This window comes from Papio anubis, chromosome 14 (genome assembly GCF_008728515.1).
Source record: "Papio anubis isolate 15944 chromosome 14, Panubis1.0, whole genome shotgun sequence".
Classification (NCBI taxonomy): Eukaryota; Metazoa; Chordata; class Mammalia; order Primates; family Cercopithecidae; genus Papio; species Papio anubis.
Genome location: NC_044989.1, coordinates 13,535,107 through 14,688,539, shown reverse-complemented (window position 1 = coordinate 14,688,539; position 1,153,433 = coordinate 13,535,107). Strand labels below are relative to the sequence as shown.

General features: G+C 37.4%; 1 protein-coding gene and 2 long non-coding RNA genes across 12 annotated transcripts; 2 read left to right on the top strand and 1 right to left on the bottom strand.

Moving 5' to 3' along the window:
- Positions 1 to 196,277: 196,277 nt before the first annotated feature.
- Positions 196,278 to 220,713, top strand: LOC103876740. The gene is made up of 3 exons (XR_636103.4): positions 196,278 to 197,667; positions 217,845 to 217,958; positions 219,520 to 220,713. It is a non-coding gene; the product is annotated as an uncharacterized LOC103876740 (long non-coding RNA).
- Positions 220,714 to 247,253: 26,540 nt separating this feature from the next.
- Positions 247,254 to 290,837, bottom strand: LRATD1 (LRAT domain containing 1). 6 transcript variants are annotated; one of them, XR_002516530.2, is made up of 5 exons: positions 290,588 to 290,837; positions 287,875 to 289,567; positions 274,063 to 274,204; positions 257,635 to 257,718; positions 247,254 to 248,827 (listed from the first exon to the last, which is right to left on the bottom strand). XR_002516530.2 is itself a non-coding variant. In XM_003908293.5 (2 exons), the coding sequence occupies exon 2, from the start codon at positions 289,529 to 289,531 to the stop codon at positions 288,653 to 288,655; it is 879 nt and encodes a 292-aa protein (XP_003908342.1). In that variant the 5' UTR covers positions 289,532 to 289,567; positions 290,588 to 290,837; the 3' UTR covers positions 286,314 to 288,652. The 6 variants fall into 6 exon arrangements, 1 of the variants encoding a protein (XP_003908342.1); XR_004178379.1 differs by lacking the exon at positions 247,254 to 248,827 and adding an exon at positions 251,962 to 256,872 and having other exon boundaries at positions 274,063 to 274,207; XR_002516529.2 differs by lacking the exon at positions 247,254 to 248,827 and adding an exon at positions 251,962 to 256,872.
- A 156,177-nt stretch (positions 290,838 to 447,014) lies between these two features.
- Positions 447,015 to 1,080,646, top strand: LOC103876737. 5 transcript variants are annotated; one of them, XR_004178378.1, is made up of 6 exons: positions 447,015 to 447,780; positions 457,999 to 458,028; positions 459,362 to 459,508; positions 512,225 to 512,303; positions 796,027 to 796,191; positions 1,077,296 to 1,080,646. It is a non-coding gene; the product is annotated as an uncharacterized LOC103876737 (long non-coding RNA). The 5 variants fall into 5 exon arrangements; XR_002516525.2 differs by lacking the exon at positions 1,077,296 to 1,080,646 and adding an exon at positions 954,377 to 956,894; XR_002516523.2 differs by lacking the exon at positions 1,077,296 to 1,080,646 and adding an exon at positions 820,317 to 820,456.
- Positions 1,080,647 to 1,153,433: the final 72,787 nt, after the last annotated feature.

Sequence of the window (1,153,433 nt, the reverse complement as noted above, 5' to 3'; positions counted from 1 at the left end):
TTTTTGTTCCTTACCATTTCAATAAAGGCATCTATTGATTAGGAGCAGAAAGGTGAATGAAAAGAACATTGGTCTGGGACTCAGTCCCAGCCATGGGCATGGACTCAGTTCTGACTTGTTTGTTAGCACTGTGTGTTATCAAGCAAGTGACTTAACCTTTTTGGGCCTCCGTTTCCTCCTCTGTAAATGAGGGGATTATACTAGAAAGCCTCCCCAAACTTCTGCAGCTTTCACACTTTATAATTGTAGATGATAAACCAGGAATAAAGCTCATTCTTAGAAACGTCCTTCTTTCGACAAAAAATAGCTTGCAGTAGCTGCCTGCCTTAACAATAGTTAGTAGAATATTAGTACCGTGTCTACGGTGTCTCCAATCTCAACTAAACATGCCTTTTTTCATTATCAGAAGTAACTATAGAAACCACATTGACAGCAGCTATTGTAAGGAGGCTTTAACATTTTTAGGGCTTCAAAAGACAGCCACAAAAATGGAGGTGGAGAAATAAACAATGGTTTTTGCTGTAACTGCCTTCACTTTTTCAGCAGTCTGGCCACAGCCTCAGCATAATTTAAAAGTACCAGGTGTTCCTGCGGTTTCTTTCAGGAAGATTAGGGATTCCATTCAGGAAAGAGTATTCACAGGAACTAGTTGATGCCCCAGTCATATTGATGCCTTTAATATTAGGCAAACTTGGGCAAGTCATATCGACTCTCTTTTTCAGTTTGGTCTTTGAAAGAAAAAGGCAAAGAGAGCAGATGACGCAATGGAAAAAACAAGGGATTTGAATCCTGGGCTTTGAATAACTGCCTTAGTCATCAGCTGGCTGTGTGCCTCAGTGTCCTCATCTGTAAAATAAGAAGACAACAGAGCAATAGTTAAAAAAAATACGAGAACACTTTGTCTTTGCAGCCTCCAAACAGTAGGTGCTATCAATGGGTCATTAGTAGGGGGACTCTGGACTTCTATCTGTCATTCTTGCTCCCTTTTTGTCCTTAGCAATAATTCTTTAAGCCTTTTTAGGAGCACAGTAGCATAATAAGAAGTCTCAATTGCAAAGGTTCTTTCATGCCACCTCCTGACAATGAATTCATGGGTAGGGGATAAAAATAGGATGAGGCTTCATGCTCCTGTGAAGTTTTACCCAAAAGGCCCAGAGGTCTACCTGGGGTGGTGTCAGGGACCCCAACTCTTCAGACCTCACTCTGCCGGCTTCTGCAATGAGAAGTAAAGACATTTCTGCTGTAAGGTGATACGTATAATCCTAAAACACTTCATGTTCTGCAAAACTGTGAACTAAAAATAATGGGCTGTCAACTGTGTTACTATTACTATTGTACCAGAAAAATAAACAGTTAATAACCTTAATAAAATACTATCCAGTAAAACAACAACACAGATCTAAATTCTAACACGTAAGAAAACAATGATAGTAAATACAGATTGTATCCTCACAAAGTGACAATACCTTGATGGAAGGGAGTATAAGGAAGGGTCAGGGCTGCTGCTTTTTGGAGAAAGAACAAAATGCACATGGATCAGGTGGAATCCTGTTGGGAGCCTCACACAACAGAATGTGTGGCCAAACTGAAACCACTGGAAGAAAGTGGATAAGCTCATGGTGTTAAGTACTCAGATTTTCTACCTCATGCTGCACATAGCTATGCAGTGTCCTTTGTGCTCAGTTGCTGTTATTAGTAACATAGGACATGGATACACTGGGAAAAATTGCTCTGAACTGTGACTTCTGAACTATCTTGATATCCTTTCCCATTTGCCAGTTGCATACAAAGAAACTTGCATTACATGAGCATGTGGTACAGTAGGATACCCAGGACTATCAGGTATATCTGTCCTTTTTAGGCCTATGGGTTTGTCATCTTAGAATCAATGATACACCCAAAACAAGGGGGCCGTTTATCTCACCTGGGCCTTCAAGCCCAGCAAACCCCTCACATACCATGTCCTTGCAATTTCCCAAACAAAGAAACAAACAAAAACCCTGCAAAACTGCTCAAGTTTCTTGGACAATAAATTACTGAAGGCCACAGCTAGCGTGTGTTCATTCCCATGGCTCCCTCAGCCTGCTGGCTTATTCTAGGATTCTGCCTCTGTATCCTGCTTCACTTCTCTCCCTTGTGCCTTGGGGTTTATCAATGCTCAAAATTGGTGTTGGGAAATCCTAGTTCCTTCACATTCCTGTTAGGTATTCATTCATTCATTCATTCATTCATTCAATCATTCAGGGCTTTGGGCCTCAGAACCTCAAGCACCATTGCTCTGGATTAAGAACTCCCTGTATCAGCCACTGGTCTTATTTGACCTTCCTCTCACTCTCGTTGGAGAGGGGTAGATATTCAGTTAGCAGTGGAGCTTGTAAGATTCAGAAAATTACGTACTTTTATCTCCCTACCCTTTGTGCTGGCTTCTCTGTTTTAGGACAACAATTTTAAAAACTGATTTGTATTAATATTACCAAGGGTTGGGATTAGAAAAGCAATCTTTCTGCAGATTGGTCAATGATATAATGCATTGTCCTTTGGCATCTGTTTGTTAAATAGTGTCCAATGTCAAAGCCCGGCCAGATGTCCTATGCTGATAACATAAAAAATACTCAGGTTTATTGTCTACTCTGAAGCCACGGGCATGAATCACATATGGGCGTCTTGTAGCAACAAGGCTTTAACTGGCTTATTGAACAGGTGAGACTCAGGAGGGTGTAAGCCAAAAACTATTTATTTGATCTTATATTGCCCCTCAATTCTGTTCTATCAGATATCATTTCCTTGCCCTTGGATGGCTTTACTGGCAGAGCCTATAGCTTTTGCAGTCATTCTCAGGTACACGCACAGTCTGATTTTCTGGTATTAAAAGTTCAGCTCAGTCTAAGTCAAAACAGACATTGCTCGTCCTATTCCATGCTTCCACACTCCCCTAGCACAGGCTAACTCTAAAATGCCACAACACCATGCGGCTGAGTATAGCATGGTCCATTTTTCATTATTTTTTCTCTTTTACTCTTCTGATCCTCATTTCTCACTTCTTGTGCTGCTTCTGTACTTTCCAGTATTAGAGTAGAGGACAGGGATAGGAGGAAAAGGGAGAAGTCCAATATATTAGTCCATTCTCACACTGCTGTGAAGAACTACGTGAGACTAGGTAATTTATGAAGAAAAGAGGTTTAATTGACTCACAGTTCCACAGGCTGCACAGGAAGCATGGCTGGGAGGCCTCAGGAAACTTACAATCACGGCAGAACGTGAAGGGAAAGCACGTCTTTCCATGGTGGAGCAGGAGAGAGAGCAAAGGGGAAAGTGCCACACACTTTTAAACAACCAGATCTTATGATAACTCACTCACTATCACAAGAACAGCAAGGGGGAAATCTGCCCCTGTGATCCAGTTGCCTCCTACCAGGTTCTCCTGCAACTACAATTCAACATGAGATTTGAGTGGCAACACAGAGCCAAACCATACCATCCTATATGACTGGTGGTGCTAAGCTCTGAAATCAGTGTCTTCTCTGTACTAATAACCCATGTGCTGACTTTCTCCTATGGGAATATTCAGAGACTTAACCCCATCTTCTCCCCTGCTATTCCCTGGCCATAAAAAAAAATTTATTATAAGCCTGGGAGTGGTGGCTCATGCCTGTAATCCCAGCACTTTGGGAGGCCAAGGCAGGTGGATCACCTGAGTTCAGGAGTTTGAGATCAGCCTGACTAACATGGTGAAACCCTGTGTCTACTAAAAATACAAAAATTAGCTGGGTGTGGTGGTGCATGCCTGTAGTCCAGCTACTCAAGAGGCTAAGGCAGGAGAGTCGCTTGAACCCAGGAGGCGGAGGTTGCAGTGAGCCAAGATTGCACCACTGCACTCCAGCCTGATGACAGAGTGAGACTCTGCCTCAAAAAAAAAAATTTACTGTAAAAAATTAACATTTCATATTCACATAAAATCCTTGTTCTCATGGAGAAAACCGCTGTCAGGGAACACTTTAGTGTGTGATTCTTATGTTTATTAATAGATGTGGGTCAGTGGGTTCTCAAGTTTTAGAGCATGTAAGACTTACCTAGAGAGCCCCTGAAAGTGGACCCGCTTCAGAAACATCCTCAGTTCTGCTGATTCAGTAGGTCTGGGATGGGGCCCACGAATCTGGATGTTAAAGAGATTTCTCCTCTTCTCCTTTGAAGTAGCCACTCCCTGGCTACTGGGAAAACAACACTATAGTCGATTTTGGTGCTTTCCAGTCCATACTAAGGTAGGGATCCAGGTTAGTCCAATTTCTTACTGAGAATGAAAGGGTAATAAGGTGAAAAGATGGTCCAGTTCAAGCCTGATCCTTGGAAAGCTCTCCTCACAAGAGCATACTTCAATCCAGGTCTCTATTGTGCTCCAAGTCCTCTGGAGTCACCTAGAGCTTGGTTACAAATGTGTGCCAAAGTTCTGTTCAGAGTGTGGCAACTGTGGTCTAACTTATGACCTACAAGGACTGAGATTTGCTATCCAATTTGACAGAGGGTATTGTTTCCCCTCGATCCTTTCCAACTCCAATAGGATTCCTAAAATTTTGTGATTTGGACTGTAGCAACTAACGTCGTAGTGAAATACATGGTCTTTAAAAAAAAAAAACAAAACAAAACAAAACAAAACAAAAAAAACCCAACTGGCTAACTCTTAAACTAAACTGAATTTCTCTTCAGGCCAAAATCAATCAAGAAATATTCGAGTGCCAAAAATATCACTCATAAAAATGATTCTTATCACTTGTATTAAAATGATCGGTGTGATAATACTTCACATACCCTATATATTATATGACTAGATCTTACATAAAAAAATTATTTTTTCTTGTGTTTTCCACCTAAAGCTCTTCCCGAGTGTGATATAAACTTGTAATAAATAAAAATATATTTAACTCCTTTATTTTCTCTTCTTCTGTTGTAAAAAGTTTTGTTTGTTTCCTATGTGCTGCGAGAGGCAATCTGCTTAGAAATAGAAGTAATCACTTTGGGATTCCAGTCATGTTGTGTTCACTAGGCTTGCATTTGGAATCAAAGGCAGAGGGCTGTGCCATTAACTCTTCATGACAGGTCACTAGGGAGATTTTCAAATCAGAAGAAAATAGAAGAGATTACTCAGAGAAAACCTACTCATTTGTATGTTTCTGAAATAGCATCATTTTATTAGGAAGATGCTAATCACTTACAAAACTAACAAGTAGCAAAGCTAACAAATCTTGAAAAACTAACAAGACAAAGGGAAAATAAATAAAGTGGAAAGCGGCAGTTATGAAAAGATAAAGAAAGGAATAAATCTCAGACAAAATACCCTATGGAATAAACTCATGATCTTGTAAATAATAAAGCTCCTCCTGTAACTCTTACAACCCAGAGTAACAAAAAACATATGGTCCAGTTAAAAAAGTGGGCAAAGAACTTGAATAGACATTTCTCCAAAGAAGATATAGAAGTGGACAATAAGCACACAAAAGGTGCTTAACACCAGTTATCAGGGAAATGCAAATCATCACCACAAGGAATAACACTTCTGCACCTATTAGGTTTGCTACTATAAAAACAAACAGAAAATAAGTGTTGGCAAAGATGTGGTGAAATTGAAATCTCTGTGCATTGCTAGTGGGAATGTAAAGTGGTGCAGACACTGGAAAATGTGTGATTCCTCAAAAAATTAAACATGGAGTTACTACTTCATCCAATTATTTTACTTCTAGGTAGATACCCAAAAGAACTGAAAGCACACACTCAAACAGATACCCATACACCCATGTTCATAGCAGCGTTATTCATAATAGCCAACAGTTGGAGATAGTCTAAATGTCCATCAGGGGATGGATAAACAAAATGTGTTGTATACATACCATGAAATGTTGTCTTAAAAAGAAAGGAAATGTTGACATATGCTCAGCATAGATGAACCTTGAAGATAATATGCTGAGTCAAACAAGCCAGTCATAAAGAACAAATATTGTATGAGTGTGCTTTGTATTAGTCACGATTCTCCAGAGAAATGGAGCCAATGGGATGTGTATTTATATAGAAAGAAATTTATTTTAAGGAACTGACTCATGTGATTGTGGAGGCTTGGCATGTCCAAAATCTGATGAGAGAGGCTGACAGGCTGGAGACTCAGGAAAGGGTTGCTGTCCAAAGGCCATCTGCTGGGAAACCAGGTAGAGGCAGTGCTGCAGATGAAGCCTGAAGGCAGTCTCCTGGGAAATTCCCTCTCACTCAGGGAGGTCAGTCTTTTGATCTATCCAGGCCTTCAACTGTTTGGATGAGGCCCATCTGTATTATGAAGGAGGATCTGCTTTCCTCAAAGTCCATTGATAAAAAATTTAAATCTTATCCAAAAAGAGCCTCAAAGGAACATCCAGAATAATGTTCAACAAAACATCTGGGCATCGTGGCCCAGCCGAGTTGACACGTAAAATTAATCATCACACACTTATATGAGGTTCTTGGAGTAGTCAAATCAATAGAGACAGAAAGTAGAATGGGGAGCTGGTGTTTCATGGGTACAGGGTTTCAATTGGGGAAGATGAAAAAGTCCTGGAGATGGATAGTGGTGATGGTTGCATAACAGTGTGAATGTACTTAATGCCACTGTACATTTAAAAGTGAACTTTTAAGTGAATTGTACACTTAAAAATGGCTAATGTGGTAAATTTTATGTTATGCATAATTTATCACTATAAAATATGAAAAAAACCTCTCTTTTATTGAACATCTAGTTCATACCAGGAACTTTCACTTATCCACACAACTATCAGCTGCAATGATATTGCCCCCAGTTTTTGTACTCCAAGACGTAGCCAAGGTTAAGAGCTAATTATTAGTGGAGGCTGTGTTGGAACCATGGTCATTCTCCCTTTAATCAAGGCTCCTTTTTGCTGACTTTGTTGCTCCTTGAAAAGCCTTGCAAAGTACGGCTCTAGGGAAGCCTAGAGGACAGCAAGTGTGTGGTGGAAGAGGAGGTGTGGTAGGCACAGGCCTCTAGCTGCAGTGGAGGTAGGTGTGATCTCTGTTCCCCTAACTCACAGTATGGGTCCCTAAGTGTGGTTCCATGACCTCCTGTATCAATAAGGAACTTATTCAAAATGCAAAGAAATCTGAATTTAACAGTCCTGGAGGATTCTTAAGCAAAGGGAAGTTTTGGACTCACTGTGCTGGAAGGAGGGCAGTGTATCCTTTCCAGCAGTAGTGTGACCAGGAGAAGCAGCAGTTAAACAGGCTGAAGGATTTGTGAGTTCTTACCAGTGGATCCTACATCCTCATGGACTTTGCTTTAAACACTAGCAATATATTCCTGAGGAAAAAAAAAATGATCCGAAGGGTGAGTTGAATATTTTGGTAAATAAATTTAATTCCACACTTAGTCCATCTTAACTGTTTAATTATTTTATAGTATGACAGTGTAATAAGCCACAGTTCTTGCATTTTGGGGGTTCACAGTATAGTTACAAAGACAAGAACATAATACATCTAGCCATGTGATAATCGTAGCAAGAATGAATCACCGAGGAGGCAGTGATAAACCATTCCGTGTGGGTGGGTCTCAGAATATGTCGCACTGACGCAGTGACTTTGAAAGATGAATGCAATTTTGCCATGTGGAAAGGGAAAAATGCCATTCTGCAAAGAGTGGGATGCATGAGCCAAAATGCAGATGGTTTTGCAATCCACAGAGTGCTTTGGACCATCTCTAAACTTTTAAAGAATCATCACTTACATTTTTATGAGCATATTTTATGGGTTAACAAATAAAGCTAAATCAGATAATTTAATAATTGGCAAAGTAGGAGTGCATAGCCTAGTCTGGTCAGGACAAATGTCAAGATGAAATGAGCTCGAGAGTTTGTGAATATTTATTGTTGAGAAGTTTCTAGAATGACTCCTCTCTGAGGTGGGAAAAAGAGCTAAGGCAACGTCCACAGATCTCAGTGGGAAATTGCTCATGAGATGATACTGGTGAGAACTCTGTTTATGGAAAAGGAGAGGAAATAATGGGAAAAATTATTATCAATACATAATTATAATAAACTTAGCAAGTGCCATCCATAGTAGTGTTTTCTGATCTGCATGGCCCAGCACACCAGGCTCTGGGTTTGCAAACTGATCTTTGTGAAAATTCCTTGGGGAACACACCTGTAATTTCATCAAGCCTTGGGAAAGTAGAAATTAACTTTGTCAGAATTCACTTACCTTATTTGAGTCATGTACGTGTCTTTCCAACCTCAGCTGTCACTCTGAGTAGGTAGATTTCTGTCAGGTGCCAGAGAATAATAGATTAAAAATAATTCAGACTAAGGTGGGAACCGCTAAGAGACCTAACTTTCTTGTAGGGTATATTTGCATTTTAAAAATATCATGCATGAATTTAAGGGACCTTTCCCTGCAGAAATAATTGTGTAGGGGGAGGGATTATTTTGAGGAAAGAAATCCCTCAACTCAGAACTAACAGAAAAATGAAGTGAGGTCTTCAGCAACTTTTCCTATAAGGCTCCACCATGACTGGAGTTAATATGTCTTTGAGAAAATGAAAACTGAAGCTCACAGGAGGTTGTTTTTCTTGGCAAAAAGAAGTCTATAAGTATCGGTCTTTTCAGATTATCAGGGGACATTATTATATATGAAATCACAAGGAAACTGAGAGGACACTGATGGAGTGTCTCAGCTCCACTGGGGGGACCATTTTGGATTTGCCCTAAATTTGCTCAGGTTTCAAGTTGATGTTTGATAAATTAATGCATGCTGGGAAGCCTTTTGCATATATCTGGAGAGCAGACTTAGCAGGCAGGCCTGTGGTGGCTCTGTGGATTCAGCTGCGAGGCATTCGTAGCAGAAGGAATATAAAACAACTTCTTCCTAGCGATTTATTCTGAAGCAGGCTTTCAAATGAGCACCAACTAGTCCATTACATATTCCTGAATATATTTGGAGGGATGTTTAAATCTCTTACATCATCTCCAGGACAGGAATCTGCATTGAGCATTTTCTCGAAGTTTCAAAGAAGACCCCTGAAAAAACTTGATTTGATTGTGTTCTCAGATTGATTTTAGTTTGTATCATTCAAAATCTCTTTACTCTTCGATTTCCAAATTGCTGTATCCTCCATATTTCTGTGTAGAATCTTGGGAGTATCAGAAGGAAGATGTGGTGGCAGATGTATTCTGTGTGAGATTCTTTAGAGGGAGCTTCCAAGTGATTGCATATGCGAGGAAAAGGTCCAGCCAGGTGAGGGAAGTGTAGACTTGAAGAGGGTAGGTAGCAACTTTCTCCCTCCGTCTGCTATAAATTACTGTGCATCTCTCCTGCTTCCCTCAAACTAGTCTCCATAAAGTCTCCCTTTTCCTTCAAACTAGTCTCCATAAAGCTGCAGGGAAGATTTTTCCAAAAATGCCCATCTAATTAGGCCACCCCATCCCCAGCTTAGAGAGCCTTCCATTCACCCTGCCCTCTTCATGGGTGGCCCACAGCAGGTGGGGTATCTCAGCCTAAAAATCACTTCTCACTCCTCAGATTGCATGCGTTTTGGGGACAGGCCACTTGAAAGTTTCTAGGAATCCCCATCTCTTTCATACTGTGAGTCTTGGCCTTCTCCATATCCTATGTTGTGGAATGTCTTCTTTGGCCTTGTCTAATGGATAAACCCCTACCTTTCCTTTAAGGCTCTGATAAGAGCTTTCCCATTGCAGAGTAAGCTCCATGTGAGCAGGGGCCTTGTCTGGTTCACCGTGGGACTGCTGGGGCTGGCCTGACACTTGTCACAGAGCAAACACTAGGGAAGTATGTGGTGGATGAAGGATGTTCTACCTCTTCTGGGGGCCCACCCAGCACAGTTAGCTCCTCTTTGCTTCCGCTGCATTCCCACAAACTCTTAGCATTTACCACCCACAACTGCAGTGATCTGCTCACTGCTCTGTTCTCCAGAGACTACGAGCCCCTAAAAGAAATTGACTAGTTATATGTACCGATTTTCAACAGCCAGAGAAGGGCTTGGCACAGCACTGACTTATAGTAATGAGTAACTGAAAGAATGAATGAATGAATGGAGAGCCAGTGAATAAATGAATGAACACTTTTTTTTAATCAAGGATGAATAGCAAGTAAAATGGCCAACTTGGCTATAATTGATATTTTTTCCACTTCCTTTCAGTTACTAGCTTTTTTTGCAAACTGTCTTTCTAAAAAACCTACTGTCTCTCTGTTATGGACTAAACTGTATCTCCCTAAAATTCACAGGTTGAAGCCCTCACCCCCAGTGTAACTGTATTTGGTGGTAGGGTCATTAAGGAGGTAGTTAAGGTTAAGGAAGTTCACAAGGGTAGGGCCCTTAATGTGATATGATGGGTGTCCTTATAAGAAGAGAGAGACACCAGGGATGTGCATGCACAGAGAAAAGGCCGTGTGAGGATGCAAAGGAAAGGTGGCTTCTGCTAACCAAGGAGAGAGGTCTCAGGAGGAGCCAAACCCACCACCTCCCTACCTTGAACTTCCAGCCTTTAGAATGGGGAAAGAGATGTCTGGTTTTTGAGCCACTAGTCTGTGATATTTTGTTCTGGTAGCCTGAACAGACCTGTACTCGACCCAACAGGACTTCCTCTCCACTCTGGACTTTCCTAATCTCTCCATTTTACCATTATTAAAACTTAAATGCTCTTGAATCCATCCCTACCTGCTTATCTTACACATGGGAAAGCCAGTGTCCAGTAAAGGAAAGTGATTCACTCACTGTGATTCCTCCAGCCCTGCCTGGACTCTCTCCACCTTCCTTTTCTGACATCTCTGTTTTCTAGACACTCAGGTCCTGCAAGACGCTTTTCAGATTGGTAAGATACTCAGAGGTGTTATTAGTTTAATATTCTCCACCTCCAAGATAGCAGCTGCATTATTATAGGAATCTTCAATTTCTCAACACACAGATGCCTCCTTGGGTTCCTGGCATGTGGTAGATAGTCAGTAAATGATATTTGAATATGAATAGTGGTAGGCTAGAAGGTATGGGTTTGAAAAGGGTGTGGGGATGGATTTTGCTGAGAAGATGCTTTTAGCAGCCACATTTATCATTAAAGCAAAGATGAGTCTGTAAAAAATGTATAATAGCAATTACATTTTGGAATTTTGTATATGAAAATTTCTTAGGTCTCAGCCAACTATGATGCTTGGGGCTTGGAAAGGATGACTTCTGTAGCTTATACACCAACCACACACACAATCACACACACACTTGCTCATTCACAATGCATGCCTGTGAAGATGGTCCCCTAAACCCAGTCATTCCTGACTCTAACTCTGAACTTGATTGGCACCTCATGCTTCAGGAGCATCTTGATTCTCCTAATGGATTAGAAAGGACATCACACACCGGGGCCTGTTGTGGGGTAGGGGGAAGGGGGGAGGGATAGCATTAGGAGATACACCTAATGTAAATGATGAGTTAATGGGTGCAGCACACCAACATGGCTCATGTATACATATGTAATAAACCTGCACGTTGTGCACATGTACCCTAGAACATAAAGTATAATATAAAAGAAAAAAAATAGTATACTTTAAAATAATAAAAATTATAAATTAAAAAAATAAGAAAGGACATCACAACAGTTAAGCTCCAGGTGTTTGCGTTTGCTGCCGGAGCCAAAATTCAGACGTTTATTTTTAAGTTTAACTTCTAGGACTCCATAAACTTTCAGATGGACAGGACTAAAACCATCCTTTCTGGGAGAAAAGGTTATGATTTTAAGAAAGTTGCAAAGATCTCTACCTCGAGCTCCGGATCTGTATGTACACTTATCTACTACAGGTATACCTCATTTTATTGTGCTTGCTTTATTAAGCTTTGCAGATTTTTTTTTTTTTTTTAACAAATGGAATGCTTGTGGCAACCCTGTGCTGAGAAAGTTGATTGGCACTTTTTTGCATGAGCATGTGCTCACTTAATGTCTCTGTGTCACATTTTGGTAATTCTGACAATATTTCAAATGTTTTCATGATGATTATGTCTGTTATTGTGATCTGTGATCAGTCATCTTTGATGTTACTATTATAATTGTTTTGGGGTGCCATGAACCCCTACGATGGAGAACTTAATCGATAAATGTTCTGTGTGTTCTGACTGCTCCATGTATCGGCCATTCTCCCATCTCTCTCCCTCTCCTTGGGCCTCCCTATTCCCTGACATACAACAATATTGAAATTAGGCCAATAAATAACCCTACAATGGTCTCTAAACATTCAAGTGAAAGGAAGAGTCTCAGGTCTCTCACTTTAAATCAAAAGGTAGACATGATTAAGCTTAGCGAGAAAGGCATGTCAAAAGCTGAGCTAGGCCTCTTGTACCTATTTTAGGGCAAGCTGTGATTGCAAAGGAAAGGTTCCTGAAGGAAATTAAAGGTACTACTCCAGTGAACACATGAATGATTTAAAAAAAAGTGTGAAACAGCCTTATTGCTGATATGGAGAAAGTTTTAGTGGTCTGGATAGAAGATCAAAGCAGTCACATCATTCCCTTAAACCAAAGCCTAATCTGGAGCAAGGTCCTAATTTAATTCTATAAAGGCTCAGAGAGGTGAGAAAGCTGCAGAAGAGATGTTGGAAGATAGCAGAGATGTTGGAGGAGAGCATAACATAAAAGTGCCAGATGAAGCAGCAAGTATTGATGTAGAAGCTGTAGTAAGTTATCCAGAAGATCTAGCTAAGGTAATTGATGAAGGTGGCTACACCAAACACTAGATTTTTTATCTAGACAAAACAACCCTATATTAGAAAACGATACTATCTAAGACTTTCCCAGCCAGAGAGAAGTCAATGCCTGGTTTCAAAGCTTCAAAGGACAGACAGACTCTCCTGTTAAAGGCTAATATAGCTGGTGACTTTAGGTGGATACCAATGCTCATTTAGCATTCTGATAATCCTAAAGCCCTTAAGAATTATGCTAAATCTACTCTGCCTATGCTCTTTAAATGGGGCAACAAACCCTGGATGACAGCACATCTGTTTACTGCATGGTTTGCTGAATCTTATTATTATTATTATTATTTTTTTTTTTTGAGACGGAGTCTTGCTCTGTCGCCCAGGCTGGAGTGCAGTGGCCGGATCTCAGCTCACTGCAAGCTCTGCCTCCCGGGTTTATGCCATTCTCCTGCCTCAGCCTCCCAAGTAGCTGGGACTACAGGCACCTGCCACCTCGCCTGGCTAGTTTTTTGTATTTTTTAGTAGAGCTGGGGTTTCACCGTGTTAGCCAGGATGGTCTCGATCTCCTGACCTCGTGATCTGCCCGTCTTGGCCTCCCAAAGTGGGATTACAGGCTTGAGCCACCGCACCCGGCCATGGTTTGCTGAATCTTTTAAGCCCACTGTTGAGACCTACTGCCTGGAGAAAAGATTCCCTTTAAAGTATTACTGCTCATTGACAATGTGCCTAGATGCCCAAAAGCTCTGATGGAGATGTACAGGAGATGAATGTTGTTTTCATGCCTACTACCACAATATCCATTCTGTAGCCTATGGATCGAGGAATAATTTTGACTTTCAAGTCTTATTATTTGGGAAATGTATTTAATAAGGCTATAGCTGCCATAGATAGTGACTTCCCTGATGGGCCTTGGCAAAGTACATTGAAAACCTTCTGGAAGGAATTCAGCATTCCAGATGCCATTAAGATCATTTGTGATTCATGGGAGGAGGTCAAAATATCAAGATTAACAGGAATTTAGAAGAAGTTGATTCCAACCCTCATGAATGACTTTGGGGAGTTCAAGACTTTAATGGAGGAAGCAAATGCAGATATGGTAGAAATAACAAGAAAACTAGAATTAGAAGTGGAGCCTGAAGATGTGACTGAATTGCTGCAATCTCATGATCAAACTTGAGTACATGAGGGGTTGCTGCAAATAGATGAAGAAAGAAATTTGTTTCTTGAAATGGAATCTACTCCTCATCAGGCTATGAAGATTGTTGAAATGACTAGAAACAATTTAATTATTACATATACTTAGTTGATAAAGCAGTGGTAGGCTTTGAGAGGACTGACTTCAATTTTGAAAGAAATTCTACTGTGGCTAAAATGCTATCAAACAGCATGGCATGCTGCGGAAACATCTTTTGTGAAAGGAAGAGTCAATGGATGCAGAAACTTCATCATCGTCTTATTTTCAGAAATTGTCCCAGTCATGGCAGCCTTTAGCAACCACCACCCTAATCGATCAGCAGCCATCAGCTTTGAGGCAGGATGCTCCACCAGCAAAAAGATTATGACATACTGCAGGTTCATATAATCACTAGTATTTTTTAGCACTAAATTATTTTTAAATTAAGGTATGGACATTTTTTAGACATAATGTTTTTGCACACTTGAAAGTCTATACTGTAAAAAAAAAAACCCCACAATATTTGGAAAGCTCAATATCTTTTATATGTACTGGTTAACAAAAAATATTATATGACTTTGTTGAGATATTCACTTTATTGTGGTGGTCTGGAACTGAGCCCTCAATATTTCCAAGGTAAGACACATGTATTCATCTCACCTAGAATAAGTCACAGGAACAATATATTCCATAGATGCAAAATTAACCTCAGCATCTTTCTGTTCAAACCTGCCCCAGGCCATGTACAAATTATCCTGGAAATTAGTGCTGCCATCTCCCCAGTTGTCTTCTGTACCTTCCCTCCTCCATCTAAATGGTTCAGAGACTCTGACAGTAATTCTTTTTCCTGACACCTCTGTGCCATCCCTATTCCTTCTGTCCTGGTTCAGGACAACTTCCCATCAATCACCACTCTGTCAACTCTGCCTCTCAACATTTCTCCTCCCCACACCTCCCCTGAATTTCCCACTGGGTCACTGAGAAAACTTCACTCCTAGTCCGCAACTTTAAACTTAGCCCTCTCTATTCTTGTTTCCCACTGTAGCCATGGTGAGCTTTTTAAAACACCAATCTTGTCATGCTGTGGCCTTTGTAGGAAACACTTCAGGGGCTTCCTACTACCCTCAGGGTCAAGTGCAGACTTGTCAGTCTGGGCCCTAAGGCCATCAGGGACAAGACTAAGGACCACAACCTTCTCTATGGCATCAGGCTCTTTGCATCTGGGTTAATGGTCTAAACATGAAAATGATCCTGTTATAATTCTCCTTGCCTCTGTACAATCCCTTCTCTGCCTGCAGTACTTCTCTTTATTCACTTAACATATTTTTATCCTTGAAAGGCTTAGCTCAAACCAAACATCTCCTTTCCTAACCCTTTTATGATATTGTTCCTTCTTTGTGCTCTACTAACTCTACTCAGGTCAGATGGAGATCATGCACCAAGATCGAAACACCATTACATTGATTTTGTTTTTGCATGGATTTCTTTCTTTTCCAGGGCAAGAATCTTGTTTACATCCTCATATCAATGCTTAGTGTGGTGCCTGGCACAGAGTAGGTAGTTGGTAATCTCTTACTGAATAAATAAAGCACAAGAAATTAGCATGCAAGTGGAGGTTGTAATGTTGATAAAATGACTTCAGGATAGATAATAGGGTTGAAAATCTAAGACCTGCCTTCCAGAGAGGGTACCTCCTACTCTTTTATTCACAAGTTCATAAAGACTGGAGCACCTGCCCTTCTCAGAAGGAAGGGGCTGGAACTTGAATGCTTCAAGTTAAAAACAAGGGGTCCCCTTGGGAGGCCTGAGCTGCATTTGTCCCAAACAACTGGTTTATTTAGAAGATGTTATATCTGACAGGGTCACAAAGTTGTGGACAGGTGGGGAGAAAGAAATCGAGTGCCTTTACCTGGAATGTGAACTTTCCAGCTTCAAACCCTGCCTACTTATGAAGCTGCTGTTCTCCCTAAGTATGTGCATTTTGGACTCAGGGCTATTTTTACTACATTGGTGTTTTCCTGTAAAATGAAAGAGATACATTGCAAGAGGCCATTCCTTATCCAGGCAGCCACAGAAATGCCTCAGGGCATGTGACTGGGGGAGCTGAGCAATGTTTAATCTCCTGGTGTCCCCACTATATAACCATGCATGAAAGCCCAGTTTTGACCCTCCATGTGGCAGGCAGACTCTAAGGTGACCCTCAATAATCTCTGCTTCCTGGTATTCACACCTTCTAATTCATACCTTCTAATTTGCTCCTTTTGACTTGCTTCTAACCAATAGAGTATGGCAAAGGTAATGGGATGGCACTTCTGTGATTAGGTTGTTACAAAAGTTTGTGACTTCCATCTTGCTTGCAGACCCTCTCTCTAGCTGGCTTTGATGAGGTGAACTTCCATGTTGATGAAGCCCACCTGGCAGTGAAATGAAGATGGACTCTGGCCAAAAGTCAGAAATAAACCAAGACTTTCAGTCCAAAACCCTGTGAAGAACTGAATTGTACCAACAACCTTGTGAGTGAGCTTGGCAGCAGATTCTTCCCCAACCAGGCCTTCAGATGAGACCCTAGCCATGGCCAACACTGTGATTGTAGCCTCATGAGAAATTGTAAAGCCGAATTCCTGACTTGAAACAACCATGAGACAACAAATGTGTGTGTTTTAAGCTGCTACATTTTGAGGAATTTTAAAATGTAGCAATGGATAGCTAATACATTCATTTAAAATTTTCTGACCGTTTCCATGTAGGTAAAATCCATGGGCCTTCTCACCCTTGGTCCAGCTAGCACATGACTTCTTTCCAGCAGGCATCTAAAAAAGCACATGTGTTGTTTATGCTTTGAAATGTTATTCATGGATGACAGGGAAGGAAGATGTTACAATCTGGCCCACCTTATGGACAGGGAGTTGAGAATAGGCTTGGGAACAGAACAAACATTGTGCGTGTGATGCAGTGTCTGCTTTGCTGGGACAACTGGAAAGAAGATAACCTCAGACTCTGAGATGATAGACTTAGCCATATCTGAATACATGAGGCATCTTCTGAGACAACAGGGAAGAGTCAATAAATTATCAAACAGGGCTTAGCAGCGAGCCATTACACAGTGGTCCATCTGCTATGCAAGATTGCTGTGCAACATTACAGTAGTTACAGTGAGAAAAATCACTTTTCACCTTTCATATATACTATCATTCATATATATATATTACTGAAAGCAATCTAAGCATGATATTTAGCTATGCTACAAAACAGACTGTCAGCAGGATATAACTTAGATGCGATATGCGTTATCTTGGTACTGACAAGTAGCTCTCTGATTTTTTAAAGGAAAATAAAAAAGAAAAGAAAACAATGAAAATTTCCTGCACAGCTGCAGTACACTTATTTAAAAGCCTTCAAAAATTCACAGAATGTTCTTGCCTTATATTGTACTGCATCCTGAGGAGTGTTAGTCCTTTATGTTGCTTTACTAGAATGTTGGTGATAGATGGGGCTTAGGGATCTTCTAATTGAAGCTTATTTTACAGATGGGGAACCAAGGTCAGAGAGAGGCCTGGATTTGCTCTGTATTATAAATCAGGTTAGCAGCAGAGAGGAAACACATTAAAGTCCAGGCTTACTCTGAAGCATCTTGGTTTAATCCGTATGACAACCTGATAGTATTACCATTATCCCATTTTAAAGATGAAAAAAATATCTCAGAGAGGTTAATGTATTAGTTCGTTTTCATGCTGCTGATAAAGACATACCTGAGACTGGGCAATTTACAAAAGAAAGAGTTTTATTGGACTTACAGCTCCATGTGGCTGGGGAGGCCTCACAATCATGGTGGAAGGCGAGGAAGAGCAAGTCACATATTATGTGGATGGCTGCAGGCAAAGAGAGCTTGTGCAGGGTAACTTCCCTTTTTAAAACCATCAAATCTCATGAAACTCATTCATTATAATGAGAACAGCACAGGAAAAACCCAACCCCATGATTCAATCATCTCCCACTGGGTCCCTCCCACAACACATGGGAATTATGGGAGCTACAAGATGAGATTTGGTTGGGGACACAGAGCCAAAACATATCATTCTATCCCTGTCCCCTCTCAAATCTCAGGTCTTCACATTTCAAAGTCAATCATGCCTTCCTAACAGTCCCCCAAAGTATCAACTCATTTCAGCATTAACTCAAAAGTCCACAGTTCAAAGTCTCATCTGAGACAAGGCAAATCCCTTCCCTCTATGAGCCTGTGAAATCAAAAGCAAGTTAGTTACTTCCTAGATACAGTGGGGGTACAGGCACTGGGTAAATGCAGCCATTCCCCAAGACAAAGGGGATACAGGCCCCATGCAAGTCCAAAATCCAGCAGCATAGTCAAATCTTAAAGCTCCAAAATGATCTCCTTTGACTCTCTGTCTGACATCCAGGTCACGCTGATGCAAGAGGGAGGTTCCCATAGTCATGGGCAGCTCCACCGTGTGGTTTGACAGGGTACATCCTCCTTCTCAGCTGCCTTCACTTGCTGGCTTTGAATGTCTGTAGCTTTTCCAGGTGCATGGTGCAAGCTGTTAGTGGATGTACCATTCTGGGGTCTGGAGGATAGTGGCCCTCTTCTCACAGCTCCTCTAGATAGTATCCCAGTAGGGACTCTGTGAGTGGGCTCCCACCCAACATTTTCCTTCTGCATTGCCCTAGCAGAGGTTCTCCATGAGGACCCTGCCCCTATGGTAAACTTCTGCCTGGGCATCCTGGTGTTTCCATACAATTTCTGAAATCTAAGTGGAAGTTCCCAAACCTTAGTTCTTGACTTCTGTGCACTTGCAAGCTCAACACCACGTGGAAGCTGCCAAAGCTTGAGGCTTCCACCATCTGAAGTCACAGCCTGAGGTCTGTGTTGTCCCCTTTCAGCCATAGCTGGAACAGCTGGGATGCAGAGCACCAAGTCCCTAGGCTGCACACAGCATGGGGACCCTAGGCTCAAGAAACCACTTTTTCCTCCTAGGTTTCTGGGCCCATAATGGGAGGGCCTACTGTGAAGATATCTGACATGCCCTGGAGACATTTTCCCCATTGTCTTGGGGTTTAACATTCGGATCCTTGTTACTTATGCAAATTTCTGCAGCAAGCTTGGATTTCTCCCCAGAAAATGGGATTTTCTTTTCTATCACATTGTTAGGCTGCAAATTTTCCAGACTTTTATGCTCTACTTCCCTTATGAAACTGAATGCCTTTAACAGCACCCAGGTCACATCTTGAATGCTTTGCTGCTCAGAAATTTCTTGTGCCAGGTACCCTAAATCATCTCTCTCAAGTTCAAAGTTACACAGATCTCTAGGGCAGGGGCAAAATGCCACCAGCCTCTTTGCTAAAATATAACAAGAGTCACCTTTGCTGCAGTTCCCCACAAGTTCCTCATCTCCTTCTGAGACTACCTCAGCTTGGACCTTATTGTCCATGTTACTATCAGCGTTTTTGTCAAAGCCATTCAACAAGTCTTCAAAAAGTTCAAAACTTTCCTGCATTTTCCTGTCTTCCTCTGAACCCTCCAATCTGTTCCAACTTCTGCCTGTTATTCAGTTCCAAAGTCACTTTCACATTTTTGGGTATCTTTTCAGCAGGGGCCCAATCTGCTGGTACCAATTTACTATATTAGTTCATTTTCATGCTGCTGATAAAGACATATACGAGAGGGCAATTTGCAAAAGAAAGAGGTTTGTTGGACTTACAGTTCCACATGGCTGGGGAGGCCTCACAATCATGGCGGTAGGCAAGGAGAAGCAAGTCACATCTTATGTGAATGGCAGTAGGCAAAAAGAGGACTTGTGCAGAAAAACTCCCATTTTTAAAACCATCAGAGGCCAGGCATGGTGGCTCATGTGTGTAATCCCAACACTTTCGGAGGCTGAGGTGGGCAGATCATGAGGTCAGGAGTTTGAGATCAACCTGGCCAATATGGTGAAACCCCATCTCTACTAAAAATACAAAATAAGGTGGGTGTGGTGGCAGGTGCCTGTAGTCCCAGCTACTTGGGAGACTGAGGCAGGAGAATTGCTTGAACCCGGGAGACAGAGGTTGCAATGAGCCAAGATTATACCATTGTACTCCAGCTTGGGCTACAGAAGAAGACTCTGTCTCAAAAAACAAAAAATAAAAAACCCATCAGATCTTGTGTGACCCATTCACTATCATGAGAATAGCACGGGAAAGACCCAACCCTGTCCTTCAATCATCTCCCACTGGGTCCCTCCCACAAGAAGCGAGAATTATGGGAGCTACAAGATGAGGTTTGGGTGGAGACATGCAGCTAAACCAAATCAGTTAAATAACTTGTGCCAGGTCACACAGCTCATAAGGGAGAAACAGAGCCTGGATTCAAATGCAGCTCTTCCTGACCTCAGGTCCTCAGCCTTTAACCATTAGCCATACTGTTTTTCAACACTGAGCTCCTAATTTTGGTTTGACTCTTTCTGAAGGACCCAGTCATTATAAAGGTAATAATATCTTTCACCAGCAAGCTTTGATAGTAAGCTAAGCATCTAAAAAAGCAGAAAAGAAAGCAATTTAACCGATCACCTGTATCTGCTGTCTCCATTATTGTCCCTCCAGGGCCAGTTCCATCCCTCACTGGAAGCCTTGATGCTCTTCCTCATTTCCAACCTGCAACCACGTGGATGACTCTGTATCAGTAAGCTTTTGCTGCATAACAAATACCATTAAAAAACTCAGTGGCTTAAAACACAGACCATTGAATAGGGAGTGTGTAAAGAGAAAGAATCCCATTAGGTGGAGGATAAAACTTCCCTGACTTCCAGATGTCTAATCCCAATTACTTATTAGGTATCTCCAATTCAACCTACAGACTTTTTGTACTCAGTCTTTTCTACTCTGTGTGCCCAATATAAACACATGATCATCTCCTTAAAATATGCACCTTCTGAATCCCTTATCTCAGGGAAGTTACCATCACACAGGCTTTCCCCCAAACCAGAAACCCCAGAGACGTCTGGATTTCTCTTTCACATTCACTGTGTCTTTCAGCAACAGGCTACAATTAAGACTCAGTATTTTGAGTTCTTGACATCTCATAAAATCAGGTGGTCCTGGAATGACCTAGTCACAAGTTCCCCTCCCCAGTCTGTTCCTGGAAATAAGGTCCCCTAACTGAACACTGCTCCTTGACAAGGGGCCAGGCACAGTTTCTGCTTATCCCTGAGTGATGGGTTTCAGTTCTCTGCCAGTCCATGGAATTAAACAAGCCAATCACATCCTTCTGCAGAAGCCAGAGGACACCCATTCTCTTGATATTATAAAATCCTGTCTCTCACAGCCCCTGCTGGTGCAGTGTCTTCCCAAGGGCAACCCCCATGTGGCCCTGTGGGGTGTGCCTGGACTGCAAATATATGTGATTAATAAACTGCTGTCAGTCTTATCTATCCAGTGTTGAGTGTGGTGTGTGATATGGTTTGGCTGTGTCCTCACCCAAATCTCATCTTGAATTGTAGCTCCCATAATTCTCATGTGTAGTGGGAGGGATCCGGTAGGAGATAATTGAATAACGGGGGCGGTTTTCCTCATACTGTTCTCATGGTAGTGAATAGGTCTCATGAGATCTGATCATTTGATAAGGGGTTTCCCCTTTTGCTTGGCTTTTATTCTGTCTTGCCTGCTGCCATGTAAGATGTGCCTTTTGCTTTCCACCATGATTGTGAGGCCTCTCCAGCCATGTGGAACTGTGAGTCCATTAAACTTATTTGTTTATAAATCACCCAGTCTCAGGTATGTCTTTAATCAACAGGATGAAAACAGACTAATACAGTGTGTCTGGCTATTTCCATAAGGCTAGGACTGAAATCCCTTCCTCACCAATGGGGTGAATAGGAGGTAATTAAAATATAGATCTTTGGTGTCTTTCTTCTAAACACTGCTTATATCTCTGTCCTCTTTCCCATTCACATGGCCACGACCTTTTTTCTGGCCCTCATCACTTTTCATGAGATCATTACTGTAACTTCCCAGTTGGTTCTGTTTCCCCCTGCCTGATGCCCTTTGCCCCACCATCCACATTGCTGCCAGGCTATCTTTCCAAAACACACATCTAAACACATTCCTTCTTTGCTTAAAATTCATTAATGGCTTCCTATAACTTTCAGAGTAGAGATGGAAAATCTCAGTTAGTTTAGCTTCCAGAGCTTTGCCTGGTCTGGGTTTAGCTTTCCATTCTAGCCTTGTCTGCCACTCCACCACCTACACATTTTACTCATGCTTTCTCACCTCACCTTTAGGCCTTTCTGATTTCAGGCATGTGTTCCTTGTGGTCAAGGCCCTTTCCTTCTCTACCTAACTCTTCCTAATCCTTAATGACTTCTGTCTTGAGATACTCCTAGAGGAAGCCCTCCTGATTATCTCTCAGTGGTTAGTCGCATCAAACTCTGAACTCCAACTGCTCTCCATGCTTAAGTCTGCTGTAGCATAGGCCTGTGGTCAGCCTTTATCTGTCCTTCTCTTTTATTTGTCCTTTTTTTCCAACAACTTCTAAATACTAATGCGGATCGCAGCCCCTGGCACACAGAAGGCATTCAATAAATATTTGTGAATAATGAGTGGATGAAAGTTAAATAAAGTTCCAATGTGGATGTGTGGCTTATTTTCATTCTCATGAATGAGATACAGCCTCTTATAAATGGGTTTTGTAAAAGGTTTAATGTTCTTTCAACTTTCTTCTCCATCATTTCATGTTCATATTAACCTGATTTCCAAAGGAACTTTCTATTTTAAGAACATAAATTCATATGGGCAGGAAATGAGAAACTGCTCTTTGAAATGCTCTTGGGAAATTTCAGTCCATGGCTTGTGTTGTTTAAAATAAAGTAGCTACAAACCAGGATATAGAATAGAAGGCAAAATAAAACCTTGGCCTATAACATTATTTGAGATAAAATTTCCCTTGTAACAAATGAAAACTATAGGGCCTCTAAATTGACTTGCTAAAGGGATTTCTTTCTTTCTTCTTCTTCTTTTTTCTTTTTTTTAAATGAATGCATGGTGAGAAATTTCAAAACATACCTAGAGAAACTAGAACTGATAGAGGAAGGATTCCCAGTGTCTGAAGTGACTAAGCACATGGGAAAAGAGATCTAAAGTAGACAAGTCAGGAGAAGGCATCAAGCACATTTGTGCTCAACCTTCCTTTTCCCTTCTCAGCCCCTCGGTCATTTTGCACGGCAGTGGCTTGATGGGAAACTACGTTTCTGTGTTTTTGTTTTGTTTTATTTTGTTTTGTTGTTTTTTTCTGTCTTGTGTATGTTGGAGGCAAATTTTCCCAACTGGAATAGTTAGTACTTTGAGGTGAGGTAATGAAGGGTGAAATTTGGGGTTAGGATTTTCTATAATTAATGACATTTATTAGTGCTGCTTGGGTAAAGCCCAGGTTTTAGTGAATTCTTGTTAATTTGATAAATAATGAAAAAAATACTATGGACAGACACCTTTCTAAGCACTTTTCAAATACGGTCATGTGCCACCTAGCAATGTTTTGGTCAACGACAGACTGCAGATACAACAGTGATCTTGTAATATTTTAATACCACATTTTTACTGTACCTTTTCTATGTTTAGATATGTTTCAATACAGAAATACTGTCTATTGTGTTATAATTGCCTACAGTATTAGCACAGTAACATGCTGTACAGGTTTGAAGACTAGAAGCAGTAGGCTCTACCATAGAGCCCAGGCATGTAGTAGGCCGCACCACCTAGGCTTGTGAAGTGCACTGTATAATATTCACACAACAATGAACTTGTCTAACGATACATTTCTCAGAACATATCCCTGTTGTTAAGTGACACATCCCTGTAATATATTAATTTAACCCTTATATTTAACCCAATCCTATATATTAGGTAGTATAATTGTCCCTATTTTTTACAGGTAGGGAAGCTGAGGTTAAGAGAAGTTAAGCAACTTGTTCAGGGACACACAGCTAGGATGCTACACAGCTGGGATTTGAGCCAGATAGCCTGGCTTTAGAATTTTTGTGCTTAACCATTACACTAGGGAAGGAAATTTCATTGCATGTTTACTCAGTGTTAACTATTGGGATTTTAGTCACTTTCTTTAATCTTGACAACAAATGGGTGACATCTCACTTCTATTTTATGGTAGAAGAAACTATGGCTCAGAGATCATAGAGGACAGTTGTCAGTGGCAGATCTGGGCTGTGATCCTAGGTGTGCCTCACTTTAAAACCTACACATTATCCTGTACTGCCACTGGGTAGTAGCCTCACGCCCCTCTCTCAGGGAGAGTCACTTCTTTCCAGCAAGGTGTAAGGAATAATAGCATCCAGGATGTATTCATGCCACCTCAATTGATCCTCATGGATTCCTGAGTCAGAAATGGAAGTATCACTCTCCAGTCTCATATGGGAGAAAATGAGTTAAATGGGGGAGTAATTTGTTCAAGGTCAAATAGCCTGGGGAGAAAAACAAATGCACATTTTCTGACTTTAAGACTAGTGCAATTTCCACTTTTTCGCAGTTTCTTCAGAGTTGTTGAGTGACAGCTAAGTTGAGTGATCTTGAAAAGCTGGTAGATGGTTCGAAAATTTGCTTTCGATAACATCTTGAAAGCTAAATTTGAGGGGAAGGTTCAGAAAGGTAACTTTGAGTTTCTTTGTTCAAAGGAAGGAACAGAGAGACAAGTTTTGAAATCCTCAAGTGATTGACTTGGGAAAGAGAAGTTGATTTTGTTAAACTTTTCTGAAGTTGTAATGCAGCCAAGTCATTCTGGGTAATGCACTAACTTGAGACTCCTCTCACCCTGCTTCCTGCTGTGCGGGTAAATTAGCAAAGAGTATTGGAATTTTGATATTCTGATTCTTCACTATCCCCAGTACAATTTTGAAGGCTCTTATTTTGAAAGCCTGCCTTCTCAAATGATAATAAACAGTTTAGCCCCACTGAAAACAAATCCAATTAAATTGGCTGTAGAGCCATAAATTTTAAAATGTGGGGAAAATCAGAAGTTAAATCCTTGGGCGCAAATCCTAGTCACTATAAATCAAGTTGGTGGCTCCAAATGTCAGCCTCAAATCTGCCCAACCATGAAACTCAAAATCAAGTGAAAGCCTTGGTGCAGGCGTTCTGTGGCATGGACTGCACCGGGCACCTCTCAGTATTGTCTCCCAACTACCTCTTCTCTCCTTAGCTCAGAGTCAGAAAACCTGGGCGTGGCCTGGCTGAGGGACCTTGGTTCTAAGATGGCCAGACAGGTTGACGCTGAAAAAGGAACTCCCTTTTGCCACAGTAGGATAGACTTGTGTCATAGACTCACAGGGCAAGATGGAAGCTTAGGGTAGTGCAGACTCCTTATTCTATGCAAGAGCTTGAGGCTCAGAGCAGAAAAAGGAGAGCTGGATTTGAATTATGTTTCATCCTTACCCAGTGGAGTGACTTTGGGCCACTGGTCCTCTTTGCACCTCAGTTTTCACAGTCCCTTTCAAGCAGTCATGTTCTTTGATTTCCCATCCTCTCTACCTTTGCAGAAACCTTTTAAATCAAGCCATTTTCTCTCTTGGAGAACAGCTAAGCACGTGTAATTATTCTGTTCTTTTTATGAACCTCAGGTGAAACCCAAAATCTCATACGCAAATGAACCTAGAACTCTCCCCACTAACCTGATTGCCTGTGGAGATGAAAGTCTCCAGGGCAACCGGGTCTGAGAAAGCTCCCAGAGCAAGTCTCAGGCAAATGCACCTGTTTTTAATTAGCAGGAACAACAACAATCCTGCCAGCAACAGACAGAGCCCAAGAGCATCAATTTTGGAATAAGTTAACCCTTTAGTGCTTCCTACTTCAAAAGGCTTGGGGGAAGCAAGTTCAACTGGGCTGTCCCCACAGCTGCTGCTGGACATGTGGGTGCCACTGGCCCTCATCTTCCCTTCTGGCACCTCGCCCTGCCCATTGTTGTTCTTACCCAGTGGGCAATCTGGTCACAAGCCTCTTGCTGAGAAAGTCCCTCTAACTTAATTCCCACCCTGGCACATTGTTTTATCACCATGCACTGCCCTGGTTCATCATTTACAAGCATGGCTTGCATCATTTTCGCAATTTTTCCTACGACAGCATGTGAGACGATAGAAGTACCCTATTTTTTACAGGCAACGAATCATGAGATTCTGGTAGGTCAAGGATTTGAGCTCACAAATGAGTTGTAATATCAAACCCAGTCGTCATTCACAGACCTGCTTCTGGAGCGTCTGGCAACTCCTCCATCATTTTATAGCAGGTGCCTCTGGTTGACAGACATGCAAATGTTCTGGTTTTGTTCCAGTGCAGGTATGTGGGAAATCATTTTTTTTTTTTTTTTTTGAGAAACACCCCCGGGCTTAGTGATTCTCTTTTCTAGCCACAATTTAGACTCATTTGGGGGAACATATAAAAAGAGATGGGTCAGACTCCATCTGAGATGAATTTAGGAATCTCTGGGAGTGGGCTGCAGTTCTGGATCTTTCTACAATTCCCTAGGGGGTCCTAACACATAGCCATGGCTCAGAGGGACTCTGAAGACCCTTCCAGCTCTGAGCAGCTATGATTTTTGAGGTGGGGGAGGAACACTGGCATCAGCGTGTTGAGTGGCACAGTGGTCTGGGGCTGATTTCGTCTTCAGAGCAGTTGGCAGACTCACAAAAATGCTCTTTCCTTTTGGACTCCTTGTTGGCCTATTGCCCTGTTCCCTTAGCTTGTATTCATCTAATCCATCAGCATGGAAATTAAGCCGTGATTATGGAAATTGTCACAGGTTCCTTTTCTTTCTAGTAATACTCCTGGCATTTTACATCAAGAAGGAACTGCAGGGCAAGACCTATGCAGGGATGCCTGTCTCTTTTTAAGGCCAGGGAACCTAAGAATACAATGAAAGTTAAGCAAGCCCTCTCCAGGTAAAAAAAAACATACTAGTATCTGTATGGACACATGGATTTTGCATATAGCTTTTATGGCTCTCAGAAGCTTGGATGCTTTTCCGTACTTTCAAGGACAGCCATTCCTATACTTTAATAATGGGACTCACCCACAGAGTTTCTGATTCAAGTCCAAGGTGGGCCTAATGCTTTGCGTTTCTAATGAGTTTCCAGGTGATGCTGGTGATGCCGATTAGGAGAGGATACTTGGAGAACCGCTGCTCTGGGACAAAAGCAATCAAAAGACAAAAGCCTCTTGTTTTGTCTCCCGCTCCGGTTTCATAGATAAGTGGGTTCAGGTACAGAGAGTCCTCACGCAGCAAGTTCATGGCAGAGCTGATAAAGTTAAGTCCTTTCCAGTCCAATTCTATCCAACTCCATTCACCAGCTACAAGCAAGGTGAATGAGACAAGGTCCCTGCCACTGACTTAAAGATACACAAATGATAAGGCTGAAAGCCGGAATGTGATTATTGTCAAAAGAAATAGTCAAGGAAATATCTTCATAATTTTGGCCATGGTAGAGGGAGGCACTCGGGAGGAAGTTGCCAGAAGTCATTGCATTCAAGCCTTGTCTAGAAGGAAGCTTGGAAGGTGGGAAAAGAACTACTTGCCATTGAACATCGGCTGTGTGTCTCTGGATGGTGCTCGCTGCTTCGTATATATTTTGCTATTTAGCCTCATTGACTTCTCACAACAGTGGAATGATGCACCAAAAAGGAAATCAGATGCTGTGTTCTCTCTGGTGTTGTGTCATGTGTGTAGAAAAAAGCCTTGTGCTGTTTTGCCCTGGGTTTGTGTTTATGTGAAGATGTGCTTCCTTCAGACGCGGTGAAGTGCAAGAGTAAGTGTGTTGCCAGAGCTCCCATTTTCCAAACAGAAGACACCATTTCATTAGATAAGCCTCTGTGGTGGAGCAGGATGAACTAATTACCAGGGTGACAGCTGGGGACTGCAATTGCAGGAGGTTGGTCCAAGTGGAGACTCGATTCTCTCACTAGAAGCCAGTAGAGGGAGTAAATCCTTTCTACCCCACAGCAGCCAGGGCACTAGTGGGCCAAAGATAGTGGTGAAGAAACACAGGAAGCAAATGCATTGGGTACAAGGCTGACATTTTCATTTCATTCACGGGAAGTTGGTGACAGGCATGGACACCTGCCTCTCAGGAGGTGTAAGAAGCATAGCCTCTGCTTGAGGGATTCAACTCGAAGTCATTTGACAGTAGGTTTGAGGGAGAGAGGACAGGAAGCAGACTGGAATAGAGGAAACGGATCAAACTTAGGCTGTGTCTCTTGTCATCAATATTAAATAATGGGTACCCTCGACTTTGTCTTCTCAGATTTTGCAGGAAAAAATTAGTCTGTGCTTCTGTTAGGGGTTTTCTCCATGTTGAGGACTGAGCTTGGCATCGCAACATCGGAAAAATCGGGGAATAATGGAGAAAGCACTGAGCCCCGAGAGCCAGGCCACTGGGTCTAGTTCTGCCCCAGATTCTGGTGGGACATTGGGCAGCCCAAGCCACCCCCAGGGCTTCTGCCCCTGTCAAGTTATCCCTGAGAGCTTTAGGACTCTAGAATTCCACAATCCTCTAAGGCGGAGCAAGGCGACCTGGGTAGGAGCAATAGAGAGTAAAGGTGGGTTCCCAGGAACAGCGTGTGTCTTTGAATTCAGGTTCACATCACAGGCAGAGGCAGCCTTTGTGTGCCTTCAGTAGCTGAGCCAGTGCATTCATTCAATTAGAAAGAGAACAGACTGCGGGGTCAATGAGATGTGAGTGTGAATCCTGGCTCTGCCACTTATGAGCAGGCTATTTGATCTTGCTTATCTTTCTTTTGCTCACCTGTAAGAGGAGAAACCTGCAAAATAGAGATAATAAGCACCTACTGTTTAGAGTTACTTTTAGGATTAGATGAAACACGTAGACACAAATTGCGCACAGTGCCTGCGAGAATACCAGGTGTTCAATTAAGGGTAGGTACTGCTGTGGCGCTGGCGGCTGCTGCTGCTACTGTTAGTAGTACTACTACTACTAGTGCTACTACTACTACTACTACTACTACTACTACTGCTATTACTATTTCTGCTGCTGCTGCTGCTGCTGCTGCAGCTACTACTGCTACTGCTTACCACTGCTGGAGTGCCTACTGTGTTCCAGAAATTGAATTAGGGAGTGGGAATAAAATGATGTGTTAGAAATATTCCTTGCTCTTGGGAAGCTCCCGATTTGATAATACTGTACAGACAAGCATACTCATCAGTGTATACAGCTGACTGTGACACGGCCCATCATATTGAGACAAAGAAAGTGCACTGAGAGTTTACAGCTAGAAGGCGTTTTTGAATAGGGCATCGGACAAGCCTCCTTGGGGAAGTTGCCTTTAAGCCTCGATGGGATTTGCATAATAAAGGCTTTGTAAAGAAGAGGCAACCCACCTGTTCAGCAACCACCCTCTATTCTTACCTCCCTGAACATACATGAGTCACATGTAGCCTGCAATGCTTTCATTAGGATGTATCTTATTTTGATCTTCCCAGATTACAAACACTTCAACCAGGTCAATTTTCTCACATGGCATTCAGTTCAAAACACATGAAGGAGGCAGATAAATAGGTCACCGGCATTTGACAGATCTTGTTTATTTCTCTGTTGGCCAGGCTATTTGGCCAGGTTACTTATTCCCTGAGGAGTCCACAGAGAGCAAGACAAGGGCACCAGATAGAGTTGGGTTGTTGGCCCAAGTCTCCCGCAGCCGCCGAGCAGGACAGCTGGGCACAGGAGGCACTGAGAAGCACGTGGTTCTCTGCTCTGGTTTTATGGTTCCATGTCTGGGGTCTTCAACAATCTACTTTTGGAGTCTTCACTTAGTTCGTTCGTCCATCCATTTGTTTATTCAACAAACATTTACTGAGCGCTCACTAGAGTTACTCCATTAATAGGTTGTGCACTGTGACGGTTACTATTAGATGTCAACTTGATTGGATTGAAAGATGCCTAGATGGCTGGGAAAGTATTGTTTCTGGGTGTGTCTGTGAAGATGCTGCCAGAGGAGATAGACATTTGAGCCTGTGAACGGGGAGAGGAATACCCACCTTCAGTGTGGGTGGGTACTATCCAATCTGCTGTCAGTATGCCTGGAACAGAGCATAAGCACCTACTGTGTAGAGTTACTTGTAGGATTAGATGAAATACGTTGACACAAATTGTGCACAGTGCCTGCCAGAATAGCAGGTGTTCAATTCAGTGTACACAGCTGATTGTGACACAGCCTGTCATACTGAGTTACAGCTGACTGTCACACAGCCTATCAGCCTGCCGTAGTGGAGGAAGGTGGGATACGCCGCTTGCTGAGTCTTCCAGCCTCCATCTTTCTCCGGTGCTGGTTGCTTCCTGCCCTCGGACGTCCCACTCTAGGTTCTTCCGCCTTTGGACTCTTGGACTTATATCAGTGGTTTGCCAGGGGCTCTTGGGCCTTGGGCCACAGACTGAAGGCTGCACTGTCGACTTTCCTGCTTTTGAGGTTTTTGGACTCAGACTGAGCCATTACTGGCTTCCTTCTTCCTCAGCTTGCAGACGGCGTATGGTAGGACTTCGACCTTGTGATCGTGTGAGCCAGTTCTCTCTAATAAACTCCCTCTCATATGTACATTTATCCTGTTAGTTCTGTTTCTCTGCAGAACCCTAATACACACCCCTTGCCCTCTTGGGGCTGGTGGTCTAGATGGAAAAGAAAAATACAGTAATTATAAAACGTGAAAACACAAAATGAGAAATGCCCCCGTTTCTCTGAGTGTCCAGAAGGGGGCGCCTTGCCCAACCCAATTTGGTAGTGGATGGAGGGCGCTCGAGGCCGCCCCCTGCAGGTGGTAACCGGCACTTCTCCTGGGTCTCCTCTTTCCATTGCCCTCTGCCTTGCTGGGCACGCCTCCCCCTCCTTCAGACCCTGTTGTGTCTAACATCCCATCCGGTGTGACGGGGGGCTGTGGGGACAGGCGTGCTTCTCCCCTGAACTTCGATTTTCTCAGCTTTAAAAAGGCAGTGCTGAGCTCTGGTGTTGACTTTTGCTCCCCGATTCCTTTGAAACCATGATTTTGATCATTATTCTGCTCCTGTGAAAACAGCTGTGTGGTTTTTGTACTAATGTGAAAGTTTTCCTCAAAATGTCTCATTTCAGTCCTTGTGAGAAGTTGATTCTGGGGATGGTGATACTGCCAATGTGGCTTTAAGATTCTCCTCCACCCCCTATTGTTTTCTTTTCATGCATTTCAGTGAAAGACCAATGACAGGTACTCCTTCAAAGTGATGGGAGTAACATGGGAGCAGCTTTTCCTAAAGTGCTGGGCCAGGTCCATTTTGTCACCTGGGGGTGTCTTCTGAACACACAAGGCTGTTATCAACACTCTTGGAAAATACTTTATATGTATTTTTCCTTTGACTTTACCAATTTCTGGCTTTTATTTTCAATATGTTTCTTTCTTTTTTTTTTTGCAAAGCTTATTTCACAAATTTTAAAAAGTCTGGATGTAGCATGTGGAGATCCTGTGACATTCAGAAGATGCTGATACTGAATGAATTTAACCATCTTCTGCAGATGGAATTGCTTGTACCGTCATTAAAAGGCTTGGCCACCACTAGAAAATGGGTTGCAAAATATTGTGGTTGACCCTTACATGCTAGGACACCCTGGAGAGGCCAAGACACTGTATGTAGAAGGTCTTGGTTTGTTCTCTTATTCATTTAATCATTTTTTTTTTTTTTACATCAAAGCTTCTTGCCACAAACTACTTTTCACTGGGATCGGTCTTTGTCATTGGTTCAAACTGTGCCTTTGCTGTCTCTCTTCTTTTTGCCTAGCTTTTATCATGGGCTTACCCATGTGACTGCCTATTCCCTGGTCCCCTGACAGAATATTCTCACCTTGTTTATTTTCCTTAGAATGGCCAATGTGCTCTAATAATAACTATTTGTGTGGGTTTTGTTGGAACCCCTTCCTCTCAGACTTTCCGGCTTTGAGATTCTGTGTATTTGATTAATTACCTACCAATTCCAGTCTGGATTACCTCCTTATAAACTTGTTACCGTTCTTCTATACTCCTCCCTTTTTCCCAACCTCCCAGAAGCTCAAGTTTCAGTCTTGTGTTGATGATTATAATTTTGATTAGTGAGTAGGTCTCATTGCCAATGAGCAAAATTCCCAGGCTGACATTTAAGACAGGAAGCAATGCTTCAGACCATCTCCCTGGCCATTTTCCAATGTTTGCACAGATATTCTACACATGGGTCTACATATACGTAGCTTCTCTGTGTGTGTGTCTCTCTGTTTTACTCTCTCCTCTCTCCTTCCTCTTACAGGAAATATTAGACATAAAAATGTGAGGGTTAGGCCAGATGCAGTGGTGCACATCTGTAATCCAAGCACTTTGGGAGGCTGAGGAGGGTGGATCACTTGAGGCCAGGAGTTGGAGAACAGCCTGGCCAACAAGGTGAAACCCCATCTCTACTAAAAATACAAAAATTAGCTGAGTATGGTGGCACATGCCTGCAATCCCAGCTACTTGGGAGGCTGAGGCAGGAGAACCACTTGAACCCAGGAGGCAGAGGTTGCTGAGATCGTGCCACTGCACTCCACTCCAGCCTGGGTGACAGAGTGAGACCCTGTCTCAAAAAAGATAAAAGAGAAAATGTGAGAGTTAGAAGGGAAAAAGGAATGATTGCTACACTAACTAAGCACTCCCATTTTACAGAAGAAAGAAGAAAATTCAGGAAGCTTGGGAGGTAGTCACAAGACAGTTTGAGTGACTCATAAAAGCTCAGTGGTGCATTTTCTGGTGGGAGGCTGTTATCACGAGAGGACAGCCAGATCCCACGGGTGTTTCCAAGCATGTCGCTGCTGTTCCCAGCATGTGCTTTCTTGAGCATTGCCCGGGGTCCATTCCTACATGTGGAACTGTCCTTTCACAGCACATTTAGTCTTTCATCAAAGTCAGTGTTTTCAGGAACCACCACTGAAGGAGAGAGCTAACTCTAGTCTGATTTCTGGTAGAGATGAACCTTGTGAGGGCTGTGGACTGTCTATTTAAAAATGATGAATTAAATTTAATGAATATTTCCTTACTAGATTTCTACCCCTATTAAGTATTTTGCAAGATTTTTATTACTTCCTAAGAATCTAAGTTATTTCCCCTCATTTTTCTTGCAAAGGACGAGTTCAATATTTCAGCTGTTCTCATTTATTGTTAATTCTCTTTTCCTCTTCATTTATTAGAAGACCCATTTTTCTCTGTGGTTTATCTTTTTATCCCTTAAAGTGTTTATAAAATCCTCTTTAGCTCTTTTACCACTTAAAAAATTACCCTTCCAATTTTTTTTTTTTTATTACCTGAGTCTTTCTGGTTTGGCCTTTAGCTGAAGAATAATCAAATTTTCTCCTTTATTCTAATTCTTTTTTTATTACTAAACTCATTTAAACTTGTAATTTTTAAAACTCTTCTCTGCTAAAGCTATAATGACAGTTTCTATTTTTACCCAGTCTGGTTGGAATGGAGCTGCAATTCCATTTAATTATGGAACAGACTTTTATTGAGCACCTACTAACTAATCCATGTGAAGTGACTGCCACAGTGCCAGGCATACAGTAAACGCTCAATATATGCTGATATTATTATTTCAGGCACCATGCTGTTGACCCTAGGGTTACAAATATGGACAAGAAATGAGCTGTGCCTATGCTTAAACCTGGCAGTGACTTTCCCTTACCTCCATGGGAATTTCAAGTCCCTAAGATAGACCCCAAGGCTGTCAGTGCAAGTCCCTGTCTTGTGGACCTCAAGCATCAGTCACTACCCCCGGAGCCATATGGAATTACAAACCTGGCATGGAGATTCAGGTTCAAGCCTTTGCAGATGGTTAGTATGGAATGATTTCCTTTTATTTCCTTAATCCAGTGTCACCTCCTTTCACAGATATTTCTTGATGCTTGTGTCTCCCCTGAAGTTCTTCTGCTTCGTTTGTGCTACTTTCTATGCCCTGTGCATACTTTGTTCTTGTAATTATCATGCTTTGTGTGACTGCGGAAAAATTTCTCTCTCTCCTTCTCTTAAGAATAGGACTTTACCTTATTCAGATCTGTATACTCCAGTGCCCATCTTGCCATTCAGAAAAGTTTGTCAAATTAATACTGGGCATAATGAGAGTTGTTATTTTAGAAGTGATGATGAACTTATTGGGTGACATAGAAGAGAAGGAATTCTTTATATGTGCAGAGATTTGGGAAGGTTTCCTGGCATTTATAACCAAATCATAAAGGATGAATAGAATTTCAGTGGTGAAATTTCACAAAGTAGGACATAGCAGATGAGAGGAATACCTGTACAAAGAAGGCAAAAGTGGTAAAAATCTCAGGTTCCTTTTTTTCTTCTTCTTGGACCACAGTAAGCCTTTTAATACAGCTGAAACAGGCACATTTAGTGGGAATGTCATTTAATGGGTATGTCACATTTAATGGGTATGTCATTCATACCTTTTTTCCTTCTTCAAATATTTGTTGAGCATGCTTATGTATCTTGCACTGAATACTTAGAAAGGTGGAATGGATCATGGAAGACGTGTTTAATATTAGGCTAGGGAGTCTCATGGTGAGAGAGAAAAGCAGCTGAGCAAATGGGTAGGTCTTTTTTTCCTGAAGAACTGTCTAGAACCAGTCCAAAAAAAAAAAAAAAAAAAAAAAAAAGGATGTGACTTAAAATCTGCTTCGGAACTCTCATTTCCATTCTTTCTACCAACGTTTTGGATGTCCTTTTGTTCTAATGTTATCTCCCCCTCCCCTTTTATAACTGCTTTCCTGGAGCATCTAGCAATAGTCAGTGATGACTGATGTCTTAGCAAAGATCCATGAACTGTGTCCTTCTTGTAAGCTAACTTTTACTTTGTGGAATGAATTACTTTGCTCCCTAAAAGCAGTCAGCAGGTGAGAGAGCCACAGATTTGTAGATGTGTTTCCTTTCTTAGCCTCCTGAAATCATGGGCTCCAGGCGGCCCCTTTCCCAGGGTAGAAAATAATTTCAAGAGCCTGATACCTGAGGCTGAAAAAACAAAAAAAAAAAAAAGAAAAAGTTGTGATCTTGCTTATTAAAGGAGCCTGAAAGAATGGGCAGAAGTATTTTGAAAACAACAACCACACAACCAGTTCCAAGTTAAATTGGTTATGATCACATCAAGTCATATGGTCTTTTAAAATATTAGATTGTAAAATCAGCAATGTTTCTGAGGCAAGCTCATGAATGGCCTATCAACACAGTTGCTAGTTAAATAGGTGTGGAAAATAATCTATCTGAAGAGCCTGTGCTGAGCCTGACAACATTCTAAATGGCAGCTGCTGCAGATGAGCCAGCCACAAATTTAACCCTTCTTCATTTTATTTAGACAGAAACTACAAAGCAGTCTGGACTAAGGAAAATCATTTATGTGTTCATTTAGTCATTTGACATTTATTTAGTGAAAAAGTTCTGTGTGCAAAACACAGGCTAGTATTACTCATGGACTTCAGCCATCTGGACTGCCGTGGGCAGAGGTCTCCGAGTCCTCTCTGGGCAGCTTTTCTGTCCCCACCCCTTCTGTCTGGGCTGAGCCTGGGACTGCTTTACTGCGGAATGTGGAGGAAGTCATGTTCTTGGGCTTTGAGCCCAGGCATTAAGAGAGTCTGGAAGCTTCTGCTTCCTTCCTCTTGGATCTCCTGCGTTTTGGGAGCACAGAGCGGCCACCTAAGAAGTCCAGCCACCCTGCTGGAGAGATCACTTGGGGAGGAAATGCCTGGCCACCCTGGTTTCCAGGTGGAGCTTCCAGATGAGACCCAGTTAGCCACCATATGACTGAAACCACATGAGAGACCCCAAGTGAGGCCCATAGAAGTTCCCAAACTACAGAAATGTAGACACAGTAACTGCAACTAGAACTCAAGCTACAGAACCATAGAGACAATGGAAAGGTCCAGATTCATTTTTACGCTGCTGATAAAGACATACCTGAGACTGGGCAGTTAAGAAAAGAAAGAGGTTTAATTTAACTTGTAATTCCACGTGGCTGGGGAAGCCTCACAATCATGGTGGAAGGCAAGTCCCGTCTTACATGGATGGCAGCAGGCAGAGAGAGAATGAGGAAGACGTAAAAGCAGAAACCCCTTTTAGTGAAACTTACTCACTACCAAGAGAACAGTATGGGGGAGACTGCCCCCATGATTCAATTATCTCCCACCGGGTCCCTTCCACAACATGCGGGCCTTATGAGAGTGTAATTCAAGATGAGATTTGGGTGGGACACAGAGCCAAACCATGTCAAGTGACTTATTATGCAGCTTAGAAACACAAAATAACTCTTCTAGTCTGAAACCCTGTCTTTCTGTCTCCTTTCTGCCATTTGTTGTTTTTAATGGGTGTAACTTCACATATGGGTCCATTTCATAATGACTAGCCATGGGAGATTGATTTCCCTAGCACCTCTCGAGTCTTACTAGGAAAAGCTGCCCTGTGTCTCCTTAGAAACACCAACATTATTTTTCACCTTTTCAAGGAAGAGAGAGGCTTTATATTTCCTAAGGATCTGTAAGCACATGTTGGCATTTAATGTGAATTAGCTGATTAAATCCTCACAAAATCAATAAAAAGGCAGTCCTTATTTATCTCTAGTTTACAAGAAATATAAGCAAAGGCTAATTAAATTATCCAAGTTAGCCGAGTCTGTAGGCCATGGAAAGGCCTTTAAGCCTACGTTCTTCTGATTCTAAATCTGGAACATATTTCAGCAGACCAAAACTCCTATTTTGAACAAACACTGGGACCCTCCTCAGCATTGCTCCCCACCTCACTCTGGCCCAGCCAGGAAAGCGTTCAACATCAAGCCTTGGGATGTGCTATGAAGGCAAATAACCCCCCGTCTTCCCGGGAGCCAAACTTGTCCCTCTTATAATGGAGGCCTAGACAGTTCCTCCTCACTTCTGAGACCACACTCTCATTCTTAACCACTGCCTTCCTAATAAACTTGTCATCTCTTGAGAATGGAAAGATGCCTTCTGAGGCCAGAAATTCGACATCCTTGCTGCTGATGAGATACGATGTCTCAACAGGAGATGTTGCAAGGAGGAGCTGATGTGCTGACACGCTGGTGCACACTCCCTGGCCAAGGTTGTGTGCTGTCTTTGAAAAAAAAACAAAGAAAAAAAGCCAAATGTGGAAGCACACTTCTGAGTTAGGACTTCCTCAACAAAAATTATTCTGAAGCTATAGGGGCATTAGACGAGGGTGGAGACAAGAGAGAGGACAATCAATATTTCATTATAACGTCCCTGGGGTTTCCAAAGCAATGGATATGGGAGAGGGGAAGCTTTTAAGGAGAAAAATTGTGCATATAAATGGCTCGGAAAAATAAGTGTTTTCACATTTTACCTAGAGAAAAACAGTATACATTTTAGCAGAGAAAAGTGGATATTTAAATAATTTATCAAACTTCTCTCCTTAGGGGAAATGCATAGCAGTAACATCTCCACAACGCTCTAAAAAGGGATACATTTTTAGTTTTGATAAAGAGAAAAGCACCCAAAATAAGAAAGGCAGGAAAAGACAGCTGTGAAAATACTGAAGCAGGAACCAGGAGACCTGTGTTGGGTTCCAGCTCTCCCACCTGCTCGCTGTGTGATACTGGGCAAATTTCTTCCTTCTTCCTGGAGGCCTTCGTTTCTCCCACGTGTAAAATGATGGAAAAAAAAAAAAAAAAAAAAAAAAGAGGAAAGGCTTAGGCTTTTAGGGGCTCGCGATTACTGCTCCCCTCCCCTGACAGCCACAGAGGCTCCTGAGATATTTCCGTGCAGCTCTAGTAGAGGCTTCCAGCTAGGACTTGGGAATCTCTGAACTAGAGGCTCTTCTTTTGCATTCAGGTTGTGTGATCCAATGTTATGCAGGTTTTTTAACAAAAAGTAGAATATTTACATTAAAATGCTTGTACATTATCAACAGAGCCATTATGGTAAATGAACAATAGCTGTTCACGGTGATTTGTTCCCCCGCTGTTAAATGCCAGCTGCTTCTTTGCAATGGCCTGCAGACTTTCTTCACTCACAGGCCGGGGCTCCCTGTCTTCTGTACCCTCAATAAGGCCCTCAAAGTCCAGAAAGAAGTGGTGGCAGCTGCAGTACTGATGTACAGTCAGTGCTCCTGGTTTTGCAGGGCTGTGATTACAACATAAAATCTCAGGGAAAAAAAAGAAATGGCAAAAAAAAATGGCAAGAGAACTCTGCAGTGTGTTTCTTAGCAGCTAATTGGTTTGTTGTGCTTAGGATCGGCTTCCAGATTTATGCTATGGAGCCATTCCCCCCATAACACGGAGGAAGGAAGATTTGTTCAGTGTGGGAGCGTAGGAGGGAAAATGACTAAGGGAAAAATTAAATTGCTGTGAGAAACAGAATAAAACCGCTCTTAAATTTCAGGCAGTAAATTATCAAATTTGAAAAAAGGTTTAATACACGTACTAGTTTGGCATTTGGAATAAAATGAACATTGGTATTATTAAGATACTACATAGTGTATTGGCTGAGCTGAAGCAAGGCCTCTAATATGTTGAGGGCAAAGTGAGGCTCTAGTGCCTTTCCTGCTTGTGTTAAAGAGCCTCCCCGGAAACTGGGCCGGTGGACTACTGAGATTGAGAAATAGGGGTCGATTCAGGTAATTCATACTACGTGGTTATGGGCTGTCTTCTCCCAGATTAATTTTGTTGTGTTGTTCATGGTTGCCTGACAAGGGAAAGCTGAGATTCTTAGTTTTCTTATTCTTGTATTTTAAACATTTATCTTCTTTTTATTCCCCCCCGCCTTATCTTATAGTCTCAGGAGGTAACACATGCAGGTTTGTTTCATAGATATGTTGTGTAATGATGAGGTTTGGACTTCTAGTGCCCATCACCTGAATAGTTAATATTGTACCAAGTAGGTAATTCTTATCCCTTACCCTTCTTCTTCCCTCTCCCCTTTTGAAGTCCTCAGTTCCTGTCATTACTCTCATGTATCCAAGAGTACCCATTCTGTAGGTTGTCTGTTGATTATTTCTTTTTCTGTGCAGAAGCTTTTTAAAGTCTCATTTGTCTATTTTTGTTTTTGTTGCATTTGGTTTTGAGGTCTTAATCATAAATTCTTTGCCTCGTCCAATGTCTAGAAGAGTTTTTTCTAGGTTTTCTTCTAGGATTTTTATAAGTAAATATTTACCTTCTTGTCAAAGTAATATATTCACATAGTTTAAAAAGTCAAATAGAATAATAAGGCTTATTATACAGCCACAACAACAACAAACAACAACACAACAGTTATCTGTCCCTCTCTTCTGCACACCTGGATCCTTCCCTCTCTTCTACACACATTACACACATGGATCCTGCTTCCTAGAATAAACTTCTTTCAGTTTTGTGAGCTTCTGGTATTTACCTCCTAATTCCCAAATAATATGATTATTCTGCCTTTTTTTTTTTTTTTTTTTTTTGAGACGGAGTCACACTCTGTCACCAGGCTGGAGTGCAGTGATGTGATCTCAGCTCATTACAACCTTCACCTTCCAGGTTCAAGTGATTCTCCTGCCTCAGCCTCTCGAGTACCTGGGACCATAGGTACTTCACCACGCCCAGCTAATTTTTGAATTTTCAGTAGAGATGGGGTTTCACCATGTTGGCCAGGATAGTCTCGATCTGTTGACCTCATGATCTGCCCACCTCAGCCTCCCAAAGTGCTGGGATTACAGGCATGAGATACCATGCCCGGCCTATTATGCCAGTTTTTGATTTATCAATTTGTATATTGTGCATTGACATTCCGCTGTGGAATTAAGGACTTAGAGTCCTTGTGACCCCTCTCCACGCATATTCATTCTCTCCTCCTTCCTCTCAATATGACAGCATTCCAGTTTTTGGTTAAATCAATATTCAGTGTTTATATTACTATGATTGTATAAACACTGCTCACAGATGAGTCACATGGTATTTTATATTTATATATATATATTTTACATTTCTTTTAGTTAATGATTACTTTTTTCTTTCATTTTCATAGCTATTATGGTATCTAGCACTCATATTTTTTCAAACTCTTCAAAATACCTACAAATCTTCTGTCAATGCAGTCAGACATATCAGATAAGATATCAGTTCCAGGTTTCTATATTTTTTTATTAAAAACATCCTCTTGGTGCCCCCCTGTACTCCTGCTCCATTCTGGAGTGCATCACTGGCATCTGAGGACTTCCTTTCCGATCATCAGGAAGTGTCTGCCTCCTGCCTGTTGGATCCCCTGCTTTCTGGATCTCACATATTCTTTCTTGGTTTACTCTCTCATCTTGATGGAGCACATTCTTCAGTAGCTTTCTGAGAAGGTGTGTATGAAAGCTATATATTTTTGACTTTGTAAGTCTAAAGGTAATTTAAAAAACACCGATAGAGTCTTAACCTTTGGAAATTAAGAAATACTCTCCTAAGTAATATTTGACACTGGACAAAAGGAGAAATCAATTTTGAAATAATAAACCATTTACACAACAGTAAATATTTTGTATCAATCCCAGCTGGAAGCAGAACTCCATTCAGATAGTTCAACAGAATAGATTTTACTAAAGTGATTATTTTCAAAGGTTTGGGCAGAATTAAGGAACATTGCAAAGACTAGCAACAATGGGAAGCTGTTGTCACCCCTAAGCTTGAAGGGACAAGTTGAGTAAATCATGTTAGAGGAATACAGTGTGCACTGGATGAGATGGTACCTGGAGGAAATGTAGCAATTAACACTGCAAAAACTGCTAGAATGGAACTGGGGTAGGCGGGAGTAGGGGAGAACACTTTTCTCCTGTTCTCTGATTTCCCATGGCTGCCTTCCTTTGGCCAAAATCCAATGAAAGTTATTCAGCAAGAGAACCTGGGTGATACAGTCCATGAAGGAAGGGTTCCAGGAGCATAGAGTAGAACAGAAAAAGGTAAGAATGAGTCTACTGAGTACAGATGGAGAAAAACAGCATGCACTTCCTGCCAAAATTGAGATACAGCTAAGAGTGAATTCAAAGGAAAATTTATAGCTGCAAACATATTTGTTTTAAAGAAGAAAGAAAAAAAGAAAGACATCCATCTTAAAAATTTTTTAAAAATTAGAAAATGTAACAAATCTAGGAAGAAGAAAATATTAAAGATAAAAGTTGAAACAAATAATACAAAAAGCAAAACAGTAAGCAGAAAGGATAGATCAATCCAAAAGCAGTTTTCTTGAAAAGACTAAAAAAATAGATAATGGTCTTCAGAAATCTGATGAAGGAAAAGAGGGAATAAAAATGCTTGTAATTAGAAATGAAAAGGTGATAGTCACATGTACATGCAACTTCATTGCCTGAAAACATGCAACTTTATTTTCTTACAAAATTTAAATGACCAAAACTGACTCAAGAACAAGTAAAAAGCTGAAGAATCCAAGTACTGTAAAATATAGAAGATTAATAATCAGTAAATTTTTAAAAAAACATGAAGCAATGGTTTCACAGATGAGTTTTAGCTAACTGTTAGAGAACAGGTGAGTCTCACATTAAGTAAATTATTCTAGGCTTTAGAGAAAGATTTCTTTGATTCACTTAAGCAAATGTGGTCTAATCCTGTAAGGAAGGACAAAGAATAAAATAAAATAAAAGGAAATAGGAGATTAATGTTAGGAATAAAGTTGCTATGAGTCTAAATAAGATGATAAAAATAGAATCCAAACAGAGTATTAAAAAAGTAATACATTATGACAAACAGGTTTATCCCAGAAATATAAAGATGGTTTGATACCAGAGAAATCCATAAACATAACGTATTATATCTACAAAATGAAAGAGAAGAAAAAAAGAGCATATTGATTTAATCAATTGATGCTGAAAAGACATTTGTTAAAGCTAGGCAGAAATTCCTAAATACAACTAAGTTAACCAGGACTAGAAGAATAGTTAAATTAAATAACAGTCATAGAGTCAGTATAGTATAAACACATCATTGCATAGAAGAGGAAATGGATTTCCTTGGAAGAGAAGGGATTTAAAAAATATGCAGAAAATTAGTTGCGGGACAGGGAAGAGAACTCAGGTGTTCTACACGGTCTTGATCTGTGTCCCTCGGTGAGCCCATTGCACCACAGGTGTGGGACCCAATTTGGTGTATGCTTTCGTCTCAAGTTGCAACATTTCCTTGATGTGACCTTGAGGTTTGCTTGCTTGTTTATTGATCATTGCTGCCCCCTGTCCACCTTTCTCTTTTTCCTGTTTATTCTGTATCTCTATGTGGCCATTGTGTTGTTGAAGGCTTTACTGTGGGAAAGGAGGATTACTTAGAGCAGAGCATTGACTTGTGCATGAAGAATGACTACCAATGCTGCACTCATTTTCTTTAAAAATATTTAGATTGGGTGTCTCCAGGGTTCTGTGTGCCACGCTAGGGAATTAGAGCACACATTCTCTAATTAGCTTGCCTCATAATAACAGTGGAGGGAAGAGTCAGTCGCATGTTATAAAAGAGGAAACTGAGGTTTAATGAGATGATGGGTAAGTGATTTTGGCCAGGAAATAATTGTCAGTGCTGGGATTTGATCTATGTTACTTGGCAATAAGCCCCAGTGCTTTTCCTATAACGCCACAGCTACCTCTTGTCACCCTGAGAATTTCAAAAAATTGTAGGATGTGGTGAAGGTAAAGTAAGTAAAGCTCCAGATTCTCTTCGTTAAAGGCATGCGCTGTAGTGTCCCAGGCCTTCCATGAGAACTGGATTCTGGACGAGAGTCATAGCTGCTCACTGATTGAGGAGAAAGGCATGGGCCTGGGAATTCCTTGTTTACATTAATAGTTCTGCTATTTACCAGCTGTGAATGTTTGGACTGCTCCCTTTGCTCTCTCTCATGCTCAGTTTCCTTATTTTTTAAATGGGAATGACAGTATAGATTTCCCAGGTGGTTCTGAGGATTGAGTAAAATTATGTAGGTAAGGTGTCTGGCAAAATGCATGCACTCAGTGATTATAATAAATAAGTAAGTGATCCCTTCTACAAACTGACATGATCCACTTGCCTCACACACACTTACTGACAGGCTCTCTGTGTCAGAACGAGGTACCTGTATGTGGAGGGAAATAATTAGAAATTAAAATCTGCTTAATGTTAATTTCTTTTAGTTTTAGCAAAAAAATCAAACATTTTAAAGCACTTTAATCTCAACAGTCTAATTTTTATCTCTACCTTTTATTTATGTCACATCAACTTAGTGGGAAATATTTTGCTGGTTGGGTTTGTCTGTGTTGAGAACAGGGACTCCTGTCCGGTAGCCCAGCCCTGTGGTCTGCCCACCAGGTGGTACTGTTTTTTCTGCTTTTTCTTCCAGTGACCATGAAAAATTGACAAAACATTTAGATGTGGCATAACATATTTATGCTAATATAGCTATTTCAGAATCATTTTTTCTCTTTAGCTTCCGATCTCTCTGGGACTAACTTGGCAAGAAAGAAGTGGTGATTTTTATAGATATTAGTAACTATAATCCTTTTATTTTAAAAATGATTTGCTACTAATAATCTTTTTCATTTACCAATGGGTATGTTTGAAGCTGAATTCTAGGGCAATTTACACTTTAATTTTAGTGTCTGCTATTCTAAGAGAACATGGTTTTTGTTTGTTTGTTTGTTTGTTTTTTGAGACAGAGTTTCACTCTTGTTCCCCAGGCTGGAGTGCAATGGTGCGATCCGATCTCAGCTCACTGCAACCTCAGCCTCCTGGATTCAAGCGATTCTCCTGCCTCAGTATCCCGAGTAGCTGGGATTACAGGCATGCGCCACCATGCCCAGCTAGTTTTTGTATTTTCAGTAGATACAAAGTTTTGCGATGTTGGCCAGGCTGGTCTCGAACTCCTGACCTCAAGTGACCCCCCCCAACCTCGGCCTCTCAAAGTGCTGGGATTACCAACATGAGCCACTCACTGTGTGTGGCCTCCATTAACAAGTTTTAACTTCACAGCTTTCAGCAAAATAATTTTTAAATTCTTATAGATAATACATAGATAATGCCGTTATCAGTATAAAGTGCTTAGTATTGCTAAATAAAGTTAAAAATTATGAAATATGCAATATGCTAGCATTATATTTTTTTGTAAGGCCATTTACTGGGATTGAGATAGAGATTTTTGCTGTGTTGAAGATATGGAAATTTCTATCTTACATCATAATACATTCCACTTCCTTAGCTAAAACTCTTTCATTATCTCTTTTGTTAAATGAATCTTTAAGCTGTAGAGAACAAAATTCTTAGGAACTATGAATAAAGGATAAATTTTTCTTTTCATAGTCCCCCCAATTGAAGGGAAATGATTCAGGAAAGATAGGTATTAGCATTTACAAACAGTAGGATTTCTAAGGGAAAAAAGTCTAATTTTTTAGAATAATATATTAGGAATTTGCACACTAGTATGTTTCAGACAAATTGCTAAAGTAGTTAATTACTTCAAAGCACATATTTTAGAATGATTTTAATGTATTTTGAATATAAAATCCCACACATACATCCACATGCATATATTAGGGTGCCATTTTACAATTTAAAAATATTAGTCCTGTGAATATGTAGATGTGATTATATGTGTTTCCCAGTGAAAGGACTTGTAAATTCATTGATCATTTACTTTGTCCAGGTGACTCCAGGCATGTTTTCCTGAAAACCTGTCCTGTTGGTTAATTTTCATCATCTCCATTTTATAGAGTAGGAACCTCAGAAGGGCAATATACCATAGTGGAATTCCTACATCTAGCCATTGGAAGACCTGCACTTCTAATCTCGTGTATTTCCCTGCCCCTTTTCTAACAAGACGGAAATAGAATCTTGGAAGGCTTTTTATGCCAGGCCAATGCATCTGTTCCTCAAAACTCCCTATATGGTAGGAATGTGGAGAGTCAGGATCTCTCTTTTGGATTTTAGAAAATCGTAGGAATCTGTTCTGGGGGTCAGCTATGCGGACTCGTTTTGGTGGCAGGGAAGTCTTTTGATTCTTATATGATATCCGCCTTGGATTAGGAGACATTCAGTTTGGGTTTTTGTGCTCACAGAAGTGTGGAGTCGGTTTAGAAAAATATTTTCATTTAGAACATTTATGGAAACCATGAGCAAATCCTGTAGTTTTCTTGATGGCATTACGTCAGTCTAAGTGATGAATGAAGCACACGTTTGCTGAGCAGCAACAGCGTGCAAAGTAACAGGCAGAGACTGCACAGATACAAAACAGGATGCTGCCGTTCTTAACCAGATACTCAAGCTTAAAAAATCACCATCAAAACAGATTATCAAGTGGAGCCGAGAGAAGGACACAAAAATGTCCTAGGGATTGAAAGGGTGGTAAATGTGTCTCTATTTAGAAGGATAAGAAAATAACCTGCTTTGGTAGAGAGATGTGATGGACTTTAATGAAGTAGGTAAGATTGGAACAAGTAGTAATAAAGGTCAAAAGGGGAGTTCCAGACAGAGGACACAGCCCAGGCACAGGCCCGCGGGGAGTAAAGTGTGGGAACATTCAGCAAAGAGCAAGGTCCTGCTGGCTCGGGTGATTCCTGCTCAACAGAGCTGCTCCGTTCAACTGACCTCTACTCTGCTTCCAAATCTTCCTCACTTTTTCTGACATCTGACCTTAAAACTGGCTTTCTCACTCACATCTTCATCTTCCTTTTTGGAGCTGACAGCCAGCTGCATCTATCTGACTTAGACCTTAAGAATAAAACATTCTAGTGAACAGAAGCAGGATTATATTATGACTTTCATGAGCTCTAGACACTTTGAACTTCATGGATCCCCTCCTGCATAAAGAAATATTAAATTATACATTAAATTATAATTAATATTTATGACAGTGTTGGCCATAAATATTATGAATAAATATATAGTAAAAATGTACTACAATACTATCTATTTTCTTCAACTTAAACCCAAAAAATAAGGAGAGAATGGTCAACAGTTTTGATGGATGTAGAGAAATCACAGAGAATGAGATCTGATGGGTCCGATTTTCTATGGTCAATAAAAAAAAAGGGGGAACTGGGTGTGGTGGCTCAGGGCCAGGCCTGGTGGCTCACGGCTGTAATCCCAGCACTTTGGAAGGCTGAAGCAGGCCGATCACATGAGGTCAGGAGTTTGAGAGCAGCCTGGCCAACAGGGTGAAACCTTGTCTCTACTAAAAATACGAAAATTAGCCCGGTTTGGTGGAACACACCTGTAATCCAAGCTACTACTCAGGAAGCTGAGGCTGGGAGAATCATTTGAACCCAGGAGGCAGAGGTTCCAGTGAGCTGAGATTGCACCTCTGCACTCCAGCCTGGGCAACAGAGTGAGACTCTGTTAAAAAAAAAAGGCGGGGATAAAATGTTCTTCTCAGTCACTCCTATTTCAGACTCTTTCTCTACTTATACATTAACCATCCTGAAAAGATCACTTGTCTCGGGGAGCTCAGCCCCCACCCCCAGAATCGTCCACCTTACGTACAAATATTCCTGATGTTGCTTTCATGGGTTGTTGCTCTCACTCCAGTTCTGCCAGAGAAAACTAGGTGACGTGTAAAGAGAGAGTGTTCTGAGATAGAAATGGTTAATTTAATACGTTTCAGTCATACATTATTCAATTAAAAAATAGCCATCAGTAAAGCTGGCCAGACTGTGGGAGGCTTTAATAGCAGATAAGTTTGGTTTTTGATATTTATTGGCAAAGGAAAGCAATGAAGATCTGTGAGCGGAGGATACACATGATCCATGTGGAGATGGCGTGATGAACCGGGGGCTGTGCAGTAGCCTAGACAGGAACTAGCAGAGGTTTAGACTTGTGGAGTGGGGCGTGGAGAGGAAGTGATATATTCTAGAGATGTGAACCTGAAACAGATGAGATGTAGTGATCAAGTAGGTGTTGGGAATGAGGCAGAGGGAAGATACAAGGTTCTCAGTCCCCCAGTGGGTGGATGTCACAGCTGTGATGCGGCGAAGGACATGCTACTCCCGGTCCTCTGCATCGGAACCCTCCCTGCCTCGTGCTTCTCCTCACACACCGTCTACAGAAGCAGAGGACATTCTATCTTTTTTTTTTTTTTTTTTTTTGAGAAGGAGTCTCACTTTGTCAGTCAGGCTGGAGTGCGGTGGCACGATCTCGGATCACTGCAACCTCCACCTCCTGAGTTCAAGCAATTCTCCTGCCTCAGCCTCTTGAGTAACTGAGATGACAGGCGTGTGTCACCACGCCTGAATCGTTTTTGTATTTTTAGTAGAGATGGGATTTCACCATGTTGGCCAGGCTGGCCTTGAACTCCTGACTTTAAGTGATCCACCCACCTTGGCCTCCCAAAGTGCTGGGATTACAGGTGTGAGTCACCATGCCCGGCCACCTCTATCATGTAAAAAAGCAGGTCAGTTCAATATGAATTATGAAAGTTTATGGGGTTCTAAGTAAGCCTGCTATGACAAATTCTTTTTTCTGTCAATCAATCTGAGAAGGTTAAATTTCCAATGGAGTCATGCTTATCGGCCTGGATTTTACTTCATAAAACAAAAGTCATATCCTCAAGTCTTTTATATTTTATAGAACTCTATGCAATTTTGCAGGAAATATTGATCTGATGATGATCCTAGCTTGTGTGAAACAGGAGAATGGCCCTCAGGCTTGAGAAATTAAAAATTGTTGATATGCCTTTACCCAATATTGGGATTCTACTGAGCCCTCATCACCACTTCATTTTTTGTTTAACAGACCTATTCACCTTGGGTGTTTCCCTCTGAGGAAGGTGGGAAGGAAAAAGAATGGTAATAGAGTTTGGATACATCAATGTAGACACTGGCTCAAGGTATGATAGCGGTGACCTGAAACTATCGCCTCAAGCTATTTTGATAGCATCTGCAGGTACTTTTCTTCATCTCCCATATACCTATGGGCTATAAGGCCTATGTTAGGTACAAGTTATAGAGAAAGGGAAGTGGCCATCCCTGCCTTCAGGGAATGCATAGCCAATGAACAGAAACACACACAGATCATTATCAAGGCTCTGATAGAGAGATATACAAGGCAGATGAGGGAAGGAACTGCAGGTTTGTTGGAAGACTTCATGCAGGAGGTGATTTGAACTGAACCTCAATGAAGAATTAGGAAGCGAAAGACATTTCTGGCAAAAGGAAGAGCATGTAGGACAGCATAGAGATTTGAAAGAAAATGAAACGATAGGAGAATGAGGACTATTATGGTATGGGTGTGGAGTAAATGGTGGCCTTGGGAATGGCAAGGACAGAAAGAGAGACAGGAATTATGTGGAATTGTGGAGGTCAGGGCTGTGCAGTCCTTACCTGCCTGCCTATGGAGTCTGAGCTTATCTCGAGGGCAATGAGAGCCAAGCCTGTGTTATTAACAAAACTGGGAGGACTTGCTTTGTATTGTAGGAATCTGATCTGGGCTGGGTTACTTGATCTGCCAGCCCCTCCAGCTACGGCCCCATTCCTTGCTTTTCTGCATAGCAAACTTCTCAAAGGAAGTTGCTCATTCTCTTTATTTCTTTGCCTCCCATTTACCCTTTATTCTGTGCCAGTCTGGCTTTTGTTCCCACCACTTCAGTGAAACTGTTTTTGTTAGGATTACCACATGTCAAATCTAACAGGCACACCTTTGCTCTCATTCTCTTTAACTTTGTAGTGATATTCCAAAACATTGTTATCTCCTTACCTGATATACATTCTTGCTGGCTCCTCTATGTATCCTTGCCCTACTACCTCACAGGCCTCTGCTTCTCTGATTCTTTGCACGCTTCTCTTCTCCCTGACTTCGAATGGAAGAACACTCCAGCACTAAGTCTTAGGCATTGTTTCTTCCCTACTGAAAATCTCTCTCTAGGGGACTTCATCCCTCCATGGACTTTAAATTCCATCTGCATGTAGATGAATCTCAAATGTGTGTCTCTACCCTTCACATATATACTCAACTCCAGACTCATCAATCCGACTGCTATTTAGACATCTGTAGACATACTACTGTGGACATCTCTAGGCATCAAAATGAAGTTGTTGATGCTGCCTCCCCTTCATTCATACTTCTACCTCTTCTAGTATTCTGTATCTCAGGAAAAGACAATATTATCCACCTTATTACTCAATCCAAAAACCCAGGTGTTGGTATAATCCTTGGTTCTCTCCCTTCTCTCATTCTGCATATTCTATCAGCCTTTTAAAATATATATCTCAAACTCTCCCATTTCTCTCCATCTCTAATTTCAATACTCTAGTCCAAGCTACCATTGTCTCTTGCCTAAACAACTAATTTTCTGGAGCTCCCAGGCTTGTCATCACCCCAAATCCATTCTCTACATAGTAGTGAGAGTAACATCTACCTACATAAATTGGAACGTGTTATTTCCATCTTTAAAAGTCTTTCATGACTTCTCATTCAACTTGGAATAAAAATCTCAAATCCTGGGCCTGGTCTTCAAGGCCCTATACGGTGTGAACTCTGCCTTTTCTCTGGCCTTGTGCGTTCCCTCTCCCTTTGTCTCACACTCTCTGTCTACCAACGGCTTCTTTCCTCCTCTTACCTCAGCGCCTTTGTACTTATTGCTTCATCTGTCTGAATTCTCTTTACCTCGGTTTTCATATCAGCTCAAAGGACATCTGTTCTGAGAGAGCTTCCTTGATTACATTCCTGAAAATGATCTTCCAGTCACCTTCCAATATGTCACCTGTTTATTTCCTCCACAGCACTTGTTAGCATTTGGTCTTATTTGTTTTTGTACTGTATGCCTCCTCCCACTGGAATGTAAGCTCCCTGATGGAGAGCACTGGGCTGTGTTGCTTACAAGAGTATTCTCAGTGCTAGATTAGGGCATGCACTTAGTAGGTCCTTAATACAATTTTCGTTGCATAAAACTAAATACAAAATCATGCCAGGCCTCTCATCTCTGCGTGCACATCTTTGGGATGCACAGTGGCACAGAACAGAGTTTCCACCCTTTTTGATCATTGTTTTTAAGGTGGTGAGCACAGTTTTGATTCAGCCAGGTTCCAGGAAGTGTTTTCTCATGAGTGTGCTGTGAAAGGTTGTGCACATGAGTTAGCTCCTCTCTCTAGTGCAGACTGAGCCTCTCCAACTCCCTTCCCATCTGAAATGTTACTCCAACCTCAGTAGTCAGATGCTGGTGCTGGTCTCTGGAGTCCTTGAGGGTCCTTTGCATTCTGGCTTCATGTTGCCATGTAGCTTCGAGATGCTTACAAGCCCAACTCTTTGTAAAAATTGGCACATTAACTACACTCAAAATGAAACTTGCCAGCATGAGAGGGATCCCTGGTTGGACCCTGGTGGTTGCAGGCATGCATCCTAAGGGAATCTGTGTTCTCTTTGCTGCCAAGAGTCCCCCTGGTAACCACTGGGTAGATATCAATGCTCTGCTCACTTTCCATGTTATATTTAAGTTCCTTTCCCTTCCCTTCCCCTTCCCCTTCTCCTTCCCCTTCCTCTTCCCCTTCCTTCCCTTCCCCTTCCTTTCCTTCCCCTCCCCCTCCCCTCCCCTCCCCCTCCCCTTCCCTCCCTTCCCTTCCCTTCCTTCTCCTCCTCCTCCTCTTTTCTTTCTTTCTTTCTTTCTTTCTTTCTTTCTTTCTTTCTTTCTTTCTTTCTTTCTTTCTTTCTTTTCTTTCTTTCTTTCTTTCTTTCTCTTTCTTTCTTTTCTTTCTTTCTTCTTTCTTTCTTTCTCTTTCTTTCTCTCTCTTTCTTTCTTTCTTTCTTTTTCTTTCCTTTCTTTTCCCCCACTTCCTTCCTTCCTTCCTTCCTTCCTTTTTTTTCTTTTCTTTCTTTCTTTTCTTTCTTTCTCTTTCTTTTTTCTTTCTTCTTCCTCCCCCCTCCTCCTCCTCCGTCTCGACCTCCTAAGCTCAGGCTATTCTCCTACATCAGCCTCCCAAGTAGCTAGGACTACAGGAACATGCCACCATGCCTAGGTATTTTTTGTAGAGATGGGGTTTTGCCATGTTGCCCAGGCTGGTCTTGAACTCCTAGGCTAAAAGATCCCCTGGCTTGCTCTCCCAGAGTGTTGGGGTTACAGGTGTATTCATTACCCTTTCAGCAGTCGTTTCGTGGGGAGGAGGGTAGACACCTCTGGAGAGGTTGATCAATTCAGCATGGATGTGCTACCTGTAGTGATGGGGCTGGTGTTAGAATTCTTATTTCTTGACTCCAAATCATAGTGATTTTGGCCACAACTTTCTGCCTGTGGACATTGCCCATAACTCAGGAATCACTTCCCCTTTTTAAAATTTTTTAAGGGATTTTCAAGTTCAGAGCTCCTTCGACCTAAGTATCTATCTTGAGAAATTTCCTTGTATATCTTCCATGTTAATAGGATGCAAGAGAGATTGCAAGCATAAAGCATTTAAAAATTTGGGTTATATTATTCAGGTTAAGTAAATAAAATGTAAACTACAACATTAGTACTAAAGGGCATACACTTAATATCATGCTATCTTACAGTATGAGTTAGAAATATATGAAGATGCTTTTTGGAGAAAATATGAACAAATTTTCAAAGGATGAAGAAAATGCTTTCAAGAGGAGACACATGCACACCTTGAAGCTTCTTTTCATTTTGTTTATCCCAGCTAAGCACAAAATTACCATGTCTTTCAATAGAATCTTTAATATGTAAATGTGAAATTAAGCAAATGCTTAAGTTGACATATTTCACGCACATTTTAGCAGTTATACACTTTGTCACTGCTGTGCTTGTGTCTTCAATCACCTCTTAAGGAATCTAATTTTAGGTTTTATGTGGGCAAATATCACCAGGGGATGCAGAGTGGTTCATGTAAACAATAAAATGACAGAACCGTGAATAGGCAGTTGAAGAGAAACAGACAACACTGATACGAGTCTCTATGGACAGAGTGCTAGAGGATGTTGTTGCATTTTTGACATGATCATTAACAAGAACCTATCAGACTCCTACTATAAACACAGCATTTGATAATGGCTTTATTATTTCTCTAGCAAAGGCACAACTCTTTCCCATCAACTTTTGGGAAGAGTTAAAGACAAAATGTAGTCCTCAGAAATATGTATTTAGGCCATCACACTAGATGATAAATCATTTGGTGGGAAGGGTGATTAAAATTCTTACACGGAACCCATGTGGATTCTTGTGTTTTCTTGATAATTTCATTTTGAGGATCACCTCACTCTCTCTTCTTTTCCAGGTAGCTGGCAGCATGAAAATGCCTTGCATGAGAGGACCTTTCCAATGAGCTCATTTCGGAATGTCAAGGGTGGAACCCTAGAAAAGGAGGCAAGCATAGCTTAGGCAAGTTTCTTTGTGTCTTGGGGAAAAATCCTATCTTTTCCAGGGTTTGTCTTTCTATTTCATAATGATTTTCATCCCTCTTATAAAGGTAAAACTTTGAAGGTGAAGATCTGGGTGTGGGTCTGGGGAAGTGGTTTCAGGAGGTTGCTCATTCCTCATTTTAGTCTAGAAGGACAAAATGAATCATGTAACTCAAGTGTGGATCAGTTCTTCTAACAGATAGGATTAATTAGTAGGATTGGAATCAAACTTTGGATTTAAAATCAGAGCAATTATTTTCTTTAATCATGACTAATACACTGTGTTGAGCATTGCAGACAGCTGAGTGTGGGGATGGGGAGAATAGGGTCTGGGGGCAGTGCTAGGGTAATAGAGAAAGTAACAATCCATGAAATTATTCTTTCTCTTTTCTTTCTTCTCCTCTCTTACTTTGGATGTTACATGGAACATTTACACATTATCCTTCCACCTTTGTCCCCATCTTTGTTCTTCTCTCAGATTTACTATTATATTTATTCTGTATTCACCACTAGACATTCTGGCAGTTTCCCCAGTAATTCTCTTATTTGGTTAAAGCCCATTCTCTGATGTAGGAATTGGCAAACTTTTTCTGTTAAAAGGCCAGCTGGTAAATATTTTAGGCTTTATGGACCATACAGGCTCTGTTGTAACTACTCAGCTCTGCCATTGCAGTATAAACACACATATAAACAATACATAAATGAATAGGGTGGCTGTGTTCCACGAAAACAAAAACAGGTGGCAGCTGGATTTAGCCCACAGGCCCTGGCTGGCTAGCCCCAATCTAGCAGATTCCTCAGAAAAGATTCAATAGTATAGTATTCTTTGAGTTTTTAAATGTTCTGCTTTAGATGGTTCTTGAAAGATACCTGGGCTGGATGCAGATTCCTGGATTCACACTTTTTCTTTTTGAAAATTGTTTTTAGATTTGGAGGTACATGTGCAGATTTGTTACATGGGTAATTGCATACTTGTGAGGTTTAGACTTCTAGTGAACCCATCACCCAAATAATGAACATAGCACCCAACACATAATTTTTGAACCCCTCCCCTTCTTCCTAATGTCTGTTGTTTCCAATTTTATGTCATGTGTACCCATAGTTTAGTTCCTACTTATGAATTAGAACACATGGTATTTGATTTTATGTTTCTGCATTAATTCACGTAGGAAAATGGCTGCCAACTGTATCTATGTTGCTGCAAAGGATATGATTTCCTTACTTTTATGGCTGCATAGTATGCCATGGTGTACATATATTACATTTTCTTGATCCAATTCACTGTTGATGGACACTTAGGTGGATTCCATGACTTTGCTGTTGTTGGCTCACACTTCTTCTTTCTTGAGTCTTCAAGAACTTCTGTTCACTCATGCTTTCTGTGCTGCTATTGAGAAGTCTGATGCCAATCTGATTTTTTCTTCTTATAAATAAAACTTTTTTTTGCTATCCTGGAGGCCCAGAAAATTCCTTTTATTTTCTTTTGACTTTAAAGCCTAATAATTTCTGTGGCATATCCTTCAAAGTTAACCATTCAGAGTAAATTTTTCCCAAGGTACATTGTGGGTCTTTTTAATCTGAATATTTAGGTCTTATTTTATTTTAGAATGTTTTCTTGGATTATAGTATTAAATATTAGTTCTGTTATATTGTTTTAGTTTTCCAGAAAATATGTATGTTGAATCCTCTTTTATTATCTTTCATATCTCTTATTTTCAGATTTCTTTTGGTCTTTTTCATTTTATTTTTGTTCTCCTGACTGATTCCATTCCTCTTTTCAATGTCTCTTTTTATAGTTTCAGCACAATCTGTCCTCCTTTTTACTTTATAATGTAGCTTTATTTTCTAATATGATTTTGTCTTTTCCATCAATTTCTTTCTTGAGTTCGTTCATGTTTCATATATCCGTTTTTATTCCATTTTGAATTTCTAATTAATGATATTGTTTTCTATTTGCCATTGCTTGTTTAACTTACTTCATGCTGGTATGGTGTATCATAGTTTACCTTTATTTTATGTGGAATTGATAGAACATTTAAAGCTGAAAATTTTTGGTGCTCATTTTTAATTTCTTCTTATAGTGATTTCATATGGATTTTGTGTTCTTTTCCTGTTCATCCTAAAAGGTCTTAGATTTTCTGAAATAGCAATAATTAATGTATCTATGAAAGGATTTGGGGGATTTGGGTATCCCTACTGGGTTTCTTTGTTCAAGGGTTCCTTCATCTGCATATAGTTTTTAAATTAATAAAAAACTTTCTTTTGAGGGGTAGGTGTTGTTCAACAGTGTCTTCTAATTCTATAATATACTTCTTTCTTTATCCTCACTGCTAAATCTCCAAGGAATGGCTCTTCTTTCAGGTTGGCTGCCTCTGCTCTGGATCTAGTGTTTTTTTCAAGACTGCCTTCTTTATGCCTGTGTACTTTCAAACTGCTTCCCGTAGCTTCTCCAATTGCTAGTCTACCCTGTCTTAGACATTTTACTGGCATTTCCCATTTAAAGTGGGATCCTCTCCTAAGCATGATGTTATCTGTGTTTCTCCATCGCTAGGATTATGACGCACTCTCTCTTCTGTGAAGTCTGTCTCCCCATTCTCTGCTCTGGGAAGAGCCCCAAAGTGGTCTCTGTTAGTTGGATCTTTATTTTACTGCTTACATAAATATTAAAGTTTTTAGCGTAGTGTTCTAATTATCCTGCAGGCATGCTGTAATCTGTGCTGTTTATAGTTTCACTTGAGTTTCTCTTTAATCCATGGGTTATGTTATTATCCTATGAGAACTGAGAAATGAAGTCTTCCCTATAAATCCTTAATCACAAATCTTAGTAAACAGATTTGTAATCTGTTTCTATTTTAGTCATGTTTGCATATTGATATACAGATAAAAATTATATCAAAATAAAATATACTTTAATGTTCCCATGGGTAAAGGTGGGTTAGAGAACATAGCTTTGGCCTACAATTTTCTTCTGAATTGAATTTGTTTATCTACCTGTATGCAGAGTGGCTGGAAAATTATTCTGGTAAACTTTCCACATGGCAGCAAAATCAGTGAGAAGAATGTACTCTAGTTGAGGTCTAGGAGGTCCCCCAAAATGCTGAGTCTGCAAACAAAAATCTGCACATGGATGCTTATGGCAGCTCTGTGTGTAACTTTCAAAACTTGGAATCAGCCAAAATGTTCTTCAGTAGGTGAACAGATAAACTATGGTATATCCAGCCAATGGAATATTATTCAGTGCTGAGAAGAAATGAACCATAAAGCCATGAAGAAACACAGAAGAAGCTTAAATGGATATTACTAAGTGTAAGAAACCAATCTAAAAAGCTACATAGTATGTAATTTTAAATATGTGACATTCTGGAAAAGTAAAAACTTTGGATACAGTAAAAGGATCAGTGGTTGCTCGGGGTTCGTGGGGATGCCGAGGTAAACAGACAGATCACAGGGGACTTTTAGTGCAGTGCCACTACTCTGTATGATGCTATAATGGTCGACATATGACATTATACATTTGTCTAAACCCACAGTATGTACAACACAAACAGTAAACCCTAATGTAAGCTATGGATTTGGGGTGATAATGACGTGTCACTGTAGATTCATCAACTGTAACAAACACCACTCTGACGGGGGATGTTGACAGTTGGGGAGGCTGTTTGTGTGAAGGCAGGGAGTATATGGGAACTGCGATTACTTTTAAGCATTCCATTTTTCTGTGAACCTGAAACTGATCTAAAAATAGAGTCTACTTAAAAATAAAATAAAAACAGTGAGTGCATAGGGGATATTCTGGGATCCTGCTCAGATCCCAGCTTCTGAGTGGAGGTAATCATTTTTCCAGCTTCCAAGAGTGTTGGATGCTGATGACTCACAGCTAAAGACCTCTCTGAGAATTTCCCTTGGCCAAAGGAAGCTGGTCCACCCAATGACATGGCTCCTTTTGGTAAGCAGCTCACATGCAAGACTGGCTATTGTGAGGATACAAAGTCAACGACCCCCTTCCTTTAATTTGGCACAACTGTGAAGGACATCCCAGGCCCATACCTCCCGGTGGGACTGCCTGTAACCTTTGCTGCAATGGTGTTGCAGTTCGACTCCTTCTGTTCAACTCTTCTTTTCTTCTCTTCGGGTTTGCTCTTGAGAACATTTCCCATTAAGTTTCATGTAGGAAAACTCATCTTAAAGTCTGTTTGCCAGTGGGTGCCAGGAGTATTCTGAAGAAGTAGGCAATAAGGTAGGATTTTGGTGTTGCATCACTTGCCAGCATGCTAGCACTGAACAGGAGCACTAGTAGGCCCTGGCATGCTGTAGTTGAACAATAGTTAGTGCTTTTACCCATGGTGAACTGGGATGAAATGAGTTGGGGAAATGCGCTGGCAGGTACAGTATCTCAGGCTTTTGAGAGGTTTGGAGGAAGTAGTAATTACAAGGGTGATGGAATCTGATGGCTGTTGCTGACTTTTATTAATATATTGGAGGAAGACAATAAAAGGTTAAAAGTGACTGGCAGTTAAATGTGAAATACAAAGCCGGAAAGCTCCTTTACAGCATTTAAAAAGAGTCTTATATCTTGCAGCTGGAGGCCAAGAAAAGTTGAGGATGAAGTCCAGGACTTAATTAATAGTAGTGTCTGCAAATTTGAACCCTCAACCCTGAAAAGTCTCTAACACTCAAGTCAGGCTCTAGTTAGTAAAAAGTGAGACTCTGAAACTTGGGATGATGATATTTGAGCTAATGCATTAAAAAATATTGAAAATCCATGTTTTCCTAACTCCCCAGGCCTAAAGAAGTATACCACTCCTTCCTGATTAAGGCTGGTGCTCCCATGTTGCTTGAAGGTGATGCAGAAGAGTTTGTCTTATTAGACAATGCATTTCTGTCTTAAAATCTACCTCCACCTTGCTTACCATCAATAACTAGAGTCAAATAGTGACATTCTCCAATGTAGAAATGCTAGGTCTGATAAGAGAACAAGGAACAAAAGATCTGCAGATAGCCAGTATATACTAGTAGGAGCCAGGAGAAAACGTATTGAACTAGATCCTGAATTTGGTGAATCAAGGTGGGTGGAATGTAAAGTTGGATAAGGGAGAATTAATTGACAGAGAAGCAGCCACATTAATATGGAAATTAATGTCCTTTTAAAGTGTGTGGAAAGCAGTGCTAAAACACAGCTAGGATGGCTCTTGGAAGCTTGGAAAAAGTATGGTCCTCACTAAGTGAAGTAGATACACAGTGGAAGGAGGGAGTAAATCAAAAGGCAGGGAAACTGTCATGCTAAAGTGCCTACACTATGTACAAGCCTGAAAAATCATCCATTAACCACATTCCACGGGATAGCTCAGAGTTAAGAATGTGGTGAGGATTGTGCTGGTAAGAGGGGGACGAGTGTCACTGAGAGGCTTAGTGGTAGTTGCTTTTCATAGGCCAGGGATGATGTAGGAGATACTTTTATAAAACTGGGATTCCCTGATTCCAATGGGGTGCTGCATTCCTGCAATACGTGTGACCACGTGGTAGCACATAATCATCAGAAGCAAGCTGGACACATCAGGAATAGCAAGGCTGGAGTCAGCGGCCAGGAGGCCCTGCCCTACAGAGAGCTAAGGGTGTGTTAGTCTATAAAAGAATGATCAGCCAACACGGGGATAGCTTTACCTGTACAATAAAAAGGAAATATGGAAGAATGATCAGAAGGTTGACATCAACTGCCCCAACCAAAAATAATAATTCCTTGCCCAGTCTTTTGGCTGAGCTAGTTTCTAAATTCACTGACTGAAAATTAGATCCATTTTCCAATAACATTGCAATACCACATAAAGTATATACAGGAATGATTCTTAAGTCCTTCCCTAAAGGGACCTTTGCAATTTAGTTGAATATCCACATACCCAACAGATACTCTTGGGAAAAGAAAATCCCCAGGCACTTTGAGGACTGCTGAATACAAGGCTGGACTGGAAGTTGATAGTAGGGGTCCTGGACCTAGTATCGTTTGCCCTCTATTAGAGTGGGGACATAAGGAAACTGGGGAATAAATGGAGTTCTGGACTATGTCTGGCTCGCAGTAGATACACTGGGTCTGTTAATCTACTTGGTTGTCTTTTCCATAATCCCTATATTTTGGAATGGACATACTTGATACTTAAAAGAAAATTTAGATTAGTTTCTTAACCTGAAAAGTAAAGGCTATTTTTACGGCAAAGGCCAAGTAGAAGCCTCTGAAACTGCGTTCTCCCCAACAGTGATAGTAAATAAAATAAACAATAAATACAGTTTTTAAAAAACAGTCGGATCCATCGGGAATGGCAAAGGTCAATGCCATCTTTGAAGGCCTACAGGATGCAAAAGTGGTTGTCTCCATCACATCCCCATTAAATTTACCTGTGTGACCGTACAGAAACCAGATGGATCCTGGAGGGCTCAATCAAACTGTAGTCCCAACTGCAGCTGCTATGCCTGATGTAGTATTTTTGCTAGGGAAATTAACACAATCTCATGATATGCAGTCATTGATCTATAGAATGCTTTTTTTTTCCTTCCTTTCCAGAGAGAGGAGGATAAAAGTAGTTTGCCTTTACATGGGCCAGACATCAGTATAATTTTATGATTGTTCTACAGAGCTGTGATAACTCTCTCATTCTCTTTATAATGTAGTGTTAAGTTTCAGGAATACCAAATATCAAGCATTTCATATTTTAAGCTATTTTAGTTGTATTTTTAATTTTAATATTTTATTGTGGCTAGTTTATTAAACTAAAATTTACTATTTTTTTTATTTTTTTGAGACAGAGTCTTACTCTGTCACCCGGGCAGGAGTATAGTGGCACAATCCCAGCTTAATGCAACTTCTGCCTCCCGGGTTCAAGTGATTCTCCTGCCTCAGCCTCCTGAGTAGTTGGGATTACAGGTGCCCGCCACTACAGCAAGCTAATTTTTTTGTATTTTTAGTAGAGACGGGGTTTCACCATGTGGGCTGGGTTGGTCTTGAACTCCTGACTTCGTGATTTGCCACCTTGCCCTCCCAAATTGCTGGGATTACAGGCTTGAGCCACCATGCCTGGCCCTGAAATTTATTTTTACTTGTGATTTCATATCCTGCAACCTTGCTAGTCTCATTTGTTGTGTGAGAGTACTAGTTCTAGCGGTTTTTGTTTTTGGTAGATTTCTTGGGATGTTCTACATAGACAATCAGCTCATACAGTCTACAGATATAAACAGTTTATTTTCTCTTTTCTAATCTGTTTATGTTTTATATCTTTTTTTGCCAAATATCCCTAGGTTCTTGAGTGAAGTGGCAAGATTGTATATTCATGCTCTCTGACTGTATTATCTATCACCATTAAGTATGCTTGGTGTTAATTACAGGTGTTTTTTTTTTTTTTTTTGTAGATTACACTTTTTTTTCATAGAATAAGAACTTCCCTTCTATTTCTAGTTCTCTCAGTTTTTATCATGAATGAATTGTTGAGTTTTGTCAAAGGATTGTTTGCATTTATTGAGATGGCCAAATGAGTTTGGTTTTTTTAGTTTATTAGTAGAGTAAATGATATTATTTATTTGTGACTGCAAAAGTAAACTTGCATTCCTGAGAAAATCCCACTTGGTCATAAACCTATTGTTCTTTGAAAATATTTAAAAATTGTATTTTCCATGTGTGTAGTTTTACATCTATGCTTGGAGAGATAATGGTTTGTAGTTTTTACTTCTTGTAATCTCTTTATTTATTTTTATTTTTGTTTTTTAGATGGAGTCTGGCTCTGTCACCCAGGCTGGAGTGCAGTGGTGCAATCTCGGCTCACTGCAAGCTCCACCTCCTGGATTCACACCATTCTCCTGCCTCAGCCTCCCAAGTAGCTGGGACTACAGGCACCTGCCACCACGCCTGGCTTACTTTTTTCTTTTCCTTTTTTAGTAAAGACAGAGTTTCACTGTGTTAGCCAGGATGGTCTCAATCTCCTGACTCGGATCCACCTGCCTCGGGTTTCCTTAAAGTGCTGGGACATGGAGCTACTGTGCCCGCCTCGGTAATTTTATGTTTTGTTGGTTGTGGGCAGTGCAGGCCTCATAGAAAGAGTTGGGCAGTGTTTCCTCGTTAACTGTTTTGGAAAAACATATATAGAATTACTATTATTTATGTGTTTTTTGATGTACCTATTTCTTTTGAGTGAGTCTGTATCTTTAAGGCATTGGTCCCTTGAAGCACAAATTACATATTCCCTTTTTATCCCTGTATTGTCTCTAAGATCTGTAGAGATGTCTCATGGCTCATTCTCTATGTTAGTAGTTTGTGCCTTTGCTTTTTCTCCTGCCCTGGCTAAAGGCTTATCAATTTTATAAACCTTTTCAAATAACCAACTTTGATTATACTGACTTTGTCTATTTTTTTTTCTGTTTTCTGTTATGCTGATTTATCCTGTTATCTTTGACTATTATGTGTTTAATTTGCGCTTATTTTGCCATTTCTCTTAAGTTGAAATTTTAGATCATTGATTTATACTTTTTTGGTAAAAAAAGTGTAATGCAATATATTTTTTTCTAAGTACTGCCTTAGCCACATGTTTTGATATGTCATGTTTTCATTTCTTTAGTTCAAAATATATTTTAATTTTCTTTAGTATTTTGGACCTACACGTTATTTTAAATATGTGTGGTATGTGTGGGCTTTTTTATTTTTTTTTGGAAAACATCAAGGAATCTTCCAGATATATTTCTGTTACTAATTTTTAATTTTCTACTGCTGTGGTTGGTGAACGTACTTTATATTATTTCAATCCTTTTAAATGTATTAAAATCTGTTTTATAACATAGAGTATAGTCTATCCTGGTATATATTTTATGTGCACTTAGAAAAGAATGCATATTCTGACTGGGCATGGTGGCTTACCCCTGTAATCCCAGCACTTTGGGAGGCCAAGGCGTGTGGATCCCGAGGTCAGGAGTTCAAGACCAGTCTGGCTAACATGACAACACCCCATTTCTACTAAAAATACAAAAAAATTAGGTGTGGTGGCACATGCCTGTAATCCCAGCTACTAGGGAGGCTGAGGCAGGAGAATCGCTGGAACCCGGGAGGCAGAGGTTGCAGAAAAGATTTTTTTTTTAAAAAAGCATATTCTGCTTTTTTATGTAGATGTTGTAATAAATATCAGGTCCAGTTGGCTGGCAGTTTTGTTCAAGACTTCTATATACCTGCCAAGTTTTTGGTCTACTTGTTCTTTCTCCATACTTCTATCAATTGTTGAAGGAAGGCTATTGGATTTCCCTGTTTTTCCTTTCAGTTTTATCAATTTTAGAGTCATGTCTTTTAAAGTTCTATTGTTATACATAAATATTCAGAATTACTATGTTCTCTCAATAATTCTCAAATGAACTTCTCTTTCCCTAGTTTTACTTTTTTACTCTGAAATTATTCTCTGATGTTAATATAGTCACTCCAGTTTTCCTTTCATTTGTGTAAGCATGTTTATTTTTTCCATCCTATTACATGTAATCTATGTCTGTTTTCATATGTAAATGTGTGTATATATATATGCATGTATGTGTATGTGTGTGTTTGCAGTCAGCATATATTTGGGTCTTGATTTTCTATTAAATTTGACAATCTCTGTCTACAAATTGTTGTGTTTAGATAATTTATATTTAATGTGATAATTGACATGATTGGATTTAAATCTACCATTCTTCTATTTAGTTTTCTGTTGGTGTTATCTATTTGTGGTCAATTTTGGCCTCTTATTTGCTGTCTTTTGCATTAAGCATTTAAAAAATTTCATTTATTATATTATCACAATATTTTAGTGATTATTTTAGTATTTAAAGTGTACACAGTCTACTTTTGTGTATCACAACATATTATGTACAGTCTAAGTATTTTACAATAATATACTTCTCTTTCTCCTCTCCTGTCTTTTGTGCTACTATTACACATTTTACTTCCACATATGTTATAAACCTGCAATATCTTGTCATCATGTTTGCTTTTATCTTTTACAGGAATTTTTAAGAAAAAATAATTTTATATTTATCCATGTTTTGCATTTCTGATAGTTTTCATATTTTTGTGTAAATTCAAATTTCCAATTAGTCTCATTTTTTTCTGTCTGAAATTCTTATTTTCACATTTTTTATTGTATGGCTTGCTGGCAATGGGTGTTCTCAGATATCATATGTCTAAAAAAGTTTTTATTTTACTTTCGTGTCTGAAAACGCCTTTGTGTCTTTATGTGAGACTTGGTTCTATGAGTCCGTTAAGTTTCTTGGTTCCATAAGTTTTGTTTGTTTCAAATGTATCTTTTTTTGCCATATTTTCTTTAGATTTGTTTTCTCTTCTCTCATGTTTCTCCTCTATTTCTGTTCAGAATCTTCAATTATATGTATGTTAGGCCTCTTAGGATTGCCCCATAGCTGATCATTTGTTTTTTATTTTTTAATCTTTTTTTCCTTCTGTGTGTTTCACTTTGGGTAGTTACTATTACTGTGCCTTAAAGGCACTAATGTTTATTTTTCTTTAGTATGTAATCTGCTGCTAACCCTATTGAGTGTATTTTTATTTTAGTTTTTTTTTTAGTTTATTTTTAATCTCAGACTTTTTTTTATGTCTTCAAGTTTGATTTGGGGTTTCCTAATTTCTTTTATGTTTCTCATTATTAAGCAATTGCATCATTCTACTGGAATATAAGGAACATATTTATAATATACTTTAATATCTTTGTTTACTAATGCCTGTTATCTGTGTGATTTTGGGTTGCTTCCATGGGTTGATTGTTTTTCCCCTGCTATGGGTTGATTTTCCAGATTCATTGCACAGCTGTAATTTTTGTTGGATGCCCAAAATTGTGAATTTTCTGTTATTGCACGCTGGATTTTTTTGTGTGTTTAAAATTTTTTGTTTGTTTTACATTTTTTTTCCACCCCTAGGACATAGTTAAGCTACATGGAAGTAGCTCAATTCACTTGAGGCTTGCTTTTAAACTTTGTTAGCTAGGACCTAAGCTGCCTTTACTCTGGGCTAATTTGGCTCACTGCTGAGGCAATACCTTCTCAAAATTCTGCTCAGTTCCCTATATGTTAGGTGGCTTCTCCACTAGAGCTAGAGGAAGACAAACTTCCCTAATCCCTGTGAGTCCTGGGGATCATTCAGCATGTTCCTTTCTGATGACTTTTCCCTGCACTTGGTAGTTTCTTCAGACCCATAATTGGATCAGCACTCAGCCAAAGACTCGAGGGTTCCCTTTACAGCTCTCTGGAAAGTGTTTCTCTGTGCAGACCTCTGCTGTCCAGTACTCTGCCCTGTGGCTTCTAGCCACTTTGGCCTCCCTGAAATCTAAACTGGCTCTGCCCGTAAGGGAACCCCTTAGTCTGGGTTTGGGCTCCCCTCCTTGCACGGTAGCATCTCTTGAGGCAGTAAACTGAAGGGATTTATAGGGATCATTGATTTACTTCCCTTCTCTCAGGGACCACTCTTAAGCCCTGCCTGTTGACCAATGTTTGAAACCCATCATTTTACATATTTTGTCCAGTTTTAAATTATTTAAAGAAAAATGTAAACCCAGTTTTTGTTACTTGATTATGGACATTCCACTTTAAGTTATGTCCACCACTCATCAGTGTTGACTCTGTGATGAAAGTCCCATAGGCAAGGAAAGGCATCCTGCCTAGTTTTGGTGGTAAATGGATAAGAGCAGCAGTCACGGCCCAAGACGGACATGGAAACCAAGAGTTCAGAAATCTCGGGGTTGAGGACTTTGGTCACCCACCCATTAAACCACCTAGACCAGGAGCAGTGCTGATTGAGGGTAAGAGGAATGTAAAATGATTAGTGGAGGAGGAGGATGTTATGGACTGCTTGTGATCTGGTAAAACCACATGCAGAATTAGGGAATATGGTTGGTTTCATTAAAAATCCTGGATAAATTAAAACATAAAGAGTACAGAAGGTGACACAGAGAAGGGAGTGAAGCCAGTGAATTCCTGAATAACCAGCTCGAATGTGTTCCAGAATTACCCAAAAGAGGGATCAAGAAACAGATATTTTCCACAGATTCCTGGGATCCTTTTGTGGTTGATGGTTGCTCTAGGCACATTGAAACTCTCATACGTCTGAGCAGCTCTGCAGAATGAATGAACACCATTCTAAGCATAAGGGGAAGTCCTCGGCAAAGAGGCAGAAAGATGCAGGTACTGAGATAGGAAATTGTCTTGGGAGTCAATAACAATAACACTTAATATACTGTAAAACTTGCTTATTTATTTCATCTTCTGTCTCTTTCCATTAGCTGCAAGGACCACAAAAGTAGAGGCTTTTCTATTTCTTCAGCTGTGAATTGACTTCATTCTCTCAGGGTCAAACATATAACTGGTGACATGTCCCCTGGAACCTTGAAAGTAACACACAATTTATAATCCAAGTGCAGAGAGACAACTCCCTTTAGAAAACTCTGGGGAAGGATTCTGTTGGGCTCAGTCTGGCTCATGAGCATGACCCCTCAGCCATCTCTCCATTCCCTACACTTTTTATAATTTGCAGCCTTATCAGAAACAAATGAAGGTGGGAAGGGATACTTTTCTAAAGGAAGAAAGGGGTGTTGGAAAGACAGTCATATAGATTGATTACACAAGACAATCTAGCAGCAAAGTCCCTGCTTTGCTGGTTAGACTAAACTCAGTAAGGAGAAGATATACCTGGTGCAATCACTGAAGAAACCACAGAAAGGTTCTGAGTCTTGGACTGTAACACACCAAGAAAAAATTCCGTCCATGCCTACAGCCTCAGCTGCACAATAATAAAGAAAGTATCAGGAAAGCAACTTTACTGAGAAGGTTTTTTTCAGTAATACCATGTACCAGTTACATGAACATATTTTTTATACTTTCCTGTAGACCCTTATTTTCAAATCAATATTGGTAAACCACATGTAGATGTTGCCATGGTGAAATTTTAGTCATTTTCAAGACTACATATTCTACTGTAGTCTTGTTAAGATCCAAAAGTAAAATAATTACTTCAAATATTAGAAAGATAATAAGAAATACCTGATCAAGGTGCCCTGAAGCAGCAAATGCCATTATCAATGGATTCCTGACTATATAGACTAGATGGGATGCATGGTATGGTAGAACAATCAAAAGCTTGAGAACTAAACCCATCTGGATTTAGCTTCCAGTTTTGTTATTTATAAGGTATAATGTTAGGCAAATTGCTTAACTTCTGTGACCTTCAGTCTCGTTGATTGTAAAATAAAGATAATAATTGAGATACCCTATGTAAAATACACAGCAATGTCTGGCCCAGTAATAAAGAATTACTTTATTACTTTGAAGTGAGAAGTTGTGGGTTTGAATCCTACTTCATTTGGATGACCAGGGGCATGCTTTTTCCTTTTTCTGTGCCTCTGCATGGCTGTCATGATAATTAGGAAAGAAAACATTTGATAATTCTAAACCATAGTAAGCAATGAAAAATAAGGTTTGCTTTTTACTCTTTTATTTAAAAAAATGTGTAAGCACATTTAAAACAAAATATAAACAGAAAATGTATAAACATGGTTCTTTCTTTATAATAGCAAATAAAACACAACAAAAGACAAGCGAAAAATTGCACCTTTCAGAAGACAGGGGAAGAATAATGTCTTTCTCATTTTTACAACAATCATGTGCATGGTCGATTACGTATTCTAATTAATGATAACCATTCCTTATATTCATCCACTTTTCAGTTTACAAAGCACTTTTGGCATGCGTATTAGTGTTCAGTCGATGCTTGCAGAATTGTAAGATGGAAGAGCCAGGGCAAGCATCTAGAAACATCAGATTTAAAATATAGACCCTGCCAAATAAAGATGTTTTCCCTTAGCTGGGTCTTGAGGTAGAGCATTTATATATTTGATTCTTCTAGGCCAGTTGCTCAGGTCTTACCCCAAGAGAAGGTTGACTCTGTGCTTCCTTGGGCTTTTCAGATTGTTAGCAAACATGATATAATTAATCTACCAATCTGCCACCCCTCAACCCTCCTGAGCCATAATGTAGAGACAAAGCTGTTGAGAAATGTTTTGTGTTGCTTTCTATTTAGAAAACTGCTATGGCTCACTGAAGATTTTATTGACTGCTGGACCTTAGCCAGAAAGGTTGGCTTTGTGACCTATCCACAGAGCAGTCTGTAAATTTCACTTAATGATATATCAACTTGTTTCATTTACCCAATAGGAGGTTTTGTTTGCCACTCTTAAGCTCTTACAGTTTATTCTGTTTGCTTTTCATTTCTCTGCATAGCTTATAAGCCATGCAAGATCTTTTTGGCACAAAATTCTATGGGTTTTCTATGACTAAAAGAGTCAGGCATATATCATTATTATGACTCAGTGTCACAGTTAGATCTGTGAGTTGTTAGTAGTCTCTTAGCATTAGATTTTACCAAAGCCATTTCCGAATTGCACAAATATCACTTAAATGCTGAGCCAAGGCCCATTTCAGATAATCTATTTTTTTGTGGCTCAAATGGACATTGACTCTGGTTGTTCATTGACATTAAATCTGCTTAGCAGCATTTTTCAGAATGATCCTGATGTCTCAAGAGTAAGATCCTGATGTCTCTTATGCCTTCAGTGGTCAATTTTAGCCACATAGCCTCATTTGACCATTATATTTTAATCAGTACATGATTAAGTGGAGTGAGTGAGAAGAATATTTGACTAGGCATCCAGAAACATGGATTTTACTTACACTCATTCCATGTCAGAGCTGAGAGCTTTTTGGCAAGTCACTTAGCATTCTTGAGATTTGACTCCTGCATCTAAAAAAGTAAGGGACATTCTAGATAAATAAAAATACGGATAATAATTATTGTTTGTGCTCTTGTAGCATATTCTAGACTTATTTGTATTAGCAGTTTATAACAAACCAGTAACCAAACATTTTTGGTACCACTGCAATTGAGAAACAGATAAGACTGACAGCTGGAGAGAAAAATATTACTAGTATTGCTATGTTGGAGAACATGGGTTGGTCTTTATCTAGAGTCAGGCTTCTTATCATCTGCTTGATTAAAGCACCCAGAATTGCTAGTCACTAATTGCAAGGGCAGAGCCTGCACTGTTAAGCTGACTATGTAAAAGAGAAAATGGCCTCTCTAAAATAATGGAGTGGGAAGGACCACATGGCCAATATGGACTTTGAACATCAGATCCTTGTTCCATGGAATGATGTGAACTAATAGATGTCAGTCTCATGATTTTTGCCAATCAGATGAATCATCCCACCTCTCATGTAGTGGCCCGAGAGACTGTAGTTGATAAAAAAAAATCCCTCTGAAAATAGAGACCAGGGAAACAATTTCTTCTAAGGGCATGTTTAGTAAAATTAAGAGCATGAGATTTGGAGTGAGTGAGATCTTCGGTTTGGATCCTGATCTTATTGGTTAAGAGTTTTCTGCCAATTTGGTCAAACTTAAACTCTCTGAGCTTCAATTTTTCTAGTAGCATGGGAATAATAATACCAGCTTCATGGGATTGTTGTGAGGATAAAATGCGATCTCATAGAGAAGGCATCTAAGCACATTATGGATACTGTATGTGTATTACTATTTTCTGTAAGTCTAGTACATATTTAATTATAAGGTGTTTCACAGATTTACTCTCAGTGATTGTGAAGAACAAAACAAAACAATATTAGATTAATGTACATGTTGGGGATAAGACGATTTCACATTTCAGAGAGGTTAAAATGTGAAAAATAATACATGCTTTACAATTATAAAGGATTTTCTTTTTAAGCCTAGTTGAAAATCAAGCTTCCCCTGTCTTTCATGGCAGGACAGCTATGCTTACTGACTTGTCTAAGACAGTGAAGTTGGGTTTTCATATTCTTGTTCCTCTCTGGGTCCACTTCTTTTGCTTGCTTACACTTCTGTCTCCAAGACATTTCTCACATTTTCCTACTTCTTTCCCTCTAGACTCCCTACCCCCACCTGCTTCCTCAGCCTGAATTCCACTGAGATGTAAATGACTAAGAACAGGCTAACAGAATATTGATACAAAGGTTTATAATTTTAATGTTATAGGAGGTGACAGGGAAAGAAGTTAGAGTTGTTATTCTCCCCCACTCAACCCACCACCTCCTACCATTTTACAGATGGAGAAATGGAAGCTCAGTGAGGTGGGAGTGACTTATCTAAGCTCTAGTATAGTTAAGAATTCTAGATCAGAAGGCGGTGGTTTCTATTTACTTTTAACACAGTATCCCTTGTTGGAGGAGATTCATGTATGTAGAGACAGCTAATAATAAAAACAAAAGCTGCATTGCTCCGATTGAAGTCCAGTAGGAGACTAAGGGGTCTCTGAACAGAGGGGCTCTTAAAGCAACAGAACTGACGGCATGACTACAACAATTGTACACCGTCTTTAATAATACAAGCTAACTGTTTTTGAGCACTTACTACATGGCAGGTTCTGTTTTAGGTACTTTGTATGTATTACCTTATTTAATTCTTTCAACAACCCTGCAATATAGATGCTATTATTATCCTTTTTGTACAGATGATTTAACTGAGTCAACGAGGTGTTAAATCAACTGCTCATGGTCACATAGCTAGTAAAGAACAGCTTGGGCAGCCAGAATAGCACACCTTTGATGTCCTTGTTCTTAACCCCAAAGCCGTGAGCCCATATGGTATTGGGCACTGTGTTTTCTCCTTTACAATAGATTATTTTCTTTTAATTCTCACCACAAACTCACAATGCAGGTCTGTTTTTCACATTTAGTAAAAAAGGAGTCTGAGTTTAGAAAACTTAAAGAACTGACCAAGACTTGAACAACTATTAGAAATGGGAGAATGGGACTTGGATATTCGCTGTTTCTGTACATGTGCCACTACCTGGTCACCTTGTGGCTGCCTGTCGGGTAGTATGATTTGTATGAATAGTCTTGAAATAAGGATTCAATTCTTGGGTTTTTTTTTTTTTTTTTTTTTTTTGAGATGGAGCCTCGCTCTCTCACCCAGGCTGGAATGCAGTGGCACAATCTCAGCTCACTACAACCTCCACCTCCTGGGTTCAGGTGATTCTCCTGCCTCAGCCTCCTGAGTAGCTGAGACTACAGGTGTGTGCTACCACGGCCAGCTAAGTTTTATATTTTTAATTGAGATGGGGTTTCACCATGATGGGCAGGCTGGTCTCGAACTCCTGACCTTGTGATCTGCCTGCCTCACCCTCCCAAAGTGCTGGGATTACAGGCGTGGGCCACTGCGCCTGGTCAGCTCTGTTACTTAGTAACTACGTGATCTCAGTTAAGTCATCCTGTTGGAGCGTTAGTCTTGTCATTTGTAGAAAATTAGCTTTTGCCCTCAAATGCCACTCCTCACTGGAAGAACTGATGTGAGACCAAGGAGATCAAGATTCTACTTCTGGTTTTGCTACTCACTACTTGCCATCAGGTGACTTGCAGGAAGATAGTAAGCTTTTAAAACCTCAGTTTCCTTGTCTACAAAACTAGGTATTAGAAGTGTTAGAATATAATGTTTAAATCTCTCATGTTGACATATCCATGTATTAAAAGCCAATTCGTTTCCGACTATCTTTTCAAGAATATTTACACAAGCCAATGTCAGGCCTCTGAGCTGGAGCTAAGCCAGTGTGGCCCTTGGGACCTGCACGTATACATCCAGATGGCCTGCAGGAACCAAGAAGTTTCTTTTGGGAAACCACAAAAGAAGTGAAACAGCCAGTTTCTGCCTTAACTGATTAACCAACCTTACGACATTCCACCATTATGACTTCTTCCTGCCCTACCCTAACTGATCAGTCGACCTTATGACATTCTTCTCCTGGACAATGGATCTCATGATCTCCCCACCATGCACCTTGTGATCCCCTCCCCTGCTGACAACAGATAACCACCTCCAACGGTAACTTTCCATGGCCTACCCAAGTCCTATAAAGCTACCCCTCTCCTATCTCCCTTTGCTGACTCTCTTTTTGGACTCAGCCCACTTGCACCCTAGTGAATAAACAGTCTTGTTGCTTACACAAAGCCTGTTTAGGTGGTCTTCTATACGGACACGCGTGACAACCAATGGCCTTAGAAAGATGATGACTTCTTTCCTAGCAAATTGAATCCCATTTGAGATTATAAAGGTGGAGCTATCTCATGCTCTTCTGCAGAGCAGATGTGCCATATTCCAGAGTAAAGAAGACAATGTGTCTGCAGAGAGGACAAGTGAAGCTTTGCCAGTCGTCTATGTAAGGACAGAGTTTCCAAATCTCAGGGTTCCTGAAACGTGCCACTGATGTGTCGCTTCTGGGTCAAAACGTGTAAAAGTGGTGTGCCTTCTCCATAGCTTCCTTTTGCTCTCGTTAGCTGAATCGAGGGAATGCCAGCAACCTCAGAGACAGTGGCCTGACCAGATGGGAGAAGCCTGAGTCCCTGAATTACCCCGCGGGAGGCTGCCTGACCACCAAGGCTGCCACTGTGCTGCACTGTGAGTGAGCAAAGAATTTTCACTGGCTTAAGCCACTTAGAATTCAGGAATCATCTGATATAGCATCTCACGTTACCTTAAATAATACAAGCTGTGTTGGGAAAATAGTATTTATTAATTGCCTTTTATATTCCCAACATTGTACTAGGCAATTTTACATGTGTTATCTCATTTAACTGTAAAGCAACCTTGAAATTTAGTTGTTATTTTAATTTTACAGATGAAGGACCTGAAACTTAGAAGGGTTACATGTTTGTTTGTTTGTTTTTTTCTCCTCGCAAGATTACACAGCTAACGAAATAAGGTAGGAATGAAACCTGGTCTCCCTGGCTCCAGAAATTATGCTGCCCTGCCTTCTAGAAGCTAATTATTTCATTAAAAATTGTTTAAATAGGCCAGGTGCGGTGGCTCACGCTTGTAATTCCAGCACTTTGGGAGGTCAAGGCAGGTGGATCATGAGGTCAGGAGTTTGAGACCAGCCTGACCAATATGGTGAAACCCCATCTCTACTAAAAATACAAAAATTCGCCGGGTGTGGTGGCACATGCCTGTAGTCCTAGCTACTCAGGAGGCTGAGGCAGAAAAATCACTTGAAACCGGCAGGCGGGAATTGCAGTGAACTGAGATTGCGCCACTGCACTCCAGCCTGGGCGACAGAGTAAGACTCCATCTCAAACAAAAAAAAAAAAAGAAAAAAGAAAAAAAGAAGAAAAAAATGTTTAAATAAATCTGGCTCACTTCCAGAATGCCAGGAATGGTTGAAAACAATGCCAATGATCTCCAGCATTCACACTGATTCCCTTCTTGAGATGTGTCCTGATCTGTTACTCCTTGCTTCTTAGGCATTTATCACTGACCCTTGGCTCCAGATACCAGCCTTAATTCCTATCTGGGACTTTGATACTTTCCTGATGGGTTAGAAATTGTCTTCTAGGTCTGTTCTGTGGTCCTAGCCTTCTGGCTATGGACATAAAGAGCAATAAATGTAGGAAAGCCCCACATTTCACTCGGGCATTCTAAGCCCTGTATTCACCAAGACAACTCTATTTCACCTTCTTTCCCACTTGGGAGAGAGAGTGAGGCTGATATTATGAAAGCATTTCCAAGCTATTTTACATTGCCTGTTGTGCAGTGCAGTGCCAGACTCTTAAAAAAATGCAATATAAAATTTTAAGCCCAGTAGTAAAGTGTAAGTTGCCACATAATAGAACACTTAAATTATTGAGGGGATAGCATCATCCTGAGATTTCTCAAAGGAGTACTTGTTGAAGAGCTATGTCTGCTCAGTGCAACCCTTGAAAGCAATAATGTGGTCTAAAGTCTGTATTTTTCAAGAACTAAAAGAGAAAATGTTTTGTTTTGCTAAACTGGCATGTGCATTTTCGTCTCCTCTACCAGACTGAGTGCTCCTCCACCAGACTGAGTGCTCCTCCAGGTGTGTCAAGACTTCCTGTACTTTTGTCTCTCAATGCACATGCAGACTGCTGGTGCACATGCCCTAAAATGCTCATAAATTCCTGTGGCTCCTTTGAGAATGCACTACCCTTCCCTAAAGACACCAATGAGATAAATGAAGATCATAAAACAAAACACATATTCTGTTGGAATTAAGTATTCAGAATAACTCCCAAATGAATAATGTCATTATCCAAATTAGATTCATTGTGCATCTGTAATGTGCAAAGTTCCAAGATATGTGTTAAGAGTTGTAAGTGCATAGAACTCAAAGTAGGGGACTTCAAGAAGATTATATTACTGACAATGAGATAGATTACAAATAGAGAATGTAAAACTTCACATAAGCATAATTTAGATGTAATAAAGAGGTATTATACAAAACAGCTTGCATATGGACTTTTAAATTTTTGGAAATTTTATGACACATAATTGATGTACAAAGCTTTGGGGTATATGTGATAAATTAATACATTAATATAATTTGTACAGGTCAAATCAGTGTAACTGGGAACTCCACCACCTTAAATTTTTGTCTCTTCTTTATGCTATTAATAGAAACACTTGAATTACTCTCTTTGAGCTATTTTTTTAAAAATTATACTTTAAGTTCTAGGGTACATGTGCACAACATGCAGGTTTGTCAAATATGTATACATGTGCCATGTTGCTGTGCTGCACCCATTAACTCATCATTTACATTAGGTATATCTCCTAATGCTAGCCCTCCCCCCTCCCCCTACCCCACAATAGGCACCAGTGTGTGATGTTCCCCTTCCTGTGTCCAAGTGATCTCATTTTTCAATTCCCACTTATGAGTGAGAACATGCAGTGTTTGGTTTTCTGTTCTTGCAATAGTTTGCTGAGAATGATGGTTTCCAGCTGCATCCATGTCCCTACAAAGGACATGAACTCATCCTTTTTTATGGCTGCATAGTATTCCATGGTGTATATGTGCCACATTTTCTTAATCAAGTCAGTCATTGATGGACATTTGCATTGATTCCAAGTTTCAAGTCTTTGCTATTATGAATAGTGTCACAATAAACATATGTGTACATCTGTGTTTATAGCAGCATGATTTATAATCCTTTGGGTGTATACCCAATAATGGGATGGCTGGGTCAAATGGTATTTCTAGTTCTAGATCCTTGAGGGATCTCCACACTGTTTTCCACAATGGTTGAACTAGCTTACAGTTCCACCAACACTGTAAAAGTATTCCTATTTCTCCACATCCTCTCCAGCACCTGATGTTTCCTGACTTTTTAATGATCGCCATTCTAACTGGTGTGAGATGGTATCTCATTGTGGTTTTGATTTGCATTTCTCTGATGGTGAGTGATGATGAGCATTTTTTCATGTGTCTGTTGGCTTCATAAATGTCTTCTTTTGAGAAGTGTCTGTTCATATCCTTTGCCCACTTTTTGATGGGGTTGTTTTTTTTTTTTTTCTTGTAAATTTGTTTGAGTTCTTTGTAGGTTCCAGATATTAGCCCTTTGTCAGATGAGTAGGTTACAAAAATTTCCTCCCATTCTGTAGGTTGCCTGTTCACTCTGATGGTAGTTTCTTTTGCTGTGCAGAAGCTCTTTAGTTTAATTAGATCCCATTTGTCAATTTTGGCTTTTGTTGCCATTGCTTTTGGTGTTTTAGACATGAAGTCCTTGCCCATGCCTATGTCCTGAATAGTATTGCCTAGGTTTTCTTCTAGGGTTTTGATAGTTTTAGGTCTAACATTTAAGTCTCTAATCCATCGTGAATTAATTTTTGTATAAGGAGTAAGGAAAGGATCCAGTTTTAGCTTTCTACTTATGACTAGTCAGTTTTCCCAGCACCATTTATTAAATAGGGAATCCTTTCCCCATTTCTTGTTTTTGTCAGGTTTGTCAAAGACCAAATGGATGTAGATGTGTGGTATGATTTCTGAGGGCTCTGTTCTGTTCCGTTGGTCTATATGTCTGTTTTGGTACCAGTACCATGCTGTTTTGGTTACTGTAGCCTTGTAGTATAGTTTGAAGTCAGGTAGTGTGATGCCTCCAGCTTTGTTCTTTTGACTTAGGATTGTCTTGGCAATGAGGGCTCTTTTTTGGTTCCATATGAACTTTAAAGTAGTTTTTTCCAATTCTGTGAAGAAAGTCATTGGTAGCTTAATGGGGATGGCATTGAATCTATAAATTACCTTGGACAGTATGGCCATTTTCACGATATTGAGTCTTCCTATCCATGAGCATGGAATGTTCTTCCATTTGTTTGTGTCCTCTTTTATGTCATTGAGAAGTGGTTTGTAGTTCTCCTTGAAGAGGTCCTTCACATCCCTCATAAGTTGGATTCCTAGGTATTTTATTCTCTTTGAAGCAATTGTGAATGGGAGTTCATTCATGATTTGGCTCTCTGTTTGTCTGTTATTGGTGTATAAGAATGCTTGTGATTTTTGCACATTAATTTTGTATCCTGAGACTTTGTTGAAGTTGCTTATCAGCTTGAGGAGATTTTGGGCTGAGATGTTGGGGCTTTCTAAATGTACAATCATGTCATCTGCAAACAGGGACAATTTGACTTCTTCTTTTCCTAATGGAATACCCTTTATTTCTTTCTCTTGCCTGAATGCCCTGGCCAGAACTTCCAACACTATGTAGAATAGGAGTGGTGAAAGAGGGCATCCCTGTCTTGTGCCAGTTTTCAAAGGCAATGCTTCTAGTTTTTGCCCATTCAGTATGATACTGGCTGTGGGTTTGTCATAAATACCTCTTATTATTTGAGATACATTCCATCAGTAACTAGTTTATTGAGTTTTTAGCATGAAGGGGTGTTGAATTTTGTCAAAGGCCTTTTCTGCATCTATTGAGATAATCATGTGGTTTTTGTCTTTGGTTCTGTTTATATGCTGGATTACATTTATTGATTTGCATATGTTGAACCAGCCTTGCATCCCAGGGATGAAGCCCACTTTTTTGATGTGCTGCTGGATTCGGTTTACCAGTATTTTATTGAGGATTTTTGCATCAATGTTCATCAGGGGTATTGGTCTAAAATTCTCTTTGTTTGTTGTGTCTCTGCCAGGCTTTGGTATCAGGATGATGTTGGCCTCATAAAATGAGTTAGGGAGGATTCCCTCTTTTTCTATTGATTGGAATAGTTTCAGAAAGAATGGTACCAGCTCGTTTTTGTAGAATTTGGTAGAATTTGGCTGCGAATCCGTCTGGTCCTGGCCTTTTTTGGTTGGTAGGCTATTAATTATTGCCTCAATTTCAGAGCCTGCTATTGGTCTAGTCAGGGATTCAACTTCTTCCTGGTTTAGTCTTGGGAGAGTGTATGTGTCCAGGAATTTATCCATTTCTTCCAGGTTTTCTAGTTTATTTGCGTAGAGGTGTTTATAGTATTCTCTGATGGTAGTTTGTATTTCTGTGGGGTCGGTGGTGATATCCCCTTTATCATTTTTTATTCCGTCTATTTGATTCTTCTCTCTCTTCTTCTTTTTTCTTCTAGTCTTGCTAGCGGTCTATCAATTTTGTTGATCTTTTCAAAAAACCAGCTCCTGGATTCATTGATTTTTTAGAGGGTTTTTTTTTTGTATCTCTATCTCCTTCAGTTCTGCTCTGACCTTAGTTATTTCTTGCCTTCTGCTAGCTTTTGAATGTGTTTGCTCTTGCTTCTCTAGTTCTTTTAATTGTGATGTTAGGGTGTCAATTTTACATCTTTCCTTCTTTCTCTTGCAGGCATTTATTGCTATAAATTTCCCTCTACACACTCCTTTAAATGTGTCCCAGAGATTCTGGTATGTTGTGTCTTTGTTCTCGTTGGTTTCAAAGAATATCTTTATTGCTGCCTTCATTTCATTACGTACCCAGGAGTCATTCAGGAACAGGTTGTTTGGTTTCCATGTAGTTGAGCGGTTTTGATTGAGTTTCTTAGTCCTGAGTTCTAGTTTGATTGCACTGTGGTCTGAGAGACAGATTGTTGTAATTCTGTTCTTTTACATTTGCTGAGGAGTGCTTTACTTCCAACTATGTGGTCAATTTTGGAGTTAAGTGCAATGTGGTGCTGAGAAGAATGTATAGTCTGTTGATTTGGGGTAGAGAGTTCTGCAGATGTCTGTTAGGTCTGCTTGGTGCAGAACTGAGTTCAAGTCCTAGATATCCTTGTTAACTTTCTGTCTTGTGGATCTGTCTAATGTTGACAGTGGGGTGTTAAACTCTCCCATTATTATTGTGTGGGAATCTAAGTCTCTTTGTAGGTCTCTAAGGACTTGCTTTATGAATCTGAATGCTTGTGTATTGGGTGCATATATATTTAGGATAGTTAGCTCTTCTTATTGAATTGATCCCTTTACCATTATTTCAAGGCCTTCTTTGTCTCTTTTCATCTTTGATGGTTTAAAGTCTGTTTTATCAGAGACTAGGATTGCAGTCCCTGCCTTTTTTTGTTTTCCATTTGCTTGGTAGATCTTCCTCCATCCCTTTATTTTGAGCCTATGTGTGTCTCTGCATGTGAGATGGGTCTCCTGAATACAGTAAACTGATGGGTCTTGACTCTTTGTCCAATTTGCCAGTCTGTGTCTTTTAATTGGACCTTTTAGCCTATTTACTTTTAAGGTTAATATTGTTATGTGTAAACTTGATCCTGTTGTTATATGTTAGCTGGTTATTTTGCTTGTTAGTTCATGCAGTTTCTTCCTAGCATCAATGGTCTTTACATTTTGGCATGTTTTTGCAATGACTGGTACTGGTTGTTCCTTTCTATGTTTAGTGTTTCCTTCAGGATGTCTTGTAGGGCAGGCCTGGTGTTGACAAAATCTCTCAGCATTTGTTTGTTTGTAAAGGATTTTATTTCTCCTTCACTTATGAAACTCAGTTTGGCTGGATATGGAATTCTGGGTTTAAAATCTTTTCTTTAAGAATGTTGAATATTGACCCCATTCTCTTCTGGCTTGGAGAGTTTCTGCTGAGAGATCTGCTGTTAGTCTGATCAGCTTGCCTTTGTGGGTAACCCGACGTTTCTCTCTGGCTGTCCTTAACTTTTTTTCCTTCATTTCAATTTTGATGAATCTGACAATTATGTGTCTTGGAGTTGCTCTTCTTGAGGAGTATCTTTGTGGCATTCTCTGTATTTCCTGAATTTGAATGTTGGCCTGCCTTGCTAGGTTGGGGAAGTTCTCCTGGATAATATCCTGCAGAGTGTTTTCCAACTTGTTTCCATTCTCCCCATCAGTTTCAGGTATACCTATTGGATGTAGATTTGGTCTTTTCACATAATCCCATATTCCTTGGAGGCTTTGTTCATTTCTTTTTACTCTTTTTTCTCTATATTTCTCTTCTCGCTTCCTTTCATTCATTTGATCTTCAGTCACTGATACTGTTTCTTCCAGTTGATCGAGTCAGTTACTGAAGCTTTTGCATTTGTCATGTAGTTCTCCTCTCATGCTTTTCATCTCTATCAGGTCGTTTATGGACTTCTCTGCATTGGTTATTCTTCTAGTTATCCATTCGTCTAATCTTTTTTCAAGGTTTTTAATTTCTTTGCACTGGGTTCATAGTTCCTCCTTTAGCTCTGAGAAGTTTGATCGACTGAAGCCTTCTTCTCTCACCTCATCAAAGTCATTCTCCATCCAGCTTTGTTCCGTTGCTGGCGAGGAGCTGCATTCCTTTGGAGCGGGACAGGCACTCTGATTTTTTGAATGCTGAGCTTTTCTGCACTGCTTTTTCCCCATCTTTGTGGTTTTATCTACCTTTGGTCTTTGATGATGGTGACGTACAGACGGGATTTTGGTGTGGGTGTCCTTTCTGTTTGTTAGTTTTCCTTCTAACGGTCAGGACCCTCTGCTGCAGGTCTGCTGGAGTTTGTTGGAGGTCCACTCCAGACCCTGTTTGCCTGGGTATCAGCAGCGGAGGCTACGAAAGAGAGAATATTGCTGAACAGCAAGTGTTGCTGTCTGATTGTTGCTCTGGAAGCTTCATCTCAGAGGTGTACCCGGCCGTGTGAGGTGTGAGGTGTCAGTCTGCACCTAGTGGGGAGTTTCTCCCAGTTAGGCTACTCAGGGGTCAGGGACCCACTTGAGCAGGTAATCTGTCCATTCTCAGATCTCAACCTCCGTGCTGGGAGAATCACTACTCTCTTCAAAGCTGTCAGACAGGAACATTTACATCTGCAGAGGTTTCTGGTGCTTTTTGTTTAGCTACGCCATGTCCCCAGAGGTGGAGTCTACAGAGGCAGGCAGGCCTCCTTGAGCTGTGATGGTCTCTGCCCAGTTCGAGCTTCCCGGTGGCTTTGTTTACCTACTTAAGCCTCAGCAATGGCGGGCACCTCTCCCCCAGTCTCATGCCGACTTGCAGTTAGATCTCAGACTGCTGTGCTAGCAATGAGGGAGGCTCCGTGGGCATGGGACCCTCCGAGCCAGGAGCAGGATATAATCTCCTGGTGTGCCGTTTTCTAAGACCCTTGGTAAAATGCAATATTAGGGTGGGAGTGACCCGATTTTCTAGGTGTTGTGTGTCATGGTTTCCCTTGGCTAGGAAAAGGAATTCCCTTCCCCCTTGTGATTCCTATGCCTCACCTTGCTTCGACTCTCGCTCGTTGGGCTGCACCCACTGTCCTGCACTGACTGTCCGACACACCCTAGTGAGATGAACCCATTATCTCAGTTGGAAATGCAGAAGTCACCCATCTTCTGTGTTGCTCACACTGGGAGCTGGAGGCTGGAGCTGTTCCTATTTGGCCATCTTGGATGCCCCTCTTTGAGCTATTTTGAAATCTATCTCAGATTATTATAAATAATACTCACCCTACTGATCTGTCAAATGTATTGAATTAGGAAAAGAGGAAGTCAAATTGTCCCTGTTTGCAAATGACATGATTGTATATTTAGAAAACCCCATTGTCTCTGCCCCAAATCTCCTTAGGCTGATAAGCAACTTCAGCAAAGTCTCAGGATAGAAAATCAGTGTGCAAAAATCACAAGCATTCCTCTACACCAATAACAAACAAAGAACCAAATCAAGAGTGAACTCCCATTTACAACTGCTTCAAAGAGAATAAAATATCTAGGAATCCAACTTACAAGGGATGTGAAGGACCTCTTCAAGGAGAACTACAAACCACTTCTCAATGAAATAAAAGAGGACACAAACAAATGGAAGAACATTCCATGCTCATGGATAGGAAGAATCAATATCGTGAAAATGGCCATACTGTCCAAGGTAATTTATAGATTCAATGCCATCCCCATCAAGCTACCGATGACTTTCTTCACAGAGTTGGAAAAAACTGCTTTAAAATTTATATGGAACCAAAAAAGACCCCGCATTGCCAAGACAATCCTAAGCCAAAAGAACAAAGCTGAAGGCATCACGCCACCTGAGTTCAAACTAAACTAAAAGGCTACAGGAACCAAAACAGCATGGTACTGGTACCAAAACAGAGATATAGATCAATGGAATAGAATAGAGCCCTTGGAAATAATACCACACATCTACAACCATCTGATTTTTGACAAACCTGACAAAAACAAGAAAGGGGGAAAGGATTCCCTATTTAATAAATGGTGCTGGGAAAACTGGCTAGCCATAAGTAGAAAGCTGAAACTGGATCCTTTCCTTATACCTTATACAAAAATTAATTCACGATGGAGTAAAGACCTAAATTTAGACCTAAAACCATAAAAACCCTAGAAGAAAACCTAGGCAATACCATTCAGGACATAGTCATGGGCAAGAACTTCACGACTAAAACACCAAAAGCAATGGCAATAAAAGCCAAAATTGACAAATGGGATCTAATTAAACTAAAGAGCTTCTGCACAGCAAAAGAAACTACCATCAGAGTGAACAGGCAACCTACAGAATGGGAGAAAATTTTTACAATCTACTCATCTGACAAAGGGCTAATATCCAGAATCTACAAAGAACTTAAACAAATTTACAAGAAAAAAGTCAAACAACCCCATCAAAAAGTGGGCAAAGGATATGAACAGACACTTCTCAAAAGAAGACATTTATGCAGCCAACGGAAGAAGACATTTATGCAGCCAACAGACACACGAAAAAATGCTCATAATCACTGGCCATCAGAGAAATGCAAATCAAAACCACAATGAGATACCATCTCACACCAGTTAGAATGGTGATCATTAAAAAGTCAGGAAACATCAGGTGCTGGAGAGGATGTGGAGAAATAGGAATGCTTTTCCACTGTTGGTGGGACTGTAAACTAGTTCAACCATTGTGGAAGAAAGTGTGGTGATTCCTCAAGGATCTAGAACTAGAAATACCTTTTGACCCAGCCATCCCATTACTGGGCATATACCCAAAGGATTATAAATCATGCTGCTATAAAGACACATGCACACATATGTTTATTGTGGCACTGTTCACAATAGCAAAGACTTGGAACCAACCCAAATGTCCATCAATGACTGACTGGATTAAGAAAGTGTGGTACATATACACCATGGAATACTATGCAGCCGTAAAAAAGATGAGCTCATGTCCTTTGTAGGGACATGGATGAAGCTGGAAACCATCATTCTGAGCAAGCTACCTCAAGGACAGAAAGCCAAACACCGCATGTTCTCACTCATATGTGGTAATTGAACAAAGAGAACACTTGGACACAGGAAGGGGAACATCACACACTGGGGCCTGTCTTGGGGTTGGGGGAGGGGTGAAAGATAGCATTAGGAGATATACCTAATGTAAATTACAAGTTAACAGGTGCAGCACACCAACATGGTACATGTATACATATGTAACAAACCTGCACCTTGTACACGTGTGCCCTAGAACTTAAAGTATACAAAAAAATTTTATCCCTTCAGCGTCTTTTTCAGCAATTTGAAGTTATAAGCAGTTGCTATGAGTGCTTACCTGATATTTGGTTCTTATGAAGGTGTTTTTTTCTGTGTAGATGATTGTTAAGTTGGTGTCGTTGCTGGGGGATGTGGGGAGAGGGTTGATGGTACTTTCTATTCTGCCATCTTGCTCCACCCTCTCTAAATTCGTTTATTTCTGGTCTGATCTTTATTATTTATTTTCTTTTACTAATTTTGGGTTTTATTTGCTTTTGCTTTTCTAATTAAGATGCATCATTAGGTTGTTTATTTGTTTTCCTTATTTTTTGATGTAAGTATTTATAGCTGTAACTTCCCTCTTAGTACTGCATTTGCTGTATTCTATAGGTTTTGGTTTTTGTATGTTGTTTCCATTATCATTGGTTTTAATAAATTTTTCAACTTTCTTCTTCATTTCTTCATTGACATATTGGTCATTCAGGAGCATATTGTTTAATTTCCGTGTGTTTGTATTGTTTCCAAAATTCCTATTGTTTTTGATTTCTAGTTTTATTCCATTGTGGTCAGAGAAGATGCTTGATATCATTTCAATTTTTGAATGTTTTAAGGCTTGTTTTGTGACCTAACATATGGTCTGTCCTTGAGAATGATTCATTTGCTGAGAAAAAGCATGTATATTCTGCAGTGGTTGGATGAAATGTTGTGTACATATGTAATAGGTCCATTGGTCTATAGTGCAGATTAAGTCAGATGTTTTTGTTGATTTTCTGTCTGGAAGATCTGTCCAATGTTGAAAGTGGGGTGTTGAAGTCTTCAGCTAATATTATATTGGAGTCTATCTGTCTCCTTAGCCCTAATAATATTTACTTTATGTATCTGAGTGCTCTGGTGTTGGGTGCATATATATTTACAATTGTTATATATTCTTGCTGAATTGACCCCTTTATCATTATGTAGTGATCTTGTTTGTCTCTTGTAGTTTTTTTTTTTTTTTTTTTTTTTTTTTAATCTATGTTGTTTGACATAAGTATAGGCACTTCTGTTCTTTGGTTTTCATTGGTATGGAATATCATTTTCTAGTCCTTTATTTTCAGTCTATGTGTGTCTTTATAGGTGAAGTGTTTTTCTTGTAGGCAACAGGTTATTGGATCTTGTATTTTCATCCAATCATCCAGTCTATGTCTTTTGATTGGAGAGGTTGGTCCATTTACATTCAATGTTGTTATTGATAAGTGAGAACTTATTCTTGCCTTTCTGTTATTTGTTTTCTGGTTGTATTTTTTCTCTTTCTCTTTCCTTCCTTCTTGTCTTCTTTTAGTGGCAATTGTTTTTTCTGGTGATATGATTTAACTTCTAACTTTTTATTTTTTTGTGTATACATTTTATGTTTTTTTGATTTGCAGCTACATGAGGCTTGCAAATACTATCATAATCTATTCTTTTAAGCTGATAACAACTTAGGATATTTTCACTGGATGTGTTATTCTATAAAAGTATATAAAAGGTTTTCTATAAGTTTCTGCTTCCTTCAGCACTTTGAATATGTCATACTACTCTCTCTTGGCCTGTGAAGTTTCCACTGAAATAAATGGCTGGCAGACATATTCAAGCTGTAGTGTATGTTATTAGTTTCTTTTCTCTTGTTGCTTTTAAGGTCCTTTCTTTATCTTTGACCTTTGAGTTTGATTATTAAATGCCTTGAGGTAGTGTTCTTTTGATTAAATCTGCTTGTTCTATAACTTTCTTGTATTTGGATATTGATATCTTTCTCTAGGTTTGGGAAGTTCTATGTTATTATCCCTTTGAATAAACTTTCTATCCCTATCTCTACCTTCATTTTAAGGCCAATAATTCTTAGATTTGCCATTCGAGGCTATTTTTTAAAAATCGTGTAGGCTTGCTTCTTTGTTTTTTATTCTTTTTTTCTTTTCTCTCTTCTGACTGTGTTTTTGAATAGTCTGCCTTTAAGTTCAATAATTCTTTCTTCTGCCTAATCAATTCTGCTATTAAAAGACTCTGATGCATTCTTCGGCATGTCAATTGTATGTCTTAACTCCAGAATTTCTGCTTGATTCTTTTTAATTATTTTAATCTCCTTTGTCAATTTATCTGATAGAATTCTGAATTTCTTTTTTGTGTTATCTTGAATTTCTTTGCATTTTCTCAATACAGCTATTTAAAATTTTCTGTCTGAAAGGTCACATATTTCTGTTTCTCCAGGATTGGTCCCTGGTGTCTTATTTAGTTTATTTGGTGATGTCCTATTTTCCTGAATGGTCTTAATGCTTGTGGATGTTCATCTGAGTCTTGAAATAGAAGAGTTAGGATTTATTGTAGTCTTTACAATCTGGCCTTTTTTTGTACCTGTTCTTCTTAGGAAGGCTTTTCAGGTATTAGAAAGAACTTGGGTGTTGTGATATAAGCCATATCTTTATTAGGAGGCACCCCAATCCCAGTAGCACTGTAGTTCTTGCAGACTCATAGAGGTACCACCTTGATGGTCTTGGATAAGATGTGGAAGAATTCTTTCGATTACCAGAACACTTACTCTTTTCCTTTACCTTTTCTAGAGCAAAAGGAATTTATCTTTGTGTTCTGAGCCACCTGAAACTGGGGGTGAAGTGACACAAGCACCCCTGAGGCCACTACCTTTGGGATTGCACCTGAGTCAGACCTAAAGCCAGCAGAGCACTGGGTCTCACCCAAGCCTGCTGTAACCACTACCTGGTTACTGCCTGTATTTGCTCATGGCCCTAGGGCTTTACAATCAGCAGACAGCAAAGCCAGCAAGGCTTGTGTCTCTCACCTTGAGGGTGGCATGTTCCTCTGGACTCCAGGTGGGTTCAGAGGTGCCATCTGGGAGCTGGGACAGAAATAAAAAACCTTAGAAGTCTACTTAGCATTTTCTTTTACTATGGCTGAGCTGGCACTCAAACTATGAGATGCAGTCTTTCCCACTCTTCCCTCCCATTTCCAGTGGCAGGGAAGCCTCACCCTGTGGCCTCCATTACCAAAGCTTACAGGGAGTACTGCCAGCCTACTGCCAGCCTTCTGCTGATATTCCCTTAAGGTCCAAAACTTTTCAGTCAGCTTGTGGTGAATGCTGCCTGGTCTGGGCCTCACTCTTCAGGGCAGTGGGCTCCCGTCTGACCCAGAGCATGTACCAAAATGCCTTCCAGGAGCCAACGCTTGGAACTGGGGATCCCATGAGCCCACTTGGTGCTCTACCTGTCTGTGGCAGAGCTGGTACCTGAGGTGCAAGACTAAGTCCCCTTTACTTTTCTCTTTGCTTTTCTCACATAGAAGGATATCTCCTCATAGCCACCATAGCTGGGAATGTGCTGAGTCTCACCTGAAGTTGGCAAGTTTCAGAGTCTCACCTAAGGCCCTTGATGTACTACTTGGGTATTGCTGCTGATTATTCAGGTCCCAAGGACTCTTTAGTCATTATGAGTTCTGCTGGGACTGGGTCCTTCCCTTCAAGGCAGTGAGTTCCCTTCTGGCCCAGGGTGTGTCTAGAAATTTTATCTGGGAGCTATGGCCTGGAACGGGGCCCTCATGAGTTCTCTGATTGGTGTCCTTTCCTGCTGTGGCTGAGCTGGTATCCAAGATGCATGACAAAGTCTTCTTTACTCTTCCCTCTTTTTTCCTCAAGTGGAAAAAGGTATCTCTTTTGTAGCCAGAAGTTGTGCTCCCTGGGGTTGTGGGAGAGGTGTTGCAGGCACTCCCTTAGTTGCCCTAACTGTTGTCTTAGTAGGTCACATGCCCCCTAAGTACACTGGCTCTGCGCCCAATTCAGCACTAGGACTCACGTAGGAATTGCAATCCTTGTGGCCTAGACTGTATTTCAAGTTAATTTAGGGCCCAAGGCTTGCTGGAACTGAAGTTCTGACCACTGAGATGGACAATTCTCCTCTGGCTAGGGCTGATTTAAATACTCCTTTTGTTGGAGGGCATCAGCTGAGTTCAACCTGGTTTTGCTATCCGCTGTGACAGGACAGCACCAAGTTCAATCCAATATCTCACAATTCCTGTGCTCTCCCTCTCTTAAGTGCAGATTCTTTCTGCACCAAGCGACTGCTTGGGGATGAGGGAGGTGTGACATCAACGTTTCAAGACTGTCTTTCCTACTCTTTTCCAGTGCCTCTTTCAGTTATATGAAGTTAAAATGAGGTACTGTGAGTAATCACCTGATTTTTGGTCCTTAGGAAGGTATTGTGTGTGTGTGTGTGTGTGTGTGTGTGTATGTGTCTGTAGACGGTCATTAAATTGATGCCTTGTGGGGAGGATGATCAGTGGAGCCTCATATTTGTCCACCTTGCTCAACCTCTCAACTTTATTGAATTTGTTTACGAGTTCTAACCATTTTATGGTGGGGTCTTCAGATTTTTCTAAGTATTAGATCATGTAGTCTGCAAACAAGATTAATTTATTTTTCTTTCCAATTTGTGTGCCCTTTGTTTATTTCTCTTGCCTAATTGCTATGGCCAGGACTTCCAGTATTATATTTAATAAAAGTTGTGAAAATGGGCATCCTTGTGTTGGTCCTGATTTTAGAGAAAAGGCTTTCAAATTTTCCAAGTTCAGTGTTATGTCAGCTGTGGATTTGCTATAGATGGCCTTAATTATTTTTAGGTGTGTTCCTTCTATACCCGTTTGTCGAGGGTTTTTATGATAAAAGGGTGTTGGAGTTTATTAAATGCTTTTTTTCATTATCTGTAGAAATACTAATTTAGTTTTTATTCTTGGTTCTGTCAGTATGATGTATCACATTTATTGATTTGCATATGTTGAACCATCCTTGCATCCAGAGGATGAATTCTACCTGATTATTGTGAATGATCTTTTTCAATGGGTTGTTGAGTTTGAGTTTGGTTTGAGAGTATTTTGTTGAGAATTTTTGCATGTATATTCATCTGCGATATTGCCCTATATGTGTGGTTATTTTTTTTTTTTTGTCATTTTCTGGTTTTGGTATCAGGGAAATTCTGACCTCATAAAATGTGTTTGGAAGTATTTCCTCCTCTTCAATATTTTTGAGTCTGAGTAGAATTATTCTTAGTTCTTTAAATGTTTGGTAGAATTCAGCAGTGAACTCAACAGATCTTAGACTTTTCTTGATGGTTGACTTTTCATTATGGCTTTGATCTTCTTGTTTTTTGTTTGATGAAGTTTTGTATTTCTTTATGGTTCAATCTTCATAGGTTGTGTATGTCCAGTAATTTTTTTCCATTTATTATAGGTTTCCCAATTTTTTGGCATATAGCTTTTCCTAATAGTCTCTGGTGATTCTTTTTATTTTCGTGGTCTCTGTTGTTATGTCATCATTTTAGTTTCTGATTTTAATTATTAGGGTCTTCTCTCTCATTTCTTTTAGTCTAATGAAAGTTTATTAATTTTATCTTTTCAAAAACCAACTTTTCATTTTGTTAAACTTCTGCATTTTTTAGTCCCAATTTTGTTTATTTTTGCTGTGATCCTTATTATTACTTTCCTCTAAAAATTTTGGATTTTCATTGTTTTTGCTTTTCTTGTTCCTTGAGGTGCATCATGAGTTTGTTTATTTGAAGTCTTCTAATTTTTTGATATAGGCACTTATTGCTCTTAACTTCCATTTTAGTACACTTTTGTTGTTTTCCAATACTTTGTATGTTGTATTTCCATTTTAATTTGTTTTAAGAGGTTTGAAAATTTCCCTCTTAATTTATTCATTGACCCATTAGTTGTTCAGGAACATGTTTAATTTCCTTGTGTTACTAAAGTTTCTGAGGTTGCTCTCATTATTGATTTCTAGTTTTATTCCACTGCGGTCAGAAAAGATACTTGATATGATTTTATTTTATTTTTTGAATCTTTTGAGACTTGTTTTGTGTCCTAAGATGTGGTCTATTCTGGAGAATGTTCTATATACTGATTAAAATAATGTGTATTCTGCAACAGTTGGGTGAAATGTTCTGTAAATGTCAGTTAGGCTTATTAAGCCTAGTGTGTAGTTTAACTTTCAAGTTTCTGTGTTGATTTTCTGTCTGAATAATCTGGCCATTACTGAAAATGGGGTGTTAAAGTCTGCTACTCTTATGGTATTGCAGTCTATCCATCCCTGTAGATCTATTAATGTTTGCTTTATATACCTGGGAGCTTTGCTGTTGACTGTATTGAGTGTATAGATATTTATAATTGTTATATCCTCTTGCTGAATTGACCCCTTTATCATCATATAGTGACCTTTTTGACATTTATGATATATAGACTCTTACAGTCTTTTATTTGTAGTCTATTTTATGTGATATAAATATAGCTTCTCCTGTTCTTTTTTTGTTTCCAGTTGCATGGAATGTTTTCTGTACCCTTTCACTTTCAGTCTATGTGTATCTTTGTAGGTGAAGTGGGATTCCTGTAGGCAATATATAGTTGGCTCTTACTTCTTAGTCTCTTTAGCCACTCTGTCTCTAAATTAGAGAATTGACTCCATTTAAATTTTGTGTTATTATTGATAAGTAAATACTACTGCCATTTTGATTCTTGTTTTCTGGTTGTTTTGTAACTCCCCTGTTTCTTTCTTACTGTCTTCCTTTGTGATTAAGTGATTTTCTCTGGGAGTATATTTTAATCTATCACTTTTTATTTTTAGTAAATCCATGATAGGTTTTTCTATTGTGGTTATCATGAAGCTTTCAAAAAATATCATATAACTAGTTATATTAAAGAGGTGACAACTTAGATCACAAAGAAAAGAATAGAAACAATGAGAAAATAAAAAATTGATATAAATTGATATTTTAGCTCTATCCCCCTATATTTTTACTTTTTGTTGTCTTGATTTACATATTTTTATATTACCTATCTCTTAACATGTTGCTGGAGGTATATTGTTTTTGGTAGATTTGTCTGTTTGGCTTCATACCAGAGTTATGAATGGATTGCACATTACAATACAAATATTGGAGTATTCTGAGTTTGTCCATCTATTTAATTGTACCAGTGGGTTTTATACCTCGTATATTTTTCTTTTTGCATGTTAGTTTTTTTTTCTTTCAGATTGAAGAACTCTCTTTAGCAGTTCTTGTAAGATGGGTCTTGTGGTGGCGAATTATCTCAGCTTTTGTTTGTCTGGAAAATATTTTTTTCTCTCATTTATGTTTGAAGGATAGCTATGCTAGATACAGTATTTCTGATTTTTTTTTCTTTCGGCACTTTGAAAACATTATCTAACACCCTCCTGGGCTATATGGTTTCCTTGGAGAAATCTGTTGCCAGAGGAATTGGAGCTCCTTTCTGTGTTATTTGCTTCTCTTCTCTTGCTGCTTTTAGAATCCTCTCTTTGTTCTTGATCTCAGAAAGTTTTATTTTCATATGCCTTTTTATTTGGGTCAAGTCTTTTTGGTATTCTGTAACCTACCTGTACCTTAATATTTCTCTGTTTATCAAGGTTTGGAATATTTTTTGTTAGTATTTATTTGAAGAAGATTTCCACCCATTGTTTTTGCTCAGTTCCGTCTTGGACAGTAATAATTCTTAGATTTGTTCTTTTGAGGTAATTTTCTTTATCTTGTAGGTGATTTTCCTTTATTTTCATTCTTTTTTATCCTCTGTGTATTTGTAAATAGTGTATCTTTGAGTTTATCGATTCTTCTGCTTGAAATATTATGCTTTTGAGAGCCTCATTAATTTTTCAATTTGGCAAATGCATTTCTTAGTTCCAAGATTTCTGTTTGATTTTTAAAAATTTATTTCAATCTCTTGTTAAATTTATATAATAAATTTCTGAATTGCTTTCTTGTGTTATCTTGGCTATCACTGAGTTTTCATAAAACTGCTATTTTAAATTCTTGGCCAGAAAGCTTACTTACATATCACTGTCTCATTAGGGTCAATCGCTTTTTACTTGCTTTGTCTATTTGGTGGAAGTCATGGTTCTCCGTTTACTATCTTTTCTTGTGGATGTACCTTTGTGTCTTTTCATTGAGGGATTAGGTATTGATTCTAGTCTTCTTTATCTGGCTTTTTTTTGGGCTTCTACTAGGTGTGTTTGCTTAGAGACCCTTTGTAATTTACCTGTTGATTTCCTTTCTTTGTTTTCTGCTAGGTTGCTGCTGCTTTTTCAGCAGTAGATGGTGCCTTAGGTTCAGGTTTGCCTTGGCTGTAGTAATGAATTGACGTGCCACCTGTCTCAAATGGAGTAGATTCAAGAGGGGGATATCCTGATAGTGTGAAAAGGTGAGCTAGAAGTTCTTGCCCAGGGGACCAGTGAAACAAATCTACAACGTGGTTATAGGGTAAAGTTATAGGGTAAAGTTTCCAAGGCTGGATATGGTAGTTTTACCTCCCCTCTTTGTCTCTGGCTGTCCTCAGGGATATTTCTCCTTTCAGTCACTCTGGATTCTTCCAGTAAGTTGAGGTAAGGACAGATCTCCTGACAAGAAACTCAAGATGGTGGGAAAGCTGGTTGTCCACTTGATCTCACATTTTCCAATATAAAAACCCTGAGTTGGGTGAAATTTTGCATGTGCTTCGTGCCGAATAGATAGGGGCATCATGGATATGGACGTCTGATTTTCTTACCATCTGCTCAGAGATTTTTTTTTTTCTTCTAATTTCCCTGTGGCTCCAGGAACTGTCTCATCCTCATATTTGATTTCTGGGTTATTGCTGATTACAGTCTTGGTGCTGTATATGTGGTTTTGGTTTTCTGTGGTGGGGAGTGATGCCAGCTTGCTACTACACTGCCATTTTGGAACCAGAAGTCCTCACATACTGCCTTTAGCCTACCTCTTTCTTTCCTATTAATGTCAAGTTTCTTGAAAACATTTTTATATTTAGTTTCTTTCAACATTCTTGCTTCTCTGCTGAAACTGGACACGTTCTACTATCCCACAGATACTACCTTCATCATGGTTATTTAAGATACCTTCCTAGTTGCCGCATTCAATGAATTTTTTTTTTTTTTTTTTCAAAATTGTATTTGACCTTTCCTTCTATTTTGTAACATAACTTAAAGTTATGTGTATGGTAGAGAAAAATCCAAGTTCTAGAAACTGGGCTAAGGCAGGATTGCTGATGCCACCAAGTATCTGGTAGAAATCAACAAAGATCTATAGGGGTTGATAACATTATCTGAGTCCTTGAAAAATTTCTGTAAACATCTACTCAACTCTGGTAAACAATCAAAAATCACAACACACATCAACAGATGAGACAATGTAAATAAAAAATTAGTCAACGCAATAGACAATAGAAACAGACCCACAAGACCTTCCAGCACTGAAATTGTCAGAAAAAGACTTTGAAATAGTGATGCTTAGCATATATAACCAGATAAAAGTTACGAGAAAATTTTCTCAGAAAACTGGAAATTATAAAAAGTGATACAACAAAATTGAAAGAAAACCAAATACGAGCTCTAGAACTTTAAAAAGCCTGAAATTGAAAAATGTAATTAATGAGATGAATAGCAAGTGAAACACATAGTGATATGAAAAGTATAGCAGAAGAAATATTTATAACAGAGCATAATGGAAATAATGAATGGAAAACACAGAAAAAAAAGAGCATTTTAGACGGAGACATAAAGTGAAAGGTGTACTTGGAGTCTTAGAAGAGACTCAAGAAGTTTGACAGGAGCAAAAAAATTCATAGTAATAATATATGAGAATTTTCCAGAATAAATGAGAGTTGTCAGGTGACAGATTCAAAAACTCAATGAAACTCAAGCAGACAAAATAAGTAAACAAATAAAACAAACCAGCTCCAGTTAGAAATTTATAATAAAACTAGGTGATATCTTAAATGTGAGAATATCAACATTCTATAACCACAAATATATATTCATTAAGAATGAAGGTGAAATAGACATCTCAGTCCAATTAAAAACAGAAAGAATTTTCCGGTAGGAGACTAGTGTAAATACTGAAGGCAATATTAAAAGGTGTTCTTCATATTCGGGAGGCTGAGGCAGGAGAATGGCGTGAACCTGGGAGGCAGAGCTTGCAGTGAGCCGAGATGGCACCACTGCATTCTAGCCTGGGCGATAGAGCAAGACTCCATCTCAAAAAAAAAAAAAAAAAAAAAAAAAAAAAAAAAGGTTTTCGCCAGCAAAAAGAACATTATACCAGATAGAAGTTTTCAATGTGGAAAGAAATTAAATACAAGCAATATGGTAAATAGGGGAATAATTCCAAACAAATATTATATTTAGAATATATAACTTTTTAGGGTTCATAATATATACAATTTAAAGATTTAAATTGATAGCAAAAAGTGAGAAAGAAGGTAGATTTAAATGGAGTTAAGTATTCTAATGAAATTTCCAAGCTGTCACAAGAATAAACATAAAATCTAAATAGTTTTATTACTATTAGTGATATGAATCCATAAATAAAAGCTTTCCCACCCAGAAAACTTCAGGCTCATGTGACTCCTCCACCAAATTCTACCAGAAAAGTAGTGAAGAAATCTTCCACAAAATTCTCTAGAAAAAAGGAGAAACAACTTTCTCTACACAGTTTCATAAATCCAGCAAAGCCTGGATAGCAAAATCAGACAAGGGTATTACTAAAAAGAAATAGTGAAGGCCAACTTCCTCAAGGACTTCCATTTCTAAAATATGCAATTTGGACATGATATATTTCCCTTTTTGATATATTACAGAGTTCACGGTATTCATATTTAGTTTAGAATTTTGCATAGGTATCTATGACAAAGGTTTTCCATTTGAGATTGGGAACAAGAGAATACCTACTCTCATTGCTTTTTCTTAATCCTGAGAGGTCTAGCCAGTGCAGAAAGGTGAGAGGAACAAATAAAAGTTATAGGAATGGACATAAGGAAATAAGACTTTCACTCTTTGCTAATGATATGATTTGGTATGTAACAAATCTAAGAGGTTTGACAGATAAAATTATTAATACTTTAAAAATGAGTTTAGCAAGGTTGCTAGTAGAAAATCCATAGAATAAAAGGCAATTCTTTGTATATACAATATTAAAAATACACACGAAAAATAAAATTTTAGAAGTTGCTACTTGCAAATAGATAACAAATTTCTAGGAATTAATCTAAGATGTGAAAGACCTCTATATAGAAAATTTGGGAGAAATTAATGAATACTAAAGTAAATGGAGAAGTATTCCATGTCCATGAATTGGAAGACTTAATCTAAGAAAGTCATCAATTCTTCCTAAATGTATCTACAGATTTGATGTGATCACCATCAAAATCCAATGGTTTGTGTGACTGTATGCAGAATTATTCTATTTATATGGAATAACAGAGGGCTTCACATAGCTAATATATTTTTGAAAAAGTAAGAGAACTTACTCTGCTAGATATAAAAAAACTTGTTTTAAAGCTACATTACTTAAGATAGCTGGTGAAAATATAGATAAATAGTCAAACATAATAGAATATGGAATGCAGGAAAAGTCACGCACACAGAAGAGCACTTGATTTATGGTGCTGCAACGATTGGATATCCACATGGGAGAAAATAAACTTGCTCTTAACTTCAAGATATATGCAAAGTCAATTCCAGATAAATCATAGACCTTAACATCAGAGTCAAAATACTCAAATTTATCATGGCAAATTTGGAAGAATATCTTCTATCTTTGGGGTAGATTATTTTAAAAAACCTAGACACAAAAAGCATTAACCATAAGATAAAATTTATGGCTGTAACACAATAAAATGAAAAACTTCTATCCATCAATAATCACCATTAAGACAGTAAAAACAAAACAAAAACATATTTATAGAGTGAGAGTACATGTAAATAACAAAAACCTCATACAGAAAATGCAAAGATCTCCTGTAAATCAGTAAGATAAAGATAGACAACCCAGTGGGAAGAAAATGGACAACATATTGCAATAGACATTCCACAAAAGAGGTTATCTAAATGATTATCACACAGATGGAAAGGCACTCAACTTTATGCCTTTATGCCACATGTGATATCCCTACACGCCCATCGGAATAGCTGAAATTAGAAAGGCACCCAATATCAAGTGTTGGTGAGGCTGTGAAACAACTGGAACTCTTAATGCTGGTAGATGTGTAAAGTGGTACAGTGACTTTAGAACATACTTAGACATTTTCTACATAAGTTGAGGATTCTATGCAATCTTTTAACCAAGCAATTTCATTCCAAGTTATTTACCCAACAGAAATGTCTGTCAGGTTATAAGTGTGATTTTGTAACAGCTTTATTCATAATGGCCCCAAACTTAAAGCAACTCAAATATCCACAACAAATAAATAAATGTAAATACTATATTCTAGTGAAAACAAGTAAACTATCACAATATAAAAACCTCGGTATGTCTTGGAAATACGTTGAACACAAGACACCGGGCATAAAAGAATGTGCCCCATATCATTCCATTCATATAAGGGTCAAAATAGAATTAAGGTAGAGTGATTAAGAATGTATAATTAGGTCGTAAAACAGATAGGAAAACAAGGATGTTATTACCATAAAATCAAGATAGTGGTTTTGTTTTATTAGGAAGGGATGTGGTTGTCATTAGGCAGGTGGCTATCTGGGAATGCTCTGTCTTCTCATCTAGCCGGTAGTTACATACATGTTTAACTTATAATAATTCACTATGCCAGACATTTTTTTTATGCACACTTTCTGAAAGTGTGTTTATATTTCACAAATATATTTAAAATATCTATATTTTCAGCTCACTTTCCTGAGCTTTTGACTTATATATCTATGTGTTTAATGGACACATCTACTGATAGTTCCATTGGCACTTCAAACTCTACACGTCTCAATTGATGTGTACAATTGATCTTACCTCAAAAATCTGTTCTGCCTGCTGAATTTCCCAAATAGGTGAGTGCTATCATCAGTGACTTGGTCTTCCAGGCCAGGGATCAATATGTCATCATTGACTCATCCTTCTTTCTTGCTCACCACATTTAATAAACTTCTGTTGATTTCATCCCTTAATGTCTTTTGAACTTATTCCTCCTGTTCATTTCTAAGCACTTCCTTGGTATGAAATCTATTGTCATTTCCACAGCCTCTCTTCTCTCCTTTCTACTATTTGGTGTTGCCTTTCTGTAGGGTATCCTCCATACTGTCACCAGAGAGTTCTCGTCTACAGTGCTAATCTGACCATTTCCACCCCTTCATTAAGCTTCTACTGACTTATGCCAGCTTACACAAATCATTCTTAACCTTTCTGTATAGGCTTATTAATTATGCTCTCTCACAGTCCTTGCTTCTGAAAGTGTCTTATTTATTAAAGATGCAAGGATGAAAGAACAAAGCAGTGGCATCCACTTCCCCCATCTCTTACCTCCTACTTTTGTCTGATACTATTTTTTCACATTTACTCTTGTAACCTTACTGTCGTCTTCCAGTGTGTAGGTTGTTCTGATAGCACCTTGCATATACCTCCAGACAGTTTTGTAACAATCTCTTCTGCTATGAGCCTCAGGGAATGTGATAGAGTAGGTATTCAATAATTGCATAATGAATATTTTTTATTAAATGAATTCAGAGGCAGAAAATGCCACCTCTTTTGAGGAGATTCCAGAAGCTTCATTGTCCATCTGCAGTAGGCCTTGAAAGCTGAGAGAGCATTCAAAATGGAGACAATGCCACAAACATAGGTGCAGAGGCAGATGTGTTACACAGCATTACGTAAATGTAGTTCCACAGCAGAGGTGGGGTTGTTCAGTATTTATGAATTTCGGCTTTATGTTGGAAGATTGATTTTTTAAATAAGTCTGCTGTGTCTGCAGTTAGGCTATTCAACATTCATTTTGACTGCAACTTGATGGGAGGTATTATTTTCTGTTGATTATTTTTATTTAATACATGACAGAAAGACCAGATTCCTAAACTGGCTGCAAAATCATAAATATTTAAATCCAAGTTATTTGCCATGCAGAGATACAGTCAAGTCATGATCGCTAACTTATATGTTTGGTGACTTGATTATTGATTTTTACAGCTCTAATCTGAATTCTGTAGTAATTCACTGAAATGGCTTTGAGGAGACTGTTCTTGTAATATTGCAGAAAATAGTCCTTCATATATGTGGATTCAAAGAACAAAGGTCTAGAAAACAGCAGATTATCATTTTACATTCACATTTCAAAGAACAAGTGATTTAGAAAAAAATTGAGATATCTTGTAGTTTAATCTTGTAAATATTGTTTCAGATGATGAAACAGTCTCAGAGGGTCAGGTGACATATTCAAAGTCATATAACTAATTAGGGTCGGGACTAGAATTCAGGTCTCCTACCTCCCAGTCCAAGGCTTTTTCTTACTCTTTTAAAGAATTGTAATACGCACATAAATGATTCAGAATCTTAGCTTATACAAGGAATAAAGAGACAGTATCCTACTGTTCTTTGATTTATCTGGTACAGATATACAGACTGCTTATGAAATGAATAGTGATAATAATGACAGTAAGAGTTTTTACTTATTGATCACATATGTGCCAGGCTCTGTCATAGATACCTTACCTAACATATTTCTAGTCCTCACTATAACCGCATGAGGTAGGAATACTTTATAGATGAGAAATATTTCTAGATGAGTCTCAGAGAAATTTATGCACATTGTCCAAGATCTGTCACATGTGATCTCTGATCCGTTACCTAGAGTTTCAGAATAACCTCATGTAACTTGGACCCCCCTCAACCCCACCCTGGCAAGTGGAAGTCCATCATGTATCGGTGTGGACTTGGCTGCGTATGACTGCTTTCAATCTCAGTGGGTCCTGTTACTAAGCCTTAACTTTCTGCTTATTAACTTTGATGGAGAGCTAGAGTCTAGAGAATTAATGTGGAGAGTTACTATGTTCACTAATTTATTGATTAATTTAACAAATGTTTGTGAAGTTCCTACAGTCTTAAAGATTATGAGGTAGAATTTGAAGTCTCAAAACAAGAGGCAGAATGGTAAAGAAGTACATGCTTCAAACAATGTCTGCTATTCACTAGTTCTGAGACCTTGGGCAACCTTCTGAATACCTGCATTTCAGTCTCTCCTTCTGTGCCATGGGAGTCATAACTGTCCAATGAGGTTACGGTATAGAACAGTGGTTCTCACCTGGAACAATTTTGCCTCCCATGGGACATTTGGCAATGTCTGGAAACAGTTTTGCTTGTCACAAATGGGGAGCAGAAACTACCACAAAACACAAAACAGCTCCAAACAACAAAGTCAAAATGTGAACAATGGCAAGGTTGAGAAACCCTAGTGTAGAATCCATGTAATAATATGCATGTAACAGGGGAGATGTATTCGCCACAGCCATGACTCGCAGAAAACTTCCCAACTGGTTCTAGGCAGTCCTACTTCAGTAGTGGCTATCCCCTCAGAGGCTGCCCATCCACTTTCCCTCTGGTAGATTATCCCAGACAGCTGGGATCATTGAAAGGGTGTTGTCCGTAAGTGGTGGAGTGATGGCACAGAGAGTAGGAGGAGTGGTCCGTAGTGGGTGAAGCATAGCCCTGAGTCAGCCTGCTCACAGCTCCCTGGCTTTTATAATGGAAGATTCTTCTTTTTCCCACTATTAGATCAAGGACTGTCATCCTTCCCTGCCTAAGTTCACCTTCTACTTCTTCTCACTGCTTATTCAGGCTGCTCTACCTGGTCTTTGTGAGAAAAGAACAAACATAAAAACAAACAAACAAAAAACACTTATACCAATGAAGTAAAACAAATAAAAAGCAAACATACATAGGAGTCTGTCTTTTTGCTATTTAGCCAGGGGCTCCTTCTCTCTTAAGTTCTGAGTGGGTGACTGAATACACCATGAGTGGCTGGGGTGCAGGTGACACAAACCCTCTGGGAATTAGAGAAGGGTGGAGGGTGGGGGAAAGAGGAGGAAGAAATACATACGTGAAAACACACAGTCATGACCTTGAAATAAAACAATAGCAGATACCTCTTTCTAGGCCTGACCCAAACTACTTGATCACTAGCACTTCCTGATTTCCTTCACTCTGGGTGATGCCTAAAGTGTAGCTGTCATGAGTCGTTGACTGATTGGTTAGAAAGGAGTTTACAGGCTTTTGATTCCAGGTCTGTCCCCATGTGACTATTTCATGTCTAATGTCTATGGAGTATCTACAATGTACTGGGCATGATGTGGAGCACAGATATGAATTATTATTTCACTTACACTTCTTTTAAGCCCTACGATATAGGCATTGGTATTATCTTCATGTTACCCATAAGGGTACTAGAGTTAAGAGAAGCGAAGTGACTGGGAACGGGATTATACCATTGGCGGGTAGTAGAGCTAGGGCTTCATCTAAAGCAGCTTGACATAAGAAATGATGCTTCTAACCACTAGGCTGCACTAGCTTCCTTGATTTTGGTCCCCATGCAAATAATAATTTAGAGAAGGAGCATGCCAACATTTATATGAGACAAGACAAAGTATGCATTTGAGGCAAAGAAAAATTGCATGACTATGTAATAGATTGCTTAAGTTTCCCCTGCATTATTAAGTAGTATCGGGGATAGAAATGTTCTGAAATAAATGTTGTGCTTCAACAAAATTTAGAAGTATAGTAGTTTCCTTTGACATTATTTTCATTCCTTACTTAGCCTTTTCTGTATTCTACTTTTTTAATATATTATTTTTTCCTTCACGAATGAGTAATAAATTATAGTAATGATCATTGAGTTACTTAAGAAAGGAAGTTTCTGTCCATTATTAGCTTTCAAATGGAGTATAATTTCGAGTAAGATGAGAATTCTGAAATGACGATTTAAAGGCGTGATGTTTAAAATGCAATCATTAGAGTTTGTGTTTAGAAAGACTCATTTTGAAAAAACAAAAACGACTCACCAATTTTATAATAGGTTTTTATTTTGGTGGTTTCCCCCATGTAGCACAAAGCGTGGTTTTGGGTAGGGCTGCTGTATTTGGCTTTGCGGGCTGTGTTCTTCACATGGTGGCTTCCAGGCCGTGGGCAGTGGCGTCCTGGGGCTGTCTCGTACCTCTTGTGAGAGCTGATTATGAGACTCACTTCCCAGCTCCACGTTCAGTGATATGAACTCAGTAGCTTAAAATTGGCCATGGTGGCAATATTTATATCACAGAAATGGGCAAACTCTATAAATCAGGGAGCTGGTTGTTAGACGTTTATAAGCACACCACTGCACACAGTGGGGAGGGGAGTTGAAAAACTAAACCTTAGCCCTTGCTCTGCTTACCAAGCAGGTACAAGCTCTGATCCCTGATTTGGGGATGGATTGGAAGGGGCTTTGTTTTCCATTCATGCAAAGCTGCCCTCTGCTCACAGCTGCACACTCACTAGGCTCTGGTTCCAGGAGGGGCTGCTTCTACTCATTTACACAAAGGCAACAAATGGACCAGCAGCCACCCCTGAGTTTAGGACAGTGCTTCCCAAACCTGGTGGGTTATCCTACAATTTTTAAAGATGTAGATATTAGGACTTTTGATGGATTTTTATTTGGTTTGTGCAACATCCAGTAATGCTACTCTTCTTCCTAACTTGCAAAACCAATTTTGTCTGAGTGTTTACTGACCTGGGGGAGGGCAAATGTATCTCCAACTCTAGGGGTTAATCATGAGTGCTAGAAACCAATCAGGATAATCATCCCTGATCTGTTTAAGTGTAGGTACGTGACTCAGTTGTGGTTAATTACACAAGGCTAATTATGTTAATTACATGAGGCTAATTATGTGAGACCCGCCTGCTGCCAGGCTTCTGAGGAAGAGCCTAAATTCCAGAAAGAGACCTAAGAAAATATGGCCCCTCTGCCTCTGCTCATTGCTGGACATTGTATAACAGAAGCTATTTAATGCCTGGAATTGTTGCAACCATGTGTGAATGACAAGGGGACACAGCCTGAACGCAAAACTGACGCACTCAGAATGGGATTGTCAAGAAATAAAATCCGGGTCCCAGGTGACGCAGCTGAGTCACAAATTACCGAAGTGAAACTGGACCAACCTCTACATTTCCTATTCTTTGCTTAAGGGAATTTGAATAGGCCTTTTCTGTTACTTGCAACTGAAAGCAATTTAACCAATATGTCTTGGATAAGGCCTAGGACTCTCATTTTTAAAAGTTTTCCCAATGATCCTGATGATCAGCCAGGTTTGGGAACCACAAGACTTAAGTTTCCTAAAAATGAATGTGGAGTTTTCTAATAGGTATGTCAAGACGTTTACTGACTCGGTTTTTGTGCGGCCAAGTAAGCCTTGTGGCAAATGGAGCCCCTGAGGAAGTTGTGCCAGCCCAGGAGTAGCCTTGCCTATTTGCTCCAGTATCCTGTAAAATACCAGTTTCTATGAGTGGCATGGTGTGAAAAAGGTTGAGAAGCACCAGAATGCTGTGTTTAAGCACGGTGTGGTGGGAAGGTAATAGGACAACATCACCAAACAGCTGTGCAAACTTAGAAATGCACTTTGTCCATGTGTTTCTCAGTTTTGTCATCCATGAAATCATATAAAGTGGGCTATTTTAATGATGAAGAATGATAATAGTGAGGATAAATTGTGACAATTTGGGTGTGACCTCCTAGTTGTCTTATTCTATGTATTCTTCTTGATACTTTCAGTAGTGTATACAGGAGTAGATTGGTACTAGCTGTGCATTTAAATAGAGAAACACCCTCATTCATTCTACAGTCTCTGGGAATGATAATACCGACAAGCATTATTATTGCTCAGCAGGAACAGGTAGGTGTTGCTAACTCTTTCAAAGCAGTCGTGCAGCACATATAGACCTGAGCAGCTGAGCTCAGTGTAGTCTCTCTTTCTGAATCCTGAGCGCTTATGTCCCTTAATGTTATTCGTTAACCTGGGTTCTGATCCTTGGCTTCTTCTATTCTGGGCCTCATCCTGTCAGACTTCTAATAAAGATCCCTGCCTTCCTTAGGTGCCTTTGTGTCTTCACTCTGTGAAAAAAAAAAAAAAAAGAAAAATCACCACCAGGCAATTAAACAGAAAGCATTAATTGTACAGTCTCATTTAAAAATAATTCATATTCACACAAAAGCAATCTGTTTCTACCATCCAAAGATTCACTCTTAATGTTTTGTTATATTTTAATTCAGAATTATTTTGATATCCATGCTATTTTATTTAAATAATAAATTCAACCCCAAAACCTATGAAATATCTGTGATTTCTTCTCTTTCTCTCCCTCATCTTTTCACTTCTAATCCATCAGCAAGTCCTATGGATTGCACCTCTGACTGCATATAGTTAGTTAAATCCATTCACTTCTTTCTGCTCCACTGCCATCCCCTCACCCAGGCACCATCATGTCCTACTTGGTCCATTCCAACAGCCTCCCAACTCATCACCTTGTTTTCACTCTTGTTTTATAGAATTTGTTTTTTTGCACAGTCATTAAAGTGATCTTTGTATGTATCAATTAAATCTTATTCCCCTCTAAAGAACTTTTCTAAGGCTTCCCATTGAGCCTAGAATAAAATCTAGATTCCTCTCATGTGGTTTGAAAGACCCAGTGTAGTCTGACTCTGCCTAACCTCTCCTCCTTCTCCCAGCCATGTCACCCACGGGACTTTGCACTTCCCGTTTCCTCTGCCTGGAGCATTAATCCTCTGGCTTTTGCGTGGGCTACTCGCTCTCATCACCCAGGTGTCAGCTCGAGTGCCCCTTCCATGGAAAGACCTTTCCTGCTCACCAAACCCAAGCAGCCTCCAGCAGCCACTTCATATCAAACCAACCGGTATATTTTCTTCCATACACACATCACATTCTAAAATTTCTTTAAAAAATGTTTATTTATTATCTATCTTTTTTCTAGAAGGTGAGATACAGGGGAGCCATGTCCACCTATTTTATTTACTGCTCTACCCCGTGTTTCACATAACTCCTGACCATATACAATCAGTATCCAATAAACATATGTTGAATGAGTAAATGAATGAATAACTGAGATTATAGTATGTTTTTGTGTATTTCGTTTTTCACTTTCTAAAATGTTAAGCCAAAGTTTCTTTTTTTAAAAAAATTCAAAGTGTCATTTTAAAATTATCATTGTAAAAACACTTAACATAAGGTCTATCCTCTGCACTTAAGTGCAGTATTAAGCACAGGCACAGTGTTGCACAGCAGGTCTTTGGAACTTACTCATCTAATAGAACTGAAACTTTATTCCTGTTGAACAGGAGCTCCCCACTTCCCCCCTCTCTAGCCCCTGGCGGACACCATTCCATTCCCTGCTCCTATAAATTTGATTATTTCATATACCTCATATAAGTGGAAGCATTCAGTATTTGTCGTTTTGTAACTGGCTTGTCTCACTTAGGATAATATTCTCTAGATTTATCTGTGTTGTCTCATATGACAGGATTTCCTTCTTTTTAAGGCTAATATTTTATTGATTGCATATACTGCCTTTTCTTTATCCATTCACCCACTGATGAACATGGACGCTGTTTTTGTGTTCAGTATAATTGAAATCAAGATCTTGAAAAGATGTCTGCACTCTCATGTTCATGACAGCATTATTCACAAAAGCCAGAGTTTCTTCAAGCTGAAAAAATGCCCACGGACTCCCAAGTGTTGACTTATGCCTACACAAATGTGAAATGCATTTACATTCCTCATGCTTGTAATTCTTACATGTATCTAAAATCAAAACATGTTTACAAACTACATGCAGAGCTGCAAAACAAATAAAATTTGAATTAACAATATTAACATGATAGATGATATTTTGATGAAACCAAATCACCACTCACAATGTGAGTAAGATGCAGTTTCTTTTGAATTCACAGGACTATCTGGTCCTTGCTTTGTGGTGGTTCAAATTTTTCATGACTTTTCTGTCTTTGATCTACTATAAGACCTTAATTTGTACACCATGCTGTGTTATATTTATTTGGAACGAGTGTGATATATTGGAAATAGACTTACCTCTGGTCTTTTCTCATTAACCTCAAGTAAGTCCTGCTTCTGGATGCAATGTGACCTTTAACCTATAGTCAATGAGGGGAGTGGGATTGTGTTGCAGGCTTGTTTTTAAGGGGATTCTCTGGATGTTCCAGCATAGCTTTACAAAGAGTTGGAACATGTTCTTTAGCATTCCAGGAGGCGTCTCTAGGAGAAAAGTAGTCAGAGGCAGGGGCTGAGCCAAATTTCTTCCTAGGGCCTGTGAGTGACAGCAAAGGCCTCACGTTGGGACTGGAGGTTTAGGGTAGGGTTGAAGGTAAGGAGCAGGGCTCTGTGAGAAGGCCAGCCAGACTGCAAGGGAGTGCCCTACGGGGGCATGCCGTGATCTCTTCCTCATGACTCAGCCAGCCTCTCTTGTGCACTAAAACATCACAGTGTTTGGTGAGCTTGGATGCCCTGAAGAAAATGGTGAGGGGCAGAGTTCTGCACGGAGCTGCCACAAGAAAGGGACAGGAAGACAGATGCAAGAGGAGAGATTGGCATGACTTGGAATTTATCCACATCCACAAACTGAGTTTTTTCAAATCCCTACATGGTATCTTGTTTATGTATAACATCTCACATCCCTTCTACGAAATAGCATCACACACATACCACATCCCATGAAGTGTGTCTTATGTGTGTGTATTTACATATTTACTTATATATTTATTTTGTTATAAAAGTCAGTGTTTAATCAGAATAAGTAGAAAAGCACAACTAATTACAAATTTTAAGATGCTAACAAATACCTCAAATATCATAAAATCCAATATTTTAATTTTATATAGTTACAAAGACTTGTGACCATGTGAACACATTGCTAGCTCCTCCTCACCCCTTTGATCTTTAACAAAAGTTAGTGCCGGCCGGGCGCGGTGGCTCAAGCCTGTAATCCCAGCACTTTGGGAGGCCGAGACAGGTGGATCACGAGGTCAGGAGATCGAGACCATCCTGGCTAACCCGGTGAAACCCTGTCTCTACTAAAAAAATACAAAAAACTAGCCGGGCGAGGTGGCGGGCGCCTGTAGTCCCAGCTACTCGGGAGGCTGAGGCAGGAGAATGGCGTAAACCCGGGAGGTGGAGCTTGCAGGGAGCCAAGATCTGGCCACTGCACTCCAAAAAAAAAATAAAAATAAGAAAATAAAAACAAACCAAACATCAGATTTTGTGTTAGTGAAGTATGATTATAGTCACTTAAAGAGTAAAAGTAACACTTCTCAATTTTTAATTTCAAGAATTAAGACAGGCCCGGCGCGGTGGATCAAGCCTGTAATCCCAGCACTTTGGGAGGCCGAGATGGGCGGATCACAAGGTCACGAGATCGAGACTATCCTGGCTAACATGGTGAAACCCCGTCTCTACTAAAAAATACAAAAAACTAGCCGGGCGAGGTGGCGGGCGCCTGTAGTCCCAGCTACTCGGGAGGCTGAGGCAGGAGAATGGCGTAAACCCGGGAGGCAGAGCTTGCAGTGAGCTGAGATCCGGCCACTGCACTCCAGCCTGGGCGACAGAGCGGGACTCCGTCTCAAAAAAAAAAAAAAAAAAAAGTTAGTGCCAGTGAGAAGCCCTGAAACTTGTTTCTCATTAGTTCACAGTGTATTAGTTATCTATTGCTCTGTAACAAATTACACCCTCCTCATTTAGCCTCTTGAAACAACAAACATTTATTATTTCACACAGTTACTTATGGTCTATGGGTACTAATTGAATCCTGGACCATTGGATTAAAAAATCTCTATTATTATCCATAACCTCTGTAGCCCCCAACAGATCCTGCTCATTCTTATCTCCTTGATTTCGTGCAAACTGCTTTTCCCACCGGGAACACCCATGTCCTTTCATGTAGTGTTTCTACCTGGCAAACGCCTACTGACGCCCAGCCTAGTTCCTGCCTTATTTATGAAGTCTCATTAAGTTCTCTGGGATGACGAGGGGTTTCCTTCATCTAAACTCCTCTAAACCCTGCCTTTCCCCCAATTTAACAAATTTCTCGGAGAGTTTTAATTGCTTAGGTATCTGCAAGGTATATTATAAGTTGTTGGAATACAGGGAACATTTTTTTTCTTCCCCAAATCCACAATAGCTGCAAAAGCCCTGACATGAGGTTGACACTCAGTAAAGAGCTGTTGCATGAATGAATGGATTGCCCTAGATTCTGCAAGACAAGGCTCATTTCTAAGGCCATATGCCATTTGTATTCTGGATGATTAGCATTTTGTTAATGATTATAGCAAATTACTGGGGCCACAGGGAGTCAGTTCCCTTCTGGTGAAATTTTCTGTCTAGAGAAAGGCACTGGGGCGAGTTAACCATCAGTGAACCAGTGACCATATGCTGCATACTTTATATAGATAACAACCATGTTCACCAGATTGATATTGCACTCAGAACCTTTTCATGCCAGTGCAACCTGTAACATTCTATTCTATTCCAAGAGGAATAGAGCTTTACCAAGTGAGTTGCACCTGCAGGCGGCCAGAGCCCCATCGTGGGATCTGCCCAGCCCACTGCATCATGAAGCACATTGATATTGTTTGTTCAGTCGCTGGATCTCAGATGGCAGAATCAGCACAGATGAGTTAGGAGATTCCAGCTGCCTGCCACACCCCGACAAGCACCCATCTTTTCCAGATGCCAATGTACCGACTGATTTTAACACTTGTCTTTCTTTCTGTGAATTAAAATACTTTATGTGGAAATATATGAACCTAGGGCACCGAAAGAACACAAAGGAAAATCTCAAGCATTCTTCTCCAGGTACCCCTCGCCTTGGGCAGAAAGGTTTTGCTTGCAGCTCCTGAACCACTTCACTTCCTGCATGTCTGCTCCTTCTCGTACATTTCCTTTTCCCTCACTGCCCGGGGGAGTTCTAAACAACACCTTCTAGGAGTTCTACCCATAATCTCATAGAAGATGAACTCGGGTTCTACTGCCTCCAAGTCACAATCTCCGATGACTCCGGCTCCCACTGCTTTCCCACCGTTTGGAATTCTAGTGCTGTTTGCTGTTTGGTGCTTTCTACAGACCAGCACACTCTGCCAACTTTCATGTGCGTGCTCTTCACCTGGAGGATTCCTTAGAATGCAGATTCGGACTCAGGTCTGGAGTGGGCCTGAGAATCTGCACTTCTAACAAGCTGCTCCTGACGCCCTTGTTTGTCTAAGTGCCACACCTGAATAACAAAAAGTAGAGATTTCTTGATTTTGAGTGTTTTCCTCCCTTTCTTTCTGTCTCCTACAAACGTTTATTGGACTTCTATATTTTACACTAGTGTTATGTGCTGGTATTGAAGAGCACATAACCATTGAACCTACCTCTTAATAGCATTGTAATTTTATTTGCTTTTTAGTTCATCTACTTATATATTTGTACTTTTTCTGATATTTAGATTCCAGTTCTTTTTCCTTCCTCCTCAATCAGTTTTAACCTCATTAAAGGGAGAAACTTACCTGTGAAACCTAGGTAGTATTTTGTTGCATACAGTCTGAAATCAACAAAACTGGGCTTGAATTCCAGTTCCTCCTCTTATTTATCAGATGTGAAATGTGGGCACATTTTCTAGCCTCTGAGACTAAGTGTGATCACCTGAGGTGTGGGGACGACAGTTGCTGAGAGTGGAATGAGATGCTGCTTGCAACGCGTCTGGCGCGGGGTTGCCCCTCTGGCCCTGGCTAGTGGCCTTTTCTCCTGCCCTTCTAGATACTGATTAGCCCCAGAGATCACAGTGAATCGAGTTCAGGGCAGGCTGCGGAAAGTATCAGGAGACAGTGCTTCAGAGTGATTTGGTTTTCTGTTCCGGTTCTCATTTTGAAACTTCCATGGAAAGATTTCATGATATGCTGGCAAGTGTTTACATTTTTGTTGTTTTAAAATTTTATTTAAGATATGCTTTCAAATTCCCTTTTTAAACTACAAGGAAAGGTGGTTGATATGGTAACCAAGCTTTAAGAAGAAACATGCATTTATTAGGAAAAAAAAAAGCAACCTTTTTATGCCAGTAAGTGTACCATCAAGTCTGCTGCAATTTCAACCCTTTATAAAAGTTCTCATGTCACTTGAGTTTGCTTTTCATTTAGAAAGAATGAAGAAATCATTTGGAAAAAATGTAAAACCTCAGAGAGTTGTAATGGGACGTAGGGTAGGACCCTGGCCTGCTATAGCAAAGCAGACCTGTGGTTTACTTCTGGCTTTTCCAACAATTAGCTATGTGATCTTCATACAAAATTACTTACAATGTATCTAGGTTCTGTTTCCTCATTATAAAATGAGTAGGTCAGGCTAAATAATCCCTAAGAGTTTGTTCTGCTTTATAAAAGTCAACTATGATTCTTCAAGTATTGGAGAAATGAAAACTTCAGTCAAGTAAAACAATTTCCCTATAAGTTTTACAAGTGAATCGTGTAAATGAGATCATGAAGAGGAATGTTTAAAATGCTTCAGAGAACATTTTCAAGCAATTTAAACACTTACAGAGCATGGATTTAGGTACAAAAAATGGATTGGCCAATTGCAAACCATTCTTAACTGCTCATTAATGCACATTGGAAAACATACTTTGCTTAAATCGAGTCCCTGTAGGGTCTTGACAGGAATAAGAGTATATTTTGTTAAAACAATTCTACCTAAAATTTATGTTTGTTTTGCTAATGCAGCTTGTGACGGAACACTATGTGTGATGATTGAACGCTCAGATGCTGCTACCAGAATCTGGGTTCAAACCCTGGGTCTGTCACTATTTGGAAAGTTATCTGATCTCTCTAGAAGCTTCATGCCTTTACCCACCTTAGGGAAGTGATGAGGAGTAAGTGAAGTATTACATTTAGCATATTGTCTGGTGCACAGTAGATTTTCAGTAGTTGTTATGTTATTGTGATAGTCTCGTTTTAGTGATTTAAGTGTGATCTATAATTATATAAAACTACAACAAACTGCAATCTTATATTCAAAAAAGGTTTTATCCTTAAAATGTCCATTACCTATTCAAGTTGCTTGCCTTGTGGGAGTTTTCACTGGGAGGTTACACCATGTGATAGGAAAAAAGTAGACAGGGAGACAAGCAAGTGTCATTTTGGCCAAGTCAGTTCTGTCATGGGTCTTGCTATCTTCATTTATAAATAAGATAGTGGGTTGCGTTAGACTAGATCTACCTGCTTCGGGTTCATGACCTTTGAAAGTCTGAAATGTATACAAAAACCATTGGCCAAGTGTTGTCAGATGAAGTTTTCTAGGGTGAAATTCTATACCATGTATCAGACTCTCAGAAGAGTCCATGAAGATAACTGAGAGTCTTTCATATTAATGATCTTCTGCTTCCTTTTGGCTCTGCAGTACACAGCTATAGAACATTGGAATTTTGGTGACACCACTTGGGAACATTTTTTTTCTGGGAAAAATTGATAGCTGAAAACATCTCCTGGTGAAATATCAAAACCTGGTATGTTGACAGTTTCTTCTGGCAACAGTAAAAATAAGAAAAAAATGGAGGACAAATTTTCAACTGACAGATGACCCAGCTTGTCCTTGTATTTCAATGAGATAAGCACTACCTACACAGTTCTTTGGTGAGAGTTCTTATTCAAGATTTCCACATGCTTACTCTATAGGATGATTGCATTAGTAATGTTTTTGGGTGTCATTTTGGATGTTTCATTTTTTTTTTTTCATTGTTGAAACAGAGTCTCACTCTGTTGCCCAGGCTGGAGTGCAGTGGCGTGATCTCAGCTCACTGCAACCTCCTTCCCCCCAGTTCAAGTGATTTTCTTGCCCCAGTCTCCCAAGTAGCTGGGATTACAGGCACCTGTCACGGTGCCTAATTTTTTTTTTTTTTTTTTTTTTGTATTTTTAGTAGAGACGGGGTTTCACCATCTTGGCCAGGCTTGTCTTGAACTCCTGACCTCGTGATCCACCTCCCTCAGTCTCCAAAAGTGCTGGGATTACAGGCGTGAGCCACCGCGCCCGGCCCATTTTGGATGTTTCTAATGAGACAGGAGAGTGCAGACTTTTTGCTACAGTCCTACCACTGAGCGTTCTCTATTAATTAAGTAATGTTCTCTTCTTGGCTGTGTTATGACTGAATCCTCTCCTTGTGGACGGATCTGGAAAGAGGGATCTGGCCAGAGTCAGGGCTGAGTTCTAGGCCAGGGAAAACAGCAGGGGATTTGAGATTCAATAAATTCAGGGCTGGAAGGAGGCGAGGTAGGCAAGGTGAAGCACTGCTGAGCTGAGAAGAGTGATAACACCAAATCCAGAGCGGGCAGGTGGACATCAGCATCAGGTAGTCAAGACATTGAAGTCAGGCAAGAGTATCATCAGCGTCACATGACAGACTCTGGAAAATGCAAACGAGAGCTGCCTTTCATGCTGTAAAAATAACTGGGCCCCTTTAATACTGATTGATTTCCCTCTGACCACCAAGCCACCTACCATATAGGGCAGCTCTACGTGGTTTTTAAGAGTGTCTCTGTTGGCCGGGTGCAGTGCCTCACACCTATAATCCCAGCACTTTGGGAGGCTGAGGCGGGCGGATCACGAAGTCAGGAGATTGAGACCATCCTGGCTAACACGGTGAAACCCCGTCTCTACTAAAAACACAAAAAATTAGCCAGGTGTGGTGGCAGGCACGTGTTGTCCCAGCTACATGGGAGGCTACGCAGGAGGGTGAAGCAGGAGAATGGTGTGAACCCAGGAGGCGGAGCTTGCAGTGAGCCGAAATCGCACCACTGCACTCCAGTCTGGGCTAGAGAGTGAGACTCCATCTCAAAAAAAGAAAAAAAAAAAAAAAAAAAGACTGTCTGTTGCAGATCTTACAGAAGCTGCTCATGCGACTGACCTGGCCTGGCTACTTGTGCCCACAGAGCAGTGCTGTAAGTGGTGAGGTGACCCTCCTGCTGGGGGCTGAGTCTGTTCAGGCTCCATCTTAAAATAACTGCTGATTCATTCTCAAGAGAGTGACTAACAGTGCTGTATCTATTCCTTCCATGCCTTTTTTCTTGAAAGTTCCTGAATAGTTTCTCATATTGAGGAATTTATACTCTTTAAGTTATTTTATTTTAAAGTCTACAGTTAAATTATTACTGACTGTAGTCACCCTATTGTGCTATCAAATAGTAGTCTTATTCATTCTTTCCATTTTCTTTTTGTACCTATTAATCATCCCCCACTTCCCAACTAACCCCTCTGCTACACTTTCTAGCCTCTCGTTACCATCCTTCTACTCTCTATGACCATGAGTTCAATTGTTTTAATTTTTAGAACCTACAAATAAATGAGAGCATGTGATGTTTGTCTTTCTGTGTCTGGCTGATTTCACTTAATATAATGACCTCCAGTTCTATCCATGCTGTTGCAAATGATTGGGTCTTATTCTTTTTTATGGCTGAATAGTTCTCCATTGGGTATATGTACCATATTTTCTTTATCCATTCATTTGTTGATGAACACTTAAAACGTTGCTTCCAAATCTTAGCTATTATAAACAGTGCTGCAACAAACATGGGAGTGCAGATATCTCCTTGATACACTGATTTCCTTTCTTTTGGGAAATCAATGGGACTCAGCAGTGGGACTGCTAGATCATATATAGCTCAGTTTTTAGTTTCTTGAGGAACCGCCAAAGTTTCCTCCATAGTGGTTGTACTAATTCACATTCCCACCAAGAGTATGAGGGCTCCCTTTTCCCCCACATCCTCACCAGCTTTTGGTATTACCTGTCTTTTGGCTATAAGCCATTTTAGCTGGGGCGAAAGGATATCTCATTGTAGTTTTGATTTGCATTTATCTGATGGTCAGTGATGTTGAGGACCTTTTCATATACCTGCTTTCCATTTGTACTCTTCTTTTGAGAAATGTCTATTCCAATCTTTTGCCCATTTTTGATTGGATTATTAGATTTTTTCCTATAGAGTTGTTTGAGCTCATTATATATTTTGATTATTAATTTCTTGTCAGATAGGTGGTTCGCAAGTATTTTCTCCCATTCTGTGGGTTGTCTTTCCACTTTGTTGATAGTAACCTTCGCTGTGTAGAAGCTTTTTAACTTGATGCACTGTTAACTATTAAACACTCTTTATTCAGATACTAGCTGGAAAGATATTTGTCTATGACTTGGTCCTTTTGGGATCTTCTACTTTATCTGGCTTAAGTCCTTGAAATCCTCTTGTTTACTTCTGGATTTTATGCTTTTCCATGATCTATACCAAAGCATTTTGTACTAGACAGTGATTTCACACTTCTCCCAATACATACTTCATAGTTGGCCTTAAAAATATTTTGCTATCGATATTACTGTTTTCTGTTACATAAAAGAGTCAACTGTATATCCTAGAATTGTTGGAGGAGATGCTGGTCTCTGATTATGCAGCTATGCCAGCTCTAACACTCCTTCTGGTCTTCTGGGATTGGAAGGGTTCTATAGTCAGAGTAGGATTTGCAGAAAGAAAGCAATTCTTATGTGGGATCTACCTATAAAAGTCTTTCCTTCACTCACAAACACGTCCTGAGCAGCTAAGATGTCCCAGGAACTTAGGTAGCATCTGGGAAAACAGAAATAAACACTAAATCACTCCTGCTGTCAAGGAGTACAGGGTCTAGTGGGAAGGAAGACCTTAACCATAAACAATCAGCTCAGGACAAAAGGGTTATGATGGAGGGAGACACAAGAAGCCACAGAACCCAGAGGAATGGCACAGGGCCCAGCCTAGACTATTGAGGGAAGACTCTGTAGAGAAGTTGAACTTGATCTTGGTCTTGAAGAATGAGTAGTAATTTTCTAGATAAAAAAGGATAGTGTAGGAAAGCGTTTTCCAGGTAAAAATGTACATGTTCAAAGACCTAAAAATACAAAAATATTTCAGGTTCACAGAAATGTAAGACTGTGCTTCAGTACCATGAGAGTGGAGAGTTCTTTATGGCTCCTTCCTAGTATCACCTCCAAGTATCCTCAGCAGCCTGCCTTGCTAGTTGAGGATTCATTTTTCTCCATTGGCTGCTTTGCAGAGGTTGAGCAGTCAGACCTTCATGTGTCCTTCACATAGGACTTACCTTGACACAGTAAGGACTGTCACAAATTAATCAAAATGATTAAACACCATTTACTACTCACTATATGTAAAGATTTTATGCTCAGTTTGCTGTTAATTTCTGTTGAGAGAGACATGCTGAGAAGAATGGGGAAAAAGAAAAACCAGAAGCCAGAAAACCTGAAAATGAATCCTGACCCTCCCACAACCTAACTGTGATTCTAAGCAAGTCAATTAATTGCCTTGAATCTGTGTTCTGCAAATTCGTGATTAATAATGTTAACTATTATAGGATTATTGACAAAAGTAAATGAGATGGTAGATGCAGATAAAATTTTGAAGAATTAGAATGTACTGTTTATGACTATCATAACAAATCACACACACACCCCTTCGCATGTACAAGTGTGGTTCAGAATAAATCTGAGTTTCTGGAAGGAAAATAGCTTGAGGAACGTTTTGAAGGAAAGCGAGATGATGACTTATTGGACATGAAGTGGGAGGTGATTTCAAAAGAAACTATGGTTCCATGGTGCTGGTGGACAGAGGTGAGTGAGATTTGAGATACACCCAAACAGATGGAGCAGAGACAGGTGGGGAGGATGAGTGGAGGTGTGTTCGGGAACATGGTGACAAGTGCTGAGGCTGGGACATGTGAACTTCGTGGGTGGGAAAAGCAGTGGGTGGAAAGAACAGTAGGATCAGGAGCTTAGAGATGTGTAGAGCAGGAAAGAATCCTGGAGGATAGCGAACCTCACATATTAATCCTACTAGTGAGGAAATTAGTCTCCTGAGAGGTTCAGTAATTTGTTCCTAGTCATAACCATAATCAGTTGCAGAATGGAGATTCTAAGTTGGGAATTCTTTCTTTTAGTTTTATTGTTTTTCCTGATTTTTAACACTCTCCTGAAGGAAGCAATGAGTCCAGATTTAATCCTAATCATAATACATATTTTACAGAGAACAATAGTTCTCTGAGGAGGGGAATAAATTTAACACAAGAATATATTTATAGGTACATTATTGCTTCTGATAGTTCCTGTTTGGCTCAACCTTCCAACATTTACATGTATCAAGAATCCTCCTCTCTACCTCCTTCTTAAAATTATTTATGCACAAATTTATTTACTGTTTAATTCAAACATACCTTTACTGGGTTTGCCAATAGTCTAGGCATCACATAAAGCAATGGGGATCCAAAGATAAACAGGATCCTGTTCTTAGCCTTAAGGAACTCATTGTCTTATACAGAAGACAGGCAGACAAACAGACACATGCAATATTGTCCAGTGAATATGTGCAATGAAGGGACAGCGTAGTTATGAAATATGTAATGGGCATCTCAGAGTTAATGGTCCATCCTGGAAGTGGATCTCAAAGGGAACCTAGGAGTTTTCCAGGTATAGGCATGGGTAGGGGTAAGTACTGAATAGTGAATACTCCAGGTAGGTGATGTGCAAAAATCTCCATGGTTACAAGGCAGAGAAATTCTTTTCCTGACAACATGCAATAATACATGATAACATTATAAGACAGCAACACTGATGTGGGTTTGGGGGGAAGCACGATGTATCAACCAAGTAAAAGGTGACTTAATGAAAAGGGTAAATGACAAACATTTTCAAACACAGAGCAAATCCTCTCTTCTCTCCTCAGGGAAGAGGCTAATTATTTTATGGAGTCACCTCTACTTTATGAAATCCTGCCAGATGGGATTCTGCTTGTGACTTTTCCTGCTTCATTCAGGTGTGGGAAGAAGACTTTCATAGGATGAGTTCTTTTCCCACTTGTTTAACTTTGGCAGTTATGGCTTGCTCCACATCTGCAGTGTGCTGTGTCATACCAATGACATTGTTTATGAAAAGCTAGTGATCTTTTTTATCTCTGTGAATAAATATAACATGATCTTTGCTCCCAAACAATGTACAGTAAGGAGGACAGACACGAGGTAAAACACACATGAGACAGTAAAGTGTACAACAGAGTGCTGAGGTTCTGATGTGGCTTGTGCTCCTAAGACTGAATCTTTAAGAATGAATAGTAATCAGATAGCCAGATAAAGGGAGGAACCTCTTCCCTGTAGGTGAATTAAAACATACATGAACTCTGGACCAGTGTCAAGTTTTTAAAGGGGATTGATAAGAGTGAAGTACAAGATTCAGCTGAAGCAGGAAGAGACCAATGCCAAGAAAACTTCTAAGCCAGCAGTTTCCAACCTTTTTGGCACCAGGGACTGGTTTTGTAGAAGACAATTTTTTTTCCACAGACAGGGGGAGGGATAGATTTGGGATGAAACTGTTCCACCTGAGATCATCAGGCATTAGATTCTCATAAGGAGCATGCAACCTAGATCCCTCACATGCACAGTTCACAGTAGGGTTCATGCTCCTATGAGACTCTAATGCTGCTGCTAATCTGACAGGAGGTGGAGCTCAGGTGAGAATGCTCACTCACACTGCTCACCTCCTGCTGTGTGGTCTGGTTCCTGACAGGTCAGGACCCGTACAGGTCAGTAGCCTGGAAGTTCGAAATCTCTGTGTAAGCTAAAGGAGTTTGGGCTTCAATGTCTAGAAAGCCATTGAAAATTTTAAAGCAAAGAGTGATCAGAATAGATTTTAGTTTTAGAAGAATCATTTTGGATGCAGTAGTGAGGAAGAAATGGAGAGGGGAAAGAATAAAGGCAGGGAGACCAGTTGTCAAGCTGTTGCAACAACCTTGGCAAGAGAAAATTGGGGACTAAATTAGGATGTAAAAATTTTAGTGTTTACCAATGTGTGAGGAGTATGATGGTGTGGGACAAATTTTGCAGGCCTCAGTGATTTCTAGTTTAGTTGTCTGGGTGGATAGTTATGCTTCTGTACAGGTATTGCAGATGGAAAAGCTAGTCTGGGATGATGTGTGTGATGAATTGTTTGATTTGTTTGATTTGAGGTGCTTGTGGGTCCTCCAGATTAATATGTCCTGTAGAACACTGGATTGAATAGAATAGGAAGGATCTAGAGCACAGAAGAGATATCTGGGCTTCAGATGAAAATTTGGGCACTAGCAATATATAAAAAGTAGTTGGAATTTCAGAGGAGAAAGGTGATCGAATTTTCCAATAGGACAAATAAGCAGAGAGAGAAGAGGCTGAGCATTGTATTGAGTGACTTCTCTATTTGAAATTATAAGTCAAAAACTTCAGATCTTATTCATTGTTGACACAGCTTTCGGATGTTTTCCCAATGGGCAGACTTTGGCTGACAACAAAGTGTGAGTGCCAGGAGCTAGATTTATTCTGTGAAGAAATTTTTCCCAAAGCAGGACATTTTTGGCTCTCACTCTGAGACTGTGTGTGCTCAGGCTCTAGCAGTTCTTGGTAGTTGGTAGTTTGAATCACATTTGGGCCAATGTTTTCACACTAGTATTTTGAGTGAAGTAGCTTGCAATCATGGGAGTGGATGTGCAAGCCCTAAGCCTCACAGCTGGTTAACCTGTTTTGATCTGAAAAAGTTTGGCATTTATATTATTCTGTTCTCAAACTGCTATAAAGAACTACCTAAAACTTGTTAATTTATGAAGAAAAGAGGTTTAACTGACCCACAGTCCTGCAGGTTATACAAGAAGCATGATTTGGAGGCCTCAGAAAACTTACAATCATGATGGATGGCAAAGGGAAAGCAAGCATGTCTTCACATGGTGGCAGGAAAGAGAGAGCAAAGTGGAAAGTGCTACACATTTTTAAACAACCAGACGAGAGAACTCTATCACAAGACAGCACTAGGGGGATAGTGCTAAACCATTAGAAACCACCCCCATGATTTGATCACCTCCTACTAGGTCCCACCTCCAACACTCAAGATCACAATTCAACGTGCAGTTTGGGTGGGGACACAGAGCCAAACCATGTCATTCCCCTGGCTCCTCTGACATTTCATGTACTGCTCACATTGCAAAATACAATCATGCCTTTCCAACAATCCCCCAAAGTCTTAACTCATTCCAACATTAACTCAAAAGTCCAAGCCTGAAGTCTCATCTGAGACAAGGCAAGTCCCTTCTGCCAATTAGCCTGTATAATAAAAAAACAAGTTAGTTACCTCCAAGATACAATGGGGTTACATGCATTGGGTAAATGCTCCTGTTCTAAAATGAAGAAATTGGCCAAAACAGAGGGACCACAGACCTCATACAAGTCCAAAGCTCAGCAGGTCAGTCATTCAATTTCAAAGCTCCAAAATAATCTCCTTTGACTCAGTGTCTCACATCCAGGGCATGCTGATGCAAAGGGTGGGCTCCCAAGGCCTTGGGCAGCTTTGCCCCTGTGGATCTACAGAATACAGCTCCCATGGCTGCTTTCACAGGCTGGCATTGAGTGCCTGTGGCTTTTCTGGGCACACTGTGCAAGCTGTCGGTGGATCTACCATTCGGGGATCTGGAGGACAGTAGCCCTCTTCCCACAGCTCCACTAGGCGGTGCCCCAGTGGGGACTCTATGTGGGGGCTCCAACCCCACATTTTCCCTCCAAATTGACCTTGTAGAGGTTCTCCATGTGGGCTCTGCCCTTGCAGCAGACTTCTGCCTGGACATCCAGGCATTTTCATAAATCCTCTGAAATCTAGGAGGAGGATTCTCAACCTCAGGTCTTGCATTCTGCACACCTGAAAGCCCAACAGCATGTGGAAGCTACTAAAGCCTGAGTTCCACCTTGACCCATTTTATCTATGGCTAGAAGAACTGGAGCAGTTGGGATGCAGGGCACCACGTCTCAAGGCTGCTTAGAACAGTGGGGCCATGGGCCTGGCCCCCCCAAAATTTTTTCCTTCTAGGCCTCCAGGCCTAGATGCGAGGGGCTGCCAAGAAGGTCTCTGAAATACTTTGGAGGCATTTTCCCCATTGTCTTGGCTGTTGATATTTGGTTCCTGTTTGCTTATGCAAAATTCGGTAGCTGGCTTGAATTTCTTCCTGGAAGATGGGTTTTTCTTTTCTCCCACATGGTCAGGCTGCAAATTTTCCAAACTTTTACATATAAGTAAAGTTATATGTAACTTTACTGCTTGCCTTTTAAATATAAGTTCCAGTTTCAGATAATCTTTTTGTTCATGCATATGAGAGTACACTGTTAGAAGCAGCCAGGTAACATCTTGAATCCTTTGCTGCTTAGAAATTTCTTCCACCAGATACCCTAAATCCTCTCTCTCAGTTTTAAAGTTCCACAGATCTATAGAGCAGTGGCACAACACTGCCAGTCAGTTGCTAAAACATAACGAGGGTGATCTTTATTCCAGTTCCCAATAATTTTCTCGTCTCCATCTGAGACCCTCTCAGCCTGGACTTCATTGTCCATATCACTACCAGTATTTTGGTCAAAACCATTAAACAAAGTCTTTAGGAAATTCTAAACCTTCCCTCATCTTCCTCTCCTCTGAGCCCTCCAAATTGGTCCAATCTCTGCCCATTACCCAGTTTTAAGATTGCTTCCACATTTTCAGGTATCTTTATAGCAATGCCCCATTTTTCTGGTACAAATTTTCTGTATTAGTCATTCTCACACTACTATAAAGAACTACCTGAGATAGGTAATTTATGAAGAGAATTAATTGACTCACTGTCGTGCAGGCTGTACAGGAAGCATGACTGGGAGGCCTCAGAAAACTTACAATCATGGCAGAAGGGCAAAGAGGAAGCGAGCACATCTTCATGTAGTGGCAAGTAAGAGAGAGTGAAGGGGGAAGTGCTACACACTTTTAAACAACCAGATGTTGTGAGAACTCTATCATGAGACAGCACTAGGGGATGGTGCTAAACCATAAGAAAACACCTCCATGATCCAATCACCTTCCACTGGACCCCACCTCCGACACTCGGGATCACAAATCAACGTGCGATTTGGGTGTGGACACAGAGCCAAACCATATAGTATTTGATCTTCAGGTTTTTTATGCTACAAACTGGGGCTTTATCTTTTGAAAATGATGGAATTAGAAACCAAATGATTTGTCATTTATTTCTACTGCGGAAATAAATTGCATGTGAATATTTGAAATTCCTAGCCTGTCTTCTTCCTTCTTTCCATTTCTTCTTTTCTTCAATCCTTTTCTATGATTCACTGAATATTAATAGAACACTACTATGTTCCTAGTACTGTGGTTGGAGTCTTGATAAAAACAACACTGTTCTGGCTCTTGAGAAGTGTGATCTACTATGGAACATGTTAATGTAAGCAAATACTTACTGGGAAGTGTACAGGGTGTTTTAGCAGAGATGAAAACAATTGATGTTAGAGATCATGGGGGACCTGTAGAAGACTAGTATCTCCTGGTAAGCCATCCCTTCTGGCACTCCTTATATAATTCCCTCTCACATTGGCTCTGGGGTTAGCATGGGATTAGCTTTGACTAGTAGGAATTGACAAGTTTGATTCAAGCAGAGGCTTGACAAACACTTCAATTTTGGTCTTGTCTCCCCGTGATGCTCCTTCTTGTAACCTGGCCACTATTTTTTTGAGAAAGCCCAACTAGTCATGTGGATATTCCTGCCTCCCGGAAAGGTGAGGCCCCTAGCCTACAGACACAGCTGAGCTATGCACTAGTGGCTAGTACCAACTGCCAGCTATGTGAATAAGACCATTTGTATCATCTAGTTATCCCAGTGCCCTAGCCAATGTCATGCAAAACTGAAGAACCACTTGGTCAGCAAACAGGATCATGAGAAATAATACATTGATCTCGTTTTTATCCCGTAAGTTTTGTACTGATTTCCTGTTGAGTAACTAAAATGGGGCTCATGATTTCTTGATAATCATTTCTTCAGTCACCAAAGCCTCATAGATTGTTTTTTTCTTTTTCCTAACCCACTATACCTAACCACTCATGAAGTTATGCCAGTTATATTGTGTTAACCTCTTTCTTACCTACCTCCTTCTTATATTTCATCTTTTACATTCCTAGATGCCTGGTTCCTGTTTCCTGGTTTCTAGGTTCCTGGGTTACTGCAACAGCCACCATACTTTCTTCCCCTCCTCTAGTCTTTGACCCTCTGTGTCATTTTTCCCATATATTTTAAACAAGGGTTTCTTGGTCTTGACATTATTGAAATTTGGACTAGATATTCTGTGCATTGCATGATGTTTGGCAGCATCCCTGACCTCTACCTCCTAAATGCCAGTATCATGATGCCCTTTCAGTCATGATAACGAAACCTGTCTTCAGATATCACCAAATATCCTTTGGAATAGGGAGGCAGAATTATCTCCAGTTAAGAACCACTGCCTAAAAATGGATTCTGAGAACCTTACTCTTTTTTTTTTCTTTTAGAGTCAGGGCCTCACTTTGTAGCCTGGGATGGAGTGCAGTGGCATGATCATAGCTTACTGCAGCCTTGAACTCCTGGGCTTAATGGATCTTCCTATTTCAACCTCTCCAGTAGCTGGGACTATAGACATGTACCACCATGCTTGGCTAATTAATTTGTTAGTAGATACAGAGTCTCATTATGTTGCCAAGGCTGGTCTGGAACTCCTGGCCTCAAGTGATCCTCTCACCTTGGCCTCCCAAAATGTTGGGATTATAGGCATGAGCCACCACACCTGGCCTAAAACCTTATTCTTTTATTTTCCTGTTTAAAACCCTATATGGTTAGCCATTATCTTTGGTACATTTCCCAGATAAGTCCCACTCCATGTTAGGGAAATAAATGGTAGGGGAGGAGGGATGATGTTTTGGATGTTCTCACCTCACTTCTGATCTGAAATCAGGCCTGAAATCAGGCACTCCATTTGGTAGCTTAATCTTTCTGCTATGGCAGAGGAGTTTAGAAATCTCAAGAAAAGTGTTTCATGTAAAAATACAGGATTTTTAAAAGTCAGAATCACATTTACTCTAATCTGCAGACGATATTGACCTACATTTCCACTTTGTTAAAATGCTAATAGATGTTACTTATCATGCTCTTACTATGTGCCAGACACCACCATGCTTAGGGCTTTAGAGGAATTAATGTTTTTAATCCTCACAAAGCCCTGGGAGCCTAGCACTATTTTTATTCCTTTTCTTCAGTGAGAAAATTTAAATTATGTTACTTTCCCTAATAGTACAACTAACCTAGGCCAGAGTCCAGATTTGAAACCAGACCAGCTGTATTAGTCAGTTTTCATGCTGCTGATAAAGACATGCCCAAGACCGAGCAATTTACAAAGACAAAGATTTAATTGGACTTATAGTTCCACATGGCTGGGGAAGCCTCACAATCATGGTGGAAGGCAAGGAGGAGCAAATCGTGTCTTACATTGATGGCAGCAGGCAAAGAGAGAGCTTGTGCAGGGAAACTCCCTTTTGTAAAACTACCAGATCTTGTGAGACTTATTCACTATCATAAGAACAGCATGGGAGAGACCTGCCCCCATGATTCGATTACGTCCCACCAGGTTCCTTCCACAACACATGGGAATTCCAGATGAGATTTGGGTGGGGACACAGCCAAACCATATCATTCTGCCCCTGGCCCCTCCAAGATCTCATGTCCTCACATTTCACAACCAATCATGACTTCCCAACAGTCTCCCAAAGTCTTAACTAATTATAGCATTAACTCAAAAGTCCACAGTCCAAAGTCTCATATAACACAAGGCAAATCTCTTCTGCCTATGACCCTGTAAAATCAAAAGCAAGCTGGTTACTCCCTAGTTAAAGTGGAGGTACAGGCATTGGGTAAATACAGCCATTCCAAATGGGAGAAATTGGCCAAAACAAAAGGGCTGCAAGCCCCATGCAAGTCTGAAATCCAGCAGGGCAGTCAAATCTTAAAGCTCCAAAATCATCTCGTTTGGTTCCCTGTCTCACATCCAGGTCACACTGATGCAAGAGGTAGATTCCCATGGTCTTGGGCACCTCCACCCCTGTGACTTTGCAGGATATAGCCTCCCTCCTGGCTGCTTTCACAGGCTGGCATTGAGTGTCTGTGGCTTTCCCAGGTCCATGGTGTAAGCTGTTGGTGAATCTCCCATTTGGGGGTCTGGAGGACAGTGGCCCTCTTCTCACAGGTCTACCAGGTGGTTCCCCAGTAGAAATTCTGTGTGGGGGCTCTAACCCCACATTTCCCTTCTGCACTGCCCTAGCACAGGTTATCCATTAGGGCCCCACCCCTGCAGCAAACTTATGCCTGGGCATCCAGGCATTTCCATACATCCTGTGAAATCTAAGTAAGATCACCAAACCTCAATTCTTGACTTCTGTGCACCCACAGGCTCAACACCATGTGGAAGATATCAAGTTTTGGGGCTTTCACACTCTGAAGCAACAGCCCAAGCTGTACCTTGACCCCTTTTAGCCTAGGCTACAGTGGCTAGAACACAGGGAACTAAGTCCCCAGGCTGCACACAGCCTGGGACCTAGGACCCAACCCACAAACCCATTTTTTTCTTTCTATGTCTCCAGTCCTGTGGTGGGAGTGGCTGCCATGAAGACCTCTGATATGCCCTGGAAACATTTTCCCCATTGTCTTGGGGGTTAACATTCAGTTTCTTGTTACTTATTCAAATTTCTGCAACCGACTTGAATTTCTCCTCAGAAAATTGAATTTTGTTTTCTATTCCATTGTCAGGCTGCAAATTTTCCATACTTTTATGCCCTGCTCCCCTTATAAAACTGAATGATTTTAACAGCACCCAACTCACATCTTGAATGCTTTGCTGCTTAGAAATTTCTTCCACTAGATACCCTACATCATCTCTCTCAAATTTAAAGTTCCACAAATCTCTAGGGCAGGGGCAAAATGCCACCAGTCTCTTTTCTAAAACATAAGAAAAGTTGTCTTTGCTCCAGGTTCTAACAAGTTGCTCATCTCCATCTGAGACCGCCTCAGCCTGGATTTCATTGTCCATATCATTGTCAGCATTTTGCTCAAAGCCATTCAACACAACTGTAGGGAGTTTCAAACTTTCCCACATTTTCTGTCATCTGAGACATCCAAACTGTCCCAATCTCTACCTGCTACCTAGTTCCAAAGTTGCTTATGCATTTTCAGATATCTTTTCAGCAGTGCCCCACTCTACTGGTACCAGTTTACTGTGTTAGTCTGTTTTCATGCTGCTGATAAAGACATACCCAAGACTTGTCAATTTACTTTCAGTTCCACGTGGCTGGGGAAGCCTCACAATCATGGCAGAAGGCAAGAAGGAGCAAGTCACAGATTGTGCAGGTCAACTCCCCTTTTTAAAACCATCAGATCTTGCGAGACTTATTCACTATCACGAGAATAGGATGGGAAAGACCTGCCCCCAGGATTCAGTGATCTCCCACTAGGTCCTGCCCACAACACGTGGAAATTATGGCAGCTACAAGATGAGATGTGGGTGGGGACACAGAGCCAAACCGTATCACCAGCTGTCTCTGAGAATGATATTCACCATGCCACATGATGTGGTGGATATAGCAACGAAGTGAGAGAATGTGTTCTTGGGCTAGCTCCCCCACTTACTAGCTCTGTGTTCTTGGCTGAGTTAATTTACTTCCCTGAATTTAGTTTATTTTTCAATAAAAATGGGGAAAATAATTCCTATTCCATATGTGGCTGTCATAGCATTAAATAAAGTCTGATGTCTTGCACAAAATAGATGTATAAAAAAGTAATTCATTCTTTTTGATATGTATATAATAGCTGTAACATATGACATAACTATGTCATGCTTGAGTTAGAGTAAAAGATGAGTATGGTAAAAAGGTGTTAAAACTGTAAAACAATACATAAATATTTAAAGTTTGAAAAATGTAGTCTGTGTATATGTGCATGTGTGTGTGTATGTGTGTGTGTGTGTGTATGTGTGTCTGTGTGTGTGTGTGTGTGAGAGAGAGAGAGAGAGAGACAGAGAGGGATAGCAAGATAGCACCTAGCCCTTTGCAACATCTATGTGCCCAATGCTTGTTTGAATTATCTCATTTAATTATCTTCAGAGTATTTATTACTATCTTAATTTCTAGAAAAACCAAGTCTTAGAAAAGTTGTGGCTGGTGTAGCTATTAAATGGCAGAACTATGATTCAAATCAGTCTATTTTGATTCTGAAATAGACTCAGATGCATCACTTTGTCTTTATGTGACATTTTTAAGTTTTAAGTTTTACAGCTGTACTATATGTTTTAAAAGAGATAAATGTGTCAAACCCTGATCAGGTAAAAAAATCTGTAGATGTTCATTTTCTTCCTGAAATGAAGTTTCACAGTGGTGATGAAAAAAACCGCCTATGTGGCAAAGTAGCCTCTGAGCCCAACAGGGGACCTGCAATATTCACCCTGTTACGCACACACAAACACACACACACACACACACACACACACACACACACGGGATTTGAAAACTCTTTAAGAGGATGTAAAGAGCTATGGATAATTATTTTGTTGGAAGTGTCTGGAAAAAACAAGAAGTTTGGATATTTATGAAAATAGCTTTACAAGAGAAGCCCCAGGGAAATTTGGCTCCATAATAAATAGAAATTGCTCTGAGATAATTGCTAACTTTGTAATCATTCTAAAGTTCAATGGAAAGTTTAGAAATAAAGAGAACCTGTCATGATTGAGAAATTTAAAAAATTATATTTGAACTCATGAAAGTAGTAGGCATGTCAACCCCCCAGATATTTACCTTGGTGGGCCTCAGGGACTCACTCACTCCTTGGGTCCAAGTAAAGCAAAGAACCATGTAAATTACCTCTGTTTGTTAGTGTAGGTTTTTTGTTATTTTTTTTTCCTGTGGAGAAGTTGTGAAGATATCAAGAGATTACAAAGAAAACAAAAGAAAATGTGATACAGCATTTCACAAAAATAAATGAACTGAGTAGAACATGTACCCCCAGGGAGGTCTGACAACTAACTGAAAATGAAACAGAATAGATTTTATAGAGAAAAACTGCTTTGGTGATGCAATGGAATAATCAGGATTGGCTCATATGGACAAAAATAAAACTGAGATGATCCTTGGTTATTTACGAGCGTTGCTCAAAGCCCATTCCTTTCTTCCAACCTATTTTCCTCCCTTTAGTGTATTGGCCTTTGCAACTCTTAGTAATCAGGACAATGATTTAGATTTTTTAAGTAAGTGATATGTTTGATTATTTTGGCTGAAATTGGGTTTTGGGCAGTGTTTGATTAGTTTTATATAGAAAATGGAGAATTATAATTCTAGGATACTCGCTTATGGGTGGGAATCTCTAGGGGACTGTGAGTGGTCTTTGTGGCCAGAGCATAAATAGGTATGTGGCAGAAAGTTCATGGAATGGTTCTTTTAAAGTGTAATGAACTAAGGTTATCACAATAATAATTTATGTCCAAGAATCTTCGTTCCAAAGGATAGAAACATTGAAAATTTTGTAGAAAATAAAGGAAAAGCATATGTACCCAGGCTGAACCTCTACACACATATGCACATATTCATGCACATGCACAGACACATACACATGGTGGAAGATCACAACATATGAGATGGTGGAGATAATAAACTTCATCACCTAAGGAGTTAACAGTCTGGAAATCTAGGGTGGTGGTTCTCAAAGTGTGGTCTCTGGACCAGCAGTGCCAGCATCAGCATTATTTGGGAACTTGTTAGAAATGAAGTTCTCAGGTTAGCATCTCAGACCTACTGAGTTAGAAACTCCAGGGAAACACGTCTGTCTTTTAACAAGCTCCCCAGGAGATTCTAATGCACTCTAAAACTTGAGAGCCACTGATTTACAGCATGTAATAAAATCTGTGTTCATTGAAGTAGAGGGTGTATAAGACATAATCCTTGTCCCCAAGGGGATCTCAATCTAGTTGAAATCTTAAATAAATGATCAGTTACTTATTAATTTTGAAGGGCATTATAGTGGAGATAAGCTATGAAAACAGAGATTAAGGGGAGACAGACTGTTTTTGCAAATATGAAGGCTTGAAAGTAGAGGTGCACTGAAGGATGAATGGGCATTTTCCAAACTGGCAAAGGCAGTCAATAAAAGTACAGAGAAACTTTTAGAGAAAAATGGCAGACGAAGACACAAAGGCAGGAAAGAAATTATCTGTATGGGTTGCAGTGGGTGGTTTGATGTGGCTAAAGTACTGGTGAAGGGATAGAATTTGGAAGCAGCCCTCTTTGTCCAGGCCACTATTATCTCACTTGTTTATTGCAGCAACCTCTTCACTCATCTTTTTGTCTCCAGGATTGCTCCTCATCAAATTCATATTCCACACAGAAACAAAGGTCCATTCATGGGATAAATCTGGACATATCACTTTCCTACTTAAAACTATAAGCCATATCACTAGCCTATTTCTTTCCTACTTAAAACTTTTTCATGGCTCTTATTTGCCTGCAAAATGAAGTTCAAACTCCTTATCCTGGTGTATAAGGTCTCACATGATCTTGCCAGCTTTCCTGCTTACCCTCATCTCTTTTGTCTCTTCCTGGTTCTCTGCAGAGTCTTCAATATGCTGCTTTCCCAATTGTCATTCCTTTGTGACACTATTTAAATTATTTAATTTTCTCTTCCATGAAAATGTCCCAAGGACTACCCTTTCCTCTGGGAAGCTGACTGGGAGATCTCTGTGTTTCTATTATACAACATCCTGGGATGCATCTCTGCTGGCACCTATCACATTGTACTGATATTGCTCACCTGTTCTTCCCCAGCTGCTTCTGATCCTGTGGAGGATAAAGACTCAGTCTTTGTAGTTTCTAACCTCAAATCTGAGCACAAGGCCTGGAATATTGTAGGTGTGGAGTGAATGTTTCTTTAATGAATGAACTATGAAGGGATTTGTTTCAGGCAAAATAACCCAAGAGGAAAGCCTAAGAAAATTGCTTTTATCCTCTAGTTGACTGGGTCCTTCTGGTTGGGGAAACAAGGATGCTGATAATAAGTTAATAATTTTAAATATCTTTTGGGCTTGTTCTTATTTCTAACAACCTAACCTTTCCAAGTCCTTTCTAGTAACACAATTACATCTACGTATCTTATTTTTATCTTATTACATACACCTACCTGGATTATTTTTTCCCTTCACCAGACTGAACACTGCATGGAAAATCTCTGTTAGAGCCTGGATATTTATCTACTTTACATCAGAACTAAAATAAAGTTGATTCTCACTCATTATTCCTTATAGTTGTATTCTATAAAGTCAGCATGAAAACTGAATTAACAAACACTGAATGGTTGCTTCTAGTATAAATATAGGGTTAGGCTTCCATAAGTTTCTGGTCACAATATTTTTCTCAACTAATTGAAATATAATCATGTTTTGATGTGTGTTTTTAATGTGAAGACATTTTATATGATATGTATTGTTGATTCATTAACATGGAACTCACAGACAACAGCAAAACTCATGCCTGAAGGAAACTTTATCTAGCACATGTTTTCTCTGTAAAGCATATCACAGCCTCTTGTGCTTAGAACACCAGACAGCACTTCAGCACTATGCTTGGGGGCCCTTGTAAAAAGTGAAGTCATCAATAAAAAGCACAAATATGTGAAAATGTGGCACTAAATTGACTCTGAGAAGAACACTTGTTTATAGGATGAAAACTGAAACAGGAAGGCAGAGGTAGCCTCATCTAATCACCATGAGGCAAATGTGCATTGGTGACTCAAATTTTTCACCATTCTTTGGATGTCTACAAAGGTGTCACAAGTATTGATTTTAGGGTTACAAATACATTTTAGCAAGTAGGCAAATTCAGACATGCAAAATCCATGAATAATGAGGATTAACTTTATATATATTTAACATTTGTGTACTTTGATCAGGATGGAGAATTACAGACCAGAATTACTATCTTATCTGTAACAACTAAGAAAACCGACAAGGCTGGGCATGGTGGCTCACACCTGTAATCCCAGAACTTTGGGAGGCCAAGGCAGGAGGATCACCTGAGGTCAAGAGTTTGAGACCAGCCTGGCAACATGGTGAAACCTCGTCTCCACTAAAAATACAAATATTAGCCAGGCATGGTGGCACCTGCCTGTAATCTCAGCTACTTGGGAGGGTGAGGCAGGAGAATTGCGTGAACCCAGGAGGCAGGGGTTGCAGTGAGCCGAGATCGTGCCATTGCACTCCAGCCTGGGCGACAGAGAAAGACTCCATCTCAAAAACAAAGAAACAACAACAACAACAACAAACAAGAAAACATACAAAAACATGAACAATGATTTTCAAGATATTAAACACCAGAAAGAAACAATGGTGATCTCTAAGTGATGGGAAACAAATGAGTAACCTCTATCTCAGCTTACTACCTGGGGAAAGGTGTCCAAAATGCAGTACAGAGAGAGGAAGCCCAGGAGTCTCCAGGTAGTTTCTCACATACATGTGCTGATTACTACTTAGCTGAATATTTTAGAGGAAGCCTCTGCAGGTCTCTGAGTTCTCTCTTTTTGTGCAGCTCTAATTTCTGTAGTAATTTGCCTTTTGTACTCTCACTACCTTGGTCTTCCTAGACTCGAAGCTCCTTCTCAATTCCTGGAGACTTCTGGGCTTCCGTTCCAACCGTTGCTCTGGCAACCCTTCAACTTGGATTCAAGGCCCCATGTTGGGCGCCACTTGCCAAGACCAGCTCGGTCGGGGAGACCCTAACCTAGCGGCACTAGAGGAATTAAAGACACACACAGAGAAATACAGAGGTGTGAAGTGGGGAATCAGGTCCCTGAGAGCCCTGAACAGAGATTTACCCACATATTTATTAACAGCAAACCAGTCATTAGCATTGTTTCTATAGATATTAAATTAACTAAAAGTATCCCTTATGGGAAATGAAGGGATGGACTGAATTAAATGAATAGGTTGACTAGTTAACTGCAGCAGGAACACACCCTTAAGACACAGTTCGCTCATGCTAATTGTGGTTTAAGAATGCGTATAAGTGGTTTTCTGCCCTGGGCGGGCCAGGTATTCCTTGCCCTCATTCCCATAAACCCACAACCTTCCAGCTTGGGCGTTAGGGCCATTAAGAACATGTTATAGTGCTGCAGAGATTTTGTTTATGGCCAGTTTTGGGGCCAGTTTGTGGCCAGATTTTGGGGACCTTGCTCCCAACAAATATCTGAGATTTAAAATACACTGAATGGGATTAATAGTAAATTAATCATTGCAGAATAAAAAATTGTTGAAATTAAAGTCATAGCATTATAAACAAAATGAAGTGCCAAAAATTTAAAAAGTGAACATAGCTATGGAGCAATTTCAAGCAATCTAATAATATATGTGTAACTGGAATTCTGGAATAACAGGAAGGGAGTGAGAGAAAAAAAAAATCAGAAAAATATCAGAGCCTAACCAAAGCAAAGCAAAGCAAACCAAACCAAACCAATCATCCTCCCCAAAACATACACCAATGAAGGGAAATTATAATTGAATTGCTTAAAACCAGTGCTAAAAAGTAAATTTTAAAGAGTGATGGTGGGGGGCATTGATTACAGGTAAATGAAGATAAGGATGACAGTAAATTTATCATCAGATGCAACGCATGCTGAAAGAAGTACTGAAAGGAAAAAAAAGTGTCAGCATAGAATTCTATACCCAGTGAAAATATCTTTCAAAAAATAGAGGAAAATCAATACTTTTCCTGACCATACAAAAGCAGAAATAATTTATCACCTACAGAACTACACTATGAGAAATATTGAAGTAAACACTTTTCACACAAAGAAAATGATACCAGATAAAAATCATCTACACAAAAGAAAGAAGAGCACTGGAAATAGTAAGTGGGCAAATATAAGTGTCTTAAAAAAATTAAATCTCTTAAAATCAACTATTTAAAGTGAAAATAATTACAATGCACTATGGACTTTATAAAATATGTAGAACCAAAGCATATGACAACAGGAGGGAAGAAAGGAAAATATAAGTCTTTAAGGTTTATAAATGTAATAAAGTGTCACAAATTGAAGATATACTGTGATGTTTGAAGATGTGTACTATGTACCATAAATCAAGCACTAAATAGCATAACAAAGAGTTTTAGAAAATAGATCAGGAAAAAGTATAACATGTGTATTAATCCATTTTCACACTGCTGACAAAGACATACCTGAGACTGGGTAATTTATACAGGAAAAAGGATGTATTGGACTTACAGTTCTAGGTGGCTGGGGAAGCATCACAATCATGGTGGAAGGCAAGGAGGGCCAAGTCACATCTTACATGGATGGCAGCAGGCAAAGAGAGAGCTTGTTCAGGGAAGCTTCACCTTATAAAGGCATCAGATCTTATGAGACTTATTCACTATCATGAGAACAGCACAGAAAGGCCTGCCCCCATGATTCAATTACCTCCCACTAGGTCCCTTGTACAACATGTGGAAATTCAAATGAGATTTGGGTGGGGAACACAGCCAAAACTTATCGGCATGGAATCAAAAAATATTTAATCAATCCAAAAGGAGTAGAATAAAAGTTAAAAGGAAACAAAGAATAAATGAAACTAAATCAAATACCATGGTGGAAGATTTATATTCAACCATAGTGATAAGCACATACATGCTAGTGATATATGCATTCCATTTAAAAGATATTGTCAGATTGGATTAAAAAAACTGAAGTATATGTTGACTACAAGACATATATGTTAAATATAAAGACAAAAATAGGTTAAACATAAAACAATGGTAAAAGATAATCCATACTATCACTAAACAAATGATGACTGGAGTGATTATATTATTATCAGACAAATTACAATTCAGAATAAAGACCAGAGCTAGAGTATAATTTTTAATAAAAGAATTGTCATTTCTTCAGGTAGATAAAACACTACTAAATATTTATGCACTGAATAATGAAGCTTTAAAATATATAAAGTAAACACTTATATCTACAAAGGAAACAGACAAATACTCAACTGTGTTGAGAGGTTTCAACAATCTTCTCTCAGTAATAGATGGAACCAGTAGGCAGAAGCTTGGTAAGGATATACAGACTACTGAATTAAGCAATATTATCAGCCAGCATGAACTACTGGTATTTTATAACAGAGGAGCAATAACAGCAGCAATACATGTTTCTTCAAGTGAAAATAAGACTTTTAGTAAAATAGACCATGTCATAGGCCATAAAAATCACAATAAATTAAAAAAGATTCAAAGAAGACAAATTTTGTCCTCTGGCTGTTAAATGTAATAAAGTTAGAAGTCAATAATAGAATGATAACTAGAACATCTTTGAATATTGGGATACTAAATAACAAAGCTCTAAATAACCTTTGGCTCAAAACAGAAATCAAAAGGGAAAACAAAGTTTTGGACTGAATTAATATATAACCTGTCAAAATTTGTGATTGATACTGATCAGAGTTAACTAGTAAGTGAATTTAGAGGTAAATTTATGACAGTAAATGCCCATTTCATGAAGTAAGAAGAGTCTCAAATAAATACACTTAGTTTCTACCTTGAGAAAACAGAAAAAAAGAATAAATAGTATTCAGAATAAACAAGAAAAGAACAAATAAGAATATAAATTAATAAAATAGCAAATGAGAGAAAAATAAGAAAACAAACTAGTAAAATTATCTCTGAGCATATTACAGCATTTATAAACTTCTAGCCAGATTGGTCAGAAAGAAGGATACAAATTACCAATATCAGGAATGAAATACATGATATTACTATAGATTCTACAGATCTTAAAATGATAATAAATGCTATGAATAACTTTATGCCAATAAATTTAACCGCCTACATGAGTAGACAGTAATTTGAAATACACAAGTTATCATCTCACTCAGGAAGAAGTAGATAACCTAAGTAGCCATGTATATCTAAAGATACACTTGTATCTAAAAAGTTTTTCACAAAGAAAACTGTAGGCTCCAGATGAATTTACTGGGGTAATGTATCAAATGTTAAAGGAAAAAATAATATCAATTCTAGGCAACTGTTCCAGAAAATTAAAGAGGAAGCAATACCTCATAACTCTTTCTGTAAGGCCAGCATTAGTCTGATAACAAAATAGAAAGTTATTACTAAAAAAATTTTGACAGACAAACACCACTTATGAATGCAGATACAAAAATTCTAGACAAATCTTTGACAAATTGAGTCTGACAATACATATTTTAAAAATTACATCATGAACAAGTGGAATTTTTTCTAGGAATGCAAGTTTAACCATCAAACATCCATCTATGTAATTCGCTGTATTAGCATACTTAAAAATAAACTTATATTAACATCTGAATTTAGAAAAAACATTTGACAAAATCCAACATCTATTCCCCAAAAAAGTATCTGAAAATGTAGAATTAAAGGGAACTTCCTCAATCTGATAAATGGCACCTACGAAAAGCCTTTAAGTAACATCACATCTACTAGTCAAGGACTAAATGATTTCCTCTTACTATAAGAAACAAGGCCATGTCCATTCTCTTCACTTCTATTTGCATTGTGCTGGAGGTTTGGGTAGTAGAATAAGGCAAGACAGAGAAACATAGGATATTTGAGCATAAAAGAAGAAAACCTTATTTATTCACAGATGACATAATCACCTCTGTTGAAAATCTGTTGGATTTGACACGTAAGTTAGTAGAAGTAACTTGAGTTTAGGAAGGTTGCAGGATATGAGGTCAATATACAAAAATTAATGTATTTCTATATATTGGCAACAAAAAATGGAAATTAGAAAAACAATAGTGATGCAAGATTTTTTCTGGTGCTACTTCACCAGCCAGAGACCTCCATGACCAGTGGTGCCCCTGCCTGGGTCTTGCTCGGCTCCAGGGTGGCTGCTGGGATTTCTCTGCCCACTCATCCAAACAGTTTGTGCTTGGCATCCTCCTTGGCCCAGACTCTGCGACCACTATGGCTGCATGCTCAGCCTGAGGCAGGAAGGGGTGTGTGAGCAAGCGAGCATGGTCCGGCCACGGCACACAGCCAGGGCCTGGCTGTACTGGGTGTGTCATGAGTGACTTCCATGACAGGCTCCAGTGTCCAGATGAGGAGAATGCAGTGGCACCTAAACACTCAGAGATGCCAGGAATCGCAGAGCCCCAAGGGATGTTGTTCCTGCCATCTGCAGTGTGGTGAATGGGGCGTGTTAATGGCTTATTCAGCCCCACCGCCTTGCTCCAACCCACGGCTCCTGGGCTGGCGCAGCCCAACTGCCACTTGCCATCATGTGGGATGAATGCCCAGTGCTGACACATGGCAAGAAGGCTACAGTGGTGTCAGTCCTTTAGCACCTGTCATTCGGCAGGTCACCAGATCTTTTCCTGCGTCCAAGAAGAATGAGGTTACATGGATAGCTGGAGGGTGAACAGGGCAGAGAAGAGTTTTATTGAGTTTATATGAGACGGAACATCTCTCAGTGGAGAGAGGTTCTGAAGTGGACAACCCCTACCTGAAGGCGGGTCACCCCCCAACCCAAAGGCAGGTGGCTGTAGTCCCCAAGTGGCTGAATCTGGGTGTTTGGGTGTTTTGTTGTTGTTGTTTGTTTTCTTGTTTTGTTTTGTTTTTGTTTTGAAACAGAGTCTCGCTCTGTTGCCCAGGCTGCAGTGCAGTAGTGCAGTGGTGCAATCTCGGCTCACTGCAAGCCTGCAAACTCTGCTCCCGGGTTCCGGATTGCTGCCATTCTGCCTCAGCCTCCCAAGTAGCTGGGACTACAGGTGCCCGCCACCACACCTGGCTAATTTTTTTTGTATTTTTAGTAGAGACGAGGTTTCAACATGTTAGCCAGGATGATCTCGATATCAAGTCTGGGTTTTTTATAAGCCGAGAATGGGGGAGGTGTGGGCTGTAGGTAGCCATGGAAAAGGCAACATTTGATTGGTTAAAAAGTATTACTCAGAAAGAATCTATCGGGAAAGAGCAGGCAAACAGGAATAGAAGTTCTCACTCAGGTTGTGGACTTCATCTGGAACCAGCAGCTTGTTTTTCAGGCTTTGGGCTGTTTTTTGCCTTGGAGGTCAGGTTTTTCCAGGGACCCGCCTCTCTCTGCCTAGAAATTTGCCTCCTGTCACTATCAATAGCATTGACAATAATATAAAAAATATAAGATATTGCAGGATAAATCTGACAAAACACATGTAGGAAAATTACAAAACATTGCTAAGAGAAATTAAAGAAGACATAAATATGATACACAATGTTTATAAATTGGTAAACTCAATATTGTTGAGATGTAAATGTTTTTCAAATCTATAGAGTCAAGGTAAACTCAATCAAAATCCCAGCAGGCACTTTATGTAGAAACTGACAACTTGGTCCCAAAATTCGTATGGAAGTGTGAATAACAAAAATAGTCAAAATAACTTTGGAAGGGAAAAAATAAAGTTGTAGAACCTACCCTATCTGACTTCAACAATCACTATAATGCTTCAGTAACCAAGGCAGAATATAGCAGTGTCAAGACAGATAAATGGAACAGAAAAGAGACTCCAGAAGTAGACCCACCAGGTGTATGGTCAGTTCTTCATCAATAAATTTTCCATATCAATTCAGTGGAAAAAGAATATTCTTTTCAACAAATGGTTCTGGAATGATTTGGGCATCCATGTGCAAAAAACACAAACTTTAACACTAGCTTATATCATGTTACAAAAATTAAACTGTATCATAGACCTCAATGCAAAACTTGAAATCATAAAACTTCTAACAGACACACAGAAAAATATTTATGACTTTGAGTTAGGCCAGTTGTTCTCCACCAGGGGCAATTTTGTCCTCCGTGCCAGGAGATATTTGCAATATCTGCAGATATTTTTGATTGTTACAGTTGGGGTAGGAGTTGCTACTCATAGCTACTAGGTGGAGGGCAGGCATGCTAGTAAATACCCTACAGTGCACAGATGGCCAAACCACCTCCTCTGCCCACCACGCTTACCCACAGCAACAATTTATCCAGTCCAAAATATTAATAGTGCCAAGCTGATAAATCTTTGGGTTAGGCAAATGTCTTTTTGATATAACACCAAGATTTTACTTTACTGAAGTTAAGAAATTCTCTCATTTGAAGGAAACTGTTAGGAAAATGAAAGTCAAAGCATAGGCTAAAAAATTATTTGCACATTATATCTGATAAAGGACTTGTATCCAGAATATACACACACACACACACACACACGCACATATACATATCTTGGCATTTCAAAACTCCATAATAATAAGTCAATAAATATATGGACCAATATTTAAATAGACATTTCACCAAGGAAGGCATATAGGTAGCAAAGAAGCACCCACAAAGATTTTCGTCATTAGATATTATGTAAATGCAAATTAGTCACTGTGAGATATTACTATACACCTGTTAGAATGTCTAAAAGACTGACGATACTAGGTGTTTGCACAGATAAGAAACAACCGTAACTCTCTCACACTGCTAGTGAGAATGTAAAATTCATACAACACTTTGGAAAACACTTTGAAAATTTTTTTTCAAAAGTTACACACACACCAGCATATGAACTAGGCATTCTGTTTCTAAAGGATTACCTCAGACAAATAAAAGCATGTGTCCAAATAAAGACTTGTACACAAATATTCATAGCAACTTTAAATGAAAGAACCCAAAACGGAAACAACATAAATGCTCATTAACAGGTGAATGGGTAAACAAATTGATATCCCCATATGATGGGATACTACTCAGCAATAAAAATGAATGAATTCCAGTACATACAACATAAGTGTATCTCAGTTATGCAGAGTGAAAGAAACCAGACATAAAAAGGTACATACTATAGAATTACATTTATTTAAAATTTTAGAAAATGCTAACTAATCTGGAGTGACAGAAAGCAGATCAATTTTTGACTGGGAATGGGGAATTCAGGAGAATCGGAATGAAAAGGTTACATTGGGGCATGAGGAAACTTTTGGAGACTATGGATATGTTCATCATCTTGACTGCAGGAATTGGTTCAAGAGTATACATGTGTTAAAAGTTATCAAAGTAAACACTTTAAATATGTGCAATTTATTGTATGTAAACTTTACACAATAAAGAGTTTTAAAAAACTGATATATATATAAATAAAACATAAACATTTATTATAAGTGAATATATAAACATTTATTGAATGCCATTTACAATGAATGGCTTCAAGGCTTACAATAAATGAATGAAATGATCGCTTGTTATAAAATACTCAAAGTTTTTTAGGAAAAGAAAATAATATACGATTGCCCTGGTCATTAAGTAAAAAAAAGTAATAAAAGCAAAAGAACAACTAAATTTACATGTATGCTTTTAATTTAGTTAAGTATAAAATATACTGTCAATTGAAAAACATGATGAGCTAAGTCTCAATCATTTTAGAAGGTTTATGTGCCAACGTTAAGGATGCGCACCCAGCAGACAGGTCCATAACTTTCTCCAAAAGAGGGCTCCAAATGAAAAGGGGAAATGGCAGGATATTGAGAAGTAGACAATTTTCAGGTAAGTGGGGAGGAGGAGGAAAAGAGTCATTCATGCCTTTGGCTTCCTTCCTGATGTACTAAGGTTCTTTTCTTAAATCATTTCTTTCTGTTTGAAGAGCTTTTTTTAGCCAGTCTTTAAGAGTGACACTACTAATGACAAGTTCTTTTAGTGTATTCCTTTATCTGAGAATGTTTATATTTCTACTTCATTCCTGAGGCATAGTTTCTGCAGATACAGATCACAGTTAGCATTTTTTTTTCACAGTACTTGTAAAATATTGTGCCTTTTCCTTCTAACCTTCATAATTTCAGATGAGAAATCCAATGCCATTTGAATTAGTGTGCCCCTGTTTGTATATGGTATTTATCTGTTTTTAAGACTCTTTGACTTTAGTTTTCAAAAGTTTAATTATATTTTGGTGTAGATATCTTTGAGTTTATTTTGAGTTTGGTGTATACTCAGCTTCTTGAATGTGTAGAAGTATGACTTTACCAAATTTGGAACATTTTTTTTCATCGATTATTTCTTCTAAGACTATTTCCACCCCATTCTCTTTCTCTGATCCTCTAAGATTCTGATGATACAAATCTTCAGTCTTTTAAAATTGCCCCTCATATACCTGAGACTATTCTTCTTATTAATTTTTTTCAGTCTACTTTCTGTCTGTTGTTCAGATAGTGTGGATTCTATGGTTCTGTCCTCAAGTTTAATGAATCTATCATACCCTGTCATCAATATTCTGCTGTTAAACCCATCCAATATTTTATATTTAGGTTTATTATTCATTTGATTATTTTTATAACCTTTTCATCTTTGCTGAGATTTCTTATTTTTCTTCAGTTCAAAAAGAATTTGTAATAGATTATTGAATTATTTTTATGATGACTGTTTTAATCAACTCATGCTGCCATAACAAAATACCATATACTGGGTGGTTTAAACTACAGAAATTTATTTTCTCACAGTTCTGGAGGCTGAGAATTTCAAGAGCAAGGTACCAACTGATTCATTTTCTGGTGAAACCTTTCTTCCTGGCTTGCAGATGGCCTCCTTCTTACTTTGTTCACACATAGCAGAGAGACAGAGAGAGAGAGAGAGAGAGAGAGAGAGAGAGAGAGAGAGAGAGAGAATGAGAATGAGCATCCTAGTGTCTCTTCTTATAAGAACACAAGTATTAGCAGATCAAGGCCCTATCCTTATGACCTTATTTAACCTTAATTACTTCTGTAAAACTCTATCTATAAATACAGTCACATTGGGGGTTAGGACTCACCCTATAATTTTAGGCTAACACAGTTTGGTCCTTAACACTGCTTTAAAACTCTAGTCAGATAATTCCACCATCTGATGATGTATCTTCATGTTGGTGTCAGTTGATTACCTTTACTCATTCAAGTTATGATTTTCTTGGTTTTTAGTATAATGGATGATTTTTTTATTGTATTCTGAACATTTTGTCTATTATGTTTGGGGACTCTAGGTCCTATTTACTATTTTTTTTTTTTTATTTCCATATGTAGTTACCCTAGGAACTAGGGTAGGACTAAGTTTAACATGTGGGTTTTGGTCCCCAAATTACCATGCTTCACTTTATAATTATTCCCTCTCACCATGATACAGAAATCATATATATTCAGTAGAAGTCATACTTCAAATATTGAATTTTGATGTTTTCCTGGGTTAGCAATACGTAATATGATACTCGCTCCCAATACTGTCAGCAATGGAAAGCTGCATCCCCCAGTCAGCCACACAATCACAAGGATACACAACGAATACTCAATAGTGTATTGTGTTGCCAGTTAAATTTGCCCAACTGTAGACCACTACGAGTGTCCTGAGCACTAGCTAGGCTAGGCTGTGATGTTTGGTAGCTTAGGTGTATTAAGGCATTTTCAACTTATGATATTTTCAACTTAACATAGAATTATCAGGATATAACCCCATTGTAAGTCGAGGAGTGTCTGTGCTTCTGGGCTGTTATTCCAATGACAGGTTCTGATATTTACTTTCAGAACTTGTGCAGTGTTATTTTGGTCTTCTTGGGTTAATAGGTGATGCCGAAGCTCCCTTGGTTCCTGCTGATGCTGCCTGAGGTGGGTGGTTTTCCAAGGCCAGGTCAACAGGTATCTCTCCAGTGGGGAGAGATGTGGTAGGTTCCCCCTGTTGATGTCCTGACCTGATCACCCTCTAAACTCCCGTTCTCCAAACTTCTCTAGTGTTTCTGGTCAGAAGAGGAGAGTCTTGAGCCCATGGAAACCAAGATGTTTTCAGGACCAGGCTGCTGAGACTAGGCCTGTTTTTCAGTTCTTTCCACCTGTCCCACTCATGCTGATTTTATTTATTTATTTATTTATTTTTGAGCTGGAGTCTCCCCTCTATTGCCCAGGATGGAGTACTGTGGTGCAATCTCGGCTCACTGCAACCTCTGCCTCCTGGGTTCAAGCGGTTCTCCTCCCTCAGCCTCCTAAGTAGCTGGGACCACAGACACACGCCACCATCCCTGGCTAGTTTTTTTGTATTTTTAGTAGAGATGGGGTTTCACCATATTTGCCAGGTTGGTCTTGAACTCCTGACCTCATGATCCACCTGCCTCGGCCTCCCAGAGTGCTGGGATTACAGGCATGAACCACCATGCCCGACCTCATGCCCATTTTATATTCTCTTCCCCTTGCCCACATCTTATGGTTGGTGCAAAATTTTACACCCAGTGAATTCTCAATTATTCCTCGTCTTAATTTCTCAACACTTTATTTACTTACTCTTCAAGGATATTGGCCGAGATGGTTCTGTTTTTATTCTGCTTAGCAGGTTTGCCTAGATAACTGTATACCAGGTATAAATTTCTCAAAGATTGTTAGAAAAAAAGGCATGAAGGCCGGATGTGGTGGCTCATGCCTATAATTCCAGCACTTTGGGAGGCCGAGATGGGCAGATCACCTGAGGTCAGGAGTTTGAGACCAGCCTGACCAACATGGAGAAACCCATTTCTACTAAAAATACAAAATTAGCTGGGGGTAGTGGCACATGCCTGTAATCCCAGCTACTCAAGAGGCTAAGGCAAGAGAACTGCTCGAACCCAAGAGGTGGAGGTTGCGGTGAGCCGAGATCATGCCATTGCACTCCAGTCTGGGCAACAAGAGTGAAACTCCATCTACAGAACAAAGCAAAACAAAGCACACACACACACACACACACACACAAATATTACCTGGGAGTGGTGGCACACTCCTGTAATCCCAGCTACTCAGGAGGTTGTGGCAGGAGAATCACTTGAACCTGGGAGGCGGAGGTTGCGGTGAGCCTGAGATCGCACCTTTGCACTCCAGCCTGGGCAACAGGTGAAACTCCATCTCAAAAAAAAAAAAAAAAAAGATAAAAGGCATGAATTCTTTCTGTGAGAAGTATCTACCTTCATGGGATTGAAAGAGTGGCTTGGATACAGCATCCTATTCTGTTGAGATGTTTTTGTTTCTCTCACACAATTTCTTTTTTAGAGGAAAGGAAGAAAATTGATTGCCTTTCCTACTTGGACTTTTTCAAAAGAAATCTGAAGTATTTCAGGGTACAGTTTTGGCTTTTACATTGCAAAACAGACTATTTCACCGGTATGAGAGGAATCCATAAATGGGTAACTATTTTATCTTCTGTCACAGAGGCTGGCTCAAAAGCAAATGTTCTTTAATTTTGGTTGATAGGATTATAGAATCTCAGAACTGGATGAGACACTAGAGAACAGCTGGTCCAAAACCTCTTATGTTACCAGTGTGGGAAATGAGACTTATTTAAAGCAATGATTTGTCTAAGATCACAAAGAAGTTAGCAGTAAGTGGGCAGTGTGAAATAGTTGTTAAGTATTTGTACTCCTGACTCAGAGAACCTTGAGTTGGAACCCTGGATCTGTGACTTCCTGGCTGTATAATCTTGGACTCAAGTCCTTTACTTTGTGTAATTTGGTTTATTCAGTGGTGTTGTGGGGGATTCAGTAAAACAATCCATATTCAGTGCCTGGCAAATAGTAATAGCTCAATAAATGTAATTCTTGCCATTCCAAGGATGGCTCAGCTTTAACTTAGACTGTTTTCTGTTCCCTTATTACAAATAAGTTAGAATTCCTGTATTAGGTCCAGTTTCTGGTTTCGTTTATTTATTTGTTAAACATTTGCTGAACATCTGCTGTGCACAGCAGCACTGGAGATACAAAGATAAATACACAGTTCTGCTTTCCTTAATTGCGCTCAGTCTGTCATGGGGAGATGGCCCCATAAACAAATGGATCGGTATGGAGGCATGTACAGGGCACAGAGGCCAAAGGAGAGGTGGTATCCCTCCAATCTTGGGAAATTACTTTTAGGATCATTTTATTTTCATCTGCTCACTGTAAGATGTCTGAGCCTATATGTGTTTGCTCTAAGTATGAATGACTGCAAGGTAATTAACTGGCCCAATAATTTTCAGAAATTAAGAGTTCTAATGTATTAAAACATTTCTATCAATATATGCCCTGAATACCCCTAAAATATCAGAGTTTTAGAATTTGGAGGAACTTTTTGTTCAGAGGCTGCAGCAATCTGACTAGGCTGAATAGTTAGGTCAAGCCACATTTTCCAGTATGTTTAGTCACAACAAGGTGACTAGGAGTTCATTCATAGTCAATTTGCAGTTTCTTTATCAGATTGAATGTGGAAACCCCAGTTTTATTTTTATTTTTTCTCTGTTTTTATTTTTTGACTTTTATTTTCAGTTCAGGGGTACATGTGCAGGTTTGTTATATAGGTAAACTTTCTCACAAGGGTTCGTTGTACAGATTTTTTTCATCATCCATGTACTAAGCCTAATACCCAGTGATTATTTTTTTCTGATATTCTCCCTCCTCCCACCTTCCACCGTCAAGGAGGCCTCAGTGTCTATTGTTCACCTCTATGTGTCTGTGTATTCTCATTATTTAGCTCCCACTCATAAGTGAAAACATGCGGCATTTGGTTTTCTGTTCTTCTGTTACCTTGCTAAGGATAATGGCCTCCAGCTCCATCCATGTCCCTGCAAAGGCCGTGATCTCATTCTTTTTTATAGCTGTATAGTATTCCATGGTGTATATGTACCACATATTCTTTATCTAGTTTATCATTGATGGGCATTTAGGTTGATTCCTTGTCTGTGCTATTGTGAATAATGCTACAGTGAACATATGTGTGCATCTGTCTTTATCATAGAATGATTTATATTCTTTTGGATATAAACCCAGTAATGGAATTGCTGGGTCAAATGGTAGTTCTGTTTTTCGCTCTTTGGGGAACCACCACACTGCTTTCCACCATGGTTGAACTAATTTGCACTCCCACCAACAGTGTGTAAGTGTTTGCTTTTCTCTACAATCTTGCCAGCATGTTATTTTTTGACTTTTTAATAATAGCCACTCTGACTGGTGTGAGATGGTATTTCATTGTGATTTTGATTTGCGTTTCTCTAATGATCAGTGATATTGAGCTTTTTCTCATATGCTTGTTGGCCGGATGTATGTCTTCTTTTGAAAAGTGTCAGTTCATGCCTTTTGCCCATTTTTTAATGGGGGGAACCTTGTTGTCAGAACAAGTTCTAATTAATGAATGCTTAGCTTAGGAAGCAGAAGCGTGTTTTATAAAAGAAATCTGGAGTGCTAGAGGAGAACAGAGGATGTAAAGGTTCATTTTGTTTGTTAGCCGAGGATCATGGAAGAATTTTAACCTGGGTTTGAAAGGTAAAAATGGGGGGTGGCCATTATGATGGATACCCCAATCAGTAGAGTTTTATTAGTGGGAGGCAGGCTTCAGTAACAGTACACAGCCTGGCATGGCAGGTCCATGAATTCGTGGAGGGGGAGGAGGAAGAGACAGACTGGGTTGGGATAAAATCATTAGGGATATGACTATCATGTTAAGGAGGATGGACTTCGGACTTCATGCTTCAGGAGTTAGAGAATGGGTGTTGTTAAGGGGGAGAATTTCAACAGCAAGCTTTCAGTTACTATCAGTGTCAATTAATTCTCTGCCTTTTGCACCTCTGCATCTTAAAGGATGGGGATATTAAACACACTTAATGCCAGTTTTTTTGTTTTTGTTTTTGTCACAATAGCCCATAGACATAGATCCTTAACATGAGTGTGCTTCCTAAAAGTACTCCCAGGGAGGTCTTATGGACATATAATGAAGGGCTCCAGTCTGATGTTGGCTCTCAGAAATGTCATCTAAAGCACCTTGCTATTCCCATGCTGATTGAGAACCACTTTGACTTGGCTGCTGCAGCCTTGCCTTTGGATCGAATAATGATGTCCTCTGCCATTTTCGGGAAAAGAAATGACCAGAGCCTGCCATGCTGTGTTGGAATTTTTTTTTTCCTATAGATGTTTTTTAAGCAGCCCAGATAGGAAACGAGTAGTCTGTGTCAAAGAGAGCCTTTATTTAGTTTAGACTGAAGTCCAGGCATAAAACCATCGTTAAAAGATGAAAACAGAGTAGTCGCTTTTCAGGATTAACTCGTTCTGGGCTTTATTTGCGTAAGCAAATTAATAAGCTGGAAAGTCTCATTTTTACAAGTACTAAATTGTAAAGGCACTACAGGGACAGACTCTTCAGTGTTATTGATGTCTGTTCAAATGAGAGATGGAAATCTCGTGGAATACCAAGGAAACCTCCTAATTTAAAATATGTCTTCTAACTGTTAGCAACATCATTTCAATGCCAGCAAAGAGGGAGAAGTCAGAGAACATTTTTCATTTTGTTTATTGCATATTTTCCAGCATACATGGATAATGCCAAATTACCAACTAGAAAGAGAATTTTATGACATTTTTCTGTCCAAGATGGCTAAAATTTTTTAATAGAATCATCTCTCTAGTTCCCTTACTGCCTTCTCATCCTCCCTCTCTTTCTCTTATTCTCTCTTCCTCCTTTCCTTTTTATTAAGCACCTAAAATATGCAAATAAAAATTTGTGACCAAATTTACAAAGAGAAAATACAAGTTTTATTCTTAAGAAACTCCAAGTCTATTGGAGGAAACAGATGCATAAAACACATAAGCAGATTATCCCAGGGCAGCATGATAAAGATTTAGTACCAATTACATAGAGCCCAAAAAAAGATTCCCTGAGTTATCTGGGGTGAAAGTGGGGTTCTAACTTGTCCTTTGAAGATGTCTGGGAGAGAAAAGCAGAGTGGTTCATCCCCTGGTGAATGTTTGATGAAAGCGAGCTTTGTGAAGAAGGTACAACTAGCTGTTCTTCCAAAACACATGGCTAATTGGATAATTGAGGAGAGTGAATGATTACCAAATCTTTGTATCTGACTTTTAAAAGAACTTTTATGCTTATGTTTGCATCTGGCAGTGCCATCCTAGAAAGTCTTAGCTCTTTAAATCAAATGAAGGTCTAATTTAGAAGGGACTGAGCAAGATCTCCTCTCACAGAATTTCATTTTCTGCAGGAATGCAGAGTATCAACTTCCAGACGGAATCCAAAATCCAGGCTAAGTTCTGCTGCATAAATAGCAATTACATGATTAAGAGTTTTGGCTTAAAAGGCATTCCATGTGTTTAATTTGTACAGGCCCATAGGTTACACTAATTTCAAAAATCATTTTTCATATCACATCTAACCATCAACCCTAATCAGTTCTCAAGCCCAGGAGGAAGCTACTGTTATCCCCATTTTACTGCAAAGTATCTGATGTTTGGGGAGGTTAAATGCTTGTGTTAACACAACTAGTCTGAGTATGAAAAAACTGGAAGTTGCCTTTCTTTCAGTTCTGCTCCCCATGTGTGGAGCAGACAAAAGAGGAGACTGAGAGACTGAAATTGGTTAAGGTCGGGCTGACATATTGACAAAGAAATGGGCCCTTTGGGCCATGTGAGAATTATATATGTTACGACAAACAAGAAAACTTCACAATACTATAGAATTCACCCATTTAGTCATCTGAAAAATATTTTAAAATATCCTACTGTATACAAGAACCTCTTGTAGACACTGGGGTATAGCAGTGAACAAAAAAGACAAAAATCTACTTTCATCAGGTCACAGCCCAGAATTGGGAGTGAGACAACAAACAAATATATAGTATGTGAGGTGGAGGCAAGTTTGGTGGAGAACACTAAAGCTGAGACGGGTGGCAGGGGTGTTATTTTAAATAGAGGAGCCAGGAAGGGCTGATAAGGTGAGAACTAAAGGAGTGACCATCTGGTCTGGGAAAGCTGTTATAGGCAGAGGGGATAGCAGGCACAAAGGCATTGGGGTGGGAGCCAGCCTGATGGGTTTGAGTCACAGCCAGGAGCCAGTTTGCAGGGTAGAGGGAGCACAGTGAGGAGCTAAGGAAATGAGGTCAGCAAGGTGACAGGGCCGGTCCCTGGGGCCTGCTGACCTTGGGCTTTGCACTCCACTCAAGCGGTGCAGAGGACTGATGTGAGCTATTGTATTTCAGCAGGTTCATTCTGACAACTACATTGAGACTACGCCGAAAGGGCCAAGGGCTGCAACAAAGATACCTGTTAGGAGGTCACTGTGTTAGTCAGGGGAGGGAGACAAAGTTCAATGAACCAAAATGATGATTCCCAATATGAGACATGTGATCTTGTCATGGACATCAATGTCTCTGTCTGGAAGACGCCTACCCACTCTCTTCTGTTTCATCTTCAGCTCCTGGATATTGGCGTTCTGCTGATCCTTCATACTTTACATTTCACTGTACTGATTACCTGAACACTGTAAGAGATTTTGGACTCCAAATCAAAAGATCAAAGCATCTCAGGTTAGCCATTTGATCTTGGCTTCTGAGGGCTCATTTGTAGAGTGGTGAGAATAATATCTAACTTGCTAATCTTTCAGAGACATTCTGAGAGACATGCAAAAGAAACTTGTAAATAAAAAGCACTGTACAAATTAGGGGTGCTCATCTACTTCATAGCATTTCTGTTATTTTCCTAATGATGCTACAGCAGTCTCTATTCCATGAGCATCAATGTGAACCATCTATAACCAATGCCTTTTCTTTGTCCCCCAATCCCTATTGTTTCCTGAACCTATTCATGTTTTTTTCTTTTTCTTTCTTTCTTTTTTTTTTTTTTTTTTTTGTCACAATGCCTCTCTCATTTGTCCTTGTTTTTTAAACATCAGAGTCCAGGTCCTTGTAGGGTGATATCGAGGCCATTAAAATAATTGCTTGGGGAACTTTCCTGCATCCTGTGTTCCACACTGTCCCCCTCTGATCTAAGTTCTCTTGGCCCAGCAGTTGGCTTCCTTCCCAATGCAATCTCCTCTTCTTCTTCCAGTCTCATTTCTTCTGGTCTGGTACATGAACCTCATGGTTCCAGGATTTACTTTAATACCCCACCATATCTTATGTTTACCTGTTTCTATGGTTTGGATTAACTATTTCAGTTTGAAATAATCTCCCTTTGTTTCCTCCTATCAAAAATTAATCTTTCCTAAAGCCTTTTCTGTTGCTCCTACTAATTCCTCTGTTGCTCCTAGTACCCTAATTCCTCACTCACTGAGTCACTAAATATTTGTACCATATTGCTTTTACTCATCTCCTTGTATATTCATGTCTTGTTTCACAGTAAGACCATCTTTAGGTAATCCTCAGTCCTGAGCACAGAACGTTAATTATTCAGAAGGTGAAGTTTCTGGGTTCCTATAACTTCCTGTAAGTATCTAGGTTCCTAGAAGTATCTGCAAAGTCAGCATGGTTCTTGAAACACCAAAGATGATCCAGAGCTAAACAGACTAGGTATCAATCCCAGATCCCCTGACCCCCGTGATCCCCATGATCTTGGATACATTTCCTAACATTTCTGAGTCCAGTTTCTCCAGCTTTAAAAGGGTTATAATAGTAGCCCTACCATAGGGGATTGCTCTGAGAATTGAAAACACTTACGTAAAGTGCCTATCCAAACTGGTCACAGGAGTAAATATTCAATAAAATAAATCCATTATTGTAATTATTACTGGTACGATCATAAAATAATTGTCATTTGTGGTGAGTGGACTTCCAGACTCACTTCTTGCTGGGCTCAACTTCCCACTGCTAGATTAAAGGAGCCGAACAGGATCAGTGGTTTTCAAATGGTTTAAAATTATGCCACGTTTACTTCTTAAAGAAAAATCCACGTTTTTCTTTAGTGTCATTTAAAATTAAAAACTAATTAGAATATTGCATTTTAAAAGGATGTAATAATTAGGGCAAACATAACCATTTTCAAATCAGAACCCAAAGATGGAACTCAAAGAATTAGATATTCTCTCATGTCTTTTCTGGATCTAATATCTGGCCTAATCCTAAAATTTTGGAGGAGGAGAAAAGCTCACCCATGTCTATTTTTTTTTTTTTCTGTTATGAAATGAAACTAGGCTTTGGATGGCTGATATCTTTTGTCTCTCCAAAATCTCTTTTTACATAAAAACCTTATTTCCATCATTTAAACATAGATGGGGACTGGGCACGGTGGCTTATGCCTGTAATCTCAGTGCTTTGAGAGGCTGAGGTGGGTGGATCACTTGAAGTCAGGAGTTTGAGACCAGTCTGGTCAACGTGGCAAAACCCCATCTCTACTAAAAATACAAAAATTAGCCGGGCATGGTGGCGGGCACTTGTAATCCCAGCTACTTGGGAGTCTGAGGCAGGAGAATCGCTTGAATCCAGGAGGTGAAGGTTTGAGTGAGCTGAGATTGCACCACTGCATTCCAGCCTGGGCGACAGAGTGAGACTCCATCTCAAATAATAATAATAATGAAAATAATAATAAATAAACATACATGGGGACCCTGGAGTTTCTTTCTTCTTCTCTGTCTCTATTATTTGCTAGCACTGGCCCAGCCTTGCTCTGAGGAGCGTCAGTGCACATTTTGACTATCAAAAATCCCTCCTTATAGCATGCTCTGTAACTGGCACCTCTCTTCGAGTTTGAAGCAGTGGGAACGGTGGACTCTGGAGAGTAGAAAAATTTACACATGGTAAATACTATTGATTTTTCTGGCCTGGAGATTAATTTAGAAGAAAGAGAATCTGTTATTAGTATGAAGGTGATGTGCGATGATGGAGAAAGGAAGGGGGCAGAAATCAATACCCGAGGGCCGCCAATAATGTACTACCATCACTATCATTTTGACAGGTTTACAATCAAATGGTATTGATTTCTCATCAGCCTTTTCAGTTAGCTTCAGTAGGTGAGGTTTCTGAGTTTCAAAAAATAAAGGGTTTCTAACAGACTTTTTTTGCTTTAGTTTTTGCACCCAGGAAAGAGCGTAGTGAGTTGCTGAGTCAGCCTTCACCTGTTGTGTTTTTGTGCATCGCAGCTTTGGCTTGATGGCCGGGGGAAGGAATTAGTATGGAGGGAAGCATCTGTGTGGGATCCAGGTAAGCATCTTTGATGAAAGGGACAGTGTCACTTAGAAATGAGACTCTCCCAAAGCAACAGGATACAAGCAAGGTGAACCTGAGGGCTTTGGGGTAGAGGCAATTAGTAGGTGACTAATCTCTGAACACCTGCCACGTACTGCTGCCTTACCTGTGCCATCTCATTTATATCTCATAATCTCCAAATTACAGAGAAATAACTGAAATTTAGAGTTCAGATAACTCCCTAGGTTACACATCTGAAAAATGCAGCTGGGATTTGATCTCAAGACCTAGAAATTGTTTCCATTTTTTCCCTAGAACTTTTAGTTCATTCATATGTCACTCTCAGTGGCAGGTGGTGAGTTGTCTGATTCATCAATTCGAGGGATTTGGATGAATTGGAAGAGAGTTAAAAATTGTTTTTTTTTCTTAGAGTGGCACATAGCTCTACTTCTTTGTCCCCGATCCCAACTGCTTCTATGTGTAGTTCCTGCTGCAGGGGGTAGGTGTCTTGCTGGAGTAAGTGCTCCACCCGTACTTGTTGATGATGATGGCTCTTGAACTTGGCCCACAGATACACATCATAACAGTAATGACCACAAAATGTGTGAATTTGTTTGATGTACATTCCTGCTAGGCGCTAATGGGAATTCCCTGCCACTTGGGCATTTATTTTTCTTTTTTTTTATTTCTCCTTGTAAACGCTAAGTGTATATTTAGAGAGAAATTGTTCTGTTGAGGCACCTCCCCCTCCTGATGGCCTTTTCAGAAGTCAAATTTGCATAAATTGTTACTGCACACTAACAATAGTCACTAACTAAGAGAACCTGGATTCCAGGCCCTAAGGACGGGTGCGCTATTTCGGTGTTGTGGGAGTGAAGAGCACTAAACGTGGATTTAAGGGAATGAGTTGAATGAGTTCTAGTCTTGCCTCTGTCACTAAATTATTTTGTAGCATAGGGTAAGTCCCCTCTTTTCTCTAAGTATTGCTTTCCTCATCTATAAATAAAGAGTGGAGCAAGGTTTCCAACTTTGTTTATATAGTGCAGCAACAGGAAACGTGGGCGCTTTGTCCCAAATGCAATGAAATTATTTATTCCTGGATACCAACAGAAAACATTCTCTAGAAAAAAAGTCTTTTTTTGTCTACTTATTTCTATAGTTATTCACCTTTCTGAATCTCAAATGAGAAGGCCACATATTTTAAAGAAATCACATATAAGTCTGATAAAAATCACCTACGTTTATCTAGTATATACAGCATAAAGGGTGAGCCTGCCCAGCTGAGTAGAGACACTTGATAGCAGGTATGATATAAAGCAACCCAATTTTTATTTAATTTATTACTTGCCAGAAAACTAGCTGTAGTATGAGCTAAAAGTTTAAGAGAAGTTGTGTGAGGAAATGTTATAATGGAGAAAATTCAATTTTGGAGCTTTTATTTTTCCCCGGCAAGTGCTGGGAACATACCTCATGGGTTTGTTTATAGAAGAGAATGTGATAATGTGTGTAGAATAGGTAATTTATTGGTTGACATGCAGTAGGATTTCCCTTAGGGTGATCTCATTTGATTCTAGTGACAGATCATCTTCGTTGAACTCTAAATTCCTTAGAAACATAAGGATTAGGGACATTTTGAGATCCCTGCCAGAGCTGACATTCTCTGATTCATACATTGGTTTTCTCCAGGGCAGTAAACCAAGACTCCTGGGAGTTGGGAGTAGGGCTGGGAGTGGGGGTGGATTTAAAGATGGGATGGGACACTCTGCGTAAGCAACTGTCAGGATTATATCCATCAAGACCTTGTCTCAGTCCGTTGATTGCGTAAGGACAATTCTCTCCGACATTCCGAATTCCATGATGTCTGCTGATTATACACAATGCCATCTGTCAGCTCTGTAGCTGGGCCCCAATCTGTGTGAAATTACTTAACAAGAAAAAAAGAAAGAGACCCAGCAATTTTGCATTAAAATAAACCGAGATGTATGCAATTGGACACACATCTTGGTAGGCACTGGAATGAGAAAAAGTTAATTAGCAGACTTCTTACCCTCAAGAAAGCATAACCTACTGATGGAAATGCATGTGAATACACATCTATACACTTAAGGCCTCCAGGGCTAATAACTCTAAAGCAGGCACAAAATGCAAAGGGTAGGACATTCTTATTTTGATGTGGGAGAGCAGTGGTGTCTTTCCCAGGCTGAAGGTTTAAATTGCTGTGTTTTGGCCCCATCTTGTTTGTCCCTACCGTGGAGATTGTGAATGAGTATGCTGAGATGGAGACTCTGTGGGCTCAGCTACCTGTGTTTGATTACGAGACTTTCCATCCGACCCGTGGTGGACATGTAGCATAGGTGAGAAACAAATCTATAGGAAGACACTGATGCTTAGGGGTTATTTGTTGTCATAGTGTCACCTAGGCTTTGCTAACTGGTACAGCCAGAAGGAGATTTTCCCTTTATTTACTCTCGGCTTCTACCTACCCAGCTCTTAGTCTTTAACCTTAAGTAACTTAGATCTTGCTCTCTTCATTCCTTCGACATGTCTTGCAGAAAGGAATGCCAAGGATCTCCTATTTCCCAGATCATGGAGAGTTTTTCAGAAGTTATCTGACTTGCATTCTATAGTGTTTGGTTTTGTAAACCAATACATCCTTCCCTTGGCTTCTATAGGACTACACTCTATGAAGTATTTTGAAGTAAAGAGCAGGGAATAAATCCTGGTTGGTTTACTATTAATATAAAAATATTTATAAATCATTACATTATCTTCAGCTTTTTTTGCAATTAGTCCATAGTCTTAAATAGCTTTATTGACTGAGTCAAATTGTACTCAACTATCTCTGGTAATGGGTAGTAAGTATTAAAAGGTTCTAAACGGGTTAAATTTTAAAAAAGAACTTAAACTAAGCATATTGATAGCTAATTTCAAAATGCTCCTATTTATTCCTTATTCATGTTAAATGCAGATAGGTATTTTATTCGCTAATTATGTAATAATGAGTACAGACTATTTTGAAGGTAACAAAACAATTTCTTTTTTTACTATCATATTTATAACCTCATTGATTATACATGTCCGCAGATCACCAACATTTTCATTATATAAGAAAAGAAAGAGCCTGAAAAATAGAGAATGGTTTTGTCATTGTGAAAATCCTCCAAATATAGGGAAGTTGAGCTGGAAACAATTAGCCTGTACTTACAAAAATGTCTAAGATAAAATGTTTCTGTTCCCTAAAACAGGAAAAAAATACCAAAAAAGGACATGGAAATGTAATATATTAATTTTTGTGTGTTGCAAGAGAAAGCCTCAATTTTTGTAATTTGTTCATTCCTTTTAGAAACCCCATCCATTTTATTTCTCGTTGATTGTTCTGGTTTACCATTTACCAGGTTTTCCCAGTGCACAAGTACATACCCAGGCTGGACCTATGTGGCCCCGAAACTCAAGGAAAAACAAAATATTTCAGCCAGATATCCAATCTGGTCTTCTAGATGTCCAATACATACACATATGAGAACATGAAACCTGTTGGCTACCTATGTATATTTTGATTTCTTTTTAATGCTTACCTTTAAATTTGTGTTTTAAATGTACAATTTAAAATGCCTTTTATTCTATTTAGTTGGGTGTGCTCATTGGAGTTTTCAATAAGCTGCTTGGCAAGAAACACCAGGTTGTGAATGCAAGGAACAAACTCTCCCACTGCTTTCTCAACATTTACCAGCTGAGATTCCTAATCTTTGGATTTGACTTGCTCAGTGTTCTAATCCTTTGTCTCCGCTCCATCATGTCCCTTGACAACTGATTTTATTCTTCATCTACTATTCAGTGCTTCCTTTCTCTCTTCCTTTCTCTCTTCCAGTCTTTATCTGCTTTTATATTTAGCATTCTTCATCCATGCAATTTTATTTCTTTTTGGCTTTTGTTGTGCCTTAACAACCCTCAGAAGAATGCTCTCTCTGTGTGCCCCAACAGCCAGTCAAGTAACAGACAATGTGGGATACAGGGAAAGCATAAGGCAGAAGATGTAGCTGAAATTTCACAGGGACTGAAACTGACTTAGCAATCTTTAGCCCAAGACCTAGGTATCTGAAAAATGGCTCCTGTCCCTTTGAAGTAAAAGATTCTGGCTCAGAACTCCCCTTGGGAGGTCCCTGGTGCTATCAGGAAAGGAAAGCAAGTAGGGCTGTTACTTTGCAGGTGTGCTCGGAGCCAGAGCACATAACTGGGAGGAGTCAGCATCCACGAAGCCAAGAGAGTCTGCCTTTGCCAGGGCTACCTGGGCAAACTTCTGGGATCTGAAGTCATCAACACTGTAGCTTATGTCTGATCTTCTAAGTCTGTGCAGTGTGTATCCTCCTGTCTGGATGTGTGTGTGTACATTGGGTGACTCTGCATACATGTGTACATGTATCAGTGTGTACAAACATACTTCTATATGGGCAGGTATGGGAATATATGTGCATGGGTGTGCAGATGGGAATATATATGTGTACATGTTTGGGGGCAAGTATTGTATATCCTGAGACTCAGCACTCAGTAAATATTGGTAGAGTAAATAAATTATTCCATTCAATTGCGTAAATATTTATGGAATAATTTAATGACAATCAGAATCATAATAACTAATAATAATGGAAAAAAGGTAAAGCTTCCTCTAGAGTATTTGTGAGATGGGAACTATGCCTCTGTGTCTGCTCAGGAGTTGTCCCTGAGGTAGCTGCCTCTTTGTAGAAATATCAATGCACCCTTGCTCTTGTTGCTTTGAGCCTTTGTTTACTTTCTCATGCCCAATACCTAGAACTTTGGACCACTCTTTTCTTTCCAGTGGATACTGGTGCTACCATACTGACTTCAGATACATTTTATGTAGAAGACCCCCTTTCCCTTACTGCCTGGCTCTTAACTCTATATAACTCTACTAATACACATGTGCTACACTATCAAAGACTTTTACTTTGGGGATAATTAGGGGTATTTCAACATTGAGAATAAGACCCTTAATGTTAGATACTAAATAGATTGTTTTCAGCAACAAAGGAAGGAAAATATCATGTACAGGGGTCTTGTTTTAGAATAACATTCCAGAGAAATATTCATTCTCTTTATTCTTCACAGTGTGGATTTCATACCTCACCAGGGAAACTTCCTGCCCATCTACAGGGATTTGGTCTCTGTCTAGATCCATCCTCCTCCATCCACCTCAGCAGACAGCCATCCCATCTGTACACAACAAAACGTATTTTCCAAAGCTCAAGATGCTTTATCAAGATCAATACCATATGGAACTCTTGTAGGACAGCTCCAGGTAGGTGTTTGTACCCCACGACTGGTCATTTTCATGTGTCTCTACCAGTATGAAATGAATATACACACCCTCATTCTTCTTGGGGCCTTCTGGTCTCATGTGGGTAAACTTTGGACTCAACCCACAACATGTGCACACATTACTCTGAGGACAGATAATAATTATCAGAGACAATGCAGTCCAAATACATGTAAGAGAAATATTTTCCTAAAGTTTGTTAATCTACAAGGATTAGTCTTGCTCCCAAGGGTGGTACTATTTAAATTATGAAGCACTTTTCATTTCTTTTTTCTCCTTCTCCCTTTTCCTGACATGCATTGGTCTATGACAAGGGATCCACTTCAACATATGACACGGGGTTCTTAATAATGTCATTCAAAGCAGCTCTCACTGATCTCCAATAACTCTTCATTAGCTATGCAAAGACCAGGAGCATCCTTTTGATTTCTAGTTTTACCTTGTACTTGCACCAGCTCAAATTCTCAGTGTGCGCTTCTTTACTTCACTAGTCTCAATGAGGGGGAAGGGAAAACTGTGAAGATATATTTTCCCATCTGCAGGGAACAGTGGGAAACTGGGGAGCAGAAACACTCTTCTTATTATAGTAATACTTATTCTTAATTCATTTAATAGTTTATAATTTACAAAGAACTTTTACAACCCTCTGCACCTGAAAACATAAAGACTTTATTTAAAATAATGGTTTCACATACATCAGTCTTCTCACTGAATAAATTATCTAGGACCAATATAGCAACAGCAATTCTCTCCCCAAAAGAGTATAAGAAGAAGATTCATCTAGGGCCCTTGGAGTGTGTCTTCAGGAGGAGTAGTTGAGGGGTAACCGCCTTTCCCATCCACTTCTGAGGACAGTCACAAAAGTGGCCTGTTCCTTTATTGGCAGTTGTGTCTTGACCTTATAGCCATGCTTCTCATTGATCTGTAATCCATATTCTGTCAAGATGCTAATAGGGAGGAAAAAAGTCATCACCTGAAGAAACAACTGCCAACAATCTTTTTCATTCTGTTCTATGGTCCCTTTGCTTCCCTTCTGAGCTATATGTAAGAGTGAAGGGAGCTGGCTGCCTTTATTTTACTTCTTAGAAGGTCACCAGTTAGATACACGGAAAGATTCATTTCCCTCTTTTAAATGAGGCTTTACAAATATTTAAACTATCTGGGTTGCCTTTTACATGGCTCCACTATGCAAAACAGCATCGATGTGGCATGTATGGAGAGGGCAAGTCAGACACACAGGGAGCAGGGAAGGCTTTTATGAGCTTTATAAATTTTGCACCTTTATACATTTAATAAAGAGCTGTGTCTAAATTATGAGAATGTTCTTGAGAATGAGGCATGGGTTTTCAGAACCTTTAGTATCTGCGGATATTTTTACTGCAAAATAATAACTTGACTGGAACTTCTTTGAGTGGGTAAGTAGTAAAAATGACAAGGGGCATTCAGAGATGTTTTCATTGTATCCATTCATCATCTGAAACTTTAATACTGTCAGGATTTACTGAAAGAATAACATACTCCTATATATTAAATGCTGGGAGTGTTAAAACTTTGAATGTTCTTGGAAACTATCTATCCAATTACATATGTTCCTTCAGAAATTCAGCTGAGATTACTGACAATGGACTTGATAGAAGTAATTTCAGACTATTTCTTTTTGCAGACAGTGGCTTCTATGTTTCCGTTTGCTTGCTTTCTAGTACAGTTTATGGATTAGTTATAATTGGATTGTGGCTGTGTAGGATTTTCTGAGGGTAGGAAATTCCAGTCGAGTTACCTGTGAGAGAGGAAAAGCAGAAGGCTCTCTTTGGGCAGTACCTACCCATGAGCAACATTGCAATGTCAAAATTAGCACATTAAACAAGTGATGGAGTCGTGAAAAGACCATCCAGTTTAAATCCAAAACAACAACAGAGAAATGCAAATCAAAACCACAATGAGATACCATCTCACACCAGTTAGAATGGCAATCATTAACAAATCAGAAAACGACAGGTGCTGGAGAGGATGTGGAGAAATAGGAACACTTTTACACTGTTGGTGGGACTGTAAACTAGTTCAGCCATTGTGGAAAACGGTGTGACGATTCCTCAAGGATCTAGAACTAGAGATACCATTTGACCCAGTCATTCCATTACTGGGGATATACCCAAAGGATTATAAGTCATGCTACTATAAAGACACATGCACACATATGTTTATTGTGGCACTGTTCACAATAGCAAAGACTTGGAATCAACCCAAATGTCCATCAGTGACAGACTGGATTAAGAAAATGTGGCACATATACACCATGGAATAGTATGCAGCCATAAAACAGGATGAGTTCGTGTCCTTCGTAGGGACATGGATGCAGCTGGAAACCATCATTCTCAGCAAACTATTGCAAGAACAGAAAACCAAATACCGTATGTTCTCACTCGTAGGTGGGAATTGAACAATGAGATCACTTGGACACAGGAAGGGGAGCATCACACACTGGGTCCTATTGTGGGGAGGGGATCGGGGGAGAGATAGCATTAGGAGATATACCTCGTAATACAAATGACGACTTAATGGGTGCAGCACACCAATATGGCACATGTATACATAGTAACAAACCTGCACGTTGTGCACATGTACCCTAGAACTTAAAGCATAATAAAAAAAGAAAAAAAGAAAAAGAAAAAAACAAAGCACGGCCGGGCGCAGTGGCTCAAGCCTGTAATCCCAGCACTTTGGGAGGCTGAGGCGGGCGGATCACGAGGTCAGGAGATCGAGACCATCCTGGCTAACATGGTGAAACCCCGTCTCTACTAAAAATACAAAAAAACTAGCCGGGCGTGGTGGCGGGCGCCTGTAGTCCCAGCTACTCGGAGGCTGAGGCAGGAGAATGGCCTGAACCTGGGAGGCGGAGCTTGCAGTGAGCCGAGATCGCGCCGCTGCACTCCAGCCTGGGTGACACAGCGCGAGACTCCGTCTCAAAAAAAAAAAAAAAAAAAAAAAAAAAAAAAGCAAAACAACACATGGGTTTGAGTTATGGTTCTGCCATTAATCCCATAGCCTTGGCAAGCCATATTCCTTCCTGACATCTCAGGTCTCCAGTAGAATATAAGATGAATTCTGTTATAGCATAATTGTGAAAATAACTAAGAGGATGAATGTACAAGTTCTTTATGTATTACAAGTTATTATACAATTGCTAATTTCACTCAAGTAATGTTAATTGAGGTCTTTCTGGGTACCAAATATTGTGTAAAACACTGTATTGAAATAAAAAAAGGTGAAAAAAACATAGTTTCTACTTCCAAGGAGCTTATAATCTATAACAATATTAATGTTAGTTAGCATTTACAGGGCACTCTGTACTCAATGCTGAGTGAAGCATAATTTAAAACTTAAACAAGAATAAAAAGGAGCCACATACAACAGAGGCTTTGGGTAGGCTAATTATAAAAGCTGGGTTTGCATCTGACCTAATAGAGTTTTGGCCAAGTTCTGTGGAAGTTTTAGAAAAAGCAAAAGACACAGTGTGTGTGAGGACCATACTCCTTTCACTAAGGATACTCTAGCAAGGATCTGTGGTGTGTGCACCACCTGCCTGGGGGCAGGGAGCTTAAAACCTTTACCACTAGCTGTCACGTGTACATTCCAGACCCCCACAGTGGCTATGTCTAAGTCTACCTGGGCATGGTCAAACTATAGCATGTAAGCATTGCAGACTTCCTTGTGACCTCTGAGGGAGCATCTGTATGGTTGGCCATGAATTGTGTAGCCTGCAAAACCCAGGGGTAACAATGGCCATGATAGCAACTATGTAAGTCTTGTGCCCAGCAGAACAGAGCTTACAATGGTGTCTTAAAAACAATTTATTTGGGGACTACTAGAGTGGGGAGGGAGGGAGGTGAACAAGGGTTTAAAAAACTAACTGTTGGGTACTATGCTCAGTACCTGGGTGATGGGAACATTCACAATCCTCAGCATCACCCAATATACCCAGGTAACAAATCCTCAGCATCACTCAATATACCCAGGTAACAAACCCTCAGCATCACCCAATATACCCAGGTAACAAATCCTCAGCATCACCCAGTATACCCAGGTAACAAATCCTCAGCATCACACAATATACCCAGGTTACAGTTCTGCACATATACTCCCTGAATCCAAAATAAAAACTAAAAAAAATTGTCAAAAAATAGTTTCTCATCTAAGATTCTTTATAAACTAGATATCTTAACCTGGAAGCCACAGATGCTAGGATCTGGGTTAGATATGGTTGCTATGGTGATTGATTCAGTCTAATATCTGGGGAAAAAACATGTATTTGACAGTATTATCATTTACTTTTTATAACTATGCGTTAGTTACTATTATTATTCTCATTTTAAAGAGCACACCTAGACACCTAGATAAAGTTAAGTGAAACACATAAGGTCTTATGCTTTGTGGCTGGGGTTTTAATAGAGGTCCTCTTTTAACCATCACATAAGTACATACTATGAGAATGCCAAATTCTGCTCTGGGAAGTTCTGCTGGGGAGGTGAATTACTTAACCTCCAAAGAATACGAGGCACCCTGCAGAAATGGGAATGGCCACCTCAGGGATAGGGACCCAGTTGGGCAAAGGCACTAAGACAGCAGGCAGCAGGTGCAGATATAAGAAGGTTGGTGTGATGTCAGGGGGTATGAAGGCCAGGGTTAGGCATGCCCTAGTTTGCCATTTTAAGGAGTTTGCCCTCTATCCTATAGGAGAAGGGGATTCATTAGAGGTTTTTATGTAGGGCAGTGACAAATTTGGATTTTAAATTTAGAAAGATGAGGCCTGAGGACGATAAAGGATTAACACTTAAAGTAGGGAGAACCGTGCAGCAGTTGAAGTACTGGAGGATAAAGGGAGAGATGACTGATGATTTGTAATCTCCTCCTTCTTGACATTTACATAATGGCGTAGCCAGAAGGTAGTGGGTATAAAATGTTTAAACAGAAACGCCTGAGCTGCTACATGTAGGGAGGGTGCTAACGGCATAATACAGGAAGTGTGATGGATTTTGTTTTCGAACATTGGGAGATTCATTTTCAGTTTGGAATCAACCATCATGCTACTTTACCATTGCACTCTCCCATGCACACATACACACACACAGTGCAGGCAGAACACAGTGTTGGTATGCATAGAAAGAGACCACAGTCTCCATGACCTCTCCAAAATAAATACGTGTGTCTCACCTTTCAAAGATCATATTCAAATAAGTGTACTTGATGACAATGCTACATTAAATGTGAACTTAAAACAATTATAGCTAGAAACAGAAATCTTTATATCATTATTAAATGCCTCCCCTTAAAGTGAAGTCACAGCTCTAATGTAGATTCTGTGGGACAAGAATGGTGTGTAACACAGGGAAGATCAAATATAGGATCTGAGCAATAAAGGAGATAACTTATTTTTTAGTTAAGGATTTTTAAAATGTAACTTAGGAGAATTGTTAAGCTGATATTAAGTCCATGAGGTAATCTTAATTAGCTAAAAGCCTCAGCACCAGATATATCAAATAATGGCTTTGTTTTCATGAATGAACAATAATTTTAAAAATAGTGCCATACTTAATAATTTAAGATGTCTATAATACTTAAAAATAACCTGTTAATAATGCTAGCTGCAAGATACTGGACGCCCTAGGTTACTTCGCTGAGGATAAGTCATAGACCAGCTTGCTGAATAGTTAACTTGTCTACCTTGGAATGATTAATTGTCCCAACCCCAATTCTATTATAACAAATGGCCAATATAGCAATTTACTGAAGGGCCTGTTCACATAATACTTAGTCTACAAAAAAATCTCTTTTATTAACCACTTAGAAAGTTTATGGCAACTATTCATGTTTTACTGAGACTAGCCCAATGTTCTGTGCATTTTTTGGCATAACATTTTATAAATGCTGAATTTCATTTTAATGTGTAGCATGAATGTCAAGGATTTTGTAAATGAATGGGTGGACTCTGTCTCCAAGCACATTTGAAATCCAATCTTCTGCCTTTCCCACTTTTCTCAGAACATAGATTTGCTTTTTTGAGTCGAGGAGGAAGCAGGCAGTTGTACACACCAGGATTTTGTGCTTAGAAATGATTTTTCACAGGTGACTTCACACACTCATTGTACTGAACGTGCAGTACTTAGACACATATATGCCCATGTCCTTGCAGAGACAGAGGTTCTTCTTTATTCTTGGATAGTCTTTGCAAATCATTCATGATACAGAGTAAAATGGCACTGTGCTTCTCATTGCAAATGACCTCCACTTATCAAGACAGAATACTATTTACTAATGTGTTGTGTCTCTATCACTATTTCCATTGGTATCGTATGATTTAATGTATAATTTTAAAAATTGAGTTACTTTTGCATGGTTTATTATATGCCAGCCTCATTAAGCAAGTCAGGTCTGTGGACACGTTGGCTTGAGTGTGTATGTGTTTGTGTAAGATACGTGTGTATGTACTGATTTGGTGGGTGTGTATTATGTGCAGATAAATGAGTGAAATATTCCCAATCTTGGTGCACTCTCAGGTTCCACCCGTTTCCCTCAATCATAAAATCAAGTCAGTAAATCAATGAAGTAGAAACTGGATTGAAAATATACTCAGTGAAAAAAAGGTACCCTAAATAAAACATTTAACATGTGTGATCTCCATGACAGCTGAATTCAAAATATATAAGAAATTGTAATCCAAAATTATACTTCACATTAACCATCTTTGTTTTTTGTTTGTGAGATGGAGTCTCACTGTGTCAGTCAGGCTGAAGTGCAGTGACATGATCTCAGCTCACTGAAGCCTCTGCCTCCCAGGTTCAAGTGATTCTTCCACTTCATCCTCCCTAGTAGCTGGGATTACAGGCACCCGCCACCAAGCCTGGCCAATTTTTGTATTTTAGTAGAGACAGGGTTTCGCCATGTTGGTCAGGCTGGTCTTGAACTGCTGGCCTCAGGTGATCTGCCTGCCTTGGCATCACAAAGTGCTGGCGTGAGCCACCGCACCCAACCTACATTAACCATCTTTGAACTGAAACTGTTATCAATTTTGGTTGGTTAATAGAAACTTCTTAAAAATAAATCAGTAATTTAACACATTTGTCATTCGATGAATCATTGAGCTAGTGATTAGTGGTGACTTAGTTGGCTTGGAGAGTTTGATGGATCATCCCTATAGGAAAATCACAGTGGTCTTGCCAGTAACAATTTTGTTGTACATGTTTTAGGTTTATAGGCATTAGTAGATAATAGCTACTTGGAAGCATTTGAAGATGCCATGGATTGGAAATCCGTGCTCCATGCTGGAAGAAGAATTAAGAAACCAAAAGGGGGAGGAGGACGTAGCATCTAAATTAAGAAAACAAAACTTCCCCACAACATTTCAGCAGATTTCTGCTTATGTCTCATTGGTCAGAATTGTGTTACATGTTCCATCTTAGTTGCAAGGGAGTTTGAGAAATGTAGTTTTTAGCTTGGTCCGTGACTCTCTGAAGCATAACTGAGTTTTGATCATAAGGAAAAAAGAGAAATTGGATATTAGATAAGTAACAAGCAGTGTTTCAACCAGAAATGAAGTTCACTTTCTCACTATGTTTTTTTACTCACTTTTAATTACTCTGTTGGCTTTTTTTCCCCTAATTTAAGTTATTGCTTCCTTTTCCCCCAAATTGCATTGTATTTTACTTAGATTTGTAGCAGTTCTGAGTAGAAAGAATAGGGATTATCTCATTCCGCCCCCTTATTTCACTGATGATAAAACAGAGACTCAAAATTGCAGTTTCTTGCCAAGACCAAGGCCAAGGTGAGTTGTAGAGTCCAGGAGTACAACTCCAGTCCACTGTTCTTTCCCCAGGGCAATGCTGCCTCTGGGGAATGAGGGGAAACAAAAATCAAAAGGCCAAATTTTCACTTTTATGTTTCCTAAATGAAAACTTCAGTTACCAGCTGCTTTCCATTTTCATTGATTTGCGTTGCTATTGTGGAGTTCAGTGCCTAGCCGGCCAAGCATAATTGTAACACAGCAGTTTTCCTTATTAAACTTCATATACACTTTGTTATAGAAGCATAGGGCTCCCAGAATGAAAAGGGGAGTTCATAGGGATTTTTCCTTTACTTGTTAATCTAAAATCCTAAAGGCCAATACATTAGAATAGCCTCAAAGAATGTCACCAAAAACCATTGCCAGAAAAATTCTTCCAATAAGATTTGTAGCTTCCTGCCATTTTTTTGAATAAGTTTCTAAGATTGGTGTGCTAAAGTTTGTGGGATGTAATGGGAAGCTTCTGAGCACGGACCAGGGAATGTGATCCTTTTTCAGTCTCCTCCCTGAAATTAGTGATCTTGTGCAGGTCATTTTCTTATTCTGGCTCTTTTTTTCTACAACACTCAGAAGTTGAACTGGAAATTAGAATCTTATGTCTTTTACACACTGGAATCACTGATGAGTATTAAAATGATACTTGTCCAAGTTACCTCAACTATTTTGATTTAGGTGGTTTTTCAGTGCAGGGCGTCGGTATTGGCCGTTTTTGTGAAGCTCTCCAGGTGATGCCTATAGGTGGCCAGAATGAGAATCCACTGGGCTAGACTGAACACTAATCTTGCCCCTCAAAGTGTGGTTTACTGACCAGCAGCATGGCAAAACCTGAGACATTCTCAGAAATGCAGAATCCCAGGTCCGACTTCTGACTGCAGAATCAGGACGTGCGGTAACCCCAGGTGATACAATACAAGGCAAAATTTGAGAAGCACTGCTGAGATTCCCTTCAGCTCTCTCATTTCATGATTCTATAATATTCTGTTGCTTCCTTGCTCAAAAATCTTCAATAGCTTCCCATGCAATCTAAGTTCTACAACCAGATAAGTGACCTCCTACGATGTTTCAGGCTCATTGTAATCTAACCCAGCCTTCTTTCCAGCCGTTTCTTCCTCCGTGTCCTGGTCTCTGGAGACTCCTGTTGTCTCACTGATTTTTGAGCAGCCCTCAGTTGTTTATGCTTGGCCGGCATGACTCCCCGGTTCTTCCGGGTCATAGACTTCAAAGTCCAGCCCAGACCTTGACTTGCCTTGCCTCAGCCCATCATGCAACACTAGCTCATATCCTTTTTGCTCTGATTCATTGCCTTTGGATTTCTTTTTCTTACCTCCCTACTTAGATTATAAGGTCCTTTAAGACAAGGACTATATCCTACTTAACCTCAAATCCCAAGTGCATACTGAAAAAACATGGTGGACATCCAATACATATTTATTATCAGGGCTTGCTGGAATGAGAAGCCAGTGACATGGGAGTCAAATGACATGGATTTTGTAACTCTGATGCTGTGACTTTCTCTGGGTCTTGCTTTTCTCATATTTAAGGGACTTTGGGGGCCTTCCAGCTATGATAGTCTCAGTGTAGGGCTTCACTGGGGACCCAGTATTATCCATGTCATGATTTCTGAAGATTGAGTCCTCAGCCCTCATGTATTTTACCAGCAAATGTTTGCACATGTAAAGAGTTTTTGATGTTTGCAATTCTTCATGGGGGCTATAGATATGCTATTTTAGCCTGTCTTTGAAAATAAGCATTGTCCCATGGGTCTGAAATATAAAGAAGTTAGGGCGAATTCAATAAGAATCAGACAACTGAATGAATGAGAAATTGCATACATTTGGCCTGGTCTTTCCGTTACCCTATTTGGTTTTCAAGAAAATTTGTTTTTCTTTTTTTTTTTTTTTTTTTTTGATCTCTTAAAATATAGCTTGGGACCACCTGGAAACATGATTTTTGTCCTGTGATTCTTTCTGCTCTGAGTTACATAGCTATCTGGTTAACCATAAAAAAACATCTTTTACAGCCCTTTGCAATTTACAAATTAGTATTCTCATTTGGCCCCCACATAGCCCTGTGACAGAGACATACAGGGAGTAGCATTGTTCCAATTTGCAGTTGATGATGCAGGCTCAGAGAGATGATTTGATAGTAATTTGTAGTGTTTTTTGGGGACTGGTTTCTGTTGCATCTTCCTCTGAGGCACGTAGGGATACTTAGCAGTCCTGCAGAGTCCTTGGCCTCACCTTAACTAAAATGTCTGGGGAATGAGGCTCAGGAGCCTTGAAACTTCATAACACCCTGGGGAAATTCTTAAGCATAACAAAGTATGAGAAATGTCCCCTGTCTCTACAGAAGACTAATTTCAGTGTCCGGAGGGCCAAGCTTTCTGGTTTCCACAGGCAAATGCTCTGAAACTGGGTGTGTTCTTATAGCCACCAAGGAGCTTTTCAGAAGAGTCACACCACTTTTAAAAAAGAACACACCATCAAGTGCCACCAGGCCAACTGATAGTTTCTCCTCAGAGCACCCCTGGAATCTTTATTTGGAAATGGTGTGTAGATGGCCCTGGTATTCAGTAAGGCTCCCACGGCTCTATTGAAACCAGACTGGAATGTATTTTTAAAAGGCTGCAGTCAGCAAAGAGAATAAATTGTAATTGTATCATCTGACACATTCAGAATGGGGTCTTAGGGCTGCCTCTGCCTGACATGCAGTTTATCTCCTTGTGGAAAGACCTCATTTTCCTATCAATAGGAGTGCCCTGAAGCACATCTGAAGTCCTTCAGGTCCTTAGAGGGGAGAGGAAAGCTCAGGGAGAGTCCTCAACATTCTGGTTTTCTGTCTGAGGCCCTGTTACTCATTGATGCTTCCACCTTCGCACACGACAGGCTATACCTGGCTGTGGCCTTCACCAGTAGCTTTTGAGATAGGACCACCAGAATCCGCTAGGAACAGCATCAGTGTTAGATAAAGCAGAAATAACAAGCCTCACATTTTACAGCACTTTTCCATTTGCAAGGCACATGCACATCTTTTTATCTCATTAATCCTCACAACAAACCTGTGCGGTGGATGTCATTACCCACATGTTACAGATGATGAGATTGACGCTGAGAGAGATAAAGTGCTCCGCTCAATCACGGCTAATGAATCACAGGGCTGAGCAGACACCCACGGGCTCTGATTTCAGACCCGCTGCTCTTTCCATGGTGCACATTAGCCCGCCACATCCTCACAATAGCCCTGCTGAAGCAGGTGTTTCACTCTCACTCTCAGATGGCAGACTGAAGGTGGAGGTGGCAAGCCCGAAGTCATACAGTGAGCAGGTGGGGAGGTCGGGACTCAGACCCACTTATCTCCAATTCTAAGGTCAGCTGCTCTTTTATTTCATGATTCTATCATTTTCTTTGAAGGTTTGAATCGTAAGTTGTGTTTCTCAAACATTTTTGACATCAACCTATGGTAAGAAACTATCATGGTTTCACACACACACACACACACACACACACACACCTGAAACAAAAGCATTTCAAACTGATGACTCTGCTGTCATCCATGCTATTCTAATCCTTTCATTTGCAAAATGCTGGTCATGGCCCATTAAATTTGTTTCATAACCCTGAAGGCCTCAACTGATGCAGTTTGACAACCGCTCTTCAGAATGCTCAAATATTCGTTTTTGGTATATATATACACACACACACACACATGTGTATTATATATAATATGTGTATATATGTGTGTATATATGTGTATTATATATAATATGTGTATATATATGTGTGTATGTGTATATATATAATATATATATATATAATACTAGGTCAAAACCACAAATGCAGAGACTAAAACAAATTTGTTAGTGGTAGCTGTGAACTTGACCAGCTTGGGCACTGCTGTCTAGTTCCACCTGCTTTTCTCTGGCCCTTGGGGTCACCTCAGGCTCCTGGCCACCTCCCAGGCCGCAGTGGGGCTGGCAGGCTGGCAGTGAGGCCAGCAGTCCCGGGGATCCCTGGTAATGAGCGCATTCTTCACCGCTTACCCTTTCCTGACGACTGTGAGCGGTAATAAAAATGTGAGCAAACAGGGAGAGTTTACTGTGTTTATTGCTGCTATTGAGAAAATAATGTGATAATAAACAGGGCCAGTAATGGAAATTGCTTCTAAGAATAAAATTATGTTATTATGAGTTACACACAGCCATTGGAAAGCATTTTGTCTCTCCAAGTGGGAGCTGCCTGGCTGCTTGGAGCTGTTCCGGGGCCTCCCTCCTGGGACCATGATCCTTGCTCCACTTGCCAATTTGAACTTTTAGCCTCATTGACTTCTTGGCTTTGCTGATCTTTGGAAACCAGGTGGCTTGGGGAGCATTGCATTTTAATTAGCGCATTGAATCCCCTGGCTGGTGTGTTGAAGTCTGTTACCTTTCTTCTCAGAGTGTCATTAGGTCTGGATGAGGAAACTCTTCTTTAGTATATGATGAAGGTATTAACCGAGAGCATAGTTTAAATGGTCTATGTGGAGGAGAATCAGTTTTTACATCAACTAATAGCCAATCTTGTCATTAACACAGGCATAGGAGTAAAATTAAGCCTTGAGAGCTTAACTCCTGTACTAATTAGAAAGAAAATGACAGAAAAAATATCAGGCTTGAAGAGCTGACTTGACTTTGATGACGCCCAGGCATTTGCAGGCTAAGCACAGAATGCCCTTGAAACCTTTTCTTTACACTCCATGCATTATTTTACCTTATATTCCTTTGTAAAAATCATGTTTGCTCACATTCACCTTTCTACTGGGAATCTTTCCACTTCCAGCTTCACCTGTCAAAATCTTGCTCATTCTTCAGTGTCCTTCCCAAATGTGATATTCTAGAGGAGGCCATGCTAACCCCCATGGAGCAATTTCTTCCTGTATCATTCCCACATATCAAGGACCCTCTGTAAGGGAAGTTGTCATGGCCTCCTGATTATCAAGCTAATTACATCACATCCCTTGTCAGATCATAAGCTTGTCAGTTCAAACGCTGGTCCTGATTCGTCTCTGTTCCCTTTACAGAGGCCGGCCTAGGCTACGTCAGAAGCCAGCTGGGTGCAAGGTAGGGCAGCTGATCTAAATCAAGTGTAATTAACTATAGCATTTCTATTATGCATGGTGGGGCTGGGGCTGGGGCTAGGGTAAGGCAAGAGAGGCACCTAGCATGCGAAATCTACAGAAGCACTTGCAGCTCTGAGAGCATCTCCTTAAATTTTACACCCTGGGCTTCTCTCTTGCCTTACCCCGATCCTGGCTTTCGTGAGTGAAGTGGGAAAAGCATGGCAGTCTCCCTTGAAGAGGCATTTGCTGGACTTCTTTTGTAATGACGGTGTAGTCTTCTATTATCAGGATTCTTATAATCAATTGAGAAGAGCCCCCTTGCCTCTGTTGTTGTTCTCTTATAGGCTATACTTCTGAAGCTTCCCTTCTTATCCTAATCCCATGGAGTGGAAGGCAGTCAAGTAGTCAGGTCCAGGTTTGGCAAGGGCTTTGGACTTCATTCTTAGTGGAAATGAAACACTTCACAGGTGCTGACTAGGAAGGCAACATGATTTGCATTTTCAAAAATCACTCTGGCTTATGTGTAGCCTGGATCGTTTATGACCCAGAACTGTGCGTAGCACTCTCCACCCCCCACATATGTAACTGCCCTTTTAGACAAAACACAAATGTTTGTCAGATACAGAGTGTATAGAGAACCCCTCAGTTTGTAGATATTCTTCATATGTTTTTTTATTGGCTAGAAATTTACCTTTAACTTGTGAAAAAGGTCTTGATTTTTGTTTGGCGCAAACGTTTATGATGTTCTTAATAATAATTGTAAATTTTCTCCTTTTCCTCTTCATTAGTCATCAAGTTCATGACACTTCCATGCTGTTTTACGTGCACACATTATGTATTTTGGTTTTGGCTATGCCCTTTCCCAAGAAAATTAAATGTACAATTGGCTGTAGGAGCAGGTGCCATTTCTTTGGATTTGTCACACAGGAAAACATGTTATATATGGGTGTGCAATTTTATTTGGTATTTGAAATAGCAAACATCTTTAGGGATAAGAACAAACTTTCCCAGACCTTGAACATTATTCAATATAAAATCCTCTCTTGGGGACTGTGGTCTGTAGCTCTTACTGTGGCCACAGTGGGGAGCCAGCAGAGATGGGTCCAGATGCCCTCCTGAGTATGTTCCCCCTTCATAACTGCCTTCTGTAGACACCTCCCCCCAATCTTCTTTACTTTCTCCTTTGGTCTAAGAAAGTAGGTTGAGCAAAGCAAAGCTGAGCTACTTGGGGGTAAGAGAGGACTGAGGGGGGAAAAAGGCATAGGTTTCATGGGTGCATATGTTTTAGTTTCTTTCTGTGATGGGGATGAGTTTACCAAAGGGTCATGCTTCTACTCTAAGATAGTGGTTATCTGACCAGGCTGACATTCTCACCTGGGCAATTGATTGAAAGGACAGTTCTAGATGGTTATGGGATTGAATTGTGTACCCTCCAAATTCTTATATTGAAGTTCTACCCCTCAGAACCTCAGATGTGACCTTGTTTGGAAATAGGGTCTTTACAGATATATAAAGATATATAAAGTCAGTTTATGGTCACACTAGATTTAATTCAGTGTGACTGGTGTCCCCAGAAATAGGAAATTTGGAGACAGCCACGCACTCAGGGACAATGCTTTGTAAAGACCAAGGCAGTCGTCATGGTGTTGGAGCAGAAGCCAGTGACGCCGAAGACTGCCGTGACCGCGGTGAGGGAAGAGGCCTGCGGGATGAGGGGAGAGGCCTGTGGCAGAGGCTTCCGCACAGCCTCAGAAGGAGATGAGTGTGGACATCTTGATCTCAGGCTTCCCGCCTCTGGAACTGCGAGACAGGTTTCTGCTTCGGAAGCCTCCCAGGGTGTGGTGTTTGTTTCAGCAGCCCCAGCAAATTCATACACCCTGAGCACACCCTGAGCACAATCTCTGAGGCCAACCATCTGAACTCTTCAGGAGCCCGTTAGTGGCATATGAGGTTGGAGTGGGGGTCTGTTCCCTCTGCCCTGGCTGCTGTTCCCAGGCAGCTGCAGACGCCCTCACACTGGAGCTTCTGCATCCTCCCTGACTCACTCAGTGTTTTCAGAGGTCTTGTGGGATGTGTGGATGTGTTGCAACCACCAGATGAGTCAGTCAGTGAAGATGAGATTGTTCACTTATTAAAATAGACTTTGTTGACTTTCCTCTGATTACCAAGAAAAAAAATGCTTGTATACCACCTTACTACATAATGTCATGTACGAAAAAGCAAACGTACCACTTTGTCCTCAGCACCTAGTTTTGCACTGACTTGCAAGTCCAAAGTTTGTTAAAGACAGTAGTATTTCTAATTTCAAAGAATTTGAATGTACTTTGAAAACTTACAGCTTCCTGGGTTGCTGGTTAACCACAAATGCCCATCAATCAACGAGTGGATAAAGAAACTGTGATATGTATATATGATGGAATACTACTCAGCCATAAAAAGGAATGAATTAACAGCATTTGCAATGGCCTGAATGAGATTGGAGACTATTATTCTAAGTGAAGTAACTCAGGAATGGAAAACCAAACATTGTATGTTCCCACTGATATGTGGGAGCTAAGCTATGAGGACGCAGAGGCAAAAAGAAACTGCTCTTCATTCTAAAACGTCTACTAAGGCACTCAGTATTCTTTCTGACAAACAAGTCCCACCAGGCCCACTTTTGTTTCCTGTAGAACTCAGTCAGCAAAGGAGACAAACTCCTTCCCAGACAAGGCCAGTTAACAGTGTCTACATAGAAACCGAAGGCTGGAGGGAGCTTTTAATTTTTCTTCCGGCCAATCTGACCTCTGAGACCAGGCTGCTTGTCCGACAGCACCGGCTTTGCCATAGTTATCATTGCAGAGCCTTTTTATCGTAAGTTTGTCTCAGCACATTTCAGCATTCTTTGACTCACCCTTTAGGCTGGAATTTATCAGACTTGTTCTGAGCCCAAAGGTGATTTTTTTTTTTTCCTCCTGAAAGTTCAGTACGTTTCTGCCTAGCCTTTTTATCCTGTTGAAGCGTGAAGCAGAGTTATCATGTTCTGAAAATTGTTTAGATGCTTTCCACCCACCTCCAGCCACATAACAGGAGCTGTTCCCCCTGCCACCCGCCCCCCGCTTTTTTTTTAAGCAAAAATTTTCCATGGCCTCTTCTGAGTGCAAGAACTGCCTCACTGTCACGGTGGGAGATTTTTTTCCCTTGCCTGAAGCAGCCCAGGAGAAGGCGCATGGGCTTGGTAAAAGGTAGGCTCGAGTTTGAGTCTCACTTTTCCAATCACTAGTTGTGTGATCTTGGGCAAGGTATTTAACTTTTTAAAGCTTTGCTTTCCTCACTTATAAAATTGGATAATAAACACTTTTCAGACTGATCATGAGTATTCCAGTTTATATATGTAAAACAACTGAGGATGTGATTCTCAAACCTGGATGCCTGGAGAGCTGTTTTAGGTTTCTGTTTTTGTTTTAATGGACTTTATTTTTCAGAGCAGTTTTAGGCTCACAGCAAAATTACGTGGAAGGTGCAGAGATTTCCCACACACTCTCTGCCTCTACACATGCAGAGCCTCCTCAGCTATCAACAACCCCCACCACTGTGTACTTTTGTTGCAATGGATGGACCTACACTGTCACACCATTATTACCTAGAGTTCATAGTTTACATCAGGGTTCACGTTAATGTTAATGTTCTGTGGGTTTAGACAAATATATAATGACATGTATCTACAGTACAGTATCATACAGAGTGTTTTCACTGCTCTACAAATTTCCTATGCTTCACCTGTTTATCCCTCCCCACAAATCTGGCAACCACGGATCTTTTTACTGTCTCGGTAGTTTTGCCTTTTCCAGAATGTTGCAGTTGGAATAGTACACAGCCTTTTCAGATTGACTTCTTTCACGTAGTAATGTGCATTTTTGTTTCCTCCATGTCTTCTTATGGCTGGAAAATTCATTTCTTTGTATCCCTGACTAGCATTCCATTGTCTTGATATACCATAGCTTATTGATTCATTCACCTACTGTAGGACATCTTGGTTGCCTTTGGAGTTTGGCCATTATTCATAACGCTGTTATATATATATATATATATATATACACACACATATGCAGGTTTTTGTGTGGATGTAAACTTTCAGTTCCTTTGGGAAAATACTAAGGAGCATTAATGCTGGATTATATAATAAGAGTATGCTTAGTTTTATGAGAAACTACCAAATTGTCTTCCAAAGTGACTGTACCATTTTGCATTCTCACCTGCAATGAATGTGAGTTCCTGTTGTTCTGTATCCTCACCAGCATTTGCCGTTATGCTCTGGATTCGGGGCATTCTAATAGGCATGTAATGGTATGTCATTGTTGTTTTAATTTGCATTTCCCCAATGACATACGATGTGGGACATCTTTTCATATGCTTATTTGCCATCTGTCTGTCTTCTTTGGTGAAGTGTCTGTTAAGGTCTTGGTTGGTTGTTTTCTTATTGTTAAGTTTTAAAAGTTCTTTGTATTTTTGGTTGACAGTCTTTTGTCAGATATGTCTTTTGCAAATATTTTCTCTCAGTCTGTGGCTTGTCTTTTCATTCTTTTGACAGTGTCTTTTGTGAAACAGAAATGTTGAATTTTAATAAAGTCTAGCTTATCAATTCTTTCTCTCATGGTTTGGGACTTTGGTGTTGTATCTAAAAAGTCATCACCACACCCAAGGTCGCCTAGATTTTCTGTTAGGTTATCTCACTAGGGGAGTTTTTAAAACAAAACTGCCCTAGACAAGATGAATTTCATTTTCTGGTAGTAGTGAGGCTACACATCTGAATAATTTTTAAGTGCCCCGAGACTCTGAAGCTCTGTGAAGGTTAAGAACTAGTGGGTGTAATAAAGAGGAACTTCAGAAGTGTTATGCTAAACAAGAGAAGCCATATTAAAAAGACCATATTCAGTACGATTCCATACATGTAATATTCTAGAAATGAAAAAACTGTAGTGACAGAAATCACATCAGTGGTTGTTGGGGCCAGAGTTGGGGAAAGGGATTAATGCAAATGTACATGGGGAAATGTTTTGGGGTAAAAATGTTTATGAATTGATTTGTTAATACTCATCTACCTTTATATCTCAAAAGGTAAATTTTATTGTACGCAAATTGTGTCTCAATTAAAAAATGAACTAGTAACATAGGTGCTCCATAGCCATTGTTTTGATAACGATGATGATGATGTAGCAGGAGGAAGGTAGCAGGTGTTTGAAAACAATTTCCAAAGGTGGTAGTTTTGATGAGGACCAGCTTGAAATTCCTGAGGCATTACAAGATAGATAGCTATAAATCCATAATTTGAAATGTGCGCATTAAAATGAATGCTATTTGACATGCTTTTAGTTCCAGATGTTCAGGTAAGCATGTCAAATGGGGCTTGCTGACTCTTTCACTGCTAATGAAGAATAAATATCAGATGACTGGAAAGAGTGTTAACATGAAGATGAACACCGGGGATGTGTTTGAGCCGAGTTATCCGAACTCTCTGAGGCTTCCAAGAAAACAGTCACAGAGAAGCAGAGACTCTTGCGCAAGGCTTCCTCGGTCCCTTTTCTGCTGGGCCTGGAAGAATGGAGCTTTTAAAAACTCAGATTTGCAAAAAAAAAAAAAAAGGCTTGAGAATGTGACTTGTCTGGGTGCAGAAATGTAGGAAGTGGAGATCAGCAAACGCCCCTGGTGGAAGTTTGAAATGTGTCAGAGCTTTTGCTCAAGTGCTCAATTATCCAAACACAGGGTCCTGTTCTGCTGGTAACTCAAACTTGTGTTGCATATTGGCTTGGTTCTTTGGAATTGTGGTTTTCTAGCACAAAACAGGCCAAATGTTTCTCACCTCTTTTTTCCAGTCATAGCCTTTGACAAGTGATTTAAACTTTCAGAGGGTTAACTTCCTCATCTAAAAATGAGGAGAATCTTACCTACTCTGCAGATTTATTGCAAGAAGTAGAGCTAATGATGTATAAAGTGCATGGCACTGTGCCTGGCACATGGTAACAACATTTTATATTTAATGAGTCAAACCATGTCCCAGGCACTGTTTCTCTTGGTTTACCTGAATTATTAATTTAGGTTTTTTTTTTTTTTTTTAACCACAGTCTTATGAGGTAAGTATCTTGTTTTTATCCCATTTTATTAACAAAGAAACTAATGCATAGGGAGGTCGGTAATTTGGCCAAGGGTGGATGGAAAAAGCATAGCTCCAAATCCTGTGCTCTTAACCACTCAACTCTATCCTTCTGGTGCATGTAGTATGCTTGCAATAAATAGTGGGAATATGCAGGAAGCTCAGTATCCTTAATCTATCCTTGAGTAGGACTGATGCATCAAGATTTGTCAGATACCATGCTAATCTGTGTACATACGTGCACATGCATTTGGTGCAGGCAGGAGGTTTGCGCAAATGAAATGCATTGAGTGTCACAGCAAGGCAAAAAAACCTAGGTTGAATCTCCATCAGCCCTTCGGAAGGTGTGACATTAGGCAGGTCACTTGATCTGTTTGAGCCTTTATTTCATGTCTACGAGACAGGAATATTTCTACCTATCTCACCAGAGGATTGTGAGAATTAAATAAAATAATGTATGCAAATGTATCAAGCCGATTGTCCAATATACATAGGAGATTGGCAAATATATATTTTTAAGATTAAAACTTGAAGAAACTCTCAAGAGAAGCTTGCAGCCTAGCAAGATGAAGAGAGGTCGTATTTCTAGCATGGACTTGCAGTTTCTATTTGACTGCTGATGCTTCACACTCATAGCTCTCATCCCTGTTCTGCCTTCTGTCCTCCAGAATAAGGGAGGAGGAGAGCCGTCACTTCTAAAGTGGGAACCCTGGGCTTGCAAACAGAGTGGCCTTGCATTTGGTCACTGAGGCTCTGAGTCCCCTGGCTCTGTGCCCAGGATGATGCCTTGCATTGAGGATATGCCAGGGAAGGAGGAGGCATGATCCCTGTTCTCAAGGAACTTGTCAACCAGCTGTGGGTGGCAAGGCTCAGATTGCATTTGAGGATGGTTAGGCAGGACCAGTACTTGTTCATCCTTGTATCTCTAGCACCTGGTCAAGTGCCCAGTATATAGTGGATGTTTCATAAGTGTTGAACAGATAAAGTCCTGCAAGATAGGGTGTCAGGTGCTCAAGAGGGCTGCAAATGGGAGGTGCAAGATGCAAGGTGGGCTAGACAACTAAGCGTTTGGGTTTCTGGGCTTTGGGACTTCTCTTCATGGGAACAACCAAGTCTCTCCTCTCCTTGCCGGATGCTCTGAGGTGCTGCTTACTGCATTGGGAAGTGTTGGCAATTTCCTCTAGCGGATGCTTCAGGAACAATGGAGAGGAAGTTTCCTTTGCATGCTGGAAGAATCCCTGTCAGTGAACAGAGAAAACCCACCCAGGCTGGTGACATCTGATTTCATGAAAGCCTGCCAGGCTGTGCCTGTGGTGCTTGGAAAGGCCAGTGGACAGAAAGCCAACACACACTCAGAAAACCTGCGTGTGTCGTCACCTAGCTCTGTGACCTGAGGCAAGACACATTTTTCAGGACTTCAAATGCCTTACCTCATAAATCCTGATCTTCTGGTGCTATGACCAGCTGCCACATATTGTGGGCCCGCTAAGTCCCAGGCCCTGTCCTAGAAAATTTGCCTGTGTTATGTCTAAATTATCCTTGGACCCACCTCTCAAAGTTGGGGCCCCTGTGTAGAAGATGAGGCCTCTGGACTCAGGACAGAGCTCTTGGAGGAGAACCTGCCCCCTACTTCCCCGCTCAGCTTCCCACACCTGCAGTGTGCTTCGAGATGCCGGCCCTGCTGACTACGAGGGAATGCTTCCTACACAATGACCTGCTCCTTCTCTCTGATTCACATACTCAGCTATTTATGACAAGATATCCATTTTGTGCATCAAAGAAAAGCAAGCTTTCATAAAACTGTCATTCAGGACATCCCTGGGGATCAGCTGAAGAAGCCACTGTGGGGGACTGGGATGAGGTGTTGGCCAGCCCCTGGCTCTATGTTCCATCTTCTGTGTGACCCTGGGTGAACGCCTCTCTCTCTCTCTCTCTCTCTCTCTCTCTCTCTTTCTCTCTCTCTCTGTCTCTGTCTCTCTCTCTCTCTGGGCCTCAGTTTTCCCATTTATAAAGTGGTGATGATAATCTTTGCTTAGTTTTTAAGACTTCCAGGTTAGCAAAACTGAGACAGTGCTTCTGTCTCAGTTCACAAATAGTTCTTGTGATATGAGCAGACTGTGGTGGCCTGGAGAGTCTTTGTTCCCTAAAATGCACCCCTTGCTCGTTATAGTCTGAAATCTCCTTCCCAGAGGCCCTCATCCTTTTCTTTCCTCTCTGGGGAGAAATCCGACCGCACCTCCCCCATGCTAGAGATGGGAGTTGGGAGGAGGTGATTCTTGAACTGGGATTCCAAGGCAGCTGGTCGTGGCCTGGAACAGAGGAGGATGCTGTTTCCCACACACTGAAGCTGAAAATTCTTAAAAAGCCATCCATCCACGACCACAGCAATATGTCTGTCTCTTTCAATTAGGATGTGAATTCCTGGAGGCCAGAGATGATGTATCATCCATTCCTGTATCTTCAGCACCTAGCATAGAACCCAGCACAGAGTAAGAGCTTTATGAAAATGCAGGGAAAGGAATTAAGTTGAATGAAATCATTGAAACACCGAGACAGCTGCTGGACCAGGCAGTAACAAAAGCCCTGCCAAGCCTGGGTGGAGGTCATTCTTGAAAGCTGGTGCATGTGGGGGGCGGGAAGTCAGGGGAGGCTTATTCTCTCTGACAAATAGATGGAGACTGTTTTCCTATACCCTTGGGGTTTAATCTTTTCTTTTGAATCTTGCAAGCCCATGGCATTGAGTGCTGAAACCTATTACAGAGCAATTGTCCTTGGAGCTCAAGTTCCCTTACAATTCTTTTCATGGGAAGCTCCTATGATGGGTGTCAACATTATTCCATGAATCATAGACACTCCTGCTTGAGGCTCTTAGAAATGTTTTTCACCTGCCTGGGTCTACCAAGCAATAGAACTTTATTCCCCTTTCTGCACTCTGAATGCCCTCATCTTCAAGAAACAGGCTTTCCTCAAAGCCTCCTCCTCAGAGGAGGAGTTTTTAATCAAATACAGAAAAGGCCATAGACCTGAGATAGAGACACTGTGGGGACTGATATAATTGAAGTAGTGCAAGAATCTGATTCTATGAATCACAGATTCAAGGTGTGTGAGGTCAGGAGGCACCTGTGGACAGGACCTGAGGAGCTGGAAAGCACAGCCATGCAGCAGCAGGTTTTAGCCAGTGCCCGAGATGCACCCACTGCAATCCTGGAATCATGGGATTGTAGGGGGGCCCTTGCTTCTCTGCCAATCCCATTCCTCACCATTCCCCCTATCTATGAGCCTCTGTTCCAGTGTTTCTAAGTGCACAGAGCTTCCCGAGCGTGGGTGCTCCTGCCATGAGTCCTTTCCTCCTGCTACAGTCTGGTTTGAACACCCTTTCTGGTGGTCCTTTGCCTGGAAAGCTCTTAGAAATTCTTTATTATTTAGATAAGATATCAGCCTGACTGGAAAAATCTCTTGGACTTCCAGCCTGTCAGCGTGTTCCATCTTTGCGCCTCTGTCTATCAGAACACATTAAATTTATTAATTGACTGTTTGCTTCCCATAGTGAGTCCTGAAAGAGCTGGGAGTGATGTGAACAAAACTGATTTTTCAGAAAGTCATTTTGCTGGCTTTTGTAGGAAATATGGCTGCTTGGTGAAGACCCAGGGCAGGGAGAAGAGATGGGAAGCTATTGGAGTGGTTCAAGGGGAAGAGCGAAAGTTTGCCATGAGAATATAAAATGGACAGCGGTGTTTGTTTGGAGAATGGTTCAGGATGAAGGAAGAACCTAAATACCTCCTACATGACGGAATGCTTTTAGGAAGTCTGCTGGATGTGCCACAGAGAGCATAATGGAAGGGAACTAGGGACCTAGGGGTTTTCTACTGATGGGTAATGTGGTTGCAAAAGTTCTCAACAAACAAAACGAAAACCTGTTATCTGATTTTTGCTGAGGTGTTTCTCGAGCTGAGCATAAAGCCCTGGCATAGTGAATGCCTTTGCTCTATAGAGCTGCCAATCTCCTTTATGCTCCCAGTGCTCTCCTACTTGTCCAAGCCAGATACACTACCATTCCCTTTCCAAGAGGTGTGGGTGGACACCACGTTCCATCCGAGAGCCTCTGCTCCCACACTTCCCATGGCCTCTAGGGATCTATGATCAAGTTCTTGCTTGTTCTTAAAGGCTCAGCCCAAATGTCTCCTCTTCTACAAAGTTAGAAGTACTCCCTCTCATAGTGAAAAGTTGCATATATAGAATATTGACATTTTCACCTGCCCTGTGATCTCAGCAAGTTCCTTCAGCCTCAGTTTCTTCATTTGTAAAATAGGAATAATCAAGAACTGCTACTTCATGGGTTGTCAGGATTAAATGGGAAAATATGGAGCATTTAGCACTCTGCCTGCTTATAATCAGCATTGAATAAGTTATCTACTTTATAAATATTGGATATTTTAAAAGTAGTGCTTTATCTCTTTCTTGGGTATCCTCAAAGCTAATTTTAAGGAGGTGTTAGTTCTTCCATACATTGGAGTTGTATAGGCATGTGCGTTAGCTATTTCTTCCTCTTTGATAATTGTTTTTGTACTCCACTCTCTAGAGTTCCAATCTGACAGAGCACATTTTTTTTCTAGGAGATATCTGGAATTAGTCTTGAAATGAGTGACATAAAAACATCAAGCCCAGCCTGTCTGTAGGAATGAGGGAAGATCATTGTTTTAACTCCTTTTTGCTAAGAAGAGCTAGGGGGATTTGAAAATGTGACACATAAACCCAGATATACTCAGGGACAAGGGAACTAACATAACAAATTAATGAGTGGGAGTGAGGTGAATATGTGTGAGAGCTGTGAGTGTAGCTGTGTATAAGTGTGAGTGTGCACATGGGCACATGTGAGATGGTGTGTGTGTATGAGAGTTTGGCTGTGCACACGTGTGTGAGTGCAAGTGGGCGTGTGTGCATGAGAGATGTGAGTGTGTGGCTGTGTGGCTGAGAGTGCACATGCATGTGTGAGTGTGAGTGTGCAAGTGTGAGTGAGAGTATGTGGGTATAGCTGTGTATGTGTGCACACATCCGTGTGTGTATGAGAGCATGTGTGTGGGGGTGGTTGTGTATGAGTGTGCACACATGCACGTCTGAAAGTGCGAGTGTATGAATGTAGCTGTGTATGAGTGTGTGCACATGCATGTGAGAGTGTAAGTGTGCATGAGTGTATGAGAGTGTGAGTGTAGCTGTGTATGCGTGTGTGCACATGCATGTATGTGTGAGTATATGAGAGTATGTGGGTGGCTGTGTATATGAGTGTGTGCACATGTGCACGTGCATATGAGTGTGTGTAGCTGTGTGTGCACATGTATATGAGAGTGTAAGTGTGCATGAGTGTATGAGAGTGTGGGTGTAGCTGGGTATGAGTGTGTACACATGCATGTATATGCAAGTGTATGAATATGTGTGTGGGTGGCTGTGTATGAGTGTATGCACACGTGCATGTGTGTATATGAATGTGAGTAGCTGTGTATGAGTGTGTGCACAAGCATATGTGAGTGCAAGTGTGCGAGTATGTGTGAGTGCCTGTGTGAGAGTGAGTGCATGAACATATGAGAATGTGTGAGTGTAGCTGTGCATGAGTGTGAGTGTATACATATGCATGTGTATGCAAGTGTGTGTGTTTGAGTGTGGATGTGGCTATTTATAAGCGAGTGTGCACAATGTTTATGTGTGAGTGTATGAGAGTGTGGGTGTAACCATGAGAGTATGCACATGTGTCTGTGTATGAATGTGCATGAGTGTATGAAAGTTGTGTGAGTGTAGCTGTACCTGAGTGTGAGTGTGTGTACATGTATGTGTGAGTGTGTGCAAGTGTAAGAGTGTGGGTGTAGCTGTTTATGAGGGTGCACATGTGCATTTGTGAGGGTGCGAGTGTACAAGAGTGTGGGTATAGCTGTGTATGAGTGTGCGCACATGGATACGTGAGTGTGTGCAAGTGTGTGAGTGTATGAATGGGTGTAACTGTGAGCGTGCACATGTGTGAGTGCGAGTGTGTGAGTGTGTGCATGTGTGGGTGTAGCTGTGTATGAGTGTGCACATGTGCATGTGTGACAGTGCTAGTGTGTGTATTAGGGTGTGGGCATAGCTGTGTATGAGTCCTGAGGCCCTTCACACATGCGTGAGTGTATGCAAGTGTGTAAGTGTACGAATGTGTGAGTGTAACTGTTTATAAGTGAGTGTGCACATGTGTGAGTGCGAGTATGTGTCAGTATGAGTATGTGGGTGTAGCTGTGTATGAATGAGCATGCACATGTGCTTGTTTGAGTGCTAGTGTATGTGTGGCTACAGCTGTGTATGAGTGTGTGCATGTGCATGGGTGAGAGTGAGCGAGTGTATGAGCATGTGGGTGTAGATGTGTATGAGTGTGCACATGTACATGTGTGCTAGTGTGTGTGTGCATATGAGTGGGCGTGGCTGTGTATGTGTGCATATGCACATGTGAGAGTGTGTGAATGTGAGTGAGCATGTGGGTGTAGATGTGTATGAGTGAGCACATGTGCATGTGTGCAAGTGTGAGTGTGCGTGAGTATATGAGTGGGTGTAGCTTTTTATGAGTGAGTGTTCACAGGTGTATGTGTGAGTGCAAGTGTGTGTGAGTGTATGCATGTGTGGAGTGTGTGGAGGAGGGACAAGAGGGTACCACGGGGAGTACGTGATCAGCTGCCCAGAGCTGAGCACAAAAGTGGCCCTCAAAATACTTGTACAATATTCTTCCTCCCTCACTGGGTGGAATCTTTAGGACTGCGAATACAAAATGCCCTGAAAATACCTCAGCATGAGAGCTGCTGATACAAGAGAAATTCAGCTGATAAAACTTGGCTTGGCAGCAGAGAAGCCACTTGGCCGAAGTCCTCAGATTCTTGCTACCCACATTGGTTCCAGAACTAGCCTCATGTCTGAAGCTAAGATTTCTGACTCGCCCTGGAATGACCTCCAGTGACCTGTTCTCTGAATGTCATTATCCATTTTTGGTGCCAACCCCTGTTTTCAGAGGTCTGTTATAGGCCTGGCCCAGGGCTGTTCTGGTTCAGCCAAATCACACTGTGTGACAATTCCTATTTTCTTTTCATCTTTGACTCCTCCAAACTGTTACTCCCTTAGACAAGTGATCTTGGAGGAGCTGCTTAACCTCTCTTGACTTTCGTTTTTGGAAGATGGTGGGATGACCTCCAAAGGCTCCTCCTCTTCTGATAATTTGTGGCTACATCATGATCTCCACCACTGGAAGACTTTTCCCCGCACAGAGCTCCTTTTCAGAGTGGAGCAGATGACTTCCCTCTGCAGAATGACCCAGGACACCACATCAACTCCTAGGAAGCCTCTTGGCTTCGTGCTGGAGAGTTTCTTCCAGTCTCGTAATCCTCTGGCAAGGCTGTGATGCACACCCACGGTCTTCCTCACTACCTGATTGCTCACAGGTTCTCTTCAGGAAATCTCATAATCCTGGCTCCCACACTCCTAATGAGAAAATGCTTTCCAAGACAGAGTCTTTCCTTTGACCTTTGCATGAAAATAAGCCAACAGATGTGGGATGATTCTGAAATTGTCTATTTGCCCTATGAGAGAAAGTGTGTGACACAGAATGAAAACAAAGCTCTCTAACTGAGGCAACATGGAAAGTATTTCATTCTGGCTTCAGAGGCCGCTCCACCAGCAGAAAAATAAAACATCTTAGCAATAATACAGTTATGTTTTTGAACTGCTGCTTAGCATGGCCTGGAACAAATATCCTGGATATCACTGAGAACAGGAACGTGCAGTGGTAGGGACTATCTTGAAAGGAGATCTAGTGTCCTAAGGCCCTTCTGTCCAGCGACTGCAGCCTGGATCCTGTGGAGATTTTGCTTTCAGAAGTGATAGGTATTTCCCACTCAAGTCAGGTTTAGAGCAGTAGAGAGTGTTCCTGTTCCCACAAACCTATGATCAATTGGAATCCATTCTGCATCCCTTCCTCTATAGTATGGCCATGAGATCCTGACAACTGCCTTTATCCTCAGCTTGAGGAATGGGCCCTAATTTGCCTAATTCCAATACAGGCAATATTACTGCCTTAGAATAGTAATTGATGCATGCTCCCCAGGCTTAAATCAATCAATTCATCCATCCATCTATCCATCCATCCATCCATCCATCCATCCATGGCTAATCTATCCATGGCCATGGGAATTAATTTTCTAATGATCTCATGATCCATATCAGGTAATTGAGAAGTGAGGGAGAAATGTGTTGGAAAACTTGGGGAGTCGCTTCATTCTTTCTTTTAGCCTCTGGGAAATACCACCATGATTTTACCTCTGTGAGCCTGAAAGTGAACTCAGTGCATAGAGGAAAAGAGAGCTGAGGGACTTGCAGAAAAATAACCCATGACACTAGGCTCAGGCAACCAGGAAGCCTGCTCTGCTTCTAGGCTTCCTATTATGTGAACTAAAACATTTTTTTCATTATTTAAATTAGATATATTGTTTTTCTATGATATGCAACATAAAACAAATTAATTGATATGGGGGATTATAAACTTTGTGGGGAGAAGGAAGAGTGAAATAAAGAAGACTTCCAAGGAGAGATGTAGGTATAGTGTGTTTTGGGAAATTGTTGGTGGGTCTGCAGGTCGGAGCAACTCCAGTCATTCCAGAAGGACCGATTTGTACACTGAACATCGCGCTCCTTGGAGGCTCTGTGTCTTCATCCATGAATCTCTAGTGCACAGCACAGGGCCTGACATTCTTCATGAATTAATAAATCAGTGAATCAATCAATCAGTGCATGCATGCCTCTTCTGTTGCTCCAGGCCTTGCAGATCGGCAGTTACATGAAAAGTTGAGAAAAGGCAGCAGTGAGTATATTGGAGCAATCAGTTGCCAATTTCAAGACAGTAGAGGCCAGAATGAGATAATTCATGGTCCTCTCTGATGACGGAGACTGATCTGGAGAGACCCTGAAGAAACTGTAACATGGTGGGACCTGCAGTCAAAAGAGCAGAAGAGCAGCGTGGAATAAATATTCATAGAAGTAATGCCTGTGAAACCTGTTTTAGACATGTTTCATTATGAAACTTTCAGGCTTGAAAGAACTGTAGATCTGCCTAGTGGGTGTGTTTTCCTGGAGGTGGTGGGCTGGCTCAAGCCCTGTGAGGAATGACAGTCCCGTGAGATTGCCCAGAAGGTGGCTCCGGGAGAGCTCTGGCCCAAGGACTCCCAGAGTAATTATAGTATCAACTGCACTATCAGTGCCAGCCAAGCCTCCTGAGAAGGATGAAATCAATCTCTATCATTTTGCTTTTCTATCTTTACCAACTGCAAGTGCAGAAACCAACTGGGGATAGCCTAGAATTTAACATGTGCTTACCTCTTTTGGGGCATCATTGAAATCGGAGAGCTCAATTAAGACATCCAGTTGCCAATATAAAATTCACTGATTCCTGGAGAGAGGATCTGAGATCTTACACTTCCCTTCCACCACCTCTGGCATCTAACTCCATCAATCATCCATTTTCTCTTCTGTTTCTGAGCCCTGTGCTCTGTACTAGTGCTTTGCTTTCAGTGCATAGAAACACTTACATCTCTATCTTAGCACACCACAAACTCCAGTATTCCTTCAACCACATTCCCCTCTTGTTTGTGCCTCATTTTCCTCCTGTATGTCATCATCTAAATTCATGGATCTAGCCTGGACCTAGACTCCAGGTTCATTTTCTCTTCAAAGACTATCTGCCCTTGGGCTTCTATTCCAACCACTCCCAAAAACAGCTCTTACCTAGGACAACCATAACCTCCGGGTTGCCGGGCTTACTGTGTATTAAAATTGCTAAAATATGTGAATTACGATACAATCATTATCAAACTGGGACACCTTCAAAACCTTTCTCAGAGCAAATGAGGGCGGGTGCTGGAACATGTATAATGTGACTCTCTGAGGACAACTGGGATAAGGGGTGCTCTAACAATGAAGTAAGTTTACAAATATTTGTTCATTTAAGGGTTATAAAAATGTGGCTTGGAGAGGCAAAACAACTTGTTCAAGGTCATAAGGCAAGAATTAGGACTTGAAACCAGACCTCTGGACTGTAATCATTAATGTAGAGCTCACTGTATACCAGGCACTATTCTAAGCACTGTTCTAAGTTGCTGTAACCCTCATAGCAACTCTAGAAATAGGTGCCATGCCTCACATCCACATTTTGCAAATAATACAGCTGAGTTAGAGATCAGTAAGTGTATTGCCCATGGCCACAGAACTAACAATAGAAGAAGTTAGACTTGACTTCAGAACCCACTGGGTAACTACTATGCCATAAAACTTTTCCATGATCTTACTTTTTACTGTTTATCCTGGATCTTTCCAACTAGGGTATGTGATGTGCCCCAGATGGTTAAAGATGTTCCAAGATATTAATCACCTTTGTCCCAGGGACAGCTAGGTGGGACTTGAGGTAGTTATAGCTTCTAGAGTGGTCTTCTTTCCCTGGGAGCTGCCTTTACCCTTTACTCCAGCAGGCTACACGGATATTTTACATGTACTACCTGATGTGCAGTAGTTCGGTAAGTATTGTCCATGGAATGGCAAAATTAAGATAAGTGATCTGCAGATGCTTGTTGATTTATCCAAACAGTATGCACTATTATGTTGTATAGGAACCTCTCAAAAATATTGTCATAGTCACTATAAAGTTTGCAATAGCAGTGGGATGAGGTGTGGGTAGGTATAAGGGAAAGAGGGGATGGGAATGAAGGAAGAGGTTCTGAAAGATTGTTCATTACAAAGGAATTTGTGTTCGGTTCGCTTTTATGTATACACCTCCTGCTGAATTTCCCATAAGAATAACCTTACTTTTAAAATGTTCCATTGAGGTCAAACTCACAATTAATTGTATAGAATCCCAGTATAAAATAAGATAAACATGCTTCTAAAACAGAACTACTAAATGCAGAAAAAGGGTCATACCATGTAGTTATTTTATAACCTGGTGTTAACTGATTTCCCCCAAGACAGAGATTTTAATAATTAAGAGTATTTCTGAAACATAAATTGTTGCTAATTAATATAATACATAATCCCCTTAATTCTCCCACATTCTATGCTAATATTATAATAATAATACCACTTAATAATACTTAAGCCTTCAACAATGCCAACAACACCTACATTTGCATGATAATTTGTAAAATATTCTCCTATCTAATATCTGAAATGAGGTTTAGGCATTAATGGGGATATCCTCCAACGTCCCCTGAAATCAGTAAGATGAACCTTTCTCTAAACCTTTCCATGCAATGAGAGTCCACAGATGCAGGGCTCAGACTCAGCTCCAGGGACATTCCTGGTGCTCACATTCCCAGAATTTTTAGGATTTTTCACTCAAACAAATTGAAGTAGCCTCCAAAGGAGGGGAACAGGAGAGCTCTTGGGGTATTGGCAGGAAGAAAGGGGATCTAGAGAGTTCAAGGGGAGAGAAAGGGTCACATACTCATTCTTCTGTCTTCAAGCTTTGTTCCTCATCTGCCCACCCCATCAAGAACTTGGCTCCGTTTAGAAGCCCTGCTATTTCCTTACTGACGAGGATAATTTTTTGATGAGCTACTCTTGAGCTTACTGAGAGATCACAGCCCTGGGCTTGGGGTTGGCTGGGATGTAGTTCAGTCTGATTATTGATGGATAGATCAGTTTCCTATGGCTGCTATAACAAATTACCACAAATGTAGTGGCTTACAACAACACAAATGTATTGTCTTACATGTCTGGAAGTTGGAAGTACAAAATGAGTTTCCCAGGGCTCAAACAAATGTGTCAGTAGAACTGAGTTCCTTTAAGGAGATAATAGGGGTTAACTATTTCCTCACCTTTTCCATCTCCTAGAGGCTGTCCACATTCCTTGGCTCATGGGCCCCTCCCATCTTCAAAGCCAACAGTCATCAATCAAGTCTTTTTCACATTGCATCACTCTGGGTTGACTTTTGTGCCTCTTTCTTCCACATTTAAGGATCCTTGTGATTACACATGGCCCATCTGCATAGTGTACAATACTTTCCCTATTTTAAGATTGGATGATTGCCAACCTTAATTCCATCTTCTACCATAATTCCTGTTTGCCATATAACATGACATATTTACAGATTCCTGGAATTAGGACATGGACATCTTTAGGAGGCCATTATTCTGCCTATTAAAGTGAATGACAGGTATGGCAGTTGCAACATGACTTCTGGCCACACATAGTCCTGATACCATTCAGTTTTTTACTTGGGATAACTGGTACAGTTGAAAGTGACTGGTAAGCTTGTTGTCAGTTGACTGACATTCTAGATACATCCCAAAAATTCAACAAAAAGACTTTAATCTGTGTCCAATTTGTTACCTGTACTGCATTCTCTGCTGCTAGCCATGTCTCACCAAGGTAACCTACAAAAAGCATTACTGCTACCTCCACTGATAATAATACCCTCCTCCTGCTTCTCTTCTTTCTCCTCCTCCTTCTTCCTTTTCCTCCTCCATCACTTCCTCTTTCTTCTAATACCTAACATTTATCAAACACCTACTGTGTAAAAGGAATCAGGTTAACTTCTTTAACAGAATTAGATCACTTAATTCACACAGTAATCATGAGCTAGGTATTACTTGCCCACTTCATATACAAGGAAATTGAGGCAACAATGCATGTGCCAAGGATAGGGTCGATATTGTCATCTAGATCCACACCCTTGCACAAAGAGATTAGAGACTGGGGGAAACTGACACATGAGCTTAAAAGAAAGACACAACCTTGCTGATGCTGTTCAATGGACTCTGAAAGTGCTACAAGAAGGGGACTTGCAGTGTCCAGGGGGCTTTCCTGCTCTTCAGCCACATATCCATGGACATGCTTAGCTAATCAAAAATGACTGACTTGGAGCAACCATGCCTCCTTAAACAGGACTTTGCTTTTCATATGTAAAGAAGGAATCCCAAATATTCAGGTAGATGGTGATATAATTCTCAGTTAGTAAGTCTGTAAGATCTACCTGGCATAAACTACTGTGGGCAACATAGACAAATGTAGGCAAACCACCCCACAAAACAGTTTGAAGGGGCCTCTCTAAACAGAGATGATTCAGAGCTGAGACTGAACAGTCAATGCAAGACCACATGCCAAAATGTATTTTCTGTAATTGCAATATTACAGGTGCCCTGGGCTCCTAACTCCAACACATTTGGCCGTGGGGTTATATAAGTTTAGGTTTCTAAATTTATATGGAACAGACGGTTCAGGTGGTAATGAAATGCTTTAGGTAAGTATAATTTTCTTTTCAAAAGAAAAGTGACAAAGAATTGCCAAGGTTTGGCGAGGATAATAACAGACTTTATATTTAGCTAGTGACAACTCTCCAGAAAGCTCCAATTTCTTGGACACATATTACAGAGATATGAATCTTCAGGATGTCCTTGAAAGGTAAGTGTTAGGTAACACTCTCCTGATTCCTTCCTGGTGCAGTGAAGCATAAGGAGGCCGCCCTTTCTAAGGCAAATCTGCTCTGTCCTCATGGCAGGACATGGAACAGTGAAAATCTTCCAATGGCAGAGCATGGGCTCCTTGTGCATTTGATGAGGTTATATCATTACTGTTACTAATAGCATTACATTTATGAGTTCATGCTGATCTCCAAACAGTCATGGGCTTGCAAAAAGTAAATTCTGTCCAATCTCTGATGCTTTCAGCTTCCCCACTTAGACATCTCTTATACTTAAAGTGCTATAAGGGGATTGTAGGAGCTTGCTAGCACTGCTGTAACAAAGTACCCCAAACTCGGTGGCTTCACATAACTGAAATTTATACTCTCTTGGTGCAGGAAGCTAGAAGTCTGAAATAAGTCTGCCAACCCATGTTCCCTCTGAAGGCTCTAGGGGAGGATCCTTTTTGGCCTCCTCCAGTTTCTGGTGGTCACCAGCAATCCTTGGCCTTCCTTGACTTGTAGCTGTATCACTCCAGTCTTTGCCTCTGTCTTCACACAGCATCCTCCCTGTGTGTCTGTGTCCAAATTCCTCTCTTGTAAGGACACCTTAATTGGGTCCACCTTAATCCACTACGACCTTATCTTGACTTTGTTACATTTCCATATAAAGTCACCTTCACAAGTACTAGGGGTTATAACTTCAGTGTATCTTTTTAGGGACACAATTTGCCAGTTTAAGGACTATCTGACTTACTGAGACTCACTCATTTCCAGTTTCTCTTTTGCGATAGTTGGAGAGAAACAGTGATTGTAATAAACATGGTAAACTTGAATTATTTTGCCCAGTAACAATGGGCTCCATACTCCACACACAGAGCCAGTTCAGACCTCAGAAGGTGCCGGCTTTGCAGCAAGATTCCAGCACATGTAGCAGTGACTTTTCACGGCATTGCCTTTGGAGCGATGATGTGCCTAGGCAAAGGAGAAGGTTAAAAGAAAAGATGCTGGAGAGTTAAAAGGCTAAGAGAAGAAAAGAGAGAGAAAAGAAGTCCACGGAGTGAGGACTGCCCAAGAGAGGGCTCAGTTTGCGTAGTCCAGATCCCTCCCTGACCCCTCTGTCTGGAATTCGTGAACCAACTCTTGTCCCCAGCCCTGCCGAGGAAACAAACAATATTTGAGACAGCAGTGCGGCCTCATGTCTTCTACATCAATATCAGCAACCTAGTCCTGTATCAAGTCAGATCACCAAAAGCTTCAGGTCTAAATGCCATTACTCTCACACCTGTAAAACTGCCACCAGGGAATGGCTATTTAAGAGGATGTCATTTTCTTTTATCGAGGGGCCATATAAGAAATGACCAAATAAAGCATGTTTCTATACTTTCTATAAAAATGCTATGAAGACAGTATTCCTTCCATTGTTCCACATCCCTTACATAAAGATATCTGTGATCATTGCCTCTTAAAAGTTGCTGCCAGGAAAAGGTTTGCCTTTCCTGTGCCCCTAGTTTTCTTGTTAACAGGGAATGATAGCACTGATAATTCTGGTGTTTTATGGTTGTTGTTTGATTTTTGCCTTTGTGATCAGAAAAGCACAAGGATCTGAGTTTCTTGCTTTCTACCAGATGTTATGCTAGTTGCTTTTGTCTTGCAACCCACCTGTTAGAATAAAAACATCATCTTATAAGGGGATTGGATGGAGAAAGGCCAATGGCATCAGCCTTTCAAGCCACCAGAGCTTGATTCTGACAGACAGGAGCTACCAGGTCCAGAAACCTCCATGGAACAATACCCAGAGTGGTTCTCTGGTATTCTAATATGACTGGAGCATTTGCTGAAAATGGCCTAACCCAAATTGTGGAACAGTGTACCCTTTTGGTACACAAGTATATGAATTATAAACGACTTTTAAAAAAGATATATAAATAATGAATATAAGACTGACTAGGACAGCAGGATTTTGGCCACATGTCCTTGTGACACCAATTACCAAATGACTGATCTCTTGTTTATTCTTCCCAGATGTAATGACTCCATGCTGTCCAAAAATCCCCTGCCATTTAATGCCTCTAGCTGTTCTTGTAGGCAACATTATCTCTACAAAATCTCAGGGCATCCCCACTTCAGGACCGTCCCTTATGAGTACACACTCTTGAGGAGCCTCAAAGAAATGCCCATAGGTTGGCTGCAGAAAGACAGCCCCATGCCTGAGGCAGGACCCAAATCAGGCATCTACACTCACCCTCCTGTTTATAATTTGGAAAGGAAGTTTGTATTTGTGTATGCTTGTGTGTGCACATTTCTGTGTGTCCACTCACAGGCCATTTTCTCCCTGGTAATGAAACATCCTCAGAGTTTACCATATACAAGTTCATTACCTCCACGGTAGCTCACACATTGCATAGTATATAACAAAATTTACTTTGTCTAGAAAATGAACGAAATATGTTCTAGGTCCTCTGGGTTTGAAAGCATGCATTTTGAAAAGAGCTATTTGGAAAATATCAATGAGAAGCTGAAAAAGGGAATGTTGAAGAAGAGAAAAACATTAAATGTCTTTAAAATTAAAGCAGTATAGATAACATAGAATGTATTTATTCATTCATTCATTCATTAAACTATAATTTTTTTTTTTTTTTTTAGACAGAGTCTCATTCTGTCACCCAGGCTGGAGTACAGTGGCATAATCTTGGCTCACTGCAACCTCTGCCTCCTGGGTTCAAGTGATTCTCCTGCCTCAGCCTCCTGAGTACCTGGGATTACAGGTGTGCACCACCACACCCAGCTAATTTTTGTATTTTTGGTAGAGACAGGGTTTCACCATGTTGGCCAGGCTCGTCTCGAACTCCTGACCTCGGGTGATCCACCTGCCTTGGCCTCCCAAAGTGCTGGGATTACAGGCATGAGCCACCGTGCCCAGCCTAAACCATACTTTTATTGAGCATGTAGTAAGCACCAAGTGCTGCATTAAACATTGGGATTTAATAGGGAGCGTAAATAGACAATGAGGATGACAGATCTTGACTAACTAATAAAATATAATTAAATAATTGCATACGTATACAACTACAACTGTAAATAGTCCTAGAAAGAAGAAAATGATGTCAACAAGAACCACTAAGAAGAGAAGCCATTAAAAAGTGAGTTTGAATTAAAGCCTAAAATGAATGCGATTCTTTCATGAGAGTTCATTCAAATGCTTTAGAAAGCATTTAAGAATGAGCCAGTCCATAAGCAGATGAAGTGTGTTATAGTCACAAAGAATTCCAGAGATGAAGGAAACCTGGTGGAAGCCCTTCATTTCACAGATGAGCAGGCTGAAGCCAATGAGAACACAGCAGGGGAAGCGTTACCCAACACCTCATCTCCCTTCCTTATAGTGTTTTTGCCACAGTACTGCCAACCTCTAAACATTATCAATATCTAATATATACATGTGTTTATGTGTGTGTGCATATATGTATTTGAATATCAAACTTGTTTGGATGTTTATGGTTTACCTCTTCTGACCTGCATATAAGCTAGGATAAGGATTTTTGTTGGTGTTATGTCTTGCCTGTGACCTCCATGGCTGCAGTAATGCTTGGTACATACTTGGCAGTCACTAATATTTGTCGAATGCATGAAAATACTGAACAAAGCTTGTAGTAGGTGTTTACTAAATGTGATCTCCCTGCCCTTTGTCATACCTTTGCTGAGATGATTGGGTAATGCCTTGTGTTTAGTTCTTGGTTATCTGGCTATTCCCATGAGTCCCTGGGCAGTGCTGACTTCTCCACCTTTCAGTCTGAAACCAGTTCACTGAGCCCTGTGCTGATGCTGGGAAGGTGGAGCCTTACCATCGCTGAGTCAGTCAACACAAAACACAGCATCCAACAGCATCCACATTAGTAGAACATCCTTTCTTTCTTTTCTTTCTTTCTTTCTTTCTTTTTTTTTTTTTAACGGAGTCTTGCTCTGTTGCCAGGCTGGAGTGCCGTGGTTCAATCTCAGCTCACTACAACCTCCACCTCCTCAGTTCAAGGGATTCTTCTGTCTCAGCGTCTGAAGTAGCTGGGACTACAGGCGCGTGCCACCATGCCCAGCTAATTTTTGTATTTTTAGTAAAGACGGGGTTTCACGTTGTTGGCCAGGATGGTCTCAATCTCTTGACCTCATGATAGGCCCTCCTCAGCCTCCCAAAGTGCTGGTATTACAGGTGTGAGCCACTGCGCCTGGCCAGAATGTTCTTATATAAAGAAAGCATCAACGGAGCCTGAATGGCCAGAACCCAGAGCCAGCTCTTTCGCTCAGCCCAGGCTTTGTAGATGGAGATGTGAGCACTGAGAATCACCCTTCAGAGTCTAGGTTTCCTTTTAGATAGTACTAGAAAACAATAGAAGCAGCCAAGCAAAAAACCAAACCACAGTGGCAGAAAAACATTCATGCTCCTCGCATTGCATGAACCCCAAAGGTGAGTAGTCTGGGAGGGACGTTGCCCAGTGAAGTCCTCAGAGATGCAACTCCTTCGCCTTTCTTCTCTGCCATCCTGAGATGGGTGGCTTTTCTCCTCACTTGTGCCACCTTGTGATTATACACTGGCTACTGTTCCTGGTGGCATCATGTCTACATTCCAGGCAGGAGGAAGAGGGAAGGTCAAATAAGCAGAAGGCCCATATCAGACAAATCTGCGCCATTAGCAGGAAAGCAAAGCTTTTCCAGAAGATCTATCCAGTAAACATCTGGGGCCATCCCACTGCCAGAATTTGTCACGTGGCCACCTCCAACTCTGTCATAAACAAGTAATCACGATTCATCCCCAACTGGGGATGGAGTACAGGCCACTCACCTGAAGGTCAATAGATCTTTCCAACAATCTGAACAAATCATGGCACCATTAGAAGGAAGAGAGGACAGAGAACAGATTCTGCACAGACACTGACGGGGTCTGCCACAAGGCTCTGGCATCAGCCCCCACATCACCCTGCTGGTTCCTAACTCCGCCCCTCAACAGGGTCCTTACAAAACTTCTGGGGGCTCTGGATAAATTTATGATGCTTGTTGCATAGAGGACACCAAATGGTCATTCTCATCTGTCTCCATAACCTCTTCTGAGGTTAACTCTGGCATCTGTTGGATGTTTTCATTCTGAATGTATGCATTGGGCATGATGCCATCTGTTGTCTTAGTCAAGTTCTAATTTATAGAAATAATTCTACAGAGACAATGTGGAGGTATGGGGTGCCCACTAGACTGTGGTGAGAAGCAAACCAACAAACCTGGGCAAGAATTCCACATGGGCCTCTTGCTAGCTTTGTGATACTGCACAACTAACATTCTTTCCAATTCTTGGTTTTCTCCTCATCCAATGGGGATGTTTTGAAGGATCAGATGGAGTAATGAGTTGGAAAGTGCTTTGCAAACTGAAAGCACCATCATACAGTTGAAATCATATTTTACCTAAGTGTTGTGGTCTGAGTTGTAGCCTCCCTCATTTCACCTGTTGAAGACTTACCTAACAGTACCTCAACATGTGACTGTGTTAGGAGACAGGCTCTTTAAAGAGGTGATTAAAATAAAATGGGATTATTAGGGTAAGCCCTAATCTAATTTGAATGGTGTCCTATAAGAAGAGGAGATTTGGACAAAGATATGCACAGAGGGATGGAGATACTGAGAGAAAATGTCCATCCAAGGCCAGGGAGAGAGGCTTCAGGAGAAGCCTACCCTCCTGGCACCTTGACTGTGGACTTCCAGCACCAGAACTGTGAGGAAATAGATATCTGTTTCTTAAGCCACCCAGTCTGTGGTACTTTGTTATGGCAGCCCTAGCAAGTAATACACCAAACAAATAATTCTAGTTTCATGCTGTGTTTCTGAATTGAAGTGAGTTGTTGGGGTGTGGTAAAGGCACTTGAGACTATTGCTGGAAGAGTGTGGGAACAGAACAAAGTGCTGAAGGGAAAGAGTGCTGGATTTGAAGTCAAGAAACCAGGGTTCGAGTCCTAGGTTTGCCATTTGAGGCAGTGTGACCCTGAATGCATCTCTTATTCTCTCCAGGTCTCAGTTGCCTCCTTTGTAAGATAACCATGTCTGGGAGTAATGATGATGATGAAGTAAATCAGATCACATGAAAGCACTTTCATAGGGCCTAGCACACAGTAGGTGCCCAATAAATATTTGTGAAGCTGCTGCTGTTGACACAATGGGCTAGTCTATAGCTGGTTATGCCTCAGAAAGTTGGAAAATATCACTGCACGTTCAGTGAGTTAGAGGAGTCCAGGGAAGATCATCTCATAGAGACCAGTCTTAATCATTGGGAGGAGAGGCTACCTTGAAAATAACCCAGTTGTAACCCAGTGCTACAGTGGTTGCTGCTACTGCTTCCTGCTCCAAAAGACTTTAGTTTCCCTAGGTAGGTCCTACCTTGTCCCCACATTTGTCTCAGCTGAAAAGACACACTTAGCAGATCCTGGACTCACATGGTTGCTGATGACAATAAAACGTATGACCTCAGGGTCTAGTGAGGCCCTGTATTCCCTACTCCTTTGCACTTTGTCTTTCTTCAGCTTTCAAATTGTCCACATGTTGAGTATCACCTGTTCCTTCAATAGCAGCAGAAACAGTCTTCCCCATCATAACTTGCACTGCTAGGTTTCATTTTTCTTTTTCTCCTTCATTTTTCTTTTTCTCCTGTTCCTTTCAAGTAGGTCTTGCCGATCTCCAGAAATGCGAGCCTGTTTCATAAATTGACCGTGTTCTTTTCTGCCATATATAGAATTAGCCTTCCTTTACGGGCCCAATATCTTGTTTCCTATCATATTCCTCTAGATTCTACATGAGGATGCTTCTACCCTGAGATATGTGAAGTTAATGAGTGCTGGGTCTAGGAAAGCTTCTACCCTTCACACAAATCTGTTACTCTCACCTTCCTTAGTCAGAAGTCACCACCCAACTCCTATCCTTGCTTCAGTCAAAAATATAATATAGGACAAAACTCAATAGATATTTAAGAAAATCTAGTATTTTCTAATGAAATCATTGAAACAGTAGAAATACTCTGGAAATATTAGTTGAAAGCCTGTAAGTGAATGTAATTTTACCTCAAAAGGAAGAGTCTTGTCATCTTGAAATAAGTTAAGTCTTGTCATCTTGAAATACACGTGGTCATGTTTGACATTTTCTACACTGAGCTTCCCAGTCTCCTTGGCTGAATTTGGCTCTATCTATCTACATCTACCTGACATGCCTATCTTGATATTCAAGAGCTGATTTCCCAATGCTCTTTACCATGTGCCCTCTTTTACAGCTTTAAGAAGCATCTCTTAATAGTACACTGGATGTGGGCTCCCTCTGGAATTGAGTCATGCCAGTTGGTGCACCTTGAATTCTTGTCTCCTGTTAGGGGAACAGGATCATCCTGTCCTCTATTGTCCATGAGGAAATATTGACCTCAGAGGCATTGTTAGAATAGCACTTATAGGCTCCCTGGCCATTCCTCTAGACCTTCCTACATAGGGGGAAGAATGATTGAGCTCATTAATGGGATGTTGGGAGTCTGACATCCTTTGGTTCCCCCTTCTCATGTAGGCAAGGTTAAGGTGATTAATAGTAACACTCTTTCCAATACCTAAGTCTCATTATCTCTTGAGGAGCTGTCTTGAGAGTAATGAGTGTAGTTTTTGTTCTGTTCTTCCTTGTAACAAACCTTGCAAGAGGCAAGTTCCGTCCCTGCAAGAGAGGGAATGGGACGGTAGAACACGTTAATTTACCCAGATGCACGTCCTGTGCTTGAGTATGTAAGTTTAATTACTTAGGGTGTGGAGCAGGAATATAATAAAAAGAATGTGTGGCCAAGCTTAAAGCTGTATTCTGCAATCTGGAGAATTTAGCAATAACACTAATATTTTTGTACTTATAATTAATTTCTGTTTCATTTTCTCAGTTGGCTTAGAACTCAGAAGAGGATAGAGGTATGATGTATTTATCCTTTCAACCATAAGAAGTCTTTTCTTTGCTAGGTCTCTTTGGATCTGAGTCTCCCATGCTGCTAGAGTAATGGCTGCAATGCCTCCTTTTCTATTTTTAAAAGAAGCACTGTCCGAAGACTATCTCCTCTCCCTTTTCATGTCTGTTGAGCCTGGCCTGAAAGCTTACAACTTTTCTCAAAAGGAAACTGCTCTCTCCCTCCAGCTCAATCAAAATGTCACTCTTCATTTTTCATTTACTCTCCCACAAAAATTGTTCTGAAGGAGAGATAGAAAACCTTTATCCCTCCTTTATGAGTCAATATCATTCTTTGAATCTGATTAAATCTTCTTTTTAGAGACTGAAAAATTCCAATGTTTACTTCCATTGAGTTTCTCCCTGTCTTAGTTCAAGAAAGTGTTTTATTCTTTTATAAGGTGAGGTTCTCTGTAATATTTGGAAAGCTCTTGAGTGAAAGCAACACAAAACTCAACTCAATTTGCATTAAACACACTTATTGGTTTACATATCTGGAAGCATAGAGGAAAGATAGGTTTCAAAATTTGCATAAGGTGTGACTCCAGCTCCATTCTTACTCTCTTGACACTACCTTTCTCTTCGGATTGGTTTCTATCTCAGTCTGTTTCCAGGTTGGGCTCTCATATCCATATTTGGCAATGTCTAGAGAAAGAATAGAGTCACTTCCAGACAGTTTTCCAGAAGAACAAAGAAGAACTTTTTTAGAGAGTTCTAGAACTTTAAACTTTTCTTTAGATAAAATTGCCCTGTATTGAGTCTTACGTCCATTTCTGAACATCATGGCAAAATCACTCCTGGACTTGAGAATGGGCTTTCCTTCTCCTGGAGCACATGAGGCTAGTGGGAAGAGTGAAGAGCTGGAGAGGGATTCTGCTTGGAAGGCAGGGAATAGGAACTGAATATAGGAAGGCAACTAAAAATCTCTGTCTCAGCCTCATTCCTTTAGAAGCATTCATTGAGGAAATTCCCTTTACCTCAGTGGCTCAACACACACTCAAGGCCTCTGAAGTCTGTATCAATGACAAGCAGTTATGTCCAGGGCCAACCTTAACACCAAAGAGTGGCCAACAGCTTCTAAGAGGTCATGGACAAACCATATATATCCAAGTCATTTAAAATACAATACAAAAGAATCTCTTCGATGTTGCTCACCTGTAGTCTCTTCTTTGTAGCACTAATATTTTAAAAGTAAAATCCTTATGCTAGTGATAAACTAGTGATTAATCTAGATATTCGTGGTATATAGTCCTAGCTGAGAAATGCAGTCCATTCATCAGCAAACAAAACACCAAAACTCTGCTTTAAAAAGTCTTAAATTTCCAAGAAGACATTACCATTTGAAACTTGTATGTACTGTACATATGTACATACATACATATATGTGTGTTTTGTATGTCTCTGCACTACCCACCCCCCACCCCCAACACACACACATTTATCTCAGAGCTTGGACCCTGACTCAGAAATGTCTCCCTCTATATGGATAAGTAAAGACAGAGAATATTGGCCCCTTCAGACAGGCAGGTTGCCAGGCCCCGCTTGGGTAGTAAATGTTATTTCAATCCTACCCTTAAGGTAAGAAGTAATTCTTCTATTTTTGTGTTAGTCTGGGTTCTTTAAGAAGGAGACACAAAGAGAGGATTAAATGTGCAAGCATTTTATTAGGAGAAATGCCTGTGCAGATATGGGTAGAATCATGGAAGGCCAAGATAATAGACCCCTATGCAAGTCTGACTTGGAATGAAATAGACAAGAGAAGGTGGGGTGGAAATGTACAAGACTACTATGCTATCTAAGGGAGTTTCAGCAAAGCTGAAAGTCCTTGCGCCAAAGTCAGGCGACACAGTGTCCTGTGTCTCCCAGGAACATAGCATCCCTGCTGCACTCTGCATCCTTGCAGAGCCAAGTGTCAACTTAAACAAAAGGAAAATTAGTAATACCAACCTTTATTTTAAATTTTAATATTTTTTCATTATAGAATGTTTGCATTAATTTTGATTAAATACTATCTATAATAATTATTGAGTTTTTTGGCACCTCTTTAATTTTATAGCCCTGGTCCAGTCCAAAGTTGGCACAGAGCAGCCCTGAGGAGTTTTGGTCTCAATGAAAACACTGTGTTGCATTTCAAGGCTCAGCGACTGAGTCTCTAGGTCAATAACTCTCCCTATAGCTGGAGGCCTGTAAGATGCATTCTTGTGGCCACCGTGTCTTCTCTTTTGGAGGAAAAATTAAGAAGACTGGAAAATCACCCACCTGGAAGAACATTAGTGGCAGTAACCATCACTTCCTTAAAAATCAAGAAGGGTTAGTGACACTTGCCTTTGGATGAGCCAGGGCAGAAATGCAGGAAAAGACAGTGAAGAGGGGCAGGGAGAGGGTATTTTGAAATACCTTTAAGAGGATTCCAAAGGGGAATAAAATAAATTAGATACACATAGTACTTAGTATATATTTCACTTTTGGATTTTTAGGAAGTTACCTATAATTAAAATAAGGTGCCTAGGTAAATAGAATCCATATTCAAGGGTTAACCCTTCTTTGTAGGGTGATATGCTCTGTTGAGAATGGACCAGTTGACTTTTCTTTATAGGCAGTAGGATGATGCTGAAGATTTTTTACTCTGAAACTCTAGGATGGGCTAAATAGCTCTAATTTGAGGTTTGGAGTAAAAAGAATTTTGGTAGTGCAGCAAAATCAATGTGTGTGGGTCTTCTTCAGAAAAGCGAGCAATGACTTCCTCCTGGGAATCAGGGAAGGAGAAAACACTTCCTTTGGGGAAACATCATCTACTTTCGACAGCTACTCATGAGTGTGGATTTTTTTTTTCTTGTTTTCTTGTTTCTGATTGATATCTGTGTCACCAGTGCCCAGAACAGTAGAGTGGCAATCACTAGACAATAAATACTCATTAATGAATATATGACTATGTGGACATTTGAAATGAATTTTAAACGGGTAAAGATTCTGGGATGAAACGTCACACAGAGGCAGCATTATGAGCAAAGACATTGAAGTGCAGGAACATCTACCCATGTGGAAAATAGTGACTAGTTAAAGGCAGAAGCAAAAATAAAAGTAAGTAGAGGAAACTGGTGCTAAAAAGGAAGCGTAGGCCAGATTGTGAAGGATCTAGAATGCCCAGGTTGAGAATTTTGAACTTTGTCTTGCAGAGAATGGGAATGAGGGGAGCTTGGTAGATTTCTGCCAGATTTGTTCTTAGTGGTATCCCTTCAGTGTTGGCAGTCTGTCTTGTCACAGGCAAGACAGGAGTCCTGGGGTGCTGTCTTAGTTCATTCGTGTTGCTGTAAGGGAATACTTGAGGCTGGGTTAAAAAAAATTTTTTTAAAGAGGTTTATTTGGCTCATGATTCTGATGTCTGGAAAAGTTCAAGATTGGGCATCTGCATCTGGCAAGAGTCATAGGCTACTTCCACTCATGGCAGAAGGCGAAGGGGAGCTGGCATGTACAGGGATCACATGGCAAGAGAGAAAGGGGAGGTGTCTGGCTCTTTTTAACAACTAGTTATCTTGGGAACTAATAGAGTGAGAACTCACCTACCCCTAGTCTCAAGGAGGAGATGAATCTATTAATGAGGAACCTGGTCCCATGACCCAAATTCTCCCAATAGGCTCTGCCTCCCACAATGGAGATCCAATTTCAACACAAGATTTGGAGGGGTCAGATCAATCAACTCTAGCAGTAACTGTAGTGAAGTCAAGTCAACTCTTCCCTCCATATACCTAAAGAATGAGATACAAACTTGCTGCCATGTTCCATCCCATCTTGAAGTTTAGAACCCTGCTTCTTAGTCAACCTGATGTGCTCAGACTATGGAGGTCCCTATATTGATTGAGAAATTTGCTGGAGTTAAGCAATCTTTGGATTAAAGCTATAAAATAGACTTGAACCAAGTGAAGATGCCCTGTTTCCAAGTGATATGCCATGTTGCCGAATGATTTGTTCATAGCTGAGCATGCATCAAGATAAGGAAGAAAAGATGTACATATTTCTAACAGGTATTAATACATATTACTCCATTTGGAACCATTAAAAATACTTTAATTCCATTTGAGAAACTAAACATTGAAAGAATCCTACGGCAAATTATTTGGCCTATTTTATGTCAGGATTGGCATGCTGCTCCCTGGCCACTCAATTTGTAGGGATCTGAAATAAAGTCCTGAAGCTTCTCTTCTCAACTTCTGCCTCCTAGTTCAAACACTTATATATCCAGTCTGGTCTCTCCACTTTTCATAAGCTTGATATCTAACACACTCAGATTGACCAGCTATGTGGATAGTCTGCTTAGTTACTTAAACGTGACTTCTTTACATGGCATTTCTTTTCAGATCACTCCCTTGGTTTTGTATATAATAATCTGTGGGCAGATGATGACTGACCTTTCATATTTTCAGATATCTTGGACATGACAAGTTATTTGGTCCTCAGCACTACCAGAAAGTTTTCATCTGGGAAGAGGAATTAAAAAAAATTAAATAAAGGTTCTTAAAAATAAAGAATCAAAGAAATAATTTAGAGTTTCTCTTATAAACACCATTCTAATTTCTAGATTAAAAAAATAAACCTTGGCCGGGCGCGGTGGCTCAAGCCTGTAATCCCAGCACTTTGGGAGGCCGAGACGGGCAGATCATGAGGTCAGGATATCGAGACCATCCTGGCTAACATGGTGAAACCCTGTCTCTACTAAAAAATACAAAAAACTAGCTGGGCGAGGTGGCGGGTGCCTGTAGTCCCAGCTACTCGGGAGGCTGAGGCAGGAGAATGGCGTGAACCCGGGAGGCGGAGCTTGCAGTGAGTGGAGATCCAGCCACTGCTCTCCAGCCTGGGCAACAGAGCGAGACTCCATCTCAAAAAAAAAAAAATAAATAAAAATAAATAAACAAACAAACAAACCTTTTTGGGGGAGTATGATATCAAAAGACATGAGGTGTTATAAACAGCCTTCCTGAAAACTCCATTTGCTCACAGGGTAGTTGTTTTTCTCCTCAGAATTGAGCTAAGATGTGTCAGTGGATACTATATGTCAAACAATGAGGAAAAGGGAATATATTGGTTCTAGTCTTTCCAAAAGCGATACAATACAGTCCTATTGCCTCTCATTCATGAATATAAAAACTGAGGTTCAGGAAAGATTTGTAATTTGTCTCAGATCACTCAGCTGGTAAATGGTGGTTTGAGAATTTCAAGCCAAGTGTTTGACTTCTGTGTCTGGCTTTTTGCTCTCCTCTGTATTTCCCTCAACTGATTGACAATGAGGGGCTTATTTTTCAGGGAAAATTTTTCTGTATATAAATTTATGTATAACCATTGCTGTGATTTGAATGTGTCACTCAAATTTTCATGTACTAGAAACTTAATCCCCAATGTGGCAGTATTGGGAGGTAGGGCTTAATAAGAGGTGATTGGATCATGAAGGTGAAGACTTTTTGAATGTATTAATATTGTTATTATGTGAGTTGGTTAGTTTTCATGATAGTGAGTCATTATAAAAGGGACTCTCATAGTGTTCTCTCTGTCTCTTGTGCTCAGTTGCCCTTCTACCATGGGATAACACAGCAAGAAGGCCCTCACTAGATACCAGCACCAAGCTCTTGAACTTTCTGGCCTCCAGAACTGTGAGAAATAAATTTCTTTTCTTTATAAATGATTCACTCTGTGGTATTCTGTTATAGCAGCACAAAGCAAACTAAGACAACTATTTTCTCATCACTAGATTCAAAGCAGTGAACATCCTTGGCTGAAGAGCCTACATAAATAGTATTTGGGGTGGTTTCTTCCAGGACAGAGTAGTATTTGCTCCAAATTTATTGACCAAACACCACTCAATCAAGTTTTATAATTAACCTAATTAGCACTCCTGTAGCTGTTAATTCTTCTTTTTTGTTTCTTTTTTAAACGTGCAGCTGAATGGTATCTAAAACTGTTAAAAGGCTTCCTTACCTTGAAAGGAATAAAGGACAGAAATTTCCAATTTGATTATTGCTAGTAAAACTCTACTAAAAAGGAAAGGCAGGAAACTAACTATGGAGGTCACATGGAAAAATTAACTTTGTGTAACATAAATGGACTATATTCAGGTTTTTGTTACAAGGAATGATAGATTCACTTTGAATTAAGACTAATTCTTGAGTCTTTCAGAATGGACTTTATTTTTTAATTTTAGAATGTTGCTCTCATGATCATTTCAGACAGAGAAAATATGTCTTCCCTTGGGCTTCATGTAACTGGTGAGTAGTGTCATTTATATGAGCTGATAACAGTATAATATCTTGTGCTATTAAAAACTATATGTTCTTAAATATGTATAATGAGAAAAATAATATTCAGCATCTTACATGCATTATTAACAACTTCTAAATACATCTTCTAAATCAATTACAGTGTGTATTGTACCCTTGCCATTGAAATTTACCTTCCCATTTAAGTTATTATGTTTGAGACCAAGAAATGATGGGTCCCCAAGGAATATTGTGACCCAGATTTAGTTTCCATATGTTCAGTGCTTCCTGGGGTTTTCATATCCGTTCAGTTGCTAACTACTAATATGTGTATTTATAGTCATATAAAATTAAAGTTTTTCCATTATTGAGATTTCAGGAACATATGAAAAGAAAGAGAATGCTTGATTGGGATTTAGACAACCCGAGTTCTAGTCTGGGCTTTGCTGTTGACTTGCTGGGTGCCTTAGACAAGCCCTTTCTGAGCTTCGTTTTCCTTATGTGAAATAAGGACTTTGGAATAGACAGCCTATTTTCCCCCAGAGCATGGTGAAAGTCAGGCCACACATCTCTCAGACTGAAGGAAAGGCAGCTACAAAGAACTGGACTGAGTATGACTGATGCAACATGGTGCTGTGAATGGACAATCCAAACTTTTGAAACTTTAACATATGCAAGTGCCATTTTCCTATTTAAGTTAGGGGCAGTGGTCAGATTACATCTCTCTGGCTAGGACATACTTAGTAGGAATGGATCATCTCACTTTTGATCATCCTGGAGCAGGAAATGAAATGGTTCTTAGAAGTAGGGAGCGGAGATTTCCTTTTCTACTTGTGCAGAAAGAGAGTTAGGTCTAAACTCACAGATGTGGAGATGCTGAGAAAGCGTATTGAGTAGAGGGATAGTTGGCTCCTGACAAGAAGTTAGGTAAGAGCAGAGCCTGATTCTGCGGCTCTGTTTCTGTTTTGGAACCTAAGAGTGACCACTTCTAAAAGCTGCTAAATTATCTTCTTTGTTTATTAAGATCCTTCATCTTCAGTGATATCTTCTTAAGAAAACATGGATGTAAGTTTGCTGGAGGAAATTAAGGAGAATGATCCCTCCCTCTGTTCCAGGTGAGGGTACCAGAGAGGCCAGTGCTGCTAGTAGACATTATTGGCTGCCGAGGAAGAAGAAGTGAGACTCACCCAGGGGCCAGAATGGAAGGTCAAGAGGAACTTGTCCCAGCATCTACGAGAGTTAACCTTCTGGGAAACTCTTAGACATAAAGATGAGGGGCGGGTGTATATCTAGGGAAGGCTAGAGATAGAAGACCAGCTTATACCCACGCTGAAAATGTTAGCTTTGATCTAGGAAATGGGAGGCCATTGATGTCTTTTGAACCTTTGGCAATATGTCTGTCCTATTTATGTTTCATGGAAGAAACCTTGGAGGAAATGTGGGGATGTGCTTAGGGATAAGAGATGGCAAGTAGCCCCATGCCACTCTTTGCATGCTATATCAGGCTTATTCAATGCCAGAAACCCAACTTGGGGCTTCAGATGTCTGGAGTAATTAGTCTGCATATCTCAATCTCTTATCTTGGACTCTAAGTGGTTCAAAGCCCCTATTTCCTCTTAGTCACTCTGTAGAGCAGATATCAGTTATATCATAACTTTAGGTTTTCAGTTACTAGATTGGCAACCATCACTGAAGTCTTCTAAAAATACAAAAAGGAAAAATGCAGTTAAATGTCTGTGTGTGTGTGTGCATGTGGGTATGCCCATGAGTCTGTACACCCCAGTGTGTGTATATTGATTGGATTTTGCAACATAAAATCCAGAGTGCATGATGAAGAAAACACCAGCCCAAGAGACAGCATACTTGTGCTCTTGGTCTGGCCCTGTGTTAATTACCTGTTTGTTTCTGGGTAGATCACAATTTATTTGGTCTCCATATCCTTGTCTGTCAAATGAAGCTGGGGAGGGAACTAGAGCCCAAAGTACCTTATATCTTGTAAGATATAACTTTTGTAAAATAAGTAATCATTTCCAGCATTCCTTAGAACTGGTACACTCTTTATAGATATTGTGAATCATTTAAATTCTGAGGCATGCTATAGGTTTTTATGCAAGAAAAAATGAATAAGAGAAAAACAGGGAAGAATATATTAAATTTGACCTTGCCAGTTTCATTTTTAAAAGTGTTTTCAAAATGGCATGAACAAGCAAAAAATAATCTAAGCAAACAGCAGATAGACCTTTTACCATGGAAACCATGAGACAATAGACATTGTGCTGTGGAAATGAGTGAAACTGACAGTATGAACATGTAGCACACTGTGGGAAAATCTCTGTCTTGCAGAGGATTAGAAAAATACAATCTTCTGGTGCCTGCTCATCAATAAAGAATGAACATCTAAATTCAGAAGTATGAGGATATTACATTCACTTATATTAAAACAAGACCAATTTTGATAAATGCCAGAGGAGGGATTTTCAATAGCAGCACTATTGACATTTTGGACTAAATAATTTTTTTGTCATGGGGGGCTGCTGTGTGCCTTGTAGCATGTTTAGCAGCATCCCTGGCCAAGCACTAGGTGCCAGTAACATCACATGCCCCTCTCCTCACAGTTGTAGAAATAAAACATATCTCCAGACTGTTGAATATCTCCTGGGGTATGAAATTGCCACTATTTGAGAACTGCTGTGCTGGAATGAAGATTTTTTTTAAAAGAATAAGTAAGCATAGGCTTTAGAGACAGACAGGCCTGGGTTGATTCTTGGCTCTGCTGTTTACTAGCTGTTTGACTTCAGACAAGCTACCCGTCCTTAGTAAGCCTCAGTTTCTTCATCTGTAAAATGGAGATAATGTTGACAACCTCACAATGTAGTGTAAGCAAGATAATAAATGTAAAGTACCTGGAATATAGGTACACATAACATGAAAATTTGTTTGCATTTATATGTTTGAGAGAAACAAGAGTATGACACAAAAATGTTCATTGCATCTTCAATTAGAGAATAAAGAAAGAGCAGAAATAGTATTTACTGAGTAGCCACTGGGTATCAGATGCTGCCGGCCCTTTTATATACATCACCTCCTTTAATCTCTCAATGCCCATTCAATGTATGACCAGATTTAAGACATGCTAACTGAGGTTAGAGAAATAAAATATTCCATCCAGTGCAATATAGTAAGGTCAGGTTTGCTCAGTTTCAAAACCCATAATTTCATTTTCCCCAAAGATGAGATTGACAGACAGGGATACCAGAATTGAAATTATTATGTTTGAAGCAGGGAAGAATTAACATGAATTTGAAAGGCAATGACTTTGCCAGCAACTAGTCTTGCTTGGATATAAATAATTGTAGCAAAGTGAGTATATTTCAAGACACTGAATTACAGGGACCATTATAACTGGCCAGAGAGGTATGTGACTCAGTTTTCCGAATGGAGAGTATGTTTTGTAGCACGTGAGCATAGCTAATGCCATACCTTTAATTTAATCTAATATTTAATTAAAATTCAGTTAACGAGATTCTTCTTTGTCAGCTTTCTTCTGCAAAATCTGTGCCTAAGAGAAATCTTCCTCCCAGTTCTCCCTGGCCCCAATCTTTCATGCTGGTAGAAGGGAAAACTCTGATTCATGGGTCAGAGAATTGGGTTGTATTGCTTTTGAAATATTGGTGCACGGTAGGAACAGTTTCCAATTATGGTGGACTGAGTGCACAATCCCCACACTGTTCTATTTAAATAACTGCTGAATCGCTAGGGCTGCTTTCCTGTTTCTAGCTCCCTGAACAAGTAAATAATGGAAAGAGAGAAAAAAAAATCAGCATTGTAATAAATAGCCATATAACCTGGTGGTGGGACCTCATTCTCTGGTCATATTTCCTCACCTACCCTAATTTTTTTCTTAATAGCAACTCTGAAAATAAAAGTGGCCTTTATATCTAAAACTTGGAATCCAAACTTCTGGCTACACATTTAGGAATGTTTGCAGCAGCATATTGCATTGGGAATAAGACCATCTTTAGAGTCAGACAGACTTAAGGTTGAATTCCAGCTCTATTGTTATCAGGGAACATAATCTCTGTTAGCATCTGGCAAATGCACGGGGCACCCTATAACTTGCAGGATGAGAACTGGTATAATGTATGTAAAATTCCTGGCATAGGGCCTGATGTGCAGCAGGCATTTAGTAAAGGGACAAATAGTGTTCCACTGTTAATATAAATTTCTTTGTTTGACATAGACATGCAATAGATTATCATTTAATGTATGTGATAAAAGGTCCAGAATTGATAAAACACAGGTTGCATTGATGTTATCAAGCAAAGGGGGCTTGCTGCCAAAGGACTAGCAGCCAATACTATGACACGGAGATTCCGAGAGAAGAAAAGCTTTATATTAAAAATTGACTTACAAGGAGACAGGAGTGTCAGCCTCAAATCTGTCTGCCGGTGCTAGCTTTAAGGCCGTAATTTTATTAGAAAAGGTTTAGGGGGTGGTTACTGGGATTAGCAGGTGATTGGTGGAAGGAAAGGAGAGGTATGGAATGTCTTTTGGCATATACAGTCATCTCTTCATGTTAACTCATGGGTCACATGTGTAAATTCATCACATGTGGAATTTACATTTTTTTTCTTCTTTCTATTTTGTAGATTTTTTTCTTTCTCTTGCTGTGACATCAGCAAACTGTTTCTGCACAAACTTCAGTCAGCCATCTTGGTTCTATCGGATTGCCCCCAGCTCTTTTATCTCATAAGCAGACGGAGTTTCAGTGTTTCAGCAAGTTGGCTTTTCTTATCTGCCATCCTGCAAACTCAGTAATTTCCATTAGTCATTAGTTTCTTTAACTCTTTGGAGCCAAGGTGAATCAACAGCAGATATACATATAAGTTTTAATTTGTTTATTTCTGAAGTAGAGTCTCGCTCTGTCACCCACGCTAGAGTGTAGTGGTGCAATCTCGGCTCACTGATGTCTCCGCCTCCCGGGTTCAAGCGATTCTCCTGCCTCAGCTTCCAGAGTAGCTGGGATTACAGGTACCGCAACCATTCCAAGTTCATTTTTGAATTGTTTTCAGTAGAGACAGGGTTGCACCATGTTGGCCAGGTCTTGAACTCCTGACCTCAAGTGATTCACCCAAACTTGGCCTCCGAAAGTGCTGGGATTACAGGCATGAGTCACTGCACCTGGCCATATGTGAGTTTTAAAAAGCAGGAGAATTATTTGTGAACCAGAGGCTGATGTTCTTTTAGGAATGACACTGAGTTTTTGAGCTGTTTTATAGCACATGGGTGATGAGGCTTGTTGGTACCTATATAATCCAACACTTGATTACCTGGGGGAGATACAAGAGGGGTGTGTGTGTGTGTTTGTGTGTGGTGGGGGAGGGAGGGAGGGAGGAAGGGAGGGAGAGAGATATATATTTAGAGAGAGAGGCAGAGAGAGAGAGAACATGAACATAGGAGGATGGCCTTGCTGTCCACCTACCTCTGGAGTCACCAAGATATCAAGATAAGGAAAACGCTTTTTTGATGACACCTCCTCTGACTGATAAGCCCAGGAAGGCAGAGGCAGTTACATTCCACAGGCAATAGGTTGTAACAAAGGACCGCAGAAGCCCAGTAGACAAATGAATTTAAAAAGAGTTCATAGTCCAGGCCCAGCTGATGCTTGAATCCCAGGTACAGGATGCTTGGGCATCTCAGAAGTTTGAGCTGGCTACTTCTCAAAGTTATTGGCTGTAAACATAGGAGAAGAGAATTCTCTAGGTGGAGCTTGGCCTTGTCTGCCTGTTACTGGTTCCTAGGTTCTAGTTTTAGCCTCTGAGGGCACAGTAAGTCAGTCTGTTTTCCCCTTCATGTGAGGCCTTCTGTATCTTAAAGTCATCTCTCATTTCCCTGGGATATCCGCACCTCCAGTTCTCCTTGATGGCTTGTAGGGACAGTGCTGGAAGTGAACTCGTACTTGGAGATATAGTGAAAAACTAGGAAGCTGTAGCTTTGGGTGACATTGGATGTTGCAAGAAATTGAGGGTCTCTGTATTCTGATATTCACTTTTGCACAAGGAGTATGTCCAGGTTGCAGAAAGTGCCTGAACTCTGCAGCTGTGTGGCCTTGCTCCCATCACTTGACCTATGTGTCACTTCCTATAAAATGGGATGACATTTTTAAAATTTGTGAGGTTCAAATAAAAAGAGGCATGTGGAAATTGTAAATTGTGAACCATTGTACACATTATAGTGTATATAATGACAGTGGCTGAAAATGTTTCATAGTTTGCTTGTCATTGTTTTTAATCAGTCTCAGAGAAATTTCAGGGAAGTATTGCTAGTTTGAGGAGTGAGTCTCCTGAAACTTTGACTCTGGCTAAGATATTTGTATAAGATGTCATTCTGGGTACTTGTCAGAAACCTGTGGGCACCCAACCAGACCTGCACAGATAGATGGCTTTATCAATGCCCTTGCCAAGTGTGGCGTGAAATCAACTAAGCTGGAATTTAGGTTGATTTCCTTTCTTAATGATGAAAAAAACAGATTTGCCATTTGAAACAGAAAAGGGTGTTTCTGTCATTGGCATTGGTCCATTTTACTAAATATTGTTGCTAAGTTAAATGTGACAGCTTTTTGTTGCGGGAAGTCAGGGACCCCGAACGGAGGGACCAGCTGAAGCCGTGGCAGAAGAACATAAATTGTGAAGATTTCATGGACATTTATTAGTTCCTCAAATTAATACTTTTATAATTTCTTATGCCTGTCTTTACTGCAATCTCTGAAGATAAATTGTGAAGATTTCATGGACACTTATCACTTCCCCAATCAATACCCTTGTGATTTCCTATGCCTGTTTTTACTTTAGTCTCTTAATCCTGTCATCTTCGTAAGCTGTGGAGGATGTATGTCGCCTCAGGACCCTGTGATGATTGCGTTAACTGCACAGATTGTTTGTAGAGCATGTGTGCTTGAACAATATGAAATCTGGGCACCTTGAAAAAATAACAGGATAACAGCAATGTTCAGGGAACGAGGGAGGTAACCTGAAACTCTGACTGCCAGTGAGCCGGACGAAACAGAGCTGTATTTCTCTTCTTTCAAAAGCAAATAGGATAAATATCGCTGAACTCTTTTTCTCAGCAAGGAACATCCCTGAGAAAGAGAATGCACCCCTGAGAGTAGATCTATAAACGGCCACCTTGGACGTGGCCATCTTTTACGGTCGAAGCTGAAGGGATGAAATAAGCCCTGGTCTCCTGTAGCGCTCCCAGGCTTATTAGGATGAGGACATTCCCACCTAATAAATTTTGGTCAGACAGGTTGTCTGCTCTCAAACCCTGTCTCCTGATAAGATGTTATCAATGACAATGTGTGCCCAAAACTTCATTAGCAATTTTAATTTCGCCCCATCCTGTGGTCCTGTGATCTCGCCCTGCCTCCACTTGCTTTGTGATACTTTATTACCTTGTGAAGCATGTGATCTCTGTGACCCACATCCTATTCATACACTCTCTCCCCTTTTGAAAATCGCTAATAAAAACTTGCTGGTTTTATGGCTCAGGGAGCATCACGGAACCTGCTGACATGTGATGTCTCCCTCTGGACACCCAGCTTTAAAATTTCTCTCTCTTGTGTGCTTTCCCTTTATTTCTCAGACCAGCCGATGCTTAGGGAAATAGAAAAGAACCCATGTTGAATATTGGGGCTGGGGCTCCCCAATAGCTTTTATCTTGACCTGGAGGTTAGCTAAAGCCAAGTACCAGTCCTGTTACCATTTTAGTCCCCACGGGACTCCTTGACTGCCGAGGACAGAATATCCTGCACCATCTCACACTTAAGCACACTCAGACCTTATGTTGGGGGGCCAGGGTTCAGAGGGACACACTGCAGAAGTTCCAATATCTATGAGGGAATCAGCTACATAAATAATCACAGTAACCAAGTCAGTGCCAAAAGACAGTTTACAAGATTCTGTATTAGTCCATTCTCACACTGCTATGAAGAAATACCCAAGATTGAGTCATTTATAAGGAAAATAGGTCTAATTGACTCACCGTTCTGCATGGTTATGGAGTCCTCAGGGAACTTAACAATCATGGCGGAGGGCACCTCTTCACAGGGTGGCAGGAGAGACAGTGTAAGCAGGGGAAATACCAACCCCTTTTAAAACCATCAGATCTCGTGAGACTCACTCATTATCATGAGAACAACATAGGGGAAACAGCCCCCATAATTCAATCACCTCTGCCTGGTCCCCCCCTTGACATGTGGCGATTATGGGGATTACAATTCAAGGTGAGATTTGGGTGGGGACACAGAGCCAAGTTACAGAAAAAGAGTGACAGTGTTCATTGCCAGCCCAGGCAGAGTTTTCTCTCCCTCCTCTGGACCCCACCAAGATAACTTGTATATGTTTCCATGGTGGTGTTTACCATGTGGCATTTGATGGGCTGACCACATCCTCCTGTCTGGCATCAGACTTGGCACTCTCAAAAGCTGAGATGGGAGATCAATTTCTATATTCCTATGAACAATTATGGTTTCTGACATAGCAGATAGTCAACAAATGTGTAGTGCCACTGAATGGTGAATGGATGAATGCAGTGACAATTCAGCTTGAGAAAATATTTCTTGAAGAAATTACTTGAAGCTATTTATTGAAAAAATGGGATTTCTGTGAGTGATAAAGGGCAGTGATGACATTGCAGGGGTGAGAACTTTGAACAAAGGCTGGGAAGTGAGAGAGCTTGGCTTCTGTGGGAAAATATGGGCAGCCTAGGAAGGCTAAAATAGGGTTAGTATGAAGGCGGCATGAGGGCTAAAAGATTTTGAAAGGATTTTGCCATATTATTAGGTTTTGGCTTTATTTTTTAAGCAGTGGAAAGCTAGTGAAAAATTTTAAGGATAAAAACACACTTTGGGAGATTGCTATAGAGAAGTGGTTGGGGTAGGAGGGAGCTTGGCATTGGGGGACCAACTAGGAGGTTAGTGGCAGGTAAGAGGCAGTGAGCACCCAGACTACAGAGCAAGCAGCAGAGGGGGAGAAGGGGCAGACATAGCACTGCATTTGTCATCATTAGCATTTTTTGAGGGCCTGTCATGTGACATGGGCAATCATTCAAAACTCATTATCATCACACAAACATTGGAAAGTATGCAGTATGTGATGCCGATGTTTAAGATGAGTTCGCAGAGACTCAGAGAGATTAGATAAATTTCTAAAGTTCACAAAGGAAATAAGTGGCTAAGCTGTGATCTGAATCCAGGTCTGCCTGGCTCTGAAGGTCATGGCATTGCATAGTCACTGACAAGGCATCTGAGCTATATTCATTGGGAGTTCACTGCCCTCTCTAACTCCAAAGTTGGAGAACATGGTGCTAAGTGATCTGGGTGATCCTAGGAAGGCTGCACCCAAACTACATACCCTTCTGAACCCTGCCTGCCCCGAACACACATCCTCCCTAACTCCTACATGCACACCCTCATACTCCACTGCAACAGTGACATGCACAGGATTTTTCTCTGAAAGTTACTCTCTTCTTCAGTCTCATCTTTATGCAATGCAGTATATTTTAGTCAGACATTCACTACACAGAGGGTGTTAAAAATCATCTACTTGTGTACTTGTACACAATAAAATGAGGTCTGGAGTGGAGAGTGCTCTGTTAGAGCCCCTTGCTGAGAGCCAGGGCAGGGTGAACCACAATCCAGGTCTCCTGACTTGTTGAATTCTAGTTGCCTCTACATACCAAACAATTCTGGAGAATGTGTAGTTTCACTTAAAAGCTGCTACAAAAGAGACTTTAACATATGGCAGGTATTTTTAATTGTAGAAATTAAGAGTGCTATCCTTAGATGGGGAAACTCACTTTGGGAAAGTGATTTCTATGTTGACAAAATATCTAACTCCACCCATCTGTTGCTACATTTATTTACAAAAGCACTCATGCCAGGGTTTCCCTAGATTCTCTTCTTCAGAGTCATGCAGGGTGTCAGATCAGTCCTGTTCCAGTGGGTCCCAGACCACATGTGCAGAATAAACAACCTATTGAATGAATAATCCTTGAGCATCTCTCTATGGGGCCTTCCGCTCAAGGACCATGGAGGCTGCATATTTCACTTGCTGGCCTCCAGGACCATGGTGTGTGCACTGAGCACTACAGGCCAGACACTGCAATGATGGGCATTCTCATAATTGTTATCTAATTTAATTCTCCAAGTGACCCTGTGAGATAGAGATTAGCTCCTCTATTTGCAGATGGGCACATGGCATTCAGAGAAGCTAAGAGATATGCTCAAAGTTAACAATCTAGCATCTGGTACTTTTTAACAGTTTGAAACAGGGGGAACAGAAGGTCAAAACCATTAAGATGGAACAGAAAGTGTAAGAAAGAGTAGGCAGGGGGTAAATTCAACTTCTTGGAAATAGGATATCAGGATGCTTCTTAATGCTGCTGCTTCTTACAGAATCACTAAGAACATTGTTTCTATTACAATGCAATCTCTGATAAAGTTTGCATGAGAGGAGGTGGCCCTCTGTGTGGCAGAGGGGACATGAGGAGGAGAAGGCAGGCAGCCTCTCTGGGGGCATTGCCTCAATGAAGTTGACATCGCTTGGGTTCTGGTACCCAGGCTTCTGGGGTCAGAACCTGCACTTTCTTGGTATATCCACAGATAGCTAACACTTGGGGCCAAATATTCACTCATGTACTGAAAAACTGGTATACAAAGCAGATGCCAATTTTTAAACAGATAATCAGAGATGTCCTTTTCCAAGTAAAAAGGTGACTGTCCCTTTAATCTATAATACCTCTTTATCTCAATATTAAGGTAATATGAGAGCTATAGTTGGCAAAAAGAGAGTTCTTGATAAGCTTGGAATTAATGCAAAAGAAAGTAAACTGTGCGGGTTAGGGGTTGGAAAGTTATGGCCTACAGGCTAAATCTGACCAGCCACCTGTCTTTGTAAATAAAGTTTTATTGAAACACAGCCATTGTCATTTATTTACATATGCCTGACTGCTTTCATGTTACAGCAGCAGAAGTGAGTAGTTGAAGTGAGACCAAATGGCTTTCCAAGCCTAAAATACTTACTACTTGTCCTTTATAGAAAGAAACTGCCAAACCCTGATATACTGTATATTAAGCTTGATGCACCTGCCACATTTCTTGTTTCTGTGTCCCATATTTCCATTTTTTTCAGGTCTTCCAGTTCTGTCCCACTTCATCTCATTCCCAGTATTTAATTTAAGAACCTCAGAGAGTTGCAAATGACTAAATCCCAAATGAAAGAAACAAGCAGAAAAGGAGGGGATAATCGGCCTCGATGGCATGTCCAAGGCTGATGTGGTTTTATCATCTCTGGGATTTGTAGAGTCTGAATCCAAAAAGTTTGCTTTCCATCTCTGGACCCTTATTTTGTTCAGTGTGTCACTTTTATTCTCTCCTGCTATGAGGTCACCTCTCACTGGGAGAAATGTCTGCTGCCTGCTGTATGTCTTAATAGGTAGAGGAGTTTCTTTCCCCCAGCTCAAGGCTGAAGTCTTACAGAAGCCTTCTGACTGGTTCAGCTTTAGTCAGGTGTCCATTCCTGGCATCGCTTACTGTGGCCCAGGGCGGAAGATAGTGAGGCAGGACAGTGGGTCCAGTTTGGCTTCTGTGGATGTTGTCTGAGTGCAGAAAGCACACAGCAGAGCCTCCAGGCTGGGTGGCTACCCCACAGTGTCACTCACTCACAGCTGCTTTCCTCCATTGTTAGTGCAACCTCCTGACTTCAAACCTGCAGCACATCTCTTCAGACCTGCTGCAAATAGGATCCCAATCTCACCCAATTCTAGTCATCCTAAGTGCGCTGCTGAGAATATTCCTAAAAAGCAATTTGATGATACCCCTTAAATTTAAGCTTAAGAGGCTTAACTTGTGTCCATCCCCACCCCTTCCCCCATGGCCTGGTGACCAGTAGGAAAACCTCATGACCAGCATCAGATTATCTTTCTAAGTCCATCAAATCCATCTCTTATCACTTCCTCCCATGCACCCTTCACTGCAGACACAGAAATCTGATCAATGCTCTTTATTCCTTATACTGTGCTAGTGACACACTTACTGTTTTCCTTTCCCAGAATTTTCTCCTCCAAGGTTCTTTCTTAAACCCTTGGAATGCTCTGATTGAACTAATGTCCGTCTGCTGGCTTCCCATGGCTCTCTGAGTGCGCCTCGCATTACACTTATCACACTGCGCCATACTGGTCTGTTAGCTGCTTGCTTTATTTTCTATGAGCTCCGGGAAAACACCTCCATGCCTCATTTATCTCTGCATGCTCAGACACAGCACCAGGCCTGCTGCAACTATTATTTGCTGGGTGAAGCATTTTGGCACCAACCTCCCTGCAAGGAATGGTCCTCTAGTTTCTCCTCCCACTAGAGTAATGGCAATTTTCCCTTCTGTGTGTTCAACATTCATTTAAAATGGCATGTTCTTTCTTTGGATGTGCCAAAATCATTGAGTAAGATCCGGTACAGGAGCAGCTACGTTGGATCTGGTATCATCTATATCTCCTAGTTCTTGGAGCCACACATCTCTCATCTTCATTCCCAAGTATATACAGATGTCCAACTTGTCTATTATGGTTTTGCTTGAAAAAGAAATGTTAAAAGCTCAGTAGTTTAATACGCACATACATATATATGTTAAGGGGCCATGTGTGTGCGTGTATACATTGTATAATATGCAGATTCAGTAATCCTCAAAAATATCTCAGGTCCAAATTAGATATTTTCAGGATAATTTTTGCAGGAGAATACAAGGCCTAACAAGTTAGAACCTGGGAACCACAGCTGCTGAGCTGTGCCTTCTGATTGCTTAGACTTTGTAAGTTCCAAGATAGGAAGAGAGCAAGATTTGAAATTGGAGGTCTAGGATAGGAGTCTTGGCTCTCTCTTTTTTTGAGTAATCAGAGGCAAATTTTACTTATCCTCAGTGAGCCTTTATTTCTGCACTTATATAACAATAGTCACCTTTTGCTGGTTGGTGACTAAAATGTAAAGATTATGTACAGGAGAGTCATTTATAAACTAAGAAATGCAATAAAAATTGCAATCATTACAAAACAAAAATCTAAGAATTCAGCCGTAATAGTTACTATGTGACTTCCATGGGGAAAATATTTAAACACTCTGCCACAGTGTTATGTTCCCCCAATAAAGTGTAGTGTGGCGCATCATAGGTAGCTCAATTACCTGGTGAGACGACAGCTTCAGCAGAGCTGAACAACTGCTGATGGGGAGCTCTGGCAGGTTTACTACTGAAACCAAACAGGAGCTAACAGATGTGCTTGACACTTCCTGGGCTCCATCACTGGGAAGGTGCAGCTGTGCTCTGCCTTTACTTCGGGTAGTTTGGCTTTGAAATGTGGCTGCGCCTTTGTGAAAATCCTGCGAATGAAGCTTTATTGTCTTTCCTTTTCCTACGGATGGCCATTTTCCTTGACAACTCCATGCTGATGCACAGTAACAAAGATGCTCTGCTGCCCATTAGAGGTGACCAGCGAATGGCAGGGGTGGAGGCACAGGTTTCAGAAGTGCATGCACACCCGAGAGGAGCAAGCTGACAGACCCTGATAACTGAGGCAGCAGTTGTCAATGAAGAGATAGCACTATTAGTTATTTGGTTTTGTCAGCAACACTGGGATATTTGCTGAACCGCTCAGAAGCTTTTCTGTCCCCTGAGCTTAGAAGAAACCAATTTGAGCACGATTTGGAAGAAGGCGACAGCAGAGAGATGGCAGGTGAGGAAGTAAAAACTCATCAGATATTTCTGGATCTCAACGTTTACTTGACTGCGTTGATCATCTCACTATTTAGAACTCAGGTGTTTATTTCAGCTTTATGCAGCACTTCCAAATCTACCCTGCATGGGGTAATATGGAGCTAATCATTTTGCAGAGTATTCTGGGAAAGTGTTTATTCTGTTCCTTACAAGTTATAGGTTTTTCAAGCGACTATTATTTCACATTCCGAGTTCCACCAAACACTAGGCAGTAGACAAAACACACACATATGCTTTGCGCCCATAAATATTAAAAATGCATTAGTCAGTCTAAGTTTTTCTTTTGTATTTTCCAAGACTTGTCAATCGCAAGTGAATAGATCTTATTTGTAGAGAAAGAACAGATTTAAAATGACAAAATCAGAACCTTTCCCAGAATCTTGGGGAGGACTGGCACTTTAAAGAAGAGAAAACAAAAAGAATGATAACAAAATTTCAAGTGAATTGTGTTGGATGTCTGTCAGATTTGGAGATGCACTGCTCTCTCAGAGCCCATGCATCCCAGATGGAGTGGTTTCTGCAGAAAAACAATCATAGTTATATTCAGGGGAGCTTACTTGGCAAGAAAATCATGATTGAACTGATGCTATTGTGACATCATGTAGGAGTTTATAATTGCAGTTTGTTATGAAACAGTTGGATTGAATCCCAAGGATGGATATTTTAGTGTTCCACGGAGAAAGTGGAGATAAAGGCATTGGCAAGGACGATGTGACGGTAGAGTAAGACTGGCCATGACAAGGCCTCACTGCTTGGTATTTACTTTGCTGAAACCACAGAAGTCTCAGATCTAGCCCTTCTAGTCCCACAGGTCCAGAAACTCAAACTTACCAATGTTCCAGAGTTGATCATATTTGGGAAGGTCAATTCCTACTGAGTAAACTCACTTATGTAAACCAGGAACAATGTTGTGCATTTACCAAGAGAAAGAAAATTGTCAGAAAGGCCTATTCTTTTTGGTCTAAACAATATACTCCCCATAGACAAAGTACACAGGAAGTCAAGGTTGCTGGTAAGCTTGGAGTCAGGTAAAGACTGGTAGTTTCATGAACTGAGTATGGCTTCATGCATCAGCCTTAGTCTCCATGCCCACTGTCAAGATGATAAATGCTTTTAAGGGTCCAACAGGCCACCGTTGGCCCACAGAACCCTTAGATGTCTACTTCAAAGTCTCCCTCACTAGCTCTTCCTTTCCTGACCTTCCATTGTTTATGTTCTTCCCAGTACGATCCCAGGATCTTTCTTTAATTGTGATAATACAGGCAATTACATTAAAACTGGGGCCAAGCCAATGATTTGGTCTTGCTTCAAGTATTTATTTATTTATTTATTTTTTGAGACAGAGTCTCACTCTGTTATCCAGCCTGGAGCACAGTGGCACGATCTCTGCCTCCTGAGTAGCTGGGATTATTGGTATGTGCCACCATGCCCAGCTAATTTTTATATATGTGTGTGTGTGTGTGTGTGTGTATATATGATATATAATATATATATAACTGTATATACATATATGATATAGATATATATATAATCTCATATATATATGTATTAGAGGTGGGATTTCACCATGTTGGCCAGGCAGATCTCAAACTCCTGGCCTCAAGTGATCCACCTGCCTTGGCCTCCCAAAGTGCTGGGATTACAGGCATGAGCCACCGAGTCCAGCCAGAATGATATTCTTTAAATATTTGCTCCCCACTTTTTGAGAGAAGTTGAGCTCTGCATGGGCATGAGGTGGGTTAGGGAGGCAATAAAAGTAGAAGCCTGTGGCTGTGCTCAGCCTCTGTTGTTCCAGGGGCTTCCTCTCTGGTCAAACCTTGCATTTCCGTCTTGGCTAAATAATACTTAGCAGGGAAATGGATCTAGCTTCCTAAGAAGGGAGTTTAGAGAACATCTATTATTACTTGAGCCTTGCCTAACTAGTATTCCCTCTAACCACATACTCCTTCATAAAATAGAATATTGTAGATTAATTTCATCTTATAATATACACATTTTTTTTTAAATTTCAGAGATGTTTCAGAACACTGTTTGAATTGATGCTGTTGACAGCTACCTGCTGACTTTCTTCTTTGTCCAGCTAAATTCAGAGAAAAAGCTTTGCCCGACCTGGGAACTCTTTGCTTTTTTCATAATCTAAAGTAAATGGACTTTATATCTCTAAAGCTTAAACATTCATTTTATTTTGTTTTTAATTGACACATAATAATTGTACATATGTATGGGGTATAGTGTGATGTTGTGATACATTGCAGAAAAATCAAATTAGAGTACCTGTCATGTCTATCACCTCATACATTTTTCATTTCTTTGTGGTAAGAACATTCAAAATCCTAACTTCTGGCTATTTTGAAATATACAATACAGTATTGTTATCCATAGTCACCCAATAGTGCAATAGAACAACAGAACTTATTCCTCCTATCTAACTCTACCTTGGGCCCACTGACCAATCTTTTCCTATCCCTCCAGTTCCCTACCTTCTCCAGCCTCTGGTAACCACTATTCTATTCTCTACTTCTATGAGATCAACTTCTTTAGATCCAATGTATGCGTGAGATCATGCAGTGTTTGTTTTTCTTGGCTGGCTTATTTCACTTAAGAATATCCTTCAGCGATCGCGCCATTGCACTCCAGCCCAGGCGATAGTGCGAAACTCCGTCTCAACAACAACAACAGCAACGAAACAATGTCCTCCAGGATCATCTATGTTATGACAAAAAACATGATTCCCGTATTTTTTATGGACAAATGGTTTCCTTTGTGCATATATATCACATTTTCTTTATCTGTTCATCTGTTAATGGACACTTAGGTTGATTCCAAATCTTGGCTATTTTGAATAGTGCTGCAATAATTATGGGACTACAGATATCTCTTTGAACATACTGATTGTATTTTCTCTCTTTCTTTATTTTTTTTGAGACAGAGTCTCACTCTGTCACCAAGGCTGGAGTGCAGTGGCACAATCTCGGCTCACTGCAAGCTCTGCCTTCTGGGTTCATGCCATTCTCCTTTCTCAGACTCCTAAGTAGCTGGGACTACAGGTGCCTACCACCACACCCAGCTATTTTATTTTTTATTTTTAGTAGAAATGGGGTTTCACCATGTTAGCCAGGATGGTCTCGATCTCCTGACCTTGTGATCCTCCTGCCTCGACCTCCCAAAGTGCTGGGATTGCAGGTGTAAGCCACCATGCCTGGCTACTGATTGTATTTTCTTTGGGTATATACCTCGTAGTAGGATTGCTGGGTCATAGTTTTTTGAGAAACCTCCATATTATTTTTCATAACAGTTGTACCAATTTACATTACCACTAAAATACTATATGCACAATTTATCATACACAAAAAAATCAACTCAAAATGGATTAGGGACTTAAGTGTAAGACCCAAAGATTTAAAACTAATAGATAAAACATAGGATAAATGCTTTATGACATTGGTCTGGACAAGAAATTTTTGGACAAGTCTCCAAAAGCACAGGCAACAAAAGCAAAAATAAACAAGTGGGATTACATCAAACTAAAAAGCTTCTGCACAGGAAAGGAAAAATCAGAGAAAAGACAATTTACAGAATGGGAGAAAATATTTGCAAACTACTCATCTGACAAGGGGTTAAAATCTGGAATATATAAAGAACTCAGATAATTCAATAGCAAAACAAACCATCTAATTTAAAATGAGGAAAAGATCTGAATAAAGGTTTTTAAAGGAAGACATACAGATGGCCAACATGTATATGGAAAAAAATTATCAACATCACTAATTACTAGGAAAATGCAAATCAAAACCACAATGAGACATTATCTTACACCAATTAGAGTGGCTATTATAAAAAATGTTGGCATGGATGTGGAGAAAGGAGAACTCTTACACATTTTATTTTTAAAAATCATTTCATCACTCATTTACCTATTCATCAAATATTAATTGATCATCTTCTAGGTCATGTATTGCATGAGTTGATAAGTATATAAAGACAAATAAAACACAGTCACTTCCTCTAAGATCCATGTCTACAGGGAGAGACAGGCATGTAAACAAATCATTGTAACTCAATGCGGTGAATGCAGCAGTTGAGAAATGTATAGGAAGCTTGGGAATACAGAGAAAGGCAACCAACCCCAGACCCAGGGTGAAGACCTCAGAAAAGCATTGAAGAGGGACTGCTTGAGAATTAATGGACTGAAGATGAATAGGTGAGGGTATAATAGGCATAGTAGATATCTGATCTCATCCATTCTGAGCTGATCCCATGGTTTATTTCCAAAGGCCACATGAGCTCTATGAACTCTCTTGTTCCTTTTTCCACACTGGGGGTTTATCTCACCCTCAGTCAAGTACTTCCTACATGACAGAGTGAAAACAAAACTCAATAACGGAATCCTTGGACCTAATAACAATCACTGGTAAATGTCCAACAATTCATTGTTAAGCAACAGTTCATTATGAAGCATGTTCATTATTTCATTTGATTTCCAGAATAAGTCTTAAGGTAGTCCTCCTCAACTGGAGTGATTTTACTCACGAGCAACATGTAGAGACATTTCGGATTGTGATGCTGAGGGGCTGGAGGTTGTTCCCGGCATCTCTTGAGCAGGGAGAGGCTGTTAAACATCCCACAGTGCACATGACATCCCCCCACAACAAATTATCATCCAGCTCCAAAATGCCAATAGCACCGTGGTTGAGAAACCCTGTCTTGAGGGTATCTTCATATTTAAAAATAATTAAATAAAACTGAGTTTCTAGGTTTAACTCTTTCTAAATTAACTCCGTGATCTTTAGCAAACCATTTAACCATGAGCTCTAATTATCCTATCCATAAAGTGAATATTTATTTTTAAATGAAATTATCTCTAAAATCTTTTCCAAATCTAACAGTCTATGAGAGCAGGGGGATTCAAATGTTATATATTTAAACTGAGAAATCAGTGAACAAAATTTTCCTGCTGCAGATTACTGTTGCAATATATTTATTCTCAATGAAGTACTTTATTTGTATAATTAATAAAGAAGTCACTAGGCTAGCTCTTGGAAGTGCCTTGAATATATATGACTGGGGTCCTGCTGTCTGCCCCCAGCTGCGTCTCTCCTGTCCAGCAGCGGAAGCTGTGAGTTCCAAGTTATCCTAACACAGCACTATCTGGAAATTTAAGTAGAAGGACAGAATAATTTACATGCTCACAAGGTGATTTCAATAACTTGTTGAAATTATTGAAGATTATCTGTGGCCCTAAGCCCCTTCTCTCCCAGCTCCATGTCCTATCACCTAACCACCTGCACACCCTGCTCTCAGGGACTGGTGATGACTATGACATGATATTTTGGGAAAGACGTGTGAAAGTAGCCTCTCTGAATGGTGGACCAGTGGCTAAAGCACAGTGAATGTAATAATAATCTCAATTTATTGAGCTCTTCTTAGTACAACCTTCTATATGACCACCCTGGAGGATGAGCATTATTTTTCCTACCTGACAGGTGAGGAAACTGAGGCATTAGAGAGATTAAGTAATTCACTTTGATTTTGTTCAAGGGAGTAACAAAAATTTGACAAATGATATGAATGTTACATTAGAAACTATTAACTTTGTGGTCCTGATGAGATAGGGGCCAGTATTTTGAGTAGGCCTTATAAGACATCTCACCCCCATCTGTGTCAGGAATGGTGAGGCAGTGTAGCATGATGGAAGAAAAACCACGGTGTTTAAAAACCTAAATTTCCTCATTTACAAAATTGAGATGATAACTCTTGCCTCAGAAGTTGAATTTAGCAATATATGTTGAATGTAAATTACGGTGCCTGGAATACATGAGGTGTTCAAGAAATAATGGTAGATATCATTATTACCATTTGTTCACTGGTACACTTGTGATCTCTAATATCTTTAAAACTGTAAAGAGGTGAGTAAATTAGAAGAATATGGAATTAGGCACAAGAGGTTGCTCAGAATCAGCATATTTTATATGTGGACCAGACAAATTCAATTTAAACCCTTAGCATGGGTTATCGATTCTGCAACATATACAGTTTGTTCCATGAAAGTGGTGTGGGAAATTCTCATTCAACTGAATTTGTAAATAGAGTCATTTCTTACCAGATCATCAGCCAATTTACTCAACTCTCTTTTTTAATCACAATGTAAGGTTCTTCTTGAAAGAAATGTCTCATAATTAGATTTGATAAAAATAAATCCAGTTCTTTCTCTGTACTAGTACTATGCAAGGCACTGTCATTCATTATTTCGGTTCCCCTGGGGATAATGCTGGTGGAACTACACAGTTGAGGACTCTTATTGAGTCCCAGCAGTTTAATGGACCCATTGAGAAAGAACCTGACATCAGCCTTTCTCTCTTCTTGTTGCCACAGGAAAAGTAAGAGCAGGTGGAGAGAGAGGTTACAGACCTGGAAAACTTTCCTAGTTGCTTAGAAGCGTGGCCTTCTGGTCAACACATAGAGTTAAAGAAAGCTACAGCCACCGCAGTGAGTACTTTCCGGTTACCAAGGCAAACTCCTCCCACCCCCCATTACCACCTTTTTTATTTTCCCTAGATAGCAGAATCAAAGTGGATAGAATTACTTTGTGCATATATCCCAGTCACATGTTTTCATTTTTCCCAAGAAAAGCTGTACTGGATTGAGTCATGTCCCCATAATTTAGGTTCACCCAGAATCTCAGAATGTGACTTTATTTAGAAATAGGGTCTTTGCCGATATAATTTAAGATAATATCAAACTAGAGTAGGGCAGGCTCTGAATCTACTGTCAGACAAGAAGACGACACAGGGAACAGAGAAGACACACAGGTAGAACCCCACATGAAGGTGGAGGCCAACATCAGAATGATGTGCCAACAAGCCAAGCAACAGGAAGGATGGCCCATGGCCCCCAGAAGCTGGAGAGAGCCATGAAACAGATTCTCCCCTAGAGGTCCCAGAAGGCAGCAGCCCTGCCCACACCACGATTTCAGACTTCTGGCCTCCAGAATTGTGAAACAACACATTTCTGTTGGCCACTCAGTTTGTGATAATTTGTTATAGTAGCCCTAGGAGATGAATGCAGAAGTCTTGTTTATACAATTTCAATAAAGAACCTATTGAGGTGATTTTTAACAATAAATGATTGAATCTAGATGGACCCAATTGATCATCCAGAATTCACCATCATTGTCCCCCAGCATGCAGCAAGTACCCTTTTCTTTAACCTGCTAGGACCTCTTCAGTACAAAACAATATCACAGAAAACTTTGAATAAAGATTAAGTCCTGGATGGCATGGCCAGTTACTAGCAAGTTAACACAACATGCCTTCTCAACTTAAAATTCTCTTTTGGTTGTTATCTGACTTTTGTTTTGTTTTGTTTTTCAGTTGACCTTTGTTCTAAATTGAACTTGAGCAAAAATAACTGAATTTGATATGACAATAAGATATTGGTTTAGTTTTCTATTACAAGGAGAATTCAATTCATGGTGTGAAAAGTGTCAGTGGTCTTGCTGAATGTGTTCTAATTGATGATTAATGTTTTAAAGGAGTGGAGATGTTTTAAAGGAGACACTTTAGGTTTAAATCTTAGCGAGCCTAAAAACAGTCAAGAAAATGACAAGGCCATTCAGTACATATCAGAAACACTGTCCTGCTACTGGGTTTCAAATATTTGTTCCTTTTGATTCTATAAGAGATAAAAAAAATGAAAAGGAAAGTCATTTAAAAGTCAACACTTAGGACAGATAGAAACCATGTGCAACTATCAAGTGCTTAGAAGGGTGGTCTATTGGGAAGGTGATAACCAGGGAGAGCATGGTAGTTCTGGAGCTGGCATTTGGCAAAGAGATGAAAAGTCTAGTGTTCACACCATTCAACCCATAGCATTGCCTTTAGACTTTTCTGTGAAGCTGGGTGAACTCTGAGGAAAGATAAGGAATAAAGAAGAGATGAGGTGAGTAATGTGCTATTAAAGTCACCCTGATTCTTATCTGGGGAGTTAATATGAAACAAAGATGAGAAGGATTTAGAAAAGTCTCCAAACATTTTCACTTTTTTTCCAGCCATAGCACATCTGAACTTGAGAATCTTGCCTCTTGGTGTTTCATCAATGGAAATTGTAAGCACCTATATGTCATCTTTACAGTTATTATTTCACTTTGCTCTCACACACATAATACATACATATAAAGAACTGTAGGGAAGTTTCTATAACCTTATTTTACCTGCGACTCAAAGAAGTTAAAACGTTTTTCTAAGCTACACAGCTAGTAAATAAATGAACTGGGATACAACTATTAATCTAATTCCAAATTCCAACTATTTCTAATGTACTGTGTTGTCCTGTTGAAGAATCACTGGAAAGCTGCTTTGTTCAACTGCTCTGAAAGTCTGATCAATCTGAATAGAAACTATGCACTGGTCATCAATGATGGTACAGCACTAGAAAATAAGCTAGGTGGGAAACTATATATTTACTAAAATGTGTTAATTTTATAATCTTTTATGTTTTGAATGTTAACAAACACACATTTTAATTCCCAAGGAAGTCTCCCTCTTTTTCCAAACTTCTTTTCTAAACAGATCACTTAATAAATACAGAATAATTTCCGATGACTATTTCACTGAGGATGAAGGAGATAACCAGATTAGTCTAGATCTCCTAAGAACTAGAGAAGACATATTTCTCTATGTAATCCAACTCAAGATGGAATCAATGGTGTCAAAATCTTATAACATCAAACCAATTTCCAACATGTGTCATTGAATTTCTCTCTGTTAATTTAATTAGTTTATGTAAACATCACTAATTCATATCTTTGGAAGATAAGCTCCAACCTACCCTTCAGAGTTGACCAAGTGCTTTATTAATACCAGATTACGGCTATTATGTGGCAGGTACTCTATGCATTATTGCCTGTGATTCTCACGAGACTTCATAAAATGAGGTTGACTTCAGTTTCTTTTTTTTAAATTAAGAAGACTTTAGATAAGAAATTATAAGCTTAGGAAAATTAAGAAACTTGTCCAAGATCCCATGGCTAGTCCTAAGACTTAAACTCTCATCTATCTGATTCAAAGATCATATTTTCCTCTTTTTTTGTAAAGAATGTTTTTATGATTCTAGGACATTGGAATTTTTATGTGATGAAAACTTTAGATTCTGTTGTAGTATTCCTAAAAAATGTTCTTTTTCTGGTGGTTTTAGCTGACAATTTACTTGATTGGGCTCAAACTGTCTTTCTGTTGGCATTCCATTGGTAGCTCAAACTTTAGTTCAGTTCATTTGTCCTTAGCTTGAGTGCCTGAAGTTTTCCCTATGTATGCAAAACTTAGAGTTCAGACAGAGGTTTGGAGCAGAGTATATGCATAGAAGTTAGGGCTTTGCCTCTCATCTTTCTGGAAGTTTCCCTTCACTTTACAGCTGCTGTGGTTTATGTAAATTCTGTCCTCTGAGTCTCTCTAGTCTAGAAAAAAATGCAGGTTTTCTGTATAGAGTGAACTAGTTGAGGTCTTCTCTCAGGTTAAAACTATAAAACTAATAAATTCGTCTTATTGTGTTCTTCCAAGTTGTCAACCCCTCTCTAGAAAATACCCGTTTTGATTGTTTTCCAGTGTCTTTTCTTAATCCTACAGTGTGTTTTGTACTTTTTATGAAGTTTATACTTGTTATTCCCTGGAAGATTGTTTGATAGGACTTTATTCAGCTTTATCAGAAAGGAAGTTGAGACATATATTTTTATATTATGTATCATTTTATAGATAAAAAATGAGGCAAATGAAAGTAAGGAAATTGGTGAAATCATTTCAAAAATTCTATGCATTCATCATTAAATTTTAAAAATCAATTTCTGACTATTATTTGTGGATACCTGTGTTGTTTCATGCAATATCATCTTCTATGTCATCAAAATTATTGACAGTACTTTTTTTTTAAAGTACTCCATTATTGTCCCCAAGATTTTCTTCCAAGCTGGTAATAATTGCTGTGTATGTTTTAATGCTGACACTTTTTCATTTTTCTTTTTAAATTTTTAGAAGCTTTATCCACCTGTCAGGAGAAGGCATTCACATAACAACCTTTATTCGTATTTCTTCCTCAAATTGCGATTAATGGTTTACTGATTGAAATATTTAAGAGATACTGTTATTCAATAAAGCACAGGAATAAGTAGCACATTTACACATGTGCAGGCAATGACAACTGTGTCACACTCATCACGTAGTCAACAGCGACTATGAGATGATAGAAATTTTAAGGACCATTCTGTAGTCAAAGATATTAAAACGTGAAAAGTGTATGTCTTATAATTAATTAAATATAGTATCTTAGAACCAAAAAAGTTGGCATTCTAACTCTGTGAGCTTTGTATTTTTGAATTTTCTCCATTCTCTTTTATTTCTGCTTCTAAACTAATCAATTCTTACTTGAGTTCATTTACTGTAGTGCCTTTAAAAATGTTGTCAATAGTAGCTAACACCCACTCACTCTGATTCAACTATTTCTGGCAGTTACAGCATACATTACTTCTGCTCATATGCCTTTGGCCATAACTCCATCATATGGCCAATCTCAGTTGTAATGGAGAAATATTGTCTGGTGGTATGCTCAGGGGGTAGAGGAAGTGGATGAAGCAACTGGCCCGTAATGGCTAATGTTTGCCCACGGTACTATACCAAGTAAATATCAGAGCTGGTATAATATAGTGGTTGAGACAATAAACTTTGGAATTAGACAGGTTGTTTCAGTCTTGGCTTTGCCTCTTATATCTGTCTGATCTTGAATTAATTAATTATCTCTAAAACACAATTTTCTCAGGTATAAAATAGAAATCATAATAGTACCTAACCCATAAATCTGTTCCAGGGGTTATATGATATACTGTAATACACAAAAAAGACTGTACCAAGACTAGCTCATGGTTAGTCCTACACAATATTAATCAATTTGACTTAAAACTACATTTTTTCCAGTACGTCTCAAATCTACTCATCTCCTTCCATTTGAATAAATACCACTGATTAAAAACATATTTTGTGCTAGGAATTATGCTTTTTCTTAATACGCATTTAATCATTTACTCCTAACAGTTACGTAAGGTAGACTTTATAATCGTCTGCATTTTACAGATGAGGCATCAGATTTGGAGAGGAGGTTGAGCATCCATATTTCCCTTCTCTCTTATTCGATGATAAATGTAATTCGTGACACTTAGAGAGACATCCACTCAGGTGCCCAATTTTACTTCCTCCTCAGATCACTCTCTTGATATTTATTCACAGCCCAACTCAAATATTTCTTTCCTTATGGAGCTTTACTCAACTAATCCAGCACTTACTGGCCTCTGAGGAAATATTTTGTATATACACATCTCCTTTAACTTGTAGAATACCTGCCACTGTGTGGGATGCTTGAAGGGCTTAAAAAGAAAAAAAAAAAACTAATATCCATTCTTCCATTAATTAACAAAATAGCATTGAGCATTTACTGCCTCCGTTCCATTGCAATCTTTTTAAAACACAAATCGGCTCATGTTATTCTTTTGATTAAAATCCTTCAGCAGCTTCCCATCACCTGCTGGTGGAAACCCTGTCTACATTTCTTGTTATAAAAGGTTCTTTATGATCTCATCCCTGTCAGTCATTTCAGCTGCACCGCTCACTGCTTCTGCCTCACTTAGCTAAATCAAACTGTTGCAATTAACACAACATACCATCCTTCATTCCTGCTGCTTATTTTCCTGTTACACCTTTTCCCCATGCTTTACCCCAAAATTAGGGATTATAATATTTATGAAACCTCTGTTGCTATTATCAAGTATTACTAATGTTAAATTAACTTAAATTTGACCTAAAGCTCCCTCCATAGTTTGAATTCCTACATAGAAAACGGAAACCTTACTTAATATGTAAACAAAATGCAACCTAAGAGTATATTCTTGTAACAAACAGCTGAATCTCAGTCAATCATAGGAGTTGAGCTTCAGCCAATTATAGCTGCCAACCGATCAGACCATCTCCATATAAGGCAAATGACAAGCTGTAACCAATTAAACTGTTTCTCTATCCCACATCCTTTTTCTGTACAAATACTGCCTGCCCACATTGATGGGTGACACTCTCTGAACCTCCCCTAGTTCTTAGTGGTACTCAATTCATGAGTCTTTGCTCAACTAAACTCTGCTAAATTTAATTTGTCTCAAGTTTTTCTTTTAACACCAAATACTTGGTCCACCATGCCCCTACTGAACCCCACACAGAATTTTATAATAACATTCAGAAAACTTTATTGCGCTTGATAATTTAAACATTTGTTTCCTCCCCTAGATAGTGAAGATAGGAAATGTGAATTCACCCATTTCTGTAACACTAGGACCTAGCATCATGGTTAAAAACCATTTTAATAATTAATCAGTTTTGATTAACAAGTTTGGTTTCAGGGTATCACTACATCTGCCTCACAGTGTGAATATGCTCTTTCATATCCTATCTGACATTGAAACAGAACTCCTGTGGGCTCCCAGACCCAGAACGGAATGTGCCAACCTTCCGTGTGCATTGACTCTTTGTGCTGGATTCACCAGAGATTTCTCATCTGTTACCCTGCAGGAAGAGGAGCCACCACCACTGCTCCCTGCCCAGCAAAATGCCAAACTACTTGCTGGTCTTCATACCATCTCATGTGCGTTAGACTGGTCTCCTTGCTGCCCCTTCGTATGTGGCACTTACAGACACCTCCGCTCAGGTGCTCAGTTTTACCTGCTCCTCAAATATTTCTTTTCACCTTACCTTTAAACAGATCCACTTCTTAAGATATCCTTTATGTAGCATTTTCTCCCCTAAAGAATTTCCAACATTTGTGTAGCACCTTATAATTTATAAAGATTGTTCTGTTTAATCCCCAAAGCAATCTTGTGAATTACTATGATTATCATCTTAACTATGGAGATTAATATCTTCCTTATAAGTGTCACACAACATATGTTAGATAGCAGGGGTCTCAGAAGAAGAACCCAAAATTAGTTTAATTAATATTTGTTGAGCACTAAGATTTGAAAGTCAGTGGGCCTGGTGCCATAAGGCATAGAAGTGTGATCAAGTTATAATTCTTATTCTCAGAGAGCTAATATCCTTGTGGGAGGTAATAAAAACACAATGGTAGTAATACCAGTAATAATAATAACAACAAGTGGTTTATGATTACCTGCTATGTACCACTTTAGTACATTTAGCATATTTAATTTATTTTGATCCTCGCAATAATCCTATGAGGTGAGCATTGTCATGCAATTCTTATAGATAAGAAAACAATGGAATTTAAGAGAGGTTTAGTGACTTACTTAAACTTCCACAGCTAAGAGGTGACAGAGCTGAACTTATGAATCTATGACTCTCTGACTTTAGAGTGCCTGCTCTTTCCACTACATCATATTGCCTCTTGGATACAAGTAACTATAGAACTTTAGGTTTGAATTGAATCTTGATGCATGGATAACATTAAATAAGAAGGACTGGGGATTGAATTTGGGAGGGAAAATACCCAGGTAAAGAAAACAGTCTGAGGTACAGCCAGAGTGCATGGAAGAAGGAGAGATTAGTAAAATGTGAAATTAGTCTGGAAAAGTAGTTTCAGGGCAGACCAATAAGAGAATGGACAAACTTGATAGACATTGGAGAGGTAGAATCAACCAGAGCTAAGGGCTGATTGAATTTTAGGGAATATCTTAGTCCATTTTGTGTTGCTACGGTAGAATATCACAGACTGGGTAATTTATAAGGAAAACAAATGTATGTCTTACAATTCTGGAGGCTGGGAAGTCCAAGGTTGAGGGGCCCACATCTGGTGAGGGCCTTAGTGCTGCATCACCCCATGCTGGAAACCGTAAGGACAAGCGAGCAAGAGGGGCTGAGCTTGCTGTTATAATAAGCCCACTCCAGCAATAACTAATCCACCCTCAAGATAATGGCGTTAACCCATTCATAAGGGCAGAGCCCTCATGTCCTGATCACTTCCTATTAGGCCCTATCACTCAACACTGTTGTATTGGAGATGAAGTTTTAAAAACATACACTTCAGGGGACAGAATCAAATCACAGCAGGGAGTAATGGAGTGAAACAATTTCCTAAATTTTTAATTTGTAAATCTGAGAAAAAAAAATGTGTGTGTGTAGTTAGCAGGAAAAAAAAAAGGCAGTACATTTTGTTAGGGACATAAATATTAATTGATTTCTTCATTGATTATGCATGGAGATTGGCCAATGCTAGAAAATCATTGAGGCCAATTCTCAAGCTGCTGGTAATGTGCAATTTAATGTGCGACACAGCATCCTGCAGGTGACCCGGCCTGATCCATGCTCCTCCTTCACTTTGAATGAAAAGGAAATTTTCACTTTTGTAATGTCAGCTCAAGGTTGAAATATCACTTGGCCTTTCTCTTCCTCCAGTGTTTTAATAAAGGTACTAGAGCTGTTCGGAGATTGGAATCACGCTTAGAAGATCTGCGGCTGCTTTTAACTCCACAGAAGTAATTGAGATTTATGAACTCCTTGTTAATGCCTTAAAACAAAATGAGGAACTTGAAATTCCCATCTGTCAAGATTAAGGAGGGAAGAATTTATTTTTGCTCTTAAAATCTTTAATGATTACTTTTCACCTTTCCCCTTTTATATCACTCAGGAGTAATATCCCCATGAAGGGTTAAAGTTGCATTAAGAGTAGAAATATGAAAAGCCTAAATCTTTATTTTTAATTCTGAAAATATGTTGAGCGTTTGGTATATGCCAGAAATCCTGCCAAGCTCTAGGGACATAAAGATGAATACAACAAGGTACCTGGCCTAAGTACTAAGCAGAGTTTTGCTGACTTAAAATCCATTATGTTTTTGCTTCTACTATGTGTCACCAAATTTACTGTTTCTCACTTTTTCTTCAAGGTCATTTTGAAGAAAGATTAACTAAGTTGCCCAAAGTCAAACAGTAATAGTTGGGATTAGATTCTCCTTCTGATTCCAAAATTTTAGAAGAATGGGCTGTTATTTTGTTCACCATATATAATCACGATGGCTTCTGAGAACCTTTGGTCTTCGGCTTCAAGTGAAACCAAGTAGACTTGGCTGGCTACTGAGAAAAAGCCAGTTGTAGGACTTCACCTGGGGAGTAAGGTGCCTGGTCAGGTCTGCAGTGTGTGTGTGTGTGTGTGTGTGTGTGTGTGTGTGTGTGTACACACATGCATGCAGATTTGTAGAAGAATTTTCTCCACTCATCCTGCAGTGGGTTGTGGTCTTTCTTGTGAAATTTTTCCCTGGAGTCTATTTTGTGAAATATAATTTAAATTGAAACGCCAGTGATTTTTAATCATACTCCCAACTTATATCTCATGTAACCATATGCCAGTGTCCTCGGAGTGTTACAGGGATATGAATTATGCTGAAATTGGATTAGGCAAATACATATTTGCCTTAAAAAATACATACCCAGAGCAGTAATTTAATTCTTCCAACTCTAAAGATTCAGAAACACCCTGTGTATCTTAGCAGCAGCTCATTGTGAATTTTCTTCTGGGCTACTTTCTCTGCCTTTTCATTTTCTTCTAGAATCTACTGTATTTAACAAACATTATCAACTGAAGGAAGTCAATTTATATCAAAACCATCCCTAAATGTAAGAAAATTAGGTTTTCAGAAGAAAACCTATCGAAACCCTTCTTCCAATTCTTCAAATTGGGGGGAGCAAAATAGAAGGCAATTAAGAACAATTTCCCTTCCAAGTAGATACGTTAAGCTGCATCAAACTTGAGTATCTAAATAGTAATTAGACCAGAGCTTCAGACTCCAACTGATTGTGAGACGGTCATTATCTTATTGTTCTGTAGCAGCATTGTGTTTTGCTGAGGACACTAATATGGGCAAACACTACTGAAGAGTTGCTAACTCTAGGGTATTATTATGTTGTATAGTCTGTGGGAAAAATTTATCAATACTAATAAAGGCATAGGTTTAAGAAAGACTATTGGAGCAAAGATTCTTCTTCAAACAAGTCACCAGTTCTCTTCTACATTGCTTCAAAAGTGACCACATGGAGTGTTTACAATTGTGGTTTCAGGCACTAAATGGCCAGGGTTTATACCACTGCCCTGGTCCTTCACAGCTATGAGGTCTTGGCTAAATTATTTAACTTCTCTGTGTCTTAGATACATCAAAAGGTTGCTCTGAGGATTAACTGAGTTAACATATGTGAAGTACCTAAAATAATGCCTTGCATAGAATATGCATTCAATAAATGTTTGCTATTAACTTTATTTCAGCTCGGTTTCATTGTCTGTAATTAGATTTGGTTGGAAACATAGTGACCCCTTCACCACCACAAAATATGTTCACATGCTAATTTCTGGAACCCAGAAATGTTACCATAAATATAGCAAAAAAGACTTTGCAGACAGAATTAAGGGTTTTGAAATGGGGAGATTATCGTGGGATTTTATTATTCAATATAATCACAAGAATCCTTATAAGAGAAAGAGGAAGGCAAGAGGGTCAGTCAGAGAAGAAGATGTGAGGAAGGAGGCAGAGGTCAGATTGATGTGACTGCTGGATTTGAAGAATGGAAGAGGGCCATAAGCCAGAGGACACATGCAGTTTCCAAAGGGAAAGGCAAGGAAGTGGATTCTCCCCTAGAATCTCTAGAGAGAATGCAATCCTACTGACATTGATTTCATGAGACTTCTGAGCTTCATAACTGTGAGATCATAGATTTGTACTGTCTAAACCACTACCTTTATGGTGGGGTCTTACACTGGCCCTGGGAAACTAGTACACTGGACTGTTCACAAACACGCTGTGGCCCCTTACTGCTCCCAGTGCGAGCAGGTGCTACATTGCCAGAAGTTCGAGTTTCCTCCTAATATGACTTCTAGGCCACATTTTCTACTGCCCCCATTCATGAACTCTGATGTACAGTGACCTAGATTTGTATCCTTTTTCTGACTTGCCTCCAAGCCTGCCATCTCTTTGTAACTACTATGCATTTGGCTTCGCCTAGAAGGTTGTTTTTCTTTTCTCCCTATACCAAAATTATTTTCTATCCTGCAAGGCTACATCCAAATGCCTTCATAGTCTTTCGAATCCTTGTTGACCCTTTGTCTTGGCTCAGAGATCTGTCCTTCAAGGCCTAGCTATGTGCAGACCAAGCTGACTAATAGAAAATAACCAAATAGCCAAAGCACGAGTATATTCAACATTCAATCTCTGTCATTGCCAGCCTGTGTGCATTCATGGGAGCCCATCACTGACCTCAAGCTCCTGGGGCATTCTCTAGTTTCCAGAGCCCAGAGGCTGAGTTTGAGTCATTGACTTCATGGCTTTAGGGGCCTGAGAACTGGACCCCTGTGAGGCCAACCTGGCTGTTGCTGGTGTCCTTCCAAGCTCTGTCCTTGCCTGCCCCACCCTGACACCTTCGTACACTGGTAGCTCTTTGTGAACTCTCACATCTGTTGATTTCAACACGAAAATCTCTACTTTTGTGTTGAGACTAAAAGTAATCACATTAGGAAAAAATAGAATCTTGACTGATTCTTTAAATCTGAGGGTTTTGGGTTTTTTTGATAGATAATAAGGTCAATCAAGGACAGAGGACCTCATGGCCTGTCTGTGACATTAGTTTTAATGGAATTAGTGCTCTAAAATAGCCCAATCAACTCAGAGAGCAAAAATGAAGAAACTGAAAAGAGAATTTACTCAAGGTCATACAACAAATTGATGATTGGTTCGTGACTTGGTTATTAGTTCTCATTGACTTTCTGGTGTTATATAATGTCTGAGTCTTACTTTCTTTACTTTTATCTGATTCCATCAACTCTTTTTCTAAGTGTAGCCAGGAAATATCTAGCAGCATGAGGCCTCAAATTCCAGATTCTGAACTTGAAAGTGATAAAGAAGTTTCACATTTTGAAAAGAATTAGATTTCCGTTTAAAATTATAAACTATATGAATTATTAAAAAGAACTTTTTAAAACACACAAAATTCTTTCAGGTTACTATCATAAACATAATTATCAAATGTATGTTCTCATTTAAAGAGATGGAAAATAATGTGGACCATTTCTAAATATATCCAAAGTAGATGTGTATACACATACACACACACACACACACACACACACACACACACACACACACACACAGATCAGTGAAGACAGCAATAAGGCTATTACCTCTATAGAACTTCTATATTACTTTTATAGATGTAAACTCTATATTTGTGTAGCCTAAGTTAGGAAAATGACCCTTGAGATAAAAATTGCTTGTAGGAATGCTCCTCAAAGCGTTGGCTTACCTTAGCCTGTTAGGACCCAAGTATCAATAAAAAACCACAGTGGATATGCTACTTCCAAATCTTTCCCTTCTTTTTCAATGCCCTCCCTCTCTTTCTGGAAACTCAAATTGAATGAATAAAGCGAAATTAACTGTTCAGATTTAAAACTTCTTTCTTCACAAATATAGGTGAAAACCTGAACGTGTTGGAAGGTTGCTAACCTATGACACACTGAATATGTTTTAGTAACATATCTGCAGAAAAGTGGCTGAATTTATTCTAATAAGAAAAATATTATGTTCAGAATTCCCCCTTTCTTAGTGATTTATATTTGAGGAAGTTTAGCCACTAAATATATTTCTACTCTTAAATTATCTCACTACAGATCCAATAGAAGCCATCATACATAACAGCAAACAGAGATGGCATAGGAATTCAGCTTAGCAAATATTTACTAAACACCTACCAGGAGCCAGGCACTGTAGCAAGTTTTGAAGAGAATGACATGAATAAAACATTGTGTCAGTTCTCAAGGACTCCACAGTGCAAGCCTGAAACTGCAGGTGTCTAATAAATGTTTATAAAATAAATGAAGGAAATGTAATCGAGGAGCAAGACCTATGAAGATGAGATTGTAATGCTGTTTGATTAGATCAGTGACAATGTATATGCGCAAAATACAAATATAACACAGAAGAGAGTGGCAGAGTTTGGGGAGGATGTGGAGAAGGACAGCAAAGTCACCTTCCAGATGAGGTTACACCTGAGTTATGTTGTAAAAGATGAATAGAGATTTCTCCTGCAGAAAAGGTGAGGAGTCCAGAAAATCTTGGCCTTCAGCAACCTCGACCGAATTGAACACTTCCTTTGATCCTTAGAAAGCTGCATGTGCAGATAATCCTGGAGGAAGCTACCCTATCCCTGTTCATGCATCTACTAATAAAATAGATACAGTACACTTTTTCCTTTGGCCACATGAAGAAGAAACTTGTGCATGTTTTATGAATGGAATTGTAAATCTTCAAATCTCTTAAGCTGCCACTCTTTTGAAAAGTTTTAATGTGTTCTTTTACCTGTGAATTTATTTTTTATATTCCACTTGATGGTTGAAATGTGTGTGTTTTTTTTAATTTCTAGAAGTTTTCAGTCAGTTTTACATTAAAATAAATCTGCCACAGATATTTAAACTTGTGATCATCATTTGTCACATTATACTGGTAGTAAACACACAATGCAATAACATAAGAGTAATAAATGATAATGATGATACTAATAATAAGAGTCAAACTAGTTATTTTCTTCAAGGAAGCTAATTCTTGTTTGTTTATAAAATTCTTTTGGGCATCTTTCAAATTAAAAACAAATGTGGAGTTAAGCCAGTTTTATTTCCTTGGAAAACTTACCTTGGTAATTGAGAATGTAGTGTCCGGATACAATTAATGGAGAATTTGGAATATTAGACAAGCTCTTAGGAATCCAGTGGGTCATCAACAGATTGCTTCAAATTTAAGAAAGAGATTCCTCCTCTTTCCTGGTACTTGAGTCATCTTTCATAGACATCCTCAAGTTGGCTTGTGTTGACCAAAACTTCACTTTTTCTTAACATATAGCATTCCATCCTGGAAGTAATAGCTGGTAGAAAACTTTGTTCTTGGTGTTCTCCTAGGTGTTTTATTTTAATTCCTGCCTTTTTGGAGTCTTGATTCCTCAACATACTTGTGCCTCTCTTCTTGCAAATCATTTAAAGATATGAGATCTGAACAAAGCAAGGCATATGCTGTCCTAATTTATACAATAAAATAAAACTGCTGCCTACCTAAATCCATTACTTTATTTTAGTTTCCCCTACATGACCAACGTACCAATTAACTATTGTTGGGTGATTTCCCACAGCAATGCGAATCTCATAAAAAGATTTCTTACTGTCATTAAATGATTTAAATCAATTATGTAAGCAATAAACTCCCTTTATCTTCCAAATTTATTTGTCTTTACTTCTATCTGATTCCATGAACAGTTTTTGAGTTGTAGCCAGGCAATATCCAGCAACATTTGATCTCAAATTCCAAATCCTGACCTTGACATCTCAAATTCGAGATCTCACATAGAATTTAGTTAAAAAATTATTTATGTACCTTGTTCAATGACTGAGTTAAACAATATTTGTTGTTATTCAGTATTTCCTTTGTGTGTGTTGAGTCTTTCTTGCCATAGACTCCTAGATAATTAGGGCAAAATCAAGGCACTTCAGAAAGGTTGTGGCAGAAAATTCTTGTTATGACGGAGGCTCAAGAAAGTTAAAAAAAATCTTAAGAGATTAGGAAAGTGAGTCATCCTCCTCCTGGGTGAATAGAAGGGAAGGTTTTTTTTTTTTTTTTTTTTTTAATATAAATGGACTTTTTTTTTATTAAGTGAGAAGTTGAAATGTACAGGGCATATTTTTTAAACCTTCTATTGCACAAGCTGAAAGCTCTGGGAATCTACTTTCTTTTTTGTCATGTAAATGTTGTGAATGGACTAAAAGGTCTTTATTCTGCAGGTAGGGCCAGTGGGTGCCCTTGCACTCATATTAAAGTCAGAGGAGAAAACTGCCTCAGGATGAGATTGATGTTTGATGACAGAGTGGGGAAATATTTAAAGATCCAGTTTGATGAGAGCTCCACTGTACTCTAATAGTGAAAGAAGTTTGTGTGCTTTGGGCTTTGGATTTTCGATTGAAGTCTATTTTTTCATTCTCAGATATTTTTTAATTTGATGCTTACATTTCTTACATACTTTGATTGTTGCCTATCTAATTCTCTACTCTTTCACAAGGGAACTATTAATTTGGACTCTTTTATAGTAGATTCCTTCGATTCTAGGGTATTGTTCCTTTGATTTCTCAAAATTGGATTCTTTAGTGATAGGGTGAATGTTTTAGACAATGACAACAAGCAGTCGTTAATATTGTTCTTCTCTCTGGGAAAAAAATACCTTGATGTAATGTAAATGGATCTAGGAAGTGGCCAGGGCATAGTTAAATTTTTTAATTTTATTATCATATGTGACATTGATCCTGAACTATAGCTTATATTTTTCAAAGATGTATTTGCTTAGTTCCTCTTGTATTTAATTAGAAAAGAGTATATTAGAGGTATGAGGGGCTTCAGAAATAAGAAAACATCTAATTTCCCTTTCATAATAGAAATCTCCTCTGAGAATTCAAATATAATGAGATATCTCTGTGTTTAATAGACTTTTCATCTGGTTTTAGTCTTGGAGATTTTTGACAATCTAAGGAAAGCTTTAAACCTTCCCTAACAAATGGGCATTTGCATTCATACACAGAATTTTAAGAAATTCACAGGCCTCTGAAATCCCATTCATGGGTTGCTTGGGGTTTCCATGGTCCCAGGTGAAGGTCTCTTCCTTGTCTCCAGCACAGTGATCATGCAATGCCACATAAAGAGCCTATGGCTTCCTTGGGTATCTCATTCTGGTTTTGTTCGACTATAACATTCTAAGTTCTTCTTTTTATGCAGTGGAAATGTATCTTCCCCTCAATTCTACCAAAAGTCCTTTTCTACTTCTTGGATTCCTACAGAATGATTGATCTCTCTTCCTGAAAACAGTGGCTCTTTTGTTTAAATATTTGACAACAAAATTAAAAGCCAGCCCTGGGTCTTGTTTTAAATGTACTCTTATTTTACCCGATTTTCAACTTTTCTCACTAACCTTACTACTTTAGCATAGAAAGAATTTGCAAATACAGGACATCAGTTGACTAGATGGTGGATAGTTTTTATAGAAAGAAAAGATTTGCAGAGGTCTTGCATCTTAAGATAAGCAGTGATCTGATTTCTACTAAAAATGTTTCAATATTCCCTACTAGGCAACTTAATAAGAATTGTGGTTTGGCACAGCTCTGATTTGTAAACTAGTATTTCTGGGAGATGAAGATAAAATTCTGATAACAGCCATGTTAAAGGTGAAATGCAGAAGAAGCTACAATGTATTTGTAGGCATTCTTACAGATACATAGTCCACATCCAGTGGCAGCCATGCCAGCTGACCCGTAAAAGACTAAAAACAACATCTTTTGAAGGAAAAGGAAAGAAAGCATTTTATATCCAAGGAAGATAAGTTTTTAAACCAGACAGCATGATACAGGATTCACATCCCAGTCTACTCCTTAGTAGCTCTGTAAAATAGAACAAGTTACTTCACCTTTCAAATCCTCAACAGCTATATCAGGGCTAATAAAACAAAAGTGAGGATAATATTACTAATTTCTAAGGTAGTTATATGGTGCATATCAAATAATAAATGTTACTCACTGGGTAGTTACTAATACCTGCTGGGATATGGAGATGATTATATTCCCTTCCAACTCCAAAGCACTCTGTTAACTTGTTCCTTCCTTTGATGTGTATCTAAGAGATGAGTGGGGCAGGAATTGTTATCCATATTTCCTTGTGAGGAATCTGGAAACAGAGCTGTGATGTGCCGAACAGGCATATAGTAAACAGTATGATTATATAGTAAACAACATGCTTATATAGTAAACAACATGCATACAGTAAACACAAAATTTAATTCCAGGTCTATTAGGTAAATTAAGTCAGTTTTTATATATTACTGGCTTCAAAGTTCTTATAAGAGGAGGTTGAAATTAAAATTTCCTTACAAACAGTACGATAAAATTAAAAAGTTCCAAAGCCAAACCACCATAGACAGAGTTGACCAAATAGATGGTTGAGAACTAGCTCTTGGATTCAGGTTCATTGGTTAAATCAGACATGTAAATAGGAGTTAGAATGGCTCCTACTCCTGCCCATGAAGGAATAAACACCCTGGGAATTGCTTTGACACTGCAAACAACTACAAGACTGGTCAAAATCTATGGAACATTTACTTTAAAGATATTGGATAACCAGGCTGTGCAAAACTGTGTGTACGATCTCTAAGAGAATGGAAATCAGTCATGTGAGCTTTGCAGTCACCCTACCTCTCTGCCTGGAGGCAGTTTCCAGGCCCTGGCAGGGGAAAGAAAAGCCCAAACAGGGCCCAGAGTTCCCCTGAATTGAGAAGAGCAAGGTTGACATCCTAGGCAGTTAGCATTTTGGAGACAATCACTGGAGAGAAGGGAGCTGAGAAGGTCTGCAGAAGATCCCCTAGAATCTCTGTCTGAATATTGAGGTGCACCTGTGTGGGGTAAAACACCATGAAGTTGAACAATTCTAGCAACTCATAGAGGACTAGGAATAGTTTGCATTTCCACAAGCTAAATAAAAAGACCTGATAAAACACACATAAGTGTGTAAAGTGCTCAGAAAGGCATAATCTTGGTATTTAGTACAGCCTCAGTTACTTAGTTTTAAACTGAAGGCTACTCTAGATGCTCCCTAAGAGACACACAAATAAGCTTTAAAAGGATCAAGCTGATCCCAAGGAATGTAACTGCCACAAAATCCAGCACCCAACAAACAACACTACACAGTGTTTGACAATGTTTGATATCTAGTCCAACCAACAACACTACACAGTGTTTGACAATGTTTGATATCTAGTCATATGTTACTTGGCGTACCAATAATTAAAAAAAACTAGGAAGAAATACCTGAACTTATGGGATGAAAGAGTAAAAAAATGAGGCATTTTCTTGAGAAAGAGAAGTTGCTATGCTGTGAATCTCTACCTTCTCCACACCAAAAAGATAGGGAAGGGAAGGGAATGGAAGAGATCTTCAGCACATCAAGCACTGCGTGTGTGTGTGTGTGTGTGTGTTGTGGGGGGGATGTGTATCCATGGGACAATGTGGAGAACTTGAAATAATTCCCTACATTTTAGAGATTAACAGTCAAAAAAAAGTGAACATAGCTGACTCCATCTTGCTTCTACCCCCCATAATCTAACTGCCTTTGCTCGTTCCTGCATGTAGGCCAAGCTAACTGTGGGAGGAATTTAGTTTATAGTTTACCTTTAACTCAAGGATAATTATAGTCCTTTCTGGAAACTAACCCTCGAGGAAATAAGGAGGGCACACACACAAGTAACAATGTTATGTTAAAAATTGACAGGAGCATTGTGTCCTGACCAAGGACAAAGAAGTTCTGCAACCCCTTCAGATACCTGCTGACACCGGATGTCTGTGATCACCTCTCACCTCCTGACCTCAACCTCCTTTATGTTCCCCCTTCCCCAAAATAAAAAGAAGCTTGAGATTCATGCTTTTTATTTTTTATTTTTATTTTTTTATTATATTTTAAGTTCTAGGGTACATGTTCACAACATGCAGGTTTGATTCATGCTTTTTTAAGATGGTTCTTCGGGACCTTAGTCCACCATCTTCCCAGCTTTCTAGTTCTCTGAAACAAGTCACTTTCCTTGTCCCAACATGTTGTCTTTCAACTTATTAGCTATTCTGTGACAAGCAATGCAAGTTTTGGACTCAACGAGACCAGCAGACAGATCCCTGAGACAGCTAAAGTGGCCCTTGGCAGTAGAATGATGGAGGCTGACAGCTAATTGAATTGTTCTTCAGCGTGTCTGAGCGATAGATGTGTGAATGTTTTTCTATGGATCAAAGATGATGACATGAGAAAGAAACCCAGTGTTTATCATTTTGGTTCCTGTCAAGTAAGCCACTCTAGAAAGCCAGAGTGTTTCCCATTAGAGGTGAATGCCAGAGTCAGGAGCTGGGAATGAAATTGCAAATGGCAAGAGATGTATCCATTATCCAAGGCCATATAATTGTTTGGAGAAAGATCACTACCATGGGATTTGCTATCAAAATGACCTCAAGAGAAAGACTTACCTTTATCAGACAGACCAGAAGGTAGGAAGTCACCTGTCAGGTAAGAAGTTTTTACTACCTATCTGTTCTTCTACTAGATTAAACTGTCAAGGCAGGAAGAGTAGTTAGCTAGTAGTGATGGAGATGAGTGGAGAAAGAGCTGGTCCCAACACCTCACCTTCCTTAGAGGGAGGCAGCAGCAGCTACAGGTCTTAGCCTGGAGGAAAATGAAGAAAAATCCAACCTTAGATCAATATCTTAAATTTAGTCCATTCTAACTTTTGAATAAAGCTGGGTTTGTTATTTAAAGTGAGAAATTCTCTCATTTGTGACTATGCCGGAAAAAGGCATGGAATCTGCCCAATTTCATTTTTGTATCAGGGAAAGATTAACTCTATTTAATACATTTTATAGGGGTAGCAAGAGACCAGTCAAAAGAACATAGAACTCTGTGGTCAATAAACCAGTTACACTTCTTATGATAAATCAGAGCTATGTCTGTCAACACTTGTTGGGACTTATTCAGATAAAGCTACCTATCAATCTATTTGTACAAAATGACTATTCAGTTCTGTTGATTTCAACACTTACTATGGGGCATTCTAAACCTTTCCCTATATGGGGTTCTGTGATAAGAAACAGTCCTTCCCTCAAGGATCTTTCAGTCTAACTGAAGATATAATCCTGTAGACAAACACAGAATATCTGTGATATGTGCAACAATAAAGTGATATTCGGAGAAACTTTTTTTTTTTTTTTTTTTAGTGATAGTCTTCGTTATGATAAAGAATCTAACCTTGCTTTGGCAGAAGGAGTAAGAAAACCTTGTGATTTTTGTTTATTTATTTATTTATTTACTTACTTATTTTGAGACGGAGTCTTGCTCTGTCACCCAGGCTGGAGTGCAGTGGCACGATCTCAGATCATTGCAACCTCCGTCTCCCGGGTTCAAACAATTCTCCTGCTTCAGCCTCCCAAGTATCTGGGATTACAAGAGTGAGCCACCATGCCCAGCTAGTTTTTGTAGTTTTAGTAGAAATGGGGTTTCACCATATTGGCTAAGCTGGTTTCAAACTCCTGACCTCAGGTGATCCTTCTGCCTTGGCCTCCCAAAATGCTGAGATTACAGGCATGAGCCACAGCGTCTGGCCTTTGTTTATTTTTAAGAGACTTAATAAACAATTCTCCCTGCCTCTGCTGGTAGGGAAAGCTGGTCCTTGGGGAAGAGGAAAAACAAGTTTGAGGGGGTATGGCGTCCAGTGATGGGGAAGAAATTGCTGTTTCACTCTCTTCACTGTTTAGGCTGAGTAAACTTTAGAGTTCTTGGGAAGTTAATAGGTAGGATGGCATAAGAAAAGCGAGTGAGAAGAATATAAATACCTCAAGTGGAAGACAATGGATTTTTCTCAAGGAAGTGATTCAGAGGCTAATGGGAAAAATACTAGAGATGCAATTATATTCGCACCCCAGTCTGGGAAAGCAAGGTTGTATCTGTTATATACTGAGGTACAGAGAAAAAAAATGACTAACAGTGACCATGGCTTGAAGCTGAGAAGGCTCCCAAAGTACTGTAAGGTCAAAATAAGCAGCAGATCGCCTGCTTCTTGAAGGTAGGATCTGACCTAGGTCCTAGAGCTGAGCTAGATAGACAGTGACCAAGACACAGAAGCAAGGACTTTGGATTTTATACCAAGTGTAATGGAAAAACTTTGAGGGTTCTGAGCAGAAAAGAAACTGTGTAAAATTTATGCTTTAACAATAATATAAAATAACCTGCTTGCTAGGTTGATAATAGACTATTGGGGACAACATTGGAACAGGGGGACCAATTGTGAGTCTATTGCGGGATTCTAGGTAAAAGATAATAGTGTCATCATTCCAGAAGAATGATGATAATGACTTGGCCTAGCAATATGGTTATTATACAGTTATAGAAGAGCACGAAGTTATAGAATTGTGCTGTATTTCAAAGGTAGTTCCCCTGGAGTTTGTTGATGGAAGTCCCCTGGGGTTTGTTGATGGCTTAGATGTGAAGAGTGAGAGAATAAAGGACAGTTGGGCTAAACAATGCATGAACATTTGGGCAACAGAAGGTTTGCAGAGGCTATTAAATGATTTCATTTTACTGAACGAATGGTTTTAGGATGGCAATTACATAAGCAAATGGAGGTGGCAGTTTGACATAAGAATCCCAAGTTTAGAGGAGAAACTTGACTGAAGATATAAAATTGGAAGTTGCCATCATATTGAAGAAATGGTATTGAAAGCCATGATTCTAGATGAGGTCACCTAAGAGTGTCAGCAGATTGGAAATAGAAGAATAGGGGAATAGAGCCTGGAATACCCTATCATTTAGAGAGTAGGATAAGGGGATTCAGCAAAATGTGGGTCAACTAAGTAGAAAGGACACTAGAAAAATATTTTGTCCAGAAAGTCAATACAGAAATGTTTCAAAAAGGAGGAAGTGATCAATTGTGTGAAAAGCTGCTAAGATTTTGAGTGAGATAAAAACTGAGAATTGACCATTCAATTTAGTAATAAGGAAGATATTGACAACAGCTGTCTCAGTGGAGTGATGGATTTGAAAGCCTGATAGGGATGCTTTCAAGGGGGAATGGAGAAAAATAATGCCAAAGATAGTCATAACAGACAACGGCTGCATAGGGGAGCAGAACAATCAGGAGGCAGACAAAATCAAAGATGTTTTTTGGATGGTAGAAGACCTTACAGTATGCTTATATCTAGATGAGGATAAATCAAGAGAGAGGAGAAAACATGACATAGAAGAAAAAATGAGAATTACATAGTAATATCCTGAGTGGATGGGAATGGATGTGATCTAGTGCCTGAAAGAAGGATTGACCCAAGTTAGGAGTTGTGATGGTTAATACTGAGTGCCAACTTGATTGAATTGAAGGATGCAACGTATTGTTCCATGGTGTGTTTGTAAGGGTGTTGCCAAAGGAGATTAACATTTGAGTCAGTGGCCTGGGAGAGGCAGAACCACCCTCAATCCAGGTGGGCACCATCTAATCAGCTGCCAGCATGGCTAGAATAAAACAGGCAGAAGAACATGGAAAGACTAGACTGACTAAATCTTCTAGCCTCCATCTTTCTCCCATGCTGGATGTTTCCTGCTCTGTAACATCAGACTCCAAGTTCTTCAGCTTTTGGACTCTTAGACTTACACCAGTGATTTGCCAGGGGCTGTCGGGCCTTCAGCCACAAACTGAAGGCTGCACCATTGGCTTCCTCACTTTTGAGACTTTGGGACTTGGACTGGCTTCCTTGCTGCTCAGCTTGCAAATGGCCTATTGTGGGACTTCACCTTGTGATCGTGTGAGTCAATACTCCTTAACAAACCCCCTTTCATCTATCTATCTATCTATCTATCTATCTATCTATCTATCTATCTATCTATCATATTAGCCCAGTCCCCCTAGAGAACCCTGACTAGTAGAGGAGTATAGTTGTTCATTATCACAGAAGTGAAAGGAGTGTCTGTGGGTATAGACTGGGCTGATATTTCCAGGCTATGTACATATATGATAGCTCTACTATGTTTAAAGCTGCCACCTATTCAGACAGATCAACACCCGTGCTTATCACTTGTTAAAACTCTGTGAAATCATAGGTATAGCTATTGGGTAAGTTTATAGTTTGGGTGGTTGGAGAAGGTAGGCATTTCTTGTGGTAGTTCTGTTTGTTAGCGAAATAATCAGTGAATGTCAGCAGCTGAGAGGGAAAAAGTAACTAGAATGTTTTAAGATTTGAGGAAGTAAGATAAAGTCTGAAATAGTGACCCTAGAGAATGAGAGAGTGAATGAAAATGTGTTTGCATTTGGGAGAAACTTTGAAAGCACGCTTGAAACTTGTGATCATAAATTAAAATTGAGATCCATAGGCATAAAAGTATATCTGTTTTTTAAATCTAGTTTTATTTAGCTCCTTAAATGTGGGTATAAAGTAGAGTGAAAGTTGGGTTTAACCAGGGTTGGCATGTTGCAAGGATAGAGAGAGAGGTACAAGAGAGTTGAGGGTTATAATGATGAACCAAAAATCAAAACCAGAAGTGAGGTCACTTATCATAGTGAAAAGGTGATAGGGCTTTGACCTTTGCAGGGATGATACAACTTGTAGAGTCATGTGACTAAAAGAAATATGGATGAAAGATACGTGGATGGAGATTGGGTCACTTAAAAGAGAAATTTTTGAAGAAGTATGTTATCAACAATGAAAATGGCTAAGGGAATGACAATAGGAGTGAGTGGTAAATGGAGTAGAAGTGGAGTTTTAGGGGTAAGAAATTGAGAGACCCGTTTGTTGGTTTTTTTTTTTTCTTTTTTTTTTTTTTTTGAGACTGAGTCTGGCTCTGTCGCCCAGGCTGGAGTGCAGTGGCCGGATCTCAGCTCACTGCAAGCTCCGCCTCCCGGGTTTACGCCATTCTCCTGCCTCAGCCTCCCGAGTAGCTGGGACCACAGGCGCCCGCCACTTCGCCCGGCTAGTTTTTTTGTATTTTTTAGTAGAGATGGGGTTTCACCGTGTTAGCCAGGATAGTCTCGATCTCCTGACCTCGTGATCCGCCCGTCTCGGCCTCCCAAAGTGCTGGGATTACAGGCTTGAGCCACCGCGCCCGGCCCCGTTTGTTGGTTTTATCATTTACCTGGATTTTGAAATCATCATGAATGAAGGTAGAAATGGAGGTGGTGAGGCAGAGTGACTCACAAGTCTTCGATGGATAAATGGGAGTGAACATGGTCATCCATGGATGACCTCATAGGGAAGTATAGTAGATGAGGCCATTTGCAACAAAGGCGCCAGGGGATTTTAGGCAAGCTGAAGGTATAAAGTCAGGAAATGTTAACAGGGAGCCTAGACAAAGTTTAATCTTAGCTCCAAATCCTGCTATAAGTAGGGTGTAGGGGAGAAACCATACTAGTAGCTACTTAGGACCAAGGGTCTAGAATTCCTCATTCAATGTGCTCAGTGAACTGCAGAGAATAAGCCAAAAGTTTGAAATTACACTAAGTCAGGCTCAAACCCCAGCCCCTCTAGTCACTAATGGTGGACAAGTTACTTAATAATCCCACTGAGCACAGGCTCTGTGACCCCCAAAATGGATGGAGGTGAAATGAGAAAATGTATAGAGAGCTGCTTCCCAAATTGTGAGGCCCGTTATCAATGGGAGAAATTAATCAATGGACTTCTTCTGCCTGTCCAAATGCTGTTCTTAGCCACAGTTCAGGCCTCTCTCATTTTTTGATGTATATGTAATTTGTGCATTTGATCATTCAAATAATTTACTTAGCCTATTTTAAGCAGGGTCTTGTGAAGATGAATAAAGTCTAAATCTTCAAATCCCTCCAAGTTGGGGACCCTGTTTTTGATTATTATAACCCCCGATGTGTGTGTGTAACCATTTATAAAACATCTTCATGTATGCCACTTTATCTGACCTCAATGTTACAGCTTTGGAAAAGGAGTTCAGAGAGTCTGACTTGCCCACAGTAATGACAAGTAATGAACCTGGGATTCCGTCACAGGGTCCTGACTCCCCAGCCACTTCTCTTGCCCCTGGGAATATAGCTATTTTTGTGTGTTTTACGAAAATAGACTCCTGCCTTATGCATTTGCCTTCTCTCTATGCTGCTTTGTGGGGAACTCGATCAGTCCAAGAAACAAGTTCAGCCTTTGGAAATATTTGGAGAGAAGTAGCAGAAAACAATGGTGCTCAATCAGATGGAGTTGGTGAGATTATGTGTGAAAAAGTTTTGTGAACTGAAATGTTATTATAAAAATATAAGGTGGATTTATTTTGTTTTATTTTATTTTATTATTTTATTTTTTATTTTAAGTTCTGGGACACATGTGCAGAAAGGGCAGGTTTGTTACATAGGTATACATGTGCCATGGTGGTTTGCCGCACCCATCAACCTGTCATTTAGGTTTTAAGCCCCGCATGCATTAGGTATTTGTCTTACTGCTCTCCCTCCCCCTTGCCGCCCACCCCCTGACAGGCCCCAGTGTGTGATGTCCCAGGTGGATCTTTTTATAGACATGATAGTGGAGGTTAGAAAAATCCAAACCAAACTAACCAGGTGACTTGGAGCCACACAGAGACACTCTCTTACCCTCCATTTTCTCTGTATAAAATGAAATCAATAATACATTCCCTGTAGGGTTGTCGTGTGGCTCAAATATAATGGACAAGAATATTCTTTTAAAATTGAAAAGTGATTTGTCAAAAAATGGACCTTAATAGTTCTGCACTTTAAAAGAAGCAGCCTCCAGACTGTCATGCCCAGGGAGCTTGAAGTGACATGCGGTACATGTGGTGGGCAAGTTCTGGAGAAGCTTTCAGAGCACATAGACCCCCTTGGGACCCCTGCAGATACACTATGTTGGTGGCTATCCAGAGAAGAATTATTCCTCCTGAACACTGATGACAAGTGCTAAGAGATGCAGATCTGCAGGGGCAGATTGGGCCTCCAGGGAGCCTAACTACAGATTCTGCAATAAATGGCACCATGCCCCATGTTCTCTCTTCTCTCCTGTTTATTCGATAACTCCATTCACACAAAGAGGTAAAAGACTAATAGAGATTCAAGACTGAATTTGTCCATAGAGGATCTATGCTTCACTGTGGGATACAGCCTTGATTTAAATAATTGCTCCTCTAAATGTAGACTTGAATTCACAAAAGATTAACATCAAAAGAGACATTTTGAAGAAGGGTTGGGGGAGAGCGAAGAGACTTCTGGGATCCCTGAAACTTTATCACTCATCCTGCCTTTCCATGGTGCTGTCTCCATCACACAGCACGGATGGGAAGGGTACACAGCAGGTTCTCAGTAAATAAAAACTGTATTCATTCTTAATAAATCTTTATTTATAATCTTTAAAGAACTCTCAATAAAAGAATCACCTTTGCTGTTGATTGAGCTAATGAAACATGTTTCCAGGGTCATTGAAAAGCAGCTTGGTAAAATTCAGGACACGATCCCTGTTGTAAATCCACTGAATGGCTCACTGCTGCATTTTATGTCCTGTATCCTGTAACAAAGTGGTCATTTCATTTTCTTTGTAAATAACTTAAGTATCTTTAATTTATTTCCAGAGCATATTGCACATTACATCTTTAAAAGGCTTTTTGCATTTATTGTTCTTTTCTCTGCCTGCTTTTATGACTAAGCACAGACCACCCAAGACATTGATGCAGGATGTTGGAGAACAGTTTTAATTTTTTTTCCCTTTCTGCATTTCCTCCCTTAGAGGATAAATTTAACTTTCTCTTCCCAATAGTCTGCTGTACACAGTTGAGCTTGGCACTTTTGCTGAAAACTATGAGTCATTTTTTATAAACAGGGACTGTCATAAGTACTTGATTCACATTATAACAACAACAAATACAGAAAAAGGCCCAAACTGAATAAGTTCCAAATTTTCAGATGTTCTACAAAAATAGGGGGTGGGGTGAATCACTGTCTTTGGAGAAGTTTTTTGGCTCCATGGGTCTCATGATTTTTAATGTGTAAAATTTGTAGGATAATAGGAGTATAATAGCTATATAGCCAGCTTCACAAAAATCATCTCACGGTTATTAGGCAATATTATTTGCAGGTGTGGCAATATTCTACTGTTTTTGAAAATATATGTAGTTGTTAGTAGAGTCTATTTTATTTTATAGTTTATTTAAATCATTATACTTTTAAAATGAATTATTTTTCAGACAAGAACATCGTATACACAGTAGTGAAATTAGAATGTTTTAAGTATAAGTAGGTTAATATTCAGTAGAGTAGACAATTTAATAAAGCAGTCAGACAAGACCAAGTTCAGAGCATGTTGGGGAATCATGCTTCTATTGGGAATGTGAAAGTTTGAGGCACGTGGAAATTAAGTTTAGGCGCTTTCCATTTGTGGAATGCATCAAAGTTGGCATTGTATGATACTTACTGAAAAAATAAAAACATTTATTTATTATGTGAACTATAAACTCATATAGCTCCCTATCTGTATAAGAGTAGATAACCTAGGGAATGAGACTTCACCAACTGATTGGACAGAGTCAGATTACAGGATAATTCAATTAATCAAAATTTAACCATCCTATGGAGGTTTCATACCACAGAATCAGAGTGCAGTGATCAACTATGGTAATAGCAGGAAGCTACTGTGGTATTTTAGAGGCAACAAAGGTAGGGAATGGTTGCAGATTTACCTGTGGAATGTAACTGATTTATGAATTAACAATGTGATATTATATGGTAGAAACCATGAGTTGCTTATCTAAAACCTACTCTCTTTTTTCTTAGCAGTAGAACCCTGATATACAGAGCAGTAATGTACCCAACTAAAAAGTCTTCCAATTGAACCAAATCCCTTTAAAGAGCTCTCAAAAAGTCTCACTCTTCTGTTACTACTCACATATGGATGTCTCTCAGATGCAAAGAAAGTCAGGAAATGCATTCTTTTTAGTTCACATATTATAAAGTGGAAGAGGACATCGAAATCACACAGCCAAATATTCAATTTTATAAGTTGAGAAACTAAGACCTAGAAAACAAAAGCTACATTTCCTGGCTTTTTTGTAGCTACAGAATGGTAATGTTATATATCTGGTGACAATGGAATGGGGATTTTGGCCTTAGCATCTTTCCATCCTTCTTGCTTCAAATCCAAATATAACAGCTGGAGCTTCAGCAGCTATCTCTTACCATGAGGTATACTTGAACATGAAAGCCATGTGCTAAAGATGGCAGACTAGAAAGAGGAAAGGATTCAGTCTCTCTAGGAGTATCAAGCAGACGTACCTGTCATGAAACACCTGTGTCTTAACATATTTTATAAATTTCTCTTTTACAATCAATGTTTCATAAAGTTTTCTTATTTTAAATGCAGCTGAATCCATCTGAACTGATACATAGCCATGAATACAGAGAGTGAGAGAAAAAACAGGGTAAATATTTAGATAAATTTATATTTAAATAAAAAGGTAGATGGGAGATCTCAGAAGAATGCTCTGCTCCAGTTCTTAGAGAGAAAGAACGAAAAAAAAACAAAACCAAAACCAAAAAAACTTATAAAATCAAAAGGAGCTGTCCATGGTCCTGCATTGGGAATTTAGGGTGGTGGGAACTTAAAAGTAATGGTGTTTATTTGGTACTCAGTGTTTTCTGTGTGCACTTTTTCCATGGGAATTTCTTGTGGAGGAGCGCTTGTCAAAGACAATTTTTAACAATAGCTACATTATTGAATACACATTTTGTAGAAAAACAAATACAGTGACCTTGCAGATAGAGGACTATGATCCATGATCTTTACAGCAAAGACAATCTGAGTGCCAGAAATTCTAAATATATTACTCCTGGTCATAATGTTAGTAAGTAATAGATGTAAAATTCAATCCCAGATACGCATGACTCTGTAATCTGTTAACGAGTTATCACAATACATCATTGATAAACTAATCTGCATTTATTATATAACTACTAGGCCCAGTAATGCATCAGACACTGTACAATGATTTTTAAGAATCCCGAGAGCAATATTGTAGATAATAAAACTGAAGACCATGGAGATTAGGTGATTTCATCAAAGTTAAGTGGCCAGTATGTGGGAGAGGTATGATTCAAATTAAGCCCTTGCTAACCCTGAGACTGGGACTGGGGTCTTGGATTTGAGGCAGATGCCCAGATATGGCAACTATGTGGCATTCTGGTAAGATAAGGATGACATGTTCACTGGTACTGAATCCACTCTGCAGAATTAGAGGTGTTTGCATGGAAAAGTTGTGCAGTAGAAGAGCACATGTGATATCAATTAGGAGAGAAGAGAGGAGCTTATCTTTGTGTGTGTGTGTGACAGATAACACAAAAGCTCTATGTAGAAGAGATCACCTGGGTTGAAAATCCTAAAGAAGAAAGCCCCTGAGGTCTATAGCCAGGCTGCACTCCTCAGCCTCAGCAAGCTGCTCTTAAAGAAAGGACCATCTTGGTTTCACATTCTAAAGTCCATTTTCTAGTCTTTTCAAAGAGTTCAAAATAAATTTGAAAGCTGCTTGAATAATGTGAATAAATAGGCACTTACTGATAGATAGAAATATGTATTATACTGCAGAAATAGCAGTGGAGTGGGAGTTAAGAAACCTCCTTCTGTTCCCAGTTTGCCATTTATTTCCAATGTGACCTTGGACAACTCACTTTTCTCTGGGTCTCAGTTTCTCTATTTGTAAAATAAGACATTATTAGATGAGATGACCAACTCCTCCCAGTTTCCCCAGGACTGTTCCAGCTCTAAAACTGAAAGTCCCACTGTGTGGGAGCCCTCTCACAGGGAAAACCAGAATGATTGGTCCCCCTAACATTAAGGTTATGTGATGTGGATGTTCTCTTCTATTTCTGACTCCAAATTCTTCCCTCTCTGATCTCAGGTTTCCTATCTGAAAATTCTAGACTTGGATTTACTGAAGAGGATGGAGGCCTGGGGTGACCAACCATCCTGGTTTCCTGGAGGTGATTCCAGTTTTAGCTCTGAAAGCCTTATGTTCTGGGAAATCCCTTAGTCCTGGGCATACTGGGACATTTGGCTACCCTAAGGGCAAGAAGCCTTCCAGCTCTGCCCTCCCAGATGTGGAGCTGGCCTAGTTTATGATGCAGGCCTAGCCACATGTACTATAGTAGACTTGACCTGACCTAACTGGCCTAATTAGCTACTGGCTCTCAAAACATTGTGAGCAGAAGGCTGGGTTGAGCTAGTTAAGAGGCTCATGATTAATACATTCAAAGGTTCATTTTCCCAGGCAAATCTATACAAAGCTGTATATAATACCACAACAATCAAAGCAATGCCCTGATTTCACACATGCGTTTACCCAGGAAAAAAAGCTCAGGCAGTATTCTAATGAGAGATTTTATGCTAAGAAAGAACATAAAGACTGACCTTTGATTATGATACAAGTTTAATTATTTTATTTATTTTTGGAAGCTAATTTTATGATTCTTAACCAAGTGGCTGATATTGGGAAGGGGAGTTGCATTAGCACTTCCAGGACAGGGATCAGTATTGGCAAGCTGGTTACCTTTAGAATTCCTTGGGGATGCAGTAGGAATAGCCTTGGATTTGGGGCAGAAAAGCAGGGATCATAAACTGGCTCCACCAATTACTCAGCTTGTACCACTCAGTTGTTGTCTTTGGGCCCTGAGTTCAATGGCCCTCAATGCCCATCTGCCTATAGTGATGATAGTGCTGCTATGGTAGACTGTTTTATTGTTAAAAATGTTCCCTGCTCTTCCCTGGAGCAGGGGCACGAGTACTCCTTGTGTGAAGAAAATCCTTTTCATCAGCACTGCCATCAGGCTTAGCTGTGTGATGTGCTTTGTCCAGTGGAGTGTGAGCAGAAGCTTTGGAAGGCAGCACCTGATGCGTATCTCTCTGTTGCATCTGCTGCAACATCTCTTTCTCGCTTGCAACTCTCTGCAACAAAGCCGGTGTATCAGTTTGTTGGGGTTGCCTAACAAAGCACCACACACTGGGTGGCTTAAACAACAGAAATTTATTGTTTCATACTTCTGGGGGGGCTACAAATCAAAATTCAAGGTATTTACAGGTTTTTTTTTTCTTTTTTCTTAAGGCTGTGAGGGAGAATCTGTTCCATGATTCTTCCATAACTTCTGGTGGTTTGCTGACAATCTTTGGCATTCTCTGGCTTGCAGAAGCATCATCCCAATCTCTACCTTCGTCTTCACAAGGTGTCCTCCCTGTGCCCATATCTGTCTCTATGTCTGAATTTCTCCTCTTATTCGGGCGATGGTCAAATTCAGTTAGGGGTCCACCTTAATGACATCATCTTCACCTGATCAATGGTAAATATTCTATTTCCAAATAAGATCACATTCACAGGTACTGAGGGACAGTACTTTATCATCTTTTTAGGAAGGCACAATTCAACCCACAATGACCAGCGATGGTCCAGATAGAGCTGCTCTGTTGGCTGGAGTCCTAGATTGAAAATACTGTGGAACAGAGGCACAGCCAACCCACATTGAACATGTATGTGAACAAGAAATGCATCTTTATTGTTGCAAGCCACACTGATTTGGGCATTTTTTTTGCTTCAGCAAAAACAAAAATAACTTTATGATATGATGATGAAATGAAATTAGATAAGGTACCTGAAAGAGCTGACTGGCATATCTCTGTATGGGAGTGAGGAGTAGTGCTGATTGTTTCTTCCAGCTTCCATTTCACATTGTGATGGAATTCTGTCTTGTGTTGTTGAGACCCCCCTATTTGAATAGGAAAAAAAAAAAGAAAACTGTCCAGATGTGGTGGCTCATGCCTGTAATCCTAGCACTTTGGGAGGCCGAGGTAGGTGGATCGCCTGAGCTCAGGAATTCGAGACCAGCCTGGGCAACACTGTGAAACCCCGTCTCTACTAAAAGAGAAAAAATTAGCCAGTCGTGGTGGCATGCGCCTGTAATCCCAGCTACTCAGGAGGTTGAAGCAGGAGAATTGTTTGAACCCAGAAGGCTGAGGTTGCAATGAGCTGAGACCGTGCCACTGCACTCCAGCCTGGTGACAGAGTGAGACTTAGTCTCCAAAAAAACAAAACAAAACAAAACCCCACTAATTTCTGACCCTGGCTCCATCATTTCCTGGATTTGAGCTGGAGCTGTCTCTTCTTGATTTCCCCATCTGTAAAATGAGGGGTTTGTACTTTTCATGATTTCAAAGGCCCGTTCCAACTCTGATGTTGTGTTTTGCTCACATTCCTCACTGTTTGCTGGATGGGTTAGATCTCCCTGGTTTGGCTCAGAATCATTTAGCTGCTGAATGTGCGGCTTTTAGAGGCATGCTGCTTTTTGAAGGGCAGCTGTGGCTGAATAGCTAATGGATTTAATCAAAGAGGCAACAAATACTGCCTCATGAAGATAGGACTGTGTTAAAGGAAAAGAGTTATTTCAGAACGCTCCATCCCAGGAAATGAATGGAATTGTCTGCCTGAGTCAGAGTAGCTGCCGAATGCGAACAATTGGCTCCCGGAGAAGTGACCTAGTGTGGTCTGCCTCAGAGAAAATAAGCAGTCTTCTAGCGCTCAGCCCTAGGGCCACTTGGGAGAAGTTTCAGCACTGATTCGAATGAGCTTTATGACTTTGGGCAACTCAGCTTCTGTAAACCACAGTTTGCTTATCTGCAAAATGGGACTAAAAACAGATGGTCACGAGAACCACAGGAATACAGGTACAGGGAATGGTCTTGAAAGATTGACAGTTTGCAAATGCTATTTTCAGAGGAATACGTGGTAAATGAAGTGAGTTTTGGAATAAGCCATAGGTTTTAATCCCAGCTTTCCCTCTTACCCTGAGCAAATGACTTAACGCTTCAGAGCTCAAGTTTACTCATCTATAAAATGGGGATAATTATTCTTACCCCATAGCGTTGTTGGGAAGATTAAATGACATTACATAAGTCCCTTAACAGAACTCACTACACAAAACAAATAATGAAATTTTTATATTTTATTGACTTTTGATAGACTTAAATGTAACACATAAAATTAAAATTAGAAAGGAAATTTTGACATTTTCAAGTACCTCATTTTACAGATGATAGCACTTAAATGCCAATGGAAATTGAATGTCTTGCCCAAGGTCACACAGGTATTAAATTACACAAGTGAGATTACAACCCAGGATTCCTGATAATTCTTTTGTGATCTTTCTACGTCACTACCCTACCAGTGAATATATTTTACTCTAAAAAGACAGAGTCAAAGGGGCATAACACATACAAAATCCAGACATGGGAAACCTAGGCCTTAGCTTAAGTCTCTTTGACATGTCACTCCAGTAGGCTGAGTAAAAGGGATTAGCCAATATGAGAAAGTTAGAACTCCTCATGAGGTTGTGCTGATAGTTTACTTTGGTTCTAGATTTAATCTTCATGGAAATGTGCATTTACTTTGTCACAGAATAAATATTTTGTGATTTATTTTTATTTTTATTTTTTTGAGACAGAGTCTCGCTCTGTCGCCCAGGTTGGAGTGCAGTGGCCGGATCTCAGCTCACTGCAAGCTCCGCCTCCTGGGTTTACGCCATTCTCCTGCCTCAGCCTCCTGAGTATCTAGGACTACAGGTGCCCGCCACCTCGCCCGGATAGTTTTTTTGTATTTTTTAGTAGAGACGGGGTTTCACCGTGTTAGCCAGGATGGTCTCGATCTCCTGACCTCATGATCCGCCCGTCTTGGCCTCCCAAAGTGCTGGGATTACAGGCTATTTTGTGATTTTTTAATGTTCCTTCATGTTTGGTCTCTACCTTTGAGATTTTGAAACATTTCCTCAATATTTGGTAGGTAGGCAGGTATAGGTTAGGGCTAAGGTTACAGAGGATGTTACACCCAACTGGGACAATTTTTGTGAGGGACCTTCACAAAGGATTTTGTGCTCTCTTTTCCCAACATCACTAGCTCCCCAATTCAACTCATTACATTCTGAAAGTCTCTTTTATGAAATCTATGCCTTTGTAGGGGACCATCCAGAAATTGTTAAGGCAGCCTTTACTTTGGGTGGGAATGAGGAGATGGATGATAGGAAATCATGTTCATGCCCTTTCTCTCCCATATGCCCAGCTGGCTCATGTGAAAGCATCCACCATTTTTGGAAGCCTAGAGGAGAAAATAACTGCCATTTTCTCCACTTGACTCTCTCTGCCTGGGAGGAGAAGAGACCCACCTGATTAATAGAATTTGGGGACAGTTCCTTGGAGATGCACGGCCCCTCCTCCTCCACTGTCTCTTGCTAGCAAGATATGTGTGTCTCCAACTTCTCTTCCATGTGATAAATGACCAGGACAAGCTCTGCCATGGGATGAGGTGCCCTAGATTCTCCTGAAGCTCTGTATGTGACTAAGCAAGTAAAATCAACTGTAATGGTGGAGTGGGGAAGGAGTTGGCAGAGGGGATATGCTACAAAACCCATCTTGGCCTCTAGTCCAAACCAACTTCTCTAGTCCAGTTTTACCTGAGATCAAGCTGATATCTTCATCCTAACTCCTGTACTGTATATGTTTTTCAATGGATTCAGAACCAGATGGGGTGAACCTATTCCCAAATAGAATATCTCATCAGCTCCTAGTTTTCTTTCTTTGTATTTATTTATTTATTTATTTGGTTTATTTATTTATTTTTGAGATGGAGTCTCACTCTGTCATCCGGGCTGGGGTGCAGTGGTACAATCTCGGCTCACTGCAAGCTCCACCTCCCGGGTTCATGCCATTCTCCTGCCTCAACCTCCCGAGTAGGTGGGAATACAGGTGCCCACCACCAAGCCTGGCTAATTTTTTGTATTTTTTTAGTACAGATGGGGTTTCACCATGTTAACCAGGATGGTCTCGATCTGCTAACCTCATGATCTGCCCACCTCGGCCTCCCAAAGTGCTGGGATTACAGGGGAGAGCCACCGCGCCTGGCCATCAGCTCCTAGTTTTCATTGAAATATGGTTTAAGGGAGAAAGCTTTCCAAGTCTATCGAGATTGCTGTATTAGTGATTTCCCACATAGTCAAATAACCCATTTTAGGCAGCTGTGACATTTTATAACTGGGAAGGTAGTTAGATATGAACAACAGCCCAGGTAGCTTAGACATTCACCTTCCAGTTCCCACTCCCTTTGAAATTTCAGCTCAAGAAAACCTTCTCTGGTTCCTTGAACAACACAAGCATGCCTCTGAGACCACAGTGCCCATTCACTCTTCCTCAGTGGCATTAATCATTCTGTCTTGTCATGGTTGGTTGTGCCTTTCCTTCAGTGACCTTCTGTGTACCTGGGTTTACATTCAGCAGATAATAATTTGTCTATACATCTTAGTTAATATGCAAACACAGACAGTGGGCATTTGGATTAAAATAGATATTAGAAGAGGTAAAAATCACAAAAGAGACTACTAAGGCAAATAATTTCTTATCTAATTAGGAAAATTATAATATATTGCAGTTGACTGAGTAGTTGAGAAGTCCAATAGGGAATCCAAGTTTGTTCTCATTCTATGCAACAGTATTAGATATTTTTCTCACTTGGAATGCAGTCATTTTAGTTCAAACTTTTATTTTCTCTTGTAAACCCTCCTCAGCTACTTCTATACCTACTTGCCCCATGTTGTAATGTCTTCAACTATAAACAAAGTAAGTAAATTTAGAAGTAAAAATGTTAAGAGGTGGAGTTTTAGAATTTAGAGATTATCTGGTACAGCCGTCTCATAAAATACATGAAAAAAGTAGGACCCAGAAAAATGAATTAACTCCCAAACATGCCTGTAATCAGTTTACACCAGACTAGAACTAGAGCCCTGTTGTTTAATATAAAACAGCTCTGACTTTGTATTCAGTCATAATATTTTTATTCAGTAATAGAAACAGACTTAAAAAAAAACCTGTACCAAAAAATAACTTGTAAATTTCTCCTTCTACGTTTTCCTTTAGCTTCTTTTGACTCCATCAGTTCATGCTGAAAGCCTTTCAGATATTTACTCATTCAGCCAATAATTGTTTGTGTACTGTACACTACTGCTGTAATCCATAGGAATAGAGAGAAAATTAAGACCTGGTCCCTGCCATTAAGAAAACCATGGCCTTGATTATGTACACAGATAACTAGCAAATAAGGTCCTAGGATATTTGCAGGATGCTAGAGGTGTATAGAGAATGGGGGTACCTAGAGTGATTTAAAAAGCCAAGGAGGACTTCCTGTAGGAGGCAATCTGGAAGGTAAAGTTAATTAGCCAATTAAGTGGATACCTGGGGACTGAATGATGACAGAATAAGAGATAACAGTGTGTTTGAAGGCATAAAAAGTCAGAGAGCACCATACATCAGCAATGTTGCAAGTATTTCAAGATTGCTAGAACATAGCATATGAGGATAGAATGTCCTCATTGAATTCAAATTCAGCGCAAACACTTTTTATACAAAGAATAATGACCTATTCTCACCTCCTCAGGCACCTCTTTACAAGTTTTCATTTGCTCCATTTCATTATAGTTAAGTTTATTATTTTACATGTTATATATCTGTGTGATGTACATGTCCTTGGAGTCTGTTTTTTTTATTTTTATTTTTATTTTTTGGTCTGAGCCTTGAAATTCCTCTGTTAGTAGAGTGAATTATTGAACCCTTCACTGTTTCCTGTATCCATGCCTTTTGCTGTGTAAATTTGTAGTTTGCTCCACAAAAGACAGTGTATTTCCCTCTGACTATAGGCTTGGCCATGTGATTTGTTTTCACGAACGGGCTGTTGGTAGATGTGATGTAAATATGCGTGTGCAATGGGCCTTGCCCTGCTGCCCCTCCATCACTGCCATGAGGTCTTCATCTGCTCTCCACCAAGTAGCTACATCACTTCATCCTGCACCCAAAAAGTAGACACTTAGGGCAGATCTGAAGATCTACACCAGCTGGACCCACAGCTTGAAGACCAGCTGTTCAGGCAAGCCCAATTGCTATCACCCCAGCTGACCCATAGATGAGAAGCAAACCCAGCTGGATCAGCAGGGCCACTCACATCTGACTCACAAGTGAAAAATAAAGGCTTATGTTTAGATGCCACTAATTTGGGGGTTGCTTTTTGGACAGAAATGGTTAAAATGCCCTCCATTTCAACCCTTGACCTACATTGTCTAAGGAATGGTTGTGCAATGTTTCAAAGGGTCTACACCTAGGTGACCGGGCTTCCCATCAACCCACTCATTCCTTGCCATGTCTGTCTCTGTGAATCATTCTATCCATCCCCAGGGTTCCTTCTCTCAGGAAACCCTAGTCTAGATACCTAGGGAGAACAGAGATCATCCATGAAGCTCATATGCCAGCTGAGGAGATAGGAAGCAACATTACATACAGCGAAATGTGGGAGACCTGTAGAAAGTAAAATGTGGAACAACTAGGGCTAGACTGGGCATGGGATGCATAATCCAACCAGCCTAGACTGTCCTGGGAATGTAGGTGGGGCCTGGGCTCTTTCAAATAGATGATTACAAAAGCTGAAAACTGTAAGAGAAGGTAGAGAATGGGACCAAAGCTATACACACAGGGAAATGAATAATAGTTAATAATTTCATTATTGAAATTATTTGAATTATTTAAATTATTATTGAGCTCATCTTCTTTTACTGTTTCTATTATCTTTGTGATATTAAGCACAGAATTTACTTCTTAATATTTTATCTATCTGATGCTTAATATTTCATTTGTCAAGTGATGCAAATCCTTACAGACCACCATAATTTAAAATGGCTGCATGAAATAATAGATGAACAAGTACTTTCGAAACCCCACCAAATATATACAATTGTAAGAAGTAATAATTGTTCTTATTAAAAGGCTTAAAAAGCATTTGGAAAAATATGTTAGAATTTTTACAAAGTTAGACATTATTGTTACCAAATTTAGTTTTAAATAATGCCTTCCCATATTAGTGCAGTACTAAACTGTTAACACGACCTTTTCTCATCCATTATTCAATTTGATCTAATCAACATCTAAAGAGCACCTAGTGTACCTGGAGAGAATAGCAGCAGAAAATCTATCCTACTAACTCTCCTAGGAATGGGGAGGACAAGAGACAAAGTTTGTAGACAAAGTCATCTGTCATTGCCTGATAATGCAAAATTTCACCACTCATCTCTAGTCAGCCACAGCACATGGGTACTTATAGAGTGAGTATGAGGGATGGAGAAGGATGGGATTGGCAGCATAAAAGAATCACTCTTGGATTGAGTATTTGCCTCCCTTCCAGACACAGAGAACGAATATGCTTGAAAATGATATGTGTCTTAATCCGCACCCCTCTCCCCTATAAGATGACAAGATGTTAAGGCCTGTCTTTAAGATTTATAGGTGATAACGGTTAAAACAATTTAGGGTATGTTAGTAAGTTATAAATGAATTCCTATTAAACTTTACCAAGAAGAAATCATACAGATTATTATCTCTTATACCGATAGTGTAACACTAGGTATTAATAACAATAGTTGAAAAACACTTTTAATAATGAAAGCAATGATATACTAATTAGAAATTATTTAAAAGCACTATCTAAACAATTTCTATGTTTAAGTGGAAGTTAAAGCTGCAATATGTTTATTAGAAGCCTAGTAAAAATAAAGAAACTGTAAGAGAAGGTAGAGAATGGGACCAAAGCTATACACACAGGGAAATGAATAATAATGAATAATTTCATTATTGAAAACATCAAAATGAATTAAGTTAATTAAGGATGAACCTTATGAAATTTTAATGTGTAGGAATAACAATAAAATCAAATTGTAGGAAGAAAGGGCAAACAGGGATTATAAGCTAATGCATTTATACAAAAAAAGAGTAGCATTGAAGAATTCAAAATACAATTTTTAATTTTGTTTTGAATTGAGAATAAGTCATGGAAGCTCTATACTAATACATTTGACTATCTCAAAACAAAACTAATTTTTTAAATGAAAACATAAACAATCAAACATGTTTCAAGAAGAATGAAAAACCTGAATAAAACATGTAATTTAAAACATAGTAGAAAACCTATAATATGGAATGACCCCAGAAACAGGCAATGTTAAATATTTTATGGTGTTATGGAATAATTCTCATGTTATTAAAGTTGTTTCAAAGCAGATAAAAAGCAGAAATGTTCAGAAATTTATTTCACCAAAATGTGACAATGATAGCACAGAAGGAACAAAGCACAGAAGGAACATCTCATTTGTAATTTTGAAAATAAATGGGAAAAACTTTATGAAATGCCATAAATGAAGATGCAGAACTGTATTTAAAGATTAGTATACTACGACTATGTAGGTTTTATTCCTGAAATAAAAGGCTGTTATAAAATTAGTTGTATTATTTTAGTACATGCTCATGTATTAGAGAAGCAACATTTCTAATAATCTCAAAAAGTATGAGAAGTCATTTAATGAAATTATTACCCATTCCAGATTAATGGGAAATGAAGAAATGAAAACACATATAATGGCAATGCGTAGTGAACTGGAAATTATAAAGACACTTCTCAAACATTATAAAGAATATCTAAAATCAAGAACGAACTACATACTAATGTTGAATAATTAGAGACATTCCAATTAAAATCAAGTGCAAGTCAAGGTCCTAAAAGCCCATTATCACAACCTTTCAAGAAACTTTAGACAATTCAGTAATACATGAAAGAGACATAAAAGTTTCAGAGATTACAAAGGAGAAGTAAAATTATCATTGGTAGAAGATGACGTGTTTGCCTATTTAGTACATCAAAGAGAGTCGATTATCCAGGATATAAAAGAGAATCAGCAACCTGTTTGAATGAATACACAAGTTAGTAACATGGCTGGACTTTTAAAATATAAAAATGAACTGCTTATGTAGGTACCAGATATGGCTAGATAGAAATTATAGCAGAGAAAAATAAAATAACAGTAGACAAAACACTGGTGAACCTCTACAAGATCCAGGAATAACAGGGAACATGAAGATCTGTTTAAGAAGATTGTCAACTTTCATAGCAGAATGTGAAGGAAATATGAGTAAATGGAAAAGCATTTCAGGTCCTCAGCTGGGAAAATAAAACATTTTAACTAATTTCAGGTTTAATTATATTATAATTTTTTAAATGTAATGCATTATATTTTAGACTTCAATGTAGTTCTAACCTAAGAATAAATAAATAGCAAAGCAAGTTTGGAGGTTGTGGAAATCTTGAGTATTTTTTCCTACCAGATGTTAAAACACATTTTAAAATGACAATGATTAAAACAATGTACTGTTATTGACTTACTTGAACAGATGGCACACACAAACCGGGTGACTTGAGGAGAGTTGAATAAAGGAAGTGTTTATAAAAGTGTAGGCAGATTTTAGAGAAACGACTAAGGAATTATGCAATACTCCAGGCCAACCTTAGACCTGAAAGGTGGTGAGGAGACGGGGGCAGTCATAAATCCACTGATGGGAGAGCAGTGGAAGACAGACAGCTGGCAGGTGCTGAGCCCTTCTAGAGGGACAAACTGCCCCATGGCCAGAAGGAAACCAAGGCAAGAAATGCTCCAACATAACTTACCTCCTTCCCCTGTCTCCTGTGATGTATCTCACTGGTCAAATCCAACCAGAAGCCAGAGAGCAAAGCAGTCTGTGGATGTAGTCCCTAGGCATTAGCAGACAGGGGACAGATAAGAGTGGACATAGTGGTTAGATCCAGAGAATGCATCTCAAATAACAACAGAAAATAGCCCACAAAATGCCAGAATTGACAATAGACTAGATTAGATTAGATAGTCCAAATATACACTCTAAAATATTATTCAGTCAACAAATATTCAATGCATAAGAACATTAGTATATTATAAATCAATAAAGAAAGTAGGATTATTCAATAAATGGCGCTAGAAAATTGAGCAGCTCTTTGGGAAAATTAGATTAGTGCCTGTGCAGGACTGTACAAATAGACCGATTCAGCACCCACTCCCACCTCTTTCCAACTTGGCTTCTTGTACCTAGAAGCTGGGAAGCTTAAAACCACAAGCTGTACAACACAATGGATGAGAGCACAGATTGAGGAGCTGGAGAGCCTGGGTAAAAATTCTAGGCCTGCCATCGAATAGCTTTGTGATATTGGGTAATCACTTAACTCTGTGTCTCGGCTTCCTTGTGTGCAAAATGGGATAATAACAATACCATTTCAGAGGATATTGTAAAACTTAAATTAGATAATATCTGTAAAAGTCCTTAGAGCAATGCCTGGCATGCAATAAGCATCGCATAGTGTTAGCTTTATTACATTTTTCAGACACGGGTTTTGCTTAGGAGATACACATCTAGATGTGTATCTAAGAGATCCCAGTTCACTACACATTCTCTGCCCATTGGAAGGCAGAAATGGGCACCATGAAGTGGTAAGAGTGCCCCAGGAAACTGGGTCTCTTGGTAGAGATATTTAACTGTTCTAGGGCTGCTAAAGTGGGAGTTCTTCTCTCCAGTCCCTAGCCTGCAGCAGTAGTGGGTTTCCCCTAAAATACTCACATGGGGTGTTTGAAGATTTCTTGCTCTTGGCTGTGGGGCATCCAAGTTTTGTGCCCTTACCCTCCTGGTAATTCAGTAAATTAACTTAAACTATGTAACAAATCTCTCTCACCTTAAACCAGCTAAAATAGATCCATAATTCAACCACTAAAGATCCCTGCCTTATGCCAAAATAAAACCCAGAAATTCAAATACTTGATTGTAAAATTAAAGCATTTAACAATCAGAGAATAAATGTGAGCTCTTAAATGACTTCAGAACTTGGGCAAAAATTATTGTAAATATAAAGATATTGGAAAACATCTTGAGAGATTTGATCACATTCTTTATATATTTTGTAATTTTATATTATGATCTTTATACATATTTATATATATGTTTATATATTAAAGATCAGAATTAAAATACATATAGAAGATCAAGATTTCCACATGAGAGTAGTCATACTCTTAACATATTAGTTTTTATATATATCATTATAAAAATACTAAAGCAGCAATATAAATAAATCCAGAAGACATCATCAAATAATTTATATTAAACACATTTATATTTAGGCCAGGTGAGGTGGCTCACACCGGCAATCCCAGCACTTTGGGAGGCTGAGGCAGGAGAATGGCTTGAACCCATGAGGTGGAGGCTGCAGTGAGCCAAGATCATGCCATTGTGCTCCAGCCTGGGCGACAGAGTGAGACTCCGTCTCAAAAAAAAAAAAATGTATACATATATATGTATATATGTGTGTATATATATTTAATTATAATTTACAATCAACTTATATTTAAATATAATAAACATATTCCAATAAAGATATATAAAACATGTGTTTATGGGTAATTTTAAAATGCAAATTAAATGTAAAATATCTTTTTTTTTTCTTTACCAATTTGGTAAACTAAGAAAAAGAATTAAAGGATTTAATTTTTATCCTGGCAAAGAAGGTAGTGAGGAAGTACATGCATTCTCTGTTGGTGGGAACATAGATTGGTGAAATCATTCTGGAGGACAATTTGGTAACATTTACTGAGGCTTTATGCATCCTACTCCTGGCTCTAAAAGCCGTACTTCAAGCTGTGGCTGGTACATAGAAAACAGCTTGAAAACAAAATCTATTTCAGGGAATTGCCCACGGCCACTCCCATCTATTCCTTACTGCTGCTCTCTGCAACCCTCTCTTGCCACCCAGTTCCAGCTTCAAAGACCACTTTGGATTTGAGAGCTTTTGAACCCTCCTTTAATGCCAAACTGTTCAGACTTCTCAGGTCTCCAGATTGGATTTTACAGCTCACCCAATCTGAGATCCCACTCTAGTTTCCTATTGTCTCCTTCAGTCTCAGAATGAGATCACTCCAGTTCTCCCTACCAAGCCCAGCCACAGCCCCCACTGGCTGGCCCTGCCCACGCTGGCTCCTTCACCTACATCTCTCCTCATCCTTCTTCAGTGAATATTTAAACAGTCCCCAACTAGATCCACAGCTGATTGATTTTTGTCAAATGCCAAAGTTAATATATACCTTTTAGAATAAGTATAATTGAAAAGGCTCCTTACATGCTACATAGTGTTTTTCCTTTGATATTATTGTATGTGACTGAACCAATTATATGCTATCTCTTGTTGGCAACTTTCAACAATATAATTTCTTTGACTATATTTTCTGGAGCTTTGCTCTAAGCTTTTAGTGATTCCCATTCTCCTCAAATATTTTTGGATTCTTCCTGCTCTGGGGAAGTAAAATTCCTCTCTTCTCATTTAAGAATCCATAGATTGTGTGAGTCATCGCTTTAGCAATTTTGAAACTTCCTATCTTCTTTTTCTCCAAGTTTTGAGCAAAATATGAATTGTCTTTAAATGGAGAAAAAAAGGGAAAAGCCACTTTTATATTCCTTCTCTATTTCTTGCTGTATCTCCACTTAATATGTGCCATTTTGTAACAGTTAATTCTCTGTAGAAATCAAAATGAATTTTGAAGAGATAGTGAATGGGTTAGATTAAATGGCAAGTAGAGTCAGCCAAACAGGGATCTTTACTTTCTCATTTCAGCATCTTAATAGCCTTTCAGAAGTATTGTATCGACTGTCCTGGGGGAGAGACAGCGTTATGTATTTATCTGAAGATCATCCACTTTACTAGTTCAAATGGGATAACAGTCCCTTAGGCGTGACTTACTTTACCTTCTTAAATGTTTAAAACACACACACACACACACACACACACACACACCCTCCCTGGTTAAGATTATTATTTTATTTTATTACATTTCCCATTTTTCACTATAGCTAGCCCAGATTTGTGCTTGTCTTAATTTTTATTATGCTTAAATATAATCCACAAGCAAGATAAATAAATGTTAGAAATAATTTGCAGCCAGAGTGCAGAAACAGGGTTTGTTCATTATTTCTAGAGGCATAAAGTTTCATCAAAACATATTTGTCAAATATCTTCCATGTGACACTCACTTAGGGCATTCAGGGTCTTAATAACACTATTGATGAACACAGGGGTGGGGAAGAGCACGTGAAATTTTAAAATGTAGTAAGCGTTACCATGGCGATATGCATAGAATGTTATAGAACCTTATCAAAATGGAGGGCAGTGATGCCAAACATTCCTGAGAATTCTGCAGGGCTCTAGAACTGATGTTTGGGGTTGAATTAACAACAGGAGAAATCAATCTAGATAGCAGAAGAAGGAGAGAAGCTGGAAAGTAGAACTGGCAGGAGATATGGGTGAAAGGCAAAGAAGAATGAGATGTATTGGAATAATTGACAGTAATAAGTGCAACCTCTTGAAGGGCAAAATAGATGCACAGCCAAATGTGCCCAAACAGCTTTATTCATTCATATCATTTTCGGAAGCCTATTTCAAAGAAATAATGCTAAATATGGGAAGAAAAAAAGTACAAAGCTATTTATAGCAGGCTTTTTTTTTTCTTTTTTCTTTTTTTTTTTTTTTGAGATGGAGTCTCGCTCTGTCGCCCAGGCTGGAGTGCAGTGGCGTGACTCTGCTTACTGTAAGCTCCACCTCCTGGGTTCATGCCATTCTTCTGCCTCAGCCTCCTGAGTAGCTGGGACCACAGGCACCTTCCACCACGCCCGATTAATTTTTTTGTATTTTTAGTAGAGACCGGGTTTCACTGTGTTAGCCAGGATGTTCTCGATCTCCTGACCTTGTGATCTGCCTGCTTCGGCCTCCCAAAGTGCTGGGATTACAGGCATGAGCCACCACACCCAGCCTATAGCAGGTATTTTTAATATTAAAATATGAGAAACAATCTCAAAGTCCAACTATCCGGAACACTTTAAATTAATTCAATTATTATAAAATAAAAAAACCCTGCATTTTCATTAGAAAATTAGAAAGAAAAATTGCCCCACATTATTCTAAAATGATGTGTCAGTTATGGTTGTAGTTGTATAAAACTTAAAAGCAGAGGGATTAAAAATAGAAAGGGATCATAAAAATTGCCACAGCAGGGAGTCAAAATAAGTTCTTTTTTTTCATTTATAAGGTTTCAAGATGATTTAATAATATATTTTTAAAATAATTGTTAATGTCCACAAAAAGAAAACTCCAACCTAGTGAATTCTAAACTTCTGCACTGGGACTTGTACCTTGAGTCTAAATTTCCAATTTAACATAATAGTCCTTTTAGTCCATGATGAAGTACAAGATGACTTGTAGAAAAGGTAGATTTGAGAAATTCAAATTTGCACTTTCAATCAAAATATATTCTAAGAGCCATAATTACTTCTGGCTGATACAGAGTGCTATATCCTGCTAACCTGGCCAAGCATCTTTCAAGATAAATGTGCAGAGTTGCCATAAGCTGCTGGTTTAAGTCCCTCACCCTGGTTACTCAGATAAGAAAAAGAGCTGCTGGCTGTAATTTGATTATAGTTCATGCTCTAGCACTAACTGGCCTCTCTTTGAGGCTCCCTATTCTCATCTGAGAATTTGATCAGAGTAATCTTGACCTTGTCTATTTCATTAAACTGGATTTAGTTAAGATTGGCTCAGGAGTTGCCTGATATCCCGTGTTGAAATCTCCAAAGTTTGAACTGGAATTCTGGGACCATCAGATGAACGACATCAAAATCACTTCAGCAGCTCCTTTGAAAGCATACAAAACTCAGCCTCACCCTCAGAGATTCAGCTGGTTTAGGAGATGACTCTGGCAACTGTACATTTTAGAACCTTCACTAAAGGTGACTTCCTGTACCCTGTAATGAAGTGGCTTGAACTCGACTAACCTTTCAGCTGATAATAATTATAAATTGTGGGGTGAGGAAGAACCCAGTGCTTGTAAATACTGATACAGACCCCAAAACAGGCAGACACTTTCAATCTGTGAAAGAAGGAAATCACAGCGAGCAAAATCTGTGTTTTCAAAACTTTTTCCCTGATGATTGACCCAGTCTGCACAGTATGTGGGTATAGAGTTCAAGCATAAAGTAACCATATTACTAGGCTGGGAAGTCAGACATTAGAAATAGAGGGTATCATTTTGTCTGAGAATTGAAGAGGAAACCTTAAAAAGGAAGGAAACATGGGGGAGCCTCAAAATCTGTATACACATTTCCCTTAAATTCTTGGCTGAATCCTAAAATGAATCATGTGGTCAATACTTCAAAAGGCCCAGAGAAAAACAACCAATGAAATATTGAAAGAGCTGAGCACAGATTTTAGCAGCTTCTAAGTACAGGGTGGACAGAGCTTGAAATTAGGTATTATCAAGCCAGGATTTATAACAACTATGATAAATATGCTAAATAATATATAGGGAAATGTGGTATAGTAGGAGAAAAGATGACGAATGTAAGAAGAGGTATGAAAATTGCAAATAACAGCAAAGTGTAATTCAAGAATTAAAATATATGACAATAAAAATTCAAAAATTAAATGAGTATGATTAAAAGCAAATTTTAATAACAGAACTGATATTGAAGACAGAGTAGCAAAAATAATACTAGCTGAAACAAAGACAAACAGATTGCAAAATATGAATGGAGATATGATCTGTGAAACAAAATCAAGTGGGCTAATATGCATGTAATTTACTAAAAAGAAAGAGAGAGAGAATGAGGAATTAATATTTGAGGAAGATTGACTCAAAATGTTTAATTATCAAAATTGGCAAACCACAGATAAGGTCTGCAAATCCCACAAAGGATAAATGCAAAGAATACTCCACCTAAGTACATCATAGTCAAACTGTAGTAAATCACTAATTTAAAAAAATGTCTGAAAAGCAACTAATTAAAAAATTACAAAGAACTGTGTGGTAAACGATACATTACACATAGGCTAAAAATAATAAGAATGACAGCTGACTATGAATTCAAAATAATGGTGACAAGAAGAGAATGGAGTGATATCACATTGCTAAAAATTAAAAATACAGTCTATATCCAGCAAACATATGTTTTAAAAAGGAAGGTGAAATGGTGACATCTCACATAAGTGAAAGTCAGTAAAATGTGTTATTAGCAGTCTTGCACTACAGGAACCGCTAAGTTCTTCATACTAAAGGAAAATGATAACAAATAAAAATCAAGATCCATGAGAAGGAATAAAGAGGAGTACTGTGGTAAAGATGTGATTAATATGAAAGTTCTTTTCATTTTTTTCTTAAATTCTCTAAAGGAATTATTTAAAGACAAAAACAACAATGTACTATGGGTTTTATAGCAAATTTAGAAGTAAACTATGACAACAATAATACAAAGAATGGAAGGTGGTGTATGTTTCTTAATTATACACCAAGTAATCTAATCTTTTTTTTTTTTTTTTTTTTAAGACAGAGTTTCACTCTGTTGCCCAGGCTGGAGTGCAGTGGCCGGATCTCAGCTCACTGCAAGCTCCACCTCCTGGGTTTACACCACTCTCCTGCCTCAGCCTCCCGAGTAGCTGGGACTACAGGCGCCCGCCACCTCGCCCGGCTAGGTTTTTGTATTTTTTGGTAGAGACGGGGTTTCACCGTGTTAGCCAGGATGGTCTCAATCTCCTGACCTTGTGATCCACCCGTCTCGGCCTCCCAAAGTGCTGGGATTACAGGCTTGAGCCACCGTGCCTGGCCAAGTAATCTAATCTTAATTCAATGCCAAAATTCATAGATCAAACTATAGAAAATTATACAAAGCTAAAAATTCAATAAATAAAATAGGTAGAATTCTGAAGATATTTCATTAACTCAAAAAAGACAGGAAAGAAATAACAGAAGGAATAAATAGAAAAATAGCAAGATATTAGACTTAAAACACAAGCATACCAATAATTACATTAAATATAATTGGATATAATATAACCCCTCCAATTAGAACACAATATAATATAATATAATATAACCCCTCCAATTAGAACACAATATTTTCAGAATAGATTTTAAAAAGGCATAGTTAGGCAGTGTTACACATAGGTTGGAAGTAGTAGGATGCAAATACTAAGCAAAAGAAAGATAGTGTAGCTGTATAATGTTGGGCAAAGTAGACTTCTAGACAAGGAGTATAAGCAGAGGTAGAGGGATATTTCAAAATGATAAAAGGAAATCTCTCAGTAATAGCAAAAATAAATAAAAAATCATTAAGGACATGGAAGATTTGAGCAACACTTTTAAATAACTTGATCCTATAGGCATATATAAAACATCATGTTAAACAACTGCAGAAAAAAACATTCTTTTGAAGTATATATGACACGTATATCAAGATACACTACGTGGACCATAAATAGAGTCTTAACACATTTCAAAGCATTGAGTTCATGCAGCGTATACTCTCTTTTTACACTAGAATTAAACTAGAAATCATAAATAATACCTATAGAATATTTGAAAATTAAGGGACATATTTTTAAATAATGTTTACGTCAAAGAAAACGATTTATAAAGCCAATATATTTCTAACTAGATTCATCATGGTAAAAAAAAAAAAAAAACTGAAAACAAAATTTATCACATTCCTTGAAAGTCTTCACAGGTTATTGTAGTACACAAAGTGATCTCTGGTCTAAAGTATGCCACATATTTCCTAATTAACTTGTGGCCTGCCATTTCTCTAATCCATACCACCATACCTCCAACTTTTTTCTACCTCTTCAGAACTTAAAATCTTCAAGGGCACTCTGATTTTGCCCATAGGATCATGTCCTGGCTTCTTAATTTGATATAAAATATACTTCATGACTATTTCTTGCTTATCCAACCTCTCTTGTTTTCACTTTCACCTATATCTTGCATTCCAGCTATAAAACCAAAACATGTAAGTAAATTTTTATTCATTCAATGATGCACATTTTTCATATTTTAACATCTCTAATATTGGGATGTATTTTATGATCAATAGTATCATATAATCAATTTGCATATTATTTTTCTATTAGTGCAAGTTAAAAGTAATAGATGTTATGCTTTTTTTATGTGTCTTTGATGAAACACATAGAATCTTGCTTCCTCTTTTGTGTGCATCTGGCAATCTAAACACTCAACAGTGTTCGCAAATGCTGCATCTATGTCAACTTGTTAAAAATAAAAACTACTATTTGAGTGTCTACTACGTGCTAGCCTCTGTGCAGTGTGCTTACAGTACCTCTTTCTAAGTTTTATGACGACATGATTAGCAAGTATTATCTTAGGCTCAGGGAGGTAAATTTAATAGCACAAAAGTCACACAGCTAGCAAAAAAGTGACACAGTAGGAATAGAACAAAAGACTATTTGGTCTTAAAGCCTTTGCCATTCCCACTTCCCATGAGTCCTTTCCAAGCAATGCTCCATTACTTGTCAAATTAGGCGTATGATTTTCAGAGCTCTCACAGTATCTTTTCACTGTATTGTAAGGATTTTTCTTCCACATCTTTCTGATTTGTGACACAATGAAATAATTTATTTCTGTATCCTTAAGACTTAGCAGAGTGTCTGATACATAGCAATACTGCATAGTATGAAGTATAAGAAATTAATCAATGAGGTATCCCCAGCAAGGTGACTTTCCTATCTCCCCTTCCGACCATATCCATTATAGTGTCAGTGACACTGGAAAGTCAAACAATCTGAAGATAAGATTATGGTCTGGAACTGAGAAGCCTAACCTGTAAGGCAGTGACAAGAAACGGTTTTCATCTTAGCACTTATTCTTAGTGTTCAGAAACACTCTGAACCTGTCTTAGCTCAGTGAGAAGTGCAGGGATTCATACCTGTGTCATCTTCCCTGGACGTGGCTGGGTGGAGGATGGGAGAGTGGCAGCATTCCTGTGATGGGTTTGCTATCTGTGCTTGAAAGAATCCTGTTCTCTCCACCCTCAGGGCCTTTTCTGTTACTGTTACCACTATTTGGAAAAGTCTTCTCCTAGATATGACTCTCTGCCACTCCCTCACTTTATTCAAAATTCTGTTTAAGTATCAGTTGATCAGAGAGGCAGACCTCGCCATTCATTCTAAAACAGCACATTTCACCATCACATAATTCACTATGTATTTATTGGACTTTTAGAATTATTTGTTGCACTTATGTTTAAAATTATTTGTTGCACTTATGGACACTTCATATTATCTGATATATTTTTGTGTATTCACTTATTGTTTGTCTCCCCTGTGTAAGCTCCATGAGGGCAGATACTTTATTCTGTTCACCAGCCACCTGAAGAATGCTCAGCATATAGGAAATGTTGAATCAATAACAACTGAGTGCAGTATCCTCTGTGTCCTCTTCCCTTGGTGGCAGTAGTACCAAACAATAAGTATGAGAAAGGATATCTGTGTTCTTAAATAATCTATTATCCATAAGATGGATCAGTTTTGCAAAATATATTGTGTTTATGCCTTACATATTCTCCATCTCTAACCATTTACACATTTCTCATTCTCTTCTTAATTTTACACCTCTCCACGTCTCTCTTTCTGGTCTTTGCCATAAGAGACATTCGTTGTTTCTCTAAGAAGAGAATTTCAAAACACCTTTAACTACCCAGTCCAAAGAACCATGCTTTTTGTTTTTTAATGAATGCTATTAATGAGTTTAGATTATTGACCCCTACACTTTTAATTATTCTCCTTCGCAGGTATTTTCTGAAAATAGTCCTCCAAAAAGCCTAGACTGTGATAAATTGACTCATTTGTTAGTATCTCAAGGTCAGTTTGAGTATCAGTCCCAACGCTGAATTTTCTTTTTTACAATGTTTGGCCTCTTGCAAGATACAGAGCCAAGTTAAGAAGAGAGGAAGAATAGTCCTGTCTTGAATGTTAACATTAAACTTAAAAACTTTAGGAAAGAGGATAGTACAGTTGTCTAGTTCAATCTGCATGTTATAGAAAGTCACTAGTAATGGTTCCAATAACACATTTAAGGAGTATATTGGTTAGTATATAGTTTCAGTACCTTGTGACAAAAATGGAAAATAACAGTGGTATATACAAGGCAGAAATTTATTTGCTTCTTCCAAAAAGGCTGAAGATGCCATGGAGATGGCAGCTGTGGGCTTTGAATCTCTAAGGAGCCCAGGCTCCTTTTGATCCAGTTTCTCGAACATTCCCAGAGTTTTCTCTTTGTCTACAAAGTCGTAAATTGTACAGTACTTCATCCCATGCCAGCCAGCAAGAAAGAGAAAATAGAGTTGGGAGGGGCACACCTCATCCCTCCAGGGCCCAGGCGGGAAACCGAACATCACTCCTGTTTACACCTCATTTTTCAGAACCTAGTCACACCAAGATGCAAGATAAATAGTGTTTATTCTTGGAAGCTGTGTAGAGAACTCAATATTAGACTTGCTCTTACTATAGACAGGGAGAGTGGTTAATGGCATATAGCTAATAGTTTTTTGTCACGGGAATAGTGGGTAGGATAGTACTGGTGTCTTCAATCCTATCTGATCAAGAACCATCAGTGGAAGACTTGGAATTCTTCTCATTGATTTCCCTTATGGCCCAGAATGTGGTCTTCTAACAAAACAAGCTGGTCATTTAGACAGAGTCACTAGAGCTGTTTCTCAGTTTTGTAGGTACAAAAATATATGGGGAAAGATTTGTGTCAAGCATACTCTCTGCGATGTTCTGAATGTTTATGTCTTCCTAAAATTCCTATGTTGAAGTTCTTAACCCCAAAGTGAGGATGTTAAGAAGCTGGACTTTGGGGAGGTGATTAGGCCTTTGGGGAGATGAATGGAATTCGTTTCTACATGGAACAGGCCCTGGAGATACCTTTCAATCCTTCTGCCATTTGTGGTTAGAGTGAGAAGACAGGTGTCTATGAGAAAGAGGGTCCTTTCCAGACACCCAATCTGTCACAGCCTTAATCTTGGATTTCCCAGCCTCCAAAGTATGAAAAATAAATTTCTGTTGTTTATAAGCTACCCAGTTTATGATAGTTTGTTATTTTAATAACAGCCTGAATGGACTAAGATATTCTTTAAAAATGGATGTATAAACCAGAAAAAAAAGCTAACTTAGAATGAGAAAAATAGTTATTGATTGGCACAGGCAGTTTGTATTAATAGGATCATATGGGAAGCTGTTAGGAAAGCCAAGGGATAATGGGAAGCTGCCGAATGAATATAAAGGATTACAAAAGACACCAGTTATTTCAATAAAAGTTCATAAAAATTATAAATGTAAGTAACATCTGAAACAGGTCTTATAGACTTTTAGAACTTGGAGGATATTTAAAGATCATTTAATTCAGTCTCCAATTTTGAGAAATAAGGAATAGAGGTCCAAAGTGGAAAAGTGACCTGATGAAAGATCTCATAGCTCATTACAGGGAGAACGAGGCAAAAATGAAACAAAACAAAACAAACATATTTCTTCATTTCTAATACAAGAGTCTTTTTGAATTTAATTTACACTGGATTTCATTGTTTCATGTATTGAATTATTCATTCGACAAACTTAAATATTTTAAAAGCGTATCTAAATAAATAAAAACACAGCCATATAATTACCACCCAGATTAAGAAACAGAATGTGATCAGCACCTCAGAGGGGCCCTTAATGTTTCTTCTATTTACTATGTTCTATCCAAAAGTAACCACTATCTTTATATATAACACCATAGCTTAGTTTTGTTATGTTAAAAACTTGACGTAAACAGAGTACTATGTACTCTTTTGTTCAGCATTATGTTAATGAGATTCATCATATTGTTGCATGCAAGAGCAATTCAATGACTTTTATTGCTGTAGAGCATGCTACTATATGAATACAGCACAAATTATTTGTCTACTGTACTGTTGGAGATTTGAGTTTTCTCCAGTCTTTTGCTATGAGTAATAACCCCTCTTTTAAGATTCTTGTACACATCTTTTGTTACACCTGTGTACACATTTCTAGGATCCATAACTGAATGAAATTGCTGGGTCACAATGTATGAGTATTTCCAAGCTTAGCAGAAACTTCCCAAAGCTATTGTTATCAGTTTAAATGCCCATTAACCATGTATGTGAGATCCAGGGACGTCACATCCTCAGCAGCACTTGGTATTGTCAGTCTTTTCAACTTTACTTTGTGGTTGGTGTGTAGTGAAGAGTAGAAATAAAAAGAACTTCCGGCTGGGCACGGTGGATCACGCCTGTAATCCCAGCACTTTGGGAGGCCGAGGCGGGCGGGTCATGAGGTCAGGAGATCGAGACCATCCTGGCTAACATGGTGAAACCTCATCTCTACTAAACAAAATACAAAACATTAGCCCAGCGTGGTCGTGGGCACCTGTAGTCACAGCTACTCGGGAGGCTGAGGCAGGAGATTGGCGTGAACCCAGGAGGTGGAGCTTGCAGTGAGCCAAGGTTGCCCCACTGCACTCCAGCCTGGATGACAGAGCAATACTCTGTCTCAAAAAAATAAAATAAAATAAAAAAATAAAATAAAAAGAACTTCCTTAGCTTAATAAAGAATTGCTACCAAAAATCTACAGTAAACATTATACTTAATGTTGAAACTTTAGAAGCTCTTTCTTTAATATCAGCAACAATATGAAAGTACTTGTTAACATGGTTTCTATTTAATCTTATACTGGATGTTCTAGTCAGTATAGTAAAACAAATAAAATGAAATAAAATATTTAAGTAAAATTATGCAGGGAAATTGTGGAAAGGAGATCCTGAGGGATGATCAGTCTTACTGGCTTTTAAAATAATAACTAAAGCTACAGTAATTTTTATGGCCTAAACCTAAAGCATTAAAACACAGACCAATGACAAGTAATATAAAATTAAGAAATAGACCCACATATAGATGAAAAAATGTAGAATATGATAAATAGGACATTTCAAATCCATAGGGAAAGAGGGCTTATTCAACTGTGCAGCCAATATGATAATAAATTTGGATCTATACTTCACTTCTTATAACAGTATAAACTGCAAATAAATTAAATATTTAAATCTGAATTAATGAAAATGTAAACCTACTAGAATAAAGCACAAGATAATTTCTTAGGGCCTTTGTAAGCGGGATACAAAATAAAACATTGATACATTCTATTTCATAATGGTATGGCAAAATCACCAAAAATATAGGCAAAAATAATTGTAACACATTCACAAACAAAGGGCTAATAAGCCATTTGCCTTGTTAAAGCAAAGAGCTAATTTTCCCAATTTCTAAAGAGCTTCTGTCAATTTCTAGGGGAAAAACCAGACTTCATTTATTTATTTATTTATTTTATTTTATTTTGAGATAGAGTCTCGCTCTGTCACCCAGGCTGGAGTGCAGTGGCGTGATCAGGGCTCACTGCAACCTCCACCTCCCGGGTTCAAGCGATTCCCCTGCCTCAGCCTCCTGAATAGCTGGTAGTACAGGCACATGCCACCAAGCACGGCTAATTTTTTGTATTTTTAGTAGAGACGGGGTTCCACCATGTTAGCCAGGATGGTCTCGATCTCTTGACCTTGTGATCCACCTGCCTCAGTCTCCAATGTGCAGACTTTATTTTTTAAAAAATATGATTGAACTGACAAAGTTAAGAAACAAAAAAGAAAGGTCCAAGACTACTGGAATAAAATCAATATATAAAAATTAATAGCATTTATCAAAAAATAAATTTATCACCAATTTACAATATGTACATTCAACGTAGATATAACAAAAAGATCTGTGAATCATCCTATTAAACAGAACCACAAGAGTTGCTCAAAAAAATATAAAATTATATCAAAAATGTAAAATACGTTATTAATATTTATAATAATGAGAAAAAAATGAAAACCCTGTCAGATAAATGGACAAAGATACAAACAGGCAAATCAGATCAGAGAAACACAAACGACTAACAAACATATGAAAAGATGCTCAAACTCACTGGTATTTAGGGAAATACAAATGCAAACAACCGCGAGATATCACTTTCCAACTGCCAGAGTGGGAAAATCAGGAAGATGGATAATGCCAAGTATGGATGGGAATTGTGGTTACAGAGACTCATATGCACAGCTGCTGAGAACACAGACTAGAAGAATCACTCTGGAAAGCAATCAGGCAGTACTTAGTACAGATAGGTGTATGTATGTCTTATGGCCTAGCATTCTCATGTATATACACCTTACCCATGAGGTGGCAAGGACCAGGGAAAATTATAGCAGCACTATTTGTTGTAGTGCAGAGCTAGATACAGTCCAGGGAAGTCTACTAGTTAGAGAAGTATAGCATAATGGATGCGTAGAAGCAAATCAGGCAGCACTCAGTAGTCTGAGATGGATCTATGGTGTAAACAGATCTTAAAAACCGAGTGCTAGGTGAAAAAAAGAGAAACACCAGGAGATCCATAGCACAACATCATCATTTGTGTGCATTTACAGTACGTACACACAAAAATTCTTGCTAATATGATGATGTACAAATAGATATATATTAAGCAAATTAGACTGGGGTCCTATGATGAAGATGAGGGGGATGAAAATTAAGATCGTAAATAAAAAGAAATCAATCAATAAAGAATGTGAGATTTCACAGATCAATGATTGTGATAGGCCATGAACATAGGCATATGTTAGCTTTTTGCAAAACAGTGTGTGTATATGCACATAAATGTGTGTGTGTATCCTAAAATCTTTCATGTTCATTTACTAAGTGACTCCATATCCAGAAATATATTCTAAGGAAATAACCCAAAATAAAGAAAAAAGTATCCAAAGATATTTATTGCAGCATGGTTTTCAATACTAAACAGTGTAAACAATGCAAATATTTAACAATAAATACAGTGATTAAATAATCCATGGCATATCCAGTTGATATAATACTTTGCAACCATTAAATTGATGTTTACATGGAGTTTATATTGACATTGGTGATGCTAATAGCATATTAATAAGTAAAATGTATGATATAAAATTGTATTTGTGTGAATACAATTAAAATTGAGACATGCTTTGAAAGGTTAATAGAGGAAAGTACACATATGTGAATAGTGGTTTTATATGAGTGGTAGAATTATAGACAATTTTTTTCTTTCTTCCTACATTTTCAAATGTAATTTAATGAATAGCTATTACTTTCAAAAATGTAAGACAAATTATACCAAGAAAATAAAGCATTACTTCTAGTTTAAATGCAAATATCCTAAGAAATACAACCAATTACGAGCTGTCAGTACTTTTCCTAAGTGCAAGGAAACAGGACAAATTATGAAGCCACCTGAGTCCCTGGAACTGGGAACAGCCAGTGAATGCTGGTTTCTTTAAATAACAGGGTGTTCAACTAGATGCTTTGACTAAGTCACTAGAGATAGAAAAGAGGTGGAATGCTATACTGAGAGCTAGAAACATCCACAGTATAATAATAGGAAACTGGTTTAGAGAACTCTTAAACCAACATTGAGGAAATACAATGTCTGTTTGGGCTGCTATGATATAATACCATAAACTGTGTTGCTTATAAACAATATACATTTATTTCTCCCAGTTCTGGAGGGTGGGAAGTCCAAGATCAAGGTGCCAGCAGATCTATGTCTGGTGAGGGACTGCTTTCTGGCTTATAGATGGTGCCTTCTCGCTGTGTCCTCACATGGTGTTAGAAGTGAGCAAGTTTCCTTGGACCTATTTTATAAGGGAACTAATCCATTTGTGAGGGCTTTTCCCCCATGTTTTAGTCAACTCCTGAAAGGTCCCACCTTCTAATATCATCACCTAGGGGGTTAGGATTTCAACATATGAATTTTAGGAAGACACAAAGATTCAGACCACAGCCGCCTACAGGGAGAGAGAAGTTTTGAGGACGGTGGTGCACTGTGAGTCCTCCCAGGTCTCCTGGGCATAAGATGGGGCAGTTCTGTCTCACCTCAGGCCTAGCACAAAGGGCTTCAGGGAACCACTGGAGATTCCTTCACTGGGATTTGCTCCCAGGATATCCAGAGGACAAGAGGCTGGCCAACTGTAGGATTAGCCTGTGCTCCCATGCTGGATATAGGCTACATGCAAGAGAAAGCTTGGGTGGGATCTCCTGATATTTCACCCAGCAGAGCTGCTAGGTAGAGGAATTGCTTCTTACCTTGCCTGGTAACAGGAGGGAGCATATGGTTGCTGAAAAGAATACATTCATCCAGGTCAAGGGGTCCAGTTGCAATATCAGGGGTTGGTGCTTGGTGGGTCTCCTAAGAGCATCCATGAGACAAAGATCCAGCTCTAAAATTCTGCTAGGCACAGGAAAAACACAATGTTTTTATTGAAAGTGCCAATGAAGTCATACATTTCCTGACTGCTTTACCAGCCTTCCTCCACCATCCTCTCTACATCCCCCCTCCCCCAACCCCTACACACGCACATGCTCTAGAGGAGTGGGGTCTAGAGTTATCAACATAGGTCAAAAAGTGAAGACAGGCAAAACTGCTCCCACTGGGAGAAAGGCAAGTCCCAGGACTTTTAATAAAGTTGTAAATGGACTCTTTGAAGGGTATAGACTTTCCAAGCACCACTTGAGATTTTGTTTCTGCAACTTGGAGCACCATAGAACTTTCTGTTACCTAAGAGAGAAGAGAAAAAGTTAATGAACTGGCCTGACTTGACCCAGTGATAGGGGAGAAACTACCTTCATGAATAAATGTAGGATTAAAAAAAACACGATAGTTTTGATTGTATTACTTCATGCCAGTTGCATGTGTATTTCACTGATGTGATGATTTGGCAGATGGACGTCCTGAGTATGAGCACCAGGAGAAGCTAGTTGGAGGCTACTTGGAAAGCTAGGCAAGATCTCATTGCAGTGGTTCTCAAAGTGTGGTCCTGAATCCTGTGGGGTCCCTGAGACTCTTTTACAGGATGCACAAGCTCAAAACCATTTTCACAATTCTACCATTTTGGCTTTTCTATTCTAATTCTTATACAAATGTTTACAGGAGTTTGACAAAGTTTACAAGATGTGTTATATGAGAACAGTTTGAGTGCAAAGGCAGACATAAGAATCCAGTTGTCTTCTATTAAAATAGTCATTAAAAAAATTTGCAAAAAAAAAAAAAAATTTGTAAAACAATGCCACTCTTCTCACTTTTCTCTTTGGAAAATATAGTTATTTTTATAAAAAGTATCACTATGTAACAGGTAATAGGTTTGTGATTTGGTATTTTAAAATGTGTTAATATTTTAAAACTTAGTATTATTTCTATCGTGGCAAATGTTGATAAATATAATTTACATAGACAAAAGCTCTTTGGCCCCCCCAATAATTTAAAGGCCCTAAGACCAAGAAGGTTGAGAACTGCTGTGCTAATGAAATAGGTAGAGGCTCCAAAGGGGAGACAGAGTCTATGAGGAACTGAAGCCTCTACAGACTGAGGAATGCAATATTTATACAATTTCCTCTCACTTTTAAAAGTCTGAGTAAACACACAAATAAAAACATAACTTTTATAATAAAGAGTCACGCGTGTAAGATCTTCCTCCAATATACAACAGAGATAAACCTTGCAATAGAGTTTTCAGTTGAAAGGACGGAGAAGTTAACTGTAAGCATTGGGAAGTCCTTAAAAGCAGAACATAGATGAGAGTGCAATAGCTCTCGGTGAAGGATAGGAGGATAATGCCTGGAGAACCCTCTGGCCATGGGAACACAGCTGTGGGTACTATTTTTAGACTTTCAGTGCAGCTCAGATGCAGTCCTTGAATTAAATATTAGGAGGAAGTATTTGTACTTCCTTTAATAGAAGAGGGTCATAGTCCATTTGGGTTAAAATACCATGAACTGAGTGACTTATCCACATCAGAAATGTATACCTCACAGTTCTGGAGGCTGAAAATCTGAGATCACAGTGTCAGCATGATCAAGTTCTGGTGAGGGTCCTCTTAATGGTTACAGATTGCTATATTCTCATTATATCCTCACATGGATAATAGAGAGAAAAAGCAAGGTCTTAAGTGTCTTTTTATAGAGGTACTAATCCAATTCATGAGGGGGTCCACCCTCATGACCTAACACCTCCCAAGGGCCCCATCTCCTAATATCATCACTTTGGGGGTTAGGATTTCAACATATGGATTTGGGGAGAATATACATATTGAGTCCATAGCAAGTAGTTCATATATTCATTCTAAGAAACACCCATTTTCATTGTCCTCAGAGCACCTCTATTTGAGTACAATTTTAGTTGCCCTTTGACTTTTATCAAGAAGTGTTTGAACTACTTCGTGTTTGAAATTCTGCTAAGGGGGTTAAAAAATGAGTAAGAGAAGACTCATTCTCTCCAAAGATTTATCACCTAAGTGGAGACAAATAAAACACATTCAAAAATTAGGAAACCTGCAATCTCAGTGATAAAAGAAAATTCACTTAGTATTTTAACTTAATTCAGCTAATGTCTGCTGATTGCCTTTTATGTACAAAGTATTGTGGGTGGACAGGTTTATAGACATTTAATTAACTTCATCCTAACATTGTGAGTTAGAGTTCATAGTCTCCTGTTAAAAGGCTGAGGGATAGAGGCTCAGGGCAGTGACTAGTCTAAGATCACACAGCCAGAAGCAAAGAGCTGGATGTGTAGCCATGTGTTTTTCAAGTCCAATGTCCTTTCCCATATACCATCTTTCTCTGAGACAATTTACTGAGTGGGTTTCATTTATTTGGGTCTAATTTGATGTGAGTTCATGGTTCATGAGGAATAACTAATCTCATTTAGAAATGGATACCAGATATTTTTTCATGAGAATGGTCATAGGTAACTTGTTTTACTGCAGCATCTCATGGTAAAGCTCTCCTAGCTAAGTTAAATAGGGATCTTTATATGTGTAAATAGGTCTGTCATTCAGATTTGTGCCTGGCCTGTCTCATGTCATTTACCCTGACATTAGGCCTGGCCATTCACTAAACAGTCATTATTTTGTACAACTATTGCAGGTTGTTGCTGGAAAAATTTTAATTAAAATTAATTAGAATTGCAAATATGCTTTTTATCCAGAATATTTAACTTCTTATAAGAAATTAAAAGCATGCTATGCATTGACATTTTTTCTTGTTCAGCTTATTTTTGAAAGACATTTTTCCCAACACATGATCAACAGCATAATATTTATTGATGAATAAATGAAAAGTCCTTTGAGAATTACCTTGGACCCCTGGTTACCAACACAGATGTGTTGACTATTATCCAACAGATGCACCTCTGTTTCTAAAGTTGAGGATGAAAAACAAAGGAATCTGAAAATTGAGGCTTGATTCCATTTTGATATTTGAACATGTACTTGAGACTTTCATTCCAGGAGGTTGGACATCAATTATAGGTGATTACTGTGTGTTACACAATTGGTCCAGGGTTTGAATGGATTTGCCTTTTTGAATACCCTGATACCTACCTCTCTAAGGTAGATCATTTTGAAAAATTAAGAGCTCATCTTCATTAAGTGGCCACTACTAGAACTTTGATATAAATACTCCCATGCATTCACTGAAAACGTTAAATGAGTTTTGTTCTATAAGAAAAAGGTGGAGGGAGACATTTGATTATTCCAGGAAAATCTTATAAGGTTCAGAGAGATGTAATGTTTTGATCAGAACCCCTGAGTTAAAGTGCTGGTTCTACTAAATTCAAGATATGTGTTACTGAGTTGGGTGTTTTTCCCCTTCCAAGCCTCAGTGCCCCTATTTGTATGCTGGGAACAGTAAGACCTGATAGACACAAGGTTGGTCATGAGGACAATTGACTATGTAAGCTACACATTTCTGAGCAAATGTCAATAATTATTCTTCTGATGATGTAGACTTAGTTGTCTCCTTACATTATTTCATCATTATAAGCAAATATGATATTCAGGACACTCTTGTAAGTAATAAAAGGTTTTTCAAAGGAAACAAAATCATTGTGGTGCTATAAGGTTGGAGACTTAAATATTTGTTACTTAAAATTACTCTGATGGATATTCTTCCTCTAAGCAGCCCTTATTAAATTCCAAATGTAATCCTACTGGAAAAGTAGAACTACAACATCAGCAATACTCCTTGAGAGTTCTTGTCAATTTGACAGATTTGACAGGCAGATAAATTTAATTTATTAAAAGATTCCGTCTAGCATTTTTAAAAGACAAGGGGTTTGTACACTGTAAATGGACTGTTTTCACAGCCTTATTAAAATAAATGCATAAAGTCAGCTCTTTGTCTTTGTATTTCATTAACATTAAGGAATTGTAGTCCAGTAGCTGACGGTTATATACCTGGATATTTTGGCAAACTTACCAATTTTTGTATATAATCTGGAATTTCTCCTTCTGAAAGTAAATGGGAATTGCACACAAGAAGGAACATTTCGTTTGTATGATGTGCCGAATTTCATAGAGACATTTACTGTAGTTATTAGAGGCATTTAGAGAGCCGATGCTATGTGCCAAAAGCCATTGGAAACACATGAGCAAATTCAAGATTTCTTTGGACAAGAAGCTCAGATTTGTTTTTCTTCAAAGAAATGCAATTATTTCTATTGAAAGAATACTGTCAAAGTTAACAGGTTTTCTGTTTTGCTTTTTCCTTCAGAAGGCCATTTTAAATTAAACACAGTATGCTTTAAAATTGAAATATTTATATAGATTGTGAGCCAATACCAGTTTTTAGAGTTGTTAATTCTCTTTTAGCAATTGTTGCACCTCAATTATTATTTCTACTTTGGAAAAGGGTCTTGGTCCTGAAACATTCTGCACACTGCATCTGTTGGTTGTCCTCATAGCTCCAACATCCTGCTTGTTCTTTCTCTTTGTAGCTCCCCTAGCTCCTCAGCACTGGCCTGTGGCCCTGTCTTCCTGTCTATCAGCTCAGCCTCTCTCCTTGGGTGAGGCTCTCCTCTCAGTTCATCTCTGCTTTGGGTCCGGCCCCCTTCCAAGAAGCTCTTGTATGTTCACAGTTACCCATTAAAGAACCTGTCCCAACCCTGTGAACTGAATCTTAGGCAACCAATCCATCTATCAATCAAAAACCCTGTCTACAAATATACACTGGGAGGTGAATTAATTGGTAAATCCAATGCTAATAATCTGATCTTGGTAGTTCAACATCAAGAGGACTTCACTTAAACACATTTAAGCTGTACTTCTACAGACTTCATAAGACCAAACTCACCCTAAAAATAGTATTTAATATACAATGACAGAAGATAGTCTATTATATTTAAATAACAAGAAGGTATATTTATCCACATTTCCACCTAATAATAAAAAGTTAACAAAACTGTGTAATTATCTCAGAAGAATCATCCAAATACTCTATGCCAGTCAATGACTGATTTTTGAAGCTGATGTATGCCTTCAAGTGTTTCTTCCTTTGACCTCCTATGGTAATTTTTAAAAAATTATACCTGGGTAATTACCTATATTCCAGGCTGTAATGGATTATAGCTAATAGTGGGCCTGTCTCCTTTGTCCTATCTTGTTCTTGAAATCTAGACTATGCTTTGTATCCATGTGAAAAAAAAAAAAAAAAAATGCTTGCCTTTATTAGGGACCCAACAGATGTTTAAGGAGTTTATCTCCCACTAGGACATTAATTTCAAAATATAACTTACTGTTCTTGTTGTAGAATAGTTGTTTTTGAATTAAATTAGATTCAGATAATTAAGTCAGCGTTGATTGAGGACCTACTAAGGACCAGATACTAGTTACTAACCAATCAAAGATCAAAGTGCCAAGACACCTTCCTCACACTTATTTCAGAAGGCAATCAGGTTCTCATTAACTTAAATAGATTATATTTGACATAGTTTAGGGGATGAAAACTGGAATATTAAATGGATGGCATGATCATTAAATGTTTGAAGAAAGTGCTACACCAGAAGTTCAAATGGGAGAGGATGAATTTGGCTAGTTTTAGCTGTTTTTGTAGGGGATGTTGCAGGAAAAGGAGAAGCTTCACAGAACAGCTGGTAAGTGAACAGGGTGCTCACCAGGACTCAGGAGAAGCAGGACTTTTACATGTGCCAAGGAGAGAAGAAGAATGTTCCATACAAGTGAAACAGCTTGAGCAAAGGCATACGATCACTAGGCTTTTGGGGAAAGGTAGGTGGTCCAGTACAGATGCCTCCCAGTGAGAATGTGCTATGAAGATCAGGGGGCGAAACTTCAGAGGTTGGGAGCTGGGGTTGGAAGAGGGGAGTACGGGACAGACTGGAGCAGAGCTTGCGTGCTGCCAGCGAGTCTGGGTTTTATCTTATGAGTTATAGAAAGCCCTTAAAGGCTGTAAGAAAGTAACATAGGCAGAATTAATCTGGGTTTAGAGCCTTTGTTTTGTTGGCCTGTAAAGGATGGAGTAACTACCTCTCCTCCCATTTTCTTTCATAGATCCTGTCTTATAAAATTATACACAAATAAAGCAGACACATGCAAGGGGCACTGATTTCTGGCATCAGAATAGTGAGGCTGCATAATGAAAAATCTCCTCCACTGTCTACTCTGGAAATTGCTCTCAGGGCAAAAGCAATGTTTTACCAGAACCCCTATTTACCTGGATTCGAATCCCAAATTAGTAATAATATTTCACTCTAAAGAAGTTCTCTAGAATTTAGACACTTTTTTTCTCAACAGGGTATTGTGGTTTAAAATCCCAAATTAAAGTAGCTTGTCTTAGATACAGGTAAGCTTAACCATGTCCAGAACCAGATTAAATTAAATGTCCAGAGGTGCTAAGAGAATAACTCCCTGCAAACGTAAGGGGTGCTCCTCCTAGAAGTTCCAAGGAACACATCAATATAAAAGCATATGTATTTCATAAGACATTAATGTAGTTACATTCTCAGTGCTCAATTGCATTTCAAATTATTCTAGCTGTTCAACCAGCCTGGAGGTCCAACCATCAATCAAAGGAGGCTGTTTTTCCTCTGCTCCCCCTACTGGACGGTCAGGCAAAGTGATTTTTTTTTTCCCCCAATACGTGCTGTAGGTGAATGTAGGTGAATTTGCTTACTAAGATTGGGAGAGATTTTACTTTCCAAAAAGTAAACAGTACTTGGGTTTTCAGGAGACTCTTTCTTCACTGACTGAACATCTCTGGCAGTCTACAGCCCATTCACTGCAGTGATTTATTCTAGAAATGTCTGGTCTCATCTTTAATTCTTGCAAATCAAACCTCTGGTGCCTTTGAAATTTGCAACACCCAAAGCTACCTCACCTGGGCAGAAATTAAATGACCAAGAAGAGAAAAATCTGTATTTCCATAGTAATGAAACTCATAAAGTTCATTCAAGAAGAAATGTTTGTACCAGTATACCCAGGATGGAGAAATCTTTTAAACTATGTATAGCTAATCTCCCATCACTTGCAGTGTAATATACCACAATGAAGGTTCACATCATTCCAGCTTATTTTCTAAATGGAAACTAAATTTCTACTGTATGGTTCTTAAGGAGAATCTTGTATAAGTTGATACACACTGTTAGCCCATTCCTACCATGGTTTACCTCCTAGAGAGATGCTGGGCAGTATTCCTCACACACCTTCCCCAGTTCCTCCACTGAGTGAATAGACTCTCATTTAGCACCTACTGCAAGTGTTAGACTTCCAAGCAGCAAAAAAGAGCAAGTCACAGAGCCTTCCCCAATAGACCTAGGAAGAGACAGACATAAATGGTATTTGTAGTTGAAGAGAGAGTCTGGGGGTGTTAACAAACTACAGCGGGAACTACAAAAGAAACTGACTAAAGCCACCTGAGGGGCTAGCATGGAGCCCGGCCATAAAGCATAGATGAATAAGAGTTTGCTGTTCAGGAATTTAGAATGGTAATCAGGTTAAGGGGACAACATAGAAAGCCAAGAAAGTATGAATGAAAACTACATGTTCTACAAAAAGTCCTGTGTGGCCCGAGTGTAAGCTGAGAGTTGAAGGAAATGCAAGTTGGTGAAGATAGGGGCCAGACCACGGAAGACGCTGACTGCCCCACTAAGGAGCTCAGCCTTTACTTGGCAGTGATGATTCTGTGGTTAGAAACAGCGCTATAGACCCAGGTGTTTGGATAGAAGAGCTAGAGGGGTAGAGACAGGTGAGGAAGCTATAGAAATAGCCAGGTGTAAAGTGAAAATCCAGATTGGAATAAATAGCAGGTGGGATAAAAAGCAGTAGCACACAGCATTCCTGACTATATCTAGGAAAGTATTCATCATATCCCCAGGTAAAGGATGGTGTCTCCTACAAAATAGAATCAAGAGAGTAAAAGAAACACCTACCCATCTGCACCCACACATACACACAACCAACTCTCTCTCAATGATCATGGGGGCTGTGAACTCTTCTGAGGCTTCTCCTGCACAATGTGCTCATTCCTGGGCCTGAATCTGACTCTGGCCTTAAAAGACGCATGGAAAATCTCACAGGACCTCAATGCTGTGGGTAGGGGGTGTGTCCTTTGCCAGCTCCAAAAAGTCAGGGGACTCTGTTGCTTCTTAGAGTTAATAAAGTTATCCTTGAAAAGGGTTGCCAGATAATATACCAGACATGCAGTTACATTTGAATTTCAGATAAACAGATAAGCTTTAGTACAAACAACCTAAATATTGCAGGGAACATATTTATTCTAACACAATAATCCTAAAATCAATAATAATTTATCTGAAATTCAAGTGTAACTGAGAATCCTGTATTTTTATTTGCTAAATCTGGCAGTCCTACCTCTGAGCCTTGCTTGCCTTTAGCTCAGACCCCCTGGGCAGACACTTGCACTGAGAAGCGAAAGGTGGGAAGAAATAAAGCGAGTGCTATTGGGAGTTGAGAGATGTTTTTCAAAGTCATCACAGGTATGATCTCCCTAGATCTGCTCACCCCCTTGCAGAATCTGAAATCTACAGTGGACTTGGAAGTGAGCAAAGAGCTGGTATGTCATAGGACTGTCATGGGGAAAATAACTGAATTTAGAATAATAACTTACCTGCTAAAGCAAATGTCAGTGTACTTATAATAAAGAAGCTCTCAAATAGAACATTAATGTCTATATCACACACTGATGGCAAGAATTTCCTTAGGATACATATAAGCAATAGCCTTATATGAGCTTTTTCAATTTTTTGAAACATTAAATGATGCTCAGAGTAACTTTTGAAGCATTCATTTTGTGCTTGAAATTTAGGACATTGATTCTATTCATACCTAGTATTTCATAGGCATCTATCCTTTGGACAACATAAAGTTCAGAACTCATATTCATATTAAGAATTGAATTATAAAAGCCAAGAGGCATAGCAATTATTTTAATATTTTAATATATCAATGAGTAATGTGTATTTAGAAAAACACCCATGACCAAACTCCATCAAATCTAATTTTCCCAGAGTTAAGTGTACATCTAATAAATATATTCCTATAAACCGAAGAAAATTTTTAACAAGAGCTACAATAAGCTTCCTTCTGAAGGAATAATCTTGTGATTTCATGTGAGAAAAATCTCTCCCTGAGGTGAATGAGAGATGAAGTTATGAAAGTTACAGTTGGAACTATGAGTTTGCTTTTCCCTTTCTGACTGAATGACAAGAGAACATTTTCTGCTTTTCCTGGATTCTTTGTTTTCTCTGCTAGAAGCAAATCAAATATTCCAAATACCCTTCAATTGAATTAGCCCCATAAGGTGTACTTCCATGAGCCTTTTGAGGTGGAAAGACCCTGCCAATTTTGCTTAGAGAAATTTCTTTAGTCTCACCTTTGCAGGCAAGGCAAGTGATGGGCTTTCTGGTTTCCTGGTAACTGAGAATTAGTGAGAAGCACTTGTACTAAACAGCTGCCATAGTCTTACATTTATGGAGTACCTACTGTGTGCTTCTTCTATCAGCCATCAAAAAGATGATAAAAGTCCACAGCATAGGAAGCCATTCATCTGAGTGTTCTGCCAAAAAATACAGTAATTACAAGCAGTGTCACCGTCAGTGACAAGATCGGGGAAGACTATTTTTCCTTTTTTTCCCTCAACTTTTTCAAATACTTAAACCTCTTCTATTTCGAGTTCAAATGAGGTAAACATACAACCTCAAAGGCAAACTTTGAGTTTTGAAATAATGGGATTTTATAAATTACTAAATGTTTGAAAGATAGGATCTTAGCTTCTCTTTAGTGTCTTCAGTTAGAAGGGAGAACAGGTGTCCCCTGTTGAAAAGCTTATTAGCTCATTATATCATCTCATAGCCTCCCCACTTTATCTTTCTTCTTCGTTTTCAGTTACTTCCTAATATTTACAGCTTTCCTTTGAATTTTTTTCTTTTTAGTTAGAGAAATCAGGAACATATTTTTCCAAAAATGAGAATAAAACTAATTGCATAACTCCCACATTTTCTTTTTGTATATTGTTAGCTTTACGAGTAGCTGCTTGCTGTCCAGTTACACATTAGCTATATGACCGCCAGGGCTTTTCTTCCTTTTTTGTATATCTCAAGTCACTCTCCATTTTGTTTTTAAGTAGCCTGTATGTGTGTGTGTGTGTGTGTATGTATCTGAATGAAATAATTGCTAGCTATAGGCAAAAATGTATGTGCACACAGATATATATACATGTGTATATATGTATATGAATGTGTACTTACATATACGTAAATGTATACGTGTTTATGTATATGTAAATATGTATATATATGCATATTATACCAATAGCTAGTAATTTCAAAAAAAAATTGACTTGAGTGTTAGATAACTATTCTCTAAATTCAGTTTTTGATGTTTCAAGAAACACAAAGGTCTGTCTTTTCACCTACAGATCCTTTGTGCACGTGGCAAATCACCTCTGAAAGGCAAAAACTAACTGGATTCTCTTCATGTGTTCAAAAAAGAGAAGAAAGTTTTAAAGATATGCCTATGAATAAAAGAAAATTAGGTTGCTGTATTATGATTGTGCAATTGGTATTAATTTCATTGGAACTCGACCCTGTTCCATTTATTAGATGACTAAGACATTTAACACTTAGGGATGTTGAAAGCGCACCACAAAACATAAGTAGTCAATAAAGTATGTTTGAAGACTTTTAGTATATACTACTTATTCAGGTAAATCATTATTTTGTAAATACTAATAGCATATTTTTCCAAGAAAAATAAAAAAGCCATGTTCTAACAAAAGTATTCACCACAGAAAAATTAAACATAGGGGAAGGTAAACATTAAAGTTAAAAAAAAAAAAAACAAGTAAATCATACAGCTGCTTCTATGCTTGATGTTCTAATCTGGCACAAGTGTTTCCTAACTATAATATATATTATTATTTTTAAAAAATACTATCATTACAATAGCTTACATTTTTTAATATTGAGGAACACTTTATATCCATTTAACTCATACTTAAAAATGCAACATATGTAAATTCTGTATTTTTTTTTTTGTTTGGAATGTACTTTGAGAATAACAGCATTTCAGGACTGGTTTTGTTTAAAGTATACCCAGCCCTCCTCCTTATTTTATTTGATTTTTGGTTTAAATAAAAGTGGACCAAAGCACTCTTTGAAGTAAAAGTACCTGTCTTTTCTTTTTCTTTTGTTAAATCATAGTTTGTTTTTACTACCTGAAAGTTGAGAAAGAATGCAGTATAACTATAGCTGTTCTCCACACTGGAGCAGGCAGAACAGAACCAATCCCCAACTTAGCCACACCCAACAGCATGGAAATTACTGTGAAGCTGTGGTCTCTTGAGGACAACTAAAACCAAAACTAAACCCCTAACATTATTAAAATGTTAGGAAACTTTTCAGGTAATTTCTGTAACTCTGGTAAAATACAGAAAGATTACATTCACTCATAATAAAAATCAAGTGTGCCCATGCCATCTGCAAAGGGAACTTGCACCATCTTGGTTTCACTCACATTGTTAACAATGCCCTAAAAATATACACCTTTTCCAGGATAAAACCATTAGGTAATATTGTGATCATATCCTCTGCATCATGAACTATCACTCAAATTATTCTGTCATGGGTTACCTTACTAACATTGACAAAGAGATAATAAATGATCATTTCAACAGGAATATGAGAAACCTTGCAAAACTTTCAAGTTTCTTTCATAACTATTGTTTTGTTATTGCATATTTGTAGAGGTATTATCATCAACCCAATCCTTTATAGGCCAATATAGTAACGAATGCTAATTGAACTGCCCAACTCATTTTTATTGTCAGTCTAGCCTTAGCAAGTATAAAACTGACAAGACATTCCTCTATGAGAGTGACCCTCTTAGTGAGGGAGAAATCTGTGTACCATCAGAGGAAATAAATCTTAGTATTCGGTGTGATAGAGACTAATTCCTTTCTTTTGATGAAGTCCCACCCTTTGAGTGACTTTGAGGTGGAAGACAAAATGTCAAGAAGGAGTCCTGCAGGAACAAGTGCTTAAGATGGTGTTTAATACAGCAGGGAGCCAAGATACAGTAGTAGGACACAGTAAAGAATGTGGAGTGTGTAGATACAATAAAGAATTCATTTTATGATCTGCCACCTGTTATTTGAAAGAGGAAAAAGGGAAATAAATGATTTTCAGTTCTTCATACATGCAAATGTAAGTTAGTTATTACAAAAGTTTTGCTGTTGTTTGTGCTGAAAGAAAAGCATATGCGTTTAAACATTTTTTAAAAAATAAATCACTCAATAGGCTTAAGAAAAATACTTTAGTTCATATTTCGTTGATCTGACCTTTTGATTTAAGATCAGGGGATGAATCCAGGATGAAAACCAAAGAAAAAAAAAGAAAAAGAAAGAAAAAATAGAAGTGAATCATGTACCATGAAAAAGGCATTTCCAGTCTCAGCTAACCTCAACTAGTTTTTATTGCATTATTTTTGAAATGCCAAGAAACTGGCTTTGGCCATAATACTTGCTGTCCAATCAAATCACAGCTGTTAATATGCAATTGCTTGCAACAATTAGTTAAACAGCATTATTTGACAAATTCCCTTGAAAGAGACATAGATGCTATAAGTGTCTAACACACTGAATCAAGTAACTATCAGTTAGGCTGGGGCCACAGCGGGAGGAGAGAAGTTTACAAATCCTTGTCCACAGAAGGGGTTTCACACCCAGCCCTAAGTTTTTGAAAAACACACATTTGCCTGATCCTACAAGTTCTTCCCTGTTTTCAGGAAGAACTGAACTGTGGAACTGGCTAAAGAGGAGGGGAAAAAAGCCACCAACTCTAGATTCATTTTTAAGGAGATCAGGAGGAGAGGAAGAAAAATAGAAATGCAAATGTGAAATGGTAATGATATACAACATGGAGAAAATAAACATCATGGAACCTGCTAGCAATTTCCACCAATTTCCACCAAAGCAGTGAACCCCTTAACTGACAGAAATTCAGTACAATATACACATTAATTAACAACTCCACCATTACTAGGGCTGCTGTTGAAAGCCAAAAAATTAACAATATTCAAAAACAGAATTCTTATAATATTTGAGAAAAATAGAGTGAAAAGGCAATGTTAGCTAAGCTCTTAGCTACATCCACTCTTAATGGCCCCCAATATTTAAACTATCATGGATTAAAGCCATGAAAATAAAAATTTCAATTTGAAATTTTATTAGCATGTTGCTAAAATGGTCAATAAAAACATCAACACGATAGGCTTTGTTGACATAGTTGGAAAACTGCTCTCTCATTTTTAAAACTTTATTTCCACTGCCCCACCTTTGAAGATTTCTATGTTAGGAAAAGCCAAACTAAATATACTGGCTATGGTGTTGTAATAATGCTGGTTTCTGGAATGGTGCCATGTCCTCCCCCTCCCTCTCCTCCAACTCCTTTAAAAATATGACTATTTTTGAAACGCAGCCCGAGGAGGGAGCAATCAAGGGTTCAGAACAATAAGCGCCCTTCACACATTCAAGTTCCCAGACACCAGGTGAACGAGGGAGCTCCTTGTCAGGGGCGGGGCCGGCTGTCCTCACCGAAATCGCTGCGCCATCTTCCTCCCGGGACCAGGTCGGCTTCCCTTCGCCAGCGAGGGAGACTCGGAGGCAAAGGCGGGTGGGGGTGGCGTTCGCTTCCCTCGGTGGAAAGAACGGGAGGCAAACACTGTCTGGCTTAGCCCGCAGCCTGGAACACAATGTCAGGAGACCTGGGGCTGGAGAGCTGGAAAAGTCCCGGGCAGCCTCAGGATAACCCGGAATCCCAAAGTGCTGTCTTGGGGAATTATTCCCAAGTGCACAAGGGACAGGCTCGATTTCTTGGAAATCCTGCGATCTGGGGACGCATCCACAGAGGAGCTGAACTGTGCCCTGAAAAGACCAATTCTCGCCTCCGACCGGTCTCTGTGCGCGCGCTCGGGGCGGTGATGGTCCCTTTTGAGAAGAGGGTCGTTTTCGGGTCGGGCCACAGTCACTGGCCATGGACTCGTGGGGGAGGCCATATCCTTTCTCCCCTCAGCCCCTTCTCCGTTCCCGGTTTACATCTCAAGGGGAAAGCGCACGCGGGGTCTCCCAGCACCGTCACTACCACCGTGGCTGTTGGCCAGGCGCGCGCAGCGGCGCCCTTTCGGCCCTGGGGCAGTTCCTGAGACTGCCTGCCGCTGGCTAGGGGGTGCGGGGGTGCAGCCCGGGCCCGGGACACCCGCAACGGACGCGCTTGGGGGGCAGGGGTTGAGAACAGCCAACTGCGAAGTCCGGGTGCGGGGAAGGGAAGGGAGCGAAGTGTGGGGAGGCAGAGGGGCCGGCAGCCCCTAGGCGGCTACTCCTTGTCGTCCACGAGGTCGGCGAGCTCCTGGAGCACTCGCAGGCGGCCGCTGGCGTCGATGCGGCGCTTCTCGCGGATGAGGTCTTCCAGGCTGTGAAACCTGGCGGTGTGGACCTTGTTCTCTCCCAGGTGCACCTTGAGATAGTACTGCTGCTGCGGGGACTGCGTGCCGGCCGGCACCTCCCCTCCCGCCTTGAACTCCCGCTTGCCAAAGCGGCACCAGGCGGCGAAGCTCTCCGAGTTCGTCCAGCAGATCTCCTCGCTCTTGAGGCCCAGGTGGCCGCAGGCGTTCTGCACCACCAGCTCGGCCACCAGCGGGCGGTAGCGGTACCAGCTATTCACCACCCGGCCCACGTTGGCCGCGCCCGCCTCGTATAGGCTGTCCTGGCGGATCTCGCCTTGGTGCAGGTGGATGATCTGCCCGCCGCCCACGTAGACTGCCCAGTGCGGGGCGGGCGCGGGCGGCTCCGGGGCGGGCTGCAGCCACAGCAGCTCCAGCAGGTCTCCGGGTTCGCAGAGCGCTGGCAGCGCGGTGACCGCGTAGACGCTCAGGTCGGCGCCCTGAGGCCCGCCGCTCACTTTGGAAAAGATGCATTCCTGGCCCCGAAAGGCGGAAAACTGAGTCTCGTTGAGGACCAGCTGGTGCAGCAGGTGGTGGTGGTGGCGGCTGGGGCTCTCCGGGCAGGGGGTGCAACCCGGGGGGGCCTTCACGCCAAACTTGTCGGGCTGCCCGCGTTCGTCCAGGTCTTCCTCATCATCCGAAAAGAAGTAGGCGACCCCGACCCGCAGTTCGTCCTTCTCAATCCCCGACGGGTCCCCTGTGGGCAACTCGCTGTAGTTGAGGTGGGTGATGCGGTCCAGTTGGTTGCCCATCAATGAGGTGGCGAGGTGAGGGCCAGGAGCGGGGATCTGCGGAGTCACAGAGAGACAGAGACACTGTCAGAGTCCTGGCTGCCCCTTTCTGTGTCCCTCCCCAAGACGTGCAGTGCCCCTGGGACCTGCTGGCTCGCCTACGTGCCCTCACCGGAGTCACCCTTTCCGGCCCAGTCCTCCGTGACTCCCCCAGGCTAGGAGGGGCAGAGAAGCCGCCACCGGTCCGGCGAGGGCGAGAGCAGATGCCACGACATAGCCTCCGACCCCTTCCGGGAACCCGGTCCAACTCCCAGAAGAAAACACCCAGGCTGGCTGGAGAGCTTGCGGGGTCCCAGTGGGGAGGACGGCGCTGACTGTGGCAGCGTGGGAGACGGACGCCCAGGAAGGACGGAGGGGTGGGCTGAAAGGGAGAAGGGAGCCTAAGGCCAGTGAGCTGGGAGCAAGCTAAGCTCCCATTTCTGTCCCCACCCTCTCCAGCCCACCTCCCAGTTTTGCACTAGGTTGCCTTCCTCCCCTTACAGTGGCTCGCACAATGACAATCGGACACATTCTCAGGCATTCAGTTGACACCAGCAACATTTTGGACACTTGGGAGTACAGACACTGGCAAGCTGGTATACTGGTGTATAATGTCACATACACCCACAATGACAAACCTTCGCGACGACACACTGGCACACTTAGACCCCACACATTCGTACACAATTTCAGCTCCACACTTGCACGCTCGCCGTTGCACGTACGCCCAAGCACCCGGGCACATCTGCCCTCACCGGCAGGTGCACTCTGCCCCTTACTTCTCTTGCCTTGTCCCCATCAGGGCCAATCGGACTGCGCCAGGGCGAGGCTGCTCTGTCTAAAATAACCTAACAAAGAGGCAGGGGAAGGATGGAGAAAGCCTGTGCAGTGTATGTGTGTGGGTGTGGGTGGGAGCATGTGTGTGTAGAGAGGTCCACTTTTAGCCCAAAGACCCCTTTCCCTCCTACCCAGCACAGGATCCAAACAATCGGACGAAGAAAAACCGTTTCCAAGGCAAAGAAAGCCGCTTCTCCCTACCCGTGATTTCCCTGCTCCCGAAACCCCAAACTCCTTTAAAGTCTCGTGGTCCCCATGGGTGCTGCGGAAGCGGCGGTGGCGAGTGGGTCCTGGGCTGCGCGTGGGGCTGCGGCTCCGCTCTACCCCTCGCTGAACCGTGCAGTGCGGCGCCCGTGCGCCACCAGGTCTGCGCTGGCCGGCCCGCCTGCTCCCACTGGACAGTCCCGGCTCGGCTCTGCTTTCCCACCGCCGCGCCGACGACTCTAAGTAGCCGGAGCAGCCGGTTCCAGGGCCCGCCCCAGGACGCGCTCATTGGTTGGGGCGGGCCCCCAAGCCCTGTCAATCTCCGCCGGCGGGGGAGGGGAGCAGGGGCGGGCCTCCAGTGAGCTCCGCTCCGCTCCGCCCCGCCCCGTCCCACGCACACCCGACCGCGCGCCGCCTCCGGGAGCGGAGGTGTGAGCACAGGCGGGGTGCGCGGCGCTTTCTGCCAGCCGCTGCTGCAAACTTGCGCCCGCGCCCCCAGGTCATGCGAGCTGATTGTGACTGAGAACACAGTCCGCCCGCGTTCCGTGTTCCAGGAAGACAGACTCGGGCGGCGAAGCTGAGTCTAGGTATGGAGAAGAAACCCCAGGACACCCCAGTGTGGCCCAGGCACTGCGAGCGGTCCGGGGCAGGCAGCGACATTGTTCGAAGCGGGCGCCTGGGCCCTGCTGGGATCCCCCAGAGCCTTGGTTCCTGATGGCCCCTAGGCTGGTCCTTGGATCAAAGACCCTTTCCCAGACGTCTTTGAAATTGCTTCTGCGAAGTTTGGCTCCTCTTCTTTGACTGGAGTGAGGCTGCTGACCCAGAGCTCATGCCCGGTTTAAAAGGAGTTTGCTGTCAAATGCCACTCAAAAGCCTGAGCTTTGGCCAGTCCATTCCCCGGCTGTGCCTATGATATTGGCCTCCAATTTTCTGACTATAAGAGGAATACCTCACAACTCATGTGTATGAGTTCATACATGCAAGCAGAGAGTAGGTCGTAAAAGTGTTTTCCAAACCTCAGAATTGGGATTCCTAAGCAAGTTTTGTTTGGTTTTGTGGGAAAAGGGGTCCAGCAGTAGTTAATGATTACATTTCTGGATGGAAAGTTAATGAATGAATGTGTTCGGAATATTGGGTGTTGAAAAAATGAATTTTCGTATATACAACATTCTAGACCAATCGTTTCAAAACTTCCTAACATTAAGCCTCAAAGAGTTCTTAGACATCTGGTTCTGGTCCCAACGCTACTCATCTTTAAGCGTGGACTCCAGCAGCTTTTCTATGAAGCCTCTTTTCTTTCCCAGTGAGGAAGTTGATGCTTCCTAGTTGAACCCCCCACCTCTTCCCTACAAAATGAATTCGTTGAGAGTAGACTTGCATTCTGCACAACCTTGTATTCTGGGCCTCTTTCCCAATGCTAGCCATGCAGTGGGTTCCATCAGCAATTGTAAAAATGAAAACAGCCTGTATTGACCACTTATACGTGGGCAGGCACGTAAGAGTAAATTAAGTAGACAATTTAATCATTATTCATCCGAATTGTAACAAACAGGGAAACAAAATCTCCAATACTAATGCCAGCAATCCATCCAGGCCTATGGGATACCAGATCCAGTCTTTCACTAGATTATAGTGTTTACTGAATAAAATCTTGTTTCATAAAATGAGAAAACTGGTGTTCCAGAGAAGTTAGCTGATTGGCTCAAGGTTACATGGAGACTGATCCATATTACAACTCCCCTTTTTCTTTGCTAGACTTTTCTGCTTGAATATCTTCAAACCACTAAGCCTCCAGTTTATGTTTACTTTCTGAAGGTCTCTGTACACCCCCACAGCCTCCAAATGCAGCGATTTATCAAATTAGATGCTAAAATATTACTGGAAAAAAGAGTTTTAAGTGATCATCTGTATACATTTGATGTACCTAAATCTTTTTAGAAATTTGGCTATTGTCCATGTGCTTGCAAGTTATCAGAAAACAAGTTGTCATTCATGGAACTGACCACAGGTTGAGATGGCCTTTTTAATACTTGCCATAAGTAATAAACAACTCATTTTGGCTCTGAAGTCAAGAGAATTGAACAAGCAGCTTTAGAGATCAAGAAGTGAGTTATTGGTCTTGTTATAAACTGGACTTCAGGGCTGTCTGGGATAAGGGTATCTGAAGAATTTATTATTGACGTCTAAGAAGAACTCTTTGAAAGCAACTCAGTATTTGAATAACTTAAAAAAATCCTCCCTCCATCCCCAAGATCAAACTTTGTGCACAAACATTTTACAGCTCATTTGCTGTGTTCTGTCCTATGTGTTCTGTTTCATTCTGCTCCAGACTACAGAGTAAGCAGGTCGTTCCTCTTTGTTTAGTATTCCAATACTATAAAGCATAATTAAGATAAAATGTTGTCAGTTATTGGAGATATGGTGCCTAAAGTTTAAAAATTTTTGCCTCTCCTTTTCCTCTCATTCCCCCTGCTAGGCTAACTGCTTTTGTAATCACATGGGAGGAAAAAGAACCTGGAGCCGCCTTGAAACATAAGGCAGGGAACACATTGACTGTGAGGCTTGAAATAAAGGGAGCTAAAAGTAAACTAAGGAAAATACATCTACACTTTGTCATCTTTTGGCAATTATCAGATAATAAAGTAAGAAATATACCAATCGCATGAGGGCTGCTGATTGTAGAAAACGTTTTATGTTCATCACAAAATATTGTTTTCAAATTGTTTTGACTTTTATTTTTTACTCCATCCTGCCTGCGTTTACAATGAGAAAATACAGTGCTATCAAAAGTAGAATATAGTTGTCCAAAACACAAACTCTGAAAGCCAACTAATTTAAACTCTTTTTCAACATTTATTGCTGGGTAACCTCGAGTCAGTTATTGAACCTTTGTGGGCATCAGGAAACTTCCTTATCTGTAAAAAAGAGATAATAACAGTGGCTACCTCACTGAATTGTTGTGAGTTCATACATGTAAGCATAGTGTCTGACACACAGTGAGCTTTCAGTCAAGGCTATCTTATTATTCTTCTTGGTGGAAGACAGAGGTCTCATACCCTACTTGTTTAGGACAGCTGTGCAGTTCTCTTTCTCCTTTGCCTCAGGCAAAAGGTAGCAATAGATAGTGTCCAAGGTTCCTTGACTGGGGTGTAGGACTGCTTCTGTGTTAAGGTGGTGAGAGCCCTGCCTATCCTTCAAATACTCTGAGACCTAAATCTCTCTATAGATTTCAGCGTGTGAGCCCCCCGGGCTAATTATGTGGTGGCAGGGAGTGGGGCGGGGGTTCCCTGAAGGATTTTCAATCGTTTTAAACGAACATTTCCTGGTGTGAGGAATTTGTATGGGAAAAAAGTTATGGGGAGTGATTAGGAGTCAGTCAAATATATGTGATCTTTTCTGCTAGTGCCATCTGGTGTATTCTCTCTCTCTCTCTCTGTTGCTTCTTTGGCACTATACGAAAAACTGTTCTCCAAATTTTACTGAACAGGTCCTTGGCTCAAACTGTCATCCTTTAAAATTGGCCCTGGAGTAAGGGTTCAGGAAAATTACATGTCCCACTTTATACTTTAATGAATCGAACTGTTCCGTCTCCCTAGGCAGTTAATATACCCCCCGATCTGAGCTAAAGAATACTCTGTATCCATCTGGATTCGAGTTGGTGATATGGCTTCACCAATCCCATTTTCCTTCCTTCTGGGCATCCAGCTAAATGACAAGTCCCAGCATGCCTGCAGTCGTTTGCCCTGTGCCCTGTGATTGAGTTCTGGCAAATGGAATGTGGGTGGAAGTAGAATAAGCCACTCCCTGGTGCCGCTCCTGAAACTGAAACTGTTAACACAATCTTCCAGAGCTTTCTTTTGCCATTTGGCCGTTTGTAGAGGATTCATGGTAGGACTCCTAGGATCTAATAGATGGAGGCGCCACTAGATGGAAGAAGGCCAGGGCTCCTGAATGACTGTGTAGAGCTGATAATTTCCCCTCCCAAGAAAACTGCATTGGACTGTGAAGAAATAAATCTTCTTGGGTTAAGTCACTCCAAAATTGTGTGGTTATTTATTATAGCAGTTAGCCTGTACTGATTGATATACTCTCCTTCATTTTAGACCTATCTCAGTACAATAAAAATCCTCTCGCTGCCCCTCCCCACAACACACACACACCTCCTCCTCTCTTTGTATCTGTTCTCACTGTCAAGCTAACTTGCCTGGAATCCTTGCAGCATTTCAGCAGGTTCACATCACCTAGAATGTAAAGAAATCACTAATGAACACATCTGTCTCCTCTAGGTACTACCCCATATCTCCCTACTATTTGTTCTAGAAATTTTCACAGCTTCCATGTGACTTAACTTACCCAGATCTCTACACATCTTGCCTGCTTTCTACTTTTATAGACCACAAAAATGGCCTGGGAAATCCCTCCCAGTAAACTCCTTGCAGCTGGTATCCTGCTCCCCTTAACCTGCATGCATGTATTGACACTCTGGCTATCAATTTCTTCTTGAGTGACCTCTTCCAAGTTTGACTTCCACATTTGCATGTTTTCTAATTTCCTTCCCATAACTGAGTGTTCATATTAAAGTGTCTTTCGTGACTTCTTTTCATTGAACCATTAAAGACTCATGAATGCTCCCTGGGCAAAACCTTTAGCACTAATTGGTTTAATATTTTCTTTTAGGTGGATTATACAAAGATATCGTCACCTAGCATTCATTTTTCTCTGTGTCCTCTCCCGATTTTAGGAGAGTTCATGCCTTTTGTGTGGGCCCACTTCCCCATATTAGTGATGGTTGAACTTCCCTGGGTAGGCATGGGTCACTATTACAGACACACTGCTTGCTCTTCCTTTTCTCTGGAATGCCTTTCCCTGCCTGTCTGATCTAACCTCCACTCAAAATTTATAACCCCTCCAAGTGTCAGCCCCTCCAATCTATCTGTCCCCTCAGCCCACTCTAATTGAGACCTTCCTTTATGCTTCCATAGCACCATGTGTATATTGGACACAAGATGTGTCAGAAATTTGTGAAAACACTTATCAAATTGAGCTGGCATCATGGGTTGACTTTCCTCTTTTTCTTTATTAATAGACTAAAGAATATTTGAAGAAAAGTGCAAAATCTAGTTCAAGTCTATATTCCCTTTGCCAAGTATAGGTTTTGGTGCAGTGTGCACTCAGTAAATACACCTTGCCTGACTCAATGCGCACATGAATAACGGTCTCTGTTTTATTTAGTTAGGTGTCAGTATTTGCGTTTGTTTCAGCTTTCACTAATTTGAATGCTTCAATGCCTAACACATGTATTAAATCAGACAATGTGTGGGAAGGTGTGCTATGTGATGTATAGTGTTGGTTTTCCAGATAGTCCTCTAGCATCACCAGGGAACCTGATCAAAATTCAGATTCCCAGGCTCTATCCCCAAGCTACTGAAACTTAATCTCAGGATTGGCGCTAGGAAATTTGCATTCTGAACAGTCTTTCCAGGCATTTTGGATGCCATACAGTAATTACAAGTCAAATGCTACTCAAATGTAAAAAAAAAAAAAAAAATTCTTCTTAAGTACAGCAATAGCCCTTGAGGAGTAGGCACTTAATAAATACTTGGAATTTCATTCTCTAGACATCCTCTGGTTCATTTCAACAGCACTGAGGCTCATTTTAGACTTGCTCTTACTAAGCTGGTAAATAAAGGTATCAGTTTGCATTGTGAAGTCAAGTGGCTTGTTTAAAAGTCATATTGCAGGTGTATGGTAGAGCTGAGGATTTATCTTTTTTTCTCCTTGCTCAAACTCCTGTGCCCTGGCCCACTGTGCTCATAGGCTGTGGTTAGAGCAGAAACCTGCATTAAACAGGAAAACTTTCTGGTCCTAGGTGTCAAATTCCCTTTTAGGCTACTGACTGACCGATTATGAAAACCTTGGTTCTGTCTCTGCAAAGAGTAACTTTTATGCTCTTTGTGTTGCTTCTGGATTGCCCTTTTATTAGTGCCTTTGCTGGCCCCATCCTGGCAAAGACAAGTCCATCAACCTGGGCTCTGAATGCCACCTGTTTGTGCCCTCTCAAGAACCTCACACTTTTAATAACCGCTTCTCTCCACCTTCGTACATAACTCCACCTATTCTCCTAACTGCTTCCCAGTTGCATGGAATCATATTTGTCTCTCACATCTTAAAAACGTCTCCTAAGTGTACCTCTTCCTTGGGATACTCTCCCATCTTGCAGTTTATCCCAACCCAACACAGGCTGTCTTGTGCAACCATCGCTCCATCACTAAGCAGCTCTCACCAAGGGGACCAGTGATATCATCAGCATTGAATGTGATGGATGGTTTTGGGTTCTTACCTTACTTGATTTCTGAGAAGCACGTGCACAGACAGTAACTTCTTCCTTGTTGAGCTAGGCTCTTCCTTTCCTTCCATTGTACTACAGTCACTTTCCTGGTTTCCTTCAACCTCTCTGGCTATTAATCTTACAACATTTTGTGGACTCATTTCCTTTAACTTCTTTCAATAGTCATTTTCTTCAGGACTTCTTCTGTTTCCAGGTGCTCTTCTCAATGCATCCTCATTGACTGGCTTTTGAAAAGTCATATTGAAGGCGATCTTGTCTGTTTCTTTGGCTTTCATCCCATGCCTATCTGATAACTCCCTAATGGAACTATAGACCCAAATATCCAACTGCCTAGAAGACACATCCTTGTGGCTATTCCACAGACGTGGAAAGGCCAGGATGTACCAAGCTCTGAGCACTTCTTTTGCTTTTCTTTTTGTCTTTCATTTTGCTAATAGGCACTGTTGCCCTCCCAGTTTTGCAAGCCAGTGCCTGGGCATTATCTATCACTTTTCCCTTACCCCGGGCTACATATGGCCATGTCCAACTCTTGTTACGTCTCCCTTATGCATAGTCTTTCTCATCTGTCCCCTTTAGTCCCTTCCTACAGCTCACCTTAGTCCCAGGCACCAGGCACTCCCATCTACGTTGCTGCAGCTGACTACGAATTATTCCCCCAACCCCAACGTTGTTGTTCCCCATAGTCATCTGCCTGTACTGTATACAGAGTGATTTCTAAAATGTGCATTTTTTAGGTCACTTCCCTGCTTGAAACTCTCAGTAACTTTCAGTTGCCCTCAGGAAAATATTGAACAACCATATGGCAGATTCATGATCTTGCCCTTGTTTACTGCTCCACCTCATCTTTTGCTACCCACCCCTCTTGCTTCTTGCTTCAGCCTTTCTGATTAAGCTTGTTTGTTTGTTTTTGAGGCAAAGTCTTGCTCTGTCACCCAGGCTGGAGTGCAGTGGCGTGACCTTGGCTCACTGCAACCTCAACCTCCCAGGTTCCAGCGATTCTCGTGCCTCAGCCTCTGGAGTAGCTGGGATTACAGGCGCCCACCACCACTCCCAGCTAATTTTTGTATTTTTAGTAGAGACAGGGTTTCACCATGTTGGCTAGGCTGGACATGAACTCCTCACCTCAAGTGATCCACCTGCGTTAGCCTCCTAAAGTGCGGGGATTACAGGCATGAGCCATCGTGCCTGGCCTATTTGTTTGGTTTTAACTATTCTCTGCCTCATTGAGAGCCTGTGCTGTTTCTTGTGTTACTGCTTATATTTCCTCTGCTGAGATTCTTTCTTCCAATCTTCTTTTGACAAAAAAATTCTTTCTTCATCTCCATTTAGATTTCACCTCCTCCTGGTAGCCTTCTCTCACTTAGAAAATCTGCCTTGGGTGCCCTGCTAGGTGGTCCCACCGTTCTCTGTTCTTTCCCTGTTATATTGTCACTACCTAGCTCTGTGTCTGTATCCACTATGAGACTGTGAGCTTTTTAGGAGAGGGACTGTATCTGTGATGTTCCCACCAGTATTTCCATCATTGAGCACTATCCATGATACAAGGTGGAAGTTTAATACACATTGGTTGAGTACAAATGAATTTGAATTGATAGTGATGGCTTTTGGAGTCAAAGGTGCTTTCTCTCTCTCTTTTTCTATTTCCTCTACCTACCTCCTCCTTCTTAGTTAAATTTCCCTACAACCAATAGCACAAGGTAGGGAATCTATGGAAAACTTGCAATAAATGCATTGCTGATTGATAGAGATAACTTCATATTTTTTTAAAAAGTAGATATGTGCTTATTTAAAGCAGTAAAGTGTCTGCTTAGATATGTGTTTCACTTATTCTTCTAGGTGTTTATTTCTGGTGTCATGACACATTTTTATAGCTACCAATGATGATTTATTTAGTTTTCCTTGCTTAGTAATTATCTTTATCATAATGAGGTATTTATTTGTTTGCAAGTTGTCAAAATGAACCTAACTACAGACATAGCACATAATTAATAAAGTATGGTTTTTCTTTAAAACGTGTACTTAACATGCCACTCCTACCAGCAAATTCTCAGCCCATTTCTAAATTACCAAAAGCAAGGAGCTCAATTTACGCATGTCCTCATGTTTCCTTTCCCTCATCCCTCTTGCTCTAATATTGTCTTAATTGTTCTCTGAGTCTTTGCCTTTGATCCTAGTGTCTGAGCTGATTCTCCTGCCATAGGTCAGCTTTAGTCTCAGGGTTCTATTCTGAGTGCCTGGATTCAAATTATGACTCACCTACTTATTCACAGTATGGTTTTAGGGAAGATGCCTAGTTCCTACGTTCCTACGTGTCTCAGTTTATTCATCTTTCAAATATGAATAATAGTATTTTTCCTTAACAGGTTTTGATGAGTATTAAGTAAAATAATATAGTAAAACACTTAGCACAGCATCTAACCCAGAATAAGGTGTTAGTAACTATCAGGCTTTTTTTTTTTTTTTTTTGAGAAGGAGTCTTGGTCTTGTTATCCAGGCTGGAGTGTAAAATGGTGCGATCTTGGCTCACTACAATCTCTGCAACCTCTGGGTTCAAGCGATTCTCCCACCTCAGTCTCCCAAGTAGCTGGGATTACAGGCATGTGCTCCCACGCCTGGCTAATTATTGTATTTTTAGTAGAGACGGGGTTTCGCCATGTTGGCCAGGCTGATCTCAAACTCCTGACCTCAGGTGATCCGCCCGCCTCACCCTCCCAAAGTGCTGTGATTACAGGCATGAGCCACCACGCCTGGTCACTATCAGGTCTTTTTAAAGAATCCTACCCTACTGAGTCAATAACATTTTCTTTTTCTATATTCCTCCTTTTTTAACATTCTGTAGTATTTCATTATTATTACTCTAGAGCACATAGTAATAAGCTTAAATATTTGATTTAGAATATACCTTAGATACTATTCATAATATTAACTTTCACATTTGATTTCAAAGCATTTATTAAGCTTGTCCTGTGAATCAGACATAGGACTTAGACCTGGGTTGCAAAGGTGCAGAAGACACATTCACTATTCTCAGTGGAGCTCACATTATATGTGGAGGGGTGGCTAAGATATGAACAAATGCAAACTAACGGAAGCAATAAAACTTTTTAAAAGCACAGAGGAGGGAATTATTAACTCTGGAAGAGATAAGGAGGAGGCTATTTTATAAAGAAGTTTTATAGAATAAATAGAATTTTTCTGACTAGGAAAGAGTGGAAAGTCCTTTCAGCTACGAGGAGCAGCATATATAAATTTCAAGAGTCATAAAACATGTGATATTTTCACAAAAACACAAAGTGGTTTGATATTGGTAGAATGTGAAGTAGGCATGAATCAAGTCAGAAAGGGGTCCTCATGGCATACCCTGGGCCCATAGTGTCAAGTTTATACTAAAGAAGAAAGAAGCCAGAGGCAGGGAGACCACCAAAGGGGATGTGGTAAGAGACCAGGTGTCTTAGCCCATTTGTGCTGCTTTAAAAATACCATAGACTGCCTGTGTTAAACAATAGAAACTTATTCTCACAGTTCTTAAGGCTAGAGGTCCAAGATGAAGTGTGGGCCCAGTTGGTTTGTGGTAAGGGCCTGTTTCTTAGTTTGCATACTGCTGGATTTCAGACTTGGATGGGGCTTGTAGCTCCCTTGTTTTGGCCAATTTCTGCTATTTGGAATGGCTGTATTTACCCAATGCCTGTACCCCCATTGTATCTAGGAAGTAACTAGGTTGCTTTTGACTTTACAGGCTCATAGGCGGAAGGGACTTGCCTTGTCTCAGATAAGACTTTGGACTATGGACTTTTGAGTTAATGCTGAAATGAGTTAAGACTTTGGGGGAGTGATAGGAAGGCATGATTGGTTTTGAAATTCGAGGACATGAGATTTGGGAGGGGGCAGGGACAGAATGATATGGTTTGGTTCTGTGTCCCCATCCACATCTCATCTTGAATTGTATTCCCATAATTCCGACGTGTTGTGGAAGGGACCTGGTGGGAGACAATTGAATCATGGGGGCGGTTTCCTCCATACTGCTCTCGTGGCAGCGAATAAGACAAGATCCAAAGGTTTTATGAGGGGTTGCCACTTTTGCTTCTTTCATTCTCTCTTGCCACTGACAGGTAAGAAGTGCCTTTTGCCTTCCGCCATAATTGTGAGACCTCCTCAACTATGTGGAGCTATGTGTTCATTAAACATATTTTTCTTCTCAGTCTCAGGTGTGTCTTTATCAGCAGCATGAAAACGGACTAATATAGTAAATCTGCCTTCTTGCTGTGTGTTCACATGGTCAGGGTAGGAAGTCATGAGTTTTACTGACTTTCCTTATAAGGCCACTGATCCCTTCATATGAGCTCTGCCTTCAAGACCTAATTACCTTTCGAAAGTCCTGTCTCCAAATACCAAATTCCAATGCACTGGGCATTAGAGTTTCAACATAAGAATTTTGCAGGAACACAAACATTAGTGCCTAGCACCAGGTAAGCCAACTTAAGGCTCCAAAATAAGGCAGAGATAGTGGAGGCATAGGGGAATGTATGGGTTTTAGATCTATGTAGAAAGTAGAATCAATAGTGATTAGTGATTATTTGGATAATTTTGATAATAGGATGAATTAGGGAAAATGATAACTTCTAGCTTTCTTGGTTGGACATCCAGGGCATACCTAGAATACCTGGACAGTCATGCTTCACAGACCATAATGCTACTCTACAAAAAAGGTATTTCTGCTCCTCTCTAAAATTCAAAATAAGCTCCTCCCCACCTGCTTGTCAATACTTGTCTTTCATTATTCACTAACAGATTTTCAATAGGGAAATAGCACTACTCTCTGCCTTCAGAGCTTTGATTTTGAAATTCTTTCCATGTGGCATGTGCCCTGTTTTTTCTACCTAGTCTATTCTTGAAGGCTACTCTAATCTTACCTTCCGGGAAAAACTTTCCTTAACCACTCAGAATGACACCACTCTCTTCTACTTCTGATTTTCACATATGTCTAATTGACTCTCTGTGGCAGATACAATGCCATGTTATGGTCACCATTTCTCTTTCGAGATACACAAGGAGGTTTTATATCTCCGGCTTCTGCATAGTTACAGTTCTAACCCCATGTGCCTAAGTTATCACCGTTGGGAATGTGAGCAGATATGATATGTCATGTTAAGCCTGAGGCAGTTCTGAGTGTTGGGAGCTCTTCCTGCTTTGCCTTTCTGTCCATGTATTTTGAAGGAGGAGATCTAACATCCTGAGTAGAAAGATGGAAGCCATCAGAGGTGTAGTCATCTTGTAGAGATAATTGACTTCAAATTAGACCAGAACCAAACCTAACCAAAAAAAAGCTTTATTTTGCTAAACTCCTGAGATTTGAGGATTAATCAAAAAGCTTTATTTTGCTAAACTCCTGAGATTTGAGGATTAATCAATCTGTGAACACAGCAAAGCACAGTCTATTCTGACTAGCATGACTAGATATCCTCTTATGGGGTAGATATAAAATCATAGTTCTGTTTTTAAAATTTCACATTGATATTTTTGGTTCTTAATATCTTTTGAATGAATTGTACATTTTTTGATGACTAAATGAAAACTGACATCTTAGATGAGAGATAAACTTATAACCAGTGTTGACAGCCCCATCTACCCCTGTTTTTCTCACACTTAAAAAAATTACCTTATTTCAGTTAACTCATAATCTTGTGTACCTGACTGCATTTCCTCAGTTCGGAAAATGGACAGTGTTCACTTATCAGAATTTAAGAATGTCTCTTAGTTATGTTCCACTGAATTATACTTTGTATTGAATTATACCATGAATAGAAGAGAGATAAAAGGAATGAAACTTGTCTACTTCTGATTATTATTAAAGTCCTTTGATAGAAGTAGGCATATGAATGCATAGTTTTTCTTTCTTTCTTTCTTTTTTTTTTTTTTCAGGGATGCAGAAATTCTGATCCCAGCCAAAGTGTTGTTAAGTGTTGCTATGTTACCAATGAGACTGGGCCCCACTTTTCTCTCTTATATATAACACAATCTTTTATTGCATTTTTTTTTAATATCTCTGTTTGGGTGTAATGCTACCAATTTGAAATGTGTATGTATTGCCTCCTGTCCTCAAGGACCTTCATCGAAATGGAATGTTTTAACTAAAATGAAACACTAACAATTTCCCCCTGCCCTGCTGTTTCATTTATAATAAAAACCCTGTGCGTCTATAAGACTTTGATTTTTCACGTTTATTATCTCAAAAGTGATAGTTCAAAATTTATAAATAATGATACATGATTGAAAAGCAAAGGGGAAGTTCTGTCCGGATGGCAGGAGCTATTCATAAAATCTTTAAGCAGTCTTCTTCCAGATTGAAATATTGGCAGAATCTCTCAACTAATTCACAGAGCTGGTTTCAATAGAAAATTTGAACCATAGTACTTTCCGTTTCTTTGTATTTTCTTGTTTTTAAATGCAAGCTGCATATTCAGACAAAATCCTCTTTTCTGATTATGATAAGTATGACTTTTAAGGCTTTGAAATATATATTTACAAATATATATTATATAAAAATATAAATATTTATATATATATTTTCTGCTGCAGTCTCTTTCTGGAATGGAGTATGATTAGTAAGAGGAGTTAGTTTTCCTTTCTTTTGTCAACTCTATTGTACTAGAAAGAGGAATACAGAATAAGAATCAGGAGACTTGCATCCTTTTTTAATCACGAAGTCTCTGAGTGGCTTTTAAACAGCATATGTCTTCTTATTGGACCTCCATTTATCATGTGAATTAGATAAGAGTCTGACTCCATTATGGGTCTCAACCAGGAGTACACATTAGAATCAACGAGAGATCATCCTTAAAACTTGCATTTCTGAGCTCCATTCCAGACCTACTGAATCAGAATGTCTAGGAGGGGGCTTGAGGTATTTGTAGTTTTCAAAGTTGGCATGGTCTGTAAATCAGCATACTATGGACACGGGCATTCCATAAAGTTTTGTTGGATAATGAGAGAGGTAGGAGTCTGGAATAATAGTTCAGGACAGGAAGGTAGACCATATAGTGAAGCCTTGCAGTAGGGACCAGGAGCAGTCGCGAGCAGCTGGATGGCTGTGGGAAAAGACCACCACAGTGCATGCAAGCTGATGAGCGGTCATGAAAGCTAAGCCACATCTCCTTTACCGTCTTGATTAGGCTCTGGATTTGCTTGCTTTTGTCTGTTTTACAGTGTGCATATGTGTGTCTGTGCTTTCAGTGATCATGATTTTTTCAAAGAATACATTTCTGGGGGATGCTCTGTAGCTTCCCAGTAGCTCTCTGGGTGGGGGAAAGTCCTGGCCTGGCTTCACTCAGTTACACGACTTAGCTTAAATGGATCCCTAATAGAATGATTATAGGGACATAATGAGCGTGTAAGCACACTGTGAATATTGGTAAGCCCGTCTTTTGTCAGGTGGTCAATTTCATTCAGTTCAGTCTTCATCGATGAATATTTCCAAGTGCTGTCATGTACAGTGAAAGTATGGGTGGGGATGGAAGGTAAAAGAGGGAGGAAACAATGAATAAAACCTGGACTAGCAAGGGAGCAAAGATAGATTTGCAAACAACGAGTGGAGGGGAGGTACTAATACCAAAGGAAGTACAGACAGAGCAACGAAATTCATAGAAGCCACTAATTGTGACTGGGTTTCTAGATCCACTGTGCTCTGTAGACAGTGGGAGGCTTTCTAGAAAACACACTGCCTGCTAGACTAGAATTCTCTTAACACTGATTTTGGCAGGGGTGGGGGTCATGGAGGAGGAGTCTCATTGTAATTATTATTGTCTCCTTTATTTTGTTTTATTCCAAAGCAGTGGAAAATCCTTCCTTCTAATAGATTAATCTAAGAATGAGACAGTACTTTCTTGCCATCCCTCAGATGCTTATGTGTAGTCTTTGAGAGTCATTTTGTTCTATTTTATTTGTGTCTATGTCATTTTGTGTTGGAATTGTCTGTTTTCTGAAGGCAGGGACTGGGTCTTCTATGCCCCTTCCTCTCTTCGTTGTGCTGGGCACACAGTAAGTGCTAGTTGACTAAGTAAAAGCATGATTAATGTGGATCAATGGACTAGTAATGAGAAATTGATGAGGATGTTAATAACTAAAATGTATTTTATTTAGAAGAGATCAGGGTATGTTAATGTCTACACATATTATTTTCATTCTAGGATTACTCTGGGCTAAATACAAAGCAGTAGAATCTCCCCATTATCGACAGAAAAACTGAGGCAAAGAGAGGTGCAGTGGCTTGCAAAGATTGTATAGAATGCAAATCCAATAATAAGTCCTGATAATAACCACTCTCACTTGCATATCAGCCCCACACTGTGAGGTGGGAATCACAGAGATTATTTGCATTTTATAGATCAGGACCTCAGGCTTAGAGAGGAGACAATAAACAGGACACATTGACAAGTACTGGTAGGTCCCTGACAAAATGCTCTGCGTAAATTGCTTAAGCACAAATCAGTTTGGGGGATGCTCTGTGGAAGACAAGGGGGTTAGGATGTGTCAATGGGATAGAAAGGGCATGGAGTCGGTGTTTGTCCTAGCTCACCCATGGATTTGTTTATGTCAGCTGGGAAAAAAATGACTTCCTTTTTCTTGGCTTTAGTTTCTTTAACCACAATGAGAGAGATGGGTCAAGATAATTTGTGAAGTTGCTTGTAGCTCCAACATGCTGACTTAAATATATCTTGAGTATTCCATATTCAAACTGCTTGAGACCAGACATGCTCTGGATTTTGGAACTTTTCATATTTTTTAAAACATGCATATATATAATGAAATATATTGGGAATGGTACCCAAATCTAGACTTGAGATTTGTTTCATATACAGCTTCTACACATAGTCTGAAGATAATTTCAAACAACATTTTAAATAATTTAGTTCATGAAGCAAAGTTCACGTACATTAAGCCATTAGAAAGCAAAGGTGTCATATCAGCACTCAAAAAGTTTCAGATTTTTGAGCATTTTGGATTTTGGATTAGAGATGCTCAACCTGCATATAGAGATACCATATTGGGAAATCATGATGGGCTGAATCATTTTTAGGATAATATCATAGTTACTGATATATATAACTCCAAAATTTCTTTATTAAAAAATTCTGTTTAAACCAAATTATCTCCCCTGTAATCCTTCAATGTTGGGGGCACATCGAGGAGAGATGATTGGGACACAAAGTTAATAAGTGGAGCATTTTGTAATAGTTTTTGGTGTCACCTAATCACAGGGTGAGGGATGAAGCACGTGACACTGTCTTCTGGGCTCTCTTCTTACCTGTCATCAAATACAATGATGAAATAGAAACCAGTAACCCCAGCTCCGTGTGTTTTATAGGCTCAGATGAGTATTCAATTTCTGCATTTAAAAATAGGAATAGGCCAAGAGTGGTGGCTCATGCCTGTAATCTCAGCACTTTGGGAGGCTGAGGCAGGCAGATCACTTGGGGTCAGGAGTTCGAGAGCAGCCTGGGCAACATGGTGAAACCATGTCTCTACTAAAAATGCAAAAATTAGGTGGGCGTGGCAGTGCACACCTGTAGTTCCAGCTACTTGGGAGGGTTGAAGTATGAGAATTGCTTGAACCCCGGAGGCGGAGGTTGTGGTGAGCCAAGATCATGCCACTGCACTTCAGCCTGGGTGACAGAGCAAAACCCTGTCTCAAAAAAATAAAAAATAAAGATAAATAAATAAATAATAAAAATAGGAATAAAATGAGCAGCCTTGCCCCTTTCCAGAGGATCTTTATGTTGATCACGTGGAATAATCTGTCTGGAAGTATTTCGTAAACTGTAGAGAGCTGTACGAAGTCTCCTGTGGATGTGAGGAATTATGACTGACTCACACAATCCAATGGTCTTGATTATATTCATGTGGGGACAGTGGTGACCTACCGTTGCCTGAATTACTTGACTCTGGCCTATGTTGGGCTTAGGAAAAAGAAAGTGAACCGATTCTTATTTAGTTTTATCTAAATCCCTCGAGTTACCTGGCTCGCTTCCCAGAACCTCATCAAAACGGAGCATGAGCCAGCTGGGTTGTCCATCCTGGAATGGAAAGGAAACACCATTAGGTCCTCACTTTTGCTGGGTGCCTGTCATGTTTAGAGGAATTTTATTCACCTGACCTGATTATCCACCACTGTGCATTATCACATTTGTGTGACCTTGAAGAAGTCATGTCGCCCCCCCTCTAGGCCTGAGTTTCTTACTCTTTCAAAGTTTAGGAGGTTTGACAGGATAATTTTTGAGATGCTATCCAACCTCTTGGTTTAACAGGGTTTTTAAATGAAGGGTTTGTTCACATAGAAAACAGCATTAGAGCCTCTCCAGTACAACTGTACTCAAAGCTAGCATTTCACTGTGCTGGCAGGAGAGGGGCTGCGCCGGGTGACGTCACACTGATTTTTTTTTTTTCTTTTCCGTTTTCTTTTTCTCCAGCTGAGTGAAATGGGCTGATGTGAACATGAGTCCCACTGCGCTCTCAGAGAGATGAAGCTGGTTCAGGAATTCTGAACGTGAGCTGCTTAGCAGTTGCGAATCAGAAACCTCTGGGCAAAAATTGGAGTTGCTTCCAAGACAAGCAGGAACTCTGAAAAGCCTGCCCCAGTAAGGCTACTGGGCCTCAACTACCCATATGTTCCAGGCCGTGGCACTGAACTCTGAGACATCATCAGATGTCTCATCCCTAACACATGACGGTCATTGTGTACCCATATGGGTCATTGCCTACCCATATGTTCCAGGCCATGGCACTGAACTCTGAGACATCATCAGATGTCTCATCCCTAACACATGATGGTCATTCCAGTTATGGAACTTTGATAATTAGATAAGAAAATTCATGAACATATGATATAAAACCAAAAGAAAAGCAAGAACATTGTTATCATCACATCTGGATAGGGTTTTCTAACAGGTAGGGGGAGAGAGAAAGGAGACATGGGGGCTTCTGAACACAATGCATCCTTTAATTTAATTTAGATTGTATACAGGTATAACTTATAATTATTCATTTAAATATACATTTACTATTTTATGAATCTTTCTATGTCCGTGTTTACTGCAGATTTTCAAATATTAAAATACGAGATAGTGCACGTGGAGCATGTAATGCACCTGGCAAAACATAAGCATTTAGTAGATGTTTTTATTGAGACAATTGCAGGCAGGTAACAAGGCAGATCAAGAAGGATACCTCCAAATTCAGAATCAGGCCCTGTAGGACAAAGGAATTCAGATGCGGAAGGAGATGCCTTCAGAGGCAGCTATGTGATCAGTCAGAGTTCCAATATCTGTCCCTGATTCTTACTGTCAGTGTAGAAAATGTTATTCCTATCTGAGACTCTTTCTTTTTTCCTTCCTTCCTTCCTTCCTTCCTTCCTTCCTTCCTTCCTTCCTTCCTTCCTTCCTTCCTCCTCCCTCCCTCCCTCCCTCCCTCCTCCCTCCTCCCTCCACCTTTCTGTCTTTTAAATAGGTTATTAAGTCCCTGCTATATGATTAATACCATTAGGTATAAAGTCAAAGATGAAAAGACAAAGTTTCTTTCCCCCTTTTTGTGAAGTCTGGGTAACAAACATGTAAGCAGATTGGTACTCTAATGTGTCAGAAAAGCCAAGCTATAATTTTTGAAGGTGCTGTGTTATAGGCATATGGCACATCCTCAGAAATTTTAGTTACCATCAGAGGGTCCTGTCAAGTCTGTGGAGCCCTGAGGTTCTAAGGTGGCTTCTGAAAAACAGGTGTGATGTTAATTGACAAAGCAGAGAGTCAGAAGACTATTTTAAATCCACAGATTTTGCAGTTCAACTAGAGTGCTTCTTTCCCCCCAGGAATGCATAAGGAAGGGCTAGTGACTTAGGCTGAGCTGGGAGAGCAAGTTTATCTTGTGTGGGAAAGGTGTGCTTACCTGCTCAAGTACACCAGATGTCCTTTAAACTATGTCTGAACATCGTCACTTTATGAAAAACCTCCTGGGATTTCAGAAGAAACCAATTTCCTTGATTTTAAATTTAAAAAATAAAACTATTTTAGCCTCCCTCAGAGATTGAAATATGCAGTAGCAGTAGTACTTAATAGCGGATTTCTATCTTTTATAAGATAACATTTCATTGATATATAATTTTTTCTTTAAATGTTTCATGTAGTTTTCCATGGACATTGCTGGATTTTTGTAACAACAGTCTTACCCTTTTACTATCCCACCAGTAAAGAGTGGATCTAGCTTTTAGACACAAGGATACTATAAGGGATGGTTTACTCACAGTTAATATGTGAATGCTAAATGAATCATAGCACTCATTTTTAAGACTTTTTTTTTGTATATGCTAATCCCTAGTTCTAGAAAATGTGGTCTAAGTGTCTGGATGCATACCAAACCTCTCACCAGAGGCTTGATGGAAAGAAAACTCTGGAGGCAGAGCATCAACACCAGGAACAGATGAGGGACTCTCCTTAGACTTTGCAAAATGCAAATACACAAATGGTTGTCTTCTAGATATTGCTGCTCTCCTTTGCTTCTGTACTCTGTTTCCTGGCTCCCTTTCTTCCAGTCTCCAAGACATTCAGCTCCTCTTGCTGGACCTGTTGTCCCAGAATCCATCACTCCAATTGCTGAACATCTCTTCTCTCTCAACTTCTTTCCTTAAATTCCTTCCTCAGTGATCTGTTTTGTCCACTTGGCTATGCCATGCACTTAACAGATGTTCTGGAGGATCAGATCAGTAAGAGACATTTTGTAGATGAGTCAATAGATCAGCAAAATGAAAACTTTTTGAGAATCTGCTGAAAAGTATAAACCCCTCCACATGAAAAATTACACACCCCACCTTAGAAAGTCCTTGTCTTCTTGAATCATAGTGCCCAGCATAAGAAGGCTTTTAAGAACTCAGTAATATAGGCTAGGTGTTGTGGTTCATGCCTGCAATCCCAGAACATCGGGGGGCTGAAGCAGGTGGATCACTTGAGTTCGGGAGCTTGAAATCAACCTGGGCTACATGGTGAAACCCCATCTCTACCAAAAAATTAGCTAGGGTGCACCCATGATCCCTGCGACTCAGGAGGTTGAGGTGGGAGGATCCCTTGAGCCCAGGAGGCAGAGGTTGCAGTGAGCCAAGATCACGCCACTGCACCGCAGCCTGAGTGACAGAGTGAGACCCTCATCTTAAAAAAACCCAACCAACCAAGCAAAAAAACCTCACCTACTAGAAATACATAGTGGTAGAGAGTTCAGGCACTTCTCAACTAAATTCCTATTCCCTCAGGCTCACGCCTGTAATCCCACCACTTTGGGAGGCCGAGGCAGGTGGATCATGAGGTCAGGAGATCGAGACCATCCTGGCGAACATGGTGAAACCCCGTCTCTACTAAAAATACAAAAAAATTACCCGGGCGTGGTGGCGGGTGCCTGTAGCTCCAGCTACTCGGGAGGCTGAGGCAGGAGAATGGCGTGAACCCGGGAGGCGGAGCTTGCAGTGAGCCGAGATCGCGCCACTGCACTCCAGCCTGGGCAACAGAGCGAGACTCCATCTCAAAAAAAAAAAAAAAAAAAAAAGAAACCCTTGGACTGAGTTTTAGCCTGACCTTTGGTGACTTGAAAAGCTTTTGTTCAAGGTATACCTGAAAACCAATGAAGGAGTGTTAGGAACATTTTAAAAGTTTTAAAATTTAAAAGTTTTAAAATCACTCAGGGTTTTGTCTTTGAGTTACATAACAAAATATAATGATATAAACATAATACAATTAAAACCAATGAGACAAGGAGATGGAACGTTCTTTGTAAACTAGCATTCACTGTATCAGATAACGTATCATTATTATAACCAACAGGTAGTTTCAGTAAAGACAAGTGAACTTAGTCTTCTCAGAAAAACATTAACAGTATTTACCATTATCTGCTTCCCCTTCTCTTCTTTCAGGACACAAAAGTATTGAATTTCTTAGTCTCTTGGTAGTTGAACAAGACTATATGATTAGTCTTGGAAGTGACATCTGTCACCCAGGCTGAGATGGTAAAAAGCCAACGTGCAGTTTTTCAGCCTGAAAATTATCTTCCTTGTTAGGGAAGAGGCTTCCTGTTAAGATGATGGGGCCACACAATTGAAGCCGAGTGCATTGCTGAGAAACTATAGGAGTACCATTCAGATTTGCAGTGAAATTTGCATGAATGAGATATAAACCTTTATGTTATGCCACTAGGAATTTGGGAGTTGTTTATTACTGCAGTATAACCTGGTTTATCATGACTAATGCCTCCCCTAAGTGGACTGGCATTGAAGAAGAGAGGCATGTTGATTTACATGGAATTCTGATTTTGTTTTTGAGCAGTAGGTTCTTCCTTGTGTATATCTCTTATTGTCCTCCTCTACAAAATATAGAGCAGAATAAAAATGTCAGCCACATCTATATCTCAAAATAAAAATAGCAACATTTTAACCTCTCTTGTCAGAAAGGTTGGTGACTCCAATTTTAAAGGAATAATTGGTTACATATGCCTTGTAGCCATTGATAAAAATGTGTGTTTTAGTTCTTTCCCTAGGAAATTGCATGAATGGCATGCAGGAGAGAAGAGGGTCAACACATGATGGCTCATGTGATTAATTAAAGGGCTTAGTATAAATGGCCAGTGGTATTTAGTGATACCTTAGAGAGATTAATGCTGGTTAAACACATGGGTAGAGGGGGCAGATTAATGAATATCTCAGTGGCTGTAAAAGATGTTGTATTATTTTTCAGTGGAGCAATTAATAAACATCTCTACCTCCACATTATATGTGAGGGATCTCACTTTAATCCTTTAAATGCTTTCACCATCTGTAATTAGGCAATTAGTTCAGGGAGCAATGTAGCACATACATAAGGAGAAAGAAAAACAACAAGTGTGTATGACTAAGAGTTATTTATTTTGTATCAAATCAGTGCTTCTATTTCTTTTGTTGGTGAATAGCAATTATCCCAGGAGCCTTACTGCCCCTCCACAGGGATGGGGACCTAGTTCTTACCTCTGCTCAAAAGCCCTGCAGCTAGCACAGAATCGGAACCTATTGGCACTTCATTAAATAAATGCCTTTTAGTTGGTTTCCAAGCAGGCATCAGAGAAGAGCTTAAGACTGGGCCCTGGAAGGCCTTTCATGAGCAGACATACCACATCTGAAAAGAGACCTTGGCCAATTCTCTTGGATAAAAGAATGTTTGAGTCACTGCTTTTTATTCTTGCTCCTTCTCCCTTCCTTCAAGTAATTCCCTTTATTCCTTCCTCATTCTGTGACCTTTCACAGCAAGGCTAGGTGCTATGAGATGCTTAAGATTTTGCCTTTGAGAAGTTCACAATTTACTTGGAGTTTGAGAAATAAGGCGCAGACCTATGACGAGTTAACTAATTATAAGGCAATATAAGTTTTGTATTAAATTACTGGGGCATATGATGAGGTTTAAATAGGCCTTTAGGGCATTGGTTTCGGAGATGTGTTTTGTCCTTCTTGGTTCTTCTAATCTTCCTCAGCACACACTTGTATTTTCTTCTCCAGACCCATGGTCTATGCCTGCCACAGTGTAGCTTTGATCTTTGGTGATAACGAAGGTACAGATCATTTTTAAAAGTATTTTGTCTATGGAATAAGTAACTTAAGGAAAGGAGTTATCAACCTGGAAAGATACTTTTCAAACAGATTCAGTATGATTTAAAAAAATGGGTGAGTGTTCCTTTTTTTTTTTTTTAAATTTCAAAAAATGGGACATCTTTGGAAGAGTGAACAGAAAGGCTAAGAGAACCTACAAAATAGAGAGATTACAAGAGTTAGAAAAGCAAGGACTGAGGATGCATGATTCACCAACTCATACCTAATGCTTGGCACAAGTTACTCAGTTGTTTGTCAAATAGTAAATGAATAGTGAGAGTGGAGTAGGAGAAAAGAGACAAAGGGCCACTAAGGTGGGTGTCAGAGACAACTTTTGAGGTAGATAATTAGGGGAATTTTGAAAATGAATCACTATTATTGTAAAGGATATTAAGAAGGGCATCAGTAGTGAAAGAGAAAGGGTAAGAAGATACATTTATTCTGTCTTGAAAGAGTATTTTCTCAAGAGACTAGAGATTTGAAGTGCTGTACTTCATAATATTTAGTTGCTGGTAGTAAACTGTGTTTTTAATTTTTTCTTTGTTTTCTTTGGTTATTTATTTATTTTTCTTTTTGTTTTGTTTTGTTTTCTGAGGCGGAGTCTTGCTCTGTCGCCCAGGCTGGAGTGTGGTGACATGATCTAGGCTCACTGCAACCTCCGCCTCCACGGTTCAAGCATTCTTGTACCTCAGCCTTCTGAGTAGCTGGGACTACAAGTATGCACCACCATGCATGGGGATAATTTTTTTTTTTTTTTTGAGACAGAGTCTCACTCTGTCGCCCAGGCTGGAGTGCAGTGGTGCAATCTCGGCTCACTGCAAGCTCTGCCTTCTGGGTTCACGCCATTCTCCTGCCTCAGTCACCTGAGTAGCTGGGACTACAGGTACCCTCCACCATGCCCGGCTAATATATATATATATATATATTTTGTATTTTTAGTAGAGACAGAGTTTCACCGTGTTAGCCAGTATGGTCTCCATCTCCTGACCTTGTGATCTGCTCACCGCGGCCTCCCAAAGTGCTGGGATTACAGGCGTGAGCCACCCCATTCAGCCTGTTTTCTTTGGTTTATAATGTGATCTTGCTCTAACATAGCCTTGTGGGGCTCTAGGATTCGTTTGGTTTAGGCTGCTGTTTATGAGTGCACTCTTTGCCAGGCAATGCACTATGTGTTTTATGAGTATTATCTCCTTGAATCCTCGTCTTATTCCTCTTGGGTAGCTATTACTAGCTAGATATTATTTTATCTTTTTTTAATAAACTGAGGTCAATAAATTTTTAGCAATCTGCCTATGGAGATATTCTACATTAACTGTACACTTAAGATTTAACCCCATACTCAAAAGACCATTACCTTAATCCTGCTTTATGATCCTATGGTCAAATTTATGTGTGCTGCAGGGTGTCAAGGAAATGAGAAAATTAGTGAATGGGCCTGATTCTCATTCTCCACTTCCCTCTCTGTTATTTCACCTATTTGGTTGCTAGCCTTTTGTTTTCCTATCTTGTTTCTATTCCCAATCTAAGTTTGATTTTTCTATTTTGACCCATAGTGTTCTTTTTGGACAGAGATTCCCACTTTTCAACATTTTTTTTTTTCGTGTATGATCTGACAAGCATGTACTAGCACTTATGCTAAGCCCTGGCATCACAGATATGAAGGAGACATCATGCCTACTTTCAAGGAGGTCACAGGCCATGGAGAGAAAAAGACACACGGACAGATCATTACACTGGGGTGTGGCTAGTGTTATGCAAAATGAAAGCACCAATCATTGAAGAGGCTCAGGAAAGGCATGCTTTAAGGTGTACCAGAGCAGAAGGTGGGTATTGAAGCCTGGTGAGAAATGATACAGCCTCAGTTTAGAGGGATCAGATTTGTGCCCAGACCTCTCTATTTTCCTGCTTCCATCACCCCAGGTAATGACTTTTCCTAAAGAAACCCTTGGACTTGGCCGGGCGCGGTGGCTCACGCCTGTAATCCCAGCACTTTGGGAGGCCGAGGCGGGCGGATTACGAGGTCAGGAGATTGAGACCATCCTGGTGAACATGGTGAAACCCCATGTCTACTAAAAATTAGCCAGGCATGGTGGTGGCGCCTGTAGCCCCAGCTACTCGGGAGGCTGAGGCAGGAGAATGGCGTGAACCCGGGAGGCGGAGCTTGCAGTGAGCTGAGATCCGGCCACCGCACTCCAGCCTGGGTGACAGAGAGAGACTCCGTCTCAAAAAAAAAAAAAAAAAAAAAAAAAAAAAAGAAACCCTTGGACTCAGTTTTAGCCTGACCTTAGGTGACTTGAACAGCTTTTGTTCAAGGTATACCTGAAAACCAATGAAGGAGTGTTAGGAACATTTTAAAAGTTTTAAAATTTTGTATTTTGCTGCTAATACATAGAAATACAGTCGAGTTTAAAAATAAAAACCTTACATCCAGTAACCTTGCTAAATTAATTAATTCTAACAGATTGTAGCTTTTTTGTGTGTTTTCTACATACACAATCCTTTTACCTACAAACAGGCTGTATCCACAAGGCCATTATATTCTGTAGGGGTTTTTTTGTTTTGTTTTTTTCAGTTTTTTTCTCTCTAAATTGTAGTTTGAATATTTTCTATTAATCAGTCCTCCAGTTCATGAATCCTGTCTTTTTCAGTATCCAATCTGTTGTTAAACACACTTACTGAGTTTAAAATTTTATTACATTTTTGTTAATATATTGCCCATTGTCCATTGAAATTATTTTAAATTTTTAATTACCTATGAAAGTTCTCCATTTTTTTAGTCTATTTTGTCTTTTTTTGTTGCTGTTTAGGAGATGGCATCTCACTCTGTCACCCAAGTTGGAGGACAGTGTCGTGATCAGAGCTCACAGCAACCTCGATCTCCTGGGCTCAAATGATCCTCCCGTCTCAGCCTCCCAAGTAGCTGGGATTACAGGAGGGAGCCACCGCACCCAGCTTCCATATTTTTTTTATTATTTTCTCCAACATATTCATCACAGTTATTTTAATGTATATATCTGCTATCTCTAATGCTCTCACCTCTGCTTCTGTTATCTTCTTTTAGGTTTTGGTCACACTGTACTGTATGTTCACCTGCCCATTAATTTTGCTTGATGGCTAGACATGGTATATGCAAATTGGCAGGATCCCCAAATGATGTTTCATTTCGTGAATTGCTGACCACTTTGCATGACCAAGCTGGGATAAGGCAAGGTGGGTAGTGTTTGTAAGACGTAATCTGCCTCTAGCTTGCCCCTGTTGCTGACAGGTCACCCACCAAGATTGTCAATTGAGAGCCTGGTAGTTTTTTGTATGCTCAGAACAGAGAGACTTGGAATTTCCCCTCTGCCTTTTTGAGAGGTGCTTGGCTCACCTCTTTAGGGAGCCAATTTCTTCATGCAGAGTCCAGCTTGGGGTCTTTAGGACATTCACATCCCTTCCTTTGTTACTTTCTCCCAAAGCAACCACAAAAATTCTGATTTTTTTTTTTTTTTTTTTTTTTTTTTTTGAGACATAGTTTCACTTCTGTTGCCCAGGCTGGAGTGCAGTGGCGCAACCTCAGCTCACTGCGACCTCTGCCTCCTGGGTTCAAGAAATTCTCCTGCCTCAGCCTCCCAAGTGACTGGGATTAAAGGTGACTGCTACCACTCCTGGCTAACTTTTGTAATTTTAGTAAAGATGGAGTTTCACCATGTTCGCCAGGCTGGTCTCGAACTCCTGACCTCAGGTGATCCACCTACCCCAGCCTCTTAAAGTGCTGGGGTTACAGGTGTGAGCCACCATGCCCGGCCTCTGATTTTTTATTTTTTTTTTTGTGGATGTTAAAATAGTTAACATTTATTATTGCTTACATGTCCTCTATTTTCTTTTATCTTTTTTTTTCATTGTAGCAAGAACGCTTAACATGAGCTCTATCCTCTTCAATTTTTAAGACCACAAAACAGTACTTTAAGCTGTAGACACAATGTTGTATAGCAAATATCTAGAAAATGTTCATAGATGGATAAATAAATAAGGAAAATGTGGTATATACATATAATGGAATATTATTCAGCCACAAAATGGAAGGGAACCCTGCTATATGCAACAACATGAATGAACCTGGAGGATATTAAGCTAAATGAAATAGCCAATCACAGAAAAACAAATACTGCATGATTCCATTTCTATGAAATATCTAAAATAGTAAAACTTACAGAAACAAAGAATAGGGGTTGGCAGGTGCTGGGGGAGGAGAAATGAGGACTTGCTGTTAATGGGGTAAGGCCTCAGTTCTGCTGGTTTCTTTATATCCCAACAGCAGCCTTTTGCCAGCTCTCCCCACATGGGCAAATGTCCCCTGGAAAAAAGTCTTTGGAGGCCTCAGTGAAAGTCACCAGGTCTCAAGACATTCCCACTCTCATGTGTGGTTCTCCTATAGGTTTTATTTCCTTAGCATGGGAGACTGCAAGGAAGTTCCATTCTGCTCTTTTGAAAATTTGTCTTAACCTTTTAGTCTCCTGATCTATGCACTTTTAGTGTATGTTTGAATGGTATTATGTTTGGGATTTTGTATGTTTGGATGATAAAAATTGACTCTTTGAGGCCATGCAAATATCTAATTTGGCACCTGCAATCCTTTGCACTGAGATTAGCTCCACTGGTTTCTGTCTCACAGCAGAGGCCCCTCACCTGCCCCTAACAAGCTGGTCCACTTTCAGCTCACACCCAAGATCCATGACCCCATCCAGCTACAGCTGAAAGTGCTCAGGGTGCCTCTTCAAGGGGCTTTCTTCTTGGCGGAATTACAGTCTTCATTCTTCATTGCTTCTCTGATTCTTTGAAATATATGTTTATTTGTTTATTTGTTTTCATGTATATTGCTGTTCTGATTGCTTTTTGTGGAACAGTTGCTGTGTCTTGAAGACCTCCCTCTTTCTTAGTGCAAAAATCCTCAAAATGTATTTCCAAATTTAATGGAAATGGAGATTCAACATTATTACCTGAAAACACTAGGTGGGCCATGTAGGAAGAGACAACTAACCAACCAACCAACAAATAAATAACTTCAGGAGGCGCATTGGTCAGGACAGAACTAATAGGATATAGATATAGATATAATATATACATATTATATATTATATATACATTATATATAATATATAATAATATAATAGGATATATATATGGGAGTTTATTAAGTATTAACTCACATGATCACAAAGTCCCACAGTGGGCCATCTGCAAGCTGAGAAGCAAAGAGAACCAGTCCAAGTCCCAAAACTGAAAAACGTGGAGTCCGATGTTGGAGAGCAGGAAGCATCCAGCACAGGAGAAAGATGGAGGCTGGGAGGCGAGGCCAGTTTTCACGTTTTTCTGCCTGCTTTATATCCTGGCCGTGCTGGCAGCTGATTAGATGGTACCCACCCACATTAGTGGGTCTGCCTTTTCCAGTCCACCGACTCAAATGTTAATCTCCTTGGCAACACCCTCAGGGACAGACCCAGGATCAATACTTGATATCCTTCAATCCAGTCAGGTTGACACTCAGTATTAACCATCACAGGAGGGTAGTAAAGATACAAGCAGTTACAGTGCAGCTAACCGGATATTTCTAAGTCAACAAATAAACATACAACTTTCTTTATACAGCATGAAGAAAGCTTTTTAAACCCAGTTGCAGAGCTGTTTTTATTAATCTCAGCATTTGAAAGAGATTTAATGTATTTGCTTCATTTTTTTAAGAGGAAAAGATGGAACACCAAATGTCACCAGTTTCACCAGTCATTTTAAAACATGCAAGAGGAACACACATACGAAATTAAGCTACCAAATATTTCTTGGAGGAAAACAATCTTTCTTATTTCTTGATTCCTTTAAGACCGATTTCTTAATTATAATCCTGTCCCAACTTTGTGATAGATGGTTAGAGTCATTTCTTGAGGAAAGGTAATTTCATTTCCCAGTCTTGGCCTCAATGTCTCTGCACCTAAAATGCTGAGATTGGGTTAAATGATAGCTAAAGTGTAATTTCTCTGACTTCCTTATGAGATTGGCTTTTGAGATTTACACTTTTCCCCCCAATACATTTCTCAATAAACTAATAGGTATAACCAAAATTACCATTAAAAAATTGCATGTTAGTGAGTATAGGGCTTCCTCTATCCCCAGCAGATTTTGTTCCTTGTCTCAAACTCATCTAACTTAGTAAAACTATGTTCCTTATATAGAAAATCACATAGAAAATCATCGTTATCATTTATTCTGCTCTGTATGACAGGATCCACTTCAGAAACTTTCTGGGACTATTCTAACAGTCACAACTGAACAAACCTTCATTCATCCAAAGCTAAGCCAAAGTTGATTTAGACTTCAAGGTTAAGTTGTTGCCGTCATTAACTGGTTCTGTGGAATAAACGTTGAATAATACGTATTTTGGTGTTTAAAAATTGTAATGTATTTGGAACATCCTGTTGTGCATTACCTTTTCTTTCTAGAAATATTTAAATGATTTTTAAACATCAGAAATGAATTTCGGATCTTCATCCCCTGTGATCAACAGATGTTTATCTGTTAAAGAGATTGTTGGAAGTTTCCTTGTCACGATCTAGACCTAATGCAGTGCCACCTGGATAAAACCTTGCAGCCCAAACTGGGGATTTTGCCCATTTTATTAGCCAGTTTCAGGTCCAAGGGTGCATGCGGGTCTCTATACATAAGGTCATTCACCTGATCCTAAAGTATGAAATCTGATTTAGGCCAAAATAAGCATTTCTAAGATCTCACTTGCATTGTATTCGAAGTGATTAGGGGTTACAGTGAACAAATGCCACTTATTTTGAATCTTCACTCTTATTTGCCACGTGTTCTTGAGACTTTGAAGAATTACTTTACTTCTTTGGTGTCTGTGTCTTTATTTATAAGTGGTGGAGAATGGTACTCTGTGTGTAGAACTTCATTTTCTAAGATGTATTTCAAGGAAGTCTAGTCCCAGGGGATGCACTATCAAAAAGGAATTTTATGGTAATTTGAGTTTAGAAAATTCTGTGTATTCTTAGAGACTCAAAATGCATAACAAGCAAGATACAGTGACTCATGCCTGTAATCCCAGCACTTTGGAAGGCCGAGGTTGGAGGATCACTTGAGCCTAAGAGTTTGAGGCTGTAGTGAGCTATGATAGCACCATTGCACTCAAGCTTGGGTGACAGAGTAAGACCTTTAAAGACCTGGGTAGTGTTAATGAAAAACAGTATGCCATTTCACTTGTGTTCTAAATTATTTCTGAACAAGGAATCATTTTACCTTTTATTTCCCCACTACCGAGTTCGTGGAACATGCTTAGAGAAATGTCATAGAATAATTTGAAGGCATGGTGAACAAAGATGTGAAAATATTTTGATATTTGATGATAATTCTCAAGCATAGGTTGTTGAAAAACTCTCATTACTATACTTTTAAGAGCATCTTGCTGTGCCAATATCAAACTAAAACTTCCCTAACACTTGACTTTCTCCTAGAATCATATACATTTTCATGTCATCATCCTATTTGATCATCTACTTTTGACACCAGTTAAACAATGGGTATAACATAAGAACATTTTGGCCACAAAAAATCAGAGTTTAAGATAGTAGAACCATCACTTCTTGAGCATTTCACCCCATACTCCCCTCTTACTCTGGCTCATCTCCTGCCTCTCCCACTCTCTACATCTACTCTTCCTTCCCCTCCTTGACTTTTCCCCTTTTTCTTCACGATCTCTGACAGCCTGACATAGTCTTTTGGTCCAAGCCAACCAAGTTTTACTGGGACTTTACGTTTGAGAAAAGTGCTATGCCAATACTGGGATCCAAAACAGGTAGCATCTAAACGTGGCTCTCAAAAGTCTTACTTTCTGATAGAGATAATGCATATGGAACAAAGAAGCTAAGAGTGACTCATGAAATAATGAGATTCTCTGTAAAGTACAGGAAGTGACCCAGTAGTTAACTACTCCTTCTTCCCAGTAGTAGAAGGAGTAGTTAATCTTGCTGGGAAATGTGGGAAGGGAAGTTTGTTAGTTAGGGTTCTTCAGAAGGAGAGAACTAATAGGATACATGTATATATGAAAGGCAGTTTATTAAGGATAATTGACTCACACTGGTATATATGAAAGGGAGTTTATTAAGGTTAATTGACTCATGTAATCACAAGGCAAAGTCCCATGATAGGCCATCTGCAAACTGAGAAAGAAGGAAGCCAGTAGTGGCTGAGTCTGAGTCCAAAAGCTTCAAAAGTAGGGAAGCCGACAGTGCAGCCTTCAGTCTGTGGCCGAAGGCCAGAGAGCCCCTGGCAAACCACTGGTGTGAGTCCAAGAAAGAGTCCAAAGGTGGAAGAACCTGGAGTCTGATTTTCAAAGGCAGGAAGCATCCAGCACAGGAGAAAGATGAAGGCCAGAAGACTCATCAAACCAGCTTATCCCACCTTCTTCCACCTGCTCTGTTCCAGCCTCACTGGCAGCCAATTGAATGGTGCCCACCCACACTGAGGGTGGGTCTTCCTCTCCCAGTTCATGGACTCAAATGTTAATCTCCTCTGGCAACAGCTTCACAGACACACCCAGAAACAATACTTTACCAGCCATCTAGACATCCTTCAATCCAATCAAGTTGACACCTAATATTAACCATCACAGGAAGTGTGCACTGAATGCTTCACAGAGTAGGAGATGCCAGAGCAAGTGAGTTGTCATTTCCTGGGCAGTCAAGGACAGCAAGGTGGTTCTAGTAAGGGTAGTAGATTGTGAAAAACCACAGAGAGGGAGAGAGGGAGAGAGGGAGAGAGGGGGCGGGGAGAGAGAGAGAGAGAGAGAGAAAAAGAGAGAGAGAGAAAGAGAGAAACAAGTTAGATGACATGCAAATCTGCAAATCATCCAAATAAGTAGTAGAAATTTGGAGAGAAGCTGACACCGCCCTTTGGGCAGTGGCTTTCTATCATTTTTAAGCTTTGAAAACTCCTTGACTTTTTATCTGGAAGCTCAAATTTTACTTTGCACTTTCCCTAGCTGAAACAAGGGGAGAGAGCTTCCACTAGGCACTATTGGAAATCCACTGCTGCAGAAATATGAGCATATTTGTTTTCTGGTAGCACTCAATAAATTTTTAATAGTGGCATAAAAGGATGAAAGTTTACCAAAACTAGAGAAAAGAAAAGGGGTAAATGAAAACACTTTATTGGATGCTATTTCAGGTGAAAAACCAGGATCCATCTGTTAATCCAGTAACACACGTAAGCAGCTTTCAAGAAAAGGAAGTGCTGATGTACATTAGCTCCTTCTGCTATTAAACATGCTGGAACATATTTTAAAAACTGTTTAGAGCTAAAATTATACCCATTTATATCTTCTATTCCTTTGAGGTCTTTTAGTGATAGACAAGTCCGAACTATATTTATTCACGTGGGAGAAGAATTATCTTTGATTACCAAGTACTTTCTGCTTGGATGAAAGCTATAATAAACCACTGCTGGGTATGTTGGGGTAGGTGTGTTTCTGTAAAATCAAAGATGGGGAAAGTTTGAGTGAAAGGAAATTTATTGCAAACATTATAAACATTCAGTTGACTTCTACCTCCCTATTTAGCCATGGCTCTGAATTTAACATGAATGCATTAGAAAAGGCTTTGTGTTATTTTTCTTGGCATACCTAAGTTGGTGTCCCTAAAGGGACAGCTTTATCCTCCCATGGGTGTCTTCTATCAGTCCTCACCTGGTGAGAAGGATATTTAAATCTTTAGCTCTGCCCATGGCAATGCCATGCTACAGACAAACATAGAAGGATATTCTGACCTGGCTTTATCAACCTTGTTATTTATATCTTGGCTCTTTTTTCCCATGGAGACAGAAATGCCAAACCAAGGCTTTGGTATGTTTTATCTGTTTCATTTGTAAATTACTCTTTTTTTTTCCACAAACGAATACATGTTCACTACAGATACATTTAAAAAACACAGATATGCAAAGGGAAGAAATTAAATCTACTGGCGATGCTTGACTCCTAGAAATAATTACTATTAACATTTAGAGTATATCCATATATTCATCTTGTCTTATACACTTTACAGTGCTTAAATGGTGTTACACAGATTATTTTGTAACCCAATTTTTGCATTTTAAATATATCAAAAACAAAAATACTTTTAAATTCAGTAAACAGTTCTACAACATAGCTTTTGCATGGATGCATGCTATTTCATTATAAGGACACATTCCAATTCATTTAAACAAACAATTCATTTTTGAACATTTGGCTTCTGGTCTAGAACCAATATAAACAGTGTGGCCAGAAATATACTACTCGCTAAAATTTGTACTCATTTATACTTGCCTCCTTAGAATAAATCCACAAGTGGAATTTCTGGGTCAAAGGCTATGCACATGCACATGGCCACTGCTGTTGATATGCTTTGAAAAACTGTCCTCAAGAAGGAAGGCTATTCTTGTTATGCTCCAAAAATGAATGCATGGTAACATTTCCAACAAATATTACCAGTTCCAGTAAATACTGGTTCAGCCAGTTTAATATCACTTAAAATTCCTGGGGGTGATATCCTCCTCTGTACATTGGGTACAATAAAATGTACACTCAAGGGAAAGTGGTTAGGATTAAATGAGATAAGTGAGGCAGAGGAGCTTTCTACATGGTAGCAACTCAGTAATGCATTTGGAATTGATTTAAGTTCATTTTGAGAATCCAACTCACAGATACAGCTCTTTGATGGATATTACATTTTAACTATTGAAGCTTTAGGATAAGGATTAAGTCACTTACGAACCACCGTGATTCTATGCACCCTAAGGGAGGTTCCTCGTCAGGTGGAGGGAAAGAGGTGCCTCAGGATAGGCACTGGAGACTCAGAAGGTTGTAGGGGTGGAAGATGAGAAATCACTTAATGGGCACGATGCACATTATTTGGGTGATGGATACACAAAAAGCTCAGACTTTACTGCTATGCAATGCATCCATGTAACAAAATTGTACCTGTACCCCTTAAAGTTGTACAAATTTAAAAATAAAAGACAAAACAAAATTAAAACTGCTCTTAAAATCAACTTGAAATCAAGTGAGCCAGGTGGGCCTTAGTGATGTGGGGATTCCAAAAGGGTGGATAATTTTAAAGAAAATATAATCATTGGTTAAAGCTTGGAAAATACTGAAAAATATAGACGGTAGAGTGGTCCCCTGTAGAGCCGTTGTCCCTGATCTGCACTCTGGCATGGTGCCATTGTCTGATAGGGCAAATCGCTTTCTTTCTGGATTGAGAAGCACCAGAGCATGGTGATAAACCGTGCTGGGTGTGTGGAGTCAGAATTCTGGGTCCACCATTTGCTTGCTCGTTGAATCTGAGCCATTCTCCACACCTGTATCGGGTCTCTCGGGGATAATAATGATATATTGCAGGGTTGTGTGAGGATTAGATGAGCGAACACGGGTAAGTCACTTAACATAGAGTCTGGGAATCGATAACGATCCACACACGTGGTTGTTGCTACTTTATGTATTTTTTGGCACTCCACTGCTTGGTTACACAGAGGCCACCGGGAACAACTCTAGGTGACTCTCTGGGTTATGGAGGGCAACAAATGTTACCCCCACCGTTCCTCATTGTCCACAGAGTCCTCTTGAGCAGAGAACCATGGGAGAAGTTTCCTTCCTGTTTTCTGAAATGGAGTAGTGTTGCTTATTGCTGGTGTTTTCCTGTTAATGCTTCATTTTGTCCACATGCAACACATAGTCTACTGTGTCTTCCTGTCTGTGTTGGTGGCTAGAAAGCTTAGGGGTGGATTTGTGTCCAATCTCTAGCTAATATGTAGGGCTTCTTGGGATACATTTCATACACTAGTCACCCTACTGGCTATACCTTATCTTTCTTATGTTCGTTCCACATCTCTTTACATTTTCTCAAATTTAATATTTTCTTGCATGTATGTTGTAAACAACTTCAAATTGATTTTAGAACAAGACAGATATAACTAAAGAAATAAAAATTAAGAAGAACATAAAACCCATCCCTGGTACACCCACTGCGGTAAATCTTGCTTATATAATTTCTTCTTTCCCTCTTCACTCATTGTCTCTGTCTCTGTCCCTCAAATGTGTATCCATCCTTCCAGCTTACCTGCAGGCATGCAAGGTATGATTTTCATATAACTTTATGTCCTCAACATTTTCTTTCATTATAAAGTTCTTCATAAAATGGCTTTTAATGGCTGTCTAGCCTTCTATCATATAGATAAGCCATACTTTACTTAACTATTCTCCTGTTGTTAAAATTAAGGTATTGTTTTTCTAAATTTTCCTTTGCTGTGTAACATTTATCTTTTTTTTTCATAAAAGGCATTTTATAATGTGGCAGACTTTATAGAAGTTTGGGGCTACATTAGGGGTTAACTTCACAGCAACACTAACAGTTATAATGCTTATCACTAACCTTGTGTATAAATTTATATAATGCTTTACCATTTTTAAACAAAATGCTTTCATATGTTATTGGCAATACTCCTCCTCCTATTAAAAATGAAATTAAAGCATATAATGATTTCTGTATGCCCCAGCAGAGTCAGGAAGCAGGAGAGTGGCATTCCCTGAGCCAGCGCTCTATGCATCAGGCAAGTGTGTAAAACAAGGAATAAAAATATCTTCTCCTTTTGGCATACAGAGGGCTTCATTAGAGAAGTCACTGAGGAATAGGAAGGCTTAGCTAGTAATTCCTGCTGCACCTGGCTTCTTCTTTCTCAAACCCCCAGAGGCAGTCTCCAACCATCGAATCCATGGCCTGAGAAGCAGGAGGCGTCCTTGCTGGGACCTCACTCCTGGTGGGTCTGGAGTTCACAGGCATCATCAAGTCTTCCTCAAAGATTGGACCCTTCATCACTTGGTTTTCAGCAAAATGCAAGAATCTGACATCCCCAGATATGTTAAGGGTTTTGAGTTGGATGTTTTTCCAACTCAGGTGGCAAAGTCTGAAGACCATGTTTAATAGAAGATGAAATGCTTGAGCTTTCAGCCTTTATCTTTAATTAAAGATTATAAGCAACATTTTAAATTCCCCTGTCAAAGAACTCCCTGCCTACAGCTCCCATGCCTAGTGATCCAGGCTTGAGGCCTTTATCTTGCCTCTGTGGTTGTGGCACCATATTCTGTCTCAATCTACTGACTTTTGTTTCCAGAATGTTATTGGAGTCAGGCTCAGACCTCCTTCAGAAACAACTGTGTCATCTGTGTAGATCCTCCTGAGTTTTGGATATCTGTGTTAGCAAACATGTCTCTTGCTTATGTTGTTTTTCAAGAAAAAGGCCTGGGTTGACTCTAGAATCCAGCTTCTATCAGCTGAGCCACTGTGAACACCAATTAGAACTTTAGTTTTTAAACCCATATCCAGGAAAATAATTATTTCCTCACAGAGTCACTGTGGAGACTGAACTGTCTGAGGTTAGATGAGATATTGTTTGAGGACATGGCTGATACTTAACCAATGCCTGTTTCATTATGATGACCTGATTTTGATTCAAGAGTTTGACCTGGGCACAATTGGAAGGAGTTGTGAGAGCAAACAGTTACCAAGTTCTCAGAATATGCCTGTTACCATCCTCAATGCCTTACCAACAATCCTACAAGGTAGGCACTGTTTTCATCCCCAGATCCACAGAGAAGTTAAGTGGCTTGTTGAGGTTTAGAGCTAGATGGAAACAAAGCCATGATTTGAACTCAAACAATCTGGTTGTAGAATCTGTTCTCTTGGCCACTCACTCATGCTGCCTAAAGCCTAACACATTGATTAAGAATGTGTTCTCTTTAAACATTAACAAAAGCTCTGAATGTGGTTAGGCATTGGGAACCCTGGCCGGGCATTGCATCTTATTGCCAATAAATACCCACCTTTGCCTCCCAGCCAGTCACAGTCCCCTCTTGAGTCTGGTTCCTGTGACTTCAGCTCTGTTTTTTTCCTAAAACAGTGTATGACTTGCAAACCTGCTTTGCCACTGAGAGGTTTACATCTCAGTAGATCCTGGACCAGAGAGACCCAAGGAAAACAACCTCTTGTGTCCCAGTACCAAAGAAGAGGGGCTGTGACCCAGCATAGGAGTGGCATAAACTGAGTGTTGTTCTACACAGGAAAGTCCTGTGTGGCTCCTTCCAGGCGAGACTGTCAAATTTTTTACTCAACTTCAAATTATGCATTTTGGGGCTAAACTTTATCCCACAGAGCTCTTAAGCTTACACAGCAGTGTGCAGTTTACAAAGCACTTTCACTGCTTTGCCTTGTATAGTTGCCATAGCTAGTTCATGAGGGAAACCAGCAGTTTTTTCTTCCATCCCTGGCTCTCTAGTCCCTCCTCTTTGCTTTATTGAGTTCCTGTGGTGGGGTGTGTTTTGAGAACTAAAAAACAAAAGACAAGGCTCTTCCCTTACTTTCCCGTTGAGTCCTCATGGATTGATAAATGGGGATGTGCTTTAGAATCTGGATTTCTTGATGGGAAATCTAGGGATTGCTCTTTCCTCAGCTTGCCTTTTCCAAATGGCCACCAAACTTGATTAAGCGCTGAGTGCTGACGTATCAGTAACACAGGGCTCATAGCGAGCCTGTTACAGAAACTGTGGGCTCTAGGCCTGATCTTCTGCATGCTTAGGAAATGGCTCAGATCCAATCAGCTTGCATTTGATAAATCCTTTTTGAGGTTGTAGCCAAGGCTGACTGCAGCTAGTGATGCTAATGCTACATCTTGCAGAAACAAGAATGGTTAAAATCAAGAACTAACGTGCCCTAACAGCACCTTTAAAACAGGACAAAACAACATGAACATACTAATTTCTTAATCCATTAATTAATTAATTAATTTGTTCATCTGAAATGGGGTGACCTCTGCATGGTAAAGGAACACACTTGTCATGTCCATTGTATCTGTAGAATACCAATGATCAGTCTCTCTGCATGCCCCCCTCTCATCAGGCCCCCAAAACTCTCCGATCAATAATGAGTAAAAGCTCTATACAGTTTCTTTCTCCTCTTTGTCTTGGGTCTTGAGGATGAAGGTGGCAGGAGAAGGGCATTCGTTTCTATTTCGCAAAGTGGTGGTTAAGAAGGAGGTCAACTTGGTGAGTTGCATCCAGGCACGATAAATGTTTCAAGTCCTCTTCCCTTAGTAGCTGCAGAGTCAGGGCATCATCAATTTCTGCTGTAATGAGACTTCAGCTTGGGGCTGCCCACTCCCTAGTACTTAGAAAGAGGTGACAATCAAACTGGCAAAGGCACTGTGAAGTTCACTCAGCAGAGATTTGGGTGAAGGAAGGTCAATGGTAATGCTACCACTTATTGGGCATGGTGCATTAGGCATGTTGGATGGTGTGTAGGGAGGTGGAGGGCAAGTCCCTCTAGCAGAAGACTGAAGCTATCAGGAGTCGTAGCACCCAGGTCAGAGTCTGGGTCTACTGCTGGTCCTATTATATTCCTATCTCTCATGCCATCTGTCAGAAAACAGAGTTATAGCTGTACTGATTAACCATTTCAGCCTTCCCACATGGCTACCTCTTCAAATGGCTGAGCTAAGACTTGTTCAAGCACTTACTACATCAAGAACCCAGATTCTCCATCCTTTTCTCTTCCTGAAGATATTCCCTTTTGAAAACTTTAAAATGCAAAGGTTCCCATTAGCTATTTTTTTCTCAAGAAGGTGAACCTAATGACCACCCTCTGAGTAGGTCACCCTTAGGATTCCAAAGTGACTCTCATTCCTGCCAATATTGTGACATGACCTGTAATTATACTTTTTTAAAAAAATATTCTGACAGATAATCTGCCTCCCTCCATAGATTCATTCATTCCTATGCCAACCTCAAGGGGCCAGGAATTTGTAAATAAGTCATAGATATTCTAGATATGTGTCTAGCAATAAACTTGATTTTTTCATATTTCTCTAATTCCCCAGGATCTGCCTGGCTTCTGACATGTTGGACTTTGTTTCCTGGTACTGGCTGGGGGACACCCTTCAAAGCTGATGGCTGAACTCAGTTTCTCCAGCTTGGTGTTGGGTACCCCTAGGATATGGCTGTGCTCAATTCCTTGTCCCTGGTACTCCTGGCCCCTCTGACTGGCTCCCTTTACATGTAGCCCCAGCCCCATCCTAGGGCTTACCCTCCCCCCGCCCCTCAACCCCTTAACACCCTGGAGGGAACATGCTTACTATACCTTGTCTGTTACAAATTGTTCAGAACTCAATAAACCCTAGACAACACTCTTTCTGACTTAATTTATTCTTATAATGTGTCTTTGTAAGTCATCTTCTCATGAATAACAGGGCTAGGGTTTCGCTTGCCTTGTTGATATGTTGTTAAAAATAAATAAATTGTATTTGAGTAAATCTGAAAAAAAAGAAGACTCTCCCTCCTTTCTCACCAGTCCTGCCCCACTGTTGCCCAATGTCAAAAATGTACTTGATCTGAAATTGCTCAGTAAACCACGAACAATAAAATAGAAATAATTTCTCTCTACAAAAATGAGGATGAATTAGTTATCCTTTAAATAACAAACTTGAAAGAGTACTAATCTACCCTGAGAACTTTTTGAAGACCTGCCTTTGTCGCCAACTCTCTAGGAGGCCTGCTGTAGTCATTAACCTCTGGGACCCTCTTGTCCTCTCTTTATAAACAGAAGGCACAACATAGATATTCTATGGTCCTAAGAGGATGGCACATCATTCACAATGTAATGTGAACAAATAGTGAGACCTTTGGTTATACATAATTTTGTTTTTACTATATGGATAAACCTTGATATTTAGAAATGAGCAGAATTATGTTATTCTCTGTATAGCCATTTGAAGTTAATTAGGCAGTGAATCTTAATTACCTATATTAGATGAACCTGGAAAACTAAAGTGAAACAGTTTCTGCACACTGTCTTCCAATCTGCCATTAATAGCATAAACAAAGAGCCAAATTCCTACATTTGGTCAGCAACCACTGACTTCAGGGTTTTTTAATTCATGGTTACATTTTTATCCCAGGTTAACAGTTTCCAGATCCAAGATAAGCCTCAACATTCTCTCTTGAAATGAAGATGAGAGAAGCTTAAGAACTTATTCTGTTTGGGCTGCTATAACAAATACTGTAACTGGGATGCCTTATAAGTAACAGATTTATTGCTCACAATTCTGGAGGCTGGGAATTTCAAGATCGAGGTGCCAGCAGATTTAATGTCTGGCAGGTGCCCATTTCCTGGTTCATAGATGGCATCTCCTTACTATCTTCCCAAGGGGTAAGTTCTCTGAAGCCTTTTTATTCTTTTTTCTTTTTTTTTTAAATAAGGGCACTGATCCCAGAAATTTTATCTCTTAATACTATCACATTAGGATTAGATTTCAACAGATAAATTTGGGAGAGGATAAAAAATGTCTAGACACTAGCAAGGACTATGGCAATTCTTTACTCAGGCAATTAAGTTGTTCTGATTCTATTAAAATTTATTTTCTTCAGTTCCTAACATCTTGTATGTGCAAGTGTCTCAGCCTGAAATTTTTGTCTAAGTAGTGAAGTATCTAGGAGTAAGATCATCCACGTTAGAATAAGACCTGCTTCAGACAATCTGGATTTGAACATAGCAGTTGATGTCTTCGTTCTTCACTATGTAGAGCAAAAGGATTTTAGAAACCACCTAGTTCTCAGCCACGTTTGGCCCATTTTGCTGATAGGAAAACTAAGTCTCAGAGGGGTCAAATGTTTTGCTCAAAGTCATGCAGCAGCTAGTAGCAAACCCAAAACTAGGATCTAGCCTTCTGACTTTTAATCCTTGATAAAAAAAAAAGAAAAAGAAAAAGAAAAAGTGTATGTTTGGTTGATTTAAAATGCTGAGTGTGGAAGGAAAATAATTTCAAAAGATTAACAACAATTACAATTTCTTTTTTCCAATGAATCCCAAGCCCTTTGATGCTAAAACATTGGAAAAAGATGAAGTTTCCTTTTACAGCTGTGCAGACTTAGACTTCTCCTTTGTACCTGGAAACATGATGCATTATTCATGCAAACAGAATGTATTTGTTCTGAGACTCTGCAGAGGAACAAAAAAAAAGTTAATGGCAAAATTAAGAGAAGGAGTGATCTCTGCTGTGCTTTGACAGAACAGCTATGAATAGCTATCTAAAGTTAGACATGGAAGCCCTCCTTGGGAAAGGGGCCCAAATAAAGACATTAATGAAATCAGATTTATCGATGCGTCTGGAATTCTACTGACTTTGTTCCTTCAGGTACAATGGTGTGCCATCTCTGGAGTCCTTCCATTTCAAGTTTTAAGGCATTTAAGTGTTTTGTTTAATTTAATTTAATTTAGGAGAGCTAAATAATTAAACATGAGGCCAAAGTACATAAGAAAGTAGCAGTCTTCTATTGCAAATATGCACACACTCTCAGGCGAAGTTCTCTGGTCCTGAGGTGTGCGGGGCCAGGGAAGTCGCGCGGGCACTCTGGGGTGATGTTCTCCGGTCCACAAATGCGGGGGCTGAAGAAGTCACACCGCCTCCTGCCAGCGGCGGACTTTTATGCCTGGGAGCTGGAAGGGGAGGATTTTGGGGCATTTGTGTAGGAGTGGCTTCTTGAATTTTGGTGTCCCCGGCTTGACGTCATTCTGCACATGCTCAGTTGATTTGGTTCTTCCCCCAGGCGTGGGAAAATCTGTGATGAAGAACCCGGAAACAACAGGGACTGCTCCATCTTGTTCACCTTCCTCCATCTTGTCCCTTTTCCCTCACCCAAACATTAAGTACTAGACACCACAGTAAAAAGGGCTATGGATTCTATTTGTCCGCACTGTATGTTTTAGATGTGTAAAAAATATTATTTGCATGTTGTGAGATGTCAGAATAGTTTGAAGAGGGAGGTTACAGTGTTTTATAAAAAGGAAATATCCCAAAGTGGAAACGATTACTGTGGCATCACTCTGTTAATAGGCACTTGCTTAAAGTCTAGTGTATGGCAGACATCACAGTTATTAAATATGGATAGCAAGATTTTTCAACAGGTGATCTACAGACACCTACAGCTGACTCACTTGAGGCCGTTGACAAGATGTAGATACACAGGCCAATTCCAGAGCTTCTGTAGCTGAATCTTTGGGGATGGACCTGAGCCTCTGCATTGCTAATCTGCTTCTGGGGGCTTCTGATATAAGAAACTGCTGTCGAGGATGAAGATTCTTTCCTTCTTTTGCTTCTTTATTCAAAGTCGCTTATTTCATTTGAGGTATACAATGAAAGATGCGTTTAAATTAGGTCAAGATGTTTTGGGGCAAGCTTGTGACTGGTCTTTTTTCTTCCTATAGATAGTTTAGACTTTACCCCATAGGAAATAGGGAACTCACCACAATCTTTGAGTAAGATGGAATGCCTGATTTGATTTTTAGGAAAATAATCCTAGGAGCAATGGGGACACTGCACAATAGTGAAAAGATTGATTCGATCATTAAGGTTGTTTCTAAATGAGTTTCTCATACATTTATGTTGCTCCAAGATCATCTAATAGAAAGGAGAAGATCTGATATTCAGAATGTAGCTAAGAGTTGTTTTAATTTAATTTAATGTAACTTAATTTAGGAGAGCTAAGTAATTAAACATGAGGCCAAAGTACATAAGAAAGGGGCAGTTCTTTTATTGCAAATATGCATACACTCTCGGACGAGGTTCTCTGGTCCTCAGGTGTGGGGGGCCAGGGAAGTCGCGCCGGCGCTCTCGGGTGAGGTTCTCCGGTCCACAAATGCGGGGGCCGAAGAAGTCACACCGGCTCCTGCCAGCGGCGGACTTTTATGCCTGGGAGCTGGAAGGGGAGGAGTTTGGGGCGTGTGTGTAGGAGTGGCTTCTTGAATTTCGGTGTCCCCGGCTTGACGTCATTCTGCGCGTGCTCAGTTGATTTGGTTCTTTTCCCGGGCGTGGGAAAATCTGTGATGAAGAACCCGGAAACAACAGGGACTGCTCCATCTTGTTCACCTTCCTCCATCTTGTCCCTTTTCCTTCACCCAAACAAGAGTAATTCTCTTTTTCTCTCCATGATAAGAACATTTTGGAGTGGGTTTATTTCTTCCCCTGCTCATTCCTCTTTACTTGTGCAGGAGTAACTAGCCTGATTAGTATAACTATGGCCAGTTGTTCTCCAATTTTGGTGTGCGTAAGAATCACCTGGAGGGCATGTTAAACTAAAGACTGCTGGGCCTCACCCCCAGAGGTTCTGATTTGGTGGGCCTGGGTTGGGAGACCAATAAATTTGCATTTCTAACGAGTTGCCAGGAGATGCTGATGCTTAACAAGGGGCCACACCTGGAGAGCTATCTTTTTAGGCCAAAGCGTTCTTTACCTGGAAGTCTCTTGAAATAGTAAGAAGGGCAGTGGGGGGTTCCTCTTTGCTTTATTTTTCAATGAATTAAGCTCATCTGAGCTGGTCCTATTCACACTGTGGAGAGACACCCTGTTCCAACTTTTCAGTCTAAGACCACGTGTGTATGTCAAGGTGAACCTGCTTGTGCGTCCAGCTGTATCACTTGGGTGAGGCATAGATTAGGATGTTGTATTTCAGCAATCTCAAATCCAAGTTCACCATCTCATCCTTCTATTTACTAGATTGTTAGACAGGAAGGGGGAATGTGATAGTATTTGAACATCAACCACTTTTGTCCCCTTTAGGAAGAAAGTTTCCTTACAGAAAATCTGCATATTTGCTCAAATGAGCTGATATGCCAAACCTTGGCACCCCTTAGGCCGAGAAGTTTGCAGTAGATTGTGTGTGGATGCCATAGCATTGCAGTGACAGGCAGACATTATATTACCGGGACTTTAAGTTACAAAAATGAAGCTAAATTGCACCTATAAAACATTACTGTGTGATGTTTTGGCCCAGAGACTGTTAATACTTGGGATTTGACAGAGTACTAGAGTAGCATTTTCAAATATTGTCTCTGTTTTGTTTTGAATTTCATCCTAGGAGAAGAGGAAACTTTTCCCAGGAGACTTGCATTCATTCAGCTTCCAGAGGTGGAGTCACTCCTGCCCACATGACTCCCAGGTATGTTCTAGATTGTTCCCTTCAGAAGCCCTGAACATGAGTATGGGTTTCAGAGATCCGTGCTGAGATCAATGACAGAGAAATGTTGCATTTTTAGTCAATGAGAAGATAAAAAGAAATAGGATTTCTTCCTAGATCAGTAATGTGTCATTTTGGTGCATTGAGACTGAAAGCCTATGAAATGGAAAAAAAATTAAAACAGCCCATGTGTGAAGCAGACTGTTTTCAGGAATGGGAGCAGAATTAGTTTTAAAAATGACAAGTTTTCGTTGTCAAGTCAGAGAGGAGCAGTGGAAATGTGGGGAAAGAAATGAAGGAATCTGTGTTGATTGAAATGGAACAAGAGAGGCATTTTCCTAACCCAAAGACTGAGAACTTACAAAACGCACAGATACGAATGGGAAAGGATTTTGCTGTATCTAATTGCTTTCAAAGGAATAACTAAAAATAAAGAGGATGATTTAGTCGTTACTAGAATGGAGCCTATATTTCTCCCCTAAATTTTGGCAACTATTAGGCAGTATCTTCTCAGAGAGGGAACTAGAATGTTTTCCCAGAGGAAGGCTGCCTTAAGCACCGTTGAGAGACCTTCTCTTAGTAGTAAGTGGGGAACCAGTCATAAGAGCAAATGAGATACCACCCTAAAACCTGAGACAGCTACATGAGGAGATTACATGAGATGGTCAGATTGTTAAGTTGAATACCAGCAGAGCATACTTCAAGGTAGCACAGTGACTTGTGGGGAAACAGATAAGGCATGTGGTATGAGGGATATGGCTAGGAAATGTATGAAGTTGATGGATTCAGGGAAGATTGCATTCTCAGTTTCAGCAAAAAACATCAATAAGATTTAAACTGGGCCTAGATTTGCTGTAGACTGCGGGAAGAGACCATCCATGTGGTGGGCTGCGTTTATTTTTGGCATATCTGGAACAGACTGAATTTCTTTCTCTCATGCTGGGGACACCGTGAGACAGAAGCTGGAGGCATGTGTGTCTGGCCCAAGAGCAAAGAGAAAGGAAGGAAAGCAGAGTGATCTAGCTAACAGGGTTAGCTCCACATGTGGTTAAGAAGAGAGAGAAGCAACTTAGAAAGTAGGTTAAACATTTTAAACTTCACTCAGTCTGCTGAGAAGGAAGAAAAGGAAAACAGGGGAACCAGAGCACTCAGATAAATCCCTCTGTGATTAAAAAAAAAAAATGAGAAAAGAAAGACATTTTGCTGCCAGAAAAACAGAACAAGTTAGTCAAGGCCTGAAAAATTCGAACACTGACAGATGAGAAGATTTTCAGGGAGGGTACATGGTCTGGGGCGTGTTGATTCTTGCTGGCCTCTGGAGGTACACTTGCTTTTGGAAGTTCATGAATTTGCTAAAGGCGATTTTGAACAGAGAGATGTGGAGAACAAGGATGACTACCTTTAAGAGATAAGCTTTGTGTGCCTAGGTAACTCAAGAGCAAGAGGTAAGATCAGTAGCCACTAGTACATGAAAATACAACAGGCTTTGGAATCTTGCTGGGGGTGAAGAATGGCATAGAGAAAGCAAGGCAATTGGGAGAGCTGACTGTTTATAAAAGTTATACATGTGAAGAAACATCCTCGTGAGAGACTCACTAGACAGGGTCTGCCACTATTCGGTTTTGAGTTAAAGAACATACAGCTCAAAATGGGGTTGGAATTTCAGAGGGACAGACCCTAAGAGGGAATATCCACCTGCAACTGTCTAACTCTTGTAAAAAGTCAGGATAATCCCAAATGCTACTCCTAGGGGGGCTGTATGATAGATGGATTTATTTTTTCCTTCAAGAAATCAGGAGGTCACAATTAACCTCTCAATAGAAGATTTCTCCTTACTGGTTTTAGATAATGACCCCAGGACAGACACAATACCCTCCTGGCAGAACTAAAGCCAAAAATATTTCCTCCTTTTTCTCAGTCAGTATTAAGCATTTGTGGCTGGAGATAGTACCGTGAGCCTGGGTCACTCTTCGAATTAGGTGCTAGGATCTGAAAACCTGACTCTGCATGCAGTAGGTGATTCAGAAGCTGGGGATTTATTTGTGACATCTAAACAATGCTGGTATGAGTTTGGCTCCGTGATACTCTTATGTGTACTTCCCACTGATGCTATGGAAAATGAAATCATGAGAAACTTGGAGTTCCACTAACTCAATTTTGGAGGTGCTAAAAGCTGTAACCACTTGGCAGAAGTGGACCAAGATGCTACTTTTGCTGAAGACAGCCTCCATCAGAGTGACACTCATGTGGCTGAGGAAGAGCAGAATAAGGAAGTAGGGAGTATATTATTTTCTAGGCTGCTGTAAGAAAGGTTGATCATCCCTAATTGAAACATCCAAAATCCAAAATGCTCCACAATCTGAGACTTTTTGAGTGCTGACATGAGGCCACAAGTGGAAACATCCACACTTGAATTTCGTGCATGAAACAAATTTGTGTTTTATGCACAAAATTAGTAAGAATATTGTATAAAACTACATTCAGGTTATGTGGATAATGTGTACATGAAACATAAATGAATTTCTTGTTTAGACTGAGGTCCAATCCCCAACATATTTCATTATGTATATGCAAATACTTCAAAAAAAAAAAAAAAAAAAAAAGACATCCGAAACACTTCTGGTTTCAAGCATATTAAGTAAGAGGTACTCAAACTGTACCACAGATTTGGTGGCTTAAACCAACATGAATGTGTGGTCTTATTGTTCTGTGAGTCTGAAATGGGTCTCATTGGGTTAACATTAAGTTTGGCAGGTTTGCTCTTGCCTTCTAGAGGCTTTAGGGGAGAATCCATTCTCTTGCCTTTTGCAGGTTCTAAAGGTGGCCCACCTTCCTTGGCTCATGGCCCCTTCAGATACCTTCAGAACCAGCAACACTAGGCTGATTCCTTCTCACACTGCTGTCTCTGTGGCTCCGAGTTCCTCTTGCCCTTTTAAGGACCCTTATTGTTACATTGGGCCCATACAGAGAATCTAGGATAATCTCCCTATTTTAAGGTGGCTAATTAGCAACCTTAATTCTATCTGCAACTTTAGTTCTCCTTTGCCATATAAGGTAACATATTCACAGATTCGAGATTAGGACATGGACACAGGACAATTATTCTGCCTAATACAGGGAGCAAGAAATTTTGGGCCGGGCGCGGTGGCTCAAGCCTGTAATCCCAGCACTTTGGGAGGCCGGGATGGGCGGATCACGAGGTCAGGAGATCGAGACCATCCTGACTAACACGGTGAAACCCCGTCTCTACTAAAAAATACAAAAAACTAGCCGGGCGAGGTGGCGGGCGCCTGTGGTCCCAGCTACTCGGGAGGCTGAGGCAGGAGAATGGCATAAACCAGGGAGGCGGAGCTTGCAATGAGCTGAGATTCAGCCACTGCACTCCAGCCTGGGGAACAGAGCGAGACTTCGTCTCAAAAAAAAAAAAAAAAAAAAGAAATTTTGACTTCAGTTCTTTAATCTTGAATGTATGAGGCATAGAGGATTTTTAAAAATTTTACTTCCTTCCTTAGAATGTAAAAATGGGGAGATCCACATACAAATTCAGGGCATTTTTATGTTACTCTTCATTGTATATCTTATAAGCAGTATTTTAATGATGTGGCAGGGCATAATTTGAAATAAAATAGGTGATGAATTTTTGGTATAGGATAGAGCATTTAATGCTAATTTCATTAATGTCCTCTTCTGGCTCTTCAGCTGAACTGCCCGTATCATAGAAGGGCAGTTGTTCGTCTGTCTTATAGGCAGAAGCAGGAACCTTTTTTATACGGATGATCTTTTTCTCCATAAAGAAAATGAGTAAAGCAATACTCCTGGCTGACCCAAGTCTTGGCCTTTGAACCAAATGTTAAGAAAGAAGAAAAGTGAGGGAGAGGAAGGAGAAACACGTAACCTTTTCTTTCTATGCTGAAGAAGACTCTGCCCTCCTCTCTGTGAGTAGGGAATATTGTGGTGAGCAGTTTCAGATTTTATCTCCAGTAGTTTTCTTGGGCCCATACTGTTACGGTTACTGAGGGTCATGGTTCTCTCTCTCTGCTTGTCTCATGGTTCAGTAAAAGGGAAGTGAATTTTTTTTCTGCTTTCTGTCCAATGTGATAAAACTATACATACCCACTGTACAAATGCAAATTTTTAGCTTGTGACTGGTGAGAAATTCTGAAAACTTTGCTTCAGGTCCCATTACCATAAGAGGGTAGGGCAGTGTCCATTTATTCTCAGGTGCAGGTAGTACTTTCCAAACCAACTTTATCGAGAAACCCTATGTCAAGGGCCTGTATGCAATTTCGAAGATTAACAATGCTGTTATATTGATCACCATTAACTATCAGTTCTTTGAAATTGGGATGGAGGGGTGATTTCTTCACCCCCAAACTTACATGTCTAGAAGATAAACAGAAATCCTAACAAGCAGAAATTTAAAGATGATATTACAACACCTCTCAACCTACCGAAGCTGTGACCTAAATTGTTATCCACAGTTTTATAAACACATACACTTTTATGAAGTCTTAACCCACAATGCTGTGATCGTCATCATCATCTTCATTAGAAGCAGATGACAGCAAAGTGTTGCCTACACATTTAGAATAATGTTTAAATAATTCCTGGGTGGGGGGTGAACCTGGTAACCTAATCAATTTTTGAGGGGCTATAGTAGGAGCTGGGGATGGGGGATTATTTAACAAATAATGTCTTCAAGAAACTAATTTATCATCTAAGATGATGATGAGAGTATATTAAATTGAAAAACAGATCACTCTATAAAAAAGCAATCAATATAAAAATCTCATCAATATCATTGGGATAAATTTTTGAAATATAACATTGTTACTTGCGTTTTCTCTTCTATAAACATGTAAGATTTAGTATAGGATATTTGGAAAATATAGTGCAATGCATGCACACACATATCTCAATTTTCACTTCTGAGGATACATCACTGTTGAGAATTGTAGTTGAACATATTTTTGTTGTTGTTGTTGTTTTGTTTTTGTTTTTTGAGATGGAGTCTAGCTCTATCGCCAGGCTGAAGTGCAGTAGCACCATCTTGGCTCACTGCAACCTCCGATTCCCTGATTCAAGTGATTCTCTTGCCTCAGCCTCTCAAGTAGCTGGAATTACAGGCATGCACCACCATGCCCAGCTAATTTTTGTATTTTTAGTAGAGATGGGGTTTTACCACGTTTGCCAGAATGGTCTTGATCTCCTGACCGAGGCCCGCCTTGGCATCCCAAAGTGCTGGGATTACAGGTATGAGCCACCGTGCCTGGCCTGAACATGTTTTTATTGTGTCAGACAAGCCTTATCCCTTCCACTCAAATGGCTATCCCCAAATCTCTCCTATGTAGACATTCCAGAACTTCCCAGAACAGCTCCCAGTACTTGGTTGTGCTGGTGTCTTCCAATGTCAGTCTTGATGCTTTGTTTTCAACTTCCTTTATTTTGAAAAAGCAAATCTCAGTATTCTGGAACATTTGTTACACTCTTGTTGCCTCCCTTAGGCCAGGCAACCTTGAAGGCAAGAGCCGTTCGTTCCAGTATCAGAAGGGAGATACTAACGAGGAGGGTGCAATGCTGCAGATGTGCTGAGTATGTATCTTATTCTCTGAAATCAGTATATTTTTCAGCTAGTTCTTCCTCCTGATAAAGGAAGATGAACTCTCTCTGTGAATCCTTTATTTTTGTTTCTAGAGACAGAAAGATTAACAGAAAGACAGAAAGATTATAAACACAGGTATAGCCTGTGTTTATAATCCTTTTTTTATGGACAAAACTCAGAATCAAAATCAACTGACCTTCTACTTCCCTCCCCAATCACCATTTTATTTTTCCTCACAGTAGTTTAAAACGTGCTCAGAAAGATTTTGTTATGTACTATTTTCAGGGCCCAAATACAAGAAAAAGTAGCTGCTGTAACAATTCAATTTTAGAATAATATTTCTAAGAAATGCTCTGAAATGAAATGCATTTTAAACCATTGTATCATTGAATGTCACCAATTTTTTTTTTTTTTCAGTTTGCTCCTTTACTAGTTGTCCAGGTATTTCAATCCTTTCCTTTTGAATGGCTTTAAAAATTATTTATAATAAACTGTAGCTACTATTGCAATGAAGTGATATTATCCCGGATAGGTGAATATATGTTATTTTTGTAGAGCAATCATTTAGGAATCATAATGTAGACAATTCAGAGGTTATTTATCTTTACTGGGGAGGAAATCAACTCACAGGATGCTTCCTAACTTTATTTCCCTCTCTTGTTGAATACGTCTCTGGCTTCTCATACATAAACCCTTGAGTTACATCGGTTGTTGGTTATTGCAGTGATCTTAAGGCCGCACAGCTAGTGAATGGCAGGCTTGAGGCCAGAGCCAAATATTTAGTACCCAAGTCCTTTGCCCTTGGCACTGATTTTGCTTCCTGTCCAAAAGGATTAAAATAGTTTCCATTTAGGTGACTAAAAATAAATAAGAGATCCTTGACTGGAAGGCTTTTACTGTACAGAAAATTTCTTTTCATGTTTGAAAAGCTTTAAGCCCCAATTTCATTCTTCTGTATGTGAGTATCTAGTTTTCTCAACACTATTTATTAAAGAGACTATTATTTTTCATTAAAAATTCTTGGCTCCTTTGTCAAAAATCAGTTGGCCATATATGTATGGGTTTATGTCTGAGCTCTCTATATTATTCCCTTGGTCAGGTTATCTATTATTATTATTAATATTTTTGGCCAGTACCATGCTATTTTAATTACTATTGCTTTGTAGTATTGTTTGAAATTAGGTAATGTGATACCTCCAGCTTTGTTCTTTTTGCTCAAGATTGCCTTAGCTATTCAGGTATTTTTGTAGTTCCATATAAATTTTAGTATTTTTTTCTATTTCTGTGAAAAATAATGTTGGAATTTTGATGGAAATTACATTGAATTTGTAGATTGCTTTAAGTAGTATGGACATTTTAAAAACTAGTTTTTTTCAATCCACGAACACAGGATATCTTTCCATTTATTTGTGTCTTGTACAATCTCTTTCATCAAAGTTTTATAGTTTTTGGTGTATACATCTTTCACCTCTTTGGTTAAATTTATTCCTAAGTATTTTATTTTTTGTAGCTCTTATAAATGAGATTACTCTCTTGATTTCTTTTGCAAATCATTTGTTGTTAGTGTATAGAAATGCTAATGACTTTGTGTGTTGATTTTGTATTCTGTGACTTTACTGTATTTGATTATTAGGTCTAACAGTTCTTTGGTGGAGTTTGTAGAGTTTTCTGTATATAAAATCATGTCATCACCAGTGACAATTTCACTACTTCCTTCCCTACTTGGATACCTTAATTTCTGTCTCCTGGCTAACTGCTCTGGCAAGTTCTTCCAATACTGTTGAGTAGAAGTTGTGAGAGTAGGCATCCTTGTCTTGTTCCAGGTCTTAGAAGTAAGGGTTTCAGTTTTTCACTAATGAGTATAATGCTAGCTGTGGGCTTCTCACACATGGCCTTTATTGTGTTGTATTGTATTTCTTCTATACTAATTTGGTGACAATTTTTAATTATGAAAGAATGTAGAATTTTATCAAATGCTTTATCTGCATATAATCAGATATATGGTTTTTGCCCTTCATTCTGTTATCTCACAACATATACAAAAATCAAATAAAAAATGTATGAAAGACTTAAACATAAGACCACAAACTGTAAAGCTGCCAGAAGAAAACATAGGGGTGAAGTTACATGAGATTATATGGACAATGATCTTTTGGATTTGATGCCAGAAGTGCAGGCAATAAAAACAAAAATAGACAAATGGGATTATGTTAAACTGTAAAGCTTCTGCATAGCAAAGGAAAGAATCAACAGGGTGAGGAGACTCCCTACTGAATGAGTGAATATATTTGCAAATCATACAAGTCCTAAGGAGCTAATATCCAAAATATAATGTATAAGGAACTCAAACAATTCAATAGTAAGAAAACAACACGGTTTTAGAAATAGGCAAAGGAGCTGAATAGATAATTTTAGAAGAAGCCATACAAATGGTTAACAGGTGTATGAAAAGATGCTCCACATCACTAATTATTAGGGAAATACAAACTAAAACCACAATAAAATCTCACTTCATGCTGTTAGAATGACTACTATCAAAAAGAAGAAAGGTAAGTATTGATGAGTATGTGGAGAAAGGGATCCCTTGCATGCTGTTGGTGGCAATGTAAATTAATATAGTCATTATGGAAAACTGTGTGGAGGTTCCTGAAAAAACTAGAAATAGAATTGTCATATGATCCAGCAATCCCATTTCTGAATATTTACACAGAAGATTTGAAATCAGTTTGGCAAAGGGTTATCTGCACTTCTATGTTCCTTGCAGCATTATTCACAATAGCCAAGTTATAGAATCAACCTAAGTCCATCAACAGAAGAATGAATAAAAAAAAAATGTGCTAGGAACACGAAACGGAATACTATTTGGCCTTGAAAGAGAAGGAAATCCTGACATTTGTGACAACATGGATGGAATTGGAAATGTTTTGCTAAGTGAAATAAGCCAGGCACAGAAAGACAAATGCCACGTTCTCACTTATATGTAGAATCTAAATCAATTGAACTCACAGAAGCAGAGGGTAAGATGGTGGTTACAGAGGCTGGGGGGTGGAGCAATGGGGAACATGATGGTCAGAGCATATAAAACCTTAAGAGGAAAATATTTTTGGGTTATGTTGCACAGCATAGTGAATACAGTTAATAATAGAGTATCGTATATTTCAAAATTTCTGAGAGTAAATTTCGAGTGTTTTCACCACAGACAATCTTAACTATCGGAAGTGCTGGATATGTTAACAAGCTTGATTTAATTATGTCACATTGTATTAATAACTCATAGCATCACTTTGTACCCTATAAATTTATAAAATTATAAATTGTCAATTTATAATTCAAACAAAACAAAACAAAAGCCTTGAGCTGCAGGGCTGGCTCCTACTTCACAGCCAGGATGAGACCCTTAGCAGAGAGCATGCTGGGAGGATGGAGAAGAAAGATGGACACCATCGTGCTTTCCCAGTGCTGATAGGGTCTCTACTGGGATGTCATTTTCTATAGCTATTTATTAATTAATGGAACAAATGTTTACTAAGCATTTGCTCTGTGTCAGAGATGTTTAGGATAGAAAGGAGTGAACAAAACAAACAAATAGTGCGGCTTCCTGGAGCTCACACTTTAACAATTGCCTTAGTGTTTTATTCTGTTAAGTCTGTCTTTAGCACCAATGATCTGAATGGTATCTCTATAATAGATATTTTGGTCGCAGAACAATTGCTACTCTTTACTGGATGCTTGTAACATTCCAGATACCATGCTAAGCAGGTCATACATTATTCAATTTAAACTACCCATCTTTGAGGCTGTTCTTATAATTTTTACTCTATATAATTAGTACATGGTAGATCTAGAATTTTAACATAGGTCTTTTGACTCCTAAAGCTATTCTCTTTACCACAATCTACACTAGTGTATCTTAATAATCGTTGTCTTAAGTTAGAGGTCCAAAATAAAATAAAATAAAATAAAATAAAATAAAATAAAATAAAACATGAAATTGCTTTATTTTCATATCAGATAAATTCAACATAAATTAGTTTTCAAATCAGAAGAAAGCTATTTGTTCTTTAAGTCCCATTGTGAGGTAGTAAAATAGAAGTATAAACTTCAGGATGTACAATTATGTCTATTTCAACACTTGCCTAGCTTATCATACATGGATGTGTTACTGTTGAAAATTATACCATCATCAGCAATTGTCTTCAGTTCTTTGTACTTGACCAAGAGTATACAGTAGATATATTACATGGTTAAAATGATTGCCACTATTTTTTTTAAATTTTTTTCTGGCACAGCGTCTTGCTCTGTGGTCCAGGCTGGAATGCAGTGGCATGATCTCATCTTACTGCAACCTCCATCTCCCTGACTCAAGGAATCCTCCCACCTCAGCCTCCCAAGTAAGCTGGGACTACAGGTGCCTGCCATCATGCCAGGCTAGTTGTTATATTTTTTGTAGAGATGGGATCTCACTATGTTGCCCAGGCTGGTCTTGAACTCCTGGGCTCAAGTGATCTGCCCATCTCAACCTTCCAAAGGTGTGAGTCACTGCACCTGGACTTTTGCCAATAGATGTTAATAATTATTGTATTTATCTTCAATGGAAAGTATGGGTCATAGCTTAAGGAAGTATGTATTTAAAACATACTTACACACATACATACATACATACACACATTGTGGCAAAAGAGTTACTAGTGGTTTATACAAATGTATGAGTTTATGTAGCTTTTCCTCAACTCAGGTCTTTGATAATACATATAGCCTTTGACTCCCATTCTTCTTGTAACTTTCAAATGCTTACCTGTTTTAAAAGCTCTGTTTCCTTCTCTTTCCCTCTGTCCTTCTTGGATACCCATTCTTTTGCAAATATTCATTATGGCTGCTCTGTGTAACTTCTACAGCATTAGAAGTTCAAAGCTGGGGCCAGGCTTTATGATTCCGACTTCACTAGCTGTGATTTCAGCATGATTTTGAAAACAACAATGAATTCTAGGTGGTTAGAGAAAGTAATGATTACCATAGATGTGCAAGCAAGTCTGATACAATGGAGAAATTAGAAAATTATATCAGGAGATATTAATATTAGCAGATGCTAACCATTGAGAGATTATCATATTCCAAGCAATTCTGCTAAGTGGTTTGTATAAATCATCTCATTTAATCCTCACAGCAGGCCTATGTAAAAGATAACTGATTGCTGAGAGAGGTTCAGTAACTTGCTCATGGTTTGCACTGCTTGCAGATAGCTAATCAGAATTAAAGTCCAGGTAATTTTATTTCTAGAATTAGGATTCTTCTATAGTATGTGATAGGATCAGAGATGGTGAGGAAGCCTTCACAGAGGCAACACCGCTGTACTTAAGCAAAAATTTCTACTGACACTTCAATCCCATTTACATCACTTTACCATTTCAGGTGTAACTAGATAGCATCAAACATCTCTTATTTAATTAGATTAACTAAACCATATAACATAAGTAATTATAATTAATTATCTCATCAAATAGTTGTAATGACTGAAATTTACATAGTCCGTGTTTTAGCACCATTTGGATTTGTGCACCTTTTACTCCAGCCCTGTTCATTGTTCTTCTCACTACCAAAGAATGCTTAGATTTGATTTAAAAGTTGTCTCTTGCTTCTTGTATTGTGCCTCAGATTCTAGGATTACAACCAAAAAGAAATTATATGAGGTAAAATTTTACGATATTTTCAATCAAGAAAATCATAGACCATGAACAAAATGGACAGGTATTTGAACAAAGTCTTTAGTCATCTTGGTCTTTATCATGAAAGCTTTTATTATGAAGTCAATTAGAGACAATAATCTATTTGGCTTAACCATGTATAGCTATCATGTGCCCAAAGCTGTGTGACTCATCTTCATTGTTCTTTTACATGAACTGGAAAAAGGTGCTGCTTCTGAATTGGTATTCAGCTAGGCAATGGCAAGAGGATTTGTTAGGGAGAAGCAGGCATCGCTTCACAGAGATGGATGCAGCCCTGAGCCAGGACACAAACTTGGCAGGTGAAGAGAGGGATGAATTGCAGCCCATACTTGCCAACAGAACAGGAACATTTGCGAAGTAAACAACCATACATGTTGGTTCTGTCTGCCTGTTGCTATAGAGGAAATTACAGGTAGAACGCTGAATATCATGTATTCCTTTCATATGGTCTTAAGACCATCTGTAAGGTCGGTAGTGAGGAAACTGACTAAGAGAAGCTGTGAGCACACAGTTATTAAGTGTGGGAGCCAGGATTTAGACTGAGGTCTGATTTATTCTAAAGTATGGCTCATTCTCTCTGATACACAAATACCTTATTTCTGCTCTGAAAGAATTTCCAAACTTGTGGGTGGCATAATTAGCCCCGATGAACAAAAAGCAGCAAGTCGAATCCTGTTTCTTGTGCACATCAAGCATTTTCTCTTCTCTTTGCCTTTGTTTAATCTCTTTCTCCTACTAGGAGTTCCCTTTTCTTCTCATCTTCATGTATTAAAATCTTGCCTGTTTTAAAAAATGTCAATAAAATACTATTCTCTCCATGAAGCTTTCTGTGATACCCTTTAACATGAAAATAGTCTCCATCCTCAAAATCCCCAAAGCACATTCTTTACCACTCTGATGGATCTGACCTTGTTGGAACTTTCATATGGCTATATGTATACATGCCTCTTTTGTGCCCCTGTAATGGACCATAAATTCTTAGATGCTGACGTTATATAAAAACTTTTTATCACCACTTCTTGGCACAGTATAGGAATTCAAGAGTTTGTTAACTAAATAAATCAATGATTGTATAAATGATTGAATGAATAAACCAATGATAATTAAGACTTATTTTCAATAAAATGATAGGCCAACCACCAATGCTGCTGGAAATAATGAAAAATCTTGATAAGAGAGTTTTGCAAATCTTAAATAAAGAGCTAACATGATGTTACCAGCTGAAATGAATGCCCCTCAAATTTGTATGTTGGAGTCTTAACCCTCAGTACCTCAGAATTTAACTTTATTTGGAAACAGGACCACTGCAGATATAGTTAGCTGTTAAGAAACTAGAGAAAAGCAATGCATTGCCTACTGAAGAACAGCAATTGGAGTGGCAGTAGAATTATCATCTGAAACCATGGAAGCCAAAAGGAAGTGGCACAAAGCATCAAGTGCTAAAAGAAAAGAATAATCAACTCTGATTTTATATGCAGCAAAAATATCCTTCAGGAATGAAGGGAAAATGCAAGCCTCCTAAGATAAAGGAAAACTATGAAAATTTATTGCTAACGGAGACACCCTTAAAAATAACTACAGGTGACTCGGTGCGGTGGCTCAGGCTTGTAATTCCAGCACGTTGTGAGGCTGAGATGGGAGGATTGCTTGAGCCCAGGAGTTCAAGACCAGCCTGGGCAACATAGTGAGACCCATCTCTACAAGAAATAAACAAAATTACTCAGGTGTGGTTGGTGCATGTCTGTAGTCCCAGCTACTCAGGAGGCTGAGGTGGGAGGATCCCTGGAACCTAGGAGGTCAAGGCTGCAGTGAGTCAAGATCGTACTACTGCACTCCAGCCTGGGCGACAGAGTGAGACTCTGTCTCAAAAATAAAATAACAGCGTGGCTGAATCCCACATTCCATGTAGAATCTATCTCACTCTTTATATCTTAGAGTTATTGGGAGGTTTAGGATTTTTCTAGTCATCTGATTCCTACAGGACAGTTCTCCAGGTGGTCTTGAACCAACCCAGTTTCCCCTTTTCTTGTTCGTAGTTTTCAACAATAACTGTAGAATGTTCTGGGAATGCACATCCTGATATAAGCAGAAACTGGAGCAACCTGGGCTCTGTTACAGTCCCTCCCAGAAAAGGATGTCCTTCAAAGCTTTGGCACAGTGTGTCATGTTCCCTGGGGTATAAACCCTGGGGCACTTACAGAAGAGGCTACATCTGCCCTGGGCAGCTTTCCTGAGCCTTGTCCTGAAGCAAGCTTGCCCCGAATCCTGGTTTCTGTGGTCCCTTGCTACCTATTTGTAAGTAATAAACCCGCTTTCTGTGACTTGGGTATTTGAGCATTCTGTCTCGCAGACTCATGCTCCAGATATGAATTGTGTTATTCCTCTGGAATAAAGAAGCAGTAGCTGCAGCATATGTCTTGTTTATTAAGCATGTTTTAGTTCCTGCTAAGACATCATACACAGCCCTTTGATACCTGGCCCCTACTTCCCTTTTATTCTCTGTGTGGGGCATCCTGAATGGTATTTAGCATCTGTGCGGCCCTGGTCCTCTCTGAGCCTTTGCCTGTTTTCTTCTCTTTCCTTCTGGGAATACCTTATCACCAATCTCTTTCCCAGTTAACACCTTCTAAAAGTCAGTTTTTAGGGTAATTCCTTCACAGAGGCATCCCTGATGCTCTGGATTATGTTAGATGCTCTTGGAATGTGCCTTCAAGGGATCATGTATTTCACTTACCATGGAAAACATCCCATTCATTGGAATGAGCTGCAGGCTTCCCGGGGGCAGGAGCTGTGTTATCTTTTCCACTGTCAACCTGTGTCAGGTACTCTCTTCATGCATCATGAAAGTCAATAAACCTCTGCCATAGAAATGAAAAACAAGTCTATGATTCTTTTCTGAGAGGTTCAGAGGAAGCTTCACTGTCCTCTGCCAATAGTGAATCAATGATCACCAATCACTGATGGACTGTATTTGGTCCCGCATTGGATAATTTCTTTTTTTTTTTTTTGAGACGGAGTCTCACTCTGTCGCCCGGGCTGAAGTGCAGTGGCCAGATCTCAGCTCACTGCAAGCTCCGCCTCCCGGGTTTATGCCATTCTCCTGCCTCAGCCTCCCGAGTAGCTGGAACTGCAGGTGCCCACCACCACACCCAGCTAATTTTTTGTATTTTTAGTAGAGAAGGGGTTTCACTGTGTTAGCCAGGATGGTCATGATCTCCTGACCTTGTGACCCACACGCCTCGGCCTTCCAAAGTGCTGGAATTACAGGCATGAGCCACTATGCCCAGCCCATATTGGATAATTTCTAAGTCATTACTCATTTCTGCTGTACTAATATTCTTTTGTGCTACGTAACTATTATATTAAAGTCAGGAGAAAAAAAAATGCAAGAAATGAAAAAACAACCTACTATTTCTTAATTTCCAAGAAAAATAGAAGATTTAAGCCTCCCCTATTAGATTAAATCATTTTTCTAGGACATGCTAATTTAAACTAGGTTGTAAAAAATATCCCAATTACTACATTTAGCAAAGCTATGTAGCATGAATTTTCTGTCACATTTTCCTAAAATGGGCTTCATTTATATCCTATTTTACTTTGCCTCATTTGATTTAATTGTTCTTGAAATATTCTACTTTCTTGTACAAACTTAGATCTTGAGGGCATTGCCCTCATGCATAACAAATTTGTTTTTTACAATCTTAAGGATAAAAGAACTTCAACCCCATTATTTCTTTCAAAAATCTTTGATAAGATATTTTTAAAATGTATTTTGTACTTATAAAATGCTATAAAATAATACTATGCACTCTTTCAAACAATTTCCAAGTTATTTATGATTTTAAGAAATGTTTATAAAATACTGAGAATTCAAAATTCTTTAGATCACAAAATTATTTCAGATAACTCATGTAAGCTTCACAGCTACCTCAATCAGTAGGAGAGTACTGTCACTTTTATCCATGTTTTACAGGGGACAGCATGGTAATATGTAGTTTTAATCCAAGATTCACATTTGTGATTTTCTTTGATATGTAGAATACATTAAAAATAGCAATAAGTAAACCCTTCAGAAGATACAGTTCTGTTAAGCACATTTATGAATGAGAGATTAAAAACTTCAGAGCATGGTAGGTGAGTCCTGACAGTGCAAATGTACTGAACACTTTTAGGTTCCTTTGCCATCAAATTAATCATTTGGCTAAAGTGGAAAAAATATGAGTCAACCTTCACATTTAAAGTTGCTGTTATCAACCTGCAAACAGAACATTCAGTTAAAAAATCATTTTTAAAAGAGTCTCTCATAAAAAAGATAATTATGGGTTTGAAGCATCTCAAATTATAGAATTCCATAGAATTTTAGAGCAAAAAGCACTCTTTCAGATCTGCTAGTATTCTGAACTTTCAAAGAATTATAGTATTCTAATGCTTTTTAGAGGTGCTGTAGCCTGAGTTCCCAAGTACAATGACATATTTTGGTTCTGACGCATGAGGAAATTTTTATCAATTCTGAATAAATGAAAAAAAAACTAGTCAATTGTTTAAATAAACTCAGTTATATTAAATTTAAAGAATTGCATGTTATCTAAGATTTTAATTGTTTTATGTTTTTAAAATTCAAATAATATTTTCTTGTTTTATTTGCAGAAATTAAAAATTGACAATCCTATCTCAGGCTCCTCCTCCCCTTCTCTGAGTGTGTATGGGAAATTTTATTAGTCTGTGATACCAAACAATTTGGGTTCAGGAATATTAGCCACTGCTGGTGCTTCTGGAAGGATAGATGGATAAGATAAGGACAGGAAGTGTTCAACAACTTGCCGTAGGTCTGGGCTTGGAGCCTGGGTCCCCTGACTCCCAGGCCAGGTCTCTCCAGCTCATTGTGCTGCCACAGAAACCACAAAATAGCTGCTTTTCTCTTTTCTTTGCCAAATCCAAGAGTGAGAAGCTAAATTGCGCATTAAAATTCTACTCACCAATTCATGATAAAGCATTAAAAATTTAAATTCGATCCCTTTTGTCAAGCACCTTTCCTTTTATGAATTATCTAATCACAACAGACTCGATCAATAACCCTTGTTACATGAATCTCCAGCTTATTGATAACGTCCATCTGGGTACTATCGTGTATATGAAGACAAATGTATTTAAAAATTATTAGAGCACTTAAAATGAGGGTAAATAAAACTAGCCCAGTCTCAGCAGAATTGTGAGAAAATCATGAGGGGGGAAAATTACTTTCAATGGTAATGTTAAGGAGATTCACTCCAGCCCTGAGCCTACAGAAGATAACATCTTAAATACAGATTTCGTTCTCTGATGACAGAAAAACTGTTAAACAGCTGGAGTTCAAGAAGGAAAATAGCCTAGAGTAGGGTGAAATTCCAAACATGCTATAAAAACAAATGCCTGATATTTTTATTGAGGTAATTTATTTTGAAAGGGAGGCGAGTAAATATTTAAAAAACAAAGTCAATAATTTTCTTTTTATTTGTTCAGACAAATGAAAAGGTCAGTAACTGAGCTCCTGATATGTGCTCCCAGGAGACAGGACCATAACAGTGATTTTTCAGCCTTGTAATTACTGCTGGTTTGCAAAGAGCATACATATTTGAATAATATAAAGCAGCATGTTATGAATACAACAAAAAGTAGGATACAGCAGCCAGTGCTGGCAAAATTAACTGGACCTAAGGGGAAATCAACTCTTTTAGCCTCCCCTAAATGTTCCCAGTACCTCTAGATAGTGGGCATTTTGGAGGTTGATGATGTTTCCTATGATGCCGACCATTTCTGCAGATGGTACATACAATGTGTGAGAAAAACTGAACAGCAAGAAATTAGAAATAATCCTTTATGTTTGCATGTTGATCTAATATTTTACAAAACACTTTGCATATGGGAGAATAAGGTTCAGAAATGTCAAGAAGTTAGTTCAAAGCCACTCAGGTAGAAATGGCTGAAGAGGAATGGAAACTAGTGACGTATGACTCCAGATTCCACTTGTCTGCCACACTCTACTTCAAATCTATCACTCAGTGTCTTAGAATATGCTTGTGTCTTAACATGTGTACTATAAGCATGTTCATTTCACCTGGGAGATGGCTGTTTCTCCTGAATTTGGTAACTCCTTTGTATTCAGAGATCTTGAGATTCAGAGCTGGGGCCTTGCAGATGAGGGCGTAAAGTTAAATGATGACCCCAAATCCAACTTAGGTCAGACTCCATGATTTGGCAGTCCTGTCACCTGGCTCCAGGTGATTGATTGTTCTTTCCAACACAGCCCATTCTGTTTCTTTCCAAAGTTGCTTAGTTTCAACCAAGGGGCTTGTCACCGTAGCCTGGTGCAACGTTAGGAGGACTAAAAAATTACATGATATAAATAAAGTAGTTTGTACGTGTTTAGAAAGGTACAAAGACCTAAACTAGTACTGACAATACAAGGAACCCCATTCAGGTCTTTAGGAATCAATTGAGTGGACTTCTAGTTATAAATGGCTTATTATTATTTTTTTTAAATATTGCTCTGTCACCCAGGCTAGAGTGCAATGGCAGGATCTTGGCTCACTGAAACCGCCATCTCCCAGGTTCAGGTGATTCTTCTACCTCAGCCTCCTGAGTAGCTGGGACTGTAGGCACACACCACCACATCCAGCTAATTTTTGTATTTTTAGTAGAGACGGGGTTTCACCATATTGGCCAGACTGGTCTTGAACTCCTGACCTTGTGATCTGCCTGCCTCGGACCCCCAGAGTGCTGGGATTATAGACTGAGCCACTGCGCCCGGCCGTAGATGGCTTAATTCTGGCCATGTTGAGGTTTGTCTGCCACTGATGTTTTGTCTTCCTCTCCATCTAGTCCAACTCAAGCAACATAAAGGAATATCTTCATTTCCATGATCTAGTGAGGTTTTCTGTTTGATTTTGGTGTCTATAAACTCCTGGAGAAATCTCCTTTACCCTTGTAATTGCCTAACAATGCCGTAACCTGGAAGATGACTTATATTTGCATTTCATTCATATTTAAAACAAACATGAATAATGTTCAGCATTTATTTCTTCAATTCCTTAAGACAGCTGCCCTCTTGTTCTGTCCTGTAATTCACCTATATTTCATGTTGAATCATGACACCAGTCAAGATTCTGAGAGAGACAAACTGTTCAAACACAAATACTTCATTTAAAGTATTCTCAGCCAGTACTTTGGGAGGCTGAGGCAGGTGGATCACCTGAGGTCAGGACTTTGAGACCAGCCTGGCTAACATGGCGAAACCCCATCTCTACTAAAAATACAAAAACTAGCTGAGCATGGTGGTGGGCACCGTAATCCCAGCTACCCAGGAGGCTGAGGCAGGAGAATTGTTTGAACCTGGGAGTCATAGTTTGCAGTAACCTGAGATGGTGCCATTGCACTCCAGCCTGGGCAACAAGAGCTAAACTCTGTCTCTATCATCTATCTATCTATCTATCTATCTATCTATCTATCTATCTATCTATCATCTATCATGTATTTATCTCTCTATCATCTATCTATCATCTGTCATGTATTTATCTATCATCTATCATGTATTTATCATCATCTATCTATCATCTATCATGTATTTATCTATCTATCTATCTATCTATCTATCTATCTATCTATCCATCCATCCATCCATCCATCCATCCATCCATCCATCTATCCTCTTAGTTAAGAATGCTTTGATTTCAGGTGAATTTACCTAAACAGTATCAGAATGAAGTAGAAACAGCGTGAGACTCAGAATTTGGATCCTGAAGCTCCAATCCCAGTTTCACTGCTAGGTTGCTTTATGAGCCTTGGCAAATCTCTCTTCTGTGAGCCTGACTGCAATGAGGGATTAATTAGATGGTGCCTAAGTTCCGTCCCAGGCTACAGTCATTACATTATCCTGAAATCTATAATGGCAGAAGGGCGTCATCTGACTTCTTGACAGGCGTCTATTGCCCCATAACTATGGGAAACAAGCTAGACTGAAACCTACACAAAGCATTCTCCTTTATGTTCTTGGTAAAAATACTGGACCAGGTTCTCAGAGCATGTTAACAAGTCTCAGGTAGTGGTACTTCATCCTGATCCTGCAGGTTTCTAAAGGCTCATCATCTATATTCTCATTTATTTGTGGCTATTGGCTGGTTATGGAGTGGCAGACATCTTAATTGCACATTAATGAGGAGTTAATTGCAATTAAGTGTTTTAATAGCAGCTAGTGATTATTAGCTTTTGAAGAAAAGGCAATTTTAGTTTAAGTAGGTCCCACAGCTTTTTAGGCTGAAAAAGGATAGACAATAATAGACCCTTAAAGCAGAGAATCTATGTGCAGCAGAGAACAGTCTTTAGGAGAGAATGTACCCTTTCAATGAGATCACTCATATGACTTGGGTCTCCTCTAAGAGAGGATCAAATCCATGTCAGGGCATTGGAATGGATTCCTATGGATTTGGAGTCAGGTTTCCCTATCATACCAGCTTAGACAAACTCTGTGTTTGAGTCGTAGGGTCCTCACTTGTAAAATCAATAGTTACTACCATACCCACCTCCCTGGGTGTTGCAAAACTCAGATAAGATGAAAGATACAAAAGTGCTTACACACACATGTGTATATATTCACTCCTAGCTGTGCTGATCATGTAAAGTCATCTTTCATTATACTCTGGAGGACATTTAAGCCAAGACAATCTCTATACAATCCCAGTATAAAACTATTATAGAGGTAATTCACTGATAGATGAAAGGTGCCTGGGATGGGGTTATTGTTGAAACATCAAAACGGCAGAGAAAGTTTCCAAGAATCAACGACTCATGCTGAATCTTGAAGGGACCTGGAGGAAATGAGGCCTCTTGTCTGGCACAGTTTACGGACAGGCAGGTCTAGATTCCTTCCTTCTCTGTGATTCTAGGCAAAGAATCCTTACCCCAAAGTGCTTTAGACATTTTCCTTCTGTCTTCTGACATTTCCTTTCTCTAAAAGAGGACAGAGTTCTTATATACAGACAATTTGGAGATGAGCTTAGGGCACAATTTCAGGTTGGACAACTAAACTTTCTCTATACTCTGGGTTCATGTCAACTGAGGAGCTTCAAGTGCTTCTTGTCTTTCCCTAGGCTAAGGCAAAAGATTATTTTTCCCTCTAAGCAGACACAGAGATGATGAAGAGACCAAACTGTTGGAGGAGTTCCTATCCCACCAGTCCACATATCCTGTGTGATGGAAGCAAATCAGTCCTGAGCCCCGGCTGCCATGTCTGTGACTCTTTCCTTCACTGTTCACTGGCCCCTCTTTTTGGACCCCTCTCCTTGCTCTCTAGGTCCTGCCATCTATAGAGACTAGTGGCATCTCCATTGCTGGATTTTTCATCCTTCTCTTTCTTCTCTTCCCCCTTCTTCCTTTTTTGGCTTCTTCAAAATAGTAATAATGATGATTACTATAGCAAAATGTATTTGGCTAAGAGTTTGTAGATCTGTAACCTGATATCACAACTGAAAGGTATGACGGTTTCCAGTTTATAGAAGAGGAAACTAATGCTCAAGGTTACATGATCAAGAAAAGACTTATTCAAACTTCACATAGCTACTTAGAGAGAGTGTTAGAATTTGTGTCTGCAGGTTCAAAGTCCTATGGTGTTTGCATCACACCCTGTTTCTTTACCTGTGTACCTAAATTTATTCTTAACAGAAATCAGATATTAGCCTAGCATATGTTATTGAGAATGAAAGTGTTTTCTTTTTGTGGAATTACTTGTCCTTTGGTAAGTTGAATTCACGTAAAAATAACACTAGACTGGGCAGTCGGAATTCCAGGGTTCAAATCTCGGATCTCCTGTCTGTAAGACAAATTGAGGACTCAATGAGCAGTTTTCTTACTTTTCGCTTAAATGTATACAAGGCCTCTCTGTTACACAACTTTAGGTGGTGACGTTTACTTTGTGTCCCATGGCAGTGATGTTGTTTTTGTGTATGATATTTTGGACTCTGGTGGTGTTTCAAATGTAAAAACCAATAATTTATTTATTTCTCACTTAGCCTATTTGTTTCGTTATTATGGTACTGACATTTTGGTTGTACAGAATGTGTAAAATCTGTATTAAGTGTTTCTTTGTCTTAAATAGATGTTAATTATAATGCCAGCTGCATGACTTTCCTCTAACTATGTAACTTCCTTGATTCTTAGTTTCTCTGACAATCTAGAATGGTCTCAGGCTGGACTTCTAATATCATCTAACCTATAGCTGTGCAGATTTTAAAAGATGCTCTGAGGAATGAGTTTGTGTATTTCTCTCTCTCTCTCTCTCTGTCTCTGTGTGTGTGTGTGTGTTGAGACAGTTTTGGAGGTGTGGCCAGGAGCCCATTTCTCTAAACTGTCTCTGAAGCCAGTAGGATCCATTGTTTTCTTTGTACTGATAGCCAGCCTTAGCTGCTGTAGGGGCATTCAGGGCTTGAGTCATTCACTCATTCATTTATTATTCAACTCAACAAGTATTTATGAAGGGCTGACCCTGGCAGGCCCTGTACTATGATGAGTCAGACCCTAACCCTGTGTGAAAGAAACTCGTGGATCAATGTCAATATAGACAGGCCAAGAAACTATCAGAAAGCAATACTGTATGAGCTACGGTAGGAGCACTAAGGAAGCCTTCCAAAGTTATTCAAGCAGTCAGGGCAAGGGAGACTTCATTACTGATTTAGCTATTGAGGATGAGTTTTTCAGCAGAGTGGAGAAGGCATGAGTAATGAGTTGGGAAAGATTTCCTGGTAGAGAAGACAACATGACCTGAGACGTGGTGATGAAGTTGGTTAAGATATTTGTTTATTTAATCACTTAATCTATCCCAATATTGTGCCTTTACTTGGGACAGCAGCAGACTAGGGCTGTAGCTGGAGGCTGAAGAGAGCCACTTTGTCCTAAGAGAACGAGGAAAGCAGAAGCAAATTCCTAAAAAATTTTTTCTTGAGACATTGAATCTTTCACTAACAAGCCTAGTTCCTGAGCTCTGAGACTGAGTTCCCCACCCAGCTGGACCCATGGCACCATGACTGAATCCTGACTGACAGATGAAAGAGAGACCTGGGATGCAAACCACATACCAATTTAGCAAAGGAGCCCTCTCGGGATTTCCTCTAAGATCCTGACTGCAGAGAAACGACACCATTTCCTGGCTTTAAAATGGAATTTTGAAAACCTTTCTAGTAACCTGCTTCATTTGTATTGATTAATTTAACTATGCATGGGAATTGTATTTGGTGGTGATGGGAGGTTGTTTTAGGGAGATCTCAGAAGGCTTTTTTTTTTTTTTTTTTTACCTCCAATAGCCTCAAATTTCCTATTCTGGGATATAAACCTTGCTTTTCACATGGTAAGATAAAGCTTAGAAAGTCAAGCCCCAGCAAGAGCTGACACAGCAACTCTGCTCAGGTGGGCCATGTTCTGCAAATCAGGGGTCCTTGACTCTGCCACTCACTGGCACAGCTCTCTGGAACTTAGTAAAGTGAGAAAATTAAACTATATGATAACTACATAAACAGTTCATCTTTCCAGGGCAACTTCTAGTAGAGATTGGATTGGCTGGAAGCATCTGATGATGGCTAAAACGCTATGCCTTGTGGGTAAGAATGGACCAAAATGGGGGAACTACTATCCATGGCTGGCCCTGTTGGGGGGCAGGCCCTTCTTTTTGGATCATCAGGGCTGAGCTCCACCCATCTAAGTAGTCCAGTGTCAGGTGCAGATACCTGTATTACAGTTGAGCTCCCTACATGCCTCCACCTATTCTTTGGTGATGGCCATTTCCCTGCCTAGATGGGCTTCCAAAATCCATCTCTGCAGTGGATTAACCTACCCAGTGTGTGTCCCACACAAGTGAGCAGATTCTGTGGCCAGCTTTGGCTTTCTCACTTTTCCTTCTTTTCCAATTCACCTGCTCGATCCTTCTGGGAGTGAGCCAATGTGCCATCTACCCAGGGCTCCAGATTGGAAAGGAGAGGGGACACAGTTAGAAAGGAGACCTCCTCATGTATACAAGACAGAGGTCATTTCCTGGAAGAAGCAGTATGTAATTTTATTGCTTACAAAGAGCCAATTCAAGCCTCAAAATGAGGCCATGGAAAGGGAAGATGAACTCAATAAAAATCAAATCCTTGAAACTTACTTTGAACATATAATTTTAGTAACAATCATCATCTGGATTAATTATGAAATTATTATTGATGTATAACCAATGAAATTACCTCTTAAAACTTTTATGTTTTTCTCCGTCCTCTTCTTGAAATACAGAATAAATCCAAAATGAGTATTTATCCCAGTAAAACGCCTTGGTTTCAAAGAACTGCCAGCCTTGCTGCCTGTTGATTCTTCCCAGGTGAATGCCACCCCCAGGCTTTCTTTGGCATGCTTGAACATTATGCATGAGCAATTTGGCTTGTAAAACCAGTTTGCAAATAAATGAATTTCAGAGCTCTGTTTAACAAGAAGGCAAAATAGTGATCAAAGTGTTCAGTTGATTACAAGAGGAATATGAAAAAGAGGAAGACAATAAGAGACAGAAATGAAGAGAAGGATGTATGCATGTGTATATATGATCAAACCTGCAATCTGACAGCTCTGCGGCCTCAAGAGGACTGAAACATTCACTCTCAGTGCTGTTGGGAGCCTGAGGACTAATGAGTGCTGATGGCAGATGTATTGTGCCTTTCTGCTTACAAAGTTCTTGCAGTTATGCTATCTCCTTTGATCTCAGCAATCTGCTCAGAAAGCTAGACCAGAATTGCAATTCCCATTTCACAGATGACATTGAGAAGTGACTTGTCCAAGGAGATTATTTCTGTGTGTGTGTTTCTTTTTTTTTCTTTTCTTTTTTATTTTTTTGAGACGGAGTTTCACTCTTGTTGCCCAGGCTGGAGTGCAATGGCATGATCTTGGCTCACTGCAACCTCTGCCTCCTGGGTTCAAGTGAAAATCATTTGTTTTTTGATAGAGTCAGTTCTTGCCAATGAGCTACAGAGGCTCTATACATTCTTTATCAAGTCCACCTTCCTCATCAATTCTTTCCTCATTGCTCTGCTGTTGTAAGGTAACTTGAGAAGTACCCCCATGTGCATGAAATGGATTTAGTGCTCCCCATTCCTGATGTCTTAACTCCTCAGAAATTTCTCTCCAGAAATTATATTCTTGACTTCCTCAGTTCTCTTTGAAAAGGCAAATATTGCTGGAAGGATTCATATCTTAAAGGAAGGAAGGTGGATTAGAAGAAAGAACACTTGGAAACTGCAATGGGCACAGATTACCTGAAACATCATTCAGCACTGAGTGTACAATTATACCCAAGCATCTCAGCTTGGCACTAAAAGCCCTTCACTTTAATTTTTCAGCTTTATAATCAACTTTATGATCAAGGCACGTACTATCATTTGCTGCTTCCTAAATACACCCTGCACTTTCTCATCCCTTCCTAATAGGAAGCACTCACTTTCAACAAGAAGTTGTCTTCTTTCAATTTGCCTCCTTTCCCCTTCCTACTGTTTCTTCTTCTTGGGACTTCTGTAGTAATTTTCACAGTAGCCAGCATCAATTGTAGTGTGGGCTAGTTTTCTGTTGCAGCTCTGACCAATTTCCACACACTTGGTGGCTTAATATAATGCAAATGATCTTACAGTTCTGTAGGTCAGAAGTCTGACCTAGTCACTATCCCATTGCTTAATCCCATTGCTAAATCGTACTCAAATACGTCAGTATTGACTTCTTTCTGTTTGGCTTATGTGCTGAAGTTTAGCACACTGAAAGCAGGGCCTTCATCAGTCTCATTTACCATTGTAACCTCAACTCACAGTAATGACTAAAGGCTCAGTGCATAGGCCATCTTTTCGGGGCCATTTTTCTTAACTTCCAGACCTGGCATTCAGTGCCATATTTTTTGTTAGGTTGTCAGCTCCTCAGGGGATATGTCCTGGTCTCACTCTCCAAGTTATGCCTCAAAGCACTCAGCTCAATGCACACCCACAACTGTGTGTAATACTGCCTCCACACGCAGAGAAGGGGCTTCCCAGAGTCTAGCATTATTTGATTGACTTTTCCTATGTTCTTAAGGGCTACTGATCCAAATAAACTTTAGAATGCTCTTTCTAACTCTCTTTTCCTGCAAGTGTGATCAGTGTTCATAAACAGGTGAGTATTCAAGAGCTTTTCTAATTCTTTTCTGAGCCTCATAATCCTCCTGATTCCTCACCAAAAATAACTCCTGAACCCAGAACTTAGGAATTCCAAACGTAAGAGGCCAATACTGCACTGAAATGCCTAGTCGATGTCCTGCTTAAAATTCATAGGCTTGTATTTACTGCTTGCCAACTGCCACCCTTGGGAGTACCAGACTGAATGCTAATTTTCTTCTTGAAAGCCCTGAGGACAGACCTTAAGGAAAAGCAATTACAAAAATATATTACCACTGCCACCCCTAACTTCCTTTCAGCCATTTTAGAAATCAGTTTCCCATATCTTACAGAAGAACTCATATGTGAACTTTGGCGTTCGAAAGGCTTGGGTTCAAATTACAGAACGGCCATTTCCTAGGTGTATTATCTACATGAAGTTACTTCACATTTCTGAGCAGAGCCCCCAGCACAGCTCTACAGGCCATTTACTGTACAGTCTCAGTAGATGCCACCCACATAGATCACAATGAAAACAACCCACTCTGGAGTTGTACACTGCTGCAGCCCCATCTGAGCTTCACTATACTGTAAAACGTTTGATTTGAACAACGCCATGCATGCTGGTTATGGGGGTTGATTGAAAATAATGCATCTAAAATACTTGGCATACATTGGAGTCACAATAAATATTAGTGAAGTGTCTGGTTTGAAGCTAGCTCTTGAGATATTCTCATGAACACTGGACTGGAGCATGTTTTACCCAGCCACTAGCAGGTGGGAATTTTCAGCCCTTTTCATCCACACAAACACATAATTTGGCTTCTGATGAACTGGGGTTGATTGTTGTTTACAACTGAGTGTTGTGCTTTCTTCTGAGTAGCCTTCATTAGGCACAGAGAAAGAAACAGGTGCTGTTCTTTTGAGGTTATCACCAGGCAGAGCTTCCTGACTCTCTCAGGCTTGGGTATAAGGGAAAGAATGTTCTAAGGCAAATGTCATTGTCTGAGTGACATTTCTAAATCTTGACTCAGTGCACATCACCTTCCACCTATTCAGCTCATTTATTGTAGCAAAGAGGGCAACTCCATTTAAAAAATGTATGATTCTAAAGGAGCTTTATTATGGCCATATATTAGAAGTATACATTTATAGCTAATTATTTGAATATTTAAATATGTTCTTTATGTTTTGACACACACAAAAGGTCATTATACTGTATAACTTTATCTTATCTAATCTTTGTAATAATTAATATGCTATGCTTTATTTATTTTTAAAAATCATGTGTTTATTCTTTCTAATAAACTCTCCACCCTACATTTTCTCTCATGGAGACTGATGATGATAGATGTATACAAAGATGTTATGAAAAGATGTAGAACTCACATCATGGAACTTTCTGGGGGGAGCATGGCCAGTCACCCGAGGTGCTGGGGAATCACCATAGTGAAGGGACGAGCAAGTGGCTCTGGGTGTTATTATGACTAGGGGCTGGGGCCGGGATGAAGGGCCCTCTGCCACAGACCAGGGACACATTTAAAGGACACATTGTAATTGTATGTATTTTTGAGGTACAATTTCATGTTTTAATACATATCTATGTTGTACTATAATTAACAAATATGGTATATTACCAAATACCCAGGAAATAGGCTTTCGAAAGTTCTCATCACAAAAACGTAATCAATGCATGAAGTGATGAATACATTAACTACCCTGACTGGGTCATTATACAGCATAGATATGTGACTCCATGTTTTTGTGTGTGACCACTCACAGTGTTCATGCTCTATCTCTCTCCCTCCCCTCTTGCTCCATGTCTGAGTAAGCTGATTAGAAAGCCTAGGTGTACCCTCCATTTGCACCAGAAGGAAGTTCTAACCATGGAATCCCTGGCCTGTGGTATAGGACCCTTCACCCTGGCCCCAGTCCCTAGCCATGATAACACCCAGAGCCACTTGCCCATCCATTCACTAGAGTGATTCTCCAGCAGCTTGGGTGCCTGGCCATGCTCCCCCCAGAAACTTCTATGAAGTGGGTTATAAATTTTTGTATACCATCTTTGTACATGTGTTTCATCATCAGTCTCCATAAGAGAAAATTTGAGGTGGAGAGTTTATGAAATCCTCCATTGGGCAACCATAAAACATTTTATTTGCCTTTATATCCATAAAACTCTTACATGCTAGGTGGCAGCTAGGATAGAAAAAAAGAGAATTGGACATGAGGGTGAAAGACGAGTGTGAGTCTTGTTTTAGCCAGTTATCAGCTGTGTGGTATCAGTGAATGGCTTACGTGTTCTCACTCCATTGAAATGGGCATCACGAGGAGTCAAAGGATAAAGACTTCAGCGCCTAACCCCATGTTTAGACATAGTAGTTGCTGGGATATTATGCTGATTCAGTGGGACAATGACTAACGTGCTTAACACTGTGCCTAGAATATAGTAAGTGTTCAACAAGAGCTAGCTTTCTTCCTTTTTCACCCTCTCTTTTCTTGATTCTCCTTTATCACCATAAAGAAATTCAGCAATAGATCTTTACTTCCTGCTTAGCTACACTCAGTGTCCTATCCAGCCCTGCCCTTGCACTGGATTCCCTATCTGAAATAAACTCAGGTCAAGAGAAGGATTTCATGATCCTAAGAGCAGAGTAAGCCTAGGAGTTGTCATTCCAGGTCTAGACAATAAGGTCTTGGGACCGTCAGTGGCCATTTCTACTAAGACCATGTAAAAAGATGCAATCATATTTTGGGGGATTTGCATCAAATAAAGTGTCCATCTCACGATAAAGTAGAAGTGATATTGGTAGATTTAATAAAATACAAATTATAGATTCAGACTTTCATGAAAAGGCATTTTGGAAAGAAAGGAATGAACATCAAAGAGAAAAGTCAAACTCTGAGGTAAATGTGGGTGGGGAACTTAGAATGAAGGGCAATGGTTAAGAAAGTAATCCTGTAATATTTGTAGGTGGTTATGGTCACAACACGCCCTATAATTTAGAGTCTTGTAATTTGGAAGACAACATTAAAGGTAACATGAACTGCTTTTGCCATGAGGCAATAAAGCTGTAAATGATTATCTTTTTAGTTCAGTTTATTCACCCCATCACTATTTCCTCGTTGTTTTCAAAGAAAGATTCGATAACCTTTTTGTTGCCCCAAATATAGGGTGACCTTTCTTTAATACAGAGAGAATTATTTTCTTTCAAAGGAACAGTTCTGTTTTCTGGACAACTCTCCTTTGTGAAATACAGGATTTTAGGTTGTCAGATCTATTGTATCCTTAGACTCTTAAGAAGTCCGACCCCCTCTGCTAAGAGATGAGGAGACTGCATTCCCTATCTTAAATAAAGTCAAGCCAAGAGAAGGATTTCATGATCCTAAGAGCAGAGTAAGCCTAGAAGACCCAATAAGGTTAAATAACTTGCCCAAGATCTTACAGCAGGTTAATGACTGAATATCTTGCTTTTTTTCCTGTGTAGCAATACAAGTATACAATTGACTATTTCTCATTATTATGAGACATTACCAATCCATCCATGTATTTAATGTGAACTTGAGTTTTCTCCTAAACTTTTATCTGGGTCACTAATAATGCATTTTGAAATTGATCCTGCCGTATTTTGTGGTCTTTGATTAAAGCCTAAAATTAGAGGAAGACTTAAGAGTGATATGCCTCAACATCTCCACAATGTGGGAATTCCCATAATAACATTTCATTTCTGATAGGTAAACATGTAGTTTTTCTTTAACAGTTCTAGTGGTGAAGAACTAACTGCCATAGGAGCAAGTACAGGCTCTCACTTTCTCTCTTTTCTCTTAGTTATGTTGAACACAATACTCTTTTTTTTTTTTTTTTTTTTTTTTTGAGACAGAGTCTCGCTTTGTCGCCCAGAGTGGAGTGCAGTGGCACCATCTCAGCTCACTGCAACCTCAAGTTATTCTTCTGCCTCAGCCTCCTGAGTAGCTCGGATTACAGGCATATGCCATCACACCTGGCTGATTTTTGTATTTTTTAGTAGAGACAGGATTTCACCATGTTGATCAGGCTGGTCTCAAACTACTGACCTCGTGATCTGCCTGCCTCAGCCTCCCAAAGTGTTGAGCTTACAGGCTTGAGCCACTGCGCCTGGCCTAGCACAATACTCTCTATCCAAGCCAGCCTATCCCTTCTTTGCTTTTCTTCATCTTATTCCAAAACTGAAATCCTTCATTCTTAGGCCACAAGCATTGTTCTCAAGCCTTGGTTCCTTCTCAGCTTTCTTGACCCTGTTTTATTGGGTTTGACCATGTCATCGCTTGTTCAAGTCTTTTAAAAATTAGACTTTATTTGAGGAACTTGACAAACTACTTGTAAAAATAAGCAATCTCATCTATTTTGCTTTTCTTTTGGTGATTTGTGATTGTGTATTTTCTCTTTGTAGCATCATAGGAATCTTATAGAAGAGGCAGTTCAGGGAATATTGCCGCAGATGGTAAAACCAAGACTAAATGAGGCTACTTGGTTCACAGATACCCACACAACTAGTTGAGAGACGGATTTCAGACTGACATATTGGTCTCTGTCACCGAAGCTGAAGCTCAGTTTTGTTTTTAACAATCTGTGTGTTCTCCCTATTGAATCAATGTCTAGCACCTGTGATTATATCTGGGGATGAGAGGCATTTTGGGGGAATACAGGGAAATTCCTTTTATTCCTAAAATTAACCCAGTACCATAATCCCCCACTCCATATCTTATTTCTGATAACCACTACATATTGTGCAATTCTTATTTTTTTCATTTTGTCTATTTTGAGTAGCTAATCCCCTTCCTTCCTACTCATATGTCTGGCCTAGGTCTCCTAGAACAGAAAGACAGCTTTTTCTAGATTGTACATAGCTTCCCAAATTCATGACAGTCATTCTCTTGTGATTTCCACACTGGAATCTTGCCTGTGAAATGTGTCCAACTGTTCCTAGGTGGCTTCTCAGTTTTAGACTAATTCCCATCATGTTGAAACAAAACAGACTTGTGAGACATAAGCTCAGATTTTAGATTTTGAGAACTGGTATTTTATCATTCAGTTCTAGAATCTGAAATGACAAAGGAAAGGATAGAGAAGAGTTGGTAGTTGGCATGTCAACAGGCAATGAACACAGGAGAAGAACAGGTACATTAATTTAATCTCTCTCTGATTCTCAGGATCATCACTGGTAAGTCAGACAAACTGTCATCAACCTGCTCCTCTTCCTGTACATCCATGAGCCAGCACATATGAAGTGCCCACCATTGGTGCTAGAAACACAGTATGCTCTCAACCAGTGGTGATTTACTGTTTTATGACAAATGAGATCAGGCATAGAAAATGTCAACTTCAGAGGTCTCATTATTATTAGTTGTTCCTTGGGTGCTTAGACTTTCTCTCTTTAATTAGGGGCTACTCCATTTCCCTTTTGGAATACCATTAAATCACAAAGGCTGCCTTTGATCTACCTGGATAGGTCACACCCAGATTTGTAAATACAGTTATAATCTCTAATTATATTGTAAATGCTGACAGCTTGCTGCCTAGAAGGGAATAAGTATAAACCAGGGTCCTTAGCCACTACTTCAGTTTCTCCATTCCTGGATTAACCAGGTAAGAAGTGTGAGAAAGAGCTCTGACTTTCCTCTTTTGGAAATCTTCCCGCAAATCAAGTAATTCTGGTCCTACCTAGTCGCTGGGCCATACACAGAGAGCAGAAAACAGAAGTCAGCATAGTATTGAAAAGCATGAGCTTTAGAATCAGGCAGATAAGTTGATTCAAATCTTAGATGAGCCATTCGACTGCTGTAAAGCAAGTGGCAAGTTTTTTTTTTTTTTTCTGTCACCATAAGTCCCCATTTTCCTTACTTATAAAAGGGACATCATGTTACCTACTTTTTGAGTTGTTGTGAGATCAAAAGAGATAATGTGTGTGATGCACTTAGCACATAGTAGAGGCTAAATACGCGTTAGTTTTGTTTTCGTCTTTTTCCCCCCCAGACTTTCTGTAAATGCACTAATGTCTGCCTCCTCAGCAGGGTTTGTCTTTCCACACTCAGGAAGCTGCCCCTGTCACTCCCAAGCAGTGAGTGTGTTTATTGAAATGGTTTCACAGCCTGCCTAAAAGGCCAATAAAGAACACCATATTCCTCATATGCCTATTAATTTACTTATGCACTCTATTAACTTCCATTGAAGTCCTCATATATGAGATGCAGGTAAATTGGAAATTACAGTTTATGTTAAAATATTAACCAATCTCCTTAAGAAATACATTAAATCAAGAGTAGAGCTTCTGAGATATAATTTAGAAACTATAGGCTGGGTGCGGTGGCTCACACCTGTAATCCCAGCATTTTGGGAGGCTGAGGCAAGCGGATCATGAGGCCAGCCTAGTCAACATAGTGAAACCCCGTCTCTGCTAAAAATACAAAAAATTTAGCCAGGCGTGGTGGTGTACGCCTGTAATCCCAGCTCCTCAGGAGGCTGAGGAAGGATAATTGCTTGAACCATGGAGGCAGAGGTTGCAGTGCACTGAGATCATGCTGTTGCACTCCAGCTGGGGCAACAGGGTGAGATTCCATCTCCCCACCAAAAAAAAGAAAAAAGAAAAAAAAACTATATAATTTACATACTTCGATGAAACTTGCATTTAAATGATTGACTTATATTTCCATACATCTTGATAACTTGCAAAATGATTTTATTTGAATACTCTTAATCTATCATCTATCTATCTATCTATCTATCTATCTATCTATCTATATCTGTCTATCTTAGTCTGTTAGGATTACTATAACAAAATATTATAAACTGGGTAGTTATCAAAAAGAGAAATTTAATTCTGTTCTGGGGGCTCGGAGTCCAAGAGCAAAGCACTAGTTGATTTGATGTCTGGTGAGGGTCCCCTTCTTGGCTCATAGTTGGCCATATTTATTTATTTATTTATATTTATTTTTGAGACAGGTTTTTGCACTGTTGCCCAGGCTGGAGTGCAATGGCACAATGTTGGCTTACTACAACCTCTGCCCCCCAGGATCCAGTGATCCTCATGCCTCAGCCTCCTGAGTAGCTGGGATTACAGGCATGTGCCACCATGCCCAGCTAATTTTTGTATTTTTAGTAGACACGTGGATTTGCCATGTTGGCCAGGCTGGTCTCAAATTCCTGGCCTCAAGTGTTCCACCTGCCTTGGCCTCCGAAAGTGCTGGGATTACAGGTGTAAGTCACCATGCCCAGCCTATAGCCAACTTCTTGTTATAGCGTCACATGAAGGGAGGGGTAAACAAGCTCTCTTAGGCTTCTATTGATAAGGGCACTAACCTCAGAGCCCTCATGACCTCCCCACCACCAAAAGCCCACCTCCTAAGACCATCACATTGGGGATTAGGATTTCAATGACCACAAATGAATTTTGGGAAGACACAAATATTCAGACTATCTTTCTAGCTATCTAATTTCCTTGTGCACAGTAGAACTATGTCGTATTTTAATTACATTGATAGATCTCTAGAAACGAAGGGGTAATCTGTCATTTACTAACAAAATACTGCCAGATATATTTTATTTAAGAATTCCTACTTTTTTCACTAGAAAGGAAACAGAATGAACTCATCTCAGCATTGTTTTATATGACAAAAATTTATAAAATATCTATAACATGGCAAAGACTGCGTGATTCCCCTCCTCTGACTGCTTGGCCCCATTGGATTCTTTCTAAAACTGTGTCTTCAGGCAAAGCTGAAGTTTGCATATCGTTAGCATGTTGTGGAGGGAATGTCATACATCAAAAAGGAGATGTTGGACTAAAAATTAGTTGTTGAGTTAAGGGGGTAGTGGTCTTGGTTGGAATTAATGAAGTCAAGTAGAAGATGAGAAAAGGATGGGAAGAGAGGTGGGAGAAGCAGACTGGGCAGCAGTGTGTGTGTGTGATTAAGAGGAAAATGCTATCAGTGCATTCTAAACAGGGAGGGCCAATGCCTATTTTTATTTAGTAGTCAGCAAGCCTTTATTGAGTATTACTATATACCAATGTAAAGATGCCAATGTAAAATGGTTTCTCCACCTCAAGGAATTTTGTTTATTGGCTGTGCCCGTCTCAGCATCATCCAGGAAATAGGTCAAGGATTAATCTTGTGTGATTCATCTTTATCTAGTGTAGGCAATAACAGTCAGGCACACCTTAATGCCATTTGACACTTGTATTGTACAATTGCCTCCTCTCTTTCCAATTCTTCACACACTCACACACACGCGCACGCACACACACACACACACACCCCTGGCTAAACTTTGATTTACTATATAATTCTTTTATAGGAAGAAAAAAATTGGTCAAAATATATGAACAGCTGTTCTCTTTGACAGTTGTATTTTTCATTGCAAGTTAATTAAAAGATAAGACGTGGGTCCAACCGTGAAAGACTAATTCTCTCTTTGAATCTTTGGGATAAAAATTTGGAGCTGACCCTGGATCAGCGAGGTAAATATTTATTATAGCTATAGCCAAGAAATTCTTTCTTACCATGGTGGCCACTTTTCTCTGAGGAACTATAGACCTGCACTTGTGTGGGAAAGAGTGGGAAGAAACATGAAGGGCTTTGTGGGAAGCAGCGAACTGAAGTCTGGTGGGACTCAGATGGATCCTAACGCTGGCTCTGTCACAATCCCACAGTGCATGTGATCCCTGGCAAGCAGCTTGAAACACTGTGTAACTGTTCTTCTGATCTGCTACAAAAGATAATCGTATCTAGTCCTCATCCAGAGTCTTACTAAGAAGAGAAGACTTAACTCATGAGAAATAACTAAGGAGTAGCAGAAACAGGTGTTCACGAGAATGACATTTGTGATTATTAACCATGACAGTGTGTGTCAGATTTTTTTTTTTTTTGACAATGTCTTGCTCTGTTACCCAGACTGGAGTGCAGTGCCATAATCACAGCTCACTACAGCCTTGACCTTCCAGGCTCAAGTGATCCTCCTGCCTCAGCCTCCTCACTGACTACCAGCACATGCAACCACACCCAGCTAATGTATCTTTTGTAGAGGCATGGTCTTGCTATATTGCCCAGTCTGATCTCAAACTCCTGGTCTCAAGCAATCTTCCCATCTCAGCCTCCCGAGTGGCTGGGACTCTAGGTGTCTGCCACCATGCCTGGCTAATTTTTTAATGTTTTGTAGAGATGGGATTTTACTATGTTGCACATGCTGGTCTGGAACTCCTGGACTTAGGTGATCTTCCTGCTTAGGCCTCGGAGCGTGTTGGCATTACAGGCATGAGCCACCACTCCTAGCCACTTATAGTAATTTTAAAAAGTAACAAATACCTAGATTCTACCTCAGACTGGAGTTATTCAGTCACCTTACCTTTGCCCTCACTCCCCCATACCCTTCTCCAAAAAAAAAAAAAAAAGTGTATAAAAATGATATGAAAGGCTGGGCATGGTGGCTCACGCCGGTAATCCCAGCACTTTGGGAGGCAGGGGTGGGCGAATCACCTGAGGTCCAGAGTTTGAGACCAGCGTGACCAACATGGTGAAACCTCGTCTCTACTAAAAGTACAAAATTAGCCAGGCGTGGTGGTGTGCGCCTGTAATCCCAGCTACTCAGAAGGCTGAGGCAAGAGAATTGCTTGAACCTGGGAGGCAGAGGTTGCAGTGAACTGAGATCAAGCCATTGCACTCCAGCCTGAGCAACAAGAGTGCAACTCTGTCTCAACAACAACAACAACAAAATGATATTAAAAAAGAGATCCTCCTTAGGTACACACATAAAACATTTTCAAATGAAGCCTGCTAGACTGTGAACTGCTGGGAGGCAGCTAGCGGGAAGAGTATCTTACCAGCTCTGTGCCCTTCAACCTGGAATGGGGCTTTAGCCACTGTTAGAGAGGGACAGAGGAGGGAGCAGTGGCTGGGGTCAGAGATGTTAGGGTTTTAGTCTCTGCTACTCATAGCTATGTGACTTTGGGCAAGTCAGTTTCTCTCTTTGATCTTCAATTTTCTGACCTGCAAAATAAGGTAATTACAGAGTGGTGGCCCTCAATGTTTTCCAAAGCATGGGCTCTGTGGAGACCGATTTGGGCTTGAATCCTGGCTTCAACACTTATTTTTGGCCTTGGCACCTAGATTGTTAATTTTTTTCCATTTTCTTCTCCTCTCCTACACATAATTACGATCCTTCACATAATTACGTTCTCTGTGACTAAGACACAGAGAACACTGTGTGTTCCATCTGGTCTACCTCTGGCTTATCTTGCTTTCAACTAATTCTACAGAGTGAGGAAGAGGGAATATATAATAAATGGAGAGACACTTAAAGCTATGATTGGATATGTTTGGCTGTAAAACATCTGGAAAATTCGACTTCTTAAGGCAGCGTCTGTGGGGAGATACTGGGATATTAACCACCCTGACAAACTCATAGTAAGAAAGCACTTTCAGAAATGATATTGAACAGGATAGCATGTGAGCATTCTGGCAATCCTGTGAATCAGCCGGGCATGGATTGTTTTCCACTTTTGCTGAGGATACATCTCAGGACCAGGAATTTTAAGTGACTTAAGTTAAAGGTTTCTTGTGAATATGGCAGGAGTGCCCAAATATCAATCAGGTGTTCTGAATGCAACCTACTTCTCTACCCTGCTGCTTGTTTATATCAACACTGACCATTACTAGTAATATAAGTAGTGTTTATGATGTTTTTCAACATTCAAACTCTTTTCATATACTGTCATATCAGCTGTAAGCAATACCTGGAGGCATATTTTAATTTTACCCAGCTGTAAGTTTCTTTTACAGCTGAAGAAACTTAATCTCAGAGATTTTAAAATATCTGTCCAACATCATAAAATAGCAAGTAATGGATTTACAATTCAATGTTTTGAACTCTTTGTTTCAGTACTTTGGAAACCGTATTAATAGTTTCTTTACTAAATTCTGTATTTCCATAGATTCGTAATCCTTTTTGAGAGAATTACTTAATAGAACGGACAGAAATTAGACAACAATTCAGAAAGGCTTTCCAATTTGTATTTATTTCATTCTTCTTGGAAGTGCTATCAAGACATACAAAGATTATCTCATGAATCCAAAAGATTCTTAAAATTGAGTTCCATTAATTCCATCTGAGCCCAGATGCCACCAACTGAAGTCTTCAAATGTGTGGATTTCTAAGCTGTAGACCAGTTTTCCCCCACACAGTGTGTCCAGCTACTTAAATTTGATATTCTAATGTGCATATGAACTCTGGGTATTGGGAAAGTTATTGATCTGGATTGCATGACAGCTGCTTAATTCCAAAGTCTTAATTCCAAAGTTACAAAAATAAACCAAACTTGAAAATTAGCTAGTTCTGTCCCAGGCTCATCCAAATTTTCCCCCTTGTCTCTAACAGTGAACTAGTCCATCTTATAGCTGCAGTTCTTGTTCAGCTGTGCTTCCTTTTAGCCTTTCCCAAAATGTGTTACTAATGAAGTTAGATTTTCTGTATTAATTTGGTACCGTATTGTACCAATATATGTTAATTATCCATTATATTTGTATTTTACTTTATGAAAATGGCGATGCACATTAATCTAACTCCTATATACCTTGTGATACAGTAATAAAATATAGTGTGATTCTCATTTTACACATGAGAAAAAGTATCGTGATTACTACTAATAAAAAGAGACTTGAAAAATTGTGACCTTTGTTCTGCTAAATATAGGACTAGTCCTTTTTTACGCTACATATATGATATCTACTTTAGATATCACTTCTTTGGCCACTTTTTAAAATCAACAGATCTACTTTCTAACTGAGAGTTAGTGGACACTTACCTTATGTCCATACGCTCCACGGCATAGAATAACTGGAGCTTTTGTTACAACTAAAAGTTATAATAAGCTATTCTATAGTGGTTTGGCAACTCTGAAAAGAAAAATCATCTCAGCTCAATTATGTCCCCTCAAGTTTAATCCATTTAATCCAGCTTTCTTTTTATGAGTTTTGGCTCTTGCTTGGAGAATTCTCTCTGCTGCTCTCTGTTCTACTTATAGGTGTACTTTGTTAAGACTCCAAATACGTTAAGTCTCCAAATAAGGAAAAATACGAGGAAGAAAAACCATTTATATGTTATGATTTATTGTCAAAATGGTTATGTTGGTGAGTGGGGATTCACTCTAGTTTATGAATAATATATTTATGCTATTAAATCTCCTGAATTTATAAGACCTGTCGTCAAAAGAGAGTCTCTAAGTATGATGAATTGCTACCACATAAAGGTAGTCAATCTCTATCAGCTTCCATTCAAAAAATGAGCTGGAATGGTTGCAGAAATGCTCTGAGAGGTTTCCAACTGGTGCTTTCTGTTTTAGTTTTGCAAGCTCTTTGGGAAAAAAAAAATATTGAGCAGCCGACCCAAATTTTTTGATAACTTTAGTGGGCCCAGAAGCAGTGTATGCTGTGACTTATTAATACAGACGGGAGGCAAAATCTATGATTCTGTTAGAATTGGGGCATTTGGAGTGACTGAGGGGTTGAAATGTCAGCATTTGAACATGCAAAGTATTCAAAAAGGCCAGAATTTCATCTAGATTCAGACTGGTGTTAAATAAATGGATGTAAGTGGAGCCAGGAAGCATAAGTTTTCTGTACAATTGACTTTTTGTAGCTAAAAATATTAGAGCATTCTGGTTTCTTTATTCAACTTTCATTGATTTAGTGTCTACTGTGACACAAGCACTGCTTTAGGTATTTGGATGCATTAGAGAATGAAACAGACGAAGTCCTTGCTCATGGGGAACTTACATGAGAGAGGCCAAAAGTAATTAATAAACAAGCAAATATTTAGGAACTCAAGTGATAAAAATGACCATGGAAAAAGAGCACCTGCTCAACTCATTGATTCAAGTCAACCAAGATGCATGCAAATAAAGTGGCTTGTGAGTTCAGAGGGTAACTTCTTTTTGCCAAGGAAAATAATAGAGCCTCAGGAAAAAAGTGACCTTTAGTTTGGGACTTGAAGGATAAATGACATTACAGTAGACAGAGGAGATGGGCTTGGAAAATCCCTCCAATGCAGAAGGAGACTCATACAAATATATGCACATATACCAGTGCATGATGTGTTTCAAGAGCTGTGAGTCAGCTGCTGTATCTGGATAGTATTGTTCATGAAGAAAGGCAGTAGATCATAAGACAACCAAGGAGAGCAATGGAGAGCCACCTAAAGACGTTAACACGATGGGAGTTAGGTGATGTATAAGATCCTTTTGTTTTAAGGGCCTTGTTCTACACAACATCTCTGCATTGATTTAAACAGATGTGCATGTTGCAAATACTGAACCTGGGGGTCATGTCCCATAGACACAATCAGGGGAGTTGAAAAGCCTGCATGATGCAGATTTAACATCCATTGGTGCTCACTGTATGTTAGAAACTTATCTAAGCCCCCTATACAGAGATTATTTTATTTAATTCTTACAAGGAGGCTATCATCATGGTACTATCATTACTTTAACACTACAAATAAGGGAAGAGTGAAGGAACAGTGCTAGAATCATATAGTTAGGCTGCAAGAGGCCTTCAAGGCTATGTATTACATTCTCATTAGGTGGGGAAGAAAATGGAAAGGGAAAGTGCTCCATCCATAGTACCCCCGCAAGTTAGTAGCAGAGCTGGGACTAGAGATCAGTCCTCTGGCTTTGGGTTCTGAAATGCATAGTACAGGAATCATTGAACTAAGCATGAGCCCGTGCCTCCTAGTGGGTCTCCATGTCCTTCTGTCCCTTTACTGACTATGAAGTATACAGACACTGTGTTCTCTGTCACCTGAGAGGCCTCAAGAAACCACCTCAATAACAATGGGCGTTCACCATTAGTGGTTAATTCATTTGGGAAGATCATTTCCTGCCCTGCATTATAGCTCTGAAATTAGAATGAGCCCAAATGGGGAGTCATTTTAAGTATTCACTATTTTCGAGTGAGTTTGTCAAAAGTTTTTATATCTAAGCCCTCGCAACTCCATAGGTGGAAAATATTGGTTTGCATTGACATCAGAAGCTACTGGGGTAAAAAGACGGGGCTCTGAGGGAAGAATGTGTAAGTACAGCAGGGGTTTTGTGGTTAGTTTTCAATTTGGAGCTGGCATTTGCCTCCTCCTCTTTCATGAATTCCAATTCCTGCCATTCTTCTGTTATTACATTGTACTAAAGACAAGCTAATGTACATTTCTAGCTTGCATGATATTTTGGTGATAATTTTTATAATATCTTAATTACATGCCACTCTTTACTCTAGTGGCTTTCTTTCCATCTTTGGGTTGTGTCTTATCCTGCTATTCCCAGGAATCCTTCCTGAATCTGCCCCAGCCAGCTCTAAGCACACCTTTGTACTGTGTTTTCTTCACTATTCTGTACTGGGTGGATGCATTTACTGTATCTCTTTGCAGACTCATCTGTGCATGCTGCCAAGAAGGTAAAGTGAGGTAACAAAACTGGATTCTGGTTCCAACTCCCCACTTACTAACCTATGACAAGTTCTAGTTTCCTCCTCCCTAAGGCAACTCATCCACCAAGAGATGGGAGGTTGTATCAAATGTCCCTTCCAAATCTAAAAAGCAAAAGCCTAAGTTTTTGATACATTGCAGTCTTCTCAGTATGAGAGTGAATTCCCTATTTCTCTTGGAGTCTGTGCTCTACACCGAATAAGCGGCAAATGGCACAGTAGAAAGAGCATTCAACCTAAAGTCATAGGCTTGTGTACAGATTTCAGCTCTGCTGTTACCTTTCTGCATGACCTTGGATAAGCCTCTTTGACAGACTTGGCCTTGGTATCCTCATCTACAAATTAGGGAGGATATATAACTCATATAGCTGTGGGGAGGATTAAAAGAGATAAAGTGTAACAGTGCAGCACACATGATAACTTCCAAAAATGTTGAGTTGCAGCCACACAAAGGGGATATTCAGCTTTTGTTGTTACAATTGAGGGTTTATCTGGTTGAATTTGACATTACTGTAACTATCACCAGACCCTCTTGTCCAAAATGAGGAGTTCTTTTGTTACAGAGATAGATTAGAATAAGTTTAACTCAGTGGGAAGACTGCTGCTGTGCTTGGAAGCAAGGGCATCCTGGAGGGTCTATAACTAACCCTGCGTTCTATAGAATCTCAATTCATACCTTGAAATATTTAGCACAATGACAGACACAGCTATATTTGCAGTTCCAAGATTAAAAAACAGGGTAAATGCCTTCATAAACAGATCTATAATCATTGAGATGTTTCCAATAAACTGTAATGAAATTTATTATTATTTTACCTATGAGACTCAATAGATTTGCAGATGGATAAGGACCAGTTCAGCTCAGCTCATCTCATTCTGTGAAATTGCCCATTCAGAGCTGCCCACTGCAATATATTCAGGAGTGATTTGTAGCAAACTTGCTCAAGTGACTTCACATTACAACCTTTTTCTCAAGACACTTTTCTAATGGCTCCTTTTTCTTGCTGGGTTTTCAAAGTCTTCTTTTGCTTTTGTTCTTGAATTTCAGAAGAGCCTAGGACAATTTAAAATAGGCAAATATAACATAATGAAATTGATTAAGAAATGTAAAGAAAATGAGCTTCGGGGCCAGAAAATTAAAACTTGAGTGTGCTTATAGCCAGGTAGAAAAAGCAGTGAAGAGCAAGGTGAAAGTATGTGTGTTCCACAGACATTAGGCTACATGTGTTTATTGACCACCTACTGTTTGTTAGAAATTAGAATACTAGCAAAACCTGCCTTCAAGATATCCCTCTTGACAGAGCGATGGGAATTAGCATTGTGGTGGGAAGTGTATGAAGTATATGAAGAATTTGACGCTGGGGAGATGTATTCGTTTCCTGTGGCTAGTGTAACAAATTACCACTAACTTAGTGGCTTAAAACCACACATTTATTATCATGTAGTGCTGTAGGTCAGAAGTCCACCATGAGTCTCCCTGGGCTGAAATCAAGTGTCAGCATGGCTGCATCCCTTCTGGAGGCTCTAAGGCAGGGGTCCCCAACCCCTGGTCCATGGCCAGTACTGGTCTGTGGCCTGTTAGAAACAGGGCAGCATAGAAGGAGGTGAGCATCGGGGGAGTGAGCAAAGCTTCATCTGTACTTACAGCTGCTCCCCATCACTCACATTACCTCCTGAGCTCCTCCTTCTGTCAGATCAGCTGTGGCATTAGATTCTCATAAGAGCACAAATCCTACTGTGAACTGCACATGTGAGGGATCTAGGTTGCATGCTCCTTATGAGAATCTAATGCCTGATGATCTGTCACTGTTTCCCATCACCCCTAGATGGGACCATCTACTTTCAGGAAAACAAGCTTAGGCCTCCCACTAATTCTACATGATTGTGGGTTGTATGATTATTTCATTATATATTACAACATAATAATAATAGAAATAAAATGGACAATAAATGTAATACACTTTAATCATCCTGGAACCATCCCCTGCCCCCTAGTCTGTAGAAAAAATTTTCTTCCATGAAACTGGCCCCTGGTGCTGACAAGGTGGCTGACTGCTGCTTTGAGGGGATGATTCTTCTCTTTGCCTTTCTTCAGCTTCCAGAGACACCCACATTCCGTGGCTTGTGGCCCCTCCCTCCATCTTCAAAGTTCAGATTTAGTCGTTCTCCCACTGGGTGACTCTTACCTCCTCTTCTGCTTCTCTCTTTCAATTTTGAGATCTGCATTAGTTCTCTGGGTCTGCTTTCACAAGATACAAAGCCCCAAATGGAGTGTTTTATACAAGAGAAATTTACTGCCTCCCAGTTTGGAGGCAGGAGCCTGAGATCAAGGTGTTGGAGGCACTGGTTTCTTCTGAGGACTGTGAAGGAGAATCTGTTTCCTCTCTTCTGATGGTTTTCTTGCAATCTTTTGCACTCTTGGCTTGAGGAAGCATCACCATGCTTTCTGCCTTCACCTTCATATGCTGTTCTCCTTGTGTGTGTATCTGCGTGCTGATTTCCCCTTTTTATACAGATACCCATCATTTTAGACTAGGGGTCCATCCTAATCCAATATGATCTGATCTTAACAAATTATATCTGCAATCCCTCTATTTCTAAATAAGATCCCATTCTGAGGTAACTGGGGGTCTGGATTTCAGCAGAAAATTTTGGGAGGACACAATTCAACTCCAGCAGGACCCTTGTGATTATACTAGGCCTGCCCAGATAACCTAAGATAGTCTCCCTCTCACAAGATCCTTACTTTAGCCACATCAGCAAGGTGACATATGCACAGGTTCCAAGGATTAGGACAAGGACATCTTTAGCGGGATGTTAATCTGTCCATCACAGGAGGCTTCTGGGATCAGATATTGAAGGCCCAAAGATTAAAGGAAATTCATCAGATGTAGGGGAATTTTTGTTGGAGGACCCTTCAGATAGAAGGACCTCCAGCCCCTGCATCCTATGGAAAACAATAGTGCATTCAGTACACCACACAGATGCACGCAAGCTGGAAAGCTTTCACGCTCAGGCTTCATTTTACTCAATGTGACCTGGTCAACTATTCTTTCAATCTGATAGCACCGTCTCCAGGTTTCCATGACATCATGACCTACTTGTTTTCTTTCAACTGCCTTCACTACTCTTTTTCAGCCTTGTCCAGGAGGCAGCAAGCCACAGTTGCTGGCAAAACCCTGCTTACAACTGCTTTTGTAAATAAGTTTTTTTCTTGGAACACAGCCACGTCCATTTGTTTATATATTACCCATAGGTGCTTTCATGATACAATGACTGAGTTGAGTAGCAGCAGGAGAGACAGTGTGGCCTTTAGAGCTGAAAATATCTTTTGCCTGGCCTTTTAGAGAAAAAGTTTCCTAAAGCCTGGTCTACCTACTTTGCTGGATTTTTCTCCTCTTGGTATTAGAGAACCTCATCTCTTTTCTAGCCACATTCTGTAAACAATCTTAGCCAGTCCCCTGACTTTTACTACCTCTCTGCTCATGGCACTAACATTTGTATAAACAATTCTTATCCCACCCCCATGAGCTCCAGACACACTTATCAAACAGCCTTCTCAACATCTCCACTTAGAAAATTAATAGGTATCCCAAATTTAATGTTTCCAAAAATGATTATTGGATTCTCTCAAATTCACTATTCTGTTTCCTCCTTAGGAAGCAAGTCAATATTGAGAGCCATCAATATCCACTCAGTTGTTGAAGCCAAATCTTCAAGAGAAAGCCTTCATTTTTCTCTTCCTTTCACCCTTTTATCCAATCCATCAGCAATCCAGTATCCATTACTTCTAATATATACCCAAATCTCAACCTTTCTCATGATCCGATATCTGCAACTACCCTCCTCATGCATGTCAGCATTCTCTTTCACCTGTGTTGCTGTAATGACACTTCCTGTTCTCCTTGCTTCCACTCTGCCCCACCCCTCCCTACAGTACATTCACTAACCAGCAGCCCAGTAATCTTTTCTAAAAGTAAATCTGAAGAGATTATTTTCCCCATTGTGTCTTCTTGATGGCCTTGTCAAAAATCAGTTGATCGTATATGCTTGGGTTTATTTCTGAGCTCTCTATTTTGTTCCATTGTTCTATGTGTCAGTTTTGATGTCAGTACCATTCTGTTTTGATTACTGTAGCTTTGTAATATAAGTTGACATCAGAAAGAAAGATGTTTCCAACTTTATTTTTCTTTCTCAAGGTTGTGTTGGCTACATGGGGTCTTTCTTTGGTTCCATACAAATTTTAGGTTTTTTAAAAAAATATTTAAATTTCTTTTTATAAAAACAATATTTCTCTGAAGAATGCCATTGGAATTTTGATAGAGATTGCATCAAACCCATATAATGCTTTGAGTAGTATGAACATTTAAACACTGTTATTTTTCCAATCCATAATCATAATCACTGTCTCTCCTGCCAGTTCTCCCTGTCTCCCATTGTACTTCTGCTGCCCTGGCCTTTATGCTGCTGCTTGACCGCAGCAAGTACTTCCCCATCTCTGCAACTTTGTGCAGTTATTGTTCCTTCTGCAGGGACCCTTTGCTCTGGAACTTCACATCTTGCTGTCTTATCATCATGACCCCAGTATAAATGTCAGTTCCTCAGATAGTTCTCCTCTGACCATCTTTGCTCTAAATATGCCTCCCCAGTAACCCTCTCTTATATCACACTTTTGTGAATTTTTAAAAAATTTTCTGAATGTATCATATTTTATTATGCTTAATATTTCCACAAAACTCACTCTTTCCCCTTCCCCTTCCCTTTCCCACAACACTGGGCTACTAGTTACATGATAGCAAGGGCTTGGGCTTAGTTAGCAGCACGCCTTCAAAGCTGGAGCTGCCCAGCTAATCTGTATCAAGGAGGAGAAAAGGTGGTTACAAGAAGAAAGAAGAGCACGTGTGGCAGTACAGGGATATAAATTAGAAATGTAGGGAAAGTATTCCAGAAAAAAAGTTCTCGGTGACATTTGGTGGAAAGAGGTGGCAATAGCATTGTGTTTATCTCTGTACTTCCAGCTTTTTCCTTCATTGACCCTGGCATAAGAGGCCTCTTCCCTGGAATCTTTAGAGGTCACTCTCTGGTCGTCCACTGGTGATGGCCATCCCAATGAGTGACGTAATGCCCATAGACTGTTTTATGGATATACCATGATTTTTTAAACCAATCTTCTGAAGATGAGCATTTAGATGAGCATTTAGTCTTCTGGTTTTACAAACCCACTGTGATCAAGTCCACTGCATGCATTTTCAACTCTTGTATTTTTATAGGACCAGCTTTTTATCAGTATGCACAGTAAGGCCAGGGAAATTACTGCAGAAATGTTATACAGAATTGTCTACAACTGGCCACTTTGTACTGGTCAGTAGGGACAACTAAACGCCTCAGGTCTCAGCTTCCTTGGCTGCCCAAGACTCTTTACCAGGACCCCTCAAACCATTCCAGCCTTGAGCTAAAGGTCAATGTCTAACTCAGCAGAGTCCCTCTGGAATTCCGTGGCAGGTCACTTCCATTCTGTGCTCTGCTGTAACACTTTCTGAATGTCTGAATATGAAACCTCTGCTCCATGTGCTTTAAAATTAGATAAGATGTGCATATTACTCATTTTGATGCATATTGCCAAACGTTACTCTAGAAAATTGAGCATTTATAAATCCTAAGTATGGGAATATTATTTAATTGTAATTTCATCAGCACTGGGTATTGTCCATCTTTAATTTTTGTAAATCTTATGGGGAACATATATCTTATTTTAAAAATTTGCATTATTTTGAGAATTGATAAATTGAACATACTTTTTTATTTTTATTGCTGATTTGTATCCCTTTTTAAAGAAATTTTCTGCTTATTTGTTTTGTCCTTTTTGGATGTATGCACATTTACAAGTTTTTTTTCTTTTTTTTTGAGTCAGGTTTATTAAGGTGTAATTATTTTATAAGCTTTATTGATATGTAATTTGCAGACCATACAATTAATCATTTAGTATATTCATAGACTTGTGCAATCATCATCACAATCTAATGTTAAGATATTTTCGTCACTCTAAAAAGAAACTCTGTGCTCATTAGCAGTCACTTCTTATTATTCTCCCCTCCACTAGTTCCTGACAAGCATTAATCTGCTTTCTATCTCTATGTATTTGCCTACTATAACTATTTCATGTGAATAGAATCATACAATATATGATCTTTTGTGACTTGCTACTTTAACCTAGCATGTGTTTTCATGTTTTATCCATGTCATAGCCTGTGTCAGTACTTTATTCTTTTTTATTGTTCAGTAATATCTTATTAGATGAATATGCTATATTTTATATATTCATTTATCAGTTGATGGACATTTGGGTTGTTTCCACTTTTGGGATAATATGAAAAAGGCTTTATGAATATTCATGTACAAGTTTCTGTGTGTACATATATTTCCATTTACTTCGGTAAATAGCCAAGAGTGAAATTTCTGAGTCATATGGAAACTCTATGTTTAGCATTTTGAGGAACTGCCAAACTGTTTTTGAAAGTAGTGGCTGTACTATTTTACATTCTAACCAGCAATGTATAAGGGTTCAATTTCTTCACATTCTCAACAACATATATTATTTTCTGTTTTGTTTTGTTTTGTTTTATTGTAACCATCTTAGTGGTTGTAAAGTATTATCTCATTGTGGTTTTTATTTCCATTTTCCTAATGTCTAGTGATGGTAATCATCTTTTTATGTGCTTTTTATCTATTTGTATATTCTTAGAGAAATGTCTATTTCATATAATCTTTCAATTTTTAATGGGGTTGTTTATCTTACTACCACTGAGTTGTAAGCATTCTTTATGTATTCAAGACAGAGTCCATTATCAGATAAATACTTTGTAAATATTTTCTCTCATTTTGCGATGTCTTTTCAAATTCTGGATGGTGTCAGTTGCACCCCAAAAGTTTTTAATTTTGATGAAGTTATACATATATTTGTATATGTGTGTGTATATAGTATATATGTGTGTGTGTGTGTGTGTATACATATATATATATATATAGAGAGAGAGAGAGAGAGAGAGAGAGGGAGAGAAAGATGGAGTTTTGCTCTTGTTGACCAGGCTGGAGTTCAATGGTGCGATCTTAGTTCACTGCAGCCTCCACCTCCTAGGTTCAAACGATTCTCCTGCCTCAACCCCCCGAGCAGCTGGGACTATGGGTATGCACTACCATGCCCGGTTAATTTTGTATTTTTAGTAGAGATGGGGTTTCACCATGTTCGTCAGACTGGTCTTAAACTCCTGACCTCAGGTGGTCTGCCTGCCTTGGCCTCCAAAGTGTTGGGATTACAGGGGTGAGCCACTGCACCCAGCCAAAAGTGTATACTTTTTATATACAAGATTATATTATTGACAAGTATAATTTTCATGCAGTAACATTCGCTTTTTACATGTCAAGTTTTATAAGTACATTATTATCATGTATCAACCACAATAATCAAGATGTAGAACAGGTCTATCATCCCTCCAATTTTTCTGGACTACTACTGGTCTATTTTCTCCCCCTAAATTTTTGCTTTTTCAAGAATATTATGTAAATAATATCATAGACAATAAAATACCAGATTTGTTTTAGTTTTAGTGAATCAAGTTCTAGCAAGTAGTTCTTTATAATCAAACTTACATATTTTTTATTGCCAATGTTGTGATCCCTGCTTTCTTTGCCTTTGCTTATCGTTTTTGTTTTAAGATTTCTCTGTCACTTAATTTTAGTTGTGACTACTTTATACTGCGTATATAGGACATCAAAATCTTTGCCTTCTTCTCAGGTATGCAGATTTTCTGGAAATAAAGTCCTGAGTTAAAGTTGCAAAAAGCTGATACAAATTAGATCGGTAACAAGAATGAAAAAATTGCAATGAGCAGGGTGGTTGTTCTCCAATTTTTGTTTAAATAGGAGAATATTTTCTTCAAATAAAACCTTGTGTTGAAGCTAAAGATGTGAACACATAGAAGCAGAGTTTCTCTTTTGAATTCTGAGCAGAAATTCTGCCCACGTCATCTCTATTCCTTCAGAGCGTAGTGAGTATCAGGGGCCTCCCTTATGAGTTACTCTGTGATCTACTAGGAGCAGCATTAAGACATTGGTCAGCCCAGGACCAGTCTCAGGATGAGGACAAGGGAGAAACTTGAGAAGCGATGAACCTAATCCTAGGGTTCCGATCTCAGGCAATGGTGTTTCCACTTTGCTCTTCCCTGCTCTAACCTCACAAGAGGAAACAAGAACACTCAGGGACAATGACAGCCGTCTTCCTATATAGGAAGGGCTGCTATATGTCAGTCTTAAGAATTATTCAGAATTATTCCAGAAGAGAAATCTAGAATGAGAGTGATTAAATAAGCAAATAGAGGAAAGGACATTCTAAAAACAAGATCAACAGTGGAAGAGATTGCTTTTGAAATCCTTCAAGGTCAATTTCCTTGCCCCATCTTAAAAATTGTAATAGAGAACACACGATTCCACCCCGCACCGCGTTCTGTGTCTGTGGCTGTTGTACACACGTCACTCTTCTGTGATAGATGCCTGTCGTCTAGCTCTTCTCTTCTATCTTGCCACTTCCCAGTGTCTGTCCTGGAGGCACAGAGGGGAGTGTCAGAGTGGCCAGTGATGGGGATCCCTAAAATGGATTTGTCTTTAAACTAAATTTTCAACTCCAACTTTAAAAAATCAATAACCCCCCAAATCGGAGTTTCTAATGAAGCACCATACATTTTCTTACTTTCAGACATCTTTTCTGTGATATGAGACATCTTTGTAAGGGAACCAAAAGGAAATGTATAGTTTTTGTGATGTGTATGATTATTATTTCAGTGTGTGCAAAGGTAAAGATAGCCTTTCAGTGATATTTTTCCATTGTCTTTGTGTTTCTATAAACATTCCCCTTCTTGCTCTCACCTGGGATGTAGAGTTGCTGACTATCCTCACCACCTCCAGGAGATTGTACCCATGTATTCTTTGTGCACTTATGCATCCAGTTGGCTTCTCAAATGTCCACTGAGATCCTATTAGAATTAAATAATGTCCACCTGTCAGTGCAGGGCTGCGCCAACTTGTTTCTTTAAAAGCCTGCACATAGTAATGCATTTTGGAAAGGAACCTGGGACTAACTCAAAAGAGCCAATGTTCCAAACCTCAAGTTAAATTCAATATGATTTTACCAAACTGACCATTCTATGTTTGATTTGGATTTTGGTTTCATTTTGCTGTTTTGTATTATTTGTTTTTATTTTTACCCCCCCACCCAAGGTCATCAGCTTGATTGTTTCAATTTGGTATACTTTTGTAGTTTTTCTCAGTAAGTGTAGTATGATTAATCAGCTGATATTGAAGCTCTTGTGGGTCAGTAGTCCAGACATGACCTAGTCGGATCTTCCACTTGGTTCTCACAAGGTGAATCGAGGTGTTGGCAAGAGTGTTCTCATCTGAGGGCTCATCATTTCCAGGCTCATTTAGGTTGCTGGCAGAATGAACTTCCTTGTATCAGTAAAGGCCCCAGTATTTTCCTGCTGGAGGCCAACGTCAGTTGGAGCCTAAGGAAACTAAGGCCACCTACTGTTCCTTGACACTTGGGTTACCTCCAAATGGCCACTCTTATTGTTCAACCAGCAAGGACGGCAAGGCCAGGCACTTACCTCACAGAGGACTTGGTCTCTCTTTTAAGGTCTTCATCTAAGTGAGGGTGCCCCAGGATCATCCACTTTGTATTAACTCAATAGCAACTAATTTGAGACCTTAATTACATTGGCAAACTCTCTTCACCTTGGCCATATTCCAATGGCTAGAGGCAAGTCACAGGTTCCTCACACAGTGAAGGGCAGGCGTGATAAAGGGTGTGAACACCAAGGGGTAGCTGTTATTGGGGTCACCTTAGGGTCCATTCACCAGAGGTGTAAATGAAAACCCCATTAGAGGAACAAGAGGAGAATCTCAAGCTGTGATGTAAGGAGTCAAGGGGGGTATTGTAGAAATGAAGTTCTAAGAAAGCCAATGTCAACTCTGGGAAGGTTCCAGAATGGAGGCTGCTGGACTGAAAGGATCAGGCAGAAAAGCAGAAACTAAATTCCACAGTCAAAAATCGTCAGTGGGGAGGGTTAAGAGTACTAAATGGTCAGCAAGTACTAAATGGTCACAGTGGTGAAACTTGTGTGCAAAAGTGCCAAGGCTCCAGCAGCTGTGGATGCTACTTGTCACCCTCCCTTCGTGGACACATCAGCTGCTTTTAAAGGTTTCATCTGGAAAAATTGTGCCAAGCACTGCCCTCATCATTCCAAATACATTCTGTCATTTCCTTGTGTCTCTGGGAGGTAAAATTGGAATGTCTCATACTTGTAAAATGAGAGGCTCTGTAAAAATGCCAGAGGTGAAACTCTGTAAAACTGCTTCTATGTTGTTGTTAGGCAGCTTCCTTTGCTGTCTCATGACGCTGCTCTTGTCTTTTGCCCCAAAGCTCCACTGTTTGGTCGCCTACCTGACGCCCTGGTCTCACAGGAAGGCACATAGAATCTGTTGCTGAATCCCTACTCCCAGGGGATCTTGTTCAGGATGATGAAGGGATGTGCATACTTAGGACCCAGTGGATTTGGCCTACAACAAGTAGAAGTGCAGTCTGTTGTAAGGAATCTGTAACTTTAACACCTGAGCATGTAAATATCAGGATGATGTTTTTGAATGTGAGGATCAGGGCAAGCTTGGGCCGTGCAGTAATTAGAGACTATGAAATAGTAATTAGGCGTTTTTTAATGATGCAGTTGATTATATTGGGGTCCTCAGGTAGGGAAGCATATGGGGGTTGGCCAAAGGAAGTGGGAGAACGTTGGCAAACCAGAATGGCTGGAGAGCCTACCAGGATGGCAAGGTACCAGCACCAGAGATATTTGGCATGGGTATGGGAGTATGAGAAACCTAGAAGAAACAATGGGAGCAGCATCATTGAATGCTCATGGTGAGTCAGGCATTGGTCTAAGTACTTCATGCTAATTAACTCTTTTATTCCTCATACTGTCCTATAAATTATATCCATTCTACAGATGAAAATCTGAACCATAGAGTGGAGAATAACTTGTCCAAGACCAGACAAGTGTAAAGTAGCACAATGGCTGTCTCCCCATTACAGCAGTGCACTGTGTGTCTGCTTAGCCCACAATCTCATTCTCCCTATCTTCCACCTCCTCTGTGAGTGATGGCACAATCCAATTGAACTGGCCCTGAACTGGAAACTCAGCAATGGGGAGACAAGTTACTGAAGCAGAGAATGGGATGTGCCTCTAGGCATGCATCTAGGCTGAGCTCCTGGATTTCAGGCTTAAGGTTGCTTCACAGGATCCTCCATTTAGGGTCAGGGCCCAGCCTGAGGGAGGATTCTACCTGTGAGCACTGGAGGGCAGCCTGCTAAGCAAGGCAAGGCAATGCACTAATGAGCGCTCACCTGTCCAGGTCTGTTTGGGGTGTGAGGAATTAATGGGGGAGTGAGATCCTCCTGCCCTGGGACTGCTCCCAGTTGAGTGCTGCTGCTGGCTATTCTGTCTACACAAGGACCCGACGCTGATTTTAACCCCACAGAAACCAGGTCTTTTCACTGACTACAGATTCTGGTGAATATTTTATGACAAAATAGGATTGAATCTGTAGAATAATGGTTTTAAATTTTCAAAAAAATATTTTGCAACACCTCTTGCTAGATATTGATAAGGTGACCTCACTCACTAGCCCCCATTCATACTGAGCCAGGAAGGAAGGGGTGGACAGCTGAGAACCCAGGTCACTAGAGAAGAAGCAAGATATGGTGGATTAGAAGTCCCTACTAGACAGAAAACAAAAATGAAAACCCCTTTATTTTAAGGAAAAAGAGAAAGGAAGATTAAGACAAAAGGTGAAATTCTGGAGTCCTGGCTCCTTCGTGGGGCAATGAAAACAAAAATTACTAGCCTCAGACAGCTATAAGAGGCAGGCAAAAACAAAGGGGCTTTCGCCCCACTTTACCATATGGGACTCTGAGTGGTGGATCCCTCCCAGGCTTTCCCTTAACAAAACACAAATGTTAGAAAAGTGGTCAGCCAGGGAGAGGACAGTGATAGTGCCCCTGCCTCTCTGCTCTGGGGTGGCATGAGGCTACTGTAGGCGTTCTTGCTGCATCTCACTGGGGAGCAGAGGATGCTGAGCTGAGAGTCAGAGGTCTGGCGTGAGTGGACAGCAGCAAGGCTGCTGTGCTCACCTTCTCTGCTGGGACCTAAATGAGGATGTCGCAGGGGCTCAGTGGGTCCGTAGCACCAGTGAAAGCAGGGAGGAGCTGGTCAGCAGATTTACTAATGTTGGGGATTTAGTGGTGAGGGTATCCAGCCATAGACCAAGCAGTAGAAGCCAGGAGACCATCAAGGGCCAGGAGGAGTTAGGACGATGCCATGGACTATGGGAGCCATCAGGACTAGAACAGCCCAGGACCACATGTGGACCAGACACTCAACTGCTTTGTGTCCCTCTTGAACCAAACACCTTGGAATTCAAGGGAGGAAATTAACTTTGAATTAATTCACTGTCCTAAAGATCCTATCTTAAATGTAAAAGTTGAAGACAGCTTTAATTAACAAATATGATTTCCTATAACCTTATGTCACCTTGAAAAATAATGAGAAGTTCAGATGAGTGACAGTAAATTTACTATGGTAAATTCAAAGTGTTTAATTGTTTGTTTTTAATATCACTGAGCTGTAGTGTGTAGAGCAAATCATGAGAGTCCAAACAGGCAGGCTTTACATGTATGCTTTGTAAAATGTCTCCCATTGTCACTTGTATTTCTGAGCTGACGGCTTTAGCAAGAGACTCCTCAAGAAGAAAGGCAACTGCTCAGCAGGACAGTTAAGGAGCAAATATCAAATCACAGAAGGGATTATCATAGCCGTGGCCACAAAGTCTAGACAGGTGAGGGCCACAGAGTGCTTGCCACAGTCCTGGCCTCCTTGGAGTTCCAGGGAGCCCGACACATCTTCATCACTTACTTTTGGGCTGATGAATGATGCAGGGAAGGAGACAGGAGCCAACCTTTAGAGAGAACCTATTATGGGCTCACAACTTTGCGTGCATGGCCAAATTTAACCATGCCAGCACCCAGAGGGTAAGTTATCCTCATCTTATGAAAAAAGAACCAGGAGCTAAGGAGATTCAATGTCTTGCTCAAGTTGCAAAACTCCTAAATACAGACCTTGGATTGGAATCCAAGTCTTTGTGATTTTTGTTCTCTGCTCTTGTCCCTAAGCCATAGTGGAAAGTTTGGCACATCTGACTGCACTATTTCTGTTTTTATTTTTAAATCCAGCGGAAGCCTCTTCTGATTGTTGTATCAGTTGTCTCTGGGTAACCAGGATGTTTGACAGGAGGAGTAAAGGAAGTAGGCATAATAGCAGAGGGAAGGCAAATTTGACAGTGTCCCTGTGATGTGATTATATAAGGCTGATTCACAATCTTGCACCAATTATTTAAAGGCATGGGGCTTATTCACAAGCTTGCACCAATAATTTAAAGGCATGCATTTTATTGTAATTTAATCCATTTCAATTTCGTTAAATTCACTTGAATTCAATTCAACTCAGTTTAGTTAACAAGGCTTCTCTGTAAGAGGCTTTAGTTTAGCTTCTAGGAACATGGAGGTTAATTAGATTGCTCCTGTCCTATCCTTAAGCAGCTCACAGTCAGATGCAAGGACAACAGTCAGGTTTTAGCTTAAATACCTAATTATATAATCTTCATAAACAATTTTTATGGAAAGAATATATTTCAAAATTCTGCATTAATTTATTAACAACTACCTACCAAATAGTGTTCCTGGCATATAAATGTTTAAAAAGTGCCTTGTTCACTATTTAGTTCCACATCAGCATATAATTACTAATTTTGAAGATGATCCAATGATATAAAAGAGTTTTTATTCATTTCTATTTGGAAGCAGTCAGTGTATCTAAGAAAATATGTTGTTTGTTTTCAAAATCTTTACATAAAAGCAACTTCCAACATTACTTGTTAAATGTAATTGTGTTGTTTATCTGAAAGAGAAGATTGCAAAATGAATATATTGTAACACATTTTAGTAAGACAAAGAATGGTCAAATATTGAAAACTAGTTTCTCCTTGTCAGCGTTATTTAAAGCTATTGATTTGGGATTATTTAAAATACCGTTTACAAACATTTTACAAATAATTGCCTACAGTTATAAAAATAAAACTTTTAGATAAAACTCACTTGTAATCCATGAAGGCGGAATTTTGTATTTTTCTTTTTAATTTAGCTGGATTATGTTTTGACTTAATATAAGACTTAATATAATTAAGTCTTATTTTAAGATCAAGCTATGTTGAATTGAGGCTTATTTAACAGAAATTTGAATTCATGGTAAAGTCACTAGAAAAGTCAAGATTTAAAAACCATTGACATGCTAAATACAAAATTCAGTTATAATATCCAAACTTTTTTATTTTTCCTTGAGATGGAGTCTAGTTCTATCGTCCAGGCTGGAGTGCAATGGCACTATCTTGGCTCACTGCAATCTCAAGCCATTCTCCTGCCTCACCCTCCTGAGTAGCTGGGACTACAGGTGTGTGCCACCACACCTGGTGAATTTTTGTATTTTTAGTAGACATGGGGCCTCACCATGTTGGCCAGGCTGGTCTCGAACTCCTGACCTCAGGCGATCAACCCGCCTTGGCCTCCCAAAATGCTGGAATTACAGGTGTGAGTCCCCATGCCTGGCCAATAATATCCAAACTTGATGAGATTACTTGGGTTAGTTTATAAGCTGATACAATAGAACTGTGAAAGATGATAGCACTGCTCACAGTGGCCTTTCAGCAAAGGAATATCTTAATATGCTTCTTGCCACCATGTTTAGCTTAGACAGTTGAAAGTTGCCTAACATCGGGGAACACTGTGCTTCCCAGCATCACACCTAATGTTGCCTTATCACTATCACAAGAATAGAAACAATTGATATTATCATTATTTTTTGAGACACACTTTTCCGTAATAACATCCATTGCAATTTTAATGAAACCCAAATGGAAATTCAATTAATTAAAAACCCATCCTTTTTTCATTTCCTCATTTTCAATGTAATTGAAACATTAACATGAGTTGAGAATAGAAAAAAATTAAAAACTCAAAAAAAAGTATTAAATGCAAGGTGTTGGTATTATCCTGCATGTCATGTATTTGCCATCTTTGGTTCATGAGGAGCTGATTCTGGCAATTCATGGTACCACTGGAGACCCAACCCAGAACCATAGGAATCAAGCTCCCATACTGATCAGGAACAAACTCCATTGTGTGCACATCTTTTCAAAAATAAATATTTTCATGGACCCTCCAATGTGGAATTAGAGTATCTTTATTCTCACATTACTTAAATATGCATAAATATAAAATTAAGTATAAATTCTTTATGCTTTTATTCTTTACTTTTATTTTGAGACAGAGTCTCACTCCGTTGCCCAGGCTGGAGTGCAGTGGCAGGATCTTGGCTCATTGCAACTTCCACCTCAGGTGCTCAAGCTGTTCTCCTGCCTCAGCCTCCAGATTAACTGGGATTACAGGTGCCCACCACCATGCCCAGCTAATTTTTGTATTGTTAGTAGAGATAAGGTTTCATCATGTTGGCCAAACTGTTCTCGAAGTCGTGTCCTTAGGTGATCCACTTGCCTCGGGAACTCCCAAAGTACTGGGATTACAGGCATGAGCCACCGCACCCGGCCTCTTTATGCTTTGGTTTCATATCACTCTGAAGTCAAACCAAATTTACAGACTAAAACCAAACAAATTACAAAACATAAATAATTTAAATTGTCAAACGTAATTCATTTTGCTGAAACTAAATTTCTGCTTGCACTTGGTCTGTGTCATGGATTATTCCTTTAATTTTAACATGCTTATTCAACTTTATTGGACTGAAGTCAATTTTCTCACCAGTTTTACACTCCCTTAGAACCATCATCCCTGCAGTTCACAGTGATGTCATTTGGAGTTCACGCGGCAGGAATGCATCATTTGCCAACTAAATCTGCCTCTGTTCTTTTCTCATTAGCCTGAAACAATTAAAGTAGTACTATTTGATTGGTGACAACTCATTTATAAATATAATTACAAATTTGGATACTGGAACTGTGAGAAAGTGTTTGGAACTAAAGCAGTCATACCACTAATTCAGAGTATGCTATTTTTAATTTTTTAAATCTTTAGCAATGATGTTAAAAAATTTAAAAAGTCTGATAGGTAATGAAAAGACCTCTAAAAACTTGTCCTTGAACGTCTGTTTATAAAAACAGTCTGAAAATAACTCTGATAGGAAGCTATTCCTCACTTTATATCCTTTCTATCCTCCTTCAGTTTAACTTTGGATGGGGCAGCAAATAACATCTGAAAGCTGGACATAGGTAGTCCTGACTGTGGTGCCTCATGCCTGTAATGCCAGAACTTTGGGAGGCTAAGGTGGGTGGATCACTTGACGCCAGGAGTTCGAGACTAGCCTGGTCAACATGGTGAAACCCGGTCTCTACTAAAAATACAAAAAATTAGCTGGACGTGGTGGCGCATACCTGTCATCCCAGCTACTTGGGAGGCTGAGGCAGGAGAATTGGTTAAACCTGGAGGTGGAGGTTGCAGTCAGTTGAGATCATGCCATTGCACTCCAGCCTGGACAACAGGAGTGAAACTCTGCCTCAAAAAAAAAAAAAAATGATAAAAAGAAATAATAAATAATAAACTCCATCAAAACAAAACAACAACAACAAAAACAAACAAACAAAGATAGTCCTGGAAGGGGACAGATCAAGATGACATGGAGTCTTGGCATCTGAGTCATCAACAGAATCAAGTGGAGCAAATGAGAAAACAAAACTGTATGTAGAGTGTAGGTGCTTCGTAATGGCTCTATTGTGAAAGAGTCTCCCTGAAAGTCACCCTTTGGGATTCAATGTGTGAGCCAATGCTCCTTCATAGGTTAGCATCTGGCATCATTCATAAGTTCAACATCATTCTCATGTATTGGTGGAAGATTCACACCCTAAGGTGAGCCGTCTCGATATATGATGAACTTTTATCAGGGCATTGTTAGAGCTTAAAAATTAGGCACTTGGCAAATTTTGATGACTCCTGCCTGAGCTGCAGAAGCCTGCTAGTACACCAGGATGCTGTCAGATTAGGGATATCATATGGCTTAGTCCATAAGAGCTCCACCTTGGACCCTGCCACTTTAGACTTGGATGACCACCAGGATGACCTTGAGCATGGAGTGGAGCCTGTATAAGCATCAGGTTGTTCTGCTGTCAAATGGGAATAGTAGTAGCACTTCCCTTATAAGGCTGCAAGGGAGCAACTAAATGGGCTAAAGCAGGGAAAGTTCTTAACACCTACCCAGCACAGAGCAAGTGCTTAATAAATGGAACCATTATTATTTACATCAGTAAAAAAATCAATATTTTCATGTAAGCATGGGGAAGGATGGCTCTGGAATAGTGGTTCTCAACCTGTGTTGAAGAGCTATAAGAAGTAGTAACAGACCAGGTGTGGTGGCTCATGCCTGTAATCCCAGCACTTTGGGAGGCTGAGGTGGGCAGATCATGAGGCCATGAGATCGAGACCATCCTGGCTAACATGGTGAAACCCTGTCTCTACTAAAAATATATTTTTAAAAATTCACCGGGCATGGTGGCAGGTGCCTATTGTCCCAGCTACTTGGGAGGCTGAGGCAAGAGAATGGCGAGAACCTGGGAGGTCGAGGTTGCAGTGAGCCGATATCGTGCCATTCACTGGGCGACAGAGCAAGACTCTGTTTCCAAAAAAAAAAAAAGAAAAAAAAAAGAGAGAGAAAAGAAAAGAAGTAGTAACACCTTGATCCTGTCCCAGAGATTCTGATGTACTTAGTACATGGTGTGGCTTGAACATGGGGATTTTAGAAAGTTCCCAGATGGTTCTACTGTACAGCCAAGATTGAGAATCAATTGCTTGTCTAGCAGAGCTCACTGTAGGGGTAGTCTGGTGTCATGCATACTGGAAATTCGGTTCCTCAGTCCCAGTCTGACTGTTGATAATTGATGCTGAGGCAAGACACTTTCCTACTCAGTTTCCCATTTATCTAGAATAACGGCCAGATTCCAACCAAACTTCATAGATTCAAAATTGTATGCTCTACTGGCTCAGAGAAGAGGAAAAAAAAAAAAAAAAAAAGTCCCCTTGGCTATAGCTCTATCTCTAAGCTGCTTTGGAAAAAAAAAGTCAAATCAATGAAGCAGTTATTTTTAAACTGTTCATCTAAAGGTAAGCAAGCATGAAAAAAAAGTAATCCCCCTTTTCACTTTTTTACTTCTTGATATTTATAAACATACCACAATAGTTGATATTTGGAGACACAAAACAGAGAATGTTAAATGCGTAGCAGCTGGAAGTTGGAAAGTGTGTATATTACCACAATTTTCCATTGGCTACTTTCTTTCTACCACTTAACCAAGAAAACCAAAGATCTGAGAATGTCTTCTACAGCAGCCCTGGCTCCTGGGATGTATAAGGTGACTCTTGTATTAGATATGCCCCTGACAGGAAGGTCTTCATGTATTTTATGGGCAGGAAGGTTTAGTGGGGAGGATAGATGAAAGTTCATACCTATGTTGATGTTGAATCTCAGTACCAGGCCCAAATTCATAAGGATTCACCCCAGTTCCTTGGCTGTCCATTCACAACCACCTCCTAGTAGCTAGGCTTTAGAAAGTACACTGAAGGAAAACATCAGTGACCATCATGTGATGTACAAGTAGCACAATAATGACCAGGTGCATAGCCAATTCGTGGCGTATGGAATACTTTCATATAAGTCACTAAAAATTTTAAGAAATAGCATTTACCTTACAAGGCTGCAGAGGGGAGCTAAATGGACTAAATCAGGGAAATTTATTGGCACATTCCCCAGCACAGAGCAAGTGCTGAATTTTATTTTAAATTTTTAAATTAAAAACATATTGTTGGCCGGGTGTGGTGGCTCATGCCTATAATCCTAACATTTTGGGTGGCCGAGGCAGGCAGATCACTTGAGCTCAGAAGTTCGAGACCAGCCTGGCCAACATGGTGAAACCCCGTCTCTACTAAAACTACAAAAATTAGCTGGGTGTGGTGGTGGGCGCCTGTAATGCCAGCTACTTGGGAGGCTAAAGCACAAGAATCACTTGTATCTAATAGGCAGAGGTTGCAGTGAGCCGAGATCATGTCCCTGCATTCCAGCCTGGGTGACAGAGCAAGACTCAGTCTCAAAAAATAAAATAAATAAAATGAAAATAAATAAACACACACACACACACACACACACACACACAGTGTATTAGTGTTCACAATAAACCCGTGTGGATAAAATATTTTTATTCTAGTTTTGCAGAAGAGGAAACTGATGCATATGGAGATAAGGTGATTCATTTGGTGGTATCTATATAGTAGGTGTCTGAGCAAGGACTCTATCTCCCATGACAAATTCTGGGTATCTCCACTGGACTGGGCTCACATATGGAGTGGAAACTTGAATTTTATAGAACCGGGAAGTCTCATAATCCTTTAGTGCCTGTGACAGGAGCACTTAACTCTTGAATAGCTGAGATTTGTCCTTTCCCCTATCTTCCCCTCTAATATCTTCTTTCACGCCTGCCTTTCTCCACTGTCTTATATTCTTTCTTGGACTTTCTTTATTTTCTCTTCCCTTTTTTTCTCTTTCTTCACAGAGTTGCAGCCTCTTTTCTTCTTCGAAATATATCTATAATTCTTCTTGAGCTCCACTTTATTTTTCCCAAGGGAAGTCTTTCCTTGTCCTGATTAAGATGAGTGTCCTCCTCTGGTCCTTGTGCTGCTTGTCTGGAGCCAAACACCCTTCTGAGCTCATGCAGATTTCATCTCACGAGACACTGGATTCAGATCCCCATCTACCACTGGACCTGAGGGACAGAGGAAACTATTCCTTTCCCCTAGCTTCCTTTCTAATATCTTTATTCTTTCCTGCATTTCTCTATGTTCTTGTATTCTTCCCCTGGCTTTCTTTATCTCGTACTCTCTTTTGTGTTCTTTCTCCCAAGAATCTGGTAACTTCACAGCGCTAGAGCCTGTTTTCTTCACAGCCTTGAGCCCATTCCTACTTGGCACTAAGGTTCTTGTGTCTGCCAGGCTCTATGTAACATCGCCCTTGAACATCCTCTGAATCTGTGCTTAAAGTTCGCATGTACTGTGCATACTCTTCTTTAGTCCTGCCAATGGAGGGCTGCTCTTGCCTCTGGTTTCTGCCTCCTTCCACCCACGCCTCCACTGCTGAGGCCCATACGCTTGTAAAGTATAATATGTTCTCCTTCTTCTTCAGGGGTTCTGTATCCTTATCAAGGAAGCTTCATGAGGAACTGAGATTACCCATTTTCTTTTATTGATTAGTCTTCAACTCTGGGATATTTTAACTGATTCAATAAGTTTAATTATTTTAAGATTGAAGATTTTTTTTCTGTTAAAATGCTATAAAATCATGCTATTGATCTCAACCTTTAGATTGAAAGGGTAACAATAGTTTTCTATAGAACTCTCAATTTCATGCTAAATTTTTCTTTTTAGAGAATGTTTTTCCACATGGTAAGATTGGATAATAATCATTTGAACTAGACCAGAATTTAAGTCTGATGTCATTCATATAGAAGATTATTTTTGCTTATGAATAATTTAAACCAATTTTTGGTTTGCTGTGTTCAGCAAAGAAAACCAGTTGAGTATATATTTCTCTTCTTTTTTCTATCTTTGTTAGTCACCATGTGTTTTTAAATTTAAATTAGTGTATGTATTATTAGATGCGTGACATAGAAAATGCCTAACCTATATGGAAATTGAGGGTTCCAAGAGCTGTGTAATTTGAGTTAGATAATATAAGACCTTGATTTGTTTCTTTATTGCTGAGTTCTGGTATATTTTATATAAGCCATTGCTGCATAGCCTAAAAGAGAGTCGATTCCTTTATCAACCTCATTTTACTCAACTGTAGCAAACTAAATTTTAATTCGATGATGGCCAATGGCTATTTCAGGTCTAACATCTTTTTCATGTTAGTTCCAAACCACCAACCTTACATAAAATATGTAAGCGAAACTCAATTATTTAGTATAAAAATCTCAGATATCTCTTATTTTTTTAAGGTTACTAAAAAGGACCACAATATAAATATATTTCCCTAACTAGGTAAATAGTGGTTTCTGTAGTAGAAACAAAAGCATCGTTTTCTTTCTTTATTTCTTCCTTTCTTCCATTTATCCTCCCTTCCTTATATTTTTCCTCCCTTCCTTCCTTCCTCCCACCCTCCCTCCTTCTCCTCCTCCTTCCTCTTCCCTTCCTTTCCCTTCTCTTCCCTTTTCTTCTTTCTTTTATCTTACTTTATTGGCACACCCTCATGAGATTTAAGATGGATTAATTTCTTTTAAAACTAAGTTGTACTTTTAGGGTAGATACTTAATCATTCCAATATATAAGGATATTTGCACTTCTAAATATAAACTCCCCAAATTTGGAAACATTATTCAAATGCATGCACATTTAAAAATCTTTTCAGACATTGTTACTTTATTTCTACCAGATGGTTCTGTGATTCATTAAAGCCTGTGACTCCATTAAATGGGGAGGCAGCTCAATGGGAAACTCTTACTGTCTCTGGTTGTTCCACCACCTTACCTTGAATCTGCCTACCTACATTTCATTAAAGCAGTTAACCACGGCCTTGTATATTCCTGCGGTTTAACGTTTAGGAGACTCAGATGCCTGATCACTCAGTAAGAACACACAATCTTGTGAGCCATCAGGGTTGCTCAGAACTCTTTCAATTCTCAAAAGTCCTTAATTTGAAGAGGCAGTTCGCTAATGCCTTAAACAAGTTCCCATGACCTCTCCATCTGCTTGCATTAAAATAAGGTAAATTGCTCGCTCTTCTTTCACTTTCTCCAAAAGTGACATGGACGTGATTACTGTCTCCATTGCCCAAACGACAAATGTTCTGATAACCCTCCACTTCTCCCTTCAGAATCCACAGGCGCACCACCTCCGGAAAAAAATGGTGTGGGGGAGTAGAGCATACAAACCTGCTCTGTGAGTTGAAGGAGCTATTCACACGCCTTTGCATTTCTCCTCCTGCAGGTATTTAACCTACGGCAAGTGAATTCAGACTTTCCATATTTATCCAAACATTCTTACTGACAGGTGTCAATTGTAATTAATATAAATATTTTTGTTAAATATATCTAGCAGTCCATTCTGTGCTCTTAGAACTTGCTGTATCTACGACTTCATGGTATTATTGTCTGTTTAATGATCTCTCTCTCTCTCCCATAAAACTAGGATCTCTTTGAAGTCATCAGCTTTGTAATATTTGTTTACATCCTGCAGATTCTGGTACAGTTTCTGTGGTTGAATGACTAACTCATTGACCACTCTTGTTGGATCACATTCAGGGAAGGAATATACTTAGCCAGGTTTTATATGAGGGAGGCCAAGTGTTTAGACCAAGAACTCTAAACTGGTAATTTACTTCATTGAAATTAACCCCACATATTCTGGTACTTTGTTATTTATACTACAACATTTACTTATACAACACGTCCCATAAAAAAGAAGGATACATTGGAGGAAATGAAACTGAATTTGAGACTTAACAAATTGGTAGAATATGGGTTTAGAAAAGGGTTTGCCAATTTTTTTTTTTTTTTTTGAGATGGAATTCCTCGCTTTTTGTGCAGGCTGGAGTGCAGTGGCGCGATCTCGGCTTCACTGCAACTTCGCCTCCCGAGTTCAAGTGATTCTCCTTCCTCAGTCTCCAGAGTAGCTGGGATTACAGGTGTTCACCACCTCATCCAGCTAATTTTGTATTTTTAGTAGAGACAGGGGTTTCACCATGTTGGCCAGGCTGGTCTCCAACTCCTGGCCTCATGTGATCTGCCCACCATGGCCTCCCCAAGTGCTAGGATTATAGGCATGAACTACCGTGCCCAGCCTGCCTCTCTTTTACTTACTCTTAGAACTGGAATTTTGTGGAACAGGCTGTGCAGTTTTGAATATTTGCTGCCTACATTTTACATACCTTTTTAAAGATGTCTTCTGCAAGGAAAAAAAACCTATAGTAAGAGATACACACTCAGACAATAAAATACTGTGTTTGCTTATAGCTTCTCTCCTAAAGTTAGCTGTCAGTTAAGACTGTCTGTTTTAGCCATCAGAAACCCCCAAATAGATTGTATGAATCTTGTACTTCAGGCACCGCGTGGGGCTTTGCCACTGATGCCTTCATTCATACTCCTTAGGTCAGCTGGTCACTCACTTGGCATGTTGGATCTGCTTGGATTGTAGTAAAGCTACAAATATCATTCCTGCACTCAAGAGACTGGTAATTTATAAAAGGAGACAAAATTTTAGTGTAACATACAGTAAAGGGTAATAAGTTACTCAAACTACTAGTCTTGAACAGAGAAATTATAAACGAAAAACACAAGAGCTTACTACTTCTGATTTTCTGCTCATATAGGTATGTCTTTTGTTTTAAAATATTTGTTTATGCCCAAAATTATACACAAATACAAACACACAGACACACTACAGCATACTAATGTGTTCAAAACACGGAACAGCTGTGAAGAACATTCTTGAACTCAGTGAACTCCACCCTTGCTAAAAGAGAAAAATGGACAATGTTATCCATGAATATATGTTATCCTACATACACACACTATATGTATGTATGTATTTACACATATGGCTAATATTTTGTAATATACACAAATACATACTTATATTAATATTTAGGGTATAAATATTCTCACATTAGATAAAATATTGCTAAAAAGCCTAGAAACTTCTGTCAAGTGGATAGATACTAGATCCATAAATTTAAAAACTTTTCTTTTGAAAAGTCAGAGGAAAAATATTCTGATACTTTGAATGGCTACTCAAATAATTACAAGAATAATGAAAGTTAACATTTTCTTGTCCTGACTTTGAACTTGTTTGGGATGAGTAATAGTATGTATTCCATTCTTCCTAATAATTAGTGTCAAGAAAAAAATATATCTTCTGTTCTTTCCCCTTTTGGACAAAAAGCTGACTGGTAGCTGAGGACTGGATAAGGAACGTATTAGTCTGTTCTCATGCTGCTAATAAAGACATACTCAATACTGGTAGCTTATAAAGGAAAGAGGTTTAATTGACTCACAGTTTCACATGGCTGGGGAGGCCCTACAAACATAGTGGAAGGCAAAGGAGGAGCAAAGTCATGTCTTGCATGGCGGCAGGCAAGAGAGAGTGTGTATAGGGGAATTCCCCTTTATAATACCATCAGATCGTGTGAGACTTGTTCACTATCACAAGAACAGCATGAGAAAGACCCGCCCCCATGTTTCAACTACCCCCACCCCGGGGTCCTTCCCCTGACATGTGGGAATTATGGGAGATACAGTTAAGATGAAATTTAGTGGGGGACACGGTCAAACCATATCAAGGGAAGTATGGTGGTCCAAATATTAGTACCAGACAGTGTTGTTATTATAACTTAGCAGTCATTAATTTATCCATTCAAAAAATATTTACTGAGCTCAAGACCAAGCACATAGAATCAATGCTGGGGGTAAAGATACAAAAAAAACACGCAAGACAAAATCCATATTCCAGAAACAATAGCAGAAATATTTCCTGTCCCACATGCTCTTCCAGAACTTTTTATGAAGTCTGTGCCCTCTCCCCTTGAACTTGGTCAGGCTTTTGTAACTGACTTGACTGTACAGCAACCCTGACTTCTGAGGGCCAGGTCATAAAAGGTAATGCAACTTCTGGTGTTCTTGGGATACTTGATTTGGGGGCCTTGAGCTACCATTTGAGAAGTCTGAGGTTGCCATCTTGTGTGGAAGCCCAAACTGACTCCTGCAGAGCAAACACGTGGAGAGGAGAGATGTCCAGTCAGCCCTTAGATGACTTCCACTGTTCCAGCTCTAGCCACTGTCTGCAGACTGCAGAAGACTGCAGATCTATGCAGATATGCCCAAGACTGAACCATCTGTGACTACAGAAGAAACTCCAAGCCAGAATTGCCCAACTAGATGATTCTCAAATTTCTGACCCAGAGAAATCATGAGAGATAAATGATTGTTGTATTTTGAATAACCACTTTGAGATTATTTGTTATACAACAATTGATGCTGGAACAGACCTGAAGTATGTTCTAATTTCATGGGAGATATGAGCCTTAATAATTTACATACATTTCATAATAAATTATATAGAGATTACAATGTAAGAGAGAGAGACTTATAAATGTCACGAGAGAAAAGTAATTAAAGCACTATATAAACTCAGAGAAAGATGAAATGAAGTACCCCTGAAGTTAACATTGAAAAGCCTGTTGGAGAGCTGATGAATGAACTGGGCCTTCACTTAAGGATGAAATTTGGACATGATAAGAAAATTTCAGGTAGAAGGAACAAGTTATTCATCAACATATAACTGACTTTATATATAATACCTTACACGTGTCTCAATTATAGTGGCCCATTTAAACCTTATAGGACAAGATTACCATTCTATGGTGCCTTATGCCATTTTATCTTATGGCAAAATCATCCTTATGTTTTTACTTCTACTGTGGAATTCATGTCTGTTTCTCTGTTTCATACAGTATGTGTTATTTTGAGAGGTGCTGGGATTTATGGCATCCTCTATCTTCATCAAAACCACATTGTCAGAGCAACTGCCATGTTCTTGTCCCTCTGGCTGGATTTGGAGAAAAGGGAGGAACAGGACATTGTCTTTGCCCTAAAGGAGCTCATGGCTTAGTCACCGTGGCGGTGCTGGAAACTGGGGTATTAAAAGAGTGGCAAGTTAAGAGAAAACTAGTGGCACATAGGAGGGAGTAAGCCACCATGCAGAGGAGGTGATATTCTAACTGAATCATTAAGGATTCAACTTTGCCAGACAGAAAGAGAAAGAAAGAATTCCTGACAGGGGAGTGGTGGCACACACCTGTAATCCCAGCTACTCAGGAGGCTGAGGCAGGAGAATGGTGTGAACCTAGGAAGCGGAGGTTGCAGTGAGGCAAGATCATGCCCCTACACTCCAGCCTGGGTGACAGAGAAAGACTCCGTCTCAGGAAAAAAAAAAAAAAAAAAAAAAGTTCCCAGCAGAGAAGACAGGAAGAGAAACAGCTCCAAATGTAAAACATGATATATTTTTGGGAAACACAAATAGTTCAGCACAACCCAGGGCATAAGATCTAAGTTGGGAACTTGAGTGTTGAGCTAGAAGAGGAGGCAGAAGGCAGCTGACTGAGGGGCCTGCGTTCCTCATTTGCTGAGAGGTTTGGCCTCCATCCCAAAGGTGACAGATAATCTTAGGAAAGGTCTCGTGGCATTGAGCTTATACATTCAAATTGCAATTATTTCTTATGTAGCTGTTCTCTCTATGTATCGTTTTTGGAGACAGAACATACTTTTTGATGAAAAACCATCACATTTCTGCTTACTTTAAGATTCTGACATGCATTTCCCCAATGGGTAGTGTTCACCCTAATGATTAGACCTAATGTAGCCTGAAGAAAATGCCACCTTACAGGAATCAGAGGCAATATATTCCAAAGCGTTTTCCACTCACTGCTCTTTCTGGAAATGTGGTTTCTCATGCCATGAAACTTGCATGATGCCATAAAGAGACTGATTGTAGTAATTTATGGACCTTGGCTCTGTCAGATCCATTGATCTCCCAGAGACAGATTAATTACAATTTAAGAACTCCTACCCCCATACAAAACACACACTATCAGTCTTTTCCCACTGTCAGGAAATTCTAGTGGTAAATAATTCAAGAAAAATGCAACCCCAGTGGGAACGGCAAGTGCCTGTATTCCATGACCCATGATATCCCCTGTGACGTGCGATGCTGTGCCAGTGAGACCACAGGCTCATTAATGAACCCTCACATTGCCGTGTTGTTCTGCTCCCTTTGGCTCAGGTTATCTGATCTGCCCAAAGTCTTTTCATTCATTGTCCTCTACAAAGAAGGGCATTTCCTCCACAAAACCCATCCTCATATTTTTTCTTTTCTGTAAGGCTGATGGTGTTCTAAATGCCTTATACATGTTTTGTTATTGTTGTTATTGTTTTCTATTCAGGTCTTTTAGAGTTTCAGGAAGAGACTTTAAAACCAGCCACCATTGTCCATTGAAGATATTTGTTTTTTAAATTTTATTCAATTGACAATCATACTCCCTAGGCAGTTAATAACTCTGGCTATATATTTCATGGTAAACAGCAGATATGACTTTAGAGCCCAAAGAATTGATGGTCTACCTCAGTATTGTCAGTAAAAAAGCAATGTTTAAAAAAGCAGTCTTTTACAAAACATTAGCTGAGCATAGTGGTGGGTGCCTGTAACCCCAGCTACTCAGCAGGCTGAGGCAGAAGAATCGTTTGAACCCAGGAGGCAGAGGTTGCAGTGAGCCAAGATTGTGCCACTGCACTCCAGCCTGAGCAACAGAGCGAGACTCCATCTCAAAAAAAAAAAAAAAAAAAAAAAGTGTTTTAGTATGGGCAAAACACTTGTGCATAAGGTCCTTTGAGCCCTTTTGGGTGTTGGTTACTTGGGCACACCAATTAGCTTGGGGTACATTCTGTTCTGTTCTGTTTTTTCCAAATCTTTTTCTTAGACTTTCCCCTCCTGTCCTTCTCTAGGGTGAGTGCCTTTAATATATTTATTTTTAATGTCAGCAATTCACATTCTTGTGTCATTTAACTCTCACAACCATCTTGGAAGAGAAGTACTGTTAATCTAATTTTCCCAATGAGGAACTGACATTTAGAGAAATTCAGTAACATGCCCCAGGTTACAGGGCTACCCCGTGGAAGAGCTCAGCTCCCAATCCTCAACTGTCTGACTTCAAAGTGTTTTTCTTATTCACTGTCCTAGGTAAGTTCCCTTCCAGGTAGCTGCATAAAATAATTTCTAGAAGTTTCCTTCTGCTTAGGCCTTTAAGAATATGACAAAGGGATTGCTTGTGCTTATAAAGTTTTGTCATATCATTTAGTTTTTTTAATTATAATGAACATGGAGAGCATATCTAAGCTTCCATCCTCTGTCTTTTGAGATTAATACAAAATTGACACAGGTTTTTGCTTGCACTAATCCAGGAGTGTCCAATCGTTTGGCTTCCCTGGGCTACATTGGAAGACGAAGGACTGTCTTGGGTATAACATAAAGCAGACTAACACAGGAACAGAAAACCAAACACCACATGTTTTCACTCATGAGTGGGAGCCGAACAATGAGAACACATGGACACAGAGAGGGGAACATCACACACTGGGGCCTGTCAGGGGGTTGGGGGCTAGAGGAAGGGTAGCATTAGGAGAAATAGCTAATATACATGTCGGGTTGATGGATGCAGCAAACCACCATGGCACATGTATTCCTATGTAACAAACCTGCACATTCTGCACATGTATCCCAGAACTTAAAGTATAATATTAATAATAAACAGACTAACACTGATGATAGCTGATGAGCTAAAAAAAGGTCCATGTGTAAATCTCATAATGTTTTGCGAAACTTTACGAAGTTGTATTGAGCTGCATTCAAAGCAGCCCTGGGTCACATGTGTCCGCAGCTGTGGGTTGGGCCAGCTTGGAGTAAACCCTCCTGTCTGCTGTTTGTTCTTCCCTCACCCACACAGAAATGGAATGCAATCCCTGCTCTATAATTTTTTAAAGCCATTTATATGTACAAAACAGACCTTAATAAATATTGGGGGCAGTGATTGGGTTTTATTTAGTAGCTGTGCAAACAATGTAAAATTGAATACTAGGTGTACCATCAAAACTGAATATACAAATTCAATTACAAGATTAATGCAGTAGCCAGAATTCCTTGTAAACAATACTAAAATAGAATAAAAATGAAAGTTGCTGGCAGGGCGCGGGGGCTCACGCCTGTAATCCCAGCACTTTGGGAGGCCCAGGTGGGCAGATCATGAGGTCAGGAGATCGAGACCATCCTGGCTAACACAGTGAAACCCCGTCTCCACCAAAAATACAAAAAATTAGCCAGATGTGGTGGCAGGCGCCTGTAGTCCCAGCTACTCGGGAGGCTGAAGCAGGAGAATGGTGTGAAGCCAGGAGGCAGAGCTTGCAGTGAGCCAAGATCGTGCTACTGCACTCCAGCCTGGGCAACAGAGCGAGGCTCCATCTCAAAAAAAAAAACAAAAAAAACAAAAAAAATGAAAGAAAGTTGCTTCTACTGTAGATCATATATTTTATCCTTAATGTGTCATATGCAAGATGCCTGTCTTTCTGGCATCTTACCACTTGAAAACCCTCCCTTCCCACTACTGATTTTCTCAGCAGCATCAGCATCCAGCCACGTCAGGGTCTTCGCTCCACAAAAATGGCTTGCAGCTCAGTTCCACTCTTTGATTTTTTAAATGTGGAGTTATCTAGTGTTCCAACTCTCAAAATGACTCATCAATGTACTCTGCAAAACAAAGGACCATTTCCTCTTTTCATCTCTTTGTAGCCTGGTAAACCTGCTTACAAATAGGAAATTTAGTCATCTTCCCCCAAAAGTCTTTAGCAATGTAAAGCTATGAAAGGGCCCATTCTCTTCCTTTACTGTCCATACACTCACCTCCAAAATAGTCAAACTGTAAAGCTTCTACAGTCAGATCTGGTCTCGTGTATCTTTTTAAAAAATGATCGTGCTGCACAGTCATACTACATAGATACACAAATTGTATTACAAGGTTATACCTGGTTATGAATTACCAAACAGTTCCTCATTAAGGAATAAATGAAAACTCTACAAAAATTATTTTCTACCTCATTTTTGGTATTATTCACTTTTACTGATTTTTTTTTTTTTTTTTTTTTTTTGATGGAGTCTTGCTCTTTCTCCCAGGCTAGAGTGCAGTGGTGTGATCTCGGCTCACTACAACCTCTGCCTTCCCGGTTCAAGCGATTCTCCTGCCGCGGCCTCCTGAGTAGCTGAGATTACAGGCACCCGCCACCACGCCTGGCTAATTTTTGCATTTTTAGTAGAGATGGGGTTTCGCCATGTTGGCCAGACTGGTCCCGTCTTCTTGACCTCAAGTGATCCACCTGCCTCAGCCTCCCAAAGTGCTGGGATTATAGGCGTGAGCCACCACACCCGGCCTGATTCTTTTATATGTGTTTTTTTATTGTTCCTATTCTAAATTAGTCTGTGCGTACTTATTTTCACTTTTTTGGGTCATTTGAAGAAAATCTTTAATCTCTTTAGCTTCCTTTACTTAGGCCAGTGACAGAGTTAAAGTTTCACAGTGCAGACTATGGTTGAGCATTGGACTCTAGAGTTGGACAGCTGAGCAGCAACTTGACTCTTACTAGTGTCCTAGCTGTGCGACATTGAACAAGTATTCAACCCCTCTTAGCTTCAGTTTTCTCATCTATGAAATAGGGAAATAAATAATCATCACTTTAAATGTTGTTGTGAGGAAGAAAAAGGAGGTCATTTTAGGAGGAGAATTTAGCATGGCAGTTGTCATACAGAAAACTGTCAAAATATGCAAGCTGCTATCCATGTTTGTTTGTTTAAGAAGCAAGGTCTCACTCTGTCACCCACACTGGGGTGTGGTGGTGTGATCATAGCTCACTGCAGCCTCTGGCTGAAAGGATCCTCCTGCCTTAGCCCCCTGAGTAGCTGTGACTACAGGCACCTGCCACCATGGCTGGTTAATTTTTAATTTTTTTTGTAGAGATGGGGGCTTGCTGCGTTGCTCAAGCTAGTCTCGAACTTCTGGCCTTGGCCTCTCAAAGTGCTGAGATTATAGAGGTAACCCACTGTGCCTGGCTCCATGTTATGTTTGCTCTTTTCAAAAATAATTACAAATGTTCATCTCTAACTATTGTCAAGAAATCCACAGACAAGGATTTTCTTTTAATAAAAAGGAAAGATATCATGCCAGCAAAGTTTGCAAACCAGGAAGATGTAGCCTTGGGTATGAAACAAAGATGCACTCCCAGAAAACAAAGAGAGAGGTTGTCTTGGATAGGGAAAGTTCCCGCCCTGGTTTCTACTCTGGTCTGCTATGAAAAAGAGGAATGCAAACTTGTTTGGTTTTGATTGGCTAAGCTTGCTGAAATCTGATTGGTCACACAGTCTATTTGTTAGATCCAGGAGGCAAAATGGGATTTTCCAGCAGTCACTGATACAAGCAGCATGAACAAGAACAGATAGCTGTAAAGTCCCACAGTTATGTTACCATGTAGGTTTTCTGGGAACACAGAGTACTTGTGTGACCTCTAGTCAGCAAATGGCTGCTTGGCTCTATTTTTGAATTTATGCTTTTAGCTATTCTGGAACCATCTTAAAAATTGGCTTTTTCAGGATTCACACTATTTATTAGGTTGGGGATAAAGTTTCCCCATTTGCCAAGTCCCTCAGCCCTTCACCTCTTCTTTGAATGTTCTGTGCTGCAATCTATTGCTTATATCTTCTGTGCCTAAAGGGGGCATATTTTTCTTTTAGACAGAAATGAACTGCTTGAGCAGAAAATTGATGCCATGACCCTCCCTATACAATGCTATTTAAATCAAACAGTTTTCGTCCAAATTTCCAAACACCTGCCCAGTTTGTAGTTTTAGGTGCATCACTGGTTAGCCCTTTCTGCATGATACTGTGTTTGCTACATGAGTTCATGTTATTCCTGCTCTATGGAGAAAGAACTGAAGATAGGAGAGGTTGGGTCACATGTGCAGTGTAGCCATGTAGCTTGATTTATAGAAGCTTGCTTTTTAGAAGACTGAAGCTTGATTTATAGAAGAACACAAAATATGTTTGTTCATTAAGTTATTCAACAAATACATATGGTGCAACTAGGCAACGATTAAATAAGTGAATTCTCAGAGAAATTTTTAAATGATCGGTCTTCACCATTATTTAACTGAAAGAGGGCAAAGATTGTCTTTTAGTTCCCAGTAAATCTTTGTCCATTTTTAAGTACTGTTAAGCAATTAGCAAGCAAATGTGAAAATATACTCAGGTAGGTTCTTATGTGCCTTCTCCTACCCTTCCTATAACAGGGAAGTCCAAGGAGTTTTTCTCCCTGGATAAATAAGCAAGAAACACAGTGTGACTTGTGTGTGCAATCCAGCGAGAGAATGAGAACATGACCCCGAATTTTCACTGTGGCTCCAACATAAAAAAACTCTCACTGACTTCATTTGGAAAATATAATCTCCTCCAGAAAGGCTGAGGATGGCTGCAAAGGCTCAGATGGGCTCTAAATAAAGTCTCTTCGGAGGAGGTTTGGAACTTCAAAGCAAAGCAATTGAGTCTCAGAGAAAAAAGAAACCTCTGGGGTCACCTCAGTGTGCCTCTCCACAGGCACCAAGCTGCTCACAGAAGCTCCTCTTATCCAGGAAAGTGTTGCAGCCCTACTGTCTCAGGAGGAGGCCAGCTTGACTCAGAGATTCTAAAATTTCCTGAATGTTTCTTAATTTGTTCCATTCTTTCCATTGCTACCAAGTAACCTTGGCTCCAAATCTTCATATATCTTCTCTAGGCTCTTGCATCAGCCTAACAGGTCCCTGCCCAGTGTCTAACCACAGCCCCTGTTAATTACAATTGCCAGAATTTTTTTTTTTTTTTTTTTTTTTTAGCTACAAATGTGGTCAGGTTAATTGTCTGCTCAGAATCTTTCAAATCCTAGGATTTTATGCAAAGATCTAGATGTTTTGTCCTCTGCTTACCTATCTTATTTCATTTTCTGTTTCCTTAGTACTAACATCACAGTTCCTTGCATGGTCTGTGGAGGCCAGCGTCTCTGTACCTTTATACATGGTGTTTTCTGAAACACCCGTCCTTCTGCCTTCTCCCAGTTGTTCAATTAGTGAGTCTTTCCAAATGTATACCTCTTCGCCTAGGCTGGATAAGGGCCCTTATTTTTCCCAAGTAAGCATCCTTGGCTTACCTTTCCAAATGAATGCTTTCTCCTTTGAAGAAAACATCATTGTAGGCTATACACATATTCTGATGTGCCTTAAATATATTGTTTTAAAGTCAATTAAAGGCCGGGCACAGTGGCTCATGCTTTTAATCCCAGTACTTTGGGAGGCTGAGGTGGGCAGATCACCTGAGGTCAGGAGTTCAAGACCAGCCTGGCCAACATGGTGAAACCTCGTCTCCTAAAAATACAAAAAATTAGCCAGGCATGGTGGTGCTGCCTGTAGTCCCAGCTACTCAGGAGGCTGAGGCAGGAGAATCGCTTGAACTCAGGAGGTGGAGGTTGCAGTGAGCTGAAATCGCACCACTATACTCTAGCCTGGACAACAGAGCGAGACTCTATCTCCAAAAAAAAAAAAAAAAGTCAATTAAAATATTTTCAAGCCTTGTTTCTCACTAAATGGCCTTTGACCCGCCACATTGGAGATAGTTTGTGTCATGTTTTAACACATGTGTTTTCAAATTGGACACATTGGGCTCAACTAACAATTCTGTCAAGTACTAGTATGTGTCCTTGAACAATTTCACCAGCTTCTGAACATGATTTTTCCTCTCTAATACATAGGAAATACAGCCACATAAAGTTTTTGTGAAAATTAATTTTATTTATTTATTTTTTATCATTTTTTGAGACAGGGTCTGACTGTCTCCCATGCTGGAGTGCAGTGGTGCAGTCGCAGCTTACTGCAGCTTTGAACTCCTGGGTCCAGTGATCCTCCTGCCTCAGCCTCCGAAGTAGCTGAGACTACAGGTATGTGCCACCACGCCCAGCTAAAAATTAAATAATGCAATGCATAAGAAATATTTAGCACAATAAATGGTACATGTATGTTGGTTAATAAATATAAAAGGTGACATATCACATTTTCAAAAATATTTTTTGAACTTCTCAGTTGCATACTGTCTGCTTTCTGTTCTCTCATAGAACTTTCTTTCATGTGTAATGCAATTAAGGCCCATAATAGGATATATTATACAGGAGGGATAATATTTCCTGTTATGGAAATAGAGAGAGGAGAATAAGCAGGCACTTTTAATAGTACACCAAAGGATGTTGTCTGGAGTTCTAAGTGAATTCATAAATGTAAAGTGGCTGACACATATTAGGTACTCCATGAATGTTTAGATTACCCTCTCACTAATGGCAAAGCGTGGTTTCATGAAGTCGTTTATGTTCTTGGAAAAATATTGGAAAAAGATCTAAAGCCAAACTATGGTAGTCAGAATCATGACCACCCCAAAAATGCCCATGACCTAATCCTTGGAATTTGTGAATATGCAATCTTACAGGCAAAGGGGGATTAGGGTAGTTGATGCCATTAAGGTTGCCAATCAGCTGACCTGAAAATAGGGAGATTCTCTAGATTATCCAGAAACTGTTAAAGGATTCTCCCCCAGGGTCTCCAGAAAGAATGTGGCCCTCATGACACTTTGATATTAGCCCAGGGAGACCACAGTCTGAAAGGATTGTGTGATAAAACTTTGTGTCGTTTTAAGTCAGTAAGTTAGTCGTAATTTGTTACAGCAGCGTCAGCAAACTAATATACAAACTAAGGAACAAATATGAACTTCTGATGGCTAGCCAGGAGCTTGGAGTTTTGTTATAGGGAACTGCATTGGTAGTCAAAACAAAATTGCCTATCAAGTACGGAACCGAGTTTCTGTAGGAGCTCATGAACTCTCTTGGCACATAAATCCTGAAAGCTCATGTGGTTGTCATCGTTTACCTTTATCTTATTAGTAACCTTCAGAGAAAACCAGTGTGTCTTCGTAGCCAGGAAAGTGTTAGGGGCCGTCACATTTTTGATCTCCTTATGTATGAGGTTGGTTGACTTAATGCTGGTGAAGAAGGGATGCAGGGGCAGCTGTTCTGTAAAATGCTGCACATTTGTTAATCATGTTCGTCGTGATGGTGACAACAATAATGACTAGTAGTTGTCAGTAGATTTCAGAGGATATGCATATATTTTTCTAATCCTCACCCAAAAAAGAAAGTCATACAAAGTAGCTATTCATGTATCTATTTTTTTTTTTTTTTTTTTTGAGATGGAGTTTCGCTCTTGTTGTCCAGGCTGGAGTGCAATGGCACAATCTTGGCTCACTGCAATCTCTGCCTCCCAGGTTCAAGCAATTCTCCTGCCTCAGCCTCCTGAGTAGCTGAGATTACAGGCGTGTGCCACCATGCCCGGCTAATTTTGTATTTTTATAGTAGAGGCGGGGTTTCTGCATATTGGTCAGGCTGGTCTTGAACTCCTGACCTCAGGTGATCCACCTGCCTTGGCCTCCCAAAGTGCTGGGATTACAGGCACAAACCACCATGCCTGGTCCATATATCTATTTTTAAAATTAGGGAATTGAAGAACAAAGAAGTGAGCTGCCCAAAGGTGTAGAACCTGTATATCATGGTGCCTCTACCAACATCTGGTCTTGGAGACTCAAGCCCATGCCTTGTACATTATGTAGTACTGTCTCCCTAACAAGCTGCGCTTCTCTGTTTCACTTCAGAATAAAAAAGCAGCTGACATTATTCTAAAATTTGTATCACACCTCGGTTTGTGAAACCCACCCCCCATGTTCCCCGCCATGAAACCAATTCTGTTCACAGAACTATTTGATGGGTTTGATATTCAATGCCCATTCTTTCTAATAGATGTTGCATGTCAGTATGCTGCTTATGGTGCTGAAGAGCTATTATTTCACTACAATATCATCATATAAAATGTCATTGTATTTTCCCAGGCACAGTGCTGTGATATGCAGTAACATTGAAATCAGTGGCTATTAGGACATTTTCCCAGAACAAAATGTGTCCCAGAAGAAACAATGTGATGTGGCTTATCCTGGTGTGTTATTTTCTCCCAAGTACTTGTCTCCTCCCCCTGCAAGCTTACATATTTTAAGCTTCACAAATAACACTTTCAAGAAGACTTTGAAATGAAAGGCCCACACAGTTATAGAGAACTCTAGGGGCATGTGTGTGTGTGTGTGTGTGTGTGTATGTGTGTGTGTGTATGTGTGTATTTGCTTTTCTTAGGCGGATACTGAAATGGCACAGAATGTGGGAGGTGTTATGGTAGGTTTCCTGAGGCCTGGGGAGCATGAAAGAATCCCTTCATCAGCCTTATTGTTGCAGAACTTCAAAGCGAGGCCAAGAAAGAATAGGTGTTTGAGCAGTCAGGCTAGAAATTCACCATCTCCTCTGCTTCAATTGTGTTTCAAGTCCATTGCTCAGGTGACCTTACATAGTGTTGGGAACTAACGAGGGTGGTAAGCACATCAGCTTTTCAAAGTCTTACTGATTTAAATTGCCACCTTGGATTTTGCTTCCCTTCTGAGGCTATCTGCTCTTATCCGGAAGGGAAGGTGGTGAACCGGTAATTAGTAAGGAATAGGTTCTTATCTTTTATGATTGACCTATACATTCTATCCCCAAGAAGCTGGAGGTGGGAAAATTCATGTATTTATTCATTCACTCATATAAACCATTTTAATTAAATATAACCAGTGTGCTGAAAATGCAAGTGCAGCCTGTTTCTGAGAGCATACTGGTTTTTTTTTTCCTTTTAGACCATACCACTTCATATATCCTTTGGATTATATAAACACAGTTAATAACTGGTTCCTACCCTTGAGAAGCTTGGGGAAAATAAACTTTCACATGTAGAAATCCATGGCTCTTTAAGGTGCCTACTGTTACCAAAACACCAGGTCCTGGTCGAGGTCCTGCTGCTCCAGGCACAGAAAGCCAATTGCTGTGGGAGCTCAGTCTCAAATCCATCTTTCTGATGGACTAAAACCAGGGGTTTTTATAGCAGGAAAGAAATGTAACAACGTGTAAGAAAACCAGAACTAGGGAGATACAGGGAAGCAATCATGGTGAATGAGGGGTCTAGCATCTGGTGTAGTGATCTGGTGAGTTTTAATTTTTTGATAGTTTTTTGAGAGGCCTGAAGGTCCTTTCTTGAGGAAGGAACTGAGATTTAAAACAAATATATGTTTCAAGACTTAAGACCAGAAGGGTCTGCCGGGCACTGTGGCTGATGCCTGTAGTCCCAGCACTCTGGGCGTCTGAGGCAGGTGGATCACCTGAGGTCAGGAGTTCGAGACCAGCCTGGCCAACATAGCGAAACCCTGTTTCTACTAAAAATACAAAAAATTAGCTGGGCATGGTGGTGCACGCTTGTAAAATCCCAGTTACTCATGAGGCTGAGGCAGGAGAATCGCTTGAACCCAGGAGGCAAAGGTTGCAGCAAGCAGAGATCGCAACACTACGCTCCAGCCTAGGCAACAGAGTGAGACTCTGTCTTAAAACAAAACAAAACCAAACAAACAAAAACCAGCAGGGTCAATTTCTGTGTCTGTTAAACAAACAAACAAACAAACAAACAAAAAACTACCTATAGAACTATTGGGTGGGTTTCACTACCATGCCAGCTTAACACATGAAGGGCCTGAGCAAGATTTAGCTATAGAAGAGAATCTGCTAAGTTGATGACATGTATAATACCTGCCATATTTCCAAAAGGGCGACTACCACTTTAAGCCAAAACTACCTGGGAATGTTTTAGAGAACAGCGATTGAATAAGCTGGCTTTGAGGAGATTGGTAGGAATGAAGGGATAGAAGAAAAGCAAGAGCATTTTAGGTGATAGTGCTGCTACATGTGTGTCCCCATATTGCCCTAAGTAGGCTTGGATGAAGTGATGGCTTTTTGTGGGAAGAATGGGAGAGCAGCTGAAGAGGAAGACTAGGCAGGTCTTGAGTGCTCCAGTAAAGAGTTCACACGTTTTACAGGTGAAGGTAAGGTAAGAACTTGACAGTTGTCTTTTCTTTCTTTCTCTTTCTTTCTTTCTTTCTTTCTTTCTTTCTTTCTTTCTTTCTTTCTTTCTTTCTTTCTTTTCTTTCTTTTCTTTCATCAGTGGAATGGCAGGCTTAAATCAGTAGTTTAGCATTAGTTTAGGTGGTGAGTATGATGTATTAGGAGACAGAGAGACAAGTAACAGGTGTGCAGCAGGGAGGGTTATTTTTCCGGACGTGTGAAGGGGTGGCCTGCCCCTCCACACCTGTGGGCCTTTCTCGTTAGGTGGAAGGAGAGACTTGAGAAAAGAAATGAGACATAGAGACAAAGCATAGAGAAAGAAAAAGTGGGCCCAGGGGACCGGCACTCAGCATACAGAGGACCGGCGCCGGCACCGGTCTCTGAGTTCCCTCAGTATTTATTGATCATTATGTTTACCATCTTAGAAAAGTGAAGTGGCAGGATCATAGTAGGGAGAAGGTCAGCAGTAAGACATATGAATAAAGATCTCTGTGACATGAATAAGTTTAAGGAAAAGTGCTGTGCCTTGATATGCATATGCAAACATCTCCATAAACCTTTTTAGTGCATAAAGAGTAGCATTGCCCATGGCCCACCTTCAGCCCTAAGGCGGTTTTCTCCCATCTCAGTAAATAGAACATACAATCGGGATTTACACGGAGATGTTCCATTGCCCAGGGACGGGCAGGAGACAGATACTTTTCTCTATCTCAACTGCCAAAAGACATTCTTTCCTCTTGTACTAGTCCTCCTCAGCACAGACCCTTCACGGGTGTCAGGCTGGGGGATGATCAGGTCTTTCCCTTCCCACGAGGCCATATTTCAGACTATCACATGGGGAGAAACCTTGGACAATACCTAGCTTTCCTAGGCAGAAGTCCCTGCAACCTTCCGCAGTGTATGTGTCCCTGGGTACTTGAGATTAAGAGAATGGTGATGACTTTTCACAAGCATACTGCCTTCAGGCACTTGTTTAACAAAGCACACCCTGCACAGCCCCAAATCCCTTAAACCTTGAGTCACCACAGCACATGTCTCTTGCAAGGACAGGGTTGGGGGTAGGGTCACTGATTAACAGCATCTCAAACACAGAACAAAATGGAGTCTCTTATGCCTACTTCTTTCTGTATAGACACAGTAACAGTCTGATCTCTGTTTCTTTTCCCCACAAAGTGAGAAAAGGAAGCATGGGAACCAATGAGGGTTGTGAGCCCAGAAGGTGCCAAGTGCCTCCCATACATGATCCTAGTTTATCCTTGGTGCAGTAGATACAATGATCCTTGCTTTAAAGATGAAGAACTAAAGCTTGGGCAAGTGTGATAACATGTATAAACTCAAAAGAATACTATTCTATAGAACTTTTCTTGGCTCTATGTCTCCTGTTTGTTTCATTTCATCAGGCTGCTGGGAGACCATGAGCACAAAGTTACTGTACATCCTGAGTTAACCTCCACATTACAATTGCCAATAACACAGCTCATATCCTCCTTACAGACACACAATCACGGTCAAAGCTTCCACCTCCACCCTTCCCAAAAGGCAGGGAAGGGAATTAGAAGTGGAGGGTGATATATTCTCTCAATGGGAAGAATTCTTCTCTTGTTTATTAACTGAAGTCATCTCCTTACTTAATAAATTCCACTGGAGTGATCCACAAGATCTAAACATATGGGAGCCTTTTTTTCCTTTTGGGGTGCTCTGGGGAAGATGTACTTCATAGCATTTGCCTTTTGGAGTGTGAAAGGACACGTTATACTTAGATCCCTTTCTTGCCATGATGTCATCTATTCTCACATGTACAACCAGAGCTATTCAGCTATTCATGTCCTATGTCCTGTACACAGCAGTCTCCCAACAGTGACTGCCTTATACTGGAATGATCTGCCTTATCTCCCTTCCATACCAGATTGAGGTCTTTGAGACCAAGAATGGTTGCTTTTTAATTTTTTTTTCTTTTTTTAATCTCTAAGTTTTAGATCCTGAGAGAGCATCTTGGCATATTTAACTAAATTATGTGTTAAGAACTCTGACTATATCTAACTATACAATACAATATAGTCTTCAAAAACGTTCACAAGACAAGTAAATCATTAGATTCTATTGTTTGCAATGGTTAAACAGTTGAACTCATAGATGTAATGTGAATGATTTCTAGTTGTGAAGGCTTAGTGCTCACTTACTGTGTCAAATCAAAACCTGTCTGGGCATGTTGGCTCACGCCTGTAATCCTAGCACTTTGAGAGGCCGAGGTGGGTGGATCACCTGAGGTCAGGAGTTGGAGACTACTCTGGCTAACATGGCGAAAACTATCTCTACCAAAAATACCAAAATTAGCTGCCGTGGTAGCACACGACTGTAATCCCAGTGACTCAGGAGCCTGAGGCAAGAGAATTGCTTGAACCCGGGAGGCAGAGGTTGCAGTGAGCTGAGATCTCGCCACTGCGCTCCAGCCTGCACGATGGAGCGAGACCCCATCAGAAAAACAAACAAAAAACAAAAAACGAGAACCTGCAAGTACTAACAGGAAACCAAATATGTTCAGACCTATCTGTTGTACATATCTATTCCTAATTATCTTTGCCATGAATTTTTGTTATTTTAATAACTTATTTATCACTATTTATTCTTAGATTATAACATGATATGAATTTATTTTATGTATATTTATATATCATATATATTTTTATATAATGCATTTTTATATTACTTATCCTTTTTTAAGAGACAGGGACTTGCTGTGTCAACCAGGTTGGAGTGCAATGGCCTGATCATGGCTTACTGCAGACTTGAACTACTGGGCTCAAGTGATCCTCCTGCCTCAGCCTTCCAAGTAGCTACACCACTGCTCCTGGGCTTACTTATCTCTGTTTAATTAGTTATTCAGTAATTCATTTTGTTTTTTTTTTTATGGTGGCATTTATAAAGTTCCTGTTTCAACGCATCAAAAATTTGTATAACAGAAAGGCTACCAGATCAGAAAACAAGTGACTTGGGTTTTCGTGTCCTCCACTACAAACTGATTTTGTGATATTGGGCAAATCATTTCTCCTGTCAATGCATCAAATTCATCACGTGTACAATGAGCAAGTTGCTTTAAATACGTATCACAGAGTTTCACCAACTCTCAAATTTCCAGGTGGGAAAAGATGTTTTGTTTGTGTCTGAGGGTCAGTGTGTTGACCATCAGTCTTAGAGTCCTCCACAAATCAAAAAGCAGCTGATGGATTTGACCTAATTGATATTTTTCGTGGCCTAGATTTGCATTTTGTTGTCTGTTTGGCTCCTGGTCAAGCTGCCTAGCAGCCTTCGAAACACTCATATACTCCGATGAGGTGGATAGATAGAACTTTATAAACCCAGATGATCTTGGAGTAGGTACCTATCTAAAACTGAAGTCTCTGGCTCCCAAAGTTTGACCACTAAGAACTTTTTGGATTAAGTCGTTAGCCTTCAAATTATTTTGCTTTTAAAATTTTGCCAAGAAAACTTTATTATTCATCTAATGATTATGAGTGCCTGTTTGTGTTAACAAAGTGATAGTAGTCTGAGCATCTGATAAAATTGTGATCACCAGTGTGACTCTCCAGTTCAAAGCAAATAAACTTTAGCTGCTATTCCATATGATTTCTTTGCAGGTAAATGTATGATTTCCAATTGGGCCAGGGCTTTACATAGAGGTGAATAAAAAAATATCTAGAACAATATATGGGGTGGAGGAAGAATAGTGACCTCCTGGGTCATTAATTAGAGAGAGCTGGAAGTGAAATTCTCAGGCTCTAATTGAGCCGGGTTGTGGTTAGATCAAAAGGAGATACACAGCAGAGTATTTGGATACTTAGGCAAGCTTGTTCTCCAGCAGCATGTAGATTCAAACGAAACAGCAGAGAGAACACGAGAAGGTTTAGAGAAATATAGAATAATGCGAAGAGAAGATATTTGACCTTAAGAACCTACAATTTGTAGAATAACATAGGATGAGAGTTATGGGTAGAGTGGCCCCAAGATTTGAAACAATATTCTGGTATAACATTGTTTTCATATAATGGTGATTCTGCGTGAGGCGAGAGAATGCCACCAAGTGTGGCCCTCTGATCTGTTGTGGCTGAAGTTGGTACAGAAGCAGGCCCTCAGTACATGGACAAGGATTTGGTTGGTCCTGAGGACAGATCTCAAGTCTTCGGAAGCCTAAAACATAGCTATTGAAACATAGATGCATGTCGGTTAAATTGTACGGATTGGTTGGCATTTCAAAAATATTCAACTCATTCAAATGAATGAATGATCTACTCCATTTTTAAGGACGTTGATAAAAGTACCCAGGAAATGTCTTAACAGGAATGTTTGTGAGCTGGAATGGAGTAAAGAGGAGAGATATCATGGGGGTAAAGCCAAATATGATGTTCTCCAGGATTGGGGTGTGTATGTGGAGGTGGGGGCAACTTGTGGAAGAAATACCACCGAAGCATTTTGATGCTTCTAATATGTGATGGTCAAGAGGTAGAGCTTAGAACCAAATAGAAGCCAGAGAAACAGGATTCTAATTTGCTGTGAGATCCTAGGATAGTCTCGGAATAATATTGTATACAAGCAACAAGGTTCCTTAGAGTCTTTGTAGATTATGAAATCATTCAGGTATACATCAGCACACTCTTCAATTTATGTTTGAGGAAACTAAGGCCAAGGGGAGTAAAGTGATTGGCTCAAGTTGACACTGATGGGGTCAGAGCCTGGTCTGGAGCTCCCTTCCTTCTTCCCACTCCCTTCTACTGATTCACGAATGAACAAAGACCCCAGGCATGCCCTGGGTCTGTGGCAGGCTTAAAAGTTTCCGAAGCAGGGCTCTGTCAGATTGTCTACCCCTGCAACATCTGCCAAGCTGTCCTGCCACATCATGTTCTTTTCCCTCTTTGAGTTGTTAGGAATCTTCTGGTCACATTTGACAAGTGGAGCAGAACTCATAGGCTTTGCAAAGGCCTTTCACTAGCCAAATCCAGGAAAGCCTCATTAAGAGTGAATCAGTGAAGGCCTATCAAAGAAAGAGCTTTGAGCCAAACTAAACTGTGACCAATTTATTGTGAAGAAGCACAAATAGAGATCTATTGAACTACAGCACCAAAATATTCTCAAATATTTTATTAGGCTTGTCTCTAATAAAAGCCTCTTTATTGTGAAGAAACACAAATAGAGATTTATTGAACTATAGCACCAAAATTTTCTCAAATGTTGTATTAGGCTTGAATCCCTTGCTACATCAGAAATTAATGTGAATTATGCAATATTTAAATACAAAAGCGATTTCAAATTTCTTCAGTTTACATAGTCACTATTGTTCAGCATTCATACAGTGTTACTTAATGAAAGTTCAACTAGCCTTCACTAGAGACTCAATTCAGTTGTATGGGGAAACATTCATATTTGTGTAAAAAATGAATACTTTTTATTATCTTCCTTCTATTTTCCATCCCAAAATTAATGGATTTTATGTCAGAAAATTGTAACTTTAGACTATTCAGTTGAATGACTTTTAACATCATTTCTAAAGTTCTGTTTGCCAATCACCTAACTAACAAATTCAAACTATTTTCAGAAAAAAAAAATTGCATTAAATTTTACTTTATGTGGAAAATTAAAGATTGATAAGAGGTTGTTCATCAAAATTCTTCTGCATCTTGGCATCGTTTTAAGGACATAGGTCAGGACATTTACTGTAAAGGGCCAGAATAAATATCTAGAGTTTTTTGAGACAGAGTCTCACTCTGTCACCCAGGCTGGAGTTCAGTGGCACGATCATGGCTCACTGCAACCTCCGCCTCCCAGGTTCAAGTGATTCTCCTGCCTCAGCCTCCAGAGTCTCTGGGAATACAGGTGTCTGCCATCATGCCTGGCTAATTTTTGTATTTTTTTTTAGTAGAGATAGGTTTCACTATGTTGGCCAGGCTGGTCTCGAACTCCTGACCTCAAGTGATCCGCCCACCTTGGCCTCTTGAAGTGTTGGGATTACAGGCATGAGCCTTCACGTCCAGCCAAATATCTAGATTTTAAAGGCCACAAATGTATTTTGTATTATATATTCATTTTTTCTCCCTCAACATCTCTTTAAAAATGCAAAAAGACATTCTTAGCTCATGGGCCATACAAAAACAGGCCATGGGACAGGTTTTGTCTATGAGCCATAGTTGGCCCATCCCTGTGTGATTCTTTGAGTGGCATGCCTTTTGATTTGTTACCAGATATGTATGGTCTTCTCTTGATACAGGAGTCTATAGCTGATTTACTGGAGATGCATCACTCTGGATTTAGAGGTGCTTGCAAGTCTTGGTGCTTAACTTTTTGAGAGGTGATAGACACAGACATAAACACACAATTTGGCATAAACCATGGACACTATGCATATAAACACGTACTTTTACGTAAAATCAAAGGGTTCACATAACTTCCATGTATATATTCATAAATCCTAATTTAAGCATGTTCTAAATATATGATTCTCTTTTTTTCCCATGAATTTGGCAATGATTTCTACATATCCATACAGATATTCTAAAAGAATTTTGTGTAATATGAACAACATTCTTAGTATATATTATTTTAAATGTCTACCTAATATTCCTTTTGGTATGTTTTCCAATTTATTTATTCATTTTGCTATATGTAGATGTTTAGGCTAGTTAAGAATTAAGTATTTTACCCTTAAAATAATAAGGTAAATATTTTTGCATAAAGCTTTTTCTTCTGTGGATGTATTTATTTTGTTTTATAAGTGGAACAGCCAGATCAAAACAAATAAAGCATTTAAGAATTTCAATATTAATATTTACAAATTAACAGTGCTAAATCAATACTACACTCTTTCTTTTCTTATTTATTTACTTTTTTTTTTTTTTTTTGCTTATCATAGGAAGCCTTCAGATATTGTGCAGAGTGCAGCATTTGTTTACCCCAAATGACACTTTTGACTTAACTGTTCTGTAAAGGGCCTGGGAAATATGCATCTTACCCACCTTGCATCTTGAGCACCAAGAATCCTAATTTGCTGAATGCTTAGTTTTGTCTCAATGAGCATCCAGTCATGGGATCGTTGTGATTACATATTACTTTGGTAGATATCAATTGAATTTTGGGTAGAAATTAGTTTGTCACAAATTACTTTGGTTGAATTTTCTTTAATCTATCCATTCACTCAACAAATATTATCTATGAGTTGTTCCATGCAGTAGTGTTTGGAATATACGGACTACAACAAAAGAAGAAGAATAGCAATAAGAATATCATTGGCAACAATTAATAATAATAAAATAATAGCAGATATTTACATAGGGCATACTATGTGCTAGTTGTTATTTTTAGTGCTTTTACATATATCAACTTATTTAATTTAGTTTTATGGAGTAAACACCTTTAGCATTTTATTTTATAGATGAGAAAACTGAAGACTAAAGAAGTTAAGTAATAATCCCCACATCACCTAACTAGCAAGTTTGAGAGCTGATATTTAAGCTCAGGCAACCAAAATATAAAGTCCTTGCTTTCATGAAGATCTCATGCTAGTATGATGAGAATATTTTATGTGGAGTGAAGAATTTTGCATTTTAATGCTTCAAGTTATCGCTATAGATTTTGTCTGCAGGAGAGATGAATAAGATGAAGATGTGGTGCTGGATCATGAGTTTATGTTTCTCTTTTGATGAGTTTAAGTTCAAGTAGACTTTCCTTCCTTTCCCCATGCCTTAGCCTGAATCTACTAACTCAGACCATGTAAGCAGGAAACCCTATGGTCCAGACTCAAGTAATCAGACTTTTCACAACATTTACCAGTTAGGGTGTTTGTCTTCCTGTAGGCATAACCCAGGAAGGTAATTTTTTGTTTTCCCCAGTCTCTCTACCTTTGGCTCTATTTGTTGTGGTGGTTATTCTCTGGGCATTGCATACATTCCCAGGTCCTAATGCAATCTCACAAAAGGATTTGAAAGGTGTGAATCTTCAGTGACTGATACTGTTGAATATTCCCACTTACTTCTGCTAAAGAAACATTTCAATATGAAGAGGAATTCTATCCCCCACCCCCAGGCCATTCTCAGCTTCCAGACACTTCCTAATACAGCTGTGACTCTAACTGCTTGGTTTATTCTAGAAACTGCCACACACAGAAGAAGCACATGTTTTAGAGTCACACAGGCCTGAGTTAGTCTCTCATTTTTATTCCTTACTACCTGTGTGACCCTTGGACAAGGCATTTAATTACTAGCTTCCTTATCTGAAAACTGGTTATAATTCCCAAGTTGAGAGGTCACAGATATGAAGAATAAATGATAACATTTATTAGCTGGTAGGCACTGAATAGATAGCAGCGTCTTTCTCTCCTTAGACCTAACAAAATGAATGTTGGTGGTGAGTTGGTGAAGTGAGGAAAAAGTATAAACTACTGAAAAATTAACTTTTTAGGAGATGTGCATTAAAACAGGTCATGGAGTCATCAAAATGATTTCCACGTTGTTGAATGCGTATTTTTCTCCACATTAGCATCAGAATAATCTTCCTGAAACACAGCCCTTAGTATTTCATTCAAGTCCTCATAATCATTCAATGATACTTCACTGCCTGCAGGATCAATTCCAAGCCTCTTGGCCAGACTTTTAAAACGTTACATAACTTTGGACAAAATTAAAATAAAATTCTTATTTCTCACCATGCCTACTGGTGTAATATTGTCCAGCAATCTTGAAATATTCACTATTTCTAGTTGATGTTTTTCTGATTCTTTGCCTTTGTTCATCCTCTAACTTACTCTTGGCATGTGCTTTCTATATTTCTGCCTGGTGATTATTCCATTCTTTAATGGCTCTCTTTAAAAGCAATTACTCTAGGCTTCCACAACCTCATGTTTCAAGAAAACACAAATTATTCTGTTCACCTCCCCATGATATTTAGTGCCTCGTCTCAAAATTTCCCTTATTCCATCCTGTATTTGTTGGGTGGTGTGGTCAAATGCCTCCCATTTTCTTTCCTGCCCAAGAGCAGGGCTAAAAATTTATTACCTTTTACCCTCAAAGAAATTCACACAGTGCCTGGCACAGTGGTCTGCTCTCAGCAAGTGTCGGTTGAATGAATGAAATAGGTAAACTGAATATAAAATATTAGGCCTCAGAGTTGGGCACCTGGATTGTCATCCTAGGTAGTATCTCGGTGATTTGGGGAAAGTCTACAACTCTAGTTGTAAATTAACTCATCTATAAAGCAGAAAATCTGGTTAGTGGTTTTCAAATTAGGCTTTGTTTAGTGGAAGTTCAGTGAAATCCTTCCGGATCCATTCTTGGGAGGAAATGTAATTCTAGGCTTCCTCTCTGCTTTCAACTAGCAAAGTGCATCTTTCATCCATTTACATCAGGATGTCAAATGAGCTATGTTCATTTAAACAACATATTCTATACATCAAACAAATTAAGCCATGAGATTGGCTAATATATGAGGCTCTTTCTCACTCATTTTTGACATGATGATATGTATTATTATATGTATATATTAGAGACATTAATACAATTACTTTAAAAATAGAATCGAATCTTATTCAAATTCAGAAATGAAGAGGCAGAGAACTATAATTTTTTCAGCAATTCATATGTTTTAAGCACCTACTATATTCCAAGTAAATTCTAGAAATTTTAGTTTATCTCTAATCTCAAAAATCTACAACATAAATAAATAAAAGTTTTACTTTACATGTGGGTAAGCGAACAGGGTACAAATGTCTTCTATAAAACAGCCAAGTGCAAGTGGGAATTTGAGAGAAAGCAGGTATGACTAGCCTCAGAGTTTGTGCTATTTTCCCAGTATGAGTCGTAATGCAATAAAAATTGATTCTGGGAATTACAATGCACAGACATATACTCAAAACAATGGACTGGCTTTGAAAACACCTCTCTTCTCTCAGTCTGTAAGATGTAGGTTGTCTGGTGAGTAGCAGTGACTCAGACAGTCTCATTACAATTTCCCATTAAAAGTTCAGCTCAGACCAATGAATGGAATGATTACAAAGCCTATTCCTGTGCTGTGCAACTCCCATATGCTAAGCCATGACTAATTTCCACTGAGCCGGCTTGCCCATATTGGCATTTCATTTGCTGCCCAGAAAACATGCAGTGAGGCTTTAGCTACAGAACTGAGCAGGAAACAAAAGCCCAAATTGGTGCTGGAGAAAGGGAGGTGACATGAGCTTGAAGGGGTGTCAGAGGTGCTCAATTGCTGATATAGGAGCTGCAGGATGAGTGTGCTGAATAAAGTTTATTAAGGAAATTTCTGATATAAATTAGTAGATTTAGGCAGATAGTAGAATATAATTTTGAAGGTTTTAGCTTGATAATATTCAAAGAAATTATTTTTTAGTATTTGTTCCAAAGCAGGTGTCCTGAGCAGCAGCATCCATGAAGAAGAGCATCATGACAAACTATAGATCATTTGGTGCTGAAATGTCAAGCTGTCTTGCTTGTATTTCATGTTGATGAGGAAGTACCTTAGACATCACCTATACCATTCCTTTTTCCAGTTGAAAATGAACTCAGTTATAGCAATGAAGTCATAATAAAAGCAAATCTTAGAGATTATCACACTTCTGCTATAACAACAGGGCGTGAATAATTCAGGTAAGATCTCTGAGGGCAGTGATTTTGGACGATTTTGCTCAGTGCTGTACTTCTATGCTCAGAACAGGCGAACAGGGCCTGGCCTAAATAATTTCTTGGGAAACATTTTCTGGTGGAATGAACCACAGTAAGAACATGTTTTAAAATCTAGTTATTAGACAAACTGAAGCTCATATTATAGTTCATTTAAATTTGCATCTCCGTACCTTATAGATTTAATCAAACAACCTACAACAAATATTGACAATAACAAAGAGTAATTAACAGAAAATTTTCATTAAAAAAGCAATAATGCTAGTAATAGAAAAGCACAACCAAGTCGAATCAGCACTGATGCTTTTTAGCTTCCTTCCCCACAAAGTGCTGGGACTTCAGTTATTCACAAGTACACTTGCTCTGCAAGAACATCATGACTTTGCCAAACATAAGGTCAGATTTTTTGGTAGAATTCTGAATTTAGAATATTTATAAAACTCTGGAAGTCATTGCTTTTGATTTCAAAATACTGTACTGTATTTTTACTCACATAATAGATTATATCTATTTTTTTAAGTAAAATGAATGACCATTGATGAGAACTCTTAAATACCCGTGAAAGTGCCTATGTTTTTGGATTGGATCATAGAATTTGGGAAGGATCTTTTCAGTCCACTGGTGGACTCAGAACCAACATGTGATAATGGCCATGTTGGTTTAGTAGTTACATGAGACACATTAGTGGAGAGGGGGATATTTGGGAGCCACCATGAAAGATTTGGGCCTCAGTTAAAGCCAAGTTGCTCTATTTTAAAAACCTATTCAAAACCTATCCAATAAAGCATTTTCTTAAATATATGGTGCAATTTCTTGTTGGGTCCCTATTTATAAAAGAGTGAGCCAAGTTTTGTGACTATGATATCTGAAGAAGGGTGTTAGCTGGTAAGAGTTTATTTTCTTAAGGAAGAAATGGGAAAGAACATCACATTGCATGGTGATGTGGAGAAAGTGGTTGACAGGATTCTCCCTCTCAATCCTGTAAATGCATCTTTTTTTTTTTTTCAGCTGTACAGTCAACATCAGGATAGCCAAGAGTGCAGAACACACACGAGGATGGTACACATTAGAGAGACCCCCCATTGTGTTGTAGCAGAGCTGTGGCTAACACTTTGCTGTAGGGCCTGGGTGAAGACAGAGGGGTGCAGCATCCTACAGTTTCCCAGGAAGGTAGATTCAGAGACCTGGAAGGATTTGGCATACCCTACATGGCAAAAAGGAAAATATAAAATCTTGGTAATATAATTTTATTCCTAAAAACATGTGCTGGTGTTTTGGAACGTTGAATCCCACAGAGATAATGGAAGCTTTTAGAATCCTAGGGTAAAACTGAAATGCAGACGACAAGATCAGTATCATTCATTGAGAGCTTTGGGCACATCAATAAGATGCTAAAACAGAAACAAATAGAGACTCTTGTATTCGTCAATTTAGGTTTATTCATGAGCTCCATGTGGTGGCACAGCCTGAAGATGTTGAATCACCAATCTGTGCTTGGGATCTGGAATCAAAGGCACACCTGCCTGTCTCCCATCCTTTTTCTCTACCCTCCAATGTACAATGTGCTAGGTGCTCAGTGTGTGGATGTCATGGAACTGGGTCAGAACTACTTCATATATGGAGTATCTTGGTTCCTGTTTTCATGGAGATAAAAGTCTAGTGATACAGAAGGGTGCTTCTCAAACTTTAATGTTTAGGTGAATCAACAGAGATTCTTTGTTTCTAATAGAGTTTTAGATCACTGCAATAAAACTTCCTGCAATGATGAAAATGTATTTTGTGCTGTCCAATATGGTAGCCACTGGCCACATGTGGCTATTGGGAATGTGAAATGTGGCTAGAGTGCCTAGGAACTAAATTTTAAATTTCATTTGATTTTAATTATTGTGAATGACCACATATAGCCATTGGCTAAAGTATTAGAAGCCAAGGGAGCTGGATCACTTGAGGTCAGGAGTTCAACACCAGCCTGGCTAACATTGTGTAACCTCGTCTCTACTAAAAATACAAAAATTAGCCAGGCATGGTGGTGCATGCTTATAATCCCAGCTACTTGGGAGGTTGAGGCAGTAGGATCACTTGAACCTGCGAGGTTGAGGTTGCAGTGAGCCGAGATCATGCCACTGCACTCCAGTCTGGGTGAAAGAGTGAGACTCCATCTCGAAAAAAAAAAAAGAAAACAAAGTGAGCCGGATCCTTGTGGATCCTTGTTAATTACAACTTACACTGTTGATCAGCTGATATGTATTATGGAGGAGCTTATTAGAAATGTGTCATGTCCCTTTCAAGAGCTACCAAATTAGAAGCTTCATTTAACAAGATCTCCAGATGATTTTAATACACATTAGAGTTTGAGAACCACAGATATTCAACAATGGTTCTTAAACTTAAACATACATCAGAATTACAACAAAGCCTTGACATATTGCTGGAGTTCTAATTTAGTAGTTTAGTGAGGGGTGTACGTGAATTTCCATTTCTAGCAAGTTCTCAGATGATGCTGATGATGCTAGTCCCGTGATCACATTTTGAGAACCACTGCTGTAGAAGATATTCCATCTATTTTCTACTCTCTTTTCTTCAGGAATTGATGGAACTATTTGGAGACCTTGGTACCATTGTGTAAAGCTGCAAAGAGCAAAACTAAAAAAGCATAGGCAGAAGTGACATGAAATCCTCTTCTTCTCACTGTTGACTGTGGTCTGGGACAAAACTCCCTGAGCTTCAGAGTTCTCTTCTTTTATTTTATTATTTGTAAAATTTTTAAAATGTAAGTAAAATATACATATAAAATATACCAACTTTACCATTCTTTTTTTCAACTTTTATTTTAGATACAGGGAGTACATGTGTGAGATGTTACAAGGAATATTGCACTTAGATAGTGAGCATAGTACCCAATAGGTAGTTTTCAACCCATGTTTTCCTACCTTCCTACCCCTCCATTAGCCCAAGGTATCTATTGTTCGTGTGTTTATGTACATAAGTGCTCAATGTTTAGCTTCCATTTTTAAGTGAGATTGTGTGGTATTTGTTTTTTTCTTTCTGCATTAATTCATTTAGGATTATGGCCTTCAGCTCTATCCATGTTGCTGCAAAGGATATGATTTATTCCTTTTTATGGCTGCATAGTATTCCAATGGTGTGTATTACATTTTTTTTATTCAGTCCACCATTGATGGGCACCTAGGTTGATTCTGTGTTTTTGCTATTGCAAATAGTGTAGTGATGAACATTAGAGTGCATGTGTCTTTTTGATATAATGATGTATTTTTCTTTGGGTATATATCTAGTAATGGGATAGCTCTGTCTTAAGTTCTTTGAGACATCTTCAATTTGCTTTTCACAGTGGCTGAATCAATTTACATTATCACCAACAGTGTATGGTGAAGCTGTGGGGAAAATAGAATCCTGTTTTTTTTTTTTAAACCATTGTCTTAAGTTTAGGGGTACATGTTCAGGTTTGTTACCTAGGTAAATATGTGTCATGAGGGTTTGTTGTACACATTATCTCATCATCCAAGTATTAAGCCTAGTACCCATTAGTTATTTTTCCTGATCTTCTCCCTCCTCTCACCCTCCACCCTCCGATAGATCCCAGTGTATGTTGTTCCCCTCTGTGTTCATGTGTTGTCATCATTTAGCTCCCACTTATAAGTGGGAACATGTGGTATTTTGTTTTCTGTTCCCATGTTAGGTTTCTAAGGATAATGGCTTCCAGCTCCATCCATGACCCTGCAACAACATGTTCTAATCCTTTTGTATAGCTGCACAGTATTTCATGGTATATATGTACCACTTTTTCTTTATTCAGTCTATCATTGATGGGCATTTAGGTTGATTCCATGTCTTTGCTATTGTGAATAGTGCTGCAGTGAACATACACATGCATGTTTATTTACAATAAAAATATTTATATTCCTTTGGGCATATATCAGTAATAGGATTGCTGGGTTGAGTGGTATTTCTGTCTTTAGGTCTTTGAGGAATCACAACACTCTCTTCCACAGTGGTTGAACTAATTTACACTTCTACCAACAGTGTATAAGCATTCCTTTTTATCCACAACCTCACCAGCATCTATTATTTTTGACTTTATAATAGCCATTCTGGCTACTGTGAGATGGTATTTCATTGTGGTTTTGATTTGCATTTCCCTAATGATCAGTGATGTTGAGGTTTTTTTTTTTTTTTCATATGATTGTTGGATCCATTTATGTCTTCTTTTAAGAGGTTTCTGTCCATATCGTTTCCCCACTTTTTTATGGGGTCTTTTTTTTTTTTTCTTGTAAATTCGAGTTGCTTATAGATGCTGGATATTAGATCTTTGTCAGATGCACAGTTTGCAAATATTTTCTCCCATTCTATATGTTGTCTGTTTACTCTGTTGATAGTTTCTTTTGCTGTGCAGAAGCTCTTTAGTTTAATTAGATCCCATTTGTCAATTTTCACTTTTGTTGCAATTGCTTTTGGTGTCTTCATGAAATCTTTGCCCAGGCCTAAGTCCTAAATGGTATTGTCTTGGTTATCTTTCAGGGTTTTTATAGTTCTGGCATTCACATTTAAGTCTTTAATTAATCTTCAGATAATTTTTGTATATGGTATAAGGAAGGGGTTCAGTTTTAGTCTTCTGCATATGGTTAGCCAGTTCTTGCAACACCTTTTATTGAACAGGGAATTCATTTCCCATTCTTTGTTTTTGTCAACTTTGTTGAAGGTCAGATAGTTGTAGGTATTTATTCTTATTTCTGGGTTCTGTGTTCTGTTCCATTAGTCTATGTGGTTTTTGTTTTTTTGTTTTGTACCAGTACTATTCTGTTTTGGTTACTGTAGCCCTGTAGTGTAGTTGGGAGTCAGGTAACATGATAACTTTGAATCTACAAACTGCTTTGGATAGTATGGCCATTTTAACAATATTGATTCTTCCTATCCTGAGGATACAATGTTTTTCCATTTGTTTGTGTCATCTCTGATTTCTTTGAGTGGTGGTGTGTAGTTCTCCTCATAGAGATCTTTCACCTCCCTAGTTAGCCATATTCCTAGGTATTTTATTCTTTTTGTGGCAATTGTGAATGGGAGCTTGTTCCTTATTTGGCTCTCAGCTTAACTGTTGTTGGTGTGGGAATTCGAGTGATTTTTGCATATTTTGCATGCAAAATATGTATGTTTTGTATCCTTAAGAAACTTTTGGGCTGAGACTGTGTGGTTTTCTGGATATAGAATTATGTCATCTGCAAACAGGAATAGTTTCACTTCTTATCTTCCTCTTTGGATGCCCTTTACTTCTTTCTCTTCCTTGATTACCCTGGCCAGAACTTCCAATACTATGTAGAATAGGAGTGGTGAGAGAGGGCATCCTTGCCTTGTGCCGGTTTTTAAGGGGAATACTTTCAAGTTTGCCCATTCAGTAAGATGTTGTCTATAGGTTTGTCATATATGGTTCTTATTATTTTGAGGTATTTCCCTTCAATACCTAGTTTACTGAGGGTTTTAATATGAATGGGTGTTGAATTTTATCCAAAGGCTTTTCTGTGTCTATTGAGATAATCATGTGGTTTTTGTCTTTAGTTCTCTTTATATGAGGAATCACATTTATTGATTTACATATGTTGAACCAACCTTGCATCCCAGGGATAAAACCTAGTTGATCATGGTGAGTAAGCTTTTTGATGTGCTGCTGGATTCAGTTTGCCAGTATTTTGTTGAGGATTTTGACATTGATGTTCATCAAAAATATTGGCCTGAAGTTTTCATTTATTGTTGTATGTCTGCCAGGTTTTACCATCAGAATGATGCTGGCCTCATAGAATGAGTTAGGGAGGGATCCCTCCTTTTCAAGATTTTGGAATAGTTTCAGTAGGAATGGTATTAACTCTTCATACATCTGGTAGAATTCAGCTGTGAATCCATCTGGTCCTGGGCTTTTTTTGGTTGGTAGGCTATTTATTACTGCCTCAATTTCAGAACACATTATTGGTCTGTTCAGGGACTCAGTGTTTTCCTGGTTCAGTCTTGGGAGGGTGTATCCATTTCTTATAGATTTTCTAGTTTATGTGCATAGAGATGTTCAGACTATTCTCTCATGGTTGTGTGTATTTCTGCGGGGTCAGTGGTAATATCCCACTTGTCATTTCTGATTGTGTTTATTTGAATCTTCTCTCTTTTCTTCTTTATTAGTCTAGCTAGAGGTCGATTTATTGTATTAATTTTTTCAAAAAAAAAAACCCAAGCTCCTGGATTTGTTGATAGTTTGAATGGTTTTTTTTGTGTCTCTGTGTCCTTCAGTTCAGCTCCGATTTTGTTTCTTGTCTTCTGCTAGCTTTTCTTTTAAAAACTGGATCAGCAAAGCTACCTAGTGGGGAGAGCATGAGTATCTTAGAGATTGAATGTAAGCCAAATACATTCCACAGTGCATGGCACACTGTGGGTTCTGACTGAGTTGTAAACATCTCTGGGTGAAACTGGAACCAAACCATCACTTCTCAGGAAATCTCAGCTGCTTCCATGTTGTATCTCATCATCTTATGTCCGTGCTGTCTTCTTTTCAGTTTTCTCTGTCTCTGTGCCACAAAATTTTTATTTCGCAGTTTTATTCTGTAACTTATTTATTTCTTTATTTATTTTGAGACAGCATCTCACTCAGTCTGTTGTGCAGGCTGGAATGCAGTGGCATGCTCTCGGCCCACTGCAAACTCTGCCTCCCCAGTTCAAGCAATTCTTCTGCCTCAGCCTCCAGAGTTGCTGGGATTACAGGCTCATGCCACTACGTCTGGCTGATTTTTGTATTTTCAGTAGAGATGGGGTTTCACCATGTTGGCCAGGCTGGTCTCAAATGTGATTCACCCACCTCGGCCTCCCAGAATGCTGAGATTACAGGTGTGAGCCACCGCTCCCAGTCTTTGTTCCATTTATTCTTTGATTTATATCTTCCTCCCACTTTTTTTCTTTCCTTTCCTTCATTCCTCCATCTCTCTTTCCCTTCATTCCTTTCTTCCTCTCTTTCTTATCTTATTTTTTTCCTCTTGTCTCACTTTTTATTCCATTGGACTCCCTGTATTCTTTAAGATAATTAGTAGTGGATACTAAAATAATTTGACTTTTTATAATAATTAGGAGAAATAATCAAATGGATTATCAGAAAAGAACTGTATATTCCAATTTCCTTAAATCACTAGTGATTAGTAGGAGGTGTTTTTTTGTAAAGTGGAAATGTTTAGATCCTTAAAGGACTGATTGAGAGGTAGTGGAAATGTTTAGATCCTTAAAGGACTGATTGAGAAGTAGTATAAAGGGTGCCCATTTCCCTTTTTTTTTGTTTCTCAGAACTGTTTCTACTTGCTCTCTATCTTAAAAGCTTATGAATCTCTATTCTGCCCCATGAGTTATACCTCAAATGATTTTTAGGTTGGAAGTGTGTATTCACTTCAATACCATATACTTATTGCATTTGTGACCATTTTGTGGATCTTATTAGTAGAGTCCAGAATGGGCATTTTCAAGAAACAAGATTAGTACTATGAATGTCCTCATCTCACAGAATATTAAATCTGAAAGATTCTTAGAGTTCACCTTCTCCAACCTCTCACTTATTTATATTGGTAATACAAACCTAGGTAGAAATGAAGACTTATACATAGTCATACATATTTAGATTTCGATGGTGTTCAGTTTATTAATCTAGGCTCTTGTTTGCAGGTGACCAAAACACAACTTCAGCAAGCCTCTGCTAAGAATTGCCTCTATTGGCTGTGAGCTTTAAGAAAAGATTGAGCAACAGGTCCAAGAAGGGTAGAGATGGAGCTAGTCCTCAGAATTAGGGATGGACTTGCTGCTAAATTTTTGTCTCCATCTCTCATTCCTGCTTCTTTCAGTGCACTCTGCTGTTTTCCATGGTCATCAACTGCTTTTAAGTATTGACCTGTTATGATTTTATTCCTGAAAAAGGTTACTTGATGTTCTAGGACAAACGTTTAGGAGAACAACTTGGATCAAGTGCTAACCCTTGGATCAGTGAACTATGACTAGAGTGTGGGGTTTGTAACAGGATGACATGTTCCAATGCCAATGGTTACAATAGAGGAGAGACAGTTCCCAGAAGTAGAAGCATGCTGCTCCGGAGAAGAAAGGGGATATTGGGCAGAGAAAACAATAGGTAATGTCTATGATTAGTGATAAGCTTTGGTGACTGTGATTGCATTGGTTGGCAGCAGATGGCAGTGATCAAAAGCTTACATATTTTGGTTGCCCTGTGAAGTAAATGGTGTGGTGATTACACTCATTAAGTTATTTGTGTATTAGTACTTATCTTGTGCTGTGAGTGTAATAAAATTCAGTGTTCTTTCATTATATAAGTAGCTCAGGTGATTTTATCCTTTAACATAAAAGATTAAATAACACTAGTTTAGCATTGTGATATCATTGCTAGATACACACACATACACACCTCTATATCTATATCTATACTCATTATCTATCTATCTATCTATCTATCTATCTATCTATCTATCATCTATCTATCTAATCTGTCTGCCTACATATCTGTTTATGAAATTAGATGAATAGAACTGTTTAGGGGTTCGTATGTTCATGTTTCTGTAGTATGTTCATATGTAATATGTAGGTCATAGTAGGGTTTCATGTGTTCATGCTTCTGTATTATTTTCCATAAGGGATCTATGAGGTTTCTCATTTTACTCCTCTTTGAAAATTAAAAAATATATATCTGGGTCTATTGTTTTAATTAAAGAATCTAGAAAGACAGTATAAGGTTTGTTTTAAAAATCAGTGCCCAAATTGTAGCAGAAATTAAACATATCTCACTAAATTATCTATATATGTGTAGACATGCATCCACATACAGGTATAGACATATATAACTACATGCCTGCAATATTTATCTGCCAATTTTAATCTCCACAGAGTAGTTATAAAATCATTGACTGGTATTAACTAGATTAGTGATTCTTGTGATCTTGATACTGCTTTTGTTTGCTTGTTTGCTTTTGATCGTTTCTACATTATCTTTCTATTTGTTTCAGATCCCCAGTGACCTACAATAAACTGGCTTCTTTATTCCAAGGCTCATATAATGATTGCAGGGAAGGCAACATCTTTCTCTGAATGCCTAAAGTTGAGTTTCCCCTGTCATTTAAGATCTCTAATAGCTAAATGTGGATACTGAAGGTGGGAATGGTTCTTAACCCTGAATGAGGGTATATTTGTGTGCACGTGCATTCATCAGAGTACAGAGAAGTGTCAGAAAAGGTTCCAAGAGTAAGTGACTTCCAACTTGAATAATAAATATAATTCAGCCAGATGAGGGAATTATGTTCCAGGCAGCAGGAACAATGCACTCAAAGGTTCTGGGCAACAAGGAACATGTCCAGTAAGTATAAGTGGTCACACATGTAGGCCTAAGCATCATGAGATAAATCTTAGTTAGAGACAAATGTTTTGAAGTCATCAGTATTTAGAGGGTAATCTAAGATAAGGAGAGATGAAGAGTGCTTGGAATGAAATTCTGTTAATAGCTGAATTTGAAGGATAGCCAAGTAAAAGAGGAAATTCACAAAATTCTGATCTGGGGAAGCCTAAGGGAATGTCTATTTCCAGAGAAAAAGGACTTGTCAACAAGAGTCCGTGTCACCAAGAGGTAAAAAGTCAAGATTGAGAAACTTCTTCAAATTTAGCGAGAAAGAGCTTGGTTATTTCATGTTCTTCCTGCTAATCATTCTCCTGGCCCAGCAGGAAAATTTTAAAATGGACTTCTCTTACCAGATTAGCAGTTTGTAATCTGATCCCTTGAACGTATAGATTACATTGGCAGGGGACCCTTTGAAAATACACTATTTTGTTATTTTAAAATAATAATAATAAATAGCTACTACTTAATAAGCATTTATCATAATTCAGACATTTAAGAACGTGATCACAAATACTTACACCTCTGTATTTTATAGGTAAAGAAACTAATGAACTTCTCTAATTCATATAGTTTCATATTCAGGAGTTTGTTATTTGAATTTAGATCTCTTTGACTCTCAAAGAGCTCAGTCCTTTGACCTTCACACCCTCTTTCTCTTCCTTTTATAAATCTAATCCTATCCCCTTGATGAGTTAACCATTTTCCTGGCTTGTAATGCTGTCTGTATGCCAACAACTTTCAACCTTATACCTCTAGCCCAGACCTCTCTACTGAACTACATACTTCTTTATTCACTTGCTCATTTGAAATCTTCAACTAAGTATCTACAAGACTTGAAAAAACCTTAACATACCTAAAACTGAACTTCCAAATTGCTTACTTTAAGTCTATTCACAATTTTGTTCATTTAAGCTGGTGGCAACTTTATTCTTCTAGTCGCTCAAAGTAAAAACCTTGGAGTCATCTTTAACTTCTCTTTCTCTCATACCTCAAATTTAAATCATCAGTAAATTATACCCCCAAAGCATATATAGAATCCAATCACCTCTCACCATTTTTGCTATCATCCAAACCACTATCATTTCTTATCTGGAGAACCATAGTAGTCTCCTTTTTTTCCACCCTTCTCTACTAGAACTATGTTCTCAACTTAGCCACCAGAGTCTTTAAAAAAAAAAAAAAAAAAGCATATGCTTAAATATGCATTCTTCTATTCAAAATCTTTCAGGGGCTGTCCATATGCCTTAGAATAAAAGCCAAAGTCCTCAAAGTGACCTATAAGGCTATGTATGATTTGAGTTCTCCAACTCCCTTGCTTACCTCATTTCACATTACTATCAATCTTGTTCACTATGTTCTCTGCTGGCCCCATTGACTTCTTTGGTGTTCCTTGAAAGCTTCTGCAGTAAAACCTTTACACTGACTGTTTCATTTCCCTGAAATGCTCTTCCCACAGATATGTACGCCTAACTTCTTCAGTACCTTCAAGTTTTTGCTCAGGATTCTTATTTTAAATGAGATTTACCATTTCCTGACTTCCAGTTTGAACACAAAAAGAAGTAATTAAGGAAACTATCCCTTTCATTTTCATTGCACTGTAGACTTATCCTGAAGTTCAAAACAGTTCATATGTGAGTCAGACAGCATGCATGTTACTTGTGTTCATTTAAGCTATATGACAAAGTGTAACATACAAAATGCTCAGTGAGTGTGATTTGAGATAGAATGTTTGACTGAATTATTTTGTTCTTGCAACTGATGAATTGAACACATAATCAGGACCCAAGAACAACAAGGCAATAGGGCTCTTTGAAGAATGGAATTTCACTAGCTTCTCTTTTATTTGACAAATATTTGTTAGGCCAACACTCTGTGTTAGAAACTGGGATTTATTATAAAGGGGGGGCAGGAAAGTGATCTATATATTGAAAGAACTCAGGGTTCAGAGAAAGAATCAGACAAGAAAGGAGCTAAGAAGGTCTAGGTCAGAGTGAGGCATGAAGAAAGGCATGATCACTTATACCTGGGAGTGAGACAGGAGGGAAAGAAAATGAGATTAGTAAAAACTTCACAGAAGAGGTGACAATTTGAATATTGAAAGACATACAAAAGTTTGATACATAAACAATAGGAAGAAGAGCTGTCCAGGGAAAAGAAAACCAAAAACAAAACCATGGAGACTTAAGAATAAATGTCATATGTTCAGATAATGTAAGTGAATTTCCAAATTATCACTTTCTCACTCATAATGCAGTAAATATACATGGATATTTAAGTGATCTTTATGTGGAGCTTAGAAATTTCACAAATTTCTAATAACTAATGGATAACTCCCTTAAGTCAACGGAATTCTTAAAAGGAATTTAGACACGACACAGACACATTATTTATTTATTTATTTATTTTTTTTTTTGAGATGGAGTCTCACTCGGTTGCCCAGGCTGGAGGGCAGTGGCGGGACCTCAGCTCACTGCAAGCTCCGCCTCGCGGGTTCCTGCCATTCTCCTACCTCAGCCTCCCGAGTAGCTGGGACTACAGGCGCCCACCACCTCGCCCCACTAGTTTTTTGTATTTTTTAGTAGAGACGGGGTTTCACCGTGTTAGCCAGGATGGTCTCGATCTCCTGACCTCGTGATCCACCCGTCTCAGCCTCACAAAGTGCTGGCCCGGCCTATCACAAAGGGTTACTGCTTCACATTGTGTCGTTAACGCATTACATCCTTATTGTACCTCCCCTAATCATGAATATTTCTGAACCCTCAATGAAAGTAAGATTTAATCCTTTCGTTTTGTTTGCTGCATGCATACCAGATGGCAAAGAAGATCTACATAGCTACTCTGAGAGTAACCAGATATTGATATAAAAATCTGTGAGAAACTCACAGGTAAAAGACAGTACAAAGTCAAATTCATAGTACCCTAATACTGTAATCTTGGTGTGCAAATCAATTATATATATATATATATAAATATATATAGTGTATATTTATATATTTATATATTATATAAATATATATAATTTATATATATATACACATTTTTTGTGTGTGTGAGATGGAGTTTTGCTCTTGTTGCCCAGGCTGGAATGCAGTGGCACAATCTCGGCTCACCACAACCTCCACCTCCTGGTTTCAAGCAATTCTCCTGCCTCAACCTCCTGAGTAGCTGGGATTATAGGCATGCACCACCACAGCCAGCTAATTTTTTGTATTTTTAGTAAAGATGAGTTTCTACATGTTGCTAAGGCTGATCTTGAACTCCCGACCTCAGGTAATCTGCCAAGTTGGCCTCCCAAAGTGCTGGGATTACAGGGGTGAGCCACCATTCCTGGCCAATCAATTGTATCTTTAGTATGAAGGTTAAAAGGTAAAACTACTACAATATGGTAGTTTGTTAAGGTATACACAATAAAATCAGAAGATGTAAAATGTGACGTCAAAACTATAAAATGTATGTGTGTGATAAATGTTTGTATGTTTTAATGTGATGAAGGCTAAGTTGTTATCAGCTTATACTACTTCTCTTGTAACTGTAAGATGTTTTATGTAAGCATCTTGGTAACTATAAGAGACACACAAAAGATTCACAGTAAAAGATTAAAGCATACCACTAGGGAAAACTGTCTAATCAAAAAGCAAGAGAGCAGAAAGAGGAAGAAAGGAACAAATGATCTATAAAACAATCGTAAAACAATTAACAAAATGGTAGTAGTAAGTTCTTATCGACAATTACTTTGAATGTAAATGGACTAAATTCTCCAATCAAAAGATATAAAGTAGCTGAATGGATTTTTTAAAAACAGACACAAACAACTATATGCTGCCTATAAGGGCCTCACTTCACCAGTAAGGACACGTAGGTTAAAAGTGAGAGGATGGAAAAAGATATGCCATGCAAATGGAAACCAAAAGAAAGCAGCAGTAATGTCTTAGTTCACCTTTTGCTGCTATAACAGAATACTTTTCAGAGTTTTTTTTTTTTTTTTTAATCTGTGAGAAAAAGACATTGGTAGTTTGCTAGAAATAGTGCTGAGTCTGTAGATTCCTTTGGGCAGTATGGCCATTTTAATAGTATTAATTCTTCCAGTGCATGAGTATAGAATATTTTTTCATTTATTTTTATCATCTATAATTTCTTTCATTGGTATTTTGTAGTTTTCCTTAGAGAGCTCTTTCACCTCCTTGGTTAGACATATTCCTAGGTGTTTTATTTCTTTTTTTCTGGCTATCATGAATGAGATTGTATTCTTGATTTGGCTGTAAGCTTGAATGTTATTGGTGTATACAAGTGCTACTAATTTTTGTACATTGGCTTTGTATCATGGAACTTCATACCAAATTCATTTATCAGCTAGCTATAGGAGCTTTTGGTGGAGTCATTAATATCATCAGTGTAGACATATAACTTTATTTATTTTCCTATTTTGATTAATTTTATTTCTTTTTCTTACCCGATTGCTCTGAGTAGAACTTAAAGTACTATGTTGAATAGGAGTGGTGAGAGCAGGAGTCCTTGTCTTATTCCAGTTCTTAAGTGAACTGCTTCCAGATTTTGCCTATTCAGTATGATACTGGCTGTGAGTTTGTCATAGATGGCTCTTACTATTTTGAAGTATGTTCTTTTGATCTATTTTCTCATGTTTGTTGGTGATTTTTATCATGAAGATTTAGGATTTTTTCAAAAGCTTTTTCTGCATCTATTGAGATGATTGTATGGCTTTTGTTTTTAATTCCGTTTATGTGATGAATCAGATGTATTGATTTGCATATGTTGAGCCAGCCATATATCACAGAAATAAAGCCTTCTTGATAGTGGTGAACTAACTTTTTGATGTGCTGCTGGATTTTGTTTGCTGATATTTTGAGAATTTTTGCATCTGTGCTCATTAGGGGTATTGTCCTGTAGTTTTCTTGTGTGTTTGTCACATTTTGGTATTAGAGTGATGCTTGCTTCATAGAATGAGTTAGTGAGAAATTCCCCTTTCTCAAATGGTTTGAAATAGTATCAGTGGGATTGGTACCAGCTCCTCCTTGTGTGTCCGGTAGTATTTGGTTGTAAATAAATCTTTTTCATGCCCATTTTGGTTGGTAGGTTTTTTATTACTGATTTGATTTTGGAACTCAATATGCCATTCAAGGTTTTGATTTCTTTCTATTTCAGACTTGGGAGGTTGTGGGTTTCTAGGAATTTATCTGTTTCCTTTAAATTTTCTGGCTTGCGTGCCTAGTGGTGCTTATAATAATTTCTGAGCATTTTTTGTATTTCTATGGGATCAGTTGTCCTGTCACCTTTGTCATTTCTGATTGCACTTATTTGGGTCTTCTCTCCTTTTTCTTTGTTAATCTGGTTAGCTGTATATCAACCTTGTTTATCCCTTCAACGAACTAGTTTTTGGTTTCATTGATCCTTTGTACTTATTTTTGGATCTCAATTTTGATGAACCCAATTTGAGATGACAATATTAATCTATTTATGAATGCTGAGCCCTTATATACTCATCACTCTTAAAGGTCCCATCTCTCGACACTGTTGAATTGGACGTCAAGTTTCCAGCATATCAACTTTGGAAAACATTCAAACTACAGCAGATAGCTATACTTAATATCAGATAAAATAAACTTTAAGTGAGAAACTGTAGGACAAGACAAAGTTGATCATTATATAATGTTAAAGAAACCAATTTGTCATGAAAATATAACAATTATAAATATATAGCACCCAACTTCAAAGCACCAAAATATATAAAGCAAGTATTAATAGATTGTAATATAATAATATGAGGGGATTTTGGTGTTCCACTTTCAACAATAAACAGATTGCTCAGACACAAAATCGAGAAGGAAGCACTGGGCTTGAGCTACGCTTTTTGACCAAATGGACATAAGACTTATACAAAACATTTTACTCAACAGCCACAGTATACACATTCTTGTCCAGTGCACACAGAACATTCTCCAAGATAGATTATTTATTAGTCCACAAAACTCATCTTAATGAATTTCATAAGATTTAAATTATATCAGGTAACTTTTTCAACCATAATGGTATCAGACTAGAAATCAACAATAGGGAGAACTTCAAAAAATTCACAAATACATGAAAATTAAACAACATACTTCCGCCCCCCCCCACACAAAAAAATGTGTTAAAGGAGAAATTAAAAGGAAAACTCAAAAACATACATTAAGACAAATGACAACAGAAATACAACATATCAAAACTATGGGATGCAGCAAAGAAATTTTGAAAGGGAAGTATATAGCAACAAATGCCTACACTAAAAAAGAAGAAAGATCCCAAATAAACAATCTAACTTTATACCTCAAGAAATTAGAAAAGAAAAAGAACAAACCAAGCCTAAACTTAGTAGAAGGAAGTAAATAATGAAGATAAAAGCATAGATAAATAAATTAGAGAATAGAAAAACTAAAAATGATCAGTGACACCAAGAGTTAGTTTTTAAAAAGAGAAATAAAATCAACAAAACGTTAGCTATAGTAACTAAAAAAAATGAAGAGAGAAAACTCAAGTAAATAAAATCAGAAATGCAAAAATGAAAGAGGAGACATTTTAAATGATACCACAGAAACAGAAATGATCATATAAAGAATAATTATATGCCAGCAAACTGCATAAAAAGAATAAATAGATAAATTTGTAGACAGATAAAATTTATCTAAAACTGAATTATGAAAACATTAAAAATTTGAATAGACCAATATTCATTGGATTAGTACTAAAAATCTCCCATCAAATAACTCAGTACCAGAGTTAGCATCAATGCTGAATTCTACCAAACATTTAAAGAAGAACAAATACCAATTCTCAAACTCATCCAAAAAATTGAAGAGGAGGAAAAACTTTTAAAGTCATATTGAGGCCAACATTGCCTTTGTACCCAAGCCAGACAAGGGTACTACAAAATAAACTAAAGGCCAGTACAGCACATGATCTTTGATGAACATATATGAGAAAATCCTAAACAAAATTATAACACACGAAATTCAGCAACACATGAAAAGTACCATTCGTCATGATGAAGTGGTATTTATCCTTGGGATGCAAGGATGGTTCAACATATGCTAATCAGTAAATGTGATTTATTAATTAACATATGTCACATTATCAGAATGAATAACAATAAAAAGATCATCTCCATAGATGTAGGAGAGGCATGCAACAAAATTCAGCATCTTTTTATGATAAAAACTCCGAAGAAATTAGGTATAGAAGGAATGTACGTCAACACAACAAAGACAATGCATGACAAGCCCAGAGCTAACATCATATTAAATAGTGAAAAGTTGAAAGTTTTTCCACTAAAATCAGGAAAAGGATAAGGATTCCCACTCTCACCATTTCAATTCCACGTAGTATTGAATGTCCTAACCAGAGCATTTAGGCAAGAGAAAGAAATAAAAGGCATTCAAATCACAAAAAATGTTAAATTGTGTTTGTTTGCAGAAGTGATTTTATATATAGACAACCTCACAGACTCTACCCAAAAATTGTTACAATAATCAAATTTAGTAAAGTTGCAAAATAGAAATTAATGCACAAAAATTAATAGCATTTCTACACACTAGCGATGAACCCGCCAAAAAAAATAAATAAAGAAAACATTTACAATCAAGAAAATTATTTACAATGATTACAAAGGAAAATAAAGTGCTTAGGAATAAATTTAACCAAGAACGTGAAGAATCCATATTCTAAACATTTTAAACATTGAAAAATAAATTGAAGAAGACACAAATAATGGAAATATATCCCATGTTCGTGGATTGGAAGGCTTAATATTGTTAAAATGTCCATAACACCCACAGTGATCTACAGATTCCATGCAATTAGATGGAATTAAGATTTTGTGAAATAGAAAAAACAATCCCGAAATCTATATGGAACCACCAAGGACCTTGAATAGCCAAAGTAATCTTGAGGAAAATGAACGAAGTAAAGGCATCAGACTACTTGATTGGAAAATCTATTAAATGCTACAAAGTTATAGTTATTAAAACAGTATGGTAGTGAAATAAATACAGACATATGTATCAGTGGAACACAATAGAGAGCTCAGAAATAAATTCTGTCATATATGGCCAATGATGCCAAGAGTACACAATGGAGAAAGGTCAATGTCTTCAATAAATAGTGCTGTGAAAATTGGATCTCCACATGGCAAAAGAATAAATTAATCCTTCTCACACTATATACAAAAGTCAACGCACAGTGAATTACACACTTAAACATAAGACCTGAAACTAAAACTACTAGAAGAAAACATAAGGGAAAATTTCCATGACATTAGTCTGAGCAAATATTTTTTGTACTATGACACCACAAGCAGAGGCAATAAAAGCAAAATACACAAATGGGATTAAACTAAAAAGCTTCAGCAGAGCAAAGGAAACAATCAGCAAAGTGGACAAACAACCTACTAAATATGTGAATATATTTGCAAATCATACATCTGATAGGGGCCTTATATCCAAAATATATAAGAAATTCAAACAACTAAATAGTGGAAAAACAAATAAAGGACCGGACTAGACATCTCTCAAATAAAGACATAAAGATGGCCAACAGTTACATGAAAGTTCCTCAACATCACCAATCATAGAAATGCAAATTATAACCACAAAGAAACATCACATCGTTGTTAAAATAGTTTTTATAAAAAGACAAAATATAACAAGTATTGGCAAAGCTGTGGAGAAAGAGCAACCTTTGTACATTGTTGGTGGAAATGTAAATTAGAACAATATGGAAACCAGTATGGAAGTTTCTTAAAAATTAAAAATAGTAGTGCCCTATGATCCAGCAATCTCACTATCCAAAGAATATGAAATAAATATGTCAAAGAGATAGCCATGTTAATTGTAGTTTGTAGAATTATTTATAATAGCCAAATAGCCAAAATATGAAATCAACTTAAGTGTTCATCAGTGGATGAATGCATAAAGAAAATGTTATGTGTATATATATAACATTATATATATAAATATATATAAACATGAAATCAACTTAAGTGTTCATCAATGGATGAATGCATGAAGAAAATGTTATTATATGTAACATTATATATATAAAAAATATATTTACATGTATATATTTACATATGCAATGGAATACTATTTAGCCTTAAAAAAAAAAAAGAATTCCTGTCATTCATGACAACATGAATGAACCTGAAGGACGTTATGTTATGTTATGTTATGTTATGTTATGTTATGTTATGTTATGTTATGTTATGTTATGTTAAATAAAATAAGCCAGGCTCAGAAATACAAATATAGTATGGTATCCCTTATATGTGGAGTGAAAACGTTAGACTGATCAAAATAGAGAGTAAAGTGGTGATTATCAGAGACAGAGGAGTCAGAGATTCGGAAGATGTTGTTCAAAGGACATAACCTTTTAGTTAGATGGGAAGAATAAGTTTAAGATATCTATTGTACATGGTGACTACAGTTAATTACAATATATCATATATTTGAAAATTGTTCTCACCACAAAATAATGTTGTTTGTGAGGTAATACATACCTTAAATAGCTTGCTTTAGCCAGCCATTCCACAATGTATACCTATATCAAAATATTATGTCGTACACCATATCTTTATACAATTTTACTTGTCAATTAAAAAAAAAAAAGACTATTGAGTTTTCTGGTATACTTTCCAGTTGTCTTTCCAAGGGATGTTGGAAGTCAAGTAATTCATGGTTCGCAGTGCTCTTCCTTTATTTATCTGGATTAATCCAATTTTGAAAATATTTTAAGTACTATATTCTATTTGGACAAAAGAATATCAAAGCTATTATTTACACAAATGAAAATGATCCATGTATTTTCTTTGGCTTTCATCAATGCATTACTGTGCAGAGCAAGGCTATCTTGATTGGGGATTATAAGCAGAATCTAAATCTCTTTTAAAGTATCTATTTGTCCACATCCCTAGACATCAAGTTGAAAGTGCATTTTGTTTTTTCTTCCCTTATTTGCTTTTCTAAATAGAACCCAAGTTTCTCCTTTCTATTGTGTTTTTTGGAAAGATGAGAAGATTTGGGTTTTGTCTGTCTTTATTTAGACAACGAAAATTTCATTCTCATGTTTCCAGGAGAGTTCAGGAAGTTAACAGTAGAAAAAACTGAGACTCTTGGTAGCCCTCAAGATTAAAATGTATGCTACATAAGTAAATAGATTTAACTCTGTTGCATCCTAAATGTCATGAAATACTAGAAAGCAACGTTTCAAAATATGTATAACACTGGAGAGCAAAAATTATCCAATTACCAGACAACAAAAATGGTAAATATCTGGAAAGAGAATGGAATGATATAAATACTTTATGCAGTGTGATAATCTTTCACTCAGATATTTAGTCTAATCACAATTAATATAATTAATGAATTTTTGCATTACACTATTTTACTATTGGTTTAGATAGATTATAGATACATATTCCATTTCTTTTATGCTTTTTTCTCTCCATTCATTTGTATGTATAAATTTTAATCATTTACTGTGTCTTCTCTATTAGAATCTTAGTACTTTTGCTTTAACACTTCATTTTTGAATATCCTACAGATTATAAAACTCAACTATGACAGTCAAATATAGATAGCTGTAACCACTTACTATACAGCCCTATGACTTTAGAGCACCTTATCCTTCTACCTCCTTTGTGTATTTTGCTTTATTGTTCTTAGAATTTTTTATTCCTTACACATTTTGATTGTGTAAGATAGTATTATAATTACTTTTTATGTATATATTAGTTTTCTTCTTTTGTTGCCTATACAATTTGTTTCTCTTTAGTTTCTGAAGTTTATTGTTACTAGAGTAGGTTGTTTTTCTTCTTTAGTTTGTGGAGTTTTTTCCTAGACCTTCCTAATTAATGATGGTCAGTGTCTCCATAGAGTTGAGTTTATCAAGTCATTTCAGTGCCATTTGTACGCTTCTGTGGGGCCAAGGCTATATCATCTATTTCCGTGTAGGCATTAAAATTGAAGGCCAACCTCTGGGACATACACCCCAGGAGGGGAAAAGCAGTCAAAACACTGACGCTCAGTACCCCCAACTCCTGTCTATTGTGGTATCATACATTGAATTTAACAGTCTGGCTTTAAATTTCATTTTATTTTAGATCTTGGGTGCTTTTATTTCTCCTTACATGCTCAAATGGGTATTTTGTGGGGTTGCTCACACTTATTTTTTTTATCTGTTTATGCAGTTTTCTATACATTTATAATAGGAGATACAGTGCACATTCTAATTGTTTGCTATGTTGCTATAACTGGACCAAAGATATTGTGTTAAATTAAACAAATACTTAGTCACAATACAAAATATATTGTATGAATCCATTCAATTTTTTAAAATGCTTTTTTAAAATTTTAAACAAACATTTAAGTTTAGAAAATTTCAGAATAGGAACACAATCCAGAGTTAAGTATTATATTGGGGGGAGGAGGGAGATTGGGAAACACATAGAATTAAACATTAATTTTAATTTTATATTTTCCAGTGCAATATTGACTTTTTAAATCTTCCAATAACAATTCCATATAAAAATAGGCTTATAAATAAAAATCAAGGGCTGCTTATTTGCAAAGATTCGTAAAATAGACAACTCTTTTGTAAGTCTGATTAAAGGGGAAAAAGAGGAATAGAATGAAAATTATTAGTATGAAATAATGAGTATAATTACAAGAACATAATGTATTTTAGAAATCTGTGACATTTTATGCAAGTGCATGAAAATAATGTTAAAAATTATAACACATGTAAGACTGACATTAAAAATATACATTATAAAATTTAATTTAAGAATAGGTAGAAAATTTAAATAGTTCAATAACAATTTAGAAAGTGAATTTAGGGAAATACTTGACACAAAAATAGAAATTTAGCTCTAATTATTTCACTGGCAAGTTTTAGTAACCTATTTATTAACAGGTAACTTCTAAGTTACTGAATTTATTAATCAGCAAAGAATACATGAATCTAGTTTTCAGTGAACTTTTCTTATTCAGTCTATGAACCTGGCAAAATCATTTTTCCAAAAATGCAAATTAATCACATATAGAAAAATAAAAACTATGGACAAATTTTATTCAAAAATATAAATTCAAAGATTCCAAACTATTATAAAAAATTACATATTTATTGTGCCTTGATTTGTTCAGGATGATATGAATTAGGACAATTGTTGATGTAATTCTCTACTTGATAATATGAAAGGAGAAAATACATGATGATCACACTATATGAAAGAAATCATTTGATAATACTCAATGCAAATTTATAATAAAACTAAAAATGGTATTCTTGACAAACTGAAAATAGGAAAAACTGCCTCACTTGATAAAGAATGTCTTTGATAATACTATAAGAATTCATATTGAAAATAAAACTGGCCTGCTATATCTAGTACCATTTATTCAATATTGACTGCACTGGACTACCTAATTGAAGTACAGTTAAAAAAATTTACAAAGTATAAGTAATGGAAAGGATTTGTGAACTTGCAGTAAGGTGCAAGCAATGTGATTTTCTATACCTAAAGGTCAAAACAATCAAATAAAACTATTAGAACTAGTAATCTAGTTTGTGAACTTAACAGGACACAAATCAGTATACAAAAATTAATGGTTTTCCTTTAACACAGTAACATTCAATTAAAAATATCAAAGACAATTATAGCCATAATAATAACAAAAACCATAAAAAACTAGAGATAAACCTAACATAAAATAAAAAAGGATTATAAACTACTTATATATCTTTACTTTAGGAGAGCAAAGAATAATAAAGGAAAAAACATAGTCTGTCCTCTGTCGTTGAATGAAAATACTCAAATATGTTAGATGAGTCTTTCTTCTTGAAAGTATTCTACAAGCCCCAATTTGTCTCAATTAACATAAAATAAGTTTCTAATAAAGTTTGATAAGCTGATTCTAAAGATTATCTGTAAAATTAATGTATTATAAATGCAAAGGAAATTTTGAAAGAAAAAAGTAAGAATTTTTCTCATCAGTATTTTCAGTATGCCAAAATTAGATTACTTAAAACACTATGGAATTGAAATAGGTAATTATATGATATTATAAACACACATATATAAAGAGAATGTACTTGCATGTATATGTATATATTCAATTACGTAGGATAAAGGTAGCATTTCAAATTTGTGGTGAAAGGATGACCTGTTTTATAAGTTATTTCTGGATATTTGCTATTATTTGGAAAACTATAAGAATATATCCTTACTTCCTCTTACACATTAAATAATGTCAGAAGGACCAAGGAGCTATATGTCAAAAAACAGATCCCTTGGAATTACAAAAAGAAAATATATTATGTTATTATTATATTTTGGGGATTAAAAAGGCCTTTCTATGTGGAATTCTGTCCAGAATTTTTTTTTTTGGCAGAATTTTGCTCTTGTTGCCCGGGTTGGAGAGCAATGGCGAGATCTCAGCTCACCACAAACTCTGCCTCCCAGGTTCCAATGATTCTCCTGCCTCAGCCTCCCAAGTAGCTAGGATTATAGGCGTGCACCACCATGCTCAGCTAATTTTGTATTTTTAGTGGAGACGGGGTTTCTCCATGTTGGTCAGGCTGAACTGACATCATGTTACTTAAAAATATTTTGTATAGTAAAATATATGATAATAAAAATTAAAAGAAAAGTGAAAAACTGGAAATATACTATTTTGATATATGTATTATAAAAATGATCACCACAATCAAACTAATTAACATATCCATCACCTGACATACCTGTGTCTGTGTGTGTCGTAAGAATACTGAATATCTACTCTCTTAGCAAATTTCAAGCATACAATACATGATTATTAACTGTAGTCATCCTACTGCACATCAGGTCTCCAGAACTTAGTCCTTATGATTGAAAGTTTGCATCGTTTCACCAATATCTCTCCATTTCTACCACTCCACAACTTCTGGTAACCACCCTTCTACTCTGTTTTCATGAGTTCTACTTTTTTATATTCCACGTACAAGTCAGATTATGCAGTATATGTCTTTCTATGTCTGACTTATTTCTCTAAGCAGAAGGTCCTCCAGTTTCATTCTTCTTGTTGTAAATAGCAGAATTTCCTTTCTGTTTAGAATGAATAATGTTCCATTGTATATGTGTGTGTGTGTGTGCTTGTGTGTGTATGGGTATGTATATATATTCCTAATCTATTTTATTTATCCATTAATTCGTTGACAGGTTGTTTCTGTATTTTGGCTATTGTGAATAATGTTGCAGTGAACATCAGAGTGCAGATATCTCTTTGAGGTAGTGATTTAATTCACTCCGGATATTATACCCAGAATGTTCATAAATGTAAATGAGTGAATTCTGTTTGAAAGTTAAATAGTCGTTATGTATCATAATTTAAAATACCTATATTTTAAGAACTATTTTCACACCCATTTTTAAAGCATCATTTGTAATAACCAACATTAGAAACAATCCACATGTCATTCACAAGAAGCTGTTTAAATTAATTATAAAATATCTTTATTAGAGAATACTCTTCAGGGATTGAGAAAAATAAAGTAGACCTATATGTAGTAGCAAAGAAAGCTTCCCAAATCCAGAGCCTGTGCAAAGTATAAACCCTGTTTTAAATCCTATTATTGGTCAACTTTTGTTTTTAACAGCATTTTAATTAAGCTTATTGTAGTCAGATTATCTATATTCAGTTTTAAATAACATGAATTACTTTTCATATGTGAGTTGAGGAATTCACTTTTACCTTAGCTTTCTTTATTCTTCATCCACAAAACTCCTCTCCTATTACCGAGCATTTTGCTGATATAATCTGGGTTTTAAGATTCACATAATTAATATTAATATTATATACCAATGCCATATTTGCAATAGTTGTTTATAATTAACTCTGCTCAATAGATTTCAATGTTATCTATTAGTTCTTTTGGTTTTTTGTGTTTTAACCAAATTTTTATTCATGTTTTTCAATTCAGCATCTAGTTGGCCAATGTTATTTTTAGTGAATAGTGTGTGAGCTGATACTTAGAGATATAGTGACCAGGCATTTACATATATGTGGCCCTTTCTTCTGTTGCTTTTTGCAGTATAGAGTTCTTAGTCTAGTGTACTTTTCTTTGTTTGTTTGTTTGTTTGTTTGAGATGGAGTCTCGTGTTGTCGCCCAGGCTGGAGTGCAGTGGCGTGATCTCGGCTCACTGAAAGCTCCACCTCCCAGATTCAAGCAATTCTCCTGTCTCAGCCTCTGAGTAGCTATGACTACAGGCACCCACCTCCATGCCCGGCTAATTTTTGTATTTTTAGTAGAGATGAGGTCTCACCATATTGGTCAGGCTGGTCTCAAACTCCTGACCTCAGGTGATCCACCCACTTTGGCATCCCAAAGTGCTGGGATTACAGGTGTGAGCCACTGTGCCCAGCTTGTTTTGTTTTCTAAAAAGCTCCATGGGTGTTCTTTTCTATGTTTAGTGTTTAGGAAGCAAAGTCTGTAGCTAACTTAAGTTTTTTCTAACTTTTGGAGTTTGTCTTTATTTAAGTTTGTCTGGTGTCTTTAAGTCACCAGAATTCTTATTCTTCATCAGTTTTTATTAATTTGCTGAACACTTCATATTCACAGAATGGAATAATAGCAATAAAAAAGAATGAACTGCTACACTCAGCATCATGGATAATATCATAGGCCTACTGTCAGGTGAAGGAAGACAAATAGGTTTCCGTTTAAATGAAACTCAAGATAAACTAATTGATGTTGATGAAACTGGATTAATGACACTTTCTAGGGAGATGCAAATATTATATATCTCTATCTGTGTGATATTTACATGGTTTGACACACAGAAAACATATCAAGTTACACTTTTAAGATATGAGAAATTTACTGTTTGAATTATATCTTCCTTCCAACTGCCATATTTTTACTTAGTGAAATAATAGAATGCATAGGATTTAAGATGATCAAATTGCTTAACAAATTTTCTTTTCTTTTTAGAGATATCTTTTGTGCCTTTGTTGGTATCTTACCATTATAAATGAGGCACAGCATTTGGTAGGTCTCTTGAATTTTGGAAACAAAGGATAACAAAGTTTGATGTGTTTTGTCCACGAATTTACTGGAAGACCTAAAATACTGCCATCCTTTAAGAAGATCTCGGCAGGTAATGACTCTCCAGCAGGTCTCAGCTGCAGTAAAGCAGCTTATCCACATTTGCCCTTATGAACCTGCATATCTAGTATCACTCAATGTGTCAACAGCAGACCAGAAAGCTGTATGTAGCTTGTGGCAAACCTTTGAAGGTTGAATCACTGTAAAGTCTCCTAGGGTTTTGAAGCATATTTATAACCCCTTTGGCAAGCAACTGTTCTGGTTTTCAAAGTAACTCATGGCTTCTTATTAAGGCCTTGTTACAGAGCCTAGAGAAGGTTTGGGTAAACTACAGTCCCCAAGACAATCTGGCCTGTTTTTATGTAGCCTGTGAGCTAAGAATGTTTTTCATATTTGTAAAGGATTATATAAAAAGGAGAACAATATTTTATATCTTAAAATTACATAAAACTAAAATTGTGGTGTCTATAAAGTTTTATTACAACATGATGATACTCATTCAGTTACCTATTGTCTATAGTTGCTTTCCCACTACCAAAGCAGAATTGAGTTGAGGCTATTAGACTGTATAGTCCACAAAACCTCAAATATTTACTATATGGCCCCTTTCAGAAGTTTGCCAACCTCTTGACTAGATGCCTGGCTATGAGTCATCGGGTAATTCTACTAAGTAGGTTTCCTATTATGTCTTGACTGTTTTCTGGTTCACTTTGACATACAATTGAGAGTACCTAGCAGCTGTCCATTACCAATTGGAAATGTGTTTACATAATTGTGCTCATGCATGTTCTGATTTTGCAAGTAAATTGCATAAGTTCTTTCATATTTCCATTGTCCTATATGTAGGCAGTATGTTGCCCTTCAGCTTACATATATGGTAACCTGGAAAATTAACTGTAAATATCTAATTCAGGAGGAAAATAAGTCAAGCCTGGTTTATCCATGGCTCTGCACAAAAGATTGGTGTAACCAGAAGTGGTCTAAGGAGTGTTCTAGCCTCACTCAGGAAGGATATTGCAGAAGAGTGGGGAGATATTCTTCCCACTGAGTAGAAAATTGGTAATATATCTCAATATTCATTTCCTTGGGGAAGAGATGACTTGAAGTAATAAGCTACATCAGTTTATTAGCAGTAGCTAATTATCTAGCCAGAAGATACATGGAGAAATCTTCCAAACTAGGCTTAAAATGTAGGACTGTCTATGGTCCAATGAATACTGACCAAAACCAAAGTAAATAAATCAACTAACAAAAAGGAAACCACTCCAGAAGAGAAATTTACTATCTAAATGGAATAGAGGTAGATCCAGCCCCATTCTTTAGCCATCCAAGCAGCTTCCCAATAGGTTCAACTAAGTGATTATAAAGGCAAGGATGGAGTCTGTTTATGTGTTCACAACTGCACTTCAAGGAGGTCAGATAGATTATCTGTCTTCCTCTACCACTGAGTGTCAAATTTTTCATTAGCAGCAATCAATTCTGAGCCCCATGAAGTTTACCCTCTTCTTGCAGGAGCAGATACCTAGTAGTAGATTTTGTGTTTATATTTGACCCCAATCATGAAAGAGGCAGTTTTCATCAGAATAAACTTTTAACTCTCTCTTGATATGCATTCCCTGTATCTTATGGTTATGATGCAGGACAGGTATGCCCCAAAATTGGGAATTGGGGCTTAGCCTGGGAGGGTTCTTGACTTAGCTCAGGAAAGAATTCAAAGGTGAGCGGTGTTATGTAGTAAACTTTATTGAACCAGAGCTGCTCTTCGCAGAGAAGGAATAATTCATACACAGTGTGCTCAGAGTCAGCAAGGTATGGGCAGTTGGCAGCTATGTGTATACTTACTTATAGAAACTTTTAATTACATGCAAATTAGAGGGTGAGTTATTCAGAAATATCTAGAAAAAGGGATGGTAGCTTGGAGGTCATTGCCATGGAAAGAGGAAGTAACTTGCAGGCTGCTACCATAGCGTTTGTAAACTGTCATGGCACTGGTGGGACTGTCTTATGCCAATGAGCAGCAAAGACAACTAGAGGCTGCCTTCAGCACCATCGGCTGAATCCTGCCGATTTGTTCACTCTATCCTGTTGGGACTAGGAAATAAGTCCAGTCAGTCTCCTACCTCATTACCCCCTCAGAGATTAGATACTCTTCTTTAATCTTAAGAAAGCTACAAAACAGTAGGACCCGATCTTCTCTAATTGCTTCCTGCTGACTTTATGGACATAGGCCCTGCCTGATTGGATGAGTAAAAATATCTGGATACCTGATATAAGGGCCCCAAAGGCAGGATGTTTTCATTCTCTAAGTCAAAAGACACGATGAGTTGGAAGTCGTGTGCTAGAATTGTCTTTACATGGAATTGCTGTACTCTAGAAAATACAAACTTCACAAGGAGGTTAAACAATCAAGGGGCAAAAAATAATAGTAAAAAGATAGGTATCAAAGGTCCCAGGAAGGGTAAAAAACAGGTGAGACTTGGGAGGATACTTTTGATAGTGGACTAGACATAGTTGGGGTCAGTTCCCTGGTTATATATATCTAACCAGGTGAAAATCATCAGGGGATCCTTCTTTCCAAGTTTTTAATAGAACTAAGTCTCCTGGTTTAACAGGAGAGATATTGTTTTTCTTTGGGGGAAATGGCAATATTTTGGTATTTTTGAAAGACCTTTTGAACCTGGCCTAAATTCTAAAAGGGACACAAGTGAAGTATGTCCATCACCCTGTTTCTCATCATGACCCAAATTAGGTTTTTAGTATTTGTTTTGTTTTATACTGTTTTTAAGACAGGGTTTGGCTCTGTTGTCTGGGCTGGAGTGCAGTGGTACAATCTTGTCTCACTGCAACCTTCACCTCCTGGACTCAAGCAATCGTTCCCCATCAGCCTCCTGAGTAGCTGGGACCACAGGTATGCACTACCGCACCTGGCTAATTTTTGTATTTTTAGTGGAAACAGGGCTTTGGCATGTTGCCCCAGCTGGCCAATATTTTGGGTTTCTTATAGCCAATTAAACATTTTAGGCCACATTGAAATGGAGGTGGGAAGGCACTCATTACTCCTTATAACCTTTTTAAAGAAATAAAACTTGGTGGCTCAAGCCTGTAATCCCAGGACTTTGGGAGGCCGAGATGGGTGGATCACGAGGTCAGGAGATTGAGACCATCCTGGCTAACATGGTGAAACCCCGTCTCTACTAAAAAATACAAAAAAACTAGCCGGGCGAGGTGGCGGGCACCTGTAGTCCCAGTTACTTGGGAGGCTGAGGCGGGAGAACAGGTGAACTGAGATGGAGCTTGCAGTGAGCTGAGATCCGCCACTGCACTCCAGCCTGGGCGACAGAGCGAGACTCTGTCTCAAAAAAAAAAAAAAAAAAAAAAAAAGAAATAAAAGATTGAAACCAAAAACCAAAAATAAGGTGACATGTCAAAAATATCAAGTTATATTGGGAGAAAACATTGCTTTTATAGAACTCTAAGATAAAATATTTTATCATCATGCCGTAAGAACAGTTAGAACCAGAGGAGAAAAACTTGCAAGTGTTGACAAAAGCTCAAGAGAGAGTTATCGCTCAGGCTTTATCAAAAGGAAAAAAAACTGATAACAGCGAGACAAAGCAACCATTGACCCTCCGAGATACAAATTGGAGAACTTTTTTAAAGAAACAGGTTACAGAATTGTAAAGGAAATCAATATCTTAAAATCTTTTTGTAATATGAAGACCATTTTTAGAAAGACTATTATAAATAATTCCTTGTTAATTATAGCTAGTTTAATTACACACTTTTTTTTTTTCATGAATTCATCTTAGGAAACATTATCATAATTCATATGGAGTATCTATGACATGCTTGGACTTTCTGACTTGTCTTATACTACCTCTCCCTTAAATAGCCAGTCATTTTATTCTAGGACAAGAATTTACCATACCAGATTTTTCCTCAGATAACATTACTTTTTAAATGCTCTCTTACCAAGAATACATCTTTGTATCCTTTAGCTTTCTTCACATCTGTCTTTCAATGCACTGGTTGCTTTTTATTTTATAATTAAAATGCCATATAAAACCAATGACTATGTAAAGCCAGTTTTCTGTTAGCCATAATAAAGCCTGTGAACATTAGTGGTTCACCTAGGTAAGAGCCTTAAAGTTAAAATGTAAAAGACACAACATTCCCATCAAACTAATAATCTTATACTGCTCTCATTTACCCAAAGATAACCAAGTCACATGAACCTGAAAAGCATTTAATATTATTTGTTTTGTTTATGTGCACGCTTTTATGTATAAGTCATTTGACAGCATTCTAGACACAACACATATCACGATACCCGTATGTACACATAAACAGAAACACATCAAGCTACCTACACAAGACAGCTACATGCAACTTATTTACACAATTGGGACCTGTCTACCTGGCCAAATTTTGTTTGCCATGATAGCTATGGAAGACAGGCAGAGGCAGAGAAGGGGATCCTGTAGTATTAAATAAGGAAGGGAGGGGCAAACTATTTTGCTTAAGGGGAGACCTCAGAGTCCCTGAGCTGCCAGAGAGCTCACCCAGTAGTGGAGACACTGAAGAAAAATGTTTGGGTGACTGCTTGTCTACCAGTATAGGGAACTATCTGTTGGGTCAAGGTTCCAGGATGCCCAAGTATTTTTCCTTGAGCAAGGCAGTTCATTGGGGGCAAATGGAAGAAGTCTAGCTCTAGTATTGATGGAGAGCTTTCTCCATTTCTCATCAAGAATAGTTAGGACATTCTCATTGCCAATGGCCCTCTTTCTTATAGTAGGCACACTGATTCTGGTCCAGGGGCTGTCAAGTCGGGGGCTCTCATCTGGGCATCTCAGACATGGAACTTGTGATACTTCTTCAGGATGGGTAACCCTAGGTGGCAGGAAGCTTAAAGCAGCCACTAACTATTACACTTTCTGACTATTTTTTATGTTTTTTACCCTAGTTTTTTGCTATCTCTATTGCTATAAACCCAAAAGGCCAAGTTTAGTGATTGGCTGGTAGGAGTTTGTGGTCCACTACTGGTTTTCGTAGCCTTCTCCTAATGTCAGGGGCAGATTGAGTAATAAAATGCATACCCAGGAGAGCTCGCCTTTCCAGAGAATCTGCGTCTGCATTAGTATATTTTCTGAGTACCTCAGCCAAATGGCCCTGAAACAGAGTGGGATTTTTATCCTTTCTCTAAGTTACTTCTCTAACCTGGTCATGATTAACTGGCTTAATCACACACTTCTCTATATCTTCTATTAAACAAGTAGTCATGTAATTTTTGTGTTCAAGATCTTGGGAACCCCCTTTGTTATTTCAAGTAGGGTCTAGATCTGGAAATGCATCTCTTCTCATGTGATAATTGGAATGGACTTGGTTACATGTGGCCACTCTACCTGCACACTCAGTTGGCACTCAGAGTCTTCCACTTTTCCTCCACAGCACAGAAAGTAGATGGCAATACTGTCAATTCATGCCAAGTTAAGTCAAAGAACATGGTCAACTTAACAAACTATTCTATAAATTTTCTGGATTCTCTGAAAACTGGCCAAATTTCTCCTCACATAAAGCCAAATCAGATATAGAAAATGGCATATATACTCAAAGTGTTCCTGTATCTCCATTAGCTACCTCCTGCAATGGACACAGATTTAGTTTTAGGGGCTGATATGGGGCCCCACTCCTGGTGGTACTGATTGGGCTACTTCTTTGAGAAACAAGGGGCATAGGCTGGGGCTAGTTGGATAAGAGGGAGGGATGCCTGATGATTTAGGGGTGGAATCCTGCATTATAGAACTAATGGGACCCTCCTTCAGGATGAGAGGACTGAGGAGACTCTGAGGAGGGTGTAGGCCTTCTACAGGGAGCAGTTAGAAGGAGATCCCATAGGTGTTGCTTCTGGGTGCCTGGCAGTAACATAAGCCAGTAAAAGGCCATAAAAGTCTGTACAGAAGGTACCTTCCCCAGTTTTCTTTTTTTAAATAAAATAAGTCCAACTGTAAAATAGTATTTTGACATGAAGAACCATTTTTAGAATAAACTTTTTGGTCTCCCAATGTGTATTGTACCCTAATGGTGTTGCACTACAAAATGAGTTTGTTTTCTTTAAGCTGAATTTGAATTTGCTCCAGTTGCCCAGAAGAAACCCTAGTGGTGAATCCTCTGGGATGTTTGCCATTCTCCTTGTGTGTAACAAGGATCTTTACCAGACACAGAAGTTTTTCTAAGTCTAGCAAGAGGAAAACAACTGGGCTCTCATTATTTTTCTCTTTTAGATTTTAACCTCCTGCAGAGAAGGTGTAAGTATAGGTAGCAAAGTGTTACAAAACTGGATTGTGAGATACAGGCAGGCAGCAGAGTACTGTGCTTGCCAGCAAATGAAATATGACAAAAGAGGTATTTTTACTAGGCAAAGTATAAAAGGAAAAGTGAAAACAGAGTGGTGAAACTATAGGGCAGAAATCAGAAAAAGACAAGCCTGGGATTCCTCTCAGATTGGCCTCTAACCTACCATCCTAGAAGGAATGCAAATGCTGAAACTCTGGAGCCTCTGGGGGCAGCCAGTGATGCTCAGTGCCAAGAAACCTGGAACACCTGAATATCAGTCAACGAGTGTCCTCACACCAATGACAAATATCCTGTAATATTTAGGGGCTGACCATGCTGAAAACCCTGAAACATCCAGGGCACAGCCAGGAGTGAAGCCCAAACACTTGATTGGGGCTGCACAGCAATATGACTCAGGCATTCCAGAGTCAACACAATTGGAGATCTCTTACAACCTAGTGCCTTGCTTAAATAATTACCCAAATACAACTATCAGGGAGCTAACGCCAGAAAAAAAATTCCCATAACCAAAACATAAATATCAGAGTGGAAAAGAAAATGAAATAAAATGGCTGACAGAAAAAAATGTGATGACTTTGGAGAAGAAAGGACCAAGCGAAGGGACGACAAAGGATATAGTTGGTCAAACATGCTACAGGAGACTTTGAATTGACTACCTAGCCAAAGCCCTTATTTCTTGGCTCACCTGATATTGGTGGGGGTAGAGGGGACACTCACCAGTCCACAGGAGCCAAAATGGCACTGATCAGTCTGCAACTTCGGGTTAAGGTGGAGATCTTCCAGGTTAAGGTGGAGGTTCCCCCAGCTTGGGTAGTTTTGGCTGCTGTGAGGGGACGAGCATGTGGTCCTGTGAATGGCCTGCTGGATTGGTGGGTCTCACCGGAGGCGGTATTGTGGCTGCTCACCCATCCAATTGGCCCCACTGCCTGTCAGGAAAGATAATGGCTCTTCAAAGAGCCTGTGGTTAGTGTTACAGCTCTGCAGTGTTAGCAGCTCTTTATTGTTACTGCTGCCATCTCTCACCATCTAGCCAATTGTTATCTCACCATCTCTGGCTATCTAGCTGAGTGCCCTCTCACCATTTCTCACTGTCTAGCCAACTGCTATCTTGCCATCTCACTGATGGCTGATCGCCATATTGACGTCTTTGCCATATTGATGTCTTCATTATCTTTGTGGTCACCAGATGATGTAAGCAGGTAGATGAGTCCTGAAATTGGTGCTTAGCCTGGGAGAGTTCTTGGCTTAACCCAGGAGAGAATTCAAGGGTGAGTCAGTGGTATTAGACAACAATCTTTTATTGAACCAGAGCTGTTCCTTGTGGAGCAGTGCTAACTCCTAGGCAATGTGCCCAGGGTCAGCAGGATCTGGGCTGTTGGCAGCTGTATGTATACACATTTTTAACTACGTGCAAATTAGGGGTGGGTTATTCAGAACTCTTTAGAAAAGAATGGTCACTTTCCGATTGTTGCCATGGAAAGGGGAGGTACTTGCAGGTCATCGTCATGGCATTTGTAAACTATCATGGAACTGGTGGGAGAGTCTTATGCTAATGGGCAGTGAGGACAACTGGAGGTGTTTTCAGCAACCCCTGCTGGCTTCTGCATTTCTTTACTTCATCCTGTCAGGACCAGAAAATAAGTTCTGCTTGTCTCTTAGCTCAGTTTCATTAATACTTCAAGGGCTTACTGTATGTTTTTTGCAACATCTCTCATATGTGGTAATGCTATGTTCTAAATGTGTCTCCCAAAATTCATATGTTGAAACCTCATCACTGATAAGATAGTATTAAGAGGTTAAGCCTTTAGGGGGTGATTAAGTCATAAGGGTGGAGCTCTCATGAATAGGATTAGTGACCTTATAAAAGATGTTTCAGAGGGCTGCTCGGCCCTTCCATTTCTTCTGCAATGTAAGGACACAGTTTATCTCTTCTGTCCTTGTGTCATTTTAGGACACAGGATGAAGGTGCCATCTTGAAAGCAGACAGTAGTCCTCGTCAGACATCGGATCTGCCTAGGTCTTTATTTTGGACTCCTCAGCCTCCAGAACTATGAGAAATAATTTTTGATTGTTTATAAATCACCAAGGCGGTGGTATTTGTCATAGTAACCTGAAATAAAACTAAGACAGAAATTGGTACCAGGAGCAGCATTCTGCTATAACAAATACATAAAATTGTGGGAGCAGCTTTGGAATTGGGTAGTAGGTAAAATCAGAAAGAATTTAGAAGTGAAAGATAGAAAAAGCCTACATTTCCATGAACAGAGAGTTAAAAGAGATTCCACTGAGGGTTCAGAAGAAGAAGAGGGCCAAAGGGAAAGCCCTAGTCTTCTTAAAGATTACCTAGGAACTTGGTTAAATTGTGCCAATTTCCCAGTGCTTTGTAGAAAGCAGAACTTGCAAGTGATAAACTAGGATATTTAGTGGAAGAAATCTCTAAGCAAGGAGTTGAGGGAGCTGTACGGCTTCTCTTGGCAGCTTATAGTAAAATACAGGAAGACAGAAATGAATTATAGATAAAATTCAGGCCGGGCGCGTTGGCTCATGCCTGTAATCCCTGCACTTCGGGAGGCTGAGGCAGGTAGATCACGAGGTCAGGAGTTTGAGACCAGCCTGCTCAACATAGAGAAATTCTGTCTCTACTAAAGACACAAAAAATTAGCTGGGTGTGGTGGGGTGCACCTGTAATCTCAGCTACTCAGGAGACTGAGATGGGGGAATTGTTTGAACCTGGGAAGTGGAAGTTGCAGTGAGCCGAGATCATGCCATTGCACTCTAGCCTGGGTAACAGGGTGAGACTCTGTCTCAGAAATAAATAAATAAATAAATAAAATTCATGATCAAAATGTAAGTTTAACCATGTAAGAAAATAAAAAAAGCATGCTTGGGAGACAATACCAAGGATGTGGCAAAGTGAAAGTTGGATAAGATTACTGAGAATATAAAGAGGCCAGATGACATTCATCGTGACAGTGGAAGAAAGACTCCCAAAGCATTTCAGAAATTTTTGAGTCTGTCACTCTAATCACAGATTCAGAGTTCCAGGTCCTTGAAGGCAGAAATATTTTAAAGAAGGGGTTCAGGGAGTCTACCGGAATTTGAGGCTTGCTACCCAGAACCACCTCAAGTCTTGTCTTTCTGCATTCCAGTGCATGTGATCCTTGGCTTCCCTAGCTGTGGCTACAGAGGGCCCAGATGTAGCTCAGGCTGTCTCTGCAGAAGCCGCAAGTGGTAAACCATGGTGGTATCTGCATGATGCCAACTCTGCAAGTATATGAAGTACAAAAACTGTAGAGGAATGGCTACTCCCACCTAGATTTTAAAGGCTACCTCAGAGAGCTTTGGGTCTCAGTGAAGACCTGCCACAGGAGTGGGGCTTCTGCAGAAAACCCCCACTAGGGCAATGCCCAGCAGGGCCATGGGATGGAGCCACTACAGAAAGCCTGTATTAAGGTAAATCCAAGGTAGCAGGGACACTGTGAAGTCTTCACTAGGGCAATGCTCAGCAGCGCTACGGGAGGGGCCACCTCCACGAACCCTCACTAGGGCAATATTTAGTAGAGCCATGGGGGCAGGGCCATCCCCAAGGTCCCAGACCTGTAGAGCCACCAGCATACAATGCCATCCTTGGAAAGCCACAGGCACCCAACTCCAACCCAAGAGCTGCTACATAGGCTGTGCCCAGCAAAGCCAACACTTGTCCCAGTGTGTCCAAAAGGCAGGGCATGGAGTCAAAGATTATTCTCAAGCCTCAATATTTAATTTTTTTTTTTTTTTTGCCTTGTTGAGTTGTGGAATTACTTGGGACATATTACCCTTTTTTATTTTCTATTTCTCTCTTTTGGAATAGCAGTGTCTATCCTATGCCTATCTCATGATTGCGTTTTGAAAGTACATACTTTGTTTGATTTTACAGGTTCACAGCTAGAGAACAATTTCCACCAAGGTGAGTTGTACCTTGAGTTTCATGTGTGTCTGATTTAGATGAGACTCTGGACAATGCATTTTGCATTTGAGAAGAACATAAATTTTTGGGGCCAGGGCAGAATGTTGTGGTATGACTGGGTCCACATAACCCTTCATCCTGAAGAAGCTAGCATATCTATCCTACAGTGGAATGAGCCATCAAAGATCAATTACCTCTGCTAGCTAGTACTTCTGGATACAGTATATGTTCTAAACCAGCAATCAATATGTGATGCTAATTCTCCCACAGCTGTAAATTATAGGATAGGTAAATAAGAGATAGAATTGAAAATGGTACCTGTCATAATTCCATCTAATTAATCACTTACATACTTTTTGCTTTCCGTCCTTGTTACTCTTGGCTCTACTGGTTTACAGATTTTAATGCCAAAGGAAGAGTGCATTTATCAGGGGACACAATAACAGTTCCATTGAACTGGACTCCTGATTTTCACTTGATCAAGTTAGGCTCCTCTTATCACTAAGAAAACAAGCCAAAACAGGGATTATAGTGTTGGCTAGTGTGATTGAGTCTGCCTCTCCAGGGAAAACACAGTCGTTGCCACCTAATGGGAGTAATAAAGATTATGAACGACATATAGAGAATTCCCCTGAAACATGGAACATCTCCTTGTACTACTGCTGTGAAAAGTTAATGGTAAACCATTTCAGTCCAATGTAATCAGAACCTTCCATTCTCAGGTCTATCAGGAATAAAAGTTTGAGTCACTTAGCTGCAGGTTGCCTTTGATGAACTTAAAAGTACTTGCTGAACTTGAAAAATATAACAAGTACATATATGCGAAGAAAAAGCATAAATGTCAACTACAGTAACGTCATCAGTTGCACAGCTAAGTACTGTTGAATCTACATATGTTTTCTTTCTTTATGGGTTAATTAAATAGGTATGTAAGTTAATTAGTATCTTTTTTGCCCTCAAATTCCCCCAAACTATTTGACAAGGGATAGAGGGTGTTAGATTCAGAATATTATGGCAAAATCACAAAGAAATACTGATAGGAGAAACGGATGTCACCAGGTATGTTGAACTTGTAGCCAGGTGGAATTACTGATGATTTTTTAAAAATATATCTCCTTAGTGAATACTTTTTGATAGGTTAAGCAGTCTTAAAAATTGTAAGTGAGAAGTGTGTGTTTAAATACTGTTCACTAAAAGAGTGAATAGTATTGACATTTGTCAATTTAATGGCTCAGCACCAAACATCCTGCTGTCTATTTTGGTTAAAGATCTATATAGACAGGAGTCAGAAGTTGAAAAGGGAAAGCTACTTATTCTGCCTGTCTCCTGACAGTTGGAGAATGGGTCCACAGCTAAACTACAATCAATCACTTGCTCCCACCCAGGAAATTGAATCTTGAGAGAATTACACAGAGGTGTAAAGTCTGTCAGAGGTTGTCTGTGGCAGCTGTGGTGGAGTCAAGAATTCAGTGATGAGCGGGTAAGTGTTCAGAAGCAGCAGTGACATTTCAGATGCATTTGTCTTGGGCTTGATCTTGGCTCTGCTTTTCCTAGCTTGGTTTATACCTGTTCCTGGCATGCCAGCCTTATAGTCAGTTTTGTAAACTACCTCGTTTCTTTTCAATAAGTTTATTTTCTGCCTGTATTATCCAATATCATATTCTGTTATTTGAAATCAATATTGCTGCTTCATTGAATGGATTAAATTGGCAGGAGTCTGAGAGTGACAAACATTAAAAAAAAAAAAAAAAAAAAAAAACCACTGTCAGTAGCTTGCAAAAAGCCTGGGACTAGAGTTCAAGAAGAGACAGTTTCTTCTGAGAAGAACTGAGAACAAAGAACAACTTCATAAACTGAGAATTTGGCCACTGGTTTCTAAGGCAGAGACTCATGCAGTAAGATTAAAGAGAGGCAAAGAATTAATAAGTAGAATTTGTCCAGCAATTTGCATTATGCGAAGCATCATCACAGTAATTATATTTAATCATTCCTTTAACTCAATGGTTTTCAAAATATGGTAAACAGATCCCTAGGAGTCCCTTCTTCAATAGTTCTGTAAGGTCAGAACTATTTTCATAACAACACTGAAAAACTATTTGCCTTTTTCACTTGTTGACATTTACTAGTAAAGCAAAAACAATTTAGTTAAAAGCATGAATCAAGGCAATGGTGCCCAACTATTCTAATAGTTACTGTAGTTTTTCAACACCAAATACTCAGGGGAAAAAAAGGAGACAATTTTTCTTAAGAGGATCTTTGATGAAATGGCAAAACATATTTTATTAACTATCTCAACCCTTGGGTACATACCTGTTTAATATTCCGTGTGATAAAATAGAAAGCACACATAAATAATAGGTTCCCAAGCTGTCTCCGTAGTGCCTTAGTGATTGTTTTTATGTTGGTCCCTATACCAAAGAAAATTCAGAACACAACCAGTCCTACCAGTTGTATTTATTAAGTACAGTCATGCATCACTTGATAACAGGGGTACACTCTAAGAATCACATTATTAGGCAATTTTATCATTGTGCAAACATCAGAGAGTATACTTACACAAACCTAGATAGTATAGTCTACTACACACCTAGGCTGCATGGTACAGCCTAGTGCTCCTAGGCTACATACCTGCACAGCTTGTTACTCTGCTGAGTATTGTGTGTAGTTGGAACACAATGGTAAATATTTGTGTATCTAAACATAGAAAAGTTACAGTAAAAATATGATATAAAGGATAAAAATGGTACACCTGTATATAGCACTTACCATAAATGGAGCTTGCAGAACCAGAAGGTGCTCTGGTTGACTCAATCAGTGAGTGGTAAATGAATGTAAAGGCCTAGGACATTAGCTGTACATTACTGTAGACTTTATAAACACTATATACTTAGGCCACACTAAATTCATATTTTTTCTTCAATAATAAATTAACCTTAACTTGCTCTAAGTTTTTTATCTTATAAACTTTTATAACTGTTTGAGTCTTTTTAAATAACACACAGCTTAATACATAAATGTAGTATACAGATATATAAAATATTTTCCTTATATCCTTATTCTATAACTTATTTTCTAGTTTTAATTTTTTAAAATTTTCTTACTTTTTAAAATCTTTTTGTGAAAAATGAAGACATACATATTAGCCTAGGCCTACACATGGTTAGGATGATCAGTATTACTGTCTTCCACTTAGGAGCCATTTGAAAAAATAATGTTATGTCATTCATAGAAGTCAATTACTAATGGAAGGTGTTTGTTGATCACTGCCCAAATTTCTCAAACCTTGGAATCAGATTGAAGTTGCTTTCATTTCCTGTTGCACTTTGATTTTCTAGTAGTAACTTGCTTTTTATCACAGCAACTGCAGAAAATGCAAGTTGGTAATTCTGTGGCATCCTTCAAAGGGGTGTAGTGCGATCTAACGTTGAAACTGGACTACCTCTAGCTAGTGGTTTGCCCAGTGTTTACTAGATGATGCCGCGTCTCCCTTGAAATATTCAAATACCCTGTGGTGCTACTGTGAGTTTTTGTTGGTGCTTTAGGGGGTGTTCTGGCACACAGTTTGGAAACTGTAGGCATAAAATATTTCTTTTCCATACCAAAGTACAGTGGTTTTCTCAAGGAAAAGCACTTGTACAATTTTTGAGCTGCAAGCTGAACTAGGTGCTTTTATCATAAAACAGGATTTTTATTTCAAAGAACAACTACCATACAATGGCTGCTCAGGCTTGGGTATTTAGTGAATGTTTCCTTCAAAATGAATGAAAATAAAGTGAGCCTATTACATCAAGGACAACAACTAACAGCACTCTTTGCCGATAATAAAATTCAAGTTTTCTGATAAATATTAAAATTTATAAAACTTGTGTCTACCACCATGAGTTTGACAGCTTTTCAAAATTTAAAGATTCCATTAATGAGAACCATCATCATATTAACAAATGTGATTTTTAATGTTGTATAATAAAATGTGTTAACATTTTGAAGCCCTGCATAACTCAATGAACCAACATGTTCGAGATGATTCATGTTACACAAAGATTCATGAGCAAAGGATCCATTCAAAGTGCAAGATCGATAAATAGATCTTAATATGCCAGATTACAAATAGTTCATGGATGTGGTTTCAGATTCCATGTTCCAACTAATCATTTAGAACCTACCACTTCTCCAGTTTTGTTGTAATATCAAAGCACAATGTCCACAGTTGTCCAAAAAGACTGTTAAAATACTCCACCCTTTTCTAACTATATGTCTGGTGAGCCCAAGTTTCCTTCATGTATTCCAGCCAAAGACACATATTGAAACAGATTGAATCTAGAAGCTGACATGAATATTCAATTGTCTTTTATTAAACCAGGCATTAAAAAGATATTTCAAATATGTAAAATAATACTATTTTTTCTTATGAAATTTTTGAAAAAAGGTTATTTTCATAAAAGTGGACTTCCAATAAAACATTTATATATAAAATTCATATTATAAAATACCTTTTTGGGGTCATTACTAGTTGTTAAGATTTTAAAGGTTTCCTGAGACCATATGTTTGAGAACCATTGCTTTAGTCATATGAATTAGGCAGAGGAGTGCTTGCTACAGAAGAGAAAACCATGCTCATCAAGGTTACGTGGACATGCCCAAAGTCACAGAGTATGCCACTGACATCACTACTACTGGTGTCAGAATGCAAATTGTTACTTCCCTTGTAGTCTTTGGGTTTGTAAAATATGGTTTATGAAAAAGTAAAAGCATAACTAAAATAGGACATGGAATCACGTGATTTAGATGTTCGTCCCTTCCAAATCTCATGTTGAAATATGATCCCAAGTGTTGGAGCTGGGGCCTTGTGGGAGGGGTTTGGATCATAGAAGTAGATCTCTTATGAATGACTTATGCCATCCCCTTGGTGATGAATGAGTTCCAGCTCTGAGTTCATGTGAGATCTGGTTGTTTAAAAGTGTGTGGCACCTCATCCCACTTTCTCCTTCTTGCCATATGACACACTTGCTGCCTCTTTGCCTTTGCCATGATTGTAAGCTTCCTGAGACCCTCACCAGAAGCAGATGCCAGCACCATGCTTTCTGTAAAGCTGCAGAATTGCTTTAGCAAGTAGGGTATACCTAGGGTATCCGGTGAAAGAAATTTCTAAGCAACAAAGTATTCAGGATGTTGACTGGCTGCTTCTAAAAGCCTATGATCAGATATGGGAGCAAAAAAAAAAATTACTGAAACTTGAAACTTATATTTAAAAGGGAATCAGAGTGTAAAAGTTTGGAAAATTTTCAGCCTAGCCCTGTGGTAGATAAAGAATCCAAGTAGCCTGTGGAAAAACTACTTGCTAAAGTGATTAGCATGACTAAAAGAGAGCCAACTGCTAATATTCAAGACAATGGGAATAAGGGCTTGAAGACATTTCAGAAGTCTTCAAGTCAGCCCTTCTCATGACAGGCCCAGAGGCCTAGGAGGAAAGAATGGTCACACTGACCAGGCCAGGGGAACCACAGCTATGCAGATTTGGGACACTGCTCCTGGCATCCCAACTGCTCCAGCTATAGTCATGGCTTAATAGGCCACAGATACAGCTAGGGAAAGTACGAGTGTCCCAGATACAATCTGGAGAGCACAAGCTGCTGTAAGCCTTAACAATTTCCACATGGTGTTAAGCCTGCAGGCAAACAGAATGCAAGAGTGAGAGAGGCTTGACAACTCCCAAATAGATTTATGAGGATGTATGGAAAAGCCTGGGTGCTCAGTCAGAAGCCCGCCACATGGTTGGAGCTGCCCTCAAAACCCCCTGCCAGAGAAAGTCTACTAGGGTAGTACAGAGGAGGAAGATGGTGTTGGAGCACCCACACTAGTCCTCACCATAGCACTGCCTAGTGGAGCTGTGGGAAGGGGGCCACAACCCTCTAGACCTGAAAATAGTAGAGCCATTGGCAGCTTGTAACCTCAGTGTGGAAAAGCCACAAGCACTCACCAACCTATGAGAGCAGCCACAGAGTATGAATCTAGGAAAGCCACATAGTGGGGGACTGTTTAAGGCCTTAGAAGCCCAATTCTCACACCAGGATGTGTGATAGAAGTCAAAGAAGATTGTTTTGGAACTGTAAGATTTAATGACAATCCTGCTGGGTTTCGGACTTGTGCTAGGCTTATTGACCCTTTCTTTTGGGTAAGTTCTCCTTTTTGGAATAGGAATGTGCGACCTTATATGTGGGAGTAAATAGCTTATATTTGATCTCACAGGCTCATAGGTAAAAGGAACTCATCTTTAGATGAGACTTTGGCCTTGGGGCATTTGAGTTAGTGCTGAAATGGGTTATGACTTTTGGGGACTATTGCAAATGCATAATTTTATTTTGAAATGTGACAAGAACATACGATTTGGAGTGTGTATTAGGGTTCTCTAGAGGGACAGTACTAATAGGATATATGTATATATGAAAGGGAGTTTATTAAGGAGAACTGACTCACATGATCACAAGGTAAAGCCCCACAATAGGCCGTTTGCAACCTGAGGAGCACGGAAGCCAGTGGTGGATGAGTCCGAGTCCCAAAACTTCAAAAGTAGGGAAACTGACAGTGCAGCCTTCAGTCTGTGCCAAAAGCCTGAGAGCCCCTGGCAAACCACTAGTGTAAGTCCAAGAGTTCAAAGACTCTTGGAGTCTGATATTCAAGGGCCGGAAGCATCAAACACAGGAGAAAGATGAAGGCTGGAAAACTCAGCAAGTTTGCTCTTCTGTCTTCTCCTGTCTGCTTTATTCTAGCTGTGCTGGCAGCTGATTAGGTGGTGCTCTCCCGGGTTGAGGTGGGTCTGCTTCTCCAAGTCTACTGACTCAAGTGTTAATTTCCTTTGGTAATACCCTCAGAGATACACCCAGAAACAATACTTTGCATCCTTCAACCCAATCAAGTTGACACTCAATATTAATGATCAAGGGAGGTCAGGGGTGGAATTAAATGGTTTGAAGGTTTGTCCCCTCCAAATCTCATGTTGAAATGTGATTTTCAGTTTTGGAAATGAGGCCTGATGGGAGGTGTTTGGATCATGGGGGTGTGTCCCTCATGAATGGCTTAGTGCCATCCTCTTGGTGATGAGTGTGTTCTTGCTCAGTTAGTTCATCTGAGAGCTAGTTGTTTAAAAGAGTGTGGTACCTCTTCTATTGCTCTCTCTCCCTCATTCCTGCTCTCATCATGTGATGTGCTAGCGTCCACGTCACCTTCTGCCATAATTGTAAGCTTCCTGAGGCCCTCGCCAGAGGCCAAACAGATGTTGGTGCCTTGCCTTTACAGCCTGTAGAACCATGGGCCAATTCAACCTCTTTTCTTTATAAATTACCCAGCCTCACATATTTCTTTATAGTAGTGTGTAAACAACATTTAGAGAAACACAAAATAAGGCCAGCATGAATGCAGCAGTGAGAACTACTTATTATTTAGTCATTGATTGGCCTTGATAGTATTTATCTAAACAAATCTAAGGTGAAAGCCAAAAAGCTTGAGTTGTGTGGTTATAGTACTATGGGAGAATAGAGCTAATCAAGCTATTCAAGGATAGGAAATATCATTTAAGAATAAGAATATGGCCTGGAACTCTGAATTACAGAAAAGGGGCATAACTCTGAAAAACTCATCGGGAGTAACATAGTGGAGGATGATCTGGCTAAAAAGGTCAACCTTCGACAACGTTTAACCTGTAATAAATTGCAGTCTGTCTTCAGGCTTCATGCTTTCTGAAGCCCTGGTAGTTGCTGGGTTATTCTAGAAAGGTCTCAGACGTATTTATACATTTGTTTGTGTGTGTGTGTGTGTGTGTGTGTCTTATTTGTGGTAATAATAAATATATATCTGCTTATTTATTTGTTGATTGGTTATGGGTTGTTACAATTCTTCATTCTCTTATTCTTGTTCTAAAAAAGTCATCTAATTATAGTTACCATTTGATATTTACACAAGATTCCTAAATCATTGGTTTTATTGCCTCTTCTTTGACAAAAGAAATGTAGTATAGCAATACTTTCCAATTTTACTCAATCTATAAAGAATGGAAAGTAATGTTTACCTTTAATCTATGAAAATTATTTTTCCAAGATTGTGGAAATATTCCTGAAAGATGGTGGAGACCTTTAGGGTAGATTACTCTTGGAAAGTTGTTAGGCAAAGCAGTGACAAAAAAAATGTATTATTTTGTTAAAATCATCTCTTCTTGCTATGTACACTCTTTTTATTGAATCCAGTCTAACTGACTTTTTCCCTATTGTTTTTGAGGTATAATTGACAAATAAAAACTGTATATATTTAAGGTATACAACTTGATGTTTTGATATACCTATGCATTGTCAAATAGTGACCACAATCAAGCTTATTTAACATATTAATTACCTTACATAGTTACTATTTTCTTTTTCTCTTTGTATGTGTGATGAGAATACAAGATTTACTCTCTTAGCAAACTTAAAGAGTAAAACGTGCTATTGTTAACCATATTTACGTTGCTGTACTTTTGATCTTCAGAAAGTATTCATCCTTCATAACTGACACTGGCATCCTTTGACAAACATCTTCCCATTTCTTCTACCCCAGCCCCTGTCAACTTCTATTCTACTTTCTTCTTTTATGAATTTGACTTTATATTCCATATATAAGATCTACAGTATTTGCCTTTCTGTGTCTGGCTCATTAAACTTAGCATAATGTCCTCCAGGTTCATCCATATTACTTGCAAATGATAGCATTTCCTTATTTTTAAAAGCTAAATAAGGCTCTCTATCTAGACCATTTTCTTTATTCATTTATTTGTTGATGGACAATTAGGCTGTTTCCTTATCTTGGCTATTGTGAACTATGCTGCAATGAACATAAGAGTACAAGGAGGTTTTTGAGATACTGATTTCATTTCCTTTGGATATGTATTCAGAGAAGTAAGACTGCTAGATCATATGGTAGTAATTTTTTGAGGAATCTCCATATTGTTTTACAGAGTGGCTGTACTAATTTACATTCCTATCCAAAGCCTGCAAGAGTTCTCTCTTTGCTTCATCCTTGCCCACACTTGTTCTTTTTTGTCCTTTTGAACATAGCCATCCTAACAGGTGTGAAGTGACATCTTATTTGTGGTTTTGACTTGCCTTTTCCTGATCATCAGTGTTGTTGAGCTCCTTTGCACATACCTCTTGGCCATATATATAACTTCTTTTGCGAAATGTCTATTCAGGTCTTCTATTTTTAAATCAGTATTTTTTTGTTGCTATTGAGTTGTGTTAGATCTTTATATATTTGGATATTAACCCCTTATTGAATATATGGTTTACAGTGTTTTTTTTTTCCATTTCATAAGTTGGCTTTCCATTCTGTTGTTTTTTTCTTTTGCTGTGCATAAACTTTTCGGTTTGATGCCTTTCCACTTGTCTACTTCTGTTTTTGTTACATATTTTTGGTGTCATATCAAAAGAAATTATTGAGCAGACAATATCAAGAAGCCTTTTCCCTATGGTTTTCTTTAATAGTTTTATGGTCTCAGGGATTATGTTTAAATTTAAATTCCTTTTGATTTAATTTGCATATATGGTGTGATATAAGAGTCCAGTTTCTTTCTCCTGAATGTGGATTTCCAGTTTTCCCATCATCATTTATTGAAGGCACTATCCAGTCCCCATTGTGTGATCCTGGCACTCTTATCCAAGGTTAGTTGACAAGCTATGTGGATTTATTTGGGGGCTCTGTATTCTATTCCAGTGGTCTATATGTCTGTTTTGAGGTAATGGGTCATTTCAGAACATCATTCTTAGAGCAGTCAGTGATAAGGCATTATTGCTTCTTGTTGCTTCCTTGTTGGTAGCTGCTAAATAATAAAAGACTTTTTCTTAATATTGCTTTACTTTTTAGTTTTGGAGGAGGCAAAGAAAGGGATACATGCAGAAGTCACATTGGAAAGCAAGTTCATAAACTAGAGAGCCCTTAAAGCTTTCAGAATAGAAAACATTTCTCTAGGCTCGGCTCCTGTAAAAGAGATCTTTTTATCCTTGCTTGATATAACAGGGAAAATTTAGCCCTGAATGGTTTGCTGGGGCTATTCTACTATTGAAAAATCAATAGCTACACAAGATAGGGCATTAGGCCATATTAGGGGCCTAAATTACAAATACCCTTTAATGTCTATGGAATCATAGCTATTACTAGGCAATCGATCCTGGCTTCATTACCTCTCTCACTCCCTGTTTTACATAAACATAGCAGCTCTGGTTACATTCAGAAAAAAATGGGTCTCAAAACAAATGCCAACATTCAGAAAGAAACTGAATAGCCAAGACCGTAGGATTTTTATTAGCAGGCCCATATTCTAGTGGGAAAGAGTCAGTTGTGCAGGGGCACCAAAGTTAATACCATTCACATTGTAAACCAAGGGCATGTTACTTCTACGCTTTTCAGAGATGACTTACACAGGACATAAATATGTAAATGTTCTAGGAGTAATTATTGAAGGTCACAGTAATATGAGTCAAAAATCTCATTTTCTGACTATTCCATCTCCAGTGATTTCTTACAGCAGCTCACCTTGGTTCCTGAAATGTCACCATTGTTCATTTCTAATGCAGGCTAGAAATTAAGGCTATTGTTAAATACTAGCATGCTTTTATCAAAATGCAGTTAACTGAGGGGGGAATATCAAAGCAGGATTGGAGAGCAGGATTGGAGAGCAGGTAAGAAGATTGGTGTTTTGGGGAAATAAATCTTACTGACTGTAAGACGTATTGGGAATAAGGAAGAGACGGAAACTACAGTAATGAATGGCTGTGTAGTCTCTCCATAGCTATGGTTTGAAATCAATTGAGGTGGACACTGGCTTCCTGGGAATTATGTTTATGAGGGGAAAAGGCATATTAATCTCTGTTCAGATGTAGATGTGAACAAAGGGAAACCTAAGCAACAGACTTAGACTCAAGCTTTCTTTGTTTTGTTTCATTTGAATTAAGGCTTCTCTAGAACTAACATCTGTATGGAAATTTACATATTAGCAGAATAGTCTTTTGTTCCCAATCATGAGAACGCTGAATGCAGTGAACACACAATCTAATCAAAGGCAGTTTCTTGCTCCCCTAACTCTCTGTTGAAAACTAAAATTATTCAAAACGTATCTAGGATATTGAGCTGTATTAATGACATCAATACATTTACTTATCCACTAATCATTCATTCGATCAACAAACATTAACTCAGTATTTACTTATTTAATATCAGGCTCTAATGAAGGAGCATAACATAAGTATACAGTTGGGAAGGACCTTTCATTGCTCAAGAGTGTGGATGTTTGCCTATAAAAAATGAGAAGTTATTGGAGGATTTTAATAATAAGAGTAACATGGTCGAATTTAATTCTGGACAACTCAATGTGACTGCTGCACTGAATATGTGTTGCAGCAAGGGGACCCTTGGAAGAAGACAAGTCAGGAGACTGTTTAAATAGTTCAGGTAAGAGGCCAGGTGCAGTGAATCACGTCTGAAATCCCAGCACTTTGGGAGTCTGTGATGGGAGGATTTCTTGAGCCCAGAAGTTGAAGATCAGCCTGGGCAACAAAGTGTGACTCCCGTCTCTACAAAAGCTCAAAGAATTTACCCAGGCATGTGGTCCTAGGTACTCAGGAGGCAGTGACAGGAGGATCACTTGATCCCAGGAGATCGAGGCTTTGGTGAGCAGTGTTGACACCACTCCAGCCTGGGTAACAGAGTTAGACTCTCTCTCTTTCTCTATCTGTCTCTCTCTCTCTCTTTCTCTCTTCATATATATGTATATATATATATGATTACAAGGTTCTAAACCAAAGCAGAAACAATAGGGATAGAAAAGGGACACCGAGGCCAGGCGCGGTGGCTCACGCCTGTAATCCCAGCACTTTGGGAGGCCGAGGCGGGCAGATCACGAGGTCAGGCGATCGAGACCATCCTGGCTTACACGGTGAAACCCCATCTCTACTAAAAATACAAAAAAAAAAAAAAAAAATTAGCCAGGTGTGGTGGTGCGCGCCTGTAGTCCCAGCTACTCGGAGGCTGAGGCAGGAGAATGGCGTGAACCTGGGAGGCGGAGCTTGCAGTGAGCTGAGATGGCGCCACTGCACTCCAGCCTGGGCGACAGAGCCAGACTCCGTCTCAAAAAAAAAAAAAAAAAGGGACACCGAGCTGTGGGATAGGAGATAGGAACAGTGAGATTTGCTGCTGAATTACCAATTAATTCCCAAATCCTTTTGAGGCTATTTCCTTGATGCTGAAGTGTTTTAGTGGTAATAATGACTCAGATAATTAACACATTCTAAAGCAGATTTTGTCAATCTAAGCTAGGTAGTCAAAAATGGAAAGTGGACTTTAAGGGGTATATGGAGTTCTTCCTTGCCACTGCACACTCTGTGATGCCATGCATTCTACCCCTTCCTGCTCACACTGCTACCCACCTCAACGCAACTTTCCCATTAGCACGCATGTGGATGGGCAGGTTTCTCTCTCCCTCCCTCTCTCATTCTTTCTCTTGCTCCCTACCACCCACCATGGACTATAAAGAAACAACAATCAAAGAACATAGACCTCAAGCTTAACAAGGTCTTTGTTGACTGCTATTCTAGAACATTATTCTAAAATTCCCAAGGCTACAGGTCCTTCAACAATAGATAGATACACTGGTGTCTATAAATATATTATTCTCTATTGAATTCCTTCTATTCTAACAAGATTTTGGGAATTTCTCTATCTAAACATCTGGTCTAGTCAGATAACTGGTCCAAGATATTCTGACAGGTAGTATTCTGAGATTTTCTGATCTTTTGAGTATAATTGGTATAACCTGAGTCACCACCACTGTAAGGAGTGCTAGGAAGTAAATGAACCGTGTGATGAAGAAGAAAAAGAAGTTGTGTCTGAGTGGGGTGGGCCTTAGAAAAACGACCTACCTATAAGATCTATCCTCAAAAGCCATGTTCTTACAATATTCTAACACACAGTGTCCATGGGCATGAGATGTTTTCAGGCCAAGGTTATTGTCCAAGGAGGCCCAATCTGTCATATGATTAGAGCAGTGTTCCAAGCAGCAGGGCTTACTAGAGGTATGAGGGAGGTGGAAGGGTCATCGTTTTAGGAAATAAAATGGCAATTTAAAATATGAACATTAGCATACATTAGCAGCCAGGAAGATGAGAGACGGGACTCTTTTTCCCAAGGGAAAGGACTGGCATATGTTGGTCAGGGTTTCAGGGCTCCAGCTAAGTAAACTCACATCCTAGATGAAAGCTATTTGTAATCCTTGTTGGCTGCCCTGGGACACAAGATGCATGGGACATCTCAGTTTTCACTCAAGCCTTCCAGATGCCAGATTCTGGGTAGTACAGCTAACTCTGGAATCACCTATGGCTGGAGGCTTTTGACCTACACCCAGTTTGGGACTGAATTAACTCAAAATGTAAGTAGGATGAAGCCTGCATGTGAAGGACACCTTGAACTCTCCAACTCAAAGCATCAATTTGTACAGAAGTCCAGGCTGCACTTTAGTAGAACTCAATTTGGCTTTGTTTCAACTACCTTTTCAAATAGACACATTCTGATTCTGGGGTTAGCAATAAAATAGCCCAATTTCATTTTCTTTGTTGTCACTCATGACACATATAAATGTGTATTATTCAATACAGAGAATAGGTTGTGCCACAGATGTGAAACCCACATCAGAAATATTTGACTCCTTGGCTGAGTTTTCCACCTATTGTTGAGACTTGACCTTATTCATAGGATCTTTTTAGGAGATACAGGTGTATAGAAGGAATGAAATATAGTCAAAGTCAAGCAAATACTTTTTTTTTTTCCCTAGACAAAGTCTCGCTCTTGTTCCCCAGTGCACTTGGAGTGCAATGACGCAATCTCAGCTTGCTGCAACCTCTGCCTCCCAGGTTCAAGTAATTCTCCTGCCTCAGCCTCCTGAGTATCTGGGATTACAGGCGCCCACCACCACCCCCGGCTGATTTTCGAATTTTAAGTAGAGACGGGGTTTCACCATGTTGGCCAGGCTGGTCTCAAACTCCTGACCTCAGATGATCCGCCCGCCTCGGCCTTCAAAAGTGCTGGGATTACAGGCGTGAGCCACCGCGCCCGGCCAAGCGGAGACTTTTTATAAGCCCCATAATGGTTTCAAGTTAAATAGTAACCTATAAAATAGATGATCTCTATGGCCTTATGTGTTTTTATTGAGGTGTGTACACTTAAGTGTAAAGTGCAACGAATTTTTATAAATGTAAATATCCTTGTATCTACCACCCAGGTCATGACATACATGTTTTTATCACCCCAGACGTTTTCCTCATGCCCCTTCCAAATCAAGTTTCCTTCAGAAGTAACCACTATTTTGATTTCTATCACTAAACATGTAGTCTACAGATAAGAATAATTTTCCTCTAGTCCAGGATATAATTCAGGATCATGAATTGCATTTAGTTATGTTTTTAATCTCCTTTAATCGGGAATAGTTCCCTAATCTTGTCTTTCGTGATGTTATTTCAAAGAATACACGCTAGGGTTTTTTTTTTTTTTTTTTATCAAAGCAGAATATCCCTCACTTTGAATTTTTCTGATCTTTCCTTAAGATTAGATGGAGGTGATGCATTTTTAGCATCCCATACATGGGATGCTTCCCATACATGGGATGCTTCCCATACATGGGATGCTTCCCATACATGGGATGCTTCCCATACATGGGATGCTTCCCATACATGGAATCACACTATGCAATCTTCTGTGTCTAGCTCCTTTCTCTGTCAAGGCAATGTCTTTGTGTTTAACTGGTGCTTCTGTGTATATCAGTAATTTGTGCATTTTATTCAACTTTTAAGTGATGATTTTACAACTTATTTATTGTTTTTTGTTTTAATGAACATTTAAGTTTTTGGATAATATGAAAAAAGCTACTACAAAATGTTTGTACGTGTCTTTTGGTGGATGTATACACTCATTTATCTTCGGTATATACCTAGAAATAGCGTTGTTAGGTAAAAGGAGAAGTATTTTCCAATGCAACAGATGAATTTACTCTCCCACTAGCAAAATATGAAAAATTCAGTGCTTGACAGCATCTCTAACACTTGGTATTGACAGTCTCTTGTATTTAGCCATCTCTTGGGTGTGTAGGGATATCTAATTGTAGTTTCAATTTTATTTTCCTGATGACAAATGAGTTCTGGTCATCTAGATAGTGAATTTTTGAAGCACTTGTTCAAATTATTTTTAATATTTAAAAATTGGGATGTTATTTTGTTATTTATTTACATATGTTCTTTATATATTCTGGATATAAGTATTGTCTCATATACATATATTGTGACTATTTTATCCTTGTCAAGATATTGGGTATTCACTTAGTGTTGTATTTTGATGAATAGTTTTTAATGTAAAAGATCATATTTGTCATTTTTAAAATTTTGTGATTAATGCTTTTGGGGGTCCTATTTAAGAAATTGTTTCTTTCTAATAGAGAACTTAATTAGGACACATTTTCTGATGAGGTTAAAATTCTATTTAATATAGATGAAGCTCCTAAATGTGAAATAAGCACAATTTACAGGAAAAGTGCAAGAACAGTACAAAAATCTCCTATAATAGTTACCCAGGTTCTATTTGTTAACATTCTATCACATTTATGCTCTCTCTTCTCTTCTTTCCTCCCCTCTCCCCTCTCCCTTCTCACTTTCCTCTCTCTCTCCTTCTTTTTTGTGTGTACTTCAATGCATACTTCAATATGTATTTCATGTACACTCTTCTACATAATCACAGTAAAACTATCTAAATCAATAATTTGATGCAATTTTACCCATAACCAGGTCCCATCCAAATTTTAGAAATTGCTCCAATAATTCCCTTTAGCCAAACACACACACAAACAAACAAATAAGAACAATTTTCCTCTAGTCCAGGATATAATTCAGGATCATGAATTGCATTTAGTTATGTTTTTAATCTCTTTCAGTCGGGAATAGTTCCCTAGTCTTGTCTTTTGTGATGTTATTTCAAAGAATACACGCCAGTTTTTTTTTTCTTTTTTATCAAAGCAGAATATCCCTCACTTTGAATTTTTCTGATCTTTCCTTAAGATTAGATGGAGGTGATGCATTTTTAGCAATAATACCACAGGAACAGTGTTGTCTCCTTCTATGTGTATCATGTCAGGAGGCAAATGATGTTGATTTGTACTGCCGCTGTGGCTGTCAAATTTGATCACATAATTAAGGTAGGATCTGACTGGTGTTTCCACTGTAATGCCCTGACCTTACTGCAGAGGCACAATGAACTCCCACTCCAAATTTGTTCATACATCAAGACTAATGGTACTGCACACAGATCAAGAGAGTACAAAATGGTTTATTTCATATAAAATTGAGGTCTCTGGAACAAGCGGGGTAGGCCTCTCTAGCATGCATCATCTCACACACTGTCAAGAAATAGCTGTTGATCCTCTCAGTTTCCAGAACATTAAAATTAGCTCAATGTCTTTTAGGTCTTTTGGTGTCCTGGAGACAACATACTTCTCACTTACAAGTTGTACTTAAATCCATTTATGCTGTTATTTGCAAATCGGCCCACTTTGGGTGGGGACTCATCCAACAATAAGGCTCTAGAACCTGTTCAAATTGCAGTTCACAAGGCACTCTTGTTAGTGATAGTGGCAGGTGAGGGCGGGTGCCCGGCGAAACCCCACCTTCTAGCCAAAAATCCCAAAGCCTGTGGCCGAAAGTGAGAACTTCTATTCCTGTTTGTCTGCTCTCTCCCGATTAGTTCTTTCTGAATAATGTCTTTTTACCAATCAAATGTTGCCTTTTCCAAAACTACCTATGGCCCACCTCCCTCCCCAATCCTGTGCCTATAAAGACCCCAGACTAAGTTAGTAGAAGGGGAAGTGGCTTGACTGGAGAGAGGTGACTTGACTTCAGAGGGATGGCTGGACTTCGGTGGAGATGGCTTAACTTTGGAGAAGAGCCAGCCAGAGACGGCCAGACTTGAGGGAAGATTATCTGCTTGTCTCATCTCCTCTCCAGCTCCCCTCTCCGCTGAAAGCCACTTCCATTGCTAAATACAATTATCTGCCTCCAGCATCCTTCAAGTGTCCATGTGATCTAATTATTCTTAAACACTGCCCAAGAGCTTGGGATCCACTGAGTGGGGGTACCCAAAAAAGGCTGTCACATGGCCCTTGCCCTAGCTGGTGGAGGGCGGCTGCCCCACACGATGAAGTAAGGGACCCAATGAGCTGATAACACACTGCTGCCCACAAATGGTGGAGCTAAGAGCATGGTAACATGCCCTCTGGGGCTTCAGGAGTCACAGGCATCCCCACCTGGGTACCGCTGAGGGGCCTGCATGGAGCCTGCTCTTGCCAGCACCCAAAGCAGCTGGTCAGATCCTGCACTCATTTGCCCATTCCTGGTCTGGCTGTGGAGCCCGGGGCCTACTCTTGCTGGCACCCAAAGCAGCTGGCCAGATCTCACCCTCACTCACTCACATGCTGCTTCCTGCAAGAGGCTGAGCACAGTGGACTGAATGAACAGGGCACCCCCATCGCAAGTCCGATGAAGGGGTCAAGAAAAACTCCTACATCATGAGTGCTCCCAGAGACTCCTCTTTGGGTCGTCCCTGACAACCATAAGTTGCCTAAGGACCTCAAGTGCCAAAAAGCTGCCCTCGTCAATCCCAGGCTTTATACCCTTAGAGAGCCGATTGCTGGTCACGTAGTGAGCTCTCTCTGAAATAAGGGCTCTCACAGGCCCTGAATTAATAATTCTCGGTTTCCTAGCTGCCTATTATGTCTCAGATCATGCAAGCAGCAACCTGCAAGCTCGGCATGGCTACAAAGGTGTCCTTGTTATAGGATGAAGCCGGACTGGCTTTCTGGTATGTCCCAGCTGCAGGAAGGAGTGGCCTTCCTTCTTCTCAGTCTTTTGTCAGACACCATGTGTCTAGTAAGGTCACCCCTTTCTCAGGCCTCATTGTTTCCTGGGGAGTCCCTGGGTATGAATTGAATGAACAGCAATGGGAATTTGCACTTCACAGATAGTGTTACCACTGTCACGTGTCAGGGAGCTCAGTGGAACATTGCCACTTTTTATCCCTTAAACAGGACATCCTTGATAAAAGACACTTGGCCAAACTTCAGGCAGTTATTTTAGCACAGGATGCTTGGGCCAGTAATTGAAGCCATGTACACATTTCGTATAGACTCTTGGGCCATTGTCCAAGAACTGGCACCTGCGGAATAGAGAATTCTAGGGATCTTTTGCCCTAAGGATACAAAACCAAGGTCATATATGTTTGTAAACATACTAAATCCATCACGTGAAGCCTCATCAAATGCTTCTTATCCCCTCAAGTTCCAAACATCATTGGTGGTAACCTAGGCACTCATTTCATATCTCACAATTCATAATAACAAGCTCTTGAAGCTCTTGAACAAGGGCATTTGGTGGAATTTTCACCTCCATTATTAGCCTCAGGCTGCAGGCCTCACATGATGCCATAATGGCTTACTTAAACAAGTTCAAATTCAACAAACATGGTACCTTTTAGTCATCCTTCAAACATCAGGGGTGAACTGTCATGAAGAGCCTGATTTCATTTTTTGATGACAGAATGCTGGCATCTTTCAAGCTTGTGTCTCCTTTTTCCTATTCTGCCCTACATCTGAGCATGGTGACAAGTGAACAGGATGCTCCTTCCTTTAGTGCCAGCAGAATATTTAAACCCCACAAGCCCGTGGTAGAAAGATGCAGCCCAAGCCCATCCCCTAACTACAACAAACACTCTGGCTCAGTCTACTTTTCTTGCTCTCTCAAGCCGCTTTTGAACCAGAATTGGGGTGCCTTCCCTATTTGCTCCCCCAAAGTCTCATTATGTGAGTAATAAACCTTTTCATACCACTTGGTATGGAGGTGTGTCATCATCAGTCTTGACATCTAAACCAAATTTCGGGTGGGGCTTCATCCTGAAGAGTAGCCAGAATGCAAACAGTACATACTATTTTCTCCTTGTAATTATACATATTTTATGGGGGTAATACTTTGAGATGATATAATCATCCTGTCCTTTGCCAAACATTTACTTATAGGTTTAGCATCCATTTAGGATTCTTGCGTGAATCAGTTATTAATATGATGAATATAAATAATGTTATTCTAATTTCGTCGTTTATTTTACATTTATTAGTTGGCATTTGACTGTGAGAAAGAGTTTTTCTCTGTTAGTTTATGTATATATTTACTTATTTATTTCAGTATAAACTTATGGATTTATATTATATTAAACAAGTTACAGTCTATTTTTATCTTTATTTTAATACTTAAATTATCTCATAATTAGTCAGTGGAATGCCTTTCAAGCTGACCCTGTGTCCTTTTGACAAACCCTTATCATTTTGTATGTATGATTTTCCCTTTAGTGTAATAACATATTCTACTTCTGCACTGTTTATACTGCATCCCTCTAAATCAGCCGTTTTTCCATGGAATATTAGTAAAGAATGACATTTAGAAGTCAAGATTCGGGTTCTTGACATGCTCATTGCTACTGAGATCCCATTGCTTATTGACATTTTCAGCAGACACACTAAGAAATAAATACATTTACACACATACACATACACACACAAGCACACACATGCCTATGTCCATACACACAAGTATATGAATATTTATATATGATTATATCTATTATGTACACACCCATATATATTTAGATATATCTCCGTAACTATTAATCTATATTTTTCATTGAAGTTAGAAGTATTGATGCAATCCTAAGATTATAAAAATACATAGATATTATGTATGTATATTACATACATATACATTTAAATCATCAGTATGTGTGTATAATTTATATAGCATGAGTTTCCACCAACACCTCCTATTCCAATCTAAAAAACACAAGAATTATCCTAGTCAAGTTGTTTGAACTTCCTTCTGTAGTGAAGAACATAGCTTCCATTATCTTTGCTTACATGCTCATTCCCTCTTTAGGTAGTCAGTATATTGACCCCACTGGCTGCCTCTTCAGTCAGACTCACAAGTCTTGGTCACTGTCCTTGGTCCCATTTGACTCCTTGACCACAATTCTATATACCTCTCCATCCCCAGCCTCCCCTCCACCCCCAGCTGCCATTTGGCCCTGGCTTAGCCAAGATTGGTGACCACCGCTGCTTCATGGAAAGGTCTGGGTGGGAGCCAATACTTAATTCTTAAAGAAAACCAAAAGGAAAAGCAGACAGAGCAGGAGAGAAAAAGAAGTATCAGCAGAAGTATTTTTGATTCAGTGTTGGGCTTAGATGTTTTTCTAAATTGTTAGAGCTTAATTGTGTTCTTTCATCAATACACTCTAACCAAAATAATTTAAGATTGGCTAAATAATAGACTTTAATAAGTGTTGGGTGTTAATCATTGCTTTAAGTTTGAGATAGAGAAAATGGAAAATCTGGTAAAAAACAATGTGCTCAGCATGAGTAAAAGAAGGAGGAAGTAAAATTTAGTGACCATCTACTCAAGACTAACCACCTTTCATAAAGTTTTTAGTTATTATCAGTCTCAATACTAATACATTCAGGTAACTATCATTATTCCCATTTTAGTGATGAGCAAGTTAACTTCAATGAACATGCCTTTCATACAACAAAGCAAATTTATTACGTTGGCTGATTTGAACCTAGATTTGTCTGACTCCAAAAGTTTGCTTTTTTCCCTCTATTTCTACCATTCTTACTGTAAAGGACTGCATGTCTAACTGATAAGTAAATATGAGAGTTGGAGTATTAATAATGTTGCCTTGATTAAAGATTAGCAGGGCCTCAATGTCTAGAGAAGTTTGGAAAATCAGAAGTCGTGAAGACAGAAAAGATGTGTTGAGTTTTGAAGTGTGTCAGAGGTATTTGGAGTCACCTTTGAAAAAAGATCAGGGACTACTACATTTCCTGGCATGTGGGGAAAGAGGAGTTATTTCTAGCTATGTTCAGCCGGAGGCAAAATCTTTGCCTTGGAGATAAGGATTTTTTTTTTTCATAACTGCATATTTCTTATAATAGGCTAGATTTTAATACTGGAGCAATTTCTAATAGCTAAGCAAGGATTGCTTATTCCAAGCTGGCTGGTTGTGATACCTGTGGTGTCTTTCCCATTAAAAAGTATTTTGCATGTAACCCAGATGTTCTGTTCTCAAAATCAATCCACAAAATAAGAATACATTTCATATTTAATAGCAAAATTGTGATAACTTGAGAACTGCTGGCCTAATGGTTACCAATTAGCCTTCTTAATCTCTCTGAGCGTTCTCTGGGGTGCTAACTCATGTGTGAAGGAAGGGGCCCCACATTTTTCCACTGAGGATGAATTTTCATCTCATCACTGTCAAATAAAATATCCAGACTTAGTAAAGAGATACTTTATTCAAAAGAATATTAGAAGAAGGAGAAAGGGACTAACAAAATAAGGAGAACTCTCTGACCATGTGATCATGTGATTACTTAGGGAACAAGCATTTTAGCCAAATATTTATGAAACGATGGGAATTTGGAGTGCCTGTGTCTTACCACATGTAAATAAGATGGGCATCTGTGAATCATCTGAGTCATATGGGGAAGAGTGTTTCTTTTCCAGAACACAAAAGATTAGGTGGAGTACTTCTTAGCCATCCGTGTTTTACAGCAATTGCCCTCAACCTTTTTGACACCAGGAAGCGGTTTTGTGGAAGACAGTTTTTCCATGAATATGGCAGGTGGGTGTGTGATGGTTTTCAGGGTGAAACTGTTCCACTTCAGATCATCATCAGGCATTAGTTCGATTCTCATATGGAGCACCTAGTGCAGTTCATGGTAGGGTTTGCACTATAAGAATCTAATGCCACTGCCCATCTGATCTGACAGGAGGCTGAGCTCAGGTGGTAATGCTCGCTTGAGCACTGCTCACCTCCTGCTGTGCGGACCCATTCCTAACAGGCCACAGACTGGTACCAGTCCATGGCCTGGGGGTTGGGGACCCCTGTTTTACGGGATCCCAGGGCTCAGGAAAATTTCAACACTGTCACTATGTTTGGATTGCTGCTTGATCACTGTGTTGCTGGGTACACTTGGCTCCTGGGGTGTTGCTGCTCTGCCACTGCTCTAGGCCTCAGAGGCTGACTCTCCTAGCCACACACTTTCCCAAGTGTGGAAGAGAAATTTCCATAGATTCAAAGTGCACAGCTGAGGTCAGGCTTTGAATTTCAGTAAGAAGTATATTGAAAGTTTGGAGAAAAAGGACAGTAAATCACAGAAAACAACTCAAAACAGTCACATCTGGTTATGATAATTTTAAGTCCAAGTTCAAAGCCAGACTACACTCTAGTTAAAGGTGCAAAATGTGAGTCTTCATTTCCTGTCCCAACATCAGCCTTTTCACAAGATGATACAATTGAATTGTCCTCTTACTTAAGATAAAAATCCAGTCTTAAGAGAGTAATCTTGCCTTTGGACAGGCACCAAGTGAAGCTATTAATATAATCAACCTAACAATGCCACATGTGAAGTGTCTCATGTCCAGTCAATATTGAGCCTTGTGTTGTTTTTTTCATAGCACCTTTTCTAGGACAAGACAAAAATTATGGTGTAACAGCCTTCACCTTACTAAAGTAATTTCCATCTCAGTGTGCTACTACTGATAGCATCTACCCAGAAAAGAACATACAAAACCCACTAAGAATAAGAAATTATTTATAGACACCATAGTCTAAACCCAGACAAAATAACATTCATTTTCACAGAGACAATAAAAACATATTTCCTAGAATATTCTGCCTTCACCTGGTGTCTCCCAGCTGGGTTAGTTCTGTTTCTCTTTCCAGACTCAGGTTAAATATTCTTTCCTCACTTAAACCTCCCCTAACTCCACATTTATTGGTCCTCTTCTTACAGATCCTCATAGTACTTTTCACTGACTCATTGTCCTTAACACATTTATCATCATTAACTATTTGTGTGATTGTTGCTTAATTTTTTCTGTCTCCTGAAGTAACTGGTGAACACCATTAGGAGTAGGTTAGACTTTTTAACACACTAACTCTCCTGACATAGAGAAGAGGTTCCATAAATACTTGAGTGAAAATTTGTAGAGAAAATCTTTGATAAAAGATACATCTCATTTATACAGAGGAGAAACGAGACGTTCTGGGTCTAAGACATCAGTGTTCATATGGAAGATGACCTCTTGCTTCCTAAAAATAGCAAGTAAGACCTAACTTACATTTGCATAAATATATGGCATGGTTCTGTGTTTTCTGTTTTTCCCCAAAACAAGGTCACTACCAGCCTTAAAGGTAAATTAAAGTCTCCACTCTTGAGTAGTTGAGAAAATATGCAGGAATCTACAAAGTGGCAGTTTTTTCAGCTTCTATACCCAACATGATATTTAAAGTAATAGCTTATTTTCAGCCATGTTTTGAGGTTATGTATGTTGTTTTCAGAACTAATGATGTATAGTGTAATGTAGTGTAATTTGATCTCTTCAAATGATAATACCTATATTTATACTGTGATTTACCATTTTCAAAGCAATTTTACATTGGCTCATTTAATCTTCATGAGTACTTTTTGAGGGAAAATAATAAAAAGAAAACCTTTTACACCCATTTTAGAAATGAAGAAACTGCAAACCATATCCATTATCTATGTAACCCACGACCACACAGCTAAGAGCAGCACTGGGACTCCAGCCCAGTTCTTCTGACTTTAACTCCACCGTACTCTCCATGATTCTCTGGCTGCTGAGTCAACAGCAAGGCGACTTGGCCTATTTCTGTCTTAGTTTGAAATAGATTGTGTGTCTTTGGCCTCCTTTTCAAAATGAGAGCCATCAGTTGGGTTTATCTCAAAGTGAATTTTGTTCTTTGGCACTGGACCTTCTTTTCTAAAGAATAGTCAGATTTGGAAAGGAGCTCAGTCCAATGCAACACCCCCACCATGTGGCTGTCCAGCCTAAACTTGAATATTTGAAATGATGGAGAACTGACTCCTTTATACATGCCCCTGTATGTAAATGTTGGCTTGAGATTTATGACAACTCATGAGATAAATACTACAATTATTTTTACTTTATAAAAAAGGGAAACTGAGGCACACTGAATTTAAAGAATTTACCTAAGATTACAACCCTAATAAATTATAGACTGAGGATTTGGTCCCTGTCAAACTAACTCTAAAGCCTTCTTGCTAAATGGCCATAGCATTCTGCCTGCATATCTAGGTAGTGTATCTCAATCGTTGCAAATGAGTTAAAGCCTTGTAAGTATTCTGATGCCAATTTGAACGCATGTAGACGTGTATCCAAATAGATGGGGATTAAGGAAAGGGACACATTATTTAGATATTTTAGTTTTGGCTTTATTACACAACTTGGCTGTGGCAGTGCAGGATTCATCACATCCAAAGGAAATGTGTTGGCAAAATGCTTCCTTCTTTAAATGCTCCAAACAATTCCATGGTGGTTCTGGAAATTATTCCTTTTGGTATAAGACAATAATTAAAATCTAGAGCGGAGATCTAGTTTCATTCCGAACTATATTTAAATTCAGAGGCAAGCCCTCCAGCCCTGTCTTCAATGTATTTATCTTTAAACCTGAATGTGAAGTCCAGAGTACACAAATAATATCTTTTTACTTCTCAATATCTGATTCAGCTTGGCTCATGACCCACCCTTTTTTTTTTCTTTTTTCTGGTGCAGAAAACTAAATCTTGCAAATTAAGTTAAATTTTCATTTTTATGCAAAATCTAATCTCGTTTAGGTAACTACTTCATCAAACCCATTTCTCCCAGTTCCTCCCCCTTCCTTCTTTTTTCCTGTGGCATTATCAGGGTTTGGAAGCTCTTGGCCTCGAGTGGGGACAAGGTAGGATGGGAGATGGGCATGTAGTGCCAGCCCATTGTGTATTTTTGCAGACCGTCACTGAGCTGTGTCTCATCCTCCCAGGTCTTGATCATCAGCCCTGTTCCTGAGAGAGCTATACTGTCTGCTGGCCTGATTCAGCATGGTCTCCAGTTGTAACATATTCTGTCTCCTTCCTATTCCAACTTGGAGGACTCTTATCTGCTTGCACTTCAGACACTTTTGGATGCTCCCCTCTGACAGTTGGCACTGCAGGAGACTCAAAGATAGTTTCTTCAGGTCTTCCTGTAGCTGTTGCTGCTCTACCCAGTAGCTAATTGGTTTGTGATATCTGCAGGCCATAGCCCAAGGAGAGAGAAAGTTTCTCAGCTTTGAGATCCTCTAAACTTATTTAAGGTTTTCTACCCCCCTTCACTCCCAACGTTTTGACCCCCAAAATGGAACATAAAGTACGTCTCCCCCACCAACCCCCATACAGTGAGACACACTTACATCTCATTCCCAAGCTATACCCATCGCCCATGTTTAATGCAGAACTTTTTCTTATCACTTCCATATATGGTTGTTATACAACTCTTAGGTCAGCAATTTTCCCTTCCCACTCCATGACTGGTAGCTGAACTCTGTATTCTCACTACTAGAGTTCTTTTTTTTTTTTGAGATGGAATCTCGCTTTGTCGCCCAGGCTGCAGTGCAGTGGCCCCATCTCAGCCACTCAGCTCACCGCAAGCTCTGCCTCCCAGGTTCACGCCATTCTCCTGCCTCAGCCTCCTGAGTAGCTGGGACTACAGGCGACCGCCACCACACCCAACTAATTTTTTGTATTTTTGGTAGAGACAGGGTTTCACCATGTTAGCAAGGATGGTCTCGATCTCCTGACCTCATGATCCGCCTGCCTCGGCCTCCCAAAGTGCTGGGATTGTAGGAGTGAGCCACCGTGCCCGGCCTAGAGTTTTAAAGAGCTAAAAACAACAGTGACCGTGACAAAAGTCTCTTTAAATGTTCAAAGTTGTTAAAATAGGATACTGAATGAGCCTTTTTCTATTGTCTTGGAATTTTGGCTGAAACCCCAAACCTGAGAACAAAAAGGACTCTGAAATTTTAAATAGAGAACCAAGTTGTTGCCAGTTACCTTTTCCAGTGCTTACCGAGAGGTTGCCAAACCCATCTTACAATCCCTATCCTTCCCTCCTCAAACAACCTATACAAATAGGAGCCCAAGAATTCCAAGGAAATTGGTTAAAGGACAATAAAAATTGTCAGTAGTAATCATACTTGAGGCTTTCCTATTTTCCTTGTTCAGGGATATGGAAGGGATTCTCCAAAAGAATCACTTAGAGAGATCTAGGGTATCAGCAGGAAAGCAACTGGTCTCACCCTCTCCAGGTGGATGTTGCTGAGTGGCAAAACTTATAAGTCACTGCAGTGCAGCACATCAAAGTATAGTACTATGAAGTGATTTTTAGGAGAATTTATTACAGGTGACCTGGTAACCATAGAAATGGGTGCATGTTTCTAGCTCAGCAGCAGTTGGTGGCTGGAGCAACTCTGTTGGGAGAGCAATGAAAGAGGCAGTCAAGGGCAGACTACCTTTGCTGTTTGGTATAGCAAGATGTTTGAGAGTGGCCCAAATGGATGCTGTGGAAAGCAGCTAGAATGAAACCATCTTTTAGATATCCAGTAGAGTGTGCTTTGGGGCAAAGGGAGGCCAGCAGTCTGTGGAATGTGTTCCCATGGACAGAAATGGAGGTGAGAGGAATTGACTAAAGGTCCAGGTGTCAATGTCAGGAATCTGCAGTGTGAGGTTATTACAAAGATTCTGGAAAACCAAGATGCTTGATCTGGAAAGAACAAGCATGTAGACATCTGCTGCACCGAGAACATCACTGGATAGTCAGCACTAGCCTTAAGAGACCATGAGAGCAGGACCTGAGAAATGAAAAAGGTTTTTTTTTCCTTTTTCTGTATTCATACCTCTCTTTTGAGAAGAGCCTAAAGAGGTAGATGGAAAAGGTTTTCAATTTAAGCCCCTCAACTGAGTTTGTGATGGGGCAGAGTGTGAAACTTTCATTGGGATGAGGGAAATAACTTTTGATTTACTTTCAGATGAATAGTTTTAGTGCCTGAAAATAGCCTTAATTACTAAAATAGGGTTTGCTTTTAAAATCAAGGGTGAATAGCACGTCATGGTTCAGCTTGAATTGTCATCCAAGAGTAGTAGGGAATATATCTGGGAAACAATAAAACTCATTTCCATAGACTGAGCAACAGTGGGTTACTGCCTTTGTGCCGTAAACTTCTAAGAACCAATTTATGAAGTCATTGTTAAGGATTAACTTGTAGTTACCACTAGAGTCATTTATGACTTCTCTTTTTTAGGGCTTTAAGTCTCAGCTTTACAAATAATTGAATGGTGGAATGATGACAAGAAAAATTAACAAGCAATATATATCTCGGTTAATATTTAAAATTATTATTCTTTACATGAGAATTGTCTAAATATGATCCCAAAATTACTATTTTTTAAAATTCTGGCATTTTATTCCTGCCAGAATTGCAGTGTAGTACAGAGTTAGGGGTTGAGAAAAGCATTTTTCTGGGGATATTTTTATCACGGTCTTTGGAGATATCCTATTAACTTTTTTTTGTTCTTATTCAACTAGCAAATTGTTACCACCTTGTGCAGAGTTTGTAGAGAGCCAGACTTAAGCTCACTGCCCCTTCAGATCACTACCATAAACTTTTAAGATTTATCATTTACTCCTTAGATAATTGCAACAGTAAACTAAGAAGTCTCCTCATCCCTCTTCCAGATTTGTTCCTTCTAAAACATTTCCTATATTTCTACCTGAGAAATTTCTGCAACTTTATCTTATCTTTAACTTCTGTGTTTAAAACATATCTAATGCTCTCTATTGTAAAATCAAGTTTCATCTTTTTATTCTAAAATATTCTTGTAATTGCCCAACATGTTCTTTTTGCGTGCTGCAGAAAAAAGCCAATACATGATGATAGTAGTGTTGCAGCAGAGAAAGAATTAAATTATCACAAGGTGTCTGAGCAGGAGGATGAGAGCTATTTCTCAAATCCATCTCCCTGAGAGCTTAGAGAGCAGAGTTTAAAAGAATGATGTGGTGGGCAGGGGCTAGGGAATGGGTGCTGTTTATGGGTTAAGGATGAAATCATAGGTGTATCCAAATTGTCTTCATGTTCCGAGTCAATTTCTAGGTAGGGATCACTGGACCATTTGAGTCAGTTCCTTGGTATGAGTCATGGGTTCACGTGGCCTTGGTTGGTCTGCTTGAATGCAAACATCTGCAAAATATCTCAAAGACCAATCGTAGGTTTTGACAATAGGGATGTTACCTATGGGAACAATTGGGGAAGTTACAAATCTTGTGACCTCCAGCTACAAAACTCCTAGCAGTAAGCAAGGTAGGGAACAATGGCTTGCTATCACTTAACTATGTTTACAGCTTAGCAGAATACAAGCCCCTATCATAATTTTAAACTTGTGACCTTTCATCAGTTTTTACAAAGGCAGTTTCGTTCCCCAAACATGGATAGTTAGTTTCAGGAAGGAGCTATTATCATCCTTTCTTTCAAGTGTAAACTAAATTGTCTCATAATTAGCTTGGCCTGTACCCAGAAATGAGCAAGGGTGGTTAACTTGTAAGGTTATAAACAAGATGGAGTCAGCTGTGTTAGATTTCTCTCACTGCCATAATCTTTGCAAAGGTGGTTTCATTCTTTATATTCAGGCACTTGTCTACCTCTTTATTTTCTTTTCTCACTTCGAGCCTAGTAATTGCTATAACAGTCATTTTCCTTCTACTAATATTGGCACATCAAGGGCAAGTACAGTATCTTTTTCATGACTTTATTCTCACAGCCTGGCACAGTGCTTGGAAGGTAGTGAGGGTGCAACTAAACAGAGTTCTAGTTCTTGCATATTTCCTATCTTTTTTCAGACATAGTCAATCAAGTAAAATATAGAATTTCATAATTACTTGAAAAAATGATGATATGATATATCCTTCCACAATGAATGTACCTAATTTTGGAGGTTCTTAAACATTTTGAGCCTCTGTTGTTTGCTTAGTGAGTTAGGTCAGAATTTTAAAGCAAAGGAAGGCAGCAAATGTAATGAAGCCAGATTCAAAGAAATCTATCTTAAGACTAGAGGGTATTTAAGTTAAATAATTTTTAAAAATACAGTCAATGCCCCTGTTCACTGGCTATTTAATGTCTATTATTCATTACTGGGATTATGCTAGAAGGGCATAAATAACTGTGGAAAGTTAGAAAAGTCACATAACTAACATTTTGTTTACCATAACTTTATTTTGTGTCACATCTGGTGGGAGACTAAGAGAGGATGTCCTGAGGCATCGCTCTTCCTCCAAAGCATGTGTTTAATCCATCATCCTACAGAATAAGTTACAGGGGAAGTTCCAACTCCTACTATCCAGGGTCTCTATTGGAGAGCTACCGCTACATTTATGGACCCAGAGAGTAGCCAGCCATGATGAACTAAACTTCTGAGACCATGGAGTAAGGGAATGACTACCATGTGGATAGTACAGAAGTCATACTGAAGGTTAGGCTGTGGCTATGGTGAAAAAGAAGATTATTTGGCAGTGGAAGCAGCCTGATAACTGAGGAAAGATACTGTAAGACAGTGTGTGTATGTGTTTTTAAAATAGTCTTTATTTTTTTGGAACAGTCTTAAATTCACAGCAAAATTGAGCAGAATGTACAGATTTTCTACATATCATCTTCCCCCACCCATATGTAACCTCCCCCATTATCAATGTCTGGACAAGGGTGGTACATTTGTTATAACTGGTGAACCTACATTGACACGTCTTAATCACTCAAAGTCCATATTTTACATTAGGGTTCACTCTTTGTGTTGTATATTCTGAGTTTGAACAAATGTATAATGACATATATTAACCATCATCCTATCATAAAAAATAGTTTCACTACCCTAAAAATCCTCTGTATTCTGCCAATTCATCCCTTCCCCTAATCTCTGGCAAACGTAGAATTTTTTGCCGTCTCTATAATTTTGCCTTCTCCAGATGTCATATACCTGGACATGTACAATAGTGGTCTCCTCAGATTGACTTGGCTAACTTAGTAACATGCACTTAAGTTTCCTCCATGTATTTTCTTGACATGGTAGCTCATTTCCCTTTAGTACTGCATAATATTCCACTATCTGGATGTACCACAGTTTATTTATTCATTGAACTACTGAAGGATGTCTCTTGGTTGTTCAAATTTTGGCAAGTATGAATAAAGCTGCTATAAACATTCGTGTGGACATAAGTTTTCAACTCCTCTGGGTAAATATCAAGGAGCGTGATTGCTAGATTTTAAGAGTATGTTTAGCTTTATAGGAAACAGCCAAACTGTTGTCCAAAGTGAATGTGCTATTTTGCATTCCTCCGAGCAATGAATGCGAGTTTTCGTTGCCCTGCATTCTTTCCAGGGCTTGGTAGTGTCAGTGTTCTGGGTTTCAGCCATTCTAAATCCAGTAAGGTAGTGTTTTGATGCTGTTTGTGTGGTTGAAAGGAGCTCACAGAGCTTTGCAAAGTGAGTGAGTCTTCCGCTTCCTGCCACCTGCTCCAGCCTCTCTCCTGTTCACATTAGGCAGGAGAAGCAAGGCTTGGATCTTTCTCTTCTATACCTTGCTGTTTTTGGTCTCTGGAAGGTCTAAATCTGGTTTCAGATCTCTTCATTTCCTTTCCCAGAGCATGGCCTTACCAAAATTTAGTTTTGCTGACTAACAATTCTCTAAGGCCTGATTTCACTATTATCTAAATAAGAACACTTGGTCTGACTCATCCTGCGATTCGCACTCAAAATGTGACTTTAGAAGAACTGACATTTATTCTGAGGTGATGGAAGTGGAAATTTGGCTCTGCCTTATCTTCTGCAGTCAGTATTAGCTTCAATTCCTCATTTTCAAATGTTGGGTCCCGTCAGGCATCACAGACATTTCCACATCAAAGGGCTTCCGGCCTTGAGATTTGTCCCTTTATAATGACCATAGAGGGAAGGTTTTTTAAAATGTCGTGTGTGTGTGTGTGTGTGTGTGTGTCTGTGTGTGTTTTAATTCTTTAAAATTTCCCCTCAGAAAACTGATAATCCTATTCTGGAAATTGCTAGTTTTGATGGAATTGGGTTTCCTGGGATTTTCATACACCCAGTATCACAAGTTCAGTGACTTAAAACAACAGAATTTTAGTATCCTATGGTTCTAGGGCTGTGACATCTGAAATAAGATGTCCACGGGGTTGTGCTGCTTCTGATGCTCATGGTAGAATTCTTCTCACCTGTCTTCCTAGCTCCCCGTAGTGGCTGCCAAGCCTTGATGTCCTTGGATTGCTCTCCAGTCTCTGCCACTATCATCATATGAGGCTCTCCTTGAGTATTTGTCTTCATTTTGTCTTCTCTCTTCTAATATAGACACGAGCCATATTGAATTAAGAGTCACCTTACTCCAGTATGACCTCATCTATGGCCTTATCTTAACTACTTAACACTTACAGCAACCCACAGAAAGTCATACTCTGAGGTACTGGGTATTAGAACTTTAACATAGATTTTCGGACACACGAAACAACCCATAAAAGCCATTCAATACATTTGGCTTCAACAACTCATAAAACCCTATGTCTGGGTCTTCAGATCAAGCACTGCCCCTTCCTGTCTTTCCTGTGTTGTCTACTCCTGACATTGGGCTGGAATGCAGCATATTTATGCAGGCTCCAACTTTTGTTGTCAGAGTTAGGGAAGCAACGTGGAACTGAGGAGTGGTTCTCGAAAAATAGATTGCGCATAACACAAAGACTTGGAGAAATTGCTACAAGTTCAGATTCCTGGTGCCCAAGCCCTAGAAATGCTGTAAGTCATGTAGTTGCCTTTGGTCAAGTGGCTACATTTTGAGAAACACTTGCATGGAGGAAAAAGCATAGGATTGGAGTCCAGGTAAATTTAAATTTAATTTTGAGTACTAACTAGCTAGATGGCCTCCGGCAGTAATAAAGCTGTCTAAGCCTCAGCTTTTTTTTCCTCTTAATCTCCTAGAATTTCAGATTGAGTATGCCTGGATGAAGCCCAAAGGATTGCATTTCTAAGACATTCGCAGTGTAATGCACTTTTTTTTTTCTTTTCTTTTCTTTTTTTTTTTTTTTAGATAGAGACTTACTCTGTCATGCAGGCTGGAATGCAGTGGCGTGATCTCAGCCCACTGCAACCTCTGCCTTCTGGGTTCAAGCGGTCCTCCTGTCTCAGTCTCCCAAGTAGCTGGGATTAGAAGTACGCACCACCATGCCCAGCTAGCTTTTGTTTTTTGTTTTTTTTTTCAGTAGAGGCGGTTTCTCCACATTGGCCAGGCTGATCTTAAACTCCTGACCTCAGGTGTCTCGGCCTCCCAAAGTGCTGGGATTATATGCGTGAGCCACCGTGCCCAGCCCCCAGTATAATGCACTTTGCAAGCCACTGCTGTAGTGGAAGCTCTTGGTGCTCATCCTGATATTTTTACCAGCTGCTGACCTGTCTCCCAGATGCTGACAACAACTCACTGCTGACCCTTCTTTGACAATTGCCTTCAGCCAAACACAAACACTTACCTCCAGGTAGACGTAATTCACACTGCAACTTCTACTCTAGAGCTTCCAGGTGGAATCAGGACACATGGAGGACACACCTGCTTAGCTCTTAACCTTCTTCAGAGAGACAGAACCAATGAGATGGATGAATAGATAGAATGATAGATACCACAATGCCTTTAGAATCACGTCCACACTTCTTAGCAGGAGATTCCAAACTCTAAAACACCTGCCAAACTAACGTTCCTGGGTGTCTGACTTGACTCTTTCACCCATTTGTTGCTTTAAACTAGCCTCAGCTACCTCTTCCTTCAAGGATCCAAAGATCTTTTCCAAAAGTGGGGAGGGAAGGACGCAAGGGTTGAAAAACTACCTATCAACTATTTTGGTCACCGTTTGAGATATGCGTTCAGTTGAAGCCCAAACCTCAGCATCGCACAATATATCGATGTAACAAACATGCACATGTACCTCTTGAATCTAAAATTTTAAAATAAATTTAAAAAATTAAAAAGGTCTTTTCATGGCTTCCCAGCCTGAGTTGGAGTCCCTTCTCTGTTTTCCTGCTAAACTGTTTTTGCTTATATGAGAGTATGTTTCTGTCCCCAACCCCCACCCAAAGTTTCCTAGTATGTTTTGTCTTTCATTCCTAAGTCTTCAGAAATTGACTCAATGTGGGCACTCAGTTATTCAGGTTTTGCTTCTGCATTTACCACTTTCTAGCTGTGTGATTTGAGGCAAGACATTTACTCCCCCTTAACTTCAGTTTCCTCATATCTAAAGTGGGACTAATAATCTGGTAGTTTTGTGAGATTTAATGAAATCATGCAAGTGAAAATGCCTAGCAGAATGCCTCTGAAGATCGTAAACACTCAATAATGTCACATCCCTTCTATCGACACTTCATCAAATCATAGTTTCCTTCTGCTGTTCTCTTCATTTTTAAAAATCTTACTCTTCTCCCAAGGCCAAGCTTTCCCACCTTCAGAGATCTTTCTCTTCTAGCCTCTGACAGCTGATGCCTCTTAGGGGAACTACAGGGGCCAGCAGAGAAAGAAATGACTGGCTATGGTTGTGGTTACAAGTGGAAAGTATTTTCTGGCGCTCTTCCCCTTGCTCTTCACTGCATGGATTCCTCCCACAGCCAGGAGCTCAGAGCTCTCCTGCTCTAAGGTATAAAGAAAAACTAGGAGAATGCTGGTTTTCAAATCTGGCTCTGTCTCTACTGGGTAGAGTCATACGGTAAGTTATTTTCTGGCTTCCATATTACTTATATGATGGAGGTGGGAGAAAGAAATATCTCTCACAATGATTTGAAGGCAAAATGGTAGTACAAATGTGAACAAGTGTGACAGGAAGCTGGCTCTCAGTAGTGTATGCTAAGTGAATTAATAATTGATAAATGCTACATGTTTATTGGCAATACAGGATTGGTTGTGCAGGAGGCAAAGCCCTGAAGTAAGTCCACAACAATGGAAACAGAAAGAGGAAGGTAGATTTCACTGACATTGACAATGAAACTATCTCCATATTTCTCAAAATATATTCTAAGTGAATAAAATACTGTCAAATATGCAAAGCACTTAGAAAAGTACCTATATGCTGATTTCTCCATCATTTAGTGACTTTCGCTAATGGATTAGTAGTTCTGAAACCCCAGAGTACTGACTTGATTCGGTCTTCCAACTACATAGCACACTCCTGCTAAGCGGAGATGAGCTGGAAACTTTCAGGTGCTCCCAATCAAAGCTGGTAATTAACTTGGCTAAGAAAAAAAAAATGTGCGTTGGTCCTGAAAGCAGGATTATAAATCCTGGAGTGGAAGGAAAGTTTTTCCAAGGAAACTGCATTTTTAAAAAACAATGAAGTTGAAGCGAATCATGATACTGATTGTGATTTTGGAAGAGTGAAGACGTAAGTGCTGGCATTGGTTTTGGTTGGAGGGAGGTGGCAGAAGGAAAGGGGAAGCATGCACAGTTTGTGCTGGGAACAATCTGAGTTTGATTCTTGGTTTTGCTGCTGACTGGTAGGCAAAACTGGGAAAGTGATTTTACTAATTTAGTTTTTAATTTTTCCTTTTTTTGAGATGGAGTCTCACTCTGTTGCCTAGGCTGGAATTCAATGGAGCGATCTTGGCTCACTGCAACCTCTGCCTCCCGGGTTCAAGCTATTCTCCTGCCTCAACCTCCCAAGTAGCTGGGATGACAGGCATGTGCCACCACGCCTGGCTAATTTTTGTATTTTGAGTAGAGATAGGGTTTCACCATGTTGGCCAGGCTGGTCTCAAACTCCTGACCTCAAGAGATCCTCCTGCCTGGGCCTCCCAGAGTGCTGGGATTATAGGTGTGAGCCACTGTGCCAAGCCGGCAAGTGATTTTATATTCCTGAACTTTGGTTTTATTGTAAAGTTGGAGATTATCATCAATTAAAATTTTATATTAAATGTTTCATATAAATTATCTAGCATAATGTCTTTATAGTATGTGTAAATACTACAAATAATAGGGTTTTATGATCAACAATTCTGAAAGGTTGATGAACCCAACTAAAGCCCTCCAACTTAAGTTTAAATTTTTCTGATGTTTAAATTCTGGCAAATTATACAGAACTTTATAAACTTAAAATCTTTCTATTTCAGTGACTCCATTAAATGAGGTAAAAGGAGAAATAATTTTAAATTGGGTATTGGAAACAGATACCCATTAACTTGGAGAAAAAGAAGAACTACATACTAATTTATTAAAACATAGATGCTATACCAAAATCATATGCAAAGAGGAAAGTAGATCTATATCTATCCAAAAGCAATAGAATTATCTTTGAGAAGTAGTTCTAAACATTTAATTCTACTCATTAGATCTCTTTTCAAGGCTCACACATCTGTTGCTGTAAGAGCTAGAGAGAGAAGTGGAGTGTGGTCTGAGCCTTCCAGAAGTCCAGGTAGAGTGTAGAAAGGGCTATAATTCACTTGTGTTGCTTTCTCAGGCTACTCACTACTCCAGTACCTCATCGACAAGTCTGATAACAACCCCTTTCCCCACCACTACATGACTGAAAATACCCCAGTTGCCTACTATATTAGTCCATCCCCGTATTGCTATAAAGAAACACCTGAGACTGGGTAATCTGTAAAGAAAAGTGGTGTAATTGGCTCATGGTTACACAGTATATACAGGAAACGTAATGCTGGTATCTGCTTGGCTTCTGGGGAAACCTCAGGAAACCAACAATCATGGCAGAAGACAAAGGGGAAGCAGGATCATCTCACACGGCCAGAGCAGGAGCATGAGAGAGGGGGGGAGGTGCCACACACTTTTGAACAACCGGATCTCACAAGAACTCACTCACTAACACAAAGACAGTACCAAGAGGGAAATTTGCCCCCATGATCAAATCACCTCCCACAAGTCCCCACCTCCAGCACTGGGGATTATAATTTGACATGAGATTTGGTCAGGGACACAGATCCAATCCATATAAACTTCCATTTCATCTAAACTCTGTAACTTGACACCCAAAGTTTTCACCATCATATTCCAATTTTCCTCTTAAGCCCCATCTCCTGATGGTACATTTTGTGAAGAATAAACCTCAAAGATTATAAACTTCTCACTTTTTCAGACACTTCAAGATTTTCCTCATCGCTATGCCTTTGTATGTGGTTATTCTTTGATTAGAATTCCCTTTCTCAGTTTTCTACCCCCAAAACACTGACTCATACCTGAAGGCTTTCTACTATATGTAGTAGTTAAGGTTTGAACACCACCTAGGCCTTTGCTGCGTGGCTTTCAGAAAATTATCATACATCATGAAGCTGAATTTCTCCTTTTTTAAAATATTGGAATAATGAAAATATCTAGCTTCATATAGTTTGGCTCTGTGTCCCCACCCAAATCTCATGTCAAATTGTAACTCCCAATGTTGGGGAGGAGACCCAGTGGAAGGCGATTGGGTCATGGGGGTGGATTTCCCTCTTGCTGTTCTTATGATAGTGAGTGAGTTCTCATGAGATCTGGTTGTTTAAAAATATGTAGCACTTCACACTTCACTCCCTTTCTCTCCTGCCACCATGTGAATATGTGCTTGCTTCCCCTTCCCCTTCTGCCATGATTGTAAGTTTCCTGAGGCCTCGCCAGCCATGTGTCCTATATAGCCTGTGGAACTGTGAGTCCATTAAATCTCTTTTCTTTATACATTATCCAGTCTCAAGTAGTTATTTATAGAAGTGTGAGAACGAACTAATACATAGCTTATAGAGTTTCTGTGATCATTTAAATAATCAATAATTAAAAGATAATTAAACAGTTCCTTGTACACAGATAGCACTCAGTAAGTGTTAACTATCATCTTTCTTCTTTTTCCTTGTTCTTATCACCTCCACCCTCTTTTGCAGCTCAAAAATTAACTTTTTAAATGAAAACTTCTGGAGTGCCCCCAGGTAAATTAGCTGCGTGCCTTTTCCATATTCCCACAGACCTAGGTTCTTAACTCGATTATACTGCTTATTAGAATATATTGTCATTATCTCTGCATCTCCCACACTTGCTGGAGAGTAAAACCAAACCAACACAAAGAGAAGAAAGTCTCACCTCCTTGACAGATGTGTAGAAAACTTGGAATCAGACTCAGCCAAGTCTCTGATTCCTAATCCATCTTTCCAATGCAACTAGGGAATGTACCCTATGGGAGGCAGCGGAGAGCAATGCTTAAGAACATAGGCCCTTGTGCCAGCTTCCCTGAGTTCAAATCATGCATCTACCACATACTAGTTATGTCATTTTATTTATTTTTTATTTATTCTTATTATTTTTATTTTTCATAAGTTATTGTTGTACAGGTGGTATTTGGTTACATGAGTAATTTCTTTAGTGGCGATTTGTGAGATTTCGATGCACCCATCACCTGAGCAGTATATACTGCACCATATTTGTAGTCTTTTATTCCTCATCCCCTTCGCACCCTTTCCCCTAAGTCCTCAAAGTCCATTGTATCCTTGCTAGCTTAGCTCCCACATTATCAGTGAGAATATATGATGTTTGGGGTTTTCCATTCCTGAGTTACTTCACTTAGAATAATAGTCTCCAATCTCATCCAGGTCACTGCAAATGCCATTAATTCATTCCTTTTTATGGCTGAGTAGTATTCCATCGTGTATGTGTGTGTGTGTATATATATATACACACACACACGTGTATATATATATATATAAAGAAACTGTGGTGTATATGTATATGTATACATACCACAGTGTGTATGTATATATATATACACCACAGTTTCTTTATCCACTCATTGATTGATGGGCATTTGTGTTGGTTCCACGATTTTGCAATTGCGAATTGTGCTGCTCTAAACATGCATCTGCAAGTATCTTTTTTGTATAATGACTTCTTTTCCTCTGAGTGCATACCCAGTAGTGGGATTGCTGGATCAAATGGTAGTACTACTTTTAGCTCTTTAAGGAATCGCTATGCTATATTCCATAGTGGCTGTACTAGTTTACATTCCCACCAGCAGTGTAAAAGTGCTCATTCAGGGGCAGGTTATTTAATTTCCGTGGTATTGAAGGTTCTTTTTGGAGTTGATTTCCAGTTTTATTCCATTGTGGTCTGAGAGAGTGCTTGATATAGTTCCAATTTTTCTCAAATTTATTGAGGTTCATTTGATGGCCTATCATATGGTCTATTTTGGAGAAAGTTCCCTGCGCTGTTGAATAGAATATGTATTCATATTCATATCTTTGGTGTTAGATGGAATGTTCTGAATACATCTGTTAAATCCATTGTTTCTTTGTTGACTTTCTGTCTTGATGACCTGTCTAGTGCTGTCAGCGGAGTGTTAAAGTCCCCCACTATGATTGTGTTGCTGTCTATCTCATTTCTTAGGTCTATTAGTAATTGTTTTATAAATTTGGAAGCTCCAGTGTTAGGTTCATATATGTTTAGGATTGTGATATTTTCCCATTGGACAAGGCCTTTTACCATTACATAATGTCCCTCTTTGTCTCTTTTAACTGCTGTTACTTTAAAGTTTGTTTTATCATATGGATGAATAGCTACCCCTGCTCACTTTTGGTGTCCATTTGCATGAACTGCTTTTTTCCACTGCTTTACTTTAAGTTTACATGAGTCCTTATGTGTTAGGTGAGTCTTTCAAAGGCAGCAGGTAGTTGGTTAGTGAGTTCTTATCCTCTCTGCAGTTCTGTACCTGTTAAGTGCAGCGTTTAGGCCATTTACATTCAATGTTAGTATTGAGATATGAGGTATCATTGCATTCATTGTACTATTTGTTGCCTGTGTACCTTGATCTTTTTGTGCTTTATAACTTGTATTTTTGTTTTGTAGGTCCTGTGTGATTTATGCTTTAAAGAGGTTCTATTTTGATGTGCTTCCAGGATTTGTTTCAAGATTTAGAGGTCCTTTTAGCATTTCTTGTAGTGGTGGCTTGGTAGTGGCAAACTCTCTCATTTGTTTATTTGAAAACAACTGTATCTTTCCTTCATATATGATGCTTAGTTTCACTGGACACAAAACTCTTGGCTGATAATTGTCTTGTTTAAGGAGGCTAAAGATAGGGCCCCAATTCCTTCCAGCTTGTAGGGTTTCTGTTGAGAAATCCACTGTTAATCTGATAGGTTTTCTTTTATAGGTTACCTGGTGCTTTTGCCTCACAGCTCTTAAGATTCTTTCCTTCGTCTTAACTTTGGACAACCTGATAATAATGTGCCTAGGTGATGATCTTTTTGTGATGAATTTTCCAGGTGTTCTTTGTGCTTCTTGTATTTGGATGTCTATGTCTCTAGCAAGGCCAGGGAAGTTTTCCTCGATTATTCCCCAAAATATGTTTTTCAAACTTTTAGATTTCTCTTCCTTCTCAGGAACACCAATTCTTCTTAGGTTTGGTCATTTAACATAATCCCAGACTTCTTAGAGACTTTGTTCGTATTTTCTTATTCTTTTTCCTTTGTCTCTGTTGGATTGAGTTAATTTGAAGACCTTGTCTTTGAGCTTTGAATTTCTTTCTTCTACTTGTTCAACTCTATTGCTGAGACTTTCCAGAGCATTTTGCACTTCTGTAAGTGTGTCCAATATTTCCTGAAGTTTTGATTATTTTTCCTTTATGCTATATATTTCCTTGAATATTTCTCTCATTGCTTCTTGAATAGCCTTTTAGGATTTCCTTGCACTGGGCTTTACCTTTCTCTGATGCCTCCCTGATTAGCTTAATAACTAACCTCCTGAATTCTTTTTCAAATAAATCAGGGATTTCTTCTTGGTTTGGATCTATTGCTGTGAACTAGTGTGATTTGTTTGGGGGTGTTAAAGAGCCTTGTTTTGTCATATTACCAGAGTTGATTTTCTGGTTCCTTATCATTTGGGTGGGCTCTGTCAGAGGGAAGGTCTAGGGCTGAAGGTTGTTGTTCAGATTCTTTCGATCTATGGGGTGTTCCCTTGATGTAGTACTCTCCCCCTTTTCCTGAGGATGTGGCTTCCTGTGAGCCAATCTGCAGTGATTGTTATCTTTCTTCTTGGTCTAGCCACCCAGCAAATCTGCTGGCTCCAAGCTGGTACTGAGGATTGTCTGCACAGAGTCCTGTGATGTGAACCATCTATGGGTCTCTCCGCTGTGGATACCAACACAGTATTTGGAGTCTCTCCTGGGTCCTGCGGGAGCAGTATGCTTTTTTTCCGAGGATGTGTGGGTCCTCTTGAGATTCCTAGTTATGTCATTTTAATCAACTTCCTTAAAAAAATAAAATAAAAACCCTGTGTGCCTAAATTTTCTCATCTGTATGATAGAGATAAAATACATACCTATTGTAGAAGAGAAAATATATATATATTTTCCTTTTTAGGTTCTCAGTTGAGATACTCTCTTGAAACCAAAAGTCAGATTAATGAAAGAAATACAAGCAGAAATACATTAATGTATAATGTACCAATTGTGTGGGAAAGGCCTCTACTCAAAAGTATTTCTCTCTCAAGGTGGTAGCTTAGAGGGTTTGCTTAAATAGTGTTTTCAGAAAGAGCCAGAAATCCTACTTACTGGCAAGGCAAATGAGAGAGAGAGAGAGAGCAGTTCCAGCCTTTTAAAAGGTGGGAGAATGTGGAAAGATGGTACAATCTGTTTCCAGATCCTATTGGTGCCTGCTGGTGCCTTCTCTGGAACAATATACAAGTGCTGTTTTCAGTAAGGAAGGATTTATGTCCTGTGATCAGGCAAGTAGAAGTGGAGGCAGCGTGTTTCCCTGAGTTTTCAGTGTCATTAGCAATCCTTAATATTTTGGGGAGAATATTTTTATTTCTTTCACTATTCCATGAGGCTATTGGGTGAAAAGATAAATTAAAATATACAAAGTATTTAGAAAAGTACCTAGGAGTGTGACACATACTAAAACAAATTTAAATTCACCTATCAGAGTAACAATGAATATTTGAAATCCAAAAGTCAACATGTAGCTCTTTGAAACCCAACCGTAATTTTAACAATGGTTTAGATGGAGTTTGGTTCTGTCACCCAGGCTGGAGTGCAGTGGTACAATCTTAGCTCACTGCAACCCCCAACATCTGGGCTCAGGTAATTCTTGTGCCTCAACCTCCCGAGCATCTGGGATTACAGGCATGCACTACCACACCCAGCTATTTTTTTGTATTTTTAGTAGATTTTAGTAGAGAAAGCATTTACCATGTTGGCCAGGCTGGTCTCGAGCTCCTGATCTCAGGTGATCTGCCAACCTCAGCCTCTCACAGTGCTGAGATTACTGGCGTGAGCCACCGCACCAGGCTCCCTGATTCTATTTTAGACCATCATGTATAGTATACAATTTTTTAAGAGGAAAGTTTTCTCTAAATTTCACACAATAATATAGACATCTTGAGATAGGATAGAATATTATTGACTGGCTTAATGCATGCTTATTGAGCCAAGCCCTGTGAAAGGCCTCAGTTATAAAGAAGCATACCAAACAGAGTATTAGTTCCTGACTTAATAGAGCTAAGGATACTGGAGGAAACAAAAATAAACAGAATAACTAACAAATAAGTAAATTATTACAAGATACAAAATAGATATGAATGTGTTTCCATGATGAAGAATAAAGTATTAGGCTTCACTGGGTAGGCTACCTTTGAGCTGAGACCTGAGGGGTAGAAAGAAGCCAAGCTTTGAGTTAAATGAAGAGGCTTCCAGGCAGATGGGACAAGTGTGACCAAGGCCCCAAAACAAAATGTCTCGGTGTGTTCTTGAAATTGGGAAGAAGTTAAATAATTGTTGCCTCTATGATAATGGGTAACATGACTCAATATAATGCTAAAATGGAAAGTAATGGAGGACTTTTAAGTAGCGCAGTGATATTAATCCAATGTATATGCTTATGGAATCACCGGTGGCTATATGGAAAGAGATTAAAAAAATGCAAAACTGAGAGCAGCAAGACCAGTTAGAGATGTAATGTAATAGAACAGGTGACAGTGGGTTGAAAGAATGGCCTGACCAAGGGTGGTGGCGTAGTGGAGATGAAGAAGTGTAGGTGGAATTCAAATCACCCCTGCCCCCTGGCCACGCACAGATGGATACGCATGTTCCCATTTCCTTAGAAATACAACCACAAGTCCTTGATAATACATTTAGTTTTGGGAGTGATGCAGAGGGTTAAGTAACCTAATGACTCCCGTATTTTTCACTTGAACAGCTGGGTGAATGGTGGCACAATTTATTGAGATTGTGGGGACATATGGCGAAGAAAGTTTTCAAAAGTTTTCAGAGGTGAAACTAAGAAGTCATTATCAGATATGTTAAGTTTGAGATGCCAATGAGACAAAGACATGGAACCATCCAGGAAATAGTTGGGTAAACAAGATTGAATTCTGAGAAGGGGTCAGGGATAGATGAAGCTTTTGAAATGATTAGCACAGACAGTACTGAAAGTTGTGTAAATAGATGAGATCCCCTAATAATGTAGGCAAAGCTTGAGTGCTGAGAAACACTGGCACATGCCAGGGAGATGCATTTGATAATTGGAGTAAGAGGGGACGAAAGAGATTGGGATCACAGAAGCTTGGAGAAGAGAGTGTTTCAAGAAGTTTCAGTGCACCGGGGACGTTGAGTAAAATTAGTGCAGGTTTGGCAACACTAGGTGACTGAGACCCTGGAAAGAGTCATTTCCATGCAGTCTGCTGGGGAGGAGAGTGTTTGTGCAGTGACAGAAAGGTGAGGAGGTGGGGAGGTGGATGTCAAGTGTGTACATAACTCTTTCAAGATGCTAGACTCTGAAACGGGCTGAGAAATGGGCAGGACCTGGATGACGATGTGGCTTCAGGGAAGCTTTTGCGTTTTGTTGTTGTGTAAGATGGGTGAAACTAGATCAAGTTGTTAAGATGCTAAGAATGATCCAGTGTAGAGAAGGAGCGCATGATGGTAAGAGTGAGAGGCCAGAGGAGCACAGACTTTGGGAAGTCAAGAGAGGAAGACAAATAAGAATAAGGAAGGTGAATACAACAGGCAGGTAGAATTGGTCATGGAAGACAAGAAACTCTCCTCTGATGACTGGTCCCTGATATACCTGATACAGCAAGTTGTCCACTGTGATCCTCTTTGTAGTAACGTACCCTGGGGTCAGAATAGTTCAGCCTGGATAGAGTCTGTTGACCTAAGATTCCCAGGTTGGAGATCAAGCCTCTAACTGGGCAGGTTCCTGATTATGTCATCAGCAGAGTTAAACCATTCATGCCTCTTCTAAGTTCCCAAAAATCTCCATGCTCCTTTCTGTTTTATGGCTTTCTCCTGAAGAAATTAGCATGTCTGGGCATCTGCCTACAGAACTGTTCTCTCTGTCATTTGTTGAATATATATTTATGATAGAGTTTCATCTCACTGGGGGTTAGGTTCTAAAGATAGCAGATAAGAACATCACATATTTGATTATTGCTTCTGAAAATGCTCCGAATCATTCAAAGAATAAAGAAAGCATGATATGGTGAAACAATAGGACGTACCACAGATCCTATAGAGTTTGGGTGCCTGAGTTTGAATTCTGTGTCCACCATTTACAAGCTGTGTGATAGTGAATGAAAACTCATGAACTTTAATTCCTTATCCCCAAAATATGTTAAGTTAGAAGTTCAATCACATGTAGACTATTGGGGGTCCCTGAAATTCTTTCAATGGATCTAGGAGTCAACACAGACACTTTTTGCCTTTTTCACTGTGTTTACATTTGCACTGATTTTGCAAAAGGGTGGTGGCACTAGACTGTACTAGTAGTTGTTTCATTCTTCACCATCACACACTTGCAGAAAGAAAAAGTTTAATGTAAGAATGTTTTTGATAAAAGAGTAAATATTATTAATATTATTAGATCTCAACCTCTAAGCACACTTTACAAAAATTCTGTCTAACAAATGAGAAGTCCTTATAAAGCATTTCTGCTGCACAGTAGAGCACAATTGTTTTCTCTACAAAAGCACTTGTGATTGTTTCAGTTGTGAGCGAAACTAGCCATTTTTCTTTCATTAATATTATGTTTATATAAAAGAACAATGAACAGATGGAACAAAGCTCATCTGTACTTTGGTATTTGGCAGGTATAGTCTCAAAAGTGAACAAAGTGAGCTGATTACCTAAAAAATTGGTAATATTTGTTGCCAGTGATAAAAGTCAAGCTTTGAAGTGAAAGTCAGAGTTTTGGAAAACTCATCTGTGAGCTTGGCAGCTTCCCAATACTTAAGGATATATCCGATGAGATTGGTGGTGATATTAATGGCTATGATTTGGGGGAATGCTATATTTGATACTGTGTTTCAACACTTGAAAGATCTTTATAATTTAATGAGCCCATACATTTCAAATTACCAACACACTGTGTTCAAAATCGAACATGAGTAATAGTTCTACTCTAACTATAAGGTAGATCAAAGGACTTTAACGTAACAGAGCAGAAAACGATTATTGATATAGGTTCAGATTCCACACAACTACTAACCTTTAAGAAACTACAACTTGTCAGTTTTGGTATATAAAAAATATATATTAACCATTATGTGAGAAGCCTATTAAAAACTTCTCCTTCTAACCACATTCCTAGGTGAGGCCAGATTTTCTTCATATACTTCAACCAAAATGACACATCACAACAGATTGAATGCAGAAGCAGAAATGGCAATTTAGCTGAATTCTAGTAACTAGACATTAAAGATTTGAAAAATGTAAAGCAATGCTACTTCTCTCAGTAATTTTTTTATTTTGAAAGATAATTTTTCAAAAATATGTCATTTATGTTAAGATGTATATTTAAAATTAATACATATGAATTCTTTTATATTCTACAGTTTTTAATTTCTAATGTATAAAATATTTATAGATATAATCCCCACAAATTAAGCTCTGGTGGATTTTTAGTAATTGAGAACGTAAAAGTTGTCAAAAGAATGTAAAAGAGTCCAAACCATTGTACCTACTTTATTGTGCTGTTACGAGATTTAAAGTACTTAATGTTTATTGAACCCTTAAAACAATGAGTGATATATAGTAAGTGATACACATAAATACAGTATAGCATTATTTTTGGTGAGGTATAATGAAAAGGATGTACTCATCCCATTCCATCCCATTTCGTTCCATCCTATCCCATCAACCATATCACATCTACCTTCTCCTTCTTATTATGAAACATAAACTCACATTTTAGGATAATGAGTAAAAAATCTCTAATTCCTAAATTGCTTTTGCTTATTTTTCCTCTCATTCTCACCTCCACTTTATAACCCCCTCCGCCTATACAGTTTAATTTGAATTCAGTAACATATGTGTTATAAAAACATATTTCAGTCATAGTGCTGGATGCTAGAAATAAAATGATTATTAAAACCCAGGGTTTTCCTGGAGGAAAAACTCAGTCTAGTGGGAAAAACAAAAACATAAAGAAATAGTTAAAATATTGTCATGTAAGAACGTAATAGTTAGATGAAAAACCATTTGTTGATGTACAGAGGCAGGTGCCTATAAAGAGAAATAAGATCTCAAAAGAGGGAGCTGTCCTTTAAATTGTGAAGAACAAATGGGATTTGCCAGTTGCATAAGGGTCAAATAGTATTCCTGGGAATGGTTATGACATGGAGCAGCAAAGGCTTGAAGTCTCTGCTTTATATTTTAATTTAGACTATAGGATGACTGCAGTGGGAGGGGGAATAAAAGGTGAGACTGAAAAAATATTTGGAGATGAGATTGTGAGTGCTGAAGTGCCTCATGCTGAACAGATAGCTGGAGCCATGGAAACACCTTAGGGAGGTGTCTGGTTAGTGATAACACTAAACACCTCCTTCCTCATTCTCGGGCTAGAGCTCCCATCCCCATACTCCTGTGTCTATGACAGCAGAATGCTCTCTGGTTTTCATGTCCTCTTCGTAGCTGTCCCTGCATTATATGCTGGTACCAATGTTAGGATCTTTGCTTTAGGCTGATCCTTTTTATTTATTTATTTGTTTTTTTGGAGCTAGAATCTTACTGTGTAACCCAGGCTGGAGTGCATGGTGTGATCTTGGCTTACTGCAACCTCCACCTCCCACCCTCAAGAGATTCTCTTGCCTCAGCCTCCCAAGTAGTTGGGACTACAGGTGCGTGCCACCAAACTCTGATATATATATATATATATACACACACACACACACACACACGTGTGTGTATATATACATATATATGTATATGTATACACACACACACACACACATATATATATATGCTTTTTTTTTTCTTTTTTTTCTTTTTTAGTAGAGATGAGGTTTTACCATGTTGGCTAGAGTCTGCTCTTGAACTCCTGACCTCAAGTGATCCTCCTACCTCAGCCTCTGAAAGTGCTGGGTTTACAGGCATGAGCCATCATGCCTAGCCTGAAGTTTTCTGAAGAGGTCTTAAAATCAGGATACTGGGCTCCTAGTAAAGGCAACAGCAGTGGAAATAAAGGAGCGAATTAAAGAATATTTAGGAGGCACAGCTGATAGAGAATTGTAACTGGCTGTGGGTGTAAAGAAGATGGAGCTTTTTGGGTTGGATGCTTCAGAACAAAATGATGTTACACAAAATAAAGCAGGGGATTAATATAACTATTTTTTTTTTTTAATTTGACTGCTTGTTACTTATTTTATCAGCCTTCTCGAAGGAAGTTTCTGCATCTGTTTTCCCTTCTTGCCTCCCTGAACCTAGAGAATGAAAACAATGGCAACAACATTTTTCTGTGGAGCTGTCTTATAGGATAGGATTCCAAAGCAGCACAAGTCACTCCCCCTTATTCCCCTTTCTGGAGCAAACGTGGGCAGGTGGGGAGGGAAGCCTGCATTCTGATTTAGCTCCCACCTTGGCAGACAATAACTTACCTCTTGCCACCAGAAGACAAGTCACAGCTGCTATTGTCTTGATAATTATGTTTATTCAAGCAGTGGAGTGGGAGTCCCGTGGTCAAGGGAGTGTGACTTGCCAGGTGCTCCCTGTCTAGGGCCTCTTTCCCCGTGAGGTGGATGGAGTTGTTCTCAGGAGCCCTTACAACCAGTTATAAATCACTTTCAGTGAGCTAAGGTCAAAGGCATGGGGAGAATAGAAAGTGACAACACTAAGGATTTATATGACCCCTTCCCTACAAGGAGACCAAGCACTTCAAATATATGATCTCATTTGCCCTATCCCTGGAAAATGGAGGGCTTGAGGGAGGCAGTGGTTAGAGGCAGGTATGAAGGCTCTGGTAAACAACCTTGAATGGCCAATATGACAATATGGTTTTCTTTCTCTCTCATTTTTCTTTAGCACCTTTTTCCTCCTGTTTTTAGACAAATGAAGCAGACTAATTTTTCCAGGATGGTTTTCCACATTTTTACTTCCCTGCCTTAGTTTGATGGACTTCAGCAAGGTTGTGAGAATGAGCCTACATTTATTGGGGTTCTTTGGCTTTGATCCCTCAAGGAAGTGACATGCTGATACCAAAATACACATTAATAATCAGGATCAATAAATAAGTCAACTCTGATATGGAGAAATCTGTAAGGTCATTTATTAAAAACATTATTAAAGATAAATAATTATGACTGGAATAAGTGCCTAAGATTTGTTTCCAAGCATTTGCATCTACCACTTGCTACGTGAAACTCTTCCATGAATGAGGAATCTGTTCTGTGCTTCTTCAAAGACACAGGGAGGTTTTAAGTGAATCCTGGAAGGTATCTCCTATCTGACTAGTCCAAGGCCACACAGCATCCTTCTGGGAACTCTGACCTTATCACAGAGTCTCGGAAATTCCTATTCAGGTCTCTGCCTTATTTGAACATTGTATCTCTTGCTATTTGCCATACAAAGTAAAGTAACTTGAAAATGGTAGAAATAAACACCACAAAGGCAAAGTAGAATGGTAAAAGGATTAGAGGAATGACACAGGAAAAGCGATTACAGGAATTTAATCTGTTACATGAAGCTTTGGGCAAAGAGGATAAAGGGAGGGTGACTGCTTACAAATTGCACAGGCTGTAAAGGGAGGATTTGGGGAGCCCAGACTTGCCAATGGGTAAGTGAGTCTAGTCAGGAGGTAGGATTTCAGAAAAATCACTCAGAAGAGCAGGCTGAAGATAAGGGAAGCATCATTGAGCGGCAATAACCAAGAGTAATGGCGGAGATCTTTAGGGTGTGGGCAAGTGACCCTAAAGACTTGCAATGTTAGTTTAGCCACCTGTTTGCAATTTTCAAATAAAAAACACTTGGAACAAAGATCAGCTGCATGGAATAAACTGCCCTAGGGGAGATTATAAATGATCAAAGGTGCCTTGGGAAGTAGGAGAACACAGTTTTCCTTGCAGCTTTTAGCAACTTGCTGATGGAGGTCAGAGTGAAGGTACTGTGGTCAGAGTGAAGACCTTCGCAGGTAGGTCCTTCCATATTCCCAGAACTACATTAATAGAGCTCCCTGGTCTCTGAACGGTGGGGAGCTATTTTGTAAGCCAATCAGGAATAATTCCACATTCAAGTAAGTGTATACCATCAAACAGTTCCTGGGAATCCTAGCAGTTTCAGAGACAGTCTTGACATAATAGGCTGATGCATTTTAGTTACTAAACCTAATCTATTCTAAATTTTCATTACATTATTAAGTCACAATACCAAATGTGGCAATAATACACCTAGCTATGGATGCTTACGTGACTAAGAAACTTCCTCCTCAGCAGATCTAAAGCAGGGGTCTGACATGAACCCAATTCTGCTCTTTATTTAAGAGTAAACTAATAGTTGTAAAAAGTCGTTAGAAAGGAACCTGAAACATCATCTGGGCCAGGCTTATGAGGATACGTATGAGGATATGCATGAGGCCCAGAGGGACTCTTTCCTTACACCAGGACACACAGTAGAGAGAGGCAAAACTGCGTTTGGGTCGGGTAGTACTCAGCTCATCAAATCACAGGGCTTTTTTCTTCTTCTTTCTTTTTTCTCAAGCATGATCCTTCCTTGTTTGGCAGAGTCAGGGGAATTAATAACTAAAAATATGCTATTTTAGTTACAACAGTTTACTTTTGGTTTGGGGAATGATTACTTTTTTAGTATTTATTAGTGCTTAGTGAAAATTGTAACTTTCAGTTTGAAATGAAAACTGCCCAGTTAGGCCAGGTGTGGTGGCTCACACCTGTAATCCCAGCACTTTGGGAGGCTGAGGTGGGCAGATTGCTTGAGCTCAGGAGTTTGAGACCAGCCTGGGAAACATGGAAAAACCTCTTCTCTACAGAAAATGCAAAAAATTAGCCAGGTATGGTACAGTGTACCTGTAGTGCTAGCTACCTGGGAAGCTGAAGTGGGAGGATCACCTGGTCCTGGTGGTCGAGGCTGCAGTGAGCTGTGATGGTGCCACTGCAGTCCAGCCTGGGTGACAGAGTGAGACTGTCTCAAAAACAAAACAAAAACAACAAAATAAACCTGCCCAATCATATCTACTGCACGATCAATGTAATTGTTCTGTAGTGTTATGATTACTGTAGCAATCTGTAGCTCTACTTTGTAACTGGATGCAAAAGATAGAGCATAAATACCTCTTCCCTGAAGAGAGTTGCATTGATTTGAGAGCTCTATTGAATAGTAGTCCTTTTATAAACAGCAATGAGGATCAAACTGAACTGTGTACAAAAGTAAATGTAACATGACCCAATTGTTTGAAATGACATAAAACCTTGATTTTTAAAAATGCACCTATGATTTAAAAACAATGGGTCTAAAACAAATCTGGTGGACAAATTACCTCTGAAACATAATGAAGTTTAAACTAGTAGCAACCTTTAAAGAAATGAATTAAACTCTAACTTGGTGTAGTATAATTTCAGCAGAAATCCAGCTATAAATATCAAAATGTTTTCTAAAACAACCAATTTGATAATGGGAAGTAAGAGGATTTTAGAACCTGGTTTTATAAAAAGAAATTATAAGAAGCAAAACAATTACCGAATACATTTGTAGGCTGCAGTAATCACGGTTGGATTTTGGGTGGACGAATCACCTCTGAAATATAAAAGAGTTGCAGATATATTAAAAATTTAAAAAGCAGAACAGTTTGAAGATAATGCATTCCTCAATGAGTCACATGTAAAAAGCACCAACAGAGAGGTGCATGCTTGCAAATTTTCAATATGCAGTGTTTAAGCTCATGACATTTATTTTTAGGGATGTTCCAAACAGAGCAGGGGTTGGCCTTGTTCTTCTCTGATTTTGTAAGAGACATTTCTTACTGGTGAACTCATTTTAGGCAATAGAGAGTTGATGACCCTATTGTCTCTCTTTTTCAGTCTTTCCGTGATTCTTTTAACTAAATGCTCTAAGGTCAACTAAAACATAGTGTAGACGGAAATCAGGCTTTGAAATAAATTCTACTCAGTATATTACACACCACAAACACTTGATATCCCTTCAATGCAAAAGAGTACCTCTAATTTATACCGTTAAATCCTCCAAATTAGGATTTTAGCGAAACCTTTAGTTGGGTTTAATTGGTGAGTCTTTTTCTGTTCTGGTTTTGATTTTCTTCTGTTGTCATTTGGACCTTGTGGTTGGCTATTTCTGTGTCCTAATAAGCCTCCTTTGTACTGCTCATGATATTAATATACACTGTAAAATATTTTGTCTCTTCAACTGCACAGTTTCAAGCTTTAGAGTTTTCCTTAACTCTAATGAGTTTGCCGCTCATGTTTATTGCTCAGGTGGGTTGATTTTATCACCCTTCTTCACATTGATACAAATACAGGAAATGGCTGGAGGTCTCTCTCTCTCTTCCTATGTGGATGTGCGGTGGTTGCTGCAAAGGGCCCACCTTCCAGTGCTGTTTTGTTGGGAAGAACTTTATGAAGCTTCTTGACTTTAGGTAGGAGGAAAAACTTCAAGAGTGAATGTAGCCTACAAGACTATGCTTGCTTACTTTATCCCACAAAAATAATAATATCCAATATATTCCAGGTGCTCATCCACATTTAGTATATAAAACGAGTCCTGAAGGTAGCAGAAACTCAATGAATATTTGCTGAAATAGTGATGACTGTGTAAATGAGTAGTTATTAGCCTTCTTTTCAACATGAGAAAAGAGACTAGGAGACGTTAGATAAATACCTAAGTTTATAACCATAGAAAATCGTAGTGACGTTATAACATTTTCTTTGATTTTTATCAGCTGGAGTGAAAAAGTGCCCAATTATCTCATCATTGAAACTTTGCTGTTAAAAATATTTCTAACTATTTAATTGTGGCTACATTATTTAGATTTTCTCACTATTAGTTTTCCTTTTGTTCAACAGACACTAGCCATTTACCAAGATTATGAGTGGCAACACATTGCCATTTGAACCCTTTGAACGCTTAGCTCAAATATTGTCATAAATATTGGGAAACCATTTATACCTACATTCTACTTAGCTGGAACTCATGAGATTATCCAAAACTTGGGAACTTTATTCCTAAATATACTAAGAAAGATTTAATTTCTTCATTAAATTAACAGCACAATACATAGGAGAGTGCTTAGAGAGTTAGTAGGAGCTGTTTCTAAGCTTCTGAAGTTAAAAAAAAGTGATAATTATAAGAGAATCTTATTTAATTATTAAAGAATTCCAGGAATACTCTGGTAGATAGGTATCAGATTTTAATTTTATGCACATATATACATATATATGAATATTTCTTCGTTTTTTTTTCATTTCCAGTAAAAGAGAAAAACGAAAGGATGAAATTTGAATACAAAACTAACCAATCTGTTCTGAACATATAATTATGTTGGTTTTTCACTTCCAGAAATATTTCCTTAGTATGAATGAGTTGCAAACGGACAAGTGTAAGTTCTTAACAAGTCAAAAGTATTTTCATAGCACAACAGGGAGTGTTTCCTTCCTCAGTGGCTCTCGCGATGGAAGGAAGCTCTCACAACCCAGTCTCCTCACCGACTCCTTTATTCCCTAGAGAAAGCTGTTTCCCAGTGAGCGTGAACTCGCTGTTGCCTGCAGCTGTGAATGCAGCTTCTTATTAGCTAATCAATAATGAGAATTGATTGGCAAAGAAGTGTTCTCCATACCCAGGGGGAGTAAATGAGATTCTATGGATTTCCTTCATTCCTCATTATGTTTGTAAAGTAATTTGTCTTTGACTCCTGCCTACATATGCAGCTTTGTTCATTTTGCATTTCTGTCTCCTAAAGGCCTTGCAAGGACAGAAGCTTCGGTTCTCTCCCCATGGCATGTACCAAGTTATTCCAATGCGAGCCTGGTGTTCCTGCAATAATTCTGATTTCTAGCTTTTAAGTTTCTCTTGCTTTTTGTCTCCTGTTTCTCAGAAGCTTTATTGTAGAAGTTGCCCCCTCAACGAAGCCTTAAATAGTGGGCAGGAAATAACCAGGGGAAAGGCTAGAGAAAGGGGACAGGGCTGCATTACAACTTTTATGAGCCCTAGACACTTTTGTGGTTGTGGGCCTCTTCCTCCATAAATATATTCCTATCTCCATACAGCAAACCAATCTTTCAGTTTCTCTCATATATATAACATAACATGTATATTACCTGTATCAGATATCATATCTGATATCTTTGCTTTGGTAACTTTGCAGTGTGTGCGCCCTCTGGCTTCAACATCAGCAGGCTCAGACTCACAGGATGAGGATCCGAACCTCCAGCATAGGATGGAGAAGGCCTGACTTCATCTGTTTCTGTCTTTACCCCTCCCAGAACTCCAGGTTTCAGTTTACTCCATCTTCTCTGGTGTCCCTCCAGATTTTTAGGGCACTCAGGGCCTGAGGGAGTGTCTGCGTTCTGTGTGTACATCCTGGCCACACAAGGCCTCTATCACCTCTCAGCTCCCCGCAGAGAGCAGCTGAACAGCTTCTAAAACCTTAGCTTAGACTTCCCTGTGTTGTAGGAAACAGTGCCCGTTTTTCAAACCTCCCCACGGGCTAACTCTCTTTCCCTCAGTCGGGGAACAAGTATATTTATGGCGTTTTAATGCATTTTTATTTGTCAGGAAATAATACCTCTGCTTCATTTAAACAACAAAGGAACTTGAAAACTCTGTCGGTTTGGTCGCAATATTTGAAAGGTACATTAGAAACAGTTTTAGCTCTGGGTAGCAACACGTGTTTTGACAGCTCAGAACTGAGTCAAACCTGCGAATGGGATCTTACTGAATCTCTGGTTTTAAAAATGATTTCCTTTCAGTGGCAAAATGTGGAAATATTTCGTCTTTGCTCACCTTTGCTCTTAGAAAATGAAAAACTGCAACTTTAATAAATAAGTAACCCACGTTTTATTCAGAAATTTTGTCACATTCCAAATGGTTGCATTAAATAAGTCTAGTGATACCTTTGAGGATAACTACTGAATTTTAATTCATTGTAAGGTAAAAAATAGATTTTGTTGACTGTTAATCTCAGGGAAAGGTGTGCTAGTGGCAAAAACACGAGACTTGGAGTTGAGACAAGGATTTCTGTCCTGGCTCTGCCAATTACTAACCCTGTCTGTCTGGGAAAACTCGTTTATCCTCACTGGGTCTTAGTGATCTGGGAACATCAATGTCTGCTTCCAAGACTTGTGAAGACTTAGTGACATGTGGATTTTATAAACATTAAAATATTATGTTAATGTTAGTTATTGTTTACTTCTGCCCTTTCAAAAGCAGGAACAATTTGTGGTTTAAAAATCTGTAAATTGAGTTTGATATTTCTCTAATCCTCTGTGAATTTAGTCGAAAGTTATGAGAAATTAAAACATGCAATTGTACCTCCATTTATTAATTATTGAATCAGATAATTTAATGTTTTATGTCAATCTATAGGATTATAAACATTCATATTTGGGGATTATTAATTCAAGGAGCATTAGAGCTACAGTACTTTTGCAGATGACCAAAGTTCTCCTTTAGGTGTGTGTGATTTGAGGCTCAGAGAGGGTGAGTCACTTGTCTCAAATCACCAGCTTTCTGTGGGCTGACTAGGGCACCAGTACTATGGCCCTGTTCTTCTGCCTCACAATTCACAGGCCCCATGTCCGCCATGGTTTTGGAAAGTGGGAGGGGGACAGCTAAGTTGGGTGGGTGCTGAGGATTGTGCTTCCTTAGCAGTGAATGGGAAGACTTGTACCTCTCTGTCCAAGCACTTATCACCATTCTTGCCTGTGTTTCAGGCAAAAAAAGGTTTCTATGGGATGGAGATTTGTGCTGTAGAAAGAACATCCCTGCCCCCGAGTAGCTGTCCGTGTTAAGGTAAGCCCTTTAAACCATGTACACGTGCTTAAACTCAGGATCTCATCTGTCATTTTCTCTAAGGCTGAAATGCAATAATTCGTATAAAACAGCATAATGTCTCATAATGGCAGATTCTATTACTTGTTTTTTGGTTGAAGGTTTTCAAGTTTCTCTAAGTCTTCTCTAAAGGAATTACTCATAAAATAAGGGAGGTTTTGTTTTCCATCTTTGTTTGTGTACCTGAAAGTAAAAATATTAAATATCCTCAGTGGCAGTGAAGGAAAAGACCTCAGGAGTGAGCTTCTTACATTCTTTATCTCTGCCTCACAAAGGTCAGCGGGACACGGAGGTGGGTCCCTGACAATCAGGAAGAGCCTCTGACTTTCTGTTCCTGATTGAGAAAGATTTTCTATTGGCCTGTGGGACATTTTAGCAGCAGGTGAGTTCCTGAAGTGCTGCTGACAGTCCTTTGATAACAGGGACAAGGTTATAATTGTACTGAAAAGATTCCTGGAAGAGAATCTCCGAAAGGTGTCCCAAAACATCTTGTTCTTATGGCTAATGGGCTCTATTCAGAGTTTTTCCAAGTGACTGATGGCCTTCACTTGCATCGCCTCTCTCCATTCTGATACTGACAGAAGAAAAGGAAACATCTTAGAGCCAGACACAGCCACTAATGCGATGTGATTCATTCTTACACTTAGAAAGGGGAGAGCTGCTGCAAAAGACATTGCCGGCACTTGGAGGCATAGGATCTGGGTTTGACTCAGCTCTGAGTCTTCTCAGCTGTGAGACCTTGGTCTGGGCCTGTTATTGAATGAATGTCTTTGAGCTTTAGTTTCTTCGCTTATCAGCTGGGGATAATTACATAATTTGGAGTAATAGGCAGGACATGGGCCTTAGAGTCAAGTAGAACTCAGTTCACATCCTGCCTACAACCTGCAGGGCTGGAGTTTTGGAGAAGGTTAGTCAAACTGAATGAGTAGACCGAGTTTGGTGGCTCACATCTGTACTCCCAGCACTTCGAGAGGCTGAGGTGGGAGGACTGCTTGAGCCCAGGAGTTTGAGATCAGCCTGAGCAACATAGTGATACTCTGTCTCTACAAAAAATTTAAAAACAAGAAAAAAAACCTTAGCTTGTTATGGTAGCACATGCCTATAGTCCCAGCTACATTGGAGGCTGAGGTGGGAAGATCACTTGAGCCCAGGAGTTTGAAGCCTCACTGAGCTAGAGTTATGCTACTCCACTCCAGGCTGGGCAACAGAGTGAGACCCTGTCTTAGAACAAAAACAAAAAACCTGAATGAGTCACTGTTACCCATAAAGTCACCTCATGGTATTAATGTTGGGGCAGGCTAAATGAGTTCTTCTAACTTAAATGCCCAGCCCTAAAGAGATGCATTGATTGCTATTAGTTTTCTTTCTATTGTACAGAGATATGACAGATGGATAAAAATGAGTGGGGATTAGAATATAGCACAAAACAGTAAGTAAAGAGTAACATTTTGATTAAGAACTATCTTTTCAGAAGACAGGGAAAGCAAAATATTCTCTCTTTAGTGTAGGCAGATCTTTTACCAAGGGCTGCTTAGGAGGTGACCGACTCCTTATTTATTTTTTATTTTTTTTCTTTAACGACAGAAATACTATAATTGAAAGTGGAATTCAACAAGCAGACATATCATTATTACAGTGGCGAGACTGTGTAGGGTAAATTTCCATAAAGATACTGTGTGACCATTGGGATCTATCACATTGCAGACTGGCTGGAGTCTAGTTTATTCCATGCTTGACATTGAAAGAATACTTTAGCCCTCTGGGTTAAGTATAACATTGTGGTACTTGAATAATTAAAGGAATAGGGGACAAGTATTAATATCTAGGGAGAATTATTCAACTTCCTGCTAATGAGATGAGGTTCCAGCAATGAGTGGGGGGAAGAAAGTGTAATTTGATTTGCATCCTCAGTTTGGAAAGACATTTATCTTGATTACATTTAGACAGTTGGCTTCCTCTTGTATTTTCATTTTCAATGACCTGTCCTATTCCTACTGTACATTTTACTGTCAATCCCAACTTTGAAAATTACATGTGGCCTTGCGTATGGGCAGGGTACTTCATGCTGTGGTAGGGGGTCTGCACATGTGTAGTGTACTTGCAGAGCACAGTGGGGAGAGAGGGTGAGGGAGACAGGTGTTCACTTTGAAGACTGTGCATATGAGTTGCTGTCATTAGGAAGAGGGACAGTAAAGACAGGACCAAACTTATTTCTAGTGACCTTGATCTGACCTTGGATTGGGTGTTCGCAGCAAAAATTACTAAGGGACATATTGACTCTAGAAACAAATTTCAAAAATATTTCCCTTTCACTGTAGTGAGACTGATTTTCCTCTTATTCTCCTTTCTTCTGTGTAACTGTTGATGCTACATTTGTACTTTTGCAATTGCATAAACCTTTTCAAAGTAATCTGAAATTAGAGAATACTCACTTTACTTCTTATAACTTATATTTCATTAATTCAATTGTGAGTTGTTTGATAAATATTTGAACTTGTGAATAGAGAAAAAGGTTTCACATGTTGAAGAAGTACTCTCATTGTGAATGGAGAAAAAGTTCCACATTAGCAATAATGGATTTCCTACCAATTGGAGGGTAATTATTTGCTTGGTTTGGCAAGGAATAGAGTTTCAAAGGTTTAAAGCAAATGTTTAAAGTAGTGGAGCTTTGTTTGCCAAGCACCTACTCCCCCCACCAATAAAAAAGAGAAATGCAAGTCAGGAATGGACATGAAGTGAAAATTTTCTACCAAAAATTCCTTTGGAAATTTGAGATTTGGTTCATGCTGGTCTCATTATATGCCTATTTTGAATTTTATTTGTTCAACAATATTGTTGACATATAGGCTTTCCTGATAATATAAGAAATAGATGTTTATTATAATTCTAAATTCTTTTTTTTTTTTTGCCCTCATTTTGTTTTATTTCTTCTGCTTGTTTTCCAGCTTATTTTCCTCCTCTTTTCCTTGATTCTTTAGGTTAGAGCTTATATTATTAACTTGAGATTTCCTTTATTTTCTAATGTGGGCCATAAACTTCTCTCTCAGCATTACGTTAGTTATATCCCAGAAATTTTGATGTGTTCTGTTTTTATTTTTATTCATTTCAATTTTAAAAAAATTTTCCCTTGGGAATTGCTCTGTGACCCCTGGATTATTTAGAAATGTGTTCTTTAGTTTTTATATGTTTGGAGGTTTTCCTGTTACTGATTTCTACTTGGGTTCCATTGTCATTAGGGAATATGGTTCATATGATTTCAGTTCTTTTTAAATGCATCGAGGTTGTTATATCACACAATGTGATTTGTCTTGGTCTACATTTTGTGAATACTTGAAAAGAATGTGTATTCTGCTTTTCTTGGATGGAATGTTCTATAAATGTCAGATCTTATTGGTTGATGATACTGCTGAGTTCTTCTATATTCTTGCTTATTTTCTGCCTAGTTGTGTCAATCACTGAGAGAAAGTTGTTGAAGTTTCCAACTGTAATGCAGATTTTACTGCTATTTGTCCTCTCAGTTTTATCAGATTTTGCTGCTCATGTGTTGCAGTTTCATTATTTGGTCCATGCACATTCAGGATTGCTACACCTTCTTGGTAGATTGACTCTTTTATCACTTGAAAATGTCCCTGTCTGTCTCTGGTAATTTTATTTGCTCTAAAGCTTACTTTATCTGATATTAATATAGCCACTCTTGCTTTATATTCATTAATGTTTCCATAATATAGTTTTTCCATCATCCTAGTTTCCACATGCTGTATGATTATATATGAAGTGAATTTATTGTAGACAGCATGTAATTATCTTTTATTTTAAAATTCACTCTGCCAATCTTATTTTAATTGGTGAATTGGATTATTTACCTTTGATATAATTATTGATTTGAATTGCTTTTTTTGTTTTTCTTTTTAAGACAGAATCTTATTTCATCACCCAGGCTGGAGTGCAGTGGCGTAAGCTCAGCTCACTGCAACCTCCACCTCCTGGGTTGAAGTGATTCTTGTGCCTCAGTCTCCTGAGTGGCTGGGATTATAGGCATGCGCCACCATGTCTGGCTAATTTTTGTATTTTTAGTAGAGGCGGGGTCTTGCCATGTTGGCCAGGTTGGTCTCAAACTCCTGGCCTCAAGTGACCTGGCTGCTGCGGCCTCCCAAAGTGCTAAGATTACAGGCACGAGCCACCATATCTGGCCTGTTAGGGTATACTTTTAAAATATATACATTAATCTTTATTCTCTCTGTTTTTTATTCTTCTATTTTGTTTTATTTTTCTGGCTTTCTTGTGGGATACTTGCTGTTTAATAGAATTCCATTTTTAATTAACTGTGGTGTTTTGGAGTGTATCTATTTTTATGACTGTTTTAGTGGTTATGTGAGGTATTGCATTATACACATAACTTATTACTATCTACTGGTGTTGGCATTTTACCAGTTCATGTGAGGTGTAGAAGCCTTACCTGCTTTTACAGCTCCTATTTTACAATGGAAGTCTATTTCCTGCATATACATTGAGAACCAAACCAACTCGTGTTATGTTTTTGCTTTAACCATCAAATATAATTTAGAAATTCAAGAGGACAAAGGAAATTCATTGTTTTTATCTGTGTGTGTGTGTGTGTGTTTTCTCCTTCCATTGTTCTTTTTTCCTTCTTACTATTTTAGGAATCCTTTTATTGTTTTTGTTTCTAAAACAAAATAATAGTTGAGATAACTTTTAGCTATCTTTTTATGGAAAGATTTTGGCAACAAAATTTATTAGTTTTTTCTTCATCTGAAAACATCTTTATTTCCCTTTTATTCCTGAAGAATATTTTGCTGGATGTAAAATTCTGGGTTGAGAAGTCCAGCCTCTGCCCCCTGCCAAAAAAAGGTATCATTTATTTCTGGCCTCCACAGTTTCTTATGAGAAATCAGCTGATATTCAACTTGTTTTTTCTTTACAGGTAAAGTATCATTTCTCCCCTTCTTCTTTCAAGATATTTTGTTAGTTTACTTTCAGAAGTTTAACTATAATGTGTGTGGCAAACAGAATAGTTTCCTTTCAAAGGTATCTACCTCCTAATCCCTGGAACTTGTGACTATGCTACCTTACAAAGGGGCTTTATAAATGTGATTAAGCATCTTGAGAAGGGAAGATTATTAAGGCTTATCTGGATGGGCCTAATGTAATTTCTAGGGTCTTTTTAAGAGGAGTGTCAGAGACGGGGTGGAAGATGTGGTGATGAGAACACAGTTGAGATAGATTGGGAGAAGGGGAGTAGGAGGGAAGGGAAAGGGAAAGAGAAGAGAAGGAGGAGAAAGGGAGAGAGAGGAAAGAGAGAGACAAGAGAAAGATAGGAAAAGAGAAAGGAGAAGGATTCTACTTGTATGTTCTGTATTTGTCCCAAAGTAGTTTTGTCCTGGACTACTATTTTTTTTTAATAGAAAAAGTTCTACCTGAAGTTATTTGTCCTAAAATGGATGGAGAGGATTACTCCTTAATTCCGCTTCCATGAGTGGTACATAATCTGAAGAATTCTTTTAGAACTTGGACCTGAAGTATGCATATCCATGTGCTGAATTTAAATAGCTCTGTGCTAGATGATGGTAGAGTGAGGAGGGCAGTGAAAAGTCGGCCTGAGAGAAGTTTCCTTCTAGGATCAGGAAATTTTATCCTCCTGAGGAGGGTGTGTTAATAATCCCCTGAGATTTTAGATATTCCCTGGCTTTGCGTCAAACATGCCATCCTTCAGAGAAGCTGAGTCTGCATGCAGTCTGGTGACACTTTTTCGCAATTTTAATTGTTTTTTGAGCATTGGCAATTGCTTATTTCTGGTGAATTGACTTTTCTCTGAAGCCCTAAGCCTACTGCCAGATTATTGGTCTGTAGGTTCATGAATGTTGGTCTTTTTATTACACCTGTGAACCGGGCTTTTTCTTGTTGGAAGGCAGTCTAGGAAATAGAGATGTTCATTAAAACTGATGACTCTCACTATCAGCTTTGCCTCTGCTATCATACTTTTATGAGGTGGAAAAATGGTCCATGTGTAGGGAAGGGCACACTTCCCCTATAGCCCATATTGTCCTTTCCCTCAAGTTGTTTTTTTTTCAGTAGGACTCATCAGAAGTCCTTGTTTGCTTCCTGAAGGCTTCCGAAGATCCAAGAAAACATAGAATCTCATCAGACTCACCTTGTCTACTAATCTGGGGTCTATGTCTCCTACGTCAGCTACCATCACCCTGGCTCTCTTCCCCTATTGCTCTGTACACTTCCCTTCATCAGATACAATTTCCCACTCTTTTCTCTCAAAGTATTTCACTAGCTCTTCAAAATTTCTGGACTATCTGTCAATTTTCTTATGCTCTAAACTTTAAAAAAAATTCTTTCACTACTTCATCTTAAGTAAAATAAGGCTGCCCCACAAGGACTCTACACTTCTTGCTGTTCTTTCAAAATTAAGCCATTTAAGTTTTGTTTGTTGGTTTGTTTCTGCTTCTTTTTACCCTCTCTCATCTTATGATCAGGAATTTGTCTAGGTGTCCATTTATTCTTCATTGCTACTTTCAGATATGTATACCCTTGCTTCTCTTGGAGGGTGTTGGACAGTTCTCCTGCTTTCTTTGAGCTCATATCTTCTGGCTAGACCTCTTTCCCCCTCCTGGTTACTATCTTCTGTAAATAATATGTTCTTCTCCTCCTCCTCCTCTTTATCCTCCCCTTCCCCCTCCTGCTTCTGCTCCTCCTCCTTCTGCTTCTGCTGCTTCTTCTTTCTCTCTCCTTCTTCCTCTTCCTCTCTTCTTCCTCTTCAATGTTTTTCTTCTCCTCCTCTTCCTTCTCCTCTTTCTCCCACTTTTCCTCTTCTTCTTTTCTTCCTTCTCCTTCTTTATTTGAATGTGTTGCACTATACTCTTTCTTGTTACTTCACTTGCCATTGTCAGAGACTTCATCTACATGGATAAAACATTCAGTAGCCTCTCAGTTCTTCATTTCTTGAAATCATCATTGTTATTTGCAACTTGGCAACAGGTGAAACTCTAAGCTGTGATGGTCAGCTAACACTGGATCATCTCTAAGCCAACAGCACTAAACATACTAATTTCTTTTCACAACCTCCATTAGTTTTGGTCTGAAGAACCCTCATTTTTCCCTCCCCTGCATATTTTAAAACCACATCAAAGATTTTAATCCAAGGATCTCATTACTTTCTTGTGTTCAATCAGTTCTTCACTTTTCAGCTTTTTGGTCATGGATTAAGCCATTATTATTATTACTTTCTTGAAAATATCATCAATTCCATTGTCTTTGTCTTCCTCTCTTTTGCCCACATCAGAAGGAAGTTATGGTCCATATCCTCAGGGTCTGCACCTGAAGAGACACTCCTCAGAAAGTCACGCAAGTGAGCCAACCAGTTTTGTTTCCCTATCTGATCACTAAGTTGAAAGGAGAATTGCTTCAAAATTATTCCCTGTGTCTCAAATAAACCTTTTTATCATGGTCCAAGATGACTGTCTTAAAGCTAATTATCTTTGCATGCCATTCTTCATCACGCTCAGCTGATGACCTAGCTTCATATTTCAAACTGAACATTCAAGCCATCAGATGTGAATTGCTTTATTATTTTTGTCATGGGAGCCCTCTTAATATATACTATGTGACAGCCGGTGTTCATCTCTCAGGTGTATATGTCTAGGATCATAAATCTTAAAGCTAAGACGTGCCTCCCTTCACAACTTCCAAGCTGCTTATATGTCCCATTCAACATTCCTCCTGAGACAAGTTTCTGAGAAAGAGGAGAAAAAAGTTAGCTTTCCTTGCGCAGATCTTTATCCTTCCTGTATAGATTTTTTATTTTTTTTTTTGCCAGATGTAGACATTTTCAAGGGGCAGTAATTACAACAGAAGACGGTAGAAAGCATTTACACCTGACCTTTGAGGTATGCTGCAGCTTAAAGTCAGCAGTCCCTCTTTGGGAAGCTCCTTTCTCCAACAACCACTGTAATACGTTATACACGAACACAGCATCCTGCAGACTCATTTATTCTACCATGACCGGATTTCAGTGACAACAACAGCATATTCAGTCAGTTTCTGGCCTCCAGTGGTGATGGGGAAGACACTACTCTGGCTGACTTCTTCTAATTTGTTAGGAGAAACAGCTGCTCAGATTGGGAAAGACTTTAACATTCTTTACACCAGCCAACCTATACAATTCAACCCGTGTTTTCCTTCTTCCTACTTTTAGTATAGAAAGCATTTTTTCACCCATTAGTGACTTGACTGCTGTAGTAGATTTTTTTCCATCTTGTTTTTCAATAGCCTCTGTCTTTGGCTAGACACTCTAGACACTCCCCTGCATCATTGTATTTAGCTTCTCTGGTGAATCTTCCCCAGTGTCTTAGGAACATTCTTTAGCATCACTCACCTGAAAAAACAAACACTGTATCCCCCACAGTTTCATTCCAGAAACTTCCCCATTTCTTTTTCATGAGCCAGTCTACCCGTATTTTCCCTGGACTTTATTATAGCAGTCACTGAGTGCTTTATCTTTGTGTGTGCTTTGTTTCTAATTTTGAAAATTAAAAGAAAATTCAGAAGTTAATGATACCCATACACCTAACATCCAGAATTAATAAAAATATGTTTCTCCTTCACTTATGCAACTTAGTTTGGCTGGATATGAAATTCTGGGTTTAAAATTCTTTTCTTTAAGAATGTTGAATATTGGCCCCCACTCTCTTCTGGCTTGTAGAGTTTCTGCCGAGAGATCTGCTGTTAGTCTGATGGGCTTCCCTTTCTGGGTAACCCGACCTTTCTCTCTGGCTTCCCTTAAGATTTTTTCCTTCATTTCAACTTTGGTGAATCTGGCAATTATGTGTCTTGGAGTTGCTCTTCTCGAGGAGTATCTTTGTGGCGTTCTCTGTATTTCCTGGATTTGAATGTTGGCCTGCCCTACTAGGTTGGGGAAGTTCTCCTGGATGTAAATGACGAGTTGATGGGTGCTGACAAGTTGATGGGTGCAGCACAGCAACATGGCACAAGTATACATATGTAACAAACCTGCACGTTATGCACATGTACCCTAGAACTTAAAGTATAATAATAATAATAAAAAAAAACTAAACTACAGTTTTCTCATTTGATGGAGTCACAATAAACTATTTGGAGAATTAAAAAAAATATATGTTATCATTTCTTCCCCAATCATATAAGGTATCTTCCTATAAATAGATATAAATCTTTGTGGCTCAAATGTATTTCTAAGCCTCCCTCCCTAAAGTAAATTTCTATCTTGAATCTGGTGTGTTTCCTTCCACTCTACCTTTTAGATGTGCTTTTATTTTTTAAATTCCTCTTGAAACTATCGTGCCACAATTAATCATTTAATTCAATATTATGAAGATAAGCAAGGATCTGGTTAGTTTATTTTAGTTTCTATAGTATTTCATTTTACAAATATACCATATTTTGCAGGCATTTATATTGTTTCAAGTTTTTCTAGTAGATAATGTGAATTTTGCTAAGTATACACCAAAAACCAGAATTACTGTATATTCGAGTGTGTTCATTTCAATTTCACTAGGTTTCTACTTGCTCTCCAAATTGGTTTTATAAACTGGTAATGTCTAACTTCCTGAATTATGCCAGTCAGCTGGTGGATGTGCAATAGCTGCTCAGTGCTTTAGTTCACACTCCCCTGATTTTCTGTGAGGTTGCATGTATATTCATATTTATTCTCTATTTTCTCCACTGGGAATTCCCTGTTCAGTTCAATTAGTTCTTTTGCACATTTTTTCTAGTGGATTATTTCTGTTTTAAATATTGACTTATAGGCATTCTTTTTCTTTTCTGTAGACTAAAACTCTTGGTTATGTATATTGGAAATATCTTCTGCCAATTTGATCTGTTTTTAACTTTGTATATGGCACTTTTATATTATAGAACTTTAAAATCTCATATGATCACATTAATTTCTTTTTTTGTTATTATTAATGTGTTTTAGCTAATAAATTTTTATGTTCTCAGCACAAAAACATTCTGCTACATTTTCTTTTAGGTGCATTACAAGTTTGATTTTATAATTCAGATGTTTAATGCATGTGGAAGTTTTTGTGTGTGTGTGATATGAAGTAGTGCTCTAGACCCTGTTTTCCATAAGGAAAGCCAACTGAGTCACTACACATTTTTATGAAGAGTTTACCACTGCACACTGATTTGTATGCTATGTACAGCAGGTACTAATCCCCACATATGCTTGAGTCTGCTTCCAGTGTCTCTATTGATTTCCTTTATTGGTCTACTTCTCAGCCTCTTTCTAAATATTTTAATTAGCATATCTTTATAAAGTCTTAAGTCTAGTAGGGAAAATTACCACACTTCTTGTTTATTTTTTAGAATTATTTCAGAGAATATTAAATAATTGCTTTCAATTAATTTTGGAATTAGTCTGTTTAGCTCCCTGAAAAATCATGCTGAAATTTTGATTTAAATAGTTCTGATATATGGATTATTTGTGGGAATGCTAATCTACTTAGGAGAGTGAGATTTTTAATTCATGAACAACTTATACAAGTTCATCTGTGTAAATCTCTTATCTTCAATAGCATTTTATAATTTTCTTTTTGTGGGTATTCTATATGTTTTGATAGATTTATTCTATATTATAGTTAAAGTTGCTGTTGTGATATATTTTTCTATGAAATCTATTATTGTTGATATATAAGGTGACATTTATCTTTTAATTTTGGTCTTGATTTAAGCAACACTTCTAACTTGTTTTATTAGATTTTGGATAATCTATGTAAATTATCAAAATGTTCTGTGACAATGAGTACTTTTCTCTTTATTTGTCCAGTTCTGAGAATGTCTTTGTAAAAAAATTGCATGTTGTTGAATGGAAGCATAATGTTATTTTATGAAAGTTCAAAGTGGGCAGAAGAATGGTGTGATTAATGAGTAGCCTAAAGCATGGACCTCCTAGAATCAGCATAGAATGCCAAGGTATTTGTGTTGCATGTGGCTGCTTACCAAAGGGCATCGGTTGTGAAAGGAGTCCTTGATCGTCAAATGGGCAAGATGCCCCTTTGTGTGGATGCTGGTCATTCTCTGCCCCCAACTCCCTTAGTGCTTACTCGCTGGGCCTATGTATATAGTGGCCATGGAATAGGAGATAGAGGCTATGCAAAGATTCAGCAACATGGGCGTCCCCTCACCAAGACAGAGAGGGGCTACTGCTGGTGATGAACACCTAGCTTTCCAATAGCAGAGACCATATTGGTAAGCAGCACCATTCCCTAGGAAACAAGCCAGTCTTGGTAAGTAGCACCATTCCCTAGGAAAACCAGCCAGACACCTGGTAACAGCTTGATTCTAGTGGACCCTATCTGGCATGGAGTGGCTATTATTTATCTATCATTGAAAAAATTATTAATTTGGGATATAAATATGCCTTTACTGACTGTTATAGTTGTGCCAGGCTTATTATACATAAATTCAGAATGCTTGCTCACTGACGTAATATTCTACACAATATTACTCTGACCAATGGATTTATTTAAAACATAAGACATCGAGTAATGGGCTCACACTCAAAATTCACTGCTCTTTTCATATATCCTATCAGTTAAAAATCATTTGACCTGACAGGACACAGAATAGTTCATTAAAGGTCCAGTTTTGGTGCCAATTGTGAGACAACATTCGCGATGCAGTGTATCGTTTAAATACACCAAAAATATATGATACTACTTTGCAAATAACCAGAAACATGATCAGGTAATCAACTGGTAGAAGAGGAATTGACTCCTTCAACTATTTTTTATTTGTATAAATTTAAGGGGTACAAGTGCAATTTTGTTTCATGGATTATTGCATAGTGATGAAGCCTTGACTTTAAGTGGATCCATCATTTGAATACTGTGCATTGTATCCATTAAGAAATTTTTCATCACTCATCCCCCTTCTGCCACCCCAAACTTTCTGAATCTCCAATATCTATCATTCTACATGCTATGTCCATGTGTACATATTATTTAGCTCCTATTTATAAGTGAGAAAATTTGACTTTCTGTTGAGTTGTTTCACTTAAGATAATGGCCTCCTGTTCTTTCCATGTTGCTGCAAAAGACAAATTTACATTTTTTATGGCTGGGTAGGATTTTATTGTGTATATATACCAACTTTTCTTCATCCAGTCATCCACTGATGGACACTTAGGTTGATTCTGTGTCTTGCTATTGTGAATCGTGTTGTGACAAATATATAAGTACAGGTATCTTTTTTAATATAAAGATCTATTTTCCTTTGGAAAGACACATAGTAGTGGGATTGCTGGATTTAATGGTAGTTCTATTTTAAGTTCTTTGGGAAATCTTCATGCTGCTTTCCATGGAAGTTGTACTTATTTACATTCCCATCAGCAGTATGTGTTTCCTTTTCTTCACATTCTCACCAGTATCTGTTATTTTTTTACATTTTAGTAATAGCCATTCTGACTGGTGTAAGATGATGTCTCACTGTGGTTTTAATGTGCATTTCTCTAAAGATTACTAATGTTGAACTTTTTTTTTCACATGCTTGTTGGTGATTTGCATGTCTTCCTTTGAAAAAATGTTTATTGCCAGCACAGTGGCTCATTCCTGTAATCCCAACACTTTGGGAGGCCAATATGGGAGGATCATTTGAGCCCAAGAGTTCTAAAGAAGCCTTGGCAACAGAGTGAGACCCCATCTCTGCAAAAAAAAAAAAAAAAAAAAAAAAATCAGAAAAATTAGCTGGGCATGATGGACTGCACCTATGGTCGCAGCTACTTGGAAGGCTGAGGCAGGAGGACTGCTTGGGCCCAAGAGGTCGAGGTTGCAGTGAACCATGATTATGCTACTGCATTCAGCCTGGATGACAGAGTGAGACTCTGACTCAAAAAATGAAAGAAGAAAAGAAAGAAAGAGATAGAGAAGGAGAAGGAGAGAGAGAGAGAGAAAGAGAGAAAAGAAAATGAAAGAAAGATAAAAAGAGAAAGAAAGATGAAAAGAAAGAAGGAAAGAAAATAAATGAAAAGAGAAAAGAAAAGGAAAGAAAGAAAGGGAAAGAAAGATAGAAAAAGAAAGAAAGATGGAAAGAAGGAAGGAAAGAAAAGAGAGTCTATTCATGTCCTTCCCCCAGTTTTTAATAGGGTCATTTTGTTGGTTTCAGTTCATGTTAGATTCTCACATTCGTCCCCTGTCAGATGAACAGTGTGCACCATTGGGTGAGTATGAATGGTGCACCATTGTTCATTCTGTTGATTATTTCTTTAGCTGTACAGAAACTGTTTTAGTTTAATTAAGTGCCATTTGTCCATTTTTATTTGTATTGTTTGTGCATTTGAGGTCTTAGTCATGAATTCTTTACCAAGGCCAATGTTCCAAAACTTTTTTCCTACATTTTCTTCTAGCATTTTTATAGTTTCAGGTCTTACATCTAAGTATTCCATCTTGAGTTGCTTTTTGTATATGGTAAGATATAGAAAAACCCTTTCCCAACACCATTTGTTGAAAATAATGTATTTTGATAGACATTGGATTTAATCTGCAGATTACTTTGGGCAGTATGGTCATTGGTCATTTTAGTGATATTAATTCTGATCCATGCGCATGGGGTGTGTTTTTATTTCTGTCATCTATAATTTTTTTCATCATTGTTTTGTAGTTTCCCTTGTAGAGATCTTTCACCTGCTTGGTTAAATATATTCCTAGATATTTTATTTATTTTGTAGTTTATAAATGGATTTCCCTTCTCAGTTTGGTTCTCAGCTTGATCATTATTGGTTTATTGAAATGGAACTGATTTTTGCATGTTGATTTTGTATCCTGAAACTTTACTGAATCCATTTATCCAATTTAAGAGGTGTTTTTGTTTGTTTGTTTGTTTGGGTTTTTTTTTGAGTCTTTAGGGTTTTCTAGATATAAGATCATGTCATCAGCAAATAGAAATAATTTGAGTTCCTCTTTTTCGATTTAGATGATATTTATTTATATTTTCTGATTGCTGTGGCTGGGACTTCCAGTGCTGTGTGGAATAGAAGTGGTGAGAGTGGGCATCCTTGTGTTGTTCCAGTTCACATACGGAAGGCTTTCAACTTTTTGTCATTCAGTGTGATGTTGGTTGTAGGTTTGTTGTATGTACTCTTTTAATTTAATTTGCTAAGTTTCTTTCTTTTTTCTATAGCTTCATACTTTCCTGATTTGTGGGTCTTAGAGTTCAAAGGGAGAATGCTTTCAACAAGGGACTAAACAGTGGCTCCATTAGTTTGGAAGTTAAGACTGCCACCTGGTCATTTCACACTCTTTATATCAACTGTCTGGGGTGATTGATTCCTTTACCAATAATAAATTGATTTTTTGAATTAGCTGGCTGTGGTGGTGGCACGCACCTGTAATCCCAACTACTCAGGAGGCTGAGGCAGGAGAATTGCTTGAACTCGGGATGCAGAGATTGCAGTGAGCTGAGATCACACCACTGCTGCTTTCCAGCTTGGGTGACAGAGTGAGACTCTGTCTCAAACAAAAAAATAAAAAATAAAATAAATTGATTTTTTGGTTTTTAATTGGTGCAAGAAATATTTTTTTGGAAAAAAAAAAAAAAGAGTTCTTGGTTTATCTCTTAGTATGTCTACATGTAATGGCAAAGTGAATGAATAGTTACCAAAAAAAAAAAATAGTGCAGGAGCATTGTGACTCCACATCCTTTAGGACAAAGAACCCTAACCAGGTGAGGAATTGGGTGAGAACAAAGAGTAGATGGAAGTGACAGAGAAAGAAGGAAGTTACAACTATCTACTAAGATTACAGAAAAGATAATCAGTTACAGAAACAATAACTGTATTTTTTTTGACCAGTTAAAGGGAAGATAACTGTAGAAGCTTCACACCTTTTTTTCCTCCTTGTCATTTCTCTTTATATATGTGTATGTGTAATTGTATGTGTAATATATAGTTGTATATGTTGTTTGTAAATTATATAAATTTCTTAAATATTAATTACTTTTTCTCTCTTTTTCTTTCCTCTTATTGTGTTTTATTAGTGTTTCTTGGTGATAGTTTATTCTATAATTTAGTCTGAAGAGTATAGGATATTGGTGGGATTCTGAATTTGTGAAATACATCATTTTACCCAGATTTGGTTGCTCAAATAAGAATTTGATGACTGTTGGTATATTGTCTTCAATTTATGGGGGAAAGGGTGAGCTATATTTGCCTGCATATTTGTTTCTATGAATTGTAGTTTCATAGGTGAAAATTTGTAGAAATATGAATATGGCATAGAACTTCAAGTATGTGTATGAGGGTATGCATAGACACTGAGTAGATGCTTAGTTTCCATCTTGTTCTAACCATCTCCCACCAATGGTTTTCCATTGTCCTTCAATAAATTCAAATGCCTGGCATGATCTAATCACCACTACTCTGTTACTCAGAGTAAATTTCAATCTTACTTGCTTTCTTTCATTCCCTAAGATGTTCATTTATTTACTGCTTTAGACAATTCTCATCTTTTCTTCTAAAATTCTGAGAATTTTAGTCAAAAAGTCAGAAATAAGTTACACAAAACTTTTTTACATCTTCATTCTCAACTTCCAGCCTCACAAACTTCTGTTAGTATTTCCTGGAGTAGCTTATTCAGAGTAATGCCTGCTCCTTAAAACCATTCTATTTCTAACTCAACCCTTTGTCTTCTTATGAAATTCATAACTATTATGGCAATAGGTCCAATTTATTTATTAGTTTATAAATTTAGTGCTTCAGAATAAACCAAGTGAATTTAGAGTCCATGATTTCCCTGTTCATCATTGCATTTTAGCACTGAGCACACTTTGTTTAATAAATGCTCACCCAAATTTTATTTAGCTGTTTGAAAAATGTCCAGAAAATGTAACAAGAAGTGATTTCAATTATGTTTTAGTTTCATTTTGGTGGTATTACCTTCTCTATTTATATCCCTCTTTTTTTTCCTATTTAGTGGCTTTTAAAGAGGGGAGTGGTGTAAGAAAGTACTCCTTCCACCATCATTGTGAATTTTCTTGTTTTTGGCAAGATTTCTAACTCTCTCAACTTTTCCATACATAAATCAAATTCATGCCTTGATCCCCAAATATCTTACGTTAGCAGACTCTCCTTTTTGGAGCTTACACTCTCCAGTGTCCCTGCCACTCACTGGGTAGGCAGCCTAGGATGTGTTGGATCCTGACTGAATTCCCAAGTGTGATCTTGTCCCTTTAGGTAAAATGTTAGAATGTTTGTTAAACAAATGTGCATAGTTAGGGAGTACAAACAGTGCTTTTCTCCTTTCCTTGCCCTTCCCTTTCCTCTTCCACTTCCTTCACCTCCCCACCCCTCCCCCTCTCCTATACCCTCTCCTTCTCCTGTCCTGTTCTTTCTTCTGTTTCTTTTCTTTTATTGTTTTTTGAGACAAGGTTCCACTCTGTCACCCGAGCTGCCCACTTCAGTCTTGACCTCCCAAGGCTCAGGTGATCCTCCCACCCAGCTGACTTTTCTGAGTAACTAGGACTACAGGTATAGGCCACCATACTGGGCTAACTAAGCGGTGTATTTCAAATGGAAGTTCTATTTAATTTGAGATTTTGGGACGTATTTGTCTAAAATAAGGAAAGTGTGGGCTTTTTTGATGTAGAAAAAGAATAAAAAAGCCTTTGGATATGCTATTAAATAGATAATCCAATACCACACCTGGTTTAGATATCCAATAAAGAAAGAGTGTAGTATATTAAATAGCATAAACCCTCACTTTAGACGAAGGAAACAAAGATTTACAACTCTTTGTTTTTGTGTGATTTAATTTCTAAAAATTTTAATTCTCCCGTTTATTCAAGAGAGTGGAACCATTAGCTCTACAGATTATAGTGGGTCATATATTTTGCTTTCCTCAGGGGAAAAATGGGTAATGTGTAAATGTATGAATTATAAGCTATGGAAGGCATGATCTGTCTTCTCTGTTTCCCAGAAATGTCTGGGACAGGGCTGAGCATATATTACTTTATACATTAGGAATAAAAAATAAATAACTAGAACATATTTTCATTTTAGTAAACAAAATTTGGATAAAATGATTCCTTAAAGGCAGTATTTGACAACAGAGTAATGCATATAAATTTGAAATTTGCTTACACATAAATAAAGTACAGAACACTTCTATTAAAGATGACAAATATGTAAGAATCAGACAGACATGAACTTCCCCAGGGTCATGTAGTAGAGGTAGAGTTAAGTCTAAAATATGAGTCTCCAATATCCAAGTCCAGGAAGGTTTCCAGTGTACCTCTCTAGGCCCCAAGCAGGGGGTAATGGATAAGGATGGAGTGTGTGTACACACACACACAGGTGTGCACATACACACATTCTAAAGATCCCCAGTTTTGTTTAAATTAGTTCTAAAAAGTTAGTTTTTATAACTTCTTATATTTTAGGTTCAGGGGTACATGGTTTGTTGTATAGGTAAAGTCATGTCACAGGGGTTTGTTGTGTAGATTATTTCATCACTCAGGAATTGAGCCCATTACCCAGTAGTTACTTTTTCTGCTCCTCTTCCTTCTCCCACCCTCCACCCTCAAGTACTCCCTTTTTTTCCTTGTTTGTGCTCATAATTTCTCATAATTTAGCTCCCACTTATAAGTGAGAACATGTGGTATTTGGTTTTCTGATCCTGAATTATTTTGCTGAGGATAATAGCCTTCAACTTCATCACCTTCCTGCAAAAAGACATGATCTCATTCATTTTTATGGCTGTGTCATAGTCCAGGGTGTATATATACCACATTTTCTTTACCCAATCTGTCACTAATGAACGTTGGTGTTGATTCCATGTCTCTGCTATTGTGAATAGTGCTGCAATGAACATTCATGTTTTTGTGTCTTTATAGTAGAAGGATTTACATTCCTCTGAGTATATACCCTGTAATGTGATTGCTGGGTCAAATAGTAGTTCTGCTTTTAGCTTTTTGAGGAATCACCACACTGTTTCCACAATGGCTGAACTAATTTACACGCCCACTAACAGTGTATAAGTGTATTCTTTTCTTTGCAACCTTGCCAACATCTGTTATTTTTTGACATTTTAATAATAGCCATTCTTAATCATGTGAGATAGGATGTCACTGTGGCTTTGATTTGCATTTCTCTAATAATCAGTGATACTGATCTTTTTTTATTGACTACATGTGTGTCTTCTTTACAGAAGTTTCTGTTCATGTCATTTTCCCACTTTTTAATGTTTTTCTTTTTTCGCTTGGGAATTTGTTTCCATTCCTTACAGATGTTGGATGTAAGGCCTTTGTCAAATACATAGTTTGCAAAAATATCCCCCCATTCCACAGGTTGTTTGTTTACTCTGTTGATAGTTTCTTTTGCTGAGCAGAAGCTGCTAGACCCCACTTTTCAATTATTGCCTTTGTTGCAATTGCTTTTGGTGTCTGATATAAAATCTTTGCCTGTTCTTATGTCGAGGATAGTATTTCCCAGATTGTGTTCCAAGGTTTTTATACTTTTGGATTTTACATTTAAGTCTTTAATCAATCTTGAATTGATTGTTTGCATATACTGTAAGAAAGGGGTCCAGCTTCAGTCTTCTGCTTATGGCTAGCCGGTTATCCCAGCACCATTTACTAAACAGGGAATTTTTTTCTTCATTGCTTGTTTTGTCAACCTTGTGAAAAGATCAGATTGTTGTAAATGTGCAGCCTTATTTCTGGGCTTACCATTCTGTTCCATTGGTCTATGGGCCTGTTTGTGTACCAATACCACACTTTTTTGGTTACTGTAGCCCAGTACTATAGTTCGAAGTTGGGTAATGTGATGTCTCCAGATTTGTTCTTTTTGCTTAGGATTACCTTGGCTATTCAGTTCCTTTATTGGTTCCATATGTACTTTAAAATAATTTTTTTCCTGGTTTTGTGAAGAATGTCATTGGTAGTTTGAAAGGAATAGCATTAAATCTTTAGCATTAAAGCAGTAAATTGCTTTGTTGCTTTGGGCAATATGGCCATTTTAATTATACTGATTCTTCCTATTCATGAACATGGGATGTTTTTCCATTTGTTTACGTATTCTATGATTCCTTTGGGCAGTGTTTTGTAATTCTAATTGTAGAGATCATTCACCTCCCTGGTTAGCTGTATTATGGTATTTTATTCTTTTTGTGGCAATTGCAGATGGAATTGCCTTTGTGATTTTGCTCTTGTCTTGGCAGTTTGGGGTGTATAAAAATGCTAGTGATTTTTGTACATTGATTTTGTATCCTGAAACCTTGCTGAAGTTGTTTATCAGCTGAGGGAGCTTCTGGGCTGACACTATGGGGTACACACACACACACACACACACACACACACACAGACAGCTGAGGGAGCTTCTGGGCTGACACTATGGGGGATACACACACACACACACACACACACACACAGAGAGAGAGAGAAAGAGAGAGAGAGAGAGAGAGAGAGAGAGAGAGAGAGAGAGATAGAATACCTCTCTTCCTATTTGGGTGCCCTTTATTTCTTTCTCTTGCCTGACTGCTTTGGCTAGGACCTCCAATACTATGTTGAATAAAAGTGGTGAGTGAGGACATTCTTGTCTTCTGCACATTTTCAATGGAAATGCTTCCATCTTTTACCCATGCAGTATAATATTGACTATGGGCTTGTCATAGATAGCTCTTATTATTTTAGGTATATTCCTTCAATGCCTAGTTTATTGAGGGTTTTTAACATAAAGGATTGTTGAATTTTATCAAAAGCTTTTCTGTGTCAATTGAGAAAATCATGTGGTTTTTGTCTTTAGTTCCATGTATATGATGAATCACATTTATTGATTTGCATATGTTCAACCAACCTTGCATCCCAGGAATAAAGCCTACTTGTTTACGTTGGATTAGCTTTTTGACATCCTGCTGGATTTAGTCTGCAGGTACTTTGTTGAGGATTTTTGCATCACATTGATGAAGTTTTGTTGTGGTTGTTGTAGTTTGGTATCAGGATGATGTTTTGGTATCAGGATGATGCTGGACTCATATAATTAGTTGAAGAGAAGTCCATCCTCCTTAATTTTTTGCAATAGTTTCTATAAGAATGGTCCCACCTCTTCTTTATACATCTGGTAGAATTCAGCTGTGAATGTATCAGGTCCTAGACTTTTGTTTGTTTGTTTGTCTGTTTTTGATTGGTAGGATATTTATTCCTGATTCAATTTCAAAGCTCCTTATTGATCTATTCAGGAAATCAATTTCTTCTTGGTTCAGTCTTGGGAGGGTGTATGTGTGCAGGTATTTATCTATCTCTTCTAGGTTTTCTAGTTTGTATGCACAGAAGTGTCCGTAGTAGTTTTAAATGGTTATTTTTATTTCTGTGGGGTCAATGGTAACATTCCCTTCATTATTTCTATTGTGTTTATTTGGATTTTCTCCCATTTTATCTTTATTAGTTTAGCTAGTAGCCTTTCTATCTTATTAAAAAAAAAACTCCTAGATTAATTGATCTTTTGAAAGACTTTCATGTCTCAATTTCCCTCAGTTCAGCTCTGAGTTTGGTTATTTTATGTCTTCTACTAGCTTTGGGGTTGATTTATGCTTGCTTCTCTCATTCTTTCAGTTGTGATGTTAGGCTATTAACTTGAGATCTTTCTAACTTTTTGATGTGGGCATTTAGTGCTATGAATTTCCCTGTTAACTCTGTCTTAGCTTTGTTCAAGATATTCTGGTGTGTTGTATCTTTGTTCTCATTAGTTTCAAAGAATATCTTGGTTTCTGCATTAATTTCATTATTTACCCAAAAGTCATTCAGGAGCATGTTGTTTAATTTCCATTAATTGCATGGTTTTGAGTGATTTTCTTAGTTTTGACTTCTGTTTTTATTTCACTGTCGTCCAAGAATGTGTTTGGTATGATTTCAATTCTTTTGCACTTGCTGAGGATTGTTTCACGTCCAATTATGTGGTCAGTTTTAGACTATGTGTCTTGTGGCGATGAGAAGAATCTATATTCTGTTGTTTTGGAGTGCAGAGTTGTATAGAGGTCTATCACATCCATTTGGTCCAATGTTGAGTTCAGGTCCTGAATATCTTTGTTAATTTTCTGCCTCAATGATCTATGTAATACTGTCAGTGGATTGTTGAAGTTCTCTACTATTATTGTGTGGGAGTCTATGGCTCTTTGTAGGTCTTTAATATCTTGCTTTATGAATATGGGTGCTTCTGTGTTGGGTACATATATATTTAGGAAAGTTAGGACTTATTGTTGAATTGCATCCTTTGCCATTATGTAATGCCCTTCTTTTTCTTTTTAAATCTTTGCTGTTTTGAAGTCTGCTCTGTCTAAAATTAGAATTGCAATCCCTGCTTTTTTCTGTTTTCTATTTGCTTGGTAGATTTTCCTCTATCCCCCACCATCCCCACCCCCACCTGCCCTACCAACACACACTTTTTTTTTTTTTTTTTTTGAGCCTGTGGTTGTCATTTAGTGTGAAATGGGTTACTCGAAAATGGCATACCACTGGGTCTTGCTTATTTATCCAGCTTGCCATTCTGTGCCTTTTAAGTGGAGCATTTAGCCCATTTACATTCAAGGTTAGTATTGATATGTGTGGCTTTTATCCTGTCATTTCATTGTTAGTTTGTTGTTATGTTGGCTTGTTTGTGTGGTTGCTTTATAGTGGCAGTGGTTAACATCTGTTAATATCAGGTTGTGAGACTAAGTGCAGTGCACCTACTGTAGTTGTCTCTGTTCATCCTACTGTCAGAGCAGTTCTGGGCGGTTCTCATATCCAGACTCTTTCAATGAAGAATGTGCAGTAGTCTTCAAAATCTAGGTGATACATGTTATGCATCTCAACATCTCTCTCCTCAAATATTGCTCTGGTTCTTTGGAAACATTGGGCTTGTATTTCATGCCCCAAAGTGGTGGTAGAAAACTGATGCTAAAAGAATTAGATGACGTGAAACTGTAGAGTTTATAGAAAGGTAGGCTTGCATTCAGGAGACCCAAGTTTAAGTCTGGCCTCTGCTGTTTTTAGGTTTTGCAACCTTAAGAATATTATTTAATCATTCAAGTCTCAGTATTCTCTAAAGTGTAATGTTGTGCAGATTAAAAAGGAAAGGGAGTGTAAAAGTGTTGTGGACCACACAGTGCTACAATTATTCTCTGTAAGATTTACTCTTATTTTGATACTTTTTTCTTTAAAAAAAATTGGTACATCATACTTTACATCTTTATTGGACAAGTAACATTTTGTTGTGTGCACTGAATGTATAACAATCAAATTAGGATATTTGAGATATCCATCACTTTGTGTATTTATTATTTCTATGTGCTGGGAAAAATGCATGTCTTCTATCTACTTTGAGATATACAGCACATTATTGTTAACTATAGAAATATTTATTTAAATTCACAAGACACCCCCCAACTTTCAAGGAGGGAGTTTTTTTTTTTTTTTTTTTTAATGAAAGAATCAGTCCTCCTCTTCTAATGTGGGGCAAGAATAATATGGTGCACATGGAAGCACCTCTTCAGTAATTGTACAGTAAGTTTAGCAACTGAGAGTGAAACTCTCCTATCTTCAAGTTAGTGATGACTTCCCTTCTGAGGACCAAGGGTTTATGATTTGGAGGGCAGAGTAAAGACATGGATACTTTGATATAAGCCTAAGGAATCCCCTATCTTATGGCTGACCTCTTTTAATAAATAATATTTTTTTCTCACTTGATACCACTAGTGCCGCTGAGATAGAAAAATAACCATAAATTAGTTTCTAAACTTATTCCTTCTAAATGTGTTTAGAATTGATTTTATGGAAGTATAAAAAGGTATGAGGTTCCTTTTAATAATTCATCCTATCACTTATTGCTGAAATTAGATCTTGGGTTTCATCAAAGTCATTGGCAGTGAAAATAATTACTTAATTTAGCATTAATCTAAATTACATAAGTAAAATACAGGTGAGCTGATCCATACTCTTTGGAAGCCAAGTATTTAAATTCGTGTAGCCTTAAATTATAAAGGACACTTTTTCTAATCTCTGTGGTTAAGATATGGCCTTTGTTATAATTAAACATATTTTATTTTAATGCCTTGATCTTATTTTTCTCCTCAAAATTCTCACTTATCAACTGTCATTGAGTATCATGAGGTACATTTAACAAAGCAAAACAAAATTATTCATTTATTCAAATGCAGGCTGTATAGTCTCATCTTAATTCTTTGTGTTTGTAGCTTTCTCCTTCTAGAATAATTGCCCTATTATTCATTTATTTATTCAACACAAATTTATTAAGAATCTACTCTGTGACTGACATTCTGTGTCGAAATTCAATCTATCCTTAAAGGGCCAGTTAAATTGTCACCTCTATTGTAAGTCAATCCCATTCTGCTTAGTTGGAATTAATTTTTTATACCTTATTGGCTAATAGTTGGTTTACGTACTTGTTAGATTGTATCTCAGAATACAACAATTATGTCATAATTAATTGTGCTCATTCCTATCTCCTCCTACTTGACTTTGAATGAAGCTTAGAGGTCACATTAACAGAATAAACCTGTTCATAACTCAACTACTCCTTCCTTCTTCTTTTGGAGTATAGGCTCCATTCAGATAGAGAACTATTTCTCTTACTCATTTATGTTTTACCAGAGCCTATCCCAGCCCTAGCATATAGAAGGCACAGAATAAATATTGTCTAAAAAATGTATGCTCTCCTGAATTGGTTTCAGCATATGCCAATATGGTGCAAGAATAACACAATGTACATTAAAATGCTTCTCCCAATTTTCATATTGAAAAGAGAGGAATCCAGGTGGATCACAAGAGACTATATTATTATGATTATGATGATGATTACTATTTAATCAACATAATTAAACTTTTTTACTAATTTCTTGCTGACTATATACTGGAAGACATCCTATTATACATCAACTGGAGATTTCAGTATGAATAGATATTTGCATTAATTTTATAAACTTTGTACAGCTCAGAAATACTTAAATTATTTTTTTATTATTTAGGAACACAACTTCAGGTTGCCAATAAACAAACAAGACACTACATATTGTTAAAAGCAAACATATGAATAGCTTGACCCTACCTAATTATTGTGATAATGCTTTTGTTATCCAAATTGGCCAAGGAATAAGCAATTCTGTAAAATATTGTCTTAAAAATTCAAAATTCTATCTGCAGGCACTCCATGTTATGTAGCTCATGCCCTTGGTACATATTAGGTATTAAATAAAATTGTGGAACTTTAGTTTCATTTAAGATTAAGATTATGCAATTGCAGAAAAGGTACTTTATATTTAGATTATGCTAACTAAACCTCCTACTCCTTGCCTGGATAAGGAGTACTGAGAATAATAATAATCCTATGTTGATGTTGAAATGTCAAGCCAATGATTTTGCAAGATTCAATTTAGCAACATTGATAGAGGCTAGATGATTAAAAATAATATGAAATGCTAGTGTACAGTCTATATTCTGAAGGCAGAATTCAAATTATAAAACAGTGCCAGAGACTGAAAAATAGTTTTAAAACATTCTCAAGAACTCATCTGCCCTCTGAAACCAGAATCTATCTTTTACATTTTTGGAAAAGTAGGAAAATTAGCTCCTAGAGCCACTTAATGTTATAGAGGACATAAAAAAATCATATGGGTAAAAACATCAAGATTCCTCTACTACCAGCAAAATATTAGGGAAACTAGGTATATTGAATGTTGTTGTCTTATAAATCAGAAAATATTATCAAAGCTAATTTCCCAAACAGGGGGAAGAATTGGGGGCAAAATACCCCCTCAGATGAAACAACCAGAGAGTAGTGATGTCTAGATAAAAAGATCCATCATAGTGTTTGCCATTGTTGTATTATTTATTGGGCTGCCCTTCACTCCTAATACCTTATCCCTTCAAAGATGGCCAAAATCCAGTTAATATGGTTGGTAACCAGCAAGCTATTGTTGGGAGTAACCACAGATCATTATGGAAACTGAGAGAAAAAATAAATAGGACAATGGTGAAATCCATCACCAGTGCAGACCTATATATACTGAGGTGGGGGTGGGGCAGTAGAATCCAAAGACTGAATTTCAGGGAGAAGGAATGAAATTGGGGCTGAAAGAAACTCTGACTAATTTAGGGGATTCGTGTTCTAATAACATAGTAGGGCTCTGTGATTCAGTGAATACCACGGCAATAAAACCCATCTACCATCTTGCAACCTTTGGGAATTTCCAGGCTTTAACTTTATCTGAACTGTAATAACCAGCACTCAGATTTTTATCTAAAGCGTAAACATGCAATAGATAAAGTTGTGACAAAGGTAAAAATGGGTTATAGGAAACATTGTGCAATGAGGGCAAATTTCCCTTTCCCTGACTTACAAAGGCTTGTCCTGATTCCTTTCCCTAACCAGAATCTGCTTTCAAGTAGGAATTTTGTAATATTTATGACACTTGGAGTAAATTTGAATTAATTCATTTTCTTTTTCTGGGGAGGTAGAAAAACAGAGGGAATGACATGCCCGGAGAACGAGTTAGTGGAAGAAGTAAGACCCAAGACAGTCTCCTGTCTATGACACCGTGTAGTGCTAAGTAAGATCAAGAACTTAACATGCTGATAACTGTCATAAATGATCTGAAGAAATATAGTGTCAGGGAGACATGAATATGCATTCGTGCTAAGCTGAAATGCCATTTCTGCATATCTCCTTACTCTCAAACGACTTTAACTAAAGGGAAACCAAATAGTCTCCATGACTTCACACAGGATCTCTCCTTCCAATACGGAGGGCTGATTCAAGAACTCTTGTCCTTTGGAATAAAAACTTGCTCACCTCTCCCCTCCAACACCCACACTAATGTTTGGATGCCAATTATCCTGAATCTATTGTCTTTCCTCTATTAAATGAAACAAATTGTGATGTTCAGTTACAGAGGCTTGTTGTTATTGTTGTCGGTTAGTTTTTGATGAGATACTCTTTCCTTGCCAGTTTTCTACTTAGAGGGGTTTCATGGGCTTGCAATTCTGGGGGACCAAATGGACGGTACATGAACTAGGAAGCTCAAAAACATTGGCATCAGGGTTTTTTTTCCCCAGAGAGAGAGCCAGGAACAGAGAAAGAGGTATAGTCTTTAGCTGCAATTTAAAAATACTATGGGTTTCAAAAATGCAAGGGCAACCAGTCTCCTCTATTTTCCTCTCTACTGCATGAAGATATTTCTTTGTCTTCTTGGCTTCACTCCTCAATGCCTATCCTTAGAGGAGATTCTAGCTTGGTCAGACCGTACCCTGGAGTTTTGTGATATAGAGACAGAGAACAGAGGTATAAACAGGGTGAGAGAGGTGTGTAATCGAGTGAGAATGTTACAGTAGGTAGGTAGTCATACATGAGCAGGGCAGGAGAGTGACAGCCCTCCACCCGCTACAATCAGGAATGTCGAGTGACCATCAGGTGATGGTCAGGCAGTTGTTATAGGGCCTCTCTAAAATAATAATTGGTCGCAGCTGCTGCCAGGGAAAGGCCATCTCCGATAGATAGAAACACCTGAAACTGTTGATAAGCAGCTTCCCAATAAGATCTTAGGAGTTGTGTGAGTGGGCTCAAGCTTCCACGCTAAGAGGCAAAATGGCAGAGTTTAACTGGTCTATGACCTTCTTCTAAGAACACTGGGCTGGTAAGAGAAGAAATGCCTCAAGTGAGCATGCATATAACTTGAGGAAACACACTGTGCATGCGGCCCCTCCCAAGACCTGGCAGTCCACTGTGCCTGCAGATAGCCCACCCCAAGGGAAGAATCAGCAGAGACGGGGTGCAACCCTCCAGAAGCATGCTGATATATAAGACCCCAAGTCAAAGGTCAAACCATGTGCTTGATCTCTTGAGTCACCTGCTTGGCCCTCTTCCAAGTATAATTTACTTCCTTTCACTTCTGCTCTAAAACTTTTATAAAAAACTTTCACTCCTGCTCTAAAAGTTGTCTCAGTCTCTCTCTCTGCCTTATGCCCCTCAGATGAATTCTTTCTTCTGAGGAGCAAGAATTGAGGTTGCTGCAGACCTGTACAGATTCACCACTAGTAACAGAAGGACAAGGGAGGATAAAAAGATGAAGATCAGAGAGGGGAGGATAGAGAAAAACAGTCACTGGTGGCCAGTAAGAGCATAAAATGTAAACAACTGAAAAAGAAAGAACAAGGAAGATACGTCAGAAGGGCTAGTGGGTATTAATGGAAACCCTATTACTTTTTCATAGAAATGTAAATTAAAGATTGGGATTGCATGTTAAGAATAAATTTGTTGTAAAGAATGTGCTTTAATTTAATACAACTTAGTACATGGGGCATTTAGTGAACACCACACAGATATCACTTTCAGAATGGAAGCACTCATTTACCCAACTAATGGGAGTACTGGTTATTGAGAGCTGAAAATTGCTCATGGCCAAAAGGAGTTCCCTGGCCCCAAATGATGCCCTTTCCATGAGGCTATCTCACACCAGTGACTGGTCAATTAATATGAGGTGGAGGAATGTCCCTGGCCCCCTTCCCTCAGTGTATAACTATACAGAGATTCCTGTGGGATTGGCTGGCTTTTTTTTGAAATTGCACTACAGTTCAACTTCTCTTCTGCCCAGGACTGCTTTGCTCACCCCTTTACAGATCCTGATACCGAGGCCATTACTAATCAACTTCCCGAATGCAAATTATCCTCTCAAAGTTTGTTTCCAGGAAGCTGACTCATACATGGATTATAAGGTGATTTAGGTTACATAAATAGCATACATGGATTCATTTATCCAACATTTATGAGTTCTATTACATGCTAGTCACTGAGCTATGTACTGGAAACCCAGCACTGAATAATAGTCAAAATATTCATAGGCTAGAAAGGAAGCCAAGCCTGTAAAATCTAATTGCCATGTGGTTGATACTGCAAGGTAGACATGGAGTAGTTATGAAGAGACCCCAAAGGAATAAATGATATTGGTGGATCATGAATTGTTTCACAGATCAGTTGATGTTTGAGCTTCTGAGCAGGTATTTGATAATGGTGTAAGAGAAGAAGAAAATACAAGGGAGAGGGAAGCAAATGAGGAAAACCACGGAGACCTCAGAGTGTCTGAGTCCTTCAGTGAATTGCTAGTAGTTTGATCTGGTTGAAATGTTGAATGGGTGATAGGAATGGTTAGTAAGGCAGAGGAAGCCTCTGTGATTTTTTCATATACCAAGCTAGTGTTTGAGCATTACCAAGATAAGTTAGGAAAACTTACAAGGTTTATGGACGGGAGTGATACAGGCATATTTTACTTTTTGTTACTTTTTTTCAGTTGCGATTTCGAACATGCAAGTGACATTCCTTGGTGCAGTGCCTTAGCTGTGATCTCCAAATATATGTGTGGCCAGACTGGATGCTTTAGAATTGTGCAGGGCCATTCCTAACAATGTAGACCGTAGACTTCAAGTCTAACTGAACTAGAATCCCTGAAAATTAGGGCCAAGAATTTGAATGTTTCATGAGTATTTCTATCTAGCCACGCTTACGTTTGTGATTGTGGTTCTGTCAAGGAGCTACACACATTGAAGTCTTAGGTGGAAATGAACAGTATGAGATGGCAGCAATAATCCCCCAGCTGATCATAGCTTTCAAAAGCGTGGTGACAGAGGCATTCAGTACTTCTGGATCAGGATTCTCTGGGATTTGAGTCTTAGCATCATTTGTGATAAAACGGAGCCTGACAAAACTTTCCTACTACCACAATCCTGTGGTTAGACTGGGCATTTTTCTTGATATGTCTCTAGCTGCATCGTTCCTTATTGTGTAACATTCAACCTTAGTTCCTTGGACCTCCTGGAAATTTCATGCAATACCGTTTTAATTTCACTTGCAATGGTTAGAATGAATTTTATCTACAATTAAGAAATTTTAATCAATACATAACTACATACATTTATGATTGAAATTGTCGTAGGAAAAAAGCAAATCTGTTAGTATTAACTGGAATTATTACTATAAAGTATAATTTGTGATAAAGTCTTACTGAAAGATTCTGGAGAATTTTGTGATTTAAACTCCCTTTGATTGAAAATAACTTCTATAGATATCATGGGCTTGCAAATCATTTTTGAGTTTATAAAGTGCTTTCTAGCACTTTTTCTGCTTTACTAATAAATATATTAAGTACATACTGTCAACCTTGTAAAGCAGTTGTTATTTTACAGATAAAGAGTTTACAACCAAATGAGTTTAAATTAATTATTTAAAATTACATATCAGCCAATGGTAAGTTAGAGTGTATTGTTAGTCTTTTGACGCCAAAATGCAAAGGCTGTCTAAGTCATTCTTAGGACTCTTTGGTGTTTATTGTAATTGAACCAGTGATTTTTGATACTCAGTTTTGATCAACATTTTTCAGCTCTTGCTATGTGTAAGACAATATGCCAAATACCATGTACAATACACATGCTTCAGATGAAAGCTTCTTCAACATCTGTGATACAATTAGTGTAGCACTTGTATTCACAATTATTCAGAACTCAAGACGGAATGAGTTACATCTTATGGGTGTCAGAGGAGGAAGAGATTTATGCCAGCTAGAGTACCAGGGAGAATTCACTGCAGAGGTGGAATTTGAACTGAGCCTTGAAGAGCTGTTCAGCAGAAAGTGCAACCTTCATGTTCCACAGGGCTGCTTGCTCAGAAGGCTCCCACTCTTGCTCCTTGCTTAGAAGGCCTGTACACTTGGTTTAATCTCTGCTGTCTTGAATTCTTGACGATTTTAATTGGGACCCCTGGATATTTATTTTGCACTGGGTGCCACAAATTATGTAGCTGATCCTGAGTAGGAATTCCGTGGGCCGATGTATTGAAAGTAAAGATGGTGTGAACTTTTAAATGTTATTTTATTTTAAAATATTTTAACTTGTATTTTAGGTTCAGGGGTACGTGTGCAGGCTTTTTAAATACGTAAACTCGTGACTTGGTGTGCAGATTATTTCATCACCCAGGTACTAAGCATAGTATCCTATAGCTTTTTGTTTTTTGATACCTCTCCCTCTTCCCATCCTCCAGTCTCAAGTAGGCACGAGTGTCTGTTGTTCCCCTTTTTCTGTCCATGTTTTCTCATGATTTAGCTCCCACTTATAAGTGAGAACATGTAGTATTTAGTTTTCTGTTCCTGAGTTAGTTTGCTAAGGATAATGGCCTCCAATTCCATCCATGTTCCTGCAAAGGACATGACCTTGTTCTTTTTATGGCTGTGTAGTATTCCATGGTATATAAGGGCTATATTTTCTTTATCCAGTCTACTGTTGATGGGCATTTATGTTGATTCCATGTCTTTGCTATGGTGAATGATGCTGCAATGAACATATGTGTGCATGTGCCTTTATGGTAGAATGATATATAATCTTTTAGGTGCATACACAGTAGTGGGGTTGCTGGGTTGAATGGTAATTCTGGTTCTAGTTCTTTGAGGAATTGCCATAGTGTTTTCCACAAGGTTTGAACTAATTTACACTCTCACAGGCAGTGTACAAGTGTTCCCTTTTCTCCACAACCTCGCCAGCATCTGTTATTTTTTAACTTTTTATTTATTTATGTTATTTATTTATTTTATAACTAATTGTTTTATTGATCATAATATTAACATTATTTTATTAATCAATAATATTAAGTTTTATTGATTATTCTGCTTTCTTTTGATTTACTCTTATTTAAACATTAGTTATTTTTTAGTTGCCTATTTTTCTGTAGAGATGTATAAAAGACTTCCCCTTTATTCTCAGAATTCAGAGAAATTCCCTAGACATACATAGATAAGGATCTTTTTCAATGTGAAGACAACTTTTTCATCAGTTCAGGCCATTTGTCGTCTTTTATTCCTGTAGTAATTTTTTTGACCATTCTCTTCCTTTTTTAAAATATATGTATTTGAAAAAATATATATATTAAAATATATATTTTTATTTTTATTTTTTTATTTATATTTTATATATTTAAATATATAAAATATAAAATATAATATATAAATATATAATTAATTTTATATTTATATAATATAAATATATATATTATATATATTTTTAAGTATATATAGTGAAATATATTTCAAGAGGTTTTGGGGAAACAGGTGGTATTTGGTTACATGAGTAAGTTCTTTAGTGGTGATTTCTGAGATTTTGGTACATCCATCACCCTCGCAGTGTACACTGTACCCAGTGTGCAGTCTTTTATCACTCACTACCCTCCACCCTTTCCCCCGAGTCCCTGAAGTCCAATGTATCATTCTTATGCCTTTGTGTCCTCATAAGTTAGCTCCCATATATGAGTGAGAACATATAATGTTTGGTTTTCCATTGCTGGGTTACTTCACTTAGAATAATAGTCTCCAGGCTGGACACGGTGACTCATGCCTGTAATCCTGGTACTTTGGGAGGTTGATGTGGGAGGATCACTTGAGGTCAGGAGTTTGAGACCAGCCTAGCCAACATGGTGAAACCCTGTATCTACTAATACTACAAAAATTAACTGGGCGTGGTGGTGAGTGCCTGTAATCCCAGCTACTCTGGAGTCTGAGGCAGGAGAATCTCTTGGACCTGAAGCAGAGGCGGCAGTGACGTGAGATCATACCATTACACTTCAATCTGGGTAACAGGAAAGACTCTGTCTCAAAAAAAAAAAAAAAAAGTATAATAGTCTCCAATTCTATCTAGGTTGCAAATGCCATTATTTTGTTCCTTTTTATGGTTGAGTAGTATTCTTTGGGGGGTGTATGTGTGTACATATGAATATATATATGTATATATATTATATGTTTATATATTATATCTGTATATATAATATATATGTATATATTATATATTATGTATGTATATATTATATATAGTATATATGTATATATTATATGTGTATATATAATATATATGTATATATTATATGTGTATATATATATATCTATCACATTTTCCTTGTCAACTCATTGATGGGCATTTGGGCTGGTTCCATATTTTTGCAATTGCAAATTGTGCTGCTATAAGCATGCATGTGCAAGTATCTTTTTCATATAATGACTTCTTTTCCTCTGGGTAGATACCTAGTAGTGGAATTGATGGTTCAAATGGTAGATCCACTTTTAGTCTTTAAAAATCTCCACCTTGTTTTCCATAGTGGTTGTACTAGTTTACATTCCTAGCAACAGTGTAAGAGTGTTCCCTTTTCACTGCATCCGTGACAACATCTATTTTTAAAAATTTTTTTGATTATGACCATTCTTGCAGGAGTGAGGTGGTATCCCATTATGCTTTTGATCTGCATTTCCCTGATAATTAGTGATTTTGTTGGCAATTTTCATATCTTCTTTTGATAATTGTCTATTCATGTCCTTGGCCCACTTTTTGATGGGATTTTTCTTTTTTTTTTTTTTCTTGCTGATTTGTTTGAGTTCTTTGTAGATTCTGGATATTAGTCCTTTGTCAGATATATTGATTGTGAAGATTTTCTCCCAGTCTGTGGATTGCCTGTTAACTGTGCTAATTATTTCTTTTGCTGTGCAGAAGGTTTTTAGGTTAATTAAGTCCCAGCTTTTTATCTTTGTTTTTGTTGCATTAGCTTTTGGTTTCTTGGTCTCAAAGTCTTTGCCTAAGCCAATATCTAGGATGGTTTTTCTGAGTTATCTTCTAAAATCTTTATGGTTTCAAGTCTTAGATTTAAGTCTTTGATTCATCTTGAGTTGATATTTGTAGAGCGTGAGAGATGAGAATCCAGTTTCATTCTCCTTGATATGGCTTGCAAATTATCCCAGCACCGTTTATTGAATAGGGTGTCCTTTTCCCACTTCATGTTTTTGTTTGCTTTATTGAAGATCAGTTGGTTTTAAGTATTTGGCTTTATTTCTGGGTTCTCTATTCTGTTTCATTGGTCTATGTGCCTATTTTTACACCACTACCATGCTGTTTTGGTGACTATGGCCTTATACTATAGTTTGAAGTCAGGTTAATATGATGCCTCCAGATTTGTTCTTTTCACTTATTCTTGCTTTGGCTATGAGGGATCTTTTTCATTCCATGTGAGTTTTAGAATTGTTTTTTCTAGTTCTGTGAAGAATGATGGTGTTTTTTTGATGGGGATTACATTGAATTTGTAGATTGCTTTTGGCAGTATGGTTATTTTCACAATATTGATTCTACCCATCCATGAACATGGGATGTGTTTCCATTTGTTTGTTTCACCTATGATTTCTTTCAGTAGTGTTTAGTAATTATCCTTGTAGAGGTCTTTTGCCTCCTTGGTTAGGTATATTCCTAAGTTTTTTAATTTTTTGCAGCTATTGTGAAAGGGATTGAGTTCTTGATTTGATTCTCAGCTTGGTCACTGTTGGTGTACAGCAGAGCTACTGACTTGTGTACACTAATTTTGTATCCTGAAACTTTGCTGAATTCATCGATCAGTTCTAGGAGCTTTTTGGATGAGTCTCTAGAGTTTTCTAAGCATACAATCACATCATTAGCAAATAGCAACTATTTGACTTCCTCTTTACGGGTTTGGATGCCCTTTATTTATTTCTCTTGTCTGATTGCTCTGGCTAGGACTTTCAGTACAATGTTGAATTGAAGTGGTGAAAGTGGGTATCCTTTTCCGGTTCCAGTTCTCAGGGGTAATGCTTTCAACTTTTCCCCGTTCAGTATAACGTTGTCTGTGGGTTTGTCATAGATAGCTTTAATACCTTAAGGTATGTCCCTTCTATGCCAATTTTACTGAGGGTTTTAATTATAAAGGTATGCTGGATATTGTCAAATGCTTTTTCTGCATCTATTGAGGTGATCATGTTATTTTTGTTTTTAATCGTGTTTATGTGGTGTATCACATTTATTGACTTATGTATGATAAACCATCCCTCCATTCCTGATACAAAACTCACTGAATCATGATGGATTATCTTTTTGATATGCTGTTGGATTTGGTTTGCTAGTATTTTATTGAGGATTTTTGCATCTATGTTCATCAGGGATATTGGTAAGTAGTTTTATTTTATTGTTATGTCCTTCCCTGGTTTTGGTATTAGGGTGATATTGGCTTCACAGAATGATTTAGGGAGGATCCCTTCTTTCTTTATCTTTTGGAATAGTATCAGTAGGATTGATATCAATTCTTACTTGAGTGTCTGATAGAATTCAGCTATGAATCCATCAGGTCCTGGACTTCTTTTTGTTGGCAATTTTTTATCATTTTCGATCTCACTGCTTGCTATCCGTCTGTTCAAAGGTTCTATTTCTTTCTGGTTTAATCTAGATGTGTTGCATATTTCCAGAAATTTATCCGTCTCTTCTAGGTTCTATAGTTTATGTGTGTAAAGGTGTTCACAGTAGCCTTGTATAATCTTTTATATTTCTGTGGTATCAATTGTAATATCTCCCATTACATTTCTCATTGAGTTTATTTGGATCTTCTCTCTTCTTTTCTTGATTAATCTCACTTAATAGTCTATCAATTTTGTTTATATTTTCAAAGAACCCGCTTTTTGTTTCATTTATCTTTTGTATTTTTGTTGTTGTTGTTATTGTTGTGTCAATTTTATTTAGTTCTGCCACGATCTTCCTTATTTCTTTTCTTTTGCTCTGTTTGGGTTTGGATGTTCTTGTTTCTCCAGTTCCATCTCAGCATCTGTTTTACTGTATCCAAGATGTTTTGATAGCTTGTGTCACTATTATTGTTCAGTTCCAAGTATTTTTAAATTTCCATCTTAACTTCATTGTTAACCCAACTATCATACAGGAGCAGATTGTTTAATTTCCATGTATTTGAATTATTTTGAGGGTTCCTTTGGAGTTAATTTCCAGTTTTAATCCACTGTGGTCTGAGAGAGTAGTTGATATCATTTTGATTTTCTTAAATTTACTGAGACTTGTTTTGTGCCCTATCATATGGTCTATCTTGGAGAATGTTCCATGTACTGATGAATAGATGTATATTCTGCAGTTGTTGGGTAGAAAGTTCTGTAAATATTTGTTAAGTCCATTTCTTGTACGGTGTAGTTTAAGTCTATTGTTTCTTTGTTGACTTTCTGTCTTGATGACCTGTCTAGAGGTGTCAGTAGAGTATTAAAGGTCCCCACTATTATTGCGTTGCCATATACCTCATATCTTAAGTCTAGCAGTAATTGTTTTATAAATTTGGGAGCTCCAGTGTTAAGTGCATATATATTTAGAACTGTGATATTTTCCAGTTGGACTAGTCTTTTTATCATTCATAATGTCCGCCTTTGTCTTTTTTTATTATTATACTTTAAGTTGTAGGGTACATGTGCACAACGTACAGATTTGTTACATATGTATACATGTGCTTGTTGGTGTGCTGCACCCATCAACTCGTCATTTACATTAGGTATATCTCCTAATGCTATTCCTCCCCCCACCCCCTCCCCACAATAGGACCTGGTGTGTGATGCGCCCCTTCCTATGTCCAAGTGATCTCATTTGTTCAATTCCCACTTATGAGTGAGAACATGTGGCATTTGGTTTTCTGTTCTTGCGATAGTTTGCTGAGAATGATGGTTTTTAGATGCATCCATGTCCCTACAAAGGGCATGAACTCATCCTTTTTTATGGCTGCATAGTATTCTATGGTGTATATGTGCCACATTTTCTTAATCCAGTCTGTCACTGATGGACATTTGGGTTGATTCCAAGTCTTTGCTATTGGGAATACTGCCACAATAAACATACATGTGCATGTGTCTTTATAGCAGCATGACTTATAATCCTTTGGATATATCCCCAGTAATGGAATGGCTGAGTCAAATGGTATTTCTAGTTCTAGATCCTTGAGGAATCGCCACACTGTCTTCCACAATGGTTGAACTAGTTTACAGTCCCACCAACGGTGTAAAGGTGTTCCTATCTCTCCACATCCTCTCCAGCACCTGTTTTTTCCTGATTTTTTAATGATTGCCATTCTAACTGGTATAAGATGGTATCTCATTGTGGTTTTGATTTGCATTTCTCTGATGACCAGTGATGACGAGTATTTTTTCATGTGTCTGTTGGCTGTATGAATGTCTTCTTTTGAGAAGTGTCTGTTCATATCCTTTGCCCATTTTTTGATGGGGTTGTTTTTTTCTTGTAAATTTGATTGAGTTCTTTATAGGTTCTGGATATTAGCCGTTTGTCAGATGAGTAGATTGCAAAAATTTTCTCCCATTCTGTAGGTTGCCTGTTCACTCTGATGGTAGTTTCTTTTGCTGGGCAGAAGCTCTTTAGTTTAATCAGATCCCATTTGTCAATTTTGGCTTTTGTTGCCATTGCTTTTGGTGTTTTAGACATGAAGTCCTTGCCCATGCCTATGTCCTGAATGGTATTACCTAGGTTTTCTTCTAGGGTTTTTATGGTATTATGTCTAACATTTAAGTCTCTAATCCATCTTGAATTAATTTTCGTATAAGGAGTAAGGAAAGGATCCAGTTTCAGCTTTCTACTTATGGCTAGCCAATTTTCTCAGCACCATTTATTAAATAGGGAATCCTTTCCTCATTTCTTGTTTTTGTCAGGTTTTTCAAAGATCAGATGGCTATAGATGTGTGGTATTATTTCTGAGGGCTCTGTTCTGTTCCATTTGTCTATATCTCTGTTTTGGTACCAGTACCATGCTGTTTTGGTTACTGTAGCCTTGTAGTATAGTTTGAAGTCAGGTAGCCTGATGCCTCCAGCTTTGTTCTTTGGGCTTAGGATTATCTATCAATACGGGGCCTTTTTTGGTTCCATATGAACTTTAAATCAGTTTTTTCCAATTCTGTGAAGAAAGTCATTGGTAGCTTAATGGGGATGGCATTGAATCTATAAATTACCTTGGACAGTATGGCCATTTTCACAATATTGATTTTTCCTATCCATGAGCATGGTATGTTCTTCCATTTGTTTGTGTCCTCTTTTATTTCACCGAGCAGTGGTTTGTAGTTGTCCTTGAAGAGGTCCTTTACATCCCTTGTAAGTTGGATTCCTGGGTATTTTATTCTCTTTGAAGCTATTGTGAATGGGAGTTCATTCCTGATTTGGCTGTCTGTTTGTCTGTTACTGTTGTATAAGAATGCTTGTGATTTTTGCACATTGATTTTGTATCCTGAGACTTTGCTGAAGTTGCTTATCAGCTTAAGGAGATTTTGGGCTGAGACAATGGGGTTTTCTAAATATACAATCATGTCATCTGCAAACAGGGACAATTTTACTTCTTCTTTTCCTAACTGAATACCCTTTATTTCTTTCTCTTGCCAGATTGCCCTAGCCAGAACTTCCAACACTATGTTAAATAGGAGAGATGAGATAGGGCATCCCTGTCTTGTGCCAGTTTTCAAAGGGAATGCTTCCAGTTTTTGCCCATTTAGTATGATATTGACTGTGGGTTTGTCATAAATAGCTCTTATTATTTTGAGATACGTTCCATCAATACCGAATTTATTGAGAGTTTTTAGCATGAAGGGCTGTTGAATTTTGTCAGAGGCCTTTTCTGCATCTATTGAGATAATCATGTGGTTTTTGTCTTTGGTTCTGTTTATAATGCTGGATTACATTTATTGATTTGCGTATGTTGAACCAGCCTTGCATCCCAGGGAGGAAGCCCACTTGATCATGGTGGATAAGCTTTTTGATGTGCTGCTGGATTTGGTTTGCCAGTATTTTATTGAGGATTTTTGCATCGATGTTCATCAGGGATATTGGCCTAAGATTCTCTTTTTTGTTGTTGTATCTCTGTCAGGCTTTGGTATCAGGATGATGTTGGCCTCATAAAATGAGTTAGGGAGGATTCCCTCTTTTTCTATTGATTGGAATACTTTCAGAAGGAATGGTACCAGCTCTTCCTTGTACCTCTGATAGAATTCAGCTGTGAATCCGTCTGTTCCTGGACTCTTTTTGGTTGGTAGGCTATTAATTATTGCCTCAATTTCAGAGCCTACTATTGGTCTATTCAGGGATTCAAGTTCTTCCTGGTTTAGTCTTGGGAGAGTGTAAGTGTCCAGGAAATTATCCATTTCTTCTAGTTTTCTAGTTTATTTGTGTAGAGGTGTTTATAGTATTCTCTGATGGTAGTTTGTATTTCTGTGTTGTTGGTGGTGATAGCCCCTTTATCGTTTTTTATTGCGTCGATTTGATTCTTCTCTCTTTTCTTCTTTATTAGTCTTGCTAGTGGTCTATCAATTTTGTTGATCTTTTCAAAAAAACAGCTCCTAGATTCATTGATTTTTTTTTTTTTTTGGAGAGTTTTTTGTGTCTCTATCTCTTTCAGTTCTGCTCTGATCTTAGTTATTTCTTGCCTTCTGCTAGCTTTTGAATATGTTTGCTCTTCTCTAGTTCTTTTAATTGCAATGTTAGGGTGTCAATTTTAGATCTATCCTGCTTTCTCTTGTGGGCATTTAGTGCTATAAATTTCCCTCTACACACTGCTTTAAATGTGTCCCAGAGATTCTGGTATGTTGTATCTTTGTTCTCATTGGATTCAAAGAACGTCTTTATTTCTGCCTTCATTTCATTATGTACCCAGGTTTTTTAGTTTCCATGTAGTTGAGCAATTTTGATTGAGTTTCTTAGTCCTGAGTTCTAGTTTAATTGCACTGTGGTCGGAGAGACAGTTTGTTATAATTTCTGTTCTTGTACATTTGCTGAGGAGTGCTTTACTTCCAACTATGTGGTCTATTTTGGAATAAATGCAATGTGGTGCTGAGAAGAATGTATATTCTGTTGATTTGGAGTGGAGAGTTCTGTAGATGTCTATTAGGTTTGCTTGGTGCAGAGTTTAGTTCAATTCCTGGATATTCTTGTTAACTTTCTGTCTCATTGATCTGTCTAATGTTGACAGTGGGGTGTTAAAGTCTCCCATTATTATTGTATGGAAGTCTAAGTCTCTTTGTAAGTCTCTAAGGACTTGCTTTGTGAATCTGGGTGCTCCTGTATTGGGTGCATATGTATTTAGGATAGTTAGCTCTTCCTGATGAATTGATCCCTTTACCATTATGTAATGGCCTTCTTTGTCTCTTTTGATCTTTGATGGTTTAAAGTCTGTTTTATCAGAGACTAGTATTGCAACCCCTGCCTTTTTTTTTGTTTTCCATTTGCTTGGTAGATCTTCCTCCATCCCTTTATTTTGAGCCTGTGTGTGTCTCTGCATTTGAGATGGGTCTCCTGAATACAGCAAACTGATGGGTCTTGACTCTTTATCCACTTTGTCAGTCTCTGTCTTTTAATTGGACCATTTACTCCATTTACATTTAAGGTTAATATTGTTATGTGTGAAGTTTATCCTGTCATTATGATATTAGCTGGTTATTTTGCTCGATAGTTGATGCAGTTTCTTCCTAGCATGGATAGACTTTACATTTTGACTTGTTTTTGCAGTGGCTGGTACCTGTTGTTCCTTTCCGTGTTTAGTGCTTCCTTCAGGATCTCTTGTAGGGCAGGCCTGGTGGTGACAAAATCTCTAAGCATTTGCTTGTCTGTAAAGGATTTTGTTTCTCCTTCACTTATGAAACTTAGTTTGGCTGGATATGAAATTCTGGGTTGAAAATTCTTTTCTTTAAGAATGTTGAATATTGGCTCCCACTTTCTTCTGGCTTGGAGAGTTTCTGCTGAGAGATCTGCTGTTAACCTGATGGGCTTCCCTTTGTGTGTAACCTGACCTTTCTTTCTGGCTGTCCTTAACATTTTTTCCTTCATTTCAACTTTGGTGAATCTGACAATTATGTGTCTTGGAGTTGCCCTTCTCGAGGATATCTTTGTGGTGTTCTCTGTATTTCCTGAATTTGGATGTTGGCCTGCCTTACTAGGTTTGGGAAGTTCTTCTGGATGATATCCTGCAGAGTGTTTTCCAACTTGGTTCCATTTCCCCTGTCACTTTGAGACACACCAGTCAGAGCTAGATTTGGTCTTTTCACATAATCCCATACTTCTTGAAGGCTTTGTTCATTTCTTTTTACTCTTTTTCTCCACACTTCTCTTCTGGCTTCATTTCATTCATTTGATCTTTAATCACTGATACCTTTTCTTCCAGTTGATCGAGTCGGTTACTGAAGCTTGTACATTTCTCATGTAGTTCTCGTGTTATGGTTTTCATCTCTATCAGTTCTTTTAAAGTCGTCTCTACATTGATTATTCTAGTTATCCATTCATCCATTCTTTTTTCAAGGTTTTAAATTTCTTTGCGGTGGTTATGTAGTTCTTCCTTTAGCTCTGAGAAGTTTGATCAACTGAAGCCTTCTTCTCTCAACTCGTCAAAGTCATTCTCTATCCAGCTTTGTTCCGTTGCTGGTGATGAGCTGCGTTCCTTTGGAGGGGGAGATGCGCTCTGATTTTTTGAATTTCCAGCTTTTCTGCACTGCTTTTTCAAGACTCCTCCTCTGGGGACAGGGTATAGCTAAGCAAAAAGCAGCAGAAACCTCAGCAGAGGTAAATGCCCCTGTCTGATAGCTTTGAAGAGAGCAGTGGATCTCCCACAACGGAGGTTGAGATCTGAGAATGGACAGACTGCCTGCTCAAGTGGGTCCCTGACCCCTGAGTAGCCTAACTGGGAGACATCCCCCACTAGGTGCAGACCGACACCTCACATGGCGGGGTACACCCCTGAGATGAAGCTTCCAGAGCAAGAATCAGACAGCAACACTCACTGTGCAGCAATATTCTATCTTCTGCAGCCTCCGCTCCTGATACCCCAGCAAACAGGGTCTGGAGTGGACCTCATGCAAACTCCAACAGACCTACAGCCGAGGGTCCTGACTGTTAGAAGGAAAACTAACAAACAGAAAGGACACCCACACCAAAACCCCATCAGTACGTCACCATCATCAAAGACCACATGCAGATAAAACCTCTTTGTCTTTTTTAACTGCTGTTGCTTTAAAGTGTGTTTTGTCTAATATAAGAATAGCTATTCCTGCTTGCTTTTGGTGTCCATTTGCATGAAGTATCTCTCTCCAGCCCTTTACCTTAAGTTTATGTGAGTCATTATGTATTAGGTACATCTCCTGAAGTCAGCAGAAACTTGGGTTGGTGAATTCTTATCCATTCTGTCAATCTGTATCTTTTAAGTGGAGCATGTAGGTCATCTACATTCAATGTTAATATTGAGATGTGAGAATACTATTCTATTTGTTGAGCTATTTGTTTCCTGAATGCCTTGTTTTTATTCCCATTGTTTTATGTTATATAGATCCTGTAAGATTTATGCTTTAAGGAGGTTCTACTTTGATGTATTTTGAGGATTTGCTTCAAGTTTTAGAGCTCCTTTTAGCAGTTCTTGTAGTGTTGGCTTTATGGTGATAAATTCAGCATTTGTTTGTCTGGAAATGACTATATCTTTCCTCATTTATGAAGCTTAATGTCACTGGATACAAAATTCCTGGCTGATAATTGTTTTGTTCAAGGAAGCTAAAAATTGGACCCCAATCCCTTCTAGCTGTAGGGTTTCTGCTGAGAAATCTGCTGTTAACCTGATAAGTTTTCCTTTATAGGTTACCTGATGTTTTTGCCTCACAGCTCTTAAGATTTTTTCCTTCATCTTGACTTTAGATAACCTGATGACTATGTGCCTAGAGGCTGGTCTCACTCCCACTGTACCCCTGTAACAGCACTGAGTCTACTTACAGGAAGCTGGTGACCAGATCTGAGAACTTGCACCAGACCACAAGCCTCGTCATTGAGAAATCAAGCCAACTCACAGTTTTTTGGCATCTCAGGGAGCCTGCAGCAGTAATTCAGTTTCTTCAAAGGGTTGTGGATTCTCTTGGCTTTCCTGGTATGCTCCTGAGGTAGTTCTTGGAGCAAAAGTTCACAATGTGAGTCTCCACACACTGCTCTCTCTGAGCTGGGGCTGCAGACTAGTTCTGCCTTCTATTCACCATCTTAATCCAAGAATATCTCCATTCTCTTCTTACAGTGTCCTATTGTATCAGTAAAGACTTCCCAAATTTATCAACTGGCTAGGCATTGTGGCTCAGGACCATAATTTCAGCACTTTCCAAGGCTGAGGCAGGAGGATCACTTGTGCTTGGGAGTTCGAGACCAGTCTGGGCAACATGCCGAGACTCTGTCCCTACAAAAAATAAAAATAAAAATAACTGGGACCTGTGGACCCAGTTACTTGGGAGGCTGAGGTGGGAGGATAACCTGAGCCTGAGAGGTTGAGGATGCAGTGAGCTGTGATTGCACCACCGCATTCCAGTCTGGATGACAGAGTAAAACCCTGTCTCAAAAAAAAAAAAAAAGAATAAAAAAGTGTATCAACTAAGTCTCATCTTTTCTCATAGTTTCCTTCTTTTTTCTTTTTGCCACATTTGAGGAGTTTCTGTTGGTTTTCTAAATGCCAATGTACATTCTGATATGTATGGGGAGTTTATTGATTTTGCAAACAAACTTGGTTATTTTCAAGAACTCGTTCCCATTGTTCTGTTTCCTCCTTTTCAGACCTGCCAACCTTTTATTTTAATTAATCCAATATCTGCTTAAATGTTATTGATGTCTGTCATTTTAATGTTTTATATTTTAAGCTTACTTTTCCTTTTTGTCTTTTGAGTGACTGTTTCTGTCTGTATTTCTTGAATATTGTGTTACTGTTGTAATTGGTTTATATTTATAAATATCTGGAAGGACCAGTTTCAGTGATAATATAGACTTTACCAGCTGTGATGAAGACACTCTATTGTTTTCTTCTGGCCAGAGTCTCCTCTAAGAGTTGGAGTGATTACAGAATCTGGGGGTAACCACACGACTCTTTTCCTTATATGTTGCCTAAAGCAAATAAGAACTTGTGCCTAATGTAGGAGGCCAGTGGAGTGCCTGCTTTTTAAGTACTTGATGACTTCTCTATTATTAATTGCTCTATCCTTCATCTTTTGATGCTGAGATTCAGGGGGCTGTATCCTATTGAAGCTTTGGTAGAGAGTGGAATACAAAGGAGGAGCGAATTAGGAGTAAAAATATAGGAAATTTCCTTTTTCTTCTAGTGGCAGCTCTGAGTTAGCTGGGGTGTTGCCCCTTCTCTTTTCTTTTCATTGTTTCTTGATGACTTCATATTCTTGCTCTGTACCCTAAATTTACATTAAAAGTACAATCTGTTTTAAATGTATTTTAATTGCTGGAGAATTATTCAGTCTGCAAAACTAAATTGGCAAGAGAGTGACAAAAAACTATACTTCCTTTATAGCTGTGAACTCCACCAAATTCCTATCTGCATGTGGCAAAAAACGAAGTGGAAGGAGAAAGGAAAATTAACATTGGTATTTTGTGTGCATGGGGAAAAATATCTCTTTTTAAAAAAAATATAGATATGTTTAGAACAGTTTAGGATTTACAGAAAAACTGTAGTTTCCCCAATTATTAACAGTATTTACATGGTATATTTGTTGCAATTAATGAACCAATATTGATATATTGCTATTAACTAAGGTCCATACTTTATTTAGATTACCTTAGTTTTTATTTAATGTTCTTTTTTTGTTCCAGGATCTCATCCAAGCTACCATCATTGCATTTATTGATATCTCATTAGGTTGCACTTGGCTGTGACAGTTTCCCACATTTCCCTTGGTTTTAATAACCTTGATAGTTTTAAGGAATATTTGGTAGAATACCACTCAATTGGAAAGTCTATTTTTTTTCTCATGTTTTGACTGGAGTTTAGTATTTTTGTCTCATAATATCAAGCGTGAATACTAGTTTTTTTTCTTTTATTTTAAGAGACAGGGTCTTACTCTGCTACATAGGCTAGAGTGTGGTGGGATGCTCATAGCTCACTGCAGCCTCAAACTCCTAGGCTCAAGTCATCTTCTTACCTCAGCCTCCTAGGTAGCTAGGAATACACTACCACTCCCAGCTCATTTAAATATTTTTTTTTTTGTAGAGACAGATCTTGCTATGTTGTCCAGTCTGGTCTTAAACTCCTGGCCTCAAAATATCCTACCACCTTTGCCTCCCAACATTCTGGGGTTACAGGGATGAGCCACCTCATGTGACCCATACTATTAATGATAACCTTGATCACTTGATTGAGCAGCCTTTGTCAGGTGTCTCCATTGTAATGTTTTTCTTTTTTTGTTTCATTCCCCCTTGTCATGCTAAATTCATTGGAAAGTAGTAACTATACCCAATCCATACTTAAGGAGTGGGCAGAATATTTACATAAATCACATGGAATTTTTCTACATAGGAGATTTGTCTTTTTCCCTCCAATCGTTTATCAATTTATTCAATATTTTATTTCTACTAGTACAAACTCATGTATTTTATTTTATACTTTGTGTGATAACACAATACGGCTTTATTTGGTTGCTCAAATTGTTCTAACTTTGGTGCTTGGGAGTTCATTCAGTTCACCCCTGTGTCCTTTCGACATACTGCCGGCAATATGGGTTTTCCTTTCTCTCTCTTTCTCTCTCTCTTTTTTTCTCTCTCTCTCTCCTCCTTTTAGTACTCACTTTCTGGCATGTGTCCCAGGCTCATTGTGTATGTTTTCTGTCCCAATCTTGGAATTAACAATTTTTCCATGTAGTCTGGCTCCTTTTATTGGAGAACATGCTAGAAACCAAGATTTGAGTGATAGGTGTTCTCTTTGCTGTCAGGGTATTGTTCCTAATTTCTCTCATATGATAGAAAAAAAAATCTTTCTTTTACATTGTAGGGGCAGAAAGAAGGTGATCTCTTTCTCTGTAACACCATTTTAACAGGACAGGGTAACAAGAGAAAAGCATAACAACTTTATTACATACACATCAATGCATGGGAGTTACACATAATATAAGAACTCAAAGAAAAAGCCAGATGTTTGATGTTTATATACCCACTGCAGTAGGGAGAGGGAAGTAGGGGCAATGTGCTAAATTCTTTTGAAGGATAAATGATTACTAGGAAAAATAAATGGACATCAGCAGACAGAAATTAACTTGTAAATAGTTATCTTTATAATTGAAATGAGACTGAAAGGAAGACATCATCTTGTGAAAGTCCATCCATGTATGGTGGCATTCCTCAATCATCTTTCTTGCTATTGGCAATGAGGTTTCTGGGAAGGGATGGAAGGCAATTGTGTTCCTCTTTGGGAGTCCAGTTTCTAAGTAAATAAGGGAACCTCAGAGAAAAGCTTCATCCTGTGCTTTGGAAGAGACAAAGGATTGAGAGAATTGAGGGGATGGGATCAGAGAGACCTTGAGGCTCTCTGCACTTGCTCCTTTAGTTCATCATGTCAAAGCACCATATATTAGGGCATGATTTTCTAACCTTAACAATGTGTAAATAACATGTGGTTAAAAGGTGAGAAAATAATCTAATTCTGGGATTGTGAACATTTGTGTAGCCTGGTCTGCTTTCTACATAATGCTGACCACAGCCAAATTATTGCTCAGTGTTTAGCATTGGAATTCTTTAAAAATCACATGATATACAGTTTTGCTATTTTAATCCAGAATCTGTCCAAAGCGTAGAAAGAGTAGAAAATGTGAAAATCACCCTTACTTGGGGTATCTCATATAAGTACATTGGGATTCTCCACACACTTTTAACCATTAATTCTTGCTCAATATTGGCTTCCTTTACCTTAGTCTGAGCTTTCATTTGCTACAATACTTCAAGTTTAACAACCCCAAATATTGGCATCTTTGATACTTGAACATTTCTGCTTTATTTGCAACTTTGTACTTATCACTTGAAGCTTGGATTGGCCCTGTTGCTGCGATTAACCTCATTGCTTTACTCTTCCTGTGAAAAACCCACTAGTTTTTTTGAGCTCTTATTCCCTTTTGCCATTGTGGCTTTTCCCTCCTAAAGAAGTTATTATAGCAAGTATGGACCAGTTTGATGAAGCTGACTTAGCAACATGCAGGGCTTTGGTTAAGTTAGCATATTTTGCAGTGGGGATGCCTTTGGAACAACTGATCTTAACTTTATTTCAAATTAGGATGAGCCTCTCCCTAGAGAGCTTATCATAAAGGGAAAGCTCTGATAAATAGCTGAGAGTCCCTTTCAACTTTCTATATCTCCGTCCAAACCATAATTATAAAACATTAAAAATGTGGATTTACAAATTGAGAATGTGGATCAGAAGAACATGTCAAATTGTGCTTCCAGTTGGCAGACAAGATGGACTCCCTGTGGCTCAAAAGTTACAAGCAGAACCAAGAGGCCATGGCAGGGTGAGAGGGCAGTCACATTCTGCTGTGTCTTTAGAAAGTGTTACAGAACCTGTTTTTCTGCAACTGAGTCAAAGAACAGTTCCTGGAAAGAATAGCAGCTGGAAATTTCCCATCTGACCGCTAACAAGTCACCTGGAGCCAACAAACTGACCACCTGGAACCAGCCAATTAAGCAAGACTGATGATATGGGTCTTAAAGATCATCTGGTCCAGACTCTGTTCCTCATTCCCCTGACTCCTCTTCCCTGCCCTGCAGTTTTTGCCTTCATAATCTCCTGCATTCCAGACCCTCTTCAAAGTGCACTTTCATCTCCTCAATCTGCAGATTGCTTTAGAAAATAAAGTTCTAGGTTGACTGTAGTTAATAGCAACTTAATTGTGTATTTTAAAATAAGTTAAAGAATGTAGCTGCATTGTTTGTAGGTCAAAAGATAAATGCTTGAAGGGAAAGATACTCAATTCTCATGATGTGCTTATTTCATATTGCATGCCTGTATCAAAACATCTCGCGTACCCCAGAAATATATACACCTACTATGTGCCCACAAACATTTAAAATAATAATAATAAAAAGAAAATAATAAAGTTCTTTTGCTTTTGCAGATCTCATTGGTCTTTTGTTAACATACAGTTTTTCCCTTTGGTGTTTGAACAGAGCATTGGAATAATCTTTTACTTGTTTGTGTTTACAAATTTAATTTGCTGCTTTTGAAATCTCTGAGCATTTTCCAACATTAAATTTTAGTTTTAAACTATCTCCTGGCAATGTGGTGCTATCTACATGAAAGCCCTTTCCAAAATGCAAATGTGGCCACCCACATTCTTACAGGAGGAATTTCCTGTCACCTCAGAGATCTAATCCTACCTACCTCTCCAGAGGTATCTTCTAATCCTTTGCCATTTACAATTTTTCCTGGATATATGCTCACTGTCTTGCAGTGAATATGCCAGGTATCCTCACATCTGTGTCTGTGTCATGCCATCTTTCTGTGCCTTATAGAAGTGCTTTGAACTCAAACTATGTTCCAAATACTAATCATTCCATTTACAAAATGCATCACTTTAGACAATGCTGGTATGTTTTCATTTTTTTTTTTTTTTTTGCCAACTCTAAAATGGGGGCCCAAAGTATTAAACCTATTATGTTATTACATTTTAATGAGATCACATTATATTGAACATTCATTATTTATCTTGACACATATGGATTGTGTAAATATGTTCAATTTTTCTTCATCTGGCTAACTTCTTTTTTTTTTTTTTTTTTTTTTTTTTTTTTGGAGTTTTTTTGTGTCGGAGTCTCGCTCTGTCGCCCGGGCTGGAGTGCAGTGGCCGGATCTCAGCTCACTGCAAGCTCCGCCTCCCGGGTTCACGCCATTCTCCTGCCTCAGCCTCCTGAGTAGCTGGGACTACAGGCGCCCGCCACCGCGCCCGGCTAATTTTTTGTATTTTTAGTAGAGACGGGGTTTCACCGTGGTCTCGATCTCCTGACCTTGTGATCCGCCCGCCTCGGCCTCCCAAAGTGCTGGGATTACAGGCGTGAGCCACCGCGCCCGGCTCATCTGGCTAACTTCTATTCATCATTCAGGAATTAGTTGAGGCTACCCTCTTCCCAGAACAAGCTTTCATTCTTATACCTCTCCTCCCCAACCAAGGTTATTATAATTATCTGTCTTGGCTAGATAAACTGTATTTTTACCTATTTTAAAATCCTCGGGGAATGTCCTTTTCCCTGACTCTGTTTGTCATTGAAATATTTACTGAAATAATGAACATTAATTGCGTTGGCTGTCCAATAGAATTAATTAAAATAAGCTTACATGTTTTGACTTAAGATTATATTCAAATCTAAATAAATATGAGCACAAATCAAATATCCCAATCTAAGCTCTCTGTCCTCTACATAATTGTCTTAACTATGATTTTTTTTCTAGACAAGTTTAGAATGAATGAGAGGTTTAGTGTTTCATCTAAGGCATTATATACATGATGGCATAATGCCTTACAGACCATTTCAGAGAGATTTCTTTTCAGATTTAAATTATTACCGCTTTAGTGTTTTCTCCTTATGTTTGAGAACAGTTCAATTAAAATACCTGCATAATCAGTGCATATGGAATTGCTTGGATTCTAATCAACATTTTCTTACTGGAACCTCATTCTCAATTTCTATATTTTAGAAACCGACCAACCAATGGCTCCACTAAAAACCCTCAACTTCACAGGAAGTGGTAGACCTGACCTCTGCCTAATTTCACCTGTGCATCACAACCAATCCCACGCATGTCAGAAACACTTCAACCTCAACCTCAGTTGAGTCAAATTCAATCTCATACCACACTATTACTTTAGCTGATGTACTGATAAAAAACCAAAATAGTTTGACTATTTTTCTGGATTAGCTATTGGTTAATAACCACCTAATTGTCACATCAGATATAAGCACCACACTTTTAAACATGCTAATACAAGACCTGTAACTGAACCTCTGGCTTGATAGTAAATGGTTCATTTTCATATCCTAGGTCAGGCATTTATTAGTTGTTTGACTCCCATAAGTTACATAATCTGTGGTTAGTCTAACCTAGCAGTTAGACTCAAAATGTGGTTATGAGACTCCTGAAGGTCTCTCTTCAGTTTCTTTCAGAGGATCTGCACGCAAAGTAAAAACTATATTCACACTAACACTGACATTACTTGCCAATTATATTCTTTATCTCTCATAAGTATACAGTGAAGTTTCCCAGAGGCTACATGACACAAAATACTGCACAAAAATTGAATGCAAAAGCAGATGTGAAAATCCATCAGTCTTCTTTTAAGCTGAGTATTAAAGAGATTTACCAAAATGTAAAATAATGGTCATCTTCTCAATCCTGTTTGCTTGTAAAACAGTAATTTTTATAAAATACATTAACATAAAGTGGGTTCATGGTTATTTTAAGTGAAAATAACTTAGTTTTTGCAATACGGTAGTTATTGATAGAGACACTCCATATAAAGAAATCTCTTAGGGGTCAACTGTAATTTTTAAACCTATATAGGGATTCTGATCTTTCATATATCCCAAATGGAATAGTTCTACTTGTATCTGGGGTTATTGTGAATATTATATAATATAAAGCACCTACAAAGTGCTTTGTGAACCACAATAAACATTATAATAGATAATATTATTCTTATTAACATTAATTTTGGAAGGGTCAAATATTTTGAATGCCAGTGGAAACAATTTAAATCAACCTCCTGGTTTCCTTCTCCGTCTGGAGAATCTTTCATCTGTTAGTGACAGCTGGAGAAGTAATACTCAGTAATCACAGTCATGTGTAAATCATAGGTTTTCATTGTTATAGATTGAAGGGTCCCTTATTTCAAGCTACCGGAAGCAGAATATGTTGTCATGATAGGTGTTTAAAATATTAATCTAGATTTTTTTTCTAGTCAAAATATTTGTTTTTAGTTAAGGGCCAATTATTTGTCTAGGCACTGGAAATACAAAATTAAAACTATTGCACCTTTCCTTAAAGGCCATCTCATATAATAAAGAAGGCGTGCATATTAGTGGGTTATCTTAATACTATATGATGAATGCATCAATGAGAGTTAAGGCAGAGGTACAGTGGGAACACAGAGGCTGGCCTATAATTCTGTATAAGGAGTGTTAGGGAAGCCTTGTTATCTCAGGCTGGAGTGATTAGAGTTATCCAGATGAGGTTGTGAAAAGAAGGGAAGGAGAATGTAATATAGATGGGGAAATGCACAGAACATCACAAGGCACTGATTGCACAATAGATTTGTGAGCAAGAACAAGAGTTTGGAATGACTGAAGCATAAAGTGGGAGGCAGCCAGTGGGAAGAAAGCAGACTGGAAACCTAGGGTAGAAAGTAAAAGTCTTTGTAGGAACCTGCACTCAATCCTATATTGTGTTTCATTGAAAGGTTTAATTGAAGGAGTAGAATGGTCATGTTTATAATTTAGAAAGTTTAATGTATTCTCAAATGTTCTACAAAAGTGTCTTGCTTCACGGTATAAACACTGCAGTCATGAGAGAATTGGCCTCAGTTTTGCTAAGTACAGTTAAAGATCACATCTCATTTCCCAGTTGCATCAATTAGATTCTTAAACCATAAGAAAAAACAAACAAACAAACATCATTTAATTGTCCCATTTAACATGAAATTTGCAGGTAGGCAGTTCAAGTACGCAACTGTCTCCTTCCCTTGAAATCACTGTCTTTAGCTGTCAGTAATCGTCCCCTCAGGTTTACCAGATGACTGCTGTGAATCTAAGCATCAAATTCTCACACAACAAAGTCTAAAGAAGGAATGGCATATTTTTCTCATATAACCACTTCTTTTATCACAAAGGAAAATAATTTTCAAAAGTCACCTTGTAGATTGTTTGTCTCCTGGGCTAGGAGATATATTCTTACTACCAGAACAATCCCTGTTAGACAAATCATGATTTGTGCTGGGGGCGGGGTCTGGATACAGTTCTGTCTGAATAGAGTAAGGATTCTGGAAGCAGGCAAGTAGAGGGCAACTAGATGTTAGGTAAACATCAACACTCCCTACTATGCTGGATTAGTTCCAAAATAGAAATACAGCCACTTGACCCAATGATAACATACCCCATTCTTTGTAATGGGTTTTCATTCTGATTCAAAAATACTGTCTGACCTCTATTACTCCTGGAAAGTCCCTGGGTTTCCAATGGCTCTCTGATTAGATTGCAAGGCCTGTGCTTTGGACGCGCTCTAGCTCACCACGCATGCACACACCAAGGCACTCAATTGCCCCCTCTCCACAGCTCCTGCCTCTTTGTCTCTAATCTCGCTGCTTTCAGCCCCTTTCCATCAGCTCTTTGAATCTTTCTCTCTCTCTCTCTCTCTCTGTCTCTCTCTCTCTCTCTCTCGTGTCTCTCTCTCTCCCTCTGTCTCTAGGCTTCCTGGAGTCTTAACCAAAAAGGGTGATACATACATTTTAGTGTGAACTGTTTTTGTTTTCTTTTTTTAAAATTGCTGTTTGTTTTTGAGAAGGAGTCTCGCTCTGTCGCCAGGCTGGAGTGCAGTGGCGTGATCTCAGCTCACTGCAACCTCCGCCTCCTGGGTTCAAGCAATTCTCCTGCCTCAGCCTCCCAGGTAGCTGGGACTACAGGTGCGCACCACCACACCCAGCTAATTTTTGTATTTGTTGTAGAGGCAGAGTTTCACCATGTTGGTCTTGATCTATTGACGTCATGATCTGCCTGCCTCGGCCTCCCAAAGTGCTGGAATTACAGGCATGAGCCACCGTGCCCAGCCATGTGAACTGTTTAATACGTCTTATAATGCATGCATATTTCCAAAACCCTCTAGCAGTTCTTGTTGATATTAGTCATTCCAATTATGATTCCGGGCTGTTCCTCCTTTGAATAGTTGGATCTGGGGTAGAACAAGGGGCTAACACTAAACGATAAGCCTTGGTCTTTTATAGCATCCTCCAGTAGAACAATGCTTCTCAAAGTGGGTGTTGCCTATACCAGCAGCATTACTTGGGAATGAGTGAGAAGTGTAAAGTCTTGGGTCCTAAGTTAGAAACGCTGGGAATGGAGCCTAGCAATCTATGGTTTCATAATCCTCCTGGAGATTCTAATACACATTTATGTTTGAGGACCACAGGAATAAAAATGTCAGCAATCTGGAGTTAGGCAGTTGACTTTGGTTGAAATAATAAATCTGAGACTCTATATAATTAATTATTATTGATAATGAAACACCTGCTTGATGAAGATTAAATGGACAACTATTTTTGAAGAACTGAACTTAACTTTTGTTACTCATTAGTAGTAGGATTTTGTGCTCGCATTTTTCTCCTCCTTTTTGAATGTGATTATTAATAGTTTTTTGAATCATAACTTTTATGTTAATTTTAGCTACTCATAATCCAATTACTCATCAAAAATGCTTTCTGCTGTGCCCTTTCTTGGATAAGATCTATATGTGTTAAGTACTGAAGCTTTTCTTTCTTTTCCTAGTGTTTTAACTTTGCCCTTTGTCACCCACATTTTGGCTTTTTAACACCCAACTATTTTGTCTTTAATGTGCATTGCCTGTGTTCGAGAAGATGGGTATAAATGATTCTCCAAGTCATTCTCTCTCTCTCACTCTCTCCCTTCTCTTCCTTCCCCCTTTCATCTCCTGGTTGGGATTCATACAGCTGCTATTTCGTTTCCTTAAAAGTCACTTTTCTTTGGGGTAAAAAGGATGCCTGCATATGCTAAGTTCCCTGGCTGTGGGCTTGTAGTTGAGAAATACCACCGTCTGTTCATATCTGCCTGAAAAATGCTCTCCACTTGGTGCCAATGGTGGCTGCAAATGGTCTCAGCTAGCAGGACTGTGTGGTTTCATTTCTTGGTGCATAACGTCACAACATAAAATGGGCATCATTTCTGGTACTGCACATGTGTTTCTAAGTGATTCTCAGCTCTGACTCTCTTGAGCAAGGATGTTGGCTTTCCTTAGTATGGGCAATCCTGATTCTGTTACTAAATGCTTCTAGGAGGAAAGACTAATGTATTTTTCTTCCCCTGACAAAAGCCTATTCTAAGAACTGCAGCAAATAAGTGGCAGCATTTCTGAGCACCTACTATATGTACACACTGTGCAAGGTGCTTTTAAAATATTGTCTTTTTTTTTTTGAGACGGAGTCTTGCTCTGTTGCCAGGCTGGAGTGCAGGAGCACGAACTCGGCTCACTGCAACCTCCGCCTCCTGGGTTCAAATGATTCTCCTTCAGCCTCCTGAGTAGCTGGGAATACAGATGTGCACCACCACTCCCAGCTAATTTTTGTATTTTTAGCAGAGATGTAGTTTTACCATGTTGGCCAGGATGGTCTCTATCTCTTGACTTCGTGATCTGCCCGCCTCGGCCTCCAAAGTGGGATTAGAGGCATGAGCCACTGCGCCTGTCCTGTCCTGATTGTTTACAATGATCTTTCAGGAAAGGTATTATAGCCTTACTTTACAGATGAGGAAACTATGGTTCTGAGGCTGTAACTGCTTTTTCTAGTTACACAAATACTGGATAGGAGCCTTTTATTACTACCTAGGTGTCTTTGATTCCAATGCCTTTGTGACATACTAAAAATAAAGGCAAATCATTAGACATGTATAGTGAGCTCTTACTGAAGATTTTGATAGCAATCCAATTTGGTATAGAGTAGCTTGATTATGTACATGCATCTGTGTGTGTGTGTGTGTTTTCAGTGCTGAACTTGACACCAGCTAAGGCTAAGTATTTAGAAATAATCTTTGGATTGCTAACTTTCAGCTTACAACCCTACTACGTATCCCAGAATTATTGTATGTCTAGTTCGAGGGAAGGGGAGAGCATGTGTGTATTCACTTTTTCACTGTTGAATAATCATTAATCATCCAATAAATATTAGGCACCTACTAGTTAATATACCATGGACTAGGAATAAACCGATAACAGGACAATGCCCACCTTTGGGAGTCTTTAACCTTCTCCATGTTTTAAATAAGTTATCCATTTTACATTCAAGATTATCATGCACTCATTATTTCAGAAGTTAAAGAAGCACCTTAGATCAGTCTTAGCTCTGCCATGTTCGATAACCAGCACAGGAGAAAGATGTAGGCTGGGAGGCTAGGCCTGTCTCATCACTTTATGATTTTCTGCCTGATTTATATTTGCTAGTGACTGATTAGATGGTGCCCACCCAGTTAAGGGTGGGTCTGCCTTCCCCAGCCCACTGATTCAAATGTTCATCTCCTTTGGGAATGCCCTCACAGACACACCCAGGACCAATATTGCATCCTTCAGTCCAATCAAGTGGATGCTCACTAGTAACCATCACACCCCTTGGGGATAGAGAGCAACTCTTACTTATTTCTTTATTCCTGAAGAATATCACAGTTACTGGCCAATGGAAGGCACTCACTAAATATCTGTTGCATACATGCATGGTTGTTTCTAAAAATGCCAAGGAATTTCTAATTATACAAAGAAAATTGTACTGGGATTAAAAAATAGTTTATTTCTAACTATACATAAATAATGACTCATAAAACTGATTTAGACATATAGGGATTTCATGGTAAAGTTATATATAGGTACTTAATACGATCTCAAGAAATATTTTCTATACTTTCATATAAAAATCAGTAGAAAATATTTTAGAGTAGGACAGTTCAGCATTTCTACTTCATAAAATACATTTCTCTAAATAATTAAAAATTATTTTTTGAATGAAGTGTAATTTTAAGCAAAAGTATATTCTAGTCAGTTTTGTTTTCTATATCTTAGTAAGGCCATTGCTAAGGTTATCAATTAATTTAGAAAATCACATCTGTGCTCAAGAGAGCTGGGATTGTCTTCTTGTTGAAACAGAGAAGCACTACGCATTGTATAAAAATGAGTGTTAATTATCTACAAACACCAGGGGGTAGACAATTAGCTGAATGCTCATACCTGTGTAGGCATTGTAAATACGTATTTCATACCATGGTACTATTTCTAACCAATATAAGTATTTGACAATTTTTATATCGACTTTAGAGCAGAAAATGTATCACTGTGGTAAATACTTTAGTAGAGGGGTAAAAAGGGGGTGTGAGCAGTGTGAATCCATGGTAGTGACACACTTTGAGTCTTTTCCATTTTTCCTAAAGTAGGTTTGATATTGGATTTTATAGAGGAGAATATAAGAAAAAAGTTCAGAATGTGATATATATGTTTCTGAAGAAAGAGAGCAGTAGGCTCAGTGAGATGTGAAAAGAGAAGGGATCAAAGGACTAAGCTGAGGGAGAGATCCTCAAGTACCGTAAAACATGAAATTTGTGTGATAGAACTATTCTACGTCTTTACTACGGTGGTCATTGTACTAATCTACACATGTGACAAAAATACATAAAACTAATCACTCCCCCCCCAACACACACACACAAATGCACATAAAACTGGTGAAACCTGAAAGGTTGGTGAATTTCCTGACTCTGACATTATACTATAGTTATGCAAGATGTTTTCTCTTGGAGAAACTAGAAACCACTGAGTGTACAGAATCTCTATGATTTTTAAAACTGTATGTTTCCATCCATCCATCCATCCACCCACCAATCCATTTGTCCACTAATTATTTCTTATTTTTTCTTTTTATCCTACTTTTTCTGAGGTATGACTGATAATTGACAAGAATTATATATATTTAAGGTATACAGCTTTATATTTTGATGTATACCTTCACTATAAAATGATCACCACAATTATGTTAATTAACATATCCATCACCTCACATAATTACCAATTTGTGTGGGGAGGGAGAAAGGAGAACACTTATGATACTCTCAGCAAATTTCAAGTATAAAATACAATATTTTTAACTATGGTCACCATGCTTTACATTATATCTCCAGAACTTACTAATCTTAAATAACTGACACTTTATTCTCTTGATGAACATCTTCCATTTCCCACATCTCCTGCCCTGGAAATCCCCATTCTGCTCTCTGCTTCTATGAATTTGATTATTTTAGACTTCACATAAGTGAGATCACACAGCATTTGTCTTTCCGCTTCTGGACTACCTAGCATAATGTCTTCTAGGTTTATCCATGTTGTTGCAAATGGCAGGGTTTTTTTTTAAGATAAAATTTATATGCTGCTATAAAGACACATGCACACGTATGTTCATTGCGGCACTATTCACAATAGCAAAGACTTGGAATCAACCCAAATGTCCATCAGTGACAGACTGGATTAAGAAAATATGGCACATATACACCATGGAATACTATGCAGCCATAAAAAAGGATGAGTTCATGCCCTTTGTAGGGACATGGATGCAGCTGGAAACCATCATTCTCAGCAAACTATCGCAAGAACAGAAAACCAAACACCGCATGTTCTCACTCATAGGTGGGAACTGAACAATGAGATCACTTGGACTTGGGAAGGGGAACATCACACACCAGGGCCTATTATGGGGAGGGGGGAGCGGGGAAGGATTGCATTGGGAGTTATACTTGATGTAAATGACGAGTTGATGGTGCTGTTGAGTTGATGGGTGCAGCACACCAACATGGCACAAGTATACATATGTAACAAACCTGCACGTTATGCACATGTACCCTAGGACTTAAAGTATAATTAAAAAAAAAATTGTACACACACACAGACTAGACACACCTTTACATACATATATATACACACACATAGATATACATACACACATGTATACATTTATATAAAATAAAGACACACATAGATATACATACACACATACACATATACACACACACATATATACACATACACACACACGTATATGTATATAGCTAAAGAAACTGTGATATAGTATCGGTTTCTTTATCCACTGACAGATATTTAGGTTGTATCCATATCTTAACTACTATGAATAATGCTGCAATGAAGATGGATGTGAAGGTATCTTTTCAAGATTGAGATTTCATTTGCTTTGTGTGTATACTCAGAAGTAGAATTACTAAAACTATAGTAGTCCTATTTTAATTTGTAAAGGAATTTTCATACTGTGTCTTATAAGGGCTGCACCAATTTACATTCCTACTAACAGGGTAAAAATATCCCTTTTTCTCCACATTGTTGCCAACACTTACTTACCATTTGTCTTATTGTAATAGCCATTCTAACAGGTGTATGAGGTGATATCTGATTATGGTTTTGATTTGCATTCCCTGTTGATTAGTGATATTGAACACCCATTTTATTTACTCATTGACCATTTAAATATCTTCCTTGGGGAAATGTCTATTTGGGTCCTTTGCCCATTTTAAAATTGTTACTTGTGTTTTCACTATTGACTTGTAGGAGTTCACTATATATTTTGAATATTAACTCTTTGTCAGATACATAGTTCATAAATATTTTCTCTCATTCCATACGTTGTCTTTTCACTCTGGTCATTGTCTCCTTTCCTGTGCAGAAGATTTTAAGTTTAATGCAATTCCACTTTTCTATTTTTGCTTTTGTTTCATGTGCTTTTGGTGTCATATCCTAAAAACCTGTTTCTAAGTCCAATACCAAAAAGCTTTATCTTTTTTCTATTAGTTTTACAGCTTCAGGTATTATATTTAAGCCTTAATATATGTTGAGTTGATTTTTGTATATGGTGTAATACAGGGTTGCCTCTTATTTTCAGAGTGTAAGTTTCAAGACCCCAGTCGATACCAGAAACTGTCATGTGATCCTTGAGGTGTCGCTTTTCCAGCTAGAAACCTTTGTGGCCAGTGGTACCTTGTCTCAAGTTTTGCTCAGGCCCACTGGGCTCATTCCACCCCTTCAGCCTGACAGTCTGTGCTCGGCTCACGCTACCGGCCTGGATCTCATGCCTGCTAAGGGTGAGCCAGACATGGAGCAGTGAGGGGTGTGTCAGTGGGCAAACATAGAATCTGGCCACTGCGCACAGCCAGGCACGCTGGCTGTGGCACTGCAGGCAGCTCCATGTGCCAGCATAGGTGCTGGCTCCCTGTGACGCTGTGGCTGGACCAGGCATACCACAGGCTTGTTTCACTGCTGGCACCGGGGCACGTAGTGGTGCCAAGAAGTTTGGAGATGCCAGTATCTACAGAACTCCAAAGATGGTGTCACAACCCTGGCTTGGGGAGCTCCTGGGTCTGGGCTCCCCAAAGGGCTGCAATTCTTCTCTCCTCCTCTCTTCTCTCCTTCTCATTGTCTGCAATGTGGCAAGCAAGGGGCGTATTTCAGCCCTGTTTATGTTACAGCTCTTTTAGCCCTGCCATTTGGTGATTCCTGAGTTCTTGTCCCATGCCCAGGAACAGTTAGGTACATGGACAACTGAAGGGTAAGCAAGACAAAGAGGTGCCTTATTAAATAGCTCAGAGGAGACCCGCAATGGGCAACTCCTCTCCACAGGCAGGTTGTCCTTTCATTTGCCCAGCTCTTAGCAGAGAGGAGAGTGACATTGGGTAGCTCATCTCTGTCGGCAGGTAGTCCTGTCATCTGCCCAGCTCTCAGTAGACAGGAGACCTGCAGTGGGTATCTCCACTCCACGAGCAGGTTGTCCCATTGTCTGCTTGAGCCTGGCTAAGTATGAGGTTTTTATGAGCTTCAGAGAGGAGGAACAGTGTATTGATTGGTCCATGGGCAGCCATGGCAGGCCTGGAGAAAGCACTGTGGTCCACGGAACTGGAAGCCTCAGGCTGTCCCTGTCCTGAAGGTGGGGTTTCACCAGTAACCCATCTCTTTTTGCCCAGGAGCCTGTCTGCCTCTTGCCACCATTAACCTGCCATCCATAGTGCCCACAGGCTGTTTGTGATGAGGGGTGGTTGCAGGCCCATGCCAAGCCCCCTCAGAACCCCCTTGACCTCCCTCCTGTATTTGCCAGCACCCGAAGTCTGGAGGAGGCCGCAGCAGCAGCGGCTGTGTCAGTGATTCCCCAAGCACGCGCACACCTGGCCAGGTTGTCACAGCATCTGGACCTTGTCTCAACTTTGCTCCAGAATTGGTGTGGGCACTGGGATTGGCCAGGCAGTGGGAGCAGGCACTTCCAAGCCTGTGGGGGCAGTGGGGCTTCCTGGGCCCCCAAGAGCACAGGGATGCCTGGGTCTGCAGCGGTGGCTCAGCGGCTACATCTGTGCCCAGGAGGGCAGGGCTCTTGCCCTACCAACTCAGAAGGAGGTGGGGCTTTTTCACCTGTTCCCAGCTCCTATGGGCTTTGTGGAGCACACGGCGCCAGCCACACCTCCCCCACTGCAGCTCGCATCATGGCAGCAGTTGCTCTAGATGGGCTACTGCTGCCATCAAAACCCTGGATAGTACCAGATCCTATGCATACTATGTTTTTTCTATACATACACACCTGTGATAAACTTTCACTTTTTCAAGCAATTTGCAGCTTCTCTTTGGCATATCCCAATTGCCAGCATCACTATTATACTTTGAAGGCATTATTAAGTAAAATAAGGGTTGCTTGGACATAAAAACTGTGATACTGTGAAATTAGATCTGATAATCAAGATGGCTAAGTGACAAAAGAATGAGTAGTGTATACAGTGTGGATCTGTGGGTCAAAGGGATGATTCATACTGGGTGACAGATGCTTTTGTTGAGTGGGATGGCATGAGATTTAATCATCTTAGTATGGCAAACAATTTGAAATTTATAAATTGTTTATTTCTGGAATTTTTTATTTAATATGTTCAGGCCATAGTTGACTGTGGATAACTAAAACCACTGAAAGCAAAATGAGGAATTAGTGGGAACTCCTGCATAAGGGTCCAGTTTTATTCCTCTGCATGTTGATATCCAGTTTTCCCAATGCCATTTATTGAAGAGACCATTCCTTTCCATTGTGTGTTCTTGATACCCTTGCCAAAGATCAGTTGACTATAAATAGGTAGACTTATTTCTGGGCTCTCTTGATTGGTCTATATGTCTGTTTTTATGCCAGTATTATATATTTTTTTATTACTGTAGAATTGTAATATATTTTTAAGTCAGGAATTGTGATGCCTCTAGTTTTGTTCTTGCTTAAAATTGCTTTGTCTATTTGAAGTCTTTTGTAGTTCCATAGTAATTTTAGTATCTTTTATTTCTATATCTGAAGGGAATGTTATGGGATGTTTATGAATAATTTGTTTAATCTACAGATCACTTTGAGTAGTATAGACATGTTAACAATATTAATTCTTTCAGTGCATGAACATGTGATATCTTTTTATCTGTGTCTTATTTAATTTCCTTCACGAATATTTATAATTTTCAGTGTATAAATCTTTAGCCTATTTGGTTAAGTTCATTTCTAAGTATTTTATTCTTTGGGTTGCTATTGCAAATTGCAAATGGAATTAAAAATTTTTCTGTTTAAAATAGTTCATTGCTATTGTATAGAAATGACACTAACTTTGGTATGCTGATTTTGTATTTGCAAATTTACTGAATTAATGATAAGTTCTAACAGGTTTTTTGGTTGCTGTTGATTCCTTACGGTTTTCTACATATATGGCCATGTCCTCTCTCTCTATATATAATTTTGATTCTTCCTTTTGTATTTGGGTACCTTTTATTTCTTTTTCTTGTCTAATTGCTCTGGTTAAGACTTCCAATAATCTGTTGAATAGAAGTGGCAAGAATAGAAATCCTTGTTTTCTATTGGGTCCTTGAGAAAAAGTTTTAACTTTTTTTGTCTATTAATTATTATGTTAGTTGTGAGGTAAGTTTTTTTTATACCTATTTTGTTAAATATTATTTATCATTAATGAATGTTGAGTTTTGAAAAATATTTTTCTGTATCTATTGAGGTATTTATGTATTTTTTCCTTTTAATCTGTTAATGTGAAATATCACGTTGACTGATTTATATATGCTGAACCATCCTTACAACCTAGGGATAAATTTCTCTTGATCATGGCATATAAATCTTTTAATATGCTGTTGAATTTGGTTCGCCAGTACTTTACTGAGGATATTTGCATCATTGTTCATTAGGGATTTGGGTGGTAGTTTTCTTTTCTTATAGTATTTTTGTCTAGCTTTGGAATCAGAGTGTTGCTGGCCTCATAAAATAAGTTCGGAAGTTTTTCCTCTACATATGTTTTCTTGGAAGAGTTAAAGAAGGATTGGTATTAAATCTTTTATCTGGTCCTGGGCCTTTTTGTTGAAAGTTTTGGATTATTGATTCAAGCTCTTTATATATTAATTATCTGTTCAGTATTTTTATTTCTTCTTGATTCAATCTTTGAAGGTTACATTTCTAGGTATTTATCAATTTATTCTAGCTTATTAAATTTTTGGCATATAATTATTTATAATAGTCTCATAATTCAAAGGGACTACACAACAGAGAACAGTTAACAGTATGGCAATACTAAATCTTTTCCTATCAATAGTTTCCTTAAATGAAAATAAATTAAACTCTTGAATAAAAAGATATAGAGTAGTTGAGTGGATAAAAATACTAAAAATTCAGCTATATGCTGTCTAAAAGAGACTCACTTTAGATTTAAGGACACAGGCTGAAGTGAAGATATTGAAAAAATGATATTCTATGTAAATGGTAACCAAAAAGAAATCCCAATACAAAACAACAAAAAAGCAGAAATGTCTCTACTTATACCAAACAAAATTGATTTTAAGCCCTGACTGGTTTCTAGAGAAAATGAAGGCCGTTTAAAAATTAATAAAATATTTACTTCAACAAAAAGATAGTTATAAATATATATGCACCCAACATCATAGCACCTAAATATATAAAGTAAATATTGACTGATATGAAGACAGAAGTTGATAGCAATGCAATAATAGTAGGAATCTTCCATATCCCATTTTCAATAATTGATAGAACATACAGATAAAGTCAACAAAGAAATGGGCAGACTTGAACAGCATTATGGACTAAATTGGCATAGCACATATATATGGAACTTTCTTCCCATTAACAAAAGAATATACATTCTTTTCAAACTCAAATGGAACATTATCCAGAATAGATTACATTTAGTCTACATAAAGAATCTTAACAAATTGAAGAAGATTAAAATCAAGCCAAGTGTCTCTTCCAAGAATGATGAAATGAAACTAGAAATCAATGACAGCCAAAAAAAAAAAAAAAAAGGAAAATTGACAAGCACATGGAAACTAATCAATACACTCTTCAATAACAATTAGGATGAAAAAGAAATCAAAAAGAAATTTTGAAAATCTTCAGAGAAATGAAAGTAAAACAAAACACAATATACTAAAAGTTAAGGGAAACATTGCAAAAGCAATATTAAGTAGTATGAGGGAAGTTTATAGAAATAAATGCCTGCATTGACAAAAGAAAAACAAGCTAAATATACAATCTTAATACATACCTTAAGAAATGAGAAAAAGAAGCACAAACTAAGCCCAAGGTTAACAAAAGGAAGGAAATTATAAGAGCATAAATAAATACAGAATAGAAAAACAATATTGAAAAATCAGCAAAACTAAGGGTTGGTTTTTAAATAAGATAAACAAAATTGTCAAACTCTTATCTAGACCAGGAAGAAAAGAGAAAAAACTCAAATAATAGAATCATAAACAAAAGAGGAGATAGTACAAGAGATGCTTTAGAAATCAAAGAATAATTATTTTCTAAGCAGTATGATTTTCCAGAAAATGAACAGGCTAACAGGCCTAATACTATACCTGCTGGAGAGGGAGGGAAACGTGTACCTCATACACACAGTGAGGCATAACTGACACAGTAACGGAAGTGTAAAGTCACAGAGTGTGCTCTAAAGGGAGTGCTTAGTATTTCCTGGAGAAGGCTAACATTAGGAAAACTCTCTTGAGAGAAATAAGTCTTGAAGTATTTATGTTTCTAGGAAGATTACCCACCACGCCATCAATCATACCTCAGAGAAATAGGCTGTCCAGAGAGAGCATTAAAAGTAAAAGCAGAGACATGGAATGTTGAAATGATTTGTCACAGGAACTGGTTTTTTTTTTGCTACTGTTGGGGAAGAGGCGAGTGAACATGCAAGCAAGAAATGAGGTTAGACAGTAAGTAGGGGGCAACCATGGAAGGCATTGCATTGCCTGGTTAAGAAGTACATATTACAACTTCTAAATATGCATTAGTCATGGTTCACTAGAGGGACAGAACTAATAGTGTGTGTATATATATACTATTTCATGTATAAATGTGTGTATATATATGAAAGGGAGTTTATTCAGAAGAATTGACTCACACGATCACAAGGTAAAGTCTCACGATAGGTCATCTGCAAGTTGAGGAGCAAGGAAACCCAGTAGTGGATCAGTCTGAGTCCCAAAACTTCAAAAGTAGGGAACCCAACAGTTCAGCCTTTGGTCTGTGGCCGAAACCCCCAAAACCCCTGGCAAACCACTGGGGCAGTTCCAAGAATCCAAAAGCTGAAGAACTTGGAGTCTACTGTTTGAGGACAGGAAGCATCCAGCACGGGAGAAAGATGAAGGCTGGAAGACTCAGCAAGTCTAGTCTTCTATGTTCTCCTGCCTGCTTTATTCTAGCTGTTCAGGCAGCTGATTTGATGGCGCCCACCCAGATTGAGGGTGTGTCTGCTTCTGCCAGTCCACTGAGGCAAATGTTAATCTCCTTTGGTAACACCCTCGCAGACACACCCAGGAACAATACTTTGCATCCTTCAATCCAGTCAAGTTGACAATCAATATTATTAACCATTACAAAATATGATAATGGATTTTTATAGAATGGTCAAATTTATTCTATGGAATTTAAGGCATATCTTGGGACTTTCATGGGAGAAGGATAGGGTAGCACACGAAACTGAGGTAAACACAAGTACATTTGATTTCAAAGTTAAGGAAGGATATTATTTGAAGGGGCACAGATTTGCACATAGACACCTGCGAAACTGCTGTCAAGCATGGCCTTACCTTCTTCAGGCTACATAAGCTGGGAAGCTTGAAAATAAAAGATCAATAATTCCCCAGTTACAGATCATAATTTTTATCCGTCACATTGTAATAATCCAATTCGTTCAGTATTATGATACTTTAAATGTCTTGGTTTTCTTTTTCGTCTTCATGGCTCACAATCAATAAGTTGCAAGGTTTTGCCTTTGGGACCAGAAATAAGCTCATTCCTGCTTTTCCATTGTGAGTGTCAGTGCCATATTTTAGGCCCAATCTTTTCTTGCCTGAAATTTCTGAATAGATTTCTGGTAGGTTTTTTCTGTCTCTAGTTTTGTGTTGCTCTAGAATATCATATACGTGATGGTCAAAATGCTCTGTCTAAAATATGGATGGAATTATGTCACTCATTTATTCTAATGTTTTATTGGTCCTTTAATGTCTGTAATGTCAGTTTTTTTGCACTATCTCCATGAAGTAGAGATGCTGTAGAAAAAGTAAGACACTTTGACTTCAAAAGACAAGGGTTTAAATCTTAGTTTTATCAACTACTCGCTGCGATTCCTACCTGTGGTCCAGGCAGACCTAGGCCATGCCTGCTATATTCCCAAACCCAGAAACAAATGGAGCACAGAGTTATGTAATCCTCAAGTGATGAGAAATTCATAAGTGACCTTTAGCACTGATGTGACACCTTCCCTAGCCTATGTTATAAAACCAGGATCTGTGACCCCAGGCCCTCTGACCATATGGGCTCACTCTCTGCATGCATTATATTGATCAATGAAGTTCAAATGCTTCACTACAAAGAAGAGGGAGTCTTCTCTCTGTTATGTATAATATTTGCACCATTCATTTGCTAGTTCTACAGGAAACAGCATGAGAGTCACCTTGAAATGAGGCTTAGAACTCACTTTGGCTGGTCTTTAGCCCACTTCAGACTGTGTGGTCTGGCCTAGTTCACATGATCAAGCTATTTAAACCTCTCAAATGCCCAGTTTTCTCCTAACTAAAATTTGAGTTGTTAATGCTTACTGAGCAGAATCATTAAATTATACCATCTTGACACCTTTTCTGGACATGGTAATTTTAAAAAGGTGCAATCTTTACCCTGCAGTTGAGCTCTAATTCACTTCATTCACCTTACTTCCCTCCATTTTAAGTGTATCATCAGCTGAAGCCACATTTGCTCAGCAGTCCTGATCAGGTCCTGTGTTCCTCTCCCTCCAGGCCTTTGCTCAAACTCTCTCTGTACACACTCTTAATCTCCAGTCTGGCACTAGTGCCATGGTCACCTGGCACAGCCCTGCTTATCTTTCAAACACAGGCTCAAGTCCCAGTTTCCTAGATTTCATCTTCTTGCTGATTTGCCTTGCACATTGATTTTAGTTCTCATCTTACCACAGTCACATGGCAGTTGTCCCCCTCTGATATATAAGAACATTCCAAGGCCAGCACTATTCACTGCAATATTATGTGGTTTTCCAATAAACAAAATGCCCCCAAATCCATGTAAATAAATCCGCAAAAATGTGATCATTTAACTTTTATTTCTAAAAAAGGGAAATGATGGAAGTAAATATGGTATTTACTTGCCATGGGATATTGTGCAGCTATTAAATCTAATAAATCTGTTTCTGTTTTACACACCCACATATCAATAATATCAATTATATGTGCACCTATATATATGGTTTGTTTTTTATTCATGTATGAGAATGAGACAATTTTGTTAAATGTTAGTAATTTCCAAGGGAAGTCATTAGCATATTGCATAGCTTTCTGCTATTCTGTTGGTTTCTCTATTCCTTTTACTTGCCTCTGGTTTTCTCTTTCTTTGCTGGTACCTATTTCATAAAAAGACATTTTTGTAAACCCCAGGTCTTTGAGGTCTCTTCTCTTTATTTTCCCTCAATTTAAGAAATAATTTAAATCCAAAAACAAGCTATAAGAATAGTGTGATATACTCTCATACACCACTTAGTTAGATGCATCTATTGTAACATTTTGCCACAACAAATATGTACTATTAACTTAAAACAGCACATTGGACAATCCTACACAATATGATCCCATTTTGGTAAAAATATTCTGTCAAAACCAGAACTCTACATAAGGCGTATATTTCTGTGTAAGCTTGTATGACTAAGGAAACATTATGGAAGGCTATTTAAGAGCCTGTTTAATTGGTTACCTCTGTGGGCAGGGAATGGATGAGCAGGGAGAGATGTTTAACTTTTGCTTCTACAAAAGAATGTTTTAGTTGTTACAATCAATGCATATTCATTTTTGTTGTAACGAAAATAAAACAGAAAACAAGCAGGAATGGTCTTTTTCACAGTTGGTCTAAACATGACTAGCCTTCTGGATGAACGAACTTTTTCTCATACAGACAAGATGGAGACCGTAGGTTAGGCATGAGGTCCTGATTGTCAGGGAGGCCTCAGCCCTAGAAATCGGTCTCAGATTTTCTCTTTGCCCTCCAGGTAGTCCTAATGTGTACATCTACACAGTTACTCTCCTGCTGTCAGGTGAGGCTGTTTCTATGAATACGCCATGAAATTTCTGCCTTTTTAGGTGGTAGGATTATAATAATGTGTTTATTTTCTCTGTGTTTTAGAGAAAATAGTGCAAATAAAATGCCAATTTCTTAGATGTAAATAACACAATGGCTTTGCCCATGGTGTGAAGATAAATAGCTAAATTAATGAACATTTCAATTGATAGAGTAGTGTGTTGACCTGACTCACATTGTCGCTAAAGGAGGATTATCATGGAATGCAGCAAAGGACACCAAAATGAGAGTTAGGATTGTGTTCTGGTTTCAATTTGTGTGATACTGACTAATAAAATCCTCTAGAGGCTATTTCCTTCACTGCAAAATGAGCTCAATAGAACCATTTTGAAGGCATCTGGAGATTGAATAAGATTACACAAATCAGTGCTCCACTGAGTCATAATTGGAACCTGAGGAAAATAGAAAAATCAGTAATACTGACCTTATTTTTATTTAAAATTATAATATTTTGTTTACCCTATATCTTTTCATTAATTTTGATTTGATTTATTTTTTATTTTTTGAGATGGAGTTTTACTCTGGTTGCTCAGGCTGGAGTGCAATGGCGCAATCTCGGCTCACTGCAACCTCCGCCTCCCAGGTTCAAGCAACTCTCCTGCCTCAGCCTCCAGCGTAGCTGGGATTACAGGCACCCGCTGCCATGCCTGGCTAACTTTTATATTTTTAGTAGAGACGAGGTTTCATGATATTGGCCAGGCTGGTCTCAAACTCCTGACCTCATGATCCACCCGCCTCAGCCTCTCAAAGTGCTGGGATTACAGGTGTGAGACACCACACCTGGCCTTGATTTGATTTTTTTTTTTTTAAATTGCACTAAACTATGATTTGTCATGATTACTGGGTTTTTTGGCACCCCCTTACATTTTGAGCTTAAAGCAAGTGTCTCATTTGCTTTTCCCTAGTCTTGGCCCCCAAATAAATACAATTATTTGCCATGAATCTTGACTCAGTAAATGTTAGTTTACTTCCCCCTCCACACACGAACTGCATAGGTGCCTACACATTCATTCATGACTGTCGTCAGAATTCATAAAGTAGGTCAGGCATGTATATAAAAGAGTGACCCAGAAGAAATTAGGTTAATTTAGTTTAATTCAAAACTAAGTACATCTGTTTCACCCCTAACACAGTTAGAAAACCCTTAGGAAAGATTAAGTAGGTTTGAAGGTATCTGCTCTCTACCTGTGTTTTTTCCATAGAGACTGAGAATGATAACATTGAATTCAGGAACAGAGAGAAGAAGAATGGTTACCAGAGACTGGGAAGGGTGGTTGGGTGCTGGGGGGAAGGCGGGGATGGTTAATGGGTACAAAAATATAGTGAGAAAGGATGAATAACACCTACTATTTGATAGCACAACAGGCTGACTATAGTCAATAATAACCTAACTGTACATTTTTAAATAAAGAGTGCAATTCCATGGTATGCAATTCAACAGATAAATATTTGAGGGGATAGATACCCTGTTCTCTATGATGTACTTATTTTACATTGCATGCCCATATTAAAATATATGTAGGATATATTAATATCCTATATTAATATATCCCATGATGGGACATATTAAAGTATCCCATAAATATATATACCTACTATGTACCCACAATTTTTTAATTAAGAAAAACAACAAACAAACAAAATGATCGAGAATGATACCCCAGCTACCTTACAGCTTTTTAACTCTAGAATCTCTAGGTCTAAGTTATACTTATTAAGTAAATTTTCAAATCCCTAGGTATTAATTATTTGAACCTGGTTTTAAGAAAAAGACTATCAGAAGGCTTTGACCAATAAGCTTTCTGGGAATTTCCCACACCCTGTGTATTCTATAACATTTATTTTACTTCAGGTACATCCTCTCAGGTCACGTGAAGCCTGATAGCATTATTAGTGGAGACATGAGTGTTTGGAGAATAAATGTTAAAAAGAGTAAAATAATTTCCCTTTGGTGTCACCTATAATCTTTTTAGAGTTTTAAATACTCAGAAAAACAACATGGCAGTCATTGAATATTGAAGCTGAAAATCAAGGAAGAGAAATAAAACATGAACAGAAGATAACTGCAAAGCAGCATGTGTGAATGAAAAACTTTATTATAGCGGGGAGTAACTCACCATTTTAGGGGTCCTGGGTAGGTAGAGATGTGTCATGAAGGGCTCCTAAGAAGGGATAGTATCTGATCTGAGCTTTTACTACAGCAATAACAAGAATGTAACATGAGAAAGTGTTATATCTGACAATCCTCATAAGAACTTTGTGGCAGGTTATGTTGCCATTTACAGTTATCTCCTCCTCCCCTTCCCTGCGAGAGTGCTAGACCTTCCTGCCCATTGTCATGCATTTTGTCTGTCTCCTCTGGAAGCAGAACGTATCCCACTCCATCAAATTTCAGCTTAGCCATGTTTCTTCATGGGCCAATGGAATATGAACAGATGTGTCTATGCCCATCCAAACAAAATCTTTAAGAGCATGATTTAACTAGTTTCTTGTTGTTCCTCTCTGCATTGAGAATAAATGTGTCCAATATTGTATCTGTTCTTTCACTCTGGGAGCTGGAATGAGAAGGAAGGTGGAGTAGGGCCCTGCAGAATCAGGCAGAGCCAAGCAGAAGTGCAGCTGACTCGCAGATGGAAACATATGACATGAGCAAGAAATAAGTTTTTTGGTTACAAACTATTAAGATATCCCTGGTGATTTTGTACCAAAATTGACTAATGCAAACCCTATGAAGTATAAGCTCCTATTATCTCTGTTTTCTGGGAACAAAACTGAGACATAGAGAGAATTAACAATTTGCCCAATCACAAATTTATATAGTCCACACTTAAGAAGTAGCTTGTGTAAGGATACAGGAGTATGGAAATTTATTTATTTAGTTACATATACACCATTATGTAAACAATTTGCTATTACTGGATTAAAAATTACAAAGAGAATAAGGAATGGTGGAAATAAGGATAGAAAACTAGACAGAGTTGTTCTAGTTCATGAACCGCCTTTTAAAGGATGTTACTACGATTGTCTTATAAATCATAAACAGGCTGCTGTAACGAAACTCTGCAGGCTGAATAACTTAAACAACAGAAGTTAGTTTTCTCATAGTTCTGTAGGCGACAGCTCCAAGATCAAGGATGACAGAAAATGTGTTTTTTGGTGAGGCCTCTCTCCAACTTGTCTATGGACATTTTCTTTGTGTTTTTGCATAACCTTTTCTTCTATGCATGCCTAGAACGAGAGAGAGAAGGTGAGAGAGAATGCAAGCAAGTCCTTTGGTATCTCTTCATCTGTTTATAGGGATATCAGTCCTATTGGATTAGGGTCCTACCCTTATGACTTAACTTTAATTACTTCCTTCAGGGCCCTGTTTCCAAATACAGTCACATTAGGGCATTAGGATTTCAACATAGAGACTGGGGGTGGGATGGGTGCACAATTCAGTCTGTTACAGTATACAAATCTGGAGGAAATGCATTGTTGATATATGTTAGAACTTTGAGTGCTCTTTACTGACCTACATTAAATAAAGTGCCGTATAAATTTAGTCTGATAATAAAAACACAGATACATATATAGTCCATTATATATGTATACTTGTTTATATATTCAATTATTCATATACTCATTTATATATTAAATTATTCGATATTCATTATATATAATATTCAATTGAATATATTATAGATTTAATTTTTCTACATAGAAGAGATTCTGGCCAAGGTCACATGGGGAAAAAGAAATTTATTTACATTTGATATTTCTGCAATGTTGGCTGCTTTCAACATCCAGATGCCTTTCCTTGATTTCTCAATTACCTTCTTTGTTTCTCAGGTGACTTACGTTCAGAATTCCTGAATTTCCACAACACCTACTTTATGCCATCAGTCTCTAATGTCACAATTTCACCCAGATTCCTGCCCTTGATAATACTGCATCCTGGGAGAGTAAATGAGCCATTATATATACTCAAGGAGTTAACCCAGTAATTTACTGAAGCATGGGAAAAAAAGAAGAAAACTAAAACAAACAAACAAACAAAACTAATAAAAGCTCCCCTAAATGACCTAATGATATAACCTTTTCTTTTATTCAAGTATCACGTTTCACTTTCAGAACATGTCAATTTGGAGACAAATAGTTTTTTTCAACTTTTTAAGTGAAATAAAATAACAACTCTGTTCTTAAATACAAGTAACTATGAAGGCATATGTGCAAATTGTCAGCTGTATGGCCTTTTACTCAGGTACCTTTCACACATGTAGGATTTCGTTCCAAGGGTGTCCACATATTTGGCCAATTATACAATTTTATCTGTAGGCAAACCTTACAATTATGGAATTGCAGTGGCTACTATAATTACAATTCAGCAGCCATTAAAGAAACTGATGTGAAAATGGGGGCTTTCTAAAAATTGTGGGTATATTTCTTCACACCATTCAATAAAGAAACAAGAACATACAAATTCTCTTTATTGATTTAAATATCTGAATGTCATTTATACTGATTTTAGTATAATTTTCACTGAATGTGACATGTTTTCTGAATACTAAGAAATGTTTCTGGTGACTGAAGGTAAAAAGAGTTAAATTTCAGAAATCTTAAAATCTACTTGCGAAAATAAGGCAATGACACTATTTAAGACTAGTTCTACTTTTAGACTAGATTCCACTGGAATGTTGGTTTACCTTGGTTCTGACATTTCTCTCCTTTATTTTAAACACTGTCAGTCAGCTGGCTTCTTATTTGTGGACTAGGAACATCACAAGTGTCTCTTAAAATATTCTTTATTTAACATTCCATTCCCTGTGAGATGCCATTTCATCTCTCCCCTTTACATACAAGCTCCTTCATCAAACCCTGGCCTCCACACCCTGAATGTAGATCCAGTGTTTACTCATCTGCATTTGGCTCTACCTCCTCCAGAACACCTTCATTCAATGCCATCAGGGGCTTTGCAATTGCCGAATTCATAGAGCACTTTTTAGTCCTTTTGTAGGCTCCACCCTGATGAACTTGACTGTGTTCGCAACTCTTTTTGATTCATTATTCTTCCATGGTTCGCATATCTCTTCTGATTCTCCTCCTGTCTCTGACATTGGTTATGCCTCCTTTGGCGGGTCTTCTTTTTCCTCTGATACTTTATGTTGAAGTCTGTCTTGGCATTTGTCTTACCCTTCAGCCTCCTCATAGAGCCTCCACTATAACTTGAAATTCAGCCAAATGCAGATTATTCTCAAATTTGTTTTCTCAGCCCAAACTCCTTGAGCACCAGACCTCAACATCCAGCTGCCTTAGAGATCGCTCCATTTGAGAGCTTCATCGCACATAAGATCTGCACAGGTGGAAGGAATGTCTGCTCTTCTTTCTGCATTCCTGTCTCTGGTGACTGCCACCAAGAGCCAGGCAGGTACCTCACTGGAGGTTTTGGAGTCATCCTGGCACCCTTCTTCTCTCATATGCTCTTCTATAATCAATCCAATCTGTTACCTAGCTCTGTAGTTTCCATTCACAACTCATGCATAGATATGACTTTTAGCTCTTGCTCTTACCTGTATTATAATAACCTGTTAACTGCTTCATTGCTTCCTCTCTCTCTCGCTCTCTCTCTCTCTCTCTCTCTCCTCAAATCTCTCCCTCTTTCATACACAGGCACATACACACATGCACACATTTTTCTCTCCTTCCAATCCATTTGGCATAGGTTGCCATATTCATAATAAAAATCAGATAACCTTCCTGGTGAACTCCACTCATATCTCTCATTTTTAAAACCTAAGTTCTTAAACATGACATTCAAAATCCCTATTATATGTCATAATCCTTATTTCCAGCCTTTTTTCTTTTATTAGTCACCATCTAATTTCTTGCAGTTTCTAATCACATAGCTGTTTCTCATTCAATGCCTGTAGTAATTCTGTTGTTTTTTCCTTCTCCAAGAAATTTTCTACCCCTATACCAACTTCCTTGACTAATACTTAGCTTTTAAGGTACCTTGTATAGCTCATATACCACCTTTTTTTTGTATAACATTTTATGATCTCTTACCACCCTAAGTAGAATTGACCTTGTTTCTCTACCACAACCTGTGTCTCTCTCGGTGCACCTCTAATATTGGTTGAACAAATACCTTAATCTTCTCCTAAACAATATATCCTCTCTATACCTCAATATGGTATGAGGATATTCTAAGATAGAATAGAGTATGTGTAGTAAAATGTTTTGAGTCAATGACCAAATGAATGAAATGTACACATACCTAAAAAGATAGGCAGGATTGAATACAGATCACTAGAGAGGGATGAGAAAATGTCTCATGTTTCTGGCATCAAGAAAGACTTCATGAAAAAAAAAATGCAATTGCTTCAGTTCTATAGAAGATTTAGAAACCTGGAATGAGGGTGGCATGAGACCCAGACTGTAATCTGGTATGTTCTCTTTTATTGCTAATATCTCTACATAAATATATTACGAAGTAAAATGATTTCTGGCTGATCGAAATTTCTGGTTATTTGAAGTGTTTCTCTATTTGTACAATAACACCTTTTCTGATCATCAGGCATAAAACTTCCTTAACCTATTGCCTTAGGTAATTTATTTTATCATAGATCTTTCTTCTCTAGTCTTTGCCACTATAAATACTTTACTAGTATCTTAAAGTCTAATTGTGAAAATAAGGCAATGACACTATTTAAAGCTACTTCTGCTTTTAGACTGGATTCCTCTTGTATGTTGATTGACCTGGGTTATGACATTTCTCTCCTTTATTTTACTAGTATCTAAAACCAGAATTCCCTTTTACTGTGATTCTTTATCTCTAGAAATTTTTGTTTCAGAAATCTTCAGGAAGGTAAAGAAAAAGTAGCAATGTCCTTTTTTCTTTTCTATATTTTCTTTCTCTACTGCATTCTTGAGACTATTATGGAACATGGCTCTGGATAAGCAAAATATTGTCTAAATTTCAAAGGTGTTGCTGCCTTGGGAATTTAATTGGTGGCTTGATTATGAGAATCCCAATGACATTTAATAATTGTTTTTTTTTCTTATACAAGCTGTAGAAACAATACCTATTGTGCATAAGTCATAACAATTTACAAAACATTTTAGTTTGCATCATTTCATTAAGACTCACAGCAAACTGGAAGCAGTATCAACATTTTCTTTATAGAGATGCAAAGACAAATTCAGATTAAGTTTCTGCTTTAAAGGTACAAAAGTAGTAAGTGATAATACTGGAACTTGAATTCTTTTTCACTTAGGAATTTCTTCAAAATGAATGAGTTCATGTCCTTTGTAGGAACATGGATGAAGGTGGAAAACATCATTCTCAGCAAACTAACAAAGGAAGAGAAAACTGAACATCACATGTTCTCACTCATAAGTGGGGTTTGAACAATGAGAACACATGGACACAGGGAGGGGAACATCGCACACTGGGGTCTGTCGGGGTTGGGGGGCAAGGGAAGGGAAAGCATTAGGACAGATGCCTAATGTATGTAGAGCTTAAAACCTAGATGACAGGTTGATGGGTGCAGCAAACCACCATGGCACATGTATACCTATGCAAAAAACCTGCACGTTTTGCATATATATCCCAGAACTTTAAGTCAAATTAAAAAAAATAGAAAAAGAAAATCAGTCTCCCTCTCTCAAGACAGATCATGCCATTGAGAGACAGCTCTGATTATCTGTAAGTTCATCTTCCTGTTAGGTGAAATGTATCTCAGACAACACTTTCATTTTCAAATTCAAAGCATTGAGTTTTATTTAGAATCACAAACACAGAGAAAAATAAACAGCTCTCTCTTTTTAGTTTTCCTTTGAGATGACATGAAGCCCAAAACCCAGTTGTTAGAATAAGAGGTGTTAATAGAATCTGGAGGAGAGGCACACAGTTTGATATTCCAAGCCAAAGACAGGCTTGCTGGGCTGTTTCCTCTATCAAATCTTCATTATCCACCACACTGTGTCATTACTCACATGTTTTAGCATCAACAAGCTGCTCTGACGTCCTCTCTAGCCCCCTTTCTCTCTAGAAATAAATGCTATTGATCAGCAGTTGCCATATCTAAAGCTGGCAGGAATGCATGAGCTTATTTTCTTTATTAAAGTTGACTGTAATCTGGAAAGAAGAGTTGATTCCCCTTGGATTTATGGTTAATTTATATTTTTTCCTTGTAATCCTCCATTTGAAACATTTCATTACATACTGTCTAATGGGGTTTGGGAATATTTTTGTTCAGTAAACGATTTTTGTCATGCTGCTTTTACCCAATCATTAAAAACTCAGTAGAAGGTCCACAGAGAAAGATGCAAAGTGCAGCTGTGGCTATCTACAAGCTTAATATGTGGTCAATTATATTTGCTCTAATTTATAAGGTGATTTGAGACTGGCGTTTAGATCCAAAGAGTTTAACTGTAACATTCACCCTTTAATGTCCTTGTGTTCTATCCATTATTTTCCTTTCATATCTCTCAAATTTCAAGGCTTTATTTTTTTCCTGTAGCTGTTTAATTCAATCATTCTCTTGAATTTCAGCAAAAGCTTTATAATAAATTTCTCTGCTGCCAACTGCTCTTTCCCTTCTCCTTCTTTCCTCCCTTTTTTTACCTTGCTTTTGTAGCCCAAGTGATCCGTTCAGTATACACATATGATGTGTCACCCCGCTATGCACTTAAAATTTCTAATGATTCCTCATTACATTGAAGCTGGAAGCCAAATTCACTTCTAACCCCAAGGTGCTATGTCTGATTCCTCAGCTTTAAGCTGGAATTCCTCTGATTTAAGCTGGAAGCCAAATTCACTTCTAACCCTAAGATGCCTTGTCTGATTCCTTAGATTTGTATTCAGCCAATACTTCCCTCCTGCCCATCACACATATTATCCTTCAACTTCAATAAACTCCTCACCATTTCCTTCCATATCTGTATGGCTGTGTCCATGACACCATATCCCTTCTTCACCTAACTAACTTGTATTCGTCTTTGAGACTCACTTTTTTTTTTTTCCTGGGATTACCTTCCTGCTTGAAGCATGTCTACCATGTAGACCACTTGCACCAGTGACTTTCTGTTAGGGCTCTTAACACATTCAACTGTAATTACCTGATTACTTGAGCTTCTAACTACTACTCATGAGCTATTTGAAGACAGCATCTGCGTCTTTATAATTCCTTTGTCTGTAATTTCTAGCTCTGTGCCTGGCAAAGAGTAGGTTTTAAATAAAACGTTGTTGAATGATTGAGTTAAGGAATGAATGCATAAACATATGAAATAAAGTGAAACACTGTATACCAGATAATATTTGCTTGTCAAATGATTTTCAACTCCAGAAAGGAAGAATTGTGATGTCTGAAAAACCACATTTAGAGGACAAAATATATAGACCTGTGACTCTGAAAATGTTAGATCTGCAAAGGACTGTAGAGATTTCCTAAAGTGTTCAAATGAATTTAGTTCAACTTTTCACTTGATAGATGGAGAAACTGTCCTGAAGATGTTGAGGGGCTTCCTGGAGTTGCAGAACTAAGCCCCTCAGAGCTAGAGCACAGGACTTTTAAAGACTGGTTATGTATGACTGTGAAGAGTTAGTCACTTCATTTTTACCAGAATTGCAATGGTTATATAGTATGTGCTATCTTCATAAAAATATATATTACTCAGCAACCCATATGGTTAGAGGCAGGAGTTCTAAAAGAAGACTGTTCAAACCGCAGGGTTCTCCAAGTTCCCAAGTTTTACTGAAGACAATTTCAACATTTTTCTAAAATATACTATTGACTCATCATAAGTTAAGAATTCATTAACACCTCCACAAAATGTAACCAAGAAACTGTTTTACCTGAAAGTGTATAGTCTAATTAAAAATGAGTAAAACGTGAATATCTCAATTTCTTCCTGGTACTTAATTTTTTCCTTTTATTCTGAATATATTCCAGTTATCTACTTAGGCCTTTCCATGAAGTATCAGAACATAGTTAACTTTCTCAACTCTAGAAGACGTGGGTACATAATTCCTAGTTTTAGCAGGAATTCTTCAGACTTGCTAATAGTAATATCAGAAGCCCTATTCAACTTTTCAATATGTCTAACACTAAGATGGATATTATGCATTGCCTCTCAATGAAATTACACAAATTTATTGGAATGTTAAGTTGGCTGAAATGGTTACAAATGAGAAGAGCATGCTGATTGCTGTTATATATTTCTTTGCCCAATAAAAAACGGAAATTAAAAAGAGTCAACCATTATGGAATAAATGCAGTTTATTTGGTAGATATTTGGTTTCTAAAAGTCGTGTCCAAATTTCTCCACAAAACTAAAAGAGCATTGCTTGGTTATAACAAGGTTGATGCCCCTTGGTAGAGTAGAAATTCCTATTTTTCCAGGTCTGAGATTCTGAAAAATAGACTATGGGAGGTCATAAGTAGAGGTCATTATTTTACTATAACTCATTCCTAAAGTAGTGAAGAGTGTTAGGAACTGAGCAGCATCCTGAATTGAGCCTCTTAAGAATCACTGAGGTCCGATAACTTGTGTCAACATTGTTATCACAGGATTTGAAGGACTTGGATAAGGACTCATGAGTGAGAAAACCGATAGAAAATTCTGGGGTCCCTTCTAATATTTGCACTTTCAATATCAAGTATAACTACCTTGATATGAGAACTGGAAATGACAGTTTCTAATTCATATAAGATCTCCAGGTTGATCAGTGGGAGAGCCCAAGTCTAAGGTTAGAAGGCAGCTGCTCTCCGTAATTCTGCAGTATACACAAGGGATCTATCAATGAACTATAATTTATAATTACCCCAAATTCATATCATGAGAAGAGATATCACCAAGCATTTTTAATCAAGTCAGACTATTCAAAACCCACTGCTCAGGAAACTCTAAGATGTGGGGCTTTGGCTACTATTCAGTTTCTGAGGCATGGGGAATATGAATCTTTCAGAAATGCAGTTTCCTATTAAAGATGTTATATAGGAAAATAGCAGTAGAATTGGAGTTATAACTGGTATCTAATTTTGTTCCATTTGCTGAATTGCTGTATGACCTTGGATAATTCCCTTAATCTTTCTGAATCTTATTCCTTATCTATAACATTAATGGAGGTGTTGTTAAATGCATTCTTGGAAGCCTTATAGCTTCTTTAAAGTTGCCTTAGGACAAAGATGAGGCGAATTCTACTCTAATTAGGGCTGATTATGGTCTCTTCAGGGAAGCAGTTATAATATCTCATTTATATACTTTTCTGGCAAATTGTTCAGTTGCGTTTGCCTTTAAATGCTCTCAACTTATCTCAACTTAGTGGACAGTCTGAATTTCCAAATCTTATGGAAATAAGTGATTTCCCTAAACCTTAGAGATATTTTCTGCTAGGCTGAATTGTTAAGGATTTTTAAAAGTTCTAACTCCAGTTATTTTCCTTCCTTCAGTGATTGATTGGTGATGGTTGGAAATAAAATTAGAAGGTGTCCCCCAACTGTGAAATGACTCATAAGAAAGGTTCAAAGTGTTCTCTTTTGAAAAGTTCTTAGATTAAGAAAGTGCTTTATTCCCTTAAAATATCTTGGATGAAATGTCCAACCCACTTAGAATGATCTAATGTTAGAAATGGAAGGGACCTTAGTTTCACTTTCTACAAGTATCTTTTTATGGATGTGAAATTTGAGGTCCAGAAATATTTTCTTGACTGGGGAAGGGGGAACAAGATGGGGAGAAAACCAATCATACAGCATGTTTCACTCTCTTTTAATAATCGTCTTTTATATTTGTATTTTAAAGTTTACAAAGCACTTACATAGCACTTAATTTCATATGCATTATCAGCCAGCGAGAAGGTTAGACTGTTGTAAATATCAAGTTTTATGTTGCAATGGTAATAATTAGGTAAATCAAGAAAATAAAGACTTTCTGCTTCAGATCAGTGTTATTTCTACTCATTAATCTACCTTAAAATTTTAACTGTAATGATTAAAAAATAAATATTGATGCTGTGGTTATTTTCAGCTATTTCTCATTTAGATTGCCCCTTTTTCTGATAAAATTATTATCAACAGTGAGATGCAGAAATTTCTTTACTGGAGAATTGTTTGATCCAACAATGCTAAAACAAAAATATAAGTATCTTTGCATGCTTCTTTTAATATTTGTTAGGTGAATGGTAGGTAACAAGGAAGAAGGGCTGGGACGTCCCTAGAGATAGAAGTCAACAGTCTTACATATGTTACAAGCTGCTGGACTTTTCAAGGCAAAGGAGTTTGGTCCCAGTCTAACCTAACCAAAACTGTTGTAAGTTTACCACGGCTGTTGTGCTCATAGTCACCCCTTCTTTCTGAGAGACACTGGAAACAAAGAACAAACACAGCTTGCTCCATCTTCTTTCTAACGCTTTGCCAGAGGCTGATCAGAAAATAGAGTTATTAATTAATAATTCATAACAAATATGAAGTAAGTACATAGAATATGTAGAGTAAAACTAAGCTTTCATTAGGCATAGATTACAGAGCTCCACCCTGTGCTGTGACATGCCAGTGTTGAATGCTTATCATGTATTCTAGAAAGGGAAGAAGGATGGCAAATTGTTTGGGAGGAGAGCTTCCAAGTTAGATTGGAAGTCATGTTCTGCCTAGCAAAATCCCCCAGCATGAGATGATGACTAAGCGAAAAAAGAGGAAAGACAGGAGTTACCACTCCAAGGAAGGACTGAAATGGCTTTGCTACCCAGCCTCTCCCATCCTCTGCTGATTCTACATTAAAATCATGATGCAGGAGCATTAGATTTGAGAATCACACACTCATTTCAGAGAGGTTGTATTTTTTTTCAGTTCTAGAAAAACCAAAGTGATGGCTTCTATGTGCCCAGGGAATAGACCCAGGAGGATCACCTCACAGACACCACAAGAGTGGCCAGTAAGGAATAATATTACTCCAAATGTCATGCTGTCATGAGTAAGGAGATGGTATCCAAACTACTACAAGTTACAAAATATTTTCTTTACTTTCTTACACAACTTGAAGAATGACTATATAAGAAAGTTAAAGAAAATATGACTTTAATTTACAAGTGAAAAACAGAAGACTCAAAGGTGTTAAATGATTTGCCCAGGGCCAGGTATTTCGAGTCATAATTTATGAGTTTTTCCATTTCTAACAGTTTCCTCCCATTTGGGATGAAACTTGTGCATCATATTTGTTATATGTTATTGAACCATTATGTATTGTTCACTGAGTCAGGCATAAACAAGCCTTCTTCACTCAGTGGTAAGGAGTGTATTATTTTCATTTTCTCCCAACAGTCAATACAAGAGAAAACCCAGAACATTTTATGATAAAACTCATTTTTTACCTTCTTATTTTTTCTTAATTCTCTCTTAGATATGTAGTTCTTAGTGGATTGATTTGCCCATTTCTGGACCCCGGAGGACACATGAGAATCAGAGACATATACTGGGGCAGTGGCCTTGCAAAGCCCAAAGCTGGGTCTTATGCTTCAAGGACAGAGTAAACACATACAACTTGGCTAAAAGTAGAATTTTCTTCACACTTCTGTGGACTAAGAGAAAAAAGTATTCGGAATATTGGAAGCAAAATCCATATATTTCTTTCCATATTCCAATCTCAGATGTGTTGGAGAAAGGTTAATTACATTTTGTCTGTTAGTCATTCTGATTATAGGTGTAAAAAAATAAAAAAAAATTAATCAATTACCGTTCTTATATTTTTTGTAACTCTCACAGAATTCTAATAGGACAGAGGACTTCGGTAGGTAGACTAATAGACTCCAACAGGACCCCACACCTTACTGGAACCTATGAATATGTTACCTTTTATGGCCAAAAGACTTTTCAGGTATGATTAAGTTAAGGATATTGAGATTGAGAGACCATCCTGGATAATCCTGGTGAGTCTAGTGAATTTACAGGGGTCTTTATGAGAGGGAGGCATATGGTTAACATCAGAAAAAGATGTGATGAAACTAGAAGTTGGAATGATCCTCTCTGGAGATGAAAGAGACCCGGAACCAAGGATTGTAGGTGACCTCTAGAAGCTTGAAAAGACAAGGAAGAGAACTGTCTCCTAGAGACTACAGAAACAAGGCAGCCCTGACGATGCTTTGCTATTAGTCATGTGACTTCTGGAACTCTAAGAGACTACATTTATGTTGCTTTAAGCCACTAATTTGTTGGTAATTTGCTCCAGCGGAAACAGGAAAACAATATAGGTTCATCAGGGGAAGGGGTAGTATGTTTTAAAGAAAAGTAATTGAAGAAACACAGAACTAACGTAACTCAGTTTTACGTTCCGGTTAGGCTATAAGGCCGTGTTTTAATTTAATCCTTCATATTTTTGTGTTAATGCATCCATGTACTCATTGAGTACCAAAAGCAGTTCCCAGCACTGCTCAGTGGATTTCTTATTGGAAGTCCAACGATGTCCTCTGAGATACACAATTGATCTTGAAAGGCTCTTGAATTATCATTTGAAATAGACACATGTTGGGAGAAAATAGAAACTCTAAATTGGGAGGCCATTTTGACACAGGAAGAGGCTGGGGCAAGACTAAGTGGTAAAGAAGCAGAGACTGGTGACTCAGGTCTGGATTTGGGCTTCATAAAACGGAGGACAGCAGCTTTAGGATTACTTTCTGGCCTTCCGGGCTATGGAAACTGGAAGATCTAGACAGATACTCTGTCCAGGAGTAAAGGCACTGCATTTTTACCTTCCTTTCCTTGTGCTGTCTCTCAGGCATTTGTATATGGAAGATGGAGTGTGGGATAGAAGATAGCCTAAAAATGTGGCTCAGGAAAGCAATGGTTTGCCATTGGGTACACTTAGACTTGTGTACTTTTGGAGAACTCAGTTGTTCCTGGCTCCTGAACTACTCCTCACCCCCAACTCCCAAAATTCCAACTCCCCAGCCTCCAAATAAAAAGCACTTGGCACATATAATTCAGAGATTGAGCTTTCTTAATCTTTTTGCCATTGTGAAAGACAGGTGTGAAAGCTGTTGGAAATTGGAGCTATTTTACCTGGTAGGAGCTCATTGTCCTAACCCTCCTGGAATATGTTGTGTGTGTGTGTAAATCTCAAAATAACTCTGTTTATGGGAGGTGATAATTTTATATTTTTAAATATATATCTTTTTTGAAACATTTTTCTTACTAGACATTTTTGAAAAACCAAAATAGCATTTGTGATCACTATAATATTACTAGTAATATGATTACTAGTAGCAGTAGCTGATATTAATGAAGTTCTAATAATGTGAAAGTTGCCGAATTGATATATAAGATATACATTATCATTAAAGCCAACGACAATTAATTAAGGTAGGAAGTACTATTATCTTCATTTCATTGACAAGGAAACTAAGGCTTGGAAAGGGAAAGGTCGCCTATATTATAAAGTCAGCCTGTGGCAGAAAAACTCAGAAGATAAACTTTGCGAATAGATCTTCTGACTTTATCCAATGAATCATTTAATTACTTGAAGGAGAAAACGTCATCTTCTTTAACTATGTAAGACCCATGAAAGAAGTGAAGCAGGTGGTCAATATTCAAATGATTGGAGATGGATATTTGTGTATCAGAGGCAGAATGAATCCTGCTTCAGGCGTTAGTCTATCGTCTTCCCTCTAACATCAGCACACAACATCTAATACAGACCTCCTCACCCGACCCAAATCCAGTGTGACAGATTACACAAATGACTTTGGCAAATACTCAGAAGCAGGTAATTTATTGATTGATTGGTTGATTAATGAAGTTTCTGGTTGTAAGAATAAGTGCTTGATCAACAGAAAAGGGTAAAAGGCCATTGTGGAAATGAATCACTCAGGCATGATACCTATAGTAAGTGTGATTTCTTTTAACTTAGAATGAAGAGGGATACTAAAAATTTTTCTAGAAATAGCATTCTTTGAACTGTCTCAAAAACACTGGCAGAATCTGCTATGGTATGAAAGTTTGTGTTCCTCCAAAATTTACATAATTTCAACATATGGATTTTGTAATTCTACCCCCCAAGGTGATAGTATTAGGCAGAGAATTTGGGAGGTGGTTAGGTCCAGAGGGTGGAAGCTTCACGAATGTGATTAATGCTCTTTTACAAGAGGGCCCTAGAGATTTCTTTTGCCCCTTGAGCCATGTGCGCATACTGCTAGAAGATGCTCTCCATGAGCCAGAAAGCATGCCCTCACCCAACACCAACACTTGTGATCACTGTTATACAGCCTCACTCACAGGTACATCTTGAAGGAAATATATGAGCTTAACTAGGTCCATTCATCTTTATGCCTTGCAGACTCATTTCCTTTTTAGAAAACAAGATCTGGTCACAGGATTTTACCAGTGCAAAGGATTAATCCATACCACTGGTGTTCAAGAAACCAGTCAGTGAGAGCAGAACACAAGAACACCTCGAGACAGATTGGTGGAATTATTTACTTTCATGGAGAGCTACACTTGGTACTCAGCAAATCCAGACAAAATTGAAACTGCTTTAGCAAATGTTAATAACCACAAATAAAGCCTCTGTTGTTCCTCACCACTTCATTTTCAAACCCTGTGTCTCAATCAGTACTTAGAAAAACAGACACGGACTCCACAGGCCTGGAGCTATTCTCCCAGGAGATGTTGAAAATGAAAAAGAAGTCAGCAGCCCTGGATGAAATCCATTTCATACTTGTTTCATAACAATTGCACCAGATAGGGTATTGAAATACAATGAGTCTTTGGGACCAATTTCAGAAGCAATTTTTGAAGTTTACTTTTTAAAGGAGAGGCTACGGTATTTTGGGGAAACAATTGGAAAACTTTTTTCTCTAAAGGAACAGATATTAAATATTTTGAATTTGTGGGCCAAGAGGCCACATCGAGGATACTCTATGAGTGCTATATAACAAGAGAGGTTAGAAACAAAGCTTGCCCTGCTGGCTTTTTTCCCTTGGGTGGTCCACAGACATCTGGATTGGTGAGCATGCTTTGGGTCCATCTACTGGCAGACGTTCTTCAGAGAAGATGGGTTGAAAGAGATTGTCCCTAGTTGCTTCTGTCCCAGCGACAACCAGATCTAGGCATGCTGTTTCTCCTCCTGGGGAGTCTGGCATTCTTAACTAGGCAAGTCGGGTGGAGCAAGGAGACTCACTGAGTCACCGACTTCTAGACAGAGATTTCATTGCTCCATGCCTGATGTTGCCAGCGACAGAGACCTCAACATGTAGACGGCAACTAGGGTAGGTGAGGCTTATCCGCTGGCCAGGGTAGCAAAGCCTGGGGGAGAACAGGGAATGGGGTGAAAGGGAAACCCAGCTTTGTTTCCACAGCTCCAATGCTAGTCCTCTGGAGCAACGCTGGTGGGCTGTATAAAAACAGAGAGAAGCCTGGGTTTTGTCCACAGGGTAACCTCTGTTTTAGATCCTGGCTGAACCCTGACATGATCACCTTGAGGAGAAACTGGAAGAAGGTAGAAACTGGAGAAAGATGTTTCTACAAAAAAGCTGTGAAGATAGCTCCAGCTACAGGTAAATGAGCATAGTCCAAAAGGCAGAATTGCAGGTGCAGACAAAGTGATTGGCACCATAAACATTAACAGGAAGGATGAGGGGAGTTTCCTAGGCAGAGACTTCATCGTGACTGGGAAAACAGAAGCAGCCATAGCTCATTGTATTACCCAGTTACTCGCTTCCCCTTTATTGTGAAAGAATTACACATCCTTGTTCATTGCCTGGTGACTTTTGGGGCCTTTCCGTGGGAGTATAGTTCCTGCCCCATTATCAGGCGCGGCCATAGGATATATTTTGACTAATGAAATCTAAGCATGCATGATATAATGCTAGGTTGGATCAGAATCTTTCTGAAACATTTCATGCTTCTGTCAGTAATTCCCTTTTTCCTTCTGCCAACACAACGTCTACACTCATTTATTTTGGATGTGGAGTAGATTCAGGCCCACACTGCCTTTTAGCCCACATTTCTTGAGGTGGAGTAAGACTCAGTTTTCATAAGCCATTGAGATTCTGAGGTCATGGGTTACTGTAGCAAAGATGACTAACTCACAGGTAAAATTTAGAAATGTAGAAAAGAGGCTTGTATTGGTAAAGTCTGTTACTGGACAGTCAGGTCCCAGACACTAAGCTGAGGGTTAAGGCCAGGGCTCTGGTCTCCATGATGATAAAATAAGCCAGGACATAATGTCTAAAGACCCTATTCCCAGGATACTTGACAGGATGCCAGGACAGGTATTTAGACTGAAGAAATATGTCTACCTTGAACCACAAGGTTACAGCTGACCGTAGCAATCTTGACCCCAACCTCAGTCATTTAGTCATCTATCTGTGTATTAAGAATCACCTCCTGTATATTCTAAGATACACCAGGAGCTAAGGGTACAGAGATACCTCAATCTTTGGGGCCCTCAAGGATTAAGAAGGAAGATATACATATAAGCCAAATTTCCCAGAGTAGATTACATACTATGTTATAACTACAATCAGGATATAAGAAGGGAGAGATTAATTACTCATGGGGACGGTACATCATAAAGTGTTTACAGGAAATTCTGGGTCTTGAAGGATGATTAGGTGTGTCTAGCTTGAAGGACTAACATGTTCAACAGCAAAGAAGCTTAAGGATTAGACCAAGTTCCCTAAATCTTTCTGGCCCAGTCAGACTTTGTCCAAGAGAAATTCTCAAAGTATGGTCCATTGGTCACCCTACACCAGAAGCAGCTTCATAACATAAACAGATCCTGTGTTCCCAAACCTCCTGAACTGGAATTTCTAGACCTGACTCCTGGGAGTATGCAAAACTAACTCACCTTCCAGATGACTCTCTGCCCACTCAAGTTTGAGACCCAGAGATGCAGCCTAGTGTGTCTCAAACCTGGTTACACATTAAATAATCCAGGCAGCTTTTGAAACATACTGATGCTTGGGCTTCACCGCAGAGATTATAATTTGATTGATCTGAAATGCGGCTGAAGCACTGGTATGTTTTAGAAGTTTTCTACATTTATTTTGGTGCATAATCAGTCGGAGAATCATTGGTCTAGAGATAAACATTGATTCACAGTTACTGTGTATCCATCATATGTGAGACATTATCCATGTGCTGTAGTGGCCACAGTGATTAAAATTATAATGGTCTCTCTTAAATGTAACTTAAAATATTGAAATCTGATAGGAAGACAGTGCCTGGCAGAGTAGACTTTCAAAATCATATGTTGACTGAATGAATGAGGAGAAACTTATCAAAGAGATTGAATATTTTAATCAAGTATTCCAGGTCATTCACAAGTACTGTAACTGAAGTTTAGGTACCACTGTCCCAGGGAGAATGTGGAAGGGAAGGAGAGTTAAATGGGAAATAGAGATAAAGTCTGAGTGCAGATAGAAGTGGCTCTGGCTGAGGGCACAGGAGCTGCAGTGGCCAGAAACCAGGCCAACCCGACAAGACAGTCTGGCTTTCAGAACAAAGAGGCTCCATTCTCACTGCCTTATGGGCATAGAGCTTTTGTTCTCTTGCTTCTATTACAGAACTTATCCTCAGAAAGTGTGTTATCTACCCATTTCGGGTTTTGCTTATTGCATTTTCAGAATTTAATTTTTCAAGAGTGATTGCCACAATACAATTTTGTAAACTTGTAGAACTGAACATTTCTAATTAGGTTGCTATAGCCCTTAGCCAAATTACTGCAAATGTCATCTCTCCACTCTCTTTTTGATGCAAAAATGTAGGGCAGTCAGCAATATACACAATTTAGTCTTAACACAGGCAGACGCTGTTCATGGTGACAGAAGGGTCCGTTTTTCATTAACCCAAAATTTGCTTAGTCAAGCAACTCCCTCATTACACAGCTTGCATTGAAAAGGAGGTTTCTTTCAAGCAAGCTGCTAGGTTAGCATTAGCTGTCCATAAAAATTAAGTAATTGCCCTATCTCAGGATGGTTAGCAAGTTGGTCATATTCAAGGGCCATCCCTGGCCGTGTTGAGTCTTCTCTAATGGCACAGACTCAGGTTTCAGGGATCGTTGGAAGACTTGGCAGAAACATCCAGTCTTTCATTGTTCTCTTCCATGAAAATCTATTTTCAGTTCAAGAAAACATTAATTTGTGAGTATTCCAATTCTGTCAACCCCAGAACTGAACTCTCCTGCCTTTATCATTCTATCCCCAGCCTTTCATGGATAGAACTATGAATTGTTCCGGTGCGAAGCTCATCTCTACACCCCAGTCTGGGCTGGTTCATTTGCAAACAAAGCATAGTAAAACACAATGAACAATTGATTAAAAAAACAAAAAGGACTAGTGGTCAGAGTTAATTGAGTACTTATTATGGATGAGGCATTGTCTTAGGCCCTTTAAGTCTCATTTAGTTCTGTTTACAGTTCAAAAAAAAAGTACATTATTATGGCCTATATATAGATGAGAAAACCAAGTCATCAGAAATAAGTGGCAATATTTAAGTTACACAGCTAAATCTTGAAAGGGCTAGTTACACAGTAGTGTAATTCTATAGCTCTTTCTAATAACATTCTAATCAGCTTTGCTGTGGGCATTAACGATAGTAATTTTTATGCTTGGAATCCTCACCCCCAGTCATGAACTGTGGGCTCCCTCATCATGTGCCCTACTCTATGTGCACTTTTTCTACAGATGAAGCTGGTTTCTCAAGGATGGTTTTCTCTAGTCTCCAGTTTGCTACCTGTGGATAAATATTTAATATAAAGTTGACTTTAACTCCCAAATCTTTTGAATCATCTACTCCAGATATTTTATTGTTTAACTAGATCTACCAATGAGAACAGAACCCCACGATTCTCTGCCCTCACCAGAAGGCTCCTTTCCCTCTGTCTTGGTCTGAGAGATGGGGTAGATGTGCACACTTATGATGGGGAATGACATGTTCGTGAGATCTTCTCTTTCATAGAGCTAGCATCACATAAAACCAGACTCGTCACCACTCAATATTCACAACCTTGCTCATGAACTGATTTTTCAGATTCGTTTCTTTCCCCCATCTCCTGTTGCTTTGTTGTGTAAGCTTTTTGTTTCATAAATTCATTTCTATTTTTAACCTCATTTTCTGCCCTAACTCCTCTAAGGTGACTGTAAGGTTCTTCCTAGATATTATTTGATTTCTCTGTCTGGCTCTACTGTCTTCCAGCTATCTCAATGATCACTAGCTTAGATATTACTCATCCCCTCTACCTTCTAATTCAGAGCCAACTAGAAATCTTAGAAGCAGTTTTGATGACTCTTTCTTCTTTACATTTGCCATTCAGGACATTGTCCTATAGATTCTCATGCCTATAAATACCTTTGAATTTCTTTCCTTTCTCTCCATTCCCATTGCTATTCCCCTAGTTCCAGAGGCTCATGATTTATCACCTAGATTATAAAAATATCTTCTAACTGTTCTCCACATCATGACAGCCCTATATTGTATTCTACTTTTCTACCAGAGTGATCTTCCTAAAGATTATACCTCTCTTTTTAAGCCTCTGCATGGATATCCATGCTTTCAAGATAAAGTCCAAACCCCTTATGGTATCTCTCTTATCTATAGTTCAAATTTTATTCATTTTTCAAAACTCAATATAAATTTTCTTTAGATTTAAGCCTTTCTCAACTCACCTGCTATGGTTTGAATCCCTAAAACTCATGTTGAAAATCCCCAATGTGTCAATAAGTGGAGGCTTTAAGAGATGATTGAGTCATGAGGGCTCTACCCTCAAGAATGGATCAATCTATTCATGGATTAATAAATTGAAGGATTAATTGATTAATGGATTAATGACTCCTGATGAGAATGACAATGGTGGCTTTATAAGAAGAGAAAGAGAGACTTTAGCTAGCACACTCAACCCCCTTGCCATTTGATGTCCTGCACTTCCTCAGGACTCCACTGGCAACAATGCCCTCTCCAGATACAACCCTTCAACCTTGGACTTCTTGGCCTTCGTCACTGTAACAAATAAATTCCTTTTTAAAATAAATTACTCCATTTCTGGTATTCTGTTAGAAGAAACAAAATGAACTAGGATATCACCCCACCCTGAAGCACTATTATAGCATTTCTTAAGTTGCACTGTACCTATTTATACGTGTCCTTTCTCCCCACTCTGAATTGTAGGCTTCTTGATTAGGCAAGGACTGTATCTAGTTAATTTCTGTACTCACAACTTCTAGCACAGTACCTGGCATGTACTTTTTGAATATTTAACAAATGTTTGCTAAATGTTTGGATGAAGGAATCAATTGGTGAGGGAAATAGAGGTCAGCATCCCCTATCCCTTTTCTTCTGCTGAGTTCAAAGTGTCTGCCCATGTCCACACATGGAAAGGTTACTGATTTATTCAGATATATGGATAGATGTGGTCATTAGAAAGACCAATGAAGTTCCCTAGCTTCTTTTAGATGAAACATAAGCCAAGCTAATATCAACTGGCCTTTGTGCCGCAGAAAACTTGTATTCAAAGCATTTACTTTTTAACTGAAATGTGCATATGCCCTTACCTTGTAGAAGAGGAGATGAAGTTGTAAAATTATTCTGAAATAGGTTTTTACAACTGAAATAGATGAGGGATGAAAGCAAGGGGGTTGATAATGCTGATACCTGAGAGAAAATTTGGTTTTAGGTAGAGAGCAAGATCAGTGAGTGATTTTCCTCCTGACTCTAACCTGTAGGACATGATGAGGGCGTGTGGAGGTCCTTGGAGGGGTTCTGAAACGAGGCACTCCACCAGCTACTTACTGAACACTGCCTGTGCCAAGCACTGCTTTAGGCTCCAGGAATGAAGAAGCAGTCAAGATGTGCTACCTGCTCCTGGAGCTTGTGTGTGGAAAGGGCACACAGTAGCTAATTACAAGGCAATGTGGCAAGTGCTAGAATAGAGTGTAAAGAGTGCTCTGGAAGCACATCAGACATTGAAGGCTTTCCTCCAGAGGCTCTGGGAGAGCCCTGCAGAGGAAATTTTTTTTTTTTTTTTTTGAGACAGAATCTTGCTTTGTTTCCCAGGCTGGAGTGCAATGGAGTCAGTCAACCTCTGCCTCCTGGGTTCAAGCTCACTGCAACCTCAGTCTCCCGAGTAGCTGGGATTACAGGTGCACACCACCATGCCCAACTAATTTTTGTATTTATGGTAGAGACGAGTTTCTCCACGTTGGCCAGGCTGGTCTAGAACTCCTGACCTCAAGTGATCTGCCCTCCCTGGCCTCCCAGAGTACTGGGATTATAGGTGTTAGCCACTGTGCCTGACCTGCAGAGGGAACATTTGAATTAGATTAGGTAAGAGTAAGAAAGGCTCCTCCAGCTTGATTCAGGGAAAATGGCATTCTAGCTAGAGGGAAAAGTCGGCATAGAAATACCAGGATGTAAAGTGACATGGTCAAGTAATGATAGAAGGGTAAATGGTGAATGAAAGGGAGTGTTAACAGATGAGTCTTGTGGAGGAAGTTGGTCATAGTCATTGGTACTTCATGTATAGGGAGTGGAGATGATGGAGGATATGAAAGTGGGAATTTACTTGATCACTCCAATATTGTATGTCCAGGGGCATCTTGGGGGCTTAAAGCTCATATGATTGAGGGTATTTTTGATGAGTTAAATAATATTTATATTTTGTACTAATGCAAAATTGAATGCAGGTCTGTGAAAGTGAGGGACTCTTGGCCGGGCACGGTGGCTCATGCTTGTAATCCCAGCACTTTGGGAGGCCGAGGCGGGCGGATCATGAGGTAAGGAGTTCGAGACCAGCCTGGCCAACACAGTGAAACCCCATCTCTCCTAAAAATACAAAAATTAGCTGGATGTGGTGGCGGGCACCTATAATCCCAGCTAGTTAGGAGACTGAGGCAGGAGAATCACTTGATCATACCACTGCACTCCAGCCTGGGTGACAGAGCTAGACTCCGTCTCAAAAAAAAAAAAAGAAAGAAAATGAGGGACTCTTAGTTTAAGGTTCATTAGGTTCAAGGTAAACTCTCTGCTGGTTCATAGAAGGTGAATATTGGTATAAAGCACCCTTACTGTCAAATAAATTCTGAGGATAAGGAGAGACTTGCTATATTAGAAAGAAAACTGACAGAACCATAAAACAAATAGAAACCTAATTTAGACGGGCTGAGCTGGCCTGTATAAAGATGTCCCTTGTCTGCTTCTTGAAAGCTGTCTCACTTTATATAGGAGCGACAGATTGTGCCTTCTGACAATCCTATCTTGTCCTCAGTGTTGCCTCTGGCTGCTCCTGGAAGGGGACGAATCCACTGGGGCAGGATCGTTGGAGAGGCAAAGGTAGGAGAGGGGGCTTTCGTTTGTTAAGTGTGCCAGATATCCTATGTTCAGACAGATGTCAATACCATTCCTTTATTCCTGGAGACTTTATTCCATACTTGTTATATAGGAAATAAATGTCACCAGACCTCATACATTTTGCTGCTCCTCTTCCTAACAGGATCTGAAATAATTGATCTATTAATCTATGTATGCTATTTTTTCTCTTTCCAAGTACTCCTGGAAAGAAAATGTGGGGAAAATTTATCACTTTCTCTTAAGATTTTCTGCATATCATGCATCTTACACCAGTGAGCTAGTTTGAATTTATGAGCGTTTTTGGTATCTTTCACATCTCTACTGTCTCTGGCATATTACATTATTTATACTTTCTTTCTTCTTTTTTTCTTTTCTTTTTTCTTTTTTTTTCAGACAGGTTCTAGCTCTGTCACCTAGGCTGGAGAGCAGTGGTGCAATCTCGGCTCACTGCAACCTCCGCTTCGAGGCTCAAACAATCCTCCAGCCTCAGCCTTCTGAGTAGCTGGGACCACAGGTGCACGAGCCACCATGCCTAGCTCCTAGCTCATTTTTGTATTTTTTGTAGAGACAAGGTTTCACCATGTTGCCCAGGCTAGCCTTGACCTCCTGAGCTCAAGCTATCTGCCCATCTCAACCTCCCACTGTACCTGTTGTAACTCTACAAGGTGACATATGTTAAACACACACCTTAAACACACATAGTCACATACACACACACACACACACACACACACACACACCCCCCAAAGAGACAGCTAATTCCTCGTGTTGCAGATAAGGTCATGTAATTTGCCCAAATCTATATGTTTCATAAAGTCAGAGTTCACATTTGAAATCTGGTCTCACCAACCCCAAAACTCAGTCTTTTCCCAGTAGGAATTTTAATTTTGTAAGTTTCCACAGTTTACAAAAATATTTAGGGCCATCAGGGCACTACTCAAGGCACCCACAAAAATATTCTAATTTGCTTCCAACTAATGGAATCTCTAAAGAACTTGGACTTTTGTCTGATATTCCTAATTAGAAGTTCTAGGAATAAGCACAGATACTTTCTCGTGTTCTGTCATAAATTTCACTACTCTAACATCCTCATTTCAAACCCATCTCCTGCACAAAGAAGCCGTCCTTATTTGGCATGCACATGTGATTTGACGCATGACAACAGTGTGATCCAACTATTCAACATCACGTAGCTCTTATACCAATCAGACTGAGCTCCTAGATATTCCTATCATGAGTGGTTTGAGTTCTTCCACAGGAGACTTTATTCTTTCTATTCTCACTAATTGAATATTTATCACATTGTTAATTATTCAAGTGCTATTTCACTTTTATGCCTAACTTTGGCACTTGTATGCAATCATTTCTTCATGGCACATGTAGGGTCTTCCTTGTATCTTATTTAAATGTATATCCTCTTCTCTAATTGACTATGTCCTCTTCAAGGACATAATCAGTGTCTAGTAAATCTTTATATCTCTCACAGCGAAGAGCACAGTTCTGAATATGTTTTCCATAATTATTAGAATGAACAGATAGATACATTTAGGTATAATGATCTTTGACAGAATTGCTACTGTAGCATCTGCATATTGGTAGAAGTCAATTAGAGGCAGCTAGCAATTTTATGAAATCTTTCCAACTTTGATAGATTCTCAGAAAACTCTAAACGTGCTTTATATATCTCAGTGATAGGAAAAGAAGCAGTTTCTGATAGTGAGATTATACAGTGATTTCACATGTTTCTTCTCCAAATAACAGGCAGATATAATAATCTATTTTTTAAAGAAGGAAAATCTGACTTGTTTAATGTGAAGAGATTAAACTTAAGTGAATGGAATTTAGTAAGAATTTTATGCAGTAGACTATAGACACTTAAATCGGTGTTCTTCCTAGAAACAATATTCTTCCACTATGACAGAGATTATTAATTGCCTTAAAACATTATGTAGGTCTGAAGAAAGAACCTATCTGAATTCACAAGATTAAACGTCTGAAAAACTAAGAAAAGAGGGTCAGAGAGGCATCTGACAGAAGAGTCATTGCAAGGGGGGTACAGTTCTAAATCCATCTCTACAGTTTTTAAATCTCTCTCATGTTCTCTCTGTTCAGTGGAACAAGAAAATGCCATAAACACGGTGAATCTTAGCACCAACAAAGAAAAGGAATTTGACAACATTACTCAGGCTATGTCTATTGAGTACATGAAGACAGTAGATTAAAAGCTGGTTAAACATTCATGCAGTGAAGGCAGCAAATGGACAGTTGCCATCCTAGAGAAACTCTCTTAATGACATGCTACAGGACTATCTCCTTTGCAATGTTTGCATCGACAAATTGTATGAAAATATACATGGCCCATTTATAGAAGCAGAGCACAAAATAAAACTGAGTGGGAGAACTTTACATATGTAATTGCATTTATGGAAGTACAGCATGTAGGAAAAAGAAGAGTTTTCTTAGCTACCCAGTTTAAAAATGAAAGTGATAATGAGGAATCTGAAAGTCAATTTGTGAGAAATTTTTTATAAACACTTTTGAATGCTTGAGCTAGTTGGTACAGCTTAGGGTATTTCCCTAAAGATACAAAAACACGGCCAGGTGTGGGTGGCTCACACCTGTAATCCCAGCCCTTTGGGAGGCCAAGGCAGGCAGATCACCAAAGATCAGGAGTTCGAGACCAGCCTGACCAACATGGGGAAACCCCATCTCTACTAAAAATACAAAAATTAGCCAGGCTAGGTGGTGGGTGCCTATAGTCCCAGCTCCTTGGGAGGCTGAAGTAGGAGAATCACTTGAACCCAGGAGGCAGAGGTTTCAGTGAGCTGAGATTGTGCCACTGCACTCTAGCCTGGGTGACAAAAGCAAGACTCTGTCTCAAAGGAAAAAAAAAAAAAATCAAAGACACACACAGGGAGATTTAATCATTTTGTACACCTTAAAGTCTGCCATGCTAAAAACACCTTTGGCTTCACCCATGTAGTTTAGGGAGAAGTAGGATCAATGGGTGGAAGTTACATTGAATCAGAATATCCCAGCATGCAGGACTTAATTAATTAAATCCACAAACATTTTCCGAACACTGTTAAGTTCTAAGATAGACTAATATGACACAGTAGGAAATCTATGGAAAGTGGCAAGTTTGTAAATAAATAAATACAGAACTTCAGTGACTGTGCTATATGTTATTTTGCATATGGTCGTATGGCTGTCTCCATAAAGGAAACTTTCAGAAAAGATCTACGTGGTTTTTCAGAGTTTGAGTTTTCCATTTAGGTTTCTTTTGAATATATCACAACGCTGAGATAGTCTTGAGGATGAGGGCAAAATTTTTTTTAAGAAAAGGAATCAGGCTGAGGCAGGAGAATGGTGTGAACCCGGGAGGCGGAGCGTGCAGTGAGCCGAGATCACGCCACTGCACTCCAGCCTGGGTGACAGAGTGAGACTCCGTCTCAAAGGAAAAAAAAAAAGGAATCAAAGATTTACTTTTTTCTTACAAAAGGACAGACACGGAATCTTAATTACCTACACGTGATGGTAGGACATTTGACTGGAAAGTCAGGTGAGCAGCTGGAGATTAAGGAATGGAGCCCAGGTATACAGGGTGAGGCCTCAATCATTATGGCTAGAGAGAAGGTATGAGAGGAACAGAGTTCCCTGAGGCTGCACTGAATACCCACTGTCATTTGTTCACAGCTCATCCATGAAATTTTTAGAGTCAAGGGTTAACTTGTGAAGGAGAAAGAACACAATCAGGAATATCTCTGTTCTCCAGAAGAGGTCCTGTATTAGTTTACTAGGACTACCTTAACAAAGCACCACAAACTAGCTGGCTTAAACAACAGAAACATACTCTCACGGTTCTGGAGGCTGTAAGTCCAAGTTCGAGACGTTGGCAGGGTTAGTTCCTTTTGAAAGATGTGAGGGAGACTTCCATGTCCCTCCCACAGCTTGTGATAGTTGCTGGCAATTTCTGCCATACCTTGACTTGTAGAAGCACCACACACTGACCTTTGCCTTCATTTTCATATGATCTCTCTGTATCTGTGCTAAATTCTCTCTGTATCTGTGCTAATATCTGTATCTCTCTAAATTTCTCCCTTTTATGAGGAGGCCAGTCATATTGGATTAGAGTCTACCCTAATGACCTAATTTCAAAGTGATTGCCTGTATAAAGATTCTCTTTCCAAATAATATCGCATTCTAAGGTGCTGGGAATTATGGCTTCAGCACATCTTTTGGGGTGACACAACCCCTAGCATGTACCTTATAAATATTAAGGCATTAGTAGAATTAAATCAGATTTCATTAAAGATGTAGGTAACTTCCCATAAACAATGATGGCGAAATGGCAAAAGTGAGTTTGAAAATGGTGCATTTACTATTTAAAGAGAAAAATGTAAAAATAGTTTCCTGAGATCAATAATGCATTATTTTTTTTCACCATTTTCTCATAAATCCACCTTATTGCAGACTATGCTTTTGAATATTAGTTGATTTCCATTTAATTACTATTGCAAACAGACTTTAAAGAAGAAATAGTAATTGAAGCATCTACATCAATAGTAATCCCATCCTATGAAAATGGCCTTCATCTCCTAATTGTCTATCCTATCAGGAACTAATTCATCAAACTTGGTATAGTAGACTGTGTCTTAGACTAGGAGTGATAAGTACTTGATTTTAGTACCAATGCTGTCATTAATTGTGTCTTCTTTATGCAAATCACTTGATAATTCTGGGCCACAGTGTTTTACTGAAGCCATGAAGGGTTGGTTTACTGGATTATGTATATAAATATTCTTGGAGTCTCTGTGCTACTTATGATGCTATACCATTCGTGAATATAAATTAAATATTGAATAGAATCCTAAATACCAGGAGATGAATGTAGACATCAATGTTAGTGAAGGAAGAAATGTGAGTGAAATAAAGTACAAAATAACTCAATTTGATTTATGAAAAATTATTTGATCATTATGTTAATTAACCACAGTTATTTTGGGAAATTTCAAGAAACTTCTAGATTTTTCAAGAAGAGAATAGATTGTTACTCCATGTAAGACAATGTTTTTTAAGCCACTGTTTTTGGAATATAAGTCAATCTGTTTATTAAGTCAACTTAGTGTATCATGACCAGAACTAAGAAAAAAAACAATGTAATAGAATGGAACATAATAGAACATAAAAGAATAGAAAAGCAATGTGAAAATGTTTTTTATGTTAATATGTGTACCTTTGAGTACTGGGTTGTGAGATACAGTGTGTTTCCAACAGTCATCTCAGTTAGAAGCTTAAAAGCTTCTGCCTATCTTAACTATCATCCATGCAATACTGTCTTTTCAAAGGTTTGGAACCACAGATAGGCTATGAGATCTAAAAAGGACAATGATGAAATTAGGGAAACATATTCAATTCTCATTTTGTTTCCATTAACCTCTTTAAACAACTTGATAAGTTTGCTGGAAATAGAAAACAAATGCTTTAGGGAGAAAAATTGAACATGAGTTGGATAAGAAATACGTTAGAGAATACAGTCATTTTAAATAAGCCCAGTCCTCCAATTTAGATGAATTTTACACTAGGTTACTGAACGTGTTTACTAAGAGATCCCAATCAACTTAAAAAAAGACTTTCGTGAGCAGAAAACTTTAAACCTTGAATAAAGCAGAGACAATAGTATAATGTGTGCTTAAGTGACTGTTACCTGGCTTCAATGATTCATAACTCATGATCCATCTTGCTTCATTTCAACTCCTCTTCCCAACCTCTTCTCTTTCTCCCAATTATTAAAAGAAAACTTCTGAGATCATCACTAAGCCTATAAACATTAGCGATAATTACTATTGTTAGTAAGTATCCTGTAGTGTTCAGATTTTTGGTAAACTTTTAAAAACTGAGATACTGCTTTGTACATAATAGAATATCTAAAATAAGAAAAAGATATAATGATATATGCTGACAGAGATGTAGCAAACTTGAAACCCTCATCCACTGTTAAGGAAAATATAAAACTGTGCAGTCATTTTCAAAACCAGTTTTTCAGTTCCTCAGAGTGCTAAATACAGAGTTGCCATATGATCTCGTAATCCTACTTCTGGTTATCTACTGAAGAGGAATGGATGCATACATCTACACCAAAACTTGTACTTGAAGGTTCAGAGCAGCGCTATTCATAATAGTCAAAATGTGGAAACAACCACAATGTCTATAAGCTGATAAATGGTTATAAATAAAATGTGGTCGATCCACACAATGAACTGTTACTCATCAAAGAAAAGGAGCAAAGTGCTGATGCCCACTACAAAATAGACAAACATCGAGACCACTATTCTGTGTGCAAGAAGCAAGTCTCAAAAGGCCACATATTGTAGGATCTTATTTATATAATATCCAGAGTAGGCAAATTTATTGTGACAGAAAGTAGATTACTGATTGCCAAAGGATGAGGTGAAAAAGTGGGGAAAATTAGGGAGTCACCTTTTAATGAATACAGGGTTTCTTTCTGGGGAAATGAAAATGTCCCAAAACTGATTATGGTGATGGTTGCACAACTCTCTAAATATGCTAAAAACCATTGAATTACACACTTTAAGGAGTGAATTTTATGGAATATGAAACTATTGAATTGTTAACTTTAAATAGGTAAATGTTATGGTGTGTGGATTATATCACAATAAAACTGTTATTTAAAAAAATGAAGGGAAATGAAAACATATTCATAGGATAACAGTATAAAATGCTGTAATTTCCAAAAGGTGAAGGAGGTGGCAAACATACCAGAGTTCATCATTATATGTTTAGTCTGATTTGAGTGAGTAGACATTTTTGAAAGGGGAAAGAAATGAGGTAAGGAAACTATGTATTAAAAGCACTTCCTTTGTCTCTGGCAAAGGCTGCACATTTGGGTAAACCAAATTTTAATTTGTTGTGTTTAGCAGGTACACATCTGCTGAATTTCTCACCTATCACCGTCCCCTGGGAAAAATCTAGAGATAGTTCTGGTCAAATGATCTCTAGGCTTCTTATCAAGAGAATATGGACCTCTGAACTCAACCAAATCACCTTAACTGTAGGGGACTCAGAGTTACTCTACTTGTGTTACTTACTTAGGAGAATTGTCCTGAGTAAGTAACACAGATAGAGTAACTGAGTCCTGTTCAGATTTACACTACTCTGAGGTAGAGTAACTCTGAAGTACAACTCAGATAATTGATATAACAATGTCTTGAAAATTGGGATGTTGCATTATTGCCATATTTGTCTATGTTGTTATATAGCAACAGAACCTATTCACGGAAAAACAAATTTGAGTTTTCACCTATAGATAATAGCTTCTGTGGCTATTGGTGGTCCATCGTAACGTATGATAGTCTCCATCCCTCACTCTGCAATCCTTGTACCAATTCTGGCAACTATGCTGTGGTGTCCATTTAGGAAACACAATAAATTGTATTACTGTGACTTACTTGTATTCACGCGTGTATTAAGAGAGAGACTTTTTAAAGGGGGGCACATTTGTATTTTTAAATGGTAGGCAAATCCTTCTTATGGTATAAAACTTCTATTTTCCTCCTGGACACCCTCTCATATACTTAACTCTATGTACTTAACTTCAGAGCTTAACAGGAGTTTTTTAAGGAGTTGGGGAGGTGGCCAACCATAGCTTCTCCCATAGGAAGGATTACAGAAAAATCTGCATACATTTCACTCTTATCACCTCTAATTTGTCTTAGGCTTCATTTTCCCCCTGTTCCCTCTACGCCCCTCTTTCTATCGAGTCAGTAACTGCATCAAGTGTCAAGAAGTAAAATCTAAAAATGGTGCAATTCTTCTTTTACTGGGATAGGTCTTTTCAGATTGAGCTGTTGGGACATCAAGGTATAATCTTGATGTCATATCACCCTGTAGCTGGAAGTGAATTTTGATAGTATCTATTGCCATCTGCTTTTACAGATGGAGATTTTAAAGCAAAGTGGAAAAGCTGCACAGGGATGACCACCTCCAGTGCTTTTCCTGGCCCCAGTGGCTGAGCATGCTCTTTCCTTTGAAACTCTCTGTGCTCTCAGCTCATACCCCAGGAATGTACTTACAACATAGCTTAGCATTCCACCACGCTGCTTATTTTCTCTCCTTCTAAGCTCTAAAATTTTGAAGGCACAGACCCTTTATTAACTTTGTTAACAAAGACTAGAGAATCGCACCTACCACAGGCAAGAGTTCTTTTTAGATCAATCCTCATTTAACAGCAGTCACTAATAGGCAAATGGTGTCCTGTGCCTTGGCTAAGAAATTTTAATCTGAGCATAAGCTGTAAAAGTAGGTATAAAACTACACAAAGCCTCGCTATTCTGCTTCTATATTTCAAGACCATGATCACTCTGTATAACATTAGGTCATTAGGCTGCAAAATCTTTGATCAGGAAGAAGCATGTTTGTGTCATATTTTTGTGCCATGCAAAAATACAAGTAAATCAAACAAAACAAAAACTTATGCAAACAAATAATAAATTTTTCTGCACAACTCTTTGCCTTTAATGCCTTTGTGTGTTTCAGAGTAAGCTCTTTGTTCCCAAAAATAATTTTAGAGATCACATCTCGATCATGTTTTTTTTTTACTTGGTTTGACAACATTCCAGATGAACTGTCACTTTTGCTTCATAATTAAAAAATGAAATAGAGCTCTTTTTAGCTATTTTTCTCCAGCCTGTCATTAGGAACGAACACAAGTCAGTGCCGATATGTGGATTTATATTTCCTAGAAAGAGCGGGTGTTGATGGGCAAGAAGATATAAACCAACTTAAATTAAACTGCTTCTGCATATGAAATGGCTGGCTGCTTCTGGGCAGACTTTATTTCACCCGTAAATATTTAATAGAAATTGGTATCTGTGGGTTTTGCTAGAGGGAATGGTTCTTACTCCTATTGACTTTGAGGGCCCAGGTGGCTCTGGGAAAAAAAAGAAAGAAATTGTTTCGTTTAATTTTTCCAAATCCAGTTTGTGGTCACATATGTCAGTGAATGGCGTTGGGCATGTTGGGGTACTCTTCTGTGCCTCAGTTGCATTACTCGTAAAGCTGATAGGACTGTTTTTCTTATGTCCTGTCAGGCTTCTGCAGAGGATGCAATGAGAGAAAGGATGCAGCTGAAGTGCATGTGGGTTTATCCACAAGGAATTCTGGTGTTGCATTAGCGGGGAAGAGGCAGTCAGACCTGAGCGGGAGGAACTGTCCTGGTTCTAGGACAGGCTGATGAGTAGGGACCAACAGTCACAGTTACTATTTCCAAAGAGGCACAGAAGTTGAGTGTCTTTGGAGCTTGGGTCACTTTCCAGGGAGTCCAGTCAAGATCACGGTGCACAGGATCAACGCCCTTCAGGATGTGATCATGCTCTCATGCCCATGGGTTGCACATGTCTGGACATCTGCAGAGTGTTTCCGGTTAGTCTGTCTCTTTTGATCAACGTCGTAGGCAGCACCTGAGAGTTGTGTGTGTATGTGTGTGTGGGTGTATATGTGTGAGTCTGTATGTGCTTATGTGTGAGTGAAAGAGAGAGGGAGAAGAAGGGGTCAGGGACAAGTGGGGAGAGAGAGGGAGAGACAAGGAAGAAACTGGAGGCTAGTGAGAGACAAGCATGCAGAACATCCTAGCTCTCAGAAGGAGAACCTATTATAACAAAGGCCAGGTAATATATCCCAGGCCATAGAGGAAAGGAAATGAAATTTAAAACAGGAACCAACCCCAGGAGAGACCTGGATGTGATCAGGAGCCAAGGAAGAACCATGAAGGATTAGAGTAAAAGGGAACATGCAGCTCATTGGGCACAGATGTATCCAAGGACTCATCCAGATACACCTTTTACTAGCTGGGAACAAGAAGACTAATTCCAGACAAGGTCTTCTGGTGGGTTTGAGCTACCTAAAGAAATATAATCCAGCTAAGTCTAATTTTGCTAAGACACTTACCAGGATGAAGCCTTCAGGCTAAAAGCCTACTACTTTCTGGGACTAGGGGACACTATCAGGGACTCCAAAGGTCTGACCTGAACTGGCTGCCTTAGCAGAGGTATGAGGGAGCACTCCCAAGAGGGTAATTTCAAGACTTACAAACTGTTGAGTCTCTTTTTAAAATGCATTTAGGCCTAGCTGGTGTCTTGAAATTGTGTTCTTGTCTCACAGAGTTTCGTCAATTAGACTGAGAAGCAGGTAATTTTTAAAACTTTTTAGATGAATGTAAAATATATCATTTGTTCCATTGAGTTTGATCTTCGAGCTGCTTGTGACTACTAGATGGGAGACATAAAATCTCATGTTTTTAAGAGTTCTAATGATGAGCATATGCTGTCAAGGTAAAGCTTTCAAAAGAAAATCTATTTATACCTGATATGTTAATCCTGGGAATAAAAGTCAAATGCAAAGTATGTGCCTACATCAATCATATCAGAACTTCTCACCCCAAACATATGTTAGCGTATGCCTTTCCCTTAAGGTGTCTCTAATACAAGAATGGGGGAAGGTGGAATCTAATTGCATCTATGCAAGGGCAAAAATCTGCCAACCCCATTCCACTAAGCTTGGTCCCAAAATGGTCTGGTTTCTGTTTACTCTTGTTTCTGAGCCTTCCTTGTACTTGCTGGTGCCTGGTCACCCGATGCCCTGAGCCTTCGACATTGGCGGTGATGTGATATAGTAGGACCTGCAGTGGAGTCTGCCTTGAGTTTCTTGTTGAGAGGAAATGCAAGATTTAGGAAAACCAGGTAACAGAGGTGATAGATGGAGTCCTATCTGAGAGCTGGATTCCAGGTCTAGAAATACAAGGAAGTCTAGGCCCAGTCATGCACACAGTCTGACCATAATTAGCCAACCTAGGAGAGGGAGGCAGGGGACAGATAAAAGTTCCTGCCAAGGGAAAGAATGGAACTTAGTGTACAAGGAAGGGGCAGAGGCTGGTTATTAAACTGGCAGAGAAGAGAGCAAGGCCCTTTGGTTGTACGGTTACCAAATCTTTAAATTGGCCCTCATGAAGAATAGAACTTTTCCCTGGCCCCAGAGTTTCAGACAGTGAGATTTCACAGAGGAACAGTCAGCCTAAGAGAGGATAGTTGAGACTTTGCAGGGGCTGGGAACCAAGTAAGTATCATATCTCCTCCCATTCCTCTTAAGTCCAGTAAAACTTGTGCTTCTTCAGTCCTGAGGTTTTCTCTCAAGTGTCAGGAAGAATGCAATTAGACTCATTCACACCAAGGTGTGGTGGGTAGTTCATAGCTCGTAGTACTTCCTGTAGTCTGAAATATGCTAAATACCCCTTCAACATTCAGCAGAAATTTTCAGAGTACATTGTGAAGCCAAATCAAACTCTAAAGGTGGACTTTCAGTCAGCATGCCAAAGATAGCACTGAGGAGTTCATCTAGAGAGGCTGGGCCTTTGAAATGCCACTTACCATTGCAATCACTGTAATACTGTGGCTTTTCTAAACCTCATGGGTTCTGTATTGTGTGTGTTTGACCTCACATCTCTCTCTCTCTCTCTCTCTCTCTCTCCATGCCTACATACATACACATACATGAATATGGAGACAGATATGCATATTTATGTATATATAATATACCCACTGTCTATATTATTTCTTCCTTAGCTTTTTTGTCACCATTTTAAAATAAATGGGCTTGTGGTAAATGTTGTCGGTGTCCCTGCCCACATCCCCACAGGAGCCCTTACCATTTTCCATCAGCCAGACTGACTTCCAATGGCCATTGTTAAAGTGAACTAAACATGGCCCAAAAAGGACTCCAGACTTCTGTATTCAAGTACTCGTGGACCAACTGCAGCCTAGCTTAATAGGTAGACCAAACTGAAACCTAACTTAGGAGTATACACCTGTAACAATAGCTAAGTCTTGGCCAATCCCAGTGGTCATACTTCAACCATTCATACACTGTTGACTGTTTAAACTGTGCTCAGAAAAAGCAAACACCGACCTGTAACCAAGCCAGCCATTCTGTCCCTCACTTCTGGTTTCTGTATGTCATTCCCCTTTTATTGTCTATAAATCTTCTACCACTTGGCTGTGCTAGAGTCTGTGAATCTGCGTGATTCTGGGGGCTGCTGGATTCACAAATCATTCATTGATCAACTAAACTCCTTTAAATTTAATTTGGGTGAAGTTTTTCTTTTTTCACCACCATCTGAGTCTTTGACTGATAGCTGTCCTCAGAATGCATGAACTGGTTGAAAATAGTCTCTTTCAAGGAAATACTCTTAGTCAGTGACTGGGAATGTAAAAGCCCAGCTCTCTTACTCTTAATGGGGATCATTCTAAATCATGTGTTTCCCAGCAATGCAGAACTTCCATGTTGGATTAAGCTGGTGGTAGTCAACTTAATAATACTCCTCTTATTAGCTGTGTATGTGAATCTCAGTCCCAAAATTAGACACACTCAACCCTAGACTCCTGGGAGAAACCCAACCAAGAGTAGGAAATTGATTATTTTTGTACTATTTTGCTAAAATATTTCACACACTGGTACTGATTTCCTAAAATATTTTTAATTCTTTATTTTTTTAAAGCATGTTTCAGAAAATTATGCTATCATGACTAAAAATTTAAAAATATTTTTAAAGGTGAATTACAAAGCCATTGTTTACCTTATAAAACTTAATAATCATGTCATGCACGATAAGGAGTTTTCACATAAATAAATAAAAGGAATTTCTGTCTCAATGATTATAAACTTTGATTTGACTACATCGTCTAACCTATCATGCAACATACACCTGAATCCAGTTTTACCAGCTTGTGGTAGATGATGTAACAAAGGATTTGAGAAACATTCAGGTGGAGAAAGAAACCCAGGGTGTGTGAAGAGTTCATGATGTAAAACTCTTTCTATAAACAAGCTCAGCCTTTGACTTCTGGGGCATTGTATTCTTCTACATCAGCCTCAGACAAAAATGCAAACAATACACACCTACAATTTAATCATTTCAAAAGACAATAGGTAATAGAGAAAGCAGTACTTGAAGTGTCATATTGCTGACTTATAAAAAAGTCTGAACAGAACAAGTTTGTATTCAAAGAACTATTGGATCCGTAAGGAGGGTCTCCACTTTGAAAACTGCTGAATGACACAAATCTTTAAGCCTGATGAACATCTGAGGCTTCCTGGATGAATTAGATGAACTTGAAAAGAAAAGAATTAAGAGTCACAACAAAAGACTTAAAAGGGTTTTAGTTTCTTCAAGGAAATTACTGGCTACTGCAGCTGAACATATTTCAAACTTTTTAAACAATTCATTTGTTTTGAATCAAACAATTTGAAATATTTTAAAACAATTTCAAACTTTCCTTCCAACTCTTAAACGCGGTATGTACCTGAAACTGAAAATATTACTCATCTAACTTTGTTCCATTTTAATAATTTTAGAAGATATTTTTGTTTAATCTGAAATCACATTTAAAATCTGTACATTCCTCAAAAGAAAAAAAAAGGGTTTATGCATAAATAATTCCTTCCGATATGGATTTTAAATCATGTGTTCATTGGGAGCAAAATATTTTGGATCCCTGAGACCTCAAAAAGAGAGCTTATTATCTCCTGGACTTCCGTGGAGCTGCAGAAGCCAATGATTTCTTTGAATGAACTAAAACCTTTTTAAGTCTTCCATTTTGACTCTTAATTCTTTCTTTTCAAGTTCGCCTAATTCATCCAGAAAGCCTCTGATGTTGATCAGGCTCAAAGTGTATGCCAGTGTCAAACATGGGGTCAATATCTGAAACAGCAACATGATGTCTTCAGTGATTCAACAATATTGATTGAGTGTCCACTTTCTGCCAGGCACTGTTTCAAACTCCAAGAGCACAGTGAGGAAGAAAACTACGACATGGCCCTCCTCACGTTTGCCTTCTAGTGGGCTAAATGTGATGCATTTCACCATGAATAACTATAATGAATAACAAATAATAAGTAGCTGAAGAGCCTGACTTCATCTAGAGAAAGGTTTCCCTGCAGAAACACTCACAGACATCAGGCCATGTTCCTCTCACCCCATCCCTGGCCCCCACCCCCCACCCCCACTAAATACTTGAGCATGTATCTCCTAAGAATGAGGCCATCTCACACTTGACCACTAAATCATTATGAGAACCCTCCCCAAATTAGTAATAACTCTACAATATCAGTTGATATAGAGTTCACATTCAAATTTCCCAAATTATCTCAAAATTATCTTCAAGCCATTTTTTTCCCCCAATCCAATCTCCAGTCTCTTTATCCTTTTCATTCTAGAACAGTTCTCCTACTTTTCATGTGTGTTTTTCCGACATTGGTTTTTTGAGTCCAGGTAGGTTGTCTTGTGGATTGTCCCACAATCTGAATGCATCTGTTTGCTTCCCATTGATTTCACTAAGATTAAACATTTTTGGCAACAATATTTTATAAATTAAGTCATGTACTTGTTCATCACCAGGAGGCTCCTAAGTCAGAGAGTCTCACTATTATTGCTATTTAATTACTTGGTCAAGATGGGCTTTATCAAATCTCTCCAATGCAAAGGCACACCTTTCCTTTTTGAATACGAAGTAATCTGTTGGAGAGACTTTGAAACTATATAACCTTCGTGTTCCCTGCAATAACCTCTACTCCAATGCTCTGACTCTTATGCAGTATCACCTCTTTGTGAGATGCCTACATTCTTATCATAGATTCAATCTGATAACACCTGAATATAAGCTGGCCATTTATAGCATCAGGGACAAACAGGGCCAGATAAGGAGATTATCCTCGACAGCCCCTGCTAAGATTTTGGAGAGGAGTACCCAATGCATGCCACACATTTGCTTCCTGTCTCCCATCAGAACTGCTTCTTCCCTCCTCATATCCCCCACACAGTTTTGAGTAATAGAAAACCGAAAGTTTCAGGTCTTTTTCAGGCTTTGCAAACCTATTTCAGTGATAACGTAAGCACCAGCACTTCAATACTGCCAGCTAAACAAACTTAAACATTTGCTGTACGCAGTGCCTAGGCTACAAAAACTCTTGCTCTGGTACAACTGAATTCCATCGTCTTCCCTTTTGGCAAAAATAAGCAATGCATTTGATAATCTCAGAAAAGAAAATCCAATTGGGGTATTTAGGGACCAGCTTTGTGTGTCCTATGTCTTAACAATAAAGGCAAACAAAGGTTAATTGTGGTGTGGCAGGGCAGATTTCTGGGATGGGCATGTGGGCATATCGGGGCTTGCCATATATGCTGTTCTCTTCCCAGCTCTATTGCTATGATGTCCCGTCGGTTACTTAAAATCAGCCATAATAGAAGTTTGTACAACATGAAACTAATGCTACTACTACCAAATGCTACAAACTAGGACTCTTTCCTTTTCTGGAAAGCTATTGTTAAATATTTCCTAGCACATCGATGGATCCAGACTAACTCCTACCTTGAGTACTAACTCCTGCCTTGAGTATAGACCTGAGAAGGGGAGAGGTCACAGCAGAGCATGTGCTCTCAAAGGCAGAACACATTATCCACAGATGACAGAAATGATATCTGTGAATGACAGAAAACAAGTGGTCGTTCAAGTGAGCTGTATCATCTGGGAGGGTCCTCAGGGGGTGACAATGGCACCGCAGTGTGTGGGTGTGGGACAGTCATGGGCAGCCCTGAGCAACACAGGTACATCAGACAGCGTCAGAGAGCCAGGTGCAAGAGGAGGCTTCAGCTCGGTATCATAGGGCCGAGTTCCATCTAATTCCCTGTGGTTCTGTTTTGGATTTGGAAGGTAAATGGCAAAGAAAAAGGAGTTCCCACACTTTACAGCAACAGAAACTCTAGTCTGGATATCAGAAGGGAACCTCCGACAGGGCATAAGTTAGAGATTCTGTTACCAGAACAACACTACAATTCCTGGAGAATATTGTCTTTAAACAGTTCAGGTTACGTTTTATTATGAACTTTTATATTACCCTTTCCAGCAACATTTTCTAAATGGCCCTGGGTGACAGAGGAGGCTTCCTTTTTCTGCAAAAACACACATCTTGGTTTTGATATGGTGCACCAGAAATCCCTAAATCCCGTTTGAAGTCAGGGGTAAAGTCAGACCCCAGGGAGACACTGGCCATCTGTGGAGGACCAAGAGCCTGTTCCTCATTTAAACAAAGCAGGCTTAGGGGTCCGGTAATAAGGCTGGTCTTACTGTGGATGCATTAATACAGTAGTTGCCAAACTTGAGCAGGCATCAGAATCCCCTGGGTTGGGGGCGGGAAGGGGATTTTTAAACACAGATTGCTTGGTTCCACCCTCAGAGTTTCTAATTCAGTACATCTGGGGTGAGGCCAATTGTCTGTTATTTTTAAAAAGTTCCCATAGGATGCTGATGCTACCAAGGACCACACTTTGAGAACCACCTTATTAGTGCAACCACATGAAGGGTGGGGCAGCTGATGGGTGTTTTCATGAGCCAATTTAGCCCAGTTTATCAACAGAAAATACAATTCTGTGTTGTCATTGTTTTTCCCTCCATTGAACTGTGTACCACGCAGAAAGAAACCTTTCAGGATATGTAGAAACAGGTGCCCACCCTCCTTGGTAATAATAATAAAAACAGTCCCAAAAGATACCCTGCATTTGGTGCAATAAACGAGCCTCCAAGAATAATCAGGTGCTGACAATTCCACAAACTTCCCATAAATTCTGACATCCCAGCCAAGAACAGCTCTGCTTTCCTGACATTCTGAAGTTAGCATTTTATGGCCTCACCATAATAAGATCATCCTGCTTTGGAGTCATTTGTGTTGTAATTGCTTTAAAATTTCAAAGAGCTCTGGATTTCTACACCTCATTAAATTGGATCACATCAGGAGGGCTGGAGATTTTTTTTTTTTTTAAGATAGGAAAGTGACCTTTATTTGTTCCTTACCCTTCTGTGTAACTTCCTCTGGTCCTGTTTTTCCCACTGGACACTGCTGGACTCTTGTCCACAGACCTTGGAAGCTTCAAGGGATGGTTTGTGTTTACTACATATTCTGTTCTTCCTTTCCATGAGCTCAAAAGAGTCACAAGGCACCTGTGGCCTTGGGTTTAAAGTTTATCTAGGGATTGCTCGGGCCTGACTCATTTACCCCGTTATCCTTCTACATGCCCTTGGGAACTACGTTACCCCATTATCCTTCTACATGCCCTGAGCTCTTCAGCCGCTCGGCCTCAGAAATATCAAGACATGGTGACAGGAGAAGGGTGAAAAGAAAGGTGATTTCCCCCTCCCAACTGAGTTCTATTATCAATTAAGTTTTTTCAACAAGCTAATAATTTTTGAATGACTACCATGTGACAGGCATTGAATTAAATGATGTAGGTACATTGTTTCAGCTAACTACACATTAGCTCTATTAAGTAGACCTTGCTTAAAGGGCTCAGAGATAGTGAGTGGCTCCAAAGCCTATATTTCTACTACATCACGATGCCTAGTAGCGTTTTAAGGAACTGTAGGGATAAATTTGTAATATGTATGACAAACACGCCAACCGTTCTCTCAGGAAGCTTAGAATCTATTTCATTACAGCAGAAAAATGCCATATTTTGTCAATTTTGAGACAATATTGATCTACATTTTAATATATCTAAAATTAAAATCTTATAATTAATGCTGTTTTTAAAATTGCAGGCAGTCAGGTGGCTATGGTGACTTGCACCAGCACAGACATGGTCACCCACAGCCATTTCTTTTGTCATTTCTTCTAGCTCTAAATAAGTCTAACGCCTCTTTCGGTAAGTTTAAAATACTACTTTTAAATAATAAGAAAGCATTATTTCATAGTTTAAGTAGCCGGGATTTTCTTTCTCAGGGTTACAAAAAATAATAGTGCAATTTGCGATGAAGAGTGTCTGTTTCCATGGAATGTGGTAACTGTTAAGAAATCACTTTTGTGTATGAGATAATAAGAGTGATAGACAAGGGAATCATTTTGGAGTGGGGGCGAATCAGGCAAATTTTATGCAGAAAGAAACTTTTGCTGAGACCTGAAGGGAGTGGAAATTTGCAAAGAATGGCATTAACATGGGCTTTCTGGGCAGAGAGAAGGTGAGAACAGCATTCTCTGTTTTTGAAGCTGAATCTCTCCTATTACCTTATAGACCCATCCCTCTATCCCTCTAGAAGGCTAAAAAAGGATTGTATATGTGTATATTTATATTTAAACATACTTATTATTTGCATGTATGTTTATATTTATATCTATGCATGTATGTATGCATGCATATACAGGCATACTCATGCATGTATGTGTATACATGTAATATATGCATACATGTGTAAATGTAAATGTAAGCATACATACAAATAATAAATATAAACATATATGAAACATATAATGCAAATACTACATTCAAATAATAATAAGCATAATTAAATATAAGCCTAGGTGTGTGAAAATACCTTCTGCCATCTCTTTCTTACTTTCTTTCTGTCCCTGGGTCATTCCATTTCTCTACTATCTGCCCCCATCCCACCCCCACTACCCATCTCAGTTTGACTGTAATTTGGATTCGAAAGTTGTCTTTCATTTAAAATTTACTTCATTTCTTGAAGAAAGCAATAGGTCCTCTATTCATAATTTAAAATAAAGTGAGCTGAGCATTTCATATGACCCTTACAGAGACAGCAAATGCAATTGGGATTCGCTAAATCAAGCAGCTCATTTTTTAAAAAATCTGAGACCCAGTATGAGATTTTTCAGTGTGTCTGACGTCCATGGCAGGGCTGGGTAGTGTTCTCTGCCTGCCGTGGAACTCTCTCGTCTTCCTGACTGAAATGGTGATGTGCTAGCCTGCTGGGAAGTGCTTTACGCACCATCACTATGTGACCCTCCCCCAGAGTCACCAGGTTCTCTTTGTGTATTTTGGAAGAAAATATTGAAAAAATTAATACTTTTTTTCAATAGTGATGCATTAATTAGAAAAACCTGGTTTAATCTTTTACCTCAATGTAGAAGAATTTCTGTTGCCTGCATGGTTGAGTGTTTCTGGATGGCAAAAAAAAAAAAGATTTTAGGAACTTTTCTCACAAGGTAAGGTTTGCAGAATAATTTCCCTGCTAGTGTCTGCCTTCCTCCCCGGTCACATATGCTGCGGTGCTTCAGAAGATGTTGCCTAATTCCAGCTCTTCCTAGATGTTTTTCTCTTGTTGTATCTTGTTTTGTTTTTACTTTTAAGTGAAATCGTAACTGAAAAAAATGTCAAAACCACCACAGGGAGGCCTTCAGATGAAAAAGAGAGAAACACAATTACATTTGGAGTCAACATGAAAGGGATCAGCTGCACTGGAAAAGGCAGAAGATGGAGGGCATCCATTTTTTGTGTTGACTTGGTCGAAGTTCAATCTCAAATCTCTGTGTGACAATGCCATTAAGATTACAGAAAGCACTAAACTCAGACCACCACCAATTACAACAGACACCTCTAGAAGGATCTTGGAAATGGAACTGAATGTTTGCATGATTGTACACTGAAATGATCATAGTTTGGATATATATTAGAATAAATAGAGTATATTATTAAAATTAAGTTAGCTGGTTTTAAATTAATTCAGCCACTAGAAAATGTAAGTTTTCATTCGTGGCTTGTCATATATTTATATTGGATAGCACTGCTTTACACAATGTTCAGAGCATTTCCTTCAAAACGTCCTCGGAGGTCAGCATCATAATATCTATTTTAAAGTCAAGTAAGCCGAGGCTCAGAGATGCCGAGCAACTTGCCCGTCACCCAGATTCTATGCAGAGGCTCCTTTGTGTTTTGATTCTAAGTCAAATGAGTTCTCTTTCCAGCATAGTAGCTTCCTTTTTGCAGCAAATGCTTTCTCTCCCCAGTGGAGTGTCAATCTGAGTTCAAAGAGGAATGATGCAACCTCCCCAAATCAGCAAAAACTTGAAGAATAGAGAGCATGAGTGGATCATAGCCTTTCCAGGAAGCAGTCTGCTTGTCTACCTTAAGAGACATAGCAACCGATTACATAGTTGACGAGAATTACTCCAGAGAAGTCCAAGAAGGAAATAGAGAGGCATAAATAACCAAAAATTGATCTTAATGATGATATTCTGAGAAAAGTAATGCTCGTCATTTCTGCATTTCCTCATGTCCTTCATTTCATTAACTGCTGCTCTGATTCAGCATCTCCGGAAGAGCCACATTTGCATTTATAGATAGGATACCATACTCTCTAACTTGTCAGGGTGATCTTCTCACAGATTTGCAGGTCCCCCTTCCAAGGCTTGAGGGGAAAATGGTTGCTAACTTTATCCAGATGTTGTTGTGCATCTAGACCACAAACAAGGCGGATCTGATTTACTGTTTCAACAAATATTGAGATTTTCCTTGCCATGTTTATTTAGCATCTCTTACATACCTAATTATGTTAAAATAAGCCAACTTTCATGAATGGAGTAGTTGAAACATTGATGGGTTTCATGGAATGGGTAAGTCGATTTGTGCTTATTTGTTTAATATTTCTAAACTTCAGATTATTCAGCTATAAAACAGAAATAATCCTTCCAATTGCTGAATTGTCAGGAAGAAGGAATGGGATAATAAACCAAAGTCAACAGATACTATGATTAGCACAACCAGTTGCTCAATTGATGATTTAATGATATTTAAAATTCAAAATATTACTCTAGATAGTGCAATGAAATTGACCTTGTTTGTGTTTGTGCTTTATGTGTTGATGGGGAAAGAGGTGATGTGTACAGAACAGAGGACATGTATTCTAAACCCCTTATAGAAATTTATTAATCACTCAGGTTCTTGTACAAGTTCAAAATGATGTGTTCAGTGCTTTCTCTTCTGTGCAGAGATCTGGAGAGGAAGACTGATAAGTAATGGGAAGGCAACACTTGTGCTTTTGTTATCTCTCTATCCTCTCTCTAGAGCTCAGTCTTCTCGTCTATTAGTGGACAGGACATAAGAGGATGATTTCTAACAACCTGTTCAATGTAACATTTCACAAAGTTCTGATTTGCTTCCTAACCAACAGAAATGTATATTATAATATAGAAGATCAAATAAAACATTAAACTACTAACTATAACAAATTCTTCTAGAAGGAAGTGGCATGAGGGAGACAGACACTATAGTCTTGGAGGGCAGAAGGAGGAAAGACCACTTTTATCTGGGGGATCTGAGAGGTCATCTTAGAGAATCTGGCATTTGACATGTGTGTGAAAGGTGGTCCAGATTGAAACATGGAGACGAGGGAGAAGAGAACTCCAAGCTGAGAGCCATGCCTGCGTGGGCAATGACATGGAAGTATGAGAAGGAGATGGCAAGATTTCTGTGGGGATGAAAGCATTGCTGTATTTCGTAAGTGGTGAGACTAGAAGCAAAGATTGTGTCCAGATTGTGTATAGATAATGGTGGTAAAATTTGAGCTGAGGATGCATGAAAAAAGAGGATACAAGTGGAATTTGCTGTGCTGAGTTTTCTGTGATTCTGGGGACAGTGGTGTGAGGAAAGAAGGGCAGAGGACAAGAATCACTGAAAAATGGCTGGCACTTTGAAGACCAGGAAGGATATGGGGCCTGAAAGAAGACATTTCGTCAGGATTACCCCACCAACTCTTGATATTTTGAGTGAAAAAGTAACTTCAGTTATGTCTATGTTCCCATTTCCTGTGTTGTCAAAACCTGTGGGAGAAGCTGTGAAAGTGAGACTAAGTTCCCTTTTCCCCACATTGCGTGGATAAACATGGTTCTGATGAGCTTCACAGGACCTGGCCCAGCAAGCGGCACTCAAGGCTGACATCTTGGCTCCCAGCCACCCATTGCTGGAAGACAGCACCAGACCTGTATGCACATGCTTGGGGCACTGGATAATTTCCAGATGAAAGTGTTTCTCAAAACCCCACCTGCCACAGCAGGACCTGAAGGATTCCCATGGGAGAGTGATAACTGGGACGTGCAAAAAACCAATGAAGCCTTCAGCCCACAGCGACAAGTCCTCTAGACGCCGCTACAGGAGGATCCCAGGGTTTAGCAAGTCTCCTGGAGTGGCTAGACAGGTTTGCCTTCGTTCGCTCCCTGGAGACAGAGCTGTCTGAGGCATGACTGAGCTGTTGTTCTTTGTCAGTTGTGCATGTCCAGGCAAAGGTGCTGGATTTCACTGCACACACACAGAGGGAACCTGTTTGGTGCTCTGTGCTGAGACCTTAGAAGAAGGTGCAGAGCTCACCCTAGTGCCTGGGGGTGGTGAAAGCAGGGAAGCAACAGTGAATATTGGATAAATATCTTTTTAGATTTCTTCAGGGAAAAGTCAGTTGAGCCCTTATGGCCTAATCACCTCTTAAAGGTTCCACTTTTTAATATTATAACAATGGCAATACAAGTTGTTTTGTTTTGTTTGTTTGTTTGTTTTGAGATGGAGGTTTGTTCTTGTTGCCCAGGCTGGAATGCAGTGGTGCGATCTCGGCTTACTGCAACCTCCGCCTCCCAGGCTCAAGCAATTCTCTTGCCTCAGCCTCCCAAGTAGCTAGGACTACAGGTGCCTGCCACCAGGCCTTGCAATTTTTGTGTTTTTAGTAGAGATGGGGTTTCACCATGTTGGCCAGGCTGGTCTTGAATTCCTGTCCTCAGGTGATGCACCTGCCTTGGCCTCCGATAGTGCTGACATTGCATGTGTGAGCCACTGCACCCAGCTGGCAATACAATTTTAACATGAATTTTGGGGGAAATCTTTGAACCATGACAATTACCAACACCACGAAGTCCCACAACACCCCTTCCTGTCTGCTAGCCATAATTCTATGATATCCCCTGCCTTTCTTTTATTAAAAAAAGTTACAATAACCACTTAATCATGCTGATACAATATAGCTGAACTTCTGGTTTTGAGCTATATATAAATGCTATATGTAGACTTTTTAGCATTGTGTCCCATTGTGCCACCATGAGATAACTTTTTTTTTTTCAAATTAACCACAGATTTTAGGAATTTGGGAAATAGTGATCTAGTGGGTCAGGTTACATCTCTTAGAGGAGATAGGTCCAGTAGATGCTTTCTGTGTCATGGAGGATAAAAAGAAACTTAAAATCCACATGGAAATCCCATACAACTGTGCTGGGCCCAGGGGAGAATTTCCACACCTCTCTGTCTTAGCACTTCTCTTTCATGGGCCTGAGTCACATCATTAATGCCTAGATCAGCAACAGATTCATGGAAGGTGGAGTTCTTCTATCATCAGCAGTTTTCTCATAGGAGAATCTGAAGGATACTCTCAAGTTTTCGGAGGCGCATGTTGTTGCCTTCTCTCTCTCATAAAATTATAAGATGACAAGATTTGTTGTTAACAACTTCTGTATCTGATAATAATATTAACTGTTTCCTTCATGCTTTCATTCTTTCTTGAATGACCTCATTTCATTCTAGCTTCAGATCAGATGTTATTATTACCAGCTTATAAGCTGAGAAACAAAAGGTTGCAGTAGTTAAGTGGCTTGCTCAAGGTACCGTGAATATTTTAAGATGCAGCAATGGGGTCTCCAAGGATGGGCTTGAAATAAATTTGTTGGCCTGTCAGTGGGTAACTTACATAAGACAAGCTACTAACAGGTCTCATCTTCAGTTCTTTATTTGGAAAATGAGGATGGAAAGATACACACAAAGGAATCTGAATTTGAAGATTAAATGACAAAAAGTATAAAAGCGTGTAACGTGAATAGTACCCCGATTAATGCTAGTAATAATTAACAGTAAGCTAAATAAAAGCTCAGCCCTATTTGTTTTGTTTTTCATTGTTGTTGTTTTGTTTTTGAAATGGAGTCTTGCTTTGTTGCCCAGGCTGGAGTGCAGTGGCGTGATCTCGGCTCACTGCGACCTCCGCCTCCCTGGTTCAAGTGATTCTCCTGCCTCAGCCTCCTGAGTAGCTGGGACTACAGGTGTGCACCACCATGCCCAGCTAATTTTTGTATTATTTTAGTAGAGATGAGGTTTCCTTATATGTTGACCAGGCTGGTCTCTAACTCCTGACCTCAGGTGTTCTGCCCACCTCGGCCTTACAAGGTGCTGGGATTACAGGCATGAGCCACTGCTTTCAGTCAGTGCTGGGGTTTTGACTATAAGTTCTATGCCGCTTTCAGTACAGAAAGAAGAGCAATCAGTACATTTCCTTCATAAAATATTACCACTCTGTTGTAAGCCAGACTGTTGATTAAGTTCCTTAATAGAATATAACAGTTGCAGTCTTTCATTATTAAAGGTCAATACTTTCTCAAATAGAGAATGTAAGTGCAATCCTTGAAAAACAAGTACTTTCTTTATATAAGAGTTTCAATGGCCAAGAATGCAGGTGATTCCCTACTCATTGGCCCTGAGTCATCTAGCTTCAGAAGCTAGATCCGTACAATTACATACTTACAAATTTCAGCTTCAGGTATATGTAGTCATATTTAAATTCACTGAGATTGATTTTTTCGTAATAATGAAATAAGACAGTATTAGTTAAGCAGGACTGGCATAAAGATAAAATGGTATCCAAGAGGTAACATCATCTGTCATAGAACTAGGCACATACCAAATTTGGAATGAATTTTAGTATCCTCTGAAAATGTTGGCCACCTGACTGAGAATAATATATTAAAGTAAATGTATATTGAGAAGCCTTTAACTCAGCTTGTAATTCTTACAAATACATAAAAAAGTATCTAGTAAAGTCAGTGAGCTCTTGGTGCATAGTGGAGGGAGTCAGAACATCGTCCAAATCTTGCCTTAGACTCTTGTGAGCTGTGTCATGTGGGTCAATTCCCTAACCTTTAGAACCTCGGTTATTTTTCATTAAAAAATATGGAAGTAATGATATCTATCTCAGAAAGGATTTGAGGATTTGAGGTTTTACAGTTAAGTTATATGATGCCTAATGTGGACCTCAACAAATGGTAGCTGTAGTTGTTATTTTGGTTATCCATGTGTTTTCTTCCCTGAACAAACTTTTAGGAGACACAGTTAAAAAGTTTACCACATCACATTTCCACATGTGGAACTTCCTGCGTGTAACTTTGCTATGGAACTTAAAATATTGACTCTTAGATTATATGACCAAATGTGAAATTGGACAGGGATTCCTGTGCAGATAAACAAGCATACTAGTCTAGGGTAAAATTTTGGATATTGATTTCAAAAAGATAACTCTTTCTCCTTATTAATATAATTTTCCTGCAATACGCATAGGAAAACAATGCAAATTGCAAGTATACATGTAGTTTGGGGTGAGGGGGCTTAGAAGGTTGGGGAATATGTTTTATATCACACATTCATTGGAATTATTGTTTGCAAAAAACCTTTGCAACTTCAGTAGAGATAGTATTCATTACCCTACTTTTTGTCCCTTCAACCAGAGAAAAAATTCAGATGTCCCCAAACAAGGTGAAATTTGAGCTTTGATGCCTTGGTTCATGCTTTTGTCTATGCAGAATATTCTAGGTAAATTATTTTGCCTCTGGAAAATTCATACTAGATCTTCAAGGTTCAGCTCAAACGCTGCTTCTCAGATGAAGACATTCTACTGTCCTTCCCTTGAGGGAGGAATAATTTCTAGAAATTCAGTATATTGAAGTTAGCTTAATTCTGCTGGCAATGTTTATACGCAGGTCTTCACAGTAAGAAATTTTTGAGGAGACAGACAATATCCCATTTATCTTCTTCCCTTGTTAGTGATGAACATAAAGGCATTTACTCACTTTTACTGAATCTGTCAGTCAATCAATCAATGAAGAGATAAATAAAATCTTTTGGAGGGAGATTAATGTCAGTGACTCATCACATCTTAAATTAGAAGGGTAAGGCAAGGTTATAAATTATCCATTATAATAGTCAAGCAGAGTTAGTGAAAGGGTCAAGAAGTGATATATGGTGGAGATTTAATGGGATGGATGGTATAGGTGCTTAATCCAAGGACACAGGCGAAGTCATAGATGCAGTAATGGAAAGATTATTATTTTAGTAGAACCTAAAAGGAACCTACCAGATTCTGCTCATATCTTTCTTATATCCTGAATGCATTAATAAATTATTAATCTTAAGGTATTTATTATTTCCATAAAAACACGAATGGGCTATATAAATAACAAATGAGAACAGTTTATAGATGAAGAGAACATGTATGACTAGCTGTCTTGGGAATCCTGAAAATCTCCACAAGTTACTCGCATTTAAATAATTTGAGAAAAATTTCCATCAAAAGACGTATGATTCTATAGCAGAGGTATTTTAAGTTCAAAATTTTAGTTAATCTTCTTAAAGATTTAGGATCTTACATATTTAATCTATGCAACATACCCTGGTCAAATAATAATTGAACATTACAGTGAATTTGGTGGTGCCCTGAAAATTAAAATGCAGAGTTTCTGATTAATCACAGTATTGCTTATTAAATTGAGTGTTCTTGGGATCAAATGCCCTTGGTATCCAAAATCATTAGTGAGCTTTCTTTTCAAGTATCTTTTTTTCCTCTTTTTTTTCCATTTTTGGTAACTCTTTTTCTCCTTTACTTCTAGTGATGTAGTGTGATTAATAATAAAATGTTGCCTTACCACGGGGGGAAATAATAATAAATGTAAAATTCATATACGTGTTTCCATCCAAACGAAGGTATTATACAATTATAGAGATGATTATGATCACTGGATTATGGAACTCGGCACACTAACCTGAATTTGTAGTCAGGAAGCTATGAAGTGAATAAGAAGAATATTTCATTTTTTTGAGCGAAGGTAGAAATGATACCTATTGAAGAAGATAATTTTCTAACTGTCTATTGATTGCAGTTAAATCTACTGTTTAGTAGATTTAACAAATCTTCAGAGGTTTTCTACAAGTAGGTATAAAATGAATTTGGATCTTAAGTTTTGCATTGCTCTTTCTCGGGTCTTTGTTTTCCTCACTGCCCAAATTCTCTCAATATATATTTCATTCTTTTACATTCAGTACTTTTTTTTTTGGGTCTTTTTGAGATGGAGTATTGCTCTGTCAACCAGGCTGGAGTGCAGTGGTACAATCATGGCTCACTGCCACCTCCGCCTCCCAGGTTCAAGAAATTCTTGTGTCTCAGTGCCCCCAGGTTCAAGAAATTCATGTGTCTCGGTCTCCCTAGTAGCTGGGACTATAGGTGCCTGCCATCACACCTGCCTCATTTTTGTAGTTTTAGTAGAGATGGGCTTTCACCATGTTTGCCAGGCTTGTCTTGAACTCCTGATCTGAGGTGATCCGCCCACCTCAGCCTCCCAAAGTCCTGGGATTACAGGCATGAGCCACCGCGCCCGGCCTTGTTCAGTACATTTTTGAGTGTTCTGTCTGGGTTGCAGCCAATTCACTCAGGCAAACGGAACCAGGAAGATCCCTGCCCATCCAGTGACTTGAGAATGATGGACTGTGCTCAATTTCTCTTTCTCTGAGCTCTTTTCTGTTGTATTTACCATCATCATCTAGCCTTAAAGTGGTAGGGACTTTTGCTTTGGGGTTTTTATCCCATTTTGACACTGTCATTTCTTTGGGATGATGCTCTACTTACACATTATCCATCAACAATAAATTCAAATAAGACATTTCTTCAGAGTTTTCTGTACAAAATGTGGATTTAGGACCAGTTTCACCAACTGCTCACATCTTTTCATTCATTAATAAACTAAATGTTTATTGATCAGCTACCACATGAAAGATGCTTCCTTGAGGTACTGAGAATACACTAGTGGATGAGGAAGTCACTGTCTTAGTCACAGACCCCAGATGTTGAGATAACTGTTACTATGGAAATGCAAATTATTGAAAATAGTATTTTTTCAGCACACATGAGAGTAAGACACTAGGTTCAAAAATAGTAAACAATAGGCCAGGCGCGGTGGCTCACGCCTATAATCCCAGCACTTTGGGAGGCCGTGGCAGGTAGATCACCTGACATCAGGATTTTGAGACCAGCCTGGCCAACATGGTGAAACCCCGTCTCTACTAAAAATACAAAAATTAGCTGGGCATGGTGGTGGGGACCTGTAGTCCGCCTACTCAGGAGGCCGAGGCATGATAATTGCTTGAACCTAGGAGGTAGAGGTTGCAGTGACCTGAGATCGCACCACTGCACTCCAGCCTGGGTGACAGAGTGAGACTCCATTTCAAGAAGCAACAACAAAGAAAATAGTAAACAACAAAAAATCGGTATTGGATAAATTGTATTTCCAAAAGCAAATATGGCCTTGTTTCTGTGTAAAACTCAAACCTATCCACCTCCAAAACTCAGCCTTCTCTCCTCTTCTCCATGTTGCTCTGTACTTCTCCTTGTTCCTTTACATTTCCTATGGACTTCTCCGTATTCCTTTATGTGCTTTTTAGAGTACTTCTCCATATTCCCCTATCTCCCCTTCTATAGTTTTCTTTCTGCTTCAACTTACCCCCTGGGTTATCTTCTTGGATAGGGAACACTTCTCGTTGAACTTTACTCTCCTCTTAATTGCCTTTTCCCTTTCTGTCTTCTCCAGATTTATAGAGTTCTCACCTCAAACATAGTTCATAAGAGAATCCAAATATAGTATATCCCATTAGGCTTATAATTGTCTGATCATTTTTAGTACCTATAGGATAGATCACAGACAATTTAAGATTATATTAGGTCTTCACAATTTGTGTACTTCCGCAAGTTTAGGCTCAATTTTCATTCATACCTCCTGCCCCAAACAGAGTCTACCCTAAATTACCCATCAATCTCTTTACCATTTCCTGATTGGATCATACCAATTGCATTGTATTTTTCATATCCCTCCTTTCTTTATACATGATATCTTGTTCTCTAGAATGCCTTTACCCATTTTCTCCAGAGATTTCTACTCTGACTCATCTCAAAGATTATCTGCAGTATAAAACTTTCTCTAATAATTCTTGTTATAATTATTAACTCTTTTCTATTATCCACACCGTTCGTGCTTCTCTGCTGCCTAATGAATTTTAATGGCTTCTGCTAACTTGCTTGCATTTCCCTTGATATAACAGTGCTCTCATATTTTGAGATCTAAGTTCATGATTCTGCTTCTGTCTGGAAGAATCTATCTCCACTCTTTCTTCCTCTACTAAGACATCATATACTCCTTCTAGATTCCAGCATCACTTTTTTTTTTTTTTTTAACACTTTTGCTAATCCTCTCACTAACTGAGGTCAAATTATTTCTCTTTGCATTCTGTGTGAATGATATGCACATGTTATAGATTTATGAATTTCTACCTTGTATCTCTTACATATTGGAGAACCTACATTTATCTATCTGTATTCTACTATAAGGCCATACGCATCTTGAGGGAAGGACTATGTAATATACATGTACATTACATATTATACATATACATATTATACGTATACATATACATATGCATTACTTATTTACTTATTTTACATATGTGAATATTTGAACACTTAGTGTGTGCCAGGCACTGTGCTAAGTGCTAAATTACAATGGGGGCAAAACAAACACATTCCTCCATTTCATCATGCTTTATAGTCTACTAGAAAATGAAGTGGGAACATAATTCTGGTGAGTGTTACAAATGGATTAAGGGTATGACATAATTCTGGTGAGTGTTACAAATAGATTAAGGGTATGCAAAGCAGTATATCAGGGTGGCTTAGCCTAAGTGGGGTGCAGTGAACCTGATTGAGAAAATAAGTCTGCAGTATAGCAGTTGTTTTCTTAGCATGAAAGTCTGAATTTGTGATTTCTTAGGTGGATAAGTTTCAAAGGATGGAAATGTATAGGGTATAACTGTAGTCAAGTAAAGAAAGTGTTTCCCTAATCTAGCACACTTCCTGAAACATGTAATATGAGCAGTAAATAGGTATGGAAACTATTTATAGTATGAAAATTTTTACACTTGTTACCTTTCATCAATAGATTTTACCTAATTCTAAGGCTAACATTTATTTGGCGTAAAGTATTCTGCTTCATCATATATAAAACTTCATTCATGGCTTTCAATGGATGCTTTGATTTTTATTAAAGAAACACATTTGTTATATCTTGTGCTATATCTTGAATGAATTATTCTTCTACTTGAGTATCTCAGGCTGACAAAAATCTTGGAGCAAGAGGCAGAGAGGGTGTGGATAGTAGGGTGAAACATGTTCATTCCCTGATTGAATATTGTCTCGTATTTTTTTCTCCCTGTGTCTAGAATATACTTTTTATAAACATGGAAGATTAAACATCCATACCTTCTGCCAAGTTTCCAGGAGACTCCTATAGGGGAGACAAAGCCTAGCGGCTTACAATGGCCTATGTACTTGGATGGTGAGGCTAGAGTCTTAGCTATGGGAAGAATATTGCAATGTTTCTTTCCTTTTCAGTCCCAAGACCTGTTGACCAGCTTTGGTTACAGTGACTATACAATGAAATTTAGAGCCTGGTTAGGAGGAGAGATATTACCAGTGAGTGTTTCAAGGACCGACCAGGTTTGTTTGTTTCCAGATTGGGGGTCTCAAAGAGGAGGATGGATGGGAGTCTCGCTAGCCCTTACTGACCATGTACATTTACCCCATTACAGGCTTGCATGGCACATGAAGGACAGGGGCAGATTCTGCTCCTGTCCAACTTCTCTTCCCTGGTTTTTGATAGGTGGACAATGATGTATACTCAATGGATAAATAAATGCATGTGCAAAATAACTCACTCTCATTGAGGGTAAATATGACATATAAAATGACTTAGTGAAAACAAGAAATCAGAAAAGTATAATATAGATTTTTGGCCCTTAACATTGACTCAAGCTATAATCTACTATGTTATCTTAAATAAGCTACTTGGGGCTGGGCACGGTGGATTACGCCTGTAATCCCAGCACTTTGGGAGGCTGAAGTGGGCGAATTACAAGGTCAGGAGATGGAGACCATCCTGGCTAACACGGTGAAACCCTGTCTGTTCTAAAAATAAAAAAAATTAGCCAGGAATGGTGGCACATGCCCATAGTCCCAGCTACTCAGCAGCCTGAGGCAGGAGAATCGCTTGAACATGGGAGGCAGAGGTTGCAGTGAACAGAGATTGCACCACTGCACTCCAGCCTGGGTGACAGAGCGAGACTCCATCTCAAAATAATTAATAATACTAATAATAAGCTACTTAGTCTCCTTAAATCTGGAGGGTATATATGGAAGTGATTCAACCTCTTGAAACTCCAGAGACTTATCATAGTTAGTACAGCTCCACTTCTGAGCTTAGCCCAATTCTGAGTGAGTTTAGACAAATGATTTCACTTTTCTAATCATTGATTTTCATAAAAAATGAGGTTAACTAGAAGACCTCTTAAATTCCTTTTAGCTCTGAAGTTTTTTTTAAATAAAATTAAGAGCTCCTAGATCTGATAAACAACTTTAGCAAAGTTGCTGAATACAAAATCAATTTACACAAATCAATACAATTTCTATACACCGACAATGTCCAAGCTGAGAGCCAAATCAAGAGTGCAATTCCATTCACAATAGCCACAAAATATAAATATCTATGAGTACACCTAATTAGGGAGGTGAAAGATCGCTACAATGATAATGACAGAACACTGCGGAAAGAAATCAGAGATGACATAAACAAATAGAAAAACATTCCATGCTCAAGGATAGAAAGAATTAACATTGTTAAATGGTCGTACTGCCCAAAGCAATTTGTTTATAGATTCAATACTCTTCCTATCAAACTACCAATGATTATTTACAGAATTAGGAAAAAAAAAAACTATTGTAAAATTCATATGGAACTAAAAGAGCCCAGATAGACAAAGTATTCCTAAGTAAAAAGAACAAAGCCAGTGCCATCACATAACCCAACTTCAAACTATGTTATAAGGCTACTTTAACTGAAACAGCATAGTATTGGTACAAAACCAGACACGTAGACCAATGGAGTAAGTTAAAGAACCAAGAAATAAAGCCATGCACTTACAACCATTTGATCTTCAACAGAGTCAACAAAAACAAGCAATGGGGAAATGACACCCTTTTCAATAATGGTGCCGGGATAACTGGCTAACTATATGCAGAAGATTGAAACGGGGCCTCTTCCTTTAATCAAAAATCAATTCATAGTGAATTAAAGACTCAAATGGAAAACCTCAAACTATAAAAATCCTAGAAGAAAACCTAGGAAATATCATTCTAGACATAGGCCCTGACAAAGATTTTATGACAAAGACTCCAAAAGCAATTGAAACAACACCAAAATTGACAAGTGGGAACTAGTTAAACGAAAGTGCTTTTGCACAACAAAATAAATTATCAACAGAGTAAACAGACAGCCTACAGAATAGAAGAAAATATTTGCAAACTATGCATCCAACAGGGGTCTAATATGCAGAATCTGTAAGGAACTTCAACAAATTAGCAAAAACAAACAACCCTATTTTAAAATGGGCAAAAGACATGAACAGAGATTTCTCAAAGAGGAAACACAAGTAGGCAACAAGGATAGAAACAAATGCTCAATATCATACGTCATTAGAGAAATGCAAATTAAAACCACAATGAGATACCATCTAACACCAGTCAGATTGGGTACTATTAAAAAAAAAAAGACGCTGGCAAGATTGCAAAGAAAAGAGAATGCTTATACACTGCTGGTGGAAGTGTAAATTAGTACAGCAGTGTGTAAAGCAGTTTGAAGATTTCTCAAAGAAAATATAACTACCATTTGACCCAGGAATCCCATTATTGAGTATATACCCAAAGGAAAATAGATCATTCTGCCATAAGGACACATGTACACACATGTTCATTGCAGCACAATTCACAGTGACAAAGATATGGAATCAGCCTAAATGCCCATCGATCATAGACTAGATAAAGAAAATGTGGTACATATACACCAGGGAATACTATGCAGTCATAAAAAAAGACTAACATCATGTTTCTTGTGGTGAGATGGATGGATGGAGCTGGAAGCTATTATCCTAAGTAAATTAATGCAGGAACAGAAAACCAAATACCACATATTCCACTTATAAGTGTATGGATACCAGGAAGGGAACAATAGACACCAGGACCTACTTGAGGGTAAAGGGTGAGGATCAGAAAACTACCTATCTGTTATTGTGCTTATTACCTGAGTGACCACATAATTGGGCACCAAAATCTGTGACACACAATTTACCCATGTAACAAACCTGCATATGTACCTACCACCTGAATCTAACCTAAAAGTTGGAAATACATGTATGTATCTGTTGACTATATGTACCAGAAGGTTTTTAAGTTATATGCAATTGATTAAATTCTAATTTATTAATATAATGTATATTCTTTTAAATACAAAATATAGTGTGATTTTGTTGATAACTTTTAAATCTATCTTAAGCATTTGTAGATGTTCCCTTTCAGGTATAGATAAAGGACAGGCCTATCTGAGACCTGTTAAGGACTTCTTTCATAATCTTCTATTTATTAAACTCTGAGTCTCTTCTACGCATCATGTTTTCTGTATACCTAGTTGTTCCATGTTAAATTAATGTGTTTTTTTATAAATTAGGTGTCAAATAATTGGACAAATTACAGAGCATTTGCCGTCTCTTTCTGTTTGTAGAAGTTTGAGGTTCACCTTCTATATGGTCTTTAGTCATCTGACTTTGTTTTATTTGATCTATATTATATATCCTAGGAAAGAGAATAGAGCCGATTTGCTAAATATTTTTATTCAGTACTCTCAGCAAACCATTTGTAAATATTTACTGTGTACCTACAATGTCCAGGTCACAACTGTAGGCTTCTGTATGCTGGAGCTGAGATAAAGTTGTAAAATTTTTAGGAATTTTGTGATCTGGTTGTTTAACACAGCCATTATATAAACGTAAGTTACATAAACTTACAGTTAAATAAATTATATTAAAAATAAAATGGGGCCAGACGCAGTGGGTCACGCCTGTAATCCCAACCCTTTGGGAGGCTGAGGCGAGTGGATCGCGAGGGCAGGAGTTTGAGAGCAGCCTGGCTAACATGGTGAAACCCCGTCTCTACTAAAAATACAAAAATTAGCCGGGCGTGGTGGTGGGCGCCTGTAATTCCAGCTACTGGGGGGGCTGAGGCAGGAGAATCACTTGAAACTGGAAGGCGGATGTTGCAGTGAGCCAAGATTGCACCACTGCACTTCAGCCTGGGCAACAAGAGCGAAATTCTGTCTCGATCAATCAATCAATCAATAAACAAATAGAACAGATACTCAAAACTCATCACTTTCTAAATATTATATTACATGCATCATTTTACATGTTCTTTAGACAATTTAAGTTATTATGTCCATATGATAAAATGCCAAACATGTGCACTGCTGGGCATCTTTTTTCAACTCTGTGCATATTGGCATCATACTGATACCTTGAAATTGGCCGTGGAGGGGATATTAGCACCACAGAAATCAGTATATGCTAGAAATCATTTCCCTTCCTCCCTTCCAGCCTACTTACAAACATTTTTCAGCACATCACTGCTTCTAGGTGCTACTTAAAGTCAGAATCAAGAGTAGCTGTGGCATTGAGGAAATCCAGTCTTCTGTGTAAGAAAGGTCAAAGGGGGAGGATTAGGGCTTTGAATGTTCATGCAGATTTATAATTAAAAGGTAACTGAGGGAAACATTGTGTGCTTTGGGCCTAGTATTGTAATTATATTCAATACATACTTTACCAGTTAGGATATAGTATAAAGCAGATTTTGCATATCCTGAATGCAATGAAAATACATTGGCCAAAGCTTATAGTTTTTTAAATGAGCTTTGTTAAAACGCAAATAGTTGCTCTCTCTTTGTTATTAAAATATATGTGTATACACAGACACACACACACACACACACACGAGTAATTTCATAGAACATCTGAGGTTTAGCTGTAAAATCTGTCTCCCAACATTTATTTAGAGAAGTTTGATACAAGTGTTTGGGCCAATTTACCTTTAATACTCTTGAGGAAAGTCTTAATAGCTATTAAAGAACACTCTGGGATTATAAATCCCCCCTCATTTATGGAAATTGAAACCAGCATTTAATGAGGATCAACAATGCCCAGACAACTTGTTTGACAGTTAATATAGATGATTTCTTGCCTCCAGCACTTTATAAAGGGGAATGCATAGGAAAGAGAGAGAATTAATATATAGTTTGCCCTTGAACAATGTGGAGAGTGAGGAGTGGTGACCCATGCATAGAAAGGTAGACGGTGGGTGGAGGAAGACGATTAGGAAAACTAACCAATAGGAATGAGGCTTAATATCTGGGTGATGACATAATCTTTACAGCAAACCGCATAACATAAGTTCACCTATGTATTAACAAACCTACACTTATACCCCTGAACTTAAATCAAAGAAAATCCAAGGATAACTTTTGACTCCCCCCCAATTTAACAACAAAGAGCCTACGTTGACTGGAAGCCTTATCAATAACATACATAGTTGAATAAAACATATTTTTATGTTATATGTATTAGAGACTATATTCTTACAATTGTGTAAGTTAGAGAAAAGAAATGTTATTAAGAAAATTATGTCATCACTTCTGCAACACATACACTAAAATGAGTATGATACAGAGATTAGCGTTCTTGCACAGGATGAAAGACACATTCTTGAAACATTGCATATTTTTGTATGCCTGTATCAAAATATCACATGTATCACTAAATAAGCACATCAATTATATATGCATATAAATTTTTAAAAAATTAAAAAAGGAAGAGAAAATATATTTAGTGTTTATTAAGTGGAAGTGGATCGTCATAAAGGTCTTCATCCTCATTATCTTCATGTTGAGCAGGCTGAGGAGGAGGAGGAAAAGGAGGGATTGGTCTTGCTGTCTCAAGAGTGGCAGAGGCAGAAAAGAAGGAGGAGATGGAAAGAGAGGCAGGAGAGGCAGGCACTATTGGTGTAAGTTTTATTTTTAAAAATCCACCTATAAGTGGACCTGTGCAGTTTAAACCTGCATTGTTCAAGGGTCAACGGAATACTGAATACATAGAAGGCATTGTTTGTAGCTTGCCTTCAATCTAATGATATTATTTATTCTAATTTGATAGTAAAGAAATAAAGGCTCCAAAAATTTGAGACCTTTACATGATAACATTTCAAATAATTTGCAGAGACAAGATTTTCAAAACACATCTGTGTCTATGATACTTTCATTCAACAGACTTTTCTTGGATGCTTGTTAGGCCAGCCCACTAAGTTCACAAGAAATATAATCATCATGGTCTTCAGAGTTCAGTAAGGACAAACAGGAATTCGGCAGGTAGAACAGAATGGAGTGGGTGCAAGGCATTTCAGGCAGAGAGAATAAATAACATCCTCAAGGGACTGGGAGCAAGAGCAGCAAGGCAAATTAACCACAATAGCAATTATTGTGAATATTTTGTTGATCACTTGAGGTGATTTATTCTTTTAATCCCCTAGACTCAGACATCATAAATGAAGTTATTCTAGGTGCTGGAATGACTAGATCATGAATTTACATCCCATTACAAGAAGTTTGAATCTTTTCCATCAGCACAGAGTATTCCAAACAAAGAGATAATATGATCAGATCCACAGTTTAGAAAGATCACTATATTTCGTGTAAGTTTGACTAGTAACTGTCTCATTTAAAATGTGTTGTTCCTCCTCATATTTTTTTATGTGTTTATAAGAACTGAATGGATTTTATATGTGAAAATCTAGAGTGCCTGATATACAGTAAGTCCTCAATAAAGAGTGGTCATTATTTTTTGCTTACAATTTCATGAGCTGTCCTCTGGCTAGCCTTCAATCTCATCTCTCACTGCTTTTGTCTTGAACTTCAACATACTTGGAGTATTTTTCCACGTGATGTATCTCTTTCTGAAGTGCTTCCATTTGCATAATTTGCTTAGTGAACTCCTACTATATTTTCACAACAGCAGAGACTGAAGAAGAATCAGTGGCTGGAAGAAATTTGCATCACTCACATTTTGAAAGTAGCAATTGGAGGGGCTCAGGAAGGGACTCTCCAAAGAACTCATTTAAGAATCAACCAGAGAAATAGTAGGCTATAAATGACTATCAGGCCTGGAGTTCATGAGGTTATATTATAGCAGGAAAAACTTGAATTTCCTTTACCTGTTTGTTTCTCACTTTTTAGCCCCAGGAGTGTCTGTTGTAGCCTCTAGCAAGTTGAGGGATAAGTAAGGGAGGAAAGAAAAAGATGAGATTCCTTTCTTTTTTTGTTCGATTTAAGCTAAGGAAAGAGGCCTAAAACTGCTGAGTAGTTAATTATAATTAATACCTGGAAGATAATGACTTTAATAGAATTGAAATTGTGCTGACAGTTAAAAATGACCATGGAATCTGTGTATGATCTGTGAGTAATCAGGAAATTTGTGGAACTTCCTGAGATTTTATACAGGGCAATTGAAGAATGTCCTTGAGGAATATATTTTTATAAGAAAAAAGAGAAATAAAATACAGTTGTATTTGTATTGTATTTTATCAATCCCACATTTTCAAAGTCCTAAAAATACAAAGATTTTTGATTATAACACTCAGTGGGGTTTCTTTGACACTGGGAAAAAATTGAAGAAAAGATGACAAATTCCTAGAGGTATAATGCGATGGTAAAATTTGAGACCTAAATTTTTTTCAAGTGATTATGTTTAAATAAAAAGGAAATATATAATTCATGTGCAACCACCAAGACTATATTAAAGATTAATCATAGAGGTAACAAACCAAAAATTCAGTGATTAGAACACTGAGAATAATGGAGAATTTGAAGCTATTTATCTTCTAGCACATCTTGTTTCATAAACTTAGGACATCCACATTTTTAGCCTCTTTTTACCATGCCTCCGAAGTATGTTTTAGATCCTTTACAGGGTAGCCCTGGTACAGGTTGTCACATTGCAATGTCATCTCTTGGAAAGCCAATCTCCTTTCTAATCCCACCCGCAAGCCAACCCCTACCCCCTTATGAGAAAACTCAAACAAAACCTTCATTTCAACTACCCTGCAATTCAGTGCTCTTAGCCTTGCCAAAGACTTTTCACTCTTGCTGTGGCCTTTATTAGATGTATTTTCTCTCACTGGTGAGACTTTATTCTTCAAGACTAAATTTTTTATTCTCATAATACTTTGTTCTTACTTATGATTACCACTTTGCATTATAAAAGGGTCTATTTGCTATTTTTCATAGACTGCTGTTTGCTTTGAGTAAGAAAACATGGAGAAAGGTTAAACATTTACAAGCACTCCCTAAGTGTCAGGAACTATTCTACTTGCTTTACAAAACTGTAATTTTCAAAATGACCCTATAGCATATGTTATCATCTTCATTTTATAGATGAGTTAACCAACTCTGTAAGTTAATTAACTTATCTGAGGGGATACAGCTGGTAAGGGTAGAAATTAAATCTTTTCTGAGTTAAAGCCTCTGCTCTGTCACATTACCATGTGACAACACAGCAAATTTTGAGTAAGAGTTTCTTTACCTTTGTGCCTGGACTTTGTACTTTCTGAATGTGGTCTCTGGATTGCTGTTTTCCTCTATCTTGGGGGGGTGTGTGTGTGTGTGTGTGTATGATTTTCACCATTTTCCTCTTTTGCTAATTATACTTCCTAGGTACTTTCTAAAGATTTTGCCATACATACGAGTGTGGGAGGGGATCACAGGTGAAATTCCCCTTGAGGAATGCAGGGGGATAGTATCAGAGAGGAAGTAAAGGCTGCCATGATATTCTCAGTGGACAGAGATCTGCCACTGTATTGACCAACCAACACAAAGACTGGATCTGTGATGGCAATGAGCATACTCAAGGGGAGGACCTGTGCATTTCAACGTAAATCTGAATGGAAACAAGCACTGGACAGGTGGGACTGTGTCTGGAGCTACCACACAGGGCAAACCACCTGTCAGTTACCACGATGTTCATGTGAGAAGCAAAGCTCTATGAACACGGGCATTGTTCTATTGGTCAGTGAAAAAAGCAGCCTCCAATTCTTTCCACTAATCATAGTTAGTCATCCTTCCATTACCTGAGCATAAGGAGAGAGTGGTAACTCTTCAGCCTGTAAACTGGTGAAGTCTCTCTCTTTGCAAACTATTTATTTCTTCTTGCATAATGAGCCTTTGGCAAGTGCATTTGAATTGGCTTTCTTGGCTGAAGAATAGAGGTCTTCTTAAATGACTTACTATGTATTCTGTTTTGCTATTGGAAAAAATACGTACTATCTTTTATCTCCATACTACCATATGTTTTAAAGGGCCTTTCTACTTATAGCTACAGGAAAATGGCATCACTGTCCATATTTCTGGTTAAGAAAATTAAGGCCTAGAGAAGTAAGGTGAACCCCAAAGCCACAGATTAATGTAGCAACAAAGCTGAGATGTGATCCTAGGTCTCTTGACATTTGGGTTAATGTTTATTTCATCACGTGTTTATCAATATTTTTAAAAAGCGAAAGAATGAAAAGCAAAGAAACAGTGAAAAATCATTCTGGTTGATTTTTTGACAAGTTGTATACTCTTTGGAGTTATTAAGTGGAAGTTCAGCATCTGGGTTATTTTTGATCACCTGATGGCTCCAGGGACAAGGGTTTGAGCAGCTCAGAATGAAATTGGCTAGAGGAACAGTATCTCTTCTGACACAAATCACAGCTTTGAACATTTGCAGCATTTACCTACATCAGGCATGCACGTGAAAGACTCCAAGAAGTCATATATGAAAGCTGGTATTTTTAAAGCCCCTTTCTGAATATTTGTAAAACTTGATGACACTAGAGGATAGTGCTTTTCAAATTAAAAAATAATGCTGAAAAGGAAGTCCGTTTTACTTAAGGTAATGAGAATCCATTACAAATCTTTTTTTTTTTTTTTTTTTTTTTTTTTTTGAGACGGAGTCCCACTTCATAGCCCAGGCTAGGGTCCAGTAGTGCAATTTCAGCTCACTGCAACCTCCCCATCCCGGGTCCAAGAAATTCTTCTGTCCCAGCCTTCTGAGTAGCTGGGACTACAGACCTGTGTCACCATGTCCAGATAACTTATTTTGTATTTTCAGTAGAGACGGGGTTTCACCATATTAGTCAGACTGGTCTCAAACTCCTCACCGCAGGTGATCCAGCCACCTAAAAATGTTTTTAAGAATTTTCTCAGCATGTCTATTATGCTAGTGCCCATTCATTCAGTTTCCAATGAAGCTCAGGAAGTTGTCACTTTACAAATCCACACATTGGAATTTTTAGCCTTCTATTCTTTAGTTGGTATTCAAACCAGCAGTGGGAGTTTCTCTAGGAGGTAGATGTGTTATTTGTGAATATAAATGTTCTTAAGTTCCCCAATCTTCAGAGGCCACCTTTCTGAATTTGTATCTGCACTTGAAGCTTCTCCTCTGTGTGATGGGAAGGGGCCCCATCTTTGACTGAATTATCTTTCTTTACCCTTTCTGCAATCACCACAGTGTTTACATATCACCAAAGTCAGATTTCTGACACGGTTACAATATGCTATGAGTGCTGTCTCTTCTACAATTAAATAATCAAAGAGATGACTAACAAAAATATAAAACACAGGCTTTGTATTGCTGAGTTTCATGACTTCTTGCTTGTGTGTTTCCTTCCCGAGTTGGTTTGAATCTTCCCTATTGATAGTGATCTCTATAGCATTGTATGCTTTCCTTTGCACTCTGACAGAGCAGGAACATTGCCATCTTGGACAATCACTGCCATTCCAAAGTCCTCCTTGATCAAAAACTGCCTAAATCCAAAGGGCATCAGCCTAATGGCTAAGGTCAGCATGACCATAAACCACAAATGACATCTCCAACCAGATACATTCCAACCATAAGATAAACCCCTCCTCCACCTGAGACATGCCAGCCCTGAGATAACCTCCACATCGGCCAGAGAGATGTCAGCTCCAAGATAACCTCCCCTCCGACCAGAGACATTCCAACCCTGGCATAAACTTCTCCTCCAGATAGAAACATTCCAAACCTGTGATAAGCTCTCACCAAGAAATACTTTCAGTCTGTAAGAGAGAATAGTCCTGACTGAAATTGGTCAGAAGCCCCTCTCAGGTTTATTCTGCAGAATAAACCCATCTTTCACTGTTGAGCTACTTTTCATGTTTCTTTCCTCTTTCTTTTACTGCTATACACTCTAGTAGAGATTAATTCCTTTTTCATTTTTTTACACCAGACAATTTTAATCTGATTGTTAATTTTTATGCTATTTATACCTGTCCTAGGCAAATATAGGAAATCTTATTATTGCCAGTTTGAAAAACCTTGAGAGTTGGAAACACATCATCAGTTTACTGAGACATATCTATAAATTGCAATTCTCGCAGGCTTGATTGGATTTTTCTTGCTCATGCTACAGTCTTGGACTGCATCCCAAGAGCCTCTGATTTCATCTGATTTTTTCTCCCAATCTTGAATTAATTTTTTATTCTGATTTATTCCCCATAGTGCTTCTCTGTAAATAGTTTGGCAGTCACTATTTTAATCAAGACTTTTTTTTGTTAATCTCAGTTCTATGACTCTGTATCAGTCAGGATCCAATCAAGATAAAGAAACTACACAGCAATTGAAAGAGTTAATTTTAAGATAAAGGATAATTCCATCCTGGCTAACATGGGGAAGACCCGTCTCTACTAAAAATACAAGAATTAGCCAGGCATGGTGGCACGTGCCTGTAGTCCCAGCTACTCAGGAGGCTGAGGCAGGAGAATCACTTGAGCCTGGGAGATGGAGGTTGCAGTGAGCTAAGATTATGCCACTGCACTCCAGTGTGGGTGACAAAGCGAGACTCCATCAAAAAAAAAAAAATATATATATATATATATATACAGGATTATTTTTGATGACTGTAAGGAGAATAACTTTACAGAATTAAAGAGAACTTTAAAATATTTTACACTTGATGGGAAAAACATGGAAAGAACAAACTTGGAAAGTAGTGAGCAGTTCCTCTCCAAAACTAGGATTCAGACATAATTGGACAAAGCATAGTTATAGCTCCTTGCATAGTTCAGAAATTCCCTGAATTACTCTGGGCCAAAGCTGGTCAATAGTCACTAACAAGGCAGGAAACATCCCTCCTTGGTGGGATACACCAAGACTTGGTATCTAACTGCTGGGGTGCCTGCAAGGCTCACTGAAAACCTTAAGTGGGGAGCCACTTAAACTTAATGAAAAAAATTGCTATGGAGCAGTTTGTTTCCTGTAATGTATCATGCTTCTTTATAGCCCTGGTTCTTAACAATACTCTCTATAGGAGTCAAAGAGGGCTGGTCCTATTCATATTTCTTCTTGTTTTATTTTGAACCATTTTGTGAATTGTGAATAATTAGAAAAAAAAGAAAAGAAAACAAAGAAAAAATATGCTGGGAAGAGTGTATGTTTCATTCATTCAAAGTAGCTGGAAACAATTTAAGCAAAGATTTGACCTTCTGAGAGCAATAAAGCACATATATTCAATCATTTCAGTTTTTCCCTTGAGAATCTGTCACAGTCAGCTAACCAAGAACATTTACTTTTTGTAGACCTGTATAAAGAATTGTTCTTGATGCTGTTAGGACAAAAGAGAAGTAAAAACATCATTAAATCAACACATTCACCAAAGCCTGTCAGTCTGCAGAGCCTGTACTCTTCCCTAAGGTGTGAGTTTGGAATGATTCTTTAGTAACCTTGCATCAGGGCAGGTAGACAAAGTCTCTCTTTCCTTTTCTGCTCCACCTCAGGATATTTCCAAATCTTTATTTACCCTTTACTTCCTCTTATGGCAGAGGAGGTACTGCCACCACAGAATTTTATCAAGTGTTAGAGCTTGATAAATGTTGGATTCAAAATCATCACTGGCAAGCAGCTAACTGTTTTGTGTTGGAAAAAAATCAATCTACATCTCTGAATCGTGACATGGGAGAATTATATCTAATTATCTGATGACTGTTACAGTTATATATTATAAAAAGTATTCTTCTTTATTTCCTAAGCTAATGCCTACCAGAAACCTCATGATAATCTTCAAATACAGCATAAAGAAGAGGGTTGGGATAAATTGACCTGTTTAATGTATGTGATTGGAAAGTTTCTGTTTTTCCATTAAATGATACAAAATTAGCTGTAAACTCACACTGAAAACTCAATATATTTCACATCTTGCAACTACAAAAAATGCCAAAATAAAAGGTATAGATAAAAGTCAAATCAATAAAATAAAACGCAGTTATAAAAATACTCAAATCCAAATGATGGTAGAAGAAAGAACAGAGGAAGAAAATCACAAATGACTAATAATAAAACGAAAAACTTAAGTTCAACCATATCAAATAGATTAATATTCCATAGAGAAAACACGTAAAGAAAACTCAAATCCTAGAAGTTTTAATGGGTGGATTTTATAAAACATCCTAGGAAGAAAGAATCAGCATTCTTTGTTTATACAAAACTTTTCAGGAAGTGGAGGGTTGGGGTGCAGTGCCATCCATGTGTTGTCCCAGCTACTTGAGAAGCTGAGGCAGGAGAATGACTTGAGCCCAGGAATTTGAGGTTTAGCACTCTATAATGGTGCCACTGCACTCCCGCCCCTCCACCATCTGAAAAGGAAAGGAAAAGGAAGGGAAGGGGAGGGAAGGGGAGCGGAGGGGAGGGAAGGGGAGGGGGAAAAAAGGAAAGAAAGAGACAGAAAGAAAGAAAGAAAGAAAGAAAGAAAGAAAAACACTCTGACTCATTTTAAGAGGCCAATCTCACTCTGATAATAAAACCTGACACAGACATAATAAAACGAAAGGAAGTCAAGAAAAACAAATAAAAGGCAAACACTTGTCATGAACACATATTTAAAAATCCAAGAAAATAGTGAATCAAAGTAATCAATATATAAAGCAGATAAATCAAGATCAGAAAGGGTTTATTACAGAAATACAGGCCTGATTTAAATTTGGAGACATGAGTTTAGTTCATAATATTAGCAGAATAAAAGGAAAACCAATATGAGTATCTCAATAGAAGCAGAAAAAAGCTATTTTAAAAAGCTCAACATTCATTCCTGATAAAACTGTTTAGCAAAATAGGAATAAGGGGGAAATTCCTCAGTCTAATAAAGAACATCTGTGAAAAAACTTATGACTAACATCATACTTAATAAAGATTCTGTTTAGACTTAAAGATAATATTCCTTCCTATTACTTTCTCTTTACCTGATACCCTTTCAGTAAGCTCTCCTTTTCCCTAAAGTATTATCTCCTGAGGGTGGTTTATCCATGTTGTCTCTATATTTTTATTATTTTCTTTCTTCTCAATTCCTTGTAATCTAATTTCCCAACCATCAAGTAATACCAAAGGTCTCAATTGTTTCAAAGTAATTTCCCTTTTCTTTTTCCTTTCTCAAGCTATTCACAGCACTCACTCTCTCCTTCTTGGGACTTCCTAAGTATTAGCTGTTCTTTCTCAGTTTCCTTCTAGGTCTGGGATGACCCATGCAGCTCCTGAAGTATTATTCTTATAAATTCTTGTCACAATTCCGTGTTTTTGCCATGATATTTTTTCTAAACTACAGGGAAGGGAAGTTCAATAAGATCAAATTGTATCAGCTAGTTTAAATTGTGGTGGTTTGACATCAGAAACTGGGAGAAGAAAGAATTCCTGTTACTTTCAATCTGTCCAATTCTTTTCGTCTTCCCAGCAAAGCGCCTATCATCGAGATCAATTGCCTTTCAGCTTGCATTTGGACACATACTCTGGTTTCTCTCAGTCCAGCATGTGCAGTTCAGAGAGCTCTGCTCAAATCACAAATCTTATTAGTGGTCTTTCCCCTCCTCCCATGTTTCTGCTTATACTTAAATGCCTTCCATGGCAATTCATATAAAGAACAAACTCCTCAGTATGAAAAACTTACTGTGCCCACTAGGGCCCTAAGTATGATTCCAGCTTTAGTTTTAACCATACAGCCCTCTTATCTCTCTGCTCCAGCAGTCTAAGCCATCCATCTGCTCCCTTTCTTGTCACTCGGGCTTCGCACTTAAATGTCTCTCTATCTGAGAGCTCTTCTTTCCCCCTTTTACCTAAGTTCTAATCATTCTTCTGATTCAGCACAAATCTTATTCTCTCTAGAAACACTTCCATGACCTTTCTGCCTAGGTCAAATCTTCTATCAGTCAATTATTCTCACAGCGCCTTGACCTCTCCTGAACAGCACTTATCAGCATTGCAGTTTTGCCTTGCATTTATGGTGTAATTATCTAATTATTCTGTCTCTGTTAACAGACCATTTTACTTCAATAGTTCAGTAGCCATAGGTATGTTTACTTTTCATCATATGCTTGAGAATATAGTATTTATATATATTATATTAATATATAATATGTGTTTCAGTACATATCAAGATATATGTGTATCAGCATATATTAAGATATATAAATATACATAATGTGTATATTATATATTATATATGTATATATAGTATGTGATATGTATAATATATAATATACTATGTATATTGTATATAAATATAATAGGCATATATAATATTGTATATAACATATATAATATGTATATAATATATATAACATATATTATATATAATATATAACATATATGAGTTTGCAGATACACATACAGACACCTGGCTAGGCAGATAGTCTTTACATATAAGGTCTATCTATTTACCTGTTCATTTGCCAATATTTCAGCCCTTCTTTAGGCCTTCTTCTTGATGACTCTGACTTCAAGGTTTATGGGCTCAACTGGCTTTCAACAGTTCCCACATTGCTTAGTCACTTTGACTGCCTGTTACCTGACTGCTCCTCTGTTGATGAATGACAACATCAACCTATGCTTGTTGCCTGCTGAAATCTGTATCCTCCGACCTAAGGCACTTGGAGCTCTTATTGGTTTATTTCTTACCTTCAAAATAACATCTTGTTTGCTTTTTAAGTGTTTGTTCTACATATTCAGAATACTAAGGGGATTTGCACGTGGGACACACCCAGAACTACCCTTTTAGCCCTTCTCTTCACCACCTTTCCTGTGCCCTGTCTTCTTCAGAGCCTGGCCTCCCTGACTGTCCAGTATCTTGGGTGAATTCCCTGTTGCTCACTTGCAGCTGCAGCACGAATGAACTCATACCCTGCGAGGTACTGTCTCAGCTCAGATGAGGGAATCTAAACCCATATGCCAAAATCTCATCAGTTCATCACATTCATTTTGCATCTCTAATTAAGATGAAGCTCTCAGGACTGACATGAGCATCCTAGAGTTTTGGGGGCTCAGTGAGTGGAAAGCAAGTCGAAGAGAGTTGACATTGTCAGTGACCAATGACAAAACACTTAAGAACAATTAAGGAACTCAAACTGAAAATGCTTTCTTATGTAATATTTTATTTTATTATATAAGTAGATATTCGAATTAGACTACATTTAAAATTTTAACATTTAAATATTTAATTATAATACCTATTGAATATGATAATGGGATGCTCTGGGAATTTTCTTTTTCTTTTTCTTTTTTTTTTTTTTGATACCTCCATCAGTAGGCTACCCATAATGTTAAAAAAAAAACACACACAAAAATTAAAATACCAAAGAAAACAGGCTGGACAATATGGATGGCCATGTCTAAATCACATAAGCCCAACAGACAGCATATTCCAGCTGTGCTTCTATTTAGAGTTCTATTATAGAAATAGAAACAGTTAAAGGATTCTGTAAGACTCTGCCAATTACATAGACTATTATCTTGAGCAAGTGCTTAACTTGTGTGCTTCAGTTTTCTCATCTGTAAAATGAGATTACAACAGTACTACCACACAGGGGCGCTCCGAGAAATAAAGGTGTTCCCATATGTCAAGTGTTTAGAACGATTCCTGCTATTTTCCTGGTCTTTTTCCTTCCTGTCTGGCATTCCCTACCAGGGCATCAGACTCATCAAATATGTTCATTTTGGATCACCTCTGTCTCTGGCAGGAGGCCTTCATTATGCAACAAATTTTCCTAAAAATTTGCACAAATGATCAATTAGAGGATTTGCAATGGATCTTGCCTGCTGTGGACATGAGGCTGTATTCTATCTTTACTTGGAGCATATGCTGTGCATCTCACAGGCTTTCGTTAGTGCTTTCAAAATCCCAGATGCCCAAGAAATGTTCAGGCAATGAGTTCCTTTTCTTTCTTGGGTTATCAAAAGATAAATATGCTATAGTGAGAGAGCACTGGACAGGGAGCAGGTACATATGGCTCTGCCAGTTTGTCTTCAGTCTCTACCCTTTCAGAGCTTCATTCCTTCTGCAAAACTAGGAATCCAATCACAAGTTGGCAGAAAGGCTTTGAATACAAAATATGATCATTATATAAATGCACTTTGAATGTAGTGAAGTTTTGTATAAATTTGAAAGCTATTGATGATGATTGTTAACACTGTTAGCTGTTATTGCAGTAAGTAGAGGGTGCTCAGTATAGAATGAGTAAAATTTATTGTGCTACTTACCGTAATAATAACAACTTCTCATCACACTCTGCCCCCGATCTTGAAGAAGATCCAACTTGCAGGATCTTCTTCAAGATCGGGGGCAGAGTGTAAAGGGAAGTTGTTAGTTTTCTATTCAAATTTCTCCTATACCAGCGCTAGAGCATGGCCACAGAGAAAGTGTATGGACTGATGTGTCATGATCCTTCCAGGAAAGACAGACACTGAAATAAGTACTCACTGTCCAGTCTCTGGAAGTGATTCTGACCAAATATTCCCAGATAAAAAATAAACTGGATGTTGGGGCCTGAAGGACCCACAGAATTTGAGGATGCAAAATATTTTTCAGATCTTAAGGACTAAATAAACCTATTACATGGGTTTCAGATGAAATGAACTTTGAGGCCCTTTCAACTCGTGTATTCTTGGATGTCACGATTTTTAACCTGTGAAATAATAACAAAAACCACCCTGACCATCACCACACACACCACCACTATAACAACTGCCTTCATATAGTACTTAATTATGTGCCAGACACTATTTTAAGTGCTTTACATATATTATTTCCTTAACTGATATAACAATACTATGAGGCAGTTACTATTAGTATCTCATTTTATAAATAAAACAATCCACAGAAAAAGTAAAAACCTTGCTCGAGGACCAGAGTCATCAACATCAGAGCGAGGGTTTGAAGACGGATGGTCTGCCTCAGAGTTGCCATCTTAATTGTCACTTTCCTGTTTGAAATCAGAAAACAGAATCTTTCTTATACGATTTGGAGCTGTGTCCCCACCCAAATCTCATGGAGAATTGAAATCTCAAGTGTTGGAGGTGGGGCTTGGTGGGAGGTGACTGGATCATGGGGTTGGACCCTTCATGGATGGTTTAGCACCATTCCCTTGGTGCTAACTCGTGATGGAGCTCTCATGAGATTTGGTTGTTTAAAAGTATATAAACGCTTTTAAACCTTGGTCCTGTTCCTGCCACATAAGACACCTGCTCCCTCTTTGCCTTCTGCCTTGAGTAAAAGCTCCCTGAGACCTCCCCCAAAGCAGATGCTGTTATGCTTCCTGTACAGCCAGTGAAACGTGAGCCAATTAATCCTCTTTTTTGTATAGATTACCCTTTCTCAGGCATTTCTTTATAGCAATGGTGAGAATGGGCTAATACACTTCCCATCAAAACTAACTCCATCCTCTCCCTTAACTACTTCTCCCTCAAAGCAGACATAGATTAAATCATCTTCAGAAAAAGGGCATTTCTCTGAGAACATGTTGCTTTTTACACATGGTGCTATCACAATATCCCATAATGTGTATCCTTCTAAATAATCAAGTTCATTCATTCCTTCAACAGTTAGTGAGCATTGACTCTCTCGGTTACACAGCTGGGAAGAGAGGAGTAAGACATGCAGATGTTTTTCAGGTACTCACAATGTATAGTGATAGAAAGAAAAATGTGTAATCATAGGAGGAAATTAGAATTGCTACAGAAAAGGTAGGTTTACAGTGTTACAAAGACACAAAGTCCAGTGTGCCCTCTTCTGTACCCACCAAGTTCACAATACTTCATTAGTAAGATCAATTATGAACTAACTCAAAAAGACCTAGACAACTCAAAACCATTTTTCCCATTGAGAAGTATCTTTACTGTGAATAGCTGCACCTCTGAGGTGAAAAACTAGCTTTGGAATGTGGCCGTTTGATGTCCAAATAGTGATGTTTTGTAGAAAATCTTCAAAAAATATTTTCTAAAAGAGGCATTTCCCCAATAAAAGAAAGATATTGCATGCTGCATTTGTAACTTAACATGAGGTTGAGATACTCTAGACCCCATGACTGCTGTAAGCAAATGAGCTCATAAACCTCTGAGGGGTCCTATTGGAGTGAAATAAGTATCTTTCTATTTTACTTTATTTTCATTTTTTAGTACTTCTCCACCAACCTTTAAAATTAATGCTTTAATTAATTGATGTATTTATTTATACATTCATTCAGAACATAGTTATAAATGTCATTCTGTAATATTCTGTAATGTATATGACCATCTAGTTAGTACAGGTGGAAAGGGAGGCTGGGCAGAATCTGGATAGCTTCCCAGGGAATTTAACAGACTCGTATCTGATTCTGAATTTTTTTTTAGACAAGGAAAATGCAAAAAGGGTGAAAAGTGTCACAATTATCAGACAAAATGTAAAAGTCTGAGTAGGATTCTGGGGGTGCACATAGGAGGAAAAAGACTCTGGGGCTTTGGCAAGATATGGCAGGTGGCCTCTCAGAGACCTGTGCTTTCTTCATAGGTCTCTCTGGAAATGAGAATCCTATGTTTATCCCAGAAGTGTACGAATATTCTAGCTTAGTCTACTAAAGCACTCAGGGACTTATCCAACTGTCTGGCCCTCAATCACAGAAAGCTCTGGCCAGATAGTTGACCTTCTGGCCATTATTTTGGTTATAATGCAACTGGACATACAGCACCTTCGGTTGCAAGAAAATATGCAGGAAGGATATCTTGTTATTGACGGTGAAATTACACATGAGACCTGGGCAGGCCACAAGTTGACTCTTGGAGTTCATTACCTCCTTCGAACATCCACATTTCAGTTGAGGACCCAGGAGCCCATTCCTCAGTTCCTTGCTCTTGGCCATGAAGCTTTCAAATTCCAGACTTAAACCTCATTCTGGGCTTTGCACAGATTAAGTACTAAATCTAATAGTATGTGTATAAAAATAAGAGTATAAGTTTACTTAAGATTCCCAATTTCCTTTAGAAGAATAAATAAATGGCAATATTATTTCAATATCACCTCTCAATATTAATGTTTTTTAATTAACCATTTCTAAAGGTAATGTATTATGTGACATGGTAATTAGACTTTGGTGCTTAATACATAGCTTTTTATTTTAAAAAATTACAAGTGATTCCTTTATTCCTTTTATGGAATTAAACAATATAAAGTTTTTGATTTCTTCAATTACTTTCTTCTTTCTAATTGAGGAATTTCTGCTACTCAACTCCTCCTCATCCCTTTTCTCAAGCTGCTATTTTCACAATTGGAGTGGAGATAGAGATTAGTGTTCTGAAATCCTGCACCCACAACTTGTTCATATACAATTTAGCAAGAAGAAGGAAGACTCAAATGATTTAAGGCTTACAATCTGGGAGCCTGCACACTCTAAGTTGAGGACTCTAAATTATACAGGTCCTCTTTTATTACTTATTATACCTTGGCAGGAATGAGGAACAGAATGATACATTTTAAGGCATAGGAGCTTCTCTGGTGAAAGTTCTGCAGATCCACAAAAGAAGTGCTTGTCTCCTCTACCATTAGAGTGAAATGAAAATCTACCTTGATATTCCATGTCATCAGCAGTGTAGCCCAGTGACTACCGAAAACCATGTGTACAGGGAAGTGTCACGGGATTTGCCCTCTTCATTCCATCCTCATTCTCATTTTCTTCATTCAAGACTTTTCATTTATTTTCTAGGTTGTAAAATATCCCAATTTCTTCTACTGTCTTTGTTATCACTCTTCCCCACTTACCTTCCATATTGCCATCAGACATCTTGAACATTGATTTTGTTTTCTGAACTTTACTAAAGTTATTTATCATAAAGTTATATCTTTTTATATATAATATCTATATATATAACTTTATCATAAAGTTATATATATATATGTTTGGTAGCCTTTTGGCAGAGTCTTTAAGGGTTGTCTAGATATAGAATCATATCATCAGTGAAGAGAGATAATTTGATTTTCTCTTTTCCTGTTTGGATGCCTTCTATTTCTTTCTCTTGCCTACTTGCTGTGGCTATCACATCCAGTACCGTGTTGACTGGTGAAAGTGGGCACATTTGTCTTGTTCCAGTTCTTAGGGGGAATGCTTCCAGCTTTTGCCCATTCAGTATGACGTTGGCTGTGGGTTTGTCATAGATGTCTCTTTTTCTTGAAGTCTGTTCCTTTTGTTCTTAGTTTAAGAGTTTTTAACATGAAGAGATGCTGAATTTTATCAGAAGATTTTTTCTGCATCTATTGAAATGATCATATGGTTTTTGTTCATAATTCTGTTTACATGGTGGATCACATTTATTGATTTGCATATGTTGAACCAACCTTGCATCCCAGGAATAAAGTCTACTTGATCATGGTGAATTAACTTTATGATATGCTGCTGGATTAAGTTTGCTAGTCTCTTGTTGAGAACTTTTGTGTCTATGTTCATCAGGAATATTGGCCTGTGGTTTTCTTTTTTATTGTATCTTTGCCAGATTTTGGTATCAGGATGATATTGGTTTCATAAAAGGAGTAGGGAGGAATCCCTCCTCCTCGATTTTTTGGGAATAGTTTCAGTAGGATTGGTACCATCTCTTCTTTGTACATCTGTAGAATTTGGTCCAGGGATTTTTTTTTTAATTGGTGGGTTTATTTTTATTACTGATTCAATTTTGGAACTCATTACTGGTCTGTTCAGGGTTTCAATTTCTTCCCGAGTCAATCTTGGGACATTTTTTCCAGGAGTTTATCTGTTTCTTCTAGATTTTCTAGTTTGTGTGCATGGAGGTGCTCATAACGGTCTCTGAGGATGTTTTGAAATTTTGTGAGATCAATTGCAATGTTTGTCATTTCTAATTATGTTTACTCATATTGCTATCAAATAGTTTGAAATTACTATCTTCATGATTCTCTCTCCTTCTTACAGCCCTTGGATGGTTGCTTATTATCTTCACAATAATGTTCTAACACTTTAACATGATACGCTACAATCTTTATGTTTTATGTCCTAATGAGTTTATCTTACCATGTCCCTTTTAGCATTTTGAATTCTGGCCATGTGGAGGTAGACTGCAAACATTCCAGGATCTTCTGGTCTCTGTGTTTTACATATGTCGTATCTTAGTTACTAAAAAATCTTTAGTCACCTTTTCCTTTACCTAAAACTTAGGGACCTCATTTTGCATGCCTTTTTAGTTTGCTTAGCTTTCCATTTGATTCTCATACCTGTCTGTGCAAACCTACATCTTAGCATCTATCACATCATGGGATATTACTTTCTCAATATTTTGTCTTCTCTGCTAACATATAAACTATTTGAGAGTAGGAACTGTGTTTTATTTACGTTGTTCTCTAGTATTTCACACAGTAACTAGCACACTGAAAGCAGTCAGTAAAGTTTTGTTGAATGATTGAATTAATTACTGAATGAACCAATTAATAAGACAGCTGTTTTCCAATGTTAAAAAAAAAAAAAAACTGCATTACAGAATAGCACTTTAATTCAGTAATTCCAATCTTGGAAGCCTTGAATGCCAAGATGATGAGTTTAGGTTAATTTAGTGTTCAGCAGGAAACCATGACATGTATTGAGGGGAGGAATGGTTTAAACGTTCTACTCCTCTACAGGATTAATCTGTCAGGTTTGGCAAATTAGAACAAAGGGGCAGACAACCAATTATAAGTGTATGAGAAACAGAATTGACCTTCTATGGAAAACCTTTGTAGTATCATTTAAGTTCAAACACATGGCAGAGGCTACTTCTTTCATTCCATTTAATTAATTTATGTATTTATTGATTGAGACGTGGTCTCACTGTGACCAGGCTAGACTGAAGCTTTCACTCATTTTAAGCTCTCTGTTGTGAGCTCAAAGGAGGACTTCTCCAGCTCCATCTCTGTACTTTCTTTGAATAGGTGAAGGATGATTAAGTCATTTGTTCAAGGGCATACAGCAACTATTAGTAACAGAGGCAAAATATGAATCAGAGTTTGCTGTCTCAATTTCAGGCAAGACTGGTCAATCCTCTGGTTTTTAAAAAAGTTGTAATTTTTCTCACTTACTTAAACTTCTTAATTCTCATGTTCCCGAAATTTTCATATTTCTTACCTGCAAGTTCTAACATTAGTCGTGAGACTCAGTAGATCTACATGTGGTCAAGAAGTCTTTCTTCTCCAAGCTCCTCAGAGCAGTAAGAAGCAGTTCACTTAATATTTACTTTATAATATTCTGTTTTAACAACTATGTGCTCTTTCTATACCTTGCCTTCAATAGATCCTTCATTCTAAGTAAATACAGGGGAAATTATAAGTAACTATATTCCATGATATTATAAATAGCTATATGCCTCATTCTCTACTGGTGTTGTGGTGATTTCTGCCTTCATTTCAAATTGGGTTTGAGAATCTAGTCCCACAATCATTGTGAAGAGGCTCTATTTTCCTGGAATCATTTGCAATTACAAAAACTATCAGTTGAAGTATTTCAGGAATAAAAGCATCATAGGTAATTTTATTGGATAGAGATTTAATACATGGAACTAGAAATGCATACTGTCATTTGGAGGGCTGGGGATCTGAAAGTTAGGAATCTGCCTTTAAGAAATTTAGAAGTACAGGTATCAAAAGTAGTTGATGACACCATCTGCTTCCAGGACTAAAGTAGGTGTTCTTCAGGAGGTTCCTGGAAGCCAAGAGAAGGCACCCTCTATGTTTTTAGTTTCCTACATGCAATAGGTGTGATCTCTGTTGCTTGTCAACAGAGAGGACTCCAGTAAGTCAAGGAATCCAGCGTGAATATTACAAGTGGCCTGCAGCTTCTGTGGGGGACGAGCTTTTCTTTCTCACTTGTTTCTAAATAGCATTCTAGTGACTCATTAGCTGAATCTAAAGTAAAAGGGATTTTGAGAATTAGCATTCCTGGCTTCTCTCCTGTGATGCCAAGAAGAACCCAGAAAGAGGTGATGGTGGGGCTTCACTGAGCACAGTCTGGAACACTTGCATTCTTTACAGCTTTTCCAATTTCTTACAAGATAATTTTGCTTATTAATGAGGGGAAAACAATAGTAGTAATGCACAGTGTATTTAGTGCGCACTATGTTTAAACAATGCAAACATGAAATGGAAATGCTGCCCTACTGGAAGAATACCTTCAATACATCACATGTTCTACCTACTCTCTTCCAAAGCCATGAACTATTTAAACATTTTCACTGGGGTCTCACGCAGATCTTTAACACAGGTAGTGACTTTGAAAATCATATTAGACTATATTTGAAAACATAGTTCATAAAATGATGAATAGTTCATGTTATATTAATGTAAATAGAATACTTGGTACTTATATGCTTTTGTGACTTTATTTTCTAGCTAAAAAGAAGCACTTGATAGATATTTATTAAATTGAGGTGAGCTTATAAGCGTTTAAACTCTATAAATGATTTTAAGTATTTAACTGGAAATGTATGGACAATGGAGTTTTTTTACTCTTTCCCATTTTTATCAAATAGCTTTTGCTGGTAAATTAGTGGCTTTAAAAGTAAGCATTTATTGGCCAGATATGGTGGCTCATGCCTGTAATCCCAGCACTTTGGGAGGTCAAGGCAGGTGGATCATGAGGTCAGAAGATTGAGACCATCCTGGCCAAGATGGTGAAACCCCGTCTCTGCTAAAAATACAAAAGTTAGTTGGGTGTGGTGGCACACGCCTGTAGTCCCAGCTACTCGGGAGGCTGAGGCAGGAGAATTGCTTGAACCCAGGGGGCAGAGGTTGCAGTGGGCCGAGTTCACACCATTGCACTCCAGCATGGGCAACAGAGTGAGATTCCATCTCAAAATTTAAAAAATAAAATAAAATAAAATAAATAAAGCATGTATTTAGCTTGTGATTCAGCCCTTAGCCAGATTGTCCCTTGGGTCTAAGCCATCTTGACAGATATCTACTAATGTTGCTCGTATATCTGTGGTCAACTGGCAGGTCAGGTTGTGGCTGGATGATGTATGATGGCCTCATGTACATATCAGACAGCCATTAAGCTGTCGATCAGGATGACAGGGATGACTGGTTGACATTTCTCTCATTATTGGACGGAATAACCTGATCTTTTTCACCTGTTCCGAAGATCTCAAGATCATTAAGAGAAGGCATATAATAATGCATATATTCTTTTCAATTCTCTGCTTTTATTATGACAGCCTGCTTCTGATGACAGCCGCAGCCCATCTGCAGCAGCCACTGCAAAGATGCCGGCTGCAGTGCGGGAGGCGTCACCACGGAGCTGGCAGGGAGATAAGAACAAGTAACCCCAGCAGGAGCCCTGCCCCCTACTGAGTTGGTAGGGCTAGAGCCAGCCTGGGCACAGCTGCGCCCACCCAGCTGTGGCTCTGGACCCGCGCATCCCTGTGCTCTTGGGGACCCAGGAAGTCTCCTGCCCCCACAGGTTCAGAAATGCTGGCTCCTGCTGCCTGGTCTCTCTCTGCTCACAGCACCAGCTTCAGTAGGAAGCAAAGTTGTGGCCGAGAGCGAGTGCTGCTGTCACCCAGCTGGGTGTGCGTGTGCTTGGAGCGGCACTGACACACCAGCCCCCTGCTGCCTTGGCCCCGGCACTGACCAGCATTGGAGGCAGGCCTACAGGCGCCCATCAGCAGGAGTGCTGTGGACAGCACACTGATGGCAGCTGCAGGAACCAGACAGGTTCCTTGATGGGAAGGGGTGGGACCCTGGTGAAACTCCTCCTTCAAGCCAGCAACTTTCTGAAGCCTGGGGGCCAAGACGCCAGTTCCAGCGAAGTCCACGCCCAGAGTGAGAACTTCATTGACGACGTTTTGGCCAATTGAATGGTGCTTTTCCCAGGCCCACTATTGGCCGCCCATGGACCAATCAGTATGCACTTCCTCCATTCTGAGCCCATAAGACCCCAGACTCAGCCAGAGTCACTCATTCAACGAGACGACTTGCCTGCAGATAGGATCTACCCCCTCCTTTTATTTTATTGAAATAAAAATACAATATCTGAGATTTCAAAAATTAAAAAATAAAAAGTAGTATTAACAGCAGATTAAATATTGCAAAATAAAAGTTCAGCAAACTTGAAGATGAGACAATAATTATTGACAATGAAGTGCTGGGGAAAAAAGACCACACAACAAAAGTGAGCATAATTTGTGGAAATAAGATACAGGAATACGGAAGCCATTCGGATTGTGTAATTGAGTTTCAGAAAGGGAGAAGGAGCAGAGAAATACTTAAAGAAACAATGGCTGAAATATTTGGTGAAAACTATCAAACTGTAGATCCAAGAAGTCTGATGAAGTCCAAGATGAAACATAAAACCACACCAAAGCGCATCATAATCAAATTGGTGAAAACCAGTAATAAAGACAAGAATCTTAAAAAACTGCTTTGTTTCTGTGCAGAGAAATAAAAATAAGAATGACAAAATTATTAAACAAGAAGACAGTTGAATGATATTTTTAAAGTGCTGAAATTTTAAAATTAAACTATAATTTTATAGCTAGTCAACATCTCTTTCAGAAGTGGAGGTGAATCAGACTTTTCAGACAAACAAAAGGCAAGAGGCCATTGGCAACAAATCTAAACCATAAAAAAAAATACAGCAAATGAAGTTCTTTAAATAAAAGGGAATGTGTTATCAGTTGGAAAACTGGGTCTATACAAAAGAATTAGAGTGTGGGATACAATAAATGTGCTGATAAGTATATAATACGTTTCTCATTTTAAAATTATTTAAAAAGATCACTGAGTTTTAGAAGCAATTATAATAACAATGTATTATGCAGTTTATAACATACTGAAAAGTCAGTAGCCTAAAAATCAGAGGAGGATTCGAAAGTCCGTTATAGGGAAAGTAGTATGATGTCATTCGAAGGCAAATGCTAAAAGGTAAAGGTGGATTTCTTTAAAATCATAGAAACCAGAAAAAAAGAAAGTTATAAGCAATAAGCTAACAGTAGAGATCAAATACAATCTTAAAGATACTAAATTAATCCTTTTGTCAAGAAAATAAAAGAAACCAAGAACAGACTGGATGAAGATAAAGCAAATATCCTGATGTTAGTTATAAATCAAATCGTATCAATAATTGCACAAAATAAAATCATCTAAGCATTCTAGTTAAAAGACATATATTACCAAACTAAATAAAAAAGCACAACCCAACCAGCTGACTACATAAAAGGTGGTTTGAATAGAAAATTACTACATATAATCTAGAGGTAAACAAATCGAACAAGATGATGCAAACACTAACCAGTAAGAGATAGCTGAAATGCCTATACTGGTATAACACAAAGTAGACTTTAGAAAAAGAATTATTACCAGCTACAGAGTGGGAAACTTCTTAATGATAAAAGGAGACATAGACTAGATGGATACACAATTCTAGGTTCTGAATATACTATAAAAGAGTTTTTAATTGCATGTAGCTAAAATTAGCATACCTAAAAGGAGAAAGAAAAATACCATTCTCCATAAGCTTAAAAAGATTAAAATAATATAGAATATGTTCTCTAATTATGTAAGAATGGAGTCAGAAAGCAACAATAGGCATATGGAAAAGCCAAAGATCTTTGGTAATTATACAATTTACTACTAAATAAACCATGGACCAAAGAAAAAAATCATCAGGGAAATTAGAAAATATTTTGACTGAATGGTAATGAAAACATAACATAGTATAACATAATTTATCTACTAAAATAGTGCTTAGTGGGAAATTGTAACTTTAAAAACTTACATTAAAAAATGAAATTCTAAATTAAATGATTGAAGCTTCCACTTTAACAAATTATAAACAGAAAAGCAAATTAAATCAAAATAAGTTTAAAAATAAAATTATAAATACACACACACACACACACACACAAACATTTGATCTTTGAACAATTCAGGGATTAGAGGAGCCAGGCCCCCTCCCTCAAGTGAAAATCTGTGTATCACTTTTGACTCCCCACAAATTTAACTACTAATAATCTACTGTTTACCAGAAACCTTACCAATAACATCAACAGTTGATTACATGTATTTGTATATTATATGCATTATATATTCTTATAATAAAGTAAACCAAATAAAGTGTTATGAAGAAAATCATAAGGAAGACAACATATTAATTAAATGGAAGTGTGGACCATCATGAATTTCTTCATTTTCGTCTTTGCATTGAGTAGGCTGAGGAGGAGTAAGAGGAAGGGTTGGTCTTGCTGTCTCAGGAGTGGCAGAGGCTGAACAATATTGGCATATAAGTGAACTCATACAGTTCAAACCCATGTTGTTCAAGATCAACTCTGTGTGTGCACGTGTGTGTGTGTGTGTGTTAACAGGAATCAATGAAATAGAAAACGTAAACAATAGAAACTAAAATCAAACAAAGCGAAAAAAAAAAAACAATGAAACTTCAGTGAATTGAAACAAAATGAAAAGGCGGAAGATAAAACAGATAGCAACATTAGGAATGAAAAACCTCACTAAGATTTTACATATTGATATCACAATAAGAGGATTTTATGAAAGTATTTATCTCAATACATCTGACACTTACAGTAGGCAAATTCAGTGAAAAGCATGGTTTAGCAAAACTGAGTTAAGAAAAATTGACCAAGTGGAGTAGCTCCCTGCTGTAATCCCTTCACTTTGGAAGGCTGAGGCAGATGGGTCACTTGAGCCCAGGAATTCGAGACCAGGCTGGACAACATGGCAAAGCCCCATCTTTACAAAATATACAAAAATTACCCTGGCATGGTGGTGTGTGCCTGTAATCACCGCTACTCCAGAGGCTGAGGTGGGAAGATTGCTTGAGCCCAGGAATTTGAGGTTACAGTGAACCAAGATTATACTGCTGCACCCCAGCCTGCGTCACAGAGTGAGGCCCTGTCTCAAAATAAAAGAAAGAAAAACTAAAATCTTAACAAGTCTGCATGTATTTTTAAAATTGAAGTAGTAATTAACCATACCCTCTGACATAAATAGACAAAAGAACAAAACCAACCAATAAATAAGTACTAAGCCTAGATTGTTTCACAGATGAATTCAATCAAACATTTTTTGAATACTGAACCTACTAAACCTTCAGAAAATAGAGCAAAAGGAATAATTCCCAATGTTTCATGAAGCTACCAGCCAATATTAAAACCCAACACAGACATCACAAGAAAACTACAGAAACACATACTTTGTGAACATAGAGGCAACGATCCTCAAAATATTAGCAGACTGAATCCAGCATTATGTAAAAAGATTAATTCACCATGATCAAATGGTATATATTTCAGGAATGCAAGGCCGAATCAACATTGAAAAAACAATCAATGCAATCTCATTTATAACCGACTAATAAAAGACTATAGGATCTCAAAAGATCCAAAAAAAAAAAAAAAAGGCAAAATTCAACTCTCATTCATAAAAAAGCAAACAAACCTCTGAGAAAACAGGAATAAAAGGATGAAAGGGAGCTGCCTCAACCCCGTAAAGGGCAACTACAAAAACAAATCAAAAACACACAAATAGGCTGGGCGTGGTGGCTCACACATGTAATCCCAGCACTTTGGAATGCCGAGGCGGGAGGATCACCTGAGGTCAGGAGTTCAAGACTAGCCTGGCCAACATGGCAAAACCCCGTGTCTACTAAAAATACAAAAAGTAGCCGGGCATGATGGCGGGCACCTGCAGTCCTAGCTACTCAGTAGGCTGAGGTGGAAGAATCACTTGAATCTGGGAAGAAGAGGTTGCTGTAAGCCAAGATCATGCCCCTGCACTCCAGCCTGGGCAACAGCAAGACTCTGTCTCAAAAAACAAAAATCAAAAACAAAAACAACACAAATAAACAAAAAACTACAGTTAAAATTGTATTTATTGTGAAAGTCCAAATACTTTCTCACTAAGATCATAAAAAAAGAAAAGATGCTCATTTTTACCTTTTCTGTCAAACACCATTTTAGAGATCTTAATCAGCATAATAAGATAAGAGAAATAAATAAACGTCAAACCAGTTGTAAAGAAAGAAGCAAAACTGACATTATTTGCAGACAGCCCTATCTCTACTGAAAATACAAAAGTTAGTCAGGCATGGTGGCACAGACATGTAATCCCAGCTACTCAGGAGGCTGAGGCAGGAGAATTGCTTGAACCTGGTAGATGGAGGTTGCAGTGAATGCAGTGAGCCAAGATCATGCCCCTGCACCATTTCAGCCTGAGCAACAAGAGTGAAACTCTGTCATAAAAAAGAAAAGAAAAAGAAAGAAAAAAAAAAATAAGGAATCTATGAAAAAATTCTAATAGAACTCAAAACTGCATTTAGTAGGGTTTTAGGATACCAGGTCACAAAATATCACCTGCATGTCTATTTTCAATAATTTCAAAAAATGGAAATTCAAATTAAAATATTAATAAAACATACAATTAAAAATTAAATACATATAGATATTGTGCAAAACCTTTATAATAACTACTTGTGCAAAACCTTTGTAATAAAACTTTAAAACATTGCTGAGAGAAGTTAAGATGTAAGTTACACAAATTTATAAATAACATTGAAAGGTTTACCTAAATTGTTTCTTTTGTGTGTATATTTTATTTTATTATTTTATATTTCATTATACTTTAAGTTCTGGGGTACATATGCAGAATATGCAGTTTTGTTACATACATATGCATGCGCCATGGTGGTTTGCTGCAACCATCAACCCGTCAACTACATTAGGTATTTCTCCTAATGCTACCCCTCCCCTAGACCCCCACCCTCTGACAGTGTGTGATGTTCCCCTCCCTGTGTCCATGTGTTCTCATTGTTCAACTCCCACTTATCAGTGAGAACATGTGGTTGTGGTTTTCTGTTCTTGTGTTAGTTTTCTGAGAATGATGGTTTCCAGCTTCATCCATGTCCCTGCAAAGGACATGACCTCATCCTTTTTTATGGATGCATAGTATTCCATGGTGTACATGTGCCAGATTTTCTTTATCCAGTCTATCATTGATGTGCATTGGGGTTGGTTCCAAGTCTTTGCTATTGTGAACAGTGCTGCAATAAACATACGTGTACATGTGTCTTTATAGTAAAATGATTTATAATCCTTTGGGTATATACCCAGTAATGGGATTGCTGGGTCAAATGGTATTTCTAGTTCTAGATCCTTGAGGAATCGCCACACTGTCTTCCACAATGGTTGAACTAATTTACACTCTCACCAACAGTGTAAAAGCATTCCTATTTCTCCACATCCTCTCCAGCATCTGTTGTTTCCTGACATTTTAATGATCGCCATTCTAACTGGCATGAGATGGTATCTCACTGTGGTTTTGATTTGCATTTCTATAATGACCAGTGATGATGAGCTTTTTTTCATATGTTTGTTGGCTGCATAAATGTCTTCTTTTGAGAAGTGTCTGCTCATATCCTTTGCCCACTTTTTATGGGGTTGTTTATTTTTTTCTTGTAAATTTGTTTAAGTTCTCATAGATTCTGGATATTAGCCCTTTGTCAGATTGATAGATTGCAAAACTGTTCTCCCATTCTGTAGGTTGCCTGTTCACTCTGATGATAGTTTCTTTTGCTGTGCAGAAGATCTAGTTTAATTAGATCCTATTTGCCAATTTTGGCTCTTTTTTTGCCATTGCTTTTGGTGGTTTAGACATGAAGTCTTTGCCCATGCCTATGTCCTGAATCGTATTGCCTAGGTTTTTCTCTAGGATTTTTGTCGTTTGAGGTCTTACATGTAAGTCTTTATTCCATGTTCATTTAATTTTTATATAAGATGTAAGGAAGGGTTTCAGTTTTAGTTTTCTGCATATGGCTAGCCAGTTTTCCTAACACCATTTATTAAATAGGGAATCATTTCCCTATTCTTGTTTTTGTCATGTTTGTCAAAGATCACATGGTTGCAGATGTGTGGTGTTATTTCTGAGGCCTCTCTTCTGTTCCACTTGTCTATATATCTGTTTTAGTAGCAGTACCATGCTGTTTTGGTTACTGTAGCCTTGTCATATAGTTTGAAGTCAGGTAGTTTGATGTCTCCAGCTTTGTTCTTATGCTTATAATTGTCTTGGCTGGTTGGGCTCTTTTTTGGTTCCATATAAACGTTAAAGTAGTTTTTTTTTTTTTTTTTCCTTCAATTCTGTGAAGAAATTCAATGGTAACTTAATGGGAATAGCATTGAATCTACAAATTTCTTTGGGCAGTATGGCCATTTTCAGGATATTGATTCCTCCTATCCATGAGCATTAGATGTTTTTCCATTTATTTGTGTCTGCTCTTATTTCCTTGACCAATGGTTTGCAGTTCTTCTTGAAGAGGTCCTTCACATCCCTTGTAAGTTGTATTCCTAGGAATTTTATTCTCTTAGTAGCAATTGTGAATGAAGTTCACTCATGATTTGGCTCTCTGTCTGTTATCTTAAAATTCAATACAGTTGAGTGAAAACATTTATTTAAATTCTAAATAGGTAGCCTAATCACAAAACCCAAGATTTTTTCTGATCACCCAGAACAGATTTTTCATAACAAGAATAAATAACTTGCTTTAAGTTACTTCCATGTGGGTAAAAATTTTACCCATTAGAGTTACTTCTAATGATTAGAAATTCTTGAGGATTGCTGTTCATAATGCTTTTTTTCTTGTGATATTTCTGTTTTCCTTTGAGATGTATTAAAAACATGTGTTATAACTAAGCATTTGAAAAAAATTAATTTAAAAAAAAATGTAGAAAAAGTGACATCTCTTGTAGTAGAAAAATGCTTTCCAAATCAGCAAACAAAGGTATTTTTCTACAGCTTCATGCATTATCTGTATCCAAAAATATATAATTATGTTTATTTGCTATGGATACATTTTTTATCTGTTTTCTTGTTTGCCTCCTTGAAAGCATAGGTCAGTGGTAGTTTTGTTGAACGACTGTCTATTTGCTTTTGCTATTTGTTCTTTTATGATCTCCTTATCTCTAATATCTCATATATTGTGAATTATCAATAAATATTGGTTGGATGAATTAGGGAATATATGAATTAATTAAAAATAAATAAATTATTAAATAAACAAATAAGTGATTCACCTACCATTATGTTTTGATCTTTTCTCCTCATGACCCTTGACTTCAGCATAAGCATGCTTGGCATCTTTCCTGACTGAATTTTTTAAACTGTTTTAATTTTGTAGCACAGCTTTCCCTGGCAATATGTTGCAATATTGCACAAGTGATAATTCAGAGAGGTTCCATGCAACATCTGCCTTTTACAGAAAGTCCCCAAACAATATTAGCTCCATCTAAGTACACTCATCTCTTTATCCTGTCGACAAAAAGAAAGAAACTCTCATTACTGAGAATTAGAGCTTTATCTCCCAATTCTGATCAACTCTAGAAGAATTTTGTATTTTTAAATATTTTGTTTTCTTTTTTGAAGGAAGCCACTTCTCCATTTCATTCTGCTCTGTCCCTTCATCATATAAGGTCTAAATGTGAATAGTTTACACATAAGTTCTAGTTTATTCATGGTCTATAATATTCTACCTTTATTACATTCTAATAGTCTAATAGAAATTAATATAAAAATTACCAAACCTTTTTATTATGGGCTTACTTCTATAAACTTTTATAAACTTTTCTGACCACATTCTCTTAGAAATAGCTCAATTAAAACTCTATGGGAAATATTAATGTCAAGTCAGCAATCACTGTGTGTGTAGAAGAGGTAAGACTAGCCATGCACTAAGTAATATGATGATACAGTAAAATAAGAGAAAGATTATGCCACTAGAGAACAGAAAACTCAGTGAAAACAGAAATCAGGAGGGTGCTGAAGACATTCCATGTCACCTAGTTCAACTGACCAAGGAATACTCTATTCCATCTATAGTCTGTTGTGGCAAATTAGAAAAGTGGCCACAAATTCTTCCTATGCCAGTATGCCTGCCCTTTTGCAATTGATGTTGCATCTTCTTTCTTTAGGAGGTGGAGTCTTCACTCCTTGAATCTAGGTTTCTCCACGTGACTGGCTTTGACTAATGTAATAGAAGTGACACAGCATTTGTTCACTGCCACTTCAACAGCTGAAAACCTCTGTAGCTGGTGGAGACTTTACTTGGGTTGGTGGGTTTGTTCTGCCCACTTGACCTGGCAGGCTATGCTCAGCCCATACTAATGGCATGGATTCCACATCTGCCAAGGGCAAGCCAGGTACAGAGTGGTGAGGTGTGTTTGAGAATGCCAGCATGGAGTCTGAACGCTGTACACAGTCTATCATGCTGGTTACTGCTGTGAGGCGGGCAGCTGTAGGCACTGGCACAGGTGCTGGCTCTGTGCAAGCCTGCAGGTGGACCAGCTGTACCACAAGTGGCTTCCACTGCAGGCACCCACGTCTGGATGAGCAGAACATGGTGGTGCCCAAAAGCTCAGAGACACCCACAACCACAGAGCCCCAAAGAGGTAGTTACACCATGTCACAACCCTGGCTCTGGGAGCCCCTAGGTCTGGGCTCGTAGAAGGGTCATAGGTCTTCTCTGCTTCTGGTCACCTGAAATGTAGCAAGCAGTGGGGGATATGTTTCAGCCTGTTTTTGTTACAGCTCGTTCAGTCCTGCCTTTCAGAGGGTCCAAGTTCCTGTCTCACATCAAGGAAGAATGAGGTATGCAGACAACTTGAGGGTGAGCAAAGTGGAGAGGACATTTTTTGAGTGACAGAACAGCTCTCAGAAGACCTGAAATGTATAGCTCCTATCTATAGGCAGGTCATCCATCAAGTGAGTGAGTCTGGCTGAGTCTGTGGTTTTTATGTGTTCTGAATGGAGGAAGTGCATGCTGATTAATTGACAGATTTTCTATATGTGAAATTATAAACATATAAGATATTTGAAGACATGGGCCATTTGTTCTAAGTTTTTGTAGACTTGAAGCTTACTACAGGGCTTGAACTGTATCAACTAAGCAATAAATACTCAAGTAAACAATTATCAAATATATTTATATTTTGTGCTTTAAATGTAATATGGCTTAGAAAATCTGGAAACCAGTTACTATAATTTGTAGTAACAAAGAATCAATAATTTCTGAATGAGGATCCCTTTAATATATTAAATTTATACATGCTTTAAGATAACTATTTTCTTATTTCTGAATTCACACTTTTGTTATGGAAGTTTCTGATTGCTCCAAATAAAATTTTTGATAATGGAGGCTTTGTTGTACAAACAACTTACATTAGGATTCCTCTGTGGAGAGCTGATGTTATCTTATGAAAGGAGCACTGAAATGATGATACAAGGTTAAGACACCATGAAAAAAGAAAAACCAATTTTTAAAAACCTAACAAATTGTCTTTGCTATAAATATACTCTATATGTATACACATGCACAAAAACTGAGTGTGTATATGTAATAACTACTTATTTTTTGATGTGACAATAAAATTAGTACATTCCCTTACTATTGTTTTACTTCACATTAGTACAGTTAATGCAATATTGCAACATTTTTGAAGATAGAAATCTGCATTGAGTATCAAAAGGACATAGTATAATAGCAAACATTGTACAGTCCCTAATATCTCTGAGTTTTAGGTCCCTGAATAGAAACAAAGAAATTATAAGCCTAGAAAGGGATATAATTTTCCAGAGGGCTGTTGCTAGAATCAAATAAGATAATTTAAATGAGAATATTTAATAATTGACAAATAATTCAAAAAATTAAAAACTATTATATTTAGCCTAATTCTAATAAATATGATTAGATTATGTTCAACATATGTACATATTTCACCAGTAGTGACTGTGTATGTATGATTCTTTTTTAATATTTGATTGAGAGACAAGAAGTAGGGGTGTTTGAATCGTGTGACTACCCAACTCATGCATAGTAAAACAGTGCTACACATTTTTTCCAGGCAATGTTTATAATATTTTAAAAGTTATATTTGAAAACAAAATGGTACACGATTATGGTAAAAAGCAAAGTAACAAGTAGATACATATCTACCAACAAGCCTGATGACTTAAATCCAACAATCCCCAAAGAAAAGCTTAAACATAAGAAACAATCCATTTCTGGTGTACATTTAAAAATTGAACTTGTTTTAAAGGTGGGCTTATCTAATGGTTCTGATGGGGAAATGATGAGGGGAGGCAACAAACAGGGTGCCAGAAAGTTCTGATTGATTGGTGGTGTGAGTTGGTTTCAGTCTCCCTGGGCTTAGCAGGTGTTTGGTTACTCTTTCTCACACAGGAGCATGTTTATTGATCTTCTTAAACCTTTCCCCACCAGGGAACACACATAGTGTTTTCTTAATGCTGGCAAATATATTTCCTTCTGTATGGCCACGTACTACTCCTTCTGTAGCTTCTAAACATTCAGCAGGGCACATTCTGTGTGCTCAGGTCCTTCAGCCCACCAGGTGCCTTGTTTGGACAGAATCTTCTGCCCTTTGTACAGAGCATAACTGACTCATGACAGACATTCTCAATTCTTTCTTCTTTGACAAACTCAGAGCTCAGGACAATCCCACTTTGGTGACTTGCTTTGTTGTAAGCCTAACTAGCAAGATGTGTTTTCTCCATGTAGATTTCTCTGTCTCTGCCTATGGATCTAATAGTCATCCGCTCTGCCTTCCAAACTTCAGGAAACAAGCATGTTATTATTATTCATGTTGTTTACTGAAAGCCACTTTCCTCAGGCTTGGGGTGCTGTGGGCACTCCCATCCTCTTCTTCTGTTCTGTTCTCAGCTTCTCTAACTTCTTTAGAAGGTAAAAGTTGGTGGCCAATAAAGGATAAAACACTTATTTTTTCATCCTAATGTCTTTTGCAAGTCTCATATGATGACCTCACATAGGACTTCTGTACAGGGTACCTACTACCTTTAAAAAAATCAAATCCTGAAACTATCAGTTTTCTTATTTTACTCTACAACAAACACCAATATTGTAAATATTTGCCCATTTTATGCAGTAATAAAAATATTTAATAACTTGCCCAAGGAAAAAAAGCAGGCAGGTACAATTTGAGCCCAAGTCTGACTCAGAGGTCTTTGCCCCAGCCCTGAATCATGCTTTCTTCCCAGCTCCCTATGTCTTACTGTATCAGTTTCTTCCCATGGTGCTGATAAAGACATACCCGAGACTGGATAATTTATAAAGGAAAGAGATTTAATTGACTCGTAATTCTACATGGCTGGGGAGGCCTGACAATCATAGTGGAAGGTGATGGAAGAGCAAAGTCATGTCTTACATGGTGGCAGGCAAGAGGGAGCTTATGCAGGGGGACTCCCATTTATAAAACCATCAGATCTCGTGAGACTTACTTGCTACCACATGAACAGTATGGAGGAAATTGTCCCTGTGATTCAAGTATCTCCACCTGGTCCTGCCCTTGACACAGGGCAAACCATATCCCCACATTTATTGTCTCATTTGTCCCCACATCTGTATTTGTGTTTTATCCTATAAACCAACTGTTTGAGATACATACTGTTGGTAGAAGAACTGGGCCTAAAATTGATTTCTAGCTTAGGGATTGTTTTGTTACATTATACAGGCTCAATGATCTTGGATGCAGGATAAAATTCTTCGTTTATCCACATACTCTGCATCACTCTGCTATGTGGTTTTCATCTAAAGTTTATCGAAAGAATGTGAAGATAATACAAAATGGTTAGTCAGAGGCTATCAAGGACTCCCATTATTTATGCATTTTGAGGTTATACATAGAGGCCTCTTTGGATGGCCTCATGGCAGCTCAGTAGAGCTGGAGATGCAGAACTTTGGCTCTGAAGGCTGATATTGGATCACATTTCCCCAAATTGTCAACGTTGGGAATCAGATATACACACGCCTGTGCTTGGGAACACCTGGCACTAAATCTAAGGAAATCTAACCTGTCATATTTGTAGATATGGAGACTAAAGAAAAAAAACCAGAGATTGTTTTTTCATGTAAATCCTTAAATAAGACAAGATGTGAGAGCAAAGCCAGAAGAAATCCAAAAGGTCAAGAAAATTGCTAAAGGAGCCAGACTGGAAAAGGCTGAATCTCTTGGGCAGCAGCCACCAGAGACTACAGGCAATATAGCTTGGTTTAAAGGTATTGGGTTAAAGCCAATGGCAACTTTCTCATATTTGTTTCATCTCTTGTATAAAAGTAGGTTTAAAAAAATAAATTAAATTTCAGAAATAGAATTTTATTGATGAGATGGTATGTTGGCTGTGGTCTTCAGTGAAATTTCACAGATCTTATCAAGGTGTGACTTTAAATAAATTGTTATCACAATGAGAGTAATCCTAAGACTCTAATCACCTTGCGTATATATCTCAGTTCAGCTAAATCAAGTATAGGAGATGCACCAGGACTTGCCAACATTGTCCATGCTTTCACAGGTGTTTCCACTTCAGGCTGGGCCACATATACCTAAAGTAAGATACCAGATATGATAGTTGTCAGATGTGTATTCCCATATAGAGAACAAAACTGCAAAGAAGCATATTGGTGATGACAGGAACATTAATTCTCAAATTAAGCTGGCTCTATTCAAGACCTGAGCTTACTGTATCTTGGAATCAGTTGCAGAAGAAAAACAAAACAGTGGGGATTCTGTCAAATGAAATTACTAGGTAGGAAATAATGATATTTTCAGATCAAGATTTCTATCCTGAAAATGTTAGTATCTCAGTGTGTGTGTGCGTGCGCGCGTGCATGTGTGTGTATGTGTGATAGAGGCTGAGGATTTTAAGAAATCCAGTGGTGCAAGAAAAGTTTTGCACTGAGAATAAAGAGATCTAAATTACATATTTTAACCTGCTCCAAACTCACCCATGTACCTTGAGGCACTCACTTTTCTTTTCTGACTATCTATCTGATCTCTTTTCTTAAAAAAAATAATAAAAGAGATGGGCAAGTTGATTCCCGTGATCCCTTTCAATTCCAAAGTACTGTGACTATACACAGTGGTGAAGAGTTGAGAGTAAGTGCAATGCACACACTAAGGTGAGAGAACTGGTGGAGAGATTGCAGCGGGTTCTGGAATGCTTAGCTTGCATTTTAAACAAATAAAAGGATGTTTTGGCCATTGCCATTCTCGTTTGAGACCATCATTCAGAAAATCATTTGATCTGGAATGTAACCTTGACATTTCAAGTCAGGTCTAAAATTCTTAATCATATTTTTATGCCAAAGGGTAATATAGTTTTTTCCTGCTAGAATATTGTGAAAAATGTCCTAACTTAAAGACATCCAATCAGTGAATTTTAACTTCTTTGTATTCTTTATAAAGCCTATTTGCTCTTCAGTGTATTGCAAAAGTAACTGCATGTTGTTCTTGTTGATAATCATCAACTCTTTGAGTGCTTTTTGTTTGTTTGTTTGTTTGTTTTAGAGATGGAGTCTCACTCTGTTGCCCAGGCTGGAGTGGAGTGGCGCGATCTTGGCTCACTGCAAGCTCCACCTCCTGGGTTCAGGCCATTCTCCTGCTTCAGCTTCCCAAGTAGCTGAGATTACAGGCACCCATTACCACGCCCGGCTAATTTTTTATATTTTTTTTAGTAGAGACGGAGTTTCACTGTGTTAGCCAGGATGGTCTCGATCTCCTGACCTCGTGATCTGCCCGCCTCGGCCTCCCAAAGTGCTGGGATTACAGGCGTGAGCTACCACGTCTGGCCTGAGTGCTGTTTTCTAAATGAACTAATGTTCTAAGAGTTCAGTCACAGGAATAGTCATTATTTGTAATACTATAGTAAGCTAGTATATAACATTGCAAGCTAATATTTAACTTTCCTTAAAATATAAAAAATAGGTTCATTTACCTAAAAAGACCTCTTATTTTGATCTGGAGGGGAGGATAATCATGAATAGTCAAGGCATGTGCTGTTATATTCCTCTATTTATACCTATTGTTCATATTTCCCTCTCCCTTGATTTCACCTTTGTGATTATCAGAAACAAATATGGGTAGCTTTACTGTGGTATAACTGACATACAATGAACTACATATATTTAGTGTATAATTTGATTAGTTTTGACAAATGTATAAGTCTGTAAAATTAGCACCACGATCAAGATAGTGAGCATATAAATTATGCCTCCAAAATTTCCTCTTGCCCCTTTGAACTCCTCCCCCTCACCAGTACCTGGTACTTTTTAGTAACAGTTAATCTACCTTCTGACACTATAGATCTGTTTTTATTTTCTAGAATTTTGTAAAAATGGAATCATATTTTATGCAATGTTTATGGTCTATATTCTTTCACTCAGCATAATTATTTTGAGATTCACCTATGTTCTTATGTGCATCACATGATATTTTAAACCATTCATCTGTTGATAGTCATTTGAGTCTTCTCCAGTTTGGGGCTACTACAAATTAAAGTGCTATGTGACATTAGTATTCAAGCTTTTGTATAAACATATGCTTTCATTTGTCTTGAGTAAATACCTAGTAATGAGATGGGTGGAATATATGATAGGTGTATGCTTCACTTTTTAAGAAACAGTGAATAAAAGCAGTTTTATTTCTTTTCAGCCTGGATGTTTTATTTATTATTATTATTATTATTATTATTGCCCTGTTTTTCATTGACTTCGAAACAGTGAGAGCAAACATGTTTGTCTCATACTTGCCCTTAGAGGAAAAGCATTCAGCCATTCAACATTAGGTATGATGTTTAGCTATAGATTTTTTTCTTGTCCTTCCTAGTTTTCTGAGCATTTTTATCAGGACTGGATATTAGATTTTGACAATTGCTTTATCTGTACCTATTGAGAAGATCATATTTCTATTTTTCTACTTTTTGTTTATTGATTTGGTGAATACATTGGATGACTATGTTAAATCAACTCTGCATCCCTGAGATAAACCCAAATTGGTTATGATGTGCTGTATTAGTCCGTTCTCACATTGCTTTGAAGAACTAAGACTGGGAAATTTATACAGAAAAGAGATTTAATTGGCTTATGGGTCCATAGGCTATACAGGGCGTATGACTGAGGAGGCCTCAGGAAACTTACAATTATGGTGGAAGGCAAAGGAGAAGCTGGCACATCTTACATGGTCGATGCAGGAGGAAAAGAGTGAAGCAGGAGGTGCTACAGGCTTTTAAACAACCAGATCTTGTGAGAACTCTACCACAAGGAGTAGCAAGGGGGAAATCTGCCCCCACGATTCAATCATCTCCCACCAGGCCCCTCCTCCAGCATTGGAGATTACACGTAATTCCACGTAAGATTTGGGTGGGAACACAGACCAAAACCATATCATATACCTTAAATATATTTTTGTTTTAATTTCTAATGTTTTTAAGTTTTTATATTTACGATTATGAGGGATATTGATCTGCAGTTTTATTTTCTTACAATGTCTTTGTCTGCTTTTGTTACTGAGTTAACACTGGCCTCAGGATTCATTGTGAAGTATTCCTTTTACTTCTATTTCCTAGAAGAATTTGTGCATTTGTAACAGTCATAGAGACTATTTTCTTGTCTCTTACATCTATAATCAGTATTGGTTGTTCCTGTTTGGTAGAATTCACCAGTCATACCATTTGAGCCCAGAGTTACCTTTGTTAAAAGGTTTTAAGCTACAAATTTAATTCGTTTAATAGACATAGAGTTACTAGGGTTAACTGTTTTTTCTTGAATGAGCTTTGATCCTTTGTATCTTTCAAGGAATTTTTCCATTTTGTCTTAATTATCAAATTCATTTGCATTACTTTGTTTACAGTATTACTTTATTATTCTTTTCATGTATTTAGAATCAATAACGATGTCATCTTTCTTATATCAATTATTGGTAATTTGTGTCTTTCATCCCTCTTTTGTTCCTGATCAATCTGGCTACAGGTTTATCAATTTATTGGCCTTAAAAATTCAGCTTTTGATTTTATTTACTTTTCTGTTTTTTTCCTCTTTTTGATTTTTTTCTTTATTTTTGTTTTGATCTTTATTCTTATCTTGCTTACCTTGTGTTTAGTTTGCTTTTCTTTATTCAGTTTCTGAAAGCAGAAGTTAAGGTTATTCGTTGTAGAACTTTCTCCTTTGCTTATTGCTATTAATTTCCACCTCATTTTCCTTGACATATGCCAGTAAATAAAAATTAAGCTATCTAAACAATGAACAAGAAAGAATTTAAAAATATTGTTATTATAGGAGAGTGGTTTTGATAACTAGTTCATCTTAGGAACCTCCTTGACCTGTGATCCAGAGGTTATCTTGCAATATATCTCATTCTATGATAAAATTCAAGATGTGTTCAAAAGTGTCATGCTTCTTTATGTTGAGGAAATCCCCAGGAATAAATGAAGCAGGAGATTGCTTCATTTATTCAAGTCATGAAGAAAGTACATTTAAATAAAAGTTAGATCTTTATATATCTTCATATATTTTGCTATAATGAAATATTTTTTAAATATTGTCATTAATGCTAATTTTCATTCATTTGTTTTTCAATAATTTTATATATTTTATTTGTTATACAGCATCAATGAATATTAAGAGCAAAGCCAATATTTTCACTAAATTCACTTATACAAGGATTATTGTCTTGGAAATTCTTAAAGGAAATCTAAGTGAACACCCTAGCTTTAAATATGCCATTATCCTGAAATAATTGATAAATAATCTAAGATATATAACAGTTTTTACTCAAAATTGCCGATTTGGAACTTGTTATATAAGTGCAACATTATTAGAGAGCACTGCTATTTCTCATCATTATCATAACACATGAAGTAATTTAGTAGAGACAGGCACTCAGGGGTTGACAAATTACGGTGTTATACATATGACACTCAAACGAATTCTCACCTTGTGACTAAAACATTAGGCTAAATGGTCATCAACTAGAGCACTGGGAAGAATCATCGCTCTCCCCTTAGTCTATTTGCATTTTTTCTTAAATAAGGAATTCATTGTTCCTACCTTTGATCAGCTTTGAATGTTATAAGTTTCCCCTTTTACATCTTTAAGCTCTAGTTTTTCCTTTTTTGGAACAAAGTAATAATCTTTATTAATCCACAGATGTATTTTGAGGCTGAATTTAGGCAATGGCTAAGAGAGTCACAAGAATCTATAAGAAAGCACATAAATTTAAGGAGAGGTTTAATGTTTGAATTCAGTGCCACCATGGGCTTTTCTTCCTGCTTAAAATCCCTTAGGGTGTTTTAATATTAAGGCATGTGTGTTATGCTAGAGAAATTTAGCTTAAATTAGCTTTTCTAACAAACTCTTGATTTGAGGTAGAATCAGAAAGGAAATGTCATCCAGAACAACAATGTTTTTGAATGAATAGTCAGGAAAAGTCAGGAAAACTTGCTCTCCTGTTTGTTTCCTTTGCCCTGTTTGTTTCAGAACAGTGATGTAACACAATTAAGATACTTTATCAATTTAAAATATGCTAAGGTATGACCAAATAGCCTCTGAGGGGAAGGCTGTGAGGATGTTTACCTAGTTGCTTCCTACCTGATAGCTACATCCTCCTTTCTCTCCCTGTTTCCTCCTTAAGGAGTCTCCCTGCTCAGATACAGACAATAATGTCCCTATTTTTCATCTGAAATCTGTTTTGGAGACACTTTTTCTGTTCTTCTGCAGTCTCCTTTTGTACTTCTATCAGTCTCTTTTTAGGAAGGTCATCTCACATCAGGGACACGATCTCCTGACCTAGGTATGTGTGTGTGAAAGTTTGGGGGGTATTAGGGTGATGGAATTTGGGCAGGTAATGTCCAAGAAATTTTGGTTGTAATCTCCACAAGTTGTATTTTTTATACCTGTTATATAAATAGACATAATATAAAACTTGCAGAATTGTTGAGTGATGATGTTGTATTAGGTAGTCCTCACACTGCTATAGAGAACTACCTGAAACTAGGTAATTTATGAAGAAAAGAGGTTTAATTACTCACAGTTCCTCCATCTGTACAGAAGGCATGGCTGGGAGACCTCAGGAAACTTACAATCATGGCAGAAGGCAAAGAGTACACTGGTAAGTCTTCCTGTGGTGGAGCAGGAGAGAGAGAGAGAGAGAGAGAGAGCAAAAGGGAAGTGCCACGCATTTTTAAACAACCAGATCTCATGAGAACTCTATCACAAGACATCACTAGGGAGATGGTGCTAAACCATTAGAAACCACCCCCATGATACGATCACTTTCCACCAGGTTCCACCTCCAACACTGGGGGATGACAATTCAACACAAGATTGGGGTGTGGACACGGAGTCAAACCATATCAGATGTGTAAGGCATGCAGCATAGAATCCTCTAATATCTACATTACTGATTCTGCTGCCATTTGGAGTGAAATAAATTATAACAAATTTCTCTTTGATGTAGTAACCTTTTGAATCTCTCAGGATGACTATTTGTCATTCTCTTCTATTTTTGTAACATCACTGGATAAAGAAAAGTGAAGGTAAAATAAGGCTAGAATAAAATGGTCATGCCAGCCCATTACTGGAAAATGGCCCATGCTTCTCAAGTGAGTTTCTTTTGATTGTGATTCTTCTGTGAATTTCTGGGGATAAAATTCCAAAATATAGAGTGATGATCATTTCTTATATCTGGTTAGCTAACTACCATTTTGTTGAACCTAAAAGAGCCCACACATTTGCTGGCCATGTCAGAAGGAATCAGCTGTTAAAGCTGGCATCTGGCAGAAGATGGCTTTCCCACAGCCACGTTGCAGTAGTCGCTTGCAAGTGGATTCTTGCAAGTGGATTGCAAGTGGATTGCAAGTCGTTTGCAAGTGGATTGTAAGACGGGCATCTTAACAAATGGGCATCTTAACAAATCCTGTAAGCCTTTGACAATTTGCTTTTCCTCATTTGAGATCAGTGTTGGTCACTGATTTCTTGGTGATATCATAAAAGAAGAAACCCTATACTTTTCACTTCTGTGTTGATGGGTGTGTTGCATTCTTTTCTGAATATGAAGCAACAAGATTTGCCTTCTCGAAGCAGCAAGATCATTAGGCAATTTGTTCACATTCATCATGGTAGAGTCTGTGTGGTAAACACACCTCAAAGTGATAACGTGACTTGAACTCACCTTGAGAATTACCCTGTGTGGCAGATGCCCTTGAATGTGTGTTCAGAGTTTCGACCTAGAGACTCCAAGAGTAGACAACCCAGAGATTTATTCGCTATCTATGAGGAACATCTGAGCCCCTAGCCATTCCCGTGGACTGTGGTCTGTAAAGGGGATCAAGACCATTTGTTCCAGGTTAAATGAAGGTTGTCAGGTGGAGGTTGTTAGCAGGAGGATGTTAAGTGAAGATGCTATATAAACTGCATGGCTTTTATAAGGGTTGTGGTTCTCCTGTCCAGCCTGCCACTGCTGGACTCTCTCCCCTGTATATAAGCCCCCAGTAAAACCCCATATCTCGTTCACTGGCTCCAGGGCTCTTCTCTGACCTCTTGAACATGCTGCCATCCTCACTGGAGTCAACAGGATTCAGCACGACAGGAAGTCCTTATTGTTATTCTTCTTTTTAATTAAATGTTTTGTCCTGTATTAATGGAAATGCCCAATACATATGAAATCTTGCAAACATCTCAGAAAAACTGATTTCTCTAAAATTCTTACATTTGAAGGAGTGTGTTTCACTCCCTGTTCCCTTTATCATTCCCTTTATCATTTCCTTATGGAAATAAGGACAGCATTTTCACTCACTGCAGTGTTTGCAAGGGATTTGTTATCAGCAACTGCTTCCTAAGTTATTTATAGTCTGACAAATAATTGACTTTTGCTATGGTGGGTACATATCAATTTGTATGGGGGTGAGGTATTTTCTCTGACATGAATAAAAAATAAGTTCAGGATAAATAATGTGCACAATAATATCAGGACTTAGAAAAGACCCGCCAGCATTCTGGTGATGTGAAAGGAATGCTGACCCGGGAGTCCTGGGTTGAGAAATCAAGTTTGCCGTTGATATGCTGTGTGACCTTGGGCTTGCTTCTTACTATTGCTGAGCCTCAGCACTGGCATTGGCAAATGAAGGTGTTACTGTTGGTACTCTCCCCAGATCCTTTCATGTACCTTTTATTCTTCTGTATACCAGTTCCCTCACCTTCTCTCTGGTTTGCCTCTACTGATTTGTACCAGTGACTTTCTTCATGGGACTATTTTTGGATCCCTGGAGCCTCCTGCTTCATTCACCCTTATTCACAGACAGCCAAGGTGCTGGAGGGTTTATATATCTTCATTAGGCACCCCTAGCCTTTACTTAAGGACAAGCTAATACAGAGGTATGAAAAATAATTTGCCTTGCCTTCAGGCTGAACAAATTCCAAAGGTGTAATTTATATTCTACTGTTTCCGAGGTTGTTGCTGTGACTGCACCTAAAGTCTCAACCTGGCTGGACTTCTCCCATTCCCTGTACTCTTCCTCCCACATGCTCACGTGATTCTCCAGGAAGTACCTTGTTAAGAATCATTTGCACATAAAACCTCATCTCATGATCTGCTTCTGCAAAACCCTTTCAACTTCACTTAACCAGTTGTTAAAGGTTAACTAAATATAGGTTCAATACAGATTTATAGTTTTTTACTATTTCTCATAGTGTTTTAAATATTGCCTAGGTAAGTTTATATAATGAGATTATACAGACCATCAGTCTACATACCTGAGTTAGTGTAGGTGGGTAGATTTGGCCCCTTGAGGTCCAGATTGGAGTGAAAAATAAGTTACCATTTTACTTTATAATACTTCTTTCATCGTAGCAATAACTTTTGGTGGGAAAGAATTATTATTGCATTTTTTTAGACAAGGAAATAGAAACTCAGAAAGTACACATCACTTGTCTATATACCTAGGGGACTTGGTTGTACCACTGGAACCCAAGTTCTCCAGCTCTGAACTCAAAGTCTTCTCCAAGTACAGACAAGGCTGTAGGTAAATGTTTTTCTTGAAACCACTTGATTCCCTGGTTTCCTCATCTGTCTTGCATGACCTCTAGCCTCAATATCATGTTTAATTTCTGAGAACCTTTAAATGTTAGCTAAGATATGAGCGTTGGGGCACCTAGGGAGCATAGATAAGTTAATAAGGGGCTTTAAGATATCTAAACCCTTAATATTCAAAAGAATCAAAGCTGAAAGGACACTGAACAAGATCTTTACTCACGTTCTTCTAATACCATAGCCTATAGGTAATGAAAACATGGGAACCATATTTTTACCTATCTTCATGTTCTAACTGAGATTCATCCGTTCTCTTTTAAATAAACAACTTGGCTTTCTTTTTTATGACAAAGCCATTATGATTTGGTTTGCTTTCCAAATAGTTTGGTTACTGAATATCAACTTTTCTTAAGAAAAAATGTGATATCTTTAAGAAGCCAATTTGTAGAAAGAAAGACAGTTATAAGAGAAAAGTGGGAGCAAGTCAATTAAGGCTCAGGGAAACCTTTATTTTAACTACAGTCTCACAGCAGGAAAAAAGCACTCAAGGGGCTGAGGTTCCTGCAAGGGAGGCCAAATGCATACTTCTCAGACTGAAGGAAAGAAAAGTTATTCTTAGGAGCCACTTGGAGGTGTTTAATAGGTAATTAGCGCCTTTCCTCTCCTTTGTTCCGGACAACTGATTGACATCCTAAATCAACCCAGGTGGTAAGAACAAGATAAAGGCCTTAAAGGCACTAGCTCTATGCTGAGATTGTGAATAATTACCTGGGGAAGCGGTTTTCAAATTCTTTCAGATTCTTGGGCCCAGTTTCTGCAAGTTCTGCTTTCTCTAGTGGGAGAATTCACATTTATAACAGGCATCGAAACTGTTTCCTAGTTCCTCATGTTTAGAAACACAATTGGTAAAATACTATTTTAAGTGTTTCTTCGAATTGAATCATACGTTTTTATTTTGTTGTTTTTTTCCTCTCAGTATCTTGTAATAAGTTAAATATTTGTTGAAGGAAGAGAGATATAATAGAAAATGAATGTGCCAGTGGTGAGACTTTATTTTTTTTCTGAGGAAGGGCTGAAATAAATGAAGATACATAGAGAAGAAAAGAATTCTTAATAAGTGCGAGTGTCATCAAATACCATGCTTAAATGAACTCTTACTGAAGAGAGATTAGATTTTTTTTCCTGTATTTTGTTAAGAAAACAACTGAAGATCAACAAGTAGAAGTAAGGAGTAGACTCTTCAGATACATGAATTTCTAATAGTAGAGTTGCTCCAGCTGGACTCACTCAAAGAAAATGAGTTCCAAATTCCCAGGGATGTGTAAACATTGAGTAAGCAATGAACTGCCAGGATTAAGTAGTACAAAGCTCATAGATGATTCCTGTTCCCATATTGCATATGTCTCCTTTGGGTTCAGAAAGACACTGGGACTCCCCCAAACCAAAGGAGAATAGTGCCTCTGCCACCCACATCCAGAGGCATACATCTACTGCATAGGAGTTGCATTCCTTTTCTTCTTTATAAATTGTTTTATCTTATTCTAAATTCACTAAAGAATGATGATTTTCAGAAATATAACAGTATCAGGTGGAAGCATAGTTATGCATTAGTACAATACAAGTTAAGCCAATTAAAATATATCACTGATATATATCAAAATAGAAACACTTGAAAAAATGACAATACTTATTTTTGTTGGGGATGTAGAGAAAATGGTACTCTAAAAATGGCAAGAGTGAATATGCATTGTTATATCTTTAATTTTCAAGCCATCATAAAGATGGTATTAAAATTTAAAGTACATATACTTTTTGGTTAAGCAATACTTTATTTCTAGAAATATATGTTATAGAAACCAAATGGTTACTAGTAGAGACCTATGGATAAATAATTTTCTTGCATTAGATATTAGAAAAATACTCAAACATGATAAAGTAGTTATTCAAATTATGGTACATCTATACCATGGATGTTCATGAATGAAACCATTAGATACAACCTGTCATAAAACCATCAGATCTCATGAGACTTATTCATTATCAAGAGAACAGCATGAGAAAAACCCATCCCCATGATTCAGTTACCTCCCACAAAGTCCCTACCATGACACATGGGGATTATGGGAGCTACAATTCAAATGAGATTGGGCTAGGGACACAGCCAAACCATATCAGACATTAGACTATTTCTCTTCACAAATGATGTAATTTTATACCTAGAAAACCTTAGTCTTTGCAAAAAGCCTCCTAGGCCTGATAACTTCAGCAAAGTTTCAAAATATAAAATCAATGTACAAAAGTCAGTAGCATTTTCTATGTACCAATAACATTCGAGCTGAGAGCAAAATCAAAAATGAAATCCCATTCACTATAGCCACATACAAAAAACTCCCTAGGAATATGTCTCACCAGGGAGATGAAACATCTCTAGACTAAGAATTGTAAAACGCTGCTGAAATAAATCGGAGATGGCATAAACAAATGGAAAAACATTCCATGCTCTTAGATAGAAATAATCAGTATTTTTAAAATGGCCATACTGCCCAAAGCAATTTCACGGATTCAATGCTATTTCCATCAAACTACCAATGATATTTTTTATGGAATTAGAATAAACTATTTCACATGTCATATAGAACCAAGAAAACCCCGAATAGTTAAAGCAATCCTGAGAAAAACAAACAAAAAAACCAAAAAACAAAGATGAAGTCATCTTGATACCTAACTTTAAAATATGTTATAGGGCTACAGTAACCAAAAAAGCATGGTACTGGTACAAAAACAGACATAGACTAATACAACAGGTTAGAGATCCCAGAAGTAAAGCCATAAACCTGCAACTATCTGATCTTTGACAAAACTGACAAAAACATGCAACAAGTAAAAGACTCCACATTCAACAAATGATGCTGGGATAACTGGCTAATCATATGCAGAAGACTGAAATTAGATTCTTTCCTTTCACCATATACAAAAACCAACTCAAGATGGATTAAAGACCTAAATAGAAAACCTCAAACCACGGAATCTCTAAAAGAAAACCTAGGAAATATCACCTTGGACAGAGGCCCTGACAAAGATTTTACAACAAAGCTTTCAAAAGCCTTTGCAACAAAAACAAAAATTGACAAACGGGACCTAATTAAACTAAAGAACTTCTGCACAACAACAAAAATTATCAATTGAGTAAACAGATAATCTACAGAATGAGATAAAATATTTGCAAATTTTGCATCCCACAAAGGTCTAATATGAAGAGTCTATAAAGAACTTCAACAAATTAACAAAAAAAAAGAGTAAACAACCCTATCCAAAAATGTGCAAAGAAAATGAACAGACACTTCTCAAAGGAAGACATATAAGTGTCCAGAAAGCATATGAAAAAGGATGCTTATCATCACAAATATTTAGAGAAATGCAAGTCAAGACCACTGAGACCATCTCATACCAGTCAGAATGGCTATTACTGAAAAGTCAAAAATAACATTCTGGTGAGGCTCTGCAGAAAAGGGAAAACTGATACACTCCTAGTAGGACTGTACATTAATTTAGCCATAGTGTAAATAAGTTTGGAGATCTTTCAAAGAACTTCCTCAAAGAACACACATATGTTCATTACAATACTATTCACAGTAGATAAGACATGGAATCAACCTTGATGCTGATCAATGGTGGACTGGATAAGGAAAATGTGGTGCGTATACACCATGCAGTACTATGCAGCCATAAAAAAAAAAGAACAAAAGCATGTCCTTTGCAGGGACATGGATAGAGCCAGAGGCCATTATCCTAAGTCAATTAACAGAGGAACAGAAAACCAAATACTGCATGTTCTCACTGCTAAGTAGGATCTAAACATTGAGAACACTTGGACAAAAAGAAGGGAACAACAGACATCGGACTTACTGGAGAGTGGAGCGTGGGAGGAGAGTGAGAACTGAAAAACTACCTATCTGATACTATGCTTATTACCTGGGTGATGAAATAATCTGTACACAAAACTCCTATGACATGCAATTTACCCATGTAGCAAACCTGCATATGTGCTCCTTGAACCTAAAATAAAAATTGAAAGGAAAAAAAAAAGCAAAGCCATTAGAAAGAATGGATTGGAATTATAGCTGTTTATTGGAAGAAATGTTTATCAGGTATTGAGAAAACAAGGTGAAGAAAAATGTGTATGACATGTTTTAATTTTTATAAGTCATGATTCAAATATGTGCACATATTTTAAAATGTAGGTTTATGTGTTTACCCAGGTATGCATATATACATAGTGCATTTTTGGATATACCTAAGTATAGAGACAAGTATGGAATATGTTATCATGATTTACCTAGAAGGGTAGTGATAAGAGTGAAGAAATGAAGGAAAAAGGAAGGAAGTGGGCAATTAAAAAGCAAAATAAACGCTAGCCTCATTAAATAAATAGTGTGTGTTACATGGTTCTGCAACTGAGTATGTGTAAAATTATATATGTGTAAAGAAAAATGTATAAAATTTTTTCCTGAAAAATGAGGGGAAATACTTTACATATATTTTATTAGCCTAGTTTAAAAATCTAAGTGACAAATATTATTTGAGTAAAAAGTCGGCAAATACAGAGCTGGATTCAGCTCGATAGTGTATTTGCTTGTTCCTTTATTTATTTAAAACCTTTCTTATTCCAGTTCTGATTTAATGCAACTTGCAATGAAAATGTAGCATAACCTGAAAAATAATTGAGGAAATTACAGCGTAGGGGGGTTAGATGCATTTTAGACATTTTTTGGTAAACAATAACAAAAAAACTCTTGTTGGGTATCTGACAAGTCACTCATGACTGAAGGGTCTATGCGTCCAAGCAGAACATCATCAATATTCTTATTGAGTTGGGTCTCCTGATGAATTTACCTCATTTATCTCTATGACAGATCAAAGCTATTTCTTTCACTTGGACAAACATTAAGGCATTGTTGAGCACTGTCAAACTCAATAAGTCAATGATAATTTCAGACAAAAAAAACACATTTTCATTTTAATTGAATCCTAGCATAGGACTCACAGAAAAATGTCTACAGGATAAGAACTTAATTGCTGCAACCTTTCCATCTTCAGTTTTGTTTAATTTAACACTCAAGTAAACCACCCAGTGGTAGCACACTATTATAGACAGATCTAGCTCCTTTGAAGTCATTTACAGGTTTTCACTAAATATCACAAATTAAGGAATTCCGTATGGGTCAGGATATGTTATTTCTGAAGCCATATATCTGGATTCTGATATTTCATGTATCACTAAATCTATCAAGTAATAATTGTTTGCCGGGAGCTAATAGACATTAGAACATTTTTTAAAGTGGCTTTGCCTGGAGTGATGTGGTTTTTAGACTAAAAATTTCAGACAGAAATGAATGGGTCTCTTAAGGCAGTCAGAGGATGTACCTTCACCTCTAAATTCCAACCACTTTCCAATTACAGGAACAGGCCTGTAAGCTCTCCCTTAGAAAAGAACCCCTCTGGCTTTTACTATAACCTCTTCTTGCAGAAATTTATAACTCAACTGCAAAAATCCTCTCAAGGTGAAACATGTCATGTAGTCTTCCTGTCCCAATGTAGATTTTAAAAATACAGTTCCTGAGACTTCAATAGAAGACATTTAACTGAAGGAAGAAAATACATCTTAAGTCTTCCAATTGAGAGGTCAGTAACATTCCCCAGTTGAGGAAAACAGGGCAAATATTAATTTAATATCCAAAATGTTGATTTTTCTTATAACTTTAATCCTTCCTTCCTCCCCTCCTTTCCTCCCTTTCTTCTGTTTTATTTCCTTTCTAACAATTATCAGGCATTCGTTGAATTCCTTCTATGTGTCAGGTACTGAGCTGGTTACTAGATATATTGGTTTCCTGTTACTGTTGTAACAAATTACCACGAAACTCATGGCTTAAAATAACAAACATTTATTTTCTTGCAGTTCTAGAGGCCAGAAATCCAAACTAAGTCTTACATAGCTAAATCAAGGTGTTGGCAGAGCTGTGCTCCCCTGGGAATCTCCAGGAAATAATTTGTTTTCTGTTGCCCCTCTTAGATTCTAGTGGCTGTCGATTTTCCTTGGCTATGGCCCTGTCACTCACTCCACTCTCTGTTCCTATTGTCATATTGTCTTCTCCTCTTCTGTGTCAATTTTCCCTCTACTCACTCTTTTAAGATCCATTGTGACTGCATTTAGGGCCCACTCAAATAATCCAGAATAATTTTCCCATCTCAGAACCCCCAATAACCTCCACAAAGTTCCTTTTCATATAGAAGGTAACATTCATAGGTTTCAGGAATTAGGATCTGAATATCTTTAGGGACCAATGTTCAGCCTACCACTTAGAGATATACAAAATATATAGCATTCATCTACCTTCAAAGAAGCTCACCGGAGAGACACATAAGATTACCAAAATCTTACAAAAGATGTGAGACACACATTCTGAGAGCATAAGTACTTTGTTGCTAAAAAGATGGTTAAGAATTAACTGCTTCCCAACTATTAATTTCAGTTCCAGCTTGAACAGGAATCAAGACCTACTTGAGGATATGAATAAAAATAAAATCTAGCAAAAATGGAGATGACTTTCTATGCCTGTGGTAGGCTGAATAATGACCCCCAAAGTTATCCAGGTCCTAATCCATAGATCCTGTGAACATTGCACTATATGGTAATGTGGCCTTTACAGCTGTGATTAAACAAAGAATTTTGAGATGGAAAAAAATATCCTGGATCATCTGAGCCAACCTTAAGTGAAATCACAAGTGTCCTTATAAGAGAGAGACGGGGGGAAATTTGAAGGCAGATTAGGGGAAGATGAAGTTATAATGGAAAAAGAGGATGCAAAACTGTTAGCTTTGAAGATGGAGGAATGGATCATCAACCAAGGACTGCAAGAGTGACTGCTCTAGAAATTGGACAAGGTTGGGAATGAGATTCTTCCCTAGAGTCTCTGGCTGGAGCACAGCCCTGCTAACAACCTGTACTTTAGCCCAGTGAAACTGATTTTGAACTTCTGTCTGCCAAAACTATAAGTGAAATAAAAAATGTGTATTGTGTTATGCCACCCCATTTTTGATAATTTATTAAAGCAGTCATGGGAAACTAAGGCAATATTTTAAAGGCATGAACGTTTTCAGCAATCTGATATAGCTGAAAGAGCGCTGGTCTGAGAGATGAGAGACAGAATCCAGAATTGCCACTTACCATAAGCAACTACCTTATTTTTTTTTTTTTTTTTTTTTTGATACAGGGCCTCGTTCTATTGCCCAGGCTGGAGTGCAATGGCACAATCTTGGCTCACTGTAACCTCCCCATCCCGGGTTCAAGTGATTCTCATGCCTCAGCCTCCCGAGTAGCTGGGATTACAGGCACGCACCACAATGCCTGGCTAATTTTTGTATTTTTAGTAGAGATGGGGTTTCACCATTTTGGCCAGTCTGGTCTTGAACTCCTGGCCTCAAGTGATCTGCCAGCTTTAGTCTCCCAAAGCACTGGGATTAGTGGCTCAGGTGTGAGCCACTGTGCCAGACCCAATCTTCATTTGGAGCCCAGGTCCTCTATCTGCAGGATGACTGCTGGGACTTTTTCCTTCATGTTCTCATGTTATTTACCTGAAAGAGGTTTTATATTATCCTACACTTTCTGAATCTCCAAATATTCGATCAGGAAATATCAAATGAGGAAAATAACATTGATTCGTGTATTCCTGAATTGAATTCGAATCAGCAGGAGGACATGAGACAATCTGTGCAGAATAGAGTAGATTTTATCATTATGGTCCTTGTTCTGGATCAGAATCCAATCAGAAATACACATTGAATTTTTTCATGTCTCACTAGACTTCATTCTAGAACAATTGCTCAGTATTCCTCTGTTTCTAATGACTTGGAACACTTAAGGAGCACTGCCCAGTTGTTTTGTATGGTGCCTCAACTGGGTTAGACTGATTGCCTCTTCAGGAGTGCATCTAGGTGACGCATTTTAACAGAATCCCACAGAAGTAATGTTGTGTCCTCCTCAGTCCATCATATTAGAATGCACACATTGTCAGTTCATCCCATTTTGGGGATTTGGGTGAATGGCATATGAAAATTATATATATATAATTTTAAATATATATATAGTTTGCAGTTTTTATAAATCTAAATAATAGTTAAAAAAATTCATACTCTTAAGCAATAGGGTATCAATTAGTAAATTCATATAGCTTTCAATGTCTAATATATTATTTTAAAGTTGAAAGAGTAAATGTCTCCCTAAAATAGCCTATGTATCAGGGTCATAAAATCTGAGAGAGAGAAGAAATGAAGATCTTTACGGAGCACATCATGATGGATAAAATCCAGGGCTCCTCCTATTAGACCAGAGCAGTGACTGATTTGGTCTCTGCCACTTAGTGGCACTATGATTTTGGACAACATATTACAATGATGGCAATTAGTCTACATTTATTGATAATTACTGTTTCATGGGATGTTTTAAGAGGTGTGTATTTTTCCATTTAATCTCTACAACAACCAAATGAATTTTATATTAACATAATTGCCATTTTATAGGTCAGATAATGGTTGCATAAAGAGTTAGGTCACTTCCTTAAGATCACATAGCTAGAAGGTAGTGAAGCCAGAATTTAAACCGTTTCTGCATCCAAGTCCTGTATTCATCACCACTATATTATACTGCCTCCCTAAAATTGCTAACCACTGTTTTCTCACATGGAAAATGAAGATAGTAATCATACCTGTGTTATAGGTGTCTGTGATTTAATAAAGGAGGCATTTAAATTTATGACTCATGTTAGACATGTAATAAATGTAAGTCTTATTATCTTATAGTTATCATTGTGCCCTGATGTTATTGGTGGGAGGAGAAAAGGCTCAGGGAATTTAAATAATTGCCTAAGGTAGCATCAGGAGATAATACAGATTAAAACCTTAAGCCACTGACTCATTCTGTGCCTCTTTCCACATCTCCTGAAAAGTGATTGTTATATTAAAAATCAGGGGGCAGATCCTATTATATTGATGTATAAATTAAAGACATAATTTACTCATAAACTCATTAAGAATCACTCATAGCTGCAGCTCATCAAAGAGAGGATATAGAAATCCTGTGTTTCCAGGAGCAGATGCAGAGAACATATTAGCAGCTTTGCTTCTGGAAAAAAGTATATGCTTTGTTGATCACTCACCAACTGGCCCACTCCAAGGAAAGCTCTGAATCAGCAACCCCTTTTAAGAAAGTGTCAAGTCAACTCTTCATACCCTAGTAAGAAATGAGTAATGGCCCCAACACTAGAAGTAATTAGTGACTTTACACAAGACATTTCCAATGTGTGGGCCTCTATCTAAAATCACAAAATGAAAGAATTGGACTAGAGAAGTTATAATATTCCTCAAAGTTTAATCATTTTACGATACTCTGAAATATTTGATTATTAATTTTCTCCTTAGCGTGGGTTTTTAGAGCAGGCGTTAAGGAATCTATCGGCTAATAATTAATCTCGTATTTGGTATGGTGTTAAATATTCATGTTCATTGTAAATTACATAGCATTATCAGCCAAAGGTCTGGGGTTTCAACCATGCTTTTTCCTGGGCCCACTTGTCATTTGCCTGATTTCTTATTGAAATGTGCATACTTAGGCTTTATCTGAACATTTGCTCAAGAATCCCAGTTTCTTGTACTGCAGAAAGTCTCAAATGTGAGAACCTTGTTTTCCATAAAATGAAGGTATGTCTGTACAAACTCTCTGTGCTTTTTATCTATCCTTTATTGTTCCCAGGTAATACCAAAGGACACAAGAAGTTCACATCAGTGTTTGGTAATGCACTGATTTTTAATTTTTATTGTTTTTATATGCAAAGGTTTTCTAAAGACCTCTGGAAGAATGAATTTCCTGCAAACTTTTCCACCATATGCCACATATTTTAAAATCAAGATGGGGGGAAAAAAGCCAGCATATGATGGAATCAATGAGATCATGTACCTCTGTCTTATCCCAGCCTGTTTTCAAGTTGTATTAACTTGAAACCAAGATCAAAGTGATAATACCAAGATCCAAAATAAACTGAATTGCTTAAGACATTATACTGCAATTGGCCTATTGTTTTATTCTTCAGCAAATTAGCTTAGTCAATAGTTCAAACTTGAGTTTTCTTTTCAGAAACGTTCTTTCTGAAACATTAAACAGAAGTAAAGTATCTTCCATAAGTTAAACTTCTTGTGTTTTTTTTTTTAATGGAAGTTTTAGTGCCATTTTTTATAGTTTATGAAGTGGTGCCTAGTCAAGAGTAGATTTTCTAAGACTTTTGCATTTATCTGGGAAGGAGTATAAATGATCATTTTTTTAAATCAAAGAATCGTGGATATCATATTGCCTGCACGGAATACTCCATGGGCCTAGGTACTGGGAGACAGGCAGGGATGGATTCAAAGGAAAGGCAACAAGGCTGCCCAAAGTTGCAGCCATCCAAGTAGGGAGAGAAGAGATGCACATAAATTGCTTGAATGCAAAAGTCACCGTGTCACATAACTTGAGAGATTCGTAGAGCATTTTGAGAGTTCAGAGGAAAGTAAAACTGTTTCCAGGTGACAGATGAGGAAAAACTTTGCAAGTAGGTTAATATTTAGGCGGGAACTTGTAAAATGTTTCAAATGTGGACATGGAAAAATTCAGGATAAGGACACTTGAGAAAGAATGGATAGCTTAAGAAGAGGCACAAATGGACCTCTCCATTTGTAGGGTATGGTTTGAAATTTGGGGATAGTTTGGTTTCATTAGAATGTATATCATGTAAAACGGAATTCTAGGAAATTCTAGAACAAAAAGGATAATTAAGTATGTGGGAGACACTACTTAGGAAGTGATTAGCAGGAATAACATCTAACCCAAAATTTTATTCTCACCCCACTAGCACTGTGCTTGGCATTATTCAGTTGAATTTATCTGATAGGAAAGAAGGAAGCAGAACATGTAGAATCATAAAGGAAATGGAAGAGATAGTCGAGATGTACAGTTTAGGATACCTTAATTTTTTTTCCCCTACAGCAAACTTCTTAATAAAACACAGGAGAAGCAGGAATGCCTTTTTAATACTCTTGAAGGTAAAAAGAATATAAAAAAGAAAAAAAGTAAATTCTGGAATTGTGATTACTTGCAAACTAATGTCAGTGGGATTGCTTGGAGTGTCAAGTTTTGCTTTTTGAAAGATGCCCAATGAAAGAAAAAGTCGGAATGCAATTTCTAGAGGAGAATAGGTTTTGTGAACTCTGTCATCACTTCATTTTGCCTCTATGCAAAGAAAATTGTATCTTATGTTCCAAGTCACAGTACATTTGTCCTCAGATAGTTTTACGCGTAGTCACCACTACCAATTTTCTGTCAAAATATTTACATTATCTGTGGATCTATTTCACAAACTAACAGACATTCTTAGGCTGAAGGAAATAAATTTTAGTGCGTTTAATATATACTTTGACTTCCTTACCAAATTCAAATGCTGCTTGCAAGCTATATGACATTGCAATATTCTGCCAGTCCCCAAATTTGAAAGATCTGTTTGAGAAGATTAAATGTAATTACTTTGTTCATCAAATATTTGGGGAAGTTGAGTTTGGAGATTGCTGATTTGAGATTTAATTTTCAGTAAATTGGAAAGTTAAACAACAACAAAAAAACTATTGTTTCTCTCTCTCTCTCTCTTTTTTTTTTTTTTTTTTTTTTTTTCTACTTTGTTGTAGGCCATCCATGTTTAAATTGCTTTTCCTATGGGGAGTGATTTATTTCAGGCTAACTTGTGATGGATATGTTTTCCATGATTCAAATGAGTACTTTTTAACCTTAGGCTATGGCAGATGGGTGCATAAATATGAAGCAGAAACTGAGCCAAGGATTGACTTGTTTGCTTTCTAATCCTTTTTTCCCCAACAATTTTTTTAAAAAACTAAAATCTCAGTAGTTTTTAAGAACTCTGGATTGGATTATTCAAACTTCTTGGTTCCAAAGCCCAGTATTTCATTTTGACAATGACAATAGCTGAATTTACTCGCAGGTGTTTCTTACTTGGACTATCTCATCCTAATTTTAGGGTGCTGTTCAAGTACTAATTATTATAATCCTAGACATGTATCTCTTCTTAGCAATGCCAGGAGGAACTCTTCTATTTGCCAACTTATGGGAAAAACTAGAAATACCTAAAAGCAATCTTTATGTTCATGTAGGACATTGATCTGCGTTCTCTCTTATGTATAATATCTTTTACCAGTTATGTGATCATGGTTATATGAATATAGCATGTGATGGTATTTGGATAATCTAAAAGCAGATTGTATAAAATGGAAGGTCTTGGTTCATTGATAACAAAACATGGAATGAGACAAGCTAAACTCACATTGGAGAACAGTAGTGTGAGCACTAATTTAAGCAGAGACTCATATAACAAATTAGTATATATACAAGAATCATATAAATGTAATTCCAATTTTAAATTTTTATTTCTTTTATGGGCTGATTAGCAGTGGATAAGGAAATGCCTTTTGAATGATTTGGCCTGGATCTTCTTGCACTTTTGCTGTATTGTTCTAAATATTCTTGATTTTGACCCACTTGATCTATTTTCTTGTCACATTCTACTGCATTCCAGATTACCACTGTTACTGGTACCTCATCCTAATTGTTATGATTTCTCTGACTTATTGTTATTGCTTAGGGTTCAGGAGTTTGCATAAGACGGTCTTTGCCTATGATGCATTTCCTCTGCCCTGGGTCTCTTGATTCACCTCTGGATTTCTTGTTCAGTGAGTGTTGGTATAAATCTCTTCAAAGACATTGAAATGACAAAAGATTCTCTGCCATTTGGGGGTTGGAATTTAACATTATCATGGTAGTATATAGCCTGATAAGCCAAGATTATCTTCTGACTGAGTACTATATTTATGACCCTTCTTTATCTTACAAAAACCTTTTCCTCTCTGCTTATTTCCTGCATCATCATGACCTAAGTTGTGGAAACTACATGGCGGAAGAGGAGGAGTAATGTTGCTGGATTTAGCAAATAAGAACTCCTAGGAAGGGCACAGAGAAGAGTTTGTTTTGGTGCATGTCTGAGCTATCAGATATCCCACAGAAAAGGTTGAATAGAAATGAGATATCTAAATTCGGTTGGGGAAAGTTTCTAATTGAATTAGGAGCCACTGGAATATAGATATCCTACGATTAAACCATGAAAGGGCAGTAGAACACCAGGGAGTGAATACAGATGAGAGAACCAAAAATTAGCCCTGGGCAATGACAACATGAAAGATTCTGAGAATGCTTAACAAGTTTAAATATTCACATTGGCTGAAAAAAACCTTATTTTGGAATATTTTTCCACTGGAAAATTGGGAAAATAGGGGATCAGTTTTATTTGGATTTGTCTTATATGTTGAGACATGTGGTAGTACCTAGCTAATCAGAGTGTTTTTTAAAGGGTGCAGGGCACTGAAGGCAGTCCTTAGCATGCCTGAACCTGTGTGATAATGAGCTGGATCATAACGGGTTTTTATTGTGTACCTGGTGCTTATTCATACTCTATAGGAAAGGGAAGGCTGGCTTTACTAACTGGGACTTTCAGTAATTTTTCTGTATTGATGCTCAAAAATCATCTTTCTTTTATTATTCATTCAGTAGTTTTTCTCCATCTGAAGGGAAATGTCTTGGCAAGTGTAAATGTGCTTCCAATATTCTTTCTTGTTAATTCCTTTCACATGATAAATTGCAGGGAACTGTACTGAAATCCCTTGAAATTGAAAAGTCGGCCTATATGAATGCTTAGGAGCAAAGGTTTGAAACATAATAAGTCTGTAGATATTCAGCTGAGAGCATTTTCAGAAACATTTGCAATCCCTTGCTACCTTTTATGGATACCTATAGATTCATTTGCATACTTTTCCCAAGTTCTTATTTAGGTGGTCAATTAGAGTTATCTAAAATGGTTACAAAACTCGCCAAGATTACTTAAAATATTTCATGTATTTTGAAAATAAAGTCATTCATAAGATAACCTTTCCTTAAAAATAAAGCAAAGTAAAATGAAGAAATATCTTTTGGTTTCCCCCTATTTCCGGCTATACAAAGACAAATGACATCTATTTCGAACCTGGCCTCCGTGACCCTCTGTGCTGCTTGGTCATAATACAGGTCCTCAAGCTATCCTTTTTTTTTTTTTTTTTTTTTTTTTTTTTTAATTTGAGACAGAGTCTTGCTCTGCCACCCAGCCTGTAGTGCAGTGGTGTGATCATGGCTCATTACAGCCTCGAACTCCTGGGCTCAAGTGAAGGAGATGTAGCAGATACTACAACTGAGAGTTAAAATACTATATTACTAATAATGAAAAACTGGAACTGTGTTCCTCCTGATGAAACACTCTGGGAATAATACAACATCTCCTGAGAAACATCCTTGCTTATGTTTAATCTAAACATAAAGAAACATCAGACAACTATATATTGTGGGATACTAACAATGCACATGGCCTGTCTTTCTAAAAAATATAATGGTAAATTATATATATATAAAAAAGAAAAAAACACCAAAAGACTTGATTAGATTCAAGATAAAAAATTTGCACATAAGTTATTTCTTAACTGTATCATTGTATTAATGTTAGATTTCAAGGTTGTGAATATAATATTATAGTTACCCAAGAACATGATTTTATCTTTAGGAGATATAAGGGTACAGTAGAATAATGTCTACAACTTTTACAAAATTTTACGTACATACATATTAACATACATGCAGATACAGAGGCTATAGAAAGAAAATTTGGCAAAATGTTAATAATTGGTGAATTTACAATACTAATAGGGGTACATAAGCATTGTACTACTCTTTCAACTTTAGTGTAAGTTTGCATTTCACGAAAAAAAAGTTGGGGAAGTAAATTATATATACAATTGACCTTTGAACAACATGGTTTTGAACCATGAAGGACCACTTGTCCTTGGATTGTTTTTAATAAGAGTCACACGAAGTATGCCTGTCTCTCCTACCTCCCCTTCCACCTCCTCTACCTCCTTTACCTCTTCTGCCTCTGCCACCCCTGAGACAGTGAGAACAACCACTCCTCTTCCTCCTCCTCTTCAGGCTAGTCAACATTAACAGGAGGAGAATGAAGACCTTTATAATGATCTACTTTCACTTAGTGAATGGTAAATATGTTTTCACCTCATTATAATTTTTTTCATAACATTTTCTTTTCTCTAGCTTTCTTTATTGTGAGAATACAGTATATAAAGCATAGAACATTAAAAGTACGTGTTTACTATTCATGTTATCAGTAAGTCTTCCAGCCAACAGCAGGCTATTAATTGTTAAGTTTTGGGTGAGTAAAAAATTACATGCAAGATTTTTGACTGCATGAAGACTCAGCATCCCTAACTCTCCTATTGTTCAAAGGTCAACCATATTTGAAAGAAAAATTAATAGAACTGGAAAATATACTTCTCATTATAAATAACCCCAGTTTAAGAGGAGTACTTTTAATTGAAATCTGCAATTATGTATATAGTAATAGCTTATTTTTCAGAGAGTTCTGTACACTTTATCAAGCACTAATATATCCTATTTAGTTAGTATTTAGAAACTCCAATGGTGTCATATTGAATAATTTTTACTACTAATCTTCACTTTCTACTGTTGGAAAAGTTGCATCACTGAATTTAATAATCATGCACATGATTTTATAAGTTAAAAACCGTGGAGAAACTCAACTCAAACTCAGGTCAACCAACTCTAAGTGTCCTTGCACTTTCTGTATGGGATTCATTGCATGTACACGTTTGTGAGTGTATTAGTCTGTTCTCACACTGCTAATAAGGACATACCTGAGACTGGGTAATTTATAAAGGAAAGAAGTTTAATTGACTCACAATTCCACATGGCTGGGGAGGCCTCACAATCATGGTGGAAGGTGAATGAGGAGCACAGTCACGTCTTACATGGCAGCAGGCAAGAAAGCTCTTGCAGGGGAAGTCCCATTTATAAAACTATCAGATCTCATGAATCTTATTCACTACCATAAGAGTAGTATGGGGGAAACTGCCCCCTGAATCAATTATCTCCATCTGGCCCCACCCTCGACACATGGGGATTATTACAATTCAAGGTGAGATTTGGGTGGTGACACAGCCAAACCTTATCAGTGAGTGTGTGTGTTTTTCCAACAATTAAAAGATCTTTCAAATTTTGTGGCTGGCTCTTGCTTTGGTAGATAGGTCATGGAGCTGATGAAGCAAAAATTGTAGAATCAATTTTCATATTGAGAGAGAAATATCCAGCATTTCCCATTACTATGCCACAAACGATTGGGATTGGGATCACAGGGCATAGAGTAGTGTTGCTTTAAGAAAATGTTATTCCTGCAACTTGTATATATTTATTTGGTGGCTAGTACTGGCTTAAAACTCTTGTTTTCATTTACCCAGTTTGCTCTTGTAATACTTATAATTTTAATTCAAATATTCAAATTCTTATAGCTTTTGATCATTTCATGAGTCTTTTTCTTTTGACATTTGAAAACCATAAAGTCATATTAAATAAGAAAACCTTTTTTAGTTTTGGAAACTTGAAAATAAACTTATATTTCCCCATACACTACAAGTCAAAGGGGTTTTAGGAGCAACTTTCCTGAAGTTGCATTTATGATGATTTGTTTTAAAGTTTATTTAATGATAAGATGACAGACATATTTATCATATGAAGCAGTGGCTATTACCTTAAAATTTTTTTTGCCAGTTTCTTCTGACATTTTTCACTACTTTGGCAGATTTAACCAAACAATGCCAAACAAAGTACTGTACAAGTTAAGTGTTTTATGGAACCAAGTAAAGTGGGCCTTGAGATGTGTTTTTTCACTTTGTAATTGTATGATTTTACATCAGGACTTCAACTCATATAGTTTATAACTGGTTCTTAATTATGAATGTAATTCCTAGGCTTAATATGCTAGATTCAAAGTCATAAGCTGATTCACATCGATGCTCTGTGGCTATAGCTTTGCTGTCCCATGACTTCAGGGAAATGGCTTTCTCTGCCATTGCTGCTGCTGCTTAGATGAAATGGCTATTAAAGGGCTTGGTTCATTTGCTGATATGCCATATCCATTCCTTTCTATATCTCTTTATGAAGTATTCTGTGAACATTGAAAAAAAATAGTATTTTGAAGACATTTAAGGAGGGAGGCCAGTTCTCCTTAGAGCTGGTAAATCTGAAGGTCTGGACATGTGTGTACAGGCTTTTGATGTTTTCTGTTTTTCTAATAAGTCATTTTAGACACCTGGCTATTTTAAGAGGGCTATTTAAATCCCTCTTAAAGGAACCAACTGCATTAATGTAAAATGTAGATTATTTGTGCATGTTATATGGAAAAAGCAGAAGTAACCATTAAAGAGCATTTGCTTGACCATCTCTTAAATAAAGTTTTATCAGACCAATTGCTCTTTCTCTTTTGATGATCCAGTATCCAAAAGGCCCAGGAACACTACAAAAATGGAAGCCCTGTAGCAGTAATAGAATGTAATAGAAAAATTGGCAAAGGATCCGAAGGTGTAATTCACAAAAGGGGGAGAAAAGAGGTAAACAAACAAATGGAAAAATATGCAACCACTCTATAATTAGTCATACATATATAATTTTTCTGAAAAATAAATATAACAGTTCATGTAAATTAAATGCTTTAAAAAATACCATTTTAGATACATTTTAACATCATAAAAAGTTACATATGGTGACACATTATGCAATATTAGGAAAATACAGAAAGAAAAAATACCCATTATTTCCAATCCTCATGTCCCAGAAATAAGCACATTTAGTATTCAGTTGTATATTCTTCTGTATTGTTTCATGCTTATCGTTTTATTTGTTAGTTTTATATAGTTTCAGGCTTAATACAGTATAGAATTGTGTATTCTTCTACATATACTTAGCAATTTTTCATTCTTCTCTATTTAAACTTAACAATATGAGCTTTCAATATACTATAAATTTCTCACCAGAATGTGATAGCTTTTTCCTTTCTTTTATTCCTATCACAAATTTACATATGTAGAAGCGAAAATATGAAGTAGAGAATTACAATGTGAAAGCCTTCACCTCTTAACTTTTCTAGTTCTTTGTGTACGTTTCCAGATTCTCAGATAAGAATGGGTAAAGAGATAGGTGGGGCAGTAGCTAGGATAGAGAGAGAGCACAAATATAGGATCGTACTCAATATGTTGACTTGCAATTTGCTTTTGGATTCAATAACATATAATGGACTTTCTTCAATTTTACTAAGCAAAACAGCTTAGTCTGTTGAATAAATGTGCAATGTTTACATTATAATTGATGCACTAATGGACATTTAAGTTCTCTCCAATATTTTGATTTTCCAAGGCTGCAACAGATATTCTTGTCTACTCTTCTGAGTGTTTTTGTATGAGAGTTAACTTAAAAGTAGAATTTTCTGGTCAGCAGTTTTACCTATTTTTTAGTTGATTGGTACTGACAAGTTACTCTCTAAAAATGTTGTACCAATTTATTCTTCAATCTATAATATGTGGAATATCATATTTCCTATGGTCTTAAAAACACTAGATATTATACTCTGTTTTATAGTCTTTGAAAATATAATGGAGTAAAAATCGTACTTTATATTTTTATCATATTTCTCAGAGCAATACATAGTTTGAGCACATTTTCATATATGTATTCATTTTTGTGTAAATTGATGTTCAAATATTTTGGCCATTTTTATATTTATCTGTTTAAATCACAGTAAAACATTCCAATGAATGGTTTAACTATTGAATGCTATCATTTTGCAATATTGAAAAAATTACAGTATAAACACCTTTTGCAAAACGCTTTTATGCTATTCTAGATTACATACTTAGGATACAAATGATAAACCCAATTTGGGGTTAAGGGAGATACACATTTTTAAGGTTCTTCTTATTTTCCAAATAATTTCCCAGCAAAGGAGCAATGTATAGTAATGCTTATTTCATCGAAGACCAGAAAAAATACTTTTTTGGAAAATGTTGCTAAAATCATAAATGAATACATTTATTTTTCAGAATAAGTATACATGTATGACTAATTATACAGTGGTAGCATATTTTTCAATTTGTTTGTTTACCTCTCTTCCCCCCTTTTGTGAATTACACCTTAGGATCCTTTGCCAGTTTTTCTATTACATTCTATTACTGCTACAGGATTCAATAGAGTATTGCAAGAGTGGGAGATGAAATAATTAACATAATCGTAGAACAAAATCCACAATTTATCAAAAAGTGTGTATTGTACTGTGGTTGAGAGCATTAATTCTGGAGCCAGATTATCTGGGGTTTGTATTCTAGGAGGATTAAATTAATTAATGTCAATGTATGAGTGTCCTGTGGCTGCTATGACAAGTTATAATAGACTGGAAGGCTTAACACTTTTTTTTTCATTCTCTCATAGTTCTGGAGGTTGTAAGTCCAAGTACATATCACCTGAAGTCAAGGTGTTGGTGCTGTCTCTGGAGGTTCCAAGGAAGAATCAATTTCCTTGTCTTTTCAGCTACTAGAACTGCATTTCTTGCAATTCCTTGGCTTCTTGTCTTTTCTCCACCTTCAAAGCCAGTAGCACAGCATCTTGCTTCAGTCTTCGCATTGCCTCTGTCTTTCTCTGTGAAATCACCTCTTGCCTCATTCTTGTAAGAACACCTGTAACTACATTTAGTGCTCTCCTGGATAAACCAGGATAATCCCCTGACTTCAATATCCTTACTTTAATTATAGCTTCCAGGTCCCTTTGTTACATAAGGTGATGTTCACAGGTTTCAGACATTAGGATGTAAATATCTTTAGGGGACATTGATGAGTTTACCACAGTCTGTAAACCACGTAGGACACCCTGGGCCACAGGAAATGCTAGGTAAATGTTGGCTGGTACTATGTAAAAGTAGTTTGTAATAATGATGATATAAAATGCCCAACAAATTACTAGGGAAGTGCATGAGAATTTAGAGGAGGCTGAATTTATTTCCATCTGAGGATATTGCAGGTGGCATAACACAGTGGTAAGCGTTGAGAAGAAGAGTAATATTTCAGTTTGCAAAGATGGGAGCAATGCAAGTTTAATGTGCTGCATAATTCAGCTATTCCTCCTGCCCCTCCGTCCTGTGACCCCACATTTGCTTTGTATTCAAAAAGACAAGGATAGTATAATCTGTGGACAAGAAATTTAATTCCCTTCTCTTATTAGCTGTGTTACTGAGAATGCTTTTTTCTCATTTTTGCATTTCTAAGCCTCAAATTCTTTCTCTATAGGATAGAGATTGAAGTATCTCTCTTACGGGCTTCAGAATTAAATAAAGTAATGGTTAGGGGGAGTGTTTTGTAAAATGTAATTTAGTCCACAAATATTAGCTGTACTGTTTGTCTCTACATAATTATTAAGTATAAGGGGACTCCATTATTCCCAGGAAAAATGAGATCATTATCCTCAGAGCTTGATCAGGTGGAAGATATACTTTCCACAAAGATTCAGACTAAGTCTGAATGCAGGTAAAAATGAACTACTTTTTGTAACAATTAAATTTAAATACTTTGCTAAAATCATGGCACTACCCAGATGTGAGATTTGAGCAAACAGGTAGCTCATTTCCAAATTAATAAATAGATTAATTCAATGGAAGTCAATATTAGAATAAAATTATGACTTTGAGGTTTTTCCTTGTTTTCTCTCTTTTCATACTTTATGCCTTAAAACTACAAGATTTGTATCTAAACCTATTCCCCTCCCTCAATTTTTTCCAGAAACTTTCAAGTATTTTCTTTCACAGTCTTCTCCTCCAAGACCTAAACAATTCACTCTGGCATTTTTTTTTTTTTTTTTTTTTTGTTAAGGAACTAAAAGACTTTTTTTGACTCAGTGGGTTGTTCCAGCCACCCTAAGGCTCTCAGAATATCTCCCTCAAATTGTTAGTGACAAAATTCTGGTTTGCATACACTATGGGTTTTGATGAATAAAGAACTTATTTTACCTAGCGTATCTTATAAGAGCAAATCTGTGCAATTATAAATTCTGTCTTGTAGTTACTCTTATTAAGAAAAATTTCTCTGGTCAAAGTTAACTTTTCAGCATACCTAGTAGTGGTTAATGAAACTCGAGGTGTAATGTATGATAAATAACTTTCCCTGAAGCGCCGCAAGAAGCAAAACCAATCCTTATTTCTCTTACGGAGATAGGAGTTCTATATTTTTCCTTTCTGCCTTTTTGTTAGTACATAATGTGGAAAAGAATTTTGTCACATGATAGGGTTAGATGATGGCATTTTCTTCCTTAGTTGGTAAGAAAGAAATTGATGCTTGTGGTACATTGGTCATAGGTGGGGGTCCCTTTGGGTTTACTGCACTATGTCATTTTCCTAATGATTGGGGAAAGAAACATTATAGTCCACAAAAAATAAACGGGGTCCCGAGTGACCAGAACTTGTTATTTCTCTGATAATATGTCTTTATGTTTGTTTCCCTTTAAAACAGACAAGTCAGCTGCTCCATCCAGGTTACACAGAGCAGGGGGTGGTATTTGGTCTTTTACTTGGTTCCACATGCTCTGAGCAGGAGAGGAAAGAAGTCAAGCCTGTTAGACCTAGGCATTGGTGACAGTCTGTGATGGATCTTTATATTTTAATTTCTTTTCACAACAATAAAAGCTGAATATCACCTACTTAAACTATACAGTAATAAATAGTTGTAACAAAAACATTGCATAGGAACAAAGACATAAACTAATATAATTTGATACAATAAACATATCTTTGTATGATACATACATGTTTAAATAATACATAAATTTAACATAAAGATACATATTAGGCAGTTTATAGTTTAAAAATATTTTTAGATCTATCATGGCATCTGTTCCTCACAATAAACTTGGGACGATGAAAATCATCCCATTCTATAGACAAGAAAAGTAGAGGGGTGTGAATTAAATTTCTTCAACATCACTCACCCAGCTAGAGGGGCAGAACAGTGTGAGCCATGTTTTCCTGGTTTTAAGACAAACCTCAAAACTTACTCTTAAACAACAGCTTCCACAGAAAACAAGCCTGGCTAATTCTCATCTCCTGCATGACAGTAGCCTGGTTTGTTATGCTCATTACTAATCGCTACTCTAAGCAGCAGGCAGTATCTTGGGAGGAAAAATGTCTTGATGCCAAGTATGATTTCTAACGTGTGTAAGTTTCATAAAGCAAAGGAAAGCTTGGACATGTATTACATGGCTGATGATGAAACAGGGCACTTACTGAGATGGATGTCTTTTTAAACACAGCAGCTGTACTATCTGTGTGTGTATCCATCCTTATATGTGAGTGTAAATAGCAATGTAGAAAATATGGTCCTTAGAATGGCAAACCCCCAAAAGTCTCATTAAATGCAAGTTTATGAAATATACTGATGTGCCAATGAACACAAGATATTAATGTATCTCTGATGGAAAGTATCATTCTTTAAAGTATGTTGGGTAAATATGATGCTATAAATCTAGGGCTCCCCAAGCAAGATTTTTCTAGCGAGTTTAGTAGACATGAGGGGAATCTGACCCACTGTGATTTTATTTGCTTTAGCAAATGGGGAAAACAAAAATCTCTCCATTGCTCAAAGCTCTTGGGCACACAGTTTTTTAAAAAAATGAATTACGGTATTAGCAGTCTTACAAGACACTCCCAGGTAGGTTAATAAAATACAAATACTTGCAGTGGCCAAATAATAGCACATTTGATTAGGAAAGTAGGGGGAGGGGGGTTGGTCGTTAAGGTGCAGAAGAGTGATAAAGGTGCTGGTATGGGCTTGTGAGTGCTCTCTGTGTGGATTCAGAGACTGTAGCTGTGTTTTCCCCCAGTGGCACCGCCAGCTGCAGTTCTTAATGAGTTATTACATCCCGGGCTGAGCAGACAACATGGCATATTAGGAAATATTTTAAAGAAAAATTTGCCGCCTTGCAGAGTGAACATTTTGAAGAGGCTAGAAATGAACCCCTGAGACCTTTCTTGAGAGGAGGTTAAAATAGAAAGTCTTCCTGGGAAAAGACAACGTGATTTTTATCAATGATCTAAAGGCTGAAAGTCAGCATGCCAACATGCAGACAGAAGTTACTGCAGTTCTTGCCTTCCACAGAAAGGTTCTTGTGACAAGGAATAAATGAGTCTTACTGAGAGGAAAGCAGAAATTAAGAGTCCTCCACAGCCCTCCAAAAATGTTGCATGTCAGGTGAGTGTTTATCCATTTTAACACTTTTTTAGTGATAATGGCTGAAGATACTCTTAGCATGTGTTCATCAATAAAACATAAGGTAAGGGCCAAGAAACAGAGTCTGTGGCTTTTGAGGAATCAGTGCCTTAAGGAAAAATGTACCCCTGACATAGAAGGAAGCTGGAGAAAGAAAGCAGCACAGAACTCCTGTGATTGTTCTTTTCCTCGATATTTTCCATTTTATCCTCTCAAGAGTTTTGAAAGGTGAATATTTTGAAGTCTATTTTTTTGAACAAGAAACTGAAGCAGAGAGAATGCAATTCCCCCATATTCTCTGCAAATAGAAGTGTCTATGCCATTCTACCGCAGCCATAATTCTAGTGTTGATATACTTCCTTCAAATTGTTGTGGTGGTGTTTTTTCCTCTGCTATCGATCTCTTCAATTCCTCAGTCATACGGTTAGCTTATAGGGAAGGCAACTCTTTATGTTTCTCACAACTCATGCCCCACGGTTTTCACCTGTTTGGGTTGCACTTTCCAATCCCTGTTACTGTCATCTTCCTACTCCCCTTTCTCCTCTTTTATCTTCTATTACTCCATGGCAATATCAGCTCCATTAAGTTGTGGAAGGAAGCGTGCAACAGTTGGCAAGTTGCAGCTATGAAGCAGGAAAATATGAACTTTCTCTTTCTTTGTGGAAATAACTCTATTTTTTTGGTGTGAGATGCACAGAGATTTCAAAGTTTCTCTTAAGGATATTTTATATCATACATTTACTAAATACCTACAATTTGTCTTGGATGGTAGTGGGAGCTTGATAATTTTGTGTATGTAGTTTAGGAGAAATAACGGTGATTTCTTAAATGATGTAATAGACTTTCTGGTATTCAGAAGTTAAAGAAATGTATACATATATGTATAAAATAAATAATAAACAATTTTAGCATAAAAAATAAAGAGCCAACACTACACAAAGTAAAGATAAATTGATTTTGATTGGGGAAAAATGAGCAGTTTATTAGAGGAGAGCTGGGCCTTATTACACAGAAAGGCAATTTGAGCTGGCCTTACTATATGGTAAAACTGGTCAACATGGTAAATCAAAAACCCTCTCTTCTGATTCTTTGTGGGATAACTTTTGAACCACAATAAAATAAGTGTTTTTATATTCTGTGTCAACATTTATTTCATTTCTCTGATTTCTTTTAACCAGTTGTTTTTCTACTTTTTTTGAATCTTTAAACATGCTTCTAAAAAACAAAGTGATTTTCAATATTATGTCTTGGGGCTGGAATAAGAAGTTGAGAGAGATCTGTGGCTAATCAAAATAGAAGAGACACTCACAGACTATCACGAGGTTTCTGAATCTCACTGAAATAGACAAATACAGTGGCTGCCCATTGGTGCCCCAGATTTGGAAGACACCTATAGTCTGAGTGCAGAATGTTCCAGCTTATATGTAGGATGACTGTGAAATCTTCTGTGGTACTTCATAGGCAAGCTTCAGGAGCATGACCTGGCTCTGAGTATGTTAGGGAACCTAGCTAAACCCAAATTTTTCTTCAGCATATGGTAAGTAATATTCCTTTTTACAAGCTACAGTTTCCTTTATTATGCCTTTACTCAGGCTCATAACTAAAATACCTTATAATGTTGTTCTATCATATTTATAATTCAACAACTATTTACTAAGTATCTATTATAAAACAGATCTGAGGAAGTGCCTTCTACTTTCCAAACAATTATTTTCGGTATTGCTGTTAGATAAATCAAGAGAACCTTGCTACTTCTTTGCTTCCGTTTTGCAAATTACTGAAATTCTCTGTTCAATTTTTCATTTTAATTGGTAATGATAATTATACTACCCACTTAATAAAATTATTGTGAAGATTTAATGACAATCTATGTAAAGTACTTATAAGACTGCCTGATATATGGTAAATATCTTATAAGTAAAACCTTTTCTGTTTGTTTTTATTTTTATTTCCTCCTTGGGGTAGGGAGGTTTAATTTGGGTCTTTAAGAATAGGTAAAATTTAGATCTCTCTAGATGATGTTACCGTAACAAGTACAGCGGGTGAAACTGTACAGGGGATGTTCAAGTAGAAAGATAATTAGATGGGGAATCAGAGTACCTGTGTGTTAATAACAATAAGGAACACTTATAATAAAAGTGATAATAGGAGTTGCATTTAGTACCTAGTATAGATCTGGGCTAAGAGATGAACATAGACTACTGCATCTACTGCATCTAATCCTATTTGCATAATCTTGCTCAAATTGTTTCCTTTGCTGATTCCTTGTACTCCAGTTGTCAAATGGAGTGTTAAACTTGATCCCTGATCATCACATTTTTTAATTGTTCCAAGAATCCTCTGAAAATCAGAACTTTTAGCAATTATTTCTAGTAAGAGAAGGCCTCATTGAAGTGGCATTTGAATAGTCTAGGGAAAATGTCAGAGAAAAGGCCATTAGGATGCAGGGTATTGGGAGGAGGGTGCGAGGGAGGTCCCACACCCGGAGAAGAGCAGGAAAGATAGGAGTGGCATGGATCAGAGAAGATGCTGAAATCAGATAAGATTGTGGACATAATGTCATGGCAGTTAGGATTCTTCCATGCCTTCTGTGAGTCACAGCGTTAGTGTCATCCAGTTAGTAAGTTGTGTTAGTGTCATCCAGTTAGTAAGTTTAGTAAGTTTCAAAATTGTTATTCCAATCCACATTGGCCAGATTCTAAAATGGAATCAGACTTCTGTTTCTCCATGTACATCTTTAAAAAGTTTTACTAGGTACAAGGCTGGCCACTGGAGAAAAAGATTGATAAACATGATATCTCCCTCCTCTCATGAAGATTACAGTCTACTGGGGAAACAGAATAACCAGTGGCGAATGGTAAACAGTATAAATGAAGCAGGATATGTCCCTGACCCCTTGGCAGGACTCATGAAGGGGGTGCCTCATTTACTCAGCCCACAGCCCTCAAATCCCCACAGGAGAAAACACGTAAGCAAACAATATGGGAACTGGAATGCACGGGAGCTAGAACTAGCTGGCCACATTGGCACTGGCAGAGGTGAACTCCACTCACTGGGATCACTGCACTCCACCCCCTTGTGGGAGGGAGTACCCAGGTGAGCAGGTGCAGGAGCCAAGGTGAGCATTTTTGGGCACTGGCAGGAGCAAACTCCTTGCAGACACAGTGGCAGCATCTGGGGATGCCTGTGACCCCCGAAGTCCCAGAAAGAGTGTTACAGAAAGAGTGGATGGCTTAAGTGTTAAGAGTTCAGTGGATGCTCTGCATTTTTGCGTGAGGCAGCGAGTGTAAAAGGTCAGTGTGACAGCATTTTGCATCCTCAATCATGGTTCACAAGTTCTTATCCAGCGTCCAGGAGAAGTGAGGTCACATGAACAACTGAAGGATGGTGAATATGGGGGATTTTATTGCTGATGAAAGACGTGGCTCTTAGTGGGAAGGGGAGCTGAAAAGGGGGTGGGGTGGGAAGGTAATCTCCCACTGCAGTCTGGCTGTCTCTGGCTGTTTCTTCTCTGAAGTTACACCATCAAGCCATCCTTCTGAAGTCGAGCCGTTTCTCTCCCATGTCCAGCCGTAGCCTCCAGTGTCCAGCTGCTTCTCCTCTCGCACGCAGCTGAGCATGGGGTTGTTATAGGCACAGGATGGGGGCTGGGGTGGGCCGTGGGTGGTTTTGGAAAAGGCAACTTTGAATTAGGAACAGGAATGTAAGTTCTCACTTTGGGCCATGGTTTCAGGCTTTTCAGCCTAAGGGTGGGGCTTTCACCAGGGACCCGCTCTTTGCTGCCTAGAATTTCTCTGCCTCCTGTCCCTATCATAAACCTGGGGAAAATAAGATTCTCTAGGAACACCTAGGAAGGGCATGACAGCATGCCCCAAGGCAGTGGGATAGATGAAATGCACCACCTAATGAGCAAATAACTAAATTTAGTTATTTAGGGCTAATTTTAAAGATATGTCATTACCAGGCTGTTGTCTCAGGGGTCTGTGGATCACTAAGTAAGGGACCCTGGTGCTCTATTGATTATGCTAACTTTGTTCTCATCATCGCCCCTACACCTTTAATGTTATGAAAATTATATATTGTGTTTTTTCATTTCTTCCAGCTACCTTTAGAATTTTATCACTTAAAGGCTTGCCTAGTAATTAACTGAAAATAAAACAAGATGAATTTATTTTTGCCTCATTTCCCTTGAATCTCCTAATGGAACTTCTCATTAAAATTATTTGAAAATTGATTTTAGAGTTATTAAATTTTTAACATTATATATCAACTATTACTTATATTGAAAATAACTTATAATATTGTTAATTCATTAATCTATTGTTTCTTTTATTCTATGTCTTCCCTTTGCTTGTTGACTTTTTCCACCATTTTGTGGTGGCACATCCTTGAGAACTACATATTTTACAATTAGTATTTCTTGAATGGTACATTTCCCGAGTTATTGAATATACAACAGGCTTTTATTTTTCCCCCACAATTAAATCACAATTAGATATAACTGAAAATCTCAGGTAAAAATCATGTTTTTTGGAAAAATTACTTCATAGTCTTCTAGCATTCAGTGTGGCTGATGAGAAGTCCCCACAAATTGTATTCTTTTTTTAATACTCTGCAAAATACTGGAAATTTGTATTTATCTTTGGTGTTCTTAAATATCACATGCATGTTGCAAGGCATGGCCTTTTAAAAAATATATACTACTTGACATTTAGTGGGTCTTTTTCATCTGAAAATTTAAGTCTTTTGACATTTTGAAAGTTTTGGAAAATTTTTCTCTGTCATAATAATTCTATGTCTGCATAATCCCTTTTTCCTTAATCCCTCCCTCCCCCCTCCCTCCTTCCCTCCTTCCCCCCTCCCTCCTTCCCTCCTTCCCCTCCTTCCCCTCCTTCCCCTCCTTCCCTCCTTCCCTCCTTCCCTCCTTCCTTCCTTCCTTCTTTTCCCTTCCCAAGGTTTCCTTTAAGAGGTTATTGTGTTGTTTTGTTTTTTTCCAAATATAGTTTAGTTGCAACATTTACTTTATCAATCTGTATTGCAGAAGGCTGTTAAAATTTCTATTTCTACATTGACACACTTGTTTTTAGCTCTCTGTAAATTTTATTTTGAAATGATTTCAAATCTACAAAATAGTTGAAAGAATATACAAAGAGATTCTGTCCCACTTACACGTTTCCATTCTCTTTCCTTCCTTCCTTCCTCCCCTCCACTCCACCTACTTTCTTATTTTGCTTCCTGGAACTTCTGTTGACATTTGCTGGGGTTTATGAGTTTATACTGCATTCTTAACTTTTCTCATCATTTAAGTTTGTGTTTTTAAGTCATTTTACATACTCCAGGAGAATCTTATCTTTCACCTTCCTGATCAATAATATGACATTAAAATATTTCATCTATGATTCAGCTATTCAGCACCTATTTTTTATGTATGTATTCATAATTTCTACCAACTTGAATTTATTCTTTTTTTATAACAACTTATTCTTGTTTACAGTGAAGATACCTCTTTATCCCTTTAAGGATACTGTTCTTTGAAAGTCATATATATTTTTTTCTCTAATAAATCAACTTGCCAGTGTCTTAGTTTCTGTTTACTGAATTTTGCATATTTGTCAAAGTACTTTTTATTTTATTAAATATTTGATTACTCTTGATTTGGTGCTCACCATTTTATTTGAGATCTCCTTCTAATCTTTGTGTAGATCTAGATTCTGGTTGCTGTATTCAGCCTCCAAAGAGTGCAGTCTCTGCGGCAGTGCATGACTCTCTGGTTGCTTTTTCCCTGGGTTTGGTTTCTAGTCACACTTTTGAAAGTAAATAGCTACCTGGGACACTGGGGCTACTTATTTGGCCATTTTGCCCATTGCACTGTTCTCGTCTGAGTTCCATTGCTGAGGAAAGATGTGTTATGGGAAAGGGCTGATGACTCAGCTAGTCCAAAAGCTGATCCTTAATTAATCACTTTCTGAAACACGCAGCCTGCCTTACTCCAGGGTGTCTTACCTTGGTATTTCTGGAGAGGTTCCTCCAGTGACAGAAGTTTCCCCTGTGCCTGAACTATACTGAGGTTTCCTTTAAGAGGTTGTTGTGTTGTTTTGTTTGCTTTATCCAAATGTACTTATAACATTTACTTTATCAATCTATATTGCAGAAGGCTGTTAAAATTTCCATTTCTCTGATTGCACTCTTATTTTCTAACCCTTCTTTTTAAAACTTTTCATTTTGAAATGATTTCAAATTTACAATGTAGTTGAAAGAATATACTAAGAGATCCCATCTCCACTTATATTTTACCAGATTTATTTACCCTGGGTTCTCTTGTATTTTTTTCTTAGCTATTTGAATATAGGTTGAATATATATGTATAGCTTTTACCAGTTTATTACTACATCATATTGATTTTCAGTATTTCCTAAGGACAATGATATCCTTTTAGATAAATATAGTAAAGTATAGTTGAGAAAATTTAACATTGATATGACAAATCTTTTATCTGATCTACTGTCCACATCCCAATTTAAAAAATTTTCCCATTAATGTCCTTTATAACATTTTCCCCCCTCCATTATGGTATTTGGTCCAAATTATACATTTCATATAATATTTGCATATTTTTAATCCTTCTTTAATCTGAAAATTCCTCAGTCTTTTTTGTCTTTAATGACATTGACATTTTTAAGACACCATGGCAGTTATTTTTGTATTTGTCTCACAATTTGAGATTGTCTGATGTTTCTTTATAATTTGATTGTATATTTCAGCCTATTTGGCTAAGGTACTACATAAGCAAGGTTGTGTGTTTCTCAGGGTTTGATATCAGGAGGTACAGAATGATATTTTTCCCTCTAACTGGTTAGTAGTGTTGTACATTTTCTTCAGTGTATAGTTAATATTTTCCTTTTATAAAGTAATTTACAGAGAGCTATATATATATATATAATACACTTAAATATAAAATATATAAATATAAAAATCTCTTTTATTTTCCCTGGAGTTAGTATCTAGTGATACATGCCTGATTCATGCTTACTATGATAGCCACATAACAAGAATATCTAATTTTATCATTCTTACATATTTTTAGTTGGCATTATAAATATAAAAAAGAGGGATTTTTGTCATATATCTCTGTTTTTATTTTATTCCTGGATTCCCATTTTATATAATAGGATATAATCCATTATTACTTTCCTTATTTTTATGCTAAAATTTTCCCAGAACCAGCCACCAGTGAGAACTACTCCAGACTGACTTCCTTGTTTTAAAAATATGTCCTTGCTTATTTAGTCGTTTATTCAGGAGCATTCTTTTATTTTCTAAGGGTGCAACATGTTCCAGGTTCATTTTGTATTTTGTTTCTCAAACATGGAGATAGCCTTTTTTTTTTTTTTTTTTTTTGAGACTCCTGATTCCTTTTACTGGGGAGTAGTATTTATTAATAGACACCAACATCTGAGCAGTATCTGTGCTCATTACTCTGGGGGTATTGTTGATTCTAGTCCCTTTCAGAGTTCAGAAATTGGAGCACTCCCTTTAATTCTAATTCAACCCCAAAGTGCTCTTGCATCTTTTCCCTCCTTCCATATTGTCTCTTCTTTCTATCATAGTAAAAACCTTGATTCTCAATAACATAAACATATTTATTTCTCAGTCTTCTGACATATACAAATAATACCATAATTGCTTTACCCATATCAGTGCAAAAAATAAAACTACTATTAAGAGTTCATAATTTTTTGATGTTCGTATACTTTTATTTGGACCGAAGTTGTATAATCAAAGTTATGAGTTCCAAAGTTATCTGGCTTAGCCCCTCTGCCTCCACAGTGTGATTGGTATTCATGTGAAATAAAACTAAATCTGAGTCTGGTAGCATCTGGCTCTAGGATCTACTTCCTCATTTTTGTTGATTTAATTTTATTTTTCAAATAAGTCAACTCTCCCTCCTTCCTTGCCTCTTTCGAGTGGCCAGTATTATTCATTTCTGGTTTATCTATCTTTTCTCTCTGTGTGTGTGTGTGTGTGTGTGTGTGTGTTTGTGTGTGTGTGTGTGGTTCATAGCAGAACTAAGAAGAGAGATGTTTTACGATGGGCAGAATTCTAAGGTGACCCCCAATGAGTCAGTCATATCCTTATATAATTCCATCCCCTTAGGTATAGAAGGAATCTTTCACTTACTTTCAGTCAATAAACATAGACTAGATGAAGGGACAGTCACTCCCTTGATTATGTTACATTATACAAAACTGAAGAGTGAGAGCGAGAGAGAGAGAGAGAGAAAGAGAGAGAGAGAGATTTTCCTGCCAGCTTTGAGGCAAGGACCTCCCACACTGTGAGAAGACCTGTGAGAGTGTCACTTGACAAGGGACTGTGGGGTCCTTTAGGTGCTGGGCATGGCCCCAGCTGACAGCAGCAGGGAAGAAAGGACCTCGGTCCTTCATCCACGAGGAATTCTGCCAACAACTATGTGAACTTAGAAAAGGACCTCAAGCTCCAGAAAGGAATGCAGCCACTGTACACCTCTACTTAAGTCCTGTGAAACCCTGAGCAGAGAATCCAGTTTAGCTGTACACAGATGCCCAACCGACGGAAACTATGAAATTAGAAAAACAAGCACAAGCCACTAAATTTGTGGTATTTTTTTCTTAGCAATGAAAACTAATAAATATATTTCCTTATTTTCGATTTTATTTGCAGTAAAAATAGAATTCTTCGTATATTCTTTTATACTTTTTAAATGCATTATATCCTGGAGATCTGCATGCTAGTTAATTTACAGATTTTTTTTTTCTCAATCTGGAGATCACAGTTGCAAAACACTTTATTATTGTAACAACAATTTTTCAACATTTGGGCAGTTATTCATTTCTAACACTTTGCAATTATAAATGATGATAGTTTAACTTTTTAGAAATGTGAAAATTATTTTCTTCTAGTAGAGAAGGTAAGCCCATTTGTCCTTATTGTTATGACTAATATTTGGTCCGAGCTCTACCATAATATTTTATTTTCTAATTTCTCTTTATTCATGTTAATTTTTCTTTGTGTGGAGTGTCTTCTTTGTTCTCTCTATATTTTTTTGATATTTAGTCATATTTGTATTTCTGTTCTAGCAGCTACCTTTGTATTGGTGCCTTTTGTAAGTGTCCTAAATCCCCTCTATTCTTCCTTCACCTTTTACTATCTGGGTTGTTAGTTTTAAATGCCATCCTTTGATTCCTCTTAACAATGTATACAGTATTCAATTATCTTATTTTCTATTGTATTTGTTATCTCCCCTTTTTGACTTATTAAAGGCACAATCTTTTTGCTTTTTCAGTACATATAGTATGTGTCTACTGTCCATGGCATTCCTGTCCCTACCATTCTAGATTTACTATTAAATATGTTATATCTTTCTCTGTCTCTTAGTATTGCTGAAGCTGTTTCATGGGCAGTGTTATTGTGCCTAGTGTTAATCCCATGTAGAATTATTTTGGGGGAGGGATGAGATATGTCAAAAGATATAAAGTCAGGTGGTCTTCCATATTCTAGGGTTATCCAGTATGGATTTCTATATTTTTGTCATTTTAATCTTTTAAAAAGAATTTTTTTAGATTTGGAGTTGGAGAAAAAGCAAATGTATGTCCTTGTTTTGCCAAGCTAGTACCATTTTTATAGCTGTTATAGCTTTGTTCTCCCTATACATTTTTTGATATTTAATTTACCCGTTGAAGCTAGTTTCTGGATGAACTGACATATTCTGTTTCTCAGCCAAATGGCAAAACTGTCCTATTTCAGTGTTTCAATCCATCAGCCAGCATTCCTGTGCTCACTCAACCAAAGCCTTGGCAAAACAGGATGGCTTTGGCAAAAACTGTTCTGATGTGATTTGACAAGTTGGAGGACACAATAAGATGAACTGCATTGTCATTTCACTTCCACAACTTTCGCAAACATTCCACAGCTGTTTGTCTTGTGTAGGCCATTCACCCAGAATAAGGAATGGAGTATGCTAGTAAAGTCTGTTGTAGGATGGGTAAGTAGGAGTTAACCCGGTAAAAGAGGATGGAGACAGAAGTTCGAGGCCTAAGGAATTATACATGGGCTGAACACAGCATTGACAGAAAAGGGCAGAGAGAAGGAATAAGGAAGAAACCAAAACAACAGAGCCTACTTAGGTCCCTGCTTTGCTTGCTAGCCCTAAGACTTGTAAGGAAATCCATTCTTTAATTAAATAAACATAACACTCCAAGAGGAAGTGAAAATACCTAAAAGGATATCAAGGTCATTAGTATGGATAGTAGTTTTTCTTCGTCCTGACTTCTAGGGAATGCTATGTTTTATATTTTAGGAAGGTGATTCTCCTGCATGAATTTGCTTTCTTTCCCTGAGTTTTCACATCATACTTAGTGTTCTTGTCCTGTATAGTTCCCCATTTTTGTATTTTCTATTGGTATTGTGGCCAGGTTTCATACTGAGTCTCTCAGGTATAAAATATCTTTACCTCTCGAGTTTCACAAAGCATCTCTGAGGGTAGTTATCAAGGCAATCAAATAGGGCTGTGAGTCTGTTCAGGGCTCCAGGAGTCTGGATATAAACATTGCAAATTTGGTCAGGAACGTGAAAAACACAATACATTTCTTTACATAGCATGCGTCATTCTTACAACTTATTAGTAGATAAAGAGAGGGAGAGTAAGCAGGGGAAAGTGAACAGAGAGAAGAGAGGACAGGAGAGATGAGAAGAGGCACAGAGAGGAGAGGAGGGAGGAAAGAGTGGAGAATATTTCTTACTGTGCGATTCTATCCAGTATATGAACCCCCTTTCTATAAACATTAATATACTGGATAGAATTGCACTGTATGAAATTTTCAAATTATTAGACAAAACTTGCCACTCACTATAGAACAGGAAAATTCTACATTATTACTTTCTAACCATTTTTGTAGTTTTTCTTGCAATTCTGGTACAAACAGATTTTGCTTTCCCATATTTTGAATCATCCTCTGCAGATGCAAAGAACCACAGGGCAGAAAGAATCCATTTCAGTGAGAATGGGAACAGCTGTCATGCACTGAATTTCTAGAGATGGCAATGGCTGTGATTCTAGTGGGACCTACCCAGTGTCCAGGGGTTGGGATTGGCATTGCAAACTATATAACATATGCCCAACAGGAGAGACAGTAGTTTTCTAGTGAACCAGTTTTGTGACATGATTTTAGATATTTTCCTTACTTTTTACCCCAAAATCTGGGATCCTACTCTTCCAGAGAACTGTTCAATATTCTTTTGCATAAATTTTTCCTATTTAGCCTCTGTTGCTTGCAACTAAGAACTCTAAGGTACTGAATAAGTCACTTTTTCTTTTGGGGACCTTCGTTGTTGTGAAATTGGCTGATTGGTCTATCTATTTCAGTAAAATAGTCCATCATCATAAGATTCATTAAAGACTCTTCATGTTAGAAATTAAATCAATAAGAGTAAGAGTTCCTTGAATTTAAAAAAAAAAAGCAAAGAATGACTCTTTCCAACTTTTCAGAAAATATTTCACACTCATTAGTGATTTTCTAATATCAAATGATATATATGCACCCAATACAGGAGCACCCAGATTCATAAAGCAAGTCCTTAGAGACTTACAAAGAGACTTAGACTCCCATACAATAATAATGGGAGACTTCAACACTCCACTGTCAACATTAGACAGATCAACGAGACAGAAAGTTAACAAGGATATCCAGGAATTGAACTCATCTCTGCAGCAAGCAGACCTAATAGACATCTATAGAACTCTCCACCCCAAATCAACAGAATATACATTCTTCTCAGCACCACATCGTACTTATTCCAAAATTGACCACGTAATTGGAAGTAAAGCACTCCTCAGCAAATGTACAAGAACAGAAATTATTACAAACTGTCTCTCAGACCACAGTGCAATCAAACTAGAACTCAGGACTAAGAAACTCAATCAAAACCGCTCAACTACATGGAAACTGAACAACCTGCTCCTGAATGACTACTGGGTACATAACGAAATGAAGGCAGAAATAAAGATGTTCTTTGAAACCAATGAGAACAAAGATACAACATACCAGAATCTCTGGGACACATTTAAAGCAGTGTGTAGAGGGAAATTTATAGCACTAAATGCCCACAAGAGAAAGCAGGAAAGATCTAAAATTGACACTCTAACATCGCAATTAAAAGAATTAGAGAAGCAAGAGCAAACACATTCGAAAGCTAGCAGAAGGCTAGAAATAACTAAGATCAGAGCAGAACTGAAGGAGATAGAGACACAAAAAACCCTCCAAAAAATCAATGAATCCAGGAGTTGGTTTTTTGAAAAGATCAACAAAATTGACCGACCACTAGCAAGACTAATAAAGAAGAAAAGAGAGAAGAATCAAATCGACGCAATTAAAAATGATAAAGGGGATATCACCACCGACCCCACAGAAATACAAACTACCATCAGAGAATACTATAAACACCTCTACGCAAATAAACTGGAAAATCTAGAAGAAATGGATAATTTCCTGGACACTTACACTCTTCCAAGACTAAACCAGAAAGAAGTTGAATCCCTGAATAGACCAATAGCAGGCTCTGAAATTGAGGCAACAATTAATAGCCTACCAACCAAAAAAAGTCCAGGACCAGATGGATTCACAGCTGAATTCTACCAGAGGTACAAGGAGGAGTTGGTACCATTCCTTCTGAAACTATTCCAATCAATAGAAAAAGAGGGAATCCTCCCTAACTCATTTTATGAGGCCAACATCATCCTGATACCAAAGCCTGGCAGAGATACAACAAAAAAAGAGAATTTTAGACCAATATCCCTGATGAACATCGATGCAAAAATCCTCAATAAAATACTGGCAAACCGGATTCAGCAACACATCAAAAAGCTTATCCACCATGATCAAGTGGGCTTCATCCCTGGGATGCAAGGCTGGTTCAACATTCGCAAATCAATAAACATAATCCAGCATATAAACAGAACCAAAGACAAGAACCACATGGTTATCTCAATAGATGCAGAAAAGGCTTTTGACAAAATTCAACAGCCCTTCATGCTAAAAACGCTCAATAAATTCGGTATTGATGGAACGTACCTCAAAATAATAAGAGCTATTTATGACAAACCCACAGCCAATATCATACTGAATGGGCAAAAACTGGAAAAATTCCCTTTGAAAACTGGCACAAGACAGGGATGCCCTCTCTCACCACTCCTATTCAACATAGTGTTGGAAGTTCTGGCTAGGGCAATTAGGCAAGAGAAAGAAATCAGGGGTATTCAGTTAGGAAAAGAAGAAGTCAAATTGTCCCTGTTTGCAGATGACATGATTGTATATTTAGAAAACCCCATTGTCTCAGCCCAAAATCTCCTTAAGCTGATAAGCAACTTCAGCAAAGTCTCAGGATACAAAATTAATGTGCAAAAATCACAAGCATTCTTATACACCAGTAACAGACAAACAGAGAGCCAAATCATGAATGAACTTCCATTCACAATTGCTTCAAAGAGAATCAAATACCTAGGAATCCAACTTACAAGGGATGTAAAGGACCTCTTCAAGGAGAACTACAAACCACTGCTCAGTGAAATAAAAGAGGACACAAACAAATGGAAGAACATACCATGCTCATGGATAGGAAGAATCAATATCGTGAAAATGGCCATACTGCCCAAGGTAATTTATAGATTCAATGCCATCCCCATCAAGCTACCAATGAGTTTCTTCACAGAATTGGAAAAAACTGCTTTAAAGTTCATATGGAACCAAAAAAGAGCCCGCATCTCCAAGACAATCCTAAGTCAAAAGGACAAAGCTGGAGGCATCACGCTACCTGACTTCAAACTATACTACAAGGCTACAGTAACCAAAACAGCATGGTACTGGTACCAAAACAGAGATATAGACCAATGGAACAGAACAGAGTCCTCAGAAATAATACCACACATCTACAGCCATCTGATCTTTGACAAACCTGAGAGAAACAAGAAATGGGGAAAGGATTCCCTATTTAATAAATGGTGCTGGGAAAATTGGCTAGCCATAAGTAGAAAGCTGAAACTGGATCCTTTCCTTACTCCTTATACGAAAATTAATTCAAGATGGATTAGAGACTTAAATGTTAGACCTAATACCATAAAAATCCTAGAGGAAAACCTAGGTAGTACCATTCAGGACATAGGCATGGGCAAAGACTTCATGTCTAAAACACCAAAAGCAACGGCAGCAAAAGCTAAAATTGACAAATGGGATCTAATTAAACTAAAGAGCTTCTGCACAGCAAAAGAAACTACCATCAGAGTGAACAGGCAACCTACAGAATGGGAGAAAATTTTTGCAATCTACTCATCTGACAAAGGGCTAATATCCAGAACCTACAAAGAACTCAAACAAATTTACAAGAAAAAAACAAACAACCCCATCAAAAAGTGGGCAAAGGATATGAATAGACATTTCTCAAAAGAAGACATTCATACAGCCAACAAACACATGAAAAAATGCTCATCATCACTGGCCATCAGAGAAATGCAAATCAAAACCACAATGAGATACCATCTCACACCAGTTAGAATGGCGATCATTAAAAAGTCAGGAAACAACAGGTGCTGGAGAGGATGTGGAGAAATAGGAACACTTTTACACTGTTGGTGGGATTGTAAACTAGTTCAACCATTATGGAAAACAGTATGGCGATTCCTCAAGGATCTAGAACTAGATGTACCATATGACCCAGCCATCCCATTACTGGGGATATACCCAAAGGCTTATAAATTATGCTGCTATAAAGACACATGCACACGTATGTTTATTGCAGCACTATTCACAATAGCAAAGACTTGGAATCAACCCAAATGTCCACCAGTGACAGATTGGATTAAGAAAATGTGGCACATATACACCATGGAATACTATGCAGCCATCAAAAAGGATGAGTTTGTGTCCTTTGTAGGGACATGGATACAGCTGGAATCCATCATTCTTAGCAAACTATCACAAGAACAGAAAACCAAACACCGCATGTTCTCACTCATAGGTGGGAACTGAACAATGAGATCACTTGGACTCGGGAAGGGGAACATCACACACCGGGGCCTATCATGGGGAGGGGGAAGGGGGGAGGGATTGCATTGGGAGTTATACCTGATGTAAATGACGAGTTGATGGGTGCAGCACACCAACAAGGCACAAGTATACATATGTAAAAAACCTGCACGTTATGCACATGTACCCTACAACTTACAGTATAATAATAATAAATTAATTAAAAAAAAAAAAAAAAAGAAGTGTGTTAATCACAGATGTAAGAAATTTATGTTTTTTTAAAGAATTTGATTATGGTTCTAATGAGAAGTGATTTTTAAAGGGGCATACAATTTGCCATTTTGAACAAAATAACACTTTTTATGGGAATTGAAATATGCAGAGTGGAGATATAATAAAAGGAGCTTGAGATGTTGTCTGGAAAGGAAAAGAGCTCCAGGGTAAAAAGGACTGATAGTCAGAACATATAAACTGAGCATTCCATTATTTTCCAGGGAAAGGAGATTCAAGAATATTTTTTAAGATCAAAATAAAGGTTTTTTAAGACATCAGTTTCTTTCTGGAAAATATTTCAAAGTACTTGACATTTACATACCTTTATGGACAATGTGAGATATTTTTCAGGTCACCAGAACATAAGTATATTTAAAACATTCACAAGTAAAGATAGTTCAGCTTTCTTAAGATTGGACATATATCTTACAGTACACAAAACTTACTGTTTTGAAAACATGCAACTTTAGAAGAAACAAATTTACTTGTGCAGATTTCAACAATAAAAACTATTTGAAGGCTGTGAAAAAAAATTTTTAAATAATGATATGACATTTAAAATTTGAAAGGTTAATTGCCGTTGGGTGATTTTTAGTATGTTTCACCACAAGATGTAACAAAACAAAAAGGCAAAAGCATACTTTTTCAATCACCTAAAAAATCACTGACACTTTTGTGATAAATTGATTTAACATATAATCTACTTTTTTTCTTACTAGTGTTAAAATATTGATAATAAGTACATTTTCCCACTACCCATCTTAAACATTCATCAGTGTGATGAATATGCATGATTATCTGGTATTTGTGACTGACACACACTTCTTTAGATGTGTCGTTGGTCTAGATAGTGTTTTATCTCAGGTTGAAAGCTCTTCAAAGCCAAGAACTATGCTTTTTACCTTTTTCCAATAGTAGTATTGAATACCACAGGTCTTTATCAGATATTTGATGATGTCCTTAGTGTACATTTCAACAGGTTTGCATTTCAAAGCCTGCGAAACAAGCATTTGTAAGACAGTATATGAATCTGGAAGTTTCATTAGTCAACTTTTGGTATACAGAGCAATCTTGTTTTTGTTGCTTTGTTTTGTTTTTAAAATTCACAAATTTTTTCAAACATTACATTCAGCTGAACTTTATCAAGTACTGTGTAGTGCCAGGCACTGTTAGATGCTAAGACTCCAGGGTGAGTGAACAGAGCTGCTCTTTTACCTCATGTCCAGTGACAGATATATATTCATTTAAAAAATTACACCAAAATCAGTAAAAGGGAAACTGTGATAAGTGCTGTGAAAACATGTTAAAATAAAATTGAAAATGTGGAAGACATGTTCTGTGTTTTAGTCAGCTGTGTATTCCCAAAGACAACCAAATAACTGGCAAATACTCCTTCATTAAAAGTCAGTTTAATTAATCATTTCCACCTTTCATCAAGCCTGTTTGTATCTATAATTGGAAGGCTAAGCTGGTTAGAGAGATCAGGACAATGTCCCTGAGGAGTGACTTCTGAGCCAAGAGCTGAAGAATGAATCTGCAAGTACCAGGTAAACACCAGCCAGAAAGGAGAGTGCTTCAGGCAAGGGGAATGACTTGTGTAAACAGCACAAGCTCCTGGCAGCTGGTAACTGGTACAGTTGGCCCTCCCTTGATACTTACAGCACACTGTCCACTCACAGGTACAATGACTACTCACACATCCCAAACCATCAATATCCAGCTCTTCAATATGAATTTCAATAGAAAACAATTGAAATCACCGCTCAAGCAAATGGAGAGCAAAATTAACACAAGTCCATTCACAGTGTTCTTGGTACAAGAGATAGATGATAAAAACCTGCCTATTCAGTGAAAAATAACCAGCAGAAATGACCAGTCTAGAGGTGTGTCAGAGACATGTTACTCCACACAGAAAGCAACACCAAATTCCTAATAATGATGGAAAAATGAAGTTCTTTAAGGAAATATCCAAATAAACAAAAATGTTTAGATACTCAACTGCACCCTCAAGGAAATGAAAATAAATATCAATTAAAACTAATAATTGGAGGATGATTCGTAATGGATTTGAAGATGTGCCACTCATATCTCCCTCAGACAGGACTTGCTGCTGGCATGATGACAGCAGAGAACTGTCAGTCTGGGGTTGCCTCGGCTGCAGAGAACCATTTAGCACAAATCCAAGCTGTTCTCAGGGTGGCTGGCATCCATTGACCAACCATGGTCAGAATATAAATCTCTGCCCAACATGACCCGACAGGGAGCCTCACTGATGAATTATTTCAGTTCCAGAGCTCCCTGTGAGACTAACTGACACTATTGTTTAAACTACAACAGAGCTTGAATTCTGCCTCTGCACAATACTGACTATTCCTCTACCTTTCACAGGTGTTGATCACAAGATCACTTCCCAATAAACATCCTATGCTCAACTTGACTCAGTGTCAGCTTCCTAAAGAATCCAGCCTGAGACAAAATGCAAGACATTCAATAGCAGATCCAAAATTAAGAGCACCAGATGAAGTGAAAAATGGCAGCACTAAGGGAAGAAATTAAAACAAATTATGCTGTAGTATTTAAAATCAAATCAGAACCCGCAATGTCTGGAGTTGACTTGAAGAAAATACAGTCAACTATGCTAAGGACTAATTTTTAAAAATTCTGAAAAATGAAGTTGAAATGAGCCAAAAGAAAAGCAATTAGAGAGAGAAACATACTACCTGAAAGTTAGGTGCTTCCACAGAGATTGTGATTATTAAATAATATAAGCAAAATATTTGCAGAGTAGAAAATCTCAAATAGAAAAGTCTTTTTTTCTAAAATATATGTGTACATGATATTTATCGTGGTTTGAAACAAAAACAGGTGGGGTTAGTTTCCTGGAGAAATTATCTCAGGATACAAGGAGGGAAGTGCAGAACTCAGGACAGGGTAAAGGTGTTGTAATGAGCATATTTCCACTATGGACCCCTTGGGCTTACAAGTGCAATGTGCAACAAACCTTGGCATAATCCCACCAGAAAGGAGACTGAACCATTTAGCACCTGATTCCCATCCTCCATTGACAGAGGTGAATTCTGGGAACATTAACTTCCCCATGTTGCCAGACAACCTGCTGGCACTGGTGAAAGCCTTTAGAAAGAGAAGAGGAGGAAAAAACAAACACACACCACACACACACACACACACACACACACACAAAATTTAAAAAACACAAGTTTTTGAGGTGGGAAACTGAAAGCATATTGAAAACTGTTGGTGCCTACGGACAAATTCAGGTACGGCAAACAAATATTGGGCAAGGCGTCGTTGGCTTTTGAAAAAAAAATTTTAAAAAATCGAGATTGAGATTAAATTTAGTGAGGTAATTAAAATTCAAAAATGAAGAAAATATTGCACAAACACATTGGGGAAAAAGTCGGTTATGGAAGGGGAAGATACACCCCCATTTGCACATGGAATGGCATAAAACAAAGGTGAGTTTCCCAGAGTGTTGTAGGAAAATAAATATGTCCAGTAAATGTAATGGTGGAAAAAATCAACCCTCAGAAACCAAATAACTCCTCACAGAATAAAAATGGATTGACTGACTTTCCAACAAGAATTTTATAGTAGAGTAAAAATGACTTGGCTAGGGCAATCAGGCAAGAGGAAGAAATAAAGGGTAATCAGTTAGGAAAAGAAGATGTCAAATTGTCCCTGTTTGCAGATGACATGATTCTATATTTAGAAAACCCCATTGTCTCAGCCCAAAATCTCCTTAAGCTGATAAGCAACTTCAGCAAAGTCTCAGGATACAAAATCATGTGCAAAAATCACAAGCATCCTTATACACCAGTAACAGACAAACAGAGAGCCAAATCAGGAATGAACTCCCATTCACAATAGCTTCAAAGAGAATAATATACCTAGCAATCCAACTTACAAGGGATGTAAAGGATCTCTTCAAGGACAACTACAAACCACTGCTCAGTGAAATAAAAGAGGACACAAACAAATGGAAGAACATACCATGCTCATGGATAGGAAGAATCAATATTGCGAAAATGGCCATACTGCCCAAGGTAATTTATAGATTCAATGCCATCCCCATTAAGCTACCAATGACTTTCTTCACAGAATTGGAAAAAACTGCTTTAAAGTTCATAAGGAACCAAAAAAGAGCCCTCATTGCCAAGACAATCCTAAGCCAAAAGAACAAAGCTGGAGGCATCACGCTACCTGACTTCAAACTATACTACAAGGGTACAGTAACCAAAACAGCATGGTACTGGTACAAACAGAGATACAGACCAATGGAACGGAACAGAACCTTCAGAAATAATACCACATATCTAAGCCATCTGATCTTTGACAAAGCTGAGAAAAAACAAGAAATGGTGAAAGGATTCCCTATTTAATAAATGATGCTGGGAAAATTGGCTAGCTATAAGTAGAAAGCTGAAACTGGATCCTTTCCCTACTCCTTATATGAAAATTAATTCAAGATGGATTAGAGACTTAAATGTTAGACCTAAAACCATAAAAACCCTAGAAGAAAACCTAGGTAATACCATTCAGGACATAGGCATGGGGAAGGACTTCATGTCTAAAACACCAAAAGCAACGGCAACAAAAGCCAGAATTGACAAATGAGATCTAATTAAACTAAAGAACTTCTGCACAGAAAAAGAAACTACCATCAGAGTGAACAGGCAACCTACAGAATGGGAGAAAATTTTTGCAATCTCCTCATCTGACAAAGGGCTGATATCCATAACCTATAAAGAACTCAATCAAATTTACAAGAAAAAAACAACCCCATCAAAAAGTGGGCAAAGGATATGAACAGACACTTCTCAAAAGAAGACATTCATACAGACAACAGACACATGAAAAAATGCTCATTATCACTCGCCATCAGAGAAATGCAAATCAAAACCACAATGAGATGCCATCCCACACCAGTTAGAGTGGCAATCATGAAAAAATCATGAAGCAACAGGTGCTGGAGAGGATGTGGAGAAACAGGAATGCTTTTACACTGTTGGTGGGACTGTAAACTAGTTCAATCATTGTGGAAAACAGTGTGGCGATTCCTCAAGGATCTAGAACTAGAAATACATTTGACACAGCCATCCCATTACTGGGGATATACCCAAAGGATTATAAGTCATGCTGCTATAAAGACACATGCACACATATGTTTATTGTGGAAGTATTCACAATAGCAAAGACTTGGGCAACCCAAATGTCCATCAGTGACAGATTGGATTAAGAAAATGTGGCACATATACACCATGGAATACTATGCTGCCATAAAAAAGGATGAGTTCATACCCTTTGTAGGGACATGGATGCATCTGGAAACCATCATTCTCAGCAAACTATCACAAGAACAGAAAACCAAATACCGCATGTCCTCACTCATAGGTGGGCATTGAACAATGAGATCACTTGGACACAGGAAGGGGAACATCACACATCGGGTCCTATTGTTGGGAGGGGTGGGAGGAGGGATAGCATTAGGAGATATACCTAAGGTAAATGACAAGTTAATGGGTGCAGCACACCAACATAGCACGTGTATACATATGTAACAAACCTGCAGGTTGTGCACATGTACCCTAGAACTTAAAGTATATAAAAAAAGAAATGAGTATAGGGAACAAAGTGTGAAAATCAATAAAGATTAAATAATAAGTTATTAAATGGTAAAGTAGGAGACTTGAGAAATAAATGCCACAATTAGTAAAACAAATATATAAGCAAGTAGTAAAAGGGAAGTGTGAAAAATATGTAAAATTAAGAATTAAATAAGAAGATAACCACAGACACAGACAATCTCATTGAAAAGATAAAGTCTACATGATATACATAATTTCCTACAAATTACAGTAACCACTATTGACTTCAACTTCAACTTCCAAAATAGTATGGAGGCAAATATAACGATCCACAGACATACTCACAGGCAAATTATTTCAAGAAGCAGTGATTTTAATGATATTAAGCTGTTACAGAGGATTCTACATAAATATTCAAAAATATGAGTTATAAGCAGGTTCATTGCAGATTTATTTGTAATAGCAAAAAATGTGAAAACGATGTGGATGTCATACTTCTTTGTTTGAGACTGGAAAATTACCACGAAGAATTCATATTCCTTCCGTTTGAACCTGTCTACAAACATTCCGAATTCTGGTTAAACTTTTATTATTTATTTCCCTATACTTCTTCACAGGGAACTTTGTGGAAGTTGAAGTTTAAGGAGGCTCACTCTTGTTCTAATGACATTCTTCTGAGCAACAGGCCATCGTGTTTTAGTGGCATTGAGAGGAGCAGTCACTTAAATAATTTTCCTAGGCTAAAAGCTACCTGAAAATTTATTTTGCCATTTGAGAGTAATTGATCCCTTTACTTCCTATGTTCTACTCTCAAATAAGTATTCCTCCACAGACCTCCACCCTCACTGTGCCTTTACTGCCCCACACTGCCCTGTTAACTGGTACTTGTCATTTGATTGTTTTCATTTCAAGATCAGGATCCAGAATTATGCCAGAATCATGCCAGAACCATCCCAATAGGCATCTCATGGGATGTCTTCTATCAAGACTTACTGGCCATCCATCATTCTCCAAGAAAGAAACTAGATTCAGCCTTCTCATTCATTACTTATTCAACAAATATTTATTGAAAGCTATTATTCATCAGGCATTGAGCTAGGTACTATGGATATGGATATGCATAAGATATAATTGTTGCTGTAAGTGATCTTGCATAAGTAAGTACAAAAGTTAAACAGATAAAGTCATGAGGTGTTATGAGTGCAATAAAAATATTTTATGGAAATAGGGAGGAAGAGGAGCCTAAACAATGTGGAAAGGGAACTAATAGGGCAAGACTTTCTTGGAAAAGTCACATATGAATTATATCCCGAACAACAGTAGGATTTATTCACAGGAAGATGGGGTGTGTGTGTGTGTGTGTGCGCGCATTGGGGCAGTTGTCAGGAGTATACAAGTCATGGGAAAGGTAACACAAAACTCAAAGGCAAAAAGTAACACAGAATATTCTGTACCAAAAGATAACAGAAGAGAAATGTGCTGTTACTACCTGTGTAACAACACATTCATTGAGCTTGTTGATTTTTAATCTTAAGCATCTGAATTTCTAAAATCAAATTCCTACATTTAAAGCAATCTAGAAGTAATTTATACATAGCAACACAACAAAAAACACTTATACTCGTACCTTGAAGAGTTTCTTTAGCTTGCCTTTTCACAAAGCCATTCAAATGATAGACTTAATTTCCACCTTTAAAACACTTTAGACAGAAGAAGCCCTTGGGCATATAGAAAAGAGATGAAAGTAAATATTTATCGCCACAATTCATTTTCTTATAAGCTCTCAGTCATGCTTTGGATCAAATAGAGCTAAAAGACTTCAAGGATCAAAGGGCTAAATATCATGAAGTGGCCACATAAATTCCAAAGCTATCTTTCATTTTAAGAATATATTAAGAGTGTCTTCAGTGACCTATAGAAAATTATTTTATGCTCTCGTTCCCAATTTAAAATAAACTCTTGCTAGCACACAAGAGACATTCATAATTTGCTTAATGTCTGCCTTGTGCAGCAGGAAAAAAAAATAAAAACTAATAAATTAGAGTGGAAAGAATATTCTTAAGTGCCTGCACTTTGCAGTCACTTATTCATTTATTTATTTATTCAATAATTTGATGATTTGTTTTGTGCCTACATTGTCACAGTGGAAGACACCAAAGATACCAGCAGACAAGTCAGGCGTATATCCTGCTTCTGGGGCCTAAATGCTCGTGGCGAAGATACACAGCAATGTGTGTCAATGGATGAACCAACACAGATTCTAATAACTGCTATGAAGCAAGTAAACTGAGTGATATGATACGAAATAACTTAGGAATGCCACCTTAGGATAGGATGTTAGAGAAAGCCTTTCTTAACAGGTGACATTTCAACTGGCTTTCTGTAAGTCTCAGTTTACAGACATGTAAACTGTGAATAATAGTATCTATCTGATAGAACTTTTGAGAGCATCAACTGAAATAATGGACATAAAATAAACCAAGCATAGTACCTGACAGTTAGTACTTATTAGTATTAAAATAGTTACTTACAGAATATACCCCTGTACATTTTTTGTTTTTCAGTAAAGGTTGATGAAGCTTACATAGGTACACCCATTCTGTGAAGTAAGACTGTACACTTTCAAAATCCACTTCTTCCCAGAACTTTAGGATACAGAACATCAAATTAAGAAATGGCCTGCTGCTTCTTTAAAAAATGGCAAATTAACTTGTATCAGCTCGTTCCAACGCAAGAACCACATGAGAGAAAGTAAGACGCAGAGACAGCGTGAGACAGATCCCAGGCGTGCAGAGGCAGGCAGGCTTGATGAGGTTGTTCTTTGTTCTGATTATCATCTCTCTCCTTCATCTTCTGCACTTTGCTGATGCTGACTGGAGCTCCAGATTCGCCCTCAAAAAACTGATCTGTGTAAGGCGTGGAGTCTTCTCACAGAAGAGTGTAGCTGACAGGTTAAGTGCGATGATTCAGTACTGAGGTTTGGTGGAATTTGAGCTTTTTCAAGGGTTCTCAGGGCGGCATTTGAATGAGATGACCACTAGTATTTATGTCAGTTGTGCCTTTGTGTCAATCCTCTTTCTGATCTTCCCCCTCCATGCAACTTAATAAACATAACAATAACAATAATGGCAACTGAAACCTACATACCATTTTACAGATCATAAAGTGCTATCTGGTACATTGCCATGAATAGGTTTGATAATAATCCATTGAATTTTTATTATTAGCCACTACTTTTGAATAGAGGAAAATAATTATTTTGAGAAACTGGGTGATTTTCCTAAGAATACCCAGATAGTAAGGACAGAAGAGGGGCCTGTTTCATGTCAAATTATAATCACTTTGGGAATCTAAGTTCCCATTTCTGTCTTTTGTTTTTTCTGAGAGTGAAAATGCATGGACTTGTCATTGTCATCCTAAAGAGAAGACGAAAGCCAAGATTGACAACTCAAATTTGCCTCCTCTGTGATACAGCATGGAGTATGTGATGGACAACCTGGTAGAACTGGTTATGATTAATACTCTACGGAATGAATCTGGGAGACCTAGTTGTTGCATAATCAATTCCCTTTCCGTTTTGATCTTGGCTGCTGGGGAGTCCTGAATAAATTTTAAATTGATTTCTGGCACAGCTACCATCTCCTTTCTTCATAAATTTTCTTATTTTATTTTATTATTATTTGAACTTCCCTGTGGGTATTTTTATATCTACATTGATATCTACATTTCTGTCTGTTTCTAAAACTGCATTTACACTTGCATCTTTGTGGCAAGCTGCCTCTAGTCTGGTTCGGAAGCAGTCAGGACATAAATCATAAATGTAAGGTAGAACTACTTCACTCAAAGCAATCGAGCAACTTGTGAATGTAGGGAGAGTATTTTGACATTAAAAAGTAAAGCCAAATTTTTTAAGCATATTTGCCTGGATAAAGACATAGACTTAAGTCAGTCTGAATTTTGTAATATTTTTTATTCAAATCTCATTATTTTAGCTATTTGCTCATTCTCAGACTTAAATGTCACTCCTTTGTGGGAGCTCCTCTACCATTTCAACAAGAAAACACATGGACATGTTGGGACACAGCTTCTGTTATTAATTGGAAAAATAAGAAATTTCTGTTTATACAAAACTTGTATGAGGTGCTGTTAATTTATTTGTCAAAACATAATTAAACTGCAAACAAATTACCATACTTTTGACTGATATATTTTGATGCCTGGGTGGGAAATATCTCATTATTTTTTAGTCAATTACAAATGTGCAAATCAAGGATTTTAACACAGGTTCTCCTTTTGATGTAAATAGTAACATGTTTGGGTTTCTGATTTGGAGGTGATTATTTCAAAATTATTTCTTTCTTTTAGCTTGTAGTCCTCTGTGTGTGTGTGTGTGTGTGTGTGTGTGTGTGTGTGTGTATTTGCAATAATTATAAAAATAGCACCTACGTCAAGGGATGCCAACTGAATTACTAGAGGAAGCTAGCTCAGTGGGAAGAATGATTCCATTTCTAGACAGCATAGTTCACCAAGAGACCCTTCCCCAGGTGAGAAGTTCTCTTTTGATTTTGCCTCTACTCAACCCCGGTTATTCTTTTTCAAAGGTCACGATATGCTCAGGATATTTCACTACTGCTTTATTAATTTAACAGAAATTTGTTGAACACAGATCTTTAGACACCACCCTTAAGCCCACAATATAATTTATCATCTAAACTGGGACATTTTTTAAAGGAATGAAGGTGTTATTAATAATCAAGGCAAGACTCATAAGATTTGGAGGTTTATTGACTTTTCTGATGGTCACACTAATAGCAAAGAACAGATGGAAAGCCTGGATCTATGTCAAATGTCTTTCCCTGTACTACCCTTAAGGGCAGAGTAAGTGTTCAACACATTTCTGAAAATTTAATGAAGGAATGAATCGATATTTTAGTTTCACCATGGCACTTAACATAAACCTTTGGGAAGAAGGATGGAAGTGTAAACTAGGACAGTCCCTGGCAGTCTGGTGCACAGGTTTGCCCTAACTAAACTAGACCCTGAGTATACAGATACTAATACCCTTCATAGATTGTCTTGTTAGCCATGCCATGAGACTGACATGCATCATAATATAAGAAAACATTGTGTGGTGAAAATGATAAAGGGCTTAGGTGTCCCACAAGTCAGGTGCTGAGTTACACTTCAGTCATTTTCTAAGTCACTATCTTGAATAACTCTCTTCACTTTTGAAATCGAGCTTCTTCATTTGTAATATATGGGTTTAACAGAGTTCTTATTTCCAAGCAACAGAATCGACAATGGTGATTTATGCAATTCTTTAATAAAACTAACATATTAAAATAATGAGTCATAGAAACATTGGAAAAGCAGGCTAACTTGCCCAAATTAAGATGCAATGATTAAAGTCCAAAGCTCCATCCTACCACAAGCTTAGTGAGGAGACTGTTTGTCACACTCAACACTTGGTCCCATGTATTGCACTCCTCCCAGAAACTCCACTGAAACTGTTACTCTGTATCAAAAACTTTCCCTTTCAGTTATTGCTCCAGACTGAAGTCCAACTGCATGCATGCCTATGATTGTTGATATCTTGATGACATGATTAAGATTTAGCTGCAAAAGAGGCCAGGCAGAAGGCAGGTGGTAGGACACACACAAGGAGAACTCCACAAATAATGGAAGGATATCCAACCTCACAGGGTTTCTGTCATCATCAAGTTAGAAAGTCCCTTGTAAATGGTAAAATGCTTCATTATTCATCATATTCCCATACCTGTTTAACGGTATGACATATAAAGAGGTTAAGAAAATGTTAATTGGCTAGAGACAACTAAACAACAAGTTATGTTTCCTCCAACTCCCAACTGGGAAAAGAGGATCGTGTTTACTATGAGATATACACATTTTACAGACTAAGTGTAGCAATGGTTTAGGGACAACTTTTACTCACCTAGGGAAGTCAATGCTTGCAGATGTTTCTCATTGCTCCATATCTTTCCATTTAATGTATGTAATCTGTGCATCCATTTCAAAATAATAACTTCGACTTCACCCCAAAGTGTGTAGACTAAAATAATCTGAACCTTTATGCCACTCAGTGATTAGAAATTACTCTTGGTTGTTGACCAGCTCTACACTCTTCTTGTGCCTCTGCTTCTGACAACCCTGAACAGTCAATATTAAATAGCTGTAAAGCCTTCCAATGGGCGAAATGCTTAGGCTGTGCCCCCATCATTTCAGGACTCCATGGCATATACACTTAGTGTCCCATCCCACTGTCCTCTTTGAAGATGGGGACACAAGATTAAGTATCTTTGATTAATATGGGATTAGCCCTTGAATCATATTCATTACCCCAACTTACACTTATGAGTACTTATAATAATCCTTTCCTTTGTGAGAAGTATATAGATAATATGCATAGCTTTTTTTTTTTTTCCTTTGGCCTGAGAAAACTGAGAACTTAGGTGGCTTTTCCAAATTCACAGTTTGTAAGAGGGAAACATGAGTAGAATGTGTCCCTTTAAATAATATTAGAAAAATTCAACTACAGTATCACTTGTATTTACATTATTGAATACGTCCATATTTTGTGGGCATTAGGTCAGAGATTTATCAGTCTTAGCTCAAGAAAAAGGTTTCACTAATTGCCCATGAAACTGAAGAAATGTATGTCCTGTAGTAAGTTGTAAATGAAAGTTCTCAACGTTATTATAGTTCTGTTTAAGAGTACTGGGTATCATTTCCTTGTGGCAAGACCCTTAAAGGTAAGAATGAGGGAAGTGTGTCCTAGTTATTGGTACCATATTGCCCAAATTTCCCAGGAATTAAATTTTAGATGTCCTAGGACCAGACAGAAGTAACAGTTGGTCCAGAAAAATCACATTCAGACAGATAATAAATCCAGATCATCTTTTAACTAATGATCTGGTATTTACAGCTGTCTTTGGGTACTAATGTGGTGAGGAAGGGGACTGAGTGAAAGAGAAATGGGACAGGGCTAGTGTAAACCAGTCCAAACAGAGGAAATGAAGATTGGTCCTGAGTGTCAAGTATCAAAAAACTTACAGTTTCCTACAGGCAAAAATACACTCACCTCTTTTCTATGCTTAGAACCACTGTTCATTTATTTCCAAGAAGAAATTTTTGAAAAGAAAATGTACTTGTAATTCTAATATTTCTTTACATTTTAATCCAGTAGATGCCAACTTAATGGAGATCGAACAAATCTTAGTTTTAGTAGAATACACACTTATCTATCTATGTATCCATCTGTCTACTTACCTGTGTATCTATGTATCTATCATCTATATATCTACTATCTATCTGTCCATCCATCCATCCATCCATCTATCTAATCTTTCTCAGTTACTACATTTTAGATGAAAATGTATAGCTAAAAATAATGCCATGGGGAGAAAATTAACAGCAACTTGAGACTCAAGAAGTATCTGAAGAGCAAATATTTAGCTTTAATTTAAATTTTATCTTCATCATATTGTGAAGTAGTGTTATGGGATCTTCGGGGTGTCACTTTTCTGGCCAGAAACCTCTGTGTGGCTGCTGCAGTGGGGCAGACAGGTTCAGGTGCCAGCACCAACACCAGCTGTCTATGAGGCTACAGCTGGACCAGGTGTACTGCCTGAAGTTTCCACAGCTGGCACCAGGGAACATGGTGGCACCTGGAAGCTTGGAGATGCCAGGAACTGCAGGGTTCCAAGGAGGGAGTCACAGCCTTAGCTCTGGGTGCTCTGAGGTCTGGGGTTCCCTGAAGGACTGCAGCTCTTCTTTCCTTCTCCCAAAACGTGGTGAGCAAGGAGCATGTCTCAGCCCTGTTTCTGTTATTGCTCTTTTAGCCTTGCGAGTTGGTGGGCTCTGAGTTCTTGTCCTGTGGCCAGGAAGAATAAGGAAGAATGAGATATGCAAATAAGTGGATGGTGAGCAAGAGGAAGAGGAGCTTTACTGAATGATGGAACAGCTCAAAGGAGACCCCATGGTGGGTAGCTCCTTTCTGCAACCAGTGTGTCCCATTGAGTGTTCAGCTCCTAGCAGAGAGGGTACCTCCTCTCTGTAGCTGGTCTTCCAAACAAGCGTTCAGCTATCAGTGGAGAGGTTAGCTACTCTCTGTAACTGATCTTCCGAACAAGTGTTCAGCTATCAGTGGAGAGGTTAGCTACTCTCTGTAACTGATCTTCTGAACAAGTGTTCAGCTATCAGTGGAGAAGTTAGCTACTCTCTGTAACTGATCTTCTGAACAAGTGTTCTGCTATCAGTGGAGAGGTTAGCTCCGCTCTGTAGGTGTTTGTCCCATCATCTCCCCATCTTCTGTTCTCCTCATCCTCTGCTCTGCTCTGGCTGAGTCCAGGGCTTTTATGGGCCTCAGAGGGAAGAAAGTACATGCTGATTGGCCCATGAGCAGCTACGGGTGGCCTGGAAAAGGCACCACAAGTCCCCACTTCAGTCCATGGGACTGGCAGCCCAGCCCCCAGCCTTCAGGCCCTCCCTGGCCTGAAGGTGGGGCCTCACTGGGGATTCAAAGGCTGAGGTGGCAGAGGGCTGACATGTCAGCACTGCCCTGAGCATGCGCACATATGGCTGGGCTATGACAGCACCAGGGCTTGGCCTCAACCCTGTTCCAGCATTGGAGCAGGCACTGAAAGTGGGGAGAAGTCAGGCAGCAGGGGCAGAAACCCCAGTGCCTACAAGGGGTAGGGGTCTTCTAGGCCCTCAAGGGTGCAGATTGCAGAGCTGCCCGGGTCCTGTGCCCAGCCTCTCTGGCTCATGGCCTTGCCATGTGGATGGAGGGAGAGCTCTGGGAGTGAATCACTAGTCTTGGCCCAGCTATCACGAGTGTCAGACCCAGAAGTCACCCCAGTGTGGGGCAGACCCCAGGCACCTGGGTGGCACTGCAGCAGAGCCTCCTCCCAAGGTACAGGAACCCGGTGCCCTTGGCAGGGTGGGCATAGTGACCATGCTGCTAGCCGGGTCCTGAAGCAAAGGCTATTCCCACTTTCCCTGATGCGTGGCCCCAGCTGTGTGCCCCAAGCCCAGCCCCTTGCTCTGGACCCTGCTCTCTGTGTGCAAGCATAACACCACCCCAGGCCCAGCTCCACCGTGGACCTGGCTCTGCCTTGGGACCCCTCTCTTCCCAATAGCACTGCAGTGGTAGTGGGCAAAAGCGGTGATGTAGGACCAGGGTCCAAAGAGGCAGAGGCTTTGGGCCTGGGGCAGGTTCTGACCGACTGAACAAGGGTGGATTCATGCAGTCGGCTGCCTCTGGGATGCGGGGCTTGGCGGCCCCCTGACCACTGCCACTGCTGCTCCTGCAGCCACTCTTGCTGCCACTGCTCACACCTCCCTGCTATAGCTGGCACAGTGACAGCAGCCACTCCAGAGGGCCCTTCCGCTGCCATCAGTAGTAATACAGGAATTTAACTACTCTGATAAAATGTGGATGTATTTTCTTAATTAGAAATGTAAAATTTTATATGAAAGTGCTTCATTTTCCTAGATCGAATGCCATGCAGTCTTAGTGGTTTTCCCAAAGTTCCTCTCATGTTAAGTACTCGATGTAAGTAATATTTAATAGAATTTTTTTCAAAATAAATAGGCAAACTCGGGCCCACAGACTGGTCACCTGCCTTGTAAGTAAAGGTTTATTGGAACTCTAGCCAGGATGAAGGTAAGGAAAATAGGTTTAGGTTGTACAAATACAGTCTTGAATCTTATATTTATTTAAAATCTCAATATTTTATTCATCTTGAATTATAGATTTTTTCATTAATTTTTGTATTTTTAAAGGCTGCATTAAATATTGTTTATCTTAATTACTGAATTCGTTGGTACCTGTCTAAAGTCTGCCTCTGAGATTGGAACCTTACTTCCTTCATCCTAATTTGGGGTTCCTAATATTTTCATCCCAGATTAAATTTTAAACAAAATATATGCTCAGAAATTATAAACCATAGCCCTATGATATGAACAATAACATATGTTTAGAAAGGAAGGAAGGAGAGATGAAGAAATGGAGGCATAGGGAGAGGGTAAATCATTTTCTTCAACACCTAGGAAAGAATTCCACCACGTTCACCAGCCAGTTACATGCCCTTATTTTATTTCCATGAGCACATAGTAGAATGCTGAAGAAGTGGTCCAGAGTCTAATCCTGGCTCCACCATTTATTAGCTATAGGTTTTAAGCTGCATTTTTAATCCAGCTGCACTTCAGTATCTGTACCTGTAACATTGGGTATAGGAAGACTTCTGTCACAAGATTATTTGTGATAATAAATGAAGACAGTGCATTTCATAAAGTTTTCAAATTTAGTTTCTGGTGCATGCTGAGGTCTCAGTAAATGGTAGTTATTGCTTTTCTTGTTTTTGATATGCTATTGACAATATTATTGATTTTTTAAAAATATTTTTGTATTACATAATAGAAATCAATGATATAATATGTAATGTATTTTGTGTGTTAAATATATGGTAGTATACGACTAATATCAAATTGTACTACCCGTAAGTTAATTATATTTATATATTGTTATATGTCAATTTTATATTCTCTTACTGCATCACTATCTATCTCTTGACTTATCGTGTATATTCTCAGAAAAAAGAGTTAACACCTTATATATTTATTGTATTTTGGCTTTTGGTTACATGATTCAGTTTCATGTTTAATATGTTTTATTCAGTTGGTACCATATTTCCAGTAGAAGTAATAATGCTAGTTCCTTTCAATTTGGTACTTTCTTAATCCTCTCAACAACTTGTGAGATCTATACTATTATCTATATTTGCCAGTTGAAGCACCAGGGTCTCAGAACGTCTGTGTGACTTGCCCAAGATCACAAAGCCAGTAGTAGGGCTTCTACTTAAATACAATCTAACGAACTTTTAGTCCAGTTGTAATTTTTTAAACTTTGTTTTGTTTTTAATTTTACTCATGAATTACACTGTCTCCCAGGATGTGAGCATATTATGTAGACCTGGTTGTAGTTTAATTAATGGTCATTTCATTTCATTCAAGACCAGGCATCATCAACTTTTCTCAGTAGACTTTGCTAACATGTTTGAGGTGGATTAGATGTTGCCATAATAACTACTTTTTGCTATTTCAGCACTTCTCAGACACTATGTAATCGTTTTTTCATCTGTTTACCTGCTGCCACAATATGTGACCTTCCTGAGGTTATTAAACATGCTTTATTCACTTCTGCTTCTTCAGCACTTCATGAAATATTTGACACCTAGTAGGTGCTCAGTTAACATTTATTGACCAAATGAGTGAGTTCATGTATAAATATTACTATTCATTTGAAATTTGAAAAATAACAGTAAGCATTAAGATTATCGAGTTCAAGACCAGCCTGGCTTACATGGTGAAACGCTGTTTCTAATAAAAATACAAAAAATTTAGCCTGTAGTCCCAGCTACTAGGGAGGCTGAGACAGGAGAATCGCTTGAACCCGGGAGGTGGAGGTTGTAGAGGTTGCAATGAGCCGAGATCATGCCATTGCACTCCAGCTTGGGCAGCAAGAGCAAAACTCCATCTCAAAAAAAAAGATTCTTTAGACATGACGTAAAAAGCTTTGCTATTTTGCTGCACTATGCTTGCTTTGATCTGTTGATTAATTAATAATAATTTTATGACTTTGTTCTGTAATGTATCTTATAAGCCAATCAATACATAAATATAATAAAATGGCATATTAAACACACTTCCCTCCTTCCAGTTTTTACATATATCAGCAATTGTTTTTGTAATAGTAATAAAAGTAATTGCTGTTAGAGTACTGTAAGTTTGAGATTGCCTGGGAAGTTATATCCAACTTTTAGAAAGTCATTTGTTAGATGTTTAATAATTCATTTTAAGTGGGTAAAAAGTATTATGTTAGGTTTTAGGAATATATACATAAACACAACATGGTTTTTTCTGAGATGTACTGTTATCTATTGTAGAAAATGGAAACGTAACCAAAGGGTATTTTGATACACTTCACTGAGTACTTGTTTTTCTTTTTTTTTGCTAGCTGCAAACTGAGATGGTAAGACAAGGTGAATTTTAGAATTACTTTCTGTCCTAAAACCCTTTGTTGTTTTGATTATGATTAGCATTATTGCACATACCTATCAAAAGATGAGTATGGAATTTATTGTGTAATAAAACTTGATTCCTGGAAGGAAATAAATTAATTTAGTGCAGTAAGATAAAAGTTTCTGATCATCTAAACCAAACACAGCTGGTAAATAAACTTGGAGGAGACATTTAAAGGAGGATTTGGATATCCAAAGGTTGCTCCTTACTGTATTAATTCCTATTTTAACTTAAGTCATTCTCTACTGAACAAATCCATTTTTTGAAAAATGAACTCTGTCACTGATGAGGTTGTCTCTGGCCTTTCCCTAGGAGAAATGTGATTTAAACAAATTAAATTCTCCCACTTTTTAAGTTGAACAGGCCAGGATCGTCAGCCCTATCTCTCTTACTCCCATGCTGAAGTGAAATGAAGACCAAACTATAATTGGCAATTAATAACTTCAGATTCTATTACAGAACTCTTGTTGCAAAATTCATCTGCATAGAAATTTCCCAAGAAAAGTGCATGTCTAGGTCACTGTGACCAAAATCCGCCCTCTCCTATGGAACTACAAATGTCAAAACGACATCGAGACTGTACTCCTTGTCCCTGGGCTCATCTGCACTGGGATAATCAGTGTCTGGCTGTCCTACTGTTTCTCAGCCTCAGACTGACCCGAGCAGGAGTCAGGAGGTTGGGTCTGTGAGGATTCTCAGGTCTACATGGCAAAAACTGGCAGAAAAGTTATTTAAGCCAAGGAATTATGTTTCTGCTATGAAAAGATCTTCATTATATGTTTTTTAAAAGGGACAAAGTCCTCTATATCTATACATAAACTGGAAATTTAGAAAATGAAAAATAAATGGAAAAGTGATTTGATGAGTAGGTCATCTATCTGTTTAATTAGTAAAAATGCAAATTAGAATAATGATTGATCAATTTTCCCCATGAATTGACTAAAAGAAGAAGAAAAATAGTGATAATAACAAGTTGGGAAGACATCTAGGAAGCTGCGCACTCTTATTTGCCTTTGTAGTTGAGTTTGGAAAAACGTACCCAGAGCTATAAGCACGTGTATGTCCTTTAAACTAATAATTTTACCTTTTAGAGATTAAAAAAGCAAATATTTCAGAATGTGAACATAGATCTAAATAAACATTTTATTTTTGACATTTTCATTTATAATAGCTAAACTAGGGAATCACATAAATATTCAAAAATTGAAAATATTAAATTCATTTCTGTATATACATACTATATACATACAATAAAGGACAATGAAGCCATTAAAATGGGATCATAGGAGAATACTTACCAGTGCTGTCAGATGACAGAAACACATATTTCAATGTGACTTCAGTAGTTTTCTCTAAGGTGCCACTATATATTTGTATACTTTCAATATTTTGTAATGTCCTAAAATTTTATAAAAATTGCTTTTTCAAAGTAAAATAATTAATGTGTATATAAAATGTAAAATATATACTAAAATATCTCATTGTAAATAGGAATCACAAGCTATAAAATTACCTAACCTCAAAAGACATACATTTTTGGAGATAAACTACCAAAATGTATTTAAAGACTTGGAATTATATCAAGACCTTGGGCAGCAATTGTAAAGGTGTCAGTTCTTCCCAAATTAGGTTCCAAATTACTAAGCATCGAATTAAATTGTAGTAACCGTTGCTTGAGGCGAATGGAGGGAGGGCTATAGCCTTGAAAAGTTAAATTCCTTATTTGTCTATTTTTTCTGTGAATGAATAGAAAAATAAAGCCCACATATTTTAAAACAGAAGTATGAGACAACAATCCCTTTCTTAATATCAGTGGCACTGTAAAACTGCAGCAGTTCACACAAAATTATAATAATGGAAGCAGGATTGTCAGACTTACTGATGGAATGGAATACTAGTATAGATGTTTAATATGCAGATCCTTAGAGGGCAAAGGATTCATTATATTCTAGTATCTTTTAATCCAGCTCCTCTTCTTTTCACCATAGCCAAAATCTTCATACAGGTCCTAAACATCTCTCTCCTTTTCTTGGCGTGTAGTAATTTGCAATTATTCTGAGACATAAATTTGAACAAAGCTCTCTGAAGCTGTTGATCATTTAACAATGGAGACTTACTTGAAAAGCACTTTATTGCTGTATTTTCATTGACCGGAAAATGTTCTAAAGTTGGCAATTTGTGGACAAATGTCTATTTTGTGAGAAGACACAATCTTAGTATAATTTTAAAAGTTTCTGGTTATATGAGAACCTGTACCGAAAATATGTGAATTTATACAACTGTAATTCCATAGAAGGCCACAATCCACTTTCGACTTTTCCATATTGTTGAACTTGCTTAATATTAAATCAGTAAGGGAAGGAGATTATCTATTGAATAAAAATATAAATACCTTGGTCTTTGTCTCCCTTTGAATCAAAAATATTTCAAATTTTCTTAAGAGTTACATTTTGAAACAATAGAAATCAAATTTCTTGGAAAAACGCAAATGTAGTAAGTTTTAGTAATGAGAGGATTTTGTAATGCTAATGAAGTTTTAAGACCAAAAATAGAAACAAATGAGTAAACTTACTGTAAAACACTGAAACATTAATATCTAAGTGGGTTTCACAAAAGAAAATTTCTCTATTTTCTTAAGCTGATTAAAAAAACTACTAAACAGCGTTACCATAACAACAATAAAAACAAACAAACAAATGAATGTCGAAGTCTGGTAGAGCTGAGTTGAGGAAATTCTTATATGTTGTTGATTGAATTATAAATTAGGACAAATTTTTAAAATAATATGTATCAAGAACTTGAAGCATGGTTCTATTTATGAATCCATTTCCAACAGTCCATTCTAAGGAAACAAATCGAGATACAATAAAAATTATACATAAAAATCTCTCATCATATCATTACAGAATTCATAATAGTAAAATTCTGGAAGTAATGGCATTGTGCAGAATGTTTGATTATATAAATTTGTTGTAGTATAAGAGTAGTTGTTAAAATAATTTTTTCAAGTAATACTTAAATACTCAGGAAATATCATAGTATAGTGCTAAATGAAAAAGAAGAGGGGTACTAAACCAAATTTATACTATGATTTGATATTTCACATAAATGTATGGGGTTTTTTTTGTTTTTTTTTGTTTTTGGCTATAATGAAATAAGTTTAATTCGAAAGCATGCTAGCAGGTTTTTTTTTTTTCGTACTTTAAGTTCTAGAGTACATGTGTACAACGTGCAGGTTTGTTACATATGTATACATGTGTCATGTTGGTGTGCTGCACCCATTAACTCGTCATTTACATTAGGTATATCTCCTAATGCTAACCCTCCCCCCTCCCCCTTCCCATCAATAGGACCAGTGTGTGATGTTCCCCTTCCTGTGTTCAAGTGATCTCATTGTTCAATGCTCACCTATGAGTGAGAACATGCGGTGTTTGGTTTTCTGTTCTTGCGATAGTTTGCTGAGAATGATGGTTTACAGCTGCATCCATGTCCCTACAAAGGACACGAACTCATCCTATTTTATGGCTGCATAGTATTCCATGGTGTATATGTGCCACATTTTCTTAATCCAGTCTGTCACTGATGGACATTTGGGTTGATTCCAAGTCTTTGCTATTGTGAATAGTGCCACAATAAACATATGTGTGCATGTGTCTTTATAGCAGCATGACTTATAATCCTTTGGGTATATCCCCAGTAATGGGATGGCTGGGTGAAATGGTATTTCTAGTTCTAGATCCTTGAGGAATTGCTACACTGTTTTCCACAATGGTTGAACTAGTTTGCAGTCCCACCACCAGTGTAAAAGTGTTCCTATTTCTCCACATCCTCTCCAACACCTGTTGTTTCCTGACTTTTTAATGATTGCCATTCTAACTGGTGTGAGATGGTACCTCATTGTGGTTTTGATTTGCATTTCTCTGATGGCAAGTGATGATGAGCATTTTTTCATGTGTCTGTTGTCTGTATGAATGTCTTCTTTTGAGAAGTGTCTGTTCATATCCTTTGCCCACTTTTTGATGGGGTTGTTTGTTTTCTTCTTGTAAATATGATTGAGTTCTTTATAGGTTCTGGATATTAGCCGTTTGTCAGATGAGGAGATTGCAAAAGTTTTCTCCCATTCTGTAGGTTGCCTGTTCACTCTGATGGCAGTTTCTTTTTCTGTGCAGAAGCTTTTTAGTTTAATTAGATCCCATTTGTCAATTTTGGCTTTTGTTTCCATTACTTTTGGTGTTTTAGACATGAAGTCCTTGCCCATGCCTATGTCCTGAATGGTATTACCTAGGTTTTCTTCTAGGGTTTTTATGGTTTTAGGTCTAACATTTAAGTCTCCAATCTATCTTGAATTAATTTTCGTATAAGGAGTAGGGAAATGATCCAGTTTCAGCTTTCTACTTATGGCTAGCCAGTTTTCCCAGCACCATTTATTAAATAGGGAATCCTTTCCCCGTTTCTTGTTTTTGTCAGGTTTGTCAAAGATCAGATGGCTGTAGATGTGTGGCATTATTTCTGAGGGTTCTGTTCTGTTCCACTGGTCTGTATCTCTGTTTTGGTACCAGTACTGTGCTGTTTTGTTTACTGTAGCCTTGTAGTATAGTTTGAAGTCAGGTAGCGTGATGCCTCCAGCTTTGTTCTTTTGACTTAGGATTGTCTTGGCAATGAGGGGCCTTTTTTGGTTCCATATGAACTTTAAAGCAGTTTTTTCCAATTCTGTGAGGAAAGGCATTGGTAGCTTAATGGGGATGGCATTGAATCTATAAATTACCTTGGGCAGTATGGCCATTTTGACAATATTGATTCTTCTTATCCATGAGCATGGTATGTTCTTCCATTTGTTTGTGTCCTCTTTTATTTCACTGAGCAGTGGTTTGTAATTCTCCTTGAAGAGGCCCTTCACATCCCTTGTAAATTGGATTCCTAGGTATTTTATTCTCTTTGAAGCTATTGTGAATGGAAGTTCATTTCATGATTTGGCTGTCTGTTTGTCTGTTACTGGTGTATAAGAATGCTTGTGATTTTTGCACATTGATTTTGTATCCTGAGACTTTGCTGAAGTTGCTTATCAGGAGATTTTGGGCTGAGACAATGGGGTTTTCTAAATATAGAATCATGTCATCTGCAAACAGGGATAATTTGACTTCTTCTTTTCCTAACGGAATGCCCTTTATTTCTTTCTCTTGCCTGATTGCCCTAGCCAGAACTTCCAACACTATGTTGAATAGGAGTGGTGAGAGAGGGCATCCCTGTCTTGTGCCAGTTTTCAAAGGCAATGCTTCCAGTTTTTGCCTATTCACTATGATATTGGGTGTGCATTTGTCACAAATAACTCTTATTATTTTGAGATATGTTCCATCAATACTGAATTTATTGAGAGTTTTTAGCATGAAGGGCTGTTGAATTTTGTCAAAGACTTTTTCTGCATCTATTGAGATAATCATGTGGTTTTTGTCTTTGGTTCTGTTTATATGCTGGATTACATTTATTGATTTGCGTATGTTGAACCAGCCTTGCATCCCAGGGATGAAGCCCACTTGATCATGGTGGATAAGCTTTTTGATGTGCTGCTGGATTTGATTTGCCAGTATTTCATAGAAGATTTTTGCATCGATGTTCATCAGGGATATTGGTCTAAAATTCTCTTTTTTTGTTGAGTCTCTGCCAGGCTTTGGTATCAGGATGATGTTGGCCTCGTAAAATGAGTTAGGGAGGATTCCCTCCTATTCTATTTATTGGAATAGTTTCAGAAGGAATGGTACCAACTCCTCCTTGTGCCTCTTTCAGAATTTGACTGTGAATCCGTCTGGTCCTGGACTTTTTTTGATTGGTAAGCTATTAATTATTGCCTCAATTTCAGAGCCTGCTATTGGTCTATTCAGGGATTCAAATTCTTCCTGGTTTAGTCTTGGGAAAGTGTAAGTGTCCAGGAAATTATGAATTTCTTCTAGGTTTTCTAGTTTATTTGCATAGAGGTGTTTATAGTATTCTCTGATGGTAGTTTGTATTTCTGTGGGGTCGGTGGTGATATCCCCTTTATCATTTTTTATTGCGTCTATTTGATTCTTCTCTCTTTTCTTCTTTATTAGTCTTGCTGGTGGTCTATCAATTTTGTATGTGTATTTTATATGTATGTTCATAGAAACCACAGTTGCCTGAAACCCAGTGATCCAAACCCAAGTCACCAATGGCCATTTTCAAATGATCAACTCTCCTAGTTCATAAACTGCCTGTTCCACACATATTCTTATATATTTAAAAAAAATATTTACATATTTAATCTTTATCTTTTGTCTTTAATCCACCTGGAATCGATTTTTTCAGTAAGCTGTAAGTTAGGAACAACTTTTTTCTCATTTAGATAGCAAAAATACCATTGATTTATTCCCCCACCAATGATCTGCAGAATTTTCTTTCCTGTTCTTTATTTCCTTACATAAGTGAGTCTGCTTTTGAATTCTTTATTCTACTTCATTGCTTACTGTTTCTAACCCTTTCCAACAACTACAGTTAGTTAATAGCTTTATCATATATATTTACATCTGATTAGAAAAGTTATTCATTCCACTTATATTCTGCAAAATTGTCTATTGCATTCTTGTCCACTGCTGTGCTGCATAAGTATTTTGATTATCTTTTAGAGTTTCATAAGAATTCCTGTTGGAATTTTGCCTGCCATTGCATTGAATTTATAGATTAATTTGGGGAGACTATGAATTTAGTGAGAATTCATATTCAATAATGAAACTTCCTATTTCATAGTCCGTAATGATATTATTACTCTCCATTTCCTTAGGTTTTTAAATTATGTCTTCAATGAAGTTTTATAATTTTTCCATATACTTCTTTTCATGGACATATTGATTGCAGTATTGTACATTTACTCTATGCTGGTAAAGTGATCATTTTCTTTGAAAAGAACACTAATCACAGAAGTGGCAACATAATTCCTGCTTTTTAGCTGAATGTGTAGAGCCAGAGTGTTATGACTGTAGAATATTTGTTTTAGGTCTGCTTCTTAACTCTAAAATTTGTCCTCTAAGGATGGTCAGTAACTATTTTTTTTCCTAAAGGATAACTTTCAGATCAAATCAGTCTCAGTTTTTTCCACCGGCATTATTTCTACATAGACACATTATATATATACACATTATATATAACATATACATTATATATACTATATATAATATATAGTATATATACTATCTGTACACATAGTATATACATATATACTATACATATATATACCTATGATATGTGTGCGTGTGTATATATATGTCTAGAGAATAGTTGAAAAAAATTAAGTACAAGTCAATAATCAGTGCAGTATTTTAAGTTGTGCTACTCCAATTTATTACTTTTCATCGTATTATAAAATAATTTTTAAAGCAAAGACAAGGAAAGAAAATCCTCCTGTAATTAGAAAATAATATGTAACAAAATGAATCTTTCAGCCTATAGGAATAATGGTATAAAACATTGTTTAAAAAGACATATGGCAAGGATAAGCACTTCTAATTTGAATCACATCTGTAGTAGCTTTCACATAGCTGTTTTTATTCTAATTTCTAAGATGAGCATTCTGTTTCTCTACCCATTGAGAGATGTGTGAGATGTATGTTTTATCTCTTTTTCTGTATCATTGCACTTATGAATCAAATAATTTGCTTTTTAGGCAGTCTTAAGCATTTTCATACACAACTGTCTATAGATAGGCTGGCTGTATTGAAAGCCTTTTAAAAAAATCAGTTCTCTGCCTAGAGGATATCACCAGCTTTTGAATTAGGTATATATGAGATCTACTTCACCATTTCTGTCAGATATGTCCCTTCCATTCTATAAGTACCAGTGTTCTCAACTATAAAAAAGATTATAAGTGTACATTTCTCTGAGGGTGCTGAGAAATATAAATTAAATATAATATATAAGATTCTCAATATAGCTCTTGGAACATAGTATTGTCTCAGCCATTGGTCAATGTTCTAAATCTCTTTAACATCTTACCTCTGCTTGAAACAGTTTAAACCATTTATGGAGCTTTTTCTCTTCTTACGTATGTCTCAATTTTCCTGTTGATTGGAATGTTCTCTTATCAGTGAGGTCATCCCTAACAGAACAGTATAATAATGTGCTCTACCACACACTTTCTTCTCTAATTTTCTCTTTCCACTTGATCTAATTTATTTTTATTTATAGCTCTCTTACTACCTGACATGTAATTATTTGATTGTTTAATGTGTGTTTTCTTTCACTGGAATGGAGCAGGAGCTTTAAGTATCCTCAGTGCATAGAACAGCACCTGATACCATAGTAGCCATTCTTTTAATATTTGTTGAATGAATGGTCGAATACATGAATAAATATTTTCTATTTAAATTAGAATACATGAGTCAGGAAATGCTTGCATTAGTATATAAAAGAATAATAGTATCTGCAAAATTGGTAATCTTCATCTTTTAGTTTAATAACAAATAACTTAATCTACATGCATGGTAAAAGTACATTTATGCTTTTGCTGAGCAATTGAGATTTCTGTCTTGTTATGTCTTGTTTTCTTTCTAGATGTAATAGTTCTTTTAAATGATCACATGACACTTTGATGTGGCTATTAAGAAATTTAAAGCCATTTATAGCCTATCTTTGTGCTATATAAGAGTTTATGATATCCATTTATTTACATTTAGCCTTATTTTATTTCTCTACCATTTTTTCTCTCTCACTTCCATATCCATAAATACTTATTTTTATTTCATTTTATATTCTATTTGCCATCTAAATTTTAAAACTAGGAAGAGGTTTGTAATACACATACACATAGAATCATAAAGATACAGTTTTTATGTGTAAAGTATCACAGTGGCAATAAATGAAGTATATATACATTGTACATTCTTTGTAATTTGTAAATCTGTTAAACATATGCAGTAGTTCAATGAAGAGGATATATAGTCTAACCATATATCTGTCTTTCATAATCAACCGAAGAGTTAATTCAGTGTACATGTAGAGTGAATGGAGTAAACTGCTGCGAAATGTTCTGGCTTTAGGTCTAACGTGGAAGTTTTTTAAGGGAAATGCCCTATGTATTCTTCTTCTTTTCACAGTACTTTATTTTTAATAGAACTTTCACAAGTTACTGCTCTATCTTCTCTTCCATTGAGATTTTTGAAGATGAGACCATTATATATTCAAATTGTAGCTATAATAGTGTTGTATCACTTAACACACACTTCAAAATGAATGAAAAAAAGATCCTTTTTCAAATGTTCCAAATTATTTTATAGCCTAGTAATTAATGAATTTGGTTGAATTGTTGTATTTATCACATAAACTTTATAAAGATCAAATGATGAGAGAACCCCACACATTTTTCCATCAGAAAGTGAAGCAATGACTCTGCTGTTAGTCTAAGTTTAAGCTCCCTTAGGGTATAAGCATCAATCTGCTTGAAAGTGCGACTTTTTTACGGATTAAAGTGGCAGATTCTGTTCAGTGAGATGGGACATTTTAGAAATTTCTCGATATACAAGAAAATTATGATCAGTGAAACAGATGTATGATGATATAATTCTACAGTAGACATATTTTGGAGAAATGTTTATTACTCTGTGGAAAACAAAGAAAAAAACAGAAAGATTAAATTCTATGATTGTTTTTGGAGATTTTTGGAAGGGGCCGCGAATAAATGGCAAATAAAAATACATAAGTGATAATTTAAAAGAACTCAAGTTATATCCTTATGATAGATATGGATGACATTTTTGGAAAAATTGTTTTGGAAGAAAGAATGCAAATCATATTAGTCCAAGTCAAGATCTTCTGCACATTGATTTTCAACATTTTTAGTTAATTATGCATAAATCTGTTAGAATTTCTAGTAATATATATGTCAAATTAATTCACCAATTTTTGTTCTTCTAATGTTATAGAAAGAAGGGGAAAAAGCATGAAATATGCAGATTCCTCACTCAGATATGTTTATTTTTTATGCAGATACATTACTGGAAATCTAGAGATTCTACTTTATGATTTTTTTATAGGTTTTTGCCCCACATACTGTTTCACAGTACTGAAATTGTCCCAGTGAAAGTTCCCATTATCAGCATAACTCCTCCAAGATATGTGGATTTCATGCAGGGAACAAAAATAAGATCTAACCCATCATCATTTTCTGAGCTTGAATATGTAGTTACTATTGTACCCATTGCCAAATGCTTAAGTGGAAAGTGGAATTTTCATGATTTGCAGCAACGTTAGTATTTTCTAAAGATGTTGGTCCTAGGATATTCTTGCCTCTTACGACTGTGGGACCATTTAAAATTATTTTTGCCTTATGTCTCCCTATTTCTCTTCTCTCTGTACTTGATTACTTATGTGAGTATCTACCTGCGTGCTATAGAATCATCAAGTTATTCTAACCATAAAATAAGATAGATTTTTTTCAAATGTCACATAATGAGTGTGTGTTCTCTGTATGGCATTTTTGGAGCTAAAGCTTGTCACAAGAGTTTTTGCTAACAATGTTATGAGATTAAGTTTACTCATTCATTTATTCTTGAACAATCTCTCAAAACCTATGAACTGCCAGGCACTGAGTTAGGCGCTATAGAAGACAGAGCTTTGCATTAGACATGAGCTCCAGTAGCTCCCTGGTGCTCTCTCCTACACTTTGTAGTTGCCTTTCTTCTAATTGTTTCATTTTTATAATCCATTTTAACTTACATCAAATATTAATATTTATATGCATGTCATACGTAAATATATAGTTACTAAAATGTAGATATATGGATATAAATATTTTGTGAAATATATATAGATCTCTATGGAAGTTTAAAAATATATACATTTTATAATTTTCCTTCAGCAAACTCCCTTATCCTTGTTAATAGATTAAATTGGGCAGTATTGCCCCCCAGGGATTGGAGGGATGGGAGCAGCATGGCTTTGATTTCTATTCATTCATAGTACTCCACAGTAAAAGCTAATTGTTTTAACTTACATTCACACATCATTTTTATATGCTGATTTTATGTAAATGATTAGTGCTTATGCAGATATTTAGTGCTTATTATTTTTATATGATGATTTTATGCAAATGATTAGTGCTTCCTCTGAGACCACCAAGTCTTTTCACACCTATAGTCATATTTATGTTAGACATAACCTTATAAAACTTGTAGAGTCTATCATACTAATTTTAGAAAGAAGGTTACATTGAAATAGAGATTAATTAAGTCATTTTCTGTAGGTCACAGAGTAAACACCACATTCAAGCATAAAATAACCTTGACTCCAACTAAATATAGTAGATGCTCAGTTATCTGCCAAAGGAAGGATCATCTGGAATGCTTTTATCTACCAATCAAATGTTTTCTTAAACTGAAAGACTAAACCTTATCTTTTTCAGAGATGATATATTAATTCTAAACTCTTAATATTTAGTATCAGTCAGGAGAAAAGTAAAGTATGAGAGAAACATGATATATTGTAGCATATGTTTAAGATGCTTTAAGTTTTAATTGGATAGAGTCTTAAGACGAGACTCTCTTTTTGTCAGGTCACCATTAAATTTTTTTTTCTTTGAAATATTTCTGTAGAGCATTACCAGACAACTTACAATGAGGTTCAAATTAATATTCTAAACCCAATATTTTCTTGGCTGAAAGGTTATTTAGATTTATGCTTCTATTTTCAAACATTGAATTATAATCTTCAATTTTAGCATAATTGTATTATAATTGGAAAATAAGTTATATATTATTTCATTTCTTTGAAATCTGTATGAATGTACCATTGTAAAAGTACCACTTATTCAAGAGACTGTCTTTTTATATAAAATTACTTTAGCAACATCTTTGAAAATCAGTAGACCATGTATGTGTATCTATTTCTGCACTCTGTTTTTCAGTTCCATTGATCTCTACATCAATTATATGTCAATACTATATAATTATAAGTCTTAAAATCAGATGATGTGAATCCTCCAACTTTGATATAGAGAAACTGTTTTGGTTTGTCAGTGTTTTTTGCTTTTTCATGGCAGTTTCTGTAAAGAGGCCTGCTGAGATTTCGAATTGGATAATATTGAATCTAAAGATCAATATCATGAAAATAGGCATCTCAACAATATTGAGTCTTGTGATCCAAGGACTTGACATATTTCTAATTTTATTTATATGTATCAAATTTTTTGGTCATTTTCTTTGTATAGAATGTGCACATATTTTATTTAATTTATCCTTATATTTTCCGTTATTTCTATGCAATTCATTTGGTTTTAAAATTTTTCAGCTTTCAAATTTTTTTTGGTAATATATAGGAGTATAATTGTTCTTTGTAATTTACCTGATGACTATAGCTTTGACTCATGGATTACTTAAGTGTATGGGGCTCATTTTCCAAGTATTTGGGAATTTTCCAGGTATGTTTTCAATACTGATTTCTAGTTTAACTCAATTTTTTTCAGAGTTCATTTGCTTATATGATTCTAATCCTTTCTAAATTTACTGAGACATGTTTACTAGTTCAGCATATGTAAAGAATAATGCAATTGAAAAGTTCTTCCAATGAGAGATAATATAATAATGGTGGTTAAACTAAAAAAGAAGATATAAAAACACTCAAATATATGCTGCTAAAAACATCACCTCAAAATATACAAGACGAAATAGAAAGAGCATGAGAAATAGGCAAATGCAGAATCACAATGAAGAATTTTAAAATGTCTTTTGGTAACTGATAGAACAATATGCCATATTATGTTAGAAACTATTCATACACTTTACAATCTAGCCTAATTAAAATCTTTATATTTTGCATACATTCAACATAAACCTTTTTCTCTTAGCCTTTGCCAATATTGCTTTTATTTTCTTGAAAACGTTTCCTAACATTTTTGTATGACCACTCTGGCCCAATTAGTTTAAAGGCCATATTACCTCTAAGGAGATTTTCTATTTCTCCTTCCTTCTAAGATTGAATAGCTAATAATTATTGAATATTGATTATATGAAAGACACTGTGCTAATTATGTAATCATGTGATTTATCTTTATAAGAAAACTATGAGGTATCATTATGTCCATTGTATGCATCACGAAGTTGAGATTTGTGTAGGTTGAATAATTTGCTATATTTAAACACTTCATGAAAGATGAAGTGAAACATGCACCTAATAGTTTCTACTCCAAAGCCCATGTTCTTAAATTCTATTCTAAATTGAATTACATATTTTCTGACTTCTCTTGGTGTAAACTTTAGTCAAATGTACGAAGTCTAATTAGGGTTCTAGTTCTATGTAACAATCAACCTGGATATTAGTTACATAACCTATGGAAAAATACAAAAGCCAAAATCACGTTTTCTAGAAGTAAAAACAAATACTTACACATCTTATTCTCTCTCTCTCTCTTTTTCCCTCTCTTACTTGCTCTATGTGTATGTATATATGTGTGCATACATTTTTAATTGAATTTATTTGAACAAGTGCCCCAATACATGGTATTGCCCAAGGTAGTGTGCTTTTATGGTTCAGTACATGGTATTTGATTTTCTATTTGCGTCTTGGCAAAAACATCCATTAACTATATACACAGTGATGAAGAAATTCAATCCAGCATGTAGCACATTTCTTTTCAGAACTTGTAATTTTGCTCTATAGGGAAGGCAGGTATTCTCAGTGGGAATCAGGGGCCTGCTCACTAAGAATTCCCCTGAGGCTCAGTAATGCCACCCAGACACATTTTCTCTCCTGCAGGCTCTTAGGATTAGTTTATTGAGACACAAGTTATTAGAGGGAATGACTGGGCAAACTGCTCTTAGCTACAGTTATGTTGAAAGCGTAAGAGATATATTTACTTATTATGAACAAAAAAAGCTTCCACAAAATACTCAGTTCTTGGTTATAAAGTGCCTTGAGGGGTAGCACAGATGAAAAAAAAGAATTAACTAGCAAATTAACTCAATTCTGCTCTGAAGCTATGGTTCAAATGAACATTTAATAGGCACTTTCTTTTTTCAGTAGCAACCCATTGATTTTTTCTAAATGAGATTAAGTATTAATTTAAAAAGGATAAAAACTAAACCAACAAATAAGAAAACTATTTTTTACTCATTTTAAGTTATTGTGTAAGCTATGTAACAAAAAGTATATTGAAAATCAAAGTAGTGTTAACAATTCAGCCACAACTTCCTTGTCCTATTGTGGCAAATAATTACATTTTATAATATTGTCATAATTGCAAGATTTAAAGAGCAAAGCAGAAATATTGCTTATCTTCCTCAAATATTTTCATTGTGTATGGAGAAAACTAAATTATATTGAACACCCAATTAAAATGTATACAGCTAGATCCCATACCAGACAGAGTTACTTATGCGATTCACGTAATTTTCGCACTATAAATTAGGTATCATTATCCTCACTTAGCAGAATAAGATTGAAGCAGAGAGATATTTTTTTAAAAAGTTCTACATAAATTTCAAAATTACCAAGTGACGATGCCATGATTCAAATTTACATCTTACTAACTTTATAATCATTCCGTGCTCCAATTGCTGCATAGACAAAGAAACTGGCACTTGTATTTCTTAGAGGTCAGAGATTCATACTCAGCTAAGCAGAGATCTTTCCCAGGTGCCCTGAGTTTCACTTAGGAAATAATAAAGTTTCAAAACGGACAGATGAGTTCTTCATTAGAGTGATAACTGACCATTACAGTGACTGCCCATCTGAAAGTATCTCTTAATGTTAATCAGCATATTATCATTTATTATTATCATTATTAATCTATTCTAAGTAAAGGTGTTGAATTGAGCTCATATAGTCTGACATTTTCAATGGCAGACCTTAAAGTCAGACTGAGTTTGTATCTGCCATTTATTTTGTGGGCATGTTTGTATCTTCTCTGTGCCTCAGTTTCTGAGCTGCAAACTGAATTAATACTAGAATAATACATATATTAATATGTTATTGTAGGAATTTAGTGAATTTATAAAGAAAAGCACTCAGAACAGTGTTTTGTACGTTGTAAGTCGAATATTGGCTTCCTTTATTATGTAAATAGATAGTTACAACAAAATATAATTTAGACAAATGAATGTATTGTTATTGTTCTAACTTTTTGCAGAATGTATAAGAAAATTCTATGGACAATATTTATATTCAACCAAAGTTACAAAGTTAAAAAGACAAAAAGTTTATCCTACATTCTCATAATAACATATTTTATTGTCAGAAATGTTTGAAAAACGGTCCATTATTTAAAATTCCTTTGATATTACATTAATTCTTCAAGTCTTATTCTGTGCATAGAAATTATCCATTATTTGCACGTTGTTACTAAATTAGTTAATTGACCATGACTTGTAATGAAATCTAAGGTGGATATCAAATTATTCACGCTGTAAATAAATAAATGCTCACAGATTTTGCTTTTATTTTGGGAATATTTGATTCGTATTCCTTTACTCTGTAACTAACTCATTTGCATTTCTTATGGGCCATGATTTTCCACAGATGGGCATTGTGAACCCATAAAAAGTTCATATGACTAATTTAAGTCCATTCTGCTTTGTCTTGAAAATATTTTCAGTAGCTCTTTCTGAGGTTTCTAACTGCAAAGGAACGCCCAATGAAGCTTATTTCTCTGAAGTGTGACTTCAGTGTAATGGATCTTTCTAACAAACATGTCAAAATGCAAGTACCCAAATCAACTTTGTGTGTCAAAACGTCTTCTAGTGAGATTATAAATATTTCTATGAAATTATGGACAAATTACAATGGCCATTGTGAGATTTAATGTGACTAGTGTAATGCAGTGCAGATAGCAAATAATGATGGACACATCCCATGGCTTTGAATACTTCTTAACTTCTAGTGTCACTTCTATATACAGACCTGCGTGTGCACACCCAATGGACACAAATATCATCTAGTGGCACTGTGGGTGAATTATGTAAATGAACTGGTATCAGAACATGTTCTGTTTTAATACCATAAATAATTGTTGACCTATAATGGCCCTGTGACTGCTATGTTTTCAGAGTAGAAAAATCATTTCTTTTTTTCTCCCCAACTGATAGTTTACAGGGAAAATGAGTGTCAAGTACAAAAGAAAAACATGAAGAAAACTACTATATGTCCTGGTAAATGATCTGATAGAGGTATACTCGGGGTCCTTCTAGAATACAGTAGTACCACTTCTAGAATTATCAAGAAAAGTTTCTCATTGAAATTGTGGCCTGGATACTCACTGTCTTGGTGGGAGGTTAAGAAATGCTGTCAAAGCATTTCCATGGTTATGGGTTTCAAAGAAGCAGTGCTACCTTTGCCTGAGTAACCTGGAGGTCTCAGTGATCATTTTGATAATTCTAGAAGATCAGAAATTAATTTTTAAAATTTCTAGTACCTAACCAGTTAATAATTTCTCTTTCCAGGTAATACTATTCACAAAACTTTAAGATTTGTATCCACCAGCATTGTTCTATTATTATAGTGTAGAGGATATAGACATTGTCCTTTTTGTGTACATTTACATATATTTAACCAATTTGAATTAAATATAACATTAAGATCTGCTTAATATATGAGCTCACATAAGATATGTTCCTTGTTTTTAGAAGCCTAACATTCTAAACGGTGGAGACAGATGCATGAATAAATTTACATAATAGAGCTTTTGGTGCTGAGACTATTGCAGTATTAGAATGTTTTGAATCTGACAATGTACTTATGTTCCATGCTGAAATAGTATTGTTTACGTGGTCCACTTGAGCATTGAATCATGGCAGAATGTATACTTGATTGAATACATTTGATGCATGAACCTTCAAAACAACCTGAAATGTTAATTTCAATTTGAGATATTATAAGAAAAATAAATGTTAATTAAATTTTTATTATTTGCTAAAAATTAATGTGCATGTTTAGGAGCATTGATTTATGGAGGAGAGTTGTGGAAAAGATGGCAATATAAATTTGAATTTCTTGGTTTGATTCCCAACTTAATCTAATCACAGTAAAAATAGATAAAATTACTCTTAAATGCATAGCCTTTATCAGGGATAGAATATCATATCTGGGGATAAAAAACTCAGCGGTAAGTGACATATCATAAATCACTTGACTCTTCTGTTCAAAGGCAGATGGAGGTACTTGGAAGGTTAGCTGCAGTGGGATAAAGAAGGTCGGCATCTCCCCGTGTGTTTTAGGAAACTAGATTTGGACTCACCGAATGAAACTGCTGCAAACTTCTTGCATCCTTCTTATTAAAAAGTCAAAAAACAAAAAACAAACAACAACAAAAATAGATCCTGGTAAGGTTATGGAGAAAAGGAAACACTTATATACTGTTAGTGGGAATGTAAATTAGTTCAGTCATTATGGAAAGCAGTTTGGAGATTTCTCAAATAACTTAGAACTACATTTGACCCAGCAATCTCATTACTGGGTATATACCCAAAATAAAATAAATTATTCTATCAAAAAGATACATGCAGCACTATTTGTAATGGCAAACATGTAGAATCAGCCTAGGTGTCCATCAGCAGTGGATTGGATAAGGAAAATGTGCACATATACACCACAGAAGATTAGCCTTTAAAGAAAATAAAATAATGTCCTTTGCAGCAACATGGACGCAGCTGGAGGCTAGACTATTTTCTTAAGCCAATTAATGCAGAAACAGAAAACCAAATACCACATGTTCACATATATAAACGTTGGGTACACATGGACATAAAGATGACAACAATCACCATGGGACTACTAAAGCAGGGAGGGAAGGTGAGGGGCAAGGGTTGAAACACTATTGGAATTTAAGCTCACTACCTGAGTGATGGGATCAATCGTACCCCAAGCCTCAGCATCACACAGCGTACTCATGTAACAAAGCTGCACATGTACCCCTTGAATCTAAAATAAAAGTTGAAATTATAAAAAAAAAAAAATTAAATTTCTGCATCCTTTGATGGAGACAGAGAGAAAATATGACTGAGATTAGAATGTTTCTCGGTTGTTAAGTGGCATGTTCTACAGATGTCTATGAGGTCTAGTTGGTTTATAGTGTTGTCAATATATGCATAGAAACATGACTCTTTGCCTTTTTTCTCATATTATTGTTATTCATATTAAACTTAGGCATGCAACAAAACCAACAATACATTGTTATATTTATTACTATGTATAATTTTATGTCTTCTAAGGAAGCTGAAAGAAGAAAGACTAACAAATATATATTTATAGCTTTTGTTATATTAATCCTCCTATTTTTCATCTTTGGTTTTCTTTGTTTCCATGGATTTGGGTTAACCTCTGGCATCATTCCCTTATCCCAAAACAACTTTGATCTTAATGGCAACTATATTACACACATATTATATTTCCATATGTTACGTGACCAATGATAGGGTTTGACTGTGTCCCCGCCCAAAAGTCACCTTGAATTGTAATAATCCCCACATGCCAAAATGGGGCCAGGTGGAGATGATTCAATCATGGGGGTGGTTCCCCCATACTGTTCTCATGGTAGTAAGTAGGTCTCACGAGATCTGATGGTTTTATAAATGGAAGTTCCCCTGAACAAGCTCTCGTTTACCTACCACCATGTAAGATATGCCTTTCTCCTCCTTTGCCTTCTACGACGATTGTGATGCCTCCCCAGTCATGTAGAATGGTGAATCCATTAAACCTCTTTTTCTTTATAAATTACCCAGTCTCAGGTATGTCTCTATTAGTAGCATGAGAATTAATACAGTCAACAATATATTGTATTCGTATTTTCTATGACTACTTTTGTACAATCAGTTAGGAGAAAAAAAGACAGAAAAAAATGGCAGAATTGCCTTTTCCAGTCCCCTTTGCTTTTTCATGTGGATGGCTTACCATGTGTCAGTCATTTGTGTTTAACCCGAAGAACTTTCTTAGTATTTCTTGTAAGGCAGGTTTCAAAGAAATAAAGTCTCTATTTTTTTTTCTCTTTTAGGAAAGTCTTTTATCTTTACTTTTCAAAGATAGCTTTGCTGGATATAGAATTGTTTGTTAATTTTTTTTCCCTTGAGCTCTAAGAATATGTTATTCCACCACCTAGAGCTGAGTCCTTTTTCTCTTGCTGCTTTTGGAGGTTTTCCTTGTATTTAACTTTCAGCATTTTATGATACATCTCTTTGTATATCTGTTTGTGCTATCCTATTTGGATTTTGTTGAGTATCTTGGATATGTAGATTGAATTAAAAAAATAAATTTGATAAGTTTTCAGCCATTATTTTTCAAATACATATATATGTATGTGTGTATATATATATATATATATATATATATATATATATATATATTTTTTTTTTTTTCTAATGGTTTCTCTCCCTCACCTTCTTCTGGTGCTCTCATTCTTCATATTTGGTGCACTTAATGGTGTCCCACATTTCCCTGAGGATCCATGCATCTCCATTCCCTCTATCTTGTCTCCATTCTTTAGATTACATAATCTCTATCAATCTGTATTTATGTTTACTAATTATTTCTCTTGTTTGTTCAAATCTACCATCCTATTGAATACCCAATTCTTCCTAATTCCCAAATAGCTGTTATTTACTAAATAACTGTTATATATAGTAAATAGCAGACATTTGAGATCTACACATCTTGAATAGATATACTTGAAAGAATATTAGTTAACATTCTATTACTACATCATTATTGCTAAAATAGTGACTCGACTGCCCTGTACTCTGAACAGCTTTCTTTGTAACTTGGCAAATGTAGATATTACCTGTTTTCAAAGGATTAAAGGAAAAATAAATAACATATGTGAGAGTGTTTTAATAATATCAATATAAGGTATAATATTAATAATTCAAATGTAATAAATTCCGTTAAATTTTTTAAAAGTTTATTAAGTATTTATATCAACCCTAGATAACTTCTTTAAAATTATATGAGCAAAGTTACAAAAACAGCTCTGATGACGTTTAAAAAATATTTCTGATGACATTTTAGATGAATATAAATGCAGTAAATATAATTCTGAGTCATGGGACCAACATAGATATAATTCTGAAAACCAAGCATAGGGAGAGTTCTAGAACTGAGAAGATTTCAATATTTGGAAAAATAAACATTCATTTTCTTTTCACAAGGCAAAATTTAGAGTTTGTCTTGAAAAATTATTTGAATTCAATGCCAGCGCTTTCTAAGGATTAAAACTTTTCACTAATGAAACACAGCTATTAAATATTGTCTTGTTGATGGTATTAAAACAGAGGCAGACAAGTCTTTTGTCAGTATTTCTATATGAAGTATTGCTGAAATCTAAATATTTCCTGAAATCTAAAGATTTCTCTCAATCAGCATATTAGTGTTAATAACAACTTGATGAGAAACTTTGTACTAAATGAATTCTATGGTTTGAATTTGTCCCCACCAAAATTCAGGTGTTGCCAATGTGGTAGTATTAAGAGGTAGGGCCTTTAAGCCATCATGATTAAGTTATGATGGCTCCTCCCTAGTGAATAGGACTAAGGTCCTTATAAAAGAAGCTTGAAGCAGTATTCAGCTAACTTGCTTTTCTGCCATTTGAGGACACAGTGTTTCTTCCTTCTGGAAGAACAGCAAGAAGGTCCTCACTAGACACCATGTGCCAACACTTTGATTCCAAACTTCTCAGCCTCCAGAATTGTAAGAAAATAAATTTATGTTATTTATACATTACCCAGGGCCACATATTTTGTTACGGCAGCAGAAATAGACTAAGACAATTGGTGATTTTCAAATGAGGTTTAGAAAAAAAAAAAAAAATTAAAAAAAAATTGACTCAAAGCCTCAAGCTGAGGATGAAAATGGAGACTGATCTCTTGGAATACCATGTTTTACTCAAAGTAAAATTTTAATTTTATATATATATATATATATATTTTAATTATATAGATATATATAAATTTTAATTATATATATAAATTATAATTATATATATTTAAATATTGGGAAGCAATGTAGGGCTCTTTGGGAAAAATCAATTTTTTTTATTGTACTTTAAATTCTAGGGTACATGTGCATAACGTGCAGGTTTGTTACATATGTATACATGTGCCATGTTGGTGTGCTGCACCTGTTAACTCGTCATTTACATTAGGTATATCTCCTAATGCTATCCCTCCCACCTACCCCCACCCCACAACAGGCCCTGGTGTGTGATGTTCCCCACCCTGTGTCCAAGTGTTCTCATTGTTCAATTCCCACCTGTGAGTGAGAACATGAGGTGTTTGGTTTTCTGTCCTCGCAATGGTTTGCTCAGAATGATGGTTTCTAGCTTCATCCATGTCCCTACAAAGGACATGAACTCATCCTTTTTAAGGTTGCATAATATTCCGTGGTGTATATGTGCCACATTTTCTTAATCCAGTCTAACATTGATAGACATTTGGGTTGATTCCAAGTCTTTGCTATTGTGAATAGTGCCGCAATCAACATACGTGTGCATGTGTCTTCATAGCGTCATGATTTATAATCCTGTGGGTATACGCCCAGTAATGGTGTGGCTGGGTCAAATGGTATTTCTAGTTCTAGATCCTTGAGGAATGACCACACTGTCTTCCACAATGGTTGAACTAGTTTACAGTCCCACCAACAGTGTAAAAGCATTCCGATTTCTCCACATCCTTTCCAGCAACTGTTGTTTCCTGACTTTTTAATGATCGCCATTCTAACTGGTATAAGATGGTATTGCATTGTGGTTTTGATTTGCATTTTTCTGATGGCCAGTGATGGTGAGCATTTTTTCATGTGTCTGTTGGCTGTATAAATGTCTTCTTTTGAGAAGTGTCTGTTCATATCCTTTGCCCACTTTTTGATGGGGTTGTTTGATTTTTCCTTGTAAATTTGTTTAAGTTCTTTGTAGATGCTGGATATTAGCCCTTTGTCAGATGGGTAGATTGTAAAAATGTCCTCTCATTCTGTAGGTTGCCTGTTCACTCTTATGGTAGTTTATTTTGCTGTGCAACTGGTTCAACATATGCAAGTCAATAAACGTAATCCATCGTATAAACAGAACTAAAGACAAAAACCACATGATTATCTCGATAGATGCAGAAAAGGCCTTCGACAAAATTCAACAGCCCTTCATGCTAAAAACTCTCAATAAACTAGGTATTGATGGGATGTATCTCAAAATAGTAAGAGTTGCTTATGACAAACCCACAGTCGATATCATACTGAATGGACAAAAACTGGAAGCATTACCTTTGAAAATTGGCACAAGACTGGGATGTCCTCTCTCACCACTCCTATTCAATATCGTGTTGGAAGTTCTGGCCAGGGCAATCAGGCAGGATAAAGAAATAAAGGGTATTCAATTAGGATAAGAGGAAGTCAAATTGTTCCTGTTTGCAGATGACATAGTTGTATGTTTAGAAAACCCAATAATCTCAGCCCAAAGTCTCCTTAAGCTGATAAGCAACTTCAGCAGAGTCTCAAGATACAAAATCAATGTGCGAAAATCTCAAGCATTGCTGTACACCAATAACAAACAGAGAGCCAAATCATGAGTGAACTCCCATTCACGATAGCTTCAAAGAGAATAAAATACCTAGGAATCCAGCTTACAAGGGATGTGAAGGACCTCTTCAAGGAGAACTATAAACCACTGCTCAGTGAAAGAAAAGAGGATACAAACAAATGGAAGAACATTCCATACTCATGGATAGGAAGAATCAATATTGTGAAAATGGCCATACTGCCCAAGGTAATTTATAGATTCAATGCCATCCCCATCAAGCTACCAGTGACTTTCTTCACAGAATTGGAAAAAACTGCTTTAAACTTCATATGGAACCAAGAAAGACCCCGCATTGCCAAGACAATCCTAAGCCCAAAGAACAAAGCTGTGGAGGCATCCCGCTACCTGACTTCAAACTGTACTATGAGGTTACAGGAACCAAAACAGCATGGTACTGGTACCAAAACAGAGATATAGACCAATGAAACAGAACAGAGCCCTCGGAAATAATACCACACATCTACAGCCATCTGATGTTTGACAAACCTGACAAAAACAAGAAATGGGGAAGGGATTCCCTATTTAATAAAAGATGCTGGGAAAACTGGCTAGCCATATGTAGAAAGCTGAAACCGGATCCCTTACTTATACCTTATACAAAAATTAATTCAAGATGGATTAAAGAGTTAAATGTTAGACCTAAAACCATAAAAACCCTAGAAGAAAACCTAGGCAAAAAAAAAAAAAATCCGTTTTTAAAAAACATTTGTAAAACAATGCTTCCAGTATGAATTTGTAAGCTGCAAAACTAGGCAAACTCTCTTCATCTGTTCAGATTTATGATATTTTAAATTTGAAAACAGGTAAATGAGGAAAACAGTTTCTGAATCTTAGTTCTGTGCTTTCTGGAATTTTTCTCTAGTTTTTCAGTTTTCCCTGGTTTATTTTCGACTTTCATCAGCATCTAATTCTTTGGACTCTTTTTTTATCCTCTCAAGGGTAGAGCCACTCGGGAAGATATGACTTTTCTCTAAAGAGGATGTCTGGGGTATTGTTGCTGTAAAAAGACACATTCTGAGCTCTTCATTACAAAAAGAAAAGAGATTTTAACCCAGGTTCAACTTTTCTAGCAAAAGGACACAAATGCCAGATGCAATGCACATTTATTCTCTCATTCTTCTTCTCAGTTCTTTCTAGGCTGACAGCTGTATGGCATGAAATAAGGGATGCTTTTGGCCAGCTAGAAATATAAAGGCCATAAAGAAACAGCACACACTGCACTCATTTCCCATAAAACAGGACCAACTTTATTACTTTTGATTTATAATAGAAATGACAATTGCATAAATTTGTTCAGGCATGTACAGAATCAAACACAAAATAGAAAACTCCCTGAACAATTCAGGATGCTACCAATTAGGTCGAAAATTGAATAATTTCATTGAGTTTAATAACTTGAAAACCAGTTCTAATGATCTCTCTCTCCACCTCTTCCCCACACTCTCATTTCCTCTTTCACGGGCACATATACACACACATTTTCAGAAAATTATCAGTTATTACTACAGCTTAGAGTGCTTTTTGCCATTATTATTTACATCTGCAGTGTAAATTTTACATCTAAAATTATTTCCCATGAAGTTGAATTCAGATAATTCAAGAGATTTCTTGTGCTTTAAAACATCTTCAGAATATTTGGTCACATGTCTTATTAAAAATATTATGCTACAGGATTATATGTTATTCTTTCTTTTGTAATCTTATTACTAGAAATATCTTGGAATGGTCCTTTTTATTAGATAAGTGTAAGTATATGTATACATGCATATTTACATATAGCTGCATGGCGTACACAAAATATATCCAGGAACCTTGAATCAAAGAGTTTTTTTTAAAAGAAGATACCAAAAAAAGTATAAATGTATGTTGAGCACTTTCTCAATACCATGTATCATTTTATAACTAACATCTCATAGAAGCTGCTGTATATTTTAGAAATGAGAACCTTGAGAATCCATAGGATGATTAATTCAGTCACATAGTGGGTATATGTCTCAGTTGGGACTCAACTGATACCTTCTCCTGTCACATTTTCCCATTTTATTACTCCAAAGTTAATCAAGAACTAATGAAAATTAATCCATAAATGGTGCTTGTTCTTTAGGAATCAGTAAAATTTCATGATAAAGTGTTCCACCAATTACTAGTTAGATAAACTTGGTCGAGTGAAATTCTCTGTGCTTCACCCTCTTCATCTGTGAAATGGGGATAAACACAGTCATTTTGTCATGTGACTATTGTAAAGAGCAAATGATTGAATCCGTGTAAAGTTTTTAGAAAGAGAATGCTCATATAACATAGCATTTTTCATAGTCTGGGACATGGAAGTCTCCTGGTATATTCTAATAATTATTGTTATTTATCTGACTCTAATACCTTGGTTCTTTTTTTTCTCTTATTCTGTGATAACGTAGTGGATATTTTCTTTTCCCCCAGAAATTACTGGGGTTTTTTTTTCTTCTCTTTTTAAGATAACTTTGTTCTAGTGCTTCCATAAAAAGGGAATGCAACTATGTTAGCAAATAAGGTTAAAATGAACCAGGGAGAATTGAGTATATTAACCTATTTTCCTGTCACTGAAGACTTAATTCTGTTGCTAGACAAAGCATAGCTGATGTAGCAGCTCCCAGGACGTTGGTATTCAGACCTAGTGCATCCATGGTGAATTAAGATAGCTTTTCCAACTCTTTTATACAGGATTTAACTCTCTACTCTCTGGTGGCATTATGATAACACAGTTTCATAAAAAGATTATCTTTTATCATTTCTGTCACATATTTAGAGTCTATATTTATTGCCTAGATCTCACTCCTCAGTAATAGAGCTGTGTATTCCCCTCTTTAGTAGATGTCTTCTGAATCTTCAAGAGGCAATTTGAACTCAGTATGGCCTAAGTTAGTTTATTTTCCTTTCCTCCAAAGTACTTCTGTCCATTGTGTAAACTTCATCTCCATTAGCAGATTTGCCTTATGTCTATGTCACTGGAGGAAAACTTAAGAGTCATCCTCTACTCTTCTGTATTTTTCAAATTAAAAAATAAAAGTTGAATGTTGCAACAGCCTTCCAATTAATTCTCTCTCAATCTTAAATTGTTGCTACAAGCATGATATCCTTTGATGAATGAAGATGTTTGCACCTTCTAAATAACTATTTCTTCCAATAATCATATTTTAGAAATAGACTTCAATGGAAATCATTTTCCTGTTTGAAAAATACCAAACTTATTAACATGGCATAGAAAATTCGTCCTGACCTAATTTCTTTCTCTCTTCCCCCTTCCTTCTCAACAAAACATGTCTCATATCCCAATATGTATAACTGTTAAAGTTTCTAAGAAACACCACACACTGTCAGACTCAGAAGCAGGTTTGTTTAATAGCTAAATTGTGTGTAGCTTCCATCTCTCTTACTGCTGAATTCCTTATATTCATTTAGGACTTGATTAATGCTACCTCACCTGTGAAGCCTCTCAACAGCTTATGCAGAGGTAGGAACCCATAGAACCTCGTGAATACACCGTGAATAACTTTATAGTAACTTGCATACATCAATTGCCTAATTTCTAGTTGGGAACTATACCATTATAATACTATACCATTATAATACTATAATGGTATAACTATACATTATATAACTATACCATTATAATACTAACTACAAAGGGTTGTTGGAAAGATTAAAAGAGACAGGATGGCTAGTTTTATGTGTTAACTTGTCTAGGCCATGGTCCCCAGTTGCTTGGTCAAACACTAGTCTAGATCTTGTTGTGAAGGTCTTTTTAAGATGTAAATAACAAATCAGTAGACTTGGAGTAAAGTGGATTGCACTTGACAATACAGGTGAGCCTCATTCAATCTATTGGAGACCTTAAGAGAAAAGATTGCTGTCCTCAAAGAGTAATAAACTCTGTCTCCAGACTGCCTCCAGTATTATGACTACAATGTCAACTCCTGCTGGAATTCCAAGCCTACTAGCAGCTCTGCAAATTTCAAACTTGGCAGCCCCTATTTTTTTTCTCTCTCCCTTTCTCCCTCTTCTTTTCTTTCTCTCCCTCTCTCTCTCGCATCCATATATACACAGACAGTTATTTATGTATTTATATGAAAAAAACCTATTGGTTTTGTTTCTTTGGGGAACCCTGACTGGTAAAGGAGATGCACATAGGTAGTATTTAACATAATCTAAAATGGGCCTTGTTTCATACCAAGTACTTTAGTCATGACATAGTTAGATATGATTTAAATATATTCTGATATGGACACTCAATATACAAATTGATCAAACTGTGGCTGTTTGTTGATTTAATCAGAATGAAGGGTGGACAAGATTATTCACTGCTTAGCTGACTTCCTGCCTCTCTATTCCTCTGCATAAAGTCCATCTTTTGGGCACATCTTTGTGACTTTTGGAACACATTCTCAAATATGGGCTTAAGCTCAAGTCTATATTTTCTGTCTACCTGGAATAAAATAAGTGCATCCTTAGACAGTATTAACTGTGCCTTTGTACAAGACAGGTCTTGGAATTTGTCCTTGGATTTATGCTTGACTTTGTGATGCATTTGAAGTACTGGAACACAGTGACCACTTTCTTACTCAGATAGTTTTCCCAGAGCACAGTGTCTGTCAAGGTGAGATTCATAATGATTTTGGTCAACTCAGAACACATTCAGATTAGACTGGGGTCAAAAGATGGGTGAGTGCTGATTTATTTCCTAGATTTTGTGGTAATTTTAAAATGTCACATTAAAAAAAAAAAAACAAAAAACAAAAAACAAAAAAACTGGTCCCATTGGAGACCCATCTAATTATAATGTCTGGCTATTAGGTATTGATAGGTGAAATTTTTTAAATGCACAGGTGATTCTGACATACAGCTCTGGGTAAAAATATTCATTATATTATTCCATGTACCTTGTTTTTCTCAGCCACTGGTGGGAGGGAGTTAAAAGAGTTGACTTGTGAGCCATTCACTTGCTTTAGTTCTCTGGAGTAGGTGAAGAGAAAGAAGACGGGTGATCTGGTGGTCTACTCTTCTTGTCAAGTGGAGCACTCTTTATCTCTGGATAAAGAGACAACATTGGCTTGATGGAAGAGGCTTCATCTAGTGAGTGCACTTAGCAGGGTTTTTCCTTACCAGAGATTTACTAATAGTGAAAAACAAAACAAAACAAAACTATGAGGTATGACTCCCTGGAAAAAGTAACATAAGTGATACAACTTTCTGAAGTCTAAAATGGAGATGTATCATAACATAAATGCTTCTTGTTGTGTTCAGTAATGACCTTTAAATCCTCACCTGAAGATTCTGTCTCTTATCCTTGACCAGACAGTGTAGGTCAAACATGGGAAGACACATTAAGGGAGGTTTTCTTATGTCCCAGACATCTGCCTTCTGTGCCTGAGCCTCTTTATTGCCTGTATCCCTGGGATTATTGGTAAAATTTGACCCCAGATAAAATCTCTGATATGTTTGAGCCTGATTTGACAATCCTATCCTGTGTATTAGCTTAGATACCAATGAGTATTTTGAATATTTTGCTCTGCCAACATAAAGAACTAGGTTGGAAGTGGAACAAAGGGCAATATTTAATTTTATCCTAATAGCCATGGACTATAAACACTGGTACCTAGGTTGGTAAAAGAAGCCAAAGGAACAGTAAGCGTGTGAATATTGTACCGGATCATTTCCTGCCTTCTTGTATACAAAGACATTTTGATATTTTTAAAGGAAATAAGGTGGAGAGGATCAAGGTGTCAATGCTGTCTTTCCTGTGACCTGAACATTAAGGGTATCTGTGTTTGTGATAGTTTCATTTTTAAAAACATACCCTTTTACAGAGAAATTCATCCTTAACTTTAGGTGTCATGTTTTAGGGACAGATACTACGGTAATCTTTATTAGAAATATTATCTCAGAAATTCAAGGTAATGCCCTCGAGACATGCCCATCAAGTGAGCAACATAAACAACATGGCGACCATTTCCAAAGTTGTTAAATCACATCTGCTAACAATCACTTTTTAATAATGTCTACAAAGATGCTGTAAAACAGTCTGTGCAGAAATTTCAGAAGTGTTCTCTGAGTTCTAATGAGACTTCTGAACTTCCCACAGTCTAAATGGAAGTGGAAGTGGGTTTATAGCAGGGAAGTCCCACTCGTGGGTTGGGGAATCTACATAGACTATTGATTCTTTTTATTGGTGGTAGGGAGAACACTTAAAAACATTTCACATTTTAAGGGTTCTCCATTGCTGTACTGAGCTGCCGTGACATATAAAAGAAAGACGACTGATGAGTGTGCCTTCTATTTTTTTGAAAATAGTATTGAGGATGAGCCTAACTGGGTGTGACAAGGAGTAAAGTGCTGAGAATAATCTAAAAAGTTCTGGTTTGAGAGCTTGGAAACCTGACCTCTCAACTTGACTTTCAAACTTACTAGCTGCGTGGACTTGAGAAAGTCAGTAACTTCTCTGAGCTTGGCATTCTACTTCCAAAATATAAGGCCACTGAACTTGATAACGTCCAAGTAATTATCTTGCCCCACTTATTTTGACCCAATGAATCTATAATTCTATGATTTCTGAATATACTTGCTGTTTTCTATTACTTATGAAGAGTAAGAGATCAAATTTATATTTAGGGAAATCTAATTCTCATTTTTTCCAACTTTCCTCAACATTTTCATCCAATTACCTTAAAGGTCAAAGGAGAGTCTTCATGAACCTGGGGACTAGTTAAAGCAGCAGCAAGCAAGAATCTGCTTTGACATTCTGCTTTAAAGTTGAACACTAATTGAATGCGCTTAGCCTGTCCTGTAATTTATCCAATTGTTTTGTATAAAAGTAAGTGCTTTCCTCATTCTCCTATGATTCTTTACTAAAACTGATGCACATATTGTGCTGCCTATTAAGGCATCCATTACCCACATGTATCTATTTAAATTTACATATAAAATAGTTAAAATTCAATGCAATTAATAATTCAGTTGCTTGGGTGAATTAGCCACATTTTAAGAGCTCAGTAGCCATATGTGGCTAGTGGATAATATACTGGACAGTGAAGATATAGAACAGTTCCAGCATCATAGAAAGATCTACCAAATCGGCCCAGGCGTGGTGGCTCAGGCCTGTAATCCCAGCACTTTAGGAGGCTGAGGCGGGTGGATCACCTGAGGTCAGAAATTTTAGACCAGCCTGACCAACATGGTGAAACCCCATCTCTGCTAAAAATACAAAATTAGTTTTTCATGGTGGCACATGCCTGTAATCCCAGCAACTTTGGAGGCTGAGACAGGAGAATCACTTCAACCAGGGAGTCAGAGGTTGCACTAAGCCGAGATTGTGCCATTGCACACCAGCTTGGGCAACAGAGCAAGATCCACCCTCAAAAAAGAAAGAGCTACCAAGTCACACTATGGCCAAAAATAATCTGGTGGTTTCTTGTTGTTTAGGAATTCTGAGTGCTTTCTGAAATATAGAAATCCAGTTTGAGAATTACAGCTGAAAGGATGCTGAGAAATATTAACTTCTAATATAGTAGAAACGAAGCCTAAATTGGAAATTAAAAATAATAGGAATCATATCAATTTCTGTAATGCAGGGATTTAGGCAAATCACTTAGATTATTGATGTGTTTAGATACAGTTGCTTTATCTGTATTATACTAATAAAAATAAAGGCACTTCCTAGATCATAGGGCCAACTGAAGATAAAATGAGATATTGCACAAAGACAAACATGTCCCATTAATATTTATATATTCTCAATTTACCAAGGTGTCAGACACATCTGGGCACTTAATAAACATTAATAACTGAAGGATTAAATGATGGTATTCATTCATTTATATAACATTGATATAAAAAAATAGAAAGTGAACTTGTTTATGAAATTTTCCAAACACAATTCTAGTAATGAAGACAAAATATTTTTACTTTATTAAAACTATTTCTCAAAAAAATTTTCTTTCTTTTTCCTTCCTTCTCTCTCTCTTTCCTTCCTTCCTTCCTTCCTTCCTTCTTTCATTTCTTTCTTTTTTTCTTTCAGGGTCTTATTCTGTTGCCCAAGCTGTAATGCAGTTGTGCAGTCTTGGCTCACTGCAACCTCTGCCTCCCAAGTGCAAGTGATTCTCCTGCCTCAGCCTCCTGAATAACTGGTATGACAGGTGCATGCCACCATACCTGGCCAATTTTTTTTTTTTTTTTTTTTTTTTTTTTGTCTTTTTAGTGGAGATGAGAGGTTTCACCATGTTGGCCAGTCTGGACTCAAATTCCTGACCTCAAGCGATCTGCCCACCTTGGCCTCCCAAAGTGCTGGGATTACAGGCTTGAAGCACAGTGCCTGGCCTCAAAGACTTATTTCTAAATTTCACATGCTGGAGGATTAGCAGAGCAGCATAAATTACCTGTGAATTGTGGAATCTTATACCAAATTTAGTTTTAATGCTTTAGCCAACAAGTTTAGCATAAGTTCTAGAGCTAAAGATATGACACAAATTTTCCTTACAACCAAATCATCTCTGAACATTATCCTTTTCTATTGTTTTAAATAATATCTCAAGCTATTTTTGGAATGAGGCATTGCTTTATTTGAAGGTTGCTTCCCTGGATCCCCTCTACTATAGTAGAGCACAGTATTAAGCCAAGAATTTGTAAAATAATGTTTGTAAGAGATAGGCAAGTGTCAAAATTTAGTGCATCTGCCTCATCATAATGTTTCCTGGGCCATTAAGCAATGTCTATTTGGTCTTAATTTATAGAGAATTCTAACATTGCCAGGGACCTACCTGCTTTCAGTTTATAGCAGATTATAGCCTGTAGCATTAAATGTATCTCAGTGGAGGGGTTACATATAAAGTAGAAAAAGTGATCACTGGCAGTCTTAAGAAAAATAAAATATCTTCAAGAAAAAGAGCAAATAAATAAATAAGTAAAGCAGATAGAGGCCATTTCACATGGCACAAACCACTCTAAGTTTTCCAGTCTCCAAGGGCATTTTTGGAACCCAGTGTAATATTAGATGGAAGTATTAGATGATACGAAATAAAGCATGACTTACAGAGTCTGAGGAATTGGATTCTAATCTGGGCATTGCTATTCAGTGTTTGTATCAACTTTGGCAAATACTCTTCTTGCTAGTTACTTCCCCTTCTCTATAAAATGAAGGTAAATTTGTGTTATTGCTTGAGTCACTTTTGGTTTCCAAGTTTTATGATTTCGTTTGTAACAACAAATTAATGTGATTTTCCTGAGGGTTTTTTTTTTTTTTTGGAAGAATTTGTTCATTCATTCTTCTTCTTTGACATGTGTGCTCATGTGTTTATATGTCACTCAACTGCTGATAGGATGACAGTCTCCAGACAGTAGTGCAAAGAACACACATTCGTTTGGAGCCACACAGGCCAGGCTTTGGGTCAGAGCTTTGGCAGTTCTTGGATATCTGACTTTTGTCAACTATTCTATGTATTTATGGAATCATAATTCCTTCTCTGTAAAATGGGAATTGTATCATGCAAATTTAAAATGTTAGTCATGGGGATTAAAATCAAGTATAAAGAAAGCTAGACTTTGTTTTTATGCTTAATATAGGAGACTAAATGAAGAGTAATTAATACTCTTTATATCTTCCCTGTCTCTTTAAAATTCTCATGGCCTTACTGGTTGACAATTCAGTTAGAATATATTTGTTATTTTAAATTTTAAAAGTATAAATGATTTAGACTAAAATGAAGACAATACTAAAGTAGCACTTTAAAGAGGACCATGAACAAATAAAATTAATCAAGCTTAAAGTGATACTTGTAATTCTAGAAATTTTTTATCCAAACGTTAGAATTTTCCTATAATTATTTTATTGTTCTTGTTAGTCATTTAGGTTATAAAAAAAGATTAATTCACATTTATTTTATTGATATCATGGCACTTGACTTGGTATTTGTATTTTCTGGAATTTCTACATGCCTGATTTTGAGATCAATAACCAACAATTCATTCCAGATACAAACATGAAAAAAATTCAGTCTCACAAAATGTGCATTAAAAAAAATGAAATATCACCTCTCCTCAATGTTTGATATGCATTAATTTTAATTGTATTTTTATTTTTAGTTTTAACATATACATGATTTTTGGCTTATGGAAATTAAATTTACACTATTATATATTATTTTGGTAAAATCTATCAATATGTTAATGCTATTAGATATTTTAATTGTCGAATTACTAATTTCTTTTTTTAATTTTTTTATTATACTTTAAGTTCTAGGGTACATGTGCACAACATGCAGGTTTGTTACATATTGAATTACTAATTTCAACTGTAGATGTTAAGAAAAGAAATAACCAGAGGTGTATTAAAGTATATGTACATGGATACAAAGCAGTAATTATTTTTATTAGTGTATTTAAATGAATTTTGATCTTTAAGATATCTTTCTCAGCCTTATCATGTTTAATATACATTTTATGTAAAATATTATTGCCCTTGAACTTGCCTGAATCCCTTCTTACCTATTGGAAAGTATACTTTCATCGCATGCACAAGAAATGTAGCACTATTACTTATGTACATGCTCAGCAGTAGAGAATGCTTTTTATGTTATGTTACATTCACGCTAAACAAATATGTTTCAGAAATTAAATATGCTGCAGATTTATTTACATTAAAATATTTAGGATATTTAATGAGAAGCTGTGTGTTTATAGCACACATTCCACCATGAGCAATACCATCCCCAAGGGGGTGAAAACTTGGTTTTGGACGAGTGCCAAAAATCTTACTCTTTTTATGTGTAAAGCATAGATATACATATAGTACATAAAAAGATAAATGGCACACCTATGATATTAAAATTCATACTGCCTTTTTAACAACATGACTTTTTAAAAAACTATTGAGAAATGCTTCTTAAAGGGGTGATATTAAAAAAATCTTGAAAAATACTGGTTTAAATATAATGCTAAGTGCTAAAGAGGATACAAAACTTGATACTTAGAGTCTCTCCCACTTTGGAGGATTGGTACAAGACCCCCATGGATAGCAATCTACAGATTCTCAAGTCCCTTACATAAAATGACATAGTATTTGTATATAACCTTTGCACAGCCTCTTGTGTACTTTAAATTATCTCCAGATAATTATAATACCTAATAAAATGTAAGAGCTATGTAGATAGTTGTTATGCTACATTGGTTTTGAATTTATATATTTTTTGTTGTATTGTTATTTTATTGTTTTTCCCCAAAATATTTTAGATGTGAGATTGTTTGAATCCTTAGGTGTGAAACCCATGGATACATAGGGCCAACTATATTTGTGTGTGATATATTTACAAATATATACATATGCAATATACATAATGAGCACACACTCATCTACACACACATCCACTCAGAGAACGAAACTGAGAGTACTTTGTATGTATATATACTCACATACACACACTTCTACAGAAAATTATTGTAGAATTATAGAATATTTTATAAAATATTTTAAGTGTTCCTTTTATTTGTGATTTTTACTGATAATTTGTAAAACACACAGTTTTTTTAAAATAATTATTTTGAAGACCAGTAACTACCATTGGTTTTATCTGAGCCCAGTATCAGACTACATAGAAGATTCCATGTTATAAAAGATAGGCTTAGAACACTTGGAGATTAGCATGTAACGAGGAAGAGAATCACACATAAAATTACCTAACATAAACAATGAGCTTTTTTGTGTGCCAAAAGAAAGATTTGAATGACAGTGGTTCCACAATTTAGAAGAAAATCAGTTCTGCTAATCTATGTGCTCAGGGAAGTGTTAGGACTTGAACTTGTCTTTGGAAGACAAGTATATCAATGGGATTAGGTTTGGTTTATTTCCATGGTGTGGAAAAGTTGGGTAAAAAGATAAATATTCACTTTTTTCTCACATAAAATCTGTCTTGGCAGAGGCAGTCCAGGGTTGGCATATGACTCTGTTGCCCTCAAGATATCTTTCTATCTTGCTGCTTTACCATCTTAATGTTTGGCTTCTATTCTCAAGGTAACCTCACGAGGTACAAGTGATGCTGAAGATCTAGCTTTTATATCGAAATTCCAGGTAACAGGAAGGAAGAGAAGATCTCATTCTTTTCTTTTAAAAAGCACTTTTGATAGGCTTGCAAAACACCTCTTCTTAAAACTCACTGGATAAAACTCAGTCATATTATGGCCATGTCTAGCTCCCAGTAGGACCAATAAAAGCATTCATATGCAAGGAGACAATGTCCTCTACCAAAATTTGGGCATTACTGGAGACATAAAAGTAGAATGGTTATATATTAGGCAATTAGCTGTGTCTGCGACAGTGCTGCCTTTAACAATCTAACAATCTTTGCATGTTTTAAATATAGAACACCTCTTCCCTGCCTCCCTAAAGAAATATCTCCATGGTCTTACAGAAGTTCTACATTCAACCCAAAGTCCATAGTCTCTGGATAAGATATATCCTTTCCGCAGATCCAGAATGGCTCCTGATTATCCAACATTATATAAGCTGGAAATATTTATTAGCCTCCAAAATACCCAACAGAATTCATACAGAACAATTAAACAAGAAAGGTTATTTATAAAAGGAGGCGATTATATTACTGTGAGAATTGATGTACAAGAAGTACTAAGTGAGAAGGTCGCATAGAATAGGAGACAATTTTTTGTGACTAGAGAGATACAGAAATGGCTCACAGGGGAAAAAAATTATCTGGACCACAAAGAATCAATAGGACTTTAAAAGAAAAATGATAATAATGAAAATGATAGTGGCAAGAATATTATCAATAATAATAATAAAAGTAACTAATATGTTAAGTGTTTTATATGTTTTGTGCATTTTCCTATTTCTCTATATGTGTTAACCCATGTGTTCATTTTAACAATCCTATAATACAAAATGTTCATCCCTGATTTTTTTGTTTGTTTTTTTGTTTTTTCTTTTCTTTTCTTTCTTCCTTTTTTTTTTTTTAAATGGAGTCTCACTCTGTCGCCCAGACTGGAGTGCAGTGGTGCGATCTTGACTCAGGTTCCCAGGTTGACGCCTCCGCCTCCCAGGTTCATGCCATTCTCCTGCCTCAGCCTCCCGAGTAGCTGGGACTACAGGGGCCCGCCACCACGCCTGGCTAATTTTTTTTGTATTTTTAGTAAAGATTTAGTAAAGGGTTTCACTGTGTTAGCCAAGATGGTCTCGATCTCCTGACCTTGTGATCTGCCCACCTTGGCCTTCCAAAGTGCTGGGATTACAGGCCTGAGCCACTTACCCAGCCTCATCCCTGTTTTATAGAGAAGTCTCATGCTCGTGCCCACACAGGTAGTAAGTGGCAAGGAAGTGACTTGTCATGCTCTTAACCACTAGAGTAGAATTGTATTGATGTTAGCATAAATAGAGGGAACACCTAATACTTTTTTTTTTGGTGGTTTTGCATGGAATGTACTAGACACCAGCAGGTAGTTTTAATTTATGCTATGGCACAAAGATGATTTCCAAAATACACATAAGAACCACTCTGTGTAAGTTGATGTGTGAATAGTATCTATGCTTTACTGTTTATAAAAACTTATTTTAGACGCTCTGAGCTCTAATAGTGATGAGATGATTACAATACCAAACCAATACTTATTTCACAGACTTTATACAGAAATAGTCATGTACTTTAGACATGCCTACCTATCAATGCTAAAGCCAATGTGCTTTAAATGGAGATTTGCTTGACGTTAGAACAGCGCCATATTTCTATGTCTTAAGCAAAGCCAGTTTAGAAAGAAAATGAAAAATATAGTGCTAAAAATACTCTATGCTCATCCTCTTCATTTTTTTACCATGTTATTTTCAAGGATAAAATACCAATTTATGAAAGAAAGATATTCTGAAGTAACAATTTAGGAGTGCTTTATTCATATATTTTTGTTTTAACATCAAATGCTTGAGGAATGTAAAATGAAAGCAAACTGTGGCTTTGAAGTTGATAACAGAAATGAAATTTAAATTCACAGCATTTATCACATAGTGGATAATGAATATATTCTTGTTAAATATAAGTCTTTCATTATGCTGGTTCTAGTGAAGGGGATTCTTTCTAGAATATCACAGTCCAATGTACTTTCTGTGATGCTGAAAATATCCTGTACCTGTGTTGTCTAAAAATGGTAGCTACTATTCAGTACCTATTGAGCACTTGTGGCTTGAGCTAATAAGAAACTGCATTTTTAATTTTATTTTAGCTAACTTATATTTAAATGTATACAGCTACATAAAACTAATGGCTACCATATTGGGAAGCACAGCTGTAGTAGGCATAAATCTTAAATAAATGTGATGTACACATCTAGAGGAACTACAAAAACAAGAGCAAAGCAACCCCAAAGTTTGTAAAAGAAAAGAATTAACCAAAATCAGAGCTGAACTGAAAAAAAATTGAGACACACAAAAAATACAAAAGGTCAATTAATCCAGGAGTTTTTACTTGAAAGAATAAATAAGATTGACAGACTGCTAGCTAGACTAATAAAGAAAAAGAGAGACAATCCAAATAAACACAATGAGAAATGACAAAGGGAAATTACCACTGACCCAACAAGAATATATTAAAACAAACAAACAAAAAAACCTCAGAGGCTACTACAAACACCTCTATGGACACAAACTAGAACACCTAGAAGAAATGGATAAGTTCCTAGAAACATACAATCTCCCAAGATTGAACAAGGAAGAAATTGATTCCCTTAGTAGACCAGTAACGAGTCTCAAAATTGAATCAGTGAAAATAAGCCTACCAACCAGAAAAAGGCCAGGACCAGAGAGATTCAGGGCTAAATTATACCAGATGTATAAATAAGAGCAGGTGCCATTTCTACTGAAATGATTTCAAAACACTGAGGAGAAACTCTCCTTAACTCATTATATGAGGCCAGCATTATCCTAATACCAAAACCTGGCAGAGACACAACAACAACAACAAAAAACTTCAGGCCAATATCCTTGATGAATATGGACGCAAAAGTCTCCAACAAAATGCTAGAAAAGTGAATCCAACAGCACATTGAAAAGATAATCCACCATGATCAAGTAGTCTTTATCCCTGGGATGCAAGGTTGGTTCAATATACACAAATCAATAAATGCAATTCACTGTATAGACAGAATAAAAAAGCAAAAACCACATGATTATCTCAATGGATGCAGAAAAGGCTTTCAATAAAATTCAACATCTCTTCATGTTAAAAACAACAACAACAACAAATAAAAACACCCTCAACAAACTAAACACTGAAGGAACTTACCTCAAAATAATAAGAGTCATCTATGAGAAACCCACAGCCAACATCAAAATGAATGGGCATAAGCTGAGTGCATTCCCCTTGAAAACTAGAACACCATTCCTATTCAACATAGTACTGGAAGTCCTAGCCAGAGCAATCAGGCAAGAGAAGGAAATCAAAGGCATCCAAAAGAAAGAGAGGAAGTGAAACTATCTCTGTTTGCAGACTATATGATTCTCTACCTAGAAAACCCCGTAGTCTCTACCCAAAAGCTCCCAAATCTGATGAACAACTTTGGCAAAGTTTCACAATACATAACCATTGTACAAAAATGAGTAGCATTTTGTATACACCAATAATATCCAAGCTGAAAGCCAAATCAAAAATGCAGTTTCATTCACAATAGCCACAAAAAATAAAATACCTAGAAATACAGCTAACCAGGAGGATGAAATATCTCTACAGTGAAAATTGGAAATGAGTCACACTAACATAGTGAGTGTGGACAGAAATTGTGACTTGTGTTTTGGCAATAGAATATGGAAATGTGATGGATGTTTGTTGCATGTTGAAAGGCCAATTTCACTGATGTTGGAGACACTTCTTCTACTAGCAAAGAAGATTCTTTAGAATTTAGGGACTCATTGTCCCCTAGTTTCATTAGAGTCTTCCCACACATCTCCATTTCAAATTACAGGATCCTATCTTTCTGAACTAGTCCCCCTACATTAACAATAGGCACTCAGTGAAGCTGGAAGTTCAAACGGCTTTATAATTTGGTCAATCTTGGGATAAAGTTCTGTTTTTAATTTTCAGCAATTATAGCCCTGTCACTATAGGAGATAAACCTTTCTTTTAGGGTATACCTAGTAGCTCTCAGGTCATTTTGATAGAGTGCATGAGCTGAACATTCAAATCCTTGAGCTCATACTTTTCTTTCACCACTGTAGCCAACTATATTAGGAGCAACCAACCAATGCAATTACATTCCATACTTTACAAAAAATGTTTAAATGTATTATATACATAAGTTACTTAACTCCTTGACTCTTATTAATGCTTGAGTATCCAATGCAGATATTTTGTGAATCTGTATAAACAGTTCATTCCATGAATTATCAGTACTCTCTTTACTACTAAAAATAGCCATTAGCACTTTAATCAGACTAGCCAATTCCAGACACCACAGAACAAATTTAGCCAATATGTACTTATAAAATTTCACCCTATCCCTACCTTAATGCTTTTCCCTTCATGCAACAAAATTTGCATATATTTCTCCTTGCTTGTACAAATGAATACAAGCTCGTGTGTGTGTGTGTGTGTATTTGCATTTGTATACACACACTTGGGATTTTTTTACAGAAATAATAATAATATAATAATATAAAAAATATTTTTTCTAAATAATAAATAATGAACATACAAAGGTATAAATATAAATTTTCTCCTGATTTCATTGTGTTTACATATATGCAAACTTATATGTTATTATATGATATAAGTGCTTTATATGTGATTAGGGTGTTTAGTGTATCACTTTTTTGGTTTTACTTTTTTCGTTTTGCTTATCTCGTTCTCTCCTCTCTTCCCCATCACTCATGGAATAAATGCCCTCACTTCTTATACATGTGAAAATCTGACATCTGTTACCTGTTCATAAATCATAAGTTTGCATATACAAAGTTTTCATATATATATATGTACATATATATGTAGCATTTCTTCATAGTATGCTGTAGAAAATTTATTTAAATTTAATACAGTTCTCTGTATATCATTGTTTATTTACTCCATATTAGCTCATGAAAATTTCTCCAGGACTCCTGGGACAGTTGCAGTTCCACAATATGCTATTTAATAGCTGCATGATAGAGTCTATTTTTAGATCTAAGTATATTCAATCAGCATTAATTTTGTTATGGTATTTGCCTTAAAATTCCCCATAAGCATTTCTTTGTGTTCCAGACTGATTTAGCAAACAGATTCCCTAGATTCCCAGCAAATTTTGCATAGAAGGTATATGCAGTTATTATTTTAAAAGCACGGCTGTATTGTTTTCCTGCCATGGGGTCATCCCAACTGAGTTCCAGTGACTAAGAAGCAGAAATGAGAAGTCATCACAATATCCTTTGTGAATTCCTGTTAGACCTATGAACGTCACAAATTAAAGATTTACTCTAAGTTTGTGTGTGGGTTTACAGCAGGAATAGGTACCTGGCTTAGAAACTGACTTCTGGAAGTGGGATGCTACAGTATTGAAAACCTAAATATGAGGCATTCGTTTTGGGACTTGGAGATGGGCAGAATCTTGAAGGATCTTGAGGCAACTCTTATTGAAAACTGGAAAACTGGAAGGGCTCTAAGGTTCCCGTTAGTAGAAACTGGAAGGCAAGAAGACAATTTTTATTGGACATTGGGGAAAAGGTGACACATATAATACGGCAGTGGAAAGTTTGTGAACAAATCCCTACAATGAAATGGAAAGCAAAAACGCTATCAAATTATATTGCAAATCTGAGATTCCCAGGAATAATGTTGAAAAGGCCCACAGGTAACTTCTACCTTCCTATGCAATCATAGAGAGATGAACGAAAAAAGAAACTGTCAACCTTTAAAGTATAATTTTTAGAAAATATAAAGCATTCAGGATGAGATGCATTCAAAACTAAAATTGTTTCTCATCTCTAATATCTCCTGGAAAAAGACTCTCATGGTAATGAATAATCCCATAATAACTATCAAATCTATGACGTTACCTCGTAAAACAATCTAAGAGCTTCTGTAACACATTGCGTTGACACCACATACCTAGTACAGTTTCTAAGGTGTTGAGGGTCATGGCTTTTAAAACTTCTTTCCTAGGGAATAGGACTTCTAAGAAACTTAAAGGAATGTCTTATAGATTCTTTCAATTTGACAAAATGCTTTTGGTATCATAAAGGCATTGTCCTATGATAGCTTTAATCTCAGCCCAAGGTATAGAGATGTTTGTCTCAGAGAAACTGTATATGAACCTCGATTTAATCAAGCCAACGCCATTATAATTCATAAAAATTGGCAATTTAAGATAAATGTAGTAGCTGAAGCACCATTTGCTTGAAATAAAAAGGATAGAAAACAATCAAAATGCAAGAAGCCCCAGGAACCCCAACTTCTAAGGACAGGAGCTGAATAAGAAAATAAAACGCAACAGCACACACAGGCCGCTTTCTGGGAGAGGCACTAGGAGAGCAAAGAGTTTTCCTGCATTTACTGTCTCTATGGGAGGCATCCTTAGGGGAAAGAAGGCAAGTGATCCATCTAACCTCCTTACCCATTGAAACTCCACTTAAATTAAGTAGTGATATTTGTTAAGAGGAAGAGTTCTTTTCTATAGAATGTCCTTAAGTAAGATTTACTTACAGTAAATAAATTCAAACTCAATGAGGTGCATTCCTTGAAAATTGTCACAGAAGCTCTATACCTCTGTGTAGTATAAAATGAAGACATTCATAACTCAACTTTCCCTGCTGTGTGAGATAATAACCTGCAAAACTCCACTTTGAGATTTCATCTGTTATTCTGAGATGGAGAGTAAGTATCTGGCAGGAGAAGCAAGGGCCTGAGGAGCCCAGCGGGGTGTCTCAGATCTCTCTGTTTTACCTGAGCCTTTACATGCCTGTATTCTTGAACTTCACAGTAAAGCTTGATTTCAGGTATATTCGTTTGTTAGGGCTGCTGTAACAAAGTACCACTAACTGGGTGGCTTGAAGAACAAATTTATTCTCTCAGTTCTGGCGACTGGAAGTTCCAAATGTAGATGTCAGCAACTTTGGTTTCTTCTGAAGGATATGTGAGAAAAACTGTTCCATTTCTCTCTCCTAATTTCTGTTGATTTTCTGGCATTTTAAATTCTGAGCCTTTTTTTCCTTTCTGTTTTTGATTTTCAGTCTTATTATTTCCTATCTTTTACTTATCTTGGCTTCATTTACCTTATATTCACTTTATTTTTTCACTTTTTTCCTATAAAATGTAAAATCTTAGGTCTTTTATAGTATAAGAAATAAAAAGACATACTCTTTCTTTTTTAATATTATAAAGCTATAGCTCCACAGATAATTTGTGTTCTGTTTGTTTGTATTCAGTTAGAAATATTTCTAATTACCCTTGTATTTTTGACTCATGAGTTCCTTACAATGTGTTGTTTAATTTCCAAATATTTGCAGTTCTACTACTTATTGAAGCAGTTCTACTGGCTTATTGAAATTAATTAATAATTTAGTTCCACTAAGGTCAGTGAATATGTCCTCTGTATTTCCATCCTTTTGAAGTTTATTGACATTTTTTTCAGTGCTAGCAATTGATCTATCTTGGTGAATGTACCATATGCAACTGAAAAACGTGCATTTTGCTATTGTGGCAGATAATTTTCTACATCTATTAATTAGATTAAGCTTGTTGATAGTTTTGTTCAAGTCTTCTGTGGTTTTTTTTTTTTTTTTTTTAAATCTAGCTGTGTGAATGATTGCTTAAAGTATTAAAATCTCTTTCTGATTGTGGAATTTTTTACGTCACTCTTTTAAATAGTCCATTTTTGCTTTATGTATTTAGGAATTCTGTCATTAGACACACATATACATTTTTAACAGTCTTATCTTCCAGACGAATCATCCCTTGTATTATTAAGAGACCTACATTCTGAACAGAATGAAGTCATAGTAATCAGGGCAGTGTGAACAATTGAGACTGATAATTGAGGCCATCTACTCCAAATGAGATGTTTGTAATGTTTTAGCATCATTATATATTTTGGTTTTGCTGATATGAACCAGACTACTAATAGAATTAATCCACAGTATTTATTGAGCGTCTATTATGTGTTAAGATACTAAGTGATGAGGATATATCAGTGAAGTAGTTTTGGAAAATGCCTGCTCCTGAACTTGAAATACAAATATATCCTAATTTATTTATAAATTGTATGGCAATTATTTAGTGATATATAAAATCATCTATTACTATTTTGTATATATGTTTATATACATGTATATATAATAAATATATATATGCATGTGTATATATACATGATATATACAATATATAATATATGTATATAATATACATTACATGATATATATTATCTGTATATAATATATATTATATATAACATATATAATATATGAGTATATATTATATACATGCATTATATTTAAGTATTATATGTAATACACAAACAGATGAATACATATGTTTTGCTAAATTTATTGCTCATGAGTGTTTTGTCTCCTTTTCTATTACCTTGAATCCTGATTCACTTGTTGTCTGGCTAGAGCCTTATAAAGATTTTTTTTTTCTTAAAATACATGTTGTGGATAATATATTTTAACAATCTTTACATAGTCACTTTTTTTTCCCCACTAAGGTTAATGCTATCTTGACTGGGTTTAAGATACTGGTTGAAGTCATTTCCTCTTCAATTCTATAGTTCTCTATTCTGATTTCTATGAGAAGTCCATAAGAAATAAAAAACACTAGTCAGATTTTTTTTTGCTTTTTGGTAAATATTTTTTATTGTTTTAAAGATTTTAGAATTTTATTCTTTGTCGTAATTCAGGAAATTTACCATCATAAGTCTAGATATTCACTCTTTCGTAGCAATCCTGCTTAGACTTAATGGGATCTCTCAGTATCCTGATTCAGATCTCAGGAAAAATTAATTCAGTTACATTATCATTTACTATCTTTCTTCCATAAGTTAAAATGTTTATTTTGTGTGTTACTAGTATTTGTGTTAGGTCTACTGAATTGATGCTAAAAATATATCATTTTATTCTTCATCTCATTGAATTTTACTTTCTCATTTTAGTTGTTTCTTTTATTTCATAACCAAGTCCATTAATTCACATCTTTTCAAGTGACCAACCGTATTCTCCTGCAACGTGTCTATTGACATTATATCAGGAAATTGTATTTGTTTTGTGTCAAAGGTGCTTTATTTGGTGTATACACTAGTTAAATCTTCCTAAGTGCTCTTATTACAGCCCGAGTTCTGAGTGTGGCATCCATCCTTCCTTTCTCTGACTGTTGGCTTTTCTTCAGTGTCATATTGTTTTCACTTGTTATTCACTGAGGCTGATCTTCTGAGATGCCTTAAGGGACTGTGTTGCCAAGGCTTCAGTAGACACAGCAGCCTGTGTCCCCAGAGGTCAGTAGAGAGCAGGAAGCATTGCAATCAGTTCATACTGCAGGTCCAGAGCCTTTCTTATATTCTTCTGCCATGAATCTATAATGGCACTTATTTCAAAGACTTTTCTGATTTTTTCTAGAAGTTTTCCTCTGTCGCCCAGGCTGGAGTGCAGTGGCGTGATCTCGGCTCACTGCAAGCTCCGCCTCCTGGGTTCACGCCATTCTCCCGCCTCAGCCTTCCGAGTAGCTGGGACTACAAGCGCCCGCCACCACGCCCGGCTAATTTTTTGTATTTTTAGTAGAGATGGGGTTTCACCGTTATTAGCCAGGATGGTCTCGATCTCCTGACCTCGTGATCTGCCTGCCTCGGCCTCCCAAAGTGCTGAGATTACAGTCGTGAGCCACCGGGCCCGGCCTTCCAGAAGTCTTTATTACCTAGATACAGGTGTAGAGAAAAGAAGTGTTTGCACTTATTCTGAACTTGGATTTTGCCTTTGAGTTTGTTGGAGAGAGAGTAAGTTCGTGCAAATGAGGCTATCTATGTGGTTAAAGTGAGAAAGATCATGAAACCAATCCACAGAAGGAAGGAAGAAGCGAGATGTTTACTAGGGACAAAACAATAATTAATATGCAATCAAAAAGCAGACAAAATGTAGTAATTTGATAAGAACCCAGAAAGGTTGCGATGTTTCACTCCTTTGTAAATATTTGTAGGAATAATACATATGTATTCTCTCAGTGACTCAGTTCTGAAGGATGGCAGGAAAGAGAACAAATGGCCCACGTGTCTTAGTTGGCAGTGGGTTCAGAGGAGTTTATTGCAAGGTAGGGATCCTGGAACAAGAAGAAGCAAAGAGAGCAATGGCATGCATTTCAAAGGATTATTTTTTTCTTTTGAAGTTGGAAGATAACATTTTTAAAGGCAAATGTTGAAAAAGGGAGAAGGGAATGAAGTGTATGAGAATGTGCAGCCTGACAGCCTCCTCCGAGGGATGCACATTAAGTTATCTTAGGGGAAAGAAGGGTGTGAGCGAGAAGGGTGCAGGAGGCATTCAGCAAAGAGGATGCATTTGCATGAGAGTTTCCTTTTTTCACATACTTGCATGGCATGGAGTAGGGTTTAAAAATTTGTGACAGAGAAGACATTAAGTCAAAGTTATATTGAGTCTCTAGCTTATGGTGTTACTAAGAAAATAAGAATTGCGTGTGACAGTGAGCTTATTTCCAGGTACAGACACACCTCAGAGATACTGTGGGTTCAGTTCTAGACAACCACAATGCAGCAAGTATCACAATAAACTGAGTCACACAGTTGTTTTGGTTTCTCAGCGCATATAAAAGTTATGTTTACATGGTACTGTTGCCTATTTAGTATGCAGTAGCATTATGCCTTACAAATAAACACATACCTTAAATTAAAATACATTATTGCTAAAAAAAAAAAAAACGCAATGATCATTTACATCTTCAGAATTGTAATCTTTTTGCTGGGGAAGGGTCTTGCCTCAATGTTGACAGCCTTGCTCTGGATTAGGTTTTGACTTATGGGAATATTGTGCAACCACAATATTCTTGTATTGTATCCGGACCAATAAACTACCTAATGCACGCAGGGCTTAGTCTCGTATCCAGACCAATAAAACTTTTGTCATATCAGCAATAAGACTGTTTTGCTCTCTTATCATTCCTGTGTTCACCGTAGTAGCACTTTCACTTTCATCAAGCACTTTTCCTTTGCATTCAACAACTTGGCTAACTATTTGGTGCAAACTAGCTTTTGGTTTCTTTCACCTTTTGACATACCTTCCTCACTAAACTTGAAAATTCTGACTTTTGATTTAAAGTGAAAGACATGTGACTCTTTCATGTGAATACTTAATGGCTATTGTAAGGTTATTAATTAGCCTAATTTCAATATTGTTTTGGCTCAGAATAGGGAGCCCTAAGGAGAGGGAAAGAGATGTGAGGAATGGCCCATTAGTGGGGAAGTCAGAACACATAATATTTATCAATTACGTTTGCCATCTTACATAGACTCGATTCATGCTGCCCCAAAACGATTACAATGGTAACATCAAGAATCACCGATCAAAGATCATCATAAGGCATCTGATAATAATAATAATAAAAATAAAAGTTAGAAATATTGCGAGAGTTACCAAAGTGTGGCACACAGACTGAAAATAAGCACATGATGTTGGAAAAATGGTGCCCATAGACTTGTTCAATGAAGGGTTGCCACAATCCTTCCATTTGTAAAAAACACAGTATCTGCAAATAACAATAAAGTGAAGCCCAATAAAGCGAGTTATACCTGTATGTATTTGGCCGTTTGTGTTTGTATGAAAGTGTCAGGACGTTCTAAGAAGAGTATGGGAGTAAGGGTCAGTCATCTCTGTGGCTTCTAGTTTATTTTCTTAGAGCATACCTATTTCTCACTGAATTCCTGCTTATGATCTTCAAGGCTGTAGAGATCAGCTCATAAAGAAATGCACAAAGAGAGAGAAAATAGTTTCTGAGTATATTTCTAAAATGTTCACATTATGTAAAATGTAACACAGACTTCTTGGAAGGATTTTTTGCTGCCTAGAATACCCCTTAGTGAAATCCTCATTTCTGCCTATTTCCAGAGGAAAGCAGTACTCACTGTAGTGGTTTGAATTATTTTAAACCACCCACCGCCGCCACCCCGCTACCCCTCCCACTGTGGGTAGAGAATGCTTCTCACACCCATTAAGGTTGGGCTTTGCCATGTGACTTGTTCTAGCCAGTGGACGTTTAGTAGATGTGATGTGAGCAGAAGCATTAGGTGTGCTTGCACTATTTGGCTTGACTTTTTTGCTTTCGTGATTTGTCACAGAAAAGCATGCCTCAAGCAGCTGTTGATCTTTTAGCCAAGCCTGCAATAAATGACCTTGAGCTTTACTCTGCTCCAAGCCTTGCTGACCTCCAGTCTAAATCAGAGCTGTCCTTACTGACTCACAGATCCGCGAATAAAAAAGAAAATAGCAACTTGATATTTTAAGACATTGAGTTTTGGGGCAGTTTGTTACACAACAAGATATGATTAATAGAATGCAATTGTCAAGTAAGTTAAGTGCTGAATAGGTCACTTGTTACTTTATTTTCCACAGACCGCTTCTCTTTTCTTATTTTCCCTTCCTTTCTACTTTTTGCTCTTCTGTATTCTCTTCTCTTTTCTTTCTCTTTCTCCTTCCTTCCTTCCTTCCTTCCTTCCTTCCTTCCTCCTTCCTCCCTCCCTCCCTCCCTCCTTCCCTTCCTCCCTTCCTTCCTTGCTTTCTTATTTGAATGCACATACTGATTATTTTTTAAGATTATCTATCAAAAATGTATACTATTCTCCTTTCAGTAATATCTGTTTGAAATATTATTTGTTTGTTTGAAACTCAGTAGCTCTTCTCCCTTAGTTTTTTTATTACTTTGCATCTCTGTCTTTTCAATGTATTTTTTTCAATAAATTTATTTTTAATTGATAAATAATAACTATGTATATTTACAGGGCAAAATGTGGTGTTTTGATCCCTGTATGCATTGTAGAAAAATCAAAAGTGGTGAATTAACATATCCATCATCTTACCAACTTACTGTTTTATTTTGTGGTGAGAATGTTAAATATCTATTTTTATAGCAATTTTGAACTATGATGTTACTATATTTTCTAATTATAAAATTAGAAATAATTATTTTAGACATTTGTAAGGTACACAAAATAGAAAGAATATTTAAGTTTATCTGTAATTACACTTAGAGAAAGGGGGTTTTAATTTTTGGTTGTCATTCTCTAGTATATTATTTCAGGATGTATTTCTTGTTTATAAAGTCATTGTTTATATGGAGCAAATTTGTTTTTAGCTCCTCCACATAGTTTTGCATTCTGATTTATAAATTAATATGTAATAATTATTTTCAACATTATGAAATTTTTAATTTTAAATTCTTTAGATTCTCTCACAAGGCCTCACCATTCTAGTTGCCCAATCATGAATATGCAGCATATTCCTTTCACCCTTCATTCCATCATCTCTGCAGTTTTACATTCACCACCAGTGTTTATTGATTGCTTAATAATGTCTGAAAAAAGAGCACGTATTTTTGCCATAATAGATAATTTGATCTCTGCATACAACCCAAAAACCCATTATCCTTACCTTCGTTTTGTATGTGAGAAAACCGAGGTTGAGGAAATTGATTTTATTGTCCAAGATCTGGAGGTTCTTATGAGTCATTGTTGTACAAAGAAGCCAGATATCTTGATGGTTTGCTCTTTTGCCATGCTGTAGCTGCCTCTACTTTGCATGCCTGTAAACTCATGTCTAGTTAGAACTTTTGGTTCAGTTTTAGCCACAATCTTATTTGCCTGAACAACACATCCATCACCGCCATTCAAGGCCCCCAGCCATGGACCCAACTGACCTACCAAGACTGCACAGGGTATGAATGTTACCATCCATATTAGGCAACCCAGTGTGAAACTGTGGTAATCACCTACTCTAAGTGAATGCAATGCCTTGGAGGAGTTAGGGATTCCTGAGTTATATCTCATCTCGACTATTTAAGACAACTGAACTCCTTAAGAATGTCTACTGTGGTCAAGTAGAAAGTATGTAGAGCTTAAACTCAAAAAGCCCTCAGAACTGATATAGAAGATTCTGTGGAAAAGAGTCCTGAGACTCAGAGAGCAAAGATGGCTAGGCCAACGTGATGCTGCAAGATAGTGGTAAAGATGGTTAAATATCTTTGCTTCTAGATGGACAGTACAACATTCTTTCCTCTGATAGTTGAAACATAATTTGGGGTTCTATTCTGCCTAGGGAGCTAGCTTATTGTGGATTTAACTTTTTGCTCTTGGCATTGTTCTTCATGTATCTTCCCCCATTAGAATTGTACAATAGATTGACTTTATTTCTCTCAATTGAGTCCAAACAATTAATCTCAAATGTGTTTTGATTGACAGATAAGAAATTTGAACCCTTGACTCACCAGAAATATTTGGTTATGTATTTTATATAAGCTAGATTTATGTGTTGTTATAATAGATAGTTTTAAAAACCTAGACACACATCTGAGGTGGTGTTTAAAAATTCTTGTGTTTCAGCCTTATAGTACTGTTAAGATTCTACATTTCTATTCAGAAGACTTGTGAGAGGGTTTCAATTCAGGACAGTTTAAAATTGTATTTAATTAAAATTCTACCTCACTGTTAATTTCAGAGGAAGACAGAACATGCTTTCTAAGAATATCTTATCTACTAATCAATTCCTTTCCATTGCCAAATGTATAAAAATAAGGATGATACTTTAAATGAATGTGTATGCAATAATGCATAACAAGTAATGTGTAACAATCTGCAGAAGTGCAGGTTACGTTTTGCCTCCCCTGGGATGGTAACCGTTGGCTTGCTTTGCTATTGTGAAGTTTAAGTGGACAGTAGTCTATAAAATAGCTAGTCTAGGGCAATGACCAGCCAGTGTCGATAATAAAAACAGCAATTCTTTCCTGTTTCTTTTTCACTCATCTAAAAATATCCTCTATTCATTAAGTGACACCTCTAACTCTTTTCAGATTGGGAAATATTTATAATTATATTGAACGGATTTGTGAACAAGTAATGTCAACAGCTAATTCTTTGTCTATCTACAACCTGGGATAAAAAGAGTGGAATATGTAAAATAGATATTATCAGGGTTCCAACATTACAGTGATGCTTCAAAACTATTAATTAAACAAGCTGATTTAATTCTTACCATAAGCCAAGCTCTACGCAAGAGAGCCCATACAGACACATGGAGCTCCAAGGCAGGTAGGTCATGGTGACTACCGTGGAGCTGATCTTTAAGGATATTTCCTTTACCTTGTATATCCACAAACATCTCCCCTGCGTCTATTTTTCACAAATGCTACCCTGGTAACTCATTAGTAGTATTTTCTCTATCAAAACTCAGACCTTCATGAGCGTTCATGTGGCCTCTTAGAGCTGTGAGGCCAGAGTCTTGAGATCTTAAGAGATGTGTGTGTGTGTCTGTGTGTGTGTGTGTGTGTGTGTGTGTGTGTGTGTGTGGACTCACTTCATTTTTCCTTGTCCCTCCCGCATACAGGATGCTTTTCCATAACAACTGTTAAGGGGCATCTTGTAGGAAATAGTATTACCAAAGGTCCCCCACATACTCTATTCATTATTAGGGACTACAACAGAAGGTGTGAGAGGTTGAGTGGCTCTATAATGGGCACCAGGGCTTTTTTAGAACCAAATGACAGAAATGAATTCACCTGTAATATTGCTCCCTTCCCTCTGAGCCCAGCCATCATGAACACAGCTCCCCTCTTTGGAAAAGATTGAAATCTATGTAAGTGCCTCAATGTGCTGTGCTCTGTGGGTAACACTGAGCTGCGCGGAGCATCTGTCAGTTCTACCCTGCCTTTTCAGCACTGCCTTGGGCTGTAGAAATCCAACATCCACCACAGAACACAGCTAAGCCTGTCAGCACATCCATATCTTCTATAAGCCCCAGATTTGGATCTCTGTTCTGAGCTTATGGAATCATGAAGCTCACTCTACGAGGTGAACGCTGATGGATAAACACTTCTATAAATTATCCAGGAGAAACTCCAATCTGTGGATGATCTCTTCTTATCTCTCATGCATTTATTTATGTCAATGTTGCAGAAGCAGAAGGCTGTATAATCAGACAGCATACTGGTTTTGGAAAGGTTAGCTCAAAAGTTAGCAGAAAACTCTTCTTCACCTGTGTTATATCTTATTTGTTGAATGCTTCCAAAGATTTTTTTTTAATCTCCAAGTTCAAAAATCATATAGAGTGTTAGGAAGAGAGAAATAAATTAAGAAAGAGCAAAACTAATGTTGTGTGTTAGCCTATTCTGACAGTCTCCTCATCTTCTTGGTATGCAAGGGTGATGGCCAAATGTGATAAAATGACCCCAGGTGGCCCCCGCCAAGTATGTATACATACACATACTTTATATAGTAATTTTTTTTGGGGAGAGGACTACCCCAATGTAGAGGTGGATAGATTCCTGGTGTGATGTCAGGGACATAAAATGAAGCTCCATTCTTATTTTCTTTTCGACTTTTTATTGATACCTAAGATCTCTTTAGCAAGTGGCAAAGCTTTTTGTTCTCTTATAAACAATGACAGTAACAAAGCAATAACAGCCACACTGACTTAAAATAAAATCATTGTTGTAGAAAATCATATTTATTGACATTATTTGGATGTTTTGTCCCCTCCAAATCTTATGTTGCAGTTTGATACCAAATGTTGGAGGAAGAACCTGGTGGGAGGTGTTTGGGTCATAGGAGTAGATCCCTCATAAATGGCTTGGTGCCCTCCCCATGGTAACAAATGTGTTCTTACTCTGTTAGCTTTCACGAGAGCTTGCACCTCCCCCTCCTCCCACCCTGCCCAGTCTCTTGCTCCCTCTCTCTCCAATTCACATGCCTGCTCCCCTGCTGCCTTCCGCCATGATTCTGCCTTCCTGAGACCTCACCAGAAGCCAAGCAGATGGCAGCATTATGCTTCCTATACCGCCTGCAGAAGCATGAGCCAAAATAAACCTCTTTTCTTTATAAATTACCCAGTCTCAGATGTTCCTTTATGACAATGCCAAATAGACTAACACATTCATCTTATTTTTTTTCCACATTAGGTTTTAAATGAATGTTAGGTAACGTCTTAGTCAGTTGGGCTGTGATATAGTTTGGCTCTCTGGAATGATATGGTTTGGCTCTGCATCCTCAACCAAATCTCATCTGGAAATGTAATCCCCATGTATTGGAGGAGGGGCCTCGTGGGAGGTGATTGAATCATGGGGGCTGACTTCCTCCTTGCTGTTCTCATGATAGTGAGTGAGTTCTCATGAGATCCGATGGTTTAAAAGTGTGTGGCATTTCCTCCCTCTCTCCATCTGTCTCCTACTTCACCACAGTAAGATGTGCTTGCTTCCTCTTTGCCTTCTGCCGTGATTGTAAGTTTCCTGAGGATTCTCCTGTTAAGCCTGAAGAACTGTGAGTTAATTAAACCTCATTTCTTCATAAATTACCCAGAGACTGGGTAAAACTCCAGGTAACAGGCTGCTGACTTCTCATTGTATCCTCATTTATTGAAAGAGCAAGCTAGCTCTATGACCTCTTCTTATAAGGTCACTAATTCCATTCATGAGCGTTCCACATTTATGACCTAATTATCTCTCAAAGATCTTGGCCACAAATATCATCACATTGGGGATGATATTTTAACATAGGAATTTTTGGGGAACACAAACGTTCAGTCCACAATAGGTACCATGCTTTTTAAGTTGTATTTAACTTAAACCTTATGACAAGTATTTATATAAATAGTTTACATTAAATCAAGTTAAATATCAAATAACAGTTATTTAACATTCAATTATAATTGTTAAATAATTTAAATAAAATTTAACTAAATTTTAATTGATTAAAATAATTGTAATTATAAATAATTAATATTTAATTTGATTTATTATAAACCTTACAATGCCATTTTTAGCATTTTAATTTTACTGTTGATAAAACTAATGCTGAGAAAGGCTAAGCTCATTGCCCAAATTAAAATGCAAACACCTGTCTGTCTTACTCCAATATTGTTTTTATTTCATTATGATACCTTGCTCTCAACTATAGTCCGGGTATAAGCATGCTTTCTAGAGAGGAAAAGTAAAGCATACGTATCAGACAGTATAGTATGTTTTCACTTGATCTATTTGTTTAAAATATTTCCTTTGATTATTTTAGAATTCTAAATTTGTAGACTACAGAACCACTAGAACTTAGCTAAATTATACTGCATAATCCCAACGAAATAATCTCCTCTTCAATGACTGGGTAAAGAAGCAAAGACAAACTACTCAGTTTTGCCATCAGCCAGCCATTTTTCCTCTCCTCTCTCTTGCCTGTAGAAATAAAGGCATTCTGAACTTGAAAAAACCATAACTTCACTCTTTTTCTGAGATACATGCACAGGGAGCTTGAATCCAACTCTCAGTGCTCACACTCCTTAGTAACTGGCAGGGGTCAACGCCCCCCTCCTTCTGGCCTCCAGCAGTGAGATCTTGGAGCCTCAGCTCTTGCAGCCTGAATCTCTCCATCTGCAGTCTATCTACATCCCCAACACAGCTGGGCTCTGCTAGGCAGGATTATTGCCAGTCATCTCCAACTCGCCAAACCTTCAGAAGGGCAGCTGGGACACAAGAACTTTCCTGGGAATTTCCTGGCCGCCAGCTCAGATACTGTATCCTTGTTTGCTGAGCTAAAACTAGTAAAGATTGGCAAAGATAAATTAGCAACAAATCCATGAGGATTCCATGTCTCATCCAAACATTTGCCCAGCACTGATTCCAAGTAGCATTCAACTTTGTCTCTAACGAGCTAACAGATGTGGGCATTACCAGAGGAAGTTGATGTGGGATTTTTCACAGAGCTGGGATTGGATGAGTTTCTTCTCTAAACTTTTTTCTGGAGCAACAGAATAGAAAATGTCATTCTAGTTTGACAGTCAGCTCGAGAGAACATTGAACATTTTTTTTTTCCCTTTTCCTTGGTTAATTTCTCAAGGCCAGATGATTCTCTAGCCTGTATTTGCCTAGAACATACCTGTAGGCTAGCATGAGGCACAATGTTCTGTCATTTATAGCACGGGGCTTTAGGAAAAGATATCTATTCCTGGTATGAGATCCATTACCTAGGGCTAATCAGACACTTAGCAAACTGCCACAGCTATAAAGTCCGGCGGCTCTGGAGGAAAAGCTGAGCAGACCAATCTCACTGCATGAATGGGTGCCAAGCTTGTGTACATATTTTAGGCATTGTAAGCATGGAGAAAGGACTTATATGTTGAATACCCTTATTTGGCTGGCACATCACACTCATTAAATTTTCAGATAAACCTATAAAGAGAACAATAATAATAGTTAAGAAAATAGCATTTATTGAGTAGTTAATATGTGCCAGAAACTGTGCTTAAATATTGTATATATATGATTACATAATAAAATCTACCTATGATGTAGGTACTATAGGGCCTGCTATACAAATGAAGAAACTGAGACTCAGCAAGTCTGCATTATTTTAAAGTTCTCTCATACAGTAAATAATGAAATAGCCATAACATTTAAGTTGTAATAAAGTAGAATGGAAGAACACAGGCTTCAGAGGCAGGTGGATGAAAGTTTGAACCCCTGCTCTGCTGACATGTAGTAACAGCAGCTTGACGAGCTGTTTAACCTCCCTGATTTTCAGTTGTGTCATTAGCTAAATGGATACTGAATGTACTTTCCAGGGATAAGGGAAGTAAAGTGCCCATTGCACACTAGGCATTCAATAAAATGGTTGCTTTTTGTACTCTTTCTATGACTATTCACTTGAGGCAGGGAGGTAAGACCCTTTTTCAATATTTTCTGCCCCAGGAATGATTTGAGATTGGTCTGAGGTCTAGGATTGGAGTGGCAGTTATGGTTTGGAGTGTAACAGATAGTTATGAGAAACGGAGCAGCAAGAAACAAAAGAATACAGAGAGGTTGGAATTCCCTTCTTTAATGGATAATTAAATGTATTATTTCAGGGTTACCAAAGTGATGGCATGAATTCTCACTAGATCCTGCCCTTTGGGTAACTTAATCTAACAACAATTAAGATTTCCTGTTTCTTTTGATATTATCATATAAGGGTACATTGTTAGAATATACTTGATGTTTGGTGTGAAAGGAAAGACAAGTTCAGGATGCTGAATTTTGAAGAGTGGAACTCCCTAGGGAGAAAATAAAAAGCCTTCAAAGGGAATAGTGATATATTATCTATGAGGTAAAAAGCTTTTGATAAAGTTGAGCATATTGCTCAGAACATAACATTCTCCAATTATTTGTCCAAGGTTTTTTATCTTGACAGAATTTCTTTGTTGGGAGAAATAATGTGGGTCCTTCTACTTTATTGCTCACTATGTAAGCAGAAATTATTAAAGTAAATAATCTTTCCCACTTGTAGACTAAGCTGTTTATATAAATATTTTAACTCCAGATCCAGGTGATCTGTGCCATTGCCCAGGGCAGATGAGGAACTGAGGCTTGGCGAGATTATTTGTCCTCCCCGTGATCACGCAATTAGGAAATGTCAGAGCGCAAGCAACTGTATGTGGGACTCCAAGTCCAAACTAAATTGTTTGTATTTCCAGGTGGAAACATGTTCTTATGATAGCAAATGTATCATATATATGTACATATATACGGTATTTGAAACATTTACTAGTATTTTTTATTTTATACACAGTTTATTATACTAACCATTAATATGTAATACAATGAGCTAAACCCGTTTAACTGGTTTGGCTCATACTCTTAAGCACTTTGCTAAAATACTGTCTGTGAGTACTGCATTAAGAACAAATTTGTGGGCCGGGTGTGTTGGCTCACTCCTGTGGTCCTAGCATTTTGGGAGGCCGAGGCAGGAAAGGTGCTGGAGCTCAGGAGTTCAATATCAGCCTAGACAACATGGTGAGACCTCCTTCTCTATAGAGAATATAGAGATTGGCTGGGCACGGTAGTGCGCGCTTGTGGTACCAGCTTAAGGGACTGGCATGGGAGGATCACTTGAGCCTGGAGGGGTGAAGCCTCTATGAACTCAAACTAATTGTCTTTACATGGTGTGTTTCTTTTCACCGTGCCAAACTGCCGTATACATTGGTCACATTGTTGCTATGAATTTCTAGAATAACCATCCTGCAAGGTTCATTCTGTAGATTAGGATGCTGATAACAGCATCAATGGGATATGTAGGAAGAAGTTACGGAAACATATCAAAGTGTCTTATCAAGTGGCACTTCTGTGGTGGAATTGAAAATGGTACCCACAGCTGGGCGCAGTGGCTCACGCCTGTAATCCCACCACTTTGGGAGGCCAAGGCGGGCAGATCAAGAGGTCTAGAGACCAAGCCCATCCTGGCCAACATGGTGAAACCTAATCTCTACTAAAAATACAAAAGTTAGCTGGGCATGGTGATGTGTACCTGTAGTCCCAGCTACTCGGGAGGCTGAGGCAGGAGCATCGCTTGAACCTGGGAGGTGGAGGTTACAGTGAGCTGAGATTGTGCCACTGCACTCCAGCCTGGTGACAGAGCGAGCCTCCATCTCAAAAAACAAAAAAGAAAAGAAAATGAAAGAAAATGATACCCACAATGCATTAAAATAAAAACAATTTTTGGAAGGAGACATATGTAGAAGGGGTTTGGGGAAATAGGGATTGATAACGGTGCTGTAAATCTTTCAGGGTTTCATGTGGTTAGAAGTCAGATAGCTGTGAGAGATTCAGCTGGGCAAATTGAAGCTGAATAGACATAGTCTTGTGTTCACCTAGGTCAAATCCAAAAAGGTTTCCTGGTCTTGTATATAGGAAGAGATTCTGTTATTGGATTATAGTGTTAACATTATCAACAATAGATTATTCCTTCACAACAATAGGAGATCTCTTATTAGAAGGAGACAGCTGGTGTCTATGTTTCTGATAAGGATAAAAGGCAGAGGAGTACACGGTAATTATAGGTTATTAAAAATTCACATTGTTAGAGATTCCTGCAGTCGTCGCACATTTGGAAATAATTAAAATAAAACGATTGTCACCTTGGAGTCCCAGTAGCTTGTCACTTCAGCCGGCTACTCTAGCATCAAACGTACACCTAACAGCTGCTTCTCTGGAACTGAAAAAAAAAAAAAAAAAAGAAAAAGAAAGGAAGGAAGGGAGGAAGGAAGGAAGGAAGGGAGGGAGAGAGGGAGGGAGGGAGGGAGGAAGGAAAGAAAGCAAGAAAAAGAATGGTATGCATTCTTTATGATTTTTCAGTGACAATCCAGGGTTTTTCATTTACTGGGTAATATTTTTCACTCAAATATATAAATGTTTGCAAATAACACCCTATGAATATATCTCACATTTACTATAGCATCGTAATATAATAAAAGCAATTTTTAAAAGCATATTTCATATGGTATCTTCATATGAAAAGTACTCCAGGGTAAAAGGCTATAAAATTACTTCGTGCCTTGATGTTGTTATTTTTTTCTTACTACTGCTAATTCTCAGTTTTTATCGAGAGTCTGTTTTCCTATAGCATATAATAAACATGTTTACAACACTTTGCATCTTTTAAACAACATCGGATTAAAGTACATAAATAAATATAGAATGAGGAGCACAAGTGTTTTCTGATTCAATTAGCGCTTCTTTATTCTAAACTGTTTTCTTGACTTGCAGTCTCTTAATTCAAAAGATGAAAATAAACAGTTGTTTGGCTATTAGGGGAGCCCGTGGAGGGCTCATTAGCTGGGTTCTAATTGGGTTCTTTCACAAATCTGTCACTCAGGATTGAAGGTGAACCTGACGCCAGCAGCAAATGAGTGCACTGAGGGCTATGAAGTGGAATGACTGAGAGTACTTACGAGGAATATGGGGGAATGAGATGAATTTAGGACTAATGAAATGCACTTTTAATATATAAAAAAAAAGAGGTAGGAAGTCAAATAGTGAGGCTGGTGTTTGGAAAGAGTGATTTAGTTTGATTCTCCCTCACTTTTCCTTTATTTTCTTGACTGGAAAAAAGCATTTAACTAAACAAATAATGCTTCAGGACGTGTCTTGCCATCCCACCAACACCTAGATGTTTGTGCATGTCTGTATCATTTCAGGTAACGAATTAGACCTTGATTGTTTTACTTATCCCCTTCCCCCATTATGTGTGGCATATCTGGCAACCAGGGCTATCTCTCACTTAGATACATTGCACATTTACCCCAAAGTAAGTTATCAATTAATGCTTATTGTGTCAATGAACCAATCAACCAATTGACGAATGAGTGAATGCACTCTCATACTTGAGATCTTTCCTTCCTTTTGGCATTCCTTTATTTTTATTCTACTCCTGGCTACATCTTATTAACACTTCAAGGAGCAGTTTAAAGGCTAACTTCACTATGAAACTTTTCAACCATTCTCCAGCATGATAGAGATAATAGCTTCATCTTGCCTCCTCAAAACACACAAGTAACATTCAGTATGTGACAGTATTCTCATACCCATTATAGTCCAGTATAATGACACATTAATGTACCTATTCCTCAGGAAGATTATGGGATATTTGGAGCATGGAACTAAGTACTAATCATATTTTGGGGCTTCTCTGTATTCTCCCCAACACTTGAGTTGGCACATAAGAGGTGTTACATAGACATTTGTTACGTGAATGATTTGATCCTTAACTAGGGAAAATATTCCAATCAAAGTTATCGCAAAATTCTCTTAACTCAGTGCTAATTTCCTCTTCAGATGGCATTGTTACTTATGACAGGATCAGTCTTCTAGCCTCAGAAACCAACAAAACCCAAAACTTCTATTATATTTTATCCACTGCTGGATAAAATATAATAGACTTCTATTATATTTTATATATAATAAAATATAATAGCAAATTGAGATAATAAAGCAAGAAAGCTACAATAAAGATAAACTATAATAAAGATTAAGCTATGATTAAGATAATATACTTAAGAAAAATATATCTCTCATGTCAAGAAACATAACAGATACCTTCCTTGGAAAGCGGGTACCAAATCCTCAGTCAGCTCAGCTCTGGAACAGGAAACAGGGCGATGTGGCCCAGAATTCAATGACTGTGCAGGTGGCAGACAACTTGACACCCCCATGAAATCAGGAAGGCAAGGGAAAAGAAGAGGAGAAAGTAATACATTTATAAAATAACAATAACAAATCATAACTATAAAATTACATATTCCTTAGGTATAACATATTCATAAACTATATTGCATACGTGAAACAATATATAGGTCATATAGAGATTACATTTTTTAAGATAAACTCTATAAAATGATCATAAAGCATTTTAATTTTTTTCAGAAAATGGGAATAAAATCTAGGTAATTATATGTTCTTATGTGAGTTGAAACTTAAGAGAGATCATTAAAATAATAAAAATGCAAACCTTAACTTCCAAATCAGTAGAGGAGATAATAAAGACACCAAGAACTGGTCCCTCCAACACCAGTAATATTTGTTTGACAGAGGATCTAAAAATGCTACATCAGGGATATCAGCCGATTTCTTCCTTCCCTTTCTTCATTTTTTACCCTAATCCAACCTACCATCACTTATGACTGCTTTGACAGCCTCCCTTCACCTCGTTGATAAAGGAGGAACCCCATCCCTAAAGTGCACGATGGCCAAATCCACAGCACCTGACCCTGGATATATGCAATTAACAGCACTTTGCTAGTCACATATGATCACAGCCTCAGGGAAGAGGATTGCATTCCATGCAGAGCAATGCAGTGGGACACTTACAAGCAGATAGAACCCGAAAAGATTGTCAGAGGGAGGCATTGTAGTGACAAGAGGGTGAGGTAACCCTTGGTTTCTACAGGAGAATGTGATTGCTTTTTCTGAATAATTTCTCAGACTAGTAGAAACGTGAAACCCGTTAGCTTAAGGACGAGTTTGGTGTAGCTGATCAAACTATTAAGGAAACTAGCTTTGGCATAATCTGGGGAAACTTTCCCTCTGGGTTGGGTAGCTGCAGCGAGCAGGACTCAGGGCCCCCCCTAAACAAGGGGTATTTGTTCCAGGACTGCCCCCCACCTAAAAAAAAAAAATCCAAAGGTGCTGAAATCTCTTATAGAGTATAATGTTTTCATATAAACTATGCTACGTAAATAGTTGTTATACTGTACTTTTTATATTTATTTTTAGTTTTTTCTGATTTTTTCAGGCCGCTATTGACTGAATCTGCTGATGTGAAACTCGCAGATACAGACGGGCAGCCTTTGGTCAGCAAAGAGTCACGTCTACCCAGCTGGAGCTCCTGATCTACTCAGCCACAGATACTCGTGCTGTTTCCTCAAGCTCTGTCCATTGGGACTTCCAACCCCTTCGGGTGAGTGACTTTGTTTTCATGGTTGTAAGTTATACTTTTCCTAATGTTAAGGTTTATAAAAACCATTTGAGGTAACTTACAAAAATGAATACATAAACACAAGAAAGAGGGAAGAACAAAGGGTTTTTGATAAGGAGGAGAAAACTAAGCTGCAAAGAATCTGAGATGAGATATTTAATACAATTTATCGTACTTTATGGTTCTAAGATTCCTGGCTGTCTGTGGAAAAAAAAAAAATAACCAACACAACCACAACCAGAGAAACAAATTAATGTGCAAGGTTTTATTATCTGGAAAATGAAAGAAAACTGCTCATTTCATGCTAGAATTAGTTTATAATAGATGTTACAAAATATAAACCACTCTCTGCTTCTATAGGTTTACCAAAGTTGTAGAGATGTATATTTTTCAAATGACCTTTTTCTATGGCAATGCTTTCTATAATGGAATGAATATATATTAAGAGCGTATTTTGTATCCGCCACTGTGCTTTGAACTTGATGTACATAATTTTATCTAATCCTCATCCCAATGCTGGTGAACTATATTCTACTTTTGAAATTTTATAGTTGAGTTAATAAAGGCATACAGAGGTTATGTTAAATTCTCAAAATGAAAAACCTTGACAAATTGAGGTCAAGATGCAAATCCAGGGATACGTGGCTCCTAAAAGAATAAAATTTAATATTAAATAATAATGCAGTCATCTCTATTTAGAATTTAGGTAATGGCTTCCAGACATGCCACTTTTATAATAATAGTGTCCAGGCATGTGGAATTAGAGCTTAAAAATGCACAGAAATGAGTTGTTAAATCCTATTTACTGACTTGTATGCAAGTAAACCCAAGTAGGCATTGAGTGAATTTAGAATACCAGCCGACCTACATTGTGAGAGTTGCAAGTGTGTGCTTGTCATGCTCATACATATACAGAATTACCATTATTAATGTGAGATTGATGGCCTCCTATATCCAGTTTGTTATCAAAACATAAGGCAGTGGGACTAACTATGTCCGGTGCATGCTAAGGGCCAGCCCACTTTCTGAGTTTTCTTTGGAAGTTTGAAAAGATAAGGCAAGGATTTCCTTGCAAATGCTTAGGTTCTTCCCAATGCTTGAGCATTATTTATTTAAATTTTAAACAGTCTCATCTAAGTCTAAAACATGGGAAATAAAATTATAATAAGGTGGGAGTTAATTATATTTTGCTAAATATGATAACCTCCTGTGTTTAGTTTATCTGTGTTTCTAAAGCAGTGCCTGATGAACAGCATGAAGCATCACCAAGCCAGAAATTTAGTGCTCACGTTGTGGGGAAGATAAGAGAATCTTTAATTTGTAGCAACAGAACTTGGTAGCAATTACTGAATTGAAGACACAGGAATATTTTGTGCTGTTGCAAAGTAAAAATTATCAGTTTCAAGGACACATCCTAAGCTGAAAGTCCCAATTTTGTGGGTATCTGAAAAACCACTATGCATGGTTATATGTGAATGACTAGTAAATATTATTCTAAAAATTAATGTTCTTAGCAATCTCATCTAATTAAAAAGCCTCCCAAATAAAAGAAATGAATGTTTAGCTAGCTCCTGTATGCTGGCAAATAATTTGTTGTCTAGCGAAGTTGAACAATCAGACCTCACTATTGTTCTAAGGAGGCAGGCCTCCCTCTTCTCTTATCACAACACACAAGTAGAAATGTTGCAGCACAGACTCAAAAGCAAAGGAAATAAAGGTACCATAAACTGAAGGATACGGGGAGAAAATGCGTTTAGGGTCTTATTAAGTCCCAGGGATCTTTGGGTCTATCTGGGCTTTTATTTTCCTGTTTTCCACGCTTTTATTATTATTATTTTTTCACCCTTTCTCTTTCTGCCTTGGACCTGTGTCTCACTAGCTGCTTGAGAAAGGAGTTGTGCATGGCACAATGTAAAGAAACCAGGGTCTTCAGATGATGCTGAGTTCTCATTTTGGAGAGAGTAAGATTAGGCACTTTCTTTTTTTTTTTTAATCGAAGTTGTATGTCTCAGTTACCTAGGACAGGAAAAATCGCAAAAATCAGGAATCAGATTTGTGTAACTGACTGCAACTTTTATTGCATCTTGTCTCCCAAGGAACTCAGTATGGAGAACTGTGTGCAGGATGATGAGAAATGACATTTCAAATGACCTTTAAGTCGACTTCCAACCTGTAAAGTGAGAGACACTGGCATAGTCATCAGATTGCCCTATTGCACAATTTTGCATAGGATTTTTAGACTCAGATGTATAATTTTTCATTTTCCATGTTACATTTCAAGGAAACATAACCTCTTGTTCAAGCCCGTCAAAAGCATTTTGGATCTGGGTTCTGTGGCATGGCATATGACCTAACAATCATAACTATACACCAGAGGTGAATTTGACAATATGTCACCGTGTAAAGTCCTCAACCAAGCTATTAGGGAAGAAAGAAAAAATTGAACAGATAAAGGACAGATACCTGTGGAATGTAAAACATTCCTTGTTCTCATTTGAAATGATCTGTGTTGGCTATTTACCCAATTCTTTTGGATTCAGGATTAATTTAATTAGTTCTATTTTGGTATTTTGACATGTTTACAGCAAATGTATAGATAAGCATAGAGATACATTAGAATATTTAGATATTGGGATTTCCTCCCATGAGCATGTCATATCTTTACCTTTCAGTAGTTTTTATAATTTTCTATATTTTACAATTTTGTAACTTTTATTAGCACTACAATGAGTCTGTAGATTTAGAGAGAATAGGCATCTTTATAACCATAAGATGTCCTATTCAAAAACATGGGCAATTTTGGACATAATTCCTAAAGAAACCTTATGTAACTTGTTAATATTAGTTACCTAATATTAATGTAATATTAATGTATTACATTATACATAATGTATATAATACATTGATATATACTGTATTAATCTAATATTAATGTAACATTAGCTACCTAATATTAGTGTAATATTAGTGTAATATTAGATACCTAATATTAGTAATATTAATAAATGTTAGGTAATATTAACTAATATTATGTAATATGCTAATATTACTAAATATAGGGTACCTAATATTACAGTAATATTAAGTACCTAATATTGGTGTACTATTAGGTACCCTATATTTCTGTCACTATCGAAAATATATGGTTTCAGATTACATATTCAGTTAAAATGTGTAGATCTGAAATCAACTCTCATTAACAAACTTTTTGTTAAGCAACCTTGCTATAATCTACTACTCATTATAATTTATCCCTAGGATATTTTAGAAATATTTTTTACACACATCAGATAATCAAGTTACCACATTTTTATTTTCTACCTCTTTTGTTTTAAAAAAATTATTTGTGTTGAATTTTATTCAATGCCTTTTTGGCATGTATTGAAATGTTAAAATTGTTTGCTTTTTAATATGTTGATGGATGAGGTACATTCATACGTTTTCTAATGTTAGAACAAAAATTGCATTCTGTAATAAATGTTTATTAGTAATTATGTTATCCATTTTATACATTGCTTAATTCTTTTTTTTTTTTAACATAAATAACCTCTGCGTACTGCCAGCAACCTTTTTCCAAAAGTCAGTTTGTCTTCATAACAGCATTTCCTGGCATATTATTTAGTCTTGTTATAAATGCAAAAATTATAATGCATAATATTTTAGCCCCAATTCCACAACCCTTTTCCTTATTATAATAATGTAGTATAAAGCTCTCCTCTTTAATTAAAAAAACCCCTCTCAATTTAGGGTACAAAAACATCTTTAAAAACTGTTTGCTGATAACCAAACAATTGATGTGGGTATTAAGAAGACATTTCTTTGTGTTTTTATTTGGGTTCTTCCTCAAAATTGCTCCTTTTGAGGATGGGGAGCCTAGCATATTTGATTTATTCACAGATTCGGATGTGTTTGGAGGGTGAATTTTCTGCTGTGAGTTACTTCTCTGGGGATTAACTCCCCCATAATTTTGTGGTGTATTGCTCATGGCTGAGAAGCCTTTTGTGGCTTTGGAGAACACAGATCAGAGTAGCCCATACATATTTGTGTGATGCTGGCAAGTGCCTAGAACTGCCCACTACTATGAGATGAAATCTGATAGGTTGGGTTGATTTGGTTTGGTGTATTATAAGTGTATGCTCACTTTGTATAGGGTTATCTTTTTAAAATTATATCACTTTTAACACCTCCTTTACTTTTTTTTTCCAAATATTTCTTTTACATTTTCTTGTTCTTTTAGTATACAGATATTGGCAAAAATAAGTACTAATTATAAAATGAAATATAGAAACATGCAAGAGAAGAATCCATGGCTGGGAATTAACTCACAATAAGGATGATACTCTGATGCTGTCTTAGCACCAAGGGTACATGACATCTGCATCACCTTTGTTGACATATGAGAGACTTTAGGAAACTTCTACATACCATTCTGTAGCACTAGTAATTGTGTTTGGAATATAGCTCAAAGACATTAATACACAGGTGTTGTTTAAAATTTTGTATTAATTTGGGGGAACATTGTTTACCATCTTTCTTATACAAACATAGATCATGAAACATTGTGTTGAAAAATGTACATTCTATGAAATTTGGGGATTAAAAAATAGGCGTTCTACTGGGATAATTTTACGTAAGGGCAGTATATAATAGACTACACCTTTTTCTTTAGAGTTTTGCATCCATGCTTATGAAAGTAGTCTCTAAATTTTATTTATTATATGGTCCACATCTAGGTTTGATATCAAATTTCTTACAATCTTCACAGAATAATTTGTAGAATTATTTTTGTTCATTACTTTTCATTCATTTTAATTCTAAGTAGTTTCTGTAAGAATGGAATTAATTTATAATTAATATAATTTACCATTAATATTTGATGGAGCCAACCTGAGAGACTTCGTTTCTTTTTTGTGGTGAGATATGTTAATGACTTATTTACTGTCATCTCAGATTAAACCAGGACAACCAAATAATTTAACCACAGTTATCATGATTTTTTGTTTGTTTGGTTGGGTTTTTAAAAGAAATCTTTTCCACATTATGTCTACTAGTGTTTCATTGAGTTTACTGAGTCTGAGAATTGTTTTCTATCTCTTTGGTTTTTCATCTTTTGTCTCAGTTACCACTTCTGAAATTTCAGTTATGCGTTAACCCTCTCTCATGTTACCCTTGTCTGTCTTTCTGTGCTACAGTTTGTGAAATTTTTGTCAGGTACCTTTCCCAGGCTACACATTTTCTTTTCTATAATTTGCTGCTTAACTCCTCCATGGAGTCCTGTATTTTTTCTCCTTTCATTTCTAAGATTTAAATTTGTTGTGAGTTTCATTCAAAGTCTAATTGGTCATTTTTGATAGTATCTAGTTCCTTGCTGATATGTTTGATCTTTTCTTATAATTCTTTACTCATCATTTGAATACAGTAATTCAAAAATCTGATAGAATTTAAAATTACTATTTTTTTCTCTATTTATTATCTTGCTTATGACTACTTCTTGCTTATGTGTTTCCTGATTTTTTTATATTTAGGTCTAAATTAATTAATTTATGGCCATCTTTAAGTTGCCTTCTTCCTGAAAACTATTCATTTTGCGTTATAAAGATGTCTGTGGACACTGATAACCCAGGATCATTTAAAAATAGATCTAGTCTTACACTTTTTGGACCATATTGAAGTCTGAAGTCTGTTTGAGTTTTGGTTACACTTTTCCACCAGAAACTTTTTAGTTTTTTCTTCCAGACATAGCATTTTGTAACGATAGGAGGATTAGATTCCTGTTTCCCACATGAGAGTGATATTTCTAAGCTCATACGTTTACTGACCGTGCGGTTCGTTGAGGTCCTGGCTCTGGGTAGTAGTGGTCTGATTTCCCACCTCACGTAGATACTCAGCTTTTTCTCTCATATTGTGCACAGGATGGATGAAACCCACTCACGTTGGTAAGGGCAGATCTTTGTTCAATTCACTGACCCAGAAACCCCCTCATGAACATACTCAAGAATAATGTTTACCAGCTATCTTGCTATCCCTTAACTCAGTCAAGTTGACACCTAAAATTAAACATCATTATATACATATAGTGATTTTTTCTAAAAAAAATTTAAAAAATGTTTTTTCTGTATACTCACACACTTAGTGATTTTTTCTAAAAAACATTTAGAAAAATGTTTTTTCTGTATACGCACACACTTACATATATGCATATATTGATATTATTAAATTTTTGAAATTTAACCTTTTAATGTAGTGAATGACTTTATTTATTTATTTATTTATTTATTTATTTATTTATTTATTTTGAGGCGGAGTCTGGCTCTGTCGCCCAGGCTGTATTGCAGTGGCGCAATCTCGGCTCACTGCAAGCTCCACCTCCTGAGTTCCCGCCATTCTCCTGCCTCAGCCTCTCGAGTAGCTGGGACTACAGGTGCCCGCCACCACGCCCAGCTAAATTTTTGTATTTTTAGTAGAGACAGGATTTCACCGTGTTAGCCAGGGTGGTCTCGATCTCCTGATCTCGTGATCTGCCTGCCTGGGCTTCCCAAAGTGCTAGGATTACAGGCGTGAGCCTCCGTGCCCAGCCCATGATTTTTAATATATTTTACTTTGTGTTAAGTCTTCCTTGCCTTTCTCACATAAATAATATGTGGTCGCACATTTAAAAATTCAGTTTCCCAATATTGTTTTTACAGTCTTTGTATGTATATTAATGAAAATGCCTGGGAATTTTCTATTGTCAACCAATATTTTTCTGATTATGATATCAAGATGAATTCATCTTCTAAAGGACATAGATTTTTCTAACTTTCTTTTATGATAAGACATAACTTCTTCTCTTGAAAGCATCTATTTTACGAAAAATGTCATTATTATTTCTTGTATTACATCTCTATTGTGGTTCACAGTTAAAGACAGCTGAAGATTTTGCAGCAGCTGCCTCAAGAATGTTGGCTTCTTCTTGGGAGTTTACAAATACTAACTCATTATCCCTGAAGTGTGTAATGTTGATTTAGGGAACTAACTGTAAAATTTAACAAACAAAAGCATATACATCACACGTTCAATGATGAATAATTAACTTACAGACAGACTAACAAGTGTTCTATAAGTATAAGAGCAATAGAAATATCTCTTCCAGACTTATCACTCAGAAATAAGCATAAATATTCTAATTTATGATATTGGGCTATTACTTTATATATATATATACACATATGTGTGTGTATGTGTGTGTATATATATGTACACACACACACTGGCACTTATAAACATATGTACACCTTTAGTTCTTGGTATTGACCTACACATTTTCATTTATTTTTGTGTATCTATATTAACATATGCACATATTTAGTATTCAGTATTGGTCTATACATTTTCATTTATTGTTGTATATCTGTAAACACACACATATGTGATCATACAGGACATATTTTGAATTCTACTGTTTAATATAAATGATATCTGTCTTTGTATATTTAAATGTATATTTATACTATGATTTTATATTTTCTCAGTCTCTTTTGATTATGTAGTAATAGAATTCATGTAATCTACCATTTGGACATTTATGCTGATTCCAATTTTACCTGGCTACTTTAACGGCATTATGATGGAAATACTTGTACAATATCTTCCTCTGCTTATCTGATAATTTCTTTAGAAAATATGTATATAAGCTGAATTATTAGGTATTTACACCTTAGGGATATGGATTTTTAAGGTAAGCTTTTAAGTTATCCTCCAGAAGAATTTTATTATTGATTTGTAACTTTGATATGTAAAGGATAACAAACTTTCTTATTTTACATATGTAGCAATATTTTGCTTAATTTTTCATTATTTTTCAGTTTGGCTCTTTTATTTATTTATTTTAAAAAATCACAAACACGAAGCCATAAAGCCTATCAGCTATTTCCTTCATGGTTTCTGCTTTTACTGATATGCTTTAAAAAACTTTTCGTGGCCAGGCACAGTGACTCACACCTATAATCCCAGCACTCTGGAAGGCTGAGGTGAGTGGGTCACCTAAGGTCAGGAGTTTGAGACCAGCGTGGCCAACATGGCAAAAACCCATCTCTACTAAAAATACAGAAAATTAGCAGAGCTTGGTGGCGGGCTTCTGTAATCCCAGCAACTTGGGAGGCTGAGGCAGGAGAATCACTTGAACCCAGGAGGCAGAGGTTGCATTGAGTCAAAATCATGCCTTTGCACTCCAGCCTGGACAACAAGAGCAAAACTTTGTCTCAAACAAACAAACAACAACAACAACAAATTTTCGTATGTCAAGACTATAACAGGAATATTCATTATATTTTCATTTACTGCTTTTATACTTTTATTTTAAAATAAACTACATTTTGTTTATTTTAGCTTAAATATGAAATACGTATCTGGCAAAATCAGTCATTTTTCTGCTAAACAGTGGGTGCTCTAGCCTCATTTTTGAATTATTCATTGCTTGAATACCAATTTTAAACGACATTTTAAAACATTTCAAAATATAGTACAATGTCCTTTAAAGAATTTACTATGCTTTTCATTGATGTGCATGTCTGTTCTCACATGGTCATGGGCCATATTAATTATTATGGCTGTTAAATATAATTTATTTTAGAAATAGCTTGGTATCCCATTTACTAGACTACATTGTGAATCATGATTAGAGATAAGATTACAGAGAAACATTGTCTCTCTCTACATAATTCAAATCTTTTATAACAATTGTGTATCATTCTAAAGAGCAGCAAAGATGTTTCTATTTAAAAATATACAGCAAAAGAAAAACATAGTTTGTCTATTTTCAAAACTATAGTTTGAGATTTGGTTAAGATTACATTGCACCTGCAGAGTAATTTCAAAAGAGCTAAAATATTAACAATATTAAATCTTCTCATTTCTAGCCAGTCATTTGTCCTCTGAAAAATGAGTAATCAGACTGTTTCAGGGAAATGCAAAAATTGGAATTTGGTATAAATTTCTTTCATACAGTAAGTCATCACAAGGGCAAAGATATTTTCTACATATATTTACTTATTTATCAACTCAGACATGCCTATAGATATAGTAGTTGTCACTACAGAATATTGTAATAGCATTATTAATTATAATTATAGCTGAAATATTTTTGATATTACCTAATTCAGAGAGGGACATTTGATGTTTTAAATACTCATGAGAAAAAGACTGGCTAAGAACTTTCAGTACATTTTCAGACATATACAAATTATGTATAATAATCAGACATAACTGATTATATATCATCGTTATCCATCCAAAAGTCAGAGTGTCTATTATATCCCAAACATAGAGCAAGTGAAGGCAATGCAAAAATGCATAGATTAATATAATGTGTGCTTCAATAACTGTATTAGTCTGTATTCACACTGCTATAAAGAACTACCTGAGACTGGGTAATTTTTGAAGAAAAGAGGTTTAACTGACTCATAGTTCTACAGACTTAACGGGAAGCATAATTGGGAGGCCTCGGGAAACTTACAATCATAATGGAAGGCAAAGGGGAGCCAAGGCACATCTTCCCATGGCAGAGCAGGAGAGAGAGAGAGTGAAAGAGGAAGTGTCACACTTTTAGACAACCAGATCTCCTGAGAACACACTCAGCATCACAAGAACAGCAAGGAGGAACAGCAAGGAGGAAGTCTATATCTAAGATTCAGTCACCTCCTACCAGGCCCCTCCCTTGACACATGGGGATTACAGTTCGAGACGAGATTTGGGTGGGGACACAAATCTAAACCATATCAGTAACTTACAGTATATCAAGGTAAACAAATCTAGAATCCATCTTTTTTTTTCCTCTGATACATGTATTCCTATATGTTCAAAGTGGTAGCAGATTGTCCAGAAGAAGGTAGCTATTAGCATGTGAATCTAAGAAATATTCATACTATAATGTTTGAATTGTCAACTCTTTTTCACTCCTGAATATAGTCCAATCACCGCTCTTCTCACATGAAGACAAAAAACATCTTTTACTAAACTAATCAATGATCTCAGTGTCCCTAACTTCATTGAATATTGCTATATATCTCCAACTATACCAGTGACTCCCTTGAACACCAGACCTCTGTATTCACCTAGCTATTCATTACTTCCACCTAGATGTATCAAAAACTCCTCAAAACTGACTGTCCAAACCAAACTCACAGTATTTGTCTATTAACTTGATATTCCATTGATGATGCTAATATCAATAAAAGCAACCAAAATCTATTTAGAAGAAATCACTCATTCCATGTTTTTTCTTTCTCTTTTTTTTTTTTTTTTTGAGACAGAGTCTCGCTTTGTCACCCAGACTGGAGTGTAGTGGCGCGATCTTGGTTCACTGCAACCTCCGCCTCCCGGGTTCAGGCCATTCTCCCGCCTCAGCCTCACAAGTAGCTGGGGCTACAGGAGCCCACCACCACGTCCAGCTAATTTTTTGTATTTTTAGTAGAGAAGGGGTCCATATTTTTAAACCCATGTTTTTCTGTACTACCATACCCAAGCCATCACCAATCATCACAATTTTCTTTCCTAAACAGCCCTCAATTCTTAAACTTCTTTACTTTCACTCCTCCCAGGGGAGTCTAAGCTATCAACGCCTCTCATCTAAACTACTGTAAAAGCCTATTGCAACAGCCCCCTCCATCATTTTTTTAATTGAAGTAAAATTCACACAACATACTCTCTGGACTTCAATTTTTTATTAACAAATTTGAGGGTCTATAACAGGTATAGAAGTTCTCTAAGTTCCTCCTTATTCTAAATCCGGAAATTTATCCATTTGTATGGAACATGAAATTTTTCACAGATAATGTTAACAATTTTTATGAAAATTGAATCTGAAGTAAATAGTTTTATTAAACTCTACTGTCAAAAAAATTGAGAGTTATAAAGTATGAAAATAATTATATAACTATGTAAAAATCTTGGCACTGTTCCTAGACATGATTAATACTTAATAAATATGTAAATGCATGAATATATATGTTATACATTAATGATTTTTCTCAAAACATATTTAATTAAATAACTTTTTTCAGTTCTTTGAAATCTACTATATATTACTAACATATTTTTCTCCACGATGTGTTTAATTTATAAAGAAGTTGATATTTACTTTTAATGCATAAATATACTTAAGATTTTTTTAAAGAAAAAATTAAATTTCAATCTGATTTAAAATATGATATTTTACACAACCAAAGAACTAAGTGTTATGTATTATTTGATCGCAAATTGGAGAGATAGATATTATTATATTTTATGATGCCAGGCAATTGACTATACCATGCTTGGTAGGAAAACTGAATTTAAAATATTAAATAAAAGTGTTCTGTTCTGTCCATCGGTTCTAATAAAACGAGACTTTTATAAATTATCACAGAAAGATGAATGAGGGGAAATAAAATTTTTACTCTATTGACAAGACTCCTATTTTTAATTGAGTAATTGAAAGTAAGATTGTACAAAAAAAAAAGCCTTCTGATTATAAATCCCCATAAATTTATCTAATTTCTTTAAAAAATCAAAATGTGATTGTGGATTTTTCTGGAATTTTATTTATGACCTAAAATCATCTTATAATTTGACCATTTTCCATTTTTTAAAGTTTAATTTTAGTTGTTTTAATTTTTGAAAGAAATGTTGAACTCAAAGGTGAAATCTCAGCTTCATTCAATTTTGAGGATTGTGTTTCTAGATATTCAACTTTACTCTGTAGATGTGTTATAGAGAGGTTTTCTTGTTTGTCTTAGGGACTTTGTCCTTTCTGGCTTCTAATGAAGAACTTCTAAGTGTTCATTTTAAGAATGCGCTGTTTTCTACAAGTCTAATGAATGCTATATTATTTTGAAAGAGGATATACAGGATCTTAGGATATTAGTTGTATTTACAAACACTGTTATGTTAGAAAATGTCACGGAAAATTTTTCCTGTCAATAATCACTAATGTGAATAGACAACATATTTACATCATTTGTGGGCTTTTAAATGTAGGTATCAAGTTTGCCTTCTGAGTAAGCTTAAGATATAAGTATTAATTTAGTTAATCGATTTTTAGAGCTACTCTTCATTAATTATCAATGTTTGCTAAATGTCACAAAAGATAGTTCTCGATGCCTTAAGCTGGTGAGAAAAGCTAGTATGTAGAAATACACTGATGATCAACTAGGGTATGTGATGGTGTGGGAACACAGGGGAGAAGCTGTTTGTTATAACTGCTGTATAGAATTGCGGGACAAAATAACCCCCTTCCTTCCCCCAAGGTGATGACATTTAAACACAATGGTTACAAATGGAAAACAAACAGCCAGATGTATTTCTAAAATGGCCTTCATCTCAGAGGGCACCAGGGAATATTCCAAGAATGAATGACTAGAAGACAAATATAAAGTCTATATGGCCAGTGATATATGAAAAAAAATACTCTTGCGTCATTTGCTGAAAATCAGTATAAATGGTCCTAAAATGTTTAGAATTTATTCTGTAGGAAAAGGGAGAATGGAGAAGATGATGTTTGTTGTTGATTTTATCTAGTGTGTTGATTTTATTATGGTAATAGTAGCTGGTCTTTATTGAGTGGTTGGTACGCGGCATTCTCTATATTAAGCATTTTATAGATGCTATTTCAGAAAACAAGATTATGTTTCAGGGAATATGTGACTTAATAGAGTTAACACAGTTAGTCATAGAAAAGACAAAATTGAAAATTTATGATTTCTGACTACTCCTTCTACACTTTTCCACTTCCCCAAATCACCATTTAATTTATATTTTATAAATCCATCTAAATTCTGTGGAGATGCCTACTCCTGAGAGCAAGGACAGAGCACCCCAAGATATATCTTGGATCACGTGAGGAACCAGGATTCAGGGATCTAGCACTGAAATCATCTAGCTAGTTCTGGTAAAAGCTCAAACACACAAAGAAAAGGATACATGGCAAAGTACAAAGCCTAGCTCATTGTTTTGCCTAGTAGGGATAATATTTTTATTTGTAAAATTTTAAGGCTACAGGAATATAAAATTTAATGCAGTTTCTTCTGAATGAAGATGTTACAGCCTGAACACTCAGTGTAACGAACCCCCTGCATTCCCCAAGAGAATTATTTCCATAGTTGCCTTCATTTTACACTGCACTGCTTCCAATCAAGAAAATGGTTTTAATTTAGAATCAAAATCCAGAGAAGTAAGAAAATTATAGCTGTTATAATGTCATAATAGGCTCTAAAGGAAAGACAACAGTGAAACTGTTGCCTCCAGAGAATTCCACAGAGCATCATTGAATAAGCCAGAATTAGAATACAGTTATTAGATATTGATTTCCAACCACTGGATCACACAATTGCTTTTAGTTAGCGGTGCATTAGAATGGTCTCTAAAGAGTCTTAATATACTTACTTTTTATCTCGTAAAAATGTAAATGCTTTTAGTTCATGCTTTCCTCATTATATAGACAGGCTTTTGTTTAATTACAAAAATGATACCTAGTCAAAAAATAAACCAATGCAAAATTATGTAGAAGCAAAGACCACCTTTGTCTCTACATCAGTATATTATAAATATAATTTTAATTAATATAAGTAATGAATTTATGCCAAGTATATTTTTCTGTAACTTGCTTTGTTAACTTAGGACAATATCATAGTTATTTTTACATTTCAGTAGTAGATTTAATTTATTCTTCTTTCGGCTCATAGAAACCTGTGGTAGGCATATAGCACAGTTTATTCAACCTTCACTTACAGAGAGAAATTAAGTTTGTTTACAATGATTAGCTATTAACATTTTAACATATATGCATATCTCATACATATTATCAAATATGTATATTTACAAATGCATGCACCTCTATTTACATACATATATCTTAATGGTAATCCTTATCAAAATATGTATATGTCTGTGTGTGTGTGCATATATGTGTATGTGTGTTTTACGTTTGATTTTTCCCTTAGATACCAAGAATGAAATGGATGGGTCAAAGATTAGGTAGAATCTAAATTTTGATAAACGTAGTCAAATAATTTGCAAAATAGAGTAAACAGTGTGAACGTTGTATTAGAATGCCAACTACCCACCCACTTGCTAACAGTGATTGTTAATTCAATTCACTATTATGAATATAAAGGAAAATAATATGTTATCTCATGATTGCTCATTACTTATCTAGGGAAAACTAGCTTATTGTTCTGTTTCCAAATATAGCAGCAGAGACTATAAAACTGGTTTTTGAATCTATGAACTAAGTATATTGTAATGTCTTTTCCTTTATGTAGTCCTGCTGGGAGAAATAATAATAATGACAATAATAAGAATAAGTGGCTGTGCACAGTGGCTCATGCCTGTGATCCCACCACTTTGGGAGGCTGAGGCGGGTGGATCACAAGGTCAATGATCCAGAACATCCTGGCTAACATGGTGAAACCCTTTCTCTACTGAAAAAAAAAAATACAAAAAATTAGCTGTGCATGGTGGCATGAGCCTGTAGTCCCAGCTACTGGAGAGACTGAGGCAGGAGAATCACTTGAACCTGGGAGGCAAAGGTTGCAGTGAGCCAAGATCACACCTCTGCACCCAGCCTGGGTGACAGAGTGAGACTCTGTCTCACAAAAAGTAAAATTTAAAAAAACAAAAAAAAAGTGGTAATTTTCAAATTTATATTTATCGTACAGTTTACAAGCTCTTGAATGTATCTGCTTCTTTGCATCCTCATAGCACCCGTGTTCGGTTTTCATAGCTGTGATTATTATTATATTTCTGCAAAAATGGAAAAGAAACTGAAAGTCAGAAAAATAAAATAACTTTACCAAGGTCACACAAAATCAAATGAGATGTGTGAAATTGCTTTTAAAATTGTAAAGATCATTGTATAAATTAAGAAATGGATCTGGGGGGGGCACACCCAAGATGGCTGAATAGGAACAGCTCCAGCCTCCAGCTCCCAGGGTGAGTGACACAGAAGACAGATGATTTCTGCATTTTCAACTGAGGTACTGGGTTCATCTTACTGGGGCTTGTTGGACAGTTGGCACTGGTCCGTGGGTGCAGCCCAACCAGCGAGAGCTGAAGCAGGGCAAGTTAACGCCTCACCCGGGAAGCACAAAGGGGAAGGGAATTCCTTTTCCTAGCCAAAGGAAATTGTGACACACAACACCTGGAAATTCAGGTAACTCCCACCCTAATACTGCGCTTTACCAAGGGTCTTAGCAAACTGCACACCAGGAGATTATATCCCACACCTGGCCCAGAGGGTCCCACGCCCACAGAGACTCCCTCATTGCTAGCACAGCAGTCTGAGATCTAACTTCAAGGCGGCAGCAAGGCTGGGGGAGGGGTGCCCGCCACTACTGAGGCTTGAGTAGGTAAACAATGCTGCCAGGAAGCTGGAATTGGGTGGAGCCCACCACAGCTCAAGGAGGCCGGCCTGCCTCTGTAGACTCCTCCTCTAGGGACAGGGCATAGCTAAACAAAAAGCAGCAGAAACCTCGGCAGAGGTAAATGCCCCTGTCTGACAGCTTTGAAGAGAGCAGTGGATCTCCCAGCACAGAGTTTGAGATCTGAAAACGGACAGACTGCCTGCTCAAGTGGGTCCCTGACCCCTGAGTAGCCTAACTGGGAGACATCCTCCACTAGGTGCAGACCAACACCTCATACCTCACACAGTGGGGTACACCCCTGAGACGAAGCTTCCAGAGCAAGAATCAGACAGCAACACTCACTGTTCAGCAATATTCTCTCTTCTGCAGCCTTAGCTGCTGATACCTAGGCAAACAAGGTCTGGAGTGGACCTCAAGCAATCTCCAACAGACCTACAGCTGAGAGTCCTGACTGTTAGAAGGAAAACTAACAAACAGGAAGGACACCCACACCAAAACCTTATCAGTATGTCACCAACATCAAAGACCAGAGGCAGATAAAACCACAAAGATAGGGAAAAAGCAGTGCTGAAAAGCTGGAAATTCAAAAAGTCAGAGCACATCTCCCCCTCCAAAGGAATGCAGCTTATTGCCAGCAACGGAACAAAGCTGGACAGACAATGACTTTGACGAGTTGAGAGAAGAAGGCTTTAGTCCATCAAACTTCTCAGAGCTAAAGGAGGAGCTACATAACCAGCGCAAAGAAACTAAAAACCTTGAAAAAAGAATGGATGAATGGATAACTAGAATAATCAATGCAGAGAAGACCTTAAAAGAACTGACAGAGATGAAAACCATAACACGAGAATTACGTGACAAATGCACAAGCTTCAGTAACCGACTCGATCAACTGGAAGAAAGAGAATCAGTGATTGAAGATCAAATGAATGAAATGAAGCGAGAAGAGAAGTGTAGAGAAAAAAGAGTAAAAAGAAATGAACAAAGCCTCCAAGAAATATGGGACTATGTGAAAAGACCAAATCTACGTCTGATTGGTGTGCCTGAAAGTGACAGGGAAAATGGAACCAAGTTGGAAAACACTCTGCAGGATATCATCCAGGAGAATTTCCCCAACCTAGAAAGGCAGGCCAACATTCAAATTCAGGAAATACAGAGAACGCCACAAAGATACTCCTCGAGAAGAGCAACTCCAAGACACATAATTGTCAGATTCCCCAAAGTTGAAGGAAAAAATGTTAAGGGCAGCCAGAGAGAAAGGTTGGGTCACACACAAAGGGAAGCCCATCAGACTAACAGCAGATCTCTCAGCAGAAACTCTCCAAGCCAGAAGAGAGCGGGGGCCAATATTCAACATTCTTAAAGAAAAGAATTTTCAACCCAGAATTTCATATCCAGCCAAACTAAGTTTCATAAGTGAAGGAGAAATAAAATCCTTTACAAACAAGCAAATGCTTAGAGATTTTGTCACCACCAGGCCTGCCCTACAAGAGATCCTGAAGGAAGCACTAAACATGGAAAGGAACAACAGGTACCAGCCATTGCAAAAACATTCAAAATGTGAAGTCCATCGGTGCTAGGGAGAAACTGCATCAACTAGCGAGCAAAATAACCAACTAATATCATAATGACAGGATCAAGTTCACACATAACAATATTAACCTTAAATGTAATGGTCCAATTAAAAGACACACACTGGCAAATTGGATAAAGAGTCAAGACCTATCAGTTTGCTGTATTCAGGAGACCCATCTCACATGCAGAGACACACATAGGCTCAAAATAAAGGGATGGAGGAAGATCTACCAAGCAAATGGAAAACAAACAAACAAAAACAAGCAGGGGTTGCAATCCTAATCTCTGATAAAACAGACTTTAAACCATCAAAGATCAAAAGAGACAAAGAAGGCCATTACATAATGGTAAAGGGATCAATTCATCAGGAAGAGCTAACGATCCTAAATATATATGCACCCAATACAGGAGCACCCAGATTCATAAAGCAAGTCCTTAGAGACTTACAAAGAGTCTTAGACTCCCATACAATAATAATGGGAGACTTTAACACCCCACTGTCAACAGTAGACAGATCAACGAGACAGAAAGTTAACAAGGATATCCAGGAATTGAACTCAACTCTGCACCAGGCAGACCTAATAGACATCTGCAGAACTCTCCACTCCAAATCAACAGAATATACATTCTTCTCAGCACCACATCACACTTATTCCAAAATTGACCACATAATTGGAAGTAAATCACTCCTCAGCAAATGTACAAGAACAGAAATTATAACAAACTGTCTCTCAGACCGCAGTGCAATCTAACTAGAATATAGGACTAAGAAACTCAATCAAAACTGCTCAACTACATGGAAACTGAACAACCTGCTCCTGAATGACTACTGGGTACATAACAAAATGAAGGCAGAAATAAAGATGTTCTTTGAAACCAATGAGAAAAAAGATACAACATACCAGAACCTCTGGGACACATTTAAAGCAGTGTGTAGAGGGAAATTTATAGCACTAAATCCCCACAAGAGAAAGCAGGAAAGATCTAGAATTGACACCCTAATATCACAATTAAAAGAACTAGAGAAGCAAGAGCAAACACATTCAAAAGCTAGCAGAAGGCAAGAAATAAGTAACATCAGAGCAATACTGAAGGAGATAGAGACACAAAAAACCCTCCAAAAAATCAATGAATCCAGAAGCTGGTTTTTTGAAAAGATCAACAAAATTGATAGACCGCTAGCAAGACTTATAAGAAAAGAGAGAAGAATCAAACAGATGCAATAAAAAATGATAAAGGGGATATCACCACAAACTACCATCAGAGAATACTATAAACACCTCTATGCAAATAACTAGAAAACCTAGAAGAAATTCATAATTTCCTGGACACTTACACCACCGACCCCACAGAAATACAAACTACCATCAGAGAATACTATAAACACCTCTATGCAAATAACTAGAAAACCTAGAAGAAATTCATAATTTCCTGGACACTTACACTCTCCCAAGACTAAACCAGGAAGAAGTTGAATTCCAGAATAGACCAATAGCAGGCTCTGAAATTGAGGCAATAATTAATAGCCTATCAACCAAAAAAAGTCCAGGACTAGACGGATTCACAGCCAAATTCTACCAGAGGTACAAGGAGGAGTTGGTACCATTCCTTCTGAAAATATTCCAATCAATAGAAAAAGAGGGAATCCTCCCTAACTCATTTTACACGGCCAACATCATCCTGATACCAAAGCCTGACAGAGATACAACAAAAAAGAGAATTTTAGACCAATATCCCTGACGAACATCAATGCAAAAATCCTCAATAAAATACTGGCAAACCAAATCTAGCAGCGCATCAAAAAGCCTATCCACTATGATCAAGTGGGCTTCATCCCTGGGATGCAGGGCTGGTTCAACATATGCAAATCAATAAACATAATCTAGCATATCAACAGAACCAAAGACAAAAACCACATGATTATCTCAATAGATGCAGAAAAGGCCTTTGACAAAATTCAACAGCACTTCATGCTAAAAACTCTCAATAAATTCAGTGTTGATGGAACATATCTCAAAATAATAAGAATGATTTGTGACAAATGTACAGGCAATATCATACTGAATGGGCAAAAACTGGAAAAATTCCCTTTGAAAACTGGCACAAGACAGGGATGCCCTCTCTCATCTCTCCTATTCAACATCGTGTTGGACATTCTTCCCAGGGCAATCAGGCAGAAGAAAGAAATAAAGGGTATTCAGTTAGGAAAAGAAGAAGTAAAATTGTCCCTGTTTGCAGATGACATGATTGTATGTTTGGAAAACCCCATTGTCTCAGCCCAAAATCTCCTTAAGCTGATAAGCAACTTCAGCAAAGTCTCGGGATACAAAATCAATGCGCAGAAATCACAAGCATTCTTATACATCAATAACGACAAACAGAGAGCCAAATCATGAATAAAATCCCATTCACAATAGCTTCAAAGAGAATAAAATACCCAGGAATCCAACTTACAAGGGATGTAAAGGACCTCTTCAAGGACAACTACAAACCACTGCTCAGTGAAATAAAAGAGGACACAAACAAATGGAAGAACATACCATGCTCATGGATAGGAAGAATCAATATTGTGAAAATGGCCATACTGCCCAAGGTAATTTATAGATTCAATGCCATCCCCATTAAGCTACCAATGACTTTCCTTGCAGAATTGGAAAAAACTGCTTTAAAGTTCATATGGAACCAAAAAAGAGCCCACATTGCCAAGACAATCCTAAGCCAAAAGAACAAAGCTGGAGGCATCCCGTTACCTGACTTCAAACTATACTACAAGGCTACAGGAACCAAAACAGCATGGTACTGGTACCAAAACAGAGATATAGACCAATGAAACAGAACAGAGCCCTCAGAAATAATACCACACATCTACAGCCATCTGATGTTTGACAAACCTGACAAAAACAAGAAATGGGGAAGGGATTCCCTATTTAATAAAAGATGCTGGGAAAATTGGCTAGCCATAAGTAGAAAGCTGAAACTGGATCCTTTCCTTACTCCTTATATGAAAATTAATTCAAGATGGATTAGAGACTTAAATGTTAGACCTAAAACCGTAAAAACCCTAGGAGAAAACCTAGATAATAACATTCAGGACATAGGCATGGGTAAGGATTTCATGTCTAAAACACCAAAAGCAATGGCAACAAAAGCTAAAATTGACATTGGGTTCTAATTAAACTAAAGAGCTGCACAGCAAAAGAAACTACCATCAGAGTGAACAGGCAACCAACAGAACGGGAGAAAATTTTTGCAATCTCCTCATCTGACAAAGGACTAATATCCAGAACCTATAAAGAATTCAATCATATTTACAAGAAAAAAACAACCCCATCAAAAAGTGGGCAAAGGATATGAACAGATACTTCTCAAAAGAAGACATTCATACAGCCAACAGACACATGAGAAAATGCTCATCGTCACTCACCATCAGAGAAATGCAAATCAAAACCACAATGAGATACCATCTCACACCAGTTAGAATGGCAATCATTAAAAAATCAGGAAAAAACAGGTGCTGGAGAGGATGTGGAGAAATAGGAACACTTTTACACTGTTGGTGGGACTGTAAAGTAGTTCAACCATTGTGGAAAACAGTGTGGCCATTCCTCAATGATCTAGAACTAGAAATACCCTTTGACTCAGCCATCCCATTACTGGGGATATACCCCGAGGATTATAAGTCATGCTGCTATAAAGATATATGCACACGTATGTTTATTGCAGCACTATTCACAGTAGCAAAGACTTGGAATCAACCCAAATGTCCATCAGTGACAGACTGGATTAAGAAAATGTGGCACATATACACCATGGAATACTATGCAGACATAAAAAAGGATGAGTTCGTGTCCTTTGTGGGGACATGGATGCAGCTGGAAACCATCATTCTCAGCAAACTATCCCAAGAACAGAAAACCAAACACCGCATGTTCTCACTCATAGGTGGGAATTGAACAATGAGATCACTTGGACACAGGAGGGGGAACATCATACACCGGGTCCTATTGTGGGGGGGTGGGGGGAGGGATAGCATTAGGAGACATACCTAAGGTAAATGATGAGTTAAAGGGTGCAGCACACCAACAAGGCACATGTATACATATGTAACAAACCTGCACGTTGTGCACATGTACCCTAGAACTTAAAGTATAACTAAAAAAAAAAAAAGAAATCGAAATTTAAGGATGAGAAACTACTTGCCTTACTGAATAAAATAACATTCATGTTTCTTGGCTGGAAAGGTAGGGTCTACTGGAGAACTAAAATTGACGTGCTTGGAAAACTCTTTCCCTATATTTATATAGTATCCTGAAACAGGTGCACATCAGGACACAGCTGCCGTCTCCTGCCTAGCAAAATCTTTGCCAAAATTTGGCCTTTGTAAGACATGGGCATAAAACTTTTATAGGCTGCTGCAAAGGACCTGTAGTAAGAATTCTTCAAACAGTACTGGCAGCATCAGGTTATATAAAGCAGTGAAAAATAAAAGATGCAAACATGAGTGAGCAAGGGTAGCATGTAATTTATACTCAGAAAGGACTGTTTTACATCTTGCATTATTATTATTTTTTCCTCTGAAGCAGATAATTAATTTTTACTCCAGGAGATAGGTGGTGCCCCTCAGCTTATGTTTAAAACACACAAAAGTAAATACATACAACAAGCACGCATAATGCATGCACACAGTCACAAAGATAAACACACTCACATGTAAACATACAAGCACACACTGTAATGCATATTTCCACAATGGAAATGGAACAGAGATAAATTGGATATACTTAAATAACTAGTATATACATTAAGCAGACATGTACGCACTACTAAGCATTTGCATAAATTACCATACACAACACATAAAATTGTATATACACAAACATGATAAATATGTTCAAAGAGTCCATGCATGCATAGATGTGTATGTAAAAATATTAATGCACAGAAAGAAATAAAATTGCATATTTGTTCAGACATTACAAAGGTTTTAAGGGCAGTACTAGTAAATTCCAGCAAAGGTATTACAAAAACAATAACAACAAATTACACACTAATACGCCTTAAAGAATACAAACACAAAATTTAAAAAATTTAGCAATCACTCTAGCAACATCCTATAAAGATAATATGTCATGAAGATGTTGGGCTTATCCCAGAGATTTACAAATTTACAAAAGATTTATAAATTCGTGAAACTTTGTTTTTTTATTTACCAAAATTTATTATTTCTAAACAGATAGATTAGAGCATTATATCATATTATTAGTCAGTATTTGCCAAGCCCTAACATACACCACACACTATAGTAAATTCTATAAATACAAAATTGAATAGGTTATAATAATTGCTTCTGTGGAGATCCTGGGATATTCATGTAACATGCAGTTATAGACAAATATGGCAAGTGCTTCATAGCACTGTTTTTAGAAAGAATGGGTGCTTTGCAAAGGAGCTCCTTGATTGGCCTGTAAAGAAGATTAGCTCTGGAGAGCAACCTCAAGCAAGTGGTACCTGAGTTGCACCTCAAAATACAATGAAACAATTAATTAAAAAAAGAAGAGTAGGAGGAATATTTTAGGTATTGACAACAGCATGAGTAAAACCACAAACTCTAAATACAACATGAACATGAGAATTCAATAACTTTGTAATTCAGCATAAAAGACAGTGGAAATTCAGCCTAAGAGACTGGTAGGGGACATGTAATTAAAACCTTTGATTGTCTTTTTTATTTTTTGCTGTAGCTACAGCAACGTCTTAAACAGGAAAGTGACTTAATCAGATTCAATTTTATACTTTGCTATCTGAGAGGGAATGAAATTCAGTTGTGCAGTTTAAGAAATGAGACATTTAAAAATATGAAAATGTCTAGGCCAGATGATGAACGCATGTTTTAGAGCAATGTTAATAGAAAAGGAAAGAATGAATTTCATTTTTGAATATTGAAGATTCAGAAATTGGCAAAAGTTAATGATTCTTTGAATGAGAATGTGAGAAGGTAGTTTCTACTGTTATTCTCATGTTTGTTTGAAGCTCAGGGGAGAGGTCTGGAGTGAAATATGTAATAATGAGTTAACAGTTAATGTCAGGGGTATATGTGATTTTTTTAGATGATGCATAATCAGATAAGATGGGTTGTAAGGATCACTGCAGTTTATGTGATGGACAAAGGAAGAGTATCTTTCAAAGATGCACAAATAGCGTGAGATAGGTAGGGAGAACTAAAAGTGTGTTATGCTAGAATCTAACAGAGTTAGCAATTTAAGTGAAAAGAGAGTGGCCACATTGTCAAAAGCCACAGAGATCTATGAAAAATGAAAACATAAATTAAGCATTAATTGGTATCTTTAGTGAACGTAGTTTAAAGCAGGTGGTGAGGGTAAGTTAGACGGCAGAGAATTTCATCAGAATGTAAGTTGAAAAAGTGCAAACATTGCTGAAGAACACACAGGTAGGAAGGCTGAACAAAAAGAGAAAGTTAATTTCACTGGTGACTAGAATTTGACTTTTGAATGAAACATATTGAGCAAATTTAGGGTAACTTCAAGAAATTTGAAGACAAAAATAAGTTCTAGTGAAAAATATGTATTGATTTTATTATGCAATAAATATTTTTCTAAACACTTTAAATGAATGGATTCTGTTGTCTCTATTGAGGCATAGAAGGAAAAATAATTTTCCCCAGGTTATTCTTTTAATACATGGTAGAGCAAGGGTTTCAGCAGTTGGACCTCATCAGTCAATAGTGCTTTAAAATACTAAACTAAGGAGGCCATGGAAGTGATAGTGTTGGAAATAAACGGGAAAATAAAGAAGTAAGACTGAGAAATGATGGTATGAAGTATACAAATGGAGCTTTTGATTGTGTGGATGAGGAGAAATAATTCAACTGAGCCTTGAAGGAAAATAAAAATGGGTGAGATTCAAGAAACATTTATGCTAGAAACTGAAAGTTAAGCCATGTCATGCTTGAAAGCCTCATACTTTTGGAGAAGAACGAAGAAGTTGGTTTAACGTATCCTTATCTATTCATGTGCATTCTAAAAATGAACAAACAAACAAACAAAACACAAAGATAAATAACAGAAAGAAACCCTTCCTTCCGCCTTTAGCCAAAACTTCTACTTACTCTTTAAATTTAATTATCTTCCATTCTTTCAGAGACTTGAACTCCTTCTCCTGTATCTTCAACTTCTCCCGAAAGATTTGAAACTTCCTTTCCATGAGGCTTCCAGTTAATATTCTTTCATATAAATATTTTTGGAGATAAGTATACATCCGTGAAACCGTCAACATAATGTTTGCCATAAACCTATTCACCACCTCCAAGATTTTTACCGCCCCCTCACTCCTATTCCTCCCTCCCTCCCTCCCTCCCTTCCTTCTTTCCTTCTTTTTTCCTTCCTTCTCCCTCCATCTCTCTCTTTCTCTCCTTCCTTCCTTCCTTTCTTCCTTCCTTCCTTATTTCCTTCTTTTTCCTACCTTCTTTCTCCCTCCATCTCTCTCTTTCTCTCCTTCCTACCTTCCCTCCCTCCTTTCCTTTTTTATTTTTCCTTCCTTTTCTTCTTCTCCTTTTTCTTCCTTCTCCCTAATCCCTTCTTTCTTTTTCCTTCTTCTTCCTTCTTCCCTCTATTCTTCCTGCATTTTTTAAAGTCAGGAACTTGCTTGGTCACCCAGACTGGAGTGCATTGGCATGATTATAGTTCACACCAGCCTCTAATTACTGGACTAAAGCTATCCTCCCATCTCAGCCTCCTGAGTAGCTATAACTACAGGTATGTGCCATTATGCCTAGCTAATTTTTTTATAGACATGGGGTCTCAATATTTTGACTTCTTATTCTTGTTTGTAATAAGAATACAATATAATATCCACTCTCTTAGCAAACATGTGTACAGTATAATATTGTTAACTATAGGCACTATACCATGTATGCGATCTCTAGGACTTATTCATCTCATGAAACTAAAACTTTTTACCCCCTAACTAATGTTTCCTTATTTTCTCCTCTCCCCCAGGCCCTGACAACCACTATTCCTCTTTCTGCTTCTATGAGTTTGTCTGTTTTAAATTTGTCACATAAGTATTAATAGTGTCATGTAGTATGTGTCCTTTTGTATGTAGCTTATTTCTCTTAGTATAATGTCCTTCAGGCTTATCCAGGCAGTCAAATATTGCAGGATTTACTTCTTTTTGGAAAATGATTAATATTCCATTGTGTGTGCATACCACATTTTCTTTACATATTTGTCTATCAATGGACATTTAATTGCTTCCATATCTTGAATGTTGTAAATAATGATTCAATGCATATCGGGGTGCAGATGTGTCTTTGAAATCCTGATTTTAGTTCCTGTGTATATATCCCCAAAAGTAGAAAGCCTGAAAAATCTAAAGAAACTGAAAAGAATGGATCAGTAATCAAAAATCTTCTAGCAAAGAGAAGTCCAAGACCAGATGGCTTCACAGGCTAATTCTCCCAAAGATTGAAAGAACGAATACCAGTGCAAAATGTACTCTTCAAAAAAATATAAGCAGGAACACTTCTGAACTCTTTTTATGCGGCCAGCATCACCCTGATACCAAAGTCATACAGAGACACCGTAAGAAAAGAAAACCACAGATCAATATCCCTGATAATCATAACTGCAATAATTCTTCACAAAATATTAGCAAACCGAATTCAATAGCATATTAAAAGATCATAATCATAACAAAGTAGGATTTATCCATATGATTCAAGGATGTTTCAATCTACACACATCAATCAGTGTCATACACAACATTAGGAAAATGCAAGGCAAAAACCATAAGATCATATTAATTGATGTAGAAAAAAGCGTTTGAGAAATTCAGCATCCTTAGAAATTCATTACTAAGATGTAGTAATAACATCTTCAAGAATTTTTTTTTCAAACACTTATGTGGCAAGACAAAATATTTCCTTAATTTTCAGTTGAATTATTACTGGTTCATGAGAATCATCATGCTTTGTTTTCCTGTATCATCCACTATTTCACTGTTGTAACACATTCTATATTTAAATCACATATTGAGTATATTTTCTCTCCCATATTATGTACATTTCTTGAAGGATCATTTTTGTTTTCTTTGAAATCAGGCTGTTGAGCACAGACTTTAGTATCTAATGGAGACTCAATAAATTTTGTTTTATGAGCACATTATAAATGAATGAATGAAAGGATAAAGGTGTGACTGCTTTGTAATGAATGTATGTGTTATTTTCGTGATTGCTGCTTATGTAATTTAATGTTAGAAAAGTGTCTTTAAAAACTGGAACATAAAATATTTTTAAGGGTTTTTATAGTGTGAATCCCATATCTAATGTCATTTTTATCAACAGATTATGTCACAACCCCTATTACACTTACATTAAAGTTTAAATTTTTTGTGTGGGTGATAAGACCCCCCTAATTTGTCCTCAGCCTACTTCTGCAACTCCATCTCCTAATAATCTTCCCTGTAGTCATCCTGTTCTAGGCATACTGGCTTTATTCTTGCTCCTTAAACATAGCAAAATCTTTTCCATTTCTGGCCTTTTGCACTTCACGTTCAACTTTACTACATCCTACTTTTTTAAGAAGATCACATGATTTGCTCCTTTATATCAGTTCAGTCTCTTTCTAATTGCTTAGGGTAAAAGATAGAGTTCTTGGATGGGTGCTGTGGCTCACCCTTTAATTCCAGCACTTTGGGAGGCTGAGGTGGGTGGATCATGAGCTCAGGAGATCGAGCCCATCCTGGCCAACATTGTGAAACTTCGTCTCTACTAAAAATACAAAAATTAGCTGGGTGTGGTGGCACACACCTGTAGTCCAAGCTACTTGGGAGACTGAGGTAGGAGAATCACTTGAACCCAGGAGGTGGAGTTTGCAGTGGGTTGATATTGCTACACTGTACTCCAGCCTGAGCAACAGAGTGAGACTCTGTCTCAATTAAAAAAAAAAAAAAAAGATCGAGTTCGTGATGGCATAACACGTGGCCTGTTCTGGAGCATGTTCCATGTGCCTGTGAGAGAGAATCTTCATTCTGCTGTTGTTTTGCATAGTTTTCACATCTATCTATCTATCTATCTATCTATCTATCTATCTATCTATCTATTTATCAATCATCTATCATTTATTTATCTATATATCTGTCTATCTGTCTACCCCCCACCACACACATACACACACAGAATATTTGGCTTATGTTATTGTGAAACCTTTTACTTTTGCTAATATTCTATCCAGTTATTTTATTATTGGAAGTGGGTTTTGCATTTTTAAACTTTTCTTATTTAATTATCTATTTTTCCCATCGTTTCTACCCACTTTCTCTTATATATATAGTGACTCTCTTTTTGGGTTAATATATGTTATAATTGTTCTATCTTTTTGATGAATTTACCTTTTATCATTACATGTGATCTATTTTTGTCTCATTTTAAAATTTTGTTTTAAAATTTATTTGCTCTGTTATTAGCATAGCTACTTTAGATCTTTTTGGTGGCTGTTTGCAGTAATTACATTTTAAACCATTCAATCTATTTGTGTGTTTGGATTTAAAATGAGCCTCTTAAAAGACAGCGTGTTAAATCATTTAAAAAATACATTCTGCTCATCTCTGCATTTTAATTGGAGAGTTTAATCTGTTACAATATAATGTTATTATTGGTAAAAGAGGATTGATTTTGGTCATTTTGTTACTTGTTTTTTATATATATTACATGTTTTTTTTCTTTCTTAACTCCATTCTGCATCCTCTTTTTAAAAAATGGCAAATAGTTTATTTCTAAATATTTTTGACATGTATTTCCCCAACTTTTTGAGGAATAATTGGCAAATAAAATCATATATATTTAAGGTGTACAACATGATAATTTGATAAATATTTATAAAATGTATCATTGTGAAATGTACATGTATTGTGAAATGAAACTGTTGTGAAATGGTTACTATTATCAAACCAATTAATGTATCCACCACCTCCCATAGTTACCTTTTTTGTATCTGGTGAGAATATTTAAAATCTATTCTTGTAGCAAATTTCAAGTATATGATACATCTTATTAGCTGTAGTTACCCTACTATACATTTGTTATCTGGAACTTATTTATCCTTCATAATATCCTTCCTTATCAAACCTGCTGTTGAACCCCTCCAGTAATTTTTACATTTTAACTATTGTGCTCTTCAACCTCAGAACTTCTATTTGTTTATTGTTATAATTTCTATCTCTTTATGGACATTTTCTATTAGGTGAAGTATTGTTCTGGTTTCCTTCAGTTGTTTGAACATAGATAAAGTAGTTGGTTTTAAGTCTTTCTAGTAAATCACATGTCTGGTCTTTCTCTGGGACAGTTTCTATCTATTTTATGTTTCCCTTTTTCTCGGACTTTCTTGTTTCTTTGTATTCCTCATATTTTTTATTGAAACCTGGAAATTTTGAAAGGTAAAATGTGGCTGTCCTAGAGATTAGATTATCTCTATTTCAAAGCATTTTACTTTTTGTTGTTGTTGTTGTTATTGTTATTGTTTAGTGACTTTTCTAAAATAATTTTGTAAAGTCTGTATTCTTTGTCTTATATGGCCACTGATATCTGTGTTCCCTTGGCTTGGTGCTCAGCTAGTGATATGAGAAGAATTTCTAAATACCATTCTATCACATTTTATTTCATATATTTTGGGGCTCTGTTGTTAGGTGCATATATATTTATAATTGTTATATTATATTGATGAATTGATCCCTTTACCATCATATAATGTTCTTCTTGGCATCTTCTAACAATTTTTGCTTAGCAATTTAAGTATTTTTTGGATACTGGTATAGCCACTTCAATTTTTATCTGGTTACTGCATGCATATAACACATCTATCCTTCTTTTCACTTTTAACTATTTTTGTCTTTGGATCTCATGTGAATCTCCTATAGACAGTATATAGTTGGATTATTATTTTAAAATTCATTCTGCAAATCTCTGCCATTTAATTAAAGACTGCAACTCACTTATATTTAATGTAATTACCTATAAAAAACACTCTATCTTTCCTCCCACATGTTTTCATTAGTCTATTGTCTGTTATAACTATTATTTTTTACTCTATAGGGAAGCAACTAATACATTTGCCTTTGAATATTTTGTTTTATTTTTATTTATTTATTTTTTCTTATTATACTTTAAATAGTGGGACACATGTGCAGAACATGCAGGTTTTTTACATAGGTATACATGTACCATGGTGGTTTGCTGTGCCCATCAACCCATCACCTACATTAAGTATTGCTCCTAATGGTATGCCTCCCTTAGCCGCTCACCCCCTGACAGGTCATGGTATGTGATGCTTCCCTCCCTGTGTCCACGTGTTCTCGTTGTTCAACTTCCATTTATGAATGAGAACATGTGATGTTTGGTTTTCTGTTCCTGTGTTAGTTTGCTGAGAATGATGGTTACCAGCTTCATCCATGTCCCTGCAAAGGATATGAACCCATCTTTTTTATGGCTGCATAGTATTCCATGGTGTATATGTGCCATGTTTTCTTTATCCAGTCTATCATTGATGGGCATTTGGGTTGCTTCCAAGTCTTTGCTATTGTGAATAGTGTTGCAATAAACATATGTGTGCATGTGTCTTTATAGTAGAATGATTCATAATCCTTTGAGTATATACTCAGTAATGGGATTCCTGGGTCAAATGATATTTCTGGTTATAAATCCTTGAGAATCACTATACTGTCTTCCACAATGGTTGAACTAATTTACACTCCCAACAACAGTGTAAAAGCATTCCTGTTTCTCCACATTCTCTCCAGCATCTGTTGTTTCCTGACTTTTTAATGTTCGCCATTGTAACTGTCATGAGATGGTATCTCACTGAGGTTTTGATTTGAATTTCTCTAATGACCAGTGATTATGAGCTTTTTTCATATGCTTGTTGGTCACATAAATGTCTTCTTTTGAGAAATGTCTGTTCATATCCTTTGCCCACTTTTATATGGGGTTGTTTGTTCTTTTCTTGTAAATTTGTTTAAGTTCTTTTTAGATTCTGGATATTAACCGTTTGTCAGATGGACAGATTGCAAAAATATTCTCCCATTGTGTAGGCTGCCTGTTTACTCTGATGATAGTTTCTTTGTGCAGAAGCTCTTTAGTTTAATTAGATCCCATTTGTCAATTTTGGCTTTTGTTGCCATTGCTTTTGGTGTTTTAATCATGAAGTCATTTCCCATGCCTATGTCCTGAATGATATTGCCTAGGTTTTCTTCTAGGGTTTTTATGGTTTTAGATCTTACATTTAAGTCTTTAATCCACCTTGAGTTAACTTTTTTATAAAGTTTAAAGAAGGGATTCAGTTTCAACTTTCTGCATATAGCTAGCCAGTTTTCCCAACACCATTTATTAAATAGGGAATCCTTTCCCCATTGCTTGTTTTTGTCAGGTTTGTCAAAGATCAGATGGTTGTAGATGTGTGGCATTATTTCTGAGGGCTCTGTTCTGTTCCATTGGTCTATATATCTGTTTTGGTACCAGTGTAACATGGTGTTTTGGTTACTGTAGCCTTGCAGGATAGTTTAAATTCAGGTGGCATGATGCCTCCACCTTTGTTCCTTTTGCTTAGGATTGTCTTGGCTATATGGGCTCTTTTTTTAGTTCCATATGAAATTTAAAGTAATTTTTTTCAATTCGATGAAGAAAGTCAATGGTAGCTTGCTGGGGATACCATTGAATCTATAAATTACTTTCGGAAGTATGGCCACTTTCACAATATTGATTCTTCCTATCCATTAGCAGGGAATGTTTTTCCACTTGTTTGTGTCCTATCTTATTTCCTTGAGCAGTGGTTTGTAATTTTCCTTGAAGAGGTCCTTAACATCCCTTGTAAGTTATATTCCTAGGTATATTATTCTCTTTGTAGCAGCTGTGAATGACAGTTCACTCATGATTTGGCTCTCTGTTTGTTATTGGTGTATAGGAATGCTTGTGATTTTTGCACATTGGTTTTGTATCCTGACACTTTGCTGAATTTGCTTATCAGCTAAAGGAGATTTGGGGCTGAGACAATGGAGTTTTCTAAATATAGAATCATGCCATCTGCAAACAGAGACAATTTGACTTCCTCTCTTCCTATTCGAATACGCTTTGTTTCCTTCTCGCTTGATTATCCTAGCCAGAACTTTCAATACTATGTTGAATAGGAGTGTTGAGAGAGGACATCCCTGTCTTCTGTAGGTTTTCAAAAGGAATGCTTCCAGCTTTTGCCCATTCAGTATGATATTGGCTGTGGGTTTTTCGTAAGTAGTTATTATTTTGAGATAATAAGAGCTAAGTTCCATCAATACCTAGTTTATTGAGAGTTTTTAGCATGAAAGGGTCTTGAATTTTATCGAAGGCCTTTTCTGCATCTATTGAGATAATCATGTGGTTTTGTCATTGGTTCTGTTTAGGTGATGGATTACGTTTATTGATTTGCATATGTTGAACCAGTCTTGCATCCCAGGGTTGAAGCTGACTTGATCGTGGTGGATAAGCTTTCTGATGTGCTGCTGGATTGGGTTTGCCAGCATTTTATTGAGGATTTTCACATTGATATTCATCAGGGATATTGGCCTGAATTTGTGTGTGTGCGTCTGCCAGGATGATGCCGGCTTCATAAAATGAGTTAGGAAGGAGTCTCTCTTTTTCTTGTCTTCTGTTAGCTTTGCAAATTGTTTGCTCTTGCTTCTCTAGTTCTTTTAATTGTGATGTTAGGGTGTTGATTTTAGATCTTTCCTGCTTTCTTTTATGGGCATTCAGTGCTATAAATTTCCCTCTAAACACTGCTTTAAATGTGTCTCAGAGATTCTGGTACGTTGTGCGTTTGTTCTCATTGGTTTAAAATAACTTATTTATTTCTGCCTTAATTTAATTATTTACCCAGTAGTCACTCAGGAACAGGTTGTTCAGTTTCCATGTAGTTGTGTGCTTAGAGTGAGGTTTTGTGGTTTTTGTTTTTGTTTTTGTTTTGAGATGGAATCTCGCCCTGTTGCCCAGGCTGGAGTCCAGTGGCGTGATCTCGGCTCACTGCAAGCTCCGCCTCTAGGGTTAATGCCATTCTCCTGCCTCAGCCTCTCTGAGTAGCTGGAACTAGAGGCGCTCACCACCACGCCCGGCTAATTTTTTTTTTTTTTTTTTTTTTTAGTACAGACGGGGTTTCACTGTGGTCTCGATCTCCTGACCTTGTGATCCGCCCGCCTTGGCCTCCCAGAATGCTGGGATTGCAAGCGTGAGCCACCGCACCCGGCCTTGAGTGAATTTCTTAATCCTGAGTTCTAATTTGATTGCACTGTGGTCTGAGAGAGTGTTTGTTATGACTTCTGTTCTTTTGCATTTGCTGAGGAGTGTTTTACTTTTTTAAAAATTATGTGGTCAGTTTTAGAATAAGTGTGATATATTGCTGAGAAGAATGTATACTCTGTTGATTTGGGGGGTGGGTAGAGTTCTGTAGATGTCTATTAGGTCCACTTGGTCAAGAGCTGAATTCGAGTTCTGAATATCCTTGTTAATTTTCTGTCTTGTTGATCTGTCTAATATTGACAGTGGGGTGTAAAAGCCTACCATTATTATTGTGTGGGAGTCTAAGTGTCTTTGTAGGTCTCTAAGAACTTGCTATATGCATCTGGGTACTCCTGTATTGGGGGCATATCTATTTAGGATAGTTAGCTCTTCTTGTTGCATTGATCCCTTTACCATTATGTAATTCCCTTCTGCTTCTCTTTTGATCTTTGCTGGTTTAAAGTCTGTTTTATCAGAGACTAGAGTTACAACCTCTATTTTTTTTTTCATTCCATTTTCTTGCTAAATATTCCTCCATCCCTTTTTATTAAGGGATTTATTGTGTGTCTTTGCACATGAGATGAGTCTGCTGAATACAGCACATTGAAGGATCTTGACTCTATCCAATTTGCCAGTCTGCATCATTTGATTGGGGCATTTAGTCCATTTACATTTAAGGTTAATATGATTATGTGTGAATTTGATCCCATCATTATGATGCTAGCTGGTTGTTTTGACCATTAGTTAATGCAGTTTCTTCATAATGTCAATGGTCTTTACAATTTGGTATGTCTTTGCAGTGGCTGGTACCAGTTGTTCCTTTCCATGTTTAGTGTTTCCTTCAGGAACTGTTGTAAGCCCTAGTGGTACAAACAGGCCTAGTGGTAACAAAATCTCTCAGCATTTGCTTGTCTGTAAAAAAAAAAAAATATTTTTCCTTCATTATGTAGCTTAGTTTGGCTGGATTTGAAATTCTGGGTTGAAAATTCTTTTCTTTAAGAATGTTGAATATTGGCCCCCACTCTCTTCTGGCTTGTAGGGTTTCTGCCAAGAGATCTGCTGATAGTCTTATGGGCTTCCCTTTGTGGGTAACCTGACCTTTCTCTCTGTCTGCCTTAACATTTTTTCCATCATTTCAACCTTGGTGAATCTGACGATTATGTGTCTTGGGGTTACTCTTCTCAAGGAATATCTTTGTGATGTTCTCTATATTTTGTGAATTTGAATGTTGGCCTATCTTGATAGGTTGGAAAAGTTCTCCTGGATAATATCCTGAAGAGTGTCTTCCAACTTGGTTCTAATCTCCCCATCACTTTCAGGTACACCAAACAAATGTGGGTTTGGTCTTTTCACGTAGTCCCATATTTCTTGGAAGCTTTGTTCCTTCCTTTTCATTCCTTTTTCTCTAATCTTGTCTTCATGCTTTACTCCATTAAGTTGATCTTCAAACTCTGATATGCTTTTTTCTGCTTGATTGATTTGGCTATTGATACTTGTGTCTGCTTCATGAAGTTCTCGTGCTGTATTTTTATTCCATCATGTAATTTATGTTCTTCTCTAAACTGGTTATTCTAGTTACCAATCCCTTTAACCTTTTTTCAAGGCTTTTGCTTCCTTGCATTGGGTTAGAACATGCTCCTTTAGTTGGAAGGAGTTCGTTATTACCTACCTTCTGAAGCCTACTTCTGTCAATGAATCAAACTCATTCTCCATCCAGTTTTGTTACCTTGCTGGCAAGGAGTTGTGATCCTTTGGTATAGAAGAGGCATTCTGGTTTTTGAAATTTTCAAGCTTTTTTGCGCTGGTTTTTCCTAATCTTCGTGGATTTATCTATCTTTGGTCTTTGATGTGATGACCTTCGGATGGGGTTTCTGTGTGGACGTCCTTTTTGTTGGTGTTGATGGTATTCCTTTGTGTTTGTTAGCTTTCCTCCTAACAGTCAGGTCCCTCTGCTGCAGGTCTGCTGGAGTTTGCTGGAGGTCCACTCCAGACCGTGTTTGCCTGGCTATCATCAGCGGAGGTTGCTGAACAGCAAAGATTGCTGCCTATTCTTCCTTTGGAAGCTTTGTCCCAGAGGGGCACCTGCCAGATGGCAGTTGGAGCTCTCCTGTATGAGGTGTCTGTCAACCCGTGCTAGGAGGTGTCTCTCAGTCAGCAGGCAGAGGGGTCAGGGACCCACTTGAGGAGGCATTCTCTGTCCCCTAGCAGAGCTGCAGCGCTGTGCTGGGAGATCTCCTGCTGTCTTCAGAGCTGCAGGCTGCCCCTTCCCCAAGGTGCTTTGTCCCAGGGAGATGAGAGTTTTATCTATAAGCCCCTGACCAGGGCTGCTACCTTTCTTTCAGAGATGCCTGGCCCAGAGAGGAGGAATCTAGAGAGGCAGTCTGGCTACCACAGCTTTGCTGAGCTGCAGTGGGCACCGCCCAGTTGGAACTTCCTAGAGGCTTTGTTTGCACTGTGAGGGGAAAACTGGCTACTCAAGCCTCAGTAATAGCGGATGCCCCTCTGCGTGCACAAAGCTCAAATGTCCCAGGTCAACTTCAGACTGCTGTGCTGGCAGTGAGAATTTCAAGCCAGTGGAACTTAGCTTGCTGGTCTCTGTGGGGGTGGGATTCGCTGAACTAGACCACTTGACTCCCTGACTTCAGCCCCCTTTCCCAGGGAGTGAACGGTTCTGTCTAGTTGCCATTCCAGGCACCACTGAGGTATGAAAAAAACTCCTACAGCTAGCTCGGTGTCTGCCCAAAAGGCTGCCCAGTTTTCTGCTTGAAACGCATGGCTCTGGTAGCGTAGGCACCCGAGGGAATCTCTTGGTCTGTAGGTTGTGGTTGTGAAGACCATGGGAAAAGCATAGTATCTAGGCCAGCGTGCACAGTTGCTCAGGGCACAGTCCCTCATGGCTTCCCTTGGCTAGGGGAGACAGTTCCCCAACCCCTTGTTTTTCCCAGGTAAGGCGACTCCCCACTCTGCTTCAGCTGGCCCTCCACGGGCTGCACCCACTGTCTAACCAGTTCCAATGAGATGAGCCTGGTACTTCAGTTGGAAATCCAGAAATCGCCCACCTTCTGTGTTGATCTTGCTGGGAGCTGCAGACCGGAGCTGTTCTGACGGGGCCATCTTGCCTGCCCTGCCGCCTTTGAATATTTTAAACAAATCCTTGGAAAGCTGCCTCAACCCTGGGAGAATCCTGAGGTACGGAAGAAAATGGCAAGGCTTTTGTGTGAGTCATTCAGAAATCTACCAAACAGATAAAACAAAAAACCCCAATTTTTTAAAAGTAAGCTGTGTCTTGCTCACTCTAGTATCAGGTACCTTTACTGGGCATATGGACTGTTGTCTTCAAGTCCTCTTCAGAGGGATTCAGAAAAGGTGTGAGGGTAAGTTAAAATGCTACACAGCTATTTTACCAATTGTTTTTCTATATTAAGTATTCCCTTGGTTTGTTGAAGCTTTTCATTAGTTTTCAGAGTTCTGAAAAAGTTGCTTCTAATAGTTTTATCACTTTATGTATTGTTTTCTTAGGAAAAATATATGTTCAGTATTCGCTATACTGCCATAGTCACTGGGCATGGCCTCTTAAAAAAAAGTCATAAACAAATTATAAACCACTGGAATAAAATTGTTTGCTAATGTCAAATGGCAAGTTAAAGTCAAAGCTAAAATTAAAACTCAACTTCTTAGTCTATTGCCCTTCAGTCACAGTCAACTGCCTTTCAAAGAATGATCCCTAAATAAATGACCTTAGTAATCATAATAATGACACTCCATGAAACTTCAACAATCTACAAAATCACTCCCATCTAAAACTTTACTGGGCAATAGAGTTGCAACTAACCACATGTGGATATGTAAATTTATATTAGTTTAATTTAAAAGAAATTTAAATTACAGGCCTTCACTTATACTAACCACATTACAAATATCCTAGATATCAAGAGCTATGTAGGATAGTGAATATCTTACTGGACAGCACAGATATTGAACATTTACTTTATTACAAACATTTATTTTGGAGAGCACTAATCTAGAATATTTATTTCTAAGTCACTGTTATGCTTGCCAGGTTGAGAAATATAAAGTAAGAAGACACTTAGGGGTCAATTCTTTCATTTTAAAAAGGTAAAACCAGAGTGAATAAAATTACTTCCCCACACCACATAGTATTTCAGTGCTAGAGCCAGGATAGAATGTATTTCTTCAGCAAGTATGCATTGCCGGTCAACTTCTGAAGATTCTTTGTCTGTATAAACAATTGTATTGTTTCTTTGCAAAACCGTAGCAGTATTTTGTTTAATGGCTTGTTTCGGCCTTGCCAGTTAGCTTTTCCTGTGATTCAGGAGATAATGAAATGAATAGACTGCTAAATCAATATTAGTTACATTCTGATAAATTAATAGGAGTAGTATGTTTCCTGCTTCACGTAGGACTGACCATTGGTAAAGAGTCACAGCGGCGAGAGCAGCTCTTCTGATTGATGAAAAGTTGGAGATCTCTAAATCAGTTGCTTATTATTTTACAGTTAGTTACCCTCTAGGAATTCAAAAATTCTTACTGACAACATGAACACTGATGTTTCAAACATTATTTTACAACTCCCAGGAGCAGGTTTTAATTTATCAAGATGTGATCATTTAATACTATATAGAAACAACAAATAACAATAATATACTTCACGATGATGCCTGTAGGGATGTCTGCATTTGTGTATTCAGATAAAGCTATAAATATAATTGAATTGAAGAGATAAAGCAATACTCATCAGAGGTTGGTAGCAGATTTGTCTCCTTCCTATAAATGATTAGGAGGGGAAATATTTTCTCACAGTGGGGAAGCTTGTTAATTTGCATAACAAAGGACAGCCTTTGGAATCAGATGCTGGCTTAAATCTTTGCCTTGCCTTTTATCATCAGCCTAACCTAGAACAAGCTAGCTATTTTCTCTGTGGATTAAATGAGATAATGTTTTTTTAAAGTTTATTAGAACAAGTGAGGACATTAGAATTTTCAAGAGTATATGCAAAGGACATATAATTTTTAGGACATTCTTTTTCTACAGATTTATTTAAATTGTAGACACTTTTATTTTCTGGAATTCTTATCTAATTTCTGATGCATATTTAAGTGTATTTGAAATATGCTTCTTATTTACACAAAAAGAGGAACTGGGTAGTCAGAGAGCTACAGAAAGATGCGTGATATTCTGTTTACTTATTTCTAACCTGAATTTATCAACCAACTCTAAACCACATGAAGATTTCCTAATATGCTGGAATTCTGAATTGATTCATTCACACATATCTAATTCTATTTTTATCCACACATGCATTCATTCATTGATAATGGGCACTTCATTTCCTTTTTTCCTCGATTGACACTGGTAATGTTACTATTCCATTTCTTCCTCCACATCTTTAAGTCAGACACAAGAATTTTGATAAATTGTATATTAAATGCACTATTTTTAAAAGAAGGTATGTTATGCTACTAGTTGAAATTTAACGAATATATGACTTGGCTCCTAAAAACATAAAATATATGACAGCAGGAAGAAACAATGCTAAAAGGAATGTCATAGATCAGTTTTGCTCTTGTCAATCAGTTAAAATGATGATAATCCACTAATCTTCACATGGGTTGTCATAAGAACTTGTGACATATTTAACACATACCACAAAGATGGTACATAAGGTACTAGAATGTAAAGTCTTAATGATATGCATTCACTTTCTTTCTGGAATAAACGCATATATATTCCAAAGTTACTGGTAGACAAAAATTATAAAAAGACACAGAGAGGGCTTCTATTTCTGGTTTTATAGATCAAGAACTACAGACCTGGAATAACCCTGAAAATGCAGTTGCTTTAAGAAAGATTTTGGCTGCAAGTTAAGAAGAAATAGGCATGTATCATAGGTTTCATTGGAAAATTAATTTACCTTTTACAGTAATTTTAAAACTATTATTAATCATGAGGTTCTTCATTGTCTCAGGCTTATCTCACAGAAAAATTTACTCTAAAAATAGTGAAGGAAATACCAAGTATTATTATTTAAATGTTCACTTCTTGGATCTATTTTTTAGAGTTCTTCCCCTCAACTCTTTTTGCTTGTTTTTCATTGATTAGTAAAAGTCAGTCAGAATCCAGAACCACAACTCATCAGTCAAAATAGCAATTTACTCCAGCATTTCTTTATATTGTAGCTTCAGCCTTGAAATTTCCTTTATTAATCGTCTCAGCATCTCTAAATTCAAATTTTTAAGGCCCAGTGCAAAAGCCACATATTTCATTGACCTAAAAGCATTTTACCTAAGTAAATCAAAATAATTCCTTCCTTTAAAGCTCCCCCTACCACACACACACACACACACACACACACATATACATATGTTTATATTAATACATCAATCATATTTTCACCATTATTATTCTCACCTCCATCTTATATAGATTGAATCATTCTTGAAGAAAAGTATTATTATTATTTTTTTAATCTCTGAATAGTTTTCTAGGACCTTGCCACTGGAAAATGCTCAATGATTATTTACTGATTTAAATATTTGAACTGGAAGGACTATGTTGCTTTTTTGGATTTGTAGCAATTAAAGTAATTTGTCTCAATTAACTTCAGGGTTATCCCGCTCACTAGTGACTCTTTTTCATCAGATATATGAAGACATTCTTCTCCAAAAATGTATATAGATAGCCAAAGCACAGAGCTAAATATGTCCCTGGGAAAGTTATTGGCCAGCCTAAGCATTTAATATCTTTGCAATGATTTTTAGGCATAGAATTATTGTGAATCAGTAATTGATTAGACTTTGATGAAAGGTGTCCGTCAGCTGTAAAATTATTTAGCAACCAGAAGCTTTTGTATTCATCTTTTTAACAAGTATTTGTTGTGCAAATATTATGTGCCAGATTCTGTGCTAAATCTTTTTTTTTTTTTTTTTTTTTTTTTTTTTTTTTTTTTTTGAGACGGAGTCTTAGCAAGCATGCCAGCCTAGGCAACATAGTGAGACCCCATCTCTACAAAAAATTTAAAAAGTAGCCAGGTGCAGTGGCACATGCCTATAGTCCCAGCTACTCAGGAGAATGACGTGGGAGGATTGCTTGAGTCTGGGGGGTTGAGGCTGCAGTGAGCTATGATAATACCACTGCACTCCCAGCCTGGGCAATATAGCCAGACTGTGACTCCAAAAAAAAAAAAAACACGGTGAATCAGTGTGTGTTTTCTTCCTTTATGAGCCTACATTCAAGTGAAGTGACAGACTGTGAGGAAATGAAACAAATCAATGACTGAATTATATATTTTCAAGAAGATAGAATTGTGCTACAGATAAACAAGTGAAGGGATAAAATAGGTGGATTGATCCAGGGTCAAACTACCAAATATATATATGTATATATATACATATATAGCTACACAAAACACACACATATATGTGTGTGAGTGTGTGTGTGTATTCATTCAGCCTGATTTCTGAGGGGTGGAAATGCAGCCACCATTGCATTTGAATACACATGGAAAAATCTCTAGGGTCTGAGAGTCCTAAAGGAATTCAGGAAAGCTAGAGGGTGGTGAACAAGAGAGAGAATTAACCTCTGTTATTGGGTGGGCCTCATATCATCATTCGAAGGCTTGAATAAAATAAAAGGTGAACCCTCCCTAGAATAAAATAGCATTCCCCTGGCGGATGGCTTTTGAACTTGAACTTTGACTCTTCTTGGTTATCTAGGCTTCAGACTCAAGCTGGGACACCAGGTCCACTTTGTTCTGTAAGTGCATGACAGCCTTTGAATTCTAACTGGTAAATAGAATGCAGATACTGCACTTGTCAGAGTCCATAATTATGTGGAAGAGATATAAAATATTTATATACATAATTTTTATCTATATCTTACATAACGTGTGTGTGTGTGTACATACATATATATGTTATTGGTTCTGTTTCTCTGACAAACTTGACTTATTCGTCCATCAACACTTCTCCACACCAAAGTGCAGCTTGTTTGATGGTTCATCTGGTTAATCCACCATCTGGGGCCACTCAAAGGCAATTTCTATTGTGTATTTAATTTCCTCTGTGTATAGGTTGCATTTACCTGTCTGTTTTGTTTAATCTCTCATTTTTTAAGAACTGGACATTTTGGATACTGAATTACTCTTTTATTTCTATATCTTGTTATCTGTCTTTAGTTTTCACTCCTGAAACATACTCTCTGCCTGATACATTATCTTGTGACAAGAACATAAAAATTAACAAAAAAGTATCCCTAATTTCATTATACATGTTTTGAATAACTATGTTATGATTGTTTCTGTGTACTTAGCATAAAGTAGAATGCTCTGATACAGATGAATAATGTTTATATTGTATGAGATCAAGCATACCAATTAGGTACTAAAATATCCCCTGAAGGATATAGTACATGTAAATATACATATAATTTTATATAGATATAAAATATAACTTACTACAAACATGTACCATATATATGTATTTGGTAATTGTATACATATATATTTGGTAAATGTAAATATATATAAATATATACTTTATATTAAATATATAATACATGATATTAAATATATGTTATATAATATATAATATAAACATAGCAAATATATAAATAAGTATAAATATTTGATAAATACATATGGTAAATATAATAGGTCATATTTATATATAGATATATAGATATAAATATTTATGTATTTTATAAATATTTGTAGTAAGTAATATATATGTAGATTTTGAAACAACAGTTTACTGAACCACAGCTATTAATCAGTGATAATTATATTCAACTTCATATTTCTTGATTTTTGAAAAAATCTAATTCACTCCATTGGCAGTTGATACTTTAGAAAATAAAATAATCAAATAGTTACATTAATGCCCTTCTATGTCTTTTTTCTTAATTTCTACTTTTCTTGAGAAGGATCTAAACCTGAGAGTTCAACATTCCAGTATTTTTATTATACAATATTTTCATATGGCCAAGAAAAGTGATCATGTGGTACAAGACATAAAATGCAATAAAATGAAATAGGGGCCCTAAATAATTGAGACCAGAACTACATAAACAGCCTTTCTATTAGAAACTAAAGATTTTCATATGGTTTTCCCAAAAGAAGGTCAACAAGAGACTCAGAAAGTGCAATTATTCTCTGCTACTCAATTTTTCTAATCTAAACACTTGCTCTCACTTCTTTATGGTATAAAATATGGCATTCTTTTAATGCACTAGCTATGCATGGCTCCTCAAATGTAAATAATGTCTTGCTTTGGACTAAGGACTGATTGAACTAGCGGTTAGTTGGTGACACAAATACAGCCTTACTTTCTTATCTTTTCATATGTGCGACTTAGATTTTCATCCAATCAAAATAATTGTGCTTCTCTACTCTCATCCTGCTGCTTCTGTATCTAGGTCTACATATGAATTCACTATCAACCTATAATGTTTTGCTATTACTCTGTTGTTGTTTTTATAAATATCTTCGACTTCTCTGAAAGATCAATATAAAAGGGGATTTCTGCTAAGTCTTCCCTGGCCTACTCCTTGACAAAGTTTATTTTCCCAATTGTAGACCTCTTACAGCTCTTTGTAACACTTGAGGTTAGTAAGAATGGAACTGTTGGTGTCAAGAAAGACCTGACTGACTTCGTAGCCTGTATTTCAAAGAAGATCTCTTGGAGAGGTCATTTTATGCAAGAAAATGTTTGATATATTTGTCATGAAGTAAACAGGCTCAGAATGCTTTAAGAAAATGAAATGCTATCATTAAAAAACAATTTATTAGTATAGAATGGAAGTTAAACATTTTTGGCCAATAGAACTCTAACTTTGCCTCTGAAAAGCATATAGAATTAGCATCCAAGAATAGTTTTGTGAAAGCTAACTAGCAATACTATCTAGAAGCATGGAATTCGAAGAAGGAAAGTAGCAAAGATGAAAAGCAAAAACAAAATTAAATTTTTTAAGAAAGCTCTTGATATGAATTAAAGACCGCATGAGTTCACCACACTAGAGAGAGGGATTTTAGACATGAGGAAACATGATTACAAACGAAGTTGAATGGAAACAAAGACCCTCTTTATTTGATTTGCTGTCATTTGACTACTTTATCTCTCTTTGTCTCTTACTTTTTTTCCCTGAAAAATATGGCTGATACAGTACAAGTAGGTCAATGACATGTTGCCAAAAGAAAACACCCTTGTTTGTTAAAGAAACTAGGGATTCAATGATTGAAAGAGTAACAAGAGGAGAGTGAACTAAACAATCTTTATTATTATAGCTTCCTGTGGAAGGGTATCTTTCATTTTCTGTTTAACTTATTTCTCTGATCTTTGAAGAGGGAAGACAGAAAGTCGAGAATCAGCCTTTAGGGAATGGGAAAGTTTTCCAAAAACCAATGACTTAACTTTCCTCATTAGGCCAAAAGCTTCTTGGTCAGTGCGTGACAGAAATAGACCAGGCCAGGATTAGTAGCTACAGCACATTTAATAAAGAAATTTCTATTAACAACAACAACAACAACAAAAAATCTGTGCCTTGGTCATAGGAATCACTTAATAAATATTTGTGAAAATTAATTTGTCTGAATTTTCATTTTTCATAAAACATGGTAAACTAGTACAACAATCAGCTGCATAATTATTTAGATATTTGAGATATTTCCAGTGGAAAATATTAATGTAGTTAGTCTTCATATAAATTTGTAGTGATAGTTTTATAAGATAATGTATGTAACTGTACTGAATACAGAATCAAAGGTCCTAGAAAGTAGAAATTTAGGCAGCAGAATGGCCAATCTTATACCACAGGTATTCACAGAAGCTGCTATCCATAGAAAGAACAATAGAGTTAAGGATGAAGAAGCCAGGGTGAATTTTGAATCTTTCAGGGAGTCCCATTATATATGTGCCATTATAGAACTCTCCTCGTCTTCTTATACACATCTATGAGTACGTAGCATATGTTCCAATGCTGCATTTAAAGAAACAGTATTTACAGTAAACTAAAGAGTGGAAAACACTGAGCATCAAAAGTAAAAGGGTTTTCCTTTGTTTGGTTTTCGTACAATTTACAAACTATTTTCAATTATTGATTGGATCAGCTGAGGTCAGGGGTTCAAGACCAGCCTGGCCAATATGGCAAAACCCCGTCTATACTAAAAACACCAAAATTAGCAGGGTGTCATGACAGATGCCTGTAATCCCTGCTAATTGGGAGACTGAGAGAGGAGAATCACTTAAACCTTGAAGGAGGAGTTTGCAGTGAGCCGAGATCAAGCCATTGCACTCTTGCCTGGCTGACAGAGGGAGAATCCAGGTCAAAAAAAAAAAAAAAAAACACAAATAAATATAACATAAACACATAAATACACATAAATTCATCCTTGAATTAAAAATAATTTAAAAAATAAACGCTTTCTATCACCTAAACTACAATTAAATGACAAACTGTAGCAGCAGATACATCTTTAAGAAACTCAGAAATAATAAAATATTCACTAAAGAAAGCCAGCAAGTAAGGTATACGTTGAAATATGGAAGATTAAAACTATACAAGTTACTTTAAAAAGATAACATAAACATTATAAAAGTTGACATTGTGAAGGGAAAATGATGAAAAAGCATGAATTTGAACTTTTGAAATTCCTTCCATTGAATTTTAGTTTTTCTTCTTACAGGTAAATTCAAATAAATTCAAAATGTAATTATTTTAATTAAAATAGTATACATAATAAAATGCCATTTAAAATATCTTCAATTTCTTCATTTTTTCTTTCTATCAATTCATTTTTATATTTCTACATTTAATTATACACAGTGAGTGCTTGGTATAAAATTATAAAATTCACCAAATGTTAATGACAGTTGCTACTTCCTGGTGTATGAACATGTTCCATTTGAACAGCAGATACATATATATATATACACATATATTTCTCTATTTCCCATTAAATAAACGTTTTTGAAGTGAAAGTTTACTGTTTTTTTGATATGACATTGAAACTTATTTTAGGTAATTCCTCTACTTCATATTAGACAAACTGATCTTCTTAATTAGTCCTCCTATTAACAGAATTTGAAACCTGTTCAAAACTGTTTTATAAGACGTTATAAAGTCACTAAATTGGCAAACACTTACGAAGCCAAGTTCCTGGAGAGAATAGAAGTCTCAAGAAATAAGAATTACATTTGCCATCACTTTTATTCTAGAGGCATTTGTCAACTAACAAGGAGTTATTCAAACAGAAGATAGTATCCATACTGAAGCATAGAGGCATTACTGTTGCAATTGCAGAAAAAATTATTAAGATACATATGAAACAGTTAAAAGGTGAAGTTTGTACATATTGCATTTCCTGGAAGGAAAGGGGAGAGGAGAATGAGGAAGAAATATTTGAAGACATAATGCCTGAGAACTCCCTCATACTTATAAAAGTCATAAAATTAGAGTTTCAAACGATGCAAAGAACCACAAGCCACATAAATACAAATAAAAACATACCAAGACACAATGGCAAAACAGCTTAAACTAGAGAGGAAATCTTAAAAGGATATTTAAAACTATATAAAAAATAGGATATTTTATCTACAAAGAATAAATTGCCTGGCAACTGATTTCTCGGTAGAATCAATGGAATCCTTTAAAAAAAATTCCATGAAGTGATAGTAGAATACTTTTCCACCAAGGATTTTATACAAAGCTACATTATACTGCAGGAATGAATTCATTTTCAGAAAGCAAAGAAACACACCTCAAACAGACTTTATCACCAATAAACAATCACTGAAGTATGATCTCAGACAGAAAGTTAATGCCAAAAGGAAGAGTGGTATGTAAGAAAAATTGAAGAGCAAGAGAAAGATGAATAAATACGCTAGCTCCTCCCGAAGATTGATTTCTAAGAGACAAGAACAGAAGCTGTACAGCTTTGATATCCTCGATTCTAATGTATCTTCTGCAAGTTTCTATTAATTAAACAAGTCACTAAGGCCAGCCCAGATTCAAGAAGAGAAGAAAAACTCTACCTGTCAGTGGGAGAATGGCATTGATGTATCGGCAGGAAAACCATTAAAAAGATGGCTGTCATCTTTCAGAGGAGTTGTCACATGCTCTGTAGCCACACTTACTCATTTTCAAGTCTTCAGTTATCAATGAAAGTATCACCATTCCCTTATTTGAATATCATTGTAAGCAAATTAACTATTATTATATCTCCAAGACTTAATGCTGCCTTGATCCTAGCACTAGAGATTACGATTTGCCATTATAGACCTGAGAAGTGTCTTTAGTTTGTAAAATCCTACCAGCATCCATATATCCAACTGAACTAAAAAAACAGTATGTACGTTTGTCTGTTGAAAATTGTCTACTGAAAGTCAACAACCCCTGAATCAGTATAGTGTGTAGCACAGGTTCTAGAGTTATACTGAGTTTCAATTCCTGTTCTGCCGCTTACTAACTGTTGATATTGGGTGAATTCGTAAACCCCTAAATGCTCAATTTCTTTACTGATATCCTAGAAACATAGTACATAGTATTATACATAGTACTTACATCATAGGGCAGATATAGGTAATTTAATACATGTTAAGAGCTTGGAAAGGTAATTGGTATACAGTAAACCCCTCCATAAGTGTTAGTAACTATTATTATGCACAAAACTGAAATTTTCATCTTTCATTTTCATCAGTTAATGTCATTACCGTTAATTCTTTTGCTCCTGCTAAAGACTTGAAGTCCCTTATATGATCCCTGAAATCCAAATCATCCATCTTAGTGATTCATTTTCAGAATTGCTTCTGAAATCTGCTGTGTTTTTCACTCCTTCAGACTCAATTCTGGTCCAAAAGTTGTTCATAGTATACAAAGATTATTACAATAAATCTCCCTTTCTATCTTGTTATTACCGTAACAGTCATTCCAGAGAACAAATATAATCACATCATCCCTTGATTAAACCATGTTTTTGAAAAAAAACTTACTGAATACGTTTCATGCTTTATGATAACTAAGACTCTTCATAGATTTGAGCCCAACCAGCTGCAGAATCCGATTACACATCACTCTTGCCCATACAATATTCAATTGAGATTACTAGCTCAAAATGTGACCATGGCTAATGATTAGAATCCAGTGCTCAGGATTGCTTCTTTAACTTCTTTAACCCCTTCTCTTCTCATATTATTCATTTTCCTTTCTTTTATTATTTCTATTAATATTATTTTTGAGACAGAGTTTCACTCTTGTCGTCCAGGCTAGAGTGCAATGGCGCAATCTCAGCTCACTGCAACCTTCGCCTTCTGGGTTCAAGCAATCCTCCTGTCTCATCCTCCGGAGTAGCTGGGACTCCTGGCGTTCCTACCAAAAACACACTGAATCACTGAATTAAGATCTCCAGGAAGAGTCTGAAAAATACCTTGGTTTTTCTAATGATCAACCAGTTTGGGAACCACAATTCCTATGTATCAGTTCCTAGGATATACCTGAGAACTCTTCTTTCGTCAGGTATTAACAGAGACAATAAGGTAAAACAATACTGTTGCTAAATAAGTTTGGGAACTCCTCTTCCAGCCACATAGAATTACAGGGCATCTGTCTTCGCATTTCTCAATAACAGAATACATTCTTTAATTTTCTTTGTTCTTAGAATATCATGTGTATGCCCTTGTACCTTCACGTTAGTTTCCGTTATATATAGTTGTTCCACGGTGAGCAGACATACACAACACTGCCCTCAAAGGCTGAGAGAGCTGAGAGGCCTAAGAAAGAAGTTGACAAATCCCGTTTCTCAGAAAGAAACATTTAATAGAGACTTAGGAACAGAAGCCATGTCCTGGCAGCCTTGAGAGGAGATGGTGGATCCTAGCACTGTTATCCTCAGACCCAAAGCTTATTCCTTCCACAGGGAAGGAATGTGTGGGACAGTCGACCCTTCAGGGAAAAGCAAGAATTTCCTACAGACAGGATTTATGGTAAGTACAGGAAAATAGAAATCTTAAAGGCATTCCCGGAGCTGAGGTTAATCAGAAGTCATCGTGGCAGATAAGCATCCAAGATGCAGGTGCTTTATCCTCTACAGTAGTTACTTATTATAACTCCCTGTTATTCCTGGTATACTGTGAGCATGAGGGAAAAAAAAAAACCACACGCGGCAATACTTATCTACCACCCACATCCACAGCATTTCCTAGTCCGATGCTGTTGAATAAATGTTCATGAAGTGAATTTTTTAAAAAATTGTAGTCAAGACTGTTAATGAGCTGAAGAAACTGAAGATCATTCTTTATGGCAGGGACACATCCTCCAATGAGTCTCCATTTGTCCCTGTTAAAACCTTAAAGTATTACTGCTTTCTGTTGAACCTCCACTTGGTTTAAAGACAAAACATCTGAATGGGTATTAATGGCATCTGCACCCCACCCTGGTCTGCATGTTCATGAATACACTTAAGGAGTATATTTGATATCTGAAACGTATCATCTGTATACAACACCTTTGATTAAATGAATCTGATCTCCTTATATCAGAGTTTCTAACTCATTTCAGTGGGGACTTGGAGATTTTCATAATTTAATTTTTACTGTTTTCACTTCTTTTTAAAGGAAAAACTAGCATTATATTAAATTTAATTTAAACTTACTGTAGGAGAGGTGGAAAAAATATAAATTAATAAAAAATATTTTTAGGAAACATTTTTTCAAGATTAAAGTTTTGTATCAAGTGTAAATTTTTTAGCTAGATGAGGAAAGATTTTCTCCAAAATTTAATTTTAAAAACATTTCAATTAAAAAATAATATTAAACATCACCTTAACTTTATATAAGAATAAACTTTTTGTGGGGGGTATGATAAATTTAAGGAATCATTTTGATATAATAATACTGCTCTCTCTTCTATTTTCCAAGTTGCCTTTTTCGTTTGCAACATTATCTCTAAAATTTCCATTAGTCTTGTGAGTCTTATGACTCATCTTAGTATAGTTTAATGACTATGTACTTTGTAGCAAATTAAACCTGATTAAATGAGAATTTTAGGATGAAAATAATACTTCCATTTAAATTTAGCAGTTCTGATTTTTACATATCCTTTAATTTCATTTTAAAAGCTTCATATTTTAGTTCATTGTATCCCATTTCAATGTGGAACTGTGCATATTAAAAATAGAAGTATCATTTCAGAAACTAAAAAAATAGATATGTGAATTTAGCAGGCACAAATATTTTTGGCATTTATTGTGCACTGTTGGACTGCATCAATGACTCATTAAAGTTCATTAAAATGATGCTGGATGTGTAATGGACTATTTGAATGTTCCTATTTGAGACAGAATAAAAATATACAAATTTTGTTCTTTTCTTTGTGACAAATTATGTACAAGTGAGATATTTTTCCTTGACATTTGTCAGTCTTTATTAGTTGAGTAATAAAATCTCAGTTTTTATCAGCTTATGCTGATTAATCAAATAAACAGAAAAAATATTTTAGAATCCACTATAAATATCTAATTGTTTAAGACTCAAAATGCAGGAGTTTTATGCTACTTTAACCTATAGAATCCTTATTTTTGTTAATTGATAAATAGAAACAGAATTTTTAGTAAAGAAAATATTAAATGTATATATTAATTTCCAAATCTCTTGTATATTTTAAAACATATTTTACAAAATAACTTTGAAAAATACGTTAATATAGAATGACTTTTTAAAAATTATAAAATAGAATTATAATAAAGCAACTAAAAATTGCCCATATTGGAACTGAAATCTAATATAAATGATGGAGATATTTTATAGATTTATTTTGAATTTCTTCTATGTGTTTTTTATGTCTTCATTTATTATGTCTGCTTTTTATTTAGCAATTTACTTATTAATGCTTTGTTTATGTTTTATGGGGTATTCTTCATTTCTTGTTTGAAAAGATTGGTTGCATTTGTATTGATTAACGTAGTGCCAAAATGATTTCCATGCTTTGTTATACATAGTACTTAGGTATAACAAAGTATACATAATCTATACAGATTAGACTTGTTGTATTTGTCTTCTCCTTACTTTGGGATCATAAGCGTCATCAGGTACTGAGGACAGGTTCTATACAAAGAACAGATGCTGTTATGATGCATTTTACAGTGATGAGTATACATATGCTTACTGAATTATTATATTTTGAAATGAAACACATTGGCTCTTATTTCATTCTGAAGTTTACTTAAGCAGATTGCATCTTGATTCCTGGTATCATTGGTTGAAGAAGAGGCCTATACAATTTCTTATTTGTCTTTTTAATAAAACGTTCTTACTTTAGATAACTGCTTCAAATAGAGCAAATTGTAACATCAGGAATTGTCTAGGATTGTCTGTATATTCACTATGTAATTGAATAGTGAAGAAGAGGAAGAGGAAAAGGAGGAGGAAGAAGAGAACGAGGAAAAGAGGAGAAGTCAGTCTTGCTGCTTAATCCCACTTGTGAAATGAAGGTGAAGAGAGTGAGAGGTCCACCTCTAGTGCAAACGTCTTCGCATTTATATATTTATTTATTTATTGAGACAGAGTCTCGTTCTGTCGCCCAGGCTGGAGTGCAGTGGCACGATCTCAGCTCACTGCAACCTCCGCCTACCGGGTTCAAATTATTCTCCCGCCTCAGCCTCCCAAGTAGGTGGGACTATAGGTGCCCATACTTTTAGAATAGATGTACTTTTAGAAGAGATGGGGTTTCATTGTGTTATCTAGGATGGTCTCGATCTCCTGACCTTGTGATCCGCCCACCTCGTCCTCCCTAGGTGCTGGGATTACAGGCGTGAGCCACAGCGCCTGGACAGTATATATATATTTTCAGGTTGTGCTTCCTTGTTGACATGGATTCTTCACTAGAGCTCCTTGACTGCAATAAAAGGCTGGAGATCTTGCTAGGATGAGCAATGATCAAAAGTGGAAGTAACTAAGATATGGATTAATTAAAATGTAAGAGCCTTGAAACATAATGAGATAGCTACTGCTGATTGTTTTCCAGGAGACACAGGACATTCTGTGATGGGGCTGCTGGTTGTGTCTTACTCTTTAGAAGCTAGCTCAGAAACATAAAAGAATCATTTGCAGTTTCTTTTGTATGGTTTCAGGATAGATCTGAGAAGTCACGGGAATAAAGCTGAAGTTACAATTTCCTGACCACTGGCTTCAAAGTCACCCAGTGCTATTTTTCACTCCAATTGTGTCACTTACTAGTTGGGTGAATTTAGGCCATCTACTTCGTACTTATAATTGAGTTTAATTTTCTTCATCTGTCAAATGCAGATTGAATTCTTCATATCAGATGTTGTTTCAAGCCACTTTATGTATTATCAAATTTACTCAACCTAATGAGATAAATAGACTTGCCCAATTTATAGTCAGAATATAATTTGGACACAATTAGATGTTTTCAGAGCCTCCATACTTAAATTCTAAGTTACATTAAATTTTAAACAATGACTTACACAAAATGCTCTGGTATATCATACTCATTCCTTAGAGTAGGACTTTTTGGGAGGGGAAAGATAACCACGACCATTTAAGTATAAAATCCCATTTTCAAGTTATTTTATCAAAAATAAAACATATGAAATATGTTTTCACCAAATATCTAACTTCTGCTTAACATGAAAGTCTTTTTTCCTGATAAATCAAGAAAAATTAAATTTATTTTCACAACTACAGAATACATGAGAACTGAACTGAAAGAAGTATTTAGGCCTAAGTACTCTAACAAAATGGAACTCACATGAAAACATTTTCTATCTCCTCTTTCTGTCATTTTTTTATGGACATTTGACATCTTTCGTAAGGAAGGAAAGGGTCTGAATTATTGTCAAAATAAGTCAAGTCTTTTTTACTAATTTTTCAAATTATCATACAGTAAAATTGACTTTCAATGTACAGTTCTATGAATTCTAACACATGTAGAGATTTATAAAACCACCGCCATCATCAGGGTCCAGAAAAATTCCATCACACCAAAAACTCTCCTATGCTGTTATCTTTTTGTTGGCTTTTCCTCTTCTGCACATACACAAACACACAAATACACACATCCACACACAGGCATATGTACACTCGTATCTGTTAATGTGCATACACAAAACATCCCTATAGCTTTCTTATTCTTATAGATTTAACATTTTGAAAATATCATATAAATGAAATAGAATAGTATGTTTCAATAAATTTTTTAGAAGAATAATTTTAAAATTTTTAAAAATAGCTCCTGATTTAGTATCCATACACATATGTAACTAAAATAGTGGAATATTTTATCTACCCTTCTAATTGCTTCTATATCACTAGGAACATTTTCTTAAGAAAACAAACAGTTGTCATGACCTTCGAAATTAAATGTTACCCACTAATTAATCAAAGTCTGACAATTAATAATACTATTTTGAAAGTTTTCTGATATTTCATATATCCTCTGACAGGAAATTGTACGGACCCTGACTCTCTCCAAATGTAAAGTCAATAACTAGAATATTTTTCTGAATCTGGTAACAGAAAACGTTGGCTATTGTGAGCCATAACATGTTTGATATCACAATACATCAAAGGCTTGTTTTTGTTGATGAAATATATTTTTTAAATACATATGGTCTATTAAGTGCTGTGAGAATTGGGTCTCATTCTGGCGATCACAAAGGCAAGTCAAGTAGTCTAAGTATTATGACGTAGAAGAAAACCATGAAGCTCAGAATCTGAGAATCAAAACATCTGAGCTTTACTCCAGATTTGACATTATTGGGAGGTAGAGACTCCTCTTAATATGGGTGAAAGAAAACAAAGAAAAAATTCCTTAGGCAACATGGAAGGAATTAATAGTTCCCATATTTGATATTTGCAGTCTAATAATAGACTGACTCCCTACAAAGTTTATTGAGGTGCTCAAGTACTGCCACAGGATTTACTTGGGTGACTTTTTCTGGTTTGGCTTCATTCTCAGGCAGGCTCTGCCTATGTTGTGACAGAAATGACCACTAACATTGTTAGGCTTATAAAATCTTAGCAGCTTAGAAAACATCACGGAAACATATATTAGGTTGGTGTGAAAGTAATGGCAAAACCGCGATTACCTTTGCACCAATCTAATATCTGTTTCCTTAAGAAGTGCAACAAATTTCCGAGCACGGCATTGGTATAATAATTTGGCCATTTGAATTTTTTTGATCTATTCATTATGAATCTAATTAGCCATACCTGGGTTCAGCAGCTGACATTATCTCAAGCAGAAATACATAGAGAGAAATTTGTGGTTCCTCAAAGAAAAATCAGAGTGCTCTGATTAAAAGAAGGATTAATAAATTATGGGGAGGAAAACAACAACAGATACATTTTGTAAATGCAAACTAGATATATAAATTTAGGTTATTCACCTTCTACTATTTAGAGTAAGAGTATATCCTTTCTAAAGACAAAGATCTAAAATTCGAAGTCCAAATTAGTAAAATTATTTAGACATTATTAGGGCAATATGTTAGCTTTCAATGGCTTTGTGACACATTCTATAATATGTGTGATCAGTTTGGCCTATTTTAGGTAAAAAAAAAATCACTAATATCCTAAATACTTATTGTATTACTTATATAGTATTTTGATGGGGTTTCCAGAAGACCCATTTGCTATTCTTACTGAAACTTGCAACACACATGCCATCTGACTTAAGTAAAATATTTAAATAAATAATTTCATTACTTTAAGATTTTCTTTATTTAGAAAAAATGTAGAACTGTACCACACTAGAGTTAACAGAAACCCTGAAATCATGCTGGCCACATTCTGAAAAGGTTAATAGCAATGTTCCACATTGCTTAAGTACTATATCTGCAGTTAGTTTGATTTTTATTTTATAGCCAAAAAACTATGACCAGCACACATGTCCATCAGATGATAAACAGATAAATAATGCATGATGTATCTATCTGATAGGACATAATTTGCCAGTGAAAAGAAATAAAGTGATACACAGTACTATATAGGTTAACCTTGAACATGTTATTGTAAATGAAAAAATCCAGACACAAAAGACTATGTATTGTATGATACTATTTATATGAAATATCTGGAATAGGCAAATCTATAAAGCCAAAATTAGATCAATGGTGACCTAGTGATATGGTGATGTAAAGTGACTGCTAATGGTACAGGTATTCTTTTTGTTGTAAAATTAGATTAAAACATAATCTAAAAGTGGTTACACAACTTTATGAATCCACTAAAAGGCATTAAGTTGTATAATTTACATAAGTAAAATTGATAGTGTGTGAACTAAGTCTCAATAGAGCTACAAAAATCCGTGTTACAGGGGCTGGTGGGCGAGGGGAGGGAACTTAGAGCATGGGTCAGTAGGTGCAGCAAACTACCATGGCACACGTATACCTGTGTAACAAACCTGCACGTTCTGCACTTGTATACAGTTTTTTTCTTGTTTTGTTTTGTTTTTTAGATTAAGTGAAAAACAAAACAAAGCAACCACAACAAAAAATCCATGTTATACGTTGTTTAACTGTCCTATTTACATGTAGTGTCTTACTTGTCTGGTTTATTAAATTCTGATTGTACAATCATAAGGTTTTCTATGGAATGCAAGTTAGGAAGCTTTGCTCAACTTCCAGCTAATAGTGCTGGAACGTTGGGGTCATAAAAACTGCTTGAGCTCTGGATTTTGAAGACTTGGGTCAGATTCCCTCCTTTGCCACATAGCTGTTGAAAATACTGTATATAACTATAATGGTCCTTTACTTTTTTGAAAGTGTACATAATAACAGCATTAAACTTAAGTTTATCTTTAGCATCAAATGAAACATGAATGTAAAGCCTTACGTGGTTTGCTTATGACAAATACTCAGCAAGTACCAGCTAAAACTTGATGACATTTCAACATCTGTGAACCGAAGATGATTAACATTCATTTCTCTAACGTTCAGGTTTTAATCTTGTTTTGGTTTTTGCATGATTGTAAATCAATATAACTATAAAACTATAAGTAATATGGATCTTAGGGAATAAGGTAAAACCAAGACAATTTGGGGGAGAAGTTGACTATGAGAGAATAATCATTTGATCATGAGGGAATGAAGTCACTTAATGTCTCTCAGAATAAGAATATGAAGACTGAAAAGGTGCAGGGAAGAAAATTTTTGATTATATTCTTTAATTAGGCATAGATCATCTTTTCTCGTATATATCAGTGTTCTTTTTCCTCCATCTTAATTTGGAAAGCCAATTTGAAATATTCTGCTCATTTTCACATGAACAACCAGCACGTGCAAACATTTAAGGGAAATGTTTCATTCACATCCAAACATTTAAAGGAAAATGTATAGATTTTCTTGTATTTTAAACCACTTCCTCCTATTAATAGTATTCACTTTGCATCCAGAAAACTGAGGATTCCATGTGTATTCGACTTATGTATTCAGCTCTAATTTTCACCAGGTTTAAAATCAATGTTATTAACAGATCCAATTACAATGATAAAGTTTACCAGTGTTTAAATTAGAGCTAGCTGAATACATGTTCCCTTCAGCATTTCAACAAAGTTTCAGGTAAACAGGCAGACTCCAAGGAGAGATTATAATTAAAATACCTATTTTTCCTACCTGGATATATATTAGGTTTCTTTTTCTGTAATACGTGTTTCAACATATTGATATTTTTTAAAACATTATGGTAGCATGTAGCATTAACCCCACCCAAAGGACACTGAAAGTGATGTGGCATCAGAATGAGGTTCACTGTCTGCTTTCAGGAAGAGATAAACTCTGCTTCTTCATCTAGACTTCTACAGCAACAGTGTGTAAAACACTTCTGGAATCCTTTAACTGGATTGTAATTCTTTTTCTTTAAGCTACCAGAAGCATAAACTTTTTAATTCCTATGCCTTAAGACTAAATTTTATTACTAAACTCTTGACTCTCTTTTTTAAAACTTTCTTCTTATTTAAACCCTTTACTCAACTTCCCAGGACTTACAATACGTTTATCTTTATACACACCACTGTAACTTTTGGGGTTTCCACATGACTCAGTGTCACCATTCATTGGGAACCAGTATACCCAACTACTGCACAGATTCTTCGCATATTAGGGGATTTATTGGATTTATTAATCAGTTCCATAGGGAATGGAATAAACTAGAAAACAAATGTACATTTTTAGCATTTGCAAATGGAAAAATGTTTCTTAATGCACTACTTTAGACTATGGCGTCTGCTGTGTAGTTCTGACTTCCTACAAGAGACTGAGGTTTCATTGAGCTTCTACCAACCTATTTCACTGCTAAGAAAAGGACATGTTGATCCTCCGTCCACTCGAATCCGTGGCTAAAAGCTAACCTAACGATGTGTCTTCTATCATTAAGCTTCCTTCCTCCAGATAGGAAACCTAGCAAACCAGAGCAGAGCAGTGAGTGATCCTTTATCTCAAAAGAATAGCAAGAATATTCAGAAATCGTGATATACAATGAATCCGATGAGGCTCCTCTGCATAAATATGCTTCCATTAGGTAATAATTCATCTTTTCCTGTGAATATACCAGCCACACTGATTTTTAAACATTATTATTTGTCCGTGTTACTTTCTTCATGCTTTTTGCCTTTTGCATACTTATTTCTATCTAGTTATTTTCCAACACAAGAGTCTCATAAAATTTTCCCATTCAACACGATTAGAAATTATTGTTCTTTCTTCTGAGCTATTTGTTTATTTTTGCACAGCAATTGTTGAGCATAATTTATTTTGTCCTAATTGCTTTTTGTCTATTCTTTTAGAAAACGATATGTTCCTTGGAAACAGGAACTACATGTTATTTATTTTTATATCTCAAAGGACTAGCAAAGTTCCTAGTATACCATAGATGGTTTGAAAATGATTGCTGAATCAATATATCTGCTAACTCAAGTAAATACATGAGAACTGGATGAGCATATTACTCATTTTTGGAACTGATCTGAATGATTTATATCATTCAAAAAAGAAAACCACAGCAAAAAAAAAAAAAAAAAAAAGAAGAAGAAGAAGAAGAAAACTAAAATGGATTAAGGTGGGGCTAAGATTTCAAAAGGAAACTTTATACATTGCTGTGTGAAACACAAATGGTAAAACTACATGGAGAAACAGTCTAGGTTCTTACAAAGTTAAACAACACTATTTATACAACCCAAATATCTAACTCAGGTATTTATATAGGAGAAACGAAAACAAATACCCACACAACAACCTTTATATGAATGTTCATGGAATATTTTAATAAGAGCTGTATTGAGATGGAAATATATATATATATAACAGCACAACTCACGTATTTGAAGTGCACAATTCAATGCTATTTTATTCACAGAATTATGCAAACACCATCACGATAAATTTTAGATCATTTTTGCTACCCGAAAAAGGAGCTCTGTACACTTTAGAAGTCACTCTCTACCTCTCAATACCTCCCTCCCTACCAACCAAGCTCTGGATAACAATTAGTACATTTTCTGTGTCAATAGATGCGGCTACATTGGACATTTCATGTGAATGGAACAATATCATATATGGTCCTTTATGATGGTTATCTTGAACATAGCATATTTTCAAGTTTCACGCATACTGTCACATGTATCAGTATCTTATTCCTTGTATTTCAGAATAATATTTCACTTTGATGATATACGACACTTCACTTCTATTGTTCAGTTGATGAATATTTGGGTGGTTTCACTTTTTTTTTGTGAGATAGGGTCTTGCTTTGTCACCCAGGCTGGAATGCAGTGGCTGGATCACAGCTCACTGCAGCTTCCACCTCCTGGTGCAAGTGACCCTCCTGCCTCGGCGCCCACCAAATAGCTGGGACCACAGGCAAGAGCCACCATGACCTGCTAATTTTTCTGTCTTTAGTAGAGATGGGGTTTTGCCATGTTGCCCAGGTTGGTTTTGAAATTCTGAGCTCAAGCGATCTGCTCCTCTGCCACCGTACCTGCTGGGATTACAGGCGTGAGCCACCATGTTTGGCTCTGTTTCAAATGTTTTAATGTGATAAATAATGTCATTCTGAACATTCATGTACAAGTGTTTGTGTGTGCAAATGTTTTATCTTGAATATAAATTTAGGAGTGGAATTGCTGGATCATATGCTATTTGCTTAAACTTTTGAGGAATTTTCAGACATTTTCTCAATGTAGCTGCACAATTTTACATTTACACCAGCAGTGTATGAGAGTTCTAATTTCTCTGAAATTCATGTTATTGTCTATCACTTTTATCATAACCATCCTACAGGTATAAAGTAGAATCTCAGTGTGGTTTTGACTTACATTCCCCAACGGATAATGATTATCTTTTCATTTGCTTATTGGTCATTTGCATATTTTGTTAGGAGAAATGCCTATTCAGATCTTTTGCCCAATTTTTAATTGTGTTATCTGACTTCTATTATTGAGTCATAAGAGATATTTTAATATCCTGGACAAGTCTTTTATGAAACATAGGATTTGATAACAATTTCTTCCTTTCAGTGACTTCCTTTTTCACTGTCTTCATTGTGTTCTTTGAGGCAGAAAAGCTTTTAATGTTGATGAAGTCCAAGTAATCTTTTTCATATATATGTGTGATATGACCAAAAATATAAAGATTAATTGGACTTATATAAGCTATATATATGACTTGTTTTTATACATAAACCATATATAAATATATATAGTACACAGATATATATAGTATATATAGTATGCAGTATAAAAAGTATAGTAAGGCCGGGCGCGGTGGCTCAAGCCTGTAATCCTAGCACTTTGGGAGGCAGGTGAGATCCATGAGGTCCAGAGTCCGAAATCATCCTGGCTAACTGCAGTGAAACCAGTCTCTAAAAAGCCTAAAAAAACTAGCCGAGGCGAGGTGAGCCTGTAGTCCCAGCTACTGGGGAGCTGAGGCAGGAGAATGGCGTAAACCGGGAGGCTTGCAGTGAGCTGAGATCCGGCCACTGCAAAAGCCAGCCCGAGGCGACAGAGAGGAACTCTCGTCTCAAAAAAAAAAAAAAAAAAGTATAATGCTGCAGCAATATGTATTTATACCTGCCAGCCTGACCAAAGGTGGCAATATTTATTACTAAGAATTGTATAGTATTAGTTCCAATGAGCTATTCAATCCATTTGAGCTAATTTTTGTGCATGGTGTAAAATAGGCATTCCACTTCACTCTTTTGCATGTAGATATCAAGCTGCCACAGAACAATATTTTGAGAAAGGTTTTGTTTCCCGATTGAATTTTCTTGGCATGTTTGTTGAGTTAAGTTGGCCACCAGTGTATGGGACTATTTCTATACTATCAACTCTATCCCATTGATCTATATTATTATAATTATGTAATTACCACGTTGTCTTTATTATTGTATATTTGTAGCAAGCTTTTACAGTGGGGCAAAATGAGTCCTCCAACTGTTCTCTTTAAAGATAGTTTTGTCTACTCTGAGTCCCTGAGTTTCCATATGAATTTTAAGATCAGTGTGTTAATTTCTGCAGTACTTGATTTAGGATTTTGATAGAGATTGCATTAAACCAATAGATCTATTTTAGGAGTATTATCATCTTAATAAATTAAGTCCTCTATTGATGATCATGGATGTCTTTCAACTTATGTTTTTTAAATTGTTTTTGAGATTTTAGCATATGTGTTATACTACTTTTTTATTACAGTTTTATTTCTAAGTATTTTATTCTTGCTATTAAAATGCAAATATTTTCTTCATTTTATTTTGAATTGTTTATTGCAATTGTATGAAAATGCACTTGATTTTTGTGTATTGATCCTGTATCCTACAACTTCACTCATGTTTATTAGTACTAATAGTTTTTTTGTGGAATCCTAATGATTTTATGTGTATAATAGCATGCCTTCTGCAAATAGTGGTGTTTCTTACTTCTTTTTTCCTAGGTTGAGTTTTTTATTTCCCCCGGCTTACTTTGCTAAAATGTTTAAAACAACTATAGATAAAATATTATTGTCTTGGGCCAGGCGTTGGTGGCTCATGCCTGTAATCCCAGCACCTTGGGAGGCCAAGGCAGGAGGATCACGAGGTCAGGGGATCGAGACCATCCTGGCTACGGTGAAACCCTGTCTCTACTAAAAATACACAAAATTAGCCGGGCATGTTGGCAGGCACCTGTAGTCCACCTACTTGGAAGGCTGAGGCAGGAGAATGGCATGAACCTGGGAGGCGGATCTTGCAGTGAGCCGAGATCACGCCACTGCACTCCAGCCTAGGCAGTAAAGCGAGACGCCATTTCTAAAAAAAAAAAAAAGGAAAACTGTGATGTTCTAAAAAAAAGTTCCAGGCTTTCAAAATTAACTACAATTTTAGCTCTGAGTCTTTCAAAGATGGTTTTATTAGGTAGAAAAACTTCCTTTTCATACCTACATTGTTTAATATTTCTTTTATCGTGAGGCAATGTTGATTTTGTCAAATGCCTTTTATGAACGTATTGAGATAATCTTTTTTATTTACTATATTGATAATATGTATTATAAATTTAATTTTTCATTATTTTTAATCTCTGTGGGTACATAGTAGGTCTATATATTTATGAGATACATGAGATATTTTGATACAGGCATGCAATGTGAAAGAAGCACATCATGGAGAATGAGCTGTACATTCCCTAGGCATTATTCTTTGATTTAAAAACAATCTAATTATACTCTTTAAATTATTTTAAATGTACATTCATGTTATTATTAACGATAGTCACCCTGTTGTGCCATCAAATTGTAGGTCTTATTCATTCTTTCTATTTTTGTCTTATATTTATTCATTTTCAGATGTTTAATGAGCTTTGAATTCTAGAGATTACTATCATTTGGTCATGTTGTACAATACTTTTTATATGTTGCTATATTCAATTTGCAAATATTACCTGTGGATTTTTGTGCCTAAAATATCTTCATAAGACAAATTGGTCTGTAGTTTTCTTTTGATATTGTTGTCTGGTTCTGTTATCAGAGTAACACTGGCTTTGTAGGGATTCTTTGTTGCTTCTCCTCTATTTCTATCAAGACTTTGTGAAAGATTAGTGTTATTTCTTCCTTAAATATTTGATAGAACTCACAAATGAAGCCAGGTAGTCCTGAGCTTTGCTTTGCTGGAAGTTTTAAAATTACAAATTCAATTGTTTTGCTTGTTTTAAATGTGTTGATTCTTTTTGTTTGTATGTGAGTTAGTCTCAGTAGTTTGTGTATTACCAGGAACTTATTTCATTTAAGATAACCAATTTATTTACTTATGATTTTTCATATTATAGTATTTTCAAAGAATTTTAGTTTCTTCTATCAATATGAATGTTCCTTCTTTAATTTTGATTTTGTTCATTTGAAGTTTCTTTGTTTTTTTCCCTCCATCATCTGAGCTAAAACTTTGTCAATTTTATTGATCTTTTCAAAGAATCTTTCTTTGGCTTCTTGGATATTCTCAATTTTTTCTATTCCCTATTTTATTAATATCCAACTTAGATGTTATCATTTATTTGTTCTATTTTCTTAGTTTTAGTTTCCTTTTTTTTATTCAGTCACATAAGATGGAAGGATACCCTAGTTATTTGAGATTTATTATCCTTTTAAATATAGGCATTTACAGCTATAAATTTCCCTCTTAAGTTCTGCTTCGTTCAATGAGTTTTAGTATATTGTGTTTTTCTTTTCATTCATGTCAAACATCTTCAAATTTATCTCATGATTTCTCCTTTTACTCATTATTTAAGCGTGTGTTGAGACCATCCCAAATTTCTACTGGTTATTAATTTGGAATTGTATTCTACTGTGGTCCAGTAACTTTCTTTATATAATTTCAATCATTTTAAAGATTTTAAGTGTTGTTTGTTGCCCTAAGATATTATCTATCTTGTTGGATGTTTATTCCACATGTTCTTGTAAAGAATATTTATTCTGCTGTTTTATGGTACAGTGATCTATACATGTTTATTAAGGTTAGTCTATAGTGTTCATATCTATTATTTTTCACATCTTTATTTTGTGATCATTTGCCTAATTGTTTCATGCGTTTTGAAAGTGGAGTGTTTATGTTCCAATTATTGTTCCATTGCTTATTTCTGCCTTCAATTTTGTCATTTTATGCTTTATGTATTTTGGGGCTTTTTTGTTAGATGCATACATGTTTATAGTTTATGTTTGCTGAAGAACTGATTTTTTATCATTACAAAATTTCTCTCTTTAACTCTAGTACCTTTTTATTTTCTTCTCTATTTGTCCTTATGTTAGTAGAGTTACTTCAGTGCTTTGCATTTTATATATACATATATAAAAATATATTTTTTAACTTTTTGCTATCAATCTATTTGTACCTTTAAATTTATGGTTTTTCTACTGTGAACTGCATGTAGTTGGCTTTTGTTTATTACTTCAGTGTGAGAACTGTTTTTGATTGTTAAATCAAGTCGCATTTTATGCTGTTTTCCATATTGTTGGGTGTGTGTGTGTGTGTATATATACATATTTTTTCTATATGTCTCATGTCCTTTTCTCCTCTATGCCTCCTTCCCTGATTTCTTCCACAATAAGTAAATATTTTCTAGTGTAACATATATTTTTTTTAATTTTTCACACAATTGCTGGGTTTTTTTTTTTTTACAGTTGTTTTAGGGCTTACCATATACATATTAACTTATCCAGAATGTGCTTTAAATATACAGATTTGTTTCCTGTGAAATGTAAACACCTATTTCTATATAGCTATGGTTCCTTCCTCCCTATTTTTTTGCTCTAATTTAAAAAAAATTTTAAAAAAATATCATGTGATATCATATTTTATACATATTATATACTTTATATAATTTTCTTTATCCAGTCTATCATTGATGGGCATTTGGGTTGATTCCATGCCTTTGCTATTGTGAATAGTGCTGCAATGAACATATGCATGCATTTGTCTTTATAATAGAATGATTTATATTCCTTTGGGTATATACCCAGTAATGGGATTACTGGGTCAAATGGTATTTCCAGCTCTAAATCTTTGAGGAATGACCGTGCCATCTTCCACAATGGTTGAACTAATCTGCGTTCCCACCAACAGTGAAAAAGTATTTCTGTTTCTCCACAACCTCTCATTTCTCTAACAACAAGTGATGTTGAGGTTTTTTTTTTTTTTTCATATGTTTGTTGGTTGTATAAATGTTTTCTTTTGAGAAGTGTCTGTTCATGTCCATTACTCCCTTTTTAATTGGGTTGTTCATTTCATTTTCTTGTAAATTTGCTTGTTTCTTATAGATTCTGGATATTAGACCTTTGTCAGATAGATAGACTGCAAAAAATATCTCCCATTCTGTAGGTTGTCTGTTTGCTCTGATGATAGTTTCTTTTGATGTGCAGAAGCTCTTTAACTTAATTAGATCCCATTTGTCAGTATTTGCTTTTGTTGCATTTGCTTTCAGAGATTTCATCATAGTATCTTTGACCATACCTATGTCCTGGATGGTATTGCCTAGATTTTCTTCTAGGATTTTTAGAGTTTTGGGTTTTAAATTTAAGTCTGTAATCCATCTTGAGTTAATTTCTGTACAAGGTGTAAGGAAGGGTTCTTGCTTCAGTTTTCTGCATATTGCTGGCCAGTTCTCTCAGCACAATTTGTTAAATAGGGAATCCTTTCCCTATTGCTTGTTTTTGTCAGGTTTGTCAAAGATCAGATGGTTGTACATGTGCAGTTTTATTTCTGAGTTCTCTACTTTGTTCCATTGGTCTATGTGCCTGTTTTTGTACCAGTACCATGCTGTTTTGGTTACTGTAGCCTTGTAGTATGATTTGAAGTATGATTGTGTGATATCTCCAGCTTTGTTCTTTATGCTTAGGATTGTCCTGTCTATATGAGCTCTTTTTTGGTTCAATATGAATTTTAAAATAGTTTTCTTCCTAATTCTGTGAAGAATGCCAATGGTAGTTTAATGGGAATAGCATTGAATCTATACATTGCTTTCCAAAGTATGTCTGGCCTGCATTTTTTTCTTATGAGAAGTCAGCATTTAATCTGGTTGAGATTCCCTTATATGTGACAGTTCATCTATTTCTCTTATTTCAAGATTTTCCCTGTATTTTTGGCTTTCAGCATTTTTACTATGATGCATCTGCTTAAAGATCTCTTTTTCTTTATCCTCTTTGGATTTTGCTGAGCTTCTTAGATATATAGGTTAATTTATTAAGTTAAATTTGAGAAATATTTAGACACTCTATATATGTATATATACATACATATGTAGTGTGTGTAAATAATCTCCATATATAATATATATACATATATTATATATATATCTCCGTGTCTCTCTGTGTGTGTATATGTGTGTATATATACTCTCTTGCCTTCTATTTTTGTACTCCCATTATACTTATGTTAGTGAAGTGGTAAGGTTAATGGTGTTTCACCTTTCTCTGATGATACATTCATTTTCCTTCATTCTTTTTTTTTTCTGCTCTTTGGGTAGCATGATCTTTTCTATCTGTCTTCAAGTTCACTAATTCTTTTTTCCACCAATTCAATCTGTTGTCGAATCCCCCTAGTGAATTTTTCATTTTAGGTATTGTATTTTTAAATTCCACAATTTCCACTTTATTCTTGTTTAAAATAATTTGTCTTTTTATTATGACTCCTGTTTGGTTTGACGTTGTTGTTAAACCTTCCTTTACTTGTTTTATAGATAGATAGATAGATAGATAGATAGATAGATAGATAGATAGATAGATTTCTTGAACAGATTTGTAATAGTGACATTGAAAAAATTTTTACATCTGAAATCTAGGCCCTGTCACAGGCAGTTTGGGTTGTCTGTTTTATTTTGTTTTTCTCTGTGTATTAGTGAGAATTTTCTGCTTCTTTTTAGATCTTGCATACTTTATTGAAATCTGGACATTATAAAAAATGTCTGGATGCTGTTTTTCTCTTCCATCTACCACTGTTATTTACTTGCGTATTTATTTAGTGTCCTGGTTGTCCTATTTTGGTAAAGTCTATTTCTCTTATAGCATGAAGGCTTCGGTGTCACTGCTCAAGTTGACAGAGCTCTGGGTATGTGCATAGTCACCCTGGGGCAACAGTGGTTTTGCAGAGCTTTTTCTCTTTCATTTTTGCTCTCTATGTTAACCATTCGTCTCAGTTGCTGCTTTTTTCTGTCTTGTTTTGACCTGGTAAAGCTATTATTTCCACAGAGCTGGAAAGGGGGTGGAGGATTTATTTGACCAGATTTCAATGAAAACACCTTAGACTCCCACTGTTCTTATCCAAGTTTTCATAGTTTTGCTTGCATAAGTGCTTCTCAATTTGTCTACCCTTTTGTTCAATTATCGATTTCAGACATGGTTGTTTTAAATAATTGTGTGCAGTTTTAATATTGTTACATAGGAAATTTGCTGTGCTCCTTATCACACCATTCCAGAAACTCCAGCCCCCAAAGTGACATTTTTTTAGAACATATTCTTTAATCATAATCCAGTATATAGTACTTACATATCTTGTTTCCTTTGATCAACATTATGTTTAAATACTTCATGCGTATTTTTAGTATGTGACTGTAGTTTTGCTCTACATAAGATTTATGAAAATTTTACGTAATCTAATATTATTTCAATATTGGTTTTTGATAACTACCTTATATGATATCATGTAAAATAGGCATAGGCTTTGGAGTTACCATGTATATAATAGCAGTTAATCTTGGTAACTTAAGGAGAAAATGTAGAGTGTTATTTCACCTTTATCTGCAACCATTTAGTTAAAAATAATATTAGGCAAGTAGGCAAAATGTTAATAGTTGTTAATATTTGGTGGTAGTACATGGTATTTGCGTTATTAGTTTTTAACCATATTTTAAATTTAAATCTGTTGCAATTATTTATATAATTAAAACGATCATAGAAAAAATATACTAAATATAAATAGCATGCTGTTATTTAAAGATATAAACACTTAATTTCCTAGGACTCATGAACTATAACCTCAACTTCCTATTTTTCTAAGGACTCAAAAGTTTATAGCTTGTTTCCTTGTTTTTTCAGTTTCCCACACAAGGTGCACAAGTGAGTATGAATACGGACATACACATACACCTACACATGTGCACATAGTCCTTTGAAAACATGATGAAATAACTAATACTCCTATTACATTTTAATGAGACTGCTAGACACTTCTGACACAAATGAAATATGAAGTAGGTCTGACATTTTAGAATATGTATTAAATAACAACTTCGTAGGATAGAAAAATGGATTTTATTTGCCTTGTCTCTAGGAAATTTATCACAAATAATTACTGGGGGTTTTTGCAAAAATACAGTAATTACCTCTTTTTGTTTCTTACATATACTAGTTGAATACAAAAATATGCAATTTTTCAGATACATAATTTCAGTATGATTTATAAATCTCTTTTTCTCAACTTTCTTTTTTCTGGGCTCTAAAATTTTCTGCATTTTTAGTGAGCAAAATTCTGATCACTCAACCCAAGTTAGGTGACAGTAGCCATAAGCTAGGTTTTCTGTCAGGGTATTTTTCCAAAGTAGCTAGAAATGAAATCTAAAGTTGAGGATAAAACTATGTCAGGCTAGACCATACTGAAGACAATAAACTCAGTTTGATACAGAGCTGTGGAATTCAAGCAGATTATAACATGTAGATTAGAGTCACACATTCAGTCAACGTGAACAAGCATGCAATATAATGCTTATTTTACTCAGCATTTTAGTTTGTGCTTTGTTATCAACTCCTCTGAGAAATCTTACCGAACACTTCCTAGACTAGCTTGATTTATACTCTTACTTTCTGTTATATGTGCTGTGGTTTGGTTGTTTGTCCTCTCCAAACCTTATGTTGAAATTCAGTCTCTAGTGTAGCAGCGGAAAGTGGAACCTGGTGGGAGGAGTTTTGGTCCTTGGGGTGGATCCCTCATAAATAGGTGAATGCCGTTCTTCAGCCGGGAGTTTTCACTCTATTAGTTTGACACCCCACCCCCTCAAGTGCAATCTTTGCATGCAGTGCTGTCTCTTTTTCCACTTTCCACCATCAATTGTAGCAGCCCCGGGGTCCTCAACAGATGGAGATGCACAATTTATAACTTCACAGCACCAGAATTGTGAACCTTATAAACCTATTTTCTTTGTAAACTACCCAATCTCAGGTATTCTGTTACAGCAACACTAAATGGAGTAAGACACTGTGCTGGCTTCCTACATCTCTTCTATCACAACCTTTATCATATCATATCATATATATATATATATATTTATTTTAATATTTTATTTTAAATATTATCTCTGTGAGGTGTGGCCAATGCATTTTCCAAGGATAGATTAGCGTTTGCCACCTAGTCACTTTCTTAGGCACTGTGGAAACAAAATCCAGTAAAACTTTCTCTTAAGGATGTGACAGAAAGGTGTGTGTGAGTATTTGTGTGTTTTTAAAAACAGACTTTTGAGTGTATTATCATAATAACTCTTGGAAAATTTAGTTCAATTGAGTACAGTTGTGAAGCGAACTATGGTTGATTGTCTGCAAAGATGGATGCCAACAATTCCCCTCATCCCTTTAACTCTTCTCCTAAAAAGTGGAATCTATTCCTCCACCACTTTGATCTGGTCTTATAATGTGTGACCAACAGAATGAGGCAGACTTGATTTAGTGCAAGTTCTAGGCGTAGCCTGGAAGAATCCTGGAGGCTTCCACTTTTTTTCCTTACCTGAATCACCAAAGAATCTCTGACTGCATGGAGAGAGAAGTCTGGCCACTCTGAGGCATTTCCCTCACCCCAGCCAAGGTGCCAATGAAGGGAGTAAAGACATGTTGGATCCTTTAGCTGTAGTCAGACTTCCCCAAGCAACTTTGGGGAACTGACCAGAGACAATTTTTCCTCTTTGAGGCTGGCTCAATATGCTATCATAAGTAAGTAAGTAGTTATTATTTTTATCTCTAAGCTCTGTAGCGGTTTCTTACACAGCAATAGATTTCTGAACCAGAAACTTACAGAAAGGAGGGATTAGTTCTGTGGGGAGGTGTAAATGTAGAGAAAAGAAGGCAGGATTAAGAGAAGTGTAGAAGATAAAATCAACAATGAGGACAAAAATGACAAAAATGGGAAAATTCAATAACTTATTGATTTCACATGATTAAACGAATAGTAATTGCATTAGCTGAGATGTAAAAGAATTGTTTAAAAGCATTTAATTATCAACAATATACTTTCCAAACAGGTTTGTTAAAACATACTTCATTTAAAATGAATTTCATTCATTTAAATTATACAATATAGTTTTTCTACTACATTCACTGAGTTGTGCAACTATCACCATAATCAAAGTTGATAACATTTTCATCACCCCCAGAAGAAACCCTATACCATGTGTAATCACCTTCTAATCTCATACATCAAATCTTATGCAGTCAATAATCTGTTTCTATCAATTTTCCCCTTCTGAGCATTTCATACAAATGAATTTATGCAACATGTGCTTTTCTGCAAGTGGTTCCTTTCATTAGTCTAGTGTTTATGAGGCTGATCTATGTTGTAGCATGAATTAGTACTACATTCATTTTCATTGCTGAGTAATGTATGATTGTTTGGATGTGCTACATTTTATTTGTCCATCTATCAGGTGATAGATCATTTGGTTGAGTTTTTTAGCTGTTATGAGTAATGCTGCTAGGAACACTAGTGTGTATGTCTTCGTGGGTATATACGTTTCTCTTGGGTATATACCTAAGAGTGGAATTGCTGAGTTATATGTTAACTCTATGTGTAAACCTTTGAAGAACTGATATGCCATTTTGCATTGCAACCAAAAATATATATAAGTGAAAGTTCCAGTTTGTTCACAGTATCACCAACACTTACTTTTTATTGTCTCTCTTTTGATTACAGTTGTGCTAGTGATATGAAAAGTTATCTGACTGTGGTTTTATTTGCAAACCCCTAATAACTTATGATGCTGAGCATCCTACCATGTGTCTATTGGACATTTGTTTATTTCTTTGGAAAATGTCAATACACATTCTTTACCCATTTTGAAATTGGGCATCTATCTTCCTGTTGTTGGTATGTGCATGTGGATACTTTCGTGAAAGGGCATAACTCTAAATAATTAATACGTGGATTATCAATGCTTAATTGTCCAGTTAAAATTCTTTTACTTTTGGATTAATTTCGTCTTGTAATAGATACCCATTTTTTCTTCCATCTTAGAAACTTCATAAAGTTTTACTATTGTCACTATTTAATTAGAACATTTGAATGGAATAACATTCACCAATCTTGAAATGCCACAAACAAATTCAGAAAAAGTCAATTAGACATTTACGTGCTAGATATGTAAACACCGGATTCAAAGACTTGATGCAACTCTTGTATACAAAAGAAAAACAAAGGAACAACATCAAATTTTTCATGAAAATTTTACATCATTTTATCAGCTATATTGTAATCTATTTCTGCAAAGTAATTATAATATTAGTATCCACTTATAAGTGAGATATTGAAAACACATCTTGTAGTATTTCTATTTAAACAAAAATACATCTCAATTAAGACATATTATATTCGATACATAGATGACAGATATCATGGTGCAGAGGGATTGACTCATATGGTAAATAATGCATTTTTAATATAAAAAGGTGCTCTGGATCACCAAAATTATGGACTCTATTGGTAACAAATAATACAATGGCACCTTTTCAACAAAAAGATAAAATACGTTAATATTGCTGTCTGCATTTCACACATGGCTGATGTGTTTTGAACGTTCTTGTTTACCAAGTCATTTCAATACTTATCGTACAGCAACAATATGATATCCGTGCTATTTCTACTACAACAATTTTACAGATTAAAAACATAAAAACATGAGATTAAGTAATTTGTTCAACATACTGTTATTAACTACTAGAAACTAAATTCAAACCCAGGACACAGAGCTTCAAAGCCTTCACTATTTATCCCTGTGCGATACTGCATATTTCTCATAGAATCAGGTCAGAGCTATCTGTTAATTTCTTTCTTTGTACTGCCTTTCTTGGGGCATTGTCCAGATATAAGCTTTTTACATTCTGTTAAGAATGATTGGAAACTGCCGCCTACTGTCATGTCACCATTATTGATATATATGTTTTTATTTCTATATTTTTTTTCTGACTCATTTCAATACACCAGATGCTTTTGCATGTATTGAATGGAGGTACTAAAAGATTGGTGTAAACTGGAGAACTTGTTGCCTCTCCAGGTGACTCCACTACACAGCCACAGTTGAGACATAATGGTCTAGAAGAGAGGATAATATTGCTATGCAAAATGATGTAAAACACGAACCTCTGAAACTGTAATAACTTTGAAATTTACAATCTGAAAAGTGCTATTGTTTCGTAAACAACTGAAATATACCATAAATAAACGTAAGTACTAGACTGTTATCACCAGGTATTAACTCACCTGAATTGCATGAAACAGTAAAATTTCATGTGAAAAATTCTAAGATACATGATATTTTCTATTTATTATTTAATTATTTATTATTTATTTATTTATTTTGAGACAGTCTCACTCTGTCACCCAGGATGGAGTGCAGTGGTGTAATTTTGACTGATTGCAACCTCCGCTTCCCAGGTTCAAGCGTTTCTACTGCCTCAGCCTCCCAAGTTTCTGGGATTACGTGCGTGCAACATGACACCTGGCTAATTTTTGTGTTTTTAGTAGGACAGGGTTTCACCATGTTGGCCAGGCTGATCTCAAACTCCTTACCTCAAGTGATTCACCTGCCTCAGCCTCCCAATGTGCTGTGATTACAGGTGTGAGCCACCGCACACGGCATTTTTCTTTTTAGTGTTTCAGACCTCTCTCTGATGACTGATCCCTTTGATGTCTGGACTTCCGCCCCACTTATGGAGAGAGGGTCTTTTTTATTAATGCCAGCACCCAAATCAGTAGTCTGAAGATGTGTCAGATGTAATAGATCAAAGCAAAGAGAAGATCATCTCACTAATGAAACACTGAGTATTAGAATGAGTACTGAGGGTTAAATATTAAACCAATGTTTTTAAACTTTCAGGTGTTAAGACTCTGCTCATTCCTTTTTAAAAATTTATTCTTTGGAAGTATATCCTTACTAATAATGGCCAGGGTTAAGACATTTCCCAGGTTAATAGTCTCTTCCTGGGCTCAAAGGATTAAGTGACCTTAAAAAGTATAATTTAATGGATTGACTAATAGGCGAGAATGTTCTTTCAGGTAAGGGAAACCATTCATCTCTTCTAAAATATAAGCAGGTATGCAGTATTCTACTGTATCTGTGTATGAGGCAATCCTTGAAAACAATCTCAGTTAGCGTAATAACCTGTTTTTCCCCATGTACTCACCCTTTTCCCTAAAGCAGAGTTCTATTTGGATAAACGTATTTTAAAAACAGCTGTTTGAAAAAGTCAGGCGATACTGTATTATTTCAGTCCAAATATTTTATCATAAAACTTTGTTGACATTGCAAAGTAGGTATACTTGTGCTGAAGACAACAAGGATGTTATTAGGTTTGTGGACAACTCATGGCTCAGTCCTCTAGATTCTACTTACAGTGACAGCCTTGGGGAAAGAAGATCAGGGAACTACTTGGCTTGCTAGAGAGAGAGTGATCCCCTTCTCTGTCCAACACTGTAGATGGACAGAGAAAAAATAGATATCAAAAATTCATAATGCCAATTTTCCATATGATTATATATTATTTTTCTTTTTAAAATTAATATTTTAATTAAATCATAATTATATACATTTATGGCATATAATGTGATATTTTGATATATGTATACAATGTGAAATGATTTTAATCTAATTAACATATCCATAATTTCATCTAGTTGTCATTTTTTTCTGGTAAGACATTAAGGAATCTAAAAATATAGAACTCATGTAAGTAGAGTAGAATGATGACTATCAGGGGTTGGGTGTGGGAGAAGAGGGAATGGGGGGATGTGGTCAAAGGGTGCAAGTATCAGTTAGCAAGAATACATTTTTGAGATCTATTCTACAACATGGAGAATATTGCTTATAAAAATATACCATATATTATTCTTTGTATATCTACAGATTATGTACTTGTGTGATACTGTATGAAGGGACTTCAAAAACTTCATAGAATTGAATTTGAAAATACAAACTTTATTTCTCAATATAAGCTCCATCAAGTTCAAGACACTTGTAAATGATGATACCAGGCATTTAGTCCATTGCTAAAGAACTTAGGGTTCTGGGAATTAAACCAAGTCAATGCAATCTTTTTTACATTGTTAATTAAAGAAAAATGGATTCCCTTTAACAATTGTTTTAAGATTAGGAAACAAAAATAAGTCACAAGGAGCCAAATCAAGACTATAAGCTGGATGTCTAATGATTTCTTATCAAAACTCTCACAAAACTGCCTTTGTTTGATGACAGGAATGAGCCAAAGCACTATAGTGGTGGAGAAAGACTCAATGGTGAAGCATTCCTAGGTGTTTTTCTGCCAAAGCTTGGGCTACCTTTCTCAGCACACTCTCATAATAATCAGATGGTAACATTATTTGGCCCACTGGCTATTCAACACCAAAATGCCTGGAGCATCCCAAAAAACGGTTGCTATGCCCTGTGTTCTTGGACAGTCTGCTTTTGCTTTGATTGGACCACTTTTGCCACTGGGTAGCCATTGCTTCACCTGTGCATTGCTTTCAGGGTCCTGCTGGTAGAGCCACATTTCACCTCCTGCTATAATTCTTAGAAGACATGTGTTAGGACACAAAGAAGAGAACAATAGACACAGGGTCCTTGAGGGCGGAGGGTGGTAAGAGGGTGAAGACAAAAAACCACCTATCTGGTACCATGCTTATTACCTTGGTGACAAAATAATCTGTTCACCAAACCCCCGCAACACGAAATTTACCCATGTAACAAACCTGCACATGTACCCCTCAAACCTAAAATTAAGTTGGAAATTTGAAAAAAAAAATGCTTCAGGATCTTGATTTCACTTATGTAAAATTTTCACTAAAACCTCTGCTCTCATCTGAAGCTAAGCTGGACGCAATAGTTTTGGAACCCACTGAGTGGGAAGTGTACTCCACTTTAATTTTTTTAGTCAGAATTGTGTAAGCTGAACCAATTCAGATGTCTACAGTGTTGGCCATTGTTTCTGCTATTAATTGTCAACGCTCTTCAATTGGAGCACAAATAAGATTAACTTTTTCTTTGCAAATCGATGTCAATGGTCTGTCATTTCAGGCTTTATCTTTAAAATTGTCTTATTCCTTATTAGAACAAGTTATCCATGTAGCAAAACTGCTGATTTATTTGCGGCATCAGCCTCATAAACTTTTCATAGAGCATCAATAATTTTAACACTCTTTCACCCACGCCTGCCCATGAATTTGATATTTGTTCTTGTGTCAATGTTAGCAGAATTCATGTTGGTTTTATAGGGGATCTTTCCAAACTTATATCTTATCCTTCTTAATGCCTCAAACTAGATCCTTCAGACATGTTTTAACAAGTCAGTATGGTTTATAATGGTGCAAAAATATTAAAATCCACACATAGTTGTTATGATAATATGTATTTCCCATGAACTTTTTGAAGATTCTTCCTTTGTGTTTATATATATGTACAAATGTGAGAAGAAACTTTCTAGGGCCAGAAGATAAACCACAGCAGAGAAATAGGTCGAAAAATTTAAAATTCCTGGAACTTAAGCAAGGCTGGAATATTTTACTGAGGGAAGGAAATGCTCTCTATCAGCCAGGGTAGAAAGATCTTGAAATCTTCAAAACATTGAGTGGAATCCTCAGAGATCACCTATGTTAGTAGGTCAGCACTAAAGGTCACTCTGGACCAGCCAAGAGAAAGCTTAAAAGCAGATTTCAAAAGGGGCCAATTGGTTAAAAGTAATTTATTTGTGCGTCCAAACAAAATACAAATTTATTTCTTAAAAAACGCAACAATACTTAACATCCATCAATGAATACAATACACACAATTAAAAGAGATGGCATCCAATGAATGATCAGATATGCAAAGTAACAGGAGACTGTGCCCCATATCCAGAACAAAATAACAACCAACAGAAAAGACACTGGAATAACAGAGATGATAGAACTAGCAGACAGGAACTTTAAAACAGTCATTATGAAGATACTTCATATGTTTAAGACTATAGGAAAAAATTAAGCACACTGAAGAAATAAAGTAAAAACATAAAACAATAAAACAGGACTTTAAGATATAAAAATACAGTATCTAAAATGGAAAACATGCTGGATGAGATTAGTAGCAAGTTGCACATTGCAGAAGAAAATATTAAGCGCACTTGAAGACAGAAATAGTAACTATTAGAAATGAATCATAGACAAATGACCTAAAATAAATGAACATAACATCAGTGAGTTTTGGGACAGTACCTAACAATCTAAGCTGTGAAATCGTAGTCTGAGAATGAATGAAGAGGTGAAGATAAGGTAAGACAATAAAAGCAGTTAAAGAAATAATAGTGGAGACTTTTCAAAATTTGATAGCAAACATAAACCAACACATCCAAGAAGCTCCATAAAACATGAGTACAATTAAATTAAAGAAAACCATGCTAAGGCACATTAAAATCAAATTGCTAAAATCAGTGATTTTTTTTAAAAAAGGGAGTAAAAGCAGCCAGCAATGGAAAGAATAATTACATAGAAAGGAACAAGATTCAAGTTAGAGCAGTATTTAAGTCGGAAATGATGAAAGCCAGAAGAAAATAGAGAGTACTAAAAGGCACTGGAGTGGGGAGTGGGGGTGGAAATTATCAACCTAAAGACAAATAGGTTAAAAGTAAAGATGGATGGAAAAAGCTATAGTGTGCAAATGCTACTGAAATGAACAGTAGACTGGCTATGTTGATATCAGAGAAAGTGCATTTTAGAACTAGAGATAAAATTTCATAATAAAAAGGCATGAGTTCATTGAGAGGACATAACATTAAATGTGAAAGAATAAATGTTTTTTCTAAGATTGAAAACAGGACAAATATGTTCACGCTCACAAGTTTTGTGCAATATTTTTCTGGAGATTCAACTCAGCACAGTAAGGTAATAAAAAAAGTACACATTAGGGAAAATGTGGCATAAAAGTGATTTTATTTGCAGATGACATGGCTATGTTTCCAGAAAATCTGAAGGTATCATCTAATAAATGAGTTTAGTAATGTTGCAGAATACAAGGTCAATATACAAAAATCTGTTATGCTGCTACATATAACAACAAACAGTTGGAAATTGAAATTAAAATATAGACAATGCCTTTTTCAGTAGTATAAAGATATTTTTGAGTAAAACTTATGGCATGCTAACTAAACAGTAATTCCCAAATAGATATCAATCCTATAAAATTCAAACATTAAACTAAAGGTAACTACTTGAAGTCACTTGGAGAAAACAAAAGGTGTCAGATTCCAGTGGGATGAGGGATGTGGGAGTAAAGTAGTTCCCCAGCTGCACAGATTTAGGCCTGAGGATAAGTGCCAGCCACATGCCCTGCCCAGAAATGTAGGAGGCATCAGTGTAAAAAGGCACAATCTTTTGGATGAGAAGAATTAGAAACCTAAAGCCAGGGGAAACCATTAATAAAATGAATGGAGGAATCTTAAAAAGCAAAGAGCCAATGAAAATTCTTCCATTCTGTCTACTGACATTCCTGACTAATTTTTGAACCATGTGTTTGCAGAATAGACTTAAGGAAATTCTGCTAAATAACACGTATCAAACATGAGAATCGCTGCCTATGCTATAAGGTTTGCATTTTAAATACAGCAAGAAAATTACCTGCTAACAAAATACACATCAGAGAAAAAAAAAACTAACAGCATTCAAAACATTTACAATATAACTTATACATTGTCAAGCATAAAATCAAAATTAATCAAAACACAAAGCATTAAAAAAACCTCAAGGGGAAATAAAATCAAGTGACTCTGACCCTGAGATGAACCAAACGTAAAAACTACCAGAGAAGAATTTTAAAATGGCTGTTAAAATTACCTTTAAAAAAGAAAGCAAAATATGTTTTTCATGTAATAAAAGTTAGAAAATATCAGCATATAAATAGAAAAAGGGACAAAATAGAAATTCTAGAATTGAAAAACACTGTGGCTAAAATTCAAACAATATTAATGTAATGGATTTTTCATTTGACTGGAGATGATGGAAAAAAGATTAAATAAACTTGATGTTGTCAATAAGAAATGTTCCAAGACAAAGAATAGACAAAAAAAGACTATAAAATAAAATAAAGAACAAAGCCTCAAATACCAATTATATAATTTCAAATGGCCCTACATACATATATGTAAAACCCCAAGGCAGCAGTTAGGAAGAATTGGATATAAAAGTTATTTTTAAAAAATAGAAAAAAAATTCTATATTTTAGGGAAGACATTTTAAGAGTCACTTACAGATAGAATACATGCTTAATGGATACTAAGAAAAATAAATGTGAATAATCATACAACATGGAAATAAAAATTTAATCACACAAAATAAAAATGTAACATAGTTAAGTTTTTGAGGGCAAAATATAAAGAGCAAATGTTGAAAGCAACAAGAGAAAAAATATGTATGAAACAGAAAAGAATGACAATACGTTTATATGCTGGCATCTCGGTAGAAACCATGAAAATTAAAAGAGAATGTAACTGCACATTAAAAGGGCTAAAAGATGAAAATATAAACTATTAATTCAGAATTCTACATCTAGTAGAAATATTCTTTAGAACTGAGTAAAACAGATATTACACAAAATAAAATGAAATGAATTTCTACTAAGTGGGCATGCATTATAAAAACTTGTAAAGAAAATTCTTTAGCTTTAAGGATTAGTGTGTCAAGTGAAATCTCAGGCCATATAAAGAAAAAAAGATTATCAGAAATGGTAAATATCTTTGTAAATGCAAACAGTTATTTTTTTCTTTATACTTTGTTTTTATATTAATTTCTTCGTAAGCTTTCTAACTGCTTGAAGCAAAAATGATAATATTATTCTGAAGGATTTAAAAGACATGTCCATATAACACACAGAGCAACTATACAGGGAGGATGTGTATTAGTCGGGGTTCTCTAGAGGGACAGAACTAATGGAATATATATATATACACACACACACACACACACACACACACACATTCTTTTATATATAAATATATATAAGTGTATATATACTTATATTTAAGTTTGAGACCAGCTTGCAATTTTTTTTTTTGAGACGAAGTTTCCCTCTGTCACCCAGGCTGGAGTGCAGTGATGCAATGTCAGTCTTAAATATATATGTATATATACACACACACATTTTATGTATATATTTATTTATTCATTTACATATTTGTATATATTTTATTTATTTATTTTTAAGCTTATTAAGTATTAACTCACATGATCAAAAAGTTTCACAATAAGCCATCTGTAGGTTGAGGAGCAGGGAGAGCCAGTCCAAGTTTCAAAATCTGAAGAACTTGGAGTCTGATGTTTGATGGCAAGAAGCATCCAGCAGGGAGAAAGATATAGGCTGGGGGGCTAGGCAGTCTCTCTTTTCATATTTTTCTGCCTGCTTATGTTGTAGCCCTGCCTGCAGCTGATTAGATGGTGCTCACCCAGATTAAGGGTGGGTCTGCGTCTCCCAGTCCACTGACTCAAATGTTAATCTCCTTTGGCAGCACCCTCAGAGACATACCCAGGATCAATACTTTGTATCCTTCAATCCAATCAAGTTGACACTCAGTATTAACCATCACAGGATACAAACCTAAATGAATCAGTACAATACTAATTCTAGGGAGACAGTGGAAAATTAATAACATATCGTAATCTTTATGATAACCACTAAAATCATGGCTAGAAAATCAAATTGGGATGGATTCTGGGAAAGAAAGTTAAACATTTAAAAGCCAATTAATGCAGTTTGCCATATTAAGAGAATAAAGAAGCAGAAGTGGATGATCATTTCCATAAGTGTAGAAAATCTTTGAAAAAAATGTATCACCCATTTAGGCTTAAAAAAAAAGAAAATAAATACTATCAACAAAGTAGGGATAGGATAGATACTTCTTGTCCTGATAAACGGCAAATGTGTACATTAATACACTTATTTTTTGAAGGCTGAAGGATTTCTCCCTGAGATTGGAGAACCATGATGTCCACTACCAGTGCTTCTATTTAACATTGTGTTGGAGATTCTAACTCTTGCAATAAAACAAGAAAAAGAAGTATAATGTATAAACATTTGAAAGAAGTATTTCCTTGCCTAAGATATGATTGTGTATGAATAGCAAGAAAAGGAATCTATAGAATATTTCCTAATTGAATATAAAAAGTCAATATTAAATCAGTTGACATTCTATATCCAAAATGAACAATTGGAAAAATAAATTTTAGAAAAATTAAAATAGCATTTAAAACACTTAGGAAACACTTTAAAAATAGATGTGCAAATATAAGGTGATGGATATGTTAATTAGCTTGACAATGGAAATCATTTTCCAATGTATACAAATATCAAAACACATTGTACACCTTGAATATATGCAATATTATTGTCAATTTAAAATATATATATACAAGACTTTTCACTTAAAAGTCCAAAATGTTGCAAAGGGAAATTAAAGAAGTCCAAAATAAATTGAGAGTTATGTCTTGTTGAATTGCAGGACTAAATATTGATAATATAGCAGTTCTTTCCAAATGTATCTGTAGATTTGATGCAATCTTCCCCCAATCTCAGGAAACTTAAGCCACCTTTCTTTAAAAAATTAGCAAGCTGGTGGCTGCGCACAGTGGCTCACATCTGTAATCCCAGCACTTTGGGAGGCCGAGGCAGGCAGATCACCTGAAGTCAGGAGTTCGAAACCAGCCTGGCCAACATGGTGAAAACCCATCTCTACTAAAATTACAAAAGTTAGCCAGGCAGGGTGGCGGGCGCCTGTAATCCCAGCTACTTAGGGAGGCTGCGGCATGAGAATCTCCTGAACCCTGGAGGCAGGGGTTGCAGTGAGTTGAGATTGCACCACTGCACTCCAGCTTGGGTGATAGAGGGAGACTTCGTCTCAAAAAATAAAAATAAAAAATAAATAAATAAATTGCAAGCTGGTTTCAAACTTAAATATAATGAAAACATATCTAAAATAGCAGAAACAATCTTTAAAAAAGAAGAATAGTGAGGATTTGTATTATTTGATTTTAAGATACGCTCTAATACTCTAGTATTTCAAAGGTTTAAATCTAAGAGCTAAGACCAAAGCATTTCTAGAAGAAAATCTAGGAGTAAAACTTGGTGACATTGTGTTCAGCAATAGTTTGCTAAAATACACAAATATCATAAAGTAGAAAAGAAACAATTAGGCACATTGAACTTTACCAATTTTTTTTTAAATAATCAAAATCAATACTAAAAAATTAAAAGGCAAACAGAAAACAGGGAGAAAATATTTTCAAAATATTTATCTGACAAAGGCTTATATCCAGATTATCTGACGGACTTCAGCAATTTAAAAACAAGAAGTAAAAACTAACTAAAAAATAAATAAAAATAAATAAATAAATAATAGAAGAAGCAAAATATTTGAACATTTATTTCACCAAAGAAAATATATAAACGAAAATATTCAAATAAAATAGATGCTTAATATTATTCATTGTTATACACAAATTAAAACCAAAATGACATACCAATACACACTCACAGGAATTTCTATAATTAAAGACTGCCAATATCAAGTACTGGCAAGAATAAGTAGCAACTGAAACCATCCCTTTGAAAGATACCATCCCTTTGAAAAACAGTTGGGCCATTTTGATAAGTTAAGTATATCATCACTATACATCCCAGAAATATTACTTCTATGTTTTTGCCAAAAGAATTAAAGATATATGTATTAATATAGACATGTATTTGAATTTGCATATGAACCTTTTTTCATATAAGTGAAAAATTTGAATCAACCCAAACTTCTATTATGTAATGGATGGAGGTACAAACTGTGGTATACTCTAACTCTATCATACTACTCAGCAATCAAAATTAACAAAACTTATGTGTCCAAGAAAGGTGTCCCAGTTAGGGACATTTTAATAAAAACTTGAAAAATCACTAGAGGTTTGGTTGGCAAATAGACGGAAATAATTTTCTAGAGTGGCTAAGAAAATGGTATGGGTTGGGATGGATTTGGAAGCATGACAAAGAACAGTAATTTTATTTTAAGTGCTATTAGGAAGTCATTGGAATGAGGGAAAATGACATTATTATATCAACTGAGAGAGAGTGAGACTATGGGGTTTGTGCCGTATATTTGAGAAGAAGAAAATAATATTTTAAAATAGAATGGCTATGGAATATTAGTAAAAGAACAATCAACGAAGATTATTAAGTCTGAGGCTTGAGCAAAGGGAAATATGCTGGTGCCATTGGGAAGGCTGGAAAATGAACATATTTTGGGTGGAGGGAATCAAGATCTCTGGTTTAGACATGTTAACTGAGAGGTTCTGAAACACCTAAGTATGCAGTTTGGCAAGTCAACTGGAGAAAAGGGAAAGTTTAAGGCTCGAGATATAATTTGTACATCATAAGCATAGAGATGGGGTTTTAAAGTCACAGGTCTTAATTAACTGACCTAGCGAGAGTACATATAATAAGAGAAGGGAAAGGGATTATTCCTCTACCGAATTTTTGAGACTGGATGGAACAGCTTGAAAGATTATGATACAATTAAAAAATGGTAGCATCATACAAGCTGGGAAAATAAAACAAAATCTAGAAGAAATTGGTCTTCAGTGTGAATGCCGTGAGAGCTTTCTGAGAACAGAGACGCTATCACTAAATTTGGAAAGCTGGAAGGATGAGTGATCTTGCCAGCAAACATTTCAGTGATGGAATAGAAGCCCAATTACAGAATATTGAGCAAGAATAGGAGTAGGGAAGTGGAAACAATACCTGGAGACAATGACTCTGGTAAAATATGAAAGGACCTATGCTTCAGGAGGATTTCTATTTTCCTCACTGATGGGAGGGATATCTGTGGGCCTTGGTAGTAGATTCCCTCTCTCTCCCTCAAAGCTCCCCAATTTGGAGTCCACAGATTGTATTCCAATCAGCCTGCCACTCACCTGTTCCATCCCTGAAGAGCCTGTCCTCCTACCCCAGACACTCAGCGAGCTCTAGGGCCCTCACAGGTTTAGCTTGGTGTTCCTCAGAGGCTACTTCCATAAATTCTTTGTGAGGGCCTAAGATCCTGTACAAGGCACAGATCCTCAGGAGCTACCTCTACAACTATGAAGTGCCACAGCTCCTTTAGTAAAAGCTTTCTGTGGAATTGTGGCTCCATTCCTGTCCTCGTACTTTGGAAGTATTTTTAAGTTGTAACGATATAGAAAAGAGGGGACTTTTATTTTTTCCATCAACTCAATGCTGGGGTCCTTTGTGCCAGATAGGTTCAATGGAAACCAAAACAAATTTCCAAAGTCAAAATACTGAGTCCTCATTTCCCCACCCTATCTATGTTAAATATCTCCCCCCGCCTTTTTTTTTTTTTCTAAATACTGCAAAGTTGCTTAAATCTGACAACTACTCCAACATGCAGTAGTCAAAATCTCATTGCCATAACAATCCCCTTTGTTCTTTTAGCCCTTCATCCCAATATCTTAATCCTGCTGTTCCTCTGGACACCTTTTGCTCCTTTCTGATAGTCAGTGGAATGATGATCTGCATTTCACCTAGCCAGATTCTCCTGTTTTCAATCAATCCAACTCATGTCCTGTACAGAGAGTAGCACTGAAAGCTGCAGCCATCAATTTCCACCCTTGTCATTCAGAAGCAAAGAGTGGGCTTGTGGGAAATACTACCTAAGCGTCTTTTACCATCATCAAAGCCGTACATCCTAGGATCACAGGGGTTATCCTCAGTAGTGTCCAAGAGTCTATATATACAAAATCTCATTTTTCCTCATACAACCTAGTGAGGAAAATGTTACCATTCATATTTATAGATAAGAGAATTCACTCAATTATTTTATCTAATAAGACCAAAGTTAACAAGCTCGTAAGTGGTAGGACAAGAGTTGAAATTCATGTTCATCTCACTACATACATGTCGACATTCCACTACTAAAATACTCCTTTTCAGAAATGTGTCACCAGAATGTTACTTTATGTAGATATTTTAGTCAATTATTCCTTTCACCTTTCTGGCTCTTGGCATTTGCTGTTGTTTCTCTCACTTCTGTACATTTCTCAACACTCAGTTCAGGCAAATTTCCTCCTCAAAACCTTTTCTGACACCCACTCCCTAGGCTACAACTCATATGTGTTCCCACAACAGCCTATCTATTCTTACTGAGATGTACAGTATTTGTCTGTCTTCCATAACAGTATAGCAGCATATATCTATGAATGAATGGATGAATACCTAAACAAAGGAATATATGTGTGGATCTGTCTTTAAAAATCTCAGCATGGATCATGCATATCAATTTTGGAGCCTCCACACATTTGGCAAAGGCATACCCTACTAAAGATCCTTAATAGAGGCATTTTTCTCTAACCCTGAACCGGAGGTAGCAGCTGTCCTCTAGCCTGGGATTATTTTTACATTACACTGCCTGTCAAACGGGAGCGAGTGGAATTTTCCTCCTAATGTTTTCCACCTGCAACCCGTCCTCTGAGCTGTGCCATTTCTGCCTGTTTGGTCCCATCCCTACCTCTCCGCTAGCAATTGAGAAATCTTTCTGTCTCTTAAAATGAGTACTGTCAATTTTCCCAGATGCCATTTGCTCCTTGTCTCAAGACCTCTGCTCTCTTATTAACCACACTTTTCCTTTGATTCTTGAAGCTCCCTGGCTTCTTAATATCTGCCACTTTCCCCTTTTAAAGAAACATCTCAGCCCTGTCACTTGCACTAAGTACCAGCTCATCGTTAACCTTCTTTTCTTCAGGCCTTGAAACTCTCTGAGTGCCTCTCTCGTAACAGTGTCTGTAATTGATTTCAGTCTGGGCCTGGCTCTGGTGAAGCTGGGCCAGTCCGGGCTAGAAAACAACTGTCTCGAGGTGGATAGTCAGGCATCTTCCTGTCGCAATTTACTCCTGACTTGAGGCAAAAGGGCACTTTTATAGTTAACGAAGTTACAGTTCTGAGCTCTTTGCACTTTGCTTTTGCCAAATCACTCACTAATTGGCAAGTAGTAATAGGGTCAAAAATGTCCTGCCATGTGCAGAAACCTAGGCTTGGGTTTCAGACAGTTGTGGAACTTGGACCCTACCTTATGGTTTTTGCTATTACTCTGAGAAACATGGCTTCTGTTGGTATACTATAAGCATTTCTGTTTTAAGAGTATCACATTATTCAAAGATCATCTATAATCAAGTAAGATAGCACATTTTTGGATTATTTCTAGATTTGTAAACCTTATCTACTTTTAAATGTCTCAGCGACTCTGTGGATGTGAACATCCAACACTTAATAATTGTAATCCCTCTCATTGTCCTTGTTAAGTTTGCTCACCGCAACCTCTGCCTCCAGGGTTGAAGAGATTCTCCTGCCTCAGCCTCCCAAGTAGCTGAGATTACAGGTGCCAGCCACCACACCCAGCTAATTTTTGTATATTTAGTAGAGAAGGGGTTCCACCATATTGGCCAGGCTGATCTTGAACTCCTGAGCTCAGGTGATCCACCTGCCTTGGCCTTCCAAAGTGCTGGGATGACAGACATGAACCACCGCGCCCAGCCTCTGAACTGTATTTTTACCTACAAATAACCCTTTCATAGTTTTGTAATGCACCATATCCAATCAAATGGACTGTCCTATGGTTTTGTCTGCTAAATATCTTCTTTAAATTTATCCACTTTTCTCTATGTTCACTTCCATTATTTCAGTTTTTCTCTTCTATTAGTGCAACCTCATCCTGATTGCTCTCGTAGATTCTAGGGTTTTTTCTTTCAATCTGTTTCTTTCATTGTACATAAAGAAATCCATCCATAATAATAATACAGTTTTGACTACTACAGCCTGTCTTTATCTCTCAATAAAGATAACTAGAGACATAGATTTAATAAAAGGAACTTTATGGTGACCCATAAGAAGCCAGTCTATTCCTTTGGACCCAGTGTTTCTCGTCTGAATATGAGGGTCATTCCTGAACTGACCCTATCCTCCAGTTTTGACTGCTCGTATCTTGAAAAATAAAACTCCTCATTATTCTGAGAATAAGGGACATAATTTTTAATGTAGACAAAAGCATTTGTATGCTAGGCCCTTGCCTCCTTCCATAGTAATTCTTACAATTTTGTTTTCAGATCTCTGGTTTTCCTGGAATTTAATTTATTGGAAAGCTCAGTGTACTCTTCCACATCAGAGTGTTTCTACATCCTCTTTCTGCCTGCAATGCTGTTTCCTTCTCAAATCGCCTCCTTCAAACCTCAGCTCTATTGTTAATATCTCAGAGTGAAATCCAGAGCTAGCAACGTTGCATCTCTTTGACCCTGATTCTGCCTTTACATGTCTCTCTGATTGCAACCAAGAAAAGTTCTGTGCATTTAAGGATTTTTGTAATTACTGTGGGCATTGGGGTCATGTAAAATCCAGTGAAATCTTCCCATTTTGAGATCTATAATCTTAATATATCTGAAAATATATATATATATATATATCCCTTATGTCCTTTAAGGTAATATATTCACAGGTTCCAGTGATTAGAGAATAGACATCTTGACACAGGAAGACGTTATTCTATTCTGCTTGTCACATTCTTCTCTGCTTTCCTGTAACACTTCATCTGAACTATTCTGTTTGTGTGAGACAGGGTCTTGCTCTGTTGTTCAGGGTAGCCTCGAACTCCTAGGCCCAAATGATTCTTCTGCATCAGCCTCCTGAGTAGCTGGGACCACAGGCATGTGCCACTGAGCTCAGCTCATCTGAACTTTTTTTTTTTTTTTAACATTTAACTCTATCTGTCTGTCTGTCTGTCTATCTATCTATCTATCTACCTACCTACCTACCTACCTACCTATCATCTATCTATATCAAAGCATATTTCTTCTCTGGTATATTAAATTGAAAACTATTTGAAAACAAAATGTACATGTAATTTGCTTTTCTGTCTCTCCACTATCCCAATCATATCTGCATGGACTTAGAAAAAATATAAATAGCAGGCTTCATTTCACATTTACTAAAATATTAAATACATATGAAGTCTTTTCTAACACCTGAAGTAGAAAAATGTGCCTTTCCCTAAGGACGTATTTTCCTAACAAAATATTAACAGATATATTTTGATAGGCATCATTGTTCCTATAGAACAAGACCAAAAAAAATTTTTTAAAAATTAAAAAACGACATCAATTTAAGTTCAGAAGGGTTTTTAAATGTCCTCAGGGAATGACTAAGAGTCTACTAAAATGACCCCTCTGCAGAAAAGTCAAAAATCTTGAAATACAAAAAGCAGCTACCTGAAGAATAAAGAGAAGTAGTTATAACCTGGCACAGAGTCCTCTTGTGAGTAGAAATATTTTCAGGACTAAGTTGTCTGTTTTTGTCTCTTCCATTTGGGAGACAGAATAAGTTACCACTCATAGTACCATGGGGTTTCCTCATGAAGAATGTATTCTTCAGGGAAGTTATGGAAGTTTTGAAAGAGATGAGAGGGTTTCAGAAGTAAATTAGCCAGAGAGGAATTCCCCAAATTCTGTCTTCCACATTCCTGACTGACATCAGATCAAGGCACATATGGAGCAGACACAGCTGCTCAGTTAAAGACAAAAGGTTGAACTGTGTTTGCCACCCAAGAAATAGTTAGTAGTCTGGGTTCAACCAAGCCAATTATTTATAAAACAAAAGCAGCACACTCACAACAGAAAAATAACAGAATCTACATTTTTTATTTCCAGGATACAATCCAAAATTATCTGATATGTGAAGTAAAAGGAAAACATGAACCTCTCAAAATAAAAGATAAGAAACTGAGAGCAATCCAGATGACCCAGCTGTTACAATTGGCAAACAAGGATGTTAAATCAACTCTCATCCTTTCCTTAAATTATGTAAGGTGTACGTGCCCTGCAGAAACATCAACATAGGAAACTGAGGCAGAGAATATAAGATTGTTGTTGTTATTCATGGTCCTTTGTAGTTCCATGTGAATTTTAGAATTATTTTCTTCTATTTCTGGAAAAAAAAAAATAGCACTGGGACTTTGATAGGGCTTGCATTGAATCTGTAGGCCACTTTCGGTAGCTTAATACATTTTAGAGCACTGAAACTCCTATCTCAACTAGTCTGTTCTGTTCACTAATCCCTAAATTCATCTTCGTTTAGGAAATCTAGATCCCTCTCTCAACAGAACTACAGTTTTTCTCACCAGGATTAAGTGGGAAAGGTATAGGTATACTACTATATAAAGCTAATATTTGCTTTGAAAAAGATAAGTGAATAAAGAGTAATTTTCTTCATAGAAATAAGCATAATCTCAGACTTGAATAAAAGGATTAGGAAGGAAGGTCTAGGGAATACAAAATTTTATTCATAATAAAGCATACATGTATAAAAACACTCAAATTATTAAATAAGATGAGAATTTCAGTGTCAGGGTTGAGATAATTTCACATACTGTTGGTGCTAAGATGGAGCTGGACATGAGACAGTAATGGAGAAGCCTGCTTTCAAGTATAGACTATAAAAGAAGCAATTCACAAAACAGCAACAATTATTTTCTGTTTTCTGTTATTTAGGTTCATATGTATATTTTTCTGTGCCATTTTACTTGACTATTGATGTACACTCTTCCTGCATTCTGTAACGTTTCCCTTTTTCCTTTATGTAGCTCTTATTCCATTCGGTTTTATCCTTAATTATTTTAATGTCTACCTCTAACTGGATTACAGGTACCTTGGGGACAGGGGATAATCAAATTCATATCTATATTTCTGTTTCCTCCTATTGTATATAAAGGATATTTTCAACAGGCATCTGTTAAACACATGTTAACTTCCTATTGAGCACCCTAAAAAAAGGATCACATCTTCAAAACTTTGAAATATTTTCTTGTGAACAAAAATTTTTTACATACGTATTTTGTCCCTGTGACAATCACAGACTTTTACCTCTTTTTGGTTTTAAACTTTGTTTGGTAGGCACACTTTCCAAAAATCTGTTGTTAAATTCACGTGTTTAATGTTTGCTTATCCTCATAAATATTTATCTGACATAATAATGAAATAATAATATTCTATCAATTCTAGCAAGGTCTCCTTCATAAATGCCCAGGAGAGTTCCCATTTCTCATATCCATATGGTTAAGGTTTTCAAGATTAATTCATTATTCCCATATTGATGACAAATGTAACTGCATCATAAATATTAATTACAAGGATCAGTGTCATTCCTTTCACCCCATCCCTTGTAATGTCATTACATTGTTTATGAAACTAATATTTCTCACCACCTTTTTCTCAGTGCTACAACATTAAAATGTAGAAACACTTGGATTTTCAACTTTTCAATAGATGTTCATTTTTGGAAGGCAACAACTATCAGAATTTATTTTAGAATTTACAAAAACAAGTATGCATACAAACTCTTGTTTGCCCTTTACCTCCATTTTAATTTACATAGCAGTTGTTTAAATTAAGATTTAGAATTTTGGGAGTATTAATTTACCAAGCTTTCCATCATATTGATTTTGATGTTCAGAGGTATCTTCAGAAGTCTGTGAAGAATGCTTACTGTGAAAGAATAAAGGGGCGTTTTATTAAACATAACTGGCAAAAAAAGATAAAGGGGCTTACACATAAAGTCCAATCACGATGTATCTTATATTGTTAAAAATAAAAGGGACAGTTAAAAAATCAAATAAAGCACAGAAGCTAAAGTAAAGGTTCACTGTTAGGCACATCCCAATGAAGATACATGACATGGTCACTGGTTTCCATCCCACCACCTCCACTCTACTTCTTTCCCTCTCCAGGATGTTACACTCTGATTCTCAAATACTTTGGCAGGAAGCTGGTTTTAGAGGCAAAAGTCCATATTAGAAAAAAATGCTGCCGTGTATTTTCTAATATTTTCTCTGACTCCAGCCTGAAAAATATATCCTTTTCATAGCACAGATTAAACCACCATGATCTGGAAGAGCTTACTATAAGTACTTAATATATTGCAATATTTGGTGTCATCTTTCCTTCGGTTATGAGAGGAAATGAAAGGAACAACAAATTTGTTTATTGTCAGTAAATATTGTTTAAAAAAAAAAGTAAATATAATTGTCTTGATCTGCTCAGCCGAAGCTATGAGATTGCTTTAGTTTGTAGATTTTGTCAACTGCATTTAACCAAGGGTAAGAAAACAGAAATCTAAAGAATTCTCATCGGCTGACTCTCTTTTCGGACTCAGCCTGCCTGCACCCAGGTGAAATAAACAGCCTTGTTGCTCACACAAAGCCTGTTTGGTTGTCTCTTCACATGGACACACGTGACATTTCCTGCCGAAGACCCAGCACAGGAGGACTCCTTCCGGAGACTGGTCCCCTGTCCTTGCCCTCACTCTGTGAGGAGATCCACCTATGATCTCGGGTCCTCAGACCAACCAGTCCAAAGAACATCTCATGGATTTCAAATCGGGTATGGGGTCTTTTCACTCTCTTCTCCAGCCTCTCTTGCTACCCTTCAATCTCTCTGTCTCACTACACTTCAATCTCCTGGTCCTTCCAGTTACATTTCTCCTCTCTAGTAGAGACAAAGGAGACACATTTTATCCACGGACCCAAAACTCCGGAGCCGGTCATGGACTCAACTTTCCCTTTAAACTTACCTCCTTCACTATGGGCAACCTTCCATCCTCCATTCTCCCTTCTTCTCCCTTAGCCTGTGTTCTCAAGAACTTAAAACCTCTTCAACTCACACCTGACCTAAAACTTAAGTGCCTTATTTTCTTCTGCAATACCTCTTGGCCCCAGTGCAAACTCAACAGTAGTTCCAAGTTGCCAGAGAATGACACTTTCGATTTGTCTATCCTATAAGATTATCTCCCCACCTTAATCCACAAGCATGGGACACCTCTACTGTCTCCTTGGTGACTGATCATGCATCCCTTACCATCCCATTAAAACCTAATCGCCCTTACCCTGCTCAACACCAATATCCCATCCTGCAGCATGCTTTAAAAGGATTGAAGCCTGTCATCACTCGCCTGTTACAGCATGGCCTTTTAAAGTCTATAAACTCTCCTTACAATTCCCCCATTTTACCTGTCCTAAAACCAGACAAACCTTACAGGTTAGTTCAGGATCTGTGCTTTATCAACCAAACTGTTTTGCCTATCCACCCCATGGTGGCAAGCCCATATACTCTGCTATCCTCAATACCTCCCTCCACAACACATTATTCTGTTCTAGAAAAACCTAACTGACCCCACAAATCCCAAATCACAAACTATGCTCAACTTACTCTCTATAGTTCTCATAACTTGAAAAGTCTATTTTCTTCCTCACACCTGATGCATATACTTTCTGCCCCCCTGCACTACCTCTCAGCAAGCTGAACTCATTGCCTTAACTCAAGCCCTCACTCTTACAAAAGGACTACAATATTTATACTGATTCTAAATATGCCTTCCATATCCTGCACCATCACACTGTTATATAGTCAAAAGGAGGTTTCCTCACTACCCAAGGGTCCTCCATCATTAATGCCTCTTTAATAAAAACTCTTCTCAAGGCCACTTTACTTCCAAAGGAAGCTGGAGTCGTTCACTGCAAGGGCCATCAAAAGGCGTCAGATCCCATCATTCTTCACTTAGGGCAATACTTGTGCTGATAAGGTGGCTAATAAAGCAGCTAACTTTCAACTTCTGTCCCTCATGGCCAGTTTTTCTCCTTCTCATCGGTCACTCCCACCTACTCCCCCACTGAAACTTCCACCTATCAGTCTCTTCCCACACAAGACAAATGGTTACTGGACCAAGGAAAATATCTCCTTCCAGCCTCACAGGCCCATTCTATTCCATCATCATTTCATAACTTCTTCCATGTGGGTTACAAGCCACTAGCTCATCTCTTAGAACCTCACATTTCCTTTCTATCGTGGAAATCTGTCCTCAAGGAAATCACTTCTCAATGTTCCATCTGCTATTCCACTACTCCTCAGGGATTTCTCAGGCCCCCTGCTCTTCCCTACACATCAAGCTTGAGGATTTGCCCCCACCCAGGACTGGCAAATTGACTTTACTCACTCTCATGCCCCAAGTCAGGAAACTAAAATACTAAAATAGACACTTTCACTGGAATGGTAGAGGTCTTTCCCACAGGGTCTGAGAAGGCTACCATGGTCATTTCTTCCCTTCTGTCAGACATAATTCCTCAGTTTGGCCTTCCCACCTCTATACAGTCTGATAACGGACCGGCCTTTATTAGTCAAATCACCTAAGCAGTTTCTCAGGCTCTTGGTATTCAGTAAAACCCTCATACCTCTTACCATCCTCAATCTTCAGGAAAGGTAGAATAGACTAATGGTCTTTTAAAAACACACCTCATCAAGCCGAGCCTCCAACTTAAAAAAGAGGACTCTGTCAAGAATAGAGCCTGAAAACTCACCAACCAAACAAGTAATTACACTGAACCCCATTTGGCACACTCTAATTGGATGTCCTGGGTCCTCCCAATTCTTAGTCGTTTAATACCTGTTTTTCTCCTTCTCTTAATTCGGACCTTATGTCTTCCTTTTAGTTTCTCAGTTCACGCTAAACTGCATCCAGGCCATCGCCAATCATTCTATATGACAAATGCTCCTTTTAACAACCCCACAATATCGCCCCTTACCACAAAATCTTCCTTCAGCTTAGTCTCTCCCACTCCAGGCTCCCATGCCGCCCCTAATCCCACTTGAAGCAGCCCTGAGAAACATCGCCCATTATCTCTCCATACCACCCCCCATAATTTTCGCCACCCCAACACTTTACCACTATTTCATTTTATTTTTCTTATTAACATAAGAAGACAGGAATGTCAGACCTCTGAGCCCAAGCCTGCACGTATACATCCAGATGGCCTGAAGTAACTGAAGAATCAGAAAAGAAGTGAAAATGGCCTGTTCCTGCCTTAATTGATGACATTACCTTGTGAAATTCCTTCTCCTGAGTCAGAAGCTCCCCCACTGAACACCTTGTGACTGCCCCCCTGCCTGCCAGAGAACCACCCCCTTTGACTGTAATTTTCCACTACCTATCCAAATCCTATAAAACGGCCCCACCCCTATCTCCCTTTGCTGACTCTCTTTTCAGACTCAGCCCACCTGCACCCAGGTGAAATAAACAGCCTTGTTGCTCACACACACACGCGTGCACGTACACACACACACACACACACGCAAAATAATTCTCATCACCACTTCATAAAATTAACTTGAATACCACTCCCTCCCCCTTCCCTTTCCTGGTTTTCCGTAATAATCTATGCAAGATGTAATATTTTTTAAAAGATTTTAGAAACTGGTTAATTCTTTTTATTCCATGTTTTTCCTTGTAATCATAATACACGACCACAATATTTACATGAATGCTGCATTAGTTTTCTATTGTATAACAAATTGTTCCAAAATTTTGTGGCACAATATAACAATAAACATACATTATCTCTTATATTCCCTGTGGGTCAGAAATTAGGGAGTAACTTGGTTGTGTGGTTCTGGCTTGAGGGCTCTCATCAATTTCAATCAGATGTCAACTGGGGCTGCAGTCATTTGAAGGCTTGACAGGGACTGGAGGATCCAATGCCAAAGGGCGCTCTCATATGACTGGCAGGTTCCTTCCTGCATTTGTCAGATGTCAGTTTCTCACCACAGACCTCTCTAGGGAGCTGCTGGATTGTTTACATGACCAGTGGCTAACTTAAGTTAGGCAAAATAAATTATATAAAAAAGGCAATACCTCAAAAATCACACACTATCACTTCTTCAGTGTTCACTTGGTCATGCAGATTGGCCATGATTCACTTCTTCTGAGCCCTCCAAACAGTTTCAACCTCTACCTGTTACCCAGTTCCAAAGTCACTTCCACATTTTCAGGCATCTTTTCAGCAGCACCCCACTCTACTGATACAAATTTATGGTATTAGTTTGTTTTCATGCTGCTGATAAAGACATACCCGAGACTGGGCAATTTACAAAAGAAAGAGGTTTAATTGGACTTACAGTTCTACGTGACTGGGAAGGCCTCACCATCACGGCAGAAGGCAAGGAGAGCAAGTCACATCTTATGTGGTTGGCAGCAGGCCAAAAAAGGAGCACTTGTTCAGGGAAACTCCCCTTTCTGTAACCATCAGGTATTGTGAGACTTGTTCACTATTATGAGAACAGCATGGGAAAGACCTACCCCCATGATTCACTTACCTCCTACCAGGTCCCTCCCACAACATGTGGGAATTCAAGATGAGATTTCAGTGGGGACATAGCCAAACCATATCAGGAAGAAAGTGCACAAGGCTGTAAAAACCAGAAATCAAGAATCATCAGGATCCATCGTCATGGCTGGTTATCTACCACAAATAATTCTTCCAATTTTCCGGCCGTCTTCAGTGGATTTCTTGACTTCAACTTAGCACCTACCCATAGGTTACACTCTAAAAACCTGAAAAAACTCCAACTATAAGAGCACCAATTCACTTAATCAGCTGTCTAATTCAACCAGCTCGCCTTGAATTTTACTTGATCGACTCCTCATGAAGTGTATATTTGCTCAATCAAAAACACAGTGAGATACCATCTCATACCAGTTAGAATAGCGATCATTAAAAAGTCAGGAAACAGCAGATGCTGGAGAGCATGTGGAGAAATAGGAATGCTTTTACACTGTTGTTGGGAATGTAAATTAGTTCAACCATTGTGGAAGACAGTGTGGCAATTCCTCAAGGATCTAGAACTAGAAATACCACTTGACCCAGCAGTCCCATTACTGGGTATATACCCAAAGGATTATAAATCATGCTACTATAAAGACACATGCACACGTATGTTTACTGCAGCACTATTCACAATTGCAAAGTCTTGGAACTAAACCCAAATGCCCATCAATGATTGACTGGATAAAGGAAATGTGGCACATATACACCATGGAATACTATGCAGCCATAAAAAAGGATGGAACATGGATGAAAGTGGAAACCATCATCCTTAGCAAAGTAACACAAGAAGGGAAAACCAAACACCGCATGTTCTCACTCATAAGTGGTAGTTGAACAATGAGAACACATGGACATAGGGAGGGGAACGTCATGCACAGGGGCCTTTCAGAGGGTGAGGGGCTGGGGGAGGGATAGTATTAGGAGAAATACCTAATGTAAATGATGAGTTCATGGGTGCAGCAAACCACACGGCACATGTATACCTATGTAACAAAGCTGCACGTTGTGCACGCATACCCCAGAAATTAAAGTATAATAAAAAAAGAAATGTATGTTTGCTCAATTTCCACTATTTACTTTTAATTATTTTCTTATTCAACTTAAATTTTAGAGTCTGTCATTCCACTATCGCTCTTGGACATACCTTCTTATCATTGACATTTAAATTTTACAGTAACAGATAATAGTATCTATTTTCCCATTTTCAAATGAACTTCTTAAAAGTACTGAAAAAGTTTACACAGCAGTGTGAGTATCACTATTATTTAATGATTGCAAACCTCAAACAGGACCTCAGTTTCCCCAGGAAAACGTAATAGTTTAGTCAACTCATTCTCTGAATGAAACATTTTTTTTCCTCCTTGAAATGTGACCAACTCATTTCCTCTTTCAATATTACTGATGTCTCCCTCTTAACTAAGAATATGTAAGCTATCAGATGGGAAATCTCTTTACTTCCGTTCAGTAAACACATAAACCTTGGTTACATCACACTCATCCTTTCCTTCTGTTTTGTTGCAATAGATCAGTAAGGTTCAAACTGTAGCATGCGTCAGAATTACCTGGAGAGTTTGTTAAATCATTGATTGCTGGTCCCTACTCTAACTTGTAAAGCATTCCAAAGTGATGCTGATGTTGCTGGTCTGAAAACTGTACTTTCAGAATTACTGTAATAGAGAACATATTACTGATTGGTGTAGTTAAAATCCCTCCACTTGCGCCCTGGACTCCAACACTTTCCTATTATTAGGATTATCAGGATATTTATTACTCTTCTTTTTTCCAACCCCATAAACATATGTATATATGGACATTTGAAACAAACTTTTCTGTGAACCAATACCCTTCATAAATCTCCCTTTGACAAGTAACTTTTTTGAAATAATTTTCCAATTTATTGTCCACATTCATTCATTTCCCTGTAACCCCTCATCTCTTTCCAGAGTGGCTATTTCCCTGATCCACCCAACTGAAACACATTTTGATAAATTCATGAACTACCTCCAGCTTGCTAAATCCAAAGGGCATCTTTTTTATTCCTCATATTGATTTTTCTATTTCTTCTTTCTCGAAACACACCTGGTTTCAATTACACCATGCACTCCAGGCTTATCCAGAATGAAAATGTCACTATTTTATCCATCTCTGTTTGTTCCCATTTTATGATTATCTTTATAGGCTTCTTCAACATTTAGCCATTAGATTTTAGAGTCCCTTAACATTTTTCCCCAAACCTTCAACTTTCCTTCTCTATAATCTGTTCCCAGACAATTTTATGCTTTCCCAACATTTTAATCACCACCTTGATGCTGATTACCCTCAAATATAAATTCATGCTTAAGAGCTTCCTTTGATTATCCCTTACCTGTATAGCTACCTGACTGCTTGATTTCTCAATTTGAATAAACGTAAGCACCTCAAAGACAATATTCCTCGACCCCTATTTATTTGCTTTCTTCTCCTGCTTTGCACACCAGAGTGGATTCCTTCCCATTGTTTCTTATATCAGAGAGTAGTTTCCACATCCAGTCAGTGAAGCAAGTTACAAACCTAACTGCCACCATTGGTACCTCACTCTTTCTAATACTCCATATTCAAACCATCATATAGTGAAGTGCGCTTCACATTTTAAAATAGCTCCAAAATTCATGTATTTTCAATACCTATATTGATAGAATTTTAGTTGCTATTCCTCCAAGGTTTATTTTCTTATGTTCTGTAGCCTGAGAGCAAACTTCTTACTTATGAATTTCTTTCTATTTATGTTGTTAAACTTGACTAAACTTTATGAATTTCAGGGTTGCTTATTATTATCAATTCTGGAATTTAGTCAATTTCATTGCCCCTGTATTTGCTTTCCCTCTGAATTCTACTTAATTATATCCTGAAGATTCTTTCTTAATTGTCCATTTGTTTGATTTTTTTCATAATTTCTGTGTTTTGCTTCTTGCTGCTACATTCTAAAATATTTTTCTGCTCTAATTTATTTTTCATATATGTTTAATTTGCTCATTTAATGAATCCAATAACTGTATTATGTCAAATATTAAATTTTTAATTTCTAGAAATTCTTTTTAACTTTTAAAATATACTTGAACTCTTCTGGTAATTCTCTGCTCTATCATCATCCTTTTATTGCTTATGTAATTTTAAACATACTTTGAAATATTAATAGTTTATGTCTGAGAACTCTGATAAGTACAGGCTTTTGAGATTTATTTTGCAGTTTATTTGTCTACTATCATTCATGGGGGTGAGAAGATTCTATATTGAGAGCCTACCTAGCATTTTTTAAAATTATGAAATTATGAGCTTATATTTAATGGAACTTTATTTTTAGAGCCAGTATTCAATGTTTGCCTTTAGATAAATAATGCACTTGATTACTTTGAAATAACTAGTCTGAGACTTCTTCTAAACTTAATTTTCCATTTTTATGTGTGAGAATAAGAGCATATGAGTAATGTGAATTTAATTATAAAAGTCAACTTGAGGCCGGGCGCGGTGGCTCGCGCCTGTAATCCCAGCACTTTGGGAGACCAAGGCGGATGAATCATGAGATCAGGAGTTCAAGACCAGCCTGGCCACCATGATGAAACCCTGTCTCTACTAAAAATACAAAAAATTACCTGGGTGCAGTGACAGGTACCTGTAATCCTAGCTACTCAGGAGGCTGAGGCAGGAGAATCGCTTGAACCCAGGAGGCGGAGGTTGCAGTGAACTGGGATGGCGCCACTGTATTCCAGCCCTGGCGACAGAGTGAGACTGTGTCTCAGGAAAAAAAAAACAAAAAACAAAAAACACGAGTATGTGTTTAAGAATTCTCAGGGTGGACTTTTTTTCTTCCTCTTCATAGACTATTGAGGCCTGTGCATATCTCCTCTGTCTATGCCTGAGGTATAGAAATTTTAAATGTATTTTTCTTATTGCTGTATTCCCAATGTGTAAAACAATCTTTGACACCGATTAAGTATTTAATAAATACTTGAGGAATGAATGTTTAATGTTGAGTAGTTATAATTGATGTAAAGAAATCATGTCCTGGTGTCCCTGCAGAAAAAGGTACTGATGCAAGGGAAACAGACCTCATGAAACATCTATGAGAGTAGTTTTGCAGGCATCAAATAACTTACAGGTTTTTTCCGTCTTAAACATGTGTGAATGATTTTTACAGAATATAAGCTTACAGAGAAAAGCTATTATAAATAAAAAAGAACAAATATGCATTTTAACTAGAAGAAATTAATACATCTATTTCAATCTTTCTGAGGTAAAACATTGATCAATATTAGGATATCTACTAGTAGAAATTATTATCAAGTTATATAGGTAGAAGTCAAACATGAAGAGGGTATCTTTTTGTCTATGAAGTACTTCATAAAGTGCCCAAACTGACACTCAAATTTATGCATCTTTGACTCCAAACCTATATTCTTAAACTATAATTTATATTGAAAATTGTCAGATGAGGGGCAGCACAGAAATTTTTCAGAATCCTAGAGTATAAAATAAAACTTTATTGCAAAAGAGTAAGTTGTTTGACATAAATAATCAAAACAAATCCATTTCTATTATATATTTATATATATAATATACACATATTTCTCATATATGTATGGATATACAACAATAAGGAAAATAGCTTTAACAAATTTTTTTTTTATTATACTTTAAGTTCTAGGGTACATGTGCACAACATGCAGGTTTGTTACATATGTATACATGTGCCATGTTGGTGTGCTGCACAAAATTTCAGTTGCATTCACAGGGGAACCGAACCTGGACCTCCCGCATGGCAGGTGAGAATTCTACCACTCAACCACCGGTGCTAGACATTTTTAAAAACTCTCTGTACCTCAGACATAGAGGAGATGTGGACCTGTCTCAATAGTCTATCCAGAGGAAGAAAAATAAGTCTACTCTGAGAATTCTGAACACACACACACACACACACACACACACACACACACACATATATATAATAGCTAGTTATAACAGCTAATGGGAAGACAACCATCTACAATAACCATATATACATAGAGATGAGAACAACATGCAGTTCTGATGGAATAAATACTCCAAAATCTTATTGAGAAACAATGGATTGTTAAATATGATAAGGTCTTTAATGATTCCATTTTTGAACTTATATCAACAAACATATCACCCCAAATTAACAAGTGTAATTTTGTTTCTATGTAAGTAGGGACACAATCAAACAGATAGAATTAACTCTGAGTATTTAAAAAGAAGGAATTCAATGCACAGGATGAATTACACAGAAGATGAAAGAGTTTCAAACAGCAGATCTTAAGCTACCAAGAGATTAACAATAGCAACAGACAATATTACCCTTAGATTGGAGGGATATAGGGAAGGGGGAGAATTTATTGGAGCCTAGAACCCTGGCATAACTGTAATTTAAAGAGGAGATTTACTGGCAACTTGAGATGCTGTGCAAGGCAGAAAAGGAAGGGAAGAAATAACTTTGGCCTCACCTCCCTTCCCACCTTCCAATCTCCCACCAGTACATCCCATTGGACACAGCCATTTGGAAGCCTTTAAAATTAATCTCTAATGACAGACTGCCTCCCCCAGGACACTGAGGTATAAGCAAACCAGGAAAGGTTGACAAGCTGATAGGTGGGCAAAACCTTACCTTTTCTTCTATGATTTTTTCCTAATATGAATCTGAGCACATTTTTCATTGTGAGCATTTAGTGTATATACTTGACTGCTCTTTGTATCTTAAAATTGTTAAAAGCATTCTTCTCTACCATAATTTCTGGGTTTTTTTGAAAAAAATATTTTTAATGACTGTCTTTTCTCAATGTATTACCTTAAAAATCAATTTTTTGAGATTATTTCTAATTGTTAAAGTGTTAGAAATGTATATAAGCCTGTACTTTATACTTATATTTTATTTTTCCTTAGAAGAAATTCCTGTAAACTGACTTGATGGGTCAAAGTTAGTAAAGTTATTAAGTTTCTTGACTAAAACAATCCTATTTGTATATTTATATATATGAAAAATTTACAACTATTCATAATCCTATAGTATATATTTTAACTAAAATTCTATTCCTGCATTTGTATATATATAAAATATGCAAAAATTTAAAATTATTGATAATCCTATAGTACAGATTTATCACTCTTAAACATTTGGAAGACAAATATTTTTTCAACTAGTGAATAGACTATATTATTTATAATTCAATGTTTCTAACTTTTATTTTTTAATAACCTTTATTATTTAAGACACTTTTAGAGTCACAGAATTCTTGTGAAGATAATACAAAATTTTCATATATACAGTTTCTCCTATTAGCAACTTCTGATACTATTAAGGTACATATGTCACATTTAGTTAACCAATATTCAATTATTATTATTATTAACCAAAGTCCATTTTTTTATTTTAACTTCCTTAAACCTTACCTGATGTTTTTTATTGTTCCATGACCTCATCTAGGATGCTACATTACATTTTGTATGTAATGTTTTATGTAGTATTTAGTATTGAGGCTCTTATTCAGAGCCTAAACAGACTCTAATTAATTAGAGCCTAACAGTCCTCTAGTTAAAAGGGCTAATAATTGTGACCGTTTCTCAGACTTTCCATGTTTTTGATGCACTTGACAATGTTGAGCAGCACTAGTCAGATATTTTGTAAAACGTCCCTGAATCGAAATGAGTCTGATGATTCTCTTATGATTAGACTGGAGTAATGAATGGGCTTCTGGGAGGAAGACCACAGAGATAAAGTGTCATTCCATCACATCGTATCAAGGGTCCCTACTATGACCATGACTTGTCACTAACGATGCTAACCTTGATCATTGCTCCCAAGATAGTTTCTGAGGTAACAAATTATTTGGAATTATTCTACATGGGAAATTTGCTTATTCTCCCCTATTTATATGTTTATTCAAGTATTTATTTATCTCAGTTTAAATGTATGGATATTTATGTTACACTCTAGGTTATAACATTTATAATATTTTAAATTTTATAATAATTTTATTTAGTTACATTGAGGGGAATCTGTGCATAAAACCTTGATTATTTTCTGAGTGATCGACAAAAGTTTCTTGGGTTAAAGGTAATACGTTTTTTTTTTTTTTTTTTTGAGACAGAGTCTTGCGCTGTGTCACCCAGGCTGGAGTGCAGTGGCGCGATCTCGGCTCACTGCAAGCTCCGCCTCTCAGGTTCACGCCATTCTCCTGCCTCAGCCTCCGAGTAGCTGGGACTACAGGCGCCCGCCACCACGCCCGGCTAGTTTTTTGTATTTTTAGTAGAGACGGGGTTTCACCATGTTAGCCAGGATGGTCTCGATCTCCTGACCTCGTGATCCACCCGCCTCGGCCTCCCAAAGTGCTGGGATTACAGGCTTGAGCCACCGCGCCCGGCCAGGTAATACGTTTTTGAAGGCTTCTGATATAATTTGCCATAATGCCTGTCATAAATGTTATAAAAATGTCCACTTTACTTTGCCTCCTAACTACTTTATAAAAGGCAGTGAAAGTACCTACTCTTTCTATATCCCCCAATAGACATATTGTAGAACTTTTTACGTCAAGGAGGCACGGCTTGTGAATTACTCTCTCATCTACTGTATCTACTGTATGTTTTGCTTTTATCTTCAGCAAGACCTCTAACTACACCTGTTTCAGGAATGACATTTAAACCTCATCATTTGGAGACCACAAAATGAAAATAATCCCTTCTGGGTCAAATGAATGTTTTGCTCTCCTTTTTCACTTCCTTGTGAAAGATACGTGAGTTGCATAGAGACAGTAATGGGCGTTTGTATCAATTTTACACTTCGTTCCTTAGAGTGCTGGTTGTATTGCATTTAATTGTCACAACAACACTCTATGCACAAATGGGACTGTTTATGTTTAGAAGGTGAGAAAACAAATTCCAAAAGGTCAAGGTGCCCTAGATTGTATACGTAGTTCAGTGTTAATATTAATGGTGTGTGAATGCTTTATACCAAGCATGGTTAATCTTCCACAACGCTGCAGAATGTTATTCTCATTTTGCAGACTTTAAAACAGGAGTTGAAAGATGTTGAGCCTGAGGTAAGCAAAACTAAAAAGCAGTAAGGTGTTTTCCCCATTTGCATCATTTTCCTTTAAATCCATGCTGCTTCACGTAGTGTGGATAATAGTCACAGATAAAGGTAGATTTGCAAATATAATTTGTGATGTTTATATTTGGTTGCTGCACTGTGCAGTCCTGTTTGGAGGAAAAGACAGAGTAGGAAGCAGAGAAGAGTACTATAAAATAAATAAATAGATAAGCTAGAGTTCAAAAGAAGAAATTTTAAATTTGATGTCACTGTGTCACTAGCATTACTTTAATTCTAAATATTTTCTTCTTAATCTTATTAAGCCTTAAACTTAAGTCCCAGCTTGAATGCAATTTTAGAGATGCTAAGCTAGACAGCATTATCTGTGAGGTTAGGACATTTCCCATTGCCAATGCTCATGCCAAAAAGTTTAGTAAGATCCCTAGTCTTGTCACATGCTGGAATGTAAGTTTTGTCCCCTAGCTAAAGACAGGGTTATTTTTTTTCTAATAAAAAATATTATGGATTCAGACGGACAAGTTTTTAATTCGCAGCTGCTGTGTGCATTTGGTCAAACTACTTAATCTCACTAAGCCTCTGTTCTTATTTAAAATATCTCATGGTTAAAGATAACAGAATAAATCCACTATTACTCTATATAGTTAAAACACATGGAACTAGAGAAAAAATAGAGTAATTTAAAAGAAAATTTCTTAAACACATTCCACAAGTCATGAGTAACACCTGCATATTCTTATAATGATTTCAACATGAGAAAGCCTGCTGAGAAACAAGCAATAGTTCTCAGACCTCTAGTAGAATATGGATGTAGTCAAAGTATCTCCAACAGGAAATTTGGTTCAGTAATACTGAGACTAGAACAGGAATTTCCGAGACTCAACGAAACACACAAAAACAGCAGAACGTGGCTAAAGCAATCCAGCGGCAGAGGTGGGAGGGTGTGATTTAAACAATGGAAGTGATGTTGCCTTTCAATCTGGGTTTCATTCAAGCTGCTTCCATAAACTTTGAATCCCAACACTCTGGTAACTGCGATGCTAATCCAACCTTACATTCTTCTCGCCTTCATCAAATGCCTTTGGAGTTCATTCTAACACATACTTCCCAGTTTTCTACATATGTTGGTAAATTTTGAAATATTTTTATATGTATGACATCTCTTCTCAGACTTTGTATTTATGCTCTTTGATACCTACTCAGATTTGGGTCTCAACACAGGTTTTGAAAAGTGAGACAGATACAGTGAGTATTAAGGAGAGTCAACTTGCCTGTGCAAGGCAATTGCCTCTGGGAGAATTATTATTAAGATCTTTGATCTCGGGGAAGCAAATCTCCTTCTACGGGGATAAAAGATTTCTACCTTCACCCCTGGGATTTTGGGATTTAAGATCTCAATACCAATTATTAGAGTTCCATTTATTTCTGATCTGAACATAAGAGACCTAAAGAGGCTATAAATTCAATTAACATTGTAATTCAGGCACTTGATGAGTACAACTTAGAATTTGGTTTCATGAAACCCTATGTAGATATAACAGAGCAGTCATAGAAAATGTCTGTTTTCTATACATGCCTTGGATTGAGACTTTAAACACCCAAGTTGGCCATTTTTGTTCTCCAAGATCTTCAGCACATTCACAAGCAGCTACCTATCTCAGAAAACCAGTACAATGTATTTCTGCCATAACTCTCTACTGCCAAGGTTATGTAGAATCCCCAAACATCATATTTTGTAGACATTCAACTCTAGGCAGCTTGAAATAACATGTTAAGAATTTTTAACTGATGATTGTCTCTGAATGGAAGGCCCTTAAATGGTTCTTAAGCTTTTTCCTAGTTCTATAATAGAAAAAACAAAGATTCTTTTTATACAATAGAATTTTTAAATGCTTAGCAAAGTATGCATTTAAATTCATGCTTAACGAGCAGGAATAATCACAGAACTATCTCCTGTCGCAACCTCACTCTGCCCAACAAATGTCATCTAGCAAATAAGTGTCACTACTTATTCAAATGCCTGCGTGTTTATATTCTGTGATATCACAGTAGAGAAATATTATCTATAAGGGAAGTTAATTTGTCTTGTTGACTAAGATGCTTTTCTTAATGTTTGTGGAATGAATGAATATTATTTCTGTATAATTGCTCTACTACAACAGAGCTAATTTTTTATGTTTCTTAAATAATTTTCTTAACATTAGGCAAGTTATTCTATTTTTTCTTGGTTAGACTCCTTGTCCATGAAACAAATTTTAATATATGAAACTTAACAGATATACCTGATAAAGAAGCACTGTGTGAACATAAAGAAATATACATGTTGTTCATTCATCTTCCCTCATAGTTGGTCGTTTCATCTAAGCCTTGAGGCCAGAAGCTGACTTCTTGGGTCATATTATAATCATTCCAATCTGGTCCAATTATGTACTGGCCCAGTTCTATACCTTCATTTGTTTGTGGCCTGTTATTTTCAGTTATTTCCAGGCTGCCATCTGTTCTACTTTGACCTCTTTAAAAGTTTTGAGCATGTATAACTCAGCAGCTGAGAGAACCATGGACACATCTCTCTGCATTTTGCATTTATTAAGTGTTTACTATGAGTCAGAGCTATTTAAAAATGGGGAAATATATATCTCTCTAATAATATGTATTACTATATATATATATCTAATAATATGTATACGTGTATATCTATAATAACAGAGTTCCATGGGTAAGTGTTCAGTATATAGAAAAGAGCTGGATTTTGAACTCACAGTTATTTTTCTGCCTATTTTCTTAACTACTGTGTATACTTTTCTTTTTCATATATTAAACTAGAAATTTCCTCTACCCAATTTGATTTAAACAAATTTTATCTTTATACAGAGGCTACTTCTCTTCACCTAGTCTTATTTTTAGAGAGTAATTTTTTACTCATTTCCCTGATTCTGACCTTGAATTTGCCCAGAATGTTGTTTTCCTAAATCCCCATCTGCTTCACAAGTTTAAATCATATACAAGAGGCACATTTTTCAGTGACCCAGGCCACCTCTTGTCCTTGCTGGTAAGAGGAGGAGTCTCAGACTTCATTCTCAGGCCCTCTAGGCCATCTTAGAATCCTCACAATAGGGTCTTGGTGTTCTCCGGCCTGGTCTAATGCCCTTGTTCTCTGGAATACTCAGCTATTCCAACATCTCCAGTCTCCTGCTTCTCTCAGTAATTAAATTTAAGGAGATCGATTCCTTGTAAAGCAGGTTCATAATTTATCTATCCGGGTGATCATTATTACTTCTCATTGAGAAAACAATTGCCGTTTGAAATAGGCTTCACAATGCAGAAAAGTTGTACAGGATGTCTAACGATGATCAAAAGGTTATCCCAGAAATGAATCAAGAAGAGTCAAAAGGAAGAGATGAATAGCTAGTGACATACCAGTAAAATAACCTGATGCATCTATGCCTACAATCAAAAACCAACTACCATAGAAAACAAATAACAAAAGTAAGGACTGTTCCATGAACAGCCCCGCATTGCCTAACACTGCCGTTTTTTATGTTCTGTGCTGAAAGAGTTCTCGTTTTTAGATGGGTTATTTGTATAGTTGTCTCAAAACTGATTTAAGATATGCATAAGGTTTTATGTTCCTACCTTTGCTTTGGGATTGCGATAGCGTGTATCTCTAAGGGGCTTTTGTAGCTCTAGGGTCTCATTCACTGTGTTGTGGATGAATTCCATCAGCACATGAACTCTCAGAGTTCTGGTGGTACTCCATTGTCACTTAAATAATGTCACTTACATATCTCTCTGTACATTTGGTCATTCTTTTCACATTACACAATCTGAAAAGAAAAGATACCCTGAAACACAACAAAATCTGTGCAACGTTGTTTTGGCCTGGGTAAGCATATTGATTTTCTAGTTTTTGCTTTGGCCCCAACTTGATGAGAGCCTTTTGACTAATTACAGCTATTTCTGGGGTTTAGTTTTCTCCATGGGGGGAAGGAAAGCTCAACAAAATAACTACTAATTTTATTTTCAAATTGGCTGGTATAAATCAACTTGATATCTTTGACCCTTCAAGGCACCAGATTCAACATGACAATTTAATAATACTTTTAAAAAGAACTGCTAATAATGTGCCTGTTAGCCAGGCAGCCTACGTGCAGAATCTTTATTAAATAAGGAAACCAATACTAATGTAGAACAAGTGATTTCCCAAGGATGACATTGTTTTCTTTTTCTTTTTCTTTTTCTTTTTGAGACAGAGTCTCCCTCTATCACCCAGCTTGTAGTGCAGTGTGTTCTCAGCTCACTGCAAACTCTGCCTCCCAGGTTCAAGAGATTCCTCTTGCCTCAGCCTCTGACTACAGGCACGTGCCATCATGCCTGGCTAATTTTTTTTTTTTTTTTTTTTTTTTTGCATTTTTAGTACAGACGGGATTTCACCATATTTCTAGGCTTGTTTCAAACTCTTGATCTCAGGTGATCCACCCACCTTGGCCTCCCAAAGTGCTGGGAGCCACTGCGCCCAGGGTTTGTTCAAGAAGGGCAGCCAGAATACAAATTGTCTGGCATAAGGCCCTTGTTCTCACCATCACATGCTAAATAGTTTATCCTTCTATCAAATGGACTACTTTAGATACACAGATGACTGCAGCACTGGCCTTATCTACCTGCTTACATCAATAATCTGATATTTAAGTAGAGCAATTTCTTTCAAAGGAGAAAACAATGTGAATGCTCCAAAACAAAAACACAGGGAAAAAAAACTTGAAAAGAAACAAAAAATATTTAACTCCCCATAAAGGTTTGTAAGAATATGTGTTTCTGCTGGAAAGAAATTCAATGAATTCAAATGAATTCAAATTAAGCCTGTTCTTTAGAGAAAGGTGCTGTTCATTGACAAGGTGAGACCAATCAGACGGTATCAGTCAGAACAGTGTCAGAGGACAAACTGATTTTGCTGTCTTAAGGGCATATAATCAAATAATTTGTAGAAATAGAGAAATCACCATTCAACTGTTGATATCAATAATTCAATTATTTTGAATGTTAAAAATTTGAAGACAGTCAAAATTACATGTATTCCAGGTTTTAGAGACTGGCAAATCTTTTTTTTTATTTGAATATTAATATTTTTCAAAATTTGAGTCAAAGTAAATCAGATACTGACTCTTGTCACTTACTTTTTTAAATAAAAAGGCATCTCTAAAAATTTCTACTTGTATTTTATAGAAATAAAAGGTCACATTTTGTGTTTCCAATTACAAATTGTTTGCCTGTAAACAAGCACATTTTTAGGAAAAAAAAAGTGCTAATAATGCTACATAAAGTTTATAAAAGTGCTGAATATGCTTTGTTTACATTCTAATATCTGGTCTTGCAGTAAATACACTAGATAGGTAAGGAAAAGAAAAATATTTTCATTACAGAATAAAGGAAGTTTTATGTGTTGTTCTGCACTGTGACTTTGCCCTTAATCAGAGATATCCTCAGCCCCCAGTCAGCCCACTTAATTCCTAATTACAATTCCAGGTCCAAATTACAGTTAAACCTTTGTCAAGCCTCCTTCAGAGTCACCAGAAAATTCATTACATCCATCTTCTTCATCTATTTATCATCCATTATCATCTATGAACATTTAGTTAACTGTTAAATATATTACACTGTAATCATTATAGTAATTTAATACATTGATCACACCTCTTCTCCAGAAAATAATTGTCAGCTTATGAAAATACATTAAATATAAAAATCTCAAATCCGTAAAAAATTGAAGTGGCAAAAAGAAAGGGGGAGTGATGGAAAATAAGTCACAAAAATAAAAATAAAAAACCTTAGTGTAATGACCTACTATATTTGCTGACATGGAGTCGCAAACCATGCTCAAGCAATCGATGAGAGGAATTTTTTAAGTCAATTTAATAATTCACTATGGTCAAAATTACAGAAAAAAAAAGTGCTCAGAAAAAAATCAGAATAGTTTTTGTAGGAGTTTGACACCAAAATTTCTCCCAACTCTCTGGTAACTTGTTTTGGTTTTATGTCCCACTCACACCAGGCTAGACCATGAGTTCCTTGAGGGCTGGGGTGACTCCCATTCACCTGTCAGAGGGAGATTTCTGTCATAGTGTCCTGCTTCATGCAGCCAAGGCAATAGGTACCCTATGAAAAGCCCACAGCTAAATGTTAACAAAGCTGGAAGTCTCCTCAGGCTCTCTGGAGTCATGCCTCGCTCATAAAATGAGTTAAATTACTCTCAATTTTTATCGTCTAAAACACATTGCATAAAACAACGGCAATCTGTTTTTTAAATAATTATTTAAACTCACCTTCAAAAAAAGAGCATTTAAAATAGGTTAAAATCAATGTACATGAATTTGTATTGCTCTAAATAGATAAATAATTGGGTAAATAAATAAATGGGTGAGAAAAATCAGTTCATCCTTAAAAAATGAAAGAGGAGGATTAAAAATCAACACTAGAACACTACAGTAGTAATTGTTTCAAGACGGATCCACCAATGAAGTCTATAATTAGTGGGTGAAATTTGGGGGTGTAACTCCTGTTGTAGTCTACAATTACCCATGATATTTCTCAATTACAAAGGAAAAATAGTAATAACTTTACATCAGAGAAAACCAACATTCCCGACCTCAGATAAGTGATCAAGTTTAACATCACCAGCATTAAATTCGGCTGTCACCACATATCTCCTTATATGACCACTGAGAAAAGCGCATCGCTCTCTGGGTATCCTTGCCACAATTGCATGAGTCCAGTCTAATTGCGAGAAACAGCAAATAAATGGAAGCTGAGGGATATTTTTATAAAAGACCCGACTAGTATGCTTCCAAAGTGTCATGGTCAGGAAAAACAGAATAACTGAGGAATGTTTATAGATTAGAGGAGACTAAGAAGGCATAATAGACGTGTGATACAAAAGTAGTTTGGTGGGGACCAGGCATGGTGGCTCACTCCTGTAATCCCAGCACTTCGGGAGGCTGAGGCAGGTGGATCGCCTGAGGTTAGGAGTTCAAGACCAGCCTGGCTAACATGGCAAAACCCCATCTGTACTACAAATACACACACACACACACACACACACACACACACACATAGCTGGGTGTGGCAGCAGGCACCTGTAATCCCAGCTTCTTGGGAGGCTGAGGCGGGAGAATTTACTTGAACCCAGGAGGCGGAGGTTACAGTGAGCCGAGATCACGCCACTCACTGCACTTCAGCCTGGGGGACAGAGTGAGACTCTATCTCCGAAAAAAGAAAAGTAGATTGGTGAAAAACCGAGCAAAATTTGATCTGTATAAAATCTGCCATTGTGTTAGTAGTGTTGTCCTAGTATTAACACCTTAATTGTGACAAGTATATATGACTATGCAAGATGTGAGTAGTAGAGCAAGCAGAGAAAATATATACATAAACTCTGTATTATTTTTGCAACTTTCCTGTAAATTTGAATTATTTTAAATGGAAATTTTCCTAGCATCTTTGGGAAGGAAGAATTTTGGTTACCAGTGCAACCTCTTTGTTTGTTTGTTTGTTTTTTAATACTTCTTTTGTTAACATGATTTTATTTAGAGGTAATTTCAGTCTTACAGAAGATTGCAAGAATAGTACAAAGAACCCCCACATATCCTTTGTCCAGATTCACCCCCTGTAATTTGTCACATTTATATTTTCTTGTTCTCTGCCTCTCTCTCTCCCTCTCTGTCACTAATATTAATGACTAGTTTTCTTCTTTAATGTATCACTTCCTTTATAGAGGGCTCTTCAAAATCTCCCATTATCTTTATATAATTGCTTAAATAAATTTATTAAGTATGCGTAAATCTTTGCCAGCACTCAGTCTCATGGCCACACTTCTCTGGAAGAGAGCCTGGAAAATGTGGTTTACTTTCTGGGTGGCAAAGTGCCCAGCTAAACTTGTGACTGTGGAAGGAGAAAGGAGGTGTAAAGTGGGTGAGTAGCCTGCTCTGGGATACAGATCTGCGTTAAGAAGTTTCTCCTGCTTTGATTCATCTTTGTTTTCCCTATTCCCGCCTCCCTCTAAGTTAACTTCCCTTCCCATGTTTGCAGTTGCCACTACCTGATCCCTTCTGATCTCAAAGCAGAAGAAAGTCACACAAAATGTTCTTCCAGCTCCTGTGTTCAGCAAATTTGAAACTTTGCCAGATCTAATCAGCAAACAACAGGGAAGTTTGATTCAATTTCTGGTCACTATATGACGTTCAACATGGCTATTATACTATCAGAAAAGCTAAATACATTGTGAGATTGTGAGGGCTGCTAAGTTTAATTTTGTTTTGTGCTGGATCCAGCTACCTAAAATAAGCCCAAATTTAACATAACCATGTCATTAACATAACGATTTTTTAGCACTTATGACTAAGAAACATAATCTTCTTTTTTGTTTATTTAATGTCATCAGCTAAATATAGCAATAAATAAATATTAGTTTATAATTAGTAAATATGATGTATGCATTAAAATATTTATTTTAATACAAGTAGAATTCAGAATCTTGATCATGTTAGCAAGGTACAAACATAATTTTGGCATTTAAAAAATATTTTAGTTATCTTTAATATACTTAGTATATATCTGTAAGTATTCTCCTTTAATAAATTAGTTCTTTCTATTTATTCAAGATTGTGTGATATTTAACAAGGGTACAAAGACAATTCCCTAAGGAAAAAATAATGTTTTCAACAAAATGTCCTGAGACAACTATATATTCACATGTGAAAGAATAAAGTTAAAACACCTTTCTCATACTATACACAAAAATTAATTCAAAATACATAACAGACTTAAATGTAAGAGCTAAAACAACTAAAAAATCACAAGAACAAACTATAATAGTATATGCCTGTGACTTCAGGTTAGCAAAGGCTTTCTTAGATATGATACCAAAAGTGAAATTGATAAAATAAAAAAAGAATAAAGTGTGCTTTATCTAAATTAAAAACCTTCATGCTATAAATAGTACCACTGAGAAATTAGAAACACAGGGCAGCAAAAGAATGAGATAAAATATTTGCAAATCATTTATCTATTAAGGGACTTAGATCCAGGATATATAAAGAACTCTACTCTTACAACGCAACAATAGAAAAGCTGAATAACCCAATTTAAAAATGAGCAAAGGAGCAGAATAAATATTTTTCCATAAAAGGTGTACAAATGGCCATTAGGCAAATGAACATATGCTCAACATCATCAGCCAAGAAAGAAATGCAAAGCAAAATCACATGAAATACTAGTGCGCTCACACTAGAACTGTTATAACAAAGGGAACAGAGTATCAATTATTGGGAAGGATGTGGAGAAACTGAAAGCCTCATAAAATTTTGGTTGGAATGTAAAGTGGTGTGGCTGCTTTGCAAAACGGTCTGTCAGTTCCTCAAATGTTTAAACACAGAGTTACCATGTGACAGCAATTCAACTCCTAGGTATACATCCAAGAAAAACAAAAATCTATCCACCCACAAATTTGTGCATAAATGTCCATAACATTATTCATAATAGTCAAAAAGTGAAAAACTACCCAAATGTCTATCAACAGAAAAATAAATTAGGTACATCCATATAATGGAATATTATTCTGCAATAATAAAGTACTGATTCATGATGCAATATGAATGAAACTTGAAAACATTATGCTAACTAAAAGAAATAACTCACAAAAGAAAACTTATTATATGATTTATTTTATATGACATGTGCAGAATAGGCAGATTTGTAGAAACAGTAAGTAGATTAGTGCTTACTTAGGGCCAAGTAGGTAGGAGGGGTAATGGTAGTGATTGCTAATACATAAGGAGTTTTCTTGGGGGATGATAAAAATGTTCCAAAATTGATTGTGGTTATGATTGCACACCTCTATGTATATACTAAAAACCATTGAATTGTATGCTTTAAATAGATGTATTTTATGGGATGTAAATTATATTTCAGTAAATCTGTTGTATATAGATTTAGATAAATATCTATTTCTTTCTTTCTCCTCTCTTGAGAATGTATGTTAGAGGAAATGAAAGATTTTTGGTCAGAAAAAAAACCATGTTTCACAAGAAATAGCATTAATCATATGATTGGCATTCTCTTAGCATCATCTTGTTACCTACTTTGTTTAAGTCTTTCTTGACCTCTTAACTCTTGTTGATTGTTATTTTTCAGCAAACATTTCAAAAGCATAGAGCGTATATAATTCTCATTTATGGGAGGTAAAAGGTGAGATAAACAGTTGGCCCTGTAAGGACATGTGTCTTCAGTTGTCTAGGTATTGACTTAAGAATCATAATCTTACATAAAAACTATAAAAAAGGAAAAGAAAACCCACAAAAACATGAAATAATTTGATGAGTCAAGGTCAAAGCTGAGGAAAAAATACATTAGAGAAACTTATCTAAATTATATTTGGACAATGGGTCAAGAAAGTTCAATATCTACATATTGCATATTACACACTATTTATTACATAACAGTAGTTCTAGACAGCAGCTTATTGGAGCTAAGCGTGAAACATATGATGTCCAAAATTCAGTATTGAATTTCACAAAAATGGCTATTCAAAACAAATGAACCATTTGAGATGAAACTTACAGTTTGGGGGAAACAACAGATTATGACATCAAGTATTTTTTAGAAACAGGTAGAATTGGTTTCGACGACTTGATCTTCTCCTACTTAGCTCTGTACAAATTGTGAATATATTTACCTGAGTCAATCTCTGTTCTATAAAATTAGTCAGTAAAAATAAATTATCTCTAACATTCTACTATTTTGTTGCTGGAGGTAGAACCTCAAGATAAATATATCTGGGGAAACCCCCAACTAGTCAGCATGCATTGAACTCAGCAAATTTCTACCACTCCATCACTGAAGATACATTCTTGGTGTCCTATATAGATATAATGCTCCCTGGGTATAGGCAGAACACAAAACCCCTAACTGGAATGATTTCTTCTCACTTAAATACCATTTGATACATTGCAATGCAATTTAACAAATGTTGGTTGAGTACATCCATTCCCACTGTTCTAGATCATTAAGATAAAACAACCCAGTCCTGAGAGATCTCACATTCTGTTATTTACAAACTGGATATTGCCTACAAATGACTCACAATACAAATTAATAAATTAAAGTTAGTGGTATGCCCCTGGTGCAGGGCACACAGTGAAGGGAATGATCTATTACATCTAAGGAGATCAGAGGTGATTTCCAAGAATACTTTACTCGTGACCTGGAGCTTGAAGGGTAAATGGGTTTGTCAGATAAAAGGCAAAGAAGGTGAGGAATACAGGCTGTTCTGATTAGAGGAGAGGCAGATAACAATGTCCAAAGACATGGTATCATCATGGCCTATCAAGGGAAATTCTTATAAAGAGTTTCATATGAAATTGTTTTATATAAAGTTGGTTTGGGTTTGTTTTGTTCTATTTCTCTCCCTTCACCCCGTCCCCCAACTATCCATGTATCATAGGTAGGAGCCTAATAGGGATGAAGAGTGAGGCCAGCATTTTGTGCTGCTGTCTTCTTTTTCATTATGTCCATCAAATAGATCTATTATCTTTCCGAAAGCTTGATAATTAAATGAAAATTCTAGTATTGAACACTCAATTCAATTGAATCATATGGTTAAATTTCAGAAAGTATTTAGCAATATCTTACCTCCAATTTTAAATGATCAAACCAAGTAAGAAAAGCTATTCACAATGATAATAATAAAACTAAAAACAAAATAATGACTTACATTTACATAACTTAGCATGTACTAAGGTTTGTTTCAAGTCCGTTTGCCTGGGTTGATTAAACTTCACAAAACTTATAAGCTAGCTACACGTGCTATTCCCATTTGCTACTAGGTGAGATTAAACTTTCACAGCAAGGATCCAGAGGTGCATATTTAAACCACAACAGATATAGTGCTTCCAGCCCAAGTACTCCATCTGGCTCTAGAATCTGAGCTCTGGACCATTAAGCAACACAACCACAGAAAGTCAGTGTGGAAGGATCGGCCAGGATATCAGATCGAGGGTAGGCAGGGGCCAGATTGTAATGAGTCTTTATATTCCACTGAGCTTCTTTTTTATGTTCATGAGATTGAGAATCAATGAAGGGTTTATTTTCGGGATATTTTGTGATACATTCTGCATTAGTAAAGAATCACAGTACTGGGGATAACTGAGATGGGAGAGTCCCCTTGACCCTTTTGTAGGCAGGAACTGAAGCGTACCAGCTCCGGGTTCAGTCAGCCATTCCAACACTGGCAGGGACAAATTTCACTCACTCAAACCCACTGTGCTCAACCCCTCATGGGAGGCAGCACATAGGCAAGTGGGTGCTGGGGTGGGGTGAGCTTTTTTGGCCTCCATTCCTGTGGCAGTGTGTAGGGGTGTGTTACAATTAATGCTCTTTTAGCTTTGCTGTTGCCTGATGGCTTAAGTGTTAAACAGCTCAGTGAAGAGTCAGTGTGACAGCCTTCTGCACCTGCCCGTTTGACACCTGAGTTCTTGTTCGATGTCCAGGAGAATCAGGTCTCATGAACACAAAAGGTGATGAATGCAGAGGATTTTATTAAACAGTGGAAATGGCTCTGAGCCGAAGGGGAGCTGGAAAGGAGATGGTGCAGGAAGAAGGGGGTCTTTCTCTAAAGCGCGGCCATCTCCAGCTGGGCTCCACTCTGAAGTCATGTCGTCTGAAGTTGAGCCGCATCTCTCTGTAGTCTCTGACCCTCAGTTGCTCCTTCCCCTCTCGACATTCAGCCACTTCTCTCTCTGTTAGCTGAGGTCTGGGACTTATATGGGCACAGAATACAGGGGCGAGTGGGTCAAAAAGGCAACATTTGGGTAGGAAAACAGGGATAACTGTTCTCACTTAGGGCTGTGGTTTCCAGGCTTGAGAGTGGGACCTTTGCTAGGGAACCTCCCTCTTTTACCCAGTGTTTTCCTGCCTCCTGTCCATATCATAACCACATGGAGGCTGACACATTAAACTTGACATTTCATGATATTTTAATTTTTATTTTCAAACAACAATGAATCAGAAAAAAATAATGGTTCTGGCAGAAGTGTGGAGCATGGACAGAAACAGAGGAAGACTAACTTCAGTTGTATCAACAGAACAGACAAGAAATCAATGGAGAAAAATTTTCTAGTCAGGTGGGAAAGAGCTTAGGGAGTATAAATGACAAAAGTAAATCAGGAAGCGGTGGCAAATTGAAAGACTGCATAATGGTTAAGTAATCTGCTCTAGGTCATACGCAATGGTGTGCTGGTAAGCCAGCTCTCTGAAGGCAGTGGGGGAACCGTGATTTGCAGTCTTTGTTGACTGCTGTAGTGTAAAAACCCTCACTCATGGCTAATTTAAAGATAACAACCTGATGTAATAGATACACAAAATGGGATCTCAGGAGAGAGCTGGTTGGGGTTGAATACAAGCTGTTTGCAAGCCAGCTCCAGCCACAGTAATAGTGAAGATGTGATGCTCTTCAGCACTGTGGTACATGCACTGCATTTCATGCAGACCTGGATTTGAAATAAGTTGTTGCCACATTTAGTAGCTATATGAGTGAGCTCAAGTTCTCATCCTTTCTAAGCTTCAATTTCTTCATTTTAAACTGGGACCAATACTACTTCAGAGAGTTGTTTTGAAAACTAAAAGATAAAATATGAAAAGCATGTTCCAGTGCTTGTTGCATAATGAACCTTCTATGAATAAATAACTAGTAGTATTATTACGCTTTATAAACCTGCAAGAAACCATTCTTGTGCTAAAGAACACTGTTCTAGTGGTCTGGCTTGTAAATTAGAGTTAGGAATTTGACTCATAGCTCCTATTGTTAGGAAGTTCAGAAAGAATGTGGTTTTTTTCTTGTAGACTTAGGAATTTAGGAATTTACCATACCAGCCAGGCCCCAAACCCTGCACCCTTAGGCTACTTTTGTTTCCTTATCTTAGGGACTATCTCAGTTGATAAAGGGGGCATATGTTTTGGTCTCTTAGATCAAATAAATAAATATTTTTTAAAAAGAGAAACATTTTTGTACCTTCAACTGGTACTGCACCCAGGTAAACAAGGGTCTGGATTCTGGAGCTGAAGTGTTTGGGTTTAAACTCTGGTTAGACCACTTGCTAATCTGGTAAGATGGCAATTTATTAACCTCTATCTCACCCAAAGTCATCTGCAAGATGGAGTTAATAATCATACCCACCTCATCAAATCATCATGAAGTTAAAATGAGGTAAGGTAGGCAATGCACTTAAAATGGTGTTTGTTATTATTGTTACTCTTCATACAACAGAGTTTCCCTTTAAGAAACAATTCCAGGTCTATAGAGCACTATAATTTATTCCTCCTACCTGGCTATAATTTTGTCAGATGGATATGCATGTATACATGTATCCAGACATCACTCTCCATCCCATAAATACATATAATTATTACATGTCAACTAAAAATTAAAGGGGAAAAATAAAACTATAATTTTAGCTCAGCAGCTTTAAAGCATTTTTATAGTTACTTAAAATATGAAAATGCACAGTATTAGGACTTCATGAGTGGTTACTATGTTAATTTTAATTTAAAATCAATGACAGGCCGGGCGCAGTGGCTCAAGCCTGTTATCCCAGCACTTTGGGAGGCCGAGATGGGCGGATCACGAGGTCAGGAGATCGAGACCATCCTGGCTAACACAGTGAAACCCCATCTCTACTAAAAAAAATACAAAAAAACTAGCCGGGCGACGTGGCGGGCGCCTGTAGTCCCAGCTACTCGGGAGGCTGAGGCAGGAGAATGGTGTAAACCCGGGAGGCGGAGCTTGCAGTGAGCTGAGATCCGGCCACTGCACTCCAGCCCGGGCGACAGAGCCAGACTCCGTCTCAAAAAAAAAAAAAAAGAAATCAATGACAAACATTGATTTTCCTTAACATAACCTTCTGAAGATATGGTTTCAACCTCCAGCTCACCAACAGTAACTAAAAACATAACAACAGCATCCCTGGATGTAGAGTTGAGTTAATAAATGAGACATGTTAAAGACAGAAAAAAAATAATACTTTCGCATTTTTAACAGAATGTAAAAATGGAAATTTGAACAAGAGATCAAATAGAATAGATGTGAGTTTGTAAACCAAAATAAATTTTAGAAGTAATTCCACAACTCTTGCACCTCAAGACAGATTAAGGATATTAAAAACAAATAAAAGGGTGAAGAGAAAAAAGTATTTAGACTCATAAAAAAAATGCTTTTGGAGAAGGCTGTAGTCAGACGGTGTGACTCTTTCCCTTCCCAAGAGGATGGAGTGTTTGGGTACAGGGTTAGCTACATAATTTTCAGGGCCTAATACAAAATGAAAATGCAGGGGTCTTGTTTAAGAAGAAAAAAAAAAAAAAAGTGGTTTTGTTCTTTTTACTTTCTTCTTTTTGATGCATCGTAGAGTATTATCTGCTGTTTGGTATTGCATTCTCTCAAGTGTAGGAATATCATTGAGTAAGAACAGGCGATCACTGTTCTTGGGAAGCCTGTGTCAGTCTGACTCTCCCTGTACGTGTTCAGGCCCCTGCTGGAGTTAAAGGACCTATGCCAAGGAAGTGGGAAGGTGGAGGGGCGGGGATGTGGGACCTTACTTGAGGCTCCAATCTCCTTGTATAAATGTGCCTACAAAATAGTCAGTTTCCAGCATCTGCCTCCAATCTCCCAGCACATACTCTATTGTTCCATTTGACTTCACTTACAAAACACAAATTAAAAACAAAGCCATCAAACATTTCAAATGGTGACCATAGAGAATTAAATCCTGATTTGAAACCCTTCTTGAGCATGGTGCCCTGTACAACTGCACTGGCCACGGCCCATTAAGGTGACCTCAGGGGTGGAAGAGTGTGGGGGTGAGAGGAGAGGTCTACCTTCTTCAGATCAAGCCTAGTATGCACAAATGCGCATGCTTGGTGGAGGTGGAGGGGCTGAAATCTACCTGCCTCACAGAAAATCTTGTGAGGACGCTCTATGGGGATGATTCAGAATTTAATTATGCCTCCTTCTTTGCAAAAAAACGGAGAGCTAGCACTGACTCCTGACTACTAATGCTAAAACAGACTGTGGAAGCAGGAGATGGCGGTTGCCTAGAAGCAGGTCAGGGCATGAGGGGCAGAGACGCATGCCTGTTTCACAGGATCATCCTGTCTCAGAAAGGCAGAGGTACCAGTCATCCAGAAACTTAGCGGGAACTCTCTGGGAGACGAAAAGTCATTTCAAGCAGATTTCTGGGAAACAGATAAGTGGAAATCTGCAAATGGACACATCAAAATTATGGAAAAGCACCTACAAGAAAATCTGTTTTGAACATCTGCTAGCATTAGCAAACCTAAAGCTCTGTGGTGTGTGACGCACAGCAAAAGCATGGACTCCCGAGTCAGATTCTCTGGGAACAAATACTGGCTCTTTGATTTTGTTCAAAAACGAAGGAAAACCTGAGTGACTCTTGAAAATGACTTAATCTGTAATCCTTTGTGCTTTCAGTTTCTCCTTCTAAGAATTGGTTATAATAAAAGTTCCAGTGATTAATACGTGGTAAGAAATCAATAATATCTTTACAATATCAGTCCAGTTCAGACATTTCTAAGCCACTAACTCCTACCTACCCTATTTCTGAAAGCTTTGAAAATATTTTAATAGAAATTATCTCTCAAAATTAGTATGAAGATACTAGTTCAGTTAAGAAGTTTAATATATATTCTTCTTTCACTTCTTTTTTTTTTTTTTTTTTTAAATCTGGAGGATGTAATTTCCTGGGCAGAAGAAAAGGAATAATTCAACCATGCCTCTCTTTTCTATGCTCAACTTCTAACTATGATAAGGGGATGGGAGAGAGGGTAAATATTTTACTTTAAATTGACTTCAGAACATTGATGGGTGTCTTTGACTGACACAGTCATTTCTCAACCATATTTTTGTGTGTTTATGTGTGTAAGTTTAGTGATAGATAGTTTACATACAGGAAAACTAATCTTTTTAGGTGTGTAGTTCTATGAATGTTGTAAAATGCATACATTTCTGTACCACAAACAAAATTGGAATAAGAACATTTTCATCTCCTTGAAAGTTTTCTCCCACCCCTTTATGGCAGTTCCCCATCTCCCCGTCACCTGACCACTGGAAACTACTGATCTTATTTCTTTTCCCCTTCGTTTTCTTTTTCCAGAAGGTAGTATAAATGAACTGTCTTAGTCTACTAGGGCTTCTATAACAAAATCTAACCCACTGGGTAGCTTACAAGCAACCAAAATTTATTTATCATAGTTTTGGAGGCTGGGAAGTCCGAGATCAAGCCACTGACAGATTCAAAATCTATTGAGTGTCCCACTTCCTGGTTCATAGAAGGCACCTTCTGACTGTGTTCTCACATAGTGAAAAGGGCTGTCTATCTACCTTGGATCTCTTTTATAAAGGCACTAATTCCATTCATTAGGGGGGGTGCCTTTAGGACCTAATTACTTCCCAAAGGTCCTATCTTCTAATGCTGTCCCACAATGTATACCTTTGGTGGGGAACACAGAGATTCAATAAGTAGCCTTTTTGTATCTGACTTCCTTCACATAATGTGAGATGCATCCGTATTGTTGCACATATCACCAGTCTGTTCCATTATATTACTGAGCAATATTCCATCATATGGACCATCTCTCTATAAGTTCTATGATAACGTGATCACAAGACTCTCTATTATCTAACATTGTGCAGAACATTCATTGTGTCTACCTGCCTTTCTATGTAGGGGCAAGGTAGATGACCTCTACTGAAAGCAAAGAGATTAAAAAAATTTAAAAAAAAGACTTGCTTTATGATATTCTGAGGGTCATGCTCATTCTGTGTTATCTTAAGATCATATAATGTAATATTCTATGATTATATATTTGCATAACATGATTTCATATTATATGACTTTCTGTGTTCCTTTCTAAGTCATGTCCATTGGGAGTTATAAATTATGAAAGGAAAAGCACAGGTTGACAACCACATTTACAAAGATGAAGACTGTAAAACTGAAAGAGGTGAAGACATTCTGGAGTCTACGCAGTTAAAAAATAATTAAAATAGCAATGATAATAATAGCTTACCTTTAACGAGTGTCTATTGCATGGCACATATTTTTCAAAGGATTTTTTCCTGTTTTGTACCATTTAATTCTTATAAAAATATTATTCATAAACTTGTTTAATATATTATCATTTTACAGATGGAAAAATTGAGAGGTGGAAGGTTAAAGTTGTATTGCTAATATGGCCTGGATTTCAACAAGAATTTTTTTCACTCAGAACATTAACCCTAAAGCCCTTTTCCAATCTACCATTTGATTGTTAAATAGAAAGACTGGAACTGAACTTTCATGTCATTGGTTTTTGCATAGTGTCCTTTTGCTTTATATGGCAAATAATAAGGCACAGCCTGTGTTACAGAAGAAACAAAAGAGAGAAGCATGCAGTGGCTATAAACACACAAACATACACATGTATATACATATGTACATATTTGTGTGTATGATCATATGACTTGTATTCTATATGTTTTACTTTTGTATCAAAATATTTTTTCTAAGACTTAGATACAAATACTTAGTATACTTATACTTAGGTATACAAAAAAAATTTAAAAACTCTCAGTCTTTAGCAGGAACTTACAAAATATCTAGCTTGGTTCATTTCACACCCTCCCCTTTGCTGGCTATTTTACTATTTATTCTAACAATAAGAAATTTGTTTTAAAGTTGTAATAAGCAGACAATCAGTGTTTACCATCCTGTGACCCGAACATTAATTGAAATGCTACCTTCAACTTTGTATCTTGTAAAATACTAAAAACTTCAGATGGCAGTGGGATTTTTGTATATTTCTAACTTGTTCTCACATATAACACCCATTATTCCTTGATGGAGCCAATTTTCCTTTCTGAGAGAATTTAACATCATCTTAAAATTGTTATCACTGGTATGTGGTCTGCAAGGTTTGATCATGTTTTTATTTTTATTAAGTTACTCCAACTCAATATCTCCTTCCAAATATTTTTGTAACCTGTACAACATAGAGATGAAAAGGACTATTTTCTTTTATTAAACACATTATTTGTGAATCTCCTTGCTACAATTTGTGGAGGATAAGTCATAAAGTATAAACAACATGCTCTCTGGAATTTATACTGTTTTCACTATATTTGTTTGTCTACCGGTAGGTATTGTGCACATATAAAATATAAAATAAAAGGTATATACTGACACAAATATCCCTATTTTTCTTCTTCATAAGAGCCGTTAGGATAGTTTAAATTATGTGACAATTTTTCCTGTTTATTCTCTGATTCCAAATACTCACAGACACTGAAAGCCCTTGGTTCTCTAAGTTTAATTCCTCAAGTATTCATTTTTATCATGTTAGAAATTTTCTAAATGGAAAATGTGTAAAAATTACACTTCATTTTCAATAGAGTTAAGTCATTTATTATTTAAAATGCTAGACAAGATTTAGCAAAAACTTCTCCTAAAGAGGTAGCACAAGGAAGTTACAGAGACAGAAAAGTTGCATTTAAATGTGTTTTGTGTCATTGAAGAAAACAAAACAAAACAAACCCTTTGATTCAGCTAGCTCTGTGTAAGGAGACTGACACCTAATTGGTGGGGGACAAAATAACTTGACCAGGAGCTCAACTTCCTGCTCCGGCACTTACTCTGTAAATTTGAGCTTGGGGAACATCTCTAACTATTGAAAGGTAGTTTGTTGACCTGAATTGTAAGTGCAATGATTCTCTTCCTATGTTATGTATAGGGCGGATTTGGGGCTACATTTTTAAGAGTTAAAAACTATTAGACATTTTACAAAGGCCCAGAATGGTGGCTCACACCTGTAATCCTAGCATTTTGGGAGGCCGAGGCAGGAGGATCACGAGGTCAGGAGATGGAGACCATCCTGTCTAGCACGGTGAAACCCCGTCTCTACTAAAAAAAAAAAAATACAAAAAATTAGCTGGGCATGGTGGCGGGTGCCTATAGTCCCAGCTACTCAGGAGGCTGAGGCAGGAGAATGGCGTGAACCCGGAAGGCGGAGCTTGCAGTGAGCCGCGATCACGCCACTGCACTCCAGCCTGGGCGACAGAGCGAGATTCCATCTCAAACAAACAAACAAACACCTATAAGAGCGTGTTAATATTAACGAATGGGTTAATGCCATTATTATTCTTTTACTGGTTTTGTATTGCATTTAATCAAGAGTCATGGGGCTTTTTTCCTGTTCAGGCGTATTTTTTAACTTTGAATGGAGTGTCTATGAAAAAGAATTGGCGCTTCCGTTGGGAAAACATTCTATGATCTTCACTGGTTAGTTTCACATCCTTGTGAAAATCTCTTCACCACCTAAATCCCACATTTCTCCTCCAGTAAAGCACTGGATTGCATTGTACACTCGGGTCTGTCTCATCTGCACTGCAGGGTCTTTGACTCCATTCGTGAACAATGCCACCATCCCTTTAAATTGGTTGGTATTCACAAGTGGAAAGTTGTAGTAATGTCTTGGACTGAATTTAATGGGGAAGAGTGGTGGAGAATTGGAATAGTATGTAATGTTTTTTAATTGTGATACTGATGCTTTATTCAGATCGCTTATTCAATCTGACAATTCAGAACAGGTGTTATCTCAGCTTAGGATAAAACTAAGACTCAAGTTGTTGAAGAACCCTCTTCGAGGTCACCCAGCTAGGGATTAAGTGGTAGAGAGTGAATTAAAACCAATGACCCTGGTTCACAGTTTATCATTTTCCCCCTTTGTCTTGTTTCATCTGGCTGCTTCTTTGCCAACTTCTATTGTAGATCCTCATCCTTTTGGGAGTTTACCACTACTTGCAGATAGTAATTTGCTTTTTCTACTTGTATACCTTATATAAACATTCTTTCTAATTATCCTAACAATTCTGCAAGACAAATATGCCATTTTCCAGCTTTACTGAGGTATAATTGACTGACACAAATTGTACACATCTAAAGTATGATGTTTTCATATATCTATACATTGTGATAACTTTATGAAAATCAAGCTAATTTACATAAGTATCACCTCACATACTTTTATTTTTGTGCTGAGAATACTTAATATCTACCCTTTAACAAACTTGAAATATATATATAATATATAGAATACATTATTAACTATCATGACCATACTGTACATTTGGTTGCCAGAACTTACTCATCTTATAACTAAAAGTTTGTATCCTTTAACCAAATTCTCCCTATTTTCCCCACCATTTGAACCCTGGTAACCACCCTCTGCCTTCTACTCTATACTATGAATCTGACTTATTAAATTTTACTGTGAATGAGATCATTGAATATTTGTCTTTGTGTGTGTCTCTTTCACTTAGCATGATGTTCTCCAAGATTATCTATGTTGTGGTAAATGGCAGGATTTTCTTCTTTCTTAAGGCTAAATAACATTCCACTGTGTGTGTGTGCACATATATTTAATATTTGGTATACTGATTTCATTTTCTTTGCGTATATACTAAGAGGACAATTGGTAGATTATATGGTAGTTCTCTTTTGAATTTTATAAGGGATCTTCGTATTGTTTCTCATGTTTGTACTAATTTACATTCCACCAACAATGTATAAGGGTCCCTTCTCCCCACATCTTCCCCAACACTTGATATCTTTTGACTATAGCGATTCTATTAGTTGTAAGGTTATATACCACAGGGGCTTTGATTTGCATTTCCCTGATGATTAGCAATGTTGAACACCTTTGCATATACCTGTTGGCTATGTTTATGTCTTCTTAGAAAAAAATCAATTTAGATCCTTGCCCACTTTTTAATTGGATTTTTGTTTTATTGCCATTGAGTTGATGAGTCATTTAAATATTGTGGCTATCAAAACCATTATGGAGTATATAGTTTGCAACTATTTTCTCCCATTTCATAGGTTGTGCTTTTACTCTGTTGTTTCTCTTGCTGTGAAGAGGCTTTGCAGCTTAATATAGTCCCACTTGTTTATTTTTGCTTTTATTGCTTGTTACATTCAAAAAAACAATTGCCAGGACTAGTGTCACAGAGCTCTTACCTTAAGTTTTCTTCAAGAAGTATTATGGATTCAGAAATTACATTTAAGTCATTAACCCATCTTGAGTTCATGTTCGTGTATAGTGTAAGATAATAATGCAATTTTCTTTTAATATGAATATCTTGATTTCTAATACCATTTATTAAATAAACTATCTTTCCCTGTAGTGTTTTCTGAGTGCCCCTGTTGAAAATTTGTTGGTCATATATGCTTGGGTTTATCTATGAGTTTTCTGTTCCGTTCCATTGGATTATATCTCTGTTTTTATGACAGTACTGTACTCTTTTGATTATTGTAGCTTTGTAATATAATTTAAAATCAATACATTTTATTTTCCCAACTTTGTTCTTCTTACTCAACATTGCTTTTGCTATGAAACATCTTTTCTGGTTTCACAGCAATTTTAGAATTTTTTTTTCCTAGTTTTGTGTAAAATACCATTGAAATATTGATAAGGGTTTTATTGCATCTGTAGATTGCTTTGATTGTTTACATATTAACAGTAAAGACACATAGAGTATCTTTCCATTTACTTAAATCTTTATTTTCTTTCACCAATGTTTTATAGGTTTCAGCATATAGATTTTTCACTAATGTTTTATAGTTTTCAGTGTATAGATTTTTCACCAATGTTTTATAGTGTTTATGATATAGATTTTTCACCTATTTGAGTTATTCTTAAGTAGTTTGATTATTTTGATGCAATCGTGAATGGGGTTGTTTTCTTAATGTCTTTTCCAGATAGTTCGTTGATAGTGTATGGAAACACTACTAATTTTTGTATGTTAAATTTGTATCTTGAAACTTTACTTAATTTATTTATTAATTCTAACAGGTTTTGGTGGAGTCTTTAGGACATTTTATATGCACAATTCCATCATCTACAAATATAATTATTTATTTTCTGCCCTTGATGCTTTTATTTATTTTTCCTGCCTAATCATTAGGTTAGGACTGCATGTACTGTGTTGAATATAAGTGGAGAGAGTGGATACCCTTGTGTTGTTCTTGATATTAAAGGAAAAGCTTTCAGCTTTTCACCATTGAGTATAATGTTAGCTGTGGGCTTGTAATATATGACCTTTATTGTGTGGAGGTACATTTCTTCTATAATTAATTTTTGGAGTATTTATCATATAAAGATGTTGAATTTTGTCAAATGATTTTTCTGCATCTTTTGAAATCATCTTGTGATTTCATTCCATTAATGTACTTTAGTACATTTATCACTTTGTATATTTTGAGCCACCCTTGCATCCCTAAAACAAATCCCATTTGATCATACGGTATGAACCTAATTACTTTACAAAGGCCTTACCTTGTAATGCAATCACATGGGGGATAACATTAGCTCACACTAAGGATAGCATTAATTTGTTATTGAAATTGTTTTGCTAGTATTTTTTTGAGTGTTAAGCATCTATGTTCATTAGGTATATTGGCTTGTAATTTTCTTATAACATCCTTGTCTAGCTTTGGTATTTGTGTAATGCTAACTTTCTACAATAAGTTTAAAAGAGTTTTCTTTATTTTTCTGGAAAAGTATGAGAAAGAGTAATATTATTTCTTATTTCAATATTTGGTAGAATTTACTAGGGAAGTCATTAGTTCCTAGTATTTTTGATGGGGATGTTTTATTATGGATTCAACCGATATTTGTTATTAGTCTGTCCATATTTCATATTTCCGTATTATTTGGACATGGTAAGTTTTATATTTCTAGAAATTTATAAAGTGTTTCCAGGTTAACCCATTTTTTTTGGCATAAAATTGTTTATACCAATATCTTGTGGTCCCTTATATTTCTGTGGTATCAGTTGTAATGTCTCCTATTTTGTGTCTCTTATTTACTTGAGTTTTCTTTCTTTTTTAGTGAAAAAAAAAAAGGGTTATCAAAGCTATAGGTTTGTCAATTTCATCTTTTCAAGAAAAACAACTTTTAGTTTCATTGATCTTTCCTATTTTATTTCTAGTTTCTATTTCATTTATTTTTGCTCTGATCTTTATTTCCTTCCTTCTACCTACCAATTTTGGGCTTTTTTTTTTTTTTTTTAAGTTCTTTGAAGGGTAAATTGTTTATTGGAGATTCTTTCTTTTTATTAAAGTAGGCATTGATTGATATAAACTTCCCTATTAGAACTGTTTTGGTTTCAACCCATAAGTTTTGGTATGTTGGGTTTCTATTTTCACTTGTTTTAATATGTTTTTTCTTTCCCTCTTTATTTCTTCTTTGACTAATTGGTTGAGAGCATGTTGTTTGACATTCTCATGTTTTTGAATTTTCCAACTTTCCACTTGTTACTATTTCTGGTTTCATGCCTCTGTGGTCAGAGAATAAACTTCATGCAATTTCAATGTTTTAAAATTTGTTAAAAACTTATTTTGTGACTAAACACGATTAATCTTGGAGAACATTCTCTGTGTACTTAAGAATCACGTGTATCCTGCTGCTATTGCATGGTATATTCTGTATATGCCTATTATGTTCATTTTGTCGTGAGTGTAGTTCAAATCCAGTATTTCCTTAGTAATTTTCTGTCTGGATGATCAATCTATTTTTAAAAGTGAGGTACTGAATTTCCCTATTATTATTGTATTTTTGTGTATTTCTCCTATCAGATTTGTTTACAGTTGCTTTGTATCTTAGGTACTCTTATGTTAGGTGCATATATATATATATATATATATATATATAAATGACTATATATTCTTTTTTTCATTTAAGAATTAGTAATCATTTTTATTAAGGGGTCGAACTTAATTATAAACCCAGAGGCATAGAATTCTCTGGTTGCCTTGGGAACTCTATGTATTTTAAGGGGAGGCATTGTTCTGTCTGCTTACTCTATTTTTCAACGTTCTTCTTTCAACTCCCAAAAGTGACTCACGAAAACTTCAAGTGTACAATGCAACATCTAACAGCTGGACTGTTAAGTGGGATCCTGCTAGTGGTCATGTGCAGAAATGTAGGATCACTTATCAGCCTTCCACTGGGGAAGGCAATGAGCAAATGGCAACTTTTCAAATAAAAATTATAAATTAGATGAATTCTACCCATTTCTCTCCAAACTCTTTTTCCCCTCAGTGTTTAATTAGTCATAGTTACTTTTTATTTATTATTATACTTTAAGTTCTGGGATACATGTGTGCAACATGCAGGTTTGTTACATAGGTATATATGTGCCATGGTGATTTGTTGCACCCATCAACCCATCATCTACATTAGGTATTTCTCCTAATGCTATCCCTCCCTTAGCCCCCTACCCCCCCAACAGGTCTCGGTGTGTGATATTCCCCTCCCTGTGTCCATATGTTCTCATTGTTCAACTCCTACTTCTAAGCAAGAATATGCAGTGTTTGGTTTTCTCTTCCAGTGTTAGTTTACTGAGAATTATGATTTCCAGCTTCATCCATGTCCCTGCAGAGTGCATGAACTCATTCCTTTTTATGGCTGCATAGTATTCCATGCTGTATATGTGCCACATTTTCTTTATTCAGTCTATCATTGATGGGCATTTGGGTTGGTTCTAAGTCTTTGCTATAGTGAATAGTGCTGCAATAAACATACATGTGCATGTGTCTTTATAGTAGAATGATTTATAATCCTTTTGGTATATTCTCAGTAATGGGATTGCTGGGTCGAATGATATTTCTGTTTCTATATCCTTGAGGAATCACCACACTGTCTTCCACAATAGTTGAACTAATTTACATATATATTCTTAATGAATGAATTGATTTTTTACCCTTATATAATGACTTTATTTGACCCTTACAATATTTTACCTAGAGTCTAGTGTATCTTACATAAGTGTAGCTTACTCTGCACCATTTGTTTCTATTAGCATAGGTTATCTCTTCCCAATCCCTTCATTTTCAACGTGTGTTCTTAAAGCTGAAATAGTGTCTTGTAAGCAGCATATAGTTGGATTTTAAAAAAATTCATTCACCCACTCAGTCTTTTGGTGAATTTAATCAATATACATTTAAAGTAATTATTGATAGGTAAAGACTTACTATTGTCATTTTGGTTATTGTTTTCTATCTGTTTTATAGATTTTTTTTCCTTTCTCCCTCCATTTTGCCTTGTGCTTTTATAATTTTCTGTTGTGGTATACCTTGTTTCCTTTTAAAAGAAATTTTATATATACTATAAACTTTTGCTTTGCGGTTACTATGGGAGTTACACAAAACATTTAATATTTATAACACTTTATTTAAGCTGATAACAATTTGTTTTCAATTGTCCATAAAAATCCTACACTTTTACTTACCCTGGCCTCCAAATTTTGTTTTTGCGTGCACAATTTACATTTTATATATAGTTTTTCCCATGACAAATTATTGTAGCCATAGTTATTTTACTATTTTTGTCTTTAATATTTTACCAAAGTTGTAAGTGATTTACACACCACCATTACAGAATTATAGTGTCTGAATTTGATTATGTTCTTATCTTTGCTAGTGAGTTTTGTATTTTCATATGATTTTGTGTTACTAATTAACATCGTTTTGTTTCAGTTTGAATAATTCCCTTTAGCAATTTTTATTCCGCAGATATAATGATAATAATCTCCTAAGCTTTTCTTTTTCTGTAAAATCAAAAAGTATCTCTCTTTCATTGCTTATTGATATATAATAGCTGCATATATTTATGAGGCACATGAGTTTTTTTATATATGCATGCAATGTGTAATTATCAAATCAAGATAAATGGAATATCCATCACCCCAAATATTCATCATATCTTTGTATTTCAAACATTCACAATCCTCTCTCTAGCTTTTTCAAAAAATATAATGAATTCATATTAGCTATAGTTACCCTATTGTCCTCTCTCTTCATTTTTGAAGAAAAGCTTTGCCAGGTAAATTTTTGTTTGACAGGCATTTTTTTTTTTTTTTTTTTGGTCACAGTACTTTCAATATGTCACCCCACTCTCTCCTAACTTGCAAGGCTTCTGCTAAAATGTCTAAGAACCTATGGCCATTCCTTTGTATTTCTCGTATTCCTTTTCTTTTCTTGTTGGATTTAAATATCTCTCTTTTTCTTTGATATTTGAAAGTTTGGTTTTTTTGTGTGGGCATCACTGGTTTATTACTGATTTAAAAAATAATATTTAAATTCTTTTTTCTTTTTTTTATTTCTGTAGGTTTTAGGGGAATAGGTGGTGTTTCGTTACATGAGTAAGTTCTTTAGTGGTGATTTCTGAGGTTTTGATGCACTCATCACTCCAGCCGTGTACACTGTATGCAATGTGTAGTCTCTTATTCCTCACCACACCCTGCTCTTTACCCCTGAGCACCCAAAGTCCAATTTGCCTTTGCATCCTCATAGCTTAGCTCCCACATATGAGTCAGAATATACAATGTTTGTTTTTTCATTCCAGAGTTACTTCACTTAGAATAACTGTCTCCAGTTTCATCCAGGTTGCTGGAAGTTATTTCAATTATTTTTTGGCTGAGTAGTATTCCATGGTGCGTGTGTGTGTGTATCTATATCTATATCTATATTTATATATCTCTCTCTCACATTTTTCTTTATTCTTTATTCCTTTTTCTTTATTCATTTGTTGATTGATGGGCATTTGGGCTGGTTCCATATTTTTGCAATTGCAAATTGTGCTGCCGTAAACATGCGTGTGCAAGTATCTTTTTCATATGACTTTTTTTTTCTTTTTTTTTTGAGACGGAGTCTCTGTCGCCCAGGCTGGAGTGCAGTGGCCGGATCTCAGCTCACTGCAAGCTCCACCTCCCGGGTTCCCGCCATTCTCCTGCCTCAGCCTCCCGAGTAGCTGGGACTACAGGCGCCAGCCACCTCGCCCGGCTAGTTTTTTGTATTTTTTTAGTAGGGACGGGGTTTCACCGTGCTAGCCAGGATGGTCTCGATCTCCTGACCTCGTGATCCGCCCGTCTCGGCCTCCCAAAGTGCTGGGATTACAGGCTTGAGCCACCGCGCCTGGCCATAATGACTTTTTTTCATCACCTATGGATTGGGATTGCTGGATCAAATATATCTACTTTTAGTTTTTAAAGGAATCTCCAGATTGTTTTCCATAGTGGTTGTACTAGTTTATATTCCCACCAACTGTAAAAAATTATTCCCTTTTTACTACATGTCTGTCAACATCTATTTTTTTTTTGGCCATTCTAGCAGGAGTGAGGTAGTGTTGCTTTGTGGTTTTGATTTGCATTTCCCTGATAATTAGCTATGTTGAGCATTTTTTCCATATGCCTTTTGGCCATTCTTCTTTTGAGAATTGCCTATTCATGTCTTTAGTTCACTTTTTGATGGGATAGTTTGTTTTTCTCTTGCTGATTTGTTTGAGTTCTTTGTAGATTCTGGATATTAGTCCTTTGTCAGATGTATAGATTGTGAAGATTTTCTCCCACTCTGTGGGTTATCTGTTAACTCTGCTGGTTATTTCTTTTGTGATACAGAAGGTTTTAGTTTAATTAAGTCCTATCTATTTATTTTTGTTGTTGTTGCTTTTGCTTTTGGGTTCTTGGTCTTGAAGTCTTTGCCTAATCCAATGTGTAGGAGGGTTTCTCCAATGGCATCCTCCAGAATCTTTACAGTTTCAGATTTTAGATTTAAGTTTTTGAACCATCATGAGCTGATTTTGGTATAAGGTGAGAGATGAGGATTCAGTTTTATTTTTCTACAGTGGCTTGCCAATCATTCCAGTACCATTTGTTGAATAGGTTGTTCTTTTCTCACTTGATATTTTTGTTTGCTTTGTCAAAAATCAATTGGCTGTAAATATTTGGTTTTATTTCTGGGTTCTTGATTCTGTTCCATTGGTCTATGTGCCTATTTTTATACTAGTACCATGCTGTTTTTGTTGTTACGGCTTTATAGTATATGTTTGAAGTCGGGTAATGTAATGCCTCCAGAATTGCTTTTTTCGTTTAGTCTTGCTTTGGCTATGTGGGCTCTTTTTTGGTTCCATATGAATTTTAGGATTGTTTTTTCTAGTTCTGTGAAGAATGATGGTGGTATTTTGATGGGAATTGCATTGCATATGTACATTGCTTTTGGCAGTATGGTCACTTTTACAATATCAGTTCTACCTACTTGTGAGCATGTGGTAACATTTTGATATTAGTCCATTCTCATTCTGCTATGAAGAAATACCTGAGATTGTGTTAATTATAAAGAAAAGAGATTTAATTGACTCACAGTTCCACATGCCTGGGGAGGCCTCAGGAAACTTACAATGATGGCAGAAGACACCTCTTCACAGGGCAGCAAGAGAGAGAATGAGTGCCACCAGGGGAAATGCCAGAAGCTTATAAAACTATCGACTCTCATGAGAGAACTCACCCACTATCATGAGACCAGCATGGGGAAGACCACTCCCATGATTCAATTACATACCACTGGTTCCCTCTTATCACACATGGGATTATGGGGATTGCAATTTAAGATGAAGTTTGGGTGGGGACACAGCCAAACTATATCACTTTCTATTTGTTTTTGTCATCTATGATTTCAGCAGTTTTAGTATTCCTTGTAGAAGTCTTTTCTTGTAGTGATCTTTCAGTAGTTTTAGTTTTTCTTGTAGAGGTCTTTCATGTCCTTGGTTAGGTATATTCCTCTGTGTGTGTGTGTGTATGTGTGTATGTGTGTTTTGGTAGCTATTGTAAAAAGGGTTGAGATATCAATTTGATTCTTAGCTTGGTCACTGTTGGTATACAGCAGAGCTACTGATTTGTGTACATTAATTTTGTATCCTGAGGTCACACCTTATGAAACTGGAAAAACAAGAACGATAAAAACCCAAGCACCATGGAAGAAAAGAAATAAGAAAGACCAGAGCAGAGCTAAATGAAATTGAAAGAAAATAGACAGACTGGGTGCGGTGGCTCAAGCCTGTAATCCCAGCACTTTGGGAGGCCGAGACGGGTGGATCACGAGGTCAGGAGATCGAGACCATCCTGGCTAACATGGTGAAACACCGTTTCTACTAAAAAAATACAAAAAAAAAAAAAAACTAGCCGGGCGAGGTGGCGGGCACCTGTAGTCCCAGCTACTCGGGAGGCTGAGGCAGGAGAATAGCATAAACCCGGGAGGCGGAGCTTGCAGTGAGCTGAGATCTGGTCACTGCACTTCAGCCTGGGCGACAGAGCCAGACTCCATCTCAAAAAAAAAGAAAAGAAAATAGACAATTCAAAATATAAATGAAACAAAATGCTGGTTCTTTCAAAAGATAAATAAACTTGAGAGACCATTAGGAAAATTAACCAAGAAAAGAAGAGAGAAGATCCAAATAACCTCAATTAGAAACAAAACAGGAGATAATACTACAGATACCACAGAAATACAAAAGATTATTCAGGACCACTGTGAACAGCTTTATGTGCATAAACTAGAAAACCTAGAGGAGATGGATAAATTCCTGGAAACATACAAAACTCCTACATTAAACTAGGAAGATATGGAATATCTAAACAGACCAATAACAAGCAGTGAGACTGAAATGATAATAAAAAATTACAACAAAAGAAGTCTAGGAACAGACTGATTCACAGCTGAATTCTATCAGACATTCAAAGAAGAATTAGTACCAATCCTATTGATGCTATTTCAAAAGATAGAGAAGGAGGGAATACTCCTTGAATCATTCTATGAAGCCAATGTTACCCTAATATCAATACCAGGGAAGGATATAACAACAAACAAACAAACAACAGCAAAAACTACAGACCATTATCCCTGATAAACATAGATGCTAAAATCCTCCACAAAATACTAGTAATTTGAATCCAACAGCATATAAAAAAAGATAATCCACCATGATCAAGTGAGTTTCATACCAGGGACACAGGGATGGTTTGGCACACATAGCTCAATAAATATAATACACCACATAAACAGAATTAAAAACAAAAATCTCATGATTATCTCAAAGATGGAGAAAAAGGATTTGGCAAAATCCAACATCCCTTTATGGTTAAAACCCTCAGCAAAATCAAAATGGAAGGGACATACCTTAAGATAGTAGGAGCCATCTATGACAAACCCACCATAAAAATTGCACTGAATTAGAAAAAGTTGAAAGCATTCCCCCTGAGAACTAGAACAAGACAAAGATCCCTACTTTCACCACTTTATTTAACATAGTACTGGAAGTCCTATCCAGAGCAGTCAGACAAGAGAAAGAAATAAAGGGCTTCCAAATAGGTAAAGAGGAAGCCCAATTGTCACTGTTTGCTGATGATATGATTGTATACCTAGAAAACTCTAAAGACTCATCCAAAAAGGTCCTAGGACTGACAGTTGGATTATAATGTGTCTTGGTAAAGTGTTCTTTGGATTGAATCTGTTTGGGAACTTTTCAGCTTCATGTACCTAAATGTCCATATCTCTTCCAGGAAGAGAAGGAAGTTTTCGCCCATTAAAATAAGCTTACTGCTCCTTAAAATAAACTTACTCTCCTTTTTTCTTTTCTTTTTCCTTAATTTCCTAATTCAGATGTGGTATGGTTTTGCTGTGTCCCCACCCAAATCTCATCTTGAATTATAGCTCCCATAATTCCCACATGTTGTGGGAGGAACCTGGTGGGAGGTAATTGAATCATGAGAGCAGGTCTATTCCTGCTGTTCTCTTGGTAGTGCATGAGTCTCATGAGTTGATAATTTTATAAAGGGGAGCTCCCCTACACACGTTCTTTCCTGCCTGCCGCCATGTAAGATGTCCTGTTGCTCTTCCTTTTTCTTCCATCACTTTTATGAAGGCTTCCCTAACCATGTGGAACTGTAAGTCAATTAAACTTCTTTCCTATATAAATCACCCAGTCTCAGGTATGCCTTTATTAGCAGCATGAGAACAGACTAATGCAGTAAATTGGCCCTGGGTAGTGGGTGCTGATGCAAACATACTGAAAATGTGGAAGTGACTTTGGAACTGGGTAACAGTTTAGAGGTTGGAACAGTTTGGAGGGCTCAAAAAAATACACGAAAATATGGGAACGTTTAGAGCTTCCTAGAGACTTGTTGAATGGTTCTGACTAAAATGCTGATAGTGATATGGACAATGAAGTCCAGGGAAGGTGGTCTCAGACGGAGAAGAGGAACTTGTTGGGAACTGGAGTAAAGGTTACACTCACTATGCAAAGAGACTGGTGGCATTTTACCCCTGCCCTAGAGGTCTGTGGAACTTTGATCTTGCGAGAGATAATATAGGGTATCTGGCAGAAGAAATTTCTAAGCTGCAAAGTGTTCAAGAGGATGTGGAGCATAAAAGTTCAGAAAATGTGCAACCTGACAATGGGATAGAAAAAGAAAACCCCATTTTCTGGGAAGAAATTCAAACCGGCTGCAGAAATTTGCATAAGTAATGAAGAAACAAATGTTAATCACTGAGACAATGGGGAAAATGTCTCCAGGACATGTCACAGACCTTAATGGCAGCCCCTCTCATCAGAGGCCCAATGGTCCAGGCACCCCCCTGCTTTGTGCAGCATAGGAAATTGATATCCTGCATCTCAGCTGCTTCAACTCTAGCCATAACTGAAATGGGCCAATGTATGGTTCAGACTGTTGCTTCAGAGGGTGCACAGAAGTCAAGAATTGAGGTTTAGGAACCTCTACCTAGATTTCGGAGGATGTATGGAAATGCCAGATGTCCAGGCAGAGGTGTGCTGCAGGGTCAGAGTCTTCATGGTGAACCTCTGCTAGGGCAGTGGGGAAGGGAAATGTGAGGTGAGAGAATCCACACACAGTCTCCACTGGGGCACTGCCTATTAGAACTATGAGAAGAGGGCCACAATCCTCCAGATCCCAGAATGGCAGATCCACTGACAGCTTGCACTGTTCACCGGGAAAAGGCACAGACACTCAATGCCAGCCTATGAAAGTAGCTGAGTGTTGGGGGGACATACTCTGCAGACCCACAGGGGCAGAGCTCCCCAAGGCCATGGGAGCCCACCTCTTGCATCGGCATGACCTGGATGTGAGAAATGGAGTCAAGGGAGATTATTTTGGAACTTTAAGATTTAATGACTGCCCTATTGGATTTTAAAATTTCCTTTTATTTTGAACAATTTCTCTGATTTGGAATGAGTGTATTTACCCAATGCCTGTATCCCCTTTGTATCTAAGAAGTAACTAACTTGCTTTTGATTTTGTAGGCTCATAGCTTGAAAGGAATTACCTTGTCTCAGATGAGACTTTGAATTGTAGACTTTGGGGGACTGTTGGGAGGGCATGATTGGTATTGAAATGTGAGGACATGATATTTGTGAGGGACCGGGGCAGAATATTGTGGTTTGGATGTGTCTCCACCCAATTTATCTTGAATTTTAGCTCCCATAATTTCTACATGTTGTAGGAGAGACCTGATGGGAGGTAATTGAATCATGGGGGCAGGTCTTCCTGTGCTGTTCTCATGATAGTGGATAAGTCTCATGAGATCTGATGGTTTTATAAACAGGAGTTCCCCTGCACACATTCTCTTTTGCCTGCCATGTAAGATGTCATTTTGTTCTTACTTCGTCTTCCACCATGGTGTGAGGCCTCCCCAGCCACGTGGAACTGTAAGTCAATTAAACCTTTTTCCTTTATAAATTACCCAGTCTTAGGTATGTTTTTATTAGCAGTGTGAGAGTAGACTAATACAAGATTTTAGCACTTTAGATGGTGTTCTGTAAATCCCATGGATGGGATTTATTTCTTTTTATATTTGTGTTCTTTTTCTGCACTGACTGAGTATTATAAAATGATCTTTGTTTTACTGTCCATGCTCTGTTTTGTTATTGATCCCCAGAGTGAAGTGCAGTAGCACAGGAATCATGAGATGCATTCACAGGAGTCATCATAATATGCTTCAGCTTTTAACTCTTGGCCTCCTCCCATTTCAACCTCCCAAGTAATTTGGATTACAGTGGCACACCACTGCATCCAGCTTAAATTGACATATTTTTTTCTTCTGCTTAATCAAGTCTGCTGTTGATGCTCCCTGTGACATTTTGCATTTCACTCATTGTGTTCTTCCACTCCAGAGTTCTATTTTGTACTTTTTAACAATTTTCTTCCTTTTAATAAACTTCTAGTTTTGATCATGTAATTTTTATGTCATTTTGTTGCATGATATCTGTGTTTTCTTATAGCTTGCTGAGCTTCCTGACAACAATTATTTTAAATTCTTTTTTAGCAATTAGTTGATGTGCATTTCTGTGAGGTCAGTTACTAGAATGCTTTTGTGTACCCTTGGTGGTGTCATGCTTCCTTTATGTTCTTCATTTTCTTGAACTCTTGCTTTGTTGTCTTCACATTTGAAGAATCACTCACCTCTTCCACTCTTTACTGACTGGTTTGAGAGAGACATGCCTTCATCAATCAGTCCAGTTTTGGAATCGGAGGCTATCAGAGACCTTTCCTTTGAATGTTCTCACTTTTGGTACTCCTTGGAAGTAATTATTACTCAGAACCTTTGTCTTCTCTCAGCAAATTCAGGACAGATGCTAAGTGCCTCTTGTTTGTTTTTCATAAAGCAGTGCCCTGAAGTGCTGAAATTTTTGTGCCTTCTCCCAATCCTGCAGAGTCAAGCCAGCCATCCACTTGAGAGGCTTGCACTCTCTGTCTGCAAAAATACATTTGAAGAGCTTGCCTGTGGGATGAGGAGTGAGACACAGCGAGCATTTGGGGTGCCTGTGATCCAGTTGTGGGAAGGTCCACGGGTGAAGTATCCCAAAATTTCTGATTAAGTCCATGGAGTAGGTAATAGCGTTCACTTCCTCTCTCTCCCTTTTTCTTTTTTTCTCCCAGCCTTTTTCAACCTCTCAGCTGTGCTAATTATCTCAGTATTCTGGATGGAGTAAGAAATACATGAACTTTTTGGAAAGTGACCTTTATGCCTAGGAATCTGGGCATTTATTCACCACAATCTCATTTATTTTTTCTGTAGAAGAATCTTTGAGTGAGGGGTTTCTCTGTGTACTGAACTGTGCCACTTTAGAGGAAGAGTGACACAGGTAAAGTTAAGATTGTTCTTTTACTTTCTTCAGTGTATCTATTTTCATAATTTTCCCCTATTTGTGAACTAGAACTTCTCAGTTGGATTTCCACACTCCTACAAAAGTGTTCTTGTCCTTGAGTGGTTGTCAAAATGAATGCTTCTGCATGGGGATAAAAACAAAAATCTTATTCTGCCATCTTTCTGAGGTCTTATGATCCACCTTTTATATAAAGTCCCTAAAATTCTGCTAAATTAAGAAAATTGCTCCAAATCACAGAATAAATAAGTGATGAGTCAAAATTTTAACACAGATTTATCTGACTGGAAAGCCACCGTTTCTCTGTCAAGCCATGCTATACTTCACAAACCTGGTTGCTGTACTCATTGGCCAGTTGTCCTGCATTCACATGAGCCTCCTCTGCTTTAGGGTCATAGAACCTGGCTCCATTACATTTCTTCATCTTTAGTATCAGGAAAACACTAATATCTGTGGGGTTTCTGAGAGGATTAAATGAGCTAAATACTTGTGCAACCTTAGCTTAGTGTCTATCACATAATAGGCACTCAATAAATGATAGTTGTTGTTATTGTTATTTTTATTAATTTTTTTGCAGAACAAGTAGCAATGGTAATGGCATATGTGCATTTGGAGATAGTTGTCTGTTCTTTGATTATATCCACAAATTAAGAACTGTAGTAGTTATTTTCTATTATACACATTTTTTTAAAGTTTGTTTTTTTATGATTTCTTGCATTTCAAACTGGATTATATTTCCAATTTGAACAATTACCTTCACTGATACCATTAAAAATTAAATATATTCTGCAAACAAATATGTGCATTTGTACAATATTCTTAATCATAAAACATTCATTTTGTTAAAAAGAACATTAAGAATTAATATTTTCAGTAGTCAATATTTAATATATGTGCATACAACTTAAATATGAGATGATATTTTTGAAATATTTATGACATCTTTAACCTGTTCGGTGTGAACTACACTAGAGTCCTGAAAATTCAAGTTGGCATCTATTTCCACAAGGCTTGTGTAGACATAATAGAATTATATCACAATCATTCTGCACGCCAACTTATTCAAATTCTACTGTGTGGCTGTAAACATTACTGATTGTTTACCCTTTTAGAGGTTTCTTGTATTCATCTAGCAAAATTAGCATGCACTTTTTTTAAAACATTTTAACCTCTCTGAACTTGGAATGTGTCTTTTAGACAATGTCATCTTATAGTTGCTGTCAGTTAGACATCAGCCATAATATAGGTGTTATGGCATGTGCATGCACAAACATTAAATGCAGCAATATAAGAATTCAAAAGAAACTTCCAGAAACAAAGGGGGAAATATTTTTAATTCCCACCATCAAATTGACTGTAGACGGGATAAGGAACATGACAAATAGGAAGTTATGGGCAACATTCAAAAAACAAGAATACATTACAAATCTTCCTGAATGGCTATTTTTTTGTGATTTTAAAAAAGTAAATTTAGCAACACCAATAATTCTGTTGAGCACAAATAATTATATTGCATGGATAAAATATAAGACTGACAACTGTGAGTTGAAAAGTGTTCAAAAGAAGCAAATTTCAAGTGTGCAGAAATTTATAGAATAATCTTACCAATTTATAGATATATTTTTACTAAGACTCAAAGAACTTTTTCTGCAATGTATCAGAATGAATTTATTGTGTCTTTTTTATGTTTGGGCTTATTCATGGTATGAATGGACAGTATGAACAGAACTTGAGAGGCATTCTCTTTAGAAACTGTAAGACAGTAAGACTTCCTGGGAAAGTTGACTGAGAAAGTGAGTAAGAATTCTATATCATAAGAAAAATATGTCAGAGTTGCATTTGCGTACTTCATATTTCTTAGCAGCATATAATATAATGGTACATTTTACAATCAATGATGTTCTAGATACACTGAAGTAAGGTCTTTAAATGTCTGCTACCCCATAAGAGCATGAGTTCCTCCAGGTCATGCACCAGGTGCTACTCATTTTTGCATTATTTTTATAAAGTGCAACATTTGGTATAAAGAGAAAGAGAGTAAATAAATATATGTAAATTAATAAGTAAATTAAGTAAATTAAAGGTTCATTTTTGTATATATACTTTATGCCTTTCAATTATGAGAAAAACTCTTTATTTATTCTTTGATTTATAAATTGGGGAACTATTGAGTTGCTATTATATAGGGCAGGGGTTCCCAACCCCCAGACCAGTCCCAGTCCCTGGCCTGTTAGGAACTGGGCTGTACAACAGGAGGTGAGCAGGAGGAGGGCATTAGCACCCAAGCTCTGCCTCCTGTTAGATCAGTGATGGCATTAGATTCTCATAGGAACCAGAACCATTATTGTTAACTTCACATACAAGGTATCTAGATTGCATGCTCCTTATGAGAGTCTAACTAATTACTGATGATCTGAGGTGGAAGAGTTTCATCCCGAAACCATCACCTGCCCCCTCACCCCTCGTTCATGGAAAAATTGTCTTCCATGAAACTGGTCCCTGGTGCCAGAAAGGTTGGGAACATTAGGGATTGGGGATTTCCAAAAGGGTTGGGATATTAGGGATTTGTTGGGGCTAAAATGTAGGAAAAAAGTACACATTTCCTGCTTTCAAGGAGCTCATGGTGTAATGAATAAATACTTACATATACAGAAGCTACATAGCCTGGCTTGAACGTTGTCATAGAAGTGTGTTTGAGATTAAATGCAAACAAAAATGACGTAATAAATTCATCCTGGTATTTTGTGAAATGTTTTCTAGGAAAAGAGGATCTTAAACTGAGACTTGTATGGAGAGATGAGTTTTCAAGATAAATTGAGTGGCTTTTCTAGGTACAGAGATAAGTCTCTATAAAGCAAGTGAAGTAAGGAATAGTCCATAGTCCAGCATGGCAAAGAATCAAGTACATTTGTATAGGAAATTAGAAGTACTGGGGCATGTAGCTGGGAAAAAAAAAAAAAAAAAAAAGAGCTAGCTTGTAGAGACTTTTAAGCCATGATAAATTTGATAAATCTACAATTCATAAAAAATACCCTATAAAAGCAAAAACTTGCACAATGTGACTCCCAATTAATCAGGGAAGGATCCCATAGACTTACTCATGATACAAGTGGACAGTGGGGAGTAAACTTCAAAGGCATTCTCTTACTGTAAGACTTCCTGGGAAGGTTGAGAAGATGAGAAGAGAGAAAAATCGAGAGTCTATCTCTAATCAGCGCTAATGCATTGTACATTTCCCCAGAGCCCATTTCAATTTACTAGTTTATCCGTTTGTTATTTTCAGTAAATTAATATCATTGCTCATCTCAAAGACATGAGTGTTTGACCCTGGAAAGAACAGGTAATTTATTTTTGAATTTGAATAGAAGATTACAGAAGGGGTTTTGTGATGTTGACATGTGCGTGCTGATAAACATGTCAGTAAACGGAGAAGTTCATTACCAGAATATGACCCTTGAAAGTGTCACATTGACAATGCCAAAGATAATTGCCGCCATAAGCATGGACCAGGAGACAATCAAGCTAGGCTATTTAAATCCCAGAAGAAGTCACAGATCTTTCCACATTCATTTTCATTTATTCTCCCTACGTTATTTCCTTCAGTATTCGTAATGCAGCCTGTTACTTACCCATTCATTTCCACATTAGAAAACAAGTCCCCTGAGCTGTGTCTCAGCTGTTAATCACTTGTGTGTTTGCCCTCCATGTCCATGTAGACAATATTAAGATAATGATTTTTCAAATCAATTGAATTTGTTATAGTTTTCTTGTAGTTTTACCACTTTAAATTTTCTAAGGGTTAAAACCTAAATATGCAGTGAGCCGAGACTGGGCCACTGCACTTCAGCCTGGGTTACAAAACAAGAGTCTATCTCTAAATTAATAAATAAATAAATACCCAGATTCGGTAAAAGATTTTTACGCTTGGTGTTTTTTTCAACCTGTCCCTTATTCTAAAGGGACTTTTTAAGCTACTTTATTTGTCATGATTTACATATACCTTAAAGTACGTTATGATTTTAATGGCATGTAATGTGCCACACGTATTCTTATAGTGTTTTTTGTATTTTATTATGTGCTGGACAGAGACTACTTGCTGTTCAACAATTCCTGTTAGGGGAATGGTGAAGGGAGGGTTGTCATCGTTTGCTTTTTTGTTTTCTTTTGTTATGTTTTGTTTCATTTTCTGGTCACTCACAGAGCCTACATTTCCCAGCTTCTTTAACCATTAGGGGTTGTTGTAGACAATTTAATATAAGTACACACAACTTCCAGGCTTTGACCATTAAAATTTTCCTGATGTATTTTGATGCAGACGAGTAGAGTGACCTTAGAAGCCAGGTTCTGAAGAAGATAGTTTGGCTGTCTCAGTGTGTTATGGGGAGAAGTGTACTGTGTACACACACCTGCTGACCAGGAACACGTACATTAGACAGTTATGTGTGAGAATCATATGTATATTATCTTAAATCACTTAAATGATGGGCATGGTTTGTTAGAGTACTAAGAGTGTGCTTACCATATCTTAAAGGCATGTTAGGAGATCATGAAGGATATTAAAAGGCCAAAGAGACCCACACGAATAATAATGAAACTTCCTAGGAAGACAGATTAGTCCATCAAATGAGGAGACAGAAGTTTAAATCACAAATGCACAGCCTATAGCCAAGTTTGATGCCTATAACCTGCTGCGTTGATAGTGGTGTAGGAGTAAGGAATACATAGTTCCAGGGCATCTGGAAAGCAACTTCTTCTTTCCATTGGTGACTAATTCAAGCCCAGCAATGTGGAACAAGATGCAATTATAAAAACAAATCCCAGTTTAAACCTTGGGATGAGGGAATGTTTTACAGTAATTTTAGGGAATCAAGTATCCAGTACACCAAGCTGGGGCTTAGAATGGCATCCAGTTCCAATGAGAAATTGTAACAAAACCCGAAATTAGGAGAGAAGCCGAAGCAGGCTACATTGCTGGATTACAAGAGGGAGAGGGAAGCATGATGCATGAGGCACTCGGGGCTCTGTTAGCTTCATGCACACTGACCTTGAGAATGTGGCAAGAGACCATCTCCAGACCTCACCAAGGCATCGTGACCACTGAGTTCGTGCTAGCCACAAACTGGAAAGATAAGAGCCCGGAAGTGCTGGCCTTTAAAACCCTCAGATATGCAAGACCAAATAGGCAGGGACTGACATTGTCAGAGCACACGGTTGGAATTTTATCCAATAAAGTATGAAATGTCCTCAACTTTTGTACTGATGAACCTCCCAGTATTTGTGATGTACCATTACATTAATCCTTTGAAGATTAGTTTGTAACGTTACATGTATTTAATTATAATCAAAATCTGTCACATAACAAAGTCATATAATGCACCATTCTATTAATCAAAGATTACAAGGCAATTACTTTTATAACATTGGCAACAATTAGGACAATGGGAGAGAAATAGATGATAATGTGAAAGTCATTGCTAAATTAAAGATTTAGAAATGCAATCATAAGAATGCTAAATGAAGTGAGGACAAAACCAGGAACAAAATTAGTTTCTTGTTTGTTAGAAATGAAGGGGTAACATAAAGTCACTGTAGTAAGTATAAAGCTAAACATCTTCATGTCGGCAGAGAAAGGAATTACAGGAAACTCCTTCTGAATATATTTAAGTTTCCCTTTAACATTGCTGAGTTGAGTACTGTAAAATGATACGTTCATTATTGGATGACTTTGACTTCTAAAAATTAAAAAGTAACCTTTTAGGAAAATAAGGTTACGAATGAACTGCCCCAAACCAGTACATCTTTATGAAAAACATCCCGTAATAAAAAAAAAAAAAAAAAAATGCTATGTAATATATTAGACTTCACCACTAAAATCAAAGTTAATGTTCTCAATGCAGAGGGTACAAGCAAGTTTGAAGCTACTAAGTTACACAGACAAGGACAAAAAATGCACATAGATTAAGAAGAACCATGCAGAAAGCACTTTCAAGACAGGACAGGGGATGTGTCCACACTGAGCCAAGACAAATAGAGAAATGAGGTAAATAAACATCATGTACCTTAATCCATATCTCTATGACTCTTGTTCAGCTGTCTTAGTAAACTTTGCATTCAACTGCTCTTACTTGAATGGCATAAAACTATTAGTGTAATAAAAAAATGTATAAATGAACCAACTTGACTGTTATGTTACACTGATATCAACCCCTTATATACTAATGAAATATGAGTTAATTTGAATCATGTATTAGAGAAGAACAGACTTTACTAAAGCTCATTATTAAATGCCTATTCATTGCAAGTACCTAGCATTTTTACATTTTAGAGAGTAGCTCATATGCACTCATGCACATATATATGAACTATAATTTTCAAATATTTTAAATACATTGAAATCCACTACAACATAAACTAGACATTTGAGTAGTCTAGACTGACAGAATACCATATGCAATCACATGAAAGCTGAAAAACCAAGACATAGTTGACATTAGTGAGTTCAAATTTACAATATGAGATGTAGTGGGCAGGGAAATGGGAAGATTTGGGTCCATACAAAATTGGTACAGGTATATGCTATAGATACCACAAAGTCTTGGGAAATTCCTGCAATATGAAATGATATCATTGTCCCAGTGATTTAGGAAGCTAATTGTCATGGCAGAGTAGATTTCTTACAGGCGTAAGAACAGTTAGGCAGTCATTACCATTGTTTAGAGAAATAGTTAAAATGAATATAAAACAGAGCAGTCTCAGGAGAGATGGAAAGTTAGGAACAGACAGGAAACATATTATAGAAAGTAGAAATTACAATTCAGGTTGCAGTCCTTTGGAGCTTCCTGGTCTATTCATGATGACACAAACATCCTGTGTTTTTTGAAGTAGAAATCTGACTGGAGAAAGGAACAAAACACAGATCAACTATGCAGAGATAAACAACCACCACAGCAAACTCCTAGAAAGCACTCTGGATTCACAAGGCGGAGTTACAATTTCCTCAGTTATTAACACTATAATCCTAGAATACATACACATTACAAATGTGCAGAAAACGCTTAATTTTCTCCAAAATGTTTTGGAAAGGTAACAGCCATTGATTAATGCCTAGATTCATTGGCCCTTTGTAGGTTACTGAATGGTGATATGCCATCATTCCTTCTTCAGTTAGCTACAATAGAAGAAACTTCCTGTTATCAATTACACGGTTACTCTCTTGTATAGTTTATATAGCAAAGGCATTATATATTTTTTATGTTCCTTTATCTTTTTAAAAAAATGCTGAATTCAATTTTAGCATGCTTAGTTGATCAATTATATTTTTACTATTATTATAGATTTGTCTAAAAGTATGTATTATATTTTATTTTTAAAAATAAAACTCGCCGGGCGCGGTGGCTCAAGCCTGTAATCCCAGCACTTTGGGAGGCGGAGATGGGCGGATCACGAGGTCAGGAGATCGAGACCATCCTGGCTAACACGGTGAAACCCTGTCTCTACTAAAAATACAAAAAACTAGCCGGGCGAGGTGGCGGCGCCTGTAGTCCCAGCTACTCGGGAGGCTGAGGCAGGAGAATGGCGTAAACCCGGGAGGTGGAGCTTGCAGTGAGCTGAGATCTGGCCACTGCACTCCAGCTCTGGCGACAGAGCCAGACTCCGTCTCAAAAAAAAAAATAAAACTCTTTGGAAAGAGTTTCACTTTTGTTGCCCAGGCTGGAGTGCAATGGCAGGAACTCGGCTCACTGCAACCTCCGGCTCCCAGATTCAAACAATACTCTGGCCTCAGTCTCCCAGGTAGCTGGGATTACAGGCACCAACCACCATTCCCGACTAATTTTTTTTTTTGTTTTTTGTATTTTTAGTAGAGACAGGGTTTCACCATGTTGGTCAGGGTGGTCTCGAACTCCGGACCTCAGGTGATCTACCTGCCTCAGCTTCACAAAGTGCTGGGATTACAGACACGAGCCACCGAGACCAGCCAGCTCCTAAGTTCTTTTGACATGACCTTTTTACTCTTGGATAGCTCCCTTTCCTTCTGGAATGAAAAGATGTTTTAGCCTTATCCTATGTTTAGCTCACTCTAAGCAGGGGTCCTTGTTTCTTTTAGAATAAAATGGCATTTTAGAGTCCATGATTTAGTCATTAGTAGATAAAATCCTAATTAAAATTAAATAAATAAAAAACTCATTTGAGTGTTTTTTTTTTTAAGCTCTGTTAAAGTTTCCTGACGTATACAAATTTATATTTGGAATCTTTTGTTTGATCGTGATGCAAGACCAATTGGTAGGACAGTATTTCTTGGATAAAAAGGTGAATTGAGTTATGGAATTGTATTTTAATTTTTTTATTATTTTGTGGGTCAAATCTCACTTCATTATTGAAAAATAGTGAGTTGCAAATACCATTGCCACCTTCTTTCCTAGCACTTTTGATCCAGCATTTGTTTATAACAGTAGACTCAATACCAAATATGAGGAAAATAAGAAAGTTTCCATTTTTTTCTTTCAAAAAATATTATTTAAACCCTAAAATATTTTTGGTAGCACATTTTCCCTGTAGCTGGTAATTTATCTGTGTAAAGAAGTCCCTAGAGAAAGGGCATATACTCGCTGAGTAAAAGTATCATGGACCAGGTCTATGTGGTTATTTTTTGTTAAATTTCCATTAGTGTTAAAACAGATGATAATAAGATACTGATATGCTTATATTTCAAAATTCACTGAACTAAGAAATTATCAAGTTTCTTTTAGCCTCTGTTAATTGTATGAATATAATGCAGATAGATTTTTGTGAAATAATATTTGTGTTCTGTTATGAAATCAAATTATAAATGTGGACATATGAACAAGTAATTACGCTCCCTTGTTATGGAAGAGAATAATTTGCCATGGAACTTATTATTCCTCCAGGCATTCTCAGAATATATTTCCAGGTAATAAAAATAGTGCAAGAATATACAGAAGTGAAAATTGGTCTCAAATGAAGGCCTCCCCAGAAAAGCAGCAGGGTCTTTCCTAACTCAAGTGCATGGCCAGAGGCTATTAGTACACAAATAATGGACATTAACCAGTCAGATTTTTCAAAAGGAAATATTTTTCTAGGATGGCACAGTAGATAGGCATGTTTTATGCTTGAGGCATGGATAAAATAGGCTTGAGATCAAGCTTATAAGTTGTTACATTGAGACACCACAGATAGCTGTAGGATATTAATGTGAAACCTTAAGACAGAGAAGGAAAAATCATGGAGTATTTAGAATTCAATTATCATAAACTCAGAATCTCAATTTCTACTCCTTTTCTAAAATGAAAAGTGATTTTTAATATTACCAAAATTTGCATTTGATTCCGCACTAAGAGTGAAAACCCATATAACAGTGTCAGACCGTCAATAATTCAAACAGCTTTTTATTGGGTAGAAATTTTCATTTTTTTTTCTTGCATTCCCTAAACATATATTAAGGGAAGTGACTTTATTCTGGCTTAGCTATTTAGGAACCTGGCAGTGTTCTCAAAATGACTTTTGGATTAAAGTGCTCTAGCTATTCTGGTTAAAAGACAAGTTTCCTCCTCTTAACTAAACTCATTGTAACACTTATTTAAAATAAAATTCAGATGAGTTCATTTTACTTGCTCCTCCATTACCAATTGTAAAGAGTGTGCATTCAGAACAAATGAAGGCATTTCAGTTGAGTGGGCAGAGAAAAGCTCAGCATCTGCTTTTGCAGGTGCACTGATGTAATAGTCTCGACAAGGCACAGCTTATTGTTAGTAGGTAACAGGCAATGGAGGGAGCAGGGAGCCCTACTTAGAGTTATAGATGCAAAAGTGGCATCAAAACTTTTACCCTTGATTTCCATTTGTGCTTCTTGCTAGACTGTATTTCTGGGAAAGTTTCTTAACTTCTTGGAGCCTGTTGGCTCATTTTTGAAATGTGCATAAAAGAATTTCCCGTTTGAAATGTTGGTGGCTTTTCAACATTGGACTGACTAGCAATGCACTTCACAAAGATACTCCTTTGATCTCCTTTCTGCATTCTTTTAGGATTCAGATCAAGCATTCATCTCCTTCTGAAATGTTTCCCCTGCCAATAAAAGTAATAATAATAATAGTTAACATTCCTCAAATATTTACTCTGTGCCCAACAGATCTAAGAGTTTTGCACAAATTATCTCATAAATTCATCAGAAACCACTCTCTGTGGTTGTATTACTGTCCTCATTTTACAGATTTTACAGATTAAAAAAGCTGAGACATTGGGGGTGTAAGTAACATGTTCAAGATTCCATCATGGTAAATGGGAGAGCAGAGGCTTGAGACAGAGTCCGTGCCATCAACTATTGCAGAGTTCTGCTCATACTGTATGGTGTTTATGGCTCTCTATCCTAGACTCTTTCACAGTATTTACTGCACTTCGTTGTAGTTTTGGCTGGTGTGTTTTTACCTCTAGATCATCAACTCCTTGAGAGAATTAATTCCTTCCATACTCAAGTACAAGAAGTAGCATACACAGCATTTAGAAAAATAAACAGTGCATATGAACATTTAGCATAAAACATAATTTGATGAGAAAGAGTTGAACAGAAACATCCAGTAGACTGTCTCATGGGTGGGAAGGTGGCTGTGATCCTTGTTGCAGGGAATAATTGACAATACTACTCAGAAAGCAACCACTAAGAAATGCTTTCAGAGAAATCAGCCTTTTATTTCTGTGTCTTCATTAGATTAAAACCTTAAGAGAGAAGGGAGATTTTCTTATTTAATTTATTTTTTAGCCTTTATTCCTAACATAGTACTTGGTACAAAGTAATAATTTAGATAACGTTTGTTGGATGCATCTCAAATTTAAATTAGTTCTTTCTTTTAGGCAAAAATGGAAGCAGCTTGTTATGTCACTCATTCTACTCAGAAATTCAAATAATGTATAGATCTTGAGAAGGTGATCTTAAAATGCACATGAAATCGTAAGTGTTCAAGAGGAGTCAAGTTAATTTTGAGAAAGAATAGACAGTAGACTTGCCTTACTATAGATTATATATTAAAATGCTATTAATTAAATGATTGTAATATGGTACAGATTTTCATTAAAATTTTGAAATAAAAATTTTAATAAAAATTTGGTAATTAGGCTCATGCATGTATAAAATTCATATATAATATGCACGTGGTAAGTAATACGCATGAAATAAGCAATATTTCAACTAAGTAGAAAAAGATCGATGATGAAATAAATGACATTGGGTTAGTTAAGTATCCATTAAGGAGGGGAGATAAATCAAGTCAGACTGTTTCTATCCGTTCTAGATAGATGACAAAGAAATTTTTTAAAACAAGACTAAACTAAACAAAAACAAACCAATAAATAGAAACCTGGAAAATGTTAGAATACATTAATGTGGTCATGACTTTAGAGTTATCATAGTATCACAAGTAAGCTTCTGAATTGTATGCATTCTATTATTGTTGTATGCCTCACATAGCACATGGTACACTAAACTGAACACCAAAGAGATCTCCTTGAGTCATTATTAATTTTAGTATTCTCTGCGTGAAGTAGTTGGAAAAAAGCATAGTTTCTTGTAACTTCTTTTTTTTTTTTTTTTTTTTTTTGAGACGGAGTCTCGCTCTGTCGCCCAGGCTGGAGTGCAGTGGAGCGATCCCGGCTCACTGCAAGCTCCGCCTCCTGGGTTCACGCCATTCTCCTGCCTCAACCTCCCGAGTAGCTGGGACTATAGGCGCCACCATGCCCGGCTAATTTTTTGTATTTTTAGTAGAGACGGGGTTTCACCGTGTTAGTTAGGATAGTCTCGATCTCCTGACCTCGTGATCCGCCCGCCTCAGCCTCCCAAAGTGCTGGGATTACAAGCGTGAGACACCGCACCCGGCCTGTAACTTCTATTTTTAAAGGAACTAATCCAAATTTATATTTGACTATGAGTTTTACAGTTCTATCTAGATCTGCCGAAGATAGATCTGTTAGCTTCTGGGGTCCTGTTTTAAGGTCTTAGATGTTCTTGTCTTGTGTTATTTTGACCTCGGTGATGGGGCAGTGTACTTTAGGATATTAGCACAAAATAAGAAAAGATAAGTATTTGAGGCCATGGATAGCCTAATTACCCTGATTTGATCCCATTGATCATTACACATTGTATATAGGTACCCCAAACATATGTACAACTAAGATATATAAATAAAAATACAAACAATGATGGAGTTTATGTTTCCAGCAGCCTAAGGGAGCATAACAAAGCTAGTTTCAGTATTGATTTTTCTATTTGGTGACCAAAATACTAGTAGTAATTTCATCTGCTATGAAAGAGGTAGAATGTAGTCAAATTTTGTGACAGAATGACACTTTGACACATAAAACATTTTATTTTACTTCAGTTAACTTGAATAGGATGGAAAGGTCAACATGCTTATTCCTATGTATGACAAAAATATACAGCATTATTTTAAAAAATGGACATTTCACAACAAAAGATTAAGTAGCATTTAACTAAACATAAATAAAAGTCATCTTGCATTTTGAAGGATAAGAAGCATCTGTATCAGGTTTTTTTGTTTTGTTTTGTGTTTGTTTTTTCTTTTTTTTTGAGACCGAGTTTCACTCTTGATGCCCAGGCTGGAGTGCAGTGGCACGATCTCGGCTTATCGCAACCTCTGCCTCCCGGGTTCCAGCGATTCTCCCACTTCAACCTTCCTGAGTAGCTGGGATTACAGGCATGCGCCACCACGCTTGGCTAATTTTGTATTTTTAGTACAGACGGTCTTTCCCCCAGGCTGGCTTTGAACTCCCGACCTCAGATGATCCATCTGTCTCGGTCTCTCAAAGTGCTGGGATTACAGGCATGAGCCACCACGCCCGGCTGCATCTTTATCAGTTTTAAAGTAAAGACATCAGTAGATATACTGATCTGGAATGTCTGGAATAAAGTTTTATAGTCGGAATTTTAAATTGAAGTTTTACATGCCATATTATCTCTGCCTCCCTAAATGTCTGGATGATATCTATTTATTTCTGAAGATTTTCCTCAGACATCCAACATTTGTCTTCACTGGGTAGCTACAATACTCCTACAGCTACAATACAGTTATCCCATCTCTCTCATGGATCATCAATTTATTTTTCTGTATAGGATCTTTCCTAACAGTTTATACACATATGTAAATATATTCCTTAGTTGACTTCAGATGCACATTTTTTTTACTTGTTTGTATGGAACAATAATGAACAAAGTGTTTCTAAATGTCCTAATTTTCTAATGTCTAAAGTTCTCCACCTGGGTCCCCACGACTATACAGCTATTGTTCACAGCATTGTTATCAATAACCTACTCCTTGATCTATCAAATAGCCACTTACTTTACTAGGGTTCTCAGAAAAAAATGGACAAATATTGTCTACTCGCTGTTGGCTTCTGGATTACATAATTGCCCTAATTTCTCATTAGTTCCCTGGCAATTTCTCATGAGATTTTTTTTTTTTTTTTTCTGGCTTTGCCTCCCTGTTGAACACCTATTAAAATATCTGAGGACATAGTAGAGATCCTTCTTCCTTAGTTATCTGCATAAGTAACCTCATTCAGTCTATGGCTCTAAAATATTTATTTCCAGTTCCACTATTTATTTGTAGCTCCAGACTTACATTTATGCATCTCCCTGTAAATCTTTTTTCCTGTCTTCAAAAGCTTCTTCAAATCAGTCGCTAAAGTGAAAAACTAGGTGTCTTTCTTTTCTTCTTCCTACACCCAATCCATTAGGAAATGCTATGAAATTTATCTTGAAATATATGCGGAAGTAAACTCCTTCACTCCAGTTCCACTACACCCATGCTGCTCAAAGCAGCCACCATTTTTCCTCAGGACTCCTTCAATAGCCTCCTGATCTTGTTTCGGCCTCATCCTTACATTTCACTTTTCACTCAGCAAACAGATTTCTAATTATTTTTTTTATAAAGATTATAACATTCATTCGCTTAATGTCTCTAATGGCTTCAAATTTTAGTAAAAATCCTGACACTTTATTTTTGGGGGATTAAAAAGCCTTTTGTAATTCAGCCCTTGACTACCTCTTCAATTTCACTTTGTGTACCTCTCCTCTTCATCTTTTATTCCCTATATTCTTGCCTCTCTAGTATTTTTTCTGTTTCTCAAAAAGTCTGAGCTTATTTGAACATTAATGGCTTGCTCTTACGTTATATATTTCCCTGAAGTGTTCTTAGCTTTCAACTTTATCACGAGATCTCAGTTTGAATACCATATGCTCATAGGGGCTTCTGTTGTCAATCTAGTGTCTCACTTGTTCACTTGCTATTGCTCTGTCCTATTTTAATTCCCTAAGAACATTCTTTACTTTTTGTTTGTTTGCTCACTTGTTGCTCAGTTGTTCTCTCTTCTCACACAGGCATGCAATTCCATAAGAGCAAAACTTTGCCTCTCTTCTTCTCCTTGTATTTCCATTGGCCAGAAAAGCATATGATATATAACAGTTGCTCAAAAAATATCACTTGAAATAATCAGTAAATTGGTAATTTACTATTTATTTGTCATTGCTTCACCTAATCTTTGATCTGTCTGAGACTAATGACTGGCATGATTCATTCTTTGTATCTTCAGTAACCCCATGATAGCAAGAAAATCAATATATGAAAAAATGCCCGAATAAATGTAAGATTCATTAACAATGCTCCCATCATTGGATCTCTCAAAAGTCCTAAATAGTAATCTTCAATTGCAAAGTATCCTAGTTTTATTGTACATGATTGAAAGAAAAAGGGACTTCAGAACTTGTAGAAAAGGTGACTATGACCTTCTACATATGGTGACTACGACCTTCTGTGACCTTACCAGACCTGTAACAGGGTGCACCTGTGGGTGATGCAAACCTCAGACACTGTGTCACCCCTGCAACCCCAGATGCTATAAAGAAGGCCAGATGCTATAAAGCACAGCCAAGCCATCCTGGCTATACCCTTTCCAAATGGCTGGCTGGAAAATCTTTAAGTGTAATAAAATTGTTTTTGTTTTTTATGCCACTAAGTTGGCGGTGTTTTATCATGCAACCATAGCATGGATGAAAGTCATTAGTAAAAGCATCTGTGTTTTGTGGATCAAGAGGGTATGTGGAGCTACAGGGACCATCTCAGACCAGGTGGGAACAGAAGCTATTCACAGACACTAATATCTCTATGTGGAATCCTTATGTTGTCCTCCTACTAGAGATCGTACAGTCTTGGGATTTATTCTGGCCATTGGGTGACAGAAAGTAAAGAATTCATATTCACTGCAGATGTGAACTAGCACAGGTCAGGCCCTGCCGTGGAAAAATTATGAATACAGTATGAGAAAAAAGTCAATTGCATGGAGGCTAAAATGTTACATGAAACCCAAAATAAGAAACTTAAACATAGTATATGATTGTAATTCAATTGCCATAAAATACTTTTGGCTTTAGAGTTTCTCAGGGAATGTCTGAAAGAGGGCTGTTATAAATACATCTAGAAAACTAGTACATTTTCTAATTAATATTATCTATAGATGACGTTACCAATTAAAAAAATACTTTATCTAGTGAGCTGTAACCTGTAGTCCTAGAAAAATATATTCTTTGACGAAAAACAAAAAATCTTTCTGATTTTTTTTTTTTTTCACTTACAAAATAGATTCAAGATGAGGAGGTGAGGACAAACCAGTGAAATTCCTCATAGCCCACAGGAAACTTTCCCAGACCAACTTAGTCCAAGTTAACTGCTTGTCTATGTTTTCATTGTGGGGTGAGTGGCCTCTCCTGATATTTAGCAGGCATACACTTTTATTCCCTACATTTTGATATTTCCATCTTCTCCTCTACTGCACTGTCAATGCAAATTATTTAGCTCACTGCTCAGTGCTGAGTCGATGGGATCGGTCAGCTGTTGTAGTCTTGGTGGGAGTCCTGTGAGGGTCTCTGGTTATCCCAGAGTAAATGGGGAGACAGTAATATATAATCCAAAATGTTAGGAAAGCATCACATAGAAACGAGTTAGTGCCCAGGTGAGGGATTTCCATTTGGCCAAATTGTAGCCACGTTAGAATTTAGTGGAGGTTCCTTGAAACAACGTTGTAAGGATATGTGGAAATAGGGCATTTTAAAAATAAACAACAGCACATATTGGATGAAAAATGTATTAAATGGACAATTAAAATAGTTTCTTGACACCTCCCTGCTTCCACCCTGTTCACAGATTGTACACAGTCTATTCTGTACATAACAGAGTGATTTTTTCAGAATACATCAGATGATGCTAGCCATCTGCTCAGAACCTTCCTACAGTTGCTATTTCATGCAGAATAAAGTACAGAGTCAGTGGCCTACAAGGCTGAATACATCATGGCCTGGACTTATTTCCTGCTCTATCTCCTAACACTCCGTTGTGTTTATCCTAGCCTGGCCACATTCGTGTTCTCTTCCTCAGGACCTTTCCATTTCCCATTCGTGGTACCTGGAGTATTCTTTTCCCCAGCACTCCCTGTAGCTCCCTCTATCCTTTCATTTAAGTTGCTTCTAATCTCTCGCTCCTGGGCTGCTGGTGGTGGCTCACGCCCAGCATTTTGGGAGGCCGAGGCGCGCAGATCACATGAGGTCAGTAGTTCAAGACCAGCCTGGCTAACAAGGCAAAACCCCGTCTCTACTGAAAACACAAAAATTAGCCAGGTGTCGTAACAGGCGCATGTAATTCCAGCTAATCAGGACGCTGAGGCAGGAGAATTGCTTGAACCCGGGAGGCGGGTGTTGTAGTGAGCCGAGATCGTGACACTGCACTCCAGCCTGGGCAACAGAGTGAGACTCCTTCTCAAAAAAAAATTATTATTATTATTGCTTTCTTAGATATTTCCTTTGACTTCCCTACATAAAACTGTCTCCCCCAAGTACATCAGTCACTCACTGTCCACACCCTACTTCATTTAGTTCACAGTATTTATCACTATATCACTATGCGGTGTTTTTATACATATATATATGTGTGTATATATATATTTTTCCTTTTTATTATCTGTTATTCTTACTAGGACTCACGTTTCTGTTAGGGCAGGTGATTTGTTGGGTTCCCTGCCTAACCTGCAGGTTGTAGTATGTAGTAAATGTTCAATAAATACTTGTTTAATTATATTTACTATTGCATTATATAAATATATGTTGAATTTGAATATCAAATGATATTGGACAAATTAAATGCAATATTTACATTTACCTGAAAATTCACCTGTATGTGTTCACCAAACAATTTTTAATTAGCTTAATTGGACCTGGAATTATTAGTGCGTTAGAGACCATTTAGCCCAATATCACCACATTCAATGCACTAAGAACAAGAAAGTAAATAAGGTAATCATATCAATATTATCATTTAGTTGCTAAGCATAATACTATGTGTATAATACACATTTTTAGTAACTATAATCTTCTTAATATTCTTTTTTTTTTTTTTTTTTTTGAGACCAAATCTCGCTCTGTTGCCCAGGCTGGAGTGCAGTAGCATGATCTTGGCTCACTGCAACCTCCGCCTCCTGGGTTCATGCCATTCTCCTGCCTCAGTCTCCCGAGTAGCTGGGACTACAGGTGCCCGCCACCATGCACGGCTAATTTTTTTTATTTTTAGTAGAGATGATATTTCACTGTATTAACCAGGATTGTCTCAATCTCCTGACATCATGATCTGCCAGCCTCGGCCTCCTAAAGTGCTGGGATCACAGGCATGAGCCACCGCGCCCGGCCAATAATCTTACGAATTTCACATATTTACAGTTATTGAGTGATGATGTGAAAACTTATAACCTGAGAGCTGAGTAAATAGAGGAACCTAGAATTAGAACTCAGGTCTGTCTGACTTTCTAGCATGTGTTCTTTCTATTCTACTGCCTAACGTCTTTCGGTTTCCCCTTAGTAATTTCACTCACCGGGAATTAGGTTGCCCTTGGTGCAGTCCTGTTTTATTACTGGTCTCTAGGAGTGCGCAGTGACCTTGGTTTTGAGTCCAGGACCCATTCTACCTGCTTTTTGTTTTGACAGTCATTTGCCAGCATCAGGTCTCAGTTCTCTTTTTTTTTTTTTTTTTTCTACTCTAAAATAGCCATAATACTATCCCTTTTATCTACTCTCTTCAAAAGACTCAAGTATATGTGAAATTATTTTGCTAATTTCTAATTGGGTTATGCAAATATGAGCGATTGTTACATTTGTCAATAACAAATATTTAGCAGCTTTCATAGACGGTTTCGATTATAGCAGTGCTAAGCTTGCAGCTTGCTTCTATGATTGCTAATTCTTTCGGATTCCAATGTCACATTATCACATACATTTGTAGATATCAGACTCAAAACAGAGGCAAAGTTAAGAGAATCTAAAAGAATACACAATTTTCATATCTTCCAAATTTTCAAGACCATTCTCTGACTAGGACTGACTCAAATGTGCTTTATAGTTTTGCCTGTGGGAAGAAATAATTTATCTAAGAATATACAGGGGGCATATTTGGAAGATATTTTATGTTGCTGGATATTGTAGGATTTGGGCTGTGCTCTTATCTAAATACATGCATAAGACCTGTTTGTTGAACCTGTTTTGGTAAAATGACTGAGTTAGATAACATCAAGTTAAGAAATGGGTAAGGGGCCGGGTACTGTGGCTGGCTCACGCCTGTGATTTCAGCACTTTGGGAGGCCGAGACGGCTGATCACGAGGTCAGAAAATCGAGACTATCCTGGCTAACACGGTGAAACTTCCTCTCTACCAAAAATACAAAAAATTAGCTGGGCGTGTTGGCGGACGCCTGTAGTCCCAGCTACTCCAGAGGCTGAGGCAGGAGAATTGCTTGAACCCAGGAGGCGGAGCTTGCAGTGAGCCGAGATCACGCCACTGCACTCCAGCCTGGCGACAGAGCGAGACTCCGTCTTAAAAAAAAAAAGAAAGAAAAGAAAAGAAAAGAAATGGGCAAGAAGAGTCCTTATCTCAGTGTATAAGGTGGTTCTGGGGAAACTGTAATTGAAGTAAAATGCTGAGATGATTTTTGGAGGTAGCATTAAATATAAATTTATAGGAAGTCATGAGCTCTAGTCTGTCATTAGTCTCAAGAAGTTACCAAAGGCCAACTGCAGTTTTGAAAATGTGAACCTTAAAAGGTAAATGTTTTTAAATCTCTACTGAAGTTCTCCTACCAGAATTTTATTTATAGTTCTCACGGACAGTGGAACTGACTGTTCAACTGTTTACATTAGCAAAAGAACAAAATATACAGAATTGATAGCAACAATTGCCTACAGACAGGAAATGCCAAGGAATTTCCCCTCCGTTGTTACATCTCCCCCGAGAAGACTTGCTCTTTTGGCCAAAGACTAACTTGGCCCATGGTATTAGGAGTTGGAGCTTTCAGATGAGTGATAAAAGGTTCAAAAGCTTCCTCTGTCTTGAGACTTTCTCCATTTTTCTTCGTTTTTGGGTTGATGTCAACCTGATCCTCTCTTTCATTTTCTGTCTGTGAAAATGCCTAGCTAAAAAGCTATGTGAAAATTAAAGTAGGGTTGAGAAAACACAAAGTTTGAAGGGTTATGTCAAAGTGGCTTTAACAGTCTGGGGCCTATACCTCAGCAGGCAATATTGTATTCCAATATCTCCTTTCATACTTTTCCCAAGTAGAGGACTATGAAGACAAGCATAGAGAATAGTACTGGCATATTAAACAGATAATTTTGTTTTTATGTTTCTTCTTCACTCATTTTTGAGAAGATGGTTAACTGAAGTAAATATATAAATATGACCAATACCTAATAGTTAATATTCTTATCTTTTATAAAATGCTTCCTCATTTATTTTTTATAGCTGATATAAGCAATCCTATGAGTTATGCTATTTTCATTTTACAGTTGAGAAGAATGTATTGAGAAAATTTAATAGACTTGGCCAAGGTCAGTAAACTGAGCATGGTCACAAATCTAGCTTTTTACTCCTTTATTTTGTATGCTTCCCTTCTTGGAGAAGTAAAAGGCCAACGTGGAAAATATACAAAAATGCCAAATATGATAGTTTATATTTAAAATAGAGAGTTGATAAAAATTATTTTTCTGGCAAATTGAAAACTAATACCTAGAAAGACAATCCTGTATTTTAAACCAACCAACTCTTAGAATTTCTAAAACAGAAATAAGTTTCCTTACATAGGCTCTGTCTCATAAAAAGGCTGATTGTGTTTTCTTAATGAGATTTCCTAGGTTAAGCTAATCATATTTATGTATTAAAATTTTCAAAGTTCTCAAATTGCCCACAAGTAATTTAAAACATCTGAACTAAATGACTGTAAGCGGTGCCAACATCCATTTATGAACTTGCATTATCATCTAGAATATAATGTTGCATAGAACTAATATAAATGTTGACTTTTTTCTTTTCAACCTTCCTTCTGAATGTCAAGCAGATGGTTTGATTTAGGTATCAATAAAGGCACTTAAAGTGTGAGTTAACAATACCCTGAAGGGCTTCTAGTAACTGCTGCTTCAAAGCATAGAACATAATAAAAATAAATACATAAATAAATAAATAAATAAATAATAATCAGTTTTATTAAAGAAGAAGGGATAGAATGAAGACTCAGAAAATAAAAAAAGAAAAATTTTATGATTTCAAGTTCTCCTGAGTAGATAATCTCTTCCAGTTTTGCAGTTTATCAATTATAAATTTAAAATTCAGTTAACAAATATTATTTTTAATGTTTAATCATGACACGATTTCTGTACCTACCCCTTTGCTTTGAGACATTTTTAACTTCCTAGCAAAGAAGAGTTATCCAGAGTCCCACATTTTTAACTTCCTAGCAAAGAAGAGGTATCCAGAGTCCCACAGTCTTGCTAAATTAAGGAGCAAGAGATAAGAATTTACAGAAATTAAGAGTGTTAGAATTCATGGATCAGAGGAATGGAGAGGAGAAAATTATTCAGAGAAAGAATAATAGAAATCTACAAAATGGTTTCCTTGGGTCTTTGAAATTCCGCAAGGATGATCACAGCACAATTGCAGAAAACAAAAACAAAGGAACATTGTATGGCAACATAAAGCTGAAAAATTTCTAGAGTTCACACAGAGAAGGGGATTGTTTTAGTTTCTAGCAGTCAGTGTGCAGAGACTTTATTGGATGCCTGTGCCCTCAGTAGAGGCCCAAGGAAAGCCTTAGACGTGAAACTAAACTACCCTGGAGTAAGACTGTTCTAGACTTGCCCTAAAAAACTTTAGAAATAAGTCTCAGAGACTGCTAGAACACAAACCAACACTCTTCAACTATTACAACCAAGCATAACACTGAAAAATACAGAATTTTAAAAATCTGGAATTCAATAAAATATGATGCATATGCATGAGAAAAACCAGTCAGCTGAAACAGACCAAAATAACAGAGATGATGAAATTAACAAGTACTTTAAAACAGATAAAAAATAGGTTCAAGGGTGTAAAGAAAATCCTAAGCATATTGAGAAGAAAAATAAAATACATAAAAGGAGCAAATGTAATTTCTACATTTGAAAATAAATATAATGTCTAATATGAAAAATTCACTGGTCGGGCACGGTGGCTCACGCCTGAATCCCAGCACTTTGGGAAATGGAAGTGGCTGGATCACCTAAGGTAAGGAGTTCGAGACCAGCCTGGCCAACATGGTGAAACCCCATCTTTACTAAAACTACAAAAACTAGCTAGGCGTGGTGGTGTGCACCTGTAATCCCAGTTACTTGGGAGGCTGAGGCAGGAGACTTGCTTGAACTCGGGTGGCAGAGGTTGCAGTGAGCCGAGATCGTGCCATTGCACTCCATCCTGGGCAACAGAGTGAGACCCTGTCTCAAAAAATAAAGAAATAAACAAATAAATAGAAAGAAAAACTTACTGATGGTTTGAATAAGATAATCACCGAAGAAGAAAAGAGTAATTAATTTGAAAACAAAACAATGCAAGTTAATAACTGAAGCATAACAGGAAAAGAATGAATGGGAAATAAACGGAGCTTTGGTGACCTGGGAAATAATATCAGATGGTCTCATATATGAGCGATTTTGAGCCACAAGGGGAAAAAGGGGGTGCAGAAAAAATGTTCAAGAATAATGGTTACAACATTTTTTTTTTTTTTTTTTTTTTTTTTTTTGAGACGGAGTCTAGCTCTGTCGCCCAGGCTGGAGTGCAGTGGCCAGATCTCAGCTCACTGCAAGCTCCGCCTCCCGGATTTACGCCATTCTCCTGGCTCAGCCTCCCGAGTAGCTGGGACTACAGGCGCCTGCCACCTCGCCCGGCTAGTTTTTTGTATTTTTTTTAAGTAGAGACAGGGTTTCACCGTGTTAACCAGGATGGTCTCGATCTCCTGACCTTGTGATCCGCCCGTCTCGGCCTCCCAAAGTGCTGGGATTACAGGCTTGAGCCACCGCGCCCGGCCGGTTACAACATTTTTAAAACATGATAAAACTATAAATGCACACATACACAATGTTAAATAAAATGAAGAGAATAAACTCCAAAAAGGTCACAAAGCACCCACATCATATTAAAAATGTTGAAACCATAGCGATGAAGATTAAAATCTGAAAAGCAGCCTGATTGTAAAAAGACACATTAGAGAGGAACAAAAATGCAAATTTCCACAGATTTCTTGTCAAAAATCCTGCAAGCCAGAAGACAAAGACATATTTAAAGTGCTGGGGGAAGGGGAAAGTCTGCCAAACTAGAATTTCTTACCAGCGAAAACTTATACTCAAACTGAAGACAAATGGGCATTTTTTTCAGACACATGAATTCATTGTTGATAGATCCACTGTATTAAAAACATGTTAAAGATAGTTCTTCAGGTAGAAGAACATTGGTACCGAACAGGAAAATAACTACAGGAAAGAATGAAGAGCACTGGAAATGGCAAATACATGATAAAAATTAACTTTTTTTTCAATCTTTTAACTAAAAAAATTGACTTTCGTTCAGTTTCATTGAAGTGCAGTTGACAACTAAAAATTTTATATATTTAAGTTTACAATTTGGTGACTTGATATATCTATACATTGGGAAATGTTTACCACAATCAAACTAATTAACATATCTATAATTTCATGTCTCACATAGGTACTATTTTCTGTGCATGTTTGCGTGTATGTGTGTGTTATGAGCACGTAAGATGTACTGGCTTAGCAAATTTCAAATATACAATACAATATAGTTGACTGTAGTAATATTGTTTTACAATTAGGAGTCCAGAACTTCTTCATTCTGCAAAACTGAAACTTTGTACACCTTGACCAACATCCTTGTCCCACCTTGAAGAGACCTATTTGTCCCTTCCTTCAGCTTCTGGTAACCAGCATTCTACTATATTTCTATGAATTTAATTATTGTAGATTCCACATGTAAGTGAGATAATGTAGTATTTGTCTTTCTACGTTTGTCTTAGTTCACTTAGCATAATGTCTGCCAGCTCAGAAGACTTACCATAACGTCTCCAACAAGGATTTATTGTGCAAATGGGAGGATTTCCTTTGTTTTTTAAGGCCCACTAATCTTATTTAGTGTGTCTGTGTGTGCGTGTGTGTGTGTATACACAATGAAATATTAATATACATGCCCAAATTTCTTTATATATTTTTAATCCTTTGTTGAGCATTTGGATTTTTTTAATTTCTTGGCTACTATGAATAATGCTAAAATGAACACAAGGGTGTAGATGTCTCTTACATCTTGATCATATTTTCTTTGGAAATATACCCAAATTATAGTTGTCGAATTATAACGTATTTCTATTTTAAGTGTTTTTAGAAACTTCCATACTGTTTTGTATACTGACTGAACCATTTTGAATGCCCAGCAACAGTGTACAAGGATTCCTTTTACTGCACATCCTTGCCAACACTTATCTTTCATCTTTCTGATAGTCGCCACTCGAACAGGTGTGAATTGATATTTTATTGTGGTTTTGATTTGCAGTTCCTTGGTGATTAGTGATATTGAGCACCTTTTCATCTACCTGTTGGTCATAAGCATTTCTTCTAAAAATTTCTATCTAGACATTCGCCTATTTTGCAATCAGACTATTATTATCATTATGCTGAGATTTAGTTGTGGGAGTTTCTTACATATTTTAAATAGTAACCCCTTATCAGATATGTGGCTTGCAAATATTTTACCTCATTCTGTAGGTTGACTCTCTTTATTTTTTCCTTTGATGTGCAGAAACTTTTTAGCTTGTTGCAATCCAGTGTCCACTTTTGCCTTTGTTTCCTGAGTGTATAGAAATTATTGCCCAGAGCAATGCTAAGAAGTTTCTTCTTTATATTTTTTTCACGAATTTTACAGTTTCAGGTCTTACATTTAAATCTTTAATTCATCTTGAATTCATTTTTGTATAAAATGTGAGATACGCATTTGATTTCATTTTTGCATGCAAATGTTTGTTTTCCTAGCACCACTTACTGACGACACTATTTTTTCCCATTGTGTTTTCTCCCTTCTAAAGTTTAACAAATAAAAATGGAAATGTAGCATACCCAAATGTTTGTGATTCAGCAAAAGCAATACGAAGAGTAAAAGTTGTAGTGAGAAATGCCTGCTTTAAAAAAAATCTCAAATAAACAATCTAACTTTATAACTCAGGGAACTAGAAAAAGAAGGACAAATGAAGCCCAAAGATAGGATAAGGAAGGGAATTATAAATACTAAAGGAGAAGTAAATAAAATAAATAATAAGATACTTTTAAAAACAAGTAAATTAATAGTTTATTTGATAAACAAAATAAATCAACACTTAGGTTAAATAAGAAAAAAATATAGAAGACTCAAATAAATAAAATTATAAATAAAAGAAGCAAAGAGGAGGCATTACATTGTATCCCTTGAAAATAAAAAAAGATTAGATGGGACTATTATGAAAAAAGAAAATATTTGAAGGTATAAACCTACTGGTAAAATTAAGAACACAGGAAAAACCCAGAGTACTCTAGTAGTATGATTGTGGTATGCAATCTGCTCATAACTCTGGAAATAAGCCCACAAGACAAGTCTATCAAAAACAACAATAGCTACAGCATTTAGTTAAGAGATAGGCAACATACAAATACATAAAATTATACAACATAAAAAGTCTAAATGTGAGGGGATATGAGTTACAGTGTAGATTTTTTCTTCAATTTGTTCATTGTTTGAATCCTTTTCTTGGTGATCTAAGTTGTCATTTCTTTAATATAATGTGTTATATATATATAAAAGATGAATTTTATGAGCCTCATGGTAACAATAACGCAAAAACTATAGTAGAATCACTAAAAACAAAAAGTGACAAATAAAATGTACTACCAGAGAAATCACTTAACGACAAAGGATAAATAATTGAGTAACAAAGAAAGAGTTACAAAATACCTAGAAAACAAATAACAAAAAAGCAATAGTAAGTCATCATTTATTAATAATAACACTGAATATAATTTGACTCAATTCTCTAATTAAAAGGCATAGAGTGGCTGAATAAGGAAACAGGATCCTACTATGCTACCTATAAGAAGCTTACTTCGCCTGTTGTGACACACAGAGACTGAAAGTGCAGGGGTGAGAAAAAATTCTTCATGCAACTGGAAACCAAAAAAGAGAAGGAGTAGCTGTACTTATAACAGATAAAATAGAACACAAATCAAATACTATAAAAAGGGACAAAGAAGATCACTATATAATAATAAAGGGGTCAATTATTTGGTAGATAAGCTAAAAAAAAAAAAAAAAAAAAAAAAAAAAAAAAAAAAAAAAAAAAAAAAGAAAAAAAAAAAAAAAAAAAAAAAAAAAAAAAAAAAAAAAAAAAAAAAGAAAAGAAAAAAGAAAAAAGAGAGAGAAGACCAAAATACATAACATCAGATTGAAAAAGGAGACACAGAAAATGGGACTAGAAAAATACAAAGAATCACTAGAGACTATTACAATAAACTGTATATCAACAAATTTGAAAACCTGTAAGAAATTTATAAAATCCTGGACACATGCAACTTACCAAGATTAAACCATAAAGAAATAGAAGACCTAAACAAACCTCAAAAATAATGAGTAACAAGATCAAAACTGTAATAAAATGTCTCCCAGCAAGGAAAAGCTCATAACCTAATGCCTTCACTGCTGAATTCTACCATATGTTAAAACAACGAATACAAATTCAACTCAAACTCTTCAAGAAAACAGTGAGGACGAGGGAATATTTCCAAACTTGTTTTATTAGACCGGTATTGCCCTGACACCAAAACCAAATAAGAATACAACAAAAAATGACTACAAGTCAATATCACTGATGAACACAAATGTAAATATCCTCAACAAAATACTATCAAACCGAATTCAACCAAACATTAAAAAAATCACTTACCATGATCAAATGGAATTCATCTTAGGGATGCAAGGATGGTGCATATGCAAACTAATAAAACACATTAGGGTGACAAAACCGATAGCAAAACCAATATGTTTATTTCAATAGATGCTGAAAAAGCATTCAATAAAATTCGACATCACTTTATGACAAAAATCCTCAACAAACATGGTAGAAAAGGGTCAAATCTCAAAATGATAAATAACATATTGACAAACATGCAGCTAACAACATGTCAGGTGGGATAAAATTGAAAGCCTTTCTTCTAAGATCTGGAACAAGGATGCTCACTTTCACCGCTTTTATTTAACATATTACTGGAAGCCTGGCCAGAGCAATCAGAAAAGAGAAAGAAATAAAGAGCATCCAAATTGTAAAGGAAAAAGTCAAATTAGCCTTGTTTGGATGACACGATCTTATATTTAGAAAAAGCCAAAGGCTCCAGCAAAAACTCTTAGAAATGATATAGAAATTCAGTAAAGTTATAGAATTAAAAATCAACGTACAAAAATCAATACCATTTATATACATCAACAGCAAACAATCTGAAAAAGAAATCAGAAAAACAATCTTATTTACAACAGCTACAAATAATATAAAATACCTAGGGATCAGTTTAATCGAAGAAGTGAAATGTCTGTACAAGAAAAACTATAAAACATCAATGAAAGAAATTAAGTAGGACATGCAAAAAATGGTAACATATTCTATGTTCATGAATTAGAAGAATTAATACAGTTAGTATGATAACACAATTCAAAGCAATTTACAGATTCCATGAAATTTCTATCAAAATACCAGTGACTTTCTTCACGGAAATAGGAAAAACAATTTTAAAATGTATATGGAAAAGAACACATAATAGCCAAATCAGCATGGTACTAGAATAAGCACAGATACGGAGGCCAGAGGAAAATAATAAAAAGTTCAGAAACAAATCCACAAACCTACAGCCAACTGATATTTGACAAAGGCACCACACACATACAAAAGAAAGGAAATGTCTCTTTAATAAATGGTACTGCAAAACTGAATAACCATACGCAAAAGACTGAAACTAGTCTCATATCTCACTATATGCAAAAATCAAACCACGATGGATTAAATAATTTAATGTTGCATCCCAATTTATGAAACTTCTAGAAGAAAATATAGGGGAAACACTTCAGGCCACTGATCTAGGCAAAGATTTTATGGATAAACTGCAAAAGCACAGTCAACAAAAACAAAAATAGGCAAATAAAATTATATTCTAAAAAATTTTGCACAGCAAAGCAATCATCAGATGAAGAAACATCCTTCAAAATGGGACAAAATATTTGCAAACTATTCATCTGACAAGGGATTAATAACCAAAATATATAAGGAACTCAGACAACTCAATAGCAAAACCCAAAAAATTTGATAATGTAATGGAAAAAATGATCTGAATAGCTATTTTGCAAAAGAAGCCATATAAATAACTGACAGGCATATGAAAAATACTCGACATCACTAATCATCAGAGAAATGTAAATCAAAACCACAATGAAATATCATCTCATCTCAGTTAAAATGGTTTTTATTAAAAAGACAGGAGCCAGCAGATGCTGGCGAGGATGTGATAAAAGGGCAACCTTCATACACTTTTGGTGGAAACGTAAATTATTACGGCCACTATGGAAAACTGTATGGAGGTTTCTTTAAATATTAAGAATAGAGCTACCATATGATCCAGCAATTCCACCACTACGTAAGTATCCAAATGGAACAAAATCAATATGTTGAAGAAATTATCTGCACTCCCATGTTTATTGCAGCACTATTCGCAATAGCCAAAATATGCAATCAGCCTACATGCCCATCAATGGGTGAATGCGTAAAGAATATGCAATATAGATATATATACACACAAAATGTAATTCAGTCATAAAAATAATGAAATCCTATTATTTTCAGCAACATAAAAAGAACTAGCTTTTATAGTAAGAAAAATAACCTAAGCAGAGAAAGAAATGTTGCATGCTCTCACTCATATGTGGGAGCTAAAAAAAGTGGATCTCATGAAGGTATAGAGTAGATTGGTAGTTACTAAAGGTTAGAAAGATTGCTGGGAGGAGCAGATGAAGAGAGGTTACCTTATGGGTAAACAAATATAGTTTGACAGAAAAAAATAAGATCTAGTATTTGATAAATCAGTAGGTTGACTATATTTTACAATCATCTATTGCATATTTTAAAATAGCTAGAAGAGATTAATTTGAAGTTTTCTAGCATAAAGAAAATACAAATATTTATAATTATATGAATGCGTCCAATTATCACATGTATCCCTAAATATGTAACATCTATTATATATCAATAAAAATAAGGTAAAATTTTAAAAGTTGCCAGCATATGTATCCATGTCACATACTGAGGATATAATACCCCAAATTTCAAGTTATTTAAATTTAAGTACCTTTCATATTTACTTCTTTTTTTTTTTTTTTTTTTTTTTTTTGAGATGGAGTCTCACTCTGTCACCCAGGCTGGAGTACAGTGGCACAATCTCGGCTCACTTCAAGCTCTGCCTTCTGGGTTCATGCCACTCTCCTGCCTCAGCCTCCCAAGTAGCTGGGACTACAGGCACACACCACCACGCCTGGCTAATTTTTTGTATTTTTAGTAGAGACGGGGTTTCACCATGTTAGCCAGGATGGTCTCGATCTCCTGACCTCATGATCCGCCTGCCTTGGCCTCCCAAAGTGCTGAGATTACAGGCATGAGCCACTGCGCTCGGCCCATATTTACTTCTTATGACTAATTGCCTCAATCAAGTCATACTACCAAAAAAAAAAAAAGAAAAAAAAAAAAAAAACTACCTTTGCCAGTGATAGTTTAGATTAGACCCTATTTTGGAATAACTATTCATTTTCACTGTGGCCAGTTGCTTGGTATTTGGCCTTAATGAAGAATTACAGGTGAAATCCAACGCCATGATTTAGTAGATGTGGAAATTGAAACCTATGAGTAGAGTTAAGTAAACTAGTCAAGGTCACATAACTGAAAAATGGCAAATCAAGCTTTTCTTTGTCCAAATATAGTATATTTTTTATTATATCACATAAAATTATGAATCAGCTATACAAATAGAAAGTAATCACCATAAAAGCTAGTCTTTTTGCTTTAAGTAAACTGTGCACTGGTGTAGTGTTTTCAGTTTATACATAGAGTCATCATTAATTTGCTGATTGTAATGATACTTCAGTGACACTGCTGAGGACATTGTTAATTACATAACAGTAGCAAAATGAAACCCTTAGAAAAACACATTTTCTAAATGTTGCTGTATATATAATGTTATAGACTGCATATAGTAAATATTTACATTCCATCCAATAAACAGTAATTTTACATATAACACAGGGTCTCCCATAAAGAAGAAATTGCACTTATCCTGCTTTACCTTCTCATTCTTTGCCTCTCCTAATATTAAGTAAACTGGTAAACTAGAAGGCAAGTTTATTATCAAAGGATACATGATTTTTAGCTTAATGTCAAGTAAGATCTTTCAAAATATAATTCTTTAGTAGGTTTGGAGAAGCAAAATAAAATAGTTTGTTATATTACTTATAGAATTTGTTTTATTAACTTGATAAAACGTACAAATTATGAAAACAATGAAATAAATTTAAAAGCACATAAATCATGAGATTCCATTACTTATAAGGACAACTGGATGCCAGAAGTTTTAATCAGTTAACAAATGGTGTGAACCTATAAAACTCACAGCATACAAAATTTTCTAAACTTAGATTTGACTACAGAATCTCGTTCAGAGGAAGCCTCACCAGGGACTGGTGTTCCCAGAAAAACACTTTGAGAAATACGTTATTAGATATTGTTCAGAGGATTATAACTATGCAAAAGTAAGATTACAGTCAGTTTGTATTTGAACTTAATATCTAGATGCAGAGACAAGATATATACACATTAAATAAAATAACATTAGATAATCCTGCAAAATATGTCAAGGCAGTATATACTATATTTCATATAAATCATAAAATTAAAAATGCTAGGAGCTTAAAACTGCGAGAAAGTGGTCAAAGAACATTTTGTAATAGTCTTAATAATAATTTAGAAACTAAAATGATGAGCATTTCGTCTTATGCACTCTGTCTATAATTTTAGTACCTGTCATTGGGTGAATAAAAATCATGCCAGCTTAATAAAATGCTTACAAAAATTAGCTGGTCATGGTCGCAGGCGCCTGTAATCCCAGCTACTCGGGAGGCTGAGGCAGGAGAATCACCTGAACCCAGGAGGCAGAGGTTGGAGTGATCCAAGATTGTGCCATTGCACTCCAGCCTGGGTGACAAGAGCAAAACTCCATCTCAAAAAATAAATAAATAAATAAATAAAATGCCAAAGATTTAACATATTTTCTTTTTATTCTCCCACAACTCTATGATGCATATGTTGTTTTCTCCATTTTATAAACTTAAGTCCCAGCAGTTAAAACATACCTACCTATGTACTTAATACCAGTGAACTATATACTTGAAAATAGTTGACAGTAAATACAATGTGTATTTTCCCACAGCAAAGAAGTAAAAAGAACAAACAATGCTTTTTCAAGCAAAATCAATTACAATGCACTGTAGCTTTTATGTAATATATAGAAGTAAAATGAATGTATCAATGACTCTAACAAGGTGAAGGGAGATGTAATAATATTCTTGTAAGTTTTTCTATTATGCTTGAAATCCTAAAGTTACATAATGTTATTTTAAGTTAAACTGTGATAAGACATAATATTTTAAATACTAGAAAAAATATATAATTATAGTTAATAAGATAATATACAAAATGAAATATAGATATATACTCAGCCCCAAAGAAAGCAATACAAGAAGGGTAAAGGAACAAAAATGAGATTGGACAAAAAGAAAAGTAATGGAAAGATGGTAAATTTACATTCAATAATACATAATGAAATAATTTAAACTTTCTATTATAAAGCAGAGATTGTCAGACTGTACAATAAGTAAAATAAATCTACTTTATACATAAAGGTGTAGATAGATTACAGATGAAAAGATGAAAATAAAACCACTGTAGAAACACTAACCAAACTACATTGGGATGGCTATATTAAGATTAGAAAAAAATATATTTCAGAAAAGGAAATATCACCAATGATTAAAAGAACATTTTACAATGACAAAGTAAAGGTATAATCATTCTAACTGTACATGCACTTACTAACATAGATTTAAAGTACTTGAAGCAAGAAATAATACAGATAAAAGGAAAAAGTAAGGAAACCCAGAATGATAGTTGAAGTTTTCAAGATTCCTTTCTCAGTATTGACACAACAATAGACAAAATCAATAACAATAGAAAAGACATAAACCAAAGTATCAATCAACTTAACATAATTGACATTTATAAATATTTCACTTAACAACAAAGAGTATACATTTTACATGCATATAGAATATACAAAAATACAGATAACTTGTTGGTCCATAAAACAAATTAAAATACATTTAACATAATTGGTATTATTTTCAGTATGTTCTCTGAATACACTTAAACTATCAACTAGTAAGAGAAAGAAAATTCTATAACATGAAATAAAACTATATATTTTAAACAACTCATGTTGAAAATAAATCACAAGGGAAATAAAATAAGATCACCTATAATAAATAAAAATGCAACAGAACAAAATTTGTTAAATGAAGCTAAAACAGTTCATTGAGATATATTTATAGCATTATAAATATTATTTAATTTTTTTTTTTTTTTTGAGACCGAGTCTCACTCTGTCACCCAGGCTAGAGTGTAGTGGCGCTCACTGCAACCTCTATCTCCTAGATTCAGGTGATTCTCCTGCCTCAGCCTCCGTAGAAGATGGGATTACAGGTGTGCCCCACCATGCCCAGCTAATTTTTGTATTTTTAGTGGATATGGGGTTTCAACATGTTGGCCAGGCTGGTCTTTAACTCCTGACCTCAGGTGATCCGCCCGCCTTGGCCTCTCAAAGCACTGGGATTACAGGCATGAGCCACCATGCCTGGCCCTATTTAATTTTTTATTTGTGTAAATTACTTTTAATTTACCTCTGTCAAAGGCAATTTTGTTACATGGATATAGTGCATAGTGGTGAAGTCCAGGCATTAGCCTAATGTTATTTGAATAAAATACATTGTACCCATTAACCAATTTTGCATCCCCTCCCACTCTTCCACCCTTCTGAGTCTCCAGTGTTTATTATTCCAGTCTCTATGTCTATGTGTACACATTATTTATCTCCTACTTACAGGTGCAAGAAAACATCTTATTTGACGTTCTGTTTTTGAGTTGTTACACTTAAGATAATGGCCTCCATTTCCATCGATGTTGCAGCAAAATATTATGTTTTTCTTCTTTTTTATGGCTGAACAGTATTCCATTGTACACATATATACATGTATATTATTTTCTTTATACAATCATGCATTGATGGACATTTAGATTGATTCCCCATCTTTGTTATTGTGGATTATGCTATGATAAACATGCAAGTGCAGTTATTTTATTTATTTATTTTTTTCTTGAGACGGAGTCTCACTCTGTCACCCAGGCTGGAGATCAGTGGTGCCATCTGGCTCACTGCAACCTCCACCTCCAGGGTTCAAGTGATTCTCCTACCTCAGCCTTCTGAGTAGATGGGATTACAGGTGCGCACCACCATGCCTGGCTAATTTTTTTATTTTTAGTAGAGATTGGGTTTCACCATGTTGGTCAGGTTGGTCTCGTACTCCTGACCTCGTGATCCACCTGCCTTGGCCTCCCAAAGTGCTGGGATTACGAACGTGAGTCCCCTCACCTGGCTGCAGTTATCTTCTTGATATAATGATTTCTTTTCCTTTGGATAGATGCTCAGTGATGGGATCGCTGAATCAAATGGTAGTTCAATTTTTAGTTCTTTGAGAAATATTCACACTCTTTTCCATAGAGGTTGTACTAATTTACATTCCCAATGTTTACGGTGTATAAACATTCTCTTTTCTCTGCACCCTCATCAACATGTATTACTTTTTGACTTTTTAATAATGGCCAGCCTGACTGGTATAAGATATCTCATTGTGGTTTTAATTTGCATTTTTTCTCATGATTACTGATGTTAAGTATTTTTTCATATCTTTCTTGGCCATTAGTAAACGATATGGCATAAAGCATTACTACTGGAGAGAGAGAGATGATAAAGATAGAGAGAGATGGAGATAGAGATGTGTGTGTGTGTGTGAAAGAGAGAGAGAGAGGAACAGAGAGAGAGACAGAGAGAATAGAGATATTGATCTCTAATAGATGGAGATGTGTGTGTGAAAGAGAAGCACAAGCAGAGAGAGGAGAGATTGGTCTGGATTAAGATCCTACACTCTGCCTCTGCGTGATCTTACATAAATCAAATCCTCTCTCTGAGCATGTTTGCTTGTTAATGACAACGACCTCACCTATTTATCAGGACAAATTAATGAAAATGCTATTATGCTTTGTAAAGTCATTGGTACATGTAGATTATTACTATCATGAGCATGTATTGATCAGAACAGTAATTTTATAATGATAGGGAAGTATGTTGCTCATTTCCAAGTTAGCTCGCAGATCTATTTTTTTTCCTTTCCTTTCTCCATTCTGCTCCATTCTGCGCTTCAGAGGACTGCTGACCCCTAAAATTTATTTTTTCCAAATTTATTTGCCAGCTGCACTGTTAGGGGCTAGAGATCAATAGGAATGAAGCCCTTCGCCACCCTCTGGCTTTCTTTCTTTCTCTCAAGTGGCTTCTCTAGAGCTGCTGCGTCTCACCTGTGTGTACAGCATGGTCCAGCAGGTTCGCAGGTGAAGGCTGCGCTTTGACTGACACAGCCGGAGAATATTTGGCCACAAGAAGACTAAAACCCAGAAGATAAAATTTACTTTTTCAAAAATAAAGTAAACCCAGTAAGGCTTTTAACTGGAATTTTATTCTTGTCACATATTATTTTGTATTATTTTAAACCTATTATTTATTTTTACATATTACTTTCAAATGTGATTTTAGTGCAGAGGCTTTCAAAGAAAAATACAAATACAATCAAAACTTTCATATTATCTCCACCATTAATGTTTAAGCTTGAAAACTTTGCCTTCCCCAGTATGTTTTATTAAAATTATTATTATACATAAAAATTATTGCCACTCTAGGTAATCCCCAATAGGCATGTTGTTTAGATGCTGAATTTATAATTTGTTTTAATCTCATCAAAGTTTGAAATGCTTTTGCCGTTGTTTTTAATATCTTAAGCATATTATCCTGAAGCTTTATAAAATGCTTGGTTGTCACTTTTTCTTCTGTAAGTAATGATTTAAAAAACATGTTTTTGTACCTAATGTAGCTTTGCCCTTCTGGAAAATAAAAAAAGCCAGAATGGCTTTTAATTTGGATTGTTTCTGAAAAAAAGAAAAAACGTACCAAATGCAAATAAATTACTTTAAAATGCAAAGACACATTGGAAACTTTTAAAATATTAGATGCAACATGAAAATAAACAATAGCAACCTCTCTATCAACTGGAACAGAATGTAAAACAATAGCAACCAATTCCAGTCTCCCCAGTTAAAATGTGGTGACTTTGAGTAATTCCTGAGTTTCTCTTCCTCCCTTTAGGTCACGTGTTCTTTATAATGGTCAGTCTTGAGTCCCTCATAGAGTTGTTGGTTACTTTATGACATGAGCTGTACCTAAGCCAATGCTGGCTCACATAAGGGCTTAGAATCTATAACTCTAATTTTCCTTCTTAACTAAAACCTTAAAGGCAACTTAATGGTCTTTGCTTTACATTAATAAAGAAAATTTTTGGTGTGTCTTTTACACATTAATGTGGGTAATATGAAACAATTTTAACATACTTAAACAGATGTAGAAATTAATGAGACCAGGCACAATGGTGCATGCCTGTAATCCCAGTACTTTAGAAAGCAGAGATGTGAGGGTTGCTTAAGTCCAGGAGTTTGAGACCAGCCTGGGCAATATAGCAAGACCCTGTATCTACAAAATAATCATAAAATTAGCTGGGCATTGTGGTGTGTGCCTGTAGTCTCGGCTACTGGGGAGGCCAAGGTGGGAGGATTGCTTGAGATCAGGATGTTGAATCTACAGTGAGCTGTAATTGCATCACTGTACTCCATCCTAGGTGAAAGAGGGAGTCCCTGTATCAAAAAAAAAAAAAAAAGTGAAAAGAAATGAAACACAGTCACTACTGTGAGCCTTATTTAGCCTTTTATGTATTAATGGACACATCTGAAGAGACATATAGGACATATAGTGTGTAATCTTCTTCAACATTGCTTGACCTTGCAAAATCCAATTCTTTGTAGCATGGGTAAGAAACAATTCACTATACTACACTAACCTTGTTTTACTACACTAACCTCATCATCCTAGTAATGTAGTTACTTAAAAATTATCACTTAAAAGTGACTCAGTATATTCTGAAGAAATTATCATTCTGTGGGATATAAAAATGAGACACGAATAAGGGAAAACTGCTTAATTAATCAGATAATTTATTCACTTTTATATAGTTACATATAGCTATTGAGCACAGATGATATTTCAAGCACAATATTAATCTTTCCAAAGAAAAAAGATGAATGATAAAGGCCTATACCAAGTTCTATATTACAGGAGAAAAATGATAAAATTCGCCCAGAGAAATCTTTCGAAAAAAAGGGACACTTGAGTTTGACCTTTAAGGATAGAAAAAGTTTCCCAAATAATGAAAAGTATCTTGGGCACAGGAAGAAGGCAGAGAAGAATAGAAATGGATTCAATATTTTGAGAATGACAAGTTCTGTGGATGAGAAAGGATTTAAAATATCCTTTACCCACTCGGTAACATTGAGAATATTGAAACAAGGGAGAATTGCAGAAATAATTATAGAAAGAACATGCTGATAGCCAAATAGAAGACACAGTTAAAGAGAAAATCACTGGACACAACTATAATACAGGTTGAGTATCTCTTATCTGAAAAGCTTAGGAGCAGAACTGTTTTGGATATTTATTTGAATGTTTGGAATGTTTGGATATATGTAATGAAATATCTTGGCGGTGGGACTCAAGTTTAAACACAAAATTTATTTATGTTTCAGATACACCTTAAACACATAGCCTGAAGGTAATTCTAAATAATATGTTTAATACTTTTGTTCATGAAACAAAGTTTTGACTGCATTTTGACTGTCAAGACTTGTCACATGAGGTCAGATGTGGAATTTTCCACTTGTGTTGTCATGTCGGCACTCAAAAATTTTTGGACTGTGGAGCATTTTGTTTGTTGTTAATTTTTTCTTGTTTTTTGTTTTCTGTTTTTTGGTTTTTTTTTTTGAGACGAAGTCTCGCTCTGTCGCCCAGGCTGGAGTGCAGTAGTGCGATCTCAGCTCACTGCAAGCTCCGCCTCCCAGGTTCACGCCATTCTCCTGCCTCAGCCTCCCAAGTAGCTGGGACTACAGGTGCCCGCCACCTCGCCCGGCTAGTTTTTTGTATTTTTTAGTAGAGACGGGGTTTCACTGTGTTAGCCAGGATGGTCTCGATCTCCTGACCTCATGATCCACCCGTCTCGGCCTCCCAAAGTGCTGGGATCACAGGCTTGAGCCACCGCACCCAGCCCCCTTGTGGAGCATTTTGAATTTCAGATTTGTGGATTAGACACTCAACCTATAGCATAAGGCAGAGATTAAACATACTTTAATTCTTTGCATATGTGCATGGATATTGATGTATGCCCAAGGTAGAGATAAGTAAGGCAGCAAATCCTCACTGAACTTTAAAACATGCTGGTTTCCATGTCTCTGTTAAGCATTTGAATCAGCATAGATTTAAATTATATACCTTTCCCTCATAGTTCTCTATCGCGTTTTGCTCTCTGTTTTAACAATCAAAGAATGGCTATTTATTCAGTACCTCTTTCTTATCAGATTTTGTTAGCTGTTTGGAAATATGGCATAACCTAGGGATTTGTCATCTAGATGGAGAAAAGGTATATATACAAAGCATAATTAAAGCTAAGAAGCAATATTTGGAACAGAATTAACTTTTCTTTTTAAAATTGTTTGTTCAGATATTCAACAAAGTATTATGATCTGGGACTTCGGTTCAAACATCCTGATGGAGATCAGATGAAAAAGAACCTTGAAAGCTAAATAGATACAAGTAGCACAGCATATGTAACCCAATGTTACACTCTATGAGCTTTTGTCTCTTTACTTATAAAGAAGATAATACTTACCTTCCCTACAATACCTACAGCATAGCATACAGCACAGCATTGCTATATTATTTAAAATTAAGTCTGGTAATTGACATACAAAGGGTTTTTAATAGATCTTTTTACACAGATGTTATTTTGGGATATTTCTAATATTATAAGCAGAAGGGAAAGACAGGGTTTCAGGGCAAACAAATGGCAATGTGGGCATCAAAGCTAAAGTATTTTCTTCTTAAATTTCTTCTTTCCTCCTTTTTCCCTATTCATTGTGTACAATTCTATGCCAGTCCCGAAGTTAAGTGGTTCCTACCATTGGGAAGACCACAGAATGTGTGCTAGGAAATAAAGCCAGTTGAACATATGGAAGTACTTTAGTAGGGTGAGGGAGAATTTACTTTTCCAAGGGGAGAATTTAAAAGACCTCAAACATGCTTTCCCCGTGAGAACAAGAATATTTTTTTGGTCTGCAGGAGCATTTCCCACTGCCAAGCAGGTATTTGTGATTCTGTGGCTCTTAATCTGCTTGGCACCTTGAGAATGGGAAAACAGGCAGAGCAGAGAGCCCTGCTATTGGGGAATGACATGAAACTAACGTGGATTTACTACAGAGTTATAAAGCCATTGGTGCTGTAGGACTTTAGAATTAGCTGAATGCTCTCTTCCTATCTATTGTTCCTGGGCTGCAAATGCCCAGGTATAACAACCTAGTTACAGTACTGATTACAGTGCATTCTCAGAGCCAACCATGTAAGACAGAACGAATGTTGAATCTAGGGTGACTCGGCCCACTTATTGATGGAGTTGTTAAGTGTTTTACACAAGGTCATGGATGATACAGGATCACATCTGCCACCCACTCCTCTCCTAGTTTACTGCCCTTGCTGTCAAGCTGTCCAACTAGAATATTGCCTTGTACAACCATCTTCATTAGAACATCCAATTTCCATACAAACTTGCAATAAAGATTTCAAACTATATTCTCTGTTTATATCTCATGTGTAAACTGGGAACTGTGGTTGTTAATTAAGTCTTACAAAGAGTATTTTTAGTAAAAATGATTTTAAAATATGTTATTGGTACACATTCATCACACTTCTATCTGCACCATCTGATTCCAACACTGGCAATCACTGCATCTTGAATGAAGGCAGGTTTTGAGTGTGGTAACACCTCTAAAATTAGCAGAGAGAAGAAACTCACAATATTCAGGAAGAATTTTCTCTTCACATGTCACTTTATATTTTTAGAGGTACATATTTCCTTTTTGACACAAATTAGACATCATGTTTCTTTATAATCCATACTGCATTATAAATCATTTAACGGTTCTCAAAAGATACAGAAATCTTCATTGCTTTGTTTTGGGGAAGGATATTTAATCTCATTATCTTATTTTGGGTGTAGGTGTGGATGAGTTTAAGAATTCATCTCTGGCCGGGCGTGGTGACTCACGCCCGTAATCCTAGCACTTTGGGAGGCCAACGCGGGCGGATCACGAGGTCAGGAGATCAACACCATCCTGGCTAACACGATGAAACCCCGTCTCCACTAAAAATACAAAAAAAATTAGCCGGGCATGGAGGCAGGCACCTGTAGTCCCAGCTACTCGGGAGGCTGAGACAGGAGAATGGTGTGAACCTGGGAACGGAAGTTGCAGTGAGCTGAGATTGCGCCACTGCACTCCAGCCTGCAGGACAGAGCAAGACTCCGTCTCAAAAAAAAAAAAATTAATTTCTAATGATAACAGTAAGAACACACACAGCTTTAATATTTGAATGAACATTTTATCATCTCAATTCCTACCTTCCAAATACTTATTATTTTCAAGCTTTTCTTTTCTTTTGATTTTTATGTTTTGAGAAAGGGTCCCACTCTGTCATCTGGGCTGGAGTGCAGTGGTGCTATCATGGCTTACTGCAGCAGCCTTGACCTCGGGGGCTTAAGCAATTCCCTGACCTCAGCCACCTGAGTAGTTGGGACAGGTGCATACCACCATGCCCAGGTAATTTGTGTATTTTTTGTAGAGCCAGGCTTTCACCATGTTGCCCTGGCGGGTCTTCAACTCCTGGGCTCAAGAGATCCACCCTCCTTGGTCTCCCAAAGTGCTGGGATTATAGGGATAAGTGACCGTGCCTGGCTGGTTAGTTTTTTTGTTTGTTTGTTTGTTTGTTTGTTTTGTGTGTGTGTGTTTAATACAAGAGTAATATCATTTCAATTATAGCCTTTAAGAGAAGGAAGTGATCTTCCAGATTATGATATTAAAACTCAGAAAGCTTAAATAACTGCTCGAGATCACACCATCAGTTTCTGAAGCCAGCATGTCTCCATACACCAGTGATTCTGTCCATGTTACATCAGCAACTTTGCAATATATTTCAGAAGACTTTTTAATTCTTGGAAATCTCAAATACCAAAATATTTCATCTTTCACAAACATGCCATTTCTGTTACAAACCACAATGGTCTTACAATTATATATAGTTGTCACTAAGACAACTGTCTAGCAACAGTGGTTGAGGGTGGTCAGGAACACTTGCCTGGAATGGGAAGATGAGTGTGCCTGTTGCTTCCTGTTCATTTGTTGTTTTAATGTGACGAGACCCAGGTTTGTCTTAAGCCAAATTTGATTCCTGCGGGTCTCAATCGCTGGTTTGTAAGCTAATTTTAAGCAATGGATTTAAGATCCTTAAATAAGCTGGCAGTTCTTTAGAGAAAAGATTACATCCTCCACAAGTAAATAAATAATGAACTTGAGACTTGATGCTTGCAGGGATTTTCTCGTGTAATAAAATTGCTTTTGTCTTTGTGGTTTTTATACGATGACATCTGGAAAACCCTAGATGACAATTCTAAGAAAAAAGCATAGTTAATAATAGAGTACAAATTAACCCAAGTCATGTTCAGTTGGGAGCATATTTTAAATAAATAAAAAATTGAAGTATTTAAACCTTTACATAAATGCTTCAATTACCTTCCCCATTGGTGTTTACGCCTGCAGTGACTAGCTCATACATTCACACTGAGTAAGCATTCAATGGATTGTCGTGGTTTTCAGCTATTGTTTATTTTTGTCATGTATCCATTTGTTCAGTTAGCACATATTGAATGTTTACTGTGTGTCAGATACCTTGCTAATCTGAGAAACCAAGGAATAAAGTAATCTTTGCCTTTTTAGCACTCAAATATTATTGAAAGAAATAGAAAACTACGCAGATACAATTCAGTATAATTTAGCAAATATAATAAGAAAATTATTCACGGAATGTGTTTAAAAGGCTAACATGAGGATGCAAAATCTGGAGTAAAAGAAGAGTTTAAAGAGGTAACCTATATTAAGACCCTTGAAAAATGAGAGAGTTTATTTGATTAGATGTAGACAGATGGGGGACAAGGAAATATATCTCAGGCAAATACTCTTCAAAGAGTGGGATTGAATTAGTGCAAGAAGAAAAAAGGCAAGAAAGGACGTTGAAGAGAAAGGTAGGTATCAGACCATGAAAAGTCACCTAAGACAAGATAAGGAGTGTGTGTGTGTGTGTGTGGTATGTATGTGTGTGTTAGTGTGTCTATGTGTGTTTGTGTGAATGTGTGTCTATATGTGCCTGTGTGTGTATATATATGTGTGTGTATGAATTTAATTTGCAGAAGTGAGTGCAAAATCAAACTTTTTATAAGAAAGACAAATGTGGTACCACTTTGTGGAATACCTAGGAAGTGATAATACTGGAAGCAGGTAGGTCAGTTTGGAAACAATTTTAAGAACGCATATAGGTTCTATGTGACAAACTGATGACTAACCCAATATGCACATAGGAAACGTTGAAAGCTGTCCTTCTAAGATCTGGAACAAGACAAGAAAGTCTCCTCTTGCTATTTCTATTAAACGCATTCTGGAAATCTTAGAGCAATTAGGCAAGAGGAAAATAAAAGGCATCCAAATTGGAAAGGAAAAAGTTGAATTTAACTGTCTGAAGACCACATCATCTTAAATATAGACAATTCACTGCACCAAAAAACTGTACAAAGTACAGTCAAGTTGTAGGATAGAAATTCAAGATACAAAAGTCAGTAGCATTTCTATGTGTTAACAGCAAACTCTCTGAAAAACAAAGAAAATTATTTCATTTAAAATAGCTATGAAAAAATACTTTAAAATAAATTCAACCATGAAATGAAACACTGTATACTGAAAACTATAAAACATCAATGAAAGAAATTGAGGAAAATGGGTTGGACGTGGTGGCTCACAGCTGTCATCCCAGCATTTTGTGAAACTGAAGTAGACATATGACTTGAAGCCAGGAGGTCAAGACCAGCCTGGCCAACACGGGAAAACCCCATCTCTACTAAAAATACAAAAAGTTAGCTGGGCGTGGTGGTGCACGCCTGTAGTCCCAGCTACTTAAGATGCTGAAGCATGAGAATGACTTGAACCCTTGAGGTGGAGGTTGCAGTGAGCTGAGAATATGCCATTGCACCACAGCCTAGGCTTCAGAGACAGACTCGGTCTTTAAAAAAAAAAAAAAAAAAAGATAAATTGAGGAAGGTGAAATAAATGGGAATATATCTCATGTTCATGGATTGGAAGAATTAATATAATTAAAATTTCTATACTATTTAAGTGATATACAGATTTGATAATATTCTGTCAAAATTTAAATGGCATTTTTAATAGAAAGAATAAACAATTCTAAAATTCACTTGGAACCACAAAAATACACCAATTAGCCAAAGCAATCTTGAACATAAAAAATAAAGTTGGAGGCATTACACTACCTCACTTTAAAATATACTGCAAAGCTATAGTAACCAAAGCAAAACAACATGGTAACGGCATTAAAACAGACACATAAACCAATGGAACAGGATGGAGAGTTCAGAAATAAATCCACAAATTGGCAGCCAACTGATTTTCAACAAAAGAACCAAGAACACACTATTAGAAAAAGATATTCTATTCAATAAATTATGTTAGTAAAGCTGGATATACACATGCAAAAGAATGAAATTAACCTCTTATCTCACACCTTAACTAAAAATGGATTAAAAATTAAAATATAAAACTCAAAATTATGAAACTTCTAGAAGAAAACATAGAAAAAAAGCTCTATGATATGGGTCTGGACAATTATTTTATCTTATTTTTGATATGATTCCATTATTGAATACATATTCTTATCCACAAAGTCTTCAGGCCACTTACTTTTCATGGTTTCTAACTGAAAGAGTTTCATCTTTCTGATGTCACAAGTCTTATACTTTGTGCAGTTTAACTTAAAATAACTCCATGAATAAGCTTTTTCTGTTGTATATCTGAGATCTTTGTCAAGATGCTTCTTCAAATGAATGTATTTCTTTCTAGGATGATATTAGTCTTCTTTATGCCTACACTTTTTGCTCCCTAATTATATCTGTAGTTCACCTGAAATAATTACTTAGCTTTTTGGGAATTTAAAACCCTCAGGAGTTAGGAGTTGGCCTGTGTATGCAGTCCACTTTGTCAGCTCCTGCTGCCATGGCTCCTTGCCTAAGGCAGTCACTTGTGCAGCACTTAGTCAATGCCAAACCCATTTTGTCCTTAGAATGATCTCTTTAGATCAGCCATTCTAGTTTCTGAGCCAGGTTGTCTTATGCATTTGCTTTAATAGTTTTCTAAGAGGGCTGATCCAAGTGATCACATTAGGAAGTATGAGGGGACAATTTTCATGAAGCCTGTGGGGTGTGAGAGGAGTACCAGCTGTGCCTATGGACCACCAGGCACTGGGTGCTGACTCTGCAGCCGCCTAGATGTGGGAGCTTAGATGAGCACATATCCTTTCATGCCTCCATTTCCATATTCATTAATGGAGATAACAAAATCTCTAAAGAGCCCAGTGTCATATTGTTTTCATTCAGTTTTTATCTTCAATAAAGTAGAAAGAATATATATGTGTGTGTGTGTGTATATATACATATACATATACACATACATCTATATGTGTTTATGCACATATGCACATTTAAATGTATATATGTATACGTGTGTGTAACCTCAAAAATTTACAATGTACACTAAATTCATATGTATGAATAAATTTGTATTTATATTTATATATAAATTTAGCACAGAACATAGCAGAGGATAGCCATTTTAATTATAATTTTAATAGTAGTGATTTTCATGCTATACTGGCATTTAAATGACATATGAAAGAGGTGTCTGTTAATTCTGGTTGTTACTAATGATTTTCACTGTTCCAAGAATGCACACTTCAAACTGATTTTTAAAATTAGTTATATTGCCGGGGAATTTTACCACCATACTTTGTTCCTAAGAGCACTAGGACCAAGGGGTCATGCAGAGTGACGGTGGTGCCTACAACTTGACATCCAGACCACACATTTCCAAATATAAATAGTGCAGACAAATCTGTTGCTTTTTGACCATATTTTGCTGTTGCATCTTTTCCTTGGAAAGGTTTTTGAATGTCTTGCACATATTCCTGTTTTTAAATATGCAAAGGTAATCCAAAAGGATGGGGAGTTTTAAAAATGAAGTGCCCAAATGGCAATCCCTTTTTTTCTGGCTTCTTGGTAGGCAGATGCACAGGTGGAAGGAGAAACATGACCACTCAGACCCTTGAAGAAGAGCATGACATGTGAAATCAGGTACTGCACCATTTCTCCTGTGAAAGCGCTAGGTTGGCAGCATATTAGCTGAAAATTAAAATTAATCTGTTATGAATAGTTGGCCATGAAGTTAGTTCATTTGTAACATGTATTTGATGCCTCTACCCTTTTTTAAAAATAGTTAAAATTCAACTCAGTAGCCTCACAAGTAAAATTTGTAGAACTAGTTCCCACTGGCTTTGTAGTGACCTAGAAATTCTAAACCAAATAAAGCAAAGTGGAGCATGAAGAATGGGTCTGACATGTTGTTATGAATTTTCAATCTTAGAAAATTTAAGCAAAGTCTTAAAAAATATCTTTCCATAGAGTAAAGTAATTCTACAAGCCTTTTAACTGCATGACAGTGAGAAACATTTAGAAAATACATCTCTCAAAAAATAAAACAAATATGGATATTTATTTTGCCTTTTTCAGTCATTAGCACAAAAGGCAGCTATGTTGGAAGCTGACAAGGAAACAATTATTCACAGCAGAACAAGGAAGAAAAAGCACTATTTATAAACACATAGAATATATGTTATATAAATAGATGTAAGCAGTCAAGTATCTTCGCTTAAAAAGGTACACTTGCAAATATACATTTGTGTGTCTTAAAATTTCATGTCCAGATACAAAAGGACGGTGAACACAGTCATGAACTCCAAACCCGTCTGCCCCTCCTTGGAGCTGCAGGGCTCTTGAGCAGTGACGGACAGTTCCTGTCAAGATTATCCCACTTGGGACAGAGGGCACAATACGCAAACTAGATGAAAAGGAAGTGCAAGCCGAAGACGATGAAGAAGAGAGAGAAGAAACAGAGAACAACCTGAGGGGGAAAATACATTTTCACAAAGGAGGTCTTGACATGTCACAAAAGTGTAATGGTCAGCAGATCCTTCATCTGTTACTCCCTCTGGAAGTTTAACCAACAGAAAAGCCAACACTCAACCACGCTGCACCCCACTGATACCAGTAATCCCCAGTGATCTATACTGGGGCTACTGGCTCTGCCTTCTAATCCTATCATTATGTGCAGAAGCAATACAGGAATATGTATTTCTAGCCTATTGGGCTGTTTTAAATTATAGATGGGCTACCTTTGTTTTCAGTCAAAACTCACATTTGCATTTTTACATGTTATGCTTAGAAATCTTGGTGAGCAGGCCCGGTGCGGTGGCTCATGCCTGTAATCCCAGCACTTTGGGAGGTTGAGGCAGGCGGATCACGAGGTCAGGAGATCAAGACCATCCTGGCTAACACAGTGAAACCCCGACTCTACTAAAAATACAAAAAATTAACTGAGCGTGGTGGTGGGCGCCTGTAGTCCCAGCTACTCAGGAGGCTGAGGCAGGAGAATGGCGTGAACCTGGGAGGCAAAGGTGTGAACCTGGGAACCTGAGCCGAGATCGCGCCACTGCACTCCAGCCTGGGCAACAGAGCGAGACTCCATCTCAAAAAAAAAAAAATCCTCAGTGAGCAAAGGGCTGGTGGGATTCAGACTACAGTCTGAACTACTTGATCTTGATTCTGTATGATTAAATTAGGCATGGAAACTAGAGGTCTTCATTTTTTGGAAGGATAGCCACTTACCAGGAATCAGGACCAGGGGAGAGCATTTCCTTCTCCTCCTATCTTCCGAGGAAAGAGCATTTTATGAATCTGTTACCAGTAATTCCTCTTCTACAACTAGTCTATTCTCCCAAATACATACAATAATCTAACACAGTAGCCCAATTTTTGTGTTTGTAAAACATTATAGCAATAACTATAGCCAAAAAAAAAAAAAAGACCCCCCAAGAAACTTCTGTCTCAGTGTGTTTAAGAGTTCTCCAACATTCGGAGCAATTAAAAACTGGAAATGATTTGGTTGGACAGATATCACTGCTACATAATTAAAGGTATTTGTGAAGAAGTCTGATTGGCAGGGGTTAATTAATTAATTAGGAAAATATTATCTTCATTGTTGAATTTCTATTAGCATTCTGAATTATTCTAACTATTTTAATGTTAATCCTTGCAAAAAACATTTTTTCAGTTGTTTGACCTGAGTGGAATGACTTTCTCCAGTCTCCATTCCATTCATGCAATCCCAGGGAGCCCTCCCACCTATATGGTGACAGGTGAACAGTTAGGCTGAAGGATGTGCTTGTCAACTTCTGAAGATTAGAGCAGATGAATTTAGATGACAAGCTCCCGTATGTTTGTGACAATAAAAGTATACCATGTTCTTGTCAGTTGACATCTCTTCCCATTTCTAGCCTGAATTCCATGGATCATTCTCTCGCCTACTTGATTTCTGTTCCTCTCTTTCATAGCATCTTTCCCATTGTCTCCCTCTTCTCAAGCTCTGGATAGACTCTCTGTTCTTAAATTCAGGAAACTGGATACACTGTAAAGATATCAAACAAAGCATTTTAAATTTGACTATGAACAAAAATTTCTAGGAAAGTTTTTCTAAAAAAGAAATGAGCTAATTCCATCTGCTTATGCCCTCATGGCGACTACTCTGACATCCCAAGATGCTTCCCTGTGGCACCTGTTCTCTTTCTGAAGTGAGAATTTTATGTGAGTCTTTATCTTATTGACCTGGGAACTGAAATGTGAATTTCCAAGCGCTTCTTATCTTTTCTACCACTAAAGTCATAAGCCAGAAAGAGGCCTGATGGTCCGCCAGATGCTCCTCAATATTTGGGGTGAGACTCTACATTAAAGCATTCCCATGACATTGGTATCACTTCCCCTAGTTCAGTTGTATAATTTCCACTTGTAAAGATAATCTCAGTAATTTTTCTTTCCTAAACTTTGCTCGGTCTCATGCCTCTCAGGACGCCATCCTTCAATAGTGCATTGGTGACTCTTGGTTCTAACTTCCCAATCTTCAAACTATGTTTTATGTGAGTGCTTCCATATTGTACATTCAGAAAAAAATATTTAAATTGCCTTGGTCTGTCAGAAAAATTAAATATTCATTTTTCTGCTTATCTGTTAACCCTCTACTAGAAAGTGTGCCCCCAAAATGACAGCTGACCATTAACTTTTAATGTCTTTCATTACAAAAACCTTTGGTCTGGGTGAATTCAAATGGGAGATTAAGTTTAATGTATTATAGTAGAATGAATCACTTATTTCAATATTGGTCTTATTTTCAAAATGGTCAGTGCTTTTATCTATGAACACTTTAGAAAAATTCTTCTAGTTTCATGAGAAAGATTAAAGAACTTATATTTATTCTTCGTTTTATTAACATTATCGATTTAATATGAGAGACTGATTTATTGAGAACTTTCCCAAAACTGAGAGTAAAAGAGCCTAAGAAACACAGATATAGATATATCTAATAAAATGAAAGATAAAAGCATTGACACATTCCGATCATCTAGTTTTATAGAAAAAAACATTAAGGGACACATTTATTTATTTTTGAAAAATACTTATATTAGAACTTCAGACACATTTAAGTAAACTTACAAAGGCCAGTGAATAAATGCATTAGGTGGCATTCTGTATATCTAGATATTATTTAATTTATATTCTTATTAATTCCATTGCATAGTATTCTGAAGATAAACTCTGAAATACTAAATCCAAAAGAAGTTATTCAAAATCAAATTATATTTATAAATACACTTTTGAGGAAAGTTTTTTGATTAGTAAATATTCTTTTAATTTTTATCTAAACATACACCTAGATATTATAAATTAGAAAATATCTTTTAAAATAAGAAACAAAGTTTAGGTGGTAATCGTGCATAAGGGAGAGAAATATTGCTATTCACCTATCAGAATACTTACAAAAATATTAGAAATTATAGTAGCAAAGACTTTTATTTCAATGTATTTATTATGATGAAACTTTAGCTGAAAATAAAGAAAATTGTTATGTATTTTAAACAAGGCAGATATATTAGCTATATAAGTCTCTCAACTTTATATATAAACAAGAGCTGTGAATAAGATTATGTGAAATACAGAACATGCAAGTTTTCAAGGTCACTGGAGTAATTCAGTGCTACATGGGATTAGTCTTTTTAAGAAGGCATTTCACAGTTCCTAAGAGTCCCAGAGCTAACTAATCCAAACTTTGAATGCTCTCATTTCACTTGTTTTCAGATGTAATAATAGACCCTAAGCTGGAAATAGGCTGTTTACAGTAAAATAGCAACACAAAAGTGTGCCAATGTGTTGTAAATTATTAATGGATTGTAGAGGCATAAATTGCTTTAAGTTTTGATAAGGAACATAATTTAAAGCTGTATTTGTATATGGTTATCCAAAAATAAGTCATTTTATGGAAAGGAAGAGAAGCTATTTTCTAAACAAAGGTCAATTATGAGTCTATTCTTCTTTGGTTAGGCAATAAATATACCTGTCACTCCGCTGCCTGAATAAAAAGCTGCTCCGAGTCTAGGTTAGTTTTAATCATTGTTGTCTAATTTCCCATCTTGGTTGGCAGACGTTGAAGGAAGCTAAATCAGGACTTTGGGAAGAATTTCCAACTTCTTATTACCAACAAATTTCTTCATTATTATTTCCTCCAAGTCTGCTTTCCTTTATATATACCATATTCGTGAGATTCTCTGTATAGCAGACATCTATGAGGAACGAATGGCATGCTGTTATGGAATTAGTCTGGCCTTTATAATGTGTTAGAGGCGAACTTGACTTCTCACTTGAACTTTTGACGGCTTGGTGACTTTAATCAAGTGAATTAATCTAATGAATCTTCAGATCCATCCACTGCTGCTTTGTAAGCTTATGGCGACAAATGTAGTAGAGGAAATGATGGTCTCAAAATTACATAGGAGGTGGCTGCTATGGTGAGCTGCCAACTTTTATTGTTTGCTTTCCTCCTTTCAATTTATATATCTAAGCAAACCTAAAATTCTATTTAGTATATTTCTAGTGTGAACGGTAATTTTTTCCATTCCAGAAACAACAAAGAAGTTGCATATATTAATTACATCTGGTTGCCTTACCACAGAAAAACCTTCCTATTTCAGTTATTTGTAAATTATTGTTACAAATGTTTCAAATACAAATTTTTTATGAATACAACTTTTGTTAGTAGTAGTTAAAAAACTCCTATACTTATATAATGTTCACTCACAGGCCAGGTTCAAGGTAAGCATTCAGGAAGTGCATGGCCATTTTCTTACTACCTTTAACAAATCCATGGAACCTAAATTAGAGACTCATATTCTATATGAAATGACATCTTTTAGTGCATGTAGTACAAGTATGTAGTCTCTTTGCTGTTTACCTGAGCTATGTATTTTCCTCAGAATCTAAGTATGAGAAGAGTTCTGACCACCTTCATTTTCACCCTACTCTCTTGAGAAAGGACAGTAAATAAAAAAGCAAGAAAAAGGGAAAAAGCAAGGAAACAGAAAAAAAAAAAAAAGAAAAAAGGTGTTATTCTCTTGATGTAGAAAGAAGAAGAAATGAAAACAGCCTCAGAGACCCTGTGTTAGTACTGCATTTAATTCCAAAGACAGATTGGTATTTGCTTTGAAAACATACTTATTTTACCCACAAGTATTAATGATGCAGAAGTCATAGCATCAAAAGATATTAAAATTATTGGATTCTGTATAAATATTAACCAAATTATACTGCTATGACAACCAAAAATATAGCATTGCCTACTGTATCTTAATATTCTTGCTTATATAATGTTGAAGTATTCATCTGGTTTTATACTACTAAATATGACAACATTTTAGATAAGTGCACAACTATCCTTTAGTCTCAATTATTAGATATTATATTTGATTGAGAATTCGACTTTTGTTTCATGCATTAAGTAAACTCTAATAAAATACATACAAAATTTATATTCCATAAACTACAAAACACTGATGGAAAAAAAATCACAGGTGACTTAAATTGCTAGACATATTATATTTATATTCATGATTGGTAGATATAGTAATTATGTTAATTCTTCCCAACTTGATCTATAGACATAATGCAAAATGATCAAGACTTTTTTTAGATATAGATAAGGTGATTCCAAAATTCGTATATGTGGTAGGCTAAAAAATGGTCCCTCAGCAAATATCCATGGCCTAATTTCTGGAATGTAGAAATGTTACTATATGTAGGAAAAAAATGGAGGAATGTCATCTTACAAATGAGATTAAATTAAGGATTTTGAGATGGAGAGATTATTCTGGATTATCCAGGTGTTTCCTAAATGCAACCATAGGTGTCCTGATAAATGGGAACAGACAGATATTTGACATTGACTCACAGAGAACAAGATGATGTCAGAGAGATTTGATGGTGTTGGCCTTCAACATGGGAGTGATACAGCCAACCAAAGAAGGACAGCATCCACCAGCTGGTGGAGGAAGGGAAGAAGGGATTCTCCCCTACAGCCCTGGATGGAGTATAACCCCGCCTGCACCTTGATTTTGGACGATACTGATTCCAGATTCCTGGCTTCCAGAATTGTAGGAGAATAGATTTATGCTACTTTAAGCTACTCAATATGTGATATTTTGTATGGCAGTCCCAGAAAACTAATAGAATATATGAATGCAAAGGAACTCGATAGCCAACACAAGTATGAAAAACAAAAACGTTGTATGTTTAATAACTTCCCTTCTTTAAATAACATTGCTAAAATAAGAGCTATTATGAAAAAATATTTACAAAACATATTTGACAAAGCACTTGCATCCAGATTATATGAAAAACTTTCAAAACTAAATAATGAGAAGATAACCCCTTTGAATGGTAAAAATACATAAATAATCTACCAAAGAATTATGTAGATTTTGTATAAGCATAGAAAAAAATATGCTGAATTTCTCAGGGTTGTGATATATCTTGATTCTAATTTATGGAAAATATTTTCTTGCTTAAATTTATTACATAATGATGCTATTTGATATGGAATAATTATCCATTATAAGATCATTAGGCATCATAATTATGATGAGATATCATACCCAAACTATAGAACAGCTAAAATACTGACAGTGCTAAGTGGAGATAAGGATACAGAGAAACTGAAAAACTCTCATTCACTGGTTCTTGGAACGGGAAATAATACAACCATGTTAGAAAGTGTTTGAGTAGTTTCTAATAAACTTAAACATGCACCATAAAACTCAGTCCACTTACATATATTTATGCAAGGGAATGAAAAATATATGTCCATAAAAAGACCTCTACATGAATATTGACGGCAGCTTTAGTCAGAGTCACACAAATACCCCCCAACCCTTACTACACACACACACACACACACACACACCATGAAACTATCTTCATACCTCTCATGGTTTGAATGAAATAATTCATTGTCTCCATACTTACTTGGCAATGAAAAGAGGTCCACTACTGATACATGCACAGCATTAATTTTCAAGACCTGGATACTAAGTGAAAAAAGCGAGAAACAAAATGTAAAAAATTACAAACACTGATTGAATGTATATGGAATTCTGGAAAAAGCATAACTATTAGGATCAGAATCAGTTTAGCTATACTTAGGGAATGGGATATGATGTGATGGTTGTCTGTAAAGGAACAAAAGGGAAGTTTTTGAGGTACTAATAAAAATACTCAATTTCTTGATTGTGGTGGTATTTTCATTGCTTTATATATTTGTCACAATTCACAGAACTAACCCTAAAAGAATGCACTTTTGTGTATGTAAATCTTATAAACCTGACCAAAAAAAACCCTTGAAATGTGTACAAATACTTACATAATAAGGGACAAATACTGGGTTTTAAAAGATGTGTACATTAATATGTGTATTCATGTGTTTGATGTCTATCTGATTGACAGTAATTCATTTTCTATTTGAAAACACAAACAAGGTAGAGAAAAAGTGCCTGATTTTAGGCAATATGCTAAGCTGGTATTTGGCAGCAGTACCACATAAAGTTGGCATGCCTTTGCCTGGGCATTTGACGTTGTGAATATTTAGTACCTTAGTTGTTATTGATGTTTTCTTAATATCTAAATTATTTCATGGCATAAACTGAAAGTATATTTGAAAGAAGACTTAATCTTCTAAGAATTCCAGTTGCCTCCTGATCCCAAGCCACTGGGATTTATTGAGATTTAGTAACTTGGACAGCATCGTAGAGCTTCAAATGGGTGGTACAAGGAATCAAACTAACTTCTTTGCTCTTATGTCTGGAGCTGTTATGATAATGTCAGGACTTCCTTTTGCCTATATTGTATGGTTTGGTGTTGGCTCTCTGCAGTAAGTTGATTTAGGATGACTGAGGCTAAAATTTCTCAGGCTTGTGACAGAAGAAAGTCTCAATTCTAGTTTATGAAAAATATCTTCTTGCTTAATTTTTATTGTATAATAATGCTATTTGATATGGAATAATTATCAATTATGATGAAGCTCAAAGAGAAATGCAGCTCATATCCCACTCTCCTAAAGATCATTTATTAATGATTTGGAATTTATTTGTTCATACTCTTAAATGTGTATGTTTTTGGAAACTGGAAGTTTATTAAAGCTGTCTATTACTATTTTTATTGAACAATTACCACGACCTTACTTTCCACGTTAATAAATATGGATTTTTAAAATAGATTTGGGGGGTACAAGTGCAGATTTATTACATGGACATATCACATAAGTCTGGGATTTTGACAATACATGCTTGCCAAATGTAGAATGTCCATAAGAAAATGTATGATTCCATAAATATTTTCAAAGGGCACATAGATTTTTCCTTAAGATCGTAAACAATTCGATGAACAATTAGAATTCAAAATAGTAATAACAAATCACATATGCTAGAATAAAAAAAAATGAAGTACAATGTAAATGACATATCTGTGGAAAACTGATGGAAGAAATCAAAAGACCTAAATAATAAGAGAGATGCTCCATACTCATATATTACGAGGCTCAGCATTATTTAAACTTCACTTTTTTACAACTTGAGGTGTTTGTTGAATGTACTCCCAATTAAAGTCCAATTTATGTTGTAGTTATCGATAAACTGAATCTAAAATTTAATGGAGCAATAAGAACTCAAAAATATTTGATATAATATTGAAGAAGAAGCAAGCAAAAGTATTCACATGATCTCATTTTAAGATTTGCTGTAGCCTGTAATCCCAGCACTTTGGGAGGCTGAGGCGGGTGGATCACGAGGTCAGGAGATTGAGACCATCATGGCTAACACGGTGAAACCCTGTCTCTACTAAAAATGCAAAAAACTAGCCAGGCGTGGTGGTGGCGCCTGTAGTCCCAGCTCCTTGGGAGGCTGAGGCAGGAGAATGGTGCGAACCCGGGAGGCGGAGCTTGCAGTGAGCGGAGCTTGCAGTGAGCGGAGATTGCCCCACTGCACTCCAGCCTGGGCGACGGAGCGAGACTCCATCTCAAAAAAAAAAAAAAAAAAAAAAAAAGATTTGCTGTAAAACTATTGTAATCAAGAGAGCATCGTGTGGCAGAAATAATACATACATAAATAATGAATACATAAGTGGACCAGAATGGACAGAAATAGATCCACACAAATATAGCCAACTGACCTTAGACCAAGAACAAAGGCAATTCAATGGAAAAATGAGAGTCTTTTAAATAAATGAAGATGGAATGATTGGAGGTCTACTTGCGTAAGAAGGAAAAAACAAAAAACAAACAAAAAAAAACACTCTCAAACCCGATGTCATAGATTTCTCAAAACTGCCTCAAAATGAGTCACCTTACAGTGGAAAAATACTACTACCTAATCTACATTATCAAGATCAGTATCAATAGGGATAAATCATGTTGATTATATATATCTATCTAATAACAATCTAAATCATGAGGAAAACATCAGACAAATCCAAAGTTAGATACATTGTACGAAATACCTGACTTGGCATTCCTCAAAACTGTCATGTTCGTGTAAACAAGGAAATCTAGGAAACTGTTACAGCTAAGGAACTCTTAAAGACATGATGACTAAATGTAATGTGGTATCTTGGATGGAATCCTGTAAGAAAAACAAAAGAAAAAATAGATAAAACCCAAGAGAATCTGAATAAAGTATGAATTTTAGTTAATAATAATGTATCAATATTTGTTCCTTAATTGAGACAAATACACCATACCAATGCAAGATGTTAGACCTTGCAACAGATGTTAGGAAAGCAGATGTCAGATGTATGGAAACCCTTGCAATATCTTCACAATTGTCTTGCAAATCTAATAGCATCCTCAAATAAAATAAGTAATGCAGAACAAGGCAGGAATGAAACAATAAAGGAATAAGGCACACATGGTACAAATTGAAAACAAATAGTAAAATACGAGAATAAAACTGACTCAATCATTAATTACATTTAATTAACCATTCTCCTGAAACTGTTTTTGTTTGTTTGTTGCAATTGTCAACTAAAACCGTCATCTAAGAATCCAGTGGGCTATTCTGTGTTTATATTACTGAGTTTGTTTCAACAATATTTGACTGAGTTGACCTCGTTCTCCTTGAAAAACACATCTTTATTAATTTTTGTAACTCTGCTTTCTAACTTAGGGATCATTTCACTTTTTTATTACTCCTTTACCCACGATGCAATTATTGAATAGTAGCAGGTGCTGGCCTGAGCTTTATCCTCTTCTTACAAGATAATGTCCATTCCTATAACTTTCAATGTCATGCAAAATATACTCAGATTTATGCCACAAATGCACATTTCAGCTCTGAGCTAACATTTCTAGTTGTTCAGTTGATATCTCCATTTGAATGTCTTCCACGTATTTCGGGCTTCACATAGATAAAATTGACATTTTTATCCACTCCATTAGCCCTCAATCATGTTATTCCCTCAGATTCTTCTATCTTGGTAAATACAGTCAACATTAATTCAGCTATGTCAGGCAGAGATCTAGATGTTATTCTTAATCCCTCTTTCTTTTTTCACTTTTCATTTACAACTTATACATAAGTCTTTAACGTTGCTAGACACACAAAAAAATCTCACATCATTTTCTTTTTGTTTCTGCACTCATATCATGCTAAATCAAGTCACTGTCATCTCCCGTGGACCACCACACTAACCACTTAACTGTTCCAATTTCCTCCACTTTTGCTCACATCATCTTAATTATTTAAAGACAAGCCAAAAGTATCTCTTTAAATATAAATCAGATTATGTTAATCTCCTGCTTAAATCCCTTCATTGACTTCCCATTCATTCAAATAAAGTTCAGACTTGACAAGGTGCTGTATTATCTAGCTAATTCTGTATTATCACACATCTACTCTTTTTCTTCCCACTGTTCCTCTTTCATTCACTTACTTTCCCATAAAATAAGTATTAACTACAGGGCCTTAGAATCCATCAGTAAACCAAGCAGATGATCATAGTTTTCTTTATGCACCTTACTTACATTGTAGAGAGACAAAAGGCACAACAAAAGAACAAGAAAAACACAAGTATACTATTGGCAGAATTGCTTTTCCTGATAGTGCCAACTCCCCTTCCCCTTACAAGAAAAAACCTCAATAATTAATATAAAAAGTATTATTATTCAACTACCTTTAAAAATTTTGTCTAAACATTAAAAACTGTCTTACTACCCACCCTAAATGTGTAGGAAAATAAAAAGTATAAAATATAACATCTAGTATACTATAAAATATTAAAAACATTGAGAATTAATGTGTTTTGCTTTATAAAAAACTTACCAGAAGTAGTTTGAAGTGTTCTTTTCTTCAAGTTGTATAATTTACAAAATGGAGTGAACATGTTTCTACACCTTGAAAAATTATCATGTTTCGTTCCAAGTTTGCATCATTTTCCATCAAGCTATCCTTTGTGTTTGCCATAATAGGAAGTACCTCTAGAATTCCTTTAATGCCGAGTTTTAACTTTTTTTTTTTTATTTTGCTGGCACCACTTCCTCTGGGACATATTTATTCTTTTGGTCATAGCCACTTTTCTCACTTATGCCAATAAATTTGCCTTCACTAAATTCCTCTCGCTGTGTGTTTAGGGTCCCTGAAACAATGCAGCATCAATATTTCCACTGTCAGCTATTTCTTCTATAAATCTGCTTTATTCTATTTCAATGTCACTGATTTTGTGATTTATGCAATGAAGAGTCAGTGGTGAAGTTTTTATTTACATAATTATTATCGGTGATTATCCCATGCAAACTGAAATTTGATCAATGTAGTTGGGAGACTCATGTTATCTAAGTAAACTGTAGTAAGAAAAATCCATGCATATTAGAGCCATACAAAGTGAAGACTACCTTATTATAATGCTATTAGTCTATGAGTACTAGGAAGAAAACAGTGGAGCAAAGCAAGAAGAAAGGAAGAAAGGAGGTGCTACTTTTGATAGAGAATCAAGCAATTTCTTTGTTAGCAGGTGGCATTTGAGTGTAGCGTGGTTATTCTGGAAAAGAGCATTTAATTATATTTAATCATCCTGCCTTCTATGCACTTGATTGGCTTTTCCAAGCCTTTTTTTCCTGCTGATGAGGCTTTGCGCTTATTCTGTCTTTGAATGAATTCTCTTTTTCAGCTGATTTCTTCTCACCTGCAATTTTTGAAGAAATGACATTTAAGTCCAAAGAGGGTGATTCTAGGACTATTAAGTCTTGTATATAATATTTGTATCAAACATTTTACTAAAGCATGTAATATGTGCATAAATAATAAAAGTACATTAAGTCAACAAACCCATATAACACCACAAATGAAGTAGGAAATTATTAGCACCCCAGAGGCTGTCTTCAGTCCCCAACTACACTATTCCTTTCTGTCAAAAGAAAACCACCACCTTGACTTCTAACATCATAGTGTAGTTTTGGACTTTTAAATTTTCTATGTGGTAAATTGCATAGAATGTATTTCTTCTAGAAGACTTCTTTAATTCATTCTATACTGTTGCATGCATTAATAGTTTGTTCATCTCCCTGGCTGTAGAATATTCCATCATGTATATATTCCACAATCTATTCATTCCACTATTGATCGATATGTGAGTTGAGATTATTATCATTAATAGTACTAGAAACATCCTTTTACACACTTTTGAAACATATATGTATGCATTGTGGGTAGTATATACATAGGAATAAAGTTTCTGGATGAATTGTATGTATGTGGACATGCAAAATGACAGGCAACACTGAACATTTCAAAGTGGTACAAATATACACTCTCAACAGCAGTATATTACAGTTTCAAAGGTTCTGCATCCTCACAATCACATGATATTACCAGACTATTTTCAATTTTAGAAAATGTGATTGATATGTAGTGGTATTTTATTGTAGTTTTAATTTACATTTTCTTGTTGACTAATACAATCAAGCATCTTTTCGTATACTTATTGGCAATTTGATGTTGCTTCTTTGTGTGACATGAGGATATGTTTTTGTTTAAATTTTGGTTGGACTCTTTTATTTATTATATTTTAAAAATTCCCTAAATATTCTGAATATGAGATTTCATGTGTTAGAAATATTATAAATGTATTTCACCAAGTTTTCTTTCACCCTCTTAAGGGTTTTATAAATAACTTTTTAATGTTTTTTGATAAATAACTTTTTAATGTTAACATAGTCCAGTCAACCAATATTTTTCTCTATGGTTAGCATTCTTTGTATCTGAGAAAGTTTTGCCTAGCCAAATATCATTAATTTCCATTGTAAGTCCCATAAGTTTCTTGGTTTACCTTTCACAGTTAAAACAAAGTAATCACCTTTCCCTGTGTTTCTGAAAACTCTCCGTATGTTATCTTTCTGAGTTAAAGTGGCCGAAGAGTTGTTTATGAGATTTGGAAGGTGTAAATAAGGTATCAGTCATCACGTTCAGAGAAACATCATTCATTAGCGATAGTAAGAAAGGGACAAAGATCCTTTGCCGGGACCCTATATGTTTGCTCCATTTGCTGCATATCGAGCTCTCTGTCTGAGGGCTGATATTCGTGAGCAGGTGTCTCCAGGCCCGCCCTGATTTTTCACCCTGAATGTCAGCAACAAAGAGCCACTCCATCAGCTCCCGTGTGATAGTGCTGACCTGGTGCCTGGAACTGCCTATCTTCCAGATTTTTCTGTCATCTCCAACTCATTCATATGAGGGAATGAATTTTCTATGGCCCTTCAATTCCCCTTTCATACCTAACTTCCTTAGTTCCTCCTACACAGTGAGAGGTTTATAGTAGTTTAGCTACTAATCTGAGACTGGTAAACCTTAAAAGTTATTTTTATATGCAGTTTCAAACTGGGATTACTGTTGTGCACAACCATGCCCAGATAATTGTTTTATTTTATTTTACTTTTGTAGAAGCAGGGTATCCCTGTGTTGCCCTGGTTGGTCTTGAACTCGCAGCCTCAATGATTCTCCCTCCTCAGCCTCCCAAAGTGCTGGGATTACAAGTGTGAGCCACGACACCCATCCCATTTTAACTTTAATTTTTATTTTTAAAAGTCATTTATTTTTTAAAGGAGCAAATATATTTCATTTAAAAAGAAACTGACAATTAAGTTATTAAAAGAAAAAATCCTCTTAGTTTAAGTCATATATTCTTGGTGACCTCTCCCTTTACTATTGTAACAAGGAAATTAAGCTCTCTATTTTTTCCTGAAGCTCTTGATGAAAGAAAACTTTAGCCGAATTATATTTAAAGGAGCTTAATTGAGCAATGAGAGATTCGTGAATCGGCAACCCCCAGAATCATAGCAGATTCACAGACTCCAGCGCAGCCATGTGGTGGAAGAAGATTTACAGACAAAAAAAAAAAAAAACCGGAGAGGGAAATGACAAACATTAATTGGAAGTGAGGTACAGAATGGCTGGATTGGTTACAGCTCAGTGTGTGCCTTATTTGGACACAATTTGAACATTAAGCAGTGTATGAATGGTTGAAGTATGGTCGCTGGGATTGGCCAAGTCTTAGCTATTGCTACAGGTGCATACTACTAAGTTAGGTTTTCAATTTTGTCTGCCTGTTAAGCTAGGTTACAGTTCATTCACAAGGACTCAAAAATAGGAGTACGCAGTCCTTCTCAGGCCATACTTAGTTTGCTTTAACAATTCCCCACTTTTGGTCATCTGCTCAATTTTGAGAGATTGACCAAAATCTTAGTCATTGATGTCACTATCACCACCACAAATGGACTTATATGGTCTTGAAACCCACTGGGACTCAGTAGAACAGTGGATTTTGCAAGGAGGGAAAAAGGACTAAGTAGAGGGTATGTCTTTATGCTGGAATGTTCTGTTTATGGGAGAAAACGAAAACCTGATCTGTTTCAGAATCTATGTGTTTCCTTAAAGTCTTAGTTTGATTGTATCACATTTAGCACAAGTGACTCCATTTTGTTTGGTTTGGTCTGTTGGAGTCTAGTGAATGAACTCAGTCCAAAACAATGGCCTCCCATAATTTTGTGTTTAAAAAATCCCTTCTTTACTGCAAGGGTCATATTTAGGTGAGAGTGTGACGTTAGGGCCTTAGCGCCACCCTGAGTTACCATGATTTTGGGTTTCCAATCTTAGCATGTCATTCATAGGTTATGGTGTCTTCATGGTCACAAATTTCTTTCAGCTTTTGTCATTCCAGTTGAAGAGAGACCATTTGACATTTTAGAGAGGGCTGCATGCAAACATTTAAAACCTTTGAGAGACTACAGCACGCAAGGGAGACTATTATTATGACTATGGGGAGGATGATACCAAGAGTTTGGAGTATGCTCCTTACACAGTGTCCCCATAAACCAAACCACCCAAAAATAAATAGATTAAAGAATGAACTAGATGAAGAGTTTACTCGCTTGACTAAGTAGTGTTTTCATTATTCACCTACAACCGAATTTTTATAATTTACATTTGATGTATTTCTTCATAGGCCCCACGGGCCAGCTGCTGCACAGGTACTTTTCTGTTTAGCTAATTCTATTATTCAGCATAACTTTCATGCGTGACTTTAAAGTCTGTTGTGTAACCATAGCCTTTACAGTAGAATTTGCTATAGAGCCTGTTATGAGGGATACATTTCTAATTGTTGTCTCTTTTATTCTAAACCATGGAAAAAGGACATAATGAATGATGTCCATCTAGAAGAGTGAAGGTCACCTGGCAATGTTTTCTTTAACCCATGATGCAGGTTAAGAGGAGTTTTTACTGATTATGAGGTAACATAACTACCACGAAAGTTTCTCACCTACATTGGGCCTTCATCTTTTATCTATTAAAGTATAAGTTTATTCATGTTTAAGGCTGGCTGCAAACTCCTCTACAAATAAAAGTGTACCCCATAAGTGCTCATAACAGACCCCTTTTCCACTTTTATTGCTTGTAGAGGAATAAGGAAGAAAAAAATATTCGACAGTAAGAGTCTCATAATAGTAGGAAAGTCTTGATCCGTGATCTTGGGAAAAGCTGTTCACATCAAGGATACCATCTTCTCCCGGGGAAGTTTTACCTTCCTTGGCTAGGTTTACCTTAAGGTTCTAATGGGTGTACAGTTTCAAGAGTGTGGAGGGACCCTTCTTAGTTGTGAGAATAATTATGAACCCAAAGTTCAAGTTCCAAAGTTTTGCTGCAATGGGGCTGGCAAGGATAGTCTCCTCTCTGATGTTCTCAGAAGATACGATCTTCAGCTTCCAGACTGGGAAGGGGTTGTCCTCAGTGACCCATAAAAAGCTTTCTTTACCTGGTGAAAATACACTGTAGCATAATAATCTACTATTACAATATCAGCCCTCTTGCATAGGAAAGCTTTTATACAACCAGAAAACATGCATTGAAAATGAGAATTGAATGAAATCCCTTTATAAATGTTTAAATGGCCCATTCGGTAGCCAAATATACCTGAAGCTTTGATTTGTTTTCCCAGGAATATGGAATCAAACATTGGTTTTAAACTATTTCCACAATGTGTAGGTCACCACATCAATATATTTAATTTGGATTATTTTATCTTTTCCATGATGAGTCATGGAATGCAGAACCTTTAATAACAAAAGCTTTAAGGACTCAGGAAGGACAAGGTGGCTGTCCTGGTTCTTCATGAGTCCATACTTAACGTCGGACTTATGTCCGCTTGAACACCAGTTGTTTCTCCAACTTAGGTGCACAGCACTAATAACTGATGCATTATCATAGGTAATTTGACTTAGACCATGGAATTTAATCAAATTGTATATCTAAACAATTTTAGTATTGGCTGATTTAACATGATAATCTGGCAAAGGATTTTCTTGGTATTTACTTAATTTTGTTCCTCTTGGGTTAGCAGTTTCATAAACCAGTCAGTCTTTTTGTTAAAGTTTCAGGAATTCTTACCCAGTCCAATTCTAGAGGAATTGGGGAATTCACGGGGAATTCTTACCTATGACAGGATAAGAGTGCTTTTCAGGTTCCTTTACATCCTTTCATGAACGTTTTTGTTGATTTTTTTGTTTTATTGCTTTGTTTTGTTTGTTTGTTTTTGTCCCAGACGGAATCTCACTCTGTCACCCAGGCTGGAGTACAGTGGGGTGATCTCAGCTCACTGCAACCTCTGCCTCCCGGGTTCAAGTGATTCTCCTGCCGCAGCCTCCCAAGTAGCTGGGATTACAGGCTCCTGCCACCATGTCTGGCTAATTTTTGTATTTTTAGTAGAGATGGGGTTTCATTCACCACATTGGCCAGGCTGGTCTCAAACTCCTGACCTAGTGATCCGACCACCTTGATCTCCCAAAGTGCTGGGATTACAGGCGTGAGCCAAGTTTCATGAACCTTTTTTTTTTTTTTTTTTTTTTTTTTGAGACGGAGTCTCACGCTGTGTCTCCCAGGCTGGAGTGCAGTGGCACGATCTCAGCTCACTGCAAGCTCCGCCTCCCGGGTTCCCGCCATTCTCCTGCCTCAGCCTCCCAAGTAGCTGGGACTACAGGTGCCCGCCACCTCGCCCGGCTAGTTTTTTTTTTTTTTTTGTATTTTTAGTAGAGACGGGGTTTCACCGTGTTAACCAGGATGGTCTCGATCTCCTGACCTCGTGATCCGCCCGTCTCGGCCTCCCAAAGCATGAACCTTTTAAAAGACACCATATTCTAGGATTTTGTGTGCTTGTGAAATTTTCAGAAACTGCATCAGCATTAAGCAATTAACTGTGGAAATTACTTTAAATAGTTATAGTTAAAAACACAATAGACTAGGAAATTTGATTATTTCTATGGTCTAAAATAACTTAACATAATAACCTTAATTATGACAGATAGCACATACTCAGACATATTAGAATTTTAGAAATTTCACATGGTTTGGAACATATATTAATATCATTCACTAAAATATAATCTGAAGATTGAACATTATTTTTATTTTGACAATGCTTCCCACGATTTTTATACTAAATAAGCCAATGTCACTGTTGCATTAGTGCATTATTGATGTTAAACCCAATTCTTAATGAAACGTTATAGACGAATGTATTCAATTTTAATCAGTTTGACCATAAGGTAAGAATTTTATAAACCTTTTATAACTCCTTACAATTTTTGTTAAAGAGCAGAATAGTGCTCTAAGAAAATCTATTGTGCTTTTATTTCAATGCTCAATTTACAGACAAACCAGATAATACCCCCTTAAATTTAGTCAATATTTTCACACATAGAATTTTTTACAAAGTTCATTTTTATAAATTCTTCCCCAAGTTGTTTAAACTTTAGCTTTATTTAATTTAACACAATCTTTTAACCTTTTAATCTAGGCAGAAAAAAATTCACATTCCCATGATTTCTTATAATGCTTACCAAAAATACATTTCACTTTTCTTACACACCTTGCATGTAAAACTGTTTCTTCATTAGTCTAGATTACATGTTACAATGTTAACTTTTAGCCACTTTTACTTTTGGTGAAAACCTTGGAAAGTTCAGGATTTTAGAGTCACAGTGGCATTTTATGAAGCATTTAGGGGGCTTAATCACCTTTAAGTTATTCAACGTTTTTTGCACAAATTTCCTTTCATAAATTCTTTCTTGACTATACAGATCATCTAAGATGCTCTTGTACTTTCTGACTTGCCCTAAATATCCCTCTGTTTAAACAATCAGTCATTTTACTTTAGGACAAGAATTAACCACACAAGATCCTTTCTTATATACAATTTCTTTCTTTCTAGCCTTCTTGGTATTGCTAGAGGACATGGATAATTCCACATGTCCCCAGGTCTTATCTAGAATCTAATGGCTCTGTTAGACCAGATGTCTAAATTTTGAAGACTTCTTAAAAATTTTACCAATAGTTTTTAAAACTATCTTTATTTCCAAAAAATTGCTAGCGTCATGTGAACTGAAAGGCATTAGTTTTACTTTTTTTGACAAAATATTTGATTTAAGTGCTTATTTTTATTAAGTCAATTAATTAGAGCTCATTTATATAAACATTACATACAATATATATGTATAACTACATAGACAGACGAACACAAGATTACTACAATCGTTGTAAGAGTTTTCATTTGCCAATTTTTAAGTTTCCTAATTGGTTATTGGTTTTAGGGTGGAGTCCGTGGAAGAACAGGGGCAGGGAAAGTCCTCTGGTGCCTCTTGTTTTTCCCAAGGAGTATAGGCTGTTAGAGCTTGAATATCCACTTTTAATTAAGCTGATTTTTAACCATAGCACTCTTTAATAAAGTCCTTTTAAAATTTCTTATTACCTGACTTTAGCCAGGACAGATGGCCAATATTTCTGGCTTTTGAATTTTACCAGGTGTAGAGAAAGAAAAATTTAAGATAGTCTGTTGAGGAGAAGAGAATAGAAAAGGTCGTCCAGATATTAAACCAGAAAAGACTTACTTCCTGTTCCAGGAATCGAACCAGACTGCCCCTGTGAAAGGGCAGCAACCATAACTACTGAGCTATAGCATAGGGGAATTGCCATCACGCTTCCCAGAAGGAGTCTAGAATAGTTAATTTTGAGCTTCCAAAGGCTTTTAACTACTCAAGATGATTTTTAGAGATAACTAATACATGAATCCTAAAATTCCTGTTCCCTGGAAGACAGAGATCAACAGAAAGTATCTCCACATGGTTACAAAGTTGGACTCCCAAGGACATAAAACAAGATGGAGACATCATTCAGTGTTTTGTTTGTTTCAGGGACCTGCAGCAACGTTTGTTACTGACCAGATTGCTGGGCCATCTTGAGCAGTGAGCTTATGGTGTTCAAAGTGCATATTTTGTCCTAAGGTATCCCTCCACTCAGAAAAACAAATTCATAGCACAAAATACACCAAATTCACGACAGCTTGAGACTAGCCTCAGAATTCTTTTTCACATTAATGAAAACTTTACAGAGGAGGTACATAGTGACTTTTGCCATTTATTCAATGAGTTTGCAAAGAGAGAGAGAATCCAGAAAGCTGACTGCTAAGAAATTCTTACCCTTTGCCTGCACACCAGGTTTTCAGGTTCCCTTTCCCTGAGCAGCCTGGTGACCCAGCTTGCTGCATCATTGCCCTGGGGTCACACTGCATCATAAAGGAAAGGATCTTTTTTTGTTCTGGCCAAAGCAAAACACATGTGATAAAGCATAGACATTAGCCACTCTGCTTAGCACTCAATATCAAACTGGCAAGGTTTAGATTTACCCTCAGATGGGCCCTGTCATCTTTAACCCAACCTCTGACTAGGAGTTTTAACACGTGGCCTTTGGGCAAGATGGCCACCCTGAGTAACAGAAAAGATAGAAAAGGAAAAGAAGAAAAAAGAAAGTATTGCCTGTGGCAGGGTGTGGAAGGGGAAGAGCTCAGGGAGATCAGAGCAAGACCTATTCATTTCAGCAACACTGAAAAGTTCAGGTGGCCACTTGTTAGTAGTGAAGGGATCTTTTCCAGTAGTCCCATCAGCTCTCAAGTTTTCCCTCTTAGGGAGAAAAAAGTTCCCCATGTCCCACGATCCTGTACATGTCTAATTCTGTCACCCACAGCTGTCAGCAAAGAGTGCAAGGCAGATTATTTCAAAGAGAACAGCAGTTAACATCCCAGAGAGCCAAACCCATTTTTAGCCAAAAAGGACTTTACTGAGAGCCCTCATTTAAAAATATACTTCAGTAGTGCATTGTTCATTTGGAACATTCCACTGTAAGTTATTTTTAGTAAGATTTTGCCATATCTATAAGACTTCACTACCTTACAGGTCTAATGTATAAGCTGGAAGGAGCTCAGTTTTCCAGAAATTAATGATACTATGTTCACCTAAAATATTGTCTTTACTCTCAGATTTTCTTGATTAACTTAGCCAGTTATTTCTTTTCCTACCTAGTTGCACAAGAAAATGAAAAAAAGGGGTAGAACACAAAAATCCCTGTGAATTTTCAAAAGCCAGATTTTATAACCCCTACTATATTACTGTTTACTACCAGTTCCCTTCTGACCCGGTCAGATGTAAGAGGCTTCTAACTGGATCCAAGCCGGTTAATTCCTAAAACAAATGCATTCCTAGACCCTGTCTAGTTTCTGTCATGACTCCAAACCCAGTTTAGATCAGAAATTTGCTCGAAGAAACTCGGAGAGCTCAAAACACAAATCTGTGGAACTCTGAAATCCAAGAGGGTGCTTACCCACAATGCTCAGCAGCTCTGAGATCAGTGAACCCAAGTGGGTCCTGCAGATACCTTGCATGTTCACTCTGCACACCTGGGGGTTGCTGGCAGCTCCACTTTGGATCCCACTTCTGACACCATCTAATAAAAGAAAACTTCTGCCGAATTAGATTTAAGGAGTTTAATTGAGCAATGAACAATTCACAAATCAGGCAGCCCCAGAATCAGAGCAGATTCACAGAGACTCCAGCACAGCCACATAGTGGAAGAAGATTTATAGACAAAAAAAGGAAATGATGTACAGAAATTGGAAGCGAGGTACAGAACGGCTAGATTGGTTACAGCTTGGTGTATGCCTTATTTGAACACAGTTTAAACACTCAGTAGTGTATGAATGGTTGAAGTATGGCTGCTGGGATTGGCCAAGGCGTAGCTATTGTTACAGGTGCATACTACTGAGTTACGTTTTCAATCTTGTCTGACTATTAAGCTAGGTTACTTACAGTTCATCCACAAGGGCTCTAAAATAGGAGTACGGAGTCCTTCTCAGGCCATATTTAGTTTGCTTTAACACTCTCTATACATTCATTTATTGGCATATGCATGAAAATATTTAGTGCCTGATTTCTGTACGCTTTCTCCCCTACTATAATGATGAGGCTGTCCATAAATAAATAAAGTGACATTTCAGAGTGTGAAGACTTAGGGATTTTCAGAATCCCCAGTATTTTAACACTTGTTGAAATGGCATGCAACTTAAAGGGGGAAGCTGATGCTTTCAAAATTGGGTATAACTTAAAATCAGCTAAAAAAAGTATTAAATAGCCCAATGCCCAGGATATACACTAGGCTGACAGAACCAGAAACTCTGGATGATGAAAGAACAACATCAGCATTTTTGAAGCTGTCAAAGTGAATCCAATGTGAAAGCAAAGATGAAAACCACTGAAGAAGACAGAATCTCTACTAAAATATATGATGCAATATTTATCTAGAGTTGTTTTCTCTTCCAGAAACTTCTGTTAACGTTTTGAAAAATGATAATTTTTTTGTCTGTAAATCACCTCTTTTTCTTACCCCTGTACATAATAAAAACTAGACACAAATAACCTTTTTAACATAATTTTTACATTTTATTTACTTTTACAGGAACAATATAATAGACTCAGGAAGTGGACAAAAAATTTAAGTTTTTGAAAGTTATTGCCATGCTTGCAGAAGTTATTTGAACTTAGCCTAGGTCAGTTCTTTGGTAATGCCGTCTTTTCAGAATTTAGGAAATAAATCCATGCTAACTAAAATTTGTATAAATCTAAGTAAATACCTTAATACTACTTCAAAAATGTACCTTAAGGATATTTAGCAGAAATGGAAAGAACAATAATAACAGACATGTACTAAAGATAAAAGGCATATACAAAAACAATAGCAGGTGTATTCTAAAGAAGAGGAAGCAGGTCCAGACAAAATATTGTGTCATATATCAACTAAAGGATTTAAACACATTTTAATTTAATTATCACAAAGCCATTTTTGTACATATTTATGAAGTACATGTGATATTTTGATACAAGCATATGATGTGTAAATTATCAAATTGAAGCAACTGGGGTATCCATCACCTCAAACATTTATCATTTATTTGTGTTAAGAGCATTCTAATAACACTCTTCAGTTGTTTTGAAATATACAATAAATTATCGTTAACTATAGTCTCCTTATTGTACTACCAAGTGCTAGACCTCATTCTTTCTACCAAACTCTATTTTTGTCCCATTAACCATTTCTTCTTTCCTCCCTTCCCACTATCCTTCCAGCTTCTGGTAACCATCATTCTACTCTCTATCTCAATGAGGTCAATTTTTTGTTTTCCACTTACAAAACCTTTTGAAGCAAATAATATGTTCTAGTTTATACAGACAATCAAATAACTTTCCTAGGATTATGCAACTTGCAGTTGTTAAAGAAAGAATTTGAACATTCATCTGTCTGTGATTAGAATTTATCTTAAATCACTGAATTCCTTTCCCTCTGAAGTCACTTGTGATGGTGAATTATAACACAAATGAATGGATGATTCATTTATCTTGATAAAACATTTTAATAAAGAAAATGCATCTTTTCTCCTATGAGCTCTTGTATGAAGAACTAGATTTGAATCGGAGGGTAAGATTAAACTCTTACAAGTATGAATCCCAAATATCTGAGACAAGCTTCCATCAATTTTTTGCCAAGGTTAAGGACACATTGATGACACAGCCTGAGAAAGTTCTGAGACATATGCCCAAGGTGATCAGGGGTTGGAGTTTGTTTTTATGCATTTGAGAGAGACATGAGACATCAATCGATATGTGTAAGATGTACATTGGTTCAGTCTGGTAAGACAGGACAACTCGAAGTAGGGGCTTCCAGTTTAGAAGTAGAGATAAAAGTAGATAAGAAACAAAGTAGGTAAGTAGCTAAGAGACAAAAGGTTGCATTCTTTGGTTGATTCTTTGGTCAGCCTTGCACCGAATACACAGTTTAGCCTGGCTCAATGAATCTGTATTTTTACATAAGCAATAAGGGAGAGGAAGCAATCAGATATGCGTCTGTCTCAGGTGAACCTCAGAAGGATGACTTCGAATAGAAAGGGAGGCAGGTTTGCCCTAAGCCATTCCCAGTTTGACTTTTCCCTTTAGCTTAGCGATTCTGGGGTCCCAAGATTTATTTTCCTTTCACACAAGCGTGTTAGAAGAAGAATTAAATATATTTAAATTATTGTTGAGTTTTTAAAGGTATCCCTTTCAGCAAAGCTATAGAGCTTATAGAGCTATGGGCAGCTTAAATAGTAAAAAATTCCACAAGGCTCACTGAGAAAAACAGCCATTCCTTTCCCCATTCCACTTCCCTCTTGATTCCTATTAGAAAGGGTTTTGGTGACCCTTTGGTTGTACAGAAGTATGCCTCAGGCAGGCTTAAATCTTGAGTCTGATATGAGATGAGTTCTGGGAAACTGGTCAATGGTTCATCACGTCTTGCCACAAATCGTAGAACTGGATGGTGATTATTTTCGCAAGTGTTACCTGTGGCTCCTGGTGAAGGAAGGGGCCTGGCCGGAGACTCTATCTAGTATAGTCAGACAAGAAGATAGTACATACAGCTATAAAATCTTCCTTGAGAAGGTTAAAAGAAGCTTCTCATGAGTGATAGAACTCCCATTTAACATGGTTGATGTCATTCAGAGGTGCATTGCTTTCAGTTTTTAGTCTCAACAAAACAAGTTGACCCAATGTTGATACCCAATGTTGACATTAATTCTATAACAATTATTTTCCTAAGCTTTCATAGTTTTCCAATATCTTCTCATCTGAATATAAAAATATATTTTAATTAGTCAGGAAGCATGGCTTATTTATTTTTGGCATTATCATGGTGCTTTGTTCATAATAAGAACCCAATAAATATTATATTTACTGGAATTTTGCTTAAAATTAATTTTCTTAGTTTGCATTGAAGCCTGGAGCTGTTTCATTTGTTAATAATGTTATGTGTGGATTGATTAATAAGAGGAAATGTACAAAGACCATGCTTAATGAATGGAATATAATAACTATAACATTTTTTTAAAAGCTTCTGTTCTTTGGCTGTACTTTCCAAAATAAAACATGTTGGTAAAATAATTATACATATGAGTAGTTCTTAAATAAAAAAAAAGACCTTTTATATATATATATATATATATTTAATATTCCTTGGATTACTTTAAATGTTTAGGGATTCTTCTACATAATTTCCTCTGGTGTTTTCACTTCAAATATAAGATTTACTGAAAAATAAAGTATAATGATGGAGTGAGACTTCATCATCATCAGAGAGGCACTTTTTAAATTTAAATAAATTATATAATAAAGAAGAAAATTTAAATATTAAACAGTCAATAATAATAGTTTATTGTGAAAGCTTTCAGACATTTCATCTCTAGTGAATTTGCATAGAGAAGCACCTATGCAAATTTCTTTGAGACAACTTAGTAAATAGCCTCACCTAAACAGACTCAGAGGCATGAATTAAGACAGAGATTATAATGGTGGCTATGATTTTCAGTGGGGTGAGAGTTTGCCTCTTAAGGAGTGTTGGAAGCTTTACAAGCTTATTTCAGTATTCAGAGCAGTGGGAGACTGCCAGTTAGAATGCAGAGCATGGACAGTCATAGCTCCCTCTGTACACTCTCTCAAGCCTTTTGTCTCTAGCCTTGGACTGTTTTGCCTTCAAAATTTGCACTTTAGTGGAAATTTTAACTTACTGTTTTGTTGTTATTGTTGTTGTTATGAATTCGTAGTCCTTTCTATCTGAAGATCACTTTGCTTATTTCCTTACTTGTTTGGGGACTTGAGTGGGTGGACATTTTAACAGATCTTTGAGGGATATCACTAGGTTTCACCAATTGTAGTGACTCATCACCAAATCAACACTGGTAAACTCTTGTAAGGATAATGTGTCTCTAAAATCAGACTTTAAGTTACAGAATTTGTGAATGGAGACTGCCAGTTTACTCAGGACAATTCACATAGATGGTTCAGAAGTGACACAAATCCAGGTCAATATGTCTATCACTTGCAGTTCATATCAATACAACACTTAGATCTAGAAGTTTTGTATCTATGTACCAGATTTGAGACACAGGATATATAAAAAATATTTTTCTAATCATTATTCTTATTTTTGACTATCAGAATGTAGTCAGTAGGGTTGAAATGTCTGAACATATTCATATTAAAGTTATTGATTGCTTTACCATTAAATACATTTCCTGAATTATCATAAAAGTTGTTTAAACAAAATAGTGCCCATCTGATTATCACAAAATTTCACTTCTTTGCATAATAAGCTTCCTCTTTGGAGCTCAAAATACAAAACAAATGCTTTGTATATTTGGAGTGAGGGTGAAGAGAGGGAGAGAAGTGAATAAATTAGGAAAAAATATGAATTGAGTGACTATAATTTACCAAGTGCTTTGTATAAATCATAACATTTTTCTAGGTTGGAAATGATTATCTTCATTTCTAAAGATACTTCAACAAAATGTAAAAGTACATATTAATGAGCAGAGAAAGTATGCAATTTACTCAGGGTCATATGATGAATAAACTAGTGTTTTAACATGTAACTGTTCAGTTAAATCCCTGATTGGAAACATAAAAATAAGTAATTTACTTAGAGTTGGGCATAAATGCAATCATGATCAAGTTAGATATGGGATATAGAACTGATAAATACTAAAATAAAACAAAGGGGTTTTATTTTTGTTATTTATTTTTCCTTTTCGACAGTGCAATCTTGTTCAGATCATTCATATATTAAATATTTTTTTCTTCAAGTGAAAATTGATTTTTCTCTTATAAAGTGTGTCTTCTCTGGTAGATAAAGCTCAGATCTATTTCACAGAAGTACAATATTCTAATACTATATAAACTTAATGTTATATCTGACATCTTTTGTAAGTAATTTCTATTTTTAAACAATAAAGAGAAATGAGTTTTGTCCACCTCACTGATTTGTTGGGAGGAACTCGCTAGATAGTGCATGTAAGAGATGATATTTAATGCAATTTAATGGATTATTAAACCATAAGTCTCATCAAAGAAAGAGATATAGTATTTAAGTTTATTTATTTTCAGGGCTTTTCACTACGCTGAAATTGACTAGTAAAGTTAATTCAGAGGAATTTACTAAATGAATTCTGAGGTAACATATATAAGTACTGTATCATTTCAGGAAGAATGTAACATTCAGAATCTAATTTATCTATAATCCTCATCATTACCTTATGAGGTAGTTATTATCCATTCACTAAAATATGCATGAAGAAAGTCACTGAAGAATCCAGTACCAATATTAATACTTAAGCAACAACCCAAAGTACAAAAATGCAGTAATTGTCTCACAAAACAGAGGAAAGAACAAACACTTCTGTATGCAATAAAACGTTACAGAAAAGAACATCGATTCTCTAGCCAACGAATATGAGACCTGCCAGGATGTCTTCTTACATCTGGTCTCCTGGCTGTCGCAGGAGAATCCAGGTGCAGAGTAGTCTTTAGCAAAATCAGAGATTAAGTCCTGAGATTTGCAAGAGCCCAAATGACAAAGAGGATTGTAAGCCAAGATTAGGAAATGTCACTTTAGATGGTGTTGGAATGATATTAAAGCTTAGAAGCTCTTTAAATCACTAAAGTGAAGGAATTTGGAGGAAAGATTCTTCAGACAATTTTCATTTTAAATATTTCTGCTTAGCATATTATATAAAATGGTCTATTATTGTGTCTTTTATTGTGCTGTAGTTTAGTGGAAGTAAAGATGAGTGGGAAACATTCAGGGTCTTTTATCTGTTTGTATTCTAATTGGTTTATACCATAATTCAAAAATAGTACAGCCTAGTTAGGCAAAATGTGGATATTAGGAGAGATACCTATACTGACACTAAAATTTGGAGGTGGACAGTCTAATATGACGTGAGACTGGGTGAAATCACCCAGGGAGAAAATATTTCACTCAACTCAGTGACATCTACCCATTTGGAATGAGTAGTCCAACAACCTTCTTTTGTAACTTTTAGTTTGAGATTTTGATGTTATAAATGACATTGATTTGGAAAAGTTGGAGTCATGATAAAGATTACAAGTTTCAACCATTAAAATTCTCAAAATCCTGAGAAGATACCTTTGTTATTTAAAAGTTTCTAAATACATGCTAGTCATGAATCCAAAGGGAAATTAATATTTCTTCAAAAGAAAAAATACTGGGAAATCATAGAAATCAACAAAGGAATATTGTCTCCCATAAATTCCTTATTTTAAAATAACTTTGTATACTTCTGAATGTCTCTTCTGCAGGAAGACTTAAGTTGCACATATATAGCTGCAAAAATTGGAGGTATATATAAAAAAAATTATATTTTGGAATGAATTTAGCCAGAGTGGGGTGATTGGATCAGAAGATAAATAATCTGTTATTATTTTTTGATAACAATTTTATTGATATATAATTTGCATACCATAAAACTTGCTGTTATGATTGAGAATGTATTGGATATAACTATATTAACAGAATTATGCCAGCTTCACTGATATTTAAATTGAGAATGTTTTCATTACTTCGAACGGATACCCCACACCCATTAGCAGTAATTCCCCATTCCCTCCTCCCCATGGCCCTTGGAAACCACTAATACATTTTCAGTCTTTATGAATTTTCCTATTCTGAACATTTTATATAAATGGAATCATACAATGAGTGGCCTTTTGTGACTTCCTTCACGAAGTATAATGCTTTTATATATGTTGTAGTTGTATCAGTACTTCATTTTATTGCTGAATAATCTTATTAAATTAATAAACCAAATTTTGTTTTGTTTAAATTTATAAATTGGGTTGTTGGCACCTTTTGGCTATTGTGAATAATGTTGCTGTGAACATTTGTGTAAAAACAATTTGTGGGCATAAAGTTTACTTCCTTTAGGGGCTATACTGAGATATGAAACTGATTTATTATATGACAACTCTCTTTATTCTAATGAGGAATTGCCAAACTGTGTTTCAAAGTGACTGTTCCATTTTACATTCAGACCAGCAGCATATGGGGAATTTATTTTTTAACATTCTTCCGAGGACTTGTTAATGCTTTCTTTTTAATTACAACAATCTTAGTGGTGTGTGAAGTAGTAATTTATAGTAGTTTTGATTTGCATTTTTAATAGCTAATAATGTTGAGCATCTTTTCATGTGCGTATTGGCCATTTGTGTATCTTTTTTGGTGAATTATCTCTTCAAATTATTTGCTCATTTTTTGATTGAGTTTTTTTTCTTATTGTTTAATAGAAGAGTTTTTTAAGTATTCTGGATACTAAAGTTTTACTATCAAATATATGATTTTTAAATTAAATTTAAAATTAATTTGCTTTTAAATTAAAGTTAATTTTTGTCTGAGGAATGAGGTGAGGGGTCCAACTTAATTAATTTATTTTTTTTATATGTGGACATCCAGATATACCTGCAACAGTTGTTGAGATGATTTTTCTTCCCCCATTGAATGGTCTTGGAATCCTTGTTATAAATTAATTGATCAAAAATGTAAATATTTTTATCTGACTACTTAATTCTATTTCTTTATTCTGTATTTTGATCCATATGCCCATATATCATTATCTTCATTGCCATAGCTTTGTAGTAAGTTTTGAAACGTGGAGGTATGACTTCTCCAACTCTATCCTTTGTCAAAATTACTTTGGCTATTCTGTGCTCCTTAAGTTTTGACATGAATTTTAGAGACAGATATCAAATTTCTGCAAAAATTTCAACTTGGATTTTTTCAGCGACTGTGTTGAATCTGTATGAACTTTGGCAATATTATCTTAATAATATTTTTTTCTGAATAATGAAAATGGGATGCCTTTCTATTTCATAGGTCCTTAACTTATTTTGATGATTATTATAGTTTTCAGTGCACAAGAATTAAACTTATTTTGTTGAGTATTCACAAACATGTAAATCTCTTGAAACCATTAAAAATTGAATTTTTAAAAAATTTTATGTTAAGTTGTTAATTGATTAATATATAGAAACACAATTGATGTTTGTATGTGTATCTTGCATATTACAATCTCCTGGAAATAATTTATTCTAATATGTCTAATAGTATTACTTCTAACACTCTTTTTGTGGGTTTTCTTTAGGATTTTCTATGTATAAAATCATGTCATCTGCAAACAAAAATAGTTTTACTTCTTCCACTCCACTATAGATGTATTTTATTTCCTTTGTTTTCTAATTGTTATTTTAGTTGTCATATAATGGTTAATCCATAATGTTTTTAAATTTCTTGACCCAGTAAGTCACCCAGCCCTTGTTAAGGGGCTCTGTGTGGATGCTGGGGCATGCCTTCAGTGCTCCAGCAGTTTACAATTCTTTAACCTTCACTTCTTGGGTGAAACTCCTCAAGTCAGCCCATAGTGAGGGATTACAGCCTCCTAAGGTCTTTCCAGGACACGCACACACCTGTGCCCTTGTGAGTAGTCTTCTATAGTCTCAGGAATATGTCAGACATTATTGAAAGCCCTCTGTGGACACCTCATTCTTCAAGTTTTAGTTTGAAGTTTTATGGCCAATGTTTCATCTGCCCCAAGAGGTTGCCATTTCATTAAGTTACAATATTAAACAATTGCCACTGATTTTTTTCAACAAATTACCTGGGAATAGGACTGTTTGCACTGGGCAAGCACTGAGTTAAGATAAATAGAGATAAGTCTTATGAATGCCATTGTTACAGGAAGACTCCAGAAAGGATTAATAATCACAATTCTTTAGTGTTTTGGCTTTTAGAGAAGGTCCATATGAATTCTAGTCCCTCCTTTGGCTTCTAGTATGCTCTTTTTGCAAGCACTATCATTGCAAAGTTGTTGGCTTTCAAAACTACCCCAAAGCTGAGGAGAAGGAGCTGGCATCAGGGCAAGTTAAAACACTAAAAAGCAAACTGTTTCTACTGAAGTTCAGCCATTTTTCTTAAATAAAGGCTCAGCAGACTATTGCAAGTCTTTGTTAATTTACAGAGTTCTGAAGGTTAATTTTGACAATTTTTGCTAGTGTTCTCATTGCTTGTAAGTCAATTGCCCTTACTATATTATTCTGGAAGTGCTTCTAATCCATTACTTTTAAGATAAGCATGCATCACAACCTTAATTAACTTTATTTTTAGATGTTAAAGTATATGGAGAGCATAATTATAGCATTAAGTAGTATGACTAGAATGTTTAGGTGTTTGAAAGCAGAAAAAAATATCAGCTTGAAATGTAGAGGAGGCGTAAAGATTACTTGGATGTGAAAGTAACTGAAGGGTGTGAGATGCAATGTGCATATTTGGGGTTGAAGAAATTATATGAACAATTGCAAATAGGTGAGCTACTGTAAGATATGTTAAGAAAAGTAATGTGAATGTAGTGGGATCAATTATTTTTACTTTGCTGGTGTATTAGTCCATTCTTGCTTTGCTATAAAGAATTACGCGGCCGGGCGCGGTGGCTCAAGCCTGTAATCCCAGCACTTTGGGAGGCCGAGACGGGTGGATCACGAGGTCAGGAGATCGAGACCATCCTGGCTAACACAGTGAAACCCCGTCTCTACTAAAAAATACAAGAAACTAGCCGGGCGATGTGGCGGAAGCCTGTAGTCCCAGCTACTCGGGAGGCTGAGGCAGGAGAATAGCGTGAACCCGGGAGGCGGAGCTTGCAGTGAGCTGAGATCCGGCCACTGCACTCCAGCCTGGGCGACAGAGCGAGACTCCGTCTCAAGAAAAAAAAAAAAAAAAAAAAAAAAAATTACGCGAGACTGGGTAATTTATTAAAAAAAAGGTCTAACTGGCTCATAGTTCTGCAGGCTGTACAGGAAGCATGGCTGGGGAGGCCTCAGGAAACTTACACCACGGCAGACGGGGAAGGGGAAGCAGGCATGTCTTACATGGCTGCAGATAGAGGAAGAGAGAAAAAGGGGAGGTGCCATACACTTTTAAACAACTAGATGTCATGAGAACTCACTATCATGAGAAGAGCAAGGGGGAAATCCTCCTCCACGATCCAATCACCTCCCACCAGGTCCCTCTCTAAAACTGGGGATCACAATTCAACATGAGATTTGGGCAGGGACACAAATCCAATCCATATTAGCAAGGTATTTTTGTTTATAATTTATCATTATAAAATATATTTTTCTACTTACTATAACAGAAAACAAGCTCAGAGAAGCTTAATAATTGTCCATGGTCACAAAGCTATTCACAGACCCAGTAGTCAATCCCAGCATTGTCTACCTATTTGGGGTCTCATGTCACAATGCTACCTACCATGTTAACAGTACTAGATCGGTATATATTGAATGCAGTGCTATATGCAATAGAGTTGGAAAGTTGATATTAATATTGTTTAGAATCTAAAATTCAGATCCAATACTGTACTGGGTAGTCTTAATTATGTCAGATAAATATATTCCATCTTTTTACTCAAAGGGATTAAAATCTAACTGGGGAGGAGTTGGTATAAAACTTAAGTCATGAAATAAGTAAATGAAGACATAAGATGGAATGTACTTATGTAACTAAGTGTTTGTAACAGGCTGTAATGTAGTTGGGAAATCCAAAACAAAATAAATCTGGGAGAGTCAGTATGTTGGGATTACTTTCTATATCCCTTATAACACAAGCAGAACGTTAAAGAACCCAAGTGATTATCATTGAAGCAGCCTTACCCACAACATTTTCTTAATGCATATTTGTTAAATCATAGGATGATAAAAAGTATGGCTGGTAAAACACATTAACAATTATAAAATGTGTTTAGTTCTTACTACATGACAAACACTTTGCATTCATTTTCACTAATACTCAAAACTATCCTGTCAGAAACTACAAAAAAAAAAAAAAAAAGTGAAGAGTTTGTGGCCACAAACTTTTTGAGACTGCTACTGTGAAGAATTTTTCTGCCTCATTTCTGCTTAGTCCTATGACTTACTTCAGCCCATGAGATTTTAGCAACCCTGATGGAAGCAGATTGCTAAGAAGTGCTTGCACATTAAGGCTGACTCACTTTTGCTTCTGGGAACTTTTTATCATATGTGTAACCATAAGTTAACTCCCTGAGTGGCAGGCCATGGAAACAAGGAGTTCAGCTTTCCCAGACACCCCAGCTGAGGCCACAGATATATGACTGAGAACATTCTAAGTCATCCAAGCCCAAACTAGTTAACCCAGATTAGAGAAACCACATGGTTTGCCCATAGAAAAAAAGTGTATTAAATAATTGCTATTTTAAGCCATTAGCTTATGGAATGACTTTCTTTGCAGCAATATTAACTGATAAATTAGTTGTAATCCTAGGTGTACACTATGAATTATCCTAATTCACCAGTTAAAGCAGCTGGATTCCAAGTTATTGCAGTGAATTGCTCGATGTTACTCAGCTAGAAAAAAGAAACACTGAATTTCAAAATCATAGTTGTTTCAATAGAAAAGTTTTTCTCAGTTGTAACACACATCATTGACTACACTCTGGTCCATCTAGTGATCCAAAGTGTAGCATAGAAGATTCAGCCTTTGTGACATCTTCAGTTAGTCACATCTAGAGCTCTCCCATTCTACTCGGAGGCCTACCAAACAATGAAGGGAAGAGTATTTAGATTTAAAATTACTGTAATAGATTTATTTAGTGTGTTGGTTTTCTCAAATGCTGGTTATGCCAGCAGTGAAATTGTCAAAAAATACATAATAATGTAAGTGCTATAATGTAATCATTTACAATGTGCTTTGTTAAAATCTAGTGAAATTCAATAAATAATTTTAAAGCCCAGTAGAAATTATTTCATCTAAAATGCTTTTATTAATACACAAAATTGATCTTGGAATAATACATTGTAAAAAATGGAAAAGAAAAAAATTGACTCCTAGAGATGTTTAAAAGCAGGGTAGAAACAGCGCTTTAGCATTTTTAAATATTGATGTAAACAGTCAGTGGTTATATTCCCCTTCTTTCCTACTGAGTGGTAAGTAAAGCTCAAACTTAGAACTGACAGAGATTTGTTGTTCTTATTGATGGAAGGTCCAATGTTAGATTTATTAATTTATCAGTTCAAAAACACACCAGAAGTCTAAACTTCAGTAATTTCGGTAAAAATATATGGCTATGGATGAGAGTATTGTGGGCCTTCTTAATGGGTCCACCACTACTAAATCTGTATGTTTTCTTAGACTCTCATTAAACTTTCTAAACACCAGTTTCTTTTTTTTCTTTTTTTTTTTGTATTTAATACATTGTTAATAAGTCTTTAAAAAGCTGTAAGTGCAAACATTTGTACTTGTTCCATTAAAAATATAATGGATTAATATTTAAATGTTGTTTTGCTTCTAAATGCCACTGTCCTTGTGTGACCACAGTTCTGCATCCCATGGACACCTCCTGTGAGATGGACACTGCTAACATATTTGCAAGACTCATAGGGAGGAAACTTCATTCTCTAATAGTCAAAATTTTGAATGAAAATATGATGTAGGCATACAAATCTAATAAATGCTTTCATATACTCCTAGAAATGGTCACTCTTGAAGCCCGTTTGTGTAATCTGTGATCTGGAGATCACACAATTTCTATCTCCTTCTGTGTATCTTGATGTTACCAATTTGAAAATACCCGCCTCCAGCCATACGCCTGGCATCTCTATATTGCTAGGAAGGAGTCTAAGCCTCATAGATGTATAGTTGACGAGGAGAGAAAAATGAATCTTTTTCTTTTTCTGCCCAACCTCAGTATGAACTTCTTCACAGAGTGACTGATCATTGAAGTCTTCTTGCTAGAAAAAACCTTATCATGTCTTAGGGCGCGTGTGCCAGCCTCACAGATGCTAAGACAATTTCAACATGTGACAGTACACTTTCCACGGTTGATTTTCAATTTAAGGCACTACCCCATGTTTAGTAGCAAAACTTGTTTCACATTATGCCGCATAAGGGAGAGTACTTTTTGTATGGTCTGTCTTTCAGTACATGTACAGAAAGGCCCTCCTGTCAAAATCCGATAGCCTCGGAGCAATGGCTTGAGCAAGACACAAACACATAGACACACAAACACACATGCACACACACACCCCATATGATCACAACACATATACCAAGTTTCCCAATGTAAACAGTAATCTTCAGGATTAGAAATATCATCATCGTTTTCATTTACAAAGTATCTGCTTCTCTAGGGCAGTATTCTCTTTGTGTCTCCTTTTCATATGGAAACAGTAAGTGAAGACAATAAGTGTCATATTGCCCAGGAAGAGATCTTTATTCTATGATTTATTCATCATATGACTTTGGAAGTATTACTTAAACTTTTGTGCCTCATTATATAACTCATAGGTTTGTGATAAGGACTAAATGAAATAAGGCACACAGAAAATGAAATGTCAATGCCTCACAGAGTGACTGTTAACTTTTAAACAAATTAAGTAAAATAAATATTAATTCATATTTATTTTAATTAATGATTATCTATGTAAAAGACAGCATTAGTATGTGCTCAATAAATAAATTAATTTATGCATGTTTAGTCAACATTTACTATGAGACAGAGTTACTTCTATTATTTTTGATGACATTCAAAATTTGAGAATGCACAGTAATGTTTTCCTCTCACATTTGTATTTCTTCAAGATGAATTTGAGAGACAAAAATACTTATTTAAAATTGTCCTTCTCTGTTCGGTAACTGAATAATTTGGTTTCTGATGTGTCTTGCACTTTAGTCATATCTGATCACTTTCCTCAAAAATATGTTGTTACTATTGTTGGCTGCAGATTCTAAGACAGCTGTGGCCAACTCACTTGTCAACACAATTTTAAGCTAAGTTTATATTTCAAGTGTTTAATTGCTTATGATGCTAGAAGGTGCCAAGAGAACACTATTGATTTCCAGATTGCAGACTGTAAGTGATAAAATTTGCGCCTCAGAAAAAAAAAAAAAAATCATCTGACTGTAAATTATGCAAATGTAGCAGGAAACCTGTAACAGAAAATCAGATTTTTAAAAATATCATTATCATTATACTTGTAATCTTCACTATATTTTCAAAGCAGATTTAAAATAAAATTTCATGAATATTCTGTGGTACTGTGCCCACATCTTTACTAAATTCAGGGCGCTCACTGTCATTCAGGGTGTCACACATTCTTATGGTATAAATGCGGTTGACAATTATACAACAGATATTAGACATGGAGTTATGGCAATGAAGGCCTCTACCTCAATGACTCCAGGTGTCACTGGACCTGAATAATCACTTAAGAAGGTTATTATAACAAATTTTGCCAACCAAGTGTATTTTGCCAAATACACTTGATGTGTATTACAAAATTCATATTGTGACAAGATAAATCTATTGGGACTTTGGAGAAAAAAGGCATGCCTGAAATGTATTAACTTTCTTGATTTGCAACTTATATAACACAATTCACATTTGGTAGTTACTTACTGGTCACTTAGTATAAATATAGGGAACAAAATTTTTCATTAATAAATAAACTAACTTTTAATGAACTAATCTTTATGCATCACCTTGTTAATTTTTACAACAGTTCTATTTGTTTTATATTGCTATCTCAATATTACAGATTAAGAAACAGTGACTCAAAATATAAAATAACTTTCCTAATATTTCTCACACAGAATTTCTATGTCTGGCAAAATCATTGACAAAAGAACTTGAAAACCCCTGTTACAAATACCTAGAAACACTAGATAAAATTCAAAGAACAATCTTTTAAAAATATAGATAACTTCACAATTTCACAACAGCGTGTGAAACAAAGAGAATGTTGTAATTTTTAAAAAGATACCACAGCTTTTCAAGGAGAGCAAAATATATATGTATATTTCCAGGTTGCAGATTGGAAGTGATGCATACATACACACACACACAAATATATAGCTGGAACTACAGCTGGGGCGCATAAAGTCTCCTCCACATGGTTTCCATTTATAAATAGCTTGAGTGTTCTTACAAACTGGCAGTCTCAAGGCAATGGTCCTAAAGTAAGCATTTGAAGACCATCAACATGCATTCAAAAATCTCTTAAAACATACCTTCAAAAGCCAGAAATTATGAATTTATGAAAAATATGTCAATTTTTCTCATTTATTTTATAGATTCTGTGACATCATATTCAAAATTACAGAACACCCTTTTCAGATATAAAAATTTTGATTTTAAAATGTACGCGGAATAGCATCAGTCGTGGAATAGCCAAAATAATTCTTAGGAGTAAGATTAAAATTAGAGACTCATATTATCTGATTTAATAAATGATTGTAAAGCTAAAATCATCAAGACAGTGATATTGGACAAATGAGAGACATATAGAGCAAACAATAGTGATAGAGAACCTGGAAATAGATAAACAAACATATAGGCAACTGAATTTTCTAAAGGTATAAGAGCAATTGAATAAAGGAAGAATTCTTTCAGCAAGAGGTATAGAAACAATTTGATAATTAAAAAAAAAAAGCAAAAGAAAAACTCCACACATAACCTACATCTTAGCATTGAAAAAAAAGTGATTCATAAAACTAAATGTAAAAGATATTCACTTCAAAATGTCTATAAAAAATCATGAGAGAAAAACTGCAATTTTTGGTTTGGCCATTAGTTTACAGACACAATATCAAAAACATAATTCACTGAAGAAAAAAAAATGTTATATTGCACCTAGTTAACATGAAAAAACTTATACTCTAAAAAGTTATTCATGAGAGAAAATAATACAAGCCACAGACTCTGAGAAATATTAGCAAATTACATATCTGATAAATATTTTACATACATAATATGTAAACAACTTTTAAAAGTTAGCAATAAGAAAACACCCCAGTAAAATCATGGCAAAGTACAAACAAATGCTTCGAATAATATAAATAGATGACAAATAGCCTATGGAAAGTTGATCAGTACAATTTGTCTTTGGAAAAAAGCCAAATTAAAATAATGAGACAATACTAGAAACCTATTAGAATAGCTATTTTTTAAATAGCAATACCAAATACTGAAAAGAATATAGAGTAACAGCGACTTTTATTTTTGGTAATGAAAATGCAAATGGTAGTCACTTTTGAAGACAGTTTGGCAGTATTTTTATAAAGTTAAACATAGAACTGTCATACAACACAGAATTAACACCTCTATTTATTCAGTTTCTTTAACTGAAAACTTATGATCACACCAAAACATACATGCACATTTTTATAGCAGTTTTATTCATAGTCAACAAAAATTGGAAGCAATCAATATTTCCTTCAACAAGTGATAAACGAACTATAAATCCATATGATTCAGTGATAAAAAAGAATGATCTATTGATTCTTACAACATGGATGTCTAAAATGTGTTTTGCTAAGTAGGAAGACAATCCCATGAGACTACCTATTGCATAATTCAGCTCATAGAACTTTCCAGAAACAGGAAAATTATAAAGACGGAAAACTACTTAGGGCTCAGAGGAGTTGCAGAGGTTGACTACAAAAAGGATACAAAATAGTTTTCAAAGATGGAATTTATCTGCATGGTACCAGTGTGAGAAACACATTTCTATAAATTTTGAAAATTCATAGTACTGTATATTGCAAGGAGTTAAAACAAATCTATGCAAATATAAAAAAATTAACCACCATGTTGGGAGATCATGAAATGGAATGCAGATTTTCACAAATAAATCAAACTGTATTACAAATGTGTGACTTAAAAATGAACTGACCTCATTAACTTTAGAAACTATTGCCTTGATTGGAAACTATAATGTTAAAGACAGAAAGAATAAACAAAAACTTTACTCTAGTTGATAAATTTGTTTCTCATAGTGACATAGTAATATATGCAAATAATTCTTAAGGTGCTTTAGTTCTACACTTATGCAGGTAATAAATTGTAGATAATGGGATCCAGATTTCTCACTGTCAATGAAAGAAATTACAACCAAGTGGAGAATAGGATAATATATACTTTGATATTGGATTTTGAGTCCTAAATACCAGTTTTATGTATATACTGCTAGATAAGTGCAGAAATAATTAGTTATATGTATATATGTAGGTTGCTATATTTCCTAACTCCATGCTGAGATATTCTAGACAGTGATATCAGAGTAGCAATAATCTCAGCACCTTGCTCTTGGTTTCCAAATATCACTCTCCAAAAAAAATGTATTAGGACTCCTTGGAAAAAATGGCTATTTCTTTTTTTTTCTTTTATTTTTTAATTTTAACTTCAATAGTTTTGAGGGGACAAGTGGTTTTTCCTTACATGGATAAGTTCTTTGGTGATGATTTCTGAGATTCTGTTGCTCCTGTCACCAGAACAGTATACACTATACCCAGTATGTAGTCTTTTATCCTTCACCCCACTACCAACCGCGTCCTCAAAATCCATTATACCAATCCTATGCCTTTGTGTCCTCATAGTTTAGCTCTTACTTATAGGTGACAATGTAGGATATTTAGTTTTCCATTCCCGAGTTACTTCACTTAGAATAATGGCCTCCAAATTCATCAAGTTGCTGCAAAGGCCATTATTTTGTTCTGTTTTATGGCTGAGTAGTATTCCATGGATATATACATATGTGTATATATGTGTATATATGCATGGAATACTACTATTATATATGTATATACACACTATAATACATGTACATATACGTATATATGTACATGTAACTATACATATATATGTACCTATTATATGTGTATGTATATATCTGTGGAATATATATATATATATATCACATTTTCTTTATCCACTCATGGTTGATGGCCATTTAGGTTGGTTCCATATTTTTGCAGTTGTGCATTGTGCCACTACAAACATGCATGTGCATGTGTCTTTTTCATATAATGAATTCTTTTCCTTTTAGTAGATACCTGGTAGTGGGATTGCTAGATCGAATGGTTTAAGAGTTCTACTTTTAATTCTTGAAGGAATCTCCATATTGGTTTCCATAGTGGTTGTACTAGTTTACATTCTCACCAGAAGTGCAAAAGTGTTCCTTTTCACCAAATCCATGCCAACATTTATTATTGTTTTGATTTTTAAATTATGGCCAATCTTGCAGAAGTAAGGTGGTATTTCATTGTGATAATTTTAAAAATGGCTATTTTTAAGGTTTCTGAAGGAAAAATAAACATGTTTAATGCCAGAAACAAGGAAGTAATTAAAAAAATAGAATGAAGGCAGGTCAAATGAACAGAGAGGGCAACCTGAAAGACTTCTCAGTTGCCAAAGTTGGAACAATTTGAGCAACAACAAAAAAGTAGTGTTAGGTTTTAAACCAAATTACAAATTAACTATGCATTAGTCCGTACTGATATTAATTAAATTTTTTAAAAATATTTTCTCGCACACAAATTCCGAATAATATACGTAGATATTCCCCTGCCAGAAATGTAGATTGATCTCCTCCCCTCAAGTACAAGCTAGCTAGATATAATAACACATTTCTAAAGAATAGACTGTGGAAGAGAACTTTACAGTAGAGAAACCTGGAAAAGCCATATCATAACCAATTAATCAAAGGGAACATCACCAGTGATAATTCATATTGATATTATGTGCCCTACTATATAATGTGATTTGAAGGACACTTCTTACCAAAAACCCATGACTCCAAACTGATTATGAGAAAAGCATCAAACAAATGCAAATTCAGAAACATTCCAGAAAATACTTGATAGATACTTCTCAAAACCGAAGGTCATGGAAAACAAGGAAAACCAGAAATTATCACAGACCACAGAAGACTAAGTAGGCATAATAAATAAATACAATATGCTATTCTAAATGAAATCTTGAAAGAGAAACAAAGACATTGTGCAAAAACATGAGAGTTGAATAAAACCTGGGGTTTTGTTAACAACATTGTACAAAGTTTAATTTCTTAGTTTTAAAAAATGTATTATGGTTATATAAGATGTTACCATTGAGAAAAGTAGGTGGAGAGTGTTTGGGAAGAAATCTGTATTGTCTGCAATTTTCTGCAAGTTTAACATTATTCCAAAATACGTAGTTTTAAATGTAGAAAAGATGTGATGAACCTTGGTTGGAGCTATGCAGTCCTCACTTTCCCACTAAATCAATTTAGCACAATTCCCTTAATAGTACAATTTATTGTAAACATACTAACAGTTGGCAGCAGTAGTATCCTGACACTTTCACTAAAACAGTACTGTTTCATAATAAAATATGTACCAGCATGTGAAAAGATTAGTAAAAATGAATAAATAAATAGATATTGTATTGCCATGAGTTCTCCAGTTGTAAATTGTCGTCATTTTTTTTATTATATTTGTCTTCATTTTGATGCCATAGTATCTTTCCTTGTCATCATATTGTGATAGTGTATAGTAGACATTTTTTATTTTTTTTTAGCTCCAAGAGAAACGTGGTCATGCTATGTAAAATAAACTTCCTCATTTATTTCTACTTGTCCAGAAATCAGAAATTTGTCAAAAACTAACATAAAAGATAAATTTAACATTATAATAATTGTTAGTTGTATGTATCTAATATTGTTATAAATATTATTGTAACAAGTTATATGTGTTAAGATGTTGCTGTGGGAAAAAAAGCAAAACAAACAGAACAAAATATACAGACTAATTATATTGACTTGTTAATAATAAGAACATATGTCTTTAGTACTCTTTCTAAAAGCTACAAAAATGGCAGTAAGGAATTGTAATTATGAAACTGATGAGAGAGGGAGAGGAGAGAGAGAGGGAAAGACTGGAAGAGTCGGTGAATAACAAATGACTTAGTAGCTGACTTAAGAAGCTGGAGGGCCAAGAGCAGTGACTCAGGCCTAAATCCCAGCAGTTTGAGAGGCTGAGATAGGAGGATCACTTGAGACCTAGGAATTTGAGACTAGTATGGGCAACATAGCAAGACAGCATCTCTACTTTTTTTTTAATTAGCTAGATGATCCCCTCAAGGCTCAAGAATGACTGGCATCAGCTATCTCTGGAAGCAGATGAGTGAAGATGAGCTAAAAATTCAAGGATTAATTGAACGTTTATTAAGATTGACTGAGACTCCCAGACTGCTTAGCCCATGTCGTGTAAATGAGCGTGTCCTTCTCCACTGCTATGGTTTGAAGGTCCTCTCCAAAACTCATGTTGAAATTTGACTGCCATTGTAACAGTATTAAAAGATGGGACATTTAAGAGTTAATTAGGCCTCATGAGTGTAATTGATGCCGGTATAAAAGGGTGAGTTCTGGCTCTCTTACCCTCTCCAGTCCTTTTGCTGTCTGGCATGTGAGGAACTGTGTTCTCCCTACTGAAGGATGCAGTGCTCAAAGCACCATCTTGGAAGTTTGAACAAGCCCTTACCAGACACCAAACCTGTCAGTGCCTTAATATTGGTTTTTGTAGCCAACAAAACTATAGGAAATAAATCTGTTCTTTATAAATTACCTAAATGTTAAGTATAATATTATAGCAGCACAAAAATAAAGTAAGACACCCACTGTGACAAAGGCAGAAGGTTAATTCTTCATAGAAAATTGTTCAAAGTTGCCAAGTTTAGGGAGAGGATACTATTTCAATACTGAAGATTAAGTAAAAGTGAGTATACTGTGTAAAGCGTTTGAGTTCCCCAGAAACAGACACTGGAATGACAGTAACATCAGAATTTCTGTGAGTAAAACTTTAAAGAGATCACCTATTAGCAGAGACCAGAGGGAAGAAAAAGACACACCAGAACTTCCAATTAGCTTTCAGATGTCCCACCTAGCAATCATGAGGACATAGCCAAAGATTATCAAGTTCTAATAAAAATGACATAAAACGCACCCAAACCACGATAAAATAAAAATAAAAACTCATTGAAAGAATGAGGACCATTAAAAATCACAATTTAAAAATACGCAGTTTACATAAAGCAAAGAGTTTAAGTAAAAAATAATGAGAAAGAATTATTTTAATTTGAGAATGTATAACGGATAGGAAAAATCCAAGAACAACCAGTCTTGACTAAAGCCCATGAGAAGGCTCTAGTCAGAAGATAAAATTAATAGAACACATAATGAGTTTGGAAGAGTAGAGAGAGATTTACACAATTGCAGTTCAATTTAAAGTAAATATATGATGATTGCTAAAGCTAAGAAAGTAAAAAAAACAATATCAGCGAAAGCTATCACAACTGAGAATCAGCATAAAATTGTGGTTAAACACGCAAGTAGATTCTGGAGCTGAATTCTTGTGTTCCAATACCGTTATACCATTTTCTAGCTGTGTGACTTTGGACAATTAATCAAGACTTATTTTCTTCGTCCATAAAGTACACATGAAAATATAACAATACCACCTCATATAATTGTTATGAGGGTTAAATGAATAATTATATATTCAGCTGCTAAAAGTGCTAGGGGAAAACTAAAAGTTTGAAAAAATGGTAAGCAAAATACAACGTACCTAATGGAGTAATAGTAATTCAATATTATTTTAAAAACATGTTATAATTACATTAGAAAGTTGGACTGGAGTGTGTGTGTGTGTGTGTGTGTGTGTGTGTAATTGTCTGAGACAGAATAATGTTGAGGTAAGAAAATATAGTTCAATTATTATATTCTATGCTACCAAGTTCATTGATAAGGGCTAAAACTGAAAAATAAATAAGTGGTTATATAAGCATGCCATTTATCAAGATGGAGGTAACACTAACAGAATTAGTTCAAACAGTTGAACGTATTTGATTCTGTACAGAGTTCGATGGTTAGGATCTGCAATATTGTATTAGCTTTGCAGGACGAAATGACTCTTTAAACTTATGTGTTACTTTGATGGAAAGTTAAACTATATTTAAAAATTAGTAGTGCTATGAATATATGCATACATTCACATGCTTGCTAATGTTTTTATGTCTTTGCCTATTGCTTTTTCTCTGCTTGTAATGTCCAATATCTGCTATGTTTTATCTGGCTGTTTTCATCAGTAAGCATGGACCAACTCATATTCTCGGGTTGGAGATCATTACTGACCCACTCATGCAGATTCGATCGCTCATTTATTTGTGTCCTCACTGAAGTGTGAGCATTCCTCCCTAGTACATTGCATTGAAATATCAATTATGTGCCTGCTTTCATTTCTAGGCTGGATGCTCACAATAAAAACTGTCCTCTAATTGTCTCTGTGTTTTTAGACTTCAGTATAAAACATAGCAAGTACCGAACAATTAGTTTTCAACCAAACTGAAGTAAGTTAATACTGTGGATTGAGGTCCTTGGAGAGGTATGGTGCCCAATGAAGGGTATGACATACTATTTCCTGGTTCATTCCTTATAGTGGATGTCTTAGTCTCCTCAGGCTGTTGTCACAAAACACCATGAACTGGGTAGCTTAAGGCCTTACCTTGAAATACCCTCACATTGGGGTCCAGGGCTTCAGTGGATGCATTTGCAGGAGATACATAGATTCAGCCCTTAATGGGAAAGGATGTCAACTTTGAATTAAAAGTCTGCATGTTATTAATTGGTTATGGGTATTTGGCCTATCCAATATGCCAGCATCTGCCACTAGTCATAGAATTTCTGAAAACTGCTCCACATTTTCCTGAGAGGCGAAATCTTTCTCCTCACTCTTATCTGCCTTTACAAGTGCATGCACACACACATGCGCGCGCGTGCACACACACACCATCTACATGGTTACCATGAATGTTAGCATGTTATTAAATTATGATAACTCATGTTCGTGGCACAATATTGCCTTAGTTGAATGGTTCATGGATATAACTATAATTCTGACACAATAGGTATTCCTCCTTTGGAATTTTGAAACTGAAACTGAGGGAGGAGATTTGTTTCTCCAGGACTGCCTGAAGGTTATATCACCTGAAATTCAGAAGTTTCTATCAGTCATGTTCCATACTGCCAGAGATAGAGAAGTGCAGAAAGTCCATCTTAAGATGGAGAATGAAGAACAAAACAGATGCATGAAGCAGAAAAATAAGGAGACCAGAGAAAACTTTGTTTCCATTTATTCCTAGAAATGTGTTCTCAGTCCTAGGTTTCTCCACACACCTTAGTGTGATTCCTTTTTTGATTTAAGTTGTTTTAAATTCGATTCATGGTATTTGTAACCAAAATACTGCTAACAAATGCAAAATTACTGAAGAAAGAATTACACATGATATTTTGGAAAAGTATTACCAGATAAGTTATGTTAGAGATAAGGAATTTAGGAGCTGGCTTGTTAAAATAATTGTATGTTGCATCTAAACAACATTTGTATGCTAGTCTCTGTTTTTGTTTTGTTTTGTTTTGTTTTGTTTTGTTTTTGCATCCATTTTCTGAAATTCATCAGAACACTTTTAACATATATTAACTTGGCCTAAGTTATAATAAAAGTATTATGGGTTAGTCTACTCTAAAATTTGGATTGAATGGCAAAGGAAACATTTGAATGAGACACCAAAGTGTGTTGGCAGTGGTGATAAATAATAGAAAAAATTATGATAAACTGTGGAACAATCACAGATAACAGCAGCAAAAGAATAATAAAATGGACTGATGGGGAAGTTGTACCAGTGGATATTGAGGTACCTGAGTATTCTTAAAAATTTCTGAGAGAATGTTTGGAATAAGCAAATGTCTGAGATTTGTCAGGAGAAATTATAGCTTTAAAATGTGATTATTTTCGCCTTAGTATGGTACAGACTAATTTACTTCTTTAAGTATCTAAAATTATATATAAAATGTATTTGGACAGGGTAGACACAAGTACGCACTCAGAATATGGTAGCTAGTAGTAGTTCATCAGTGAAAACTGAAATAATATTGACAAGATTTAAAGAAAACTGAGAAAAGTCAGCTGACTTGAATTAGTTTTCTATTGCTACTTAATAAATTACAATAAACTTATTGGTATAAAAGAGTAATTATCTCACAGTTTCTGTTGGTCAGGATTCCAGGCATCGTTTGGCTGGGTTCTCAGTAGAGATCTCCTAAAGTTGAAATCCAGGTCGGGCTGGGCGCGGTGGCTCAAGCCTGTAATCCCAGCACTTTGAGAGGCCGAGGCGGGTGGATTGCGAGGTCAGGAGATCGAGACCATCCTGGCTAACATGGTGAAACCCCGTCTCTACTAAAAATACAAAAAACTAGCCGGGCGAGGTGGCGGGTGCCTGTGGTCCCAGCTACTTGGGAGGCTGAGGCAGGAGAATGGCGTGAACCCGGGGGGGCGGAGCTTGCAGTGAGCTGAGATCCGGCCACTGCACTCCAGCCTGGGCGGCAGAGCCAGACTCCGTCTCAAAAAAAAAAAAAGAAAGAAAAAAGAAATCCAGGTCACAGGGCTGTAGTTTTCATTTGGAGCCTGAGGTTCTCGTTAAAGTTCATAGCGGTTGTTGGCTGAATTCGGTTCCTTGTGACTGTTTTTGTAGGACTAAGGTGGGGGGTTTTTTTGGTTTCTTTTTTCTGTTATTATTCTTTTTTATTTTTAATGCCAGCTCTCAGTCATAGACTGCTCTCAGCTCCTCGAGTTCTCGTGGTTTAAAACAGCAGAGTTTGTTTCTTCATGGAGAATGGTCAGAGCATGTTTCCCTGATGCTTCAATGTTGTGATGCGCTTCACATCCTCTGAACATTTATCATGTCACAGAAAATGCTTACTTCCACTAATTGGTTAACAGGTTTCCAATAGAACATAGTTTTGACAGTAATAGTGTATGATTTATCTTTGTGTGTGCTTTGTTCAAGAATATCTTAGACTTTAAGGACATTAATTAATATTTAGAAGAAAGGAAAGAATGAATAAAAAAATAAAAGAAGGAGAGCCAGGATTGATTATGACATTAATAGTAATGGAATTAAGTTAATTATATATCTATACTAAATAACAAAGTAAGATATTCTTAGTGTTGTCCATAAGTGGTTATAGTACTGTATTAGTCTGTTCTCATGCTGCTATAAAGAACTGCCTAAGACTGGATAGCTTATAACGGAAAGAGGCTTAATTGACTCAGTTTCTCATGGCTGGAGAGACCTCAGGAAATTTACAGTCATTGTGGAAGGGGAAGCAGGCACCTTCTTCACAACGCAGCAGGAGAGAGTGTCAGTGTGGGAAGGAGGAACTTTCAAACATTTATAAAAACCATCAGATATCATAAGAACTCACTCACTATCAGGAGAACAGCATTGGGTAAACTGTTCCCATGATACAATCACCTTTCTCCTTCAACACATGGATTAAAGGTTCTCCCTCAACTTGTGGGAATTACAATTAGAGATGAGATTTCAGTGGGACACAGAGCCAAACCATATCATTATACCCCTGGCCCCTCCCAAATCTCATCTTTTTACATTTCAAAACCAATCATGACATCCCAACAGTTCTCCAAAGTCTTAACTCATTTCAGCATTAGCTCAAAAGTCCACAGTGCAAAGTCTTATTTGAGACAATGCAAGACACTCAATGCCTATGAGCCTGTAAAATCAAAAGCAAGTTAGTTACTTCCTAGATTCAATGGGGGTACAGGCATTGGGTAAATACAGCCAAATGGGATAAATTGGCCAAAACAAAGGGGATACAGACCCACACAAGCCTGAAATCCAGCGGGGCAGTCAAATCTTAAAGCTCCAAAATGATCTCCTTTGACTCCAGGTCTCACATCAATGTCACACTGATGCAAGAGGTGAGCTCTTGTAGTCTTGGGCAGCTTTGCCCATGTGGCTTTCCAGGGTACAGCTTCCTCCCAGCTGTTTTCACAGGCTGGCATTGGCATCTGTGACTTTTCCAGGTGCATGGTGCGAGCTGTCAGTGGATCTACCATTCTGGCATCTGCAGGAGGGTGGCCCTCTTTTCACAGCTCCACTAGGCAGGGCCTCAGTGGGGACTCTGTGTAGGGACTCCAATTCTACATTTCCTGTCCACATTGCCCTAGCAGAGGTACTCCATGAAGGCCCCACACCTGCAGCAGAATTCTGCCTGGACATCCATGGTGTTTCCATACATCCTCTGAAATCTAGGTGGAGGTTCCAAACCTTAAATGTTGAGTTCTGTGCACCCACAGGCCCAATACCACATGTAAGTTGCCAAAGCTTAGATCTTGTACCCTCTGAAGTAATGGTCTGAGCTGTACTTGGCCCCTTTTGGTACAGCTGGAGCAGCTGGGATGCAGGGCACCAAGTCCCAAGTCCCAAGCCCATAAAACCATTTTCCCTCCTAGGCTTCTGGAATTGTGATGGGAGGGGCTGCCTTGAATTTCTCTGACATGCCCTGGGTATATTTTCCCCATTGTCTTGGTGATTAATATTTGGTTCCTAGTTACTTATGCAAATTTATTCAGCAGGCTTGAATTTCTCTCCAGAAAATGGGTTTTTCTTTTTTCTTTTTTTTTTTTTTTTTTTTTTGAGTTGGAATCTCACTCTGTCGCCCAGGCTGGAGTGCCGTGGCACGATCTCAGCTTACTGCAGCCTCCACCTCCCAGGTTCAAGCAATTCCATGCCTCAGCCTCCTAAGTAGCTGGGATTACAGGTGCCTACCACCATGCTTAGCTAATTTTTGTATTTTTAGTAGAGATGGGGTTTCACCATCTTTGCCAGGCTGATCTTGAACTCCTGACCTTGTGATCTGCCCACCTCAACCTCCCAAAGTGCTGGGATTACAGGCGTGATCCGCTGCATCTGGCTGGGTTTTTCTTTTTATTGTATGGTCAGGCTGCAAATTTTCCTAACTTTTATGTTCTGTCACCTCTTGAATGCTTTGCTGCATAGAAATTTCTTCTGCCAGACACCCTTAATAATCTCTCTCATGTTCAAAGTGCCACAGATCTCTAGTGCAGGGGTGAAAAGCCACCAGTCTGTTTACTAAAGCATAACATGAGTGACGTTTACTCCAGCTTGCAATTAGTTCCTCATCTCCATCTGGGACCACCTCAGCCTGGACTTCATTATTCACATGGCTATCAGCATTTTGTTCAAAAACATCCAACAAGTGTCTAGGAAGTCCCAAATTTTCCCACATCGTCCTGTCTTCTTCTGAGTTTTCAAACTATTCCAACGTCTGCCAGTTACCCAGTTCCAAAGCTGCTCCCATATTTTCAAGTATCTTTATAGCATTACTACATTGTCTACAGTACCAATTTATATGGAGTACCGCTAATTTTTTAGGTTTTAAGAATATTTAGTTGAACAAGACATATGTGGCACCTATACTAAAGCTTATATTTTTGGTGAAACAAAATAAGCAAGTGCACAAATAAATTAACAGTATCATTTTAGATATTTATTAATATCCTAAATAAACATAAAAGAAAATATGATAAACAGTAACATGGCAGATGGTGGTAGTGACTACTGTATTTAGCAGGAGAAGCATAAGAAGGTTTTTCTCAAAGTTTGTTATTCAATCTGAGACCTGGAGTGCAAGAAGTGGTAACTATGAGAAGGTTCGAAACAAGTGGGAAAAAGAAGTGCTAACAAGGTTGGTACATCTGAAAAATCTGGAGAAAGTGAAGCATGGCTATATCTTATTAAGTAAGAAAAGAGTGGCAAGAAATTAGATATGAAAGAAAGCTAGAAATCAGATTCTGTGGGAAACTATAGGACACAGAAAGGAGGTATTGTTATTGTTGCTGTTTATTCATTTGAGTGTTTATGATTTGGGGGGAGAGTCTAATGGGAAACTACAGAATGGAGAGAGGTAATTTATGTGATACAATTTAAACATGAAACAGAACAAGTTGTAGGAGAATTCCAATTAGAAGAATATTGGAGTGTTCCAAGTGGTATATAATGATGGCCTTTAGTATAACGAAGTGGTGGCAGTGACAATAAACAGACATGGAAAGAAAAGTAAGATATTTGACTGTAGAAAAGAAAAGAAAAGAAAAGAAGAAAAGAAAAAGAAAAGAGAAAAGAAAAGAGAAAAGAGAAAAGAAAAAAATAACAGTAACATCAGCAAGATGTCTGACTAGAGGTGCTGGGTGCTTGCCTCATTCTTCACAGAAAAGGACAAAACAATAAATAAACAACTAAAACTTTACTGGATTGTTTGAGGAAGAACACTGGAGTGCAACAAGGGAGTAGCAAGATTCCTATAAAGCATGAATGCCCGGTATATCAGCATAGAGACATGAGTGAGGCTTCTGCCTCTTCACGTCTTCACTGCAGCCCATCTTCACTGCTGAGACTGGCTCAGATCTGGGAGACACTTCCTTTTGCAGGGAATAGGTCATCAGAAGGCCCCCAACAGCCTCCATTATTACCACAGACATTTGCAGTCCTTACCCCAAGAAAATCCCACCATCCTCACAAGTTATGAGCTGAGTTTGGAAGCTGCCTGGAATTTATATAGCTGTACCACTCCAGAGAAGTAGCACATATTGGACACTCTCCAATGTCCATGGCTCCAGCAGCTGCATCATGATGCTATCTTGAAGCTGGAGCCACTGCTGGAGTGTACCCTTTTCTGCATGTCAGTAGCCACTGTGCCTCTTCAGCCTTGAGGCTTTGCTGCTATACAACCACTCTCACAGGGCCAGCTGTAATACCATAACCCTGGCTCTCAGAGCCCAGGCCCAAGAAGAGCCATGACCCTGGTCCTACACAGTAGAGAAGCCAACCCTGGGTAAGACGAACTACTGCATGCCCACATCCCCAGCCAGAGAACCAACTTGGAAATTATATCCTCAGTGTATCCACCCTCCAACCACAATATACATATACAATTAGCTGAGGAAACAGCTTGGTAGACCTGCTCCCAGCAAAGCCACACCACCATTGCTAAAATCTCCCACAGCTTAGACCACCAAGGCACTCATACCTATCTTTAATGCGGAGTGTGTCTGATGAATCTGCCTGAAAATTAAATTGCTGGGTCCAAAGGAAGTGCACTCTACTCAACCAACACCATGGGACCCATTTATGGTAATAAGCCTCTCTCTTTAGGAAAGCTGCTTTTGTGTTTCTACATTTGCCCCTGCACATGTGGTAGAAAAATTGCTCTTCCAGTTTTTTTGTTTGTTTGTTTGTTTGTTTGCCTGGGTGACAGAAGGAGTCCCTGTCCCCCACTGCCCCCCCAAAAAGAAGACAGAGAGAGAGATAGAGAGAGGTAATAATTTTTAAAAGACTCTTTTGGCTTAGGCAACTAAGTAAATATAGATGTCATTTACTGAGATGAAAAAATGTTGATCTTTGAGGGTGATAATTAATCAGACCTCCTCAATGTCCTAAAAGTTCAGGACAAACAAATAAACAGGTGTCAGACAGGTGGAAAGCATTATTACTGATAAGCTGAATTAGAGAATAGAGCTTGGATCACAACTGATTTGTTAACACCACCATGAATTAAATACATTAATTGGATAAGGGCTATAAAATTTAACTGTAGAGTAGCTCCATTGGAACAGGCCATTTACCATGTTTCAGAGCGAAAAAGAAAAAAAAACATCTATATGCTGAGAATGTGACAATTTAAAATAACAAGGGAGGGAGGGAAAGACAGAGAGAAAAAAAGAGAATGCAAGAGAGAAATTGAGTAGATTTATAATTCACCAAATATAAGATTTACCTTCTTTTATTGCGGAGGAGTGCATAAGTGGTGGAATTATTGTTCAGAAACATTATTTAGCAGGATAATATATACGGTAACTTGAAAAATAAAGAAAAAAGTATGTTGGGGTGGAGTTAGGTGCCTCCACAACACACACACAAAAGTTCTGTTTTTGTGAAGTTTGAAATGGATATGACACATCAAAAAAAAAAAAGTCAAATAGTCAAATACAAAAGTTTAAAGAGTGGATATATCACATATATTGATAGAAAAGCAGATGTCAATGTTGTGCGAAACTATGTGGATATCCAAAGAGCAGTTTAGAAAAAGAAGATAATATAGAGCTAAATAGAGAATTGTAGGGTCCTATGATATTTAGATGCTGCACAGAAAATGAATCTAGAACAAAGGGGACTGAGAGGGAACAGAAGTAGAACTAAAACCAAGAACTTGTGATATCATGGAATCTGAGAAAAGAAATCATTCCAGAAAAGAAATGTACATGTACAGAATGTTCCTGAGAAGTGACTACAGAAGGTAATAACATGCAGGCCTTGATATATCTGATATATCTTGATAAGTTTCAGCAAAGCAATAGCGATGGAACGTGCTTCAAGGTGGATGACTATAGAATGAGAGGTGAAGATATAGAAATAAAGTGTAAGCAACTCTTTCGAAAATGTGTAAATGTGTGTATGTGAGTGTGTAGGTTACTTACACTTTAACTGCAGGGGAATATGAGTAATGGAGGCTAATTTTATTAGTAGTTTGTTTTTGCAGAGGGACTTGGAATGTAGTGGCCATATTCTTCTACACTGCCTACTGGTTTTTTAATTTTTAATTTTGATGGGTAGATAGTAGGTGTATATTGATTGGATACAAACATATTTTGATACAGGCATACAATGTATAATAATAATGTCAGGGCAAATGGGGTATCCACCACCTCAAGCATTCATCACTTCCCCGTGTTACAAACATTTCAATTTTACTGGCTCAATGACTCAAAATTGTACAACAAATTGTTGCTGACCATAGTCACCTTGATGTGCTATAAAATACTAGATCGTATTCATTGTATCTCACTATATTTTTGTACCCATTAACCATCTCCCTCCCCTCCACCCTCCAACTACCCTTCCCAGCCTCTGGCAACAATCATTCTACTCTCTGTCTCCATAAGTTCAATTGTTTTAATTTTTAGTTCAAACAAGTGAGAGCATGTGAAGTCTGTCTTTCTGTGCCAGGCTTATTTCACTGAAGGTATATAATATCCTCCAATTTTATCAGTGTTGTTGCAAAGAACAGGATCTCCTTTTTTTATGACTGAATACACTCTACTGTGTATATATTCTACATTTACTTTATCTACTTGTCTGATAATGGAAACCTAGGTTGATTCCAAATATTGGGTAATAAACATGGACGTGAAGGTATTTCTTCAATATACTGATTTCCTTTCTTTTGATTATTTATCTAGCAGTGAGATTGTTGGATTATATGGAAGTTCTACTTTTAGTTTTTGAGGTAATTCCACAGGGTTCTCCTTAGGGGTTGTACTAATTTGTATTTCCATCAAGAGTGTATGAAGTTTCCCCTTTCTCCACTTCCTCACCAGCACTGGTTATTGCCTGTCTTTTGGAGAAAAACTATTTCAACTGGGGTGAGATGATATCTCATTGTAGTTTTAATTAGCATCTCTCTGATGATCAATGATGTTGAGCACTTCTTCGTATACCTGTTTGCTATTTGTATGTTTTCTTTTGAGAAATGTCTATTCAGATATTTTGCCCACTTTTTAATCAGATTATTAGATTTTTTCATGTTGTTTGAGCTCCTTGTATATTCCACTTATTAATCCCTTGCCAGGTGGAAAGTTCGCAAATATTGTATTCCATTCTGTGGGTTGTCTCTTCACTTTGTTGATTGTTTCTTTTGCTGTGCAGAAACTTTTATTAGTAACTTGATGTGATCCGATTTATCCATTTTTGCTTTAGTAGTCTAAGCTTTTGGGGTGTTACTCAAGAAATCTAGAGTCAGACAATGATCTACAGAGTTTCCCCCAAAGTTTTCTTTTAATAGTTCCATAGTTTGAGGTCTTAGATTTAAATATTTAATCCACTTTGATTTTATTTTTGTATATAGCAAGAGATAAGGGTCTAGTTTCATCCTTTTGCATATGGATATCTAGTTTTCCCAACACCAGGTATTGAAGAAACTGTCCTTTCCCCCATGTATGTTCTTGGCAACTTTGCTGAAGATGAATTCATTGTAGATGTATGAATTTATTTTTAGATTCTTTGTTACATTGATCTATGTGTCTTTTATGCAAATATCATGCTATTTTGGTTACTGTAGTTCTGCAAAGTAATTCGAAGTAAGGTAATGTGATTCCTTCAAATGTGATTTATTTTGTTCAGTTTGCTCAGGATAGATTTGACTATTCTGGGTCTTTTGGGGTTAGGTATAAATATTAGAATATTTATTTTCTTTTCTGTGAAGAGTGTCATTGGTATTTTGATAGATTGCATTGAACTTGTAGATTGCTTTGGCTAGTAAGAACATTTTGATATTGATTCTTACTATCCATGAGCATGGAATATCTTTCCATTTTTTGTGATCTCTTCAATTTCTTGCATCATTGTGAAGATCTTTCACTTCTTTCATTAAGTTAATTTATTGATATTTTATTTTATTTGTAGCTATGTTAAATGGGGTTACTTTCTTGATTTCTTTTTTACATTGTTCACTGTTGGTGTATAGAAACACAACTGATTGTTTATGTTGATTTTGTATCCTGCAACTTTACTGAATTTATCAGTTTGAATAGTTTTCTTGTGGAGTCTTCAGGTTTTTCCAGATATAAGATCATATCATCTGCAAACAAGGATAATTTAACTTACTCACTTTTAATTTGAATAGCTTTTATATCTTCCTCTCATTTGATGCTCTAGCTAGGACTTCCAGGACTATGTTAAATAACAGTGATGAAAGTGGGCATCCTGTCTGGTTCCAGATCTTAGAGGAAAGTCTTTCAGTTTTTCCCTGTTCAGTGTGATACTAGCTGTAAGACTGTCATATATAACTTTTATTGTATTAAGGTATGTTGCTTCTATACCCTTTTTTTTTTTTTTTTTTTTTTTTGAGACAGAGTCTGGCTCTGTGCCCCAGGCTGGAGTGCAGTGGCGCAATCTCGGCTCACTGCAAGCTCTGCCTCCCGGGTTCACGCCATTCTCCTGCCTCAGCCTCCCGAGTAGCTGGGACTACAGGCGCCCGCCACCACGCCCGGCTAATTTTTTGTATTTTTAATAGAGACGGGGTTTCACCGTGGTCTCGATCTCCTGACCTTGTGATCCGCCCGCCTCGGCCTCCCAAAGTGCTGGGATTACAGGCGTGAGCCACCGCGCCCAGCCTACCCATTTTTTTTAATCATGAAGTGATGTTGAATATTATCAATGCTTTTTCAGCATCAGTTGAGATGACTGTGGTTTTTGACCTTCATTCTGTTGATATGATGTATCACTTTGATTAATTTGCCTGTGTTGAACCACACTTGCATCCTAGGGATGAATTCCACTTTTTTATGATAAATGAACATTTTAATGTGTTGTTGAATTTGGTTTGCCAGTATTGTGTTAAGAATTTTCACATCAGAGTTCATTGGAAATACTGGCCTGTGGTTTTCTTTTATTGACGTTTCTTCTTCTGGTTTTGGTGTCACAGTAATACTACCTTTCTAAATGAGTTTGGAATTATTCCTTCCTCTGTTTTTTCAAATAGTTTGAGACAGATTAATTCTTTTTAAATAAAACTAACTGGTAATTGATTGGTAAAATTCAGCGGTGAAGCCTTTGGGTCCCAGGCTTTTCTTTGCTGGGAGATTTTTTTTTTTACAGCTTTGCTCTCATTACTTGTTATTAGTCTATTCAAATTTTGGATTTCTTAGTGGTTTAATCTTGGCAGGCTGTATATGTCTAGGAATGTATCCATTTCTTGCAGGTTTCCCAATTTATTGGCATATAGTTGCTTATAGTAGACTCTAATGAACCTTTGAATTTCTGTGAAATCAGTTGTAATTTCCCCTTTACCATTTTTTATTTTATTTATTTGAGTTTTCTCTATTTTATTCCTCACTTAGCCTGGCTAAAGGTTTGTCTATTTTGTTTATCTTTCCAAAAAAGAAAACTTTTAATTTAGTTAATAATTTGCATTTTTATTTCAATATTTCCATTTTATTTATTTTCATTTTGATATTTATTGCTATATATACATATTGATATATATTTATTGAAGTTTTTATACTTTTTTGCTATAGGCACTTATTGTTATAGACATTTCTCTTATTACTATTTTTGCTGTATCCTGTAAGTTTTGGTATGCTGTGTATCCATTTTCATCTGTTTCACTAAATTTTTTAATGTTCCTCTTAATTTTTTCATTGACCAACTGGTCATTTTGGAGCATATTTTTAAATTTCCATGTGTTTGTGTAGTTTCCAAAATTTCTCTTGTTATAGATTTCTAGTTTTCTTTCATTGTGGTCAGAGAAGACACATGATATAATTTCCACTTTTTTGAAAATGTTAAGACTTATTTTGTGGCCTAACATATGACCTATCTTTGAGAATAATTCCTGTTCTGAGGGGAATAATGTATATTCTGCAGCTGTTGGATGAAATGTTCTATAAAATTTTTATATTCTCTTGCTGAATTGATACCTTTATCATCATATAATGACTTTATTTGTCTCTTTTTCTACTTTTTATGTTGAAATCTATTTATTCCTGGAACAAGTATAGCTCATCCATCTCTTTTTTTGGCTCCCATTTGCGTGGAGTATCTTTTTCCAACCCTTTAGTTTCAGTGTGCGTATCTTTATAAGTGAATTGTGTTTATTGTAGGCAACAGATCATTGGGTTTTGTTTTTTGAAATCCATTCAGCCACTCTATGTCTTTTGACTGGAAAATTTAGTCCATTTACATTCAATATCATTATTGCTAAGTAACCTACTCCTGTCATTTTGTTATTGTTTTCTAGTTGTTTCATGGTCTTCTCTTCCTGCCTTCCTTTTAGAGAAGATGATTTTCTTTTAGAAAATCTTTCTTTCTTTTAGAGAAGATGATTTTCTATGGTGGTAAATGTTAATTACTTGATTGTTATTTCTTATGTATCTTTTGTATTTTGTTAAGATTACTCTGAGACTTTGAAACAACATCTTATAAAAATCCATTACAACTTAATTCTTATTGCAAAAACAATCTAACAAGCAAAGAAAAAAGTATTACAAACTCTACACTTTAACTTCATTCTCTTCATTTTTTGCTATTTTGTGTTGTTTCTATATACTTCTTATTATACTGTCTATATCATAAAACGTTGTTGTAGCTATCATTTTGATAGGTTCGTCTTTCAGTCTTCCTACTGAAGAGGTTATTAGTAGTTTACATATAGCTATGACAGTATTATAATATTGTTTATTTGTCTGTGTACTTATTGTTACCAATGAATTTTGTGTTTTCAGATGATTTCTTATTGCTCATTAACATCCTTTTCTTTCAGGTTGAAGATCTCCCTGTAGCTTTTTTTTTTTTTTTTTTTTTTTTTTTTTTTGTGGTAGGATAGGTCTAGTATTGATGAAATCTCTTAGCTTTTGGGGGTGGAGTAGAGGAGGGTCTGGAAGAGCCATTATTTCTCCCTGGGGTTTGAAGGATAATTTCACTAGATATATTATTCTAGGATAAAATTTTTTTCTTTCAGCACTTTAAATATATCATGCCACCCTCTCCTGCCTGTAATATTTCCACTGGAAATTTGCTGCCAGACATTTTGGAGCTCCTTTATATGTTATTTGTTTGTTTTATCTTGCTGCTTTTAGGATCCATTTTTTATCCTTGGCCTTTGGGAGTTTGACTATTATAGGTCTTGAGGTAGTTTTGTTTGTTGTAAATCTGCTTGGTGTTCTATAACTTTCTTTTACTTGAATACTGATATCATTCTGTAGGGTTGGAAAATTATCCATTATTATCGCTTCATATAAACTTTCTACCTTGGTTTCTCTAACTCCTCTTTAAGGCCAATATCTTCTAGAGTTACATTTTTAAGGTTATATTCTGGATCCTTTTTTGTCCTCTGTTCTTCTTTATTCTTTTGACTTCTCTGACTGTCTATTTTCAAATAGTCTGTTGTCAAACTCACATTTTTTTCTGCTTGATAAATTCTGCTGTTAAGAGACTCATGTATTCTTCAGTTTGATTCTTTTTAATTATTTCAATCCCTTTGTTAAATGTATCTGATAGAATTCTGGATTCCTTCTCTTTGTTGTCTTGGATTTTTCTGAGCATGGTTAAAAGAGCCATTTTTAATTCTCTGTCTGAAAATCCACGTATCTCTGTCACTCCGAAATTGCTCACTGGGGCCTTATTTTGTTGTCAGTGAAGTCATGTTTTCCTGGTTGGTCTTGATTATTGTTGATGTTGATCACTCTGGGCATTGAAGAGTTAGTATTTACTCTAATCTTCTTTAGTCTGGGCTTGTTTGTATCCATCCTTCTTGAGAAGGCTGTCCAAGTATTTAAAGGGAATTGAATTTTGTGATCTAAGTCTTTGGTCAATGCAGCTATATGTGCATTAAGGGTCACCCCAGTCTCAGTAATGCTGTGACTTTTGTAGGTTCAGAGGTACCACCTTGGTAGTCTTGGGTAAAATCTGGGAAATTTCTCTGGATTACCAATAGTGTCTCTTGTTCCCTTCCCATACTTTCCCCCAGACAAACGGAATCTCTCTCTATCCCTGCTGAGCTGCCTGGAGTTTTGGGGATAGGTGATACAAGCACTGCTGCAGCCACCACTGCCATGACTATGCTGGGTCACGCCTTAAGTGAACAAAGTATTTGGTCTTGCCCAAGGCCTGTGGAAACTATTTTCCGGTGATTGCTGATGTTTATTCAAAGCCCAAGGACTGTTTAGTCAATAGGTTATGAATCTTGCTGGGACTGGATCTTTCCCTTCAGTATAACAAGTTCCATTCTGGCCCAGGGTGAGTCTACGAATGATGTCTGGGAACTGGGACCTGAGATTGGCAACTTTAGGAATCTGCATAGTGCTTTCTTTTACTGGGACCGAGCTACTAACCAGGTTGCAAGACAAAGTCCTCTTTATTTTTCTTCTCCTTCCCTCAACCAGAAGAAATCTCTGTCCATGGCTACCACCAACCCAGGCACATGGTGACTAGAGACTGCAGCCTGGCTACTGCTCATGTTTATTCAAGGCCCACAAGCTCTTTAGTTAGCACCTGTGAGTCCTGCAGGCCCTTCAGGGCAGTAGTTTCTCTCCTGGCTTAGGGTGGATCTAGAAATGCCTTCCAGTAACTAAGATCTAGAATCATGGACTTTAGTAGTATGTTTGATGCTTTATTTTACTTTGGCTGAGCTGGTAACCAAGATGCAAGATAAAGTCCTTTTTGTTCTTTATTCTCCTTTCCTCAAGCAGAAAAAGTCTCTCACCAAAGCCACCATAATTTTCAATGTACTGGGTCACACCTGAAGCCAGCACAATACTGGGTGGTGACTGCTGTCTGGCCACCACTGATATTTATTCAAGGCCCAATGGCTCTTTAGTCAGCAAGTCATGAATTCTGCCAGGAATGGCTACTTCTCTTCAGGTGCCCCAGGTGGTATCTCACCAGGTCATGAGTGCTTTGCTGCTTAGAAATTTCTTCTGCCAGATACCCTTAATAATCTCTCTCATGTTCAAAGTTCCACAGATCTCTAGTGCAGGGGCGAAAAGCCACCAGTCTCTTTACTAAAGCATAACATGAGTGACGTTTACTCCAGCTTGCAATTAGTTGGGAAGGCGGGTGTCAGTGAGTCAAGACTGTTTTTCATACCTTCTTTGGTGCCTCTTTCCTTGACATGATCTTAAAACCAGGTACTGTCATTGCTCACCTGATTTTTGGTTCTTATGAAGGTGTTTTGTGTGTGGATAGATGGTCAATTTGGTATTTTTTCTGGGGGATGATTGCTGATGGGCTCTATTTGGCCAGCTTGCTCTGTCTTGCCACATTGCTCATTAATTGAGAATACATACACATTTTTCTAATGCTCTGTAACCAGTTTGTTCATACATACAATAGAAGTATTACAACTATCATGGCTTGTTGTGAGAAGTAAAAGTATTAACACACATAAATCACTTAGAATTTCTAAGATATTAAAGGGACCCATTTATCCTTAACTACTGTTATTTTTATTGATTACTATTATCTTTATATGCCTTTACACATTTCAGTATCAACAGGAAATAGATCCTCTGAAAGTATTGTTAATTAATAAGTAAATGACTGATGGAGTATTTTTCTGCCTCTAGATCCAGTTTACAAAAGGTCAGAGGAATCAGCTTAATCTAAATTCAAAGCTATGGCACTCTGGAAATTTACTAGAAATCATTCAGTTGTACACATAAAAGAAGTTATTTATGCTATGTAAAATATACCTAATTTAAGCTGTTAAAAATCAACTTAAATGAGCAAGACCTACTTCCTATGCAGCTGTAACTCTAATCATGGAGCTACTAAAGCAAAGTAAGAGGTAGTGTTGTTTCCAGATTCCAAGCAAGTAATTCTGTTGAAAGATAAATGATTCTTAATGAACTTATTTGCCTGGCATACAATTCAGTATTTTAAAAGGTTCTTCTTCTTCTTCTTCTTTTTAATTTTTATTTATTTTATTTTATTTTATTTTTTTGAGACAGAGTCTCACTCTGTCACTCAGGCTGGAGTGCAATGGCACAATCTCCACTCACTGCAACCTCTGCCTCTGGGTTCAATCAATTTTCCTACCTTAGACTCCCACGTAGCTGGGATTACGGGCACCTGCCACCACACCTGGCTAATTTTTCATATTTTTTTTTAAGTAGAGATGGGGTTTCGCCATGTTGGCCAGGCTGGCATCAAACTCCTGACCTCAGGTGATCCACATGCCTCGACTTCCCAAAGTGCTGGGATTATAGGCATGAGCCACTGCTCCCGGTCCTGAGTAGAATCACTAATGGTTGGTAATTCTTATAGATTACTAATGTCTGCATTTTAGTAAGTAGATTCTATAAATGTATGAAATCACAAAATGTTATTTAAGATATAGTATAGTATGCCCAAGCTCAACTCATTCATAATTTTAAAGTATAATGAAAAATATTAAATTTACATGTATGAATAATAATTGTGGTAATATTTTTATAGGCTTATGTGGTCTTAAAATTGGCAAAGTCCTTCACGTTAGTCTGGGAAACTTAGAGGTTTTACACATTTCTTTTTATATCATTTTTACTTAACCCTATTGTTGATGAAGTTCTCTGGGCTACACATCAAATAAAGATTTATTTGGAGCTCACTTGATTCCAAGAAGGATATAAAATGGTTGCACCTAAATTACTGAGCCATAAATTCTGTTTCTAAATGACATGTTATTGAACCATTCTATACCAATGCCATTTCTGAATGAAATTTGAATCATATCAAAAGCTTAAAATAATTTCTAAAGGAATGTACTTATTTGACAGAGTAAACCTTTTTTGGCTATAGTAGACATTCCTGATGTATAATTTTATAACCTTTTCTGTAAAGAAAAAAAACCCCAAACTCCACAAAGTTACAGCTAGACAGGAGAAATACTAATAGGTCTTATGATCTATAACTGTAGGATGATCATAATTAACAATAATATATCATTTCACACAGCAAGGAGGATATTGAACATTCCCAACACAAAGAATCATAAATATCTGAGATGGCGAATATACTAATTACTCTGATCTGATCACTATACATATGTGTATTGAAACATCACTATGTAGCCCAAGAATAGGTACAATTACTATTTGTCAATTAAAAAGAATTGAAAAGACAAACCCCAGCCATTTATTTCTCAAAAATTACATGACACATATGTTTTGTTCAAGAGTAGTAGATACAGGATAGTAAATTAGCAATGGAAATTACACTTTAGATATCCAGTTTTGAGATCAGAGCCGATTCCATTTACAAGCTCAAATGCACCATTAATTAGCTGTGTGAGGCTGGACAAGTTATTGAATTGTTTTAATCTCTTTGTAATATCCTGCTTTTAGGGCCTATAAAACCTAAATCATAGGATTATAATAAAGATTAATTGAGATACATAATATAACACACTATACAGAGTAAGGTACAAAGTAAGTGCTGAAGGTTATTTTTGATAATGATGACAATGATTAAGAAATGAGTAAAACAACAGTATTTTCAACCTAGTAATGTGGAAAAACTATATTCAAGTGATTACAAAATTAATTATCTATTTCTGTATAAGCTCATCAGTAATTAAAATTTCAAAAGAAATAACTTGAGTATTTGATAACATTCTGAATATTGAAAAGATATGGAAAACCAATCCCAGACCTATTACAGAATTTAAACTGGGCATTTTCACTAGATGATATCTTTCAGTTTCTCAGTTGAAGCTTTTCATGTAAGAAGATAAAAAGACCAACAGGGTAACAGCAGTGGTCTAGAGAATAATACACTCTTACTATGTTTTTGCCATAATAGGGCAATAAAAGAGAGAAATGGAGGATAATGATGGGATAAAGGGACATGTTATCATAATCTTTAATCTTTTGTCCACTCCAACCCATTCAGTTGTAATGTTCCAATACTCATGTTAAGAGACAATCAATTTAATTTGTGGTATTATCAAACCAATTTTAGACTATCAGATTAATCTTTTTCTTGGATTTGAAAATTAATTTAATTTAGCATGATCTTTATGATGGTATAAATAAATAAATGAGGACAAAATAGTATTTGCCACATGAAAATCGTAAACACATTGCACAGATACAACTATGCTGTAGTGATTAGGTAAATTTAGCTACATTGGGAAAAGCTTTAGGCTTTGGAGTTTGTGAAAGAATTATCTGCTCTAGCTTTTGTACATGCATGTGAGGTGATCAAGTAAAAATAGAACTAAATTCACATTCCTTTTTAAAGTCATATTGGAATTAATTATTTCTTTCTTCCTTAATTATGCCAGTCAAGTGTGCTATTTTTATTCTAACAAGAGAAAGAGGAAGAACCTTGAGAATATGAGAAGGTATGGGATCCAATTAATAAGTAGAGTTATGGACCGCTGATAGAGAAGAAATAAAGACTTCACTGAGAGGAGAGAAGAAAATTTGAGTCAAGCATAGAAACATTAGTATATTTGGTGGTTAGGAACTTGTTACCTGATCTTTTTTTTTCCCATTGAAGTTGTATCTTAGTATCATGACGTCACAAAATCATATATCTAAAGAGAATTGATTTTTGATTTGTTCTATTTGCTTACTCATTCTGCAAATACTTATTGAGTTTTGCTAGTATATGCCAGGTGCCTTGGAAATTGCTGGAGTTAGGGGAATGTAAAATAGGAACTTACAGCCTAATAGGGTATACTGACATTAAATAAACTGTCAAGCAAATAAATGCATAATTAAAATTTTATCTCTGTAAAATAGAGCCCTTGCAAGAATTATTCAAGCAAGTAGAACTTCAGATGACACATAAAAATTTTAGGTGTAGTCACCAGTCAAAAAGTAGGTAAAGAGTGGTCTAGCCAAGGCAATCACATGTGAAAATTTTAGGTGCAACAGTTTATGACAAACTTAATGCAGGGAAAGACACCAACCTGAGAGGTGACCGGAGCATGTTTAGTGGATAAAGGCCCAGGATGGTGTTTCTAGACCAGGGATAGACCTCAAAGCAATGTTTAAGGTTTGAATTTTATACCAAGGATATGGGAAGCAATTTAGGGATTTATTTGTTTAATATAGTGCAGCACACCAACATGGCACATGTATACATATGTAACAAACCTGCACGTTGTGCACATGTACCTTAGAACTGAAAGTGTAACTAAAACAAACAAACAAACAAACCAAAAAAAACATAACATTGAATGCTAGACATGGCTGGTAGCAACACAATAATGATATTAATGATCCAATCTTTTTTGTTTTCCATTCAGCCACCTTGAGTATATATATTTTACCTTCATATCTCATGGTTGACTTTGGGTTCTCCAGTTCAGTACTTACACCCTCCATCGAGGCAGCTCAAAGACAGAGGGGGGAAATGGTCAAAGGGGCCCTGAGATTCTCTCATGAACTCAAGAAAAACTCCTTTCTCAATAATTTCATTTGCCACTCATCAGAAATGGTGACAAAATAGGTTAGGAATTAATAATTTATGCCTTTAGCCTTTCTGGTAGGACAGACCAAGGGCTAAGGATATATATGAGAGGCTTTGTATAGCAGATCACATTATCTGCCACTATCATTCCTTTAACTACCCAATATTCCTTCTTTCAAAGGTAACAATTTATGTGGAATGCCATCATCACCTCACTAAGAGAAGTAGCTCCAAGGTCTCAGGATTGCATTCAGCTCAAAATTTAGGATATTTTGTATGACGTATGGTTTCCTATGTCATGGTAAGACCCTGATCCAAAAGGAGCCCTTGGTCTTTTAAGTTCAATAAACTCATCAGGTAATTGAGGCTACGCAGGTCGAGTTGTTTTCAGGATGACCACCTGTGGAGAGATGGCAAGACGATCTCTTAGAAAGAGTCTGTTCTTACATGATAGTATTCTTTCGGACCAGTGATTTACAGCATCCACCTAGAGCAGTATTCTATCTATCTGTCTTCTGAAACCAGAAATGATTTTAGAAACAGTTTCCATATCATTCTTTTCATACCACCTCCTCCCTATATAGACAGCTCAAATGACATTCAGTTACTCGCCTTCCATATGTCTGTGGTTTAATTATAATTCACACTGCCAGAGAGGGATGCTAAATCACAGAAATCTGCCAGAGCATGCTGGCACAGCATGGGCATTTTCCATGTTCATCTTTTCTCTGACTTAAAATTGATACTAACAGCCATCATTCTTCAGGAAGCTTTTCTAAGAAGTACTGACCACCAAGAATGAAAGAGAAATAAACTATGTATTGCCTCAAGCAGAAAATGACTGCTGCTAAACTGCCTGAATACAAACTTAAGATGCTCAGTTAAAGCCTCATATGACAAGATCTTTTCCATTTCATCAACGAATCACATATGTCCTGTCTAATTTATCCTGTGTGGATAAGAAGGTGTTAGCTATTCTAACACAAAGGAAAAAAAAAATCAGAAATAGAACAAATTTACATGAGACAAAATAACTAAGAATAAATTGATAAATTAAAGCCACCAAGAATAGACATTTTAAGGTCTACAGATTTCTTTGAGGTGAATTATATGGAATAGACCATAAAATAAGGCACTTCCATTTAGGTAAAATAGAAGGTGTAGCACATTTAAATAGCAAAAAAAAAAAAAAAAAAAAATCTCAAGACAGCATTCTCTAAGAGGTTTCAGTTACATGTTCTCTGACTTTCAAAATGAGATTCTTGATCTAATCCAGATAATCAGGTTTAATCTACCTGTTCAGGATTTTAGGAATAGATTAAAGAGATTAGCTAGATGGAAATAAATTCATACCATATAATGGGGATGATATAAAGATTATATTTATCCATCCGTGTTTACACACACAAACACATTGAACCATTAGACTCTATACAAACTCTAAAGTCACTAGACGAGCCATGAGATCTGCTCAATGTGACCATAAGAACATCCTTGATTATTTCCTGGTCTGGATTTCTTTTCCTCCAATTCTACTGACCCTGTTGTGACCCTACTGACTTCTGCCCTAAAAAATCAGCTCCAGTATTGTTAGTGTGTTGCCTGTCCCTAAATGTCAGTTTGCGTGTAAGAATGTTCTCAAGTTTTACCAACACTGTTTTGTTACAAGAGATTATTTGCTGGCGGCACTTCATAATCTGACAGTTTTTCTCTCTCACCCGCCCCCATCCCACCCACCCCCACCCCAACAGCCTGTCTATTTCTGTGTAGAGAGTTTTCTGCTGTGCTATGATAAAGGAAGGACCTTAATTCCTTTAGTGGGAGAGAACAGTTCTAATTCAGATCAAATTCAAAAGTGGTTTTCCCATTAAACAGACAGGTATATTATTAACCTTTCTGTGAAAAGCTCGTTAAATATCTACACCCAGGATTTTAGAACGTTTTTAGAAATGTTTTCTTTTTATTTTTATTTTTTGTTTTTTTTTTTTGAGACAGAGTCTCGCTCTCTATCGCCCAGGTTGGAAGTGCTGTGGCCGGATCTCAGCTCACTGCAAGCCCGCCCCTGGTTTACTTACCTTCCTGCCTCAGCCTCCGAGTAGCTGGGATTATACTACCACCTCGCTAGTTTTTGTATTTTAGTAGAGACGGGGGCTTCAACTCGGTTAGCCAGATGGTCTCGGATCTCCTGACATTGTGATCCACCCGCCCCGCCCCCAAAGTGCTGGGATTACAGGCTTGAGCCACCGCGCCCGGCCTGTTTTCTTTTTATTTTTAACTCAGTGAATATTTGTTAACAATTGTTCTCAGGTACCAAGACAAAGATGCATTACACATTACGCATGAGCAGAGTCACTAAAATATTTATCATATGCCACTGCTAGAGCCTTATTTGGGCCTTGTCACTAATGTTTATTAAGTTGAATTAATAAAATATGACAAATTGGTTTGACATAAAAATAAAATAGTGTGCATTCAATTTCCTTTACAGCATGAGAGTTGAATTTTGTGAGGAGAAGCCTAAATATTCCAAATAATTGACACGTGGCTTAAGTTAAATTAGGTTTCTCACATTCCCAGTAACAACAACAAAATTGGGGTTTTAAATATATATGTTTATTCTTAAAATATAGGGTTTTTTTGGTTTGTTGTTATTGTTTTGAGACAGAGTCTTACTCTGTCACCCAGACTGGAGTGCAGTGGCGTGATCTCGACTCCCTGCAACTTCTGCCTTCCTGGTTCAAGTGATTTTCCTGCCTCAGCTTCCCGAGTAACTGGGATTACACGCGTGCACCACCACGCCAAGCTAATTTTTGTATTTTCAGTAAAGGTGGGGTTTTGCCATTTTGGCCAGGCTGGTCTCAAACTCCTGACCTCAAACGATCCTCTCGCCTCAGCCTCCCAAAGTGCTGGGATTACAAATGTGAGTCACTGTGCCCTGCCTAAAATATAGACTTTATAATCAGGGATTTTTGATCACTTATATTCCAAATAGAGAAACAATTATTAGCTAAGTTTTACAGTAAATTCTTTTTTTTTTTTTCCTGAGGCGGAGTCTCGTTTGTCTCCCAGGCTGGAGGTGCAGTGGGTACAATCTTGCTCACTGTAAGCTCCTCGGCCTCCCGGGTTCACTTGCATTCTCCTGCCTCAGCTCCTCGAGTAGCTGGGACTACAGGCGCCTGCCACCTCGCCCAGCTACTTTTGTATTTTTAGTAGAGACAGGTTTCACCGTAAGTAGCCAGATGGTCTCAGCATCTCCTGACCCGTGGATCCACCTGCACCCTCGGCCTCCCAAAGTGCTGATTACAAGCGGAGCCACCGGGCCGGCCTAATAGCAAATATTGAAATTTCTGGAACTTAATGATCTAGAATAACAACTCTAAAGTTTCTCTATTGAGTTATTTATGAAGATAATAAAACTATACCCCGTAGCTTCTTGGTCACAGCCAGTCACTGGCATCACTTGTCTTTACTACTTCAATTATGTGTTAAAATTTCATAAACATTTTTTTATTTTTCAATGCAATATTTATATTTGTTTTAATAGTTAAATAATAAATTATTTTATATCAGGCAAAGCTAAGAACAAATAAAAAACTAAATAAAATTTATACTTGTCATGTTAATTAACAGGTGATCTTTTTGTACACCTAATCAATCAATTTCAGAAGACTTCAAGTACATGTTTTGGGTGAGAAACACGTGGCATGACACATAAACTTCAGGTTCCAAGTAGTTTTCTTCATTTATCTACAACATACTTTTACATATTCTCAAGAGTTCCTAAATGAGACACTTGGAAATAGAGATAAATGTTTCATCTAGTTGACTTTCCAACTAATGTCTAAAGAAGAGTTGATCAGAACTATTAGTGAGAGAAAGGCATTCTGAGTTGTGGAAACACTGAGATGCGTGACAACAGGCTGGAAATCCAATATTGACTAGAAAGAGACAAGATGACTACTTGGGTGGAAGCCATGTAGAAGGATTCATGCACCCCACATAAGTCTTTAGGTTTTATGCTTTAGACTGTGCAGAGGCATTGAAAATTTCAAGAAGAGATGTCCATGATATTATTACAGTTTAGGATCATCTCTCTGTAGCAGTATAGATGGTGTATTTGAGGCAGTTGAGCCTGGGATAGGCAAATAGGTGCAGAGACAATTGCAATGTTTCAAATGAGAAGTAATAGCACAGTGACAAGTTACAGAATTCACAATTATTTCAGAATATGGACTTAACAGTTGGGTGGATTTTCTTGAGTATTTGAATGAGAGAGAGAATGGAATCTAGGACGATTGCTAGATTTTTGCTTGGTGTACAGTATAATTACTAAGGAGAGTAAGACATTTTGGGAGTGGGATAGAAGGCAAATTCAACAAGGCTATACGCTCCAAGTATTGTGAAACTAAATAACCACTCTGAGTTAGTTGCACAGGTCTAAGGATGTAAAATGTCTTACCACATTGTTAAACATCTTTTCTCTTACACTATGTTATGCTTATGAGACAGCAGTGGATAATAGTGAATTAAAGTTAAAGAATAATCGTGAGATGATGTTATAGTGAAAAAAACAGACAGGTCTTTAAATTTGACTCTAAGACGCATAACCTACTATACAACTCTGGAAAAGAGGTATACATCTCAATTAAAGTTTAATTCCCTTGTTTTGAAAATATCAGTAAAATAATAGCAATCTTATGACACTGATGTAAATATGAAGTAGGAAAATATAAGTGAAATTGCACAACCCAGTATTGTCCACAACCATTGAGTAATCTTAATTTGCCTAATTAAACATAGGAATATATATATGAAGGATGTTAGCCTTTCTTTTCCATGAGTTTTAGTACAGGTAGAAATAATCAGAACAATTTCCATTTATTGGATTGTCATGGTTAATACTGTCAACTTAATTTGATTGAAAGATACAAAGTGTTGATCCTGGATGTGTCTGTGAGGGTCTTGCCAAAGGAAATTAACATTTGAGTCAATGGTCTGGCAAAGGCAGTCCCACCCTTAATCTGGGGGGGCACAATTTAATCAACTGCCAGCACGACTAGACTAGAATATAAGCAGGCAGAAAAATGTGAAAAAAGAGACCAGCCTAGCCTCCCAGCCTACATCTTTCTCCTGTGCCGAATGCTTCCTGCCCTCAAACATAGGACTCCAAGTTCTTCAGATTTTTGAAATCAGACTAGCTCTCCTTGCTCCTCAGCCTACAGACAGCGTATTGTAGGACCTTGTGATTCTGTGAGTTAATATTTAATAAACTCTCATATATATTCATATATACATTTTTAATATATTCATATATATTTATATATGTATTCATATATATATATATATTTTTTTTCCATTAGTTCTGTCCCTCTGGAGAACTCTGACTAATACACTGGGTGATTAGTGTAGGCCAGTAATTCTAATGAATTATGGGTATTTTATACCTTAATTTATATAATCCTCACAAAAGCCCTGTTGAGATAAATATTATCACTCCCGTTTTGCTAATTATTCAGATTATGGAATACATTAAATACTAGCACCAGGAAAAGAACCCAGATGTGCCTGACTCTAGACCAAATCTGCTAATTATGTCTTGTCAAAAGTAAGGTTATGACTTTTATATCCTCAGTAGCTAGGCAGAGAAAAAAAGAACCAATAATGCTGGGTATAGAACCACGGAAACTGCAAAATATCTTTACAGCAAAAACCCTATGCTACTAATGTCATTTTAATTTTGAAGTCACCAGCTGTAAATGGCATCCAAAAATAAACAAATTCAAACAACAAAAAGTCTTTATTTTTTTGTCACTATGTAACAGACTTCTAAAACTTACATTTACTTGGATATCTTTTGAATTTTATTAAATGCCACCTCCTTTCCCCCCCCCACTACTGTGTCCCTCTCATCTATGTTTCATCATTAATAGCACCATTTTCAATGATATTTATTATATAGGCTTACTATATTTAATCTTTTTTTATTCCCTGTTGTACCATATAATTATTTTTGATACCATACAGAAGCCATTAAAAGTATATGAGACAGAAAGAATCTAAGAAACCCCAGGTTGTTTTCTGTGGTGTCTTTCTATACAGATAAAACCAAGGAACTGAATAGAATTCATAGAAAACTCACAAACATAGGAAAGATAAGAAGCATCTGCTTTTAGATGAAAATGTGTAAAGATAACAGCTATCTCAGTATCAGCACCATAATCCAATGTTTAAAGGACATTGGATTTGGTGTTCTATATGTAGGATTTACTATGTGTAGCATTTTGGGTTGTTTACCTAGTCTCTTCAAATGTTATCTTCCTCATCTGCAAAATAAAACACCTCAAAACAAAACAACAACAGAAAAAGGATCTGAATTACTATCTCATAAGATCACTGTGACTATTACATGAGATAATGTATACAAATCCCTTGACATAGCCATTGAAGTTCTTTCCATTGAAAGTTAATTCTTTTATTTAAATGAAAGTAAAACATTTTTGATATGTGCTGACTTAAATGAAGAAAGTATCTTTGTTTCCCTAAGGTAATTAAAATATATTGTCATTGTGATAAAATTTAAACTGTACCATAGTCTCTCTCTCAGGCTGCATCACAATAAAACATAAATAAGTTGTTAAAATGTGACTGATTTAGTTGAATTGATCACTGGATTTCTATGCAAAAAAGTTTATTTATTTTGTTGAATTCAGTTGGTGTGGGTTTAGAGTTTGGTTCTTAGACCCGTATAGACAAAAGCTTAATCATAAAGCTCATCCATCTATCCCCTCTTCTTGGAAGCAAAATATCCAAGCTGGTACACTCATTTCAGGCAGGTGCCATTTATCCAGTTACAAAAGGTTAACTCCTCCAACAGTTCCAAGAAGGCCAAAGTACTAATGCCTTATGATCAGAAAGCCTCTGCAGCCTGGCCTCTGCTTAGCTACTAAGCATGATAACTATGGGCTTCCCTTCCCACCACTTTCCTCAGATACCCCGTGTTCTAACACCACTGAAGTACTTTGTACTTCCAAGTGATTCTTTCCCTTGTCTTTCCTCTCACTGAGAAGTCCAGTTCTAGGCCAAATCCTTCTTGTGACCTTTCAGGCCCAACTGTAGGAAATTACAAGGCTTGCCATGGTAGGCATCATAGAAAAAGTTGTTCTCCCACCCTAGACTTGGTGTTCACTGCAGTTCCTGGAGAAAGTTTAAGACAAGGACCCACTTTCTCTGGGCTGGTTCCTGCACATATCTGTATTCCCAGCCCAAGTGTCTCCATTCTGAAGGAGACACTTGGCCGAGGTACTTTTCAGGGACCTCTGTTAGAGTCTCTTTCTAAGGGAATCTTGACTAAATCACTCTTCTCCTCTCCAACTCAGTATTTTTGTACTCTTAGTTTTTTAATGGACCTACAGAACATTTTTTTTTTTTTTTACTGTTCCTCAGGGGTGAAATAATTACCCTTACCTGCACTGCTGTATCATCTGAGTGACCCTCATTAGATGTGCTGTTCTGTGGGGGAAAAAATGGAACACTAGGGTTTCTGCTTCTTGCATATAATTTTTCAGTACCTGAATAAGGGCATGATTGTTATTTATTTAACTTTATTGACTTAATTGGCCAACTGGGCAATGAAGTTGATCAATTAAGTCAATGAACTTAAATAAACAAAGGACTTTTCTAGACATATGAAGAGTGCCATAACTGGCAGCTATGATAATCTTCATATGTCTAGAAAAGTTCTTTACATGCTGCCAGACACAGCAAAGTATTCTCAGAATTTTCTGTTCTCTGACCCATAAGAATTTGAACTAATCCCTACTTTATAAATGTTTATCTTCGTCCTACATATACCTCTACATTTATATTACTCTCATTTTTATGTGGCTTTAAAATTTTCTGCTCTCTTCACTTTTGTTCCTAAGAGACCATGAGACTTTTGAGGAGACACTGTGGCATATTCATTTTTTCCCTATATAAACTATGACAATACGTGACACATTCTGGGTGCGTGTTAAAAATGTTCAATGAGTCAATCTTATCAAAATCTAGTGAATGTTTCAACATTAGCTTCTTATAAAGACATATTTTCTTTGCTTTATATAATCTTAAAAAGAGATTTACAATGTAAAAACAACGTAATGTAAAACCTATTATCTTCCATTATCAGAAAATGAGATGTTAAAAGAAAATAATTTCCCAAGTATCTAAGGCCTGCATCATTAAATGCCAATTTCTTTTATTGGTTTTAAGCATTTTTGCAGTGAGTGCCATTCACACTGTATTCCCTAATTCCCCATTTTTTTTTTTTACCTCACTGCTATATATGTAGATAACCATCAATTTACATTCACATTTACCTTCTCACATAATTACAGTGAAATAATATTCTGTAGAGTTTAAAATATCTCCAATTCTGAACTCTTCATGAATATTCCAATTGCTGCTGTGGTTATAAAAGACTGGTTATTAAAATTAAAATATAATATTTAAGCTATGAAGATACAAACTGAAATGGAAATAATTTACTTATTATTGTCATATAAGAATACTATTCAAAAACATTCTCCCAAGTATTAAAATATTGCACTTAAACTTTTGCAAATCTATAGTCACTTAAATAAAAGCACTACTTTAATCTAATAAAGAAAACTAGTTTAAAAAATCTTTTAAGAAATACCAAAATTGGCTCAAAATTCTTGGTGTGACTGGATATTCAGCAAAATCCCTTTTTTATTGTTGAATTACTTCTAAAGACCCTTCCCTTCTATTCTTAGTATATGGACAATTGGATAATTATCCAAGCCTGGAAGAGTAATTATGAGTAAAAACCCTTGGTAAATAGGAAAAAAGTGGTAGGCTAAGAAACCCCCCAGATGGACTCTCTGGAGAATGTGCATCTATACCAAGTCCCTGCAAGAAGTTCTTTTCACAAACAGTCCCCTTGTAGTCATTGTAAATGAAGGAACTCAGATTGAATAATAAAAAGAAGAAATGAAATATTGTAGCACTGGCTACAGTATTAATCCAGAGGAAACATAAGTTCTTTTTGAGAGTTGTCTAACCCATTGGCAGGGGAATATGTGGGAAGCCCTTGAGCAAATGGTCTGCTGTAAAAACCATCTTATTTGATGGATTGGTTTATTCTTCTAATGACTGTATTCTTCATATTTTGCTATCCATCAACTTGTTTTGAGCACTTTCTTTCTTGAGTTTATATTGTATTGCCTTGTCTTTTAAGATAAAGTTTGCAGATTAAGGTTATTGTTTTTTATTTTGGTGACAAAATAATTACAGGAATATTTTAGTGTAATCTAAAAATTTAAAAATGCCTGTTCTCAGTTGCTTCTAAGTAGGATGTAGTAGTATTTAGTAGAGGCAAGCTGCTATCTACTAAAAACAGGCAATGTGAAATATTTAAATAGAAATAATGTTGTGACCTATTGTTTAAAAACATCAAATGCCTACAAAGAAGTAATGGATACAAAGAAGTTGAGACAAGTTAAAAATTTTGCAGAGTGAAGAGCACTTTCTAGGTAAGGTGAAATATTTAGCGATTTCTTTCCTTGGACATCTTCTCTAAGTCTGTTACAGGTGGATAACTTGTCTCTCTTGCCTTTGTCAGAAGTTTCTAATAGGGAAAATAGAAAAGAGTGAACTTTGGGGTATAGCTTAAGGAGTTATAACCAGAGGAACACAGAAATCACAGCTAGTTTTCCCCACTAACCTTTACCAAACGTTAGAGGCGTGCATGAATATGGGAAATTGAAACAGCAGAATAAAATGTTCTACAGTGTTTTGATGCTTAAGAAGCAAAGCTCCACTAACAAACAAAACGTCTACTGCTCATATCATTTATGATATTTTAACCTGAATAAGTTAAAGAGATAAGCTAAGTTCAAAACATCTGAAAGTACAAATTTTCAAGCTTGCCATATGAGAGAGAAAGACACACACAGAGAAATACTTCAAGAGGAAGCTATATATGAGAGAGAGATATGGAGTAAAAGAGAGAGATAAAGATTGATATACAGTCTCACAGAGAGAGAGAGAGAGAGAGAGAGATCGACCTAGAGTCTCAGAGTACTAGAAATAATGTTTTTGTTTCCTTAGGTTTCTATTAAATTGGAAACTTTTTCAGCCATTATTTATTCAAGTGATTTTATGTCCACCTCCATTTGTAGGTTTCCGTTATGTATGGTAGATAAAGTGATATTTCCCACATGCCATTGTCTCTCTGTTTTGTTTTTAGTTTTGTATTTTTCTCTACTCCAGTTGGCAGTTTCTATGGTTATGAATTCAAGCATACTGTTTACATTTGTTGTTTTCTGTAGCATCAAATCAATTCTTGAGCCTATCTGTAGAATGTATGTGAGAGGTTTTATTTTTTAACTCAAAGTGTTCTATTTCAGTATTTCATATATCTCGCATTGCTTTACCTACATATACTCATATGAGTTCACATGCATATATAATGTTAATGTGATTGAATAAGTTTTTGATAGTTAGATTAAAATTCTTACCTGCTAATCCCAATATCTCTTTTAATTATGGACCCACTTCTTTTGTCTGACCTTTCTTATGTACTATTGAATCATAACTTTTTGCTTCACCATAGACTATTGAATCGTAACTTTTTGCTTCACCATAGTTCTACTAATTTTTGATTAAATGCTTGACATTGTGACTCTGAGTTGTTCAGTGGTAATTTTTGTGTGTTTTTTTCTTTGAATATTGCCACACTTGGTTTGCCAGCAGTTAATTATTGGTAGGTTGCTTGATTGTCATAGCTCTCTTAAAGCTTTGTAGAACTCTTTCCTGAGCCACTTTAGCCCTACTATTAAGGCATGATTCCTCCGGAGGAATCTCATGACTCAACCTGGTGTTTAATAAGACCTGTTTACTCTTGCTACTTAGAACACAATTATTTTTTAGCAGTGTGCCAAGTTCTAAAGATAGTTTAGTTTACAACTCACCAGTACTTCTTTGTCTGGTCTTGTGGAATTGCAGCTTTTATATAAGCAGTTTGGTATTCAACAGTAGTATCAAGGAACCTAAATAATATGTATAATTTTTTCTTATGCAGTTCCATTATCTCTTCACTTTACTCCACAGAATCAAGTTATTGCATCCTTCACCAAATCCAACCTCTTTTGTCCTCCACCAAAATGTATTTCTATATTTTCAATTAAAAATGTATGTTTTTTTAACTGAGCTTGTAGCAGCATTGACAATGAAGTCAACTATTTTGTTTTAGAAAGACAAAAATTCTAATAGTGACACTTGGATTCCATGAGTCATTAGGAAAAAAAATTATTAGAATTAACTGTTTACTTTATTTGAACCATTCAATGACACTGGTATTATTTAGCTGTTTGTAAAGTTCCTCTTCTGCTAAAAGAGGCAAAATTTAACATTTATGGTATCTACTTGAGACAGCTTGAAATTTAAAATGAAAAAAAATTTAAAAATGCACATACTTGATTTAAATGAAAAGACATGCTTCATGGAATAAAATGTCAATGTACTTATCATGTACTACATGTTAAATCATCATCTTTCATACAATCTTGGTAACACTACTAATTTTGAAGTAGATGCTACTGCTTTTTCAGCAGAGCTGTGTCTGAGGAAATTCATCTGATCACTTATGTTATTATAACCCCATAATGGAAAGTACACATTTTGTGCAAGTTATATATTCACTATGTGCTTTCTTGAGGAATGAACATTTAAATGTAATTTTCATTAAACATTACTGTTTTGATCATTGCTGCTGAAAGTGTTCATTGCAAAATACATAGGCAACTCATAAACAAATAAAAATGTACTGCCAAACAAAATGTATTACTTCTAATACGTTTTGTATTAGTTCTACAAAATGTAGAACTTCCAGACTACTCTGTGTAGGTTATGGCTGTATTGCTCGGACTACTTGCCACACATTTCCTATATTTGAAATCTCTACTATTCTACATTTCCCACTGAGCCCACTGACTTGAAGTCTTAGCTTTATGTGAAGGCTGTGCCATAAACTATGGTAAATCTAGCTGATACATCTAGTATCTGGTAGGCAGTGCTATTGAATACTTCCTTGTATTACTTCCCAAGACTACAAGGAATAACTGTCTATAATAATGAGCGTCTAAGCACACTTCACAGGTTTTTGCTTTAAATTCTGCATGCTGTCTAGAAGAAAATGTGTAGTAGGTTAGATTTCATATGAAAGTGTTAATGAAAATAGAGATCAGTTACCACTGGTCATAATTCAGATTAAACTATGTGTTACAAAGAGTAAACCTTCTTTAATGAACAAGGATTTCATAAGTAAATATATGACAGAAACGACAGGTACAAAGGAAAGCCTCCAAATCGACCTTGCCTTACTTGAATGAAACTTTTAATTATAATGTGTTACTGTTAACATTACAGCTCAGGAACAAATTTCAACACAGATGGAATTCCAGTACAACACGCCTATCTTGGGACTTCCCTAAGCAAAGAAGACATATAGTCATCCTGTCTTAGGGAAGTGCCCCTCCTTCCATGTATCTTAGTCAATTGTTTGAATTATTATCCCTAGTTCTATTATTTAATTTTTGTATACCTTCTCCACCAGACAATGAAAGCAGAGACTGTTACTCATTGGGTATTGCTAACAATGGACAGTATACTGAGTTACTCTAAAATTTTAATAAATATTTGTCGAATGGGGGACACTTCCAATAAAATTCACATAGTCTCACGATTTATGAGAACTATATGAAGTTCTGGAAAATTCTTTGGTTAGCAGTATCAACCTTACAGTACAATTTGCAGTTCAAACAAATTCTGAAGAACACAAATGCAAATTTAAAAATTAATACAAAGAAGTAGGTGTGTATATAGAATGGCATTAGGTGAAATGGGAATAAAATATGATAAAATATACAGCTCTTAGCAATAAGGATTGTATTATGAAACAAATTTTGATTCACATCAAGTGGCATGCAAATAGAATAGGAGTCATGTATTTGGAAAAGAAAGGATTCATAGTGGATGCTAGAGATGCATTAAAGAAATTTTATAAAGACATTAGTGAGATCTTCATACATGGAAACTTGTGCTAGACTTTGAAAGAAGAAACTCTTAAGGAGGTATTTATATAAGAAGATCATGTACAAAATGTTGAGATGGGACTATGTCTGACATATGTGGCTACTGTCAGGAACAGTTGAGATGAGGCAATGTTTTTTCCTTTGAGACAGGGTCTTGCTCTTTTTCCCAGCTGGAATGCAGTGACATGATCTCGGCTCACTTCAACCCCCACCTCCCGGGTTCAAGCGATTCTGCTTCCTCAGCCTTCCGAGTAGCTGGGATTACAGGTGCCCGCCACCATGCCAGGCTAATTTTTGTATTTTTAGTAGAGACAGAGTTTCACCATGTTGGCCAGGCTGGTCTCTAACTCCTGACCTCAGGTGATCTGCCCGCCTTGGCCTCCCAGAGTGCTGGGATGACAGGCGTGAGCCACCTCACCTGGCCAAAGCAAATCTTTTCTATAAAAGAGCAGGGGATGGATAACTAACTAGAGTCAAGTTGTAAATTGTCTTATAAATGTTCTTGGAAGGAAAGTTTCTAATTCTATATCCCGATTCGTTGAAAGCCATAAAAATAATAGAGAAAGACAATTTAGAAAATCCTTAAAGAGCTTTCAAAGTAAATTTTTGGAGAGGGTTATTTATCAAATTTGAGCTGGGTCAAGCCACTAGACATTGCAAATGTCAGAAAATCAAAATCAAACTGGATTAAAGAATAAGTTGATTTATTACATTATTGTAAACAGAAACTCCAGAGGCAAGACTTCCTTCAGGCATGGCTTAATAAAGAAATTAACTCCAATTTTGTAATATTCTACGTCCTGTTACCTTGGCTTGACCTTTTAATGTGTGTAGCTTTCTTAATGGTTATAGCACAGCTACTGTTAGCAACTGGCGCAATGCAGTTCCTTGTTTATATTCAAATATTAAACTTTGCACCAATTGGTCTAACCTGGACCAGTAGCTATAGAAAGAAATTCTATGGTTAGCTTAATATTGTTATTGGCTGTTCTTAAACACATTTTGGGCTAAAAGATGTGACTTTATTTGTGAGCTTAAAAAAATCAGAATTCCCTTCCAAACCACAAAACTATACTCTAAAAATAAACCTGGGTATCAATATTAAAAAGACACTAGAAAAATGTGGGCAATTACTGACATCCATCCTTTGGGTACGTAGTGAGAAGCAGGATAAATTCTGATTCTTTTTCTATATTGTCTTGTGCTAGCAATTAAAGTTTAACAGTTACATATAGTCAGGCCTCTGTATGCACAGGTTGTGCATCATGGATTCAATCAACTGCGGATTTTAAATGTTTAGGGGGAAAAAAGGATCATTGCCTTCAGTACTGAACACATACAAATTTTGTTTCCTGTTATTATTCCCTAAACAATATAATGTAACAACTATTCACATGGCATTTATATAGTATTAGATATTATAATTAATCTAGAGATGATTTAAAGTATATGGAAGGATATCTGTATGTAAAATGCAATTACTATACCATTTTATATAAGGAATTTGAGGCTTTGTGAATTTTGGTAGCTGTGGGGTTGAGGCAATCCTGGAACTGATTCTCCATGGATACTGAGAAACAATTTACATTAAGTTGTTACAATTCCTGGAAATAAATGTACTCAGAACTATCTTTTAGTTTTATAAGTATAGTATAAGACTTCATGATAAAGATGAACAAAAATAAAATTAATCTTAGTTTCTGGACCTTTGTACCTATGAATAAGATTAGCTATTTTCTGACCTATGACCACAAATTTTAATTAAATTACAGTGAAATAAACAGACACATGAAATCTTTGACATAGGTACTAAAACACTAAAGTGCGCCTTTCCCCAAGATGACCAAGAGTGCACTAGCAGGGCATTGCTTTCTTTTCTTTTCTTTTTTTTTTTTTTTTTGAGATGGAGTCTGGCTCTGTCCCCCAGGCAGTGGCACGATCTCGGCTCGCTGCAAGCTCCGCCTCCCGGGTTCACGCCATTCTCCTGCCTCAGCCTCCCGAGTAGCTGGGACTACAGGCGCCCGCCACCACGCCCGGCTAATTTTTTGTATTTTTAGTAGAGACGGGGTTTCACCGTAGTCTCGATCTCCTGACCTTGTGATCCGCCCGCCTCGGCCTCTCAAAGTGCTGGGATTACAGCGTGAGCCACCGCGCCCGGCCAGGCATTGCTTTCTAGTAGCAGAAGAGCAGACCTCTTAAAACTTCTTTCCTCATTTGCTTCATTCATTTATATACAAACTCAATTAAAAAATAAAATGCTAAAGAACTGTGAAAGTGGTAAACACGATTTGATAGGCATGCTTATGTGTGATCTCATTTAATTCACCAAACAAGCATGCGGATTCTTACAAAGGAGATAACTAAAGCTCAAAGAGAAGCTAAATACTTCGTCACATTTGCACAAATTAGCAAGTAGAAGAGCCTGGATGTTAGGTCAAATGGGATACTTGGGAAGGCAATTCCTACCTTACTTTGTTGCTTTGACTCATTAACATTTAGGATTTTCCAGTAGATGTATTCAAAGTTAATTGAATTTAGCCTAGTTAATTTCCTAATGAAGGAAGTCTAGATGATTGCCCTTTGGATCTACTTCTTGGTACATGTCTTCCCATGAGTAGAATTGATATGTATTGCCTGCATTCTCTTTACAGTAGTACGGCCAAATCTCTGTCTTTGTTGAAGGGATGACTCTAGATCTGCTTTTCCCACTAAAACAAAACAAAACAAAACAAAACAAACAAACAAACAAAAAAAACTTTCTTAAAAGTATTATATCTAAGAATTGGTATTTTCACACTCTATCTCACCATTCTTTTAATGGATTCTAGTAGTCAGTTGAGTTCTTTATTCTACAATTAAGAAATATTAAAATGCCAACGTTTGTTAAGAGCAATGAGAGCTTGGTTTATATTCATAATAAGGATTACATGATTGCTATATTTTTTTCCTGAAACACTATTTAGACAGGTTGTATGAATCAAAGAGTGGTAGTAAATTAGGGGAAAAAATAAAGGAATGTTAAAGTTTACTACAGAAGAAGGAAATTCGCAGAGAAAGACAGGAAATAGTAAGATAGTCTTCACTGTTGCCTCTAATTATCCTTTATGCTGGAAGCACAATTGGGAGGAAAATGCAAGGATTCTCTGCTTCTTATGTCTAATTGCCAAAGTCATACTACAGGAATTGCATTCTTAATTCAGGGTTTTGTCTCCCTTTCTATTATGGATATATAGTTTAAACCTTTAAAGTCTATTCCTCATGCCTCTTTTTTAAAAATAAATTTTCATACAATGTTATTTCGTAATAATTTCTGTTTCAAAATTATTGGTTTTAGTATTTTTCAAGAACTTATGAGTTTAAACAAATTATTTTTTTCTTTCCTTAAATACCTATATTTGGGAATGCAGAGCTATGTATGCCCATGTGTTTCTCTTTAGAGAATATAGCGCTCATGACTGTTCTGTTTTCAGTTGTGAAGAAAAAATGCTAAAAGTTTCTCTGACTAACAAGGTCACCTAATCATCCCTAGCAATCAAACTATCTGTAAATGTCACTGCACTTGTTCACAAATTTCCAGCTGCTAAGAAAACTATGAAGACTTTGCAGGAGTGTTAAATTTTTCTTTTCTCTGACCTCTAATACATGTTTGAAGGCCACTAGACAACTAAAAGCTGAAATTTTCACCAAGGAAGTTGCCTAATCAAACTCATTCAATCTGTTCATATCTATATAAACAGTTGAATGTCATGCTGTCCTACTTTTAAAATACATTTTTCTTAAAGTATTTTATTTTATTTTTTAAGTTGATTGAGTTCTTGCCAACTGGAGTAGGAAATCACAGGATCTGCTTGCTAATTACACGAAAACATTCAGGTTAGTTTTTTTCAGCAAGAATATATTAAATTCAACACTTTCAATATACCACATTGGCCGAACATAAGTGCTTATTCAGGCATCTTGAGGCATCCATACTGAGGTTAATCAGATTTCTATTGTAAGAACCTCAAGAGTCTCACTAAAGGCACAAGATAGGGACAGCCTGATATGTCTGACCGAGCTTACAAATAGTTTGTATACAATGGTCAGTCACAAGCTTTCATACCATGGTGTTAGATGTGCAAATAAGTCATATTAAGAGAAAAGAGAGTCAAGAAACACAACTTTGTTTGGTGAAGAGGAGTAATCTTGGTGTCTCATTGTGTGATGTTGAGAGGTGAAGCCAGCTGGGCTTCTGGGTTCAGTGGGGACTTGGACAACTTTTTTGTCTAGCTAAAGAATTGTAAACACACCCATCAGTGCTCTGTGTGTAGCTAAAGGTTTGTAAATACACCAATCAAAACTGTAAAACGCGACCTCAATCAGTGCTGTGTCTGTTTTCACTCTGGCAAACAAATATTGCTGCTTCTCACTCTTTGGGTCAGCACTACCTTTATAAGCTGTAACACTCACTGCAAAGGTCTGCAGCTTCACTCCTGAAGTCAGTGAGACCACAAACCCACCAGGAGGAAGGAACAACTCTGGACATGCCACTTTTTTTTTTTTTTTTTGAGATGGAGTCTTGCTCTGTTGCCCAGGCTGAGCGCAGTGGCTGGAATCTCAGCTCACTGCAACCTCCGGGCCTCCAGGTTTAAGCAATTCTCTCTCTGCCTCAGCCTCCAGAGTAGCTGGGATTACAGGCAGGCCACCACGCCTGGTTAATTTTTGTGTTTTAGTAGAGACGGGTTTCACCATCTTGGCCAGGCTGGTCTTGAACTCCTGACCCTGATCCACCCACCCGGCCCACACAGTGCTGGGATTACAGGCATGAGCTCAATCACCAGATGACACATGCCACCTTTAAGAGCTGTACCACCTCACTGCAAAGGTCTGTGGCTTCACTCCCTGAAGTCAGCAAGACCACTTAACCCAATCGAGGAAGAAACTCCAGACAATAACTATCTTTTTTTTTTTTTTTTTTCTCTGAATTCCTGGATTTTTTTTTTTTTAAATTTATTTATTATTATTATACTTTAAGTTGTAGGGTACATGTGCATAACATGGTTTGTTACATATGTATACTTGTGCCATGTTGGTGTGCTGCACCCATCAACTCGTCATTTACATCAGGTATATCCCCAATGCAATCCCTCCCTCCCTCCCCATGATAGGCCCCGTGTGTGATGTCTCTCCTCGAGTCCAAGGGGATCTCATTGTTCAGTTCCCACCTATGAGTGAGAGAACATGCGGTGTTTGGTTTTCAGTTCTTGGTGATAGTTTGCTAAGAATGATGGTTTCCAGCTGCATCCATGTCCCTGCCAGCGACAAACTCATCCTTTTTATGGCTGCATTAGTGCATTCCATGGGTGTATATGTGCCACATTTTCTTAATCCAATCTGTCACTGATGTACATTTGGGTTGATTCCAAGTCTTTAGAAGAAAATGTTCACATGCGGTGCATGTGTGTCTTTATAGCAGCATAATTTATAACTTTGGGTATATAATTCCAGTAGATGGTTGGCCATATGGCATCTAGTTCTAGATCCTTGAAGAATCGCCCATACTGTTTTCCATAATGGTTGAACTAGCTTATTAACCTACCAAATTGCAAGCTGCCTTTATTTCTCCACATCCTCTGCACCTGGCTACTACCTTTTAATGATTGCCATTCTAACTGGTGTGAGATGGTATCTCATTGTGGTTTTGATTTGCATTTCTCTGATGGCCGTGATGAGCATTTTTTCATGTGTCTGTTGGCTGTATGAATGTCTTCTTTGAGAAATGTCTGTTCATATCCTGTCTTAATTTTTGATGGGGCTGCTTGTTTTTTCTTTGTAAATTTGTTTGAGTTCTTGTAGGTTCTGGATATTAGCCCTTTGTCAGATGAGTAGATTAAAAATTTTCTCCCATTCTGTAGGTTGCCTGTTCACTCTGATGGTAGTTTCTTTTGCTGTGCAGAAGCTCTTTAGTTTAATGAGATCCCATTTGTCAATTTGTGGCTTTTGCTGCCGCTGCTTTTGGCATGACACACCATCTTTGGGTGAGCTGTAGCACTCACTGCTAGGGTCCGTGGCTTCATTCTTGAAGTCAGCAAGACCAAAAACCCACCGGAAGGAACAAATTCCGGACACAATGTCATTAAAATTGACCTTTGTCTTAGTTTCTAGGAAACTTACACTAATGTCACATAGTGAACTAAAAAAAAATTAATGATTGAGTAAAATGTTTAGACTCATATTGGTATGTAATCATAGTGATGGTCACCTTACAAGGTTTCATTCAACTGAAAGCATACGTGATAGGAAAAGAAGGCCATATGAAAAAATACAATTTGGAAAATAGGCATGAAACAGAATATTCTAATGTATCCAATACTTAGATGCACCCTAAAATAGGTGAGATTAACAGAGATGAGAAAATACTCTGTTTATGCTGAGCATCATTCTTAGAATAAATCTCCTTCTACACACTTACACACTTGAAAGTGACTACTTAGAAGCACACATATGCATATAGCAATTAGAGAACAAGCAACTAGAAAGTCCCATATACAGTGGCAACATTAACTGAAGGAATCTGATCCCACATTGCAGGAGGAGAGAATACACTGGGTTATTTATAAACAATTGTTTCTTTAGGCATGGTTTATTTCTTATTTATATTTGAATTAGTATGGCACCTGGTGCAAACTTTGGTCATGTTGGACTCAAAAGTGTATGTTTATTTTAAAAAATGTACATTGTCTAAATATCCACACTAGCTCTTGGGGAAAAAGTGATAAAGACTACTTGACGTGAGGGATAGTGGGCTATTGGCTACATTGGTTATGGAGGCTAAGTGAGGAAAAACAAACTTTGATTCTGTTTGTTAATTTGATTCTATTATGTTAGCTTCTCCTTTTACTTTGTGTCATGGGTGGCAGTTTCAAAGGTAGTAATGTTTGTTCTTGTGCAATATAAGTGATACCATTATTAGTGCAACCAAACCATCAAACCTCACATTCACCACACTCTGAGAACTGAAACCACATTTCATTCTCTACCTTTACATGATTTCTCTATTCCTCTGATTTCATTAGCATGACTTCATTGTTCTAGCAGTTTCTTGGAAACAACCAAATGGTTTGATTGTTCAGTACGAAAACTTACCAAAAGATCAATTGACTTTGCAATGAAAAACTTCATTAGTTTTCTGTGCTATAAGATTCCCTAAATCCTTTGTGTCAAATTCTTCACCTTAGTGTTCCCAACAATTCTGTACTGTTGTGTCTTGATTTGAATCCAATGTTCTTTACATCCTTACATTGAAAAACCCACCTTAAATCAAACTTCCAATATCTCCATTTGATACACTGACAAACTTTGTGAGGTAATGTTCCCTATGACCCCATGACCTAGGTCTGTAATATATACAGCTTTGACTTTTCAACAGGTTTTGTTGGTAACACTGGGGGAGTCAGTTTCTGACAGTTTTTGAGGCCAATTTTTTTTTTTACAATTATTTACCACAGAAAGCAATTCCACTTGTGTTTCTTATTAACAATGTCACCTTTCCTTATCTTACCTTGAAACAGTTGGCATTATTCTCTTTCATAGGACTGAAGTTTCCAATACACATCACATAGATGAGACACCTGGTTTTCTCTCTCTCTCTCTCTCTCTCTCTCTCGGGAAAGAAGAAAAATTTTTGAAAATGTAAATTTTGACAGTTAATCTTTTTTCTCACGAGTTACAAAGGAGATATTACTGTTTGTCTGAAAAGTTAATTTCAGAACTTCTGGTTCCTAAATGGCAAAGTTCCTCTTGGATCATCCCTCCCAGAGATAAGTATTATAAACTTTGTGGAAAAATAATAGAATGCAAGTAAATCTGGAAGGAAACAGACATTTATAAGAAGGGAAAGGCACAAGGTGAGTTTCTAAAACTAACAGCTTAAGCCTTAGAAGTGACCAAATTTAGGACCACATAGCGTGGTTAGAATTTGAAAGAAAACACACAGTCTTTCTAACATCAAGAAACATAAGTGTTTCAGGCAATCAACACCACTTAAAAGTGAGAGGGAATCTAGTAAAGGAGAAATCCAGAGAGGAAAGCACCACATGCTGTGTAGCTGTGTATGTATATTCTCTGCCAACACTTCTGACTGACCCCTAAATCACTACATACATGCATGGTCCAGATTTCAAGAAATGTGCTGAAACTTGAACTGCACTCCAAGAGAAAGGTCTTACACTTGAGTTGATCTAAATTAATTGCCTACTAAAACAAACAAAGGAACAAGCAGCAATACCAATACTTTTCAGAGGACTACAACGTAACGTGACTTCCATAACAAAATTTTCAGTTGACTGGATAAAATTCACAATTATCCAACAATAAAAACAAAACAGAAAAACATGAACCATTTTCAAAAGAAAGTAAATGGAAAGTTTGTGAATTTTTGACTATTTGAGGCTCAAAATGTCTTTAAACTCTCAAAATTCTACAGGGATGAGAAAACTGAAGAAGCCACTCTGACAGCAAAAAAGGGCAAATTGTTTAATAGCCACGTGTGATGAAACCAAAGAGGTAAAAACCTTACAAAGACACAGGGCTTTGTGTTTGATATTGTAACTGGCTAGAATTTTGAGTCCTTACTCTTGTGCAATGACAAATACTCTATTTTTATTTAGGAAAACAAGTGAGCTAAGTGAGCTAAATATTAGTAACCAAAAGAGTGAAATACAGTTTACCAATTATTTCCAGCTCTCTATTTTCTGAAGACATAATACAATTTCACCTCCTGGAGCATTTTGTGGTTGGGTGGGACCATACACTGAATTAGTAAATCAGTGGTAGACAAGTTAGTAGCATGTCACTGAAGAGACATATTATTCACATATATATTGACCAGCCCATTTAAATGCAATGTAATATCACCCAATCAGATTTTTATTTTTCTCTCTAGCATAGAAACTAGGAGCATCCAAATGAGTGGTTACTGTTTACTAGGTTTCTAAAGGATTACAACCGAGCAGAAGCCCTCCTGTAACCCAAATGGCTAAGAATTTATAGTGAGAAATAAATATTTGTTGCTTAAGAATATAAAGTTTTTGTAAAAAAGTCACACATTATGTTTTTGAGGATGCTGGTTATTTTAGAGAAACATGGATGGCCTATGCTGACCACTGAGAAAACTCAACTAACTACTTTAGTTTTCCCTGTTGGCTGTTATGAGTCACTCCGTCAGGAGACCTCTGGTGTGTGTGATGTACTTGATCTTCCATAGCTTTTACTGAAACTTTGAACATTCTGTCAGTTCTCTGTCCTGCCTCATTTGCTACAGAAAACCCCATCTCTATCATGACTGTCTATCAGATTTTCTTTTCCACTTTTAGCTTTTCTCATTCTAAATTTAAAGAATCTACTGTCTAGATTTTCTCTCAGTATTTCTAGCTATGACAAACTCTCTTCATCTCTAAATAAGGGTAATAACAGATCATGCATTAGGGAGTTGTTAGAGGGATTTAAAATATAGATGTTAAGAATGTAGACATGTCTGTTGGCATTATGATCACCATCATCATCCCATCACTACCAGCATCTTTAGCTCTGCAATCTTACAACAGATATGGAGACAGTTGAAGTGATTTTCTATGTAATGTCAAGAATTATTGGATCACCTCAGCATTATTTCCTTAAGTATCTCACTCAGATATTGGGGTTACTCTACCCTCATTTTATCAATTTTTCATTATCGGCAGGTCTTACCTTATAAACAAAGCACAAACGTTATCTGTTCAAAGATACCTTCATACTTACCGATGCATTTTCATTCGCACTCCTGCTGATCTTTCTTTGGATTTGACCCAAATGGATCAAAGTAGGAAATTGTAACTGTAGAGACTCAACATATCTACATTTTAGTCAAGGCCCATTTGAATTTTACTCCTTTGATACATGCTTGGTGATAAAACTCTTTTCTCCTTTGGATGAGAAGAAGATATTTAGCATTATCATGCATTCTCAGCTGTATAGTTTGAGGACTGTATACTCTGAGAGCTTCTGACTTTCATCCTAATAAGTGATGCTCTGCTTTTTGAACTAAAAATAAAATCTCAGTTATCCACCATAAATAAAGTTCTAGAGATCTGCTATATGACATTGTACCTATAGATATTAATACTTTATTGTACACTTAAAAATTTGTTAAGAATGCGCTTATCTCATGTTAAGTGTTGTTACCACAATAACAATACTTTATCATATATTTAAAAATCTGTAAAGAGGGTAGATTCTCATGCTAAGCGTTCTTACTACAATAAAATTTTTAAAATGCAGCAAATAACAACAGCATTTTAACAATACTCCTGCAAAAAGTTTAAAAATAGCCATTGAAATTCACAACTGAGATTTTTTTTTTTCTTTAATCAGACTAGATTGGCTCTTTTCCTGGGGCAGTAAATATACAGGTTTGTTAGGGAAGAGACCATGGAAAGAAAGGATCAATGTGAACAAGTAAAATTTCAGTTTCAAATCTTCATGTTATATTTTGCAACACTAGCAATATAATAAGGCTGAAATTTGGGGCTAGAAAAAACATTAAATTAACACTCTACGCTTGACATTGCTAATTGGAAAACTTATGTGTTGATAAAAGCAATCTGTCCCCTACTCTTTCTGTTTCTAACAAACAGTGGTTCTATCACTTAAGCTCCACACATATCAGCTACAGGCCAAAGCATTTCTGACACTCACAGACTCCCTTCTTTATATTTCAGCCCCTTTCTCCCTTCTCTGAAAGAGAAAGGACATGCAGTTCTAAAGCTTCAAGTTTTGCTTTTCTTTTTTGTCTCAATTTACCTTTTTTATTTTTTAATGAGTACTGATATTCTCTGGCTATGACCAACAATATTCCTCACCTCTGCTGTTGGTTTTTTTTTTTTTTTTTTTTTTTGCACTGACGTATGATTATTCTTTTTTCTATATAACCTATATTTTAAATGTGATTCAAGTTATATACCTTAAATATCATATTTATCAGTAAATTACTTATGGAACTCTTTACTTTGTATCCTTGAATATAGAGATGGTATCATATAAGTTGGTAGCCCAAAAAGTGTCCAGATTCCTAAATTAACATAAAAATGTTCAAAAACGTTTATCATAAGAATTTTTCAATCAACTTTAGTGAAAATGTTTAGAATATGTTACATACCAATAGAAAGCTACTAACAAGAAGACTTTTTCCTTTTCCCCACTCCCTTATGGTATAATATGAATATAGTTCAAAAAACACATAACAAATTCACACTTTTGTGTTTATCCTTTTGGGAATTTACAATTTTGATACTATGGGTTTTCAAATTTCTTGATTCCCTTCAGCCAGTCTTCATATATAAATGCTGGATTTCCATAGATAGTTCCTATTGCAACTAATGACAGCATATAAATTAATCTGAAAACTGCTTCTGTTGGCCTATCTATTACAAGCCTTCCTTTTTAATGATAACCCATTTTTTTTTCCTAATGGGAAACATGACAACAAAATGGCTTTGACAATATACCTGTAGATTTTCCCCTCTAATGGCAATTTGTATAGTTTTAAGATTATAAGCAGAAGTAAGAGAAAAAGTGGTATGCCAATGACTCAGTGGCTTTTTGTTTCATAAAAATGAATTGTGTGTGCTTCATTATACATTAAAACAATAGCCCAGCTGTTATTTACACACATTTCAAAAATGGTGACTGGAAGTTTTAAAAATGTATAATTACCTGAGAGTTAAGAACAACCTTGTGAATCGACGATGAATAACAAGAAGTGTTTGGCAGGCCATCTAGAGTTTCAAAGAGTCATTCAACCAAGATAAAAAATGCAGATCTATTATGGGAAAAAAATACAAGCTGATGAAAACAGCTTGTGTATTTTTTTGCTAATAGACTAAACATTGCTTTAAGGAAAAAAGTGATCTTGTTCTTTATTTTGTGATAGATATTCCAAGAAAGGGGGATTTCTTACCTATTTAAGATATCCTCTTTTTTTGTCTTTGTTGTTGTTGTTTTGAGATGGTGTCTCCTGTGCTGCACAGACTGGAGTGCAGTGGCACAATCTTGGCTCACTGCAACCTCCGCGTCCCGGGTTCAAGCAATTCTCCTGCCTTAGCCTCCTGAGTAGCTGAGATTACAGGTACACACCACCACACCTGGTTATTTTTTGTATTTTTAGTAGAGACAGGTTTTTGCCATGTTGGTCAGGCTGGAATCGAACTCATGACCTCAAGTGATCTGCCTGCCCCAGCCTCCCAAAGTGCAGAGATTACAAGCGTGAGCCACCACACCTAGCCATATGACTGATACCCTTTGATCAGCCTTCTCACAGAGCTCTTAGCAGGTCACGGACATGGGTCAGAATCTCTGGTTATGGGAACATATTTTGACGTCTCTCCAGCTAAACAGGGAAGCCACCTTTACATAAAACATGAATCTTTTATTTAGAGATCACCATGAAACTCTTAATTCCACAAACACACAATTAATTATTTCTAGTCTCCTCTTACTTGCATTAGTGTTTCAGAGTTGCCACTTTGGGCAAGTGAGGCAGAGTGGTAGAGTATGGGTCACACACCTGTTCCCTATTGAAGAGAACACTGGAAAAGCAAGAACAAGCTTTCTCATGTTCTATCAAGGAAGAAAGGGGAAAGGGTCTATTCCCACCAAAGTCTGTGATAACCTAAATTTTCTGTGTATCAAGAGTTCAGATAGTCAATATAGCCCTTCACCAAAATGTCAAATATCAAGTATAGACATTAAGAAAATAAACAATGAATTTAATTAAACTTGGTTTCAAATCCCAGCTATGCCACCACTTCTGTGTTATTCTGGGAAAATTATGTGCCTTCTATGAGCATCAGTTTCAACTGTAAATATGGAGAAAAGCATCTGCCCTAACTTATGAAATTATTTTTGGTATTAAGATAATGTAAATAAAATGCATAACACAGTATCTGACACAATTCGTACTCAATAAATATTAATGTTAATTATGATACATGAGGCTGTACATTTCTCTGAAGATTTTCGGGAGGATATTGGGTATTGTGATGAAGGGTAACAGAACACTTGATGGCCAAGTTGCCAAAAGAAACACAAGTCATATCTTCAGATTTCATATGACCCAGCAATCTTCCTTCTGGGTATATATCTGATATGGTTTGACTGTGTCTCCACCCAAATATCATCTTGAATTATAGCTCCCATAATTCCAATGAGTTGTGAGAGGGACCCGGTGGGAGATAATTGAATCACGGAGGCAGTTTCCCCTCTTCTGTTCTCTTGGTAGTGAATGTGTCTCACAAGATCTGATGATTTTATAAGGGGAAACCTCTTTCTCTTGGTTCTCATTCTGTCTTTGCCTGATGCCATTAAGGCATGCCTTTGCTCTTCCCTCACCTTCCACCATGGTTGTGAGGCCTCCCCAGCCATGTAAATGTGTGAGTCCATTAAACCTCTTTTTCTTTATAAATTACCCAGTCTCGGGTATGTCTTTATTAGCAGCATGAAAATGGACTAATACAATATATATATATATAAAAAAGGAAAATCAATGTATTAAAGAGATATTTGCACTCCCATATTTATTATGACACTATTCACAATAACTAAGATATGAAATCAATGTAAGTGTCCATCAATGGATGAATGGATAAAAAAATGTGGTACATATACACAACAGAATATTATTAACCCATGTGTTTGCAAATGACAGGATCACATTCATTTTTATGGGCAAATAGTACTCCATTGTGTATATGTACCACATTTCCTTCAATACATTCATCTGCTGATGGACACTTAGGTAAATTCCAAATCTTGGCTGTCGTGAAGAGTGCCGTAATAAACATGGGAGTGTAGACATCTCTTTGATACACTGATTTCTGTTTTTTAGGGTATGTATCTTGCAGTGGGATTGCTGAATCATATGAAAGTTCTATTTTTAGTTTTTGCAGAACCTCTAAACCATTCTCTAGAGTGGCTGTAATAATTTACATTGTCACCAACAGTGTACTCAGGTTCCCTATTCTCCATATCCTCACCAACATTTATTTTTTCCTCCAGCAAATTAAATATGTCACACCACTCTCTTCTGGCCTATAAGGTTTCCACTGAGAATTCTGCTGGCAGATATATTAGAGACCAATTGTTATATAACGTATTGTATTTGTATTTTTCCTGATGCTTTTAAAATATTTTCCTTATCCTTGACCTTTGGGAGTTGATTATTAAATGTCTTCAGGTATTCTTACTTGGGCTAAATGTTCTTAGTGTTATATGACTTTTTTGAACTTGAATATTGATATCATTCTCTAGCTTTGGGAAGTTCTCTATTATAATCCCTTTTAATAAAATTTCTACCCCTCTCTCTCTACTCCCTCCTTAAGACCAATAACTCTTAGATTTGCCCTTTTGAGGCTGTGTTCTAGATTTTGTAGGCATGCTTCTTTCTGCTTTATTTCTTTTTCTTTTGTCTCATTTGTGTATTTTCAAATAGCCTGTCTTCAAGCTCAATAATTCTTTCTTCTGCCTGATGAATTCTGATGTTAAGAAACTCTTTTACATTCTTCAGTATTTTAATTGCATTTTCAACTCCAGAATTTGTTTTTAATTATTTTAATCTCTTTGTTAAATTTATCTGATAAGACTCTGAATCCTTTCTCTGTATTATCTTGAATTTTTTTGAGATTCCTTAAAATAGCTATTTTGAATTCTCTGTCTGAGAAGTCACATATCTCTGTCTCTCCAAGATTGGTCACTCCAATCTTGGACACTCGTGAACATCCACAAGCATCAAGAGCATCCAGGAAAACATCACCGCACAAAATGGACTAGTTTTCCTGGATTCTCTTAATGCTTGTGGATGTTCAAGAGTGTGCTGGGTCAGATCTAAACCATCATAGTACTGGAGTCTCTGACACCAAGGCTTGGTTGATAACCATCCTGCTTTGGTAAGCTGTCCTGGTGTTCACTCAAGACCTCAGAGCCCTACAATCAGCAGTTGGCAAAGCCAGCCAGGATCATATCCTTCTCTTCAGGGCAGTGAGCTCTCTCCAGTTCTTGCTGGTCTCCAAGATGTCATCTGGAGCGGGGACCTGAAGTCAGAAACCTTAAGAATCTACCTGGTGCTCTATTTTACTGTGGCTGAGCTGGCATCTAAACCATGAGGCAAAGTCCTTCCCACTCTTCCTTCCCCTTTATGCAAGAGGAATAGTCTCTCGCTGTGGCCACCACCACCCCATGCCCATGGTGAGTATTCTCTGACTACAACCTGTATTCATTCCCTGGGCCTTCCCAGTTGGTGTCTCACTGGGTTGCATGTCCCACGATCCATGGCTCCAAGCCCAGCACAACTCCAGGACTTGTCTGGGATTGCAGTTCTGTGGCCTAGACGGCCTCTCAAGTTTATTCAGGAACCCAGAGCCCTTTAGCTTATGGTAGTGGGGCTAGCTAGAACTCAGGTCCCAACCGCTGAGATGAGTGGCTGCCCCATGGATAGGGCTGGTCTAATTCTCCCTCTGTAGGTGTCAGCTGAGTTCTGCTTAGTGTTGCTTTCCCCTGTGACAGGGCAACACAGGATTCAAATGCAAAGTCCCACAATTACTGTGCTCTCTCTTCTCAAAGCACTTAGATTCTCTCTCTGAGTAGTGTGGCCACTGCAAAAAGATGAGGGTAGAGTGATGCCAGCAATTCACACTGTCTTTTCTACCCTCTTTAGTGCCTCTTTCCTTGATATAGTGTTAAAACCAGGTACTACGATAGCTAACCTGATTTTTGGTTATTATGAAGGTGCTTTGTTGTGTGGATTGTAGTTCAGTTTGTATTCCTGTCAAAAGGACAATCTGTGGAGGCTTTTATTCACCCATGCTCTGCCTCCTCCGGGAATTTTTTTTTTTTTTTTTTTTTTTTTTTTTTTTACTGTAAGTTCTGGGGTACATGTGCAGAATGTGCAAGTTAGTTACATAGTTATACGTGTGCCATGGTGGTTTGCTGCACCTATCAACACATCATATAGGTTTTAAGCCCTGCATGCATTAGGTATTCGTCCTAAAATGCTCTCCCTCCCCTTACCCCTAACCCTCCATCAGACCCTGATGTGTGATGTTCCCCTCCCTGTGTCCATGTGTTCTCGTTGTTCAACTCCCACTTATGAGTGAGAGCATGCGGTGTTTGGCTTTCTGTTCCTATGTTAGTTTACTAAGAATGATGGCTCCCAGCATCATCCATGTCCTTGCAGAGGACATGAACTCATCCTGTTTTATGGCTGCCTAGTATTCCATTTTCTTTATCCAATCTATCATTAATGGGCATTGGATTGGTTCCAAGTCTTTGCTATTGTAAATAGTGCTGCAATAAACATATGTGTGCATGTGTCTTTATAGTAGAATGATTTATAAACCTTTTGGTATATACCCAGTAATGGGATTTCTGGATCAAATGGTATTTCTGTTTCTATATCCTTGAGGAATTGCCACACTGTCTTCCACAATGGTTAAACAAATTTACACTCACACCAACAGTGTAAAAGCGTTCCTATTTCTCCACAGCCTTGCAATCTAACCATCTGACAAAGGTCTAATATCCAGAATCTACAAGGAACTTGAACAAATTTACAAGAAAAAAAACAAAACCCCATCAAAAGTGGGCAAAGGATATGAACAGACTCTTCTCAAAAGAAGACATTTATGTCACCACAAACATATGAAAGAAAGTTCATCATCACTGGTCATTAGAGAAATGCAAATCAAAACCAAAATGGGAATATTCTTAACATGAAGAAATGATAAATGTTTAAGGTGATGCCTGCCCCAATTACACTGATTTGATCATTATACATTGCATGCTTGCATCAAAATATCATATTATCCCATTAATATGTATAACTATTATACAGCCATAATAATTAAAATTAAAAATTAAAAAAATAAATGCTCATAAGTTGGGAAAATCTTTCTCTAAAGCTGGTTCCTTTCTCAATAATCATATTCTAATGAAACAAAAAGGCTATTCTATGCAAAGAGTTGGAAAATCCCTTGGAGTTAAGAATAATTTTATCACATTCCCACAAGGTAAGTTCCAGCCCTTAAACTGAGAGCAAAACCAAGTCCCCTGGTGTTGGAATGGTTTGTGTCGTACCATAGGATATTACTCAGCGTATGTCTAAAATAGTAAGAATTTAAATGAATTTTGGAAAGACAATTAAAACACACTATGGTTATAAAGATATATTTTTTAAATCTAAAACTTAGATCTGATATTTAATTGATGATTTGTCATTCTGTAATTTTTACATTCCTTGGCAAATTATTATAGATTATCAAAATTTAAGTTATCTGCAATTTGACATTTAGGAAATACATTTTATTATAAAGATATATTTTCTTAAGTTGTCAGTGTTTTAAAAAACTGTCAGATGTTTACCATAATTGTAGCTCAATTATACATCTCTAATGACCCATATTCAGCCTGCAGCTCCTGTGACTTTCTCAATAGGCACTACCATTTAACTTTAGTTTGAAAGCCAGAAATGTTGTCTGCATGCTATTAGTTTCAAATTTTACAGGACAAAATGCAAGGTCGGCTGTCTCACTGAGATCAGTTTGCATATCTCATTAACATTGTATCTCCATAGTATGCACTTTTAGTAAGGTGTAAAACAATGTATTCTACTATTTTCATTAAGTTATTAGTATTACGTAAATTTTATCCAACTTTATTTGGCAAAGTTTTCTCTGACCTGGCAAAAGCAAATTTTGTCAGTATCTTCAAATACTTTATACATTTCGTGATTTCCAAATAGCTGTCATTTGAATTATTACAGTCAATTTATTTTCAGCAGGGAGATAATAGTATCACTAAATTCATTAATCAATAAAATCAAAATTTGTTTCACTTCATTGTTTTCAGAGGCTTTATTTGCATTTTCCATATTTGTTTCTCTGTCCTTCCTCTCTACCCATGTACATATTAAGTGTATATATAACTGTATCTGTGCAGGTATGCCATACCTATTTATATATTAAAACATGCACACACAACTATGTGTAGGTGCACAGAACTTGCACATTATACACATGCACATACTTATAGTTATGATCATCATTATCAGATGGGAATTACAAATTGTTCAATATGTATAGCTTTGTTAACTTAAAAGGAACACATTCTCTTGAACATTTTTGCTGTAACTGTTAGTCTCTAAGCTACATACGATGCATTTCAGCTTTATGTGAATTCATATAAGTTCCTTAACCTCTCATGGCCTCAGTTTGATCATCTGTAAAAAGGCCGTAATTAAAATTTATGCCTCACGTTCTTGTGAAAATTAAGGTAATTATCTTGCATAAACCACTTAGTCCCTTACTTGCCCCTTGCTTGGCAAATAGCATGTAAATACTATCAGTCATTTTCAAACTCTATATTTCATAAACTTTATGACAGCAAATTCTTCATTTTCTCTCTGATTTCTGTATCAATTCTGAATTATTTTTTCTGCATGGATAGCAGCCTCAAAATGTCAGGCCCCCAGCTACTCCATCTACCAAGGTAGCAGTTATCATATTTTTAGATTCCATGAACAATAAGTTAAAAATGAGAACTGTGGCATATTTTCCATATTTATGACTTTTTAAATTAATGTATTTTCCACATGTGCACATAAATGTACATATTTAAACTCCTGCTTCATCCGTGATGTTCATAAAAAGAATCAAGGAATAAAGGAAAGTCAATTTAATTTCTGTCCATGTATGCAGCATATCTTGTAGGTACATATAAAATGTTTTATGTTTCCAGTTCTCTGGAGTAAAACTATCATTTTTGTAAATATAATGGTGGGTTCGATGCAAAAGAGATAATGGGTGGAGTACAGTACAGTGTCCTTGAATTAACTGGAAAAAACAACAAATTGGTGATAGACATTCATACTGAAGATGGTCTGTCATAGTCAAGATTTGTCAAGTTGCATCCAAAAATTGCATGGTTACCCAGATGATAGCAGTCTTGTAGGAGGTAAAAGCACACAGCCTTCTTATTTGACTTTCTTTGTTTTCTTTTTCAAAAAATTAAATTCAAAGTTCTGACTGGCAAACCTCTGAAAAAAAATAAAAATAAAAAAGAAATAAATAAGAGTAAAGAAAAGAGCACCTGAAGTTTTAGTAAATGCATTATATTTTGGGTCACTGGAAAATAAGTCAATATAGCTTCTCAATAAAATAACTGAAAATTATCTGTAAACACTCTTGAAATCCATTAAAAATTTTATTGTTAAACAAAGTCTAATTATATTGATAAAATAGTGTTAAAAACACCCCCTAAAATATTAAATTCTGATATGATCACATAAGGAACATTGCATGCCCATTCTCTTCTTTATAGAGTCTCTTAAAATCTTTGCCCATTTTGTATATTGTTTTTATGTTAAAATATTGAAAGAGGGCTTTATATATTTAGGATACAAGTCCCTTTAAATATGTGTTGTAGATATTTTATCCAACTCTCTAGCTTGCCTTTTCATTTTTAATACTGATTTTCAAAGAGCAAATCTTTTTCATTTGAAAACATTTCAATGTATCTTTTTTTTTACTTCAATATGTGCTTATTTGTGCTAAAATTTTTTTATGCTTTACAGCTGCAATAATTTTCACTGCATTTTCTTCTAGTCTATGAGTTTTTATTTTACATTTGTTGATGTGGTCACAAGTCTAGCCACTAAATATAAATAATAGTAATTGTTACTATTGACTGTTTGTCTGCTAGATACTAGCACTATGTGAAAGTACATAAGGTGCTAAAGTACTAGAGAGAAACCGATAAAATAAATTTAAATGCTCAGAAATTTCTTCACTAAAAGGTAACATCTAAGCTGAGTAATTAGGGAAGAATGAAATTTAACCAGGCAAAGATGAATAGGAGAGGTTTAAACATTCAACATGGCAAATGCCAAATGCATAAGCCAAGAGGTAACAGTAGATGATAAGTGTGGGGGAAGAGCAGGTTTAGCTTGATTGAAACTTTCCATTTGAGGGAATAAAGGCTGAGAGACAGATCTGAAATAATTAGGAAAGGTTAGATCATAAATGTCTTACACATCTTGTGCTCTGGAGTAGAATTCACAGCGAACACAATGGGAAACTATTGAAATGCTTTAATCAAGAAAGGGATCTAACACATTTCAACTTTGGGGGGAAAAAAGCAACACAGGCTGTCATGTTCCAAATGAACTTGAGAGAGAATATGTAAGGAGTTATTTTAATATTCAGTGATAGAAAACATGGGAGTCTATAGATAATTTGAGGAGATGGGGTATTGAGATAATTTGGAGAGATATTTGAGGATACCAAATTAACTGGATTTTGTCACTGACTCATTGTTAGGCAAAGGGATGAATAAAGGTTGACCTGAGCAAATGTGTGAATACTCCTTTTTTTTTTTTTTTTTTAAACGGAGTCTTGCTCTATCGCCCAGCCTGGAGTACAGTGGCGCAATCTTGGCTCACTGCAAGCTCCACCTCCTGGGTTCACGCCATTCTCCTGCCTCAGCTTCCCGAGTAGCTGGGGCTACAGGCGCCCGCCACCACACCCAGCTATTTTTTTGTATTTTCAGTAGAGACGGAGTTTCACCGTGTTAACCAGGATGGTCTCGATCACCTGACCTCGTGATCCGCCCGCCTCGGCCTCGCAAAGTGCTGGAATACCAGGCATGAGCCACCGCGTCCAGCCAAATGTGTGAATACTTCTAACGTTCACCAATGTAAAAAATACATAATGAAACACAGATTTGAGAGGGAAAACATCATTGATTTATCATGTTTGAGGTAACAAAATATCTTCCTGGTGTTGTATTCAGCAGGTAGCTGATAGCATAGGTACAAATCATATGGTAATACAATTATGTGTACATATAAATTTAGGAAGTGTCAAACATATCAATGGTGTTTAATTATTTGGGAGAAGACTATCAGAATCCCTTTGCTTGAGTGCCAGAAAAACCTGCACTTACATGGATTGCATTAATATTGTGATAAGTATTTACATGTCTGTTCAGAGCTATTGTAACTGCATCAGGCCAATCTGGTTCAACTTTTACATTACAAAGTTATGAGTTGTTTTATAGTTGCCATGGACTCTCAGGTTGAAGTTCATGCAACCTGAGCATGCCCAGATGTAGCGAGTATGCAACCACAGGGGGAACCTAAGTGCTCAGTCTGAAGAGCGGGGACTGAATTTAGAAGTGGACACCCCATGGCAGGATCCAGGATTCAGTCAGATCAAGCTCTGGTGTAATCTCATGGCAGGACCAGTCAGATCATGCCCCTTAGCACCATCTCATTATAAGATCCAGTCAGATTACATTTCATTACCCTATGTTTATAAAACCTGACCCAAACTCAAGCTTAGGGAGACAGATTTGAGCATATCCTCTTGTCTGCTTGCCAGTTGACTTGAAATAAAGCTTTTCTTTGGTCAAAAGTCCGTGCCATGGTATTGGCCTCTATGCACGTCAGGCAAGGAGCCCATTGATTGCTTGGTAATATTATGGCTCTTTCAATATCACAAAATGTAACAGATATTTGTTTGTGTTTGCTGCACAAATAAACAAATTAGTGAGTGAATGAATACGTAAATAAATGAGACATAAAGAATCAAAATGCCCATTTTATGATATAGCCTCAAATTCTCACAGTATGACTTTAACTGCAATCTGTAAGTTCCTAAGAGCCCAAATTCAAGGCAAGAATTAGACTCCACATTTTTATTAGAAGAACCACATATATGTACATGGAAGGACAGCTGATATCAGCCAACTGTGATATAAGATATTATACTAGTTTACTGTGGGTTCAAAAATATAGGTCTTAAAAAATAGAAAAAAGGAAAGATACTACTTGGTGATATGCATTTCAGTAATCACTGAAAGTTGGTTCCTAGTCTCCTTGGCAGCTGATTCAGGAAGATAAGTATGCTTGGCCATTATTCAACAACGCATACTTCCAAAGCGATTACTTCAACTGAAGAGAAATACTACAACACACTTTTATAATTCACTGTATCTTTTATCATTGATCTTATGTTACATGATAAATATACAATGTGGAGAGGTCTGAAGTTAATTGCTTTAGAATTAAATTTACATGCTAAAAATAAGTCTATGAACGAAGATACTTCATTCAGAATTGATGCCTAAGAAAAGGATCCAGTACAGAGAATATATTATATTTAGAGGTTAATACATTTCTTTAAAATTAATAAATGAAAAATTAAAAATTGTGTGTTTGAAGAAATCACATATATAATAGCTGGGACAGATCAGACCAATGAAATAGTGGATACCTCTCCTTTAAATATTTTGTATGCAAGTAACAAAAAAATGTATACGAGGCTTATAAGAATTTTAACAATTCAATTTAACGTATGATCTAACTTTCACTACCAGTCGTGCCTAAAATGACTTTCAGTAGTTTGTGGAAAGTCTTAATCTATGCTACTTGAAGGGTAGTTGGTGGGCTATGCCAACCTAGGGAAGGGTAGTTTTCAGTCTACAGAGATGTTTAGAAACTTTTATAGCCATTGATTTTCTCATGATAACAAAAGATGTAATCAGTTATTCATTTTAATCATATTTTATAAAAGGGTTGGTCTGCAAACTTTTAAAATTAACAAATAAAACATGTGTCTTCATCAAAGACTAGTTTGAAAAGCATTACATCTAGTCTACGTTTTATACATTAAATACACTCATACCTTTTTACCTTACATTAGTGTAACTTACTGTATTTATTGCTATTTATTTATTGTATTTATTGCTGTATTTATTATAAACTCTTACACTCAAAAATTAACCTTTTTTCCATAAGTTATGGGGGTTCAGGTGGTATTTGGCTACATGAGTAAGTTCTTTACTGGTGATTTGTGAGATTTTTGTGCACCCATCACCCAAGTAGTATACACTGCACCATATTTGTAGTCTTTTATCTCTTACCTCCCTACTGTTACCCCAAGTTCCCAAAGTCCGTCGTATCATTCTTATGCCTTTGCGTCTTCATAGCTGAGCTCTGACATATCAGTGAGAACATACAATATTTGGTTTTTCATTCCTGCATTACTTTGCTTAGGATAATAGTCTGCAATCTCATCCAGGTCACTGAAAATGCCGTTAATTCATTACTTTTATTGGCTGAGTAATATTACCTCATATCAATATACTACAGTTTCTTTATCCACTCATTGATTAATGGGCATTTGGGTTGGTTCTATGATTTTATTATTGTGAGTTGTGCTGCTATGCACATATGTGTTCAGTATCTTTTTGGTATAATGACTTTTTTTTCCTCTGGCTAGCTACCCATAAGAGGAATTGCTGAATCAAAAAGTAGTTCACTTTTAGTTCTTTAAGGAAACTCCACACTGTTTTCCATAGTGGTTGTACTAGTTTACATCCCTACCAGCAGTGTAGCAGCATTCCTTGATCACAACATCCATGCCAACATTTAGCGTTTTTTTATTTTTCAATTATGGCCATTCTTGTAGAAGTAAGGTGGTATCACATTGTGATTTTGATTTGTATTTCCCTGATCATTAGTGATGTTGGGCATTTTTTCACATTTGTTGGCCATTGTATATCTTCTTTTGAGAATTGTCTATTCATGTCCTTAACCCACTTTTTGATGGGATTGCTAGTTTTTTCTTACTGATTTGCTTGAGTTTGTTATAGATTTTGGATATTAGTCCTTTGTTAGATGTATAGCTTGTGAAGATTTTCTTCTACTCTGTGGGTTTCCCCTATACTCTGCTGACTGTTCCTTTTGCCGCGCAAAAGCTCTTTAGTTTAATTAGCTCCCAACTATTTATCTTTATTTTTGTTGCATTTCCTTTTGCGTTCTTGGTCGTGTAATTCTTGCCTAAGCCAATGTTTGAAATGGTTTTTCCAATGTTATCTTCTAGAATTTTTATAGTTTCAGTTCTTAGATTTAAGTCTTTAATCCATCTTGAGTTGATTTTCATGTAAGGTAAGAAATAAGGACCCCTTTATGACCTGTCAGTGTTAATATAATGTAATTTTATTTCCATTCTTTATAATTGATGCATAATATTCATTGAATAAATATACTATCATGTATGTAATACAACTCTTCTATTGAAATAATTTAAATATTTTCCAATTTTTTTATTGTGGAAAAATACAGTAAAACCTTTCCACATATGTCTTCATACATATACGTGAGTTATGTTTAGGACAGATTGTAGAAGTGTATGTACTAGCTTAATATATGCACATAATTAAAAGTCAGTCAGATAATGACCAATTTCCTTACAAAAATTGTTTATCTTTCAATTCTGGCTATGATAAACTAGTTTGCAGCAGAGCAAACTTCACATCAGGAAGAATAGAAAACTAGATATAATTTTTAAAATCTATTTAAAGGCATTGGAGAGAAGTCAAGGTGGCCAGAGAATGTGGCATTTACTTCATCTCTCTGGGAACACTCAGAGGATAGAATATTCATTGCAGTGATTTCCTGAATTCTACAACTGTGTTTTCTTTAGAAGCATCATCTTTTTCATAAGCAAAACCAAGTATAATACAATGTAGGTTATTCTTATTCTTTTCTATTGATTACCGTTTTAAGTCAAAATAAGGGCCATGTCTACTCATAGACCACTAGAGAAAAGAATGTTGTGTGATTCCAGGGTCTGACACTTACTAGTTCTTGAAGAATTGGTCAATTTCCTTCAACTCCAGGAGCCTCGCCTTTTTCACTTGCAAAATGAAGATAATAAAATGTAACTCACAAAATTGTTAGGAGGAAATGCAGTATGAAATGTAAAGTTATAAAAGTTCTTAACTCACGAATAAGGGTCACTCAGATAACATTAACCTATTTCCTTGTCATTTTTTGGATTTCCTTTGACTTTGTTCAAACTGATTTTAGGTCTTCTTTCTCTCTGCAGGACAGTGATCTGGACAACATTGCTTTATTATTTCAGCTGCTTTGGAAGGAGGTAAGTTAAAAGCCTTCCAGGCTCGGTTGCTTTCTCTACAAGGAGCCTGCTTACTCATTCTTAGTGGGAAGTCTGTTTCATGGGTCAATAATGGATTCTGTTTTCCTGGAGTTTAGTCAATTGCCACAGGTTTGAGGCAGTTTGGGCCTTGATGTCGGTGCTTTTATGCTCTGATTCCAGCTGGTAAGCTTGCCTGTTTCTTACTATGTAATCTTAGATTGTGGAGTTAAGAGATACGCATATATCTAGGAGGCTCATGAAAACACTCATGCTTATTTGCATGCAGTTGGTAGTACATGACAGACATTTCTCCGGCTCCCACAAGTATCAAGACACTAGGGAGCTGCATGGGTCCTTACAATATCTTCCTACCCAGCTCGACCCAGAAAAGCATGTTGCTTACTTGTCTTGCCGCGCTACATCTTCTGCTAAATCCTCTGGGTAACCAGTGGTTTGCTAGTTTCCTGCAGCAGCGTTCATGTGTTTTCAAGGAATCTAAGAGTCCACGATCAACGCCACTAACCCATCCCCAGGCAAGATATTGTCTATTGACTTTCCAGTCCCATTTCAAAAAACACATGTATGGTTGTCCTTTGTGCAGAGCCTTGTTGGGGAGTACTGGAGTTATTCACTATTTGGAAGAGTCAATGAAATTGGCCCAAGGAATTAAATTAATTAGGGTCATTTTTAGTTACTGCATTTCTAAAGCATGTCACCTTCTTTAATATGAAGGAGGTGAAATGTGATATGATGTCACATTCTTTAAAATATCCCCATGACATAATTTATCCAAGCCTTAATTCTGCACTGTCAATGGACTTTTGCAATGTGGGTGGCTTTTCCAGCATTCACCTCCTGCAGCACCCATGACTTCCTCAGTGCCCAGTGTCTGCAACGTGGGCAAAGTTCCAGTGCCAGGCTCTCATAGTGCGTACAGTTTCTGCAGTGCTGAGCATCTGCAGTGCTCAGCAGCCACAAGCTCCTAGTGGCCAGAAGCTGTTATCAGAAATCTAGGTGACCAACCATACTGGTTTGCTTAGGACTGCGGGTGTTTGTAGCATATAGGGCTTTATACTTTAAAATTAGGCATTTTTGGACAAGCCAGGACAAGTTAGTCACCCTATGGAAAATACATCTGCCCTTGGTAGTTTAGTAGCTTCTGGTGAGACAGGGATACCCTGTCCCCCATACCATGAAACCTTCCCCAGAACCCTAGAAAACATGTTCAATTTCTGCTAGCACAGTGGCTTTTCTCCTGTACAGTGGACTTGTTTGTGACCTCCAGAGCCAAGCAGGCTCCTCCTTGGGCATACTATCTCAGCCCAAGATATAGTGATGGATCCATGTATCTGCTAGCCCCACACTGCTTAGCGTTCTCCTTACTTCTTCTAGCCAATATCTCATTACTCCAGTTTCCTATTATAGTTAAAAACATGTTGTATGAAATCTTCCCTGTTCAAATTTCTGTTTTGTTTCTGTTCACTGCTTGAACCCTGACTGATACAGATGGTACATTCATTTTTCCCTTGTTGTATTGAAGAATACTTGGCAAATAAAAATTGTATATATTTGATGTATACAATATTTTGTGATGTTTATATATAAATGTATTATTAAATGATTATAACAATCAAGCTAATTAACATATTTCATTTACCTCACAGAGTTAGGAGTTTGTGTGCATCAAAATCACTTTTTAACTAGCACTGAGACTACTTCCTGGCACATAAGAGGTGCCAAATACACATTGCTAGCTAAATATATTAGCATGTGTATTATGTTGGTTTCAAGTTTACCCATACCTCTCACATAATTGGACAAGAATTCATTTAAAAGGTTGCATGAAAATATAGAACTTTTTGTAATCAGATGACATTACACTAAACAGAAGAATATAAAAAAACAAGAATCGTGCATTTTTTTTTTCCATCTTGTTACATCCCAGATGATAAAATTTTTGTCAGAACCTGAGACAATAAAATATCCTGCTTAAATATTTGGGGGTGGGGAGCGGAATAAAGTCTTTTAAAAATGTACAGTTGTTGACTTGAGAGAGAAAATGATAGCCTTCTCAATGTACATCAGATTCACAAGAGCTGAAATAGGACTTGGCATTATCAAACCTCAAAGCTTAAATTTAGGACTTGGAGCATCATCAGAGTGAGGAGTAATAATAATATCTCCTCATGGTCATTGGAATAGGAAACATCACTCCAACAGGCGAAGTCTTAGAATTAGAATATTGTCACAGAAACACATTATACTGTTCAAGGAAATTTAATGTTCCCATTGACATATTAAGTTGGTGCAAAAGTTATTGGGTTCTTGCCTATTAAAAGTATTGTCAAAAACTGCAATTATGTTTGCACCAACCTAATATTTGCTCCATGGAGAATACAGTAACTCCTTCAGCACTCATATAGACCTTACATTTCTTAACAAAGTACTACATTGATTTGTCCTTAGGATTTATGATAGAGGGTACCCTTTTTTGAGATATTGCAAAAGTGTACTGCTTATTTTGAGGACCTCTTTTGACTTACAACCATATTCATGTTCTCTCTTCTTGTATTTTAATCTTTGGTTCTTTTCTCATTATCTATTTTCTGTCTCAAATGTTGCCATCTTTTGTTGCCTGATGGCTTGAAAACCATTGTTTCCTTAGTTTTGTCCGTTTTTTTTTCCTTTTTTGTATCAAGTAGGAAGGTAAATCTGATCTGTGTTCTTCAACCGTATCCAGAAGCTACTCAAAATTTCGTCTATTATTATATTATTGGGGGAACTGAACTAGGGGTGTAATTTTTAATTTCTTAAAATTTATTCATTTTAAGCCACACTTTCACAGATAGGGAGCAATGCAGTATAACACACATGGCTAGTGACCCAGGATGCAAATCAGTTTACAAGGTTTGGTTAGTGAAACATTTTTCCAAGTTAGTTTTAAAAGACTGTAGTGATGCTAGATATGTGTGTAGGTAAATATGCACTGAAGTTTCTAATGCCCAACTCAAGAGGGCCTTGCAGTTCCTATTAGATGAGTAACCTCAGCTCAGCTTTGAGACTTTTCAAGCTCAGCATCATGTTTTCAGAAGTTTCTTGTTTGGTGTGAATCAGACTTTCTTGTCCCATCTTAGAAATCAAAGAAAATTGGGGGTTGGGAGGAAGAACTTGCTTGTCTTCCTGTGTTCTTTATTTGTCAAGAATTGTATGGACAGTGTAATGTTAATAGAAAATTAGCTATAGTGATGGTTTTGAGATAAGACTAAAGAGCTAAAAAAAAAAAAAAAAAAAAAAAAAAAACCAAAAAAACAAACAGCAAGATCTCCAGTGGCTTGAAAGATTTAAAGAGGTTTTGCTTTATTATTTTAATATTGAGGACTTACTGAAATCATCTGAAGGCAGGAATTAAAATATCTGACTTGTATTTTGAAGGATAAATTTGGCAACAATCTCTTTAAGCACAGCACTTTTCCAAGGCCAAATGAAACATGTTAAAGTGACTTTTGTTCTGTGTATTAGTCCATTTTCACACTGCTGATAAAGACATACCCAAGACTGGGCATTTTACAAAAGAAAGAAGTTTTTGGACATACAGTTCCACATGAGGCTTCACAATCACAGCGGAAGGCAAGGAGCAGCAAGTCACATCTTACATGGATGGCAGCAGGCAAAGAGAGCTTGTGCAGGAAAATTCCCCCTTGTAAAATCCATCAGATTTCTTGAGACTTACTCACTATCATGAGCACAGGAAAGACCTGCCCCATGATTCAGATGCTTCCCATCGGGTCCCTTTCACAACACGTAGGAATTCAAGATGAGATTTAGGTGGGGACACAGCCAAACCATATCATTCTGGGAAAAAGCAAAAAAAAAATAAAAATAAAAATGTAAGTCTTAGCAAAGCAATCTTTGTAAAGAAAGACATTTGAGGCTAGGTGCTGTGGCTCACGTCTGTAATCCCAGTGTTTTGGGAGGCCAAGTTGGGATGGGAGGATCATTTGAGGCCAGGAGTTCAAGACCAGCTTGGGCAATAAAGTGAGACCTTCATCTATTAAAATAAAAATGCATTTGATAAATGCTTCTGCTCATGTGTTTAGAAATGTTTTTCATTGTATAGGTATTTTTTTTAGAAATGTCACAAATGGCATGCACTTCAAGAGAGTATTCTCTTTCAGGCCTGAATTCTTCCCAAGTTCGCAGCTATAGTATGACATTTGATTCGCAAAGTTTTTTCAAACGTGCTTTCTTAACTGTCAATAATTTTCAAGTGGAAAACAAGCATGAGTGAAGCAACAACAATAATAATAACAACAACAACAGATTTTGAGAAATCGAAGTTGTATTTTTTAAATTTCTCTATCAAAAAATGAATTGGTAGAAGGTTATTAGGAAGTGAGTACTAAGAACTATATTATCAAGGCCTAAGTTAATTCCATTTAAAATATTATACTTTCTAAGAGATGGGATGTGTCTGAGAAATAATTTGTATGTATATAAACAGTGTTGAACTCATAAATCATTTGGCTGTAATTTCAGTTCACAAAATGTGATAGAATGCTTAGTCTACTTGGTGTATGGCTGTGCTTATCGTATCCATACGTTTGGGGAATATTCTGTAGTCATCATATATTACTACACAGGATTCTTCCAGGGAAGACTGATTCATGCATAAGAAATGATGTGATAGCTATTTCCACAGGGGAAGGGAAAATTTGGCAAACTAAACCAAGATACTGCATACAGACTTACATTCTTTACAATTAACTTTGAAATGGGAAATTTTACTCTTTTACTTTTTCACCTTTACTTTCTGGATCTCCTTTAGGAAAGATGAAAGTGGACGTACAGGACTTAGCATGTGATAATTTTGGAATTAGATTTCTACTCTGTAACCTTGACAACTCACTTCATCTAATTTTATATAATCATTTTTGTACAAATTAAGATTCATAATTATCAGCAATAGCTGGTTTGTGAATTAAAGCAGATAATATAACAATTGCATAGCATGTCTTATAATAGATTTTACAATATGTGCTTGGATTATATTCCACTTGAATCTTAGGTATAATTAGGTCTAAAACGCTAGTTTCACAAACTGTTAATTTTTCAAATTGAGATTTCTGAGGTATTTTGCTCCTCAGTAACAGTAGGACAGAATAATGGGTGTGAAAATGATTTGAGGAAACCTATCCATATCATATATAGTACATTCCACATTACACTAGGTGTGTTTTAAGCTCCACACTTATAATTACTAAAATAAAATGGGCCGGGCACGGTGGCTCAAGCCTGTAATCCCAGCACTTTGGGAGGCCGAGACGGGCGGATCACAAGGTCAGGAGATCGAGACCATCCTGGCGAACATGGTGAAACCCCGTCTCTACTAAAAATACCAAAAAACTAGCCAGGCGAGGTGGCAGGCGCCTGTAGTCCCAGCTACTCGGGAGGCTGAGGCAGGAGAATGGCGTAAACCCGGGAAGGCGGAGCTTGCAGTGAGCTGAGATCCGGCCACTGCACTCCAGCCTGGGCGACAGAGCGAGACTCTGCCTCAAAAAACAAAATAAAATAAAATAAAATAAAATAATAAGAAAAACTATAATAATATAGTAATAATTGTTTTATAAGAATTTAGGGAGAGAATTCAGACATGAATGCAAACATTTTTATACCAGTTTTCCTAGGAGGAAATATGGGTTGGTTCTTTGGCAAATAATAATGATAATGCTTTACGTTCTTACAACTCCCATTGTCTTAAGAACTTCCTGCACTATGCGAAGAAAGATCAAGAGGTGTCATCTGAGGTGAAGTTTTTGAAGGAAGAGTGGTTTTTCAATTATGAACGCGGAGAGCTACAAAAGGTCACAGAACACAACGAGCAAGGATAGACGTAAAGCTGTGAGAGAGAATGACATTTTAGGAAAACTGTAATCCAGTTTTACAGCATTGTTTTCATTCAAACAATACTCTTCAAATTATTCTATAAACTAGGCATTCCAGTAGGCAACATCATAGGACGTCATAGTCAATGTACAGTTAAGAACTAAAGTGTAAAAGTGGTTACCCACCCCCTAACAAATTGAAAGGTCTGCATCTGTATCTATATTGATCCAGATATTTTAAAATGAATTTTAGTTCATCTTTCTTTCTCTAGTAATTGCAACTATTTGTAAAACTTGCTACTTTGATAAAGGATGTGGCCATGGATATTTTTCTTATTAAAATGAGACCTTTTTTTAGTCAGTTCTCACAATGGAAGTAGTATGCATGTATAATCCACAAGTTTTCGTGTAATATTTTTATTATTATTCAGTTCAAGACATTTTTCAATTTACGCTTGATTTCTTATTTTACCAATCAGAAGTTAATTGCCTTATTTCCCAGTGGCTAGACATTTTATAGTTATCTTTGTATTATTGATTTCTAATTTATTTGTACTGATCAGAAAATACATTTTCCTGGATAAAAATATGTGGTATTTATCATTTAAAATAGGTTAAGTCTTTATAATCTGGCATATAGTTAATTTTGGTAAACTTTAATGAATGTCATTAAATAATAAGCATTCTATAGTTATTGGGTGCAGTGTTCTCTATGTGCCAATTAGGATAAGTATCTTAATCTTTTATTGTTCAGATAATATATAACATTTTTTTAAATTCAATATGCCCAGAAGTTCTTTTGCATGCCATCTTTCCCTTATTTACTAAAAAGCTTGAAGGAAATTTTGTAACTATTTACCTATATTAAAATTCTTTTTTGTAATACTTAGCATTACTTCCGTTGTCAGACTAGCATGACAATAAAGTAGTAACAGTGGAACATTTCTGTATGTGTTCAAGAGTAGATGTAAACTGAAGGAAGTTTGTCAGGACAGAAAGAGATTTAAGCTGAATACCCCTTTCATAATTATAAGTATATTATCTCTTTAAATATAAATAAATTACAATTTTGAATACAGTAACCTAAATTATGACATCTATACTTTTAATAAAACCACCTGAGTTAAAATGAAAAACTAGGATGTAAGATAAGATAGATTTCTGGCAATGTGAATTATTATTAGCATTTATAATAATTTCTAATAAGATGGCAAAATGCTTTCAATAAATAAAGAGAGAAATTTCTATAGAAATGTGTATGTTCAACAACATTACATACAATGTTACAGGCTGTTGAAATTGCAGGAATGTAATCATTCTGACACATTTTTAGTTGAATATTACACTATCAAATGTTGTACTGTGATATTTTTATATATTTGTTCATGAACTATTTACTTTGTGATTTGCCTGAGCATATACATTATAGTAAAGTAAAAATTCAATATTTGTCTTTCGGATAATATATTATTTAGGGGTACAATTATATGATGTTTCTATTTTATGCATTTTAGCAAATTAAAAATTGGTAAAGCAAATATTTTTTAAAATGTTAATTGGCCAATCTAAGTGACAAGCATATGAGTATGCAAAACACAACACTTTTATTTCTACATGATAAACATTTTTCAAAATACAAGGAAAGAAAAAAAATAATTAATTTTATTTTAAAGTACCCATCACAATTTTCGCAATTTTTTAATTGCAATTTCTCATTAGATATTTTAAAACATGTAAAATCATTCATATTTATTCTTCAAGTGATGTAGAAAGTTGTAATAATTTATCTTGAGATTTTGAAAACAAAGACAATAAAACCTGAGAGTCTTGTTGGGGTTTTATGAAACCAGATGTTTTATTTGATTGTTTCATTACTGGTCAAAGAAGATCTGACCACATATATACAGAACACTGTAACCAGTCATATGAGCTACCATTTATTAGTAATTTTTCTGTACCAAACACTATTCTTAGGTATACTTCAAGTATCAAATTGTTTAGTATTCACAGCTAGGTCTTGAGGAAAAACAGTATAATTATCTCCATCTTACAGATGACAAAACTGAGGATCAGAGCATTTAGGCTGTTTCTTGGAGACCAAGTGCACAGTAATGGCAGAGTACCCTTACCTGCCACACTGCTACCGAAACAGTAAACAAAATATTATTCTAATATGCACATCCTTGCTAACGACAAGGAACAATGTGAGAAAACTCTCTCTAAATATAATAATTATTGGTTCTTGTACTTTGATATAATTACGTATTCAATGACTAAAACATACATTTCAGACATATTTAAATAAATTGTTTTACTTTTTGCTACAAATATGGCAGTAATATTGTAAATGAAGATTTTCCCAAATGGTGCTTTAGTTAAAACCCAGTTGTCAATGCATCTTTTAAAAATGGAGCATAGAAACAGTATTGACCATCACAGAAATATTCCATTAACCATATAGGATTAAGGAATTTATAAAGAACTTCTTTTTAAATGACAAATGACACTAGAATTTTAGTTTAGTTATAGCTGTACTAGTAAATGCTATCTCTAGTAAAATTTGATTTAGTTAACCATTTAATAAAATGTATGTCATTTATTTTGTATTTATTTTCAATTTTCCACAATTGATATTTTAATACCTCAAATGTCTTATTAAAGAAAATTATAAATAAGAGATTACAAATTTATCATCTTAATGCAGAATCTGTCGAGCAGATATGTAGTAATGGCCTGCACAGGATTTTTTTCTTTTTTTTTACTTCAACTTTTATTTTAAGTTCCAGGGTACATGTGCAGGAAGTACAGGTTTGTTACACAGGTAAAGGTGTACCATGGTGGTTTGCTGCACAGATCAACCCATCACCTGGGTATTAAGCCGAGCATCCATTAGCTATTCTTCCTGATGCTCTCCCTCCCCCAACCCCTGCCCCAACAGGCCCCATTGTGTGTTTTTCCCTGCCACATGTCCAAGTGTTCTCATGGTTCAGCTCCCACTTATAAGTGAGAACATACGGTGTTTGATTTTCTGTGCTTGCATTAGTTTGCTGAGGATAATGGCTTCCAGCTCCATCCACATCTCTGCAAAAAACATGATCTCATTCCTTTGAATGGCTGCATAGTATCTCATGATGCATATGTAGCACGTTTCCTTTATCTATTCTATCATTGATGGGCATTTGGGTTGATTCCATGTATTAGCTATTGTAAATAGTGTTGCAGTGAACATATATGTGCATGTATCTTTGTAATGGAATGATTTATATTCCTTTGGGTATATACCCAATAATGGGATTACTGGTTCAAATGGTATTTCTGTTTCTAGGTCTTTGAGGAATTGCCACACTGTCCTCCACAATGGTTGAACTAGTTTACACTCCCACCAACAGTGTAAAAGCATTCCTTTTTCTCCATAACCTTGCCAGCATCTGTTGTTTCTGGAATTTTTAATAATCACCATTCTGACTGGCATGAGATGGTATCTTGTTAGTGGTTTTGATTTGCACTTCTCTAATGATTAGTGATGTTTAGCTTTTGAGAAGTATCTGTTCATGTCCTTTGCTCACTTTTTAATGGGGTTGTGTGGGTTTTTTTCCTGTATATTTGTTTAAGTTCCTTGTATACTCTGAATATTAGACCTTTGTCAGATGAATAGATTGCTAAAATTTTCTCTCATTCTGTAGGTTGTCGGTTAACTCTGAGGATAGTTTCTTTTGCTGTGCAGAAGCTCTTTAGTTTAATTAGATCCCATTTGTCAATTTTTTTCTTTTGTTGCAATTGCTTTTGATGTTTTTGTTATGAAATCTTTGCCCACATCTATGTTCTGAATGATATTGCTTAGATTTTCTTATAGAGTTTTTATAGTTTTGGATTTTGCATTTAAATCTTTAATCCATGTTGAGTTAATTTCTGTATAAGGTGTAAAGAAGAGCTCTAGTTTCATTGTTCTGCATATGACTAGCCAGTTATCCCAACACTATTCATTAAATAAGAAATCCTTTTCCCATTGCCCGTTTTTGTCAGTTTTGTTGAAAATCAGATTGTTGTTGGTGTGTGGTCTTATTTCTGAGTTCTATTCTGTCTGGTCTTTGTGTCTGTTTTTGTACCAGTATCATGCTGTTTTGGTTACTGTATCCTCATAGTATAGTTTGAAGTCAGGTAGCATGATACCTCCAGCTTTGTACTTTTTGCTTAGTATTTTCTTGGCTATTCTAGCTCCTTTTGGGTTCCATATGAATTTTAAAATAATTTCTTCTAATTCTGCAAAAAATGTCAATGGCAGTTTAATGGAAAAAACAATGAATCTATAAATTACTTTGGGTAGTATGACCATTTCCACAATATTGATGCTTCCTATCCATGAGCATGGAATGTTTTTCCATTTGTTTGTGTCCTCTCTGATTTCCTTGAGCAGTAGCTTGTAATTCTCCTTCAAGAGTTTCTTCACTTCCCTTGTTGGCCATATTTTTAGGTATTTTATTCTTTTTGTAGCAATGGGAGTTCATTCATGATTTGGCTCTTTGCCTGCCTGTTGTTGATGTATAGGAATGCTGGAGATTTTTGCACATTGATTTTGTATCCTGAGACTGCTGAAGTTGTTTATTAAGAAGTTTTTGGGCTGAGACAATGGGGTTTTCTAGATACAGGGTCATGTCACCTGCAAACAAAGATATTTTGTCTTCCTTTCTCTGTATTTGAATATCCTTTATTTATTTATCTTGCCTGATTGCCCTGGCCAGATGTTGCAATACTGTGTTGAGCAGGAGTGCTGAGAGAGGGCATCCTTGTCTTGTGTCAGTTTTCAGTGGGAATCCTTCCAGTTTTTGCCCATTCAGTACGACATTGGCTGTGGGTTTGTCATACATGGCTCTTACTATTTTGAGGTATGTTCCTCCAGGACCTAGTTTACTGAGAGTTTTTAACATGAAGCCATGTTGAATTTTATCCAGTGTCTTTTCTAGATCTATTGAGATAATTATGTGGTTTTTATCTTTAGTTCTGTTTATGTGATGACTTGCATTTATTGATTTGCATATGTTGAACCAACCTTGCATCCTGGGGATGAAGCCAACTCAATCATGATGGATAAGCTTTTTGATGTGCTGCTGGATTTGGTTTGCCAATATTTTATTAAGGATTTCTGCACTGATGTTCACTGGGGATATTGGCCTGAAGTTTTCCTTTTTGTTGTATGTCTGCCAGGTTTTGGTATCGGGATGATGCTGGCCTAATACAATGAGTTAGCAAAGAGATCTTCCTTTTCAATGTTTTCGGAGCAGTTTCAGTGGAAATGGTAACAGCTCTTCTTTGTACATCAGGTAGAATTCAGCTGTACATCTATCTGGTCCTGGGCTTTTTTTTCAGTTAGTAGGCTATTCATTATTACCTCAGTTTCCTAACTCATTATTGGTCAATTCTGGGATTCAATTTCAATTTCTTCCTGGTTAAGTCTTGGGAAGGTGTGATTCAAAGTGATGGCAAAAACCGCAATAACTTTTGCACCAACCTATGTATTGGCTATACAAGGACTCAATGGATAAGTGCAGCTTAAAGTTATACCCATCTAAAGTTAAATGACTAGTAAGTGAATTTGTTAAAATTTCATTGGTGTGTGCATTTCTTCATAGTTATAAATATTCAGAAAGAAATCATGTAATAATCATGAAGAAAATAGAACATGAAGAAAAAATTCTCCCATGATAATTCTAAATAGCCAACTGGCTCTCACATGTGTTTGAGACCAGAATGTATAAAATATGCTTGGAATGAATTACACTTAAGAATAATCTTCTGGCCGGGCGCGGTGGCTCAAGCCTGTAATCCCAGCACTTTGGGAGGCCGAGACGGGCGGATCACGAGGTCAGGAGATCAAGACCATCCTGGCTAACAAGGTGAAACCCCGTCTCTACTAAAAAATACAAAAAAAAACTAGCCGGGCGAAGTGGCGGGCGCCTGTGGTCCCAGCTACTCGGGAGGCTGAGGCAAGAGAATGGCGTGAACCCGGGAGGCGGAGCTTGCAGTGAGCTGAGATCCGGCCACCGCACTCCAGCCTGGGCGACAGAGCCAGAGCCAGACTCAGTCTCAAAAAATGAGAGACAAAAATCAAAAAAAAGAATAATCTTCTGGAAGAATCTAGCTAAACCCATGTTGAAGAATTCTGGCAAGCAAATCTCCAAGAATTATGAACTATAAAAATATATGAACAGTACAATAAAAACCTCCATAAAATGAGAGTTAGGCCCACCCATATAGCAGATATGGGAATTGCTAAAAAAAAAAAAAAAAAAAAGTTTATTAGGTTGCTATCATTTAATTAAATAAAATAGAGTATTAAAATGTACAACCAAGGAATGAGAGTTCACCAAGAAGGATCAGAGTGACTGGCAAATAAATATTAAAGCAACAACACTCTAAGAAAAAATTTATATACTTGTGTATGTATATGTGTGTGTATATACATATATATTTAAACATTGATATAAATTTAATAAAATTACTCAGAATAAAAAATAGTGGGAAAATAGATTAATAATAAGGAAAGGCAGCACAATTAATAGAATGAGTGGTCATAAAATATCTAAATAAAATAATAAATGAACACAGTGCAGAAAAATTGGATTAAAAATATTTAAAGATATATTGACATAATATTTTCTAGAAATAATAGATAACATATATCTTCAGATTCTGAAGTTTCAAGGAGCCACAAGTTACATAATTAGTAAGCAAATATCACTGAATGCTTAATAATAAAAAATGCTAAATACCAAAGCAAATAGATTTTTAAAATACAGATAAAGAACAATAAACTAGCTACCAAAAAAGCAATAAGAAGACTGACAGAATAGGTCTCATGATTAACAATATAAAACAGCTTACACTGGTGTAATATGTTCAAAGGGATGATAAAAAATGTATCATCCTAAAATTCCATACTGCATGATGGTAAAAACAAATCAATGTCCAAAAAAAAAACTTAAGAGAGGCCAGGTGCTATGGCTCACAGTTGTAATCCCAGACCTTTAGGAAGCTGCGACAGGAGGATCACTTGAAGCCAAGAGTTTGAGACCAGTCTGGACAAAATAGCAAGACCCCGTCTCTACAAAATATATATATATATATTTTCTACAAAAAAAAAAAAATAAAAATATATATATGTATTATTATATGAGGAACCGCAGGGCTCAACTTTAGTCCTAGCTACTCAGGAAACTCAGGTGGGAAGATCGCTTGAGCCAGGAGTTTGAGGCTGCAGTGAGCTATGGTTGTGCCAGTGCACTCCAGCCTGGGCAACAGATTGAGATCTTGTCTCTTAATTAAAACAAAAATAGAAACAAGGTTAAGAGAATATTTTATCAATAAACACTGATTAAAATAACTCCTAAAGGATATAATTCAAGAAAGAGTTAAAAAGATTCCAAAAATAAATAATACTAATATTAATAAATAATATCAGTTACAAAATGGGTAATTGAAATTAAACATCTTTAAATTCCTTAAATTGAAATGCAGAGGATTTATAATACTGATTAAGTTAGGTATTACTGTTTATTGTGTAAGTACTATGTAAACACATGCAAATGTTAGAATATTTGTGCTAAGCACTGAAATACCAGGTATGAGTGTATAATTTTCTATCTAGTACAAAGAAAAATGTAATAAATACACTAAAAAGTAAAAATTAAAATAATAAAAAATACAAAAATAATAAAAAATACAAAAGGCAAGAACTAACAAAATATTAAACACATCAACATTATTCTTGAGTTAAACATGCCTATTTCAGAGGCAGTGTTGTAATACTGACTTCATTAAATCCATTTGCTGAGTTTATCAAATTTTGGAAAATATTAAAGATAGTCCTAGTAGTTCAGAGAATTATTTGTCTTTAAAATTTCACACTCAAGTTAAAATTTTCCCTTTACCTTAGTAATTAGAAATGCATAGAATTATTGCTCCAAGTCTGCTCAGGGAAATCTCTCTCTTTTCGTATATTCTATGTATTTATTACACAGCAGGAAACAGATATTCTCTCAGATTTCCCTTTACCTAAAATCTTGACTGAAATATTTATTTCATAAGATTTAATCCAGTTATTTTTTCTTTTATATCTCTCCTTTTATTTTGGGGAAGAGACATCTTGATATTGGTTGCTTTCAATCTGTATTAACACAAGGTCAAATAAAATGCACAAGATGGCATTTAGTGCCTTGAATTTATAGTAAAATCCAACAAGAATCCATCACCTAAAGCCTAAGAGAGTGACAAAATTTATTATCACTCTCTCTCAAACTCCAGCTTTATTTATTTTGTGAGCAGTCTAAAGAAAATAGCACAGTTAATGGGCAATTCAGAGAAGAATCACTTTTCAATTATGTAGGAAACAATTTGTTAATGTCAGAATCTGGAAGTAGAGCAAGTGTGGTCTGTTCTAGACAATCACTTTTAAAAATTGGATGATGAGAAATTATCGTGGTTGCTATTTTAAAATCTTAGCTTACCATATCCCCATTGAGGCTGCATTAGTTTCAGGAGCCAGAGTTGCTGGTTCATGTAACAGGATATAGTCATGAAGAAACATGATGTACCAGATACTACAATCATTCCACTAATAGGTGTTTCATATGCATTCTATCATTTAATCTTCATTTCAAAGAGGAAATATTCACAATTGCAGCATTTTTATATACACAGGGAGTAGGAGTACAAATCGGCTTTCATAGTCGAAAAAATCTCAAGTGATGGAGCTAGAATTCAGAGAATCTTTACCTGACTCACAGATTATACCGATGACAGTAAATCAGCCTGAGTCTCTGTCTTCAAGGAAGTTGCAATTTATCAGAAAAGAAGATAAAATGAAGATAGGAAGCTTTGCCTAACACAGCTATTATATTATATACAAATTCAGAAACCATTAAAATACTTTGAATTAACCAGTGAGTTTTAAAAGTTTCTTTATTAGGTCAGGGGTACATGTGCAGATTTATTATATAGGTAATCTCATATCATGGGGAATTGTACAGATTATTTTGTCACCTGGGTACTAAAGTTAGCACCCAATAGTTATTTTTTCTGATTCTCTCCCATCTCCCACCTTCCACCCTCCAGTAGGCCTCAGTGTCTGTTGTTCCCCTTTTTGTGTCCATATGTTCTCATCATTTAGCTCTCATTTATAAACAAGAACATGCTGTATTTACTTTTCTGTTCGTGTGTTAGTTTGAATAGTTCATGTATTACTTAGTAAGGATAATGGCCTCCATCTCCATTCATTTTCCTGAAAAGGACGTGATCTTATTCCTTTTTATGGCTGCATAGTATACCATGGTGTTTGTGTACCACATTTTCTTTATCCATTCTACAACTGATATGCATTTAGATTGATTCAATGTCTTTGCTAGAGTGAAGAGTGCTGCAATGAACACACATGTGCATATGTCTTTATGGTAGCACAATTTATATTCCTTTGGGCATATACCTAGTAATGGGATTGTTGGGTGGCATGGCACTTTTGTCTTTAGCTGTATGAAGAATTTTCACACTGCTTTCCACAATGGTTGAACTAATTTACACTTCCACCAGAAGTGCTCCCTTTTCTCTAATCAGTGATTTTTTTGGAATCTGATGTATTTGTTTTCTATTGTTGCCATAACAAATCTCCACAAATTTAGTTGTTTAAAACAACACAAGTTTGTTATCTGACAGTTCTGCAAGTTAAAATTCAAATATAGGGCTTACCAGGTTAAAATCAAGGTGTTAGCAGAACTTGTTACTAATGGGAGGCTCTGGGGAAAAATCTGCTTCCAAGATCATTCAGATTGTTGGCATTTGTAGGACAGAGTTTTCTCACTGGCTGTCAACCAGAAATCCTTCTTTGCTTCTAAAAACTGCATGCATTTCTTCTCATATTTTGCATTAGCTCCAATAGGCTTCTCTTTGATCCTTATACAGGTGACCCTACATCTCAAAGCAGTAACAGTTTGTCCAGTCCACAAGATGCTTGAAATCCCTCTGACTTTTTTCCTGTATCATCTCTCTTGCCATTCTCTCTTGCAGCGTCTTTCTCCAGGCAGTCTGAGAAAATGTACTTTAAGTGGCTCATGTAATGAGGTCAGGTGTACCCAGATAAGCCAGGATTATCTTATTTTAAGGTCTGTCACCTTAGTTACATCTGCAAAGTCCCTTTTGCCATGTAACACAACACATTCACATGTTCCAAGATTGGGGCTGAGAATTTGAACAATAAACAGCCACATGTGCTTAAGATAGCAAATATAGATATAGGAGAGTGAGCATTGGACCCTGTGGGTGATCAAAGACAACTTCTCAGAAAGAATGCCCACTGGAAGACATGATTTTGAAATCCAGCCAGTGGACTCATCAACCTCTTTTGTTTACTAATCTACCTGTCTTTGAAGACATTTTTCATGAGGTAGTGGGTTGGCTGAACATACCTTGGAATTCATCTGGTTGGATCTCCTTTGTTTTTGAAGGAGAAAACTTTTCACAGAAGAGTAATGAGTTATTCAAGTTTAAACAAACACTGAATAACTGGCAAACTACTTAATTAAAAAGATAAAAAATAATACAAAAATACAATGGACACAGCATTACGAAAAGGACAGCTGAGCTTCTCTTTGGTTTAGTGTGTTCTAGGAAAGACCTACATTCTTCCTGAGTCCCCCTCTTCCTCACATGGTAAAGGAGCCTGAGACTTTACAAATTCCTACTGTTCAATCTCTTCTCACTCCAATTCTCCAAGACGTGAAATTCCCCCCAACTGAGTCCCAAGTTGCCGATTGTCTAATCCAGTACTGTTGTATCCTTTACTTGTTTACTTCATGGTGATCTTGATGTTTATTTTTATTTTTATTTTTTAAGAATTATACTACTTTCAAAATAGAATGGCAAACAATTTCAGGGCCTAGGAAATGGTCTTTCTATATTTTGTCATCTGTTTCCTTTACAGAAATGTAAATACTTCCTAACTCCCACAAACAAAGATTATACTACCTTTTTCAGTGAGATACCTGACCCATCAGATGAGGAGATATTTATTTTGATTTTTTATTTGGAATTTTATGTTCCATTTTTTTAACTATTACTATTTTTAACTATTACTCACAAAGTACCCTTCCGAGCCTATCTTTTATTGACAAGGATAAATAGATGAAAGTTACAGACCACAGACCAGAGACACGGATTTAATTCTTTGTTCATTTACTAGATCAGTGGATTTGGTTAGGTTATTTAACATCATTGAGCCTTAACTTCCTCATCTGTGAAATGAGAATAACACAGTTACTCAACTACATTGCCATGTGAATTAAATAAAATCATGTATGTGAAAGTATCTGGCACAAAAACACTAGCACAGAGTTCTGGTTCTCTATCCCAATGCTTCTATTTTAATTCTGTTATGCGTTTTGCAGGAATCTCTGTTGCTGAATTTAAAAGACAAAATGGAAGGCAAACTCTAGATTCTAATTCACAGAGAAAGTGTTAAGAACAATTTATTAATGAAGCTTAGAGAACAATGGTTTAAAGAAAATATTAGGGTAAATTTCAAAACCTTCTTGCAATTTTCCATGTTGTCTTTGTAATTAGATGTGTTCTCTGAATGCAGTTATACATTTTGTAAATGACTTGTGAATGTCAGCTAATCTTGTTTTAATTAGAGCAAATAAGACTGATGTGAAGGAAAGTTTTAAACTTTAATGTTGAATTCCTTTCAAGTGTAAAGTGCAGTGAAAAAGTTCCTTTTTTAAGTGAGAAAGAAGACAATATAATGAATCATGGACCTCAAGAGGAATAAAGCATTTCTTTTATGAAGCAGAAGAAAAATAAATATTTTTAAATAGTAAAATTTTTCTTTGAGAAACCAGATAAAGCCAAATTCCAAATTTAAAAGCTTGATGTACCAATCATGATGATTACACTAATTATAAGAGCTAAAATGTACTGAAGATGTTCTGTGTCCTTGAGATTGACCAAGAAAGCCTTCATGTTTTCCCTCAGCTTGGACTAAACTTCAGACAGGATTGTAAGCCCTAACCTTTCTTTCCTTAGAGCATTTATTTTAGAAAACTTGTAATTGCACATTCATTCTCTGCCCCTTTGAGATGTAAATCTTTTTTAAAAGCCTCTTCCCAGTTTTACAATTCAGCATTGCCTTTCTCAAGGACCTAGGAGCCTTACCTTTGCAATGCAACTATCAAGGAAGGTAACACCCCTATCTCCTCTTCCTATGGCAGGGTAGGAACCTAACTTCAGCTGGCACCTTGCTTCAAGTTGGATAACCACCTCCTTTCATGAAGACTTGAGAAAGTTCACTTTTCCTTTTAGTAATGACAATTAGCAAGGGTAGATGGTCTGTGATCCTCCAATCCAAGCTCTTAAAACGCTCCCGCCCTTTGTTTCAGCAGAGGTGAGCTCAGACTGAATTCTGGAGTCTCTTTCTTACATGTTGACCTTTGTACAGTTCAATTTTTGCTTTGAAAAGATCTATTCTTTGTAATTGGCTAAGGGGGCATATAGCACATTCTCTCCATCAAAAATGTATTAATAGTAATAACAGAAATATACCTATACCTGGTTCAGGCAGCATTGTATGTGAGAACTGCATATAATAATAACAGTCATAATAATAATAATATACCTGGTGCAGGCAGCATTTTCTATGAGAATTGCTTTGGACCCACTAGAATCCTGGCTCATATAATCAGGTGGTGCCATGTGATCCATCAATTTAACCTCAATTATCTAAGAGAACCTTAGACACAGTTTTGTGATGATGAAAAATAAATGTGTTGACAATGACTGAAACCTCTTCTTGAAAAAAAAATACAATTAAACATACACGTGCACATAAAAATAAACATTAAGGATTTGTAGCGGGTAAGAACGACTCCTCAGACTTTCCTCCTCGCTGCTCTCTTGAAGCACCTGGTCAGATTTCTCTGTTTAGTCCAGAGTCCCTGTGAGTGCCCAGTTGCCCATCTTGTTCAAGCCTATCACAATCAGAGAGAAGCTTGGATTTCACAGCTTCTTAAAGAATTGTCCTGAAGGACGATGTTCTACCAAGTGATTTCTAGGATGCGATTGTCATCATCCAAATAAGCCTTCAGTGTCCGGGCCAGCCGTGAAGGGCAGCTTCTCTCTGTGTCACCCAACAGGATGTGTTACGTGCATATATGCCTACTCTTGGTATATGTGCTCTGTGAGGGCTCTTCACTCTTAAGATTATGTGAGGACTACTTTGAACTCTCTTTGGTAAAAAAGACTCATTTCCTGCTTAGCACAGACTTGGAAAACAACCCACTTTCCTTGCACAGAGTGGTCATGACATTTTCTAGACAGTGATATGAAGTATCCCCCATGAATGTGAAGTGACTCAACAGTGGTTCAGGTGTGTCTGTGATTATCCCAAGCCAAGCTGCCTGCAGAATCACACTTCATTGGCAAAATAATACAGTAAGGCTAAAGAATTTATAAATAAATGTTTTTTTTTTATAGATGAGAAAACTAATAGGTAAAAAACTGATCAGAGACACATGACTGGCAAATTAACAACCCTGAATTCCAACTGTCTTTGAATCTAAATCATGCCTTTCTCCCACTTAAATTGGCTCTTTCATAGCTGTAAGAGATGTCAGTTCCCCACAGCACATAAATTACAGATGAGCTGCTTTCTCACTTTACCACTGAGAGTCAAAGAGGTTGACTGATTTTGCCCTAGGTCCTCCAGTTACTGAATGGCAGAACTTAAACAAGAACCCAGGTCTTCTGACTCTAAGCCAGTATTCACATCATAATTAATAGAGGGGTCAAAATGTATCAAAATAGAGGTGTTCCTAGTGAGGGCAGGGGTTGGGGTGTCATTAGAGAGTTAATTGCTCTCTTTGAAAAAGTAATTCCTAATAAAAATTACCTTGTGCTAACCATCAGAACTTCTATGAGTGTAACTTGTGGGCTTACTTAGTTATACATAGCTTTTATATATGGACAGAAGAAGGGCAGCCAAAGGGGGAGAAAAATCTATCATTAAAAAAAAATATTCATTTAGCATTGTATTAATCAATGTTATTCAGAGAAAAAAAAAAACAATAGGATGTGTGTGTGTGTGTGAGAGAGAGAGAGAGAGAGATTGAGATTAAGAGTAAGGTTTTAAGTTATTGGTTTAAGCAATTATGGAGACTAGCAAGGTCAAAATTTATAGGATAGGTAATAGGCCATCAGGCTGGAGACCAATGGTTAGCTGATGTTGCGGTTTGAGTCCACTGCAGTCTGTTGGCAGAATTATTTCTTCTTTGGGCAGATCCATCTATTTTTTTTCTTCAGTTGATTGGATGAAACTGGCCCCTATTTTATAAGAAAATCTGCTTTTCTCAAAGTCTACTGATTTAAATGTTTACCTTATCTTTAAGATACATACAAAGAAACATCTGAAATTATGTTTGGGAAAAAGCTGGTACTGTGGCCCACTCAAGTTGACCAGTACGACTAACAATCACAAGTATGTGTCGTGAGTCACTCTTTGCATTGATGCTGAATATTTAAAGATGAAAATAAAACAAAACATAGGCTTACATAGCCTAGTATAGAAACAAACAACAAATGATTTCAACATCATACAATTTTTATGCTAATGGAGATATTTGCAAAGTAGAGAGAAGGAAAGGGATTGACTTCATTGTTGCTAAGGAGATGAGCAGGGAAGCTTTCCTAATAGGCAGAGAGTTTAGCTTGGAACTTCAAGGGTGGGTGGGGACTTCCCAAGCAAACAAACGGAAAACAGGACTTCCCAGTCAGGGGAAATGTTCGTGGAGAAATAGAGATTTGACGGAATGCTTCCTACCGGGGAAGCTATGGATAATTTTATATATATATATATATGTATTATCTGAGAATGTTAAGTACTTTGTGGACCCTGAAGGGCTTCTGTGACTAGGAGAATAGTGGTGAGAAATCAGCCAAATCGCTGCCACCCTGTGAGAGTGTGTGAGTGGGACATGAAGACTGATTCACACAGTACTCAGGGGAGGGAGACAGCACCTTGACAAGTTTGAAGAAAGAGATTATGTATATATGTGTGTGTGTGTGTGTATACACACATATATGTGTGTGTATGTGTGTGTGTGTGTGTGTGTATATATATATATATATGTATATATATATATACATACACACACACATCACACATATATACACACACACATACACACACATATATATGTAGTGGAGGGGGCAAAAGACAGGAGATGAAGATCAAAGGCCAGGTAGGACCTAGATTGTGGAGGACTTTGTGAGCCATGCAGTGGCTTCTGCACCTTATCCTGTAGTCCCTGGGAGAAATGGAAGAATTTAATGCGAGTCTTCTCATGGCCAGATATTTGTTTTAGAATTCACAAGATGGGAAAAGCAAAGACAAATTAAAAACCTGGATACATATAGCCATTAGAATCAGACTGGCATGATGGGATTATTACAGACACAGCACAACTTCATTAGGTAATTGTCCAATGTTTGCCAGCCACACAGATATTTGCTAATATTAAAGATCTCAGTAGCAGGCTGATCCCCAAAACATACTTCTCTTATTTATTTGAAGTCAGTGGTGTTCAGATACTCCTCTCTCCTTTGGACCTGATTGTTTTCCCAAAGTTCTTATGAGCTGAGATCAAGTGACCAAAACTAACAGTGCCAATGAATTCAGATAACCATCAGGGGCTGTTGGGGTGAGGTGGGACAGGTTTTCGTCTCAGTGTGACCCGGTTCCTCTCAGGGTCAGAAGCCATTTAGAAATCATATTGGACTGTGTAAGTTTGAGTTGCTTTGACACTTCAGAACCTTGAGCAAGTCATTTTAGATCTTAGGTTTCAGTTTTCTTACCTTTAAAGTGGAGATAGAACTCTCCACCTGGTTGATTACTGTGGGAAATAAAAAGAATTTCTAAAAAGTGCTTAGCCTAGGGTTTCTTGAATAATACTTGACCTAAAATTTCCTTCTGCTTGGCCAGGTTTCTGACAGCCTGTCTATGCTTACCCTTCTCTCAGTCGAGATGCTGTTTGCTTCCTAAATATGGAACTATGTGCTACTCTGAGTTCAGCCTAATATTTTATCCTTTAATTCTTCTGCCTGGAATATCTGTTTTCTGCATGGAATATCTGGTGGGTTAAGTCTTCCTATCAGTAAACTCTTAGGGGAAATGTTACGTCTTCCAGGAAGTCTTCCATGCTAAGTTCCTTCCAGGCTTCCCAGAACCACTTCTTCACCTCCCCACAGCTATTAGCCCTACACCAGTGGGGGCTGTGAGCTTTAAAACTATGTTTTCACTTTTATTTCCCCAGAAACTTCTGCAGAACAGCACACGTAGTGGAAAATAAATATTTACATTAAAAGAAACAAAACAAAGAGCTGAAATAGCAAATCAAATATCCACCCACTGCATGAGGGAAATGATATTTCCTACAAAAATTATGTTTCATGTAGCTTAAATATGCTTTCCTCTTCCACATGTTTCAGTGAATTTTGGCACAATGTTTCTCTTTCCTGGTGTCCATTTCCTTGTCTGTAGTAAAAGACTGAAGTTTCTGAATTACTGGATAAGGCTCCCTGTAGTTTGGAATCTGTGTTTCTTCAAAACAACCCAGTAGTAACAAGTAAATACTTTCTTATGGAAAAAAAAAAAAATGCCTGACATTTTAAAGGAGTCAGAAAACCACTGCACACATTGAAATCCAAGTCCTAGCTAGATCACACTCCTGTGTACTTGTGCTTCTGGCTGTGACAACTTTTTACAGAGCATCTCTTTCTTCAAACTTGTCAAGGTGCTGTCTCCCTCTCCTGAGTACTGTGTGAATCAGTCCTCATGTCCCACTCACACACTCTCACAGGGTGGCAGCAATTTGACCGATTTCCCACCACTATTCTCCTAGTCACAGAAGCCCTTCATCTTCTTTAAAGTCAACAAAGTACTTTTCATTTTCAGAGAAAAAGAGCTATTATAATGCAGTGTGCTATCTTCTTTTCAAAATAGAAGAAATCTCTGACTTTAAAAAAGTTCTCATATAGAATCTGCACACTTAGACTACATATAAATGATTAACCTGATGTATTTTATATCAATATTTAATAGCTGCATATTTAATAATTCTTCATAGCAATCTAACCTCATATTCCCACCAATAAAAAAATGACTAATTTAGTTTGCCTAAACTATCCAGACTTTCTGTTTTCCACACATAGTTGGCATCCATATAGGCATCAGCGTGTTTGATTTTGAGTATAGTAAACATAATTTTGCATAGTTTTTAAAAATTAAAACAATCCATTTTTCTCGGATTTTCCAAATTATTTACATTTTAACTGATTGCGTTAATGGCCTCTTAAACTTCTTTTGTGATTTAGTGTAAAAAGTTTTTCTGTGATTTAGTGTCAAAAGCAAAATGTTTGTAATTACACAGATGTGAATTAGAATTCAAGCTCTGACACCAGCATGTTGGGTTTCCTGAGACACCTTATTATGTATTTATTTAGTTAGTTGAGATGTGTTAGTTATTTAGTTTGTGTCGCTCAGGCTGGAGTGCAATGGCGCGATCTCAGCTTACTGCAACCTCTGCCTCCCAAATTCAAGCAATTCTCCTGCCTCAGCCTCCTGAGTAGCTGGGATTACATGGTGAGCCACCATGCCCAGGTAATTTTTGTGTTTTCAGTAGAAGCGCAGTTTCATCACATTGGCCAGGGTGGTTTTGTACTCCTGACCTTGTGATCTGCCTGCCTTGGCCTCCCAAAGTGCTGAAATTACAGGCATGAGCCACCGACACCTTATTATTAATAATAATGCTGAGCCATGTTTATCTTAATTATAAAATAGAGAAAATAATTCATCAATGTTAGGGTGCTTATGAAAATTAAATGTGTTAACACGTAAGAATGTCAAATATGTTTTCGAGCACATACTGAATGTTCGAGATACTGTTTTCTTTCCTTCTGTTAGAAAGTTGAAATTATTTTTTTCTTTTTGTTAGTGCTTATGCTGTTACAAATAATGCTGTAATATAAGGTTATCCTCTATTTATTCTCACACAGATATGAGCATAGAAAATTACACATAAAATGTTTCTAATTATATGTATTCCTAGGTAAATGTATGTATAGGGCAAGAATTGTCTAATTAATCCCTGTATATCTGAAGTCAATGGTTCCCACCTGGGGATAATTTTGTCCCCCTGGGGACATGTGACAATGTTTGCAGACATTTTTGATTGTCACAACTAGAGGATAGGGTGAAACTGCCATTACCCGCTTAGTGGGTAAAGATCATGGATGATGATAGACGTTCTGCAATGGGTGGGACAACCATCCGTAACCAAGAACTACTTGGCTCAAAATTCCAATAGTGCTAAAGTTGAGAAAACATGCCCTTAATCTATCATAGCACCTGGCATATCATACATGACCAATAAATATTTTCTGACTGTATGGGGGATTTTCGGGTCCTCACCGAAAGTAAACAGCTGGGTGCATGAATTCACAATGTCTAGTATGCTATTTTTCATGTTATAAAGAAAGGGCAAGGGATGCCAAAAATACTACAATGTCAAGAGGATTTATTCTGAAAACATGTTTACTTATTTGAAAATAAAGTAGTTTCTCCAAATAGCACTTTGTCCTCACGAAGGTACTTTCTTTCAGATACAAAATAGATTAGCATCTGCTCTTGCCCACTTTATCAAAAGCTGTAAAGCAGTTAAAATTAATAGAAGGGAATGACCTCCATTATAAATGTTGCTCATTACCTGTCAGATCAATGAGTATTTAGATGGACTGAAAAAAATAACACTCTCAGATCAAAAGCCCACTAACAGCTGAAATATATTTCAGATTAAGTTAATTGCAACCCAGGAGGGATGACGTTAGCCAATATTGTTCTGTGCAATCTAATTAAAGGAAGCCAGGTAAAATCAAGAGCCTTTGGGGAGCTTTATCAGGTTTTACCAAGTCACAGACTCAACATATTTGATGAAATAGAATGTGTTTACAAAGAACAACTGCACTAACAAAAGAACCATATGAAATAAAATGAAGGAAGCGTGTGTCTTCCTAGACAGATATGATATGAAGACCTGAATTGCAATCCTGGATTTATCATCATATTCCTCAAAGAAAGTATTAATTACTCTGTGCTTTTATTTTCTACACCTATGCAATAAAGACTGCTGAAGAATTTTATTACTATTATTTCTTTGAAAAAATTGAATAAAATGAAATAAGAGGAATAAAAGAAGGAACAGTAAAGACAGGATATGTCTTATTCTAATAAATAAAATGTATAGCTAAACTTTAATATACCAAGTACAGATTGTGGTAAAACTCTTTTTTCATCATCTCATTCAGCTCTTGGAACATATGATGAGGGACATACTATTGTTAGAATTTTACAGATAGAGAAACCAAGGCACATACAAGTTACTGGATGGGCTAAGATCATTCAGGTAGTAACAGAGATGACATTCAGGTTTCTAAACCCTACATTATACAACTTCTCAAAGTTGGTAAGGAGAATAACCGTGTTTAACACCAAATCTTCTGATACCAAAGCCCTCTTATTTGTACCCCAGTTAGTTGAAGACTGGTGATTAAACAATGATAACAAGTTCAAAAACTGCCCAGAAAGGTTAGTAGGAATTTGATATTAGCACCTGCGTCTTTAGTCAAAGTTCCTTGAAATATTATGAGATAATTAATCATGTGTAGAAAAAGTTCATGAGTAAGTTTACATCATGGAAATATGGTAGTTAGAATTTGGGTGCTCATGGAGAGTAAAGAAGGTATAGAGTATCATTATGAATAGCACTTTTGGGTGCAAGCTTTGCTTTATTGGCTCTGAGAAATCATATAGCCTACTCTCACGGCCATTTGAGGTCAAATGGCAAAAAAAAAAAAAAAAAAAAAAAAAAAACTCTGAATTGATATACTTTACGGTAACATCTTCACTCTGCTAGCCCAAGTAGTCATACAGGTAGAATGAAACTTCCTTTTTACTTATTTGACAAATACTAGTCTATTTCTATGTTCAAGGAACAATATGCTAGTGGGTGAAGATAAGATTAAACATGCAGATAACATTCTTGCTCTCATTAAGCTTCTATTAAAGTCAGAGAGACAGAATATAAACAATAAATTAGTAGCGTAACTGGAGATAGTGGCAGGTACAAGTTGGGGAATAAAATAGAGTAATGGATGAGAGAATGAACTGGAAGAAGCTGTTTTCATCCAGAAAATCCGGTCTATGGGGTAAGGATTAAATTAAATTAAAATATATCTTCTGTGATAACTGGAACATAGTAGGGACTTAGAGCAGGGAATAAATTATTAACATTTACTTTAAAATCGTAAGTCATTAGGAAACATTCCTTCGACTTTGTTAGATGAGACTGACCATGTGTCATAATTAGAACCACAAAATTCAAAGGTGGTAGTTACACATACACTCATCCAACTCTATTCCCTACGGTAATAAGCTGGAGAAGAATGTGGGCAGAGTTAAAATTTAGAAACTGGCCAGTTCTGAGTTTGAATGTAGTGGGTTATTTACTGGCTGTAAAGTCATGGATAATTTAAATAAAGTCTGAGTTTCTGCTTCCTTCTTTGTTGAAATGATTGGCAAGCACTATGTAGTCATCAGTTTCCTTTCCTTTCTACCCATTTAATTATGAAGAAATTGACTGGAGGAGAAAGGAAGGGACTTGCCCATGATGACATAGCTATTTGACACAGTTATTTATTAGGTAAACCTGAAGAAATACCTACTATATTAGTCTGTTTTCACACTGTTATAAAGAACTACCTGAGACTGGGTAATGTATAAAGAAAAGAGGTTTAATTGACTCACAGTTCCACATACTGTAAAGAAGCATGGTTGGGAGGCCTCAGGAAACTTGCAATTACGGCAGAAGGTAAAGTGGAAGCAAGCACGTCTTAACATAGTGGAACAGGAGAGAGAGAGAAGGGGGAAGTGTTATACACTTTTAGACCATGGGATCTCATGAGAACACACCCACTATCACGAGAACAGCAAGGAAGTAATCTGTCCCATGATCCAGTCGCTTCCCGCCAGGCCCCTCCTCCAATTTGATGTGAAATTTGGGTGGGGACACAAATCCAAACCTTATCACCTACTCTCCATTTTATAGTCTTTCCTGAACTCCATTTTGCTATCCCCATGATAAATTTAATCAGTAATGTGCAAAACGACATAAAGAAGGGAGATATTTAGAAGGATAGGACAAATGAGAAAAATATCTTTGTGAAAAAAGTGAGTTAGAGGGTCTGGAGAGCGATCCCAGGAGTAGCAGCATTATCATCTCTTGGGAACTTGTTAGAAATGCAAATTATTGAGCCCCACCCTAGACCTACTGAGTTAAAAACTCTGGGGGAGGCCCCAGAAATCTGCGCTTTAACAAGCTTTTTAGGTGATTCTTATGCACATCTCAGTTTGAGAACCAGCCACTGTTTTAGATCAGTTTTAGGAAAATGAAAGGTATCTACCATAAAAGAAGCGAGCTTCTTTGCAACATAATACTGCAAGAATGAAATTGCCACCTTAAAGGATGTTTTGTGAATGGAAAATTAAATGTAGATTGATAGATTAGATAGATTAGATAGATAGGTAGATAGACATGACAGATATGCATATAAATATAGATTTTATTCATCCTACTGTATCATCAATCACTTTCACATTCTACCTGATTCTGCCTGAACCTACTCATTTGGCAATATTCTATTTAGTAAAGAATTGGTAATACTAATCGTATTGGGTTTTTACTCACTTTAAATTTACCTAATTGCAGAAAAATAAAGTAACAGATTTTATCCATAGCATAATTTATAGATGTTAATGCAATGCCCTCAGACCTCACCCAGAGTATTATGCCAAGTGATGTTATCCATCCAAATTATTGATAATTTGCATTTCTAACAGTTTCCCTGGTAGGTGGTACCTTAATTTTGGCTCAGCTATCATCAACTTCCACTCATTAGAATTCTTTGTAAAATGTAAAATACTTTTAAAATATTAATTATTGATCTTTTTGTAGGAGACTCTTACATGTGCTCAAATTATTTCAGATAGATTCTTAGGTCTAATTTACATTACAATGATTTTACACTATATTTATACATAAAATATGTGCTATTTTGCTCAGAATTGGAGTAGTAACCCAGAGAGTCAGCATTACAGGTCATTAAGAAAAAGGATAGAATGTGCCTCAAGTGGTGGATCACTCAAGAATAAAAAGAACCATTTACTGAATTCTGCATGTGGATATTGCTGTTGTGGCTTTACAGACATTCTATGGACTCCTCACAACTTTAAGGCTAGTATCATTTTGCCATTTTAGGTAAAAAAAAAAAAAAAAAAAAAAATGAGGCTTGAATTTAGATTAAGTTCAATCTAAATCTAAATTTCTTAAAGTTAAGAAACCAGTGATTGAGACCCAAATTCTGGTTAACTAAAAGCTCTTATTTTCAACTCTCAATGGCGGACTAGTCAAGAATAAAAAAGGACCATTTGCTGAATTCCATATGTGGATATTGCCATTGTGGATTTACAGACATTCGATGGACTCCTCACAACCCTAAGGTTAGCATCATTATGCCATTTTATGTCAAAGAAATTGAGGTCTGAGCTTAAATTAAATATGATACATTAAAATTAAGAAACCAGTGATTGAGACCCAAATTCTGGTTGACTAAAAGGTTTTGTTTTCAACTCTCTGGGGCCACATTTCCAGAACCACGAAAACAGTTTAGCATTAACTTATCAAACACTTACTGTGCACCTACCATGCCATACAATGCTTTGTAGAGTATTAGAGTGAACAATGGCCATGTCTACCCTACTTGCCAACCTGTTTCAGCTTCCATGTCACCTTAGAGAAGCCTAAGTTCACCTATCCCATGGGGTGAACCCATTCTTGTTTCTTTTCTCATCTATAAAACAGTGTGAAAATGCATAATTTATAAAGATTAAAATGTATTCAAGTATCTAATTAGTAAAACAATAGGTGATTTTTAAAGGCCCTGTCATGTCCCAATGTTTCTTAATGAGTATATATTATTTAAATACTGATAGGTATTTTCCACTAGTGTCCTGGAAAATGTATTCAGTGCCTACTCATCTAAAGAATTCCTATTTTGCTCCCCACTGAAGTTGTAGGTTGCTGTCCTATACTGGATTGGACAGAGGCAGGAATGAAATAGCAGGGAATAAATATTTTATTTCTCAAGTCTTAAAATAACTAAAATATTAGAGAGAAAAAATATGTGCAAAAGAACCTTCTCTATCAAGTTTGGAATCTGAGTCCCTTGACAGGTTTCATTGGTAAATTTTTATACAACACTGACTTAGAATTTTGTATATACCTGTATTGTCAATCCCTGTAGAAATATTCTGAAACTGTCAACACCTATGCATATGCAAATCTCACCTTTCCTTCAAACTACAGCATAAAAGCCATTAAGCCTCCCTTTGTTCTTTGAAGCTGGAAATTCTAAACAGCTTGTCTGAACTCAGTGGGTTCTTCATCTGTCTGTCTCCCAGGAGCACATGCCTAAGAAAATGTTGGCAAGAAAAAAAGAGATATTATTATACCATTAAAACAGAGTATAGGGAGAAAAGATAAAATTACCTATATGCTTGTCCTAAGACATTAGCTGCTAGGATTTTGGTTTATTCTGTTCACTATGCTTTCAATGTTTTATTGGTATATATTATTTTACACAATTAAAATTAACTTGTAAAAATATTAGATCAATTTTTTTAAATAATACAATTTTTCATATCCAGTGTGACATTACAGTATCAGAGTTTACCTAGCTGCTAAAGATTTTTCAGGATATATTGCTTTCTAACATGAAGTCTAAGTTTTCATTGACTATTTCCTATTATACTAGACTGCAAACTGGATGATGCCGTAAATTGTATCTGAATTGTGCATTTCCCCCAGGGCCTTACTCAGAGTAGATATAAAACAAATATTTGTATACCGAATAGCTTTTGCTGTATTGCATTTGGAATCCATGAAATACATTTTATCATTTAACAATGTCTGCTCCTTAGGAAAGAGTAGACCTTTTTACTTATTTCATGGGTAATTTAACTTTGAAGAGTGAGAGGTCAAATAGACGTGACCATCCATCCCGAGCCTTTTGTCTCAGGGCTGGTGTTCCTTCTACCATAGCCAGCTGCCTTAAGTTTAAAAAATGAATGGATTCCGGGATGATCTTTTAACTTGAATTTATACTCTCTAGGATGGGCAACAAACTCTTCCCAGTAATATTCAGGATATGAATACTCAGACAGATTGGAGGTATTTCTAATGAATTGGGCTTCAAATCTTCAGAACACATATAATGCCAAAAACATTATTTTGATGAATAGGCCCTAAACTTTTAGAAAATGAAGCTGTGATGGCAAATATCAAATCTTTTAAACAAAATCAAATTCAGGAGTTCAATTTAAATTTTGGCAAAGCCCCAGCACATTAAAAGAGAATTAAATCAGTTTTAGGAAGCAGAACATTCATATTTTACCTTTATTTTTAAACAACTGTTAAAACCTCTACCTTTTTATTTCTTTACTTCAGAGAAAGAATGGCCCTGAAGCAGCAATGTCTTGTCTGACCCTGGATACCATAATTGAAATAAATGGAGGAAAAAGATGTTTTTATTTTAAAAGCTCCTTCAGTATGAAAGGAAGTGTATTACTGTGAAGAAGCAATTAGAACAATTTACAATTGTATTTTTAAATATATTTTCATTTTTATAAATTTAGCCCTGTACAATCCTACTCTAAACAGGAATTTAAAGAATAATAATGTCTACTATTTTTAAGCACCTACTATGTGACAGGTATTGTCCTACGCTTTTTACTACATTACATCACCAATCTTTCAAAACAGCTGTTAGTATGTCTATTATTACAGATGAGAACATTGTTCCTGAAATAGTAAGAAATCTTGCCATATTTGCATGCCTATTATCTGATGGATTGAGGTTGTTGACTTCAAAATTTGTTTTTCTCTGCATACTACCCAGCTATTACAAAAATCCATAAGTCATTGTGCTTAAAGATGAAGAAAACATTTTTGAACATGCCTAATAGATTTGTATCATGTTCCTTATCTGCTAAGCAAGGCACTAGAGGCTTTTGCTGATGTGGAATTTATATAATTATTTAAAATTTCATGTAAGTAGAATTTGTGAATACAAATTTAATATAAACCAATAATAATTCTTCTGATAATTTTGCAGAAGAAATTTGGAATGGCAGAAGACAGAAAATAATAGCAGTTAGTAGTAAGAGTTCCTAGAAATGGTTGGCCTGGGGTCAAGCTCCACCCAAGGAAACCTGGACAGATAGAAGCAGAAAAGTTCTTTAAAATCTAATAGTTATATGTATATAATCATATATATATGTAATTTTATGTATTTATATATAATTTCTGCTGCAGTTACAATGTGGCCGTTTATTTTAATGTAAAGGTAATATTGTATATTCCCTACTACGAAGAAAAATTGAAACCCTAGAAAGAAATGACATATTTTCCCTTGAGCATTCGATGCACCAGATATGCAACTGTGGACCCCAGGAGTACATGCACCAAGTTTGAGAAGAATTATTAAATGTTTTACCATGTATTTGATGTTTATCGTAAGAAATGATTACATATACATGATTTTTAAGGACTTCAAGTATAAGATTTTATTTAATCCTCACCAAAATCACTGAGACATAATTCTTTTGTTTGTATTTATATAAAATACCCTATGACTTATCATTTAACAGCATCATCAATTTCCCTTTACCTGAAGTGTTTGATAAGTCACACCAAGTTTGAAATGTTCAAAGCTACAGATCATATTTAATTGATTGCTTTGTTTTCCTAAATTTTAGAAGTAGTGGCAGAGGGAAAAACAAGGGATGAGTAGTTATAGGCAATGGGTGGGAGCCCAGAAATTTTGAGGAAGATTATTCTTTTAGGTGATACTGTAAACACTATGTTCATCAGATTAAATTACTTTTCATGGGACTTGTAAACTTCCTGCTAGGTTAAATTTTTGTGAAACCCCATCCTATCATTTAACAGTTAACTCAAGTAATAGGCTAAATGTATACATGGGAGTATCTGTGAAGTTTTACAGAAAAGAAAATTCATGGGAACACTGTGTAGCTAACTGCCTATATTAGCTTAGAAAAAAATACAATGTTTTTCCATTTAGGCCACATTTATTTTCACTGTCCTTAAGTGAAAGTTGTCCCACACCTTAAGATTTCTTTATAGCTATTAAATACACAGATTCCATTCAGTTTACACAGAAGTAAACGCCTGGAAGGAGCTTACCTTTCTTACTACCAAGGGATGGGCACAGCAATACTGGGAGAAAGGGAGATCGGTTCTTAGCATCTTCATCCTACCAAGGTGAATACAGTGGTCCTGAGGGCTTAAAGGCTATTTTTTAGGTCAAAAATTAAATGACAGACATTGTGCTTAAATAATTTGACCTTTAAGGATTTCAGTTCCCTAAAGAACTTAGAATTCTCAGTTTCAAAATTAACACCACAGATGTGTTAATTTTACAAGTGGGCATAGATTAAGGCATTCAGGCACACATTGCAATTGTAGCTGGAAAAAAAGACACGGATGGGATCAGGGAAACTAGTCTCTGATGACTATTATTATTCTGAAGCTAATGATGATGAGCCCTGGGTGAACTTCTGGTTCTTCTGTAGCTACACCTTGTTTCAGGGAAGCTCGACTGTAAATACATACAAGTTACAGGAAATGAAGATCATTTTTGTTCAAAAGTATTCAACATAACATTGCCTTCTACAGCCAGCTTCCCAGTAATGTTTTCAAATCTATTTTTAAATGGCTTAATTTATTTTTGTTTATTACTCAGTTGATCAAAGACTATTTTCCAGGTGCTGTGCTAGGTGCTTGTCTCATGGGATCACAGTTTCTTTCTTCATCAAACAAATATGTTAATGAAAAATATATTCAAATGATAGATCAATGTTTGATTACAAAATGAGTTCCTCTATCAAAACAGTTAAGACAGGAATCTAGATCTTTCTGAAGAGGTGACATTGAAGATGACATCTACTAGAGTCCAAGAGTGAGAGAGGAGCATGTGGGATGGGGTGGGCAGCCAAAGTACCCTGAGGTGGGCAATAGCCTTAAATAAAGCCACCATAACTGAAGCCAATGGAGAGAAGGAGAGTAATGCAAGGTAAGGTTTGAAAAGGAAGGCTGAAACTCAGTTTTGAAGAATCCTAAGCCATTGTATAGTATTAGCTTTCCTAGATTTCCCTTTAAAACCTGGGTGGTTTTTGAGAATTACTTTCTTATAATCCTGGAGGCCAGAAGTCCAAAATCAGGGTGTCATTGGTGGTGGTTCCTTCTGAAGCCTCTGAGGGAGAATCTGTTCCTTAACTTTCTCCAGCTGTCAATACTGGGTATTCCTTGGCTTGTAGATATAAACAGCCCTCTATATTCAAGGGTTCCGTATCTGCAGAGGCAAGTATTTACTTAGCATTTATACTGTATTGGATATTATTTGTCATCTAGAGATGATTTTAAATATACAGGAAGGCCAGGCACAGTGGCTCAGGCCTATAATCCTAGAACTTGGGAGGCCAAGGCAGGTGGATCCCCTGAGCTCAGGAGTTTGAGACCAGCTGGGTAACATGGTGAAACCCCCTCTCTACTAAAAATACAAAAAATTAGCAGGGCGCGGTTGCACGTGCCTGTCATCCAAGCTACTCCAGAGGCTGAGGGACATGAATTGCTTAAGTCCATGAAGTGGAGGTTGCAGTGAGCCAATATTGCATCACTGCACACTGCCCTCCAGCCTGGGTGACAAAGTGAGAATCTGTCTCAAAAAAAAAAAAAAAAAATATATATATATATATATATATGTAAATTGTATGCAAATACTATGCCATTTTATATAAGGAACTTGAGCAGATTTTGGTACCCCAAGAGGTCCTGAAACGAATCCTCTGAGGACACTGAGGGTAAACAGTACGTTTTAACAAGCTTTGTGCATGGCATTCTCTTCTGTGTGGTTTTGTCTCTTCACATGGCCATATTTTCATAAAGACATCAGTCATATTGGATTAGGAGCCGATCCTACTCCAGTATAGACCTCAACTAATTACATTTGTAATGATCCTATTTCTAAATATGGTTACCTTTTTAGGTACTGAGGATTTGGACTTCAACATATCTTCTTTTGGGGGACACATTGCAACCCGTAAGTCGTATTAAGATATTTTTATTTCTGTGAAGATCAAAGAGAAATCACTGAACAAGTTTATACCTCCTTCTGACATTTCTTTGAAGAAAATAAAAGGGCAGGAGGAGAAAAAGCTAATGAATTAGCAAGCTCTTGCAAATACATTAGGATGGTAAGAAGTAATCATGGCTTAAACTAAGATGCCAACACTAAAGGTAGCGAGAAAGGACACATTTGGCAAAATGTCATAAGAAAAAGTTGATTTGAGTACACCAGCAAATCAATAAATAATTATGGACTTGAGTTTGGCATGCCACCGACACTAAGGAAAAATAAGAGGAAGTTGGCCACATAGGAGTACCATTCAAAAGAGAGGCTGGAGTTACAATTTTAGGACTCATAAACACATAGATAACTCTAAAGACATACGTGTGGATGTCTCGTAGAAAGAACATAAGGAGAACAGAATAGGAGAATAGGGCTCTGGACTAAGCCCAGTCCAGGTAGAGGGTAAGAAAAGAAGACTGAGCAGTAGGTGCCTGAGAGGTAAAAAGAAAAACAAAGAGACAATAACAAAAGGCCATAAATAAAGCCTTTAGAACGAGCCTGAAGAATGAAGTCACATAAATCAAGAGAAGAAAATGTTTCTAGAATGGAGAATTGAATAGTATTCAATGCTGCTGAATTTAATGAAGAATGAAGGACCCAAATGGCAGAAAGAGATAATACAAATGCCATTTTTTAATTACATAACAGAATGTGACATTTACCAGACTGATTTTGGAGAGGTGAGGCCACCTGGACTTCCTGGGTCAAGTGGGGACTTGAGGAACTTTCCTGTCTTACAAGAGGATTATAAAATGAATCACAGTGCTCTGTAAAACGCATCTATCAGCGCTCTGTAAAATGCACCAATCAGAAGGATTCTAAAAGTAGCCAATCATGGGAAGGATTGAAAAAAGGGCCCTCTGATAGGACAGAAATGGAACATGGGCAGGGACAATAAGAGAATAAAAGCTGGCCACCCCAGCCAGTAGTGGCAACCCGCTCTGGTCTGCTTCCACATGTGGAAGCTGTGTCCATTCGCTCTTCACAATAAACCTTGCTATCACTCACTCACTGGGTCCGTGCCATCTTTGAGAGCTGTAACACTCAGCGTGAGGGTCCGCGGCTTCATTCTTGAACTCAGCAAGACCACAAACCCACTGACAGGCGCCAACTCCCGACACAATTTTAAATATATGATATAGTATACCTATATATGGGAAGTTTTACAACTTTGACCAACAACTTTTGACTTATTCTATTCTTGGCACAAACGACTGTCAAAATCATAAATTGATAGGGTAAAAATAATATAGACTTGAATAGATCCCAGTCTCTTTTTAAAAATTTCTTTGAATGATATTAAATCAATGAGTCTTGAAAATTTACAATCATGTTTTACCAGAATAATTGAGGGCAATTACTTTGTATACTTTTGGACAGAAACTACTGATATGTTTCCTGTTTCCCAATTTTAGGAATCATCAGGTAATCCTTAAGTAGTGCCACCTTTAATTTTTAATAATGAACTCTCCATATTGTAGTATTCAAATGACATTACAGGGACATTTTATTACTTTATTTCTCTTACAATTCCCCCTCCTCTTCCTTTCTTAGTGGAGACTCTACAAAACAGTTAAGAAGGCTAGGTGTAAAAAAGTAGTCAATCATGTGACTATAATCAGCAACGAAGTGCCATACCTGAAAATCATTCATGTTCATTTTCTGAAACAGTTTGGAGACCCCCAAACCAAAACAAAACAAACAAGAAATTCTTCCCCAATGTCTTGATGTTATATATTTATAATCTGAAATTATATTTTCAAAACAGCAGGCATATAAAAGTCTAAAAAATGCAAGAAACTTGAACGAGCTTTTGAGTATTCCATAGAGTCTTAATTCTTTCTACACTTCAATTTATTGAATTAACCTGGCAGTACAATAATTTCCTCTCCTTCCATAGACTTGTCTACCTGCTGTTGAGAATTGGACAAGATTTACTGATCTGGCTACCTACTGGTGTGGTATCTTTAAGTGGTGAATATAAATCTTTAAATCACAGTGCTTACAATGACTTCACTTCCTCTTAGTATTTCATCCACAAATAAGAAGAAGAAGAAAAAAAGCAATGGAGAACTTATTACTGACATTTTCAACACCATTTTTCCCTCTTTAAATTTTTTTTTAACACCTCTGGGGAAGTTGTAACTTTTTTTCTACTAGATCTTAAGAAAACATCTACTCTGCAATATGTACATAAATGCTGAAGGGAATGCTAAAATACAAGAATGAAAAGTTTGAGACAGGACACTTTCAATTCCTGGTAAATAGATGTAATTAAACTCAGTGTTTTGTTTTATTTTGTTTTGTGTTTTTAACCTAACTTCATTGTTCAGGTTTGTTATTGCATCAAATGAATCATTAAGAGTTTGGTATTGCTAAAGCTTCTGCAAAATTACTCAAATAGCTAAGCATCCTAAAGACTAACTTTTTAAAATACACTTAATTTTTCCCACCTTAAACATACCACCCCACTTCCCTCTCCCAACTCCTCTACTCCCCAACCACACTTATTCTTTGACTCTGCTATAAATTTTTTGATGAGGATAATTCATCATAACTTAATTTGTGGTTGAACGTGTATCATTTTTGCCTGATTATGAAGTATACATTGCTTAGTTTTAGTGTCATTTTTTCAGATTCTGTGATTTCAAAAATGCTAAGAAAAAAATGAATGTCAATATCTCTGTCTTTGTGGGGTTTTTTGTTTGTTTGTTTTTGAGACAGTCTTGCTTTGTCGCCTAGGCTGGAGTGCAGGGGCACGATCTCGGCTCACTGCAACCTCCACCTCCCAGGGTCAAATGATTCTCCTGCCTCAGCCTCTCAAGTAGCAATAAATTTCTCTCTCTTCCTTTTTTTTTTTTTTTTGAGATGCAATTTTGCCCTTTTGCCCAGGCTGGAGTGCAATGGGGTGATCTCGACTCACTGCAACTTCCACCTCCTGGGTTAAAGCAATTCTCAGGCCTCAGCCTCCCAAGTAGCTGGGATTACAGGTGCATGCCACCACACTCAGCTAATTTTTTATATTTGTGGTAGACACAGGGTTTCACCACATTTGCCAGGTTGGTCTTGAACTTCTGACTTTAGGTGATCCACCTGCCTCAGCCTCCCAAAGTGCTGGAATTACAGGTGTGAGCCACTGTGACCAGCAATATCTCTTTTTAATAGTGGAGTATTACTGGGTACTAAAAGTGTGGTGGAGTATACTGAGATAGCAGAGCTTGGGTATAACAATTTGGAAATTGAATCCTGTTTTTGCCTTTTACTAGCTTTATGTTTATGAAGTCAATAGCCTATTTTCTCAGAATGTCATTTTACCTACCTATAAAAATAGACACTCAGAGCTTTCAAAACTCTGTCAACAGTAGTTGGAACAATTAAAAGAAATAATGTGGGTAAGTGTGCCTAGAAATTAGTAAGTGGTTACTTAACTTGAAGTCTTCCCCTTTTATATCAAAAAAGATCTTTAGTAAGATCTAATGCTATTATAATATTTTTATGCAACAAAAACTCTTCTTGAGAAGAAAATGAACCTCTCATTCATAAATAATGTAATTATTATACGGTTGCTGATTTCTTTTGTTATGTTAATATCATTGCCTCATTAGTGAAAATTGTGCCCAATGCGAGGACGACTCTGTTATTTTTGAGACATTTTGTAAATTTGCTTTCCAGAGGATTGTATTAACTGAAAATGCCACCAGTAAGGAGATTAGCAAACCCACGCACTATTTTTTTGCTATTATTTACTTACTGCTATTTTACCATTTTAAATGAAATACAATATTTATAACTTTAAAATTAAACAAAGGACACAAGGTTGCCATCAGAGCAAATGCTATATTCATTTACCTCATTTTTTTGTATATACATAGAAAAGGTTGTTTTCCTCCATAAATCTTCAATGAAATCTAGGGGAAGATACAGTCGTAGTGGTGGCAACCACAGGGGTTCTTGTGTCATTTCACCCCCAGCTTTAGATGGCTTAGAATGGAGAGGGATTTTATTTGTTTGGGAGAAAGTGAAGAACTAGAATAAGAGTTTCTGCCTGATAATCCAGAGAATTCTCCTGGAGCATGTCCAAAACTATCAAGGCAGTACCTCTATAAGTCTGCAAGAACCATGGCATTACTGGATTTGAGATTACCCCTACTAGAATTTAGATCACAGAAACAAGTTCCTCCTACAGTTTAGATCACAGAAACAAGTCTTTTCAAATGTCTGGAAAGCCATTCCAAGAAGGATGACTACAAATAATCCCAGACAGTGAAGACTAAAATAAATACCTAATTCTAAATTCTCAGACACCAAAGAACATCTACTAGCATCAACACCATCCAGGAAAACATGATCTCACCAAATGAACTAAACAAGTCCCCACAGATCAATCCTGGAGAAGTAGAGCTGTGTAACCTTTCAGACAGAGCATTCAAAATAACTATGAAAAAAAAAAAAAAACTCAGAGAATTTCAATACAACAGAGAGAAAGAATTCAGACTTCTATCAGAGAAATGTAACAAAGAGATTGAAGTAATTAAAAAGAAGAAGAAATTCTGGAGATGAAAAATACAATTGTCATACTGAAGAATGCAGCAGAATTATTTAATAGCATAATCAATCAAGCAGAAGAAAGAATTAGTGAGTTTGAAGACAGATTAGTTGAAAACACACAGTCAGTAGGCAGGAAAAAAAGAATAAAAAACAATGAAGGACACCTACAGGATCTAAAAAATAGCCTCACAAGGGCAAATCTAAGCATGATTGGCCTTAAAGAGGAAGTAGAAAAAGAGGTAGGGTTAGAAATCATATTCAAAGGGATAATAACAGACAACTTTCAAACCAAGAGCAAGATATCAATATCCAAGTACAAGAAAGTTATACAACACCAAGCAGATTTAACCCAAAGAAAACTATCTCAAGACGTTTAATAATCAGACTCCCCAAGTCAAAGATAAAGAAAGGATCCCAAAAGCAGCAAGGGAAAAGAAACAAATAACATAAAATGGAGCTCCAATATGGTCAATGGCAGACTTTTTAGTGGAAATCTTACAGGTTAGGAGAAAGAGGCATGACATGCTTAAAGTGCTGAAGGGAAGAAACATTCACCCTAGAATAGTATGTCCAGTGAAAATATCCTTCAAACCAGAGGGAGAAATAAAGACTTTCCTAAGACAAACAAAAGCTGAGAAATTTCATCAACACTAGGCCTGTCCTACAAGAAATGCTAAAGGGAGTACTCAGTCCCAAAGAAAAGGACATTAACGAGCAAAAAGTAATAGCCTGAAGGTAGAAAACTCACTAATAATAGTAAGTACACAAACCAACTCAGAATCTTATAATACTGACACTGTGGTGTGTAAGCTACTCTTGTCCTGACTGGAAAGACTAAATGATGACCGATCAAAAGTATTAACTACAACAACTTTTCAAGACATAGTCAGTACAATAAGATATAAATTAAAACAACAAAAAGTTAAAAAGTAGGGGGAATGAAGTTAAGGCATAGCGTTTTTACTAGTTTTCTTTGTGCTTCTTTGTTTATGCAAACAGTGCTAAGTTTTTATCAAGTGAAAATAATGGGTTCTAAGATAGTATTTCTAAGCCTTATGGTAACCTCAAACCAAAAAACATACAAGGGATACACACACATAAAAAAGTAAAAAGCTAAATCATATCATCAGAGAAAATCACCTTTACTAAAGAAAAACAAAAAGAAAAGAAAGAAGTGAAGACCACAAAACAACCAGAATACAAATAACAAAATGGCAGAAGTAAGCGCTTACTTATTAATTAACATTGAATATAAATGGACTAACCTCTCCAATCAAAAGACATGGACTGGCTGAAATGGATGAAAAAATAAGACCCTTTGATCTGTTGCCCAGAAGAAACACACTTCACTTACAAAGACACACATAGACTGAAAATGAAGGAATGAAAAAAAAATGCTATACCAATGGAAACAAAAAAAGAGCACGAGTCATACTCACATCAGACAAATAGTTTTGACAAAAACTATTAAGAAGAGACTAAGAAGGTCACTATAAAATGATAAAGGTGTCAAGCAAGAGGACATAACAATTTTAAATGTATATGCATCCAACATGGGAGCACCCAGATATATAAAGGAAATATTATTTGAGCCTAAGAGAGATATATGTCCCAGTACAATAATAACTGGAACTTCAACACCCCACTTTCAGCATTGGACAGATCTTCCAGATAGAAAATCGACAAAGAATCATCAGACTTAATCTACACTGTAGAACAAATGGATCTAATAGATATTTATGGAAAATTTTATCCAACGGCTGCAGAATATGCGTTCTTTTCCTCAGCACATGGATCATTCTCAAGGATAGACCATATGTTTTTTCACAAAATAAATCTTCATACATTACCAAATGTAAAGTAATATCAAGCATCTTGTCTGACCATGATGAAATAGAAATTAATAACAAAAGAAATTTTGGAAGCTATACAAATAAATGGAAATTAAGCAATATGCTCCTGAATGACCAATAGTAATAAAATAAATAATTTTAGAAGGAAAGTGAAAAATTTGTTTCATTATATTGAAACAAATGATAATGGAAACACAACATACCAAAACCTGTAAGATATAGCAAAAACATTACTAAGAGGGAAGATTATAGCTGTAAGTGCCTATATCAAAAGAAGAGGAAAAATTTCAAATAAACCCTAGTGATGCACCTTAAAGAACTAGAAAAGCAAGAGCAAATCAAACCCCCAATTAGTAGAAGAAATAATAAAGATCAGACAATAAATAAATAAAACTATATTTTATTTATATATAAAAAATAAATACAAAATATAAATGAAGTAAAAAATGTTTTTCTTAAAAAAAAGATAAATGAAATTGACAAACCTTTAGTCACACTAAGGAAAAAAGAGAGGGGCTGGGGACTGTGCCTCACGCCTGTAATCCCAGCACTTTGGGAGGCCGAGGCAGGTGGATCATGAGGTCAAAAGATTGAGACCATCCTGGCCAATATGGTAAAACCCTGCCTCAACTAAAAATACAAAAATTAGCTGTGCATGGTGGTGTGTGCCTGTAGTCCCAGCAACTCTGGAGGCTGAGGTAGGAGAATAGCTTGAACCCAGAAGGCAGAAGTTGCAGTGAGCCAAGATGGCACCACTGCACTCCAGCCTGGCAACAGAGTGAGACTCTGAATCCAAAAACAATGAATAAGGAATAAGGAAAAAAGAGAGAAGATCCAAATATATAAAATCAAAAATGAAAAAGTAGACATTATAACAACTGATACTGCAGAAATTCAAAGGATCATTAGCAGCTACTATGAGCAACTGTATGCCAATAAATTGGAAATTCTAGAAGAAATGGACAAATTCCTAGACACGTATAACCTACCAAGATTGAACCATGAAGAAATCCAAAACCTGAATTGACCAATAACAAGTAATGAGGAATGAAGCTATAATAAAAAGTCTCAAAGGTGACCAAAGTGTTTGAAGATACTTAACCATGTTCATGTATTGGAAGGCTCAACATAGTGAAGATGGCAAGTAGTTACGGATCGCTAATAGTTAGGGATTGGCAGAGGGGGTAGCATGTGAATGTGGCTATACATGAGTGAAAAGAGGGAGCCTTGAAGTGATGGCACAGTTCTGTATGTCAATTGTGGTTGTTGTCATTACATGAAGTTGCATATATGATAGAACTTTATTGAATTATACACACACATAAAGAGGTGCTTGTGAAAATGGTAAGATCTGAATAAACTTTGTGAGTTGTACTATGTCAATTTCCTGGCATTAATATTTTTTACAATCATTATACAAGATGTTACTATGGTGGGTGCCGTTGAAGGGTGATTGTGGAATCTTGCAACTTCCTACAATGTTCTTATTATCTTAAAATAAGCTTAAAATTATAATTAATTCTATCACACTTTTACAATAACAAATAAATAATTTCGTATTCCATGTAAAAGTAACTCTTAGCAGTTTTCTCAAAAGTTATTCCAATTGTCTATCTCATTTACTTTTAAATATTTTATGGTGTCCTAAGTCTAGCTATTATCCTTAGGTGTCTGATGGCTTCCCCAAACTCACAGATAGATAAAGTTAGTAGTCAACCCTGAATAGGACATAAGAGAAATAATTATTGCATGTGGAAGTCTTGTTGTAAACCTTGAACTATAGTAAAATGACTAAATACCACTTAACTTATGTTTTCTGATTTCTATCCTGATATTCTATTAGATTTTTCATAGTGGCCTTAACTTTAACTTTCAAACAAAGAGAATTATGATCTGTCTTGTCACTGAACCTACATACCTAATCTTGAAAAATCTTCACCCAGGGGATTTTTTAAAAATTCAATCTGGAAGCTTAACTATCACCTAACATAACCTTTCTGAAGAAAGACTTTTCTCTGCAATTTGTTCCTTTGAATATTTTCAGACTTTCTTTTAGGTTCATTTGCCATTATTTTCTGTACGTTATAGAGAAATTTTGTTTCATTTGGTCCCAGAAAAATGTGCCTGCAATCTTATTTTAATAAATAAGCTCTTATCTCCCCATTTAAGTTACTCTGACGTACATGAAGAGTTTCAGTCTTGCAAGAGTAGTATAGTTGCTGAAAGTACCCATGTTGTCATATAATGCATTCACCATGCTTTAGTGAACTTGAAAGTATTATATTGTTAGGTGACAAAAATGATGAAAGAACATGTAGAGGGTTCATGCAGAAAATCATCTTTGCTGATCAAATAAACATGAAGCAAATCTAACATGCTAGGTAAATACCTAACCATGGCTGAGTAAGCCTGGCTCCAGGAGTGGGCATACTGCAGCAAATTAATTTTGCTGATTCAGTGGACAACTGTGAGCTGGTGCCAGATGAGAGTCACTTAGTGTAGATCTATGATTGTTTTCCAGGCAAAAGTTACAGAAGATTTTTAATTTTCTCTTTCTACTTACCCCAGAACAAAGCAAAACAAAACAAACAAAAAAAAATTCAAAGACAAATTTTATAAAGCCTCTAATATATATAAAAAAATAGTTTATTTTTATAAAATTAGAGTTAAGTTGAAAATTTTATATTTAAAATTATGGAAGTCAAATATCTAAGGTCTTAACGGCATCTTGATCTTTTACTTCTTTCTAAAGAGAGTTATAATAACTGCATGGCTTATGGAAAATAAATGTTAGTTTTGGTTATCTCATTGGAGATTCCCATGTTTACAAAGGGTAATATTTAATATTTTATCTCTCTTCTGTACAATTTTTACTTCTCAGGATTTTGGTTTTAAACAATTGAATGGTATCCAAATAAATAATTGTGTGATTTCCAGTTTACACAATGCAAAATTACATCTACTTTACTATTTTGTCTTAATCTGAGGTAAGTGTTCTATGAGACCATTATTCTCATCACCATTTCATAAACAGTGAAATTAAGAGCCACCAAAAGAAACATGTCCTATGTCCCTTCACTAATATAGGACAGAGTTGAAGTTCTAACTCTTAGATTTGTCTGAAACCATAGCCCATGCTGTTTCTCTTCTCTTCTGCTGCGTAAATGAATACTGTATTCCACGTAACAGAAATGTATCTGAGTACACCAGGGAGAAGGTTCTCTCTACCTAGAAGTCCTAAAAAGTCCTCGAAAGACGGTTTTTCCCTTATCTAATTAATCTCAGTGATCTAGGAAGAGGACTAAGTATAAAAAGAAGAATTGGAAAGTAAGTAAATCTTTCAGAATCTAGGAATGTAGTGTATTGCTTCTCCTCTACCATTGATACTTACTTTAAATAGTGTTGTTATGCCATACTAAGTAGGTATAAAAAATCAGAAGACTTATTAAAAAGTAAATCAGGGATTTCTGTCATGGATCTTACATTACATAAAGTATCACTATATTTGAAGGGAGGATAGAAGTTTGATTCATCGGGCTTATCTTCTCAGTCAATACTTGCCCTTAATAACAACACTGACTTCCAATGAAGTACATGATATTTAGCTTTTACATTATTTAATTTTTTGGAAACAAAATAAATAATATAGTTTGGTTATTATCCATACTTTAAGAGGTATTATTATCCATACTTTCAGATAAGGACCCTAAAACTCTGAGAGGTTAAGCAATTTAATCAATAGCATTAGCTTGGAGTTGATAATGCTAAGACTTATGTTCAGGTTTCTCTAATTCTAAGCCTAGGTTCTAAAAAATCATGCTTAGATGCCCAGTTTACCTCTTGGGTGGTGGTTTAAGGTTTTTAACTCAAGGAGTTAAGGCTCAGAGGGCACAGACCAGTGGGTGAGACTGCCTCTTCCTTATTCCAGTGAGCTAGGCTCAAGGCCAACAGTTCACGGTGCCCTGGGATGGGCTTCTACCATGGTCTGCCTAGAAGGCAGGGATACCACCCTGATGAACATGAAGGACAGATAATCCAGCCAAAGGGGGATTGTTCTCAGCTTTAAAATATAATGGCATCTGACCTGCTAGATTTTGGACTTGTTGGGAACCTTGACCCCTTTCTTAGTCCTCATTTCTCCCTTTTGGAATGGCAATGATTATGACTATCCTATGCCTGTCCCATCATTGTATGAAACAGATAACTTGTCTGCTTTGATACATTCACAGCTGAAGGGGCATTTTGCCTCAGTATGAATCATACCTCCAGCTTCACCCATACTTGGATTAGATGATATTTAGGTGACATTTTGGACTTAGAGTTTGTGTGGGAACGGGTTAAGACTTTTGGGACAGTTGGGATGGGGTTAATGTATTTTTTATATGAGAAAGCCATGCATTTGGGAGAACCAGACAGTGGAGTGTTATGGACTGAATTGTATTCCCCTGCAAATTTGTACGTTGAAGTCTTATCCCCCCAGTGGTTCATAATGTGGCTGCATTTGAAGATAGGGTCTCTATAGAGACAATTGAATTAAAAGGAGGTTATATAGGTGGGCCCTAATCCAATACTACTGGTGTCCTTGTAAGAAAAAGAAATTTGGACATAGATACAGAGAGGACTCGTGGAGAATAATGCCATCTAAAAGCCAAAATAAGAAGACTGGAACAAGTCTTTTCCTTGTGGCTCTCAGAAACAAGCAACTCCACTGACAACTTGATCTTGCACTCTCAGCTTCCAACACTGTGAGACAACATATTTCTATTGTTTAAGTCACCCAGTCTGTGGTACTTTGTTACGACAACCCTAATGAACTAACACACCAATCAAAATGATAAATCTCTGCACCTGATTTCACACAATTCGTAAGGCTAAAAATAGTCTCAAACACGTAATTATCTGTCCATTTCTGAGAACACGCAGTTACGTTAGTGTTCCTTTTTGAAGCCAATAAAAAGTCAATGTGACTTTAGCTGTATATTTTTCTTTTTTAGAGTGTCTCTGAAAGTTAAGCAGAAACAATTATAAATGCATGCATAATATGGGTAATGAAAAAAAAAACTGCCTTTCAAGCTGGTGGATCAGAATCATAGATTTTTAGATCTTGAAAACATTTGAGAATGTCATTCCAAACTGATATTATACAATGTTCTTGGCTCAAGCCTTTTCTTTAGTAACAAGTAAATGTCAATTTCTGCTATTATAAAAATAAAATACTACTTATAACTTTATTCCATTTTTCATCATTAAAGACCCTCTCCCTAAATTCCCTTCAGTAAACGCTTCTTGTTCATCAATAGGATAGAAATAAATCTCTTAAAAATACAACACACTAAACATGAGCAAATCATGAGGAAGCTTTTTGAAAGGTAGCCACAAAAGAGTTCATCATTCCAGAACTTTATGAGGGAACCAAACTACTTTTTAAAGGCTGACTCATTATATAGAAAAAGTTTCTACATTTTCTGTTATTTGGTTATCTTAAGCATAATCATGTATGGTAAACTCAATTGGTATAAAGTGTTTTAACTTTCAAAATAATACAACTTTTTAAACTAAGGAACTGGAAAACATCTTTAGGATGGACGAGTTAACAGATGAGTTTCAATACAGAATAAGCTACGTTTGAAAATGACAAATCCTCCACCTTGGTGTATGTCCGGCAGGCACACTTCTGGAGGGTGGAGCATTGCAGGGCTCCTAAGCATACTCACTCTGCACCCAGAATCTTTGGTGATGCGAACAATCTGCCTACTGTGGATAGCAGCCCTCTTTTTGTATTGTTTACTTCTAGGTTCCTGTACATTCTGAAACGTACAAGAGCTGTTGCTCCCAAACTGTGCATCTTGTGCTGCTCTTTCTCCATGCTGTCTACTTTTAGATTTAGAATGGTTATCATGAATCGGCTCTCTCTAAAACTCTGCCCTAGCCCTCTCCCTTGGTTTCTATACCTGTGTGTTCTGTAACCCACTTGATATTTCTATTTGAATATGTAATATATAGCTACATTAATGCAATATGTCAAAAATTTAACTTTACTATTCCCCCATAAATCCTGTTTCTCTATTCAAAAAAATTCTGTTCCTCTTCCTCCTATGTTTTATATACCATGGAATATCATTGTAACTCAGGGGGCTTTCCATACTGTAAACATGTATATTACCTAATGTCCTCTGCTCTCTACTCCCATACCCATCCATTTACATTTTTATTTCATTACCAAAATATCGAAGATAATTTTTTTCCTTTTTTTCCCTTCTCAAATTCCACCTCCACAGTTTCAGTCATTAGCATCTATTCCCAGAATTATTGTGACATCTTTGAAAGTGTGTTCTAGCTTTTCATTTTGGTTTCCTTCCTTCAATTTTTCATTGAATTCATGTTGATATTCCCAAATAGAAAATCTGCTTTGTAAAAATGTCTTTGCTTCAGGTCCTTGAACTTGCTATCCTTAGGATGAGTTCCAATGTTGTGAATGAACCCAACACAGTCATTCATTATTTGCCCCTACCCTTTCTTTCATTTTTTACTACTTCCTCTCAAGTAAAGGTAACAGAAGCTATTAGATTTTTGTACATACTTGTGGATCTCTAAAAGACTTCCTGTTTTCTCTCTCCTCAATACTTACTACTTCTCTAGAACATTTTCTTCCCCTCTACCTTATCAGCAGCAACTTAATCTGAATAACTTTTACATACCCTTTGGAAATCATGTTTGAAGTGTGATTACAAATAAAATTTGTAATTTGGATTACAAATAAAATCTGATTCTCTCACTCAGAATTTAGTATACCAGCAAGGTGCTCCACTAAGGACCTTGTAGTTACTTCAACTACAACACTTGTGAGATATATTGCTATTATTGTTTACTTCTATAAGGTCTTTGTTGGAAAAGAATATTATTTTGCATAATTCATATATTCAGAACCTATTGTGCTCCTTGGCACCTAGTAGATACTCAAAAATATTTGTTAAAAGGTTAGAAAATAAATATCCTTTATCTAGCTTAAATCCTTTCCGGTTCACTTGACCTTAATCTAGTCTTCAGCATTAGATAAAATATTTTCTTGCAGCTTTTGGAATTGTTAGCTAATGTATTACAACAAACATGAATGCCTGAAAAGCTATGACTTAGGAATTCAGATATCCTAGTATTCATAGTGTATATGTATTTATTCATTCAATTGTCAGATATCACTGAACTTTAATATGTATAAAATCTAAGTCAGGAGTAGACATACAAGGTAATATAGATAAAATTGGATCAATTATCAAGGTGTATATAGCAGCTTCAGTCTAGATATTAACGTAGATGACTCCATTAATAAGTACTGAAAAATATTTGGTATATTTACCTGAATTATATTAAATTGTTGATGGTTGCTAAAATTGCTGATTACTTTTTGTTCTAAACATTATACTTTTAATGGTTTCAACCTAATATAGTGCCTGTAAATTTGAGAACTGTTATAAAATATTTGTCTACATATGTTCCTCTGTAAATAAATTTCAGAATATATAATGTTAGCATAAGTAGAAGTCAGGAATCATAATTTTCCCCCAGGTTATTATCATATATACATATATCTATATAAATATATGTATCTGCAAGTAAGTGAACATTTATTTATCACATAACATGTGCTTGCCACATAGGTAAAATAGACGAATTTATGAATTTCACCTGTTGTCTTCAGGGCAAATATATATATGAAAATACACAAACTCAAAACAACATACTTGTATTTGTGCCTTATTTTAGTCACTCATTAGCTGTATTATTTTGGATAGTAACCTTAAAAGCTTACTTCAAATACTCAATTCATGCACACATAGAAATTCCTTTCATCCGTCACTCAACTAGGGTCTGTGGGACAGACCCAGCACTGTCATTACATTCTTCTTGCATTACATATTTGTCCCACTCTTTGTCCCAGCATAGGTAAAACTTTGTAACCAGGGCATTGATTATTTTTTATCAATCCAAATGAATATGGAGATGTTATCTCAGAAAATAATTTAAAAATGTATTACTTCCTTAAAAACTGTGTTATTTTATAAACTCAGTTCTCAGATACCATGTTCATTTGGCAGCAGCTCATCTCAGACTCTGATGCCTGAGGTCCAAGTACAGATTGATTCCATTTTCTCCTTATTTTTTGCTAGTAACTGGAGGAGCACATTTCACACAACTTATGACAAGCAAGTCATCAAATGGGAACCTTCCGGTTCCAGAGGAACAATACAACTGATCTAAACAGAGAGGCTAGAGTTGTCCTGGATTCAGCGCTGGGGTTCACCTCACTATCAGAACATACAGAACAGGATGCCAGGCCTCAAATACCTACACAATAATCTAAGCAGGAGAGGGCTTTAATGAGACCCAATAATTCATCACAACCTTCAGAAGTACAAACCTGCATCCCAGACATATAGACTGTGGCCGCCCTATGTTCACGACTGTCATTGTAATTAGAAGTACAATTTGGCCGGGCGCCGTGGCTCACGCCTGTAATCCCAGCACTTTGGGAGGCCAAGGCGGGCGGATCATGAGGTCAGGAGATCGAGACCATCCTGGCTAACACGGTGAAACCCCGTCTCTACTAAAAATACAAAAAAATTAGCCGGGCGTGGTGGCGGGCGCCTATAGTCCCAGCAACTCGGAAGGCTGAGGCAGGAGAATGGTGTAAACCCGGGAAGTGGAGCTTGTAGTAAGCCGAGATTGCACCACTGCATGCCAACCTGGGTGACAGAGTGAGACTCCATCTCAAAAAAAAAAAAAAAAAAAAAAAAAAGTAGAACAATTTGTTTTGTGAAAGTAAAAAAGGTTCAAATTTTCACCAGTTTTGCCAAACCATTACTGTATAAATCGTCTGAAGCGTCAAACATATAAATATTGGAAAATCTCTTTAAAAACCAGAAGACTTTTCATATTTAAAAAGAAGATCAAGACATATACCAAGTTGTAAAGATTAGATACAATATATAAAACGTGTTCAGCACTGTCCAGATTAGTGATAGATTGGTTTCCCATGTTGCATTGAATGTGTAAAAACAAAACAAAACAAGAAAGTGTTTTTCTGATACAGCTTTATTGATTTTTCTCTTGGTGTGCCATTTTTATTGCCTATTTATTTCCTTTTCTGTGTATATTTTTTAGTTATCTTCTTTGTGGCCACCATGGAGGTTATGGTCATCATAAATTTATAACAACCATGCATAAATTGATACCAACTTAGCCTCAATAGCATACAGTAACTCTGCTCATTATAAAAGTATCTTCCTACCTCTTTATGTTGTTATATTTCAAACAAAATATTTGTATATTGTGTGCCTGTCAACATAGTTTATAATTGTTATTTATGAATTAGTTGTTAAAATTATATAGGAAACAAAATGAGGAATGATAGACAAAAAGAAGAAGAATAATGGTTTTTATATTTATCTAGGTTGTTACCTTTACCAGTGATCTTAACTCTTTGTATGGCTTTGAGTCAATGTTTGGTGTCGTATTTTTTCAGACTGACAGATTCCCTTTAGCTGTTATTATAGGTTGGGTCAACTAGTTAGGCACATCTTTAACTTTTGTTTATCTGAGTATGTCTTAGTATTTTCTTCATTCTTGAAAAAGAGTGTTTTCAAATACAGAATTTTTGGATAAGTTTCATTTACCGTTTGGCACTTTAAAAGTATCATCTCACTGCCTTCTTGTCCACATGGTTTGTAACGTTTCTTAGCATAGATTTTTTTTAGTTTATCCTATGTGAGATTTATTGAGCTTCTTGAATGTCTAGATTCATATTTCTTATCAAAGTTTTATCAAGATATTTTTGGAATTATTTATTCAATTATTTTTACTGTTCCTTTCTCTTTTGCTTTTCTTCTGGAACTCCATTAATATTAGTACTAATTTAGTAAGCTGGATGATGCATCATAGGTCCCATAGGCTCTCTTCATGTATCTTTATTGTTTTTCATCCTGCTTCTCAGACTGATGATATACATTGCACTAATTTCAAGTTTGCTGATTCTTTCTTTGCCTGCTCAAATCTGTCATTGAAACTCTCTAATGATTTTCTTTTTTGATTTCAGCTAACTTACTTTCAACTCCTAAATTTCTCTTTAGTTCACTTTATAATTTCTATCTCTTTTTTTTTTTTTTTTGGTATTCTATGTTTGTTCATACATTTTTCTGCTGATATTCTTTAGTTCTTTGTCCATCATTTCTTTCAGCTGTTTGAACATTTTTAAGACAGCTTTCAAGTTTTAAGAGAAGTTACTGTTTTCATCTAGTAGGTTCAAGGTATGGGCTTCGTAAAGGATGGTTTCTATCACATTCTTGTTTTCCTTAAAATGACTCATTATATACACGTTTTTTGTATTATTTATAAATTTTTGTAGAGAATTGAAAATTTTGAGTATTGTAGTTGTTAACTCTGGAAATCATATATTCTCCTCTCCCCGAGGACTGTTATTGTTTCCTGATTAATATTACAGTTGTCTCTTGAACGTCTTTACAAAATGATTTTTGCAAAGACTATATTTCTTGTTATGTGTGGTTACTGAAGTCTCTGTTCCATTTTCTCCATGGTCAGGCAGTGACCTGGCTGAGATTTACTTAAATTCATAAACTCAATTGAAAAGAAGAAAAAGAAAGAAAAACAAATAAGAGCATTCTGTCTCTTAAATTCCTTTAATCAGTCCTGCAAGGAAAGCCACTTTCTGATAGTTGAATCAATGATCAGCCTCTATGTCATCCCCTCAGCAAACCACCATATCCATCAAAACTCAAAACTCCAGTTTATGGAGGGCAAGCTCCCCATTGTTCACTCTGGTACAAGCAAGCCTCACCAAGAATGTAGGGTACCATTCATTTATATTTCTTCTGTAGAGCTGGGAGCTAGGAAATTGTACCTACTACACAAAATGCTAAAATTCACACATTTCTTTCTTCTTTTCTTCATCAAGCATATTTTGATGTTACAAGTATTCAACAAGACTTCAGAGGTCCCAGAATAGTTGATTCGGACACTTGTTGTGCTAAATAGTTGCTTTAGGAGAGGGATGGATTCCTAGAACTTCCTACTCTATCTTCTGCAATGTCAAAGATGCACATTTTTATGCCTTTTATTTTCTTTTATTCTTTGCATTATTTATTTGTTTTGATAAGCTTTATTTTTAGAGTAGTATTAGCTTCATAGCATACAGAGAATTTCCATACCTCCTTCCCCCATAAATGCATACTTCACCACTACTGACGTTCTACACTGCAGTAGTACACTGGTTACAATTGACGAACCTACACTAACACATCATCACCCCAAATCCATTGTTTGTATTAGGGTTCATTCTTGGTATTCTACATTCTATGGGTTTTGACAACTGTACAATTATGTGACTAACACATAATAGTTTTCACTGTCCTAAAAATCCTCAGTGTTCTGCCTATTATCCTTCCCTCTTTCCAAATACCTGGCAACCGCTGATCTTTTTACTGTGCTCATAGTAAGCCATGCCCATGGCTTAATAGCATATTTTTTTAGTGTTGAATAATATTCTGTTGTCTGGATGCACCAGTTTCTTTATCCATTCACTTAATGAAGAACATCATGATTACTTTCACGTTTTGAAAGTTATGAACAAAGCTGCCATAAACATCTGTGTGCAGTTTTTGTCGTGGATATTACTTTTTAATTCATTTGGGTAAATACCAATAAGCAGAATTGCTATATGTATAGTAAAAGTCTATTTAGATTCATGAGAAACTGACAAACTGCCTTCCAAAAGGCCATACCATATGCCTTCAGACCAGCAATGAATGAGAGGCCCTATTGCTCCTCATGCACACCAACATTTGGTGTTGTCAAGGTTTTAGATTTTGGCCATTCTCATGAGTGTATAGCGGTGTCTCGTTGTTTTAATTTGTATTTACCTGCAGCATACGATGTTGAACATCTTTTGTATGTTTATTCACCATCTGTCTATCTTTTTTGACAAAGTTTTGCTCATTGGATTGCCGGCTTTCTAGTTAACAAATTTTAATATTTCTTTTTATGTTTTGGATGGCAGTCCTGTATCAGATGTGTCTTTTGCAAAATTGTTCTCCTAGTCTGTGACTTATTCTCTTTACAGTGCCTCTCAAAGAGGAGTTGTTTTTTTTTTTTTTTAATGTAGTTTTGCTTATTATATCTAAACAATGATTGCCATATCAAAAATTAAGTAGATATTTTCTTATGTTGTCTTCTAGGAGTCTTATCATTTTTCTTTCTTTCTTTTTTTTTTTTTTTTTTTTTTTTGAGATGGAGTCCCCAAGGCTGGAGTGCAGCAGGGCGAACTCGGCTCACTGCAAGCTTCGCCTCCAGGGTTCACACCATTCTCCTACCTCAGCCTCCAGAGTAGCTGGGACTACAGGCGCCCGCCACCATACCCAGCTAATTTTCTGTATTTTTAGTAGAGACAGGGTTTCACCGTGTTAGCCAGGATGGTCTCAATCTCCTGACCTCGTGATCCACCCGCTTCGGCCTCCCAAAGTGCTGGAATTACAGATGTGAGTCACCATGCCCAGCTCCATTTTACATTTTTCAATATGGCCTATGTTCTATTTTGAGTTAATTTGTGTGACCTTATTCATTTTTTATGTGGATTTGCAGGTTTTCCAGTATTATTTGTTGAAAAGACAACTTTTTCTCCACTATGTTATTTTTGCTCCTTTGCCAAACATAATTTAATTATATTTATGTAGATCTGTCTTGGGATCTCTATTCTATTCCATTAATCTATTTGTCTATTGTTTCACCAATACCACACTCTCTTGATTCCTGAAGCTGTATAGTCAGCTCTTGAAGTCTGGTGTTGTCTGGCCTCCAGCTCTGTTACTCTCAACACACAACAATGTTGTGTTGGCTATGCTGGATATTTCGCCTCTTCATGTAAATTTTAGGATCGGTTTTTTGATATTCATAAAATTACTTGATGAAATTTTTATTGGAATAAATTGAGTCACTAGATACATTTGGGGAAAACTATTTCTTGACAATATTGAGTCTTCATATCCATGAACATATCCTACCGCTTCAGGCTTTTAGTTTTAGTTTTTCTTTTATTACTTTTTCAACTTTTATTACTTTTTAAATACATTTTGTGCATTTTAGAAATTGGTCTGTGATTTTATGTTTCTAATGCCTGAATCTCCTTCCTGTGGATCATGAGTCATCTTTGCCAAGTCTCCTATAAATAGTAGCTAAAAATTGCATTTGATTTTTTTAAGTATATGTTATGTTTGAATTTATCTCACTTTTATTTATAATTACTTGTATTTTAGGAATTATGAAACTATTTTTGTACTGTCTTATACTTTTTCATCCTAGTTGTTCCTTTCTTATATTTAATGACAGATACATATTTCTATTTCTTAACTTAAAATGACACTGCTTGGGTTATTAAAATAAACATATATTTATAACATAATGTGGGAGAATTGCAAAAATCAACAAAGGAGAATTAAAAAACAAATTCTCATATACAGATATACTATTTATGGTATATTGAAATTTATAATACATATCATATACATTTTTATATACAAATAAAATTGGTATAGATAGGCATAGATTTTATTTTTATACTAATTAATTTACTCAAGTTTTTTTCTATGCACACAATTCTTTTTCCTGTATGTTCTCTACATAAATAAACCCTTATGTATTTGTTCCCATAAAAACATATATCATTTTTCCCTGAATTTTGTCTCATTATTTCATGAGCATTTCCACATTATTTGAAAATTCTTTCAGAATATATAATCTGCTTAAATAATCTCCTATGTAATTATGGCTTTAACAGTAATCTACGTGCAGATACTTAACAAATGCTCGCCTTTCTTGAAACTCTAAACCTATATATCACACTCTCTACTCAAATATACTTGGATTCTCAAAAGTTTTCCAAAACCCTTAAGTAAAAATTCTAACCTATTAAGCTATGATTGTGCCACTCTACTCTAGCCTGAGTGATAGAACGAGACCCTGTCTCAAATTTTAAAAAATCTAACTTATACTATGTTATTGCAAATGTATTCATATTGAAGTTTCCCATGTACCTTTGTTTGATGTAACCATCATTCATTATCTGAGCCATAGACTCTGAAATAACCTTTATAAACTCAAACTTATAATATTATAATCTCTTGAGAATATATTTCGTTCTTTGAAAACACATTTTAAGTCAAAAACATGCTGTTAAATAAATTCTAATAGACTTTCATGAATAACCAAAAAGAAATGCAGATATTTCTACACAAATAGTATTTATAATTTTGAAAAATGGAAACTGTATAAATATCCAATCATAGAAAAAAATGGCTAAGCGAATTAGAGTGAAATTATAATTTAGGTGATTTATTGCAATGTTTCCATGGGCAGAGGATAATGATAAACTGAATTAAAGTGCTATAAATTAAAATAAGAAATAGAGGTGTAAGAGAGCCTTGAAGTGGCAAATTCTAGGTCTCAGAAATAAGTTGAATGCATAAATACTTGAATGGGGTGAAAGTGGTATTTGAAAGAGGAATCAAGATGACCCCTAGACTTACAAATTGGTTAACTATAATAAGGGTGGTATCAATATGTAGGTATCTCACACATATACACACACAGGGAAAGAAAGGGGAGGCAGAGAGATTTAGTCATGTTTAAGGGAAAGTTGATGGAGTAAGAATTGAAATTTTTGTGACAAATTTATCAGACATCTAGGAAGAAAGATGGAGATAATCATTGTAACTACAGTTTGCCCTCAAGTGAGATATCATGGTATCCAGGAAACAATCTTTAGGTACTCCTAAGCATAATGACTTATAAAAAGGTCAATTAATACCTCAAATACAGAAATTGGAAAGATGTGTATGGAGATTATGAAGACAGTGGCAATATTAATAAGAAAATAACATTATGCCTAAAATCTTTGGTTTTCTTTATTTCTTTTCCAGCCTTTTCTTGGTATTCAGAGCTTGGAACATATACACACATTTCAGCATATAAGGAAAAAATTACTTCATAGACATGCTTTTATTAATTGATATTAGAACCAGAAGTGACCTGGCACAGTAGATTTTAAAATTGTGTTCCTCCAAAGAACCAAGATCTAGAATTTGAGTATTTTTCTTCACACCACCAGAGCAATTTGTCCTTATTTCTTTTGCCTAATGGGATCTTGCATATCTTTTCTTCTACATAAATAAAGAATTAAACTACTAAAATAGATTTGAAAGTTTTCCATTTACTCAATTTCACTCATTTTTCAGACAAGAAAATGGAGTGTGAATAGAAAGTGAATCCAACATCATACTTAAAGTAAATGACTAATAGACAAATAACTAATGTTTTCTAATTTTCAAACTAGAGTTCTTGACATATGACCTAAAATAGTTTTTTCATATATGTGTAAATTTACTAATGTTATTACAATGATTGTTATTATCATTTTCATCATATTTTTCCAAACAAAATGAGTCATCCAGTAAAGATAGTATAAACAAAATGCCACAAAGTATAAGTAAAATTTATCTTGGAGAATTATTAAAATACTGATTGAGTTTTGTGTTGTCAACTACTTTCCATAATAAACCAGTGAATTGCTGATTTAGTCATGTCATAAGTATTAGCTTACACTCTTCTAGCCAAGGAATTAATTACTATAATTTTATTTAATTTCCTCAATTTATTCCAAAACTTGCAATTCTCTATTAGACCTAGCTTGCATACTGTCTTCATCACAATGTCTGTCACTCTTTTTCATTTAAAGCTGGTATTTTTGAGTTGGCATTTAAAACCAGCTCTCATCAATGGAAATAGGGATAAAATAATATCCAAGCCAACTTGCAAATATAGTGTGACTGGGAATATGAAAACTATGAAATTCCGACGTGGTAGGATGATCACAGTAGAAGTCTCAGTGCCAAGATTATAATCCTGGTATTTATAACCACCAGCTGAGCAAACTTAAAGAAAGCAGTTAATCTCACTGTCTGTCAGAACCCCCATTCTCAGTGTAACAGGATGATCACTCTCTAAAATTATATTTTGCTCAAAATGAACAAAGTTTCATTTTGTGTGTGCCTAGACACTTTCATTCTAGATTTCTCTTTAGTACTTAGTTTGCATGACTGTTAAGGACCTCTAGCATTCCAGGCCATTTTAGCTCATCAAGTATTTACGAATTTCCCAAGACTAACACAACACTAATATCCCCAAATTTTGTTCTGTAAGCATGAATTATTTGGCAAAACAAAACAAAACAACAAAAACAGACTGTCTATGGTTCAATGCCATGTACTGTTTGGTATAGCACAGGTTTCTGTGGATCAAACTCCTTTCACGAGACTTTATTTAATCTCATTTATTTAAAAATCAACTTGAATTTTATTATTTATTCCACACTATGGAAATACATTGTTTGAGTTAGAACGTTAGATTTTTTTAATATAAAAATTTTAAATGTATTTTACCACAGAATAAATTTAGATAGCCTAATAAAAATTCTTATAAAAATAATATTACTGATGGACATTTGGGTTGATTCCAAGTCAAATACCGCATGTTCTCACTCATAGGTGGGAATTGAACAATGAGATCACTTGGACACAGGAAGGGGAACATCACACACCGGGTCCTATTGTGGGGGGTGGCGAGGGATAGCATTAGGAGATATACCTAACATAAATGACGAGTTAATGGGTGCAGCACACAAACATGGCACATGTATACATATGTAACAAACCTGCACGTTGTGCACATGTACCCTAGAACTTAAAGTATAATAAAAATAACAATAATAATAATAATAATATTACTGTGTACTCTTTCTATAAAATATACATAGTTATGTGTTTGGTTGTGTCATACACAAGATTAGAGGTCACAGATTTAAATAAGTAACACAGTCATGTGCTACCTAATATTTTAGTCAATGACAGACAAATTATTCAATGGTGATCCCATAAGATTATAACAGAGCTAAAAAATTTCTGTTACGTGGTGACATCATAGACTGCCCAATGGGACAAGGTGTGGAGGTAGAAGAGAATAGGATTGATAATGTTGATCTAATGCAGGCCTAAAATAATGTGCATATTTAGATAACAAAAAATTTTGAATAGTAGAAAAAAATTAAAAATAGAAAAAAGTTTAAACAATAAGGGTATAATGAAATACAATTTTTTTACAACTGTACCATGTGTTTGTGTTTTAAGCCAAGTGTTATGAGTCATAAAGTTTTTAAAAAGTTAATGAAATAAAAAAGTTACAGTAAGCTAAGATTAATTTATTATTAAAGAAAGAAAAATATTATTAATTTACTATAGCTTAAGTTTACAGTGTTTATAAAGTCCTTAGTTGTGTACAGTCACTTCCGAGGCCTTCACATTCACCCACCAGTCACTCAATTACTCACACAGAGCAACTTCCAGTACCACAGGCTCCATTCATGCTAAATGCCCTATAAAGGTATACCAGCTTTTCATTCATACCATATTTTTACTGTGCCTTTTCCATGTTTAGATATGTTTAAATGCACAAATGCTAACCACATGTTACAGTTACCTGTAATATTTAGTACAGTGACATACTATACAGGTTTTCAGCCTAGGACCAACACACTATACCACATAGCCTAGGTGCATAGTAGGCTATACCATCTAGGATGTTTATGTAAGCACATTCTGTGATGTTCAGACCTCAAAGAAATCTTTTACTGGGACATTTCTCAGAATGTATACTCTTCATTAAGTGACAAATGACTGCATTTTAGAACCTGTGAACCTCGGGATGCCTATTTGCCTTACTATCTGGGAAATTAAAGTTTAATTACTGCTTAATTTAGTCAATCTCAGAAAAAAATTAAACCAGCAATTATTTTACAGTTTATCATTTTCTGTTCTAATACTCTAACATGATAGATTTTATACTCACATTCTTCTAGAAAGAATGTGAGTAGAAAAACTGGTTATTCAATGAAAGTGCAGATAATTTTCACAAATCATTCTGTTGAGACATTACATTGCTCAATTATGAACTTACTATGGGCACTTACTACATGAACATTCTTTCTAATTCAATGCATTATGCAATTTATACAATAAAATAAGAGTAAGATTAACAGCATAAGAAAGAAAATAGTCATTCAATAAAATAAAATAATTTGGAATCAGAAGTAAGACTCTTCAAGGAACTCCTACTGACCAAATATTGGTAATAGTAAGCACTACTTGAAAAAATATGGTTTGTCCTAGGGTCATTTGGACAAAATTAAAATATTAAGAACACTTTGCAGCATTTTCATCACATAATCCTGTCGAGAAATAAGCACCCACACCCTTCTATTTACCAACTCATATTGGCCCCATTAGAAACACTTTTCAGTAGAAGATTTAGGACCAGGTTCAAATTATAAATTAAAATAGCACAGGGAATGGAAATAGATTGTGCAGCCAAACATAAAGATAAATTTTCTCATTATTTGCTTCCCAATGTACATGTGCATGCATTCCTTTAACAGTCTGAATAGCTTGTAATTTAACGTCTATGAACATTTATAAATGCTGTTAGACTATAATGACACATTTCACTCTGAATTATAGCCAATTTATGTATCTGAAATTAAAGAAGCTCAGCTTAAAAAGAAATAATCTCTTGAGTGTTGCAGAGTATATAATAGCTTTTCCAAACATAAAATGAAACAAAGCAAACACATATACTACAGGAAAGTATAATCAAAACTGTTACATGACATCCAGAATTTTGATTCTATGGTTATTGATCATTGAAAAGCCTGGAATATACCCTTTTTCGGCACAGAATTTAACTAATTTGTTTTCTAGAAATATCACAAGTTTTAAACCCCATGGTTTAATAATTTAATAGTATTTTGTTTGTTTGTTTGTCTGTTTTTGTTTTGTCTCAGGAAAGATACCCTTCAAGCCACCAGATGGTATTCAATTAAAATAGTTTCTTAGCTTTTATGTTAATTAACCTCAATTAATATTATTGAGCACATTTTCTGAATACTCATCAAATCCAGGAGATTCAAAGAAGAGTTTTGAATGACCTTTTCCCTTTGTGATATAAAGCAGCAAGTTTCCATACAATATGGTAAATGCCATGATGAATGTATGCACAAGGAGAAAACACCAAGGAGGGATTGCTTCACCAAATTAGGAGGTTTAGGGAACAATTTCTGGAAAGGATATTTAGTTGAATATTGAGACATGACTAGGCTTCCCACGTTAAAAAAGAGATCGGGTCCTGTGCCGTGGCCCACGCCTGTAATCCCAGCACTCTGAGAGGCCGAGGCAGGCGGATTACCTGAGGTCAGGAGTTCGAGAACAGCCTGACCAACATGGAGAAATCCCGTTTGTCCTAATAATACAAAAATAAGCCAGGCGTGGTGGCACATGCCTGTAATCCCAGCTACTCGGGAGGCTGAGGCAGGAGAATTGTTTGAACCTGGGAGGCGGAGGTTGCAGTGATCCGAGATCACGCCATTGCACTCTAATGTGGGCAATAAGAGGGGAAACTGTCTCAAAAAAAATAAAAATAAAAATAAAAAAGGAGAGAAAGAGATCGGAAAAGTAGAGCATTTCAGAAAAAGGAGAACTGACCAATTAAAGAGACTCTCGTGCATTGAGAATAACTGCAAAATGTTTTGATTTACTGGAGAATAAAGATGAATATGCAGATCGTTGAGAGACAAAACCAGATAGAAAGGTAGAAGCCAGACTGGGAAAGTCTTGCGTGCCATGTTTCAGCTTGGGCGTTTTCTTAAAGTGAATGGAAGATACAAAAGAAATTAAACCCTGGGGATACTAGAAAGATTGTCCTTGAAATAAGGCAGATTTATGGTAAAGAAGTGGTTTTGGGACAAAAATCAACAGTAAAGAAAATTAGCTTCTGTCAAGCATGTGGTTAAAAAATCTATTAATTCCATAAATCTACTGATGCTAAAATAAAAAAGTCTGAAAAGTAATTGTAATGGCCATATGATCTTCTTCTACTTGTTATGTAATCATAAAGTTTACCTCTGTGTTCACATTCATATAAAATGGCATTTTGACTCCACCGAACTCACTTGAATAGTTCACCAGTGACAGCCAAGATTTAGCATGAATAGACCTTGTATAAAGAGGTTCATCATTATAATCTACATACTGTGCAGGCTAAAATGAGAGGACCTTATTCTAAAATTTATGGCTGGCTCATATATTTTACGCAGTTAGTCTTGCTCAGCCTCATGAAATCTGGGCTGCGTTTGAGCACTACAGATCCTTAGCAGTTAAACTGTTTTCTGCAAAGTTCAAATTATTGCTGGGCTAGCTATGTCCTCTTGCATAGAGAGAAACCATCAGAAATAGTTCTCTAAATAACAAAATGTCTCAGGTGTTTGAGAGTTTTCTTGTTCTCACTGAATCTGGAGGCTTAAAATGATTACAATAATTTAGTCTTTCATTTATTTAATCATCCACCCTTTAATTAATTTATTCATTTCACAAATGTAGAAGCTTTCTCTGTTAGACACTTTCCTAGGCACCGAGAATGCAGAGTTGAAAATTCAAAACTGCCTTTAAAGTGTCAGCAACTCATTAATAAAATTCTGAACTTTCTTTGCCATTGTTGATACGCAAAGCAGAAAAAAAAATCTGAAAAATTTCCCAGATACACACAACATGTGGCTATAAGAAAAATCATTAAATTTATAATCTCTCCTTAATAATGTTTACTGATCCTCCTTTTTATTGTCTTTTCTTGACACTCTATTCCAATCTTGCTAGCCCTGCACAAATGAGCCACTGTTATGGTGTCCAGTTTTAGCCACTAGTTTAATACTTCTCTTCTGGTACACTGAGAACTCATTTTTTATTCACACTGTGAGTTAGGAAGGTTGAAAAACATCTACATAAGCAGAAGATAGAAAAATGCCCGCTATATGCTCAGTATATTACAAAATATATTCACCTATGATATTAAACTTTATATTTATAATCTAATGGGTGTGGATTATCATCCAAGCTGATAGATGAAAACAATTAATTTGTCTAAGATTAACTATAAGATTTGTCTAAGATCACCCATATTGAAAATGTCAGACCTTGTATTAAATATGGGTCTTTGTGTTATGGAAGTTTGCCTCTGATGTCAATGACCTCAGTTATTAACTCAAGTATTTTACAGTTTTTAATTTTGATTTGTACATGAATTCCTGAATCCTGATTGGTCATTCTGTTAATGTTCACCCCATAGGCACTGAAAATGGACACTGACCTGAAGTTTTTCTAATTATGTTCAGCAGTTATCAGGAGCCATACAAGTATGAAATATTGGGGCTTGATAGAACCTGTTGTCAAAATAGTGGTATTATGGTTGGAAAATACATAAATTTTTAGGAAGCAAGTCGAAGGATTGCAATGCAAACTTACTATTTTATTAAATACACGTGCATATAAAGGATTACTCTGCATGAAATACTATACAGCTAAGAATACAAATAGAATTTGTATTCTGTGGAAGGTGTCACAGACAAGTACATTTAGAACTATATATTTGATAAACATTATCCTCAATCTTCATTTCAGTGCTCTTTCCAGGCTGCCACTGAAATATTCATTTTATCGTCCAATTTTTATTTATGTATTTATTCATTCGAGACAGGGCCTTGTGCTGCTGCCAAGACTGGAGTGCAGTGTCATGATCTTTGCTCACTGCAGCCTTGACCTCCTGGGCTCAAGTGATCCTGCCATTTCAGCCTCCCCAGTAACTGGGACTACAGGCGTGTGCCACTATGCCTGTCTAATTTTCTCTCTCTTTTTTTTTTTTTTATTTTGGAGAGACTGGGTTTTACTATATGGCCCAAACTGGTCTCGAACTCCTGGACCCATGAAATCTGCCTGCCTCGGCCTCCCAAAGTGCTGGGATTATAGGTGTAAGCCACCATGCCTGACTCTTTCAATGTATGGAGAATAGAAAGAAGTTGGCTGGGCATGATGGCTCACGCTTGTAATCCCACCACTTTGGGAGGCCGAGACGGACAGATCAAGAGGTCAGGAGTTTGAGACCAGCCTGGCCAACAAAGCATAACCCTGTCTTTACTAAAACTGCAAAAATTTGCTGAACATGGGGGCGGGCGCCTGTAATCCCAGCTACTCGGGTGGATGAGGCAGGAGAATTGCCTGAACCCAGGAGGCAGAGGTTGCAGTGAGCCGAGATCGCACCACTGCACTCTACAGCCTGGGCGGCAGAACTAGACTCCACCTCAAAAAAAGAAAAAAAAAAAGTTAAGATGTTTGCCTTATATTACAAAAATGTGTAAGTGAAGGAAATCTGTCTAGTCTGAGTTGCAATGTTTCCATGAATTCCAGGAAAATGCTTCCTAAAAAGAGTAAAGCTCCAAATTCTGGAAAAATGGCAAAGTAGAAAGCACCAGTAATCTCTCGCTCCGTCTAGAAGACAATTATATTGGCTGAATTTGTCTGACATAACTAATTTTGGAACTCTGGGGTCTGTTGAAAGATTGCAAATTCCTGGATAAGATGTATCCCATAAATTGTGGTTAATTTTGGCCAATTTCAGACCTTAGCACAGTAGCAGGTACTCATTCCTCATACCCAGGTCCTGGGCAGGCAGTCATGCGTTCGTTCTAGGATCAGCTTGCAGGCAACCATAGGACCCACAGTAAGCAAAACAACCCTGTCCTCCGTATACAGGGGATCTGTTCTCTAACCTCTAATTGTTGCTTCTAGTCACAGAGATGCAGACAAAAAGTTGTTGAAACTCCTTTTTTTCTTGGAAGCCCTTTCCCTTGGCTGAAGTGGCTTCCTTTGGATTTAAAAGGCCAACATTTATTTCCCTTCTTTTTTTACCCTTCCTGGAGCCAGACATTAAAGACAAGAATATTCAAAAACAACAGTATATATGGGAGAAATTAGAAAGTGATCACTTATACCCAGGGTCAGAAAAAGTGCTGGCTCAGAAAAGATCTGAGAAAATGTGAAAAGACCTTAAGTTTACACTTCAGCTTGATTCTTAGCACAGAGACAACCTACAACAATTAAAAAAGGAATAAACAATTAAAAAAAAAAAAAAAAAACAGAAATCCTGGGGAAAGTGGAAAAATCTGATTTCAAGATTTGCCGCCCATTAAACTCAAATGCACAGTTTTTTGAAAGAAAAACAAAAGGCATGAAAGAAACAGGAAAGTAGGGCCCATAAAAGGAAAAAATCAGTAAAAGCTATTTCTGGAAAAAGATCTGATGACAGGCCTACTAGAGAAAGACTTTCAACAACTTTCTAAAACATGCTGAGATAACTAAAGAAAGATGTGGAGACAGTCAAGAAAATGATGTATTAACAAAATGGAAATTCTAATAAAAATATAGAAAACATAAAAAGAAATGAAAAAGAAACTCTGGAGCTAAAAATTACAGTAAGTGAAATAAAATGAAAAAAAATGTACCAGGCATATTTGAGCAGGCAGAAGAGAGAATTAACCTGAAGGTCAATAATATATTATTCAATATAATATTGAAATCCAAGGAACAGAAGGAGAAAAAAATGAAGGAAAGTGAGCAGAGCCTAAGAAACCTATGGAATACGATCATGAGAACCAACATACTTACTGTCTCATTGTAGAAATTTCAGAAGAAAAGAGAAAAAAAAGAAAAAGAATAATAGCTGAAAATCTTCCAAATTTCACTGTAAATATCCAAAGAGCTCAATGAATTTCCAGTAAGGTGAATTCAAAGACACAAACTGAGATACAGTGTAATCAAGCTTTTGAGAGACAAAGAGAATCTTGAAAGCAGCAATTTAGAAAAGTGATTCATCACGTACAAAAGATCATTAGTAACATTATTATTATTGATTAGTCGATTTCCTAATAGAAAACTTGGAGGTTAGGAGGCAGTGGGCCAATGTGATCAAAGTGCTAAAAGAAAAAAAATCACCCAAGATTCTTACATGTAAGAAAACTGTCCTTCAAAAGTAGGAGAAAACTTAAGACCATCCCAGATATACAAAAGCTGTGTAAGTTTGTTATCCCAAGAAGTGTTCAAAGATGTCCTGCAGGGTAAAATGAGAAGACATTAGACATAGTGTGATGATAACCCTCAGCCATGTGAAAAAATAAAGATCTTAATAATGATAAATACATGGACAATTATAAAAGGTAGCATTACTACAACAATACTTTATAACTCTATTTTTTGTTTTCTACATGATTTAAAGGATTAATTCATTAAAAAAATCTAAAAGCTAGTATTATTATAACTTTAATTTGTAACTCTATATTTTGTTTATAACATAATTGAAGAGGCTAATCAATTTAAAATAGTTATTTGGGGTTATTTTGGCACACAGCATACAAAGATATAAGTTTGTGATATTAGCAACCAAAAAGGGTAGAAATAGAGCTGTAAAGGAGGAGAATTTTGTGTTTTATTAGAGTTAAGCTTTTATAAACTTAAAGCATTATAATTTTAGGGTATCAAATGTAAGCTCCATGGCAAACACAGGAAAACAATTGTAAAATAAGTACAAATGAAACTAAGAAATGAATGTATACATTTCACTACAAAAAATCAACTAAACACACACACACACACAGAAATGCAGAAAATGAGGGACACAAAGAGCTATGAAGGTTGGACATAGTGGCTCGCGCCTGTAATCTCAGCACTTTGGGAGGCCGAGGCAGGCGGATCACCTGGGGTCAGGAGTTTGAGACCAGCCTGGTCAACATGGTGAAACCCTGTCTCTACTAAAAATACAAAAAATAGCTGAGTGTGGTGGCAGGTACCTGTAATCCCAGCTACTTGGGAGGCTGAGGCAGGCGGAGGTTGCAGTGAGCCGAGATCGGGCCACTGCACTTCAGACTGGGCAACAGAGGGAAACTCCATCTCAAAAAAAAAAAAAAAAAAAAAAAGTATGAGGCATATAGGAAACAAGTAGCAAAATTAAAAAAGAAAAAGTAAGTCCCTCCTTATCAATAATTATTTCAAATGCAAATGAGTTAAACTCTCTAGTTAAAAAACAGAAATTGGTAGAAAGCATTAACAAAACAAAACAAAAACATGATCCAACTATATGGTATGTATAGCAGGCTTTACTTTAGTTGTGTAGTTATGTAGTTAAAGCTTTACTAGTTTTTCATTTTTTTTCTTTACTTTTCCTTCTTTTCTTTTCTTTCTACTTCTTTATACCTTCCTTTTTTTGAATGTCTGTTGTTACTGTTTTGGAATTACTGACTTCTCCAGCTTCAAGTTTAGGTATATGAATTAGAAGGAAAACCTGGAGAACTCACCATTTTATTCCTTGGGCAACCCTGCAATCCCTAGCTAATTTACTTTCTTCTCTCCACATTCAAAATCCTGTGTTTGTTTTATGTACGATGCTCAGGTCTTTAGTTGTAAAATTTGTTTGGAAAATATTTTGGATAGATTTACTTTTGCTGTTACTTGACTTATAATTAAATTTGTAGATATGTTGTTAGAAATTACCACTGGACTTGTTTTCAAATGTTTAAATATTATACAATGGACATATTCAGATAAATTTCAATTCCAAGATCATATACAATCAACATTTTGTGGGGGGAACATCATCAGAATGGGACTGCAGATTAGTACATGCATTCAATAGTTCATTCAACACAAAAGTGCAGAGTACCTCTTCTGTTCTGGAAGAGGAAAGGATGAAGGTTCAGAGATAAAAGAAAACACTGGAAGTGTAGGCGTGTAGATATGGAGATTTTCAATGCAATGCATTCATCGGTATCATAGGGGTAAACACAAGGTATTCTGAGAATTTGTAGGTTCTGTAGATAACTATGATGTAGAAGTGGCAGTTATTGAGAAAGAAAAGAGTACGTTTCTTCCAAATGAGGCATCTAAACTCAATTTGAAATGTGAATTATTGAAGCATAAAGGAGAATTCAAGGAGGAGACCACAGAAACAAAGAAGTAACATGAGCATATGTATGAAATATCAATTAATCTAGAAATTGAAGCTGTTTGGCAAGAATGAAACTTAGGTTGAAAGTGGTAAGTAAAAAATGAATGCTATTATATACAATGTTAATAAATTAAGATCAATAATTAAAAGCAATAGGTAGACTTTTGAAATTATTCTGTTCAAAACCATTTCTACCCATATTTTCATAGAACAGTTCATACTATGAAACCATACATAGAATGGTTCATACTTATTATAGCTCATAATTACTAAGAGATTACTAAGTCAATTTAATGAGTATAAATCAGTATCAGTATGTATGGGGATACTGGAAATCCACATGCAAAAAAAAAAAAGAAGAAGAAAGAAGAAGGAAGAAGAAGAAGGAGGAGGAGGAGGAGGAAAGAAGAAGGAAGAAGGAAGAGGAAGAGGAAGAAGAAGGAGGAGGAGGAAGAGGAGGAGGAAGAAGAGGAGGAAAGAAGAAGGAAGAAGACAACGACGACAACGACGAAGAAGAAGAAGAAGAATTATTTGAAACCTTACCTTACACAGATACAAAAGGTAACTCAAAATCAATCAAATACCTAAATGCAAGTGCTAAAATTATAAAACTCTTAGAAGAAAATATGGGGTAAAATCTTCCTTGCATTGGATTTAGCAATGATTCCTTGGATATGACAACAAACGCAGAGGCAACAGAACTTATTATCTGTGGCTCTAAGAAGATGAAAGGAGAAAAAAAGGAAAAAATAGATTAGGTAGACTATATCAAAATATAAAACTTCTGTGCCTCAGAGATTACAGAGTGAAAAAGCAACTCATGAAACAGAAGAAAATAACTGCCAATTATGTACGTGGTAAGGGTTTAGTATTCTATATAAAGAACTATATGTATGTGAATTTTTCTTTTATCAACAATCCTTCTGTCCTTTTTAGAACAAAAATTCAACTTCGCATTGGGGAAACTACATACCCTATTAACTGTATTCTTATTGGGAATATTAAATATGGTGCTCCAACTTGCAATTAAGAGGTCAAAGCCTATGTGTCAGTGATCTCCATCACCACCCTCAGGTTGGATGATTTTCTAGAAAGACTCACAGAATTCAGTAAAGCTTTTATATTTATAGACATGATTTGTCACAGTGAAGGGATCTAGATTAAATTAGAGAAGGTAATAGGTGCATAAAACAATACAGGAAGGTCCCAGCACAAGGTTATAATTGATGGTCAATCACATAGGCATGGTGCATCTTGTGTAACTGACCTTAGCTATTAAGTCCACAGCCATCCTCTAGAGGTCAAAATGATATAGCCTGGTCCAGGAGCCTCAGATGAATATCTGAATAGGTACTCAGCATGTATGGCATTGTTAGCACAAACTATCTGGTGTGACCCAATATCTTAGGTATACAAAAACACTTCTATCAAATAGGCCATTCATTCCAAGGGCTCAAAGTTTATCTCCAAGGAGCTAGTTGAGAGCAAGACCTTACTTTCAAATGCACAAAATTTGAACACTTCATGTTTGCTGATGTAAAATTGTATTACATAGCTAGTAACATATATTGCGGTACTCAATGCAAAGTGAAAATGTGGGACCCCTTCATCAAGAAGCAGGAAATCATTGCCATTACAGGAAGTAAATATAAATCTTTTTATTTTCTCTATTGTCTCACACAATGTTATGGTGTTTCATATTTGCTGTGACATTATTCTCATTAAAGAAGAATTAAAACTTTTAGTTATTAGCAAAAAGTCACTATTTATCTATATATAATTCTTGTTTTAAATGCAAATGCAATGTCATTTAATTTTTATGTTGAACAATCAAATTGCACAATTTGTATTTTATAGCACATAAGTGCATATGTATTTTGTTCTTACAAGAACTGTGAAAAAACACACAAAACTAACTCAAATGTTTTACACTACATGCTATGCACACCTTCTACCATAGGTCTGCCGATTCATCAGTATACAAAAGGACTGAAAAAAAGAACTCTCTTTGTGTATCTTTGTGGTGCTACCTTTCTGTTTCTTTTACATCGTTATTTTCAGTGTTGAACACTACAGTGAAATAGCATGAATTAGAAAAGATATGACTGGCTTCTTTGGTTATTTGTCTTTTTGAGAGCACCACAATCTTCTTTTTGAAGAGTGTGAACTCTCAGCAGCACCCCTGCCTCCACATTCCCGTTGTACTTGCCTTGAGTGTCACTGAACTCTCATGTATTGTGCATCCACAGGAGTTTTATGTGCATGGGGTATTAAAAACACTATGCAATTAAGCCAGCAAGAAACTATGCCAGATAAACCTGTTGGGCATATTTCACCTGCTCTCTTTATACTTCATTGTCTCATTGGCTTCACTTATAAAAAAATAAGTTCAAAGAAAATTTTTAAGAATTTTAGATGGTAACAGAAGAGCACTTAAATAAGTCTGAGGCTTTTCTGACTACATAGTTTTGTTCAATTTTTAACAGCATAAAATTGGAATGAGCTACATATTAATATAGGATCTATTAACTAGGGATAGAATGATAAATATATCACATTTTCAGTGAACTTGAAATTCATTTGAGGGTCTAGGCAATTAAGCTATCATTAGAACATAGCATGAAAAATAGCAATACTGGAATTGTTCAGGGTGAATTAGTTGTGGACAACTAATTCAATTTGAGTTTCAGGAAATTTTTTTTTTTTGAAACAAGTAATATTTAAATGACAGTCAAGGCTTGAGTAGAAATAAATTTAAAGAACATGGGTGAAGGAAAAAGAATATTTTGGAGGAGAGTGAATAGCATGGATGAATGATCTCCCCCTATTATCCTTTTCTCATATATAATCAATAGATTTCCTTCTTAAAAAATAAAAGATACTTTACATTTTCCAGGCTTTTAAAGATGTCTCTATATTTTTCATTAGTAATTAGGGTGCCACAAACCCAAGGGAAAGACAGACATAGTTTGAATGGAATTTCAGAGTAAGGACTCACAGACAAACATATTAGTTGCAATTTCAAACCAAAATACTATTTTGAATGGACCTGCTTAAAGCTTCTGAGCTTCACTCAGAAATTACTCTACTTATATATCAGACACAAATGGAAGCTGATTTTATTCTCTTCTATATAAGTTTTTCAAAAGGAAATGGACCATAGGATTAGTAAATTTATATCTTATAGATAATGATACCCACAGATGCTGTTTATCTGGGCTCTTGGGAAAATTGTGGGTTTATTCATTTTTTAGATCTCTTTCTCACTTTTAGAAATTGTTAACATTAATTAAAGAGTTAACAGAGTTGAACACATAGACATGAATTTTATTTATCTTTGTACATATATGTCTTAGACCCTAAAGAAAAATAAGTAAGCAAGGAAGTGACACATCTCTATTAAATACACCCTTGATTCATAAATCTAATATTACCCTTGCCAGTTGTTTTCAGCATAATTGTTGCTAGTATTAGGAAGTAAAAAATTCTAGACATTGATGTGCAACTAATTAAGTTGAGGCCTAGTGCTTCTCTTCTGTCATCTTGGTCCTTTATATACACCCCAAAAGATGTACTTCACGCAAATCACAATCTTACTGCCATTTATCTTAGAGTCGGAGATAATAAGTTAATCCATTATGAATCTCAAGCGAGTTCAAAGCTTGAAAAAGCAACCTAATAGGTGTTGTAAAAAGTATGCCACAGTCTCTGAAATGAAAAAGTGTATAAAGTAATGCGGCGGTGATGAAATGACCAGACAAACAGAATGGAGGTGCTGGGTTAGGGTCTAGGGTGATTAATTAAGTGACATCACTTGAGGAAAATCAGTGTAGCTTGCAGAAGTGTTGTTTGCATATGCAGTAAATTGTGGAAAGTTAAGGTATGCTGAGAGGAAAGATCATGGGCCAATGCCTATTTTAAATACAGGATATGTAGACACATAAACACAAAGTGTGATATCATCATGGGGAGATTCAAAATGAGAATCATGACTGTCAAATAATAATTTGGAAACAGGGAAATGTGACCAGAGAGAAAGTTTAGTAATCCACTAGCTACCTTGGGAACAGAATCTAAGTTTCTCTATTCTCTGCCATCTATGACCTCGTTACATTATTCTCTCTGGCCTATATTCTCTTTGAATTCATTTTCTCCAATCCTTGAGATGCTGAGGGACCATAAATTTGTTTTTCAAAAGGAAATGGACCATAGGATTAGCCAATTTATATCTTATAGGTAATGATATCTAGAGTAATATCAAATTTGTCTTACTTGTGTGGCATTCTCCTAGGACTCTAAACTACCTTTATAAATTAATCGAAGCAATTTAACTTTGACATTTATTTCTTTAATCAATCATCCACTTCCAAAATATTTACTAAACACCTTCTTTATGTAAAATCTATTTTAAAAACTGGAGACATCAAGAGATGACACAGATGTAGATACTTGTTGCAGAGATTTCATGTGTACATAGACAAGTATCTGTAATCCCAGTTAAACATAATATATGCTTTATGAAAGTATTGTAATAGGAATGTGGAAAGGTTTCCCAGAAAAGATCATATTTAAATTAGTTCATGAGAATGTATATAATTTGAATACATACAACTGTGTGAGATTTTTTAACACTGTTGAAGAATATGAGCAAGGAATGCTAAGGGTGCATGGGTGTTTGGATAAGTAAAGAATAGTTTGCATCGGGGAAATGTGATATACCAGATACATTTATGGAGAGTTTATTATTTTTGGAAAGATTTGGTTCTCAAAAGAGTGGTATTAGAATGTAAGACCAGAATGTCTTGGACTAAAAATGTGGATAAAAGAATTTAGGGAGGTAATGATAATTTGAGGGGTACTAAAAGTCACTTTTTCATTTATACTCGTTTTTATCAACTAAGGAATTATTTATATGCAGTGAAATCCACCAACTTTAAGTGTACAGTTTGATGAATTAAGTAACTCTATACAATCATTAAGAAATAACAGAAATCAGATTAGAAAACAGTTTTCTCATCCTTAAATGATTGCTTCTCTGGAATCAATCCCCATACCTTATGCCAGCTCCAGGAAACTACTGTTCTGACTTGTCATTAGAGTTTTGCTGTTTCTAGGTATTCTAATAAATGGTATCACAAGATATGTAGGGTTTTGTGTTTGACTTATTTTATTTTGCTTAATACGTTTGAGATTCATTCATATGTGTTATTGTGTACCAAAATTGTGGTCTTTTTTTTAAATTGCTGAGTAGTATTTGATGGTACAGATATACCCACAAGTTGTTCATAGACTTATCAGTTGATATGAACTGGACTTGCTCCCCGGTTTTGGTGTTTTACAAATGCTGTCATGTGTATTTAGTTGCACATCTTTGAGTGGACATACATGTCCATTTCTGTCAAGAAAACACTCAGGGATGAGTTACTGAGTCAGACTATTTACTATTACAAGAAGTGGTTGGGCTACTTTTGCCTGCTTACCAGAAATAGATGAAAAGTTGCTCTGCTCTTCAACCAAGCCAACGGTTTGTAGCTCAGATACAGTGCTGAACAAGAGTGGTGAGAGCAAACATTCTTACATTGCTTTTCATTTTAGGAGAAAAGCATTCAGGTTTCCATTATTTAAACTATACGTTTTATATGGGTGTCCCTAACTAGGTGGAAGCAATTCCCTTCTATTCCCAGTTTGCTAAGATGTTATAAATAAGTGGGCATTTCATTTTACACGTTTATTGAAATGATTATATGGCTTCTCTTTCTTTAGTCTGTTCATACGGTGAATTACAGTGATTTAACTTTGAGTGCTGAATTAATCTTGCTTAACAAGAATAGACACAGCTTAGTTATGGAACATTATTGTCTTTCTATATGTTATTCTCTTTTCCATTATACTCTCAAAGAGTTTCTGTAGAATTGATATAACTTATGTCTTATTTCTAAAATTAATCATTGAAGCCTTTGGAATTGGAGATATCATCAAGGGATTAAAAAATAATAATCAAATTTCTGTATTAAATAGAGACTCTTCAGATATTGCAGTTTTTTCTAAGCGAGGTTTCGTAGTTTGTGTCTTTCAAGAATTTTTTTTCAATTCTATCTGAGGTGTCAAAAGTACATGTACAGCTATTTTTCATACTTGTGCAACCTACAGCAGTCTCCCCTCTTTCATTTCTAATATATATAACTCTTCTCTTTTCCTTGGCAGCCATGCTAGAGGTTTATTGGTGGTGGTGGTGGTGTCATTGTTATTGTTATCTTCTAATTTTTTCAGAGAAAAAGCTTTATATTTATTAATTTCCTTTTTTTTTTCACTTTTAATTGTACTAATTTTGGTACTTACATTCACAATTTTCTTCTTTTGGATTGCTTCGTGTTTATTTTGTTATTCCTTTACTAGTTTCTTAAGGTGGAAGTTGAGATCATTCACCTGAGAATCTTCTCCTTTTCTAACGTAACTATTTAATAGCACAGGTTCTTTGCAAAGCAAAACTTAAGCGGCCTCCAGAATTTTTGATATATTTAAAAAACTTTCACTTAATTAAAAATATTTTTTTCTCTTGTGACTTCCTCCTGGACCATGCAACATTTAGAAGTGTATAGTTTAATATACAAATATTCTTCTGTTATTATTATTTGTGTTTTATTGTTTAACAGTTACTCCTAGATAGTGTTTTATCAGGATTTTTAGTCTTTTCAAATAAGTTTTTTACTTACTGATTTTCTGTCTTTATTTTTGTTTTTCTACTTTAATAATTTCCAATCTTTATTAATTTCAAATGTTTACTTTGCTTTTAATTTACTCAATTTCTAGTTTATTAAGGTGAAAGAAAATCTATGAAATTGATTTTTTTCCTTTTATATGTGTTTATTGATATCAGCTTATTCTAAGCAATGCTTTAGCTTTCGTTTACATTTTAAATCAAAATACATTCTACTTTTATTTTGATTTTTTTGTTGATTTCTTGATTTTATTTAGAAGTGCATTAGTTGGATTTCAAATATTTGAATATTTTCCAGATCTATATCTATTGATTTCTAAGTTAGTAATTGTATTTAGAAAACATATATTGAATGGTCTGAATATTTCTAATTTTTTGAGACGTTTAATAACATATAATTGATCTCAGGATATATTTCATGTGCTTTTAAAAGTAATGTGCATTTTTGTTTATCAATGATGTGTTCTCTAAATGTCAGTTAGTTCAAGTTGGCCATTTATCTACTTTATTTTGTGAAGTGTTTGTATGCTTTTGCTCTTAAATTGGGGGTGTTGTGTTACTTCAATACACCTTGCTTTCCCAGCATAAACTCCACTTGGTCTTTGTACATTACCATTTGTACATGTTGTTGATTTTTTTTTAATATATTACTAAGAATTTTTGCCTCATAGCTCATAAGTGATATTGGTCTCCTATTTTCTTTTTAGTTATGACTTTATCCAGTTTTAGATTGATATTAATGCTAGTTGCATACAATGAAATGGGAAGTATTTTCTTCCTATTTTGTGAAAGAGCTTGTAGATAATTTGTTTCCTCTTTTTCTTAAATGTAGACAGCATTCAACAGTGAAGCCATTTGAGATTGGAGTTTTCTTTGTAGAAAGATTTTAAATTATGGATTCAGTTTTTTAAATTGATATATAGGTATTCAGGCTTTACTTCTCTTAAATCAGTTTCAGTAACTTGTTTCTTTCAATAAATTATCTGTTTCATCTAGTTGTCCATTTCATTCGCATGAACTTGTGCATATATTTCACATATTGTCTTCTATGATACCTTTTTTATTTCAGATAGTAATAATTGGGCCTTCTCTTTTTTATTGTCATATTCATCTCTCTGGCTGGGGAGCTGTTAAATTTCATGTTTTCCACTGTGTCCTTCTTATGTTTACTTATTTCATGAATATCTTACTCTACCAATTACTTTCCAGTTATTATTCTCAATATTAAAGTACATTTCTTGTTAACAGTAACTTTTTGTAAATTCTAACAATCTGTTTACATATTTGGGTTTGGCTACAGCTTTTTTTATTTTTTGTTATTTATTTATTTATTTATTTACTTTGAGACAGAGTCTTGCTCTGTCGCCCAGGCTGGAGTGCAATGGTGCTATCTCGCCTCACTGCAACCTCTGCCTCTCGGGTTCAAGCGATTCTCCAGTCTCAGCCTCCAGAGTAGCTGGGATTACAGGCATGTGCCACTGCGTCCAGCTAATTTTTGTATTTTTAGTAGAGACTGGGTTTCACCATGTTGGCCAGACTAGTCTCTGAGGTCAGGAGCCCTCAAGTGATCCACCTGCCTCTGTCTCTCAAAGTGCTGGGATTACAGGAGTGAGCCACTGTGCCTGGCCACTGATTATAGCATTTTAAAAATCTTGACTCCCAAAGTTTCTGTACTTTGTACTTTTGATTCATCTCCACAACTTTCTGAATTCTTTCATTTTTCTCTCATGATCACTGTTTCCATAATTTTATCAGATGGTGATAATGATGATGACAGTGATGATGATGATTTGGGAGAACGTGCACTGGAAACTCTGCTTCATGAGCAGAAGCCCTTTCATGAGGTAATATATTTCGATCAACTGCTTTGAGTTTTTTCCATATATATGTGGCTCAGGAACCAGTCAGAAATATCGGCAAACCAATTTCGGGAATCCCTTCTCTGGTTCTTTCTATTCTGTTATTCTTTCACTCTCTGTAGTGTTCAGAGCTTCCTACCTTCCCACTTCTGCCTCCTTTTGCCAGAAAGATTACAGGTTTTTCCATCTGCGATACAGCCGTTACTGGACAAGCTACATGCACTGCCATTAGCCCAAAATTATAAGTGGTGGAGATGAGATTTCACAGGTATAGCTCCTTGTCTCACTTTTTCCAAGCGAGCTTGTGATGCTTTCTCCACCAGAATTTGCCTATTTTGTCCATTCTCATGTGCTTTCAGCATTTAGTTTTTGTAGTATGTCATATGTTATATTTGTTTTCTGCAGAGGGTAGACACCCAGTATAGTTTTATTCTCTCATATCTCTTAGTTGTCTTAATTGAGTCTAATTTGGGACAATAGTATTAAAACTTGGCAGAGCACAGTGGCTCACACCTGTAATCCCAGCACTTTGGGAGGCCGAGGTGGGCGGACCATGAGGTCAGGAGATCAAGACCATCCTGGCTAATATGGTGAAACTCCGTCTCTACTAAAAATACAAAAAATTAGCCGGGCGTGGTGGCAGGCGCCTGTAGTCCCAGCTATTCCAGAGGCTAAGGCAGAAGAATAGCATGAACCCGGGAGGCAGAGCTTGCAGTGAGCCGAAATCGTGCCACTGCACTCTAGCCTGGGTGACAGAGTGAGACTCTGTCTCAAAAAAAAAAAAAAAAAAACTTCAAAAATGTTCATTTATTCGATTATATCTAT

What these genes read in the sequence shown, in the direction of transcription:
- LRATD1 (XM_003908293.5), bottom strand. Translation starts at nt 289,531, where the DNA reads ATGGGCAACCAACTGGACCGCATCACCCACCTCAACTACAGCGAGTTG.